This window comes from Rhineura floridana, chromosome 1, assembly GCF_030035675.1.
Source record: "Rhineura floridana isolate rRhiFlo1 chromosome 1, rRhiFlo1.hap2, whole genome shotgun sequence".
In the NCBI taxonomy this organism is placed as follows: Eukaryota; Metazoa; Chordata; class Lepidosauria; order Squamata; family Rhineuridae; genus Rhineura; species Rhineura floridana.
The window spans coordinates 241,773,589-242,841,167 of record NC_084480.1 but is presented as its reverse complement, the minus strand read 5'-3'; the positions used below and the strand labels follow the sequence as shown (position 1 = coordinate 242,841,167).

General features: G+C 41.4%; 7 protein-coding genes, 1 long non-coding RNA gene and 1 pseudogene across 26 annotated transcripts; 5 read left to right on the top strand and 4 right to left on the bottom strand.

Annotated features, from left to right (window-relative positions):
• Positions 1–33,206: 33,206 nt before the first annotated feature.
• Positions 33,207–113,018, top strand: EMILIN2 (elastin microfibril interfacer 2). 4 transcript variants are annotated; one of them, XM_061596234.1, is made up of 9 exons: positions 33,207–33,916; positions 40,249–40,371; positions 69,618–69,814; positions 72,934–74,826; positions 81,590–82,063; positions 83,687–83,728; positions 88,816–88,944; positions 91,282–91,379; positions 112,560–113,018. In XM_061596234.1, exons 1-9 carry the CDS (start codon positions 33,801–33,803, stop codon positions 112,587–112,589), a joined length of 3,102 nt encoding a protein of 1,033 aa, XP_061452218.1. In that variant the 5' UTR covers positions 33,207–33,800; the 3' UTR covers positions 112,590–113,018. The 4 variants fall into 4 exon arrangements, with proteins under 4 accessions (XP_061452218.1, XP_061452207.1, XP_061452185.1 ...); XM_061596223.1 differs by lacking the exon at positions 112,560–113,018 and adding an exon at positions 95,400–95,465; XM_061596201.1 differs by lacking the exon at positions 112,560–113,018 and having other exon boundaries at positions 33,208–33,916; positions 91,282–93,358.
• On the bottom strand, positions 100,795–175,419 carry LPIN2 (lipin 2). Of its 4 annotated transcripts, none has more exons than XM_061596247.1 (20): positions 175,153–175,417; positions 152,930–153,130; positions 150,489–150,584; positions 146,133–146,428; positions 141,413–141,520; positions 139,407–139,530; positions 126,273–126,609; positions 125,314–125,413; positions 120,846–121,033; positions 118,764–118,857; positions 118,260–118,329; positions 117,469–117,558; positions 115,515–115,594; positions 113,782–113,923; positions 111,841–111,989; positions 111,332–111,418; positions 109,035–109,187; positions 107,646–107,760; positions 104,419–104,522; positions 100,795–104,013 (listed from the first exon to the last, which is right to left on the bottom strand). In XM_061596247.1, exons 2-20 carry the CDS (start codon positions 153,119–153,121, stop codon positions 103,869–103,871), a joined length of 2,670 nt encoding a protein of 889 aa, XP_061452231.1. In that variant the 5' UTR covers positions 153,122–153,130; positions 175,153–175,417; the 3' UTR covers positions 100,795–103,868. The 4 variants fall into 4 exon arrangements, with proteins under 4 accessions (XP_061452231.1, XP_061452250.1, XP_061452239.1 ...); XM_061596266.1 differs by lacking the exon at positions 175,153–175,417 and adding an exon at positions 174,882–174,901; XM_061596255.1 differs by lacking the exon at positions 175,153–175,417 and adding an exon at positions 157,868–157,962.
• A 29,603-nt stretch (positions 175,420–205,022) lies between these two features.
• MYOM1 (myomesin 1) lies at positions 205,023–325,022 on the bottom strand. 2 transcript variants are annotated; one of them, XM_061596157.1, is made up of 38 exons: positions 324,866–325,022; positions 322,653–323,049; positions 305,681–305,803; positions 300,989–301,277; positions 299,898–300,055; positions 291,581–291,673; positions 282,254–282,342; positions 282,073–282,135; positions 279,585–279,749; positions 277,711–277,872; positions 274,694–274,835; positions 273,501–273,700; positions 271,485–271,541; positions 270,928–271,052; positions 258,067–258,250; positions 256,787–256,961; positions 255,652–255,773; positions 254,502–254,816; positions 251,649–251,845; positions 249,578–249,704; positions 248,828–249,012; positions 245,973–246,087; positions 244,049–244,205; positions 243,277–243,383; positions 243,096–243,140; positions 236,603–236,739; positions 235,353–235,497; positions 233,812–233,871; positions 232,245–232,312; positions 230,882–230,995; positions 230,678–230,765; positions 225,463–225,501; positions 225,267–225,372; positions 219,966–220,129; positions 218,960–218,996; positions 217,234–217,256; positions 215,533–215,588; positions 205,023–205,905 (listed from the first exon to the last, which is right to left on the bottom strand). In XM_061596157.1, the coding sequence occupies exons 2-38, from the start codon at positions 323,012–323,014 to the stop codon at positions 205,606–205,608; spliced, it is 5,094 nt and encodes a 1,697-aa protein (XP_061452141.1). In that variant the 5' UTR covers positions 323,015–323,049; positions 324,866–325,022; the 3' UTR covers positions 205,023–205,605. The 2 variants fall into 2 exon arrangements, with proteins under 2 accessions (XP_061452141.1, XP_061452133.1); XM_061596149.1 differs by lacking the exon at positions 254,502–254,816 and having other exon boundaries at positions 324,866–325,020.
• LOC133370230 (uncharacterized) lies at positions 297,423–299,109 on the bottom strand. Its single transcript, XM_061596186.1, has 2 exons — positions 298,630–299,109; positions 297,423–298,543 (listed from the first exon to the last, which is right to left on the bottom strand). Exon 2 carries the CDS (start codon positions 298,212–298,214, stop codon positions 297,531–297,533), a length of 684 nt encoding a protein of 227 aa, XP_061452170.1. The 5' UTR covers positions 298,215–298,543; positions 298,630–299,109; the 3' UTR covers positions 297,423–297,530.
• Positions 325,023–363,440: 38,418 nt separating the features above from the next.
• MYL12B (myosin light chain 12B) lies at positions 363,441–372,255 on the top strand. 2 transcript variants are annotated; one of them, XM_061596134.1, is made up of 4 exons: positions 363,441–363,773; positions 370,022–370,220; positions 370,404–370,565; positions 371,749–372,255. In XM_061596134.1, exons 2-4 carry the CDS (start codon positions 370,037–370,039, stop codon positions 371,919–371,921), a joined length of 519 nt encoding a protein of 172 aa, XP_061452118.1. In that variant the 5' UTR covers positions 363,441–363,773; positions 370,022–370,036; the 3' UTR covers positions 371,922–372,255. The 2 variants fall into 2 exon arrangements, with proteins under 2 accessions (XP_061452118.1, XP_061452109.1); XM_061596125.1 differs by lacking the exon at positions 363,441–363,773 and adding an exon at positions 367,496–367,602.
• LOC133375850 (5S ribosomal RNA) lies at positions 364,281–364,389 on the top strand (annotated as a pseudogene).
• A 39,530-nt stretch (positions 372,256–411,785) lies between the features above and the next one.
• On the top strand, positions 411,786–426,472 carry TGIF1 (TGFB induced factor homeobox 1). 3 transcript variants are annotated; one of them, XM_061596110.1, is made up of 3 exons: positions 411,786–411,902; positions 423,131–423,354; positions 425,438–426,472. In XM_061596110.1, exons 2-3 carry the CDS (start codon positions 423,172–423,174, stop codon positions 425,984–425,986), a joined length of 732 nt encoding a protein of 243 aa, XP_061452094.1. In that variant the 5' UTR covers positions 411,786–411,902; positions 423,131–423,171; the 3' UTR covers positions 425,987–426,472. The 3 variants fall into 3 exon arrangements, with proteins under 3 accessions (XP_061452094.1, XP_061452084.1, XP_061452076.1); XM_061596100.1 differs by lacking the exon at positions 411,786–411,902 and adding an exon at positions 411,984–412,219; XM_061596092.1 differs by lacking the exon at positions 411,786–411,902 and adding an exon at positions 412,254–412,856.
• Positions 426,473–449,620: 23,148 nt separating this feature from the next.
• On the bottom strand, positions 449,621–1,003,985 carry DLGAP1 (DLG associated protein 1). 9 transcript variants are annotated; one of them, XM_061596062.1, is made up of 17 exons: positions 1,003,764–1,003,985; positions 1,003,311–1,003,584; positions 866,325–866,476; positions 799,980–800,084; positions 722,435–722,539; positions 692,061–692,169; positions 654,001–654,080; positions 640,815–641,841; positions 615,541–615,755; positions 577,501–577,678; positions 570,786–571,026; positions 504,617–504,990; positions 501,774–501,865; positions 480,731–481,149; positions 458,952–459,043; positions 454,268–454,420; positions 449,621–450,570 (listed from the first exon to the last, which is right to left on the bottom strand). In XM_061596062.1, the coding sequence occupies exons 8-17, from the start codon at positions 641,769–641,771 to the stop codon at positions 450,361–450,363; spliced, it is 2,931 nt and encodes a 976-aa protein (XP_061452046.1). In that variant the 5' UTR covers positions 641,772–641,841; positions 654,001–654,080; positions 692,061–692,169; positions 722,435–722,539; positions 799,980–800,084; positions 866,325–866,476; positions 1,003,311–1,003,584; positions 1,003,764–1,003,985; the 3' UTR covers positions 449,621–450,360. The 9 variants fall into 9 exon arrangements, with proteins under 9 accessions (XP_061452046.1, XP_061452053.1, XP_061452055.1 ...); XM_061596069.1 differs by having other exon boundaries at positions 504,617–504,906; XM_061596071.1 differs by lacking the exon at positions 454,268–454,420.
• Positions 526,405–530,288, top strand: LOC133370199 (uncharacterized). The gene is made up of 4 exons (XR_009759094.1): positions 526,405–526,541; positions 526,872–527,189; positions 527,902–527,981; positions 528,843–530,288. It is a non-coding gene; the product is annotated as an uncharacterized LOC133370199 (long non-coding RNA).
• Positions 1,003,986–1,067,579: the final 63,594 nt, after the last annotated feature.

Below are 1,067,579 nucleotides of genomic sequence, written 5' to 3'. Positions count from 1 at the left end.
GCTCATGTACTCCTCCCTCCTCTTTCACTCCACTTACCATATGTCTTCTATATAAACAGCACTTACCATATTTACACTATAAGCAGGAACATCACAGAGAGCACTGACATTTGTTTTTTAAAAAGTGATGTTGCAACATCATACAGTTTCTCCAGGTATTCAATGTACTGTGTCAATGTCTTATAGGCTTCATGTCTGAATTTTCTGTTGTCAGCTGGAGACACATTATCTAAAATGACTTGGGCTGATCTTCCACATAATATGTTCTCTCTTTTTCTCTTCAGTTTTGAGTGGAGGCCTTCATGAAACAATGGAGTTCTGTAGAGCTGATACTGTTACTTTCTAGTTTCTTCACAGCATCTTGAAAGATTACCATCAGATTGTGCAAAAAGTAAACATAGCAAAGAGGGAGAGATTTGTGTTCTTCCTCACTGAAAGCTGCCCGCACAATCTTTACACATTCTTCTTCCCCCTCTGAAAAAAAGTATGCCGTCAACGCAGGCCAGCATTGTAGTATGTGTTCAATAGCAAGTAGACTTGTTGATATGTGCCAAAGCACGTCTTTATATTTCATGTCTACAAACTCAAAAAAAAATAGACTGCCTTCTTGGCTGAGAATAAATGGAAATTCTTACCGTGAATTTCTCTTCCCAGGGGTTCCTGGAGGGCATTCAGATTCTTGGGATGGCACCTCCCCCAGCGTGACGGGCAGGGTCCTATCTTCTAATTACCTCACCCAGGGGAAGGAGCCATCCCATCCTCTCCAGACTGGCTGGAAGAGCAAGGACAGCCCCTCGATCCTCAATGGAAAAAACTCTTATGTGTTTAGACTCATAAAAAGAGAAAACGCCATGGAACTAGGCAGACAAAAATGACAGAACTTTAGTAAAAAGATAGATTAAATAATGCCATGAAATCCCCAGGGAGGTCCTAACTACCCCCACACACATGTGGGGCGCCGGCAGAAACCACTAGGAACTAGAATGAGTAGACTAATGGCACCAGAATGAAGAGGTGGGGACTTTCCCCCAGGAACCCCTGGGAAGATAAATTCACAGTAAGAATTTCCATTTAGTCCCCAGTGGTTCCTGGAGAGCAGATTCTCAGGATGCACCAGAACCCGATGACATCCTGCGCAGGATTCCGGATGCCAACAAGTCATGCACGAACTACCTTTTGCAACACCCTCCTCCCAAAGGCTGCATCCACCGAAGTCCAGGAATCGATTTTATAGTGTTTGGAGAATGTATCCAATGAGGCCCATGTGTCTGCTCTACATACGTCCGCAATTGGGAAACTCCCCTTAAAGACAGTGGAAGTGGAAGCCCCCCTCAATGAATAGGCTGTGAGTCCCCCCGGTGGCGATTTCCCCAGAGTCCGGTAGGCCTGAACAATTGCCTCCTTGAGCCACCTGGAGATGGAAGAAGGTAAAACTTTCCTTCCCCTGGTAACCCCGCCAAAGGAAACGAACAGAGCCTCGGTTTTCCTGAACCCAGAAGTCCTATCTAAGTAGAAACGGAGACCTCTGCACACATCCAGGGAATGCCAGACCCTTTCCTTGGAAGAAGTAGGATTAGGACAGAATGATGGGAGAACAATCTCCTGCGCCCTATGAAAAAAGAAGTTAACCTTAGGAATAAAGGACGGATCTGGCCTCAGGACAACCTTGTCCTGATGAAAAATACAGGGCCTGATGTGACAGCCACTAGAAAAACTGTAGAGTGTAAGGAACTTCTCGCACATAGCCAGTGGCTCAAAAGGGTGCCCCATCAAGGCAGAGAGTACCCAGTTTAGGTTCCATGTAGGAAACCTATGAATCACTGGAGGATTCCTCTGCCCCACACCTCTAAGGAAACACCGACACAAGGAATGTGTGGATAAGGGAGAATCCCCCCCTGCAACCCAATATACTGCTAATGGCTGCCACTTGCCATTTCAAAGTATTGGAGCTGAGCCCTTTGTCCAACCCCACCTGTAAGAAGCCCAGTACATCCACCACTTTCCTAGAGGCTGGGTCCCTCGCATTGGCTCGACACCACTCCATGAACTTTTTCTACGTGGAGCCATAAGTTTTATATGTGGAAGCCTTACTAGAGGCCAGAAAAGTATCTAGAACCTCCCCCCAAAACCCCAACTCCTCTAGCCAACCCCGCTCAGCCTCCACGCAGTCAAGCAAAAGAGCTGTGGATGTGGATGAACTGGTCCCTGCCTTAGCAGGTCCAGTCTGATAGGAAGACACCATGGTTCCTGAACAGACAGGTGGAGAAGCTCCAGAAATCAGGGTCTCCTCAGCCAATACAGTGCTACTAAGATCACCTCGGCCTGCAACTGTTGGTTGCGTCTGACAGTCTGTAACAGTAGAGGAAAGGGAGGAAAGGCATAAAGTAACTCCCTCTGCCAAACTGTTGTCAGAGCATCCCATCCCTGCGCCTCCAGATGCTGAAAATGTGAGAAGAACTTTGCAAGTTGGGAGTTCTGGTATGTTGCTGTTGGGGAATTTTGGGATCTTGGACAGGGGGTCCTTGAAGAAATTTGAAGACACAGGCTTGAAGTAAAAAGGTAGGCCTTTATTCTTTACAAGTGTATGCAGGGTCAGCCCCCCCCAGAAAGTCTGGTGAGGACTGCAAAGAGGCACTGTCTGCGTGCCTTTTTTATACAGTACTAAGTGCAGCATGTGACGTTAGTTTACCAGTCCCACAAGTTCCTTCCCACATAACGTAACAGTTCCTCCTCTCTGCATTATTTCCAAACCAATCAGAAAACGTTAGGTAATTCTACTCTCTAGTTACATGAACACGTGCACAGGTAATTTATCATTGTTTTAATATACTTCTTATTCCAATATTCTGTCTGTCTTACTAATAGCACCATTGTTCTGCTGTCCCCCTTGACTAATGCTCTTCCAGGCCAGTTGAAACCAGTTACTACCATACACTGCATTCTACTATTGTGAGTGGGCTTTCATGCATACCCGGTACTTTCTATATTCCATTGTTCCTGATCAGCTAGGCTGACCCAGGTACAACTGGATATATTATAACATGTTCCTTGAGCAATATAACAATACCAGGTTGGGTTTGGCTCAACTTAGGGTGACTGGAAGTTCATGAGCACCACAGTTCTATTGATTTGCTATAGAGGTTCTTATCTCTTATATTTTCTTAGAAATCCCATTCCTAACTTAAAGAAAATGCATAGCTATAGAGAAAGGGTTATGATTAAAGTGCTGGACTATGACTGGGGACCATACAGTTAAGGAAGACACTGCGTGATTCTGAGCCAGCCACTACCTCTCAGCCTCAGAGGAATGGAAAAGGCAAATACTTCAGAATACCTTTTTAACCATGGAAACCCACTTGCAAAGTTTGTATTCTACTTATCAAGACTGAAATTAAACACACCAGGACATCTTAGCAATGAGTGCTAGAACTCAAAGTTTCTCTCATTCCTACTTTCATAATGTTACAAAGTTTTCCACTAGTTGGAGCCATTGCTCTACAGAATACTAGAACAAAAATAAAATATATGTGCTTGCCAACTATTTCCTTCACTAATAAGTAATTTCCCAGGATCAAACGGTTTAAAATATCAATCATGGGTTACATGCTTATTTACTTCCAAACAATATACTCATTAATTAAAGTTAATCACATACAGGCCTGTTTTGGCAAAAGCAGGAGTTCAAATGAGGCAAATTGACCATTGCCTGCTATCAAGGACTCACTCACAGGCCTGATTTTAATGCTAGGATTTTAGGGTTCTCACAGGCCTGTGGGCCTTGTGCTTAGTTCCTTGTGATTTCTTATATTTCATAAACATGTACCTTCTAATATCTATGTTTATATGTGTAGATATATAAAAATTCTCCATTATTGCAAAAAGATCCACTTGTGGGATCCCGAAACATCTGATGATCTGGAGGAATGTGGGTGAAGTTGCCACTCCGCCTCCAGGAGCGATGTCCTGCTCAGCCAGTCTGCTGTCATGTTTTGTATTCCAGCTATATGTTCTGCCTTCAGTGACCCGAGGTGAGACTCTGCCCATTGAAACAGAAAGCAAGCTTCCTTCACCAGGGCCCTCGACTTCATTCCTCCTTGATGGTTGATGTATGCCTTCGTTGCCACGTTGTCAGTCCGCACCAGGACATGGGCTCCTATGATGTGCGGAGCAAACTTCAGTAGCACCAGTCTCACTGCTCAGAGCTCCAGCCAGTTGATGCTCTGGTCCAGTTCCCTGGCTTTCCACACACCCTGTGCCATGTGTGACTCCAGGTGCACCCCCCAGCCATAAAAGCTGGCATCTGTCGTGAGTACCTTCCTTGTTGGTGTCTCCAGGCTCACTCCCCTGAGTAGCCTCTGAGGAGACTGCCACTACCTCAGTTCTTGATGTAGAGACAAGCTGATTGGAACCTTCATCCTGCAGGATTGAGCAATTTGGTCCTGGAAGGGTATGAGTGCTTGCAGCAGGGGTCGAGAATGAAAACTAGCCCAGCTCACTAGGTCCTGGCAGGATACCAGCATCCCCTGGAGTTTTGCCAGTTCCATCAGCTCTACTGCCCTGGACAAGGTCACCTTTAATGTGAGCTCCTGGACCTTGGCCACCCTCTCCTGAGTGAGCCTCATGTGGTATTGAACTGAGTCTATTTGCACCCCCGGATGGGTAATGTTCTATGTGGGCTCCAGGGCAGTCTTTTTGAAGTTCACCACAAAGCCATGGCTTGTAAGGCAGGACAGAGTGGTCTGAACGTCCCTCCTGCACTGGTCCCTCAATGGGGCCCTGACAAGAATATTGCTAACATATGGGTGAACCTGCACCCCAGGGTCCTCAAATGAGCCATCAGTGCCACTGGTGAAAACCTTGGGGGCAGAAGTCACCCCGAATGGAAGAGTCCTGTATTGGTAATGGTTGCTGGCATAACAAAAATTAAGGAATTTTCTGTGCTCCTGTTGTATTGGAACATGGAGGTATGCAGGCCCGGTGCTATCATTAGGCCAGCTAGGCAGCCGCCTAGGGCACAGACCTCAGAGGGGCGCAGTATTGACCTTTGAGGGGCACAGTTTTATACAGATTAGTTTTTCTAACCCTTGTAAAAAATGCAACTGTTAATTTATATTTTTTATTTTAAGATAAATACCACAACAGTGGTATGGAATTTATTTAAATACTACTCAATTATTCTGGACTGCACACCTGATGTTAGTCATATTGAACAAATGACAATGATTGTACGTTATGTTGATGTAATCAAACCATCAGTTAATGAGATGTCTGAGCCTGAGAGAACATTTCTTGGGATTTGTTCCACTAAAGGAGACTACAGGTGCCTTTATGACAGAAACTCTTCTTAGACAGCTTGAGCAAATGGGATTACCAATTGAGAATCTGCGTGGTCAAGGTTATGATAATGGGAGTAACATGAAAGGCAAAGAAAATGGCATTCAGATGAGAGTCCTGGACATAAATCCACGTGCCTTTTTTGTGCCCTGCAATGCACACTCTTTAAACTTGGTAGTCAATGACGCTGCTAAGTGTTATCTGGAAGCAACTAGTTTCTTCAGTTTGGTTCAACAGATCTATAATTATTTCTCTGCATCGACTCAGCATTGGCAAATTCTAACTAGCCATGTATCAGACTTAGGCACAACTGTTAAGCCATTGAGCAAAACAAGATGGGAGAGTTAGATTGATGCTTTGAAACCACTGAGATATCATCTTGGTAGTATATATGATGCTTTAATAGAGATCTTTGATGGCACAAGCCTAAAAGGTTTATCTGGAAATACTTCCCGAATTGAAGCTAAGGCTCTTGGTGATGCAATTTGTAAGTTCAAGTTTGTGGTATCCCTTGTTACATTGTACAACATCCTTTTTGAAGTCAATTCCCTGTTTGGCTTCCTGTATGATATATACAGTATCAACAAAAAATCTGCTGAAGATGTACTTAAGGCCTGCAAGAATTTGGAAAAATAATTGATGCACAATGGAAACAAAGATATTGATGCTGAAGATCCGTGCTGTGAACTCAATAGCTCGAAGACTTCCAAAGTCATGCCGCCATAAGGAGTACTTCTCTTCATACTACAACAAAAACTCCTGGATAATGTGCCTAATGTTTCTGTTGCTCTAAGGATCCTTCTCACACTTCCAGTGTCAGTGGCAAGTGGTGAACGCAGTTTCTCAAAGCTCAAACTTATAAAACATATGCTCAACAATGTTGCAAAACAGACTAGTTGGCTTGGCAACTGTATCAGTTGAACATGCCCAAGCATCAGTGCTTGACCTGAATGAATTGGTGACAAAATGTGCAAAGGAAAAGGCACGCAAAGTGAGATTTTGATGTGCCTGAAATTGAAACTTTTAAGAGACTTAAATTTTAACATCACAATTCACAAGATTATTCAAAATGATTTGTGTGCTAAAACATTTTCTTTTGTATTTGAGAAAGATAATCAAAGATTGTTGTATTGCTTATTCTTGCAATTTAAAATAAATTTAGCAGTTTCAAGTTTTGCGCTTTTCATTTTTTCTACAAGACATCTGTTTTTGAAAATTGAAGTTAGCAATTTTTTTGGGGGGGTGCAAGTAGTTAGCCTTGCCTAGGGTGCAAAATAGCCTGGCACCGGCACTGGAAGTATGCCTCCAACAGGTCTATGGAAGCCATCCAATTACCTTGGTTGATGGCCTCTGAGATGGATTTCAAGGTTTCCATTTTGAATTTCTTGTAAGCCATTCTCCGGTTGAGCCATTTGAGATCTAAAATAGCCCTTGTCTGTCCATTCTTTTTCAAGACAAGAAAGAAAATTAAGTAGACTCCCCTGTTTCTTTCCTGAGCTGGTACTGGTTCCACTGCGCTGATGTCCAGGATATGTTGTATGGCCATGAGGAAGGCCCTGTGTTTGTCCAACTCGGTCAACTTCCTGATGAATTTCTCTCTGGGGCACCTTAAAAATTCCAAGAAGTATCCTCAGGAAACTGTTGCAAAGACTCAGCGATCGGACATTGTCATGGTCCAGACTGTCTTGAAGTTGAGCAGGCATCCCCCATGGGTCCCTGGAGACCCGATGACTGGGCGTCAGGATGACTGTCCCTTCTTCACTCCTTTCTGGAACTTTGATTGGGAGGGGTGAGGAGGTGGATGGGATCTTGATTGGTTGAAACTTGTGTAGCTATCTTGTCTCCCCCACCGAGCCTTGTATCCTGATGACAAGTTTTGGCAATGGAAAGGCTTTGAGCTCCAAAAGGACTAAATCTGCTTATGTTTGTCTTTCTTTGCCTCTGGCAGTGCCTTCTGCTTGTCCCTAGAGTCAATAAGGACCTTTTCCAGTGCTTCCCCAAAAATCTTGGCCCCCCTGAAGGGAGAGTTGGCCAGACGTCCCTGGGATCCTGGGTCTATGTCCCAATGACAGAGCCACAGGTTATGTCTTGCCACTTTGCTGGAGGCCATTGCCCTGGCATTAAACATCATAGCGCCCCATGTGCAATCCACTTGGAAGGCTGCTGCCAGAGAAATCTTCTTCAGACCATCTTTGATGCTCTTGGGAATGTCCTCTTTGTTGGCCAACTCGTCCACCCACATCATGTTCACTCTGGAGAATACTGATGCAGTTGCTGAGGCTCTGAAAGCAGCGCCTTATGCCTTGAAGTGTCTGCGCAGTGCCACCTCAACCCTCTTGTCACAAGCATCCTTGGGTCCCCCTTCCCCCTCTATTGGAAGAACCGCAGAGGAATAGAGAGCTACCACTGGCTGGTCCATTGCTGGTGTTCGAAGCTGTTCCATCACCATGGGGGCAAAGACGTAATGCTTGCCAACCAGCTTGTGCAGCAGTTTATGTTTACCTGGAGTCACCCACTCTGCTGACCACAACTCCTGGAAAGAGACCAGGAAAGGGAGAGTAGCTATTCTGGGGTGGCCTTCTAGGAAGGCTGATTTAGACCCCTTGCAGGAAGTAGAAGCAGCTGGATCAGCTTCCTTAGGTTGCTCCTCAGGTAATTCCCGGATCTGCCTGGTTTTGGCAAGAATTGCAGGAAAAACCTCTGCAGGGAAGAGTCTCCCCTTTGAGGGAGGGGCTTCCAATTCTTCCTCAGATAGTTCCCCTTCCTCCCTGTCTGATGAGGATGAGGAGTGCCCCAAACCTGATATAAGCCCTAAGGCAGTGGCGGCCTTATTACTGAATCTCCTTTTGGTCCTATGTCTTCCCTTCTGCCTATGGGAAGAATGGGCCCTCTTATGCCTATGCCTGCCCTTCTGGTTCTTCCTATAAATTGGTGAGGAAGAAGCAGCAGATGAAATGGATATGGAGAAGAGAGATGAGGAAGTTGTGGGGGACTGCAACTTTGTCCACCTCTCCTTTTTTGCCCCTTGTGGAGGTGATGCCTTCTCTTTTGAGGAATGGGCAACTGAGAAGTGCAGGGCCTGGGGCTGGTTCCTGACCAGGCAGTCCCAGTCTGCCTAACCTTTTTTGCCACCACCCCTCTGACCCAACTGAGAAACTTTTGGAAATCTTCCTGCCCCGGGATGGAGGGGGAGGGGGGAAGTGCTACTTACCCCCTCCCTCTGGCACTCCCACACTCTCAAGGCCTGCTCCAAGTGGTGGGAGAGAGATGGTGACTGCTCTTCCTCCATCTCACTAGTTTGTGTGTGTTTATGTCCTTCCAGGGGGCTGCTGGCCATCATGGGTGAACTTTACCAGGCCATTCAATTCTATGGTGGGGGTAGGAGATGCCTGAATTGGCATAGGGGCATAGCGCAGCTTTTCCCACCTTTCTGCTTTCCCGCCTTTCCTGCTATTCTTCGTGGCAAAACCAGAATGTGCATCCTTTTGCTGCTGCTCTCCTTTAGATTTCAGAAGAGGCTATGAATCACCAAAGACTAGTTGCCACTGCCTCCGTGCCTCTTCTTTTAGGCGAGAAGGTGTGAGCCGCACCACTGGCAGTCCGTTGTTGCGGGTTCCTAGGCTCTCTAATTGTTCTTGTCCTTTTCTAAAGAGTTTGGTGAAAGAAGGGGGAGGGAGGGGGGAAAGTCTAAGAGAAAAGATAAGTGGATTAGCCAGAAGAAAGAAGTGATAGTGCTGAGCCCCAGCTCTCCCAGGAGGATCAGGGAGGGGAGTCGGCTGAGCCCCAGCCTCCTCAGATAGAGCAGGGGGAGGAATCAGAGGTAGAGGAGACTTTCGAGGACATTGAGGGAGGGGGAGTAGTTGACAGCCTGCCAGTTCCCACAGACAGTTCTCCCGCCAAAACAGACTTCACTCCACCTACAGACGCCCCAACAGAGCTGTTGGGGGATGACCAGGCGGGTGCACCAGCTCCACCCCCCCAGGACTCTCTGCCTGGCACTTCAAATGCTTTCCCACCTCCTGAGGCATCTATCGACCCTGTACTGTCAGATGAGCCGGTGGAGGCTCGCCCCCCTTCGCCCCGCACGAGATGCCGTGAGAAGGTGAGACTTCGAAGGAGTCAGAGATTGCAGGCAAAGACCTTCCCTACTTAAGGCAGCACCCCCCTGATCTGGTTGCTGAATCTTCACATGCTGCAGAGTATGCCTAGGTAGCTTAGTTAGGGACTAGGGTTGCCAGGTCAGAACCAACCAAAAACCTGAGAAAATGAGGGTGGGCCCTAGTGATGTCACGGGGCGGGCCCTAGTGACATCACGGGGCGAGCCCTAGTGATGTCACGGGGCGGGCCCTAGTGACGTCATTAAACGTGATACATTGTATCAACCACAGTTGCTTGGAGCATACCATTCAAAAAAAAATTGAGCATGCTACCTGAGTCCTGGGCATTTCTGGGTACTTACTGGAATCTAGGCAAATGTCATCATTTATAGCAGCTGGATCCACTTTCAGCACTTAAAATGTTACTCCCCAGGCCAGCTTCACTGTTTCGTGGGTGTCAGGAGACCATAGGAATGTCAAAAGGCTGGATATGCCAAACTGCCTCCCGGTCCTCCTTGCCCAGATTCAGCTGCTAATGCCCCTGTTTTTTTGTAAAATGTTTAATTCCCTTTCCATTGTCCTAGATTTGCAGAGGCCGTATGTGTCAAGAGAATGCTTTCTGCTCTTCACTTTGCATCCATGCAGCCAAGTCAAATCTAGCCCCAGGATGTTAAAAAGTTTATAGAAAGTGCCATCTTGGAGATACCTCTGGTGGACACGATACTACACAGTACAGATACAGTACAGAAGGACATGGTTGTTCCAGCAAGAAAACACAGGAAAGAAACAGAAATAAAGAGTTAATTAGTTGTGTTTCAAGGAGAATATCACAAGACCACCCAGAGCAGGACAAGGGTTAGGGATAGTCTGTCAAAGAGACCCAACAAGGGAGGTTAATACTTGCATAATTCAGGAGTGTAAATAGGACAATGGGAAACAGACAATGTGTGGAGGGATTGCTTCTAAAGCAGACGTGCTCTGTTCTGTGTGTGTGTGTGTGTGTCTGTTTCTGCTTCCACACTGGAAGAAAGTTATAGATTGAGTACTTTGAAAAAAAAAGTACATAGATTTAGTGGAGATTACCTAAAGCATTTACAGAGTAGAAGCACAATATGACTGATTATGAGTGGTCAAGAACCTAGTGCTTGTTTACACAGCTCTGGCAGGTAGCTAGAACCACATAAGTTTGAGCAGGGGGAGAGAATGAAGTAGCCCTCAATCTCATTTCTGTGGCTATGGTGGCTATATACTGTAGTGGCTAATCCCAACTCTCTGGTATCTGCAGTGTAGTTGTATGTTGCCTTCTCCTCGAGGGGTGATGGCCTGCAAGAGAGCCTTCTCTGTAATGGCCCCAAAACTGTGGCACTCCCTCCTTACACAGATGCATCAGGTGCCATTTCTTTACAGCTTTAGGAAGTCATTGAAGACTCACCTCTTCTCCTTGGGCTTTGACAGTTGAACTGTTATTGTTAGTGTGTTTCTCTATATAGCATCTGGTTTCTTGATATGTATGCACTGTATTGTATGGTATTTTGGGGTGGAGGTGGGTTTTTTTTTTGTATCATATTTCTTTTAGATGTAATCTGCCCTGAGATTTTATGGTGAAGAGTGGGTAACAAATATAATTAATAATGATGATAATACATTCAGACAGAACTATATTTGTTGCACATGTTTTAATTTTGTAGATATAAATAAAATTAAGCTGGCCTTGGGACAGAAATAGAGCATAAGTGTGTGTGGGTGTGAACATGTATGTATACATTTTCATACATTAAAAAGCAGCTTTGAGTTTTCTCTTGAGATACTTGTGTCATGTGTGAATACTATTAATGTAGGAGAAAATTCAGAAGCAAAGTATGTCCCTGTCAATGCAGACTTTTTAGGAGCTTATTTACAATAAAGCTGATGTTAAATCTTGCATGTGAAAACAACCTATGACTGTGTGGTGGAAGCTAGGATTTCAGCTTCAACAAAGAAATACTTTCCTTGAGGTGATGACATCCTTGTTAGGTTAAATAATGGGCTTGTTAGGTTTAATAATCCTTGTTATGTTAAATAATCTGCTTGAAAAAAGGGGGTGCTATTACAGGAAAAGAAGGAATGAGGTTCATGGGATCTGGATGGGCACTAGTTGGACATGTGTATTAGGACTGGAATCTCCAAACCCCACCAACTTTTAGAGATTTTAGGTGGCATTGCCTTCATCTTTTAAAACATATGCCATGAAAGCTAGAAGGTTTTCTATATTAAAAGCAGCAATTGCACTGGATCCTACTTTCACCTGGAAGACCAATGTTCAACCTAGCCTTGCCTTATAGAGAGCAGTCTTAATTCATCTTCAGTTTTCCACCACCTCTTCACGCCTCCTGCTCAGGCTGCCAGGCCGCATGGGCCCCGTCTCGGCAGCGGTTGCTAGGAGATGGCGTCTGAGCGGCCTGACAGCCTCAGCAGGAGTGGAGGCCGGCCAGGGCTGGCTCCTTCTTAGCCCCAGAGCCGGTTCCCCTGCTCCGGCAAGGACAGCCGGCTGCTTCACCCCTCCTGCTGTGGGCGCCGCTGGGCGGCAGTGGCTGCAATGGGCCCCCCCAGCCAGAGACTGCTGAGCCCCATCGTGGCCGCTGCCACCCAGCGGCACCCACAGCAGGAGGGGTGAAGCAGCCAGCCGTCCTTTCCGGAGCAGGGGAACTGGCTCCGGGCCGGGGCTAAGAAAGAGCCGGCCCAGTCTGGCCTCCACTACCACCGCCTCTTCACGTCTCCTGCTCAGGCTGCCAGGCTGCATGGGCCCCGTCTCGGCAGCGGTTGCTAAGAGACGGCATCAGAGCGGCCTGCCAGCCTCAGCAGGAGTGGAGGCCGGCCAGGGCCGGCTCCTTCTTAGCCCCGGAGCCGGTTCCCCTGCTCCGGCAAGGACGGCTGGCCGCTTCACCCCTCTGCTGTGGGTGCCGCTGGGCGGCAGCGGCTGTGATGGGCCCCCCAGCCAGAGACTGCTGAGCCCCATCGCGGCTGCTCCCGCCCAGCAACGCCCACAGCATGAGGGGTGAAGTGGCCGGCCATCCTTGCTGGAGCAGGAGAACTGGCTCCGGGCCGGAGCTAAGAAGGAGCCGGCCCAGCCTGGCCTCCACTGCCACCGCCTCTTCACGGCTCCTGCTGAGGCTGCCAGGCCACTCGGACGCCGTCTTCTAGCAACCGCTCCCATGGGGGCTGCTGCTGGGGGGGTCCCTGAAGGGGCGGCAGCTGGATGAAGGTGCCCACATCATAGCGGACACGGCCCAGGAGACGCAGGCCAGCAGGCTGCCGTCGCTCGCCTCCACTCATCACCCTCACCCTCACCTGTACTTGTGTGGGTGGCGGAAGCGGGCAGGGGCTGCTACTTGGCGGGGGGCTGCAGGGGCGGCAGCTAGACCTTCCTCAAACGACTATGGCGGCGCCTCAAGTCTACCTCCTGTCTCTCCAGTGGTCCCTGCCTCACTGAGAAAGGGCGGGAAGGCGGCCAGCCACAGCCCAACGTATGCGTGTGTCAATCACGCATGCGTGGCTGAGGGGGCTGCTGAAAAGCTGGAGATCCACCTGTTTAATGAAAGTATGGCCGGAGGCCGGAGACGGCCACCTTTTGCCGGAGACTCCGGCAGAAAACCGGAGATCTGGCAACCCTATTAGGGACTGTAGTGAGTTAGCATAGCTAAGTCTATGAAACTCATTGCCTTTGATGTTACTCTAATAAAACAAGAATTAATTCCAGTCTTGCCTCCGTTTTGTGACTTGCACTCTGGGCAGGACAAAGGGGAAAGAAAGGTGAGGAATCTAACAAAAGAAGACAGGCTGGCTCTTAAGGAGCTCAACCAGACCCTGACCGTCCACCACAAAAGGCAGGGCCGGTCTGGGGAGGACGGGATGGCTCCTCCCCCTGGGTGAGGTAATTAGAAGATAGGACCCTGCCTGTCACACTGGGGGAGGTGCCATCCCAACAATCTGAATGCCCTCCAGAAACCACTGGAAAAGCTAAACTCAATGTATACTTTGCAGATAAGTTGTTTCTACATCAAACCTCAAAGTTTTTATCTCATGTTTGAGGCAATTGTCGATTATATGACATTTGCATTCCACTTGTATCAGGTGGTCATTAAACAGTTTTAATGTCTGATACACTCACTTGTGTTTTCCAAAATTTACAGAGGCATTGTCAGCCACATAAGAAGCCATACTGTTAATGCTGGGACCATTCTTCTGTAGAATACTGGAGATCTGTGTTGCAATTGCCTCACTTGTCTCATTATTGTCACTGTAAAAATCAAGCAAGCCATGCTTAATACCCTCTGTCTCAGAAAAGCAACATACAGTTAATGAGAATTTTCTGCATCCCTTGTTGGAGGCATGAGAACTAAAAAACAACTGAAAAAAATTGCCCATAGTGCTAGTGATTTTGGTGCCAAAATATTTTCTGCTATGCTGGTTGCTTTCGTCTACCCTCAAGAAATTTTTTGGCAATTTCAGAATTCGCCAATATATTATTGGAAGCATTTTGTTTACGCAGTCTTGGCTTGTGTAACTTAAATTATGGGAAATACTGTGATAAACCTACCCCACTTTAGCAACTGTCACCTGATTTGGGGGGGATAAGGCTCTTGGTAAAAAAAAAAGATATTTATGGCATACATTTCTGTTGTTGCTCCAATTCCTTGTGTTTTATGCTTTCAGCATGGCTTCTGATTGCTTTTCTTCTCTCATACTTAACTGAAAAACCATTATGGCATATGAATTCTGCTGTGACTGTGTTGACTTTGTGAAGCCAATTTCTGAACACATCTTCCTTACACCAGTCATCATTAAAACTACACAGACTTCTTTTATACTGTGCCACTGTCTGGTTGTTCACAGCCACCACTGTCTGTTATGATTTGAATGTTTTGTTTAAATAAAAATTGTATGACTGTGCAATGAGGCCTTCACCTGGCTCAGTCACCAGGTAGCTGCAACATGCTTAGCTACAGAGAGATACAGGGATCTGTTACTGAATTTTCAGCTCCTCCTCTCTGGCACTCCTAGCTGTCTCTGCACCTCTACCTGTCTCCTAACTCCATTTTGCAACATTTAACCTGGACTAATTTCCAGTAAATTAATGCTGAATTTAGTACATTACATTATATCACATTAATTTAGTACATTACATTTTTCCTCTCTTTACTGACTGCCATATCTCCTGCACCTTCCTGCCTAAGCCTCTTGAGATCACTGTGGTGTGAGACCACAGTGGTGGTTTGTCACTTCTTCATTATTGGCCTCAAGAGGTTCTTGTAGATCAATATCAATTCCTGGACTCCAGGCCAGACTTGGAGGGTTGACAATTTTTCTGGAGATAGAGATGAATTCCTTATCATTCCAGGCCAACCATAGAGGGTTGCCAACCCTAATCCTAAAGCCTGTATTAATTCCCATTCTAAAAAAAAGGGATGAGTGAACTTATATGGAATCCTAGATTTTAAATATTTTATTTATTTATTTATTATTTGATTTATATTCTGCCCTTCCTCCCAGCAGGAGCCCAGGTTGGCAAACAAAAGCACCAAAAACACTTTAAAACATCATAAAAACAGATGTTAAAATACATTTAAACAAAACATCTTTAAAAACATTTTCTAAAAAAGCTTTGAACACATCTATAAAAAGAAAGAAAAGGTTAAAAACATTGTTTTTTAAAAAAAGGTTTAAAAAACATAAAAGCAATTCCAACACAGATGCAGACTGGGATAAAGTCTCAACTTAAAAGGCTTGTTGAAAGAGGAAGGTAACAGAGATGGTGCCTTCCTAATATTTAAGGGGAGGGAATTCCACAGGGTAGGTGCCGCCATACTAAAGGTCCGTTTCCTATGTTATGCAGAGCAGACCTCCTGATAAGATAGTATCTGCAAGAGGCCCTCACCTGCAGAGCACAGTGATCGACTGGGTATATAAGGGATAAGACGGTCTTTCAGGTATCCTGGTTCCAAGCTGTATAGGGTTTGTACACCAAAACTAGAACCTTGAACCTTGCCCGGTAGCAAATGGGCAGCCAGTGCAGTTCTTTCAGCAGTGGGGTGACATGTTGGCAATCCCCTGCCCCTGTGAGCAATCTCGCCACAGCATTTTGCACCAGCTGCACTTTCTGGACCAACTTCAAGGGCAGCCCCACATACAGCCCATTACAGTAATCCAGTCTGGAGGTTACCAGTGCATGGACAACAGTGGTCAGGCTATCCTGGTCCAGAAACAGCCACAGCTGTCTTACCAGCCAAAGCTGGTAAAAGGCACTCCTAGCCACTGGGCCTCTAGTGACAAAGATGGATCTAGGAGCACCCCCAGACTATGAACCTGCTCTTTCAGAGGGAGTACGACCCCATCCAAAGCAGACAAATGACCAATCATCTGAACTCAGGAACCACCAACCCACAGTGCCTCCGTCTTGCTAGGATTCAGACTCAGTTTATTGGCCAGAGTCCAGGCAGCGGTCCAGCGCTTGCATACCCTCTCCCGATTTAGATGGTACAGAGAAATAGAGCTGGGTATCATCAGCTTACTGCTGACACCTCACCTCAAATCTCCTTTTGATCACTCCCAAGGGCTTCATATAGATGTTAAACAGCATGGGGGACAAGATGGGACCCTGCAGCACCGCACAGCACAACTGCCAGGGGGCTGAAAAACAATCATCCAATGCTATTCTCTGAAAATGACCTCGGAGATAGGATCAGAACCACTGTAAAACAGTGCCTCCAATATCCATCTCAACAAGTCAGCCCAGAAGGATACCATGGTCCATGGTATCAAAAGCCACTGAGAGGTCAGGTAAGAATAACAGGGTCACACTCCCCCTGTCCTTCTCCCGATAAAGGTCATCCATCAGGGCAACCAAGGCCGATTCAGTCCCATAACCAGGCCTGAACCCAGACTGGGATGGGTCAAGATAATCTGTTTCATCCACGAGTACTTGCAATTGCTGCACCACAACCCTCTCAATCACCTTCCCTAAGAAGGGGGTATTTGCAACTGGATGGTAATTGTCGCAGACCAGTGGGTCCAGGGTGGGCTTTTTCAGGAGTGGTTGGATCACCGCCACTTTCAGGGCAGCTGGAACCACTCTCTCCCGCAATTATGCGTTGACCACAGCATCGATCCACTCAGTCAAACCCCCTTGGCAAGCTTTAATAAGCCAAGAAGGGCAAGGGTCGAGAGGACACATTGCTGGCCGCATCATCGCAAGCACCTTGTCTACATCATCAGGCAGCATCAACGGAAACCGTTCCCAAGACGTTTCGCAGACGTTGCACTGGACACTTCATTGGGGACTACAGTAGATGTGGATGGGGCATCAAGACTGCTATGGAGGCGAGCAACTTTACCCTCAAAGTGCCTAGCAAACAATTCACAGTGGGCCTCTGAAGGGTCTAAAACATTTCCTGGATTTGATTTCAACAGACCCCTGACAATATGGAAAAGCTCCACTGGATGGCTACTTGAGAATGCGACGGAGGCAGAGAAGTAGGCCTTCTTTGCCGCCCTCACCGCCACATAGTAGGCACTGTTATGATGTTTTACTCATGCCCAATCAGCCTCACAGCACATCTTTCTCCACTTGTGCTCTAGCCATTGTCCAGCCTGTTTCATTGCCCTTAACTCACTCATGTACCAAGGTGCAAACCAGGTTCCACAGTGCCGGAGAGGGTGCTCGGGGGCAACCGTGTCAAGAGCCTGATGTGCCTCACTGTTCCACTGTGTGACAAGGGCTTCAACAGGGTCACCTGCTCTATCTACTGGGAATTCTCCCAGGGCATTCAGGAATCCAATGGACTCCATTAGTCTCCAGGGGCGGACCATCTTTATCTGTCCACCGTATGGAGCTCACATATATGAAGCTCACATATATGAAACTCATGAGACTTGCTGCTCAATGTGGAAAAGCCAACCAGGTAGGTCTGGAAATAGCCAAATAGGTTCTACCCTAGCTGTGCACATCTAGAGCTGGATTGAGACCTTGGTTATCTCACCTGTACCCATTCTAATATGAGGGGTTATGCAGCATTCTGAGGCTATCAGCCATCAGATTATAGATGTGAATTGCAATGTGTTAATTTACATCACCCCATACTTTGCTGGCACACTCGTTGGCAAGTATATACTTACTGACAGTAGGAAAGACAATAGAATAAGGTAATAAGGTAAATATATGCAAATATAGCATCCTAAGAAACCAGTGTTTTCTTTTTGATGCTGCAGAGATAAGGTTGAAAATATATGTGCAGTACCTCTTAAAATCTCAAAAGTCAGAAGCTGAGCAGGATTTCTGATAGCAGAGATTCTAGAGTTCCTCCAATAGTCTTGTTATGAGCATGGGGGTTTGGATGGATGATTCCTGTGGGTCTCCTTTCCAGCGTCTGATTTGGAATCCTGTGCCTTGGAATGAGGAACTCTCTGCTGGTCAAATGAGTCTTTTGTTAACCAAATAGATTGTCCAGGTTAGATAATGGGCCGATCAGTTGCCTAAGCAACTGTGGATGGGCCAGGGAGACCCTTTTGTCATTTAAACTCTGGAGGAGAGGATCCCCCCTCCTGGAGCCCAGCAGAGGCTGGTAGTTTGAGTTGTGTCTAGAGATTTTGGCTGGGAACTGGAAGGCAGGCAGAGAGACTGGCTCTCTGCACCATGGCCTTTGGGGTGCCTCCTGCAACCCAGATGGAAAAGCTGGATATTGGACTGCTGATGCATTGAACCCCTCCATCCTTGAGCTCAGGTTGGAATGTGTGTAAATAAATAAACCATATTTCATAAAGACACTGCAGTCTCCGCTGACCTTCTTCCCCAAAGGAAACCAAACCCTGGATGAGCGCAGGGACCCCGGAAATCTCACCACTCAGAGATTTGGGGAGGCGCACAACAGTCTGTTCCAAATTCCTAGTATCAGCATATTGAAACTCGTGCTGGGTGTAATAAGGCATCTCTGGGGAAATTACCTGCATAATGTATTTCGTAAAAGGGTTCAAAAATTAATTTACTCACAATGTACTAATTTCTTATCTCTGTGAACACTAGCATTACAAATTTTGATGGGGCTCCCTTTGAGTTCATCTCCTTAAGAACTGACCTTCTGAAAGATTTCCTACAACAACACAGTCACAACACAGGGCCATACATTAAAAATGTATGTGCATTTAACATATCTTTAAAGATAACAGCTGGAGATGGGTGAGCAGTTAGGAAATTTTAGACTCTGTTCTTATAGCCCCTTACTTCAAAACATAGTAAAACAGCCCTCCTGCTCATTCTGCTGAGTGGAGGCCTGGACTCCTGCCCAGAGGTCCTGCCCTAACAGCACCACTGGGGTGCATGTGGGGGTGGAGGGTGTCAGGAATGTAGCAGATGGGGAGGTGGTGGGTTTAAACCTCTCCCTTTGTTGTGGTCCTGATGAAAATCCCCTCCAAAGTTGCTATTTCCTACCAATGATAGCTTCTCTCCTGGGGTGAACAGTAGCTCAAGAGAAGGGATTTTCACTTAGACTGCAGTGCCAGTGGAAAGCATTAACTGACACAAACTGTGACCCTGATCTGCCCACAAGTGTTATTTTCAAATAAAAATAAAAGTAAGACATTAGATGTGTGCACATATTTAGCACTGTCTAGTTTACCCCTCAGGCCAAAAGGTTTGAGAACTGTCTTGTCTATTCAAAATAAGATATGTATGCCATAAAGATAAACAGTGGTAAAACCATTTTCTTCGTTCTTTCCAAAAGTTATTTATCTGTTTTGTTCTTCAGATTGAAACCTATAACCTCAAGAGGAGAAGGAATGATATAATCTAGGTATTAATGGGAAAAGCTCTTTGGAACAATGGAAGAGTTATTTATCATCACTGTTTTGTGTCTTTGAGGTTTGTCTATAGTTAAATCTCTTTAGACAGTGAGTTTTATTTAACCTCTTTAGTCCTGTTTCCGTTGCTCTGATCTCTAGCTCTTGCTTAACCACCTAGCCATCTCTCAATTTCTTGATTCCTTAAAAGAGACTGTTGGGAACTGTAGTACTGCAAAAATATCTGACATTAAGGACAGGTGATGATTATTTGTTCTTGAAGGTAATGGACACTGGACTGGACTCAATGCAGACGCTCCATCCCTTTTCTACTTAGCAAATAGCACAAAATCTGTACTATGGGCAGAGAAGAATCCTCAAGATACGTATTTGATATATTACTATCTCACCTTTAATGACAAGCAACCACTCTCATGGCAGCTTACAATAAAAAAATTAAAACAAACTCACCAGCAACTGCACTGTATAGTAGACCTGTGCTTTACTTCTGCTGAAACAGAACATTTTTCAATTGGGGCTACAATCTTTAGATTGGGGACAACATAGAACTAGCAAAGATATGGCAGACATAGGAACATAGGAATTCATAATACTGAGTCAGACCATTGGTCTATCTAGCTCAGTAACATCTACACTGACTGGTTGTGGCTCTTCTGGATTTCAGGAAGGGGTCTGTCCCAGCCCTACTTGGAGATGCCTGGGATGGTACCTGAAGACTTTTGCATGCAAAGCTGATGCTCTACCACTGAGCTACAGCCCTGCCACATTGTTTTAGTACATTACATATTTCTGTGCGGAACATTCTGTGAGCTACAAAATAACATTTGTATGGTACTTTTGATTGTGCAGTTCACAGTTAGAACTATCTTGTTATGCAGAGCGATATTTTCAATAACTTATCCTATGCTGCCAGAAAGGAAAGTGTTATTTCACAGGTTGTAATTCCTTTATTTAAAGATTGCAAATACAAGTACAGCATTAAACAACAAGACTTTTTCTATGTGAATTTTGTTCTCAGAAGGTTTCCTTACTCTCTTTAAGGAAGTTTATTTTGGAACATGCTTGTTATCTCTTGCATTTATGCTAACTGGTCATGCTACCTCTCTCATTAAGGCAGCAGTATTGAAGACTGTCATAGCATTCCTTAGATTCAAACCATGCCATATAATTAGTGCTGCCAGGAACTATTATTTTTGACATCAGGAACAGCACTTTGGTTTAATTAAGAGAATGAATGAAATGGCATCAGTAATCTGTATTAGTCAAGACATATTCATGCGTTTTCTGTAACAACATCATTTTCTCTGCAAGTTTGTTCAAACTATTATCCTGAGAATCTTATCATCTTATCTTGTTTTGCTGTCTTAGAGCCAGTGTTTGGGGCCAGAGGTCTGGCATTACCCACTCAAAACAGGGAAAGCTATGTGAATATTAAGAACTTAATATTCGGCCCTTGAAATTGTTTTGTCCCTAAGTCATATTAGGGACAGGGAAAAGGGTTAGATTTCTTTTCTTCCTTCTGTGCTTAGATCAGTCTTCTAGCATGACTTGAGAACACATCCTGGGAATGAAGGGGGATTCCTTTTGGTACCAAAAACAAGTTCCAAGGCTGGACTGATTTTACTGGAAAGCTGCTTAAAAGGTAGCCGTCTGTATAGATAAGTCCATTTTAAGACGCTTGCTCTGTATAAAGCTGCACTGTTGTTACTGGTAATGAAATGCATTGTTTTGTTTTCTGGGAAGGCATGTCTGTTAAAATATGTGTTTAGTGGGATAATTCTCAAAGGGGAAACAGAGAAACAAAGGACTCCCCAGATTCATGAATTACAGTACCTGAGTAATGAAGTCCATATGATTGCCTTCAGAAGATGTTGCCATTTACGGCAGCAATGTATACCCTAAGCTTGTATTCATGAAGACAATTAAAACAACTCACACAGCATTCCTACTGTTATGGGATAGTTGTTGTTTTTTAAAAAAGGAACATAGACATACATTTCACAGCTATGTAAATATGCAAGGCTTAATTGGAGCCAAACTGAGCCTCAGCACATATGAAATCGCATATTAATGTATTTGGGTAGGTATCTCTTGCTACAAAAGGCCAGTGTCCGAGCATGCCCTCCATCCATCCACCCTTTCTTGAAGCAAATTATACACCATTTGGGGCTTACTGGTAATAAATTCTAAAAATGTCATATAGTGAACAGATGCAAAGAACAGAATCCAGCACCTTTAATAGTTTTGTAGAAAAGGGAAGTCTAGCAGGTATAGCTTTTCATGTCCCCGCAGAGCAAGCTGCACCTGCCAAAAATCCACATTTTACACCACTCTTAAAGGGACAGGAGAATGGTTATCTGTATCTGGTCACACTCCTGTCTCAAAAGACATATCACTGATTCTACCCCATCCACCCCAAATCTGCGTTTGGGGGATTATATCTATGTTAGCACTTCTTCTGCAGCACCTCTCAGATCTATAAAATAAAACACTGCCAACACAGTATATACATTTTTCTGTCATTTGTCCAAATAATAATACATGCCAAAACCAAATCTATCATCATGGAAGGTATGCTGTATTTAAATTTGTATCCCAAACTACCCTTATAGTAACTTTTCATTTTGTATCATTATCATCATCATCACAATAATAATACATGCCCCTCCTGGTTTAACACTCAGTCCAGACAGAAAAACTTTTCACCACTTATGGAAAATATTCAGTCAAAGATCTTGGGAAAACTCCAAGAAAAAGGAGTTTCACATATGTGAGGCAGACAAGAGTGCCCCTCTCTGAGATGTCCTTTGCCGTTTGAACACAGTGCACCAATGGTGTTGTAAATGTTTATTTATTTATTTATTTATTTATTTATTTAAAATATTTCTATCCCTCCCTTCTGCCCTATAATAGGGTACTCAGGGCGCCTTACAAAAATAAAATCAAACACGTAAATAATAAAATTGTAAACAGATTACAGTATATGGTTATTGGAGCAAGGGGCTGGGGGTCAGAGCTCACAGTAGAACATGGGTGGGAAAACTGTGGCCCTCTAGAAGTTCTTGGGAGCCCATCTCCCATCATCTCTGGCCATTGGTCATGCTCCACTCTGTTCCATACTCTTTCCACACTGTCCCCTTTGACAGGTCCTAATAACGTCATCCACAAGATAGGACATCATCAGCAAATAATGCCCTCTTGCATTCTACATAGGACAAACATGCCAGCCTCTAGGGACTAGAGTCTAGGCAAAAGAATAAATGGACACAAATCTGACATCAGATTTATGTCAGCTTCCATTCTGTCTCTTTCTAATACTTAAGGCTGTTAAAGTCATGTAATAAAGATAGTATACCCAGTTAAATGCATATATAAAATATAGAAATTAAACTGAACTCACACTCAGGTGGAAAAAGCCAGCTCAACAAGAAGTCTCACAGCACTTCCAAAAGGCATGCAGATTCAGACTGTGATGAACTTCATCTTTTGCATCTAGCATAGACTGACCTAAATTAGTTAAATCTGCATAACACCTCTTCCATTGCATCTCAGGCTGAGACTTTTTTGCCACACCCAGGAACATAATTTTCTACACCACACGTGAAACTGGGTTCTAAGGAACTCAAAAGCTTTGTGATATTTTAGATAGTTGTAATAAAGGCATTAGCCTACTGCTACTTGGATTCTTCCTGAGTAGGAAGTTTGACAAATGAGTGGCAGATACCAAGAATACTAAGGGTGACATCTGATTGTTTTATCCCACTTGTGGAACAGATTTCTTTTTGCATAACAGAACTTTCCCTTTTCACTCCTCCTCCCCTGCAGCCCCCCCCGGCTGCTCTTGAGGGTTGGGGGGCCCTCTCAAGTAAATTGAGGGGGAGCTGCATGGGAGAAGAGGAGGGGGAAGTACTGTTGCAAACATTTGCAGGACATTGGATATTGCCCCACATTTCTATGTTAGTAATACAAAAGGATTTTATTTGCTAATTTTTGCAGGTATTACTAATAAAAACTACATAGTCATGATGTAAAAATAGCATTTCCTTCTGCACAACACAAATCAAACCAAATAACTACAATGACGTTTTCAAAATGTTATAAAGTAAAGCAGTTGGGGAACATGTAACCACCCAGATGTTGGCTCCAATTCCCATCAGCCCCAGCCAGCATGGCCAATGGTCAGGGATTATGGGAGGTGTAGTCCAATAACATCTGGAAGGCCACATGTTCCCTACCCCTGAAATAAAGAGAAGCACAATTTTGGAAAATTGTACTGTTGTTTCCTTGCATACGTCCCTAAAGGGTGGAGAATAAAGTTTAGACCGGGACTTCCGGGAAGGGTGACTTCGCTTGTGCCTGCTTTTGGGACGGGCTCCCACCTCAAAAGAAGCTTATTCAGATATAAATCAGTCAGAACATTTTTTTTTTGACTGATGAAATTTCTCCCGGGCAGGGAGAAACGTAGAGATCAACCTCAAAAGCCTGTTTTTGTTGGGAGGACTGGATTTCATTAATTTATGAGATAAGGTCCAGCCAACAATGCCGGACGGACTTCCTAACAAGCTCTATCTGCTTAAGCGATACGTTTATCTTTTCTTTAAAGAGAGAACGGACTAACAGGCAAGCACCCTTCTTTCTATTATTTTTTTTACTTAGTTTAAATTGTTGCAGCAAAAGGAGATTTGTCAGATTGATCGGCTTTGGACAACTTCTGGGTGAGATATAGCTCTTCTCTGTTATTCACGAAATTAACAGCTTATCTCTGTTTCTGTCGCAAAAAGCTGTCCTGGAAGTGCATTCTAAAGATAATAAACAGAAGAGGGATTTCTATTCCTGATTTCTATTCCGAGGAATATTATATTGTCTGGGACTATTCTCTTTTTGGTCTATTTTATTTTGACGAATCTGCTTCTTCATGACGCCACTAACTGTTTTGATGCTGGGAACTAAATTTGTTTGCATTCTTGAACATAGAGAGATAAGGCAGGTTGCTCTGTTTATACTGTGATGTCATCAAGCCTGGAATATTAACCCAATTGTTGCTGAAATAAGAAGTGGTTCTTCTTTATTTTTGTTTTGCTTTGTTTTCGTGGTTTTAAAAATGGCAATCAAGAAAGTGGCTGAGAATCTGGAAGTAATTATGTTTCAGAAAATAATGGATGAGATTGAGATAACGAAACAAACCCTGCGACAGGGTAGTAAGGAGCTGAAAATTGAACTGAGCAAAATGACGCAGGAGCTTAAAGAATTAGGGGATCCTGTGAGAGAGGAGAATGAGATCAGAGATGAGAAAAGAAAAAATAAAGGGAAGATACAAGCCCTGGAGATTGGAACAAATGTGGAATTGGAAAAAGATCTGGAGTTTATGGATTTTAGAAATAAAATCTACTGTTTGGAATTTAACGTTATCTCTGAAGAAATTAATGAAGATATTAGAGATAAAGTTATCAATGGCTTGGATAATCTTCTGGACTGGAATGATGTGATGGAGCTTGATATAGAGAAAATCTATGGAATTAACTGCAGCCATGTGACAATGGAAAAACTCTTAAGAGATGAGCCAGTGCATTTTGTAAAAAAGAAGAACACAGATATGACTTTACAACAGTATTTCAGCAACTTATTCAGAATGGATGGCAAGAAAATATTTGGGATAGAGGAAATTCCCGTCAGACTCTTATTATATGACTATGGCTACAACAGCAAGATTATTATGGAATACTGATAATGGAAGATTGGACACTGAAATTACTGGACTTAACAGGACTATTGAAGATGGAAGATGGAACTAATAGGGATAATGGAATAATGGCTATTGAAATTATTGGACCTAACAGATTCTGATGAGATGGATTAATCGAAATGTTTATTTGGACTATGGTTATGACAATAAGATTATTATAATTATTAACGAGATGGATTAATTGACATGTTTATTTGGAGAAAAATTGATAGATATATTTCTTAAAGAATTGAAACCTCTCTTTGACTTTTTGTGGAAAGAATAAAGTAATGTTTATGAGATTTGATGATTAATTAAGATAACTACTGGAGGAAAGTGATTTTATAATATGATTTAAGAGACAGGATTGTTATATATTGTAGACCTATAACTGATTTGATATGTGACAAATGGGAAGTCAACATTTTATTTTTTTTTGTTTAATCATTTTTGTTTTGTTTTGTTTTTTGTCTTTGAATGTTTTATGATTTTGTTTTCTATGTTTTATGAAAATTTGAATAAAAATTATTGTAAAAAAAAAAAAGAGAATAAAGTTTAGACCGCAGCTGACATATTTAATGTTTTGTTACTTCGTTTAAGGAAGCAATTGACAGCTCACAGTTAATACATTACTCTCTCTCTCTTTCTCTCTCTGATTACAGTTAAGTTTGCCATCTAAGGTGGTGAAAATAACTTTGTGGCAGCATTAGAATGTGTTTTCCAGGTAATATTTAACACAACTGAAACAGATGTCACTTAATGGGATATTAGATCAAGCAAAATATTTTCTAATATAAAGACATGTCAGTTTCCAGTTATTTAGTTTAAGTCAGTGTTAATACTTGACATTTAGTCATTAGGATTAGAACATAGCAATAACCTCAGTTAATACATTATTTTAACTATTTATTTTACTTTGCAATACTAGAGATACATGATTACTTTTCTAGTCTTCAGGGATATAACTAGTTTTGTTTCCTTTCAAGGTGTATACGCATGTGCATAAGGCATAGCTAATGGTAGCTTTCCCCAACCTGGTGCCCTTCAGATGCTTTGAATTCCAGTTCCCATCAGTCCCATCCATGCTGGCTGACGCTGATGAGAGTTGGAGTCCAAAACATCTGAAGGCCACTAGGTTGGGGATGGCTATGACTCTTTGGGGATTAGACTAGATGTTACTGTCTTTTCTCAACAATGAGGTATTTACGCATCCAGCAATGGTTAGCTCAATAAGTTGATATCAGATGTATTTGCAAATGTAAATAAAAGCTCAACACACTATTTCAACTATGCTGTAACGCTATAAATTAGAAAGAACAAGTAGTTTTCTATAAACCAGCTGTGGAACCCTGTTTATTATTCTGGGTAAAGCAGGAAAGTTATTAAATAGTTCAGTAGCTACAGATATCAAGGCGAAAATTCTAGCTTTATCACAGGCTACCAAAATTCTCATCTTTATGATGTGATGTGTATGGAGGGGGGACTTGTATATACTGCAAGGGGCCCTCATGTATTCAGTGTGTGTCTACACTTTGGGTATATAGATACATTGTTCAGTGTCAGCGAGTACTGGTTAGATCACCTACCACCAGGAGTGGAAGGCAGGTTTTGTCCTCACTATAGCACTTCAGTTGTCTCCTTAGTGTCCGCTGAGCAGTCTGCCCTTGAAGAGTGCACCACCTTCTGATAGTAAACAGGGTGTTCAAATGGTTATATACTGCAAGAAGAGTGGCTCTCTCACTTCCGCAAGGCCAGGCACTGCTCTGTGGCAAAAGACAAGGTTCATTGGGGCTCCTACCTTGTGAAAGGGATCCCTGATTTAGCTCCAGGAAAGGAGGAAATTGTTTTTAGATGCTAATTTTAAACTCTAGTGATTTTTTTTGGCATTCCTTCCATACTGTTGAAGGAAGCATCCCAAAACTTCTCAAGAACTGAGTGCTCTTTCCTTAGTGCTGAAATGGCACCTGGCAATGTTGCAGCCTGAACCCTTCTCCCATAATTCACATTTCATAGCAATTGAACCAGTCTGCCCTGAGATACCCTTTATCAGTCCCTTCCAAATGCAGATCTGATATGCCCCTTGCTAACTGACATATTTATGAACTTCCCATCTAGGTGACCGAGCAGAGATGTCCTGGTCCACAGACAACATGTCAAAGTTGAAATGAGCAGAAGGTAAATTGGGAGCTACAGGCAGAGCTTTGGATGATCTTCAGTAAATTAGCAAGGATTTTTGTTTTCAGTAAGACAAAGCTAAGGTTAAATATTCAATTGTGAGTTTACAAATATTAAAATAAATTGTAATATTCCATAAACGACAGACAAATATTAAGAATGCACTCCTATATTCTGCTTAAAGGCCAGATGCCAATTAAAAGTGAGTAAACCTTAGATGAGTCGCACAGATACGTTTCACATAAAAATCCTCTTCAGTGGCCAAACATTTGTAATCTAACCCAAAAATAAATACAGATAATAATGGTTAGTACTACCATTAGATGGGGGTATTTAAAAACAGTATGCTATACAATTTTATTACTCACTGATCTATCACAGACATATCATTTATGAACTTCCAGTCTAGGGGACTGGGCAAAGACGTCCTAGTTCATTCATTCATTCATTCATTCATTCACTGGCGATCACTTGTGGCTGAGTAAGATTGTCTTCCAAGATAAGGCCTTGTAACAGTGAGTCCATAAGTAACTGTGGAGGCCAATTCTGGATCCACACAGCCTCCCACAGTGAGGACATAGGTTTCCAGATGGAAGATGGTCACGATGAGGATTTGCTTGACATGCCTTCTGTTTAGCTCGTTTGTCCCGTTCGCCTCATCCTCAAGTTGGGAGTAAAGTAGCTGCTTTGGAAGACGGTGATCAGGCATTCGAACAACATGGCCGGTCCAGTGAAGTTGATGTTGAAGGATCATTGTTTCAACACTGGTAGTCTCTGCTTCTTCCAAAATGCTAACATTAGTCAGTCTGTCTTCCCAAGTAATTTGCAGAATTTTCCGGAGGCAGCGTTGGTGGAATCTTTCAAGAAGTTAGGAGTGGCTTTATAAATGGTCCATGTTTCACAGGCATACAGTAAGGTTTGTAGTACAATGGCTTTGTAAATAAGCATTTTGGTCTCCCTGCGAATATCCCGATCCTCGAACACTATACGCTTCATTCGGTGGCACTCGCAGAGCTCAGATGATGTTGAATTTCAGCATCGATGTCAGCTTTTACAGAGAGATGGCTGCCAAGATAGGGGAAATTATCAATGTTCTCCAACGTCACACCACTAAGCTGGATTGATGGTGCTACAGAGGGACTAGTTCGCACCTGTTGATGAAGCACTTTGGGTTTTTTAATATTAAGTGAGAGCCCAAGCTTTCCATATGCTTCTGCAAAGACATTTAGGATAGTCTGAAGATCTTTCTCTGAATGTGCAGAGACTACATTATCATCGGCATATTGAAGTTCTACGACAGAGGTTGAATTACCTTACTTTTTGTTTTCAGCCTACTGAGATTAAAAAGCTTTCCATCTGTTCAATATATGATTTCCACACCAGTAGGAAGTTCCCCTCAATAAGGTGTAGAATCATAGCAATGAAGATAGCAAATAAGGTAGGAGCAATGACGCATCCCTGTTTTATGCCTGATCCGACTCTGAATGGATCGCTCTGAAAGCCATTGTTGTCCAAAATTGTTGCTGTCATGTTGTCATGAAGAAGTCACAAAATATTCATAAATTTATCAGGGCATCCAGTTTTCAGAAGGATGGTCCAGAGAGCAGTTCAATTCACAGTGTCAAAGGCCTTAGTCAAATCAATAAACGCCACATATGAAGGTCAATTCGGTTCCCAGTATTTTTCTTGAAGCTGTTGTGCAGTGAAGATCATGTCCACTGTCCCCCTGGAAGGGCGGAAAACATTTTGAGATTCAGGGAGGACATCCTCTGAGATCAGCAGGAGGCAATTTGCAAGGATCCTTGCAAGGATTTTACCTGCAGTAGCAAGAAGAGAGATACCTCGATAGTTCCCGCAATCTGTTCTATCACCCTTCTTTAAAAGGGTTATAATTATGGTATCCCTAAAGTCTTCCGGGATCTCCTCCCTCATTCAGATTTTTTTGATGAGCTTTTGAAGTTGTTGTGTAAGTTCAGGCTCACCTTCTTTAAAGACTTCAGCAGGAATCCCATCAGGTCCACTAGCTTTGTTGTTCTTCATTTGATTGATGGCTTTACTGACTTCATCCAAATTAGGGGATACTGCAAGCTTGTCTCTAGTTTGTTGTTGTGGAATTTGTGAGAAGACCTCATCAGCCACGATACAGTTACAATTAAGGAGGTCGTGGTAGTGCTCTTTCCAGCGCAGTGCAATAGACTCTTTATCCTTAAGAAGTTTGCCACCATCCATTGAACGTAAGGGATTTGTACCGTAATCTGTTGGTCCATAGATGGCCTTTATGGCATTAAAAAAGCCCGTGCATTGTGAGCATCTGCAAAGTGCTGGATTTCTTGAGTTTTCTTTATCCACCAGGCGTTCTTAAGTTCTTTAATTCTTCTCTGGACCTCAGCCTTTGCACTGGCATAGATGTTTTTCTTAGCAGCACAATTAATGTCTTTCTGCCATATTTGGAAGGCTTTCCTTTTCTTGTCGATATGTTCAATCTCACTATCATTCTCATCAAACCAATCCTGATGTTTCTTAGTTTGGTATCCAATAGTTTGTTCACATGCTGCAATAATGGATGTCTTCAGTTTAATCCCAAGCAGAAATGGGCAGAAGGTTAATTGGGAGAGAGATAGATCTTTGATAGATCTTTGGATAGTTTATTTCTGGGCTGAGAATTCTTTAGTTCTAATGTATGGCTTTCCCACCAGGATCCAGTTGGTAGATTTCAAAATAGATCCTGGAAGCCAGAAGCCTGCCCCCACCCCATAGATAGGTGTCTATCAGCAATGTAAACCAGATCTGCATCTGGAAGCAACAGATAACAGGAACAGAGAACCTCAGGGCATACTGGTTAAGTGGCTAGTCAATGGATGATGGAGAAAGAGAAATTCATCTTCAGTTGTTTAACTAAATGCTGATCAGGTTTGGACTTCCAATCATAGATCTTTATCAGTCATAAGATTCTAAAAGAGTGGGTGCTATGGCCAAGAAGCCTGCTTATCTGCTTTCCCACCATTTCTACTACTGTTAAGCAGGGTAATCCAGGGCCAAACTACATGGGATATGCATGATTCTTTAAAAAAAAAATCAATGGTGAGAGGGAGGTAATTTGGATGAGTCTCACAACACAGGGGGAAGGGCTTAACCATTTCCTCTTCCCCACTGAGTCTCCAATGAAAAGCATCTCAGTCCAGAACTACTATTTGCCATGGATGGGAAAACAAAGCATTAGGGCGGAAAAGGGAATTCCTGTGGATGTAGGGCTGCCTGGCTCATCATGCAGAAATACCATATGCACAGAATTATAGCTTCACACAAGATTTCCTCTTTGCTCCTATTCTCCTTTGATTTACCTGTTCTGTTTAAAGTATGTTGCACTTTTTTAGAAGTTTGCAGCAGTTTGCAGAATGGTTCTTGCACTGCTCTAGTGCAATCTGGGTAAGGAGGTCCTTCTCTGAAGTAAAGTTAAGCATTTGCCTGCTATCAAGAGGTGACCTACATCAGGCTTCTCCCTCAGTTGTTGTCTACAGTAACCATTCCATCAGGTTATAAACTAGGGTGCGAGGAGATAGGAGATTACAGGGCCTGTCCATAGGCTCTGCTGAAACATCAGCAACTTTTGGTTACTCTCCAAATTTTCAGTACAAGATTTCTATAACTAATAAATTACAACTGAGGTTACTTTTTCCCTGCTTCCTCCCAGGTCCTTTTCCTTGTGAGCCTGAGGGCAGGGACTGTCTTCTCATTGATATTTGTAAGACACTCTAGGAGCCTTTTTTAGCTGAAGAGAAGAATAAAAATGCCAGCAACAATAACAGGGACTTTCTTGTTTACAAATTACTTTATTTCTCCCACTTGAATGAATGCTATGTACATTTATAAGATAAAAAGGTTGTGTGGTAACATGTACTGGGGTAAGGGGTAAATCTGCTCCCTGACCCTTGTGACCCTAACATTTGGGGTGAAATACAGGTTTGGTTTCCCTCTCCGCTTTCCCGCACACCTATCAAAGGAAGAGAAGCCTTTCCAGCAGAATGTGATAACCTTACCAAACTCCTATGGTAAGTTTGTATCCTTCCATTTTCATGTAATTTCCTTCAGCACATCATTATTTATTTATTTGTTAGATTTATATCCCACCCTTCCTCCCAGCGCAATCCACTTTGAGGATTGGGGTGGCACTAGACATTACATCATAAATGGTGTATCAGCCTTAGCAGATAGTTCCTTTGTCCAAACAAGCACGGTTAGCATTAGCCTTTTACAGTGCTTTCACTCCTTATTCCATCCCTTCTCTTTCATCTTTATTGTTGTTACATAATCTTAAACAGATTTACAGTACAAACCTATGAATGTCTGTGAACTGAAAAATAAGACCAATTAAGTTCAGTTGGCCTTACTGTAAGTGTCTATAGGAGTGGAGCCTAAATGTCTTTCCATCAATCACATTTCATAAATGGAGGGAGACATTTCAGCTTTGATTTTCTCTCTCTCTCTCTTTGAAAGGGAAATAACACAAATATTTTGAAATTTGTTACAATATGTGCTTCCTCTTTAATTTTTTCTATCTAAAATATGTTTGATTAAAGAAACACAAACTTCAGCACAAATAGTCTGGGCAGAAATCTCAAGCTGCTCTTCTTCCTTTTTCTTTCTTTTTAATGGAAAGTTATATAATTTTGTAAAACCCCACAATGCTAAAAGATGTATATACGATCTGAACATATCTGAAAAACTATCACTCATAAGCTATGTATGTATTCACAACCATGTCATAACTTATATTGAAAACAGAAAAGGTACATAAAAAGGAAAAAGGGGGAAAATGTGGTTGGAAAGATTTATTATTTATTATTAAATAGGTATTTTGTAGTATCTTTCTCATCAGAAGAAATCTGTTTCTTCATGTCTCTATACTTATACTGGCATTATCCCCAACCCAGGGCATTATTCCCCCCCCCCAAGATTTCTTCAACCTTAATTTTCAGAGTGGATTTGTATTTTTGTGCTCATTCAGCTTGACAACTTTGCTAATTTATTTTAACCACATTTAAAGATGACAATGTCATGATTCCCCACCCCCACATTTTCTTCCCTTATTAATCAGGATACCTTTGGGTGCAAAGGTTCAGATGTACAAAAAAAGAAGAAGTCCAAGCCTGAATATTAATGTGGTTGTGGGCATTATATCTAGTCTACTGTTTCTTCAGATTACAGAAAAGCTTTATAGGTGAAGGAAGAAGACCTCTCTATGGAGGAAATGCAATGTTACTGTGCAAGATGCCTGTTTACCCATGGGGGGGGGACCAAACTACCCAGGGGTGACTTCTCTCATCCAGGGTTAGCTTGGTTGGCAATATCATCATCCTGATAAGTGGTGAGGAAGATTTTACTACCCATCTGTTTCAGGGCTATGGTAAACCCTATGGTGTAGAATGCAAGGTTTATTCTAATGTGCAGCTAGACACATTTTGTGCAGTGTCAAAAAATTGTGCCGTGTGAAATAAGTTTTTGTGCAGTCAAGGACAGAGTTTAATAAGGAGCTAGGTAGGAATAGATGAGAAAAGATGAAAAAGAAATCAGAAAATGAAGATAAATACTAATTCCTTTCAAATCTTCATAACCTTATACTACTAGTCAGTGCCTTTTCCGGAAAATTGGGGGTGCCAGCACAAAATGGCTGGCATAGGCAGCAAAGAAAGAGGTGCAGGTGCTCCGTACTAGTGAGTACTCTCACAAAAAAAGGCTGTTAAGAATATCTTATGGGGCAAATTACTTGACTAGTGGGGGGGCAGTGTGCAGGCTGCTTGTGCAGTAGGAAAAAAAAGATTAGAACAAACCCTGGTATCCCTGTATTCCCCATGACGGATAATCGGGCCACCTTGGCAAAAGTCAGCAGTCTCCATTTATTATTTTTAGGAGTACTTGCTGAGTTGCGTAAGATTGTTCTTGGAAAAGAAGAAGGCTCAACCAGTCCTCAGCTGAAAGGAAAGAAAGGGGTGGGGGGGAGCAGTGGCCGCAAGAGGAGATTCCTCTGCCTTTGGCTCACAATGGCGCACGTGCTATTAGATGATCACGCAGATTCAGAAAGACGCTCTCTGTGTGCACGCGAGTGTACATACACGAGGGATTGTTCGTGCTGAGCGTCCGAGAACACCACGAGCAGCAGAAAGGGCCTGCCACGAGTCGGTTTCTCACGAGCGCTCTGTTTGGAACTTTCGAGGCACAATCCGCCAAGGAATGCTGCCCTGAAGTGATTTGTGCACACGCACCCCGGGCAACAGTGGGAAAAGAGGAAGGGGCTGTGCGCTGACCAGAACAGAAGTGAGGCGCAGCGGGAACTGGTCACCCTTCGGCTTGGGGTGTGTGAACTGGAGGGCGGTAACTTTGGAAGAACTAACGGGGGTGGGGAGGAGGAGGTTGAAGATTCTTGCGTCAGTAAAAGACCTTCGCTGAAGCTAAAAGGGGAATAAGAAGAGTCCACGGGGAAGCGAAAGATAGGCGAGTCAAGAAGAAAAATAGGAGAGGAAGGGGGAAGAGTCCAAGGAGACAGAAGCCTTCTGGAAGGCAACTAAAACTCAGGCGTGTCTCTCCCTTGCGCCTCGTCGGTTTCCTCGCGAGCCAAGTGAGCCGGTGGCGAGCCAGCTCTGGCGGGAATGGAGCTGCGCCCGAAGCCCCTCAGGTGGACTATCGTGCTTCTCCTGTCTCTCTGCGGCTGCCTCGGCCAGTCCAGGCCGGTCTTGCGCTCCAGTCGGCCTGGCGTCAGAAGCAAGTAAGTGCCTGCCTATCTCCCTCCCCAGCTTGGTTTTTCCTCAGCCTCCCGCTCCGGCCCTCGTTCAAGTGGAGCCGCCAGTCCTGGGGCGAGAGCTTTAGCCCTGATTCTCCCTCCCCCCGGGCCCGATAACTTTAGGGGACGTGGGTCTGACTAGAAAAAAAGAGTCGCAGAGGTACAAGAAACCCGATGGCAGCAACCTGCCTGCAAATGGGCAAGTCGGAGCAAGTGAAACGGCAGCATCTGTGGGGAAAGAGAAAATTGCTGGACTAGTACGTCCAGGGAATCTCCTCACTACCCAGAGTGGCCAGATTCAGCTTTGGTGGAGCTCAGAAGTTGCCGCGCTTTCTAATAGAGGTTAGGCAGAATTCACATGTGTGCACGTTTTATCACCCCATCTGCCACCATTTAATGAGTCCCAATGTGAACAAAAATGACTGTTATACAACTGAAAAGTATGTTGTTTTACATTGCTTGAGGTGGTAGGAGCTCTTTTTGCAGTGCTTATGTGATTCTATTATTGTTTCTTTTGAAGGTTTTTACCCTGCCTTGGATCAAATGATCCTCAAGGTGGCTAACAGCAGGTTGCAGTTATTTAAACAGAAAACACTACAGTCAACTCTTGTACCCCACAACCATATGCACACAATCCAGCAGCCCTTAGTTCTCTGGCTGAGGTTAAGGCCAGACTCTGAACTTAGGCAGTGGACTTTTTAGATAGTAATTTGGCAAGCCAGCCCTGCTGCATTGGGATGCCATTTGGGACTTCTGCCCCAAAGTACTGCCCTGATAGCCCCACAAATTAAAACCATAATCTGCTTCCCTTCAGTTCTGCAATCCGAGGACAACTGGCAGATAGATCTGAGATCTTTCTGGCAGGAAAAGAGGAAGCAAGTCCCTGAGCTGTTTCTTCTCTGGTCAATAGGCAAGTCTGGCCTTGCTGTGGTGTCCTTTCTGGAAGGCGGTAGTGGAAACCCCCATTACTGGGCAACATTGTGATGGCCAGGGCTGGCTCAAGACACTTTGCCTCCTGAGGCAAAGGTCATGATCCTTCCCCAGCCCCCACCCGGCCACCATTTTATGTACAGAAACTGACTGGACTGGCAATTGAATCTTATATCAATGCTGGCAATGGGATAGCATCCTCTACTGCACCCAAGGGGAGCAGACTACTTTAGGTGTACATGCCAGACTGTGGCACACACTGTTGTGATCTCCAACAGAGAGGAATGGCCAAGTGCTCAAGAGGAACTTCCAAGGGTGTTGCTGGTGCTTTCCTTAGTATTTGCCATCTTAGGTGATTGCCTCCCTATGTCTAATGATAGGGCTGGTCCTGGTGATGGCTGATGAAATATATTTCATACATGCCAGTCATCACTTAATGTTGCAGTTTGATAACTGAATATGTTCAGGGATGGTGGGCTTGGGAGGTAAGAAGCCACTTCTCTTGAGCAGTGAGTGAGGGCGATTTGATCCCCTTACTGGTATAGCACAGTGGGGAGGAGAGCCAGGCTGGGAGTCCAGTCTGTGAGTTAAAATCCCCACTTGTGTCTCCTGGGTGTAACAGGCCAGCTAAGGATCACCCCCACAGTGAGTGGCTCAGGGGTTACGTGCCCTGCCACCTGTGCAGCCGTGGGCAAGCTGCATAGTCCCAAGGAACCCAGTTGCACCCCAGCTGGCAGTTGCGGACAAGGAAGGGGCTGTGGCAAGCTGAGCAGGCCCTAGCCAGCTGGGGAGGACTAGCCTCAGAGGGAGGCAATGGTAAAAACCCCTCTGAATACCGCTTACCATGAAAACCCTGTTCATAGGGTTGCCCTAAGTCGGGATCGACTTGAAGGCAGTCCATTTCCATTTCACTGGTATGTATGGCTGCTGGCTTGTAAGAGCACACACACATTGCCTCCACCATTAGCTTTTGTCTCCTGCTGGTAAATGGATTAATCCCTCATGGCTGCTGCTCAGTTAATGGAAGTCTCTCTCTTCCTCTTAGCTCCCAGCATACCATCTCATCCACTCCCACTTTCTGTGTTTACTCATATAAAGTTATTTCAGACTGTGACAGCTCCATATTATATATTGGAAGCCCCTTAGTTTAGTTCACAGATCTTACCAAATAAACAATGGTTAACAAATAGGGACAGCCCCACCATTAAGCAGAATGTTGCAATTACCTCAGTTGACATGCTGGAGGACTACCCCTGCTGCTCCCCACCTATGATGACTGAACCCCTCCTCCCCAGCCATTCCTCTCTGTTGGAGATTGTGCACCACAGGCCTATCATACAGTCCCTAAAGAAGCCAAGTAAGATGCAAGTACAGCCAGGTTCTCTAAATGGAATGGATGGTGGTGGAATGGGGTCCATCTTCTCTTTTACCTCAGGTAGCAAAATGTCTTGGCCTAGACCAGTTGACAAAGCGTGTGGTATGACAGACCTCAAAAACTGTGTCTGCATATGCCCTATTTGGTAGGGTAGCTGAGCAGTGACTGACATAAATGTTCAACCAAAACACACAATCTACATGTGTTTCATGGACAAGTTGAACACTGGTTGATGTATAAACAATGTGGGGATTCAGGCTCCAGGTTTCTATGATCAGGTATGCCAGTGCCAAACAAATGCTGTTTTGGTACCTAGTTGTGGCCCTTTCTTCTGGCTTCTAGAAGAATCAGAAAGAGGTTCTTTTTATTTTAGTATCTATTAAAGTATAACCATCGGAAACAGTGTGAGATGGGGGTATTTTATCACCCTACTTATTTAATCTATGCACTGAACATATCATACGGAAAGTGGGATTGGACCAAGATAAAGGAGGTGTGAAAACTGGAGGGAGAAATAGCAATAATTTAAGATATGCAGACAATACCATACTACTAGCAGAAACCAGTAATGATTTGAAACGAATGCTGGTGAAAGTTAAAGAGGAAAGCACAAAAGCAGGACTACAGCTGAATGTCAAGAAGACTAAAATAATGACAACAGAAGATTTATGTAACTTTAAAGTTGACAAGGAGGACATTGAACTTGTCAAGGATTATCAGTACCTTGGCACAGTCCAAAATGGAGACAATAGTCAAGAAATCAGAAGAAGGCTTGGACTGGGGAGGGCAGCTATGAGAGAACTAGAAAAGGTCCTCAAATGCAAAGATGTGTTACTGAACATTGAAGTCAGTATCATTCAGACAATGGTATTCCCGATCTCTATGTATGGATGTGAAAGTTGGACAGTGAAAAAAGCGTATAAGAGAAAAATCAACATTTGAAACGTGGTATTGGAGGCAGGGCTGGATTATCCATTAGGCTTAGTAGGCTGAAGCCTAGGGGCCCAGAGCTCTTGGGGGCCCGTGCGATCCACGGAAGCAGGACAAGAGCTGCGGATCGCAGGACAAGAGCTTCCGAACCGCCCGCCATCCCCCCACTTCACTTACCTTTTTCTCCGATGTTTTTTGCGGTTTGCCATCAATCAAAATGGCGCCTGAGGTTTCCCTAAGGGGCTGAAGCCTCTGCCGCTATGCTGGTTGATGGCACGCATGCGTGCTATACACGCGCATTGCTGCCATCAACCAAGATGGCGGCAGAAGCTTCAGCCCTTAGGGAAACCTCGGCCACCATCTTGATTGATGGCAAACCTGTGCACGCAGCTGCCAAAAAAAAAAAATTGCCTAAGAGGAGAAGGGCCCCCCAAACACCAATCAGCCTAGGGGCCCTCCTCAACTTAATCCGACCCTGATTGGAGGAGACATTTGCGGATACCATGGACTGCAAAAAAGACAAATAATTGGGTGCTAGAACAAATTAAACCAGAACTATCACTAGAAGCTAAAATGATGAAAGTGAGGTTATCATACTTTGGACGCATCATGAGAAGACATGATTCACTAGAAAAGACAATAATGCTGGGAAAAACAGAAGGGAGTAGAAAAAGTGGAAGGCCAAACAAGAGATGAATTGATTCCATAAAGGAAGCCACAGACCTGAATTTACAAGATCTGAACAGAGTGGTTCACGACAGATGCTATTGGAGGTCGCTGATTCATAGGATCGCCATAAGTCGTAATTGACTTGAAGGCACACAACTACAACAACAACAACAAAAGTATAAGAAAGAAGTGTCATTGTCACATCCATCCATTTCACACTAAATCATAAGTGAAGATCCTAATTTCCCAAGCAGTGAGTAGTTTCTCCTGGACAGAATAACCACTGGAAAGTTGTGCTGCCATTGTAATATGTTTTATCTGCAAATATTCAGAGAGAGACTGTGAAAAGCAAGCAAATTGCTTAAAATGAACAGAAAATTTGCTGATCCTCCATCACATTTCCACATAGTATAAAACCCCTACAGTCTCGCACCACCACTGCATACATCTAGCCCATCTAAACTAGGAACTCTCCAAATTCAACTGCCAACCTATATACAAAAATGTCCCTACAGGAGCACTGGACTCAGACCACATCCTGCAGGAAAATTGCCCATTCAAGGAGAAAGGATCTCCTAACCTTTAGCTCCCACTGAAGTAATGCCAATTGATAATCCCTGTTAGCAAGCAATCCCCTTAATGCTCCAAAAGATGATCTGGTACCTATAAAAGTTCTAGAGAGGCTAGAACCTGGAAAATATGATAAATGGACAGAAAGGCATACAAGATTAGTTAGTTATTAATTTTCATATTTACAAATGCATTTATGTCCCCATTCAGTATCCCCATCCCTAGTAATTTATTCACTCAGTGTCTAGTTTACATAATTGTCTTCCACAATACAGACAGTATTCACTATTTACAGAACAAAGACACTCACCAACAAAGCTATAGTCTCAGGCTTTTGATACTTGCTGGTTCCATTATAGACATTCTTTACTCAGAATAAAACAAAATCACCAGAGTTTTACCCTTTACATAAAACTGTAGACAAGCTTGGCATGCCATGATTCCATAAAGCCAAGACAGTTTGTTTCTTTTTGTTTTCAAATACAAGTTAGAATTTCCTTAAATATAACTGAACCCCATCTAGTCCTTTAGCCAATTTTTAATGGATTAATGGGGTTTCACTAACATGGGTAAGGCAAGGATAAATTAATGTGCCTTAGAACTGACTCTAGAAAGAAAAACCATAGGAGTAAAGCAAGCATTAATGCAGCTGCCTTATGAACCAGTCTCTAAAATAAGTTTGTATTTCCCTCCAGCTTCCATTTAGAGGCTCATCAACTGTCAATGCTTCTTGTCAGCATATACAACACACAGCACACTCTGTCTTCAAATTTCAGTTGCCAACTGCACGTGCCCTTGCAAAAACACAACACTCAGACTCCACCCTGCAGATAACTTGCTCATTCAGGAAAAAAATCCTAAATTTTAGATTCCTCTGTGGAAATATCAGTTGTCATCCCTAATAAGCAATCAGCTTAACAGGAGATTTGGTCACCCAGGAGTTTTACTACCAAAGAGTTGGAAAGGACTAAAGAGGCAGTTTAGCCCAGTGCCTTCCCACAAGGCCAGAGAACACGTATCCATATCCACTAGTCATCAACTTGTTGATTCCTTACGATCCATAATTAACCACTGTCCATTCCAGATTCTGTATTTTGTAGCTTCAGTTTCAGGTTACACAGTAGCACCTTTGTATTCTTCATGTTCTAAAATCAAGCTGTAAGTAAGGCTGGGTAATTGTTCATGTTTAAGGCCACCATGTAGCTACAGGATGTGCAGCAATTTCTAAGCCACTGTTGTTATCTTAACTGCTTCATAAGAAACTATACTGGTGGTATGGGATGTGTATCTGGTAACTTAAATAATTTACATTTGTTCATATAGGAAGAGCAGAAGACAGATTTTGCTACCTCATCCTGGGTTCAAACACACTTTACCTCTCAGTTTCAGCCTCTATTCCAGCTTTTCCCAACCAGTGTGCCTCCAGGTGTTGTTGGACCACAACTTCCATCAGCCTCAGCCAATGGTCAGGAAAGATGGGAGTTGTGGTCCAACAACATCTGGAGGCACACTGGTTGGGAAAGGCTTCTCTATTTGGTCAGCAGTTGCTATATTTAGTGAGAATATATGTCTCAAATATTTGCATTTTATTGTTTTCGAGTAAGCTGGTACTACATTCCCTACATCTCCTGACTGTTGTACAATTTTGACCTTACATCTCCTTCATGTATTAGGCTAGTGGTGAAAAAACCTGATAATTACAAGTCTGCCTTGACTGCCTCCTGAATAGAACACTTGTTGTTGCATATTTGACCCAGACAAATGGCTTAATAACCTGCATTGTTTGCTGCCTTAACAGTGTGTCTGTCTTGCTCTTGTCTCCCTTTCTTCTTCTCCCTTCCAGAAACTGGTGTGCCTACATAGTGAACAAGAATGTGAGCTGCTCTGTGCTGGATGGCACTGAGAGTTTTGTTCAAGTTCAGTACAAATGTGCCTGGAACCAGATCCCCTGCCCACACACTCCTGTGTAAGTAACTAAGAAAGACAAGGAGGAGAGTTGGTGGGTGGGGAAATATTTGGTCATCTTTCCAGCAATGAGGTATTTCCATATGTAGGCAAAAAAATCCTCTGCTTCATCATCACCCAACTTAATAAGGCTGTGGGATTGTTCATGTTTAAAATCTTCACCATGTAGTACTTCATGAGGATATGCACCATTTTGTGACATCTGATTTCTAAACCACAGTATAAGCTGAACAGAGCTAGCTCTTTTTATTACAAACACAAGACAGCTGAAACTAATTAGAGCTATGTTGCCTCTATTGTCAACAGATAATGCAACAAGTTACCATACATTATTCAGACAAAAGAAGGAAATTGCAAAAACATTATCCTTGCATAGCTAATTTGGGGTTGGCATCAGTTAAATATTTTTTTTAAAGTTGATTAAAGTTGGAGCAATTAGTACCTGAATTTTTGTGGAAGCTTTGTGAACACCTGCTGTTGAGCACAATTGCATTCCTTGGCCTACATTCACCTGCAGGCTGTAGTCATGCACAGCAGTCATAAACTTAGCTGTAAATCAGTGCAGGTCCTCTTCTTTGAAATGCCTGGGAGAAAGCCAACGTTTCCAGTAATTTTGAGCCAATAATTTTTTGCAATGTGTGTTATGCTGTGATCCAAACGGACAAAAACAGAGCTTGGAAAAGTTACTTTTTTGAACTACAACTCCCATCAGCCCCAGCAAGCATGGCCACTGGATTGGGCTGATGGGAGTTGTAGTTCAAAAAAGTAACTTTTCCAAGCTCTGGAAAAGACATGGACTATAAATAGGGGCTATAATTTTATTGAACAGGATATATAGCCGTTGAAGTAGCTATTTGAATGGACCATCAGGTACCCAGCCTTAAGAGATGTTGCCAAGTGTGCCAAAATGCACCCCATCATTTGCTCTCAAAATAAGAAGCAGTTTGAAGGTCTGGACAACTATTTTACTCACTTACCAGGAGTACCTTCCCAACTGACTTCCCCCCCTCACTGTAATATTCTGAGTTTCAGAAGCTGCCCAATATATATATTTGAGCAGAACTAAACATTTACTGTAAACCACTGGATTCCAAACTCTGTGTTTGCTGCTGACATGGAAAGTGGTAGTGTGTGTGCATGGGAGGAACAGGACTAGATTTTCGGGAGAGAAGCAAGAGGTGGGATCGCACTGTGTTCTGTCAACAGCTTTCCCTCTGCAACTTTCTCTGCCAGCTGTTTTTCTTTTAGCTGGGATTTTGAGACATATTTGCCAAAACAAGTAAGGAGACATGCCTGGATGGCTGAGAGGAAAATTGGTTGGTGGCAGAAGGATTAAGCGCATTTCCCATCCTCCACTTCTCTCTTGCAACTGCATCCTCCCACTACTGCTTTTCACAATCAGTGGAAATATATGTTTTGGAATCTCATGGAGAATAGTCATAGCTCAGTAGTAGAGCTTCTACTTTATAGACAGAAGGTTGAGATTCAGTCCCTGGCATCTCTCAAGAGGTCTGGGAGAGTCCCCTGTCTGAAACCCTGGAGAGCCACTGCCAGTAAGTGTAGACAATACTGAGTTAGATTGACCAATGATTTAACTCTGTACAAGGCAGCTTCCTATGTTCCTATGTATCACATATGTGAAGGGGAGGAACTGTTGCTTGCCAGTCTGGAATGCTTACACTCAAGGTACACGCTTCTGGTCTTGCTAGTTCATTTCTTAAGAGGGGGAAAACTGGGAGAAGGGCATATGAAAACATTCCAGAATAGTCTATTGGCTTCAATGAAACTATCCTAGAATAAATTGTTAACTGAAAGTATGGTCTTACTGTCAAATGGAAATTAAGTACCCCGAAACCTCTTCTGCTAAGTGTGACTGTATTTGGAAGAATGCAGGTACTATTTTTTGTCCCAAATTTGCATTCATTATTTCTTCACAGTTATGTGAAAAGAGGCATAGAATTAGTTTTCACTTCTGATGTATCCATTTTGGGTTTAAGTTCTGATAGTAGTTAAATATCCTAGCAAGTTGTACACGGTAATCCTATACAAGTATGCATTGGTACCTACTCCCTTGTAAGGTTGTGTAAAGCTGCAACCAGTAATCAAAGTTTTGTGTCATGCTTTGGATTTTGCAACACATTTATTTTTGCCAAAAAGTGGTTTGCCTTTGCCAAAAAAGTAGCTCAAACTAAACTGAACATGAACAACATCAACATAATAAGAGGAAGTTGTGGAGAGCTGCTCTCTGTATAATGTTCTCTGTTTATTCTTTTCATAATATTTTAACTTAATGGACCACTTCAAAGTATTTTAAAGAGAGAAAGAGGAAGACAGGATTGGGTTGACTGGTGACGAGAGATTGAAGCTGTAGTCCTATGCACATTTATTGAGGGTAGCTCCACTGAACACAGTGGGACTTTCAAATAAACATATATATGATTGCACTGCAAATGAATATAATTGCTAGGGAGATCTGGGCAGATACCTTCACTGGGGTGAGAGAGACCAGCATGGTGGGTAGCAGCAATGATGCTAGACTTCACTTTGTGTTCCTATATCCACGGTGCAACTAGGACTGACTTAGAAATATAGCTGCCATTTCCACTAAAAGATATATACAAGATGAAAAGAACCATTGGCTTCCCTCTTTCTGGGGTAAAGCCCATATCGCTGTTGTGAATGTTACGTTACGGTAGCCTAGCGTAATTACAATTCTGTAAACTGGAAAAAGATAGTAAGTGTTAAAAAACCCACATTATAAGGTCTTATCTTTCTTAGAAAATATATTAAATTTCTTGCTTTGATTTGAGTCGCTGTGGAACCACAGTTTTAGGTCAGGCTTCAGCAACATTGCAAGGGAGAGGGGAACAACTGTCATGATTGCATAGTTGTGGTATACTCTGTAAAGAATGGGTCTTTGCTACCCTTCTGCCTCTAATCATCTGAAAATGAAATGAGCTTGTGCCAGTGAAGTAGAGAGCTTGGGAGCTATTATGTCATTGACTCAGGTCAATTGGCTGTAGAGCATTTTGGTCATCAGTGAATCAACCAACAAAGCTGAAAATTTTTTATTGATGAGTCATGGTTTCTGAGTCTCTTTAGAGAGCAAACTATCTAGTTGTACCACCAGACTTTTGGGTAAATGGAAAGCTAATCATAGCTAACACATATCATAGGATATGTGCTCTGATATATGCATCCTTGATATTCTGAATCATCAGAATGTAGATTACTCCCTTAACTTTACAGTCTACCCAACTTTTAGGAGCTAACTCTTTCCGTCAGTGCAATGATTTCTACTTGTGCAACAGAACTTGCCTGCCTCCTCCCCAGTGCTCCCCCATAATCTGTTCTGGGTTTCCCCCCAAACCTCCAATAAGATTTGGGGAGGGTACATGCATGAGGAGTGGAGAGTTTCACTGTGCAAGCAGAAATCTTTGCACTGACAGAATAAGTTAGTTGGATACCACAAAGAGAAGTTTCCAATCCTTGAGATATATGTCCATCAATTTTTTTTCTAGATAAACATGTCAATTAATCCAACTCATCAAGTCTACTAAGTCCAGTAACTTCAAATCGCTCTTCTTCCATTATCCGTATTGGTTCCATCTTCCATCTTTACGCACCCAATAATCTTGCTGTCATAGTCATATAATAAGAGTCTGATAGGAATTTCCTTTTTCACAGCTATCTTCTTGCCATCAATTCCGAACATATCACTGAAGTATTGTTGCAAAGCCGCATCTCTGTTCCTCTTTTTTACATGATACACTAGCACATCTCTTGAAGATTTTTCCATTGACACAAAACAGGGATTAATTCTGTTAGCTTTCTCCATTTCAAGTTCCATCAAATCCTTCCAGTCCAGGAATTTTTTTTGAACCGATAATATCTTTATCTCCAATCTCTTCAATTCCTTCAGGGACAGCGCTGAGTTCCAAACCGTAATATTTGTCTCCAGGATCCATCACAGCCAGGAAATCCAAATCTTTTTCCATGTCCATATTTAATCCAATCTCCATAGTTTGAACCTTGCCTTTAATTTCTCTTTCATCCTTTTTTGGTTTTCCAGATCTATCTTTATTCTCCTTTCTCATAGAATCCTGAATTTCTTTCAGCTCCTGTCTCATTTCGTCAAATTCAATTCTCAACGCTTGACTATTATTTCTCAGTTCTTGTTTTATTGAGTTAATCCCATTCATTATTTTCTGAAACATGTCTAAAGATAAAGTCCCTTCTTGTACATCCATGATCTTCTTAATTGTCATTCTTAAAGCCAAAGGAACAAAACTCCTTCAATTTTCAATGTCCCAGGCAAAGAGCAGTTTATTTCTTTATCCAGTTACAAAGGAGTTAATCTTTCAGACCAACTGGCGTCACACTCTAGACAGCCCTTATCTCTTATATGCCCAGAAGTGCAAAAACAGCTTTAGTTCACAGCGTCCAAATAACTAGTAGCAGAAAGAATGAGCAGATTCGTCAAAAAAAAGTAGATCAGAAAAAATAGTCCCAGACATATATTACACAAAAGTCTTATAAATCAAAAAGAAAACCCTCATCCGTTGTAATCTTTATAATGCTATTTTCCATGTCAGCTTTTTGCAATAAAAAAGATAGGCTATTTTTATTTTCTTCCCCCTTAGTTCCGTGAGTAAAAGAGAAGGAAAGTTTTGACTCACCCAGGTTTTCTTAATTGCTGGTTCTTTGACAAATCTCTTTAGCTGTATAGATAAGAAAGTAATAAGCGTAGACAGGAGAATGCTTGCCTGTTAGACCGTTTTTCTTTAAAGAAAAAAAAACGGGTCTCTTATTCAGCTGAGCTAGCTAGAAATCCTCGCTCCGTCCGAGCTGCTGGAAGACCTTCTTTCACAGACAATTCTGACGAATTCCAGTCTCCAACAATCACAACAAAGCTGTGTGGGAAATCTCACGTTTCTTCCTTATCCGGAAGAAATTATCCCCAGTCAAAAAAGACCCTTCTGACTGGATTTAAAACTGAAAAAGTTTCATCCAAGACGGGAGCCCGTCTCAGAGGCTGCACAGGCGGAGGGATCCTCCTGGGAAGTCCCCCCTCTCCTCCTTCAGAGTTGGCCACAAGGAGGAATTTGGATGCATTCGCTTCTTTCAATTAGTAGGGCCATGTCATGTGCTGATGCCAGGCCAGTCAGCTAACTACAGTTCAGTATTGTGTTCAGACCCTAAACTGAGATCTATCTTAACTATGGTTTATGGAAACAAGCCACATTTATAAAGGTTTGAAGCTGGCTTGTTCCACACTTAAGGTTAACCATAGTCCGCCCAGGTTTAGCCTTAATTCTAACCTGTGGTTATTCAAAAACAAGTCAAAGCTTTCAGTCTCTTCCTTGCAGCTGCACCAGCAGAGGAAGGAGAAGGTTAACACACAAATACTAATGTTACATCTGATTAATGTGGATCATATGTGCATCAATGCATGGGATAAGCTTGAATGCCTTGAGATAAAAATGGTTTGAGCAGAGTGAATGCATGTTTGAAATTATCTGTCCTAAACTGATGGCTGAAAAAGGCATCATATACTTTTAAGTTGTCTGAAATTTGTTCAAATAAAATGAGAGTAAAAATTGGTTTTAAATGTCTCAAAAATATCTACAAAATGAGCATTACTATTAAATAATCCGGGGCAAGGACTACTGGATGGTCCAGGAAAATATTTTTCTGTAGAGGCTCCACCTTGCTGACTACACAGGGAATGCTGCTGAGGGACAGTGTATTGAGGGCAAAAGGAGGATTTAAATGATTTTTAATATCTTGGCATGTTTGTTTGATTATCTCAGATTGCTGGGTGGGATGAACTTTTCTGGCCATGTGTCATTGGCCTAAAATTGCCTGTCTTTGTCTGTAAACACTGAACAACAGACTCTTTCTTTTCTGTGGGTTGCAAAGGGATTTATTTAAATCATGCATAATTCATAACTTAATAAATAATTCCAAAAATCTCTGTACTAATGCAGCTCATACACAAGTACACATGTTTGGGCTTTGATAATACTTGATGGAGTTTTAAACAAGCTATTTTTTGTATCCATTTCTGGACAAATGCTTAAGTAATGTTAAAATTCTGTATCTTTCATAACGTAACTCCGTGTACTTCCAGACAAATAGAAATACATCTTCTTACTGCTGCTGAGCATGAGGGTCATATCTTCATGGTCCAGAACCTATCAAACTTTTTCTGTCTTCCAGTAACATTTTGTTTCTACTGCTATAGTACTGACATGGGTAATATGAGGATTAGTAGCCAATGTGGTGCCGTCCAGATGTTTTGGATTACAGCTCCAATTAGCCCCAGCCAGCATGGCCAATGGACATAACACATAGAAGGCATCATGTTGGCTGTCCCGAGATACAGCATTGTTTTTAGGGCTGTGGTGTTCTTAAGTTACAGTTTGTTGCTTCATGATTTCTCTAAACTGCTGGTTATCTGAAGTCCACATGAACTACTGCTTTGTCACAGCTGAAGTTGTTCTCACATTTGTATATAACTGGACGTATACTTTATTTTTCCTTATGGCTATGGTTCTTAAGTGTTGTTATTTTGTGTCACACTCTAGTGCTTTTTTATTCTTTTATTATTATTATTATTATTATATCCTGCCCTTCCTCCCAGCAGGACCCCACGGTGGCAAACAAAAGCACTAAAAACACTTTAAAACATCATAAAAACAGACTTTAAAATACATTAAAACAAAACAACTTTAAAAACATTTTTTAAAAAATCTTTAAAGACATCTTAAAAAGAAGGTTAAAAAAATATTGTTTTTTTTTAAAGAAGTTTAAAAACATATTTAAAAGCAATTCCAACACAGAAGCAGACTGGGATAAGGTCTCTACTTAAAAGGCTTGTTGAAAGTGGAAGGTCTTCAATAGGCGCCAAAAAGATAACAGAGATGGTGCCTGTCTAATCTTTAAGGGTAGGGAGTTCCACAGGGTAGGTACTGCCACACTTAATGTCTGTTTCCTATGTTGTGCAGAACAGACCTCCTGATAAGATGGTATCTGCAGGAGGCCCCCACTTGCAGAGCACAGTGATTGACTGGGTATATAAGGGATAAGAAGGTCTTTCAGGTATCTCGGTCCCAAGCTGTATAGGGCTTTGTACACCAAAGCTAGAACCTTGAGCTTGGCCTGGTAGCAAATGGGCAGGCAGTGCAGTTCTTTCAACAGCAGGGTGACATGTTGGTGATACCCTGCTCCAGTGAGCAGTCTCGCAGCTGCATTTTGCACCAGCTGCAGCTTCCGGAGCAGCCTCAAGGGCAGCCCCAAATAGAGTGCATTACAGTAATCCAGCCTGGAGGTTACCGGTGCATGGACAAAAGTGGATCTAGAAACAGCCACAGCTATCTTACCAGCTGAAGCTGGTAAAAGGCACTCCTAGATACTGAGGCCACCTGGGCCTCTAGCAACAAAGATGGATCCAGGAGGACCCCCAGACTATGGACCTGCTCTTTCAGAGGGAGTATGACCCCATCCAAAGCAGACAAATGACCAATCATCTGAACTCAGGAACCACCAACCCACAGTGCCTCCATCTTGCTAGGATTCAGACTCAGTTTATTGGCCCTCATCCAGCCCACCACTGAGTCCAGGCAGTGGTCCAGGGCTTGCATGGCCTCTCCCAGTTCAGATGTTACAGAGAAATAGAGCTGGGTATCATCAGCATACTGCTGACACCTCACCCCAAATCTCCTGATGACCACTCCCAAAGGCTTCATATAGATGTTAAACAGCATGGGGGACAAGATGGTACCCTCAGGCACCCCATAGCACAACTGTCAAGGGGCCAAAAGACAATCACCCAATACTATTCTCTGAAAACAACCCTGGAGACAGAATTGTGGAACAGTCTCCTCGAAGAGGTGCGTATGGCGCCGACATTGTTGTCCTTTCGGCGCCAGGTTAAGACCTTCCTCTTTGCTATGGCGTTTTAATATGTAACTTGTTTTAGTTTTAAATTTTGTTGTAATTGTTTGATTTCTTGTTTTTACATATGTTTATGCTGTATTTTATTATGAGATTTTGAGATGTTTTTGTATTTTTATATTTTGTTGTACACCGCCCAGAGAGCTAATGCTAGTCGGGCGGTATAAAAATCTAATAAAATAAATAAATAAATAAATAATTGGAACCACTGTAAAACAGTGCCTCTGATACCCATCTCACCAAGTCAGCCCAGAAGCATACTATGGTCAATGGTATCAAAAGCCGCTGAGAGATCAAGTAAGAATAACAGGATCACACTGCCTCTGTCCTTCTCCTGATAAAGGCAATCCATCAGGGTGACCCTCTCAATCACCTTTCCTAAGAAGGGGGTATTTATGACCTGTTGGTAATAGTCGCAGACCAATGGGTCCAGGGTGGGCTTTTTCAGGAATGGTCAGATGACCACCTCTTTCAAGGCAGCTGGAACCACTTCCTCCTGCAATTATGCATTGACCATGAGTTTACTTATGTATATTATGTAGCCAAATTATAGTCAGAAGAAGTGTTTGCATTAGGGTTGCCAGGCCCAGCCTCCAAGAGGTCTTCTGTATCTTATAAGTTGTGCAGGAGGGAGGGAGAATTTCACCTTGTGGTTTTTCCCGTTACAGTGTTGCACTAAAACCTGCACTTGGCTGAATTGTCTCTTCTCTTAAAGATACAAAATCTTTCTCAGGCCCTGAGCTTGGCAAGCCTAATTTGCATATTACTTGGAACATAATTAAACACTTGAAGGGCTTCCATATAGGAGATAAACTGAAACCATGGAGTTGTGCATCTTTTTAAAACTGGGATTCGTTCCTTATTGCACTTGTATATAATCTGTATGCAGTATTCCACATTTTGTAAAGCCACTGTTTTTTAGAACAGGTGTGGGGAATCTGTGGTCCTCCAGATATTAGACTTCTACCCCCCATCATCTCTTATTACTGGCTACACTGGTTGGAGTTGATGGGAGTTGGAATCAATTCCAAACTCACCCTGGTTTAGAAGGTTTCTTGAGACTCTCCCAATCTGCTTTATACAGAAGTTTGCTGCTGTATAAAATTGCTTATGTAGGAATCCAGATTTATTAGGTTCCTGTAACCTAATTCCTGGCAGAAATCAGCAATCATGTTCCAGAACTCCTGCACTGTTGAACATTCTCACTAAAGGTGAAACTTACCTGTCTACATCCCTTCCAACATATTGACTAGTTTGGACTGAGTAGGTTAAGCCTTGCAGGGGTAACGTGCCACCAGAACTGACTGCAGTTCTGTATTTGATCAATTATGCCTTCTTTTTCAGAGAAAGATATTTTCATTATATCACCAAGCACTGTGAACGTACCCTAGGATCAGTGTTTAGTAGCTTTAGCAGTTTAGAGCATAGTACCATAGAGGTGTTTTTTTTTATGCTGAAACTTTATTAAACATTTTAAATGATGGTTCTAAGATGCCACAATATTTACAAGAGAACTAGCAAATCTTCAGTGTATGGTACTTAAGGAACTAATGCTGTCAGACACAAGTAACCCTTTTTTGAGAAATATAAGTTGGATTTTTATGAAAAGTAAATCAGCAATTTAGCATTGTTTTATGGAATGAAGAGGCCCCCAAGATCATGATTTTACTTAGGGTTGGAAGTAAGTTATTCAGATAGTTGGCCTGGTTGCTAAATTATTATGCAAAATTCAACTGTAAATTGACAGGTCCTTCTTAGCAGAAAACTTTCATCATCTTTTCTATTTATTTATTTAGACCATTTCTATCCAGCTTAATATACAAAAATACCTTTATATGATGTACAGAAAGTTAAAACAGCAAATGTTACCAGTAACTATTAAATAAAACTATTAAAATGTTACAATAAAACTATTAAAACAGATTGATAAATACTGATATAAATTCCTTCTTTTGACACGCTTCCCCACTCAACAACTCTCAGCATCCTGACTCTCATCCAGAACTCCATCTACCAATCCTGGCTCCCCTAGGCTCAAAATAAACTCGCAGATCACCCCCCAAAAAACTCACAACACAGAGGGTTCCTAGAACCTGCTGATATCACCCTTGTCTCTCACTCTAGAATATCTTTTTTGGACAGGCACCAAGATTGATGGAGCTTTCTCAGGCTGCCCACAGTTGCATCCCATTCAGCACTCAGTCAGCTGTACTACACACACCCAGTTCCAGGCTACAGTAGGTTGTGTTGTGTTTAGTGAGATTTCCAGGGGGTCCCAAAGATGACAAATAGAACACCCATCCACTCAACAGTTCTTTTTCTGTCCTCTGCATACCACTCATCTTCAAGCTGCTTTTTGTAAAGGATAATGGCAATAATAAAGAGCCATATATGAAATTTTTCATAAATCTGCAGATCACAAGAAATTAACCACCTTACCATGTTTGCCATTTTCTGAGAATAGTTCACTTGGAACTTTATTTAGACCTAGGGGGGGCTATATGCCTTACTTTAGAGGATAGGCTTTTATTTGATGGGCTGTCCAGTTTAAAGATAAAGGGTCCTGAAGTTGCCCATCAACAGTTAGCACCTGGACAGCAGGCTGAACAGGCATGCAGATCATCTGGTCAGAATCTTCCACACTATGATCCGATGTACTGTATTTTTATTTACGTTATAGTAATTATTTCTACATTTGGATCTATCTATATACATGTAAATTGTATGCAAATTTGTGTCCTCTCTTGGCCTCTTTTTTGGTGATATATAAATGGCCACACTAATAAGACTGTCCCTGTTAAGTGTTAAGCCCCCCCCCCCCCGCCACCATTTGAATCAAGTTGGGGTTTATCTACTAAGTCATTTAAAAAAGTCTTGACAAATGGCCCACGGTGCCTGGCCATAATGCATATTCCAGACCCTCCTTCCTTCCTGTAGCACATTCATGACTCATTTGCCAGGTTTTCCCATTCTCATTGTGTTAAACTATGTTCCTTCAAAAAAGAAGCATGATTGCCAGAAACCACTTTGGTGACAGGGTTAATCATTTGGATTTTTTTTCCTCATTCAGGGAATGGAAAGAGCATTAAAAAGAGAGAAAGAGGTTTATCCTGCTGGTTCCTGTTGCTAATTAACTGGGAAGGAGAGGAGGAACACATGGGATAAAGGTGCTTTGGAAGGTTACAGGCTGCTTGCAAGCAGGCAGGAAGGGCGCTTTGATAATAGCATAACTGTATGACAAGGTAGAAAGCTCAAGAGTCTGTCTGAAGTTTTTTTATTTCTCTGGAGCTGAATATTCCAGCACACATCTTTAGTACCAACCTGCTCTCTGGATGTCCATCTTATACTATGATATACAAAGGGTGGTGGAGGAAATGCTCTGAGGATACAAATGCAGATAAACTCTACTTTCTTGTTTGTTTTTTAAAACTCAGGAAAATCTTGCATGGCAATTGCAATGCATGGCAATCTTTTTGATAGTATGCATTACATTGAAAGATTTGGGTTGATGCTAGCAACAGACATGCTGAACAAGTTATTTAAGTTTGAGGTCTACAGCTTGCTTCAAATGCCATCCATCCTCCTGATTTCACTAAGACTGCATTTACTTGATTTCAGGAAGGCAGGTTCAGTCATTCAGTGCAGTTCTTATTTCCAATAAATTAAAATGCAGGTGGTAGTTATTATTACTTCATACACTTCTCTGAAGTAATTAATTCATTGATGTTTAGGAATGATTTAGGAAACCAGTGGAAATCCCCAATCAACTTCAAAGGCAATTTTATCCTTTTTTTTCCTGTTTCAAGATTTAGGAAGCAACCTTAAGAAATTTGAGCATGTTAGATGGCTCAGTATTTGGCTTTGTGAGTGTTTAGCTTCTCATGCTGCATAGCCAATAACAGAGAATAAGCTGAATCCCATGAGGAGCAAAATGATTTCATGGCTTGAGAATTTTAACTGCTGTGGATTCACCAGTAACAAATAGATGAAAATAAGGGAGTGGTTCTGTTATATAACCTATAATATTTCTGTTTTCTATAACAGACCATGTCCTGAAGTAATCTAGGGAGAATAGTAATCTAGCCAGGCTCCCTAGATCTAGCTTTGGCTGTATCTTGCATGGAGAAAGAGGGGTATGTCGGTCATTAAAGCTCTGAAGATTATAATAGCTGACTCATGCAGTTACGTCTGTTAACTATAATTAACTGCAAAGAATTGGTTATAAAAATGATCCTTTCTACTTCAGTGCAATTGGTATGGAAAGAATGGCTGAATCAGATTTTCCCTATGCTAAATACATGAGTTTCTTGAGATTAAAGAGTTGTGTCCAATAGCTCAGTTCTAATGCCATGATCCATTGTTCTGAAGCAATGATTCACAAAGTTCAGGCCCCAAAACTTCTAGATGACTCATTGAATGATTGATGAATACAGGAGCAGAGAGAGGAGATACGAGTTTCACTTCCAAAATAGGACTTACAATCTCTAGTTCCACTTGTTTGTGTGCATCTGTAGTTTTACTTCTTACTTGTTTTGTAATATAGTTTAATTCTGATTTACAATTGGTATGATCATTGGGAATGAACAGCTAATGAACTTTATCAGAATCTGTAAGAGGTGATAAAATAATACCTAAATCAACACGCACAGTTTTTTTTAGAAGTTGCTAGTTCAACATTAGAAAACACAGAAGAGAATATTTTGAAAATGTGAGACATGGCACTTGGATCAGTTAAATGGTTCATGGAAATCAGAATACAAATCATGGTTCATGGAATTAGACATCAGTTAGTAGACATTTCACTCTGATTTCCATGAACTGATCATTTAACTGATCAATGAGACTAACCAATTACTGAAATTTAATGTATTTGAAGTTAATTCAAAATGCTGTTAAGATCTCAGTATTTCAGTTCTCAGAAGAAAACTGTAGTCAAATGAACAATGGAACTTGCTTAAATCAATTTTAGTGAATTGATACATATTCTTTAAATATTGAAAAGCTTTATTTATCAAACTTTCTCAGATGTCTTCCTTAGATCTTAGATATAGAAATCAATGTGTGACATAGGTTTATGCGTATGAATCAGACTTGCTAGGTCTAATTCAAAGTAGTTAAAATGACTTTAAATCACTTATTAGTTGTTTCCAGCAGATAGTTCAAAGAAAACTCAGCCTAGCTAAATTACTTTTGCAGTTCAATATTATACAAAAGAGCAAGGAAACAGGATAGTGTGGCCTGGATGTTATATTTTCCTACTTTCCCTTACTCACTACAGGAATAGTTTAGATGTTTTGTGTACTACAAATCTTCAGCTAACTTTTCAGTGTGCACTGTCCTATGTTCCCATGGAACACAGCAGGACTTAACTTCCGAGTAAATATGTATAGGTTTTTTTTTATCCTAATTTCCCCTTTTAAATGTTTAATACTAAATATTTAGTTTTGCAGACATTTCAGCAGAGTTTTCAATACAAATACAATGTTTTATGCAACTTGAAGTTTTGTGCATTTTTTAAAAAAAGAATTGACAATCAAACCAGATAAAATATCCATAGAAGGCTAGATCCCAAACCTGTACAATCGCATTAAATTGGTGTATTCACTAGTTGTATCTGATCCTTCTTGGAATAAAGTTGTAACAGAAAAGAGACTGTAGACAATTCTTTACAGTGCTTTTAATATTGTTTTTAAGCTGGTCCAAAAAGGGACTTTGAAGTAGTTGAAGACAGCTTCACATATTACATTTTAGTAATGATTTTAGTTACGAGCCTGCTGCATGTACTTAATAAATTGTGGTAAACAATTACAGAGCTTGGAAGTAACTGACATACTGGGTAAAGTACCATTAATGTTTCCATAGGAACAACCCCAGTACTGCTATTCTGAATTAGTTCAGCCAACATTTCTATTTGACTATGATCTATTTTTCAGTAGCTGACATGTCATGGAGCATGCAGGAGTCTTCATTTTTTCCCCTACTAGAACGATCACTTCCATGCAGTAAAATAGGTGTTTTTTGTCTGTGCATCATCATATATGAAGAATGCACATGTTGTGATTTGCTGTAGCAGCCAGTTTCCTAACATATATGTGGTGAAATATGTACTTGCACATTTACATATGATGGTGTACTTCTCACAGGATCCCCATCCTACATTGTGGAAGGATAAATACTTCTTCACACAGCATGAAGAATCCGATTTCACAGGAGGCAGTGATGACTATCGACTTGGATGGCTTTAAAAGAGGATTAGAAAAATACAAGGAGGTTAAGGCTACCAATGGTTACTAGCCATGATGGCTATGCTTTGCCTTCATGGTCAGAAACAGTATGCTTCTGAATACCAGTTGCTGGAAGAGTGCTTTTGTGCTCAAATCCTGCTTTCAGGCTTCCCATAGACTTCTGGTTGGTCACTGAGAATGGCATGCTGTACTAAATGGGCCAATGGTCTCATCCAGCAGGCTCTTCTTATGTTCTTAATCATAATTATTGAAGTTAAGATATATCAGTGTAAACAATTTGTTAGGAGTGACTGAGATCTGTTTTCTTTTGTCTGTCCTGCATCTTCCAACACTGAGGGTCCGTCCAAAACTCACCCGGATAATTCACATTTTCCCTATTCGCTTTGTGATTGGGTAGTCCCCACTCTCTTGTTCGTGCGCTGTTTAAAATGTTAAGAAATCCGCTCTTTTTTCGCCCACACATTCAACACGTTGTTTTCGGTTCTTCCCAAAGCCCCACCTCTCACTCCGCCCCTATGAGGCAATTGGTTCTCAATATATGACATGTGCTCTCCCCCCCTTGCAACAACGCACAGGCGCTTGGACGCAAGAGCGCGAAATTTGAATTTGCGAGCCAGCAAGTGAGCAGGCGCAAGGCAAGAAATCCTCAGCCAGGCAGGGTGGGAGTTGCAATGGAGCTTACCCAAGATGGAGCTTTGCTTTGCTTCACTTTGCATAGTTATTATTGATCAGATTTTTCTGACATCCTTGGAGACAGTGCTCTTGTTTTTCTTCTCTCTCCCCCCCCCTTTTCAAACTCGCAATTGTTTTCTCTTCTGGGATGTAGAATGGTTCAAAATGGCAGGATTTTGGGGCGTTCTGACAGCTGATCGTCACGTCGGATCATTTCCCCTTACACTACCTGCTTGCTCGCTTTGTGCCCCAATTGACTTTGCTTGGTTCACCTCAAGCTATAGAGAAAGCTGTCATTTTAAAAGTTGCAGCTCTGGGGTGCAGCCAGCCACTGCTCATGGCATCAAGTTAGAGGTTGCCAGGGCTGAGTAAGGGAGGTGATTTTTTATTCTCCAGGGCAGGCGTTGAGTAGTACAAAATGGGGGGGGGGGAGGAAAGGGAAGGTACCGTTTGTTTTTAACTTTCTAAAATACTATTTTTAGCTTTAAAAAAAGTTTGTGGCTCATACATTTATTGTGGCATAAGCATAACAATCAAATGACGTCTTCGAGAGCCCTTGCTTTTGGTTAATGAGCTTACACTGCTACTGCTCTGTAGTTGCAGCTTTGCTACATCCCCCCCAATACATTGTTACAATTATGGTTAGGTATTAGTGGCCTGCTTTTTAATGTTGTTTTTGGTTTCATAATTATTACTAGATCCCCATGTGTATATTTGCTTGCAACAAGCCTCTTGATGTTGTCCTCATTTCCCCCCACTGACGCTCTGGATGGCTGGATGCTTCATACTGTGGCAGGCTTACAGGTGGCAACCTTTATATATATTTTTGAAGGAATGTTCATGCCAATAGTTTGATTATAGGACTGCACCAGTCCCATGCACCTTCTTGGTAGTAAATCCCATTGAATGCAGTGGGTCTTAATTGATTCATATATATATATATATAAATATATAAAAGATATTTTCCATTCTTCGGAAAATGTATGAGTGCGTTGTGTTTGGATTTTTGTTATGGACTTCAAGATATTGTTATGATAATTTTTAGGACACGTGTTACTGTATATAGTGACTTATTGTTGTTGGAATGTCTTTAACCCTCTGTAAATGGAAAAGAGCCAGTGTGGTGTAGTGGTTAAGGTGTTGGACTATGACCTGGGAGACCAGGGTTTGAATCCCCACATAGCCATGAAGATCACTGGATGACCTTGGGCCAGTCACTGCCCCTCAGCCTCATGAAAACCCTGTTCATAGGGTCTCCATAAGTCGGAATCGACTTGAAGGCAGTACATTACACATCTTTATATTCATTCTCTTTTAGTTAAAAGTTCAGTTCAGAATTAAAATCAACCACTAAAACAGTGCCCTGTGGATTCTCTTTGGTGGGAGGCTCAAGGTCAGATTGTGTTGATGGTGAGGCCTTGAAGTGATCTTGGTGTTTGTTTTATTTTTATATAAAAACCTGCCTTTTTTCCCAGGAGCTCAGGGTAGCATATATGCTTCTCCACCTCCCCATTTCACTCTCACAACAACCCTGTGAGGTAGGTTAGGCTGAGAGAAGGTGCCTGGCCTGAGGCCACCCTAGGAGGTTCATGGCTGACTGGAGAGTTGAACCTGGCCTTACTCCAGCACTCTATAACCTCTACACCACACTGGCTCTCTTTAATCACCTTCCTCTCATGTCACCAACAAACCCTGAGGAGCAAAACCACACTTCTTTCTTGTTCTTCCAGCCACGTTCGTATCCAACTGTAGTCTTCTCTTAAAGGGTAGTTGCTATTGTACTTAAACCAGAGCCAAGAGCGTCTGCAGAAATATTGGGGGTCAGATTTGTAGTCATGGGGGGTCCCTCCTGTGTATTAAAATATATTTGCCCAACAGCAATGATACACAACAGGAATAATGTGATTTCATTATGTTACAGATAATGGACGGTTGTGTGGCCATGGGATTCCCCCAGGTTGTTGGGGTTGTAGATGGATGTCACATTCCGATAATGGCTCGCACCTGACAGGGCGAGGAATTCTTAAACCGCAAGGGTTTTTATTCAATATTGTTGCAAGGGACTTGTGACCATACTGGACGTTTCATAAACATTGATGTTGGTTGGAGTGGGAGAAATCATGACTCCTTTGACTTTTGGAATTCAGCAATCTATCAAGCAATGGATGCTGGGGTCTACGTACCTGGGAACCCCACAATAACAATTGGGGATTCAGGTGCCTCCACTCATCCTTGCTGATGCGCCTACCCAATGCACAGGTGGCTGATGAAGCCCTATGGCGGACAGCTGGACAACTGCAAGATGGGTTTTAATAGAGTGTTTAACCGCTGCAGAAATGTGGTGGAAAGAAGTTTTGGACATTTAAAATCTAGGTGGAGACGTCTAACTGCTTGCCTTCCCATTGCTGAGGAAAACTTTGTTAGTGTGGTAAATTCCTGTGTGGTATTACACAACATCTGTGAGAGCAGAGGACATATTCTGCAGGAAGTATTTGATGCGTCTGACGAGGCCGAACTGCCAGCATACCAGCAGCAGTTCCGCAGAAATGACAGTCGGAGTGCATGCTGAGGGAATGAGCAATGAGGTTAGAACTGCTACAGCCCAGTTTATAATGGACAACAATTTTTAATTCAGGAAACAGCTCTCCAATTAACACCTGTGTAATATGTTCAATGTTATTATATATTTTGTTTTGGCACTATGAGTTCCTTCTTTATAGTTAATTCCAAGTTTTTACCCAAAATCCTTTCTTGTATCCCCAGTTTACATCTCTCCCTCTGATAAAAGGACAATTCAAAGGACTTCTATGCCAAGAATCCCTCCACTTATGTTTGCTTGTATTGCTGCTTTTCCACTAAATCAAATTTATGGGTCTTTTCTTTACTGCATATTAAATTTTCTTAGATATACACACAGCTTCAGTGTTGACATCAACTTTCTGGAAACAGTGATATATGCAGGTCCATTAAAATGCTTTGTAGGGAATTAGTGAAACCTTTGGTTGTGAACCCCTCCCATGGGCAGAAAGAGGACAATGACTCCGGTATGCCCTTTTTTTTCCACTTGGAAAAAAACCCTGAAACACAGAACATCTGGATAAGCAGCGTCCCTCAATCATCCCCACAAAAAAGTTTTCTCTTTATTTATAAACTGAGGCAACAAACAATTGCAATGTTAAGCAGCATGTGTGTAGTGCGGTTGGGAGGACAGAATGGCTTGAAGGACATTCTGTGCTTTCTAACCCCTGCGCAGGTCTCCTTGGTTGCAGGGCCAGCCTAAAGTTAACCAGCGCAGTAAGTGTCTATATGGTTACATGCCCTGCCACAAGTTCAGACCTGGGCAAGAAGCCTATTTCAAAGGGGCATTGTTGCCCACCAGCTGCCAGTGGTGCACAAGGAAGCTTGTGATTGTGCAACTGTAGCAAACTGAGTAGGCCCTACACAGCTGCTGCAGACTGTCTGCAGTAGAAGGAAATGTCAAACCAATATTGACATTAGGAGTGTCTCTGAACGTGCTCCTTTTGTCTTCTTTTGTCTCAGTTCTAACACCCTTTTCCTCAATGCAATTTATGCACCTTCTTGCTTTATCATGGTTCTGTTGGTTTACCTTGATACCTGTGGCAAGGTTCTGCTTTTGTAGCTGTAGGATCGCCTTTGGATTGCGATGTCCCAGTCATCTGTGCCAAAGTTCTAGGCTGGTCTCTTCCTTGTCCACCATGGCCGTGTTTGCTTGTTCAGCTGTAAGACTCAGTTCATAAACACCATCATTTTCATAAGCTAGTGCAAACAATTCATCATCTTTGCTCACTGTACACTTTCCATCCTGGAAATGTATTGCAAATCCTTTCTTGTCTAAAGCTGAGATGCTCAGTATATTGCAGTTTAAGTCTGGGACATATAAAACATGATCTGCCACATTTACTATGGTTTGATCAGGTACCTTGCACCTTAGAGCAATGGATCCAGATCCATTAATGTTCATATATTGACCATTGGCAGTCTGGATTCTTCCTTCAGTATCACTGTTTATTTCATCAAATAAATCTTCATTATAACAACTGTGATTTGTACATCCACTGTCTAAAATCCAATTGTTTGATTTTTGTTTGTAATTATTTGCCACAAGACCTTTGTGCGTTAAAAGGAAATTTCTTCCTTTGCTTTCTTTGGATTCCTCTCTGCAGGGTGCTTTGGGAAAGCATGCTCCCTTTGTTCTCTTTGTTTAAAATTGGGAGAGCTGCCATTGACTGTTGAACCTTTGGGTGAGTCACAGTCCCTAGCCAGGTGACCGCGCCTCCCACATGAAAAACAGCATTGTGATTGGCTCTTGGGAGGGGCTTTTCCCTTCCCTTTATCCCTGCTAGCCATGTAATTTGATCCATTATCATTTGAGTCTCTTTGGATCACACATTCCTCTCTTAATTTTGCAAGAGCTTCCTCAAAAAGAATCTCAGGGTTGCGGTTTAAAAGAGAAATAAAAGGATCAAATCTCTTTCCAAGAGATCCCAAAAGAAAACCCAACTTCTGTTGGTGGTTAAAATCAAGCCCAGCCAATCTCAATTTGTTGAAAATAAGCAACAAGGAAGTGATATGTTTTTCACAATTTTCCTTTGTCTGCAATTTTAAATTCGCTATCTCTTTAATCAGCATGGTTTGGCATCTAAAGCTTTGAAATCCGAAAGCTGTTTGAAGTTTGTCTAGCATGTCCGAGGCAGATTTACATTCATTTATATAAATAAGCTGATCATCCCTCAGAGAATCAAATATTATAGCTTTTGCAAGAGAATCTTTGTCCTGCCAAACACTAGCTTCTTGGTCATTCCCTTCTGGTTTAGGTTTTTCGATACAGCATAGAGCTTTCTCTGCAGCTAAAATAATCATGATTCTACTCCACTGGTCAAAGTTAACAGCGGATAGTTCAGGCATTCTTCTTGAAAAATCTCTGCTTTGCTGATACATGCTTCCTGGTCTGAGAAGAGCTTTTGTTATGCTAAAACAACTCAAGGAAGTAACTGCAGCAAAAATTAGTCTCTTTTAAAGTTGGTGCCTGATACAGAGCAAAGGGGAAAACAAAACACACAAAAATACTTAAAATAAAACCTGAAAAATCTGGCTTAATTCTCAACTATTTCTGGGCAACATAACCTGTTCGGTATTATAAAAATACACACAGAAATAGGAACTAATTTGGTTGGTCCTATTTCTTAGCAGAGTTGTAAAAATACAAGCAGCAGAATGAGAATATAAACCAGCCCACCTTCCCTGGGTTTAAATAACAACAGGCACAATCCTTTAGGTAAAAGAAAAGAATGTTTACTCACAACCTCTTCACATGTTCAGAAGAAGATAGGCTCTAGCTTAGAAGAAAGAAAAATATAGAAGTCTCAATCCATCTTGGTGTTTGTAATGATGCTCTTAGAGAGAGCATCATGCCATGCAGCCTCTCTCAAAGGTAGGAAGATCAGCAATGGAGAATATTCAAAAATCCCCCAGGACAAAGGAAGGAGGAAACCAGGTAACTAACCCCGCCCATAAGGAAGTTACATTGTGTTAAAACAGGTACATGGGATATCCCCCAAATATGCCTTAAAGTGACCATGCAATATTTGCCTATTCCAACAGCACTCATATGCTGTGGACAACCTTCTGGAGACATGGCGAGAGAATAATGAAAATACATTAAACCGGTTTATAAACCTTGGGCTAATCACTGTCTGAGCCTACCCTACCTCCCAGTTATATTATGAAGATAAAAAGGGGTAAGCCACACCTGTGTGTGCCTCCGAATCCTCCATGGAGGAAGGATGAGGGGATACAACATTGAACCATGTCAATGTACCATGTTGCACACATGCCCTGCCATTTCTCATGGCAGTCAGGCTCATTTTTAATAGTTTATAAACAGATCGAAGGACAAGTGAGCAATTTTCCCGACATATATTTACTGCAAAAAGCAGAACACCAGAATGTCTTTTAAAAACATTGGAGCTAAGCTTCCAACATTCCTGCTCCACTACACCACTGACAACAAAACAATGAAATAAGGGTACTATTCAGGGGGATGACATCAGGTGTCAATACCACTAGGCATCTGCCAAGATCCATGCCCAAGTAAGGGGCCCACTGCTGCCCCTCCTCCTCCTTGCAGTTGTGCCTCGTTCACCGGATTTCTCAAAGCTTGCAAAGAGTGACAAGGGGAGGAGGAGCTTGCACTTGTCTTGCCATCATCCTGTGGATGGCCATGCAGGCCCCAAACTTGGGGGGGGGTTTCTCAGAGCAGCTTGCATATGTCAGTGATAAGTCCATCCCTTCCCTCCAGCTTGCAGTCTAGAAGATACAGCACAAAAGGAAAAGGGATGGAGAGGGAGGAGAAAAAAAGAAAAGCAGGCACTATTCCTTACTTACAGAGTTTTTAAAAAGACCCACTGGAACTGAGTGCTTACAGTTTGAAAGCAAATGGGCAGTAGTGACAGTGCCAAGGAAGTTACCACGAAAATCCTATTCGTAGGGTCACCATAAGTCTGGATCTACTTGAAGGCAGTCCATTTCCATTGCTTTGCCTGTCTGGGATATGTCCCTGAACTGTGATAATGACTCCTATTTGCCTGAATAGAGCAAGGGAAGAGGTGAGGGTATGTGCGTGCAGAAACCTGCACTGAGCAGTGGGTTCGACTTGATGGCCTTTTCAGCCCTTTCCTACTCTTATGATTCCATGGCCTCTGACTTTTGTGTGGCTGGCATATTGCCTGTTATACAAAGCTACGTGTTTCCCCGATTTTCCCTCTCCCCCCCCCCTCTATTTTTGCTTGATCTAATTTTGGCTCTGGCCTCACCCGCCACTGGCTGGTGACCCCAGAAGGTTCTCTACTAGGGAGTGTGGCCCTTTGGCAAAAAAAAGGATCCCCACCCTTTCTGAAAAAGGCTGCTGCCAGGAAGCGCCTGGTTCTAGCACAGACCTCTAAGGAATGGGCTCGGTAAGGTTGGCATTTTTTGACTGAGGAAGAAATGAGGGTAACTGAAAGAGGGGCTGTGCTTGCCCTGGTGCCTCCTTGTCTCCTGTTGCTGGTCAGGCTGGGAGGGAATTCTTAAGAAGTTTACAGGTTGAGTTCTCTCATTCCTTTTGCCTGGGTTATGTAGACCCTTGGTTAGATCCAACAGGGTTCTTTAAATGTCATTGGTGTGAGAGAATTTTGAATATGGATCTAGTGGGTGGTAGTTTTTCTAGATTAATTTATGTTATGTTGGGTACAAGGGGTCGTATTCAATGCTAATCCCACTCAAAGTAGACCCATTGAAGTTAATACACAACTAGTTTCGGTTCATTAAATTTAATGGGTCTACTCTTAGTTGAATACAACCCAAGGATACCATCTTGTGCTGGTAGATGTCCATCTAAATGATTCTGCTGCAGTGGTTTGTGGATCATAGCCTGAAGGCAGAGTTTAATTTTTAAACAGGAGAGATTCTGAGGCTAAACTCTGCCTGGAAATTAAACCCTGGAAGTCTTCAAGTGTTGGGGCTAGTTGGGGCACTCTGCACATTACACAGCCCAACAAAAAAAAAATGTTTTTTTAGTTGCCAAGGATGTTTGAATGACTTTAGGGTATTTTGGGGGTGCTAAATCCAAAAATGACATTAGTTTTGCTGAATTGGCTCTAGTTTTTGAGATAATGGATACCCCTCAAATGATGATTGTACCCCAATACGACCTGTAGCTGCTGACATATGCAGCAGGGTTTGGTCTGTCTTTTTACTCTTGAACATTGTTTTGCAAGTTTATCCATTGCATATAATATCATATTGATACTTTTTTGTGTGTGTGTGAAGAGGAATATGAGTTCATCACGAAGAGGCTGCTTAAACAATCCTAATGCATTCTGCTACAGTAGGGCCCCACTTATACGGCGGGTTCCATTCTGGACTCCCGCCGTAAAGCGGAAAATGCTGTAAAGCGGAACTGCATTGACTTTAATGGGGCGCGTTGTGTGAAAATGACGCAAAAATGCTGCAAAAGCGGCAAAATTGGCTTCAAAATTGAAAATGAAAGCCGCCGCATTAGCGGAACGCCGGGAAGTGGAGTGCCGGGAAGCGGGGCCCTACTGTACATTTGTGGCGAATACACTCTGCAAAAACAAAGAAACGACCTGTAGCTGCTGACATATGCAGCAGGGTTTGGTCTGTCTTTTTACTCTTGAACATTGTTTTGCAAGTTTATCCATTGCATATAATATCATATTGATACTTTTGTGTGTGTGTGTGAAGAGGAATATGAGTTCGTCATGAAGAGGCTGCTTAAACAATCCTAATGCATTCTGCTACGGTAGGGCCCCTCTTATATGGCGGGTTCCACTCCGGACCCCCGCCATAAAGCGGAAAACTCTGTAAAGCAGAACCGCATTGACTTTAATGGGGCGCGTTGTGCGAAAATGACACAGAAATGCTGCAAAAGCTGCAAAATTGGCTTCAAAATTGAAAACAAAAGCCGCCGCATTAGCGGAACACCGGGAAGCGGAGCGCCGGGAAGTGGGGCCCTACTGTACATTTGTGGCGAATACACTCTGCAAAAACAAAGAAAAAACATCGCTGACTTTGTAAAACAAGCATATCTTGTTTATTTTGGAGTGAAGCTTGGGCTCCCCATAAGGTTTGCAAAACCTGTGTAGAGTGCCTACGACAGTGGAAAAATGGAGAAAGGAAACGCTTAAACTTTGGTGTGCCTATGGTGTGGCGAGAGCCGCAAAACCATTACAATGATTGTTATTTTTGTGTTGTGAATGTGAAAGGCTTCAATCACTACAAGAAACATAAGTGGGAGTATCCTGATTTGGACTCAGCAAGGCAACCTGTGCCACACAGTGAAGACGTTCCCATACCAATGTTTACCTCACTGCCTGACCTTCCATTGTCAGATGTCGAGGAAATGCTGGACATGGAGTGTAGCACAGGTGGTAGCCCTGGAAGTGGATATGAAGAAGCTTTTCAGCACCTGAGCAGTTCTCCCAAAAAGAACTCAATGATCTGATACGAGACCTCAGTCGGTCAAAGCAAGCATCTGAACTTTTAGCATCCAGGCTAATGGAAAAGAACTGTCTACAGCCAGAAGCTAACATAACAGCTTATCGGACAAGAGAGGAGGGACTTCTTCCATACTTCAGCCAAGATGAAGAACTTGTATACTGCAATAACATTCCTGGACTTCTTCTCCAAATGGGACTACCGGAATATCGACCAGAAGATTGGCGGCTTTTTATAGACAGCTCCACCAGAAGCTTGAAATGTGTTTTATTGCACAATGGTAACCGCTATGCATCTCTTCCAATTGCTCACTCAACAAAACTTAAAGAAGAATATGAAAATATCAAAATGGTCTTGCAGAAGCTCTGCAATCATGAGCACCAGTGGTCTATTTGTGTTGCTCTAAAGATGGTGAACTTCTTGCTTGGGCAGCAAAGTGGATACACGAAGTACCCTTGTTTCATCTGCTTATGGGATAGTAGGGCAAAGCGAGATCATTGGAAAAAAGTGACATGGCCTTCAATGGAACACATGACTGTAGGTGCAGCAAACATCATTAACAAGCCATTGGTTGACAGAGAAAAAAGCATTCTCCCACCACTCCATATCAAGCTTGGACTGATGAAGCAATTTGTTAAGGCCTTGGACGAAGATGGTGATTGCTGCAAATACATTTGAGATCGTTCCTTGGACTGACTATGGAAAAACTAACCACAAAGCAGACAATTATGAAGAATTGGTGCAAAACATGCTCACTAACTTTAAACATTTGGGTACTAATATGAGCATAAAGGTACACTATCTCCATAGCCACTTAGACAGATTTCCGGATAATCTTGGTGATTTTAGTGAGGAACAAGGGGAGAGGTTCCATCAGGATATAAAGGTGATGGAGGAAAGGTATCAAGGCAGATGGGACAGACACATGATGGCAGACTACTGCTGGAGCCTCCAACGTGATTGTCCTGATGCCCCACATAAAAGAAAATCGTACACACAGCGTTTTTCTATGCATTAATTGTGATTATCTGAATCAGCTTACTTTGTTTTAATGTTATTGTACTGAATACAATGCTATTAGGTATTTCATGTGTTTACTCTTGTATGATTTGAGACAGTTTCCATGTCATTTGTGGGTAGGCTATGCCTGACCATTAAATTTTTTGAATTTGTTATGTTTTTCAATGGGGGCATCTATTATCTCAAAAATTAGAGCCAATCTAGCAAAACCGATGCCATATTCGGAATCAGCGACACAAAGTTACCCTAAAATCGATCAAACATCATTGGCAATAAAATTAGTGTTGACCAAACTTTTATCTGTCCACTTTCTCCATGCCATGGATAGTTCTATACACTTCTGTTATGTCACCTTGTCTTGTCTTTTCTCTAAACTAAAAATCCCCAAATGCTGCAACCTTTCCTCCATTCTCTTGATCATTTTGGTTACCCTTTTCTGTAACCTTTTCAGCTCTACAATATAATTTTTGAGGTGAGGCAACCAGAAGCATACAGAGTATTTTATTTATTTATTTTATTTTTATTTATTTATTAAATTTATATACCGCCCGACTAGCAATTCCAAAAACAGTTGCACTGTAGCTTTGTATGATGGCATTATAGTATTGGTGGTTTTATTTTCAATTCCTAGCATGGAATTTGCCTTTTTCACAGCTGCTGAACACTGGATCAACATCTTCATCAAGCTTCTGTAAATGCATGTGTCTATTGGGAACCTGAGTGTGTTAACCTGTCACCCATGTATCCCATTAAACACACCTACTTGAGAGGAGGGGGATCTTTTGCTAGGGATAAACCAGGTGCTTTGCCCTGAAATGTGCCTAAATAGTGTGTATATAACCTTAAGAAATGCACGTCCAAGCCAGGTTAAAGCAACACTTTATTTTATTGAAAAAAAAGTGAAGAATAGCAATACAAAATTACTGGGTTCATGGCAGCATCCATCATTAATATATTAACCCATTCATAACTTTAAACTAAAGAGAAAAAAGTCCCTACTGCTATGAGAAACAACAGGTAGAAGAGATTACCTACCCTAGGCCCAAGGGAGTGGGCAGTAGAATACAGCTGAGGTGATGCGAAGGAGCTCTGACCAAAAAGCAGGAAGAAATCTCTTTGCCTCAAGATTTGCACCGAGACACAGACTCCCTTCTCAACCTGTGGCCTGAAGTCCTGTGCTGTGTTCCTTGAGAGCGTAGTTACACATGTTGGAACTCAGATTATGTAAATAATAAATATTTTTACAGTCATGCTTATATAAATATTTCCTCATACTATGTTCTGATAAGTATCTGATTTCACAGTATGGCTGCACATTATTGTTTCTTCTACATTTTAAGTGTGCCCTTCATTCTTGGGGTAGTCATGGTCCCCTCTGCTGTTTTCACTCTGAGGGGCAGATTAGGCTGAGAGACAGTGAGTAGCCCCTGGTCACCCAGTAAACTTTGTAGCTGATTTCCATTTTAAAAAATTAATTAAAACAATTTACATGCAGGCTAAGTTTATGAAGTAGATCCACACAATACATTTAAAGCACATCCAACTTGCATTTAAAGTGCATGACTTCTCCCAAGGAATCCTGGGCAGTGCAGTTTCCCCCTCATGGTTATAGTTGTCACCACCCTTAACAAACTACAGTTCCCATGATTCTGTGGTGGGATTCATGTGCTTCAAATGTGTGTTGAATGTGCTTTAAATGAATGGTGTGCTTTTGCTCTAGGTATGTTGTGAGTTCATTAGTGAAATGAAAAGAACAATTTTAAAAGATACTTTTTTAAACAGGGGAAGGGCTGTAGCTCAGTAGTAGGGCATATGCTTTGCATGCAAAGGTCCAAAATTCAATTTCTGGAAAAGACTATTGCCTAGAATCCTGGAAAGCCAATGCTAGTTCATGTCATCAGTACTGAGCTAGATGGTACCAAATGGCCTGTGTCAATATAAGGCACATTCCTTTGTTCCTAAAAGAGGAAATAGACCCAAGGGCCACAGTGACTCTGAAATTTATTTATGTATTTTATTTACAACATTTATATACTGCTTTGTTGTAAAAAACTTCAAAGTGGTTTACAGAAGGAATTAAAACAGTACAATTATTGGCAAAAACAGGTATTTAAAAACGTTCAAAATAAAACCAACAAAAACATAAAAAAATAACTTCTACATGTCTGGGTAAGCTTTCCTTTAAAAAATTGTTTTTAGAAAGTGCCAAAAAAACTACAATGAAAGTGCCTACCTAATGTCAATAAGAGGGGGTTCCAAAGATTAGGTGCTGCCACACTTAAGGATCGATTTCTTACAAGAGCAGAACAAGTACTATGTGGCACCCATAACATGGAAAGCACACCTTGAACATGGCCTGGTAGCAAATCGGCAACCAGTACAGATTTCAGAGGGGAGATATTACGTGCTGATAGGGTCTATATCAGCAATTGTATCACAGCATTCTGCACTAACTGCAGCCCCCGGGTCAGGTTGCGCTGCATGGCGGGTTCTGTGACCTTGGCTAACTAGCTGCCAGGATTTTTTAGTTTTGATTTTTGATTAGGAATCCTGGCTGGTTGTGGGATGCCAAGTGTTCTGCCTTACTCATAGGAATCTTATGGTGGTTGGTATGGTATTTCATTTAGGAAATCATCACTGTCTTTTATTTTTATTTTTCTGTTTGCATTTCATTTACCTTTAACCTCACTCCCTTACATCCATAGAAGCAACAACAGCGGTTCCATGCACCCAGCTCAATCCCCTTAAACCCACTGGTGATGCACCTTGTTAGTTGCATGACAGTTTGTTTCTTGCCCAATAGTGGTAAAAGAGAATTCACATGCTGGGAAGTGTGGCTGCAATTGCTGTTGTTCCCAAGCTACTGCTTCTGAAGGTAGTGTTTTTTCTCTGTCAGTTATTACTCACTGGAATTGGTCTGGCTGTCAGAATGAGTTTATAGCGGCCCACAGGGTAGGCAGAAAGGGGTAGACAATCTTTCATTCATTTCTCAAACCTCTTTCTGAAGTGAAGGGTCAAATCTGTAAAGATGCCATATGAAAAGGCAGGGGCAGGGCATTCAAGGCACAGGGTTGCTAACTCTGCTTGGATATGGATATCTTTGCAAAGGATCCCTAGTCATGCCTTACCAACAGTACAATCCTAACCATATCTACTCCAACAAGAGAAATGTTTTTGTTTGAATGGTATGCTCCAAGCTACTGTGGTTGATGCTTAATGTATCATGATTAATGACATCACTAGGGCCCATTGTGGCGCCCTTCCCTGGCTCTCCCTGTCAGGTTCCTACCTGCGCGTGGCTACTGCCTGTCACTAGGCACCACCAGGGACTCCACCAGTCCGGACTGTCCTTTTTTATTTTTTCTCTCCCCGCTCTAGCACAGATCTCAACAGATCCCCCTGCTAGGCAACCACCAGTCACGTCCTAATACTAGTATTCCCAGAGACTCTGAATACTGGTATTGTTATTCTCTTCACCGCTGCCACCATTTGTTACAGTTCCCCTTCAGCCTTGGTCATTACCTTACCCTCCCTTCTGGTCTGTGAAACCCCAGCCAAGGATCAGGCCTTTGGTAAACCAAATTAAGTATTTATTAAAGATAACAAAACTAACAAGATTAACAAGATTTCTTCTTAAGGCACATAAGCATATGGTTTTACTCAATACTAATCCGAACTCCACCCCCCTCCTTCTCCACTCTCTCCTGGCAAACAACTCTCTCAAACCCCACCAAACAACCCACTCTTTCTCTTCTCCCCCCAGATTCCACTCTCTCTCTTCCTTTTATACGTTCAGCCATTTTAAACACTCAGCCAATCATCTAGCATTCTACTGCCCATTCACTCCCCCTCCTCTTTCACTCCACTTACCATGTATCTTCTAAACAACAACACTTACCATATATACATTAATATAGGAACATCACACCCATCCCTGAAATGTCAGGGTTCGGGATGCTTCTGACCTGGCAACTCTACTGCTCATCCCTTAATATAGATCATTTTTGAATAAGTTAAACAAAAAAAGTCTGAATACCAATTCTTGGGGGGCTCCACTTTCATCCCTCCATTGGGAGAACTGTCCACTTATTCCCACTCTGTGCTTCCTGTTACTTAACTAGTTCCTGATCCACAAGAGGGCTTCTTCTTTTATTCCATGAATGCTAAGCTTACTTAGGACTCTTTGGTCAGATAATTTCCTGTTCTGCCATTGTGCTTCCTTCTCTATAAGAAATTTCTTGAATTTTTGTGTGTGTTTTATTTCAGAAATACAATAAAGATCTCTAGAGTATTTTAATGCCACCCATTTTTATTTTATTTATTTTATTTATTGCAGGTATCGTACAAGTTTCAGACCTAAATATACAGTAGCATATAAAACAGTAACAGAACTGGAATGGAGATGCTGCCCTGGATACATGGGTGTAGATTGCAAAGAAGGCGCACCACAAGAGCCAAGGCCTGTTGTTTATCCAGCAGAGCTACCAGCAGATGATATCAAGACAAGCTTGGGTAACATTTCTTTGGATCTTGGTATGCATGACAGTGCGTGCTATTTTCCTTGTCTGTATTTTGCGTAGCACTTTCATTGTTCAAAGTGCTTTATTTATACCTGTCTCATTCATCAGTCTCATCAGCCCTGGGAGGTAGGTTATTGTTGCTGCTGCTATCATTTTATATATAGGCTGAATCAGGTGATTTTCCAACACAAAGGATCCCATAGCTGAATGGAGCCACGTTAAATTACTTTTATCTACATTTTTTTCTTGGGAAAGAGTGGGTGCTTGATTTTTGATACATATTTCTGAACTGCATTTCATTACTAGTTCAAGAAGTAAAACATGATTAATCTGTTCCACTGAAAGTGTTTAGCAGACTGAGCTTGATGTTTACTAATCAGGGTACTTCCACATTAAGCTTTCAGTGTAGAATCACTGCACTTTATTTATTCACTTTTTATGGGGCATTCAATTATTGTCATCCTGCATTTTCCCTGTGGTTCTTTTGTCTTTTCACAAACCACAGAAATTCTTATTCCAAAGAATGGAAGAGGAGCACAATCTCCACAGGTTTAGGTGCCTTTAGTGCTACTCATATCTTAACAAGGTGAGGGTTTGAAAAGAACAGTAACAGACTGGGGAAGTGAACTTATTTATTATTTATTAAAGTTATAGCCCTCCCTTCCTCCCAACAACTCAGTACACATTGATTGGGTTGTAACTAATGCTCACCAGTGGGGAGTCTGCTGGGACAATGGGATTTCCATTTCCTCTCCTCCATCCCATAAGCCTCCTACAACTGCTCCTGAGGGTCCCCAATCTTCTGGAGCTAATTTTGAGAGTGTGCAGTGGGCTAGAGGGGATAGGAGAAAAAGAGCAAGCTCCATTGCAGGCACAGAAATTCCTTTTGCCAGCAGAGCTGCAGTGTTGGATATGGCTCATTATACTTTTTTTTATAGATAGATAGATGTGGGTTTTTTTAAAAAACAAACAAACCACTCTGCTCACCATCATTAACCATGTTGCTAAAATGGCGGTAACTGAACGTATTTTTTTAAATTAGTTTTTTAATAGTATAGTATTATAGCACTATAGTACTGTTATAGTATAGTGTTTTAGTATTAAAATAAATTAACATGATGGTGTTATAACACTATACTTTTTCATAAACAAAATAGCCAGGAAAGCATTTTAGCAATAATCAAGGTTAATTTTAAAAATAAGTGGGGGTCATAAAATGGCCTGCACCACAAAGGTTGTAATGAATGTGTGTTGGTCACACCCCAGCAGCTGTATCACACTTACTGATGTAGAGAGAACATAGTGGGATATACACACAGAAAAAGTGCAGTACATTGGCCAATAGTGTGGAAAATTAATTCCATTTGTAGCTTACAACAGAAGAGCAATGATTGGATCATGCTGGGAGCCACTCTTCTGGGAGCATCCCCAGTGTCCATGAGCTTATTTCAGAGTACAGTCTTGTAAATTTATAATATCAGTGATATTTTCAGAGTGCTATATGGAAGGAGCTTGTTTTTCTATTATAAGGATAGAAGTTTTTAATGCTAGTGCTCTTCACTAGCTTGATAAGTTAATTATGATTTTTAAGCTAGAAATAGAGCCCAGGATGAAGAACTTGGGGGAAGGGGCTCAGTTATGGCTCTCATACCAGCACTGGTTCATGTTGGTGCAGAAGCAGAAATTCTTGCTTTTACACGGGCAGCTTCTGCTGGTCTTTTCCCTTTCTTTCAGCAGAATATATTTTACTTGGCATATGTATGGATAGGAGCTGATTTCCCTTCCTCTGATGTCATGTTAAAGGCATTTCTCTTTCATTGTTGGGAAAATGTTCAAATTTTAGGTGCAGTAGTCTCACTTGTGCAGCTTTAGCTAAAGATGATCCATTGAATAAGCAATGCCCATCTATTTCAGTACTTTGAAGGGCAATTTAGGATGCTTCCCCATAGAAGCTCTCTCTCTCTCTCTCTCTCTCTCTCTCTCTCTCTCTCTCTCTCTCTCTCTCTCTCTCTCTCTCTCTCTCTCTGTGTGTGTGTGTGTGTGTGTGTGTGTGTGTGTGTGTGTGTGTGTGTTAGTTAACTCCCTGTAGTTATCCTTGGTGCTCTGAATGATGGACTGCAGATTAATGTGGTCAGCACAGATGATATAGTCTGAAATCAGTATTATATTTTTTGTATATATTGAGCATCATATTTTAGTTTGGTGCTGTTAAAGGAGTGGGGAACCAGTAACCTATTGCTGGACTACAATTCTCATCATACCTGAGCAGTGGCCATATTGGCGGGGCTGATAAGAATTATATTCCAACAACATCCAAAATCAGACTCCCTGCCTTTGTTGTAAAGCATGTAGCGAAGTATTAAAGCAGCAATTTAGAGGGGGAAATCCTTATAACGGTCTCACACAATCATGTTTTTCTTCCTCAAACTGCTAGTTATCTTGGATTTTTTGGGACAAGTTTAGTTTAATATAATTTCGATCCTGAAGTCATTCTCTGCATTTAACTGGAACTACTTGGGAATACACTGATTGAGAGGTGAAGCACAGCTTAGCTATAAGGTGCTTTTCTAAGTTCACAATATTTTCTCCCCAAACTAGAGTTGATCCTAAAAATATACTTTTGAACCAAAAGAGGCTACTGGATTTATATTATTTTTATGTTGTAACAAACATTGGAGAGAGTGAATTCATCATTAACTGAACATACATAGATATGTATACTACAGTAATATCTCTTAACAGCAAGGTATTTGATTTTATCTATAGTATATAAGACTGAACTGTAGGATATGTTGCATTTGTGGGCTTCTATTTAAGTGCACACATTAGTGCATGTATAATATGTCAACACATAAAAATGCACATGCTATAGGAAATCCCATTCAATATATTTGTATGGCGATTTATAGTGGTGCAAAAAGAAAGAAAGAACTTGAACGCTCAGAACAGTCATGTTGCTTATGGAAGTGAAAAAGAATGAAACATAGGCTACATATGGTTTTCTAGCAGTGATATACATCAAGGTGCAAAAATAAAACCCAATTTGTTCTCCTTCTTTTAGTTATTGGTATTCTTCTAGCTATTGGTAGAAGAAATTAAAATGCTGTTTCCACATTTTTTTTCTTTCCTCAGACTCTAATCCAAAGCTAGAACAAAAGGACTTGCAGGATAAAAAAATGCAGCTCCTTGAGGATGAAGTGTTCCGACTTACACAGACTGTTCTAGAGCTTCAGTCCTCCTTAACAGGTGTGAATGAAAACCTAAAGCTTTCTGTGCAAGAAGATGCAAGTCGGATGCTTGTATTATGGTTGAACAACCTTCATGATCATCCAGGGCCTGATAGTATGGCTGAGGGTGAAACAGAGAATGTTAATCCATTTAGAAATAAAGATAAAAAAGAATCTGGAATAGAAATGGTAAAACCTGAACAAGTAGATGTCTTGATGGAGAAAAATGACAAGCTGGAAGAACTGAAGGGGAAAGTGAATGGCTATGAAGGACAATTGAAACAGCTCCAAGAAGCAGCCCAGGCCCCAACAGTAATGATGCCCAGTGGCCAGTTATATCAGGAATACATAGATGCTAAGTTTGAAGCCCTGAGAGAGGAAATGTTGGAAGGATTTGAGAAGAAAATGGCAGATCTGAAAAATTCCTGTGAGTACAAACTAATGGATATTCAGCAGCACTGTGATGATCATGAAGCCAGCTGTTTAGGAATAAGAGAACTTATTGGAGAAAAAGAAAATGGCCTGAGAAAAGAAATAAAACATCTTCAGACTCTTATCAAAGCACCATCAAACCAGTCATTTTGTTGCAGTGATACAGAAAGGAATGACTTTGGACAGCAGCTAAAACATTTGGGTGAAAAGATTGACAGAACTACAGAAGCAAACAGGATTTTAAATGCCAGAATAGATAATGAAATAAAACACATTTCCACTCCATATTTGGAAGACAACTTTGATGCAAAATGGGAGGAAGTAGAAGCCAGGATCAATGTTACAGAGAGAAATGGTGAACAACACTGCTTTTACATTGAAGAAACTCTTCGTGATGTTATAGCTACAGAAGTTGATGAACTAAGAGACTTACTTGACAAAAAGCTTCAGGCACTGGAAACCAGTCTGGGTGCTACTATTCTAAATACTGCTAACACCACAGATCGAGATGAGAGAGTTACTGGTCCAGGATCAATCTTACACAGTAACTTGGAATCTGAAAATGATCAGTTTGCCTCTGAGATTAATATTGTAAAGAACAAACTACAAGACATTGAAAATTTTTGCTGGCAGAAATGCCAGTCTGTACCTCACAATGTGGAGGGCCTCCAGAGGGACATAGAAAACTGTAACAGTAAATATGATCAATTGTTTTTTAAAACAGAGGATAATTCTGCTCTTTTAAAATCTTTAAATGGTTCTGTAAGTGAGAAATTTAATTTAATTAAAGGCAGCCAACGTGACATTCAGAAACTTCAAAAGGAGTTGCAAATGGTTCGTTATGGTCTGAATGTCATTGATAACAGTGTTAAAAAACTTCAGGGTGGTTTGAGCAGCTGTAATGAGCAACTTCTAGGTATCAATTCGACATGTGAAAAGACACAGCTTGGTGTGTTCAGAAAGATAGATGAAATACAGAAAACAGTGGGCAGTCAAGCTGGCCCAAATAGTAATTGTTGTGATGACTTGAAGGAGAGGATGGAACAGCTGAACGAGAAAGTATTTTATAACCTGAACAAATGTCAAGAGAAATTGCCTGGTGTTTCAGATTTGGAGGGAAGAGTGTCTCATGTTGAAAAAACCTGCAACAAATTAGATTCTGTGTCTAGCAGCCTTCAAAGGATAAAGGAGGGATTAAACAAACATGTCTCCAGTCTCTGGAACTGTGTCAGTCAGATGAACAGAACCATAATATCCCATTCTAATGATATTTTTGGTCTCAAGAATTCTGTCCAACAGTTCCACAGTCAGTTCCACAAATTCGCTGTTGACGTTCAAGATCACATGCAAACTCAACCTGCTACGTGTAAGTTAGCCAGCCTCTTTCTAGATACTAATTTTTAATTTTAATTTTTAGAATGCCATTATAGATAAACTGAAGAAATTTTAAAAATACAGTGTACATCAGGGAGAACAGACTGAATTGTTCATATTTTCACTTGCTATCTTTGTTTTGTTAAATGTGGTTTATTGAAATAACAAACTTGGGAGGGGGATCCAGTTTGAGCCAAATGCTGTATGGCATCATTGCTAAAATATCTTTTGTTTTTTATTGTAATATGTTATATTTTACAAGTATTTGACCTGAATATTTATTATTTATTAATTAAATCTATTAATCTAAACTTTTTTTAGATATTTCTGGATAGACAAATTTTTGCAAGGAAACCCACAGAAAGCACCATCATTTGCCCATCTACAAAGTGTTCAGGCTCAGACGTGATCTGTCCCTGCTTCCTGCACGAAACTAGCTATAGCCATGAATCATGTGCAAGAGGTGTGTGCAGAGAGTAAGGCTACAATAAACCCCTTGTGCCTTACCTTACCTAAGGCACACTGAGTGAGTGAGACAACAAGTCATGAGTTCTGTATAGTTTTGCATCCCTTCAGTCAGATTTGTGGCAATGAGATCTCCCTTTATTTTTAGAGACAAGTAGACCATCATTGGGTAGCTCTGCCCTTCCCTACTTGTTTTTCACATGAACTATTGTGAAATAAACTGCCATATTCAAAGAAGCCCTTGCTTAAGTAACTTTATTTCTAGCTTTCATATTGGATGTGAACATACTGTTCATTCTGAAGACAGATAATTATTTTGCTATCACTGTAGAATACACAACTGTTAGTATCTTTAATCAGATCTGAAGCAAAGTAGTCAAATGAGTCCTTTTATCATAGGGCAAGTGCACTCTGAGAGCATAGTAAGGAATATGCCAAAACATTCCAAGCAGCAGAACTCCTAAATTGGAATGTAATTCTTCTGCACTCAGACCAGATTCCCCCATGCCCCAAACATGTCACATCTTCAGGGCTGCATCCTTTGCACTTTGCACCAGATATCCTATTCTGCACCAAGCTGCAAATAGGAAAATGTTAGTGGAGAAGGGAGCCGTATTTGCTTTGTTAACGTTTTTTCTTAAAGTTTTGTTTACAAGAAGCAAGCAATCTGTCTCGTGAATTATATATAAATATTGTTTCAACTCCTAATGGCATATTACGTCCATTCTGCACTACCTATCTCACCCATTTCATAGGCTGTAAACGCTCCTGAAACCTTTTTTAAAAAACAGAGTGGGGAACCTGTGGCCCTCCAGATGTTGCTGTACCCCAACTCACATCAGTCTCAGCCAGCATAGTCAGTAATCAGGGGTTATGGTTGCAGTTCAGCAATATATGAAGAGACACAGGCTCTCCGTACCTGTTTTAAACCTTGGAAATCAGTGTATGTTCCCTGTACAGTTATACTTTTAAGAATGTTTAAAACACTTTTTTTAAACAAAACCTATTACACAGTAGACTACACAAGTGTAAGACAGGAAATATGATGTATGCATTTCCCAAAAATTACTCCATGTTAAAACTGTAAGAAAACCTTTCCCAACCTGGTGCCCCCCAAATATTTTGGACTATAATTCCTATCATCCTTAACTATTGGCCATGCTGGCTGGGGCTGATGGGAACTGTAGTTCAAAATATCTGGAAGTTGCCAGATTGGCGAAGGCTACTATGAGAGATCTATACTCTCTGAGTTTCAAAATTCAATAAGAACCCTTTTAATAAAGCTAATATAAGTAAACATTCTATCCTCTGAATATAAGGCTTGCAAATGTTTGATTTTATCTGTCCACTGCTTTGTATTACATCCATCTGTCCTTTGCTTGCTGTCTTCCTTTCTCTTATTTTCCCTAAGCTGCAAAGTATATTTCAATGCTATCATGGTTAATTCTCATAAGTACCTGAAATAACAGAACAGCACTCTTAGCTCAAGTGTTGTAGTATGTGAGAGGAGGAGCTGCTACTTACCTGGGCAATATTGTAAGTTTCTACCCACCTCTAGCAGACAGGTGTCTATATACTCAGAAGTTTGGGTCTATATTTGTTGCTTGCCATACAAAACATGTGTGACTGCATCTATACATGTTGTTTGCTTGGAAGCAAAGTCCACTATTTTCAATGATACTTGTGCAAGTAAGTGTGTCTAGGATTTCAGCCTTACAAAACAAACAGGTTTAATAAAATTTCCAGATGAAATGACAGCCACCACTGACATTTGAATCATGATTCTTGGAGCACCAAAGATGAGTTCCATTAGGAAATCTCAGAAAATATTTTCCAGAGGAGGAGCCATGTTAGTCTGTTGCAGCAAAAATAATAAAGAGTCTTGTAGTACCTTAAAGACTAGCAAAATGGGTACATCTTCTCCTAGCTGTGTACATATGTGAATATGTGTCTGCTACTTTGGGGGTCATCTTGAAACACAAAACAGAGGGTTCTCAATGCCTTAATCTTACTCAGCCAAACAGAAGTTTTCTGTCTGTGACTGCAAACACTGCATAGTGTATTTGGTATTTTGAATGGGCAACCTTTAATTCTATCTAATATATGTTAGTTATAACTTCATGCATAGATTTAAGCAAATATTTGCCAACATATTGTATAACTTAAATGATAACACTTCAGTCTGGAAGACTCCAGCCACAATAGTCTTCTGTTTATATAAGTGTGGAACTCTGGTAAGACATAAGAACAATCAACAAAATCTGTTAAATAATATGTCCCAATTAGAAATGTAAACAGGGCAAAGGTGTGCTAATTTGCAGCCAAGGATATTCTAGCATTGGCTTCAGGTTTTTTTTTTACTTTAAACAGTGTGGAGCCAAGACATTTTAAATGAGTCAGTCCAGATGTATGTTGATGGGTTATAGCTGTCTAAACCATGGGCTAAATCCTTATTTGGTCCTTACTTATTCAGTGCTTCCATGAAAGGTAGTGAGATGCTTGCTTGGGCACAGAAAGAAGATTCAGTACATTATGGACATCCTCCAACAACATTAGAATGTCAGGGCCTATTCATGATGAACAGTTTTGTGCTAGGACCAAACTGTCATTTTTCTCCAACAGCTCTTAACTCGAAATTGCAAGGAAGCCATCTTAAATTGGTAAAATACTAGGAATATTAGCCTGCAGGGATACATAGCTCCTAGTCATGTTTGGCCTATAAAGCAGCATAGAGACGTGTGTGCAATGTGGCAAAAGAAAAGGATGAAAGGAATGGCAGTGTTCAACTGAATTGCATGGTTCTTCCATGCAGGAGTTGACAGCTGTGAGATCCAGCCATACAGAAGTGACTCCCATGCAACTCTGATAACCTATGAAACGACACTACAATTGAGGTAGGGAAGGACAGGCAAGCCACTAATTCACCTCAGCATTTTCTTTGCAAATAGCACTGCATTAGGGGAACCTAAATCTAGGATCCTACTGCCATTACAGTTTACACTGTCTTGGCTAAATTCATCAGCAAGGCTGGGAATGGATGGGCAGTGAGTTTTGATGGAGGATCAAGTTAAAATTGGTTGATTTCCTAGTGTGGTTGCAAGTTTGAGTTCTGCTATTAATTTAACTAGACTTGTTAGCATCTCTACTCTGTATGAATCAAGATGTAAAATTTGATGAAACTATTGATAACCATAATGAAACAATATTTAATTAAAAACAGAAGGTAACAAGGCTGTGAAATTCTACCATTAGTTAGAGTAGGGGAGGCCAAGATGGTGCCCTCCAGGTGTTGATGGACTATAACTCCCATCAGCCCTAGTCGCATAGCCAATAGTCAGGGATGATGGGAGCGAAGACCAACAACATCTGGAAGGCACAATGTTGGCTACCTGTGGGTTAGAACGTTTAAAGAAAGAAGTATAGTAGGACAAGATTATGTGGGTGAATGTGAATCTACATTGTTTGTACTGCATGTTAAGAGATTTTCTGTTGCAAAACACAACAGATGGTTTGCTGATGTACGGTGAATAAGTTTTAGTTTAACAATTGCAAGAGATGGTTATGGATCATCTATATATTATATAAATGGAATCAATTAATAACTAGCACCTTGTCAGTTTTGTCCTCTGCCATTGTTCTATTATTGTCATAAAGGAAATTATAGTTCTTTTCACACATGAAAGTCAACGTTTGAATTTACCTTCATTTTATTTCTGCTTGGCATATTTCTTCATATTAATAAAAATGGTGGGTCGAGAAATGGAAGTTTAAACCTGAAAGTAAATTCATCTCGTGGGCTGAACAAAAAGCAAAAAATGACATTACTTGGCATATTGCCTCCTTTTGTGTCATCATTTTAAGTTGGCAGTAGTAAATAAAGAACAATGAACACTGCTGAAAAAGATGCTACCCTGGGGTATACTGTTTTTGAGTATAACAATGATCTAAGTACACTTTGCCTTCCCAGCTGCTTTGCAGGCTGTGTAGAAAAAAGTATCTGCTTTATAAACTCTTTGCCAACAAAGAGTTAGATGAAGACTGTTCTAAATGTACCCTTTTAATATGCTGAGTTAACTACAGTGGAGTGACACCTGGGATGAATTTTGCCCTTGCTGTCTGCATTACTAACACATGCTTTGCCTGTGATGGCTCCTTTATCATTATTTTTTTAGGCCTTTCGAAGAACAGTCCCTGATATAAAACAACTCTGTATCAGAGGGTAAAAAGGCCAAAACAACAGTTATACAAGTGCAAGTGCAATATGAAAATTGCAAAGTATTAGCACATGGGTGTACATGTGTGCAAACTCTCATTTAATTTAATGGTGGCCTAGTCTAAAGAGATACCTGTTTATATATGTTTTCATTTATATATGGTACACCAAACACTATAGATCAGGCAATCTCTCTCATGATTTCTTGCACTTCTCATTGGAACAATGACATTTCTGATTTCTTTTGGATCTTTCCTTGATTTTTTTTTTAGATGAGAAGGAACTGAAGAAAGCTAAATACATAAATTAATTCTATGTGTACAGTGATGGAGATAGCGTAGTTATGTGTCATAATTTACAGAGGGCAGTCCTCCCTTTGAAGGGCTGTACGGTCCAAGCCTGCTTTAAAGAGAGAGAAGTATAAGAAGGGAAAGCAGGGAGCTGGAAGTTGCCCATAAGCAGTTAGCACCTGGACAGCAGACTGAGCAGGCACCCAGGTCACAGTTTCTCCTACTATGATGATGAGAGGTATTGTGTTTCTATTTAAATTATAGTATTTCTAAATTTTAAAAGCATATGCATTTGTATGCTTATCTGTATAATCTATTGCCCCCCCCAGCAATGCATTAGTAGTCACCATAGGTGGAGACTTTAAGAAAACTAAGTAATGTGAAAAATATAATAGCACTTCTGTCTAACAGCATTATAAGAAAGTAGTGCATATTTAGTTGTTTAATTCAAAGCAGTAATTTAGCCCCCTTCAATTTATCAGTTCAAGGGCCCCTTACTAGCATCCTATATCCCCTTGCTTTTCTATCTTCCTTACCTACCAACATCACACAGCTGTCTTTTTGGTCTAGGCTCTGAGTTATGTATTCCCCTAGTCCAACCAATCTTCAGTTTTCTTCCCACCAGCTACACTGAGGGAGGCAGAGCTTGATCTTTTGTGTTCACATACAAATGTGCCAAGTATGAAATACATAAGGCCTTGCTTCAGCTGTTAATGTCATATCAATGTTTTCAATTGCTGCTTGGCAAATTACATGGAAACCCATTCCTTATCCAGTCATCATTTCCATATGCTTTGCAGAGAAAAGCACCAGTTTCAATGCTGTGCACTGTTTACAAATGATGCAAGGCACATGTATTTTGTACTTGACAATCTGTACCAGGGTTCAAAGTGTCAAATGAAAACTAGCAGCAACTGCATATATGTTAGAATATAAACTTAAATCTTCAAGTGCATTGATACAAGCAATCAGTGCAGCAATTATTTCCCTTCAGCACTTTAATTGCATTCTAAAATTTCCCCCCCGTTATTGTAAAAAAAGTCCAATCTATTATGCATTTTAAATTGGTAAAATATTAATATTTATAGCCAACTGAGCACTCTTGATACATTATTTGGCTGTGATCATCTAGCAAGTTCAGTCTTCAATACTCAAGCAGGGCATCCTCATTGCTGGCAATGGAAAGCAAAACATACCCATGTTCTCACTTAGCTTTCTCTCTTAGCCTGGAAAAGGAGCCCTAAAGGAATCTGGATCATAATCTGTCTTTCTAACTGTAACTGCTTTTAATCTATATATATGCTTACATTTATATTTCCACAAAAATATCTGTGAAGATATATAACAATGTGAAGTATATGATTAGACAATCTGAATGCTAAAAAAGGAAAGAAGTGTTAAATTGGGAAAGAGCTATCCTTAGCCCTGTTCTATAAAATGAAATTGTAAAGGAACCTGAGACTTCTACAAGGCTGAGGGGCACTTTGCTGATATCCATGTAAAATATAGTGACATACTTGTCTGGTTTGTCAATTCAATAAAAACATAGAAGTTTGCACAGTGAAAGTTTCCCTAGTAAATAGTAATCCATTGTGTTTTGAGGATTCAGGTCCATTTTGTTCTGACTGGTTGCTTGGCTGTTTTGTTTTTAAAGCAGAAGCATGCAATTGCCCTTTCAGTATTTATTTCACTATTTCAATTTTTTACCTGCTTCATGTATTTTTCAAGTTAACCAAAACTTCTTCCCCTTTTAGCTGAAAAGCCAAATAACTTTCTTCCCCTTTTAGCTGAAAAGCCAGCTACGCTACCACCAAGGAAACCACAAGGAAAGTTTCCTCTGCTACCATCAGATCCTAGAAAACCATTACAACCATCTCAACCAGGAACACATCCAGCACCATCACAGCCAAGGACACCATTGCAGCCACAACCAGGAGAACAGGTGCAACCATCACAACCAAGAACACCCCTACAGATTCCGGAACAAAGAATCCCTTTGCAGCCATCACATCCACAAGTAATCATACAGCCACCATGGCAAGAAACACCTCTTCAGCCACCAGATTCCAGAACTCCTCTACGACCATCGTTGCCAGGATCAACACCAGGCTCACCTTCCTTGCCTGGGTCAAATGGGGTATTTATGGAAACTGGAGAGGCAGGACCTCCTGGTACAGTTTCAATGGGAGGAAGAGGACGGCCAAAAAGTATAGATGGCCAGAATAACATGCTTATTTCTGAAGGATATGCTGGAGCACCAGGTGAGCAAATCAAATGTTTGATCTGAATTACCTGTTCATTCTGGTCATTGATAAAATCAACATATCTATGCAAAATTTGGAATCCAGTGACCAGATATTCAGTGTAAAAAAAAGTGACTATTCGATCCATACTAATGTACGTTTCCAACAGATGGCTCATGTGCCTTAAGGTCTTAAGGCCGGAAGCATACCTGCGTCTGATTTGCAAAGTAGGCATGTGTATAAATACTTTTCTCATTATGATTTTAACAAGTAGCACTTTCCATATAATGTTGAAGTGTATCCTTGCCTCTTGGCAGCAGTGTTCCTGTTCAGGGTGTCAGCCAGCCAGCCGTGCCCTCTTTCAGCAGGCCATTCCCAACATTTTCATTTTATTTTCCAAATGACTCTCAACATTCTGTGGCTACTGAGCATGCTGAATCCATATTGGACCATAGGGGCTGACCCCCTCAATTTTTCTAAATTTGTATTTCTGTAAACCTCAGGGTCCCCCCGAGCTTGCTAATACCCCCCTCCTGTGTTGGTTCCATTTCTGTTATTAAATATTTTTATTAATTGTAAAGAAAATAATAAAATATTAAAATGGACCATTTCATTCAATACAAAACTATTTGCAAAATATTGAAATGGTTTCTGATCCATTTCTGTCAGCACTTCACTTCTTTTAATGGGCATCATCATTGTAGTGTCTTGTGAGAAGGGGCATCAAGCATAAACTAAGTGCAAATGGAATCTGTGTCCCCATTGAGTTTTGTGCATTTCAACAATTTCTAAATTAAGAGTCTGAATCTGATACCTACCTAAAGCTATGATTAAGGGAGAACAGTCCCTGTATATCAGATATAAGGTGTGGGCTAGTTATGGTAACTCAATGGAAAGAAATGTTCCATTACCCTATTACATGAGATCTGCTCTAGAATTGGAAAACTGGTTGAAGATTTCAGTCAGGATGAACTTTGATTCAAACTTAGCCCTTAATACAATCAAGAAAATAATCTAGCTAACCATTCATCCTTCCTTTCATGGTGTAGTTTGGAACTTACAGGGGAATTATTGCATTGTAATAAATAACTGAATTCTTTGTGGTGATTAATACTGAATATAAATAGCCCTCATGGAATGAGTTTATGATATGATATTATCTGGCCCTATAAGCAATTAAGGAATCCATTGCTTCTCCCCTCCACCAGATTCTGAAACTCCTAACACTTTGTGTGTTTGTTCCCCCCCCCACACACACACACATCCCATGTGTAATATGTAGCAGAGGTGTGAGGATAGGAGTAGTTCCTATTTGCCAGATTGCTGCTTCCCTCTGACATTGTAAAGATAGCAGCAACCAATTTCTCTCTCCTTTTCTTCACTAAACCACTCAAGAAGGGAATAGGAATGTGCCAGGCATGGCTCTCTAAATTCTTCATTGTAGATAGAAGTAATCAAACCACTTAGTCTAGAATGATGCCACTGGCTTCAAAAGGACCACTCCAAAAATTATTTGAGAGATGCAGATGCAGTAAGTATTCTGGTACTGAAATGAATAGCATGTGACAAGTGGGTGGATTAACAGACTGTAACATTGCTTAAAATATATATCCCTTTCATACTTACTACTTTTGTTTGTAGGTTATCCAAAACCACCACAACCTCCGTCTGCAGCCACACAAGGTAATCCAGTTGTTGTTCAGAATTTTTCCATCCTGCTAATTCTTGCTGATATTTTCTACCATAACTTGATTGCTGGAATTTACTAAAGCAGTTTCTGACAAGTGCAATTTCAGATGGCTTGTTATTTCTTGAAATCTTACTAAGAAAATATTGCTTCTAATATATTTTTTAAAATTGAAACTGATACACTACTATATTTCATGTAGAAAGAAGCAAGTGGGTTGGGGGTGCTGCTGGTATACCACCCACACCACACTGTTGCCCAGTGGCTTCCCTGACCAAGCTGTCAGAGGCAGTCTCTGGCACAGTGATGGAGAACCTTAGGACTATTGTCCTGAGGGATTTCAATGTCCATGCCAAGGCTGCTCTCATTGGTCAGGTTCGGGACATCATAAGTGTTCATAGTACAGGACCTCAAATTGGCCTTGGTCAACCTGATGGATTTCCTTTATCATCAGAGGGAAAGTGGGAAACTGCTTGATCAAATACGGTATCCTCCTGGACCATCTGCAACATCACATAGATGCTAAACAGCACTGAAGACAAAATAAATTGGTATCACCGCTACTGTTCGGCAGTGGCTCCATTCTTATCTCCAGAGACAGTGCCAGAAGATAGCATTGGATGAGTGTTTCTTGGCTTCCAGACTCTTGAGCTGTGGGGTGCCATAGCACACTATTTTATCTCCAGTGCTGTTTAATGTCTCTATGAAGCTGTTGTGAGCAGTAATCAGGAAATACAGAGTGAGGTGTCATCAGTATTCTGATGATATCTGTTTTTCTGTAACATCTGAATCGGAAATGGCTGAGATGGGCCTGAACTGGTGTCTGGATGCAGAGGTGGGGCGGATGAGGCCTAACAGAGTCTGAATCCTGGCAAGTTGGATGCTTTCTGGGTGAGTGGTTCCAGGGTCTAGGAAATTGGTAAGTTGTCTGTCCTGAAGTCTGGGGGTGCTCCTAGATCTAGCTCTGTCACTGGAGATGCAGGTTTCCTCAGCTAGGAATGCTTTTTACCAGCTTCAACATCTTGCCCTTGGTAAGACATCCATGGCCATTTCTGGATCTGGATAGCTTGATCACAATTGTCAATGCAATGGTAACCTCAAGGTTGAATTACTGCAATACATTCTGTGGGGCTGCCCTTGAGGTTGGTTCAGAGCCTGCAGTTAGTCCAGAATGCAACTGCTAGGTTGCTTGTGGGGCAAACTACTGCCAATATGTGACACCTTAGTTGTGGGTGGCTGCCAATCTGCTATTGGGCCAAGTTCAAGATTTTGGTGTTGATGCATGAGGCCCTATACAGCACAGGACTAGGTTACTTGAAAAACTGTCTGATCCCTTATGTAGTCAATATGTCACTACATTCTGCAGGAGAGTTTTTCAACTGAAGACATTCCAGCTTTTCCTGCTGGATGAAATGGTCTCTGCTTTAGGTGTCCATTTTGTATTGTTTTAAAACAATCTTCCATTGTTTTTGTATTATTTTAAAAACTATTCTTAGCTCTTTTTATGGTATGTTTTTAGACAGACTTGAGACACATGTAAAAGGTGATTGATATATTAATAATAAATAAATACATGTAGAGGAATTTTAAATACTTACTTGGTTTTTATCAGTTTACAAAGGAAAGGTTACTATATTCTCCTGTCTCAAGTATCCTATCCAAGCACATGTCAGCACAATGGTTGAGGAACAGAGGTGTATAATGAATTAAACATACTTGTTTCTCCATATTTTGTTGAGTCCCAGCATCATCGGATCTGTACACATTTTGCACATGGCATGCACACAGGTCCAAATATTTGCATCTAGGACACTTTATGATCTCCAGTCATCATGCAAGACTAGGCCTGGAGAGACTTAACTAACCAGATTATAGAGCTCTTACTTCAGCCGAAGATCAGAAACTATTCTACTCTCATCTTAAATTGTTTAAAGTAATTGATTGTTGACATGTTCCAGACCCATCTCTTTGCAGGTGACTGTTGGTGTAAAATATGCAGAGAGCATAGCACTGCTGCTAACACTTGGATAAAGCTAGCTTACTTATGTTAGGGTGTTACATGGATCCAGTGTTTAAGACAACACCACTGAAATAACTAAATAATTAAGGTTCAGATATTGGTGAGCTTCAGTATTCTGCTTTGCTGCAGTCACCACAAACTATTGTAGCAACATATTTAAACAGTTACATGGGAGATATAGATAGAAAAACCTTGATCTTTGTTCAGCTGAGCTGTTAAAACTGTAGTGTTACTTGTGTGAACATTTGTATGCAGTTGGAGGAGTGGGTCTGCTTTCTGTTATGCAGGGATGGGGACCTCAATTCTGGGGCCTGACTGCAGCCATCCAAGCCGGTCTATCTAACCCCCAGGACTCTTCCCAGGCCATGCCCTCTCTCCATACTGCTCCTCCTCTTTGGCCTCCCAGTTTTGCAGGCCCCAGAAAGGAGCAACATGTATGTAACAGGACATATTGATTAAAGAATAAAAGGAAATGGCTACTAAAATGCTAACCTGGAGGTAATTGAAAGTCGGTTAAAAGTGTATGTAGGACAGTTACACCAAGTAAATATGCAGAGACTGTCTATAAAAATAGTAAGAGCACCCATCAATTGTAGAGTGGGAAGAAGGATTAGGGAAGGGGAACTAAATCCAGCCCCACCACTCCCTAGAATTATTGTTCTTCTGAGTGGGTTCTGCATGCACTGCACTGCTCCAGCAGGTGGATCAAGAAGCAAAACTGCACATGTATGACTCTTACCTGGATTAGAACAACTCCTTTGTACTTTAGATATTTATATGGGAATTGTCACTTGCACTGTGCCAGCACATGACCAGAAAGGGCGGGGGGGGGCTTGCAATTAAAAGCAAACAGTTGGTTGTATCCAACAAAGTGCTAAGCAAGTATCCCATTAGTGCAAGGATTTGTTTGTCCAATGAAACTTTCCCCTCTCCTGCCTCCATGCATGCTCTAAATCTGTCACAGGGGTTCCCCAAACCCTCCAAAGCAGATTTGGGAAGGATGTGGAGGATGTGTGGGGGAAGGAGAGGCAGAAAATCCTCTTGGTCAAGCAGAAATCCTTGCACTGATGAGACATGTTAGTTGGATACTGGCCAGTCTGTTTAGCAAATTTGTGTTATGCAGCTCACTTAACCCTTTACAGTTGTAAAACAGAGCATGCTTGAGCATGTGGTGATTGTAATCTGTAGAACACCCAGTACCCTCCATTGGGCCTAATGGCCAAGACCAAAGGCTTAAAGCTGTGAAGGCCGTCTCGCAGTAGTGATGGTGGTATCTTTTAGCATTATTGGCTTGTGGCACATGAAGTCATAGCTGTATGCATAGTGCTTTATTAGAATCATAGAATTGTACAGTTGGAAGGGGACTATAAGGCACTAAGTCCAACCCCCTGCGCAATGCAGGAATCCAACTTAATGCATACCCGACACATAGCTGTCCTACTGCCTCTTGAATGCCTCCACTGTTAGAGAGGACCACTTCCCTAGGTAATTGGTTCCATTGTCATACTTCTCTAACAGTTAGGAAGGTTTTCTTGATGTTCAGCTGAAAAGTGGCTTTCTGTAACTTGAGCCCATGATTCCATGTTGTGCACTCTGGGATGATCAAGAAGAGGTCCTGGCCCTCCTCTGTGTGAAAATCTTTCAAGTACGTGAAGGGTGCTAACATGTTTCCCCTCAGACTTCTCAAGTCTCAACATGCCCAGTTCTTTCAGTCTTTCCTCAAGGGGCTTTGTTTCCAGTTCCCTGATTATCCTTGTCTCCCTCCTCTGAATCTGTTGCAGTTTGTCTGCATTCTTAAAGTGCAGTGTCCAGAACTGGAAGCAGTCCTCAAGATGAAGCCTAAGCAGGACAGAATAGAGGGGAACTAGTACTTCACATGATTTGGAAACTATAGTTCTGTTAATGCAGCCTAAAATAGTTTTTGCCTCTTTTGCAGCCACATCACACTGTTGGCTCTTATTCAGCTTGTGATCAACAATTCCAAGATCCTTCTCGCATATAGTATTGCTGAGCCAAGTAACTCTCATCTTATAACTGTGCATTTGGTTTCTTTTTCTTAGGTGTACAACTTTGCACTTATCCCTGTTAAATTTCATTCTGTTGTTTTTAGCCCAATCCTTCAGCCTATTAAGATCACTTTGAATTTTGTTTCTGTCTTCCAAGGTATTAGCTATCCCTACCAATTTTGTATCATCTGCCAATTTGATAAGCGTTCCCTGCACCTCCTCATCCAAGTCTTTAATAAAAATGTTGAAGAGCACTGGGCCCAGGATTATACCCTGCAGTACCCCACTCATTACCTCCCCCGTTTGAGAAGGAACCATTGATAAGCACTCATAGTGAGTTTATTCATTTCACACACTTTTGCTGCTGTAGAACTAAGACAGTGTTGCCTAAAAAATCTGCATGAAGAGTTGCTTTACAGCTCATGGTTTGCAAGGTAAACACCATCACCATGTGGCATGTTTTAAAGCAGCCTTGTATCTGGGATAGTATGTCCAAATTCCTGCTCAGTGAGTTATCTTTCCGTAGTTATCCATCTTTAAAACTGGGTATATCAATGACCTACAGTGATTTTGCCTTTTTTCAGGATTGTCTTAGTTCCTGATCCAGAAGTGAAACACATTCAACTTCATGTACTGGTTTGTCCCACATCCTTTCAGCATCCGACAGCCCACCAACTAGACTTTGGGCTCTTTCTGGGAGGAAGGGCAGGATATAAATTTAATTAATAAATAGACTCCTTTACCAAGTGAATGGGCCAGGCCAAGCCAAGGCTCATGATATGGCACTATGTTGTCTCTACTTCACAGTTTGCTGAAAGATAGGAAAAAAAATTCCTATCTACTTTGTGGATGATAAGAAAAGTTTATTGTAAATAGCTGAGGATCTTCAGTCCATCTTACAGTGGTGACATTGGTGGAAATGTGAGACTACAAGAATGTGCTTGTTCTGTTCTTGCTAAAGTATTCATTTAAGGGGGGAAGAACTTTGTGTGTAAGACCAGATAAAGCCATTTTAATGCTACATTGTGTCTAAATTATGGTCACATCTTCATTCTAGGAGCAGCAGTTACTTCGCTGGTGTCATTCTCTGCTGGTCTCACTCAGAAGCCTTTCCCTAATGATGTGGGTGTGGTACATTTTAACAAAGTGCTTGTAAATGATGGAAATTATTATAACCCTAAAACAGGTAGGAAAGGGGTAGACAATGGATAAAGGGAAGCCGGGGCAATACTTATTGAATGATTATTTTATTATTTTTCCAGGGGCCTGCTTGGTGTTTTACAAATTAAGATAGTAGTTTCCTGTCTTTTCTGACAGAGGACCTTCTTTATAACCTGGAATCCACTTTTATTTTTTTGTAACCATGCGTTTTCATATTTCTGCTTTTCTTTCTCAAGCAACCAGATGTAAGTGAGAATCCTGTCCCTTTTAATAGTTGCGTAGAGGGAATTTTGATGCAGTTTGCTGTGCAGTGCTGAGAAAAGCTTCTCCTGCTGAAATCCCTGCTCTGCACAACTATTAAGGATACAAGAGGTCTGTTCTTTACATATGGACACCCTCTTTCTCGTTACAGTGGGTTTTGCTGTTTTTAGCAAAGTGTGCTAAAGCACTTGCATATGGCTACATCTGGAAATAGAGTAAGACTTTGGTCCTTTGCAGGCAGAAAATTGCTATGAGTTAAGATTACTTGCTCGTTGACCCTGGAAAACTGTTCCTATAGCTAACTGGAGGATCAACAGCCTCTCTGTGCTTATCTCGGCCTTTGGTGTCAGTGTGTGCACAACTAGCTCAGCCTCTGGCAACCGTATCTGCTACAGACTGAAAGAAATATTTGACTTGGAGCTTAAGATGAAATTTAGGGAAACCTATCAAGTATGCAGAAATTAACTTTGCTCCAGGGAAAGTATCAGCTAGGAATAAATGTGGAGTTAGCCTAGCCAGGTGTCCTTTCATACCACACAGCCTGGTATTTCCAGCAGGGTCTGGGTTGGTGTCCTGTTCTGCTTTTTGTCCAGTATTGTGAGATGGCCAGTGAGCAGTAGTCTTTATCTTATTACTGCCACATTCTGTGGATTAAAGCCTCAGATGCTGTTGGGAACTCATCTCATACAGAGAATCCTACCTCACCCAAATGGAATTGGGATTAATTTCCTTATGAAGTCAAATTTGATGTAGTCATTTTGTATTTTTAATGTTGCCAGCTTTTGAGTTTATGTAGCATTGTTAAATTTCATGATTATGTTTTACTATCTGTAAATAAAATTTTCAGGATTGTTAGCTGCCTATAGTGCCTTTTGGGGAATGTGATCTCACACACCCTTTTCTAAAAAAAATATTTTATGAGGGCAGAGTAATGATGAGTGATGAATTAGGGTAATTCTTTGAAGAGGTGATCTGGGAGAGTGCATGCAAATGAATGGAATCATTTTATTTGGAGTGATTTTGATGAGAAATTCTGTGGAATTTAAATAATTCTAGCAATTTCTAAATTTACACCTATATATATATAAAGCAATATATGGCCATTTTCTGCAAATTTGTGTTTTTGGTGGTGGTGATGGTGGGGTATAAGTGCCCACCTCTTCCTTAGACTATTTGTGAAATAACCTTCCTTGGGAAGAAATGAGTTTTCTGCTTCCTCTGGTTCCATTCTTCTCCCCTCCCCATTTGTATTTTGTATGATAACCCACAAACATGTTAAGTGGAAATGCTTTGATTCATGCCAAGTAGCTTCTACTAAGTAGCAGAAGGTCAAGCAGTTCAACTGTGCAGCATACGTTGCCATTTTGTTCTTGTAGGGCTGGCTTACACACTATTGCTCTCATTTGCTTACACTCGTCTGGATCCAGATTGGTAAATTTAATATGTAAGCAGAATGCCCCTGGGTCCTAGAGACTCATAATTCCACATTCTGAGCTGGCCCAGGAAGTTGCAGGAGTGAAAAGACAAATCCCTATTAACAGTTCAAAAAGAACTATTAATGACCATGCTTACTTGCAGATTCCCTTCCTGCCCAGGTTGGTGGGTGGGTGGATACTGATATCCTTTCAGATCTCTGAAACTGCTTAAGCTGGTGTTGCACCATTGTTAAATGTCCATTTCTTCTAACCAACCAAGATTGTATAGGCATTGAGAAAGTTGTCCCCCACCCCCTTGAAGTTGTTAATGCAAGTAACAAAACTGAAGGATGTACTGGTGGAAGACTTGCTAGCAGCAGACATCACTGCATTCTTTTCTATGCATTAGGGAACTGCAGTGAAATCACAATCAGCTCAATGGACAAAAATGTATAATAAGCATGTGCGGGAGCTGAGGGAGAATGAGTTCATACGTATTCCAAGAAGAATATTATGTGAAGAACTCAATTTCATCAAGCCAAATAAAATTCAAAAATTTCAAATTAAGTGACCTTTATTTCCTCCCAGTTATTTTGCTGACATGCTTGAGAAAACAGTGGGAATTGGACTTATGCCAACTGTACTCTGGAGTTTGGGGTTTTGATTAATGTGTGTCTTTATTGCAGGCATCTTTACATCTCCGTATGAAGGTCGTTATCTGATCACAGCTGTTCTAGCTCCTGAGAGAGATGAATACATAGAAGCTGTGCTGTCTGTTTCCAATGTGAGTATTGCTCAGCTCCACACAGCTGGCTATAGAAGAGAGTATCACAAACCAAGATCAGGGAAACGGACTTGTGGTGGAACTGGGGCTTTTCATCTTGTTCTTCACCTCAAAGCTGGAGCTGAAGTAAGCATTGTAGTTACTGGGGGCAAGCTGGCTTACACAGACTCTGAAGAAATATTCTCCACATTCAGTGGAGTGTTTCTATATCCTTCCATTTCTCGGGTGTAGGGTATGCTTGAGGAGGATAGCTGTATTAAATGATGAAGCTTTAATATTTTATTTCTCTCTCATTTTTTCTCACCTTCAAGTCTTTTGTTTTAAGTGCAGTCTTTACATGATTATATGTTCTTTCCTTCATTTGGCTTTCTTTTAGAAGATCATGGACATTTAAACATCTTAAGAAAGAAAAGTAGTTACTATGGGGTATCAGTGTAAGATGTTCAAAGTAAATTATGTGACGTTTATTAACTTTAAAAATAAGAAAATTTATAATGGCAATCCTGAGATATGGAAACTAGCTAAATAAATGTTAAAATATTCCATCCTTATGAAAAACTATCTTGTCATCTTGCATTATCCCTAAAATGCTGAAAATAGCAAAGGACTAAAGATGTCCTATTTGAACTAGCTCTTGAAAATTATTCTGGTGGTGGTGGTAACAACATTTGTATTGGACTTTCAAGTATTCAGAGTGCTTAGCATGCATTAACTAGTTGTTAATAACCTTGTAAATCATATTGTTATCTACATGTTGCAGATGGGGGGGGCACAGAGTGAGATAACCTATTCTCTTTCAGCCCAAGGCCACCTAGTAAGTTCATGGAAGAGGCGAGATATGAACTGGGGACTATCTGGCTTACATTCAACTAAGTCCTTCTCAGAGTAGACCCATTAAAATTAATGAGCCTAAGTCAGTCACGTCTATTAATTTCAGTGGGCCTGCTCTGAAAAGGATTAGCAGTGAACACCTCCCAATTCATAGTTCAGTTTCTTCTCCACTATGCTAGGAATACCAGAAGTAACACAGAACTATTAATTCTTGAAGAAAAGTTCTTAAATGTAATTTTCTGCCCTGTCTTGTACCATTTATAATATAGCATCTGATGTTGAATTAATGGGGGGGGGGGCTAGTTCACCTAAAACCACTTTTACTTGACACTACTTTAATGTGAGAGCAAACGTCACCCAGCATGGTCCCAATAGCATCACCCTCATGTGATTTTTTTTGTAGCAGACTATGCTAAAAAAACAGACAAGCCGAACAGGACACACCCTCATTTATTTTTCCCGTCCCCTACTTGGTAATCTACTAATGATGTTCAGAACAGTTACTCCCTACAGCTAAGGAAATCTCCCCTTGTGAATTAGGCTTTTAAAAGTTATTTCATTTGCCTTGTCCCTTGAAGTCTTGGAAATAGCTCTGCCTTTATTTCACAATTGTGAAAGCTACCCCCTTAAATACTCTTTCTAAGCAACACAAAGCAAACTTCCACCTGAAAGTTTACATTTTCCTACATACATTTCTTCATAGTGTATTGTTCTACTTTATGAAAAACACCATACATTTTATTTTTTTAAAAAATACTAAATCTTACATTTCAGTCAAATTATTACGAACTTGTAGCCTTCCTTAAAAAGATGGAGCTATGTGCAGTTGTTCTGTAGGTTATGACCAACTTTATCACTGATAATACAGATACCTTTTTCTCCACTGTGGTTTCAGCCTTGCTTTTTTCCAAAGTTAAATTGGAAGCAAATCTATACAGACATGATAGAAGACTATTGCTGTTCTCTGGAAGTGGGCAGGAGCCCTTCATTAAGCAATGGGCTCATCCAGACCATACTAAAAATTCGGAATCGTCTGCTGGTACTCCAAAACTGATTGCTTTCCACTTTCTCCATTCTTTATCCACTTTCTCCATTCTTGTATGCATGCCCTTTTTTGTTTACAAACGCTCCCTCCTTCCTCCTTATCTTGTTGATTGGCACAGAGGGAGCTAATGGGAATCCAGCAGAAGCAGGAGGCATGGAAAGAGGTGGAGTTAGAGCCACCCACATAAAAAACTGAGAGTCAAAGCAATTGGCCTCCCTCCTCAGCAACTATTTATAATCACTGTTTTGTCTCCTTTTCAGTGTATACTTGGTATTGGAAACTCCAGATCAAGGGAGGGCAAAGTGTGGGAAGGCAGTGATTGGAGACCATCATAGGGATGGGGGTGAATTAATGGCGGCAGAAGGGGTTTACGTTACAGATTATATGGATATATGGATTAGCCCCATCACTTGGAGATAGGTAAGGATGATGAAAGAAAAGGTTTAGCAGCCAGCTCTCATACCCTGCCTCCAGTTCTTTGCCCTGCCTTGTTCTAAACAGGTTATCTTTTCAGCTCTGCTGGTTTCCTCTTTAGCAGCCAGCCTTGGGTTGTTGTTTTTTAAAGCTCCCTAACTTTTCTTTTGTCTTTGCAGTCTCTCTTATTTTTGCTTTGTTTTCTCCCATAGCTAGTGGGAAAAGCTAGGCAGAAAAGGACCTCAGATGTGAATATATCAGGCACAACTTCTAGGGCTGCTTCCAACATCTCCTGTCTGGCAGAAGTCTTCAATGAAGGCTGAAACAGGCTCTCCTTGCTTTTCACCTCAGCAGCTATTAAGTAGCAGTGGTGATTCTGGTCACATGAGGGAAGCACTTGCTGCCCATTTGCTACCGGACCAAGTTCAAGGTTCTAGTTTTGGTGTACAAAGCCCCATACAGCTCAGGACCAGGATACCTGAAAGACCATCTTACCCCTTATATACCCAGTCGATCACTGCGCTCTGTAGGTGAGGGCCTCCTGCAGATACCATCTTATCAGGAGGTTCGTTCTGCATAATATAGGAAACGGACCTTTAGTGTGGCAGCACCTACCCTGTGGAATTCCCTCCCTTTGAATATTAGGCAGGCACCATCTCTGCTATCTTTTCGGTGCCTTTTGAAGACTTTCCTCTTTCAACAAGCCTTTTAGGTTGAGACCTATCCCAGTGTGCGTCTGTGTTAGAATTGCTTAATATGTTTTTTAATGTTTTTAATTCTTTTTTAAAGTTTTTTTTCATGTTTTTAATGCTGTTTTGTTTTAATATATTTTAAGATCTGTTTTTATGATGTTTTAAAGTGTTTTTAGCACTTTGTTTGCCGCCCTGGGCTCCTGCTGGGAGGAAGAGCGGGATACAAATTAAATAATAAATAAAAATAAAATAAAACCATTCACACCGCTCTATTGGCTTCAGATATGGTAGAAAACAATGTGTTTCAAAGGGGAGCAGGACTTTCCTGCCTTATGACATGAAGCAATACGAAAAATCAGCACCGTCTCGGATGCCAATTCTAATTGTGGTGCCCTCCTCTAGCCAGAGGGCAACAGGGTGTTTCATGTTTATACTTACTTAGATAGCCTGCTGATTAGGTCTATCTCTCTGTCCAAAGCAGAGCAGGATCTGAGCACACAGGTAATAGGAGATCCATGCTACCTTGTCTAGATTCTCATAGTTTTCTACTAAACCACCAGAGGAGCCATCTGCTTCCATCCCAGGGCATCAAGCATCTAGGAGCTCTTCTGGACACTCTGCAGAGCCAGGTGTCGCTGTTAAAGGAGATAATGTAGAAGTTGTCCTCAGACAGGAGGCTTCAGAACATGATTTCATGCACAAGGCCCTTGCAAAGACACCTGCCATTCCATGATGATATTGCCCTAAAAGCTCCTGAACAAGTCTTTCCCCAAGACAAGGACACCTTCCACTGGTAACGCAACCCTTCCCAACCTTGAGAGAGGGATTCCTTTGCAGGAGCCCTCCAAAATAATCCTGAATACAGATGCCAGCTTCTTGAATTCTCAGAGACTTTTTTTCTTGACGATGGCTCTTCTTGCATTTCCTTAGTTCTGTTTGTTTTCTTCCATTTCCATAAGTTCTCAAGTGACTCAGGCAGGCTATAAGGGCTGGCTGCAAAGCTTTTTCTTTCATTACATTATCCCCATTTTTCTCCAGGCAATGGGGTTTAACCTATTATTTACTGAAGGTCTCTTGCATGTCCCCTGAAGGAACATTCATGGTAAGTATCTAATGCTCTGTTCTAGTTTAGTGATTTTGCCCCAACCCCCAAGTGGATTAGGCACCATGGGGGAGGCTGGGTGACCCCACTTCTACATAAAAGAATAACTATGAAAACTGAATTTTCCAAACATACATACCACTTTTACTCAAAGCCTTTTCATTCTACCTTCAACTAGAATGCAGATGTATGCCTAAGTACAGGCTCTTTCAGCTGACGCAGTCTCATCAGAATTTATGCTCCTACATTTAAGAGTGTCTGTTTTCCTCTTTATTGTACTGTACGATTTTTCCCTGGATGCGAGTCCATCACGGGAGTTAGTCTGCCATTTGGTGTCCAAGAACAGTAAATGCACTGAATCTTGAGGCTTTTGAGGAAGTAGGTAGGTGTCACTGGCTTGCAGAGCCCAGTTCATTTCCTGTCCTGTTCCAAGGCAGATGTCTCAGTCCTGGCTCCAACTCTCTTCAAGGATGTGAGTTCACTTCATCTATTTCTCTATATTTTCCTTTACTCTGATATTGTTCTAACCTCTTTTCATGGCTGTAATTTAAAAAAAAATCACTTTCTTTTTTCTAGCTTTCTCTGGGGTGGGTTTGAGGAGTTTTCCAATCCCTCCTCCCCCCCCCTTGCTCTCTGGGCACGCTTGGGACTCTTCCACTTTTTTCTCAAGAGAACTCTGGGGGTATTTTCCTCTTGAGGGAACCTTGCCCTACTCTGGGGCACCCAGTCTCCTGACACCTTCACAAAACCACACAAGAGCATGCAGGGTCGGTCTCCATTTTAACCTGGCTGGGTCACCTAGTTCCCCTCTGCCTTTGCTGAACTTAGTAAGGGTGCAAGGTCTGGCCACCATTTTAACCCAGCTATGCTAGGTCGGGCACCCGGGAACCAGATCCTCCCCTCATAGTAGGGGACCTTGCCATTTCCCTACAGCCTCCCTTGGCCGACCATTTTTCCACCCTCGCTGCCACTCATTGCCTCCCCCATCGTTACAGGCGGTTGTGGTTTTAAAAAAACACAACCAGCCGGAGCACCCTCAGGGGACCAGAACTTACCACACATAGGCTCAGCACCAATGTGGTAGTCACACAGCCACCATCAGGGGCGATAAGTAGTTAAAAAAAATTCCTTTGTCCTTTTGTTCTTGTGCCGCGTTTGAGGCAGCAGGTCTCCTGCCCTAACACATCTTCTGGCCCCCATTACCAGAGGTTTTTTTTCCCTGTTGAGCAGAGTGCCCCCCCATTCAACTAGAGAACCGGGAGCTACAGCACCCCCCCCTGGCCAGCCATATATTCACAGAATAATAATAATTGTTGTTGTCGTCTCCTCTTTGGTTACTACTCCTCCTCCTCTCTTTCTAAGGGGGTTCTCTATTCCCCACTGCCCCTCTTTTCCATCCTTTCTCTTTCCCACCTAACTTAGACAGGCTACAGAGAAGGCAGAGTCCCCATAGAGGGCAACCACTCGGCAGGGACCCAGATTCAAACGCTCCCCCCTCACCGAGCAGGCAGCCACAGGCAATAATCATGGCAACAAAGCAGGACAATCCCGACCAGCCCTGCTCGTTGGTTGGGCAAGCCATGTGTAACAATATGGCCCAGAGCACCCCTTCAGCCAAACATGGCACCTCTGACCTTACCAGTCAATAAGACGTGGCCAGAGCTGCCCAAGATAAAGAGGGCTAGGAAGATACAAGAGAAGTGGCCATCTGATCAGGCTGCACGTAGGGCCAAGTACATGGGCCAGGAGGATCAGGTGCAAGGACCCCTTCCAGAGAGGGAGCAGCCTTCAGAGGAGCTGGGTTCAATAGTGCAGAAAACAGCCAATCCAACCATCTCAGAGGCCCCAGTGAGTCTAGTGGAATATCCCATCAAACATCCCATTCTACACAATCATTGAACCAGTCAACTTTGAGCCAGGAGTTTTCGGATCAACTTTTGGTGAGATTCAAGGAGGCTCTATTCGGGTTTCTATCCAGTGACCTCAGTTCTGCACAAGCGTTGGTTGTCAACCAGCCTACCAACTCCAGCACTACTAGGGGCTGAAAGGCCAGGCATAAGACCAAGCATAGGGAAGACACCCCCCATACTCCTTGGACGAAGGTGGGGACTTGTCCCTAAGCCTCTTTGATGCACTGGGAGGTAGACTACGAGGGGACCTCGATGCTGACTTCATCAGATCAGGACCTCTCAGAGGAATGGAAAACAGACACAGAAGCAGAGACTAGGGCTGTTGCCAGAGCAACTATTCCAGGCCTCCAATTACCTCCCCCTGCTGAAGAGAGTTCACGTCACCTTAGGGGTGGGGAACCCAGTGGCAGACCAATGTTCCTCAATGGACACAGCTTCCACGGTGCAGGAACAGCCCTCCTCCATCACCATAGCACCAATGCCAGGCCCATAAATCTGCCAGGCAGGAGGGACCAGGGGGCCAGCCAGCGTGTTTACGATTTGGGAAGCTCCAAAGGAGGAGGCAGAGAAGTCCTTAAGGGAGTCCAAATGTCCAGAAACCAAGAGATCCAATTAGGCAGGGCAGGGTTTAAGGCACGGGTTTAACAGGAGAGATGGAGTAATGTCTGCAGCAAGGCTTGACGTTGACTCTAGCAAGGAGTCTCGCTTTCCTTCCAGCCTTTTGTACTCTGCATGCTGGCTCAGGTGCTTCCACTCAGCCTGTGTTCTTCCAAGCTCTCCTGCTCCTTAATCAAGCTGATTGCCTTTGTTGCTGCAACACCTGTTGGTGTCTTCTCTCTGTTGGGGAAGGGGCAGCCTCCTGGTCGCTTCCTGATTCTGGCAGGCAGGCTCCCTCAGGGGCTTGTCTGGTGAACGGTCCTGGGCTGTCTCCCTGCTTGTCTCCTCTCCTGGATCTGCGGTCTCCCATTCCTCTTCCTCCTTGGATGAGTCCTCTGAGGGGGGCATGATACCCGTGGGCCCACCACCACACGAGACCCTTGCAATGGGCTTTGCTACCCCACCAAGCAGACTTTGCAAGGTCGCAATAAAGACGGATCCCACTGTCCAAAAAACTCTGCTAGTTACTCGTATGGTGGATGCAGAAGGATCACCTCTTAAGGGGCACTCTCTTCAGGGACCCTCCAAAAACCATAACAGACGCCAGCCTATTGCGATGGAGAGTTCACTGCAACGCAAGCAACACACAGGGACATGGTCAGAGGAAGAGGCAAGACACAGCATCAACTGGCTGGAGCTATGAGCAGCCCCGCCCCACCCTCCTTCACTTCAGCCAGCGTTTCCACAAAGCATCTCAGCAGAGAAACAAACACTATGGTAGACTGGCTCAGCTGGCAACATTTCCCATGGGAATGGGCCCTACACCCACAGGTTTTTCTCAAGATCCAACAGAGGTATGGCCAGCTAGAAATGGAGCTCTTCACAACAGCACAGAACCACCAGCTTCCTCGGTTCTTTGCAAGACACTAGTCACTAGGAGCAGAAGCAGTAGATGCTCTGTCACAGCCCTGGCCACGGAGCCTTCTGTTTGCCTTCCCACCAATGCCTCTCCTAGTATGAATCTTGAGGAAGGTGAAGGAAGAGAGGGCCCACTGGGTCCTGATTGCTCCCTTGGTGGCCATGGAGACCGTGGTTCTCAGAGCTTCTCAGCCTCTTCATGACCAACCCACGGAGATTGCCTCGCAGGCAGGATCTGCTATCCCAGTCTAGTACAATACCTGGATCCAGACTGGTTGAAGCTGACGGCATGGCACTTGAGCGGAGAAGTCTGAAGCACTCAGGTCTCACCACAGGAGGCCATCCACAATAAGAATCTACCAAGCAACCTGGAAAGTCTTCGCAAGATGGTGTAAAACCAAGGGCATCCGACCCTCCAAGGCCATCATTCATCAGATCTTAGATTTCCTGCATAGGGGTCTCCAGCTAGGCCTGAAGATCTCTACACTACAGAGAGGCATCAGCCATCTTAGCGGTTCTCTCAACCACATCCGACGAACCAGTCGGCAGTAACCAGCTGATCCATCGCTTCTTCAGAGGGGTTGTGGCTTCTCAACCACCAGTCACCCACCGCTTCCTCTTATGGAACCTACAGAAGGTCCTGCAGGCCCTGCAACCACCACCATTTGAACCACTAGATAACAGTCCCCTCCAGGTCCTGTCCTACAAGGTCCTATTCCTCATCGCCATTACCACAGCTGTCATGTTTCAGAACTGGGGACCCTATCCATTGCATACCACCCACTGGAGAAAGACCTGCACAGCCTAGACGTCACAAAGGCACTCAAGATGTACATAAATAGGGCATAAAGGAACCAAGGACCATAGAGGCCATGTTCATATCAGTACACCCCAGGTCTCTGGGTAGGAAGGCATCGATGGCAGCCTTAGCATGCTGGTTAAGAACTTGCATCCAAATGGCATACAAGACCCGCAGCTTTATGCCCCCACAGGGTGCAATGGCCCACTCGACAAGGTCGGCCTCTCCCATGGCGGCCTTCTCAACCAACACATCTCTAAGGGATATCTGCAGAGCAGCTAATTGGTTATCCCCCTCAACCTTCATCAGACACTATAAGATAGACTGTTATGCCTAGGACAAGATCTCCTTTGGAAGGAGAGTACTGCAGCAGGCAGTACCAATGCTTTAGCCGGCTCACCCCGACCCACCCAACTGGGACACCTTTGGTATGCCCCACGTGATAGACTGGCATCCAGGGAAAATGAACCATTGGTTCTCACCTGAAAGGTTATTTTACCAGATGCCACTCCATCACAGCCCACCCAGTTCAGTTATTTGGGGCGCAGCCACTAAGTCAGTTTAAGTTTTTTTGTCTATGCACATAGTTCGCTTTTTAAAAAAAACTAAAGTTTTTGAATGTATGTGTATATATGTATAGGAACGAAGGTATATAACTGATCTAGGACTGAGTTTGCACTGTGTTCTATCCTTCCCAGGTCACAGAACCTTTGAATTCCTAGCTAGCATAGTAAGGAAGTAGCCCTCAATTTGGGCATATGATGTTGCTTGCTTGCGACATTGTTTTTTGTGTTGGGTTGGGTTGTCTTCCTTTGTTCTCCATGCCTTCACGTAGGTTCTCTGATGACACCTCTCAGAGGACTGTGTCTGAAAATTAACTGGGCTCTGCAAACCAACGATGCCTACCTATTTCCTGAAAAGCCTCAAGTTCAGTGCATTTCTTGTCCTTGGACACCAGATGGCAGACTAACCTGCATGATGGACTGGCATCCAGTAAAATCACCTTTCAGGTGAGAACCAGCGGTTCAATTTCTGTTATTTGGCCACAGGTCATTTTGAAATTACTCCCTATGGAGCTCAAATGTATAAAGATGTGAACAGACATAGTGAGATTTTATTGTCAATTTTATTAAACATAGGATAGTGATATTTTTTCCTAACAGGTAAGACTTTACAAAAGAACACTATACTGGAATGTTCAATGATTAAAAAGTGAATGAAGCTATGTATCAAAGCAAAAATTGTTCATAACACAATTAGATAGAATGTACTGTAGAATTCTCTCCAACCTTGCATTCAAAACCAACCAAAATGTAGCTCTGTCCCCCTCTTGAAAAAAAAGGTCTATCAAAAATTTTGCTGATAGGCTACCTGAAACATATTCATTCTGATACATCTATCTTGCTTTGAAGGCTTGAGATATTTTGAACTTCAGTTATCAGCCTACATTGCTCAGTCATGTTTGCATAAATTGAATCCATTTCCAAATTTCCCAATGCCAAGTTAGGTAATTTAACTAAATGTTGAGTTTTTCAGATGAGGACACAATGCTTGAAACAGTATGTGAATAGCAATAGAGTGATATTTCAAGAATCACATCTGCTCTTCTTAATAAAACATATTTTTGCACTTAAATGTGCACACACACACACACACACACACAAACACACACATATGTTCTCTCCTCCAAATACTAGTCTTAATGTATCAAGGAAACGAGATCCAGAACCTTACACTGCACTACAAAACAACTGATTGTTTTCTTGCATAATAAGTAGTTTTCCTTGTTTATTCCAATATTAGTGCAGACTTCGATTTCCCAGCTCCTTTCTTTAAAATTGTTGTACTGTTTTTATATGACAATTTCCAAGTAAATGATTTGAGAGGTGCAGCATAAGCTGTCCAATACACTTCCAAAATAAAAGGAAATGCATATTCAGAAATAGCCTTTAAAAGGTTCTTTGTTCATAAACACAAATGTTTATCTCTTTCATGGAAAGAACTAAATAACTTCTGCTGATCTGAAATAGATGTAGGGCAAGCTTTGTTTCCCAATACCAGTTCCAAACCATCCATTTCCACTACAGCAAGGAAACAGATCAAAGAGGAGCTCAAGCAGACAGCTATAGTGGGGTACTATCTACTACTGAGCTGCTCTAGAGTCACTGAGGTAAAATCCAAACTTATTATGTAATCATCTGCATAGTGCTATCCAAATTGAGACCAACAGAAAAACAACAACATACCATTTTAAGAAGTGCATATTTAGTTCAAATGAAGGGAGAGTTTGGATCAAGGTGACCCAAGAGCACTCTTCAGCATCAAACATACAAACAGATTTTTTTTCTGCCTACAATTACGAAAGGGAATTCTTCCAGAAGTTTTGGGAATTCTTAATATTCAAGAGCAGCACACAGCTCTCCATTCCAAACACTGACAGAAATATTCACTTCACCTAACAGTACTGATGCTTTATGAGGAGCAAGATGACCTGTCAAGATGAATTTAAGTATTACTAAAAGTCTGGAATAACTTACTGTACCTCAGAATGAAGAGGGTGAGGAAACAGGTTAAGAGCAGAATGTGAAACACTCAACTCAAAATGGAATTTAATCTAGGATATTTCAAATTTTCAGAATGCTTTACACAATACAGTGTAATATGACAACCAACTTCTATACACTGGAGTAAATTTTATCCAGAACAGCAGGCTTTGACTTACTAAAGCCATATAATTTGTACTTCGTAATGCTTGAAGAGTTAAATATTCTGTTATTTCGTTAAATTAATGTCTAATTGGAAAGTAGTTTCAAAACACTTGACAGAATACAGTCCGATCACTGTTTCATTAGAAATTTCAATGTCCAGCATTTTTCTAACATTACACTTACTGTACTGCTGATCTAGTTAACTGTTCTGTCTCAAATATTTTTCCTGTACAAAGTCACTAAGGAGCAAATCGCTAGTTGTAAAACTTCCTGATAAGACAGGCAAAGTTTTCATTGAGAGCACAGCATTTAGTCCTTAACCACTACTACCATAGCTGACATTACCAGCATCAGTAGTAAACCTGTAGATTAAATTTAGTAGTCCATACCTGGCAGAGAATACAAAATGTTGATACATTTACATGGATGATTCAGGTGACCAGGAAAAGCACTAGCCACTGCCCATTCTTGAGATTTGACTTTACTAACTTCAAGTTATGATGATTAAAAAATGGTAACCCTTTCAGTTTGAGAACTAGCTAAAAATACTGTTTTGTTTACAGACATTATGATCAACTACCACTTTTGTGGTGTGGGGGCAGATGAAAGATCGTGAGACACCTGGGTACTGAAATCAGGACTTCAGTTGTTTTTGGATCCACTGTGGAGCTAACACATAAAATGTCAAAACAGAACTGATGTTTAATACCCGATACAGTACTTCTCACATGGATCCCATTGTCCTGTATCATTTTTGTCGAACTGAAAAACTCTGATAGAGACTTCTGGAAAGGCATAATAGTAATTCCAGTTTTAAAGATTTGACTATATATTAGTTCTGTTATAAAACAAGAGTTTATCCCTGAATATTTTCTGTAGATGTTGCCTACTATTCTATACATTACCCAGACAAAATGTAGTTGAAACATAAAAAAGGCAATGAAGCCATGAGTATAAGTACCATTTCCACTGCAACCCTCACATCTCTAAAACTGTACCAAAACTGAGAGTGATCATTACACACTAACTGGTAAATTCTTTTTAAATAACTGAATAATGAAAGTCTCAGGCATTGCATCTCAAATAGCCTAAGTGTTGTTTTAAGTACTAAATGTAGTGGCCCTAACACAGTCTCTACTATCAGTTTTACATACTTTTTCAGTTTTCCTTTAAGATGATATATTAAGGAGACTAACATACAAAACATCACACACATCCACTGAGGTTTGTATATATGGAGAATCAAATCTGCAACTAAATTCCCACCTTTTGCCCTCTATCCTCTGGATGACAAGTTATCTTTCCAATGGCTTAAATCAAACAGTAAGAACATCTTAAAAGAACAAAGAGAGATCAGCCTTGCATTTCATTCGTTTGTGCCAAACCTATGGCACTTCCTGTATTTAATAAGACACATAATACCAAAGGATAAAGTGGCCTCCCCAGAAAGAGGTTGTGTGTGATCAATGCTGTTCAAGCTAAGTCTTCTATGTTCACTTCTGGAAGCCGTTCTCGCCAATAGCAGAAGGAGCTGAATTCTGGGCATACAAAAGCAGAGCTCTGTTCTTTATTAAGAAGTGGAAACACGTGTTCTACAAGTTCACTCAGTCTGTAATATCTGTATTCAGAAATAAATTAGAAGAATGGTTATTCATTATCCTTATTTTCCAGTGCAATCCTATACATGTGTACTCAGAAGTAAGTTCTATTGAGTTCAGTGGGACTTACTCTCAGGTAAGCGTGTATAGGACTGAAGGATTAAATATAGCCAAGCAGTGGAGCTAAAAACAAATGCTCAGGTCTAATTCTGGGCATGATTCATGGGGTATAAACCCCACCAGGTTTAATCATTCTTACTTCCTCCTCAACTGACTTCTCCCCTTAGTCAATTCAATCTTCAAACACTGGCAAACAGCCATGATTTTACACACTTTCCTAAAAGTATACATATTAGGCAGCATTGCTGCCCAAATGAATTCTAAGCAGTAGCTCTTCCCACTGCTTTTAAAAACACTATACTTACGAAGATTTGTTTCCCTTTGTTTGTTCCTGGATTAGTTCACCCTTTGGGTTGACAGTGAATATTCTGCAGTCTGGAACTCCAACTTTCATGTAGGCATACACATCCTGCAGACAACACCACTACATTTTAGACAACAGGCCACAATGCCAATTTTTTGAATCGAGCAATGCCACATTACAAAAGTAATGTGTGTGCACTCACAAGTATATGTATTAATTCCAAAACCTGACCCACTTTCAGTATGTGAAAAGCCCTATGGCTTGGGCCCCAAAATAAGTTAAGGAAGTTCAGAGAATGATGTTTCCTGTCCCTCCCCCCTTGCAGCCAACTGTGCCTTCCCCCAAAAAGCCTCTCCGGAAATTGGATGATCCCCATGAACAATGTGGGAGAGGGAAATTGCCTAAAGTCAGGCAATTTGGAAAAATGTCTCTCCCTTACCAGCCCTTTGTTCCCCATCCCCACATTGTTAAGGAGGGTTCCTGCCCCCCTGGATAGGATTTTTGGGACTGCAGGTAACTACAAGTGGGAGAGAAGATGAGGGAAGTTCTCCCTCCACCATGAGCTTCCTTAAATTCACTTATCTTAGGTACCATGGTTATGCATTTATGTACTTCCTATCCCTCAGCCTCAACAGGAATAGATCTTCATTGGAATGAGTAGTTTGGAAAAGCATCTACCAGCTGCTGCTTAATAATTTCTCTTGTTTGCAACATCCTATAAAGACATGATAAACCAATTGGAGGACAGGAGTGTTAATATGAATTTGGGAGGAATTTTGTTGTTGTTATATGCCTTCGAGACGCTATGAATCAGTGACCTGCAATAGCATGTTATAAACCACCCTGTTCAGATCTTGTAAATTTAGGTATGTGGCTTCCTTTATGGAAGGAATCAATCCAAATCTTGTTTGGCCTTCCTCTTTTTCTACTCCCTTCTGTTTTTCCCAGCATTATTGTCTTTTCTAGTGAATCATGTCTTCTCATGATGTGTCCAAAGTATGATGACCTCAGTTTCATCATTTTAGCTTCTAGTGATAGCTCTGGTTTAATTTGTTCTAACACCCAATTATTTTACTTTTTTGCACTCCATGTTATCCGCAAAGCTCTCCTCCAAAACCACATTTCAAATGAGCTGATTTTTCTCTTATCTGCTTTTTTCACTGTGCATCTTTCACATTCATACATAGAGATCGGGAATACCATGGTCTGAATGATCCTGACTTTAGTGTTCAGTGATACATCTTTGCATTTGAGGACCTTTTCTAGTTCTCTCATAGCTGCCCTCCCCAGTCCTAGCCTTCTTCTGATTTCCTGACGATTGTCCCCATTTTGGTTAAGGACTGTGCCAAGGTATTGATAATCCTTGATAAGTTCAACTTGAAAGTTACATAAATCTTCTGTTGTCATTACTTTAGTTTTCTTGACATTCAGCTGTAGTCCTGCTTTTGTGTTTTCCTCTTTAACTTTCATCAGCATTCATTTCAAATCATTACTGGTTTCTGCTAAGAGTATGGTATCGTCTGCATATCTTAAATTGATATTTCTCCCTCCAAGTTTTTGTTTCTCCCTCTAATTTTCACACCCCCTTCATCTTGGTCCAGTCCTGCTTTCCGTATAGTATGTTCTGCATATACATTAAACAAACCCTTCTCTCTTTAACCATTTTAAGAGTTTCTTCAGTCATACATTGAGGTCTTTCTTTTTAACTAGAGATATTGTCTTTTTGCATTCTTCCCTGATAATGTCTCTGACTTCGATCCATAGTTCTGGTTCTCTGTCAACTAAGTTTAAAGCCTCAAATCTGTTCCTTATTTGATCTGCATATTCTTCTGGGATGTTATTTAAACTGTATTTTGGCATTATGATTGCTTTGTTGGTCTTTAGCTTTACTCTGATTCTTTATATTACCAGTTCATGCTCTGTACTTCAGTCTGCTCCCCTCTTGTTTTCGCAGAAAGTATGGAACTTCTCCATCTTCTGCTACCAATTATATAATCGATTTGATTCCAACACTGACCATTTGGTGATGTCCATGTGTACAGTTGTCTTTTCAGTTGCTCAAAAATGTGTTTGCAAGAAACAAATTAGTGGCTTCACAGAATTCAGTAAGTCTTTCTCCTGCTTAATTTCTATCTCCTAAGCCCCATTTCCCCACAATTCCTAGTTCTCCTCTGTTCCCTACTTTTGTATTCCAGTCCCCCATGATTATCAGAACATCTTGTTTTGGTGCGTGATCAGTTTCTTCCTGTACTTCTGCATAAAATCTTTCCAATTCCTCCTCTTCTTTGTTTGCAGTTGGAGCATAGACTTGGATGATGGTTATATTAATAGGTTTCCCATTAAATCTCATTGATATCACTCGCTTAGACCTTGCGTTATAATTCATAATTGCTTTTGCTACATCATTTCTCACTATTAAAGCAACCTTTCTTCTTAATTTCTCATTTCTTGCATAAGTATTTTGCAGTTGCCCGATTCAAAATGTCCCATTCCCATCCATTTTAATTCACTCACGCCAAGTATTGTAATGTTGATACGTTCCATTTCTTGCTTGATAATTTCTAACTTTCCCTGGTTCATGGTTCTCACATTCCATGTTCCTATTGTGTGCATCGTACAACTCCATACTCTCCTTTAGCATCTGTGCACATCAGCCTCTGGGCTTTCTTTCGGCTTTGACCTTGCTGCGTCATTAGTCACAGCACTACTCATACTTATACATTGTTCTTTCCCAGCAGCTCAGTGAGTGCCTTCTCACCTGGGGGTCTCATCTTCCAGCACTATCTCATGTTGCATCTTGGATAGTCTATTCATAGGGTTTTCGGGGTAAGAGATATTTCAGAGGTGGTTTACCATTGCCTTCCTCCAAGTCTGGATGCATCTTAGTCTGGTGTCTCAGCTCTGACCATTCTGCCTTGGGTATCCCTGCTAGGAATCTAGCCTCTTGGTCAAAACTCCTGACGGCATTGCCCTCAGCTTCTTTGACACTCTGAAACACCCGCCCCCATGTTAAGGTGTGCATCCTAAAGGTGGGGGGAGAAAGTTACTCGATATTAAATAGAATGGAGATTGGTTTAATTTGTGACATGGGCCTGAGGTTCCCTAGGCTATTTAGCTCATCTGACTCCTTACTAAGTTTGCAAGTTTGAAGAACTATTTGTGCATTTAAGCACATTTATGTAAAACAGAGTAACATTTTTTATTCATGGTAGGATGATGCAGACTTACATTAGGTCTGTTACCAAAAGCAGCATAGAAAGGCTGTTCGCATGGTGAAAATAAGTTCTTGATATCATTTAAACACTCAATTTTGAATTTCTCTGGCTTCTTTTCTATCACTTCCCTTGAGAAAAACATAAAAAATATAAGTAGTTCTACTTGCAATGAATTAGATATTATAAGATAGTACTTGACAAAAAAATTGTCCCCATTTTTAAGTAAATTATAAGCATTAGTAGAGATATGCAGTCATGCTTTTTCTGGAGGGTGCAGTTTTAATCCTTTTATGATACATTTAGTTTTGCTCTTTCTAAAAAAGCCATTTAAACAGATGACACAAAACAATACATAAAAACAGCTAAATCATAGAGATAAATCAGTGGAACTGCAGCTACTGCCTTCTACTTGAAATGCTGTTGACAACTGTTGGCTTTTGCCTTAGAATGTAATTGTAAAAACAGTTCAACATATCAGCCCTGGAAGAGGGGGGTATAGCTTAGTGGAAGAGCACATGCATGCAGAAGATACCAGGTTTAATCCCTGGCATCTTCAGCTAAAGAGTCTGATAGAAGGTGATGAAAAAACCTCTGCTTGAGTCCTGGGGAGCCTCTTCCAGTCAGAGTACAGAATACTGGGCAGAACAAACTAATGGTCTGACTCAGTACCACAGATGCAGTCTACAGAAGCTAGCCGCTATTTCTGCCGTGAAGTAAATGAAAGCTCTAAATCAGTTTTTAAACCGTGCCCTAATGGTGCCCTAACTGCATCATCCCTTTTTCTACAAAATAAGTAACTGCCGATCACTTCAATAGGGAAAAGTAAGTAAATCACAGTTGGAAGGGGAGGGACAAGGGTTGCAGGAAGCCAGAGAGCAGCAGCAGGAGAGGAAGAGAGAATACTAAAAAGGGGCAACACAGGAGGGGGGGGGAAGCACCAGAGCTAGAGCTCTGATTTCACACCCGTCTTCAGCCTATGAAATTCCATGGGCCTTTTGCTCATTTTCCTTAAAAAAACTAGTCCTTCACATGACTGAACTTGTAGAAAGATGCATCTCCAAACAATTCATTGGTCACAGGATGCTAATAAAATCTAATGTTCAAAAGTGCTTCACATATACTGTTAAACTTACATCAACTTTATAAATTTGGTCTGTATTGTTATTCCCACAGTCCACTCCTGTACTATCAAGTATATTGGCTTTTTCTACTACAGTGCCACATGTGACTGTATACTAGTGAAATATTTAGAAGCCTCAAGTTATTAAGTGCACATCACAGATCATGCCATGATAAAAACCAAAGTACCATAATTGACCAAAAAAAACACACTTCCCTCAGTTCCTTACATTATATTTCAAAGCCTGCCACTTATAAAGATTAACAGTGTTGGCTTACATACCTGTGAAAAGCAGAGAACAAACTGCTGGGGGATAACATCAAGGGACCCCTGGGCAGGATTGTTCCTTTGTCATTAACCCAGTGTAAGTACCCTCTTGTCATGTCTGCCATTCCAATGGCACGAGCAGAGCAGTAGAGAAACTTGTAGCCATTCCTAATAAAAAATAATGTGCTTGCATGATATGATGGATCTGGAAGATCTCTCTTGATGAAGTAGACAATCCACAGTCAGATTACTGATCATACTGCATTTACAAAGGCAAGACAGCTCTTCACGTTTTATAAAGCAGCAACCTTCTAAATAGTTGAAGGGAAAGGGATGTGTTGACCAAGGTCACAGTCAAAAACTAGTTTAGCTCCTCACTATAGTGCAGGGGTGTCTAACTTGTGGTCCTCCAGATGTTGCTAGACTACAGCTCCCATTCTTCCTGACAACTGGCCATGGCTAATGAAAGTTGGAGCACAACCACATCTGGAGGGTCACAGGTTAGCCACCTGAGTTCTTTCCTAAAAATATTTTGAAAGCACTCTAGAATATATGCAATTATTTAAATATGCTGTAAGACACTCGGGACATTTATCATTTTCTGCTTTTTATTTTTTTTTTAAAAGAGGCCTAGGCCAGTGCAGCCATCTTTACGATTCTAATTCAGGGGAGGAAAAGTGGATCCAGTAAGCTGGCCAGATCCTTACCTCTCTCAACTTGAGAGGTGTGCAAGGTTACCCACATGCCAAACCATTTGACATCACAATGACGTCAGGTGACCAGTTTTCATTTTTCTATGCATTTTGAAATTAAACCATGCAGGCAAAGGCACAGGGCTCTGCAAGTGCCAATGATCAGATGCAATCCCTGCTTTTGGCCAGGAACCTCATCTTTATCTGTCACACACCTGATGGGCATGGCTTGGCTGAAATGTCCTTGCAGGAGGCATTGGTACAGGCCCTCATGGGTTTAATTACGCCTGTGGGTCGGAGGTTCCCTGCTGTTACTGGAATCTAAGGGCCATGTGCAATGATCTAGGATATGACCATCATGCTTTTCTCTTCTATACAGAAGTCCTTTTCTTGTTAGACATTTTTAACATTTGAAGTGGCACTAACATAAAACGACGTTTTGAAAAATGTAATTGTAAAGCGCAAAATACAACAGAAAATCTTCACTTCTGGAACACTTTCAAGAGTACTTACTTTTCTCAGCAAAACCAATTTGCAGCAGTTCTGAATCTTTAGAAGCTTCCAGCTTCTCAAAACTTATAGGTTATTGATTTAACTTTTATTCTCTTCCCTCCCACCCCCACAGCATTTAGGCTGCAACCCTTACTTGGAAGAAAGCCCCACTGTAAACACATGTAGGATTGGTCCTTAAACAATCATGTAGACCTTGATGTTTTTTAATGCTGCTATAGGTTTTCACTTCTTCATCTCTCCCACTTTCATCACGTTCAACCACTTGCTTTACTTCCATTTACTGTTCCATGTCCCCTCAGCTGGTAGTCTGTAACAGGGTGTGATCCCTTGTGGTGGTGGTGCTCCTCCTCCTCTTTAGTGGGATGTCTTATACCAACCACTTCCACCACAACTTATAGCTGCTTCAAATCTTAACCCAGATCCTGGACCTGAGTCCATCTTTCAAGTTCAGCCATTAACTACCAGTGTGGGGTGCTCCTTGAATTTTAGCAAGTCAACAGAGGTGCCCTCTGATCCCAGCAGTATCTGTCACAGGGGGAAGGAATATGCAAAAGAGAAAATCCATGGGCAGACTACTGCTGCCACTTCCACTACTAGAAGGTGCAAGAGGCTGTAGGCAACAGAAGACAGAAAAACTGAAGAAAAAGTGGAGGCAATGAAACAGCCAATGTTGCTGCTCTTCACTCAGTCCCCAGCCAAAACGAATGCATGTCCATTTCTTCTACTGGCATGAGGAAGCTGGAAGCTTTCCTTTGGAGTCATCTGACTGAGATTTCCTTTGTTCTCCGTTGTGCACCACAATCCCAACTCATGGGATTTACAGCATACTGTAGACTGTGTGATCCTATAACTGAGCTTGACCTACATTTACTGCATATCATATGTGTAACTTCTTTAATTCCTGTGTTACTGAGTTTGAAATGTAACTTCTGAATACAATTCCATATTATAATACAGAGACAGAACATAAAAGATTATAAAATTCACCTTTCTTTAAAGATGAAAAATGTTATGCAAGAATTCAAACCTTTTGGTGATTAGTTGTTAGGAGTAATTCCTTATGCTAATTTAGCTATGTTCTGCAACTCTTACAGGCAAGATACTCACTCATTAATAGAATGGTAGAGTTTTGCAATACCCTGATGTGTCCAGTCTTTGCCGAGCTGTGGTAGAATCTGCCCTAAAGCATCAGACCTAAATGAGGAACAAGAATTTAAAATAGAAGTAAGAGTGTGAATTGATGTTCTAATCAAATCAGATATTAAATGACCTATCACTCAGGGCAACTCCAAGCTTACCCATCACACTTGTTTTAGTAATTAAGTCAGCCTCCACCAACATGGAGCCTTCATGGAGTTGTAGTGTTGGACAACAACTCCCATTAGCCCCAACCAGCACAGATGTGCTGATGGGAGTTGCAGTCCAAAACATCTGGAGGGCTCCAGGTTGGGGAGGGCTGAATTACTAGTTTGCTTTAGCTGAAGTGGGAGCAGCAGGATTTAAGCAAAAGCATTGTTTTCAGTAACAAGTCTTAAAGCAGGAGTTATTGGACACAAATAAATTTTGAACACACTGGTGCAGCGATTTATTAGAAGTAAAACTATATTACAGCTTACTTGGTTATTGTCCCATCAATATCAGAAATAATTATTTTGTCATTCCAGTTCCACAGATATATTGTCCCCGCACAACGGCAAGTTCCTTGATATTGGGTTGTAATGCTGAATACAACATCATTTGGGCCATCTCTAAGCTTCAGTTTTTCCTTTAAATTCAAGAGACACAATAATATTAACCAAAAAGGAATTTATATTCCCCTGCTAAAAGACTTTACATTTTAATACTTAAGTTAATATATATTGAGAATACACTGAATTTTATAAGGAAGAAACATTTCCAGAGCTTCTAACAGATTATAAACTTTGCAGTAATATACGGAATATCTACCAGCTCCGTCTAACAAGCTAGCTGCACCAAAAGTAACAAAGGAAGCAAGTTCACCACTGAATCATGTAGTGAACATAGAGGATTGGATACAAATCTCATGTCAGCACAAGATAATAACTGACAGCAAGATCTGCCTGCTCCGGACTAGATTATGAACCACAGTACAGTGCCAGGTTGGAAGCACAATCACTGCCATCCCATGATGTGTTAATAAGATTGGGGAATGAAGCTGACTTTACGTACATGTCAGTCAGACTGGCACTAATGTAAGAATGAATGTGGGTAGTTAGAACAGAGATGTCTGTCTTACTGAAATCTGCATTTAACCAATTTGTGCTTTGCATATAAGCTTTTGCTGCAGCTAAAACGTCCCTCTTCTTTACAACAGCATGATTGTCTGGAAGGACGCTCCGTCTAGCAGGAAATGCAAAACTGCAGAAGTTAGTTCAACACAAGCAAACTTCTAAAGATCTTGGGAGTGGTATGGGCATTATACTTTTTAGAATTTGTTTGTATATGTCAGTCGGTCTTCTATAGCAATGAAGATCTAACTAGGAAATAACTGTAAGAGGCAGGGCAGTCTTCCCTCACTTCCTCTACAATTCCACTCAGAGCTGCTAATTACAGGTGTATGAAAACTCATTTCCTAATTTGTATTTATTTCACTCAGCACAAAATGGTGATCAAGTTAAATAGGCATGATGGAAACCATTAGTCCATGAGTAAAAGTATAACTCAAACAGTGGCCAGCTTTGCACATCACATTAAACCATAGTTAAACTGTGGTTTAATGTGAATAAGCAGAGAACTGGTGAATGCTGCTGAAATCATTGACCCTTCACTCCTCCCCACTTCTGCTATTGCTGCACTGCTAGGCAACAAGCCATGGTCTGGCTTGTTATGTCATCTGAACCTGGGCTTACAGTTTCTCCCCATATAAGCCATGAATGTAGCCACGGTTTGGTTCTTGGTTTACTGCTTGTGGTTTGTTTGGAGAGAAAAAAACCATGAGCCGGGGTTTAGATAACACAACAAGCCAGGCCATGGCTTGTTTCCTGGCAGTGTGGCAACAACAGGAGCAGGGGAGGAATAAAGCATGCATGATTTCAGCAGCATGTGGCAGAACACTGCTCATTCACATTAAATTATAGTTTAGTTTATTATGTGATGTGCAAACCAAACCACTATCCGTTGTTATACCACCAGTAACATATTAAACCAGTTAACACCGTAGCAATAGGATTCCAAATAATTTTTCTTCCCCATAGCACACTTTAAAAAGAAACAAAAGGAGGGACAATGATTTCAGATTTGCTATAATGTGTAATCATCTCTCCCCAAGACCCAGATCCAAATAAATCTTAGAAGCACTGAGCCAAAATTATAAAAATAAGGTAGTATTCCAGTGCAGAAGGATTTACTTAGAACTGCAAGAACTGACCTAAACCCAGATCCCAGGATTCAATTTGCTAATATATTTTTCTGTGTTGTTAATAATTAACACAGAAATATATTTTAACAAATGGCCCTTTTCGTCTCTCAACCACACTTGGCAATTATATTTCAAATTGCTTAAATCATCAGGATGTTTACAAAAATAGATCACTTACAATTTGATTTGAAGATAACCTAAGAGATTTTTTATAAGTAGCAGCATTCCCATGGCTTGGAAGTGAAGCAGAATCTATTTTTAAGGATTCTTTCCATTCCTGTGATGCTTCATCATCACTTGAAGAATCATCACCTGTAGTCCTAACATGATATAAACACAGTAAGTAGTAAGACACGTCCGCATTTCAGAAATGATTTAATGAGATCTGAATATTCTACAATAAGTAAAGCCATTTTTGAGGTGGAGAAGCATTTTCTAGATTGGGTGGGGAAAACTTGAAGACACAAGATCAGTTTTAAAAAAACATAAAATTGATTGGGCCCAACTTTAGTGAATGTACAGATGGATTCATACTACATAAACACAACCAAGATTTTTTTTGAAGACAGCTGTTGAAGGTTTTCATCTCTGGCACGCCAACTATTTCATACCTCAGAACACAAACAATAGAACTATATTTATGAACCTTTGCCAAGATCTAGACCACATTCACAACATACATTTATACCACTATTATTCCTCTTTAAACCGTTGTGGCTTCCCCCAAAGAATCCTGGGAAGTGTAGTTTGTGAAGGGTGCTGATAATTATTAGGGGACCACTATTCCCCTCACAGAACTACAATTCCCAGAGTTCTCTTGGGAAGAGGGAGTGACTGTTAAACGACTCTGGAAACTGTAGTTCTGTGAGGGGAATAGGGGTCTCCTAACAACTCTGTGCATCCTTTACAAGCTACACTTCCCAGGATTCTTTGGGGGAAGCCACAGCTGTTTAAAGTGGAATAGTGGAATAAATATCATGTGAATATGGCCATAGTCTCTTATATATTCAGATATTTCCTGTTAGCACAAGTGCTGTTTTCCCTCATCATGAAGCCAGAGGAAAACTCTTTCTGGACAATTTTAGCTTTTGGGACAGTGGGCAGATCAAGATTTTTCTTGGGTTTAAGTAGCTGCAAGCTATGTTATTTCATTTCATCCCAGTTTTAATGCTTTTCAATTATTGCAGCACTTTTGACAATAGATACATCTAGGTCAATATTGTCTACACCAGATGTGGGGAGCCTCCAGGGTGTGAGCCATATCCCCATTTGGCCTGTGAGGCCATTCTGGGGAAGCCATGCCCACCTGTCTGCCCTGCATACATGACATCAGGTGTGGAGTGGGTAAATGTGAGGCTTCAAATGGATAATTAAGAGGTTACAGAGGGCTCCCTATTGCTCCTTTGCTGGAGCAAGGCGCGATCCCATCCACCTGTTATGATGTCAGGTGATTGAAATTTGGCCCACTGGGGTGGGGAGATAAAGATTTGGCCCGCCAGCCGGAAAAGGTTCCCGTCTCCAGTCTACACTTGGCACACTGGCCAGAAAAGGTTCCCCATAGTCTCACAAAGGATAGGGAACCTCTGGCCCTCCAGGTGTTGCTGTACTACAACTCCCATAATCTCTAACCAATTGCCATGCTGACTGAGGGCTGATGGGAGTTGGGAGTCCAACAACGTCTGGAGGGCCACAAGTCCCCCAGCCCTGGTATACACATTACAAGTTCTCCACGGTTTCAGACAGGAGTCTCCCATCCCTACCTGGAAATGCCACAGACTGGACCTGGGACCTTTAGCATGAATAATGTGTCCTCTACTGTATCACAGCCCTTTCCAAATAATCCAGTAGCAAATTTCCAATTCTGTTCTTCAAATGGTCAAGCTATTTAAGTACACCTTATTTGAAACATACCGGCTTTCAACTTGTTCCTTTGTAGCTGTTGATAGGTCACTTTTTGGAGCCTCAGATTTTCCCTCCTTAGACTCTGGAAGCTAATATATGAAAAGTACATTAAGACCACATCCACACAGGACATCATTTTGCACTGTCACCTGAACTGAAAGAAAAACTGGTGGTATTCCTGTTCAAATATAAATCTAGTTGCAAAACAGTGCCGCAGTACTAAAAATTAATCAGTTATGTGAAGTCTTCTTCAGGGAAGAGGCCCATTGTAAAAAGGTAACACTTGGTTACTATAAACTGATAATGCAGTGTTATTAATCTCCTAAACCAAGAACAATGTGCAACCATTACTGAACAGGCTCCCAGGTCACAGCACAGATAACAAGTTATAATGCTCAATAATGTACAGTTTTGGGGAGGTTTTTTTTTAAGAATAAAAACATTATGTTTTAAGTGGCTTGTGCAGAAAAAATTAAAAAAGCAATAAAGCAGAACAAATGGAATAACTAGATTTCTTTACTGAAGCAGGATCATCATCACAGATAACAACCTTCACAGTGAAATTGCTGGTTTTATTGTTGTATGTTTGCTTTAGTTTATTTTGCTCAGAGATGTGATAGACAAATATCCTAAAATAAAATATTCAACCAGGACAGAATGAACATGGGGCCTGTATACAAAGCAGAACTGAATATTGTAAAAAGCAAATGTCATGCTTTCCCACACCCAAGATGATGTACAATGAAGGATGGATGGTCTGCCAGTTTTGATTTCTCTCAGGTTTTCCAGCCTTAGTTTAGTTCACTCTGTTTTTGCATCACTTTTATCTTTTTTTAAAATCCATATGAAAATTCATATGCATTTCTCCTTATATAACATTTTTGCAAGCAATCTTCCACAGGTTATTTTCACTAATATACACATTTTGTGCACTTTCCTATAATACATTTTTGGTTGGAGAACTGCATCACAAAATTTGGAGAAGTGTGAATTTCAAAAAGTGGCTGCATTTTGTTTTGGATATTGGTTTAGAAAAAGCAAGTTAGGTAGATTCAGTTAAAATGCAAACCGAATGATTTTCTTCTCCATCCCTAAATCTCATGTTTTGATATCATTACTTTGAGAATCTACCTGCCCATGACTCCACATCACTGTCTATTGTTGCCAATGCTGCTGTGGGTGGAAAATGCTCAGAGTAATCATGTTGGGACATGGGGTAAATTTGTGGTACACATTTGAAAGAGAGAGAACTTGACACAGGTATTTCTTGTAAGGGTTATGTTCAGCCAACTGTATTTTAAATGAATTCTTAAGAAAAACTACTTGCAACACATGACTATTTGTTACAAGCTAAAATGCATTTTAAGTATTGGAGACCATTAACTGGATTATCAGTTCACAGTTCCTGATAACAACTACAAAACCCATCTTTTAAAAATCTATTTCAAACTCTAGCCTGGAGAACTGCACTACTACTTATTTTATTTATTTATTAGATTTCTTACCCACCCTTCACCATGAGATCCCAAGATGGATTTGACTTAGGTAAAAAAAAAATGAATCCAATAATAGGTACAAGCATATTGAATAGTATGATGCAATTCAAATATTTAAAAGCTCTTCAGGTAAAATTGTAATTTGAATAGTAAGGTGATATATGTTTGTTTTTCAAATCAGTGCCATTAAAATATATTTTCTTCACTGGTTCCAACTTTCTAATGTCTAGTAGTAACTCACAAGGAGTTCAAGTAAAGAATTTTCCAATATATTTTGGGTTGCATCCAGTTGTGCCCCTCTGCTCATTTGTAGAAGGTTCTTTGCTTCAGCAGAGGTTTCCATAAATGGAAGGGGGTGGCAAGAGGGTTATTTTTTTCATTTTCTGCAAATTCCCCTCCTCTCTCGCAGCCCTTACACACCACCAACATCTAAACGGGCACCGTACTTTCAGCATGTTTCATTTTACCTGTTTAACCAAGCTGTCCTTCTTACGCCAGAACCACCATCTTCCAGACTTCTTCGGCATCTTATCTTTAATCCAGGATTCAACTGTAGCCTAATAAATATATTACAATTAGCGTACACACACAAGGTTATCTTCTAGTTGTAACCTATATACTATAGCATGACATATGCATTTACCATTTCAATTGTTTGATTATGATCAATCTCTGACATGTACATGTTTGCTAATCATGCATATGCAACTATGTACTTAGTTCAACACAATTAAGTTAGAGGAGAACTGTACTCTCTCCACAGAATGGCTTCTCCCTGCAGGGAAAGGCTACCTCAGAGAGCAACTCACTACAACTACCACTGCCTGGCCCAAGTTCCAGTAAGGCTGTATTGCCAACCTAATACCTGTCACTAATTTCTTATGGAGTGCTCTGACTCCAGACACCTGTTGTCTAGATTCGCAGGGGTGGGAACCAAACCACAGTAGTGGAAGTGCTGTACCTCACTCTCAGGTTTGTGCAGACAGGTGTCTTACAACTTGGAAGCAGCATACTGATGCCTCACACACTGCTGTCTGGATGGTGCTTCACAAAGTTAGAAGACGTCTCAAATACCCTAAGGGAACAAGCTCATTTTTTTACTCCCTGGCCTTCTTTACTATGCTATTTTGCTTCCCCCATGACATTGCCATGAGAAGCCTTAGTCTAGCAGGGGACAGGGCTTCTGCCACTCCACTCTGTGGCCCAAAGCTGATTGCCTGGTTTAATATATTTGGAGTATTTGCTGGCATTAGATTACCTGTGGCAAGCTCTTCTGGAACACCTGCAAGCTGAGAATCATGGGAGCAGCCAATGCCCAATTATAATACCTGTTTATATAGAATATAGTTTCTCATTATGGATATTACAAAATAGACAATCTACAGAAGTATGATAAATATGCCACATACTCTTGTAAACAGAAGAGGGTCTGTTCTCATTCCTATGGCAGCTCTAATAAAGTTTGCTACAAACTCTACATTATCTGCTGCTAACAGACAAGAATTACTCACTAAAGTTGGGTTTTAAATTTTAAAAAGGATAAAGACACAAGAATGCTATGTACAATATATATCAACTAGTCAAAATTAATATAAAACAGTATAGCAAAAACAGAAAATTCAAGGAATATTGTTGTTATATGCCTTCAAGATGATTACGACTTACAGCAACCCTATGAATCTTTTGGATATATTCATAGGGTTTTCACGGTAAGAGGTATTCAGAGGTGCTTTACCATTGCCTTCCTCTCAAGGAATATTACCTGTTGTATATTCTTATTACCAGATTAGGATTGTCTATAAGTCCTGGATTTTCAGCAAATTCATGATAAGTGATGATGTGCTCCATGAATTTTTCTGCAAGACAAAGACATTTTATCAGTTTATTAATACTTTTGCTTCTCCTTACAATGGCTTAATCTAGTCCCTCTTGTATAAAATTACACTTTTTTGCAAATGGATGCATCTTTATTAATTTTTCATACTGTCTAGGTGCTAAAATGAACTGTACACAGAAACAATATTAAATGCTGGAAGCATTTCCAATGAGGATGATCACACAAATCTTTGAAGGAAGTAATGAAAAAATATACAGCTATTTGGAAGGAAGATGGGAATAGAAAATCAGGGGTAGAGTTCTTTATACTATTAGAAATCTCAATGAGAAACCAATCTAGCTTTTAAGCAGAGTACTGTTCTAGGTGGTGCACTCGTCTGGTTTCATAGGGATGTTTACATAGCAGAAGGAAGTGAACTGGAGAAAAGGAAGAGTAAGTAACACTTGTAAGTCTCCACACCCCTGCTAGCAGTTGCCTTCAGCATGAAGATTCAGCATGAGCTCTGTGCTAAGCAAAAAGGCAAAAGAAGTCAAACTAGGCAGCTTCTGTTGACTGTTTTCCTACCAGGCCACCTAAAATTGATTACCAGCTTTGCTAACATAAGGCTTGTCTAATTTCCTTGTATGTCTGTTTTCCACCTATCAAGGAACCTGTGTTTTTTTACTCAGGAAAAAGACATAGGTAACAACCACTTCTTGTGCTTTCAGAGAAGGGGATTCAACCACTGTTGGTCCAAGCAGGCCATGGTGCAACCTGACATACCACCTGAACAGCCTCATTTGAATGTCTGCTGCCTCCCCCATTCCATCTTAACACTGTGACCAGATGCAGACTGCATTACTTCATCATCAGCCAAAACATTTATCCCCCCCCCGCCAATTGCTGCATTTACCATGTAATCTGATGAAGGGAATTCAAAAGGTTGCACACTATTTTGTCAGCCAACACAGCTATTTTTACTCCTTAGTGTAAGTAGTGACAGATGAGATGGGCCAATTTTTGGTGGCATCCCTAACCTATGTAACGTGTACCTTTTACTCATGGTTTGTATGTCAGCGCTTACATGTGGAGAGCTCAGAGTTAGATACCAAGAAGCCAAATGCTTCTTTGTTAATGTTAAATTATTTATAAATTATTCATAATAATACAGAGCAAATGTTTCTGATAGTAAAACAACTAAGTGTTACTGCTTACAGCTTTTGTCCCAATTATGCCATCACAATATCACAACATGGTAACACCTAAATGTTCCACTGAGTATCTACCTTAATAGAGAAATTCCAAGTGTTTGATGATGCACTTCTTTTGCAATGATTATTAACATGGCAGTTTTGGTTCTATTTTAAAGCCAATTGCTTCTAAATTTCTTGATTGCCTTACGTACATACCTGGTTGACACCAGTTCACTAATCACCTTATTAAAGTTTAGGGTAAGTCTTATTACACTAAGTCTGCAACACAAGTTTTTCATGCTTATTTGCATGACTGTCTTGTAATAAAGGTGTCTGTGCACAAGTGAAAGGCACTTCCGCTAATGCAAAGCAGAGCCCCTGAAGCCCCTGTGGTTCTCCAGTTCCCCAACCCTCAGATGTAGCTGTGTGGGATGCAATAGCTAGAGAGAATCAGCATCTTCTTTAGATACAAGACAGAGAAACTAGGGAAACGCACAAGAAGGATTCCCACACTGAAAGCTGAGATAAATACATCTCTCATTCAATCTGAACGATACTAATGGTGAAAGCAAATTCTTTAAAAAAGTTCAAATATAGAGTTTTGAAGCTCTCTACTATAGCACAAGCAAGACTTTGACAAACAGCCAGCAGCAGATTTCTCAACAGGAAATTGCACTTGGGAAGAGAGCTTCCTGTCTAATTTCAGAAAAACACATGATGGCACATATGTTAATAGTTTGATACTGCACATTGTTCCATAATGATCACTTCTCTCAAAGCTATATAAAATGCGGACTTCAAGAGTTTATTAAAAACAAGACTGATACTTACATACCTTTAGATATCTCCCCATTGTCACTAAGACCTCCGCAAAGAGATAGCGTGACATCAGGCAAGTCCATTGCAGAATCAGACATACACTCTGTACCACTATCTGCAGCAGCACTTCCCACTGATTGTGGAGATTGAGAACCAGAGAGGGTATCAGACTCCACCCATTGTCTGGTACCTGGATCAGAGTCACTGAAAACAAGAAAAGCAGGCACTTGCATATTTATTGTGTTTATATACAACCCTTCCTCCTGAAGAAGCCCAGGGCAGTTCACAACATGATAAAATACTGTGAATTTCAAAGCAATAATCAAAACTTTGTATCAAAAGCCAAAGTAGCAGAACAGAGCGGGCAAGAATACACAACTGTTGGACTTCAGATATTTATCTCCCAAAATATGCAGTTCTTATATACAAATAAATATACTATACAAAGATAATTATCCAAAAGAAATTTCTAAACTATAATAGAGGTACAAACGTTTTCATAACTTGTTGCTATTACAACTTTTTAATGTTTACCATATTATAAGCAGTGCCTTGTTTGGTCAGGTCAGAGGCCCATTTAATCACATACTCTCTCCAAGAGTGGTCACTCAGATGCTAACAACAGCATGAAGATAGCCATCACATCTTGTTTTTCTCCACTATATGGTAATCAGAATTGTATTGTTTCTGAATATGGAAGCTCCATTGATACTTATGCTGTTCTCAGGCTTTTCTTCTATGAAACTAAACTTTTTTCCCAAGCCATCTAATCTCTCGCCATCTCTGCAGAATGAGCTGCTGCCAAAAAGCAACTCTGCCCCCAATGAGTTCCAGCTCCAACAGCACACATTGAAAAAGTTATTTTTCTCCACACATGCTGGCTTTGTGTAGACTGGCTTTTAGTACATTAACATCACAGGATATAGCCAGGCATTGCAATGAGGTGCTAAAAGAGAGCTCAGCATGACCCAGCAGTAATCTTACAACCACTTCAGAACATGCTAATAGGCCTGGATCTGAGTGCAGCCAAAGTATTTTCAGGCAGCATCCCATAACTGAGAGGAAATCACATGACAACATATGCTGGAGAGTACCCCCATATCCTGCAGCAATTAATTCTATACACAAATTACATGAAGAATTGAAAGAGACCCAGGGAATGGCTCCAGAGTTAAGGCATGGCACATTCTCTTCAAAAAATAAAAAAGGACATACACACACAATAACTCCCCTATCCATTATAAAAGGGGCAAGGAACCTTGGGCCCTGGGGTCAACAGCAGCCCTCCAACCTTCTCTATCTGGCCCCTGGGACTTCTGAGGCCATGCTCCTCCCCAAGCCACACCCACACCTCAAGTGCTTTTGTCTGGTTGGTATGTGTCCCTGAAGTGTGGCAATGCCTCCTTCTTACCTGGAAGAAGAGAGAGGTGTGGGTATAGAGTCCTCCAACTTCTATGGTTGAATATAAACTAATGTAGAAAGGTAAGAGTCACATCCATTGCTCTGCCCACTTTTCCCTCTAGCCCTGCCCACCACTGGAATGTGGTCCCTGAGACTCCATAAGGGAATGTGGTCCTTCACCTGAAAATGGCTCTCTGCACCACCCCTGCATTATAAAATCATGACCTGTCTCATCACTATAAAATATATATATAGTATGGAAAATTCCTTTGTTTAGGGGTATAAGTAGTCCAAATTCAGGAGAAGGTGGAAGGAAAATAGCCAAGTTTCAGCACCTTAGATGTTGGAGGAGGAGGTACTTGAGTCATTCATGCACAGTGTCAGCTGGCATTAGGAGGCAAAATAGGTTCCACCATATCTAGCTCCGCATACCACAGTTTTCTCAATTCTGCACCTTGCAATGTAATGTAACTTTAATTAATAAAAGCTGTCATAGAGCCATCTGCCTCCAGCATGATGCCTGCTGCCAGCACTTTCAGATTACAGCGGTTGGCTTTTGTTGCGTTTCAGCATATTGCAAAACTGCCAGTGCTTAGGGACTGTCATCCCACTACTTTCAGCACATTCAGCATAGCAGCAGGCTCCTTCCAGCTCCCTTAGCATGTCCCCAGCTAGCTAGTGGGCAGTGGGGAGGGGCAAGGCCAGCAACTGGGCAAACTGGCTCAGGATGGACTGACCTGTGAAGGAGAGGTTTAGGTGAAGAGTGAGAGAAAGGGCAGTCTTGCACCTCTGGCATGTTCCTGATCCCCACTGTGGTCTTCTACTGACAATAGCAACTACCAGAGGTCTTTTTTTAAAAAAAAGTCCAAGAGGAGCAGTTATGGGGGCGGCAACTTGGCTTTCAGGGTGCAATCGTCAACATGAGGGAGTTACACTAGAAAGGGGTTTGGATACCAGAGCAGAAGAAAGGATAGCAGCCATATTAAGTTCTCCATTATATGTGTCTAGAGCTGCTTTAAGATAAAGACTGTGTGGCTGAGTAAAAGTGAGGGTGGATTTTTAAAAAATTGCTCATATAACTCTTATTTTTAAGACTTTTCTCTTACATGAAAAAGGGAAATCAAACACAGGAACAAGAAAATGATATGAAAGAAAAATACTACAGCAAAGTATGAAGCCAACTGTTACAGAAGTTGGGGGCGGAGGTTAAAGGAAATGAAAGGCCATAAAAATCACTCACACTCCTGAAAGCATAGAATTTATTAAAATATTTCTATAATGATTTCCCAAAATGGTTTAGATCATAAGATAAAAGTTTAAAAACAAGTCAATAACATTACATTAACACCATCAAACATAAGAACAGTCACAAAAAATATATTCATTCAAAAGACTGATGAAAGGAGCATCTCCACCTGTGGCTGCAAAATGGATTGTAGTGGGGGGAAGAGGTCTGAAAACTGGCAATGTGAAAGCACAGATGACATGGGGGGGCAGAAGGGGAGAGTGTGCATGTACTGATAATGATGATACAGGTGCTGAGAAAAGTTATACTGGGAGACAAAATTGAGAGATTTCCAACTGCATTTAGTTATAAAGTTTGCAAGACAGCTGGGTTGGGGAGCACTGCTTGCATAGAAAGTGAGTACCAAGATGCTACAAAGGTAGCAGAAAAGAATGGGATGATGATTGCCCATGGGCAAGGTCTGGGTGGGGTAAGGAAGAAACACATAGGCAGGAGCAAAATCCATGTTGTTTGTACATCATCTTGGTTGGGTTGAGACATTCAAGGATTAAGAGGGTATAGAGAGGAAACAAAGATAATGGGGCAGGCAAGACTTGAAGGAATTAAGGAATGGAGATCATTGCCAGATGTTAGGATAGTATATAAGCTAAGGGTCAGCTAGGAGTGAGTTGTAGTGTTCTTGTGGGGATGGGGGCACCTGCTTATTCTTAGGGAATAGATGGGAAAAGAAGAGTAAGAGGAAGTGACGGTTTCAAAGTCAAATACTGCCAATACATAGTTTTCAAAGCATTCTAATTCTTAGTCCCAAAGACACAGCTCCAACGCATTATTTTATAGTCACTTAATGGGATCTGCAAATGACACAGTAACTTTCAGATTCACACCCCATCTTCTGATGGGCATTTGATGTCTAGACATTTTGACGTATAATCAAATTGTTTTAAAAAATATTGATACAACATTGACACCAGCTTCAGTGCTGTCCCAAGCTCCAGAGGAACAGCATTAGGGATTAAAGAACAAGTGCAAGCATAGTTGCATGGAACCTTAGTAAGCATGTGAGCACAATGTGTAGGACTGTACATTTCTATCACATAAACGATGGACAAGTTAAGATAAACCTTAACTTATTACATGCTTTGAATACAAAGAACTGTGAGAAGGAAAAAGTCATGACCACTTTTCTACAAACTATAAATTGTTCTGGTGTTGTCATAATATGTTCTGCACCAGTTCTTGTGCTTCTCCTTGAATTAGAGCTTGCACAAGAAATGACCTTGGGATTTAATTTTATGGTTACACATGTTGCTCTAGCGCAAGGTGTCAAACAGCCATAAGCAGAAGACACATTTGGATTCAATCCTATGCTTTTTGGAAAATGAGTGACTTTGTAAGAGGCTTTAACACTTCCCTTAAAAAATGTTTATAAAGTTGTAGACTATTTTTTGTCCTAGCAATTAATTCAAATTCAAATGTATTAATGAGGCAACCAAACACAGGATGTAGCCAAAGTTATCAATTACATGAGATGACTTCAAGTTTTGTGTTTTGAAACAGAGAAAATGATTTCTCTCCATTTCATTTTCCATTATGCTTATACTTTTTAAAGTCCTTATTAGGTCCCTGCTTAGCTGGTTGATTTTTAAACTGAAAAGCTGCAATACCTAAGTATTTCTTCATTAGGAAGCCTTAGAAAAACTTGTAGAAAGTTTTCTCTTACTTGGCTGGATTTGATCCAACACAATTTAAGCACTTAAGCCCATTATTGATCTGAAGACTCACACATCACTGAATGTTTTACTGTGAAATATCTCTGTGTTCTATCAAGTAAGTATACCTTTTGGGAAAATAAAGAGCAGCAACTTCAGGTTCCAGAGCTTTCAGATCATCTAAATATATGTCATCAGGCCCTTGGTGCTGACTTCTCTTATGTATCCCTTTAACAACAACAAAAGTATTCATTTAGGACAATTGATGAATGCAGATTAAAATAGACTGCTTAATTTAAAGAACCCCCTCCCTCTGGAAAGGATTCTAGGTAGAAGTTGTTCAAGAAGTTAATCAATGAGCCACAGAAGGAGAAGGGCTGTAGCTCAGTGGCAGAACATCTGCCTTGCATGCAGAAGGTCCCAGGTTCAACCCCCGGCATCTCCAAGTAGGGCAAGGAGAGACTCCTGCCTGAAACCTTGCAAAGGTACTGCCAGTCAATGTAGACAATACTGAGCTAACTGAACGAATGACTCAGTATAAGGCAGATTCTGATGTTCCTATCGAGGTGCCTCCACCAAATTTTAAGCCATTCCCCCCTCCACAAGAAGTCCCCTATTCCCATTCCTCTAGAGAGGTTTTGATGGGGCACAAGAAGCTGCAAGGGAGAGAATGATACAGGAAAGTCCTCTTCCATGAGCTTCTTTCTGTCTGCATACTTAGAATCTAAGCCACTTTTAGAGGCGTTTCTGCCCCTTTCCACTGAAACTGGCTTTGAGCCTATTTAAGATATTTAAATATAATACATAAAAGACAAGGCAGAAAGCAGAAGAGATTTATTTGAATCCAAATAACATTTTACTTAAGGTAACTTTATTATCTACATTACAGACGAGGAAACATAAAAATAGATTTAAGTTTGATTTGTGAAACTTAATACTGATATTTGAGCTAGAAATGTTAAGAGATTATACTATTCTATTGTTGCAAGCAGGACTAGCAAACACATTTGTTGCTTACCTCTTGATAAAGTCATATATCTTAAATGGGGGGGGTTAAAACTTTATCAGAAAATTAAAGATGTATTACCTTTTTTCTTTGATGGGGAATCTAGTTTTGCTGGCGGTTTAGTTTCCAATGGAGAATCCATCAATGGACTGGGGAGAGCATCTGAATCTAATGCTGATGAACCCTGAAGTATTTCCAAAACAGGTTCTGTGGTTGCAGAAGCAAGCCTCTCTTTAATATCTAGCTCCTTAAGCAGAGGATGAGTTCTTGGTTCAGGTTTTAGTACTGTACAGACAGAATCATTCACCAAAATATCATCTTCAACTGCATCAGTGCTGGATATTACCCTAAAATGAGTATTCTCTGATGGAGTGATGGTAACTGTTCTAGGATGTTCCAGTTTTTCTTTTTTGCTTATCTGAAAAGAAAAGCAGCAATTAAAAATGTTTTGATCTCATTCATCATCTGCATGATTCAGATCTAACAGACTGAAGTGGTTGTAATTTAGAATTCTGTCTTTGAGAGTGATAAAATCTAATATTTTATAGTAAGCATTACAGTAGTACCTAAATTAATAAAGTAGATGCATTCCTGGACATTTCTTTTGTAACAGAAACTTCGTTACAAGAGGTAGGAGTAACATGGAAATAATAGGGATAGGTTCCTACACCTGCTCATAGATGGTGGGGGCAACTTCAACAGGGGCTTTAAAGGGTACCTACCCAGCACCATCCCCCTGCCCCTCTGAATTGTTTTGGATCTTTCCCTCCCCAACCTTGGGAGAAAGCAAGAGGTCTCTTTAATGCAAAGCAAGCAACACAGGCTTGTCAGCCACACAAGCAAAGCAAAGGCAAAGCCTTATCAGTTTATTGATAGCAAAGCAAAGATACATTCCGGTCAGTTTCACCTGAAAGCAAAGGCACAGGCTTGAAAGTTTATCCATAGCAAAGCAAAGCTCATCAGTGTCACCTTTAAAAGCAGCTTCACTCCTGGAGGATTCATTAACTGAGATATTACTGTATCTATCCCACCTGAAGTATGAGCTTATATTCCCATAGTTCTTAAAACATTGCAAAAAATCTTGTGTTCTCCCCCCAAATCTAAAGTAGTTACTATATACATTTGTTAAATCAATATAAGACCACCTCTGAAGCGTCTTATCATTGGCATCCTTATTGCAACTGATTTTCCAGATATAACACAAAACTCTGCAATGTCAATGGGAAGTTTAATTAACAGACTAACTTGGGAAGATGTACAAATTGCACATTAATCCAGCATTGTAAATTAGTCCACAAAATATACACACTCACAACGATTGAGGGGGTTGTTATAATGTTGTTGTCATGGTCAGACCACTTCCTGGAGCAGTTTAGATTGACAGGAAATAGCTCTCTCTGAAGGGGCTGGGGGTCTATTAAGATGGCCCACCTTTGGAAGACTGATGGAATCTGATGGACCACTAAATGCTCTGGGAGCGTTTCGGGCTGACAAGGCACCCTCTCCTGCAGCATAGAGCCCAACTGGCTACATAGTTTTCTAGAGAGCTTGAAGCTATGAAAGGGACAGGACAGTAGCTACCACTCAAGTCTCATATCAACTATAACTTGGCACAAAGAAGAGCACATTATTGTGCCTACTTTGTGACAGTGATAGTGGCAAAGCACTTCTACTGCCACTGCATCCTCAGATAGGTATCTAGCAGAGTTCTTCCATGTGGTAAATTCCAGTCTGTGTCTGTGTTGGAATTGCTTTTTTAAAAAGATGCTTTAAAAGATGTTTTAATGTTTTTAAAGATTTTTAATTTTAATATGTTTTTAAAGATGTTTTGTTTTAATATGTTTTTAAAGATGTTTTGTTTTAATATGTTTTAATGTCCATTTATATAATGTTTTAGAATGATTTTAGTGTTTTTGTTTGCTATCCTGGGCTCCTACTGGGAGGAAGGGTGGGATAGAAGTTTAATAAATAAAAAATAAAAATGAGTTATTAAAATCAGACCCAGTTAGGGAGGTGAACAAATTTTCAAACTGAGGCTAAATATTCACACTGAACTGGACCCCAATGTTGATACAGGTTTGGTGGACAAGTTCAGAATACAGTCTAGTCATATTTTTGAGATCAGTTTCAGCTAATGCAGATGAGGATGTGAAAAGTGTGCTTGCAGAGTTGCGCATAGCCATCTGTATACCTGGCTCTTGACCTTTTTAGCTAATAACAGCTGGCTGGAGGAGATTGCCTAGGTGGGGTAATATTAGTCACTGTGAAGGAGGCAATTCTGTGGCTACTCCTTAAGAAGCCTTGTTTAATTCAGGAGATTGCAATAATTACCACCCAGTCACCAATATCGACTGTTTGGGGCCAGGTGCTCAAGAAGGTTAGTCCCAAGCACAGTAAAATGAAGTGGATTACCTGAATCCATTTCAATCCAGGTTTAGGCTACAGTTTGGGCACTGAAAGTCTGTTACTCTGATGAATGACCTCTCTGGGAGAGAGACAGAGGAGTGGAACCTTTGTGATTTTCCTGGATCTCTATGTGACTTTTGATACAATTGACCATGGTATCTTGCTGGAGTTGGGGGCACTATTACATGATAGTTCCACTCCTACCTGCATGGTAGCTTTCAGAGAGTGGCATTGGGGGACTACTGCTCACTCCATGGCATCTGTGCTGTGGAGAGCTTCAAAATTGCATCTGGTCCCCAACACTCTTTAACATCTATATGAAGCTGATGGGTGAGGTCATCAAAGGTTTGGAGTGAGGTGTCATCAATATGCTGATAATACCCATCTCTATTTCTCATCATCTGACTCACATGAGGATGTACAGGTTGTGAACGGGCACTTGGATTTTGTAATAGCTAGATGACAGCTTTCTTCAGCTTTGGTTGGTTCATTACCTGTGCCTTAACGATCTACAGAGGAGGCTTTCCCCCACATCTCTCTACTAAAGAAAATTTGTTCTGTAATGGCATAGGATGGGACCTTCTCTTTGGTGTCGCCCCATTTGTAGAATTCCCTCCCCTCTGTGATGGTGCCTCATTTGTAGAATGCCCTTCCCTTACAAATACAACAGATGCTAACACTGGTATTATTTTGGTGTGAAGTCAAAGCTTATTTGCTTGCTCAGATAGTTTAAGTGTTGTAAGCAAGTGACCATGTAGTCCGCCCTACTCTTTTTAGGTTCCTTTAATTGTGCTTATTTGTATTTTAGTGTTTTATTGTGCTTTATTCAGTTGTTAGTTTACTTTTATGTTATCCCTCAACCTCGTATCAACATTGATGAAGGACAAGATACAATAAGTAAATTTAATACACAACAATTGTTATTTGCCGGTACCACTTCCCCCGTGCATGTGCATGCTTATGCACCCACAAGATTTAGACTTACAGCGGCTCTTTCCCTCTGCAAAGGTGGAGGATCTATTAAGTTGATCCGCTCCCAGAGCCAGATGGATCCCGCAGGTTTTCAGAGGGCTCTGGGAGATTTTCTGGCTGATAGGACTGGTGCTCCTGTCGAGGCCCTGGTCGCACTGTGGAATACGGAAATGACCCGGGCTATTGACACGATCGCTCCCGCGCGCCCCCTCCGCTGTAGAGCTCATACAGCTCCGTGGTATACCCCGGAGCTGAGAGCAATGAAACATGAGAGGAGGAGGCTGGAGTGCAGATGGAGGAAAACTCCCAGTGGATACAATCATGCCTTGGTAAGTGCCACCAATAAGTTGTATATAAAAGCGGTAAGGACAGCAAAGAAGCTTTATTTTGCTGCCTCTATTAGATCATCCCTATGCCGCCCAGCGGAGCTTTTTAAAGTCGTGCGTGGGCTCTTACACTCTGGCCCCCACGATACTACGGAAACATCAGAAGCCCGCTGCAACGAAATTGCTGGACACTTTCAAGATAAGATCGCATGTATCCACAGGGATCTTGACTCCGATGTTGCGACAGATGAATCCATTGAAGTGTCCGGAGCACGGCCTTGTCCTTCATTATTGGATGAGTTTCAGTTGGTGCAGCTCGAGGAAGTGGACAAGGTGCTTGGAATGGTTCGGGCAACCATGTCTGTTCTGGATCCTTGCCCATCTTGGCTAGTGAAAGCTAGCAGGGCTGGGACCACCGGTTGGGCCAAGGAAGTGGTTAATGCCTCCTTGAGGGAGGGAGTAGTCCCTGGTAGCCTCAAGGAGGCAGTAGTGAGACCTCTTTTAAAGAAACCCTCCTTGGACCCAGATAACTTGAACAACTATAGACCGGTGGCGAATGTCCCTTTTTTGGGCAAGGTTTTGGAACAGGTGGTTGTCGGCCAGCTCCAGGCGCTCTTGGATGAAACCGATTATCTAGATCTGTTTCAATCCGGTTTTAGGCCCGGTTTTGGCACCGAAACAGCCTTGGTCGCCCTGTATGATGACCTTTGTCGGGAGAGGGACAGGGGGAGTGTGACTCTGTTGATTCTCCTTGATCTCTCAGCGGCGTTTGATACCATCGACCATGGTATCCTTCTGGGGAGACTCGCGGAGTTGGGTGTCGGGGGCACTGCTTGGCAGTGGTTCCGCTCCTACTTCGCGGACCGTCACCAGAAGGTAGTGCTTGGGGAACATCACTCGACACCATGGACTCTCCATTGTGGAGTCCCTCAGGGGTCGGTTTTGTCCCCCATGCTTTTCAACATCTACATGCAGCTGCTGGGTGCGGTCATCCGGAGTTTTGGAGTGCGTTGCCATCAATATGCTGATGACACGCAGCTCTATTTCTCCATTTCATCTTCTTCAGGTGAGTCTGTTGATGTGCTGAACCGTTGCCTGACCGCGATAATGGACTGGATGAGAGCTAATAAACTGAGACTCAATCCAGACAAGACCGAGACACTGCTGGTGAACGCCTTCCCTGCTCAGATGGTGGATGTTCACCCTGTTCTGGATGGGGTTACACTCCCCCTGAAAGAACAGGTACGTAGTTTGGGGGTTCTTTTCAATTCTTCCTTGTCTCTCGAGGCCCAAGTGGCCTCGGTGGCACGGAATGCATTTTACCATCTTCGTCTGGTAGCCCAACTACGCCCCTATCTGGACAGGGACGACCTCGCCTCCGTTGTTCATGCTCTGGTAACTTCAAGATTGGATTACTGCAATGCGCTCTACGTAGGGCTGCCCTTGAAGACAGTTCGGAAGCTTCAGCTGGTGCAGAACGCGGCTGCCAGACTATTGACGAGGACCAGTCGGTCTTTGCATATAACACCTATTCTGGCGCGTCTGCACTGGCTCCCTATTTGCTTCCGGGCGAGATTCAAGGTGCTGGTTTTGACCTATAAAGCCTTACACGGCGTGGAACCTCAATACCTTGTGGAACGCCTCTCTCGCTATGAACCTACCCGTTCACTTCGTTCAGAATCTAAGGCCCTCCTCCGGGTACCAGCTCATCGGGAAGCCCGGAGGGTGGTTACTAGATCTAGGGCCTTTTCTGTGGTGGCCCCTGAGTTGTGGAACAGCCTCCCCAAAGAGGTACACCTGGCGCCTACACTTCTATCTTTCCGGCGCCAGGTAAAGACCTTTTTATGCTCCCAGGCATTTTAATCTTTTAATTTTCTTAATCTTTCTACTTTTAGCATGTATCCTTCTTAATTTGTGTTGTATTTCGTTTTTGTTGTGCTTTCTGTTGTTTGTTTGTACATGTTTTTGTGATTTTTTACTATGATATATTGTATTTTATCTTGTTTGTTCACCGCCCTGAGAGCTATTCTGCTAAGGGCGGTATATAAATTGAAATAATAAATAAATAAATAAATAAACAAAACTAGCATTGGGGTGTGTGTGTTGTACTGAGAAACATTCACTCATGTGAGCCTTACTTGCAGCTTGGAGGGGGCCATGCCAGACACGGATTAATACTTCAGTAACAATGATGCCCAAGTCATTGTAGCAACTAACAAGCTTCATTTAGGCACAGCCAACCACAAAAATATACTAGTGCTGTCATTTGTAAAACAAGCCGGAAGCTTTTAGTGCAAACTAAAAACACTCCTTAGTACTCTTATAACAGGAAAAACACTTCACATGCAAAATACAAATTGATTTACATTCATCCTTAATATACATGAAAGATACAAAATATGTCTGTACCCACTTACAGCACCCAACCATTAAATGAACAGCTGCACACAGCTTCCATATTTTAAATAATGATGATTCTGGACTTCCAATGAGTTTGAATGAATAAGAAACTGTTTTACTCACCAGAAAGGTGTTTCTCTGGGGGCACCAGGACACTGCCAAGTGGGGATTGTCTTCCTCTCCTGTTGCTTGAGGCAGGAAAGAGCTAACACTCCAAATGACTCTCACCTTAGCCCCTCCCACGGAAGGTCAGTTCGCCGTCTGGCCAAGCTTGAAAGTATTACACTTACAACACTAACAATATCATGATGCAAAATAACATTACATTCGCTGAAGCCAACATGAAACATGAATTTTCAAACTTCTAGGTCAGTTCTCTGACCATTCAACCTCCCCCCATTTACCTTGTGTTATTCATCCTCATGCTGCATCCCAGGGTGGGCCTTGGCGGTGTCCTGGTGCCCCCAGAGAAACACCTTTCTGGTGAGTAAAATGGTTCCTTCTCCAGTGGGCACCAGGACACCCCCAAGTGGGATGTTCCAAAGCTGACCTTCTATATGGGTGGGTACATGTCCCTTAATGATCTGGCAGCACCCGTTAAGGAACTCTCCTCCCTACGGCTACCTCTGCAGACGTGTAAATGTCCATCTTATTATACTTGATAAATGTATCTGGGTTTGCCCAAGTGGCTGCCTGACAAACCTCTTGTAGAGGAACAATTGCTGAATGTGCTGCGTAAGCAGCTGGTGCTCTTGTTGAATGAGCCACAATACCAGGTGCAGAGTAAGGTAACCCTCTAAATGCTTTGATGGCAGCCAGAGAAGCTCCAGCTAGAATGAACTCGCTAAACGTCACCTGGTAATTTATGCAACCAAACCTCCTGAGTGTTTTGAAAGCAGCCAGGGCAACTACAACTAGGTGAAACTTCTCATACCTACAAAGCAATCCCTGAAATATTGCCATGCTAAGAGAAACTGCTGAGTGTTAGTAATCTGGAACTTAGGCTGCTGTTTAAATGAACACAAAGGAACAACAGGAGGCCTGGAAGTCTTAACTTCCAGTGAGTTAGGGATTACATAAGAAGCATGTGTTTGTCTTCAATTCTGTTGCCCGCATTCTCAAAAAAAACCCTATATAAAAAAAAACTATCTACCTGTTGAAGACAAGGAATAAAGACAAATTAGCTTACACATAAAACATGGATTAAATTTGCTACTGAACTTCCTCGAGGGTGATAACAAAACAGAATTGCAGAACTGAATAGCCAAGTTACCAAGTTGTGCAGAGTAGTAAGCCCTAACAAAGGTTAATTTGTTCCAGCAGTTGTAATATTAATCTATACACTGTTTTACACCACCCTGGAACCTGAGGGCGAAGGGTGGATAATGAATTGAACATGAGCACCATTCCAACAGTTCTTTAGCTAATGAACTGAAAATGCTGGTAAAATAGTGAATATGTCACTGCAGAGGATAATGTCATCCTATAGGGATAAACTCCTCAAGAACCAGTAAGATATATGTAATTATCCATTCCTTCAGTTATTAAGGACAGCAGCTGTCCAGAATAGCAAACTCATGCTATGTGCTGCTACTCATGAAAAATACTTCCAAATAAAAATATCACAGGGCCATCTGCAAGAAATAAACTTCACATTTTCATGAAGCTCATGAGGTAACTGATATTTACTTATATGCCTCCGGCCCTCTAGAAGAACCAACAGACTCTTCCCAAAGGGCCAATATTCTAATGTGTTCTGAGGGGGAAAACCTAGCCATCTCCACAGACATGTCTGTATAACTCTTCAATACTGTATGAACATTCTGGGGTCCAAATAACCCCGAAGTGGCAACCTTTAGGAATGGAAAATACAAGGCAGATGGAGAGATGTTGACCCTTGTAGTTGGATCTTATGCAACACTCCTGAATGACCGATGCAACGACCCCATAATCACCGAGTGGCAGCCCCTTATTATATGCTCTTATTATCATCATCATCATTATCATCATCATTGTTCTGGTCGCCTCATCTCAAAAAGGATATTATAGAGTTGGAAAAGGTTCAGAAGAGGGCAACCAGAATGATCAAGGGGATGGAGCGACTCCCTTACGAGGAAAGGTTGCAGCATTTGGGGCTTTTTAGTTTAGAGAAAAGGCGGGTCAGAGGAGACATGATAGAAGTGTATAAAATTATGCATGGCACTGAGAAACTGGATAGAGAAAAGTTCTTCTCCCTCTCTCATAATACTAGAACTCGTGGACATTCAAAGAAGCTGAATGTTGGAAGATTCAGGACAGACCAAAGGAAGTACTTCTTTACTCAGCGCATAGTTAAACTATGGAATTTGCTCCCACAAGATGCAGTAATGGCCACCAGCTTGGATGGCTTTAAAAGAAGATTAGACAAATTCATGGAGGACAGGGCTATCATTGGCTACTAGCCATGATGGCTGTGCTCTGCCACCCTAGTCAGATGCAGCATGCTTCTGAAAACCAGTTGCCAGAAGCCTCAGGAGGGGAGAGTGTTCTTGCACTCGGGTCCTGCTTGTGGGCTTCCCCCAGGCACCTGGTTGGCCACTGTGAGAACAGGATGCTGGACTAGATGGGCCACTGGCCTGATCCAGCAGGCTCTTCTTATGTTCTTATGATCATTTTCATTTTATTTTCCTCTCGCTTAGAGACTCGGGGTTCATGGAGCTAATAACGGCCATCAAGGCAGTCTGTCACACAAGAAAAAATGCATTTGCAGATGCCGCTGTGACCTGACCAGTTTCTGGGACAGAGGAGGAACACAAATACCCCATCCTCGAGAATTGTATCAGGAGCAGCAAACACCCCTGAGAAGTAGAAGGGATGGGCTTCACACATGGTGCACTGTGTCCAGGACTCTTGTGGCCTTAAAAAACCAGGTGTAGGCCATGATTTACCTAAATGCAGTGTATTAGAGACCATTTCGTCACTTCTGTCTACATTCAGAACATACCATATCTAACCCCAACTGATCTAATGCTATACTGAGCAAGAAAAGGCTGCTCTGATAAAGAGGCAGACTGCCCAGTATGGCACATTATGGAAAACAATTGCTCACATTATAAAAGAGTGCAGTGACAGCTCTCTACCTTTGAGAGGCTGATTGCAGCTGATTACTGAATGGGGAGGCTGGAACCCAGTAACTCTTCCTCCTGATGTGGAAGTGTCCAAATTGGCCTCATATGCAGTGGTTGACAACAGTGGCAATGTAGTGGAATGGTGAGTAGCAAGATGTTGCTGTGGAATAGCACAAGCCTTAAAACAGAATTGATGACTGTTGCTGAGTAGTAGGATGCACTTCATGCACCTAAGCTATTCTTCTAACAGTCGTATCCAATGGTTGTGATATCTCTTTTGGTAGTTGAGCTTTGGACAGTAAAGTAACCACTGGCAAATTAATTGACAGGGGTCAGGGTTAATGCATAAACTCTGGTTCTGGAAAGTAGTATTTATTTGCCAAAACCATTAATCTTTCAGTCTGAAGTGCTTCCCATTCAGTGTAAGTCTTTTACTTAGGAGCTGGACCAGAATCACCTTGTGATGAGTACTAGGTTCTTTTGGGACTCCTGCGCTTTGGATCAGTTGGTTTGTCAGGATGATCCAATGCTGTTAAACAGAACAAATGAGTAAGATGTTCATCCTTTAACAGTGTGTGAGATACTTTCTTTTCAATCTGTACCAGGAAATTACTTCCTTCCCCCCCCCTCAGTATCTGGCATCACCTGAGGATCGAGGGAATCAGTGTTCGTACCAGTATCTGGCTGTCTAGCAACCTGTGATATCACTCTGAACTCTGGGCCCCGGACCATTGGAATTGCATGCAAGTCTGGGAACTTAGCACCCTCTTCATCTGAAGAGGATTTGTGCCTATGATATGGCTTTGTCTGACTGTATGCCAGACCTATTTATTTATTTAATCAATCAGTTAGTCAGTCATCATCATCATCATCCATTTTTGCATGACTTGGCAGCAACAATTTGTGGATAACCAGGCTGATCAGCCTGTCTGTGGCTGGACTGAGAAACTACACACTATGAATTAAAAACTGCAGTGCACCCTATGTGCCACTGTATGGTGCTACTGAGTGCACTTGAGCAATGGTATCTCAGCAAATGAGAGATTTAACATCTTCCAGCCAGACTTCTCTTATTTGCTGCAAAAACAGATGTAGATCAGATAACCGCATGGACTGAGTGTCCTGCTTAGCTGATCTGAATGAAGGCAATTAGCACATATAGCCCCTGCATTTTCTTTGTGGAGACCACAGTTTTGTTTTCGTTTTTAATGAAGTGTCTTTGGGTATTGTCTGCACTGCGGTGGAAGCCCACAAATTAATCACTTGATGAAGATAACACTCATGAAGCAGGCTTACTACTTGCATTTCAGGTGGGTGCTGCACATCGTACTCCTTTGACAGGAGCTCTGCTGCATGCGTGTTTGCAGTTTGCCGAGCTAAACTAGTGTACTTCAACTGACCAGGGCATCTAGGCTATGCCTCCCTCATATAGCGTGTCTTCCTGGTCTCCAGGAACTCAGTTGCCCTTATAGTGGCCATTAGTTGCTGCCCAATCATTGCCCCGTGGACGTGGTGGACATCACACCCTCCAAGGGACTATCTAAGACTATTGAGGGAACACAGCAGGGTTACTCGGACCAAATAGTTAATTTACAATTCCATAGACATCAGGAGTTGATTTTACCATCCTTTATGGAAAAGCCTCAAGGTGGACTGATCTTCCACCTGTGAACCATCTATATCCTTCTCCAGAGAGACAACTGCATCATCATACACATTCTGTTGTGTCTCAATGGTTGGCTGCCAAACCTCTGTATCTTCAGCCTCTGTGCTCTACCTTTGGACATGTCATGTGGGTCTGGTGAAGCACTGTCACATATTCTCTGTTGCTCCTGCTGTTCATTAACAGTATTGTTTAGCTGACTCAAATGAGCACCATGGTGCAATGTACTGGCTGGTAAGTGATTATTCACTGATGCAGGGTACGATTGTGTAACTTGCTGCGTTTGTGCAGGTGCTACTTGAAAAGACTGGCAAAATGCATCTACTGCTGCAGAAATGCCATCCATCAGGACTCTTGATTTAATGCAGCAGGACTTAAATGGAAAGATTCCACCTGCTGAATTTCCTGATTAATCCTGGAGATGGCAGCAGAGACCAAATTAACTGTCTGTGTTGAATTTTTATGCCTGCTGTTTGTCTTTGCTGAATCTGTATGCTATTGTTGCCGATGACACTGACCAGAGGTGGAAGCATTACACAAAGGCACAGTATCTAAACAGGTCTGTGGAAGTTCAGACTGCTGGGTGTTAAACCCAGATAATTCTTCTTCCTCCTCTGAATTTGAGCAGAAAAGGCCAAAGGATCAGGAGCCCTTTCATCCTCAGAGAGCATCACATCATTTGTTGCCACCCACTGCTGGCTTTGCTATCCCACGTAAGCTGCTCTTCTGCACTATAAAAATGTTGTTGGTAAAACTGTGTTTTATTTTTCCCCTTAGTTTGGGCAGCATTTCCCCTCCCTGATTGCTCTGCTACCACATTGCTTGCAGGGTTTGTAATGCTTTTGTGCATGTCTCTGGCCACTCTCTGTGCAACTGCAAGAGTTCACAGGCCTGTGGAGCTGTTTTCTGTTGCCCAAAATGGCAGCAACTCTAATAATGTTGTTGGTAAAACTGTTTTTATATTTCTCTTTATTTTTGGCAGCAAGTTTCCTCCCTGACTGCTCTGCTACCACATCACTTGCAGCGTTTAAAATGCTTTGCTGTTGATTACTGGCCTCTCTCTGTGCTACTGCAAGAATGAGTGACGTTGATTGCTGTCGGCCAAAATGGCAACTGCCTCCATGTGCGCTGCAGCGGCTTGTCTTTTTAACCATCTTTTTTTTTCTGCGTGGACTGTAGGCGCTACCACACCAACCGCTCCTGCCTCTTTCTGTACTCATTTTATTTTTTTGAACGCTCTGATGAACTTTTGGTGTGCTCTTTAGGCATTTCATTCCTAGCAGGTTTTTTGTTTCCCCAGGAAAGTCTTCTCTGTGACAGTTGAATCAATGCACAGACTTCATTAGATAAAACAAAATTAATTTGAACACCTCAGCTAATCATCTAGGTAATTAATTCAGGGTATCAAATGCTTAGGGCAATCAATTTAACATTATAATTAACTGACTAATGGACATAACAGACACTTAACAGTCACTCAGACACGCACACAATTCATTTGGAAAAAACTATAAACAACATTAAAACACAAACCACTCAGAAAGGAATTCAGACACAACAAATCAAAAACAGTAGGGAAAGATTTGGGATTCTAAGGAAGGATATAAGCCAGCCAGACTGAAGAGCAAGGCGAAAACAGTAGTGCTCCAGCCAGGCAGGAAAACGAACTGTCACTCCGTGGGAGGGGCTAAGGTGAGAGAACTTTGGAGTGTTAACTCTTTCCTGCCTCAAGCAACAGGAGAGGAAGACAATACCCACTTGGCGGTGTCCTGGTGCCCCCAGAGAAACACCTTTCTGGTGAGTAAAACAGTTCCTTATTCATTCAAACTCATTTAAACTCAGGAGAGAAAGATAATACCCACTTGGGGGTGTCCTGGTGCCCACTGAAGAAAACTTCATTGTTTCAAGCCTTAGGCACCACAATATACTTCTAAGGCATAAAAACAAAAGAAAGGATTAATCTGGAATGCAAGCTATCATCAGTTGTGATATGAAGTCTACAGCAGTCTCATTCAACACTAGCTGCCTATCAAATATACATACACCACTAAGTTTTTACATTTTATCACCAACAGTTAAGACTGCAAAGGCACAGAATTCTGCAACAGGAGTTATATAAAATACTTCTTTGCTCAATCGCAGCCATGTAGATTACTAAAACCAAGGCATACAAAATTTACTGTGCTGGAAAGCATACCTGATTTTAGAAAAGGACCAACAATGACCTACAAGAGGGAGCGACCTTCATGTTATTGGAATAGTATCCACAATTGTACTACTTTTTAACTTAAGATGAAAACATTTCATGGCATTATGAGAACTTTCTACAAAACCTTGGTACCTTGGTAGATTCTGGAAACCCTCCCCATGTCCATTCCATGTGAGACTCTGCTCTGAGTAAGCTCTCTGTAGGCTTAACTTCGAGTTCTGAATCACTTTTAGGACAAGTTGGTTGGTTAAATGGACTGTCAAAATAAAAACAAAGTTGTTGTGTTTTATGGCATGAGTTGCATAAATCTTTTCAAGGATTGTTTTCTCTATTTAACAGAGCTTTATATTCAGCAGTAGGACAGAAAGCCAAGTTGGATTTTCAGACTGTGAGGCAGTGGGAGATGAAAACTAAAAATCACAATAAAGAAGTGAAACACTGACCATTCTACGCAGATTTATGTTTTAAATATTTTCAACATAACTCCTCTCACAAAGCAAACCTCACATTCAAAATAATTTTAGTTGCACATTCTCTTAACAAAATGCTCTTATTTTGCAGGCTTTAAAGAAAAATGGTAGAGTACATTCAATTTAAGGCAAGTATGTAGCAACATAAGCACATCCTGGAAAGCTTGGACTCCCAATCAAAGCATGGTAGATGAGTAGTAATTCAAGTATATCGGCTAAGACATGGGTTCTCAACAAGGGGGAATTCCCCCCGGGGGGGAATTTTAGGGTTCCAGGGGGGGAATTGGGACCACTATTCAGCAAAGTGTGATGTCCTGTAGATTATGTACAATCTGTAAAATTGTAGTTTGTTTTTAATTTAATCTGCAACATTCAATAAAGTTTATTGAATGTCACAGATTAAAATCAATTCTTGAACATGCAGCATTATTTTCATTTGCAAAATTAAATTATTATTTAAAGACCAGAAAGTGCTCCAAGAAATTCTGTTATAATATAAACTAAGAAATTTTTCTCTCACGAAAAACACCACCGTCACTCGCGAAACGTCAACACGCTATGAAAGACTATCTTGGGAAGGGGGGAATTATATTCTGAACAATGGTGAAAGGGGGGAATGGAGCAAAAAAGGTTGAGAACCACTGGACTAAGACTTCCAAAACCAAGTTGCATCTCTATAATAGCAAGTATCCTATTTTCTTGAAAGGAAGTAGTCTTCAGGACATACATTCCAATCAAGGAGATAAGAGGACAGGAACAAAATTTCACTGATTTCTCCAGTGTGATGACAGATCTGCACCCTAATTTCTATTGCTATTTTACCCCTTCCCCATATAGTTTGCTCTGTGGGTTACATAGCAAAGGAACCCTAGCTCTCAGCCAATTTAAAGAAAAGTGCCAAACGTTCCAGACATTGTTAAGGCACCTGCACTACCTAAACATTTCTACTATCAGAGGTTGGACCAAGGAAAGCTCAAGTTATTTGCCAGGGAGCACCATCCATAGACCAATGGCAAGCCACAGAAGTACTACCCAGGTGTAAATGGTCAAATGTTCTCCTTTTTGTAATGTTTGTGTCAGAACAGCTTTATGAGATGCATTAACCTCTAATACAGGGGTAGACAAGTCTGAGTCAAGGGTCACTTTCCAATGGAAGAAAGTGTGTGTGTGTGTGTGCGGGGGGAGTGCTTATCAGCAGTGCCTGGGGCCAGAACAAGTAAAATAACTCTTTTCACACTTCCTTTCTCTTCACTCTCTCTCACTCTCTCTCACACACACAGCTTCCATCAACCACCTGTTTTCTCTCCCCAATTCTATTCCCCGCTCTCTCTCCCTCCCACCCACACATAAAAATCTTCCCCTTCCCTGCCAGTCAGTCTTCCTCTGGGATGTCCAACTGCCACTAGAGTGCTCCAGTCCTGCCTTCCTCCCTCCTCAATTTGCTACAGATCTTGAGCCTGGAAAAATCCACAGATGGAAAGGAGGATGCCCAGCTCTTCTTTTTCTCCACTCTGTATCTGATTTTCAGCATTTGTGGTAGCAGGGGAGCAGACATTCCAGAGAGCATAGGGAACACTTCAGAGAGTCGCATGTGGGCCAGAGGTTGTCCCCATGTCCTCTAATACCATCTTCGTTATGTGAAAAGAGTGGCACATGAAAGTAACCTACTTCTCCAAAGGAGACCAGTCCCCATCTGATAAAGGATAATGGTCCTTTGAATGGTAAATCAATGATTCTTTATACTCTTCATCCTTTGGGGGAGAATCTGATGGGCTCCTGTAAAGAGAAGAGTCGATATATTAAAAAGGGCTTACAAAAACAATAATGATATATTTTAACTGACAGTCCCATGCAAACTGAAGAAAAGCTGATAGATCCCATCAGCAAACAGGGTCTGTATTCTGTACTGAGCAAGGCCTGGAGAGTCAGAAATATTGGTCTGCCCACCGATTTCCATCCATGGAAGCAGAAACACAGCCTAGGGGCTCTTCAGCTCCCTTTCTCCTGGTGTAAACAGCAACAGAGGCTTTGGCAGAACATTCATTGAGCATCTCAGCTGTTCACTATCATATGCATGCTTGGAATGGTTAAAGAGCCTCTGTCCCTTGGAAGAAAGGGGCTGAGAAAGGTAATAGTGTGTGTAGAGGGATTTTGATACAGGTTAGATGGAATGCCTTGAGAACCCACTCTGGTCTCCACTTACCTGTCCGTATAACAGAGTATGCTGCCTTTGAGAGTCTCATCCTCCTTGATAACCTATTTTGTTTGTATGTGTGCGTGCACACACAAGAATACATCCAATACTTACTCAGAAAAAACTACACAAATGTTTAATCCCTTATAAATGAGGAAGCTTTCAGCTACTACAATACATGAGATACATTCCCATTTAGAAATGTCTGGTTAAAGTGTTCTAAAAAGTAACCCTTCACAACATTCCATAAGTATTTACACAACTGTGATGGGCCACAGGTCCTTTTCCAGCACCTTCCCCTTTAAATATATCGTGATACATATATCGTGATAAATATATCGTTACCAAGCAGATGTGGATATGGCCTAGAGGCACCACCTGCGTTAGAAGGAGCTGGGTGGGGCCCTCTCAGTCATCTGGCTGACAGAAGGGAAGGAGGACAGCTGCAAGGTCTTGGCCATACTGAAGGCTGGGGAAACCTGGATGATTGATTGATTGACTGACTGACTGATTGATTGAGAGTCCGTCCGTCCGTCCGTCCATCCATCACCCACCCACTATCTACCTATCTATCTCCCACTATCTATCTATGCTCCCAGCAGGAGCCCAGGGTGGCAAACAAAAGCACTAAAAACTTTAAAACATCATAAAAACAATCTTTAATACACATTAAAACAAAACAGTTTTAAAGTTTCTTTTAAAAAAGCTTTCAAAACATCTTCTAAAATTAAAAATATTTTAAAAAGAAGATTTAAAGACATATTAAAAAGCAATTCCAATGCAGACACAGACTAGGATAGGTCTCAACTTAAAGGGCTTGTTGAAAGAGGAAGGTCTTCAATAGGCGCCGAAAACATAACAGAGATGGCCCCTGTCTAATATTTAAGGGGAGGGATTCCACACAAACCTATGTTGTGCAGGACGGACTTCTTGATAAGATGGTATCTGTCTAGTGACAAAGATGGATCCAGGAGTACCCCCAGACTACGGACCTGCTCTTTCAGAGGGAGTACGACCCCAACCAAAGCAGGCAACTGACCAATTATCCAAACTCGGGAACCACCAACCCGCAGTGCCTCTGTCTTGTTAGGAGGATTCAGACTCAGTTTATTGGCCCTCATCCAGCCCACCACCGAGTCCAGGCAGCAGTCCAAGGCTTGCACAGCCTCTCCTGATTCAGATGGTACAGAGAAATACAGCTGGGTATCGTCAACATACTGCTGACACCTCACCTCAAATCTCCTGATGATCGCTCCCAAGGGCTTCATATAGATGTTAAACAGCATGGGGGACAAGATGGGACCCTGTGGCACCTCACAGCACAACTTCCAGGGGACTGAAAGACAGTCACCCAATGCTAATCTCTGAGAACAACCTTGCAGATAGGATCAGAACCACTGTAAAACTGTGCCTCATACCCATCTCACCAAGTCAGCCCAGAAGGATATCATGGACAATGGTATCAAAAGCTGCTGAGAGATCAAGTAAGAATAACAGGGTCACACTCCCCCTGCCCTTCTCCTGATAAATGTCATCCATCAGAATGACCAAGGTCAATTCAGTGCCATAACCAGGCCTGAACCCAGACTTGGATGGGTCAAGATAATCTGTTTCATCCAAGAGTACTTGCAATTGCTGTGCCAGAACCCTCTCAATCACCTTCCCTAAGAAGGGGGTATTTGCAACCAGTCGTAGTTGTCACAAACCAATGGGTTCAAGGTGGGCTTTTTCAGGAGTGATCGGATCACTGCCTCTTTCAAGGCAGCTGGAACCTTCAGGCTATGGTCTGAAGGCACATAAGGCCAGCTCCCTGCTGAAGCTAAGCAGGGCCAGGTCTGGTTAGTGCCTGGATGGGAGACTGCCTGGGAACCATATGTAAGCCGCCTTGGGTTTCTATCATGAAAAGAAAGGTGGGGTATAAATGTAATAAATAAATAAATAAACCACTCCCTCCTGCAATGATGCATTGACCACACCCTAGATCCACTCAGTCAAACCCCCTCGACAAGCTTTAATAAGCCAAGAAGGGCAAGGGTCAAGAGGACACATTGCTGGCCACATCAATGCAAGCAAGGATGATATTTTGAGGATGCGATGGTGGCAGAGAAGTGGGCCTTCTTTTCCGCCCTCACCACTGCACAGTAGGCAAAGTTATGTTTTACTCATGCCCAGTCAGCTTCACAGCATGTCTTTTGCCACTTGCACTCTAGCCATCATCCAGTCTGTTTCATTGCCCTTAGCTCACTCGTGTACCAAGTGCAAACTGGGCTCCACAATGCCGGAGAGGGCGCTCGGGGGCTATCGTGTCAAGAGCCAGATGCACCTCGATGCTTCAACAGGGTCACCTGCTTTATCTACTGGGAACTCCCCCAGGGCATTCAGGAATCCTGTGGATTCCATTAGGCTTCAGGGGTGGACCTTCTTAATCTGTCCACCACCTCTGCAGGGAAGGATTGGAGTCATAAGTCTAAACTTCACTAGGAAGTGGTCTGACCATGACAATGGGGTGACATCCACCACCACCCCCATCTTCAGACCACCCCTTCCTCCATCTGGAGCAAAAACCAAGTTGAGGGTGTGCCCTGCCCTATGTGTTGGGCCAGTGACAACTTGAGACAGCCCCATGGTCACCATGGAGGCCATGAAGTCCCAAGTCGGAACACTAGAAGCAGCCTCAGCACGGAGATTGAAATTGCCCAGCACTATTGTTCTGGGCTCCTCCAACACCACAGCCGAGATGGCCTCCGCCAGCTGGGCAGCAGGGTGGGCGGTACACAAGCAACAACCCTAGTTTCCTGTCTCCTTGGCCCAACACCAGGTGCAGGCCCTCACAGCCAGCTCCAAGACAGAGTGGTTTCCTGGTGACAGAGATGGAAGTTCTGTAGACCACAGCAACTTCTCCCCCCGTCCCTGCAGCCTGTGCTGGTGTTGCACTGAGTATCCAGGTGGGCAAAGCTGGGTCAGATCAACTCCTCCCAGCTCACCCATGCAGATCTCAGTAATGCACACCAAATCGGCACCTTCATGCATGATCATATCATGGATGAGTATGGTCTTATTGTATACCGATCTGGCGTTAAACAACAACACACACAGGCCAGTGGGCACAGCAGATGAGCAATGAGGAACCCATCCATGAGAGGAGTGGCAGCAAGGCGCAGATAGCCTTGCCTTCGTCTTCTATGGTAATTCACCAGCTCCCCATGGCTATATTTTCCTCTACCCATGATCACTGAAATTGGGGTGGCATCACCCATGTTCCTCCGTACTAAGACTCCTCCTAAATACCTGATATGGACCCAACAAGAGCCCACCAACAAAACCTGTCTGAGCCAATTATCCCAGTAGGCCTCTGCGAGAATTGGAAACGGTCATACCCATTATAAAAATTTCAGAAAGGCCTCAGAGAGGGGAAAGGGGGGTAGTGAAGGCCAGAGGAGAGGCTGGAGTAACTATAAGAGAGAGTACTAAAAGAAGAGGGCTTGACCCTTGCTTCCCAGCCAAGGGTCATCTGTGGACTCCTTCCCTAAACCTCATTGGGTGGGCCCACAAAAGGAATAGCAGCCTTTCAGGTTGGCTCAGCCCCGTTCCTCCACAGGAAAACCTTGGCATCTTAGCCTTCAGCCTGCAATGGGCAACAACACAGCGGCCTGGCACCCAGAAGGACTGAACTTACAGGCAAAAGTAATCGGGGTCCTGGTGGAGGCTGGCCTATGAAGTAACAGACCTGAAATAAAAAAAACCTTGGAACAGACCAGTTGTGAATCTGTGCCTTCTTTGACACCTTAGTCAGCTGTGGGACCCTCAGAGATATGGAACATTCCTCTTTTGATGAGTCCTTTCCCTGGGAGTACCGCACAGTAATGCTAACAATTTGGATACACGTTCAAAGTTATTATTTATGGCAGATTTTTATGTTGCTTTTTTGACTTTAAAAGTAATAACATGAATGGATATTTATGATATCATTTATGATATCATCAGACTATCCTTGACTAAAACATTCCGTTGAGATATCAACATAATTACTAATGTATACCATCATTCAGTCTATTATCTGCTTTTGTGATTTATTGGTACAGATAAGATGATGATCATAAGTTATTATGTATGCCAAGTCTGAACTTCCAAATATTAATTAGTTCAACATTTAAACTGAGTTTAGCCAAATAAGAAAGTTCTTAAAACATTTACCTCAGAGACTGAATACTTCTCTCATCATCTGAGCTTATTTCCATTTCAAAAACTTCTTCATTTCCAGGAGCAGAGATTTGATCTTCCTTCTTGGCATCTTGTTTACACTTTCTTTTCCTCCGCTTTTTCTTCTTCACTGACCCAGAGGGGAAAAAAGGCTCTGCTTCCACAATCTGTGGTATTTCTGAGCGTGTCCTTTCATTTTCACCTGACTTCAGCAAGTGATCATCAGGATCTTTGAAGAACTGGTCTTCTGTGGGTATTGGAGACGTTGCAAGATGTGCAGGAACTCTTTCCTAAAAAAATGATTTGGGCAAGAGTGACACCTGCATTATGCATGCATAACCAAAACATTGCAATATTTGGTAAATTGAAATTATAATGAAAACTGAAAGGTTTGTAATAATGCTGGGAAAAACAGAAGGGGGTAGAAAAAGAGGAAGGCCAAACAAGAGATGGCTTGATTCCATAAAGGAAGCCACAGACCTGAACTTACAAGATCTAAACAGGGTGGTTTATAACAGATGCTATTGGAGGTCGCTGATTCATAGGGTCACCATAAGTTGAAATTAACTTGAAGGCACCTAACAACAATAACACAAGACAGACAACAGAAAGTACTCCACATAGTGCAGCTAAACTATGGAATTTGGTCCCACAAGAGGCAGCAATGGCTGCCAACTTGGATGGCTTTAAAAAAGGTTTAGACAAATTCATGGAGGATAAGGCTATACATGGCTCCTAACCATGTTGGTTATGTCCTACCTTCACTGTCAGAGGCAGTATGCTTCTGAATGCCAGTTGCTGGAAACCACAGGATGGGAGAGTACTCTTGTGCTCGGTTCCTGCTTGTGGGCTTTCCACAGGCATCCGACCGTCCACTGTGAGAACAAGATGCTGGACGAGATCTGCCACTGGCCTGATCCAGCAGGCTCTTCCTGTGTTCTTAATGTAATTACACTGAATGTTCACATTCACATGTGAAAGCTGACAATTCCAGATACATTTTGTGGTGTTCAGAAACTGAAAAGCTACACGTAGGACTGTTTCCTGTCACTTAAATGTGATCGCCAGCATTCACTCATATGTGTTCAAAAAGTTAGGAAAATGCTGGAAGACAGAAAATGTTCCTCTTCTAAGACACACTTGTTTTAAAGAATAATGACACTCAGAAGCATGTCTCTGAGTTTCTGGTTAGACTCTACAAAGTATTTGCATTAAGTCCGCCAATTTTCCTCATTGGTTTGCTGTGGCTGGAGTAGAACGGAATCAGTGTTTACACCTGCAGTTTAAAAGGACATCTTAGAGCAAGTTAACTTTCTAAGCTTATGCCAGACTCATTAAGAGATGTGTTTATTGAATTATGCTTTCAAGTTATGCCAACACTGGTTTTAGATGGGTTATGAGAAAGTGCCATCAGAACAAAGGGTCTCTCTCTCTCTCTCTCTCTCTCTCTCTCTCTCTCTCTCTCTCTCTCTCTCTCTCTCTGTGAGTGTGTGAGTGAGTGAGTGAGTGACAGAGAGAGAGAGAGAGAGAGAGAGAGAGAGAGAGAGAGAGAGACTAAAACAAGTGGAGGTTTCAGTACATTATATCTTAATCTGCCCTCTGTACACGGTTCCTAGAGAAAGATTTTTGACTTGGGAGAGGATGGATACTTCTGCAGATACCGTTTATTTTCTTCTGAGTGATACTAATGCCTTTGTTAACACTCAAGGTGGCCTTTTGCCTTAGCAGCAAAAAAGATCAGAAAAAGAGAGCTTGATATAGTGGTTGTAAACAGAGACCTAATTTGTAATTAAGACTTTTTTTATTTGCAAATTTAACAAAGAGAAAAAATAAAAAGATTAAAATAATAATAAAAGAAAAAAGCAAAATAATCCATCAGTTCACATGATAGATACCATAACCATTAGTACATCCATCTTAAGTTAAACATACAAGTTAGTATAAGCCGTCCAGATGTTCAAATAGGTGAATTGATCTCTATATAAAATATGTTCAAATGTAACCAGGGCAATGAGGTCCTCAGTCCATTGCATGATAGACGGTGGGTATTTATCCTTCCAAGCTCAAGTCTCTTAGTGAACATAAAGGCTCACAAAATGACTGTTTATTTTATATTTCTGTAATCCATTATTTTGTATTATTGTACTTATTTGTCATGGCCTTTGACTACAACAATAAAATAAAATGTGTTTGAGATTGTCATAGCATTCATAAAGTTTTGGAAATTTGTTTGCTATGTTAGGGATCATCATGAGGTGCACTCCCATCATGATGAACCATAGACCATTGACGTCCAAACAGTGTAGCCCACTATAATCTGCCACCCTCATTTGTGCAAGCAAAAAACAAAGATTTACCAGCTTTGTGTCCCACTGCTACAGCTACATTTTCCCCTCTCAAAGAGACAATCTCTTTTCAAATAGAGAAGCCTTTCCCAACTAGTGGGCCACCAGATGTTGTTGGACCACAACTCCCATCAGCCTCAGCCAGCATTGCCAATGGTCAAGAAAGATGGGAATTGTGGTGCAACAACATCTGGTGGCCCACTAGTTGGGAAACGCTGGCCTAGGAAAATGAAAATGACAAAGGACTGCCTTCGTCAATTCCGGCTTATGGCAACCCTATGAATAGGGTTTTCATGGTAAGCGTTATTCAGAGGTGATTTACCATTGCCTTCCTCTGAGGCTGAGAGGCAGTAACTGGCCCAAGGTCACCCAGTGAGCTTCATGGCTGTGTGGGGATTCGAACCCTGGTCTCCCAGGTCATAGTCCAACAGAAGTGGGAGGGGAAAAAGAGAGAAAGAAAAAAATACACACACAAAGAAAGTGACCCCAAGGCAATCATGGTTCTTTGACTCACCTATTACTCTGGATTGAGTGATATTTGTGTTTCTGTGTACATATATATATATATATATATATATATATACACACACATATATATCCTTTGAAAGCATTCAGAGTTTCTGAACTAGATAAACACTTATGCACTGAGAATGGGCTAAGATAAATATTTCAGCAAAATAAAACTTTAAAAAGCTAAGCCTTTTATAAAAAAAACTCAGACAAAAAGGTTGTTAAGAAGCAACATGGACAAACAGAGGGAAAATAATATAAATTCAAAGACAGGTAGGGACACCCACCCTTTAGAGTGAACAGTGCAGTTTCTATGACCACCATGAATTTGTGATGATACATGAATTCTGACTCAATGAAGAGCAAACAACAAAGTAATTAGTGATGATTGCATTAAGTTAATAAGTTGGACAAAGTGAAATAAAGTGGGATTTAACACACTTTCAAACTCAGTTCAAAGTGCTGGTACTTACTTTTAAAGCCCTAAACAGATTGGGACCTAGGAAGATTAAGGGTAATGTCTACATTTGTATTAACCTGTAATCATCTATGGTCATCTGCTGAATAGCAAATAATAGATATCCTTCCCTGTCTGAAGTGAAACATGAACAAGACTTTATCAGCTGTGGCACCCAATTATGGAATGCCCTCTACTAGGAGGCTCCACCACTGCTCCTTTTTTAGGCATCAGGCAAACATTTCTTTATTCACTCAGGCTTTTAAAGTACTTTAAAATATTGTTGAGTACTTGTATCTGGTGGTTTCATATATATGTATTTGTATTTTTTTAACCTTATAAACTGACAAGGAGAACAAAACACTTTAAATAAAACAAACAATACAAGCAGATTTCTTGCTTTTGGTATCTCGGCATCAGTGATTTGCCATTCTAATAACATGTAGATCAAGTTGATATATGCCATATAATAATATTATATCCTGAATAATATATACAGACCCAAATGTATCCATGCAAAATATGAAGTAATTCTGTAGGCTAGAAGTACTAGAAGAAACCATTAAAATGCAAGTTTTATCTCAAGTTTTATCAAGGTTTATTCTAAATTCCCACACACAGCTGTAGAAGCTGCTAATACAGCCCCTTCACCCAAATATTAATGAGAATCTCCCATCCAAACTTTTTCTGATAAAGAAAGAAGCGGGGGGGGGGAGAAATAAAGGCAAAAAGGGGAGAGGGAGAAAGAAAAGAGAAATGAGAAAGACACGGAAGAAAATAGGAAAAACTAAGGGGATTTGCAAAGAAAGGGAAGTAAGGAAATGTGTTAAGGTAATTCAAGGTTATAAAGACTGAAAGGAAAAAGTATTCATCTTCTTTTTTTCCTCATCTTTATTAAGGAAAAAAACCCTAGCTCCTAAACTCCATATGCTCAGCTACAGAAAAGCTTACTTCCCAATACACAGTTTCTTCCCTACTGCACAAAGTATGTCCAGCTGAATGTCAGAATAAACATGAATTTTAAATTATGCTACTTACAAATTTTTCTTCTGTTTCCTGCACAAAGAAAGCTTCTCCATTATCACCTAGTTTCATATGAAGATCAACTGCTTCTCCATTAATGTCAATATCAATCTGTGAATAATACAATAGCCTTTTAGCATTTGAAATAAAAATACATGCAAAAATTGAACTACATTTTGCCTGTTTACAGTATACCATTCACCCCTCCAATCTTTGAGCCAAAATGATGAAAGAATGATCAATACACTCTTTAGCACTTCTCTGCCTACCCTCCCCCTGAGAATGATCAAAGCATGCATGACCCAATTCTATAGAGCCACACGACATGGTGACTGTTTCATCTGAACTTAGTTAAGTGGAGGAAGGTGGCAATACCACCAGTATAATCCAATACAGGTCAGAGAGACTGAGAAAGGCAGGAAGGCGCAACTGTAGCATTTCCTTCATCAAAGCTGGAAGATTGGGGAGAAAGGATCAGGCTGTATCACACCCCATATGAACCACTGAGACAGGCCAAGAAAGAATGAACGTAACAAGAGCCCTGCTGTATCAGATCAAAGATCTATCTAGCATCCAGTTCTCACAATGGCCAAACAGATGCCTATGGAAAGTCCGTAAGTAGGACAGGAGTACAAAAGCACTCTCCCCACTTGTGCTCCCCAGCAACTGATATTCAGAGGCATAATATCTCAGATAGTGGAGCTGGTACACAGCCATCATTTCTATCATCATACGCATGATACACATCATGTATATCAATAGTCATTGATAGCCTTGTCCTCCACAAACTTGTCAAGCCTATTTTAAAGCAATCCAAATTTGCGTCCATTATTTTTTTATGTATTTAGAAGCTGGTTGGCCAAGTTTCAATCTAATTGCCAAGAGTCAAATATGGTCTGTGGATAGGCAGTCACCTACTGCTAATTTAGTGATGAAGTACTCATTCCTTGTCACCTTCCTGTGTAGATTATCTTAAGCAACAATACTGACTCATTGTTCATTTCACTATGGTTCCTAAACATGCTAAGGGGGTCCATTCATTTACTTATGTCTGAACAAAGAGCAGCTAACCAGGAAAGCAGTGGGATCATTGTCTACTCAGTAAATGGTCTCCATAAAAAAGAGCAATTCCATGCTAGAGATGGTTAAGAAACAAGCAGAAAATAAAACTGCTGGTATCATAATGTCCTTGTGTAAACATATGGTGTGGCCACACTTGCAATACTGTGTACAATTCTAGTTTTCTCATCTCGGAAAGGATGTTCTACAGCTGGAAGATATGTAGAAAGGGGCAACTCAAATTAACAGGGGGTTGGAGCACTTTCTTACAACTAAAGGCAAATATGTGAAGCTTTTTAGTTTAGAAGGCAAAGAAGGAACGTGGGAGAGAGGCTTGTAAAATTGTGCATAGTGTCGAGAAGTGGACAGATTTTTTCCCCTCCTTCTCTACTAGAACTTTAATCATAAAGGAGTCATTAGTTTCCCAATGAAATTCAGTAATGAGAGATTCCGACAGACAAAACAAAGTATGAATACCTCTTCTCACAATACAAATTAATGTATGGACTTTGCTGTCACACTTAGTGATGGCCACTAGAAGAACATTTAAGATGTCTTTAGAGGTGGACTGTACATGCTTATGAAGAGTAGGTCTGTCAATGGTTCCTATGTTCCCATACTTAACCTCACAAACTGTCCTAGCTGCTGCTCATAAAACCAACCCTATGTGGCAACATTTTAAACACATTTCCTCTACAGCAGAAGTTCCCAAACTGTGGATTAGTGGTCCACAAGCTTCATTCAGATGGTCTGTGGCAACTCTGCATTAAACTTTCATATTGATTTTTAATTGTATTCGTATTGCTTCTTTTATTGTATGTTATCGTATTAGAATTTGAATTCTATGAAATTCAAATTGTAATGCAATACAACACGATAAAAGAAATGGAAAATGCCATTGAAAATATAATTAAAAATCACAGTATTTAGCATAGTGCATTACAATTGCTACAACAGGCAGAAAAATCATTAAGTGGTCTGCCAAGATCCTCAGCAATTTTCAAGTGGTCCACGGGGGAAAAAGTTTGGGAACCACTGCTCTATAAGTTAAAAAAAAGGAAAACATGCAAAATCTATAGAGTGCAACAAAGAGATACAAGTCCTGGTTGTACAAATGAAACAACGATATTAATACTCTATTTAGTGATATATTAAAATGGCTTAGTCGTCAGATCTGCACCATTGTTCAGGAAATATATGGAGCAATATCAGTTGGAAATTTGATTTAAATCAAATCACCCTGTGTCAAATCTCAAAAATCAGCAACCCAAGCTTCAGTATTTTTTCCAGCAATTCCTTATGGATGTACCCATTTAAAGTGGATTTTTCTTTCAAAAATATTTATACAATACTGCAGAATATTCCTACTATAAGTCCCCATCATTCACGGTACTCACCACTTTCTCCTTGGAACGCAAGACACCAAGCTTTCCAAATCGGACATGGAATGGTGAGCACAAATATGTACCATCTTGTTGCCGAACTACAATTACGTCAATGCATCCTGAAAGCGTAGCTTGATTAATTCCTTTGTACAGTTCCTTAACAGTAACCAGAACCTGTCCTGCAAGCTGTCCCACATAATTCATACTTTAAGCCTGCAAAGAAAAAGTTACTTCAAATTTAGACAAAGAGTAAAAGTTGGCTCATAAGAAAAAATCCAAAATCCTCCAAACAAACCATCAGCAGTATGCCAAGAACAAACATTGGCTTCCATTTGTGGTTTGTTCAGAAAGAAACAGTCACAGCAAGTCAGGCTCTGGCTTCATTTAGGTTTGTCTCCTCCCCCATGTGGCACAGTCAGAAATGGAGGAGAGGCAAAGTGCTTGCCCACATTAATCCATAACGGATTTTAAACTATGGTTTAATTTTGCATGTGAACCAGTGGGATCAACAGTGCAGTTTTGTTTATTCAAAAGTTAAAAAAAAATCCTAGGGCGCCAAATATCAAACATAATCTAAATGATAGTCTTACCCCTTATATACCCAGTCGATCACTGCAATCTGCAAGTGAGGGCCTCCTGCAAATACTATCTCATCAGGAAGTCCATTCTGCACAACATAGGAAGTGAACCTTTAGTGTTGTGGCACCTACTCTTTTGAATTCACTTCCCTTAAATATTAGACAGGTGGCATCTTTGTCGTCTCTTCAGTGCCTACTGACGACGTTCCTTTCTCAACAAGCCTTTTAAGTAGAGATCTTATCCCAGTCTGCATCTCAGGCTGGAATTGTTTTTAAGATGTTTTATAGATGTTTTTAGTGTTGCTTGTTTGCTGCCCTGGGCTCCTTCTGGGAGGAAGGGCAGGATATAAATTTAGTAAATAAATGTAATCAATACACTCATTAAACAAAGTAGGCCTGATCTAGCCACTGGGGACCATGCACTGAGGTCAAGAGTCAGAAGATGTTTTGCACACATCAGCAACAGAATTCTGCTCTTAATGCCCTCACATGGAGTCTTCACAGCTGTGCTAGGTGCTCATTTCCACATTACATTTCCACAGCAAAGGTGACTCCCGCCAAAGAATCAGCCTGGGCAGACACTCGTTTACATAGATTACACTTTCTTGAAGTAGGCAGTGGGCTTGCCAAGGCCAGGTTGTAGTGGGATCAACTGGAGAGGGCAGTGGGGATCCTAGGCTGAAGTGTTGGTCCAACAGCCCTTACCAAATGGCTGCAACATTTTTAAACTCTATCTGTTGGCTACATAATCAGGTCCCAATAATTGGGTGTTAGAACAAATTAAACCAGAACTGTCACTAGAAGCCAAAATGATGAAAGTGAGGGTATCATACTTTGGACACATCATGAGAAGACATGCTTCACTAGAAAAGACAATCATGCTGGGAAAAACAGAAGGGAGTAGAAAAAGAGGAAGGCCAAACAAGAGATGGATTGATTCCATAAAGGAAGCCACAGACCCGAATTTACAAGATCTGAACAGGGCGGTTCACGACAGATGCTCATGGAGGTCACTGTTCATAGGGTCGCCATAAGTCATAATCGACTTGAAGGCACATAACAACAACAAGAAGCCTTTATATAACCAATGCACCCTGCTTATTTCATATCTCCAAGATGTAAGTTTAGTAAGTCTTGCAGTTCTAGACCCTGTTCTAGGCGTAAGATAAGCTACAGATGCATGGTGGTTGTGAGGAACAAGCACACCGGCACTTCCCACGTGTGACTGCATCTATGTTTGGCCTAGGTTATCCCCATTATTTCATTTGATGTAGTAAACATTTCCATGATCAGTGAATAGAAAAGAAATCCTAACCTGAACAATTTCATCTCCATTTAAAATTGTAAACTGGAAACTCCTAAAGACTTTGTATGTACTAGGCACTTTTCCTTAGTTGTCCAAGATGATGTAAAACCATTAACAATTAAAAACTATTAAAATAAGACGGAATCTAGATGTTTATGAAATGATTTTGAAGACACTGAAGATAAAATGGCAGCATAAAATATGAAGTGCCATATTCAATACGTCAACTTTGTTTCTGCAATTCTAATTGATAAAAGTTAACTATAACTCGCTATAGCTCAAACATTCAGCTGCCTATCTGTAAGTGTTCAGTTACCAAGCGTAGATCAATCCAGAAAACTGCATACATGTGTGAAATAATCCTAGGTTTAGGAGCATCTCTGAGTTGATAATGGGCACATCTAATGCTGAAACTGAATAGAAGGGAAGGAGAAGGGGGGGGGATGGAAGGATGGTGTGAGCTTGTAGTCCAATCGTTAAAACTTTGGTTCCTGTTCTATGAACTAGGTCAGTGGTTTCCAACCTAGGGGATGGGACCCCCAGGGGGTTGCAAAGTCATCTCAAAAATGAGATGACTCAGCAAAGAGCCGAGAGAAGAATGACTTTTTAATTTAAAAATTAATTAATGGCTGGTCTGTGTACCACCAACTTGAAAACCCGCACTGAATGTGGATGCAGCTGCTTCCACCTTCCCTTCTTTCCTTGCAGCCAACACAATCAGTTCCCACCACACAGAGAGCTCAGCAGCACAGTGCTCAAGCAAGTGCATCAAGAGAAGGAGCCAGCTGGATTTATTTGAGCTCCATCACCTCTTCTCCCCCGTTTTGTCAGCAGCACTGAGGGAAGATCGATCAAGCTTGTTGGCTCTCATGGTAGAGACAGAGGGACCCTTGGGGAAGGCCACCTGCCAAAAAAGTAATGGGATGGAGTCCTGGAGCATCCCCCCCAGAATGTACACCTGGGCATTCCTTAAAAATTCACTATATAAACTTACAGTACCATGTATACATGTCTATTCAGAAGTAAGTCTTTATATTTAATGGGGCTTACTCCCAGTTAAATCAAATTGCCGTAAACAGACCAGACAAAGATTATGTTGAAGCTATACTACGTTGGGGGAAGGGGACATGGGACTTTATAGTAGAAAGATACATCATTACGGTTAAAGGAAGTAAAAATTTGTGTCTATAATACAATGACTTAAGCTGCAATCCAAACCAAGTCTACTCAGAAGTAAGTCCTATAGCATTCAATGGAGCTACAGCCATATGAAGTAAGTTAGGCTGAAAGTTAGTTACTGACCCAAGGCAGTAAGGGGGGGGGAAGGATGGGTAAAGTGAGTTTTAAAATGTGATACTACACATGCTTGGTGTGTTTTTATTGCTGTTTGTCAAGGTTTTGAGTGTTTTTACACAGTTGCATGTGTTCATTTTAAATAGTTTTTATTTTAAAATATGTTAAGTTGCCCAAATTTTATTGTTTTTACTCGAGTTCTTTACATGGTTTAGGGTTGATATTGAGGGACAGCAGGGCTTTTGGTGCCTTTAACAGCTGTGTGGCATGCAGAAATTAAACAGAAATTAAATTAAGCATTTTCTAGTATGGAAATACAATTATTGGGCAAGCTTCACCTGTTGACATTTTGTCTGTTAGACATATTATTGTTATTATTGTCATATAAAGCTTCCTGAGCCAACTGTTGATGAGGAGGCATCATTGCATACAGGTGGAACACTTAAAACCAGAGTGCAAATACCCTGGCATCAACCAGGCTCTGTTCATCAATCTGGGTGGTTTACTTTTATCTCCTTTCTTTCATTTCCTTCAAAATTTGTTAAAAGCTATTTATATTGCTGTATTGCCCTGGGACCTTCTGGTGAAGGACAGGTAATAAGTATTTTTGGTTTTGTGATGAATAAAAAGTGACTTTATTTAATGCTTCATTTAATTTTTTCAATTAACAGAGTGTAAAATTACAACAATTAGAACATGGAGATAGCAAAAATGTTTGAGGTTACAAGGGGGGTCCCGCACTCATTAAGGTTGGGAATCACTGAACTAGATATTACTGTTCCAGTACACAAATGCTTTAAGATTTTTCATTTGACAGTATTTGAGCAGTCAATTTTTAAACTGACCAAATTATCAGCTCCAACTATTATATACAGCCAGTTACTTTGCATGTGACTACTACATAACATTACCAAAATTCTATTTTCAGGTAATTCAAACAACATGCCATTTTTAGTCTTATTATGGAACCTCAAGTAATGAAAAGTTGCCATGGCTGAAATCCTGTGCACACTTGATTTGGGAATAACCCACTGCACATAACAAGAGCCTGCTGGATCAGGCCAGTGGCCCATCCAGTCCAGCATCCTGTCCTCACAGAGGCCAACCAGATGCCTGGGCTGCCCACAAGCAAGGCCTGAACACAACAATACCCTCCCCTTCCGCAGTTTCCAGCAACTGGTAATATGCCACTTGCATATATATGAGGGATGAAATACTCAACAGTCAAAATATGTAGTTAATAGCAGAGCAAGCATACATAAAAAGCTAGCAATAAAGCAAAGATATATAAATATATTTGCAGTCTATACTGTTGTATTAATATGACTGATTTTACAACACTCTTATGAAGCCATTAGATCATGAAATAAGATTTACATACTGATCCTATGCCAGTTTAAGTATTTTATTTATTTTTAAAAAGCAGGATATAAATGTTAAAAAACCTAAATGTTTATTCATTGTTAAGCCCCACCAAGTTCACTGGGACTTACTGACAAACGTGCATAGGATCAGGCTGTTACCAGTATTCCTTTCTATAACAAAAAGTTTCAAAATATTAGATATTTCTGCCATCCTTCACAGAATAAAAGCTTTAAAACTAATCATGATACCAGGAACAGCCTTCTCACAAGCACTAGCCAATATACTTGCTTGCTTTTACAAACTTAAAATACCATTATTCTTTTCTGTCATTCTTTTACATATCAAACTAATAGTATACCAGTTCAGCTATTACTTGAATGTAGAGAACAACCCTAAAGGTGCACCTACATTAGTGCTTTTATAGACGGAAACACTGTTTGCCAGATCTTAATACTCCACAGTTTTCTCTGCTTCCCTGCAGAAGACTGGTGCAGTTTAAAAATGGCTAATCTTAAGAAAGCCAGAAACTATAAACCTTACTGTATGGGCTTTCACAGCTGTCCTTCATTGCCTAGAGATAAGTGGACATACTGCTGCATCTGTTTAACAATGATAGGCAATGTCGTTCCATTACACCATGTCACATGATATTAGCTTCACGTCAGTTACCATGTGATTTCTCCTGCTTACCTCAGGTTTGCTTGTTGTTGGACTGCCTTCAAGTCAATTCCAACTTATGGTGACCCTATGAAGAGGGTTTTCATGGTAAGCGGTATTCAGAGGGGGTTTACCATTGCCTTCCTCTGAGGCTGAGAGGCAGTGACTGGCCCAAGGTCACCCAGTGAGCTTCATGGCTGTGTGGGGATTTGAACTCTGGTCTCCCAGGTCCCAGTCCAACACCTTAACCACTACACCACATGGGCTCTCGAGGTTTGCTTACCACATGCTTTTTCTTAACTTGTAGATTGCCTTGAGTCAGTGGGCAGAAGAAAGAGAGAGATTTATACTTGCTCAATGAGGACACCTACTGTGAGTCTTTGGAGAGGCTAACAGAAAGAAAGCAGTTTTCTACCTGTTCGTGGATGGCTTTCTCTGTCTTCCTCCAGACATTATTGTATCTGGATTTGTGTTGCCTATCTGGATCATGGTCCAAATGGGAGAGCAGGGTACATCGGCAAGGGTACATCCTTCATTGTAAGGGATGTGCAAATACAAGTCAACACTTGGCTGTTAGCTGCTGAGCACAACTGCAAGTCACAGTATAACTGGAACCAAAGCCAACCATAGCTAGATTAACCCAGGAGATGAGTGCAAGGTCTGAGCCACAATATCTGATTGAAGGGACCTGAAATGAATCTAAAGGAAAGCAGCAGACAAAAGAATTCGCAGACAGGGGAGCAAGCATGGAGTCCAGAAGAAGACCTGGCTTGTATATATATTAGTCTTGTATTTAACTACTCACCTGGTTGCTATAGCAAAGGAATTATATGCAGCTGAATGGGCTGTCAGCTACAATTTATTTATTTTTTATTTGTTTCATTTATAGACCGCCCATAGCGAGTGGCTCTCTGGGCGGTGTACAAAAAGGTTAAAATACAAAATATCAACAATAAAATCAGACAACAAACAATAAACACAAGCAGCAACTAAAGAAAAAAAGAAAAAAGAAAAATTTTTAATTATAACATAAACGCTTAAAATGCCTGGGAGCATAGCCAGGTCTTAACCTGGCGCCAAAAAGATAGAAGCGTAGGCGCCAGGCGTACTTCTTCGGGGAGGCTGTTCCACAGTTCGGGGGCCACTACAGAAAAGGCCCTAGATCGAGTAACTGTCCTCCGGGCTTCTCGATGGGTTGGTACCCGGAGGAGGGCCTTAGATGCTGAGTGAAGTGACCGGGTAGGTTCATAGCGGGAGAGGCGTTCCACAAGATATTGCGGTCCCACGCCGTGTAAGGCTTTATAGGTCAAAACCAGCACCTTGAATCTGGCTCGGAAACAAATAGGTAGCCAGTGCAAACGGGCCAGAACAGGTGTTATATGCGCTGACCGGCTGGTCCTCGTCAGCAGTCTGGCTGCTGCGTTTTGCACTAGCTGAAGCTTCCGAACTGTCTTCAAGGGCAGCCCTACATAGAGCGCATTACAGTAATCCAGCCTAGAAGTTACCAGAGCATGAACAACTGAGGCGAGGTCATCCCTGTCCAGATAGGGGCGTAGCTGGGCTACCAACCGAAGGTGGTAGAATGCATTCCTTGCCACCGAGGCCACTTGCGCCTCAAGAGACAAGGAAGGATCGAAAAGAACTCCCAGACTACGAACTTGTTCCTTCAAGGGGAGTGTGACCCCATCTAGAACAGGGTGAACATCCACAAGAGGAATAACGGGGCACCCTGCTCCTCCCTCTGGCAGGTGTTTATTATTATTTATTTATTAGATTTATATCCCTCCCTTTCTCCCAGTAGGAAACCAGGGTGGCAAACAAAAGCACTAAAAACACTTTAACGCATCATAAAAACAGACTTTAAAATATATTTTTAAAAAATTAAAAACATTAAAACAAAACATCTTTAAAAACATTTTTAAAAAGCTTTAAAAACATCTATTTTTAAAAAAGGTTTAAAAACATATTAAAAAGCAGTTCCACCACAGACGCAGACTGGGATAATGTCTCAAAGAACTTGTTGAAAGAGGAAGGTCTTCAGTAGGCGCCAGAAAGATAACAGAGATGGCGCCTGTCTAATATTTAAGGGGAGAGAATTCCAAAGGGTTGGTGCCGCCACGCTAAAGGTCTGTTTCCTTTTTTGTGCGGACCTCCTAACAAGATGGTATCTGCAGGAGCCCTCACCTGCAGAGCACAGTGATTGGCTGGGTGTATAAGGGATAAGATGGCATTTCAGATATCCTGGTCACAAGTTGTATAGTGCTTGTACACCAAAACGAGAACCTTGAACTTGGCCCGGTAACTAATAGTTTCAGCAGCAGGGTGACATGTTGGCGATACCATGCTACAGTGAGCATGCTCCCTGCCACATTTTGCACTAGCTGCAGCTTCAGGACCAACCTCAAGGGTAGGCCCACATAGAGCGAATTACAATAGTCCAGCCTGGAGGTTACCAGTGCATGGACAAAAGTGGTCAGGCTATCCCAGTCCAGAAATGGCCGCAGCTGTCTTACCAACCAAAGCTGGTAAAAGGCACTACTAGCCACTGAGGTCACCTGGGCCTCTAGTGACAAAGATGGATCTAGGAGCAGCCCCCAGATAATGGACCTGCTCTTTCTGAGGGAGTACAACCCCATCCAAAGCAGACAAATGACCAATTATCTGAACTCGGAAACCACCAACCCAGAGTGTCTCTGTCTTGCTAGGATTCAGACTCAGTTTATTGGCCCTCATCCATCCCACTACCAAGTCCAGACAACGGTCCAGGGCTTGCATGGCCTCTCCTGATTCAGATGTTACAGAGAAATAGAGCTGGGCATCATCAGCAAACTGCTGACACCTCACCCCAAAGCTCCTGATGACCACTCCCAAGGGCTTCATATAGATGTTAAAGAGCATGCGGAACAAGATGGGACCCTACGGCACCCCAAAGCACAACTGCCAGGGAGCCAAAAGATAATCACCCAGTGCTATTCTCTGAAAATGACCCTGAAGATAGGATCAGAACCTATGTAAAACAGTGTCTCCAATACCCATCTCACCAAGTTGGTCCAGAAGGATACCATGGACAATGGTATCAAACTCCACTGAGAGATCAAATAATTATAACAGGATCACACTCCCTCTGTCCTTCTCTCAATAAAGGTCATCCATCAGGGCAACCAAGGCCAATTCAGTCCCATAACCAGGCCTGAACCCAGACTTGGATGGGTCAAGATAATCTGTTTCATCCAAGAGTACTTGCAATTGCTGTGCCACAACCCCTTCAATCACCTTCCCTAAGAAGGGGGTATTTGCGACCAGGCAGTAGTTGTTGCAAACCAATGGGTCCAGGGTGGGCTTTTTCAGGAGCGGTTGGATCACTGCCTCTTTCAGGGAGGTTGGAACCACTCTATCCCAAAATGATGTGTTGACCATACCCTGGATTCACTCGGTCAAACCCCCTCGACAAGCTTTAATAAGCCAAGAAGGGCAAGGGTCGAGAGGACATGTTGCTGGCCACATCAACACAAGCAAGGATGACTACTTGAGGATGCGATGGTGGCAGAGAAGTGGACCTTCTTTGCCGCCCTCACTGCCACACAGGCTATGATGTTTTAATCGTGCCTAATCAACCTCACAGCACGTCTTTTGCCACTTGCACTCTAGCCATTGTCCAGCTTGTTTCATTGCCCTTAGCTCACTCATGTACCAAGGTGCAAACCAGGCTCCACAATGCCAGAGAGGGTGCTCAGGGGCAACTATGTCAAGAGCCCGACGCGCCTTGCTGTTCCGCAGCGTGACAAGGGCTTCAACAGGGTCACCTGCTCTATCTATTGGGAACTCCCCCAGGGCATTCAGGAATCCTGTGGATTCCATTAGTCTCTGGGGAGGGACCATCTTAATCTGTCCATCACTCCTGCAGGGGAGGATTGGAGCCATAAGTCTAAACTTCACCAGTTTCTGCGCTATCCCTGATTAAAAACACATCTATTATTTGTAGCTCCCATGTATATGTTGCTACTGGTAATTCTACAGAAGACAATAGATACATGTTCTGTTAGCAGGCTACTGGAATACTTTAAACTATTTCTGTGTTGAACTTCCCAGGAGGATCCCTCCGCCTGTGCTGCCTCTGAGACGGGCTCCCGTCTTGGATGAAACTTATCCAGTTTTAAATTCAGTAAGAAGGGTTTTTTCTGACTGGGGATGATTTCTTCCGGATAAGGAAGAAGCGTGAGATCTGCCACATAGTTTTGTTTTGATTGTTGGAGCCTGGAATTCGTCAGAATTGTCTGTCTTCCAGCAGTTCAGACAGAGCGAGGATTTTATGCTAGCTCAGCTGGATAAGTGACCCGTTTTTTTTTAACGGACTAGCAGGCAAACCTCCTGTCTACATTTATCATTTTCTTATCTATATAGCTAAAGAGATTTGTCAAAGTAACAGCAATTAAGATAACCTAGATGAGGTAAGACTTTCCTTCTTTATTTACGGAACTAAGGGGGAAGAAAATATAAATAGCTTATCTTTTTTTTATTATTATTGCAAAAAGCTGACATGGAAAATTGCGTTTTAAAGATTACAACGGATGAGAGCTTTCTGATTGGGAGAGATAAGAAATCTTTTTGATTTACAAGACTTTTGTGTAATATATATAAGGGACTATTTTTTCTGATCTACTTTTTTTTGTTGTTGTTGACGAATCTGCTCATTCTCTCTGCTACTAGTTATTTGAACGCTGTGAACTAAAAGCTGTTTTTGCACTTCTGGACATTTAAGAGATAAGGACTGTCTAGCGTGTGACGTTAGTTGGTTGGAAAGATTAACTCCTTTGTAACTGGATAAAGAAATAAACTGCTCTTTGCTTGGGACATTGAAAATTGAAGGAGTTTTGTTCTTTTGGTTTTAAGAATGGCAATTAAGAAGATCATGGATGTACAAGAAGGGACTTTATTTCTAGACATGCTTCAGAAAATAATGGATGGGATTAACTCAATAAAACAAGAACTGAGAAATAATAGACAAGCGTGGAGAACTGAATTTCATGAAATGAGACAGGAGCTGAAAGAAACTCAGGATTCTATGAGAAAGGAGAATAAAGATAGATCTGGAAAACAAAAAAAGGATGAAAGAGAAATTAAAGGCAAAGTACAATCTATGGAGATTGGCTTAAATATGGACATGAAAAAAGATTTGGATTTCCTGCTTGTGACGGATCCTGGAGATAAATATTACAGTTTGGAATACAGCGCTGTCTCTGAAGGAATTGAAGAGATTAGAGATAAAGATATTATCGGTTCAAAAAAATTCCTGGACTGGAAGGATTTGATGGAACTTGAAATGGAGAAAGTTAATAGAATTAATCCCTGTTTTGTGTCAATGGAAAAACCTTCAAGAAATGTACTAGTGTATCATGTGGAAAAGAGGAGCAGAGATGCGGCTTTGAAACAATACTTCAGTGTTACGTTTGGATTTGATGGTAAGAAAATATCTGTGATGGAGGAAATTCCTATCAGACTTTTATTATATGACTATGACAGCAAGATTTTTGGGTGCGTAAAGATAGAAGATGGACCCAATATGGATAATGACAGAAGAGCGATTTGAAACTACTGGACTCAGTAGATTTGATGACTTGGATTAATTGACATGTTTATTTAGAAAAAAAAATTGATTGACATATATCTCAAGGATTGGAAACTTCTCTTTGACTTTTTGTGGAAGATTAAAATGATATGATGTTAATGAGATTTGAAACCAACTAAGATAACTGCTGGAGGAAGGTGATTTTATAATCTATTAAGAGATAGGTCTGTCATATATTATAGATTTATAGTTGAATTATAGTGTTTTGAAATTACTGGATTTAGTAGATTTGATGAGCTGGATTAATTGGCATGTTTATTTAGAAAAAAATTGGTTGATATATATATCTCAAGGATTGGAAACTTCTCTTTGACTTTTTGTGGAATATTAAAATGATATGATGTTAATGAGATTTGAAACCAACTAAGATAACCGCTGGAGGAAGGTGATTTTATAATCTATTAAGAGATAGGTTTGTTATATATTATAGATTTATAGCTGAACTATGACAAATCGGAAGTCAATATTTTTATATATATGTATTTTTTCTGTATTGTATTAGTTATTGATTTGTGTTGTTTTCTTTTTGTATTATTTTGGTTTTGAAAATTAGAATAAAAATTAATTGAAAAATAAATAAATAAACTATTTCTGTGTTACTGTCTTACATAAGGCAGTCCAACAGAAACTTTTTTTGCAATGTTGTAACACATCATGAAAAACTGAAAGCATTTTGTATCATGCTCCTTCCACTAGCTCCTTTGTCTAAAGTAGCCCTAATCATCAACATTTATTTATTTAGGATTATTTATTTATAATGCAGCTTCTATCCTGCCCTTCATAACCAGGTGTTCCTAGGGCAGATTGCATAGTAAAAGCAGATGTACACAGTAAACCAACCAACAAAACATGGGCTCTTTCTCAGAAGAAAGGTGGGATATAAATCCAATAAATAAAACTAAACAGCACTTGCGCACCATTCCAACCATTCAATTCTCATCCTTGCAGCAAATGAAAGCCAGAATCTCCACAGGTGCTGAAACCTTTGCACAACCCCACTGAACTGGCAACTTCTGGTGTGGTCACAAGTGCTGACCTCACCTAACACATACTGGCTTATGGTATTCCTTGGTATAGATTTTCTAGTTGTCCAGTGCTTCCAATAACTCTTCCCTTTTCTGTCATGAAGCTCAGGAGGTCAGTGTCCCAATAACTATGGCAGCCATTCCCAATGTTCACTGCTTCTGAAGCCACATTAATGCATGGAAATTTATTTGTTCTTGTCAATGGGCATTTTCTGTCCAAACATATTTTTAGAAGGTCTCTGTTGATGATACCATTCTCATGAATTAACTGTTTTCACCCATAGGAAGTATCTTATCCAATCACTATGTTGTCAAGTTTTTAAAAAGGGTAATTGCTGGGGTATCATCAGACACCATGGGAAAGGGTATTCTCCAATTCCCCCTTCCCAGTGCATATCTTATCATAAGCCTGTGTCATGGTATGGTGGCCATCACACTTCCACCTCTATAGCTTCAGATCTAGGAGGCAAAAATCATGGCAACTTTATAAGGGAGGCTTCTGAAATGTGGAGTTTCTTCAGTTAGCTCTCCCAAATCTCCCTCCCTATTTTCTGTGGTTTGCAAATGAACATGTTCCATGTGTGATTCTATGCATTTTTACTCAGAAAGAATTCCACTGTGATCAGTAATGCTTATTCCCTAAGAAGGGCCCATAGGATTTCAGTGTCACTATGCCTGTTGGTGAATCAGGACAGCCAGAATGCTGACTTCAGACAACCAGGCTATATTTTAGAAACATGAGTTTCCAATTGGGTAATGTAATTTAACTAATCAAGCACAAGTACTGTTTATTCAAGTTTAAGATTACAGGGTAAATACATCAGATACACAAGTGTTTTGAGATTTATTTTATTTTACTGTCTAAATCCTTGTGTTTTTTGATCATTCTAGAAATAGGCTAGCCAATGCACATCCCTTTACTGTCTAGCCATGCATTAAGTGTTGAAATATAACAGATAAGGGAGAAAACAAGAGTGGCTTTAGGGCTCAAAAAGCAAATAAGGTTTTAAATCTCTGATTAGCATAAGGGCCAAAACAAATGTGACATTATTCATACAACTATCAATTGTGTGTTTTGTTTTTAAATAGAAGCCATGGGGTGGACCTGATACAGACTGGGCCCACAGCAGGGACAATGTGAAGTTTACCTGGTGAAGTTTGGACTAGTAGTGACAATTTCCCCCCGTTTGGATGGCCCACCATTGGAGACTGATGCAACCTGATATGTTTCTGAATGCTCTTGAGGGATTTGCCAGCGGAGAAAACTGACAATCCTGTCAAAGCCCTGATGCTGCTATGGAATGGCGAGATGAAGCAGGCAACTGACACAATACTTCCTGAGCTCTCTGGCACTGTAGTGCCTGAGTGGGCTCCTTGGTATTCTGTGGGGTTTCAGGCTATGAAGCAAGCTGAAGACTAGAATGCAAGTGGCACAAGTCTCACTCCAAAGCAGACCGAACACTGGTTAGTGTTCATAATCGAGCCTACCATGTGCAGGCTGTGAACAAGGCTCATTTTGCAGCTTGCACTGCATCATCTAGTAGCCAGCCAGCAGAGTTATTTTGGACTCCCACTGTGGAGGAAGAAACCCTGAAGCATTCAAGGATCCACTGTGACCAATTGGCTTCACACTTTGAGGATAAAGTCACTTGACTTCAGAGTGATCTTGACTCTGCTGTTATTGCAGTTCCAGATTAAACACCCAATTGCAGAGTCAGTGATAAGTGGTTGGATCAGTTTTAGCTTATGTAGTCAGCTGAAGTGGACAATGTGCTGGTGGCTATACAGTCAACCATGTGCTTTCTTGACCCCTGTCCCTCCTGGATATTATATTTAGCAACAGGGGTTTGACTGGTTGGGTCCAGAACATAGTTAATGCTTCATTGCATGAAGGGGTGGTTACTGCTGCCTTGAAAGAAGTGGTGGTACATCCACTCTGAAATAAATGGCCCTGGACCTTGGATTGTAATAACTATCAGCCAGTCACAAATATCCACAGAATTGCAGTGAGGCAGCTGCAACCATTCTTGGATGACATGGATTATTTAGATCCATTCCAATCTGGGTTTAGATTGGCCATAGGACTAAATTGGCCTTGGTCATCTTGATGGATGACTTTACAGCCAGTAAGACAAGTGGAGTGCCACATTGCTCCTGCTTCTTGATCGCTCTGCCATTTTGGTACCATTACTCCTGGACCAGCTCAGTGGAATGGGAATTGGGAACATTATGTTATAGTGCTTATGGTCCTACCTATGGGACTGAGTCCAGAGAGTAGGATTGGGAGAGTGCTATTCGCCCCCCTGGCAGTTATCCCACAGGGCACTACATAAATAGCATTGGGAATAAATATCTTTATCAGGGTGGGGAGCCTTTTTGGCTGTGGGGGGCAGATTTTCATCATATGATTGACAGCCGGATTGCCCCACCCACCTGTCAAAATCCCTTGCGTTTGCAAAGCCTTTCCTGTGTTGATTCCTTCAACCGAGGTTTCTCTCTAAGCCTCCCCACACCCCTCCTTTCAGTATCCACAAGCAGAGCTTGAAAAGAAGAGGTGTGGGGAGGCTTCAAAAGCCCACCCTGCATTGATCCCTTCAACCTCCAAAGAGGATCAGCATGAGGTGGATTTTCCAAAAAAAAAAAAAAAGTCTACTCGCTTTTGCTATGCATGCAGCGAAAGCAAGCAGACCCAGATTTTTTCCTACACATTGTTGCATGATGGAGCAGTCCCTGCCAGAGCCAATGTCTGCCATGTGCAGGGTTTGCTCCATTGCCCAGAAATGAAGACACAGACACTTTCTTTGCAGTGGTCTTTAAAGGGGGAGACTGCTTCAAACAGTGGTCCCCATGCTCCAGAGATCTTTAAAGGAGAGGAGAGAGTGCTGCAAACAGCCCTGCAAAATGCTGTAAGACAGTCCCTGCACTCCTGACTGAACACGGGAGCGCGGAGCCTGTCTTAAAGCAAGCCATCTTTGAAGCAGCCTCCAACTGTCCCTTAAAGATTGCTCCAGCAGACATCATCTCTGGCAGGGATTGCTTCATCAAGTAGCAATGAAGAAAAAAACATGGGTCTGCTTACTCACCACTTTTTTGAAAAGCCTTTCCTACCTTGTTCCTTTTCAGAGGTTGAAGGGCACATGGGGGACTTTCTAAGAAGATCCCACCCATCAGCTGATGTCACCAGGGATGTCAGCTGAAAGGTGGGTGGGTTGGCTTGGGGAAAATGGCCTTGGGGGCCAAATGGGACCACCAGAAGGGCCATGATTGGCTCAGAGGTTCCCCATCCCTAATCTATTGGAAGTCACTGGGAGCGGTCATTAGGTGTTCTGGGGCAAGCTGATGTCATTCGTCTCTATTTCTTCATAGCATCGGAATCACCAGAGGCCATGTGGGCCCTGGAGTGGTGCCTTGACACAGTAGTTTGAGCTTCAATCCTAGCAAGACAGAGACACTTTGGATGAGTGGTTCACATGTTTGAGAAATTTGTCAATCGCCTGCCCTGGACGAGGTTGCACTCCACCCAAGGGAACAGATGCATAGTCTGGGGATGCTTGTGGATCCAGCTTTGTAACTGGAGGCCTAGATAGCCTCAGTGGCTACAAGTGCCTCTTACCAGATGCACCTGGTAGGACAGCTATGACCATTCCTGGGTTGGAAGAACTTGACCACAGTAGTTCAGGCATTGGTGACTACAAGATTGGATTACTACTAGAGATATAAATTTTCTGGAAATGTTGAAGCCATGTAAAGAAACTGTTTTTCCCTGTTTTTTTAAGAGAGAAAAACAGAAATTTTGAGAAAAACTGAAAAATATAATACTTATTTTTTAAATCACCTTTTATAGATTGAAAGTCACTGTTACTTTAGGAGCATAAAATGTATTATGTATAACTTGAATCGCCATTAAACTATCATGTTTGTTATATTAAAAGTACATTTTACTAAAACAATAATTAAAAATTTAATTTACTTTAAAAAAAAAAAAATTTTTACAAGCTGCTGAACTATAAGAAACCTATCATCTCTTTCATTTTGCCAGTTTATGAGAAGCAGGCAAAAAACTAAAAATAGGATAAACCATCAATACGGTAAAGAGAGAAAATTATTATATATTGTGGATATTATGTCTTCTCTAGTCCTCCTCAGTGTCAAGCACACATAAAAAACATAAAGCACTCATTCCCATAAAAAGAGCTGAGAAAAAGACTCAATGAATACGACACAAAATTTAATCAGTCATTTTCAGAGCTATCACTATCAGTTTCTGCTCCTTCATATTTGTCATCATATTTATTATGGACTTCTAAAAATTGAAAGTTTGTCCAGACTGAAACAAGCTTCTATATGCTTTCACATGTCATAGTCCAAAAATTTCCGGGGGGGGGAGGTTCAAATATTCCCTTCCCTTCCTCCAGGCCTTCACATCTCTAATAACTTAAATTCCCTTGCACCTGACCCAGAAGCTGCAGTTAGTGAAGAATGCTGCAGCAAGGTTGCTGATAGGAAGGAGACCCTGTCAGCATACAATATCTCTTCTCAGAGATCTGCACTAGTTGCCTATCTGCTGATTTGTTACTTGTCCAAATTCAAGATGTTACTCTTGGTATATAAAGCCCTTAACAGCTTGGGACCAGTTTACTTGCGATATTACCTTGCCCAATATGTGCCCACTTGATCATTTTGATCTGCAGAACTGGCACTGACAGAGGTGCCACATAATGCTCATTCTATAGGTGGAAGGAATTGGCTATTTAGTATGGCAACACCTGCACTTTGGAACTTTGGAACCCAGCCTATTGACTTCAGGCAGGGAAAAAAAGGCAAGAACTTCTTTTCAGTACCTGCATAAAATATTTGTTTAGACAAGCCTATCCAGACACATAGATGTTAACATATTTTAATCTCTTTTTAGTCTACTGTTAAATAAATAAATAAATAAATAAACGTAAGATATTTATATACCGCTTTATCATTTGCATTTCTAAGCGGTGTACATAAAATGGAGCTGTTCATAAAACAAAACAATAAAATTATAACACTAAATACCACATTAAAATGCCTGTTGGAACAAAAAAGTTTTAATCATACACCTGAAGTTCAGCAAGGAGGGTGCCTATCTAATCTCAGCTGGAAGGAAGTTCCACAGGCTTGGTCTTGCTACACTGAATGCATGGCTTCTAGTCATTACAAGCCATGCTTCTGAGCCATGAGCTACCACCAACAAAGACTCCCCCAAGATTTCAGTGATCAGCCTGGGATATAAGGGATCAGGCGGTCATTAAGATATTCTGGACTAGGGTTGCCAGGTTCATGGTCTGAGACTGATCCTGTATCTTTAGGAGAAGAGAAAGTCAGCCAAGTGCAGGTGTTCTTGCAACGCTGTAATGAGAAAAACCACAAGGTGGAATTCTCCCTTCCCCCTGCACAACTTTTAAAGATACAGGAGACCTCTTGGAGGCCGGGCCTGACAACCAAGAGGTCTTCTGTATCTTTAAAAGTTGTGCAGGGAGGAGGGAGAATTCCACCTTGTGGTTTTTCTCATTACAGCGTTGCAAGAACACCTGCACTTGGCTGACTTTCTCTTCTCCTAAAGATACAGTATCAGTCTCAAGGCCAAGAACCTGGCAACCCTATTCTGGACCCAAGTTGTTAAGGGCCTTAATACAAGAACCCTGAACCTGGTCCAGTAGCATATGGGCAGCCAGTGCAAGCTTTTAAGCACCAGAGGTATGTGTTGGCAGTAGTCTGTCTCCATCAACAGTCTAGCCACAGCATTTTGCACCAGCTGGAGTGTCCACAGCACACACAAGGAGTGTACTGCAATAATCAAGTCTTGAGGCTATCAATGCATGAATCACCACAGCCAGGCTACCCCTGCCCAAGAATGGCCATAGGTTGGGGCACCAGCCTCAGTCGGTAAAAGGCACTCCTAGCCAGAGAGGCTACCTGAGCCTCAAGTGACAAAGATGAATCCAGGAGCACCCCCAAACTGTGTACCTGTTCTTTAAGAGGGAGAATAACCTCATCCAGGACAGGCAAATGGCCAATCTCCCAGAGCCCGGAACCACCCACCAACAGTGTCTCCATCTTCTCAGGAGTCAAGCTCAGTTTATCAGCTCTTCTTAAATGTCTTTAATGACATGTTTTATTGATAATTTTAATATTTCTTGTGAACTGCTTATAGGTCTTATTACAATCAAGTGGTATATACAATTTGTTAAATAAAATAAGTGTTAAAGCCCTGCCCCCACACCAGGGTCTCAATCTGGATCTCCCCTGCCACCCAGCTATTATTTACTAAAATTCACACAAGCAATTGTGTGAATAACATCAAATATGTTTTGACCCTTTGTCATGAAAAACTGATCAATAGGGCAGCCTTGCAACAGCATTAAGGATTGCTTAAAACCCGTATTTCCCAATTCCTCAAGTCTGTATATGGGGACTTTCAACCCCTGTATCTATGTCCTAGGGAGAACAGAGAGAACTCTAGTAATCAACATCAATTCTCATAGAAGTCCATAATGATAAAGAATGAAAATTTCCTATCCAGAGGCAGTATACATCTGATTATCAAATTTAGGGGAAAGAAAGGACAATAGGATATGGGTATCTCAGCATCAAACACTGCTTGTGAGCATCCCCCAGACATTTGGCTGGCCAATGCTAGATAAGACTGAAGTTTAATCTGATCAAGATTTTAAAAAAAGTTCATTCTTAACAAGCATCAGACAATATTGTGCTGAAAAGATAGGCACGTTCACTGAAATATCCAGAAACTGATAATAGGGCCATCTCATTATTATTGGAAGCCACCTTGAGGCTGCTTTATGGCAACAGGCATGACTGAAATTTTACAAACAAGTAAGGCTCCAATCCTGCATACTTTCTTTCTTTGCTACATTTATACCCTGCCTTTTTTTCACCATGGAACCCAAGGTGGCATACATGTGGTTCCCAGGCAGTCTCCCATCCAGGCACTGACCGAAACCAGACCTGCTTAGCTTCAGCAAGGTGGTGGCCTCATGTGCCTTCAGACCACAGCAATCTGTCTGGCAGTAAGCTCACTGATTAACTTCTTTATAAAACTGCACAGAAAAATTTGCCTAACTATACTATATTACTATCAGAAACTCAAACCTCAGACATGAACTCATGAAACTGCCCTAAAATATGTTTTTAAATTATTTTTATAGCAATATCCTGAAATCAGATTATTGGTGTTCTTACATTCCCACTTAAAAAAACCACACCTGTAATAACTTTGCAAGTTCTATAAATATTTCAACAAATTCCACATGAATTAAGTAAAATTAAGTAAATTTTTGCTTGATGTCTCAAGTAACAGTTGCAAAACAGGCAAACTTGCAGTTAAAATGCATGAAAAATAATTATTGCTTTTAATCCTTTTAATATCTGTGAGTTTCATTTAGCTGGTCCACAGCATGTCTGTAAAAATGCAATTAAAATCATACTACATCTAGACAGCACATTACAATTGCTACAAGAACAAAAAATCATTAAGTGGTCCACCAAGACCCTCAGCATTTTTCAAGTGGTGCATGTGGGGAAAGTTTGAGAACCAAGCACTCCACAAACAAGGAGCTCACAGCTCCCTCCCAAGTATATTTCACCCACCTAGAAATATACTTTGCCTCTTCGGGTGTCTTCCCCCCCCCATTTTTTCCGGTGCCGTTGCTGAAAAAGGAACTGCTCAATAACAGGGTACTAGTAAATTAAGTTTTGACTGTGCAAGTACAAATGTTTATTACTGAACTGGAAGTTTCCCAAATCAAGCCTGAAGAAGCAATGGAAGTCCCACAGCTCCAAGATACTGTCCCACATGGATTTGTTGAAATGCTGGTCCCTATTAGGAGATAAATGTTATACCCCATTTTGGCTATTACGTGAGAATTTCGATTTTCAGGTTTTTGTATTCATGGGGGTGTCTTAGACTTTATATTTATGTGTTTGTTTTCTGTGAACAACATTTATATTCTGCTAAATAACAGTGTTCTCTGGGTGACTAACAAAGAATGTATTGTCAGCTTTTGGAGTGGCCTGAAAATACTTTACTAAGATGGGTGTTTTTCCCCCCAACTGGAAATGCTTTAACCATTTGATGACACACTTACTGGTCCTCTCTTTAGGAAGAGTTGTACAAATATTTTATCAGACTTCTGAGTAATCTCAATGTCTCAAGCTGTGCACCAAATTCTTCCTTTGCAGATTGCCTGGAAATACTTTTAACAATTTGGAGTATATTTGCCTCCAGTTTTGAAAAAGAGATATACAGATGTCCCATTTTCAGATTTTTTAAAAATTAGTTAGAGAGTCTTGTCCCAAATCTTGGGGCTTTAGCTCATTGGAAAGTATCCTAAAACGCCAATGCCCCTGTGAATAAATAAGATACAGACTAAACCTCTAATCCACCACAAGGGGTGTACAGGTGTGGATGCAATGAAAGTCTGCCTCAGCCTACCCCAGATCATCTCCACCAAACTCTGCCCACCAAGTGACAACAGCATCATTCTGCTGGGATGGAACTCCCCTGTTCTGCCTGCCAGTGTGCTTCCCACTATTGTAGTCTGCTAAAAGCCCCAAAACAGGGTGTCCCAAGGAAGGACCCCTTGAATCCCAAACCAATCCCACTATCTTCATTTGACAACATTGGGCCCAATTTGGGCCCAATCACTATGTCAGGTTCAGTTCGTTGTAGCTTGGAGCACGTTCTGTCTCACCACCACTATATTCTGCCCTGTGCAGCATGAGTGACAAGGCTGCAGATGCGGAAGTGACTACACTGCTCCACTGCTACCTGTCCAGGGTTTGGATTGCTCTGGCAGTCAGACAGAGAACCACAAATATTTTCATATGTACATGGCTTCATACATATCAGGATATACTAAATAAGACGTGACCTAATACCTTGAGTAAACATATCAACCAAGCACAATTTTAGAAATATACACAACTGCAAAAGGAAGACTGATTATTTAAATATTTACGATGTCTCAGATTAAAATTACTATACTTTTTTTAAAAAAAGTTACTTCCTTAGATTTAATATAAGATTTCAGAAGCTGTGTTAGGAGTTTTGTATAGCATGATGAAGCCTTAACACAATTTGCAAATTTATAAATAACATCTCAAGTGTTAATGACAATCTCAACCAAGATTTCAGCATGATTTTAACATTATGCATGCATGCATGCATTTAAATAGCATTTCAACAAGAGTTTCCAAAGCAGCTCACATCATGCACAAATTGTAAGAGAAGCATTAATAACACTACACTTTAGACAATCAGCCTTCACCAAATACATGTATCACAGGCACTAGAATCACAGGTTTGAATAACAGCAGATACTGTAGCTGCATTCAGAAACTAGGCAACCAAAGCCCCAAACATATGAATGCAAGAAAGAAAGAAAGAAAGAAAGAAAGAAAGAAAGTCGTACACCCAGAGGATGCAACTCTTGAAAAGAATGGGATTTAAACAGTCTATGTAAAGGATTGCAGCCAGAGGCTGCTGCAACAAATCTGTAAGTCAAAGCATTGTTGACTTTAATGGCTGCCCTTGAGTAAACACTGTCAATAAAGAAAAATCAATATACTGAATGCAGTTATAATAGAAATAGTTGGAGGGATACAGATTACGATACCGTTGCGCCCTCCCATCGATTATAAGGCTTCAGAGTCTGCATTTATTGGGAGTTTCCCTCCCTCTACTATTCCCTCCGTTTTTGTTACTCTGGAAAAGAGGGCTGTTAGAACCAACAGATCCAATATTGACTATTTAGTCAATAGTCTTAGGCTGCAATCCAATACACATCTCCTCAGAAGCAAGCTCCATTGGGTTCAATGGGATTTACTCCCAAGTAAATGTGTACTGGATTGCAGCCTTAGCCTATGAAAATGGGATTCTCCCTCCTTTCCTCCTGAGCGACAAGGCTCTCCTCCTCACACACTTCCTGCTGATGGATAAAAACCGCTATGGGGGGTGCAGCTCGACCCTGAGTCTTCAATGGGACTCACTCCTCCTAAGTAAGCAGCTCTAGACACCCATAAGTCAGAGCTCCAGTGCGGGTTTGGGCGAGGTACCCAGACTCACCACGATGCTGAACGAGCAAGAGGAGGAGGAGGAGGAGGCTGCCGGCTGGGGGTGGGAGGAGGCTGCCGGCTGGGGGTGGGAGGGGGCGCGTTTTCGGCGCGCGGGGGAAGGAATGAAGGATGCAGCAAAGCTTCGTTATGACCAGACGCGGGGCGGGGGAAGGAGGACGTGGGTGGCCCCTCAAAGCCAGCCAGGCAACTCAGAAGCCACGCAGCTCGCCCGGGCTGCGCTGCCGGAGAAAGGGAAAGACCGGAGCGCCTTCCTTTCCTACCTTTTTTTCCAGCCTCGGTCAGACGGAACCAAGAGAGAGACGAGGAGGACCAGCCACCGGTCACTCGAGGTGGCGGTTGAATGAACTGAATGGATTGGAAACGCAGCCGGCGCGCGGCTCGGGAGGGGGTGACGCACGCAAGCGCGTGCTCGGCGGAAATTCCCGCTCCTCCTCCTCCCTGTTCTGTGCGACCGAGCCACCAACGATCGGGGGGGGGAGGAGGCGGCTCACGTGACTTGGGGGGAGGCCACGTTATTTGCCCGAGCGCGCACCCAACATTCCGCCCTGCTGCGACGTACAGCGACATGGGCTAAGTAGTGGCTGTGGCAGCGTCGGCAGTAACAGGGAGGAGTTTCCTCTTTTTTTTCCTTGAAAGGTGGATCGTGATCTGCTGCTTGCAGACTGTTGCAAACGGAGTGTGTAGGCACGTACATCACTCGCGTCTCTTCCAGCGTGCACAGCCAATGCCAGCTTGTGCATTGTTCTCCGGGCATGCAGAAGCCTTACTGTTGCATACACAACCTACATAGTAACATAACATTCCTGTTACATGCGATGCGATCGAATTGAGAGTATCCAGACAAATGCCATCTCTACTACTTACGTGTAACCTCCAGGGTATTCCTTCTGCAAGCTGCATGCATGGGCTATTCGTGCTCTCATGCATTCTGTGCGTATTTTATGCATTTGGACTATAAACAGCGTGTGCTCCATTTTATTACTGCTGTGTACATGATGTGGGAACTCTCCAACATTCTTTACTGTCACTGACTTTTCTGCATATATGTAGAATGCTACACTCGGATTCCTTTACACGTGTGTTTACTCAGCGATGGAAAAAAGTGGGCTGGACAACACTGGCTAGGTACTGAGGGCAGCCCTGCATTGTAGCACCCTGTCAATATATTGTTATGAGCATGGGGGTTGGGATGGATGATTCCTGTGGGTCCCCTTCCAACCTCTGATTTGGAATCAGAAACTTACTTTGCTGGTCAGATGAGTCTCTTCTTTGTTAACCAAATAGATTTGCCAGGTAAGATAATGGGCCTATCAGTTGCCCAGCAACTGTGAATGGGCCAGGAAGACCCTTTTGTCATTGAAACTCTTCATCTCCCCCTTCCTGGAGCCCAGCAGAGGCTTGTAGTTTTGAGTTTTGTCTAGAGAATGTTTGGAGACTGAAAGCAGGAGAGAGACTGGCTCTCTGCACCATGGCCTTTGGGGTGCCTCCTGCAACCCAGATGGAAAAGCTGGATATTGGACTGCTGATGCATTGAACCCCTCCATCCTTGAGCTCAGGTTGGAATGTGTATAAATAAAACAAACCATATTTCATAAAGACACTGCAGTCTCCACTGACCTTCTTCCCCAAAGGAAACCAAACTCTGGAGGAGCGCAGGGACCCCCGAAATCTCACCGCTCGGAGATTGGGGGAGACGCACAACAATATTTTATGAGCCTCCCACAGCTAAGTATAGACTTCCAACAAAACATGCACTCATAAGAGTGTAAGAGAGCCCTGCTGAATTGGGCCAAATGTCCACCTAGTCCAGCATCTGCTTCTCACAGTGACCAATCAGATGCATATGGGAAGGTTGCAAATAGGACCTGAGGAAAAAAGAATACATAACATCCATAAAATAAGACAAATCACTAGCAATTACTAAGAGCAAAGTCAGCAACTAATGAATTTGTCTAATCAGATCTGTCTTCTTTCAAACACCTGCACAAAAAGGTGCATCTTCACCTCTTGCCTTAAACTATAAAGAGATGGGGCTAGCCCTACCTCAGTAGGGAAGGAATTCCACATGTGAGGAGCCACCACTGAATCATGTATTTCTGCTGCTTGTATGCCAGCAAACCAAGGTATACTGTAATAAAGCAATGTAAGTGATGATTCATTTCAGTTAAGCTATTTGTCACTGATGACATAATTTATACAAGTCTCACTGTCACTATACATACAGAGTATAACAGGCACCGACTATGAACAGGAGAAACTTACCTAGGATGAAGATGATCCTCATGTTTGAGGCTGATGTTTTGTAACTTCAGCTTATCCTAATAAATTTCTTGTCCAGATTAACATTGTGAAGTAGCATGCTACTCTTTTTGTTGTCTCCCACATAAATACACAAGTGTATCCTTCTTAACATTAAATGGGAAGAATCTACTTATACTTAAAATTTGGAGCACGAAATCCATTTGTTCTTAGTCCATTTCTGCCAACCTCATTTGTCACCCTCTCACACCTCTGAGGTTTCTACCATGTCACTGTCATTTCCTCAAACTAAGGGTGATAGCCAATCTACATTCCAGTGCATATGAAACAATCATCCTGTGGAATCCCCTTCAAATGTCCCTTTGTGTTGTCTGTTTTCATACAGTTAGCCCTTGGAGGGTAGCACAATAGTACAGGAAATAAGGCATTTTCTCCCCATACTACTGAAACCTTTACTAGTATCAGCACTAGTTTAGACATGCAGTGGCATGGAGAAAATCCTCTGATCCTCATCGATGCTGATTTTTCACCATATTAAGACACCTATATAAAACAGTGTCTGTTTATATAATCATAAGAGTTGGAAGAAACATCAAATATCATCTAGCCTGACTCCCTGCCAATGCAGGAAATCTGTTACTACTGAATTGCTGGCATCTTTGGTAAAGATGCTCCTGAACCTCATAGTTCTTCCATCTCCTCCACTGCCATCTGAGTGTCACATCCTAATTTGTTGTGTTCTGTTGCCCCTCCTCCCATTCGACCTCCCTTTTTCCTCAGGCTAATGTAGATAGCAACATTAAACCATCTGGGCAGGCATTCTATGTCTTTTACAGTCCAATTTCCACCACAAGAAAACTGCCTATAATCATCTTGTACTGGGAAATGATAGTGTGAATTAGCCAATAATTATTTTAAATCATTTATCAGTGGAATGATTAAGCTCCTAAGTGAGCTGAATTTCACTTTGTTAGCAATTGTGTTATAGTACACAGTCTAAAGTTTGTGGTGAGGTTTGCATTAAAAATAAAGCTAGAGAGTGGTTTGGTATATCTATGCCACTTTATACAGTGATGTTACTATGTAATCACTCGTGACAATTTGTGACAATTACTGGAGTGGTATCATGCAAATATGTGCCAAAATACTGGTGAAAAACTCTGTATCTATCTTAAGTACCCAGAAAGCAAAAACAATACAGTATGTAACTGCTTGTCTGAAGTCAAGGTTAATTCACTAATAGGCAAAAAAACCCTTGCAGTTTAAGAACATGCACCAGGGGAGCAGGAGACCTGACCACCTCACTGAGATATTGTACTGACTTACAAATTTGTCAAAATGCAAACAACATTTGGGTTGGTCTTTCACAGTCCAATCCACTTCCTGTGTAGCTTGGAAGAATTTGGTAATGTGGCTCTGAGCATATGGTGAGTGGTGGCAACACTTGACATATCAAAAAATGGAGAATTACATTTTTGTATGTTTGTTGGTGTTCTTCTTACTTTGGTTCTTTCCTGTGCTACTACTGTTTCTACAGAGAATCTAACCTAGAAAATTAAATTTCTTTCATTATTCATCCTAGAAATCTGTGTCAAATTTATTTTTATTAAGTTCAAAGCCTTTTCATTGGTCAATATGATATGATGGTGAAGACAGCCTTTTGTGTTTCAAACTGGAGGTTATGTTCTATTTCTGTTTTGGGTGCATTAACGGTTGAATCTGAAACGGCAGTTTGATGTAAAATCAGACTGATTACAATATGTTGCTACTTAAGCAATGACTCTAGCTGTTGGGAAAAAACAAACTTGGCCTGCCCAAGATGCATGTTTTCAGCCTGCTATGCTTAAACTACTCCACTTAAAAGGTGGGCATAGTCAATTAAAAACATAGAGCACACCTAGAAATTTGCTAGAATATATTTCATCTCCAACTGTTTTATCTTGTGCAAACTGAGACATTCCTCATATCCACTGGAGACTATTCTGCAGAATAGTCAATACCATTATTCCACAATTGTTTTTGGAGTTTTTTGGTGTGAATTTTGCAAAGTGTTGCTGTACTTCACATATTCACAGAAACAGAAGCAAAAGAAAATGGTTTACTATAGGAAACTTCACTAAAATCGCAAAGTAAATCAAACATATTTAAAGTGACTACCTGAAATATATCAACTATCTTAATAATGTTGCTTCCTCCCTGCTAAAACAAGATCAGCACAGCACATGTCTAGGTTCTGTTATTTGGGCTGATTGCAGGTGTTGTCACCACTCACTGTATGCTCAGAGGCACACATTACCAAATTCTTCCAAGCTACACAGGTAGTGGATTGGACTGTGAAAGACCAACCCAAATTGCATTGGCATTTTTACAAATGTGTAGGGCAGTACAATATCTCAGAGAGGAGGCCAGGTCTCCTGCTCCCCTGGTGCATTCACTATAACGGCCAAATTTCCATGCTTTCTAAAGTTTGATAGAAATATCTGTGGGCTATAGGTACGTTCTTAAACTGCAAGTTAATTTCTCTGCTTTTTAATCCAGGAGGTAAGAAATGGGATCTTGTGCAAGTTAGCTGAGAATGGATTATTTGCATGCTTATTGAGTTCAGTAGGATTTACTCCCCTGCAATCATCTTAGGATAGGTGAAACTGACCACGGGGGGAATGGGGAGGGGAAGAGGAGGAAGGGCAGAGGGAGGGGAGGAGGAAGGGCAGAGGGGAGAAGGGAAGGGGAGCAGGCGGGAGGGGAGGAGGAGGGCAGGTTTGATCATTTGCATACTTATTGAGCTCAGTGGGATTTACTCCTGTGCAGTCATGCTTAGGATAGGTGAAACTGACCATACAGGAAGAGGAGGAGGAGACAGGGAGGGCTGGAGTGGGGAGGGGAGGAGGAAGAAGGAGGAGGAGAGTGGGAGGAGGGGAAGGGAAGGAGATAGGAGGAAGGAGAGGGGGAGGAGAAAGGCAGGTCTGATTATTTGCATGCTTATTGAGTTCAATGGGAATTACTCCCATGAAATCATGCATACAATAGGTAAAACTGACCCTGGAGGAGGAGAAGGAGACAGGTAAGGGAGGGAGAGGGGGAAGGAAGGGGGAGGGAAGGGACAAAAGGGAGGGGATAGGAGGGAAGAAAGGTTTGATCATTTGCTTGCTTTTTGAGTTCAGTGGGATTTACCCCTGTACAATCATGCTTAGGATAGGTGAAACTGACTTGGGGGATGGGCAGGGAGGGGAGGAGGAGGGCAGGGAGCGGAGGAGGAGGGCAGGGAGCAGAGGAAGGGGGAGGGGAGGAGATTGGGTGGGTGGGCACTGGGCAGAGGGAACACCCCTTTCCTTTCCAAAAGGAAAACATTGTGAACAGTATCATTCTTTTTCAGGGTTTCCCCCACCTTTTTATTCTACAGCAGGCACATATAGTCTCCCACCTAAATTTAAACCAAAGCTGTCCCTGGCCACATCCACACCAGACCTTTATTTCACTTTAGACCAGCCTTTCCCAACCAGTGTGCCTCCAGATGTTGTTGGACCATGACTCCCATCAGCCTCAGCCAGCATTACCTATGATCAGGAAAGATGGGAGTTGTAGTCCAACAACATCTGGAGGCACACTGGTTGGGAAAGGCTGCTTTAAGACAGTCATGGCTTCTCCCAAAGAATCCTGGGAAGTGTCATTTGTGAAGGGTGCTGAGAGTTGCTTGGAGACACCCCTCACAGAGCTACAATCCCCAGAAGAGGGGCTGCCTGTTAAACCACTCTGGCCACTGGAGCTCTGTCAGGGGAATAGGAGTCTCCTAACAACTCTCAGCACCCTTCACAAACTACACTTCCCAGGATTCTTTGGGGGAAGCCATGCCTGTCCAAAGTGACATAAAGGTGTGGCGTGGGTGTGGCCACCAGATTAGCCAAACCAAACAGCTGTGAGTCTGGCTTTTAGAACACTGACAGTTGGTTCTTACTGAGCATGCCCAATGCTATAATAAACTTCAATGTTAAAATTCTTAAATTAATTAAAAATCAGCCACGCATTTTTTTTAATTTTTAAACTGCAGAAGATGAAGGTCAGAGTATGGAGCAAGGTCAGTAACAGGATTATAGGTACTCTGTGAACATGGCTGATTTTAATTAATTTCAACAAATTATGAGTCCTCTGACAGAAAAAAGTCCAACAGGGGTCTGGATTTTCCCCTTCTTGTTTTACTATTTGAACTCTTGATTCTCTCTGACTGTTGTGTGTATCACCATGAAAACTTAAGAGGGTTGTTAAGCAAGCATTTCTGAGTTCAGGACTATGAGTTATGTAAGGTTTTGTTTTGAAATGTGCTTATGGGGAGCAGCAGAATGGTATGGGAGGGTTTAATTTAACATTGCAGAATGTGAAAAATCCTTGCTGGCTATAGTATACGACCACTGTATAATATTGCCAAGAATGCAGTATTTTAACTTATCAGTATTTCTGTATGTCAGTGCTTTTACATGCCATATGTATGCCTATGTTATGCTGTATATTCAAGCATATCCTTCCTTTGCATCCCTACATCAGCTCTTGAAATGTTAGCCATAAAGTATTTCCACTGATATATACCCTACTTGCGCACTCACACACACACACTAGCAGAACACAATAGGTGTTGTAGTTCCTGTTAGTAATGTTTCACAACCTAACTCATTTCATGTAGAAACAGTACTCTAATTACCATGCAGAAGTGAGTGTGCCGTTTCCTCTGAACTCAGTTCAGCCTCTGCTTTGTTTACACATTGTTTACACAATCAGAGGGTAAAGTGCGTAGAAAGTGGGTCAACAACACTTACAAGACCCAAGGCCATTGGCTCATTCTTCCTGGGATAAGGGATCATGTGAACAATAGCAAGACTAGAAATGTGAAGGCTCTGGAGCAGGGGGAGGATAGGAATTTTTTTAAAAAAAACAAGGTTTTTTTCTGGTTTTAAAAGTTTTTTTATATATTATTCCAAAAAGAAAAATTGAAAACATTCGGGCTGTGACATGCGCAAAGATATTGAAATTTGTTCAATCTGGGCAAACCTTCAGTTTTTCAAAGTCCATGATAAATATGACAAATATCTGTTTTAAAAAAAGAAAAGACCACATGACTTTAAAATTTCCAAAAAATTCTACAGTGGGGTCCAGAATTCCATAGGGCAAAATAGGGGCTGAGAAAAACTCAAAATCACCAATGGAAATTTCTTATTTAGATGGAACTAAGATTTTAGATCAGAATGCTAGGTTCTGCAACTTAATAGTTTGAGCAGTCCCTTAGAAAGGCAGGAACAACCCCGTTGTCTGCTGTGTTCCTTGCAGCATAGTAGTCCTTTCTTGCCCATCTGATGTGCAGGAGATCTGAGTATACTGAGTTGATGAGAAAAAGGGGTGCAATGCTGTATTATTACAGATGGATCAGCTGCTGCTTCAGTACAACACACAGAATTGAGAGGAAAAATATATACTGTATTTTAAAGGTGCAACTTGACTCAGGATTGGAAAGGTGAAAGATCAGGATTGGAATGTATACAACACTCAACTCAGTGAAGGGCCCTGGTTTGTTCAGCGCCTGATATATGGAGGAATTTATTGAAGGAAAGTTGTTTATCATTCATATATGGTTTTTATTGTACAAAATACTTTACTGTACAAAGTATTTTTAAATCACCCCTACCTAACTCCTCACAAAAACCCTCCTTGTTAATTATTACGTTTTAAAGAAAAACATATGGGGAACAAAGAAAACAACTTGCATAAGGCTAACAAACTTGGTCTCTAAAAGTCCGAATATAATATCCACCTGAACTACTAATTTCTGAGGCTGGAAACCTCCATCTCTATGATCTGATATTGCTAAAACCATAGGGATTCCACCCCTGAGATTAGGTGCCCCTGGTTTGTGTCTATATGATATAAAAATGTTGATTATATAATGGTAGAGAATATGCAAGTCTCCTTTTGTATTTATTGTTTCAGGTTGTCTGTTTGCAAGTACTGCAGTATACATAAGTATATAGAATGAATCATCTTTCATCCTACTTGCTGATGACATCATGCTACAAATGTACTACAAATGCATACAAATTTCAGCTTTTATGTATTGTACAGCCACCCTGCCTCTCTCCTAGTGCTGCAGCAGTATCTGCTCTTTTATGGGTCTGGGGCTTGTGCCAGTGGAGCACTTTAAATATTAAAGTGTACATTGGTAGCTCTCAAAAATTTAGAGAAATCCTTGAAAAGTGTTGCTCTTCAAGGACCATATACCAAATGCAGATTTAAAAACAAAAGTGTTAGATATTTTAAAACTTTCAATTTAAAGCCAGTCTCTAGAATGTTAGATCTGACTCATGGATTTTTAATATTTGAACTTGACAAACATTTTACAATTCTGATACTTCAGAGGAATAGATTTTCAATCTGGTGTTTGTTTTAAAATATGTTACTTTTGTAAAAGAAAATAATCCATATGATTTGTATGCTCCGCTTGTTCGTTTTTATTACATCTCACTTTCTTGAAATTTCATGAAACAGAGCAGTCGTACCATTGGAAAACAGGCTAATGAACTATGAAATCTCTATTAGACTGAATGTATATAGAATCACATCATTTAGAATCACATCACATCATACAGATAAGAGTATCACACATCTATCTCCATATTTGCTTGTTGTATTGTATATAGGAACTTATTTACACTTTTTACAACACCATTAGGACATAAGAAGAACCTAGGAAGCTGCTTTATACTGAGTTAGACCAATGTTCCATCTCATTCATTCATTGGCGATCACTCGTGGCCGAGTAAGATTGTCTTCCAAGATAAGGTCTTTAACAGTGGGTCTGTAAGTGATTGTGGAGGCCAATTCTGGATCCACACAGCTTCCCACAGTGAGGACATAGGTTTCCAGATGGAAGATGGTCGTGATGAGGATTTGTTTGACGTGCCTTCCGCTTAGCTTGTTTGTCCCATTCACCCTGTATTCATGCTTCTTCAAAGTCTACAGCACCTTTGATAATAGCCAACTTTGGGATGTTCATGGGCCAGGACTTCCCAGTTCTCAATGTTCATGTTACATTTTTTTAGATTCGCTTTAAGAACGTCTTTAAACCTCTTTTGCTGTCCACCGATATTCCATTTTCCATCCTTAAATTGGGAGTAAAGCAGCTGCTTTGGAAGACGGTGATCAGGCATTCAAACAACATGGCTGGTCCAGCGAAGTTGATGTTGAAGGATCATTGTTTCTACACTGGTAGTCTTTGCTTCTTCCAAAATGCTAACGTTAGTCCATCTGTCTTCCCAAGTAATTTGCAGAATTTTCCAAAGGCAGCATTGGTGGAATCTTTCAAGAAGTAGGAAGTGGCTTTTATAAATGGCCCATGTTTCACAGGCATACAGTAAGGTTTGTAGTACAATGGCTTTGTAAATAAGCATTTTGGTCTCCCTGCGAATATCCCGATCCTCGATCACTCTACACCTTCATTCAGGAGAATACAGCACTCGCAGAGCTCAGACGATGTTGAATTTCAGCATCAATGTCAGCTTTTACAGAGAGATGGCTGCCAAGATAGGAGAAGTGATCAATGTTCTCCAGTGTCACACCATTAAGCCGGATTGATGGTGCTACAGAGGGACTAGTTCACACTTGTTGATGAAGCATTTTAGTTTTTTTTAATATTAAGTGAGAGCCCAAGCTTTCCATATGCTTCTGCAAAGACATTTAGGATAGTTTGAAGATCTTTCTCTGAATGTGCAGAGACTATTGAAGTTCTACGACAGAGGTTGACATTACCTTACTTTTTGCTTTCAGCCTACTGAGATTAAAAAGCTTTCCATCTGTTCGATATATGATTTCCACACCAGTAGGAAGCTCCCCCACAATAAGGTGTAGAATCATAGCAATGAAGATAGCAAATAAGGTAGGAGCAATGACACATCCCTGTTTTACGCCTGATCTGATGCTGAATGGATCGCTCTGAAAGCCATTGTTGTCCAAAATTGTTGCTGTCATGTTGTCATGGAGGAGTCGCGAAATAATCACAAATTTATCAGGGCATCCAGTTTTCAGAAGGATGGTCCAGAGAGCGGTTTGTTTCACAGTATCAAAGGCCTTAGTCAGATCAATAAATGCCATATATAAATGTTGATTCTGCTCCCGGCATTTTTCTTGAAGCTGTCGTGCAGTGAAGATCATGTCTACTGTGCCCCTGGAAGGGTGGAAACCATTTTGAGATTTGGGGAGGACATCCTCTAAGATCAGCAGGAGGTGATTTGCGAGGATCCTTGCAAGGATTTTACCTGCTGTAGCAAGAAGAGAAGATACCTCGATAGTTCCCACAATCTGTTCTATCACCCTTCTTAAAAAGGGTGATAATTATGGTATCCCTAAAGTCTTCCAGGATCTCCTCCCTCATCCAGATTTTTTCAATGAGCTTATGAAGTTGTTGTGTAAGTTCAGGCCCACCTTCTTTAAAGACTTCAGCAGGAATCCCATCTGGTCCACTAGCTTTGTTATTCTTCATTTGATTAATGGCTTTACTGACTTCATCCAAATTAGGGGATACTGCAAGCTCATCTCTAGTTTGTTGTTGTGAAATTTGTGAGAAGACCTCATCAACCACAATAGAGTTACGATTAAGGAGGTTGTGGTAATGCTCTTTCCAGTGCAGTGCAAAAGACTCTTTATCCTTAAGAAGTTTACTACCATCCATTGAATGTAAGGGATTTGTACTGTAATTTATTGGTCCATAGATGGCCTTTATGGCATTAAAAAAGCCCTGTGCATCATGAGCATCTGAAAAGTGCTGGATTTCTGGAGCTTTCTTTATCCAACAGGCGTTCTTAAGTTCTCTAGTTCTTTTTTGGACCTCAGCCTTTGCACTGGCATAGACGTTTTTCTTAGCAGCACAGTTAATGTCTTTCTGCCATATCTGGAAGGCTTTCCTTTTCTTGTCGATGATATGTTCAATCTCATATTTATTCTCATCAAACCAATCCTAAAGTTTCTTAGTTTGCTATCCAATAGTTTGTTCACATACTGCAATAATGGATGTCTTCAGTTTAATCCAGTGTTCCTTGACATTTTCAGGGAGTTCCGTCAGTAGATGTTTCTTGAGAGTTGTTTGAAAGCAGGCTCCCTTAATAGGATCTTGAAGGGCATGGATGTTCATTTTATGCCTTTGTTTTCTTCCTTGGAGCCTATGTTGAGGAACAATATTAATGGCCATAGTGGATCGAATTAATCGGTGATCTGTCCAGCAGTCATCAGCACTCGTCATGGCCCTAGTGAAGATAACATCTCTGGCACGGACGCTTACATAATCCAGGAGATGCCAGTGTTTTGACCGAGGGTCCTTCCATGGTGTTTTAAATTTATTTTTCTCATGAAAGAGTGTATTTGTAATAACAAGATTATGCTCTGCACATTTAGTCAGAAGCAGAATGCCATTCAGGTTGCTATTGCCAACTCCTTCTTTCCCAATGGTTTCTGGCTATAAATGGAAATCACGCCAAACTCTTGCATTGAAATCAACCAAGAGGATAATTTTATCCTTCTTAGGTATCACTTATAAGATGGTGTCCAGCTGGTTATAACAATTTTCATTGATGTCTTCATCAGCATCTAATGTTGGCGCATAAGCACTTAGAATAGTTGCCTGCTGATTTTTGGCAAGTATTAACCGGGGAGTTGAGAGCCATTCGTTAATGCCAATAGGACCTTCTGACAACAGCTTCACAAGATTATTTTTAATAGCAAAGCCTACTCCATATATTTGTCATTCTTGTTCAGGCAGTCCTTTCCAGAAGAAGGTATAGCCTCCTTTTTCTTTCTTCAGTTGTTCTTCTCCTGCTCTTTCAGTTTCTTGGAGTGCTGCTATGTCAATATTAAAACATCTCAACTCCATCGCGATGATGGCAGTCCTGCATTCAGGACGTTCACTATCTGTATTGTCCAGCAATGTTCATATATTCCATGTTCCAAGATTAAATTGTCTTTTGCAACCTCTAAGTGGTGACCCCACTGGACGCAGTAATCCAGTCAGGGAGAGAGATGAGGCAGACTATGTTTAGCGCACCTTTTCTAGCCCCCTCCCCATACTGGGTGAGCAGAGTGGATCCTAAATAGGCCTGCTCAGTCGTGGATATAGCTACCGAACTACTCAACTGCCTTGGTCCTTGAGCCAGGACAACTGAGTTTGTATCCACCACCCATGTGCCAGTCCATGACTAGGGGCTTCCGGATTTCAAAGTCCTGCCCCCGTCACCATTCGCCAATCGCTATAGGACTTTTGGTTTGGTTTGGTTGGAAGATGCCTGTGTGTGAATTTGTTTTATGTGGGGAGATCGGCACATGATGATCAACACACAATCGACAAAAAGGCTTTGATCCAATGGCATGGATACCAAGACGATTAGAAGTCTTTTATCAGCTTCAGCCTTCATCCGCCTTCACAGCCATTGTAACGTACACATTGTTATCCTCCTGTTCTGCCATTGAGGACTTTCTTGGATCGTTCTTTGTCTGGTTCCTCTCCCTTGACCTTACCGCCATTGGTGACCCTGCTGGGAGTACATGACTCCTGACGGCATCGCTCACAGGGTTCATTGGAACCACTACAAGATGACAATCCAGCGAGGGGAATGGCACATCTACGTCTGTATTGTCTACACTAGGAGCAGCTCTTTAAGGCAGGGATGGAACACCTTTGGCCTTCTTGATGTTGCTGCACTCCTAATATCCCTGGACTTTGGCCATGCTTGCTGGAACTGATGGTAATTGTAGTTCAGCAACATCTGGAGGAACAAAGATTCATCACTCCTACTTTAGCATTTCTGATAGGAATCTAGTCTTGCCTCGAGATGCCAGGGATTGAATCTGTCACTATCTGTAGACAGAACATGTGCTCTACCACTGAGCTACATACCTTCTGAGTATGAACCTGAAAATGTATTTCCTTCATGAGGAAATGAGGTTATTGCTAAACTCCAAAACATATAAATGCATATTCCCTTTATATTCTCTCTCAACCATTAGTGTTCTGAAGTTGTACTCAGAGGGGCTTAAATTTAAATTTGAAGCACATTTACTTAGATATAGCTTTCAACAAAATCAATGGAACTTAGTTCTAAATAAATACATTTAGGATCAGAATGCCAATAAGTGTAAATCCAAGTATTCTGGCTTTACTGGTGTTGAGGTTGTGAATTTATATTGGAAATATTACTCTCTTCCACTTGGCACAAGTGAGCAACCCTCACATAAAGTGGGTTATTTAATGTTCACTCAATATATTCCAAGAAGAGCAATTACAAAAACAGCTACTAATTTGGATAGAATAGTTACTTGAGTGCTTACATTTCTTACATGGAAAGTATTTAAGTGCAGGAATAAGCATATTATGCTCACACGAGCAGCTAGACAGAATGTGTGTCACATCTGATGATCTATATACAAACGTTGTAATTTACTGCATATGGCTGGGCTTTCAGTATGAGAAATGTGTAATATTTGAAACAGACTATTGCTACTCCAATGGCCCTTCTAGCTGATATTTACAAACCTGACTGGCAGCAAGTCTCAAATGCACTTTATCCAAGCTCTTTCCTATCCTTGCTATTTAATTTTTTACTTCATCTGTTATATTTCCCAGCCAAACATGGCAAATGCCCTGTGCAACCGTCAGACTAAGTCTGTCAGCCACTCCTGTGCATGTTTACTTGAATAAGTCTCACTACATTCAGTAGTGGTGACACATAGGTAATAGGATTGTGTTGTGTGTTTTACAAAGGTACAATGCCCTTCACTACTGAACTAAGACCCCTATAATGTTCTGATTGTATTTGAAAACTACTGTAGCTTTCCTATACAAATACCACTTACATATTGCTACTCTTTATGTCCTTCGCTGACGACTTAGGCTGCAATCCTATACATAGAAATAAACCCCCTGAAACTCAAGAGGGGTTTACTTCTGTGCAGACATGTATAGGATGGCACAGTTAGTTTTAAATGCCAAGACAAACATATAAATGCATATTCCCTTTATATTCTCTCTCAACCATGATCTGTTTACTGTTAACAAATGTTCTTTTTGGATTGGGGGGGCGAGCCTGTGGGAGGGGAACGTTTGTGTTCTCAAAAGTTATTCTTAAGCTAGATCCTATTAAAACATTAACACCAATTTAGCCACTGGCTGGCTGCTCAGATGGCAGAAAAATCTTTGCTGTCAAGCTAGTGCAATAATTTCCTTTCATCCAACAGAAGGTTTCTATCAACAAATATTTCTGTCTAAGAATCAAGACCTTTATAAATCAGCCCTTTAATTTTAGAATCAAGCCATTTGGGAAGCTGAAAGTATTCCAACATCACACTTTTCGGTCTGACCACTTGCATATATTTATATGATGTACAAAAGCATATACATTTAAATCCTTACATTTCACTTTTTCATTACTAATATCTGGTTATATATCCTATAAACTAACGTGAATCATTATTGAAATATTCTAAGAATGACTTGTTGATTAAAGACGTTTCTACAGGACCGCTGTTATATCAATGTATATTTTTGCAAAGTAGTAGATGTGTTGTTACTGATGGCATGGAACTTTTTTTCTGTCATCTCCAGTGATTTACACAGAGCATAAAGACAATTCATGAACTTATTTAATTTGTTTGTTTGTTTATATCCCGCCCTTCCTCCCAGCAGGAGCTTGAAGCAAATGAAACTAAAATAAGAGATATAAAACAAGGTGATGCCCTTTATAATGGATATTTATTCTATATAATGCATATATGGTGTGGAAGTGAACTCTTTTGAGTTAAAAAGGATCTTTATTATTAAAGTGGAACTCTTACACCAACAGCAGTTGCTCTCATTTTAGCTTTGTATCCCTTATTCTTGGAATCCAATATAGCAAAACAATTTATATCAAATGTGAATACATCACAAAATAATAAAGCATCCAATAAAATTGTTCACATTACACCACAGTCATACTACTCAGGAATGAAATATTATCTAAGTATCATCATTATTGTTCATTTTATAAGGGTTATATCACAAGAATTCTCATGTGTGCACAGTGCCTTAACTTAAACCTTTCTTCATCAATTCCTCTTCATGACTCTCAAGAATTTGTGTGGCATGCTGTTCCGTCTTACTACCAGAACATTCTGTGGTCACTTTGCCAACTGTCTTTTGGATCATCTTCATCTTCTACAGTTGGATTTTCATTTGGATCAGGGGTCTCTTCAGTAGGAATAATCTGTTCTACTTGTGGCTTAATGAAAACTGATTTAAGAAAAATAATACATTGTTCGTATATTTGTGGGGTGTGGGTGCCCTTGCCCAAGCGCACGCATGCACGCACACACACACACACACACACACACACTTTAAAGGGATATGTGGGCTAATTTGCCTCTTTCAATAGTGCTAAGCATTATGCTTACTCATCTTGAGGTAGCAAATGACCAAAAAATGGGAAAAGGCCTTTGTCACTTTGTTCTTCTTAGTGGAAACAGTGCTACCAATACAGAACAACCAAGAGACAGCACAGACTTAGACTTTACTGGTTCTTCCTCTTGTTTGTTGTGTGGTATTTCAATGGCACAGCAAGGCCTATCATGTGCTATGGCAAGCAGCTTCAACCTGGCACCCTGCCTGTATTTTGGACTAAAATGCCTGTCAGCTGCAGCCAGTGTGTCCAAAGATGATGGGAACTGTAGTCCAATGTAATCTGGAGGGCACCAGGCCATGAAGTGCTTAAGTTGGGCAAATAAAACACAAGCAATTTCTAAATCAGTATGAACTGCTAGGATCTATTTAACACATTTACTTGCTTTCTTAATACATTTTAAAATATGATTACACTGCAATACAGGTCCATATTGAGGGTTCTCTTGGCCAATTTCTTAGGGGAGAAAGGGATGTGTCATCTGCTGCTTAAAAAATAAGAGTCTAACTAGCTGATGAGGTGCAGTCAAGTACATGAAAAGTCTTAAAGAATCAAGAACTTTGGCCATACACCACATTTCTAATGAAGCAACTAAGGGCACAATCTGACCACCGTTAAGCATCTTAAATTAATTATTTCAATGGAGGAATGTAGCATGTGTCTAATATTCTCCTGCTGAAATCAAAGTGATTTTAAAAGTGCTTAATTTTCCCTGGTTTGTGCCCCAAATTGTTTTCAAAAGGCTGGTCTAAAATTGGCAAAGTGTTGAAAAGGGAAAATACCTTCAGGCTACCATAGGAGGAAAGAATCTGCATAAACTGTAAATGACATGTTTTTCTGCTTGGAACTAGGTCTGAGCAACTAAATACTCTTACCTTCTTTATTCCCTGGAGCAGTTTTCTTTTACCTATGGCTACTGTATCTAGACAAGACCCCTGCACCTCAGCAACAAGAGAAGCCAAGCCAGTCTCTTCCTCTCCAGGAGATACAATCAGCTATAGCAATGAATGCACAAACAAGGAAGCGTTGCAATCCTATTAAAAATAGTATCCGTATACAGTAATAATTTGCAAGTTGTAACCAAGATTCATAGAGCTGCACTCAGAGGCTTCTTTGCCCCCACACCCAAGAAGACTCGTGACTCAAGTTGGAATAATGTTATATTTATTAAATATAACATTCTACATCAAATGCAGATAAGCCAATTCATCAGATTAAATTGCTTCAGGCAGTTGAGGCCTCCTACATATGTGGGAATATTCCCACGCCTTCTAAAGGCAAATAATTCTCTTCAGACCTTAACTCCATAGTCAAGGACGTGGGGGAAAACCTCCCTCCTTGCTGCTGAAGTCAGCTGTGGTTCCAACCTCCGCACCATGGCCCCGCCGTACAGGCGTTCACCATGATGCGCAAGCAGGTCCCTCAAGGACACTCCTCAGTTCGCCACCAGGCATTAAGCTTTCATGGTTCCCTGGGGAGTGCCCCTTACCTGTATACCTTAACCGCCTCAAAATAACCCAATATACCTCACCCGCCCGAATTCCATGCCACAAGAGGGGATCAGCTGAAGCTTGGTCCCCTCAACCCAATGAAGAAAACAAACTCCCAAGACCCCACCTAAGGTCCTCTAGAAACAAATCACACCCCTGTTCCGAAAGATGTACACCATCATCCCAAAACAATTGCGGGGAATGGAACTTAATCCTATCATGGGATATGGAAGCCCCACCAAGGGATAAAACCAATTCCCTAACCTTCCTATTTACCCATTTACGAGACCTATCAATCCTATTTGGGCGTAGTGCACCCCTCCACACCTGTCTCACAAGCATGTCTGACCACACCAATATGAGATTAGGGTAGGACCGCATAAGCCACGTGAGATCATGAGTGACCTTGAGCAGCAAGTCCATACCAGGCCGCTGCACAAGGTCATTCTCCCCCAAATGAATTAACAAAATATGAGGCTGGGCCGCTGACGCCATGGTTCTACACACCAATGGCAATAACGCATCCCATAACATGCCCCTCCGTGCCTCCCAACTAACTGTCGCTGAGGCAGAAAGGTGCAGCTGCGTCCCGGAAAACGACGAAGAGGCCCTCCGATGTGCCCAAAACAAGATGAAATGGCCACACAGGACGATCCGCACGGGGACTGGAAGGCCTAAAATACCTAAAGAGAAACAAAAATAATATCTTTAATACCGGACATAAGACTGGAAAGCGGAAGAACGCCATCTGCCAATCGCCTGGATATCGCTAACGCTCATGCCCACGAGGGCCGCGGCCGTGGCCGCTCCAATCCGAAATGAATGCAGCCCATAGACTCCAGCATCGCGACCAGTGGCCAACAAGGCCCGCCGAACAATGGCCCAAAATTGGAACTGAGTCAGGGCAGAACCATCCGCATGTATAAAAAGATAACGCAGGCCCGCTGGCCTATGAAACAGGAATTGACGCATTGCAGACACAGGGCATAATTCTGGAACCTGGCAGCTGCGTAAAGACACAATACTGCCACGGCACTTCTGATCAGTCTTAGAGACTCGTAGGGTAAACCTAACCATATCAGCACCTAACGTGCAATCGCCAGAGCATAAGGCCCTATAAGACACATCGCACTTAGAGAGGATTAACACTTCACTAGGGCGAAAAGCACCATAGAACATCGTCAGACTTACTGCAGCGAAAAGGTGCGCCTCATACAAAGATGAGCATAGAGAACGAAACAAAGCCAGGATCTGGAGGAGGACATCGGGCGTGATTGGCCTCCTCCGGTCAGCGGGCCTGGGAGCGGAACGCGACCAACCCTCAAGGACCTTTCTGACCCTAAAATCTACAGAATGATCCGGCAATCCTCGTGCCTTGGAGATAAAGGCCAGCGCAGAGAGGTGCCCAGCAATAGTAGAAACAGAAATGCCTTGCCCTTTTAAATGCAACATATACTGCAACAAGTGAGCCACAGGAATGGGCCACGCCATAGGTAAATCAGCGCTGAGTCGAAAAGCCTGGAACTTCGCAAAAGAGCGCTCATACGCTTTCTGAGTACTGGGAGCGAGAGCAGAAGCAATAGCAGCCCCAACTTCTAAACGCCAAGGTTCCATAAGAAAGGTGGGACCGGGACCAGGTCCAAAGCTGCTCCAGGTGCAAGCTCCCGAAAGCACGCCATCTGTAAGTGGGAAAGAGCGTCAGCAACGCAGTTTTGCAAGCCTGGAACATGCCTAGCAATGAAGAGGATATTAAATCGCAAACTTTGCAACACGAAAGCGCGCACAAGGCACATTACACAAGGAGATTTGGAAGTCTGGGCATTGATGACGCACACAGTGGCCAAATTATCGCACCAAAAATGTACTGTACGGTTCTGTAATGCCAGCGGCCAGATGTGGACTGCCACGACTATTGGGAAAAATTCCAAGAATGTCATATCCCCAGTTATCCCAGATGCCTGCCATTGGGTAGGCCACCTATCAGCGCACCATTGTGACCGGAATATTACACCAAAACCTGTGCCCCCAGCAGCATCAGAATGTACCTGCAATTCAGCTTCCAAAAGCAATTCCTCGCGCCAAAAGGAAAGACCATTAAAGTCCTCCAAAAATGCAAGCCACATATGTAAATCTGCTCTCATACCAGCAGTGACCCGAATAAAGTAGGATCGGGAACGCACTCCTTTCATGGTCGCAGAGACGCCTGAGAAAAGCACGCCCTGGGGAAATGACTTTAGAGGCAAACACCAGGTGTCCTACAATTTCCTGCAATTGAGCTAATGTAATCTTTTTTAATACAATTACAGCCCGAAGACGCTGCCTTAAGGCAAGCAACTTGTCCTGTGGCAAACAGGACGACTGAGCAATCGTGTCTAATTGAATACCTAAAAAGGTAAGTGAGGAAGAAGGGCCCTCGGACTTTTCGGGAGCTAAAGGAACACGCAATTCAGTGGTTAAGGTCTCAAAGGATTGCATCAGATGTAGGCAATGGGTAGAACCTGCCGGCCCAACAAACAAAAAATCATCGAGATAATGAGCTGAGAGGGAAGAAAAAGTCCTCCTGCGCAGTGCCCACTCTAAAAAGGTGCTAAAAGCCTCAAAAGCAGCACAAGACACTGAACAGCCCATTGGCATGGCCCTATCGACATAGAACTGGCCTTGAAATTTGAAACCCAATAAATCTACATCGTCAGGGTGCACTGGTAAGAGACGAAAAGTGGATTTTATATCACACTTAGCTAATAAAGCGCCCTTACCAGCCCTACGGACTACACGCACGGCCTCATCAAAAGATGTATACCTAACAGATGCATGACTTGGGGAAATGCCATCATTAACAGAAGCGCCCTTAGGAAATGACAAATTATGTATCAGGCGATATTCGCCAGGCTGCTTCTTGGGAACAATGCCCAAAGGAGAAATTCTCAAATTCTCCAATGGAGGAAAGCAGAAGGGGCCAGAAATGCGATCGGCACTTATCTCCTTATGGAGTTTAGCCAACACTATCGGGGCCATAGTTGTAAGAGAGGGCTGATTCGCTGACCAAGTAGCAACCCTGGGACCCTCAAAGGGTATGCGGAAACCTTCAGTAAAACCTCCCAGCAGAAAACGAGCGGCACTCCTATTAGGGTAACCTGCCAACAATCGAGCCAGGGGGATCAATTTAACAGGGCTACTGGCCTTGCGACGTACTGCCGCTATTGCCAGACCCACGTTTGGGATGCTGATGTTCCCCTGTACCCTGGCGAGCCTGCCTGGCGCGCTGGCAGGAAGAACTGGGGTGGTTGCCACCACACAGTCCACAAGCGTGTCGGAACCTACAGGGCCGCCTGAAGCATCGGCCAGTGCTGTTAAATGTCCAACAGACTTGCTGGGATTGAACCCACTGCCCGCCCTGGCCAGAGCCAGCGGCGGAAGTCTGTGCACGCGCTAACAGGTGTCCACTATCTGCTCTGTCGCCAGGAGTAGGCCTGGCGGAGGTCATGGAGCGAAGCCACAAACCCACATGCTCTATGTCCCAGCGGAGGGTGGGATCCAATGCCGTCCTCTGCCTAAAATTTTCATCGTACCGTAACCAAGCGGTTCCAGAGAATTCTCGAAAAGCACGATGAATAATATCCTGCGTCATAACTCCCATATAAATCGTATAGGCGTTTAGCCAATTAGGCCAAACGCGATCAACTCTCTTTTTTGTGGCTGCCTCCCGTTCCTTTACATCCTGACCTTCCTTAGATTTAAGCTCATTCTCGCGAAAAAGGAGAGTAAATAAATCAATATACTCTCCATGCCAAATTCTTTCCTTCGTTGTAAGTAATAAATGGTCACCCAAAGGAAGGGAGTTATCGCATTGAGGGTAGATACCCTGTGGGAGAGGCAAAGAAGAAGAAGATAGACCCGATGGAGCAGCTGATGGCTGCCACGGAGTCACAGCGGCAGCGGGCCAAGGGAGCTGGGGTTGATGTGGGACTAACACACACCCCCCATGAACACCAAAGGTTGGGAAACACCTGGTAGCTGAGAGCCAGCAGAAGGTGAATCTATAGGAATGACACCTGGAGCATAACTGTGTGTAACGTGTGCATGTGGTGCGATTGACTCACCCGCGTATGCAGCTGGAGAAGCAACCAGCGGTGAAGTCACACATGCAGCGGCTTCGGATGACACAGGCAGACCCCCAGGCTGATTAGACTGAACCTCTCCTGGAATTGGCCCAGCAGGAGCTGGGAGTGTAATCATCGAAGAGGAAGACGTAGGCGGAACCGCAGGCAAAACAACTGGAGACAAGAGAACCGAGGGCTCCTGGACGGGTGCTGCAGCCTCTAGAACGCCAATCCTGGAAACCAAAGAAGCAAGAATACTGGATTTAGAACTCTTTGCTGCCAGACGGGCAGACTTCTTACCTGAAGGGGCGGTACTGCCCCGCCCCTGCTTCATGCGGCTGCAAACGTTCTCTTTCCAAGGCATCCACCCTAGCCACCAAAGCACGAATTGTGCCCATATCCTCCTCTTCATCAGATGATTGGGGATGTTGAGCTGGAGGGCGCTTAGAAGCCTGCCTCACCACGCGAACGCCTTTCTTTTGTTGAACCTTTTTGGGCGGCATGCTCAAACCACAGCACCAGAAAAAGCAACAGCGAAAACAACAATTTAATCAATTAATAATTAAAAGCAACAAGGCAAAACAGCAACCAACTCGAAACTGGACTAGAAAGAGAACTCACAAAGCACAAACAAAAAAGATAAATGTGGAAGCAACACCAATACATGTCCCTCTATATCCTCCTATTTATTTATTTATTTATCTATTTTAATATATATTATTAACCTATTATTAACTATTAATTCTAACTATTATGTAATATTATTATATATATGATTTCTGTTATTTATTTATTTTTATTTATTTATTTATTTATAAAAAACAGGGGGGGATCAGAAGAAAATGGTTAGGTAGAACACAGGACTAAAGGTAGGGGAACAGAATATATTAAAGCTGCTAATGTAACTATAAGCAGGCAATTGAAACAGCAGGAAAAACTTTAAAATAGTACAAAGCACTAAAAGAAAGTACTAAAACTGCAGCCTAACAATAAAAAGACAAAGAACTATAAGGGAGTGCGTGGGGGGGGGGATTAAACGAAACGGAGGAATTCACCAAAACGGAAATATTATGCGAAGTAGGAACATTCCCAACCGCCCAACCCAAAAGGAACAGTACAACTTAATTCAACAGACGCCTAAGCGCCAGGATTCAAGCAGGAATGATCAGCTGGGAAGCGGCAGGAAGCCGCTGAGCGCGTGAAGACGCCCGCAGCCCAGCTGATCGGCGGTAAACAAACCAGAGGGAACGATCTAGCTGGAACAATTGCAGAGAAACGGAGGCAGAAGCACACAGCAATGAAAGAAACAGCGAGAACCGGTCCAAGCAGCCAAAAGACGGAGCCCTTGCCAGCGCAGACCACCAGAGTTGCCGCGAGGCAAAAAAGGCAAACGCTGAGGGAAGGAGCGGCTTTAAATACTCCGCTCAATCCCGAACCTGATTGGCCCCTTTGATCTCACGTGGCGCACTAGAAAAGCTTCGAGATCATTCCCGAGCCTTCTCTTACATTTCTGGTGGAGGCAAAAACGCCCCTTAACAGGAACGACATTCTGGGAGCCAATGGGATTTCAAAAACATTTTCCCTAGACCAATAGTCCTCCATACTGTATTTCAAACTCTGTTGAAACTCAGCTTACCAGGGCTGCTATTCAAGAACAGGCCCAAAGCTCGGTTAGAATGGTTCTTTGATTCCTGGTTTGGGTATTTAAAAATGGACTTTGGCCTGCATATATTGGTTCATTCTCAGTGAAACAAACGTGCACAGAATTTATACAGTCCACAAGTCTGTGGGAATTTATCTAGGAATAAATCCCATTGAACTCGTAATATTATGACACACATAAGATTGGGTTTTCTACTAGCTCACTGTTCTTTAACCTTGGATCCCCAGATGTGGTTAGACTACAACTCCCATCATCCTTTGCCATTGGCTAAGCTGCCTGGGATTGATGAAAGTTGCTATATATAATTCAAAACAGGACTATTTTATATAATTCAAAACAGGAGTATTTTGACATCTAGATGTAGTATGTAATCAATTTAAATGGTTTCATATCATTACCTTTCAAGACATCAGAAATATTTAATTTACTGATAATGGTCTGTATCCAATGGTGATTTTTTTGATAGCACAAAGCATTTTCACTTACTCAAGATGTAGAACTTGATGTTTGTTAGTACCTACTGCAGCTTTAAGGAGGAATCGGGAGTCTGTAATGGACTGTAAATTTGGTAAAAAAACAAAAAGAGTGTGCCCATCTTGCATGAGCAGAAGTGCAAGGCCACCACTGATTACAGCATTTTGATTTTAATATTCATGCTCTTCTTCTTCTTCTTCTTCAAGTAATCTTACTTTTAAAAATTGCTTGTGTTCTGTAATTCACTGGAGGTCCAGTCACAAGGTTTATAGAACTGTAGGGTTCAAGCATCTGGGAATATGCTGAAGGCTTCTGCTCTGCCCCTTCCCTCCATCTCAAAACCTATTGCTTCCTGGTTCCCAATAGCTATAATTGCTGGGATGTCTGAACCAATAAAGCAATGATTATCACTAGTAGTGTGCCTCTCAACTAATAATACTGTACCCACTTCAAATCATGGTTTCTGATTCAGATTTTGAGGCAAAGCCCTCTTCATCTGTTCAGTTTGAATGTGCAAAGGGACAAGAGGGAACATGTGGGGCAAGCACCACCCCCTCAATAATGATTATGATGATAATGTATAGGCCAGGGTCATTCCTAGCCAATGCATCATCAGTATTAGTCTGGAGAAGGATGCCTTACTCATGCAGATTTTCCAACATGAGGACAGAAACCATCACTGGGATGACAGGACTTTCACCTGTGGGTTCCCACATGGTTCTTTGCATATTAAAACTAATACTAAAAAGGGCTACAGGTGAAAGGTAAACCATAGTTTTCCCAGTTCAATGCTGTAGCAAACTATGGTTAACATGAACCAGGAGGTAGAGGACAGAATCATTAAACAGGAGGGGGAGGATGACACAACCCCCTTTTGACAGACTAAACCATGGTTTGAACGTAATGTCTGAACCAAGCTTAGGTCTAGAAGGAATATAAAGGTCATCTATCCCTAGAATAGGGAGACTAGAAACCGAGAGACTAGGCTCAAAGAGAAACAAATCTTAGCAATTTATGTCAGTTTACCTTATCCAAAATTCTGCTTCCAGTGTTGCCCTCTCTGAAAATAGAGGGATAGCCACAATCATGGAGGAAAAATTATATTATGACTATTAAGTTTAAAATTCTTCATATACTATCCCCATAATGGTCACATCCACACTATACATTTAAAGCACTCTTATACCACTATAAGAGTCATGGCTTCCCCCAAGAATTCTGGAACTGTAGTTTGTTAAGGGTGCTAAGAGTTGTTAGGAGATCCCCTTGGGGAAAACCATGACTTTTAAAGTGGCATAAGAGTGCTTTAAATGTATGGTTTGGATGTGACCTTTGTCATCCCAGTTTGATTAAATAACCCCAGTTGCCAACCAAAACTTGAGTAGGTATACTTTCAGAACTTTCGTATCTTAATCATATTGCTCTCAGGCTGAACTGACATCCAACAGATGGAAGCTACCACTCTCTTCATATTGTGACTAAATAAATATCTAAAGGTGCACTTAGTGTGCTCATATTAACAGGGATGCAAACATTTTTGTTGTTGAATCTCATTGCAGTACACTCACTTATCTGATTCCCTCACACTTTTGATTATCCTTAGTTGAAGGATACACGGAGAACTCTAGGACAGCTTGCATTAAAATGTGCAAAGGGAGGATCAAATCCATACGTACTATTATGCTTATAAAAATATAAAAAGTGCATGTCAGTTCTAATTATACATCTGTGAAAAGCATGCTTATCTAAGATATTGTTAAAATCACCTTATTCTAATATGATATGGATCACAAACAATCTATTTGAGCCTCTGAAATATTTGAAAATGTCTTTCTTGTCCATATACCCAACTCAGTGCTTTGTTTTCCAAATTAAACATGCCTGGCTTATTCAGAGCTCCCAGTCCCTGTAGCGTTTGTTGCTCTGCTCTAAAATCTCCACTGTTTGTATTCTATTTAAAATGTTATTTCCAACACTGGAAGATCAGAATTCTAGTGTATGCCTAAATATTCTTGAGTAGTGCAGTATCTTCACATCCAATGCATGTTGGCTTGTGTGCGTAGTTGTGTGAAACAGCATACATTACGTTGGAGTTAAGTTGAGCAAGAAACATCCTCAGAGCATGTTAAGAGTCTTTATTGAAAGACATTAAGGCCAGAGGCTTAAGAGTAAATACATGTAGAGATTCATCAGTCATCCCCCCTTCTGGGACATCTCTCTCCATAGATGAACACAAAAAGACAGCCTCTCAGCTCAGAGGCATAATTCAAAAGAGCACAACACATAGTCTCTGTTAGAACTTTCCCAGTCGTTATCAGATGGCTACCATAGCAACGACCCTGGCAGTCCGTTCCCAGACAGATCATAGACATAACTCCCCCTTAACCACAGTTACGTCTTCACACTTGCAGGCTTCATGGAAAACTACTAGAGACAGTAATGCCAACTGGTCACCAGCCCAACAGCCCCCCTTTTTTCCATAAAGACTGCAAAATACACATGAAATACATCTCCATAATACATAGTCATACTGTCATACATTTCTACAATACCTCTTGCAATACATTTCAGTACATTGCAAACTTACATCTCAGTACAGTTCAAAACTTTATTTCTCAGTACAGTTCAAAACTTTATTCACTCAAACTTTGGTTCATTCCAAGCCTTGTCACCAGTTTGCCAAATTTCTCCTCACACAAAGGCTTGGTCATTATGTCAGCCACCATGTTGTTAGTGTCACAAAATGTTAGGTTAACAAACCCCTGCTGCACACAATCCCTTACGTGAAAGTATCTGACACTAATATGTTTTGTTCTCTTGGTATGAGCTTCTGATGTGGCTATCTTAATGCAGGTCTGATTGTCTTCATATACAGTAATCGGAAATTGCATATCAATGCCTATCTCCTGCATGAGCATTGCGAACCACTGTAGCTCATTACAGGCCTGTGACGGCCACATACTCGGCTTCTGCACTTGATGTTGCAACCACATTTTGTTTCTTGCTGCTCCAGTCAATGCATGACCCGTGCTACATCACAACTATGCCAGAGGTTGACTTACGACTGCTCAGCTCCCCTGCATGATCTGCATCCACAAAACATTCAAGACCTCCTGTCTTTGCTCCTGACAAAACCAGACCCTTTGTCTTCGTGCCTTTCAGATAACGCACTATCCTTTTAATCCCTTGCCAGTCAGCCTCTGAAGGATGCTCTACCTTCCGGCTTAAAATACTGACTGCATTACATATGTTTGGGCGAGACACCTTCACCAAATATTGCAATTTCCCTATTATGCGCCTGTATTTATTTATTTTATTTATTTATTTAATTACATTTCTAGACCGCCCTATAGCAGAAAGCTCTCAGGGCGGTGTACTTCTCAGGATCTGTACAAGGCGTCTCCTGCACATTCTGTTGGAAAGCCACAACCATTGGAGTCTTCACAACATTGCATTCTGTCATGTTGCATTCTTCTATGATCTGATTTATTTTACTTTCCTGACTCAATGTTATGCTTCCGTCTTCTGCACGCACAATATCCGTGCCTAAATAGTGTGTGACAGGCCCCAAATTCTTTGTGTCCACCTGCCTGCCCAGTTGCTCATTAAATTCTTGTTCCTCTTGCTGCTCATGATAAAAATACATGATGTTATCAACGTAAACTGCACAGAACGTGGTTTTCATCCCCTGTCTCTTTATATACACACATGGATCTGCCTTGCATCTTTGGAATCCCATTCCATGCAACACTCTGTCCAATTTCTCATTCCAGCAGCGTGCACTTTGCCGCAGTCCATATATTGATTTATGCAGTTTACACACGAACCCTTCCTTTGACACAGAACCCGGAGGCAGTTCCATATATATCTCCTCTCTTAAATCACCATGTAGGAATGCCGTCCCTATATCGTAGTGATTTACACTCATGTTCTGCATCGCTGCCAGCTTCAGCAGCACACGAATGGACTCATGTTTCACAACCGGGGCAAAAACAGCATCATAATCTGTCCCATGCTGCTGGGTGAATCCCTTGGCAACCAAACGTGCCCTGTACCTCTGTACTTCCCTGGAACTTGCTTTCTTCTTCTTAAACACCCATCTGCAACCTATGGCCTTTTTACCCATGGGTAACTTTACTAATGTCCATGTGCCATTCTTTTGCATGGCTTGTAATTCTTCCTGCATGGCCTGCTGCCATTTGTGCTGCTCTGCCTCAGGCATCAGCCTGATTGCTTGAAATGATGCTGGCTCTTCTAGTTCTCTGTGAACTTCCATCTGGGCAGTGAATACCGACGGCATGCCTTTTACGGCTGTCTGTTTACAGCCCTGACCGTCATTCCCTTTCCGCCCCATTGAATTCAAGGCATTAGCACACTTCACACCGACGGTCATTTTAAACTGCCCTTGTGTCATGAAACCCTGACAGACAACATTTTCTCCTCTTTGCACCCAACATTTTCCTTTATCAAACCAAACTGAAAATTGACAACTCACCAGTTTGCCCACTGATAAAATATTGAGCCAAATCCGGAACAAATAAACAGTTTGTCATAATTCCAAGCTTGTCAAATTTAATCAGACCTTTAGCTTGCACAGATTTCCGTGATCCATCAGCAAGTAAAACAAAGTCCTGCTCATTTGCAGACGTGTAAAACAGGCTCCTGTCTTTAATTAGTATATGGCTTGCTCCGCTGTCGACAATAAAGTTAATTTGTTCCAAGTCTTTAGTCTTCTGTTTACAAACAAAGTTCACACTTCCCTGCTTCAAGCCTCCGTCCCTGGAGTTTTGCTTGACTGCACAATCTTTACGGAGATGCCTACGGACCCCACAGGCAAAACAAGACTTCAGCCGCGGCTGCTCCCGCTTGTTTCCCTGTCTGCTTTCGGCAGCCTGCTCCGGTTCGGCACATTTCTCCTCCTGCTTCCTGACAGCTTCCACCGGCTGGGCTCTCTGCGCCTCCTGCCTCCGCTGCCATTCCTGGGACAATTCCTGCAACGCGTCCCACATCTGTTTAGCCGACGGCTCATCTCTCACACACCTCAGTAGAGAATCCGATAGAGCCAAGATTATAAACGCCTGCGCCCTCTGGTCTCGACGCTTCCAGGCCGCGGTCGGTACCGCCGGGGGGTTTTCTTCAATCACGTCCCATAAATCCTCTGTTATCAGCAAAGCCCTCATCCTCGGCTTCCAGCTGCCAAAATTCTTTTCATTAAGTCGTTCCATCGGCAAGCCTTCCCCAGACAGGTTTACAGCCATGTTGCTCACCTCCGTCTGGTTCAATCAATCAAGCTGCCCTCTCTGGAACTCCATCTGCAGTTCAGACCAGCAACTTACTCCGGTGTAATGCGCTGTGGAGCATAACCATCCTCTGCTACCACTGTTGGCTTGTGTGCGTAGTTGTGTGAAACAGCATACATTACGTTGGAGTTAAGTTGAGCAAGAAACATCCTCAGAGCATGTTAAGAGTCTTTATTGAAAGACATTAAGGCCAGAGGCTTAAGAGTAAATACATGTAGAGATTCATCAGTCACCCCCCCTTCTGGGACATCTCTCTCCATAGATGAACACAAAAAGACAGCCTCTCAGCTCAGAGGCATAATTCAGAAGAGCACAACACATAGTCTCTGTTAGAACTTTCCCAGTCGTTATCAGATGGCTACCATAGCAACGACCCTGGCAGTCCGTTCCCAGACAGATCATAGACATAACTCCCCCTTAACCACAGTTACGTCTTCACACTTGCAGGCTTCATGGAAAACTACTAGAGACAGTAATGCCAGCTGGTCACCAGCCCAACAATGCACTCACAACAGTGCAGTTACTGCAGTCTTGTATCTAAGCACTCACAACAATGAATTGCAGGTGAGTGAGTGGGCTGGTGGTAGAGAAAGTATGGAGCATTCCTCTGTGCCCAGCATAGAAAGTAGCAATTTCTGAGGATTTATTTACAAGGATATGTTAATGCAATCTGAAATGTCCTTTACTAATGATTAAGATTGCTGTCCATTGTAATTCATTTGTGAACATTTTCCTGCTTAATGTTTAAAGCTCATAAAATTTAATTTAAATTTATACTACTAGTATTGTATAGTGTCATGATTAAGACTGCAATCCAATACATGTCTACTCAGAAGTAAGCTCCATTGGGTTCAATGGCACTTACTCCCTATTAAGTGTGTATTGGATTGCAGCCTAAGAGACCTAACTGAGAAGTCCTTAATTCAATTTCTACCTCAACCATTAACTCTCTGGATGGCTCTAAGCAAGTCATTTGCAGAGCCTGAGGCCTCTACAACTGCCCACTCCCCTCAGTTGCTGCAGCCCTGGGACTATCCATTGCCCACCAAGTTTAGAAAAAGTCACTGACCAAAAATGAATAATAGCTAAGAGCTTCTTAGGCACTGAAGAGCAAACCTCCTTTGTTCCACTTACAATTATGAGCAAGCTTAAAGTTGGAGGAATGCTTAAGTAGTTTTTGTAGTGGAGACTGAAGCAGGCAGAGGTTAGTGTAGAATAAATTAAAATATCATCCCCTCCTTTCTTTGTGCTGAAGTGAAAACCAAAGTGAAGATTATTACAGGCAAAAAAGGTATAAGAAGAAGTGAGGTGAGGGATGGTGTTAAACTAAAGGAATAGTGAACAGCCGCCAGGATAGCGAGCAAGTAAACAAGACACAGAAAAAACAAGGTGAAAGAAAAGTGTTTCATTTATTTATTTTTGAATACTGAGGAGAGTTCAAAAGTTTTCACCGATACTGGTGTGTATTAATATCATGGCAACACACAGCACTTGTTTGCTTTAACATCTACTTTCTAGTCCTATACAATACACTCAGTTGATACTAGATTACCAATAAACTCAAATCCAGATTCCAGTTGAGAAAATCATCTCCAATAAACCATTGTAATTTCTCATCCTTTCACTTCCCTCACTGATTAAATGACTTCCTTAAATATTATGCTTCTGACTTATGAACGGCCAGACTTTGAAAAATAGGCAAATGATTGCCACATGCACTCACTGACAGTTTTTGCCTGATTTAAGATTAAAGGCTGAGAGAAGAGAAAATATAAGAAGATCATGTGACAGAAGGTTGTGGGGAGAGGAACATTATCCATTTTTGCCTGACGTAAGTAAATTACAGTGCCTAAAACGAGACGAGTGAAAGGATTCAGACCTACCTCCTATTCACTGGCAAAACAGTTTACACACACATCATTAAACCAGGTAGAATTCACGCTCTTAAACATTTGTCCATCATAGTTTTAGCTTCATGCCTTCTTTTTCTTATCTTTTGTATCATGTTCTAGATGGGCCATTGGGGGAATCCCTTCCTCAGGTATGAACACACTTACAGTGAAATCACTTGTCTCTGTCCCATACTGGTTTTTCACTACAAGGCTGTACCTCCCTGAGTCAACTGTAGTGACACAAGTGACGGTGAAGCAGGCTTTTTTTTCTGATTCATATTTCAGGATGATATGGTCATCTCCTATCAGACGCTTTTCATTCTTCAGCCATGAAACTTCTGGGGCAGGATTTCCCCAGACATTGCAAGTAAGATTAAGCGCCTGCAGGAAGCATACAAAAGATTATAAATAGCAGCTCTAAATAAACATCCTGAATATATATACTCCCTGAATATGCTCAGTTCTTAACATACTTCTGTAAAAAAGATAGATATAGATATAAATATCTGTTGTTAGGAAGTTTTGTATTACTATAATCCTTCAATATTTTACAGACTCTTCCCAATAGTTATCACAGACTACAACACACTAATTTTAACACAAAATTAAATGTTGAGATTGCTTGAACATTTGGCTGTTTAAAAAGTCGTTTTTTAATTTTTAGAAGGTTGCTTCTATAAGAAAGGGCACAAAAATGATTGCAAATCAGACTTCTAAATCTAAAGAACAGTTAAGAATGCAATTAAGCTGCAGTTAAAGTATATTCTAACAGTTTCACCAGACTGGCTGAGTAGTTTCACTTATTTTTTAAAAACCACATCTAATTGCCTTGCTTTTAACCTGAAATCAATAGTGTTTTCCCAAGGAAAATTCCTAATCATGATCTGTGGTTCTCAAAGGCACTATGTGCTATATATGCCTGTGAGCATGAATTATGAATCAAATGGAAAAGAAGCACCTTCATTATCCATTTGTTAAATAAGCAATCGTTTCAGCTGAAAGCTGCTTCAAGGTGAAAAACCCATTACACAACCTAGCTGTCAAAGCTCCTTTATGGCATTTCTCTCTATCAGTGCCATCCCAGAAATAGATTCTTGTAAAATATTCAGTATACCACCAGCTTTAGCACAAAGGATTCATTTAGATAATAAATATTATTTATTTATTTATTTATTTTATTTTATTTATAGACCGCCCATAGCGAATAGCTCTCTGGGCGGTGAACAGCAGAGTTAAAATACAAAGTTACAATAAAACATACAAAATCACAACAAAGTAGAATAAAAACATTAAATATAAAACATGAACGTTAAAATGCCTGGGAGTATAACCAGGTCTTAACCTGGCGCCTAAAAGAAAGTACTGTAGGCGCCAGGCGTATCTCCTCAGGTAAGCTGTTCCATAGTTCGGGGGCCACCACAGAAAAGGCCCTGGATCTAATAACAATCCTCCGGGCATCCTGATGGGTTGGTACCCGGAGGAGGGCCTTAGATACTGAACGAAGTGAACGGGTAGGTTCATAGCGGGAGTGGCGTTCCATCAGATATTGCGGTCCCACACCGTGTAAGGCTTTATAGGTCAAAACCAGCACCTTGAATCTGGCTCGGAAACGAATAGGTAGCCAGTGCAAACGGGCCAGGACAGGTGTTATATGCGCGGACCAATGGGTCCCCGTCAACAACCTGGCTGCCGCATTTTGCACTAGCTGAAGTTTCCGAACGGTCTTCAAGGGCAGCCCTACGTAGAGCGCATTACAGTAGTCCAATCTAGAAGTTACCAGAGCGTGAACAACAGAGGCGAGATCGTCACTGTCCAGATAGGGGCGTAGTTGGGCTACTAAGCGAAGATGGTAAAACGCATTCCGCGCCACCGAGGCCACTTGAGCCTCAAGCGACAAGGAAGGGTCAAAAAGGACCCCCAAACTACGAACCTGTTCCTTCAAGGGGAGTGTAACCCCATCTAGAACAGGCTGAACATCCACCATCTGGGCAGGTAAAGAGCTCACCAACAGTGTCTCAGTCTTGTCTGGATTGAGTTTCAGTTTATTAGCTCTCATCCAGTCCATTATCGCGGTCAGGCAATGGTTCAGCACATCAACAGCCTCACCTGAAGAAGGTGAAAAGGAGAAGTAGAGTTGCGTGTCATCAGCGTACTGATGGCAGCGCACTCCAAAACTCCTGATGACCGCACCCAGAGGCTGCATGTAGATGTTAAAAAGCATGGGGGACAAGACCGACCCCTGAGGGACTCCACAATGGAGAGTCCAGGGTGTCGAGCAGTGTTCCCCAAGCACTACCTTCTGGCGACAATCCGCTAAGGAGGAGCGGAGCCACTGCCAAGCAGTGCCCCCAACTCCCAACTCCGCGAGCCTCCCCAGAAGGATACCATGGTCAATGGTATCAAACGCCGCTGAGAGATCAAGGAGAATCAACAGAGTCACACTCCCCCTGTCCCTCTCCCGACAAAGGTCATCATACAGGGCGACCAAGGCTGTTTCGGTGCCAAAACCGGGCCTAAAACCGGATTGAAACGGATCCAGACAATCGGTTTCATCCAAAAGCGCCTGGAGCTGGCCGGCAACCACCCGTTCCAAGACCTTGCCCAAAAAAGGGACATTCGCCACCGGCCTGTAGTTGTTCAGAACATCTGGGTCCAAAGAAGGTTTCTTCAAAAGAGGTCTCACTACTGCCTCCTTGAGACTACCAGGGACTACTCCCTCTCTCAAGGAGGCATTTATCACCTCTTTGGCCCAGCCGGTGGTTACAGCCCTGCCGGTCTTCACCAGCCAAGATGGGCAAGGATCCAGGGTGGACGTGGTCGCCCGCACCATTCCAAGCACCTTGCCCACTTCCTCAAGCTGCACCAACTGAAATTCATCCAACAATGAAGGACAAGACCGCGCTCTGGACACTCCAATGGAATCATCTGTAATAACATCAGAGTCTAAGTCCCGACGGATGCAAGCAATCTTGTCTTGGAAGTGCTCCGCAAATTCGTTGCAGCGGGCTTCTGATGTTTCTTTAGTATCATGAGGGGCAGAATGTAAGAGCCCTCGTACCACCCTAAAAAGCTCTGCTGGGCGGCAAAGAGATGATCTAATGGTGACAGCAAAGTAAGACTTTTTTGCTGCCCTAACCGCTTTTACATACGCCTTAGTGGAGGCACTCACCAAAGAATGACTGCATCCATCAGGAGTTCGCCTCCACCTGCACTCTAGCCTCCTTCTCTCTTGCTTCATCACTCTCAGCTCCGGGGTATAATTGAAGCTGGAGTGTAGAATGCAAGTAAAATAAAGAGTCTACAGACACTCTTTTCTGGGTGGTGGCTCAGCAAAGAGAACATTTTAACTTTTACTAAAGTAACAAATTGCTTAGCTGCTCTTTTTCTGTTAGAGCCATATGACAATGGAACCAATTACCTCGAGAGGTAGTGGGCTCTCTGACACTGGAGGCATTCAAGAGGCAGCTGGACAGCCATCTGTCGGGAATGCTTTGATTTGGATTCCTGCATTGTGCAGGGGGTTGGACTTGATGGCCTTATAGGCCCCTTCCAACTCTACAATTCTATGATTCCTAAGAGAATGGCACTAGTGGATTTCTCAATCCATTTTTCTAAGTATTTAAATAAAATTGCTTCAGTGATAAGTCCATGTAAATTAGGCTCAACCACAACTAAGCAGTACAGATCAAATTTCAAACAAAACAAACATATTTCTAAAACACTGTTGAGATCAGTCTGCAGGCCACCATAACATGAAATGTTCATCTGAACAAATATGGTGAGTAAATGAGAAAAATGAAGACCCCAAGGAAATGCTTTTATGTGGGTAACACTTCTTGAGCATTATGGTAGGGTTTCAAATCATCTGTAAGGATTTGCCCAGCAATGCAGTGCTATATAATGCTTGTTCTTAGTTGAGCAATTTTTAAATCAATAAATTTGAAATATGATTGAGAAATAGATTAATATTTCCACTATGAGATCATTGTATATAATTTCTGTCATGTATAATTTTGTAGGCATCACTGTCTTTTTCTTTGCCTTATCTTTGATGTCCTAATGTTGAAAGAGAAGCCGGTGAAAGTAGAGTGCAACACAATACTCCCCTGTAGTTTTCCATTATAAGCCCTATTTTCAAGAAAACAAGGAGGAGTTTTAGGTAGCAAAGGACAAGAAAGGACAAAAGGGGGGGGAACCAATAATGAATAAAGGTGAATATAGCTTAAAAGGGGAGGGAACCCTGCTTGTTTCCCTCTGAATAGCAGAAATAACAGAGAAGAAAATCTATACAGGAGTAGGTAGCAATAATAGGTTATCAATCTGGCACAAATAATTCAGAATCTGCTTCAATCTTAACAAAGACTACTTTAGTGCAGGAGGTCATGTCGTGCTTTTCCAAGTAGTTAAAGGTCCTCTGAGCCACCAAATCTGCAGTGTTTCAGATATAATGGGTTGTCCCCAATGTTAGCTATACTCAGAGGAGACCTATTTAAATTAATGGACATGATTAACTTAGGTTAATTAATTTCAATGGGTCTAGTTGGGTATAATCCAATTATCTTGGCTTAGTAAAGCATTGTTTATGAAGAAAAGAATGAATGTTGGGCCTGCTTGCTCTCCTCCACTCTGTTTCCCTACAATCATGTGCCAGCTTGGCACTTCTATTCTGGTCTCTTCAAACCACAGTTTCCTGTTACATTCAGATGGATCAGATTCTGCTCTCATGACCCAGTTTGTAAACTGACTGCAGTTTCCCAGAACAGATATAACAGAAAGTGATCTAAACTAACTAGATTAAAAGAGTCAAAACGGGCATGGGGGGGCAGGAGGACTTTCCTGATCAAAGCCTCATGGCTCCTCTTTCTCCAAAATTAAAGCAGCTAAGTTAAGCATGCTTGTTTAAACACACTACATGTAGGTTGTCCCTGAGACACTCAAGTATAGAGGACTAGGGAAGGCCCAGCTGAGATAAAAGCTTTGCTTGATTAGTAATTTGACTAAGTATACCATTTAGTGGTGTGCCATTTGAAGATCTCACATACAATGAGAAATAAGCACATAGGTTCACAACTGTTGGCAAGGCAGCAATCTGGCATGATTAACCAATTCCAAATTACAGGAATAGTGATGTTAAATGAACTAAAGCTTGATTCATCATATTTACAGCACAGTTCTTTGCATATTTATTTCAATGTAAGTCCCATTGTGTTCAGTTGGGCTTCTTCCCATTGAAGTGTGTCTAGAATAGAAGCCTATCTTGTAGAAATATACCATGTTTTATTTTTCTTCAATTTCTTATTAACCAGACCGGTCAATTCTTTGATGATATAAAAAAACCAGAGAATTTAAACCAGAGATGAATATGATAGGTTAGTTGACACATAAGGGTTTGTTTACATGCATGTAAGTGAAGGCTGTACTGTATTAAATCATTTCATGTAATTACCATTATGCAGAGTCATTAATTAAGAAACCAATGCGATTTTTCAAAAATAAATGTGTCCTTTGGGAATTTGGGCTAGCATGGAGATAGCCCCCATGTTGAAATGGTGAGCCACTATACAAAACTGGCTTACAGTGGGGTAATAGCTGCTATACCATACACTAATAATATAGGCTATATATTCTATAGGCTATTAGTGTTCACATTATATAATGATTAAAAACCTTACCAAAAATTATTTATATTGGTTGAGAAAAAAATCCTAAAAGATACCTGAAATTGGGGAAAGGCAGCATTTTGACCTGAGTTTTTCACAGACCAAGAAAATGTGTTGTCAATTTTCTAACTGCAAAAAAGCTCCCTGTCTGTAGTCTTGAATGCCAAAAGTCAGGCTGGAGTGAATTTATATTATCTGCTTACAGAGCATGAGAATACTGTTTCATTATGTAAGTGCTAGCGTCACCAGAATGCAGCTAGGAAAGTCATGCACCTGTATAAAACTATACAGTGCCAAAGGAGAGAGACAGCTATGAGATACACATCAGGCAGGATGAGATGAGAGGATTTTCCCTCTTGTTCTGCTGCAGCACCAGAAACATTCTCAATGAACTAATGAGGACCAAGCTGGATGTGATCAAGAAATCATCTTAAAAGCATCAGCAGGGAGAAGGCCAAAACTGGATAAGACCCACAGTGCTGAGGGTGGGGGTTTAACATTTTTTTCTCATTTAAATAACCTCTAAAATGTTTATTAGCCATGGTGGGGAAGCAGAGAGGTACACATAAAGCAGAGTATAAGGAAAAGATTTCGTTTCATTTTCCCCACTTGTTTTTGTTTTTAATGTTTCATTCTTTTTTTTATTTGTTCATTCATTTTTCCATTGAGTACAGTGGAAAACCCAGCCATTCATCTGCTGCCTCTAACTATGGTGTCTGGTCTATCCAAATGACATGACATTTTCAGACTTTCTATACCCCGCTTCCCTGGGCATCAGCCCTGTCCAATTTCAGAAATATAGGACCAAGGGTCTCCATTTTATAGGCAATTTTAAAAGGTGCAGAGACATCTAAATATCACCCAACTGATATCTAAATTAAAATGCAGTGATTACTAGGAGCCAACATGGATCTATGAAGAACAAATCCTGCCAAACTAATTTTATATCTTTTTTGATCGGGTAACCCCCCTTGTAGACTGTAGGAATACTGTGCACATAATATATCTTGACTTCAGCAAAGCTTTTGACAAAGTGCCCCATGATAATTCTGATTAGCAAACTAGCTAAATGTGGGCTGGATGGAACAACTATCAGGTGGATCCACAGTTCGCTCCAGAATCGTACTCAAAGAGTGCTTATCAATGGTTCCTTCTCAAACTGGGCAGAAGTAACGAGTGGGGTACCACAGGGCTTGGTCCTGGGCCCAGTGCTCTTCAACATTGTCATTAATGACTTGGATGAGGAGGTACAGAGCATGCTTATCCAATCTGCAGGTGATACAAAATTGGGGGGGGGGGGCACAGCTAATACCGTGGAAGAAAGAAACAAAATTCAAAGGGACCTTGATAAGCTGGAGCATTGGTCTGCAAACAACAGAATGAAATTCAACACGAAGAAGAGACGACTGAGGGGAGATATGATAGCACTCTTCAAGTACATGAAAGGTTGTCACATAGAGGAGGGCTGGGATCTCTTCTCGATCATCCCAGAGTGCAGGACACTGAATAATAGGCTCAAGTTGCAGGAAGCCAGATTTCGACTGTACATCAGGAAAAACTTCCTAACTGTTAGAGCCATACAATAATGGAACCAATTACCTAGAGAGGTAGTAGGCTCTCCGACACTGGAGGCATTCAAGAGGCAGCTGGACAGCCATCTGTTGGGAATGCTTTGATTTGGATTCCTGCATTGAACAGGGAGTTGGACTTGATGGCCTTATAGTCCCCTTCCAACTCTACTATTCTATGATTCTATGAAATGCAAAGTTCTACACTTAGGAAAAATAAACCAAATACACAGTTATAAGATGGGGAATACTTGGCTCAGCCATATGACATGTGAGAAGGATCTTGGAATTGTCGTTGATCACAAGCTGAATATGAGCCAACAGTGTGATGTGGCTGCAAAAAAGGCAAATACTATATAAGGCTACATTAACAGAAGTATAGTTTCCAAATCATGTGAAGTATTAGTTCCCCTCTATTCTGCCCTGCTTAGGCCTCATCTTGAGTACTGCATCCAGTTCTGGTCTCCGCACTTCAAGAAGGATGAAGACAAACTGGAACAGGTTCAGAGGAGGGCAGCAAGGATGATCAGGGGACTGGAAACAAAGCCCTATGAGGAGGGACTAAAAGAACTGGGCATGTTTAGCCTGGAGAAGAGAAGACTGGGGGGAGATATGATAGAATTCTTCATGAAAGGTTGTCACACAGAGGAGGGCCAGGATCTCTTCTCGATCGTCCCAGAATGCAGAACACAGAATAGTGGGCTCAAGTTGCAGGAAGCCAGATTTTGACTGAACATCAGGAAAACCTTCCTAACTGTTAGAGCCATACGACAATGGAACCAATTACCTCGAGAGGTAGTCAGCTTTCCAACACTGGAGGCATTCAAGAAGCAGCTGCACAGCCATCTGTCGGGAATGCTTTAATTTGGATTCCTGCATTGAGCAGGGGGTTGGACTTGATGGCCTTATAGGCCCCTTCCAACTCTACCATTCTATGATTCTATGAAAGAGAGCTTCCTACACTGTCAGTTTCATTCTTTTCTCTCTTACGCCTTTCTGTGAATAGTACATAGGATTCTTCAGTGTCAATCAATGCCTCCAATGCAAAGCAGTTAAAAACACATGAACAAGTAAATGAACAATTTTTCTTTTCATTTTCTTCTTTCAAGTTCCATTTGTTTTTACAATAAAAAGGATCGAACAAATGGGGGCTCACTTCCTTTCTTTTCTTTCATTTTTAATACGAACACACATCTCTTTAAGTTAATATAGCATGCAAAATATGAAGCTCTAAATGTTGCTGTACTAATTGGCTGTATTTTTCCACTGTTCACATAGGCCCAGAAATTACATTGGAAAATCTCTTGACTATATGCATTTCCAATTCAGGCTAAATCTAGACCTAGCCTAGACATATATCCTGTCATGTACCTAATTAGACACATTTCAATCAATGAAGATGTGCTTATGTTGTAAGACAAATTATAATTATACATTCAGGAGGTTTTCTTTTTTTCTCACTATCTGTCAAGCAAGCTTCAACTTCATTTCTCACAGATCATCAGCACAGGGCAAAGGCCCAAGACTAGTGACAGAAAGTTAGTGTTTGTTTATCTCACAAAACTATTCAGGGAGCAGTGGGGAGTGAATACATGTCTTGAGGATAAAGTAGTTCATGTTACATTATTCCTTGCAGAACAGTTGAACAGTAAATCTACTACTGAAATCACAGGACCAAATATATTTTGTTCCTGTAAAGTGTCTTTACAAATTAAATTGCATAAAAGAATGCTAAATTAGTGTTCAAAATTGTTACTGATGATGATGAGGATAATTCTGAATCAGACCAGAAGCAATCAGTTGTAGATGATTGTTGGAAGCAAACCTGAATAAATTGAATCCAGAATCTTGGATACGTAGTGCTTACAGATGACGATCTTAAGTTCTTTCTTTTAGATTAGATTTAAAAATGAAACAATATTACTAGGACATCTAATCCAGGTAACAATATACTGCTTTACACAGCATTTTCCAGTATAGCTTATAGTACCGGGACCAAATTCTGATGTCAATAATTCTGGAATATTAAATGAAATTATTTTTCTGAAATTATTTTAGCTCTATCACAGTGTTAAAGAGAGACCATTCCCCCATATACATTTTGAGCACACAATGAATTTTTTTGGCATAATTGTTGAAATAAATGGTGCATGTTTCCAAGTAAATGTGTTTAGGACTGAGGTGCCAGTCTCATTGAGAGAGTGCTTGGGCTCAAGCAGGTTTATTCAAGTGTGTCAACACAATTTCTTTTAAAAGTGGACTGTATATCATGCCTAGTTTTATGTCATTTTTAAAGACCATCTGAAAAGATGCCATCACACAGGAAGATTGTATATATCTGACTGATTGGGGGAAGAGAGTTCAAACTTCTGCACTGGGGGAGGATCTTGTGCATAAAGTATGAACTTTAAAGTTTCAGTTATAAGTTGTTCTTGGAGTTGATTCATATATTTTGAGCTCCGCAATGAAGATAAACACACTGAACGTAATTGAAATCAGTGGTCTTGCGCAGACAGCTCCATGTTAGATTGTGGCCTGAATGTTAGCTGGCACCCTCTTCACTCTTTTATAGCCTACTTAACAAATGAATTTGCCCTAAATACATAAAGCTGGCCTGTCTAGCACAGAGCATCATCACGGAGGATGAATAGAGAGAACTACCTCTTTATTTTTTTTATTTTTAAAAAGGCAGGGCCTGAGTACTTCTGAAGCTTTCTCTTCTCTGACAAAAAGGAAGTTACAAAACTGTCATCTTAAAAGTTTCAGTTAATTTACTGTACCTTGCCTTCCTGGATAGTGACAACGTCGGGGAGCCCTCCAAGCACCCGGGCACGATCTGAAAATAACATTAGTAATTTTTTTTCTTTATTGTCTGCAAGATAAGCCCCAGATTTCATTTTCCCTCCAGTACCTTTCTTTTATCTTAGATTTCTATAAGCTGCCAGTGATGCATGCAAACTGTGAATCCATATTTCTAACTCACTTTGCTTGAAGTGAAAGTAATGTCATATTTACTGGGAATGTCATAGTGTCATAGTGTTAATATTTGACTATGAATCACTGGTTCCATTAGCATAAGATATACAGGTAGATGTTAAATATGAAGGGCTCTGGTCCTATGTGCTTAAATTTAAGAGCCAGCAATGCTGTAATATATATATATATATATTAAAAAGTAACCTATGTTCTCCTGTCTTGATGTTATGCATTTTCTAAGCCATGCTCACCATCATAGGGAAGCTGTCTTATATCCAGTCAGATCATTATTTATATTTATTTATTTATGGAATTTTGTCTATATTGCCATGTCATCAAATGTCAAGCTGGTGTACATTGTTTAAACACTCACCCTATTCCTGTGATTGTAATATGTTTTAATTGTTTTTAACATTAAATTTTAAACTGTTGTAACCTCCCCTGGGACTTTCTGGTGAAGGGCGGGTAATAAATATAACGATGATGATGATGCATCATTTAATTTTTTTTAAAAAAATAAAAACTACAGATAATCATTAAGGTGACTGGCTATTCAAAAATTAAATAGCTGTCAATCAAAACAGTTGGCAGGGATTGAACCTGGAACCTTATGTATACAAACCACATGCAAGGGCCTCCTTTGTTAGTTGCTACTGTCAGGGATGGGGAAATGTATATCACTTCAACATCAGGGACAAGGGTAAGTTTTATTATGCATTAAGAAAAAGGTGGCAGGGGGGAGAACTTGGCATGAGTCTGCCATTTTATGGCCAATAACTTATTTATTTATTTATTATTTGATTTATATCCCGCCCTTCCTCCCAGCAGGAGCCCAGGGCAGCAAACAGAAGCTCTAAAAACACATCAAAACATCATAAAAACAGACCCTAAAATACACCAAAACAAAACAACTTTAAAAACATTTTTTTAAAAAAAGCTTTTAAAACATCTTTTAAAAAGGGTTAAAAACATATTGTTTTTTAAAAAACATATTAAAAAGCAATTCCAACACAGACACAGGCTGGGATAGGTCTCAACTTAAAAGGCTTGTTGACTTTTAACTTAGTTGAATTGTTTTTCAATACATATACTAATACTACTAGAAAAGTATTGTTGTAGGCTACATGCTGTTCCATTTTGTGGCATTTGCCACTTACAGTGAATGATGATGATTAACAGGCAATCTAGGTCAGCAAGGAATGCAAGTCAGACCCCATCTGCCAAGGTGCAGGCTAGAAGAAACAGTTCTGCAGTTCTTGCATGTGGTAGGCAAGAATCAGCCTTTGCAAGGCTGCTAATAATGCTTGTGATGCATCAGATACTGGTTCAAGATTCTTTCAACCTGTCTGGATGCCTGCCTTATGATCGGCTTGTATATTTCTAAACAGAAATACTCTTTCTTCATGAGGAAACTGCTCTGAAACTTCCTACCAGCAGATAAGTGAGGAACATTGCATCCTATTGATAGTAAAGACAGCCACCAACAGAAAAGGCCGTTCACTTACTTTTCTCTGCAACAGCAGCTGCTCTGAAATTGAAAAAAGACAAAAAGAAAACTCACTTTCTTTCTCACCGCTAAAGTGTGGTGACTGAAAACATTACTTTGTATATGTCTTTATAAACAGTTGAACAAAATCTTTCTGCATAAAGCTTTGATTTAATGATGCAATTTTCTTATAATATATTGCATAATTTGTAATTATGTTAAGAGTGCGGAGCTGGGTGCAAATGAACCCACTGTCAGAGACCAAGTAACACAAGACAAAAACCTTTGCAAAGGGGACCCAATACTTACACGCCGAAGCTTGCTAGCATGGGAACCTCGTTTATTTGCGTGCAGGAGAATATATAGGCTCACCCCGAAGTTTACAATATCGGGTGTGCGTCATAATAACAAAAGAAGCAATTGCCAATAATTACAGTTCTAGGAGCATATGAAAGGAGGTAAAGGGGTACAGAAAAAAGGAGCACTATTGGAAACATCAAGACTATCTTCCAGACTCCATGTCTGCACATTTCACATGTCCTTGAGATAAGCACTATGTAACAGTAGACAAAGACAACTATTGAGGGGAGGCCCAGCTGCAACCGGGCGCCCCCTAAACTGGAGACAGGCATGATATTGCTTTGCTTGCATATCAAAGGTACAAAACAAGTCAAGGATATGAGGGGCATAAGACAGCATTTGACATTCTTGTGTAAGGCACATTAGCAACAATAAGCAAGGTTACATGAATGTGATAAAGAAATGCATAGTAGGGAGGTTTCCAGCTTAAACCGGCTTTTATTATGCGAGCCACTGGAATGTAGGTAAGGGTCAGGTCACCAGGAAATAAACCGACATTTTATATCAAAAAGCCCAAATAAAGGCCACTTTGGTTCTATTTCCCAGAAAGCCCAAGCTAGTGTTAGCCTAAGTGAACTATAGTACCATAAAACAGAAGATCACAAATTAGCACTCTTCCCGGGTGTAATAAGAGAGTTGGGGAGACAGGGCGGCTTGCGTGTTGGGTTTGGACCTAACAGTATCATAAAACAACACTCATCACAACCCAGGTCAGGGTTATAATACATATTTCCTAATGCTAAAACTATCTTTGACTAATGGATAAATTATTGGACTAAAATCTTCTTTAAAAATGTTAATAAAAGCTGGAAATGGCATAACTTTCTGTCAAAAAAGTTCCTGGAGTGGGGGATAAACTAGACTAAAACAGTTCTTCAGACCCCCATACCTTCTTCTGGTAAGTTTCTTACCAGAAAAGGCACGATAAGTTCCTAGCTCCCAAGCTGGAGTTCAGCTGCTCAACAAAACACAGGACCTTCCCAAAGCAGCCTCCCCCACCCTCAGGTTCTCCAGCCATCTCCATCTTACATCCGCATGTACTTCTCTCCACCAGAGTCTGGCTCACCACTGATTCTACTTTTCTCTCTTCCTCGGCTCCTTTCCAGGCTCTCTCTCCACTGTGGGAAACACCCTCAAACACCTGCTCTGCTGATGGCCTCTTCTCCTCCCCCCCCGTCCCGTCCCACTGTTCTTTATGCAACCATGGTGGGTGGGTGGGAGAGTGTGTTAGACAGACAGTTGCTACTGTGCTGTGTCACTTTCAGCTGTGCTTACTTCTAGGAGTGCTGCAGAGGCCAGCATTAGCCATTTCCAAGCCCTCACACTTTCTCAAACAGAAGCCCCATTATCTTATTTATATTTATTCTTCTATGAATAATACTCACTTTAACCTCTGGAATTCAGCAAAAGCTTCATCAAATGCTTAATAAAAAAAGAACAGGGTTTAGAGTAATAGTCTTTATAATGACAATTTGTGTTGTTATATCTTTATGGAGTTTTCTATGATTTTGTGAGATTTAAGTACTTTTTTAAAAAAAGGTTATAGAAGTAACTCTAATTATATCAAACAGCACCTACATTTGTTATTATCTTTAAAGCCCTAAATGGCTTGTCAATAACCTCCTTGAGGGACCTTCTTCTAAGTGCTTTCTTATGCTATCTGTACGCATTGGTTACATTTGCACAGAATGCTACGCCATGGTTTGTTTTCATCATGGTTTGTTCAACAAGCTATGAGTCATGCCACACAGCTTGTTCTTCCAACGCTTGGTTTGCTTTCCAGCTGCTCGTGTCTGTGTAGATTGGTCACCCTACCTCAAATGCTCATCAAACAAATGATGGTAAAACAAAACAGTTAGGTTCAGACGTAATACCAAACCACAGTTAAAAACAAGGCATGGTTTGTAAGCCAACAAATCAGGGCTTCACATCATGGTTTGTGAATATTTGGGCATAACTAAACAAACATGGCTTAGTTTCATGTATGCATCAGGCCATTGTTGTGTTAACTGTTTCATTATTTTGATGATGTGGATTATTATTTTAATTTTGACCTTTTTTTATTCTGCTGCTTTGAGTACCTCCATAAGGAAGTAAAAAGCACAATACCTTTTAAAAATACAAATAAACAAAACCTTTGCAGCCATAAATTTAGCTGCCCTGCATGCTCCTGGGGTACTCACATTGGGGTCACCAAGTAGTGAGATCCAGACTATAGCCTGAAGCTCAAGTTAGAAGGAGGCAAGTAGGCGCTCTAAACTAGCCTTTTGCGAGTTACATTGAGAATCAGGATAAAAGTAATTGCTCCTAGCACTCATAATGAATTTTCTCAATTTCTGCATTAATAAGCTGAAGGTGCTAACAAAGATAGCGATAATGTAATCTATTTACCTTGCCCAGAAAGATCCACTTTTTTTGTGTGTCCAGTTTTACCATCAAAGAGCTCCAATATATATCTTCCCTTGTCATTGGATGTTGGCTCATTGATTTGCAACCATATTTGCTCCCCAGTGACACCAGTCTTAACTCTATCAGTATACTTAATTTTGGCATCACTGGAAAAAGAAGAAACAAACCAATATGGGCAATGTGTCCCTTTCAATTGTACATGTTTGGCATTTCAGTAGATAATTTCCAGAAGCATTACAATAAACTGAATCCAAGCATCCATTATTCCTTTTACAGACACTTCTGAAACCAGCCTAGCTGTGTGTCAAGATAATGCACAAGTTTTAAACATGTTCTCATATAGATAATGACCTGTCTAAACAACATTTCTATTTCAGTTCTTTCGCTGAAAGACAATGCCATATGCTTCAAAGGAGTTCTTCCAACACTGCTTCAAAGGGTTGCTTTCATCTTCAGTGGCTCTGCCTGTCAAACTTGAACTTTAGTACTTATTAAATTCCCTTGCAGATATATTAATACTAAAACAGGAGTGATGATTAAAGGTTAGTTTTTAGACTATGGCCGTGGTATTGACTGTATGTGCTTAAAGGAAATTGTAGGGTGCTAAAGGCTGCTAGCAACACAGGCTCTTCCTAAACCTCTCCCATTTTGTGCACATTGTGGCAAGACGCTTGCAGCTCTTCTCCCAGGGAAAACAGGGACAATTTTCACCAGAACTGCACTGCAGGGTGAAAGAGTTAGCCCCTTGAGATGCATACATGGAGTTAACATATTGTTACACTTGCCCCACGTCCCTGAGATTCCAGGAACAAAATGCTTGCCTGGGTTCCCTTTGGAAAGAAGTAACTGGCAGCTTAGAGTACTTTGTAATGTTTTTAGTTTATTTACAAATAAATAAGTATCCAAAGTATCCAAAATGCAACATGAGTTATTGCTGGAAGATGAGACCCCCAGGTCAGATGGCACTCAGCGAGCTACTGGGGAAGAACAAAAGACAACTACGAGTAGTGCTGTGACTAATGATGCCGCTGTGTCAAAGCCAAATGGAAACCCAAAGGTTGATGTGCACAGATGAGAAAGAAGAGTCCGGAGTTGTACAATGTACACAATAGGAACATGGAATGTGAGAAGCATGAACCAGGGAAAGTTAGAACTTGTCAAGCAAGAAATGGACAGCATCAACATTACAATACTTGGCATGAGTGAATTAAAATGGATGGGAATGGGACATTTTCTATCAAGAAACTACAAAGTATTTTATGCAGGAAATGAGAAATTAAGAAGAAACAGGGTTGCTTTAATAATGAGGTAGCAAAAACAATTAGGAGCTATAACACAAGGTCTGTGCAAGTGATATCAATGAGATTTAATGGGAAACCTATTAACATAACCATCATCCAAGTCTACGCTCCAACTGCAAACGCAGAAGAAGAGGAATTGGAGAGATTTTACGCAGAAGTACAGGGAGAAATTGATCACACACCAAAACAAGATGTGCTGATAATCATGGGGGGCTGGAATACAAAAGTAGGGAACAGGGTAGAACTAGAAATTGTGGGGAAATGGGGTTTAGGAGACAGAAATGAAGCAGGAGACTTATTGAATTATGTGAAGCCAATAATTTGTTTCTTGCAAACACATTTTTTGAGCAACTGAAACTGTACACGTGGACATCACCAAATGGTCAATATAGCAATCAAATTGATTATATAACTGGTAGCAGAACATGGAGAAGTTCCATACTTTCTGCAAAAACAAGACCAGGAACAGACTGCGGTACAGATCATGAACTGGTTGTATCGAAAATCAGAGTAAAGCTAAAGAAGAAGAACAAAGCAATCATAATGCCAAAATACAATTCAAATAACATCCCAGAAGAATTTAAAGATCAAATAAGGACCAGATTTGAAACTTTAAACCTAGCTGATAGAGAACCAGAAGAACTATGGACTGAAGTCAGAGCCATTATCAGGGAAGAATGCAAAAAGGCAATACCTCTAATTAAAAAGAAAGACCTCAATGGATGACTGAAGAAACTCTTAAAATGGTTAAAGATAGAAGGAAAGCAAAAGCAAAAGGACACAGAAACTTAGTTAGAACAATAATGCAATAATACAGGGACTAGTAGACTAGTACATAGGGACAAAGAGAACAATTACAATAGTTACTGTATATAAATTGAAGAGGACAACAAAAAAGTAGAACAAGAGCCCTGTTCCAAAGGATTAAAGAAACCAAAGGGAAATTTACACCAAGAGTTGAATAATGAACAGGGGAACACACTGACTGACCAAGATAAAATAAAAGGAAGATGGAAGCAATACACTGAAGAATTATATAAAAGAGATGCAAGGATGACAGATTCATTCAAGGAGGAACCATATGATGAAGAACCAGAAATTTTAGAATGTGAGGTGAAAGCTGCTCTTACAATACTTGGAAGAAACAAATCACCAAGAATAGATGGCGTACCAATAGAGTTGCTGCAAGTTACTGGGACTGCATCTGTCCAAATTTTGACAAAAATCTATCAAGAAATATGGAAAACTAAACAATGGCCCACAGATTGGAAGCGTCCTAATTCCAAAGAAAGGGGATCCCAGGGAATGCAGTCATTATCGAACTATTGCCTTAATGTCCCATGCAAGTAAAGTAATGCTCAAGATTCTACAACAAAGGCGCTTACCATATATGGAGCAAGAAATGCCAGATGTCCAAGCTGGATTTAGAAAGGGAAGAGGTATCAGGGATCATATCGTAAACATACGTTGGATAATGGTACGGACCAAGGAATTTTAGAAGAAAATCACCCTGTGCTTTATAGATTACAGCAAAGCCTTTGATTGTGTAGATCATGAAAAAGTATGGAATGCTTTAAAAGAAATGGGGGTGTCTCTGTCTCTGATTGTCCTAATGCACAACCTATACTCTGGATAAGAGACTACTGTAAGGACAGAATATGGAGAAACCGTTTGGTTCCCAATCAGAAAGGGTGTGAGACAGGGGTGTATTCAGAGCTTGGAAAAGTTACTTTTTAAAACTACAACTCCCATCAGCCCCAGCCAGCATGGCCACTGGATTGGGCTGATGGGAGTTGTAGTTCAAAAAAGTAACTTTTCCAAGCTCTGGGTATATTTTATCATCCTATTCATTTAATCTATCTGCAGAACATATCATATGGAAAGCGGGATTGGACCAGGATGAAGGAGGTGTGAAAACTGGAGGGAGAAATATCAACAATTTAATATATGCAGACGATACCATACTACTAGCAGAAACCAGTAATGATTTGAAACAAATGCTGATGAAAGTTAAAGAGGAAAGCACAAAGGCAGCACTACAGTTGAATGTCCAGAAGACTAAAGTAATGACAACGGAAGATTTATGCAACTTTAAAGTTGACAATGAGGACAATGAACTTGTCAAGGATTATCAGTACTTCGGCACAGTCATTAACCAAAATGGAGACAATAGTCAAGAAATTAGAGGAACGCTCGGACTGGGGAGGGCAGCTATGAAACAACTAGAAAAGGTCCTCAAGTGCAAAGATGTATCACTGAACACTAAAGTCAGGATCATTCAGACCATGGTATTCCTGATCTGTATATATGGATGTGAAAGTTGGACAGTGAAAAAAGTGGATAAGAGAAAAATCAACTCATTTGAAATGTGGTGTCGGAGGAGAACTTTGCAGATACCATGGACCGCGAAAAAGATGAATAATTGGGTGTTAGAACAAATTAAACCAGAACTATCACTAAAAGCTAAAATGATGAAACTAAGGTTATCATACCTTGGACACATCATGAGAAGACATGATTCACTAGAAAAGACAATAATGCTGGGAAAAACAGAAGGGAGTAGAAAAAGAGGAAGGCCAAACAAGAGATGGATTGATTCCATAAAGGAAGCCATAGATGAACTTATAAGATCTGAACAGAGTGGTTTATAACAGATACTATTCGAGGTCACTGATTCATTGGGTCGCCATAAGTTGAAATCGACTTGAAGGGACATAAGAACAACAAATAAACAGATTGAGCATAGGTGGAAATACAGCTTAAAACATCAAACAGACAATCAAATCCACGGCCCCACATCATATCTCCATTCTCTGCAACCTAACTCTATCAGCTTACAGAACCCCCAAAACTTATATCTCTCATTTACTCTGTCTCTATCAAAAATTGTATCCGTTGTTCCTTTTAACTGACACACAAACAGATCTAGATTACATCATCCTTAGCTAGAAGAGCAAAAAAATATGATTCCTTTCAGGTCCTCCTGGGCATTTCCTAGTCACTCAGAACGCGCCCACTGCTCATGTACTCAACAATCTCCCTAATGCAAGGGAGGCATAGAACAGGGGTGGGAAACCGTTTCCAGCCAATGGGCCAGTTACCTAGGTCTCCAAACCCCCATGAGCCATTTTTACAGTTGAGTGGCCCCGCCTACCCATCAACTACCTCACATATAAATGAGATGGCTTTCACTGTTGATAATGTATTGAACTTATCAGTGACTATGATCATGTAATAATCACATTCAAGTTATCAAGTGATGTCTATAGTTATCCCATAATATGTAAACTCATGCTAACCAGTAAGGGCATTGAGCCTAGATCTACAGTACAAAATCACATATGTACTTTCCCAAATCATCAATACAGTAAGAGGCAGAACAAGCAACCATGACATAATTTGTGTACCTCTCTAAACAGGAATGTTGGTATAGTTGAAGACCATCCAGCACTAACATTGCCTCCCTCAATTCTAATTTTTGTTTAAAATTCTTCTTTTTGCTGTTATTGATTTTATAATTTTAATAATGTTTTTTTCTTGTGATAATGTGTTTAATCTACATAAGTGTTTGTAAAAATTTTTGATGAAGGGCTATTTAGAAGTCAAACAAATAAATAAATATAAACAGATAAACTATCTGTTAAGCTGTCTGAGGCAGCAATCTTAAGCATATTTAGTTGATAGTAAATCCTACTGACTTCAGTGCAATCCCCCCCCCCCCCCCGAAAACAATCCGGTCATGCAATTTGTGATCGTGCTACAGATCACTTGCTTGTCCTTTGAATCATTGGGGTTGTTTGTGGTTTAGGAATTCACATCTGCATATCTGAGCCACAGTGCACAGTGGGCCGTGTGTATGTCAAATAAGTAGGTCCAAAACCAGCCTCAGGTTATGCATCAATGTGGATACGCCCTAAATTTACACTTGTAAATGCTCTTGGTGAATGTGGTGTTAATCACTGGCAAGAGCTCATTCACTTACTTGTGTGACCAGCTCACTCTCAGATCTTCCAAGTAGTAGTTAACAAATGAATGTAATCGGATACCCTCTTCTGTGCTCTGGATTTTCAGTTCTGTTGCAGATAAAGCTGAAAATACAACACTTTTTTGTAGTCTTACAGTCTTTCATGGAGTTGTATAAATGAGTCATCCATGACGAGGGGGAAATAGATACTCACCAATCATTTTGCATACTTCTGTCATCAAATCTGCAAAAGCTGTGGAAACAAATCCAGAAACTGAGACTCAGTGTTCCCAGATCAGATGTGCCTGGTAATGACTGAATGCTGCCCTGAAGTTCTCTGTCTAATCTGGAGCATTCCTGCAAGTAGATTCTTGTAGGAAATGAGTTGAGTTTTAAAATGTATTACAAAGATTCTTAAGGAGTTTGCATGTTTTCTCCCTGGCTTTAATGCCATGTTAATTGCTTCTGTTTGGTTTTGTTGCCCATCAAGAGAATATCCCTTTGCAGGCGAGACAGATTTCAAAATCGGTGCATTCTGTGTCTAATAAATACTATTAATACAGTGTATGCAGAATCTCATGCTATAAAAACTGAAGTTGTTGTTGTTGATGTTGTTATATTTAGGATTAGCCTAACTGGAAAGTAACCCAAGTGAACATAAGAACATAAGAACATAAGAAGAGCCTGCTGGATCAGGCCAGTGGCCCATCTAGTCCAGCATCCTGTGCTCACAGTGGCCAACCAGGTGCCTGGGGGAAGCCCGCAAGCAGGACCCGAGTGCAAGAACACTCTCCCCTCCTGAGGCTTCCGGCAACTGGTTTTCAGAAGCATGCTGCCTCTGACTAGGGTGGCACAGCACAGCCATCACGCTGAATTTGTCTAATCTTCTTTTAAAGCCATCCAAGCTGGTGGCCATTACTGCATCTTGTGGGAGCAAATTCCATAGTTTAACTATGCGCTGAGTAAAGAAGTACTTCCTTTTGTCTGTCCTGAATCTTCCAACATTCAGCTTCTTTGAATGTCCACGAGTTTTAGTATTATGAGAGAGGGAGAAGAACTTTTCTCTATCCAGTTTCTCAGTGCCATGCATAATTTTATACACTTCTATCATGTCTCCTCTGACCCGTCTTTTCTCTAAACTAAAAAGCCCCAAATGCTGCAACCTTTCCTCGTAAGGGAGTCGCTCCATCCCCTTGATCATTCTGGTTGCCCTCTTCTGAACCTTTTCCAACTCTATAATATCCTTTTTGAGATGAGGCGACCAGAACTGTACACAGTATTCCAAATGCGGCCGCACCATAGATTTATACAATGGCATTATGATATCGGCTGTTTTATTTTTAATACTTTTCCTAATTATCCCTAGCATGGAATTTGCCTTTTTCACAGCTGCCGCACACTGGGTCGACATTTTCATTGTGCTGTCCACTACAACCCCGAGGTCTCTCTCCTGGTCGGTCACCGCCAGTTCAGACCCCATGAGCGTATATGTGAAATTAAGAGTTTTTGCTCCAATATGCATAATTTTACACTTGTTTATATTGAATTGCATTTGCCATTTTTCCACCCAGTCACTCAGTTTGGAGAGGTCTTTTTGGAGCTCTTCGCAATCCCTTTTTGTTTTAACAACCCTGAACAATTTAGTGTCATCAGCAAACTTGGCCACTTCACTGCTCACTCCTAATTCTAGGTCATTAATGAACAAGTTGAAAAGTACAGGTCCCAATACCGATCCCTGAGGGACTCCACTTTCTACAGCCCTCCATTGGGAGAACTGTCTGTTTATTCCTATTCTCTGCTTCTTAACCAATTCCTTATCCACAAGAGGACCTCTCCTCTTATTCCATGACTGCTAAGCTTCCTCAGAAGTCTTTGGTGAGGTACCTTGTCAAACGCTTTTTGAAAGTCTAAGTACACTATGTCCACTGGATCACCTCTATCTATATGCTTGTAGACACTCTCAAAGAATTCTAATAGGTTACTGAGACAGGACTTTCCCTTGCAGAAGCCATGCTGGCTCTGCTTCAGCAAAGCTTGTTCTTCTATGTGCTTAGTTAATCTAGCTTTAATCATACTTTCTACCAGTTTTCCAGGGACAGGAGTTAAGCTAACTGGCCTGTAATTTCCGGGATCCCCTCTGGATCCCTTTTTGAAGATTGGTGTTACATTTGCCACTTTCCAGTCCTCAGGCATGGAGGAGGACCCGAGGGACAAGTTACATATTTTAGTTAGCAGATCAGCAATTTCACATTTCAGTTCTTTGAGAACTCTCGGGTGGATGACATCCGGGTCTGGTGATTTGTCAGTTTTTATATTTTCCATTAAGCCTAGAACTTCCTCTCTCGTTACCACTATTTGTCTCAGTTCCTCAGAATCCCTTCCTGCAAATATTAGTTCAGGTTCAGGGATCTGCCCTATATCTTCCACTGTGAAGACAGATGCAAAGAATTCATTTAGCTTCTCTGCAATCTCCTTATCATTCTTTAGTACACCTTTGACTCCCTTAGCATCCAAGGGTCCAATCGCCTCCCTAGATGATCTCCTGCTTTGAATGTATTTATAGAATTTTTTGTTGTTGGTTTTTATGTTCTTAGCAATGTGCTCCTCAAATTCTTTTTTAGCATCCCTTATTGTCTTCTTGCATTTCTTTTCCCAGAGTTTGTGTTCTTTTTTATTTTCTTCATTCGGACAAGACTTCCATTTTCTGAAGGAAGACTTTTTGCCTCTAAGAGCTTCTTTGACTTTGCTCATTAACCATGCTGGCATCTTCTTGGCCCTGGCGGTACCTTTTCTGATCTGCGGTATGCACTCCAGTTGAGCTTCTAATATAGTGTTTTTAAACAACTTCCAAGCATTTTCGAGTGATGTGACCCTCTGGACTTTGTTTTTCAGCTTTCTTTTCACCAATCCCCTCATTTTTGTGAAGTTTCCTCTTTTGAAGTCAAATGTGACCGTGTTGGATTGTCTTGGCAATTGGCCATTTACATGTATGTTTAATTTAATAGCACTATGGTCACTGCTCCCAATCAGTTCAACAACACTTACATCTTGCCCCAGGTCCCGGTCCCCACTGAGGATTAAGTCCAGGGTTGCCGTCCCTCTGGTCGGTTCCATGACCAACTGGTCTAGGCAATAGTCATTTAGAATATCTAGAAATGTTGCTTCTTTGTCATGAGTGGAACACATATGCGGCCAGTCTATGTCTGGGTAGTTGAAGTCACCTATTACTACCACATTTCCTAGCTTGGATGCTTCCTCAATTTCATATCTCATTTCAAGGTCTCCCTGAGAATTTTGATCAGGGGGATGATAGATCGTTCCCAGTATTAAATCCCTCCTGGGGCATGGTATCACCACCCACAACGATTCTGTGGAGGAGTCCGCCTCTTTTGGGGTTTTGAGCTTCCTGGATTCAATGCCTTCTTTCATGTTTAGAGCGACTCCGCCACCAATACGTCCTTCCCTGTCCTTCCGATATAGTTTATATCCAGGGATAACCGTATCCCGCTGGTTTTCTCCATTCCACCAGGTCTCCGTTATGCTCACTATATCAATGCTCTTCTCTAAGACCAAGCACTCCAGTTCTCCCATCTTGGTTCGGAGGCTCCTAGCATTAGCGTACAGGGACTTGTAAGCAGTGTCTCTCTTCAAGTGTCTTTGGCACTTGTGGTTTGGCCTGTGGTAATTTTGCTCTTCTGAATTTATATCCTGTGCCCCTGCTCTCACAATGCCTACTTCTAGGCCTACCCCTTTTAAAATTTCATCATCTCTTTGGTCTTTATCCCAGGGGGGAGGTTTATTCTGAACCGGACCTTCCTCAGCTCCTATTGGGTTTTCCCCCTCAGTCAGTTTAAAAGCTGCTCTGCCACCTTTTTAATTTTAAGTGCCAGCAGTCTGGTTCCATTCTGGTTCAAGTGGAGCCTGTCCCTTTTGTACAGGCCTGGCTTGTCCCAAAATGTTCCCCAGTGCCTAACAAATCCAAACCCTTCCACCCGACACCATCGTCTCATCCACGCATTGAGACTGCAGAGCTGGGCCTGTCTGGCTGGTCCTGTGTGTGGAACCGGTAGCATTTCAGAGAAAGCCACCTTGGAGGTCCTGGCTTTCAGCATCTTACCTAGCAACCTAAATTTTGCTTCCAGGACCTCACGGCTGCATTTCCCCATATCGTTGGTGCCAACGTGCACCACGACCACTGACTCCTCCCCAGCACTGTCTACCAAACTATCTAAACGATGGGCGATATCCGCAACCTTCGCACCAGGCAGGCAAAACACCTTGCGGTCTGCACGCCCATCATACACCCCACTGTCTATGTTCCTAATGATCGAATCACCCACTACAAGGATCCCTCCACCCCCTGGAGATATATCCTCGGCACGAGAGGATAGCTGCTCATCCCCCAAGGAATGGGTCCCTTCTAAGGGATTGTTTCCCTCTTCCTCAGCTGGATGCTCTCCTTCCCTGAGACCATCGTTCTCCATGATAGCAGAAAAGCTATCATCCTTGGAGTGGGACACAGCTGTAACGTCCCTGAAGGCCTCCTCCACACACCTCTCTGTTTAGGAAGGCACTAATGGTGGATGGAGAAAGCAATCTTAAAACAGTGCTCCAAGATCCCCAGCAATATTGCCGAGTGTGCCAATGTTGTCATTAGTATCTTGCAATCTGAGATGTAAATAGGAACATAGGAAGCTGTCTTATACTGAGACCACTGATCCATCTATCTCAGGGTTGTCTACTCTGACTGGCAGTGGCTGTCCAGGATTTCAGACAGAAGTCTTTCCCAGCCCTTCCTGGAAACACCAGTGATTGAACCTGGGACCTTCTGCATGCAAGGCAGCAAGACAGATACCCTACCACTGAGCTATGGACCTGCTGAGCATCCTCAGCTGAGCATCCTCTGGCATCACCAGGGCTCCTAGGATCTATCTCTTGGATTGAATGTGGTAGGCTTTGAAAGTACTAAAATAGCTTAGGGTACCCCTAGTTTCTCTGAAGTTTGCAAAACTTCATATTGTGAACTGCATTTAGAAAAGTGCTGGAGAAACTAAATGATTGGTTTAAAAAAATCTAACAGAAAGTGTTGCAGGAACCCTGGATTTCTGAGTCCACATAATGAACATTAAACATTCTTATCATTTTAGTTTGGTTTTATACCACCTTTCCTTCCACGGAAGCACAGTCCACTTAGCAACAACGTTAAAATAATGAATGACTATTACCATTTGCAGTGGTGATAAGTAATCAGAAAACTCTTCTAGAAAAATAAATAAATTAAACTGTGTTACTGTTGATTTGTTATGAAATTAAGGTCACAGTCCTACACACATTTACTTGGAAATAAGCCAGATTGTATTCAGAGGAGCTTGTTTCCAAGTAAACAGACACAGTGGTGGGCTGTATGCAATTCAACGTGGCATTCTCACCTGCTTCCACAAGCTTCAATACACTCTTGTCCTTTCCTCGGTCATCTTTCAATATTACTTCATATATACCAGCATCTTTCTTAGAAAACTGTGAACAAAATAAAATCAAATACTAGCAACACCTTTTCCTCTCTGGAATCATTGTTCGTTTAAGAAATCTGCTACATCTGAACCTGCAGCATTAAGGGAGAAGGGATCACTCACCTCTGTTATCAGCAGAGTACATACACCATCTTTAAAGTCATGTTTTTCATCAACCATTATCTGTCTTTCATCTTTGTACCAAATAATGTGTGTTTCTTTCTTAATATTGGCTACCTAAAAGGAAACAAAAGTATGATAAATTAATTTCTTTCTTATAGCTATATTATAGCCAATATAGATATCAACATTTGTCAAATGGCCTGCTCTGGGTAGTAAAGTCTAAATAAACCATGCATAAAGCAGAGAAAGATTGTTCAGCCCATAATAATAATAATAATAATAATTTAATTTGTGGGTCGCCTATCTGGCCAATGGCCACTCTAGGCGACGTACAATTTAACAACAATACATTACATCATAATAAAATACATCATAAAATACAATATAACAATAAAACAATAAAACAGTTCCAGTACAGAGTAGTAGGCTATTGGTCGTAAAAATTTAACCCTCCCCGTAAGTCCCAAAGGCCTGTCTGAAGAGCCAGGTCTTCAAAGCTTGGCGGAATACATTCAGGGAAGGGGCATGTTGAAGGTCATACGGGAGGGAGTTCCAGAGAGTGGGGGCCGCCACTGAAAATGCCCTCTCTCTTGTCCCCGCCAACCTAGCTGTTTTAGTTGGCGGGATTGAGAGAATCCCATTCATTCATTATATTCATGGATTTTCTTCTTGAGGCCAAGCATCCTATATCTACTGTAAATTTGGAAGGGAGAGGTTGTTTGTTTGTTTGCTATGAATCTGGAGACCTCTTAAGATACCATAACCAAATTTTGTAGGATGGTTCTAAGATTAAGGAGCAGGTTTTCATCTATGGGTGAATAGAAATTGGATGCCATTTTGAAGATGGCGGACTGAACCTTTCAAAACTGCACTGATTTTTGGTTTCTTAGCATTTCTGAGCAATGCCAGATACAAGATTACTCATTTTTCGTAAAGGGAAAAATCACCAGTTCATTTCATAATAGGCTGTAACGATGCTATGAAACTGAACTAAAGTGTTACTCATCCTTTTGAGAGTATTTTCCCTCCTTACTCTCTTATCACTTTGAAGGAATGCAAAATTATTTCAAAGCACAGAGCAATATGTATGAAGATTCTTCTTCTTAATTAACCCTTCCTCCCTGAAGGAAGCCAGGGTGGCAAACAAAATACTAAAAGCACTCTAAAAACAAAAGATTTTAAAACATATTAAAACAACACATCTTTAAAAACATACTGAAACTTTGATTGTAACCTTGGGTTATGTGATTAGGATGTTTGACTCTGTTAATGCACATGAGAGGCAGCTGACCACTAACAGTTCTTGTACGGGTGACTTTTCCTTCTACTGTCACACAATATCCAAAATGCAGCCGTTTCTTACCTTGCATTTCAGTAACACATTGCATTCAGAGGTAACTTCCCATCCCAGATTCTCAATAAAATGTGGACCTGTTTGAAATTATTTGTAAAATAAATCTCCTCAGAAATTATGACACAGACAAAATCAAATTACTTTTTCATACTAAGATATCAGCTCTCTATATTTTTATTTTCTCAATATTTGTTCCTGTTGTTTTTTGATGTTGTGATGCAAGAGCTGAGCACAAAGGGCTCTCTTTGGGATGAATGGCAGGATATAAATTTATAAATAAATAGCTTCTTGGAATTTTTCACCCTATTTGTTGTGCAGACAGAGACACTGTGGAGACCATTTTATGGAGTTCTCCAGGGGAAGGAAAAATATTCCAACAGTTTCTTGGGAATTGTTAGAAGTGGAGGAAGAGCAACTCCTGTTTTGTTCTTTTGTTTATGTTCCAGAAGGGAGATAAAGTTAGAGTCCTCCAGATGGATAGGCTTGATTACCTTTACCTGTGATGCCCTGACTGACTTCCACTGTTAGACTGATATGTCTTAAGGAAGCTTATCTGCCCCTCCTCCTTCCGCCCTTTCCGGTCTTCTCTTCTCCACTGTCCGAGAGAGAGGAGACACCTTTGTCTCTGCTCTCTCTCCTCAGCCATGAGGGCAACTCCCAAACCTGAGTGTTGCGCCTCCAACTTACTTAGTTAGAACTAGGTATGCCTTTCTATCTACTACGTATTTCAATAAATAAAGTAGCTTTCAGTGATCTCAATGCAGGGTAAAAGCCTGCTTTCTTAGGTAAACGCACACACTGGCACACATGCATTTCAGACCGCTGTTATTCTCTGCTTAACAAATATACAAATTTACAAAACAACAGGAATGGGGGGGGTCACCATTAGCTGTGGCAAATGCATAGATGCTTCTTTCCAAATATTTTATTTACTGCTGCTTCTATGGCAGCAGCAGCAACTGTGTTCATAGTCTGACTTCCATCTTGCATGCTCCACAACTTCCTGAACCTAGCTTTGTAAGGGGAAAATGTCAGTTGCTATCAAAAAACGGTAAAGAATGTTCAGAGAAAATGAAATTTTTCTGCCACTTGGATGGGGAACTAGATCCAGCTTGTCAACCGGATCCTTCCTTCTCCCACACCCCTCCAGGCCAACTTTGACAGATGGGTGTCATTTATCACCTGATATCATTATGGCATCAGATGACAACCTAAAAATGGCTTGCTAAGCACCTTTGAAGTCCAGCTGTCATCGCCAATCAGCTTCCAGAAGGAATGGCTCTCAGCACTGGCCAGCTGATGAGTGCTGAGAGCCATCCACATTGAAGTCAGTTTGCAAGTGGTTTGAATACAAATCACCTGCAAACAGAGTTCAGGTGGATGGCTTTTAGCCATTCAAAGGGATGGCTCTCAGAATCTAGGGGATGGGAAAAAGAAAAATATGAGAAATTCTCACAGAAAAATGTCTCCTAAGAATTTTTGACTCAGCTTGACTTTCTCATTCAATTTTAGACATTCACAACTGAATTAAATCAGCTGATTTTTTTTTTCCTCTTTGTATGATGCTATGCATTACCTTGTATCCGGAACCATTCTTGCCTCTGGAATTCTGCTTGTTTTTGTAGTTTCTGGAACACTAGAGATTTTTAAATATATATATATTAAAATGTAAATATCTTTCAAAGACTATTACATTTGTAGAAAGTGAAATGGAAACCCTAATACAACCAAGAAGATCTGCACACTCAAGCAGGCTGCCACACACGTATCAATTGCTGAATCATGAACTGCAAGGAACACAGTTAAATTCAATTGAATGTACATTGTGATGTGAAATATCTTTTAAAACCATGACTTGAGCCACAGCTTGTTGGTGGGAGTAGGAATTTGTTTCAAATTAGCCAAAAAAAGGCTGGTTTTACATCTGTTGAATAATAATAATACAATAAATGTCAAACTAACCAATTTCACATTGTTGTTATCACAGCTGAACTGCATTGTCCTCACCATTATTAAATTTTGACATTTGGAACACATATCTTCTGAGCCACAAGCATTCTTATAGGTCTTTCACTTAAACACATTATCATTATCATGACCAAAACTGTTATGCCACAATAAACATTTGAGGTGAGTGGACTGCCTTCAAATCAATTTCAACTTATGGCGACCCTATGAATAGGGTTTTCATGGTAAGCAGTATTCAGAGGTGTTTTACCATTGCCTTCCTCGGAGGCTGAGAGGCAGTGACTGGCCCAAGGACACCTAGTGAGCTTCATGGCTGTGTGAGGATTTGAACCCTGGTCTCCTAGGTTGTAGTCCAACATTCTAACCACTACACCACACTGGCTCTCAAAATACTTGTTAAATGGTGATAAATGTAAATAATCATTTACAGGGGTGTGTATTTTGATTCTGTCTGATGATCGCTTTTTAGTATAAGCTTAAATAATTACTTGCAACAGTAAATATAAATTTACTGCATGTAGTCACTGACTAGTGATAAGAGCATGCTTTGGAAACTCCCCAATGTTTCAACACAGTTTGCTGTACACGTTGGATGGTTGCTATTCAAAAATAGAAGTTTCACTGGATGTGAAGAACTAGCTATGTATTTCTTTGGATCCTAACCTAGAACACTGTTTTAGGTAGGGCTTTCTATTCAAAGGCTACTCCTGCAACACATGATCTGCAACAAGGTATGTAGTACACAATCCAGTGTGGAGTAGTGGTTAAGGTGTTAGACTACGACCTGGGAGACCACGGTTTGAATCCCCACATAGCCATGAAGCTCACTGGGTGACCTTGGGCCAGTCACTGCCTCTCAGCCTCATGAAAACCCTATTCATAGGGTCGCCATAAGTCGGAATCGACTTGAAGGCAGTACATTTACATTTAGCACACAATCCATCTTAATTATTGTGTCTGCAGATTAATAATTCACCTTCTAACTCATAATACTTTCCAGGTACAATTAAAACATTAAATGATGTTTGCACATCATGACCCTAGGATTAACGTACAAATCTAGTTTTTGAAGAAAGAACATGAATATTCAAGAATTCAATATTAAACTACATTCCCTAATTGTAAAAAAAGCATTTTAGAAGATCTTACCATCACCAATAAGAACAAGACTGGATTGGTTGGTTGCTTTTCCATCCTGAAGTTGGAAGGTGTAAGTACCTTCATCCACATCTTGAAGTCTGTCCATAAACATTTCAATCATACCAGAATTGTGGTCAACTTTCATCTTGTATTTCTTCAAGAACAAAAATAAAATGAGCAGAAAAACCATTTCCCCAGCTCCCAAAAGGTAATATTTTCAAAGCCCCCCAATGATATGACAACTTCTTAGAAACAAATCCACAATCTTAGATACATAACAGATTTGCATAATGTTAAACAGTGAGTTTACTACTGCATTTTGGGAAATATATAACCTTCTTTCCTAAATCAAACTCATGGGATCAACCCCCAGATTTGTGTCAACGAAAACCAGATTTCCACAACACAGATTGGCTATTGGCCACTTTTCCTTTCTCAGAGCTGATTGGCTGGGCCTTATTTCAGTCAAAAAGCCACTAAAGCCTTCTTGGAGGAGTTTTTACCATATAAACAATATAACAATAATTGTATTATTAATAACAAGCATTTCAGCAGATAAACATGTGGGTCACTGGAAAGCAAAAACTAAGTGGAAAGCCTACCTGAAACATGGGAGGGGGAAAAAGAAGAGGCATTTTGATTTAGAAGGTATATGTGCGTCATTAGAGGAGCAAAGGTGTTTGGGTTGGGAGGAAGCAGAGGTCTCCATAAAGCAGGAAAACCAACACCCAGTTCTATTTCCAGATATCTGAATGCTCGCTTGAGAATTTTTTGTCTATGGTTTTTAATATAACAATTACATTCTGTTCCTTTACTAAATGAATCTACAGCAGCATACAATATAACCATAAAGCCATATAATAAAATCAGAAAAATACAAGCAACAAATAATTTCTAAAACAGTAACAAAAATATATAATATAACCTGGCATGTAAGCGTATTTGAAAGTCTAATTTTAAAAATCTTCATGTGTTGTATCCAATGTAATGCTAAGCATCTTGTTCTGTTAGCACAAGGATTTACGCTTGCACAATGGAACTTCCCACACTCCTCCCCCTGTACCCACTGTACTGGGGTTTTCCCCAACCCTCTGGACCAGATTTGGCGAGGGACATGGGATACACATAGGAGGCAGAGAGGGGGGAAGTTTTATTGTGCAAGCATAAATCTTTGCGTTAATGGAATGACTGCCCTGGATACTGCCCATGTTAACGGTAGCAGCTAGTTTCTTTCAGACCACAAGCAACCATTCACTTACCTCTCCATTAACAATTTCCTTGTCATTGAATACAAAGTTGACTTTAGCATTAGGAGACAATTTCTCAGCCTGTAGCCAGAATCGCACCTGACCTTTCTCCAGAATTTCAACTGCCAATTCAGACTTAAGAGGGACAACTGCAGCAAGAAAGAGATACTCAAAAGGGATGATTTTAGTAAGTTCGCAAGCACAATTAATTGTATTGGATGTTTATATGTTGTGAACCACCCAGAGAGCTTCAGCTATGGGGCGGTATAAAAATCTAATTAATAAATAAATAAAATAATTTTTCAACTAAGCTGCAGATAAATTTCCTATATTTTCCTACATTGTTCATCTCTGGCTTATTTTACCTTGCTTGCTTTCTAAAAGATGGAGGTTTGTAATCCACATATTCATATGTCCTTCCACTTTCAACATCCCTTTTAAGTAGAGACCTTATCCCAGTCTGTGTCTATTTTGGAATTGCTTTTTAAGATGTTTTAAAAGTTTTTTAAAAAATGTATTTTATACAGAGCAATCCAAATGCCAGGGAGCTGGCAGAAGGGAGGCCAGCAGAGGAGAAGCTAGTGGAAAGCCCCATGGGATCCTTCTCTTGCTTGGGAGCCGCCAGCCTGACTGCACACCAGCTCTGTTGGGAGCCACACACAAAAGTCAGCCAGGAAGCACCAGTTCCCACAAATTGGACTCCTGGGGAGTAAGTGCTCCCCACAGAGACCCATTACAATTATTTACTGTGCTGGCCTTTTGGCCAGTGGAGTTTCCAGTGGATTGGGACCCAGGGGAGGGCTCAGAATGCAAGGAGGATCTTGCATAAGTCCCTCCTGTGGCTCTGCTCTGCCACACCCCATTTTTGGGGCTTCCACCAGCCCTATTTTCGCTGGACTGGACTTCCTTCTGTCGCTAGACTGTTACGTCTTTAAGGAAGCTTACCTGCCCCTCCTCCTTCTGCCCTTTCCACTCCTTTGTCCTTGACTGTCCGGGAGAGAGGAGACATTCCTTTGTCTCTGCTCTCTCCAAGCCATGAGGCTAACTCCCGCATCTGGGCGTTAGGCCTCCAACTTAGCTAGTTAGTTAGAACTAGGTATGCTTTTCCTATCTACAATGTATTTCTATAAATAAAGTAGCTTTTCTTATTTTACTAAGTCTCAAGTCTCAGTGATGCTGAAGCAGGGTAAAAGCCTGCTTTCTTAGGTAAATGCACACACACACTGGCACACTCGCATTTCAACATCTGCTATTACTCTGCTGCTGTGGTGTTGCTTTGAACTAAATTAAGCATACAAATTACACACAGCGCAACAAATCCAACTCCCCGCAGCCTGGCGGAAAGGTAAGTTGGACTGTGCCCTAAGGTGTTTTATTTTCAAAAATGTTAAAGATGTTTTGTTTTTGAGATGTTTTAAGATGTTTTTAATATTTTGTCTTTTGTTTGCTGCCCTGAGCTCCTTCTGGGAATTTATTTTTTTATTTATTTAATAATAATAATAGTAATAGTAAGAAGAAGAAGAAGTTACAAAGCTTGTGTTATTCATGTAGAATATGAGTATTCACATGTATAAAATATTCTTTGTTGAATTACATGCTTTTTGTTATTGTTGTAATCTTTGTTCTGTCACCCAGAATGTGTGCATTTACACTTTCTTGGACATGCAAGATTTGTTTTATGTTAACATGCTTACAATGATCAGAACTGCAAGTCTGTGACCCAGACTGTGGGTGCTAAAGTATCCCTGCCCTGGCATACATTTATATTTTTGCATATCTGCAATATGTGCCTACATTCATTCATTCATTCATTCATTCACTCATTCATTCATTTATAAATTTATATCCTGCCCTTCCTCCCAGAAGAAGTGGCAAACAGATACACTAAAAGCACTCTAAAAGGTAAAGGTGTCCCCGCACTTATAGTGTGAGTCGTTTCCAACTCTTAGGGTGACGTCTTGCGACACTTACTAGGCAGACCGTATATATGGGGTGTGATTGCCAGTTCCTTCCGTGGCCTTTCTTTACCCCCCAGCATATGCCAGGTACTCATTTTACCGACCACGGATGGATGGAAGGCTGAGTGGACCTCGACCCCTTTTACTGGAGATTCGACTTCCTCCTTCTGTTGGAATCGAACTCCGGCCGTGAGCAGAGCTTTGGCTGCGTTACCGCCACTTACCACTCTGCGTCACGGAGGATGCTTCCAAAAACATCTAAAACATCTTAAAAACTAAAACATATTAAAGCAAAACATCTTAAAAACTTATTAACACAAAATATCTTAAAAACATCTTTAAAAACATCTTAAAAGGCAATTCCAACACATATTCACACTGGGATAAGGTCTCTACTTACAAGGCTTGTTGAAAGAGGAAGGTATTCAGTAGGCACCAAAAAGATAACAAAGATGGTGCCTGTCTAATATTTATGGGGAGGGAATTCAAAAGGGTAGGTGCCACAACACTACAGGCCTATATTGTGTGGAATAGACCTCCTGACAAGATGGTATCTGCAGGAGGCCCTCACCTGCACAGTGAAGTGATCAACTGGGTATATAAGTGGTAAGATTATCTTTCAGGTATCCTGGTCCCAAGCTGCATAGAGCTTTGCATACAAAAACCAGAACCTTCAACTTGGCTTGGTACCTAATGGGCAGCCAGTGCAATTCTATCAGCAGCAGGGGAACATGTGCACTAAAATGGTACACAGCAGGCTCATACATGTGATTGAAGATTGTGCCAACCATGCATATGCGCCTATATGCATACAGTTTGTATGTGCGCAGGTATATTGCAGACACAACCAGGGCAAGGCTTGCCATCACAATCCTGCTCCCCCTTATTGTCCTGTCCTTATGCATGTTTGTTATATGCATGCAGGATTGTATGAAAAGCAATTATTTCCCTCTTCATCCTCATTATGATAATGTTGCTGAGAACAGAACTTCACAGAACTTTCCTCTACAGAATTTTCCCCTGGTAAAATTTTCAGGGCCCACCAAGAATTTATTGGGTGTCATTATCAATATGCTATCTATGTATGCAGGTGCTAGTTATTTATAAGTACCCATTCCCAAAGGCAAATGCCAACCGCTATCTATTTGCTTCTTTTTAGGAAGTCTCAGAAACATTTCAGGTACACTCAATTTCCTTCTGATACACATCCATTGTAACCCACAATGACATCTAATTAATTCATATTTACATATATTATGGCATACATAAGTGCAACCAAGTGTAAAACCTAATAAGTAATATTACTTGCAAGTTTTTAGTGTGAACCAAGTAGAGTTTTGTTGTGCAAAAGTAGTACCAAGTAAACAGAGAAGATCCCCAAATTTAGATTCTACTTGGCATCATATCTCCATGGCAACAGTGCCGCACAGGCTGGGGAATCTGCCGCAGCCCTGCTTCAAAAGCATCCAAGGTACTGGGGAAGTAGGACACCGGCAGATCATTATTTCATTTTGTTTGCCCTTCCTTGTGATCTTTTCGACTGGAACATAGACCAGAAAGGCAACTGCGTCTTAATTTGTGGCCTGCTTTGGAATCCCCATAAGTACAGCCCATGAGCCAGAAGGAGAGACTAAGGAAGTTTCCTCGACAAAAAGTAGGAAACCATATGCTCCTTCCTTTGCAGGTTTTGAAATGCCCCTGCGAAAAAGCTGTTACTAGAACATTTGAAGATGAATAGAAGGAGGCAACCCTATGACCTCATATAACCTCTGTACTCCAACAAGTTTAATGTTGCATGTGTTATTGTTTGAGTTTAGCCCGTGGGTGTAAAAAGAAAAGAATAAGAAAAATGTTGTACAGCGCTACTTGTGTCATACTGTCAAGATCTGTGGCAATTTTAGCCGTGAATATTTTAGCCTAAAACAGAACAAAAAGAAAGCATAAGAATGGTGCAGCTAGATGATTTTAGACTATGGACTTAGGAGGCTTAAAGGGGTTGCCCTTGAGATAGACAGTTATTTTAATTGTGCAGTACACAATCGACATTTTTCTCCCTCCTTCCCTGGCATTTTTATGGTAGAGTTCTACCTAGATCAATCCTAGTATGTAAGAGCAAAAAAACCCACAAAACAAGCACAAAACAGCTTGTCAGCCCCAATTAAAAAAAGAAAGACTCTGAGCATATGCAGTTTTGCATTCAGATTCACTTTGTTGTTGTTGTTATGTGCCTTCAAGTTGATTACGACTTATGGTGACCCTATGAATCAGTGACCTCCAAGAGCATCTGTCATGAACCACCCTGTTCAGATATTGTAAGTTCGAGTCTGTGGCATTTTCATGACTATAGGAATATAGTGGTTGCGCTTCTGTTGTCCTGATGGTAAACATATTTACTTAGAAATAAGCACCATTTTGATGCAGAAAATGATAATTTACTTTAAAAGTAATAAAATGAGCACCTGTAACCATGTCTATGTCTGGCCAGCTATCCCACTGATTATGAAATGTTATTTATTCATTTATTTGATTTAAAAGCATTTTCAACCTGTTTAATATTTTTTAAATTTCTAAACAGTATACAAAACCTAAAAACATTACAACATTATAATAAAACTGTGCTAAAAATACCAAGTATTCTAATGGTAAGGTTCAAATTTATGGATCAGGGAAAGTCTGTGCAGAAAGATACAAGACATCTGAAGCAAATAATTGAAGTTACTTCACATGCGGTAGAGTGAAATGGCATTCTAGAGTGTAGGGGCAACAGCAGAAAATGCCCATTTTCAGGTCACCACCATACTATACTCTGTACAATGCAGTACCATGAGAACCCCCCCCGGATCATTCTAAGTGGTCTTACAAGTCTATACAGGGACAGATGGTCCTTTTTAGAGTGCAAAGAAAGGATGCTGTGATGATCTGCGTCAGCCTGGCATGTCCATGCTGGCCCAGGTGCTGACAGAGCTTGTTGCCACTGCTGTGGGGCCCTGGACCTCTGCCTTAAGGTCCAGCCCTAGCTATACTGCTGCAAGCATAAGGCCCAAAGGCTAGGATGGAAAAGGTTAGAGTGACTTAAACCATGCCCTGTTGTGGGAAAAAATCTTCACAGGAGCCTCTCCCACTTCAGACTAGAAGTATGGGAGAACTCCCCCATCCTAATAATAATAATATAAAAATGAGGTGACTTTTATGGAACTCGATCCCAATTCTTATGAACAGTAAGTACAGCTCACACTGACTCCACTGTAGTCCTCAAATGCCATGCATACAAACAGAGAAACAAATGGATTCAGATTAACTTTGCATAACTTCTAAATGAAGAAATGTAATCCCTGAAAAGAAGCCCTCCAGTGGACCTTATTTATTTATTTATTTATTTATATTAATGGATTTTTACACCATTCTCAAAGCAGTGTAATTCTCAAAACACTGTATAATATAAAAAGGTAAAGGTGTCCCCGCATTTGTAGTGTGAGTCGTTTCCGACTCTTAGGATGATGTCTTGCGATGTTTACTAGGCAGACCATATATATGGGGTGGGATTGCCAGTTCCTTCCCCAGCCTTTCTTTACCCCCCAGCATATGCCAGGTACTCATTTTACCGACCACGGATGGATGGAAGGCTGAGTGGACCTTGACCCCTTTTACCGGAGATTCGACTTCCTCCTTCCGTTGGAATCGAACTCCGGCCGTGAGCAGAGCTTTGGCTGCGTTACTGCCGCTTACCACTCTGCGCCACGGAGGATCTGTATAATATAAAACAAAACTATAAAAACACATCATTTACAAAGCCCTAAACAACTGAGATGCAGGGTACCTTAGGGACTGCCTGAACCCTTCTAGCCCAGCTAGATCACTCATATCATCTGCAGGAGCATTACTGGTCATTCCCCGAGGTGATGAGGCTCATTTGACAACAAAAAGATATCGAACCTTTAGTGTCATCAGCCTAATTCTGTGAAATGCTCTGTCAATAGAGATTCAGCAGGCACCTTCTATTCTGACTTAAACACCTGCTGAAAACTTTGCTATGTCAACAGGCTTATGCAGGCAACTGAGAAGGTATCTTTCTGCAATAGTTAGTTAATGATCTTAAATTTCTCTGTGATTTTATTGTGTATTTATACAGTATATGCTGTAAACCACTTTGTTTGTTTTATGAATAACAGTATATAAATATTTTTTATAAATAAATATAAATACATAAATAAAATACAAGTTAAAACATCTAAAAATATACTATAAAATATTATGGATGAGAAAAAATGACTTCCCAAACTTGAGTGGAACAGAACCATTTTTGTGTAATTGTGAAACAGTGAGAGAGAAAGAGTCAAGCAAACATCCTGAGGAAGGGTGTTCCAAGGCTCCAATGCAATTACAGAAAACCCCTGCTATGTGTGGAAGCTCATCAGGCTATCTCGATCTCAAGGGTTCATATGACTATCCTGCAGGCTGGCAGTTGTAAACCCCTCTTCTCACATATACCCAAAATATTAATGCTACACACTGCCCCTTTCCCACTTAACAATTTTGTTACCACTTACCAGGAAATTTATGCTCATGGCTGAGTGCAAGTAGACGTTTCATTTCTGCAAAACAATGTCAGAAAATTTGCACATTTTATTTCTATGATCATATGTTTATAATGCAGTATATATTGTCTGCACATGACATAAGAGGCAAAGGACAAGGCTGACATGTAGACAAAATAATCTTGTTGCTCACCTTCCTCATCTATTACATAGCTTGATGAGACTCCATCTGTGTCTGTTACATCACAGGAGTAAATGCCCAAATCTTCTTCACTAAGATCTTTAAAGATAGCTTTTGACCTTTAAGACAAAACCGCTTTATTTAAGCAACAGGTATGTGTTCAAATCAAATATCAGGAAATTCCCAGGACAAAATTACAGTATCTGGCAAGCAAGTCCATGGCGGACTGTTAGCTCAGGCATTATAGTGAAGTTTATTTTGATAGAATGTTTCAAGCAGTTACAACACAAATGACTGTTGGTTCATGAGTTAAATCTAAAGTGCTGTAAAATAACACACACAAGAGCCAAACTAGGTGTTACATGGTCACTCTGTGATTGGATCTCCTCATGTAATTTTCCTGTCCTGAAAGTAGCCATTGGGATAGGGCAATTTGTATTAGGGCCGCAGCAGAGGGGGATGGGAGGAGTTATAACTATAGCTATAAATGCTGTCTTGGGCTCCTGCCAGGAGGAAGGGTGGGATATAAATAAATAACCTTTCCCCTGTGCTGTACTACAGCCCAGATATAAATTGTACACATAACAATATAAATTACTATTAGTCATGAAGTCAAAAACATACAGACACAATATGGGTGTGAGTCATTCAATTTTGTACTACCAACAGTTCTTGATTGGGCAGACTGGGATTTCATTGAAAGAATTTAATTTGCTGGGGAAAAGAAACATACATGTAAAATGATCCCATATAAGGGAGTCCTTGCATTTCTAACTTTTCTTACTTTCCACCTTTGGTGTCAACGGCTAACCGAGAATCATCATCAATTGGTTCATAATTCTTGGACCAGATGAATTTAGAGTCTGCAGTCATCTGATCACATTCAAAGTTCAATGAAATTACTCCATTGTCATCTACTTCAGCAACAACTTCCTTTGTTCCTAGAAGATCAAAAGATAGCAATTAAAAAATCTGTCTCATACATTGTCCAGATGCTGAGTTTAAACAAAATATCTTTTGACCTCATCTTGCAGTGGGAAAATTCACCACTTCTCTCATATCAGATAAAGAGAATTCATCAGAAACTAGAGGACCTTGAACTACAACAAATCTGACAGGCACTCTCTGGCCTCTGTTGTCAAGCTAGTATTAAAAGATGGGAGAGGCAACTGTGGCAACATGATAGTTAGCTACTTGAGGAAGGAGAATTCAGGCTTCCCATGCGCATCTGGAGGCCCACTGTGAGAATAGGATGAACTTTTGGCTTGATCCAGCAGGGCTTTTCTTACGCTCTTAATTTAGTACAACCTCTCATTATATTCTTAAAGTGGCCTTACAAGAAATCTAGTTGCTGACTAGGCCTCAATATAAAATAAATCAAAATCAGAAGACTCGAGAGGACCTGAGAGAGGTGGGAATATTTCAACATTGTTAGGGATAGTATATAATTAAAAATAAGGATAGTATATAAGTAAGGATAATGGTCCTCCCCCCCCCAAAAAAGAACACATACTATCAGTTGACAAGCTGGTGGACAGTATTTCAAGTAATGCTCTACCACTTTTGCAAGTTTGAATGTGCGTACTTACATTAGACTAAGTGTATTTTATAAACTGAATATAAATTTGGACAAATGGTGGTGGTGAGAATAATCAGTAATATTTTTTTCTGTTTAACAACAATAATTCATAAGGTTTTGTGCATGCCCTTCACATAAGGTCTTGGGTGTGTGTTACAGCCACAGAAAATACAATGATAAAAACAGACAAAGTCATTACAATTTAAAATACATAGAATTGTTTCCAAATGGAACAGAACAATATAAATTCAGCAAAACAAAACAAAATGCCTTAACTTTCAAAGGTCAGAAGGTGGATCTTCATTTCTGGGAAGGTTGTTCCACAATTTAGGTGCTGCCACAGAGAAAGCCTTCTCCTGGGCTTCAATACCCTGTGATTCTGAGGAGGGTGGAACTACCAAGAGAGCATGTGGGTTGTCCCAACCCACCAGAGAAGATATGGGGATGTCATGGGGGTTGGTGGGAGAGGAGAGGACAGAAAATCCCATTGTACTAGCACAACTATTTCACTGAACACTGCCCATAGTGACTTCACCTTTCCATCAGGGAAGACAACAACAACAAAACCCAGGAAGACCAGAAGTGGTGCAAAAGAGACCACAAAACACTCCTTCGATCATACTTCAAAATATGAGGTTCTGAAGAAGATGGGTCTTGGGTTTGGTTGTAAAGATAAAACTTTCTCCTTGCTAGCAGTATTAAAAGCTGGAAAGGGTTGACAATGGATGTTCTTATCTTTTTTGATGTTCTTCAGTTTATGAGGACATTGGGGGAGATTCAGGGTGGGAAGACAAGTGTTTCTTTTCTTTCTAAAGGAGGAGAGTACACATAGGTGTACCCTCACCTTACCCCCACCATCTCCTCTGATGTCTTCTTACTTGTGGATTTCATCAGATATGTGAGGGGGTGAGCGAGCAGGAGATTTGTATTTGTCTTCTCTTCTATGAGAGGAGGTACAGGCACATAAGGAGGTAGTATAAAGTTATAGTCATCTCATATAAGACACTGGTTCAGCTCCCTATAGTACGGACTGATTTATTCCATTGTGTGTCCTGTTTCCAATCATTGTGATACATATGGACATTTTTGTTTTCCTCTCAGGGGAAACACCAATGGAACATGAACAAACCTGGTCGGGTTTCAGCTATTACAGGGTCAGTGGGATCTGAAGGCTTCCCAACTCCAGCTTTATTTGCTGCTCGTACACGAAACACATAACTGGTGCCTTCTATTAGGCCACTGATCTAGAGAAAACAAAATTACAGGAGAACAATGTGGGGGGGGGAATTAGACTATGTCTGCAGATTAGTCATGTCCCTGAATTGTGAAAGGCAGGCATCCATCTCAAATTCAGCCACCTGAACTTCAGTGTTGTCTTTCACAGGATTTGCTTGGCAAAGCACTAAAGATGGAGCAGGGAACCATGAGCCACCAAGATACCCCTATTAGAAGCAGTGAAGTTCTCAGCACAGACCAAGTAGCAGACTAGAGTCATCTGATGAATGCCAGTGAGGCCTCTTTATCTATAGTCCTAGGGAGGAGTTGTAAGCAGAGATACAACCAGCCACTCCATCATCTCAAGTGTCTCAATTAAACCCCAATGTCCCTGTATGCAGGCATATCGACTGTGCACCAGACTATTAAAAAAGATTAAAAATGATTTAATGGTGGTACAAAAATCAACACCACAAATGTAATAAACTGCTATGGAAGTGCTTTCTAGCAACTGTGCTAGCTTTTTACACAAGCCTTTAATCTTTGTCCCTTTCTTTTCCCACTATGAAAGCTGATTGCCTATGCTTGTTTTGATTCTATATTTTTCTCATTCTGCAACTATCTCCAGCTCATGATGGATTCTGTTCACTGACTTGTCTCACATCTGCTATTCCTGGATTGTCTGACAACATGCATCTCTCTTCTTTTTCCCTCCCTAGATATCTCTTCTTCCAGAGTGATTATACCCTCAAGTGATTTCTTCTGGGCAGGATAGGATTGCCCCTAAGTCCATGAAAAGCAGCCTGAGAGCTGTCTTACCTTCTGGGCAACCCTCCAGGGGCCATGTGGCAGTGATGGGCAGGGGGAGAGGCAAAAGTGGGCAGAACAACAAATTTAAAATTTACCTTTGTACGGTGAGCTAATTTCTACACACAGTCACCCACCCCACTCTATCCTCAACTGAGGTAAGCAAGACACATATCAGACACATTCCAGCCGGGCAAAAATACTCAGGGTGGGAAGCAGGGCCAGTGAGGGGCATGGCCTGGAGAGAGGGGTGTGCTGACTGGGGAGAGTTCTGAGAGTGAGACAGAGATCTGGAAGGCTGCATTTGGGCTTTGGGCCTGAGGTTCCCCATCCCTGCCCTAAAGAGAGAGCGAGAGAGAGCAATGCAGTAATGGTTGTGCGGCAGCAGATTTTTCAGGAAGAGCATGGGAGTTTCTGTTGGTGTTGCAAGATTAGTACTCAGTTTCTATTGCTGTAGTTAGTTCCATTGATTTTGCTCATGGTTGAACAAAGGATTGTGACTATGTTATACCCATATTAGCCCTGGTGTAGTGGGATCATAGAACCACTCTACTTATTTGCCTCTGCTGCAACTGCTTCATTTTGGGGGTTTCCTGCACAAAACCACAATTATCCCTTTCTCGTTTGTTTCTGACCCCCACAAGGGCTCCTGTTATTCTTCTTCTGCTTTCTCTGCTTTAAAGATATTCATCTACCAATTCCAGTGATGTCCAATGCATTCTGGCACCAGAGAAAGAAATACACATCATGTCCCCCCATATAATAATAAACTAAACAACTGATTATTTCTTGCCCTTTAATAGTATCCCAATATCTGCCATCTCACCCTGTCTTACAATAGAGATGGCCCTGACCAACCTCATTTGTTTGGTTGTCATGGTTCCATTTCCATGCCCCCTTCTAGAACACGTGCCTAGAACAGCCTCCCCCACCATTAAGGCAAGTCTGTCTTCCATTTCTAAATCCTCAGAACTAATGCCTTCCACAAAACCATTCCTGAACCACCTCAGCTTCATCCTTAATAGGCCCCCCACCCAATCATTTTTGTTAGTCTTTATGAAAATTTTGCCCCTTCCTCCTCTGTTATCCTGGGGCATTGATTAGATTAGAGGAACTGCTCATTCTGTGCAGAAATTGTTATGAATGATAAAGACAGACATAAATATGTGTTTACTTGAATGGCAACATCAATATTACCAATGATAAAACGAACAGGGTAGGGATGGGGAGCCTATGGATCTCTAGATGTTTGGATGGACAGCAGCTCCTATTAGCCCCAGCCAGCACGGCCAATTCTTAGGATGATGTGAGTATTAATCCAACAGCTTCTGGAGGGCCACAGGTTCCCCATTCTTGATATTGGGCATGACCCAGCCAAAGTTAAGAACACTCAAGTTCCTTTTATTTCCAATGGGAGAAATTTCACAATGTGCTTCACTTTCCGCTTGAAACCAATGGGATTTAAAAGTGCTTAGTGTTGGTTGGACTGTGCCTGTCCTTGGAAGAGTATCAAGACTCTTAAGTGCAGACAATCCTATGCCTTGGACCATTTCTATGAAATTGTATATTCTAACAGTGAAGAAATTGAACTTACAAATTTGTGGTAAAACAACATGATATGGTGCGGGATATAAAAAAAGATTTTTGCCATATACTTCACAGGACATGTCTGAACAGAATGCACATTAGTTGGAGTGCACACTTGTTCGGCAGACATATGCCTATATGCAACAACTGAGCATGTCACCCTATTTGCATAACACTTTACTCCTGTTTCTGATGTAGTGAATCAGATTTCCTCCCAGTGCATCTGCAGTAGTTTTATACCGGTGTAACTTGAGACAGAACAGCACTTAAGCAATCTAAAACCACAAAAAGTGCTAGCAAGATAAAATGCATATCAGTCAGTGATCAGTACCAGTTATTGTACAAGAGTAGGATTTGTTCCCTAAACTACTTTACCTTCAAGAATGTGTTTGTAATAGCTTTCTCGTTCACACTCCTCCAATGTTCATCTGATGCATTTGTTTTTTTCATGTCGACATAAAAACCAATTACAGGACTTCGGCCAATGTAAACTGGAGGTTTCCATAATACAATCAAAGAATCTTTTCTAACTTGACTGCATGACAAATCATGGGGTGGTCCTGAAAGATAAACAAAAGATGGAAGAACACAATTAAGGCCACAACTGTGATTATGCATACCTACCACAAAAGAAATAAAAAACTTTAAACCAAACTGTGACCTAAACTTAGCCCATGCTGCAGAAGAAAATGCTGTCACCATGGCATTCACCTCTCTTTGTCCATGCTTCATCACCATGTAATACAAGTTTCCCTTTTTGAATGCATGCACACTTCAATTTGCTTGGCAAATTTTGGAAAGCAAAATGGGTGTGCACATTTAGAAGACTCCTATTTGTGTTCTAAATCTAGTTGTCAAGGTCATATTAAAGATCTTCTTTGTACAGACAGAGGATGTTGTGGATCATGTAAGCTGACTTCAAAACTTATAAGTTTTTTTTTAATAAATCCTTAGCACATACAGGAGCACATTTCCCTAATGATTCCAGCAAGTGACCTGTTTGCAGCAAACACAAATTGCTATTCCAGTCAGCATCTCATTCCTTATCTTGAATGAAGTTTGGTCTGGCATGCCACACTGAAGAAGGATCCGCCTGCCAACTAAAAGCCCCCTGCCAGTTCTAACCTGGAACAGCGATGGTCCATTCTTCACATTTGAAGGATCGGCTAGCTGGAGAAGGTGTGCCAAGCCCAGCTAGGTTAGCAGCAGCCACTTGAAACTGGTAGGTTGTATTTTCCTTCAAGTCATGGACCTACATCAGAGATTGGAAAGAAGTTAATATGGCATGTGACTTTTAAATTAACAGTTTATCTTTAATGTTCAAAATTATGCTCTTTATTGCCTTGTAAAAATGCATATCGAAAAGGTAGCAGACATTTTATATATCTGATTTAGAAATAATCATGACTTGTACCTTATTGGCATCAAGCTAAAGGTTCTATAATGACATAATTTAGGAAGCCAAGTGGCTTTCTGATGTTAGCAGCCTATGCAAGTCTTTTAATTTATACATAGGGTAGACACATTCACTCTTCTGCTGGTTCCAGGCTCTCTTCTGAAAATGGAGGCACGCAACATTAGTCAAACCCTGCCCCTTTTTCCTGTAAGTCCTGCTGGGAGCAACTTGAGTGCTTTTTTTAAAAAAAATCAGCTTCAAAGAGATTTTGCAACTGATCAGTAGAAGAACCTGTTCCCCCTCCAGATGTGGCTAATGGAAACACTTTGATCTGGCAGCTAGTTTGTGCACAGCCATATAATAATAATATATATTGTTGCTGCTGTTATTATTATACTTGATTTCTTACCCACCGTTCACCTTAAGGTCCCAAGGTGGTTTACAGAAATTTAAAATTCAATATTAAAAATGGTTTAAAACCAGAGCTTGGCAAAGTTACTTTTTTGAACTACAACTCCCATCAGCCCAATCCAGTGGCCATGCTGGCTGTGGCTGATGGGAGTTGTAGTTCAAAAAAATTAACTTTGCCAAGATCTGTTTAAAACAAATTACAGCCACAGAAATAGGGTCGGTCCTGAAAGATATATATATATTTTCAGGACCCACCCTATTCCTGTGGCTGTAATTTGGTGTTACCAGGTGTCAAAAACCAGGATAAAGAGGTGCATCTTCACTATAGGATGGAAAGTTTATAATGAAGGTACAAGACATGCCACTGTGGAGAGAGAATTCCACAACCCAGGAACTGCCACAAAGAATGCCCTCTGTTGGACTGCCACCACCCTTATGTCTGAGGGTGGTGGAACTACCAAGAAGCCCAACTGTACTGATGTTAACCCGTGTAGGGAAGGAGGCAGTCTTTCAGATTTTTGGGACCTAAGTCATTTAGGGGTTTAAGATGTAATGTTAGCACCTTGAATTTGCAACTACTGTACTTATTTTTAAACAGGGGTTATATGAGTTCTAAACGGACACTTGGCTAACTAATAAGACTATGGAAGTTGGAGTTCTAAACAGAACCCCAGCCAATAGTCTGGCTGCAGCATTTTGGACCAGTTGAAGTTTCTAAGTCATCCTCAAAGGCAGCCCCATGTAGAGTGCATTGGAATAATCCAATCTAGAAGCCACCAGAGCATGGAGTACTGTGGCTAAGTCATCTCTGTTCAAAAGGGCCTGTAGCTGGTGAACCAGCCATAGTTGGAAACAGGCACTCCTAGCCACCAGACCACCTAAGCCTCCAGTGAAAATGTTGGATCCAGAAGTCCTCCTACTGATACCAAGAATGTATCCACTATTCTAATTAGATACAATAATAGAATCACAGAATAGTAGAGTTGGAAGGGTTCTATGAGGCCATCAAGTCCAATCCCCTGCTCAATGCGGTAATCCAACTTAAACAAAAATACATAAGAGAAGGACATATAGCAAAATTAGTACAATTAAATAGCATTCAGAGCCTAACCAAAAATAGTCAAATGATAGGTTTGAATCCTAAAATAAGTTTAAAAAATATATTTTTGACTTTTTTCAGCATAGGGATCCTAAGATAAATTAATTTAAGGAAATGCATAAAAGGAAAGTATTTTGTCCCACTTGCACTCCCAAAAAGCCTCTCCAGAGGGCTGGAGTGTGTATGTGGGGGTTCCTGAACAACATGGGATAAAGGTGCTAGGGAGGAGGTATTTGCCAAAAATTGGGCAAAGGACTACTTGTCTAGCAACATGAAAATCAGTCTCTTACCCTGTATGCCCTTTCACTAACTGGCTTAATGTTAGCTTCTTTCCACTCTCCAGGTATTCCATCAATCACTTCCCGGTAATTCACATAATAGCCAGTTACTTCAGCCCCACCAATAGTTTTTGGCTGTTTCCATCCAAGGACCATTGAGTTATGAACACTTTCAAGCACAGTTATGTCATATGGTGGAGATGGAGGAGCTGTTTTGAAGGGAATAGTTTATTGTTATGACAGAAGGATTCAGTTAGTCAAATCAAACATTTGTTTGGATTCTTCAGACCTCTCCCAAGCAAAATTCCAGCAGTCCACGAAAATACTTCTTGGATAATGAATACAGGCTTCCCTAAATCCATGTTAATTGAGGGAAGGTACCTTTCGGAACCTGTATTTACAAAATAATGTGACATAGGGTGAAAGCGTATCTTGATTCTCACTTCTTATAAAGTCGTGAGTCTACTTCAAAACAATGAAAACATGGAATGAAAACCTTGGTAGAATTGAGATGTCAATGATTTATATTATTTTGCTGAATCCAAACATTTGTGCTTGCAGGTTTTTGAAAAAAACCTTTTCCTCCTCCTTCTGTTTGGTGTCCAGTGATAATTTGATACTATGGTTACACATCTTGGTACACCTACCTTATGGAAAGTATATGCACATCATAAGTCACAGCAGTCCAATTGGAGAATAACTGAAAACATCTGGAACAATGCTTTTGAATATTATAACAAAAGAAGGAAACATCTGTCCAGCAACAACTTTCACATGTAGTATTTCTTCCCTTTAACTGCAATGGCACCCTGATATAGATTTTATCTTCTACAGGTCAGTATTAACTGTGGTTGTACATCACATCTTGAATGTAGTCTACTGAGAATTCCATTTTTCAGTTACTGAATCTTTTTGCAGAAGTTATCATATCCCAACTTAATTTAATCAAAAAAGGAACTTATGAAAACTCCAAAGTAGCCTTTGCAATCAGCTGCATGTATTTTCACAAGATCTATTGGACAGGCCCTGCGTAAAGACCATTAGTAAAAGAGAGATAAGATCCAGTGCCAGATGGACCAAGGATTTCTCAACAGGTGCCCTGAGGCTATGTGAAACACCCCCTGCTGAGGTACACCCTCTGCTTCCTTTTGTGGCCTTCAAAAAAATGAGATGTTTGTTACTTTCAATTGAATTTGTTGATGTTTTTAATACGATTTGTTGTTTGGGCTTTCAGGATAGATTGATGGTTGTGGTCTTAATATATAATAATATATATAGTATATATAAGTTGCAAGTTGTACTGAATCTAATGGAACAAAACAAGGAATGTTTTCACAATAAATAAAATGTGACAAGTATAAACATATATAAATGTCATGACTTTTCCAAATATATGACTGTGAATTTTCTTTTCCTATTTTTTTTCTCTTGAGTGTCAAACACTGAAATAGCTAGAGAAAGGATGCTAGGTGCTCCTATTATTTCCCTGGGATAATTCAGTGAATGGGGTTTGCTACCACTCAGTCATGGTACCACTGGTTGCTTTATTTGGAATCAGAAATAAATTTTGTTCCATATCAGATTTGCCAGTGACCATGAGCTTTGGTTGTTAATACCTTTGCAGCACGTGGCTTCGCTGGCTTGTGTGACCCACATTAAGCAATATACACTGTAAGCATCTTTTATGCTTTTTGTTTCACCTAAACAAAGGCTTAGATTAGATGACCTTATGACTTCTCAAATCTATTATTTTAAAATGTGTGTTATATAGTTTTATTATTTTGCTGCCCTGTTTAACAGATTGGAATAGCAGACACGTAGCTGTAGATCTTGCTTATCTTCCTGAAGATGGTAGTTTCACATTTTGCACTCGATGGTGAGCAACCTTCTGTCCTTGCAGGTTCATATGGCATCTGGATGTTCTGCTTTGAGGATGTGAAACTCAATTGTTATGCAGGTTGCTCTGCTACCCTGGATACTGCCTATACTCTTAAATGCCTTTAGTATATTAGCCTGATGTTTTCAAATAGACACTGTCTTGATCTATTGTGTCAGATCCTCAACTGGAAGAAACTATCTGCTCCTAAGATCTATTATTGCCTACCCCTCCCTGGCAGCTACAAAGGCCACCTGACCATCCCATTTTTTATATAAAAAAGGAGGTGGCTTGCTTCTCTCTCTCTTTTTCTTTTTGTTTTTTTGTTTGGGGAGGGATTGTCTGGAGTTTTTTTTGAAGATTGCATGCATTGTTGTCTGTGTTTTATTGTTTGTTTGTTTTTTGTTAAAGTGTGGGTGTTTTGCCTTTGGGAGCATGGGTAGTGTCTGAGCTTTTCTTCTTCTGTGAAATGGGTATTTTGTGATGCACATAACAGTTTTTTTAGATTTCCACATGTGCCACCAGGCTCAAAAAGATTGGGCTTCTCTGAACTACTAGAAAACAAAAATTCCTGATGATATACAAAATAATGTGTCTCCAACTTGATTTTTCCTTTTCCACTTCCATTGTACCATAATAGCACCAAAATGAACAAAAGTGCCAAAGATGTATAAATGTTACCAAGCTGATATAGATGTCATGTATGCTTTTTTACTATTAATAATAATAAATCTAAACAACACTAACCAAATTACCAAACAAATGCAACATGCAAGCTTATTGTTAGATGCAACATATATATATGCCATAGCCCTAATCACTAATATACATAATGACCTTTGATGGAAAGCAGAGCCTTCATTAGATGGAGATGGTGAAAAATGTAGCGTTGGCAAGGATGTCCTTTTGAAATTTGAATGATCACAGATTTTAAGTGTCTGAAATGATGGAGCTGTATGATAAAATCACTGCATATGACCAAAGCTCACCTATATCTTTATTCTTTTTCATTTTCTCCAATGCTGAGCGATCCCCAGGATGAGACTTACTTGCCTGCTTGGTAGTTGCCTTTTGTGACGAAGGGGGTGGAACTGTTTCATCCACTTTGTCTGTTGGACTCCTCTGCTTACCAGAACTATCAGGCACTGTTTGTCTGTTAGGTTTAGCATTGCATTTTAACAAAGCATCTGTGTCAAAGACAGGCTGGGAGGACTCATGCATGCCTTCCCAGTTGGCAGTGTGGTCTGTTAGTCCATCAGCTTTACCACTTAGTCCAGGACATACATCATGAAGCAATCCTCCCCCTATATTTGCCAGAAAATAACAAAGACATCTGAAATTAGAGTTCTTTCATTCCCAATTCTCCATTATTCAACTGAATGAAGAAATGGACATAAAGCATGACAGACAGGACATTAAAAACTTACAGTTACAAACAGTACACTGTATGGTTTGATTATATGAAATTTTCACCAGCATTTAAAACCATACATTTCAGCAGCTAATACTTGCATGCTGTTAATGTTCTTCCGAATATTAGACTGAACAACGTCCAGTACCTTGAAAGTACTACATTAATGCTAGATTCTTCGGCAGGTCATAGGATCTGTTAAAGTAACCTCACAACCGTGTGTCACATAGATGTTCCCTGAAGTTGTGAAGTACTTCAATTAATAGGGTTATTAATACACTGGTCATGCCAAATGTCTCATCAGCAACATAAAATATGAAAAAAGACTGACGGAACTTCAGCACATAGGAATAACTGCATTACTGGAGTCAAACAATGAAGTAAATTAGGCATGTAAATTAACAGGCATATGTTTGCAAGCTAGGGCATGTTAGAGGTGAAATATATACCACTTGATGGAATCAGACTGCCAGGTCATTTCACAGAGTGATGTGATGTGAACATAATTTCTATACAGAGTCACAGGGAAGTCTGGGATGGTGAAGGTGAGATGTTTACAAATGCATAGTGACTGTGAAACAGTGAAAGTAAAATACAAAATATTACCAAAGCATAGTCAATATGTACAAACAATACTGGAAATCAATATTATCAGTTAATCACATCCCTGTCTATAATACTCATAATGACGTTTTCCATTTCTGCTATAGGAACAAGAGGTTACTTACCAATAGCTGCCTTGACTTCAATTGCTTCCGATTCCTGTGAATACCCACTGAGTCCGGCTGCATTAACTGCTCTGGCATGGAAAATGTAGCGATCCCCAATAGTAAGTCCATGACAAGTGAATCTAAAGTAAAACACTACTAGTGACTACTCAATCACATTTCAGCATTTGCAAACTCTGTTACTGAATGCTTCTGTGATATGTGGCATTTGTGTAAGAGGCACAAGAACCCAAGGACACCTAAGAGTTCTAAGGGGAGAAAAAAATTCAGGGAAGTACCCCAGAATTCTCTTGTATAATGTTTTCCAATCATTCCTTTCAAGTCCTCACTGATTACATTACTGGAAGCAAATGCAATAAAGATTTCTCTTTCTGATAAATGAATGATTTCTTTTTGTAGTTGACAGCAATATCCTAAGAAGCAACGGAGAGAATTCTATTTTATTCTAATACAGTTCTCATAAGCAAACATTTCAGCAGAAGGCATATGTATTTAGAAGCACAATTAAGGGAGGGAAGGGAAAACAATCCCACCTTGTGCTTCAGTTCACTTGTAATTACTCTTTAGGAATACTTTTTTTTTTGCCAACTCAGTGCTTCTACCTAGTGTACATCAAATCTTATACAAACTAAATAGGCCTATGTATTATGTATGCCAAAGGCACAAATCCTATTAAAAAGTAAATATTTGGATACCATTGCTATTGTTATTAGGGTTTTTTTTAAGAAGTAAGGAAAATGCTCTTAAAATAGACTCCCTTTTGGCAATCCTATTTTCGATATATCCTTGCAGAGAATTTTGCCACTGCCCCATTGAAATCACAAATAGTGCCCCTATATGTTCTTCTCTGGATGGTGAAATCCAACAGCGGCTGTTCTCCAGCAGAATGGAAGTCCTCTTGCACAACCAGTCAACAATTATTTGTTTTGTGCCAGGAAATAAGTCATTAGAATTGGAAATACCAACTGCTGCATAATATCGTAGCATAATGTCGCAAACCATTTTTCTAAAGATATTAATTTGAAACTGAGGAAAGGTGGTCTGACTTCAAAGTATATATAAAAACAACAACTGGCAAGCTATGCTTCACTGCATAATAAACTATAAGCCTCCCATCCAGCCATTGATCTATTACCTTGTGCCTTTCACTGGATTATTGTTGCATGGTTCCCAGTGACCAGATCCAACTTTGCTTGCTTCTATGTAGTATCCAACCAACTCTTTTGCATCTTTGGGTTCTGTCCAAGTGAGAACTACAGAGGTGTCTGTATTTCTGGTAGGTACAAGTTGGGTAGGAGGACTAGGAATATCTAAAAACAAAAATCCCAAAACAAGTTAATGGCCACCATCATTGACATTAAAATACTGGATTCCTACTCTTCTCTTACTTATGCTAAATATAATGCTGAGATCTACTGACTAATATTGAGAGGATGATATGAGCAGACTGTATCTTCTGTGCACACAAGATTACCAAACAGCACACCCCAGTTAGTGGGGAATGGTAATGATGAACAAGAATAATCCCTACCATTTGAACAGTTTCATGATGAAAGGATATGTTACCATGACACAGGCTGAGAATCAATACTCCACAAGAATATACAGTATACATAAAAGCAGTTCCTAATATGTGATGAGCAATATACAAACTATAAGTTGCACATTAGTCCAGAGGCAAAGCTAGAAACTCTGACCTAGTTTTTTGTATTTCCACATCTTATGGTTGCAGAGATCAAACAAAAATATGTGGTAATCCAGAATCCCAGTAAAAAGAAATTCAAACTGAGGTGCTTGTACTACATACGCTAAAGTTGAACTGCTCTGTTTTGTTTACACAATAATCTTTCATAGCAATGTGGCCTCCTGTTAAATCATGTGGCCATGCTAATTGTTAGGAAGCATGGGAGCTCACCTACCAAGCTTCTCCACCATCCCTTGGCCTCCACCCCAGTAAGTAAATGAGAGCTGCTTATTCCTCCCCACTCCATCATGAATTGGTAAAAAGGGGCCTCCCAGTGCCACCTCCTAGAAGAAAAAAGCTCATTGATTTTCAAATGTCATCACTGATTATATTTCTGCCTTACCAAAAAAAATGTTTACAGGTGAGATTAAAAATTCCAGGAATAAGTACACTGCGCAGCATAAATTCGATGTATAGCTGTATTTATATTTAAATCTATATCTCTACTTATAGCAAAATAATTGCAATGTTCTAGATCATGATTTTTTACATTCCCACCTCCTGTGAGGAACATATTGCCCATCACTATATTAAATGACAATCAATTTAAGTCAATGTAAAAATCATAAACATGGATAAAGACCAACACATTTCCATTCAAGTAAGAAAAAGTTCACAATAATGTTGAGGCACCTATTGTTGATCCACAGTGCCCTTGACTGTACGCTTACCAAGTTTGTCACCAACCACAGTGACTTCAGTGGCTTCTGAGGGTTCACCAATTCCAGCTGAATTACAGCAACGGACACGGAACTGGTAGGACTTCCCTTCAGCTAAGTCAAAAAGTGCAAAGCGAGGGGACTTTACAGGGATCTCAGTGTTTACTCTCTGCCAGTTTTCAGTTCCTGCAACACACTGAAATCAAAATTTCAGAATTTTGAATTAGACAAAATCATTATCTTACAACCGGGGCGGCACCAGGCATGACTGGGCCCGTGGGGACCAACCTCCCGTGGCACCCACCCTTGCATTCCACCTACTTCATCTCGCATCGTGTCAAGTGAATGGCATGTGTGCTCGGTGGCAGGGTGTCAGTCCCTTAGGGAGGCCCTGCCACCATCTTAGTTGATGGCAGGTATGAGCACACAGCATACATGGCATTCTCAGGGATGGAAGAGGTGGATGGGGCATTCATGTGGGTTTATTAAAGCCCACACTGTCTGTATGGGAGGGTGCCTGGGAGCTCCCGTTCCATGATCCATGGCAGGGTCAGGACCTGAAGCTGCCATGGATCACGGAATGGGAATGCGACCCTCCCACCCTAAGGAGGGGCTCTTCAGGTGCCCCTCTGGGCAGCAGAGGTCCTTGGACAGGGTCCAACCTGGCTGCCCTCTGGTGCCAGCCCTTCTTACAGCAAGAAAGCTTGTAACTAACCCTCAGAAAGGAGCAAACTTTTCATTTTGTCAAAATGATGATTTGTGCTCCAACAATAAGCGGGAACGTCCATTTTGTGGTGCTGGACTTGCAGCTTAGGGTTTGTCTAAAGGAGAGCAGTCTTGTTCTTTGCTAACTGCAGCAAAAATGATCAGATTCTGTGTGAATACTGTTCTCATTTCCAGCTTTCTCTTAGATTTTATATATAGCTATATCTATCTATCTATCTATCTATCTATCTATCTATCTCTCTATCTCTCTATCTCTCTATCTCTCTATCTCTCTATCTCTCTATCTCTCTATCTCTCTCTCTATCTCTCTATCTCTCTATCTCTCTATCTCTCTATCTCTCTATCTCTCTCTCTATCTCTCTATCTATATCTATCTCTCTATCTATATCTATCTCTCTATCTATATCTATATCTATATCTATATCTATATCTATATATCTCCTGCTCTTCCTCCCAGCAGAAGCCCAGGGCAGCAAACAGAAACACTAAAACACTTTAAAACACCATAAAAATACTTTAAAATACATAAAAACAAAACAACGTTAAAAACATTTTTAAAAAGCTTTAAAAACATCTTTTTTAAAAAAACAGTTAAAAACATTATTACAGAAACCATATTAACAAGCAATTCTAACACAGACGCAGACTGGGATAGGTCTCAACTTAAGAAGCTTGTTGAAAGAGGAAAGTCTTCAAAAGGTGCCGAAAAGATAGCAGAGATAGCGCCTGCCTAATATTTAAGGGGAGGGAATTCCACAGGGTAGGTGCCGCCACACTAAAGGTCAGTTTCCTATATTGTGCAGAACGAACCTCCTGATAAGATGGTATCTGCAGGAGGCTGTCACTTGCAGAGCGCAGTGATTGACTGGGTATATAAGGGATAAGAAGGTCTTTCAGGTATCCTGGTCCCAAGCTGTATAGGGCTTTGTACACCAAAACTAGAACCTTGAACTTGGCCCAGTAGCAAATAGGCACCCAGTGCAATTCTTTCAGCAGCGGGATAGCGTGTTGGTGATACCCTGCCGCAGTAAACAATCTTGCCACTGCATTTTGCACCAGCTGCAGCTTCCAGACCAAACTCAAGGGCAGCCCCACACAGAGCACATTACAGTAATCCAGCCTGGAGGTTACCACTGCGTGGACAACAGTAGTCAGGCTATCCTGGTCCAGAAACGGCTGCATCTGTCCTATCAGCCAAAGCTGGTAAAAGGCACTCCTAGCCACGGAGGTCACCTGGGCCTCTAGCAACAAAGATGGATCCAGGAGCACCCCCAGACTACAGATCGGCACTTTCAGAGGGAGTATGACCCATCCGAAGCAGGAAACTGACCAATTATCCGAACTCGGGAACCACCAACCCACAGTGCCTCCGTCTTGCTAGGATTCAGACTCAGTTTATTGGCCCTCATCCAGCCCACCAGGCAGCGGTTCAGGGCTTGCATGGCCTCTCCCGATTCAGATGTTATGGAAAAATAGAGCTGGGTATCATCAGCATACTGCTGACACCTCGCCCCAAATCTCCTGATGACTGCTCCAAAGAGCTTCATATAGATGTTAAATAGCATGGGGGACAAGATGGTACCCTGCGGCACCTCCCAGCACAACTGCCAGGGGGCCGAAAGACAGTCACCCAATGCTATTCTCTGAGAGTGACCTCGGAGATAGATCGGAACCACTGTAAAACAGTGCCTCCAATACCCCTCTCACCAAGTCGGCCCAGAAGGATACCATGGTCAATGGTATCAAAAGCCACTGAGAGATCAAGTAAGAATAACAGGGTCACACTCCCCCTGTCCTTCTCCCAATAAAGGTCATCCATCAGGGCAACTGTCAGCTCTACACTGCATCAGCAGTGTCAGGGGGGGCTGGAAATTCCTGGGTCTTTGGCAGGGAAGGAAAGTCCTTAGCCAGCAGTCGGGTTGTAAATCTGCCAGGCCTATCCGAAGCGTACTTGCCGAGTCAGAAGTCCAGAAGCGAGGTCAGTGGAGGTCCGGGATCAATTGCCAAGGAGGTCAGTCAAAGAGATGCTGCAGGGAAACTAGGTCTACAAAAAGCCACGCTTGACGTTGCAGTCAGCAACAAGCTGCACCCAAGGTGTGCCTTATAAAGAGCAGGATGGACAGCAGGTGTGAGCCCTCAGCGTTTGGGCCTTAAGGAGACAGGCCTGCCTCTCTTCTGCCTGACCTTCTGCTGTCTACATTCTGCAGGTGAGGGGGGAGTATCCTGTTCACTGTCTGTGTCTGGCTGCAGGGCCTCTGCTGTCCCTGGGGTGCTCTGCAGCTGAGGGGCAGAAGGAGCTGGATTCTCAGGAGGCTCCTCCGTGTCTCCTGCTGCTCCTGGGTCTGCTGCTGTTACTCCCGAGTCGTCCTCATCTGAGGAGTCCTCTGACGGGGCCATGACAGCAACCAAGGCTGATTCAGTCCCATAACCAGGCCTGAACCCAGACTGGGATGGATCAAGATAATCTGTTTCATCCAAGAATACTTGCAATTGCTGCACCACAACCCTCTCAATCACCTTCCCTAAAAAGGGGGTACTTGCAACCGGTCAGTAGTTGTCACAAACCAATGGGTCCAGGGTGGGCTTTTTCAGGAGTGGTCAGATCACCGCCTCTTTCAAGGAATGTGGAACCACTCCCTCCTGCAATGATGCATTGACCACAGATGGATCCACTCAGTCAAACCCCCTCGGCAAGCTTTAATAAGCCAAGAAGGGCAACGGTTGAGAGGACACGTTGCTGGCCACATCATCACAAGCACCTTGTCTACGTCATCAGGCAGCAACAACTGAAACCATTCCCAAGAAGTTGCAGCAGACATTGCACTGGACACCTCATTGGGGACTACAGTAGATGTAGAGGGGGCATCAAGACTGCTACAGAGGCGAGCAACTTTACGCTCAAAGTGCCTTGTAAACAATTCACAGTGGGACTCCTGACAATACGGAAAAGCTCCAATAGACGGCTACTTGAGGATGCGATGGAGGCAGAGAAGTGGGTCTTCTTTGTCGCCCTCACTGCCACAATACAATAATACAATACAATACAATACAATACTTTATTACAGTCACAAGACCAGCCACGGATGAATACAACAAGCACTGTTAACAATTGTACATTTTGCTCACATACAATTAAGTTCGAATTTGACCTACTTCAAACTCTTAACATAATGATATGAGACATGTTAAATTACGATCAACTAATCACATATAAATGCAAATGAATCTCTATAGATCAATCCTATAAGTCTTAGAGCTTAAAAAATCTTTAACTATGATAGATATAACTAATTTAAAATGTAAAACTATTAAAACTTAAAATTTACAACTTATATTAAAAATTTTTAATATGACTCCCAATCAATGTAAGAGCTAATCAGAATTGTTTAGCATGAGTTTCCTAAGATTTAGTGCAGTCAAACTGTACTTGGCAACTGTCGTCTCTGGTGATTGATCGCCCAGTAGATAATCCAACCAGGAAGATTCAGATCGATACAAGTAAGGTTCTAATAAAGGCGAGATTAATTGGAGTCTCTGAGTGGAATAGAATGGACAACGCAGCAACACATGGGCATTAGTTTCAATTTACCCGGACCCACACGGACATAATCTGTCCTTGTACGGAGTTTTATTAAAGCGTCCATCTAGAAGGGCAGAGGGAAGAACATTTAGTCTCATCCAGGTAAAGGCCTTCCGATATTTTGGAATGGCTAAGTCTGATATATATGGCATTGGCTTCAGAAAGCTTAAATTACATCTTTGATTTTTTATTAACTTTTGGTGATGTTGAACATCAATATCTCTTAGCCTCTGATTGATATTGGACCGAGCGGCTTCCAGACCCATAGCCTGGATTGCTTGTATAGAAAAGCCTATTTTTAGAACTTTATTTTGTATCACATTGGCCCAAATGGATTTACAATTATCACTCAAAATAAGGTGAGCTAATCCTATCAGTTCGAAAATAAGTTTTAACCAAGTGTTGATCCTGCATATCCATATTCTAGATTCAATAGATTGAACACCCAGCTCTAATCTTAGCACACAATTTGGAACAAGAGGGGACGGCCATGATAGATCTTAAGAAACTATTCTGAACTGTTTCGAGTTCAGTTAAGTTATCGTTGGTGCTTACTTGGGAGCCAAATATCAGTTGCGGGATAATTTTTGCGTTGACGTTTTTTAGAGCGGGGAGGATGGATTGTCCTCCTTTGGAATAAAAGAAAGTTGTCAAGGCTTTCGTTGTTTTTTTGGCGTTAAGTGCCGCCAGTTTGGTATGCAATCGATGGCTCCCTGTTGCTTGAAAAGTTATTCCCAGATATTTAAAGGAATTCACCTGTTCAATTTCTTGGCCTTCTATATACCACTGATGTTTATTTCTTTTTTTGGTGAAGGTCATTACTTTTGTTTTTTGGTAATTTATTTTCAATAGTTCGGCAGAACAATAGGAGGCTAATTGAGACAGTAAATGTTTTAAGCCAATCGGGGTCCTTGATATCAATACTATATAATCAGCATACAGGAGAATATTTCTCGAGCTGCCTGCTAAAATCGGGGCATGGGAGGGTATAGAAGCCAATTTAGAAACATCGTTAATATAGATGTTAAACAGCAAGGGAGCCAAAACGCAACCCTGCTTGACACCTTTAAATGTTGGTATGGGGTTTGTCAAGTAACCCTTATTGCTGCATCTTACTTGGAGGGAAGTGTTTTTATGGAGTCCTTGTAACAGTATAAGCAATCTCTTGTCTATACCTAAATTTATTAATTTGGTCCACAGTCTAGCTCTATCTAATAATAATAATAATAATAATAATAAATTTAATTTTTGTGTCGCCTATCTGGCCGAAGCCACTCTAGGCGACGTACATATAAAATTCGGTAAAATACAATACAACACAGAATAAAATACAATGCAGTCAACAGTAACCATTTTAAATAGCAGCAGTATAAAACAATGTAGGGCAATCTATAAACAATTTTAAAACAATCATAGAAAAATTAGCCCACCCCGGAAATCCCAAAGGCCTGTCCAAAGAGCCAAGTTTTTAAGGCTCGGCGAAATATATCCAGGGAAGGGGCATAGTGAAGATCAAACGGGAGGGAATTCCAGAGAGTGGGGGCCGCCCCTGAGAATGCCTGCTCTCTAGTCCCCACCAACCTAGCTGTCTTTGTTGATGGGACTGAGAGAAGGCCCTGCGTGGCTGATCTAGTCGCGCGGCCCAATTGGTGGTACTGGAGATGCTCCTTCAGGTAAACTGGGCCGAGATCGTATAGGGATTTAAAGGTTAACACCAACACCTTGAATTGGGCCCGGAAAACAACTGGAAGCCAATGTAGATGGAATAAAACTGGCGTGATGTGATCACGGCGGCGGCTGTTTGTAAGCAAACAAGCCGCCGCATTCTGCACCAGTTGTAATTTCCGGACCGTTTTCAAGGGTAACCCCACGTAGAGCCGAGTCAAAGGCGGTTTTTAAATCTATAAACGCAGTATATAGAGCACCTCCTTTATTCTGAGCATATTTGGAGACTAAATGTTGCAAAATCAATGCATGTTCGAGTATTGATCGTCTTGGACGGAAGCCTGCCTGCTCTGGGGCTAGAATATCTTTTTGTTCCAGCCAAAGTGTCAGCTTTGAGTGGAGATGGGCTGCATATAGTTTACTTATAATGTTGAGTAAACTTATTGGCCTATAGTTTGCCGGACTGGATTGTGGGCCTTTTTTATAAATTGGAATAATAATTGCCATACCCCAATTGGCCGGGATCTTCATAGAGGAATCAATATAAGTAAAAAGGGATGCCAAAATGGGAGCCCACCATTTTGCATTTGTTTTAAAGACTTCAGATGGAATATTGTCTGGGCCTGGAGCTTTGTTTGGTTTTAATCTAGTAATAAGTTCTAAGATTTCCTCATTTGGGCCAGGGGGCCAGGGGGAAGCCTCATTTAGTAAATATTGATTCTCAATTGCCGAGTCAGTATTGGCGTGATAGACTCTTGAGAAATAATTCTCCCAATCATTTGGAGGTGTCACGCAATTTGATTTGGGATTGGTCTTTGGCCAATGGTGGGAAATTAAACGCCAAAAAATGTTTGAATTTTTCAATTTGGCCGCATTTATAAGCCGCTGCCAAGTTTCTGTGGTTTCTAACCCTTTTTTTCTCCTTATTAATCTTTTGTACTTCTTCTTTGCGTCGCAGTATGTTTGTAGGTGGATCAAAGATCTACTTGACTCATACCTATGATACATGGCCACTAATTCCTTACGGGTGCCTTCACACTCCTTATCAAACCAAGGTTTAGATTTATAATAAACCGCTTTTGATTTAGCTTTTGAGGTTTGTTGAATGGTCGTTTGTAAAGCTACCATCAGTTTATGTAGATCCTGGAAGGGATCTGTCGAAAGCGTGGGAGATAGGAGAAGGGTTTTAATAGACTGTATTTCCGGGGAACTCAGACTGTCAGTAACAGCCTTTTCTAAATTTGACACCCATCTAATCTTGGCCTGACGTATTTCCATTTTTTCATCCGCAAACATGCGTCGTTTTAAATGTAGATGTTCATCATAGCAGTTAAATTCCAAGGAAACGGGAGAGTGGTCACTTTCAGGACGGTTTGTAATTTTATAGTTTTCGACTAAATGGATTATCTCTTCAGATATAAAGATTAAGTCAATCGTCGAAGAGCCTCTGACAGAAAAGTATGTAAGTTCCCCTTCCGTATCACCTTTTGTACGGCCATTTAATAAAATGAGATTCAATTTGATTATCAAATTCATTAGACAGAGACCAGCATAATTTGTTGGCTTGTCCTTTGATTGTCTCGGGGGTATATTTTGACAATTTGCAACTATTGGAGACAGTTGATGGTATTTAGCATATAGGGATGGGTCAGATTGTCCCATCCTTGCATTAAAATCTCCTGCTAATATCATCAGCATTTCTGGATAGGTTGATGTCAAGTTAGTTAGCTGAGATTCCAATAAAGCCGTTTGTTTTCTAGCTATCTTTTTATCTCGACATGGTGGGAGATAAACGTTAACGAGAATTAAGGAAAAATTTGACATTTTTAAAATAATTGCCATCGCTAATTTATGTATCATACACAACTTAGTAAATTTAACTTTCAACAAAGTTGCAATATAAATACTAAGCCCACCTTTTGGGCGTCCGCCTCTATCGCTCATAATAGCTGGCATATGATATAATGAATATCCTTCTAGATTGACTCCTTCCACGGACCAGGTTTCTTGAAGTAGAATGAAATCAGGCATGAGCAGAAAGTCCTTTACATACTCATCATTTACCTTACTCTTCCAGCCTGCAATATTCCAAGAGGCTATTTTTAATTTATCTATAGATGGATTACTTTTCAGTCAGATGTCAGAAAGTCTAGAAGAGTTATATTTCGAGATTGTCTACAGATTTCGATCAGACGTTAGAGGCATTTCCTGTTGCGATATTAGATTGTTAGCTTGATTAGAGTTGTTCGTTATCTGTACCAGGTTCTCTAACAGGGGGTGAGTTGTTGGATTCATAAGCTGCTTACCCCTTGGGTTCTGTTCGGATAAAACAGGACTATTTTGTTCAAAAGACTCTGCTCTAATTTGGGGATTCAAATTGGTTGAAGCACTTAGTAGCAGATGTTGTTTGTCAGGGAGTCTATTTTCTTCTAGAGTCAAGATTAACTTTCTGAGTCTAGTAAGTATCACTGCTTGAGCCTTTGAGTCCAGTTCACTGTATGAGTCTAGGAGTATCAGCTCTTCTGGTAAAAAGTGAGAATAGTTTGTAAGGTTATTTTTAGATGTTGGATTTACAGCGGTTGATACTCGATGTTGGGTAACAAGAGTTTCGTTTGGATCTTCATGTCTCTCATAAGTCCAGTCATCTGCTGTTCTTTGATCGAATTCACTATTCCTCTTTGTTTGTGCCGGAAAGTTTGAGTTGGAATTTAGCTCTAGCAGAAGATTGAACGGTGGAGCATGATTTTCAAAAAATCTTGTAATCCATATTCCTTGGTCAAGAAGACTTGCTCTTTGCTCGTATAAGGTGTTTACTATGGTAGAATCTTGAAATGTAATTATTGCTCTTGCATTGATGTAATTATAAAATATATATTCGATAGCAGTAACTTCATTAGATTTAAGCATCCCAGGAAGTATTCCTTCAACTAAATTGGAGAAATGATGGCTTCGATCTTGTTGAGACAACAGGCCTTTGGGTTTTGGGTAGTTTATGAAAACCAGTTTGTTTTTGTTTAACACTAAGTTCATTTTTTGATGTGGAGGGTTCATGGTAGCTTCGTGAGATTCAGATTTTTTGCAAGAACTCCCTTGTGGAGAAGGCACTGATATTTGGTTTTCATTGTCTTCTGCTGCCTCTAGAGCTGGCGAGGTTTCGGTGGGTGTTGGAAAATTGTTTTCCAATATTAGTTGGTTTGGTTCCTCTTGAGCTTTGGATTTCTTATGTTTTCTCTTTCTTTTTCTTCTCTTCTTTTTTTTTGCCTCCAGGCTCGGAGATTCAATTAGCCTGAAAAGTGTTCCATAATACATTTGAGATTTGGGTTTATGACTGCAATTTTTTAAATTGTATGTTTTCTTTAAATGTTTATTTTTATGGTAACTGTCCTTTAAAACTCTTTTGGCACATTGTCCACGATCTGTGAACGTTGTTTGGCATGCTTGTGTAATTGAATCAGGTTTGTCATTTGCCCTTCTATTTTGGTTTTCCATTTTCATTATGCAGTCTATCAAAACGGTTAGTAGCGAAATTGATTCGGCAACAAAACTAGAAATCTGAGATAGAGATTGGGTAACCGCTGAGTTCCATGTTTCATTAGGTATTGGTACTTTCTGCGTGTGAGTCGATGAAGAACCCAATTTCTTCTCATTAGGCATGATTGGTAATAAGGTGGATCCAACAGAGACTTCCGATTGCGCATAGTCTGTGGACGGCTTGAAATTGTACGTCAACCCCTCCAATGGGTTGGGTTCCATCAGGGCTTCATCCTGAAACAATACTTCATGTAATTCCTTTATGTGTGTCAACTCAGCTGATTCATCATTATGAGAGGATTCCAGAGGTGGCATAGAGCTATGTGTGTTCTCATCTGTCGGGTATACATTCAACTTCTTCTCATCCAGCATAAAGGGGCTGTTTAAATCATCAGCTGAAAATAACTCCTGAGCCAAATTTAACGCTGAAGGCTCACACTCTTTGGTTACCCATAAGAATGGGTTACATATAGTCCAGTCATTTATATTTTTTCCAAGGTCTGAGTTAGATTTTAATTCTGTTCCCTGCTGTACTTTCTCTTGTATATTGTAGTATTGTGTGATTTTTGGCTGTTTTTGCTTTTTATTCTTTGCGTTATTATAGGATGTCGGAAGCTCTTCACAGGGAGTAATGCCCAGTATTTTGCAGGACTTCCTCGTTAAGACCATGGTCTACTTCAGCCAATAAGATTGTTCTTGAGTTTTTGATAGAATAAGTTCACAATGAAACTCTTTCTTTGGCTGTCTAGTATACACTTTACGTGTATACTTTGCACTTTACACTCAAAGAATATTATTGGTACTTACTTAGAATTTAGGACTGGTGGGCGTGTTCCCTTAGCAGCAGAATGGTAATTGCCGTAGAAAAAAAAAACTTCAAGGGCTCCATTCTGGCAGCACTGTTCTTTCTTCGTTTCAAATGTTTCAAATTATATTTATCTTGAAGTCGATCCTGTTTCCATCTAATTAATACGACTGCCTTCCACGGACGGTTAGTTGCTGCCAATATTTCTTACTTATCAGTCTGTGTCGGTTTAGTAGTCAGAGCCTCGAGGTTTTAATACAATAATATCCTCTCTTGAGCTTGTTTTTAAACTCCAAGCTGTTTCTGGGAGCTACTAGAGTTAAAACCAATCAAAATCGAGATAAATAGCTGCTACTGTGATAGTTTCGGCCTTATCTATAGCTGGATATTTTGCAGAGCTCCAAACAAACACTCAGCCGCTCTAGTCACCATTCTCCTCCCAGTAGGCATGGTTATGATGTTTTACTCATGCCCAATCAGCCTCACAGCATGTCTTTCACCACTTGCTCTCTAGCTGTCATCCAGCCTGTCTCATTGCCCTTAGCTCACTAGTGTACCAAGGTACAGACCGGGTTCCACAATGCTGGAGAGGGCACTCAGGGGCAACCGTGTCAAGAGCCCGACGCGCCTCACTGTTCCACAGCGTGACAAGGGCTTCAACAGGGTCACCTGCTTTATCTGCTGGGAACTCCCCCAGGGCATTCAGGAATCCAGTGAATTCCATTAGGCTCCGGAGGTGGACCATCTTAATCTGTCCACCACCCCTGCAGGGAAGGATCAGGGCCATAAGTCTAAACTTCACCAGGAAGTGGTCTGACCATAACAATGGGGTGACATCCACCCCCTCTATCTCCAGACCACCCCTTCCTCCATCTGGAGCAAAAACCAAGTTGAGGGTGTGCCCTGCCCTATGTGTCGGGCCAGTGATGACTTGAGACAACCCCATGGTTGTCATGGAGGCCATGAAGTCCCGAGCTGGAACACTAGAGGCAGCCTCAGCATGGACATTGAAATCACCCAGCACTATCGTTCTGGGCTCCTCCAACACCACAGCCAAGATGGCTTCCGCCAGCTCAGTCAGAGAAGCTGCCGGGCAGCAGGGTGGACGGTACACCAGCAGCAACCCTAGTTTACTGTCTCCTCAGCCCAACACCAGCTCCAGGCCCTCACAGGCAGCTCCAAGACTGTGGTTTCCTGGTGACAGAGATGGAAGTTCTGTAGACCACAGCAACTCCTTTCCCCCATCCCTGCAGCCTGTGCTGGTGTTGCACTGAGTATCCAGGTGGGCAAAGATGGGTCAGATCAACTCCTCCCAGCTCACCTACCCAGGTCTCACTAATGCACACCAAATCGGCACCTTCATCCACAATCAAATCATGGATGAGAGTGGTCTTATTGTGTACTGATCTGGCATTAAACAACACACACAGGGCAGTGGGCACAGCAGATGAGCAACAAGGAACCCATCCAGAGAGGAGTGGCAGCGAGGAACAAGGTGCAGCTAGCCTTGCCCTCGTCTTCTATGGTAATTTACCACATCCCCATGGCTATATTTCCCTCTACCCATGATCACTGAAATTGGGGTGGCATCACCCATGTTAGATATTAGCTATTTGGGGGAATAAAATAGGCATATTTGATGGATAATGATGATTAGATTTGGCTGAACATAAAGTAGTTGAATTACACCATAGTGAGTCATCACAGAATTGCTTGTCTTTTTTGATTTCATCCCTAAACCCTGTAGGGAAAGGAAGTTGGGTGGCAGAGGCAAAGTACCAGAAAGAAGGAGAGGGCTGCGACCTTCATTTACTCTAGTTACTAGTACTGTCAAGTCAAGTAAGCTGCTGAGGAACTCTAAAGAATATAGAGAATCAGGGTTATTATGAAAGCCTATACAAAATGAAGCATAATGAAGTGAATAAACAGAATAATTAATTGGAGGAGGACATATTAATAAATCAGAAAAAAATAAATAAAGCAGAAAAAAACCTACTCACAGCTAGAACCTGAAGGGTTAGCAGTGGTTTTTGCAGTAAAGAAATTCCATTCATATCTATATGGCAGATGTTTTGTCATACAATCAGCTCATAAACTGAACATATCCATCCCCAAATATGCTACTCATCAGCTTGTGTAACCACAGACAGCTGCTCTTATTTTTATAGGATTCTAGTTAAGACTGAATCTACTTCTATACTGCTTTGAAAAAAGGAACTAATGACAAGAGGACCTGCTTGTGGGCTTCACTTGGCCACTGTGAGAACAGACTGCTGGACTAGATGGACCTTTGGCCTTAACCAGCCTAGCTCTTCTTATGTTCTTAAGAAGAAAGAAATGGGAAACCCTTTTAAAATATGTATTTTTTCTCCCTATTCAATTCTTTCCTGTCAAATCAGTGCTTTTTTTCAATCTATTGTAAATGCTACCTGCAGGCTTTTGTCTTTGATATGAAGTAGAGATACTTCAAAATGAAAAAGGTACCAGACTGATATTCTTAGTCTGAGGATAAAATGTGGCTTGGGAGGAAATGGATGAGAAAACTGCACTGAAACTTTAGTTTTACCTTTTCAACAAAGTACATGACACCCTCATGGCCCCGTTCATATGGAGGTTTCCAGCTAAGCACAACATAGTTCTTTGTGGCTTCTGTAACATGGAGGTCTAAAGGTGGTCCGGGAACAATACCCTCTATATAAAAGAATGAAGAAAGAAAGGCTTTTATATATTTAACCGCATAAGCTAAAACTACCATAGAGCAGCAAGAGCCTGCAAAACTGTTGATATGGCTTGTTTCTGTGAGATCAAGCAGTTTGAGGGTAGAAATGTAGATACCTTATTTACCTCAAGAAGATTTTAAAAAACTACTTTCAGTCCAACACAATTTCCATAGATGTACTTTGTTTGCATAGGTGGGTACAATACATTGCAAAATTCAATATTCATAATTATTTTAAATAGCAAGATTATCATTTGCCTCACAAAACCACAGTTTGTATGTACACTTTCTTGAGGGAAGCATTAACAAAAACATTTGAAAACACTTTAAATCTGCAATCCAGATGTGCCCTAAAAGCTAAAATGAATTCAGACCATGCTCCTTTCTGCAGAACTTGTGCTCACCTGTAGGTTCTTCTTCAGTGACAATAATCTGTCCAGTCCAGGGGGCAGAAGGGTGACCTAAAATAGTCAGAGCTTAGTCAGACCTGGATATATCTGTAAAAGCATTACCACATACTTGTTTCTTAAACAAGGACTCCTAGCTACAGCTGTAGTGTTTTAATAAGTAAAAAAAGAGAATGCATTAAGAAAAGAATACAGAAGTGAATGATCATTTCCAATTACTAGCAGAGAGTTTGGCTCAAATATAGTGCATCAGTATAGTGCATCAACTCTTACTGAACTGCATTAAAGTTTTGACGTTTTGGATCTGGAAACATACTGTTGTGAGTTTGGGGGTTGTAATGGATGATTCCTGTGGGTTCCCTTCCAGCCTCTGATTTGGAATCCTGTGCCTTGGGGGAGGGGCTGGTTCTGCTGGCCAGATTTATTTATTTATTTATTAGACTTGTATACCGCCCCATAGCTGAAGCTCTCTGGGCGGTTTACAGTAACTAAAAACAAATAGAATTTAAAATACATCTTTTGAAAAACAATTTAAAACACAATTTAAAAATTTAAAACAATATAAAACACATGCTAAAATGCCTGGAAGAAGAGGAAAGTCTTGACCTGGCGCCGAAAAGATAACAGTGTTGGTGCCAGGCACACCTCATCAGGGAAATCATTCCATAATTTGGGGGCCACCACTGAGAAGGCCCTCTCCCTTGTTGCCATCCTCTGAGCTTCCCTTGGAGTAGGCACCCGGAGGAGAGCCTTTGATTTTGAACGTAGTGTACGGGTGGGTTTGTATCGGGCGAGGCGTTCCATCAGGTATTGTGGTCCCAAGTCGTATAAAGCTTTATAGGTCAAAACCAGATGAGTTTCTTTTGTTAAGCTGATAGAGTGGCCAGGTTGTTAATGGGTCTATTAGATGCCCAGCAACTGGTGAATGGGCCAGGAAGACCCTTTTGTCAGTGAAACTCATCAGGAGAGCCTTCCCCCCCACCTGGGGCCCAGGAGAGGCTTGTGTTTTTAGTTGTGTCTGCAGAAAGGCTGGGAACTGGAGACAGGCAGAGAGGCTGTGTCTCTGCAACATGGCTTTAGGATGCCTCCTGCAGCACTGATGGGAAAGCTGGATATTGGACTACTGATGCCTTGAACCCCTCCATCCTAAGCTCAGGTTGGAATGTGTGTAAATAAATAAACCATATTTCATAAAGACACCACAGTCTCTGCTGACCTTCTTCCCAAAGGAAACCAAGCCCAGGATGAGCGCAGAGACCCTTGAAATCTCACCACTTGGAGATTGGGGAGGCGTGCAACAATACTTATTCAACACATATCTGAACCACGGCTAACTATATTCCTGTAGACTGAACAATCAATCCTGCCTATCACAACAGGATGGGAAAGATAACTTTAAAAAGCAACAACAACTATATATAGAAGGTATGCCTTGGTATCTTGAAACATATAAGAACTGGAAGAAAATACTTCAGCACCATCCCAGCCTTGGCCAGCAAAAAACGTTGAAGAGGGTATATTTCAGATTAGAGCTCTGGTGTGATGTGGATCTTTGGCAGTAAAAAGAACTATTCAGATAGACTCCATTACCAAGGTTAGAAAGCTTCCTGTGACTATGAAGGCAAGATATTGACAGTCTAAATGAGAAGTATGAAACAAGAGCATTTCAGGGACTAGCTAAAAGCTATATGCTAAGTGTGTTATAGCACAGAGGTCCCATTCAAAATGTGGTCTCTGTTATGGTAAAGCTTCTGTTAGAGCTTCTTTTTTGGGTGTGTTCCAGTTCTGGTCTGTATGTTGAGTACATTAGGTATTTAAGCAGTGGATGCAAAAGAAATGTTGGAGGAAATATGGAGAAGTTTGTTCTTGGAAAATCCTTCTTTGGATAAAATAGAGTTTGCTGTACTATTACTCCCTCTACTGGAATGTTGCTGCAGTTACTCTTTGCTCATAACCTCCAAAAATTTAAAAATGTCAACCTCTTGATCGGAGGTATATTAGGTAGACTCTTACTTCTAAGTCTAGCCCTATCAGCAGGATCCAGTGCCGCTACAGGTTCTGAAACACGGGATGGGATGCTTATTCCAGCATTATTCACAGCTCGGACTCGGAATATGTAGGAGCGTCCTTCTATTAAACCTGTCACTGGGAAGCGAGCAAACTTCACTGGCGTCTCATTGCATTGGGACCAGCGGGTAGTGCCAACTTCACATCTGAAAAGCAAGGTTTTTTTTTTACTGACACATGGAAATTATAAATTTATCCCCCAATCTCCCCAAATACTTTCTCATGTAATGTTTTAAATACACCTGTTTGCACTGCAGCATCCCTTATACGGTTAAAAAATATACAGAAATAAACTGGAACATAATTATTTTGTGTGGGTGCTGGCATTTCACTCTCCTTGCAGCCTTGCTGCCTTTTCTTGGAGTAAAAGGAAAGGAACATGCATTTCCTCAAAACCCTAATACCATGCGTGGTAACATTGGAAAGGAGATGGCATTGTCCCAGGTGCTGTTCAGTCTCCATTTCCTCTTGATCAGGGGCGAGGTCAGGCCTCTTGCTGAGTCATGCTAGCCTTTCCCTGTACACCTATTTGTATCAAAACCTCATGTATACATATTAAACTGTATCACATGAAGTTGCCTTTATTCCCTCAGACCACCCAGGTGAAATGTTATTAAACACTCAGGAGTATAAATAATGGGATACGAGTTCCGCAAGAACTTTCTTTTCCATGTTTTCACAATGCACTTCAGAGGAAGTAGGATTCTGCTGCTGGACCAGCCTTGATCTCTGCACAAACAGCCAAAGTTCTGAGAAGGGGCATCTATCTACATACAGCTCCCCATGCATTCAAATGTACATGTGGAGGTTCAGGGTACAGCTAGTGGGACACGTGAGATATGTGGTGGGCCCAGTGATACAATTCGTACTCCACACAGTGGATGCATGGAGGATAAACTATGAAAGTTGCTATGTTACGATATGTAGGACTTCCTTTGCACTGTTTATTAACATGTTTCAGCTATATTTGCTAACTCACATACTTGACCATGTGTTAACTTGCCTCCATAAAAGAACCTTATGAGAGACAACAAGGTAGCAAATTAATAATGTAGAAGGTAAATTAATATTTTCCAAAACCAAGAGGTGTTTACGGTTCCAAAGATCAGTAGTAATTTCATTCTGGCATAAATACTAACTTATCAATGAAGTATCCCAAGATGGGACTTCCCCCATCAACAGCTGGTTGTTTCCAGGAGATGATAACATAATCCTTGTTAGCATCCAAACATTTCACATCCAGTGGAGAACCAGGGGCTCCTGCTATTTCAGCATCAGCATCTACATGGATGAAGGCATGCATTTAAAAAATCTGAATAGCAACAATTAAAGGCTATTGTTCAAAAGCCACACTATGTCCCTGCTAGCATCAGAAGTGGACCTTTTATCTGCATAGTTCTAAATCTCCACTGATTTGTTAATAATTAAAATTGACTGAATGTCGGGAATAATAAAAACATAGGCTTCAAGGAGCTCAAAGTGGAGTACATGGTCTACACCCATCCCACATTTTTATTTTTTCAACAAACCTGTGAAGTACTTTAGGCTGACTCATAGTGACTGGCCATATATTACCCACTGAACTTAATGGCTGGGTGGAGATCTGAACCTGAGTTCCACAGTCCCAGTTCAGTATTCTAACTACTATGCCACACTGGCTCTCACATGCCCCTTTTAATTATTCTAAATTCGACCCTGGATTGTGTCCTCTTTCATTTTAGAAATGAATCACAGAGTTTTATATTTGCAGAGTCTGTTACAAACAGAGAATTCTTCTATACAGTCTGGTGATCTATTTGTGTACATAATACTTATGTAAAATAGAAGCCAAACTACATATCAGAGACAAAATTATTTGGAAAACTTCATCCTCATGTAGCTCTTTCTTTTTATATGTTTGTTGTAAAATGGAAAGTGGGGCAAAAAGGAGACTTTCTCAAGCTTTTCAATCATTCTGTATGAAAAGAATTCCAAAGAAAAGTACTGTTTCTTCTATTATTTCAATTACTTGTTTTTAATTACTTCCTGGCATTTCTCCACTTACAGTGAAAATGTATTTGCAAACAATACAACTATACTAAGGCCGTATGGAAGCTCTGTAATTTTCTCCTCTTTCCTCGTACAGTAAGGCAGAAATCCTGTACATACATCGGGGAGCAAGTCCCATTGAAGTCAATGGTGCTTAATTCTGAATAGATGAGTATAGGATTGCAGTGTAAATTAATTTTCCTTGATAGGAAAACTTAGAAGTGCCCTCTGGAAGTTTAACTTTCTAGGATATTCTAGAATAGCTTTGCTTCTTCAATATAGTTTCCTAAGATCTAGTAGACTCCTTATAGAAAATTAATCATTGCTTGTCAATATAAATATTTTAGCTGATTCAGTAGCTCCTCTTTTTTGTGAACCCACAAATAACCAGTCTCTGGAGATTTTCTAAAACTTGTGACCGTGGACAGTTTGGTCATGTTCTGCAAGAGGTCTGTTAGCTGCATTTCCCTAGGTGCTGCTGAATAGGGCACACTGGCGCCATTCTGGGGTTGGCCATAGAGCCAAGAATTTGAAGAGCCTCTAGGGTCGGCATTGCTCTCTTCAGCTGCCTTCAGCAGCTGAGGCTGATATAGAGTCACTGCATGGACCAGTGAAATCTAATCACACAAACACTTGTTCAAAAGACATTCAAGCACTTATTAAAGGAACATCTTCTCCATGAGAAACTGTATTCATTGTACAAAAATTTAACACAATCTAATTCAAATAAAGTAAAGCAAATTACAAGCTAACATGAAGCATGCTCCTGTGCATGTTCCCTTAGAAGCAAGTCTTACTTCTTAAGTCCTTAAAACAAGGCTTACTCCCAGGTCAGTGTGCCTAGGATTACAGCCTTCATTTAAAATGTTCGTTTAAAACAAATTCTGTAATTTGCTTGCATAACATATGACAATAATGCAGGAATGGAGGATATCTGCAAGGGAGAATCTGTGGATGGAAGTGGCGCTTTACCTTCCCCTTGCATTTCTACTATTTTCCTCTAAGCTGTTCATTGTTTTGCTATTTTCAGCAAGTATAGCCTTCCCCCATCATGGGGATACAGTGGTGGAAGGACTGTACCTGTTGAATTCCTGTTGGTGATACAGCTTTTTAAGAGCACAAGTTGAAGCCCAATGCTTTGGGCCAAACTCTGTGTGAGATGCAGGATAACTGTGACTGTATCTTGTGATATTTCTATCTTTAGTAAACAGTAGTTGCTGCCCCACAAGTACCTGTACGTTTTCATCAGTGGAGCAAACAACAGTTTGGATGGAAAAATTTGGATCAGGAAAATGGGACAGGGGAAGGGTTAACCTTCCCCCTCTCAGCATTGCTTCTCTGATCAAAATTAGAGGACTCCCCCTGATTACAGAAACATTAGGAGATCCAGTCATGGATCCCATATAGTTTGCTCCTATAACGGAAATGTTGACGCATATTCTGCTAAATACTCAGTGGGCCCCTGCACTCTCATCTTAAACTTCTGCCTCAGTTCACAGAGCAAGCTGACACTGTAAGGATCTTAAAAGATCAGTTCCATAGCCCCCTTTTCATCTTCCTGAGAAAAACACACTTCTCATTTTCCTGTTTCCTTTAACTGCCCAGTTACAGTTTCTCTTTTGTAGCCTCTTTGGCAACACAGTCCAAAGAGGGAGTGAAATTTTGCTTTAAATTCTTCCAGCTGAGTCAAGAGCTGCACTGAATTTACAGAAAGGTGATTCTTTGTGCCTTTTATTTATAAACAAAGGAAACTGAACTCATGCACCAAATACTAGCTCCTGACCTCTGCGTTGTTCTTCCATCCCAGTCACCAAGTGCCCAAATACCTTTTTATTTTAAAACCCCACAGGTCCCCCCCTCCAAAGCAGAGTTCAGTTCCAAGAGCTAATGAGAGAGCAGGCTCATGTGATGAGCAAAGTAACTTTTTTGAGGGAGACTCCAACACTGCCTGTTTTATTTATTTTTTTACATAGATTCCTATTAACTTCCACCATTATTCCCCCATATGCTGAGGGTTCGACTTACATCTGTGAGACCTGCATGGAATTATTTCATGTGTGTATGCAGTTCATTAAACACCCTCCATCACTACTACCGCCAGCACCATGTTGGTTTCACTAAATCTTACCTCGAACAAAAACATAAGCACTATACTGATCATAATAGTCTCCCATCACCACCCGGAGGGTGTAAAGACCTTCATCTTCTTTGTTAGCATGAGTCAAGGTCAATGAAGCCCTTTCTCCACTCCAATGCGTCTGGATCCATTTGGATGGAGAAATCAGAACTCCTACAAGTAAAAGAGATGCAACTGAACAGAATTTATGCTTATATACATGTAGAACTGTTCACCCTTCAACAACTTCATACATGAACTACCCAACATATAACAACCTAATTTGTGTTCTTACACTAGTTTATACTTATGGTCTTCATTTAACTTGAACAGATTGAAAAAAGAGCTAGGGAAGGAATCATGCCAATCATTCCTTCTATTTTCAATTCAAATCTTACCAAGCTTATGGAGCTAGAGCCAAAACTGCACTACCCACACATAAGAAAGAGATATCAGCTGACTCAAGTACCTCCTAAGATTGGCAGTTACATAAAAAAACTTAAGGGGTGAAACCACCAGAACAGTCCCATTATAATTCAGTGGCACAGAATGTTGACTAAGCAAGAGGAACAAAACTGACAACCATGTGGGAGGGAGAATGGAATAGGGTAGTTGGAAAGAGAGGAAGAGACAAAAATATATTTAAAAGGTAACAAGAACCATATCATTGTCTAGATAAATCATTTCCTGGTTGCCGTGAGATATTTTAAAATGTACCCCGGGATAGAACAGAGAGCTGCCCATAGACATCAATAGAGAAATCAAATGATTGAATGTAGCCAGGACTGGGCACAAGTGAATCTACCACACACACCCAAAATATAAAAAAATTCCAAAATCCTCAGACAGGCCAATGAGGACTCAGTGGGCATGGAATGCTGACTGTTTGAGGTGGGAAAAGGAACACTGGTGGAGGGGGATGAAATGAAGTTGATGAAACCATGAACAGAAGCATCCCTCACTGTAAATTTCTGCTGTAGGCTCCTATTTGTTGTCACTAATTCCATGACAGGGAATATTTAATGGTTATATGTGTCCACATTCCATACTGATGTCATAATGAGAATAAAGGAACCATCTTTCCTACCGCACACACATTACACCACTCTTTAAAAAGCTGCACTGGCTGGCCCAGATCCTTATCACTCCCCATCCTCATGAGCCAACTTTGACCTGTCGAAGTCCTTTGTGCAGTGCTTCCCAAGCACCAGACAGACAGCTGGTTGTTGAGCACTTAGGAACTGCAGCACCAGGGGCTTTGCTCAGGGCTTCCAAAGCATTGAGCATATGGTTGGCAAAACTGCTTTCTGCAGGGATCAGCTGTGTGATCAAGTCCCCCATGGGGAATTCTGTTCTGCAGTTGATCCAGCCATATTTCTCCCTGCTCCACACCTGATGTCACATATGATGTCAGGTGTGAGGCAAATGAATGTGGCTTGGGTAAAACAGTCTTGTGGCCAAATTTGGCTCATGGGCCAGAGGTTCCCCACCCCTAGTTAGAGATGTGGTTTGAGTGCAGAGAACATGCAGTGTTCCACAACAGAACTACAGTCACAAGAGAAGATAAAAAAACTGAATAAAAGGCACATGTATTGCGTAAAAATCTCATAAAGGTCCATGTGTGGGTACCCTCAATTTCATAATTGCAATTGCAGTCATGTTGTGCCAGGTGTTCAGTGAGAGCATTGGACACTTTTCCATCTGCAACTCAATGGTAGTGATTCTGGAGTCAGAGTGGAAAACAATCTGAAGATACAAAGAGTACTGCAGGATTCAGCTCTATCCCTTTTTTTACTTCCTTTCATGGGATTCTTCACATCTTTTTACAAAGAAAGGCCACATAAACCTCCTATAGCCTTAGCAAAACAACAAACATGCATACTTACCATTCCTGTACCATTGGATTTCTGGATGGAAACGTTTAATGTCAGGGTGAATGACAACTGTACACCCCAGACTCATCGTCTCACCTTCTCTTCCAAAGGAAACCTCAAATGCATCCACAAAGTGGATCTCAAACCTGGAAGCATAGCCATGTGGAGTAACACCAACTGTAAGAAGAAGAAAAAAGTGGGCTTATTTCCTTTATATTCATCAAACCCGAATCCTTTTTTTAACCACCTAGCAGCGAGATCCATGGTGAACAAATTATACAAAGTTGTGAGCACATGTCTTAGCACAACATCCAAGGCTATGCAGTTCCAAACAGGCTTTTTGCCTTACCGAACTCTCAGACACTTAATATTTTGAATGGGTCATTCATATATTGCATATGGGTTGTTGGGAACAGGGTTTTTAAAAAAACTTCTCAATTTTTTCCTGAAAAGTGTAATTTTGGATTAAATGGAGTGGGGGTGGGGGTTAATATAGGCTGGCAACAACAACAATGTGTGGATGCTGTGAATAATTTCCATCTATGAGATGCACCCATCCCACCATAAACACTCATCAGGAAATGCCATTAAAAAGCATGCATTCTACTACTTTTTATACATTGTGCATTTTCAGACATTTTCTTCTCATCCATAAACTCCTCCGGTCTCTATTATAACAAATTCATTCACCAAATAACAAGTTCATCAAATAATATTGGGCTTCTTCTGATGAGAGGCGGTCAAGATGTTGTAGCTGCCTAAAGAAAACTAGATGAGGCACAGAATTTTTATAAGCCTCATCCTTTGGTGGTCAGGGAAATAGAGGAGAAAGATTACAAAAATAAGCCTGTATAACACCACCCCGCATTTCTGCCACAAAAATCAGATTTCTTGAATTCATGGTAGTTCACAATATGAATGAGTTTTCAGAGAAGGCCAGAAGGAAGGAGTGGTATAGCGCACCTGGCCCTCCATCAGCTGTGTGACTCTGCTTGCTCGGAGGGAAAGGGGCAAGATGCAGGGAGATTGGCATGGTGCTGGAGCAGTGAAGGAAAACTGGATGGTTCTGATGCTACACTCACATCCCACTGAACGTCCTGCTGCCTCACCCTTCCCTCTCTCCCTCCTGGTAAGCACAGCAATGTGGCTGACCGGAGGCCGTATCTTTCCCCAGGTGCTGTTCCTGTAAGTTTCACTTTCTCACATACCAACTTAAAGGATTGTACTATGAAGCTGATTCAAAAAAATTAAATCTCACAATAGAATACACATACCAGAGAAAGGCAAAGAATATGATGACACTTTATGAATGCAAAATTGCCCTCTATGTAGTTTTTTGAGTTGTATCCAACTAAGTTGTACTCAGAAAGGAAATGGACTGCCTTCAAGTCGATCCCGACTTATGGCTACCCTGTGAATAGGGTTTTCATGGTAAGCAGTATCCAGAGGGGGGTTACCATTGCCTCCCTGTGAGGCTAGTCCTCCCCAGCTGGCTAGGGCCTGCTCAGCTTGCCACAGCTGCACAAGCCAGTCCCTTTCTTGTCCGCAACTGCCAGCTGGGGGGCAACTGGGCTCCTTGGAACTATGCAGCTTGCCCATGGCTGCACAGGTAGCAGGGCACGTAACCCCTGAGCCACTCACTGTGGGGATGATCTTTAGCTGGCCCTTGACACCCAGGAGACATGAGTGGGGATTTGAACTCACAGACTCTAGACTCCCAGCTAGGCTCTCCTCCCCATTGTGCTATACCAGCTGTTAAAATCAATAAGTCCATTGATTTCAGTGAGTTTACTTCAAGAGTCACTTGACTGGATACAACCTTTACATCCAATCAGTAGTGCTGTGGCAAATTCAGAAGTGCATGGTCCCTTCATGTTAGTCACAGCCATGTCCCCTCTCCCCCTTTTCTTTTCCTGTGGGGTTGAGAATGAGATCCTTGTTAATGCCTTCTCCCACAATAACAGACGTCCCTAGGAGCCAATCAGCATGAAAAAGGAGAATGTTAGCTACTGAGAAAAGTCTTCTCAATGGCTGACTCACCTCCTTTCACTCTGTTTGGCTCCAATCAATAGAAAAGGACAAAGAAGCATGATAGAAGACTCTTCTCTTTCTCTGGCTAACAGACTCCCCTTTCATGCTGAATCGCTTGTAGGATGCTGGAAACCTAGGGACCCTGCTGTGAAAAAAGTAAGGGGTCTAAGACCACCCCCACCCCACCCCAAGACCCCAATATCCAATATATGCTGAAAGTAAAACACTTAGCATAGGAATACAAGGCTGCTGGTTGTATTAAACAAAAAGATGGAAACAAGTAATGTTTTCCAACAAAAATACTGTAGATTACATTTTGAAGAAATATTATAACATGCTTTATTTTATTTTTTTAAAGTGACACTGGCAGAGCTAAGCCTCCTAGAAAGAACTTTCAAAAACTGATTCTACCAAATCACATGCTTGTTATGATTTTATTCACATAACCAATTATTATTTACCAACTTACAGCTCAGGGGTAGGGTGACAATTCCTGCATGGAAAAAGCTTTCATCAAACTCTCCTTTGTATCCTAGGGAAGAAAAGGGCAAGAATTCTATTTACTCATCACCTAGCAGGAAGTAGCATTCTGGCCACAAGACAGATTTTTTAAAAAGAAAGTCCAGGGAATGCATTTTTGGCAAACCTACTCTTCACCACCAAGGAAGCATAGGCTGAAAGCTCTCCTTTTACATTCATGGCAGAAGCACGATACTGCGCAGTGTCTTCAAAATCACATCTGAAAAGAATGGAAGGATTAGCAATGTCAGTGTCACCAGAAGAGTGATGTTTTTATATTTACATTGGATAGTCAAAATGTTACTCAGTGTTGATAAACGTGTCCTCTATCTAAAATAATCATCCACCGAAAATATTAATGCAAATGGAAAGGATTACAACTAGCTTTAATGACTTCAAAGTAATTCTGTGGTACAATCCTGAGTGAGAAGCATGAGCAGGCTTTATGATAGTTTTAAAAAGGCAGATGTGGTAGAGAAAAGGCGGATAGCTTTTAGAGAATTGGGGAGCTTAAATGCTCACCAGCAATCAAATGTATGTTCACATTCATATGATACTACACTAGATTTCCATTTCCCCCTTCCTCCAACATTTCAACAGCATTCTTATGCCTAATACATGCAAGCAAATACCCTTCTGACTCGCCTGCCTGGGCTTTACAAATATCGATTATATCCCCATCACCATAAAAGAATTCCACCTTCTCTGCTGAATTCAAATTTTGCAAACCCCAACACATTTAAAAATTCTGTTTAGTAGAGGCCAGGTGTCAGCCAGAATCTTTCAGAACTGTGGGAGGGTAGCAGGAATGAAACAGGAATACAGCAAAGTAATTAGAGAGCTGGTAAAAGGAGAGAGTGCTGGAATATTATTGAAGGGTTCAACAGGAAAAAAAATGAGATAAGCAACTGTTAAAGGGTTTGTCTTTTAGTTCTTTCAGCCTTACCTCTGGTTCTTAATATTTTCTCTTGGGAACAAATTTCTCCTCTAAAGCAGTTTCTTGTGGACCTGTTTTTCTTCATGGAACAATGTGGTCCAGTTTATGTGGCAGAGTTGTCTTTTGCCAATGAAGTAATAGGGAGGTATGCTGCATTGCACCAGGAAACTATTTTCATGGGGGTTGTATGTTCTATTCATTAAAACCCAAGTCTTAATCCTGAACAATATTTTGATTGTGTTAGGAATTTAAATCTCAAGAGCTTTATTTAAGGTCAGCATCTTAGCAGACCAAGCATGGAGATGAGACTAGAAAGTAGGAAATTCATGGAAGGTGGGCTGTTATTATTTATTACAGCAAATACTCTAACCTTAAGAATATGTTTACAGAGTGAATCTTAATGGTAAGCCAATCAGACAGGTGTTTTTCACCCACTGGGAGGGCATGGAAAAGAGCAAAAGGTAAAAATCACAACATTGTCCTGGATCCCAAGGTGATCTATGTGTGAGTATTGAGCACTTCCACTTGTGCATGGGAGGAAGGGGTTCTCAGCCAATTCTCATCCCCCAGGTGCCACCCTAGTGCCAAACTGCACACCATTCTGAGAAGGACCCCCAGCATTCAAAAGTTTCTTTTTGCAAATGCATGCACTACTTTGGATCCAAACCAATGCCTGCTCAAATAACAATGAAGGGGCTCTACTGATGAATTCCTTTATGTATTTACAAGCTTGGTTTTTTTAAAAATAATGGACACTTCTTCAATGAAATTTTATAGCAGAGGCATTTCTTCAGGTAATTTTTTTTAGAATGTAGAATCTTCATAGTTCAAAAAAACCCCCTATGTGAATAATGTATTTTAATGTCTGTTTTTATGATGTTTTAAAGTGTTTTTAATTCTATTGTTTGCAGCCCTGGGCTCCTGGTGGGAGGAAGGATGGGATATTAATCAAATCAAATCAAATCAAATAAATAAATAAATAAATAATGAATTTCAACATTATTCCATGTGTACAGGATCACACTGACAGAATAAACTTGCCAGAAGAAAATATATGCATGAAAGAAGCTCTAAGGCTTCAATGAAGGAACTACTGAAATGATCCCTGGCATGTAAATAAAGCCATGTCTGGCAGAGGGACAATCTTGGCATGTTTTAGCCTCATGGTTAGTGTCTATTAAAGTGCTTAAAATACTAAGTTCTAGTTAGTAGGGAAAATTATTACTTTCCAATGCCACTTTCAGAGTAGGATTAGAATCCACTGTGAAAACAAGATAAGAACGAAAAAGCAATTGCAAGTGCTGACTTCAAGAACTACTTGCTAATAATTATGCTGTAGAAATTGTTGGGGTGGAGACTTTGCAACGTTTTCTTATTATTGTGAATTTGTGAGGCTAGACTATGATATCCCAGTATTATACATGGACACTTAGTTGAAAACTTAGGGACAAAAACAAGGGGGATTTGGATGTCAAATGCTGAAACAATTATCCAGCACGATTCATAACCTGTAAGTAAATATGTGGTTCAGGCTGTAAAACAACACCAGCAAGAAAGATCCTATTCCCCCATTCATCCTTGGGAACATTCAGGAATTCATGGCTTACCATCAACCAAAAAGAACCTAGTACAGATTCTGCCCTTCCGTACCAACATTTTGATATATCAGTACAGGTTTATTCAACTGAAGGAAAAAGAAATAGAGAAGGGCCTGCAAGAGATGAGGCATTATTCTTGATCCCCTGTCCAAATTCTAGATTGCTTTCACTACGGATAGAAGTGAAAAGATTCTGGACAACTCCTATAGGTCCAAGCTGTAGTAACCTGATCTTAAGGGACCTCTAACTGTGCATGCAAGAAATCATTATTTGAACATAGGACCAGGCATAATGCTGGCCTTCAGTTGAGAGAGCATTATGGTGCAAAATCTCCCTTTGCTAGTAACTTCCATAGACTGGGGTTTAGAACAATTTTAGGGGAATTTGATTATTTAGCAGGTAATGTGTGAGAATGTAACCGCGCTGCTTTCATCTCCTCAGTTCTGTGAAGAAAAGGGTGATGACTCAGAAGTCAACTACTTTATCATATAATTTATTTATAGCAGAGAGAAGTAAGTCATAAAAAATCCAAATCACACCAAATAAAATAAAATAGGAGTAGCTTACATTAATTCATACTTACCAATCAAATCTGGCTTATAAAAAAACTCATTCAGTTGAGTGATGCAAGTCAAATAGTTAGTAAAGTCATCCTGTTCGTGCAAGGACTTACGCAACATTCCTCTCTTCCCCCCACCGGTGCCCCCCAATCTGTTGTGTGGGTTACCTCAACCTTCCAGAGCAGATTTGGTGGGATGCAGGGGGTGCGAGAGGAGAGGAGAACTTCTGTTGCACGAGCGGAAGTCCTAGCATGAACACTACAACTTTGCTGGATAGTACTCATACCTTCCATCAGGGCTGTGGAGTCGGTACGCCAGACCTTCGACTCCGACTCCTCTATTTTTCTACTGTCCGACTCCAACTCCTTCATAAATGGCAAATGTATATTAACTAGTAATAACACATTTACTGTAGTAAAATGGTAGCACAAGGCATTTCATCACCACCACGTGAATCCAGAGCTTGGAAAAGTTACTTTTTTGAACTACAACTCCCACGAGCCCAATCCCTGGGGCTATTGGGAGTTGTAGTTTAAAAAAGTAACTTTTCCAAGCTCTGGATTCACATGGTGGTGATGAAATGCCTTGTGCTACCATTTGACTACAGTAAATTTGTTATTACTAGTTAATATACATTTGCCATTTATGAAGGAGTCGGAGTTGGAGTACCTTTCTACCGACTCCAACTCCTCCCAAAATTGCTCCCAACTCCGACTCCACGACTCCGACTCCACAGCCCTGCCTTCCATCATAAAAATAAGTTACAGATTTGGAGATGAGTCTTATATGCATAAATTCATGTTACAGCAAAACAATTTTTAAAATATCTCTTGAGGCTGATGAGAAACTGTAGATTTGTTTCCACACTTGTGTGGGTAACTCTGTGTGTGTGTGCATGCGAGCACATGCACATGCAAATATGCAGTTATTGATTTATGATGGGGAACCTATATGGATTTCCTCAGAGTAGGGAAATTACATTTTTCAAACAACTTTTGTAAGCTGGTACATCAATTGCAATTTGAAATATTATGTGAGATGCGCTTCTAAAATTGTTACCAGGCCTTACTAGCTAGAGACTATGACATCACTGATGATCAGCAACTCATTCCCCCAATGCCATTGCTAAGTTTTGAATATTTGGAAAATTTATTTAATTTGAGGGACTTCCGGGAAGGGTGACTTAGCCTGTGCCTGCTTTTGAGACGGGCTCCTGCCTCAAAAGAAGCTTATTCAGATATATCAGTCAGTTTTTTCTTTTTTTTTGACTGATTAAACTTCTCCCGGGTAGGGAGAAACGAAGAGATTAACCTCAAAGCCTATTTTTGTTGGGACGACCAGATCTCATTAATTTATGGGACGAGGTCCAGCCGACGAAGGTGGGACGGATTTTCAACAGCAAGCTCTATCTGTTAAAGCGAACGTTCATCTTATCTTCTAAGAGAGAACGCATTAACAGGCAAGCACCCTTCTTTCTATATTTTTCTTTTATTTGACTTAAATTGTTGCTGTTTAAAAGAGATTTGCCAGATTGATCGGTTTTTGACATCTCACTGGGGAGCCGTAACTTCTCTCTGCTACGCACTAATTAATAGCTTATCTCTGTTTTTGTTGCAAAAAGCTGTCCTGGATTTGCATTCTAAAGATACACACAGAAGAGGGATTTCTATTCCAGATTTTTATTTTGAAAAATATTATACTGTTTTGAGACTACTCTCTTTTTGGTCTATTTTATTTTGACGAATCTGTTTCTTGACGATTGCCATTAATTGTTTCGATCCTGGGAACTGCATTTTGTTTACTTAACTATTGGAGAGATAAGGCTGTCTGCTCTGTTTAAACTGTGATGTCACCAAGTCTGGAGTATTAACCCAATTGTTGCTGAAATAAGAAGTGGTTTTCCTATATTTTTCTTTTAAAATGGCAATTAAGAAAGTGGCTGAGAATCTGGAAATAACTATGTTTCAGAAAATAATGGATGAGATTGAGATAACGAAAATTGAATTGAGTAAAATGAAGCAGGAGATTAAAGATATAAGGGTCCCTGTGAGAGAGGTGACCCTGGAAGGGGTCCCTGTGAGAGAGGAGACCCCGGAGATTGGAACAGGGGTCCCTGTGAGAGAGGAGACCCTGGAGACTGGAATAGGGGTCCCTGTGAGAGAGGAGATCCCGGAGATTGGAACAAACGTGGAACAGGAACAAGATTTGGAGTCTATGGACTTTAGAAATAAAATCTATTGTTTGGAACTCAATGTTATCTCTGAAGAAATTAATGAAGATTCTAGAGATAAAGTTATCAATGGCATGGATTATCTTCTGGACTGGAATGATGTGATGGAGCCCAATATAGAGAAAATCTATGGAATTAACTGCAGCCATGTGACAATGGAAAAACTTTTAAGAGATGACCCAGTGTATTTTGAAAAAAAGAACAGAGATATGATTTTACAGCAGTATTTCAGCAACCTATTCAGAATGGATGGCAAGAAAATATTTGGGATAGAGGTAATTCCCATCAGACTCTTACTATATGACTATGGCTTTGACAGCAAGATTATTATGGAATACTGATAATGGAAGATTGGATATTGAAATTACTGGACTTAACAAGACTACTGAAGATGGAAGATGGAAAATGGAACTAATAGAGATAATAGAACAATGGCTACTGAAATTACTGAACCTAACAGATTCTGATGTGATGGATTAATTGAAATGTTTATTTTGACTATGGTTATGACAATAAGATTATCATAATTAGTAATGAGATGGATTAATCGATATGCTTATCTGGAAAAAAAAAATTGATAGATATATTTCTTAAAGAATTGAAATCTCTCTTTGACTTTTTGTGGAAAGAATAAAGTAATGTTTATGAGATTTGATGATTAAGTAAGATAACTACTGGAGGAAAGTGATTTTATAATATGACTTAAGAGACAGGATTGCTATATATTATAGACTTATAACTGATTTGATCTTTGACAAATGGGAAGTCAATATTTTACTCTTTATTTTTTATTTTTGCTTTTTTTTTTCTTTTTTTCTTTTTTGTTTAACTATTTTTGATTTTGTTTTTTGTCTTTGAATGTTTTATGATTTTGTCTTGTATGTTTTATGAAAATTTGAATAAAAATTATTGAAAAAAAAAAAAAAAGGAAAATTTATTTAATTTTACTTTCTGCTCCACCTGCTCTACCACTTAAGTGGCAAAATGCTCATGCAAGCCTTTAAACAAAACATAGTTGTAAACACACCAACAAGGGTATCCTAGCTATTTAAGGAAATGTTTGCTTTCTCATCTTCCCTTCCCTTCCCCCTTCAATTTTGCTTTCTTCAGGGCTGTGAACTCCTTCTCACCATTGGAGTGCATCCTGTATTTATTTATTCATTTATTTATTTATATCCCTCCCTTTCCTGAGGTAAAGGAAAAGATGCCTCCCCATTCCCTGTATAGAAGCCAGTTACAGTGGCAACAGGAGACAGCAGACTAGCATATGGGGCATAGGGCCAGTTGTGTGGCGTACATTGTTCTGCCCTTCAGTAGAGGGGAACAGCCAGGGCACTCAAGAGAGACTGCTACTGAGGGGGCTGCTGCCACTGTCCTCCTACATACCCCAACATATACTGCCTGAGGCAGCTGCCTCACTCTGCCTTATGATAGGGCAGGCTCTGATGATGTTCTTTAAATTAGCGATAAGGCTCTTCCTCACCAGAATCAGGCTGCTCTGCTCCACACTTTATTAACTGATTGATTATTTAACTCACTGCATGGGAATTGCATATTGTGCCACTGATACTGGATCTGGGCTAATTTTAGCCAATTCTGTGTTTTTATTTTGTTTTTAAGAATCTGGAAATGCTGTGTTTTCCATTTTCCATCACTACTTGTAAACAGCTTAGAGGTTTTCTACAATCAAGTGGAATATGAATTTTACTAAATAAATAAAATAAGTACCCCTACTCTTAGGGCAGCTTCACACATCACAAAATGCATTTATGGAAAGCACATCCTTCCAGAAATAAATGTGCAATCTGCACATAGGTTGCAACCCTTTTGTATACTGGCATTACAATGTTTCTTTTTCTCTTCTTCCTAGCCTTCCCTACCTTTTCTTATAGGAGGGCACCAGCAAAGTCTCTGGTAGTCTGAATCTTCCTAATGTCTGCCAGGCTTACTAAATGTTATGGACAAATCAGTTTGTTGGCTTGAGAATCCCTCCCTCCTTCTGACTTAGGACATAGCAGCATATCCATAATAATAATAATAATAATAATAATAATAATAATGCATCAGTATTATTATGCCTATATCACACCTTCCTCTGTACAAACTACATAAAATGCTCAAAACTTGAAATTGTCTGCATCTATCATATAGACAATTTTCGGATCAGAACAGTCTGAAGGCCGAATAATATTCATACAGAAAATCTTCAACAGATGATATGGTGTAATTGGGGTAATTTTATCTGTAGCACTCCACTGTGCTGAAGAAACCCAAGAATTCTTTTCATGTTCTTTCACATATTGTATCTATGGCTTGGTTCAACTTTAGACATAACATCAAACTATCATTTGGTATGACTAGTATAAGTCTGGAAAGAGTCTTAGGCTTGTCTACTTCAGAGTTATTTTTAGTTACTTTTTGTGGTGTTCTTTTATAAACCAGTTAGCCATGACACTGAGCCAGCAACCTATATTTTGTGCTTGCCCCAGAAATCATGATTACGAACAGGAATCAAACACTGATTTGCAATCTTGGTTGGCCAGGCAACTACAAAATAGTTCATATGCAATGACAAACTATGGAAAAAACTAATTGCTTGGAGTGCATAAAGAATGGGAGGAGGAAGAATGCGCTAAAGTATAAGAATGAGTTATTAGGAAATATTAATTAGCACATATTTCAAATTGTAAATGGGTATCTAGATCTATGTTCCATCTACCACACTAAACAAAAACATTGATTGGAACATAAAGAAGAACAAATCCTATAGATATATTTTGCATTTTCTACCCAAAAGTTGGCAGAGAGCTTGTTTGTTATCAAATTCAAGGAAAAAAGGTGAGGCAGATGTATTGTGATTTCACTGGTATCTTTTACTCTACCTATGATCAAATTAACAAATGAAAGTTGCAATTTTATGCATACAGGGAGTAACTGAATTTGGTTGGGCTTAGTTCTGAGTAAGTAAGCATGCACATAAGCAAGATCTAAGGCTGCACACCATGAACTCATATAAACAAACTGTTGTAGCTACTAAGAAAGTGTTACTAACTTCTGATTACAACACCATCCCCTTTCTGGACAATATTTCAGGATAACATACGCATTTTTAAAATCAATCTCATGTCATATATATATGATAGTCACATCATGTCTTTTAATGGACTCAGATCAAGATTTTGGCAGTTTTGTTATTGTCCCAGTAGGTCAAGATAGCATTGAATCCAGATCTTCCTCCCACATTTTCCAGGATTACATCCCATAAACATATACACGTTTTGTTCTTCTAGCAACAGCATCCCAGAATATGTAGCTTGAGCAGGACCGGCAGGTTTCCTTGTGACCCCTGCAGTCATGGGAAATCAGAATTTGTGAAGACCTCAACACCAACAGGATCTGTAGCTTGTTAATTTTGCTCTGTGAAGGAATTTGTATTTTGCAACTGTCTCAAATACAGGCTAAGGAATCAAAGGATCCTGCTTAAAGTCAATATGGAGTAATAAAAGAGAGTTGGCCTTAGCATGGAGAAGACTGATTTTGAAGGGTCAAATGTTTGGCAAACCCAAGTTCTTATATCAAAATTAAAAGGTTCCATACAAGTATTATGAGATTTCTAAAAACTGGCTAAATTGCATTCACAAAAGCAATCCAAGTTCATAGAGGAAATATTAACACTGGGATCCCCCTTCCATAATCAGACTCCAGTAAGGCTAAAGGACAAATTGTCCAGCATTTTCCATAATCCTAAGTCACTGTGGTTCTTCTATTGTGCTTGAAACACAAGAAAACACATGCACAAATACTAGATAGGTAACAGCACTAGTTTGGAGAATTAATCTTGCTTATAATAGAAAAATGGATCGGCAGTAGTATATTGGTCATCAAACCTAGCCCAAGGATTTGTGACAACTGTTCATAGGAGCCTCAGTCCAGCTATATCTCGTATGAGATATAGTTGTACAGCCGCAAAAACAGAATAGTTTGTTACAGCAGATACATCCTTTTTTAATATTGCTAGCTTTATAATACCACTTTCAAAGGCACACCCACACATTACATATATACTGGCAATTTTTACCCAATTCTGAAACAGCAGGAACAGGATTACTTAAACTGTTCTGCTATTCCCTTACTTGTTAATGTCCAGAGAGTGCATCCCATACCGACTTTCAATTGCGTACTTGCCAGGATTAGCATGAACATTGATGGGAACATGGTTTTTGTACCTATGAAACAACAAAAATGTATATATAATAAAATGAAGCATAAACCTTGAAGAACAAACGTATAAATATACAAATCCCAATGCAAAACATGTATGTAGGCCCAGTTAGATTCTCAGAATATCACCCATGAGCTGGCAGAGTTGGGGGGCGGGGTAAATCTAATCACCTGCTTCACATTCTGAACAGCTGATTGAAAATATTTAAAATATCTAACTGAGAACTTTTGTGCACAGAGGAATTGGGTGGGGGAATTACACACACAGAAGGCATTTGATTTATACATATGATTTGGAACATAGCCAGAGCAGGAAAACAGTGAGTGCCGTAAAACCATACTTGGTTATTTTATATTGGCATTAGTCGTGGTTACATCCATTTTAAGGTCTCCTAAGCAAAGCCCTAAATGGTCTGTATCTAGCATATCTTAAGACAACCTTCTCCCATATGAACTTGCCCATTCAGTCAGATAACAGGCTTTGTGTTTTCCAACCATTTTAGGTACAGTTGGTGGTTATATGAGACAAGGCCTACTCAGTAGCAGCACCTAGATGTGGAAATCATTCTCAAGGGTGATTCCTTATTCAAGGTTTATATATTTATGGGTTTTAGGAAGCAAGTTAAAACCTTTATTTATAGAACTTTTAAGGAAGCAAATAGTTGTGGTTCCTGCAGTGCTCACTGCCATTAGGTTAAATGGATTGCTGTTATTTATTCTGTGTGGTAATCATGTTGGTTTTAATTTAACTTATTTTTATTTTTATGTAGGTTGGCTTGTAGATCATTTGATGGAAAGGTGGGCTATAAGGATATATAAAGAAATACAAAAGAAATGTTAAATTAAATATAAAAGACCAGTTTTCTTATTTTTATCTACTAATCCAAGCTGTTCATTTGGTTTATGGCATAAACAAATGTAGCATCTGCAAGCTTCTTCACCTAAGCTATTTTTAATACTGTCAGTTTCCCACTTGATTCAAAAACAAAAAACAAAAGACAAAGTCCATTTTGATAAACAAGGCTGTCACCATGTTGGACAGCCAATAGTATTTATATTTAGCGCATCCCAAACAAAGTCACAACTAAAGCATTTCTTCCATCAATCTTCACAATGAAGGTAACCTTTCAGCACCTTCTGTTCTGGACAATGTAGACTAGTACACACAGGTGCATGTGTTAAATATAAATGGTGCTAAACCTTAATATAAACTCGAGAACAATACATTCACAGACTGTTATTTATTGCTTAGTGTTTATAACACAATGACATGTTGTACTTGTGTGTGGAACAGAAAGTGTTCTATACACTCATCTTAAAACACAGTAGATTTGTGTCTTTTGAGTGCTGATATGTGCTTCTCCTCCATCAGAGGAGTGTAAGGAGCAATTTCACTAACCCAAACTGGAAACTGCCTTTCCCACTTTTTCAACTACTCTGTATAATATGCTCCATGTCCTGGTTAAGGCAACTTGTAGGAAAGATATGATGAAGACAGAGAAGTATGCTTGACGTAGACATAGAAACATGTGTGTATTGTATTAGCAAAGATATACTGTTCTTAAACCAAGTCTCTATTTTGGATACAAGCTTGTATCCAAATCAAGAAATCTCAGCCTGACTAGGTTTATTCAAATCACTTAACTTCCACTGCAAATGGTTTTACTTTTTAAAAGAAAGTTCTCCTGGAATGCTTTCAACCCCCATCAGGATGGCAATGCCCTTGGCTGTCCTAATCCAGGGATCATCAACATGGCGCTCACAAGCTTTCCCTGCGGACCACAAGGTCCTCTCTCCCTGCTTAAATTAGGTTTGAAAAAAATTATGTTGCAGCCAACAGAATACTGTATGCTTGGCTACACTGTCTGTGTGGTGCCCACTGTATCTCTGGTCTGCAAATGTGCCCACGGGTCCAAAAAGGGTGGTGATCCCTGCCCTAATCAGATTTTAATATCCTGCTTGAGGTGATCTACATATGGAGTCGGACTAGTGTTAAACAGTGTGTTTTAAACAAATGTGTGTGATTGGGAGAAACAATGTGATTGGCTAGATCCCACTTGCGGATTCTGACATCAAATAACCCCCTTTCCAAAATAAAGACTTTAAAGTGGCTGTGCATGCTTTTGTTTGTGTGTGTTCAGCCACTGTGCTAACAGACATTGCCATTTACATCAGGGATGGGGAACGCTGGTCCATAGGCCTACCTTGGCCCACCAGCGGGCCCAATTTGGCCTGTAAAGCCATTTCTCCAAACCACACTCACTTGTCAATTATCACTCATGATGTCAGCTAATGGGTGGAAGGGCAGGGTTCAATTCTGCCTTGACTGTGTGTGCCTGTCCTCTGCTTGGAACAGGGGTTTGCAGCCAAAACAGGATTTAACCTCCTGCTCATCAGCTGACAAGCAGGAATTTAAATTTTGCTTATGTTGGCTGTCTGTGCCTGTTCCCTGCAGCAGGCATCAGCTGCAAGAGGGACTTCTCCCACACACAGCCAATGCTTGCAAAAGGCAGACTTCTTTCTTCCCTCCTTCTCAAGCGACGGGGACAGGGGGAAGAAAGCTGCCATTTGCAAGCAGTGGCAGCGAGTGGGAGAAGTCAAAAGGCAGGCTTTTCTCCTTCCCTATCACCTGATGGGAAGGGGAGAAAGAAGCTCTCTGCCAGCTCAGAGCTTCCCAAAGCACTGAGCATAGGGCTGGCAATGCCTCTTGCAAAGGATTCTGTACTCTCCACAAGGGGTTTTAACAGGTGGGCAGGACAACTCACCTGTCAATTATGTGATGTCATAATGATGCCATGTGATTGACAGGTGGGTTGTCCCACCCATCTGTCAAAGTTTGGCATGTGAGCAGCTAAAAAGATCCCCTATCCCTGATTTGAAAATGAAATGGACTGTCTTCAAGTTGATTCTGACTTATGGTGACCCTATGAATAGGGTTTTCATGGTAAGCGGTATTCAGAGGGGGTATACCATTGCCTTCCTCTGAAGCAGAGAGGCAGTGACTGGCCCAAGGTCACCCAGTGAGCTTCATGGCTGTGTGAGGATTTGAACCCTGGTCTCCCAGGTCATAGTCCAACACCTTAACCTCTACAGCACACTGGCTCTCACCCTTGATTTACATGGACATAAATATACTTGGAGAAAAAGTGAGGTAAAATGTAATAATACATAAATGAATGAAGCCAAAGAAAAAGAATAGTAATGAATGCTTATAGAAAGTATAATTCTTGTATTTCAAAGTATATTTTATGGCCCCTGATTTACATGGACATAAATATACTTTGAAATACAAGAATTATACTTTCTATAAACATTCGTTACTATTCTTTTTCTTTGGCTTCATTCATTTATGTATTATTACATTTTTACCTCACCTTTTCTGCAAGGAACTCAAGGTGGCACACACACTTCTCCCCCTCTCCATTTTATCCTCGCAACAACCCTCTCAGGTGGGTTAGGCTGAGAGAATGTGACAGTTTAATGTTGCCAAGTGAGCTTCATGGCTGAGTGGGGATTTGAAATCTAGTTTCCTAGGTCCTAGCCTGACACTTTTATCACATGGTATTGAGCTCTACATAGCCTCTCTATGGTATATTTTATGTAAAGCAATATTCAAGATACCAACACTTGAACTAACTTCAGTCTTGATCTAGAGACCATCCTGAAACTGCAATGTATTCAAAGGGCTCAACTCACCCTTGCTTTTAATCTCTACATAAATTAACATATAAATAATAGCAAAGTTACTATCTTGGGGGTCAGCAAAGGGGGGGGGAGATCCAGAGAAGATAAATGTCCCAGGATAGTCAGCAAAGATATATTGTTGAAATGTCTTGGGATTCTTTGTGTAGATAGGGGTTCTCATCTCTGGAAAACAGCTTCTGGTTGTGCAAACAGTCTCACCCTGCTAGCACAAAAAGGTTGGGAATGGTTTAAGTACAAGCTGGCCGCGTTTTGAGCTAGGCAATAGAGAGAATCTGTACCATGTAGTTACAACAGTGTTTATCACATTTTTACCTTGCCTTTCTGCTAAGGAAGTTGGGGTGGAAAGAATAGTGTATTATCACAACCTCTCTGTGAGATAGGCTAGGCTAAGAGAGTAACTAGCTCATGGGCTACCCAAAGGGCTTCATGGCTTAGCAAGGAAATATCAGAGAAAGTGGTGCTCTTGTGGGAGAGCTCTTCCTACCTGCTTTCCTTATGGAGACTGCTGTTGCCTGAAGGGGATCTTTCTGACCCCACTCAAGAACTAATACCATCTTTGTGGATGGGGCATGTATAAGGCTTAAAAACCCTCTGTCAGAGCATCACTCTTCTGAGCTTCAAAGCAGCCCCAGAGATCTACTAATCAGCAACACAGAAATCACTGCTTTCCTGGGTCACTTTCCTTCAGAGCTCTACCCATTACACTACACTCAGTGTTCAGTGATTATGACAGACCATCCTGTAATACAACTGACATTTTGCACCACACATTTGCAGCAATTCCAAGCCCAGTTTGCATCCAGAGCAGAACCTGCTCACTGTACTTGTTCCCAATAACCCTTTTTGCAGATTTACTTCTTGAGAAATTATTTGTTAATCTAAATAATGTTATTGTCTCTGCATCTTCTTTTTCTTCTTAGTTTTTAAGTTAGTAAGGGGAAAAAATCTATTTATGTCTAGAAATAAAAAAGGCACACTTTTAAGAATGACCATTTAATTCTTGATAAGCAAAATTCCAGGAGAGGCAAGTCATTTAGTAATCTGGGGTTGCAACATTCCCACTGTTATTATGTGCTAATAGTTTGGACTAACTGCTGAAAGTCTCAAACAACCTGGGATTTCCATATCTTTTTTCCCAATGAAGCTACTAAACAGCATGAGTAAATGAAATACATCACAATCCATTCTAAGGAATCCAATTTAAGGAATTCTTCATAAGAGGCCTGTTCCCTCACAGGATTTGCAACTTCTACATGCTCATATAAATGCAGTTTATTTCATCCATGTGAATGGCATTTGCTGAACAAACTATGAATGAGAGCTGTCAGATCAGGTTCACGGCACTTAGTATCCCAGAACAAAACTCCTGTTCAGTCAAAGCCCTTCCCTCATTCTTTCCATTGGGAGCTAAATGGACACACAGTGCAATTCCATGTATATTTACTCAAAAGTAAGTCCTGTTGCATTCAGGGGGGCTTACTCTCAAGTAAGTGTGTATGGAATTGCAGCCTAAACATCTTTTTTTTTTTCAATTAATTTTTATTCTAATTTTCAAAACCAAAATAATACAAAAAGAAAACAACACAAATCAATAACTAATACAATACAAAAAAAAATACATATATCTAAAAATATTGACTTCCGATTTGTCATAGTTCAGCTATAAATCTATAATATATAACAAACCTATCTCTTAATAGATTATAAAATCACCTTCCTCCAGCGGTTATCTTAGTTGGTTTCAAATCTCATTAACATCATATCATTTTAATATTCCACAAAAAGTCAAAGAGAAGTTTCCAATCCTTGAGATATATATCAATCAATTTTTTTTCTAAATAAACATGCCAATTAATCCAGCTCATCAAATCTACTAAATCCAGTAATTTCAAAACACTATAATTCAACTATAAATCTATAATATGTAACAGACCTATCTCTTAATAGATTATAAAATCACCTTCCTCCAACAGTTATCTTAGTTGGTTTCAAATCTCATTAACATCATATCATTTTAATCTTCCACAAAAAGTCAAAGAGAAGTTTCCAATCCTTGAGATATATGTCAATCAAAATTTTTTTTTCTAAATAAACATGCCAATTAATCCAACTCATCAAATCTACTAAGTCCAGTGATTTTAAATCGCTCTTCTGTCATTATCCATATTGGGTCCATCTTCCATCTTCCATCTTTACGCACCCAAAAATCTTGCTGTCATAGTCATATAATAAAAGTCTGATAGGAATTTCCTCCATCACAGATATTTTCTTACCATCAAATCCAAACGTATCACTGAAGTATTGTTGCAAAGCCGCATCTCTGTTCCTCTTTTCCACGTGATACACTAGTACATCTCTTGAAGGTTTTTCCATTGACACAAAACAGGGATTAATTCTGTTAACTTTCTCCATTTCAAGTTCCATCAGATCCTTCCAGTCCAAGAATTTTTTTGAACCGATAATATCTTTATCTCCAATCTCTTCAATTCCTTCAGGGACAGCGCTGAATTCCAAACTGTAATATTTGTCTCCAGGATCCATCACAGCCAGGAAATCCAAATCTTTTTTCATGTCCATAATTAAGCCAATCTCCATAGTTTGAACCTTGCCTTTAATTTCTCTTTCATCTTTTTTTTGTTTTCCAGATCTATCTTTATTCTCCTTTCTCATAGAATCCTGAGTTTCTTTCAGCTCCTGTCTCATTTCGTAAAATTCAATTCTCCACGCTTGTCTATTATTTCTCAGTTCTTGTTTTATTGAGTTAATCCCATTCATTATTTTCTGAAACATGTCTAGAGATAAAGTCCCTTCTTGTACATCCATGGTCTTCTTAATTGTCATTCTTAAAGCCAAAGGAACAAAACTCCTTCAATTTTCAATGTCCCAAACAAAGAGCAGCTTATTTCTTTAACCAGTTACAAAGGAGTTAATTTTTCCAACAAACTAACGTCACACGCTAGACAGCCCTTATCTCTTATCTGCCTGAAAGTGTAAGAACAGCTTTAGTTCACAGCGTCGAAATAGCTAGTAGCAGAGAGAATTAGCAGATTCGTCAAAAAAAAAAGTAGATCAAAAAGTAGTCCCAGACATAGATCAAAAAGATTTCTTATCTCCTCCAATCAGAAATCTCTCGCCCGTTGTAATCTTTAGAATGCCATTTTCCATGTCAGCTTTTTGCAATAAAAAAAAAAGATAAGCTATTTATATTTTCTTCCCCCCTAGCTCCGCGAACAAAAAAAGGAAAGTCTTACCTCACCTAGGTTATCTCAATTGCTGTTACTTTGACAAATCTCTTTAGCTGTATAGATAAGAAAATGATGAATGTAGACAGGAGGATGTTTGCCTGTTAATCCGTATAAAAAAAAAGGGTCACTTATCCAGCTGAGCTAGCATAAAAATCCTCGCTCTGTCCGAGCTGCTGGAAGACAGACAATTCTGACGAATTCCAGACTCCAACAATCAAAACAAAGCTATGTGGGGAATCTCACGTTTCTTCTTTAACCGGAAGAAATTATTCCCAGTCAGAAAAGAGCCTTCTGACTGAATTTAAACTGGATGAGTTTCATCCAAGACGGGAGCCCGTCTCAGAGGCTGCACAGGCGTAGGGATCCTCCTGGGAAGTCGGAATTGCAGCCTAAACATCTAATGGAATCCCAGTAAAATACTGTTATAGGATTGGGGGCTTGGTTTGGATGATATCTTTGGATTCTTGCAAGCCTGTGGTTATATGTCTTACTGGCTGGACACCACTGTATAGAAGTGCATAGGGAAGAGGATGTGGACAAAACTAGAATTAGTGTGTTCTTCCTGCCATTGGCTCTGATTTCACCCATTGTTGGGCTTCTTGCCTTAAACCCCACCAGTCCCAAAGGGCACCAGCCTCCACTGGTGTCATCCTAGGGGTAGGAGAACAACAGGCCCAGGGGCTAGTTTTTTGTTTGGCAAGCCTAGTCTGGAGCTGGGAAGACACAGAGGCTTGACTTGCTCTCTGTGCTGCAATCAAAGTTATGACTCCCCCCCCCAAAAAAAAGTAATGGGGAAGCAAGATTCGTTGCAGTGTTAATGCTATGGGCCATTCCATCTTATGCTCAGGTTGTATACATGTGTATCATAAAGACACTGCAGTCTCCAGTGACCTTCATTCAAATGAAACTGAACCTGAGGTATGTGCTGGCACCCATGAAGTCTCTCACTGCTTGGAGATGGGGGTGGATATAACAGTACATTATCATATTAAATTCTAAACAATGTATTAGAACCAATCAGAACCAAGTACAGATTATTCCATGATTGGCATATGAACTAAAATTCAAATTCAAAAATGAAATACACACATTCACTACTTCAAATGGCTTTTTGCGTGAACAAAGCAGTGGGTATTGCCCCAAAACAACAACTAACAGACTGAATAACATTTCAAGCCTACCGACCATCTCTTTCAGTGTAATATGTATAATGACTTGTATTTTCATTTTACGCATTTTAAATGCACATGTATAATCAATCATGAAGAAGGTAACTTACCATGTAACACGAGGCTCTGGCCAGCCAGTCACAGTGCAGTGTAATCTGACATTCTGTTTTTCCCAGACAGTATGGGAACGAGGTTTGATAACAAATTCAGGAGCATGTAACAGACTATCTTCATTCAACTTTCTGTGGAATTCTTCTGTGTCACTTAACTAGAAGACAAAAATTTCATCATAAAATTCATTATCTTGACACTATAGTTTTATAACAGAGAAAGCATTATTTTCATCTACAGCAGCCTTTCCGGTGTCATGCAGACATTCTGAACTGCAACACCCATCATCCCTGACCATTGACCATACTGGCTGAGTCTGATGGGAGTTGTAATCCAATAGCATCTGGATAGTACAAAGATAGGGAAGGCTGGCCTAAAGCAATATATAAAATATATTTAAAATAGGAATAAAATTCACATTTTTTCATATATGGGCAATTAGATGTTAGATATCAAATATGCTCTTTTAAACTATAAGGCTGCTTTTTTCATAAAGAACATGTAAGTACTATTCAATGTAGCATTTGCAGAGAAAGAATAAAAAAGATATTTGCTTTCTTTGGCTCCAGACTTCCGCTTTCCTGAGCAAAGGAATGGCCATTTCAGACTCAGGTTACATCCATAGGGTCCCCAGAGAGTTGCCCATATAGGTGACAATCAGAGCTTGGAAAAGTTACTTCTTTAAATACAACTCCCATCAGCCCCAGCCAGCATGGCCACTGGATTGGGCTGATGTGAGTTGTAGTTTAAAAAAGTAACTTTTCCAAACTCTGGTGACAATGTGGCTCTCAGCCCGAAAATATTAATCACCCCTGCTGTAATGCAAACAGGGATATTCTCAGTATTTCCTGGAGAAAGTCCTCTGTTTCATTTTTAGATATCTGAATTAAGAATGCTATGGGCACAATTTAGCTACAGTTAAGCATTTATATATCCCATTGATTTCAGTATTCAAATCAAAAAGTGAATTTAGCAGCAAATATGCTTTAATATTTCCCACTGAAATAAGAAAGTCACAAAAGTGCTTAGCTGCAGTTCTTTTTCTTGTAGTTTTTCTTTTAAAAAAAGCATTATTGCACAGATGTGGTACCGTTTTCTTTAGAACCATTTGTTCAGCTTTCTCTCGTATTACTACTTTTCTTGACTTCTTGTGTGTTTGTTCTTCCACAGAAGATGAGGCTTCCTTTCTGGTTGCAGTAATGCCTTCTCCAGTTGCAAAAAGGTTCCTTCTTGCATGTTCTTCCACAGAAGATGAGGCTTCCTTTCTGGTTGCAGTAATGCCTTCTCCAGTTGCAAAAAGGTTCCTTCTTGCAATATATGCAGCACTTTCCTTAATTCTTTCTTCTTCTGTGTCTGTAATTCCACTAATATGCGTTTGTCTGTAAGAATTTTTTTTTTAAAAAAGATCTATCACATACTTTGGAAGAAGGCAAGAGATTTTATATTACTTATGTTGGTTTAGCCTATTCCATTTTTAAAGGCAATGGACCTTCTCCATAAGGTTTCCTTGAAGGATTTCGGTTAATTTACCCTTTAATATCACTTTAATCTGAAGCAGAGAAAGGTAAATATTAGGAGACAGCAGACTATATCATACTGGTAAATGTTTTCAAGATTTCAGTGCCCATGTTTTCAATTTGTTATGGCTCTGAAAATCTGACACAGTATTATTTTGTTTCAGATACAGCATTTCCAATTATAATTAAAAGGAGAGTAATTATATTTTAAAAGTACAGCAAGTGATTACATTATATTATAAATTGCCTGTTACCAGTGCTTGTCTTCTTAAAAAAGGAGATGCCAAGGCCCAGAGGCTAGAAGCAATTCACTTATCCTTGATGTATAGAGAAATGTACTCTGTATGTTCAGAAGCAGGTTAATATACCCTTATCTACATATTCTAATACTGGGGTAGCCAATGTGGTACCCTCCAGATGCTGTAGCAATAACTAGACAAATGACCCAAATTCTACCTATGGTATTCTGATATCAGTCATGGTATATATACCCTCCGGAGGTTAAAAAAACAAACAAACCTGGAATTAGACTCCAACTTACAAACCAGGAAGATAAGCACTGAAAACAAATATTAAATATTAATATTAAAAACTGTAAACAATTCTGCTGTAAGAATTGAAACCTCAAATTTCAATGAGAATTAAAATCAATTGACATTGAAAGCGCTTGGCTGAATCATGCTGATGATTATTTCTGTAGTATTTTCAACCTATACAATTTTTTACAATGCTTAACTCCTTAATAATTTGCTTACATTCCTAATTTTGGAAAAGTGAGGTTAAACAATACAATCCTATACAAGTCTACTCAGAACAGAGCATTCTGTCAGGCCGTTCCTAAATTTGCTTTTGAACCTACATCGTGCAGGTCCCAAGCCCAACTCTGTCTCTTGGCTTCCAATCAGAACAATGAGTAGCTAATGCATTAGCTCTCTAGATAGCTTTCAGATGTATTCATTTTTAAAAATATACTGCCTCTCTCTGACAAATCATTTGCCAATGAAAAGGTGCAAACTGTCCCTGTAAGAGAATTTTGATATGATTTATAATTTGCACATAGTAAGTCAGTCTGGACTGTTATCCTCATTGATGTGAAAGACCATACCCCATTCTGGCACAAAATCATGGATTTCATGCAAAATTTGCACAACCATACAACAATGGATCAAATTAGCTTTTCAACACCTAAGGAAATACTGCCAGAGAATATTAATTAGAGTAGAATGGTGGTGACACAACTCCTACCACACATCAGCCAACTCCCATATACTGATGCCAGTTGTTGTTGTTAAATTTATTACCCACTCTTCACCAGTAGGTCCCAGGGTGGGTCACAACAAAATAAAATACATTTAAAATATATAAAATATAAAACATATGATGCCCACAGAACTAGTGGAGTCTAAAGGCAACTGGCTACTTTATATCTCTATTTAAGTATATACCTGCATCAGTTGTTAACACAATATTTTTCAAAAAAATGTTTTGTTTTAACATGTTTTCAATGGTGATTTTGTTTTAATATATTTTAAAGTCTGTTTTTATGATGTGTTAAAGTGTTTTTAGTGCTTTTGTTTTGATGCCCTGGGCTCCTACTGGGAGAAATGGCAGGATATTAACAACAACAACAACAATAGACAAAGGCAAGATTATAGCTGGCAAACCAGTGTTGTTAATAAAACTTTTCTGCTACACAGAAATTACTGCAATTATCACTTATTCCATAAGAGTAAAATATTGAAATACCTAAATCACATTAAAGAGAGAATGGGGAAGGGAAATATTTGTAGAAAATAAATTATAAACAATTCCAAACAAATTCATAATGTTTAGGGATAAGAGCATTATACTGTTCATTTAACATATAAGAAATAAATACAGCAGCAAAGTCCTTGGGGTCAGCTTTGCCCTTTTGAATTTTCAGGTGATACATATAATTTTTCTGCAACTGCAATAAATAAAGTTTTTATTTGTGCTCAAATTATGTGCTTCCTTCTGATTTTGACACACTGATCTGGCTATGATTATTAAATCCTTCAGTCGTAACTAGGGTTGCCAGGTCAGAAGCATTCCAAAACCTGAGATTTGAGGGGTGGACCCTAGTGATGTCATGGAGGCGGGCCCGAGTGATGTCACAGGGCAGGCCCGAATGATGTCACAGGGCAGGCCCGAGTGATGTCATTAAGCATGATACATTAAGCATCAATCACAGTTGCTTGGAGCATACAATTTAAAAACCTGTATCTGATTGAAAATTAAAATAGAAATCTTAGCTAAAAGATGGAGCCTGGGTAGGGAACATTTACTCTAGCCTACTTGCGTTCAGCAAGAAGGGTTTAAGTGCCTTCAGACCACGCCAGTCACCAGAAGGCCACTGTAGAGACAAAGGAGCCTAGTGTTGTGGAGATGTTAGATGGGAGCATTGGGGAGTAAAGATGGATGCTCCTGAAGGCTACAATTCTAAACACACATACTAAGGGATTAAGCCCCATAGAACTCAAGAGGACTGACTTCTAAGCAGATATAGTTTGGATTGTGCTGTTGGTAAACCTTGACTAGGGATCCTCTGCAAAGGCATCCATATCCAAGCAGGGTTGGCAACCCCCTGCCTGGAATGCCCTGCCCTTATCTTTTAACGTGGCTGCTCCAAACATCTTTACAGATTTGACCCTTCACTTCAGAAAGAGGTCTGAGAAATGAGTAAGAGTAAGAAGTATCTTTTAAAATTGTTATTTTCAATTCACTCTTGAATGCACATCATACCTAGGGCAGATCCACACCATTCATTTAAAGCACATTCAACACCCATTTGAAGCACATGAATCTCACCACAGAATCATGGGAACTGCAGTTGGTTAAGAGTGGTGAGAACTATAACTGTGAGGGGGAAATGACACTTCCAAGGATTCTTTAGGGGAAGTCATGCGCTTTAAATGCAAGTTGGGTGTGCTGTAAATGTATTGTGTGAATCCACTTAATAAATTTTGCCTGCATGTAAATTGTTTTAATTAATTTTTCAAAATGGAAATGAGCTATAAACTGTAGTGGGTGACCATGGGCTACTCACCATCTCTCAGCCTATCTGCCCCTCAGGATGAAAACGATGAAGAACCATGACCACCCCAAGGCATACTTAAAATGTAGAGGAAGTATTGTACAACCATAGTGTGAAATCGGATACTTATTGGGACACAGTATGACAAAATATTTATATAAGCATGACTATCAAATATGTTCATTATTTACACAACCTGTAAAGATATTTATAGTGCAATCCTATGTTTGTTTACTCAGAAGCAAGTCCCAATGTATTCAATGGGGCTTACTCAACCAGGGAAAACTGTACCCTCCAGTGAAAAGGAACTTGTTCTTTTGACAAGCCTTTTAAGTTGAGACCTTATCCCAATCTGTGTCTGTGTTGGAATTGCTTTTTAATATGTTTTTAAACCTTTTCTTTAAAAAAACGTTTTTAAAGCTTTTAAAAATGTTTTTAAAGATGTTTTGTTTTAATATATTTTAAAGTCTGTTTTTATGATTTTTAGAGTGTTTTTAGTGCTTTTGTTTGCCACCCTGGGCTCTTACTGGGAGGAAGGGTGGGATATAAATCAAATAATAAATAAATAAAAATAAATAAATAAACTTCATTCACCCAACCCAAAATTTGGAATCATGCCACTTTAAGCTGTTTTGCAACTGTTTATAAACTGTTTATACTTTAAGCCATATTACTTACGCAAACTGCAAAATCTCAAAGCCACCATTTTCTGACATTGCAATTAAGCCTAGGCATGCCTGGATCAACAAGTCACAACCCTGGCTTCATTTATTGGCTACAATCCTGAAAGGGCGGGGTTAGAGCCAGAGCTTGGAAAAGTTACTTTTTTAAACTACAACTCCCATCAGCCCCAGCCAGCATGGCCACTGGATTGGGCTGATGGGAGTTGTAGTTAGAGCTAGGGGCTGTTATAAAGATCTGTAAAACAGATTTAACAGTCGCGTGGGGGGTGGCTGACGTTTTGGTGTATATCTCGGGAACCAGACCACATAGAAACTTTTTTTAAAAATTGAAGCTGAGAGTCTGGAGATTAAGGGGTGCTAGCCGGAGAGCCAGGGGGACCCCCAAAACCCGGAGACCTGGTAACCCTACTTGGCCAGGTCCCAACCTGGCTGCCCTTTGGCACCAAACCTGATCCTCTTTATCTTTTTTACTTTTTCTGCCCTCACCCCCAAGAAGCAAAAATGAAAATAGAAACAAAGAGACATACCTTCCTGTAAACACAGGTACAACATAGTCAACAATTGTGTTTTCTTTCTCTTCTGATCGTATACTCTTTTTAGCTCGCTTTGCTTTAGGACTTAATTTTACAGAATAATCTTCTATCATTTTTCTGAAAGAAAGGGCATATCAAAAGATTTACAAAACATATTGATTTTACAGTTCAATTTACAAAAACATATGTTGAAGCACATCTAAAAATAAAACAAATATTTAATGTCTCAGGATATCTGTTTATAAATATAGAAGCTGAGCAACGGAGAAGCAGGCAGATACTGGAAGGCAGTTGTAGTATCAGCATCACTTCCCCAAAAGCAGTGAGCCTGTGCCCAAATTGCTTTTTGCCAGGATTTTATTTTACAAGATGTAGCAGAATCCTAAGCATGTCTATTCAGAAGTATGTACTGTAGAGTCACCTTGTATCTATATCTGTACATTTTAAAAAATTCTGATCTATTTCTGAGTAGCTCTGTGCTCTCTTGCGCTCTCTCTCTCCTTCAATCTCTGCTTTCAGTTCCAAGCTGATCAGCATAAAATAAAATCTTTCTGGTGGTTGTTTGTGTCCTCCAAAAGGCCTCCCAATAGGCTTCACATTATGAGGCTGTCTCAAATACATCCTCTGAAGTTCTGAACAGCTCTGAGGTTTTTTTTTTTTGTTAAACCAGAGCAGTGTAGGATTTACTAAAAACTTAAATGAAGCTTTTAAAATCCTTCATTGTGGTGCTTTAGCAAAAAACAATGCAGAGCTCATTAGTACTCCACAGGCAACATTTTTAACAGGCTGGCTTTTTGTAAAACCCATGGACATAGAAAAAATAGAGATATATAGGAAATATGGTATTCAACCTTATGTTATTTTAAAACCTAGAATCTCTTTTTAAATTGTAAACTAAACTTCACCGTGTACTATATACTTTGTATATCTTGTGTTGGCCTATGGCCCTGCAATAAACTGAAACTGAAACTGAAATATGGTATAGAACAGCACTGAGCAACAAAGGGACACAAGACTTTGTGGGGACCACAATCCAATTCAGGGGGAAGGTTACTGACATTGTGATTCAGCTTGGGGGGACATCCTTGAATCACCCCAATTCTCATTTTTTGGCCCACACATAGAACCAATAATTTCCCTAACATATAGGCAGATGGATATATTAATTACCACATAGACATATGGATGGAAAATACAGATATATATAATGGTTTGAACAATTTAATTAATAACGGTCCTGCTCTTGCCTATATCATACATAAATACATTATTGTGTGGAAGGGCTCTTTGCCACTTTTGTAGATCTGAATACTGGCTTTCATTCTATCAACAGGGTAACACTCTAGATTACTCCTTGCTATTAGTGAAAGTTATTTATTCTGGTGTTAACACAGGTGTAGGGAACTCTAGTCTCCAGGACAATAATGGCCACTTGGCCCTCAAGGCCATTTCCCCCAAACCACATATACCCACTGACATCACTAGTGACATCAGCAGATGGGAGGGGGGATAGAGTTTAATCCTGCCTTGGCTGTGTGATCCTATTCCCGAATAGGATCTGCCTTTCTAGCAGAGAAACCTGCTATGTTAGTTTAGCCCAGACAGCATGGTAAATTGTCAGGGATGATGAGAGTTGTAGTCCATCAACATCTGGAGAACCAAGGTTGAAGAACAATGGTTCAGCTAGTTTCTTCAGGCTAATGGGTCTATCAAGTGCCCCATTAATATCTGTAAAGATTTTGGTCCAGTGTCCTGTTGCTATGGGAACTCTTTCAGGAGAGAGGCCTCCTCCTCCCCTCACATGGCAGGGCCAGGAAGTGTTCTCTGTGTTAGTGTGAGTCTGAGGAAGAATTGGGAAGCTGGAAGGACATACAGAGAGGCTTGCTCTGTGTAGGCTGAATCCCAAGCCATGGCTTTGGGGTGCCTCCCTAGAAGCCTGATGAGGGAGCAAGATTTGTTGGACTGTTAATGCTGTGAACCCATCCATCTTACACTTTGGTTGTATACATGTGTAAATAAAACCATATATCCTAAAAACACAACAGTCTCTGCTGGAAACTAAACCCTGCGTAAACACTGGAACCCCTGGACATTTCACATCACTTGGAGATTGGGATGCACACAAAAGTATTGTGAGGTAGAGGAAGAATGGAGCCCTTCATCAACCATGGGAATAAAACAGCCAACTATAATTTATGGGTGAAAAAGGCCACAACTTTATTGGATTACAGCAAGTAAGTGAGGTTGGCATGGCAGTAGGGTGATGATCAACTTTTAAAGATACAGAAGACCTCTTGGTTGCCAGGCCCGGCTTCCAAGAGGTCTTCTCTATCTCTAAAAGTTGTGGAGGGAGAAGGGAAAATTCCACCTTGTAGTTTTTCTCATTACAGTGTTGCAAGAACACCTGCACTATATATTTGTTTTCTCTAGATTTTGCAGACTAGATTGACTTGAGATTCTTGTTTTGTGATATTTTGTGGTGTTATTGATTGATTGATAATGTTGTAGTTTTTTATTATTATTATGTTCTGAATTTTTATTATATTGTTTTATTCTTGCTATGGAAGCCGCTTTGAGGTCACCTGGTGATGAAATATACTATATATATAATATATAAACATTGAGCAGGAAGTGCAGATGGTGCAAATCTATAACGAAGGTAAATGTGGTGTATTTACTATGAAGAAATGTTCCCATGTAGATGCTTCCTTCGTGTACAAAGGGTTTTTTTTACAATTTTCTTACCTTTTGCCATGCTTCTCACAACAAAAGTAGCATACAACAAATCTCGGATACCACAGGCCAAGTTTGAATTTGTGTACTATGAAAGCTATTGTTTCATATCGTTTTTTAAAAAAACGCTAACCAACCCATCTGTTCCTCTGTCTGACATACTGTTATGGAATTACTACAATGATCTTTCTAGATCTAAATACAACTTGCAACATCTTTTTCACCATGTTACCTAGATTTTCCAGAGGGAAACAGAGAAAAGAACTGAAACATGGAGTCTAATCCTACGCATGTTTACTCAGAAATAAGTACCACTTGTTTAGTTGGGTTTAGTCCTAGGTACTTGTGCATATGATTATTACACACTAAGACTGGAATCTTATATAGGAGTGACCACCATTGAAAATGGAGTTTACTTCTGAGTAATGCAAAGAACTGTACTGTTAATATAGGGTTGCCAGGTCCCTGGCCTGAGACTGATCCTGTATCTTTAGGAGAAGAGAAAGTCAGCCAAGTGCAGGTGTTCTTGCAACACTATTATGAGAAAAAACACAAGGTGGAATTCTCCCTTCCCCTGCACAACTTTTAAAGACACAGAAGACCTCTTGGTTGCCAGGCCCGGCCTCCAAGAGGTCTTCTGTATCTTTAAAAGTTGTGCAGAGGAAAGGAAGAATTTCACCTTATGTTTTTTCTCATTACAGTGTTGCAAGAACACCTGCACTTGGCTGACTTTCTCTTCTCCTACAGATATAGGATCAGTCTCAGGCCAGGAACCTGGCAACCCTATGTTAATATCATAAATTTTCTGAGTACTATTTCTTCAGAAGTGCAGACACTGATTAAAAATAAAGCCAACTATTTTATCTGGACCGTGAATATTAGTGATGATGGAAACACAATGCATTATAGCTATTCATGTCAGCTCTTGATCTGGGGAGTCTACCTGACAGTGAAATGCAAACTATGTTTGGCCTGGAAATACACATACAGACAAACACCACAAACAATTTGGCTAAAAGTTGCTGAAAGGTCATGAGGCTGTTGTCCTTGAAACCAGAGAGCAAAGAAAAAGTGTCCTACTCTGGGGAGATTCTGTTCCACATACCAGATAAAAAGCTCTGGCTGCAACATTCTCAGCTGAAGGGCAAGATTTTGGAACTTACATTTGAGAATCTAGAAGCCTCTCTGATATGGACCCCTAGTAATTACAGATACAAAGGACTATGAGATAATTGATTTTGGAAGCTTTTTAGAAACATAGCTTAGGTTTAACTTAGCTATAGTAGTCTGTTGATGCCTTAGGCTGCAATCCTATACATATTTACTTAGGACTAAGTACCCCTGAACTCAATGGGCCTTGTTTCTGAGTTAACTTGTACAGGATTGGGTTGTTAATTTGTATCAGACTCTATCTTTTAGCAGAAAGGAAGGATATAAATAATCTTAAATAAATGAAAAATGGTTTTAGAAAGTATTTCAGGACACAAGAATGGAGGACAAATTTCTATAACTTGTGCATAAGAGCTATTATGTAATTTCTATATAGCATAAATATAACAGATTAATCTAACGTCGATATGTAAGAATCCATTACAACAGGATGATATTTATTCATTGGAAAAGAAACCTTATCACCAAGTCTGAGCTAACTCAATTCAGATGTTACTTGTGCCATCCACACTAGTGGCCCTAGCCACTGCCAAGTATGTACATAATGTTTGAGTCTAGCACTCCCCATTATTGAGTGGCACTGGCAGCAAAATCTGTCATTCTAAATGAAAAGTACCAACACTTGTGGCCATTGTGGTCAAACAATTTCTATGATTACACAGTTCTCAGATTACATCTGTCTATATATCTGGGGATCACTAGAATCATTCATATTATAAGATTTATGTCATAGGTAATGAATACAATGCCTGAAGCAGCCCTATGTTACTTCATAAGTTTAATTACTACAGATATGAACATCTGAGACCAACATTCAGGACCACTGATTCAGAATGTAATCTGCCAGTGAATAGCTGAACTGCTTTGATGTCTTAATAGGGCTTGGAAGGCAGATTAGAAGGGAGACAAATTATATTGTGGCTCTCTAGATGTCATTGGCTTGGTTGCTCTGATGTCACTACAGAGCATGGCAACTTATGGTTAAACTTCACTGAGTGCTAAGGCCTTGGAAAATTTTGGAATAAGAATTCTAAAGTCAATTAGCTATTTATTCATTTATTTCTCCTTAAGTGTTGCCTATATTCCCAGGTTTTTGAATATATCCTCTTATTGCAATTTAATGTGCAGTGTCAGAACTTTTCAATAGAAAGGCACTGGCTGCAGACTGCTTAGGATATGCAATGAGAAAACCTAGAAGACATAATGCTGCTCATATACTTTTGAGAAGTCTCAAAAGAGGTAAGGTCCCCAGCATGTTATTTTGCATTGGAAGAATGGTTTCAGAGATACTTCCCTAAATGTGCAGTAGATATGAAAACATAGTATCACAATGCATCATCAAAACAACTTTGGAGATGACCCTGTGTGTGTGATGGATCCTGAACTACTAGAGCTGCCTTAAGGGATCAAAATGAAGATGCATGACTAACTACAAAATGCTTTAACATATATGCATTTACAGAAATCATTCCAAAAGCCATGACATCAATAAGAAAAATATTGTGTCAAAATGTTGCAACCCATATTTATTAACTTCCTGTAGACAATGCCTTGGATTGAAAGGTGTCTTTTGTGAGCAGAAAGGCTCTTCTGTTAATGGAAAATCCTGAATTCTGACCATTTCACCCATCTCTCTGTAGTCTCCCATGGTCCATCCCACACCATTCCAGAGGGTCTCTTGACTCTCAATAATATCTTGGGAAGGAGAAGTCAGGAAAGCCCATTGTGCAAGCAGAGTTCGACTCCTCCTTCTTCAGATCTAATGCAGTGGGTGAAACGGGCAATCTGCAGAATTAAAATTCAGCTCTCACTGTTTTAACACTTTGTTTTACTTATTTATACAGAATAAAAGACTGTGGTGGAAATAAATAAAACCAACTTAAGCTTTAGATCATGAATATTAGGACCAAGTCAGAAAATGTGATGGTGTCAGCCTTTTGAGAGGACTAAGAAACCACATCTCGATTTTCACTCTATTTTCATTTCTGTCCAGTTCATCATAATGCATCATTATCAACGCTGTTCAAGGGTCAAATGTCCTTCATATAGTAACATAAAAGCACTCTCCATTTGTGAGATTTTTAAATCCTTACCAAAAATTAATTCATAAATGGGAACTGTTAAGATGGACCCTAATCATCATCATCATCATCCACCCTTCACCCTGAGGTCCCAGGCAAGCTACAACAATTTCAAACACAACCTTAAAAAACAATTTAAAACAACTTACAAACACAAAAATATCACTCATTTGAATCCATTTGTTTCTTAGAGAAACATGTGGAGACACTAGTTTCAAAATATCATACTTATCTTATTTCAAAGATGTCAGTAGCTCTGTGTCTCTCTGTGTATACATGGGCTTACGGTTGACAGCTGTGATAATTCCAAATATGCAGAAAGTGAACTATGTTTTTCTTTTCACTAGGTTTTTCTGAATTGTGTGCAGAGTACAAAAAAAAGCATTGGAAATAATGAGCAGGCTTTCCTCCTGAAAAATATAGTGGAGTATGGGCTTTACTGCCAGATCAAGCAGAGTAACAAGATCCCCCTAGAGATTGTTCTGCTAGTTTAAGGTTCAAGGCTCAGCTATTTCATATTCTATCTCCTCCTCTCACAAACATATTTAGACAGATCAGATCTAGCACAGAAGAAAAGGAAAAAGAACCCTTCAAAAATCTGATAATTTTATTGAATTAATAAATATTTTCTCTTGTCCCTTCTTCCATACCTTTTCCTTTGTCTGCTACATAATAGATAAATTGAGTAGCCTAACTTTATTCCATGTGCTAGATTAAACAGGATAATGTGACATTAAGGTGTCCTCAACTCTGCAGGGTCATGTTCAGAACCTTTCAAATGTTGGCCATAAGCCATAAACATGTTGAGAGCACATAAAGAGCTGTGCAAGACATTTAGCACATGGAGAAGCATGCTGAATAAGCTGTAATCAACAAAACCTTGAAACTCAAGTTATATAGCTGCTTTGAACTAATATACCATGAAGCATATAGGAACATAAGAAGCTATCTTATACTGAGACAGACCATTGGTCCATCTAGCTCAGTACTGTCTGCACTGACTGGCTCCAACTCTCCAGGATTTCAGACAGGAGCCTCTCCCAACCCTACCTGGAGATGCTGGAGATTGAACCTGGGACCTTCTGCATGCAAGGCAGATGCTCTACCACTACTATTCCCTGTATATATTTATATTATATATTATTTTATATTATTATATTAATTTATTATGTTATACATGTCAGAATTTCTCTCTATTGAGATGCATAGCAAAGTTGTGTAGCGCTGCGGAACGGAGAGTATTCAGCGAGCTTAGTGTGTGTGTATGAATCTTTGCTAAGATTCTACCTTCCCTGCAAATTAGTCAGACAGAGACTTTAAGCTTTAAAATAAGAAACAACTACTTTATTCTGGAAGTACATGCTTGATAGGAAAGAGTTCTATATCTAGCTTAACTGGCTATGCTGGAGAAGCGAGCACTGGTCCCAGTACTTGCCCTCATCCTGGTTGAGAGGAGAGACAAAGAGAAGATGTCTGCTCCCCTCTCCAGTGAAAGAGAACACAGAGAGAGGTGGGAAGGAACTGGGATCAAACATCCTGTTGCTTATCAGTCTAGCAGGAAGGGAAGAGACAGCAGGATCAAAGGGATAGGTACAGCCTCAACCAGCAAGAGGTCTATCTCTCTAGCTACCCTTATTAACCCCATGCAGCCTCAACCCACCAAGTTGGAGTTGAACCTCATACATTCCAACAATATATACATGAAATAAATACACACAGTACAGATTATTTCTAAAGCTACTGGATGGCTTGTAGGAACTAAGCAAAGAACGGTGATTTATAGACACCACATTGTAGCATATAGGACCATATTTTGTCCATGGACTGTATGTAACACAATCACTCTGATTTAGCAATCACAGTCTATATGTAAGTAGGCTTCTGTGCATATTTACTGAATGCAGCAGATATACATAAAAGGGGTATAAGAAGGGTTTAAAAGTCCCCATCCTGTATGTGAAGCTATGAGCACAATAATACTTCTTAAACTGGGTCCATGCATCTCTTCACAGAGGAGTTAGTGCTGTTGACAGCACTGTTCACTTGTTTGGGGATAGGTGATGGAACTGAATCCCTCTCAATTCCAACAGAGATCAGAACCATATATTTGGTGGGTGCATGCATAAACATCTCACATGTATCAGTAGGCATACTAACCACTGTTGTGCATAAGCACCTGTGGATGAAGAGTAAGGGCCTGTCTATATGACTGTATAATCTGCAATTGTTATTGCTTGTGTCCTCATTAATTCACCATCATCCATATGACATTGCAAGCTAGTACAGATTTTCATATTCACAAATCCACATTAGAAACGCCACTGAAAAACCTATATGCTTTCCTGTACTGATAATCAATCACATTAACATCCTTGGGCTTGGACACAATGCCATGGGCTTTCCTGCAATAGGCGGCCCATAGGCATTCCTCTGTCATATGCCAAGCCCCTTGTTTCCTTCCCCCCAATAACCAGTTACATTTCCAGTGGTGAAGTTGGATCCACCCTCTGTCCACGCCTCCTCCTTCTTCCGTACACTTCATTCCTGCTTCTGGTACTAAGCCAGGGTACTTCCCCCTTCTGTTTTCTGTAACTGTATTGCATTGGGGGGGTTTTTTGTCTTTTTTTTTTTTATAAAAAACCCTACTATTTTGCAATAAAATGTAAAATCAAATGTTTAATGAATAATATTTCCACTTAAAAGCTATTTTGCAATATTATGCAAAGAATTCATTGAAAATACAGAGTTCAAAGGAGGAGTTTTTAACTGCGCTTCCTTGGGCTGATGAGGGAAAGGTGCGGGAGAGGAGGAAGCTCTAGTACTTTAATGTGGCATTGATCTTGCAGCCAATCCAGCAGCAGGCAAAGCCTCTCTTTTCCTGCCCAACAGCTGATGGGGATGGGAGGGGGAGCCAAACAGACCAAAGAGCCAGGCAGCTGTCTCTCTCTCTCTCTCTCTCTCTGTGTGTGTGTGTGTGTGTGTGTGTGAGTGAGTGAGTGAGTGACACACACACACACACAGCGCATGCACTGTAAGTTGTGTTCTTTTCCTCCAAGCCTGAAACTGACCAATCTGCATCCTCCCTTTACTTACTTGGAACTGAGGGCTTATCCACATGGGAGCAAAACATTGTATTAAATATACTTTTATCTCTGTTTTCTGTTTGCATAGTCCACATAGGGGGCTCAAAGCCAGCTGCAAACCCGGTGCTTTTCATTCACACTGAAGGGTAAGGATTAATCACACAGCTTCCTAATGACCATGCCCTCTTAAAGTCAAATTTTCACTTCCTCTGGTTACCTTGGCAACTGAGCATGCTCAGTTTGTTTCAGAGTTTCCTCTTTCAAAAAGTAGAAGAAGGAACAAGGGGATCGGCAATCCTGGACCTGATCTTAACTAACACGGACGAATTGGTCACGGGAATTAAAGCGGTTGGTACCTTGGGGGAAAGTGACCACATAATGCTGGAATTTGTGATTCTGGGGAAAGCCAAAGAAGAATATAGTCAAACATGGACCTTGGATTTCAGGAAAGCCGATTTTAGCAAGCTCAGGGAAATGATGGGTAGGATCCCGTGGCTAGATAGACTAAAGAAAAAAGGAGCCCAAGAAGCGTGGGAGTTCATGAAGAACGTATTACAAAAAGTGCAATCGCAAACAATTCCAAAGAGAAAGAAAAACGGAAGACATCGGAAAAAGCCAATGTGGCTACACGGAAGACTGGTGGAGGAGGTAAAAGTAAAAAAGAGCATGTATAAAGAATGGAAGGAAGGACGCATCACCAAGGAAGAGTACCGACGAGCGGCTCGGGCTTGCAGGAATAGCGTAAGGAAAGCTAAAACCCAGAATGAGCTGAGGCTGGCGAGGGAAGCAAGGAACAACAAAAAGGTTTTTTTCAGATATGTTCGAAGCAAGAGAAAGACCAAGGAAACAGTGGGACTGCTGCTCAATGAGGATGGCAAAATGTTGACAGATAACAAGGAAAAGGCAGAACTGCTCAACACCTATTTTGCCTCCGTGTTCTCCCAAAAAGGGAACAGTGTGCAACCTTGCATCGGTAGCAATCTCAGTAAGGGGTCGGGATTGCAGTTCGAGATTGATAAGGAGATAGTCAGGAAATACCTAGTTAACCTAAATGAGTTCAAATCTCCAGGGCCTGATGAACTGCATCCCAGAGTATTGAAGCAACTTGCGGATGTACTCTCGGAACCTCTTGCCATCATCTTTGAGAAATCCTGGAGAACAGGAGAGGTGCCGGAGGATTGGAGACGGGCAAACGTCGTCCCGCTCTTTAAAAAGGGTAAAAAAGAAGATCCGGGGAATTACAGGCCGGTCAGTCTGACTTCAATACCAGGAAAGATATTAGAACGGATAATAAAAGAGTCCATTGGCAACTATCTAGATGACAATGCTGTGATTAGTAGGAGCCAGCATGGGTTTGTCAAGAAAAAATCCTGTCAAACTAATCTCATCTCTTTTTTTGATCGGGTCACCAACCTAATAGATGGTGGAAATGCTGTAGATGTCATCTATCTAGATTTCAGCAAAGCGTTTGACAAAGTCCCCCACGACCTTTTGATTAGCAAACTCGTCAAATGCGGACTACATGGAAATACTGTCAGGCGGATTCACAACTGGTTGGAAAACCGTACTCAAAGAGTGGTCGTCGGTGGCTCTGCTTTGGACTGGAAGGAGGTTTTGAGTGGAGTGCCACAGGGTTCTGTCCTGGGGCCGATACTCTTCAACATTTTTATCAATGACTTAGATGATGGGGTGGAGGGAAGCCTTATGAAGTTTGTGGATGATACGAAACTGGGAGGGATAGCTAACACAATGGAAGACAGGAATAAAATCCAAAGGGACCTGGATAGACTAGAAAATTGGGCTGAAATTAATAAAATGACATTCAATAAAGACAAATGCAAGATTCTGCATTTAGGCCACAAAAACAAAATGCACGGGTACAGGATGGGAAATACCTGGCTTAGCAGTAGTGCGTGTGGGAAGGACCTTGGAATTGTAGTGGATCACAAGTTGAACATGACCCAGCAGTGTGATGCTGCGGCAAAAAAGGCAAACGTGGTTTTGGGCTGCATAAACAGAGCTATAGTTTCCAGGTCGAGGGAAGTAATAGTCCCACTATATTCTGCATTAGTCAGGCCTCATCTGGAATACTGCGTTCAGTTCTGGGCGCCTCATTTTAAGAAAGATATAGACAAGTTAGAGCGGGTTCAGAAGAGGGCAACGAGGATGATAGCCGGTATGGAGAACAAGTCTTATGAGGAAAGGTTGAAGGAACTTGGCATGTTCAGTCTGGTGAAGAGAAGGCTGAGGGGCGACATGATTGCACTCTTTAAGTACCTGAAGGGCTGTCACATAGAGGAGGGTACAGATTTGTTCACTGCTGCCCCAGAGGGTAGGACTAGGTCTAATGGTTTTAAGTTGTAGGAGTGTAGATTCAGATTGGACATTAGAAGGAACTTCTTGACAGTAAGGGCAGTTCGGCAATGGAACCAACTGCCTAGGGAGGTGGTGGGATCCCCTTCGCTGGATGTCTTCAAGCAGAGGCTGGACAGCTATCTGTGGGAGATGCTCTAGCTGTGGATTTCCTGCTGTGAGCAGGGGGTTGGACTCGATGGCCTACAAGGCCCCTTCCAACTCTATGATTCTATGATTCTATAAAGTGTGATTATTTGTATTTTCACTGCTACAATCCAGCTGGAATGCAAATATTTGCTTGAACAGTGTTATGCTTTTGTGCACAAATTAGGAGAGAGAGAAAAATAAAGCACAGTTCGCAACAGGCTTGCAGAACGGGAGCCAGCAGTCAAACAGGAATTGAAATGAAAGAAGGGAGGAGGAGGAAGTGGATGTGAAGAGGGGAACGATTGACATACCCACCTAAAGCATTGGAGTAAAGCATCTACAAGCACTCAGACATACGAAGTGAAGTCGTTTTTATCTTCCCTTTTTGGATTAAAAGAGCATTGATAGACTACAGATTTAAAGGGGAAAACTGTGATCTAGCTGCTGTTTGCATGTAACGTTGTGTGATCCATGCAAATTAAAAGGGGCTGTGAGTAGCACCAGACCCGCACTAAAGCTCTGTGTGAACCAGCCCTGAATGAGAGATGATCTCTTGCTTTCTCCCATGGTGGGCAGTGGAGGATCTAATACAATTTGGGAGGAGGAGGCATGAAGAGAAGATTTGGTGGATGCATTGGGCAGAAGGAAAGCCCTTTCAAAACTGTAACAGCAGGAGATAGTGGGAAGCAATCAAACATGGAAAAGGATTTGCCTCCCAGTTCGACAAATTCAATGGAATTGGGAGTAATCAGTGGCTCTCATCCTTTGTACGCACCATGTTAGATGTAACAGCCCAGACATTTATTTTGCTTGCACTTGCTTCCTTGCACTGGGGAGGGGGTCCACTAACTTTGTCCACAAACCTGCAGAAATATGTAGATATATGTTTCTGTGCTCTTCCAAAAAAGCATGTGAAAAGCAAACAACCATTATGGACCAATCACTGAAAATGGGTGGACTTAGGGGAGCGGCCAATGATAAAGCAATTTAGGGGGGAAAAGCCCACACACATGGATGCTTGATAATTGGGTTTTCAAAATAATCCAATCACAAACTGGACATGTATGAATCTCGAGGCCACCAACCAAATATGGAAAAAGTAGATTTTGCAGTTAGGTATGAATGGGCCCTAATACAATTTGGGATGAGGAGGCATGAAGAGGAGATTTGGTGGGTGCACTGGGCAGAAGGAAAGCCTTTTCAAAATAGTAACAGCAGGAGATAGTGGGAAACAATCAAACACGGAAAAGGATTTGCCTCCCAATTCGACAAATTCAGTGGAATCGGGAGTAACCAGCAGCTCCCATCCTTACTATGCACTATGTTATATGTAACAGCCCAGATGTTTATTTTGCTTGCACTTGGGGAGGGTGTCCATTAACTTTGCCCTTTTCCACATCCACAATCCTGCGCACATGTGGGAATAAAAAAAAGATATATGTTCCTGTGCTCTTCCAAAAAAGTGTACGAAAAGCAAACAACCATTATGGACCAATCAGTGAAAAGGGTGGATATGGGGGTGTGGCCAATGCTAAAGCGATTTAGACCAAAAAAAATTATGTATGGATGATTGATAATCAGGTTTTCACAATAATCCGACCACAAACAGGACATGTATGGATCTCGAGGCCATCAACTGAATATGGAAAACATGGATTTTGCAGTTAGGTATGGATGGGCCCTAAATTTGTCAGAAGTTGCACATAGGAATCTGCATAGAAATAATTGACAAAGCTCTGATTATGGCTTACTATGAAATCCAGTGGTTTGTCCCGAATCCTAATAATTTTATTTTATTTTAAAGTTTCTAGTCCTTATGAATGGAAATAAACTCAAAATGTATTGCTATTTTTTTCTACAGCAGGTTTTAAAAACAGAAGGCTTACAGGAAGTGCTTTCAATACTAAGTGGAAGGAGTAGAAGCTTAGCATATGGGTCACATGAATTTCATCACACCACTAAACCTTTATTTTTGGAAGGATGGTGGTTGTGCAGCCAATTTCTCATATCTGTATGGTGATCCTCTACACATCAACTGCTCACCACATTAGAATAACCATCAAATAGAACAATTTCCATGTGGCAGCTGTAGCATGTAAACTGGCTCTGAGCCTTAAGGACTCGCTAGTTAGAAATGACCAAATTCTATTCTCCATACCTAAGCTGATGAGTAATGACATAGCTCATGACATGTAAAATGGAGCATCTTAATTTGCACTTCTGGACTGCTGGGTCTCCCTTTGGCCAAGATACAGAAATGTTGCAGTGTTCGGTTATAGATTTTGATAGCCAAATTAGCACAAGAGCCCTAACCACAGAGTTGAATCCTGGCAAAACCAAGTCATTGACAGGAACAGAAACTTCTACAGAATGGTAAGAAGGAGCAAAAATAAAAGCAAAGAACCTTAATTTGAAGAAAGTTCCTTTTTAGTACAGAATCTTGTAAATGTAATAACTCAAGAGCTCTTGTTTTTGCAGGACTCCAGTTTAACACTGAGTGTTCACCATCAACACTTTTGCCAAAGTTGAAATAACAGACAAATAATGAGTGGAATCATACTTTCATCAACACCCCCAATTCCATAATAAAGGTCACATACTGAGCACTTCAATCCAAGTAAGAACATGCCAGCCTAAATCCCAATCCCAAATAATTACATAATTACTTGTGGCAAGATTATTTTTTAAATCTACTGAGATATTGGATATTTAAATGAGATTTTCCAATGATATTGGATTTCCACTACCAACACCATCTTCTTTCAATTGTCAGAATATGTACTCAAGCAACAATGGGGGCATCAATTCACAATTGGTTCTTGCTCAAACCTCAGATACCTGAAAGATGGCTACTGAGAGCAGATGTAAAATAAACAGGGTTAATTGATATTTCAATCGCATGTGCATTTTTTAAAGGCAACTGGCAATTTTCCACATTCATCACCTTTCCTTCAGTTTTCCTATTATGTTATAGAGGTAAACCATGATATTAACCCTCTCATAGGCAGGTGGATGTACATAACATTCTTCCAAAATTCTGGAACTCTTCCAGCTCATGAAGAGATTATGAGTTTAAGGGCCTGCCCACACTAAAGCTTAATGTGGGTTTGAAGCTTTGTGTCCTTCTTTTTTGTGGCACCCACACAACATCCTCCTCATTCAAGTGATAGCCCGCCCTTCCCCCTGCTACTAAATTTGGATTTTCCCAATCCACAGTTAATCCAGTAAAATAAGAAAATCCAATATAAAATTGCATGTTTCCTGACTGTGGACATACTGAAACACATTGCGTAGCCGTTGTGTTGTGTGTGTTTTTTAACTTGTGTGGGGACATTTCTGTGGGCTCCATCTATTGCCACACACCCCAGTTCCATTTTGTTTCCATCAGCCCAAAGAAAAGGATGCAGCTTGACTTTTTCAAACTGTTGTTGCTGAAGGCATATATGCAGTATTTGTGTTTTAAAATAGCTGTTTTGTGCTGTATTGAACATAAAAGTAAAATATGCTCTTGCAGGGACAGGAGGCAAGAAAGGAAAAGGGGAGGAAAGGAAGTGTAAGCCTTTCATGTGAGTAACTCAAATCCTGGCTTGGAGTGACACACACATTTTTAAAAATTAGCTCTCACTGATCTTTTGTGCAACTCTAGTATATTGGAAGACTTGTATTTAAAAAATGAACAAGGTGCACATGCATAGTGGGGATGCGCTAGGATTCTGCCCAATTTGTATTTGGTACCGAATTTTCCATTAATTTGCTTATTCTTAATCACCAAGGATCAGATTTTAATGTAGCAAATTTCTGCAGCTATTTTTGAAAATGGACTTTAAAAAAAAAATCTGCCTCTAAAACAGATTGTAAAAATGATAATTTATCAATATTTCCTTTTAAAATATTTCCTTCAAAATGTTAATATTTCCTTTAAAAATATCAATGTTAATATTGATATTTTTCCTGAGCAAAAAAAAAAATGGATTGGTAAAAGCAGTGGCTAGGGGATACAGAATGAACTCAAATAGATGCCAGCCTGTTAGGTCGACAGAATGCTTTTGAACCAGCACTGGCCACCAGATCCCATCACTAGCGCAGAGGTAAACAAATGCCTGTGTGCATGCCCACAATGGTCCTTATGTTTCCAGAACATATGATGAGAGGGGATGTACTAACTGAGGGCAGGGAACAACACATAGTGTGCATACATCTCGTCAAGCATTGCCCACTATTGTGGATGGGGAAACATCAAGTCAGATTTTGGAAGCATAAAACTGAAAGCACTCGTGTGTGGATGGAGGAAAACAGTGACTTGTGTATGCATTAGTGCCTTAGGCCACATTCACACTGTACATTTATTTCACTATTATTCCACTTTAAACAGTCATGGTTTTCCCCAAAGAATCCTGGGAAGTGTAGTTTGTGAAGGGTGCTGAGAGTTGCTAGAAGACCCCTATTCTCCTCACACAGCTACAATTCCCTGAGTAGTTTAACAGTCAGTCCTTTTTCCCAGAGAACTCTGGGAATTGCCGGCCTGTAAGGGGACTATGGCTTTCCTAACAACTCTCAGTATCCTTCACAAACTACACTGCCCAGAATTCTTTGGGGGAAACCATGACTGTTTAAAATGGAATAATAGTGGAATACATGTACAGTGTGAATGTGGCCTTAGTGTGGACACAGCCTGAGCTGAGGAACTGAGGGGAGGATGAACTCTTTCTTCTCCAGCCATTATTCCAATCACAAGTATAGCTCTAATTACTTTTCCATCTGTGGGGATAGAAATACATATATTTTCATCTTGCACAGAAAAGGAACTGGGGCAGAGGCTATAGTTCAGTGATAGAGCAACTGAAGGCCATGGGTTCAGTCTTCCCCAGCATCTCCAAGTCGGACTGGGAGATACTCCTGCCTGAAATCTGGACAGCCTCTGCCAGTCAATGTAGATAGTACTGAGCTAGAAGGGCCCAATGGTTTGACTAAGCATAAGACAGCTTCCTATGAAAGCAATTCTGATAAGAAAAAATGGCTGGAGGGAAAAGGGTTAAGCAGCTGCTCCCTCTGTTCCTTCAGTCAAATGCAGAGCCTTCCTAGCCTGCTTAAAAATCTCATCAACAGACTGTTACATGCTCCTGCCTGAGTAATAAGTAGTTTGGCTCTCAGAAGATCTACAGAAGAGGCAAATACAGCGTTACAGACCAATTTTTTTTTAGGTTATGCCTGAGTTGGAAAGAATGTATAATGTAATACATTACATGTAAGAATTGTTAATTATTCCAACAAATAAATTCATATGAATATAGATCACAGAACCAGCTTCTGCTCCAAGTGGAATGTTTGTCAATGAACTGAATGAAAAAGAATGGGGAATTGCCCCACAACTGAGCAAAATTGTGTATTTTACCCTACCCTTGATTGTAGTTTTCATATCCAAGGCGGTAGGCTTCAGCTTTCTTATTGACCAACTCAGATCCAAGATGGTAGGCTTCAGCCTTCTTACTCATCAATTCAGATCCTTGACTGTATGCTGAAGAACTTTTAATGTGAGCTGCTGATTCATGGGCATAGGCTTCTGCTAATTCCTGGCTAGATGCTGACCCATAGCGGTAGGCCAAGGCTGCTTTCTTACTATAGGCGGTAGATCCCTGAGTGTAGATGGCAGATTTGCGCTTCTCTTCCTTTTGGTACTGACTTAGAGTGGACTCCAGCTCCTTGTGGCGATAAGCACGATCAAAATGTTGATGATGCCTCTGATAGAATGGTAAAGACATCCTGGATTTCTCTTGCTAAGTTCACTTTTGATACACTGTCAAAAAAAAAAGGAATACTATTTAACCAGAGAAAATTGAAATAGCATGGCATGCTCAAGAACTTAATCCAATAGATACCAAGGCCATTTCAGATAAATACTCAAGAAGAGACTGTGTCTGGGTTAGGCTTCACTGGACTTACCCATCTACCAGCAAAATATACATAGCAGTTACAGTATGCATGAGAAACAAGCAGGTATATGAATTATTCACAGGGACATAAATTAAGATTCAGAAAGTGCACAAGACATCCATTTTCATCATTCCAGTTATATGATAAAACATTATTCATTTGAAATTAACAGGGCCACTTATGTCCACAGGCATATTGGCACACAGCTGTAGATTTTGAGAGCTTTACTTTATATGAACATCTAATAGGAAGACACTTTTGGAAAAAAGTAAACTATTAGTTTCATCCAGTGTGGCAATTCCTACGGAAACCTGTAAAAAAAAATACCCCTTATAAATGTCTACTTTCCAACTGTTACTCATGTAGAATTTTGTCTTTTACTGCAGAGAGGAATCTTTTGTCTAACGTTCTAGAATTAAAATAAATTTTGTTCTAAATTCAAATGCCTTTTTCTAAATTGATTCCAACATTTTGTTCCAGATTTTTGGATTCTAAATTTTAATTCTGTGTGACCATTTCACACGATTACATTTGGAAAGACCCCAAATGCAAAATTCAAGAATACAGTACATGCTTCAAATTCCTACATTTGCAAACCAGGTATTCTGAACTTTGGCATTCATAATTAAATGAAATGTATGGATTTGAATTATGATTTCAACATGTTTTAGCTGTATAACTCATATTACCAAGAGCAATCAACAGTCCAGCCTTATGTCAGGTGTTTCCAGTGCTGAAAATCTACCAACAGAACTTGTTCAAGACCCACATGTTGACTCCAACATAAAAATGAACCCCACCCCCTTTAGCCTGTTCTGCTGCATTTTCTTAACACCTGCTGTTAGTGGCTCAGTGGCTAAATGACAAGGCTTCTTCAATATCCAGCTTGAAAATTATCCATTTTATGAATCACCATTAATTTTATCTTATGAGCTAGAAATGCTAGCATTTTTTTCTGTGGCATATTTGCAAAAGCATGTCCCATAAAAATAGATTTTGTAAGTGATCTAATTCTTCAAATAGTAGCAAATACAATGAACTTTTCAGATGTTAATGTAAGGCTAAATAAATGTACAATAAACAAAGGGAGCAATATCATGATGGCAGACTCCTCCCTGGCCTATGCATGTTCATTACAGCATAGGTAGAAAGTGTGCGCACATATAGCAGTTTGCACAAAGCACAAGAGATTAAATGAATACATTGCACATAGGTAGGGAGAGGAACCAGACATTTTGATGGTATTCCCATCTGACAAGGGATGTAATGTTGTTTTTAAAAATACTATTAAAATCTGGAAATGCAAAGAGAATCTTAGCACTTTACTTGGTTTCATCTGAAGACATTTTGAAATTACATTTTCACACACAAACAGAAAACATTTTAGAGGATAACTGTTACACAACTAAACTTTATAGTGGAGCCATTAACTCATGTTTCATTTGAAAAGTACTTCATCTGTCTGTTAGCGGAACTGGTAAATAGCGAGACTTTGCATTGTTTTGTTTGCCTCAGAAGCTCCACTAAGTTTTCTCCAGTCTGTTATCACAACTCACCCAATCCACTGCTGAATTCATAAGTGTAGGGGAAAAGAGAGAGAGTGTAAATATTGCTCCACATTTATAACATACAAAACACATTTATTTGGCAAATAATGTATCCAAACATAGCACACTTACCAGTAGCCAATTAAGAATTACAGAATTTCAATCTTTTACGTGGCTGAAGGAGAGGGAGAGAGAAATCCAGCAAAAGTTCAGCCCAGCAAAGTGGCTGAGGCGACCAGGGTTGAGGATGGGACTCCCAGGTCCAGAACAAAAATAATGCTTGTAGTCAGTGGAATGTGAAAGCAACACTCCCGACCTTTTATGGCTGGAAAGGTTGTTAAATATAGCAGCAGCAAAGTGGCACAGAGAGAGAGGGGGGGGGGCTAGAGCACTATATCTATGCAAATATATGATGACAGCAGCTTCAAGGTACAAGGTTTTTCTCTCCCAAGCCTAACAAAATCCAGTCCTAAAGCTTTCTGCCAGCTCAAAAATGATGTCAATATGGCTGTGCCGCTGACATTAATTGGTTTAAGTGAGGAAGGAAAATGTGTTGCCCAATAAACCTAATTTAAAAATAAGTTGTCAGTGTACTGACAGAAGCCAGAGGTACAATAGTGTGACATTAATAAGGACTCCTGAATGTTCTTGTGCCCGATTCCATCACAGGATACTATAAGTGCTGATAAATCTGCTGTGAACCAATTTTAGCTAAATGATAGAGGAGACTGGAGGTAATTGTAAAGCTATGCTGTGGGTCTCAACTTTAAAAAAATGCTTTCCAAGATTTCTTGACAAGTTGCCACTTTTTACAAACTTAGTTAAGATAAGCTTCTAAATAAAGGGCATAACCTCAGTAAAGTAATTTAGTCAGATATAAAAAACTTAATTAAGACCCTGAAGTCAAATGACTACTTAATATATCTGAAGCAATATCTACAATTCAACTACCAGACTTAGTCTCTCGGACTGTTTTTAGGGTCAGCTTGTTCCATAAATGTGGACAAGGAAAACAGAAATTGCTACTTTATTTCCTCTCAGCCATTTATCTATTTAAAATGTACATCTTAGATCTGGGATATCCAACATGGCACCAACGGGCACCAACATGCGCACAGACACCAACCTATCAGGGTGACTGCTAGATTCTCTAATCCCCTCTATAGCATATTATAAATTATAATGACCATCTATGTTTCTCTTCATTCTCTCATGTCATTTCATTTGCCCACATTGCTTGCTTAGGAGAGGTGGATTGGGGTAGGGAACTGTGTTGAATGGCAGAATGAGAGAGAGAGAGAGAGAGAGTGCTTGCCTTCCATAAAATGGGTATTTTATCTTCTGTTGGCAATTTTCCTGGCAGAGAAAGAAAAAGGTTGCATTCTGTGAAATGGGTGGTTTGTGCCTGGCCATACCCATCTAAGTTGTCATTTTGTGAATGGGCAAGCCCTCATGGCAGTTGTTTTGTGACAGAATAACAGAATAAAAGCCCTGTTAGATTAGAGACAAGGCTTATCTAGTACAGTATTCTGTTCTCACAGTGGCAAACAGATTCTAAAGGAAACCCCTCAAGCAGGGCATGAGTGCAAGCAGGCCATTGTTCCTTCCTGCCCAAAATTTGCACTAGTGACAGCATCCAAAACACTGTCTCAAAATTCCAAATATGTCCATGGATCACAAAAAGATTGCCTTAAATGAACAGAAAGCTTTTTTGCTGGGCTCCATCCCTCCTCAAAACAGCTCAGTTCTGACTTCCTCCTGGTTCTAGACCCAGAGGTCTCCTCCAGGCCCTGTTCAGGCACCAGGCTTTTTATTTATTTAAGGCAGCCTTTCCCAACCAGTGTGCCTCCAGATGTTGCTGGACTACAATTCCCATCTTTCCTGACCGTTGGCAATGCTGGCTGAGGCTGATGGGAGTTGTGGTCCAACAACATCTGGAGGCACATTGGTTGGGAAAGGCTGATTTAAGGAGTTGGCAACTCTGCTTTAGTAATATTGCCCACTACAGTTGCCAGCAGAGTTGCTACCATGACAGCAGAAGGCATAACAGGCAGAATTATGCTTTAATGTAACTCTTTAAACCACAGCAGCCTTGTCAGCACCTAGACACAAAACTAGGGTTTTTCAACTAGTCTATCCAACTCCTACTCTGATTTTCTTGGTGTCACATTATTCCTCCCCCCATACTAGTTGTGGAGTGCAAGGCATAATGATACTTGACAGAATCTTCTTTTGTTGCCTGGGAGGGGTGTCTGAAAGGACAGAAGCTATGCCACACCTTGCACTTAGGGTTGCCAGGTCCATGGCCTGAGACTGATCCTGTATCTTTAGGAGAAGAGAAAGTCAGCCAAGTGCAGGTGTTCTTGCAACTCTGTAATGGGAAAAACCACAAGGTGGAATTCTCCCTTCCCCCTGCACAACTTTTAAAGATACAGAAGACCTCTTGGAGGCCGGGTCTGGCAACTTGGCTGACTTTCTCTTCTCCTAAAGATACAGGATCAGTCTCAGGCCCTAAGCCTGGCAACCCTAATCCCCAGCCTATTTTGTCCTTTCTTTACCCACTGTCTCTCTTGGTTAGCCTCTCTGGTATGTCTCCCTCCCCCACCTAGCACACAACCCATTTTGATGTTAAGAGCCTCTTTTCAGAGCCTCCTATTTCATTAGCCCCCTTTCTGTTAACAGACAGAGCAGTCACTCCCAAATATATGTTTCCTTGTCCTCTCTGTAGGTTTTATATACAGGGGCAGCCATGTCCCACTGATTCTCTCTATTACACCAGATTTCTGATGTGCCCACTATATCTAGGTTCTCTTTTTACACCAAGCATTCCAGTGCACGCCCTGGTTTGGAGGCTTCAAACATAAGCATATAAATATCCATACACTGTCTCTCTCATGTGCAATTTATCTTAAACAGCTGCCACTTCTTTCAGTATGTTTGTTGCCAAGTTCTACCCTGTCCCCACATAGACAAAACACTTACACTGTCATCCTTAATGGATATATTATCCCTAACCAGATGCTTCCCAGCTCCTGTTGCCTTTCTCCCAGCAGTTGGTTTAAATCCTTTCAAAAAGAGGAAAGTCATGAAATGTACACCCAAAAAACTAAGCAGCTCTTCTTATGTTCTTAACTTTCCTAGTATTTGGGAAGCTGAGTTTGATTTTAAAAAAGGGGTCATTTGTGCAGCATACCTCCTCAAAACTAGGAATAGAGACACACTTGCAATTATGCTGTTTCAGTGCAACTCCACCTCCCTATTATGAACACAGAGACATGTGACATCAGTCAAACACTGTCCCCTTTCACTTAAAATCTGGGATTTTGGAGATCAGATGCATTTTCCCTTTAAACCTGCCTCACAACAATTTCAAAACTGTTTGTCTGGTGGTGGGGAATGAGCAACTTCCTCCTGGTGGTGAGGAAAGAAAGCAGGAGAAAAGAGACTGAGGCTGGAGGCACCTCTTACTTTCCCACAGCTCATGCCAAGCAGGAATGGGGCAGGGAGATGCATGGGGGTCACCTTACCAGCACAAAGCAGAGAGTGTAGAGGCTTCTTTGCTGGTGGGGGGGATGGCTCCCTCCACACGTATCCTCTCTTGGAGGCTCCTGTTTGCTTTCTGTTTCCCCCTGAGGCTCCAGAACTGTCTCACCTCCTTTGCTGCCACTTTTTGATTGTAAAACATTTGGAGAAGAGAGTATGTAGTCATAACAGCTATAAAGTAGCAGTGTTGCTCTTCTCCCTTGGTCTAAAAGCAAGTTACAGGGACATCCACATATGATACAAGTGAGTAATTGCAAGGGAGAGGGGGAGAGACAAGTCAGCTCTCTTGTTGATTTCAAAACTGTTTGGTCATCACCACCCTGCTCCATCCACTGGTGTGTAAGAGTCAATATGATAAAAAGAAAGAATCAAATGTGTATAGCCTGATCCAGGTTCCTTTCAAACTGCATCCAGACAAAACAGTCTCACTGCTATTTAAGTTGTAATGGGACAGCCATTGGTGCCTCCCAAGACTCAAGAATTCTTGAGTGGGGTTTCCTCTATTCTCTGCCTACACTACACAACTCCTGTTGATAACCTGTGAGCTTAGGTGAGACATACAAGGACTCTACGTAGACACGGGGAAGGGAGAAAGCAAGAGCCCTCGACCCTATGCATTCACTGGCAAGGGGGCTGGTCTTGCCAATATCAGATGGTGCCTGAACAGGGACAAGATGGGACAGCAGTTGTGCCCTGAAGAGGAAATTTGATAAACTGCAGCCAATCAATTTTTCTAAATATTGGTCTAAAGAGTTGTTACATGTGCTGAGGCCAACCAACACTTTGGTTCATTTATTCAAATCATTTTATTGTATTTGACTAAAAGCCATCACAACGGGAAAGATATATATATACAAAAACAAAGTACAAATAAATTCAATTTAACGAGTCCCCTGTGCAGTCCACTGCGATTGCGTTCAAGGTATTTGGCCAAATATGTTTTGCTGCCTTAGTGAACAGAGCTGTTTTATAAGTAACATACGTGTCACAATCTGACAGTAACCAACAAACTTTCACATAAGGAGTCTCGCCATGTGAAGCTGTCAAAATCTGTCCCAGGAATCTCTCTCTAGGGGTCTGATATAGGTGGCAAAATAGTAGGTAGTGAGAGATATCCTCTACCTCTCCCCCACCACAGATACAGAGCAGTAGGTTTCTTGGGGTTTGCCTGTATCTTCCATCCAACATGGCCGAGGGCATAGTTTGAAAACATAGTTCTGTAAATGCAACAATGGTTATAACCAGATCCCAGAAAAATCGAAAGAGTCTCACTGAACCTTCCCCTGTATCCGTACACAGATCTATTTTGGAATTCTGTCTCCCTGTGGAGACTGAAGGAACTTGGAACTTTTAGCAAGGGCAGCTCCACCTCAGTGTTGCCAGACCCTCGGATTTTTACTGCCTCAAGTGAATGATGAAAACAATAGAGAGCCCCAGCCGGGAGAGTCTCCTGATTCTTGCGTTCAAGAACAGATCAGCAATTGGTCTCCCGACCCGGCTCTCAGTTGCAGAAATTTTTCTTCATCGTCACCTGAAGCTGTTTCATGTTCATACACTTTGGCGCTGTTCAGTATGACAACCCACCTGTAAGGGATGCAGAAAAGGATATGCAGGTGGCCCTCTCTAAAATATATATTTTTCTCAGGGATAAATGTTTTCTTACAGCCCAAGCGAATGAAAACATATTCCAAAGCTTGGACGATCTAAGAAAAGAACTCTCTGGTCTCAAGGCCAACATGCAGGTCATAGTGGGCTTAATCAGGGATTCTGACAAGAGCTCCTGTGCTGGTACCTCCTAGACAAGCTGAGGTAATCTACACCCCAACAGAATCACCGGACGACACTTCCCATGCTCTTGCCAAGGTCACGACAGAGCCACTGGCCAACACTCTTTGCATTGAGGCCCAGGTCTTTGGGGACCATTTGGGTGACTTTTTGATGGACTGGGAAAGATAAGAGATGACATGGCCAGACTTGACAGATGCGGAAGAATCGCAGGTTGACACCTCTGAACTTTCCCACCTTACTCCTTCTGACCCTAACCTCATTGTTTTGGATGAGTGGCATGAGGAGCTCCCAATAGAACACAACAAGTCAGACATTGCCATGGGGCTGAACGGAGCTGCAGATGAGGGTGAGGAACGGAGGAAGAAACCAAATCAGGCAGCTAATGAACTTATAGGGCCTCTCCAGTTAGAACTGGAGAAGACCGACTTCTATATCTCCATATTTAATTGGCCCTTGAAATGGAAGGATGGCTCGTGGAAAAATGGTACAGAAGCGTTAGCAGATCTATCTTCGGCTGTTGGGATCCCAAGGAAGGACCTGGGAGTTACGTCCTGCACTTGCTTGTACCCTCGGGGGCATGGGAGAGTAAGGGGCATAGTCGAATTGTCTTTTGCCTGCTTGGAACATTGTCAAACCTTTTGGTTTCTTCTTTCATATTTTAAAAATAGTAATGTAACTTTTAAATGGGGCAAGCATACTCTGGGTCAAAGTCCCAAATTTACGTACTCTGTTCAGGAAGTAGTTCAACAAAGGAAGGTCCCCAGCCATTTTTTCAATCAACACAAAAGGACGCATTTTTCCTATGACTCCCATTATAAATGCAGGTCTCCTAAGGAACGTATACCTCCCTATGTAACTTACCCAAATAATATTCCTGTCTCATGGCAGGGCCATAGAGATGGCCCTTTGCTTGGAAATGACTCCCCTTGCTTGCCTGCCCTTCATAATACCTATACTCCAACTAGACCCTACCAAGCTAATCCTAGCTTGGAAAGAGCTAGATTCAACACAAGCAAAAGAGCAAATAACCGCTCAGACTCAGGAGATGGTCTTGTGTTTAAGAGTCGCAGGGAGAAAATTCGAGTCTCCCCTCTAAATTCCCAATATCTGCCTAGGCAATCCCCTTGACTTTGGTTCATTTGGAGTCGAAGTAGTGGCAAGGCCCTGGAGTATTCTGGACTACGTTTCCCACCTCACACCACCTATTTTCTGACTTGTTGTGCCTTCCTAAACACTGTGAAATGAGGACAAGGACCATCTTTTGGCACTTTTGGAGGAATGTGAAGACCCAGAACTAAATGTTATCTCAGTTTTTGGCAGATTTCCCTCATGCTCAGCAGAACAATCCCATTGTTCAAAGATAGCATTAGAAAGCAGAAATAGTTTTTCTGAGTGTCAGCAAGAAATACACACACAACATGAGATCACCTCATACCTAGACCCCTCCTTTTCATGTTCATTTGTAAGAGGGAAAGTGTATTTAAGAGCAGGGTTTGAGACCCAAGTTGGCGATTCTGAGCTACAAAGTGTAACTACACTCTCAAGGAATGCAGCACAGGACTACAGGCCACAAATCGGGAAGGGAGTCTGTTTCTTGGTGCAAACCTTGAGGTAAAGAGATTCCTTCCTGCTTTTTGGCCAGAGCTCCTTCACATCACTTCAGCTGTATTCCACTGCCCACTCCTGGGCCTAGGATAGGTAATCTCTACTACCTGTCATTCCTTATAGCAATTGGGACCTTTTATCTCTTTAGTTTAAAGTTATGAATGGGTTAGGATATTAACGAATAATGCTGCCATGCACCCAGTAATTTTGTATCACTGTTCTTCTTTTCTCAATAAAAGAAAGCTTTGCTTTAGTCTGGTTTGGACCTGCAGTTCTTGGGTTATACACATATTGTTTAGGCACATTTCAGGGCAAAGCGCTTAGTTTATCCCTAGCAAAAGATCCCCCTCCGCTCAAGGAGGCATGTTTAATGGGACACATGGGTGGCAAGTTCACACACTCAGGTTCTCAATAGACACATGTGTTAACAGTGTTGACAGAACTTTAGAACCAATGAAAAAACCTGAGTGACCTCAACCAGAGAGAGTTGAGAAGCAGGGGGAATTGATATAGATACCCCTGTACCTCAAGGCGTGCCAAGTCTTGAATAGACACACTTTAATCATGCACAACCGTTTGCTGAAAGAGAAAGCTTTCTGGCTGCTTTTTGAGAAGTGAGTGGAAGATAACCTGTAGACAGAGAATACATAGTCTTTGAGTTGACAAATGGTAACTGGATAACAGGATACCGCTATACTACCATATAATATGTGGCAGATGCAGATGAGGCCCCTGGGTCGATGGATGCCCACAACCATGAGTTCATGAGAACAGATGTGTGTATTAGGGCCAGAGAGCTAAGAGTGGCAGCTTGGTTGGGAGCAATACCACAGTGTCCACCTGAAGTTATAAAGTATGGACCAGTGGCTGTAAGAGCGACAGATCTCTGGGTTGATGAGGGTAGATACTACACCCCATTAACACCAGAAGAACTGCCAGGAGTAACCAGAGATGAGTTGGCATGGTACTGTAAGATCCTGATAAAACAATATCTATTGCTAAGGTGACATATCATATTTAGGAAAATGTTGAAAGGAGAAGCTGTGATTGTAGCATTTAAGACTACCATACTTGATGACACCATACCTGATGACTGCATGAGAACATGAGAGAAAGTGGCTGAAGAAGGAGAAGAGGGTGCACAAAGAATACACAGATTCTGAACCCTTGCTGAAGCAAGAGGAAGCAGCAGCTCAGAGGAGCTTCAATGAAGAAGAGCATGTGCAAGAGTGTTAGTAGATGAAAGCCGTAGTGAATGAACCATCATATTATCCCATATTTCATGAACAAAGAGCCACTTGGGAAGCAAGAGGCCAAGCGGTGAGTGCCACTACTCGCCAAGAAGGAAGAAAAGAACATCACCAAGCCACCATGCCACATCACCCACAGCAGAACCAAGCCTGCCAACCAAGACTACTGAAGAAACAAAAGTGTGCTAGATGAAGAGGCTGAAGAAGCCACCACAGAAGACCTTAAAGATGAACAGTTTGCCTGAAGGAAGTTCAAGGACTGACCTAACATGAAACCCAGTCCCACTACCACATTCCAAATGGTCCTTCCTAAATGAATAATTATAAATGGATGCAGAGGCACAAAAATGCCCTACCACAAACAAGTATCTGAGGACAGTTAATAAGTGATTGAAATTTGCTATAATAATTAAGTCATGAGTGAAAATGATGTAATTTCCAGGGTATATAAGAAAACATATCAGAAGCACCAGTACCCTGCACAGCTAGAGCTACAAGCCTAAAAATATATATAAGAACCATAGAGAATCCTACAGCACCATCAATGGCAAGTAAACCCCTATGTAAGGAAGATATTAACCTTAATGTTAATATATGTTAATTGGCTATAACAGTTCTCTCATATGATAACATCCTCTATCTTTGGGTGTACTGTACAGGACTGTAACTGGTACTTAGTAGTTATCACCAAGTTTTCTCACGTATCTCATTGAGCTTGTAATTCCTGAATGTCCCTGGAGGAGTCAGTAATTGCTGCTTGCTGTGGCATTCCTATGAGCAAGGAGTGGCATGGAAAAACTATGGGGTAAACATGAATTCTTGCTATGCTGGCTGCCGCTGAGTTCCTAAAGCAACTTCTGAAGCCTAACTAGGGTGTTTGGGAGCATAAAAATATTTTTTTTCTATATATGTATGTTAAAGTATGCGTTTATAAGTGAATATCAAGCTTAACAGGTAAAAGCAATTCTATATCCTGTTAGCATATAGAGCAGAATCAGCTCTATAAAACAGGCTGTAGAGGTCTACTCTAAGAAACAGAGCCTCCTTTAGTTCCTTGAAGAGAACCACCAAAGTGCTCAAGGATAAGTGGCCCACAACAAGCCATGTTTGAAGGATATGATACCTGCTGTTATGAAGTATGATCAAAGCAGTATGATTTTGATAGAGTAACTAAGCAAGCCCCAATAGCATAAAAACTGAGCCTCCAGTCAGTGGCTCACTAGGGTTGGTGTCACCCGGTGCGGTAACTCATGGTGTCACCCCCATGGACCTCTTCCCATATCAGACCATACAGAATCCTTAGTAATGTTTTTTGTACTAATGTTACTCGTAAATCGTAATTCCCATATATCACGGAATGTAATGGCAATAGTAGTGACATAAACAACTAGCAAAATTAAAATTACACCTTTAAATTACGATATCATACGCACAGCTCAAATTCTTGCTCTTATTACTAATGGGAGTTAATTATCTTGCATATGCCCATAGTAAATTTTCAGATACTTTCAGACCCTCAGCAATTTTCAAGTGGTCTATGTAGAAGAAAGGTTTGGGAACCCCTGGAATAAGACACCTGCTTATGTCCCTGTGCTGCTCTCTCCCCTCATTTAGGTGCCTGGGATGCATGCATGTGGACACACCTCCTTACAATTATGGAAAGTGATTCTTAATAATAAGTCTCCAGACACAAAGTTACATAGGTATTTATCAGTTGTTTAGTAGAAAATTCAGAGCTGCAGGGTCCCTTCATGATAGTTACACCCACGTACATCAGTATTTGTTTCCTACAGAATAAAAACTGTAATACCTAAGTAAGCCCTGCCTACTTGCTTTAAAATAGGACTGGAGGGGGGGACAGAAAGAGAACACAAACACAATTCTTTTTTACATTCACTCCAAAGTCCCATTGATTTTCAGCACATTCATAACCATGTCTACTCAAAAGTAAATCCTATTGAATTCAATGGGATTTACTCTGGACATATGGGATTAGCAATGCTTTTACCCCCACAAAAGCAAGTATTGGGAAGGTTTTGAAAACACTGCCCAGGATCTGACTCCTACACACAAGAGGGGAAAAAACTGAAATATATATACCTACCCAATATATGAGATTTTCAGATAAACGGGGGGGAAACCACCATTTTCTGGCCTTGCAATGAGGTTTACTAGACCCTGCCACAGGTCAAACAAACACTTCACTGATTGGCTGCAATCCTGAATGGGCGGGGTTAAAGCTACGAAGTGCTATACAGTAGTTTAAAAAAAGATTTAACGGGGCGGCTGACGTTTTTATGTATATCTGGAGAACCGGACCACCTAGAAACTTAATTTTTTAAAAAATTAAAGCTGAGAATCACTCCCCTCTGATGGTGTCACCTGGTGTGGTCCGCACCCCCCCGTACCCCCTAGTGACACCACTGGGGGGTGGCTGACGTTTTTTATGTATATCTCGAGAACCGGACCACCTAGAAACTTAATTTTTTTTAAATTAAAGCTGAGAGTCACCCCCCTCTGATGGTGTCACCTGGTGCGGTCCGCACCCCTCTAGTGACGCCACTGCCTCCAGTCCTGAAGAAGCCAGCAGAGAGAATCCATAGAAAGTGTGTGATATTCCAGAAGTATCAACTCTCCTCCACTATTTGACTTTGCTGTTTGCTGACTGCAGAAAGAATCCAGATGACTGCAAATCAGATATCCAATGAGATGTATGAATTAGAAATTAGCATAGTCCAAAAACTTTAGAGACCATATGGCTAAAAGCTTATATATCATCCGGGCCTCTCTGGTGGCACAGGAAGGGAATGCTGCAAGTTCTCTCCGCCGGTTGCCAGCAAGCCTAGAGCATGCCCGGCCCTGGGGCGGGAGACAACTCCTGGAAACAGCCTCAGAGCGGAGACGGAGCTGCTGCGCTCCCCGGCAGCTGCGAGGCTTTCCCCCACACTCGTTCCCTCGGCTCTGGTGCTCAATTGTGAAAAGCTCCTCCAGGGCCCGCTGGAATTGCTCCATCAGCAGAGGCTGAATACATCAAGGACACCCCCAAAGAACAAGGCACTAGTCCCTTCAAAACCAGTGTCCTCCCATCATTTTACCGCTGCAGCTCAGGAGAAGCAGAATGCCGTGAAAGAGATTATCGCCAACATGGCTTCTGCGTACAAACAGGAACAGAGAAGCGGGAAGAGGAAAACGAAAGGTCTCTTGTCTCTAAGTTACAAAATGGAGGACAGCGTTTTTGGGAGTCACGAAGATCAGGTCCTGAAAAAGCTGAAGAAGAGCCAATTTGTGTCCTTTCAAATTGAGACTGTCTTACCTCCAGAGCAGAGCGTATCTACTATAAAAAAACTGGCTGAATGAAGTTCTCTGATCATGACATATTTAAATGTGTTTTTTTCTTTTCTTTTAATAATGTTATTTAATTTTGAGAATTGCATTATTTTATTGATGTATGTATTGCTGTATTTGTGTTTTTGTAAGCCGCCTTGAGGGCCTTTTGGCCATAAGGCGGGGTATAAATTTAATAAATAAATAAATACTGTAAGCGTATATCCCAATATAATTCAAGGTTCATATTGGTACCTTAGTAAAAGATATGGTCTTAAAGTAAGTTCTCCCCATATATTATTTTATTTATTTATTTATTAGATTTATATCCCACCCTTCCTCCCAGTAGGAGCCCATCCCATGAAAATGGGATGGAGAATGGCTCACACCCCTGAAATTGAAGAGAGTGAAAATATACTAATCTCTGTATAATCACTTGAAGAAAACCCATCCTGAAGAATTCATCCAGGAAGTAATAATTGCCTAGCAAGATTTTTGCCTCCAAAGTCCCTTTGATGGAAACCCTGAATTCAGAATCAGAATCCAAGTGCAGCATATCATGAGAAGCTGTGTAAAAGAGTAGCCAGGTCATAACTAGTGAGTCAAAGATCATGAAAAGGCTATGGTGATGCAAGTTTTCCTCTAATAGTATTAGCTAAATGCTGTTACAATGATTGCTTTATAGGCTGAACACCACATATATATGTATGTAAAGTATTATCAGGTTTCTCTTGTTAAACTGAATGTATTAACATGTGAATAAGATTCAGCGTTCAGATATAAGTAAGCCATTTGTATCAAGAAGATTCCTCCCAGAGCAGCTGTCCTAAAGAAAATGAATCAGCAACCCCCAACACAGATGGAAGAAGTGAAGACACCAGATTTTCATGGCCAGTGTATTATGTTCAGCCCACCATAAGGAGTTATGATGTTATTGTAATTTATTAAGAATCAATTATTATATGCATTTCAATTTTATATGTCAATGATTTCACCAAGTGGGGGTGTAATGGGACAGCCCTGATAATGACTTAAAATGTGCATATCATGTGCTGAAATCATTTACATAACCTTATAATTGTTTAGCTTATAGCTTAGTATGGCAGAGGAAAAGTTCTCTTTTGAAAATGGGTATCTCCAACCCTCTGTTCTGAACAAAGCAATGTTTTCTTAAAGCAGAGTATGGTATAAGATAAAATGTCTGGGCAGACAGCTGATGTGTTATGTCAACATGAAGCAAAAGGAAGCTTATTATATGGTGTGACTGATACTTGCAGACAGGGCAAAGCAGACTTTCCAGAGAGTTGAGAATAGAAGTCCCACCAGGAGCCTGATTAATGACCCAACAGAGAGCCTGATGAGATTGAATTAAGAGAAGGTAGAAAGAGAAGCAAAGAGGCAGCCACTGCTGCTCTAACAGGCAATAGCAGACAAGGCCATGGGAGCACACCTTCCCTTAGATAAGGTGTATAAAAAGCCATGTTGTATAGCACTTAAGACCCCTCAGCTTTGCTAGAGTGGGGGTCAAAGAAAGCAGGAGAGAACCATCCATCTATTCCATCCATGACATTTAATGGGTAACGTATCATGACTCAATGGCCTTATAGGCCCCTTCCAACTCTATGATTCTATGACATGTATTTCCATGTACTTTGTAACTTTGGCTCTGTGATACGACTTAGAGTTTAACTCAGTCCTTTATTTATTGTAACCTTGTAACTAAAATGTGCCTTCAGAGTCTTATACTTTGATATTAAACAGATATCCAGCAACTTCTGTCATGCTGTTATATATTTCTGTTTTTCTGTTTCTGTCATGATGGCTAAGGCCACCTAGAATGCATTTTATCAGTTGTAATGTGCAAAATATGAATCAGTAGCATATATTATAAAGACTGTTCTGCTGTCTGAAGTCTGACTCCTAGATAGAAAATTTCTCGTACTTCCTAACACTCAAGAATTCTTGAGTGGGGTCTCCTCTATTCTCTGCCTACACTAGACAACTGCTGTTGATAACCTGTGGGTTTAGGTGAACTAATGTTTGAGGAAGGGAGAAAGCGAGAACCTTCAACCCTGTGCATTCACTGGCAATGGGGGAGGTCTTGCCGATATCAAAGTATACTAGTGTGCACATAGCCTAGGAAACAGTACATGTACTCCCAATCTAGATTCCTTTTGGACATGGCAATCATATTATTGGCAACGTTAAATAGTTTCCTTCAAACTGCAAATAGCGGACATTTCTATTTCTTGCATTAGAGAACCAAAGGAAGCAATGTTCATGTTTATGAAGATTATTTTCATGCATTTATATTCCATCTCCATATGGAGAGCAATGTATTTGTAGCATATCTGTATGCAATAATAAATTTAACATGCAGAAGAAAGGGCTGGTGAGACATGTGGCTATGCAATTTTAACTGTCTTTTCACTATTTAGCAGACCACTCCTGTATTTCTAGCCAAAAGATGGTCCCAAACAAATATTATCAGGATGTTGTATGAACAAAATAAGGATCACAAAACAAAATGGATCCTGTTTCTCTTCTAAGCTGTTGATAGTTTTGAAAATGCACATGATATTGCTAGGGAACACTGGTGTCTGAGAATCCAAAAATAACAGTTTAATAATAGAAGGCATGTGCTTATCTCCAGTCTCCATTAAAATAGTACACTATCTTTACAGCACATTGCAAAGAGAAGGCTCCTCCCTTTCTTGTATTTGTATTTATATGGTTGTGCAGCTGATTACAGTTTTGATTGACATTTCCCTGCAGCAAATACTTGTGATGTCTGTTGTAAGCCATAACTGAATATTTAAAATAGAAACCATGCATTCCTTTCCCCCTCCTTCATCACCTGTTCTAATCCTATATTAATGGTGCAATGAATAGTAATTTTCTCAAATTGAAGTTTCTGGGAAGGCCCCGAAAAAGCTTTTTATTATGTTTTTGTAGGGCTGACAGATTATTAAATAAATCTTAGTCATATAAATGTTTGTCAAATAATTAACAGATCCATGAATTACATTCAGTTCCCAGTAAAAAAAAAAAAATTCTAAAGAAACTGTTAAATAAATGTGCTGTTTTTACATGATGAAAACATGTGTTGGAGCTGGGACCAATTTAGAAGAGGTATTCCCTCCGAGAAAAAAGGAAATACCTCTCATAAGATGGTGCTTGCCATCTGCATTTTTTCTTCCCAGAGAAGCAGTGGACCTTTTGAACCTCTGGAGCCAGATTTGGGTGGTTGAGATTGAACAAGCTGAGGCTTAATCCATAAGACTGAGGTATGGTGGGTGGGGTGGGGAAACTGGCTATTCTGGATGGAAGCTTGCAACTGGTTTTAGAAAGGGATGCACCAGAGCTTGGAAGATTACTTTTAAAAAGTAATAAATTACAGTTACAGTTACATGGCCCAAAAAAGTAGTAATTGCTGTTACAATTACAACTGCTCTGAAAGTAACTGATTACTTTACTTTTTCTCAAAAGTAATCACTACAGTTACATTTCAGTTACTTTTTTAAAAAAATGCCTACAAGGTGCTTGCCTTGGCTGCTGCACATCTAAGTAGCCTAAAACAACATTAAAAATAAACACAAACATACCGAGGTAGTAGAATAATTCTTTTTATCCATAAGATAGCAATGGTGGTCTCTTCGCTGGTAAGGGAGGTGGGGAGGGAGGCTGACGCCTCTACTCAGATCTTTGCACATCAAACCAAGTGCAACCCCTCCCCCTCAACCAGCAGGCATAATATCTCTCACTTAACCACCTCCTGGACCCTGCCCTGCCACCAACTAAGGGACACTCACCCAAGCAAACATTTTCCCCTGAGATGCAAAAAAATTAAAATACCGCAAATGCAGCACAGTAGCCAGAAAGGGTGGTGGAGGCCACTTTGTGTGCCAAACCATGTTGTCATCTTTCACCTCCACAGTTCTTTATCTCCATTCTGCTGCTGCCTCCTTCTCCTCATTTATCCATGTTCTGCCCTCCGGCTCCTTTTTCCCTCCACTCCATTTTTTTAAACAATTGTTTTCTCCACTCCACCCTATCTCACTCTTCACCTCCTTCCTTGTCACCTCCTACCCACCCACAAATCATGATGATAATGAAAGTTAAAGAGGAAAGCACAAAAGCAGGACTACAGCTGAACATCAAGACTAAAATAATGACAACAGAAGATTTATGTAATTTTAAAGTTGACAATGAGGACATTGAACTTGTCAAGGATTATCAATACCTCGGCACAGTCATTAACCAAAATGGAGACAATAGTCAAGAAATCAGAAGAAGCCTAGGATTGGGGAGGGCAGCTATGAGGGAACTAGGAAAGGTCCTCAAAGGCAAAGATGTATCACTGAACACTAAAGTCAGGATCATTCAGACCATGGTATTCCCAATCTCTATGTATGGATGTGAGAGTTGGACAGTGAAAAAAGCAGATAAGAGAAAAATCAACTCATTTGAAATGTGGTGTTGGAGGAGATCTTTGCGCATACCATGGACTGCGAAAAAGACAACCATTATAGCCAAGTGACTTCCTGGAGCTATTATTGCAAATAAATAGTGTGAATGCCAGCACTCCCCCTAGGCTCCTAGATCTGAGGCTTTGATTTGTAAGTTTGACAGTTTGATTTAACGTCAGTTCACAAAAACACCAAACATCCAGATAAAAGCTGGCTGCAGGATCCCCAGTTCCAGTCTCACTTAGTGGTCCTCGATAAGTCATTTGAAATCTGGTATATTAATGAAGCATTATTGCCGGATACCCCAATATCACCACACACATACATATGCCAAGGCAACTCCAGATACATAGCCCAACCACCTCTTTCAGAGTCCGTCTACTACCTCAACACTTTCAGTAAGCTAGGAGCCTCCAGACAGAGAGCTCATATCTCAGTAGCAGACGATATGTGTTTCATGTGCTGAGGTCCTAAATTCAATCCCTGACAGTTAAGAGGATCTCAGATGACAAAGCTAGCAAAAGCCCTTGGCCTGAGCAGCCGCCAGTCAGAGGCAGTAATACTGGGCTAGATGAGCCACTACTCTGGTTCAGTATAAAGCAGCCTCCTATGTTCAGAAAAAATGTTCAACTCGAGGCATCTCCTTTCAAATCCACAGAACTTTCCAAACATGATACACACACTCTCCCCTATGAAGAATTCAATACCTGACCGAAGTTCCTGGGTTTTTAGGACCCAAACAAAACATCCATAATTCCTCCTTAATTCAGAACCTGGAGAACTAACAGTCTACCCTATTCATGTTTACTCAGAAGCAAGCCTCATTCCCAATCCATCTGTCCTTGACCATTTGTGGGGAAGAAAGCAAATATTTCACCAGAGAGCAAGGGCTTTTTGGGGGGGAGGGGTGGTCCAGAGTTCTATAACAAGAGCATTAAGTTCAATTGGACTTGCTTCCAAACAAGCGTACTTATGATTCCAGTCACCATGCAGCCAGTGGCATCACTAGGGGGTGCGGGGGGGTGCAGACTGCACCAGGTGACACCATCAGGGGGGGTGACTCTCAGCTTTAATTTTTTTAAAAATTAAGTTTATAGGTGGTCCGGTTCTCGAGATATACATAAAAACATCAGCTGCCCCCAGTGGCGTCACTAGGGGTTGCGGGGGGTGCGGACCACACCAGGTGACACCATCAGAGGGGGGTGATTTTCAGCTTTAATTTTTTAAAAATTAAGTTTCTAGGTGGTCCGGTTCTTGAGATATACATAAAACATCAGCTGCCCCCAGTGGTGTCACTAGGGGGGTGCGGGGGGGTGCGGACCACACCAAGTGACACCATCAGAGGGGGGTGATTCTCAGCTTTAATTTAAAAAAAAATTAAGTTTCTAGGTGGTCCGGTTCTCCAGATATACATAAAAACGTCAGCCGCCCCGTTAAATTTTTTTAAAACTACTGTATAGCACTTCGTAGCTTTAACCCCGCCCATTCAGGATTGCAGCCAATCAGTGAAGTGTTTGTTTGACCTGTGGCAGGGTCTAGTAAACCTCATTGCAAGGCCAGAAAATGGTGGTCCCCCCCCCCCGTTTATCTGAAAATCTCATATATTGGGTAAGTATATATATTTCAGTTTTTTCCCCTCTTGTGTGTAGGAGTCAGATCCTGGGCAGTGTTTTCAAAACCTTCCCAATACTTGCTTTTGTGGGGGTAAAAGCATTGCTAATCCCATATGTCCAGAGTAAATCCCATTGAATTCAATAGGATTTACTTTTGAGTAGACATGGTTATGAATGTGCTGAAAATCAATGGGACTTTGGAGTGAATGTAAAAAAGAATTGTGTTTGTGTTCTCTTTCTGTCCCCCCCCTCCAGTCCTATTTTAAAGCAAGTAGGCAGGGCTTACTTAGGTATTACAGTTTTTATTCTGTAGGAAACAAATACTGATGTACGTGGGTGTAACTATCATGAAGGGACCCTGCAGCTCTGAATTTTCTACTAGACAACTGATAAATACCTATGTAACTTTGTGTCTGGAGACTTATTATTAAGAATCACTTTCCATAATTGTAAGGAGGTGTGTCCACACGCATGCATCCCAGGCACCTAAATGAGGGGAGAGAGCAGCACAGGGACATAAGCAGGTGTCTTATTCCAGGGGTTCCCAAACCTTTCTTCTACATAGACCACTTGAAAATTGCTGAGGGTCTGAAAGTATCTGAAAATTTACTATGGGCATATGCAAGATAATTAACTCCCATTAGTAATAAGAGCAAGAATTTGAGCTGTGCGTATGATATTGTAATTTAAAGGTGTAATTTTAATTTTGCTAGTTGTTTATGTCACTACTATTGCCATTACATTCCGTGATATATGGGAATTACGATTTATGAGTAACATTAGTACAAAAAACATTACTAAGGATTCTGTATGGTCTGATATGGGAGGAGGTCCATGGGGGTGACACCATGAGTTACTGCACCGGGTGACACCAACCCTAGTGATGCCACTGCATGCAGCCCAATCCTATGTATGTTTAGCGATATCAATGCAACTTAGTCCCCTGAGTGTGTTTAGGCCTGTGCACTAAGTACTGTGAACCAATCATATGCATTCTAATTTTTTTATGCTCAGAAGTAATCCACCAAATTGTCCTCCATATCCAAGTTTAGATGGTAAGCTCCTCCAGGCAGGCACCTGTCCTGTGCCTTAATATGCACAGTGTTGTTACCTAAAAAAAATTATGCTCACCAGTGAAGCTTGCATAGCAGAGAGGGGGGAGGCAGGGCAAATGAGTGAGCGAGTGGGGGCAGGTGGGGGCAGAGAGGGGGTGGGGGCAGCAGGACAAGTGAGCAAACAGAGGCAGGCGGGGGAAGAAAGCAGGGGTGGGGGCAGAGCGATTGAGTGGAGAGGGCAGGTGGGGGAAGAGAGCAGGGGTGGGGAGGCAGGGCGATTGAGCGATTGAGCCAGCGGGGAAGGCAGGTGGGGGAGAGGGTGGGGTGGGGGGCAGGGTGATTGAGCAATTGAGCCAGCAGGGAAGGCAGGTGGGGGAGAAAGCGGGGGTGGGGGCAGGGTGATTGAGCGATTGAGCCAGCGGGGAAGGCAGGCAGGGAGAGAGAGTGGGGGTGGGGGGGCAGGGCAATTGAGAAAGCGGGAGAGAGAGTGGGAGTGGAGGGTAACACACATGCATACATACACCATTGTCACTCACCTCTATTCTGCTGCTGCCTTCTCCTCTGTCATCCTTGCTCTGGCTTTCTCCTCCACTGTCCATTTTCTCTCTCTCCTGCACTCCACCACCCTCTGCCTCTTCACCTCCTCTCTCGTGCCTCCTAACACAGAGCACGGGGGAAGAGCGAGGCTGCACAGAAGCCCAGTGTGAAGCACATGTCTTCTGTCCACTAATCACAGGAACAGAAGACTTCCACTTGCTGTCCCCCAAGTACCGTCCAAACGTAACGCTGGAAACGTTACGATTGCTGCTAAAAAGTAGTGAAATTACTAGTTGTTCTATTACTAGTAAAATGTAATGAAGTTACCCACTCATTACTTTTAAAAGTAATAAATTACAAGTAATAAATTACTTCCAAGCTCTGGGTTGCACTCCCTCTGGGCTCCTGCTGGGAGGAAGGGTGGCATACAAATTAAATGATAAATAAATAAATAAATAAATAAATAAATAAAATAAAGGTCTACTATGGAGTTTTGGGAGTGCTACAGAACTTGGCACTTACTGGGGAAGCTCAGGTGATGGTGGTGATCAGGCGTGCTTTTTACCACTTTTGGGCTTCTCCCCATTTTAGCATTATTTAGCTGTTAATCCATGTTTTCCCCATTCAAATTAGACCAAAGTAGTCCATACCAGCAAGTATTTGAGTTTGTATATGAGGAGCAACTTTGGTGCTTTTTGTTCACACCAGTAGGCATTCCTTTTTGTGTTTGTCCCCACCTTCTAATTTGTTGATTTAATTATGCTGATAAAGTACTGACAGGGCATGCACACTGATAGCTGCGCACATACCTTGGTGTTGTTGTTTTTTAAAGAAAAATTCCCCACCCACAAAAGCACCCAGTCAGGCAATGGTAAATTTCCTTGTTCAGTTTTCTAGTTTTGTGCACATCTGAGGGATCAAAAGAAAAAGAAAAAATAGTTATACTCCTCCATTCAGAGGCATGCCAGAAATAGTTATAAACATGGGTGGAAAAAAATGAAAACAATTGTAAATTCTCAGCACACACTTTTCAGATTGCTGCACAATATCTGCTGTAGAAATTTTTAATCTGGTTTGCTTGTGCAGTTTTCTGGTTTTGTGCAAATCTGAGGGATTAAAAAAAAGCATTCCTCCACCAGAAATAGTTAGGAGCAGGGCTGGAAAAGCAATGAGAGCAATTGTAAATTCTAAGCATGCACTTTTGAGATTCCCGTGCAATATATCTGGTGTAGAATGTTTTAATGTGGTTTACTTATGCAGTTTTCTGGTTTTGTGCAAATCTGAGATATCAGAAGAAAACAAATATGTAAGTCCATGATCCATGATAGTTATGAGCAATGCCAGGGGGGAAAAGAAAGCAGTGAGAAAGTAGTGGGCATGGAAAAGAAGTAGCAGAAAGTGACAATTGATCCACCCACCCCCAAACACTTAAACAAATAGTCTTCAAGTGGAGCCGTTTGGAACTGGATTTCCTCCAGTTTATCAGATTATTCCCGTATTGGGTAAGTCACACAGTAAATTCCAGTGTGGGCAAGCCCTTTGGCTGATACACCAACTAGGGATGGGGGAGAAATTCACTAAAACTGAACTGAACATCAGACTATGCCACAGTTCACATATTTGTTTGCTACAAAAGTCTGCAGCTTTCCTCAATACCAATTTTTTTAAAAAAGACAGGAGCAAACATAACATTAATATAGCATCTTTGATCTAAACAGCTGAAATGTGTATTCCCTTTAACTTTTGTGTTATTGAGGTGATGATAGCCATTAACTTTCATTGTTTGATTCTTATCCTGCCTCCCCCTTGTATCTTTTTTTAAAAAAAATCCATTCAATTAAATGGGTCACTGATCAGCTTCTCAATGTTGTTCTTTTGTTTACTAACCAGTCGCCTCAGACAGGCAAGAATCAGACAGACCAGCAGACCAGCAGCACTAGTGCAGAGTGAAAAGCTAACACAGACAAGGTGTTGGAGGGGACTTGGGCGAGAAAGAAAAATATATATATTTTAAATATTCATAATTGCACTGTTGGTGGTAGAACCAGCGTTATCAATTTTTGGCTGGTTAACTTCAGACAGGCTTAATGTAAGGACAAGAACTAAGCCGAGAGAAGCACTGAAGGCTTCAAGATAAATTAGGTTCAGTTTTCAACTTTCCTAATTACATCACATAGCTAAAAATATATATATAACTGCACAAGCCTAATTTAATTGTGGGGAGATTTAGCTGACTGACCTCAGACAGACACTAAGCCTGAGGCAAGAGATGTTCTTGATGGGAAATTACCTGCCTCATTTATTTTGAGTAAAAAAACAGACCATTGGTAGAAAGAACAAAAACAATAATGTTATTTTTGGGCAATGAAACAGTAGAAAGCAGAAGATAATGGAAAACGCCAGTTTGGAAAAGTGAAAACTGAACCAGTACCCACCTGAAGAGGATGGGCCTTGCCTCAGTTACCTCTGGACTAGTGACACTGAGGTTGGAGTAATGTAGTGGACTGCCTTTAAAAATAGTTCAGAAACTTCAACTGGTGCAAAACATGGCCATCTAATTATTGATGAAGGCTATATGATTGAAATATATGACACCTAACTAGTTGTACTGGTGGCCACTTTGTTCCAGTGGGACCTTTTTGGGGAATGCAAATTGCAGGTGCATTGCCCCCAATCTGGATTGGGAGTACTGCAGGGGGCAAAGGGTTAAGTTCCCTAACCCCTCCTCCATGCTAGGATCACAATTCAAATTATACCCCCTCAAGCTAATAATTTTTTGGAGGGGAATCCATTCAAGGGCTAAATTACACAGCTAAGGTAATGTATGATTTGGCCCTTAAGAATATAAGAGCCTGCTGGATCTGGCTGATAGCCCATCTAATCCAGCATCCTTTTCTCACAGTGGTCAATCAGATGCCTATGGAAACCCTATAAGCAAGACCTGAACACAACGGCACTCTCCCCTCACACAGTTTCCAGCAATTGGCATTCAGAATCATGCTGCCTCCAACCATGGAGTCAGTGTATAGCCACCATGGCTGGTATCCTCCATGAATTTGTTTGATTCTCTTTTAAAGCCATTCAAGTTGGTGACCATCATTACCTCCTGTGGGAGCGAATTCACACAGTGTGAAGAATCTTTTATCTGTCCTGACTCTTCCAGCATTCAGTTTCATTGGATATCTGTACATCCTAGTGTTATGAGAGAAATTGTAATCTATCCATTTTCTCCATGCATGCATAATTTTATACACTTCTGTCATGTCACCTTTTACCTTTTCTCTGAACTAAAGAGCCCCAAATGCTGCAACCTTTCCTCATAAGGGAGTTACTCCATCCCTTTGATCATTCTGGTTGCCCTTTTCTGAGCTTTTTCCAATTCTACAATATCTTTTTGAAGTGAGGCAGCCAGAATTGCACACGGTATTCTAAATGTAGTCACATCATGGATTTGTATAACAGCATTATATTGGCAGTTTCTTTTTCAATTCCTTTCCTAATGATCCCTAGCATGGAGTATGCCTTTTTCACAGCTGCTGAACGCCAGGCCGATATCTTCATTAAGCTATTCACAATGACCCCAAGGCCTCGTTCCTGGTCAGTCACTGTCAATTCAGATCTCAAGAGCGTATATGTGAAATTAAGATTTTTCGCCCTGACATGCATCACTTTATATTTGTTTACATTGAATTGCATTTGTCATTTTACTGCCCATTCACTCGGTTTGAAGAGGACCTTTTGGAGCTCTTTGGAATCCCTTTTTCATGTAATGACCCTGAACAATTTAGTATCATTAGCAAACCTGGCCTCACTGCTCATCCCTAACTCTAGATTGTTTATGAAAAGTTAAAAAGCACAGGTCCCAGTACCGGTCCTTGGGGGACTCCACTTTCTACATCCCTCCAACAAAACATTTCACACTGCAACGCTAAAAAGAGAAAATGTCCACTATTGATTAGACACCGGTTCACAGACTTAAATTCATTATTTCTATGAACTTAACACACATCAATGAGAACATGTCAAAGACACTTACGCAGTTATCTGATCTGCTTTTATCAAAACCTATGTCCAATGTCTTTTTTTTTTTTTACAATAATTTTTATTCAAATTTTCATAAAACATAGAAAACAAAATCATAAAACATTCAAAGACAAAAAACAAAACAAAACAAAAATGATTAAACAATAAAATAAAATAAAATAAAATGTTGACTTCCCATTTGTCACATATCAAATCAGTTATAGGTCTACAATATATAACAATCCTGTCTCTTAAATCATATTATAAAATCACTTTCCTCCAATAGTTATCTTAATTAATCATCAAATCTCATAAACATTACTTTATTCTTTCCACAAAAAGTCAAAGAGAGGTTTCAATTCTTTAAGAAATATATCTATCAATTTTTCTCCAAATAAACATGTCAATTAATCCATCTCGTTAATAATTATAATAATCTTATTGTCATAACCATAGTCCAAATAAACATTTCGATTAATCCATCTCATCAGAATCTGTTAGGTCCAATAATTTCAATAGCCATTATTCCATTATCCCTATTAGTTCCATCTTCCATCTTCAATAGTCCTGTTAAGTCCAGTAATTTCAGTGTCCAATCTTCCATTATCAGTATTCCATAATAATCTTGCTGTTGTAGCCATAGTCATATAATAAGAGTCTGATGGGAATTTCCTCTATCCCAAATATTTTCTTGCCATCCATTCTGAATAAGTTGCTGAAATACTGTTGTAAAGTCATATCTGTGTTCTTCTTTTTTACAAAATGCACTGGCTCATCTCTTAAGAGTTTTTCCATTGTCACATGGCTGCAGTTAATTCCATAGATTTTCTCTATATCAAGCTCCATCACATCATTCCAGTCCAGAAAATTATCCAAGCCATTGATAACTTTATCTCTAATATCTTCATTAATTTCTTCAGAGATAACGTTAAATTCCAAACAGTAGATTTTATTTCTAAAATCCATAAACTCCAGATCTTTTTCCAATTCCACATTTGTTCCAATCTCCAGGGCTTGTATCTTCCCTTTATTTTTTCTTTTCTCATCTCTGATCTCATTCTCCTCTCTCACAGGGTCCCCTATTTCTTTAAGCTCCTGCGTCATTTTGCTCAGTTCAATTTTCAGCTCCTTACTACCCTGTCACAGGGTTTGTTTCGTTATCTCAATCTCATCCATTATTTTCTGAAACATAATTACTTCCAGATTCTCAGCCACTTCCTTGATTGCCATTTTTAAAACCACGAAAACAAAGCAAAACAAAAATAAAGAAGAACCACTTCTTATTTCAGCAACAATTGGGTTAATATTCCAGGCTTGATGACATCACAGTATAAACAGAGCAACCTGCCTTATCTCTCTTGTACAAGAATGCAAAACAAATTTAGTTCCCAGCATCAAAACAGTTAGTGGCGTCGTGAAGAAGCAGATTCGTCAAAATAAAATAGACCAAAAAAAAGAATAGTCCCAGACAATATAATATTCCTCGAAATAGAAATCAGGAATAGAAATCCCTCTTCTGTTTATTATCTTTAGAATGCACTTCCAGGACAGCTTTTTGCGACAGAAACAGAGATAAGCTGTTAATTTCGTGAATAACAGAGAAGAGTTATAGCTCACCCAGAAGTTGTCCAAAGCCGATCAATCTGACAAATCTCCTTTTGCTGCAACAATTTAAACCAAGTAAAAAAAATAATAGAAAGAAGGGTGCTTGCCTGTTAGTCCGTTCTCTCTTTGAAGAAAAGATAAACGTATCGCTTAAGCAGATAGAGCTTGTTAGAAAGTCCGTCCGGCATTGTTGGCTGGACCTTATCTCATAAATTAATGAAATCCAGTCCTCCCAACAAAAACAGGCTTTGAGGTTGATCTCTACGTTTCTCCCTGCCCGGGAGAAATTTCATCAGTCAAAAAAAAAAATGTTCTGACTGATTTATATCTGAATAAGCTTCTTTTGAGGCGAGAGCCCGTCCCAAAAGCAGGCACAAGCGAAGTCACCCTTCCCGGAAGTCCAAAACCTATGTCCAATGTCTTATACACTATCTGTAGCGATTTGTTATACGGGGCATCCTGCTTTCCTTCTGGTCCCACCTCTCCTTCTCTTGTTAATACATTTTCAACAATGTTTATAGATACAACAATATACAAACCAACAATATTAACAATCAATAACATTGCACCAATACAGTTTAAAACAACTACACCAGAGTGACTGTTAAAATGATAAAATGTGACTAGGCTGCTTACTCAGGGAATGCCTGGGAAAACGAAAAGTATTTAACATGCATCAAAAATTCAGAGATTGGTGTTGGATGTCATTGGGGAGGACATTCCACAAAGTGAGTGCCTCAGTACTAACGATGCTGTTCCATGTCACTACAGAGCAAACTGGGAAGGCAGTAGGAAGTGTGGGATCACTAGGAGGCCCTTATCAGATGACAGCAGTGGCCTGGCAGGTTTATAGGGAAGAAGGCAGTCTTTCAGGCATCCTGGTCTTAAGTTGTTTAGGGCACTGTAGACCAATTACAAAACCTTACACGTGGCTCAGCAGCCAACACTGAAACAACTTTAATAATAAGGGAAAAAAATGGATCTGGAAAGCAAGTGACCGATTTACAACAGAATACCTTGCACAAATTTATTTTCTTGTTATGTGCCTTCAAGCAGATTATGACTTATTGCAACCCTATGATCAGCAACATCCAATAGTATTTGTTATAAACCACCCTGTTCAGATCTTGTAAGTTCAGGTCTATGGTTTCCTTTATGGAATCGATCCATCATTTATTTATTTATTCACTAATAGGCAAAAAAAACCTTGCAGTTTAAGAACATACCTATAGCCCACAGATATTTTTATCAAACTTTAAAAAACAGGGAAATTGGGCAGCTATAGTGAATGCACCAGGGGAGCAGGAGACCTGACCTCCTCTCTGAGATATTGGACTGCCCTACAAATTTGTCAAAATCCAAACACAATTTGGGTTGGTGTTTCACAGTCCAATCCACTTCCTGTGTAGCTTGGAAGAATTTGGTAACATGGGGAGGGGCAGCAGCAGGAGGAGGAGGGAGGGGAGGAAGGGCAAAGGGGAGGAGGGGGAGGGGAGCAGGCAGGAGGGGAGGGGAGAAGGACAGGTTTGATCATTTGCATGTTTATTGAGTTCAGTGGTATTTACTCCCGTGCAATCATGCTTAGGATAGGTGAAACTGACTGGGGGGAGGGAGGGAGGGCTGGAGTGGGCAGGGGAGGAGGAAGAAGGAAGAGGGGAGGGGAGAAGGGAGAGCAGAGGGGAAGGAGGGGAAAGGCAGGTCTGTTCATTTGCATTCTTGTTGAGTTCAATGGGATTTACTTCTATGCAATCATGGACAGGATAGGTAAAACTGACCATGGGGCAGGGGAGAGGGAGGGGGAAGGAGTGGAGTGGCGGAAGGCAAAGGAAGGGGGAGGGCACATTTGATCATTTGCATGCTTATAGAGTTCAGTGGTATTTACTCCCATGCAATCATGCTTAAGATTGAAGGAGGGAGGAGAAGGGAAGGTGGGTTTGATCATTTGCACACTTTTTGAGTTCAATGGGATTTATTTCTGTGCAATCATGTTTGAAAATGGAAATGCACTGCCTTCAAGTTGATCCCGACTTATGGTGACCCTATGAATAGGAATTTCATTATTTATTTATTTATTAATTTATATATACCCCGCCCTTCCTCCCAGCAGGAGCCCATGGTAAACGGTATTCAGAAGTGGTTTTACCATTGCCTTCCTCTGAGGCTGAGAGGCAGTGACTGGCCCAAGGTCACCCAGTGAGTTTCATGGCTGTATGGGGATTCGAACCCTGGTCTCCCAGGTCATAGTCCAACACTGACCCAGGGGAGTGGCAGGGAGAGTAGGAGGAGGGGTTGGGGAGGCGATTGGGTGGGTGGGCACTGGGCAGAGGGGAAGCCCCTTTCCTTTCCAAAAGGAAAACATTGTGAACAGTATCATTGCTTTTCAGCATTTTCCCCACTTTTTTATTCTACAGCAGGCACATGTAGCCTCCCACCCAAATTTAAACCAAAGCTGTCCTGGCCAGATCCACACTAGGCCTTTATTTCACTTTGGACAGTCATGGCTTCTCTCAAAGAATCCTGGGAAGTGTGGTTAGTGAAGGGTGCTGAGAGTTGCTATGAGATGCCCTGTTCCCCTCACAGACCAATCAGAGTGGCTGACTGGAGCTCTGTTAGTGGAATAGGAGTCTCCTCTCAGCACCCTTCACAATCTACACTTCCCAGGATTCTCTGGGGGAAGCTATGACTATCTCATGTGAAATCAAAGTCTGGGGTGGGTGTGGCCCCAATTAGACAAGCCAGGCAGCTGTGAGTCTGGCTTTTAGAGCACTGGCAGTTGGTTCTTACTGAGCATGCATTCAGTTCAATGCAAAATTTCTTAAATTAATTAAAAATTGGGCAGGCATTTTTTAAACTTTTAAACTGCAGAAGATGAAGGTCAGAGTATGGGGCAAGGTCAGTAACAGGATTACAGGTACTCTGTGAACATGGCTGATTTTGAATTAATTTCAACAGATTATGAGAACTCTGACAGAAAAAAGTCCAAAAGGAGGCTGGGTTTTTTCTCTCTCTCTTTAGACTTTGAACTCCCTATTCTCTCTGACTGTTTTGTGAATCACCATGAAAATTTAGAGGGTTGTTAAGTAAGTGTTTCTGAGTTCAGGACTATAAGTTTTGTAAGGTTTTGTTTTGAAATGAGCTTATGGGAAGGATCAGAATGGCATGGGGGTATTTTCAATTTAACATTGCGGAATGTGAAAAATCTACGCTAGATAGTATACAGCCATTCTCATGACTGTATAATTTATTATTTATTAATTTTATATCCCGCCCTTTCTTCCCATAGGAACCGAGGGTGGCAAACAAAAACACTGTAAAACATCTTAAAAACAGACATTTAATGGTATGGAGTGCTTTGACTGAAATATTGCCCCTCCTCCCCCCCCAAAAAATGCTTAACCTGGTGACCCTGCTCAGCTGATAAACAAAAACTTACTGCCCTCTACTCCTTTTATTTTCTTCTACATTACCTTCCTATTTATCTGTTTGAAACCAGCAGACCAGATTTTCAGTAATTGCACAGAGGCCCAAATGACACGGACACAATTTAATTATTGGAAGCCTCTTTTCTTCCCAATAATTACCTTCCCATCCAAAAGGTAATATACTTGGTTTTCCAAATTTCCCCACTAACTTTAGCTATAATTCCTCCCCTTCATTTTTATGACTATCAATTACTTGTTATGAATATTGAGGATTTTAACAGATTACAGATTGAAAACAGCAGAGATTTGTATTGTGTCACTTGCATATGTATGGGGGGGAGTCGTATGATTTCTATGGAAATGAAATCAGAAAGGGCTTCGATAAAGGGCAAACATCAAGGCAACATTCTGATTCTGCAGCTCTTTATATTCACTGGCAAAACATTTCCATTTTGGTTCAGGTTCCATTGTTGTAATTAAAAATATTTTGTAATTTTTATATCACTAAATGAATGTTACCTCATCACCAATGACATTCCTCCTCAGTGAGAATGTATATTTCTTCTTTTCTTCAATCATGTTACTTGAGTACAGGCATACCCCGCTTAACGTTGCTTCACTTAACGTTGCCTCGCTATAACGTACGTGCTCCATACGTCCCCATACCCCGCTTAATGTTTGCGCGCTTCGCAATAACGTACAATTTATTGGCATGATGCCGCTGCCATCTAGTGGTGATTGCGTGCAGTACAAGTGAAGACAATTGCTTCACTTAAAGTAGATTTTCACTTAAAGTATACTCTCCGGTCCCATTGCGAACATTAAAACGGGGTATGCCTGTATTCTGTGAGGCCTTACACCTTCATTTTATCTTGCAGACTCTTCACAGTGCAACAATGTGGCTTGCTGCATCAAGTTCATTCCAACATTACCAGACACCTCAGGGAATTGCTATTTCAATTGGCACATCATAGCCAAATATCTCCATCTCCTCTCCTTCATTTGTGGTTTTCAATCAAAACTGTCACTGTTGAATTCTACATACAGAAATATCACTGCTATTTGGAAGTACTGTCTCTAACCACAGAAATTAGAGATGTTTAATATATTCCTCCAGTTTTATAGGCACATTTGACTTGAAAATACTTTAAGTTGAAATCGATAGGAATATCCTCTACAAAGGTATGTATAGGATGGTATTAAGTAGAATTTTATTCAGGTGAACAAAAGTTTTCCCTTGGGTGATTAAAATTTTTTTAAGAGCCTCAGATAGAGGCTTTTCAAAATTTGTGTTTTCCTGTTTCTGAAGGTGAGTAATTCTCACCTGGTTTTTGCCTGTCTCTTGAAATGCTAAGCTTTCATTCTTCCTGGAATCATGGAGCAATTAAGCTTACTGACATGCAAGTTCTATTCCTTGCAACATGTTATCTCATATGTACATTGTTCCTGTTCTGTGCTTTCAAGTCGACTATGACTTATGGCGACCCTATGAATCAGTGACCTCCAAGAGCATCTGTCATGAACCACCCTGTTCAGATCTTATAAGTTCAGGTCTGTGGCTTCCTTTATGGAATCAATCCATCGCTTGTTTGGCCTTCCTCTTTTTCTACTCCCTTCTGTTTTTCACAGCATTATGGTCTTTTCTAGTGAATCTTGTCTTCTCATTATGTGTCCAAAGTATGATAACCTCAGTTTCATCATTTTAGCTTCCAGTGTCAGTTCTGGTTTAACTTGTTCTAACACCCAATTATTTGTCTTTTTCACAGTCCATGGTATGCACAAAGCTCTCCTCCAACATCACATTTCAAATGAGTTGATTTTTCTCTTATCTGCTTTTTTCACTGTCCAACTCTCACATCCATACATAGAGATTGGGAATACCATGGTCTGAATGATCCTGACTTTAGTGTTCAGTGATACAACTTTGCCTTTGAGGACCTTTTCTAGTTCTCTCATAGCTGCCCTCCCCAGTCCTAGCCACCTTCTGATTTCTTGACTATTGTCTCCATTTGGGTTAATGACTGTGCCGAGGTATTGATAATCCTTGACAAGTTCAATGTCCTCATTGTCAACTTTAAAGATACATAATTCTTCTGTTTTCATTACTTTAGTCTTTTGGACATTCAGCTGTAGTCCTGCTTTTGTGCTTTCCTCTTGCACTTTCATCAGCATTCTCAGCTAGTATTATGGTATCGTCTGCATATCTTAAATTATTGCTATTTCTCCTTCCAATTTTCACACCTCCTTTGTCTTGGTCTAATCCTGCTTTCCGTATGATATGTTCAGTGCATAGATTAAATAAGCAGGGTGATAAAATACACCTCTGTCTCACACCCTTTCTGATTGGTTTCTCCATATTCTGTCCTTACAAAAATATTGGTTAGGATGTCATTTTGACTTCAAATAAAATATATTATTTTTAAGATAAATATTGCAATAATTAATGGTGTTATAAATATGTGCAAAAATCTATGCATTGTTAGTATTGCACCCTTTCACCAAGGCATTCAGGGTGGTGTGGCATATATGAGAATTTATTTGAATGTTACATGAATACGTCCCATTCCTTATTGCAATTGTTAATGTAAATGTACTGCCTTCAAGTCAATCCCAATTTATGGTGACCCTATAAATAGGGTTTTCATAAGGCTGAGAGGCAGTGACTGGCCCCAGGTCACCCAGTGAGCTTCATGGCTATGCAGGGATTCCAACCCTGGTCTCCCAGGTCGTAGTCCAACACCTTTACCACTAAACCACACTGGTTCTCCCAAATGTTAATGCTAAGATATATAAGCAGGATTCTTGACCATGCCTCTCACATTTACCAGTGCCTTATCTGCCACCTGCTGGCAGAATGGAGTACATGATATAAATTTATTCCTCAAGATAACTGGCTGGTTTGAAGCCCATTTGCAACTTAAGGTAGTGTGGAGAAATGCTATATATGGGTTTGTTTGTGTTTAAAAATTATTATATGACCCCTATGATTGCCATGAGGCCTTATTTTGGTACATTCTTGGAAGCCTGCTTGGCAGTGGTTGCCTGGTGACAGGTACTGAGAGGAGGGAGCCACAATCGCTTTACGATTCTAGTAGATGGGGCCTGATTGGGTAAATACTGATTGGCAGGAGGTTCCAGGCAGTTGGGAGTGAGTCAGGGAGTTAGGAGTCTGAAATGACAGGTGGTTGTTGGTTATAGAATGAGGAGTTGGTTGGTAACAATAGCTGAGGGAAGTACTGAAGCCTATATATAGTTACCCAAGGTGTCATTGATTGTGGTCTGATGAAGATCAGAAGGGAGCCAGTGACTGAGTGAGTCCAAGGGGCTACCTTGAAGAAAGGACTTGCCAGAGGAAAGTGACATATGTGGGGAGATAACACTGGCTAACCTGTCCCACAGCCAGGAGCACAATCAGAGGAGCTTTGGGGCACAGAGGCAGAGTGGCCCCAATAGCTGAACTGGATTGTGGAAGTAATTGGCTAGGGTGGTGGTTTAGGGAAACTGGCCTAAGGGGAGAGCCACTTGGAGGCTGGTGTCAGCAACGGTGTCTCTGGAGACTTTAGAACCTGTCACCAAGCACCTATAAAGTCTCCAAATAAGCAACCCTATTCCCTTTTGTAAATAGTGTCCCTTTAATAAACCTACAACATACTTTAAGGTTTATACTGACTCAGTGGTGATGTCATCTCATGCCTAAAGCCTTCCATACATGCTACTAGCAGGGTTTAAAGAAGTATTCTGTGTGAATTGGTAGGGTTACAGAAGCCTGTTTATGTGAAGTGAGGCTGAGGAACCAGGGAATCCCTGACAGGTAGAGACATACTTGCTGTTCTGCCGGTTCCAGTGCGTCTCCACCTCTCTTTTCTGAAAACGGGCACATGACGCTAGTCAAACCCCATCCCTTTTTACTTTAAAACCTGGAGGAATCAGCCTGAGTGCATTTTAAAAAAAAATTGCTTCAAAGAGATTTCACAAGTTTTTGGCTGATCAATCTATTCCCCTTCCAGGGATGGCCAATGGAAACTCTTTGCTGTAGTGTGCTCAGAGCCTTAGACTATTGTACTTCCACTCTAATCCACTGAAGATTGTCTATAGTCCCAATTATATCTTGTTGAATTTATTGATGCTTATGTGTGTGTTGTCATTTGCATAAATTGTTTATCCAGGATACATGCGGGAGGGAGAACAGGTAAACTTTAGTGGGGTCTGGCCTGGGATGCAAGCTTATTCCCATCAAGAAAAATTCATGCTTATACATTTCTCTGTATCTATGTATTAGGGTTGTGCACCACCAACCACAAGATTTGATTCAGACACCAATTTGGTACTTTGGAAACAACTTGCCTAAGTCCAAAACACTTCAGAGGCTGCCCAGCTTGGTTCAGGGTCCAAGTCCACTTTGGAAAAAGCAAGGGTCTTCCCATTGTTCATTCACTATTGGGAAATAAAGGAAATGGCTTTTTTCCTTTTGACATAAGTGGATAAAATTAGCAGACATAGTAGCCCCTCAAGAGTGGATAAAACCTGGAAATTACAGACAAAGAAATCTGGGGGTTTTGTGGTAGGCACCTTTAAAGTTTTCTTTTTTACAAAAAGTTTAGAACTTTATTCATTTTGCAGAATTTGGTTAAATGTGTAAGCATGGTAGACCCTCCTGACTACTGCCAAATTTCAGAAGGATAGCTACAAGGGCAGCCTTTACAGTTTTGGGCTGGGCAAAAAAATAAATAAAAAGAATCCATTTCCTCTAGTGTTTTGTGAGCAACTGGTCTGAAAATAGCAGACATGAAAGATGCCCCCAGGTAAGAAACCTGCCAAATTGAAGGCAAATTAGCCTAAGGGATTTTGTGCTGGGTACCTTTAAAGCTGATTTTTTTGGGGGGTGGGGAGGCCTACAAGGGATTTACTTTCTTCCTTGTGGTGTTTTTTGTGGAGGGCCACCAATTCAAGGGCATTATTGAAGGTTCTCCTAGGTGGTACTGCATACAGAAAAAGTCATACAAAAAAGCCATATACATGAGACACCAAGAATTTAATAATATAAGACAGATTACGGCTGAATAAAATCATTGCAGACAGAATAAATAAAACAGACTGCACTAACCCCATTCTAAGTGGGGAGGGGATCCACTAGCTCTAATAGGAACAAACAAGAAACACAACACTGCAAAACAGCCACAAGTTCAACTCAAAAGCAATAAATGAAAAAAAAAGTGTAGAATTTGAAAGTGTGGGTAAATAGAAGGAGTGGGTTTGGCCACATCCGCACCATACATTTAAAACATTATTACACTATGTTAATAGTCATGGTCTCCCCCCCCCAAGAATCCTGAGAACTGTAGTTTGCTAAGAATGCTAAGTGCCGTTAGGAGACCTCTGTTCCAACTACCGATCTCAGAGTGGTTTAACAATCAGTCCCTCTTCCCAGGGAACTCTGGTACAACACAGGTATAAATACTGAGAGCAATCTGGTTAATCCATGTAAAAAAGGTGATCCAAAAATTATTACAGCAATGTAGAATCCTGAACAAGAGAAATCAACTCTGAGTAGCAAACACATCACTATGAAAACATATGAATTGTGCCTTACATATACAATGAAGGAGAATCATTATGCCACATAATGTAGGATGGAACATCTGTTTTATATATTGTAGAAATTATCTGTGAAGAGATTTCCCCCCCCCCCCACAAACTGTCTTTTAATTTGTCTGAAATAAGGAACAATTATTTAAAATAATGGGCACCGGGCAATATCTTCAGCAGTTGCTTCAAATACTTTTATTTTTTTGCCACTGGCTCAGCAGCAGCAGAGCTTGGAAAAGTTACTTTTTTTAACTACAACTCCCATCAGCCCAATCCAGTGGCCATGCTGGCTGGGGCCTGGGGCTGATGAGAGCTGCAGCAGCAATAGGAAAATATCCTGTCGTCGTCCCCCCCCCCAACCTAGGGAATAGAGGTAGTACACTTACTATAAGGGAGAGAGCTGCACTCAGGGCTTAAAAACAAAGAACTAAATATATAAAATAAAAAGCAGGGGGGGAAACAATAAATGAGGGGACATTAAATGCAGGGGAAACGGCATACAGACTATTACTGAAAGGAAGAGGGAAAGAAAACTGGGAAAGCTCAGATGGCTAAGAAGAACCTGGTTACATGTGAAGGGAGAAGGCCTGTTAGCACATCTTCATATGTGAACATTAATTCCCGAAATCAAAGTCATTTCCTCTAATAGTGAACTCAGCTAGTGAGTGCGCTGACAGGACTATAGATGAAATGTGGCCCACTAAGAGAAAGAAAAAAGATGGTGATATCAGAATGCTCAGAATTCCAGGGTTTGCAGATGAATACAAATTTTGTAGGAGGTAAAAAAAACCTAAGGGGGCAAAGTCCCCCCCCCAAAATCTGCCTAATAAGAACTGAGCATGCTCTGTGACCACAGAATGCTGAATGTCTGAGGGGAGAAAAGAAAAACAGGGGTAATGGAAAAGTATCTTGGATGATGGCATGGCTTATGCAATGTTTTATTTCAAGTTCCACTGGTCCCATTATACAGTGCTCTTGTCTACATAAAACCTGGACATTTTCAGCTTTCCAGAAGGAACCTGCACTACTGTTGTAGGCCATGAAGGTAAAGCTGTGTACACACTCCCATTTACTCTCCCAAGCTGGTTACGGATGCAGTGTACACCATATGTTAGCCACAATCCTTACCTATCCTGTCCTTTCTTATTAAATATTGTATTTTTATTTATTATATATATATATACACACACACACTGCCCTTTCTCCCAGTAGGAGCCCAGGGCGGCAAACAAAAGCACTAAAAACACTTTAAATTATCATAAAAACAGACTTCAAAATATATTTAAAAAAACAACCATTAAAAACATTAAAACAAAACATCTTTAAAAAAGCTTTAAAACATTTTTTAAAAGTTTAAAAATATATTAAAAAAGCAATTCCAAGACAGATGCAGAATGGGATAAGGTCTCAAAAGGCTTGCTGAAAAACAAAGGTCTTCAGTAGGCACTGAAAAGAGATAGTGCCTGCCTAATATTTAAGGGAAGGGAGTTCCAAAGGGTAGGTGCCACTACGCTAAAGGTCCGTTTTCTATGTTGTGCGGAACAGACCCCCTGATAAGATGGTATCTGCAGGAGGCCCTCACGTGCAGAGTGCAGTGATTGACTGGGTATATAAGGGATAAGACGGTCTTTCAGGTATCCTGGTCCCAAGCTGTATAGGACTTTATAAACCAAAACTAGAACCTTGAACTTAGCCTGGTAGGTAATATATAGCCAGTGCAATTCTTTCAGTAGTGGAATGACATGTTGGTGCTAACCTGCTCCAGTGAGCACTCTCGCTACCGCATTTTGCACCAGCTGCAGCTTCCGGACCAACCTCAAGGGCTGCCGCACATAATGCGCATTACAGTAATCCAATCTGGAGGTTACCAGGGCATGGACAACAGCGGTCAGGCTATCCCTGTCCAGAAATGGCCACAGCTGTCTTACTAGCTGAAGCTGGTAAAAGGCACTCCTAGCCACTGAGGTCACCTGGGTCTCTAGCGACGAAGATGGATCCAGGAGCTTCCCCAGATTACAGACCTGTTATTTCAGAGGGATAGGACCCCATCCAAAGCAGGAAACTGACCAATTATCTGAACTTGGGAACCACCAACCCACAGCATCTCTGTCTTGCTAGGAATGAGTCAGTTGATTGGCCCTCAACCAACCCACCACCGAGTCCAGGCACTGGTTCAGGGCTTGCATGGCCTCTCCCGATTCAGATGTTACAGAGAAATAGAACTGGGTATCATCAGCATACTGCTGACACCTTGCCCCAAATCTCCTGATGACCGCTGCCAAGGACTTCATATAGATCAGTGGTTCCCAACCTTTATGAGCAGAAGACCCCCTTTATAAGCTGAACATTTTTTGTGACCCCCTCCCCCCAGGGAGGCAGGCTGGCTGCAAGGAAGGGGGAAAGCAGCCTTTCTTTGCAGCCTTGCTTCTGTTTGCTTCACAAAAACCCCTCTCCTCTCATTCTAAGCAAGGGCGTTGCCAGTAGCGGAAGTGCAAGGAGACGGGAATCAGTGATAGTAATCCCCTCTTCTTCCTGGTAGCTCCACCCTCAGCCTCCTTTGGCATCTGCCATGTATTCTATAGGCAGATGCCTGTCCTTAGTGCTCCTGAAAGACGCTCTGGCGCTTCAGCAAAAGGCCTCCCCTCTCGTCTGGAGCAAGGGGGAGGTGTCATCTGCAGCGGCAGTGGAAAGCAGACAGTGTAGAGGGAGTGAAGACTTTTTTCAAAAATTAATAAATAATTCATTTCTTTACTGTTCACGGCCCCCTCTGGATTACTTCGTGGCCCCCCTGGGGGTCCCGGCCCCCAGGTTGGAAACCACTGATATAGATGTTAAACAGCATGGGGGACAAGATGGTACGCTGCAGCACCTCATAGCACAACTGCCAGGGGGCCGAAAGATAATCACCCAATGCTAATCTCTGAAAATAACCTTGGAGATAGGATCAGAACCACTGTAAAATAGTGCCTCCAATACCCATCTCAACAAGTCAGCCCAGAAGGATACCATGGTCAATGGTATCAAAAGCTGCCAAGAGATCAAGCAAGAATAATAGGGTCGCACTCCCCCTGTCCTTCTCCTGAAAAAGGTCATCCGTCAGGGCAATCAAGACTGATTAAGTCCCATAACCAAGCCTGAACCTAGACTGGAATGGGTCAAGATAATCTGATTCATCCAAGAGTACTTGCAATTGCTGTGCCACAACCCTCTCAATCACCTTCCCTAAGAAGGGGGTATTTGCAACTGGGCAGTAGTTGTCGCAAACCAATGGGTCCAGGATGGGCTTCTTCAGGAGCAGTCGAATCACCCCCTCTTTCAGTGCGGCTGAAATCACTCCCTCCTGCAACAATGCATTGACCACACCCTGAATCCACTCGGTCAAACCCCCTCAGCAAGCTTTAATAAGCCAAGAAGGGCAAGGGCCAAGAGGACACATTGCCCCCTTGGCAAGCTTGATGTCAACAGACCCCTGAGAATATGGAAAAGCTCCACTGGACTGCTACTTTAGGATGCAATGGTGGCAGAGAAGTGGGCCCTCACCGCCACACAGTAGGCACGGTTATGCTTTACTCATGTCCTATCAGGCTCACAGCACATCTTTTGCCGCTTGCGCTCTAGAAGTCATCCAGCCTGTTTCATCGCCCTTAGCTCACTGGTGTACCAGGGTGCAAACCGGGTTCCACAATGCCGGATAGAGCGCTCGGGGGCAACCGTGTCAAGAGCCTGACACACCTAGCTGTTCCACAGCATGACAAGGGCTTCAACAGGGTCACCTGCTCTATCTCCTTGGAACTCCATTTTGGTGTGTTTCCCCCCATGCCAGTCTGATTCAAATTGAGAAAAAGAATGATCTAGCTGCGTTTTAAAGTAGTAATGTGTACACAGCCAAAAGTAAAATGACTTCAAATGTTTCTAAAATAGAAGGGGAATGGGGTGCAAGAATTGTGTTGTTGCTCCTGGCTACAGCAGCCACAGGCACTGCCCAGCACAACATCTATACAATTACATTCTTTGCAACAGCAGTGGATATGTTTGCATTTTTCTGTAACAAATAACTATGGTCTGGGTGTTGGAAGTTTCCAATCAAGAGCAGCTCATCTAGAAAAGACCAAAGAAAGTCTGAATCCTACCCTGCATGTGAATAACTAAGCAATTTTTGCATGACAAAAAAAATCTTAGCAAAAAGTTTTGAGCTGTAATACAGCATTGTCATTTCGAGCAGTAAACAATTTGCATGTTTCTCCATGATTCCATTGGGGCCCAGTGAATTCACAAGCTGGAAACAGCATTTCCTCAAGCTGTACCAAAGGCCAATTGTGGGAGAAATAGCTGCAATTAAGTTTTGGTGTTTATTATTATCAGGGTTACCAACTTCATTTCAGGCCACACTAATCAGAGCTCTTGATCTACTACACATTAAATGCGTCTTTAAAAGAAGAAACTATCTCTCCCTACACATACATAATAGCGTGTGGCTGAATAGTGTGTGCTCTGTACCCTGCACTTGAAACAGCAACCCTGCTGCGTTCGAGCTTCTTGCTCTTCCTGACTCTTGGCAAAGATGGATTTGGACGGAGGCCGACGGAACCTCCTGCCACCGTAGAAAAAACCTCCGCAGCACAAGACAGTGGAGGATCCAAGAGCAGCAGATGGCTATTACATTCAGTGGAAGCCCTGCTCCTCCACTCCGGGCGTTCCACCAGACACATCCCCTTGACCCGCGCGAACCCTGTGTCGTCACCAGCGCCGTCCCCGTTAGTCACAAACAGGAAAGGCTCCTCAATTTCCTTACAAGGGCAAGAGCCTATTCTTTTCGTTCCATTGTGCGCACCCTCCACTCCCCCTCCCTTGTGGCCACGCCCCGTCCTCTGGAATGCGACGGGCGCACGGGACTGTACCAATTCAACAACAGTGGACGGAGGGAAGGGCCGAGCCAACTATCCTTTCCCCCAGGGTCGCCGCAACATCTAGGTCTTGTAAAGGAGTAAAAAGAGAATCTATGTCTGAACGTTGTCTGGTTACTGAACCACTGGTTAATTTTTCTCCTTACTGACGGTGCGGACTCATTCCTCTCCCCCCCCTTTCTCCTATGCTGGCGCGGCAGTAGTTCCTCCCGATATTGCGCTCTCCGGAAGTTGAGGCAGCTCGACTGCTTGGCTCTGCAGCCGTTGGTACTTTCTTGGGTTCTCCCGGAGCAGATTCTCTTCCATTGCCATTCAGGTGAGAGATGTTGAAAACACCTCCGTTGGTGGACGGGCCCATTTGGGAGACGGGATGGGAGAGAGAGGTTCAAAAAGCCCCGTGTTGCGTCTCCCCCTCCTTTCCCCACGGTCGTACGACGCCTGCTTTGTGCTACCGCCGCCATGGCCCAATTGCCGGCTGTTGAGTAGAGTGGCCCCGTTGGGCCTAGGTGTCGTTTGTCCTCAGAATGCTGCTGTTTGCCCTCGGGAGCACATTGGGGTAGGGCGCGGTTGTCATGGCGGTGGTGGCGGCTGCTGGGAGAGAAGCGGGGATTGAATTGCTTTCTGCTTGTCGACAGTTGCCTCGACAATTGGTTATATGACACGGGGGGTGCAGGGAAGGGTTGCGCCGACCGTCCGTCCCGTCTCTTATTTTTGTTTGTTTGTGGTGAGCTCATTGCCTATCTAGCCTCATTGAAGAAAGGAGAATAAATGCTGTGATTTCAAAATTACATGATGTTATTTTAGAGAGTGTAAACATAAAGGGGCCTATGGCCATACTACCGTGAACACGTCTGATCTCGGAAGCTAAGCAGGGTCAGGCCTGGTTAGTATTGGGATGGGAGACTTCCTGGGAATACCGGGTGCCGTAGGCTTAGAGGAAGGCAATGGTAAACCACCTCTGAATACTTCTTACCATGAAAAACCGTATGAACATACACACACATATATATATTTAAAAATCCATAGGGTCGCCATAAGTATTCATAGGGTTGCCATGAGTCCTCATCAACTTGAAGGCACAACAAATATAAAGGGAGGGATAGAGGGATTGGCGGTTTCACAATTCGAATATACCTAGGAAGGCGGCTGCCCTTTGTAGAAACAGATTGTCAAGAAATGGTTGCAGAAACCCATCCCAAATGTATATGTCTTGACCTAAGATACGTCGTCTATAGTGATTTTGACTCTTGTCAATTGATTGCAGGCACGTTTCCTAAACTAAACACTGTTGTGCACTCTGACAAAAACAGCTCGAATCCACTGGCTGGCTGAGTCTCAAGTTTTGGGTGCTGCTCCTCTGCTTGTCCCTATTTCCAAACAAACTGTCTGCTGCAGTGGACAGTGGGTGGTTTGGTCAAGTTTATTGTACATTTCCTTCCCCTCCCAAGAGATTGGATACCTTCTTTAGTCGCCTTGTGTTATACAGCAGAGAGGCTTGTGGCATCTTAATCTTAAAGACTACAGAAACTTAGGCTGGTGCAGAATTGCACTACAACTGTAGAGGTGCAGGTTCAGATCCCCATGAAGCTAACTGGGTGATATTGGGCCAGTCAGAATCCTAACCTTTCTCACAGTGTTTTTGGGAGGATAAAATGAGGGGGAGGTAGGTAGGCTTTAAATGCAGTAAAACCAATCTGGCTTTAAGATGCTTCAAGCCTTAGTTTTTTGGTTCAACAGACAATAACAATGCTACTCTGAAACTTGTTTCTTTGTTCACTTGCTTGAAATTATCTGTTCAGTATACTATATCTGACAACAAGTTCTTTAGTTAACACATGACAGCCAAATACTCTGTTTGTAAGTGAAACATTATAGTAAACTTCGCCATAGATCTGTTTTTTCTTTTTATCATTTTAAGTGTGTAAAGTGTTCTGCCTCACCATGGACCTACACATGCTGTAGTTTGGTGAAAGTAGAGCTTAGTATAACTGGAAGTGGTTAGATATGTAGAATATAAACTTAGAACAAGTTTGTGTAGAATATAAATTTAGGACAAGAAAAAGTAGGTTATTTCAGAGCGACAGAGCCTATCTAAAAATGGGGAAACTTTGGCTTCTCAAAACTTGTTACTGGTGCTAGGAATTTGAAATATGTGTTCAGCCCTCATACAGCATTCTGCCTAGTGCATTCCAAAGCAAGCCATGTTAATGGAGGAGTTTCACTGTAATAAGATTCCAGTTGCACTATTCATTTTTATGCAAGCCCCATCAAACAACACCAGAAGTTTTTTTTAAAAAAACAACAGGTGATTAAATAGCTAAGTTAGAAGTAGTATGCACTAAATCCTTGTGTGTACTCATCTCTGTTTGTCTCAAGTTAGTTATGGAGATCTGGGGAGCCATATGAGAGTTCTATAAATGCCACACGGAAATCTGGCAGCAAGCCACTAATGTAAAAGGACTGAAAATGTTAACTTTTCAGACTAGTCTGCTAAACAACCATCTTGTAAAATTTACAAAGCAAAATAGGATTTGTATTACAAACAATTCTGCAAATACCCATGTAAGTCATTAGTAGGCTTCTCTTTCTCTGACTGTCATCTGGAAGTGAATTTTAATACATTGCAGAAATGTAGTTGTTTGCAACTTAGAATTAAAGGCAGGTCTAAATAGATTACAGAAGTGGGACTGCCAAAAGTTAGCCATGTGTAATTTACTTTGTTGATATTTGACAGGAAGCAAATGAGCTCTAATCTCATCCTCTTGCCACTTTTTGTTTTGAGTTCACTGCAATAGTCTTTATGAGTTTCTAGTAGATACTGATGAATTATGTGGTCTACAGGACTTTACTTTGTAAATTGGTGGCTGAAATTAAACCAGTATATTGGGCCTTGTAGACGCTTCAGTGTATGCTTAACTATAGTTACCATAAATTATTCAGCTTGTAATGATTGAAGCAATACATCTGAACAGGAATGGGAAACCTAAACAGTCCAGATGTTGTTGCATTCCCAATTGCCATTAGCCCAGCCAGCATGGGCAATTGTCAGGGATGATGGCAGCTGTAGCCCTGCTTCTAAAGGGCGGGGCACACAACTTCATCATCCCTGTTCTAAAGGGACAGAAAAATGCATGAAAAGGACACATATTCATGGGCAATGTACTAACAGCAATTTCTAGTTTTAGTTGCTTTTTTACATAAATGTGAAGATTGGGGTTTGATTGACCCAGTTGATCATAAGATTAAAATTACTTGTGGTCAGTATTGTTGGTAGCGGTATTGTTGATTCTCTTGGAAAAACTTCAGCCTTTTTGTAATATCCATTTACGTGCTTGGTAATGCATGATACTTTTGAAATTTAAATTACTTTAACTTTTTCTGAGTAGTTATATATGGTGGGGAATGCCTAAAACTACAGCTTGACATGTGAAACAACTCCCAATATCAGTTTTTAGGTGAAAACCCACTATTTTCCATTTGTTTCACCCTCCTCAACTTTCTTCATGTGCATGTTTGCTTCATCCTGCAGGCAACAATAATGTGTAGCCACTTGCTCTATACATACCTCCACCTGCTGTTGGTGCTTGAAATAATAATACTGCAAATTTATCAGCTAGTTAGAATAATAACTTGGATAAATGGAAGTGCTATTTGAATTGGGTTATGTTGACAAGGAGTTTCTGCATGACCACAGTATACAGCAATCATGGTATACATGCATATCCTATATATAAGTTATATCCATGTTGATAAAATGGTGTTGAAGTTGTCCTAGATCTTTTTAAATCTTACACATTGGCTTACGTGCATGGTAGATCAGCTGCTAAAATCCGAGTTAGAACTCAAAGTCCTTGAATGGAAGATTCCACATTATGTATTGTGCTTAAGTTATTCTGGTTATGAAAGGGCAGTAAATGTTTGTTGGGTGACTTGTACATGAGCTTATTTTTAGTCTGACAGTAATTTGTGTTCTTGTGTGTCAGAGGGCTGTTGTAGATGGTACGTTTTAAATTGTGAAGTTAATCAGTAGATGAAATCAGTGTTGCTATTTGTAGATCTCCCCTTAGAATATAACTCATGTGCAACATCTCTTGCCATCTGGAAGCTTGGTCAACGATTGGGCTGTAGTCTTAATTTGAGAAATGGTAAGGGCTTTCCTCTAGCAAAAATTTATGTCTTGGTACTTTGTCAGGAAAATTGTTTGTTTGAATTTTATTATGGGATTTAAACGTTGTAAAAACTATTACATCTTCATGTAAAGCTTCATAAAGTTCCTTAGAACTCTATGTAGAAGCCAGCTGCAGAGACCAAATGGTAGAATTGACTTCAGGATGTTATAAAACAAGTTGGCTGACTTGTTTTGGCTGATCTTCATTTAGTGAAAGAATGTATCTTGGGATAAATTTAGTTTAAAAACATAGAAAAGGTTGAACAAATGTGTTTTTATTATTCTTAAAGCTATAAATTCAAACTTCATCTCTACCTAGCTAGCATGGATCAACTGAGTTGAAAAGAGCAGTAAGTATATTACAGACAGGATAATCATGGTTAATGATTTACAGTGGTTAACTTCCAGTGTAATTGTTTTCCTTCTCTAGATAACTTCTCTCTCCCCCCTCCCCACTATGTGTGTGTAATTATATATGAAATCAAATCGTTAGTGTTGCTGATTGTGTCCCCCATTGGACTATCAAGAATCTATTTCTTTAGGTATTTGTGAATTTAATTCTGTCCATGAGATACACTACTGTTTAACTTGTTTCTTCAATCTTCAATTTCTTCAAAAAGAAATAAACAGCAGTGCATCACAAATAATCTAGTACAAGGAATCTTATTTAACAGTTATGGACGAAGTAGATCTGCCAACACAAGGATTGCTGCTTACACAGTGGAACTTCTCTTTCTCGCACTCTCCTCAGATCTGCTGTGGAGGGTTGGGGAAAACCCCAGAACAGATTAAAGGGGGCACACAGGATGAGAGGGGAGGAAGTTCCATTGTGCAGTCAAAAGTCCTTGCAGTAGTGGATCTGCTTCATTGGATACTGCCCTATGCTTCTGAGAAATCCTCTGCTTTTATATGCATCTCAGTTTTTGTTCACTCACGTGCATACATTTTTTTTAATGCTTACTTGATGCCATTCTATATCTGCACGGGACTCCCCTCTTATACTTCTCCCACTACAGACAGTGGGTTGTTTCCCATTGTTTCATCAACTGACAGAAGACTCTTTGATCCAGCAAAGGCTTCTTTGAAACAGAAGGGGAGGAGAAGGTGATTTTTGCTGATTTCCTCTTCCACTCTTCTTGCCCCCCCTAATCTGCTCCAGAAGATTGGGGGACTCTTTGGAATGGGTGCAGAATAAAAGTGGATTTGTGAAAATTATCTCCTTTCCTTTTCACTTGTAGAAGCCTCTGCTGGATCAAGGAATCTTCCATCAGCAGAGGAACATAGTTGAATACAACCCTTTATGGAAGTAGGAGATATCTGTCCCAGGGCTTTTTAACATTGTAAATAATAGGGCTAGCAACCTCCAACTGTCCTGAAATTAGGACATAATCCTGATGTGTAGCTCAAAACTGTTTTCTCTTTTTTTATGAAGTTTTAACACTGACTTAGCTGGTAAATTACCATGATTACATCAAAAAGATCAATATATCTGTCAGTGGCCAGTATGTACAAAAATCATATGCTGTTGAAACTGTTAGTTAACAAGACTTTCTCTCTAAGGATCACAATAAAAGAAAAGAGAATTTAATAGGGGAAAGAGTATCAAGGCATATTTAGGGAAGATTGTGTAACGTATCTGAAGGGAGAACTGTATAGTAACTCAGTTGTGTGGTGAAATAGCAGTTACTAAGCTCTCCCAAGAGCAGCAATCATGACTGACACTAACAAAAGCATGGATGTGTCTCTCTTCAGCTCAGGCTGCTGCTTTAACAGGACTCTTAATTCAATATCATGGATGAAAGTCTGGATTTGCAGGTGCACTGATACTCAATCTCAATCAGCTGCTGTGGCTGAAGATCCTAGTATTGCTAGCACCAAATGTTCAAGTAATGAGCGTGCTCTCTAAAATAATGACTTATAACTTATATGATACATTGGTGTCTCACCCTTTCTCCAGAGAACTCAAGAGTGTGGTGTTAAATCTCTTAATTACCCTGTGACAGTTGGTTAGGTTACGAAATTGCCCTAATTTTTTGAGCAGGAATTTGAGCATAGTTTTCCGATATCCAAACCCCTCATAACACAAGTGGAAACATACGGTTTTCCAAATGTGGAACTCCCTTCAGTCCCTGCCAGTATGGCAAGTGGAGTCCAGCAACAAAAGGAAGATATAGGCCCCCACCCCTGTACTAACTATTGGTATTTATCTTGTTAATAAGATGTGACAATGTGCACATTACACATTTTAGCCGGTTTCTTTAAAATTAAAACTGTAATTGTACTTTCCATGAGTTCTTGAATGGGGTAAAATAGCCCTTGTAGCCAGATGTGTCCCATATACTAGTTTCTCTTTTTAACTATAGATTCCAGTGACTTTATCTTTCTCTCTCTCATAGAATCCAACAGCCAACATGTCAAGCAAAAGGGCAAAGACCAAGACCACTAAGAAGCGCCCTCAGCGTGCTACTTCCAATGTATTTGCTATGTTTGATCAGTCACAAATTCAAGAATTCAAAGAGGCATTCAACATGATTGATCAAAACAGAGATGGTTTCATTGACAAAGAAGACCTGCATGATATGCTCGCTTCACTTGGTAATTTTTCCTCTTTCTTCCAGTTAAGTTGCTTCTGTGTGAGGGGAAACTTCATTTTGTTTCCCAGATATGGTGCCAGGAATTTTTATTTATCTTAACATTTGAGATCAATATTATAAATTAAAATTAATACTGTAACTGATTATATAAATGATCTTTAATATATGAATGTTTGATTTTTAGGGAAGAATCCAACTGATGAATACCTAGATGCCATGATGAATGAGGCTCCAGGACCCATAAACTTCACAATGTTTCTCACAATGTTTGGAGAAAAATTAAATGGCACTGATCCAGAAGATGTAATCAGGAATGCCTTTGCTTGCTTTGATGAAGAAGCAACAGGTGAGAACATAAAACATCAGAGATAACTTTTTTGCTTTTGATCTTCACTTTGAACACTTACTTATGATAAAAATATAAAATGGACTTGAGATAAATTAAGTATTTGTAACACTTTTTTGTTAAATGTAGATTTTTGACACATTCATGGAGGCTACTAGTCATGTTTGCTAAGTTCTACAGATGTGTGCAGACTTCTGATTTCTACTTTGTTTCTTTAATAAAACCTCAAGGTCCACTAGTGGGAACCAGATGGAAAATGGTAACTTGCGGTGGAGGAGGTTGGACCAAGATGGGTCTTCGATCTGATCAGGACTGCTTTTATTTTAGAGAGAGAGAGAGAGAGAGAGCGCACGAGCGCGCGAGCGCACGAACTCCGGGGGGGGGGCAGAGGTCTAGTTTTCTCCCTTGAACAGAAACAATGGTTACATAAGCATTGCAGCTGTACAAGTTTTTTTTTTGTCAGCAGTAATTTAGAGGTAACTTAATTTGCTATCCTATATACGCTTCCCTGGGAGTGAGTCCCATTGAACTCATTTGGGCTTACATCTGAGTAGACATTATTTAGGATTGCACTGTGAAACATACAATTTAAAGGTAAACAGAATGCATGTATCAAAAGTAAATCACCAGAATAAATTTTACCGCCTCTCCTGCAATTAGAAATATGTGTTGCAACAAAGAATAAAAGTTACTTGTGGAACCTTAAATCCTTTCAGATTAGATTAACACATGACTCCCTCACCCCCTCCATTATTTCAACATGTCCAGAAAATTGTATGTCACTTAACTACTATGTCTGACAGTGCATTCCTGTCAGAGGTAGAGCTTAATCTGCAATCTTACACAATTACACATTTAATTCAAATGAGACTTAATTCTGAGTAGACATGTATAGGATTGCATTCCACCAGAATGTATTATAGAATTTCAGGGATTATACTTCTGTCAAGGCTAATTTAACCGCAACAACCAACAAATACTTTTTTGTAGCGTAATCATATATGGGCAAGAGTGGGTTTATGCCACAATTGCACTCCTACCCATTCCCACTGTGAAGTAAGCTCCACTGAATTCCATGGGACTTGCTACCTGATCTTGATACAGCTATATTAATGCTTACACCAAATTTTCCTGCATGTGTAAATCTGATGAACCACTTTCTCCTGATAATCTGTACTTCTAGGCTTCATTCAAGAAGACTACCTGAGAGAATTGCTTACTACAATGGGAGACAGGTTTACAGATGAAGAAGTAGACGAGCTGTTCAGAGAGGCACCAATTGATAAAAAGGGCAATTTCAATTACATTGAGTTCACACGCATCCTTAAACATGGAGCAAAAGACAAAGATGACTAAAACAGAACTGTTGGCTCTGCAATTCTCTTTAGATCTCACTTGCAGTTATCTTTGAGGGTTTTTTCCTGGTAGAACCTGTTGCATGCATTTAGCTTTACAGCTTTTGCCTTTCTTGATGTATTTATCTATACCAGGCATTCTGGCACATCTTGCACCTGTATAATCAGGTTGGCAATGGGGATTGTGATTGTAGTGAGAGAATTGGAGGGTAAGATCAGTGACTGAAGGCCCAGGAAAAAAGTCTCAATGTTTCTGGTTTAGCTGGATTTTTACATTTTGTAATAATGCCATTTTGAAATAAGATTGCTATACCAATAAAATACCTCAAATGCTGTATTGTGAAGTGAGATTTTATTAAGCATTTACTGTCCAGAGTTCATATTTTCCACAAAAAACAACATGGGAAACAGCATATTGGAGTGTATGAAACCCAAATAATATGATGTAAAGAACTGTATCTTTCACTTACATTGGGCTGTGGCATTGTGCAGCACAAAGGTGGTGATCTAAACTTTTTGCAGGGCAAGGATTAGTTACTCTAACTTTCCAAATTCTGTTTTCTGGCCTCCACAGTTTTGAAGAGCAGATACTTAGCCAGCCTTTATATTTTACTTTGATAACACTTGAGCTACACAGCATGTTAATAAATCATGTTTATAAAATTAGAAGGCATTTCCCTTATTTAATCTGATCTAGCAAGGCAGAAGATGTATACCTTTTCCTGTTCTCTAAAATAATTTGTAGCATTATTTCAGAATATTATAACAGTGGTGTTTTTATTTGCCAATGGATAGAGGTACTAGTTCACCAATGAGTGCATTAGAAAGAAGAGAGCTAGGTGGTACACTTACAGTACAAAAAGATTTACATCAAATCAACAGCACTGAAACTCTAATTCACACTGTGCAAAAGTAATTGCTTGTGGAGGAACATCATATTTATTTTCAGCATTTATATACTGCTTTTTAGATACACAAGTTTGTAAAGGAGGGGATGATACCGAATTTAATAAATATTTATACAGTATAACATAGTAATATTTTAACAAATATCCTGACAAGCCTAGGTGAATAAAAACCCAATACTTGGTGCCAAAAAAGATGATGCAGATTTCCTTTAAAGGGAGAGCGTAGGTCATCACAGCAGAAGAGGCCCTGTCCTAGGTCACACACTGCCTTGTTACAGATGGTACAGCAACATCCAGAAGGGCCTCAGATGAGCATCTTGATACCCAAGCAAAGAAAGAGGGTGGTCCTTCAGCTAGCTATCTTGGTCCTTTTAGGGGTTTAAAAGTTAAAACCTTCACTTTGAATTAAAACCTAGAAATGGCATGGGCATTTCAAAACTGGCACAATGGTTCCATGCACCCAGTCTTAATTAGTAACCTTGTGGTTGTGTTCTATATGAACTGTAGCTTCCAGCTGTCTTAAGGTGTGTTGGCACCATATATCACTGTTCTTCAACCTTGGGTCCCCAGATGTTGATGAACTACAACTCCCATCATCCCTGTTCATTGACCATGCCATCTGGGGATGATGCGGGTTGTAGTCCAACAACATCTGGAGCACCAAGGTTGAAGAACAGTGCCATATATAACTTGAGACTTTTTTGCCTTGTTCTTATCCTTGTTTTCCCCCGCTGTTCAGCAGTTCTGACATTTGTGTACACCTAAGTACTACAAATGAAAACAGACACTTTATTAAGGAAAGTGGTATCTGTCAACATCATAGGGTCTATCTATTCACTCTTTAGATCTGGACAAAAACCCTTGCCGCCCTGCCTCTTCTGTGGGATCAGGGGCCATTGCTGAACACAGAGGGATGAGGATGGAGGGATTCCTGAAAACTGAGTGGAGACAAATTCCACAAGCAGAGCTCCCAGATGGAAGTGCATCCAGCACTGCCTGATTTTTAGGGATTCCCCCCTTTCCCATCAGTTCCCCCATACCACAGCCCACCCTATTTTCAGGGATGCCCTTCAGGTATTTGAACAGAGTGCTGCCCTGTTCCTCCCTGGGTCTTCTCCAAGCTAAACACACCTAGTTTCTTCAACCTTTCCTCCTAGGACTTGTCCATACTGTCAGCCATCTTCATTCCCATCTCTGAATCTGTCTACATTCTTAAAATGTGGTGTCCAGAATTGGACACAGTACTCCAGATGAAATCTGACTGGTGCAGAACAAAGTGCTGCTGCTGCTGTTTGTGGCTTGAAACCTATGATTTTATTAATACAGCCTAAAATTCCATTAGTTTTTTTGCAGGCACTTGACTGCTTGAACTGCTGCCTCAGGTTCAACAGTCCCAAGATACTTTTCACATGCACCACTCATAAGCCAGTTATTCCCTCTAGTTTATAGTTGTGCTTTTTTCTTCTCATATCACCCATAATTTTCTTGGGCTTCTGTTGTTTTAACTTTTCTATCTTACGACCAGTCTTGTATGTATCCTACTGAGTATGGTTCTGCTGTATTTGGCATTATGCAATCATCACATTTTTTTTATTCTCTTCAATCTAGCTGGCTTATCTTTTTGTCCTTTAATGCAGTCCCCTGCTTCAGACCACCCAGCCAGCTTGCCTCCCTAAGAGTGTGTGTGCAGCTCTCAAAGGGCATGATTACTACAGTAAATCATGTTGGAATGTCTGTAAGATCTCTGCAGCAGGACATTCTTGTAAGGTTGCTTCCAAATATGCAGTCATTACTTTATTAAACCCTGTTAAAGGGTTCATTACTGTTTTGAAAATGATGACCAGATCTTTTTATTTAACAAGTAGTAACAGTTTATGGATTGAAAATAAAATGAAAGGTAGCTTTTCAAGCTTCTAACATTAGAATGAATTATATTTACTTACATTAATTAATTACATATGCCCATTTATCTTACACATCAGTGGTGAAAACTAAGAGTTTTATCTTTGTCATGTCTAAATATTTTCTCATAACTGGTACATCCTTAGCACAGGTCACTTCAAGGCACATCTTATTTCTGTTAACAAAGAGAACACACTAGTTCCTTTTGTTTATTATTTGGTAATCTTACATGGTTAGCCAGAATAATATATGCCACAAGGCTAAAAGTGGGTCACTGGTTTGAAAAGGTTGAAGATTAATCTTAGGACATTGGTCTTAGAACTGCGGGCTTGGGGCCCATGTTCGAGTCAAGCCTTGGCTAACAGGTTGGATCCATGGCATTATCACCACTTGCCTTCATTTAGTGGGGAGTTATTTTTTCAAACATATGTTACCAATTAGAGCTGAAAATGGTGAATCCTGTTTTGTAAGGTCCACAGTGGGACACTTTATACATTTAACAATTCTTATGAGTACACCTAAAATGTTTTGGGTGTATACATGAAAAATGTGAGTGCAACAATATCACTATCTGATACTGGAGAGCATTAGCTGCAGCTCTCTCTAGCATGCATTCAGTTCAAATCCAGATTTGCCTCTGTAATGTGTGAAATGATCCTGAATTGCTCTGTTGTTTTTGGAGCAAAGATTTGCAGTTCTCCGTTAAGTCAGGGGAAGTCAACATGGTGCCCTCCAGATGTTGTTGGACTCCCAACTTCCATTAGTGCTAGCCAGTATAGCCAGTGGTCAAAGATGATGGAAGCTGGGAGTCCAATAGCATTTGGAGGACACCACATTAAGTGATGCTGCTGGTCCCAGGGCCAGTCCACCTGTAGCTAGCAAGCACCAGCAGTGTGCTGGAGATACTGCAGACCAAAGGGGACTATGTGTTGCACCACCTTTGTAATCCAGTCAGAGCAAACACTAGTGCTGCAAGGGTGGCTACAAAGCTGCTGTTGAACTATATACAACTGCCATTGTACCTGACCACGGGCCGTGCTAGATGGGGCTGGTGGGGGTTGTAATCCAACATCTGGAAGGTAACATATTAACTACCCCTGTTCTAGAGCACAGCTGCAATAAGCATAGGAAGTTGATTGCGTGTAAAGTTTAGTTCTTCCTCACTGAAGGGGGAGAAGAAAGTATGCTCAAGTTACCAGACTATTAAAGACCTGTGGAATTTTTGCTGTGGAGTGTTATGGAACTGTAATGTTCTAAAACAGGAACAGTTCTATTCAGCGGGGTTATAATTCTTCAAATAATTTGTTCCAGAGGAGTCAGTTAAAGGTAATGAAAAAATCAGTTGTACTATACTTAAAATATTAGGGCTTTTTCTCTAGCCAGTGATAGATATATTAATATTTCTGGGGCTTAATCATGGGTGCAGTGCCCATGTGTAGTGAGGTCAACAGAGGCCTGTCTTCTCCCATTCCACTTCCTACCATGAGCACTGCCACGCAAGCAGGCTGTGTGAGAGGCGTTACAGAAAATGGGAATGTCATGCATACCTTCTATATCACGATCCAGCTCCCAACGTGTGCCATGAAAGGTACTCATGGGGTAACTTGCATTATGCAGAAACTGAGGGTGGGATGGGGATACGGGAGGTATGTACATTGGCAAGGAGCAGGAGAAATGGTTCAACTGAGCTCAGTGCAGTGGTGGATGATGCCTATTGGGACTGGGGGACCGGGGATACAGGGTGGCCAACAGTAAGAGAAGACAGACCCAATAATAGACAGAGATAGAACAATAGGCAGGTCAAGCCAACTAATTGTAATTTTGTCCTCATTCTCCTGCTGAGTTCTACAAGGGCCAAACTGAGACCAAGGAAGAGGAAGCCAAGAGCTAGTTGTAAGTAAGAAGGCAAGCAGATGGGAGTTGGCTGAGGTTGGTGGGACAGTGACCCATTTGCCCTAATGGATCAGCCTCCACAGGCTCAATGCCACTCATGCTGTCCTTCACACCCACATATCTGGACTGAGCCCCTAACATTTGTAGTGACACATATATACCCCACCTTTCTTTCATCACAGAACTCAAGGCAGCATACATGTGGTTCCCAGGAGGTCTCCCATCCAGGCACTGACCACACCCAGACCTGCTTAGCTTTGGCAAGGTGGTGGCCTCATGTGCCTTCAGACCATAGTCTACATATTAAATATGTAGCTTTAAAAATATTAGAGAGAACTTACATGTATATGCAAGCACGCCGCAGAATTACTTTGTTTTCCTTGCTGTTAGAAAGCTTCCTATGCTGTATATTTCTTCCTTGGAAAATAAAACGGCTCTCCTAAGGTATTTTAATGAGTGGCAAATGCACATTTGCTTGAAGGCATCAAAGACATCTTTGTCCTAACTTTCAATTAAGGAAATAAATAAAGTTATTGTGGAGCCCCTGAACAATGTTTTTACTAGATAACATTTTAACTGACTTTAAAAAAAAAGCTTTTCTGCCCTTTGGTTTTTTGAAATTTTATTTTATTTTGCAAGCAAGTAGATGAAGGGAGGAGAACAGAGCACAGAAGAGGGAACCGAAGTACCAGTATCTAGATCCTTCTGATCCTATGGCTTGTGAAGGATATTTCTCCTGGTGCACGGTGGTATCTGAGTAAATTATACTCAGAATACACCCAATGTAAATAGACTTACGTTAGTCATAACTAATGTGAGTCTACTGAATTCAATGGGTCTACTCTGACTAAGATTTAACTGGATAACAGACAAAGTTGTATTCAATGTAGCACTAAGTTGCTGGTTCCATCAGCACAAGAGTTTCTCCTTGCACAATGGAACATTCTCCCCCTCCTACCCCCAAAATCTGTTCTGGAGATTCTCCCAACTTTCCAGAGCACATTTGGGGATGGTGCAGAGTGCACATGGGGGAAAGAGAGGAGGGAAAGTCCCATTGCACTAGTGCTAATCCTTGCGCTTGTACAATTATCTTGCTGACCTCCCCCAGTGTGTTTGTGTCAGCTGGCATGGGTTGCAATATCCCTCATTGGCCCCAAGTTAGTATACTATGGTCTGGTGCATTGCTCAGCAACCTGCCATCCACATCGGCAGTACAAGATTGCAACCCACGGTTGGTTGGTTTTTAAATTTTCTTGCATACAGGCTTGTAACCAGCCTAAAGGTTCAGGGGTGGCAATAAATTTATTTATTTATTTATTTAGGTAAACATTTAGGGGGATCAGAAAAAGTTTTGGCCCTGGCCTGCTTGCATGTAGCAAACTCTCTTCGTAAAAGGAGTAACACTGCTACTGTTAATATGAAGAGTGGGAATATCTGAGTTCAAATAATCAATCAGCCATGATGCACCTACTCAGAGTAGACCCACTGAAGTTAATGGGCATGACTAACAAGTTGATTAATTTCAACAGGTCTACTCTGAGTAGGGCTTAGTGGAATACAGCACAATATGTTTGTTTTGCCTACTTCTAAATGTAAATCTAAATGCTACCCTTGCTGCCTTGGGGGTCTGTCTTGCTCATTCTGCTGGATGGGGCCCCCAAAGCCCTGCCCTGACAGAATAACTGTGTGAGGCTCATACTTAGCTCTTGTCTTGCCCTAGTTTGACCATCTAACCCTGCAAATTATCAAGCCCAAATATGGAGAAGTCCCTTGACAATTTCATACACAAGTCCCTTCTTTGCAGACACTCACAATAATGTGCAATGTGAAACAAAAATTATCCATGCTTTTTGATAAAGAGGATGGTGCAGCAACATAGAACCTTATACCAAGTCAGACCATTGGTCTATCTCTGCCTGCAGCAATTCTCCTCTGCACACATACACTGCATGTGATCATTATTGTGCTGTTGCCTTTAACTCAGAACATACAAAGGCTACAAGGCAGCAGGTGGCATGCGTTGAACTGATCACCTGAATAAGCCCATAGAACGAGAGGGAGAATTATATTGACATCATAATGTGATTGGTGCAGTCTTATGAATGCTAATGATTTGGGCTGATTTTAACATCAATAAAGTCCCCCCCCCAAGTATAGGTTTAACCTAGATTGACCACAGGTGACAAATTACTAAATTATTTTCTGATTATAAACTCTTACTGTGATTTCCTCCTGTGTCCCTTCCTAGTAACCAAAGTTCTGATGTATTGCAAAACATTTTTCCCTGTGATTGCTGCTGAGTTTCTAAGGAAAATATATTTTAGCAACGACACGGTAGAAGATCACTTTGTACAGTATGCAGGGCCCATTATATCCTATCAAGAATTAACTGACGGCCATGTTCAATATTCACATATTTCAAGAATAACCAATGTTCATGCTATAATATCAATGTAAATAAAACTATTAACTACAAACTTATTCTGTAGACATGTTATTCTTTTTTATGGTCTTCATTCTGTTTGTTCATTAATAATCTTTTTAAATACATTTTTGATTTTATATGCTCCATGAAAGTAAATTTCACGCACAAAAGTGGAATTAAGTCTTGAATTATTATTGGTGTCTATCAACTTCCTTTGGAATAAATAATACATTAAGTTTACAATGATATATGGTTTTACCTAGCAGTAAATCCCATTGAACTCAGTGGGGCTTATTTCTGAGTAGACATGTAGGATTGCACTGCAATTTGCAATCCTATAACCATTTATCTGGAATGGGTTCCATTAAACACAACAGTACTTACTTCTGGGAAGACATATATAAGATTATGGTGTAAAAGGTATTTTATAAACCCTCATATTTAACATTGGGAAAAGTGATAAATAAGGCAAGAATTTTGTACAGCATCAATAAGTGAAACAGCAAGTTGGTGATAACAGATTTCCTGCTCAACAATTATGACAAAATTAAATTTTCCAAAATTAAAAATTACACAGCATCAACTATTAGTTAGGTATTCACTAATAGGCAAAAAAACCTGCGGTTTAAGAATGTACCTATAGCCCACAGCTATTTCCGTCAAACTTTAAAACCAGGGAAATTGGCCAGCTATAGTGAATGCACCAGGGGAGCAGGAGACCTGACCTCCTCTCTGAGATATTGTACTGCCCTACAAATTGGTCAAAATGCAAACACCATTTGGGTTGGTCTTTCACAGTCCAATCCACTTCCTGTGTAGCTTGGAATAATTTGGTAACATGTGCCTCCGAGCATATGGTGAGTGGTGGCAACACCTGCCATCTCCAAAGATAGAGAATTATATTTTTGTATGTTTGTTGGTGTTCTTCTTAGTTTGCTTCTTTCCTGTCTTACTAATGTTTCTACAGAGAAACTAGAAAAGTTTATTTTCCTCATTATTCATCCCAGAAATCTGTGTCAAATTTATTTTTATTAATTTCAAAGCCTTTTTATTGATCAGTGTCATATGATGGTGAAGACAGCCTTTTCTTTCAAATTGGAGGTTATGTTCTATTTCTATTTTGGGTGCATTAACAGTGGAATCTGAAACTGATGTAAAACCAGACTGATTCCAGTATGTTGCTCCTTCAGCAATGACTCCAGCTGTTGGGAAAAAGAGGATGCATGTTTTCAGCCTGCTATGTTTAAACCACTTCATTTAAGGCAAGGTGGGCACAGTCAATTGAAAACATAGAGCACACCTAGCATTTTGCTAGAATATATTTCACCTCCCACTGTTTTATCTTGTGCAAATTGAGACACTCCTGAGGTCCACTGGAGACTATTCTTTAGAAGTCAGTGCCATTATTATGTTTGGAGTTATTTTAGTGTAAATTTTGCAAAGTGTTGCTGTACTTCACATATTCGCAGAAACAGAAACAAAAGAAAATGATTTCCTATAGGAAACTTCACTAAAATTGCAAAGGAAATCAGACATATTCAAAGTGACCATCTCAACGATATCAACTGTCTGAATAATGTTGCTTCCTCCCTGCTAAAACATGATCAGCACAGCACATGTCTTCTTTCTATTCTTTGGGCTGATTGCAGGTGTGGCCACCACTTACCATATGCTCAGAGGCACATGTTACCAAATTCTTCCAACCTACACAGGAAGTGGATTGGACTGTGAAAGACCAACCGAAATGGTGTTTGCATTTTGACCAATTTGTAGGGCAGTCCAATATCTCAGAGAGGAGTTCAGGTCTCCTGCTCCCCTGGTGCATTCACTATAGCTGCCCAATTTTTCCTGCTTTTTAAAGTTTGACAGAAATAGCTGTGGGCTATAGGTACATTCTTAAACCGCAAGTTTTTTTTGCCTATTAGTGAATTTCCCTGCTTTTTAATCCGGGAGATAAGAGATGGGATCCTGTGCAAGTTAGCACCAGCAGTAACAGAAATAGTTCAGCAGTGTATTTTAAATGTTATATTACCATCAAGAATGCCTTTACTTTTACAAGAGGGTCATGGCTTAGTGGCAGAAAACATGCTTTGCATGCAAAAGTCCCCACATTCAATACCCAGCATCTCCAATTAGGGCTGGGAGAGATCCTTATCTGAAACCTTGTCAGTCAGTACTGAGCTAGATGGACCAATGGTCCGACTTGGTATAAAGCAGCTTCCTATGTTTCCTATACTCTACAGGGGATACACTAAGAAATATGCCTGAGACCCTTTCTTTAAACATTGTGCATCTTGCAATCTATATTACTTTGCAAAGTATCAGCAGTTACTACCTCTTCTGCTTTAATCTCTGAATGCCAGTCATAGGGCTCACTGTGACAGATTATACACTTAAGAAGCAACTGTGTGTTCTGAGATTCTTAAACCTGACTTTGATTTGCTACTGCACTACTGGTCACAAACAGAAAAACCACTTGGCCACCTCATTAGTGTAATATGGTATTACACTAACTGCAAATGTTTGATGCCCCTGCAAATGTTTGATGAAGACCTTCTGTTCTCTGCAAAATATGAAGAGAAAAATGCCTCTTCCCTATACAGCAAAGGCTTTCACAAAAGTGGGAGGCAGTGACTAACAGCACTAATTTCAGATGGGGGCTTCAACACAGGACTAATTTCAGATAGTGAGTGAGTGAGTGAAAGAGATTTAAGATTAAACAACCAAGAGCTAAATTCAAGATTAAAAACAAAGAGTCGCATCAAATCTCAAAATAACTACAGCAATGTTATGAGCACAGGTCAAACAGCCACACACACTTCAAACAAAAAGTATTTGAACGTTTGTCATTTATAAACCCATTTAAGGATTTATACCACCAGCATGAACCCAAAAACAAGAAGCCTCTATTTTTCTCCCATGAGTGGGAAAGCAATGATCCCTCCACCCATTGCCACCCTGGGCTCCTTCTGGGAGGAATGGTGGGATATAAATTTAATAAAGAAATAAATGCTGCTGCTACAGTCGATTTAAAAGTTCTTTTCAAAAAAGAAAAAGAAAAAACACAAAACCAAGAGACTGAACAACACTGGACTACACTTCAGGGTTGTCATACACAACTCAGCCCCCCCCAATATCTGTACAGCCACACTAGGCTACTTTAAAGGGCTGCTGTAACCTATCCAGCACTATATCCACCCCTCCCCACTGCTGCACTATGCATATAGTAATGATAGTGTGTGTGTGTGTGTGTGTGTGTGTGTGTGTGTGTGTGTGTGTGTGTGTGTGTGAGAGAGAGAGAGAGAGAGAGAGAGAGAGAGAGAGATTTAAGAACCAAGAGCCAAATTCAGGATTAAAGCGTTACAAACAAAGAGTCTCATACAATCTCAAAACAACTACAACAATGTTATGAGCACAGGTCAAACAGCCACACACACTGCAAACAAAAAATATTTGAGCTTTTGTCATTTATAAACCCATTTAAGAATAGGGGCGGGGGTGGCAGGGCGAATGAGCCAGCGGAAAGAGCAGGCTGCAGGAGACAGCGGGGGAGGGAACACACACACACACGTTACCGTCACTCACCTCCATTCTGCTGCTGCGTTCTCCATCATCCTCGCCCTCTGGCTTTTTCCCTCCACAGTCCATTTTTCTCTCTCTCTCTCTCTCTCCTGACCGTCTGGCTCTTCATTTCCTCCCTCGTGCTTCCTCACACAGAGCACGAGAGAAGAGCAACGCCGAGCAAAAGGCCAGTGTGAGTCACATGTCTGTTGCCCACCAATCACAGGAGCAGAAGACTTCCTCTGCTTCCTCCAAGTAACTGGAAGGGAAGGGGGGAGGGGGAGTGAAACGAAAGAACTGGTTTCTACTGCGTCTGCATGACGTTATAATCCATGGTAATGCATTTTTTAATCTATTAATTAAAAACAAACCATACCAGTTTTTTACTTTAAACCTACTGAAGATGAAGGTCTGTGTTTGGGGCAAGCTCAGGTATTTGATTAGAGATACCTTACAGTCATCTCTGAGTTTTAATGAACGACAACAGATTATGAGAACTTCTCAAGAAAAAAGTCCAAACGGCTTCTTGTTTTTCTCTCCCGTTTTTCACTTTAACCTGTGAATTCTCCGTGGGGGGGTTGTGTATCACCAAGAAAACGTTCAGGGTTGTAGAGCAAGCGATTCTGAATCCAACAGTATTAAGACTTGTAAGTTTTTGTTTTGAATTGGGACTATAGAAAGCACCAGAAAGGTGTGTGTGTGTGTGGTATTTTCATTTAACATGGTACAACGCGAAAAATCCCTACTGACTATAGTATACAACCACTCTCGTGGCTGTATAATAACTATTTTAAGAGAAGTATCCTCTCACTTGTAACAATTAAACCAACATGAATGTATTAATTAAACAGCATGTATTTCAAAGTAGCTGAAATAGCTGAAAAATGAAAGAGCAAGTTCATGCTATAATTCAAGCAAAATCATTTTTGCTTTCCTGTACCAAAATTAATGGTTCCTGAATCAGTATATAATACTTTACAGATTTAAATCTTTAAATTGATTACTGGGATGGATTGCACTGAAACATTAAACGTAAGATAAATGGTGCAAAGAAAGTTCAGAATTTAAAAAGCAGCATGCAGAAAATTTGCTCGATATATGAAAGGCAGCAAAAATTAGGGGAGCTGACAAAGTTTGAGCATGTGAAGGGGTAAAAAAGCAAACCCCCCTAAAAAAAAAACACCCCAGTTTTCAGCCAGGCACAGACCTATTAAAGTCTGGATCCAGCACAAAATAATTAACATCCCCGCTGCCTGTAGCTCTCTATGATAGTTGCTCCCAAAAAAACCCAACCGATCCTTTCTTTGTGGAAGAGGGAGGAGGTAATCATGAGTGGGATGGGCACATGAGTGGCAAGGCTGGTTACCTCCCTAGCTTGAAATTATCTTTGTGTGGTTGTGTTATGTGCCTTCAAGTCAATTACAACTCATGGCGACCCTATGAATCAGCAATCTCCAGTAGCAACTGTTGTAAACCTTCCTTTACAGAATCAATCCATCTCTTGTTTGGTTTTCCTCTTTTTCTTCTCCCTTCTGTTTTCCCCAGTATTATTGTGTTTTCTAGTGAAGCATGTCTTCTCATGATGTGTCCAAAGTATGATAACCTCAGTTTCATCATTTTAGCTTCTAGTGATAGTTCTGGTTTAATTTGTTCCAACACCCAATTATTTGTCTTTTTCACATTCCATAAGAGCGCAAAACTCTCCTCCAACACCACATTTCAAATGAGTTGATTTTTCTCTTATCCACTTTTTTCACTGTCCAACTTTCACATCCATACATAGAGATTGGGAATACCATGGTCTGAATGATCCTGACTTTTGTGACATATCTTTCCATTTGAGGATCTTTTCTAGCTCTCGTAGCTGCCCTCCCCAGTCCTAGCCTTCTTCTGATTTCTTGACTACTGTATCCATTTTGGTTAATGACTGTGCCAAGGTATTGATAATCCTTGCCAAGTTCAATGTCTTCATTATCAGCTTTGAAGTTACATAAATCTTGTTGTCATTACTTTAGTCTTCTTGATGTTCAGCTGCAGTCCTGCTTTTGTGCTTTTCTCTTTAACTTTCATCAGCATTCGTTTCAATTCATTACTGGTTTCTGCTAGTAGTATGGTATCACCTGCATATCTTAAATTATTGATACTTCTCCCTCCAATTTTAACACCTCCTTCATCTTGGTTCAATCCCACTTTCCGTATGATATGTTCTGCATATACATTAAATAAATAGGGTGATAGAATACACCCCAGTCTCACACCCGTTCCGATAGGGAACCAGTCGGTTTCTCCATGTTCTATCCTTATAGTAGCCTCTTGTCCAGAGTATAGGTTGCACATCAGAACAATCAGATGCTGTAACACCCCCATTTCTTTTAAAGCATTCCATAGTTTTTTGTGATCTACATAATCAAAGGCTTTGCTGTAATCGATAAAACACAGGGTGATTTTCTTCTGAAATTCCTTGCTCCGTTCCATTATCCAATGTATGATTGCAATATGATCTCTGGTGCCTCTTCCTTTTCTAAATCCAACTTGGACACCTGGCATTTCTTGTTCCATATATGGTAAGAGCCTTGGTTGCAGCATCTTGAGCATTACTTTACTTGCATGGGATATTAAGGCAATAGTTTGATAATTACTGCATTCCCTGGAATCCCCTTTCTTTGGAATTGGGATGTATATTGAACGCTTCCAGTCTGTGGGCCATTGTTTAGTTTTCATATTTGTTGACAAATTTTTGTCAAACTTTGGACAGATTCAGTTCCAGTAGCTTGTAGCAACTCTAGGTATGCCATCTATTCCTGCTGATTGGTTTCTTCCAAGTATTTTAAGTGCAACTTTCACCTCACATGCTAAAATTTCTGGTTCATTTTCATATGGTTCCTCTGTGAATGAATCAGTCATCCTTGCATCTCTTTTATATAATTCTTCAGTGTATTGCTTCTATCTTCCTTTTATTTTATCTCAGTCAGTGTGTTCCCGTTGATTATTCAACATCCCTACTCTTGGTGTAAATTTCACATTGATTTCTCTAATATTTTGGAATAGGGCTCTTGTTCTACCTTCTTTATTATCCTCTTCTATTTCTGTACAATAATTATAGCAGTTCACTTTGTCCCTACGTACTAGTCACTGTATTATTGCATTTAGGGTTCGAACTATGTTTTTCTCTCCTTTTGCTTTTGCTTTCCTTCTATCTTTAACCATTTTAAGAGTTTTGTCAGTCATCCATTGAGATCTTTCTTTCTTTTTAATTAGCGGTATTGGTTTTTTGCATTCTTCCCTGATAATGTCTCTGACTTCAGTCCATAGTTCTTCTGGTTCTCTATCAGCTAGGTTTAAAGCCACAAATCTGTTCCTTATTTGAACTTTAAATTCTTCTGGGATGTTATTTGAATTGTATTTTGGCATTGTGATTGCTTTGTTGATCTTCTTTAGCTTTACCCTGATTTTCGATATTACCAGTTCATTATCTGTACCTCAGTCTGCTCCTTGTCTTGCTTTTGCAGAAAGTATGGAACTTCTCCATCTTCTGCTTCTAATTATATAATCAACTTGATTCCTATATTGACCATTTGGTGATGTCCACGTGTCTTTTGGTTGCTTGAAAAATGTGTTTGCAAGAAATAAATTATTGGTTTCACAGAATTCAGTAAGTCTCGCTCCTGCTTCATTTCTATCTCCTAAGCCCCATTTTTCCACAATTTCTAGTTCTTCTCTGTTCCCTATTTTTGCATTCCAGTCCCCTATGATTATTAGAGCATCCTGTTTTGGTGTGTGATCAATTTCTTCCTTTACTTCTGCACAAAATCCCTCCATTTCCTCTCCTTCTGTGTTTGCCATTGGAGCATAGACTTAGATGATGGTTGTGTTCATAGGTTTCCCATTAATATCTCATTGATATCACTCGCTCAGACCTTGCGTTATAACTCTTAATTGCTTTTGCCACATCACTTCTCGCTATTAGAGCAACCCCATTTCTTCTTAATTTCTCATTTCCTGCATAAAATATTTTGTAGTTGCCTGACTGAAAGTGTCCCATTCCCATCCATTTTAATACACTCACGCCAAGTATTGTAATGTTGATATGTTCCATTTCTTGTTTGACAATTTCTAACTTTCCCTGGTTCATGCTTCTCATATTCCATGTCCATATTGTGTGCGTCGTACAACTCCGGACTCTCCTTTCACATCTGTGCGCATCAGCCTCTGGGCTTCCTTTCGGCTTTGACCCAGCTGCATCATTAGTCACAGTGCTACTCGTACTTGTCCTTTGTTCTTCCCCAGTAGCTCGGCGAGTGCCTTCTGACCTGGGGTCCCATCTTCCAGCACTATCTCAAGTTGCATTTGGATACTCTGTCAATAGGGTTTTTGTGGTAAGAGATATTCAGAGGTGGTTTACCATTGCCTTCCTCTGCGTCTGGATGCATCTTAGTCTGGTGTCTCATCTTTGACCATTCCGCCTTGGGTGCCCCTGCTAGGAGTCTAGCCTCTTGTTCCAGACTCCTGATGGCATTGCTCTCATCTTCTTCAATACTCTCAAACCACATTAAGTTGTGCATCCTAGAGGGGAAAATGCTTTTTAGCCTGTCCAGAAGCATAATTTAAAGTTGGGATGGGGAACCTTTGGCTCTCCAGATTTTGTTGGACCACTGCTCTCTTTATTCCTGACTATTGGAAGTTGGAGTCTAGCAACATCTGGAGGATCACAGATTCCCAATCCCTGATTTAACCTAAGGAATCATGAACTCTCTCTTCCTTAATAAAAGTAAGGGTTTTGCTTGTAAAGGGGAGAAAAGAAGAGATGGTATTTATACTTGTAGTTCAAAATGCAACCAACCTGCATCACTGTACTATAATCAAGCACACATTTCCCCATAATAATCTGCTGTAGCAGTGGTATATCCCATTTAGATACATGCATTCTAGTTGTAATGTAGCTGGTTTCCAAGGTGATCAAGATCTAGCAGTATATTTTTAATGCTGTTATTAGACTACCTTGTATAAAGGTCTCCTGTATGAAGAACAAATGAACAGAACCCTCTCATAAAAGTTTCATCCTTCATCCATTATACTGAGAGCTTCCCACAACCAATTTTTAAATATGAGATATGAATGTGAAGCAAAGAGTTCTATCATTATGTTTTGTTTTTTAGTGCAGAGTTCAGGTTTTTCCTCACCCCAATAAAACTTTTCCTTTTTTATCCTGCCAAAACAGGATACACAGTCTACTAATCAGATCCGGACACACAATGAAGAATCTAAATGCAGTTGCAAAGTGAACTCTATGAGTAACAGATGTGGAGTCATGGATAACTTGGTTCTAATGAAAACCTGGCTCTGAAACGACTTGTCTATGTTAGTTTTTCCTCCCCCTCATTTGTAAGGCTATTTTATGTGCAAAATGTTTTGCTGTCTTTATTATTAGAACAACACAGAGTCCTGTGGCATCTTTAACATTAACATATTGATTGTGTCATAAGCTATTTATTGCAAGCCAGAACCCACTCTGCCAATGCATTGAAAATGATCACCTAAATGGGCCAATATACAACCCAAGTACAAAGAGAAGGAAAGAATAATAATTTATTTTTAACAAAGTGAGCCCAAAGGATCAAGTAAAGCAAAATAAAATACTGGAGGCATGTCATTGTACTATGCATTCATTCATTCACTGGTGATCACTCGTGGCCGAGTAAGATTGTCTACCAAGATAAGGCCTTGTAACAGTGAGTCCATAAGTAACTGTGGAGGCCAATTCTGGATCCACACAGCCTCCCACAGTGAGGACATAGGTTTCCAGATGGAAGATGGTCACGATGAGGATTTGCTTGACATGCCTTCTGCTTAGCTCGTTTGTCCTGTTCCCCCTGTATTTGTGATTCTTTGAAGTCCACAGCACGTTTGATAATAGCTGACCTTCATCTGGGACGTTCATGGGCCAAGACTTCCCAGTTGTTGATGTTCATGTTACATTTTTTTAGATTCACTTTAAGAACATCTTTAAACCTCTTTTGCTGTCCACCGATGTTCTGTTTTCCATCCTTAAGTTGGGAGTAAAGCAGCTGCTTCGGAAGACGGTGATCAGGCATTCAAATAACATGACCGGTCCAGTGAAGTTGATGTTGAAGGATCATTGTTTCAACACTGGTAGTCTTTGCTTCTTCCAAAATGCTAACATTAGTCCATCTGTATTCCCAAGTAATTTGCAGAATTTTCCGGAGGCAGCGTTGATGGAATCTTTCAAGAAGTTGGGAGTGGTGTTTATAAATGGTCCATGTTTCACAGGCATACATTAAGGTCAGTAGTACAATGGCTTTGTAAATAAGCATTTTGGTCTCCCTGTGAATATCCCGATCCTCGAACACTCTACCCTTCATTCAGGAGAATACAGCACTCGCAGAGCTCAGACGATGTTGAATTTCAGCATCGATGTCAGCTTTTACAGAGAGATGGCTGCCAAGATAGGAGAAGTGATCAATGTTCTCCAGTGTCACACCATTAAGCCGGATTGATGGTGCTACAGAGGGACTAGTTCACACCTGTTGATGAAGCATTTTAGTTTTTTTTAATATTAAGTGAGAGCCCAAGCTTTCCATATGCTTCTGCAAAGACATTTAGGATAGTTTGAAGATCTTTCTCTGAATGTGCAGAGACTACATTATCATCAGCATATTGAAGTTCTACGACAGAGGTTGACATTACCTTACTTTTTGCTTTCAGCATACTGAGATGAAAAAGCTTTCCATCTGTTCGATATATGATTTCCACACCAGCAGGAAGTTTCCCCTCAATAAGGTGTAGAATCATAGCAATTGTCAGGCCCAGGATGTGACTCAGGAACCAGACCAACGGCTGTAGTTAATTCGTGTTTTATTAGGGTAATGTCCAAACAAAGACTGTGTTTTCTCATGAAGCAATACAGGGATACAGGTCCTGCGGCATTGGGAGAAAGTTGACAGAGCAAGGGACTTCTTCCCGCCTGTTCTTTAAGAAGGGGCCAAACGGGCGCGCAATCTTTCGCTCCTCCTTAACTGCCCCTCAGGTACTGCCCGCCTTCCCCCCCTTCTCTCCTGTCTTTTCAGCTGTCTGCGTGTGCGCGGTGAGGGGGGAAGCATCACCCCCTCCTCTTCTGAAGTTTCCGATTCCAGGATGGGGGATAGGGGAGGAGCTGATGGTAAACTGCCTCCCTGCTTTTCGGCTGTGAGCAGCCCTCCCTCTTCCCCCTCTTGCTCTGAGCCTGAAAGAGGGGGAGGCGTGAGAATGTCCAGGGAGGGCTCAGGCTCCCCGTTGCTAAGCGACCTTATCACTGGCAGTTCCTCTGTTTCGTCTTCGCTCCAAAGGGGGGAAGTTCCTCCCCCTTCCCTCTGCCATCCATCCGAATACTCTTCTCCCAACTCTCCGGGATCCAGCTCCCTGGGATTGGGACCCCAGCTCTGCCTTCCGACACCATCCCCCCTCCCAGGCTGTGCCCCCCTCCCCTTGTCTGGCTTGGGACGGTGGGGAAAACGTTGATGGAAAAGTTTTACCAATTCTGGAGCATGCACATCAGCTGCATCTTCCCATGATCTGTCAGCCACCCCATAGCCTTTCCAGTGAATCAAGTACTGCAGCTTGTGGCGTCTGATCCTGGAATCTAAGATCTCCTCAACTTCAAACTCAAGCTGCTCATTTACCAGGAGTGGAGCTCCGGGAGGTTCCTCCGGCCGTAACTCACTGGGAGGGGCGGCTTTCGTTAAGAGGGATCGATGGAACACAGGATGTATTTTAAACGTGTCAGGCAGCTTCAGTCGGTACGCCACGGGATTGATTTGAGTTTCTATTTCGAAAGGACCCACCCTCTTGTCTTGTAATTTTCTACATTTGCCCGGCATCTGGAGGAAGCGGGTGGACAGCCATACCTGGTCTCCCGGTTGAAGGGGGGGGCTCCTTCCTGTGCAGGTCAGCAACTCGCTTGTACTCCGTTTTGGCTTCGTTTAACTGCTGTTTCAGTGTCTGTTGCGCCGCTTGCAATTCCTTAAGGAAGTTCTCAGCTGCCGGTACCAGCATTCCTTCTGAGCTGCTTGGAAAGACTTTAGGATGGAATCCATAATTAGCGAAGAACGGGGTTTGTTGAGTGCTGGAGTGCAGAGAATTGTTGTAGGCGAACTCTGCAAAATGCAAATATGATACCCAGTCAGTCTGTTGATAGGACACATAACTTCGTAAATATCTTTCCAAAACGGCATTCAAGCGTTCCGTCTGCCCATCTGTCTGGGGGTGATGGGCGGAGGAGAGTTTTAATTCCGTCTGCAACTGTTTCCACATTGCTCTCCAAAATTTGGCTGTGAACTGAGTTCCTCGGTCTGAGACTACGCTGTTTGGCAATCCATGCAGCCGGTAGACTTCTTTGATGAATAACTTGGCCGTTTCTTTAACCTCTAAGGCCCCTGCACAAGGAAGAAAGTGTGCCATTTTGGTAAGTAGATCCACCACTACTGATGGCTGTCATTCCTTGGGACTTGGGTAGATCAGTTATAAAATCCATGGAGAGGTCCTTCCAGGGTTCGTGTGGGACAGGCAACGGTTGTAACAGTCCTGCTGGTGTCCCTGTTTGTGTTTTTGTCCGCAGACAGACAGAGCAGGACTTTACATAACTCTCAATATCCCGACGCATTTTAGGCCACCAGAAGTCCTTGGCCACGTTCTGAATGGTCTTGTAAATCCCAAAGTGTCCCGCTGTGATGGAATCATGACACTGGCGTAGGATTCTGAGCCTTAATTCCCCTTCTGGCACATATCTGGCGGTTTTGAACCATAACAGTCCATTTCTCCAGTGAAAGGCTACTTCTGAGTCTTGACCTTGTCCCGTCTCCTGCTGATATTTTAACATGTCTGCATCTTCTTGTTGTGCCTTTTTGAGTTCCTCTTCCCTTGAAGGCTGGCATACTCCCAACGTTAATTTCTCTGGCGGGATTACGTACTGAGGCTGGTCCTCGGATTCACTTTCTTTGTATTGTGGCTGTCTGGATAAGGCATCCGCTCTCTGGTTTTTGGCTTGGGCATGGTAAGTAATCTGGAAGTTAAACCTAGTGAAGAACTGGGACCATCTTATCTGTCTCTGGTTCAGCTTTCTGGCGGTTTGGAGGCTTTCAAGATTCTTGTGGTCGGAGCGCACTTCAATTCAATGAGAGGTCCCCTCTAGGTATTGTCTCCAGTTTTCAAAAGAGTCCTTGATGGCCAGCAGCTCCTTCTCCCAAACTGTGTAGTTCTTCTCTGAAGGCTTTAACTTCCGAGAGAAGTACGCACAGGGGTGCAGCTCCTTCCCTTCTTGGTCTAATTGTAGCAGGACCCCCCCGATGGCAAAATCTGAAGCATCTGCTTCCACTACGAAAGGGCGGTTCGGATCAGCAAAGCGCAGAATGGGCTCAGTAGCAAACCTTCTCTTCAGCTCCTCAAAGGCCTCGGTGGCGTTCTCTGTCCATTGAAACTTCTTCTTCCCCCTTAAACAGTCAGTCAGAGGAGCTGTTAATTTGGAAAACCCTGGAATGAACTTTCTGTAATAATTGGCAAACCCCAAAAACCATTGTACATCCTTTTTGGTGACAGGTTGGCCCCAGTCCAATATGCAGCTTACTTTCCCTGGATCCATCTCCACGCCTTCCGCTGAGATTTGATATCCAAGGAAGTCTAGAGACTTGAGGTCAAATCCACATTTCTCTAATTTAGCATACAGGTGATTTTCTCTCAGTCTCTTCAACACCGTCTTCACATGCTGGTCGTGGTCTTCCTGGTTCTTTGAGAACACCAGGATATCATCTAAGTAACAGATTACATACGTGTCCAACAAGTCTCTAAACACGTCGTTCATGGATTTTTGAAAAATTCCTGGACTTCCACAAAGCTCGAACGGCATGACCAGGTATTCATACTGTCCGTAAGCGGTCAAGAATCCTGTTTTCCATTCATCTCCCTCCTTCATTCTGATCAGATTGTACGCTCCTCTCAAATCCAACTTCGTGAAGATTTTTGCAGAGCGCAGTCGGTCCAGCAACTCTGAGATCAGGGGCAGCGGGTAGCTGTTGGGGATGGTGATCTGGTTCAATGCGCGATAGTCGTTACAGGGTCTGAGTTCCCCCCCTTCTTTTTCACAAACAATAGTGGCGCTCCAGCAGGGGATTGTGAGGGGCGTATGAATCCTCGCCTCAGGTTTTTATCCAGGAATTCCTTCAGGGCCTCCCTCTCATTCTCTGTGAGAGGGTAGATTCTCCCTGATGGGATGCTGGCTCCTGGCACTAGGTCAATCGCACAGTCGTAAGGGCGGTGGGGGGGTAAAGTCTCTGCCTCTTTTTCATCAAACACATCTTTGAATTCTTCATACTTTGGCAGCAGGGTCACTTGCTCGATCTCTTGCACTGCCCCCGCTAAGGTGTTCTTGATTCCTTCAGGTTGACAGTTCTCCTGGCAATACTGTGAGGTGAACCACACCACCGCCTCCTTCCAACTTATTTTGGGTTCATGCTTTGCTAGCCAGGGCATTCCCAGAATCACCTCAAAGTTCGAGAGATCTGACACGTATAGCGAAATGAACTCTTCGTGCCCAGGGATTTGAAGTTTCACTTCCTCCGTGGCTTGTGTCACCCCTCCTGACTTCAGGGGTCTCCCATCGATAGTCTCCACAGCTAGGGGAGCGTCCAGTTTCCAACGGGAAATTCCATGATGCTTGACTAACTTTGCATCAATAAAATTTGTGGAGGCTCCACTGTCAATTAAGGCAGTGGAATTAAACACCACTCCTCTGGAAGTTGTAATCCGAATAGGCAAGACCAACACCCCCTTTGAGGGAGGCTGGATCGTTGGGGGGCCTTTATATAACGCTGCCCCCAGTCCACTGGCCTGCACGTGGACTGGGTGTTCTAGTTTCCCGACGGCTCGGCTTTCCCCCCTTTCAGTCCACAGTCTCTGGCCACATGGCCCGGCTTTGAACAATAAAAGCATAAACGTTCCCGGCGTCGTCTTTCCTTTTCTTCTTCCGACAGTCTTGGCCTAGCCCCTCCCTGTCCCTCAGTTGCATTACCTGCCATCCCTGCAGTAGGAAGGGTCTTGTTGCGGGATGCCGAGGCTGAGTATCTTGGGACCTCCTGCTTCCTTTCCAGGCACCTTCCTTCCATCCGGTGATCTATCTGTAGGCATAGCCGGATGAGCCCTGGTAGGTCAGCGGGGGGGGGGGAGGTCCTGGCCAACTCATCCAGGATTTCAGCATTTAATCCACTCCGGTACATACACATCAGGGCGGCGTCATTGTAACCAGTTTCCTGGGACAGAATTTTAAAAGTGTTAGTGTACTCGGAAACAGTCCCTTTAGCTTGCTTCAGAGCGCCTAGTTGCCGCGCTACTGTTTCAGCCCTTTGCGGGTCTTGAAACATCTCGGTCATCTCCTGTATAAATCCTCTGTACCTTCCTAAGACAGTATCCTTTCTCACGAGATACGGAGTCACCCATTTTGCAGCTTCTCCCTCCAGGAGGCTAATCACGAAAGCTACTTCCCATCGTCTGGAAATTCCATGTGCCTGACATCCAGATATAACTCACATTGAGCCACGAAGGTTGCCAACTGATCACTTTGTCCCACGTATTTTGGGGGCAATCCAATGGGAACCTTTACTACGGCAGCTGGAGGGGCTGTTCGCATCTGGTCTATCGTGGCCTTCAAGGTTTGATTATCCGTCTTCAGCGCCTTGACTGCTGCTAGCAGGGCTTGAACATCCGTCTGTAAATCAGCTACCTTAGTCCTCAAGAGTTCCACTTCTTCCGTCTCAGAAGTGGGGTTCGTCCCCTCCGCTGCTCCCTTTGACATCTTGTCCCAGTCAAGTGAAGAGAGCGTTGAGGGTGATTTAGGTGGCTCTGTCAAGCTGTCAGGCCCAGGATGTGACTCAGGAACCAGACCAACGGCTGTAGTTAATTCGTGTTTTATTAGGGTAATGTCCAAACAAAGACTGCGTTTTCTCATGAAGCAATACAGGGATACAGGTCCTGCGGCATTGGGAGAAAGTTGACAGAGCAAGGGACTTCTTCCCGCCTGTTCTTTAAGAAGGGGCCAAACGGGCGCGCAATCTTTCGCTCCTCCTTAACTGCCCCTCAGGTACTGCCCGCCTTCCCCCCTTCTCTCCTGTCTTTTCAGCTGTCTGCGTGTGCGCGGTGAGGGGGGAAGCATCACCCCCTCCTCTTCTGAAGTTTCCGATTCCAGGATGGGGGATAGGGGAGGGGCTGATGGTAAACTGCCTCCCCGCTTTTCGGCTGTGAGCAGCCCTCCCTCTTCCCCCTCTTGCTCTGAGCCTGAAAGAGGGGGAGGCATGAGAATGTCCAGGGAGGGCTCAGGCTCCCCGTTGCTAAGCGACCTTATCACTGGCAGTTCCTCTGTTTCGTCTTCGCTCCAAAGGGGGGAAGTTCCTCCCCCTTCCCTCTGCCATCCATCCGAATACTCTTCTCCCAACTCTCCGGGATCCAGCTCCCTGGGATTGGGACCCCAGCTCTGCCTTCCGACACCATCCCCCCTCCCAGGCTGTGCCCCCCTCCCCTTGTCTGGCTTGGGACGGTGGGGAAAACGTTGATGGAAAAGTTTTACCAATTCTGGAGCATGCACATCAGCTGCATCTTCCCATGATCTGTCAGCCACCCCATAGCCTTTCCAGTGAATCAAGTACTGCAGCTTGTGGCGTCTGATCCTGGAATCTAAGATCTCCTCAACTTCAAACTCAAGCTGCTCATTTACCAGGAGTGGAGCTCCGGGAGGTTCCTCCGGCCGTAACTCACTGGGAGGGGCGGCTTTCGTTAAGAGGGATCGATGGAACACAGGATGTATTTTAAACGTGTCAGGCAGCTTCAGTCGGTACGCCACGGGATTGATTTGAGTTTCTATTTCGAAAGGACCCACCCTCTTGTCTTGTAATTTTCTACATTTGCCCGGCATCTGGAGGAAGCGGGTGGACAGCCATACCTGGTCTCCCGGTTGAAGGGGGGGGCTCCTTCCTGTGCAGGTCAGCAACTCGCTTGTACTCCGTTTTGGCTTCGTTTAACTGCTGTTTCAGTGTCTGTTGCGCCGCTTGCAATTCCTTAAGGAAGTTCTCAGCTGCCGGTACCAGCATTCCTTCTGAGCTGCTTGGAAAGACTTTAGGATGGAATCCATAATTAGCGAAGAACGGGGTTTGTTGAGTGCTGGAGTGCAGAGAATTGTTGTAGGCGAACTCTGCAAAATGCAAATATGATACCCAGTCAGTCTGTTGATAGGACACATAACTTCGTAAATATCTTTCCAAAACGGCATTCAAGCGTTCCGTCTGCCCATCTGTCTGGGGGTGATGGGCGGAGGAGAGTTTTAATTCCGTCTGCAACTGTTTCCACATTGCTCTCCAAAATTTGGCTGTGAACTGAGTTCCTCGGTCTGAGACTACGCTGTTTGGCAATCCATGCAGCCGGTAGACTTCTTTGATGAATAACTTGGCCGTTTCTTTAACCTCTAAGGCCCCTGCACAAGGAAGAAAGTGTGCCATTTTGGTAAGTAGATCCACCACTACTGATGGCTGTCATTCCTTGGGACTTGGGTAGATCAGTTATAAAATCCATGGAGAGGTCCTTCCAGGGTTCGTGTGGGACAGGCAACGGTTGTAACAGTCCTGCTGGTGTCCCTGTTTGTGTTTTTGTCCGCAGACAGACAGAGCAGGACTTTACATAACTCTCAATATCCCGACGCATTTTAGGCCACCAGAAGTCCTTGGCCACGTTCTGAATGGTCTTGTAAATCCCAAAGTGTCCCGCTGTGATGGAATCATGACACTGGCGTAGGATTCTGAGCCTTAATTCCCCTTCTGGCACATATCTGGCGGTTTTGAACCATAACAGTCCATTTCTCCAGTGAAAGGCTACTTCTGAGTCTTGACCTTGTCCCGTCTCCTGCTGATATTTTAACATGTCTGCATCTTCTTGTTGTGCCTTTTTGAGTTCCTCTTCCCTTGAAGGCTGGCATACTCCCAACGTTAATTTCTCTGGCGGGATTACGTACTGAGGCTGGTCCTCGGATTCACTTTCTTTGTATTGTGGCTGTCTGGATAAGGCATCCGCTCTCTGGTTTTTGGCTTGGGCATGGTAAGTAATCTGGAAGTTAAACCTAGTGAAGAACTGGGACCATCTTATCTGTCTCTGGTTCAGCTTTCTGGCGGTTTGGAGGCTTTCAAGATTCTTGTGGTCGGAGCGCACTTCAATTCGATGAGAGGTCCCCTCTAGGTATTGTCTCCAGTTTTCAAAAGAGTCCTTGATGGCCAGCAGCTCCTTCTCCCAAACTGTGTAGTTCTTCTCTGCAGGCTTTAACTTCCGAGAGAAGTACGCACAGGGGTGCAGCTCCTTCCCTTCTTGGTCTAATTGTAGCAGGACCCCCCCGATGGCAAAATCTGAAGCATCTGCTTCCACTACAAAAGGGCGGTTCGGATCAGCAAAGCGCAGAATGGGCTCAGTAGCAAACCTTCTCTTCAGCTCCTCAAAGGCCTCGGTGGCGTTCTCTGTCCATTGAAACTTCTTCTTCCCCCTTAAACAGTCAGTCAGAGGAGCTGTTAATTTGGAAAACCCTGGAATGAACTTTCTGTAATAATTGGCAAACCCCAAAAACCATTGTACATCCTTTTTGGTGACAGGTTGGCCCCAGTCCAATATGCAGCTTACTTTCCCTGGATCCATCTCCACGCCTTCCGCTGAGATTCGATATCCAAGGAAGTCTAGAGACTTGAGGTCAAATCCACATTTCTCTAATTTAGCATACAGGTGATTTTCTCTCAGTCTCTTCAACACCGTCTTCACATGCTGGTCGTGGTCTTCCTGGTTCTTTGAGAACACCAGGATATCATCTAAGTAACAGATTACATACGTGTCCAACAAGTCTCTAAACACGTCGTTCATGGATTTTTGAAAAATTCCTGGACTTCCACAAAGCCCGAACGGCATGACCAGGTATTCATACTGTCCGTAAGCGGTCAAGAATCCTGTTTTCCATTCATCTCCCTCCTTCATTCTGATCAGATTGTACGCTCCTCTCAAATCCAACTTCGTGAAGATTTTTGCAGAGCGCAGTCGGTCCAGCAACTCTGAGATCAGGGGCAGCGGGTAGCTGTTGGGGATGGTGATCTGGTTCAATGCGCGATAGTCGTTACAGGGTCTGAGTTCCCCCCCTTCTTTTTCACAAACAATAGTGGTGCTCCAGCAGGGGATTGTGAGGGGCGTATGAATCCTCGCCTCAGGTTTTTATCCAGGAATTCCTTCAGGGCCTCCCTCTCATTCTCTGTGAGAGGGTAGATTCTCCCTGATGGGATGCTGGCTCCTGGCACTAGGTCAATCGCACAGTCGTAAGGGCGGTGGGGGGGTAAAGTCTCTGCCTCTTTTTCATCAAACACATCTTTAAATTCTTCATACTTTGGCAGCAGGGTCACTTGCTCGATCTCTTGCACTGCCCCCGCTAAGGTGTTCTTGATTCCTTCAGGTTGACAGTTCTCCTGGCAATACTGTGAGGTGAACCACACCACCGCCTCCTTCCAACTTATTTTGGGTTCATGCTTTGCTAGCCAGGGCATTCCCAGAATCACCTCAAAGTTCAAGAGATCTGACACGTATAGCGAAATGAACTCTTCGTGCCCAGGGATTTGAAGTTTCACTTCCTCCGTGGCTTGTGTCACCCCTCCTGACTTCAGGGGTCTCCCATCGATAGTCTCCACAGCTAGGGGAGCGTCCAGTTTCCAACGGGAAATTCCATGACGCTTGACTAACTTTGCATCAATAAAATTTGTGGAGGCTCCACTGTCAATTAAGGCAGTGGAATTAAACACCACTCCTCTGGAAGTTGTAATCCGAATAGGCAAGACCAACACCCCCTTTGAGGGAGGTTGGATCGTTGGGGGGCCTTTATACAACGCTGCCCCCAGTCCACTGGCCTGCACGTGGACTGGGTGTTCTAGTTTCCCGACGGCTCGGCTTTCCCCCCTTTCAGTCCACAGTCTCTGGCCACATGGCCCGGCTTTGAACAATAAAAGCATAAACGTTCCCGGCGTCGTCTTTCCTTTTCTTCTTCCGACAGTCTTGGCCTAGCCCCTCCCTGTCCCTCAGTTGCATTACCTGCCATCCCTGCAGTGGGAAGGGTCTTGTTGCGGGATGCCGAGGCTGAGTATCTTGGGACCTCCTGCTTCCTTTCCAGGCACCTTCCTTCCATCCAGTGATCTATCTGTAGGCATAGCCGGATGAGCCCTGGTAGGTCAGCGGGGGGGGAGGTCCTGGCCAACTCATCCAGGATTTCAGCATTTAATCCACTCCAGTACATAAACATCAGGGCGGCGTCATTGTAACCAGTTTCCTGGGACAGAATTTTAAAAGTGTTAGTGTACTCGGAAACAGTCCCTTTAGCTTGCTTCAGAGTGCCTAGTTGCCGCATTACTGTTTCAGCCCTTTGCGGGTCTTGAAACATCTCGGTCATCTCCTGTATAAATTCTCTGTACCTTCCTAAGACAGTATCCTTTCTCACGAGATACGGAGTCACCCATTTTGCAGCTTCTCCCTCCAGGAGGCTAATCACGAAAGCTACTTTAGCCCCATCGTCTGGAAATTCCATGTGCCTGACATCCAGATATAACTCACATTGAGCCACGAAGGTTGCCAACTGATCACTTTGTCCCACGTATTTTGGGGGCAATCCAATGGGAACCTTTACTACGGCAGCTGGAGGGGCTGTTCGCATCTGGTCTATCGTGGCCTTCAAGGTTTGATTATCCGTCTTCAGCGCCTTGACTGCTGCTAGCAGGGCTTGAACATCCGTCTGCAAATCAGCTACCTTAGTCCTCAAGAGTTCCACTTCTTCCGTCTCAGAAGTGGGGTTCGTCCCCCCTGCTGCTCCCGTTGACATCTTGTCCCAGTCAAGTGAAGAGAGCGTTGAGGGTGATTTAGGTGGCTCTGTCAAGCTGTCAGGCCCAGGATGTGACTCAGGAACCAGACCAACGGCTGTAGTTAATTCGTGTTTTATTAGGGTAATGTCCAAACAAAGACTGCGTTTTCTCATGAAGCAATACAGGGATACAGGTCCTGCGGCATTGGGAGAAAGTTGACAGAGCAAGGGACTTCTTCCCGCATGTTCTTTAAGAAGGGGCCAAACGGGCGCGCAATCTTTCACTCCTCCTTAACTGCCCCTCAGGTACTGCCCGCCTTCCCCCCCTTCTCTCCTGTCTTTTCAGCTGTCTGCGTGTGCGCGGTGAGGGGGGAAGCATCACCCCCTCCTCTTCTGAAGTTTCCGATTCCAGGATGGGGGATAGGGGAGGGGCTGATGGTAAACTGCCTCCCCGCTTTTCGGCTGTGAGCAGCCCTCCCTCTTCCCCCTCTTGCTCTGAGCCTGAAAGAGGGGGAGGCGTGAGAATGTCCAGGGAGGGCTCAGGCTCCCCGTTGCTAAGCGACCTTATCACTGGCAGTTCCTCTGTTTCGTCTTCGCTCCAAAGGGGGGAAGTTCCTCCCCCTTCCCTCTGCCATCCATCCGAATACTCTTCTCCCAACTCTCCGGGATCCAGCTCCCCGGGATTGGGACCCCAGCTCTGCCTTCCAACAGCAATGAAGATAGCAAATAAGCTAGGAGCAATGACGCATCCCTGTTTTATGCCTGATCCGACTCTGAATGGATCGCTCTGAAAGCCATTGTTGTCCAAAATTGTTGCTGTCATGTTGGTATAAAGGAGTCACAAAATATTCACAAATTTATCAGGGCATCCAGTTTTCAGAAGGATGGTCCAGAGCCATTCGAATCGCAGTGTCATATAAAGGTTGATTCTGGACTTCCAGGAAGGGTGACTTCGCTTGTGCCTGCTTTTGGGACGGGCTCCCGCCTCAAAAGAAGCTTATTCAGATATAAATCAGTCAGAACATTTTTTTTTTGACTGATGAAATTTCTCCCGGGCAGGGAGAAACGTAGAGATCAACCTCAAAAGCCTGTTTTTGTTGGGAGGACTGGATTTCATTAATTTATGAGATAAGGTCCAGCCAACAATGCCGGACGGACTTTCGAACAAGCTCTATCTGCTTAAGCGATACGTTTATCTTTTCTTTAAAGAGAGAACGGACTAACAGGCAAGCACCCTTCTTTCTATTATTTTTTTTACTTGGTTTAAATTGTTGCAGCAAAAGGAGATTTGTCAGATTGATCGGCTTTGGACAGCTTCTGGGTGAGCTATAACTCTTCTCTGTTATCCACGAAATTAACAGCTTATCTCTGTTTCTGTCGCAAAAAGCTGTCCTGGAAGTGCATTCTAAAGATATACACAGAAGAGGGATTTCTATTCCTGATTTCTATTCCAAGGAATATTATATTGTCTGGGACTATTCTCTTTTTGGTCTATTTTATTTTGACGAATCTGCTTCTTCACGACGCCACTAACTGTTTTGATGCTGGGAACTAAATTTGTTTTGCATTCTTGAACATAGAGAGATAAGGCAGGTTGCTCTGTTTATACTGTGATGTCATCAAGCCTGGAATATTAACCCAATTGTTGCTGAAATAAGAAGTGGTTTTTCTTTATTTTTGTTTTGCTTTGTTTTCGTGGTTTTAAAAATGGCAATCAAGAAAGTGGCTGAGAATCTGGAAGTAACTATGTTTCAGAAAATAATGGATGAGATTGAGATAACGAAACAAACCCTGCGACAGGGTAGTAAGGAGCTGAAAATTGAACTGAGCAAAATGACGCAGGAGTTTAAAGAAATAGGGGATCCTGTGAGAGAGGAGAATGAGATCAGAGATGAGAAAAGAAAAAATAAAGGGAAGATACAAGCCCTGGAGATTGGAACAAATGTGGAATTGGAAAAAGATCTGGAGTTTATGGATTTTAGAAATAAAATCTACTGTTTGGAATTTAACGTTATCTCTGAAGAAATTAATGAAGATATTAGAGATAAAGTTATCAATGGCTTGGATAATCTTCTGGACTGGAATGATGTGATGGAGCTTGATATAGAGAAAATCTATGGAATTAACTGCAGCCATGTGACAATGGAAAAACTCTTAAGAGATGAGCCAGTGCATTTTGTAAAAAAGAAGAACACAGATATGACTTTACAACAGTATTTCAGCAACTTATTCAGAATGGATGGCAAGAAAATATTTGGGATAGAGGAAATTCCCATCAGACTCTTATTATATGACTATGGCTACAACAGCAAGATTATTATGGAATACTGATAATGGAAGATTGGACACTGAAATTACTGGACTTAACAGGACTATTGAAGATGGAAGATGGAACTAATAGGGATAATGGAATAATGGCTATTGAAATTATTGGACCTAACAGATTCTGATGAGATGGATTAATCGAAATGTTTATTTGGACTATGGTTATGACAATAAGATTATTATAATTATTAACGAGATGGATTAATCGACATGTTTATTTGGAGAAAAATTGATAGATATATTTCTTAAAGAATTGAAACCTCTCTTTGACTTTTTGTGGAAAGAATAAAGTAATGTTTATGAGATTTGATGATTAATTAAGATAACTACTGGAGGAAAGTGATTTTATAATATGATTTAAGAGACAGGATTGTTATATATTGTAGACCTATAACTGATTTGATCTGTGACAAATGGGAAGTCAACATTTTATTTTTTTTTGTTTAATCATTTTTGTTTTGTTTTGTTTTTTGTCTTTGAATGTTTTATGATTTTGTTTTCTATGTTTTATGAAAATTTGAATAAAAATTATTGTAAAAAAAAAAATAAAGGTTGATTCTGCTCCCTGCATTTTTCTTGAAGCTGTTGTGCAGTGAAGATCATGTCCACTGTCCCCCTGGAAGGGCGGAAACCATTTTGGGATTCGGGGAGGACATCCTCTGAGATCAGCAGGAGGTGATTTGCGAGGATCCTTGCAAGGATTTTACCTGCAGTAGCAAGAAGAAAGATACCTCAATAGTTCCCGCAATCTGTTCTATCACCCTTCTTATAATGGGTGATAATTATAGCATCCCTAAAGTCTTCTGGGATCTCCTCCCTCATCCAGATTTTTTGAATGAACTTATGAAGTTGTTGTGTAAATTCAGGCCCACCTTCTTTAAAGACTTCAGCAGAAATCCCATCAGGTCCACTAGCTTTGTTGTTCTTCAGTTGATTGATGGCTTTACTGGCTTCATCCAAATTAGGGGATACTGCAAGCTCGTCTCTAGTTTGTTGTTGTGGAATCTACTTCCAACTTATTTGTGTCCATTTATCATCTTGTGTAGGGCATTTTATCACATTAAAAGTAGAGCAGGTGGAACAGCCCTTCAGGTAATGGCACTCTGTTACTTATTCTGTTGAGCCTGTCTTATAGTGCGGAAAACTCCTGTGTACTTAGCTAGCCTTGTCAATCACAAATCATTACTGTAGTTTTAAGAATAGCTGATACAAATGCTACAGACTTTGGTGTCTGAAAGTTATCTGAGAGTGACTCCCACTAAATTCAGCGGGGCTTACTTCTAAGTAGACACATATAGGTTTATACTATTAAAATCTTTTATGATTTTAGTAAAATTCTGGACTATTCAGACCAATACTCTCCAGGTAGGGGCATCTACCTTTTGAAATAGCAATGAACCTTTTGTAGTTGATCTATAACAACCACCCAAATGTTACAAAAATAATTTGTGGAACTATATCCTTATATTGCAAAGCAGCTTCTGAATCCATCCAGCTTTCATGCCATTAATTACATTTGTTATCTTTAAGATATCAAAACATTCTCTGTTACTTTTTCTGCAAGAGACTAACACATCTATCTCTCTGGAATTTTTTCAAGAGCTGAAGGAATTGATTATTTGACAGCACTTTCATTGTCCCCAAGACACATTTAATATTTTGTCAAACTTTAATTACTAAAAATGAAAGCTGTTAGACCACACCACAGTAGTAACTAATTCATCATAAGAGCTTATCTAGGTTGCTTTTCCTAATTTGTTGTACATATCAGACATTTTAAGTATTCTGTTGATCCACGCACTACCGATTTAGAATAAGTGATTCTTAGAAAGAGACACCATGGACCAAGAGGAATACAGAAAAAGAGGTGAGTAAATGGATGGACATGAATGTCCATTGAGGTTTGTTGGTATCCTAAGTTCAGAGCTTTTATAAAGGATCAGACAAATTAAATAACCAGATATCAGCAATGACAGACTGTCTGCCAGGGCAACTGGAGGGCCTATACATTCAGAATTTAATAATAAGCTCTACCCAGTTGTGCAGAATTAAGATGGTCTTCATAAGTAACCTCTTGCCCTGAAACATCTTCTGTTAAGGATCCAAACAAGCAGATAATGAATGCTTGGATGACTCTGGAAATTATCTCAGCAGTAGTACTCTTGCAAATTATATGGGGAAGGAAGGGGAGAAGGAAAGAAGGAAGGGTATATTCCAGCAGAAGGGATGCAATCTGTTTCTTTAAAGAAGCTGACAGTTCCCACATGTTCATGATTCTTTCCAAAACTGAAGAAAAATTTTCCCAGCTGCCCTTCACTGCCAGAGTAAACATAAATCCAACAAAGAAGTGACTCACATACCTCATGGAGCAACAAATCAATCTGATGATGAATATGATCCAAGCAAATGTGACAAGAAGCATCTGGCAATACCTCTGCCCTATTCACACATAAGTCGATGTGTCTCATTAATATTATTTATTTTATATATTTATTAGATTTATATCCCACCCTTCCTCCCAGTAGGATATGTAGTGGGGCAGTGAGATTCTGTTGCAACCCCACCCCCCCGTCTGTAGGCCCATCTTGCCTGTTTGCATTGAACATAATAAGTTGTGTGTACACAAATGTCAAGCCCAACATGCACAGGCCCAATAACATGTGATCCTCCTTAGCCTCCATCTTACTGGGAAACAATCATGCATACATGAACCTACATGCATTGATTTGTGTGCACGCATAAGCCCTTTATACATGACATTCAATATGGTTAGGCAAGACAAGCCATGAGGTGAAGTAGGCAGACAGGTTATGTAGATATGTATGAAGGGTTCGATGCAAATAGGGTTACTGTCAGAATGGACACAAGCAATTTTATTTAAGAAACGTATTAATGTTCCATAAGGCTGTAGATGATTTAGTCTCTGGATTGATGAACTTGGATGTAATAGACTATTCCACCAGATGGCACTGTGCAGATACAGTCCTTCAAAGTGGGCTTATTTTGTATCATTGGGTTTGCCACAAGTTACCCACCAGCTGCATGCTACTTGTTTCCCACAAAACCTTAAGAACTGCCTACTTTGTATTTGACAGGGGTGGGGGGTGGGAGGCAGGGGAGCAAGCCCTTGTTCTACATGTTGACCATGCCTTTTATAAAACAGTTATCAGTATTAATAGACACATTCCCCAGACAGCTCTGAAAATTAGTGGGATCCATCAGTCTAAAGGAGTGGGGCACCCTAATCAGTCAGCTACCCTTGTGGATAGATTAGGGACAATAATCTTGGCCTTGACTACTTGGGCAGAGTACATTGAAATATGTGTAGGCTGAGCCAAGACATTTGCTGACTGAGGTGAAGGACAAGATGGTGCTCCCCCCAACCCCATTCCATGTACAGAAGCTGAAGGGTCTGACAGTCGATTCTTGCTTCAATACTGGCAATGACGCTACATCCTCCACTACCCCTGAGTGGAGCAGGGTGGGAGGAGAGATTGAGAGGCTGTGTGGCACTCATGCCTCTGAGCTCCAGCAGAGGGGACTAGCCAGAGGGCTCAGGGGGAATGTTTGGGGGCTCCCATTGCCACCCCCCAGTATCTGCCACCTGAGGCACTTGCCTCACTCTGACAAATGGCAGACAGGAATGTGGACTTCTCTGGAGGTAGGGACTGAAAAGGCTTGGTAAAAGAAAGAAACAACGTTGTAGATTACAATAAAGACCACTGGTATTTAAAGGTTCCTTATTGTTCACGCTGGTATAGGATTGCACACATGTACTAGAAAGCTCATCACCTCTGTACACTATAGGTTTTATACCAATTATAATATAAAGGCAACTCTTCCAGAATTCCTGATACAGTGATATCAATTAAAAATACAAACAATCAATTTTATACATACAAAAATATATATAATATGACTAAATTTATCTGGACATCTAGGATCACAAATCGTAAAATTCTTTATCATTGTATATTTTATTGTTGTAACCCACCCGGGTAACTTATGGTAAAGGGTGGACAAGAGATCAAATAAGCAAATTAAAAAATAAATAACAAAGAGGATGTCTTTATGTATGGGAGAACACCTAATAAGAAATTGGCTAGCTGGCAGGCATGCAGTCTGAGACTACAGTACTTCAGATTTCTGATACAGATGAATATGCAGCCCACTGGGGCTGCATACACCATACCTTTAAAGTGCATCCTTGCCCCCCAAGAATCCTGGGAACTGTAGTTTGTTAAGGGTGCTGGGAATTGTAGGTATGTGAGGGGTCAACTAAGATTCTCAGGATTTGGGGGGGATATGCTTTGAACCTGCTTTAAAGGTATAGTGTGTATGTAGTCTGGGACACATACAGAACTAACAGAAGGCCTGGCCTGCACAGATGTGATTATGGAAAGCAGGTAGCTTTCACTAGCTGGTAGCTGAGGGAATTTGAAACAGCAGTAATGTAAACTTTGCTAGGTATAATAGTGCTATAGGACTGAGGAGTTACTCTAGATGTCATCCCCCCCCCAGTGGTTTTATATGCGTAAGATGGGATCGATCTGTCAGATGGAGTACTGCATCCAGTTCTGGGCACCACACTTTAAGAAGGATGCAGACAAACTGGAACAGGTTCAGAGGACGGCAACAAGGATGATCAGGGCACTGGAAACAAAGCCTGTGAGGAGAGACTGAAAGAACTGGGCATGTTGAGCCTTGGAAAGAGAAGACTGAGGGGAGGTATGATAGCACTCTTCAAGAACTTGGAAGGTTGCCACAGAGGAGGGCCAAGATTTCTTCTTAATCATCCCAGAGTGCAGGACACAGAATAATGGGCTCAAGTTACAGGACACCAGATTTTAACTGAACATCAGGAAAAACTTCTTAATTGTTAGAATGGTACGACAATGGAACTAATTACCTAGGGAGGTGGTGGACTCTCTAACAATGGAGGCATTCAAGAGGCAGCTGGACAACCACCTGTTGGGTAGGCTTAAGTTAGATTCCTGCATTGAACAGGGGGTTGCACTTGATGGCCTTATAGGCCCCTTCCAACTCTACTTTTCTATGATTCTGTAGTGGAAGCAGAGCTTGGAAAAGTTACTTTTTTGAACTACAACTCCCATCAGCCCAATCCAGTGGCCATGTAGTTTAAAAAAGTAACTTTTCCAAGCTCTGAGTGGAAGGAACTCTGAAGGGGCCAAACCGGTCTCTTTGTTTTAGTTAATGGCCCTAGCAGAGCCTGTTAAACATTTTGCATGTCTAAAGAGTTGGTCAAGTACAGATGTGTCTTCACAGAAACACCTAGGAAGTGATGCCTCCAGTAGAGAGGGGCAGGCATTCTTCCCTCACCTGGCTGGATACCACATCATCCTAGGCATAGGAGAACAATAGGCTGAGGTAGTCTCATTTGGAGCTGGGAGGACACAGAGACTTGATTTGCTTTTGGTGCTGAAACCAAAACTATGACTTTGGTGACTCCTACTAGAAAATGAATGGGGAAGCAAGATCTGTTGGAGTGTTAATACTGTAAGCCCTTCCATCTTCTGTTCAGGTTGTATATATGTGTAAATAAAACCATATATCAAAAAGACACTGCAATCTCCAGTGACCTTCATTCCAAGGAAACCAAACCTAAGGTAGCAGCTGGTTTAGAGAATGGGGTGCATGTAACAATACAAAGCAATGGGGCTAGCATGGGGTAGCTGAGAAGAGCTAGGATACTACTGAAATACAGTTCAGTATTGGTACACGACATTTTATTTCCAGTGAGTTCAAAGGTTCCTGAGGCCAGCAGTGATTAAATTAGTTCAGCTGCACTAGGTTTGTGAATAAAAACCTCAAAAAAGTTTAGATATCTTAGCTAAATTGCAACTCAATCTGGATTAGCCTTGGGCAAGTCTGGATCTATCAGACCTCAAATGGGAAACAATAACAATCTCTCTGAGGATAAAAGAGATAAAATATTGCTATGATGTTTTAAGCATTTGGGTTTTAGGGAGTTGTGCTAAGTTATGTATAACAGTAAATACTTTCAAAAATATATGTAAGTAAAACCTTCTCAAGTTCCCATTAGAAAATGAAGACTGCAATCATATACACCCTTACCTGGCTATAGCTCTCAGTGAACTCAGTGGTAGTTATGTCGTAAATTTATAACGTTAAACACACTTACTAGGACTAAGCCCTATTGAACTTAATGGAACTTCTGAATAAACAGGATTAAGATTGATTGTAAAGGACCAATTGTGCACAACCTTTTACATGCAAGTAAATCACCTTAATGAGATGTGACAGCATGTACTGGGTAAGGTTAATTTAAATAGCACCTCCAATTAGATTTTTCAATAGAACTTAAATGCATGACTATGTGTTATTCCAGCAATCCTAAACAAACCTTGATTGACAGTTCCACAGGTGAGTCTTGTAATACACAAAACAATACACTTGAAATGTTTCTGAACATGCACAGTGTGCTTTTCCCTTGCCACAAAGAGTAGAGGAGTCAGGACCTTCCAAGGCAGAATGCTGGCACCACAGGTTGCACAATATTTCTTCCCCAGACGGGCTTTCCATGTAGCAAGGATACCCCTTTTGTGGGCAGGGCTGGCATCAGATTTCAGAGGGCCCTTGGCACAATGCTGCTGATGGGCACCTCAACACACACCTAATTCAGTTGTACAATCAAGCTTGACTCCCATTCAAAAGTGGCACTCCTGCCCACTGCTAAAATGGCTACCTGGGGACAGGGTGGGGTGGCAGCATAGCCAGGGCAGTGAGGGATCTGAGCCCTGTGGACCTCAGCCAGTACCCCACATGACTGACTGCCAGTGCCAGGCTTTGGGAAATATTTTTGCAAGGAGTGGCAGAGATACCAGAACTGTCCTGCTTGGTAAACCTATGAGAACTCTGCTAAAATAATAGGCAAACAGAATGCCCCTTTCGGGCAACTTCCTCTATGCCTGTCAGGCTGTTTGGATTGTTCTTGACTAGCCTTTTAATCTCTCTTTAAAAAATAAAACAAAACTGCCTATAATGACTTAAGAAGCAGTGTACTGTGCCTCAGACAAAACAGCTGGCAGGAAGAAAAAAGCACCTGAAACGAATTCCATGAGTCACTCCCTTTCAGCCCAAGAAACACAGTTGCCTCTTTCCTACAAAAACATCTTCCCCCGCAAAAATCGCTCACGCTTACTGAACAGTAGTGTGTGTTGCTGTTGTTTTCTTAATGAAGTGATAATTTTGTCCAAGCACATATCCACGGGTCGTTCGTCAATCCAAAATATCACACCTCACACAGAGCCTTAAAATTCACCGATCTGGGGATAAATGCGCGCGTAATCTTCAGCACTTTCTCCCTCCATTTGAGCCACGTCATGTCAGTATTTGGGGCAGTGGGGCGGCGGCAGCGGCGTCAACTTTTGCTTTCATAACAAGGAAGCCGCCCCACAAAACTTTGCAAGTTAAACAAGCAGGACTTTCTTCTCGAAAGGCTCCGCCCCCTCCTGGAGCCGCGTCTCCTTCCAGCACATCGGCCACGAGCGGGATTCGGCGTGATTCAGTGCCACTGACTGGGCGGCGCCTCAAGCAGCTCATCACTCACTCCGGATGTGAGGTGTTCTCCATTCAGTCTCGGCCACCCGCAGCAGTCTTCAACCAAACCGCCTCCCAAGCTTGGAGCGAACAAACACTTGTTGCCTTGTGTGTTGTTATGACTCAACCGACGCGTTCTTCCTTGTCCCTTTCCCGGTTACAAGCGAGCTTCATAAATGTCATCTAATGCAACATTTCAAAGCAATGCAGCAGGAGGTAGTGTTTTTTTTGGTCCTGTAATACCTTGGGCAGTTTTTCCAGAGGGTCGGATGTGTTTGGTCTCTTGCAGCAAAAGCCAAGAGTTCTATGGCATCTGAAAGACTAACAAGTTTGTTTATTGTGGCATAACCTTTCGAGAACTAACGCCCATGCTTCTGCTTAACTAGGTTTGAACGCTTATGCCGTAATCAAAGCATCTGTTAGTAAGGGCCATAGTTCAGTGTTAGAGCATCTGCTTACCATGCAGAATGTCCCGGGTTCAATCCCAGGCAGCCCCAAGTAGGATTGACAGAGCCCCGACTGAAATCCTGGAAAGCTGCTACTCTGCGTAGGTAACACTGACCGAGATGGACCAGAGGTCTGACTCAGCGTAAGATGCGTCGTTGTAGATTGGCACCTCAGGGCTGCAATCGTAAAACATTTGCTAGGGAGGGGGGAAAGGCACAATGAGCACAACGGGACTGACTTCCAACTCAATAAATACTCATCGGATTGTGCTGTTAAAAATAGGATTTGGTTTTTTCTAAGAGCTGAAGAATTGACTTCACACGAGCCTCTAAGAGAGGAAGCATTCCTCTTAGTGTGCCATTCTGTGGTTAATGACAACCTGAATTTGCAGAAACCTCACAAAATGGAGAAGGGGAAAACCACACCAGACTTTTCAGCGGCCGCCACATGACCTTTAGTCATGACATGCGGAATGGAACTGATGGCAAGCGCCCGAGGCTTAAAAATGCCTCCTTGTTTGAGCCTGCAATCCTGTATGTGACTTACTTCCGCGTAAAGAAGCTGCAAAATTTACGATCACAAGAGGAAAAATGGGGTTTCGCCCAGGCAGTACTGCTATGAACATTACTGGTAAGAACCCTGTGGGGCTTACTTCAAAACAAGTAAACGTCGGATCGGATCTGCCTCCCTCCTTCCCTCCGGCAATCAAACCATGTGAGCTGTCGGTGTGGCGGAGTCTCCAGCAGGGGCAGCTGGCAGTTTGGCGACCCAAAGACCTTTCTAGCTGGGGGAGGGGATGTCTCACTTTACATTAAGTGATCGTTATTTTAATGAATGATGTTCCAAGGTGTTCCACAGAACGGCATGCCTTGAAGCTTTCGGCTGGGGCATGTGGGCCAATTATTGCATATTTACATTTTAGTCATAACTTTCCTTACTAAATCCAGGAAATGCAGGGACTCATACTTGAGCAAGAGGCTGACTCTCCTGATTCCTTGACACATTTTCTTACATAATAATAATAATTTGATGGATTTTCCCACAAGAAATTAATCCAGCCTCCCCTGTAACGGGAGGAGAAATCACTAAAGCAACCTACTTCCTAAACGACTGGAGCCAATCCCGGTTGCAGTGAAGAAGAAAGAAAAATAAGTTTAAAGAACCCTTCCGCTGGAGTTGGCTCCATCCCAGAGACGTTGCTAAAGCAATTCGCCTATCTCATCCATCTCAGAGCAAAATAAACTTTACGAACGCACGTGTTTACTCAGCGGGGGTGAACAGAGCCGTGAGAGACTTTCTTTCAAGAAGTCACATGCACATATTTTTTTTTGAATGAACATGCGGCTCGAAACATTCTGAATACAGTTCAATTTCAGAAGCCGGGGGTGGGGAAAAACTGCTCCGAGGCGAATTTCCCTCCACCCGAGTAGAAGAGACGTAATGGTGATTTTTCCTTTTCGTGCCGTTTTCTGCTACTTTGAATTAGATTAGCCGGTGGTTTACGAGGGGAACGTTCAGATAGGAAACCGGTTTCCCTGGAACGATTTAGTTTAAACCCTTTAACTCGAACCACAAGTAGAAGTTACTGACTTCTGAGTAATACAGATTTTGGGTCAGGCTACAGGTCATTTGGCAGCCGCCGTAAGAAACCGCTTACTCCAGAGGAATCTCGGGAACTTTAGTGGGATCTCAAAGAGACTACCCTGAAGGAAACATCTCCTCAAGTAGTGTTGAGGATCCCTCGGGCGACTTCTTCGCGAGTCGTCATAACCCATTGGCCCTATTAAAGCCAGGGGTCTTAAACGGCGCCGATAGATAACAGGAACCAGGCGCTGAGCCGCTGTTGCCACACACCCTCGGAGTGACCGATAAAGTTTTAAGCACTACTTCTAAATCTGGACTGAAGGGGCTCAGAGCAGCGAGTCCACCCACGAAGAACAGGAGGCAGCTCCGACAATAAACAAGCCGAGAGAAAGGCGGAGGAAGTCTCCTCTCTCCCTCCCTCGGAAGAGCGGGGTTGGCTGAATGGAAGGCGCGAGTTAGCAGGAAGTAAGGCTGCAATCCTAAGGAGGAGGAACAGCTCAATCCTAACCACGCCTACTCAAAAGCAAGCCCCATTGAATTCTGTGGGGTTTCCTCGGCTGCAGTTCTAACTGGGAGTATGCCCCGTTGAATTCAATAAGGCTTTCGTCTTAGACATGTTTAGGATTACACTGCAACTCCCACTGGCCGTATCGACTTACCTCCAAGGACAAACATTTAGGATCGGGCTACAAGGGCTAAACTTTCTTTCCTACCCTCCCTTTCCCCTATTCATACTAAGCTAGGAGTGAGTCGGAGTCGCCCAACACCAGCGGGAGACTGGGGTACGGTAGGAGCATGTGACCTCAGCCTTTTCCTTCCTCCCAATTTTTCCAGCGCGCCGCTCAAAGAGCTGCCTGGGAAGGAGAGCGGGAAGCGGACAGACAGGCCGGGGGCTGCCCCTGCCGGTCTTGCTCGGTCACCATTACATTCGGCCTCGCAGGAGAGCTTTGTGTTGTCCTCCTCCCCACCCCGCGTTGGTATCTGACAGAGTCACTCACACCAGCCTCCAGCCAGCCAGCAGCAAGGGAGAGGAAAAGGAGGCGGCGGCCAAGGCGGCCCCGGCTCCTGGTTACTCTCTGGCTTACTCATTGCTGGGAGGTGGGGGAGGGCGCACCTCGTGGTAGTGGCGGGGGAGGCAGCCGCTGCTTGCCTCACTCCGGCAAGCACAAGTTAAAGAACAAAGACAGGAGAAGCAGAGCGGGAGCCGCTCTCAATTTACTTTTATCAGCTCCAGCGGAGGCCGGAGAGCGCTGGCCATTCAACCCTCTAAAAACAACGGCCGGGAAGTGATTCTCCTCTCCCCTTGCATTTTCCCTTAAGTTTCTTTTTACTTCCCCCCTTCCCCCATTTCTGAATAAAAGGAATCTTCCAGGATTGGGTAGAAGTTGTTTTCGGGCACCAAGATGAAAAGTAAAAAAAGTAAGTAGGCTTGTGGTGGCTTGAGGGTCTCTTTGCGATCGGGGCTGTTCCAAAGGAAAGAAGCTGCTCTCTGCCCTCCTCGTGGTGTTGTTAAACAATTGTTGGGAGAGCGAGCGAGGGAGGGAATGCGCTGCGCCAGGCTCGGCTTTGCACCTCCCGGGTTCAGTTTGTTAAAGGAATCGGGTTCTCCAGCCCGATCCTTTCGCTTGCAAACTTTGTGTGGAGCCTGGGATCTCGATGGCAGTTGGGGGGGGGTCCGCTCAGACAAAACATAAGCTGTCTGCCGGGAGGTTGTATTTCCACGCTGCTGGCGCCCTGTCAAAAGCATGTTCCAACTGCCTGCTTTGTGTCCGGGCAAAGTTTTCTTCCTCGTCTCTTCTCCTCCCACCCTTCTTCCATTCTTTCTTTTAAACCCAACTATTTTATTACTTTCCTTTTCTGTTGTTGACTACTGAAACTTTCTCAGTCAAGGATGTCTCATAGGTCCCCCCCCCCAAAAAAATCTCAGTAGCGTTGTTCGGGCAGGGTAGCAGAGGAGCGCTCTTTGTTTGCGATTTTCGGGTAGGAGGGGGCATGGAGACGAAGGAGGAGCCATTTAAAAAGCAGTTAAAAAACTCCCTTCAGTGCAGGGTTTTTATTTATTTAAAAAATATATTCTAGACTTGTATAAATACACTTTATGTTTAATGGAAGATAGGAAAGCAGGTTTAGGTACACTTTCCTCGTCCAGAATGCAAGGCTGTGGTGTAAAAGATAACTTTGTAAACTACTTCACTTTGCTGATTGACAAGAGTGCATTTCCTTCTCCGACCCTTTAAACAATAGGATTGTCATTGTTTCCTTCTGTGAACTTTACAGCTCAATCCTATGCATGTTTACGGAGAAGTAAGTCCCACTGAACTCAGTGGTACTTACTCGAGGCTTACAGCCCTAGGCTGTGGTCCTTCACTCACTTACCTGGGAGTAAGTCTCACTGAACTCAGTGGGTCTTACTTTTCACTAGACATGCATAGGATCACACAGCTGGAGTGACTTTTAAAAAACCCAGCAGTTAACTCCCAATAATATGCTTTAAAAATACTTTTAAAACAAATTTAAAAGTTCTTTTTCATGAAGTTGATCATATTTTATGTCACTATTGGTGGTTCAAGATCATTACAATTTGTAGCAGAGTATTTTACAAAGAGCACTGCATTGTGCAGAGGTGGCTTTTGTTTAAATTACACATTTGATATTCATAGTTCAGACTGTGCTCCCCTTGCCAAGAGTCCTACAGAACTTTGTGTGTGTGCATGTGTACACCTACTCTGTGCTTTCAGACTTCTTTATATGTAATTTAAGAGGTTTTCTATTAACATAGTTTGCAGGCTTTGTGGAGAGCTATGGGACTAAATGAGAAAAACACACAAAGGAAACTGGGCTTCAAAGACTACAGTTAAGCCATCCTAAGTGGGTAATGTAAGCCCACAATAAATGAAGAGAACACCATTATGGATAAAAGTCTGTGTTTATAACTTATTCTGCCCCAAAGTTTTTGTTCTCCTGAGTGACTGTGGATAATGTGTTGCATACCATGGCCTGCCCTCTGTGTGGCTAAAGACACATATCCTGGCTTCTGGGCATCCCAGTTTGACAAAATAAGGAGCATTATTGGACAAAAGTTCCAGAGTGAATTACTTAGAACAGATATTTTTAGAGCATTCCTCTGCTCCCTCTATTTGCACAGTGGCGCTGAGTTGGTTTCCTGTCTGCTGCTGCTTCCATTGTTCTTTGGCTTCTCACCCGAGGGCAGCTGTTCTGCTTGTATGTGTATGTTTCAAATATAAAACTTCATGTGTAGTTAACTGTTTATTTGCCTCAGCATTAAATGGGTGTACATGCCATCATGTGTTCAGTGTTTGAGCTGGAATGTTGCTTAAAATAAACCAAAGAAGAATTGGCCTAGCTGTCTAGTGAGTTTGGGCAGGGCCTCAAAACAAAACAATGAAAAGATGTCTTAGATGGAGGACTTCTGAGTTGAGGAGTGTACTGAGTTTTGGAAGCACATGTTGCAAAATGGAAACTGAGGGAACATTTGCAGACGCCTGATCTTTAAAAGATGAAGCAACAAAACATTTTTAAAATATTAGTCAGTACATGTGGTCTGTAGCTTACTGTCTATGCTGAAAACCTGAAGGATTTTTTGTGCTTTAATCCGAAGAACTTTGAAACAAGTTCCAAAGTAACAGGGTTTATTTTGTTTTATTTGTTTATTTCATTGAAACCAACCCTTCATCAGAGTCATCAAATACAAAATCAACTTAGGCTGCAGTCCAATGTATTGCTACTCAGAAGTAAGCTCCATTGGGTTCGGTGGGACTTACTTCCAGAGTAAATGTATATTGGATTGTAGCCTTAGTTCTGTGTAAATGTGTGTTGGATTTGAGTGCTACTTGTGATTTCTTACAGCTTGATAAGTAAGTGTGTACCTGCATTTAAATTCAAGCTGACACCTTTTGAGGAGCATTAGAGTAAAGTAATGAAGCCTAGGGAGGGATGGTAGGGGGTGTGGATGTGTTTCAGTACATGAACCAGTATGATGCATTGCAGTTGCTGTGGAATGAATAGTGTACATTCTTGCACACCCTTCCTTTGTGTACACAAATGATGAGAAACCTGTTGATATAAATCTTGGGATGAAGCATATTCTATATAAACTTTCTTAAAATGGTTCAGATCCATATAATAAAGTTTATGTCCATAAACCGGCTTCGAAAAGAGTGCTGGGGGTAGGTTGGAAATACATATGCCTTCTCAAACTAAGGTAATTGGGCAAAGAGGAATATAAGTAGCTGCTCAGAAATAAGGGTTTTTTCCTTGATCCCTCCTGGCCTTAGGAGTATGGGGTGTTTTTTATTATTATTATTATTTAACAAACTTACGCCCTGCCCCCATTTAAAAAAGAGAACTCAGGGTGGCTTTTAGCGGTCAAACAAAGCATGTAACATCTAGATCAACAGAACATAAAACGTGGGAAACGGCAGTTAACTGTTCACATAACCAGACTAGAAATTAATCAGCTAACAACAACAGCAATTCATAGAGCATCAATCCCAAAAGCTTTTGACAGCAGCATGCAAAGCTGTATGTTCCCTTTATTGACAGGTTAGGGAAACAAAAAAGGCATCCCCTGTTTCTCATGAGATATTCTTTTTCTTGCTGTCCTGGGCATCTTAACACTCCATAGCCTTGTGCCACTATTTTTAATTGCTACGCCAATCCCAAACATGCAGCCTTCTTTGTTTTTACCTTGGTTACATTTGGGACAAGTCCATACCACATAGTGCTTTTTTCATGTCAGTAGCAGAGTGGCTTTTCTTTTTGTACAGGGAATTTTTCTTTAATCTTACATATTTAGGTTTGATTTGAATTTTGTACACTTGATTTAACCCTATGCTGGAATGAACTTTGCAGGTGCATTCTGGAAATGTTTTGCCCACGTGAGTATGGACAGCAGCTGAAGCAGAGCTTCATAAAACACACAGAGAGATTTCATGGCAAAAGCAGGCTAACATTGTTCTCTTGGCAAAGGGAGAAAGCCTGCTTCTTGAAAGCCTCTTTGTGAATCTTATTGAAGCAGCTGGTTTCTACCTCTTTCCCTTGCAGGACTGTTTTACAGGGCAGTTTATCCCATCTGTTATTAAATGGGCTTATTTTCCTCTAATATTCAAAATCAAAGTGTTAACTACCCATCCGTGACCATGTCTAGTGTGCAGGTCTCTGTGTGTGGTCTGAAGCACGATAATACAGTTACATTGTGCCCGGAAGATTAAAACTGCTCAGTAATGTATACAAAGACAAAAAATTGATCTAACCTGCTTGCATTTTGACAATCTGTCGTATGGTGCATGCATCCAGAGTAATTTTCAGAACTGAGGCCTGCAAGCTGAGCCAAAAGCCAGTTGTGTCCCAGTACATTGGACCTAGTGGATTGATATGTAGCTGCAAAGTATCATTGTAGGTCCCTTCCCCCCCCCCCGCCAAGTACTGTTAAAAATACTACAGCAGGGATGTGGCTCCAACACCCATCAGCCTCAGTCAAGATCAGGGGGTCCTCATATCTGGTCTATCTAGGGCAGAGTTGGAGAACCTTTTTCAACTGAGGGCTATATTCCCATGTGGGTAACCTTCTGGGGGCTGTATGGCCAGAGGCAAAAGTGGGTGGGGCAGCAGATGCGACTCTTCCCTTGGTACAGTAGGGTACATTTCAGCCATGCCAAAGTAAGAGATTTTTTACCCTCCATCTGGGCAAGCAAAAGACTTTATTGTAATTTAAGGACACATTCCAGCCAGGCCAGAACACTTGAGGGGGGCGCAGAGCAGGGCCAGTGAGGGGTGTGTGGCCTAGGAAAAGTCCTGAGGCCTGGAGGGCCACATTTGCCCCCCCCCCGGCCTGAGGTTCTCCATCCTGATCTAGAAACATGCACAGCACATCTAAAGTTATTTGAATAAGGCTGAGTGACTATTAGAGGCCTCTTGGACATGCAGACGTGCATCTCCTTAATTTAACGTAGTGTGAACCCTAAGGTGGGATTGCTTTGCTTTACTTTGGAGGAACCTGACATAAAGCCTGAAACTGGAGCTTTTCCAATACTTTCATTACCAAGGACCTTATTACATTAAAACAAGGCAATACTTCAGTATCCAGATGGTTGTTTGTTGTCTTTTTTTAAAAAAAACCCTAACCTCTAACACGAGACAGGCAGCTTATGGAGGATGCCTTTTAACTGTGCCCTGTTAAAACAGGAAATCAAGAGCGCAGACTGATTACTAACAAGAGGAAAAACCAAAGCTAGCCTGTAATCAGCACAAATGCTTCAGTGTAAACAGAGCCATGATAGCACCAATGTGGCCTTTGCTCTAACGAGAAATCAGCTGGTCTAGGAAGAGATCTGCTGCCCCCTTCTAGTTTCCTGATGCTGGAACTTCTACTCAAATATGGGGACTTTTTTCTGACACTTCAAAGGGCTAGTGCTCCATTATTGAAATCATCTCATTATTCCAAGAGAACTTGCATGGCATTTTCCTCCAGTTTAGCTCAAACCTGTTTTGTATCATTAATCTCTTAGCAGAGGGAACATGTCACAATAAGTAAGCAGATCAAAGGGCAGGCAGCAGTGCTGGTTTGTTCTTGCTTTAATTTTTGTTTGTTCTGTCAGGAGATTTATAGGTTCTTGTTTTTATTTTTGGGAGGGAGGAGAAGAGCAGCTTTTTAGTTTCATTTTTGGGGAGGGGCACTGGAAAGGAAGTATACATGTCTAGTTTTAAATATTTTTAGCACAAGTCTGAAACATTTCTTTTTTGCTCCTAAGGCGATATCCTGATCTTGCTAGCTAAAACACTTCAGCATGACTGTTTACCTCAAGGCAGGGCCCATCATGTAAATACCTGTGTCGTGTATAGATCCATTGACTTGTCTGCTTCTGCTTTGAACCACTTGCTGTTGCATAAGTATTTTCCATGTATAGAAAGCACCCGTCAAGCCTGGCAGTGCCCAAATGACCCAATGAACTCGCCAGACATAGTATATCTAATGTCTCTGTATACAATAAGCAACTAGAAAGAGAACTGTGAATCCCACAGAGGAACAGGAGCAGAAAGCAGGAAGACCACAGATGGAGCCTTTGTCTGCTCTCACCCCCCTCCCCTGGGTCCAAGTCCATTATATGGTTTGCTTTCTTTACCTCTGCCCCATGCATGAGAAGACTCCCAGTTATATAGCCTAATATTAAAGGATCCCGCGTGGATCTGTATCTCGGTAGAAAAACATAGGCTTAACATAAGACTCTCCTGGCTATAGTCTGTCATGGAAAATGGCTTGGCAGAGAGAGAAAGACATGCATGCATCTGGGAGGGGAGGGTGACAGTAAGCCACAATGACTTGCACATAGGCCAATAGCTTCACTTGGGTAACTGTTCAAATGCTTCATGCTTCAAGATGCCTTTCACTTTACCCAGCCCCCTTCATCTCAGCAAGCCACCCCCCATCCCTGTTCCCCATGTTCATTAGAATGATTGCTAGTGTCTTTCTATCCAAGAACATCTTCTTACTGATCTTCCCATTCCACTTCCATTTCATGTGGCCCAACTGCTTGGTTTATCAACACACCAGCAACGAATGGATGGGCGAGTTGAAAGGACATCGAGCTGCTGAGGCCACCACTCTTGATGGCACTCCAGGATGGGGCATGGGCAAAATGTAGATCCTCAGTCCTGGCACGGTTTAGTGATAGAAAACCCATCCTCACCCACCACCTCCTCCACCACTACCAGCGTGCATAGTCCAACATACTAACGTTGGAGGCAGATAAAAACAGGTGGAATGGTGGCTTTGTATCTGCCATCCAGTACGAGTACAAGTTACCTCTAAGTTTACATGAATATGTATTAAAATTCTTCTACTGAGTAGCATCCCTTGGGAACCCATCATAGAAAATGGAGGTTCCCAAACTTTCTGTTCCTGCAAGGTCTCTTGTACCTAAATGACAGAGGAGCAACAGTTACAGCTTTCCCCAGCCATTCACCTCTATGTTTGGTAGAGCTGCATATGTTACATTGCTGTCAGTATGCACTCTGGAAAGGCACAGAGCCCTGCTAGAAACAAAAAAGTAGTGGTCTTAGAGAAGAATAGCTTCTGGTTCCCTCCTGATGATAGTGGCTGCTGCTGTAGTAGCTTTTGTTTGTGGTATTCATGATACAGAGGGTGTGCTCATGTTTCCATGCATGTTGAATAGCTGCCTGTGGGCCAAAAGGGGGATGGTGTGTGGGATCTAGGGTTGGTGAGAACTTTCTACTGGCTTGGGAGGGCTTGGTCCGCTTGAGCTGTGATTTTGCTCTCTTGCATTGGTTTGCTGGTTGATTTTTATCATTTCATTATACTGCTGTGTATTTTGTTTTAATATATTTTCCACCATTTTGGGAGCTTTTGAGCCAAAGAGCAGCATATAAATAAACTATAACAGCAATGATAATAATCTGAATAATAATGTATTATTAAGTAGCAGCTGCAATAGACATATCTGGTGAATGCTGTTATTGAATAAATGGAAGTGAGAGGGGAATTGTCCCAGTCCTCATGCTGTAGCCCTGCTCCTCACTCTGACAGTAGTAGCCCCCCTGATGCCTCTGTTCAAGGCAGTTACTTTTGGGGGAAGATAATGTGGATATTAAAACAGTAGTTGGCCACCCCACATAGAGAGTTTCACTAGCACTCTTGTCTCCAGAGACTTAACTGTTCTGCTCCGTATGTCCTGGCTCTGATCCTTCAGGGAGGACTGAATCGGCAGTGTTTGGGCAGAAGCAGCAAAAGGTGTGGTGGAGTATTTGGTGTTCACCAGCCAAGGAGGTTATGCTCCTGAATGCCTTCACCAGTGTATGATGGGAATTTACCTAGGTTTGAGGGTTTGTGACTGAAAGGGGCTTCTCTTCTATGCAGTCCATACCTATTCTGGGTCCACTTTGCAACTAATACTTCTACCACCTGTTGAATAACAATACATGTTGCACAATATTGTTTTTTGGGGGGAGAGACTCTGTGGTCATGAGTGTATGAATACTCTGTATATCTATCACTTCCCTGAGCACTTCTGCAGGGAAGTGGTGAAGGAAGTGCAGGTCTCATAATCTGAGGTGTCAATCCTAACCATGTCTACTCAGAAGCAAGTACTATTGAATTCAATGGGGCTTACTCCCAGGTAAGGGGGTTAGGATTACAGCCTTTGACTTCTCACTGGTGACCAGCCATCCCTGATTAACTGTGCGGAGTGTTGTCTTCGCAATTCCATTGCAGGAATAGAGTTCAGGTTTCTGGTAGACTTTGTGTCAAGAGCCCATACAAAGTTACCTGTGATCAGAGTTCCCAGTTATACCTGTTGTGGTGTGCTGTCACTGGCTGCAGAGTTAGTTGGAATCTTGTCTCCACCGTGGCTCTAGGGGTGATGAAAGAGGAGGGAGGACAGTCATCTGGCCCTCTCCAATGGAGATGTTTTAACTTCTATCCTTTGTTTTTGCAGTTATAGCATGACCCTGTCCATCAGGGGGGGCAACACCTGAGTTGAGTATAGCAGGAATGGGAAACTTATGACTTTTCAGGTGTTGTTGGACTGCGGCTCCCATTATCCTTGACCATTGGCCATGCTAGATGGTGCTGAAGGGAGCTGGAGTCCAACACAACATCTGCAGAGGCACAGGTTCCCCATTCCTGGAGTATATGTCTCTGGTTTCTGTTCCTTCACCCCTGTATTCTAAACTCGGCCTGGTTTTCCCTCTTGTACTGAGGGTATTGCTCCACTGGTATAATGTTGTACTCAGCTGGCAAAATGGGGTTTAGGACATTATATCACAGCCTGTGTGTGAGACTCAAGAAGAAGATTTATTTATCTGTCAAGCTAGTGTATAAGGCTTGGATTCCTAAAATTTCTGGCGAGATTCAAAGACACATAGGCAGAGCAAGGGTTCTTGGGTTGCCTACAGTTACTAGTTTCTTTAGATGTTCTTTTGAATGCCATGTTCAGCACATTTACTTGAAAGTAGGTTTTGCTTCAATCAGTAGGATTATATTTCCAGACATACGGTCATACAATTGAGTTTTTAGGTTTTTTTTCCTAGTGTAAAATGGGATTGCAAATGTATTGTCCAATAATAGGACACAAAAAGTTTGAATGGTATAGTGGCTGTGAATACGGCTTGCTGGGCTAGGATGAGGAACCTTAGCTCAGTGGCAGAACACATGCTTTACACTCAGAAGGTTTCAAGTTCTATCCCTAGTTTCTCTCGTTAAAAAGGATCCAGAAAGAAGCAGAGTTCAGAAAATATCTGGTATAAAGGAGCAATCCTCACTCCCAGTTAGGGAAGAGCAGGGCTGAACAGAGTGGCCAAGCCGCATCCAACCCTGCAACTTGCACTCGTCAAGGTATATGTGGGCCAGTATTTTATTTAATTTTTGCTGTGTCAGGTCCTGGGTGGTGCAGCAAAGAGGTCCACATCAGGCCACTCTCTGGCCACTAGGCTGGCTTAGGATCCAGTAGACCCATGGCCAGGCCATCTTCGTTCCCATTCTGTCCTGTTTCAGGGCTTTACACCAGCTACCAGTGGTGGCAACATGATAGCCTGCCAACAGCCCATACTTTTGGTAGGCACAGCAGGGAATTCCATGGCAGTGGATATGTGTGTAAGGAAACCTCTGCCACATCCTAACTGCCCCCCAGCAGTGTGGATCAGAGGTTCTGCTTAGCAGTTCCTATAATTTATTGTAAGAAACTACACACCACTTAGAGATATTTGTATATATTAAGCAGTATAGAAATAGAATAAATGCATAAAATAAACATAAGCAAGTTAAACTTAAAAACTTGGCTGTAAGCAGATCAATGGCCAAGTTCTAAGATTTGCAGTGCCAACATAAAAGTATTGAGAATGTATCATATTAACTGTTGTGCCTGCATTGTGTCACAGCTGATAAATCCCACACTGGCTCTTCATGCATTGGGCACATTTCAGGTTCTCAGTCTTAAGTAGTTTGTGAACAGAAATGTGTAAAGATCTCGTAAATATACCAAATAAATATGCAGCAATTAAAAGGATCAGTTAACAGGAAATGGGGCATGACTGGTTCTCCAGAAAAACTTAAATGAGTATGAAAGTGTTTTTCAGGTACGTACATTTCCACCACTCCTCTTTCTCTGTGCTTTCAGATTATTTTTTATATATATTTTTATAGAAATTCATATCTAGGTTTTAATTATGCTTGTGTCCAACTCACACTTAATTGATAATTTTCTTGGAAGAACAGAAAGTTTTACTATATCTAAAAGCTATACTCAGTTTGTAAGGAGTACTGGAATATCATTGATACCTAATTCAACAAACTGAATTCTTATCTGATCTTGATTTTGGCTGCTTGCCTGACCATGAAGTCTTTAGCTTTAAAGAAAAATTGCTGGATGCATACCCACAGTTGCTGGCCAATGGTTGGTATGGTACTGGCAAACGATGCAAGCCACTGTAAGCTACTGTATATATGAGGTCATGTGTGTGGTTGCTGAGGTGACTTGTACACCTATGCCATCAGAGCCATATCCCCAGAATACAGGTTTCAGGAACTTGGAGTATATCTCATGGTTGTCTCTGAGGCACTATGCCATGCTTTAATTGTAGCAAGGTGATAATAAAATAGGTCTGAATGGATAAACTGAAGAGATAGTAGTGTGATGTTTACTGTTCTGTTTTTATCATAGATGTTGCAATATCAGGCAGTGAGACAGAGGATGATGACAGCATGGATGTCCCGCTGGATCTTTCCTCTTCTGCCAGCTCAGTCAAGAGAAGGAGACGAGGTAACCTGCCCAAGGAATCGGTGCAGATTCTTCGGGACTGGCTATATGAGCACCGCTTCAATGCGTATCCTTCAGAGCAAGAAAAAGCACTACTGTCAAGACAGACACACCTTTCTACACTACAGGTATTTAGGGATGCTCTGATTAAGTTTTAAGACTATAATCCTATGCATGGAGTAAGTCCTGTTTAATTCAATGGCACTTGCTCTTGAGTAAATAGGCAGATGATTGCATTGCACAGTAGTATTAGTTGATGTTGTATAGCCACTAGCTCCTGTTTTACTTTAATGAAGCATTAATTTTCATATGTTGTTAGTGCTTCAGTTTGAAAGATGCTATTTAGGTTTGGGAACTTACTACAGACCATTCAACCCACAGAGTTGCTAGTTCTGTTTGGGACTTTGGATCAGTTTTCTTCGTGTTGACTCTAGCGGTATGTATGGCTTCTGTTAGAATTTTAAATACCTCTGACCATTTCTTCAGAAGCTGGATTTGCGCATTTCTGTAATGCCCTCTCTGAACCCTATATGTTGTCACTTCAAACTCCCTGTGGGATTGCAAAACAGGAGCTGGGAAGTGAGTGATCCTGATTTACAATATGTGAGTTCACAGTACAGTGACTCTGAAAAATGAACAGGATGACAGTTGGGACACAAATATAAACTTCACATTTATTTATTCATGTATTTATGTGTGTGTGTATCTGTGTGTGTGTGTATCTATCTGTCTATGCCTGTTCTGAATATAGTTTTGAGCTTAAACATGCAGACTGTCTGTGTAGCTTTTCATAGTAGTTCTTTCAAATGACTGGAAAACAATGCACAAGTCCAAGTGTCTGTACTCAGATTGAGTTTAGAATGCAAATTAAGAGGATTGGTTTCTGTTTCCAAATCTGCCAGTGACAGTGTTCGACTCTGGACTTGTTGTTTGACCCTTTTTTGTATTAGGAAGAAAGAAGGAAAAGTATAACTCTGTATTTTATGGAATACATTGATTCATTCATTCAACAATTTGTTAATGCACATAAAACTTTGTAGATTCTAGAAAACATGACCTAAAGTGCCACTACAGGTAGCCTGGAATGTGTGTGCTCAAGTAGAAGGTTTAATTTCCAAATTATGTTGGACGTTATTTTGTTGAAGCATGTTGACAGCTCTGTAGATGAAATGTTGAAAACACAAATGATACGACCCCTCTGGAGTTCCCAGAGCCCTCCTCCCTTTGTTGGGGCTAGTATGTTCTCCTAATTAATTCATTGCCTGCTCTTTTAATTCTCTGCTATTGCAGTCTTAATATAGCATTCACAATAAGCCTGTAATAGTTTTGCAAATATTTCCACAATACATTAGTCCTCTTCATGTGTTCTGCCTGAATGCCGGAAGGGGCAGCGGGAGGCATGCAAGCCTCACCCCCAATCTTATTTCCCACATGTCCTAGGTATGCTTCAGACTTTCCTGTTCAACACATAACCACCACATGTGATGGGCTACCCCTCTCCACTTTTTTTTAACCTTCATGTGGTCAGGGTGAATGCCTGAAGATGTGTGTATGTGTGGGGACTGCATAAACCCCGCTTGCTAACTAGTAAGGTTCAGTGTAAATTTGGTTTTTGTATCATCTTAGCTCCTGTTGTTTTCTTAGAATATCACTTCTTTGTAAAAGTGTTAAGCAAATCTCCTTTGCAGTGGCACAAAGAGAAACAAACCTTATCCAGGAAACATGAAAAGGGCTGTTGAGCTGGCCTTTATTGCCCAGGAAACTGGCTTGATATTCAAACAAGGGCAAACTTCAGTGAGGTAATCTCTGTTTTGCCTGTTGACACAGTCAGTTGAGCAGGGCAAATCAGTAATTCTTTTGGGGAGGAGTTACTGTTTCACAGGGAAACATGTTCCTGTTGTTAATTAACCGAAATGTAATGAACAATGGGTAATAGGTTAACATGTGTACAGAGCTAAAAACTAAACCTGTTGGTTTAGGCTAAACAGACTTCAGATAGCCTGAGGCTCTTTAGTAAGCAGAAAGGGCTGGTAGAAACAGGAAGAAAGGAAGGGCCTTCAGTGGGTGCGTCAAAACCTGTCTGCCAGACTTCCATTTGTCCTGCAGTTAAGGAATCTTCTTGAAGACAGTCATGAATTTAACAGCACTGTTCTAATGGCACATAGTTGGAAATGAATGAAGGTAGGAATTAAGATGTCCTTGTGTTCTTAGGTCTGCAACTGGTTTATCAATGCACGCCGCAGACTTTTACCTGACATGCTGAGGAAGGATGGGAAGGACCCAAATCAGTTCACTATCTCACGAAGAGGGACCAAGATGGCTGATGGCAGCCCGGTGGAATTCTCCATTGGCACAAAAACCTGCATTCCACTGATCGAGAGCTCATTCCTCTCTAGTAGCACAAGACCAAGCAAGCCTTCTTCCCCAGGATCTCTTTTGGCTCGGCCATCAGTAATTTGCCACACCACGGTAACTGCACTGAAAGAGGCTCCTTTCTATTTGGGCCAACCAGGAGGTACTGGTCAGACCCCAGATGACCTTCAGCGGGCCTCGCCTACTAACTTCACAGACAACTCTCGTATATACCATGAGGATGTGTCTAAGCTGGGACCTAGTACAAATGCACAGAGTGGGCTTTTCAACACTCCTCCACCAACTCCTCCAGACCTCAACCAGGATTTTAGTGGATTTCGTCTCCTGGTGGATGTTGCACTCAAACGGGCAGCAGAGATGGAATTGCAGGCAAAACTCATGATATAAAACATTCTTCACATTGTTCCCCATGGCAGGGATATAATAGAAAGATGTGACAATTGTCTATACGATATCAAAGACTATCTGCATTTTTAAAAACTATTCTTATTTGCACAAGGGATTGCTGAAATGAAGCTTCCTGTCACTGAAATGGTCTTCAGTGGATTATGGTCATTCCAAGAATTATAAACTTAAAAACTACTGTAGAAATGAAAGGGGTTTCTTTTCTTTTCTTTTTTAAACAAATGTTTCTTAGTAGGGGTTTTTTCATAATGTGAGATGGTTCCCAAGATCATGTGATTTTGTTTTGTTTTTATTTTCATTGTTTTTTTTCAGACTGTGCAATATTTAGAAACAAGATTAGTCTTCATATCATTCCCATGTGGAACAAAATATACAAACAGGCTGTCTTAAAACAAATTCTAGATATTAAAACAAGGTTGAATTTGAATGATTATGATTTTTCATGATGTAATAAAATATTTTCTTTAATAGTGGATTCACATTGATTTGTGCGAGTGAGTGTGTTGAACTGGTGTCTCGGACAAGAGAGCCAGCTGCACTGTAGCAAAGAGACACTTCCCTCTCCAAATAATGTCAACTTTAAACGTGCCTTTTAAAAAGTTTGATTCAAACATGTTCTTCAGAAAACTCTAAGCTATTGGAAACGAAGATATGTAAAGTCTGTGTTAACAGGTTCATATGCACCATATATGTCATTGTGAGGAGGTGCTGGTTTGAAATCTGTATGGTAAGCCTGGTAAAGCAAATTCACATTTTTAAAAAAAGTCCAAGGAATTTGTGTTTAAACATAGCATTTTACTACTGACTAAATTAAATCTAACGCTGCAGCACTGCTGGTGTTATGGACTTCCAGGCATACAATGGTGCTTCTTCCTCTCCTGTCCCCACCAGCCTCTTCCATGCCATCAAAATCAGCTCCAAAGAGTTGGAGGACCCCACTGGGCAGATTTTGGGGGTACATGGGGGGAGGTCATGAAATTGAAGTCCCATTGTGCAAATGGAATCTCACGAGCGCAGCATTGGATACAACTCTAAACAGTGAATATATTAGATGAGTTTTGTAAGGCAGACATTTTCCAACTGTCCTAGGAACCACTTGGGAGTTTGTTGGGGGTTCCTTCATGGCAACATAAGTAATGGCAAATTAGCTTCCTTGATAGGTGGTCCACCACTTCCAGTTGCCCTATGCAATGTGCAGCCCCAGGAGTGTGTTGAGTATGTTCTTAAATTGCCGTACCTGTTAACATGGGGCAATGCTGAGGCCTAACAAACATGGTGAATCATAGAATAGTAGAGTTGGATGAGGCCTATAAGGCCATCAAGTGCAACCCCCTGCTCAATCTAGGAATCCAAAAAAAGCATACCCGACAAGTGGCTGTCTAGCTGCCTCTGGAATGCCTCTAGTGTTGGAGAGGCTACCACCTCCCTAGGTATCCAGTTCCATTGTTATACTGCGCTAGCAGTTAGGAAGTGTTTCCTGATGTTCAATTGAAATCTGGCTTCCTGTATCTTGAGTCCATTATTCCATGTCCTGCACTCTGGGATGATTGATAAGAGATCCCAGTCCTCCTCTGGGTGACAATCTTCCAAGTGGCTGAAGAGTGCTATCATATTTCCCCTCAGTCTTCTCTCCTCAAGGATAAACATGCCCAGTTCTTTCAATCTCTTCTCATAGGGCCTTGTTTCAAATGCCCTGATCATCCTTGCTGCCCTCCTTTGAACCTGCATTTGTCTACATCTTTCTTAAAGTGTGGTGTCCAGAACTGGACACGATACTCTAGATGAGGCTTAACCAATGCCAAATTTAAGGGAACTAGTACTTCATGCGATTTGGAAACTATGCTTCTGTTAATGCAGTCTAAAATAGCATTTGCCTTTTTTGCGGCCACATTGTGCTGTTGGCTCTTATTCAGCTTGTGATCAACAACAATTCCAAGATCCTTCTCACAAGTATCCCTCATCTTATAACTGTGCATTTGGTTTATTTTTCTTAGGTATAGAACTTTGCACTTTTCCCTGTTACATTTTATTCTGTTGCTTTCAGCCCAAAGATCACTTTGAATTTTATTTCTGCCCTCCAGGGTATTAGCTATCCCTCCCAATCTTGTATCATCTGCAAATTCGATAAGCATTTCCTACACCTCCTCATCCAAGTCATTAAAAAAATGTACTGGGCCAGAACTGAGCCCTGTGGTACCCCACTCATTAACCTACCCACCCCAGTTTGAGAAGAAACCATTAATAAGCACTCTTTGTGTACAATTCTGTAGTCAGCTGTGGATCCACCTGATAGTTGTTCCATCCAGCCACATTTACCTAGCTTGCTAATCAGAATATCATGGGGCACTTTGTCAAAAGCTTTGCTGAAATCAAGATATATTATGTCCACAGCATTCCCACAGTCTACCAGGGAGGTTACCCAATCAAAAAATGAGGTAAGATTAGTCTGGCAGGATTTGTCCTTGACTTGGCTTCTAGTAATCACTGTATTGTTTTCAACATGCTCCAGAATTTTCCAAGGGATTGATGTCGGGCTGACTGATCTGTAGTTACCAGGTTCCCCCTTTTTGCGTTTTTTGAAGATAGGGACAACATTAGCCCTCCTCCAGTCATCAAGCATGTCACCCATCTTCCATGATTTTGCAAAGATAATAGCACTTTATAATATAATAAATATATTATAAAAAGATAATAAACAGAGTTCTTCAGCCAGTTCTTTCAATACTCTAGGATGTACTTCATGAGGCCCTGATATTTGAACTCTTTCAAATTGAGTAGGTATTCCTTGACCATTTGCAACTTCATGTTTGCTAGGAGGATCATAGACCCTGTTTGGGGAGAAGGCTGAGCCAAAGTAAGAATCGAGCACTTCTGGTTTTTGTTTGTCAGCTGTTATTTTGCCATTCTTATTGAGTAGCTACTGTATACCACTATTTCTTTTCTCTGTCTTTTGGTATGGGTGTATCTGAAGAAATCTTTTGTTGCTTTTAGCATCCCTCTCTAACTTCAGCTCATTCTCAGCTTTAGCCTTGCTGACATCATGCCTACAATTCTGTGCTACCTGTCTGTACTCTTCCTTTGTGGCCTGGCCTATGTGTCCTTTTTTGTTTTCAAGTCATCTCTAATTTTTTTGGGAAGCCACACTGGCTTCTTTTGTTGTCTTCCCCTTTTTTTCCTTGTTGGAATTGTTTGCAATTGTGCCTTTAGAATCTCCTTTTTTAGAAACTCCCACCCATCTTGGACTCCTTTTCTCATTCGGATTGCTTGCCGTGAAACCTTATCATTGTTCTGAGTTTATTAAAATCGGCTTAACTGACACTGGTCAAAGGCAAAGTGTGTGACTGCTCCATGCTGCTTGTGGCATGTTTAAAAACCTGCATGCTTTTCTATGTATGTGCAGCATTTGCATGCTAGCAGAGCATTCCCCAAGGTGATAGATCACTTGTGTTCAAATACTGCATATGGGTAAGCACTCACTTTTAAAAAAAGTGATGTTGCTGCACAGACATCTCCATATTCCAGCGCTTTCATTTAAACTGGGCCTTGATCATGACTACAGCTGCATTGCACCCAGTGCCATAAGAGAAGCCTTCTCCCAGAGGTTGTCTCTGCCCTATTTGCTTCCTTCAAAATAAAATGAAATTGTTTGTGTGGTCAGAGGGCTAGGATTTGCTAGATGTCCTCTTTGCTTAAGAGCCCTGTTTAATTTGACCCCTTTTGCCCCACAGTCTCATAGCTCCATACGATGTAACGTGATGCTTCTAACAAAACCCATTTTTGGTGTGAAAACGTTATTTCTGACTGGTTTCTCATATTCTGCTTCCCTCCATAGCAGATACAAGCAAAACAGATATACAGAAAAGCGAGATAAGAAAACAAAATTGAGTTTTCTATCTTTTATTTACTATTAGTCCTCTTCATTTAAGACTGGAAAGTAGTATTTTATGTGAGAACAGTCTTTGCTCAGGATGAATGTTCCTGTTCGGTCATTGCATACAAATTATACAGCCACAAGTGTGTCTGCATACTATAGTCAGCATGGATTTTTTGCATTCCGCAATGTTAAATTGAAAATACCCCCCAATGCCATTCTGATCCTTCCCATCAGTTCATTTCAAAATACAGCCTTGCAAAACTTATAGTCCTGAACTCAGAAACGCTTGCTTAACAACCCTCTACATTTTCATGGTGATACACAAAACAGAGAGAATCGAGAGTTCAAAGTGTAAAAAGAGAGAGAAAAAGCAGACCCCTTTTGGACTTTTTTCTGTCAGAGTTCTCAGTCTGTTGAAATGAATTCAAAATCAGCCATGTTCACAGAGGACCTGTAATCCTATTACTGACCTTGCCCCATACTCTGACCTTCATCGTCTGCAGTTTAAAAAAAATGCCTGGCTAATTTTTAATTAATTAAAGAAAATTTGCATTGAACTCAATGATAATGTCGGGCATGCTCAGTAAGAACCAACTCTCAGTGTTTTAAAAGCCAGACTCCCAGCTGCTGGGCTTGCCTAATCAGGGGGCCACACCCATGCCAGACTTTGATTTCATGTGAGACAGTCGTGGCTTCCCCCAGAGAATCCTGGGAAGTGCAATTTGTGATGGGTGCTGAGAGTAGATTCCTATTCCCCTCACAGAGCTCCAGTGGCCAGAGTGGTTTAACAGTCAGTTTCACCTATCCTAAGCATAACTGCACAGGAATAAATCCCACTGAACTCAAAAAGCATACAAATGATCAAACCTGCCCTCTCCTCCTCCCTTCTCCTCCTCTTGCCCCTTCTCTTCCCCATCTCCTTCCAGTCCCCTCTACCCATCTCCTCCTCCTTCCCCTCCTGTCCGCCCTCTCCCTCCCCCCTCCCCCATAGTCAGTTTTACCTATTCTAGAACTATGCCCTGGGAGACCAGGGTTCAAATCCCCACACAGCCATGAAGCTCACTGGGTGACCTTGGGCCAGTCACTGCCTCTCACTCTCAGAGAGGCAATGAAAAACCACCTCTGAATACCGCTTCCCATGAAACCCCTATTCATAGGGTCGCCATTAGTCAGAATCGACTTGAAGGCAGTCCATTTCATTTTCAAGCATGATTGCATAGGAGTAAATACCACTGAACTCAATAAACATGCAAATGATCAAACTTACCCTCCTCTTCCCCCTCCTGCCTGCTCCCATCGCAGTCCTCCCCTCCCCATCCCCTGTGGTCAGTTTCACCTATCATAAGCGTAATTGCAGGGGAGTAAATCCCACTGAACTCAATAAGCATGCAAATGATCAATCCATTCTCAGCAAACTTGCACAGGATCCCATTTCATACCTCCTAGACTAAAAAGCAGGGAAATTCAGTCAGCCCAAATAACAGAAACAAGACGTGCTGTGCTGATCTTGTTTTAGCAGGGAGGAAGCAACTATATTTAAATATGTTAGTCACTTTAAATATGTTTGATTTTCTTTGCAATTTTAGTGGTTTCCTATAGTAAATCATTCTCTTTTGCTTCTGTTTCTGTGAATATGTGAAGTATAGCAACACTTAACAAAAAACTCCAAAAAGAGTTGTGGAATAATGGCACTGACTGTTCTGCAGAATAGTTTGCAATGGACATGAGGAGTGTCTCAGTTTGCACAATATAAAACAGTGGGAGATGAAATATATTCTAGCAAAATTCTAGGTGTGCTCTATGTTTTTAATTGACCATGCTCACCTTTCCTTAAGTGGAGTAGTTTAAGCATAGCAAGCTGAAAACATGCATCCTGGGCAGGCCAAGATTGTTTTTTCCAACAGCTAGAGTCATTGCTTAAGTTGCAACATATTGGAATCCGTCTGATTTTACATCAAATTTCAGTTTCAGATTCAACTATTTTTTACATCAAACTGCAGTTTCAGATTCAACTGTTAATGCGCCCAAAATAGAAATAGAGCATAACCTCCAGTTTGAAACAAAAAAAGGCTGTCTTCACCATCATATGGCATCGACCAATAAAAAGGCTTTGAAATTAATAAAAATAAATTTGACAGATTTCTAGGATAAATAATGAGAGAAATATAATTTTCTATGTTAGATTCTCTGTAGAAACAATAGTAACACAGAAAAGAAGCAAAGAAGAGCACCAATAAACATACAAAAACACCAACAAACATACAACAAACATCTTTGGAGATGGCAGGTGTTGCCACCACTCACCATATGCTCAGAGGCACATGTTACCAAATTATTCCAAGCTACACAGGAAGTGGATTAGACTGTGAAAGACTAACCCAAATTGTGTTTGCATTTTGACCAATTTGTAGGGCAGTACAATATCTCAGAGAGGAGGTCAGGTCTCCTGCTCCCCTGGTGCATTCACTATAGCTGCCCAATTTCCCTGCTTTTTAAAGTTTGATAGAAATATCTGTTAGCTGTTGGTACATTCTTAAACCGCAAGGTTTTTTGCCTATTAGTGAATACTTTTTCCTTCCCAGCAACTGATTTGGGGAGAAAACGCCCACACAGATTGTCACACACACAAAAAATCTGTATTGTGTGTGTTAAATTCTAGAGAAATTACAGTCACCTAAAACAATATACTGTGATGTTATGGAGGTGTGCAGTCAGGGTTCACAACTCAAAAGTCATTTTATGTTTCACTCTGAAAGCTGCTTTTCATAGTTATCAGTTCAAAAGACTGCATTACATTAAATATAGAAAGCATTTTTTTCATATTTTTAGCAGTGCTGTTTCTTTAACCTGCTATTTGATGCTTAACATCATAACATACTTGTTCTGTATCTCTCTCTTTCTAAACTTCTGTCAGCCTTTCCTCAAATATACAAAATAAACACTTCCCTCAATCTCATCACCCCACAGGTCTCCCTGCCCTGCTCTGCTGTCTCCTTTTCCTTTTTCCTAACCACAAGTCTCTCTGCTGTTCCTCTTTCCTCATCCCGTAAGTCTGTGACCTCCAGGTTGCCTCCTTTTGTTGTCTGCCCAGTGCAGATTCCCTCTCTTTTACCTCCCTACTTTTCTCAGTCCCATCTACACTATACTCGTGAAAGAGCAGGATCTTACTACTGTAAGCAGTCATGGTGTTCTCCAAAGAATCCTAGGGACTGTAAGTTTATTAAGAGTGCTGAGACTTGTTAGGAGACCCCTATTCTCCTCACAGAGCTACAGTTGCTAGAGTTCCCTGGGAAGAGGGCTTGATTGTTAGAACCACTCTGGGAGCTGTCACTGTGAGGGGAACAGCAGGATCTCCTAACAACTCTCAGCACCCTTAACAGACTACAGTCCCCAGGATTCTTTGGGAGAAGCCATGACTGTTTATGTGACCATGACTGTTTATGTGATAGGACACTGCTTTAAATATATAGTGCAGAAGTGGCCTTACATTGCCACACAGGTATCCCTGCATCCCATCTCTAAGTTTCCTCCCTTCCTTCAATAGTTATTTCTCTGTTTTTGTTTTGCTGCTTCTCTCACTGAGTTCAGCAGCAAGAGTGTGCAGAACGTTTACACTCCCAGGCTGGGAACACTCAGATGTCTCTGTGTATTGGGGAGGGGGGGGAAGAGGAGGGAGAGAGCACATAGAGATTAGTACAGACTGGGAAAACTGCCTCAGCCTTAACAGAGATCTCTGAATAGAGGGACAGACAAACAGTGAAGATGCATGCTAGACAACCTGCCCCATACCGAATTTTAAAGGGCATGGATAATAAATGCTTATTGCAAAAAGGGGTGATAAAGGGCTATTGGGAATTCAGCAGTGGACATATCTGCTGTACAGATCGATTGAAAAGAAACACATTAAGACAGCTCTGTTATTTACAGGATCCTTCAAGTATCTTCATTTTATCTTCATTTGATATCAGATTCCTCAACAAACCACTTACTGATTATAAACACCTTCTCTTCTTGTATGTAAAGTTTTACAAATGCACTTTGACAGCCTGTTCCTATGCAGTGGGGTGGGGTGGGGTGTGGAATTCTCAAGCATTCCAAGTATCAAGTTAGTGCCATTGTATTCTGGTGGACCAGCGTTTAGGGCTGATTCCACAACCTTTATGGCAGAGATGGCTAACCTGTAGTCTTCAGGTCATATCTGGTCCTTAAAACGTCATTTAATTATTTTAAAATTGACTGCTCCTATGATATCACAATACTCTCCAAACTTTCTTCATTATAAAAAAAGGAGTTTATTTTAAGGTTTTTTGTATTCACTGATCCCATGAGTCTCCAGCTGTGATGACACCTTGAAATTTTTCCTAAAAATAAATTGAATAATGATATAAAATGATGTAAAATAGTGTAGAATAGTTGATGGGAAAGCCTTTTGGAAGGCAGCCTTTTGCCACACCTGCTTTGACATGGGGCCTCAGGCCCAAACCCCAGCTTTAAAGATACAACAGATATCTTAAGAAATTATTTTATTGCAAATTAGAGTTAATTAGCTTCTGTTGCTCATAGAATGGGTTTAAGGCTTAGGAGTTTTTTCCCCCAGTTTTAAATGGAACACCTTTGCATTTCTTCCTTCATTCAAGGATTTTTAACCCACTTTTTGATTCAAATAGAGTGTTCAAAGCAGCCTATTGTAGAAATAAAAACAACAGAACAATATGACAAAGACAGAATGCATGTAATACCAAACACATTATTAAGGATAGGGTTGCCAGGTCAGAAGCATCCCAAAACCTGAGATTTTAGGGGCGGGCCTGAGTGAAGTCATGGGGGCGGGCCCGAGTGAAGTCATTAAGCATGATACATTAAGCATCAATCACAGATGCCTGGAGCATACAATTTAAAAAAAATCTGATTGGAAATTAAGCTAGAAATCTTAACTAAAAGATGGAGCCTGGGTAGGGAACATTTAATCTAGCCTACTTGCTTTCAGCAAGAAGGGTTTAAGTGCCTTCAGACCAGGCCAGTCACCAGAAGGCCACTGTAGGAAGAAAAGAGCCTAGTGTTGCGGAGATGTTAGATGGGAGCATTCGGGAGTAAAGATGGATGCGCCTGAAGGCTGCAATTCTAAACACACTTACTAAGGGACTAAGCCCCATAGAACTCAACAGGACTTACTTCTGAGTATATATAGTTTGGATTGTGCTGTTGGTAAAGCATGACTAGGGATCCTCTGTAAAGACATCCATATCCAAGCAGGGTTGGCAATGTGGTAATAATTGACAGATAGAAAACACACATGGTTTGGTCTACCTTCACAGGCAGCAGCTTGGGAACAACAACTGCAGCCACAGTTTCAAATATGTGAATTTTCTTTTACCACTATTGGGCAAGAAACAAACTGCCATGCAACCAACAAGGTGCATCATCAATGGGTTTTAGGGGGTTGAGCTGAGCACATGCAACCACTGCTGTTGCTTCTATGGATGTAAGGGAGTGAGGTTAAGGTAAATGAAATGCAAACAAAAAATGAAAAACAAAAGACAGTGATGCTTTCCTAAATGCAATACCATACCAAACACAACAAGATTCCTATGAGTAAGGCAGACAACTTAGCATCCCACAACCAGTAGGGATTCATAACCGAAAACCAAAACTAAAAAAATCCTTGCAGCCAGTCAGTTAATGCAGAATGCTGCGGCATGATTGCTGACATGAGTGAGATCCTATCAGCACATAATACCTCTGCTCTGAAACTGCATTGGTTGCTGATTTGCTACCAGGCCAAGTTCAAGCTGTGCTTTCCATGTTATGGGTGCCACATAGTACTTGTTCTGCTCTTGTAAGAAATCAGTCCTGTAAAGTGGCAGCATTTTGGATACTCTGTTCATAGGGTTTTCGTGGTAAGAGGTATTCAGAGGTGGTTTACCATTGCATTCCTCTGACTTTGGACACATAATGAGGAGTCATGATTCACTAGAAAAGACAATACAGAAAAACAAGGGAGTAGAAAAAGAGGAAGACCAAACAAGAGGTGGATTGATTCCATAAAGGAAGCCTCAGACCTGAACTTACAATATCTGAGCAGGGTGGTTCATGACAGAGGTCACCGATTCATAGGGTCGCCATAAGTCAAAATTGACTTAAAGGCACATAACAACAACAACAAAGTGGCAGCACCTACGCTTTGGAACTCCTTGCCTGTTGACATTAGGCAGATGCCTCTTTTCAGCACCTGCTAAAATCATTTTTGTTTAGGCAAGCCTATCCAGGCATGTAGAAGCTGTTGTGTTTTTAAATCTGTTTTTAACTCATTGTTGGTTTTATTAATTTGAATGTTTTTGCCAATAATTTTATTGTTTTAATTATTTCTGTAAACCGCTTTGAGATTTTTACAATAAAGCAGTATATAACTGTTGTAAATAAAATACATAAATAAATTTTGGAGTCACAGCTTTTAAAAATGTTTTTAAAGATGTTTTGTTTTAATATATTTTAAAGTCTGTTTTTATTATTTTTAAAGTGTTTTTAGTGCTTTTGTTTGCCGCCCTGGGCTCCTACTGACAGGAAGGGCAGGATATAAATCAAATAATAAATAAAAATAAATAAATAAACTTCATTCACCCAACCCAAAATTCAGGATCATGCCACTTTAAGCTGTTTTGCAACTGTTTATACTTGTTTTATGGTTACTGGTTTTTAAAGGGATTTATTTCTTATTGTGAGCTGCCTTGGTTTCCAATCACCAACCCTACCTCACAGGGTTGTTGGAAAGACCCCCCCCCCCACACACACACCAGTTTATTGTCAAACCAGTTGGTCATTGCAGAACATTTTTAAAAAAATCAGTACTGGTTTCCTACATAATAAAAAATGTGATACCTAGGTAAACCCTGCCTAATTGCTTTAAAATAGGATTGAAGGAGGGGGGAAAGATTTACAACACAAACACAATTCTTTGTTATATTTAATCAAAAGTCCCATTAATTTTCAACACAATCTTAACCATGTGTACTCAAAAGTAAGTCCTAATGAATTCAGTTGGGTTTACTCCAGGTGCATGGGATTAGCATTGCTTTACTCCCAGAAAAGCAAGTATTGGATTAAATACTTTCATATTGCCAAGGTTTTCAAAGCACTGCGATTTCCAACAGCCCAGGGTTTGACTCTTGCACACAAGAGAAAAAAAACTTTAAGCCATATTCTTACTTACTCAAACTGAAGATCTCAAAGCCAGCATTTCCTGACATTGCAATGAAATCTAGGTACTGCCTGCGTCAAATCACAACCCTGACTTCACTTATTGGCTACAATCCTGAAAGGGCGGGGTTAGAGCCAGAGCTTGGACAAATTATTTTTTTGAACTACAACTCCCATCAGCCCAATCCAGTGGCCATGCTAGCTGGGGCTGATGGGAGTTGTAGTTTAAAAAAAGTAACTTTTCCAAGCTCTGGTGGAGCTAGGAGCTGCTATACAGATCCGTTAAACAGATTTAACAGTTGCGGGGGGCGGGAGCTGATGTTTTGGTGTATATCTCGGGAACCAGACCACCCAGAAACTTACTTTTTTTTTTTAATTGAAGCTGAGAGTCTGGAGATTAAGGTGAGTTAGGCAGAGACCCAGAGGGGACCCCCAAAAACCAGAAACTCCAGCCAAAAACCGGACACCTGGTAACCCTAATTAAGGACCACGTTATACATTACATGCACATTTGTGCCTGATGGTCCGTTTAAATACCCCACCACCACACACCTGTAGCTGATGTATGTTTGTGAGGGTGAGGCCAACTTTCTTTCTTTCTTTCTTTCTTGCATTTCCCGTGCATTTGAGGTGATGCCAGTTCTCTGATCATCTGTGTTGGTGTTGGGGGAAGTTCAAATGTTTTAAAAGGTTCACTTCAAATACTAAACAGCGATTCCACTAAAGATATAGACCTTCATATATTGTGATTCTTATAAGGGCTTGTTCTGAGAAGCCTCTGATGGTCTCAGTATCATGGAAAGTGTAAGAAGTGTGATATTGCTTGAGGTATTATGTGTGACTGTATAATGTTATGACATGGAAGAACTGTACCCCCTACTTTGCAATGGAGCTGTATGAAAGATATGGATTTAGCACAGTATCGGTGGATTTATTTATTATAAAGATTTTGATACCTCCTTTCTATTGCTGCAAGAATACTCAAGGTGGCTGTGAGTGGCTGAAACTGTTTTTTGAAGTAGATTCACACTTGTTGTCAAGGTGGCTACTGTTTTGTAATTTCAGAGAGTAAGTATCCACCAGATTTACAAGCAGCTGTATATTTGTTCTTTGCTGATTGCCTGACCTTGGTCACTGTTTCTTAATTTGTTTCAGCTGTTATCTATCTTAGCTTCAACATTTTCCCTCAAGACATCCCTTTTCTATAAGAAAATATCATTTTCTGTGGTATTTTTGCTAGCATAGGAGACCCCTTTGACTGCTACTACACTTTTCTCCAAATGATGAACAAAAGCAAAATCATCAAAACTGTGCCATGCAGGGAACAAACACACACTGCTGTCTATTTGGACTCTGGGAAAGGGTACGTCTAGTTGGTTTTTCTGCTTAATGCCATAACAGTACAGTAATACAGTTAGAAAATACATGTTGGAGAGAAAAATCTTGTAGAATATTTGTATAGTAGCAACTAATTTATTTTGTGCCCGATTTATAAATCCTATTTTGGATTTAAGGCATGTGTCCAAATCCCCTATTTCTGCACTGCAGGCTAAACATTTACTTCCTTTTCTGGTTTTCTGTATTCCATGCCTATGCCTAACCTGTTGTATGAGAACATAGGAAATTTGGTTTATACCAAGTCATACTTCTGGTCCCTCTAGCAGAGTATTGTCTACACTGACTGGAGGCTCTGCAGGGTTTCAGGCAGGGGATTGAAAAGTATCATGAAGGAGGAGGCCACACAGAGGATCTAAATAAATTTACTATATGTAATTATATACAGAGAACAAGGCGCACAGCACGGTGCTGCTTGTAAGGCAGGCCTGGAACTGAAACTGCCACAGCCTGGGGCTGACTCAGCAGTTCCTGGTATGGCAAGCCCAGAGGGCCAATACACTACAGGGACATTCCCAGCTCCGTCTGGAGATGTGAGGAATTGAACCTGGGGCCTTTTCAGATCTCTCCCTCTACTTTTGATATGTGGCTTCCTTGTAGAGTAAGAAAAAATGCAGTCAACCTTATATCTGAAAAGTTAAGAGTTTAATTTTAGGTAGATCACATAGACGGTAACAATGTGTGAACTGTTGTGAGAAGAGCATTAGGCATCTTCCTATATTAGTGAATAAAATGTACAGTAGGGCCCCGCTTATACGGCGGGTTAGGGACCAGGCCCCCGCCGTAAAGCGGAAATCGCTGTAAAGTGGAACCCCATTGATTATAATGGGGCACGTCATGCAAAAATGACGAATGATGCAAAAACGCCTTTAAAATGGGGAATTTCCCACTGCCGCATTAGCGGAATGCCAGAATGCGAAGCGCCGGTAAGTGGGGTCCTACTGTAATGCATATCCTAAAAAGTTGTGTAATGGCGAACAATTTTAAGTTCATTATTTTTTACAAGTAGCTGGATGTCTCAGTAACTGATAAATCACTGTAGAACATGTGCTATAAGACTTAGTATGATTAATAAAAATATTTTAAAAATAACACGGGTGTGTAGCAGAGGGAAAAATGGAGCAGGCAAAATTCAGTAAAAGAGCATGTGTTCGTACACCAAAAGTCCCAGATTCAGTCCCTCGTCCTCCACTTACAAGGATCTCTAGTAGCAATACTGGAAAAGATCTCTGCTTGAAAACCTGAAAATTGTAGAGTAGTGACGAACACTGGACCACCTGGGCCAATCGTCTGATTAGCATGGGGACCATTGGATGATACAGCAGTTGGAAACAGAAATCAGTGTTTTTAGATGCTTCTTTTTGTAAGATCATCTAAGATTGTTCTTTTTTCAGAAAACCATAAATCTAGAGCATTCCTTATTTAAAAAGAAAGTTGGATCTGACAACTCAGTAAGCACACTGACTGTTATTTTGCAAAAGGTCAGCTAAGCAAAATCAAGGCTCTATTTATGCCTAGGTTGTTGCATGTCTTTGTCCCATTTGCCCTATTCCAGAATAATCAATTAACATAGAACACAGGTTTTTCAGTAGGTTGTATCCAAAGGTGCCTTTCTGCTTGTAGGTGCCTTCCACTTATAGAAGGGCCATTTTACACATTGCACTAGACAAGAGTATAGCATGAGAAAAATGAAACTAAATTATTCTTTTGCTTTTCGAATTTCTGGTGGGAACATGACAATAGCGCTAGATCCTACCTAGTATACAACTGCACAAACATATCCATTAGCACTTGTGCAACCATTTGCAGATTGGTGCTAGCAGCTACTTTCCCTTCCACTTACAGTTCTTTGGATCTGACACAGAGTACAAATACAAATGCCTCAAAGACTTTGATTCATGAGCTGCTGTATTTTAATGGCATCTAAGTTATAAGAATGGTTTTTGTTGCATGTCCCTTACAAATAACTCATCAGTCTGTGCAAATAGAATTTATTGTGCTACTGCTTGTTAGCCGTGGAAGACAGAGCAGGTGGCGGTTAGCACTTGTGCCTCAGATCCTTTGTTCCTGACTCTTCTAAAGAATGAACTGGCAGTGGAAACAAAACATATCAAACCTGCTTTCATCATTAGCTTACTACATGTTAAGATCAAAGTACAATCTATGAAGAGCAGGTGCTGAAACATTAACCAAACTTGGGGAGATTTTCTGCAGTTGCTTCCTAACAAAAACAGGCAACAATAACACTAATATTACTCAGTGTAGCATTGTGATTGCAGGATGCTAGCTTCTGGTTGGTAGAAAATAAATGTGTGTTCAAGAGTAGTTAACAGAGCTTTTCTTTCCCTTTAGCGAATGCAGATCAGTAGTGAAAGTGGCAATGGAGTGCTGGTCGAAACACTGGCTCAATTTGCATGTGATGCTAAGCCAAACTTAGCATGAAGAAGAAAACGTGGGTTCCCATACTGAAGATTGCAGATGCAGTGCTCTTCCCCTGGTCCTGTTACCCAGGACAAAGTCAGGGGTTGACTTACCAATATGTCTGAACTTGAGCTTGTGGTTTGCCTGGGGGAGACAAACCACAAATGGTAAACCAAGAACAAACCTTGGCTACAGCTTGTGGTTTGTCTGGAGTAAGACAAACCACAAGCCCCAGTATGGATGTAACGCTTAGCATTTTGTGTTATCCAAATCAATATAAAGTACTGGCAAAATATTCCATCCACATTTGTCTGACTGCTGATGATATCTTAAGGGAGCTCCAACAGAAACATGAAATCTACTTTCAGCAATGGCCAGCAGCCAAGATCCTCAATCTCTGAGAGCATTTGGTTATGCAAACACACTCATCATCACCACCGCCACAATTCCTGTTGGTATGCAGTTGATATCATATGAGCATTGCTAAATCTGGGCAAAACAGTAAGAAATATATGCAAATTGAAAGGTAGTAGATTAAAACTGGCAGCACAGACATTTTGTGGTCTAAACAAAGAACGAGAAGGTCCTAGCCATCCATGGAAAATGTTTGTCTAGTAAGAGTTAATGGCTTGAATCCAATGTTGTATGAGCAGAAGGGAAGTTCATGGAATTGGTTAATTTCCTTTCCCTCCTAAAGTGCCTCTCCAAGGGGTCAGGGGACTACTGAGCAATGCGAACTTTGTCATATGGGACTGCAATGGAAGGGGGAATTGCCCAAAATGAGGCAGATTCCAGTGGGTCAAGATTCTTCCATCTGATTTTGGAAGGCTCCCCCCTCCTACTGCAGCCCTCTACAACATGTTTAGTAGGTTGCCCCCAACCCTCTGGAGCTTTTTGGAGACTGGGGTACAGGGAGCTACAGTGAGGAGGAGGGGGAAATGATCCATTGTGCAAGCAGCCTTCTGGATTCAAGCCACTGTATATAGTATTATCATAGAAGAGCAAATGATAATATACAGAAGCGTTCATCTTCTGAGGGTACCGATAAAGCGCTTCATACAAAATCCTCCTGTCAACAAACCTGGTAGATATCACCTGGAACTGGGTAAGTCATATTCTTTCCCTCTGGGATCTTTGTAATTGGCAAATGTCCTTCAGGCAGCTGTTGAAAAATGGCCCTGAGATTTTTGGCTTATGTGTGCCCCACAGTGTGTGCTCATATGTTTGTGTGTGTGTCTGTATGTGTATAGATAGGGTTTTCCATAGCTGGGATTGTGGTAGACTTAGAGTAGATTTGATGCATTTTAAAATCCATTGTTGTGTCAATGTACTGGAAGAAAGGAGGGAGTGAAGTACGAGTCAGGTTATGAAAATGGTTGGGTTGTGGGAATAGGTGGTTTTGTCCAGTGAAGAGTTGTCCTGCAGCAGTTGATCAAGTGTCTTTAAGTCCGGGTCCTGATGCTTGAAGATATTTTGCCCTTTTGTTTCAATACAGGACAAGCATAAGCCCAGTCTAAGGGTATTTTCAGAAGAGAGCTTAATCTTGTAAATGGGCCACTGAGGTATTGCAAACGGGTCTATAGTGATTTTAAAACAACAACAACTACACCTTACTGGATTTCCACCAGAAAGAGTACATCCAGTTTTGGGGGAAAGAACAGGCACACAAGCTGGTATTCTTATGACAACAACGTTGTGATTCTAATCCTTGTGTCGTCCATTTGTGTGGATGCTGCAAAAAACTTGCATGCACGAGGAGTGCTGATCCTACAATAAATAGCAGTATGAAAGAACCCTAAGAGCTGATCCAGGGCTTCTTTGGGGTGTGCGAGAGACATAGTTTTTCCTAGTGTACATTGGAACATTGGTGGAGTCATATTGCTGTTATCTACACTGTGGAGCTAGGGAAAGTTTTTGTTAAATCCAAGAGCAGCACATCTCTGCCTCACTTGCCATTGTGGCAGCCACAGCAGCACATTTCTCCTGCAGCAAGTAAAGCCATGCTCTGAGATTGAGCTGCTTTGTTTGTGAAATCTATGACAGGAAAAGATAATCACATTGTACAATGTTATAATCTGCCCTGAGATTGAGATAAAGAATCTAATTACAGAAGCAATAAATGACTGCAATGGAGCAAATGTGTGCAGAGAGAGAACATTTGCATCAGCTTGATTGACTTGAATAATTCACGTTGCATGTGGGATATTTTGGCACCGGGTGTGAATAATGGACATAGAAGATGGATGTGGTGAGTTCAATCCTGTCATTTTGCCCAGAGCTCCCAGGAAGTGGCACAGCCTCCACCCCCCATGCAAAGTGGTATGATTGCTTGTGCAAGGTGTTTTATTCACCCATTTCCTAGGTGGCGGCAGAAGGGGATTAATTATATTTATTATTTTTATCTTGCATTTTGGACCTAAAGGCACACAAAGCAGCTTGTAGGCTTAAAGGAACAATGCAACAATTACAATATAATCATAGTAAAGCAAAACAATTGGAAATAGCAGCGAATAAACCCAGATCCACAATAAAAGCAAAGCACATTTCAAGGGCAGAAAGCTCTCATACCAAAAGCAAACTGTAAATAAGTTTCAGAATGCTAAGAAAGAAAGGGCTCAATGGACCTTCATAGGGAGGGTATTCAACTAGACCTAGTGTGGTGTACTGGCTAGAGTATCAGACTAGGAATTGGGAGACCAGAGTTCAAATCCCCACCAAGTCCACTAGGTGACCTTGGGCCATCCACTATCTCTCAGCCTAAACTACCTCACTGGTTTATTGTAGGGATGAAATAGAGAGGCGGGGAAAGCATGTCTGCCAACTTGAGCTCCTTGGAGGAAAGGTGGGCTAGAAATGTAACAACAGTAATAATAACAATCAATCTTGCTCCCCCTCCCCCACTGAAAGACCCTGTTGAAGGTACCTGCCCATCTAATCTCACTTAGGGGCAAGTCCATTAGCACACCAGTCTTAAATGGTGGGCAGACTCACACGGGAGGATGTGATGGTGAGTGTGCTAGGCAGTAATGTTAAAGTGATTTTGTGCATGTGCTATATTTGGCAGACCAGCCACCCAAAGCCAGCTGTGTGGGCCATATGCAGATTAAAAAACACATACACAACTATAATAGTTAAGCATTTCCTCTTGACAGCTGTGAACTATGTGACCAGACCGACCAGCCACGCAGCCTTTTGTTTGGCGAGTGTCTTCCCTATTTGGATCATTCTCTTGATTGTTTCTTACATTTGATTTATATGGTGGTGGTTCCCATATTGTTCCTGGGTGGGCTCAATGGGGGTGGGGAAAAGGGATGAATTTCTGAGTGGTTCTCTCCTGTGGCTTGTGCTGTGGGGTAGGTGAAACGAAATACCACTTCCTAGAGGACAGTATGTGAATGTATATGAGAGTACCTGCACTAACACTACAAGCAGGGAGAGACCTCTCAGAGAACAGACTAGCTGCTTCTGAGTGCTCGCCAGCATCAATTGTAAATCATAAACTGATTCCAAATTGAGCTGAGGAAAACTTCCCCTGCTTACTTGCCCTGCAGTCTTTTAGTAGCAGGTGATGAGACAGCAAGCAGAACTGATAAGGTTGCTGTGAGTCTTTGAAGCAGGTAAGGACAGTTAGCACGTTGGTCAATTACTGACAAAATGGATAAGCATTCATACATCAGCCTGGAAGTACAAAGTGCTTTCAAGTGTCAGCCTTGCCCTCACTGTGATTATCCTCTTTTAAAAAAAACCCCTGGGGAACTGAATATCCATGATGGGACATCTGTGAACAGCTCTCCTGTGTTTTTCTCAATGGCTAAATGCCGCGGATATTGAGCTTAATTTGAATTGGTGCCAAGATACTGAAGGAGGGCAGTTGAATTATTGTCACCACATCATTTCCCCAATCCAGACACCCCCCTCCAGTTGCTATTTGCTCTTTAGGGTAAAACAAACTGGTACTAACCCATATTGTATTTGTATGTTTTGCCCCATACAAATATCAGCTCATGAGTGGGCAATTTGGACTGAGAAAATGGCATGGGGACAGGAAGAAGAGTTAACCTGTTTCGTCAGTGCCAGGACCTGATATGAATCAAGAAATTCAGCAGATTAATGTAGCCATTTAAGATCAGAAGATCCATTCATCTGTCTCAGGGATGGAGAACCTGTGACCTTCCAGATGTTCCTGGACTGCAGCTCCCGTTTTCCCTGACCATTGTCCATGCTGGCTGGAGTCGACCGGAGGTGGAGTCCAACAACATCTGGAGGGCCACAATCTCCCCACTCCTAGCCTATTTCTTGTTATCCTCTCTAGTGCCACCCTGAATAAATCTCTCTTCCTTGGATAATTAAGTTCCTTGCATAATGATCCAATTCTTGGATAATGTTCATAATTAGTTTCAGTTTCCTAGGCTGCAATCCTAACCCCACTTCCCTGGAAGCAAGTCCCACTGAATACAATAGCACTTAATTCTCTGTAGACAAGTTAGAACTGAAGCCTTAGTCTGGGAAAATGTGAATAATCAAAAGGCTGTTGGGAAGAAAAGGTGTTTTGCATTTAAAGACCAATATATAAATCAGAGATGGAGAGCATTTTTGTTTCTGTCAGGAGCCACATTCTCTCCTGGTAAAAAGAAAAAGATAGGATTCCTGTATCTTTTCTTTCAAAAAAAAGGGGGGGCATTTTTGAGAAATGGCAGGAGGAAAAGGGTAAGCAGACCTTCCCACATTCCTCTGTTTTATGTAGAAGCTTCCCATGGCTGATTTTCATTTTTTTTAAAAAAGTTGGAAGACATGGTCCTGAGATATAGACCAAATTAACACATGCAGTGGGAATTGCTTGAAAAGATAATGTCAGGGGACTGGAAACAAAGCCCTATGAGGAGAGACTGAAAGAACTAGGCATGTTTAGCCTGGAGAAGAGAAGACTGAGGGGAGATATGATAGCACACTTCAAGTACATGAAAGGTTGTCACACAGAGGAGGGCCGGGATCTCTTCTTGATCGTCCCAGAGTGCAGGGCACGGAATAATGGGCTCAAGTTGCAGGAAGCCAGATTTCGACTGAACATCAGGAAAAACTTTCTGTTAGAGCCATACGACAATGGAACCAATTACCTGGAGAGGTGGTGGACTCTCAAGAGGCAGCTGGACAGCCATTTGTCGGGAATGCTTTGATTGGGATTCCTGCAGTGAGCAGGGGCTTGGATTTGATGGCCTCATAGGACCCTTCCAACTCTACTTTCTATGATTCTGTGTCTTTGAACATTATGACATCTTTATACTTACTAAGTGTTACATTATTATCAGTACTAAGAGGTTGAAATATCTCTAGACGAGTCATCAAATCTGCCAAGATGGAATATCTGAGCGCTATACAGCCAAGGATTGTCTATGACCTCAGCAGGATGGATTATGTTAAGTGCATCGCTCATGTGTCTTTGTAGAGTCATCCTGAAATTCCACACTGTAATTGCGTAAGAGGAACTTTTGCTTATGTCATTGTAGACAACTCAGTCAAAAGGACAATATTAGTTTGCAAAGAGGGAATGAGAGTTTATATTGAAAAGCCACAGCTCTTACAAGCAGTGCATTATTTATTTTATTAATTTGCTCTTTTTTACATTATGGGAAACATTAATCTATTTACATTCTTTTCTTGTCCACACACCAGACAGGTAGATAACCCTATGAAAACCCAATTCATAAAGCCATGTAATGCTCTCCATCTAGAAGCTTTCCAGGTTGTACCAGTTTTGCAAATCAAAAACATACTGATGATTATCATGACTGAGAATGCAGGTAGAATGCAAGTATGTCAGTGATTTACATTCTGATTAAAATATGCATCATAAATTAGAAAAAACAAACAGTAAGTTCACAAATACAAAGTTTAAATTAAAGTGATAATGCACACCAAGATTTAATGAACACCCAATAAATAAACTGAAATATATTACAAATAACTTATTACCATTTTCCTTTTCGCTATTAAAATGTTTAATCCATTTCTTTATTGATCATTACAAAAAGATTATTTTATGGAAGCGTATGCAAAAATAATAATAATAATAAATACTTTTACACTTTTGGTGTAGGAGGCCAAAGGCCCTTTGTTTTTCATATCTCACCAGCCAGAATACCCCAACAGTTTTGTACTTAAAAACCAAGCAAACTCTGATAACAATTTCTTCACAATTTTGAGCTTTAAAAAACACACAGCACATCCAAATTAAATCAGAATAAGTAGGCATAATCCAGCTAAAGTGAAGCATCAGGTCCTATGATTTTCAATGGAGAAATGTGAAAACAAGCTTAACTTCCCCATATGAAATTAACGGGACTTGAAAGTGCATTATATTGGCTGGATTATGCCCTAACAACACTGTCGCATGTCTGCCAAAAGTAAATCGCATTGAGTTCAATGGGGTTTACTTCTGAGCAAACTTGTAAATTTATCTTCTTTTTCACTTGTTTATGGTGCTATGTAATAAGTCAAGTGGTCAACACGTGGCAACCATATAAAATAAAACCTCACTTTCTAGCAAGTAGTCTGATTTATAGACTTGCTGTGCCAACAAATACAGTTAGGATCACAGTCTCACATCATCCTCATGCTGTATGCAAGCATTCAGAGTTTGGATGCCAACTGGGTTTTGCTGGAAAACTAGTAGAATTTTTAATTTTTTGTCCATGTAGAACCCATACAATATGAATTACCAGGCACCAGGCTAACATATTTTATATTTCATATCAAAATTATGATGTAAGAATGCAACTATCCTAGAATAGAAAATTCTGATGCTGAACCTCAACATATTTACTTAGGTGTAAACCCAAAGAAAATAATTGGATCTTACTAGTAAATATCTCTGTGTAGTCTCATAGCATATGAAACCATCAAATTTATTGCATCATTTTAATCATAATTATTTTCAATATGCTTCTCAACCAGTCTTCACTCATGTTTCATGGGTTCAAATAAATAGAAATGTAGCTGCGAAAATGGTCTTTTGCTTGAGTGCCGTTTTGTACATCTTCATTCAAAGAGTCCTCAAATCTTTTTAACAGAGAGCATGGCCATATATTTAAAGGTGACAATTGGCACTATGTAGACTGAAACAATGTGTGAGCCTTCATTGCTACTATAATTTTAGAGAAAGGTTTTCTTCAAATAAAATAAAACCAATCCTAGCAAAGACAGTGCAATTGATACCTGTGCAAGTCAGACTTTCCATGTTCAGTTCACATGATGGGTTACACTGGATTTTTCATCATATTATTCAAAAGTCTTTAAAATATTAAATTATTAGCCCTTTGCTTGTAAAATATAGCAGTGATATTTTGTGCCCTGTTTATAAATGTATAGCTTGGATATATCAATGGCTTTGAGAGGTAGCAAATTCTCTAGCAGCTTTACAAATGTTTTATGAAAGTTTTCCTTGCCAGAACCTATTACCTCTCCCAAATTCTTGAATAAGATTAAAGGTAGTGCCTGACTATGATGCTGTATAATGTGACGCATCCTGGCATGATCTGTTCATGTGTATATTTTTTAAAAGGCCATTTTTTTCATGGTAACTTCTGATGTTTTAAGATGTAAACTATCCAATTAAGCCAGCCATGCAAAACCATTCCACAGTTGGAAAGCTTTGACAGTAAGGGCACTGAAAGTCAACTCTGGTAAGATGCAGAGTACAGATTATCCAGTCAGTCAGTGTACTTTGTTACCATACCATCTCTTGCTTATAGAATGGAACTCTCTTGGTTTTGTGACAAGTGAGGGCTACTTCTTGTCATGCTCAATATGGGTATCAATGTAGGAAAAGTGATGCTCCAAAGAACCAGTGAGCCAGGATTCTTAGCATGGCACGTGGGAAAGCGTTAATGAAGAAGGAATATGTACAGCTCAGATCCATAATCTATTGACTTGAGTCAATAGATAGCCTCATAGTTGTTTTTGGCAAGAGGATGTAGATTAGGCTTTGCAACTGAACCCACCAGCTCCACAAGGGCATAATCTGCTAGCTCTATAGTGCCTTATGTCCAGGGCTGATATTGTATCTGGTTTTCATCACACATTTTAGTGGGATACTGGATACCACCCGTAAAACACTGTGGTGTCTGATAGTCCATCATGCTTTCTCCTGGCATGATGGTTGGTGTTGGCATAGTCAGGTAGTCTCTCTCCCCACCCACCCCACCTCTGCCTTTGTTCCTGGGAATAGCTTATTAGTCTTGATTCCTACAATGCCTACAATGATGTATGGACTGCATTCTTTTAAAAATGCATTGCACATGAAAAAATGTTCACCAGCTGATGTTCTGCAGCAATTCCTTGATTTAAGTATTTTCTGTGTTAAAGAAGAAACTGAAGGAGAAACATATTCAGGAATGAAGTATTTGATGTAAGCAGTTTGATTTACAGCATTCCAGCAACAAATGTCTGTGTGTAGATGTGCAAGATGAGAAAGTCTTATCAAGGCTAGGACATCAACAAAACAAAGGCTACGTTTGTCCCCCCCATCCTTGTTAACCTGATGTAATCCATACATTACCATAGGAATGGACAATATAGTACAATCTTTAAAATTCAGAATAGTTGTTTGGACAAAAATATTCCTTTAAATTAACCTTCATTCATCTTTGCATCTAACCTTTCTTTTTATTGCCTTTTAAAAATAGTTTATTTCCTTGGAAGATTGATTTTACAATCTTCTGCTGATCAAAAAAAGATTTGAAAGCAAGACTGAGGAAATAAAAACAAGGCAGTTTGTACAGCTGCAGTTCTTCATAGGATCATTTACATTTCATCTGAAAGACTATGTTCAACTTTTATTGCAGCATGCCTATCTCTCCATCTCCTTCCAATCTGTCAGGTGAGAAGGTACGATTCTTAGGAATGAAATAATGTGCGCCATCTTTTTAAAAAAATAATAGTCATATCAAGAAGGGATTCTGAGCTAGATCTCCTTTCATCATTAATTAGGAAGACAACAGAATCCTAAAGGTTTACCCTGCAATACTGAATTTCCAAAATACCATATAATTGAATATTGCTGTACACTAGATAACAGGCTACCTTTAAGGACCAAGAATGAATTAACAGGTGTATCTACTGTACAGTTTGTGTGTGTGTGTGTGTGTGTGTGTGTGTGTGTGACAGAGAGAGAGAGAGAGAGAGAGTTCATTTGTGTGCCTGTGGGACTCTTTACATGAGGCAAGGTGGCAGCATCAGTACATGTGACAAAGCATTAGGTTGACATGGGCAAACCTTTAGAAAGCAAGGGGAATTAGCGAAAATCTCTTGGATGATTGACAACTACGCCACAGAAGTGTTACTTCATTGGGAGAGAAGAGAGAGATAAAGGGAGAGGGAATACAAATACTTATTGGTGTCTCTGAGCATGGACCTAGAAGGGCAGATTATACAAGAGATGTTTCTTGCCATTAAGAGTCCTCCTGGTTGGATCCCTTCATAGCCTGGTCTGGGCTTCGGGGATGTAAATCTCAATGCTTTCGGCGCTTTCAGTGGCTGAGTTCTGACGGACAGACGCGGCTCGTTTGGCAGCCATTAGCCGTTTCCGGGCCTCCTGACGCTGTGAGCTCTCCAAAGAGCGTTCCCGTATGAGTGGCACCTGACCTTTCGATGGCTTCTTTGGCACTGGAGGAGGGGCCCTTCTCTCCTGATCAAAGCAGAAGGTTAATGACATTATACAGCTTCTCAGGGGGAAAGCAAAACAAAAGATGGGTGGGGAGAAAACAAACTAGGATAGGTCAGTGGTTAGAACATACTTTTTTTTAACCTAACATTTTCTTATTTCTTATCTGCATTTGTTTTCTTCATTGAACTGGCTTTTTTAAATTCAAAGGCTCATAAAAAACCCATAATCTTAAGGCAAAAGAAGGTAGGATTGATAGTAGTGCTAGATGTCCATGGGTATGGTGCATCAACTACACCCGTCTGATGCTGAAAAGGGCAGAAACTCCCACTGCTAAACATTGTCTGTGGTTCCCTCTGGGAAATCTAGACTTCTCTTCCTGGTACCAAAGATTAGAAATGAGAGCATCTTGAACAGAACTAGAACCGCTGCTTAAATAAATACATTGTCTATGGTTTTAGAAAGCCGCTGTGCAATGAATGCCACCCGCCACCCAACAGTTAATAAGAGTCTTGGGATTTCTTAATCATATTAATTCATTATATTAGGATAGTATATAATAGGTATGAAAAGATACAAATAATGAGCGTCCCCCCCCCTTATATACAACAAACATACACAAGACTAAATGGGCTTACAACACTGAGGACTTATGGATATATTGTCACACAATCATATGGACTAGCAACCTAATATTAGTTATCACAGCAAGAATTTTGTAAAAAACATGTGCTTGGCGGTAGCTGACCTGGTAACATGATACACTCTTTGGGTATTGCTATAAAAGTGCTTGTTAAAACATAGCATTGTGCTGAATTAGCACCAGAAGTTAACAATTTAATTACAAACTCAAGAGTGGTGGGGATTACTTAAAAGGTATTCTGAGAGCATACATTAATCATTACTTTGGCATCCAAAGATCATATGATTAACAAGGAGAAAAGATATATATACACATGCTATATATACATACATATATATACATACATATATATATTTATAAAAAAAAATTCAGATGGATATATTCAGAGAGAAAAATGTATGTTGCATCTAGACTTGCAGGACTCTACAATACAAAGTTCATGTCTGCAATCCTAATGTTTAAACTGTATGGCCTTCCATCTTTCTCATACTTTCTTAAAGAAGGGATTATTTATTCCCTAATACTACACAAATTTCATCCTAGCTTCTAATGTTACCATTGCTGATCAAAACAGCTTTAATTGCTTGAGCTGTAATGTCATTTTAATTGAACTTAATTTGTTCAAAACATTACATTACTTCAGCATGCAAAGACTGATCTACGTTCTTTACCCAAGGTTAAGACGTGGATGAAGGATAGCAAGTACAAATACAAAAACAATCTTACAAGTATAGTCCATCTGTCTTTTAAATACGGAAGATAAACAGTTAATTTAAGATCCTAAGCATTAACCTAGCAACACCAGGGTAACTGTGCTCCACAGAACCTTTATTTCCCATCAATACTAGCAATACAAACTGTTTGCCTAGTGTGCTATCTTAACTTGGCACCTAATGATAAAGATTTGGTATGGTAGGATCAATGGGAGCTTCTGAGTAGACATCTAAAGAACTGTCCTGTAAGGGACTCACAGAGGCAATTGTTTGCCTCTACTGTATCTTAGTCTATGAAAGATATAGCCACTTGCAATGACAAAATAACTTGCAGTAATACTATCATTTTAAAGAGTAACTGTACTTTTGGAATTTTTGAGAGGTTCTCCTGAAACCTGGCTTTCCCAAGAAAGTTATCAATACCAGATCGCTTCTTTCTTTTTCCTATTGAGCATTTATAGGGGTTCTGCATTGTTATTTATCTTGAAAATGCAGCATGATGTTTGTCAATCACAAAAGAAAGTTCCTGTGTAGCATGTAAAAAATTTGAGACTGCCTGGTATACCCATGTATCTCATTAAACAAGCTCCTTCCACACTCCTTACATTTCCTGCTTCCTATGTTTGATGAAATGGACATTTAAAATTTTTTTTGATGCGGGGCGGAATCTTAGTTGTGGGGGAAAATGGAAAAGATTGCAGTATTTATTTGATGATGGTGAATAGCCTTTGGATCAAAAACAATATATGACAATATCAGAATGCTGTATTAATGGCACCACCTTTGTTTTTTTTAAAAAGAACAATATAGATGTAGTAATTGCAGGCAAAACTAGCCATCTGTCGGGAATGCTTTGATTTGGATTCCTGCATTGCGCAGGGGGTTGGACTTGATGGCCTTATAGGCCCCTTCCAACTCTACTATTCTATGATTCTATGAAAATCAGAAAGAGCGGCTTCAAATATCCTATACAAGTAGGGGGCTAGGGAGAGCAAATTGCCCTTCCTCTTCCAGACCTTGTTCAGAGCTTGTGAAACTGAACTCCTGCATTTCCTTGTGTAAAGGCAAAGATAATTTGGAACTTGTTCCTGACTGAATAGTATTTTTGTCTGGAAGAACCCACCGCTCTCGCTTCTGAATTGCTCTTTGTTGTTCATATCCTTATGAAGATGAAGTTTTGCACGTTTAAATAAGCTTCTCGACTCTTTCATATGTTTGCCTCTGTCTTAATTTGGGGGGATAAGTTAATATTAAGTATATAAGGGTTGCAGTATATTACATATTTCATTTAAACATTACATTATTTTACACTTGATTGTGGAAGAAATTATTTTAGCAAAGAGTTTCAGTTCTTTCCAAAATGTCCTCCCCTCCCCATTTTGGGTTTTAGAAAAAGAAAAGAAACAAAAACAAAAAATCACACAGAAATTTCCATATTTCTCTTTCACCTCTGCCTACCAGTGCTCATATCACTACTTCTGTTGCATCATCTGAATCTTTCTATTTCATATTAACATTAAATTTGTCCCTATTCGTATTGATACTAATATAAGTTTGATGGGATGATCCCCATGTTCTAAGTGCTTACTGATGCTTCTAGTGCATGGTGACAACAGATTTGCTGCATTTTGACCAATGTCTGCTCATGACACAAATGTTAAAAACAAACAAAGTGCCAAAGCACAATAAAAATAGAACTCAGCTTACTCTAGGAAACACAGCAGAGCCTTCATTTACCATTCTCTTTAATGTTTCAGAACTAGACTGTGTTGAATTAAATAAATAAGGTGAACCCAGTTATGAAGTCTTCCTCTAAGTAAACAAATTAGAGCAATAACATGAGAGGTTTACCATGTAACTTTTATGATGGTCCGCTTTGAGAATACTCATACATTTATCCATGGGAATGGGGACTGATTATCAAGTCCGTGATAATTACAGTAATTCCCTAGTTTACTTGCTGACACATTTCAGAATGCATTAGTTAACAGATGTCTTAGCCTAGGCAGTACTGTGTACTGTCTATAATATTTATTTTAAATTTAAGAATCAATATATGAGGCAGGTCCTTCCAACAATTGATTATCTAATATGATTATATGTTAAGTATAATAAGACAAATGAGCACATTCCCATTATTCAGTTCACAGAAACAAGTTTGCCTTAAAAATATGCCTGAAACATACTACAGATAATATCCCAGGTGATTATTATGTAAACATTGTTTTCCTTTTACAATGAGATTAATCTGATGTGAGCTCCATTTCATGTTTTTAACGTCACTGCCGTATGCAGAGGCCTATTTAATCTGTCCAGTATTTGTGCAGGGTTTTAAATGAAGCATACAAAATCGACAATGTTCTACCTTCTTGTCATGTGGATCCATCTGTTTCCAATTATTGGCCTTTAACTGATGAAGTTCATCAAATTTCATACTAATATTTTCTATAGACAACTGCAGCATATCCCAAAACCCTGCTAAATCCTGGGAGGCTGGTCTCGGATGTGCATTGGGATTCTGTGCAACAGAAAAGAAGAAAGAAAGCATGAAGGAAAATATTTTGTTCATTTTTGGGGGTGGTGGGGAAAAACTTGTAAGAGTTCTTTGGTGGATTACTTTTATATTTGTCTAATGACTCTGAGCTGCTATATCTGACTCACCTGGTTTAGCGATATTGGCTAATTATACTAACTAAACTATACATTTCTGTTCACTAAGACAGTCAGAGTGTTTAAAGTTTGTCAGGATTTCAGATAATTCTGGATGGTTTACCTAAGACTGCATACACACAATGTTTTATTCCAGAATCAATGGAGACTGAGTTCTTGTTTTTTCTAGTCCATTCACAAGCTAGACTTATTGTACATTTTTTGCCCTGAAAAGTGCTTCCTGTGGTTTCATTCAGAAAATAAAAGCTCATAGCAGATTGATTCTGCATTACCCTGCAGTGTGTCCATTTGGAAACAGATGTAGGCAGTCTCAGCAATGGGGGATGTATTCACACCTGCCTAATGACACTGTGGGTGGGCATATGCCAATATCGTAAGGTGAGGATTTTCAAATACGTAATCTAATCAAGGGGAGGGTTTTCAATCATATATCAAGTAACCACACCCGCCTGTTTGGACAGCAGGGTTTACAACAAATCTAGATTGAAAGCAGCATGTTGAAGATGTGCATGAATGATTCTGTACTGAGAAGAATGACATTTTTGTGCTACATGCAGGTAAGCGTGTGCAGCCAAAGAAGGCTTCTGAGTTACTCTTTCTTCAAACAGAATTCTATAAGGAAGGATATTTGACTCACTAGGTAATATTTCTGTATGCTGCCCTATCCTTCGTCATACTTTACTAGCCTACTGTAACGTGCTTTGTTTGGGACTGCTTTTTAAGATGACTCAAACTGCAGCTGGTGCAGAATGCAGATGCTTGTATGCTCATTGGGGCCAGATGGTCAGATAATATTACACTAATTCTGTACCAGTTGCGGTGCTTACAAGCACATTTCCAGGCTCAATTAAAAAGATTGGTTTTGACCCTTAACATTTTAGGAGCAGGGTATTCGAAACCTACCTCCACCCAGAGGATCCTGTCTGTGCTTTAGGATAAGCATCATAGGTACTGCTCACTGGTCCACTATTAAGACAAACTAGACTGGCAGGTATTAGTGACAGGGTCTTTTCAATAGTTGCTCCTGCCTTGTGGAACTTTCTCCCAAGGGATGTACATTTGACCTCTTCAGTTGTAGTGTTCACAAAGAGTTTTAAAACCCACATTAGGCTTTTATCAATGTGTTTTTTGAACATACCTCTGTTTTGCTATTGTGTTGTTCTACTGATGTGACTTGGAAATGGTTTTGTACTGGTTTATAATTTATTGCATTTTAATTTTGAAAGTGTCATATTGTTGTGTTTTATAGGACTGTTGCTGTTCGCAACCTTAGGTGGGCTTGTATCGGAAAGGTGGCTTATAAATATTTAAAATAAATGAATAAAATGAATTAACTATGGTGTCATGGCCGATGGCACCTATGCTATCTCAGAGTATTGTTTCTGATATATCTGAAATCATTAATTCCTGACTAAAATTTTTCCTTTTGGCTGTTTTTAGCTACAACTAATGCATAAAGACACGTATAGACGATGAATTACTTCATATAATATGGAGAAGATCTAGTGTTAGACACATGTTACGGCCAAAATTAAGGGCATCGTTTTAGCTAGAAAATTAATAATATGCTTATCTTTCTCTGATAAAAATGAATAGGCTTAGAAATATATACATTTGGTTAGAGTGTGCCCAAGCTTGAAGAGCTATTTGAATTAAATAAGTAATGTGTATATATAGATCTATAACAGCAAAATTTTGATTGTATGTGGATCCATAGGAATCTCCAGCTACCTGAGTGTAAAGAAAAGGGGAGGTACTGTGGCAGCTAGTGAAGCTCAGCCACAGAGTAGAATTTGGTTGGTCTAATCTTACTCGTGAGTATTATGAAGTCACAATAAAACACTTCTAAGTAATAAAAGCATATGGGATCACTGAAAAAAGTCTCTGGACCATGATTGTGACATTCATTATTGGTAATAGCTTATGTAGGTATAAGTGTTTCATGAAAAGTTCTTAATCAAACAGACATAATGGGAGAAAAGTCTTGATTCACAGGTATGCAGATGTAGAGAGTAAAATCAATTACAAATGAATCACCCACAAATTTATTGTTATCTCGAGGCATAAATGGCCGACTCTACCTACAGATAACAGGGCTGAGAAAGACCACTGCCTGAGCCCCAGGAGAGTGGTGTCCACTGGGCTAGATGCTCCAATGGCTTGACTTATTACTGGAAGATTTCATACCAGTAAAAGCTCATATGGGTGAAAAGCTTCAAGCACTTCCTCTCTAATAAAAAACCAAAATAGAACATGTGTTGTTATTAGGTGCAATTCTGAAGTTACTTTTGCTGTTATATCCAAACAATAGTTTGCTCAGTTTTAATATAATAGCAAACAATGGTTTGCCCAATCAGGAAGATGTAAGGCAATGAAGGAATCAGAGCTCGTGAAGGGAGGAGAGATGAGGCAGCATGTGAGCCTGAGGCTCTGTCTCAGTGGCTAAAATGCACTGAATATTGTGTTTGAACTGGGACATATTTATACTGTCATACGATTGCAAGTGGTATGGTCCTTTTTGATGTCTGAACAGACATCAGGTTCAGGTCACAATGCTCTTGCAGTGGAAGCCAGTATAACCTTTCCCTGCCAGGCCACTCTGGTGTCAGGTGCTGCTACTCTCTCTATTTGCTACAGCACAGCTGGAGTGTTCACTCTAGTGCAGGTTGGGGGGCCTCGTGGCCCTCTAGATGTTGACTGTCCAGGTGTTGTCCCATCAACCACCCCATTTAGCATGGCCAATGGCCAGGGATGATGGGAGTGGTAATCTTAAAACTTCTAGAGGGCCACAGATTCCCCACCCCTGCTCTAAGCGGTGCCCTTTCCTTCCCCATGTCTTGATGTATGTAATGTTACTCCTGCTTCTGCCAAGAGTTGCTTGTGGCCAGGTCAGTACCTTAAAGCAGGAGTGAGGGGCTGAATGTTCCAGTGCAAGGTATGGTGCTGTGTCCTCCTTCTGTGTCTCCACTTGCCATTAAGTAAAGCCAGACTAAGGCTGCAATCCAATACATGTTTACTCAGAAGTAAGCTTCAATGGGACTTACTCCCAGGTAAGTGTGTATTGGATTGCAGCCTAAACCTCCAAAACTTATTTGGGAGTAAATCCCAATGAATGCAGTGGGACTCGCTTCTGAGCAGACGTGCCTTGGATGACACTAGACCTTGGGGTGATCCAATGAAGCGGAATGTTGGAAGATTCATGACAGACACATTTTTTTTACTTCTTTACACAGTGTATAGTTAAACTATGGAATTCACTTCCACAGGAGGCAGTGATGGCCACCAACTTGGATGGCTTTAAAAGAGGATTAGACAAATATATGGAGGAGAAGGCTATCAAGAGCTACTAGCCGTGATGGCTACACTTTGCCTCCATGGTTGGAGGCTGTACGCTTTTGAATGCCAGTTGCTGGAAAAGGCAGAAGAGGAGAGTGCTCTTGTGCTCGGGTCCTGCTTGCGGCTTCCCACCGGCATTGGGTTGGCCACTGTGAGAACAGAATGCTGGACTAGATGAGATACTGGCCTGATCCAACTTTTCTTATGTTATGATTGTGCTGTAAAGTGGCTAAAAATGACTGCACCAGGCAGCAGTGAGAGGGAGAGAGTTCTGCTTTGGAAATACAGTTCTGGTGGCAATGGAGCACATGTGGAGAACCATGGTGCTCAGGTGGCATGATGGAGGAAGAAATAGATATGGCTAGTCTCCACTAGACCTGTACAATTATTTATTCTCTGTATGCTGACCAAGCAGGACTGTGTGTGCCCCCCAATTCTTTTTTCACTAAAGTGCAAGGCCAAACAAACTAATCAACTATTACTGTTTTATAGGGGGTCTTGGATTTTACATTCACATGGCAGTTGCTCCTCTTGTTTAATTCCTGACGCAACTCACTTTTTTTCATACTGCTACAATCCATCTGTGACATCAAGCATTAGCTGTAGATTTTTCTTTCAGCCATCCCCTCAGTCAAATGAATCTCTGATAGGTATGTTGTATGAGAATTATTCACAATCACACAGAAATGCTGTGAGACAGAAATAATGTCACTTATGAACCCAGAGTAAAAGGTGTTCCTAATATCACTTAGGAGAACTCTTTAGGATCAGGGTGTAAAATGGCAAATTTTATGAAAGGAAAATATTGTGTTTCTTAGTTCCCATTACTAGACCATACCTTTAGATTTCATGGTTGCAAAGAAAAGCATGGCTGCAGTATGTCGTATAAGTTAAAAAGCCAATAGAAACAAGAAAGCCATTCATTGTAATCAAATTACATATACAGCCTGTAGGAAAGCCTTCTATCTATTTGTATGCACACAGTGTTGATGTCTGAATCTCATTAAGGTGATCAGATTGTGTCCATGATACATGCTACATACCAGATTTTCTTCACACAGTTCTCTGAACTGGTAAAATTTCTGGGCCATGAGAAGCTGTGCACTGCCAACTGCTGTTCGAATTTTACCTAGAACTTGAAAAGAAAAAAAAATGAGAAAAAGCTGACAGGCACTACTGTGGTGCAGCCACATAAACAAGTGTTGGAAATGCTGCTATTGGTGCAAAGCCATTTGCAGAAGTAGTGCTACTGCCAAACATCCAGGGACCATTTAAAAACTGGCCATACATTCCCGCCAACATAAGTTAATTATTACAATAAATCAATTTTATTATGTGTATACAGTCTACAGACCAGTAACACAAAATCTTCAGAGCCAACCAGAGTATCATATGCAGATAAACTGCTATTGACTGAGAGTAACTATATATTCTGCTTTCAACTTGCTACATATTTTAATAGAAGCAGCCAAGAATTCAGCTGTTTTTCATGTACGGTCTGGAGTCTGCTAATAGAAACCCCCCCAAAAGTCCTTCCTGGGTAAAGTTTACGCAGTAGACAAATTAGTGGTTCACATAAACACTGCAGAAATTATACTGAAACATGAGTCAGTGCAGGTTCTCTCTCCCCTTCCCATTCAATTTACCTAATATGGAAAATGCAGAAGCATCACCTATAAAAATGACCCATATTATGAACTTCAACCGCCATTTCAACACTTTCCAACTGCCTCCCACTTCCCAATCACATATTTTAGAATGAATCCTAGGTAGGAGTAACACAGAGGTGCCACATATCACAGATGATTCTGCAGTGTTAACATTTATGTTCCTTTGGCATCAGAATACTGTAACAGTCTGAGGGATATAAAATATTAAATCTAGAACTACTTGAATTAATAAGGATCTTTGTTTCATTTTTATTTGTACGAGTATCAACAGTATTCCCACACCCACCCTTTATTGCCTGGATTCTTATCAGTTTCAGAAATCTGTTTGGCTTGGCATGTACACTAACTTTTGTTTATTAGTGTATTTGTACAATGCCAAGCTAAATAGATCTCTGAAGGAAAATTCAGGGTTGTCTATGAAACCATGACTTATGAACAATGTAGTGGATACACTATTTTGGTTCCAAAGTTGCTCCTCTGTTCTTATAAGGGAGGGAGTAAGTCTCCTTTCCATTTGCAGTTTCCTGCATCGAAGTACCTCGTCCCCGTGTTCCATTAACATGAACTCTGTTCTATCCACAAAAGGAACATTAGTATCCAAGTAAATGTGCTTCACTATCTGATTCCAGAATATGTGCTCATTGTGGACAACATGTTGCATATATTACATTTAGATGGGGATTCAGATGGTGAAGTGAAATTCTCTCTGGCTAGAAAATGTTATACATGTACCACTAAAATGCCACTAACAAATAAAATGAGAAATAGGGCTTAAGCCAGAGGTGTGGAACCTCTGGACCTCCAGATGTTCTTGGGCTACAAGTCCCAGCAGTCCTCAGCTAGCATGATCAAGGGTCAGGGATGATGGTAGTTGTGGTCCAACAACTTCTGGAAGGCACTTGGGTTCCACATCCCTGGTTTAAGCACTGGTGTAATGGAGGTGAAAACAGGAGAGTGCAGCTCCAGGATTTTTTCAGTGCAGGATCAATGATGTCATCTACCAGAGCACCAGGGTAACTGACAGACCCTCAGAGGCTGGATACTTCTTCCATTTTCTTTGAAGGAGTTCCTACTTCATGCTAGCAGTTTAAATGATAATACTTCTTTGCAAGATTATTTTCACTTTTAACTATAACCTAAATGGTTGTGTTTCAGCTGGCTGAATATCATTGTTAAAGCGCAATGCATTTTACAAGTTGAATTTATTTAATCTGAAATACGCCGCACTAAGTTAAATGGAGCTTATTCTCAGTTAACTATTCATAGGATTGCAATTATGCTGATCCTAATCAATTGGGTATCATGCTGTATATTGCTGTTCTTCAGAGTAGGGATGGCTATAGATATATAAAAACTGATCAACACAGCTTCCTGCATCTTTGTACTCTGCTTGGGGACCTAGCTATAGATTTTCCTTGGAAATGTGGCTATGGAGGCTGTGAGCTCCTAAACTTCCAAATTTTCTACTGCATCACTGAGCTTGAGAGTTATTACAAAGGTATCTGTACTCAGGGATGACATTCTGTGTGTGCATTCCAAATGTTCACTTTGGGAAGAACTCCACCATGAGTAAGAGATGACTGAGGAAACTGAATGCAGATTTGCCTAGCAAAACTGCAGAAGATGCTGGAGATCTTGGAGGAAACCCCTTTGACTGCAACTGCTATGGCTGTTCAAGATGGCAAACATCTGGGGCTGGTTTCTCCCCCAAATATGTGCCCTATACTTTTGAGTAAAGGTCAGATTTTGGGGGGCCCACATCTGGTGCAGCCTAGCTCCAAGTCTTTGTATGTGGAAAAATTACAAATTTAAAATAGAAAACTCTAGTATTCCCTTGCAATAGAAAAATAAAGAACTCCACACAGACAGGAAAACTAGGCTGCACTTGCAAGCCTTTTAGTAAGGCTAAATATGCAAGCATAAATCCAGTATTTAAAGCACATTTTTAGCCCAGTGTAGCAAAATTAAGCTGCTTTTAGCCCAGTGCAGCAACACTGAGACAATTTAAGTAAACATCAAACATTAAATGTGTGAAGTGTGAGCAGGAAGCACTGTTACAGTCCTTCCTCAGGAAGAAACGCAGAAAAAAATTCTAGGCACATGCAAGCAGAGACCAGCCTTTTCAGTTTGCTTCCTAGCCCTGGACAACTGTGAACTAGAAGATTTAAGTGGAATATATCCACTGTGCTGCTCAGGGTATTCTACACACAGCTACCATTATTGTTTGTAAGGGTTGCGTGTCTAATTCCCTGTGCACTGTGGTGAAAATGTACCCCTTGGTGTGTCTAGTCCTTTATTCATCCTAATGTGCAAACCACTCAACTGAAAAGAGCCTTCAATAGTGGGGAGGAGTTACTCTGAGAGCTTTCATGTGGTTCCTATTCTTAGGAAAACTCTTCCCACTGCTTCTACTTCAGAACAGCTGCCTCAGCTGGAGCTGGGCCATCTGACACTTCAAGGACTGAAAGGGCAGGATGGGGGGGGGAGGAATTGGATGCAGGCTGTCTCTCAACTTTGCCTCAGGAGAGAATGTTGTATAAAACCAAAATTGCTCAGGTGTTTGTACTGGTAAGACAAGTTGCTTGAAACCACATTGTTTGGTGGAGCAGTGTTAGTTATACTTTGTTGAACAATAATGGATTAAACTTGATTAGCATAATCTATTCCAAAACCATAGGACGAGGGGGTGAAGAAAAAGAATGCCTTGATCCCCAGTCTGTTCAGTGACTAGTTTAAGATAGCATTCCAGCCGATTATGAACTGAATGCTGAGGCTGTCCTGTACATAGGAAGCTCCCTGATACCGATCAATCTAGATCAGTATTGTCTCAATCAGGAGTGGCCAGTCTTCAAGCTAGTGGGATCCATTTTGCCTTCTCTAGAATTCTGAGTTCACCAGCTTGAGTCAAGTGCAAAGTAGTGGATTAAGAAAGAGGGACAGACAGACACTTAGACAGATGGAACAAAGCACCTTTGGCACTTGCTCCGCCCAGGAGCTTGGCTGCAGTATCATAACTGTCCTGCTCACAGTCCTGATGTATGAATCTCCATTCCTGGTCATTGCCCCATCCCCAGCTTGTTTGGTTACAGCAGCCTAATTTATAAAACCCAACAACACAGTTGTTGCTATTGTTAAACAACTGGGAGTCAGACATTCTTGGTAATCTAATGCAAAATGTCTAGAGATCTACCTGTAGAGCCTTACCTACCTTTTGCCCATCCCTGGTTTAAACTGACTCACAGTGGATCAGCATGATTTCAGACAAGAGACTTTCCCTGCCTTACCTGGAGATGCCATGAACTGAACATGGTGGTGGCATGCAAACCATGTGATTTTCCACTGAGTTGTGGCCCCTCCTCCTCCTCTTTCTAGGGATATGCTTCTATTGCCCAGTTCTCAGCATAGATCATCTACCAATTGGTCTGAAGTCAGACTGAAGTGGGTTGAGACTATCTGTCTCATCCAGGAACAGCTGGAGCTGAGACACCATCACATCCTCAAGGACCTTGCCTCAGAATGGAACCCTGGAAATGATCCAGTGTGGTGAGTTTTAGGGAGGTTTTTAAAATGACAAAAAATTTGGCCACCATGGCAGCTATTATAAACCAGTAATCCAAGTTGCCATGGTTATGTGCAATATTATCTGCAAAGTGATCACAAGGGGGTATCAAATGGTCTTCATTACATCTCATAGACCAAGATGTAGCAAGTCTTTTACCACCCTAAAAAAAGCTCCATTGGATGATTCTGATGGCAGAGAAATTCAATTTCTTTGCCACCATCACATCTATGGAATAGGCTTTCAAAGGGATTCAAGTCTGCATTCAGGTGGAATCATTCTGAGGCTTCTCTCAGTGTTGCTCTAGCTGTTGCCCCCATACTTTCATCAGTCCCAGATCACCTGAAAACCAGGAAACTTGTTTGCTCTTCTAAGTAGAGAAGGGCACTCAGGAATTATTGTGTGAACTGTCTGGGACATTTGCCCATTCCAGAGGTCAAGCAGGGCTTCAACAGAATTGCCTGCCAAGGTGACAGGAAAATCTCCAAGAGCCACCAAGAAATTAATTACTTCTATCCTCCTTCTGGGGGTAGACCATTTTAATTGCCCCATACCCCTGCTGAAGCTCTGGGTGCCAGCAACCCTACCCAGATCACAATAATCCCACCTAGCACAGAAAATGAGAGTGTGCCCTGCTGAAACTAATTGGAACAGACCTATCACTGCACAGAATCCAGGTTCTGTGAGTTGAGGGACACCCCAGAAGATAGAACAACCAGCACACAGTTGACATTCCTTCCCAGGCAATCACCCGGCTACTTCCCACTTCTGTATTTCCCTCTGCTTTCCATTGTTAAAATGTGTGCCCTCTGACTCCTTCATCTTTCCACCCCTCTCTAAACATGTCTCTCTCACCAACAGGGGATGGGATCAAAGGCCTAATCAGGCTGCACATCAAGGAACCAACAAAAAAGAACTTGGGTAATTGTGGAGGGAGAGAAACTGAAGTTGCTGAGCATGGTGGAAGGCTCAAGTCTGTAGTAATTTTGGGTAGAATGGAGGATCTGCTATATAGGCTTCACTAGTGTGGGTGGTTCAAAAAAGGTATCAGAGTGAATCAAAGGAAACAGGAAAAGGTAAGTAAAAAGCTAATTGTGCTATCACTGTTAAAAAAGTAAATGGCAATTGGTGTGTGTCAAGTGCAGGGTTTATGTATTAGGTGCTCTAAATATATTAGATACAGATGATACTCAAAAACAAAAAGATATAAAGCTCCATCCTAAATAAAGCACAGTAGCACCAAGTCTCTGTTCTAACTAAGGCTGCGATCCAATACACATTCACCTGGAAGTAAGTCCCACTGAACCCAATAGAGCTTGTTTCTGAGTAGACATATATTGCATTGCAACCTTATTTAACTAATCTGGGATCTCTCTAGCTAGAAGACACCTGGCTAGCAACCAGAAATGTTGAAATCAGGTAGGAACTTTAATTAGGGCCAACACAAACAAAGCAGCAGGATTTCATGTTGGGGGAAAAGTGCACTAGTAATAAACAGGTGCTGTGTGCAGTTCTCCTTTCCAGTCCAACAGCTGTGTGTGTGTGTACACCTTTCAACAAAGCTGATGATCAGCTGTTCAAGATGCTACTTTCAGCTTTCCTCTCCCCTGCTCCCTCTTCTGTGCCAAACAGCCGATTAGCAAGGATTTCAGCCTTTAAATGTGTGTGTAGCTACTGTGCACACTTTCTTGTATCAAGAATCCCTCCTCCCTTTTAATCTAATCATTTGTAAAGCTTCACACTTTTTCATACAGAAAATCCCAGGGGGTGGATACGTGCTCTTGTACAGATGTGGCAGTTTGAGCTTGATTGTAATGAGCACTGACCTGTGCTCAGCCTTGGCTTTAATTTGCTCACTGCTCCTGTTACAGATAAGCTCCTGTTACACACATTTAGAGGAAAGTAACACATTTTAATATAATACTACTTGTGCATAATTAGCTAAAGAAATATCTCCTGCTGTTATTGATTCAGCCTGGAGACCCACTGACAGTCTAGCTTGTATTTTATGCGCAGCAGCAAATTGCATTCCTAACTAGAAACATTCAGTCCCATCTGACAGTTTCATTCCGAGCTAGATAATACCAAACGTGTCTATGTAACATACAAGCCTCTGTCAAGCAGCCCTGAGCCATCTCCTCCAGACAGCTGTTCTATACAAGGGAGCATTGTCTGGGGAAAGCTTGTATCATCTTACTTCAAGGAGTGGGGGAAGCAACTGCTCTCAGCTGCCAGGATGTGGAGGAAACTTCAGTCTCTGCAGATTTCTCATTAGTTTATTCTCGGACCAGTTAAACCTTCAGCCATTCTGAAGCCCCAACAGTCATTTGTGGGTCTGCTAACACCCCTCTCCACAACTTCAGCATAATTTGTGCATCATGCTAGAGTTTAAAACAACAGACATTTCATCTGTTTATGCTGGGCTTTACCATATACTTTCGTTTGGCTTACTTGGATTAGAAACTGCTGTCCTGTCAAACAGACAGTGCTGGCAGGAAGCAACACAAACTCTAGTTGCAAGTAGTGGATGCTTTAACTCTCTTCAAATATGGGCCTTTCCAGACAGCATTGTTTTTATGTGAGGAATGGGGCTGCTGCTATTTCCTAACAGAGGATGTAGATGACCTCCCTTCAGCTACTTGCATGGGTAGCCAACATGGTACCCTTCAGATGTTGTTGGAGTCCAGCTCCCATCAGCCTCAGCCAGCATGGCTAATGATGGTCAGGAATGATGGGAGTTATAGTCCAACAACATCTTGGGGGGGGGGTCCATGTTGCCTACTAAATTAATTCCTGGAAATTACATTATTAAGTTTCTGGGGAAATGTAACCCTTCCATCTTTTCCATAACTTACCTGCTGCTGTTTGGAGCATGCCACAGCTAGAGATGTAAAGGCCTGGGGGGAAAAACTGGAAAAAATGGGACTCCCCCCTCCCGATTCTTTCCCAATTTTTCAAACACAAAACAAAACAAAAACAGAAAATTTGGTAAAACTGAAAAATTGTTCCCCCCTGAAAAAATTCTGTTCCCCCCCCAGTCCTACACACTGCTATCCACAACATTTGTGCCCCAACACTTATTGAATGGAACCTGTGACAGAATATAAGTTCCTATTCCTCTTATCTATGCCATTTTTAAAAGTTAAAAATATTCTGCCATTTGAGATATACTAATTTTCTTTCTCTCAACCTCCCCCAACAAGAAAGAACCAATTTAATGCGTCAGGCAAGGAGGACTGAGGCGACCCAATTACTTCCCCCGTCTTAACCTACTTCACAGGGCTGTTGCAAGGATCAAATTGGTGACAGGAGAGCCATGTGTGCCTTTCTGACCTCCACCCAGTAAAAGTGGGATACAATAAATTATAATAAATACTTCCTGGATGCAAATAACATAATACATTATGAACTGGGGAAAGGGGGTCCTACTCAGAATAGATCCACCGAAGTTAATAGACATGACAAACTTAGGTCTATTAATTTCAGTGGGTCTACTCTGAATATCACTTAGTTGAGTACAACCCAACAAAAACAGTCATGCTGTTGAAAATCTGTGAGGTCATCTCCTGACTTTTTTTTTAATTGAAAGCACCTGTGGGGTTCCCAAACTAGATCAGAGAAGTGGCATTGGGAGAAGCAGAAGTGGTTCCCCAAGGGGGGTGGAGCCGCTATATTAGTTTCCTGGCAGGTAGGGAATTGTAGCTTAGGGAAGGGCAAAGCTGAAGACAAGTCGGTGTAGTGCAAATGCACTGGCAGGAGTGCCAGATTGTCTCTGCCAATACGGTTGCACTGCACTGACCTCTCTGCTTTCTCGCCAGGCCCTCTTCTGTCTCTCCCTGTATGCAACAGCAACCCACTTGCCGGGAAGCTAGTACAGTGGCTCCACCCCACCTGGTGAGCCGCTTCTGTGGGGAGGAGATATTAAAATATCTTCCCCTCTACCATTATTCCAGTAGAAATCTCTGTCTCCCCCAGCACACTTGAAGCTGTTCTTAGCTCAGCTAAATGTAAATGTACTGCCTTCAAGTCGATTCCGACTTATGGCAACCCTATGAATAGGGTTTTCATGAGGCTGAGAGGCAGTGACTGGCCCAAAGTCACCCAGTGAGTTTCATGGCTGTGTGGGGATTCGAACCGTGCTCTCCCAGGTCGTAGTCCAACACCTTAACCATTATGCCACATTGGCTCAGCTACAGGTGGGGAATAGGCATAATGAGGCACCCATATCTCCCCCCCACTTATATAAGCTTTCAAACCAGAAGACAGAATTTTGATCAGGGAAATGGCACCAGGGGAAGGACGGGACTCCTTCTCCCACCCCTGTAGCTGCTTTTTTAAAAAAATGTCAGGAAGTTTTATCATGGATCTCCTGCCTCCTATGTGTTTTTGGCATGAGAAATGATGTTGTATTTCAGTAAAGTGTGTTAAAAGATTGTTGTTAGAAGTTCTGAAAGTTCCATCTTGTGCCTCTTCCTGCTATGTGTGTTTTGGTTGTGGAATGCAAAATTTTAAATCTGAGGCCTGATTTGGCTTTTTCAAACTCTAAGGGTTTTTTTTAACATAAAATGGGTCTTTTAGACTTCTGAAGAATTGTTTGAATATGCATGGACAAGGTCTACTGAAGGATTAGTTGTGAAGAAATCAAATGGGAGATGTGGCTAAGGAGGGGGGAGAAATCTATATAAATTGGATTCCAAAGCAGACTCACTTGATTCAATCCAGATCAGATTGTGTGCCCACTTCAGAATCCACAGTCCTGTGGATCCTTTTCAGAGGCACCAACACTGCCTCCTTCTGGTAAGTTGGTAACATTTTTTTCCTTTTAAAAAGTGTGGTCATCCAGCAGCCCAAAGCATGGAGTGGCTAGTGCATGGGTGAGGCTTCTTGCCACCACACCCTTTGAGCAGATGAGAGGAACTCCCCCTGGGAGCAACAGGTATTGATGATGTTCTGCTACTCTCAGAGGAAATTGTCTAGGAAATACATGGCTGCCCCCAGTGATTCCCCCTTATTGTTGGCACTGATTACCCTGCATTATACAAAATTATTCTGAATTCTATTAAAATTATCACCTGGGAGTGAGTATCTGAGCATCTGGGTGCTTGCTGCTCACTCCTTTGGGGTGCTATCTCTGAAGACAGCTGAAGTCCCTGGTAAGTGCTGCAAGGACTGGAACCCCATGCCTGACCCTTGCTCCAGAGAGAGGCTGCAGTTAATCGTGCATCAGCTGCTGGCTGGATCAGGAGGCATAAAAGTTCAGCTGCTGCTGGCAGCGGGACAACACCAAAGGGGATTTTCCCTTGGGGAGTCCCCTAGGGAGTCGCGAGGGCACTACTCCCCTTCTATTACCTTATTAAAAAAAATTTGTTAAATCAATCTAGAGGAGATTGGTGGTGGGGAGGGCATGTGGTGCATGTGTAGTTCCTGCACAGGGTGGGAGCCTGTGCAGTGAACTGAATGGTAGGAAAAAGTCGCCAGATGCCTTCAGAGTGAGAGTCTGTAACTAGCAAAAGGCTGGCCCTCCCTGGGTGTGAGACAGGAGGGGGACTAGATGGGCCCTGTGTGAAAAAGTTTGAATGGGTGTGACTGTTCCCAATCCTCGCAGAGGCCTACTGGGATAATTGGCTCCAGCAGGCTTTGTGGGTGGGCTCATGTTGGGTCCATATCAGGTATTTAGGAGGAGTCTTAGTATGGAGGAACATGGGTGATGCCACTGCAATTTCAGTGATCACAGCAGTGGCGTCACTAGGGGTGTGTGGACTGCACCAGGTGACACCCTCAGAGGGGGTGACTCTCAGCTTTAATTTTTAAAAAAATTAAGTTTCTAGGTGGTCCGGTTCTCGAGATATACATAAAAACATCAGCCGCCCCCCAGTGGCATTACTAGGGGGGTGTGGACCACACCAGGTGATGCCATCAGAGGGGGGTGATTCTCAGCTTTAATTTAAAAAAAAAATTAAGTTTCTAGGTGGTCCGGTTCTCGAGATATACATAAAAATGTCAGCCGCCCCATTAAATCTTTTTTTAAACTACTGTATAGCACTTCGTAGCTTTAACCCTGCCCATTCAGGATTGCAGCCAATCAATGAAGTGTTTGTTTGACCTGTGGCAGTGTCTAGTAAACCTCATTGCAAGGCCAGAAAATGGTGGTTTCCCCCCGTTTATCTGAAAATCTCATAAATTGGGTAAGTATATATATTTCAGTTTTTTCCCCTCTTGTGTGTAGGAGTCAGATCGTGGGCAGTGTTTTGAAAACCTTCCCAATACTTGCTTTTGTGGGGGTAAAAGCATTGCTAATCCCATATCTCCAGAGTAAATCCCACTGAATTCAACAGGATTTACTTTTGAGTAGACATGGTTATGAATGTGCTGAAAATCAATGGGACTTTGGAGTGAATGTAAAAAAGAATTGTGTTTGTGTTGTCTTTCTGTCCCCCCTCCTCCAGTCCTATTTTAAAGCAAGTAGGCAGGGCTTACTTAGGTATTACAGTTTTTATTCTGTAGGAAACGAATACTGATTTTTTAAAAACGAATACTGATTTTTCTGCAATGACCAACTGGTTTGACAATAAACTCTTATATGGGCTGTATGTATTTATACATCTGCAGTGTGTGTGTAGTCTTTCCAACAACCCTGTGAGGTAGGGTTGGAAACCAAGGCAGTTCACAACAAGAAATAAAGCCATTTAAAATCCAGTAACCATAAAGCAAGAATAAACAGTTGGAAAACAGCCTAAAGAGGCATGATTCTGAATTTTGGGTTGGGTGAATGAAGTTTATTTATTTATTATTTGATTTATATCCCGCCCTTCCTCCCAGTAGGAGCCCAGGGCAGCAAACAAAAGCACTAAAAGCGCTTTAAAACATCATAAAAACAGACTTTAAAACATATTAAAACATCTTTGAAAATATTTTTTAAAAGCTTTAAAAAAACATTTTTTTTTAAAAAAAAGAAAAGGCTTAAAAACATATTAAAAAGCAATTCCAACACAGACTCAGACTGGGATAAGGTCTCAACTTAAAAGTACAAGTTGAAAGAACAAGTTCCTTATCACTTGAGGCTGTAGTTCTCTGCACACTTCCCAGTTTGAGTAAGCCCCATTGAATACATTGGGACTTGCTTATGAGTAAACAAACATCGATTTGCACTATAAATGTCTTTACAGATTGAGTAATTAATAAACATATTTGATAGTCATGTTTATATAAATATTTCTTCATACTGTGTCCCAATAAGTATTTGATTTCACACTATGGTTGTAGATGATTTTTCCCTCTACATTTTAAGTGTGCCCTTCTTCCTGGGGGTGGTCATGGTTCTCTGTTGTTTTCATCCTGAGGGGAGGATAGGCTGAGAGATGGTGAGCAGCACATTTAAGGTCTTTTCACCTCCCCCCCCCTTTTTCTATTTGTATTTATTTTATATTTCTCCAATATCTTCCCCTGGCTGTTTTTATGTATTTAAAATATTTTTAGATTAAATAAATAGGAAATCATAATTGTGAACCTCCCTAAAAGCAATTTACCTATCCTTATGTTTTGGCAAAGTTATGGTGTGAAGGCATGCTGGTAGAACAAGAGACCATGTTTGAGGCATGTTATAAGGTGTTTGAGGACTTTGTCACACATTACTTTTTGAGACCTGTAGATTCATGTTGGGAAGAACACGTGCACGTATTGAATGGTGGCTTGGGTGCTGTTTTTTCAGTCTACACTGCATGTGTAGCGAAGGTGATACAACATCTGGCAGCTAGCTTCATAACGTGAGAATGAAAAACATTTGGATCACCATTCACTTGTTTACTTTTCTCACTATTGAGACCACTTCATATATTACTTTTTCATACACAGAAATTTAATCTTTGTATAGGAAAAAGTATTTTGTAAAATGTGAAGGACAGTGGCTGCCCAGTCAGTATAACCACTGTACAAGATCTACTCAGCCACTGTAATTACCTTTTTGTTTTGAGTGCCCTTTTGTCTGGGTCTTGGTTCAGGTGTGTATCCAACTTTGATGTGCTTATGGAAGGGGTGTGCAAGTAGTGCCCTCCCAAGTGTGGAGGCTCGGGCAAACATCGTGTTATGGAAAACCAAAGTCTGTGTGAAAGTACATATTTGGGAATGCCATCAGTGTAATCCTAAACACACTTAATAAATAATGTCGAACTTGCACGTCACAAAATATATTACGGTCATGTCCATAAGCACCAGGAGGGTAGTCGCCCAGGGGATCTTAGTCCCTCTGCTTTTTTGGGAGCAGGGTCCTTATGTCTCCAAGCATCCTACAGTCAGCATGAAAAGGGAGTGTGTTAGTCACTGAGAAGAGTCTTCTAATATGCTTCCTTGCCTTTTCTGCAGATTGGAGCCAATCAGAGTGAAAGGAAGTGAGTCAGCCACTGAGAAGACTCTTCTCAGTTGCTAACGCTCTCCACTTTCATGCTGATTGGCTCCTAGAGATGTTTGTTGTTGTGAGAGAATGCATTAACAAAGATCTCATTCTTAATCCAGGAGCAAAAAAGGGTGTACATGGCTGTAACTATCATGAAGGGACCCTGCAGCTCTGAATTTTCTACTAAACAACTGATAAATACCTATGTAACTTTGTGTCTGGAGACTTATTATTAAGAATCACTTTCCATAATTGTAAGGAGGTGTGTCCACACGCATGCATCCCAGGCACCTAAATGAGGGGAGAGAGCAGCACAGGGACATAAGCAGGTGTCTTATTCCAGGGGTTCCCAAACTTTTCTTCTACATAGACCACTTAGACCTATAAAGCCTTACACGGCACGGGCCCGCAATACCTGATGAAACGTCTCTCCCGATATGAGCCTACCCGTACACTGCGCTCAACATGGAAGGCCCTCCTCCGGGTGCCGACACAGAGAGACGCCCGGAAGGCGACTATAAGAAATAGGGCCTTCTCGGTGGTGGCCCCCGAACTATGGAACTCCCTTCCTGACGAGGTTCGCCTGGCGCCTACATTACTATCCTTTCGGCGCCAGGTGAAAACCTTCCTCTTTGCCCAGGCATTTTAATATTTTAATATTTAACATGTTCATATTCTTGTATTTGTATTTTGTATTTAATGTTTTAACAGACAGTTTTTGATATATCTTTTGTAATTTGATGATTAAGTGGTTTTTATATTATATGTGAAGTGTTTTTGTTGATGTACACCGCCCAGAGAGCTTGCTATGGGCGGTATAAAAGTTGAATTAAATAAATAAATAAATAAATAAATAAATAAAATTGCTGAGGGTCTGAAAGTATCTGAAAATTTACTATGGGCATATGCAAGATAATTAACTCCCATTAGTAATAAGAGCAAGAATTTGAGCTGTGCGTATGGTATTGTAATTTAAAGGTGTAATTTTAATTTTGCTAGTTGTTTATGTCACTACTATTGCCATCACATTCAGTGATATATGGGAATTACGATTTACGAGTAACATTAGTACAAAAAATATTACTAAGGATTCTGTATGGTCTGATACGGGAGGAGGTCCATGGGGGTGACACCATGAGTTACCGCACCAGGTGACACCAACCCTAGTGACGCCACTGGATCACAGGTAGAGGGAAATATAGCCATGGGGATGTGGTGAATTACCATAGAAGATGAGGGCAAGGCTATCTGTGCTTTGTTCCTTGCTCCCACTTCTCTCATGGATGGGTTCCTCGTTGCTCATCTGCTGTGCCCACTGGCCTGTGTGTGTTGTTGTTTAACACCAGATCAGTACACAATAAGACCACTCTCATCCATGATTTGATTGTGGTGAAGGTGCCAATTTGGTGTGCATTACCGAGACCTGAGTGGGTGAGCTGGGAGGAGTTGATCTGACTCAGCTTTGCCCACCTGGATACTCGGTGCAACACCAGCACAGGCTGCAGGGATGGGGGGGGAGTTGCTGTGGTCTACAGAACTTCCATCTCTGTCACCAGGAAACCACTCTGTCTTGGAGCTGGCTGTGAGGGCCTGCACCTGGTGTTGGGCTGAGGAGACAGTAAACTAGGGTTGAAGCTGGCAGAGCCACCCCTAGGCACCAGGAAGTGGGGCAGTTGCCCCCGGCCCCGCGCTTTGGGGGCCCCCGCACTTGGAGATCTGCGTATATAAAGTCTCAGAAACCGGCAACTAGTGCAGGGAGCACTTGACGGCTTACCGCAGCAATTTGCAACCGGTGTGCTGCGAATGGTCCGCAGGTGTGCCATGGGAGTTTGCTCACGCAAGAATGTCCCTTTAAGAAATTTCACTTTACTGAAGTAATTCAGAGCAGAGGGGCCGTTGAATAACAGGGCAGGTCATCCAATTAAAATGCCAACCAGAAATGGGTGTAGTAGGCAAATACTGTCCTATAAGTTCGATTGTCCGTCAGATTCTTTTTTTCTATTGCTCTTGACCAGCAAATGGCAGTTGCGTCGAGCAATCATGATAGCGATTGACATGTAAGGGCAGGGCGAAAAGCAAGGCGGGGCATTGCTGATGCCGGATGAGGAGAATCCGAGGGGGAAGTTTGGTGGTTGTTGCCCCAGGCTGTGAGAGGAAGTGGAGGGGTCTGCCCCCCTTAGGTCATTGCTATGGGATGCATTCAGCTCTATTGGACAGAGTTGCCACCTCAACCTGCCACAAATCGCCATGGTGGGTGGTCAGAGTGCAGGCAAGAGCTCCATCCTCAAGAACTTCATGGGCCGGTCAGTCAATCAGTCGTTCGTGGGGATGGGGGAAGAGGGAGACGCAAGCTGCGCAGGGAGGTTCCATCAGGCCAACTCGTAGTAACTGGCACAGTTTGTGGAAATACATTATGAGAAAGTTACGCGCGTGCCTAGTGCGACACTTTCAGTGTAGGCTCCGTCTGTGAATAACTCTCCTCCAAAGTCAGTCCAGTTCTGTGAATGATGCTATCTACGTGAGTTGCGTGAGTAGAGCTGCTGCAGGCGTAAAGGGAGCTCGAAGAAGAGCTTACAGCTCTACCCACATTACATGTGAATAAAGTGTGGGTTGTCACGGGTGATTTTCATAGGTGCCCTTATGCATGGTGGAATGTGACGTTCTGTCCCCACCTCCCGCAGTTGATATGGATGACTACTTCGATGTGCGTTCTCATTGTCCAGTCCAGTAGATGCATTGGAGGGGGGGGTTGTCACGAAGAGTTAACGCGGTTTCCCCACCTTTCCTCCTTCCATACACACAGCTCAGACTCTGTGCTGTTAGCTACTCTGCCAATGTCTATTCTAGGGTAAATTACAGGGCTGTACTTGAAGTAACCTTTGTGCCTCTACTCTTGTTGCCATTATTATTATTATTATTATTATTATTATTATTATTATTATTATTATTATTGCAATTAGGATTTCATATCCAGGGTTACAAATAAATATATAGAGAGAGAGAAAGAATGTGGGGGGGGGCAACTATGCTTTTACCCCAGGCCCCACCCATGCTAAGGGCGGGCCTGGCTGCTGGTGTACCATCCACCCTGCTGCCCGGCAGCTTCTCTGACTGAGCTGGCGGAGGCTGTTTCGGCTGTGGTGTTGGAGGAGCCCAAAACGATAGTGCTGGGTGATTTCAATGTCCATTCTGAGGCTACGTCTAGTGTTCTGGCTCAGGACTTCATGGCCTCCATGACAACCATGGGGTTGTCTCAAGTTGTCACTGGCCCAACGCATAAGGCAGGGCACACTCTTGATTTGGTTTTTGCTCCAGATGGAGGAAGGGGTGGTCTGGAGATGGGGGAGTGGTGGATGTCACCCCATTGTCATGGTCAGACCACTTCCTGGTGAAGTTTAGACTTATGGCTCCGATCCATCCCTGCAGGGGTGGTGGACAGATTAAGATGGTCCGCCCCCAGAGCCTAATGGAATCCAGTGTATTCCTGAATGCCCTGGGGGAGTTCCCAGTAGACAGAGCAGGTGACCCTGTTGAAGCCCTTGTCACGCTGTGGAACATGAGGCACAACGGGCTTTTGACATGGTTGCCCCCAAGAGCCCTCTCGGGCATTGTGGAGCCCGGTTTGCACCTTGATACACCAGTGAGCTAAGGGCAATGAAATGGGCTGGACGACGGCTAGAGCACAAGTGGCAAAAAACATGCTGTGAGGTTGATCGGGCACTAGTAAAACATCATAACCTTGCCTACTGTGTGACGGTGAGGGCGGCAAAGAAGGCCCACTTCTCTGCCTCCATCGCATCCTCAAGTAGCCGTCCAGTTGAGCTTTTCCGTATTGTCAGGATTCTGTTGACATCAACTCCAGAAAATGGAGCTTTAGACCCTTTGGAGGCCCACTGTGAATTGTTTGCAAGGCACTTTGAGCATAAAGTTGCTCACCTCTGTAGCAGTCTTGATGCCCCATCCACATCTACTGTAGTCCCCAATGAGATGTCCAGTGCAAAGTCTGCTGCAACTTCTTGGGAATGGTTTCAGTTGATGCGGTCTGATGATGTAGAGAAGGTGCTTGTGATGATGCAGCCAGCAATGTGTCCTCTCGACCTTTGCCCTTCTTGGCTTATTAAAGCTTGCCGACGGGGTTTAACTGAATGCATCCAAAGTGTGGTCAATTCATCATTGCAGGAGGGAGTGGTTCCAGCCACCTTGAAAGAGGCGGTGATCCGACCACTCCTGAAAAAGCCCACTCTGGACCCATTGGTTTGTGACAACTACCAACCTGTTGCAAATACCCCCTTTTTAGGGAAGGTGATTGAGAAGGTTGTGGCACAGCAATTGCAAGTACTCTTGGATGAAACAGATTATCTTGACCCATCCAAGTCTGGGTTCAGGCCTGGTTATGGCACTGAATCGGCCTTGGTTGCCCTGATGGATGACCTTTATCAGGAGAAGGACAGGGGGAGTGCGACCCTGTTGTTCTTACTTGATTTCTCAGTGACTTTTGATACCATTGAACATGGTATCCTTCTGGGTCGACTTGGTGAGCTGGGTATTGGAGGAACTGTTTTACAGTGGTTCCGATCCTATCTCCAAGGTTGTTTTCAGAGAATAGCATTGGGTGACTGTCTTTCAGCCCCCTGGCAGTTGTGCTGTGGGGTGCCTCAGGGTACCATCTTGTTCCCCATGCTGTTTAACATCTATATGAAGCCCTTGGGAGCGGTCATCAGGAGATTTGGGGCAAGGTGTCAGCAGTATGCTGACGATACCCAGCTCTATTCCTCTCTAACATCTGAATCGGGAGAGGTCATGCAAGCCCTGGACTGGTGCCTGGACTTGGTGGTGGGCTGAATTAGGCCAATAAACTGAGTCCGAATCCTAGCAAGACAGAGGCACTGTGGGTTGGTGGTTCCCGAGTTCAGATGATTGGTCGGCTGCCTGCTTTGGATGGGGTCATACTCCCTCTGAAAAAGCAGGTTTGTAGTCTGGGGGTGCTCCTGGATCCATCTTTGTCGCTAGAGGCCCAGGTGACCTCCATGGCTAGGAGTGCCTTTTACCAGCTTTGGCTGATGAGACACCTGCTGCCGTTTCTGGACCGGAATAGCCTGACCAATGTTGTCCCGCACTGGTAACCTCCAGGCTGGATTACTGTAATGCGCTCTATGGGGGACTGCCCTTGAGGTTGGTCTGGAAGTTGCAGCTGGTGCAAAATGCAGAGGCGAGACTGCTCACTGGGGCAGGGTATCGCCAATATGTCACCCTGCTGCTGAAAGAATTGCACTGCCTGCCTATTTGCTACCGGGCCAAGTTCAAGGTTCTAGTTCTGGTATACAAAGCCGTATACAGCTTGGGACCAGGATACCTGAAAGACCGTCTTATCCCTTATATACCCAGTCGATCACTGAGCTCTGCAGGTGAGCGCCTCAGATACCATCTTATCAGGAGGTCCATTCTGCACAACATAGGAAATGGACCTTTCGTGTGGTGGCATCTCCCCTGTGGAATTTCAACAAGCCTTTTAAGTTAAGGCCTATCCCAGTCTGCGTCTGTGTTGGAATTGCTATTAATATGTTTTTTTAAAACATTTTTTCCTAAACAATATTTTTAACCCTTTTTATTTAAGATGTTTTAAAAGCTTTTTAAAATAATGTTTTTAAAGTTGTTTTGTTTTAATGTATTTTAAGGTCTGTTTTTATGATGTTTTAAAGTGTTTTTACTGCTTTTGTTTGCCGCCCTGGGCTCCTGCCGGGAGGAAGGGTGGGATATAAATTAAATAATAAAATAAATAAATAAATACAATTATGGAACATATAGATGAAAATTTAGATCTACCATGCAGGTTTGTTTATTTAACACAAATAACACCTAGCTGTTATTTTACAATTAGGATGCAGAGATAAATTCTGCAAAGATGGGACTTTGTGGTCTCTCCTTCCCTTTGCCTTCTCACAGGATCAAATGACTGGAAGCTCTAGAAAACACCAGTTCACGTTAAGATATGAGACCCTGCCATACCAACCCTTGTTGCCAGCAATCAGCAGGCTACGAAACAGAACCTCTAAGCTGCAGTGATTCTAAAAGCATCTGATATAGATGATGCACTCTAATTGGTTCAGACACTCTTAATTGGTTCAAAATACAGCAGCTAGAAAGCTGAGGAGAGTGTATAATTCAGAGTGTATCTTGTCAGTTTCACTGCCTCTCAGTTCAAAGTGCTGGTTTTAACTATAAAAGCTCTTTATGGCTTGGGGCTATAGTATCCCAAGGACCATTGGTTATCATCATATAAACATTATTATTATATGAACATACTGAGAGGATATTATAGCAAGTCAGACCACTGGTCCATCAGGCTCAGCATAGACTACACTGATTGGCAACAGCTCCCCGAAGTCTATCTCAGTATTCTCTACACCAGATGTAGCCAATGTAGCATGTGCTAAATGTTGTGGGATTCCAACTGTCATGAGTATAGCTAATGGCCAGGAGTGATGGAAGTTGTAGTCCAGGAACTTCTGAAGGGTACTACATTGGCTCTCTAGTCTGCACTGATTGTCAGTGGCTCTCCAGGACATTAACCTATCGATACTAGAATTTCTGTCACTGCATTGTTGTTTTTTGCTATTGTATTGAATATATAGCCATTGTGTGAGGGCAGGTGTCCTGAAACATGGGGTAAAATCTATAATCATCTTCATCTGGATCGGCCCTTTTTCAAGTATCCCCACCTATGCAGATTAGGAAATTGGTGACTGAGCAATAGGCATTTTTAGAGGTGGTGCCCCAGGATATGGTTTTTACTTGTTGGCTGATTTTAATGTTTCCTAGTGATTGCTGTTATCTTTGCTGTTTTGATTTTTCATTGTTTATTGTTTTCATTGTTTTTAGTGTTTAAATGAATATGCTGCCTCCCTAATATACAATTTTGTGATTAAAAACACACGCACACACACCTTCTGTATTGATATTGTATCTTCTTTTTATATCTGTTTAACTGTGGTAGCCTATGGCTCTGAACAATAAAGCATTCATTCAAATATTCATTGTTCTATATTTTCACATGAGGCAACAACTTGTACTTACTTCTATAAAAGATAACCAGTTCTAAACTTTGCACTCCATAATCATCACAATAAAATCCTAGGGGGACTTTCCCAAATTCACATGCAGTCTTCATGACAGGAATCTTGATGCTGTAACAGAATCTACCTAGACAAATCTACATCCTAGAGTATTGTAGGAACTGGCTGAAGAACTCTTGGAACCACTGTCTATTATCTTTGCGAAATCATGGAGGATGGGTGAAGTGCCGGATGACTGGAGGGGGGCTAATGTTGTCTCTATCTTCAAAAAGGGCAAAAAGAAGGAACCTGGGAACTACAGACCAGTCAGCCTGACATTGAACCCTGGGAAAATTCTGGAGCAGATTATAAAGCAGTCAATCTATAAGCACCTTATCATTATTATTATTTATTTAATTTGTATCCCGCCCTTCCTCCCAGCAGGAGCCCAAGGCGGCAAACAAGACACTAAACACACTTTAAAACATCATAAAAACAAATCTTAAAATACATCAAGACAAAGTCTTAAAAACATTTTTAAAACTTTTTTTTAAAAGGGTTGAAAACAATGCAGTGATTACTAGAAGATAACATGGATTTATCAAGAACAAATCCTGCCAGACTAATCCTATCTTATTTTTTTGATCGGGTGACCTCCCTCATAGACTGTCGGAATGCTGTGGACATAATATATCTCGACTTCAGCAAAGCTTTTGACAAAGTGCCCCATGATATTCTGATTAGCAAGCTAGCTAAATGTGAGCTGGATGGAACAACTATCAGGTGGATCCACAGTTGGCTCCAGAATTGTACTCAAAGAGTGACAATTAATGGTTCCTTCTCAAACTGGGGGGAGGTAACAAGTGGGGTACTGCAGGGCTCGGTCCTGGGCCCAGTGCTCTTCAACATTTTTATTCATGACTTGGATGAGGAGGTACAGGGAATGCTTATTAAGTTTGCAGATGATACAAACTAGGGATAGCTAATACCTTGGAAGAAAGAAAGAAAAGTCAAAAGGATCTCAATAGGCTGGAGCATTGGGCTAAAAACAACAGAATGAAATTTAATAGGGATAACTGCAAAGTTCTACACTTAGGAAAAAGAAACAAAATGTACAGTTATAAGATGGGAGGTACTTGGCTCAGCAATACTACACATGAGAAGGATCTTGGGATTGTTGTTGATTACAAGCTGAATATGAGACAACAGTGCAGTGTGGCTGCAAAAAAGGCAAATGCTATTTTAGGCTGCATTAACAGAAATATAGGTTCCAGATCACATGAAGTATTAGTTCCCCTCTATTCAGCATGGTTAGACCTCATCTTGAGTATTGCTTCCAGTTCTGGACACCACACTTTAAGAAGGATGCAAACAAACTGGAACAGGTTCAGAGGAAAGCAATGAGGATGATTAGGGGACTGGAAACAAAGCTCTATGAAGAGAGACTGAAAGAAATGGGCATGTTTGGCCTTGAGAAGAGAAGACTGAGGGGAGATATGATAGCACTGTTCCAAGTACTTGAAAGGTTATCACACAGAGGAGGGCCAGAATCTCTTCTCAATCATCCCTAAGTACAGGAAACAGAATAATGGGCTCAAGTTACAGGAAGCCAGATTTTAACTGAACATCAGGAAAAACTTCCTAACTGTTAGAGTGATATGAAAATGGAACCAATTACCTAGGGAGGTGGTGGGCTCTCCAACACTAGAGACATTCCAGAGGCAGCTAGACAGCCACCTTTCGGGTATGCTTTAATTTGGATTCCTGCATTGATGAGAGGGTTGGACGCAATGGTTTTATAGGCCCCTTCAAACTCTACCATTCTATGAATCCTTAGATTATTTGTATGCTTAGTTAGAGAGGTGAAATCAGAAGGCACACAAACATTGATTCCCATTTATTTTCAGTAGTACTTTCAGCAGCCAAAAGTACATTTGGGAATTAGAAATGTTTTGGCTTTCAAATCATTAGACCAGGGAGGGGATGTTCACCACCTCCAGGTGTTCTTCAGTGACAACTTCCATAATCCCCAACTATTGGCTGGATGGGCTGATGGGAGTTGAAATCCAGCACCAACTGGAAGATCACAGGCTTCCCATCCCTGAATAGGAGAATAAAGGTCTCTTTCTATATCAGTATTTTAATTACTTACTTTCTTCAGGCAGGAGGTTTTCTTGTTCTTCTCTCTCCATTTGTTGGCACCAACCTTCCATGCGCTCTCTCTCTGCTTGAAGAAGCTTCAAGAACCAGTGTCCATCTCTATGACAAACTGACCTTTGAACTGCTTCAATTGGATCTTCAGTTATAGAATCAATCCAGGGATCCGGCGGAGGTAAAATTGAAGGATCAAAATCTCCATCAAAGTCATCATCCACTGCACATGCATGATAATGATTTCCTGAGCCCTGTATGCTTACAGTGGAAGTGCTGGCATCTCGAGAATACTGTCTTGATATTTGCCCAGGATAATTGTCTTCTTGAGGGTCCATACACATTTCAAAGTTCTCATGGAAATCCATGTCTGCTTGAACGGCTGTTGTAACACTATTTGACCGTGTGAACCTGCGGAAACTGAACAACACAAAATAAAAAAACTTAGATGACACAGATGTTCACATGCAGATACGTTACAGACTTAGGAGATGAGAATATAGAACAATGTTAAAATTCTTTTTATTTCCACATAGATGCCAGATACTAGCATTGAGAATTTGAAATAGTAATTACGTTGCTTTTTACATATTATTGAATCCAGATCTCATCAAGTTTGCATGTTGACATAATTTTGTGAAAGGTTTTGAACAGACAGTATTGGTACATAACTTCTTTTCATAACCCTGCACATTTGTTCCTTTGGTTTGTTCCAGCTGATGGGAGTTATAGTCCAAGACATCTGGAGGGCATCAGGTTGGTGAAGGCTTCCTTTAAGCTTTGGCTGACTCCAACATTGTTCAGCTTTAGATGTCAGATGAAACCCTGTCTTTTTCATCAGGTGTTTTGATGTTGAGGGTTGCCTACATCTCACAAATTGGCAGGGTGTTTTAATTTTATTAGTGTTGCTATCTTATTACTTTAATGTTAATGGTTTTATGTATTTATTGTTGTTACCCACAATGGGTTCTTAGGACGAAGGGCAGGATATAAGTTTTAAAACTAAATAAGTGTATAAAATACTCTGACTTTGCTGAAGGCCAATGGAAACACACAGTGTTGTTAGATTTGTAAGTGTGGCATCTTATACAGTATATTTCTCTTTTCTGTGATCTATTTGGTTCTGGGCATAGAGTAAACATCAACAGCAGCTCTGCCCATTTTCCTTTTCCTTTGCTGAACTTATTAATTTCAGTGACCCTTACTCCACAGGGTGTAAGATCAGCAGCAGCCAGAGTGCAACAGTGAATAAAGGTTTTTATGTTTCCTTATTTAAATCAGAGATTCACAAGAAGGATAAAGTTGCAATGCAAAACCTTGGTGGCTAGGGTTGCCAGGTCAGAAGCATCCCAAACACTGAGATATTGGGGGCAGGCCCTAGTGATGTCACGGGGTAGGCCCTAGTGGTGTCACAGGGCAGGCCTGAGTGATGTCATTAAGCATGATACATTAAGCATCATTCACAGTTGCTTGGCGCATACAATTCATACAAAAACATTTCTCTGATTGGAAATTAAGATAGAATCTTAGCTAAAAGATGGAGTCTGGGTAGGGAACATTTAATCTAGCCAATTTGCTTCTGGCAAAAAGGATTTAAGTGCCTTCAGGCCAGGCCAGTCACCAGAAGGCCATTGTAGGAAAAAGGAGCCTAGTGTTGTGGAGATGTTAGATGGGAACACTCAGGAGTAAAGATGGATGCTCCCGAAGGCTGCAATTCTAAACACACTTACTAAGGGACTAAGCCCCATAGAACTCAATAGGACTTACTTCTCAGTAGATATGGTTTGGATTGTGTTGTTGGTAAAGCTTGACGAGGGATCCTCTGCAAAGATATTCGTATCTAAATAGGGTTGGCAACCCCTGCCTGGAATGTCCTGCCCCTACATTTTAACATGGCTGCTCCAAATTTCTTTACAGATTTGACCCTTCACTGCAGAAAAAGGTCTGAGAAATGTGTAAGAGTAAGAAGATTCTCTACTCTTTTCTGTCTAACCCTGTGGGCTGCTATAAACTCACTTTGACAGCCAACCCAATTCTAGTGAATAATAATTGACAGAGAGAAAACACACATGGTTTGGTCTACCTTCATAGGCAGCAGCTTGGGAACAACAACAATTGCAGCCACACTTCCCAGCATGTGAATTCCCTTTTACCACTATTGGGCAAGAAGCAAACTGTCATGCAACCAAGAAGGTGCATCATCAGTGGGTTTAAGGGGTTTGAGCTGTGTGCATTGAACCACTGTCGTTGCTTTTATGGATGTAAGGGAGTGAGGTTAAAGGTAAATGAAATGCAAATAGGAAAAGAAAAAAGATAGTGATGATTTCCTAAATGCAATACCATACCAACCACAACAAGATTCCTATGATTAAGGCAGAAAACTCAGCATTCCACAACCAGTCAGGATTCCTAACCAAAACCCCAAACTAAAATTCCTGGCAGCCAGTTAGCCAAGGTCACAAATCCCCATGCAGCACAACCTGACCCGGAGGCTACAGTTAGGGCAGAATGCTGTGGTACAATTGCTGACATGAGTGAGACCCTGTCAGCACATAATACCTCTGTTCTGAAATCTGCACTGGCTGCTGATTTGCTACCAGGCCAAGTTGAAGCTGTGCTTTCCATGTTATGGGTGCCACATAGTACTTGTTCTGCTCTTGTAAGAAATCAGTCCTTTAGTGTGGCAGCACCTACACTTTGGAACTCCCTGCCTATTGACATTAGCAGGTGCCTTCATTGTACTCTTTTTAGCACCTGCTAAAACATTTTTGTTTAGGCAAGTCTACCCAGGCATATAGAAGCATTATGTTTTTATCTATTTTTAACTCATTGTTGGTTTTATAATTTTGAATATTTTTAAATATCTGTCTTTAACTGCTTTTGCCAATACTTTTATTGTTTTAATTCTTTCTGTAAACTGCTTTGAGATTTTTTACAATAAAGTGGTATATAAATGTAATTAAAATACATAAATAAATTTTAGAGTCACTGTGGCACTTGGGTCTCTTTCTATTTTTAGGAAACCTACTCAGGCCATTTGGTGCCCTCTAGCTGAGTACTGATGACATGGACTAGCATTGGCTCTCCAGAATTCCAGGCAATAGTCTTTTCCAGAAATTGAATTTTGGACCTTTGCATGCAAAGCATATGCCCTAGCACTGAGCTACAACCCTTCCCCATTTAAAAAAATATTTTAGAATTGTTCTTCAATTCACTAATAAATGTACATCATACCTAGTGCAGAACCATTCATTTAAAGCACATTCAACACATATTTGAAGCACATGAATCACACCACAGAATCATGGGGTCTGTAGTTTGTTAAGGGTGGTGGGAACTATAACTGTGAGGAGGAAACTACACTTCCCAGGATTCTTTAGGGAAAGTCATGTGCTTTAAATGCAAGTTGGATGTGCTTTAAACATATTGTGTGGATCTACTTAATAAACTTTGCCTGATAGTTAATTGTTTTAATTAATTTTTTAAAAATGGAAATGAGCTATAAAGTTTACTGGCTGACCATGGGCTACTTAGCACCTCTCAGCCTAATCTGTCCCTCAGGATGAAAACAACAGATGGGAACCATGACCACTGCAAGGAAGAAGGGCACACTTAAAATGTGGAGGAAATAATAACTGTACAACCATAGTGTCAAATCAGATACTTATTAGGACATAGTATGAAGAAATATTAATATAAGCATGACTATCAAATATGTTTATTATTTACACAACCTGTAAAGATATTTATAGTGCAATCCTATGTTTGTTTATTCAGAAGCAAGTCCCAATGTATTCAGTGGGGATTACTCAAACAGGGAAGTATGCAGAGAACTGCAACCTCAAGTGACAAGGAACTTCATTCACCCAACCTAAAATTCAGAATCATGCCACTTCAAGCTATTTTGCAACTGTTCATACTTGTTTTTATGGTTATTGGATTTTAAAGGGATTTATTTATTGTTGTGTGCTGCCTTGGTTTCCAGTCTGCAATCCTACCTCACAGTATTGTTGGAAAGACTTCATATACACACACACACACAGGAGATGTAAAAATGCATACACCCCACATAATAGTTTATTGTCAAAACCATTTGGTCATTCCAGAACATTTTTAAAAAATAAAATCAGTATTAGTTTCCTACATAATAAAAGCAGTGATACCTATGTAAGCCCTGCCTAATTGCTTTAAAAATAGGATTGGGGGGGAGGAGGAAGAGAAAGATTTACACAATTTACAATTACAAATGTTCACTATTTACACAAACACAATTCTTTGCTATATTCACTCAAACGTCCCATCAATTTACAGTAGCACAATCCTAACCATGTCTTCTCAAAAGTAAGTCCTATTGAATTCAGTGGGGTTTATTCTGGGTATGTGGGATTAGCATTGCAGCATTACTCCCAGAAAAGCAAGTACTGGATGACAGCTTCATATTGGGAAGGTTTTCAAAACAGTGCCCTCTTCAACAGCCCAGGAAAATTTAAAGTTGTTTGACCCCTGCACACAAGAGAGAAAAAGAGTGAAAGCTATATACTTACTCAATTGATGAGATATTCAGAAAAGCAGGAAAAAACAAGTTTTCTGACTTGCAAAGGGCTCTAGTTACTGCCTTGTCAATCACAACCGTGACTTCACTTACTGGCTACAAACCTGAAAGGGCGGGATTAGAGCAGTCAGCTATGAGCTCGTTTAACTGAAGTTGCAGGGGTGTGTGGCTGATGTTTTGGTGTATATCTCAGGAACCAAACCACCTAGAAACTTTTTTTTTTAAATTAAAGCTGAGAGTCCGATTAAGGTGACTCACCCGGAGAGCACCCCAAAAATCCAGACTCTCCAGATGAAAACTGGAACCCAGGAATCCTATTGGTGGCCTCATAACTTTTCCTGGAACAGGCAACTTTCACCTGGAACAGGAATAGTGAGGAGAAGTGTGGCATGGAAGTACAGCATGCTTTTATTATGTTTTAACTCTACTGAGAAATTCCAGGCTGCCCTAGGCGCAACAAAGGGGCAATGCTGATAAGGACTAGCCTAGCTATTTAATTTTGGAGAAATAGTACCATGATCAATGGGTGCAGGGCCAAAAGAGAGCCTTAGATCATTTAAGGTATGACTCATCGTGCTGATGAAAAGCAGTATTGACAGACTTCAAAAGGTAACCGTACAGAGCAGAAGAGCAGGGGCTAGGAATGTGAATCTTTAGAGCTGTAAATAAAGGAAAGGTAGCCATGGTAATGGAAAAGAAGGGGTTACTGTTCAGTATTGCACGAGGAAAGGGAAATCTTTGGTAGCAAGACTATTTTCAACATAATAAATATCCATGACATATACAAATTGAGACACCCCCCCCCGCTTAAACAGCATAGACTGAAACCTTTTTTCATGCAGCTGCATGCTTTGAAGCACAATGTCCAGTAATGCAAAAATAAGTTATTTAAGTTCCATTTGCACAGACAAGCTACAGTATTGCCATAGGAGGTATCTCTTTATTTCATGTCCCTAATATTTGTGGTGTGCTGCCAACACAACACTCCTTCGCCCTCCCCAAGATCCAAAGGTGGCATGAAAATTCATTGAATAATAATGTTTCTTTAATGAAAGCAATCTGAAAAGAATTAGTATATATGCAATACTTCTCCCATAAAATGAACTCTGTCCCTCTTTCCTGACCCCTCTTGGTATATCTCAACCTCTTCTTCAATTTTACAAGTTATAACACAAAATTTCTGAGGAAGCTGCTGAGGAGTTGCTTCTCACATAACCTTTTCTCATACAGAGGTTAATATCCCTGTTAGAAAAGCAACCTATAAATGATATATTGGGTGCTGCTTTCTTAGCATACATGCATATACATTGCAGAATTGTGCATTCTGATTCTTCATCAAACACAACATCCCAGTTGTGAAAATATAAAGCTCTGTTTTTACATGGACATGATGAAGCACCAGGGAGTTGTATCCAATGAAGTGCTAAGTCAGAGTCAGGGCAAGGATTACCCAAGCGCAACAGGACATCCCTCCTCTCTTCTCCCCATGCCCCTATTCTAGGGGTTCCCCCAAACCCCAGGAGCAGATTTGGGGAGGAGAGGGGAAGGTCCCATTGTGCCAGAGCTAAGCCTTTCGCTGCAGGTTGAGTTAGTTGAATACCGTCTATGTATAGGTATTCCATTTTAAAACATAGGAATACACCCTCCCACTCTGTTCTAAGGCTAAACTAGTATAATAAAAGACAGGCTCTGTTCAACATGTAATAATGAGTGACCTAGTTCTGTGTGCTTTTATGTTTATATAGACAATTCTGTGGCACAACCTTGATGGGTGGACTATTCTTGGCACAAGTCTGTGTAAACATATATGCCTACAAAAGAAGCAAGCATCTATAGTAAAAATTAATATACCATCATCTGAGAACTAAATAGTTCAAAGGAATGAGATTTCAATGACAATGTTTTCAGATGCACTGCCTTGGCAACCATAATGTTCTGAAAAAACTCTCCTGCTAATGTTAATTTGCACTCCAAGGAAGCAATAGTCTTCCAACCATTTCTAAGATGACCCTTGTCGCCATTTAAGGGCTAAAGAACACAAAGTACGATATAATTTACAGACTATTTGTCTGATGACTACTGATTCAGACCCCAAACAGGTGTTGGTAACACAAAGGGTTTATTAGGGTTACATCCAGCCCACTGGTAGGGGGTGGATTTAGAAGACCTCAGTACGACGCATACAGACTAACTTCTGTAGTTCCACATTGTGCAAATGAAACAGACTGGGTAATACAAAAGCTCCCATATTCCTGCATCAAGCTGGCACATCGTATGATTCACCAAGCTGAACACGTGTCATGTATCATGGCGTGCCAGGGGTTTAATAGAGCTCCTGCATTTGCTATCTGCCTGGAACTGCAAAGACATGGGAGATATCAAACACCGGGCTTAACTGTGCTTGACTTGGTGGGTCTCAAGTTGTGCAGACCTGTCCTGCCCCAACAGAAATCAGTCCAACATAGTAGTAGTGCATGTGGTGGTGGGAGCTGCCCTTGGGACACTATCATCACTGCTGCCTACCTGGATGAAGGTGGGGTGGGCAGCACAGCCCTGGCCTCACTCTTACCCCACATCCAGCCACATTCAGGTAAGCAGCACCAGCAATGCAGTATCAGGAGAGTGGCTCCTCAGCACCACCCGACCACATGCACAAACTGGTCCAAAAAAAGGATCCCTTTCCTGTATTTCCAAATTCTGTGTATCAGATTTACAATCCTGAACACAGCAGTAATGGTTTGTTAATTAATTAATTAATTAATTGGTTTATATCCTGCCGTTCCTCTGGGAAGGAGCCCAGGGCGGCAAACAAAAGCACTAAAAACACTTTAAAACATCATAAAAACAGACTTTAAAATACATTGAAACGAAACAGTTTTTTAAAAAAAGTTTTCAAGACATCTTTTTTTTAAAAAAAGGTTAAAAACATATTAAAAAGCAATTCCAACACAGAAGCAGACTGGGATAAGGTCTCAACTTAAAAGCCTTGTTGAAAGAGGAAGGTCTTCAACAGGTGCCGAAAAGGTAACAGAGATGGCCCATGTTTAATATTTAAGGGAAGGGAATTCCACAGGGTAGGTGTTGCCACACTAAAGGGCCGTTTTCTATGTTGTACAGAATGGACCTCCTGATAAGATGGTATCTGCAGGAGGCCCTCACCTGCAGAGCGCAGTGATCGACTGGGTATATAAGGGATAAGACGGTCTTTCAGGTATCCTGGTCCCAAGCTGTATAGGGCTTTGTACACCAAAACTAGAACCTTGATCTTGGCCCGGTAGCAAATGGGCAGCCAGTGCAATTCTTTCAGCAGTGGGGTGACATGTTGGCGATACCCTGCCCCAGTGAGCAGTCTCGCCTCTGCATTTTGAAACATCTGCAGCTTCCAGACCAACCTCAAGGGCAGTCCCACATACAGCACATTACAGTAATCCAGCCTGGAGGTTACCAATGCATGGACAACAGTGCTTAGGATATCCTGGTCCAAAAATGGCCGCAGCTGTCTTACCAGCCAAAGTTGCTAAAAGGCACTCCTAGCCACTGAGGTCACCTGGGCCTCTAGCAACTAAAATGGATCCAGGAGCACTCCCAGACTACGGACCTACTTTTTCTGGGGGAGTAAGACCCCATCGAAAGCAGGCAACTGACCAATAATCTGAACTTGAGAACCACCAACCCACAGCACCTCCATCTTGCTAGGATTCAAACTCAGTTGACTGGCCCTCATCCAGCCCCCCACCGAGTCCAGGCAGTGGTCCATGGCTTGCACAGTGTCTCCTGATTCAGATGTTATAGAGAAATAGAGCTGACACCTCACCCCAAAACTCCTGATGACAGCTCCCAAGGGCTTCATATATATGTTAAACAGCATGGGGGACAAGATGTTACCCTGCAGTACTCCACAGCACAACTGTCAGGGGGCCGAAAGACAATCATCCAATACTATTATCTGAAAACGAACTTGGAGATAGGATCGGAACCACTGTAAAACAGTTCCTCCAATACCCAGCTCACCAAGTCGACCCAGAAGCATACCATGGTCAATGGTATCAAAAGTCGCTGAGAGATGAAGTAAGAGTAACAGGGTCGCACTCCCCCTGTCCTTCTCCCGATAAAGGTCATCCATCAGGGAGACCAAGGCTGATTCAGTCCCATAACAAGGCCTGAACCCAGACTGGAATGGGTCAAGATAATCTGTTGCATCCAAGAGTACTTGCAAGAGTACTTGGCGCCCTTGGCTCCTGCTGGGTGGAAGGGTGGGAGATAAAGCAAATAATAAATAAAATAAAAAATAAATTGCTGTGCCTCAATCACCTTCCCTAAGAAGGGGGTATTTACAACTGGTCAGTAATTGTCGCAGACCAATGGGTGCAGGATGGGCTTTTTCAAGAGCAGTCGAATCACTGCCACTTTCAGGGCATCTGGAACCACTCCCTCCCGCAATGATGCATTGACCACACCCTGGATCCACTCGGTCAAACCCCCTTGGCAAGCTTTAATAAGCCAAGAAGGGCAAGGGTCGAGAGGACACATTGCTGGCTGCATCATCGCAAGCACCTTGTCTACGTCACCAGACCTCATCAACTGAAACTGTTCCCAAGAAGTTGCAGCATACGTTGCACTGGACACTTCATTGGGGACTACAGTAGATGTGGAGGGGGCATCAAGACTGCTATGGAGGCCAGCAATTTTATGCTCAAAGTGCCTTGCAAACAATTCATAGTGGACCTCCAAAGGGTCTAAAACTCCATTTCCTGAAGCTGATGTCAATACAGAAAAGCTCCACTGGATAGCTACTTCAGGATGTGATGGAGGCAGCGAAGTGGGCCTTCTTTGCTGCCCTCACCGCCACACAGTAGGCACAATTATGATGTTTTACTTGTGTCCGATCAGCCTCACAGCACTGTCTTTCGCCACTTGTGCTCTAGCCATTGTCCAGCCTGTTTCATTGCCCTTAGCTCATGAAGGTGCAAACGGGGCTCCACAATGCCGGAGAGGGCGCTTGGAGGCAACCATGTCAAGAGCTTGACACGCCTCGCTGTTCCACAGCATGAGAAGGGCTTCAACAGGGTCACCTGCTCTATCTACCAGGAACTCCCCCAGGGCATTCAGGAATCCAGTGGATTCCATTATTCTCCGGGGCCGGACCATCTTATATACATGCATGATCATAACTATTAAGAAGGTATATGTTTTATAATCATAAGGAATAAGCATTGAATTGCAGGTCTGTTGAGAACAGGCTCACAGAGAATCCTAAAATCTATAGAAAAAGCAGGCAAAGTAAACTTAGTTTGAACTCTTGGGTTCTTGCCAAATCGGCCGGTACTTGACTGGCTAAAATTAATTACTCTATTGTTTGGAATCAAGGAGTATTTGACCTGTGAGAGAAGTTGTGATTGATGTAATAAGTAGGGATTGCCAATGTTTGATTCTTGGGTAAAGCAAGAACTGCACCTAGGGGAAAAATTATGAAACGTATTGGAAGTTTTAATGAAGAGAAATAGTGAAATTTTATAATGATTTTACAACTTTATAAGTATGTTTTCATTAAGAAAGAAGGGGTGGCCTGCCTCCTCTGATATCTCTGAAGCTGAGATACTAGTTAGCCAGAGTTATCCAGCTTTTTCCTTAGTCTGTGTGGTTTCACAATGTAGCTTAGGGGTTTTAAACAAAATCCTCTTTCATGAGTTGTGTATTTTATAAGTAAGGAAATGGAATTTCTGAGAAAGTATAAGGATATAAGAACCCCTATTGCAAAGGAATAGAACTGGGGGTGCTCATACATTCACAAACACCCTGAGTTAAGTACCCAAACTTAACTCAAGGAACTTGTCCAAATATTTTCAGGTGTACCTAGGTCAACTTGACTGATCAAGAACAATGGCATACGGAATGTACCAAGTATGCTTGAAAGCATATTCACAATAGTAACTGTTCCAACTAGAACCAAAATTCATTAGTCTTGAAAAGACAGTAGGACAATGGAGACATTAACAAGGTGGTCAGAATTTTGGAATCAGCATGGAGTTACCCAATGCTTTCTGATTGGTTTGGAACGAATGTAGAGAGGAGGAACTGTGAGTTATGTGGGCAAGAACATGCTGTAATTGTACTCTATAAAAGAGCGTGCACACAGTGCCTCAGTGCAGTCCCTCCTAGGTCTTGGGGGACTGTCCTTGCATATGCTTGTAAAGAATAAAGGCCTACTTTTTTGCTTCAAGCCTGTGTCTTCAAATTTATTTAAGGACCCCCAGCAAAAGATCCCACAGGAGAAAATAAAAATTTCTCCAACACAAGAGCCCACCAACAAAACCTACCTGAGCCAATTATCCCAGCAGGTCTCTGCGAGAATTGGGAACAGTCAGACCCACTCAATATCTTTCACACAGGGCACATCTACTCCCCCTCTGTCTCACACCTAGGGAGGGGCAGCCTTCTGCAAGTTACACACTCTCACTCTGAAGGCATCTAGCGACTTTCTCCTACCGTTCAGTTCACTGCACAGGCTCTCACCCTGCACAGGAACTACACGTGAGCCATACACCCTCCCTACTACCAATCTCCTCCAGATTGGTTAGGAAAAAAAATGGTTGATAAGTTTCTTTCTATATCAGCCTGTACAGTGGGGAAACATCGCCATGTACTCAGATCCTCCATGTGCTTGACAGTCCCTCTGTTACTTCAGTTCTGGATAGGTAGAAAATAAAATTGGTTCGTTAAGCCTTGGGTAGGCCCAGAAGCATGCCTGGTGGGCTGCATTTAACTTGGCAGCTCACTGCTTATGCAGACCTGTTTTTGACACAAAAGACTTTGGAGCAAACTGAGTCTTGGATTGGTGACAATGGGTAGGCCTGGTGTCAGCACACAAGGCACAGTTGGGCAAATGCCAGCAAGGCCCACCCCACACTGATGCCTGCCTCCAATGGGCTATATGAGCCTCTTTACTTTTTTTTTTTTTTAAGAACAGGTAAGAGTGTTGGGCAGCTGCTGCTATGTCCAGCAAGCTGCCATTTGAATTCCTCCACAATGCTGATCTAGAATTGCTTCTGACCAATGCTACACTGAAGCCAATTGTGAGGGAATTCAAGTAGCTGTTTTCTGTAGGAAGCATCAGCAGCTTGGCGCTCCTCTCAGCTTTGCCGGGATCCATTGCTGCCATCTGTGTGGTCCATCACATAACCCATCAGCCACTCCTGCTGCCTGCTAGGCTGTCCAATAACCAATCACAGCCCAGCCTAGCAAGGGAGAGAGAAGAGAGCATGTGCTCAACAAGGGGGAGGGGGCAAGAGAAATGGAACATGTCAAGCAACAGAACGAGCAATATATGGGGTCAGCCAGGGTCCCCTCAAAGCTGGAGCTAGCCTTTGCAGTGGGAATTCAATAAATCCTACATAAATAGTTCTTAGGGGAAGGACCCTCAGTTTCCTTGCTTGCATGCTTCAAACCTCAGTCCCTTCATGCTCATTTGTGCCCTATAGGCACAAGGTGTAATAATTACACCATCTGAGAACTATGACAATTACCTGGCCTAAGGTGCACAAAACCATGAAACCATAGACTGGCTGAACCAGTATATAAGACAATACAGCTTCTGTTCTGAAGAGCAACAGCAGGTTTATTTGCATGTATTCATTTCTCTGCCTCTTCTTTTGTACTGCTTTTGAGAACCCTGTTTACATTTTTAGTCAAAGCAGATTTTCTTCTGCACAACAGGTGCTGAAAACTTACAGATGGTTTTGATTGTATTTATACACTGTTTATCTTGTTACCTTGAAATTTTAATTACATACAAATTTATGTAAACTGGCCATGGCTTATGGCTGAAACAAATACACTTGGACTGTACTGAACTTACAGATGGTAAGTAGCAATGGTATTGGGGTGTGTGTGATATCATCCTGCTTCATTACTATTTAGAACAGACGGTTGTTGCTGGATTGGTCCCAAAGAATGAGAGAAACAAAACAGGTAATGCAAAACTTTTTTGGGGGAGGGGGAACTTCAGTTGGTGAAAGATTTGCAAGCTGCTGGGATGTTGACAGCTCTTTCATTTAAAGGCCAAACTAATTGTGAAGCTAAATATAATTGAGGGCCAAACTAGATGCAATACTAAATGCATAATCACAACAGGGAACCGTGTTTGTTTTTTTAAATTAAGAGCAGATGTGGGATGTATATTTGTGATTTTTATCAGGACTGCAGCTTTAAAAGGGAGAGAGGCTTTTCCATTGTGGCTCCCCATGTGGCTCCCCACCTGTGGACATCACTGGGAAGAGGAATGCTCTCCCCAGCGATGTCCACCTGGTGCCTTTGTTGGTATCTTTTTGGCACCAGGTAAAGAGTTATCTTTTTTCCCAGGCATTTGATGGACTGAGATGATGTCTTGTTACTGGTGTGCTGCCAATGAGGGCTGTTTGTTTGTTCTGCTTTTATTGTATTATGTATTTATATTTATGTTTTTTATGTGCTGTATGTTTGGAGACCTTAGGGTAAGAAGCGCCTGACAATCCTCCTCCTCCTCAGTTGTGTGATTTTCTCCTCTCCACATCCCTGATGTGAGCCCAGCCTAGCAGGTAGGTAGTGATCTCATTGTAACTTACTTGGTGCTCCCATTTCATAGTTTATTGACAAGCAGGGAATAGATTAAAGTTGCAACCAGAAGCATACCTACTAGTAAGTCCACCAGAATTAATGAGACCTAATTTTGAGGACTGGATTGTAAGGTTGGAATGTTACGCTCATGTAAGCACCTTAGAAACATGTGGGACTTATTTCCAAATAAATGTATTTGGAGTTTGGGGTATGATTCTAAGCGCAATCAGTTGAAAGCACTGATGGTCACTGGGAACTCAAGCTGTCTTGAATGCCCAGCAGGGCTGACAGGCAGGATATAAATGGAATAAGTAGATAAAATTGTCAGAGCAAAAATACATGTGATATGCTGCAATTGACCCCTTCAAAATATGGTACCTGCTACTCAAGACTATCTCATTTTTACATAGTTGTCGTAAAAAAAACCCAAGTCTTTATATGTATGTGGTAAGACATTGTTAGATTGTGTGCCCTTCTCAGTGTCAAAATATCTCTTGCTGCTGCTAAACACATGGCAGTGAGAAAACACAGCAACTTGATGGTAAGGAATTCTCTCTCCAGATAAACTGTAGCTGATGCAAATAATTTATTGTCTAATGATCTCAGATTGGAGAGGTACAAGATTCAACACTGAGGTGACAGGTTAGAAGGCAAATTTTAGGTCACATTTTGGCAGATTTACTTCTCTGACTGAAGCAGAACATGCAGGGAACCATGTATGTGTTGTTTAGTGAAAGGTTAACAACATTTTTTTAAATCAGAGGTTCTCTTTTGTCCCAAAGAACCTTTTTTAAAACAGCAATTTTTTAAATAAAGAAAATATAAAAACGTAACAGGGAGTCAGCAGAATGCAAAAAGAAAGAAAAGAAAAGAAGCAGCATAGGAAAAATACAGAGACATACATGGTTCCATGTGGGTCATCATACAATGGTCAACATTTCCTGTTTGACCTTTTGAAAAGATATATTGCCCTGTAGCCATAGCCAGTGTGGTGCAGTGATTATACTGTTGGACTGGGGAAGACCCAGGGCACTCCCAGACTGTGGCTATTTCCAGGTGGGATTCAATCACATACTGGCAAATTCAGGTTGCACAATTATAGCTGATTGGAAGGTCTTGCACAACAAACCCACTTCCCCAAAAGATCTTTTATGATAAGGAAAATGAAGGGGAAATGCACTGAAAAGTGTGGAATAACACTTGCTTTTACACAATGTCATCTAACCTCCCTCACCACTAACAAATCAGAATGAATGCTCAGTAAGCAGGTCTGGAAGCTCCATAGGTTCAAATCCCCACTCAGCTATGAAAATAACTGGATGACCATGAGTCATACATTATCTCTCATCCCAACCTACCCCACAGGATGGTTGCGAGGACAATATGGTGAGGGGGAAAATCATGTACACTTCCTTGAGCTCACTGGAGAAATGAGGGTATATAATTGAAATACATTATGTATCTTCTTTGTTTTTTTACAATCAACATAATTTGCCATGTTCTTATCCATTTTTCCTAAGGCTTATTTTTCTTTTTGTTGCCTTTAGCAAAGGGCTGTGGATTGTGGCACATAGACAGAGCCAACTTACATTACATTACTACTTTGGGTATGGAAAAGTCTTCAGCTTGGTTAGACTCCTAGCAGGGGCACCCAAGGCAGAATGGTCATAGATGAGACACCAGACTAAGATGCATCCAGACTTGGAGGAAGGCAATGGTAAACCACCTCTGAATACCTCTTACCATGAAAACCCTATGAATAGACTATCCAAAATGCAACACGAGATAGTGCTGGAAGATCAGAAGGTCAGAAGACACTCAACGAGCTACTGGGGAAGAACAAAGGACAAGTACGAGTAGCGCTGTGACTAGTGACGCAGCTGGGTCAAAGCTGAAAGGAAGCCCAGAGGCTGATGCGCACAGATGCGAAAGGAGAGTCCGGAGTTGTACGATGCACACAATAGGAACATGGAATGTGAGAAGCATGAACCAGGGAAAGTTAGAACTTGTCAAGCAAGAAATGGAAAGTATCAACATTACAATACTTGGCGTGAGTGAATTAAAATGGACAGGAATGGGACATTTTCATTCAGGCAACTACAAAATATTTTATGCAGGAAATGAGAAATTAAGAAGAAATGGGGTTGCTTTAATAGTGAGAAGTGATGTAGCAAAAGCAATTAGGAGCTACAACGCAAGGTCTGAGCGACTAAGATCAGTGAGATTAAATGGGAAACCTATTAACATAACCATCATCCAAGTCTACGCTCCAACGACAAACGCAGAAGAAGTGGAATTGGAGAGATTTTACGCAGAAGTACAGGAAGAAATTGATCACACACCAAAACAAGATGTTCTGATAATCATAGGGGACTGGAATGAAAACGTAGGGAACAGAGAAGAACTAGGAATTGTGGGGAAATGGGGCTTAAGAGACAGAAATGAAGCAGGAGAAAGACTTATTGAATTCTGTGAAGCCAATAATTTGTTTCTTGCAAACACATTTTTTGAGCAACTGAAACTGTACACGTGGACATCTCCAAATTGTCAATATAGGAATCAAATTGATTATATAACTGGTAGCAGAACATGGAGAAGTTCCATACTTTCTGCGAAAACAAGACAAGGAGCAGACTGAGGTACAGATGATGAACTGGTCATACCGAAAATGAGAGTAAAGCTAAAGAAGAAGAACAAAGCAATCATAATGCCAAAATACAATTTAAATAACATCCCAGAAGAATATAAAGATCAAATAAGGAACAGGTTTGAGGCTTTAAACTTAGAGAACCAGAAGAACTATGGACTGAAGTCAGGGACATTATCAGGGAAGAATGCAAAAAGACAATACCTCTAGTTAAAAAGAAAGAAAGACCTCAATGTATGACTGAAGGAACTCTTAAAATGGTTAAAGAGAGAAGGAAAGCAAAAGCAAAAGGGGATAGAAATACAGTCAGAACCCTAAATGCAACAATACAGTGACTAGTACGTAGGGACAAAGAAAACTATTACAATAGTTACTGTATAGAAATAGAAGAGGACAACAAAAAGGGAAGAACAAGAGCCCTATTCCAAAATATTAGAGAAATGAAAGGGAAATTTAAACCAAGAGTAGGGATGTTGAATAATCAACAGGGGAACACACTGACTGAGATGAAATAAAAGGAAAATGGAAGCAATACACTGAAGAACTCTATAAAAGAGATGCCAGGATGACAGATTCATTCATGGAGGAACCGTATGATAAAGAACCAGAAATTTTAGAATGTGAGGTGAAAGCTGCTCTTAAAATACTTTGAAGAAACAAATCTCCAGAAATAGATGGCATACCAATAGGGTTGCTACAAGCTACTGAGACTGAATCTGTCCAAAGTTTGACAAAAGTTTGTCAACAAATATGGAAAACTAAACAATGGCCCACAGACTGGAAGCGTTCAATATGCATGCCAATTCCAAAGAGAGGGGATCCCAGAGAATGCAGTAATTATCAAACTATTGCCTTAATATCCCATGCAAGTAAAGTAATGCTCAAAATTCTACAGCAAAGGCTCTTACCATATACAGAGTGAGAATGCCAGATGTCCAAGCTGGATTTAGAAAAGGAAGAGGCACCAGGGATCATATTGCAAGCATAGGTTGGATAATGGAATGCAGCAAGTAATTTCAGAAGAAAATCACCCTGTGCTTTAGAGATTACAGCAAAGCCTTTGATTGTGTAGATCATGAAAAATTATGGAATGCTTTAAAAGAAATGGGGTGCCACAGCATCTGATTATCCTGATGCACAACCTATACTCTGGACAAGAGGCTACTATAAGGATAGAATATGGAGAAACCAACTGGTTCCCCATCGGAAAGGGTGTGAGACAGGGGTGTATTTTATCACCCTATTTGTTTAATCTATACGCAGAACATATCATATGGAAAATGGGATTGGACCAAGGTGAAGGAGGTGTGAAAATTGGAGGGAGAAATATCAATAGTTTAAGATATGTGGATGATACCATACCCTTAGCAGAAACCAGTAATGATTTGAAACGAATGCTGATGAAAGTTAAAGAGGAAAGCACAAAAGCAGGACTACAGCTGAACATCAAAAAGACTAAAGTAATGACAACAGAAGATTTGTGTAACTTTAAAGTTGACAATGAGGACATTGAACTTGTCAAGAGATCAATACCTCAGTACAGTCATTAACCAAAATGGAGACAATAGTCAAGAAATCAGAAGGAGGCTAGGACTGGGGAGGGCAGCTGTGAGAGAACTAGAAAAGGTCCTCAAATGCAAAGATGTATCATGGAACACCAAAGTCAGGACCTGTTGAGCCCAGGGGTGATGGACCCAGCCTCCTTCCCAAGGAAGGAGGGGGAAGGCATGAGTTTCAGAAGCCTCAGCCGTTAGGGAGCAACCAGCTGTTGTTGTGTCTAACCCCGACCTTGGGGAAGAGAGCGAGTTGCCCGCCCTGCCAGTTCCCATGGCTGGTCCTGCCCCTCAATGGGACAGCGCTCAGCCCCCCAGCACTCCCACGGGACTATTGGGGGATGCTCCTGAGAGAGCAGACACTCCTCCTTCACCAAGCAGTATCTTAGAAATGCCCTCCGCTTCCCCACCCTCTGCTCTCCCGCCTGCCGATCAGGAACCTGTGCTTTCCGATGAGCCCTTGGAGGCTCGCCCCCCCTCACGACGTCGGGAGAAGCGGACAGGGCAGAAGGGGGCGTGTGTGCGACAGAGTGAGAGGTTACGCCCCAAGACCTCTCCTATTTGAGACTACGTGCCCAGAAGTGGGCGCTGAGTCAACTTTCCTCACAAGTTGCAGAGCATGTCTAGAGTGCAGTTAGGGATTGTAGTGAGTTAGCATAGGGGTTTCTATGAGGCGCACAGCCTTTGGTGTATCCATTACTTTAATAAAACAATAATTGATTGCACCCTCATCTCCGACTGGTGGTTCTCACTCTGAACTGGACAGGACCATTCAGACCATGGTATTCCCAATCCCTATGTATGGATGTGAAAGTTGGATGGTGAAAACAGCGGATAAGAGAAAAATCCACTCATTCGAAATGTGGTATTGGAGGAGAGCTTTGCGGATACCATAGACCACAAAAAAGACAAATAATTGGGTGTTAGAATAAATTAAAGCAGAACTATCACTAGAAGCTAAAATGATGAAACTGAGGTTATCATACTTTGGACACATCATGAGAAGACATGATTCACTAGAAAAGACAGTAACTCTGGGAAAAACAGAAGGGAGTAGAAAAAGAGTTAGGCCAAACAAGAGATGGATTGATTCCATAAAGGAAGCCACAGACCTGAACTTACAAGATCTGAACAGGGTGGTTCATGACAGATGCTACTGGAGGTCGCTGATTCATAGGGTCGCCATAAGTCGTAATCGACTTGAAGGCACATAACCATAACAACAACAAGAAAAACTATTTTTTGTTCTTCAAGATATGGAAATCAAGGGGAGAAAGTCAACTCATGATAGCTCCTCCACACCATCTTCAAAATAGCTTTGTGGGCTAGTAATAAGTTTTTAGGTAGCCAGTTGTAGGCTAGGCCAGATCCTCATTTGAAGCATCATCTGAAATACTTTCATTTCCAGGTAGAGAATCAGTAAGGGAATGTCAACACAAGAACATCCCACATTGCTGGTTTAGTACTTCAATGCTCAGTCATAAGTACAGGAAATAGTACCCCCCCCAATGTAGGTGTGATGTTGCATGTGGGTTGATGCACTGTCCATTGCATGGACATTCCACTGATGCTGAACTTTCCTTCCTCTGTTCTGTGTGCTGTTGATGGGGCTAGTGGGGTGTTTGTGATGAGGTATAAGCACATTTGCCATGGAACATCAGGGGCCTGTGCTCTAACAAAAATAATGTAGACAGACTCTTTTATGGACACACTGTGCAGGATAAGCCCACACTATAATTGCAGGTAAATTATTCAGATGTTTCAGCACATGACCTTACAATTGACCCTACCTGCTGTAAAATTACCAGGTGACCACTACAGGCAGGTTTATGAGGGCTAGAAGTACTGAACAAATGTGCCCAAACCTTGAAGAGAAAACCATGCCTATTTTTGTAGATATAAAATCTTGGAATATCCTAAAGGTGAAAGGGAAAGTGTAAAAAGCCATAGGAAGAACCAACATTACCTTCCTGAAATTTCTCAACACAGAAACTGAGGCTGAGGGATAAGGCAGCCAAAAGAGGAAGGACTGAGCAGAAAACTAAAAATGGCATATCCTGTAAAATATTGTATTTGTTCATATTCAAACATTGTTACCCTGTCTAAAGTAACACTGTAAGCTCCTTGGGGCAGTTACCTATTTCTTCTTGCTACTGTTTAGGGATTTACATGATAAATTTTTAATCAGAGTTGTGTTTGAACTGGAGACAATCTGAACACCATCTTCTCTGTACCTATGTAGGGAGGCTTCTTGTGGTTACTGGGGCAACAGATTAAAATGAATCCTACACATGCTCCTGGGTAGAACCCAGCCTGAAAAGCAAATTCTGGAGCTAAGCACTGACTCAGAATAAGTCCTTGTAGGTTACTTTGTGCATAATGACAAGCTATCAGATCAATATATGTCTTTACAGAAGCAGCAAGGGTTTCTAACATATTTACTTTATTATATATGCATCCAAAATGGCCTTGAATTGTGTTTGTCTGAACATGCTTGATATGAGGCAAGGAAAATACATTCCATTTACAAGCCTATTATTTTAAGAGACAGTGATTTAAATTCACTCTGCTATGTTAACAAAATGCATGAGACCTCTAAATGGCAATGATAAGCCTTTCATGTACAAGAGTAGCTCATCTTCTGACAAATCGGTTCCACATCAATCAGTAGTTCCCTTCTGGAAGTACATGACTGGTTACAATTTACCTCTTTGCTCAATTATATCAATAGCTCCCCATTTATCAAAGCTATCCAAAATCACAACTCTGTAAAGAGACTAGAAAAATAATCATTTTACAGGACCCAAAAGACAACTCTCACTTCTTCAATTTATTCCTTAGAGCATTATAAACAGTAATACAGAGAACATAAGAAGGACCTTGCTGGGTCAGACCAAAGGCCTATCTAGTTCAGCATCCCGTTTCCCACAGTGGCCAACCAGATGCCTCTGGGAAGCCCACAAGCAGGATATGAGCACTGCAACACTCTCCCATTGTTATTCCCCAGTGACTACTATTCCAAGGCATGCTGCCTCTGACATATTGACAGCATGATTGGTGGCCATTGACAGCTTTTTTCCTACATGAATATGTCTAATCCCCTTTTAAAGACATCCAAGTTAGTGACCTCACCACACCTTGTGGTAGCAAGTTCTATTGTTTAGCTATGCCCTTTGTGGAGCAATACTTTCTTTTCTCTGTCCTGAGACTCCTTCCGCTTCATTACATGATCCTGGTTTCTAGTGTAATGAGAGAGGGAGAAAAAGCTTTCCATCCACATCTACTTTCTCCACACCGTATATAATTCTTCCCCTATCCCGCCTTTACTCAACTTTTTTCTAAACTAATGATAATGGGTGACATAACCCTCATCATACTTCTAACTGGAATCTGTATATTTCAATGGGAAAGGACTACAGTGGGCCTTCATTACATTTGATGTGCCTTCATTTATTTTACCATAAGATACTATGGAGCGACTTGTTTGTGCCAGGGATGCACATTTGAAGGAATGTCTATCAGAAACTGGGCCTCTTACGCAAGTACAGCTGATTTGTGTGTGTGTGCTGGGGGAGCACACAGGTAGGACTTGGCCTGCCTCCTCAGTGTCAGTGTTAAAGTGCTTCCCCCACCATCAATATAGTAGCCAAGCACAGAATAGATAGCGGACTGTAGAATATCAAATTAATATTTTGCTTACCACTTCTCCTCCTCTACTTGAACACCTATGGATTGGAACTTACTGGTTGCTCTGTTTTCACTTGAGCTAGAAGATTCATCCCCACCATCAACCTATTAGAATAACCAAATACAAACAGAATGAATGGCATTGCATAATATTATTCAAGGGCTTTACTGTATCTTAGCAATTTTTCTAAACAATTCATTACAATTCTGTTCAAGGATCCCATCTGACGATCGATCAGATTGTCTGAAATGTATGCAGACTTTGGAATAACCTTCCCAGTAACCCTCCACTAGTAGAAATGTATCAGATTTGCACATTATCTACAGTGTTAAGGTAAGTGTCAAGAGTCAGTATGGTTGGGTACCTGCCAAAGGCCCACACCACAGCAAGGGTCCCACTACCAAGAGCACTCTGAACCTGCTCCTTCCCTTCACCATTGCAACCTACTTGTTTGCTTGCTTTTCATGTTGGCCAAAAGGGAATGGGCAAGCAAACAGCAGTGGGGAAAAGTAGCTGCCACTACCTGCTTGCTCATTAGTTCTGTCTGGCAAGCAAGCACCTGGTAGCAATAATGTGGCAGAGAAGCAGCAGCAGTTGACAATAATGGCAATGAAGAGGTAGATTCACTGAGCCCATTAAGGGTGTCTTGCTCAAGAGACCCTTAAAATGTGGAACCATCACTGATCTGTATCTCGAGTAACTTTTGTCAGGCACCGGGCAGGACCACAAACAGGTGAACTATTACTAAAATGGGACTTGTGGGAACTCACCACAACTGAATGTACCATTTGTGCCTCCATGGTCACTACATTCACATCAAGTGTGTTTTGAAATGTAGGCTGGAATCAATATAGCAATTTTGTACCAGGAGTGAGGTGCTAAGCCAGAGGTGACCAACATGGTGCCCTCCACATGTTGTTGGATTCCAACTCCCATCAGCCCCAGCTAGCATGGCCAATGGCCAATGGTTAGGGATTATGGAAGCTGTAGTCCAACAACATATCGAGGGCATCATGCTGACTAGGCAGATGGAAGTCTAATTTCAATGCCAGATGAAGGGAGCTGGATAAGTAGCTGCTCTCGAAATACCAGCTGAACATCTCAGGAATTTCTCTGATTACATGGCAAGTACCTATGGCAAGTGCTTTGACTTCTTCCTATCTAGTCAAGGGCAATGTAAACACTAATGGGAAACACACACATCTGTATCCAGGGCTTTTTTTTTTTTGTAACAGTACTCACCGGTATGGAATACCAGCACCTCTTTTTTTTGCTGCCCATGGCAACCATTTTGTGCTGGCATCCACAGCCCTTTTATTAATGTATGAGTACCAGAACCTCATGTTTTATATAAAAGAAGAAGAAAGCACTGTGTATACATACATATATATATTCAATAGTAATAATAAACATGTCTAACTTAGGTTCATTCATTTCAATAGGTCTACTCTTGAGTCAGATTTAGGTGAATACCACTCAGTATGTCTAAGAAACAGATTGCCGATCCATTTTGCTAGCGTTAACATCCAATTCTCTAATATTTTTTCCATGCAATAACACAATTCTCCAGTCATACTTTCATGACACTGCATGACACTGCTTGGTTCCTTTCGGAAAGGGTTTTTTCCCCACTCTGTTGTTATAATAATAATTTAAAAATTGTCTTGAATCCTACAACCACAAGTGCAATCCCATCAACAGATTAGGGCTTTTCTACTTCCTCCTTTCCAGTATAGCCACCTGTGTGCTACCAAGAATTTTGGCTTAACTGGAACTCTGCAAATGCCCTGTAATTATGTGTTTATTTACCATCTCTAATGGAAGTTGACACCATTATTTAGTTATTAGTTGAGGAAAGTAACAAAAGGCATTCTCCAGGAAGCAGCTTCCCTCTGGTAATTGAATCAAGTCTAAACTTATATTTCATGGGAAACATATTCCCCTTTCCCCATGAGGGACATAACATGTGAGATAATTTTATCAGTGTGGGTTATAGTGTTAGACTAGAATTGGAGAGACCCAGGTTCAAATCCCTGCTGAGCTATGAAGCTCACTGAATGACTTTAGCTCATTCACTTTCTCTTAGTTTCAACTTCCAACACAGGGTTGCTGTGAAGATAAAACTGGGGACAGGGAGGGGAAGAACCATATGTCCTTCCTGACTTCCTTGCAGGAAGGGTGGGATAAAACTGTCATGAATATATAAATAAAACACCACAACTGTACCACATAGGGGACGAGTTCCTTATTTGAAAGCATTCCCAAGTGAAAACTGCATCCCACATTAAAGCTGGCCATCTCAGCATATTTGAATCGGATGAAAGTTTAATTTATTTTAAACAAGGGTGAATCAGACAGATCTTATCCTTGTGCCCTCCCTGCTGATTTAACAGCTAAACAGAACAATGCTGCTGCATTCAAGTGAGTAACAGTTGTTATGTGATGCATGAATAAGCAGTGACAATTTGGCTAAACTGGCTGAAAACATTTCTCTGGTGATTGTGCAGTGTAAATCATTGTTTTACACATTCTCTTTTAGTGACTTCATTCATGCTTTCTTGACTCCTGCTGGGTTATCAATCAGAACTTTAGGCTTCTGTGTGCTAATTTAAATAAGCAGAATATATTAAAAAACCAGAAACCATGCTAAATCCTTACATCTGATATATTTAAGATTAGTTAACCAAACCTGAAAGGCTTAAAATGGTATATAATTATAATTTGGGTATAAACTAAAGTAGAAACTGGAAAAGAATTAATAGCTGAACAGAGGTGATGATGATGATAAATATAATAATAAAGTCAGTGTCAATAATGGTGCTTAACTGTAACCAGTCTCTGTATTTTATTCATACCTGTATTCCAATAGACAGACATCGGTTTTTCTTGAAATGATCCCTCTTTCTGTCATCTGCATTAACTGTGGCAACAGTGGTAGTGGTGGTGACAGTAGCAGTGTTGTTTCCCATATGCTGGCTGGCAGGGCCATGGATCTGTGCATTGGCTGCCTCAATAGCAGCTGTTAGTGCCTTCATACTGTCCAAACTTTCTGTGGAGTTGCTAAGTCCCGACTGGCTGATAATATCTCCCCTTTGTCCATGTCCATCCATGTAGGCATCTTGTGCAGATTCCGTGCTGCTCTGGGCTGTGATGGAGATAAAAGGTTTGGTGGTGGTTCTTGGTGGGACTGGAGGTGGTGTCTTCTTATATGTGGTAATGCAAGAAGAAACTAGACAAAATGAAAATATTAAAATGTAGGTGGAAAAGCTAACATGCTACTTATTTGGTTTTTCTTTTCTTTTTTTTTAATCCAAAACGCTGACTCCAAGCAATCATGCTGACACTGAATTTGAAATTCGTTATCTGTACATCAGAAAGAACTTTGCTATTCAGTTCCAAAAGAGATAGAATCACTCCTATGTTTATTGTTTAACATTGTGTATGTGTTAAGGGTACTGTATATACAAAAAGTTCCAAAGAGAGTCACTTAATTTTCTTGGGTTAGTAGCTGTTTGCATTCCTATACAATGAGTTGATGTTAAGAATGGGAGAAAGCTGTAATCTTTAAAATTCTCCCTCTAGATCAGGGGTGGCAAATGTAACTGGACTCTTCTCCCATCATTCCCAGCCTGCATGGCCAATGGCCAGGGATGATGGGAGGTGTAAATGATGTGGATTAGGCCATCTTTATTGTGAGGCAAGAACTGTGCATGTGCAAAAGAATATGTAATGTAAATTGGTGATTGGTCTGGAGGACAAAGGTTGAGTGGTGTCATGATTCTATTGGCTAACACTGTTACTACGGCTCTGACGTATAAATTGAAATAAAAGGCTGTGCCTGGCTGCTGAGCAGCAGTTAGGGTGTGTACTCTGCTCCAGCAAAGCGCTTTGCTGAATAAAGACCTTAAAACAGGCTTTGGCTTCTCTATTGAGTCTCCCACAAAAGACGAACCTGGTATAAATTCCACCACATAAACCAGCAGTATTTTCAGAAGGGCACAGGCTAAACGACCATGTTCTATGTTTTTCTTTTAATGGAACCAAGTAGTTTGAAGTCTGCCAATCTAGGAATCTGGCCCATCCCTTGTCAGTTTCAGGGTACACTTCCTACAGTTGTATGGTTTCTATTCAGTTATCAACTATTTTAAAATGAGTCCTGTGTACAGTATGCTTGTTAGCATTTAACCATTAGCCTTTACCTAGAGGGATTTCCTGCTGAAAGTCAACACCAATAAAGTTTATAAACAAACAAACAAACATAACATTAACATAGTGCCTGTACTATATTAGAACCTGCAAGGCTATGTACTGACAAAATTTAGAAAGCTTTCAGACAGATGACAAATCCAGGAGAGACAAAAATGCATTTGGAGAAAGAAAAAAAGGTTCTACAGCACCTGCTCTAAGTCACAGTCAAATATGGTAGCAATTACTTATTACTAACAGTAATCATGAGACACAAGACAATTTATCAGATCATTTTAATTAGTAGACATCTGCTACCCACGTAAAATATAGCTAAATTACAGATATTCTGTTTTTTCTGAACAGGTTTACTTAACCAGGATCCATTATGACACTAGCCTAGCACTGGCCTAGCAAACTCACATGATGATTTTTTTCCTGATTATATCAAGAGGTAGCTGAATATAAGCTGTGTGTTGAAAGGCTAATGCTGCAACCTTATATACGTTTACCTGGAATCAAGTCCCTTTGAACTCAATGAGTCTTACATCTGAGTAGACATGTACAAGATCACACTGCAAACCAGAAATAAAATTATCTTCCGTCTACTGGTGGGTCCAAAGTGTTAAAAAGAATAATGTTTAGGAATAAGCAGGAACTCTAGGAAGGAATAGTTGTTGGCCTCCAGTTCCCATCAGCCCCAGTAGCACCCGAAGGTCCACAGAGTTCCCATCTCTGAACCACAGCATCTACATGCGATAGATTGTTGCATTGATTGTGTGAAAATTAAACTATAAAAAAAACTTTTGCTGATAAGGAAAACTAAACCTTGCACATCTGGAATGAACACATTACACAAGTCATGGCACACAATACTTTTGAAAAGTGGGCCATAAATTAGCAGGAAAAAGGCATGCTTTATCTTGTATTGCAAGATTCATAGGACACAATCCAAGGAGCACTACAAAAAAAGTTCTTTAAAATGCAATATTATAAATATCGACAGCAGAACAAGCCTATGTGGCTTCACAAAAAGCTGAGAGATGATCTGAAAACAAAAAGGGACACATACAGGAAGTGGAAAGAAGGCCAGGCCACAAAGGAAGAGTACAGGCAGGTATCACAGAATTGTAGGGATGGTGTCAGGAAGGCTAAAGCTGAGCATGAGCTGAAGTTAGCAAGAGATGCTAAAAGCAACAAAAAAGCTTTCTTCAGGTACGCCCATAGTAAAAGAGAAAAGAAATGGTGAGATAGCTACTCAGTGAGGATGGCAAAATAACAGATGACAAAGAAAAGGCAGAAGTGCTCAATTCTTACTTTGGCTCAGTCTTCTCCCAAAAAAGGGTCTATGACCCTCTTGAGAAATATGAAGTGGAAGGGACAGGATTGGAGCTTGAGATTGATAGACAAATGGTCAAGGAATACCTAATCACTTAGAATGAGTGCAAATCGGCAGGGCCCAATAAACTGCATCTTAGAGTATTGAAGAAACTGGCTGAAGAACTCTCAGAACCGCTGTCTATTATCTTTGCGAAAACATGGAGTACTGGTGAAGTGCTGGATGACTGGAGCTAATGTTGTCCCTATCTTCAAAAAGGGCAAAAAGGAAGAACCGGGGAAGTACAGACCAGTCAGCCTAACATCAATCCTTGGAAAAACTCTGGAGCAGATTATAAAGCAGTCAGTCTGTAAGCACCTTGAAAACAATGCAGTGATTACTAGAAGCCAACATGGATTTATGAAGAACAAATCCTGCCAAACTAATCTTATTTCATTTCTTGATCGGGTAACCTCCCTTGTAGACTGTGGGAATGCTGCGGACATAATATATCTCGACTTCAGCAAAGCTTTTGACAAAGTGCCCCATGATATTCTGATTAGCAAACTAGCTAAATGTGGGCTGGTTGGAACTATCAGGTGGATCCACAGTTGGCTCCAGAATCATTTTATTTATTTATTTATTTCGATTTCTATACCGCCCACAGCCAAAAGGCTCTCAGGGCGGTGCGCAACATAGAGTAAAATACAATAAAATTACAAAGGTCAGTAAAAAGCATACATATTAAACAGTAAAACAGTCTGGTATAAATTGAAAGCTAAAAAATAAATTAAGTTAAAATGCCTGGGAGAATAAAAAGGTTTTAACCTGGCGCCGAAAAGATAAAAGTGTAGGCGCCAGGCGTACCTCATCGGAGAGACTGTTCCATAATTCGGGGGCCACTGCTGAAAAGGCCCTGGATCTTGTTACAACCCTCCGAGCCTCTCTGTGGGTTGGGACTCGGAGGAGGGCCTTTGATGTGGGTAGTGAGCGGGTAGGTTCATATCGGGAGAGGCGTTCCGCTAGGTATTGTGGTCCCGCGCCGTGTAAGGCTTTATAAGTCAAAACCAGCACTTTGAATTTAGCCTGGAAACAAATAGGTAGCCAGTGGAAACGAGCCAGGACAGGTGTTATATGTGCGGACTGCCTGGTCCTCATCAACAGTCTAGCAGCTGCGTTTTGCACTAGCTGTAGTTTCCGAACTGTCTTCAAAGGCAGCCCCACGTAGAGCGCATTGCAGTAATCCAATCTAGAGGTTACCAGAGCACGCACGACTGAAGTGAGGTCATCGCTTTCCAGATAGGGGCGTAGCTGGGCTACCAAACGAAGGTGGTAGAACGCATTCCGTGCCACTGAGGCCACCTGAGCCTCGAGAGACAGGAATGGATTGAAAAGAACCCCCAAGCTACGAACCTGTTCCTTCAGGGGGAGTGTAACCCCATCCAGAACAGGTTGAACATCCACCATCTGGGCGGAGAAGGCACTCACCAACAGCGTCTCAGTCTTGTCAGGACTGAGCCTCAGTTTATTAGCTCTCATCCAGTCCATTATCGCGGCCAGGCAACGGTTCAGCACATTAACAGCCTCACCTGATGAAGATGAAAAGGAGAAATAGAGTTGCATGTCATCAGCATACTGGTGACAACGCACTCCAAAACTCCTGATGACCGCACCCAGCGGCTTCATGTAGATGTTAAAAAGCATAGGGGACAGAACCGATCCCTGCGGGACTCCACTATGGAGAGTCCAGGGTATCGAACAATGCTCCCCAAGCCCTACCTTCTGGAGGCGGTCCACGAATCATACTCAAAGAGTACTTATCAATGGTTCCTTCTCAAACTGACAGAAGTAACGAGTGGGGTTGGTTCTGGGCCCAGTGCTCTTCAACATTTTTATTAATGGATGAGGAGGTACAGAGCATGCTTATCAAATTTGCAGATGATACAAAATTGGGGGTACAGCTAATACTGTGGAAGACAGAAACAAAATTCAAGGGACCTTGATATGCTGGAGCATTGGGCTGAAAACAACAGAATGAAATTCAACAGGGATAAATGCAAAGTTCTACACCTAGGAAAAAGAAACCAAATGCACAGTTATAAGATGGGGGACAGTTGGCTCAGCAATACAACATGCGAGAAGGATCTTGGAATTGTCGTTGATCACAAGCTGAATATGAGCCAACAGTGTGATGTGGCTGCAAAAAAGGCAAATGCTATATTAGGCTACATTAACAGAAGCATAGCTTCCAAATCATGTGAAGTATTAGTTCCCCTCTATTCAACACTGGTTAGGCCTCATCATGAATACTGTGTCCAGTTCTGGTCTCCGCACTTCAAGAAGGATGCAGACAAACTGGAACAGTTCAGAGGAGGCAACAAGGATGATCAGGGGACTGGAAACAAAGCCCTATGAGGAGGGACTAAAAGAACTGAGCATGTTTAGCCTGGAAAAGAGAAGACTGAGGGGAGATATAACAACACTCTTCAAGTACATGAAAAGTTGCCACAAAGAAGGGAGCTGGGATCTCTTCTCGATCATCCCAGAATGCGGGACATGGAATAATGGGCTCAAGCTGCAGGAAGCCAGATTTCGACTGAACATCAAGAAAAACTTCCTAACTGTTAGAGTCATATGACAATGGGACCAATTACCTAGAGAGGTAGTGGGCTCTCCGACACTGGAGGCATTCAAGAGGCAGTTGGACAGCGGGAATGCTTTGATTTGGATTCCTGCATTGAACAGGGGGTTGGACTTGATGGCCTTTTAGGCCCTGTCCAACTCTTCTATTCTATTCTATTCTATTCTATTCTATTCTATTCTATTCTATTCTATTCTATTCTATTCTATGAGTTAGCTTAGAATTCTACACCAACCTGGAATCAGTCATGTGAGCAGATCATTAAAATGCTGTCACTGAAATAAATTACGCTGATAAAACAAGTTACCATAAATTTGTTTTAGTTACAAAAGCATATTTATTTCTGGCTCATAAGTCATGTAGGTGAAAAAGGCCACATACAGACCAGAACCAATTTTTTTTTTGTTTATATACAAACAAACCGAAAAACCTACATGTATATATATGAGTACAAATTTGAGGAGATAACAGTAAAAACCACAGGAGAAAATAAAAAATACAAAATGTAGAGACAGTGTCAGACTCACCCGTCAGACCCTCTCAAAGGCTGTCCGGAACAGGATAGTTTTTACAAGTTTCCGGAAAACCATCAGGGAGGGAGCAGAACTGGCTTCTTGAGGCAGTAAATTCCAAAGCCTAGGAGCCAAAACTGAAGAGGCTCTCTCTTGCATGCCTGTCAGTCTGACATCTTTAATTCCAGGCACACAGAGGAGACCAGAGGCAGATGATCTTAAATCCAAGGCAGGAGCATATGGATGCAAGCGGTCCCTTAGATACACTGGTCCAAGGTCGTTTAGGGTTTTAAAGGTCAAAACCAGCCCTTTGAATTGGGTTTGGAAACAAATTGGGAGCCACTGGAATTGGTAAAGCACAGGGCTAATATGCTCCCTGCGCTGTGTTCCAGTTAACATTCTGGCTGCATCATTTTGAACCAACAATAGTTTCCGAACCGTTTTCAAAGGCAGCCCTACGTAGAGTGTGTTACAGTAGTCAAGCCTCGATGTCACTAAAGCCAATTCAACTGCTTCTAGGAACAGACGCAGCTGGTAGACCATTTTTAGATGGCCAAAAGCACTCCTAACCACCACAGCCACCTGAGATTGAAGCAGCAGGGCAGGATCCAAGAGAACTCCCAAACTGCAAACCTGGTCCTTCAAGGAAAATGCAACCCCATTCAGAATAGGTTGCAACCCTATCCCTGGTGCAGTTTTCCCCTTGGCCAGCAACACTTCCCTCTTATCTGGATTAAGTTTCAGTTTGTTCGCCCACATCCAACCTTTCACAGCCTCCAGGCACCAGTTTAGGATGAGCACTCCCTCCCTGTAGTCAGAAGGAAAGGACAGATAGAGTTGAGTGTCATCAGCATATTGATGACATTGTACTCCAAATCTCCAGATGACCTCTCCCAGCGGTTTCATATAGATGTTGAAATGCATGGGTGACAGAATGGAACCTTGTAGGACCCCATAGGCCAAAGGCCAGGAGGACAAGCAGTAGTCTCCCATCACTACTTTCTGAGTCTTGTCCATCAGGTAGGATCGGAACCACTGCAAAACAGTGCCTCCCAAACTCATCCCAGCTAGACGGCCCAGAAGGATACCATGGTCGATGGTATCGAAGGCCGCCAAGAGGTCCAGCAGCACCAACAGGGACCCACTCCCCCTGTCTAATGCCTGGCGTAGTTAATCAAGCAGGGCGACCAAGGCAGTCTCTGTCCCATGACCGGGCCTGAAGCCCGATTGAAAAGGGTCTAGATAATATGATTCATCCAGGAAAACTTGGAGTTGAGCAGTCACCACCCTCTCAATCACCTTTGCATTCCATCCTCCTGCACTCTCTGCAAAACCTCTCTCATAATGCTCCTCCACTTCCACTCTCAGCTTTCACAGTTCTTGCCCTAGTACCAAAGCCTTGGCCGAATATTCCAAATTATAGATGACACTGAACTTTGAAAACCAGCATGCATCCTCCCATCAGTGGTAATCGTTTCCTAAAAGGCAGTACTGAGCTCATGTTAGAGTGCTTCCTGGTTTAGAAATGTATTATGACAAGAAATAACAAGGGAAGCACAGAGAATATATTTTAAAGAGTGAATCTCATGGATTCTTCTGAGAGCCTCTTAGTAATGTGACCGGGAACGGATTAGCTCTCTTAAATAATATGTTCAATAAATTTTACATGCTAAAACAAGGAAACAGGGAGGAGAAAGGCACAAAGGCAAGATTGTTAGAAACAAGTTAATGCAAAACCTTTCTTTCCTGGAGTCACATTTGTACAGACTGAACCAACACCAGAAGCAGACAGACTGCAAATCATAAGGTGTGGGGGATGGGGGGGGGAAGAGAAGCCCCAGGCTCTTCATTACCGGAAATTATGTAAGCTACTTGCCACTCCTTGCTGAAACTACAACAAAACAATGCTAGACACAACCTTTAGCACATGCTTCTAAATATCAGCAATGACTGGAGGTCTTCCCATGATGAGCCCATGAACTACATGCTTTGGTTTTATTTCCAAACACTCCAAGAGCCTAGCAACTTGAGACATGGCAACAAGTTGGTTCTTAAAAAGGCATTTCATTTTATGTTAACTGCAACATTTTGAAAAAGAGTTTTACCACACACACAAAAGTACTGAGAAGAAGTGTAACTTTTTGTTTCGTGGCCAACAGAGGCTGCCAAGTACTGCAAGGCGATGTGTTCAATCTGCAAAGAATGGAAGTTTTACATCACTGTCCTGGCCAGGATGAGATATAGTGGCAACGGTGGTCAAAACAAATGCTAGCCAGACTGATTTGACTGAAACAGTAACCCTGAAAGAGAAAGCTGAATTCCAGTGTCGATTTATGGAGAGCGTTCTGCTCTTGATACTCAAAGACTTCAGCTTGGTATATGGCCTCCACTTGAGTAATCTTAAGCAAGGCTTCACCATTCTGCCTCAGCTCCTGATTTATAGCAACTACCCACTTCGGTGGTTGTTGCAATGATGAAAGAAGTTATGGGTATTCAAATGAATACCCCTTCATATTTTGAGAAGGGGAGCAGAGTTGCACTGGTCAGCCTTGCTCCTGTTGCTGGGCCTGCCAGCCATGCATTCAGTGAGCATGAGGAGAGATTCTCACTGGCCCAGGATCCCCCTTTACATGGTGCCCCCCCTCTCTCTCTCTGTGTTATTACGCACATAGGATCACTTCTCATGCTTGTTGAACTCATGGCCAGTGAGACACTTTGGGTGAGATTAGCTATGTGGCCCACAACCCTTTCACATGTGCCAGTGTTCATCTGAACAACCCTATGAAGAGAGGTCTATAGATACTCTAAGCCTCGGGTCCACAACATGAAGTCCATGGGCACCATGGCACCCCCTTGCCACCCACCAAGGTCCCCAGCACGTACCAATTTTTACTTTTTACTTTTTTTTAAAAAAAAAAGGGGGAGGCTTTTTTTGATTGTTTGGTTGGGGATTGCCCTATGGGAGGTGTTGTCTGCTTTTTTGTCTGTGGTTTTTTTTTGGGGGGAGGGGTGTTGGTGTTTTGTCTGTTGTTTGGGGGCAGGGTCTGAGCATCACCACAGTTTCTTCTGTGAAAACAGATTATTGTTGTTGTTATTGTTATTATTAATTGCATTTCTATCCCACCTTTTCTCCAAGGAGCTCAAGGCGGCATACATGGTTCTCTCACTCCTAATTTAATCCCCACAACAACCCTATGAGGCAGATTACTCTGAGAGGCAGTGGCTGGCCCAAGGTCACCCAGTGAGTTTTGTGGCTGAGTGAGGATTTGAACGCTGGTCTCCCAGGTAACCACTATACCACCCTTTGTGGTGTCCCCAATAGTTTCTTAAATTTCCAAATGTGGTCCTCGGTCCAAAAAGGTTGACCCATGCTCTAGGCCAGTGTTTCCCAACCGGTGCGCCTCCAGATGTTGTTGGACCACAATTCCCATCTTTCCTGACCATTGGCAATGCTGGCTGAGGCTGATGGGAGTTGTGGTCCAACAACATCTGGAGGCACACTGGTTGAGAAACACTGCTCTAGGCAGTAGGAATAACCTAGCTTATGGATATATTACATTGAAAACAGTGGGATGAAAGGAAAAGAGCTAGGGTAGGATCTAGGATCCAAAAGCTATTAATCTGAGGGATCACATTACCCAGTGTGGTGTCATGACTAGGCTGTTGGACTAAGGCTGCATTCAGACCTGGGGTTTATTGTGTTAGTTTTACTGATTGTAATGGTGGCATTTCTGTCCTAATTTCTGACATTCCTTTCACATTGCAGTACCTGTTGCATTATGAAACTGTGGCTTTTTGACTGATATACTGCCATGTCACATTAAATTTCATTCACACCAGTGGGAGCAGTGTGACACAACAATGAATATCATTGGACATGTCACTACTCCCCCACCCTTTCTGCACATACACGCTTCTCTTCCCACATGATCCCCCATGAAAATGGTAGGAAAGGACTGTATTCTGGAATACTGCTCCAAATTTCATCACTTTATTCCCACAATTTTCTAGGTTAATAGGGTTGCAAACTGACTTTTTTTCTAGAAGCAATTAACATGGAAATGAGTGCTAAACTTTCACTATATTCTGAGTGTGTGTGTGTGTATGTATGTATATATATACATATGTCTCTCTGTGTGTGTATACACACATACACACACACATATATAGAGAGAGAATATATACATTCATTATTTTCCACTAGATTTCCAGAAGTGGCTGTTATGTTGTATGAAAGATCAAATAAAATGTGGACATTATCAGGTAAGAAAATGTCAAGGAAATGGAATAAGCTGCCGTCTGAATGCAGCCTTAGACTGTGGAGACCTGGACTCAAATCCCCATGCAGCACATAGTTTATTGGGTTACTTTGTGCCAGGCTGCTTTCAGACTGCATTCCGTTATTCTGACTATTTCTTACCTGGTAATTTGTGGATTATATTTGTTCTTTCACATGATGTACAAGCTAGCTTGGAATTCTAATGAAATATAGTGCAGGTTTAGAGCTAATTTTCATGATAAATAATACCAGAAGTAATCCATTTGCAAGGCTGGGAACCCGGAAAATCGTGGGAGTTTCTCGCTAGCTGCAGCTGCTCACGTGACAGATATCCCAGCATGCAATGCATTCCCACCCTTTAGGTGCGCAGGGGTTTTTTTGCCTGATGAAAACTGTACCGGTATTCCAGCATGGGTGCAGGGAGCAGCACCATTTCCCCCACACACCCCTGTGTCTATACAACTAAAAAAAGAAGAAGAGTCAGATGCTAAAGGGAGAGAGGTTGCACAGTAACAGGATGAGATCTTGGCCCTCCTGCATAGTGGGGAACTACAGTGTGCATGTGTATAATTAGTGAGGGACAAAAACAAGACTTTCATTACAGCCATGTGAAAGACAGTTGCATGAAAAGCCGGCATATCGGCTAAAAAATGCTGTTCCTTAACACCACAGGTATTGCAGTGTGAAAGGGATTTTAGAAATTGGGACAGAAGTGCTACCTTTTTAATCTGTTAAACTAATGCAATCAGCCCCATGTGTGAAAGCAGCTCCAGTCACTATTACTCAGTCTAACCTACTTCACAGTGTTGTTGTGAGGATAAAAGTAGGGGAACTGTATATGAGCTCCTTTGAGGAAGGGTAGGATAAAAACATAATAAAGAAATAAAATAAATAGAGGAACTCAGAGTAGAGAGAATGAGAGAAACATGCTTCACAATAGGAAGCCCCTAGGTATTTCATTACAGCAGGTTTTTCTTTGCCAGAGGTGTATATTATCATATACATATAGTTAATCCAGCCCTGGAAATAATGTAGAATCTTGGTCAAATTTAGGGGCCAGCAATTGGTGATCCCTAGGAAAAAATAGTGCCCTGAGTCCCCCCCCCTTGTGCCCTTGCCCAAAGCAGGAGGTAGAAAGCAAGAGATCATAAGCGTGTGCGAAGCAATAGCTGTAGCCTTAGTGATGGAGAGAAGCTAGATGTAGGTCACTTTCAGAAGATGAACTGATGGGCTCACTCTCATCAAAATGGCCTCCCAGAAAGCTTACCATTGTGTTACTTCTCGTCATAGATTACAGAGAGAAATTAAATGTGGTCAGGCTTTGTACCAGAGTCAGAAGAATACACAGGCTCCAAGTGATCATTGCCTTCTTCATAGCTTACATTAGTCTGGCTTGTGCTTTATTAAGAAAGATAATGTAAACATTAGCTTTCATCATTCTGTAATTCTTAAGATGACTCAATGAGGAATCTTTATCAGACATGTTACCTGATGGCAGAATATTTATCCCAATGGAAAAAAAGGGAGGGAGTTTCTTTCAGCAGCGAATGGTTCCAAAGAACTTAGTCATGGAACAGGAATTTAGAACAAGGAGTGCCAACCATCAAGTACAGAAGGAAGCAAAAGAGTAAAATATTTCCAGACTCGCTTAATACCAAGAGTAAATACCAAAGTTTTTACTGTAGGTGTGCTTCAGAATGTCATACATCCTCTAAGAAGCAAATAAAAAACATGATCTTGGAGTCACAGTATGTAGTTACTCCAGGATTGGGTGACAATGAAAAATAAGATTGACAAACAGATATGATTGACAGCAGCATATTCATGGAGAAGCCAGGGAATGGCAAGCACGATATGTATGTGATTCCTCTAATTCAGCACTCTCAGTTTACCATTGCTTTAGACAAAGAAATCACATTCAAAATTAAACTATTCTCCCTTGAGGAAACATAGGTCAAGGTCACAACTTGCATGGCTTGGCAAAAAGTTAAGAGGTGACACAAAAGGTTTCAGAAGTAATGATACTATTAATTTTATTAGAATGAGTTGGGTCCAATGACTAAAATCCCATTGACTTAGTCTAGTGTAGAAAAAATCACTCCAATATTGTTAAACTTTCGATATGCTCATCATTATAACAGGCAGAGCGTGCATGAGGAAGGGTTCCTGTACATTGTAAGAAACTCTGAGAAATGCAGTGAAAATCTCCCCAAGGAGGTAAACAGACATTTCTTGCCATCTCCTCAATATATACTCTCTTGTTCAGATTTCCTGTTGCCAGAGAGTCATAACATTTGGAAGTAGGGAAACCTTTTTCCTGATGGTGAGCTTAGGCTGGCATTCTTTCCTCAGAAAGGTCTATGAAGACTTCTCTTGGCTGTCTTGCTTTTGGCTGTGGTTGTGGCCAGCTTCACAACTCCTACCGGAACTCAGTTTTCTCTCTCTTCCTCAACTGTCACTCACCCAAGACTGCCTTCTGCCCAGGGGTGTAGTCATCTGGGGTCTCGGAGGGTCTTAGACCCCTTACTTTTGGGGGAGCAGGGTCCCGCAGAGTCCCTATGTCTCCAGCATCCTATGAGCCAATCAGCATGAAATACTACCTAGAACATACAGTGTAGGGACTGCCTCTCCCCAGACTACCCAGACCCTGTGTTCATCATCTGAGGCCCTTCTTTGTGTGCCCCATCTGAGGGAGATAAAGAGGGTGGCAACATGAGATCAAGCCTTTTCAGTGGTGGCTTCCTGTCTATGGAATGCTCTTCCCAGAGAATTGTGGCCTGGCACCATCACTATCAATCTTTAGGTACATTTTTCTTCACCAAGGCATTTTGCCCCTAATTGGTGCTCATCTTTTAGCTGAGTAGGGTAGGATGTGTCCTTTTTTATATTATTGTTGGATGAGCACTTTTAGTTAATAATGTGTTCAGTTGTTTTTTGTTTTTGTTTTGTTTATCTTGATGTATTTTAAATGTTACATTAGATGCTTTTAAAAATTGTAAGTGGCTTTGAGACAATTTTTTGTAGTAATCTACAAATAATTATAATAAATCTTCTTCATTACGTGTAGATAAAATAAGGATGTTGGCTCTTCCTGATAAGCCAGTGATATGGTCATATTTCTAGCAGAAGAGAAAAGGGAGGTAAATTCATAATACAACTAATTGCTCAGTGTTTTAGCTGAGTTGTTAACAAAAGAAGAGATTCTGATAGGGAGTTCAAAGGGGTTGCCTCCTGTGTGTTTGCAGCTAAATCACCTGACAATCATGGAAAAAGCACCAATGGCTAATCTCTATCATCTGTCTGGTGTAGATATTTTTTATCAACTAGGGCAGAGTTCGCCAGCTGTTTTTTGGTCCATCAGTGCATTTGGAGTGTTGAGAGAGTGCCATAGGTGTCATACACTTTCCGGTTGTTTTTCTGCCCCCTTCACTTCGTCATGCTCCCCCCACTACGCACAGATGTGTACATGTGTATGCATGTGCACACTCACATACTCAGATGTGCTTTTTTAAGGTCCCATGTAATAGTCAGACCCAGTGGATCCTCTTATGTTTGTATGATTTTACCCAACAACCCCCCCTTCTCCGCAAAACAGCATCAAATTAAAGCTAACATTGGTAGACTACACAATAAAACAAATACAGCACCACAAAACCATTGATCCAAGGCATGGGTCCTTATGGATGTTCATGATTCTTTACATTTGATGATAATGAAACCACAACAAATTACAAAACATGGACACAGATATGACCTATGACTTGAGTGTCATTTTAAGATGATCCTTTGTAAAAATTATGAGGATCTATAATGATCCATGCCTTGGATCCATGTTTTTGAGCCACAGCAGTACTGGAAAGTGCCAGATCTTTTATTTTTATGGTTTGGTCAGTGGAAACATATATGATTTGATAGAGGTGAGTGTCAGGCCCAGGATGTGACTCAGGAACCAGACCAACAATTGTAGTTAATTCGTGTTTTATTAGGGTAATGTCCAAACAAAGACTGCGTTTTCTCATGAAGCAATACAGGGATACAGGTCCTGCGGCATTGGGAGAAAGTTGACAGAGCAAGGGACTTCTTCCCGCCTGTTCTTTAAGAAGGGGCCAAACGGGCGCGCAATCTTTCGCTCCTCCTTAACTGCCCCTCAGGTACTGCCCGCCTTCCCCCCTTCTCTCCTGTCTTTTCAGCTGTCTGCGTGTGCGCGGTGAGGGGGGAAGCATCACCCCCTCCTCTTCTGAAGTTTCCGATTCCAGGATGGGGGATAGGGGAGGAGCTGATGGTAAACTGCCTCCCCACTTTTCGGCTGTGAGCAGCCCTCCCTCTTCCCCCTCTTGCTCTGAGCCTGAAAGAGGGGGAGGCGTGAGAATGTCCAGGGAGGGCTCAGGCTCCCCATTGCTAAGCGACCTTATCACTGGCAGTTCCTCTGTTTCGTCTTCGCTCCAAAGGGGGGAAGTTCCTCCCCCTTCCCTCTGCCATCCATCCGAATACTCTTCTCCCAACTCTCCGGGATCCAGCTCCCCGGGATTGGGACCCCAGCTCTGCCTTCCGACAGTGAGGGGCAGTGGAAGCAGTTTCAAGAGGTTTCATTTTACTGGAGGTGTGTGCGTACCTTATCTCTTGTTGGGACTCCATTCTCTCTCTCCCTTCTGACTCCTGCAGCATTTCACTTTCTCTCATCTGACTCCCCCTAATCACTCCACCTCCTGTTTCTCAGATCCTCCCCCTTTCCCTCCTATCCCTCTTACCTGTTTGATCCCCTTTCTGCTCAGCTGATCAAGAACATTGCTTTTCCCACTTTCTCTTTCACCTTGATGTGCTTTTCAAGGGGAAAAGGTAACAACAAGCCCTGCTACCTCATGACAAACATGGGGGGAGGGGCAGGATGAATGCAGCAGGGAAGCAGAGAGCTTTGTGGGCACCATGAGACATCCTCAGGGATGCCATTGTCATTGGCAACCATTGGTGATGTGTATTTGAAAAAGGAAGAAACCAAAAACGAGCTTGATGTCTCCCAGGATTTTGTAAGAAAAAGATGCTCTTACCCTATAAAAAAATATTTGTTACTTGTATTAATTGTCATAGGCAATCCTATTCTCTTTCCTGAATAAGAAAACACATACGTAACACATATAATCATGAGTCCTGATGGCACCAAATAAGTTTCAAACAGTTGCCAGGGTGATAAATTCCTGGCTATCAGACCGAATACCATCTGCACAAAAAGGAGTCCTGTTGACAATACATTTACAATCACCCTGGAGCACAGATAAAACCATTCCAATAAATCAGGGATACCAAAACCTATTGTCTAAAGTCTTTGGCTAATGCCAAGTCAGTAGCACTCCTTATTGTTTCAGAAGTAAAGGATTAAGACAAGGAAGGGAAGGGGGGTCCTGAGATACATGAAAGCTGAAAGATTGCCAGGCCAAGCTTGTGGTTTAAACAAATGAGCTAAGTTAAAAGCATTCTAATATTTTCCTTAAGCGCCACACATTCCTGACACAATAAAGAAATTCATTTAGCCTGGGTCATGTAATGAGGTATGAAGGGCTCTCTAAGGGTAGTTTTGCTGTATGTGAGACTTCACACACAGAATGTGCTGATTCGAGGGCATACTGTGCACAGTCAAGCCCTGTGCTCACTTTCTATGTTGTTATGAGGCTTCAGGTTACATTTCTCTACTTGAATAATTCTGGGCCTGTCAACAGCTTAAAGACTTCGTAGTTGGACAACTGCCTGGCTTTTTAACCATATAAGTGATTAATGAAGCAACTAAAAAAAGTATTATACATATACTAGTATCTCAATGCAGGTGCTATTTTGAGGATAATGAATTAACACCAACATTTTTGCTTAGTGTAATAAACTTCATGCTTTTTTTTTTATGGAATAGTGGTGAAGTATTTTGAAACACATTCCTGACTTGTGAGATATACAAAAACTCCGCTCAGTAGTGAAGTAAGTCCTGAAAAGCCCTTCCCTGGAGAACGTTTTTTAAAATTAAAATCTGGTTACAAATCTTTAAAATAGTGATTAGTGGACTGATCCTACCCTCTCTAATATAATGTGGGATAAAGGCCTCGGCACTGGTGCAGCAACTGCTACCCCTAGCACAGAGCTTGGAAGTAATTCATTACATATAATGAGTTACTTGTAATTTATTACTTTTTTGAGTAACGAGTGGGTAATTTCGTTACATTTTCCCTGTAACAGAATGAGTGGTAATTTCATTACTTTTCAGCTGCAACTGTAATGTTTCCTGTGTTACTTTTGGACATTACTTGGGGGAGGTGAAGCAGGGGAAGTCTTCTGCTGCTGTGATTGGTGGACGAAAGACATGTGCCTCATACTGGGCTTCTGTGCAGCATCACTTGTGCTCTGTGTTAGGAGGCCACGAGGGAGAAGGTCAAGAGAGAAAAAAATTGCTTCAAGAATGGACGGTGGTGGAGAAGAAAGGAGTGGAGGGAGAAAGCCGGAGGGCAAAGATGAAGGAGGAGGAGGCAGCAGTAGAATGGAGGTGAAGAGCACTCTCTCTCTCTCTCTCTCTCTCTCTCTCTCTCTCTCTCTCTCTCTCTGTGTGTGTGTGTGTGTGTGTGTGTTAGGGTTACCAGACCTTTCCGGTTTTCAGGGGTGATCTCTGGACTCACTCCAGATGTCACTCATTCTCCCCCCGCTGCCTGCCTGCTAGCACACTGGCCCTACTACCCCACCCCTGCTCACTCCCTCACTCGTCCTAATGCCCCCACCCCCACTCTTGCCCCTGCTCACTCACTCTCTCACTCGTCCTACCACTCCCACCCCCTCTCTTGCCCCCGCTCACTCAGTCCCTCACTCGTCCTAATGCCTTCACCCCCACTCTCTTGCTCCCGCTCGTACACTCCCTCACTCGTTCTACTGCTCCCACCCTCTGTTCTCGCCCCGCCTGCCCCCCCACTCGCTCACTCCCTCTACCGCCCCCCACTCCCCCTACTCACTCACTTTATGTATTTTTTTAAAAAAAATGCGGTCTTTAATTGTGACTATTAGTTTAGGTGGCTGACACAGTAGGGCAAATCTTATTTTTGTTTATATAATTTGTAGTTCAAGTTTGTATATAAAACTGATATGGTTATATGAAATGATCCCACACCAAATAATTTCTTGAAGAAATGACTACAGTTTCAGAACACACACACATCTTAATTGGAGCAAATTGTCCCTGACAGAATAAACATTCTGCTAAAGATTGGAGTGGGGAGGGAGAGTTTAATTTTCAATGCCATGAAGAGGGGAAGGCTATTCAAAAACTGTCTTTAAATCATGCTTTTGAAGTGGTAAGCTAATAGGATTGGGCAGGAAATAAGCCTGATTAGCATTTTGCAAGTAATTGTGAGTACAAAAGATATATTAACAATAAAAGTCAAGATTTATTGTCTACAATGGAAGTTGACATTTGTGTAGGGGGAAAAAGGTAAATTGCATCCATTAAAATGACATTAAATAAATTAGGATATTTGTTTGCTTGTACATTGCTTATCACTTTTGTTTTTAGGAAATATGGGTGAAGCACTCAGGAACATAATTGGTGTGGAGGGGTAACAATGATTTTGATGGCCTATGACATGTTTATATGTGTTATTCTCTTGCTGTTCTTAATTCACATCACAACAGTCTCCAGCACACTTTACTTCAATACAGCAATATTTGTAATTTTTTAAAAAGAGGAATATGCTAGGTTTATCTCAGACAATTTATATTGATATCCTAAGCGGCTTTTGTGTGCAAGATTCAGTTGCATTCTGTTGCACTGCATATAGAAGGTTTGTGTCTTTTGTTTCTTTGCTCTGTGGAAAAATGGAAAATGCAATTGGCTCGGCTATGAAGCTACTTTCCAATGCTCATGCACACATAGAGTAGTGTGTTTGGTCTGCTGCTACTTCCATATTGGTCAAGACAAGAATGGGACACATTTTGTTTGTCTAAAAATAACTGTTTTAGCAACTGGTCTGTTTCTGGGCACACTTCAAAGTGCTAGCCTTAAACTTTGAATCCTACAACAACTTGGGAGCAGCAAACCTGAAAGAATGACTCTCCCTACATGAAAGTACTCAGATATGAAGATGTTTGTCTGACTGAGGGTCTTCTTGAGCTTCTCCCATCTTTAAACAGGACCAGGGTGGACAAGAGCCTTTCCTGTGTTACTTTGTTATTCTACTACCGTTTGTGTGTGTGTATGTGTTTTATTTTTAATGTTGTTTTAGGCTACTTAGATGTGCAGCAGCCAAGGCCAGCACCTTGTAGGGCCGGCGTTTTTTTTAAAAAGTAACTGAAATGTAACTGTAGTGATTACTTTTGAGAAAAAGTAAGCAGTTACTTTTACAGCAATTGTAATTGTAACAGTAATTACTACTTTTTTGGGCCATGTAACTGTAACTGTAATTTATTACTTTTTAAAAGTAATCTTCCAAGCTCTGCCCTAGTACTGTTACATTAGTGGAATCACATCAACACAAGAATATCTACATGGGTCTGGAGCATGTCAGCCTGGTCACAGCTCTTCTTTGTGTAGTTGCAATCGTTAAAGAGCTACCAAATTGCAAACCTTTACCTTCAATTGAATTTATATTGGGTTGACAGGACACCTTCATGATGGGATATATGGTGCTTTTGTTTTGGTAGCTAAGCAATCGCAGCATTTTCCATCTGCTGATTTGGCCTGCTGGTTGTGGTATAGAGGCAAAGGTATCATCGCAACAGGTTGTAATTGCTGAAAAAGAATTCATTCCCAATTTTCTTCCTTCTGAATGCCTTATAGAAATTGGGTGGTATCCAAGAAAAACATATAGAAATGGGTTTCTAATTTACTGAAAATTGGAACTTACATAGTACAGTTATAATGAAAATGAAGTGTTCTATTTTTTTTAAAAAAGAAGCAGGTGCTGTCAAGTTGGAAGGAACAAATTATAACTTCATATATATATTTCTGTAGACTGCCCGTCTATTTGTCGCTCAGATGTTAAAGAAATACTCAGTGCTATTTCTGACAAACTCCAACACAAAACAATTAAACCTTCCAGTATGGGAACAAGAAGTCAGCATTTCATAATTATAAAATAATATAGAAAAGTTGACTCTCAACAGACTGGCCCCCTATTTCCAAACACAGTCACCTCATTCTAGTGCACCGTGTGCACTTTTATGCTTGAGGGACATAGCATATTGTTCCTAAGGTTTAATATTTATAAAAGCAATACTGAAAAAATAATTTTAAGACTTCAGTAAAAGAAAATGTCAAAATGAGCTATGTTGCCTAAAAAGAGGCAAGTCTGGTATCCTGACAGACACAATGCTAAATAGGTTTATTTGATTTTAACTGGCAGACAGTAACATAAATTTGCTGTTAAAATGTATTGCCAAAAATGTATAATAGATTAGATCATTAGGTTTATAATCAGTTAATTTATATCGGAATCTCTACACTGATTTCATTGAAGTTCTTCACTGAAAAATGTTTGTTTTCCAAATAATGATAAAATACTGTCATTGCATATTATTATTGGGCAATGCACACTGTTAAAGAAGCAGAGTATTTAATGCAGATAATAAAAGACAATTTATTTAATAGCATAATTTGGACCAGAGGTCTTCTATATATTATTGCTTTTATGAGAGCAGAAAAAACATATTTAAATCTGTATCAAATGTGAACTCTCTCCACTGTGAGTTAAGCACCACAATCAACAAATCACATAAACTGTTTTAGACTGCAATTAGACTGCAATTCCAAGCATGGTTATTTAGAAATATCTAGATGATATTGAAGTCCACAGGATACTTCTAAATATATCTATGTTTGTAAGTTTATAGTGGATGGACTACAATAGCTTACATGCCAGTGGCATGTAACAATATTTTGAATGCAAACAATACTCATGAAGTTCACTTCTTTTAGTTAAATAGTAAGACAGATATGTATCACCTTGCATGTTCCCCAGATTAGTGGAATACATTTGATCAAGTACAAGGCCTCATGATTAATTTACCATTTCCTGAACAGGCCTAAATGGTGGGATCGCATCAGTATGAGGTAGATTCAGTTACTTGAAGAGAATTCCCATTGTCTCTCTAGCTAGCAATCCCTTTTATCTTTGTTGCACAAAGGGAGAAACGAAAGCCCATAGGAGGTCTTTACTGCTTGGTTTCTGGCTTTTTACAGATTGAGTCAAGCCATACATGTTAAACAGAATCTAAATTTCAAATGTGTAAAAATGTTCCCTCTGTGTACCTAAAGCCAATATGTGCCCAATTTATTATTCAGGTTTAGATCTCTATTGGACAATGTACTGAAGGCAGGTTTTTCCTTTGTATGTTTGTGTATGATAATTGTCAAGGATCTATCACACAGTGGCTGAGATTTCAAGAGGCCCACCATGTTCTAGCAATACGTGGGGTCTTTTCAGCTCTCCTTTTCCAGTAGTAGCCTCCCATGTGCCCTTGAACACCAGGAGTCCTTCACATAAGGCACAAGGGGGTCCTGCTAGAAATAATCCAGTGGTGGGGTGAAGGGCAGAGCAGCTAATCTTAAGTGTAGCCAGGGGTAGGAGTAGTCAGGGGTAAGAACAGGCAGAGCAGTCTGAACATAAGACTGCAACCCTACAGCCTCTGCATATCCCAGCCACACCTCTTTCCCAGGTGGTCAGATGCAAAAGAGGGCAGGGCTCCTGCACTTGCTGAAGAGGCCACTTCAGCAAGTGTAGGTTGCAGGAGAGGAGAATAGTCATAAAAGCAGAGGTAGGAAGATGGCAAGGAGGAGAGACACAGGAAGTGAATACAATCTGATTGTTATCCTTTATCAATCAGTGAAAAGATGTATTAGTTACGAAGTACCTGTCTTATTTTTAATTAGGTAGGCTCAAGCAAGTAATCATCTCCTCAGCAAGGCTACTTCCTCTCCCCTCTCTTGCTTTCTCCTTGGTTAAATGAAATTATCCTGGACTGTTTAAGAATGTCTTCACCACCTCTAGTACAAGAATAAAGGGTCTGGGTGGGAAAGAAGGTTCAGCTCAGGAAAGTGGGAGATAGGGGAGGGATCAGCGAGACCACTCCTGTATCCTGTTAACAATCCCTTCCTTATTTGAAGTGCAAGTTATAACTATTTCTTTCTGTTGCCATTTTCATCACTTTCCAGCTCATGGAAGGTGACTGTCTGAAATCATGGAGAGACTTTTGTATCTTGGAAACTCTAAAACCTTGATTTTGAGTGTTTTGGAACACTTGTATAGGACAACAGGGCTGCTTTCACACATGGGGCTAATAGCGCTAGTTTAACGGATTTAAAAGTTAATGCTTCTTTCCCGATTTCTAAAATCCCTTTCACACTGCAGTACCTCTTGCGATAAGGAACAGTACTTTTCCAGCCGATATAGCAGCATTTCGCGCAGCTGTCTTTCACACAGCTTGTTTTCGTCCCTCACCCATGCACACTGCTCCCCACTGTGTAGGAGGTCTAAGATCTTGTCCTGTCGCTATGCAAGCCCTCTCCCTTTAGGATCTGACTTTTTAAATTGTTTTAGTCGTATCAAGACGGGGGTGTGTGGGAAATGCTGCTGCTATCCATGCCGATGCTGGAATACCGGTACAACGATAGGGCAGGAATGCACTGCATGCTGGGATGCCTGTTACGTGAGCAGCAGCAGCTAGCAAAACACTCCTGCGATCTACCAGGTTCCCAGCCTTGCTAACAGATTATTTCTGGAATCATTTATTGCTGAAATTAGCTCTACACTTGCACTACATTCCACCAGAATTCCGGAGCTACCCGGTACGTCGTGTGAAAGCTCAAATTTAATATGCAAATTACCAGGTAAGAAATCGTCAGAATAACAGAATAAAGTACAGTGTGAAAGCACCCCAGGTGCGTCCAATTCTGGAAAGGTTTAGCATAACTGAAACATGTTTTACAATGAGTGCTAGGCAAATGTAATCTTTGTAACACAGGGATGTCCCATTGTAATTCAAATGGTAAATTTATGGCAAACTGCCAGCTGCTTCTTCTGAAGTTAGGAAGTACTGCACTGCCACACTGCTCTTTGTTTAAGGGCAAGGGTTGTGAAACTTAACATCCTCTCAACAGCCTTGTTTCAACTAAAAGGTATCACCTAATCTATTTTGTGTCTTTTACTTCCTCCTAAAGCAGGTAATATTCATTAGCCTGAAGGATAACCATCTAACTGAGCTAATGCAGTTGGGTCAAGTGATAAGAAGAGCCCTGCCGGATCAGAACAAAGGCCCATCTAGTCCAGCATCCTGTTCTCATAGCGGCCAACCACATGCCTATGGGAAGCCTGAAAGCAGGGTCTGAGTGCAATTGCATTACTACAAATATATTTTCTTCAGTGATGGCCTTCATGAAAATAAAAACTGCATATGCAGCATTCTTAGAAGGAGGAATACTTAAAATGAGGCAAAGATCCAGAGATGTGCACATCGTCTATTAAACTAGTGATGCAAGGTATGTGACAACAACCTGTGCTTGTGGGCATAAAACTTTACTTTTATTGCTTGATTTAATAGTATCATATATTACACATTAAAATATGTTTAAAAGATAATATAATAACTGTACCTTTTCCTTCATTTGGTTACAGATACTACTGGGACGTATTTAAGATTATTTTATTATTTTATTTAGGGTCATGCCTTTATATATAGTCTCTAAGGTGACTCAGAATCCTTGTTAGCTAGTATTAAATTAACACAGCTTTTCTTTTGATATAAAGATTTATAGTCCCATTTATTGTTATGACTTAGGAGATGTAACACTTTCTTGTTTTATTTCCACAAGACAGTCATGTGACAAACATTACTATTATTCTTGGTTTATAGATGGGAATCTGAACATGTGTGATAGTGACTTCTCAGGGTCAGGTAGGATCCCAGGGTAGACTTGGCTTTGATTGGATCTTGTTCTTCTAGGCTTCGGGTACCCAATCCTCCAGGTGCTGTTGAACTCCGACTCCCATCAGCTATAGCCAGCATGGCCAATAGTCAGAGATGATGGGAGTTGGAGTCCAAGAACATTTGGATGGCACCCTGTTCAGTTCCCTCTTTTTACTTGGCCACACTTGCTTTTCTTGGGGTGCACTGACTAATTTTTGAATAGTATTTCTCATTTTCCCTCTTGTTATATTTTTGGTACCTATGTTTCCCACCCTTTCTCCAAGGAGCCCAGAATGATATTTTATACTGACAGCTGCTGACACAGTCTGCTCTGAATACTGGTGTGCTGGATTCTACCGTTAAGGTACCGACCTTTAAATACTACATGTCACAATGCTAGCAAAAGTAATGAGGAATCAACTAGATAACAAGGGAAGTCTATCTCCTCCTAACTTGGACCGTATCTACTCCATCACAGGAAATCATGAGTGACACAATTGATTCTGTACATATTTACATATTTAACAGCCTCCAGTTGACACCATGTTTTTTGCCTTTCTCCTTTGCCTCAGTTTTTTTCTCCTTTTTGGACAGAAATTGGCTATTTTAACTATGCCCATCTGTGGTAATTTCGGATTTGCTGACTACCTAGGCAGTTGCAGAAATAATTTGGGAGGACCTCCAGATTTTCAGCAACATAACCCAGACCCTCTCTCTATTGCGTCTGGGGCAGATGAAGCCCCTGAAGCCTCCCCATCACCCCTTTCCTTGCCCAAACCTACTTGTATGAATCATCTGGTGATGATTCTGAGAACTATGTTTCCAATACTACATTCCTTGTGGTTCCTGACAGCCCTGGCAGCACATGCTTATAGCAGCACCGAGGGCTACAGTGGGTGGGAAAGGCTCTGAAGCCAGCATGAAAGCTATTATTTGGGTCATACCTGGTCTCTGGAGAGGATCAGGCATGATCCTTAAAGAATTCAAGGGGTACCTCTTTCTGTCATCAAGCTTTAGTATGAGCTTCTGCCTACTTTTGGAGCCAGTGACAAACCTCTATATTTCAATTTAGAACAACAGCGCAACCTAGAGTGTCTGGAATTTTGCACGCCCTACATTGCACCCTCAATAGACAATGATCTACTGTTTTGCTTCTAAATATATAACCTCAAGTTACTCTTTCTCTCACAAAAGCTAACTGGCTACTCGTCTCTTCTTTTTGTAGGACATAGCTTCATTGCCTCTGCTTGACTGAGCTTCAGCCTCTCATTCGCTGTCCCTCGGGGTCTCCTGTAACGCAGGCTGTACTCTAATCTCATTCTCAAGTGCCTGGAAGTGGTTCCATAGTTCCATTAGTGCAGGGTGTCTTCTAGCTCTACAATATCATTCTTCACATGTGAACCACATATTGTGTGGCTTATGCATTAGGATTTGAAGATAAAAACACTGATAATTGGAAATGCTCAAACTTTAAAGAATTCACTTACAGGGCACCTGTTAATGTGTGCTTCTGTCACAGTGAATATCTCTGGCAGCTTAACTCAGTTTTGTATGTGTTATAACAGCACAGAAGTGATTATTCCTAGTCCCCTTTTGAGGTTACTGACAACTTCTAATCTACAAGACTAAATCAAACCATTCCAGGAAATCAAAGAAACACTCATGCCTGTGAAGCTACTGCCTGAATTTCTGCCAAATAATTTCTGCTGGTCAAGTCACAGCCAGTCCTAATCTTTAAAACAAAACAGGCATATGTGGTTAAGGACCCTTTACGTGTGTGTGTGGTTTACAATACAGGATAAAAAGCAAGGGTGTACCAAGAATGTTAAACTCATTTTTATTCAAGTCTGTCTCATTCTAGCCCTATTCCTGTCTTCACACACATTTTCATGAAAAACAGAATAAATAAAACCCACTGAAAGTTATATTCCATTAAAAAAAAAGTTTATAATAATAATGGCTGCCAAAATATTTTATGGTTTAGGATATGTGCTGCTCCTGGAGGTGGAACAGATTCAGGCATGGCACTGCAATCTTTTTTCTTGCCCATTCCCTCACGCCCTACCCCCACCCTCGTTCAACATCAACTTCGCTGGACCGGCCATGTTGTTTGAATGCCTAATCACCATCTTCTAAAGCAGTACTTTACTCCCAACTTAAGGATGGAAAATGGAACATGGGCGGACAGCAAAAGAGGTTTAAAGATGTTCTTAAAGCGAATCTAAAAAATGTAACATGAACATCGACAACTGGGAAGTCTTGGCCCATGAACGTCCCAAATGGAGGTTGGCTATTATCAAAGGTGCTGTGAATCCAGGGCAAACGAGCCAAGTGGAAGGCACATCAAACAAATTCTCATCGCGACCATCTTCCATGTGGAAACCTATGTCCTCGCTGTGGGAGGCTGTGTGGATCCAGATTGGCCTCCACTTACGGACCCACTGTTAAAGACCTTATCTTGGAAGACAATCTTACTCGGCCACAAGTGATTGCCAATGAATGAATGAATGAATGACCCCCTGGACAGGAAGGAAACTATTGCAAATTCTACACACTGCTTTTGGCCTTTACCAGTTTTGCTCCTTCTCACAGTAATGTGATGTTCCGGCCATCCACTGCAGGGTAAATGTCTTTTACAAGAGAGATTTAACTAGAAACCTATGAAGAAGAGGCAGGATTTCAGAAAGTACAAGTATTTTGTGCTTGCAGAATTACTCATGAAGATTGCTTACAATCCAGTAAAGTGTTAAAACACAGTTTTTTTAAGTTTCCCATTAACTTCAGTAGAAGTTAAGCACATTCGATTTTCTGTGAACTATGTGCAAGGAATTCGATCCTTTCTGGTGCATCCTTTCTGCAGGGTTTGGGTGCACCAGCTAGTTCCTTGGAGGTAACTTGCTTACACACCAAACCCTGCAGAAAGCAGCATTGAACTCCCCATTCATTAGCTGATGATGGAAGTGGTAGTCCAGCAACATTTGGAGAGTCAAAGGTTTCTCCTTCTCCTACAGTAGACAAGACTGAGCTAGAAAGAGTGATGGTCTGACTTAGAATAAGGCAATGTTCTATATTCACCGGGCAACAACTCTTAGTGGGAGACTGGGTTAGCCATATGATAGAAGTGATGGGCAGAAAAGAAATGTAAGAAGAAAGCTGGCCTAGATATAATCCTAGACTCAATCAACAACTTTTCCTTGTGAGAACATTGTTTATAAATATTGTTATTGTGACTTATAGGGGAATCAAAATAAATTCATATAGGGAATAATTGTGGAACAATCATCAAAACTGCTACAACAGCAGAATCCTTTAGAAATGAATGGGGATTGCATTAAATAGAGCACTTTGAAGAGCAGAGCAATAAGCACCGGCAGAAGGAAGATGCAAACACAATTTAATAGCTGACATGGGAAGGGACAGGAACCAGCTGGCTGCTGTCAGAGAGGAAGGGAAAGGATGCTGACAAGCTACTGGGCAGCTGTTCTTCCAATTGCACCACAAGCCAAGCAAAGAGCCTTTGATCTACTGACCAAGCCTGGGCTTGCATCCAGGAGTCATATCCTTTCTACAGTAGTTGAAGCCAGCTTCCCCCCACCAGTGCTTCTCTTGCTAGCTGATCACAGGACAGACCTTTAATGAAAGTTTCCCAATCACTGAATAAAGTAAGATCCCACAGCCCTCCTATGCCCAAGCATTTATTTTCTCAGATGAAAAAGTATGACATGCTGCTCTGGTGCCCCATCTTGAAAGGAACTGAACAAAGAAGGCTAGCCTAAAATATGCGGTTAATAAACTGGTGACTTCATCTAGCTATGCTGTATGTACAGCTGCAATACCATGACTGGATAAACAGCCCAGCAGAAAGCAGCAGATAAAAAGGAGGCTTATTTTTATAGATAAATGTCAATTCCAGACTGAAATGCACATCATTATAATCTTACAAATAATAGTGTTTTTTCAGAAAACAAAGCTAGACATGTTAATAAACACATAATGGGTGTTAAGACTACGTCCATTGAAATCTGTGGCTATGTCTTTCTCAGTGAGACTGTTGTTAAGTGTAAGTGAGACAATATGGGCCACATTCCAAATTGTACTTCTGAATGGCCCTGCCCAGTAAAAGAAAGGGGTCAAGGTGCATGTGCAGTATTGTGGACTGCTTCAAAAGTCACAGATCATTTGGAGACCTGAGTTGGCTTTATTGTGTTAGGTAAAACAGAAGTAGGGCATAATAAAAAGCTGTGAGCAATTGTAAATCGCTCATTAGATGTAGAAAGTAAGGCCGGTAGGGCAAATCTACACTTAACTCAGTTTTACAATTATTCCTTCTTCCCTTCAGAACAGCTTTTGTGGGCTGGGGGAGGTGCTAGAAATCTCTAAGAGAATTCTTAGAGCCCACATCACACTATTCCCAGGATTCTTAGGGGGGAGCCCTGACAGTTTAAACTGATATAAAATCAGATTTACATGTGCAATAGAGATTTGCCTCAAAAATGCAATTGACAAGCAATCATTTTTCCATTTGTATCACAACAAAGTCTGTGATTAGGACATTAGACTGTACATGCCATAAAATCAATATATTAAATTAATAATTTATAATGCATTCCACAAGCATAGACATACTAGGCTCCAATATCCAATAAAAAACCCTGTAGTTTCTGCTCTTCTTAAATGTAGTACAAATAGAGAATATAACAATTTCATACAGCTACTATCACTTAAAAAAGATACTTGCAAATAAATTTCCCTAAAACAGATAAGACTTATTCAAAGTAAATGACAGCCAAAGCTGTGGGACCATTTGAAGGTGGAAGTTGCTTTATTGTGGCACTTTCATAAGCAACAGCCTACTTCCATCAGCAACATGAAAATGGAAATGGACTGCCTTCAAGTCGATCCCGACTTATGGCGACCCTATGAATAGGGTTTTCATGAGGCTGAGAGGCAGTGACTGGCCCAAGGTCACCCAGTGAGCTTCATGGCTATATGGGGATTCGAACCCTGGTCTCCCAGGTCGTAGTCTAACACCTTAACCTCTACACCACACGTGAACTGAAAAAGTGACAGTCAACATGCATATAGATCAATGTGCTCTTTGAAATATATGCAAAAATCACAAAAGAAGAAGGATAATAGAAATATTACCCACCTTGTATCACTCCTTGTTAATTTGGTATTTATACAATAAAAGAAGAAAGAGTAAAGCCATGCAAGTTCTGTGGATCTGTGCCAGGCATGTGGCCTAAGAGATGCTACTGGACTACAACTTTGATCATCCCTGACCACTGACCATGCAGCTGGGTGGCCTCCCCATGTGACCTGCAAGGCTGTTTCCCCCCAAACAGCCAACAGCCACCTACCTACTGATGTTAGGTGTGTGGCAGGTAGAGACACATCTGGATCCTGTAGCTGGAAAGCAGGATTGAACTCCTCCTGCATCAGCTGATGGGTGGAGAGTTCAATCCTGCTTGGTTTGGGTCCCTAAGTGAGCTCCCCATGGGGAACTTGCTGGCACAGCAAACCCTGCAGAAAGAAGGAGTGAACTCCCCACACATCAGCTGATGTAGAGTGTTCAATCCTGCTTGGTTACATATGTATATATGATTACTACATTTTACTGTATATAGGAATTCAATGCAAGCCATAAGAAATGAGATCAAAAAGTAATATATGGGAAATGGACAGCCACACACCCTTAGTGGAACAGCCTCCTTATCCTCCCATTTGGCCAATTCAGAAAGCTTATGCAACATTAAAAGAAAGGAAGTATCTCAGAAAAGCTGGATTTTTTTTCAATACCCAGAATTTTAAACTTATAATACTATGGGTATCATTTTGGTATTTTGGTCTTTCTGAAAAAACAAGGTGGTTTCCAGGTACAGGCAAACCAAAGCACGCGGGACATGCCGCCGTGGCAGTTCAAAGAGCTCCGTCAGCTCAGCTGCAAATGCTGTTTTTCATCATGTCTCTGGGAGGTCAGGCAAGGCACTGAGACTCCAAAAATAAATATATCTGTATTCTGAAGGCTGCAGGCTTGTTTTATTTCTTCCCTCTAAAACAATCTTCTGCTTATAACTTTTAAAAAAAATCAAGTACAGGCTTGGCATGGCGTAGGACTGAATGTGATTCATACAGTAAGCACCTTCTTGAGAGTGGGTGTTTTGTGTGAATTATATGTTATGTGTAAACTCCATTTTATACTGCACTGCTGTCTTGGTGCAACAAATAATTATTTAAAGTTATTCATGGCTTCCATGAATATTTTATCTACACTTCCCCCTTTACACTGTCCCATATTTGAGAAGACTGCTATAACTGATAGCAGTGTAGGTTTATTAGAGGTACAGCTCTCAAAGTAAAGAGATAAGACTCCTCTGCCATTCCCTTACCCCTCTGGGACAATTTTTGTGGATATTTCAGTTCAGGTAATTAAGGGACACTAAATCAGCCTCCTTGCATTTAGTGCTCCACAAGTAGCTAAATGGGATTAGAGAATATGGGGGGGGGCGTTGGTGGAGAGCAGGATGGTGAACCCACTATTGTGAAATGTTTTTCTTAAGGTAATACTCTGGACTTGTCAGTCTTCCTCCTCATATATTCTGATTGAGGGGAAGGGCAAGAGCGGGTGCTACCAGGGACTTGGAAGTGTCTTTAAGATGGGAGGGAGAATAATTCAAGGCAGCCCAATATTAAATTAATAAAAATGGAAATGGACTGCCTTCAAGTCGATTCCGACTTATGGCGACCCTGTGAATAGGGTTTTCATGGTAAGCTTACCATTGCCTTCCTCTGAGGCTGAGAGGCAATGACTGGCCCAAGGTCACCCAGTGAGCTTTGTGGCTGTAGGGATTCGAACCCTGGCCTCCCAGGTCGTAGTCCAACACCTTAACCACTACACCACACTGGCTCTCTGTTAAATTAATAACTAAATTCAAAAGGGATCCTAACTATGGAAAGGGCACATTTAATGAATATTATTGGTTGAAGAACTATTCAGAGCTCAGCCTCTTTACTCTCAACTTCAGTGTCTCCTCAACCCTCACTTTCCACACATGAGCTGTCAGTTCAGATCAGCTTGGCTCCTCTCACCAAAGGAAAGCTCTGCTCCATAAGCATATAAAGTAAGATGGTACGGATGGTTGCAGAGTCCTAGAAAAAGAGAAGCTGCCCTCTCCTTCCTTATCAATTGTTGTCAACAACAGCAGCAATATTTTTGGCCCGATCATATCTGACAGGGCTCAGACCCACCTACAAATCCAGGGGCAAGGGGATAGGAACTCTAGATTACATCTCCCATGATTTCCTATTATTGGCCATGCTGGATGGGGCTAATGGGAGATGGAGTCTAGAACTAACTGTCCCACATCCCAGGCGACTCATTAGTCCCTAACCACTGTTCCTGCTGTGAAGGAGCAGCTTAGGGGACAAATCAGAGGCCTACTCCTGAGTTCTTTTCATGTAGAATAAGGAAACATTATCTGCACAAGCTCTAAAATTTGAAGCTTGAAAGCCATATCTTGATTTAGGATCACAACAGCAAGATGCAGGACGAATTCTGTGAATAAGAGAAGTAGTACCCAATCTGTGGTCTCTGAGCTTCATTCAGGTGGTCCATGGAGTGGATGTAAAAACACAACTAAAATCATACAGCATCTAGCACAGCACATTACAATTCCTACAAAAGGCAGAAAAATCATTAGATGGTCTGTTAAAATCCTCAGCAATTTTCAGGCAGCCCATGGGAAAAAAAGTTTGGGAACTATCAAGTTAGAACTTCATTTCTCATTAGACATATTTTGGGATCCTATAGTGGTATGTGTGGCAGTGCAGTTTAAATTCTAGCTTGTGATAGAGTCTAACAGAACTGTGCAGACAAAGTGGAAAAATATCAGGAAATCAGGCTGAATATACATATGGAAAATATGCCTCTCTCAAGCAGAAAAGGAGCAGCCAAATCTTCCCTGATCGTGACTTAGCTCATCTAAGTATTTCTGTGCCCAGGAGTTTGAGGAAGTGACACTGATCAGTTGTAGAGCACATGCTTTGCATCCAGAAAGTCCCAAAGTCCCAAGTTGCACTGCTCCTGAAAGACCAAAGTGTGTAGTTTAGGAGTGCTCCTGGATTGCCATTTAACTGAGGAGGCTCAGGTGACAACAGTCATAGAATCATAGAATAGTAGAGTTGGAAGGGGCCTACAAGGCCATCAAGTCCAACCCCCTGCTCAATGCAGGAATCCAAATCAAAGCATTCCTGACAGATGGCTGTCCAGCTGCCTCTTGAATGCCTCCAGTGTCGGAGAGCCCACTACCTCTCTAGGTAATTGGTTCCATTGTCATATGGCTCTAACAGTTAGGAAGGTTTTCCTGAAGTCCAGTCAAAATCTGGCTTCCTGTAACTTCAGCCCATTATTCCATGTCCTGCACTCTGGGACGATCGAGAAGAGATCCCGGCCCTCCTCTATGTGACAACCTTTCATGTACTTGAAGAGTACTATCATATCTCCCCTCAGTCTTCTCTTCTCCAGGCTAAACATGCTCAGTTCTTTCAGACTCTCCTCATAGGGCTTTGTTTCCAGTCCCCTGATCATCTTTGGTGCCCTCCTCTGAACCGTTCGTTTGTCTGCATCCTTCATGAAGTGCGGAGACCAGAACTGGATGCAGTATTCAAGATGAGGCCTAACCAGTGCTGAATAGAGGGGAACTAGTACTTCACGTGATTTGGAAACTATACTTCTGTTAATGCAGCCTAATATAGCATTTGCCTTTTTTGCAGCCACATCACACTGTTGGCTCATATTCAGCTTGTGATCAACAACAATTCCAAGATCTTTCTCACATGTCGTATTGCTGAACCAAGTGTCCCCCATCTTATAACTGTGCATTTGGTTTTTTTTCCCTAAGTGTAGAACTTTGCATTTATCCCTGTTGAATTTCATTCTGTTGTTTTCAGCCCAATGCTCCAGCCTATCAAGGTCCCTTTGAATTTTCTTTCTGTCTTCCACGGTATTAACTGTGCCCCCAATTTTGTATCATCTGCAAATTTGATAAGCATGCTTTGTACCTCCTCATCCAAGTCATTAATAAAAATGTTAAAGAACACTGGGCCCAGGACCGAGCCCTGTGGCTAGGAGTGTTTCACCAGCTTCAGCTGATGCACCAACAGCAGTCCTGTCTGGAGAGGTAAGATCTGGCCAGATTGATTCAATGCTCTTGTCACATGCAGGTTTGACTACTCCATATGTACTCTAAAAGGAGCTGCCTTAAAGATATTTTAAAAACTTCATCTGGTTCACAACGATGCCACTTGAACGCTGAGGGCTAGGAGGTCAGATCATATGACAACATTATTGTACCAAATTCAATGACTGCCAGTGCATTTCCTTTTTTTTTTTTTCAATAATTTTTATTCAAATTTTCATAAAACATACAAGACAAAATCATAAAACATTCAAAGACAAAAAACAAAATCAAAAATAGTTAAACAAAAAGAAAAAAAAAAACAAAAAAACAAAAGTAAAAAATAAAGAGTAAAATATTGACTTCCCATTTGTCAAAGATCAAATCAGTTATAAGTCTATAATATATAGCAATCCTGTCTCTTAAGTCATATTATAAAATCACTTTCCTCCAGTAGTTATCTTACTTAATCATCAAATCTCATAAACATTACTTTATTCTTTCCACAAAAAGTCAAAGAGAGATTTCAATTCTTTAAGAAATATATCTATCAATTTTTTTTTTCCAGATAAGCATATCGATTAATCCATCTCATTACTAATTATGATAATCTTATTGTCATAACCATAGTCAAAATAAACATTTCAATTAATCCATCACATCATAATCTGTTAGGTTCAGTAATTTCAGTAGCCATTGTTCTATTATCTCTATTAGTTCCATTTTCCATCTTCCATCTTCAGTAGTCTTGTTAAGTCCAGTAATTTCAATATCCAATCTTCCATTATCAGTATTCCATAATAATCTTGCTGTCAAAGCCATAGTCATATAGTAAGAGTCTGATGGGAATTACCTCTATCCCAAATATTTTCTTGCCATCCATTCTGAATAGGTTGCTGAAATACTGCTGTAAAATCATATCTCTGTTCTTTTTTTCAAAATACACTGGGTCATCTCTTAAAAGTTTTTCCATTGTCACATGGCTGCAGTTAATTCCATAGATTTTCTCTATATTGGGCTCCATCACATCATTCCAGTCCAGAAGATAATCCATGCCATTGATAACTTTATCTCTAGAATCTTCATTAATTTCTTCAGAGATAACATTGAGTTCCAAACAATAGATTTTATTTCTAAAGTCCATAGACTCCAAATCTTGTTCCTGTTCCACGTTTGTTCCAATCTCCGGGATCTCCTCTCTCACAGGGACCCCTATTCCAGTCTCCAGGGTCTCCTCTCTCACAGGGACCCCTGTTCCAATCTCCGGGGTCTCCTCTCTCACAGGGACCCCTTCCAGGGTCACCTCTCTCACAGGGACCCTTATATCTTTAATCTCCTGCTTCATTTTACTCAATTCAATTTTCGTTATCTCAATCTCATCCATTATTTTCTGAAACATAGTTATTTCCAGATTCTCAGCCACTTTCTTAATTGCCATTTTAAAAGAAAAATATAGGAAAACCACTTCTTATTTCAGCAACAATTGGGTTAATACTCCAGACTTGGTGACATCACAGTATAAACAGAGCAGACAGCCTTATCTCTCCAATAGTTAAGTAAACAAAATGCAGTTCCCAGGATCGAAACAATTAATGGCAATCGTCAAGAAACAGATTCGTCAAAATAAAATAGACCAAAAAGAGAGTAGTCTCAAAACAGTATAATATTTTTCAAAATAAAAATCTGGAATAGAAATCCCTCTTCTGTGTGTATCTTTAGAATGCAAATCCAGGACAGCTTTTTGCAACAAAAACAGAGATAAGCTATTAATTAGTGCGTAGCAGAGAGAAGTTACGGCTCCCCAGTGAGATGTCAAAAACCGATCAATCTGGCAAATCTCTTTTAAACAGCAACAATTTAAGTCAAGTAAAAGAAAAATATAGAAAGAAGGGTGCTTGCCTGTTAATGCGTTCTCTCTTAGAAGATAAGATGAACGTTCGCTTTAACAGATAGAGCTTGCTGTTGAAAATCCGTCCCACCTTCGTCGGCTGGACCTCGTCCCATAAATTAATGAGATCTGGTCGTCCCAACAAAAATAGGCTTTGAGGTTAATCTCTTCGTTTCTCCCTACCCGGGAGAAGTTTAATCAGTCAAAAAAAAAGAAAAAACTGACTGATATATCTGAATAAGCTTCTTTTGAGGCAGGAGCCCGTCTCAAAAGCAGGCACAGGCTAAGTCACCCTTCCCGGAAGTCCGACTGCCAGTGCATTTCCAAGCCCAATTTAAAGTACTGCTTTTGATCTTTTTAGCTGTAAACAGCTTATATCCCTACCAAACTCCTGTACATTAAGAAAAATGATGAAGGCCCTTCTCATATATCCACCTCTAAGATCACTGGCAGGCATGAGGGCGAAAGCTTCTTTGTAGTGGCTCCACAACTTTGGAATTCACTGCCAGCTGACTCTGTAAAGCGAATACACTTCTGTATGTATTCAGAATACATACAATATACATACACACATCAGAATACATACATACATACCCACTTATTTTCACCAGCTTACTGCTGCTGTTATGCTCCTCTGGGCTGATGGACTTGTGAAGGAAACAAAAAGGAATAACAAAATACATGTGTTCTAGCCTGAAAATCTTTGAGCTAGATGTGCATTATTGCTGGTTTTATTAATGTTGTGAATTATATGGGAGGTATTGTATTGGAACTGGAACTGGTATTTTTTAATCTGTTATTGTGTGAGCTTTACTCATAAAGGCAACCCATAAATATTTTATAAATAATAAATAAATACCTAACAGAAACCACAAGAAGTCTATGAAAAGAGAGAAATTGTTTAAGGGAAGCTGTAAAATATAATTCAGTGCAAATCTTGGGATTGTAAAATATACATTAAAATATGATTTCTTCATTTTAAAACTTATAAACTGCCTTTCACATAAAATTGACCATATAGAGGTGTTTAAACAATTCCACATGACTTTTTCCAAAAAGGAGCTCACATTCCTTGCTGAGAAAAAACATAGACCTCAGAATGTCTGAAAAGACAGACCAAGGACTTATCCGCATGGGAGCCTAACTTTGTACTAAATATGCTGCTTTTACAATTGTAATAGATTTTCAAGGTCCACTTCTTGCTCAATGGTACCTTCCAATCCGCTGTTTTCCATTCACACAAGTAGGCGTTCCTCTGGGAAGGATTAGTGTTGCTGTTTCCTTGTGGCCCCACCCTCTAATTTCACATGTTTACTCCTTCTGGTTCAAGGTTGAAACTGGGAGAGCACCTCAGCGTGCAATTGACAAGAAAAAATGAAACTGACTAGACCCCCCCTTCTCCATTGTCCAAGCCTGAGTGAAAGGCAAAGTAGGCAGCGGCTGCGGCAGCTTCTGCAGGCGGCAGAGAGAGAGGGAGCGGCGATAGGGCATAAGAGAGCCTGCTCACTAAAAAAAAATTGAAGCACAGCACCTACAAGGAGGAGCGCAGCACAGCTGAGACTGTTTTTCCTTTCCTTTTTGCATTAGCAGCGGATTGAGTTAATATGGATTTCAAGGGGAAAACTGTGTGATAGCTTCTGCTTGCCTGCAACGTCATGTGAACCATGTGAATTACAAGGGGATGCAAGTAGCACCAGACACACACAGTGTGGATTGCCGTGTGGATGAGCCCCAAGTGTTTTTTTTACCCTAGTACATAGGACAGTATTCAACAAAGTAATGCTGTTAGTGCAAACATTTCTGTTTGTACGTCCCCACACTTTCATCTCCCTGCACCCCCCATGTCCTCCCCAAATCTCTTCCAAAGGGTTGGCGGGAAACCCAGAACAAATTTAGGAGGCACACAGGGAACACACAGGAAGAGGAGAGTCAGGGGATTCACTTGAACAGCCACCAAGTCGTTGAGCTAATAGTTACTTCATAGTGCGCCCATACATGTGAAGCCTCTGCAAAAATGATGGAAAGGAAAAGAGCCTTGTAATGTTAGACATACCTCTTTTGCATAATAAATCTTGGTGCAGGCATGAAATATTTGTGAATTTTCATTAAACACTCAAGGGTAGGTCCCCCCTCCCCAGTCTATGACATTCCCACCGTTTATTTACAGACATGAATACATGTACCAGGTATCTGGGATTGGCTGCATCTTGTCTGCCCCATGAACACGTGGTAAACAATAAGTGTGAGGAGACTGCTAGTCTTTCTATATGGGAAATTCAGTACAACATAATTATATTGTCTTTGAAACAAAATCAGGTCTCCAAAGCTGTACTGTACAATGAAAATTATTTAAAGGAGCAACACTTCCCTCTAGTGTTCAACCACTTTTATTATTTCAATATTCACAGCAGAAGAATGGTGTTGAGACACTGAAAAAAACTAGAACCACTTTATATAGTGTAGAGGAGCTTCTAGAGGAGGTTTTTAAGCAGAGCTTGGAAAAGTTACTTTTTTGAACTACAACTCCTATCAGTCCAATCCAGTGGCCATGCTAGCTGCGGCTGATGGGAGTTGTAGTTCAAAAAAGTAACTTTTCCAAGCTCTGCTTTTAAGGTGCAATTGCCATGCCTCCTTCATGAAATTTTATGGAGGGTCCACACAATATCATCCAATTGTAAATGTTCCCATGTTTCCCCACCACTTCTGTCTTTTTTTTCTGACTGGAGAAAATCCATTAAGGAGGGAAAGAGTGGAATAGAGAAACAATATCTTTACAGATGTGGGTGGGAAAATGTGCAACTCAGGCATAGTGGAGAGGAGTTGTGAGGTGGATGGGGATGCCTCTGCTTCCTTCATGGCTTCCCTTGAATTTTGCATTGCGGAGCCAATTTGTGCTCTTTTCTTTGATCTAAAGTAGCTTCACTGCTTCCTAGAATTGTTGTTATTGTTATGTGCCTTCAAATTGATTACGACTTATGGCAACCCTATGAATCAGCGACCTCCAATAGCACCTGTTGTGAACCATCCTGTTCAGATCTTGTAAGTTCAGGTCTGTGGCTTCCTTTATGGAATCAATCCATCTCTTGTTTGGCCTTCCTCTTTTTCTACTCCCTTCTGGTTTTCCCAGCATTATTGTCTTTCCAGTGAATCATGTCTTCTCCTGATGTGTCCAAAGTATGATAACCTCAGTTTCATTATTTCAGCTTCTACTGATAGTTCTGGTTTAATTTGTTCTAACACCTAAAAAGACAATACCTCTAGTTAAAAAGAGAAAAAAACCTCAGTGGATGACTGAAGAAACTCTTAAAATGGTTAAAGAGAAGGAAAGCAAAAGCAAAAAGAGATAGAAACACAGTCAGAACCCTAAATGCAACAATACAGTGACTAGTACGTAGGGACAAAGAGAACTATTACAATAGTTACTGTACAGAAATGGAAGAGGACAACAAAAAGGGTAGAACAAGAGCCCTATTCCAAAAGATTAGAGAAATGAAAGGGAAATTTAAACCAAGAGCAGGGATGCTGAATAATCAACAGGGGAACACACTGACTGAGATGAAATAAAAGGAAGATGGAAGCAATACACTGAAGAACTCTATAAAAGAGATGCCAGGATGACAGATTCATTCATGGAGGAACCGTATGATAAAGAACCAGAAATTTTAGAATGTGAGGTGAAAGCTGTTCTTTTTTTTTTATCATTAATTTTTATTCAAAGTTTCAAAAAACAAAACAGAACAAAACAAAACAAAACAAAAAACAAATTAATAACTAATACAATAAAATAAAATGTTGACTTCCGATTTGTTGCAGATCAGTTATAGATCTATAATATATAACAAACCTGTCTCTTAATATATTACAAAATCACTTTCCTCCAGTAGTTATCTTAATTAATCATCAAATCTCATTAACATTACTTTATTCTTTCCGCAAAAAGTCAAAGAGAGGCTTCCACTCCTTGAGAAATATATCCATCGATTTTTCTCCAAATAAACATGTCAATTAATCCATCTCATCAAGTCTGCTAGGTCCAGTAGTTTCAATAGCCATTCTCAGTGTTAATTCCATATTCCATCTCCATCCTTGCACCCATAATAATCTTGCTGTCATAGTCATAGTCATATAATAAAAGTCTGATAGGAATTTTTCATCACAAATATTTCCTTGCCATCAATTCCGAATGTACCACTGAAATGTTGTTGTAAAGCTGCATCTCTGCTCCTCCTTTCCACAGAATGCACCATCACATCTCTCGAGAGTTTTTCCATTGTCACACATCTGGAATTAATTCTGTAAACTTTCTCCATTTCAAGTTCCATCAAATCCTTCCAATCCAGGAATTTTTTTGAACCGTTGATATCTTTATCTCTAATCTCTTCACCAATTCCTTCAAGGACAGCGCTGAATTCCAAACAGTGATATTTGTCTCCAGGATCCATCACAGCCATAAAATCCAAATCTTTTTCCAAGTCCATATTTGATATATCTATTCCAATCTCCAGGGCTTGAACATTTCCTTTAATTTTTCTTTCATCTTCTTTTATTTGTCCAGCCATATCTTTGGTCTCATCCACCTCCCCTCTCACAGAATCCTGAATTTCCTTCAGCTCCTGTCTCATTTTGCCAAATTCACTTTTCATCTCTTGTCTGCTCTGTCTCAGCTCCTGTCTCACCAGCTTAATCTCATTCATTATTTTCTGAAACATATCTAGATAGAGAACCCCTTCCTGTACATCCAGGGTCTCAGCCACCTTCTTGATTGTCATTCTTAACTATTCCCAAGCAAAGAACAGTTTATTTCTTTTTCCAGTCACAAAGGAGTTAATCCTCCAAGCCTGCTGACATCACCCTCTAGACAGCACAAACCGCCTTATCTCTTATGTGTCCAAAAGTGCAAAACAAATTTAGTTCACAGCATCCAAAAAATTAGTGCCATAAAAAGTAAGCAGATTCATCAAAAAAAAAAAAAGTAGACCAGAAAAAATAGTCTCAAATGTCATAAAATCAGATTTCCTCTTTAGATTAGTTGCACCTCATCCGTTTATATCTTTAAAATGCTCAATTCCATGCCAGCTTTTTGCAATAAAAAACAAAGATAGGCTATTTCAATTTTCTTCCTCCTTAATTCCGTGTATATGAGAGAAAGTTATAACTCACCCAGGGATTCTTTATTGCTGATCCTTTAACAAATCTCTTTTACTGTAACGATAAAATGATAAGAGTAGATAGAAGAATGCTTGCCTGTTAGAATACGTTTTTCTTTAAAGAAAAAAAAACGTCTTGCTTAATCAGTTTGAGCTTGCTTGAAATTTCCTGGCTCCGTCTGACGTTGTTGGCAGGTCCTTCGTTCCTAATGAATTCAAGTCCCCCAACAAACACAACGAAGCTTGTGGATAATCTCTTCGTTTCTCCCTTGCCTGGGAGAAAGTTTTTACCAGTCAAAAAAAACCTTTTGGCTGGTTTTAAAACTGAAAAAGCTTCCTCTGAGACAAGAGCTCGTCTCAGAGGCAGGCACAAGCTAAGCAATCCTTCCCAGAAGTCCGAGGTGAAAGCTGTTCTTAAAATACTTGGAAGAAACAAATCACCAGGAACAGAAGCCATACCAATAGAGTTGCTACAAGCTACTGAGACTTAATCTGTCCAAATTTTGACAAAAATCTGTCAAGAAATATGGAAAACTAAACAATGGCCCACACATTGGAAGCGTTCAATATACATCCCAATTCCAAAGAAAGAGAATCTCAGGGAATGCAGTAATTATCGAACTATTGCCACAATATCCCATGCAAGTAAAGTAATGCTCAAGATTCTACAGCAAAGGTTCTTACCATATATGGAGTGAGAAATGCCAGATGTCCAAGCTGAAGTCAGAAAGGGAAGAGGCACTGGAGATCATATCACAAACATATGTTGGATAATGGAACTGACCAAGGAATTTCAGAAGAAAATCACCCTGTGCTTTATAGATTACAGCAAAGCCTTTGATTGTGTAGATCATGAAAAACTATGGAACGCTTTAAAAAAAATGGGGGTGCCACAGCATCTGATTGTCCTGATACTCTTAACAAGAGGCTACTGTAAGGATAGAATATGGAGAAACTGATTGGTTCCCCATCAGAAAGGGTGTGAGACAGGGGTGTATTTTATCACCCCATTTGTTTAATCTATATGCAGAACATATCATACGGAAAGTGGGATTGGACCAAGATGAAGGAGGTATGAAAAATGGAGGGAGAAATATCAATAATATAAGATATGCAGACGATACCATACTACTAGCAGAAACCAGTAATGATTTGAAACGAATGCTGATGAAAGTTAAAGAGGAAGCACAAAAGCAGGACTACAGCTGAACTTCAAAAAGACTAAAGTAATGACAACAGAAAATTTATGTAGCTTTAAAGTTGACAATGAGGACACTGAACTTGTCAAGGATTATCAATACCTTGGCACAGTCATTAACCAAAATGGAGACAATAGTCAAGAAACCAGAAGTAGGCTAGGACTGGGGAGGGCAGCTGTGAGTAAACTAGGAAAGGCTCTCAAATGCAAAGATGTATCACTGAACACTAAAGTCAGTATCTCTGTGTATGGATGTGAAACTTGGACAGTGAAAAAAGCGGATAAGAGAAAAATCAACATTTGAAATGTGGTGTTGGAGGAGAACTTTGAGCATACCATGGACTGCAAAAAAGACAAATAATTGGGTGTTACAACAAATTAAACCAGAACTGTCACTAGAAGCTAAAATGATGAAATTGAGGTTATCATACTTTGGACACATTATTTATTTATTTATTTAAAATATTTCTATCCCGCCCTTCTACAATAGGGCACTCAGGGCGGCTTACAAAAATAAAACCAAACATGTACATAATAAAATTATAAACAGTAAAATCACAAAAACATTAAAATAAATTAAAATACATAAAATACAATTAAAATACACAAAATACTACACACACACACACACACACAGGGATTGGTACTAAAGGGACTACAAAGGTAAAATTTAACGTAGAAGGCATAAAATCAGTGTCAGGCTCTACCTTCAGTCCCTCCCAAAGGCTCTCTGGAACAAGATCATTTTCAGAAGTTTGAGAAGACAGGATTCACTAGAAAAGACCTTAATGCTGGGAAAAACAGAAGGGAGTGGAAAAAGAGGAAGGCCAAACAAGAGATGGATTGATTCCATAAAGGAAGGCACAGACCTGAATTTACAAGATCTGAACAGGGTGGTTCATGACAGATGCTACTGGAGGTCGCTGATTCATAGGTTCGCCATAAGTCGTAATTGACTTGAAGGCACATAACAACATATCATTAGAAGCTAAAATGATGAAACTGATGTTATACTTTGGACATATAATGAGAAGACATGATTCACTAAGAAAAGGCAATAATGCTGGGAAAACCAGAAGGGATAGAAAAAGAGGAAGGCCAAACAAGAGATGGATTGATTCCATAAAGGAAGCCACAGACCTGAATTTACAAGATCTGAACAGGGTGGTTCATGACAGATGCTATTGGAGGTCACAGATTCATAGGATCGCCATAAGTCAAAATCGACTTGAAGGCATATAACAACAACACCACATTGTTTGGGGCTCCCACTGAAAACAACAGCACTTTCATCCAAGTAAATGAACAGTCCTTATAGACACAAACAATATGACTGGGATGCAATCTGGATTCATTAGTAAGGAAATGAACAGGAACTGGCTGCTCCCAATGATATCAGGGGCCAAATGATACTTACTCCCCCCCTCCCTTAAAAAATTGTAGGAGCAGCGGGAGTGGGAGGTTTATTTCTTTCTTCCCTAGACTTTTTCTTGGAAAACAAATCACTATAACCCCTCAAACTGGCTAGGAACTTTTGAAAAAACAATAGGGAGATTTTTCTCTCTCCTAAAGTTCCTAGCGACGGGGATGGAGGCTGGGTGGCAGAGAAGAGATAAGCCTCACCTCCTAGGCAGGAGGGGTCCTGATAACAATAGCTCCTGCCAGTAATTTTCTAAGGGAAAAAAAAAGCAAGCTGCATCTTTAAGGAAACGTATAGGTGTGGTGCAGTGGTTAAAGTGTTGGACTACGACCAGGGAGACCAGGGTTCGAATCCCCACACAGCCATGAAGCTCACTGGGTGACCTTGGGCCAGTCACTGCCTCTCAGCCTCAGAGGAAGGCAATGGTAAACCATCTCTGAATACCACTTACCATGAAAACCCTATTCATAGGGTTGCCATAGGTCGAGATCGACTTGAAGGCAGTCCATTTCATTTCCTAGGTCAGGCAGACAAGCATAGGCCTGGTTTACCTAGCATAGCAAGCCAAAATATACGGCTCAGTGGGACCGTGCAAATGTGCTGGCTCCCACCCACTCCCCAGTCCTTTTAGCTCAGTGCAGCATGGAGGCTCAGTGAAGGTTTGGCTGAGGATGTCTTCTGAACCCAGGCTCATGATTAAGCTCTCTTAACCAGCAGCATGTTTGGAATAAAGAGCCACTTCCCTCCTCTTATTTCTTGCTTTATTGTACTTATTTATTACATTTCTATCCCGCCCATCCTCCCAGAAGGAGCCCGGGGCTGCATTTAAAGTAGTACTCTAATAGTACCCTAAGAAATCTGAATATATCTGGAAAAGTGATAATGCCTGGGGGGGGGGGGAAGTGCTGTATTTATCACTGGGACCCTGATTCTGAAAACTTGCCTGAGCCAAGGGAGCCACACAAATAAAATCAACACAAACCCTCAGGAGACCCTACCAGCACCACACACATCAGCTACAGCACCAAAACACGAGGAAAAAAATGTTTCCAGAGCCAGAGAGGAGACATCCTTCCTTGACGGTCAAATGGTTGCATACTGCTTCATCCCAAGCACAGATCCAATATGATCAGTTTTTTCTCTCACTCATCAGGATAATTTGTTATAGATCTTTAATGGATGTCTTTATTAGTATTCAAGCTTTGCTTATGGAGAACACTTAGGGCAGACGTGCACTGTCACCCACCTGGGCATCCATAATCAGCGCTTAATCTGTCTAAAGTTCAACCCAACCATTTATTTTGAATGACCAGACCAGTGATGTCACTAAGGTTGGTGTCACCCGGTGCGGTAACTCATGGTGTCACCCCCATGACCTCCTCCCGTACCAGACCTAGGGTGCCTAGGGGCAGGGAGGCTCTGGGTTAGAGTTGCCATATTCCAGTTCCACAAATCCGGCAGGCTAATTTGCATATTATGCAAATTATTTGCATATTAATATTTGGATTGTCCAGTTGTTTTGTTTTTGTGCCTAGGAATTACCACCAAAAACTGGGGAAAGATGTGAGAAATCTTTTTTAAAAAAACTTAACATTTTCAGCCTTAAATGCCTAGACTCTAGTTTCCAACACTATGGGTATCGGAGGCAGAGTTTTACAGTGGTTCCGATTCCATCTCCAAGGTTGTTTTCAGAAAATAGCACTGGATGATTGTCTTTTGGCCCCCTGGCAGTTGTGCTGTGGGATGCTGCAGAGTACCATCTTGTCCCTCATGCTGTTTAACATCTATATAAAGCCATTGGGAGCAGTCATCAGGAGATTTGGGGGTGAGTTGTCAGCGGTACCCTGATGATACCTCGCTCTATTTCTCTGTAACATCTGGATCGGAAGAGGCAGTGCAAGCCCTGGACTGCTACCTGGACTTGGTGGGGGGCTGGATGGGGGCCAATAAACTGAGTCTGAATCTTAACAAGACAGAGATGCTGTGCATTTGTGGTTCCCGAGTTCAGATAATTGGTCAGTTGCCTGCTTTGGAGGGGTTGTACTCCCTCTTAAAGAGCAAGTCTGTAGTGTGGGGGTGCTCCAGGACCCACCTTTATCGCTAGAGGGCCAGGTGACCTCAGTGGCTAGGAGTGCCTCACAGCAGCTTCGGCTGGTAAGACAGCTGCAGCCTTTTTTGGACAGGGATAGACTGACTCCTGTTGTCCATGCACTGGTAACCTCCAGGATGGATTACTGTAATGGGCTCTATGTGGGGCTATGCTTGAGGTTGGTCCGGAAGTTGCAGCTGGGGCAAAATGTGGTGGTGAGACTGCTCACTGGGGCTGGGTATCGCTAATATGTCACCCCACTGCTGAAAGAATTGCACTGGCTACCTATTACCTATCGGGCTAAGTTCAAGGTTCTAGTTTTGGTTTATAAAGTCCTATACAGCTTGGGACCAGGATACCTGAAAGACCGTCTTATCTTTTATATACCGTGTCGATCACTGCGCTGTGCAGGTGAGGGCCTCCTGCAGATACCATATCATCAGGAGGTCTGTTGTGCACAATATAGGAAATGGACCGTGAGTGTAGTGGCACCTGCCCTTTGGAATTCCCTCCCCTTAAATATTAGACAGACACCATCTCTGTTATCTTTTCAGTACCTACTGAAGACCTTCCTCTTTCAACAAGCCTTTTAAGTAGAGACTTTAACCCAGTCTGCGTCTGTTTTGGAATTGCTTTTCCAATTGCTTTTAGTGCTGTTGTTTGCTGTCCTTGACTCCTACTGGGAGGTAGGACAGGATATAAATCTAATAAATCTAATAATTACTTCCTGATCTTCTTCCATGTACAAAAATGCTTTTGGTTTTTGGTGTATGTTTTTAAATTTCATTAAAAAAAAGTAACAGATGAAGAATCTGGAAATAGGTTGCTTTATTGTCATAGTTTTATCATTTATCATTTTATCTTTTAATCCACTTCAAATGCTGATGCATCCCTTTGGGAGGAAGGATGGGATATAGCAGTAACAATAACAGTAATAATAATAATGCTAAAAGCATATAATGAAAAATTATGTTTTCTGTTTAAAAGCTTTTCCCAAATCCCTGCTGTTTAATACAATGATTTATTTTGCAAATAACACAGTAAGCCTCTTTTATTGGGTGAAGAGCACACTGCACAGTGTGTACATCAGATATACTTCTGTACACCCATTCACTCCCCTTAAATGTCCACTGGTATATTTTTGTTTCTAAAATAATAATCTGTTCTGTGTCTATGTAATCTTCCTAACGTTATGCATATTCTTTCAAGATTTTACTTCTTATTCTACATTTACATTTTCCTGTCTCTAATCTAAAGCAGGAGTGGGAAACCTGTGTCCTTCCAGATGCAGTTAGACTGTAAATCCAGTCATGCCTAACTATTAACCAGACTCAGTAGGACTGCATTGTTATTCCCATTAGAAAGAGCAGAATGTAATATTTATTTCAAGGATAATAATCAGCATAGTTCAAAGTTAAAACTGGCTAAACTCTCTAAAGTACTCATCACACTTAAATTGAACCAAGCTATTTCCTTTTCATAGATAGACAATGGTTCACGTGTCATGCCACGCTAAGCCATAGCTTATTAGGACTGGGCAAATGTGCAGGCTCCCAAAGAGGAGCTTGCAGCCGCTTGCTCCTCCCCAGTCTTTTTTACTCATACCACACTGAGCTAAGCCAAACCTTCATGCCATCCGAACCCAGGCTTGTGGTTAAGCTCTCTCCTTCCTAACTATGAGCTGTAGCCAAGAATAAACCTTGATAATAGTTTATACTCAGTATGGCTTGGTATCATTGTTTGGGGTGATGTCTGAATTGAACCCCTATCTCTGGATATAGACACACTTACTCTTCTGCCAGTTCCTATGCATCTCCACCTCTCTTTTCTGAAAACCGGGGCACCTGATGCTAATCAAACCCCACCCCTTTTTACTGTAAAACCTGGTGGGATCAGCATGAGTGCATTTTTTAACATTCCGTTTCAAAGGAAACGGGAAGGGTGACTTCGCTTGTGCCTGCTTTTGAGACGGGCTCCCGCCTCAAAAGAAGCTTATTCAGATATAAATCAGTCAGAACATTTTTTTTTTGACTGATGAAATTTCTCCCGGGCAGGGAGAAACGTAGAGATCAACCTCAAAAGCCTGTTTTTGTTGGGAGGACTGGATTTCATTAATTTATGAGAAAAGGTCCAGCCAGCAATGCCGGACGGACTTCCGAACAAGCTCTATCTGATTAATGCGATACGTTTATCTTTTCTTCAAAGAGAAAACGGACTAACAGGCAAGCACCCTTCTTTCTATTCTTTTTTTTACTTGGTTTAAATTGTTGCAGCAAAAAGAGATTTGTCAAATGAATCAGCTTTAAAGAACTTCTGGGTGAGCTATAACTCTTCTCTGTTATTCACGAAATTAACAGCTTATCTCTGTTTCTATTGCAAAAAGCTGTCCTGGAAGTGCATTCTAAAGATATAAACAGAAGAGGGATTTCTATTCCGAGGAACATTATATTGTCTGGGACTATTCTCTTTTTGGTCTATTTTATTTTGACGAATCTGCTTCTTCACGACGCCACTAACTGTTTTGATGCTGGGAACTAAATTTGTCTTGTGTTCTTGAACATAGAGAGATAAGGCAGGCTGCTCTGTTTATACTGTGATGTCATCAAGCCTGGAATATTAACCCAATTGTTGCTGAAATAAGAAGTGGTTCTTCTTTATTTTTGTTTTGTTTTGTTTTCGTGGTTTTAAAAATGGCAATCAAGAAAGTGGCTGAGAATCTGGAAGTAATTATGTTTCAGAAAATAATGGATGAGATTGAGATAACGAAACAAACCCTGCGACAGGGCAGTAAGGAGCTGAAAATTGAACTGAGCAAAATGACGCAGGAGCTTAAAGAAATAGGGGATCCTGTGAGAGAGGAGAATGAGATCAGAGATGAGAAAAGAAAAAATAAAGGAAAGATACAAGCCCTGGAGATTGGAACAAATGTGGAATTGGAAAAAGATCTGGAGTTTATGGATATTAGAAATAAAATCTACTGTTTGGAATTTAACGTTATCTCTGAAGAAATTAATGAAGATATTAGAGATAAAGTTATCAATGGCTTGGATAATCTTCTGGACTGGAATGACGTGATGGAGCTTGATATAGAGAAAATCTATGGAATTAACTGCAGCCATGTGACAATGGAAAAACTCTCAAGAGATGAGCCAGTGCATTTTGTAAAAAAGAAGAACACAGATATGACTTTACAACAATATTTCAGCAACTTATTCAGAATGGATGGCAAGAAAATATTTGGGATAGAGGAAATTCCCATCAGACTCTTATTATATGACTATGGCTATGACAGCAAGATTATTATGGAATACTGATAATGGAAGATTGGACACTGAAATTACTGGACTTAACAGGACTATTGAAGATGGAAGATGGAATTAATATGGATAATGGAATAATGGCTATTGAAATTATTGGACCTAACAGATTTTGATGAGATGGATTAATCGATATGTTTATTTGGACTATGGTTATGACAATAAGATTATTATTATTATTAACGAGATGGATTAATCGACATGTTTATTTGGAGAAAAATTGATAGATATATTTCTTAAAGAATTGAAACCTCTCTTTGACTTTTTGTGGAAAGAATAAAGTAATGTTTATGAGATTCGATGATTAATTAAGATAACTACTGGAGGAAAGTGATTTTATAATATAATTTAAGAGACAGGATTGTTATATATTGTAGACCTACAACTGATTTGATCTGCGACAAATGGGAAGTCAATATTTTATTTTTTTGTTTAATCATTTTTGTTTTGTTTTGTTTTTTGTCTTTGAATGTTTTATGATTTTGTTTTGTATGTTTTATGAAAATTTGAATAAAAATTATTGTAAAAAAAAAACATTCCGTTTCAAACAGATTTCACAACTGATCAGCAGATCAGCCCATTGCCTTCCAGGTGTGGCCAATGGAAAAACTTTGCTATGGGCAACTAGTGAGCTCACAGTCTCTGGCTAGTTCAAAAGTCTGCAAGTGCCCTCTGATTTCTAAGATGGAATATAATTATTTATACTTTCACTTTTCAGTTGAACTATACTTCAACTTTATACTATTTTCACTACTCAATACCTCTGAGCATACATTTGTGACGTTGGTTGCCTCTACGCCCTTCAATCTCTACTGTACAACATTAAATTTTAGTTTGTCAACTGAAGAACCAGTTATACACCTGCTAACTTCTTACACAGAGAATGTACTACTATTGACTCTCTCTAATAGTTTCCATCCTTGAGCACGAACACAAAAGATTATATAGCTGAGCTAAAAAAGCGAACTAGCATAACCTTTCTATTCAGCTTTTTTATTGTCAAGGTGCCAGTGAGAGAGCCCAGATGCTTGGAATTAATATTTATATTAATTTGACAAAGGAATAACATTTGTTCATGTTTTTTTTACTGGCACATTCTATTTTAGTTTAGGTCATAGCCTTCGCCTGTTTGTAGGCAGTTTCCATTTCACAATATGTCTCCTATAAATCACTTATCATGTTATATTTCAAAAACCTCTAATTCATCCAGTGTCAAATGTGATTAGAACTTTTGTAGTACTTTATTACACATTTCCTTCCTCAAGGAAATTCAGGGTGGTTTAGATGATCCCACCCTTTGTCCTCATAACCACCTTATACAATAAGTTAGGCTGAGAGACAGTTACTGGCCAAAGGTCACTCAGATCAGGATTTCCCTTTATATTACACTGATTAGAAATACCTGTAAATAGAGAAAAGCACTATCATGTGCCCTATCTATTAGCCATTTTTTCTTTGAAAAAGCATGATAGAACCATATTAAAACAATGCTGTGTTTCATTTATGATTTTACAGCTGTTTTCATGAGCTTTAGGTGCTTTTTGACAACCTGCCCTGGGAGCTTATGGTAAAGGATGGCTAAGAAATCAAATAAATAAATAAATAAATACTGTAGAACATAGTAGCTAAGGGCTTTACCCATGTTTGTTTATGTTTATTTCTTACATTTACACCTGATGCACCTCTCTGCCAAGGCCATTCCCTAGTGGTTACATGCTCACGTCATTTGGCAAGGGCACATGGAGCAGCACCTCTGAAGAAGATCTTAAGGTCTGGGAAGGTACATAGGGGAAATATAACCTAGACTCAAGGTAACCTTGACTTGAGCTATTTAGGACTTTAAAGGTTAAAACTAGCACTTTAAATTGGGCCCAGAAGCTGACTATAAGCTAATATAGCTGACAAAGAACAGGCATAATATGGTCAAAATGTCCAGTCCTGTCTCTATTCTGGAGCAACTGCTGCTTCTAAACCATTTTAAAAAGCAGCCCCGTGTACAACAGTCTAAATGAGAGGTTAGTGAAGGATAGATAACTGTGGCCCACTGTCTCCACCCTTGTAAGGTCGCAGCTGGTATATCAGCTGAAGTGGATGAAAGGTTCTTCAAGCCACAGAGTTCACTTGAGCCTGTAATGACAGTGTTGAATAAATAAGCCCCCACCCCCAGGCTGCCGACCTGTTCCTTTAGGGAGAGCACGATCCTGTCTATAACAGGTTGAACATCATTCACTCAGGCAGATAAACCACTCACCAACAGTGCATTCCATCTTATCTGGACTGAGTTTCAGTTTGTTTGCCCTTAACCGGTCCATTACCATGCTGAAGCACCGATTCAGGACAATTGCCTCACCTACATCTGATAAAAGAGAGAGATAAAGCTGGGTGTCATCTACATACTGGTGGCACCACTGACCAAATCTCTGAATGATGCCTCCCAGTGGTTTCATGTAGTTGTTAAGCAGAGTGGAACCCTGCAAAATCCCAAAACATGATTGCCAAGGGGCTGATCAGTAATCATCCAGCATCACCTTTTGAGCATAACCATCCAAGTAGGAGCAGAAACAACACCAAGTGGTGCCTCCCACATCTAACCTGGGTAGCTTATCCAGAAACATACCATATTACTTGTTTTATCACATTTATCTTAATATCTGTGCCATCCATCTAAGGGAATTTACCATTTTCCATGAGTACAAAGAGAGAGGTGTACAAATCACGAGAAATAATGGTACAACTCTGTTCTGCTTTGTTCAGACCTTACCTGGACCACTGTGTCCAATTCTGGCACTATAGTTTTAGTAGGGTATCAACAAAGTGGAACAAAGTGACAAAGATCGTGGAGAACAAGTCCTATGAGGAAAGGTTGAAATAGTTTGGTATGTTCAGCCCAGAGAACAAGTGAATGAGAGGCAACATGTCACTCATCATCAAATATTTGAAAGGCTGTCACATAGATGATGGAACATTTTTTTCTGTGTTGCCACAGGGGGTAGGACCTAAACTAATGGACTGAAATGACAAGAAAGGAGATTTTGAATATTTATTTATTTAAAGTCTTTGAACTGTATTGCTGGTGGCAAGGATCATGCCGCCCTAGGCTCCTGCTGGAAGGAAGGGCGGGGTATAAATAAAATAATAAATAAATAAATAAATAAAAATAAAATCATATGGTCAGGCTGCAAGCCTACAAATGCTTAAATGTACGTAAGTGTCATTAAAAGAAACAGGATTTGCTTCAGAGCAAACATGTTTAGGATTGGATTAAAGTTTCCCAAAGTATCTATGAACAGTTACAGACCAATTTTCTGGGGGTGTATTCCTTGGTCTCCTGGCACTTGTACTATGGCGTTTTGCAGGACTATTTCCCCCCCAGTCCTATTTAACATATATATGAAGCCACTGGAAGCAGTCATTAGGAGTTTGGGAGCAAGGTGTGTTCAATATGCGAATGACATGCAGCTCTGTTTCTCCCTAATATCTGAATCAGGAGAGGCTGTGAATGCTCTGGATTGGTGTCTGAATGCTGTAGTGGATTGGATGTGGCCAATAAACTATGCTTGAATCCTGGGAAGATGGAGGCTCTTTGGGCGGGTGGTTCCCATGTATGGGATAGGCAAGTTTCCTGTTCTGGATGGGGTCACACTCCCTCTGAAGCAGCAGGTGTGTAGCTTGGGGGTACTCCTGGAAACATCTCTGTTACTAGAAGCTCATGTCCTCTGTGGCTAGAACTGACTTTTACTAGCCTTCTCTGGTTCGTCAGCTACCGCAATTCCTGGACAGAGACAGCTTGACCGCTATAGTCCATGCACTGACAACCTCAAGGCTGGTTCGGAAGCTCCAGCTGGTGCAGAATGCAGCAGCCAGACTGCTAATGGGGCACCACTGTTAAAACATCTGCACTGACTGCCCATCCACTACAGAGCCAGGTTCAAGGTCCTTGTATTAATTTACAAAGCCCTGAACAACCTAGGTCCAAGGTGCCTGAACTCTTATATCCCACCTCAATCACTGAGATCATCCCAAAATGACAAGGCTCATTTGACAACAGCAAGAAATTGAACCTTTAGTGTCATCAGCCCAATCGTCTGGAATGTTCTGCCAGCAGAGGTTATTATTATTATTATTACATTTGTATACCGCCCCACAGCCAAAGCTCTCTGGGCGGTTTACAACAATTAAAAACATTAAAAACAAATATACAAATATACAAATTTAAAAACACTAAAAAATTTTTTAAAAAACATATCCTAAAATGCCTGGGAGAAGAGGAAAGTCTTGACCTGGCGCCGAAAAGATAACAGGAGCACCTCGTCAGGGAGATCAGTCCATAATTTGGGGGCCACCACTGGGAAAGCACAGCTTCCCTCGGAGTAGGCACCCAGAGGAGGGCCTTGGATTTTGAGCATCATGTATGCGTGGGTTCGTGTTGGGAGCGGCGTTCCATCAGGTATTGTGGTCCCAAGCCATGTAAGGCTTTATAGGTTAAAACCAATATTTTGAATCGAGCTTGGAAACATACAGGCAGCCAATGCAAGCGGGCCACAATCGGTTTTATATGTTCGAACTGTCTGGTCTCTGTTACCAATCTGGCCGCTGCATTTTGCACAAGCTGCAGTTTCCGAACCATCTTCAAAGGCAGCCCTATGTAGAGTGCATTGCAGTAATCTAACTTGGAGGTTACCAGAGCATGGACAACTGAAGCCAGGTTATCCCTGTCCAGATAGGGGCGTAGCTGGGCCACCAACCAAAGTTGGTAGAAGGCACTCCGTGCCACTGAGGTTCAGCAGGCACTTTCTATTCTGACTTTTAAACACCTGCTGAAAACTTTTCTGTGTCACTGCTTATGCGGGCAATTGAGAAGATATCTTTCTGCAATATTTAAGGATTTCTGATTTTATATTTGTATATGGTTTTATCGTGTATTTATATATGTCGTAAACTGCTTTGTTTTTTTATGAATAGTAGAATTTTTTTTAAAAAAAACCCACTACATTTACTTAGTGTTCATGTTCCACTACTCTTTTCTGAGCAAATGAGATAGTTATTACTATGATTGCATTTAGTGCCACTTTTCCAATACAGTTAGAAGCACCAATGTTTGGTTAAATTTGTTTTAAATTTACAGATCTACATAGCTGTTCATAGTTCCAGAACAATGTAAGTAATACTATTCACTTCAAAAGGATAATCTCAAGTCTCTTTATTTCAGCATCAAATCCTTTACAGCAGCAGAAGTGGACTGTTCCTTTCAAATTCAGCTGAAGTGTTTTCATTTTTCCTTAAAGCCTTCTCATTGGTATAGACTAGAGACTGTCAAAATATTATTTCACAGTAAAGAAATATTTCATTCCAAGCATCACCCTCAATATTGCACAACACCGAAGAAGAGCTTTATTTCCAAAAGAAACAAAAGTATGATTTTATGGTTTCTGCTCATTCCTGTTGTATTTTTTTAATGTTTTAAACTGATTTTATCACATAGGGTATGTTGCTATGGGAAAACTATTGCCTTTAGAAAGTGTATCACATAAATAAAAAGCAATATTTTGAAAAGCCAATTTGAAATGAAGAAGTATCAACATTAATGTATTTGTTAGCTCAATATTTTTAAACTGCTTAATGATTTTTTTTATATTATTGCAATTCAGAATCAATGGAAATTTTTGAAATGCAGATACTGGGTAACATCCAATATTAGTCATACATTGAGTAGATGCATTGAAATCAATGGAGAAGTTCATTAATTTCAGTAAGACTAGTGAGAGTATGATTTAGTTGGATCTCACCCAGTGTTTAAAGATCTTATAAAGTGGGCTGTAGTCTACTAAAGTTTATAATACTTTTGTTAGTCTTTAAGATGCCACAAGACTTTCTGTTGTCTATGGAATAAAGCGAACACCCACCTTCCCTTAAATTTTACTTTACTTTTAAAGCTATTTTATAAGGTTGCCAGCACGGCGCGCACAGGCATCAGTGTACCCACTGGCACCTGCAAAAGGTCTCAGCAAATATCTCCTAAAAAATCCACAATGTACAAGAGACTCTTTGCTCTTCCTGCTGAGTTCCTGTTCACACTAGCTTGGCTTCTCCTACAGTGAACACACATCCTTTAACATACTCACATTTCATTGGATGCCAGGATTGGACACCTACCGTCTCATCCATTCTGAACAGAGGAGGGGTAACAAAGAGTTTCTCTCTATAAGCAAGCACGGCAGTGGCTGATGTTTAGCGCCTCTCCCCCATTGATGTATCAGCTGATGAGGGAGACATGCCAGCACCATTTTGTAGTCCTATTTCTTTTTCTGTTATTTTAGATGGGATAGTCAATTTGTGTAAAGTCATGTCCCCACAGGAGCAATTTTGTCACTGGTGTCCATGACACTTTCTTAAAATTCCAAATGTCTCCACTGCCCCAAAAAGGTTGTGTGTGTGAGAGAGAGAGTCAGTCCTTACACCAGCCTTTCCCAACTAGTGGGCCACCAGATGTTGTTGGACCACAATTCCCATCTTCCCTGACCATTGGCAATGCTGGCTGAGGCTGATGGGAGTTGTGGTTCAACAACATCTAATGGCCCACTAGTTGAGAAAGGCTGCCTTACACAGAGATGAAGTAGACTGCATGGACACTTGAGTCCTTTGAAGCCCTTGTGGCCTATTTGTATATGTAGAAGCATCCACACTCTGCCCTCCAAATTTATAAGTGGGGCAAGACTACCTACGTGTAATTATTAAATAGACTGCTCCAATTATTTCATGCTAGACAGCTATTATTTATTTTTAAACATAATGTGGTGTGTGCTAATTCTGCATTTGGGATTTAATACTGAGTTGAGAAGAATACTGAGTTGACTTGTGAAGAGGGTGCTGCCTCTGGCCATTCAAAAGATAAGTGACAAATCCACTTTAGCAGTTCTATGCAATTACAGTGTTGTGCCATTTTCCATTTGAGAGGCTAGATGACGCTGATATCAGATGACTATCTCCGTCTCAACATTCTCTAATCTAAAAGTTGAAGGAAGGCAACTTTATTTACTCTGCATTCGTCATATCTTGTTCAGTAACCATTTCAGTATAAAGCCAATCAAATCTTGGAACTATGCCAGTCAGATTACTGGCAAAGCTTTATGTAGTGCAAAATGCAATTAGAGAAAGAGAAATAAGAAACTCCCAATACCAAGGATAACTGACCCTCTCTAGCTCAATCTGATAGGAATTAGTTGTGATTTTGCAGCTGAAGTCTGTGCCAATCACATACAACCCTTCAGGATTAACAACAAAAGGAGGAGATGATGAATTAAGGATATTATGTGTTTTCCCCACTGACCAAAATGATGCAGATTTAGTGGAAATATATAATTTCCTCCGTGGTTTTAGCAAATTAAAATTCAACCTGAAATTTTAAGAATAATTTATTGAAGTGATAATTTATTGAAGTGATAGGCTGCGGTTCAATACTCCTCAAAGGCAGCATGTTTTCACTTCAAACTATTTATCCTAGCTTTCCCCTTTAATGCACACAAACGGATGACATTACACTGAATGAAAAACATTCAGTTAACAGAAACTTCAAGAAAAAGAAGTGCTTAGGGGCCATTTCTGTGAACGTGGGTCTCTCAGAGCAGTGGCTTGAGTTGAAGGTTCTCTAATAGATTAAAATTATTTTGAGTAAGGACAACGCTAAAGTTTCTTCAGAAGTATTATGCAGTGCTTGAATAGGTGGCTATAAACTCAGTTAAACAACACTAAAAACAGAATAACTATGTCATCGTTTTGAATAAGCCCTATAATTATGTTAATGTTTTGAATAAGCCCTTTGGACAATTATTTTATATTGAAAATTAGTCAAGACCAGAGAATTGTGAACAGAGAAGTCTCTGTGTTGGCCTCTACTCTGCTTATAGATCTCACGGACTAGACAACCAGCAAAGTCTCTTTGGCTAGGCTGGCAATGCTGCTGAATTGCATGTTTCCTGGCCTGGTGATAAGAATGCTCGTGGGCTTACAGTGCTCATGACAAGACCCAAAAGTTCTTCTCTGGTTTAAGACTGAAATCTGAGCCAAAAGAGAACATAAGACTGCCTTCCCAGTTTCCTTCCATTCCACCCCCACTTCCCTCATTTGCCAACTCCCACTAATCTTTATTGCTGCAATGGTTAAAGAGGATGACAACCTTTGTGACAACCGAGCTACTGATGATTTCCCAGTGCCCAGGGTGTTTGGCATGCTGTCTACATGGTGCAGACACTTCCTTATCTGCCTTCATCCTCCACTGTCACAGCGGAAATAAAGATAAGTGGGAAAGAAGAGTGATGGGGAGGCAGGCAGGGTTGGCATAGAAACTCACTGGGGGTTTAGAGGAGGGATATGGTCCTGTTGTGGTCCTGAAGACATCACTGGGGGTATAAGAGTGGCTGATGTAGGGTTAGATTAAACCAGACGATTACCTTTAGCTCTCATCTGTACTTGACCATAGTGAGGCTGGAACTAGCCAACTTTGTGTACTTGCTGCTTTCTGCAGCCTTTTGATTAGCATAGTATTGGTGCACAGCACATATCTTGTCCTTCACAAGGCTCGTTATGAGATAGGGAAGGCATTAATCTTGAGACAAATGAAGAGCAGGTAGTTCAGCCATTCGCTTATGAAAGGGGAATCTTGGCTGGCAGCCCCCCGTGTGCATTCATTGCTGTGCATTCCTTGTAATGGGTCCAAGCCTATAGAACTCCCTATCAACTGAGATTAGACCAGGCACCTTGCTTGCTAAACTTCAAGTATATAACTAAGTCTTTCTTGTTCCAGCAGGCATTCTAAAGTAGTGTTTGGTTTTATGATACATTTTTACTGTTTTAATTTTTGTATGGTTTATTTTTACGTGCACCACTTGGAAAAGCTAATGATTAAACAGTATATTACATCTTTTAAATAAATAAATAAATGCTCCATAGTCAAAAATTATCCTGTGTTATCCAGAATAAAGTGTGTCTGAAGCAAAGAGAAGGGACAAATGTGGCACAAGGAATCTTCTTTTTTAGTGACAGGATTTTGAGAACACAGAGATTTTAAGAAGTGGCACAAAGCTATAGTAAAGCAAAGCTCCAAGAATTTTGCTGACACAGAAACAAACGACAGCTTACAGCTTGTCTTTGAGATTTCAGTTTTCATTAGCGTAAGAGCCACAATTGATATTTAGATGAGAAAGATATCAGAAGGTGGCCTATATAGGCTCTGTTTGTCTGATATATTCCTTTGCCATTCTAAAACCACCTGCAGCTAAAGGGAAGAGTGGAATGCCTTTGTAACACCAGGTGCAAGCAAATTATGTTCCAAGCCGGTACAGCTGGTAGTTAAGAACACTCAATACATTCTCTAAAACAGCATAATTTGCTAAAAACAAAATCAACCAGAAAAACCCAACAGAACAGAAACTTCACCCACCCTGCCAAAAAGAAGGGCACACCAGAGAATGAACAAAAAGTAGTAACTGGTTTGATGATGGTATCTTTAGGATAAATGTCTTTTCTCTTTGTACTAAACTGCCTATAGGATAATGCTCAAACAGAAGGGAATCCTACTGAATTCAACTGAAGTCAGTCTGAAGTATGTGTAGGACAGCTACAGATGGGCATAGGATTGGTAAGAAGTTCTCTTGCTGAATGGTTGAGCTTAATAACAATTTTACTTCACATACACCCCATGGACTCAACCCACTGCAATGGATATCATATGAGAGGTTAACTTCTGCACAAATCAGATGAGCTGGTGATCAAAATTAAATCTATAGCTTACAACAAACATTGCCTGTTATGACTTTAACTAGGCATAGTTCCATCTTAAATAATAATGCTAAATTTTATTGCATAAGCAATAACTTGAGAGAATTTCCTCACTGCATTATTAAAAAAAAACCCACTGCCTTATTATGTCTTTATTGCAGGAATCTGAAACAGCTTCAAAATGGTACTAGTGTACCATGTTGCAATTTCAAGGCAGGAGAGTGGGGACACATTTATCATTTCTGGGATTTGGAAGAAAAGCATTTGTTGTTGTTGAAGGTTTCCCTCCGGGTTTTTTCTTTTATAGCTTAACAATATCAAATGAAAATGTTTGCTCTGAGAACTGCTTAATAATGCATGTACCCAATAGCCCAGAAAATCTCACTGGGATATATTTAAGAGGTCTAAAAATCTATAGTATGTACTGTATCAGGTAAATAAATATGTAACATGGGAACTCTAAATTGGGAATTACTGATTGGGTGATAACTTCAAATGCCTTGTTAAGTAGGAAAGCATCACAGAAGTTGTGAGTGTATCAAACCTATTTATTAAAATGTTCACCACATTTTTATTTCAGTTAAAAATCTTATTTGCAAATTCTAGAGATATTCAAACATATTTATAGGCTGATCCTGTGGTCCCACTGAGGCCAAGAGGCTGTCACGCTAAAGCTGACACCAGCATAACATAGTCATAATCTTGTGCACTCTCAGTACCAAGCTCAACAACACCATTAGAAATAAAAACTAATTCAACAGTGCCAACAGATACTAAAAGAGCATCCCTCTCTCTGCTGTTATTCACCAATCACACTAACCTCCCCTCAAAATTACCCATGCATGGCAGGATGCCAATCAACACACAACAAGAGGAATACCACAGTGAAGTTATCCTACCTAGTGTACACACACACACACCTGAGAGTGCAGTGTAACAGCAGATCAGAACTGGCACATGCACAAGTACCATTAGTGGGCCTGCACCTAGTGTTGCGCCAAGGGGACAGTAAACTAGGGTTGCTGCTGGTGTATCGTCCACTCTGCTACCCAACTGGGCTGGTGAAGGCCATCTCAGCTGGGGTATTGGAGGAGCCCAGAACAACAGTCCTGAGTGATTTCAATGTCCATGTTGAGGCTGCCTCTAGTGTTCCAGCTCGGGACTTCATGGCCTCCATGACGACCATGGGGCTGTCTCAAGTTGTCACCAGCCTGACGCATAGGGCAGGGCACACCTCCAACTTGGTTTTTGCTTCAGATGGAGAAAGGGGTGGTTGGGAGATGGGGGGATGTCACCCCATTGTCACAGTCAGACCACTTCCTGTTGAAAGTTAGACTTACGGCTCTAATCTTTAGGGGTGGTAGACAGATTAAGATGGTCTGGCCCCGGAAAATAATGGAATCCACTGGATTCCTGAATGCCCTGGGGAAGTTCCCAGTAGATAGAGCAGGTGACCCTGTTGAAGCCCTTGTCACACTGTGGAACAGCGAGGTGTGTCAGGTTCTTGACACAGTTGCCCCCGAGAGCCCTCTCTGGCATCGTGGAGCCCTGTCTGCACCTTGGTGCACCAGTTAGCTAAGGGCAATGAAACAGACTGGATGATGGCTTGAGTGCAAGTGATGAAAGATGTGCTGTGAGGCTGATTGGGCACAAGTAAAACATCATAACTGTGCCTACTGTGTGGTGGTGAGGGAGGCGAGGAAGGCCCACTTCTCTGTCATCATCGCATGCTCAAGTAGCTGTCCAGTGGAGCTTTTCCATATTGTCAAGGGTCTGTTGACATCAATTCCAGGAAATGGAGTTTTAGACTTTGGAGGCCCACTGTGAATTGTTTGCAGGCACTTTGAGGGTAAAGTCACTCACCTCCATAGCAACCTTGATGCCCCATTCACATCTACTGTAGTCCCCAGTGAGGTGTCCAGTGCAACATCTGCTGCAACTTCTTGGAACAGTTTCAGTTGATGCGGCCTGACGATGCAGACAAGGTGCTTGCAACAATGTTGCTAGCAATGTATCCTCTAGACCCTTGCCCTTCTTGGTTTATTAAAGCTTGCTGAGGGGGGTTGACCGAGTGGATCCAGGGTATGGTCAATGCATCATTGCAGGAGGGAGTGGTTCCACGTGCCTTGAAAGAGGAGGTGATCTGACCACTCCTGAAAAAGCCCACCCTGGTCCCATTGGTTTGCGACAATTACCGACCAGTTGCAAATACCCCCTTCCTAGGGAAGGTGATTGAGAGGGTTGTGGCACAGCAATTGCAAGTACTCTTCAATGAAACAGATTATCTTGACCCATTCCAGTCTAGGTTCAGGCCTGGTTATGGGACTGAATTGGATGGATGACATTTATTGGGTGAAGGACAGGGGAAGCGCGACCCTGTTACTCTCTCAGAGGCTTCTGATACCATTGACCATGGTATCCTTCTGGGCTGACTTGATGAGATGGGTATTGGAGGCACTGTTTCAGAGTGGTTCCGATCATATCTCCGCAGTCATTTTCAGAGAATAATATTGGGTGTTTGTCTTTTGGTCCCCTGGCAGTTGTGCTGTGGGGTGCCTCAGGGTACCATCCTGTCCCCCATGCTGTTTAACATCTATATGAAGCCCTTGGGAGCGGTCACCAGGAAATTTGGGGTGAGGTGTCTGCAGTATGCTGATGATACCCAGCTCTATCTGAATCAGGAGAGGCCGTGCAAGCCCTGGACCCCTGCCTGGACTTGGTGGTGGGCCGATAAACTGAGTCTGAATCCTAACAAGATGGAGGTACTGTGGGTTGGTGGTTCGTGAGTTCAGATAATTGGTCAGTTGCCTGCTTTGAATAGAGTCATACTCCCTCTGAAAGAGCAGGTTTGTAGTCTGGGGGTGCTCCTGGATACATCTTTATCACTAGAGGGCCAGGTCACCTCAGGAGCTAGGAGTGCCTTTCACCAGCTTCAGCTGGTAAGACAGCTGCGGCCATTTCTGGACCGGAATAGCCTGACCACTGTTGTCCATGTACTGGTAACCTCCAGGCTGGATTACTGTAATGTGCTCTATGTGGGGTTGCCCTTGAGGTTGGTCCAGAAGCTGCAGCTGGTGCAAAATGCAGCGGCGAGACTACTCACTGGGTATCACCAACATGTCACCCCGCTGCTGAAAGAATTGCACTGGCTGCCCATTTGCTACCGGGCCAAGTTCAAGGTTCTAGTTTTGGTGTACAAACCATATACAGCTTGGGACCAGAATACCTTAGAGATAGTCTTATTCCTTATATACCCAGTCAATCACTGTGCTCTGCAGGTGAGGGCCTCCTGCAGATACCATCTTATCAGGAGGCCTGTTCTCCACAACATTCTAAGGCCGCTTTCAGAGATCCAGATATTTCTCCCTCTTGTATATTAGGACTGCTGCCAGTGTCTGCCGGTCATTGTTTTGCTGGCCATCCTCCTCCCCACTTCCATACTCCATTATACCTCCAGCCCACTGCTGAGTGACAGCAATGACAGGGGAAGGAGTCAGCAGAAAACTGAACTGCTGAGATCTCTCCCCATTGTCCTCCTAATGTTCCAGTGGTGGCAAGACCATGGGGAGGATTGCAGACTATTCCCCATTACAGTGTGAGGATTTCTTTGGGAAGGCAGGATGAGATGGGTAACAAAGGAAGGCAAGAGCTGGAATAATCCTTGTTAGGGAAGGGAAGGAGCAATGTCAGCTCAGAGAAGATCAATAGCTACCCCAACATGACCAAGCAAAGATCCTGATACAGACTCAAGGTCCTGAAAAGAGTGTGGAAAGTAGGCAAAAGGGAGACTAGTGATTCTTCAAGTGAGGGAGATATGAGCTCTGCTAGGTTAGATTGCCTGGGTTGGGGAGGGTGTCCCGTGGTATACTAGATGTACACCAAATTTGTAGAATGCTTCTGGCAATTACCATAGCAAATCTTCACACTTTTACAAACTGTTTATTGGTAGACTATACTTATCAGTCTGAGGAAATTTTTTTTACAGGCATTAAGCTATGGACATTTTGAAATTACGTCATCCACTACTGAAGTGCTAGTAAGTTTTTAAACGTGCTATGCTATATTTGCCTAAGAATGTCATTGTGGTGGAGGGGCAGCTTTATCTTCATGGAAACACAGAGGGAGAGGAACAAAGTGGGAATGTGGCCTCCAAACTGTGTATGTGCATATTCTAACAAAACTGAGGTCCTCTCCTGCCCAGGTGAAATAATGAGGACAGAGAGGGACAGTAAGAAGAGAAAATTGTGGTTTAAAACAACAGGAGAGGTTTGAATAGCCTGGGAAAGAAGGAACACTGAGGGTTGGGTTTTTTTAAAGAAAGTTTTAACAAGGAGAAATAGCAGAGATGGGTACAACACAGAAGCTAACATTAAACAGTTAACATGGGTTCAACATAGTCTTTCCCAACTCCTGTCTTGCTGTATTCAAGCCTCTCTTGTTGGTTAAAGCCAACACTTTTCCTTCATCCCTGCTTTACTCAAAGCCCTCTTTTGCTTAAAACTAACGTTACCCCCTCACTGTTCCTCCATCCCTGCTTTACTCAAACTGCTCGTTATTTAAACCAACGTTTCCCTCTCTCATGTTCCTCCATCCCTGCTTTACTCAAACCGCTCGTTATTTAAACCAACGTTTCCCCCTCTCATGTTCCTCCATCCCTGCTTTACTCATACTTCTATTGTTTAAAATTGGATGTTGTGCAAAGGGCGCTGTAGAATAAGTGCGGGAGGAGGCATGGAAATGGGATGGTCTGTGTGCAAGGGGGAATTGAAAAAAGGAGGGAAGAAAAAGGGATGAAGGTGAGGGGCAAGGGGGGTTGCAAAAAAGGAGGAAGTAGGAGGCAAGGGCATGGGGGTGAAGATGAAAACAGGGGCATAAAGGAGGTGAAGAATAGAAGTGGTTTCATAATTGGGCAGAAGGTGAAAAGGGTGCTTAGCAGTTGCAATGTGTGGCAGGTGGAAGAGCTTACAACGTGGGTAGTCTGTGTACAAGTGGTGGTTGCAGAAAAGGAGGAGGAGGAAGAGGCATGGACATGGGTATGAAAGTGAAAACAGGTGCAAAGTGGAGTTACAGAAGAGAAAAGTGGCTTCATAAATGGAGTTGGGAAGGGGGAAAGCTTAGTAGTTGCATGGGCTGGGAAGGGGAAGCTCTAGGGGTTACCATGGTGGGAGTGGTGGGGAGTTTGTGAGAAGAACAAGCAGGGGTGCAGCCCCTAGTACAACTTAATTGTGGACCACACCCAAGCTGTTTCATCACTCTCTGGCCCTCAAAAGCTCTGACTCCTCATTCTGCATAAAACTGGCTTTGGGTTATCCACTGCTAATTCTACAGAACTGAATGCCTTTCCTGTCTGTGGTTATAATTATAAAGGAACAAAACAAAACAAAACAAGAAACAAAAGCCATTCAAAGAAAGACATTAAGAATAGTCACTGAAAATGGAATGTTATTATGTGAACCAGTGATACACTTTTCTCTTGAACAGAGTGTTCCATTTAGGAACACTGGAAAAATAGAGGACAACAATTAAAAGTATGCCCTGAAAGATGAAATTGAAAAAGTATAGGTTGTAAGAATTATCTCTAGAAGAAGGAAATTTATTTCCAAAACGAGTTCTATCAGAGTGGTGACTTAGAGACACCTCATATATGTATGTCCGTACACTTGATTAGTCAAAATGAGATGGTCCATAGATGAATATGTGACCTAACCAGTGAAAAGTAATGTTTTTGTTGCATAATATCTTTTGAAGCAGGGATGGGGAACCTCAGGCACAGAGGCCAAATGCAGCCACACCCAACAGAACAGAAACTTCACCCACCCTGCCAAAAAGAAGGGCACACCAGAGAATGAACAAAAAGTAGTAACTGGTTTGATGATGGTATCTTTAGGAATAATGTCTTTTCTCTTTGTACTAAGCTGCCTATAGGATAATGCTCAAATAGGAATCCTACTGAATTCAACTGAAGTCAGTCTGAAGTATGTGTAGGACAGCTACAGATGGGCATAGGATTGGTTAGAAGTTCTCTTGCTGAATGGTTGAGCTTAATAACAATTTTACTTCACATACACCCCATAGACTCAACCCACTGCAATGGATATCATATGAGAGGCTAACTTCTACACATATCAGATGAGCCACTAGGATTGGTATTATAGTTTTGCCTGCACTCCTGGAAAACAATTCCTTAGAGCATTACACAGAGTTGCCAGTTTGTTCCTGGCAGGGCTCCTGTGTCACAACTCATTAAAAGCCAGAAATTTAACTGCATGGAAATGCAGTGATGGGAAGAACTGTACCTATTGATTTCCCCTTGTTAATGCCGATATTAAAAGCACATAAAAAACAAAAAGTTGGTAGGACCCTTAATTGAAGGAAGATAAAGGTAGAATCAGTAGAGACGGCAATAAGCAGACATGAATCAACATGACTGAGCCTGCATGTATGTGATGAAGCTCTTTGTCAGTTGAGAAAAGGCAGCAGAATTTGTGGCTAATTGCCCTTTCTTTCTGATGTAGACATTATGAACCTTTGCCACTTCTGGCTTGAAGTACTGCAGTAAGCCACATGGGGATGCACTTAAAGCTTGTTTAGCAATCACATCTGGTTCCAATTGCAGCTGCCACCCTGCTAAGTGGTGCTAGGCAGCTGAAGGCATTAAGCTAATTTCTCAACAACTGCATTGACTTCCTATTCCCTCTGAGCAAAGTTCAACATGATGAGTTTAGTCTATAAAGCTCTAAGCAATTTCAGTATGGGCATTTCCTGCCCACAGTAGCCTAGAGAGGCGCCTATGATTTTAAATTTCCAATTATGTTTCTATTGTAATGAGTCAATAATCCTCTTCTTTCCAAATGCTTTGGAAGAACATCAAATGTTTAGGGTGACAACTGCCTTTTACACAGACCCAAATGGCATCGTACACATTTCCTTTTGAATTTCAACAATGGAGACATTTTAGTTACTTAAAGATATTGATATCTTTGTTACTTAAAGATATGGATATAGTACATAGTAACGTTATGACATTCTTTTATTTTGATATTAAAAAGGTATTTAACTGAAAATATATTGTTGCAAAACATCCATAGAATCTAACAAATCTTGATAATGTCTGAAATTTCTTGCACAGATAATCAACTGCAACTTAACTCCCAAACTTGGACAGGATTGACTGTGACTGTCAGGTCCTTTGTCTGGAAATGGTGCTTCTATCTTTTAAATTATCTGAGACAGTGATACTGCAACTGCAATCTTTCCTGCCTCATACTTTCACCAGTCCCTTTGAACAGGCTCCTTCTTAACCTGCTGTGGTGGAAAATTAGAGTCTTGCGGGCCAAAGTATGTGAGGAAGAAGGAAGGCACAATGACTGTTAGAAAAGCAAGGCATCGGAATATGGCAGCTACATCATCTCTTTGTGCTTCAGCACATCTAAAGGTACATCTTCAGATAAGGCGCCAGCAACCCTAGGACTGTTGCCCATGGGTTAATATTTTGCATGGCTTCTCACTTCTCAACTAATCTTCCTTCTCAGGCACAGTTCCCCCTGCTTTTGATCCTCAAGATGTTCTTGTCATTATACTGTGGGTGGAATCCACAGCATGAGTATTAAAGCACATCTGTCTTCATGAATGTGCTCAAATCACTTCCACTTACAGTACAAAAGAGCAATTCAAGAATGTGCATAAACACAGAAACTTCCTTTCCTTATTTCTAAAAAAGTTGTCCTGACAGGAGAGAAGCAGACATCCTGTAGCAACTCTCCAGAGGCTCAATAAATATATTACTTTAGCACTGTGGCAGATGCTGAAAAAAATGTTGCCGCATGATCAAGGCTCCACATCACAGCACTCTTATAAACTAGCATCACTCCTGTGGTTCAGTTGGATTGCATAGCTACTTCCCATGCCAGCATCTAATCTTGGAGGACAATGGAGTAGGGATTAATTACATATTTGGGCCAAACATTTGTTATCAGGAGTAAGTGGAGTTCCAGTTATTTGGAAATGGTTTTTCAGCAGCTAAGGTTATCATTTGGCCACAGGAGGGCCTGCACCTGCTCTATGGGGGTTTAAGAGAATTCTGGAGAAGTAGGGAGAGATATAAGCTCTGGGGAGAGTAGACAGTGGATCAGGGTTCTTATGTGCCCCTGCATATTTTTGTTAGCCTATGTAAAATTAACAGGGTGTAGAAAATATGGACAAATATTAACAGGAACATATACTAGACACACCACTGAGTGTAGGTTATTAGAAGACTTATGATTATGCGTGTATTCTTTACCACATTCCTTACAATCCATCTAGGATGTGACATTACTAAATGATGAAGCTAAGCACTATTTTAAATCCCACATTTGTATTTAAGTTCAAAGAGCAAAGACAAAGTCTGAATACAAACGAACAAATCCCTCATGTATAAAGTTAGAACTTACTGATGCAAGTAAGAATACTTCATGCATCCTTACAACTAAATGAGCAGAAAGGTATTGCACTAATATTGCACTCACACACCCTATTCAGTTACTTATCCCATATATTGTTGGGCTAGCTGAAGTGAAATTTTCTATATACTGTACATTTCCACCTGTATCATGATCTCAAATTCAATCTGACCCAGCTGAGACAGGCATTTAATACACAGCAGTACACATACAGCCACAGTTTCTGTACTCTATAGACAAAGTGGCATTCAGAAAACCTGCACCAAGTTTGTGTGGCAACAAAATAAAGAACATATCTTAATACAGGGTATGAAAATGATAGGAAATTGCCAAGAGTAAATGCGTATTCATGAGTTGTTACTGAACAGAATTTTTTTTATGTAAAGAATAAATGTTTCACATTTCTTGAATACACATTCCACTTTCTCCCATTCACAACTTTATACCCTCCCTTTAGTCCCCCTCTCATTAATCCTTCTTTTTCCACTTCCCCAGACTGACTCATCTCTTCCCCAAGAAGCGACCTTCTTCTTAAGTGTTTCTATTCTAGAAACATCTTAAGCGTTTCTGGGTACGGGTATGCAGGCAATGGGAGTTCCAAGGAAAATGTGGAAGGCTGCCAACAACCTTCACGGGCCACATTGGGAATCAGCGTTACATGGTTCCTCATTTCAGTCCACTTGTGATTTATTTATGTATTTTATAAGTTACTTACCGGTGCTGCTTTGGATGGTCCTCACAGTGGTGGTTGTGCGTGGGGGAGACGAGGACCTCAGCGACAAGCATTCATCATCTTGGGAGCAGCCCTTTTCGATTGCTCTCACATAGCTGTGGCTCCTCATGCGAAAGCAGCCTGGCATTGGCAGATCCAGGGCCTCTACTGCCTGAGATTCTAGTTCACTGAATACAGACTCGCAGACTGATTCAAACTGACCATTTACTTCCATCTCACTCACCTGCAGGCAAAGAGCAGGCAGTTTAATTATATCCAATAGAGCAGTCCAGCTTGCATGACCATCTAATACCAAAGGGGGAAAAGAGAAAACAAAAACTTAAATTCCCATTATAAAGTAACACAAAACAGGTAAGAAGATACCTTTTAGCAGACCAGTTCCTCTTGGATCAGGCAAGCTTTCAAAATATACACAGATATAAACTGACTACTTACATGCTACAGCGCCTAGTATCAGACTAACTGTTTTGCATTTTTTATTCTTTAGAGTCTAGATTAGGATGAATCTGCCTATAGTAAGCACAAAAGATCCAGCCAAAGTAGCAAAGAACCAGCTGAAAGTTTAATTATGCAAAGCCACAGTTAAGTCCCCCAAGCTTTTAAAATCATATTCCAGTGTTGGTGTCAGTTTTAATTAAATTAAAGGAATAATTTCTAATCCTAATTTGTGAGGAGTAGGAGGAGGACAGATTTTTTAAAAAATTAATTAATATGGTACTTGAGTTCCTAAACTGCCAAAATATCAAGCATTGCTACTGTATCAAATGGATGGACTCTCAGTAAGGTGTTTATTACGGTCATCTGAACGCTAAGACAAAATACAGGGTAAAAAATACAGAATCATAGCCTCAGTAAGCCAACAGGATTGTATCTAATAAAGTTGACCTGTTCATGCAAAGGCTTCCAGCTGCACAATGAGACTTCCTCTCCTTGTCCTTTCCCTGTGACCCCCCCCCAAAACTGCTCACAAAGGTTGGGGGGACCCTTGAAACAGATTTTGGAGGGTGCAGTGGATACACAGGAAGAGGGGAGGAAGAATTGCACAAGCAGCAATCCTTGTGCTAACGGATCAATTTTGTTATATACAACCCAATACATACAAAAATAACAAGCTAAGAACTAACAATCAGCAGATCTAAGAGATGTTACAGCATCCAGATATTTTGCTACCTGCCCAATAATAAATTTAATGATCCACTCAAGGAAGATCCTCAGAAGAGTCTCCAAAATTTTACCAGGAAACCACCTTATAAGAGTTGATGTTTCTCTAACTCTCTAAAAACTACAGCAAAAGAATACATGAAAGACCATTTCAACCTCTGAGTGGTTGCATGGGCAGAGTCTACTTTTAAAGTAGCGGTGGAGAATTTTTCTCACCCCACCCTGAAGGCCAACTTTGATTGGTGGGTGGGCAACCCACCTGTCAAAACCCCTTGCATGGGTTCCCAGCCCTATGCTTCGGAAGCCTCCCCAAGGTGCTTCTGTCCACCCCTGATGTCAGAGGTGGAAAGGAGCTGTGCAGGGTGACTTCAAAGAGCCACACTCGGAGGGAGCTGTGGTTTTCATTGAATGGAAAATGCTTTTCCCTCACCTTGAGCAAGGTAAGCTCCTACTGCCCATCAGATGATGGGCAGTTGGGAGTGCACCTTGCTTCAGCAAAGGAACAACCAGTAGCCCACTTTAAGCTTCTAGTTGTTCCTTTAGAGCCCTGGCCATCATGATGGGTAGGTGTCACTTACCCAAAATGACCTCATGGGCCAAATAGCCAATGGGCTACAGGGTCCCCACCCCTGTTTTAAAGGGAACTCTTGCTTAGCCAGCAGTTCCTTTGCAATACAGTTTGAAAATGGAAATAGACTGCCTTCAAGTCGATCCCAACTTATGGCAACCCTATGAATAGGGTTTTCATGGTAAGCGGTATTCAGAGGTGATTTACCATTGCCTTCCTCCGAGGCTGAGAGGCAGTGACTGGCCCAAGGTCACCCACTAAGCTTCATGGCTGCAGCTGTGGCCACTTACTCCACAACTCTGCCATCCTGTTTTTTCTCTGCTCCAGGTATATAAAGGAGAGGGGCTGCCTGAAGCTGGGTGTGTGTGGAAGGATGCTGTGTTTGAGAGACTCTGTATGCTGCTGCAGCTGTGGCCACTTATGCCACAACTCTGCCATAAGGCGGGGTATAAATTTAATAAATAAATAAACCCTGGTCTCCCAGGTCGTAGTCCAACACTCTAACCACTACACCACACTGGCTCTCGTAATACAATTTAGCAGCATATAAATCTTACTATATAATAAAAACATAAGCCATCATGATGTCATGCAGCATGATGTTGGGGCAACATCCAACTCAGTATCATCTACGCTGACAGACAGTAGCTCTCCAAGGTTTCAGGTAAGGGAAATTGCCAGCCCTACCTGGAGATGCCAGGGATCGAACTTGGGATCTTCTGCATGCAAAGCAGATGCTCTGCCACTGAGCTATGGCCCGCAATCTAATCACATCACCACAATGGCTCATGACTCTGACCTTATGGAACACACTGTAATTTTGTTTCATTTCTCATCTTTTCACTATCTGCTACAGAACACATTTTCTCAGATACACCCAGATCTTTAATTGCCTGTACATTAGTGTTTTCCTTTGCCATTATTTTGTGACTGCAGTAACTGTACATGATGGGTTCTTCCTGGGAGGAGATGGGATTCTTTTACCATGGTATCTGAGTGCTTGATCTGAGCCCAAATTTCAAAGCAAGCAAGCAAATAAAGACATCAGTGATATCTAAGAACCAAACAGTATGTTATGGGAAATGGATGGTTGCTGCTGCAGCTGCAAACTACTACTGCACATCCTTTTCCACCTTTGCTCTCTGTAACATCTAGAGATGTTGCTTCACCACAACCACCATGCTTCACAGCAACCATAACTGGCAGTCTATATTGTGAAGCAGGAGTGAAGAGCTCAGAACACTGTGATGTAATGTCTGAGGGAACTTCTGCTATGTTACCATGGAGTAGAGGGAAAATGCAGTAGAAGTAATGAAGCTGTCCCTAAATGCTTGAAGTGAATGAAGAACCCACTAGTGAACCCATAAAACTCTTGGGAAAGTTATAAGCTGCCAGCCACTGCTGCTGGTGACACAAAAAAATTATTAAATGACTGAGTTTTGAACCAAAAGCTAGGACTGACAAATGTGTTCTAGGCAAAGACAAAATTGAATCCAACCATTTAATATTCATTGTGTCACAGTGTTTCAAAAGCAAGGCTGGCTTATGGGTGGGTTGTAGTTTAGCAGGGGGGGGAATTAGCAGGAAAAAATTACTCTGTAGGAACATAGAAGAATCCATGGTGTTTGTGTGTGTGTGTGTGTGTGTGTGTGCGCGCGCACGCGCGCGGGCGCTTAGGTTCCTTAAATAAAAATGTCTCTCTCTTCAGTTTCTTTGTGCCAGCTGGCTTTCAGTTTCTGCCTTCCACACCAGCAGTGGGTGTATTGGTAAAGTAGGAATGAATTCATTTAGTACTGCCAACTTTTAAGTACTGAGAAACCATGTGTCAGCCTACCCAGAGAGAGAAATGGTCTTGATGATAAGTTTTAATATATATATTTGATTTATTCCCCCTCCTGACTTTTGAACTGTAGGAATCTGCATTTCCAAGCTTTTCTTTTTAGTCAAAGGTGAAAATAAGCTTGCTCTGTTTAATTAATGAATTAAATAGTGAATTAATACTATCCCTATCAGCTTCAGCCATAAGAAAAACAAACATTCACACATGAAATCACAAGAACAAGTAACTGTGTTAATGACCCCATAACTAATAAGGCTACTTATTTTTTGTCATTTCAAGCTTCCAAGGTAATGCCACCAAACATCTTTTTAAAAAACATTTTACTTTAGGGCTTTTTAAACCATTTTTTCACTTGTTTAAAAAACACACTAAAGACTTTAACAAAAAATAAAACAACTAAAATCTGTACAGAAAACAAGCTGGAAACAAAATCTTCAACAGGAGTGATCAATGATGAATACGTCACAGCATTAAGAGAACTTTAGATGGTGAACGTAAGCCACAGAACTGAGAGGCAGAAATCACAAGGCGTTAATATTTACACTCTTGTATTTTGATTTTGATTTGATTTTTTGTGGGGTTGTGGTGCTGACATATGAAGATCTCAAGTGTATTTAGTAAATGCAGCTCAGATAAGGAAGAAGACCTCTGGCTTAGCTCTACTCATAGTAAATCGAACTGGGTGCATAATTTTCTCAAAGAAAATCTCACACTTTGCCAAAACCACTGAATAATGGAGAGAGGAAGGTATTTAAACATAACCTACTTTGAATTTTCTTCAGTTAGAAAGGAGGACAGAAATAAAATTCAAAGTGATCTTGATAGGCTGGAGCATTGGGCTGAAAACAACAGAATGAAATTTAACAGAAATAAGTGCACAGTTCTACACCTAGGAAAAAGAAACCAAGTGCACAGTTATAAGATAGGGGATACTTGGCTCAGCAACACTACATGCAAGAAGGATCTTGGAATTGTTGTTGATCACAAGCTGAATATCAGTCAACAATGTGATGTGGCTGCAAAAAAGGTAAATGCTATTTTAGACTGCATTAACAGAAATATAGTTTCTGAATCGTGTGAAATACTAGCTCCCCTCTATTCAGCACTGGTTAGGCCTCATCTTGAGTACTGCATCCAATTCTGGACACCACATTTTAAGAAGGATGCAGACAAACTGGAACAGGTTCAGAGGAGGGCAACAAGGATTATCAGAGGCCTAGAAACAAAGCCCTATGAGGAGAGATTAAAAGAACTGGGCATGTTTAGCCTTGAGAAGAGAAGATAGAGGGGAGATACGATAGCACTCTTCAAGTACTTGATAGATTGTCACCCAGAAGAGGGCCGAGATCTTTTCATGATCATCCCAGAGTGCAGGACACGGAATAATAGGCTCAAGTTACAGGAAGCCAGATTTTGACTGAACATCAGGAAAAACCTCCTAACTGTGAAAGTCGTGCAACAATGGCACTAATTACCTAGGGAGGTGGTGGGCTCTCCAGCACTGGATACATTCATGAGGCAGCTCAACAGCCACTTTTGGGGTATGCATTAAGCTGGATCCCTTCATTGAGGAGAGAGTTGGACTCAATGGCCTTATAGGCTCTTTCCAACACTACTGTTCTATGATTCTATGGTATAAGAATATTACAAGTAAAAATCCCCAAAGCTGTGCTTTTAATAATATGCCTGAAGTTTAAGATCTCTACAACCTACCCAAAATTTAAGATCTCCATAAGAGGTCCCCATCAGCTGAAATCAAGTGAATGCAGATGGGGGATAGTGTCTCATTTTTGTGGAACAGCCATCCCTCAAGAGGTAATAGAGGCTCAAACCCATTTATTGTTCAGAAAACAAGTTAAAGCCTGCTTGTTCACCAAGGCTTGTAATAGATTTGAAGTTTTGACGTTTTATGATTTGACTGCTGTTGTACTGAACTTCCTTTATAATGTTTAATTTATCCTCTGCTTCTGCTTTAAAATATTTTTAAAAGATGATATTATTCTACTGCTTTTATTACTGATCTGTAGGTTTTGTATGCCATTTTGAATATATCTTACAGAAAAGTGGCATATAAATAACAATGCAAATGGAAAGATATGAGCATATATTGAGCACATGTTGCTGTTGTTTCTTTTTAAAGCATCAGAAGAGTGTCCATCATTATGATGGTGTGGTGTGTATGATGAGAAGGCTTGGATAGTGCAAGGGTACTGTAGTGTATATTTCTCTCTTTGCTTTCATTAAATCCATGTCACTGAGGACTAGTTCATCCAGTGTTCAGATGCAGAAAAGGGGGGGGGGGATTTGGGAACATATTTCAGATCACTCAGAGATGGATTTTAGTGACTGCCTAGGGTGTATGTGTGTGTATGTGTACCCTGTATCAGGCTATTTAACAGTCCATTCACCAGCTGAAGTAAATAATGCAAACAGTTTGTTTTAACTTCTCAAGGTGCCAACATTTATCCATGTGACCAGTCTTGCATTAGCATTCTTTTTTATTATTTGTGTGAATATTTACAACATCACTGCCCATTCAACCCATGCTGTACATGCGAGAAGTGAACAGATCCATGTGTGCAAATTTATCACCTTACACTATATAGATCAAACATGAGTACAAATCATGCATGAAAGTCTTGAAACGGGCTATAAATGCAATAAAAAACAAGCTATCCAAAAACTGAACAAACTGAGAGGAGCATCAAAGATGCCTTTTGCCTAGAGTATCAGTCTATGGCTAGTATTGCACTTGTCACAGATGTTTTCCCCAAGCGGTTTGCTTTTTTCAACAGATGTGAATGGCAACTGTTAACAAATGGGAGAAAGTAAAGGGGAAAATAGTGAAGAGATACACTTGCCAACTACATTCAGGTAGTGGCTAGACCTGCTTGCTGCCTTTGGTCTCCCCAGCTGCTGAAATCAAGCCTGCTCCTATGAGTATGATAGAATGCTGGGAATTTGGTTTTAAACTAGTAAGTGTTTAAAAAATATTGTGCAATGCAATTAGATAGTTGCTTTCACTTGAGTACTACTCAGGCCCCTGTTTATTGTATGAGGTCCCTGCTCATCAGAACTTGGTGGTGACTGATGTTATGTTTTCTCAGTTGTGCATGCATGTCACTCACCTGACTAATAGTGCTCATGGCCCTCATGTAGCTCTCATTCCGGGAACGGAATTTGGGAGAAGTAAGCAAACCTGCAGGGTCCAGGCTATCCAGACTCCTATTGATTGAAACTTCACTCACTGCCCTCAAGTAACTGTGGCTTCGGATCTGAAGCTTTGGAGAATGTTCACTAGATATCCTTGAAGGAAAAAAGCAGGAATAAATCATCCAGTCATATTACATTTCTTTTCTCTGATTGGCAATGACAAAACTTTGTAACATGAGTGAACAAAGACTCAAAGGGGGGGGGGAAAGCACCCCCCTGAACCACATACACACAAATCACACCAAAAAAAGTACCCCTAGTCATTTATAAACTGAGTACAGTACAGGAAGTGGGATATTTCATTTCATTTGCTCACGTCATCTTCCTTCTAATTCTAAGGACAAGCCTGTCACAACAGCACCATCTGCATTACACCTATTGACAGCACAGTCCAAAGCAAGTCATCTTGCTGTTAATAACCGCCAAAGTGCTTAGTTCCATCATGGCAGCTTGACAAGCAGTGCAGTAAACACTAATTTAACACAAGGAGACTGCAATGGCTGCCTTATTTTAAGAAAGAGGAATAAATTGCTGGAGCATAAAAATAAATTGACTTTTTATAAAGCTTTTTTTTTAGTTTTTCAGATGCAAATTGTAAGCAGTGCTTAAAGTATGATCAATCTTCCTGTGATTTTGATCACTCCTCTGAGGACATGCAGCTGAGTGGAGTTTCATAAATAAGCCATTGCTGGAAATCAACCCTTAAACAATATCATACAATTACTTCCATGGAACTCTGCATTGATGAAATGAGAGGGAATAGAACGGGACTACCAGTGGAAATATCACATACAAAGTCAATTCCTGAAGGACATGTGGGAAAACTAGACATATGGTGGCATACATGAAATTTCCAGTCCTGTGTTTGCCTCCTCCAATGTGCAAAGTAGGGCTGAAGACATTTGCACTGGAGAAGCAATAAGGTGTAATGCTCTCCACTTCTGCAACTGATCCCTAGCCACTTATCTCTATTTCACCAGGAAACATACAGTTAAAAAAAAAGGTTTTGCTTGACTTGAAAAGGGGTAGTGGTATCATTTTTATTCTTTGCTTCAGGACTAAAATGTCTGAGGCTCACACTTTCAAGTTGTAGTCCTAACCCCGCAAGGAGAAAAATTTATTGGAAATTAGAGCAAAACCCCATGCTAGAAATGCTATTGAAGTGGAAAGTGGAGAATGTGGCCCAGCCTACATGGCTAGCCTCGCCAGATGATGACCTTTATCTTTCATCATGGTGAGGCTAGCTTAGTTTAGATATTAAAATATCAGGTCAGATGTAGAGCTGTCAAAAACTGCTTAAATAAGCAGGAGAACTGGTTTCATTAAGAAATTATGCTAGTCTAGCTCCACAAATTGGCTATAACAGCATCAAACAACAGTGTGGGTCTATATCTAGGGTAGCAATGTTGTGCCTTCCCAATGCTGTTGGATTACATCTGCCATCATCCTAGACCATTGACCATTCTGGCTGGGGCTGATGGAAGTTGGAGTCTAATTTCATCGGACGGCACAGTGTTTCCACCCCTGATGTGGTCTGCCTGGGTATACAGTTTGTTTTCAGGAACCAGGAAATATCAGTCACATATAAGACAGAGTCCCTGATATGTTCTACATGTGATGAGTCTGGTGTCAACTTTCTGCTTTTCCAAATCTAAACACATATACATGTTTTTACACTTTGGTAACTTTGCCAACCCCATCTCAGGAAAGAAGCTGGGGAACTTCTAAGAGCTGATTGTTGAAATTAACCTGAAGGGAAACTATCCACATGATAAACTGATGGCTGTTCCTTCCTCCCAGGAGGACGACAAAGGAAAAGTAACTTAGCCATAAAGCATAGTGGAAACCACCTCACCTCCCTTTAGACGAAAGGAGAAGGGAATATTACCCACCTACAAATTATAATAATAATAAAATAATAAAATTTTATTTATTAGTCGCCCATCTGTCCGAGTTAACGGACACTCTGGGCGATGTACAACAATACAATACAACAATTCAAGTACAATATAAAATAATATATAAATCAGCAAAACACAACATCACCATCAATTCAACTAAAACCATCTTCAGTTAAGATTCCATAAAAACTAATCCCCCTCAAAAATCCCATAGGCCTGCCTGAATAGCCAGGTCTTTAAGGCTCAGTGAAAACCCATCAGGGAGGGGGCATGTTGGAGGTCAAAAGGGAGCGAGTTCCAGAGGGTGGGGGCCACAATCGAAAATGCCCTCTCTCTGGTCCGCACCAGCCTAGCTGTTTTCACTGGTGGGACTGAGAGAAGGTCTTGTGAGTCAAAGAGTGGTTTCAGATGTCAAATTCTTCATGATGGCCATAAAATCTTGCTGTGTGAAGGCTTCATGCAGGAGAACAGCTGGTTAACTGTAAGTAACCACTGACTGCATGATAAAATGAACATGCTAATTTCTGAGCATGTGATTCTACATATAAAACCATTACATATGTAATCATAGTAACTGCTTCTTAGCCTAACTTACCTCACAGGATTGTTGTGCGGATAAAAAATGGGGGGGGGGGAAGAACCATGTATACTACCTTGAGGAAGGTTGAAAGAAAGAAAGAAAGAAAGAAAGAAAGAAAGAAAGAAAGAAAGAAAGAAAGAAGAAAGAAAGAAAGAAAGAAGAAAGAAAGAAAGAAAGAAAGAAAGAAAGAAAGAAAGAAAGAAAGAAAGAAAGAAAGAAAGAAAGAAAGAAAGAAAGAAAGAAAGAAAGAGGGCTTCCCAAAGACATTTTGCTGCCTGGATATTTTGCTTCTTTTAATACACCTGAGTACAGCAGACTAGTTTAGGGGATACAGGCTGGCCATGTGGCACACACAGCTCTATCCTTCAAGATAGAGGAATGGCTGGGGGCTCAGGAGGAACAGCCAGGAGGCTGCTGTCAGTGCCCTCAGGATTTGCTACCTGAGACAGTGGTCTCAATCTACCTAATGGTAGGGCCAGCCCTGGTATTTCCATAAAGGCATTAACCTGTGGGTAGTACATACACCTGAACTATAAACTGATGTGCAGCTCAGCCATAGGATCCATGCTAAGGCTGGTGTTATTATCTCAGGCTGTGAACACACTAGGCCCCCACAGCAAGTTTCCAGTGGCCTCACCTGGAGGAGGAATGGGTTGATCTGCCAATCAGTTGTGAAGACTCTTTGAAGTGTATTTAAAAAAATGGACTCAAGCTGCGCCCACTAGCTTTTACAGAAAAAAGGGGTGGGGTTTGACTAGTGTTGCGTGCCCTGGTTTTCAGAAAAGAGAGGTGGAAATGCACTGGAACCAGCGGACCAGTAAGTATGCATCAGTATTGGAATTGTTTTTCAGATATTTTGTTTTTAAGATGCTTTAATATATTTTTATCATTTTAGCACTTGTTATTTGCTGACTTGGGCTTCTTTTGAGAGAAATGAATATAAATTTAAATAATGCTGTTGCTGCTGCTGCTAGCAGCTGCATTTGTGTTGCCACAGGGAATGGTGTTGATATTAGACCACCCAACTCCACACAATATTGGTTTTAAAAATGTAACAGGCGATAGGATGTCCAACTTCTCTACGTTTGGGACCACTCTATTCTGCAGAAAGTGGTCCACAGGCCAGAAGTGTGTGTTGCCACACAAACCAACCACTTTATAGTGGTCAGGTTCTATTACAAGTTTGCACCAGCAGTGAAGTATAGAGGAGTAACGTGAAGCATAACACCTCCCAAATATTTCTGTTTTTCTTAAAATCTTTTTTCCACAGCTTGATTAAAATTTGATAGGGGTGCATGGTGGCAGGCTAAAACTGCTATCCTGTTACTCATCCATCACCTTTATCAATCTCCCGTGTCACACTCGCAACATCCTTTTTTGTTGTTTCTGTTGCTTATATTTGTTGAATATATTTGGGTTTCATCATGATGGCAGATGGTAAGAGTCATTGGGCTGCAGGGAGGCAGGATAAAGTTGCCATATCCAGCCTGTGAGCCATTCATCACCTGTTGGCCACACACAATTTACCATTATGATGAAAATGTGACAGAAAAAGACCCAAATATATTTTAAACAAAAAGAGGGGGGCACTGGAACATGGGGTAGATTTAAATAAAAGCAATTTAAATTGCTGATTTAGTTTTTGTTTTAAATCAAGTTCTCCATTTGGAATTCATATATTTCCTGGAAAATATGCATACTAATTGTGCATCTTAAAATGTGTATATCAATCAGTGGCCATGACAAGAAAAAACATGTTTGTTTGCAATGTTTTTCAAAACCGTTGATCATTCAGCCCACATGTCTTTTTTGCTACAGAATTATATCTGGTTGAAGAAAAGAGAGAGAATTAATGGATTTCCGTTTCTTTCTCTCTGTACACATGCAAGGTTTCAAGGAATTAAGATAGACATTGTATAAAGTATGGTGGAAGCATTTTGAACATTTTCTCTCCCTTGAAATCAAATACTTCAGAATGAAGAAAATGTGTGTTCAAACTACTTCCAACACACTTTAAAAGTCTGTCTGCCTTCACCCCAGGAAAGCTGCCAAGTAATCACTCTAAAAGTCCAGAACTTCCCAGAAGCAAGGGCTGGTACTTCCTTGCCAGAGCAACAAAAGACACAGCAGCTGGAATAAACCTAAAATTTACCAGACATGCTGACCTCATACATCAGAGTGATCAGATGAATACCCCTCAGTAAGGAGTGGGGTGATGCCAGGTGACCATGCCCCCAGCCACTTATGTGTTCAGTGAGGATGAGAAGAGGAGGTATGCACATACAGCTCCACTGTGCAAGGTCCCCCCCGATCCTGGAGCAATCAGGATCCTATCTTGTATGAAGGAGGTCTACATGCATATGTCCATATATGTACAGGGCCCCTTCTCACAGATGTTTGATGCTGATGGTGACTGCATCAGCAGTGGGATAGCCCATGTGATATTCTCCTAAACTGTAACAGAAAGGGTGAAAGAGTTGGACTTGAGAAGATGCTTAACAAACTCATGACTCGAAAGACAGTAAAGAACACACTCTTCCCCAGAAAGAGTTCTGTGCATTATGATGAATATACTACTCCCAGGGGTGTCACTAGGGCAGTGCGGTGGGTGCGGGCCGCACCAGGGGACACCACGAGACGGGGGTGACACCCAAAGCCGCCCCCCGCCCTAGGCACCGCCACCGGGAAGTGGCAGGCAGAGAGCTGCCCTGCCCACGTCACTTGGGTGCTTTGCCCTTTGTCATGGAGGAAACCTTTAATGCGGGCCACTGAAAAGAATGAGAACGCTCCCTGGAAGGAAGTCCTGGAGTGACGCCCTCAAATCCAGACGGCAGGGAAGGGGAAGAAAGCAAGAGAGACTATCACCTTCAAACAACGAGCCCTTGCAAGCAATGCCTTCCTCTCTGGCGCGGCCCTTAGCAATCGCCCTATACAGCCTTGCTCGCTGTACAGACATCCTAGCAATGGCGCCAGGGGAGATGTGTTGCGTGAAGCTTGCTGGGAGAAGGGAGGAGCGATAGAATGAGTGTGAGCAGAGCTGCGGCGGTAAATCAGAATTCAGGTTAAAGATTGGGAGCACGGTGTTGTTAGGAGACTGCGTTACTTGTGAGAAGAACGCGGTGAGGAAGTTTGTGGTGTCAAACTTGTGGTGTTATTTACCCCGCCCCCCACTCACACATATATTGCTTAGAGGGAGTCAGCTTTTCAGGTTTGATGTCGCAAGCTGAATTGGGGGTGGAAAAATGATCTTGTGGATGGTTGACAAGACTGAATTCTCTAATAATCTGGATGTGCCTTCTGGCTGAGTTTAATTTTTGCTTCAACATTTCTGACCATTGTACTCTGTTTTGTTTTTGTTTAATTGTTTGTATTACAACTTTTGAAAACTCAACAGAAAATATATACAGTATTTTAAAAGAAAGTTTTTGGGTATCAACTAAGTTTTACTCAGAGTAAACCCACTTAACTTAATGGAGATAACAAGAAAACTTTAGGTATCTTTAGGGTCCTGGCATGGTTCTCCCTCCCGCTTTAGTCATCTGAAATCAATTGGGTAAGGGACGGTGTCTGCAAGAGGCCCTAGAAATCTGATTTTGGACAGAGGTAGAGACACCTCAGAGTTTTAGATGGAAGCCTAGAGGTCCATGTTGTTGCAGGATTAGCAGATCTGCTGCATCAGGCTATTTGTTTACACTATGCTCTGCTTGCATATTTGTAAATAAAACAGGTATTACAAACACACAATGTCTCCAGTGCTCTCCCATCCAAAGGAACCCAACCCCTTCAGTAAAATTCTCACCACTCAGGAGAGTATGAATGACTTCATGAGTGTGCTGCAATTAATATTTAATTATTCCTGCACATGGACAACTAGCTTGTCAGGGAGTAGGGCTCTAGCCTAGTTTTCTCCCTGGCTAGCTAGTTTTCTACGAGCAAGGAATTCTTGCTGATTTGTTGATATGAAGGAGCATCATATGTTCTCTTTCACCTATTAGTCTGAAATAGTACAGTACTCAGGGAGAACTAGGCCTTGATGAGATGACTGGCAGCTGCATTTGAGATAATGTGAGGAGATGCAAAAGTTCTCACTGCAATGTGTACAGCACTTTTTTATTTAAAAAATGAGGTGCTGATACTTATATCTTGATAAAAGTGTCATGGGTGGCAGCACAAAATGGCTGCCATGGGCTGGGGCAGCTAAACAGGAGAGGAGGTGATGGTGTTCCATACCAGTGAGTACTGTGTCAGTCACAAAAAAAAACACTGAGTATGTATACCTACAATGGCCCATATACAAATCATTACCTAAGGCTTAGGGCGTTAAATGCCTTACTGGACTGAAGCCAGATGTAACCCTGTGACCCTGACCCTGCTTAAATCAATGGGAGTTATGCCACACACGAAAGTGTCCATTAGGATTTCAGCATTACAGTGCCATTACAATAGTCACACATCCCTTTTCCAAATGGAGGCTTGCGATCCAGTATAGGAAGTGAAATATGCCCACCACTGTAGCACCATTTTCAAGCTCAAAATAGAGCTTTTACCCAATTCATCTGTTCGTGTGAGCTTTATTCAATTAACTGATAAATGAAATCCATTAAATTTGGACAAATATGCATATTAGTAAAGAACAAAATCATTTTTTTTTAGATGATGCACACATGTCACAGCAGGCATTATCTTAGAAGAGGCATCACCCATCGTCTCCCTCTCGCAGGAGGAAATGCCTCTTCTGAGATGGGGCTTACCAAATGCAGGGTTTTTTAAAACTAACTGTATTTGAGATTATTGTTGTTGTTGTTACTACTTTTATACCCTGCTTTTTCTCCAAGGAGCTCAAGGTGGCATACAAATATGGTTCTCCCCCTCACCTACTCTGTGAGGCAGGTTAGGCTGAGAGACAATGACTAGCCTAAGGTCACCTAGTGAACTTCATGGCTGAGCTGGGATTTGAACCCTGGCCTCCCAGGTCCCAGTCCGTAACTCTAACTGCTATACCACAATGACTCTCACCATCTAGAAATGCAAATAATTAAGCGGTATATAAATGTTCTAAACCAATCAATCAATAAATTGATTAATCAGGGGCACTTTTTCAGTCAATCAAAATGTTTTTAACAAATTTAATCCAGAGATTCTCAAACTATGGTTTGTGACCTCCTGGGAGGAACTGCTGACCATTGCCTTATGCGGTGATCTGTGTCACCGCAGCTTCTCAAGGAAGAACCTTACAGACCAGCTCCGCCTAGGCTGGCCATTGGCTCCTCTGGGCAGGATGCAGTATAATGGACCTTCAGTGTAGTGGCACCTCCCCTTTGGAATTTCCTCCCCTTAAATATTAGACAGGCGCCATCTGTTAACTTTTTAGCGCCTACTGAAGACCCTCCTCTTTCAACAAGCCTGAGAAGGCAGCTGAAAGCAGCAGAGATTGATCTGGAAGAAGCCAAAGATTGGGCAATATTAGATGTTTTGACATTCATAGCTGAATGGGACTTCGTAGAATCTCTCCCAACCCTTTCACTAAGCCTAACATTATTTCTGACAATTTGTGTGTCTGTGGCTTCATGTGAGAGGAGCTTTTCAAAGCTGAAACTTATAAAGAACTATTTGCGATCTACCATGGGACAGTCAAGGCTTTCCAATCTTGCGATATTATCCAGTGAAAGTGAGTTGGCGAAAGGCATTGATTTCGATGAAGTGATTCACAAGTTTGCCTCTTTGAAGGACAGGAAAGGAAAGTTCTGATTTAGTCGAGATGTTCACTAATTGCTGAAATGTTTGTGTATTTGTTCCTGTTTATTTTTTTGGTGTTATTTCATTTATGAGTATATTTCCATATGCATTTGTCTACAACTTCTACCTTATTTGGGCCGTTATTGATTATGCAAACCTCATCCATTAATGTATCTCATGTAACAGTAAAGTTTAATGTTAAAATGAACATAATTTTGATGTAGTTCTTAAACGTTTTTACTTTGAATTCTATTGTTTTCTTATCGAATTTTCACTTTAACCACATGAGACTATGTAAATACATTTAGGCTGTGCGTATGATATTGTAATTTAAAGGTGTAATTTTAATTTTTGCTAGTTGTTTATGTCACTACTATTGCTATTACATTCAGTGATATACGGAATTATGATTTATGAGTAACATTAGTACAAAAAACATTACTAAGGATTCTGTATGGTCTGGTACGGGAGGAGGTCCATGGGGGTGACACCATGAGTTACCGCACCGGGTGACACCAACCTTAGTGACGCCACTGACTACTCCACTGAATCTAATCACCGAACATAAAATATGTTGAGTCCTGCATGAAAAGAGAGACAACTGATTTTTCAGAAACCCACTTATGGAAGAACACAGAATGGAACCCTGAACAAAGAGCCTCTTGAACCACCCCTGACACAAAGTACATTCAAGTAGCAATTATTATTGTTGTTGATACAACAAGCAATGGACTAATTCCTGAAGTAGCTGCTCAATAGATGTTTTGCCCAAAGACAAGCATGAGGCTACTGAACGTCTAATGTGGATTGTCAAGAGGGAACAGCCACCGATATATGTCTGAATAATTCCCTTCTGTGGGTGTCTTTTGTGGGAGCCAATTACAAATATTCTGTCTAAAAGTATCCAAAGAGAAAACTGTTCTTGAAAAAGGAACATCACACTTTTGTTTAACCTTTAAAAGCTGTTCTGTCTTTCCTCGCTGGAATTACAAGGACCCATCTGCTCATATCTTTAACTGCTCATCCTTTCAACACTCCACAAGCAGGTCAAATGACAAATGCAGGATATGTCTTACAAGCACTTTAAAGGTATGCAGAAGAAGAGCATACTGTCCTGAGGAAATGTAAATAAGATTTCAAAATAAATGGTAGAAGGGAGCAATTACATTAAGGACAGAACTACATGGAATTATTAGGCTGATTTTCTTTCCAAGTATCTGCCATCTTTTAAAAAAATACAGGGACTTATATCTGTTATCACTCAGATAAGAAATTGCTTGGGGTGCTTCCAGACAGGGGCTTATCAAAACAGGTCAGTCAAGTACTGCAAATGGCTGGTGGACAACAGCATTTTTTAATTTACCAGATTTTCTATGGAAATGATAAATTCAGATTAAATGGGGGAAGAGGAATATGGGCTGGCATTTTGATGCCACCAATACTGTGTGGATGCTGCAAAAAAAACAAAATCATGCATGAGCAACACCAATTCCCTCCTCTGGAAACAGTCCTCTAGAAGCACCCAAAGAAATGGATGGCAAGAAAAGGATTAAAGAGTCTCCCTGTTGCATAGCACTCTTCAGACCAATATGAAGCTAGTTGCAGCTGCTTTACCTGATTAAAGAAAACCACTACCAGTGGAGCGGAGGAGTTAAAATACAGTCATCCCTCCTCTCAAACTGTACCCCAAAATGGTATACTCGTTGACAATTTGCCAAGCTTAAGGTTCTGTTATTGACTTATAAGATTCTAAACTTGGGACCTGGTTTTCTGAGTGAATGCTACTCCTATGTGAATGTGCTTATTACCTGTGCACTAAGATCTGTGCACTAAGATCTTCACTGGAGCCACTCCTTGTGGTGCCACAGCCTGCCTTATTCATGTGGCATCAATCAGGAAAATTTTCTACAGTGGCTCCTGCATTGTGGAACACTCTGCCCATGGAGATCTGGTGAGCCCCTTCAGTTAATGTGTATCAAGTGGCAATGAAAAAAATTTCTGTTCACCCAGGCATTTGTGGATTGCTGATGGCTGGCTTGTTTGCTCTGTTTGCTGTGATTATTGTATGATTTATGCTTTCTATATTTTGATTTGTTTCAATGAAGATTATGCTATTGTTCAAAATTATGCTGTGCACTGCTTTGGTATGCATTTTTTTCTATAAATAAATAAAAGAAAGATAATTCTCAAACTGACTGTGCTGGAGCAGGTAATAGGAGGTGTTTGGATTCTACCAGTTATGTGCTGCAATAAAAATGTCTTCCTCCCCCCCGCCCCCAAAAAGGCTTAGAAAAGCCATCCATGCATTCATATAAAAGACAAAGTAAAGACAAAACAGTGCAACATTTTTAGGTTAATACGAATGCTATGATTCTTTGTAATTCAAGGCGATTCACTTGCCCTAATACCATGGTTAAACCCAGCATACAGAGGCTTAATTTTAGCCCAGCTGTAAAGTAAAATAAATGGAAAGAATAAACACTGAAGGAGAATCAGCATGTAGAGTACAAAGCCTATTCAACCGTATCAGGCATATTCTAGTAATGACATGGGTCGCTGAACAGGGGCAAAGATGTTGAGGCTGCATTTGAGCTACATGAACTTGCCATTTCATTGCACTATGTGTACAAAGCTCTCAGCTTGCAGAAAGTTGCAAGGACAGCATATCAACAGCTCCCTAAGAAATGGCTTCATGGTCTCTTCAGACTTTGTTCTAAACTTGTCATTACCTTTGCTTTGGCTTTCTCCTACAGGAAATAAAATCTTGTACTATTCCTCTTTTAGTTCCTTGTTCAGTTGCTCACCAGAAAGCATAAGAAAATGGTCCTGTGAACAACCATATTATAGGTGTTACACATTAGTTCTCATGGGAATCTAGAAGAACATCCCCCTGCAGACAGGAAGAAAATAGGGACTGAATGAATCTACTAATATTGTCTTTTTAAGTTTTTAAATTAAGTTTAGTTATATCTTGTTTGGATAATTTCAACAAGCTGTATGGGGGGGTGCCTTTAAAGACTATTCAGAAACTTCAGCTGGTTCAGAATACTGCAGCCAGGCTGTTGACCAGGGCCAGTTACAGGGAGCATGTGACTCCTAGGTTACAACAGCTAGCTACTCTGTTTGTGAGCACAACTCAAAGTGCTGGTTATGACCTAAAAACCCTAAATGGCTTGGAAACTTGACAGAGGGCCTTCTCAATGGATGCACCCAGAAGAGGGACACTTATACTTACCTATTGATGATGGACTTCATTTTTATTTAAACAGGCATTTGGCTCATTGAGCTTTTTTCTTCTTCTCTGAGTTCTCTGCTTTAATGTGCATTTTAATGTATGTACGTACGTACGTACACATTAATGGGCTTCCTGGTTTTTTTTAACCTGCTCTTATCCGATGTTTATACTGCTCTATTGTGTTATTTCTCATTATGTTATGTGGATCAGTTATTTGGATTTTATTGTAGCTGCCTTGGGAATTTTTTACAGACATGGTAAAAACTTAGCAAATAAATACATTAAACTGTATAGTGTCATTATGATGCTTATCATGAGTTGGCAAGATTTGACAGGTTCCACATAAGTATATGATGGGCTGCCACAAAATGTCCATTTGTTGGTGGTTTCATAGACAGGCAAAAGGACCTCATTCAATATATTTGATTTGTAAGAATTGTTTAAAAACATATGTTCTCCTAAAGCTTATGCTCTCCTGGTCTTCCAGGTGTTGTTGGACTCCAGTTTGGACATCAGGGAAGATGGAAGCTGTGGTTTAGCAACATGTGGGCTACAACTTCCCCATTCCTGACCTAAAGCTCCCCATGGCTTTATGATATTGCCAAACGAGTCAGAAAACAATAGATTTGCAAAGAACAGTGAGTAGTAATCCAAATTTGTTTTTCTCTGTAGCTAAATAGCTATCATATTGGATCTCTGGACTGGAAACTGAATTCTAAAGAATACAGACCAGCTGTCATATTTAAAACTTAATTTTAGTGATATTCTGAACACCACGATAATTCTCTGGCCTCTCTTTAAAGGAAGAGAGCTCTGCTTCAAATGTTTCAGTGTTTGGATAGATGAAAAACATATCCCATTCCAGCAAGAGAATGGAAGCCCTGTCAGGGTGTGGTGTGTGTGAAGCTGTTGGCAGTTCACACCATGGGCTTGTCAGCTGCATCACATTCTGGTTCATCCTGTGCTTTGGGAAACTCAACTAGAGTGGGCATGGGGCATAATGTACATGTGCAAGCTATTTACATTTTAAGCTATGGCGAAACTTCTAAAGAAGTATATTAAATTGATGATACACTCTGGCATATCGAGCAAACCAAAGTCACATTCTGAACTAGGTAATTGTGAACTTTGATGCCATCACTAGATCCACCTGAGGCAATAAAGGTGTAAGGAAGCTGGCATAGATTCCAGTGAACCCCACGGTACTTCTGTGTCAGCCTTCCCCAACCTGGGGCAGGGGAGTCAGAATTAAGCAGATGTTTCACCCATCCCAGCCTGTTGATTGCCTTGTGGTGTGGTGCTGCTTCTTCCTTTTCTTCCTCCAGGATCTGGCCCTGTAGGGGAGGCTGTTGACGAGGCCTCCGCTCTATTGTTTGGACCGAGGAGGGCTCCTCTCCTGCTCCTCCTTCCCTGTGGTGGTGGGAGTGGGTGAGCATGGAGAGGATGAGGGACAAATTGGTGGCGGCTGCAGATTCCATCTCTAGTAGCTGTACTGTTGGAAAATGTGGAGTTTTGCTTCAAGGTTCTGCTGAACTACATACTAGGTGGCATCCCTTGCTGAACAGAATCCTTCTAGGTAATATAATCTCACAAACATCTCAGCATCTATACTATAGTAACTTTTTATCTTTTATTTTATATACTGTATTGTAATGTTTGTGAAACAATTTCAGATACAGTAGAAGCTACTCTGGCGAAGATTTCTCAAAAAGCAGGGTAAAATTTATTATATTGTTATAGAATTGGACGTTGGCATGGATGATATATTTGGGGCTCCTCCAAGCTTGTGATTCTGTAGCAGTAAAGGTTGGGATTTGTAACAGAAGGAACCTGCTGAAGTGGTCAAGCCAGTTTCTTTGTTAAGTTAATGCAGCCTTTCCCAACCAGTGTGCCTCCAGATGTTGTTGGACCACAACTCCCATCAGCCTCAGCCAGCATTGCCAATGGTCAGGAAAGATGGGAATTGTGGTCCAACAACATCTGGAGGCACACTGGTTGGGAAAGGCTGAGTTAATGGTTCTCTCAAGTACCCGATCTATATGTCTAAAGACTTGGTTGAGAGCAGATGTGTTGCTGAATCAAGTGCCACAGTATTCTAGACCAGAGCTTGGAAAAGTTACTTTTTTGAACTACAACTCCCGCCAGCCCCAGCCAGCATGGCCACTAGATTGGGCTGATGGGAGTTGTAGTTCAAAAAAGTAACTTTTCCAAGCTCTGTTCTAGACACAGACTGGTATTACTCCTATTTCACAAGGGAAATAAAAGTCCAATATTGAATTACCTTCCTTACGGTTGCATAGGAGATTTGTAGTAGACAGGAAAATCTTCCCATTTGTACCCCTTTGTCCAAATCAGTGTTTCCACTTCTCTAGTTTTATGCTACAGTCAAAAATATTCTCAATCCAGGTGTACCGTTTCTGCTCTTTTTAAGCTGTGACAGATGCTGGGCAAGCAAACAATACCTTGTGGGGCTCCAACACTATAATTAACCTTGGTGTATCATTTTATGGAAGAGGAAACTATTAAAATTGCTTGCAATGAAAAGAACAAAATGGTGATTTTAACAAGCAGCTCCCAAAATGTTATTCTCTGTGTGATATGGGGACTGAAAACAAGAATTCTTCAATATCTTAAACCCTTTAGAGTTCTTTAACAATCTATACTTTTATAGCCTGAAATCAGCCTTCCCCCACTTGTTGCCCTCAGGCATGCCAGCTGGGGCTGATGGGAGCTGTTGTCCCAAACATTTGGATGGCACCAAGTTGGGCAAGGCTGCCCTAAAAGAAATTGAGAGTCATAGAGCGGCTTCTGTATAAAATGTTCTTCCTATATACATAAAAATAAGTGTTACACAGTTTGCTGGGCTGCAGTTTGCTTGGTCACATACAAGTGGTACTGCAAACAAGACTGTGACAAGAAGTGGTGGATGGGCAGCCCAGGTGATCATGGAGGAACACGCAAAACAGGCTGCAGCAGCCCCCCTCTGGCTCTGCTCGCTCCTCAACCTGCCAGCAACAGGGGTCTGGCCTGCTGCTGCTAAGCTAGCTTCCCAGCCTTAAAAAGGCCAACACAACCACAGGAATGTGCTACAGGGGGAATGGCATTTGGGGCTGGCAGGAAGAAAGAGACCAACCAATCCTTCCTTCCTTCCCTAACTGAGGCAGGAATTTTATCTGGCAAATATCTGTCTGGAGGGAGAAGAGGCATTTAGCACATTGCACAGGCTGACTGCCTTGCAATGCCTGAATGACAATGATTGCTACGCACAGTAGCCTAAAGGCTCAAGCTGAGAATGAGCTGAGGTTAGCGAGGGATGCTAAAAGTAAGAAAAAAAGCTTTGGTCAGGTACATGCATAGTAAAAGACAGAGAAAAGAAATGGTGGCACAGCTACTCAATGAGGATGGCAAAATGATAACAGATGACAAAGAATAGGCAGAAGTGCTCAGTTCTTAGATATTCTTCCAAAAGAAGGTCTATGACCCTCCCAGGAAATATGAAGTTGAAGGGGCAGGACTGTGGCTTGATAGACAAATGGTCAAGGAAAAGCTAATTACTTTGAACGAGTTCAAATCTCCAGGGCCAAATGAACTGCATCTTAGAGTAACGAAGGAACTGGCTGAAGAACTCTCAGAACCACTCTGTTATCTTTGCGAAATCGTGGAGGATGCATGAAATGTCAGATGATTGGAGGAGGGCTAATGTTATCCCTATCTGCAAAAAGGGCAGAAAGGAGAAACCTGGGAGCTACTGATATCAATCCCTGGGAAAATCCTGGAGCAGATTATAAAACAGTCACGCTATAAGCACCTTGAAAACAATGCAGTGAATTGTCACCCTGGATGGTGACTGTCACCTTCACTTTCCTCACACTGGCGGAGTACTGCAACCCTTGCTTGATGTGGTTAATCACCTCTGCATTGTCATATGTGGAAAACTTCTGTACAGTGTGTGTGGTACTGCTTTGTGTCCGTGATGGTGTTTTCCCTTCTACCGCACTTCTGGGGGCAGCTGTTTCCACTTTGGCTTGGCGTCCTTGCTCAATATGCCCAACTTTTTGACTATACCAACACTGTGCACCTCTGAAACGACAGGCATGGCGTTCATGGGATCCGTCACAGCACTTACATTTCACTGGAGAAACTTGTCTGGATCTCGGAAGTCCTACAGCACCTACTCTGGTTGATGAGCATTTGCACTGCAGCCTGTGGATCTCTAGAAGTTGTTGATTTGAATCTTTAGCCAGCTGGGTTTCTGAACAGGGTGAGTTTCTTGCTAAGCACACTTCTTGGGTGCTTGCTGCTGCTTCGGTAGCCAGAGCTTCCTCTAATGCAGTCTTGAATGAGAGCTGTCCTTTTGCAAACAGACACTTTTGCAGGCCCTCATCATGCAACCCACAGACCAGGCGATCACGCAGCATCTCCTCAAGGTTTGGGAAATTGCAGTGTTTTGCCATGCATCTAAGTTCAGCAACATACAGTGACACACTCTCCGTTGGGCCCTGATTTCGTCTGTAGAAAAAATTACGTTGTGCTATTTCAGACAGTTTTGGAGAGAAATGTCCTTGTAAAGCATTCAGGATATCCTCATAAGATGTATTAGCAAGTTTTGCTGGTGCTAGGACAGCCTGGGCTAAGTCAAAAGTGTCTGCCCCACAGACACTGGGTAACACAGCACACTTCTCTTACTCTGTAATGTCATTTGCTGCCAAGTAAAACTCCAGCCTGGCTGCATAACTTTCCCACTTGCTGGGACATGCAGGGTTAAATTCTTCAAGATGCCCTTGGATGGCCATATTCCACAAGATACACCCTGACCTGGAGTGCTTTGCAGTGGTTTCCACAAGGCCCAAGCTGATGCCCTAATCCAGTCTAAGAAGAAATGTTCTCTCCCTTTCAGCCTCTAAGCATGAAGAAAACACTCTGTGTGCCTCAGATCCCATCCTCGTTGCCAGTGAAAGTATCATGAAGGAAGAGGCCACACAGATGTGTCATGGCCCCATCAGAGGACTCCTCAGATGAGGACGACTCGGGAGTAACAGCAGCAGACCCAGGAGCAGCAGACTCAGAAGGAGACATGGAGGAGCCTCCTGAGAATCCAGCTCCTTCTCCCCCTCAGCTGCAGAGCACCCCAGCTACAGCAGAGTCCCTGCAGCCAGACACAGACAGTGAACAGGATACTCCCCCCTCACCTGTAGAACGTAGACAGCAGAAGGTCAGGCAGAAGAGAGGCAGGCCTGTCTCCTTAAGGCCCAAACGCTGAGGACTCACACCTGCTGTCAACCTTGCTCTTTATAAGGCACACCTTGGCTGCAGCTTGTTGCTGACTGCAACGTCAGGCGTGGCTTGTGTGTTCCTAGTTTCCTGGCACCCTCTTTCGGACTGACCCCTTGGCACTTGATCCCGGACCTCTACTGACCTCACTTCTGGACTCCTGACTCGGCAAGTACGCTTCGGACAAGCCTGGCCCTTATCAGCTCCCCTCCTCCTAGACCTGGCAGATTTATGACCAGACTTTCGGCTAAAGACTTTGCTTCCCTGCCAACCACCCAAGAATTTCCAGCTCCCCACCGGCACTGCTGACGCAGTGTAGAGCTGACAAGATGATCTAAACAACAACAAGAACTTTGCTATAACTAATCATTTACAGGGAACAAGGCCCACAGCATGGTGCTGCTTGTAAGGCAGGCCTGAAACTAAAACTAAGTTAAGGTACAGACATAGAATGCATTGTTATAAAATAATATCAAAAATTTAATATGTATATAAACAATCAATATAAAATCCTTATAAGTATTCTCATATAGTAATAAAAAGATGGCCAAAAATATGTAAAAAATCAGTGCCCAAACTCAATGAAATACAAAATATATAATATAATCAAGGCAATATCAATATGGAAATAAAAGGCAACTTGTAAACTGTGGCCAATGTACATAAATCAGTGCCCATATAATACACAATGTATACCATAGCCAGACACATTTCGACAATTAGTCTTCTTCAGTGGCTTTCATGATGAGTATACATTTTGTATATTATATTCTAAGATATGAACTAGTGCGTGGGCTGTTAATTAACTCAATTATTCATTTCCTTCTGTCAAGTTATAAAGAATATATATGGGCACTAGGGTTGCCAGATCTCCGGTTTTCTTCCGGAGTCTCCGGCAAAAGGGGGCCGTCTCCAGCCATACTTTGTATGAAGACGTTGATCTCCGGCTTTTGAACGTCCCCCTCAGGCACACATGCGTGATTGACACATGCATGCGTGAAGGCTGTGGCTGGCCGCCTTCCCGCCCTTTCTCATTGAGGTAGGGACTGGAGAGACAGGAGGAGTACTTGAGCCGGCGCCCCTACAGGCCCCCCCGAGCAGCAGCCCCCGCCCACTCCTGCCGCCCACAGAAGTACAGGTGAGGGTGGTGAGTGGAGGCCATAGCCGCGTGGCCGAGCGAGGTCAGCCTCCTGGGCCGCGTCCACCACAATGTGCATGCCTCCGTTGATTTGCCGCCCCTGCAGGGCCGCCCCCCTGGTAGCAGCGGCGGGTGTCCGCTTCACCCCTCATGCCTTCACCCCTTGGCGCAACAACTGCCCAGCGATGGTCTACGAACGAACCGGCCTCTAACCGGCTCCTGCCACCCAGCGGCCTTCTTACCCCGAGCGGATTCGAAACGACGAGGTGCTCTGGTCACCACTGGCCGACAGCAGCCGCGATGGAGACCGCAGGCAGAGACTGCTCAGCCCCATCGCGGCCGCTCCTCCCACCCAGAGGCATTCTGACCCTGGAGCCAATTCGAAACAACGAGGTGCTGTGGGTGCCGATGGGCGGGAGCAGCCGCGATGTGACTAAGCAGTCTCTGCCTGTGGTCTCTATCGCGGCTGCTGTCGGCCAGCGGCAACCAGAGCACCTCGTCGTTTCAAATCCGCTCGGGATAAGGCCGCTGGGTGGGAGGAGCGGCTGTGATGGTGCTGAGCAGTCTCTGCCTGCGGTCTCCATCGCGGCCGCTAGAGCACCTCGTCGTTTCAAATCCGCTTGGGATAAGAAGGCCGCCGGGTGGAAGGAGAAGGTTGGAGGCCGGCTCGTTCGTAGGCCCTCACTGAGGTGTCGCGCAGAGAGAGAGAGAGAGAGAGAGGCAGAGAGAGAGAGAGAAAGGCAGAGAGAGAGAGAGAGGCAGAGAGAGAGAGGCAGGCAGGCAGGCAGGGGAGAACCCCAGGGAGATGGGCTGAAGAACCCCAGGGAGATGGGCTGAAGAACCCCAGGGAGATGGGCTGAGGAACCCCAGGGAGAGGGCTGAAGACCCTCAGGGAGAGGGCTGAAGACCCTCAGGGAGAGGGCTGCATAACCTCAGAGAGGGGCTGAAGAACCTCAGGGACAGGGCTGCATAACCTCAGGGGGGGGCAGAGAGAGCGATGGACTGCATAACCTCAGAGAGAGGGGGCGGCGTCTGTGGGCTGAACAATTCTCAGAGCTGATGTGCCTGTCCCTCCACCTTTATCTTGCTGTAGATAGCTGGGACGAGGTCCAGAACATCCAAGAAGCACGCACAGCAGGATCTTGGTAGGCATGCCTTTATGGAATCATATGGCTTCCTTTATGGAATTAATCCATGTCTTGTTTGGCCTTCCTTTTTTTCTACTCCCTGCTATTTTCCCAAGCATTATTATCTTTTATAAAAGATTATTCTTATTTTGTATAATCTTTTATAAGACGTTTCATCTTGATGCAATTAAAAACCATTCAATTGCTTCAGCAGGCAAAAAAGTCATTAAGTGGTCTGCCAAGACCCTCAGTAATGTTCAAGTAGTGGTGGTGGTGAGTTTGCAAATCCCTGGTCTATTGCCTTGCTGTCTGGTTGTGAGTTTACAGGATGCGTTTGACTGGCCAGGGTTGGATGCTGGGTTTGAAGAACATAAGGACAGCCCTGCTGGATCAGCCAAAGACCCATTTAGTCCAGCATCTTGTTTGCACAGTGACCACCTAGATGCCTGTGGGCAGCCCACAAGCAGGACCCGAGTGCAGCAGCGCTGTCCCCACATGTGATTCCCAGCAAATGGTACACAGAGCCATATAGCTTCTGATATGAAGGGCCTTTACTCTGATCCAACAGGGCTCCTCCAGCAGCATTGTGGCATACTTGTGTGCAGGGCTGGATTACCCACTAGGCCCCTGCATTAGTGCCTATGAAACTCCTACAGGCCTACAAGAAAGTTTGAGTTCTACAAAATAAGTTAATTAATGCAAATTATTGTCTGATGTAGCAGTTTACTCAGCCTTGACCCAATGAACAACATACATATGTCTTAAGTAAATGTAGATTAAAAACTCACTTTGCAGCTGTTGTTGTTAGCAAAATCACAGATCACAATATAGGAGCACAAGCCAAGATAGCCATGAAGCATTCTCAGTACATGATCTCTTCTTGGTTATCCCAGAGTGCAGGACACGGGATAATGGGCTCAAGTTACAGCAACGTAGGAGACCCCTGTTCTCACAGAGCTACAGTTTGCCATAGTGATTCAACAGACAGCCTCTCTTCCCAGAGATTTCTGTGATTGTAGCTCTGTTAGGGCAACAGGAGTCCTCTAACAGCTTTCAGCACCCTTTGCAAACTACACTTCCCAGGATTTGTTGAGGGAAGCCATGGCTGTTTAAAGTGGAATAATAGTGGATAGTCTGGTGTGAATGTGGCCTGAGTCTTAGCAAGTGGAGGAAGTAACTCCTATTGAGTTCTATGGGGCTTAGTTCCTTAATAAGCATGCTTACAGTTGCTGCCTTCAGGGGCATCCATCTGTGCTCCCATCTAACATCTCTGCAACACTAGGCTCCTTTCTTCCTACAATGGCCTGGCCTGAGGGCACGTAAACCCTTCTTGCCAGAAGCAAGTAAGCTAGATTAAATGTTCCCTAAAGGTGTTGAACTGTGACCTGGCAGACCAGGGTTTGAATCCTCACTCAGCCATGAAGCTCACTGGGTGACCTTGGGCCAGTCACTGCCTCTCAGACTCAGAGGAAGGCAATAGTAAACCACCTCTGTCTGAATACTGCTTACCATGAAGACCCTATCTGGGATCAACTGGAAGGCAGTCCATTTCCATTTTGCATCACCCTAAGCTTGTTAGAAAGAATGACCTTGTCACTTCAGATGGACCGAGGAACACCCTATTTTAGGTAAGATTTCTATTTTAATCTCCAATCAGAGAATTTTTTTGGAATGGTATGTTCCAAGCAAATGTGGTTGATACTTAATGTATCATGCTTAATGACGTCACTAGGGCCCGCCCCCATTTTCTCAGGTTTTTAGATGGTTCCGACCTGGCAACCCTAATGGGCACTGATTTATGTACATAGGCCACTGTTTACAAGTTGCCTTTTATTTCCACATTGATATTGCCTTGATTATATTATATATTTTGTATTGCATTGAGTTTGGGCACTGATTTTTTACATATTTTTGGCCATCTTTTTATTACTATATGAGAATACTTATAAGGATTTTATATTGATTGTTTATATACATATTAAATTTTTGATATTATTTTATAACAATGCATTCTATGTCTGTACCTTAACTTAGTTTTGGAGCACTGTTTTTGTTTTAAGGTTGATTTTAACTTCACAGTTCTTGCTGGAACTAAAACTACCGCAGCCTGGGGCTGACTCAGCAGTTCCTGGTATGGCAAGCCTGGAGGGCCAATACACTACACTAGGTATGTTTAGCCTTAAGAAGAGAAGACTGAGGGGAGATATGATAGCTTTCTTAAAGTACTTGAAAGCCTCTCCCAGAGAAGAGGGCCAGGATCTCTTCTTGATCATCCCACAGTGCAGGACATGGAATAATGGGCTCAAGTTACAGGAAGCCAGATTTCAGATGAACTTCAGGGAAAGCTTCCTAACTGCTAGAGCAATATGACAATGGCACCAATTACCTAGAGAGGTGGTAGGCTCTCTAACACTGGAGGCATTCAAGAGGCAGATGGACAGCCACCTGTCAGGTATGCTTTAAGTTGGATTCCTGCATTGAGCAGGGGGTTGGACTCGATGGCCTTACAGGCCTCTTCCATCTCTACTATTCTGTGAATCTAGCCACCCACTTTTCGCCATTGAAAAGCACGGGCATAGCAAGTCTGCTTAATGTGCTAAATACCTCCCCTTCTTTCAGGCAGGCCCAGGCCTAGGTGCCTGACCAAGACAATCCCAAACGCAGCAAATGGCAGGGGTCTGAAGATTAAAGACAAGCAGCTGCAACTGAGTTCGGATATGAACAGAGCAAATTACTCCTGTAAGCAGAGCAAACCACTTTAAAATGTGATTTTTAATACTGCTGCAGCATCTTATAAGGTTGAACTTGAGTGGGACAAACAGCCTTCGAAATGCTGACACAAATAAGTGTGTGGATACATCAGTAGAGAAAAGAGGTTGGAAAGAGAATAGCAGCACCAGAAAAAAAATCTGGGGTGGGCACAGAAGGAGCAAATTGTATTTCTAAGTGGATGAAATATGCTTAAGTATGTCTCTTTCTTCCCCCCCCATGAGAAAGATTAGCACTGGGGAGGAGGAGTTTCCTATTAGAATTAACAGGGCCTAAGCAATATTGAAAACGGGTTACTTCTAAATAGACAGGGACAGGATTGCGCCGTATGTCTAGATCCAGCCCAATATTATTTATTTATTTATTACATTTGTATACTGCCCCATAGCCCAAGCTCTCTGGGCGGTTTACAACAATTAAAACTATTAAAAACAAATATACACATTTAAAAACACATTTTAAAAAAGCAATTTAAAAACACATGCTAAAATGCCTGGGAGAAGACGAAAGTCTTGACCTGGCGCCAAAAAGATAACAGCGTTGGCGCCAGTCATACCTCGTCAGAAAGATCATCCCATAATTTGGGGGCCACCACTGAGAAGGCCCTCTCCCTTGTTGCCAGACTCCCAGATTCCCTCGGAGTAGGCACCCAGAGGAGGGCCTTGGATGTTGAGCGTAGTGTACGGGTGGGTTCATGTCGGGAGAGGCGTTTCATCAGGTATTGTGGTCCTAAGCCGTGTAAGGCTTTGTAGGTCAAAACCAGCACCTTGAATCGAGCTCGGAAACATACAGGCAGCCAATGCAAGCGGGCCACAATCGGTTTTATATGTTCGAACTGTCTGGTCCCTGTTACCAATCTGGCCGCTGCATTTTGCACAAGCTGCAGTTTCCAAACCGTCTTCAAAGGCAGCCCTACATAGAGCGCATTGCAGTAATCTAGCTTGGAGGTTACCAGAGCATGGACAACTGAAGCCAGGTTATCCCTGTCCAGATAGGGGTGTAGCTGGGCCACCAACCAAAGTTCATAGAAGGCACTCCATGCCACCAAGACTACCTGAGCTTCAAGTGACAGAGATGGTTCTAGGAGAACCCCCAAGCTACGAACCTGCTCCTTCAGGGGGAGTGCAACCCCATCCAGGATAGGTTGGGCATCCACCATCCAGTCAGAAGAACCACCCACTAGCAGCATCTCAGTCTTGTCTGGATTGAGCCTCAGTTTATTAGCCCTCATTCAGTCCATTTTCGCAGCCAGGCACCGGTTCAGCACATTGACAGCCTCACCTGAAGATGAAAAGGAGAAACGGAGCTGCGCATCATCAGCATACTGATGGCAATACACGCCAAAGCTCCGGATGACCGCACCCAACGGTTTCATGTAGATATTGAACAGCATCAGCGGCGTCACTAGGGGTGTGTGTGGGGGGTGCGGACCGCACCGGGTGACACCATCAGAGGGGGTGACACCCAGTGCCGCCCCTAGGCACCGGGAAGAGGGGCAGTTGCCCCGGGCCCTGTGCTTTGGAGGACCCTGCACTTGGCGATATAGAGAAGCTGGGCTGCAGTGGTTTTTTTTCTCTATCTTCAGCCCTGCAGCGGCCATCTCGCCAGCCACTTCCCTCTTGGGGAATTTCCCGCTCTTTGGCTGCAGAGCGGTTTCCCCCCCCCATCCTGCCTGGCCTACCTGCTCATCAGCTGTGAATTTTAGGTGGGAGGTTTGAATCCCCTGCCTGCTCTTGGGCTGCGTGCCTGAGTGGCTTCCCAGGCAGGATGGGGGAAAAACCGCTCTGCAGCCAAAGAGCGGGAGATTCAAACCTCCAGCCCAGGCAAGCGCTGCCTCTGTAAACCTGCTGCATGCAGCAGGTTTACAGAGGCAGCGCCAGTGGCGTACCAAGGGGGGGTCAGGGTGCAGTCAATCAGGGGGTGCAAGATGGAGTAGGGTTACCAGGTGTCCAATTTTTGGCTGGAGTTTCCGGTTTTGGGGGGTCCCCTCCAGGTCTCAGCTAACTTACCTTAATCTCCGGACTCTCAGCTTCAATTAAAAACAACAACTAAGTTTCTAGGTCATCTGCTTCCCGAGATATACACCAAAATGTCAGCCCCCCTGCGACTGTTTAATCTGTTTTTTAACCGATCTGTATAGCAGCTTTTAGCCAGAGCTTGGAAAAGTTACTTTTTAAAACTACAGCTCCCATCAGCCTCAGCCAGCATGGCCACTGGTTGGGCTGATGGGAGTTATAGTTCCAAAAAATAACTTTTCCAAGCTCTGGCCTCTAATCCCGCCCTTTCAGGATTGTAGCCAATAAGGGGAGCCAGGCTTGTGATTTGTTGACCCAGGCAGTGCTTAGACTTCATTACAACATCAAAATGGTGGTTTTGAGGTCTTCAGTTTGAGTAAGAATATGGATTAAAGTTTTCTTTTCTCTTGTGTGTAGCACGCAGTCAGACCCTGGGCTGTTGGAGAGGGCAGTGGTTTGAAAACCTTTCCAATATGAAAGCTTTAATCCAATACTTGCTTTTCTGGGAGTAAAGGAATGCTGATCCCATGTACCTGGAGTAAACCCCATTGAATTCATTAGGACTTACTTTTGAGTAGACATGGTTAGGATTGTGCTGTAAATTAATGGGACTTCTGAGTAAACATAACAAAGAATTGTGTTTGTGTTGTAAATCTTTCCCTCCATCTCCAATCCTATTTTAAAAACAATTAGGCAGTTCTGCAATGACCAACTGGTTTGACAATAAACTATTATGTGGGGTGTATTTTTACACGTGTGTGTGTGTGTGTGTGGTCTTTCCAACAACCCTTTCTATTGTGCAGGGATATTCTATCATGCCACATGGAGAGCATAAATCAACGAGGCCAAGTGGATGCCAGCAAAGGAAAGCAAAAGAGGCAAGAAATCAATCACTCAAAACACTAGCTGGATCCATGCTTCAATATGTCAAAAGACCGGATGATGGCCAGGGTTCATCAAAAGACACTGCTCGTTAGTCTCCAATTGAAAAAGCTGATTCTTCTGATGCTAGCATGCATTCTGCAGAAGAGCACGGAGTGGAAATGGAAGAATTTGAAGCAGAAGAGAGTGCTGAAAGTGACTCTAGCCATGATACTGTAAATGAGATGAGTGACGTTAAGGAGAAAGATTTGCAAATTTTATGTGATGTTTCTTTCTGTGAGATACCAGTTCCAGATCATTTTCGGGTTGAAATCATCAAAAGGGGAAGTGTTTCTTTCCAGTGTTGCGGCAAGGCAAGATGCAAAAGCAAAGGGAGATGTGCGCCAGCTTTCAAAAGAGTGGTTTTACAAGATGATGCCAAATGGCGAGAAAATTCTGTGGTCATGGATGGTTTACTCACTCGTCAGCGAGAATTTATACTGTTTTTGCTGCCTCCTGTTTGCCATTAGTGCTACAGATACGACATCCAAATTTGTGATTGGGTTTCAGATGTGGTGGAAACTGAGCCCGAAAGTACATAACCATGAGACATCCGAAGAGCACCTACGTTGTCTTGAAAAGTGGAAAACATTGGCCGCAGGACTTAGGCTGCACAAAACCATTGACACCGAAACTATTGCTTTGATGGAAATGGAGAAGAAAAAGTGGAGGGACATCTTGCACAGACGTTTTGACATTCATAGCTGAATGGAACTTCGTAGAATCTCTCCCAACCCTTTCACTAAGCCTAACATTATTTCTGACGATTTGTGTGTCTGTGGCTTCATGTGAGAGGATCTTTTCAAAGCTGAAACTTATAAAGAACTATTTGCGATCTATTTGGGACAGTCAAGGCTTTCCGATCTTGCGATATTATCAATTGAAAGTGAGTTTGCGAAAGGCATTGATTTCGATGAAGTGATTCACAAGTTCGCAGCTTTGAAGGACAGGAAAGGAAAGTTCTGATTTAGTCGAGATGTTCACTAAGTCCTGAAATGTTTGTGTATTTGTTCCTGTTTATTTTTTTGGTCTTATTTCATTTATGAGTATATTTCCATATGCATTTGTCTACAACTTCTACATTATTTGGGCCGTTATTGATTATGCAAACCTAATCCATTAATGTATTTCATTTAATGGTAAAGTTTAATGTTAAAATGAACATAATTTTGATGTAGTTCTTAAACGTTTTTACTTTGAATTCTATTGTTTTCTTACCAAATTTTCACTTTAACCACATGAAACTATGTATAAATGTAAATACATTTAGGCTGTGCGTATGATATTGTAATTTAAAGGTGTAATTTTAATTTTGCTAGTTGTTTATGTCATTACTATTACCATTACATTCAGTGATATATGGGAATTACGATTTATGAGTAACATTAGTATGAAAAACATTACTAAGGATTCTGTATGGTCTGGTACAGGAAGAGGTCCATGGGGGTGACACAATGAGTTACCGCACTGGGTGACACCAACCCTAGTGATGCCACTGAAGAGCATGGGGGACAGAACTGACCCCTGCGGAACCCCATACTGGAGCAATGCTCCCCAAGCACCACTTTCTGCAGCCAAGTAGGAGCAGAACCACCGCCATGCAGTCCCTCCCACTCCCAACTCAGCCAGTCTTCCCAGAAAGATACCATGGTCGATGGTATCAAAAGCTGCTGAGAGATCAAGGAGAATCAACAGTCACACTCTCCTGTCTCTCTCCTGACAGAGGTCATCATACAGGGTGACCAAGGCTGTTTCTGTGCTAAATCCAGGCCTGAAACCCAACTGAAATGGATCCAGGTAATTGGTCTCATACAAGAGTGTCTGGAGCTGGCCTGCCACCACTCGTTCAAGGACCTTGTCCAGGAATGGAACATTTGCTACCGGCCTATAGTTATTAAGATTTTCTGGGTCCAGGGAGGGACTCTTCAGGAGTGGTCTCACTACCTCCACTTTTATTGTTGATAATTGTTGAGCTATAGATGTGATTGTTTAAAACAGGCAAAAACTCATCATTTGGGGAATGTCAAGTTCCAGAGATATTTACCTCCCATGCATTGTTTTAAGAAGAGAAGCTCCATGACCTAACTATCTGGCTTTAAAAAATAAATACTAAAAACACCCCAAATAAGGATATCAAAAGTTGCTAGGTTAATAATATGCATTTGGCAATTTCTTCTCCCCAGCCCCCACTGAGATGAAGGAGATCATATTAAAAGATAATTATTTGCAATCTCATCCTTTAGGATTCTTTCCCCCCCCCTCAAAAAAAAAATTGCTAAGTGAGGTTACTTCCTGGCCATCCAACAATGCCTGAAGGGCATCAGGTTAGTGAAGGCAATGCTGGAGGATAACAGACCCCTAGCCTACCTACCGTAAACAATTAGCTGCTAGCAGTTTCTTTCCTGTCTCCCCACGCACAAGCATCCATTGCCCAATCACCCTTTCTTCCATCCCTCCTCACACCTAAAAAACCCCTCTGCCACGATGTGGATGGGGGGTTGTCAAGCAGAGTGAGAAGGGAGGCAGAGCCCCCCCAGTATTTAAAATACTTAAGAATTTAATCATTTAATTAAGCATTGGATATATTTATTTTCCCCAGAATTCCAACATTTTGTAAAGAACATCTGATTCCATTAAAAAAACCCTCTTTCATCTTCTTGACAGCATGAGAGAAATAAAAACCGAGGTTTTTAATATGCAAAGCACTAAAAGAACATGCAAATCTGCTTAACCAGAGATCATTGTGTAGACAAACCAATCTCTTATACTTCTTACGAGTCTCGAAAGCCATTGTCTGTATAAAGCCGTAGAAATCTGTAGACCCTATATTAGGGTTGCCAGGTCAGAAGCATCCCAAACACTTAGATTTCAGGGGTTGGCCCTAGTGATGTCATGAAGTGGGCCCTAGTGATATTAAGCATGATACATTAAGAATCAACCACAGTTGCTTAGAGCATACCACTCAAAAAAAATTATCTGATTGGAAATTAAGATAGAAATCTTGGCTAAAAGATTATGTTCCCAGGTTCAGCTGAAGTGACGGGATCATTTCTTCTCACCTGCTTAGGGATCCTGGGCAGGGAACATTTAATCTAACCTGGCTGCTTCTAGGAAGAAGGGTTTAAGTGCCCTCAGGCTAGGCCAGTCACCAGAAGGTCATTGTAGAAAGAAGGGAGCCTAGTGTTGTGGAGATCTCAGATGGGAGCTCTCAGGAGTAAAGATGGATGCCATGAAGGCTGTAATTCTGAACACTTACTAAGGGACTAAGCCCCATAGAACTCAACAGGACTTACTTCTTAGTAGATATGGTTAAGATTGTAAGGCTTGACTAGGGATCCTCTGCAAAGACATCCATATCCAAGCAGGGTTGGCAACCCCTTGCCTGGAATGCTCTGCCCCTGCCTTTTAACATGGCTGCTTCAAACGTCTTTACAGTCTTGACCCTTTACTGCAGAAAGAGGTTTGAGCAATGAGTAAGAAGATTTTCTACCCTTTCCTACCTGCCCTGTGGGCTGCTATAAACTTGGGATAGCCAACCCAATTCCAGTGAGTAATAACTGACAGAGAGAAAACACACATGGTTTGGTCTACTTTCACAGGTAGAAGCTTGGGAACAGCAGTTGAAGCCACACTTCCCAGGATGTAAATTCTCTTTTACCACTATTGGGCAAGAAGCAAACTGTCTTGTAAACAACAAGGTGAATCATCGGTGGGTTTAAGGGGTTGAACTGTTGTTACTTCTATGTATGTAAGAAAAACAAAAGACAGTGATGATTTCCTAAATGCAATGCCATAACAATCACAACAAGATTCAGTTGTAAGGCAGAAAACACAGCATTCCACAACCAGTCAGGGTTCCTAACCAAAAAACAAAACTAAAAAAACCCTGACAGCCAGTCAGCCTCACAGAAATCCCCACGAGCACAACCTGATCTTGGGGGCTGCAGTTAGTACAGAGTGCTGCGGCATGACTGCTGACGTGAGTGAGATCCTGTCAACACATAATACCTCTGCTCTGAAATCTGCACTGGTTATTGATTTGCTACCAGAAAGAAAGAAAAAAGGGGGGGAAACCCAAAATGCTTGAAAAAATATATTTATTATGACAAAAGCCCAACTCGGACACTCTGTGGTTTGCCTTCGTCAGGGGCTGTAAACAAAATCATGAGAACACACCATATTATTGTATAGGAATTTCATACAGCATAAAACCATAATATATCTGTGGGGAAAAAAAAAATTATTTACATAAGTGGGTCTAAAATATTCTTCTCCAGCAAAACTACTCACACTGATAATGACCATGAAGAAGAATTCACTGAGCGTGCTCATATATATACACAAACCCAGGTGCCTGATTGCAGGTATAACAGGGAATTACATACAACTGAGGCAAAGGAGTATGAAAGAGATCATCAGTATTTGGTGAGATTCACAAGAGAGGAAGAAACTCTAACCCCTCATTGAAACCACTAGGGGTCAGAGTTTTCAGTTCCAAAATCCAAGCTATTTCTCTCCTTAATAAAACTTGGCTTTTGTTCACATTCATTTTTTCTAACACCCCAAATTTAAAGTCAAGATGACATCTTGTAAAATGCTCCAACCAAGGGAGCCCCAGATCTCTTGTTTTTGATGTTACTAATATGTTCCCCTATACGTTTCTTGACATTTCTTGATGTTTGACCTATGTAAAATTTCTGGCAACTACACTGAATTGCATAAATGACATTGGCAGTGTTACACGTGGAGAACTGATTCAAAGTGTATTTTTTATGACTGACAGGATTAACAAACTCTTTCATCTTGCACGTAAACCTGCAATAGGCACAGTGTCCACAGGGATGGTGACCCTTAGGTGCAATTGTGTCCAGTGTGGAATTAAAGTTCAGGTGATTATTATCCCTAAATTCACTTCTGATCAAAATATCCCTCAAGACAGTAGTCAAGCTGTCTTGGCAAGTATTCACACTTCCAACAGAAGGTATAAATATTTTTAAACATGTGGTAAATATTTCCATGTATTGAAAAGCATCATGACAACCACAGCATCATGGACCAGAAAATCCCTTGGATTTTGCTATGCCTGAATAATATAGCTACCATAACAAAATTTAAAAAATGGCACAATAAGAAATACCTAGTCTGAGCACAGAACAAGTTTAAGATGCTATTCCAGCTAGAGTAGAAAACAAGAGAATAGATTCTGCATTGAGATATCCATGCTCTCTTGAAATAATTTTTTTTAATGCCCCATGGCTAAACTGCTATTTGTATATATCTTATTGTAGTGGGTCTTAATAATTCATTATTTATGGCATTATTTATTATTTATTTAAATCTTTTACATAATTAGAGAATGCAAAATAATTTTGAAACACCTTCTCAAAAGCATCTTTGGGGAAATAAGAGAAGAAACAGTCCAGGAGCAATAACTGGAAATATCGTCTTACCCCTTACATACAGTCAATCACTGCGCTCTGCAGATGAGGGTCTCCTGCAGATACCATCTTATCAGGAGGTCCGTTCAGCACAACATTGGAAGCGGACCTTTAATGCAGTGGCACCAACCCTTTGGAATTCCCTCCCCTTAAATATTAGACAGGCGCCATCTCTGTTGTCTTTTTGGCCCTACTGAAGATTTTCTTCTTTCAACAAACCTTTTAAATAGAGTCCTTATTCCAGTCCGTCTCTGTGTTAGAAATGCTTTTAAGAAGTTTTTTAAGCTTTTTAAAAAATATATTTTTTAAGGTTTTGTTTTAATATATGTTAAAGTCTGTTTTTAAGATGTTTTAGAGTGTTTTTAGTGTTTTATTTGTCACCCTGGGATCCTTCTGGGAGGAATAGCAGGATATAAATTTAATAAATAAATAATAAAAAAATTATCTTAGCATACCAGGGGAAATTTCACTATAATTTTAATTTTGGGAGGAATGCCAATAAGATCCATGAGGTCCTAGGAGTTATTTTACTTGCAGTTCTTGAACAAGATCACAGGAAGCTTCTGAATGTTTTTAAAAGAGGAGTTTGGCAGGCAGCTGTCTAATTAATAGAGACTTCATTATCACTATTTTGGAGGTGAAAACAACAATAATAATATCTGTATTGCTTGGTGCTAATCTAATAGAACAACAAGTGGAATTCCTGGAGAAGCTAAAGGTAAGTGTGCATTAAGGTTCATTCTGCACAACATAGGAAACGGACCTTTAGTGTGGCAGCACCTACCCTGTGGAACTCCCTCCCTTTGAATATTAGGCAGGCGCCATCTCTGCTATCTTTTCAGTGCCTTTTGAAGACTTTTCTTTTTCAACAAGCCTTTTAAGTTGAGAGCTATCCCAATCTGTCTCTGTGTCAGATTTGCTTAATATGTTTTTAATAATGTTTTTAACCTTTTTAAAAAGTTTTTAAAATGTTTTTAATGCTGTTTTGTCTTAATGTATTTTAAGATTTGTTTTTATGATGTCTTAAAGTGTTTTTAGTGCCTTGTTTGCCGCCCTGGGCTCCTGCTGGGAGGAAGGGCAGGATACAAAATAAGTAAATAATAGAAACATCAATATGTATGATGCTATCAGGAAATTTTTATACCCAGAAAGGGCTACGGATTGCGGTGCAGGGCAAACAGGACTTGAAATGTGGGTTTCTTCGCTCTTCTGAATGTTTCCTTTCATTCTTCCTCAACCTCCATCTCTAAGCCCCAGTTTTCCCCCAGCTTCTTCCGTAGATTCCTCCCAAGTGTTAATTAAATCCTGTTTTCCCTCATGTTCCATACATAAATACAAACACATTTCTCAGTCCACTCCCCTCAGATGGTCCAGACCCCCAATTTTAGTCATCCCCTTCTCCTGCCCTGGTCTCTCTTCATTCTTTGGCTTTCCTTCAGAAGCATTCCCGCCTCTGAAAACCAACTGCTGGAGAATATGAGCAGGGAGGGTGCTGTTCAGATCCTGCCCATGGGCTTCCCATAGGCATCTGGTTGGTTACTGTGGGAAAACAGGATGCTGGACTAGATGGGCCTTTGGTCTGATCAAGCAAGGCTCTTTTTATGTTCTCTACATCAGTCCTTACCGCTTCCCCATCCTTTCATATGCCATCTAGGATATCCATGAGCAACACCGACTTTCTAAAATAAGAGGTGCTGGGACTCCAGCATGGTTTGAAATTCTGGCATATCAAACTAAGGCCCTCCCTCCTCCCTAATTTCAGATGAATGATACTAACGGTTGCTACATAATGGCGAGGGACACACATTCCACAAATACATGAAAACAGTCTACTATATTAATATTTTGGAACAGAATCCTGGAAAAATGATGGGCAAACCTGCATCCACCAAAATGCTCCTTTCTGCCCAACTGTTCTAAGATTCTTTCCAGCACTGTCACAGACAGTCACAAAGTCATTGTCTGACCTTGGGAAAAACCTTTTCATTCAGTTTTAGTTTTCACTGGTCAGTCAGTATAAGTGAATTAACAAAATCATGGACTGATTGCATTTAGGGAATTTCTGCAACACACTTTAGTATCTGGCCTTGGACAAGTCACTTTCTTTAAGCAGGCAGGGGCCTGGGTGGGAGGAAGTAAGCATGGGACAGGTAGGATGACTTGGAGTGAGTGGGGCAAACCTGGGGTAAAGTTTTGGGCACTGCTACATTTGACACATCAGCTGCCATTGGTGCTTTCTCCCATGTGACCTTGTTTGTTCTTTAAGATTAGCATCAGAGGCCTGCTGTAGCTGCTGCTATCTCAAAAGTGAGATAGTTGGTAACCAGAGGAAGGGTTGTTTTTCCCCCCAGTGGAATAGTCTCCCCAGGCACATTCAGCTGGGCCCTGCTTACTGCTTTACTAGCTTTTTGGTGCCAGGGGAAAATAATTTTGTTCTTCAAATCTTTTAATGAAAGATTATTCTGTCTTCACTGTTTTACTGCTTCTACTGCAAATTTTAATTAATGTTGGTTTTGTCTTTTGATACGTTGTCTTCTAAACATTTTGGTGATTTAAAGTATTTAAGTATTTTGTTGTTTTCATGTTAATTGTTGTGTTTTACATTTCTTGTTAGCCAAAGATCTCAGTAGCCCACTCCACCGTAACTCAGAGCAAGACTTTTAAGTGTGGCTACCCCTGTTCTGTGGAACACTAATCCTACCAAGATATGGCAGGCACTGTTGTGGGCCCCTAGGAGTACCTCTGGCAAGATTGGGAGGATGAAGAGTGGGGTACAGATATTGGAGAGGGGGTTGCCAGTATTGATGAAAGGAAAGAAGAAGGTGTGGAGAAAATGCTTTCAAAAGCCTTTGGGCTTGCTAATGGAATTGCTGAGAGCCACCCAGAAAACCCTGCTTTGCCTGCATTGCTCAGTGAAGAGTCTTCACTGGCACCCAGCCCAGACCTAGTCATTCAACAAACATGATAAGGACCAAGCCAGACTGATAAGGCCAGTTCTCTCTCAGAAGGAGAATTATATATCTTTCCAAGGTTGGGGCAAAGCGCCAAACAACACTTAGCTAAAATGCTCTCTGCTTCTACATAGCCTGTGACTTGCAGCACATGCCAGAAAAAGCCAGAATTAACCTGTAGAAATAAGTGTCCATCCCCTCTCTGATATAAAGGTGTCGTGAAGCCTGTTTAAATTTGCTGCGATAACTCATCTGTTTTTGCTTCCATGTAGCAAGTATATTTCTGGGATGTACCTAGTTGGTTTCTGTATCATATCCTGAGACATGCTTAGTTGGCTCTAGTTCTGTATCCCGATTCAAGCCTGCAGTGTGATGCTGCGTCCCTGTACTGACTGATGGAATAAAGGTTCATGAAAATCTAGTCTCCAAGTCCTGAGTCTGCTTCTGTGATTGGGAGCCAGGACAGGCATCCACTATCTGCACTTTCCAGCAACAACTGAAGACATTTTTGTTCTGGCAAGCTTTGCCAGCTGGATGAGTAGGTCTCTGCCATGCGTGTCTACTTGTTTTTCCTCTGCTGCTACTTTCTGTGCTGTTTTAAACTGTTTTAGTTGTTTTTATTGCATTTTGTACATCAACTTGAAACATGTGTGGAAGGTGAATAATAAATAAAATCATTATCACCAAAATCTTGGAAACTCTTGATGAAAGGGCAGTTATAAAAAAAATCTTGTTCATAAATAAAAAGGTTAGGTTCTATAGTTCTCATGCTTGCCCAAGTGGTTGTTTGAGCTCTTACATGAGTAGATCATCATCTCTGGATTACTGAAGCAGTGCTCTAGTGTGAACGGAAGTTGCCTCTTCTGTGGAAGGACATCACGGGATCCAACCTCTCAAGTGCACATACCACTGCCTTGGTTGCAGCCTATGTCTTTTCAGATTGCCTGCTGATAACTACTCTACAGTATGGCCACGCTTCTCAGCGCCCCACTTTTCAGCGTTCCACTAATACGGTGCCAGCGGGGCAAACAGCTGGAGGGGGGGCTGGAGCTCCCTGCACTCCAGCTGATCGCACTGGAGGAGGGAAAGATAGCTGTAGCGTGCTACAGCTGATCTTCTCCTCGGGGGCAGTCAGACTCCCACACTCCAGCTGATTGTGCCCGAGGAGGGGAAGATCAGCTGTAGCGTGCTACAGCTGATCTTCTCCTCTTCTGGTGCATTCAGACTCTCGCTCGAGCTGATCGCACCCGAGGAGGGGAAGATCTGATCTTCTCTTCCTCTGGTGTGATCAGCGGGTTAGGTTCCAGACTCCCACGCTACAGCTGATCCACTTTCCAGCGGGGGTCTGGAGCCTAACCTGCCGTATGAGTGGGACCCTACTGTATTCGTTTTTGCATATGTATCAAGGGTTCTTTTGACTGAACAGATGAAATAATATAGCACTGATCTTTGTACATGGTATCCAGAAGGCATTAGTAGTCACAATTGCCTCATAAAATGCACTGATTTTTCTGCTACTCATATAAATGGGTATATATTAATAAAGAGTTCCTTTTTTAAGGCAATAGTTTGGGACATGGTTTTGTTAAAGCTGGTTAAAATGCTTTGCTCATCTATTTACATAATAAATAAATAAATAAATTTTATTTGTTAGTCGCCTATCTGTCCGAATTAACGGACACTCTAGGCGACTTACAGCACACATAATAAAATACAGTATACAATCAAAAAAAGGCACAAGGTAGTCTAAAACATCAATTAATACATTATAAAAACTCATCCACCCCGAGGATTTTGTAGGCCTGCCTGAATAGCCAGGTCTTTAAGGCTCGGTGAAAACCCATCAGGGAGGAGGCATGTCGGAGATCCAAAGGAAGAGAATTCCAGAGAGTGGGGGCCACAACCGAAAATGCCCTCTCTCTGGTCCGCACCAGCCTAGCTGTTTTGACTGGTGGGACCGAGAGAAGGTCCTGTGTGGCTGATCTTGTTAGGCGGCCTAATTGGTGATGCTGGAGGCGTTCCTTCAGATAAACTGGGCCGAAACCGTATAGGGTTTTAAAGGTCAAGACCAACACCTTGAATTGGGCCCGGTAAACAACTGGTAACCAGTGCAGATCTATTAACACTGGGGTGATATGATCCCGGCGGCGACAATGTGTGATCAAACGTGCCGCTGCATTCTGTACCAGTTGCAATTTCCGGACCGTTTTCATGGGTAACCCCACATAGAGCACATTACAGTAGTCTAAGCGAGAGGAGACCAGGGCATGTATCACTCGTGGGAGCAGATGCACAGGAAGGTAGGGTCGCAGCCTCCATGTCAGATGCAATTGATACCAAGCTGCCCGGCTCACTGCCAAAACCTGAGCCTCCATGGACACCTGGGAGTCAAGAATGACCCCTAGGCTGCGGACCTGGTCCTTCAGGGGTAATCTCACCCCATTCAGCACCAAGTCGATATCTCCCAGCCTTCTTTTGTCACCCACGAGCAACACCTCGGTCTTGTCAGGGTTCAGCTTCAGTCTGTTCTCGCCCATCCATCCACTTACGGCCTCCAGGCACTTGGACATGGTGTTCACAGCCAACTCTGGTGAGGACTTAAAGGAGAGATAGAGCTGAGTGTCATCCGCATACTGGTGACACTGCAGCCCAAAACTCCTGATGATGGCACCCAGCGGCTTCACATAGATGTTGAATAGCATGGGGGAGAGGATAGAACCCTGTAGCACTCCACGATTAAGAGGCCAAGGGTCTGAAACCTCATCCCCCAATGCCACCTGTTGGTACCTGCCTGAGAGATAGGAATGGAACCACTGTAAAACAGTGCCTCCTATTCCCAAACTCTTCAGGTGGTTTAGCAGGATACCGTGGTCAACGGTATCGAAAGCCGCTGAGAGATCCAGGAGGACGAGGAAGGTATGTTCTCCCCTATCTAACGCCCTCCTCATATCATCCACCAGAGCGACCAAGGCTGTTTCAGTTCCATGCCCAGTCCTGAAGCCCGATTGGAATGGATCTAGATAATAATTCTTTCTATGCCCCCCTCCCCATGGTAGCTAATTTTTGAATCCTGGACAGAAAAAAAATCAGTTTTAGTGAGAACAGTTTTACTTGGTTGAAAATGATTTAAAAAAAAAACACCAACAAAAAACCACAGGCAATTTTTGCCAGCTGAAGAAAGAAACAAATTCTCACTTCCTAGTAGTGAGCAGCAGAATAATGGGAGTAGAGCAGCGGAGGTGTGGATTTCATGATCACAGCAAGCTCTGTTTTATTCAGAATATTAACCACAACGTTCAAAATATGTTCTGTAACCACATGGAAACGATGGCATGGGGAACAGCTTGTAGGAGGGAGATTGTGATGAAGGATTAGAATGGGGCAGGGAGAAATTCAAGGGAAACCAGAAAACAAGCCTTACTTATATAGGTTAGACTATAGCAGAGCTCTGATTTGACATTTTGCTACTCATATAAAAAGCAACAACAATAATGAAATTGTCTTCCCACCATTGTTCAGAAAAGAGTGAACATGAACAACAACCTGTATGGTTGGGAAAGCCTGGTGGATGGAACCTGTGTGGGGCAAACATTATCGTAAGAGAGGGAGGGAATATTCCTCACTGTGAATGAAAAAAATGAGTTAATGTAGTTTCTTTTCTTGTGTCTTAATTAAAAAATATATTAAAAGGACAGGGAGGGCAGTGTGCAATAATTCATCCCCAACCCCCCAAAGTGTTACAGTAATTGTACTTGTAATACCACTCTAATGCAGTAATTTCTGACTGAGAAAGCAACAAGATCTAACCTTAGTGAGTTTAGGAAGCTTTGTGACCAAGTTAGCAGAACTGCATATGATTTGGCCCCTTCTTGAGTACTGCAGGATCTCCTCAGGGGCAGCCTACATCCTATGGAATGAACCCAAAAGCCATCCAAGTCCAAACAGAATACAGAATATAAGGATTCAAAAAGTATTCCCACCACATTCATAGCCAGAGCACGTACTCCTTCCGTTTAGCACATCTGATTTCTATAATATCTTTTCTGGGCACCATGTGCTGAACTGTGTGTTTAATGTGTGGTTTACTGTTTTTAAACAAGTACACTTTTATTAACCTGAGGACTACTGATAGGGCACTTGACACTGTTTCTGGAAAAGACATCTTGCCTACTGTAGGAGTTGTTTCATCAACCAAACTGAATATTTTAAATGCCACTTGGGGTACTTAGGGTAGGCGTATTGTGGATTCACAGCAAATATTGTGTTAATATGACCCTAGTGTAATGGTTGTTGAGATTATATAACTGTGGCAATGCAAGAATTTCACGCCTACCTTTTTGCTGAGCATTTTTGGTTACCATCTTTTTCAAAATGGACAATTTAAAGCCATGTAAAATGACCTGGTGAATATTCTGGTTTACTATAATTAGGGGGAAACAATCTGGGCACAGCAGCTGAAAAGGCCCCTATCCTGCCTCCCAGCCAACTGGAGTGCAGAACAAGCCTCACACAAAGGACACAGTGGACAAACACAACTGCAATGCAAAAAACATGTATATCCTCATGTGACTTGAAGTATCCAAGCTGTGTGTACATACATTACACTTGTTATACTACCCAAAGAAGATGTAATATTTTCAGGTGATATGTTATAGCCTAACAGGTCTAGAATACATAGGATTAGGTCCAATGTAACATCTCTTACTCATGCTAAATGCTTCTAGCATAAATACTATTGATAGGGCAAGCATACCACTACATTTTGCAACACCCTCTCCGGCTCAATCCCATATTTGCTAGTGCAGAAAAGTTTTGAATTGGCCATAGTTTGAATTTCACTACTGTAATAATGGTTTTCTTTAAAATTTCTTACTTGAGAGTGGTGAGTTCCGTAAGTGATGGTTGGGTGGCCTTGAGATAGCTCTCTCTTCGTGCAGCAATCTTTGGAGATGGCTTTGGGCTAGTGTCAGAGTCGCCACTGTCTTCATCTCCCATGGCTTTGATGTAACTGCCACTACGCATTCGCCGGCATGGAATCTCATCATCTTTGCCATGTGGAGTATACCCAGACCATTCATCTTGAGGAACCTGTAATACAAGCAACATATAGTTTAATTTTTCCTCTTTTTAAAAAAAATGGAATTTTATTTTGAAATTAAGTTAAAAATAGAGGTAACAAAAAGGAAGAACACCTTTAACAATACAAGATAACTAATTAAGGAAAAAGGAAACAAACTGATTGCAGCCTTTAGTACATCATGGATAAGGTTGTGCAACAATGAGAGCTCACTAACTGTTGACAGTTTGTTTGTCTAAGTCATGTAGCTAAATCATATTCAGAAAAATGTACATATGCATCTGTACTTCACCAGAAATTGATCAGAAGCTTGGCTTTTACATAGGAAGGGGGTGGGGAGGAAACCATGGCACCACAACATCTTGTTTACAAATAGGGAGCAAGTTTGTACATAATCATGGCCTCTGAATTTTATCTGTTTCTGCTCCTTAGAAAATTATTTGGGAGACTTCCAATTATGTGCTATATATTACTGCTGTTGTATATATTTGCTTCAGAAGGTCTTTATGCAGGAATCCAGGGTCATTAGATTCAAAATGATGAAGAAACATAGCTCTATTCAGAGTTACATGTGAAAATGTGGATAAATTTCTCACAGTAATCAACAACCATGCACTTTTGGACATTCCCACCAAAGGTGAAAGCATGAACCAATCTATCCAAACACCCTAACCAAATACTGATGATAGTTTGGACATATTAGATGAAGCCTTGCAGGGCTAATGTACCACCTACTGATCATTTTATATTGCACTTCCTTTATATTTTGTGTTGATTGATATGACCTCAAAATAGGTCCAGATGCAACACCAATCATCTTATTTCAAAGACTTACTCAAATAATTTCCCCATGCCCTAACACAAGATTACTTGTCATCTGAACATGGCATTTGGAGGGTACTATAAATAGACTGTCAGAACTTTACTTGAAGAAACAGCAGCTTCTATGAAGGATTCAAAAGAAGTGAGTGGGTGCTTGGTTGCCTGCTTGATGAGAGTCTAGCTAAGAAAGTGACGTAATTGGAGGAACTGCTACAAAGAGAGTGAAAATTGGTTCAGCTTTTTTCAAGTCCAACATAAGAGAGATTTCCCTTTATCCAATAAATTAAAAAAACTATCCTCTCACAACTATCCACACGTGAAAGCCTTTGAAGCTGTTGTATGCTGCACCTTCTGGATGATGCAGCACAGACACTGATATTCCTCTTCTTTCTCAGTTTATAAACAATTCCGTGATATAGAAAGAAGACTGATTGTATAAATAAGAGTTGTACTTGGAAAACGTAGGCCCAGTTTGCAAATAAAGCCAGACCGTGGCTTAATGCAAATGAACAAATCTGTGGGTTCCCAGACTGAAGATCATGGCTGCAGCACTCCTCCCCCAGTCCTGCTGCTGCCATCCTATCTGGGGCTAAGCCATAATTTGGCTCAGCATTATGTCTGAACCAGGGCTTGTCTCCTTCAGCAAACTGTGAGCTATAAACCAAAAGCAACCTTGGTTACAGCTTGTGGTTGGTCTGGAGTGAGACAAACCATGAGCCCAGATTTGAATGCAATACAAAGCCAAATCATGGCATAGCCCTGAGAAACACAGCAGCAGCAGCAGCAGGAAGACTGGGATGGGTGGATGGAGTGCTGCAGCCACGATCTTCAGTCCAGGAATCCACGTTTGCTCATTTGATGTGTGCAAACCGGATCATAACGAACATGATCTGAAATGTTACAGTCCTGAAGCACTCAAAGAGCTCTAGGTGAGAAGTGGCTGCCCTGTTCCTTCCAATTTAGAAAATGCTCTGCTGGCACAATGTGAATCTCCATTGCAAATGTGGAGCATTTCCTCATTAAAGAAAACAATGAGGCAGCCCTAGCTTTCACTAGGCAGTTTCCCTACACAGAGATGATACTGGAGGCATATTATGCTTTTAAGTTTTTTGAAATTTCATCTAACAAAATGTATATACTGCTTACCACAACAGAAGACCTCTACACGGTTTACAATAGAACCATTACAAATTTAGCAGGTTTAAAACTGTCAATTTATAAAATATATAGGGTAAGCAAAGAGGATATGAAGCCCCATGCATATGCTCGTAATCCCAAAGTGCCATCAGTCCGTCATTCCAATATCTTAGTTGCTGCTTCTATCAGCCAGGAACTTCATAGTAACCTTCAGCCAGCCAGCTCCCCACGGAAAATCTATTTTCTCCTGCTAGCCTGAACAGGAGTGTGTGTGAGTGACTACTATTGATTAGAGGTTATGAATAACCCTACATCAAGCATCAAGTGTCAGCCTTAAGAAAAGGTACCATTCTGCATAACCAAATACCAAGGCTCATATTCTGAGGAAGGAGGTTTACAGAAGCTCCTCCCCCTTGCAGTTGCCTGTACAACCCGAAAAACCTCTCTGGTTGGTTGGGGGCTGCTGGGAAGTTGGAGAATCTCCTAATTTGGGGCAATTTCCTCCTTCCTCCACAGCTGTTTGTGCCCCATCCTATATTGTTCAGTAGGGCTTCCCAACCCTCTGGAGAGATTTTTTGGAGGGGGGGTACAGCTTGCTGCCTGGTGCAGGGAGAGAAGTTAATGGTTAATCCAAGCCATATTTACAACAGTATTGCTCTTCAAAATTAAGAGGGCACTATAGAAATTCAACTGACAACTGATGCAGGCTTCTTTGTTAAAGAATCCAGGCAGGGTTTGGGGAAAATGTGTTATGAATCTAGTGTGGAAGACATAGCTCAAACAAACTTTCTAATAGAGAAGGCTGGTAGCAGGAGGGGTCTGGTTGCAGGTGGAACCAGAAGCCATGTGACTCGTGTATCAGAGTGGCAGTTCCCCATGTTTGAGATTATGTGATCAGACTTCTGGAACACCTGTATGTCTAGCATACACACTAGTTCTACACTTCACACAAGGCAATACAAACGTGAATGTATGATGGGATGCCACAGCAAATCATAGTTCTCTAATTAATACATGCAAGTGGCATACACATGGTGTAGCTGCTTCTGGAATATCCATGAAAGTAATCTTGTATGAAGTAGCCCTGAGTACTTGATTGGTAACCAGTGGATCTGGTGGATAGCAGATCTACTTAAAACATGGGCTGTAAGCTTACAAAAACAAAACCTAGTCTATTAATCATATAGCTTTAATACATGAATTGATTAAATCTGTATACATTTGTTTATAAATAAAGTTATAGTTCTTAAGATAAAATCATACTTCGTTTTTAGAGTATGCATGCACGAGTCACAGATAGGGGACAGGGGAAACATTGGCTAAAGTTGAACTGTGCATCAGATTATCCCTCAGGTCGTGCATTAGTTTGTTTTTGCAGATCTGTTTTTTTTCTTAGAAGCTTCTCTGGCTTTTCCTAATACGGGATTTTTTTAAAAAAGAAGCAGTGTTGAATATAATTACTGATGACATCTATCTAAACAGGTGAAATGTGTATTCCCTTTAACATCTGTGTCAATGAGGTGATGATGGCAGCCATTAACATTTGTTTGATTCTTAATCTGTTCTCCCACTTGTACCTTTTTTTTTAAACTCACACAGGCACAGCACAGCACAGCAGTCTATACAGTCAGTGTTTGTCAGATGTGTCTGCTCAAAAGATGCTTCCAAGTATTAGCACAAGTTCTCTTGTCTGTCAGTTGTTTCTGTATGCATGTATGAATGTGTGAACTCCTCAGCCTCAGGGTTGTGTATTTGATGTTGATGTGATGTTGATGTGTCTCTTGGTGGGTGGTGTGGCTGAGAGTACAGGGTTGGATGCTTACAGAATGATTTCTCTCAGAGTCACATCTGTGGGAGAACTTCACACAGACCAACTCACTCATGATGGCAGAGCACAGAGTAGGACTCAGCAGGACAGGAGGACACCTGACTCCATAGTCCATACCATACATGATGTATTTGCAAAGCATGCCTTGAACAAAGTCTTTTTAAAAAAATCATAAACAGCGTTACTCCAGCCTTATACAAATCACTTTCTGGAAGTCCCTCACACATTGCTTGCTCTATGCTTTCATTCAGTTTCACTGTTTTAATATTAAGTATGCATCATCATCATCATGGTTTAATTGTGTTTGATGGGGTGGGGGAGGTAGTTGATCATCACCATTCAATCCTCCCTCACAAAATGTAATTATACTATGTTTAATTTAAGCAAACATGACAACTGCTCTGAGCAGCACAACCCAAATACAACCCTAAATTATACACCAATTTAATTTGCTTTCTTTCCAAAGCACATTGAGAGACCAACTCACTTATTATTAGCATTTATATCCCACCTTTTCTTCAAGGAGCTCAAGGTGGTGTACACAGTTCTCCCTCTCATTTAATTCCCACAACAACCTTGTGAGATAGGTTAGCTGAGTGGACTAGTCAGTCACTTGATGGAGTTATGGAAGACAGGAGAGGGAAAAATCTATTGATGACAGTGTGAATGAGCAACTGTCTTTATGTGAAACACTCCAATCAATAAATGGCTCACAGATAAGCTTCTCAATTTTGTGTTTTTTTTTGTTTACTAGTCATTGCTTCAGGCAGGCAAAACCAGCCAGGCCAGCTCAGCAGTATACTGGGTAGTGAAAAACAGGAGAGGCATGGGAGGGGACAGGGGAAAGAAGGAAGACAAATGATTTTTAAAAATGGTTATCATTGTGGAGTGTTGATGGTGGATCCAGCAATATCAATTTTTGGTTGATTAACTTCAAACAACCTAAATGTAAGGACAGTGACTCAGCAGTGGTTCAGTTTTAAATTTTCAAAATTACATCACATAGCAGGAAAAAAGTTTGACTGCACAAGCCCCATTTAATGGTGGGGGGAGGTAACTGACTGTCTTCAGGCAGACAGTAAGCTTGAGGCAAGAGGCCTATTGACAGAAATTATCTGCTTCATTTACATTTGACTTTTTTTAAATCCACAGACCATCTGTAGAAAGAACCAAAAGAACAAAAGCATCAGTAAAAAGAACAAAATCTGTAACTTTATTTTTTAGCAACAGAAAAGGGTGAAATGGTAAAAGTGGTGGATAACAGAAAACAATAACACAAAACAATATGTATACAATACAAAGCAAACTTTACTTCATTTCTTCCTGGCCAGGTATTGGTAGAAAAAATAATGTACTATCCAAGCCTTTCTAATTTGGTGCCCTTCAAATGCTTCAACTCCCATCATCTCCACTCACTAGCCATCCTGACTATGCTAGGATGATGGAAGTTGAAGTCAGCCAATCTGACCAAGGTTGGAAGAACAGGAAGCACCTATCTTTTAGAGCCTCCTTTCCTTGACTTACGTTATCTTGTCTCCTGTCAAAGAGCTTTCACCACAGGAAAACCCAAACATTGTTAATCCCTGCTGCCTTATTATACTTTTTGGAAGCCGTTTTTGGTACTATTCTTCTCCATGCATAGATATGTTTTGGACCTTCAGCACTCAAAATAAAATGAATTTCTATTCAGACAGGATTGAATCTAAGCAAGATTTAATAAACTTTTCTTTTTGCCATGACATACAACTTTCAAGACCTAATCTGAGATCCTTTGTTGATCACCTCAAACCTTTTCATGATCCAGTTATAAACTTTGGGGTCCCCCTCCATCACCCAGCCTGCTGATACCTCCATCCTGTGTGCGAGTGATGCCATTTTGGCTACAAAGCAACATCACTCACAGCTGGAATATTGGAAGAAACAGGAAACAATGCCTGAATGACAGAATAACTTGTCAAGATGGTAGCATTCCTATCCTAATATTTCACTCCTCTCAAACAATACTTTCAGCTTAAAAGGCAACTTAATCAAACTGATGGTTGATTACAAACAAAATGCATGCAGAGGTCCATGTGCCAATGTTCAGTCACTTCTGCTAGCCCTTTGATACAACTCTAGACTATTTATCTATTGTATGCAGTACTTTTTTGTGACAGTACTCATTGGTACAGAGTACTGTCACCTCTTTGTTTGCTGCCCATGGCAGCCATTTTGTACTGCTGTGCATGGTACTTTTATCAAGATATGAATATCAGCCCCTCATTTTTTTCCAAAAAAGCAATATGTGTGTGTGTGTTTGTGTGTATAACGTTCCCAAAGAGAGTAAATATCACAAAATAAAAATCTTATTTAAAAACCCCATATATTAAAATTAAAATAAAAAATCAGTTTATAAGCAGCAGCAGCAGAAGCACCCATAAACCTTTGTTTCCTCTATCCCAACTCATCAGTTTTTCACAATGTCTACTTGAAGCAAACTTCGACAGTTCCAGAGTAAAGCAGGGAGGATGGATTGCAAGGGATGGAATTTATTTATGGACAGGTTCGAGTTTCAGTTGGCTTTTAACCAGAGCCCAATGAGAAAACCCTGAGCCCAAAATCATGAAAGCAATGGTTGTTAAGAAAAAGGACACCACAAGCCTTAAAACCAAGGTCCACAACACTGGTAAGTAGAAAGAGCAAGAAATGGGGAAGCAGACAAATCTAGTGGATAAGGAGCTAGCAATGGCTGTGCTTAAGTCTGGTCTGAATGGGAATGGAAAACAGTGAGACCTGCAAATGAGGAGGCATCCCAGGTCTTGGCACCCTAAACTGGGTGGATACATACCATCCATCACCTGATTGTCAGGAATCACCAACCTCTTTAAACCATCTGAACTCTGCCCAGGGCCCATCAAACTGGCATGGAAAATAGCCCCTACGTTTAGCATTCAGTTTTATGGATCCCTATGAGGATACCTTTTCAAACTATTAGAAAGGGCTAGAAACTAACAGGTCCTAACAATTGTAACAGGGACACAACAGCCAAATAGTTGGATGTGTCTGTCCATCCATTTCTCCCACAAACTCAACTTTTTGCTTGTTGTACTACATAGCATTCATTGTACAGCCTTTTATTGGCAGGATAGCTCAAGGCCTTGACCCTAGTTGTGAACCTTGACCCTAGTTGTGAACCTTGAGTGACATCCCTGGTGCATTTTGACCTGGATACTGTACATGATAATACAAACAGTGACTGTTGCAAAACCAATATGACAAATGGAGAAAAACAAGCCATATCATACTGGCTGAATTTTTCTCTCTGTGTGTGTGTGTGTGTGTTTGTGTGCGTGTGTAACATTTTATCCTACTCTTCTTCCAAGGGCTCATAGTTTCCCCCTCAGCCTTTCATAAGAATCATGAGATAGATTAGGCTGAGAGAGCATGACCAGCCAGATATCACTTTGTGGCTGAGTGGGGATTTGAATCTATGTCTCCTGATTCTACTCAGCATTCCTATGAATGAAATTAAAATCAGCCTACATTACAAGAGGGCTATATTTTTCCTAGCAGAAATGAGGATTAGAATGTCTGAAAGAGAAACAAATTTAGACAAATTTCTATTGCAAAAATGAATATTGACAGTTTAAAAAATATTATGATCATTTATTAAATAAAACTGTTTTGAAGACTAATCTGTTCCCCCCCACCCCTCAACAGATCATTGATGAACACTGATGTGCAGTCTTCTTGTAGTGTTCCCAGTTCATTGCAGAGTTGATGTGCAAGCGTATGGTTTAATTCAACCAAAACATTTAACAGTTCACATTTTCCAAAATAAAAGTAAAAATAAACAAATTGTCAGTTACTGTAAAACCCTTTTGGTTGCATACAGTTACTGAGATATCTATACTATATCTCACACGTATGAGAATCCTAAAAGGAATTCCGTACTGCCTTCTCAAATGATCTTGTAGGTTTCTTGCTACACACAATAGACAAATTACCATTTGAAACACTGTCTACAACAAATGCCTTAATAATATCCAGCAGTTCACATTGGTCTAGTGCAGATAAAATCGTTTAGTAGCTATGCAGCTTACGACAGCAAACATTACTGAGGTATTCTTCCGTTACTGAAATTTTAGAATAGAACTTCTGAATCTTTAAATAAAGCAAATTAAAATTTAAAAATTATAAAGCCAAGAATAAAATAAAATTTGATGGCTTTTATGCATCAGTATGCATATTAAATTCATATGAATGAAATATAAAATACATAGCAACTGCTTCTAAAATTTGCTTTTTTGTTTCCCTTGTCTTATAATTGCTATGAGCTTACCTTGTAAGGCGAAAAAGCAAACAGACTGTCTTTATGGCAGAATATATTCATTCTTCATCTCAATTTTGTAATGTTTTATTGCAGTTGAGAACATTTAAGCTTCTTTTAGGCTTTGCCAAGGCAAATGTGGGTGAGGTTAGAAGTAAACACTAGGTTTGGGGAGGGGGGAGTGGTTGGCCATCACTCACAATGGGAGACTTGCAACCAAAGCTTTCTATTAGTATGCAAATATTTAATGAAATGAAATTACACAACTGAAGAACAATGCATAATGATTGCTCCATGCAGATCTTCAAATCTAAGCAATTGGGGGGTTCTTAGTGGCCCTTATGGCTGCTTTACATGCAACTACAGCACCATTCATTTGCTGACTTTTGCTTGCTAGGAACTTTTATAGTTAACATAATAATAATTCAGCAAAATAAGAACAAAATTTTTGGTTACTGTTAAGATTTGATCTTAAATATGTAGGTAGATCCCCAAAGGAGTCAGACACATGATCTTGTACTTGGTTACTGTCAAAACAGAAGATTTTAAAGTCATGTGAATCAAGAATTTAAGAAGGCACATGTGAATGCACAAGCACGATCATCTGCTGAGAAATATGTGACCGATGATAAAACTTGTATGATGTGTGCAAGTGTGTGGTACTCTCTATACAACATTTGACACAAGTTAGCGTGAGTTATGTCAATCACAGCTGATAATCACAACTCATAGCTATCATACACATGGAAGCTTTGCACTTTTTAGAAAGATATATAGGAATTTCCAATTTAAAACTCATTGAACATTTTTAAATATCTCCAAAACCTAGAGCTTTATCCTTGTGGGAATTTACTAGTGATCTACTTCAATTGACCTAACTGATATTTTTGAAAATCCCTTTATATGTTGGCAGATCAGTTTTAATAGCCAAGAAAAGTTATCCAAGCAGCATTAGAAACCAATAGAACAGATTGGGTTGGATCCAGAGATCTACTCATGGGAGTGGGCAGAATATGGCTATCCTATCTTCTCTTCCCAACATCCTCCCAACTCCACCAAAAGGGTCCTTGAGCCCCTTCTGAATTGGATGGACTTAAGTGTGGGGTCTGAGGGGAAGGAGAGATTCCACAAAATTGGGCATAGAATAGGTGTAGTACAGTCTAGTCCAGCCTTTCCCAACCAGTGTGCCTCCAGATGTTGTTGGACCACAACTCCCATCAGCCTCAGCCAGCATTGCCAATGGTCAGGAAAGATGGGAATTGTGGTCCAACAACATCTGGAGGCACACTGGTTGAGAAAGGCTGGTCTAGTCTGACTGTCCTGGTCATGTCAGCATCCTGGCAGCCTCTTTTTGCATCAATTGTAGTTTCTGAATTGTGTTTAAAAGCAGCCCCATGAAGAGAGCATTGCAATAATCTAGTCTGGCTGTTACTAATGCATGGGAAACAGATTGGCTCCACTAGTGCATTCGCACTACACCAACCTTGCTGCCACCTTGTTCCTCCCCGTCCAGGTAAGCACAAGTGACTTGGATAGAGGTCAAACAGTCCGCTGCTGCCAAAGGCCATGAGATGGAATGGTGGTACCCAGCTTCACCTTCTAGAGACACTCCTGCCATAAAACTGTGTCTCCCAGTGCCACTTGCAAGGTAGCCCATAATGTTTTATCACTGAACACTGCTGTTGTAAAGGATCACTGTTTACTCTGCATGCCTTCTAGCTGTAATTGAGTAGACACTGTCTGTATTTTTGTCTGTCATTTTCCTCTGACCTTACTGTTTACATTCCCTCCACCACCACCCCAAAATGTGTGTGCATGTATACATACCCGCAACCGAGCATTACACTTCATACATCTGATGAACTTGACTCTAATCCATGCAGATTTATGCCATAATAGTCTTTAAGGTGTCACAAAGCTTGACTGTTTTTGTTACAACACAGACTAACATGGCTACCTCTCTGTAAATTACAATTAATGTGTATGGTACGGTTATACATCAGCATCTGACATATTCAGTATACCAAACTTGCTCCATACAATTCTTCCAAGCTACACAGGAAGTGGATTAGACTGTGAAAGACCAACCCAAATTGTGTTTGCATTTTGACAAATTTGTAGGGCAGTACAATATCTCAGAGAGGAGGTCAGGTCTCCTGCTCCCCCGGTGCATTCACTGTAGCTGCCCAATCTCCCTGCTTTTTAAAGTTTGATAGAAATATCTGTGGGCTATAGGTACATTCTTAAACCGTGAGGTTTTTTACCTATTAGTGAATTTATCTGCTTTTTAATCTGGGAGGTAAGAAATGGGAACCTGTGCAAGTGTGCTGAGAATGGATTGATCATTTGCATGCTTATTGAGTTCAGTAGGATTTACTCCTGTGCAATCATGCTTAGGATAGGTAAAACTGACTGTAGGGAGGGAGGCTTGGAGTGGGCAGGGGATGAGGAAGATGGGAGAAGGAAGGGAGAGCAGAGGGGAAGGAGGGGAAAGGCAGGTCTGATCTTTTGCATGCTTATTGAGTTCAATGGCATTTACTCCCATGCAATCATGCTTTGCATGTGTTTTTAAATATGTTTTGTTTTAATATATTTTAAAGTCTGTTTTTATGATGTTTTAGAGTGTTTTTAATGCTTTTGTTTGCCACCCTGGGCTCCTACTGGGAGGAAGGAAACAAGCTGAAGGCCAATGAATTTTTAATACCAGCATGATAAAGTCAGACCAGCCAGTTTTAAACCTAGCTGCTATATTCTGAAATAGCTCTAGGGCTGGCATGACTCTGGTTTTTGCCCAGAGACTTTTGGGTCCTATCTGGGTCTCCAAGTGAGTCATTCCAATCTCCAGGCTCTTAGCTTTCATTTTTTTTAAATTAACTTCCTAGGTGGTCTGGTTTAAGAGATATACACCAAAATGTTACCCCCCTCTACAAATTCTGTAGGCAGCCAGATGTTCTAATCCCTGCCCTTTCATGTTTTTAACCAATAAGTGAAGTCAGGGTTGTGCTTGACAAAGGATTTGTTGATCTCTAAGCAACAGCAAGAACCCACTGCAAATCCTGAAAACAGCTTCCTTGGCCTGCTTGTCTGCACATTAGAAGTTGAGTGAGTTTATAGCTTTCAGCAGCAATAAGATTGCCTTTCTTTCTACAATAATGTAGCAGGAAATCAAGAACACAAGGTCACAGCAGGATCTTGTGAGGTATGTACAGTAACCAATTCAGTTATGATTATAATTAAAGTGTACATGCAGGGTTTTTTAATTACTTGCAAAAATAGCATATTATACATTTTATCCCTCAAGTAATTTTTGAACAGAAATAAAAGCGTACATGTGATGATGCCATTACAATGTGTTATACTTTTCTAATTGTAAGGAGTCAAGTTTAAATTTTCCTGGGCTGTTGAAGAGGGCAGTTTGTCTAATTCATTGCCTGTTTTGAAAACCGTCCCATTATGAAGCTTTAATCCTATACTTACTTTTCTGGGAGTAAAGTTGCAATGCTAATACCACATACCTGAAAGTAAACCCCATTGAATTCAGTAGGACTTACTTTTGATATACACGGTTAGGATCATGCTGAAAATCAATGGGACTTTTCAGTGAACATAACAAAGGATTTCATTGTAAATCTTTTTCTCCCCCTCCTATCCTATTTTTAAACAATTAGGCAGGGCTTACTTAGGTGTCACTGCTTTTATTTGGTAGGAAACTAATACTGATTTTTTTTTAAAAAAAATTCTGCATTGATCAACTGGTTTTGACAGTTAACTAGTGTGTGTGTGTGTTCTTCCCAACAACCTGTGAGTTAGCTTTAGGTTGCTGCTTGGAAACCAAAAAAAAGTATAAAACAGTGGCTAAACAGCTTAAAGTGGCATGATTCTGAATTTTGGGTTGGGTTAAGTTACTTATCACTTGAAATTGCAATCCTGTGCACACTTCCCTTTTTGAGAAAGCCTCACTGAATATATTGGGATTTACTTCTGAGTAAACATGCATAGGACTGCACTATGCATATCTTTATGGGTTGTGTAAATAATAAACATTTTTGCTAGTCATGCTTATATAAATATCTCTTCATACTACATCTTGACATGTATCTGCTTTCACACTATGGTTGTACATTATTATTTCCTCTACATTTTAAGTGTGCCCTTCTTCCTTGGGGTGGTCATGGTCCCCTCTGTTGTTTTCACCCTGAAGGGCAGATTAGGCTGAAAGACAGTGAGTAGCCCCTGGTCACTCAGTAAACTTTGTAGCTGATTTCCATTAAAAAAATTAATTAAAACAATTTATATGCAGGCAAAGTAATGCATATCCACATAATACATTTAAAGCACATCCAACTTGCATTTAAAGCACATGACTTACCCCAAAGAATCCTGAAAAGTGTAGTTCCCCACTTACAGTTATAGTTGGTTGCTACCACCCTTAACAAATTACAGTTCCCATGATTATGTGGTGGGACTAATGTGTTTTGAATGTGTGTTGAATGTGCTTTAAATGCATAGTATGGATCTGCCCTATGTGTGCTGTGCATTCATTAGCAAATGGAAAAGAAAAATGTAAAAGATACTTTTTTAAACAGGGGAAGGGCTGTAGCTCAGTGGTAGGGCATATGCTTTGCATGCAAAGGTCCAAAATTCAACCTCTGGAAAAGACTATTGCCTTGAATCCTGGACAGCCAATGCTAGTCCATGTCATCAGTACTGAGCTGGATGGTACGAAATGGCCCAAGTTGGTATAAGGCAGATTCCTTTGTTCCTAAAAATGGAAAGAGACCCAAGGGCCACAGTGACACTGAAATTTATTTATGTATTTTATTTACAACATTTATATACCACTTTATTGTAAAAAACCTCAAAGCAGTTTACAGAAGGAATTAAAACAATAAAATTATTGGCAAAAACAATTAAAGATAGGTATTTTAAAACATTCAGAATAATAAAACCCAACAATGAGAAAAAGAGAAAAAACATAATAGCTTCTACATGCCTGGGTAAGCTTGCCTAAACAAAAAAGTTTTTAGCAGATACTGAAAAGAGTACAATGAAGGTGCCTGCCTAATGTCAATAGGCAGAGTTCCAAAGTGTAGGTGCTGCCACACTAAAGGATCGATTTCTTACAAGAGCAGAACAAGTACTATGTGGCACCTTTAACATGGAAAGCACACCTTGAACTTGGCCTGGTAGCAAATCAGCAACCAGTGAAGATTTCAGAAGAGAGGGATTATGTGTTGACAGGGTCTCACTCATATCAGCAGTCATGCTGCAACATTCTGCACTAGCTGCAGCCCCTGGGTCAAGTTGTGCTGCATGGGGATTTCTGCGACCTTGGCTGATTGGCTGCCAGGATTTTTTTCGTTTTGGTTGCTGAATTTTCTTCCTTACTCATAGGAATCTTGGTGCGGTTGGCATGGAAATCATCACTATCTTCTATTTTTATTTTTCTATTTGCATTTCATTTACCTCTGACCTCACTGCCTTACATCCATAGAAACAATAGTGGTTCCATGCACTAGCTCAACCTCCTTAAACGCATTGATGTTTGCATGACAGTTTGTTTCTTGTCCAATAGTGGTAAAAGATAATTTACATACTGGGAAGTGTGGCTTCAACTGCTGTTGTTCCCAAGCTACTACCTGTGAAAGTAGACCAAACCCTGTGTGTTTTCTCTCTGTCAATTATTACTCACTGGAATTGGGTTAGCTGTCAAAGTGAGTTTATAGCAGCCCACAGGGTAGGTAGGAAAGGGGAGAAAATTTTCTTACTCATTGCTCAAACCTCTTTCTGAAGTGAAGGGTCAAGACTGTAAAGACGTTTGGAACAACCACATTAAAAGGCTGGGGCAGGGATTCTAGGCAGGAGGTTGCCAACCCTGCTTTGATATAGATGTCTTCATAGAGGATCCCTAGTCAAGCCTTACCAACAGTATAATCCCAACAGTATCTACTCAAAAATAAGAACTTTTGAGTTCTATGGGGCTTAATCTCTTAGTGTGTTTAGAATTGCAACCTTCAGGGCATCCATCTTTATTCCTGACAGCTCCCATCTTACACATCTCCACAACCCTAGGTTCCCTTTCTCCTACAAGGCCTGGTGACTGGCCTGGCCTGAGGGCACTTAAACCATTCTTGCCAGAAGCAAGTAGTTTAGATTAAATGTTCTCTATCTCCCTAAGCAGGTGAGAAGGAATGATCCCATCACTTCAGGGGACCTGGGAACACTTTCTTTTAGCTAAGATATCTGTCTTAATTTCCAAACAGAGAAAGTTTTTTGTTTGAATAGTATGCTCCAAGAAACTTTGGTTGATGCTTAATGTATCATGCTTAATGACATCACTAGAGTATTCCCCTGTAGCATCACTAGGGCCCATCCCTAAAATCTCACATTTTGGGATGCTTCTGACCTGGCAACCCTAAGTAGCAGCCTCCTGGTAACATATGTGACAAATTTATAATTTGGTTTTCAAGAGACTTTCTTCACTAAGCAACATTACAAAATACATAAAAACCTACATAGAATATAATTAAAATCCAATTAAAATCCATTTAAAACACCTGTTTCACAAGAGTTGTGGACAAACCATAATGTTGTGAGGCAAAGTTTTATTGTAAGAATGTTTTAATGGTTTAAATACAGATTGGAATGCAAATTGTAAGAAGGTCAAAGACCTTGTCTTTTATCCCTGGCTAGGAGCAGAGAAAAGATATAAAGTATACAAGGTCTGCTAGCAATTCACTACGTGACAGTTAAAACTCAATGGTGGCTGCTGCCTACAACACCTAGTGGGGCTGCTAAGAGATCATGGGGTGTGGTCAGTGAGAGGTCATATGGGCATGGCCAAGTTGTTCTTATTTTCTCCCCAACCTCCCTTGCAAAGATACTGTAGGCACTTAAGCATTGCAGTTTTACAAATAGTCAGTACCTAACTAAACTGAAAAATGTCTTACTTTAGTTCAGAAGTTGAGACCTTATACCAGTCTGCTTCTGTGTTGGAAGTGCTTTTTAATATGTTTTTAAACCTTTTTTAAAAAACAATGTTTAACCTTTTTTTAAAGATGTCTTCAAAGGGTTTTTAAAAAAAATGTTTTTTAAAGTTGTTTTGCTTTACAGTAATGTATTTTAAAGTCTGTTTTTATGATGTTTTAAAGTGTTCTTAGTGCTTTTGTTTGCTGCCCTGGGCTCCTGCTGGGAGGAAGGGCAGGATATAAATCAAATAATAAATAAATAAGTAAAAATAAATAAAAAATAGATATTATAGAAAGATTCTCATACAATCTGTCTACCATTGTTCTCTTTTAATAAATAGGTTTTTTGAGGGGAAAAACCCAAGCTGCTCCAACTAGCAACCACACTCTTCTCCTGGCTACAAAGAATGTGCTTTTAGGCATGACCTTCAAGGAAACAGATCTGGGCATGCTCAGATCCAATGTATTTTTCTGATATAGCCTAACAGTCCTCCCTAATCTCTCTGACTCCTCCTTAATTTGCTATGCTAGCTGTGCTGGATAGTCTTCATAACAACAGAGGGAGTAGAAGCCTTCCTAACAGGGGCTGGAGATTAGATGCCTCCCGGTCACATGGCTTTTCTACTTGGAGACACCTGGAAGGGACCTCTTTGCCATAGCTCTACTTTTGGATTTGGATTTGCTGAGGGGCGCAGAGACGTGATTGGCCAGAGAACAGGAGATTGACAGAAATGTTTCCCTAGGCCTCTGGAAGTTCAAAGAAGTATAAAATGTCTCTGTGACAGGAAGGAATGTGTGGTTTTGAGGGGAGATTGTTTTTTCAAAAAATGCTTGACATTCTTCTTGGGAGAGCTGTGCCCCAATAGCCCTAGCGGACCAGCTTCCACTGGTTAAACTGTCACAGTTGCTCTCTGTTACTAAGATAATAGCAGAAGTATACATGCTGAGTTTCAGTACATGTAAGAGCAGTATCGTCCATAAGGGGTCAGTTTATGATTGCTCATTTGGTTGACATTCCATTCACATAATTGGTATATAATTATAGGCTACTGAGGATTTGAATCTCGCCAGAAACAAACTGACTGGGTGGAGGACTCTAGCTGGACAGTATAAAAGGCCAGGTTCTGCACTGTTTAGAGTCAGTTGGGAAGAATTTGGTAGAATTAAGAGTACGCTTGAAGCAACAGCAGCAGAGGTGGCCACCTGAAGAAGACTGGGGAGCATACTTGGAAGCTAGAATCACTTGAGGCAAGAACAAAAATGTTCTACAATACAGATGTAGGAGACTCCAGCAGCAGCCTTTGGGAGAGCTTAGACCAGAGTGAAGACTACTTGTGAAGACCCTTCTAAAGCTGGAAAAATGCCTCAGAGAAGTGAACCCTGTCCAGAGGGAAGGCTTCAATAAAGTTCTCTTGACAAGCCTGTGAGTTAATAGGGCTTGCAGTTAGGAAAGGTAATTGGCTATGGTTATTGTAGGGGAATGAACTAGACCAAGTATCTAGATACCATCTTAAAGTAATAGTTATACCATTAAAATGTATGTAACATCCACTGAAAACATTATTATTATTATTATTATTATTATTATTATTATTATTATTATTATTATTAAAGTTTATAATTAATAACTGAAGTTCATTACAAAAAGATAGGTCTTCAAGATCTGATTAAAAGTATGAAGAGATGGAGCTTGCCTGATGTCACATGGGATTGAATTCCAGAACTTCGGGGCCACCACTGAGAATACCCTATTCTGTGTGCCTATCAGCTTAATTGTCTTTGTAGGTGGGCTCCTAAGCAGGACCTCTGAAGTGAATCTCAAAGCATGGTTTATACAGGTCCAGACAATCCTTTAAGTAACCTGGTTCCAAACAGTTTAGGACTTGAAAAGATCATCACCAGTACTTCAAACGGAGCCCAAAAATATACTGGTAACCAGTGTAATATGACCCAACTGTCAAGTTTCAACCAGCAGCTAGGCAGCCATATGCTGTACCAGTTGAAGTTTCCAAACATACTTTAAGGACAGCACTACATAGAAAGCATGACAGTAGTCCATCCTTGATTTTGCTAGTGCACAGATAACCAAGACAAGGCCTGTTCTCTCCAGATAGGGTCACAGTTGGAGAACTAGCTGAAGCTGCTGAAAACACCCATGGCCATTGCTGCCACTTGCGCATCCCCAGTTAGCACTGTGTCTAGCAGCTCTCCCAAGCTGCAAACTTGATTCCTCAAAGGGAGCACAACCCCATCTAAGATTGGCTGAAAACCTCCATCTAGAATAGTAAGTTTCCCCATTCACAGCACCTCCATCTTCTCAGAATTAAGCTGGATATTATGAGAGCATGGATAGGCTCTGTACAAAAGTGGCAGCAGCTGTTATGCCAACCTGACTTTGTAGCACAAAGTGCATTCACCATCACATCAACTGCATGTTCAAGGCAAGGCCATATCTAAAAGATCCAATGATATGAATCTGATCCTAAGGGGGAATTATTGTTGTTGTTGTTAACATTTATAGACCACTTACTATCTAAAAGATCTCAAAGCGGTTTACAATAGAATACACAAGGTACAATAAAAACATATCAAATTAATTTACTAAGCAAAATATATAAACAATCTCCATATACATAAACATATACATAAACACAGTATAAAAGTCAGAATTCACCAAGGGAAGCCCGTAAGCCACCCTCCCCACTCTATGAAAGTGTCAGAAAACTGAAATTATGTTGATCATGGAAGAGGGCGACAAGCAGGTAAAAGGTTATTGTGACTCTGTTCAGAATAAACCCTCTCTGATATGTTGAACCAACATTTTTGATTACATTCAGCAAACATTTAGCCCATTCCAGACTCCAACGTTACATCAAGCACTCCATTGCCACATCTGGATTAGTTGAAAAGGAAAAATAAAGTGGAGCATCATCACTATAATTATGACATCCAATCCCAAATTGCCAGATGACCTTAAGCACCCACTGTATGTAGATGTTTAACAGAGTGAGGAACAAGCCTGCATTCTTTCGTACTGCATTCTTTCACAAATGCCATGGTGCAGAGCAAAAATTTTGTTGTATACCTTCTTGAACCTTCCTATAAAAGAGGAGCAGAACCACAGAAACAAGTCTCCAACTCCCAACCTGGACAGGCAAGCATAGTGAGCAGTATCATAAGCCACGGAGAAATCCAGAAGAATGAACATGCTCACTCTCCCAAAATTTTGCTCATTATAGGATACCAACTTGGACAACCAAAATAAGTGCTAAATCTACAAAAGACACCAGACACTCTTTGTGTTCTCTCTCCAGACCTATTTTAAAGCAAGTAGGCAGGGCTTACTTAGGTATTACAGTTTTTATTCTGTAGGAAACTAATACTGATTTTTTTTGCAATGACCAACTGGTTTGACAATAAACTATTATATGGACTGTATGTATTTATACATCTGCAGTGTGTGTGTGCATGTATGGAGTCTTTCCAACAACCCTGTGAGGTAGGGTTAGAAACCAAGGCAGCTCACAACAAGAAATAAAGCCATTTAAAATCCAATAACCATAAAAACAAATGCAAACAGTTGCAAAACAGCGTAAAGTGGCATGATTCAGAATTTTGGGTTGTGTGAATGAAGTTGCTTATCACTTGAGGTTGCATTTCTGTCCCTGTTTGAGTAAGCCCCACTGGATACACTGGGACTTGCTTCTGAATAAATAAACCTAGGATTGCACTATAAATATCTTTACAGTTTGTGTAAATAATAAATATATTTGATAGTCATGCTTATATAAATATTTCTTCATTTATCATATTTTTGGGTTTTGGTTAGGAATCCTGACTGGTTGTGAGATGCTTAGTTTTCTGCCTTACTCATAGGAATCTTGTTGTGGTTGGTATGGTATTGCATTTAAGAAATCATGGTACGAAATGGCCTGAATCAGTATAAGGCAGATTCCTTGGTTCCTAAAAGTGGGAAGAGACTCAAGGGCCACAGTGACTCCAACATTTATTTATGTATTTTTATTTACAACATTTATATACTGCTTTATTGTAAAAAATCTCAAAGCGTTTTACAGAAAGAATTAACACAATAAAATTATTGGCAAAAGCGTTAAGGACAGATACTTAAAACATTCAAAATAATAAAACCAACAATGACTTAAAAACAGATTTAAAAACACAATAGCTTCCACATGTCTGGAGAGGCTTGCCTCAAGAAAACTGACTTTAGCAGGTGCTGAAAAGAGGCATCTGCCTAATGTCAATAGGCAAGGAGTTCCAAAGCCTAGGTGCTGCCACTTTACAGGACTGATTTCTTACAAGAGCAGAACAAGTACTATGTGGCACCCATAACATGGAAAGCGCAGCTTGAACTTGGCCTGGTAGCAAATCAGCTATGAATACAGATTTCAGAGCACAGGTATTATGTGCTGATAGGATCTCACTCATGTCAGCAATTGTGCTGCAGCATTCTGCATTAACTGCAGACCCCAGCTCAGGCTGTGCTGCATGGGGATTTCTGTGACCTTGGCTGACTGGCTGCTAGGATTTTTTTAGTTTGGGTTTTTGGTTATGAATCCTGACTGGTTGTGGGATGCTGAGTTTTCTGACCTACTCATAGGAATCTTGTAGTGGTTGGAATGGTATTACATTTAGGAAAGTGTTTCTGCCTTTTGTGTTGTTTTTTCCTATTTGCATTTCACTTATCTTTAACCTCACTCGTTACAGCCATAGAAGCAACAGCAGCATATGCAAGATAATTAACTCCCATTAGTGAAAAGAGCAAGAATTTATAATAATTATTTTAATTGAAACAAGAGGCTTAGCAGTACTTTGAAGAGGACCAGATATTTATTTTCTTTCTGAGCCCAGGACTGGGTCTTTCATGATGCCCAGTGGGAGGCGGGGAGCAGGAGAGTAGTCGATAAGACAGACATCCTGGCATTGGTAATCTAATTAGCAAGGTATGTGTGGGGTTGCTGCACACTTGCAGGCCCAGTTTCATTTTGAGTATGGAGGTGGAAACTGTGTAGATGTGGTTGATCAAAGGGAGAAGAAATTTTGAGTTAAGCAAAGCTCTGCTTTTATAAAACTTAAGAAACATACATATACTTTGAATGTCTGAGTGCCTGCACCAGTGGAATACTGGAGGAGCTTGTAAAACTTGCTCCTACAGTATTTAGAACTGAGCATGTGGTGTGAAAGACTCCTTTTCCTAACATTTTGGCTTCTTGTTTTTCTCCACCAACCACATCTCTGAAATATATCGTATATGGTTAACAGTACTGCTGCCCTGACTTACTTTATGTTGGTTGCTATTTTGTGTTTTTATTATGTTTTTATATTGATTGTGTCTTTTTATTGTTTTTATTATATTTGTAAGCTGTGCTGAGCTCTGTTTTTAACAGCAGAAGGGCAGGATATAAATCCTCTTAATCAATCAATAAATATTCCATAGTGTTGGAAACTAGAGTCTAGGCATCTAAGGCTGAAAATGTTGCTTTTAAAAAAAGATTTCTCACATCTTTCCCCAGTTTTGATGGTAATTCCTAGGCACAAAAACAAAAGGACAATCCAAATATTAATATGCAAATAATATGCAAATAATATGCAAATTAGCCTGCCCGGATTTGTGGAACTGGAATATGGCAACCCTATCTGAGTCTCCTCCCACCCATCAACTATTCAGAAGGAAGCACCTGAGACAGGAGAGGGTTTTTATGTCCTGCAAAGCATGTAACTGCAGCTCCTTAATTTGTAAAGCTGAAGGCCTGAGTACAGAGGTAGGCTTGTTTTCTTTGTAAATAGCCAAAACACTATCCATGCATTTTGCAATTCCATGCTTGATATTTTCAGGATAGAATTACATTGTGAAGTTTATTTATTTATTTATTGTATTTATATACCGCCCCATAGCTGAAGCTCTCTGGGTGGTTTACAGTAACTAAAAACATTAAAAACAAATATACAAATTTAAAATACAGCTTTAAAAACAATTTAAAACTCAATTAAAAAATTTAAAACAATTAAAAAAATTATCCTTATCTTGGAGGCTTTGAATAGCTGTAAGGCAGGGCCTGCAATTAATCTGTACATTGATATTATTTGTATTATTCTGCTAGAATTACTTTTTTTGGTTTGCATTTTGTGCAATCAGGACAGATAAATGGTGCTGGAGAACTTATTTTTTCTTTTTGCAACTTAAAAAAAACCCCAAGTCTATGGAGAAAACAGAAGATGAGATATGAGTGGAGTAAGGAAGAAAATGCTGAAGACTATGCCTCTGTTTCCATGGGAAATAACTTTGTGTGTATGTGGAGACTATCCCAAAAGCCCACTAGGGTAAAGTAGTCTCAGCCCAAAGCTTTTCCAACCCTGCTTTAAAGAAAGCTATGTGGCTTATAGTTGGTCAGTCTCAGCCTGAAGCTTTCTCCACTTCTAGCAGTCATTTCTGCAACTTCATTCAGTGTACAAGGGGAATGGGCTGTAGTCAGCTGGGTAATTCAATCATTCTATAGATCAGCAAGGACTTTGATACCACTGGGAAACCACTGGATCCCTCAGCTTCTGGTCATGGACCTGCCTAGCTGGGCACTCACCCCTACAGAGGATGGTGCACCCAACAAAGTGCTCCAAAGGCACGACCTACCATATGTGTAGGACCAGTGTTGTTTCTGGTATCAATAAAGGTATACAGGCGGGCTCCGCTTATACGGCAGGTTCTGTTCTGGACTGCCGCCGTAAAGCGGAAATCGCCGTAAAGCGAAACCCATTGAAAATAATGGAGCGCGTTGTGTGAAAATTTCACAAAATGTCGCAAAAGCGCAAAAACGGCCTTAAAACGGGGAATATCCCCTCATTGAAAGCCTCCGCATCAGCGGAATGCTGTAAAATGGAACGCCGGCAAGCGGGGCCCTACTGTACATTGCAGTCAGAGACACAACGGAAGTGGGAGTGACAAATGTCCCAGTTTAATGCCAATCAGTTTGCAGCTGCTGAGCCCTTCAGAGGTGCTGTCTTTCCCTAACACAACTGAACCCTTGATATCAATTTCCTGTAAGACTGTTTATTTAATCTCCAGTATTTTTTTCTTTTGCCATGAAGTTTCAGAAGGCCTAAACGTCCCCCTCAGTATTTTTTGATTACCATTACTGCCTCAATCATCCCCAAATATAATTATTTATGAAGCTAAATGCTGATGTCATAATGATACCTCTGTCCAGTGTTTTAGACCCCTTTCCTCTCTGAATGTTCATTTGCTGCCAGAAATGTATTTTTGAACAAGCTCTTGGTGAAGCCCTGTAGGAGTTGTATTCACTTGGGGGAACCATCCTATCTAGCAATCATATAGTTAATAGCAGACTAAATAGATATGACTAAAACAGAAATTTCTTGCTCTCCTCATTTTTTTAGATTTTAATGGTGCAATGCTATGTACACTTACCAGTGGGTAAGTCCCCACTGAACTAAATGGGACTTACTAGACTAGAGAGTAGTTGTGCTTAGGAATGGGTTATCAAGAACTGTTGGTATGAAATACTGCCTTACAAATAAAAGTGAGATTATGGATTATACTTGGCATAAATGATCTTGTGTTGCTGGCTGTAGTATGAGAGCAATCAAAAGCAGGTAACACTTAGCACCCTTTACTCTTTACTCAGGTAAAGTCTGCCTGAGTAACTGTTTGCATTCTTGACTGCCTGCAAAATGGAAAGGAGATTAGATCTTGAGCATAATACTGTGATTTCTATAATTTCTATTAAAGGGATCCAGCAATTACGTGTTGGCACTAGCTGCTTGGTTCTTGCAGTGACCAAGAAGCTACACCCTCTTGAACTTTTAAATTGCTCCATTTCCAAAATAATTTCACATACCATGGCTATCTTCCTTGAATGCTTTTCACAATGTGCTGAAAATGCACCCTGTTTGAAAGTTCTCCCCTCAAGGTGAATTAGTCTTGTTTCAAAAAATATTATTTCCCCTTAATTAACACATTTTGTATAAGCATTGTCATTATTTATACAGCAGCATCAGTGTTCACATGGTGCCTTACAGGGAATGAGAGAAGCATGAGTTTTTATATGTGTACACCTTACATTTGTATAGCTTATTAAAGAACTGGTTGAAAGAACTATGCTCCTGTAACACCTCTTCAACTTGGCATTCTAATTTGTCTGATATTCAGGATATAGTAATTCCTACAGTATTAATCACAATCAGGGCATTTCTTTGATTTGTTTTTTTAAAACCATCTTTAACATATTGATATTATGTGGATTTGATTCAAATTTGGCAAGTGCTTCCTAATAATAAAAATGCAATATAGACAGAAGCATAATAAATGTCTAAGAGTACACTTAGTTATTTTGTAAAATGTTTTAGAGGATTGCTGGACATTCATCCAGGCAGACACAGATAATGCCTTCTAATTCTACTTCAGGAGTCTATTAAATGTTATCTGCAAGTCCCTGTGGAAGGGCTTGTGCAAAGATGAGGCTGGTATAATTTTTTCACTTATTTTCTTATCACTTGGTCACATATTGGGTCATGAGTTACTGAGAAGTGCTTATTTTTAAAGAACTAATATAAAAACAACAAGAACAAAAGGCTTACAATTTGCCTCTGGCCCGACATGCAAAACACCCTGCTCTGCTACAGGAACATTATTTTGCTACTTTCAAGTGGATCCCCCTAATTTATAAGGGTCCTATATAGACACAGGTAAAAATTCATATAGGAGATACAGCTTATCTTTTTCATAATTCTTGATGTAAACTGATGTGCAATGCATATTAAAAACAGAGCCTCTTAAAAACTTGGTATCCAAGATTATAGGTCATCTGTACTGCAAATAAACTGTACACCTTAGGACAGTAGAAGCCTCTCCTCTACCTGAGTCTAGGTACAAGTCCAAATCGTGATTATAGAATGCCCCATAAAACTGAGCACAAGAGAAAACTAGTCTGCAATATACAATACATAGAAATAGAACTATATAGCAGGTAAACAGAACAAGCAGAACAATCATCCAACTATCTTTTTTAAAACAACAATAACAAAGATTTCTCAGATCAAACCTCTTTTTTCCTCATGGTCTTTTCTCTTCTTTGCTTGACATTACTCCAGTGTCCATGCACAGTCAGATGTGCCATTTCTGCTTCAAAATAAAATGCATAAAAACCAATCCACGGATCTTGCAAGACTGAAACTGTGTTAATTTTCTGATCCACGTTCTTACCACAAACATTAACCGGCAGTATGTTAGCTCCAAGAGCAGACATCTGATTCTTGACATTTAAAGATACAATACTGGTGAAAAATAGTGACGCTTTATTAACTGCAAACAGCTTGTGAGGGAGTCAGTGATGTACTCTTAAAGAGTATAATCGGAACATTCAATAATTTCAGTCTTTCAACTTCGCATTTTTTTCAGTCAGAGCTTTTTTTTTTTTTTTAAGGAATAATAGAAACACCAATCTGGTCACTTCATATAATTATTTCATGAGGGTTTTTTGTATGTGACAAAAATGGATAGTAGGTTGGTTCACAGTGTACAAAACGAAATAGCATTATTAAGTGTTCAAAGGGGTTCTGGTTTTCACCACAATATAACAAAAAAAGGCAAATCCTAAGATTATAGAAGCTAATGAATGTCTGTACTGGTAATATCAGGTTCATTGAGATTGTAATGCTAAATGAAAGCTTTACTACCTCTAGCTCCCTTGTGACCCTGCTGTGCCGTTTTGTGTGTCTTGAGTGCCTTTTTAATCCCCCCAAATTATTCAGAGAGTTCTTGTTCTTTTCACATGTTAAGAAAGTGAACCAGTTCCTCATTGTATACATTCATTTGAAACACTGACTCTTAGCAACCAAAATGCAGATTTATTCATAATTTGTATTTGCATTAACTCCCACCTTCATCTTTTCATTGTAGTCTCATCTCAATGTAAACCATATGTGAAACCAGAGGCAGTATGAGTAATGCAATCAATAAAACATACGGTACCTGAAGATACTGGCAAGACCGCTCTTGTTGACAAGTCTCTGATTTCACCACTGTCTGGTCCATATTCATGGAAGCTTTTTGGTAAACCTCACGGGCTCTGCTCACTGTCAGTGTAGAGGACCAAGAACTTTTTTTCATTAACTGAGCATCCAAATTTACTGGCAGGTTTGCGCAGGTGGAACATTTGATATCGTTATTGCTTCTGGAAGGCTTCACAGCATGTTCACTGAGAGTGTTATAGGCTTCCATAAAGTATTGAGAAGCAGAACGGTCAGGGCATCTTCCCATAGTCATAACCCCACTTGGCCCATGGTAAATGCAAACGTCATTGTCTAGGTTGTCATCTGAACTCCACCATCCTGATGCATTTGACCTGGATTTTCCTTCTGACCTCCTGTCTTTGCTCTTGCTACGTTTGCCATACCTCATAGACTGTGTTTCTTCTGGGCTTGATTTGCCTCCATTGATGCTGCCCTTTGATGGGCCTTCAAGAGAATGAGATTTTGTGAAAAGCTTTTGAACGGAATGAACCAAATGACGGATCCTTCCTGGACTATCGCTACGTTGTTCTACAGCAGTCCTTTTGTACTGTAAAGTATGGTAGCCATCTCGATTTAGAGGAAGCTGCCGTTCAAATTGGTCCAAAAGATTGGCAGGGATGCGATTACTTTTATTGGCTGTTCCATGTGGCACCAAAGCACACTCATCTTTAAGTTCATTACGGGCATTATAATGTCTCCGAGGGAATGTGCTGCTAGCAAGCTGATCATTGTAGGGAACCATGCATTCTCCCTGAAAAGAGTTCCTCTGAGTGTAGTAAGAGTGATCTGCAGGGTGATGTTCCACAGGATTTAACAAATATGGCTTCCTGTCTGAGTGATGTACCATAGAGTCACATGCTGGTTCACAGGCAATTCCATGATGGTGACTGCGACTGCCAGATAATCCTTTCATCATTGATGTGAAAAAATTTCCAAAGTCATCTGAGTATGTGTACTTATGTTACTGAAAGATCACCATGTAAGACCTAGAAAAATGGAGAATAAAAAATGTGAAATGCTATGGTAATTAATATGCATTTTTGGTTATACGTATTACTACTGCAGAATGGCTTATAATTAATGAGTTAGAGCCAGACTAAGTTAGTCACACTTAGTTCCTATTGCAATCAATGAGACTTAAAAGTTGACCATCACTAACTTTTCAAATTAATTTCAGTGGAACCTAACTACAACTAACTTATTCTGATTTTACCCAATGAATGCAGCAGTGCTGTGTAACTGCTACAGTTAGTAGGTAGGGTATAAATGCTCCAAATAAATAAATCAAAAGTCATGCCACAATTAGAAACAACGTGTTAAAGATGTATATTCCCGGGATTTAGACAGTCATAAATTATATATTTTGGTATGGTGACCTTTGTAATTTGGAGCAGAGTTGGGATGGATGGGATCCACAACATATGAAGCTATCTGAAAAGGGATAGTTTGCCTCCTAAAGAAACAGTGTCCACTTTCAAGAAAGGCAGAAGCTCCTGGCAAATAGCATCTGCAGAGCCAGTTCTGGAATCTTTTGCTAGAAGACACTTGGAATGTGCATTATGCTTAGTTGCCACCTTTATTACAGTGTTTTTTCTTTCTTATAGTTTGTTTAATCACTAATGCACATTCTCCTAATAGAAATTTGGGAACTGACAACAAATGGCAGTGCCATGCAGATGTTTCCTTCTCCCTTTTTCTCTGCTAGAAGCAGGGTGGGCACCTAATTCCTGCTAAGCCCTAGGCATACTTGGGCTCAGAGTTACCACATGACCTAGTGGCCATGTAACAAACATGGGTGCTACGGGGACTGGTTAAGGGAGTCGCAATGGCTCCTCACTTCCAAGATAGCACCTGAAGCTTATGTTTCTTTGGCTCTGCTACACAGAGTTAGAGGCTGTTGTATGGTTGTGGGATATCTGGACCCCAGAATTGTCTGATGCCAGGAAGATGATCCACAGTGCAGTGTACCCCTATGTAGCAAGTTTGCAGATCACAAAGGCACTACACAGAGACATTTGAACACATTGAAGTTTCATTAAACATCCAGTTACTTTATATTAGAACCCAGTTAAGCCTCTAAATAGTATAGGTTAAAATTGGATTTAGCCAAGACTGTGCACAGAGATATTTTCCAATGAGTCATTCATTTGCTGCCAAATTTTATATTTGCTTGCTACCAAATTTTACATTTTCTCATTGTAGTAACATATGTCTAGACATGTTTGTTTGGGAATAAGGTCCACTGAAACTGGAATTTAAGTTCAAGGTAAATTATATGTAGGACTAGGACATTATTAATTTAGGAAATGAAATCTCAGTTTACAAGTCTCGAGCTAAAATATAACCAACTTAAATGATTTTTTTCATAGTCTTTAATACATGCCTTAATAGCTGTAGAATGTGTGGCTCTCTGCTTTTTACAAGATGCATTACCAATATGTTAAAAAAATTGCATTGAATAGCATTTGGAATATACAATCAAGTTGAAATCAGCAGTTTACCCAAATAAGAGGATGGCTTGAAACTCCTTAAAAAGCATTAAAAGATGCCATAGCAATAGATCAGGTTTGATTATCTGCAGGTTACATAGTATTTCTGGCAATATTGAAAAATATTTTACATCTTTACCAGTTCTTTGGGAAACATGACATATTATGCTGTGGAATAGCTAGTCTCCCAAGGGAACTGGAAGCGAGTATATTACCTGAGTCATTTAGGCCACAATCCTATACCCACTTAACTGGGAATAAGTCCTGTTGAACTCAGGGGGATTTCATGTACAAGATTGCACAGTTAAAATAGGATTTTATAGCTATGCTGTCAAAATGAGTCCAACAGGAGATATACACACAGGAGTTATGATGAACAACTCCCCTATTTAAATACAGGTTGCAAAATACTATCTTCAAGAGGAAAAGAAGGTTTTTAATGTATAGTCACAGGGTTGGATCTAGCCTTAGTTATACTTAGAGTGGACCCATTGAAATAAATGGTTCTTAAGTTAGTCATGATAACATAGTACAGGGATGGAGAAAGTTTGGCTTTTCAGATGTTGTCAGACTCCATTATGGTCAGTGGCCAGGGCTGATGGGAACTATAGTCCAACAACATCTGGAGGGCCAAAACTTTCAAATCCCTGACACTTAGGTTGTAGAAAGTAAAATTTGTAGGAGGGTTTTGGGGGGGAAAGTCTATTTTTTAGATCTGGGTCCATATGTATGAGCCACTAACAAGGCCCAGGCTTTTCTTTTATGCAAAGCACTATAGAATATGCTTTTAATTTAGAGTACAAGTAGTCCCATTGACTTATAGCTCAGCATGTTGTAGGATCACTTTAGCTAATGATAAATTAATCCTTAACAGAGACTGTCACAAAGACTGCAGACGCTGCAGGAGCTGTCTTCTAACACACAATTAATCTGAGTCACATCCAAACACTACTCCAAGGTCTGTAAGTACTGAAGCAGCACTAGGTCTCCAAGACATGCCAGCATACTTTGAGCGATGTTTAATCAATTCAGCATACAGCTACCATGACAGCAGCCTTTAAAAACCCACAGAAACTAGTCATACAAATGGTGACTTGTGATCATTGTATTCCTGCTGATTTGACATGGGCACAGATTAATCTCTTTAAGAATGTTAGGACATCTATAATCTCTATAATCAATAATTTTGGTGTTAGAATAGTTATATGTTTATGCATTTGCTGTGGTCTCAATGTAGAATAAAGAAAATGCAGATTGTCTTGTCACCAAAATAATGTAAGCTCCATCTATGTAAAGCAAATGACTCAGCTATGTTTTTGAGTAGCAGGATGCCTGACAACATATTAAGCTGTGCTTGAATATTCTATATATTCACAAATGTGGAAAGATAGTTGATTAATAATTCAAATTACTAGAAAAGCTGCCTTTCCTGGGGCCCATGAGAGAACTTTAACCCATTGAAACAAAATTTGGACATCTAGCTTTTATTTCTGCTCTCTGTACTTGGAGTAGTTCCTCCTTGCTCTCTGCACAAAGTTTAAACACACTGACTGAGAAGAAGAGACAGTCAGCTGCACTGAAAGTGCTTGTGAGGACCAGAAATGTAGGAGGTGTGTGAAAGGGAAGTGGCAATGTAGGCAGAGGAAGCTCTTTTTCAGGGCACTATGGGGGGCACTACCTCCATGACACAAAAGATGGATCCAAAGCACAGATCTTCATAATTTTTACAAGGCATGCCCCCCAGACTATGATCAAATTAAAGTTGACATTGGTTTCTATGGATTCCACTGTAAAAACTATCTATGAAGGACTTGCCAGAGCCACCATGACACAAAAACATGGATTCAAGACATGGATCTTCATGTTTTTATAAGTCCCCTGAAAACCACAATCAAATCACAGATCACATCTGTGGACACAGGAGTATTCTGTGGTATGTGTGATCCCACAGAAAACAATCAAGATCCATGATGATTCACAGCTCAGTTTCATGTTTTTGTGCTATGATGGCTGCAATTCATAGAAAACAATGTCAGCTTTAATTTCTTGGTCGTTGGGGAGATGTTTTGTTTTTAAAAATGAGGATTTGTTCTGAGGATCCATGTTTTGTGTTATGGTGGCACTGACAAATGCTGGATCTGTAATTTTTAAAGGTCAGTCTATGGAGAAGTGTGAATTGGTGGTGGCTTGCGAAAAATATCATAAAAATAATGCAAGTGCATGAGAATCTAATTTTTATCTTATTTATTTATTTATTTAGTTAGTTAGTTAGTTAGTTAGTTAGTTATATCTTACCCTTTCTCCCAGCAGGAGCCCTGCTCAGTGCCCCGCTGCAGCCATTGGTGCCGACAACACTTTTTCAGAATTTTTATTTTATTAACTTAAAACGTTTATATGCTAATTTATATTTAAACATTTCAAAGTACAGAAATAATGAAATCATACAATATAAATAATAATACACAATTCTGAATTCACAATAATATAGTAACCACAGTCGCTGGCCACATATAACCAGTACGAATGGCTAAGAAATGCCTGCATAAACATGTATGTTTTCAACCTGCAACAGAAACATAGTACCATTGGCACATGCCTTCTTTCTGAATGGAGGTTGTACCACATGGTGTAACTAATATGGAAGTCCTCCTCCATGTGGCCACAAGGATTTCTGAAGGCTGCAACACCACCAGAAGGGGTTCACCTGATGATCTCAGTCAATGGGCAGGTCTATATGGAAGAAGGCATTCTCTCAGGTAACCCGTGCCTATGATGTTTAGGGTTTGTAAACCAACAATAGAACATTTAACTTTGGCTTGGTAGTAGATTGGCAGTCAGTGCAGTTCTTTTAATAGGAGTGTTGCATGCTCATGGTAGATTGCCCCACTGAGCAACACAGCTACTGCATTCTACACCAGTGCAGCTTCAGAACCAACCTTAAGGGCAACCCCACACAGCGTACATTACAATGGCCTAGAGTGGCCATTGGCTAGATAGGCGGCCTATAAATTAAAGTATTATTATTAGTATTATTAATTTAATCTTCAGGTGACCAGTGTGTGAATCACTGTGACAAGGTCTCAGTTGGAATGGTTGTAGCTGGCGTACCAGCCAAAGCTGGTAAAAGACACTCATAGCCACTATGGCCACTTTAGTTTGCAGTGACAATGATGGACTGCCATACATACAGTAGGGCCTCGCTTTACAGCGCTTCGCTTTACAGCATTCCGCTAATACAGCGGTTGTGAATTGTAGAAAGGCCCCGCTTTACAGCGCTTGTTCCACTTTTATGGCGTTTTCTTGCCACCGGGCGCCATTTTGGTCAATGTAAGTCAATGGGATCCACTTTACAGCGGTTTTTGCTCTACAGCGGGGGTCCAGAACGTAACCCGCTGTATGAGCGGGACCCTACTGTACATGTCTACATACCTACCCCTTCAGAGGGAGTGCAACCCAGTCCAGAATAGGCAACTCATCTGGAGAGCTCTTGTTAGTGGTATTGCCCATTTGAGACTATTGTTATTAGGGAAGGGAGAAAAATTCAGTTCAGTTCACACTGAAAGCCAAGTTTATCAAACACTTTCTGAAACACAGCCATCCTAAGAAATTTGCACTTACCCAAATTTTGCGATGCACTTCTATAACCAAGCAATTTCACAAAAATGTATATACTAGGGAAAGGTATATTCATAAAAATGAATATTTTAGTGAAAATAACATACAAAATGCATTATGAGAAATTGCTTGCAAAAATGAGTACATTATTCAAAACTGCCTAATACCAAAATGTGTTTATTAGGGAAAATTCACAATAAAATGCTGGAGCATTTTCATGAACATTTTGTTTCTTAAAAAATTGCTAATTGCTGCAGAAATGTGGAAAACCAAATTTAAGAATGGAAAAATTAGACACTGAGATAACCAAAACTGACAGCTCCTTCCATCCCTAATAGTGATGGCCTATAAAAGGGCATTCTCTGCTGTTGTCTCTGTTCTTTGGAGTGCTCCTCCCCTTACTATCACACTTACTGGTTTTGATGGACAAAGCCCTATACAGCTTGGGACCCCTGAAAGACCGTCTTACCCCTTATATACCTAGTCAATCACTGCGCTCTGCACATGAGAGCCTCCTACAGATACCATCTTATCAGGGGGTCCGTTCCGCACAACATAGAAAGTGAACCTTTAGTGTAGTGGCGCCTACCCTTTGGAATTCCCTCCTCTTAAATATTAGACAGGTGCCATCTTTGGTATCTTTGGTACCTACTGAAGACCCTCCTCTTTCAACAAGCCTTTTAAGTAGAGACCTTATCCCAGTCTGCATCTGTATTGGAATTGCTTTTTAAAATGCTTTTAAAGCTTTTTTTAAAAAGATGTTTTTAAAGATGTTTTAATATAAAAGTCTGTTTTTAAAGATGTTTTAGAGTGTTTTTAGTGTTTTGTTTGCCACTCTGGGCTGCTTCTGGGAGGAAGAGCGGGATATACATTTACTACTACCACTACCACTACTACTACTACTAAAATAAGACTAAGACTAAGGACTAAGACTAAGAATAATAAAAGAGGCACCATCAGTTACCTGCTTCAGACATCTTTCAAGGACACATTTTTCCCTCCTGGCTTTCCCTAAGCTGGACCCTATCTTTTTGTATATTACAATACCTTATAGCATTTTTACTCTGGTTTAATGGTTTTCTTGTATATTTGCAATACTGTATTTTTAGTTTGTTGTACAGCACATAAAAGATTTATATATATTAAGCAGTACAGAAATGGTCTTAATTAATCAAATAAATACAATTATTTCTCAGACCCAGGAACCATTCATGCATAGGCCAGGAATCAGCTTCAGTTTGGGGGCCTCGGCACCAGTCCCAGGCTTTCACTGCCACATATGATTCAGCGACAAAGAGCTGGGTATCATCAGTTTACAGATAACACCACACTCTTAATTCCCCATTTCTCAATGGCTTCATATAGACATAATGGCATTGGTGACAAGATGGTATCCTGTGGCACCCCACAACATAGCTGCCAGGGGCTTGAGGAGCAAGCACCCAATACCACTCTCTAGAACCAGCACACACACACACACACACACACACACACACAGAGAGAGAGAGAGAGAGAGAGAGAGAGAGAGAGTCCTTCTCCTGATAAAGGTAATCCATTAGACAACCAGGGCCAATGCAGTTCTAAAATAAGGACTGAACTCAGATTGGAATGAGTCTAAATGATTATATCATGCAAGAGCACCTGCACCTGGGTTACCACAACCCTCTCAATTCCAAAAGTGTCCACACACCCCAAAATGTTGGGAATTCCTGGTATAAGGTGCTTTGAATGTGGTATCCTAGCAGTATAGGAAGAGTGAACACCCTGTTAAAGTGTACAATGTATACTGTACAAAGACAATGTACCTCTAAGTACTGTAAACTGAAGGCAAACAATGGGTAGGCTAATTACTTCATGCCATTATTAAAAATAATAAGTAGACAAATTTCAAGATTTGTAGGCCCAAGCTAGACGTAACACTAAACTGTTGTTTAGTGTTACAAGAAGTGCAATGAACCTTGGGCTCCTTCTCCTTTGCATATTTTCAGTTTTGAATAAACACAGCAGTGTAATGGAGCAGGAATGAGAGGGTGCAGCTCTAGGATTTTTTTTTCAGAGCAGAAACAATGACATCTTTATAGCATTCCTTTGGAGGAACAAACTAATGCCATTAAATACAATTATATGGTCTTAGGTCACTTTGTTAGCTCTATTTTGTGAACCCTTACCATGCCCTTAGGATCTGAAGAAAACTTTTGTTTGTCTTGTGGCACTACGTGGCTTTCTGCATAAATACTAGGGAGTTAACAGTTTTTAGCTAGAAAAAATCTTTAGGGAATGAAAATCTGAATAACCTTCCAGTTTCCTTGTAGCATGGATTTCATGCAAGATGTAAGTGAAGGTCTCAAATGCCCCCTCTATGATGAGCTTCCACCAGGCTTTGAAGACCTGGCTCTTTAGGCAGGATTTTGGGGTGGGTTAGGTTTTATTATCATTGGTTGAGTTTTTTAATGCTTTAATGTAAATTGACTTTCAAGTATCAGGGTGTTGTTTTTCAGGCAAATAGGAGCCGGAAGGCCCAAGCAGAATATGTTGCCCAGTCAGCCCAAAGAAGTGCTTCTGCCATATTAAACTTTATCCGCACCAGAGGCGGCCATTACGTACCAGTGGCAATAAAGCTGTTCAAGACTAAGTCTTTAATGCAGCTGTTATATGGAGCACAACATAGCCCTTATCCCAGTTTTACGCCTCTGGAAGTGGTACAATCCAAATTTTTGAGGGCTGTCTTCCAAGTACCCCATTGTGTCCCAAAAGTTGTCTTACGGCTAGAGGCTGGCCTGCAAAAGGTCAAAACCAGGGTTTGGCTCGCTATTTTCAAACTCTGGCTGAAACTAATCTTTTTTCCGACTGGTTTGGCCCCACTAACACTACAGGACAAGTTCCAGTCATTATGGAAACAAACCTTGCCTCAAAAGCTCCAGCTATATGGTCTTTCCCTGGGCTACCTCATTTCCTAAGGATATGACATGGCTTGGTCAACCTTTAGGCAACACATTGCTGATATCGAGCGCCAATAAGACTTGGGCTTGTCCTCTAAGTATGCCTCAATGGATACAGCACTACATTTCAACAAGCCAGCAAATTATCTTTCTACACTCTCGGTGCAAAAACATCGCAGAGCTTTCACACTGGCACATTTCAACGTCCTCCCTTCTGCTGTCCTGGAGGGCAGATATATATAAAAACCCTACTACGATCGTAAGTGCCCTTGTGACGCTGGAGAGGTGGAAACAGTGACCCACGTCCTCCTACACTGCCCTTTTTATTCTGATCTATGAAGATCTTTAATTGTATCTCTCCTATCGAATACCCCAGGACGATCAGACACATTTTATGTCCTCCTACGTCTTTCTGATCAAAATACTTTTATTACTTCCAGTGTTGCCAAATTTTGCGCTGCAGCGATCAAAATTCACCATGAACTGACTCCAGCCACCTTGTAATTTCTGGTTGTTCTGTTCTGTTTTGTTTTATATTGGATTTTATAACTATGCCTTTTATAACTATGCCTTTGATAATTCTATTTTATAGTACTATGTTTGAACAATTTTATCTGACTATCTCATGCTGGTCACTGACCGTAACAATAAAGAATTGAATTGTAAATTGTATGTTTTTATGTTGTACGTCACCCAGAGTGGCTGGATAACCAGCCAGATGGGCGACTAATAAATTAAATAAATAAATAATAAATTCATTCAGGATCACATTTTGGGAAGGAAAAAACTGGCTCCAAGGTCATCCACACTACTTTGAAGTTCCTGTGAACATGAATTTTCTGTCATTATGCAAAGAACAGATGAACGGCTAAATTTATAATCTATTCGCTTACAAAACATGAGCTAAAGATGCTCCAGCGGCCCACACAGCTCAATGAGAATGAGAAGAATAAAAAATCCAACCTGAATATTCTATGAGAAAAATTATGCTGCACTATTGCTTAATCTATTCATCCAGGTATCACTAGCCCCATTCAAACAAACAAACAAAACAAAAGGCCCACAATACGGAGATGGGCTATAGCTCTGTGATAGGGTACATGCTTTGCATGCAGAAGGTCCTGGCATCTCCGTGTAGGGCTGTGAAAGACCCCTGGCCTCAGATCCCAGAGAGCTGCTTCCAGTCAATGTAGACAGGATTAAGCTAGCTGAACCAATGGGTCTGATTATACGGCAACTTCCTGTGCTCCTATCCTGTCACCTTAACACTGCTGCAGAAAGGGGCACAACCTGGCCATTAATTGTAATGCAACACATTACATAATTGTGGATAATTTCCTTCTGTGCAGCGTATAACAACAACAACAACAAGATTTTTAGCACAGAAGCAACACGCAGTCAGGCTCAAGGTTCATGAGCTCAAGGCCATTGGTTTCTGAACTGTTTTTTTCCTGGGATAGCAATATTGGTCCAGAAGCCTTACTCTCTGCACCAACAGGGCAGCTTGCAGGCAGACAGAGCTACTGACCTGATCCTTGCTTCTCTGCAACATCACCCTGATAATAGCAGGAAGCTTGTCAGTCCAGCTGGGAGCAAATAGGGGCTTCTACTGTCCTTATACAATTGCTGCCTCAGGTTTGGTTTGGCACCATGAACATCTTGTCAGCCAGAGTGGCTACTCTATGAACTGCTGGTGCTGTGCTTTGCCCAGCCTGTTTCAGCCCTGGCCACTCGTTTGCCTGCATTGGATTATGGCACCTGCTTTTGGAACTTCGGTTGCTGCCTTTGGACCTTAATGTCTTGCCTGTTTTGGACTATGTTACCTGCCTCTGGCACCTTATCACCACCAAAACCTGACCTATGAATGCCCGCACTACTCACCTCTAGCCCTTGTACTAGCAGTCAGTACCCCTATGGACCCTGAAACCTTGGGAGAGTGACCTAACTGGACCATGACACCTATTAGCAAGGATTCAGCCCCTTGCCCACATGGAAAGCACTTCTGTGCATGCTGGGGGGGGGATATATCATTCCAGAAGCAGCACTTCTTCAGGTGCTTATCTGGAGGGCCATTGACCTCAGATACTGTATGTCTGGGGGGTTGTCACTGAAAGGAGAGCTGACAATTTTCTGCCATAAACAGAACACAACTTGTGGCATTTTGGATCCCAGCAACTGTGTGCAGAGAGACAGTCAAAATCAACAACATAGCCATTGCAGGTATTTTGCCACTGCCCTCTTTCCTCTTTCTAAATCTAAATCATTTAAAAAACTTGTAAGAGGTATGTCTAAAGCCAAAGCTCCCCCCATCTTGTTTTATTTGAAGACAACCGTTTTCTGAAACAAGCAATAAAAATTCATTTCAGTACTGTTTGTGTCCCCTCTTTATGTTGCTTTTCAGGAAAATTCTGATTAAGTACACATTGCATAAATTCATGTACATTAGAAGGAGCAAATTATGAAATATATTTATAGAAACTTGGTTCTAGAACCACTTTTTGTTAAGTAACAAAGAATGCTGCATAACAGATGACTCATATGTCACATCAAGATGATCAGTATTCAAAGCCTGGAATGCTTTCAGTGAAATAGATCAAGATTCACTTATGGAAATAATAGAAACTGTGAATAATTTTGAATAATGAATAAGAACTTTTTTTGTTATCCATTTGTGAATGAAAAAGATAAATATTCATTGAGCAAGTAATTTGGTTTAAAAATTTTTTTGTCTTTACTACTACTACTGCTGCTGCTGCTACCTAGCCAACCTAGTGATGCTCATTGCATCAGACTACCTAAACTGTTTCCATCCCAACTGGTCCTTATAAGAATAGTTTAAGAACTTTAAGAACAGGTGTTGGACCTTTCTTTTTTCCTCCTCCCTTCCCATTCCTTTTTCCTTGTGTGCCATGTATTTTAAGATTGTAAGCCTGAGGTGGTATAAATATAATTAAATAAATAAACTTTGGATTGTATCCACTGGTTGTATGAGTGGAAGATTGCCCCAAATCAGGCAGAGGGATCTCAACTGCCACTGACACAAGATACTTCCCATCCATTTTTTGACAATTTCCCTTTTCTACTGTACCCCCATAGACCACAGCCCCCACTGTTTGGGGGGAGGGAATCTTCTAGGTATAGGGGACTGCAGGGTGGAGAGGATGGAAAGACTGGTTGTGCAACCTGCCTTTTACTCACACAACCATTGGATACAATCACTGTTATGAAGCAGAGGTGGGCATTTACAATCATAAGACCCTAACAGTTTAAAGCATGTCTTCTCGCAAACTAGCCTCTCAGGATACTAAGGTTAATACGTGCGCCTTGCTCAGCAAATGAAGATTGTCTGATGGCGGGCTGCCTGGTCCAGTCGCAGCATCCTTATTACGAAACTCCTTCCTCAGACGCATGACATGCCCAGTCTTTAATAATCTTTAGGGAATTAGTAAGAATAAACTCCTTGGTGTGTTTTTTTATACACTGCCCCAAACAACTTTATTCCAGAGTGATGCATTCAGAGTGGTCACCTGGTATTTTGTAGCTGTATCAACAGCTGTATTGGAGATAACTGATTGCTGCTAGTGTTTCTTGAAATCCTGGGGACAAACCAATTTCATTTCATTTTTTAGTCCTAGTACCCTGAGCACAGGTGACCCCATGCCTATTCCATATTCATTCACATTATCCTTGTTCTCACTCCCTCTCTGCCCAACCTTGTTACTTACATGAAAATAAAAATGTGAGCATAAACGGGGGGGGGGATCCAGTTTCATTTACCATCTTGGCTATCACAACCTTCATCCTGAAGCATCACCCACTGTTTCCAGGGTAGTGATCCTTATGAAACACTTAGACAGGAAGCTGCTGCTGACTTGAGTTGCATCAACATGCTAGCTTAACGGCATTATGCCTACCTACCATGGGGAGAGTTTTCTCAATACATTAAGAAAATGCTTGTGAGCAAGGAAGAAACCAGTGATCGATATGATTTTTCTTAAATATGTTAACCAGCCTGCAAACGTACAATTGATTTGAATGCATTTTTTTTCATATGCATGGACAGCCCCTTTCATGTCAAATGTTGTCAATGCTTCTGGCTTACCAAAGAAAATGGAGCAGTTCCTGCTTCCAGAGGGATCTATATATGTATGGGACTCCCACAGTGAACACTGGAACCCAACACTGGAATGAAGAAATACAACAAGAAAAAGTTAACTAGCACTAAAAATCAGTAGTGCTTAGCATACAGTTAAGGACTTTTGAACATCTGGGACAGAAGACTGGAATAATGATTGACAGCAAGGAAGTGGGATGGAATGTTTGGCAAAGTTAGATAGGCAGTAGGAAAACCAGTTGGAGCTGGAAGAGGGTTACTATTACAGACAAGGGTTGAGATGAAAGAGATAATGAAAGCATATATATAAGAAACAGGATAGCTGTTAACAAAAGTTAGGATAGTCAGTTATGTTACGTCAGGGAATTAAACTGTTATTTTGTGTACAATGACAACCTATTCCAGGGATTAGGTTCCTTAAACAAGCCACATTGTGTACTTTTGTAGAAAAGTGAGGTATAAATCCAGTCATCATAATCTTTAACTGTCTAGGTGGATTGTAAGGTGGATATATCTCACTCCATGAGTCTTGTGCGGATGTTAGAATATAAAAGGAAAGAACTAGACCTACTGCTCTCTGTAAGCAGCAAGTATTTTAAGGGACATCTGGACTCAGCAAAGTAGCTGAGGAACTGAGTGGGGGACCCCAAGAACATTACAGCCTCATTTATATCAATGGGGCTTAAACTGTACTAAGTTTTCTCTGGACTTACATTTACTGAGTAGGATCACTCTTAATGATGTTCAGTCTGTGCAGTATGGAGCCAAGTATTACTTTAAAAAGACTGGAAAATGTGTCAAACGCTACTTCTCTGTCATTTTGCCCCCCTGCTTCATAAGATTAAAGTAAAGTTAGACCTAGATACAGATTATTCTCAAGGATGTTCTGTTGGGGATAGTCAAAATAATGATGCCCTAGAAACAAATTACAGCTATCCATTAGAAGTAATGATTTTTTAAACTCTTCACTAAGAGCTGCTTCATGTGCCGTATCAAATTTTTCAGACACATTTGAATCCGGCCCTTTCAGCTCAGGGAAGCATATACAGGCCTGTCCCATTTATAATTTACCAATGTAGATAGCATAGCTATACAACCAACTAAATGAATACTATTGAAAGCACTTCAACAAATTTTAAATAGTTTCCAGCAGAAGCTGAAGCAGATTGTTCTCATCAGCAGATAAATGTGTGAGTTTTTAAAAATCTTTTTGGATTTTAACTCACCCCATCTTGAAAGATCTAAGGCAAGTAAGAACACCCCAAGCTGCTTCATACATAGCCTTGGTAAAATATGACATAATCCAGTAACTGTTTCTTACACATATGACTAGCTTATGTTAAAATTGGCAGGTGAGGAGGGTCATGTTCCAGGCTTTTTCCCTACTCCACATTTAATAACACCATTCCAACTATCCTACTTTTACATCCCCATTTACCTTCTTGCTATTTATCGATAAAGACAGTGCCATCGGCGAAGCATGGCCCATTTCCATAAATTTGCCCCTATTCTATTTTTCCCTCATTCCAACACAGAAACCGTATCTCTCAATTACCTCCCCCCCGCCCCAGGCTTTAGCAATGAAGGAGGTAGTGTCAGGAACATATGGGGAGGAGGTTCAGTGACAGAGGTGTAGCCAGGTGTTGCACTTCACACAACACTGTCCGCAAGTGCAGGACTTCGCTTTTCCCCATATAAATAAATGACAACTATTCAATGACATTGGAGAAAGCAAAGGTATGCAATCAGGGACATACTAGGACAGGGTTAAAATCATTCCATGATCCAGATGTAATTAGTGCCTAGAGTGAGAAACTAGTTTTGCTCTCTCTCAGTTGTGTACCAGACTGCAGCCTATTTACTTTGCCCCATAAAACTCAGTGGGAGTGGGAATCATTAAAATATTAGCCATTCACATTCATGCATCTGCACAGCCATGACGCAGTATGACAGAATACCTGGTGAATGCAACAGAAGGATGTCAGTACGAAGGATGGAAAGATCTGTCAATTTCAATTCTCCTCCTTTCTCATTTTTCCAGTCTAAAATCCAGTTCTCTACATTTCTGCAGCAATTTGCTATTTGATTTTAACAATATCCTTATGAAAATTCTGAGTTTTTAGTGTGAATTTCTCCTACTAAACACACTTTTTAAGCAGTTTTGACTAATGAACACATTTTGCAAGCAATTTCTCATAACATTTTGTATGTTATTTTCATGAATATTTTCATTTCTATGCACACTCTCCCCTAATATATGCATTTCTGTAAACATCTGTTGGTTGGAAAACTGCACTGCAAAATTCAGATATGTGTGAATTTTGAATGATGGCTGTGTTATGGTTCTCATATTGTTTTGGAAAGGGCAAAGTTAATAAATTTGGCTTTATATGTGAACCGAATGGAATTTCCCCCCCTCCAGAGTCAGGATAGAGCATAAATAAAGGAAAGGCACTGAAGATGGGCAATGCCCCAAATTTGTAGACAACTACCTACAACCCACAACAATCTTTGGTCAGATCTTTTAGGACGAGTCTAACCTTTCCCAACTAGTGGGTCACCAGATGTTGTTGGACCACAATTCCCATCTTTCCCGACCATTGGCAATGCTGGCTGAGGCTGATGGGAGTTGTGGTCCAGCAACACCTGGTGGCCCACTAGTTGGGAAAGGCTGGTCTAACCTAATACAGTAGCTTGGTCATTTAAGTGTAGCTTATCCCCAAGGAAGTTAAGCTGTGATACTGAAATAATATTTTTAAAAATCTGTACTACTTGTATTTCGTTTATTTTTATTGCTCTTTTTGATTGACTTTGTAAGTCAGAACACACACACACACAGACACACACACAAAAAAAACCTCAGGAAAGGTTATAGCCTAGACCAGTCCCCTACTTATAGCCGAGGTGGTGGTCAAAGGGAAGTACATGATATACTGTCAGTCATATGAGAAGAATGTTCCCTCCCAGCCCTTTCATGCAAAAGGCACAATGAGGGACCCATGGTAAGTGGAAACCCAAGGCTTCTCTGATTCTTTGTACCATCAAAAGTATGAACATCACACGTATCAGAATTGTATGTGATATTAACATTGACATCTTCACGAAGCGTTTAGACCAGTGGCATATAAGAAATGCCTCTTCTGTGGTGGTGCTCTGTTTCTTTATTTTAATGTAAGTGTATTTAAAATATTTGTAAGGAGCCTCTCCTTACACAAAGACTTCCATAAAATATTAAAATATAAAAACTATAACACAAACATCTTACAAATAAAAATATTTTCCAATCCATTTTTTAAATTAAATTTATACCCCATCCTTCCTCCCAAAGCAGCTCATATAAAACTCATAGAAAAAGATACAAGTTAAAAACTAACCATAATAATAAAATGCATTATTAAGCCAGCATAATACCATTTAAAACCAGCTTAGCCTTAACAACTTGACAGTCAATTAAAGCCCTATATCAGAAATAAACCCAAGTAGCTCATAAGATTAAAATTCAATAAAATAATGCTGAAAAGATACACAGTTTCAAGCCTACATACAGCAAAATAACATAATATTACCTTCCATTCTAGAATATCCAACCTAGAAATACTCATATGGTGCCTACTTTGTTAACTTTCAGGCACCATATTAAAACAGTTTAATTCTTCTCAGCTTTTAATGGCAGATGTATTCTTATTTATTATCTGTTTGCTTTACAGCTGTTTTATTCCTGTTTTATCATGCTTTATTTCTTATTCCTGCTTTATTAGGGATTTTGGGTTCACTGTTAATTTATTGTTTAGCTGATCACTTTCTTCTGGTAGAAGCCCTTTGCACCTCATGGGGTGCGCCCTCTTGGGAAATCTTATGCTGAAAAGTAGGATATAAACCTATTAAACAAATAAATAATATATTGCAGTTAATACTTGTTGATTATAAATCACACCTAAATACTGAAGTTTACAAACTGATCTAGCAGTTATCTGAAGAAGTAAAGAGGATGCATTCAACTTAATATAAAAAGGCAATGTGCTAAGTTAATTTTTTTTAAAAACACCCTTCAATTAGCAACTTGAAGTACAAAATACTGGAGAAAGTAGGAAAGGAGATAAAGCCATTCATTATGTTTCAACAAGCTTGACCTTAAATAAATTTTCCCATAGGTTTTCGTTTCAGTAATATTTACTGGAGGGTTTCTTCTAGCTGCTAAATGATCCTCTCTGTCTTTGATAAGGATTTGAATGTTACTCTGATAGTAGAATATTTCTGTTTTAGCAAAAGTCATCTAAGCCTGGCAAATACATTTACTTCCACTGTAATAAAATGAAACAATTTTTATTGCCCAAGAGACTAGGAGTAGGGAATAACAGCAGATGATAACAGGAGACTGTTGAATATTACATTTAATTCAAAACAGTTTATCAAAACTGTTGGATGGATTTCAGGCAATACACTCTCAAAAATATCATATTTGCATAACTTTTGGAATTCAAGAATTAGAACAATAGTAATCAAGCAGAAGTCACTCAGCTCCACCTTTACATTTTTAAGCAGGTGCCTAAATCATTGCTGTTTGCAGATCCTGAAATGTTGTATTGTTGTGTGAATCTGTGTTATCATATTCAATCATTCATTCCTCTTTTTAAAATTTTGTACTAAGGTGCAGAGAAATAACAGATATATCGGCAGTAGTATAATTCAAAATATATGGGTCCTTTTCACACTTTGGTCTTTTTGAACACAGGAAGATGTTTCATACTGAGTCAGACATCTTGTTTAGTGATACTGACTGGCACTGGTTCCCATGCTTTCAAACGGGTCTCCCAGCCCTAACTGGAGATGGCAGGGGTTACCTGAGGCCTTGTGTATGCTAAGCATGTGCTGTATGTACTTTAGCTCTGTTGTAAAATTGCTTTTTTGCAATCAGCTCTCAGCTGAAAATGGAATTAGAACTTTCATTTCATGCAGATTTAATATAGCACTATGTTTCTCCATGGGCAAGAACCTAAATAGATTTCCTTAGAAGTAAGTCCCATTTGGTTCAATTAAACTTACTCTTTAGAAACAATGTTTAGGATTACAGCCTTCATTCAACAAATTCTCTTGTTTGTTTTATTTTAAAGCAGCTTTTGCTTATCTTGGCTGTCAGCCCTTTCGTTAGCTATTTCTTAGACTAGTTCCCTCCTGGCATGGTTCAGGAAATTACTAATTTCCTTCTAATAACCCCACAGAGAGTGGGGTTGAAGCCCTACAGAAATATTGAGCTCCATATCCATTTGCACTCAATACAATTTAGCAATATCATTTATTTAATATATAAATCATCCCAGGGAGATTCACAATTATAATAAAATATATTTCCATAAAAACATACTAAAAAGCACTTTAAAAATTCACAACTTCAGAACCAATTTGGGCAGCAGAATGGATGACCCCGTTACAATATTGAAAATATAGCTTCCTTTTCCACCAGATTTGAAAAAGTCATTTCATTTGAAATGCTTGAGATTATCAAAATGGCTTAATCTTCTAGCACCTAAAACAGAGATTGGACCCTCAGGCCTAGGGGACAAATGTGGCCCTCCAGGCGTCTCTATCCCGCCCTTGAAACTCTCCCCAGGCCCCACTCCCCCCCCGAGTGTTTTTGCCTGGCTAGAATGCATCCTCCAACTCAGACAAGCCTATTGAGACACATAGATGTTGACATGCTTTCATCTCTTTTTAGTTTACTGCTGTTTTAATTGTTTCTAAATGTTTTTAGTTACTTGTTTTTAACTGTTTTTATGGATAATGTTTCTTGTAAACTGCTTGGAGGTGTTTTTTTTTAACAATCAAGTGGTATACAATTTTTGTTAAATAAATAAAATAATGCTTCTTGCTTGCCTGGATGGAGGATAGAGAAGAATGTGTAAGGGTGTGAATCAACATGCTTACTGCAGAAAGATAAAATTCAAATTTGTTTCTCCACCAACTTTTGCCTCTAGCCCCACCCACCAGTGACATGTGATCCCTGGAAGGTTCCCTAGAAGGGAAGGTAGCTATTGGGCTGAAAAGTTTCCCCACCCCAGCCTAAAATATAACTATATAGTCACCAGACAAACTTGCCTGGGGGAGGGATTCTCTAACAGGCGAAACATCAATGAAAAGCCATCTCTCTTTTTTTCTTGATTACACCCCCTTTTTGGGTTAACCTTATGAATCTGCTGAAGGAACAATGCATGGGAATGTATTTTTGAAGATAATTTGTAATCTGTGTCCTTTTCAAAGAATCCCCCATCAGATGTTAATAAAGTCTAGCTTAATATCACATTCCTACTTACTCTTCAAACAATAAACTGGTTTCCCAGTTGCTATCTGACAGTGCATCTTCCTTCTTACCTAGGGTTGCCATATTCCAGTTCCACAAATCCGGGCAGGCTAATTTGCATATTATGCAAATTACTTGCATATTAATATTTGGATTGTCCAGTTGTTTTGTTTTTGTGCCTAGGAATTACCACCAAAAACTGGGGAAAGATGGGAGAAATCTTTTTTTAAAAAGCAACATTTTCAGCCTTAAATGCCTAGACTCAAGTTTCCAACACTATGGAATATTTATTGATTGATTAAGAGGATTTATATCCTGCCCTTCTGCTGTTAAAAACAGAGCTCAGCACAGCTTACAAATATAATAAAAACAATAAAAAGACACAATCAATATTTTTCAGTCAGTCAAGTTTATTTGCCAGGCCATAGGCCAACACAATTAAGAACATAAAACAAACATATTAAAATTTTACAATTAAAACAGCATTAAAATAGAATCACTTTAAAACCGTTAAAACATAGAATAGAAGTATGTGTATACATTTATAACCAAAAGATCTCTAAGATCCAAGAACATTGTAATGTTTAGCCCTCAACTTTTGGGCAACAAAAGCGAAATGTGCCACCTTATTTGTGACTTGAGGGTCTTTATCTGCAAGAAGAAAGGAGATAATTTGATCTATATCTTTGGAACCTAAGGTACTGATCAGGGGATCCAAATAGATGGATCTTGGTTGGATATAGAGTGGGCAATCTAAGAGATAATGTGGGAGATCTTCCACCTTTCCTAGCAAGCAGATGCACTGTCTTTGTTCTCGCGGAAGTTGAAGGTAACGGCCAGAGATGAGGGCAGTGGGCATAGTCTGGAATCTGAGGGCTGTAAAAGCATGTCTTAAATGTACAGAATGGAGATATGACAAGTAATCAGCCCTTGAGTGGTCAAGTTTATAGAGACTATACCACCTTGAAAATTTGGAATTAAGGATGGCTAGCCTATCAATCCATATAGAGTGTTGAGCGATCTGTGCACTTATTTTACTCTTATTCAATAAAAGAGGGGACTTAGATTTAAAATGGTATTGTTGTAGAATGTTCAGGGATCTCTGCTTCCAGGATTTGTCCTTCGTGGCCTGATCAAAACAGGCCTTCGCCAAGATCTTAGAAGGAGCATTAGTTAGTGAAGACCAGTAAGTTAATAAGGTCTTGTGTATAAGAGCCGTGATTGATAACAGGCCGCATTCAGATCGTAGCAGAGCAGTAGGTATACCGGGAGGTAAACAAAGAAGCTGTTTGAGAAAGTTATTCTGGACGGCCTCCAGAGTGGGGAAGGAAAGAGCATCCCATCCCCAGACAGCCGCCCCGTATAGGATCTGTGAGATAACCTTATATTGATAGATTTTCAGAGCTGGAGCCACCTGATGGCCCCCAACAGACCTGAAAAATTTAAGTATCGCTCCGGTGGCCCTAGATGCTGAACATTTAACTGCGGCAAGTTGTCTTTTCCACGATAGATTATCTTGAAAATGGATCCCAAGATAGTTAAAAGCACAACATTGTTCTATGGCGTGGTTTCCCATGGATCATTTATGCTGTCTAGATCTATTTCCAAAAACCATAACTTTGGTTTTCTGATAATTAATTTTGAGATGTTCCTTTTTACAGTAAGTGTCCAGGTTCGCCATTAATCTCCTTAAGCCAATTGGAGTGAGGGATAGCAAGATCATATCATCTGCGTAAATTAACATTGTGATCTTCCTATTACCTAATGAAGGGGCAAAGAAAGATGGATCCTGCAGCTCAGAAACAATATCATTTAAATAAAGGTTAAACAAAGCAGGGGCTAAAAGACAGCCCTGCTTTACACCTTTGTTCACCGATATTGGATCAGATAAATTGTTTCCCAGTCTAATTCTCATAGTGTTGTTCGAGTGTAATTCCCTAATCAGGTGTAACAAGTGTTTATCAATATTAGTATTCTCCAGCTTGGACCATAGACGCTCTCTATCTATTGAATCGAAAGCTGCCGCGAGATCTACAAAGGCGACATATAGGTGTTTTGTGGGTCCATGTATCGATTGATTGGCTAAGAAGTAGAGAGTAAAGCAATGGTCTATGGTACTCTGGCCTTTTCTGAACCCTGCTTGTTCTGGATAGATAATTCTGTTATCAACTTCCCATTCCTCTAATTTTAGGAGGAGAAATTTGCTATATAGCTTCGCTCCTACATCCAACAGACTGATAGGGCGATAATTGCGTGGCTCACATCTCTGTCCCTTCTTGAAAATAGGAATGACTACACTTTGCTTCCAGCCCTCCGGTATTATACCAGTATTGTTTATCCTAGTGAATAATTTGGCTAATATCGGAGCCCACCAATCAGAGAATTTGATAAAAAGATCAGGGGGAATCATGTCTTCCCCCGGAGCCTTGCCTTTTCTCAGAGAAGAAATAAGCACTTGAATTTGTGTTAGTGAAACCGATGGCCAGTTAGGTAAGTTTATCTCTGTGAGTATTGGTAAAGTGGCAATACTATCTATGGGAATAAAATATAGATTATTAAAATGCTCTTGCCAAGCCTGGGTTGAGATTTGGTTAGTTATGGAGTGACTACCAGCTCCATACCAGCCCGAGACCATATCCCAAAATAGGCGATCATTACCATCTTGCTGAGCTTGAATAAGCTGTTGCCATAGAGTAATCGCGAACTGGGCCTTTTTTCCCCTTAACAATGTCTTGTAAGAGGAGCGAAGCAAAACAAGGTGTTCACGGGTAGCAGTAGAAGGATCCCTTATAAATCTACGAGCGTAGTATACTAGATGCCGTTTGGCCATTTTACATTCCTGATCAAACCACCTCTTACCCAATGGACGTAAAGCCTTAGAAGGGCCATTAATTATTAACAATGGTTTGAGACAAGATATAATTGGCTAAGATCAAGTGTAGTGCACAATCAATATAAAAGCATAATAAAAACAAAAATTAGCAACCAACATAAAGTAAGTCAGGGCAGCAGTACAGTTAAACCTTACATATCAGAGATGTGGTGGGTGGAGAAAAACAAGAAGCCAAAATGTTAGGAAAAAGGAGTCTTTCACACCACATGCTCAGTTCTAAATACTGTAGCAGCAAGTTTTACAAGCTCCTCCAGTATTTCACTGGTGCAGGCACTCAGACATTCAAAGTATCTGTATGTTTCTTAAGTTTTATAAAAGCAGAGCTTTGCTTAACTCAAAATTTCTTCTCCCTTTGATCAACCACATCTACACAGGTTCCACCTCCATACTCAAAATGAAACTGGGCCTGCAAGTGTGCAACAACTCCACACATACCTTGCTAATTAGATTACCAATGCCAGGATGTCTGTCTTATCGACTACTCTCCTGCTCCCTCCCCCCCCTGGGCATCATGAAAGACCCAGTCCTGGGCTCAGAAAGAAAATAAATATCTGGTCCTCTTCAAAGTACTGCTAAGCCTCTTGTTTTAATTAAAATAATTATTATAAATTCTTGCTCTTTTCACTAATGGGAGTTAATTATCTTGCATATGCTGCTGTTGCTTCTATGGCTGTAATGAGTGAGGTTAAAGATAAGTGAAATGCAAATAGGAAAAAAACAACACAAAAGGCAATAACACTTTCCTAAATGTAATACCATACCAACCACAACAAGATTCCTATGAGTAAGGCAGAAAACTCAGCATCCCACAACCAGTCAGGATTCATAACCAAAAACCCAAACTAAAAAAATCCTAGCAGCCAGTCAGCCAAAGTCACAGAAATCCCCATGCAGCACAGCCTGAGCTGGGGTCTGCAGTTAATGCAGAATGCTGCAGCACAATTGCTGACATGAGTGAGATCCTATCAGCACATAATACCTCTCTATTAGTTGCTGATTTGCTACCAGGCCAAGTTCAAGCTGCGCTTTCCATGTTATGGGTGCCACATAGTACTTGTTCTGCTCTTGTAAAAAATCAGTCCTGTAAAGTGGCAGCACCTAGGCTTTGGAACTCCTTGCCTATTGACATTAGGCAGACGCCTCTTTTCAGCACCTGCTAAAATCAGTTTTCTTGAGGCAAGCCTCTCCAGGCATGTGGAAGCTATTGTATTTTTAAATCTGTTTTTAACTCATTGTTGGTTTTATTATTTTGAATGTTTTTAAGTATCTGTCCTTAACGCTTTTGCCAATAATTTTATTGTTTTAATTCTTTCTGTAAAACGCTTCGAGATTTTTTACAATAAAGCGGTATATAAATGTTGTAAATAAAAATACATAAATAAATGTTGGAGTCGCTGTGGCCCTTGAGTCTCTTCCCACTTTTAGGAACCAAGGAATCTGCCTTATACTGATTCAGGCCATTTCGTACCATGATTTCTTAAATGCAATACCATACCAACCACAACAAGATTCCTATGAGTAAGGCAGAAAACTAAGCATCTCACAACCAGTCAGGATTCCTAACCAAAAACCAAAAATATGATAAATGAAGAAATATTTATATAAGCATGACTATCAAATATATTTATTATTTACACAAACTGTAAAGATATTTATAGTGCAATCCTAGGTTTATCTATTCAGAAGCAAGTCCCAGTGTATTCAGTGGGGCTTACTCAAACAGGGATGGAAATGCAACCTCAAGTGATAAGCAACTTCATTCACACAACCCAAAATTCTGAATCATGCCACTTTACGCTGTTTTGCAACTGTTTGCATTTGTTTTTATGGTTATTGGATTTTAAATGGCTTTATTTCTTGTTGTGAACTGCCTTGGTTTCTAACCCTACCTCACAGGGTGTTGGAAAGACTCCATACACGCACACGCACACGCACACACTACACATGTATGTATACATACAGCCCATATAATAGTTTATTGTCAAACCAGTTGGTCATTGCAGAAAAATCAGTATTAGTTTCCTACAGAATAAAAACTGTAATACCTAAGTAAGCCCTGCCTACTTGCTTTAAAATAGGACTGGAGAGAGAACACAAAGAGTTAGAATACAAACACAATTCTTTTTTACATTCACTCCAAAGTCCCATTGATTTTCAGCACATTCATAACCATGTCTACTCAAAAGTAAGTCCTATTGAATTCAATGGGATTTATTCTGGGCATATGGGATTAGCATTGCTTTTACAAAAGCAAGTATTGGGAAGGTTTTCAAAACACTGCCCAGGATCTGACTCCTGCACACAAGAGGGGAAAAAAACTGAAATGTATATACTTACCCAATTTATGAGATTTTCAGATAAACGGGGGGAAACCACCATTTTCTGGCATTGCAATGAGGTTTTCTAGGTCAATCAAACTGAAACACAACCCTGGCTTCACTGATTGGCTGCAATCCTGAACGGGCGGGGTTAAAGCTACGAAGTGCTATACAGTACTGTTTAAAGAAAGATTTAACAGTCGGGGGGCAGCTGACGTTTTTATGTATATCTCGAGAACCGGACCATCTAGAAACTTTTTTTTTAATTAAAGCTGAGAATCCGGGCCACCTAAGGGGCTAAACGGGCACCGGGTGGCATGCAAAGAATCCGGGTAAAACCCGGCTAACCGGGCAATATGGCAACCCTATTCTTACCATCTTTGTAGTCTAGATCAACTTACACCAATACTTCTAGAGGATAGTTGATATTTAAAGCCAAAAGCAACACAACTGCCTCTTTTTTATTTGTTGTGGAGAGAATTGAGTGGCCTCACACAACAACCAGCTGGAAAGGGAAGGCCAGTGATACCTCACACCAGATTCCCATAATTTTCTTGTAATGGGGTGAAGGTCCCACCATTTTCACAGTATTTCTGAGGGAAAATCTTACAGAACTATTGCTGGCTGACTGTCGTGTGATATTTCTTCCAAACATCTCAGACGTTGCCATACTTGGTTCTTCTTTTTGAATATTGTAAAACACATCACTATATCATGATGAGGTGCTGACTCCCACGATCGCAATGCACTCACTCCAAATCAGCAGCAGGCATTTGAAGCATGAGGATGGATAAGTAATTTAAACCATAGCTGCAGAAGCTGTATCCATTCTATTATCCAAATGGGAACTGATATAGCCATGATTTTAGATTTCAGCAGCGACACCAGCTCTTTCCAAGTGTTGATTAAGATTGATTTAAGCAAAATTGGTTGAGTTGCAAACTCCTCTTTGAGGTTAAAGTAACGGTCTAATGGTGTCTTCACCATTTTTTCTACTGCTTCACCACCCCTTCCAGCTTTCTTAACTCATCTCTCTTTCACACTGAAAAATTCTGTCAGGTCACCCGTGTTTGGTCTTGATCTAGGAGCTGACATACCCTGGGAGCTGCCACTAGGTTTAAAGGCAAAACCATTTGGAAAACAATTTGGGGGGACTGAGGAGCAGAGTTAGAGCTTTAGACTGCCATCTTGGTATATCCAGATCATACCCCCTTTTTTGTGATATTGGAGGCATCATGAGAAGGGCCTCATTGGAAGATCTTAACTCCCATGCAGATACAGAAGGTGGCAATCCATAAGGTTCATGTTAAGGTTCAAACCTTAAGGCCCACTGAAAATAATGTAAAAAAATGCAGACAAGCAATGCATGATACAGAGAAATGTTTAAAAAACCAGGGCTGTATCCACACTAGTGTGTTAATGCATACATGGGCCACTGTTTCTAGGTGTGCATTTGTACACCTTTGTCCACACATAAGCACTTTCATTTTTATGCCTCCAAAAACTCAATGTTTGCCCAGGTACACTAGTATTTGTGCTGTGTGTTGTTATTCTGCTCTCCTCAACTAGTATTTCACTACTCACCATTAGATCTGGAAACCTGAAGTAAATTGTGGGCATGCATGCAGGTATTTGTTTACCTGAGTGTATGCAGATTTTATTTTTTATTTTATTTTTGAAACACAAGTTTTTTAATCTACCAGACTTTCAACAAAAAAAGTCCAAAAATTAAAAATAATGTGTGTGTCACTCCAAGCCAGGCTAGGATTTGGAGTCACGTGCACAAAAGGCTGCTATTTCCGTTTCCCCCCCCCCTTTATTTCCTGGTAATTTTTATTTTGATGGTTTAATATAGCTGTTTGTGCAAGAACAGTACTGTGCAAAACAGCTGCTTTAAAACATAAAAATAAAAATACTGCAAGTGTGCCTTCAGCAACAACACACAGAAAAAGACAGGCTGCATCCTTTCCTTTGGGCTGATGGAAACAAAATGGACATGGGGGGGTGGGAACAGACAGAATTTAGAGAAATGTCATCCACCCACACAATGTGCTTCAGTATGTCCACAGTTGGGTAATATGCAACTTTAGATGGGATTTTCTTCTCTTATCGGATTATCCACAGTTTGGGAAAATCTAAATTTGGTGAGGGAGTGCAGGTTGTCACTGGATGAGAAGGACGTTGGATGGATGCAGCAAAAAAAAAAAAAAAAACACAAGCAGCTTCAAATCCACATTAAACTCCAGTGTGGACAAGCCCCTGGTTTTTAACAAGAGAGGAAGCAACATGGAAACGAACAGTATAGATTTTTCATAATAATTGAAGAAATAATGTGTATTCTTGAGAAAATAACTAGTCTGGCTTATAAAGGCTCTGTGTTGATTGCCAGGGACCATGGCATTATAAAATATAGTGAAGAAAAGATGGCACTAGATCATAATTTCTGTTCTTGTTTTACACCACTAGTAGGTAGAAAGTTTCCCACCTTCTAGGTGAGACGTTCTTTGATTTTCAACACTCCAACTGGTAAGTTATTGCACCTATGTATTTACAGAAACATGTCCACTGAAGATCAATCCAAACTACTGCTTGTAGTCTGTGTAGATCTCCATTCATATACTTTTACTATATTATTTGTAATATTTAAGGATCGACACTACTTAGATTCAGTATTCCAGAAGTGATTAAAAAAACCTGGCCTCTTATACAAAAGGATTCTGAATAGTTTCTAGTCATAAAATTATTTGTTAATTAAAACACACAGGCGGAAGATGGGGAAAGGTGGCATTTGCAACTTCCCTTTTTTTCTTCCATAGCCATCTGCATTCTCAAAAATCTGCAATGGAGGGTTTGGAGACTTTGTGGAACGGTGTAGAAGCAAATCAACAAACCCTGACGCCCCCTTTCTGCCAGAAGGAACCGTCACTGAATCAAAAGCCTTCTGTGTATGGAAGTTTCTGTTCCATTCACAGAAGGTGAAGTCTGATCCAACCCAAGTTCTTTAATCAGTTTTATACATACAGCTCTGTGTTAACTGACAGGGTCTTTCTTGTGGTAAATAACAGGGTGCAGAAAGTAAAAAGGTAGCAACAAATAGTTCGAATTTAACAGGTCACAACTTTTATACATAGCAGCTATGAAAAGCTGCTATATTTATTTATATTTATTTATTTATTGCATTTGTATACCGCCCCATAGCCGAAGCTCTCTGGGCGGTTTACAACAATTAAAAACATTAAAAACAAATATACAAATTTAAAAACACATTTTTAAAAAGCAATTTAAAATGACTTGGATGAGGAGGTGTAGGAAATGCTTATCAACTTTGCAGATGACACAAAATTGGGAGGGATAGCTAATACCTTGGAGGACAGAAACAAAATTCAACCTTCTCCAAGTGACATTCAGCTTAAAGCACCTTGGGATCCAATTGTGTTGTGGAGGCAGAGGAGAATCAAATGAGTCCTGAGCTTCACTGTTTTTCCCCAAAACTTCTCCAAGAGTCTCCTGCAGCAACAGGAAGCCTAACTGCATGTTGCTGTCACAGAAATTTGGGGTCATGGGAGAACCTCAGGAAGAGGTCTGCTGATTACCTTCTTTAAAATACTGCACAAAAGAGAGAAGCCAGTGCATCTCTTGGAAGCCCTCTACATACACCAGAGGCTCATAAGAGAAGAGGGAATTGGTGCTGTCCACAAATAATGGGTGGGTAGTAGTAAAGTCATCATTTCTTGTTTATGAGCTGAGCCTCAAAATAAAACTCAATTTTTAAGAAGTCTGACTGACTGCATACTTGGTCTCCAGCCACCTTCTACAAAGAAGAGCTGATAAATAGCTGGGTTTTTGCAAAATAACTTTTAGTATATTCCCTTTCCACCACACATTTTCAGATACTTTAAATAAATACAAATAAATAAAAAGGTTCAGTGCAGCCCAGCCCATTCTTGGGGCAATATGCCAAGAGTCTCTTCTCCCTCCCATCCTGACAATAAAACAGATCCAGTCCAAGTCCAGCCCATGAAGAAATCATATTCTCCATGCCCCTGACACACACACATTTATTATGCCAGCCAAACACTGAAGGTACAGTTTGCCATCTGGAATCTCTTCTTCCCTCCCATCCTGATAATAAAAAGGTCCTGTTTGGCCCAGGAAGGAACCAGATCCCCCCACCTGCATTTAGAGTAGTTTCCCACCACCTCTCACTGTTATGTCACTATTTATCTGAGCATGTTCAGAAACAATGTGTGATTCTGACAGAGACTAAGACAACCAAGTGGGCTGCTCTTGAAGCAATCTAGGCCCCTCCTTGACTCCTCCCAAATTTGCTATAGTGGCTGTGTTAGATTGGTCTCTTCACAACAGATGGACTAGAAGCTTTCTAAGAGAGCTGACAAGCTGCAGACCAAAGGGAGGGGCCAATTTGCCATAGCTACACTTTTGGAGTAGGATTGGCTGAGTGGTGCAGAGAGCTGAATGGCCAGATAACAGTAGATTGACAAATGTTTGCAGAGCTTCTCCGAGTTCAAATAGAAGTACAAAATGTGTGTGGAACAAGAAAGAGTGTGTGGCTATGAGATTTGGGTGTGTGTGTTAAAAATGGCTTGACATTCTCTTTGGAAGGGCTGTGCCCCAGTAGCCCCAATGGACCATCCTCCACGGCTTCCTTGTGTATCCTTGTGGGATACATTATCCTTGCATCCCCAGCTGCAGGAGTGGAGATTCCTATTTAATGTTTGTATCTGCAGTCCTGAGGAACAACACCTGGAAGGATTCTGAGAAGACAAGTGCTAGCAACATGTCCTTCCTATTGGGTTATTATTACCACTAACTGTTTCTTGCTTGAAAATGCTTTCTTTTTTGTGGAAGCACCCTTCCGCTGGACCACCCACCATTGAAGTTCCCATTGAAATTCTGTGCTCTAATTTCTTGATACATAAGCCCATGTTTGAATACATACTTAGCTCCAGTTAGTTGGAAACCTATCATGGTTGTGGAAATGAAGTGATGGGAAACAGTAATTTTTGGACCTCTATTGAGCTCATTGGGAGTGTTTGAATTAATACAAACTCTTTTTATTGGTGTAATATTATGGCATTACCAAGGGAACACAGGATTTAAAAAAAAGTTGCACTATACATCAACCATCAACAATTTTTGATATTTGAACTGGTAGAATGATATGGCACCACAGTGCTGCTGCTGTTGACCCTGAAGAATGGAATATCTCCAGAATTTGCTGGCACAAGGGAAATTAGCCACATCCTACTGTCATCTAGCAGGGTTGACACAAGAAATTTTGTACCCTGAGGTGAAGCAGCAAATGCCCCCCCCCCCATCAAGCTGAATAGTACCTAAGGGCAGCCAAGTTATTTTAGCTCCTGAGGAGAAAATCCCACAAGCGCCCCTTCTCCTCATGGAAGTAAAGAAATACTACTACTAAACAATTTACTGCCATTTCATGATACTGCCAATCAGTTGCCCCTCTCTGCCTAATGGTAGAAAGTAGGGAATAAGATGGCCCTGTCAATCATTCTTTATAGAAAATATCATTATGGCATTTTGTAGAAGTGGCCATCTGTGTTTTTTATTTTATTAAGCTTTCTTTTTTCCCATGAATGAATTAAATCTCTATCAGTATAGACTGCACAACACTAAACAAGTGTTCCTCACACGTGCCAGTTGTTCCCATTATAATATACATCATCATGCTGTCTAATTATCCTTCTCTCTTCACCCATCAAATTGCTACTTTCAATAGAAATAAAACAGTTTCTTTCCTGGTTTTTGAATGAAGTATGACCTCATGCTTAACAAAAATACTAGCAAGACATAACATAAATTTACTGATCATTTGCTGTCAGTACCAGAAAGCATTTAAATGGATCCTGCTACTTTACCATCTTCTGAATATGGGGGGAAATGAAAGTCTTTCTTCAGATTTTACACTTTAAGCATATTTGTTTGTTTGTTCAGATTATAATATTTTTTCTAGATCTGTGGTGTAGTCATCATCCAAGTTTGGGAAGAGAATATCATATGGTAATTTTGACTATTTGAAATAGGCCTCTGTGTCAATTTTAATTATGGAAATTATACAATTATAGAATGTATCAAAATGATAAATATATTAAATTGTTGTGCTAAAGGTTACATCCATTCATATGTTGAATAGATTCTAGATAATTGTCCTACATTTTATATAAAACTTATGAAGGACTTTGCATAATTATTAGATGCCTCAATCTGTGGCCTGCCAGATGTTGCTGGACTCCAGCTCCTATCAGCCCCAAGCAGCATGGTCAGCAGCAGGGATGATGGTAATTGTACTATTGCAACATCTGAATGGCCCCAGGTTGGAGAATGCTGCCTTTGAATAGACTTCATCAACCTGTTACCTTCCAGACATTCTGGACTACAAATCCCATCAGCCCCAACCAACATTGATAGCAGGCCCACTTAGAATGGAAAGCACAGATTAAAAAATTATCTTACTGGTCTAGCTACCAAGAAAATTAAGATAATAATTTTCATAAAAGATCATAAAAAAGCACCCAGATGACAATAACTGAAAAGCTAGTGTGGGGTTATTACGGTTAGTCTGTCAGACTAGTTAGAGGACCCAGTTCAAATCCCTACTCAGTCACAAAGCTCACTGTACGACACTGGGCACGTCACACTTTCTGAACCTAATCTACTTACAGGGTTATTGCTGTCCCTATTTCTATGGATGAAGGCAGTATTAAAATTAATAAATAAATAATTTCAGCAAGAGTACACAACAAAAGTTTTAGAAAACTGAGACAAGACATTTACAATAATCCAAAAGTCTTCTCAACATCAGCCATAGCATTCTAAAAACCATGTGTTTTGACTGTATGTTCTCCAAAACAAATACAGACATTTTGTCTGAAAAGTTTTTGTGTATATTCTGCCATCTACTAATGTAACATAATTCTGTTTCCATTCTGTTTCCTGACTCCTAACTAGGGTTGCCAGGCTCAGGGCCTGAGAATGATTCTGTATCTTTAAGAGAAGAGAAAATTCAGCCAAGTGCAGGTTTTCTTCCAACACTGTAATGGGAAAAACCACAAAGTGAAATTCTTCCTTCCCCCTGCACAGCTTTTAAAGATACAGAAGACCTCTTGGAGGCTGGGCCTGGCTACCAAGAGGTCTTCTGTATCTTTAAAAGGTCCTAACTGAGCAGAGCACAGGGAGCTGTCTGAGCTGGTCCACAGGAGAGGAGATACAAGCAAGATACAAGCAAGCCAGCTTCCAGACAGCGAGCGAACAGGGAGAGCAAATAGGAGTTTGACAGGGGAGGTCAAGGGGGAGGTCCCTAATAAAAAAAATTACTAATTCTTCTTGTATGGCGCACTGCATACTGGTGGGACTCTCAAGTTTACCCTGAAGTAGGGCAGGACAAAGCACAGGCCACTCCAAAACAAGTAGTTAGAAAGAAACAAAAGGTAGAAGAACAGGAAGGATACTCCAGTGGTATTCCAGTGGTTGTGACCTACAAGGTGTGTGCTATGTTTGTTTTCTTGCCTGAGAACAACATGGCATACACATGCAACATGTACAAGCTTGTGGGACTGTTGGAAGAAAAAGTGAGAGGCCTGGAATGGGGGGTGGCCACAGTGAGGACTATAACAGAAGATGAAGAGTTCCTAGACAGAACACTGGAACAACAGCAGCAAAGAGAAGTGGAGATAGAAGAACAACAGCATGTATTAGCAGAAGAGGAGACTGCTTTGGAGAGGAACAATGAACTGGAGGAAACTCCATGGCAAAGGGTGACAGTTAGGAGCAGAAGAGCGAGAAGACACCCTTCACCAGTAGAACTATGGAACCACTTTCAACCACTCGAGGAGGAGACTGGAGGACAGCCTATGGTGGAAGAATTACAGGAGACCCCATGCGACAACGAGCAAGAGGCTAAAGCTCAATCAAGCAGAGGTAATGAAACCATGCCCCACAACAAGAAGAATACTAGTAGTGGGAGACTCCCTACTGTGTGGGATCGAAACCCAAGTATGCTGAGAAGATCCATGGACTCACCAGGTATGCTGTCTACCAGGAGGACGGATTAGAGATGTGACAGAAGGGTTGTCATCACTCATCAAGCCCACCGACAGGTATCCCTTTCTCCTCATCCATATCGGAACAAATGATACTGCCAAACGGAGCTAAGAAGAAATCACATCAGACTTTGAAGCTCTGGGAAAGAAACTCAAGAACTTTGGGACCCAGATAGTTTTCTCATCCATCCTTCCAGTACTTAGAAGAGGAGTAGAAAGGGAAAGAAAAATACTCCATGTGAATGACTTGCTACGAAGGTGGTCCCAACATGAGAGATTTGGATTCTGTGATGACAGGCTTCACTTCCTGGAAGATGGACCACTGGGAACTGATGGGTTACACCTCACAAGGACAGGAAAGAATGTGTTTGGCCACAACATGGAGACATTCATCAGGAGAGCTTTAAACTGAATCCTAAGGGGGAGGGAGATGTAAACTTGGCCGTAACGACTAACAAAGGCTTGTGCACAGTAAGAGGAACTGAGGGAATGGCTCTAATGGGGCCCAGTAATAGTCTTCACAAAAATGTAGGAAGCCAGGCCATAAATCACATGGTCTTTGATGTCTGTATACAAATGCCCAGAGTATGGGAAACAAACAGGACAAACTTGAACTCTTAATACAGGAGAGTAAATACGACTTGATAGGTATAACTGAAACTTGGTGGGATGATTCCCATGACTGAAATACAGCAATTGAAAGATATAACTTGTTCAAAAAGAACAGAAAGAATAGAAAGGGAGGCAGAATCACACTATATATTAAATATATATATCCCTGCACAGAAATACAGGAGGATGAGCTTGGTAGCTCCACCAAGAATATCTGGATTAAAATTAATGGGTCAAGGAATAAAAGGAACATTGGTAATTGGAGTCTACTACCGACCACCCAATCAAGGAGAAGACGAGAATGTAACTTTTGAAAAGCAAACTGCCAATGTTTAGAGGAGGCATGAGGTAGTAGTAATGGGGGACTTCAATTATTCCAATATCTGTTGGGAGACAAATTCTGCCAAACACGGCCCCTTCAAGAAATGGGTGGGAGTTTCTAAAAAAGGAAATTCTAAAAGCACAATGGCAAGCAATTCCAACAAGGAAAAAAGGGGGAAAACAGCAGAAGAAGCCAATGTGGCTTCACAAAAAGCTTAGCAATGACCTGAAAACAAAAAAGGCCACAAACGGATGAAGTTGTAGCTTGCATTGCTATGGGCGATGTAGCAATAGCAAACAGTACAGGAGATTTTGCAAGAGAAGGTTTTCAAAAGGGATTTGTTTAAAATAAACTAAATTGCCTAGGAAAAGCAAGACAAAAATGGGTGAAAACAATGGGATGACAGCAATGTACAAAGGGGTCTTATCAGATGTCACAGGTGCCTTCAAGGCCTCAGAATGTCAGATACTGAAAGAGGTTAGGATTACTAGATATAAAATGAAACCTTCAAAATATAATAAAATGAAAACTGTCAATGCAAGATTTTAGGCATTTATACTTTCTGATGTGTATCCGGAGTGTCTCTATTTGGACACAACTGGAGAACTGTTGTGAATGTTAGTATTTTATCAGCATAAAACCATTTCCTGACATATGTTATAACCCACACAAAATTTCATACTGTGATTGGGGGCTGTTCAATACCAACTACCTTTCAGTATCTAACAACCTCAGGAAAACTGAAACCAGGCACAGAACCTTGCAATATCTGTCTCATATAGTAAGAAATGTCACTTTTCCGGTGCTTACTTTACATGTCAAAATGTGACCCCCACAATTGTTATAAAAAGCATAAGAGTTTAAAATATAGCATGGAAATCTAAAGAACATAATTTTGAAACGGAAACTAAAGATGTCATGATGACATCTGTACTTTACTACAGTCATCCTGCTTTCTTTTTTAATGTCTCTGCAGTGCCACTTTCAAATATCACAGAATCAACTTTAGCTGAACTGCTCTGGTATTATTTTTTTATAACAATATTTGTTGACTGCCCCTCATACGAAATCTCAAGGTGGTGTACAACAATATTTACAAAATTTACAAAATACCATTAAAAATACAGAATGATCATAAAAATGAGAGCTCATCTTAAAAACTTTAAACCAGTGAATGGGCCTGTTGACACACACAAAAGTCTTCAAGAGACATCTGATAGTTAGAAGTGAGGATACCTGCTGCATTTCTTCTGGGAGAGTATTCCACAGCATGGGACTGGTGGCACTAAATGCCCGACTTCTAGTTGAAGCCAGTTGGGCTTCTGAAACTTGGGGGACATGATGTATGATCTGTAGTGACCACTTAATTACACTAGACCAGAGGTAACCAATGTGGTATCCTCCAGATGTTGTAGACTTCAGCTCCTACCAGCCCAGGCCAGCATTGCCAATAGTCAGGAATGATGGGAGGTGTAGTCAATCAGCATCTGGGGGGCACTACACTTGACTACTTATCTAAAGCAGACTTAATAGTGAGTGTTTGGATAATTGTATCTTGTTTTAATATTAGTCAAGATATGAATGTATCTTTTGCCCATTCATACAGCCCCTTTGCTTCTCCCTTTGTATGAGGCAGCAAAGAAACCTTTCATTAACTATGGTTTGAACTTGGTGCAATGTCCAGTGGGCACTGCATATTGGGTGATTTGATAGCAGGAAGCCATCACACCTGGGAGCCAAGTAGCTCCCATTCAAAAGGGCAGTTACTACACCGCCTGCCCAACATGACTGATACATCATCCAGGGACCTGGCAAAGAAGAGTGTGGTCAGGTGAGTGAGTGGTGGTGTATGCTGGCTGGTGTGGCAGTGTCAGGTTCAGGCTGGTGTGGTGCCCCTCTGAGTTCCTGGGCCCCCTGGCAGGTGCCCAGTCAGATCCATTGCTAGTGCGAGGCCTGCTGAAGTTAGTTGAAAATAGAAGTAGATGCTTCTGCTTTCTTCTTGTGAGCTTAATGCATAGCTTCCCTTGTTCCTTCTCCAAGTTCCTCATCCTTAATAAAAGTTTGTTCCCCTCACACAAATACAATCCTGCTACAAGACATATTCTGATGAGTGTCTGTGCGGGAGGATCATTTCTATAGCAAGACAAACTTTTTCTCCTAGGATATCACAGGGTTTTACACAAATGCCATCTGTTCAGTGGATAATGGAGCTGACTGATTGTGGTGTTGTCTTCAAATAAAACAAAAGTAAAACTTTGGACAGAAAGATACAGCAATGGAATCTACTCTTCTGTACCCCCTGTTGCTCACACAATGTTAAAATGATTCTGGTTTCTAAATTTAGAACAGTGTGGGCACAGTGATTTTTATGAAAGCAAATGAATGCATAATCATAGTCAAGTACACGGCAAATTGAATTATGATGTCAATATTTGCAAAGGTACTGATTTACGTTTGTCAAACTTGTATGCTTAATTGCAGCTCCAATATTATAACAGGGTGCCCATGAACATTCCCTATACCTTAGGTAAATAGCACAGCTCATTTTGAATAATGTTTAAAATGAACAGAGAAATATGTACAAAACATCTACTGAAAAGACAGCAGTGCAAACTGGGGAATTGTCTCTTGACCGCTTATGCAGTATAAAAGTAAAAAAGGACACAGACCTCTACAGGTGTTTCATACCAATGTGTTTCTGTACTTCCAGATAAACAAGTGATGCATTTCCAGATAAGCAAGACTAAAGAAGCTTTTACTCTGCAGACAGCTGGTGTATACCTTCAAGCCCCAAGTGATTCATGACAAACTGATCTCCCTAATCTCCCCACATAAAAACTGTCTACTCTTATAGAGGTTGTCTCCTACTGATATAACTGTTCCAGTGGTGAATATAGACAGTAATTTACCTAGTGACTTCCTGCTGAGCTGCTCAGCTATACTTTCCCATCAAAGTTCACCACTCCTTTCCTTCCCCAGATTTCAAATGAGGTGAAGATGTGTGGTAGCATTTTTGTCACTATTTGACAGGACAATGCATACAATCACCTTACCAACTGGTTACATGCACAACATGGAGAGCCATCACTTGGTAAAGTACCATCCATAATCACCCAACCATCCAAAAGGGGACTCTCCCCCCGCCAGTTTTCCAGTGAACCAAATCAAAGCACAGTATTTTATTGATGGAACTGACAGCTTATTACAATAAATTAGTAATTTAAACAAATTGTAAGACACAGAGAAAGGTATGGAAGAATAGAGAAAGAGCAGATGTATATTGGCCAAAATAAGGGGAGCAGAATCACCATAAGCTCTACTAAGATGCTGGCTCCATCAGGCTCCTCTGTCCATCATTAGTTACCTGGCAACAGCCATTCCATTAGATTGTAGCAGAGAGAGAGAGAGAGAGAGAGAGAGCAAAGCAGGGCAATTCCATTGGCTCAGCTAAGAGACCATCAACTTTTGGCTCCTCCTTTTCATTCCTGCTGGTTGTTGTAACTAACATCTAGCTAAGATTTAATACCAGAGTTTGCTTTTTCCCTCATTCCTCCCAATGTCTGCTCCTTTTGTGTTGTCTGTCATGTCACAAGGGCAAGGACTGACTTACTACATATCTTTATAGGCTGCTCTGGGAGATTGTTCAGCTAAAGAGTGGGGTAAAAATGCTTCAGATAAAAGGGTGTGTGGCCTGATGGAAAGGAAAACAGGAGACCTAGGGAATGTTATTTTGTATTCTGTACCTGCTCTAATATCTATAAGGATGAAGGGCAGTTTAGAATAAATAAGTTAAGAAAAGACAAACATTAAGTAAATGAAAATAAAATAAAAAACAAAGAGAAAGGAAAGCAGCTTGCTGAAGAGTGAAAATGCTTAGAGACAGTTTTCCACAATGCTGCTGAAAAAGAAAGGAGTGGGATTGTCTGACTCAGCAGTTTCCAGCTCACAGCTTCCTGTGTCCTGATTATATCAGCTTATATCAGTTTCCTGGGTCAGGGACTTGAAAGAAATGCTGCCTTGGGCAGCAAGCTCACCTCCACCAGTGCTGCTAGGATAGGGGGATGTATGGGGCAGCTTGCTAAGTTAGGGGAAAACAGTGCCGATAATTAAGGGCTGTGCCATGTTCTGTACCTCGCCAGTGGTATGGTGTTTGCTTTATCAGCCAGCCCTTGAGTCTATGGATGCTACTTTTAAATGCTAGGTTAAGAAACCAGTTCAGCATCAGAGCAGACTTGAGGGTTGGAGAAGGACGGGGGTGTTGCTATATTATTCTATAGGAATCCAAACTCTTTGTCTGGGCTTCCTACCCAATTGAGTTCCTACCTAGAGAGTGCTTGTATTTTGTGTTGGATAAGAGGGGCAGATTAAGGAGTTTGCTGGTGTACCACCCACCCTGTTGGCCCAAAGTCTCCTTGCCTAAGCTGACAGAGGTGGACTCAGGCATGGTGCTGAAATTATTGGTACTGGGGGATATTTATTTATTTGTTAAATTTTTATACCGCCCCACTAGCATAGCTCTCTGGGCGGTGTACAACAGAAAGTATATACAATAAAATCACATAAATCAGTACAAAAACATATATATAAAAATCCACAAATCTAAAACCAAATTGAACATATTAAACCAAAATGCCTGAGCAAAGAGAAAGGGTTTAACTTGGTGCCAAAAAGATAGCAATGTCGGCGCCAAGCGCACCTCAAGGGGAAGACTATTCCACAATTCAGGGGCCACCACTGAGAAAGCCCTGGTTCTGGTAACCATCCTCCGAGCCTCTCTATAAGTCGGAACTCGGAGGAGGGCCTTCGATGTTGAACGTAGTGTACGGGCAGGTTCATACGGGATATCAGTAATTATTCAGAGGTTGCCAGATCTGAAATGGCTCAGGACTGTTCCAGCATGTCACTAGCATAACATATATGGCAAGGTATTCTCTGGACTTTTTTTTCAGATTGGCAGGAAGAAGGTGATCTGAGAGTGGGGAATTTTACATCTGTTCTGTTCCCTTGCCATGGTCAAATCACCTCCTACTGAGTTTTAGCCTGACAGCCATGTTTCCCCTTTGCAGAGATGGGGAGGGGTCTATTAAGATGTTTCCTCCATGGAGCCTAATGAATACTGAAGTTTCCCACACAGCTTTGCAAATTTTTCCAGCTGATTTGGCTGTAATTTGTTTGCAAAGCATTTGGAGAATAAAGTCACATATATCCAACTTGTACTCCACACTTGTAATAAATCTGGGAGATGCTCAGAGTGCTGCCTGACCTCGTATTGTGTGATGAGTTTCAGCTGATAAAGTTCAAGGATGTGTACAAGGTGCTTAGTCAGATGCTTGGTCTTATGTGTGTTTGCCCTCATAGCTTAAAATATCTAGCAAGGAGGGAACAATTGGATGGATCAAAGAAAACTACAGCCTTGTTAAGTGAGAGGTGGTCCCCTTGTTAAAAGAGGTGGTGGCATGACCATGTCTAAAGAAATCTTCATTGGACTGGGAAGACCTAAACAACTTTAGACTGCTCACAAATATTCCCGTCTTGGGCAAGGTTCTTGGATGGGTAGTCGCCGAGCAGAACCAGACAGTTTTAGACAGCACTGATTCTCTGGATCAATTTCAACTGGGGTTTGGCACTGAAACTGCCTTGATTGCCCTGAATGTGATCATCTTTGTCTGGAGAGAGGATGGGGAGTGTGACCCTGATAATTTTTATTGATCTCTCCGTGGCTTTTGATAACACTGGCCATTGTATCCTTTTGGGGTGGCTATCAAGAGATGGGGGTCAATAGTACTGTTTTGCAGTGGTCCCTGTTCTTCTTAGAGAGATGATTCCAGAAGGTGACACTGGACAAGTATCATTTAGTCCTGTGGAACCCTTCAGTATGGGCTTCTGCAGGATTCAGTCTTATCCTCCACGTTATTTAATATCAACATGAAACTGCCTAGTGGGGTAACATGGAGTTTGTATGCATGTTATATCAATATGCTGATGACACACAGTTCTAGTTCTTTTTTTCATTGCAGGTAGGTGTAGTGATGGACATACTGAAGCAGTGCCTGCCTGTAGTCATGGGTTGGATGAGGGCCAGTAAACTGAAATTCAACCCAGATAAGACAGAGGCATTGATTGTGCATGATTCTGCTGTCTGGATAAGTGTTCAACTAGTTCTGGATGGGATCATGCTATCTTTGCAAGAGCTGGTTCTTAGTTTGCTTCTGGATCCATTATAGTCACTGGAAGCAGAAGTTACTTTTGTGGTGTAGAGTGCATCCAGCTGCAGTTAGTTTCTCAGTGTGTCCTTTATTTCTTTGTTATTTATCAGATTTATATCCTGAACTTTCCTCCAAAAGCCCAGGGTGGCCAATGGATGCAGATAATCTGGCTTTGATAGTCTATACTCTGGTAGCCTCATGGTTAGATTACTGCAATTTGCTATACGTGCAGTTGCCTTTGAAGACTGAACACTGCAGCTGGTGCAGAATTCCACAGCCAGATCATGCAATCCAATCACAACAATTCTGGCCTACATTGGCTTCCACTATGTTTCTGGGCCCAATTGAAAGTACTGACTTACATAGTTCAGGACCCCAAATCCTTACATAACATCTCTCCCAGAATCTCTACCTTGACCTTTAAATCATTACCTGAGGCCCTCCCTCGAATGCCCTCCTTCGAGTAGCATAACTATGGAGAATTACCATGAAACAATAAAGTAGCAGTAGTAGTCATAGTCCTGTCCCACAAGGCATGGCCATCAAGACACAAAAATTGCCCTAAAGGGGAGGGGCACTTAGCACCAATTTGTGATTTGTGGGCTTTCACTCTAGGATGTTCCAAATGTTGCTCTGCCCAGGCCCACATGTAGATAGACTAAAAGAAGACGCTTTAGTTGTTTCCTCTAATGAGGATGGCTGAGGTCAGAATAGATTTGTCTCTGTGTATTTCATTTATAAACTATTACCATTTCTCAAACCGTTATTCAGAATATACTTCAAGCATGAAATAATGAATTCTAAATTTAGGATACATTCTACAGAGCACCAAATATTACCACACACACACACACAAGCCTGCAAAGCTTCTTTGAACAGTCCTGCCAGGATATTAACAAAGGAGACTTCTCAGTTGTTTGTGGCTGTGCCAAGTTTATTAAAAACTACTGCAATTAGAACAGCCATTACCCTTTGGACTGTGGGTGTGCTACATCAATGTACTAGCTAACATGACATGTGCCACAGTGGGAGAATGTTCAGAACGCAGCCTTCACTTGTGTGACTATATTGCCCTCTAATGCCTGATTTAATCAATACTTTCAGACTTCTCTGTAGAGAAGGATGTGAAGCAAGGCTGGGAGAGACTTCTGCCTGAGACTTTGACAGCTGCTACCTATACTTGGCTAGTAAGAGCAATCAGCAGGACTCAGTATAAGGTAGTTTCACATGTTCATATGATGGGGTGGGGGGAAAGCCCTGGGTAGTTTTATGACAATATACTTGCAGAGGAAAACAAAGAGAAATCACCTATACATGCAGAGCTGACTGATTTTAATATGAGGCTGTAAAGGTCTGATATTTTGGATTAAACTTACATCTGTTTGGTTTAGCTCACAGACATGGAAATGATGAATGAAAAGCATGCAGAGAAGTGGTTTTGGTGGATAATAACAGCTCTGGAATTTCCATCTCCTATGGCCTTACTAAAATCAGATTGATTGATTTATTACCTTATGTTTCATAGCTGTGATTAAACCAACAAGAGCAGAACTTTAAACACTTGTGATATTTATCTGGTCTATTCATTTGTATTGATTGTCTATTTCTCTTAAGTTTGAATGTATTTTCATTTGCTCAGTTTATAGGAAGCCAGATTTCTGCTGAACATCAGGAAAAAAAATCCTGTAGAGCATTACAACAATGGAACCAGTGACTTAGGGAGGTGGTGGGCTCTCCAACACTGGAGGCATTCAAGAGGCAGCTGGACAGCCACCTGTCAGGTATGCTTTAACTTGGATTCCTCATGAGAAGGGTGTTGGACTCTATGGCCTTACAGGCCTTTTCTAACTCTAATATTCTATGATTTCACTGAAGAAAAGGGAGGAAAAATTAGAATATATGCAGAGTAAAAACAAGGAAGAAACACCCAAAATGTGTACAAAGGGAAAAAGAGAGTTTTCTCTCCATACTTGTCAGTGCTTCTTATATAGCCAGAAACTGCTCTGAATTACAGCATAGAGTTATTTTCACAGTGTACAAATCCACTCTGGCAAGAAAGCGTTGACCATAAAGTAGTCTAAAGTGGTGAAAGAATGTGCAAACCTTTGGCAAAATTCTCTTGCTGCTATTCAAGTTCAATAAGATTACATAATTTGGTTGGAAATAGAGCATTTATGTAAAAATTAGAGAAGAATTCATCTCTGAAATGTTAAAAATCAAACTGATGTTCAAAATTATAGAACACACATGCCTGGAGAGACTTGGTGTTATGCCAATTCATGTACCTGGATTTCCAGACAATTCATGCTGTCTATCCATGATTTCTCTGCATGGACCACCAGGGACATACATATACTGGCCTTATTGGTTCACTGAAAATTCCATGAACTGTAGACTGGATTAAGTTCCACAGCATCATCAGAAAGTAGAGTTGCCTTTATAAGCTATTCACACTCCGGTTGCACCTCAGAATCACAACATTCATCATGTTCAAATACACAAACATTTGATTTTCTCCAGTTTCTTAATCGGAATTGGAAGAGTAACATGCACTGCATATTCTTAAGGTTCCATTTTTAGCAATACATTTATATGCATTCTCTCTCGCTTTCAAGTTCTCTCTCTCATTATTTGTCCAAATACTGAAGCCCTGAAAAATGAAAGAGATCTCTCTATTTCATTAATGCATTTAATATATACACAACATATTTTAGAGTATTTTAGTTAACTATGAAAAACTATTGCTATCACTTAACTACCTTCCGACTGTTTCAATCAAATGCTAACAAGATCACCCTATATTTAATTACCTGGGTTTTGCAGAGCTTCAGAATTAACATGACAAAATGCAGTAAACATATTTTACATAATCTGTGAAGGGTCAATAGTTGTTTCATTTTTCCAAACATTTTCTTTTGAAACCTACAGCAATGTTTATCTCCTTCCTTTCTGATTTTGCTGGGCCAAGCACAAATTCTGTTTCCACAGAAATAGCTGCTATAACGTCAATTGCATGCGTGAACAGTGATCATCATGCCTCCCACAGAAGACAGTACAGAATGAATCAGAAGATGAATTTTAGTTTAAACAAACGGTTACTTAAGGACAAAACACTTACATTTTCAGGCTCATACTTGGAGGTGCTTCAGTTCAAAATGCAATATATTTTCATTAATAATTTAGATTGATTTGAGATCTTTCTCATAAAGCATTCTGTTTTGCTCAGTGTGCACATTTGTATGTTCTAGTGAAAAACAGGTAATCAGTTTGAGATAACTATATAAAGATATGTTTTAACCTCCATGTACCTAAAAAATATAATTATGCTTATACCAGGGCTGAGGAACCTAAGGCTCCAGGACTCTATCCAAGTCACACACCCTCTTGCTCAGCCAGGCCCTCTCACTGGCCCTGGTTTATACTCTCCTCAAGTGCTTTAGCCTGGCTGGAATGTGTCCTTGAACTTTGATAATACCTCTTGCTTAACTGGATGGAAAGTGTGTGTGTGCATGTGTATGTATGCACGCGCATGTGTGTAGAAGCCTTTGGCTTTTGTATGAGAGGTATATAGCCTATCATAGCATCCATCACCCTACCCACTTTTGCCTCTGGACCACCAGGGACATATATGCACTGGCCTAATTTGTACACTTGTGGCCCCTGAAAAGTTCTCCATGAGGGAATGTAACCCTTGAGTTAAAAACAGTTCCTCATTCTGGCTCATATTACAGAATTCCCACCTTGCCGACAGACAGACTCGGAGGGCTCTATCAGCAGCAGGCCTTTGCAGCCATGTCAGGGAAGTCTTGGTGTGGCTTCACCCTCTTCTCCTAAAGTGGCCACACACTGTGTCACATGGGGGCAGGGCAGGGTGGCTATTTAAGCCCTGCTCTGCCCCCTCTCATCCTCTCTCCAGCCTTGAGCAGCGCCCTCCCTCAGAACAGTTTTCCTGGTTGCCATTTGGGGCCAGGTACAAATTTTTAGCTCGTTGGTTTTTTGCCTCCCCTGTACTGTTCTTTCAATTTGTGTGATTGGCTTTCCTGATTTGGCTGATTTGTTTAATTTGATTGGCTGTTTGGTTGTCCTTGCCAAGTAGTTAACACTGTAAATAGATTAATTTGGTCACGTTGGTGGATATGTGCAGGAATTTCACAGGGGGTAGGGTTTGGTGGGCACCATTAGGCGCCCTTTAAGGTGAAAGGTGGGATCTGAGGCTTGCCTTCTGGGTTGGTGAGGCCTGTTGGCAGGATAAGGTTCACCTTAGGGGCTAACTTGTAACACCTACAGAGTTGTGAGGCCCTGGGAGGGGGTGGAGCAGGAAGGCCTCCCTAACCACCCTGTGGGGTTGGAGCTGGGGGAAGGCGACTGGGCTTGGACCACACTCTTTCCCATGGAAGGATGTCCGTGCCCAATTGGTTAAGAGTTCTGATCCACACTTTAACTCTGCAGATCATTATGCATAATCAGTCACTTAATTGGCTTTATCTAAATAAACATGGCCCTTGTTTTACTTACACTTACCTTGTCTCACCTCTTCATTTCCCAACTGTGGCTGCAAAGAACCTACAGCAAAACAGTTCTGATGTCACAGCACCACAGACAGCTCCGAGTGACCAACTTAGGGTAGAGACACATTTACTGTTGTGCCAGTTCCAGTGCATCTCCACCTCTCTTTTCTGAAAATGGGGGCACACTGCACTAATCAAACTCCACCCCTTTTTTACTCTAACACCTGGTTGGATCAGCTTGAGTGTTGTTTTTCAAATTCAGCTTCAGGAAGATTTCACAACTGATTGGTAAATTAACCTGTTTGTCTTCCAGGTGTGGCCACTGGAAATGTTTTGCCGCAGGTTCAGGGAGAGACAGTGATTGGCCCAACGCTTTGGTCCTGGAAGGTCTGAAGTCAGCAGTGAGAAAGAGAGGTGTGGCCAGCAGAGGGAAGAGTCATTTCAAAACACAGCCAGAAAACCTACTCTAGCTGCTTTTCAAGGGCCTACTGTGCCCATAGCCTTACTCTGATAATGATTGGAAGTGAAGTCTTTTGAATCTGTGGCCCCAGTCCACCTCTCCTAGGGTCTGTCCCCATTTTGAGAACTAGAGTCCTTAATGGGCCAACCATCTGTCTCAAAGATGGGCACTTCTCTCATGTTCCATGGCCTCTGGCTGGTGCATTTCCTAAGCTGTTGGACTGCTGAGGTGTTTGGGACATGGTTCTTCAGGCTCAAGGGAAGGTGCCTCTGAGGATTCCAGTTGTGGTTCTACAGGCTCTGGGGCTGTAGGATCTCATTCAGGGGACTCCTGCCTGCCAGTCTTGGGTCTAGGGGTATCCCAATCACCAGCACAGGTCAGAGCCAGGAACCAGTCTAGTTCTTTATCTGGTGATTCTGTAGCCTCTGACTTGGCTACGACTGGTTGCTGTTGAATTCCAGGGTAATGACATTGTATCTATTAAAAAGACACACACACCCATAAATATTGCTATGCTGATTAAGTTAATTTATTTAGAATAATTCACAGCAATATACACATCAATACAAATTAAACCAGAACTATCACTAGAAGCTAAAATGATGAAACTGAGGTTATCATACTTTGGACGCATCATGAGAAGACATGATTCATTAGAAAAGATAATAATGCTGGGGAAAACAGAAGGGAGTAGAAGAAGAGGAAGGCCAAACAAGAGATGGATTGATTCCATAAAGGAAGCCACAGACCTGAACTTACAAGATCTGAACAGGGTGGTTCATGACAGATGCTCTTGGAGGTCACTGATTCATAGGGTCGCCATAAGTCAAAATTGACTTGAAGGCACATAACAAAACAACTGATGAAGTCTTCCAAGGGTTTTCTTCTATTGACTCAGTGAAAGGAGAGAACATCCTGGATATATTCATGGCTCGTAAAAGATTAGACGGGTAGACACAAACATGAACTAGGAATGTGTGAGCATCCTGCTGCTTGACCAAAAAGCTTGAGCTTTTTGCGAGTGTTAAAGTTGTTCAAATATGCAAGGGTGCTCAAAAATCTCCACTGCAATTATCATCTCCCCTTCCTCTGACTCCCAAGGGCCCATAAACCTACCTGGATTGGGGCACTGGAAGGGGGTGGCAGAAGATGCTTTCTAGCTTCTGATGATGGGGCTTTCTCCCTGGCAAAAATGATGCAAATGGTGTCAGTTTCCACTGGGGATGCCAGGACTGGTAGCCCTATCTCTGGCGGGATTGGGAAGTGCCTTCTGCCACTGCCTTCCCCTGACCTGCTGTAGTTAAATTGCTTCCCTTTGGGGACAGGAGAGTGCTTGCAAGGTCTGAGGTGAGCACAGCCCTGCTCACCTCCATCCTGCTCACAAGCATTCAAATAGGGGGCTCACTTTTGTTACTTCTTCTGGTCAAATACTTGCAACCTCCCTAACATGAATACAAGTGTTCACAAGCCTAACACCAATACTTATAAACAAGACAGGAGGAAGACCATTACTTTTGAGCTCGTCCCCAATGACAGCAGCTAACTAATCAGGTTGGAAAGAAAGATTTCACAACTTGTTACCTAGCTTGGGTATATTCCAGTTGGGTATATTATGGATCCTAGCAGCATTATGATGTGGTACCACTTCTGCATGTTATGGTCTTGAAACCTTTGTACTAGAACTGTTTACTTATGTTATGGATTATGTTATGTTATGGTCAAGTCACTACACAGTGATCTAGAGGTGCCTAGCTCCTTGTCTGTGACCATTCTTAGCACAGAGTGCCACTTAAATGTGAACAAATGGGCAGGAAGCACAGGACTGCCTGATCTTTCTTGCTTACCTCTAGGTGACAGGAGACAGGGACAGGAGACATCTGGATATAGCATGCTTCCCTCCCCTTGGCCAAGAATGGCCTGAAATGGAAGTTAATTGATACTGCCACTAGCCCATCTTTGCTCTGGCAACAGTGGAAAGTTCAGGCATACAGGGAGAGGCAGCCTCAAGGAACTGGTCTCTTGACAATTAGCAAAGTGTGTCCACTCCTCAGCTATGCTGAATGTTCTGGTGTATGTGCACCTTATGGGAAACTCTATATTAGGAGTTCAGTATGACAAAGTGATGGAGCTTCTACACTGTTGTATATGGCTGGATAAGTCCCATGACATTTCATTGCAGGATGGTAGCAGGCTTTTATATATTTTTTGGGGGGGGGAGCTCCTGTCCCCACTTGTCACATTATTCTTTGTCTAACCCTCCTGTCATGGCCCCGTCAGAGGACTCCTCAGATGAGGACGACTCGGGAGTAACAGCAGCAGACCCAGGAGCAGCAGACTCAGAAGGAGACATGGAGGAGCCTCCTGAGAATCCAGCTCCTTCTCCCCCTCAGCTGCAGAGCACCCCAGCTACAGCAGAGTCCCTGCAGCCAGACACAGACAGTGAACAGTATACTCCCCCCTCACCTGCAGAACGTAGACAGCAGAAGGTCAGGCAGAAGAGAGGCAGGCCTGTCTCCTTAAGGCCCAAATGCTGAGGACTCACACCTGCTGTCAACCTTGCTCTTTATAAGGCACACCTTGGCTGCAGCTTGTTGCTGACTGCAACGTCAGGCGTGGCTTGTGTGTTCCTAGTTTCCTAGCACCCTCTTTCGGACTGACCCCTTGGCACTTGATCCTGGACCTCTACTGACCTCACTTCTGGACTCCTGACTCGGCAAGTACGCTTTGGACAAGCCTGGCCCTTATCAGCTCCCCTCCTCCTAGACCTGGCAGATTTATGACCAGACTGCCGGCTAAGGACTTTGCTTCCCTGCCAACCACCCAGGAATTTCCAGCCCCCCACCGGCACTGCTGACGCAGTGTAGAGCTGACAGTTTGCAGTCAGCCAAAACAAAGCAGGCAAACGAGGGAGTGGGGGAAGTGCTGACCATGGAGCAACTCCAGCAGGAAAACTTGCTCCTGCGCTCACAAGTAGACCAGCTGTTGTTGGCCGTCCAAGGCTTGCAAACCCAGCTAGCAGCAGCCCCACCCCCTCTCCCTACAGGGAGAGCCAAGTGCCCTGTGACTCTCCCAGAGAAATTTACTGGGGCTTCCGACCAGCTCCCAGCCTTCTTGGCCCAGGCCCAGCTCTTCATGGAGTTGCGACCAGAGGCCTTCCCAGATGATAAGACCCCGGTGGGATTCTTGATTAACCTGTGCACCGGGGCCGCAGCTAGATGGGCCACGCCCCTACTCCTCGAGTGGAGCCCCGTGCTCAACGACTTAGCCGCCTTCACCAGAGAACTGAAGGCTATGTTCGAGGACCCAGTCCAATCAGCTACAGCCAACCGCCGCATACGCCGGCTGCGGCAAGGCCAACGCCCCTTGGGAGAATATGTAACAGACTTTCGTTTATTACAACAAAACCTGGGCTGGAACGAAGCAGCTCTCATGGACCAATTTCAGGAGGGGTTGTCGGATGAGCTTCTGGATGAGCTAGCTAGGGTGGAGCGCCCTGGAACCCTGCACGCCCTCATACGCCTGTGTCTCCAGATTGACGGGAGGCTGGAAAGCAGGCGTGCTGCCAACCGACCCCGGCCAGGCTACAGAGCATCAGCCCCAGTGGCTGGGCCCTCGCAGCCCGTCGGCAAGGACCCTACACCCCCGGCAGAACCGATGCAGCTGGGAGGGGCTCGGCCACATCTCTCTGCGGACGAAAAGCGGCTGACGCCGGCAACAGGGCCTCTGCCTGTATTGCGGGGCCCCGGGACATTTTGCAGCCCAGTGTTCCGCGAAACGACCCACAGCCCCTGCCTCAGGAAACGTCCATGCCCTGGCCTTCACAGGCCCCTGAGCCGGGGCAACCTCGTGGTTCAAGGGGCCTGCCACCTCAGTTCCTCACCGCCCAAGCATCTGACCGTGTTGATCGCACTGACAGTCCCCGGAAGGGGGACCCTACAAGTACCCGCCATGCTGGACTCGGGATCCACCAGCAATTTTATGGACGTGTCCTTTGCCAAGCTCCACCGGGTTCCTAGTCAACCCATTCACCGCCCCCTCCTGGTGGAGACTAGTGGGGCGGGGGATGGTGTCATGGCCCCGTCAGAGGACTCCTCAGATGAGGACGACTCGGGAGTAACAGCAGCAGACCCAGGAGCAGCAGACTCAGAAGGAGACATGGAGGAGCCTCCTGAGAATCCAGCTCCTTCTCCCCCTCAGCTGCAGAGCACCCCAGCTACAGCAGAGTCCCTGCAGCCAGACACAGACAGTGAACAGGATACTCCCCCCTCACCTGCAGAACGTAGACAGCAGAAGGTCAGGCAGAAGAGAGGCAGGCCTGTCTCCTTAAGGCCCAAACGCTGAGGACTCACACCTGCTGTCAACCTTGCTCTTTATAAGGCACACCTTGGCTGCAGCTTGTTGCTGACTGCAACGTCAGGCGTGGCTTGTGTGTTCCTAGTTTCCTGGCACCCTCTTTCGGACTGACCCCTTGGCACTTGATCCCGGACCTCTACTGACCTCACTTCTGGACTCCTGACTCGGCAAGTACGCTTCGGACAAGCCTGGCCTTTATCAGCTCCCCTCCTCCTAGACCTGGCAGATTTATGACCAGACTGCCGGCTAAGGACTTTGCTTCCCTGCCAACCACCCAGGAATTTCCAGCCCCCCACCGGCACTGCTGACGCAGTGTAGAGCTGACACCTCCTACCCATCATGATATTTAGTTTTGTTTACTTGAATAAGTGGAATCCTTCAAATGAAAAGGAAAAAGGAAATGGTATGGAAAAGCTTCTGCATGCTTCTACATTTTGAAAGCTTACATATTAATAGAATTGTTCACAATTTCTAAAAAAGTTAAAAGCATGATCCTTTGATAGGAATACGGCAAAATTAAACAAACCCGCTCTGTAGTCTAGTAGTCTAGAGTACGACTTTGCTGAAGATAGCACTTCAATAGTCCTACAGGTCTTAAATTAGCAAGCACTATTTACAACATATGGTTTGCAGAAGTGAGTCAGAAAAAGACAACAAAAGTAATTAAACTTATATCTTTGCTCTTGGTTCTATTCGCTCACTGTTCCAAGTGCATAAAGCTCACTGTTCAAAAATCCAGGGGGAAAATGCAATACTTTTTGTTCTGCCCTCTTTTCCACTTACTGCTACATTATTTTATTAACTAGCATTTACACAGAATCATTGGAAAGTGAGTGCTTAGCAGCAGCCATTATACTGCTTATTCTTATAACATGGCAAGCAACTATGTAATTCACACACACATTCTCCATCACATGCTTCTTCCCCTTCAAAAATTACCCGAACAGCATGGAGAAAAGCCAGGTCACAGTAAGTCCCACAATGTCTGGGTAACATATGAAACAGCCTTCTGATGAGTTCATATCACTGTTCCAATTTGAATCACGAATATTCCAGCTCACCACTTAATATCTTAGCCATCTCACTATGAGCAATCAATGGGTATAGTTAAGGAACACCTAGGAGATTTCATGATAAAATCCATTATTTGGACTAATAGAGAGTCAGTTGACTCCCATGAATGCTAATGAAATCATTCCTCCACTTCATCCACAATGGACACATGGATAGATTGAATTACCTGTAACCCATAACAAGGAACTGACATAGTCAGAGATGTCAGTGCTGCCCTCCTTGATCAGGGCTGCATTTGGGATAGAAAACCAGTGAGGTTCTCAATTCACCCAACATGGGTAGCATTCGTTTCCATGTAAGATTCCCAAACCAACAGGGGATGTTTTCATATACTCATCCAGTTGGATCAGGGCAAACATATATATATTTAACATTTCTCATTTTTAATACATATTTTTAAGCAAGTTTCAAAAACCAGGTAGGGGGAATGAGAAGCACTTGCATGAGAAATGTAGTCCTCCACTAAGTAGGCAAAACCACAATATTTCCAAACATTAACAATGTAATGGATAATAAAAAAATCATTACTTGAAATTATGAAATGACAAGTGACATAAAATACACAATTATGAAGGAAGTGAAATACATCCAAAATATACCATTTTAATTACTGGGATTTTCTTGTTTTTTATTATGTTTAGAAAGATAAGGTATTCAAAATAAGTCAGACTCAGCATTCACTTTCCGGTACCATACTTGTGATTACTGTAACCAAACATCTGCTCCCCTCTTCATTTTTCTTTTAAAGTTTCTACAGGCTTGAAAAATAGTTTATGTACCATAAATATCCCACTATGAGTCATTTACTTAGGCAAACAGCTGCCTCCTAATTAGCCAAATGTTCTTCATTTTAAATCATACAGCTTAATGAACGACCTACAAAAGGCTGGAATGCAAGAAATTTTTAACATCGAAACAGCACAAACCTGCCATTTGTAGCAATCTGTAGAGGTCAATACATTGACTTCTGTTGCAGTTTATTAAATCATCTTTATATTTTCTAAAGTGAAGAATGTTCTCCAGTACAAGATGAATCTAAAATATTGGGAAAAACACAGTCATCAGAAAGTGTTATTCAGCTTGGTAAAAAAAAAAAAAGACCAGTTCTATAGATTTAGTGATAATAATGGGTTTATGAATCGGAATCAAGGACACCACTCAGACAAATGTAGAGTAACACCCTATGATGTCTACTCAGAAGTAAGTCCTGTTGGTTTCAGGGGTGATTACTCCCAAGAAATTATCAACAGGACAGAAGTCATGATTGAACACTTTTGAGTTTGACTATTTCAACAGGAGAGTTAAGTACATGCTTGTTTCTCTCCTACAACTAATTAAAATGATTTGAGTTTCAAATGAGGTAATCACAAAACTGTTCAATCTAACCAACATGACAGTAGGAAAGCTTCCTTGAAAAGGCTGTTCCATAATCCTGGTGCCACTGCTTTAAAGGCCCTCTCTCTGGTAGTTGTCCACCTCACTTCATATGGCAGGGGCATGCAAAGCAGGCCTCTAAACAAATTTTAAGGATTGGTTGGGAACATAAGGAAAAAGGGAGTCTTTCAGATAGTCTTGTCCCAAGCACTTCAGAGCTTTAAAGGCTGAAACCAGCTTTTTAAGTTGAGCATGAAAATGGATTGGAGCTGAGAAAGCATAGGTGTAATATGGTCAAACTGCCCAATCAGTGGTGCAGCTATATAATTTTAGACCCTGGACTTAAAGACTTTATCGAAGGTTTTAGGTGGCCGTGTGTATTACTTTAGCTGTGAAGCACACTATTATAATTTTTCTTCTCCTTTTCTCTCCCTCCCAATTTTACAACTGCTTCTGCATTCCTGATATTTTAGAGCAAAAAACAGAGTTTTCTAACACTGATTTTAAAAAATGCAGTTTTGCATTTTAAACTCCTTTAATCAGCATGATCATAGCATGATTACAAGAATAAAGTGAGGTTTGCTTCTGTTTCCTTGATGCTAAACATTTTTCCTTAGAAAAGGAAGTATACCTTTAAAGTACAAACAGTAAATTAATATGTTTATGCCCAGTCAGCTGGCCCGGGGTCTGTTTCCAGTGCCCCATCATCTGCCACTCTCTATATGGTCATTTGGGGGTCCTGCACTTTGGCCCTAACTGAACCACTGCACCCAGTGACATGATCCATGCATGGAAATCATTTTCTTTATCTGTAACTGTTTTTTAAATGTTTTTTTCTGTAACTATTTTTTAAAATGCTTTGTTTTTGTTGTTGAAATATACCAGATACCTAAGGCTGAGATTAAACGCTAAACTCACATGGAATCCACACTTTGAAGTAGTTAAATTGAAGACCTCACCTTCAATTCACTCGCTTCTCCGCTTTTATAATATCAAAGGCGGATGCTTAGTCTCTCCAGTTCTAGAAGCTTTTAGGAGGAAAATAGTTCCCCAGCTTCTCCACAGGGCTGAGATTTGGGGGTATGCAAATATGTCCTCTTTAGAGATAAGTCAGAACTCTTGTCTAAGATCTATTCTGGCAGCCCCACGAGGCATGCCAGTCGCCCTAATGAGGACAGAAACCAAACTCCTCTCGTTGCAGACTTTGGTCCACTCCGCCCTCGCCTGGTATTGGTTTAAATTGGCCTGCATGAAAGAGTCGAGACTCCCCAAAAAAGGTCTACTTGAACAAATGCAAAACTCATCCCCTTTTTCTTGGTTCAACCGGACCAAGTTAATTCTTGCCACCTATGGGATAAGTATAGACACTCTTCCAATCAATCCCTCTCACCAAGTGAAGCGTCTCCTTAGGGACAGAATCCAGCTCTACTCCAGAAGATGGGAGCTCTATGCAGTTACTCACTCAGCCTTTTCTCGATGGTACCCTTTGTTTAAAACAACCTTTGGCCTGGAATATTATTTTATTTTCTTGACCTCCAGAATGTTGAGAAAATCGTTTACAGCGCTACGATTCCAGACTATGCCCTCCGCCCTCATAGAAGGGAGATATGCAAATACCCTAATACAACAAAGATTATGTATCTGCCAGGCGAGACAGGTTGAGGACATTGTCCACTATCTATTAAGCTGCCCGCTGCACAATTCGCCAAGGCTTAGATTTCTTCATCCCATTCTATTATCCTTGTCAAACTGGACTGTCCTTGAGCGAATCTGTATACTCTTGGCTGGCAGTGATATTTACTTAACCACCCAAGTAGCAAAATTTGCCTTGGCAGCAGCTAAAATCAGGGCAAAATTCCTAAACCAATCATACTAATCCTGACAGTTAATGCAAATTTGTTACAGGCTAAAATATCACTATTTCACTGCTTTTGTTATTATATGTATGCTGATTTGGTGTTATATTTACTTTTTTATATACTTTATATATTGTGGCGGCCAATGGCTATGAACAATAAACTATTCACAGTTCACAGTTGTTGAAATATTGTGTTGATGTCTTTGCTGTCCTAGGCTCTTTCTGGTGTAGGGTGGGATATAAATTCAATAAATATTTTTAAGGTATATAGTATTTACATTGTGACATAGAAGAGTGATATATTTTGATATATGTAGCCTCTTAATTAAATTAAGCTGTCAAAATACATGTTTATTGTATTTTAAAGAAATCAGCATTTCTATAGTTGGATTAAAATCCTTGTTCACAAAAACTGAGCCTGAGAATAACAGGAAATCTTCCTGAAGAAAGCAAAGCCTTGAGTAAAACTAAGTGGGGATTTGGTTAAAAAAACCCTAAAAATACACAAAAAGGTCTGGATTTGATTAAATTTGGTTGCTATAAGAATTATCAGGTAACAGAGTTAAAGTAATAAATCAATTTCTCCGTTGAGTCACACCATACGCCTGTATCAAAGTAGATTTCATCTCAAAAGCTGTACGTCTGTGAAGGTGACCTGTCTGCTGTTGCAGAAAAAGCCAAAACAGCCTTCACTTCTGAAGGTCATTTTAAGGTATTTTGGGTGCTCTTGGCTGCCATGTTGCATTTGTTCTACATATGGGGGGAAATGCAGTTTCTGTTTTAATAAAGAAATCTTAGTGATTCAAAATGTGCTGAGAGTCTGACAAAAGTTTCCTTTCCTTTCCAAATGAGAATTATGTAGCGGTCATTAACCTTCCTTGAAAAATATTGAATCACATTATTAGCTTCTTCAATGTCAAAGAAGAACATATTTCCTTCTGTCAATAGCACAAAGTGGACTCTAATGTAAAGCACTTGATTTGGATCAGCATAATGTTTTGCATACGTGTGAAATCTTTCATCTTTGAAGCTTACTGCAATTGGCTGACAAAATTTGAAAGTAATGATTATAGTCCCGAAGATTCAAAATTCTGTTTGTCACATACTTCTACCTACTTTAATGAGAGGTTACCTCTTTAGGTTCAGTGACAAGGAAATAACACATCCAAACGCATAGGAAGTCTCCTGACAATTAAGGCAGTCTCCACCTATGTGGAAATCTCTAACCTGAAAATATGAGAGGATATAATGCCCGAGGGCCTGGAACAAGAGACATAACAAAGAAGCACAAACTCACTGTATTTTAGTTCTCAGTATTTAATTTCACAAATATTCTCCATGCTGCCTGGTTAAGGTTAGGCACTAGCTATAGAATGCTATCAGAATGACATTTGTGTGAGGAATGCAAGAGATCAGTTTGGCAGAGAGAGAAAACTCAACAAGGCATATAGATTGGACATAATATATTCAAATGTCAAGATGAAGGGAGGACTGCTAGGTGAGCATGGAGACCAAGACCAAGGAAGAGGATAGAAAATAAGGTCCAGGAGGTACGACACACAGAGGGTTGTGTACAAGATGGGTGAAAGAAAGAGGGCAGAGCCTCAAGGAAAGGACAGAACCTCAAGGATTCACGTAGGCATGGAATTAAGACAGAAAGAGCTAAGAAATACTGATAACTGATTAAAAAGAACTTAAAATGGAAGAAAGGCTTGAAGAAGCAAGAAGCTTTTGTAGGCAGACTTGGCATAAATATCTGGCATCAACTCCCTGAGGAAGCCCCTGCATCATCCATCCTTCTGAGGCATAAATATCTGCTGAGAATGCCCTACTTGTTAGTCCATCTTTGAGTGTGGTTTGTACCTCTATAGCTCATGAAAGAATCTTCTCAGCAGCTGCCCCTGTTGAAATCCAACTGGCACCAACATTGGTTAGTTTCCAGCCTCACCTAAGCACTTACCTCTTTAGCCAGGTTTTGAATGATGTGAGTTCCTAATTCATTGGGCCATTGATAGATTTTATATTATTTTAATGCTTTCATTGGAATTGTTTTATTTTTAGCTTGATTTTATATTTGATGTATCCCACTTGCTTGATGAAGGGCAGGTCAAAAATGAATGAATGAATGAATGAATGACAAGTATCCTTGGACAGATTCTGGGTACACTGATGCCCACCATGGGTCCTCTGCAAGCCATCATTTTAATTTGCCACAATGCCACCAACATAGCATTGCTTAGAGGCATTGTGGAAAATTAAAATGGTGGCCCAACTGGCCCTCCATGTCCCCCCACTTATGTCAGAGGCATTGTGGGGAGGCATCAGAATGGCCTATTAATATAGGAGGGGCACCAGAGGAAATTTTTTCATGTGTCCCCTCAAACCTGGAGCATGCCCTGTTTGGAGGCTTCAGCACACATGAAACTTACAAATATATGAATATGTTTATGCAGAAGATAGAAGAGTTGGATAATAAGTGATATGCCATCTTCTAGCATCATTGGGCATTAGAACAAATTAAACCAGAACTATCACTAGAAGCTAAAATGATGAAACTGAGGTTATCATACTTTGGACACATCATGAGAAGATATGATTCACTAGAAAAGAAAATAAGGCTGGGGAAAACAGAAGGGAGTAGAAAAAGAGGAAGCCACATAACAGAAGCCACAGACCTGAACTTACAATATCTGAACAGGGTGGTTCATGACAGATGCAATAGAAGGTCGCTGATTCATAGGGTCGCCATAAGTCGTAATCGACTTGAAGGCACATAACAACAACACAACAGCATCATAAAATTATGCACATCAGTTAGTTACATGCAATAGCTTAGTTATAAGCAAGTTAGCAGCAACCGTCCAATTCTTGATGCGGCTTTTAAAGAAAGAATACCTGGACTTCATTTTTTTTAATATACCTCCCTATTACATCACCTACTTGGCACACATTTGCTGCACAATACAGGCACAAAAATATACATTAGAGTTTGCTGAAAATAAAATAAAAATAACTTAGCTAAATATCAAGAAAGATGAAAACTGCAGTTCCAACTGTCTTATTTCCCCCTCCTCCAAACAGTTACTTTTAAAGTGCATCTGAAACAGATTGTGGTGCTTCCTTTTCCCTGAACAAAACCATCAGAATGGATCACAGGTTATTGCTCATGGAAGACAAGAAGAGAATTACTCTGAAGAAATCTCCTGGCTCAACTTGTCATTTGGAATTAATATGAAATAACTTCAGATATTGGTTTATTTCCAACACTATTCCCATTTACCTCTCCATCATTAGCTAAGCATGGGACCATGCTCTTAAAATTGAAATGTATTTTACTCCATCTTCACTAACAGGAGACAATAACTTGATATGGTAGTTTGTTCATATAGGAACAGAATTGGTTCACTAAAGATTCACAGTACAAAATTTGTTATTAAAAACCTACAGTTACCATCTGCTCACTGGGAAAATAAGCTGAATCACAAACCTGTTAGGACTTTTATCCTTGCCAGTATCCATGATTCAATCATAAAGCTCATGATTTTATGATAAATATTTTTACTGCTCATGGATCGTTCAACCTGCCCTTTGAGCACACACATTCCCTTTAGAAATGAGGGCCTGCAGCAAGCCTTCCTGCACTGCAAGGTCAGGCTCTTCCTTGATCAGGTCCTCTCCTGATGTCAAATGCTCTTCTAATCAGTCCTTCCTTCCTTTTGTGCTCTTCCTACAGTATATGAAGGCACAGCCTGGCACCCAGAGGGCTCTGTTGGGGGGTGAGGGAATCAGACATTTTAGTGTGAAGGAGACAATAGTGGAAAAGTTAAGATTCAAGGAAGAGAGAAGAACCTGAAAGAATGACTAAGAAGAAGAATGCCAGGAAAAACTTTGAATATGAAGGTGCCCAAGGTTCTCATCTCTTTCTGTTAGCCATCATTTTAATTTGCTACAATGCCCCTAATGTAGCATTACTTCGAGGCACTGGGGGAAATTAAAATGATAGCCCAAATGGGTACCACATGATATGCCAGAGGCACTGTGGGAAGGCATCAGAATGGCACAGCATGATAGAGAAAGCAGCAGCAGCGGTTGTCATATGAGGTCCCAACTAGATGTGACAGTTACATACATCTTTACTCAGATTTTTTTTTTAAGAAACCAAAGCAGCCCCTAGAACAGGGATGGGGAACCTGTGTCCCTTCAGATATTGCTGGATTCCAACTCCCATCAGCTCCAGGCAGCAGCAGTTAGGGATAATTTGCTTTAAAAATGTTATTTGTTATCTAATTTTGAGAATTATTTAATTTTGAGAATGGTACTATTTTATTGAGGTGGTATGTTCTGTTGATGTATTGTTATGTTCGTTTTCTTTTGTAAGCCGCCTTGAGGGCCTTTTGGCCATAAGGTGGGGTATAAATTTAATAAATAAATAAATAATGGGAGTTATTGAGCAGAGGAATGGCTGAGGAGGGCCTACTCTATCCTTTCCTCTCTGGCTATGTATCTACTCAGAATTGTTCTTCAAAGTTGGTAGGATGATTTTGAGCAAGTCAGTGCTTGGAGAAACTAATGCCATTCAAAACTGCAGCCTCTTGGAGCTACTTTTAAAAAACTCCCTGGGATAAGATGCATGTTTCTGCATGTTATGTCTGTTTTGGCTACTGTCATTTGTTAAGTCAAAACAACAATAGAAGATGAATACCTACCAGTTGCTTCAAATCTTATTAAAATTATTATCATCAAGGATGGTGAACCTCAGGCCTCTCTATCTGACCCTTGGGACTCTCCCTAAACCACACGCCCTCCTAAGCACTCTCACCAGTCCTGCTCTGAACCCTCTCGAATGTTTCTGCCTGTGTCCTTGAATTTGGACAACACTTATGCTTGCTTGAATGGAGGATAGGGAGATATTTCAGTGTGAAGAAACTAGCCTTCTGCAGAAAGATAAAATTTACATTCAGTGCTCTGCCCTCTTTTGCCTCTGGCCCCCAAGAAAGTTGGCCAGAAGGGAATGTGGCCCTTGTGCTGGAAAAAGTTTCCCCATTCCTGTTACTATCATCACATTAGCTGTATGAGCTTTTTGATTCCTGGATACTTTTACATGACACAAACTAAGCCCTAGTAAAACACACATACCTAAACTATGTTTGGTGGATGATTAGATGTTTTAAAACACAGTGCCACTATTTCACTGATCTGTAACACTGAATAATAACTTCCCAGGGCCACAATACTTTAATAACATGGTAAGCCTTCTCAAATGTTACAAGTTTTACTTTTAGATTTTTACCCTATCACCTATCACTGCCCCACAGAGAGCAACTATGTGTCCCATCTAAGAATATATTTTTTAAAAAACATACTATTTAATTTGTAACATGACTTGTGATATTTGGAGAATGGGATATTTTTAGAATAGGGAGATTTCTGTGTGTGTTTATTATTAACCTGTGATCGTTTTCCAAACTCTACCCATGTGACCTGGTCATCTGCCCATCAAAGATCCACTTTTACTTAGGAGGGATTTTTCAAGTTGCTTCTCAGCCTTACCATGCTTAAATAAGGCTTAAATAAGACAACATTCCCTTTTACATAGTATGACTGTGAGCACTGTAGGGTGCATAAAGTGTAAGTGATGACACTATTTAAGGAAGGCATTAATTATAAGTTGGTAAAAGTTTCTGAATTCAAAAATAACTGTTCCTATTCAGCTTACACATTTCAGATGCCTACAATTCATATATTCAATTATACATAGATACCTGGGTTATGTGACAAGGTTATAGAAGTTTTTTGTTGGCTATGACAAAATCACTGTTTTCCCATTCATTTCTGTGAAGTCCCATTTGGAAATGTAGAAACCCTACCTTGTAAGGAAAGCTGGCTATGATCTTATGATAACTTGGAAATCAAATACACACACACACAAATCTGTCTACTTTTGCATTCTACGTGAATGGCAAATGTTAGCTCCACCCTTCCAGAAAGACTCATTACTGAATCAAGGCATGCTATTTACCAAGAAGTAAGAGACTGGCTATTCTACAATAAAGGAAAATGGGATGTTGTTCTCTACAAGCCTTGCTAGGGGCAGCAGAGGACTTCCACGGTAATTAATTCAGCACTGTCAGTCAATTCCTTTGTCATCCATCTAGACCTCACTAAGAGCTTCTTCACACATTGTGTTTTTGACATGTGCCCATATTGTACATGTTAGAAAGCTCCTAAATGTTGTGTTCAAAACATGTATTTTAAAACATGTATGTGATACAGGCACAAATTACAGAGGACTTCTGTTTGGCCAGAACTGCCTCATAAGCCCATGCGAGAAAACATGTATGTTCTCACTTTCATGTGCAAAGTGGACAAAAAAAGAGTGACAGAAGAGTGAGAAAAGCATATGGTTCAGTGTACTGGTAATAGTAGTAGTAATACTCTCCTAGTATTACTAAGAACTAAGAATACTACTAGTAATACTCTTCAGAATTTAGGTGGAGATTGTATATTTGAATACTTCTCCATCGCAAAATCTCTCTGGACATGGACATTTGAAATATCAGGGGTAAGGATAGCACCCCTTTTCTTTGATGTGCAAGTTGTCCATGTGCAGTATTTTTTTGACATGGAAAATCATACACACCTCATCCCACACCAACATTCTAAACTGATAGAATCCCATATGGGTTGTACCACATCATTTTCCTGAATGTTTTCATTGGCGCATTTTAAAAGGCTGTATTTGGAACATACCTCTGTAGTTAAATGTATTCCACTGTCCCCCTCCTGTGTTTTTGCCCTTTAAAGCTAAATTTGTATACTGTACATCCATTGTGTTTCACAAAGAACACGAAGAAAAGCTTCTTAGCCAGAGAATCAAGAAAAAAACCCAGTGGAGCTTACTTTGCCATGGCAACGAATGGAATTCAGAAGAGAAGCCAAATATAGATGACTGAATAAGGCTTGCCTGGTAACGTCACTAGAATTTTATTTTGCTTCTGTAAGCCAGGGGGGTTCTACTGCAAAAGGTTGAAGTCCTTAATTTGTCTCTTTACATAATTATTTGAGGGAGAAGATATATATATATATACACACACACACAAAGATGGCACACTAATTATCTTATTCTGCAGCCAACTTCAGCATTGGTGGTTTATGTCAACAGCTACACGGTGTCATCATGTGAGAAAGAGGGGCAGAACAATAGATTTTTCTCCATTTGCCTCATATGTACTGTACTGGAGGTTGGGCCCGAAGGGCAGTTTAGGGATCCTGCTTGTGTACCGCCCGCCCCGCAACACAGCAGACTCCCTGGCCGAGGTGCTTGAGGTGGTCTCGGATGTGCGAGCGTTGTCCCCAGAGCTGTTAATTCTCAGGGACTTCAACGTACATGCTGAGGCCACTCTTACTGGAGCCCCTCGGGATTTCCTGGAAACCATGGCTTCCTGGGAACTGCACCTTAGTAATACTGAGCCCACCCACGTAGCCGGTCATGCTCTCGACCTTGTATTTGTCCTGAGAGAGGAGGGAAGTGTTCTGAAGTTGGGGGCTATTTCTTCTACCCCTGTGTCATGTCAGATCACTTTCTGGTGAATATAGATTTCTCGATGCCACACGCCCTTCGCAGGGGTAAAGGACCTATTAGAATGGTCCGTCCCAGGCGCTTGATGGATCCAGATGGATTCCTGACTGCACTTGGGGAATTGGAACCTGCTGAAGGTCGCTCGGTTGAAACCCTGGTGATGGAGTGGAATGAGGGGATCACCAGGGCATTGGACCGGGTTGCCCCGAAACGTCCTCTCCCCCTGAACAGAACTCAGATAGCACCGTGGTATACACCCCGGTTGCGTAATCTGAGGCGGGAGGTGAGTCGACTAGAACGCCGGTGGCGGAAATCTCGCTCCGAAGGTGCTCGGACACAGGTCAGAGCAGCAGTAGCTGCCTACCAGGTGGCAGTAAAGGCGACAAAGAAGGAGTTCTTTGCTGCCTCTATTGCATCCGCAGAGTGCTGTCCCAGGAGGTTGTTCCAAGCGGTCCGAAGCCTGGTCGGTCCAGTTGCTCAGGAACCCTTGGAGCATTCTAAGACCTCCTGTGACAAATTGGCAAAGCACTTTGATGATAAAATCGAACACCTAAGGAGCTCGATTCCATACGCTGTGGATGCAGTGAATGAACCAGAGTTGACCACTTGCAATCCGGTCCAGTGGGATCGGTTTCAGCCTCTCCCTTCTGAGGAAGTGGACAAGGTGCTTTCATCTGTGAAGCCTACCACTTGTCTGATTGATCCTTGCCCATCATGGCTCCTTGTGAATTGCAGGGAGAAACTGGGCGAAGGGATTAGGGCGGTGGTAAACGCATCCTTAGCGGAGGGTGTAATGCCACTGGCCCTCAAGGAGGCAATTATAAAGCCTATCTTAAAGAAGTCCTCCTTGGATCCCCAAGTTTTGAACAACTTTCGCCCAGTTTCGAATTTGCCATTTTTGGGCAAGATCATTGAGCGAGTGGTGGCTGACCAATTGTCAGCACACTTGGATGAAACGGATTATCTGGATCCATACCAATCGGGTTTCAGGACTGGACATGGAACTGAAACAGCCTTGGTCGCTCTGGTGGATGATATGAGGAGGGCATTAGATAGGGGAGAATTCACCTTTCTTGTCCTCCTGGACCTTTCAGCGGCTTTTGATACCGTTGACCACGGTATCCTGTTGGATCGCCTGGAAGGACTGGGAATAGGAGGCACTGTTCTATGGTGGTTCCATTCCTTTCTCTCTGACAGGCATCAACAGGTAGCATTGGGAGATGAGGTTTCAGACCCTTGGCCTCTCACTTGTGGAGTGCCACAGGGTTCTATCCTCTCTCCCATGCTATTCAACATCTATATGAAGCCGCTGGGATCCATCATCAGGAGATTTGGGCTGCGGTGTCACCAATATGCAGATGACACTCAGCTCTATCTCTCGTTTAAGTCCTCACCAGAGTTGGCTGTGGAGACCATGTCCAAGTGCCTGGAATCCGTGAGTGGATGGATGGGAAGGAACAGGCTGAAGCTAAATCCTGACAAGACCAAGGTGCTGCTTGTGGGAGACAGAGGAAGGTTGGGTCCTGTTGACCTGAGGCTTAATGGGGTACAATTACCCCTGAAGGACCAGGTCCGCAGCCTTGGGGTTGTTCTTGATTCCAGGCTGTCCATGGAGGCTCAGATTTCAGCAGTGAGCCGGGCAGCCTGGTACCAATTACACCTCATACGTAGGCTGCAACCCTACCTCCCTGTTCATCAGCTCCCACTGGTAATACATGCCCTGGTCACCTCTCGATTAGACTACTGCAATGCGCTCTACGTGGGGTTACCCTTGAAAACGGTCCGGAAACTTAAACTGGTACAGAATGCGGCGGCTCGTTTACTTACAAACAGTCGTCGCCGTGATCATATTACGCCAGTATTATTCAATCTACACTGGCTTCCAGTAGTTTTCTGGGCCCAATTCAAGGTGTTGGTGTTAACCTTTAAATCCCTATACGGTTTCGGCCCAGTTTATCTGAAGGAGCACCTCCAGCATCACCAATTATGCCACCCGACAAGATCAGCCACGCAGGGCCTTCTCTCAATCCCACCAACAAAAGCAGCTAGGTTGGTGGGGACTAGAGAGAGGGCTTTTTCGGTGGTGGCCCCCACTCTCTGGAATTCCCTCCCGTTCGATCTTCAGCATGCCCCTTCCCTGGATACCTTCCGCCGAGCCTTAAAAACGTGGCTGTTTGGACAGGCCTTTGGGACCGCCGGGATGGGCTAATTACATACTGAATGCCCGTTGTTGTGTACTGCATATGTTGTTGTTTTTGTTACTGCTGATTATATTGTATTTTATTGTAATTATTGTATTTTATTGAAATTTAATATGTACGTCGCCTAGAGTGGCTTCGGCCAGATAGGCGACCTAAAAATTAAATTTACATTTACATAACCTCCTCTTCCCCAACCCCTCCAGCAACAGCCCTTGTGCAAATTTGTGCCATTGCTAGGGAGACTAGGCTGCTCTCACAGACTTGAGGCAGAGTCCCCCACCTCCACTTCCATTGACTCTGTACTTTTCCAGGACTTTTCCCTCCCCACTAGTGCAGTAGGACTGATCGTGCAGTATGTAGTTCTTGGAGGCAGGATGTTCCTGAATGCCACTTGCTGGGAATCTCACAAGTTGGGAGAGTGCTCTTGCACTCAGTTTCTGTTTGCACGCTTCCCACAGGCATCTGGTTGGCCACCGTGAGAAGAGGATGTTCAACTAGACGCACCTTTGGCCCGATTCTTATGCAGAAGTCAGGACAGAATCCCAGCATCCTTCTTGTTCTATCAGGTGCTGTTGACAGAACTTTGGATTTGGTTCCTACACCAAAAGTGACTGAGGTGCGTGAAAGCAAAGAATCAGAAAATTAATTGCATTTTTATTTACCTTGCGGTAAGCTGCTTCAAGTGCAGTTATCGTTATAAGCACATATAATTTTTTTTGGGAAGGAACTGTGTATGAATTGGTATAAAACCAGTGTAGATATATTTTTAACAGGAAAGAAATGTCTCTTTTTATATTGTTATAGGATGGGGAAGCCAAGAGGATGCAGGAAAATGTGCTTGTATATTTTTAACATCTAGAGATTCAAAATTCATAACAATGTAAACATGCATGAATGTTCAAGCAGACTTAAAAATTGAGGAAAAGTACATCTAAATTAAGTATTTGAGACAACAAATTATGATATGTGACCACATTATAGAAAATCGGAGGAGGTGGGAAACTAAGAAACCATGAGAATCAGAAAGGTTGAAATTGTAATCTACCTATGACATAATATTATAGGATTCTGCATGGTTATTTTTAAAGCAGCTTTTTACAAGAAGTGGAGATTATAGTGCCTAATAAAGTGCAGTCACCAGGGCTCACATTTGGGGATTAACTCAAAGTCTGAATGTGGAATAGATTGTAGAAAGATAGAACCACTAAGATCTGTGGTTAGTTTCTGTGATCTAGCTCACTGTCCCTTCACCAACCATAAGTGTAATTGGTAGGAACAAATGAGAGGACCTTTTCATTTTGGCTTTTTTATTTTTATTTATTTATTTAATTACATTTCTAGACCGCCCTATAGCAGAAAGCTCTCAGGGCGGTGTACAACAAATAAAATCACAATTAAAATATGAGCAAGTGTGAAAAATATAACATGATAAAAATCCAAAATAGAATTGCCATTGAGTTTATAAATTAAAATCCATATTAGGTTTAAAATTAAATTTAAAATGTTTAAAAAGCCTGGGCGAAAAGGTAGGTTTTTACCTGGCGCCGAAAAGATAACAAAGAAGGCGCCAGGCGTATCTCGTCTGGGAGGGCATTCCATAGTTCGGGGGCCACCACCGAGAAGGCCCTAGATCTAGTTGTTGATCTCCGGGCCTCTTTATGAGTTGGGACCCGGAGAAGGGCCTTCGACGTCGAGCGTAGTGAACGGGTAGGTACATAGCGAGAGAGGCGTTCCACCAGGTATTGCGGTCCGATGCCGTTTAGGGCTTTATAGGTAAGAACCAACACTTTGAATCTGGCCCGGAAACATATCGGTAGCCAGTGCAGCTGCGCCAGGACAGGTGTTATATGGTCAAATTTCTTTGTCCCAGTGAGAACTCTGGCCGCAGCATTTTGCACTAGCTGAAGTTTCCGAACCGTCTTCACAGGTAGCCCCACGTAGAGTGCATTACAGTAGTCCAATCTAGAGGTTACCATAGCATGGATAACTCAGGCGAGATTCTCCCTGTCCAGATAGGGTCGTAGTTGGGCTACCAGCCGAAGCTGGTAGAATGCATTCCGTGCCACCGAGGCTACCTGAGCCTCAAGTGACAGGAGCGGGTCTAATAAGACCCCCAAACTACGTACCTGCTCCATTAGGGGGAGTGTAACCCCATCTAGGGCAAGTTGAACATCAACCATCTGGGCAGAGGGCCCTCCCACCAACAGCATCTCAGTCTTGTTAGGATTGAGTTTCAGTTTATTAGCTCTCATCCAGCCCATTATCGCGGCCAGGCAGCGGTCTAGTACATCAACAGCCTCACCTGACGAAGATGAAAAGGAGTAGTAGAGCTGCGTATCATCAGCATATTGCTGGAAACGCACTCCAAAACTCCTGATGACCTCACCCAGCGGCTTCATATAGATATTGAAAAGCATGGGGGACAGAACTGAACCCTGCGGGACTCCATATTGGAGTACCCAGGGACTCGAGTAATGTTCCCCCAGCATCACCTTCTGGAGACGATTCCCGAGATAGGAGCAGAGCCACCGCCAAGCAGTGCCTCCCACTCCTAAATCCGTAAGTCGCTCCAGAAGGATACCATGGTCGATGGTATCAAACGCCGCTGAGAGATCAAGGAGAACCAACAGAGTTACACTCCCTCTGTCTTTCTCCCGACAGAGGTCATCATACAGGGCGACCAAGGCCGTTTCTGTACCAAACCCCGGCCGAAAGCCCGATTGAAATGGGTCCAGATAATCAGTTTCATCCAAGAGAGCCTGGAGTTGGCGAGCGACCACACGCTCTAGGACCTTGCCCAGGAATGGAACATTTGCTACCGGCCTATAGTTGTCCAAATTATCAGGGTCCAAGGAGGGTTTTTTTAGGAGCGGTCTCACCACCGCCTGTTTCAGGCAGGGTGGGACCACTCCCTCTCGTAAAGAGGCATTAATCACCTCCTTGGCCCAGCCGGCTGTTCCATTCCTGCTAGCTTTTATTAGCCATGAGGGGCAAGGATCCAGAGCAGAAGTGGTCGCCCGCACCTGTCCAAGCACCTTGTCCACATCCTCGAGCTGTACCAACTGAAACTCATCCAGTAAAACAGGACAAGACTGTGCTCTGGACACCTCATTAGGATCAACTGCTACAATAATGGAGTCAAGGTCCCGGCATCTCAAGAGAGCTTTGCCTTTCTCCTTCTTTCCCCACTTTTAAATGAATTCTTAAGACAGTTTTAGATGAAAAACAGCTTTGGTCTGAGAAAGATTTATGAATTTAATTTATGAACCTTTGTACAACTGGAAACACTAGAGAATATGGGTGTGCATCAGATTTAGATGAATCCCAAATCCTTAGGTGAAACAGGGTCCCTCAGAGGAATTGGGCTTGCATGAAAAGTGAGATCTGCACAAACCTGCACAAGTCTAGACAGGGACCCATGAAGCAGTTTGTGGCATCTCAGCAATGTAGAAGGAAAGGGAGTAGCTTTGCAAAATCAAAACTTATGTCTCTAGCTTAAGGATCAGGAGGGAGACGTGGAAGGTTGTTTGCAAATAATGGGTCTACATTTTTCCAGCAAGTAAATCCCTTTTAGTCCTTCCTACCACCCAATCAACTTTAAAGGTACCTAGCACAAAAGCCCCTGGACCTAGTTGTCTACAATTTGGCAATTTGTCTATAATTTGGCAAGTTTGAATTGAGGTCCAAACCAAATCTTGTGGTCAGTCCACACCCATAGTAGAAAAACTCTTTCTCTTTGAGTCTGACTGATAAACTGAAGGAATCTGTATAGAGGCCTTCTGATGTTTGCACTACAAATTCCATCAGTATGGCTAATGGCAGTTGCAGTCCAAAATATCTGGAGGGCACAAGGTTGGGAAAGATTGATCTAATGTGTAGAAGTTATACAACATCTGCTGTTAACAGGTCTGTAGTGGATAATGCATGGATGCAAATGCAAGTTCAAGCATTTAACAGAATGAATAACATTAATTTGTGATTTACTAAAGAAAAGAATATTTTGTGTGTTTAAATAGGTGGAAAATGATTAGTTAAAAATCTGGGAAATATTGATTGACTATTAAGTAACTGCAGTAGTTAATAAGGCATTTAAAATTATGATTATGCAGTTTAATTGATTTATTATTATTAATTCACAGGGGACATTTGTTATTGTTAATTGATTAAGGAACAATTGTGAGTAAATTGAGTAAGCTGGCACAGAACAAATTATTTAAAGTCCATTAGGCTTTTAAGGCTGTAATGCTAAAGCCAGCTGAGTGTAAGCTCCATCAAACTCAGTGGAGCTTATTTGGACTAGACTTGTATAGGATTGCATTGTCAGTCTCATAATGGAGGATTCTGAGTTAAAGAATAAGTATATGTTTGATATGATAACTTTTATGTGCAATTAATATAAAGAAAAGATTGCTAGTGATCTTGTATATACACTCACTGGGCAGGGTAGGATTGCCAAAGACTAGCAGAACACAATTCTGTGCTGGCGGGAAAACAATCCTTTTGGCTGGTGGGATTCTGACAGCATAAGGGAGAAGGGAACTGGGCCAAATTGGTGGAGTGGCAATGAAAGTTAGAATCTGATGCTTATCCATGTTACTTCTAACACCTGAAAATAGCATAATATTATACTTGTTAAAGAGGTACTGCTGCCTTCCTTTTTCTTTATGTAAGTAAAACACTCTTTAGGATCAAACAGAAGACAGGATTCTGCCGAAACTTGCTGCCCTGGGCTCCTACTGGAAGGGTGGGATATAAATAAAATAAATAAATAAATAAATAAATCATTGCATACCACTAGACTATATAAACCTCAGCAAGGAACACAGATCTCATACTTCAAAAAGTGCAGCATGGGTACATGTCTCCTTGTCCCCATATCTCAAGAACCAAGAGTATGCATCTGGGAACTTGGTGATGTAATTGATAGAAATGTAATTATAATGCTGTTAAACAGACATATGGGATAAAGACTTGGTGTAAATTTATTCCACTTGGGGGCTGTGCCCCCACTGGCTCCACTTGCCAATCACCACATCAGCCCCCTTGAGCTTCTTCTTCCTATCCTAGGCAATTTCTAGGCCATCCCTTTCACCTTCCCATCCCCATTTCTGAAGCTACTTCTCTCCTCTTCTTCAGTGCTACCTTGCACCCATTTTCACCTTCACCCCCATGTCCATGCCTCCTTATGTGCAACTTCCCCTTGCACACAGACCAACCTCATGGTAACATCCTGCATTGTCCTCCTCTCACACATTGCAACTACTCAGCATCTGCTTCACCTTCCACCCAATTATGAAGCCACCATCCTCTCTTGTTTTGCAGCCCCTTTTCTACCCCACTTTCATCTTCACCCCCATTCCCATGCTTCCTACTCCCTCCTTTTTTGCAACCCCATCTGTCCCATTTTCACCTTCACCTCCTTTCCTCCCTTCCTACTCCTCCCTTTTCTCAACTCCCCTTTCAACAAAGACCACCCCCATTTCAAAGCCTCCTCCCCTCTCTCCTATTTGTAACCCCCCTTTGCACACACACAATCATGATGATATATGTTGCTGTATCTTTAAGATGAACAGAACTAAGAGCAAGTCTGTCATTTAGCTTATTCAGTTAGAGAAGGTTCAATTGATGGATGATGGATGATGATGATGGATGATGATTTGATTTATATCCCGCCCTTCCTCCCAGCAGGAGCCCAGGGTGGCAAACAAAAGCACTAAAAACATTAGAACATCATAAAAACACACTTTAAAATACATTAAAAAAATCTTCAAAAACTTTACTTAAAAAAGCTATGAAAACATCTTCTAAGACTAAAAACGTTTTAAAAAATAAAGTTTAAGAACATATTACAAAGCAATATATGTTGTACATATATGGGTGTTTGCTCATTAATAACATATCTGTTCTAAACTACTACATTGAATCGGAAACTTCTTGTTGAAGAAAACACATCATATCAGGAGTGAAATACATTGTGTGAAGGTACTATGGAATGTCTGAGGGCTCCATATTCTTTATCTCTCACTGAAGAATGGAAGAGGGAGACGTTTGAATACAGCAAGAAAAGAGGGACACTAAAAGGGGGAAATTAGCTGGTTTAAACAATGGGCGAGGTTTGACTGAAGTAGAAATTGAAGGATTTTGAAATTGAGATAATTGAGATAAAAACTGCAGCTTTAAAGAATGGCAGTGGTTCGAGTAAGCAGAGATTGGGAGACACTGAGAGAAAAATGGTTTAAAGAATGACAGATTTGAGCAGAGTGAGCAGGGGTTTGAGTAGAGCGAGAATGGAGATGGAACAGGCTCTGTTGTGTTAGCTTCTGTGTTGTACCCAACTTTTAAAAGTCTCTGATGTATTTTAAACATTACTGTATATTAAATGCTTTAAAAATTGTACAAAAATATTGTAGTAAACAACAAATAAATATTATAGTAACAACAACTCTGCTATTTCTCTTTTTTAAAAAAGACAACCGCTCAGTGTTCCTTCCTTGTCAATCTATTCAGATCTCTCTTGTTTTAAATCACCACTTTTCTTCTGTCAGTGTCCCTCCCTTCTTGCTCCAATGGCCACTGTTGTTTTGCATCCTATCTTCGCTTTTGCTTCCCTATTCTGCCCTCACTTCATGCAAATCCCAGGATTGTGATGAGGCACTGCAATACCTCCAATAGGGGCTGGGTGATGACATTTTACACTTTTATTATCCGGGCCAGATTCAAAGTGTTGGTTCTTACCTATAAAGCCCTTAACGGCACTGGACCGCAATACCTGATGGAACACCTCTCCCACTATGAACCTACCCGTTCGCTGCGCTCGACGTCGAAGGCCCTTCTCCGGGTTCCAACTCACAGGGAGTCCCGGAGAGCAATAACGAGATCTAGGGCCTTCTCGGTGGTGGCCCTCGAATTATGGAATGCCCTCCCTGACGAGATACGCCTGGCGCCTTCTTTGATATCTTTTCGGCGCCAGGTAAAAACCTACCTCTTTGCCCAGGCATTTTAATTCTAGTTTTAATTTTATTTTATAGTTAATTAATTGTAATTTCTATCAATTTTGTTTTAATCTGTTTTTAATTGTGTTTTTATATCTATATGTTGTAATCCACATTCGCTGGCTTTTAAATGTGGTTTTATTCTGTTGTACACCGCCCTGAGAGCCTGTTGCTATAGGGCGGTTTAAAAGTGCAATAAATAAATAAATAAATAAATAAAATATTATATGCAAGACAAAAAAATGAATAATTGATGACATCAGGTAGGTAGATTTAGAGTGCAATCCTAGCCCCCTGATCTTTCCTGTTGCAAGCGGTTAAGATATACAACAACAAAATTTTATTTTGCAGTCAACCAACCATTAAAAAGTATATAACTGGATACATAATCATAAAATCAAAAGAGCAAAAGTGAGGATTTAAGAGCTAACAATAATTGAATTTATTGTTATGAATTTATTGGATGTCTGAAGGAAAATGCTCAAAAGAGTCTCTAAGGACTGACCGGAAAACTGCCTCATAAGGGGGTAAATTAAAATCTTGATAAAATCTACAGTAAAAAACACACAGGAAACTGTTTCAAGTTCCAGTTGATTACACAGACAGCACCTATCCTTAATAAGAACTTTAGCAAATCTGAGGGTGAAATGTTAAAACGTGCCAGCAGAACAGCTCTTCTATACTTTGATATTGTTAAAAACTGTAAGTATGGCATACATTGATTACAGGCTGACCAAGACTTTAGACCAGGAACAGCAACCTCTTGTCCAAGGTTGACTGCTTCAGCTTACTCCATAATCTCTCAAGTGAGATCAGATCAAAAGCTGATTTTAAATCTATAAAGACTGTAAACAGCTTGCCTTTTTTGGTTCTGTGCATCTCTCTACTAAATGCAACAATACTAAACAGAATGTCCTGATTTAAATCCAGTTTGCTCTTCCCCCAGATAGTTACTAATCCATGTTTTAAATTTGTTACATAAAAAATTGGCATAATTTTTTTCTATAATGGATAATAAACTTATAGGACGATCCAGAAGTGGAGACATTATGTCAAAAATGGAGACATTAAATAGACCTATATAAGCAAAGGGCACAATAAAAATCTTAAAAACCTATTCCAAATTCTGGGATCTTATGGGTTACTAGCTGAATTCTGAGGGGAAAAATTATCAACACTTTCAACAGTTCATAACAATTCATGACAATAAGGATATGCAGGATTCTAGACACCTGGACTGATGCAAAACTGATAGCAAAATGCAAACCAGGAAAAGATACAACTTTCTTTATTAATATGGACATAGAACTTCTCAATATAGATTCTAGGATTTAAGAATCTGTGCAGGCCTCCTGTCTTAACACCTTTATATATCACCATAGTGACTCTGATCAACTGGGATTTATTAAGGGACATCAACTTTCTGATAATACAAAAGCAAGCCGAAGTAGTGCCAACTATTTTGATGTTTTTCAATGCTCAGAAACAAAAGTGAGGGGAAACACTACTAATCTGAAAGATACAGAATAATAACAATAAGGCCATCGACAATAGGCCATCATCTACTTACTGTAAGTATGGCTGAGGAGCCTCAGGATGTGATGTAGATGCTGCTCTACTGATGGAGATGGGAGCAAACTGGCAGGATGATGCTTATGCTGCCAGATGTCACCCGGCATGCTACCAGAAAGTTCTGCCCATGTTGCTGTTCCACCAGCAATATTCTGCTGGCAGAATGGGGAGAAATGGGGACCATTGGGGTGGGTGTTGATACAGCACATCAAAAGCCCCCTCATTTCCCCAACACATCCCAGGAACTGATGTGACTCTTTGCCAGGAAGTTTATTGCTCTTTATTGAAAATAAAGGTAATTTGGGAAATAGTGAAAATTGGTTCTATAGACAGGGAAAGGGTGTGCATAAATGTTTCAAATGTAAAGAACTGGTATGAACTGACATACCAATGGTTTTTATTATCTTATAAGACAATATCACACAATGTTGAAAATGCAGGTAAATATCTCTGCTAGTGGTCTTGTCAAAGTATTGTAAAGTTAGGCAGTAAAATGTTGAGTTCAATAATGGATGTAACTGGGAACATTTTCTCTTTGGTAGGGTCATTACAGTTTTAGTGCTAAATATATTAACTGTAGCACAACCAGAAATTGATGTTATGGTGGAAAAGCCCATGAAATATCATTAACAAAAATGGAAATATTTGGAAAAATGTGGAACACAGAAGAATCAAGTTGACATTAAGAGTCCAAGAAGAAAAGATGGTAGAAAATCTTTTATATAATTTGAATTACAGGATAACCAGATTTCCCTATTTTATGATTGTATATCATTGGTTTAAAATGTGAGTTTTTTAAAAAATAAACTATTGAAAAGTGGAGCTCATACTTTAGCCAAGACAGAACAACCCAGTGAGTCATATAAAGGACAAATGTGAATAATTCATCAGGACATAATTCCTCTTCATTACAGATATATGATATAACATGGAGTGATTGAGAAGACTATACTGTCAGTTTTCATTAACGGAAACATAAATAAGCCGTGTCAAGAAGCTTTTAAAGAAATCATATTGCATCTAAGGATAAATTCTTTCTGATAAACCAAAATATGAAAATCGCCTTGTTTTTTAGGTAATTGATAAATTGGACATCTGTATTAGTAATCTGTGGCAGCAGCCACAGGACAGCCATAGTAAGCTGCACTGCTGCACTCTAACATGCATTAGCACATATTTAAGAAGCAGACAAACTGCCTGATGTTAACCACTTGATGTTGATCTTGTGTAATGTTCACCCTGTGTTTCTTTTCTCCATAGTCCTAACACATGAAGGAATGCTATATATAAACCCTTTTGTTATGTCTTTTCAGCTTGGTAGCTGCACTGGTGAATGAAAGTTCTCTAGGCGAATAAAGCTCCACTCTAGGTGAATAAAGTCAACCAGTCCCAAGGGTAGGACTGCTCTGAATTCACCTCATGCCTTGAAGGGATATGCCTCAGGGCAATTAATAACATATACCCAGTAGTGTAGTGGCAAATTGAGAAGTACAGGGTCCCTTTGTGAGTCATGCCACCCCTTCCACTGCCACCCCTTCTAAGGTTATACCACTGACACTACTGGGGCCTGCATAACTGACTTGCAAAGCTACAGCAATAAAGAAAACCCCCCCCCCGAAATGTTGTATGGAAGCTTCACCCACTCATCTCAGTCCTCATGGATGGATCCCTTCCCATTCGATTCACCAGCAAACATAGATTAACCAACCCCCTTGCACACTCCCTTAGCCCTAAAATTACCCATCAGTCTTCCACAAAATAATCATCTCTCCCCCGTCCCGAAACAAGACTCACCAGCTAAGTACTGTGGCCTACAAGTACTTTACAACCTGCATTTTTATAATTTCATATAGACAGCAAGTAGGAGTTTTGTCAAGTCTCTGACAAACCACCCTGCATGGCTGATGGCCTGTTTTGGTCACAGACTTCATAGGCTGGCCGGCCTTTGTCAGATGAGACTACTACAGGTAACTTTCCTTTTTCTTTTTTTGGAGACAACTTTCTCAGTATACTAAAGAAAGCAGTTAAGCCAGTCTAGGAAGACAGAGAGGAAGACAGGAAACTGCCTTATACTGAGTCCATCTTGCTCAGTATTGTCTGCACTGACTGGCAGCAGCAATCCAGGGTTTCAGGCAAGAGTGTCTTCCAGCCCTACCGGGAGATGCCAGGAGTTCAACCTGGGATCGTCTGCATGGAACGCAGCTGCTCTGCCACTGAGCCAAGGCCCTTCCCCATTTAATTTTCATCAAGGAATTTTTAAAAAGCATATTGTGGTTTTAGAAGCTCATTTGTTGAAAGATCCTTCCACGCCTTCTCCACCCCAAGGTTATGTACCTAGAATGATAAAATGACCTTAACATGAATTATTTAAAGCCAAAGAAAGAAATTAGTAACCTATTTTATCAAGGTAAATCTGCTATGGTATCATGCAACCCAATCACATGGATGTTTACTCATAAGCAAGCCCCACCGTGATCAATAATGCTTACTCCCAAGTAAACCAAGTTAGCTTTAAACATGTTGGTGTTGCTGCCTTCCTAGCTAAGAAAATTGATTCCTCGTTCGTTCCTCCCACAGCAGCAGCATCCATTCCACACAGGGAGCAGATAGGCTGCAATCCCGTACATGTCTTCTCAGAAGTAAGCTCCATTGGGTTCAATTGACTTACTCCCAGGTAAGTGTGTATTGGATCGCAGCCTAAGTTTGTTGACAAGAGTTTTGTTGGAGCAGAGTTTGACAGAGAAGGGAAGACACTGCTTTGAAAAATCTGCTGCTCATATAACAAACTGAGGCAAGAAGCACCCATTTTCCTTCTGCATTTGCAAATTATAATGCTTTGCATCAGGAATACTTTCAGACACATGGGGAGAAGGGAATTGGAGGGGGAGGAATTGGGAAGATCTCACAAACTTCTAAAGCCTCTTTTTTTAAGAAAAAGAGGAAGGGCACAATTCTTCACGTCTTTTGGATGGTTTGCAACGAATGTGTCCCTCCTCCTCTTCTGAAACCTGAACTGATCCATCACCTCCGGGAGGGGGTAAAATCACCAAAAGCAAGCACATCTAATTCCTTCCTAGACTGGGTGATTTGAAGTCAAAATAGTCATTCCTGGGGTCGCAATTGCCTTCCACCCTCCCCCTGTCTAAACTCCTTCTCTCACCCTCCATCATCCTCACCACGTGTAAACTTCTCTCAAGTGCAGAGTCCCTTCACACCGTGCCACTACAGATCTGCCACCCCTCCTCTGCTACTGTGGAAAAGGAGAAGGCAGGAGCCCCTCCCCCCGGGCACATCCCTACAGTGAAGGCCACAGCAATATCCTCCCCAGGAGTGCTAGCCCAGGAAGAGGAAGAGCCACACTGCAGGGCAAGAGACAGGCTGTGGACAAATATCTGCTTAATTTCACCCCCAGATTTTTTGCCGCCTTCTGCCTGTCTCTTGCCCTCCGGTGTTGCACCTTCTCTTCCTCCTATGCCTGCTGAGAGAAGCTTTGCAGAAGCCTCTGCTGTATGGTTTGGCTGGGGAGCCCCCTCTCCTCCTGTCTTCTCCTTCGCCCTGGGGTGTGTGTGTGTGAGTGGCTGGTGGATTGGAGGGGGCCGGCAGGGGGCCAGCTGTAGAAAAAATCACAAGATGACACATCCTCCCTCCAAAACACACTTTCACATACCCCACTTTCTTCTCTTGGCCTTCAGTAGGAGGGGCAAGACTTTCATGCCACTATACCTTTTTTAGGAGAAAACTATGCCAAAGGATTAAATTACTCATGGAGGCCATTTGTGTATCATTGCCTATAATAGCCATTTGTCTGCTAAATTGCCTTTCAGTTCAGAACAGAGATGGGGAACAACACCTGGAGGGCCACAGGGTCCTCATGCCTGATTGAGAAGGGAAACAGAGCAACTAAAAAAGAAGGCAGCAATTTCTTCATTTTCAGGGGGCTAACTAACCATGCTAAAAGCATGTATATTTGGAATCTAAAAGAAAAAAATTAACAAACAAACCAAAATGGCCTTGGTTCCAAGGCCTGCAGAATGTTGAAAGCATAGGGGTAGGAACTCATTCCACTGTCTGGAAATGGAATTTCTGGGCTCATATTGAATGCCAAACACATGAATGGCTATCTCTGCTAATACCATTGTTTCCAAAGGCCTGCTCTCACTTCTCCAGTGAGCAGGGAGAGGGCTAAAGGAACTGTGTGAACCCAAAAATTAAGTCAATGGGTGAGGGCTAGGGTTACCAGATGTCCAGTTTTCGGCCAGATATTCCGGGTGAGTTAGCATAATCTCCGGACTCTCACCTTTCTTTTCTTTTTTTTAAATTAAGTTTCCAGGTGGTCTGGTACTCCAGATATACACCAAAACGTCAGCCGCCGCCCTCGCAACTTACATGAAATGATCTCTTTGCTGGCTGTTCTAACCCTGTCCTTTCAGGTTTGTAGCCAGTAAGTGAAGTCAGAGTTGTGATTGACAAGGGATTTCTGGGCCTGAGAAAGGATTTCTAGGTCTCCATTTCTGGGGGCCCTTATATTCCATTGCAAAGGTAGAAAAGGATTTTTTCCTGTTTATCTGAAAATCTCATAAACTGAGTAAGTACCAAGTTTTTTTTTCTCTTGTGTTCACAAGTTTAAATTTTCCTGGGCTGTTGAAGATGGCAGTGAATTCAATGAATTCAATAGGACTTACTTTTGAGTAGACTGTGTTGGCTGTCTGTCTGTCTCACCAGAGTTGGCTGTGGAGACCTTGTCCAAGTGCCTGGAATCCGTGAGTGGATGGATGGGAAGGAACAGGCTGAAGCTCAATCCTGACAAAACCGAGGTGCTACTCGTGGGTGACAGGGGAAGGTTGGGTATTGTTGACCTGGAACTCAGTGGGATAAGATTACCCCTGAAGGATCAGGTCCGCAGCCTTGGGGTTGTTCTTGATTCCAAGCTGTCCATGGAGGCTCAGATTTCAGCAGTGAGCCGGGCAGCTTGGTATCAACTACATCTTATCCGGAGGCTGCAACCCTACCTCCCTATTCATCAGCTCCCACTGGTAGTACATGCCCTGGTCACCTCTCGATTGGACTACTGCAATGCGCTCTACGTGGGGTTACCCTTGAAAACGGTCCGGAAACTACAGCTGGTACAAAATGCGGCGACTCGTCTGCTCACAAATAGCCGCCGCCGTGACCACATTATGCCGGTGTTAGTTCATCTACACTGGCTTCCAGTTGTTTTCCGGGCCCAATTCAAGGTGTTGGTATTAACCTTTAAATCCCTATACGGTCTCGGCCCAGTTTACCTGAAGGAACACCTCCAGTACCACCAATTAAGCCGCCTGACCAGATCAGCCACGCAGGGCCTTCTCTCAGTACCACCAAAAAAAACAGCTAGGTTGGTGGGAACTAGGGAGAGGGCATTCTCAGTGGCGGCCCCCACTCTCTGGAACTCCCTCCCATTCGATCTTCGACATGCCCCCTCCCTGGATGCATTTCACCGAGCATTAAAAACTTGGCTTTTTGAACAGGCCTTCGGGACCTCCGGGGTGGGCTAATCTTTATCAATATTACTGAATGCCCGTTGTTTATACACTGTTTTATGATGCTGTATTGTATTTGCTCTGTATTTTAAATTGTAATTTTACTGGAATTTAATTGTGTACGTCGCCTAGAGTGACTTCGGCCAGATAGGCGACACAAAAATTAAATTATTATTATTATTATTATTATTAGACATGGTTAGGATTGTGCTGTAAATTAATGGGACTTTTGAGTGAACATAGTAAAAAAGTGTGTTTGTGTTGTAAATCTTTCTCTTCCTCTCCAATCCTATTTTTAAAGCAATTAGGCAGGGTTTACATAGATATCACTGCTTTTATTATGTAGGAAACTAATACTGATTTTATTTTTTAAAAATGTTCTGCAATGACCACCTTATTTGGACAATAAACTATTATATGGGGTCTATGTATTTTTACATCTCTAATGTGTGTGTGTGTGTATGGAGTCTTCCCAACAGCCCTATTAGGTAGGATTACTGACTGGAAACCAAGGCAGCTCACAACAAGAAATAAATCCTTTTAAAATCCAATGACCATAAAAACAAGTATAAACAGTTGCAAAACAGCTTAAAGTGGCATGATTCTGAATTTTGGGTTGGGTGAGTGTTCCTTATCACTTGAGGCTGCTGTTCTGTGCACGCTTCCCTGTTTGAGTAAGACCCATTGAATACATTGGGACTTGCTTCTGAATAAACAAACGTCGGATTGCACTACAAATATCTTTACAGGTTGTGTAAATAACATTTTTGACAATCATGCTTATATAAATATTTCTTAAAGAATCCTGGGAAGTGTAGTTTCCCCTCACAGTTATAGTTCCCACCACCCTTAACAAACTACAGTTCCCATGATTCTGTGGTGGGATACATGTGCTTCAAATGGGTGTTGAATGTGCTTTAAATGAATGGTGTGGATCTGCCCTAGGTATGATATGCATTCATTAGTGAATTGAAAAAAACAATTTTAAAAGATACTTTTTTAAACAGGGGAAGGGCTGTAGCTCAGTGGTAGGGCACCTGCTTTGCATGCAAAGGCCCAAAATTCAAGTTCTGGAAAATACTATTGCCTGGAATCCTGGAGAGCCAATGCTAGACCATGTCATCAGTACTGAGGTAGATGGTATCAAATGGCCTGAATCAGTATAAGGTAGATTCTTTTGTTCCTAAAAGTGGAAAGAGACCCAAGGGCCACAGTGACTCCAAAATTTGTTTATGTATTATATTTGCAACATTTATATAGGGCTTTAATGTAAAAAAATCTAAAAGGGATTTACAGAAGGAATTAAAACAATAAAATTATTGGCAAAAACAGTTAAAGGCAGGTATTTAAAAACGTTCAAAATATATGAAAACACAACAGCTTCTACATGCTGGGATAGGCTTGCCTAAACAATAATGTTTTTAGCAGGTGCTGAAAAGAGTACAATGAATGTGTCTGCCTAATGTCAATAGGCAGGGAGTTCCAAACAGTAGGTGCTGCCACACTAAAGGATTGTTTTCTTACAAGAGCAGAACAAGTACTATGTGGCACACGTAGCATGGAAAGCATACCTTGAACTTGGCCTGGTAGCAAATCAGCCTCCAGTGCAGATTTCGGAGCAGAGGTATTATGTGCTGATAGCATCTCACTCTTGTCAGCAATCGTGCCACAGCATTCTGCATTAACTTCAGCCCTTGGGTCAGGTTGTGCTGCATGGGGATTTCTGTGACCTTGGCTGACTGGCTGCCAGGAGTTTTTCAGTGTTGGTTTTTGGTTAGGAATTCTGACTGAGTTTTCTGCCTTACTCATAGGAACTGTGTTGTTGGTATGGTATTGCATTTAGGAAAACATCACTGTCTTTTATTTTTCTGTTTGCATTTCATTTCCCTTTAACCTCATTCCTTTACATCCATAGAATGAACAACAGTGGTTCCATGCTCTCAGCTCAACCCCCTTAAACCCACTTGATGATGAATGGTATGTTTCTTGCCAAATAGTGGTAAAAGAGAATTCACATATTTGGAAGTGTGGCTGCAACAATTGTTGTTGTTCCCAAGCTGCTATCTGTGAAGGTAGATCAAAACACGTGTTTTCTCTCTGTCAATCATTACTCACTGGAATTGGGTTAGCTGTCAAAGTGAGTTTATAGCAGCCCACAAGGTAGACAGAAAAGGGTAGAGAATCTTCTTATTCATATTCATTTCTCAGACCTCCTTTGGAAGTGAAGGGTCAAATCTGTAAAGAGGTTTGGAGCAGCCATGTTGAATGGTACAGGCAGGACATTGCAGGAAGGGGGTTGCCAACCCTGCCTGGATATGGATATCTTTGCAGAGGATCCCTAGTCAAGCTTTACCAACAGCACAATCCAAATCATATCTACTCAGAAGTCCTGTTGAGTTCTATGGAGCCTAATAAGTGTGTTTAGAATTGCAGCCTTCAGGGGCATCCATCTTTACTTCTGCATGCTCCCATCTAATATTTCTACAACACTAGGCTCCTTTCTTCCTACAATGGCCTTCTGGTGACTGGGCTGGCCTGAGGGCATTTAAATCCTTCTTGCCAGAATCAAGTAGGCTAGATTAAATGTTCCCTACCCAGGCTCTCTCTTTCAGCTAAGATTTCTATTTTAATTTCCTATCAGAGAAATGTTTTTGTTTGAATTGCATGCTCCAAGCAACTGTGGTTGATGTTTAACGTATCATGCTTAATGACATCACTTGGGCCCGCCCCTGTGACATCACTATGACCTGCTCCCATGACATCACTAGGGCCCGCCTCTGAAATCTCAAGCTTTGGGATGCTTCTGACCTGCCAACCTTAGTGAGGGCAGTTGAATCATGGAATGTGGAAGGTGTCACATTTATTGATCTTTAAATTTATATCCTGCCTTCACTTTGAAAAGGAGCCTAGTGTGGTGCTGATAAAACACAAAAAACATCTTTTTTTTAAAAATCTTACAAACAAAACATCTTTAGAAACAATTACAATACAGATGCCAACTGGGATAAAAGGGTTGTTGAAAGAGGAATGTCTCCAGTGGGCGCTGAAAAGACAACAGAGATGGCACCTGTCTAATATTTAATGGGAGGGAATTCCGAAGGGTTGGTGCCACAACTCTAAAGCCCAAATTCCTATGTTGTGTAGAACAGACCTCCTGGTGAGATGGATTCATAATGGGTGAGATGATCTTTTGAACAAGGGGAGAGAATAGAAGGGGAGAAAGCGAAGAGGTGGTCCTTGAAGGTACAAAACCACGAAGGGCTTTGTAAAACCAGTACTTTGAATTGAGCACACCAAGAGAATGGGGAACTGTGAAGATGATGAAGTACTGACATATGTTCACAACACCCAGTCCAATTAATACTCTTGAAGCCATATTTTGTACCAACTGAAGTTTCTAGTCAATTTTTTAAGGCAACCATACATTGTATTTTGTTGCATACGCCTCTTATGACCATTATAATAATGGCTATGCTTGTTCTGATACTCTATGTCCAGGGTACACAAATTTAACATTTCTTGCTTTATTAGTAGTGCTATGTGCAAGTCTACCAAGAGTAGCCACATTCCAAAAATGTTAAATAATTTTATCCAACTGGTATCCAAAAGTAAACTATACGCCCACAAAATCTTATCCCAAAGCATCTCATAATTTGTGTTGACACAGTATCATTGTATCTTGTTGTTCTATTTATAAACAGTAAAACCAGCGTGACTGTCTAAAAAAAATGGAAATGGACTGCCTTCAAGTCGATTCTGACTTATGGTGATGCTATGAATAGGGTTTTCATGGTAAGCAGTATTCAGAGGGGGTTTACCATTGCCTTCCTCTGAGGCTGAGAGGCAGTGACTGGCCCAAGGTCACCCAGTGAGCTTCATGGCTGTGTGGGGATTCGAACCCTGGTCTCCCAGGCCGTAGTCCAACACTCTAACCACTATACACACTGGCTCTCGACTGTCAAAAAGGGTATGAAAAAATTAATTTCAAGAACAACACACCTTGTTTTTATTAACTGCAATTTTTGCTTCATTCCTGCATTTTTCCTAGGGTAATTTGTCACGCTCTTATTTCTAACAGTTAAATAAGAACACAGTTTTTTTAAAAAGGGGTTCCCTCCACAAAATAACTTTTATGCTGATAAAATGCTATTTCACCTTTGCTCTCATATTTCTGGCTAAAAAATGTTCCATACTTTTTGAAGTACCTGCAGTATTTTGTTCATCATCAGTGCACATTGGAGCTTCAGCAGCTCTCTTTATTAAAGCTGTCAGCTCTGATCACTGCAGCTGCATTCTTCATCCTGTTCTTCCTGGGAATGCAAACTTGAAAGTTAGTCTAAATGAATTGCTCTTAGCAGTAATAACACTTGGCAATTTCTCATGCGGCTATCACAAGCAATTTGGACAGCATGTTGTATTTAAATCTTTTATTCTCATTTGCTGCTTTCCAAAAAAAACACCTTGGAGGCATTCCTTCTACCTCAGAATGTCTTGTACTTGTTAACAAGAGGGCTATATACTAGATTACTAATTCCTTTGATGAGAGAGACACTTTCAGAAAAGAAGAATCCTTTGTCTGATAATAGGGACCTTTAACTTTTCAATTTGATCTCAGTGACGTGGAATTGTTAAAAAAAAAAAAAGGAATTTTTTATACAGGCTTCTTCTACCAAAACTGTGAATGCTAGGTTTGTCATGCCTGCTCAGTTGTTTCAAATTACATCATCACAGGGATTCCACTAGTAGATCAAGACTATTTAAAAGGCCATCACATTTAGAATAATCTTTGTACAGTAAAAACCCTGCAGAATGTGACCTGCTAAGTCAAATACAGCCCAACAACTGTCTGCTCAGAGTTCAATCACCCTCCCCCAATTCAACACTTTCAAGTAAAATAGACTGTATATTTAACATTGAAAAGCATCTATGGCAGACCTGCACAGGTTGTGACCCACCAGGTTTAACACAGGCCCCCAGCCATGGTGGCTTATTAATTGCTCACTAAGCGTCATTGCTCACTGGCTGCTGCAAAAATTGGGTGACATGAAATCTCTGCTCCCATGTCTGATCGATGCTGTTACATACATGCAAGTACCACTCAATGTTGTAGTTGCTGAGTGATATGCATGCATGCATGAAGTTATTCAAAGCTATGCTCACGCATTTGCACCTATTAACACACTGTTAATAGCTTAAGCAAGCCAGTTTTGGCTTACACAGCGTTCAGAAAAGGACGTGGAACAGTCGTCCCAGGATTGTATCACTTCATAATGCAGGTCAGGGGTTGTGTGCTTTCATACTGATCCATGATGAAAATAAACACTGTCCAGTGTAGCAAGTTAGGGAAAACTCTGGCTTGCAATGCTTCTCTTGATAGAATGACTCTCCTCAGAATATTTGAGATGGGTAAGCAGTCAAACATACAGGGCTTATCCACATGGGAACATAACTTCGTGCTAAAGACACTATTTTTACCTTCGTTTTCTGTTTGCATCGTCTACAGTAAGGGATTAATGCTAGCTGCAAATATGGTGTTTTCTAGTCACACTTGAGGGGAAGCATCAATCATGCATTTTTCTAAAGACCATGCCCTCTAATTTAATATTCCCACTCCCTCTCGTTACCTGGCAACCAAGCATGCTTAGTTTGTTCTACCAGCAAGTTTCATTAAAAAAACGCCAACAACTCAAGAATGTAATTATTTGTATTTTCACTGGTGCAATACAGATGAAATACAAATCTTTGTTTGAGCAGGGTTATGCTTTTGTGCACAAATTAGGGAGGGAAAGAAAATAAAGGCATTGTTTGCAGCAACATAAAAGAAGCTTACAGAATGGGAGAGAGGAGTTTCTCATCACACAGGAAATGAAATGAAAGAAGGGAGGAGGAGGAAGTGGGCATGGAGAGGGGAATGATTGACACACCCACCTAAAAGCATTGGAGCACAGTGTCTGCAAACCCTAGAGATACAGAGTGAAGATGTTTTTTCCTACCCTTTTCAGCTTATCAAAGGATTGGATTAGTACAGATTTACACGGGAGAACTGTGTGATAACTTCTGCTTCCCAGTTATATCATGTGGCCCATGTGAATTAAAAGGGGATGCAAGTAGTACCAGACACACAGTAAATCGCTTTGTGGATAAGCCCACAATTGCCCTAATCCCTTTGGGGACTGTAGCACATGCATTTTCTTCCAATCCACTTTAATAGTTCGTAGAATTGCATTAAAAATACAGAAATAAAAATTCTAATCTTACACCCATTCTGCATGATAAGAGCCATTGAGGGGAAAGAAGTAAGGGTTAAATGGTAAGTACCCAGATATCTTAACTTTGTCAAAACCTACTTAAAACAGCTTCTGTTTGCATCTTTTTCTCCCACATAATCCTTTTGATGGATTGATGAATAACTCCTATTTAGACACAATGAAAGCCGTTTTTCACAAGTATGAATATCACCACTAATTATTTCGGTCAGTAGAAACAGCAGGGTTGACAATAACAGTGATATTTAGAAAAAAGCTGAAATTGCCAACTGTTATCCTTTTCAGCATGTTATAGAAATAACACATGCTGCATAAAATAGAAATGTAGAATCCAAACATGAGAATGGACCAAAAGGCCATGTCATCAAAACCCCTCAACACAATGCAGGTCCATATCTATGTCATCTCAGCAAAGATCAACCTATGCAATTTCCAGCACAGCATGCAATATTTAGAGAGCATGTGTACTGCATAGCAATGTCAGAGGAGCAATGTCAAGAATACATGGCAAAACAAACAAACACATATATTTAAATACAAATATCATGGTTCCTAGTCAGTCTGACCCAGAGAGAAATTCTTTCACACGCCCCATGTCTATGACAATTAAAACTTGTATGAGCATACGAAAAACTCATCTTCTTATTCATTGCAAGGAAACTTAAGAGTCCATGTCTGCACTAAAACTACCAGGTTTATAGGTAACAGCATAATCTTGATCACACCTACTGATAATTAAGTCCTATTGAAATCAGTGGGGCTTACTTCCAGGCACATGGTGTTAGGATTGCAACCTAAATCTGTGATGCATCATGGGAAGGAAGAAAATCAGTAACACAGTTGCAGAAATCCATTCCTGATCCAAATAGTCAGAGGACATTTAGCCAAGTTTTTGCACTTTCACTGAACACCCTATAAGTAAAATTTGAGTTGTGATCCCACTATGAAATAGACTGGTCAAGAAGTTCCCATTGTCATATGCAAAATCATACAATTTTCCCAAACAAATGGACTTTTTTTATTTATGAAAATATTTATATACAGCTATTCTTAAAAATATATCAAAGCTATTTACAACATATAAGTACACAAGAAACCCATGCAAAATTTAAAACCAGAAATCATTAATTAACTATTGCAGAAAGATATCTTCTCAATTGCCTTATCAAACGACTTACGAAGCCTGGTGAACCAAAAGACACAAAAAAGAAAGAGAGCTCATAATCCCACAAGATGGCTTTTCCTTCATATTTATTCTGGATGCTACACAAGAATACAAAATTATGAAATATTACTCTGAATGTGAATCCTGTTTAAGTGGGATGCTAAAGCTGGTATTACAACAACAACCAGTGGAAACTAGCAGAGAAATAAAGTGCTAAGATCGAATGGGCTATCCCTTTGGAGCTCTCGGCTTTTAAATGTGATGGAACCTAGAAGGGGTAGTCAAGCCCATGGAGGATGTAAGGATTCTGTTGGGCCAAGAAGCCTATTGGGACAAGCTGCTTGCTTTCTTGGATCTGTTCAGATTATGGAATGTCCTGTCTCTGGTGCCCTTGTTCTCCAGTCCATGCTTCCTCCTCTTAGACTGGACATAGCCCCAGTTTGCTTCACTTGCTTACTGACTACTCTCATCTTCAACTCAAAACCTCAACTCAGGATCTGCCTCCACAACCAAGCCAGGACACAATGTAAGCCTTTTCTGCGTCAGTTGTGAAGAACACATTATGTTTAGTGAAGTTTCAGGAATATATAATGTAAAGAAGCTCCCAAATGGGCAAGTATAGAAATTACATTTACCTGATGTAAACTGTCAGTTCAAAGTGAAAAATAAAAATAGGCCAAATATATGAACTACATGACAAATGACGTAAACTGCTTTCTAACAAGAACTTGGTGATATCCTTTTAAAGAGGAACTTGGTAACATCCTTCATTATACAGCCACAAGAGTGGCTGTTGTATATTATACTCAGCATGGAATTTTTGCATTCCACAATGTTACATTAAAAATTCCCTCCACACCATTCTGCTGCTTTCCATAAGCTCATTTCATAAGCTCAGAAACACTTCCTTGTTTTGTGTTTCGCCATAAAAACTTAGAGGGTTGTTTTTCATGGTGATACACAGAGAGAATTGAGAGTCCAAAATGTAAAACAAGAGGGGGGGAAATCCAGACCCCTATTGGACTTTTTTCTGTCAGTGGTTTCATAATTTGCTGAAATTAATTAAAAATCAGCCAAGTTCACAAAAGTACCTGTAATCCAATTACTGACCTTTATCTTCTGTAGTTTAAAAGTTAAACTGATTTTTCATTAATTTCAGGAAATTTGACATTGAAGTCTATTATAGCATCAGCCATTCTCAGTAAGAATCAACAGTTAGTGTTTTATTTATTTATTATTTGATTTATATCCTGCCCTTCCTCACAGTAGGAGCCCAGGGCAGCAAACAAAAGCACTAAACACACTTTAAAACATCATAAAAACAGGCTTTAAAATATATTAATACGAAATATCTTTAAAAACATTTTTAAAATTCCAACACAAACACAGACTGGGATAATGTCTCAACTTAAAAGCTTATTGAAAGAGGAAGGTCTTCAGTAAGCCCGAAAAGATAACAGATGATATCTAATATTTAAGCAGAGGGAATTCCGAAGGGTAGGCGCCACCACACTAAGGGTCCGTTTCCTATGTTGTGCAGAATGAACCTCCTGATAAGATGGAGGTATCTGCATGAGCCCCTCACCTGCAGAGCATAGTGATCAACTGGGTATACAAGGGATAAGACGGTATTTCACGTATCCTGGCCCCAAGCTGTATAGGGCTGTGTAAACCAAAACTAGAACCTTGAACTTGGTCCGGTAGCTAATTGGCAGCCAGTGCAATTCTTTCAGCAGCAGGGTGGCATGTTGGCAATACACTGTCCCAATGGGCAGTCTCGTCACCGCATTTTGCACCAGCTGCAGCTTCCAGACTAGCCACAAGGGCAGCCCCACATAGAGCACATTACAGTAATCCAGCACATGGACAACAGTGGTCAGGCTATCCCGGTCCAGAAATGGCTGCAGCTGTCTTACGGGCGAACCACATTAAGACTTATAACATCTTGTAATCGTTTTAAACTTGTACAAACTTTTTAGCCTTTCGATGTGTATTTGTGTTATGTCGTATTTTGCAAAGGCCTATGGCCATAAGCAATAAAGTTTTGTTGTTGTTACCAGCTGAAGCTGGTAACAGGCACTCCTGGCCACCGAGGTCACCTGGGCCTCTAGCAACACAGATGGATCCAGGAGCACCACCAGACTACGGACCTGCTCTTTCAGAGGGAGTACGACCCCATCCAAAGCAGGCAACTGACCAATTATCTGAACTACGGAACCACCAGCTCACAGTGTTTCCATCTTGCTAGGATTCAGGCTCAGTTTATTGGCCCTCATCCAGCCCACCACTGAGTCCAGGCAGCAGTCCAGGGCTTGCACGGCATCTCCTGATTCAGATGTTACAGAGAAATGGAGCTGGGTATCACCAGCGTACCGCTGACACCTTGCCCCAAATCTCTTGCTGACTGCTCCCAAGGGCTTCATATAGATCGCAGGGCTGTGGAGTCGGAGTCGTGGAGTCGGAGTTGGAGTCGGGAGCAATTTTGGGTGGAGTCGGAGTCGGTAGAAATGTACCGACTCCGATTCCAACTCCTTCATAAATGGTAAATGTATATTAACTAGTAATAACAAATTTACTGTAGTAAAATGGCAGCACAAGACATTTCATCACCACCACGTGAATCCAGAGCTTGGAAAAGTTACTTTTTTGAACTACAACTTCCACGAGCACAATCCCTGAGGCTGATGGGAGTTGTATTTAAAAAAAGTAACGTTTCCAAGCTCTGGATTCACGTGATGGTGATGAAATGCCTTATGCTGCCATTTTGCTACAGTAAATTTGTTATTACTAGTTAATATACATTTGCCATTTATGAAGGAGTCAGAGTCGGAGTCGGTACATTTCTACCGACTCCGACTCCACCCAAAACAGTAGAAAAACAGAGGAGTAGGAGTAGGAGTTGGAGTTGAAGGTCTGGCGTACTGACTCCATAGCCTGGATGTTAAACAGCATGGGGGATAAGATGGTACCCTGCAGCACCCCACAGCACAGCTGCCAGGGAGCTGAAAGACAATCACCTAATGCTATTCTCTGAGAATGACTTTGGAGTTAGGATCGGAACCACGGTAAAACAGTGCCTCCAATACCCATCTCACCTAGTCGGCCCAGAAAGAAACCATGGCCAATGGTATCAATAGCTGCTCAGTGATCAAGTAAGAGTAACATGGTCACACTCCCCGTCCTTCTCCCGATAAAGGTCATCCATCAGGGCTACCAAGGCCGATTCAGTCCCATAACCAGCCTTAACCCAGACTGGAATAGGTCAAGTTAATCTGTTTCATCCAAGAGTACTTGCAATTGTTGCGCCACAACCCTCTCAATCACCTTCCCTAAAAAGGTGGTATTTGCGACGGGTTGTCACAAACCAATGGGTCCAGGGTCAGGTTTTTCAGGAGCAATCGGATCACTACCTCTTTCAGGGTGGCTGAAACCACTCCCTCCCACAATGATGCATTGACCACACCCTGGATCCACTCGGTCAAACCCCTTGGCAAGCTTCAATAAGCCAAGAAGGGCAAGGGTTGAGAGGACACATTGCTGGCTGAATCATCACAAGAACCTTGTCTACATCATCAGGCCTCATCAATTGAAACCATTTCCAAGAAGTTGCAGCAGACGTTGCACTAGACACCTCACTGAGGATTACAGTAGATGTGGATGGGGCATCAAGATTGCTATGGAGGCGAGCAACTTTATGCTCAAAGTGGCTTGCAAACAACTCACAGTGGGCCTCCGAAGGTTCTAAAACTCAATTTCCTGGAGTTGATGTCAATAGACCCCTGAGAATACAGGAAAATGCCACTGGATGGCTCCTTGAGGATGCAATGGTGGCAGAGAAGTAGGCGTGCACAGTAGGCATGGTTATGATGTTTTAATCGTGCCCAATCAGCCCATCTCACAGCACGTCTTTTGCCACTTGTGCTCTAGCCATCATCCAGCCTGTTTCACTGCCCTTAGCTCACTGGTGTACCAAGGTGCAAAATGGGCTCCCACAATGCCGGAGAGGGAGCTGGGGAGCAACCATGTCAAAAGCCCAACTCTCCTCGCTGTTCCACAGCATGACAAGGGCTTCAACAGGGCCACCTGCTCTATCTACTGGGAACTCCCCCAGGGCATTCAGGAATCCAATGGATTCCATTCATCTCGGGGGCAGACCCATCTTAAACTGTCCATCACCCCTGCAGGGGAGGATCAGAGCCAGAAGTCTAAACTTCATCAGGAAATGGTCTGACCATGACAACGGGGTGACATCCATCCCCCCATCTCCAGACCACACCTTCCTCTATCTGGAGCATAAACCAAGTCAAGGGTGTACCCTGCCCTATGTGTCAGGCAGGTGACAACTTGAGACAGCCCCATAGTCATCATGGAGGCCATGAAGTCCCAAGCCGGAACACTAGAGGCAGCCTCAGCATGCATATTGAAATCACCAGGACTATCATTATGGGCTACTCCAATACCACAGCCGAGATGGCCTCCGCCAGCTCAGTCAGAGAAGCTGCCAGGCAGCAGGGTGGACGGTACACCAGCAGCAACTCAATTTATTGTCTCCTTGGCCCAACACCAAGTGCAAGCCCTCACAGCCAGTTCCAAGACAGTGGTTTCCTGGTGACAAAGATGGAAGTTCTATAGACCACAGCAACTCCTCACCCCCCCCGCCCCTGTGCTGGTGTTGCACCAAGTATCCAGGTGGGCAAAGCTGGGTCAGATCAACTACTCACAGCATACCCACTCAGGTCTCGGTAATGCACACCAAATCGGCACCTTTATCCACAACCAATTCATGGATGAGTGTGGTCTTATTGTGTACCAATTTGGTGTTAAACAACAGCACACACAGGCCAGTGGGCACAGCAGATGAGCATCGAGGAACCCATCCATGAGAGGAATGGGAGCAAGGAAGAAGGTGTAGATAGCCTTGCCCTTGTCTTCTATGGTAGTTCAGCACCTCCCCATGGCTATACGTCCCTCTACCCATCATCACTGAAACTGGGGTGGCATCACCCATGTTCCTTCTTACTAGGACTCCTCCTAAACACATGATATGTACCCAACAAGAGCACATAAAAGTGCACATACAATAGTGCATATAATAAAACAAAAGCAGCCAAAGGACAAATTCTATGTAGGACCCATGTCCATACAAGACAGAGGATGAGAAAATCAAAACAGTACCAAACTGTTATCCTAAATTGACTGCTAAGCAATGGCCTATTAGCAAAACTCAATACCCAGAGAATTCAAAGTGCATATGTTGGCCAGACGCATTTCGACTGGAAAGTCTTTCTCAATGGCCTTGCAGATGGATGTTGACTGTACAGGGTAAAGAATATAATAATAAACAATATTAGCCATATAGCAAAGCCTCCCAATGATCTATGCATGGGACATTGGCACTGAGAATGTAGAAAACAGGATCATTTTTTCGGTGATTACTATCAACCCAGCAGTGTCAAATATCTTCTCTAAAACCCTGCAAGTATTTTTTCCTTTTCTTTTTCACCTTGAGTTTGCTGGGCCTTGTGGTTACTTTTGTTTGGTTGATGCTACATGTTATTGCATACTCCCCACTTCCCCAAGCAGAACCTCCAGATTCAGTTTCCTTTGTGTTTGTTTATATGATGTCAGGTGTAGGACAGGTAAAGACAGGGCTGAGCCAAAAGGGCTTTGCAGGTACCGAAAACAGATTGACTGGTGGCACCTGCAAAGCCCTGTGCAAAGTGCTTTGCAAGACCCATTGCTCAGCTGCTGGTCAGGTCTTGCAAAGCCCCTAGCAAAGCACTAGACCCACCAGTCACCTGATTGTCAGATCTTGCAGAGTGCTCTTTGCTGGTTGTGCTTTTGCCCACACATTTTGATTTCAAATTGTGTAGGCAAAAAAGGCTCACCTGATGCCATTGTGACATCAGATGACTGACAGGTGAATGGTCCTTTCCACCTGTCAAATTTGGTCCACAGGAGGGGGGGTTGGAGATAACAATCTAGTCCATTGGCTAGATGCAATTACTCACTCCTGGTTTACATTTGGTAATGGTCTGCTGTCTTAATGACCAAGAATAATAAAAGTTTGCTAACAAAGTGAATGATTATGATTAGCATTGCCATGCAGTGCTTTAATAATACTAAAATTATAAAGAGTAATCAATTTCAATCTACAAGGATGTAAGAACACTTGTTGGCAGATCTAGCTAAAGGCACTGAGGTGAATCCACAATTTATGAACCTATACTAATATTTTATTTTGTTTAAGAAAAAATATTTTGGAGGTGCCATTATATGTACATTTATTTATCAAATATAATGCATATAATGACATCACCAAAAATACTTTATATTACAGAAATTTCTATCTTGCTTTTCAAATAAATTCCCAGAACAGCTTCCAATACTAAATCAAATACCATAGAAGGCATTTAAAAATAAAAACACTGAAGTATTGATAAGATAGTGCTGATGATGGCATATAATGTTTTATTCAACCTTTTTGGACCGGAGGGCACATTTTGAATTTTGAGAGAGCGGTGTGGGTGCCAGTCACAAAATAGCTTCCATGGGGGAGCATGGCATAACAAAATGGCTTCCATGGGACTATGGGATAAATATAACACAAAATTAGAGATATAGCGAGCAGTCATGGTGAAACTTTCCCCATAATTATATTTCCATACTAAAAAAGCATAACTTGTTGAATTTCTGCCTTCCATACAGCACAAGAAGCCTGTTTTTTCCAGACCAAGCCTAAACCAAACCTAGGCTACCATCCTGTACCTACTTATCTGGGACTAAGTCCCATTAAACACTAAGAGACTTACTTCTGAGTAGACATGTATACCATTGTATGTAAAGTTAATTATACAGTGAATTCTTAATGAGTACCTGGTCTTTAGTTGCTGCATAGCAGGAGACATGTCTAATCCGTTTTGCAAAAAAATCATATTTTGCCTTTTGGGGGAAGGTGTATTCTTTAACATCCACCCACACTTACTGTGTAGTAGTAGTTGCAGAAAATAACCTCTAGGGACTACCTGATCCCAGATAAACCCACCACAGAAAAAATGCAACCAGGTTGCTAGGGCGAAGAGAAAGGCAAACTACAGAGATGCCAAAGACTAGAAAATAAGATAGAAGCAAGAAAAGTGCACTAAAGGGAAAGGGAAAACAGCAGCTTTTAGGTTCCCAGGGATTCCTACTGCCTGGTGTCCAAACAACTCACTAATCAATCACAGCTCTGACTTCACTCATTGGCTAGAAACATAAACAGACAGGAGCAGCCAGCCTGGTTCATCTCACAGAAATTGCTTAGAAGGATACCTTCTCATAACATAACTTTTGTTTTTGAAGGAAGAGCAGAGAGTTCATGTTTTTAAAACCAAATGCTTGGAGTCGGGGCTCCTGCCTGGAGGGGCCAATGAAGGGCTTAACAGGCACTGTTTTGGCAACTCCTGTGAATTTCCACAATGAATTGTGTACATGCTTACATGGAAAAACCCAGTGTTAGGGATACAGCAAAGCAATGAAGTTTGTATCATTAATCAGCTTTATGTGCTATTAAGTTAGGTATGAGAATAATAAGGGCAACCTGCTGTACTGGGGAGTTTGGGGCAGGGAAGAAGGAAGCTGTTTTCCCCAGGGCTTACTTGGTTCTTCTATGTTTTTCTTGGGCTATTAGTCACTAATATTCTGAGAGGAAGGGCAGGATATAAATGTAATTAATGAAATAAATAAACAATCCCAATTTTCTAGCCACTTCTCCTTAATGCCTGTCCTCCCTTAAACTTTGTCCAAAAGATCCAAACATTCTGTGAAAAAACAATGCAATCCGAACAAGTTAGGTAAAGAAAACAGACAAAACCCTGTTGAAGTTCAGCACCTTTAAATCCAATTGATTTAAATGAGAATTTCAGCATGCGCACAACATAGCCTTTGAAAACAATTGGACTTTAAAGTGCTGAATTGTACCTAGACTGTGCTCAGAATAGCTAATTTTCACAATTTTGTCTGAGCACAGATCACTGGAGGTGGACGGCAGGCAGAAAAGTGAAGTCTGTCCTAAAATGTCTCAGTCAGTTCCAGGGCTGCACAAAGGCATAAAAGCAAAATGAATGACATAGCCAAAGGCCTTCAGGTTTTCAAGGTAGAGAAAGAACTTTGCATAGGTTAGTCATGGTTCCATTCCTGAATCAAGCAGTAAAACATTATGAGCCTATTAGTTGCTGGGTCTTGGAGTTTGGAAAGGCAAGCTGAGGGTTATAATAAACTGAAAACAATGTATGAATTGAAACTTCCCTTTTTGCTAGTTCATATTTGACTTTTGTCATCAGAGAGAACAACTTGTTCCATTATTAATTTTGGACGGCTACTAATGTTCTTTGTATAGAAGCCTAAGTACGTTTTTAAGAGTAGCTTTCCATCTCTCCCTTGGGAATGCTTTTTGGCAGTTGTATTTATAGAAGGTCTGACTGAAAAGCCACCAAAGCTCATGGCAAAACAATGAGATGAAAGGATGCTATTATTTTCTATAGGCTTTTTTGATCCAAAACAGAATGACAGGCAACTGTGAGTAAATGCACTGATTTTGGTGAATCATCAAAATTATTAACAAAAATGGTGGCATAGTATTGAATTCTTGCTTAATAATACTTGGCGTTTATATTGAGCTTTATAGTGTGCTGCATTCATTATCTTGTAATGCTTACAATAATCATATAAGGTTGCCCTCCTGGCAAACATGAAGTTGAAAGGACAGGATTGCAGCTTGAAATTGATAGACAAATAGTCAAGGAATATCTAATCACTCTGAATGAGTTCAAATATTCAGGACCTGATGAACTGTATCCTAGAGGCAACATTTGAACCAAGGAGCTGCTGATGTTTAGCACAATCTGGCAACAGATGCTTCCATCATCATCAAAGAAGCCGATAAAGGAGGGGCTCGTTATACAAAACAGAGAGGATTCTGATGCAGAGGTCTACCGTCAGCTGTCAGACCATTCTTGTTATGAACCATGTCTATGGGATCCCACTTCGGACATAAGCTTCAGATATCAAGGTTGTGCTAGACGAAGGGTTGTCCTTGGGATATAATCAGCAGCAGAACATGGGTTCCTGTGGAAAGCACATCCCAGGATTCCCTTTTTATGTTTTGCCCAAGATTCATAGGAATGTTTTACCGCCACCTGGCCGGCCTATAGTGTCTGGCAATGATTCCATTCTTGAACCTCTTTCTCAATATGTAGATTATTTACTGAAACCATTTATACCATGCATGCCCTCATACTTGGAAGGACTCTGTTGATTTTCTTTCCAAATTGGGTTCCGTGACAATTGATAAAGACGATCTATTAGTCACCATGGATGTTAAGTCATTGTATACTAGCATTTCCCAAGATTTGATGTTACTTACCATTGAAAAAGTACAGCTGGTATAGCACAGTGGGGAGGATAGCCTGGCTGGAAGTCCAGAGTCTGTGAGTTCAAATTCCCGCTCGTGTCTCCTGGGTGTCAAGGGCCAGCTAAAGGTCACCCCCACAGTGAGTGGCTCAGGGGTTACGTGCCCTGCCACCTGTGCAGCCGTGGGCAAGCTGCATAGTGCCAAGGAGCCCAGTTGCCCCCCAGCTGGCAGTTGCGGACAAGGAAGGGGCTGGCTTGTGCAGCTGTGGCAAGCTAAGCAGGCCCTAGCCAGCTGGGGAGGACTAGCCTCAGAGGCAGGCAATGGTAAACCCCATCTGAATACCACTTACCATGAAAACCCTATTCATAGGGTGGCCATAAGGCGGGATCGACTTGAAGGCAGTCCATTTCCATTTTACCATTGAAAAGACATTAGACAGGCGTAGCTCCAAACACCCACCCACACATTTCATTGTAGCTTTGGCAGAACTGGCCTTGTGCAAGAATTATTTTATGTTTAATAACAGTTTCTATTGGCATAGAAAGAGGGTCGCCACTGGGTGCTTTATGGCCCCTGAGGTTGCAAATCTATTTATGGATGATTTTGAACAAGATAATATATACAGCCCCAGGAATCCACAGATTTTGGTATGGTGGCGCTACATTGACAACATTGTTTTCATTTGGAGAAGGTCAGAAGTTTCTTTAAACCATTTTTTTCACTTGGATCAATTCTTGTAACAGCCATATACAATTCTTGATCCAATCTGGCAGAACTTCTATCAACGTTATAGATGTGATAGTCTTCAAACAAAATAATTGCCTTTATACATGTTTATGTAAAAAACCCACTAACAGGAATTCTTGAATCAGATTTGATAGTCATCACCCATGACCCATTAACGTGGTAAGGGGGTTTGAGAGTGTTGAAGAAGTTGAGAGCAATGCCATCAGGAGTCTAGACCAAGATTCCTAGCAGGGCCACCCAAGGTGGAATGGTCAAAGCTGCGGCACCAGACTAAGATGCATCTAAACTCAAAGGAAGGCAATGGTAAACCACCCCTGAATACCTTTTACCATGAAAACCCTATGAACAGAATATCCAAAATGCAACATGAAATAGTGCTGGAAGATGAGACCCCCAGTTCAGAAAGCATTCACTGAGCTACTGGGGAAGACCAAAGGACAAGTACAAGTAGCATTGTGACTAATGATGCCACTGGTTCAAAGCCGAAAGGAAGCCCAGAGGCTGATACACACAAATGTGAAAGGAGAGTCCGGAGTTGTACGATGCACACAATAGGAACATGAAATGTGAGAAGCATGAACCAGGGAAAGTTAGAAATTGTCAAACAAGAAATGGAATGCATCAACATTACAATACTTGGCATGAGTGTATTAAAATGAATGGGAATGGGACATTTTCAATCAGGCAACTACCAGGGCTGTGGAGTCGGAGTCGTGGAGTCGGAGTTGGAGTCGGAAGCAATACTAGGTGGAGTCGGAGTTGGAGTCGGTAGAAATGTACCGACTCCGACTTCAAAATAAATTTTGATTGACAAATTTTTTAAAATATAAATTCAAAATGTCAAAGAAGCTTCCCATGAAGTCAGCTGTAGTTGACCATTTCACCATTACTCAAGATGGAAAACATTTTGTGTGTCAGTGTATGACACAGGACCCAGATGAAGACAAATGCTGTGATGCCAAGATCAGCGCATATTCAGGCAGCAATAAAAATGCTCCTATGAGAGCTTCCAATTTAAAAAGACATTTACAGCCCTTTCTAGGGCTGTGGAGTTGGAAGCAATTTTGGGTGGAGTCGGAGTCGGAGTCAGACAGTAGAAAAATAGAGGAGTTGGAGTCGAAGGTTTGGCGTACCGACTCCACAGCCCTGGCAACTACAAAATATATTATGCAGGAAATGAGAAATTAAGAAGAAATGGGGTTAGTTTAATAGTGAGAAGTGATGTAGCAAAAGCAATTAAGAGCTATAACTCAAGGTCTGTGCGAGTGATATCAATGAGATTAAATGGGAACCTATTTACATAACCATCATCCAAGTCTATGCTCCAACAGCAAACATAGAAGAGAAATTGGAGAGATTTTACACAGAAGTACAGGAAGAAATTGATCACACACCAAAACAAGATGTGCTAATAATCATGGGGGACTGGATTGCAAAAGTAGAGTACAGAGAAGAACTAGAAATTGTGGGGAAATGGGGCTTAGGAGATAGAAATGAAGCAGGAGAAAGACTTACTGAATTCTGTGAAGCCAATAATTTGTTTCTGGCAAACACATTTTTTCAGCAACCGAAAAGATGACTGTACACGTGGACATCACCAAATGGTCAATATAGGAATCAAATTGATTATATAACTGGTAGCAGAACATGGAGAAGTTCCATACTTTCTGCGAAAACAAGACCAGGAGCAGACTGTGGTACAGATCATGAACCGGTAATATCGAAAATCAGAGTAAAGCTAAAGAAGAACAATAAAGCAATCATAATGCCAGAATACAATATAAATAACATCCCAGAAGAATATAAAGATCAAATAAGGAACAGATTTAAGGCTTTAAACTTAATTGATAGAGAACCAGAAGAACTATGGATTGAAGTCACAGACACTATCAGGGAAGAATGCAAAAAGACAAAACCTCTCGTTATAAAAAGAGAAAGACCTCAATGGATGACTGAAGAAACTCTTAAAATCCTGAAAGGAAAAAAGGAAAGCAAAAGCAACATGGACAGAACTGTAAATGCAATAATACAGCAACTAGTACATAGGTACAAAGAGAGCTATTATAGAATTGTATAGAAATAGAGTACAACAAAAAAGATAGGACAAGAGCCCTATTCCAAATGATTAGAGAAATTAAAGGGAAATTTAAACCAAGAGTAGGGATGTTGAATAATCAACAGGGGAACACACTGACTGACCGAGATGAAATAAAAGGAAGAGGGAAGCAATACACTGAAGAACTATATAAAAGAAATGCAAAGATGACAGATTCATTCAAGGAGGAACCATATGAGGAAGAACCAGAAATTTTAGAATGTTAGGTGAAAGCTGCTCTTAAAATACTTGGAAGAAACAAATCACCAGGAATAGAAGGCATACCAATAGAGTTGCTACAAGTTACTGAGATGGAATCTGTCCAAATTTTGACAAATTTGTCAATAAATATGGAAAACTAACAATGGCCCACAGACTGGAAGTGTTCTATATATATCCCAATTCCAAAGAAAGGGGATCCCGGGGAATGCAGTAACTATTGCCTTAATATCCCATGCAAGTAAAATAATGCTCAAGATTCTACAACAAAGGCTCTTCCCATATATGGAGTGAGAAATGCCAGATGTCCAAGCTGGATTTAGAAAAGGAAGAGGTACCAGAGATCATATCGCAAACATATGTTGGATAATGGAACGGACCAAGGAATTTCAGAAGAAAAACACTCTGTGCTTTACAGATTACAGCAAAGTCTTTGATTGTGTAGATCATGAAAAACTATGGAATGCTTTAAAAGAAATGGGGGTGCCACAGTATCTGATTGTCCTGATGCGCAACCTATACTCTGGACAAGAGGCTACTATAAGGACAGAATATGGAGAAACTGATTGGTTCCCAATTGGAAAGGGTGTGAGACAGGGGTGTATTTTATCACCCTGTTTGTTTAATCTATATGCAGAACATATCATAGGGAAAGCGGGACTGGACCAAGATGAAGGAGGTGTGAAAACTGGAGGGAGAAATATCAATTATTTAAGATATGCCGCCCAACAAGATCAGTCTCAAAAGACCGTCTCTCCATCCCATCAGTCAAAACAGCCAAACTGGTGAGGACTAGAAAGAGGGCTTTTTCAATAGTGGCCCCCACCCTGTGGAACTCCCTCCCAAATGATCTCCGCCATGCCCCTTCTATGATGAGTTTCCGCGGGGCTTTGAAGACCTGGCTCTTCAGGCAGGCTTTTGGGGTGGGCTAGATTTTATCTTCATTGTTTTTAGATTTTCAATGTCTAGGTATTATATGCCTATGTTGTACATCGCCCAGAGTGGCTGGACAGCCAGCCAGATGGGCGACTAATAAATTCTATAAATAAATAAATAAATAAAATACCATACTACTAGCAGAAACCAGTAATGATTTGAAACAAATAGTGTTGAAAATACAAAAGCACAAAAGCAGGACTACAGCTGAACATCAAGAAGGCTAAAGTAATGACAACAGAAGATTTATGTAACTTTAAAGCTGACATAAGGACATTGAACTTGTCAAGGATTATCAACAAAGATAAAGAAAGGAAGACTTATGGTGACCCTATGAATCAGTGACCTCCAATAGCATCTGTTGCAAACCACACAGTTCAGGTCTGTGGCTTCCTTTATGGAATCAGTCCATCGCTTGTTTGATCTTCCTCTTTTTCTACTCCCTTCTGTTTTTCCCAGCATTATTGTCTTTTCTAGTGAATCATGTCTTCTCATTATGTGTCCAAAGTACATTAACCTCAGTTTCATCATTTTAGCTTCTAATGACAGTCCTGGTTTAATTTGTTCTAACACCCAATTATTTGTCTTTTTCATGATCCATGGTATCTGCAAAGCTCTCCTCCAACACCACATTTCAAATGAGTTTATATTTCTCTTATCCTCTTTTTTCATGGAATGCAGCTTTGTGGTTTGGATATCCCAAATTGTGGCAAGATTGTAAATGACACGGAGCAAATCACTACATAATTATTTCATGACTTCACTTCATCAGACTTCATTAATAGCCATAGTGCAAGGGTACATTGGGATCAATGGCCCATTGTATCTCTGTGACTTTTCTTAAATTGACTATGAATAATATCTAGTGTTGGTACCATTTGAAAGACATATATTACTTTTTTACTTCTCCCAGATGTTTTACTCATCACGGATGAGAAATGATGTTTATTTATTTATTTAATTTGTATTCTGCCCTTCCTCCCAGCAGGAGCACAGGGCAGCAAACAAAACGCTAAAAACACTTTAAAACATCATAAAAACAGATCTTAAAATACATTAACGAAACAGCATTTAAAACATTTTTTAAAAATGTTTACTTTGAGGGTAAAGTTGCTCGCCTCCGTAGCAGTCTTGATGCCCCATCCACATCTACTGTAGTCCCCAATGAGGTGTCCAGTGCAAAGTCTGCTGCAACTTCTTGGGAACTGTTTCAGTTGATGTGGCCTGATGACGTAGACAAGGTGCTTGCGATGATGCGGCCAGCAATCTGTCCTCTCAACCCTTGCCCTTCTTGGCTTATTAAAGCTTGCCGAGGGGGTCTGACCGAGTGGATCCAGGTTGTGGTGAACGCATCATTGCAAGAGGGAGTGGTTCCAGCCAGCTTGAAAAAGGCGGTGATTCGACCACTGCTGAAAAAGCCCACCCTGGACCCATTGGTTTGTGACAACTACGGACCGGTTGAAAATATCCCCTTCTTAGGGAAGGTGATTGAGAGGGTTGTGGCACAGCAACTGCAACTACTCTTGGATGAAACAGATTATCTTGACCCATCCCAGTCTGGGTTCAGGCCTGGTTAAGGGACTGAATCGGCCTTGGTAGCCCTGATGGATGACCTTTCTCGGGAGGAGAACAGGGGGAGTGCGACCCTGTTGTTCTTACTTGATCTCTCAGCGGCTTTTGATACCATTGACCATGGTATCCTTCTGAGCTGACTTGGTGAGATGGGTATTGGAGGAACTGTTTTATAGTGGTTCCGATCCTATCTCCAGGGTCGTTCTCAGAGAATAGCATTGGGTGACTGTCTTTCAGCCCCCGGCAGCTGTGCTGTGGGGTGCCGCAGGGTACCATCTTGTCCCCCATGCTGTTTAACATCTATATGAAGCCCTTGGGAGCAGTCATCAAGAGATTTGGGGCAAGGTGTCAGCAGTACGCTGATGATACCCAGCTCTATTTCTCCGTAACATCTGAATCGGGAGACGCCGTGCAAGCCCTGGACCGCTGCCTGGATGAGGGCCAATAAACTGAGTCTGAATCCTAGCAAGACAAAAGGCACTGTGGGTTGGTGGTTCCCGAGTTTGGATAATTGGTCAGTTGCCTGCTTTGGACGGGGTCGTACTCCCTCTGAAAGAGCAGGTCCGTAGCCTGGGGGTGCTCCTCGATCCACCTTTGTTACTAGATGCCCAGGTGACCTCAGTGGCTAGGAGTGCCTTTTACCAGCTTCGGCTGGTGAGACAGCTGCGGCCATTTCTGAACCGGGATACCCTGACCACTGTTGTCCACGCACTGGTAACCTCCAGGCTGGATTACTGTAATGCGCTCTATGCGAGGCTTCCCTTGAGGTTGGTCTGGAAGCTGCAGCTGGTGCAAAATGCACCAATTAGCATTGGAGCAGGGTATCACCAAGATGTCACCCCACTGCTGAAAGAATTGCACTGGCTGCCCATTTGCTACCAGGCCAAGTTCAAGGTTCTAGTTTTGGCGTACAAAGCCCTATGCAGCTCGGGACCAGGATACCTGAAAGACCGTCTGTACCTATCATCACGGATGAGAGATGATGAGAAATTAATGAAAACAGAACAATATCATGGTGCTTAGTGAAGCTCATATACAAGACAAAAGGCATCTAATGTTGGCACATAAGCACTTGCAGTAGTTGCCTGCTGGTTTTTGGCGAGTTTAACCGGGGAGTTGAGAGCCATTCATTAATGCCAATAGGAACTTCTGACAAGAGCTTCACAAGATTATTTTTAATAGCAAAGCCTACTCCATGTATTCATCGTTCTTGTTCAGGCAGTCCTTTCCAGAGGAAGGTATAATCTCCTTTTTCTTCCTTCAATTGAGTGGCGAGGGTGCCACCCCACTTTGGTTTCTTGTTTTGTTTTGCCTTCGTCACCCACCTGTGGGTATTCTGTTCTTTCTCCTGTATGTGTGAGAGGTTTAATTGCATGGCACACATAGACCTTATGCTTTTTGGGGTGCCCAGTGTGAGACACTGGTATGTCCCAGAGAGTTTAAAACCCCTGGATGGGAGACAGTGGTAGAGAAGTGAATGTGTATGCCCCAGGTGAGAGATCGGGTGGCATGCCTGCTTATTTGTTTTGCTCTCTTTGCTGGAGGGTGGGTATATTTATGGTGGAGTGTATTGTGGTCTACCTATTGTGGACTGATGTCTGCATAGCCTGGCAAACTGAATTTTTCTAGCAGAGTGTTTTTATATATAGGATGTGTCTTGGATGGAGAACACTGGAGAAAGGAGTTGTTGAGCAATCTATCTTAGTGATTGAGGGGAGGGGTAGACCTGGCAGAAGGAGACTTTGGAGGTAATGATAGGTACTTGTGCCTGGCATCCCTCTCTGGAGTTTTACCTATTCCTGATATTAATGGATGCTCTACCACTGTCCCCTACAGTCTGGAGGTTCTACTGCTGAATGCCAAGTCAGTCCACAATAAAACCATTCCAATCCATGATTTGATCATGGATGAATGGGCTGACCTGGCGTGCATCACTGAGACCTGTGGTGGAGGGGAGCTGGATAGCCCAGATCTGACTCGGGCCTGCTCACCTGGGTGCTTGGTGCGACATCAGCCCAGACTGGAGGAGCGGGCAGAGCTTGGAAGATTGCTTTTAAAAAGTAATAAATTACAGTTACATGGCCCCCAAAAGTAGTAATTACTGTTACAATTACAATTGCTCTGAAAGTAACTGATTACTTTACTTTTCCTCCAAAGTAATCACTACAGTTACATTTCAGTTACTTAAAAAAATGCCTACAAGGTGCTGGTCTTGGCTGCTGCACACCTGAGTCACCTAAAACAACATTAAAAATAAACAAACACATACAGAGGTAGTAGAATAATTATTTTTATTCATAAGATAGCAATGGTGGTCTCTCCGCTGGTAAGGGTGGTGGGGAGGGAGGCAGAGGCCACTACTCAGATCTTTGCATGTCAAACCAAGTGCAACCCCCTCCACTCAGCCAGCCAGCATAAACTCTCTCACTTAACCACCTGCCAGACCCTGCCCTGCCACCAACTAAGGGACACTCACTCAAGCAAACATTTTCCCCTGAGATGCAAAAAAGTTAAAATACTGCAAATGCAGCCCAGTAGCCAGAGAGGGTGGTGGAGGCCACTTTGTGAGCCATGTGCAAGCACAGTGTACACACACACACGTTGTCATCTTTCACCTCCACAGTTCTTTATCTCCATTCTGCTGCTGCCCCCTTCTCCTCCTTTATCCATGTTCTTGACCTCCGGATGCTTTTCCCCTCCACTCCATTCTTCACCACCACTATCCGTTTTTTTAAATAATTGTTTTCTCCCCTCCACCCCGTCTCACTCTGCGCCTCCTCCCTCGTCGCCTCCTACCCATCCACAGAGCATGAGCGAAGAGCAAAGCTGCACAGAAGCCCAGTTTGAGGCACATGATTTTCATCCACAAATCAGAGGAGCAGAAGACTTCCCCTGCTCCCTCCCAAGTAATGCCCAAAAGTAATTCTGGAAACGTTACAATTACTCCACAAAAGTAGTAAAATTACTCCTAGTTCTATTACAATCAAAATGTAAAGGAATTACCCACTCGTTACTCAAAAAAGTAATGAATTATAAGTAATCCGTTGCTTGTAACTAGTTACTTCCAAGCTCTGGGAGCGGGGGGTGTTGTTGTATTCCATAGGAGTTCATCCCCTATTACCAGAAAATCCCTCTCTCTTGAAGTGGGACTGGAGTTTGTCCAAAATGCCCTGGAGGGACTAATAAGGCCCACAAATTAGAGAGTCTCAACTCCTATGTTTAAACAGCAGCAAATTATTAAGAGCAACTGAGCATAATGTGTAGTCTGTGCCCACATTACACCAAAATATTGAATTGTACAGTAATTGGAACCAAGTCATTAAAATAGAAGATTCTGATAGTTCATTGAATTTAAGGGGGGGGGAAACACATGTGATGCTAGGAGCCTCCGAACCAAGATGGGAGAACTGGAGTGCTTGGTCTTAGAGAAGAGCATTGATATAGTGAGCATAACGGAGACCTGGTGGAATGGAGAAAACCAGTGGGATACGGTTATCCCTGGATATAAACTATATCGGAAGGACAGGGAAGGACGTATTGGTGGTGGAGTCGCTCTATACGTGAAAGAAGGCATTGAATCCAGCAAGCTCGTAACCCCAAAAGAGGCAGACTCCTCCACAGAATCGTTGTGGGTGGTGATACCGTGCCCCAGGAAGGACTTAATACTGGGAACGATCTATCGTCCCCCTGATCAAAATGCTCAGGGAGACCTTGAGATGAGATATGAAATTGAGGAAGCATCCAAACTAGGAAATGTGGTAGTAATAGGTGACTTCAACTACCCGGACATAGACTGGCTGCATATGTGTTCCAGTCATGACAAAGAAGCAAAGTTTCTAGATATTCTAAATGACTATTCCCTAGATTAGTTGGTCATGGAACCGACCAGAGGGACGGCAACCCTGGACTTAATCCTCAGTGGGGACCGGGACCTGGTGTGAGATGTAAGTGTTGTTGAACCGATTGGGAGCAGTGACCACAGTGCTATTAAATTAAACATACATGTAACTGGCCAATTGCCAAGAAAATCCAACACGGTCACATTTGACTTCAAAAGAGGAAACTTCACAAAAATGAGGGGATTGGTAAAAAGAAAGCTGAAAAACAAAATCCAGAGGGTCACATCACTCGAAAATGCTTGGAAGTTGTTTAAAAACACTATATTAGAAGCTCAACTGGAGTGCATACCGCAGATCAGAAAAGGTACTGCCAGGGCCAAGAAGATGCCAGCATGGTTAACGAGCAAAGTCAAGGAAGCTCTTAGAGGCAAAAAGTCTTCTTTCAGAAAATGGAAGTCTTGTCCGAATGAGGAAAATAAAAAAGAACACAAACTCTGGCAAAAGAAATGCAAGAAGACAATAAGGGATGCTAAAAAAGAATTTGAGGAGCACATTGCTAAGAACATAAAAACCAACAACAAAAAATTCTATAAATACATTCAAAGCAGGAGACCATCTAGGGAGACAATTGGACCCTTGGATGATAAGGGAGTCAAAGGTGTACTAAAGAACGATAAGGAGATTGCAGAGAAGCTAAATGAATTCTTTGCATCTGTCTTCACAGTGGAAGATATAGGGCAGATCCCTGAACCTGAACTAACATTTGCAGGAAGGGATTCTGAGGAACTAAGACAAATAGTGGTAACGAGAGAGGAAGTTCTAAGCTTAATGGACAATATAAAAACTGACAAATCACTGGGCCCGGATGGCATCCACCCGAGAGTTCTCAAAGAACTCAAAGGTGAAATTGCTGATCTGCTAACTAAAATATGTAACTTGTCCCTCGGGTCCTCCTCCGTGCCTGAGGACTGGAAAGTGGCAAATGTAACACCAATCTTCAAAAAGGGATCCAGAGGAGATCCCGGAAATTACAGGCCAGTTAGCTTAACTTCTGTCCCTGGAAAACTGGTAGAAAGTATTATTAAAGCTAGATTAACCAAGCACATAGAAGAACAAGCCTTGCTGAAGCAGAGCCAGCATGGCTTCTGCAAGGGAAAGTCCTGTCTCAGTAACCTCTTAGAATTCTTTGAGAGTGTCAACAAGCATATAGATAGAGGTGATCCAGTGGACATAGTGTACTTGGACTTTCAAAAAGCGTTTGACAAGGTACCTCACCAAAGGCTTCTGAGGAAGCTTAGCAGTCATGGAATAAGAGGAGAGGTCCTCTTGTGGATAAGGAATTGGTTAAGAAGCAGAAAGCAGAGAGTAGGAATAAACGGACAGTTCTCCCAATGGAGGCCTGTAGAAAGTGGAGTCCCTCAAGGATTGGTATTGGGACCTGTACTTTTCAACTTGTTCATTAATGACCTAGAATTAGGAGTGAGCAGTGAAGTGGCCAAGTTTGCTGACGACACTAAATTGTTCAGGGTTGTTAAAACAAAAAGGGATTGCGAAGAGCTCCAAAAAGACCTCTCCAAACTGAGTGAATGGGCAGAAAAATGGCAAATGCAATTCAATATAAACAAGTGTAAAATTATGCATATTGGAGCAAAAAATCTGAAGTTCACATATACGCTCATGGGGTCCGAACTGGCGGTGACCGACCAGGAGAGAGACCTCGGGGTTGTAGTGGACAGCACGATGAAAATGTCGACCCAGTGTGCGGCAGCTGTGAAAAAGGCAAATTCCATGCTAGCAATAATTAGGAAAGGTATTGAAAATAAAACAGCCGATATCATAATGCCGTTGTATAAATCTATGGTGCGGCCGCATTTGGAATACTGTGTACAGTTCTGGTCGCCTCATCTCAAAAAGGATATTATAGAGTTGGAAAAGGTTCAGAAGAGGGCAACCAGAATGATCAAGGGGATGGAGCGACTCCCTTACGAGGAAAGGTTGCAGCATTTGGGGCTTTTTAGTTTAGAGAAAAGGCGGGTCAGAGGAGACATGATAGAAGTGTATAAAATTATGCATGGCATTGAGAAAGTGGATAGAGAAAAGTTCTTCTCCCTCTCTCATAATACTAGAACTCATGGACATTCAAAGAAGCTGAATGTTGGAAGATTCAGGACAGACAAAAGGAAGTACTTCTTTACTCAGCGCATAGTTAAACTATGGAATTTGCTCCCACAAGATGCAGTAATGGCCACCAGCTTGGACGGCTTTAAAAGAAGATTAGACAAATTCATGGAGGACAGGGCTATCAATGGCTACTAGCCATGATGGCTGTGCTGTGCCACCCTAGTCAGAGGCAGCATGCTTCTGAAAACCAGTTGCCGGAAGCCTCAGGAGGGGAGAGTGTTCTTGCACTCGGGTCCTGCTTGCGGGCTTCCCCCAGGCACCTGGTTGGCCACTGTGAGAACAGGATGCTGGACTAGATGGGCCACTGGCCTGATCCAGCAGGCTCTTCTTATGTTCTTATGTTCTTATGTTAGGCCATACCCACTTGTGGTCTGTCTTACATAAATACTGATGAACATGGCACCTGGAGAAAGCTGTTTTTAAAAAAAGAAAATTATAAAATTGTTGCCTTGTACAATCTTCAGAAAGAAAGAAAGAGCTATCATTTGTGTTAGATGCTTATATCATTTACACCACAACATGTCACCATGACCAATGGCTGTAATCTTCAATGCAGTTTCTACAAGTAGGTTTTTCCAAGTGTTAAGCTCTCTCATTTTTGCCAACAAATAATTGACTCAAATTTATTCTCTGAAAAATACTAAAGAGAATTGATCCTAAAGACAGTTAATTTTCCTTTCTTTTTTTAAAGAAGTGGGAGTTCTCAGAGTAACATTGCAATTAAAGAATATTAACCTGGTCATTGATTAGACATCAGATATCAATAGTGTTATACAAACTTCTTCTTTAAGTCTATTTCTCAGTCATAATTTAATGTTTGGAAATCAAAATTTTCTCGTAAAAATAAAATTGAAAAGGACTAGAAGCTAAATTAACAAATATATGCTGTTGCATTTAAGTTGCCCAAATTGGGGCATTAATTTCAGAGTATATTTACTAGTTCTACAATTTGATGCCTATAAAAATTTTAAAAGGTGTCTGAATAGTCTAAATGGAACCGATCCTGTTAGTGGGTGAACTCAATATGTAGTTACATTTTATGGCACTTCAAAAGAAGATACTATTGTGTTGGAGATAACTTCTCCTTCAAAAAGTGGAGGAAGGAATTGGAGGATCAGTTATCCTTGATTTGATTCTAACCAATAGAGATGACTTAGTGGATGAAGTGGCAGTTATGGGAACTCAGGGGGAAAGTGACCATGTTATACCCGAGTCCTTGATTTTAAAGGAAACAAAAACTGAGTGTAGACATAAGCATACTCCGGACTTCAGGAAAGCCAATTTTAAAAAAACTCAAAACAATTATAAGTAAGGTTCCATAGCAAGCAACCCTAATGAGAAAAGGAGTCCAAAGGAGTCCAAGGTGGGTGTGAGTTTCTACAAAAGGAAATTCTAAAGGCAAAACTGCAAACAATTCCAACAAGGAAAAAAGGGTGAAGACAGCAAAAGAAGTCAATGTGGCTTCACAAAAAGCTTTGAGATGACCTGAAAACAAAAAAGAACACATACAGGAGGAGGAACGAAGGTCAGGCCACAAAGGAAGAGTACAGACAGGTAGCACAGAATTGCAGGAATGATGTTGGGAAGGCTAAAGCTGCGAATGAGTTGAGTTTAGTGAGGGATGCTAAAAGCAACAAAAAAGCTTTCTTCACATACATCCATAGTAAAAGTCATAGAAAAGAAAAGGTGGCACAGCTACTCAGTGAGGATTGCAAAATGATAGCAGTTGACAATACTAAGGCAGAAGTGCTCAGTTCCTACTTTGGCTCAGTCTTCTCTCAAAAGAGGGATTTTAACCCTCCTGGCAAACATGAAGTTGAAAGGACAGGATTGCAGCTTGAAATTGATAGACAAATAGTCAAGGAATATCTAATCACCCTGAATGAGTTCAAATATTCAGGACCTGATGAACTGTATCCTAGAGCACAGAAGGAACTGGCCTAAGAACTCTCAGAACCACTGTCTATTATCTTTGTGAAATCATGGAGGATGGGTGAAGTGCAGGATGACTGGAGGCAGGCCAATGTTTTTCCTATATTCAAAACAGGCAAAAAGGAGGAACCTGCGAAACCAGTCTGCCTGACATCAATCACTAGGAAAATTCTGGAGCAGATTATAAAGCAGTCAGTCTGTAAGGACCTTGAAACAATGCAGTGATTACCAGAAGCCAACATGGATTTGTCAACTGGACAGCCACCTGTTGGGCATACTTTAACCTGGATTCCTGCATTGAGCAGGGGGTTGGAGTTGATGGCCTTATAGGTCCCTTCCTACTCTACTATTCTATGATTTGTTTATTCTATTATCTTCAATTTCATCTCTTTGTTAGGAAAACAGAGGGAATGATACAACGATTATAAAACTTACTATTTAGATTTTAAAAGTAAAATAATGCCTTCTGGAGTTTCACGATTTCTGTGACAACAACTATCTCAAATACCGTGAATTATTTGTCATTTTTTAAAAGCACTTTGCCAGCCTGATATTACCATTTACACTGTTCTAATATCATGATGAGTACTTCTCCAACATATGCAATGATGCAAACGTTGGCCCTGCACAAATACAGTAAGTTAGTAAGTTAGTAACTCTAACACATCCTCAACGATGATCTTTTGAACAGTATGCTAATCCTACATTTTTCCTACTTGCAATTTTTCTTGCCACTAGGATGATTCACTCTTCTCCAAATATAGAACTCCAGCTTCAAGTTTTCATATATGTCTCATGATACAGAAGTCAAAGGGCAAGAGATGAGAAATTTCTGCAAGGAATATTTTTATATATTCATGATAACAAAGGTTTTATGTTAATTAATTAATTATTTCCAAGACATTTGCCAGACTGGAAAGACGGTGGGAGGAATGCACAGGTTGCAGACTCAGTAACAATTGCTCATTTTCCCTAAGAAAAGTGTATAACTAGGTTGTTTGGAATGAGATGTTAAAAAGAATGGTTCTGCAGGGTGACAGCACTACAGTGGGTTTTTGTGTGTGTGTGTGATGATACAGAGTACTGGCATCTCTTTTTTCCTGCTCATGGCAACCATTTTATGTTGACTCACATGGCACTTTTGTCATGGTATGAGTACCAGCACCTCATCTTTTACCAGAAAAGCACTGATTCTGGCCCAACTGCCAAACTAAAGAACTATAAGAACTTTTGACATATGTGCCAGCCATCAATGTGCACCAGTGCATCAATAACACTGAAATATTAAGAATAGGCCTGGGATGTGTTGAATACCAGGAAATATTAGGAGCATTGCAGGGTGCAAAAGTAATAAGATCCTTACTACGGTCCACAGGAAAAGAAAAAGAAATGCACAGATCACTCAGTGTCAGTTCAATACTTGTTTTAGTGTTTGAACAGGGTTTTTTTTAACTTCTGAGTAGTCATGAACATTGCTACTTTTTTTAAAAAAATCCACATTTGTAGAGGTCCAGATTGTCTAAGTAAAGCACTGTCAGTTGATTCCTGAAAAGAATCATGGCCCATGTTGTGATAGCAAGGACAAAAGAAGGAACAAAGATAGTTACAAGTAATACACATTATATACAATATGCCTAAAACCATCTTGACCTTCACTGAATGTTACATACTATTACAATGGATAGCATGTGGCACCAAATCCCAAGAATGAACTAAAATATTCTTTAGACTTAATAAGTATAATTTGCCATCAACTTTCTTTTTGTTACTTTAATTTCTTAAAAGAAAAACATAAACACTCCTTTCCATAAATTATAGACGCATATTCTTCATGTAAATGAAAAAGGTCCGCTCTAGTCATTAGAATTTAATAACTAAAAAAATATTTTGCAAATAGATAAGAAGGGGGCCACAATCAGCCCCAGACCTTAGGTCATTCAGGTCTGTTCTCACCACTTACTTGTAGAGTCAAGGTTTTTTTTTATTCCTGTTCATTACTAAGATTTCCTGTTCTTTAAAGAAACAGTACTGCTTCATTCATCCAAAGTCATTCCACATTAAGCTGGGTTCTTAGATAGACAGCTGGCATAGTATAATAGTCATCCATTTTGTGGGAAACCCAAGATCAAATCCTTCAGCTTTCAAGCCCACCAAATAGGTTTTTGGGAAAAACTAGCTTGTAGATTTACTAAAAATGAACTATCCCATGTACACTACCCTGGGTCCTTGAGAAAAGGGTGAGATATAAATATGACAAATAAATCAGTCACTTTTAAAATAAAGGAATAGCCTTTAAAAAGCCTCTAAATTTTAATGCCTAAAGCCAAGTAATCAAGAACATAAGGAGAGTCTGCTGAATCAGGCCAATAGCCCACCTAGTCCAGCATCCTGTTTTCACAGTGGCTAACCAGTTGCCCATGGGAAACCTGCAAGCAGAACCTGAATGCAAAGAGCGCTCTCCCCTCCTGCGGTTTTATTTATTATGTATTATTATTATTTGTTTATTACTTTTATATCCCACCCTTCCTCCCAGGGCGGCAAACAAAACACTCTAAAACATCTTAAAAGCAGACTTCAAAAACATATCAAAACAAAACATATTTAAAAACATCTTTTTTAAAAAGCTTTAAAAGTCTTCCAGCAACTAGTATTCAGAAGCATACTGCCTCCATCTATGGAGCCAGAGCATAGCCATCATGGCTAGTAGCCACTGATAGCCTTTTCCTCCATGAATGTGTCTAATCCTCTTTTAGATCCATTGAAATTACCTCTTGGGGGAGCAAATTCCATAGTTCAACTATGCGCTGTGTGAAGAAGTACTTCCTTTTGTCTGTCCTGAATCTTCCCACATTCAGCTTCATTGTATCTCCACGAGTTCTAGTGTACAGAGGAGGGAGAAAAGCTTTTCCTTTCTCCATGCCATGCATAATTTTATACACTTCTGTCATGTCACCTCTTATCCACCTTTTCTCTAAATTAAAATGCCCCAAATGCTGCAACCTTTCCTCACAGGGCATTTTGGTTGCCCTTTTCTGAAAATTTTCCAGTTCTACAATATCCTGTTTGAGGCGAGGTGACCAGAACTGTATGCAGTATTCCAAATGCGGGCACACCATAGATTTGTGTAACAGCATTATAATATTGACAGTTTTATTTTCAATGCCTTTCCTAATGATCCCTAGCAAGGAATTTGCCTTTTTCACAGCTGCCGCACACTGGGTCAACATCTTCATTGAGCTATCCACTATGACATCAAGGTCTTAGTTCCTGGTCAGTTACTGCTGTTTAAGACCCAAGGAGCATACTTGTGAAATTAAGATTTTTTTTTGCTCCAATATGCATAACTTTACGCTTGTTTACATAGAACTGCATTTGCCGTTTTACCACCCATTCACTCAGTTTGGAGAGGTTCCTCTGGAGCTCTTCACAATCTCTTTTTGTTTTAACAACCCTGAACAATTTAGCATAATCAGCAAACCTGGCCACCTCACTGCTCACCCCTAGTTCCAGATCATTTATGAACAAGTTAAAAAGCATAGGTCCCAATACAATTCTTGGGGGGACTCCACTTTCTATAGCCATCCATAGGGGGAACTGTCCATGTACTCCTACTGTCTACTTCCTGTGACTTAACCAATTCCTGATCCACAAGAGGACCTCTCCTCTTATTCCATGAATAAGTTAGTAACTTACTCAGTAGTCCTTGATGAAAGTCCAAATACAATATGTCAACTGGGTCACCTCTATCTATACGCTTGTTGACATTCTCAAAGAACTCTAATAGATTAGTGAGACAGGACTTACCCTTGTAGGAGCTTTGCTGGTCTTGCTTCAGCAAAGCTCACTTATCTATATACTTGGTTATTTTATCTTTAACAAAACTTTCCACCAGTTTTCCACGTTAAGGTAACCAGCCTGTAATTTCTTTGATACCCCCTGGATCCCTTTTTAAACATTGCTGTTACATTGCCCAAGCTTTTATTTTCATTTATATAAAGAAGTTCCATGCAAGACATTATAGAATGAGCCACCTCTAAGAAGAGGCAAAGTAGAAGATAAAGCCAGGTTGAGAACAGAGGGAACTTTACTCCAATCATTCATGGGATCCAGCTTCACCCAAGTACCCAGCCTTAGCTGATGCTGAACCCTTGCTGTTGGAACCCCAAGTTACCAATGGAGAGGGTGTGTGCGGTGAGATTCAGGGAGAGTGGATCGCATAAGGCTACCTTCACAGCAATGGTGTGATTAGAACCAGGAGGTTCCTGATTCATAGTTTAATCTTAAAGCTACTATACTACACCATATCTTTACGCTTCTGTGAAAGAATAAATGCAAATAAAAACAGAACTACATTAATTTATTTTATAACAGTGAATCCATTGTCTTTCTGAGGGACCAATATTCATACATTTGAAGTGCTCAGTGTTCACCATTAGTATGTCAGTTCTGTTTGAGATAATAAAATAGACTTGGATCAGAAATAGCTGCTTATGAGAATAGCTTTTTTTCAACAGATTTTTGATAGGGCTGCATGTCACTGTGACAAGTAAATGGCTTCTGGTCAGCATCTTCAAATCTTAATACAATGCCAGAGGAACTTCATGCTGAAGTCATGGCTGATACATAACAGAGTAGATGTTTGTGGGCAGTTGTCATTTGCTGGCATGGTGTTTTTATAGGAACATAGATCTAAATGATGTAATAGCATTTCTCAATTAACTCAATTGAAAACTTGGCAGTGAATGTAAAAGAAAGTTTACAAGAAATGTTCAGCAGAACCTGTGCTTATGCATAAGAACGTATTGTCATTAACTTTTTATTTCACTATATAATAGATTGTTTGGCACTATATCATACCAAACAATATAGGAGTGTTCATTACCTCAAATGTTCTCTAATTTCCATTAACATATTTATGACATTGATATGCTACTATATTAACCTTATGAGGGTTGTCTAATGGAAAGTTCAGGGAATTGGATTCCCTTCACACTGCACTGTTAAATGTTCTCTCATTTTCATATTATACAAAGGACCTAAGAAAGGTTTTTGACATTCATGAATTAGCTAATTCTGTCTTTTCAGTGGCAGGGAGAGAAATGTCATATGGGACAAAGTTATATTTTTATTTTCTGATGATAACTGAAAGTTAAAAGATGGCTGACATGTATTAATGTCTCATATTTATTAACAAATTCTATTTGCATGTGTGGGTAATAAACCAAAAGTGAAGGCATATGTGAATCTGCAAGCATGTACATTTGCCTGTTTGTACAAGTGTGTAAAATAGGTCTTGGAGAGTGTAATATCAATCTACATTACAGGATTATTGTTGGGATACTACAAGAAAATGTATGTGAAGCACTTAAGAGTATTCAGAATGCTGAATGAATTATTAAAATCCAACATATGTCACCAATTTTTTATGTACTGACATTTTGCATTTATGTAAATTTCCTCTTTTGGCAGTTTTCTTTTCTCTTTCTATCTCTCTCATCTTATTTTATGCTGACTGTGAGCCAGAATTACATCATCTGTAATTTTAGATTAGCATAAAAACTCTTATCATATGCATCATGTCTACTATATCAAGGACTATGTTATTTTAAATGATGAAAAAGCTAAAGATTTTCCTGTGATGTACACTTTGGGGAAAAAAACCCTGCAACCCACAACCACCACTTCTGTTTAACACAGGCTGAGAGTCTGGTCTCAGGATTTCTGTTGAGCAATGGTTTTCAAACCAAGTTAAAGCAGAATCTATGGTTCTTTGGTCTCTTTTCAGGGGATCATTGAAAAGACCAGTAATGAGCAACTTTTCTGAAACACAACTTTGCTAACAAAACAGATCTTTCCTTATAATCCCGTTCCGTGCCCGGTACCTGCCGGGCTAAGGGGCGAGTTTGCGGCCGCAGCCGAAGCCTAGGCCGCCATCGTGGGGGATGTGTGTGTGCACGCAGTGCGCTGGTGCGCCTGCGTGACACACAATAGGAGGCGGGGCTGCTGAAGGCAATTTAAGGCCGCTTCGCCAGCCTCCCGCCCTCCTTTGAATTTTGGCAGAGAGGCTTTCGGCGCGGCAAGGCCTGCGGCACGGTGAGGCCTTGCAGCATCAGGCGAAGCATCCAGCTCAGCAGCCTTGCAACGGCGAGGCTCCGGCCGAGGGAGGCCTTACAACGGGGAGGTTTAATGGCGGTGGCAGCGACGAGGCCTTCTGAGGGCATGTGTGGCGCATTCAGCGCACGTGGAGCTCTCCGGCGCACGTGGCGCTCTCCGGCGCACGTGGCTTCCCTTGTTTTTTCTTGGGCGGCGTTGAGGCGGCGAGCCCTTCAGCGGCGGCAGGGATTGGCGCTGCTAGTGTCAACGGCGGCGAGGCGCCTGGCTCGGCGGGGTTGAGGCTGCCAGCTCTTGGCCGTGGGAGGCCCTACAGCGACAGCGGCAGTGGGGCTCCTGGCCGGGGAGGCCTTCTGGAGGTATCGAGGCTCGTGGCTCTCAGCCCAGTGGGGTGCGGTGGCGGCAGCAGCAGCTCCCTGGCGGTGGCAAGGCCTGGAGATGGCGGCAGATCCAAGGCATTACAGGCGGCTCAAGAGCACAGGCGAGGCGGCCTTTGGCTGCGTTCTTTCCTCGAGGATTCCTCAAGGGGATCCCCGTCGGGGTGGGTGGGAAAGATCATCAGCCCCTCACCCCACCACATAGTAGGGGAATTGGGTGCCGGGCACCAGCTCCATCACAACCCCTATTTGGTTACTTGGTGGCCCAGGAGGCCTGGATTGTCTGGGGCTGGACAAGGGAGCCAATGGGTTGGTGACTGGGGGGGTGCAGGATGAGAAGAGGGCACAGTCCAGCCGGGCTGTGAAGGTGCTGGGTCTCCCTTTAGTGCTTCCTCACGCTTACCACCTTTCCTTTCTGGAGGAGGCACTCCCCTGGCTTCTGCAATGGGGCATAGGCCGGGGGAGGGGTTAGCGGAAGGGAATAGACCTGGCTACACGCTTAATCTCAGGATGCCACCCAAAAAGGGCAAAGTGGGCCAGAAGGGCAGGGCCCCCAGGGCGGAGGGTAGACGCCCACTCCCAGCTGTGGAGGAGTGAAACATAGCCAATGCACTTCATGTGTTTTATTGCTAGGATTATTCTACCATTTACGGGGGTCTCGGACCCTGGAGATGAAGGAGTGTAGCTCAGTAACAGATCACTTGCTTTGCATGCCGAGGGTCCTCAGGTTCAGCCCTCAGCACCTCCAGTTAGGGCCAGGAGATACTTCTATGGGGGCCCCCTCGCCCACTACAGAAAGTGAAATAGGAATAGACTCCTTTTCTTGATACTGAAGAGTATTTTTAGTTTAAACCGAATGTTCCTTTTCATTTACCAATTACCTAGAGTGGTACTGGGCTATCTGACACTGGGGACATTCCAGAGGCAGCTGGACAGCCAGGGGTGGGGATGCTTTTATTAGGGATGTACTGAAACGGCCATTCCACTTCCACACTGTCTTTGCAAACCAGGAAAATTTGGAGAAGGGGTTAGTCAATTGGGGGGACTTGAAGATGAGAGGGGCAAAATTTGCCTGTACCCTAGAAAGATGCTCTGTTATAACGTGGCAATATTCTGAGATATATTCTAAAAGATAATGGGGGTGATGTTTCGTCCCAGAGCATTTGGGGATAAACATATGGTGGCCATCAGTTGGAGGCCATTTGGACTGGATCAATGCAATGACATTACAAAGAGCAGAGGCTTTTTGGGGAGGGCAGGTGGCAGCTGGAGACAGAAAGGAGGCTGCAGGAGCCAGTAGGGATCCCAGTTAGTGCTGCAACTTCACCTCCAAAACTACCTCAACCCTGCTAATGCAAAGGGAGCTCATCCGCTCTTTTCACTGTCAAGCTTCCCCTCCCCAAATACGTTCTTCAAAACCCAGGTAAGAATATACAAACCTTTCCATTAGTTAAGTCCTATAAACCTCAGTCCAGAGACCCATTTAACCTGTGATATTCTGAGTAAACATACTTAGGATTCTGCTGTATGGGTGCAATCATGTGCACCCTTCCGTGGGAAGAAGTAACAATACACTCGGTGGGATTTTCTCCTAAGTAAGTATGCATAGAATTGGTCCAAGTCATATTTCTCTGAGTAAATTATTTAAACATAATGGAATTCTTTTCAGTAATCATGTACAGGCTGCACATTTGCTTGCATCTTCTCTTTAGCTAGTTTGCAAACTGGCTGTGGATGAGATGGCCACCTTTTTGCAGGCCACTAGTCCTGTGCTTTTTGGGAGTCGTTTGATCTGCAGACATTGGAGGATGACATTGCTCAGCTCCATGCCATCTAATAACTGCTGAATATGAACCCGCAGTTGAAGTCACAACAACAAGCCAGAAGGATAGCAGAGGCTGCTCAAGGAAAGTGTCCCTTTCCAGCTAAGCTCGAGGTGCTATGGACCTTGCTGGCAGACTGCCCAGTTTATGGGGAGACTCAATTTATGATGCGGTTTTTTCTTTATTAGGCGGTTCTTCTGGATCCTATACTGTGGCCCCTGGCTTGCCCTTATGGCCGGCAATCTTAAATCAATCTTAGGTACAGATGCACTGGTCCAGGGGACGATTGATAAAGACATACAGTTGGGCAGGGTTATTGGCCCCTTCCCATCATCCCCTACCTCTGCTCTCACAATGCCCCCCATAGGGCCCAATGTGGCAGTGGGCGGAGTCTACCTGATTCATCATCCATCATACAAGTGGGGTCAGTCAGTAATGGCTTCATACCAGATAGACTATGCACAGTGCACTGCACTGCATTCCATATGGTGCGCGCCTGTGGCAGAGGTGCCTTAGGGGCAAGTGTGGCAGCTAATCTGCCTGCATTGCCGGCTGTTGAGTTTTGCCTTTTAGGTCGACTATGCAGCAGAGCATTACCTATGGGCTGCTGTATTCTTGTATGGAGCACTTCAGCTCCTTCTTGGAAGGGACAGTCAGGAGACGAGGGGGCTCTGAAGCAGTGGGGCACTATTTTCATGATTTACGGTTCACGGGTAGGGCAGACTCTGGGTGCATGTTAGCACCTGATGGCACTGTTTATGGTGTGGCTATGAACGGGGGTGTTCCTTTGGCAGCTGGGAAAATGGAGGATCCGGCCCCAGGGTTCACCTTCCAGGGTATTAAGATTGACTCTTTGACCCAGGGCTGCAGGCTGCCCGGGAAAAGGGCTTGAACTGTTGCAGATCAAGATGCTGGAGTTGTCAGGGGCTGGGAAAGTGTTGGCTTTCTGCGCTTCAGGTGTTGGGGGCCTTCTACGGTGGGGTTTATGATGTCAGAACAGGGATGTCACAGCCTTACCACAGCTTCAGGGTTTGTTTTGTTTTTTGGCTGTCTTATGCGCCAACCTGCGGCATGCCCCCCCCTTTCCGGCAGTGTGTCAATGGTGTTTTAAGTTAGAGGAGGGACTGACTCTGGGGGGGAGAACTGCTAGTCCCATACCACACACTGGGTGATGGGGGAGGGGAGTCAGATATGACCATGTGCCTATCTGTTGCTCCAGGATGCTCACCAGCTATCAGAGGGCAGGAGGTGATTTCTGGGAGTTAGGGGCTGGCAGGGGCTAGGCAAAGTGTGGCCTATTCCTATTAATCACACGCAGGAATTCATCATGGATGGTAGGAGTAAAGCCCGTCCGTCAGAGTGTTGCAAGGTAGGCTGGCCTTTGGGACCATCCAGACGGCTTGGGATACGTCATGTGCTGTCCGGCCGGCCCATGCACACCACCGTACCCCTTATCCCCATCCTCCGTGTTCACCTGACCCGCCAGGGATTGTTGGTCAGGGAGGTGCCCTGTGACCAGCAGTTGCGTGCAGCGGCCCTCACACTTAATTTTGGAGCCTTCTGGATGGAGGGCGGGAGTGTTTGGGTCCAGGTCAGACTTCCCTACGAGCCATCCTGCTGTCCGAGGTTTGTTTCCAGGCAGACCAGGGGCACAAGAGGCTCACCATTATTTTATCCTGCCCCAGGACTGGACACTTGTCCCGTGAGGGTGTCATAGTGTTTCTTGGCCTGTAGCTACAGGCCCGGTTGCCTGATACTCAGGGGGAGGGATCTCCCTTCATAAAGTTTCTGTCTAGCGTTGCAGAACCTGGGAGCAGACACATGGGGTTTTGGGAGACATGCTCCTATGGAATTGGGGCTGCATACCCGGCAGGGGAATTGCCTACCTGGGGTGGTCTATTTGGTTTCGTATATGCAGATGTTGGTCGTCGGAAGGTGGAATTATGGAGCACATGGAGTACATTCACCGCTGGGGCGAGTCTGAAGGTCCAGGACCCAACTGTTCACGATTCTTTCTGTTTTTGGCAGGTTGCTGGATGGGGATGGAGCAGATGCGCAGCATACTCTGCAGCTATGGCATGATCTTACAGGCTGGCCTTGGGGCCGCAAACGCACATTGGTTCACAGCTGGGCCTCTGATGGTGGGCCACGTTTTGGTGGCTGGGTCGACAGAGTATGCGCTGGGATGGTCTCCTACCCATGTTGTTCCAGCAGGGTTGAGTGCGGAAGGTCCTGCAGGTGGTGGTCATTCCCCTGGGTGGGAATGACCTTGGTTACTCAAGGGCAAGGCCCTCAGTGGCAGGCATGTGAGGACATGCAGTTGAGGCTATGATATCCTCTGGTCATCTGCTGGAGGGCAAGGCCCTCAGTGGCAGGCATGTGAGGACATGCAGTTGTGAGGCAATGATGGCATCTTCTTGACGGACCTGCAGAGGGGTCTGCACAAGATTCTTATCAGGTGTGGGGTAAAGGGAGACTAAGCAGAGGCTTGTCCCCCTTTTGTGGCAAGGAAGTGCGGGGGAAAGGTTAAAAGGGGAAGGGCAGCTAGGTGACACCTTTAGGCACCTTTGGGGGTGATTGGTGGTCTGGGGGCCTGCAGCTCAGGGCTATACGGCCTGGGGGCAGAACACGGGCCGCCTTTGGGGCCAACGTGCCTCATCCGTTCGGAGTTTCAGGGCTCCAGGGGGCGGTGATGCGGGTTGGACCCCCTACACATCTTCAGGGTGTGGCCTGAGCTGGGGTGTGGCACAGGGCAGCCCCGAGCTCAGGCAAGGGTTTGGTTGCCCTATGGCTGCAAGCAGGCTTTGCCTGGATCATCAGAATGCTCCCGCACTTGATTTCCCCTCTGCAGGTTCATTATTCTAATTGATTCCGTTTAATAAAGTGGCCCATGATTTAACCCAATGAATGGTGTTTGTGTTTTATTTCGGCAATAGGCCGCAATCCAGTTCCGCACCCGGTACCTGCCGGGCTAAGGGGCGAGTTTGCGGCCGCAGCCGAAGCCTAGGCCGCCATCGTGGGGGATGTGTGTGTGCACGCAGCGCACTGGCGTGTCTCCGTGACACACAATAGGAGGCGGGGCTGCTGAAGGCCATTTAAGGCCGCTCTGCCAGCCTCCCACCCTCCTTTGAATTTTGGCGGCGCCCGCCCAACCCTCCCTCTGCTGCAGTGTGATTCATTTGGTCTCTACGGGGCCGACTAGGAATTTTTGGCCTGCCTGCCTCGCTTTGCTGGCAGGTTTCTTTTGTCTACTCCACACTGTGGTTGGGGGGAAAGGTCAAGGGTTAGCACGGGTGCCTTTGGGGTCAATAGGCTGATTGGTCTGTTTTGGCTTAACATGTTAATGGTCACTGGTCAAGGAAGTGCAGGGGAAAGGTTAAAAGGGAAAGGGCAGCTAGGTGACACCTTTAGGCACCTTTGGGGGTGATTGGTGGTCTGGGGGCCTGCAGCTCAGGGCTATAGGGCCCGGGGGCAGAACACAGGCCACCTTTGGGGCCAACGTGCCTCATCCGCTCGGAGTTTCAGGGCTCCGGGGGGCGGTGATGCGGGTTGGACCCCCTACACATCTTCAGGGTGTGGCCTGAGCTGGGGTCTGGCACAGGGCAGCCCCGGGCTCAGGCAAGGGTTTGGTTGCCCTATGGCTGCAAGCAGGCTTTGCCTGGATCATCAGAATGCTCCCGCACTTGATTTTCCCTCTGCAGGTTCATTATTATAATTGATTCCGTTTAATAAAGTGGCCCATGATTTAACCCAATGAATGGTGTTTGTGTTTTATTTCGGCAATAGGCCGCAATGAGCAGTCACAAGAGAATGCTAAGTGTGTTATAGGCACACTTCATGCTTGACATATCCCATCTGACTCCATCTTACATTTCTGTGACTTTGTCCTCAGCTGATTCCTTTCCTTCCCATGAATTCCACAAGAAAAATCTCTTCCTTTGCTTTGCTCTTCTCCACTGGGATCCCTCAGGGATCTGTTACCAATCATCAGGTATTTTCTCTTTATAGTTTGTTTCTGGATGACCTCATCAAATCCCATGGATTACAGTACCACCTGATGACAGTGCTCTACTCCAGAACTTTCTCTCTACACCCAATGCCCCAATGCTGCATCTTCAATCCCAGCGATATTTCTACTTATTTATTATTTTGTTTATTTATTATTCAATTTATATCCCGCCCTTCCTTCCAGCAGGAGCCCAGGGCGGCAAACAGAAATGCTAAAAACATTCTAAAACATCGTAAGAAGACCTTAAAATACATTAAAACAAAACAACGTTAAAAACATTTTTAAAAAAGCTTTAAAAACATATTTTTAAAAAAGGGTTACAAAGATATAAACAAATTAAAAGCAATTCTAACACAGACGCAGACTGGGATAGGTCTCAACTTAAAACACTTGTTGACCTACTTGGGTAGGTCAAGCCAAATATCCCAGTGATACTTATACTTGGGTATGTCAACTTGTTCAACTTTAAATCTTTCATTCCATGCTATCCCCTCCTCATATCTACTAACCAACCTGTTGCTAAGGGATTTAGCCTTGACTTTATCTTTGACTCCTCCCTCTCCTTCGCTCCCAATATTCATTTCACCATCAACTGATGTCACTTCTCAACATACACCTTCCTCTCTACCACCTCAGCAAAAATTCTGATTCATTTTTGACTCATCTCCTACTTTGACTGCTGAAATCCTGTCTTCTCTGGCATTCCATGGCCACACCTCAGCCCTGTCACCTATATAACATGTTGTCAAAATAATTCACTTCTGTATGCTCAGACTTCCCCCATAAATCTCTGCACTAGCTTCCTGCCTACTCCCAGTTCTAACATGAACCCTACCCCCTTATCTCTAGTCTCACAGTCAAATCGATGACCTGGGTCCTTGGGCTCCATTGCCTTCATCTTTCTGAAGATCTGCTATTCGCTTAAACAGCTCTGTCTGTTCCTTGCTTCTCCTTTTGGCTCTCTTCCTTGCAATACCTATGTAGAGCTGCTTCTCTCTCTTCCTTCAGGTCTCCCCTCAAAAGTAACTTTTTTCAAAGAATCCTGTAACAAAATTCCTTTGTCTTCATCCCCTACTGTAGGAGTAGCTAATGTGATGCCCACCATATGTTGCTAGTCTACAGTTCATCATCAAGCTGGAGTCTAACAACATCTGGAGGGCACTTGCTTCCTTGCCTTATTAAGAGTGTGTGTGTGTGTTTCTTGTTTCTCTAGTCTACATAGTATTTAATTCTTACTGTTGACTCCACTGTTGAACCTAAGGTTGAACTAAGGTTGTAAACTCTGGATCCAGTCCCTGAGTATGGGAAAGTACACCTGGGACCCTTCTGCTGCATCAAAAATCTTCCATAGAACAATCTTTCCATCTGTGTACGGTGAAGTCTGAATCTGGCCTTCTACTACTAGCACAGGATTGCAGTGAAAGCTAACAGATGCTCTACATGAAGTATGTGCTCTACAACATGCCCTGGAATCCTGGCAAATGTGGCAGATATGCAAGAGTTTCTTTAGCATATGAATGGAAGTAAGGAATTTAAATATCATTCTCCTTGAGAATCTCTCCCTCTCCCCCCCCACAAAATTGTAATTGTATATTTATAGAACAACTCTTGAATTGTCAGGCAGTTATCAGGTATCTATCAGATGGTCCCCATGTCCGGAAGAAAGGCCAGTTGCCTGCTCTGGATAGGGTTGCATTCCCTTCTAAAGGAGCAGATACTTAGCTTGGCGGTACTCCTGAATACATTTTTGTTATTGAGACCCAAATGACCTCAGCAGCTAGGACTGCCTTTTACCAGCTTTGTCTGGCCCCTGTAGTTAACAAAAAGTCACCTCGATATATATCCTCACAATATTATTCAGAGAAAGGGATTGTTGTTGTTGTGTGCCTTCAAGTCAATTATGACTTATGATGACCTTATGAATCAGCGACTCAACGACATAGCATCTGTTATAAACCACCCTGTTCACATCTTATAAGTTCAGGTCTGTGGCTTCCTTTATGGAATCTATCTTTTGTTTGGTCTTCCTCTTTTTCTACTCCCTTCTGTTTTCCCCAACATTATTGTCTTTTCTAGTGAATCATGTCTGCTCGTTATGTGTCCAAAGTATAACCTCAGTTTCATCATTTTAGCTTCTAGTGATAGTTCTGGTTTAATTTCTTCTAACAATCAATTATTTGTATCTTTCATGATCCATGGTATCCGCAAAGCTCTCCTCCAATACCACATTTCAAATTAGTTGATTTTTCTCTTATCCATTTTTTTCACTGTCCAGCTTTCACATTCATACATAGAGAAAGGGAATACCATGGTCTGAATGATCCTGACTTTGGTGTTCAGTGATACATCATTGCATTTGAGAACCTTTTCTAGTTCTCTCACAGCTGCCCTACCCAGTCCTAGCCTTCTTCTGATTTCTTTACTATTGTCTCCATTTTGGTTAATGACTGTGCCAAGGTATTGATAATCCTTGACAAGTTCAATGTCCTCGTTGTCAACTTTAAAGTTACATAAATCTTCTGTTGTCATTACTTTAGTCTTCTTGATGTTCAGCTGTAGTCCTGCTTTTGTGCTTTCCTCTTTAACTTTTATCAGCATTCGTTTCAAATCATTACTAGTTTCTGCTAGTAGTATGTTATCATCTGCGTATCATAAAATTATTAATATTTCTTCCTCCAATTTTCACACCTCCTTCATCTTGATCCAATCCTGCTTTCCATATGATATGTTCTGCACATAGATATATCTATATAGATATAGATTGTAGTGTGAAATCCAGAGAAAGGGATACCCCCCATTTTCACCAGGACCCACCACCACTTGCCCAAGGAACAAAGTCTTGACCCTGACCTCAGGCTGCACCTGTGAAATCCAGGAAAATTTTTATCCTCTCTCCAACTTGGAACTGGGAATGGGTAATTTGTCCAATGCAAAATGGGCCCCTATCCCCAACAGCCTACAGCTGGTGTGGGGAAGATGCTTGCCTTGGCTTTGTGCTTGCAATGCACATGGAGCCTTCATCAGATACAAAGGCAATCAAAATGCTTCCTTCTTTTATTTCCAGAGCCTGAGGCTTGTTATGGTTCTGTACTTGCATCTAGGAAGTGCAGAACCAAAACAAGTCCCAGGTTCAGGCAAACTTTGGGACTGGGGAAGGGAGTAGCCTCTCCTGTGTAGTTCCAGGGTTCAGAGGAAGCCTGAGGTTCATCTTGCTCACTACAGCCTGGCTGATTCTTCACCATCACAAGAAATAACAACCACTAGGTAGTTAAAGCCAGACAGAGTGCGTGCTCCAAATGCTTTGTAGACCAACCTATAGCCAAGGAGTGGGAATTAGTAGAAAGCTATCCAAAAACTTAAAACTGAATTTTGCTATACACTATTCTACTACACAGAAATATTTTTGTTCAATAACTCTGCAAAATATGGAAATGTGCTCAGCTTCCCAGATAACACCTAGTGAACAGTAATCTCTCTCTCTCTCTCTCTCTCTCTCTCTTTCACTCATATCCTTTCACAGTCATTTGTAACCTAATTTACCAAAGGATCAAACAAAGATGATATATGCCAGCATCATTAGATACCAATCATCACCACAGTTAATCTTTGTTAGACAACAATGCAGAATAAAATTTAATGATGGTGTTAAATGAGTCCTAAATGAAGTGTATATCAGCACCCATCCAACACCAACTTTTATTACAGGCTAATATGTACCTATTTTATTAAAGTTGCTTTGAATTATCACTTGTTTATGCGACACCTACGCATGCATCTAGACAGCAGACAGAATATCAAGGGAGCTTTTTATTTCAAAGGCCTAAAACATGAGATGATTAAAATTTGTCGGACCAGAGACATGCCTGAAACAATCCTCATATTATGGTAAATATATTAACATTTAATAACTTATGTCTCTCCCATAAATAAAATACACAATGTATTTTATTATTTTTCTTCCATCAGTTCATAATATGAGAAGCAACAATTTAATAATATTTAAGTTTTCAAACATATTACTGTTTTTCTATCTACCTATTTAAAATATAAGAGAAATAATGCAAACATAAACCTTAAAATCTGTGAGTAATAGGCATATAAATCTACCTTATTAACTTAGTTAATCACTATAAATTCTTATATGGAGTTCCCCATGTGGAATCTTTCTGAGCTCCTGTTTTGGTTCTTTGTCACAAAAGCAGAACGGTGGGAGGCAGCAGAAAATAAATATAATGCTGTGTGGGCCTTTACATATCAAAACATCTCTGCCTATGCAGATTCTATTGGTCATGCAGAGTACACAGTTCAATGTATTTATTGGGTACATGGGAGGGGAAATTATGTATATGCTACATACAGTTGCCATTGCTACATACAGTTTCTGGGATCTGGATGTGCTGTTGAGAACTTGAAAAGGCCCTGTCTGAAAGCATCCTTGTCTCCAACTAAGCCACCGTTCAGAATAGTGGGCGTTAGGCACAGCAGACACAATGGCAGGGATCCAAAGAGCTACTGTATCACGTTCAAGGGCTTGGACATGCCCAGTGAGGGTTTTTTTACTTCTTTTATTTGAATGGCAGATGCTTCCCATGCTATATCACAAACTGTTTTGAAAGCCCTCTTGGCTTTGAAAGTGATTTACTCTGCAGCATGGGAAGCTGCTATTTAAGAAACACAAGACTCCTGAGTATGCAGAGCTAGTTGTGGTGTTACCTGGATCCTGGCTCTCTGATGGATGTAGCCTGCTTTATGTTCACCGCCCAGAGAGCTATTGCTAGTCGGGCGGTATATAAATTTAATAAATAAATAAATAAATAAAATAGTGCTAGTTATTATTTATTATTATTTATTTATTTTATTACATTTCTAGACCGCCCTATAGCAGAAAGCTCTCAGGGCGGTGTACAACAAATAAAATCACAATTAAAATATGAGCAAGTGTGAAAAATATAACATGATAAAAATCCGAAATAGAATTGCCATGAGTTTATAAATTAAAATCCATATTAGGTTTAAAATTAAATTTAAAATGTTTAAAAAGCCTGGGCGAAAAGGTAGGTTTTTACCTGGCGCCGAAAAGATAACAAAGAAGGCGCCAGGCGTATCACGTCTGGGAGGGCATTCCATAGTTCGGGGGCCACCACCGAGAAGGCCCTAGATCTAGTTGTTGATCTCCGGGCCTCTTTATGAGTTGGGACCCGGAGAAGGGCCTTTGACGTCGAGCGTAGTGAACGGGTAGGTACATAGCGAGAGAGGCGTTCCACCAGGTATTGTGGTCCGATGCCGTTTAGGGCTTTATAGGTAAGAACCAACACTTTGAATCTGGCCCGGAAACATATCGGTAGCCAGTGCAGCTGCGCCAGGACAGGTGTTATATGGTCAAATTTCTTTGTCCCAGTGAGAACTCTGGCCGCAGCATTTTGCACTAGCTGAAGTTTCCGAACCGTCTTCACAGGTAGCCCCACGTAGAGTGCATTACAGTAGTCCAATCTAGAGGTTACCATAGCATGGATAACTGAGGCGAGATTCTCCCTGTCCAGATAGGGTCGTAGTTGGGCTACCAGCCGAAGCTGGTAGAATGCATTCCGTGCCACCGAGGCTACCTGAGCCTCAAGTGACAGGAGCGGATCTAATAAGACCCCCAAACTACGTACCTGCTCCTTTAGGGGGAGTGTAACCCCATCTAGGGCAGGTCGAACGTCAACCATCTGGGCAGAGGGCCCTCCCACCAACAGCATCTCAGTCTTGATTGAGTTTCAGTTTATTAGCTCTCATCCAGCCCATTATCGCGGCCAGGCAGCGGTCTAGTACATCAACAGCCTCACCTGACGAAGATGAAAAGGAGTAGTAGAGCTGCGTATCATCAGCATATTGCTGGAAACGCACTCCAAAACTCCTGATGACCTCACCCAGCGGATTCATATAGATATTGAAAAGCATGGGGGACAGAACTGAACCCTGTGGGACTCCATATTGGAGTACCCAGGGACTCGAATAATGTTCCCCCAGCATCACCTTCTGGAGACGATTCCCGAGAAAGGAGCAGAGCCACCGCCAAGCAGTGCCTCCCACTCCTAAATCCGTAAGTCGCTCCAGAAGGATACCATGGTCGATGGTATCAAACGCCGCTGAGAGATCAAGGAGAACCAACAGAGTTACACTCCCTCTGTCTTTCTCCCGACAGAGGTCATCATACAGGGCGACCAAGGCCGTTTCTGTACCAAACCCCGGCCGAAAGCCCGATTGAAATGGGTCCAGATAATCAGTTTCATCCAAGAGAGCCTGGAGTTGGCGAGCGACCACACGCTCTAGGACCTTGCCCAGGAATGGGCTTTGGGTCATGGCTGTGTAATAAGATGATTACCAACCCTCCCCAGGTATCAGATGACATACAACAGGGATGGGGAACCTCAGGGTAAGCCTCTCTGTCTGGCTCTTGAGACTCTCTGTAGGCCAGACCTCCTCACCAGGCCAGATCCCTCACCTGTTCTGCAGCTTGCTTGAGTGTTTTTACCTGGCTGGAATGTGCTCTTGCACACTGATAGAGCCTGTTGTTTGCCTGGATGGGGAACAGAGGTATGTGAGCATGTGAAGAAACTAGCCAACTATACAAAGGTAAACATTGTTAATTATTTGCTTCACCCACTTTTGCCTCTGGCCCCACCCACCACTGGCATGTGGCCCACAGAAGGTTGCCCAGAAGGAAATGCAGCCTTCAAACTGAAAAAGGTTCCCTATCCCACACATACAATATAGTTTTAGCTATCCACTGGAGCAATTTGAATTGGTTGTCTCTGAAGAAGAGTTTTATGACTAAAAATGCAATGGCCTAAATACATTGATCTTAGCACTCCTTTAAGATCTCCCCCCCGTTTTTTCTTTCATCTGTCTCCTAAGTCAGAAAATGTAGAATGACTCTTCCATATAAGCCAATTGCCACAAAGAGTCCAAAATTCCTGAATGAAACACTCCAGTTCTTAACAATATCCATGATGATGAGCCATTCAAATACAACCTTCTTGCCTTTTATTCATTTAACAACATCTTGAATTTATCTTCCCTATGTATTTTGAAGCCTAGCTATTAAGTTGTCAATAATCCATACAGAGCACAACCAATGGCAGGAAATTTCAAGCCGTGGGTTTAGAAAATAATTGAACTGTGCTGTCTTGGTAGCCTGTAGAAAGATTACTTTTACACAGAGAAAAAACTGAAGTCTTGTATGACATTATTCTCTCTCTTCTCAAAGACACAGTGGATTGGAAGTCTCAGCTGGATCTAAATGTACAGTAGGGCCCCACTTTTTGGCATTCCACTAATATGGCACCAGCGGGGTAATCAGCTGGAGCGGGGGCTGGAGCTCCCTGTGCTCCAGCTGATCTTGCCATAGGAGGGGAAGTTCAGCTGCAGTGCGCTCCAGCTGATCTTTTCCTCTTCCGGCGCAATCAGACCCCCACACTCCAGCTGATCGTGCCGGAGGAGGAGAAGATCAGCTGTAGTCTCCTCTTCTGGTGCGATCAGACTCCAGCGCTCCAGCTGATCGTGCCGGAGGAGAGGAAGAACAATTGTAGCGTGCTACACTTGATATTCTCCTCCACTGGCACGATCAGTGAGTTAAGTTCCAGACCCCCAGGCTACAGCTGATCCGCTTTTTGGCAGTTTTCACTTTTTGGCAGGGGTCTGGAACCTAACCTGCCGTATGAGTGGGGCCCTACTGTCAGAGCAATCCATACACAGGGAAAAGAGTGAACTTTCCGCAGCTGTTCCACATACAAATGTGAAATCTGCAGAAGGAAACAAAATGCAAAATATATCGTTAATCAAACGAGTATTAAGCAACAGCCAATGTTAATGGGTCTTCAAAGATCCATTTACAAGAAAGGGAAGCAAACTAGAATATTTGACATCCAAGTCAGAACAACTTGATGAAGAACAAGATGAAATTTACAGTTTGAAAACCTTACCCAATCAATACCTTTTACCTTCTTCACTAGAACCTCAGAACTTCCCTGCCTTGAACTGGTTTTTGTGCTCTGGACATGTCCCTTCGCTGCCCTTTTCTCTTTGCTTCTGGCCTTGCTTCACATTCCCTGCTGATACCTCTGAATGAATTTGAAATATCCTCAGGCTCTGACTGCTTCTGTTGTCTGACAATATAGTTACCCATAAGGTCTCTGGTTTTTGACAGTGCTTGTGCGACCAGGTTGTGAGCCTCATATTAAACTGGTGCTGAAAGATCTGCACTGGCTATTAGGTTCACCTTGAGCCAGGTTCAAGGTTTTGTTGGGACCAGCCCTGTAGCCAGCCTTGTTAAGTAGGGCAGTCACACTTCTAGGTGGGGTGTGTGTGTGTGTAGTGCCAGTCCCTGCACCTCACTGGTGGAGAGGTTGTGAGGATCAAGTCAGGGGAAGGGCAAGGCTATGACCTCCTCCCTGACTCCTCCTCCATGCAGAGAATGTGTTAAGTTCCCTAATGGGCTATGTAAAGGTCAAGTTAACAGAAAATTTAGTATGAACACCAGAAATTAAATGACTGGCATTTACAATGAACAAGGGGATACCAAAAGCTGTAAAACAAAAGAGTTGTATGTTATAACTAATAAGTTAAAAACTAGTGTGGAGCTTGTTTACTCAAAAATTTAGTTTTAATCTTGTATCACAACAATGCCAATACGAACAAACAGGTTTAGAAACTGAGTAAGACCACATTACAATGCAACCATAATCAAGCATTTAGAGAGAGTGGCGCTGAAAACAATATGCATCATTTTTCTTTTTGAAGCTGAGATTGAGTCCTTAAATTTGTAAAATATACACTGTATAATAGACTTCCTTTCGTAAACATGTAACAATGTTTGATAAACATGCAAGAAAGCTTTCTGAATGATAGGTTCGCAATGCACCTTTTCAGGGAGAAAAACATGCATAGCACATAAAAATCACACTTTGGAACAGTTGTAGCTTTCGGTTTTTCCTAGAATTAGAATAATTATTAAAATTAATGTTAGCTGTCCTTTCTTTTTCAAATGCAAGAAAAAGTCAATTTGCTAAATGCTTGTCAGCCACTGAAAGTCATTGAAATTACAGCCCTCACTGTTCTTCGGATATGAATGAAGTTGAAACTGTTGAACTGTCTCACCTTTTTTTGAGGGATCCCTAGGAATACCAGACTCAAATGTTTGACTTTGCCTATAGCTACAGTCCTTGTTCACCTGTGATCTGTCCCTATGGTCTGATTCTTCATGGACTGAACTGCTTTGGTAATGACAGGACCTCCTGAGCTTGGTTTTGATGCTGGCTTTGGTATCTCAGTTTTAGATTCCACCCAAAAAACAAACTTGTCCATACTACAAGTTTAGGAAAGGGCAAAGAGAAAGCAAATACTTTAGGGTGTGTTTGTTAACTCCTCCTTGATGGTCCCTCCTTCTACCTTGTTCCTGACCTTTAGGTTTTCCTTCCTGTTGGACAATCAAGGAAAAACATTTTAACTGGCTGCTATATAAAGGACTAACTAAGCAATCAGGAATTAAATTGTGGAAAGCAATTGGATTTTTACTAGTTGCTGATTTTTCTGCCCAGAAACCCTGAAATGTGCTGAGCTGCACATATTGGAAAAATCATTATTTATGCCTGAGTTACAGCCTAGGTGGCCAGCCTGCCAGCTAACTCAAATGTGCAGCACAATGATTCTATTCCTCTAGGCTGTTTTCATCCTTTGCCATCAAGTACTCAGGAAAAAGGAAGGAAAAAACAGCTGCTATGATTGTGAGTTTAGTGAGTGCTTTAAAAGAGTAAATGGTAACTTAGGATAGGGTTTTTTAGATCATTTTAAGATCTCTTTATGTAACCCTTTAGCAATACGCTCCCAATCTCACTCTACTCATCATAATAACTGCACAATAAACAAACTATTACTGCAGGCAAACAAACATGCTTCTTTATTGCTGGCTAAGTAGAGAACACAACTGAAACTGAAAAGCTGAGCAAAGGAAAGTCCAAGGGGTGCAGTCTAACTCTAATCCATAATACAATGTTCTAATATTTAACACTTCAAGGTCACATGACTATACATGCTGGTTCCCCCCACCCCCAGGATCACTTAAGTAATTATAGGGTTTGGAAAGGGGAGTATGTGGATGTTTTTTCCCTTCTGTACTTGGAGCCAGAACAGAAGGAAAATACTAAGTCAGAGGATAAGGAACAGGATAAAATCAAGAAGAAGAAGGTGGAAAGGACCTGGGCCAGCTGGTTGGTTGGCTTCCTTATATAGGCTGGGGTGATTCTGCAGAAGGAGCCATTGAGGACTTCTGCTTTGCTCAAGTACTTAGATATTATTTTAGAGCATACACAGAATACACAGGTCCTGCCTTGCTTGGCTATGACTAATCCTTCAGGATGCGGACAGCAGTGGGCCCAAGGTTGAAGTGAGATAGGAAACAGCTCAAGCTGTGGTTGCAGTTCATGACAGCAGCTCATCCCAAACATGGCGGCATAGGAGGCTGACGCTTTAGTCAGAGCTCCGGAAGCCGTATTTTAACATCTAAATTTGCCACTTTAAAACACTTTAGGGCACTTTAAAACCTTTTGGGGGACTCGTACGAGAGCTGCCCTGCCTCCCTCTTTTACTACAGCGGTGGGAGAACGCTGTGGGGGGCCGTCTGAATGCTGGACGCGACCTGCCTTCCTGCCTCCTCTCTTCTGTCTCCTGCCTCCGGCGCCGAGAACCCGGTGGTGAGAGCGCCAAGTTTTTGGGGTGCTAGGGTGAGTGGTTGGGTGCCCTGGTGGTGGTGGCAGTGCCACACGAGACGCCCCGAAGAAGTGAGGAGTGAGAGAACGTTGTGGAGGCTGGCCCTTTTCTTACCTTTCTGCCTCCCCCTCTGGCGCCGAGAATATCAGCCCCGACGGTGGTGAGAGTGCCAAGCTTGAGGCGAGCAGGAGAGTGGCCGGGCGTGAGGGGATCACGGAGGATCTTGGCGGGGCCTGGTGGCGGTGGCAGCGCCGCGAGAAACTCCGGAGGCGCCTGGCGGTGGTGAGAGCATCGCGGAGGGAGCGCCCGACGATGAGAGAGCATTGTGAAGCAGTGGTGAGAGCGCTGCAGAGGAGTGCCTGGCGGCGGTAAGAGCGTTGGGGCGGAGCGCCCGACAGCGAGAGCGGCGGCGAGAGAGCGCCGTGAAGAAGTTGTGTTCCATCTCCGGCCTCTGGCGCCGCAGCCTCGAGTTGTTTTGAGCACCGTGCAGCAGCGGTGAGAGCGCTGCAGAGGTGCGCCCGGCAGTGGTGAGAGCGCCGCGGGGGGAGCGCCCGATGACAAGAGCCATGGCGAGAGAGGACTGTGAAGGAGCGACTTGGCGGTGGTGAGAGCGCTGCAGAGTTGGGTTCCATCTCCGGCCCCTGGAGCCGCGGCTTTGAGCGGGGTTTGGACTCGGCGTTGTTTTCTGGGTCGGCTCCATCCATCCATCTAGCGCTTCTGGGCCTATTTATTGTTCTTGGCCCCTGTTGTGATGGCTACCATTACTACTGTTTGTCAATCGCCGTCGCTGCCGCTGTTACTGTCTAGTTGTATGAGTGGTTGTATGAGTGAGGGTGTGATTGTATGAGTGAGGGTGTGACTGTGTAAAGATTATGAGTTTTGTTGTTTATTTTATTTTTATTTTTATCATGTGCCTGGGCGGGAGGAGAGGGTACAGGGAGGGAGGACCAGAAGGGGCCCCTATTAGTGTAATGATGGGTAATGGGAGGTATGGCGTTGTGAGGAGGACATGCCAGTTTAGGGGAACTCGGCCCAGACAACTGGTGGCTGTGCCGTGTTCCGGTCCTCCCCACACCCACAGGATTGCTGGTAGTTCTATCAGCCAACTCTCGGATCTCCAGTTGCTGCTTCTTAATGCCAGATCGGTAAATAATAAAACCTCCCTCATCCATGATTTAATTGTGGATGAGGCGGCCGATCTGGTGTTTATTACCGAGACCTGGGTGAGCGATCTGGGAGGCATTAATCTCTCCCAGCTGTGCCCACCTGGGTACTCGGTTCAGCATCTGGGTAGATCCGAGGGTCGGGGAGGGGGAATCGCTGTGGTCTATAGAAGTTTGATCCCTCTTGTTAGGCACCCTATCCAGGTGACTAATGGTCTGGAGTGTCTTCATATTGCGTTGGGTCAGCGAGACAGACTGGGAATACTGTTGGTGTACCGTCCTCCCTGCTGCCCAACAGCTTCCCTAACTGAGCTGACGGAGGTGGTCGCGGGTTTGGTGTTGCGATCCCCCAAATTTTTGCTATTGGGGGATCTCAACATTCATGCCGAGACCGCTTTGTCTGGGGCGGCTCAGGACTTCATGGCCTCCATGACAGCCATGGGGCTGTCTCAATTTGCTACTGGCCCTACGCACATTTTGGGGCACACTCTAGACTTGATTTTTGCCACTGGATTGGGGGATGGTGATCTGGGAGTGAGGGATTTTACATCTATTCCTTTGTCATGGACAGATCACCGCCTCTTGAGGTTTAGATTCACAATGTTTTCTTCCCTCTGCAAGGGTGGAGGACCAATTAAGATGGTCCGCCCCCGGAGACTAATGAATCCTGAGGGTTTTCAGAAGGCTCTGGGGAGTTTTCCGGCTGATAAAACTGACGCTCCTGTCGAAACCCTGGTCAATCTGTGGAATACAGAAATGACCCGGGCAGCTGACATGATCGCCCCAGTGCGCCCTCTCCTTTGCAGAGCTCAAGTGGCTCCGTGGTTTACCCCGGAGCTAAGAGTGATGAAGCAAGAAAGGAGACGGCTTGAGTGCAAATGAAGACGAACTCCCGACGGATGTAATCTTGCACTTGTGAGGGCCTCTACCAAGCTCTATGTGAAAGCGGTGAGGGCAGCGAAGAAGCAGTACTTTGCTGCCTCCATTCAGTCATCTTCTAACCACCCAGCGGAACTTTATAAAGTTGTTCGGGGACTTTTACACTCTGGTCCTCAGAACGCAATAATACCATCAATAGCCCGCTGTAATGAGTTTGCGAGACATTTCCAAGACAAGATCATGAACATCCACCGGGACCTTGACTCCAATATTGTAACAGTTGAACCTAATGAGGTGTCCAGAGCACAGTCTTGTCCTGTTTTATTGGATGAATTTCAGTTGGTACAGCTCGAGGATGTGGACAAGGTGCTTGGACAGGTGCGGGCGACCACTTCTGCTCTGGACCCTTGCCCCTCGTGGCTAATAAAAGCTAGCAGGAATGGAACAGCCGGATGGGCCAAGGAGGTGATCAATGCCTCTTTACGAGAGGGAGTGGTACCACCCTGCCTGAAACAGGCGGTGGTGAGACCGCTCCTAAAAAATCCTCCTTGGACCCTGAAAACCTTGACAAATGAAGCCTCACTCACCGTGTAACTGATGAGTGGGGCCTAGTTGCAGTCGGAGGCGAAGCTGCTGCCTCCATCTTCTGTAAGGGCAAAGTCGCGCGTCGTGTCTATTATGCACGCATGATGTGCAGCGTGAGGGGGTGGGGCTTAAGGGCCTATTTAAGCCCAGCCGCCCTTTCCTACCCCCTCTTCGCTCACGCGACATGGACGGCGAGGGACAGAGCAGCTGGGAGACGGAGCTGCAGAACAGCAGTTTTTTGTGGCGCAAGGAGCCTTTTGCGGGCCGATTTTGGCCTCCTTATTTCCCCATTAGGGGTGTGGGCTGCAGGCAGGGTGGTCACGTGCCTGGAGGAGCGGCTGCGGCTGGAGTGGGCCTTGTTAAAGGGGCCTACTCAGCCAAACGTGGCTGGCACACACACACATGGCTGGTGGGGGAGGGAGACGCCTGTACTCTCCAGCAGCACCACCTCAAGGCTGCCTTGGCAGCCAGTTAAACAAGAACTCAACACAATTATAATCTGAATTACACGATTAGATTCTATTGAATATAAATAAATTATAGGTGCTGCATGGCTTATGATTAGGGGTTTTATACATTAAGCAGTGTCTTTACTTTAATAATAATATTGGTATTGCATTGTTTGACACTGATACTGTTTGTGTATTTATTCTTGTGAGCTAAACTGCAATAGGTTAATTTCACCACACAGCATTTCTAATAATTATTATTTCATAATTATAATTATAAGCCAATGACTGGGAATAAGGGAATCACACATACAGTCATGGGGTATAATATTATTAATAATAATAATAACATAATTATAAGTCGGGGTGGATTTAAAGCAATAATGCCACCCAAGAAAGGAAATGATGTGTGTGTGAGAGGTCCCCTCATAAAATGCAGGCCTTTGGGCATTTTTAAATTACCCCACCCATACGCCTGGGATAGGTTTTGGTGTAGTGGTTGAGGTTTGGACTGCAACACGGGAGATCAGGGTTCAAATCTTCCCAATAGCCGTGGGCTGCAGGCTTAGAACTAATTATGGGAGAGGAGGCTGCACAAGCCTTTCGAGCCTCAACAGGCCCTATTCCCCCCCCCCCTTTGGTTGCCAAGGCTGGGTGTGAGTTCAGCCTAGGTAGGGGGCGCAAGACTGTGAAGGATGTGGTTGACACATTGGCAGCCTCTCTTGGCCATTGTGCAGGGTTCTTTGGTTAGGCTTATGGCCTTTGCATGATTCGGGCCTATATTAAGTTCAAGGTACTTTATTCTATTAATTTTATTACATGGTGGCTGCTTTGGGGGGTGCAGAGCTCTTTGGTTAGGCTTCTGACTTCCTGCTAGGCCCAGGAATATATTAGGTTGAAGTAGCTAATTTTATTGTTATTATATTACATGTGGCCTTTGTAGGGCCGGGTGAGCCTTTTGGGCCTTTCGGTCTTCAGATTTGGATACTAATGGTGTGGAGAGATGACAGGGTTTGCTAGAAAACGTCTACATCACCATAACTTAGATGTCAGTGATCCTTTTCCACGTGTCAGTTACACATTCCTTGTTAACTATGAGATAGAAGTTGCATTTATTTGAATTTGGTCTCATATCAACAACAAAGCATATGGCATTTGTTATATTCAAAGAGGAATATGTAAACTTCTGCAGGGAATTGAAGGTCTAGCAGATGATAATGTGGCTTGATGGGTGGATAGGAATAAAGAGGAAAGACAGGCTACTTATTAGGCTCTTATCCTCATTTCTAGGATTTTAGACCTTACTAAAACAGGGGGTGGTCTTGACAGGATCTTAGACTATTGTGACACGGAAGCTGCCTTTTAAGATTCAGGCAGACTCTTCATTCTTTCTTGATGATTTTACAACAACATTTCTGATATCATTTACCTGAAGTCATATATAGCATGCAACTTTTACATTGACATGTCTATTTTAATATGTAGGATATCAGTTACTTGAAATCAATATAGCATGCAAATTTTGCAATTTGAACACCTATTCTGATTGGTGCTTTGGAAACCCACTAGGAAAAAACTGCAGTGGGTCCAACTATTGGTGACAGCAGCATATCCTCAGTCTCTGTGCTTTGGGGTACCTGGGTTAGCTGCAACAAAATAGTAGTTTGTAAGGTGTACTTACTCATAAATGATTTCCTTCCCTTTGCAGAAGGATATGTGCAACAGTGAGATAAGAGGCAAGAGGCCTTCAAAGGGGTTAGAAGAAGCCACCAGCATAAGCTGCTCAGGTTAGACTCAAGTTAGACTTAAGGTACTACAAACTTTGTTTGCAGGCTACCCGGTTTAAGGGGAGGTTTGTCTGTGTTATGGTGTTTTCCCCTGTTGGTTTCACAATCCCATACTCGAATTCTCAGCTGGCCTTCATGGCCTCCAACTCCCGGCTGGCCTTCATGGCCTACAATCTTCAATCTGTTTTAGTTATGGCGGTAATTGCCAGGGACGGAGTGTAACCTTTCTGGAATTCTTCCCTATAGTGGTGGCTGTTTATTTATGGGCCGAGAGGCTGAGGAACTCTACGGTCCATGTTTGGTGTAATAACATGGCCACGGTCCATGCTATCAACTCCCTTACATCTAGGAACGCCAGGGTTATGAGCCTTGTCCGGGCTTTTGTTCTCCAGTGCCTGCGTTTCAATATGCTTTTTCGGGCACGGCATGTTCCTGGCATTGACAATAGTTAGACAGCCACAAAAACGCCCTCCCCCGGCACCTGGCTCCTCGGATGAGGAGACAGCGCCGCCATGGACTGCCATCTTGACGCACCTGGAGGCTTTAGGTGAGGTGGTGGCCGGATCCAAGGGAGATTTGTCTCGATGGGCCCTCCAGCAATCAGATGTCTCCATGGAAGGGAGTTGTACCTGTATAACATTGATGGACTGGCAATGTTGCTGGACAGGGATGGAGCAGCTGCGCACCCTATCCTGGGCTTACAGTTAGGCCTCAGTCAATGGGCTGCAGTGTGGTGGCTTGGCTGGCGAGGAATACTTTGGGATGGGCTCCTACCCACTTTGTGCCAGCTTGGTTCAGTGCAGACATCTCCGCATGTGGTGGTCATTCCCAACTCAGTATTTGAGGCAAGGCCCTCAGTTGGCGGGCATGTGCAGACATGCAGTTCGGGACGCAACAATGGCCTTGGTTACCTAAGGGCATGGCCCTCAGTTTGGCAGGCATGTGCGGACATGCAGTTCAGGAGGCAACGGAAGGGCATGGCCCTCAGTTTGGCAGGCATGTGTGGACATGCAGTTCAGGAGGCAACGATGGCCTCGGTGACTTAAGGGCATGGCCCTCAGTTGCAACGATAGGGATGGACCAAGCGCGAAAGAAGGTCAACCGGCAAATTTGGTTGGCTGTTCTGGGGCAGGGGGGGTTGGCTATTTCACACCCTGCATTCAGCATTGGAGGGGTGAACTGTACAGGGCCGATGGCGTTCACCTGTCTGACGCAGGTAACGTCTTTTTGGCAGACCTGCAGAAGCTGAGAAGGTCTAAGACAGACCAGAAGTGTAAGGGACAGCAAGTCAGGTTGGCCCCATCCGCAGTGCCTACCCTCTGCCCAGTGCGGGCTTTACAAGCAATTTTGGCAGATAGGGGACCGTGGGATGGATATTTATTTACCCATGCAAGTGAGGTTCCCCTCACAAAATACCAGTTTTGGGCATTAACAAAGCAAGCATTGCATAAGCTGTGGTTTGACCCCTCACAGTTTGGAACCCATTCATTCAGAATTGGAGCTGCTTCTACGGCAGCAGGTATTGGTTTTCCCCAAACAAGAGTACAGGCAGTTGGACGTTGGTCCTCTGGTGCCTTTAAGGGCTACATTCGCCCCTTTTAGAGGGCTTGGGAATGCGGAAGCCTAATAAGTTTTATTTGTTTTGACAGGTTGCTGGACGGGGAGGGAGCAGATGCGCAACCTCATATGCAGCCACAGCATGATCTTCTGGACAGCCCGGAGGGCAGTGAGGTCGAGCATGGGCTCGCAGCTGGGCCTCAGTAGTTGGGCTACGGTACAGTGGCTTGGCCGGCGAGGAATGCGTTGGGAGAGGCTCCTACCCACTCTGTTCCAGCAGGATGTAGTGCGGATGGCCCCGCACGTGGTGGTCATTCACCTGGGTGGTAATGACCTTGGTTTGCTGCAGGGCAAGGCCCTCAGGGTTCAGGCATGTAAGGACATGCAGGTGATAAGGCAAAGGTGGCCTTCGCTACGTCTGCTATGGTCAGACTTGCTCCCACGTAGGGTGTGGCGTGGGGTATGGAATCCATGGGCGCTCAATAGAGCACAGAAGAAGGTCAACCGGCATATTCGGTTGGCTCTTCTTGGGCACGGGGATTTAGCCATTCCGCATCCCCATATTCAGCATTCAGAGGTTGAACTATACAGGGCCGATGGCGTTCACCTGTCTGATGCAGGTAACGACTTCTTCCTGAAAGACCTGCAGAGGTGTCTGCGAGAGGTTCTTCTCGGCAGTGGGGTAAAGGGGGACTAAATAGAGATTTGTCCCCCTTTTGTGGTGGGAAGGTGCGGGAAGGGAAATAGGTAAGGACAGCTAGGTGGCCCCCTTAGGCACCTTTGGAGGTGATTGGTGGTTTCGGAGGCCTGTCTGTCAGAGCTTTCCAGCTTGAGGGCAGGATATGGGCTGCCTCTGGGGCCAACTTATCTCATCTACCCAAGGGTTATCCAGCCCCGGGTGGGGATGACGTAGGAAGGTCCCCCTACTCACCTACTAGGTGTGGCCTGGGTAAAGGTAAGCACATGGGCTTGCCCTTCCTCCGGCAGGGCCTGGTCGCCCGAGAGCTGTGTGGCAAGATACTTGCTTAGAGACAGTTCCCGCACCTAGGTTTTCCTTCTGCAGGTCACTTTAAATTGAGTTTTTGTTTAATGTAATTTAATAAAGTGGCCCTTGTTCAACCCAAGCTGACGTCTCTGTGTTTTATTTCGCCCCTCGACTGCAACTATAGACCGGTAGCAAATGTTCCATTCCTGGGCAAGGTTTTAGAGCGTGTGGTTGCTAGCCAGCTCCAGGCGCTCTTGGTGAAACTGATTATCTAGATCCATTTCAATCGGGCTTTCGGCCAGGGTTTGGTACAGAAACAGCCTTGGTCGCCCTGTATGATGACCTGTGCTGGGAGAAAGACAGAGGGAGTGTAACTCTGTTGGTTCTCCTGGATCTCTCAGCGGCTTTTGATACCATTGACCATGGTATCCTTCTGGGGCAACTTGCGGATTTGGGAGTTGGAGGCACTGCTTGGCAGTGGCTGCGCTCCTCTCTCGAGAATCGTCTCCAGAAGTTGGTGCTTGGGGAGCATTACTCGAATCCCTGGGTACTCCAATATGGGGTCCCGCAGGGTTCAGTTCTGTCTCCCATGCTCTTTAATATCTATATGAAGCCGCTGGGTGAGGTCATAAGGAGATTTGGAGTGCGTTTCCAGGAATATGCTGATACGCAACTCTACTTCTCCTTTTCATCTTCTTCAGGTGAGGCTGTTGATGTACTAAACTGCTGCCTGGCCGCGATAATGGACTGGATGAGAGCTAATAAACTGAAACTCAATCCTAACAAGACTGAGATGCTGTTGGTGGGAGGGCCCTCTGCCCAGATGGTTGATGTTTGACCTGCCCTAGATGGGGTTACACTCCCCCTAATGGAGCAGGTACGTAGTTTGGGGGACTTATTAGACCCGCTCCTGTCACTTGAGGCTCAGGTAGCCTCGGTGGCACGGAATGCATTCTACCAGCTTCGGCTGGTAGCCCAACTACGACCCTATCTGGACAGGGAGAATCTCGCCTCAGTTATCCATGCTATGGTAACCTCTAGATTGGACTACTGTAATGCACTCTACGTGGGGCTACCTGTGAGGACGGTTCGGAAACTTCAGCTAGTGCAAAATGCTGCGGCCAGAGTTCTCACTGGGACAAAGAAATTTGACCATATAACACCTATTCTGGCCCAACTGCACTGGCTACCAATATGTTTCCGGGCCAGATTCAAAGTGTTGGTTCTTACCTATAAAGCCCTTAACGGCATCGGACCGCAATACCTGGCGGAACGCCTCTCCCGCTATGTATCTACCCGCTCGCTGCGCTTGACGTCGAAGGCCCTTCTCCGGGTTCCAACGCATAGCGAGGCCCGGAGAGCAATAACTAGAACTAGGGCCTTCTCAGTAGTGGCCCCCGAATTATGGAACGACCTCCCTGACGAGATACGCCTGGCACCTTCTTTGTTATCTTTTCGGCGCCAGGTAAAGACCTACCTCTTTGCCCAGGCTTTTTAAATTTAAACTTTAAATTTCAAATGTTAATTTTAATTTTTTTTGTTGCAATCTTGTTTTCACATATGTTTTATAGTGCATTTTATTTATACTCACTTGTATTTTAACCTGTTTTTATTGTTGTACACCGCCCTGAGAGCTTATTGCTAAAGGGTGGTATAAAAGCACAATAAATAAATAAATAAATAAATAAATCCCATCCATGGTGTTAGAACAGACAGTAGGCATTTGATTCTGAAGCCATCCACTGTGACATTTTCCTGTAGGTCCATGGGACAGGGGATTAAATCCCTCCTGCTCTGTTAGGAATTCAATGCAAAAGGTTTCATGGCAGGAGTCCTTGCAAGTTCTGGCATGAGTGCTCCATTCGCAGTAGTCCACATGCCTTCTCTGGATGCCCCAGGATTAAGGGTTCTAGATTGTGCTGGGATGGGAAGAAGCTCACTTCTGGGCCCCAAGTCATGGGTAAAGGGACCCAGCCAAGTTAAGCTGGAAGTGCTTTGTGTGCTGCTTGAGGCTTGCTCCAACAAGGGAGATGTGGTTTATCTTAAGGAAGGTCTTAGTTGGTTTTAGGATTCTGGTTGTGGGTGATCATGCCCCTTTTTTCTCAGGGAGTTTAAAGTTGATTCAGGGAATGGAAGATCTGGTTCAAGAGAACTTAGACAAAGAAGTTAAGGAGGGTAGGGTGCTGGTACCTTTTGGTGTTCCCTCTATGCCTTCCTTGAGAGTATCCCCCCTTGGGATTGTCTCTAAGGAAGTGGCTCAGCAGTACCGCATCATTCACCACCTGTCCTATCCCAAGCTCCAGTCAATGAATGTTGCTTTACAGATCCTTTCTTCTGTCCATTATGCTTCCTTTGATAGTGCAGTTTTAATAGTCCGTCATTGTGGACCTGGCACTTTGATGGGGAAGTGTGATATTAAGTCCGCTTTCTGCCTCCTGCCAGTTCATCCTCTCGATTTTGATTTATTACAGTTTTCTTTTAGGGGAAGCTTCTATGTTGATCATGCCCTGCTGGTGGGGTGCTCGATTTCATATGCTGCTTTTGAATGTTTTAGCACATTTTTGGAGTGGGCTTTCAGGAGGTGGATGGGGTCTGTTTCTGTTGTGCATTATTTAGATGATTTTCTGTTTGCAGGCCCTAGCAGCTCTGGGAAATGGCAGCAGCTCATGTTAGAGTTTGGTCGACTATGTATCTGAGCATATCCCTGGCTGAGGAGAACATGGAGGGGCCCTTGCCTGAGCTGGATTCCCTGGGAGATTCTTGAGAACCCTATGGTTTGACTTTCTTGGCCAGTTCAATGGTGTTTCTTTTTGGAGGAGCAATTTGTTACTGGAGGCTAAGCTTCAAGTTAGGTCGGATGCATCTGGGGCTGTTGGCTTTGGGGTTACATTTAGAGACCAGAGCTTAGAAGTAATTAGTTACCAAAAACAAATTATTTATTATTTGATTTATATCCCACCCTTCCTCCCAGTAGGACCTCAGGGCAGCAAACTAAAGCCTATGTTAGCTGAGAGACAATGAGTGGCCCTAGATTACACAGTGAGTTTCATAGCGGTGGTGATTTTAACCCTGGTTTCCCAGGTCTAGTCCATTTAATTTCTCTGCAGTTTATTCCACATTCTGGGAATATGTAGAAATGAATAAACTGGTGGAGGTCCCTACATTTAATAAGAACAGTTCCTTTATGTTTGTATGAACTCCATATTTTTTAATGTTTAACTGTTTGCTTACCTTCAAAAAGAGAGAACACGTTCCACATTTTTTCTCCATAGTGATTTTCTAAAATTCTAGAATCCCACATGTTACAAAAAACAGATGAACATGAGTTTTATTTCTCCTTATAAATGTTCACTGGCTTCTAGAAAAATGTTTCTCAGTGGGATAAGGCAATGTGATCGTAGAACTTTTCTATATGTTGCAGCGCCTATTAAAAACAGGTAACTTTGTTTTGACAATAAAAATGTATTTTAAAAGACAAATTTCAATGTTACCATTTTATCTTCCTCTGCAGATAGTGCTGTGAACATGCTCAAAATCTGGCATGAAGACTCTGACCTGCTTTTATAAATTCTCTTATTGCTTATGTCACTTACATATAAAGAAGTCAGCACAATGTTCTTAAATCAAATATAGTACTGTAATGTATTTAAGTGGAAATGGTTTTTCATAGACTTCTTGTTGAAATACATTAGGTCATACTATAAAAGGCTCTCTTTGTATCAGACACATCAAGAGCTACACAACGGTTATTATAGTAAAGTGCACAGATGTTAATAGGAAGTAACCAGCAACTGCTTGCACATAAAATCATTTGTGACTGCTTGTTCTCAGTGTGCTGTGCAAAATTACTGAAGCACATAGAAGTAGCTCTTTGCCCTGGGGATGAAAGAGCAAGGTACTCTGAATGGAAGGCTTGCCGATTTGTTGGGGGGGAAATATGAAACAAACTACTTTAAGAGTCTTTTCCCAAGTCAGCATTCAAAGCAAAATAAATAAAATTCTCCATACAAAATTGTTTTGTTGTTGTTTACTTTCTGCTCTACATCTGCAATCTCTTCCCCACCCACCCAGTTTCATTAAGGAAAGCAAATACAGTTTAACAGAAACTTATTTTTTCCTTGTTGGAAACTTTAGATGGGGTGGATGGGAAAGTAGGTCTATACTCTTAATAGAAATGAGACAAAATGAAATATTCCCTTAGAAATAAAAGCAACAGGAAACAGAAAGAAGAAATGGTACAATGCTGTATAAGCTGGAACAAAAAGGGAGAGAAAAAGAGTTGAGCTGAAGCCATAAGCAGGCATGACATTTCAGTTAGGTAACAGAACATTTAAATTAAACAAAATAGTAAGGATAACTATGGGAATCATTTGGATGAAATTATATAAGCATTGAAGCAATTTAATCCAATAGTTTGGATGATCCATTTTGTGTTGGTCCGACAGAAGTGAAAATAATACATTTATTTGGGATGCAATTCTTTAAAATACTTGAGCAGACTTTTTAATCAAACATTTTACCATCAGATTTAGGTGTTCCCCCAATTTAATCACCCCTGCCTCTGCCCACCCCCACACTCCTCTTGAACCTGCTACTGGCTGAGAAACTGGGGAAACCCAGTGTAAAATATGGGTACCTGCAGTGTCTGAAGTAGGACCAGGGGAAGGGAGTAGGATGGTTAGGCCAGAGTGAAAAGAAGTGGGATGGCATACTAATCCACTACACCTCGCTTTGACTATGGGTAGTTGTATATTTTCACCTAGGAGGAAGAAACTTAGATCAAGGCTACAACATAGGGGAAATGGTTACAGATGCTGTCACACTTGGAACTTAGTGGAATGGTTAACAGTTTAACTAAATTTAAATTAAAAGCTAAGCCATAATTGCTGAGTTAGTTCCAAACACCACATCATCTTACCCTTTATGTCCCGCTGTAGCTATCTGTTGTTTATTTCAGTTCCTCCACATAGGCCAACAGCTTCCCCGCTTTAAATCAAATGTACCTCATTCTTTTATTTTTGTTTAATATTTTGGCAGTTGGTATGAAGCATAGGATTTGCCATCGTACATGTGGGGCAAATTTGTAGAGATAGCCAAGTCCTCCTGAGCTCTCCTGAAATCATTCAAATCTCCCTCTCCCTGAATTCTGAGGCAATTTGAGGACCCTGGAAAATAACACTTCTTACTGATTCAGGATCATATGATTCCCCTACATGCCTCCATTAGATAGAAATGGGCTGTAGAGGCACATTCTGGGGGTGAGGGGCTCATTAAATTTCACTGGAGGAGATTTTTGGGGTTTGCTGGGTGGCTGTGTCAAGTCCCTGAAGTTTGTTTCTAAGCTAGGCTCAGAACCTTCCCAACTCACACAAATTAAGATGGAAAGTCAAAAGCTGCACAGAACTCCATATACACAATTAAGCCCTATGGAGCCATCTAGAAAAAATGTACTAATGAATATTGAAACTTTTCTAAAGATATGCATTGCAAAACATAATTCTTACACAAGACTTTCCAATCAATAGTCCAAGGGGACTTTGGCACTTGGTCTTAAGTGAACTTTTAAAAGACATTTAAGATGGGGAACTATATCAAGAACAGAATAAAAAACAAAAACCTAGAGAGTTAGTTTGTAACACTGCACATAGGCTCCATCCTGATGAATAATGGACAAATAGATTTTTCTATCAGGCATAGAAAACATCAGTGTACCAAACAAGTAGCAGAATAGACTGAAAAAAAGTTACAAAAATAGATACTTCAGCAGTTGTTACATAATTAGTACAAGGCAGGGGTAGCCAATGTGGTGCCCTCCAAATGCTGTTTGACTACAGCTACCATGAGTCCCAGCCAGCATGGCTAATGTCAAGGATGATGGGAGTTGTAGTCCAACAACATCTGGACAGCACTAAAGTTTCTGGAGTAGTATCTATCTTTCATCCTGGTTCTCAATCAAGTCAAGCTGCAGTGCCTAGAAATGAGTCAACTAAATTCCAGTTAAGTCAATTAAAATAAATCACCCTGAATGCAAGTAGTCTGATGTGCTGTATATTGGGCTTTTATCTAGATTGTTCAGAAAACATTATTTTCAAGAAGCAGTTTTTATTCCCCAGATGGTATATAGCTTGGTATATGTGAAATAAGGTACTGTCTCTCCTTTGGACTGAAACTATCCATGTTCATGTTCAAAAGAATTTATCTAAAAATGTTATTCAATGCCGTTATATTTTCCTTAAAAAATGTATCAAGTGCTACAAAAAAGCCACTAGCAACTAAGTTTCTAAAAATTCCCAGAACATTTTATACCTACTAGATCAGGATTTTGCATTCACATGAACAAAAGCAAACAGGAATGCTCAGGGGCCCATGCAAACTTGCTTACATGTCAGTGAATAAAAAAAAATCCCACAATTCTTACGTTCTGTTTCCTAGAGAGGAGGTGGTACTTTACTGGCAATGCCCACATGAAACAGCTCATGTATAGGCAGTCCTGCATCACCTGAATTCCTCTTTAAAGGAACAGGAAATAAGAGTACACTATTTAATTCACCGTATGCTCAGAGGGACATTACCAAATTCTTCCAAGCTATGAAGGAAGTGGATTGAACTATGAAAGACCAACCCAAATTGTGTTTGCATTTTGACAAATTTGTAGGGCAGTCCAATATCTCAGAGAGGAGGTCAGGTCTCCTGGTCCCCTGGTGCATTCACTATAGCTGCCCAATTTCCCTGCTTTTTAAAGTTTGATAGAAATATCTGTGGGCTATAGGTACGTTCTGAAACCGCAAGGGTTTTTGCGTATTAGTGAATTTCCCTGCTTTTTAATTTGGGAGGTAAGAAATGGGATTCTGCGCAAGTTTGCTGACAATGGATTGATCATTTTCATGCTTATTGAGTTCAGTGGGATTTACTCCCCTGCAATCATGCTTAGGATAGGTGAAACTGACCACAGGGAATGGGGATGGGAGGAGGAGGAGGAGGGAGAAGAGGAAGAGCAAAGGAGAGGACTGGGAGGGGAGCAGGAAGGAGGGGGAGGGGAGGAGAAGGACAGGTTTGATCATTTGCATGTTCATTGAGTTCAGTGGGATTTACTCCTGTGCAATCATGCTTAGGATAGGTAAAACCGACCGGGGGAGAGGGAGGGCTGGAGTGGGCAGGGGAGGAGGAAGAAGGAAGAGGGGAGGGGAAAGGGAGAGGAGAGGGGAAGGAGGGGAAAGGCAGGTCTGCTCATTTGCATGTTTATTGAGTTCAATAAGATTTACTCCTATGCAATCATAGTTAGGATATGTAAAACTGACCATGGGGGAGGAGGAGGGGTAGGGGAAGGAGCGGATTGGAGGGGGCAAAGGAAGGGGGAGGGCAGGTATGATAATTTGCATGCTTATAGAGTTCAACGGTATTTACTCACGTACAATCATGCTTAAGATAGGTAAAACTGACCACGGGGAGGAGGAAGAGGAGAGGGAGGAGGGGAAAGGGGAAGGGAAGGAGGGATGGGGAGAGAGGGGCAAGAGGGAGGGAATAGGAGGGAAGAGAAGGGAGGGTAGGTTTGATCATTTGCATACTTTTTGAGTTCAATGGGATTTATTTCTGTGCAATCATGTTTGAAAATGGAAATGGACTGCCTTCAACTCGATCCTGACTTATGGCAACCCTATGAATAGGGTTTTCATGGTAAACGGTATTCAGAGATGGTTTTACTATTGTCTTCCTCAGAGCTTGGAAAAGTTACTTTTTTGAACTACAACTCCCATCAGCCCCAGCCAGCATGGCCACTGGATTGGGCTGATGGGAGTTGTAGTTCAAAAAAGTAACTTTTCCAAGCTCTGGTCTTCCTCTGAGGCTGAGAGGCAGTGACTGGCCCAAGGTCACCCAGTGAGCTTCATGGCTGTGTGGGGATTTGAACCCTGGTCTCCCAGGTCATAGTCCAACACTGACCTGGGGGAGGGGCAGGGAGGGTAGGAGGAGGGTAGGAGATTGGGTGGGTGGACAATGGGCAGAGAGAAGGCCCCTTTTCTTTCCAAAAGGATAACATTGTGAACAGTATCATTGCTTTTCAGTGTTTCCCCCACCTTTTATTCTACAGCAGCACATGTAGCCTCCCACCCAAATTTAAACCAAAGTTGTCCCTGGCCACATCCACACCAGCCCTTTGTTTCACTCTAGACAGTCATGGCTTCTCCCAAAGAATCCTGGGAAGTGTAGTCAGTGAAGGGTGCTGAGAGTTGCTAGGAGATGCCCTGTTCTCCTCACAGTCCTTCAATCAGAGTGGCTGACTGTTAAACCACTCTAGCCAATGGAGCTCTCTCAGGGGAATAGGAGTCATCAAAAGCCACTGAGAAATTAAATTATCACAGTGGATCTCTGGGAGTACCAAAGAACTATCTGCCATTACAGGCATCCGCAATCTCCAAACCACCTAGAAGAGAACACTTGGGAGCAAATGTGTTGATTGTGCATCTTATCTATTCCACACTGAAACCCAGGTCTCAAAAGAATTGCCTGTCTGATCCACTGGGAAATCCCCCAGAGCATTCAGGAACCTATCAATTCCATTAGTCTCTGGGGCAAACCATCCAGAACATTTTAAAGGTAACTTCATGCAGAGAACACTGTACTAATCCAGCCTGGAAGTGACTAATGCTGCAGTATTAACAAACTTGCTAGGAATAAGCCCCATTGAACAAAGTGGAACTTACTTCTGGGTAAACATGGCTAGGATTGTGATGCAAGGTATGGATAACTTGCACCACTTCCATCTTCTTCAGGAAAGGCCAGAGCTCTAAAAGTCTGCAGCAGCAACACTATTTTTAGAGTTAATTTTTCTTAACTCTAAAGTTTGCTCCCAGTTGGAATACCTTTTAAAATCCTGATTGAATAATAAATCCATCATTCACTTAAGAAAAAAAATCAGAACTGTTGGATCTGCGTATCAGTCTAAAATAGACAGATTATAGTAAACCTTAGGGTTTATTTTCAGTGGACCATATTAACACACTCATTTTATAAACACAAAACTTAGTAAGCAAGATCAGTCATGCCTGTTCACATTATATCTGTTTATAAGCTAGGCTAAAGCACTATTACTTCAGTTCCAACATTTCTGACTAGAAAATACTCTTTTTAAAACCAACCATGTAATAAAATGTCAAATATTTTCTCAATTACTTCATGGTGTACCTTAAAAGAAAGCTGTAGCACAGTTGTAACTAGATGACTTAGGTGCCCTCCAGAAGTTTTAGACTACAATTGCTTACTGGGGCTAATGGGACTTGCACTCCAAATACCTGGCAGGCGCTAGGCTGGCAAAGGCTGGCTTTGGGTCTAACATATTAATGTATGGGCTCTTGTATACTGGTAAAAATAATAACTAATAGATGTTAGCATACACTTTTCCCACAATCAAATTCCAGCTGGACACTACAAATCTCTACCCTGAGGCGAAGTAAATTGCCTGGGGGTGGAAATGCTTCTGCAAGTGATTGTGACAGACTATATTGTTTGGATGAAAATGCCAATGTCAAGATCATTTTCCAGATGCTACTAGTAGAGTCCACAATGGGAAACACACCGTCAAAGATGTATTTCATATAGGCCTTGTGTAGCAGAGTACAAGATTCCTCTGCCTGATTTCAGGCCATTCCACTCCTCCATCTGCAGTCCTAGATGACACAATCCACAATGTTTGGTAGAACCTCCTAAGCCTATGGAGAAACGTTTGGGGGACTGCAGGGAGGGGAGGGGAGGGAAAGATTCATTGTACAAAATGTTCTGTTATATCTCAGACAGTAGCTAAATTCTTTGAATTATCTTTTGTACCTGGAGTTCCTGAACTAGGGACAAGGCCCACCTAGTTTGGGGCTGTTGTCTCCTCCCAAACGACCCACCTGATCTTCTGGAGAGGCTTTCTACACAGGACTGTATGGAAGAGAAGGAGAAGTGAAAGATATGTGCTTATAATAGCTTTTGTTGCCTTAGAAATGGAAATAGACTGCCTTCAAGTCGATCCCGACTTATGGCGACCCTGTTAATAGGGTTTTCATGGTAAGCAATATTCAGAGGGGGTTTACCATTGTCTTCCTGTGAGGCTGAGAGGCAGTGACTGGCTCAAGGCCACCTAGTGAGCTTCATGGCTGTGTGGGGATTCGAACGCTGGTCTCCCAGGTCATAGTTTCAATTTCATTATCAGTTGATAATGATACAATGGAGACAATTCTATCTGTTCAACAAATTTAAAAAGTGGCACTGATAACGTCAGGAATAATAAAGAATTATGAAAAACCATATTGTCACAAAATATGGCCCCATTACAAGAAGCTCTTGGATTCTAACTGTGAAGACATATGATTTTAAGTGTGGTGAAAGCTATCTGACCACAGATTCACAACCTGAAAACAAATACTTCGGAAAGCAGCAAATGTGCACATACTTAAAATGCTATATCTTCTTCTTCCTAAGGAGCTGAGATAAAACAGCTGGAAGACAAGAGAGGAATAATAAGATGGGGTAATGAAATACCTTTTGCCATCCAAAATTTGTCTCAGGGTTTGACTAGATAATTTAATAGGAAACCAGATAATTTTATCTCATGCCAGGTATTTGTTCAAACTGTTATTTGCACGGTAGGAGCAAAGTTTAAAGAGAGAAAATAATTTGCCATTTCATTTGTGTTCTCTTCCTTGTGAAATGAAAACAAAACATTCAGAAAATCAAGATAATATTACGAGTCACTATTTAGTGACTATTTAGTCCACAAGTGAGTGTAGAGAAAGATATTATTGCCATGAATTCTCCAAGAATGTTCATTATGACTATTAAAAGATAATGTTGTTGTTATGTGACTTCAAGTCAATTACGACTTATGGCGACCCTTTCTGGGTCAAACTCAAGAGTTCATCAGCATGTAGGATGTATTTCTTTAGTTCACACATCAGCTAGAATTTATTTCTCATCATCACAATTGGAATTTCAGCTATTTGTTATGTGCCTTCAAGTCACTTTTGACTTATGGCAGCCCTATGAATCAGCGACCTCCAACAGCATCTGTTATTAACCACCCTGTTCAGATCTTGTAAGTTCAGGTCTGTGGCTTCCTTTATGGAATCAATCCATCTCTTGTTTGGCCTTCCTCTTTTTCTACTCCCTTCTGTTTTTCCCAGCATTATTGCCTTTTCTAGTGAATCAGGTCTTCTCATGATGTGTCCAAAGTATGATAACCTTAGTTTCGTCATTTTAGCTTCTAGAGATAGTTCTGGTTTAATTTGTTCTAACACCCAATTATTATCCCGCCCTTTCTTTCAGTAGGAGCCCAGGGTGGCATTATACCTTTCATGTTACAGTATTGTTGTCCTTAAAAAAATAATTTCAAAAGTGATCTGCCTAGTTGGCTGCTAATACTAGAATAGTACTAGTAGCACTCAATTAAAATCCTTCTTCCTTTCTCCCTCTGTGTCCTTGTAAGAGGTTAGCACTGTTCATAATCATTTAAGAAATCTAACCAATTGGTGCCTTCATGTATTACATACACAGTTTCACAGGAAGTATGGCTAAACTGATCCATTTGTAATATCATCTCTGTAGAAAGGGAAAGATCCTTGGGCTGTCTGAAAGAATTTGACTTAAGGGGCCAAATTTAGTACTCGGATTAAAAGGTTATTTATCACAAGCTATATCCTGACATTTCAATTACATACACCTTTGAGGCATAAACAGTGGTTTGTGACACTGTAGCTGCAGCCTTTACCTGGGATTAATGGCAGAACCACCATTAACCCCCCAAAAAATTCACAAGGAAGATGAATGAATGAGTTGCCCAAAAGACAGGATGCTTTGGATAACTCCATTTTTCTCTTACTGTGCCAGTGGCACTGTTACATGTGGGAGGAGCAGGGTGTAGCCACCCTCATACTGCCTGACAATGAGGACTTTAACAATGTGAAAATTTATCAGCATTTTAGTGCTAATTTCTCCTAATATCCACATTTTATGCAATTTTGCCCAATATCCACATTTTTGCCAGCAATTTCCCCAAAAATAATGCATTTTCATATGTTATTTTCACTAATATATGCATTTATATGCACATTTTACCCTACTATATCCAATTTGTTTTATATACATTACTTGGCTGGAGAAATGAGTTGCAAAACTCAGAGAACTATAGGTTTTGAATGATGGCTATGTTTGATTTGCATAATGTGCCTTTAAATGTGAACTGAACCAAATTTCTTCCCTATCCTTAGTTGGGTGGAGGAGGATGGAAAAAGAGAGGGCATTACGTTCAGTCCTAGTATTTCGGAAACAGAACAATTCAACTTGCATTTACATCAGGCTGAGCTAGGCATAATTCCTTCAAGCCCAGCTCAGCTGGCTAAGACAGGACCAGCCAGCTCAGCAGGACGAACTTAAGTGAGGCCAGCGTAAGCCAGTGTAAGTCCTGAAAAGCGGCATGTCGGTGGTGTGTCAGGGGAGGGATTGAGGTTAGGGGACTTGGGCCACATCCAGCTCGTGTTCAGATTGCTCCTGCAGGGCCCAATCCAGACAAAATCTACACCTGGAAAAAGGTTGGTCTAAGATAATAATTGCAATAGACGTTAATGAAGAGAGCTTACTCCCCTATAGGGGTGTTTGGGGGAACAGGCTTTTACTTTCTGGTCCCTGCATGCAGCTCCCAGCTGAGATGGTGTTTAGCCAACCCATAGATTTCTGAATGGCAACTGGATGTGGCAGAACTTTACACCATCCTCTCTTGCACCAGCACAATTTATGCCTGCTCCCTCTGTGTTGGATTGCTTTGTAAGCTGCACAGAAAATGATATAAGAATACATCTAATTTTAAATCCATACAAATGCTCCTCTGCAGTCTTCTTAGAGTTATTTTATTGTTCTACGCCACACATTTACATAAATCTATTTTTTACATGTAGAGTTTGGACTCTAATTTGTACTTTGTCTCTATATGCCACATTAAAGCCAATTTTCATAGAAACAAGTTAACAATATTAATTTTGTTCTGTTCAGAATTACATCAAATGGCCTTTTAACGCTTGTGGGCTCCAACTTTTATAAGAATAAGCAGTGTCAGTAACAATTTGCTTCAAATACATGCTGCATATCTCTGCTGGACTTTATCTACAGATGTTTGCCTTGATCCAATGATTTCTTGCAGGCATGAATGTTCGAATGGTCATGCAAAGCTTTTCAATACCAAAGATCTTCCCCATTCAATGCAATAGAAGGAACAGTCCTGCACATGTTAAGAGATAGGAAAAATCTTTGTCTCTACTAAAGTGGATGGTGAATCCCACTTGTACAGGATGTGGGCCAAGATGGGGGAGCTTGTATTTATTGTTTTCACAACATGTGATAATGTATAAACACCTAGGAAGAGGGTCTATTGAGTAGTGGCACCCCAGCTTTGGAATGCTCTCCCCAGAGAGGCTAACCTGTCTTTTCAACAACTTATTATCTCCCGGGATTTTTATCTTTTATCAAGCTGATTATCTTTTTCAAAATTTGTTTTATCTGGATACCAGAGAATATAGCTAGTGCTAGTGTAACCTCAGTATACTAGCACCATAGATGAAACAAGAGGTGACAGAAAAAGAAGTCACAGGGGACAGTGAGTGAACACAGACAGCCATTTACCATGACTATTAACCACTGATGTGTGTGTAAGTTCAATGAGTAGCACATGTATAACTGTCAACTGCACCTGGTGACATAAATTCTGTAATCAAAACATAAAAGAAACAATGCAAGGATACAAAGATGGTGGCCACTTTTAAAATCTTGACTATGATATATAAATAGTTTGAGAGAAATATGAATAAAGGAAAGAAAATGAGTAATGACGATGCAAAAAAAAAGAAACTTTCAAAATCTTGGAAGAGTGAGCAGATGGGAAGGATTCTTTACAGAAAACTAAATTAGCAGCTGCCACATCAATGTGACTTTATACTATCTTCAAAGGGCTTTTGGGTGAACTTTAGGTCTAGCAGCTGCTTTTGAACAATGGAACAAATTTCTCTTTTAACTATTATATAAAATCATATACTTATTTGAGCTTGCAGACCTCAGCTAGCTCTTTAATCATCGTCTACAACCCCAAATATTTATACAGATGTGTGCTTCCAGAGAGCAAATGAAATTTTCATGAGAGCAGATCAACAAACATCAACATGACTTCAGTGTTAAGGCAATTTCCAGAAGAGTGACAAAATTATGGGTCTCTCTTATTTGCTAGAAGTTGTTGCCCGCCTATCTCAAAATGGTCTAAGTCTGATTTGACCCTTCCTTGAAATTTACAATTCAATACAGTCTGGTGGTTGTCATTCTCTAAGGATGTACAGTACATGTTCATAATTTGGAAATAGGACTATGCAGGCCGTATCTAAAGCTTAGACAGTGGAGAAGGCACTTATGCCTCTATCATTATGGTTGGCGGATACTTATACTACTGGTACCTGAGGGAGGGACAGCCACCTTCCTGCTCACTTCTTTCCCAGCTGCTAGGGAGGCTGATACAAACTAGAAAATAGTGAAGTACAAAATGCCCCGAGTCAATGACCACTTGTTGAATCATCCCCTGTTTGTTCAAAGGCAACTAGAAAGATTATAGAGTGAAAGTTCCCATTCCAAAGAAGGAAGGATGTTGCAGTGTAGCCAGCAAGAAGTTGTTTGCAAAATACTACGTTGGAACAATAATCTTCACTATGGCTACCTTCACACAGTTTACAGTTATGCCAAAAGATATCATACCAGTTGGCTCTACAGCAAACTGCCTGAATCTGGGCTCCACTGAGGAAGCTGTAGTACATCCAAACACAGACGCAGGCTATAGGCACCCTAGTCATTTCAAAAGCAGGTGTAGGGAGCAGTTCTAAAAGTCCTGTTGGCTGCCCCACATCGTGTTTGGTTCTGGCACAGGTGGGGCAGGACTGGACGTAACGCTCCACCTCATGTTTCATCTGTGGCCACTAAACCCCCCTTGAAATTGCCTGCAAGGTTTTAAAACCTCCAAAATGTCCAGTGGTAGGAGAATCATGACACTGACATCAGACCTTGGCCCTCAAGCTTCCCAGGGGCACATACATAGCTGCATAATGATACAACACCCCTCCTCTTAGCACAAAGTCAGCGGCACTTCCAGGAGGCTGCCCCTCGAGTTCCACCCACTTCTCTCTGGCAAAAGGATCTAGTTCCTGCACTGAGCACAATTCCTCAAACCAGGAGTCCTGACATGCAGCTGCCACCATCTTCTCAAGGGGTATAATGAGTTGCGGCAGTCTCTGGGTTGGATTCTCCACATACTCCGGCTTGTGGGCATCTGCCCGCTTATTCTGTGCCTGTGGAATGTAATGGATTTTGAAGTGAAAGCGAGTGAAGAATAGAGCCCATCGCACTTGTCTCTCCAGCTTGGCATAGAGGCGATGTTCTCTGAGGCATTGCAGCACTGCCTGCACATGCTCTTTGTGCTGAGCGGGGGAGTCTGAATAAATGAGGATATCATCCAAATACACGATCATGAAACAGTCTAAATAGTCCTTAAAAATGTCATTCATAAAACTCTGGACTATTAAATAGGCCAAATGGCATGAACAAGGACTCAAACTGCCCATATTGAGTCTTGAATGCAGTCTGCCACTCATCCCCCTCCTTGATTCGCACAAGATTGTAAACCCCCCCTCAAATACAACTTGGTATAGATCTGGGCCGACAGCAGACACTCCAGCATCTCAGAGATGAGCAGCAAGGGGTAGCTGTTGGGGATCATGATCTTGTTAATCTCACAGTAATCGTTACATGGACATAGCTCCCTGCTCTTTTTCTTAGCAAACAGCAAAGGTGCCCCAGCAGGTGACTGAGATGGCAGAATGAAATCCCTTTTTAGACTGATCTCCATAAATTCCCTTAGCACCGCCAACTCTGGTTCAGACAAGGAATAGATCTGTCCTGACAGGATGCACGCCCCCGGCATCAGGTTTATAGCACAGTCATGGGGCGGGGGGGGAGAACTGGTTGGCTTCCTTTTTGTCAAAGACATCCCAGTACTCCTCATACTTTTCAGGCAATACAGCTCCCTCCTGCAGTGCAGCTCTGGCCAAAATGGCGGGAGACGACTCCTTCCGTGGTTGGCAATGTTGATGACAGTAACCTGTGGTAAACACTACTACCACTTCATCCCAGAAAATGGTGGGGTTGTGCTGAACCAGCCAGGGGATTCCCAACACCACTGGAAAGCAGGGCAGGGCGGCCATGTAGAATGACAGGCTTTCCACATGCCCTGGGATTTCCAACCTCAGCGTCTCTGTAGCCTTAGAAAAAGTTCCTGACTTTAAGGACTGCCCATCAATGGTTCTGACAGACAAGGGCTTCTCTAGTGTCTGAGTGAGTGCCCCATGCTTCTTAGCAAAATCCCAGTCAATAAAACTCAAGGTGCCCCAGAATACATCATGGCGTGAACCTGGAGGCTTTGTCCCGAAGGCAGAACCAATTGGACTGGCAGATGGAGTGCTGGCTGCATCAGAAGGGGCTGATGGCGAGGCCACTGTGCTGCTTCACTCCCAACTCTTTCACCACTATGAGAGCTGGGATTTGGAGTTTTCCTGCACTGGAGCCCTTTCTCCTTTGCAGGGGCACCTCCGGGCTAGATGCCCCCCTTTCCCTCAGTGCAGACATAGCCCATCCCTCCTGTTCTTCTCCTTGTCCTCCTCTGACAGGCATGGCTTCGCCCCTCCAATTTGCATGGGCTCCACCCCCGACGGAGCTGAGGTTCCCATGCTAGAGGTGAAACGAGTGGGGGGAGTGGTATAGGAGCCTGGGACCATGGGACCTCGGCCTTGCGCTCCAAGCAACAACCTTCAAGCCGGCTGTCTATCTGCAGACATAACTGGATCAACTCTGCAAGACTGCTCAGTGGCGAGGCGCACGCCAGATCGTCCAGCACCTCTGCGCTAAGTCCATTCCGATAGAAATACCTCAAGTCATTGTAATCCACCTCTTGATCTAGGACATGAAACGTGTTAGTGTACATCCCCACAGAGCTTTTACACTGCTTTAGGGTTCCCAAATGCTGGGATATAGTCTCTTTCCACTGAAGATCACAAAACATCTCAGTCATGGCATTGACAAATGCGGTATACTGTGTCAGGACAGGGTCATTCTGCACCAAAAATGGAGTAACCCATTTGGCAGCTTCCCCTTCCAAGAGACTGATGACAAAAGCCACCTTCACGTGGCTTGGCGCACTTGCATGTACACAGTTCACATTGGGCAAGGAACATGGCAAACTGGTCACTCTGGCCACCGTTACGAGGAGGCAATCCCACTGGCACTTTGATATGGGCGGGTGGCATGGCCACTTGAGCTGCGCTCCCTGGAGCACCTTGGTTAAACAAAGCTTGGAGATTTTGATTCTCAAGTCAGAGATTCTGGGTTTCTACACAGAGGTTGTAGACTTCTACACACAGCGCTTCAACTGTTCTCTGAAGACCCCCTTCTGCTCCACCATTGGCCTCCATGGGTTCTGTCAAGGGAGTATTGGCGAAGGGAGGTGGGGGCTGAGTCAAGCTATCCTGCCCAGAGGTGACAGATTCAGACTGAGGCGAGGTGATGTCTTTTTCTCTTTTTACTAAAGTTACAGATACATCCAAAGCGGTGCACTTCATATACCTGTCTACTCTGACTCACTACATTCCCTAACTATTCTAACTAAGCAGTCTCTGCAGTGTTTGAGGAGAGTTGACTCAGCACTTGTGCCTTGGGAGACACTGACTTAAGTAGGGAAGGTTTTGGCTTGTAGACGGCGGCTCCGCCTAAGTTGCACCCTCTGAAAGTCTCTCTTCTCACGCCTCCTTGTGCAAGGCGAGGGGGGTCTCAGACAACCCATCTGACAGTGGGGCTTTGCTCGGTGACAGCGGAGTCTCTGGAAGCGAGGTGTTGATTGGCTGGGAAGTGTTTGAAGTGCCTGGCAGGAATTCCTGCCCAGGAGTAGATGGCGTGGGTGGAGAGTCGCTTCCCAACTGCTTAGGCATTGGACTCACAGGTGAGGCAGGAGCTTCATTGGTGGAAGTGCCGGGCAGGGGAGTTTGAGGCCAGAACTCTCCCGCCTTGTCTCCTTCCTTCAGCTCCCCAAGGAGCCTCATCCTCATGTGACTCCCCTCTCTGATCTAACTCCCCCTTCACTTGGGACACAACACTTTCTGCTGGCCAGACCTCCATTCTCCATTGCTACCTTCAGACCTTTGAGGACCACCCACAGCAAAGTGTTGACCATCACTGTCTCTGCCTTATCCAGCAGCAAAGCATTTCCATTGGCCACACCTGGAAGACAAAGGGGGTCAATCTACCAATCAGTTGTAAAACCTCCCTGAAGCTGAATTAAAAAACAACACTGGAGCTCATCTGACAAGGTTTGAAGAGTAAAAAGGGGTAGAGTTTTACTAGCGTTGTGTGTCCCTGTTTTGAGAAAAAAGAGGTAGAGAACTGGAACTGGCACAACAGTAAGTGTGTCTGTACTAGGGATGGGGTTCACTCTTTGGTTCTGGTCTGTGTTTTGGTTTTCGCAACTGGCTTTTGGTGCCGATCTGCAACATCCCCCCCTTTTTTTGCTATTTCCGATCCGCTTGTAATAGCTAATGAAATTGCTAATGCTGTTTCTATCTTTCTACCGATGGTCTCTTGGGTTTTCTATTTAAATTTAAATTAGGCAGATCACTGCCTGTCAACTCTGCCTATTGCCTCAGGTTACTTCAGTGCTGACCAAAGACTGTCAACCCCCACCCCCATTGAGCAACCACAGACAGGATCACAGCTAGAGAGAGAGAGACAGAGAGAGAGAGGCTCATTCCCTCTTTCATCGTTAAAACATCCATGTGTGCGGATAGCAGGCTTAGCTAAATAGCTTCCTCTGCTTATGCCCTCCTTGCAAAAAACCAACCTCACTCAGTCAATCAAGCAGGCTGGAGGAGCTAAGAACACTTTTGTCAAAGAAAAGCTGCTGCAACCTACCAGAGAGGGATGAAAGTTAATGGATGTTAATGGTGATTGTTATCACCTCATTGAGACGGAACTTCAAAGGAATACACATTGCAGTACTTCAGAGCAAAGCTGTTTATGTTAATAACAATGTCAAATTAGCCACAGATTTGTTTTTTTAAAAAACTGATGTCACTGACAATCGCAAGCATTAGCAAGGAGTCAAACCTGATCTGAAGACATACAGGATTTGCAGATTCTGACAGAATTTGGTAACAAATCCAAAAATGTAGAAATTCGCCCCCAACTCTAGTCTGTATCCACAGACACAAGTTGGAAGCATCTGTCGTCATTATCACCTGAGTGCAGAAGGAGCAGCTATGCCCGCAATTTGCATCAAATTGTGGCAAAATATAAAAAAGAGACTTAAAAACAAATACTTAACTTTAAGGAGTCCCTGCACAAAAACCCCTGGATTGATCTGCCTGAAATTTGGCAGGCTTAATCGACTCTGGAGGTATTCCCTTGCCTGCAAATTTCATCCACTTTTGTGAAAAAGAAAAAGTGTTGCAGCCATTTTAGATAGTCATTGGGAGCTTCAGATTTCATTAAACATAGCATCAGATTTAATAGACCACATGTGGACCCGAATAACAAAGAGAATCAGAAAGATACAAACAGAATCTATAACAGATCAGGCTGCTTCCAAACACTACAAATACAAGATGAATCTTGTAACTGCTGCACATCCCTAATATGTACTGTGTAAGATTCCTTTTCAAGACATATTGAAAAGTATTTATCAAAGACTGGAACACACTTTTCAGTTGCTGTTGAAAATTGTCACCCCATGGCAACGGACTCTTCTGGCCTGTGACATTTAGAATTACTTACCATGTGGAGATCATCCCACACATTGAGAATATGCATACTTGGTAGCCGTTGGAGAGGACAGGGAGACTCACAATATGATGGCCAACCTGAACATGATGGGAATAGCCTCTAACAGTATAAGCTAGCAGAGATCAAGCACCATAAGAAGGCAATTGTCAGTGGTATCCCTCTGGCAAGCAACATTTTCTCTAGTCTTTAGAACTAGAATAACAATGTTCATACTACATTCAATAGTAGCCAAAATTATTTATCACTAATGACTTAAGGTTTTATTTCTGCACTTTAAATAACACAAGTCATAATCCACATCAGCAGTTCTACTGATATAAGGATACCTTTGCTGTCAATTAAGAAAATCTATTGGACCTTGTTAGGCAGCGAGATAAAATAATTAGTATTAAGAATGCTCCTGAGACTGTCAAACAGTGCCTTTGATTAATGTAGCTCATTGTCTACCAAAGAAAATCCCTAAGGTAAAATAAAGCACTACACACGGCTGATGTTTTTTATTGGCTGGAGGGAAACTATAATGCATATAAAATTAAATGCTTCTTCTTCAGGGACACAATTTGTATAGGTGCACTAAAAGCAAATTCACAGAATTATGCTTTATGCCCTATGCTGTTGTGCTTATGATATGTTGCAATAAAGTCCATGTCAGTGTAGTGCTATGACTTGCAGCACCATGTAAGCATCACAAAACCACAAACAGACTCAAAGAATAACAGGAACATCAACCATTGATCACATCTAGGAATGATTCACTATGAATAATAATGAGAAATTATCAAATGCCAATAAATGTAACCTTTAGATGATGTGTGATTGCATTATAAATGTGCCTGCAGCAACAAAAACAAAACAAAACATGAAACCAGACCAGGTGCCTGTGGAATGTGAGAATCAATCACTCCATGTTCATAGTAAGCAAGGCATGTCTAGGCCAGGTGTCAAATGAAGTTGGGGCTGGAGTCCTTCTGGCATCTATGAAAACATGTTTACTAGACCACTCCTTTCAAATTTCTAGACAATTTTATGCAGTGAAAGAAATAAAGAAACCATACCTCCTGTACTCAGTTTTTCATCTTCACTTGTTAGATGTTTAAGAGGTGAAAACTGTACAGTCCTTAATAAAGAATGTCACTTGTGATGTTTGATTCTTGGCTGTTCTGAAATGCAATCAAATACAACAATTAAAACTGCTAGCATATAAAAGACATATAAACTAACATTTCTAACACTTCATTCAACATTAAATGGCACTTCACCAATAAGGAATTTTCATGACAAAACTTTCATATAGGTACCATATATAGCAACATTTGCCCTTAGAGGGGGGAGGGAGAGTAAATTGTGCTGCATAATATGATTAGCCAGCTTTTTTTTCTTGGTTGGGGGGAATCAACCCACCACCACACACATGCCCCAAACAAATTGCATCTACCTGGGAAGATTTTGGCACTATTAACACAAGAAGCATAAGTGAATGTGCATACAAGATAAACCAACATTCCAACAGAAGCATGACTTCTTTTACTGTAAGAGAGACCCCTGAAGAAGATAGGCATTCTGTATGCACTACTTCTAAACCTTCTGTTGCAGCAGCAAAAAAAAGGTGTTTAATAGGATCACGTTGCAAATCTGAAATAAACCAACATTCCTTGAAATGTGTAACAGAACAAAAGAAGTGCATGGTTGTCCATACATGGATTTTTACAACCTCCCAGTAGGAGCCCAGGATGGCAAACAAGAATACTAAAAACATAAAACAGATTTGAAATATATTAAAACAAAACTTATTTAAAAGCTTATTTTTAAAAATGCTTAAAAACCATCTTAAAAAGCAATTCCAACACAGACTGGGATAAAGTCTCTACTTAAAAGGCTTACTGAAGTACAAGGTCTTCAGTAGGTGCCAAAAAGATAACAGGGATGGCACCTGTCTAATACTGCTTTTGTACCATAATGGGACCTAAAAGCAGGGTACAGCTGATGATGATGCTGTTAACTTGTTTGTGCTTTAGAAAGTTTCATTGCATGGGTTTGTTGCTAGGGGAAGAAAAATACACACACAAAGAGTTTTAATCACTTATTTTTAATTTCTAAAAAAGGCACCTTTGTATCACCTTTTCCTTTCTCTGTTCTTCTCTGGGAATACTGATACCAGTTAAAGACTAATGAATAATAACAGTCATTTGGAGAAAACATTACTGCGAGTGTAGTATGTCTTGGTCTTTGGATATAAATGGCGGTAACACTAGTGAAACTGAACTTCTCTAGCTATTTGATCACCAACAGTATAAATCAGGTCAATGGAGTTTACATTGTTAGAGATATACCCATCAGCAATACCTAATCCTTCTAGTTTTGTATTAACTATAAGTTACTCATGTTCTCAAATGGAGTCCAAGTTCTCAAATGCAGTCCAAGTTTCCAATTTCAGAAAATACTGAAGGGCAACATTAAACCTTATTATTGTTGTTGTTGTTGTTAAATTTCTATCACACCCCAGGGTAGCAAACAAAGGACAAAACACTAAAAACATCTTAAAACATATCAAAAACAAAACATCTTAAATAGTATTTAAAAAATATTTAAAACCATCTTTAAAAACCATTCCAACACAAATGCAGACTGGGATAAGGTCTCTACTTAAAAGGCTTGTTAAAAAAGGAAGGTCTTCAGCAGGCACCAAAAAGATAACAGAGATGGTGCCTGTCTAATATTTAAGGGGAGGTAATTCCAAAGGGTCGATGCCACAACACTAAAGGTCTGCTTCCTATATTATGTGTAATGGACCTCCTGATGAGATGGTATCTGCAGGAGACCTGCAATTATAGAGTGTAGTGATCAATTTGTATGTATATAAGGGGTAAGATGATCTTTCATATCCATATCCTATAATTATTATTATTGTTGTTGTTGTTACTATTACTAGAATTAGAATTTATTACCCACCATTCACACAAAGGTCCCAGGACGAGTTACAACAATTTTAAAGACATAATTAAAAAACAGTTACAAACAACCTAAACAACATCAGAGAAAATAGGATGGGTCCTAAAAATATACATCTCAGGTATTGAAGGCCAGGGTAAAGAGATGTGTCTTCAGCATTCACCAAAAGTTGTACAATGAAGTTGCCAGATGCACCTCAGCTGGGAGGGAGTTCCACATCTTAGAGGCTGCCACAGAGAATGCCCTCTCCTGGGTCACTACCCCCCTGAGCTTTCGAGGGTGGAGAACTACCAAAAGGGCCTCCTCTGCTGATTTCAACACGAAAGAGGGTCTGTAGAGAAGGAGGCAGTCTTTCAGATATTTGGGACCTAAGTCATTTAGGGCTTAGGTCCCATGAGCACCTGGAACTGGGCCCTGGAACAAACTGGCAACTGCAGCTGTTTTAAAACAGGTTATATGAGTTCTAAAGGGAACCCCAGCCAGTAATTTGGCTGCTGCATTTTGGACTACTTGAAGTTTCTGAGTCAACTTCAAGAGCAGCCCTACGTAAAATGTATTTCAATAATTCAGTCTGGAAATTACCAGGGCATGGGCCACTGTAGCCAAGTCTTCTCTGTCCAAAAGGAGCTGAAGATGGTGAACCAGCAAGAGCTGGAAAAAGGTACTCTTAGCCACTGAGGGCACCTGGACCTCCAATGACAGTATTAGATCAAGGAGTACCCCCAGCCTGCAGACCTGCTTCTTCAAGGAAAGAGCAACCTCATTCAGAACAGGCCGTCTTCCCACCTCCTGGACATAAGAACTCTGGACACGTAACACCTCTGTCTTCAATTCAGCCTCAATTTATTGGCCCACATTCAGTCCATCACTGCCTCCAAGCCCTGGTTCAACACCCCAGCTGTCTCTCCTGATTCAGATGGAATAGAGAGGTAGAGGCGGGTGTTATCTGCATATTTATAGCACCTCATTCCAAATCTCCTGATGACAGCTCTCAGTGGTTTCATATAGATGTGAAATAGCATGGGGGACAAGATGGAACCCAGCAGAACACCACAGGATAATTCCCAAGCTGTTGAACAGCAGCCTTCCATAACTACTTTTTGGAAGTGACTGGTGATATGAGCAAAACCACTGAAGCACAGTGACCCCAACCCCACCTCCTCAAGACATTCCAGAAAGATACTGTAATCAACACTATAAAAAGCTGCTGAGAGATCAAGGAGAACAAGCAGGGTTGCATTCCCCCTGTCTCTCTCCTGACAAATGTCATCAACCAGGGTGACCAGAGCTTGGAAAAGTTACTTTTTTGAACTACAACTCCCATCAGCCCTAGGCAACATGGCCACTGGATTAGGCTGATGGGAGCTGTAGTTCAAAAAAGTAACTTTTCCAAGCTCTGAGGGTGACCAAGGCAGTTTCAGTGCCATGGCCAGGCCTGAAACCAGACTGCAATGGATCCAAATAATCAGTTTCCTCCAAGCATGCTTGGAGCTGGATCGCCACTACCTTCTCAAGCACCTTGCCCCAAAAGGGGATATTTGCCACTGGGTGATAGTTGTTTAATACTTCTGGGTCCAGGGAGGTCTTCTTAAGGAGGGGATGCACTACCACCTTCTTTAAGGTAGATGGTACCTCCCCCTTCTCCAGCAAAGTATTAATCACTCCCTGGACCCACCCAGTCAGTCCCCTACAGATTCTTATCAGCAGCCAGGATGGGCAAGGGTGAAGGGGGCAGGTGGTAGGCCGCACTTCTTCAAGCAGCTTGTCCACATACTCAGGCCGCAATAATTGAAACTGATCCAATACAGGTGGAACAGACAGAGCTCTGGATGCCTCCATTGGACTTGCTCTAACTATGGCATCCAATTCTTGTTGAATCTGATCAATTTTGTCCCTAAAGTGCCTTGCAAAGTTGTAATAGCAGGCCTCCAAGGGGGTCACAGCAACGTTCTCTTGGCCACATGACAAAAACCCATTCACCACTCAGAAAAGCTGGCTACCTGCAAACACCATGGTGGCAGAGAAGTTGGCTTTCTTCGCCACCGCCATCACCACAGCCACATGGTAGGCATGATAGTGCAGCCTTACCCGTGTTCAGTCAGGTTCACACCAAGATTTGCACCACCTGTGCTCCAGCCACTGACCCTCCTGTTTTATTGCAGGCAGATCACTGGAATACCACAGTGACCTACGTGCTTCACAGAGATAGTGGGGGCACTCAGAACCTCACTTTGGGACCAAAGTAATCATGCAAATACCTGGCATTTTCTTCTTCTACTGAAACGCAGCACTGAAAGCTGTGAATAGGAGTGGAAGAGCAGTAAGGAGAGGCAGCATAACCCTTTTCCTACTAAAAATCACATATGCACCCCTCGCATGTACAGACTGGTTTTCTACTAAAGGGAAAAGATTTCCCTGCTATTTCCTCTAACGAGAAAAACAAAACAACTAGTGCAAGTGATTCTGGAAGGACAAATCTGGAAAAAGAAAGACCTAAGGCAGCCCATCTCTCCGCCGTTCCTCTGCTTAACATAGCTGCATCTGATATAGTTTTTCAGTGTTGTCCTTTTTTCAACCACACCAGGGCACATGTCTTCCACTTAACAACTAATGTAGCTCTTTGAATGAGCATTTTCCCTATCAGCTTCTCCTCTGATATAAAGGAGATACCAGCCATCTGCCTCCCATACACAATGGATTCAGAAGTCAACCACCCCACAATTTTGCACATTTATGACACATTATTCCAGAGTTCTTATTTCAAAGATTTGGAATTTTCATATTAAACCCCACAATAATGTATGACAAAGTCACATTCTGTCTCCGTGCTTCTCTACATACACAATCATATTTCTGTATGCCCACATACCTTTTACCTTAAAAACACACCCCATATGTTTGATTGTTCCCCTCTATAATTAATATGACCAGAATAGCTCTTTAAATCAGAGTCAAGCAATTACTTATTGTGCTAGCCAACTGCATTTGAACTCTGTTGGTCAGCATGACTCACAGCATAAACTTGCATCCTTTAATGCTATAATTTACTTACATCCATTTGAATATCCTTAAAGTCAACAACAGAGTATTATGCTTCCCGTAATTATCAGGGTACTATTTTTATACTGACAATTGTTCTTTCTTCTCATTCCTGCCCCACAATGCATACATAGAACCTCCGTGAGAAAGTGCCTCGCAAATCATAACAGAACCATTACAGATGCATCTCAGAAGAAAATTAATTCATAAAGCCAATTTATAAAACTTCTGCCATGAAAAAAATCCACCCATGTAACAAGCAATTGCTATGTTTCAGGTTTGTTATACATCAATGGAAGAAAGAAAACAATCTGATAATGGTTTAGTGATAGTGAGTTGTAGTCAAATAAGTGTTACTCAGAGTAGGCCTATTGAAATTAATGAACAGAAGTTAGTTGTGGCTATTGATTTCAATGGGCCTATTTTGACAAGGACTAACATTGGATGCAACCCAATGTTTTTTCATGAGATCATTATTTCAATAAATTTATCTGAGTTGGTGAAACCTTTATTTCTAGAACAAAGAGGGTCCAGCAAAGCAATCCTGAGATGGTAACCTTATCTGAACTTTATTTTATGGATAGCTGGAGAGCCATAGTTCAGCATGCGGCTTGTTACTACCAGTGATTTCAATGATAAAAAGAAATAGAATGTTGACTCAGCCAAGAAGTATACACACTGTTAATAATGTACCTTTTTTATATATAACATTGGTATTTCTGTCAGCTGCCTTTTGGAGTTATCTTTCAAAGTTAAAATTTTATATATATTTCAGATCAATGGATTAATCTCCCAGGGTATGGTGAGATACCATATTCAACCTTGCAGAATTTCCCAGTGCACTTGTAGTACAAGAGCAAGGAAAGGGCCAAGGAAGACTGGGGGGGGGAGAGAAGTGACTGAGCAGCCATGAGCCCAAAGTCTGCTCCAATCTCTTCCTTGGGTGAATCTCATGTAAGTAACATGCACTCTTCATGTTAGACAATGTGATTGTTAGCAACATATTTCATTCTAAAACTGAAATCTTCCTTTCAGCTACAGTTGAAAGATAAAGCTACATTGGCTTCTGACCAACAAACTACATCAAACTGTTACAGGCTATTTTTCCCAGTTTCATAGTTGGTTAGGGGGAGGGGGGAATCTCTACAGGATTAGATGCAAAAGGTAGAAAACATGGCAGAACTAAGAATACCACAAAATTGTGCATTGGCAATTGAATGGCTAGTCTCAGGTTAGGGACTGAATCACTGAACGTCCTTCTACATTAGATGAAAAATACAGCTGCCAATTTCAGGGCTTCCTCTTTGCACAGCACTATGGAAGTGTTAGGAAGATGGGCTCAGGTTGTCACCTGTCTGTCCACCTCATCCCCAAATTAATTGTTGTTCAAATATTCAAATTGCATGTAGACAGCTATTTTATTGGACCTTATTATACTGTAAGATCCAGTTTGGGGATTGAATCAGTCTTGGTTGCCCTGTATCGTGAGAGGGACGGGGGAATGCATCTATGCTCCTGCTTCTCAATCTGTCTGTGGCTTCTGATACTGTGATTCTTGACCACAGTATTCTCCTGATCCAGCTCTGTGAGATGGGTGTTGGAAGTCATGTTTTACAGTGGTTCCATTCCTACATGCAGGGCCCTCTACAGACAGTAGCATTGGGAAATTGTGTCTTGGCTCCATGGTCCTTGTGCTATGGTGGGCTGCAGGGCATAATCATGTTGCCAATACTGCTTAATATATGAAGCCATTGGGACCATTAGGAGTTTTGGGGAAAAGTGTCATCAGTACATTAACGATATACAGCTCTATTTCTCTGTATCGTTTGAGTCTGTAGAGGCTGAGTATGGTCTAGAATGTTGTCTGAATATAGTTGTGGAATGAATGAGAGCTAATAAACTGAGCTTGAACCCTGCGAAGATGGAGGCACTGTGGGTGGGTGGGTGGTCTGGGAGATCCCAGTGTCTGGATATTAGCCATTTGCGTGTCGGATGAGGTTACTCTCCCTCTGAAGGAACTGGTGCATAGTTTGGGGGTGTTCCTAGATCCATCTTTGTCACTGGAAGCTCAGGTAGCTTCACTGGCTAGGCCTTTTAACAGGTATGGCTGGTGCAACAGCTATGGCCATTCTAGGACAGAGACAGAATCACAGGATCATAGAATAGTACAGTTGGAAGGGAGCTATAAGGCCATCGAGTCCAACCCCCTCCTCAATGCAGGAATCCAACGTAAAGCATACCCAACAGTTGGCTGTCCAGCTGACTCTTGAATTCCTCCAGTGTTGGAGAACCCATTATCTCCCTAGGTAATTAGTTCCTTTGTTGTACCGCACTACCAGTTAGGAATTTTTTTCTGATGTTCAGTCAAAATCTGGTTCCCTGTAACATGAGCCCATTATTCCGTGTCCTGCACTCTGGGTTGATCAAGAAGAGATCCTGGCCCTCCTCTGTGTGATAACCTTTCAACTACTTGAAGAGTTCTATCAAATCTCCCCCCAGTCTTATCTTCTCAAGGCTAAACATGCCCAATTCTTTCAGTCTCTCCTCATAGGGCTTTGTTTTCAGTCCAGTTACCCTCCTCTTAACTCATTCCAATTTGTCTGTATCCTTCTTGAAGTGTGGTGTCCAGAACTGGATGCAGAACTCAAGATAGGCCTATCTAGTGCCAAATAAAGGCGAACTAGTACTTTTTTGGAAACTAGACTTCTCTTAATGCAGCCTAAAATAGTACTGGCCTTTTTTGTAGCCACATTGCACTATTGACTCAGTTTCAGCTTGTGATGAACAATTCCTTCTCACATAGAGTATTGCTGAGCCAAGTATCCCCCTTCTTATAACTTTGCACTTGGTTTCTTTTTCCTAGGTGAAGAACTTTGCACTTATAACTGTTAAATTTCATTCTGTTGTTTTCAGCCCAATGCTCCAGCCTATCAAGATCCCTTTGAATTTTGTTTCTGCCCTCCAGGGCATTAGTTATCCCTCCCAATTGTGTATCACCTGCAAATTTGATAAGTGTTCCCTGCACCTCCTCATCCAAGTCATTAATAAAAATGTTGAAGATCACTGGGCCCAAGAACGAGCCCTGTGGTACCCAGCTCATTACCTCCCCCCAGTTTGAGAAGGAACCATTGATTACCACTCTTTGAATACAATTCTGTAGCCAACTGTGGATCCAGCTGATAGTTGTTCCATCTGGCCCACATTTAGCTAGCTTGCCAATCAGAATATCACGGGGCACTTTGTCAAAAGCTTTGCTGTCAGTTGAGTTATACTGTGACCACAGCATTCTCACAGTCTATGAGGGAGTTTACCCAGTAAAAAAAGGAAATAAGATTACTCTGGCAGGATTTTTTCTTAACAAATCCATGTTGGTTTCTAGTAATCACTGCATTGTTGTCAAGGTGCTTGCAGGCTGACTGCTTTATAATCTGCTCCAGAATTTTCCCTGGGATTGATGTCAGGCTGATTGGTTTGTAGTTTCCAGGTTCCTCCTTTTTGCCCTTTTTGTAGATAGGGACAACATTAGCCCTCCTCTAGTCATCTGGCACTTCACCCATCTTCCATGATTTCACAAAGATAATAGACAGTGGTTTCGAGAGTTCTTCAGCCAGTTCCTTCAATACTTTAGGATGCAGTTCAACAGGCCCTGGAGATCTGAACTCATTCAAAGTGATTAGGTATTCCCTGATCATTTGTCTATCAATCTCAGGCTGCAATCTTGCCACTTAAACTTCACATTTGCCATGAGGATCATAGACCCACTTTTGGGAGAAGACTGAGCCAAAGCAGGAATTGAGCACTTCTGCCTTTTCTTTGTCAACTGTTATCACTTTGCCATCTTCACCGAGTAGCTGTACCAACATTTCTGTTCTCTGTCTTTTACTATGGATGTACCTGAAGAAAGCTTTTTTGTTGCTTTTAGCTTCCCTTGCTAACCTCTGCTCATTCTCAGCTTTAGCTTTCCTGATGCCATCCCTGCTTTTCTGTGCTACCTGTCTGCACTCTTCCTTTGTGGCCTGGCCTTCCTTCCACTTCCTATGTGTCCTTTTTTGTTTTCAGGTCATCTCTAAGCTTTCTGTGAAGCCACATTAGTTTCTTCCTTGGCTTCTTCTGCTGTCTCCGCCCTTTTTTCCTTTTTGGAATTGTTTGCAATTAAGCCATTAGAATTCCCTTTTTTAGAAACTCCCATCCATCTTGGACTCATTTTCTCACTTAAGGTCATTTGCCATGGAACCTTACTTATCGTTGTTCTGAGTTTATTAAAATCAGCCTTCCTGAAGTCCAGGGTACACATATGGCTTCTCTCAGTTCAAAACCATCTACCTGTGTGAGTTTCTGCAAGACCTGCTCCCTGCATTTCTGGCTGATTTCCACCTGGCCTGGAAGGGCGGGGCCCTGTCTCTCTCCAGCTACAAAAGCAGCAACTGCTGAAGGGGCCAAAGACCATCTACCTGTGTGAGTTTCTGCAAGACCTGCTCCCTGCATTTCTGGCTGATTTCCACCTGGCCTGGAAGGGTGGGGCCCTGTCTCTCTCCAGCCACAAAAGCAGCAACTGCTGAAGGGGCCAGAGACCGTGTGTGTGTGTGTATGTGTGCGTGAACCTGCTGCTCGGGATGTCTATAGACTACTGGGGTTAGTTGTTTTTTTAGTTGTTTTGGGGGTCAAGATTTAATTTTGGAGATTAATTTTTGCTGTTATTTGGACTACAGCATATTTTTGTTAAACACTGTTGTGAAGTGTGTGGGGATTGTTTAATTGTATATTTATTGAGATGTTCTCATTAGTTTGTTTATTATTATTGTTTGACTACTTATATACTCTGTATATTTATATGTTAAAAATAAAAATGCTACTTATTTGCTGGGAAATTGAAGATTTTTATCGAGGCCTTTTTATAAAGTGTTTGGTTCTCTTATTGTGACACATTTAAATGTTTTTTCTTTTCTTTTAATAATGTTATTTGTTATTTAATTTTGAGAATTGCATTATTGTATTTATGCTTTATGATGTGTTATATTCGTGTTTTTGTAAGCCGCCTTGAGGGCCTTTTGGCCATAAGGCGGGGTATAAATTTAATAATAAATAAATAAATAAAATCAAGAGTTCATGTATAACACGGTCACTTTTCTCCAGAGTTCCTGTAACTGCCACTTCATACACTAAGTCATCTCTATTGGTTAGAATGAAGTCAGGGATAGCTGATCCTCTAGTTCCTTTCTCCACTTTCTGTAGGAGAAAGTTATCTCCAAAACAACCAGGAATTTCTTGGAAGGGCCGCGCTTGGTAGAATTTGTCCCCCAACAGATATCAGGGTAACTGGAGTTCCCTATTACTGCTACAGCAAGCCTCCTTGAAAAATTGGCAATTTGCTTTGCAAAAGTTTAATTCTCATCTTCTCCTTGATTGGGTGGTCGGTAGCGGACTCAAATCACCATGTTCCTTTTATTCTTTGCCCCACTTATTTTTATCCAGATACTTTTGGTGGGGCTACCAAGCTCATCCTCCTGTATTCTTGTGCAGGGATATATATTTGTGAACAAGGTATATCCTTCAATTGCTGTATTCCAGTCATGGCAGTCATCCCACCGAGTTTCAGTTATACCTATTAAGTTGTATTTACCCTCCTGTATTAAGAGTTCAAGTTTGTTCTGTTTGTTCATCTTGAGCATTAATATGCAAACAATGAAGACCATGTGATTTACAGCTGGCTTCCTTCCCACATTTTTATGAAGACTATTATTGGGGCCCATTAGAGTTATTCTCTCAGTTCCTGTGCATAAGCCTTCTTCAATTGTTACCTCTAAGTATATGTCTCCCTCCCCCTTAGGATTCAGTTCAAAGCCCTCTTGATGAAGTTTTCCATGTTGTGGCCAAACACATTCTTCCTGGTCCTTGTGAGGTGCAACCCATCACTTGCCAGCAGTCCATCTTCCAGGAAGTGTAGCCTGTGGTCCCAGAATCCAAATATCTCATCCGCTGCCACCATTGTAGCCAGCGGCATCACTAGCAGGAGTGCGGGTGGGTGCAGACCTCCGGCACGCGCCCTCCCAGGGGCATGGATGAGGTGGCTGGGCCTGCGTGTGTGCGTGCGCTTGAGGCCAGCCACCCCCATCCATGCCCCTGGGAGGGCGCGCGCCGGAGGGGCACCCAGCCGGAGAAGACCTAGGAACGCCGGCACGCCTCCCTCGCCCCGCTGACGCTGCTCCCGATCTCACCCGCCTGCCTCCGAGGAGGGCGCAGCCTTGCCGGGCAACGGCAGGGGGCAGGGCAGCTCTGGGTGTCACCCCCGTCAGGGTGTCACCCGGGTGCGGTCCGCACCCTCCGCACCCCGGTTGTGACCTGGAGTATTTTTCTTTCCCTTTCTACCCCTCTTCCACTGGAAGGATGGATGAGAAGACTATCAGGGCCCCAAATTCCTTGAGTTTCTTTCCTAGAGCTTCTAAGTCTGACATGATTTCTTCGTAGCTGTGCTTGGCAGTATTATTCATTCCCACATGGATAAGAAGAAACAGAGGGCTGTCATCGGGCTTTATGAATGCTGGCAACCCTTCCATCACATCTCTAACCCATCCTCCAGGGAGAAAGCATACCTGACGAGTCCTTGGGTCTTTGGCATACTTGGGTTTCAATCCCACATAGTAGGGAGACTCCCACTACTACAACTCTTCTTTTCTCTTTTCTTATTCTTGTTGTGGGGCGTGGTTTCATTGCCTTTGCTTAACTGAGCTCCAGCCTCTTGTTTACTGTTGCTCGATGTCTCCTGTAATTCCTCCTCAGCAGGTTGTCCTTCAGTCTTATCCTCAAGTGCCTGAAAATGGTTCCATAGTTCCACTGGTGAAAGGTGTCTTCTAGCTGCTCAGCTCTTAACTGTCATCCTCTACTTTGTTGTTCCTCTCAATACTCTCCTCTTCTGCTTCAACAGGATGTTGTTTTCACTCCTGTACTTCTCTTTGCTGCTGCTGTTCCAGCATTCTATCTAAGAATCCTTCACCTTCTCTTTTACTCTAGAGTGTGGCCACCTGTTGTTCCATGCCCCTCACTTTTTCTCCCAACAGCACCACCAACTTGTACTTCTTGCACATGTACACCATGTTGTTCTCAGGCAAGAAAACAAACACTGCACACACCTTGCGGAGTGTCCTTTCCATCCATAATTGCTATTACCTTTTGTTTCTTTTTTCTACTTGTATTGGAATAGCCTGTGCTTTGTCTTGTCCTCCTTGAAGGTTAACTGGACAGTCCTACTGGTATGTGGTGCATGCTACAAGAATTCTTTTCGTTAGGGACCTCCCCCTTGACCTCTCCTGCCAAACTCCTGTTAGCTCTCCCTGTTCACTCGCTCTCTGAGAGCTGGCTCACTTGTATATCCTCTGGACAAGCTGAGATAACTTCTTCTGCTCTGCTCAGTTAGGAGTCAGGAAACAGAATGAACCTCCGAGCACACACAGCTGCTGCTAGTTGCACTCAGCAGTTATGAGACCATGCCCCTTCAGTCACCAGCTACTAGGGTTGCCATATTGCCCGGATAGCTGGGTTTTACCCGGATTCTATGCGTGCCACCCAGTGCCCGGCTAGCCCCTTACATGGCCTGGATTCTCAGCTTTAATTTTAAAAAAAAATTAAGTTTCTAGGTGGTCTGGTTCTCGAGATATACATAAAAACGTCAGCCACCCCCCTCGACTGTTAAATCTTTCTTTAAACAGTACTGTACTATAGCACTTTGTAGCTTTAACCCCGCCCGTTCAGCATTGCAGCCAATCAGGGATTGTGTTTCAGTTTCATTGACCTGAGGCAGTGTCTAGAAAACAAAATGGTGGTTTCACCCCCCCCCTTTATCTGAAAATCTCATAAATTGGGTAAGTATATACATTTCAGTTTTTTTTCCTCTTGTGTGCAGGAGTCAGAGCTTGGGCAGTGTTTTGAAAACCTTCCCAATACTTCCTTTTTGTAAAAGCAATGCTAATCCCATATGCCCAAAGTAAATCCCATTTAATTCAATAGGATTTACTTTGAGTAGACATGGTTATGAATGTGCTGAAAATCAATGGGACTTTGGAGTGAATGTAAAAAAGAATTATGTTTGTGTTCTAACTCTTTCTGTCTCCAGTCCAATTTTAAAGCAAGTAGGCAGGGCTTACTTAGGTATTACAGTTTTTATTCTGTAGGAAAGTAATACTGATTTTTTAAAAACTAATACTGATTTTTCTGCAATGACCAATTGGTTTGACAATAAACTATTATATGGGCTGTATGTATTTATACATCTGCTGTGTGTGCGTGTGCATGTATGGAGTCTTTCCAACACCCCTGTGAGGTAGCGTTGGAAACCAATGCAGCTCACAACAAGAAATAAAGCCATTTAAAATCCAATGACCATAAAACAAGTATAAACAGTTGCAAAACAGCGTAAAGTGGCATGATTCGGAATTTTGGGTTGTGTGAATGAAGTTGCTTATCACTTGAGGTTGCAGTTCTGTCCCTGTTTGAGTAAGCCCCACTGAATACGCTGGGACTTGCTTCTGAATAAATAAACTTAGGATTGCACTATAAATATCTTTACAGTTTGTGTAAATAATAAATATATTTGATAGTCATGCTTATATACATATTTCTTCATTTATCATATTTTTGGTTTTTGGTTAGGAATCCTGACTGGTTGTGAGATGCTTGGTTTTTTGCCTTACTCATAGGAATCTTGTTGTGGTTGGTATGGTATTACATTTAGGAAAGTGTTACTGCCATCTGTGTTTTTTTTCCTATTTGCATTTCACTTATCTTTAACCTCACTCCGTTACAGCCATAGAAGCAACAGCAGCATATGCAAGATAATTAACTCCCATTAGTGATAAGAACAAGAATTTATAGTTATTATTTCAATTAAAACAAGAGGCTTATCAATACTTTGAAGAGGACCAGATATTTATTTTCTTTCTGAGCCCAGGACTGGGTCTTTCATGATGCCCGGTGTGTGTGGGGGAGCAGGAGAGTAGTCGATAAGACAGACATCCTGGCATTGGTAATCTAATTAGCAAGGTATGTGTGGGGTTGTTGCACACTTCCAGGCCCAGTTTCATTTTGAGTATGGAGGTGGAACCTGTGTAGATGTGGTTGAGAAATTTTGAGTTAAGCAAAGCTCTGCTTTTATAAAACCTAAGAAACATACAGATACTTTGAATGTCTGAGTGCCTGCACCAGTGGAATACTGGAGGAACTTGTAAAGCTTGCTGCAACAGTATTTACAACTGAGCATGTGGTGTGAAAGACTCCTTTTCCTAACATTTTGGCTTGTTTTTCTCCACCCACCACATCTTTGAAATATATTGTATATGTTATGGTTAACTGTGCTGCTGCCCTGACTTACTTTATGTTTGTTGCTATTTTGTGTTTTTATTATGTTTTTATATTGATTGTGCATTTTTATTGTTTTTATTATATTTGTAAGCTGTGCTGAGCTCTGTTTTTAACAGCAAAAGGGCAGGATATAAATTCTCTTAATCAATCAATAAATACTCCATAGTGTTGGAAACTAGAGTCTAGGCATTTAAGGCTGAAAATGTTGCTTAAAAAAAATATATTTCTCATATGTTTCCCCAGTTTTTGGTGGTAATTCCTAGGCACAGAAACAAAACAACTGGACAATCCAAATATTAATATGCAAATATTTGCATAATATGCAAATAATATGCAAATAATTTGCATAATATGGAAATTAACCTGCCCGGATTTGTGGAACTGGAATATGGCAACCCTACCAGCTACATACCCCTTCCACTCAAGCTGCTATGGAGCCTTTCAATCTTTCCACTTACGCAGCTAAACACATGGTCAGAGCACACAAGCTGCCTGGGGTTATTCCAGGCTACTCACCTCTCTGCCTTTTGTCTCTTCCTCCCTACACCTCCCCTACCAAACTCCTGTTAGGTCTCCCTGTTCACTCACTCTCTGAGAACTGGCTCGCTTGAATATCCTCTGGACTAGCTGAGACAGGTCCCTTGCTTGTTCAGTTAGGAATAGCTGCTGTGAACCCTGCCGTGGTAACCTCAAGACTTGATTATTGCAATGTGCTCTATGTGGGGCTACCCTTGTGTCTGGTTCAGAAGCTCTAGTTGATGGAAAAAGAGGAGTCGGAATCGAAGGTTTGACATACCAACTCCACAGCCCTGCTGCTAACGCATAACCCCACTGCTTAAAAGCTTGTGCTGGTTGCCTATATGCTACCAAGCCAGTTTAAGGTTCTTGTATTAATTTACAAGGCCCTTAACAACCTGGGTGCAGAATAGCTTAAGAATTGCCTGTCCCCAGTATAAGTGAGATCTTTGGGAGTGCCTCTGTTAGTGTCTCCCATGGTTCAGATGCACAGCTCATAACTACCAGAAACTGTAGTTTCTAGGCTGTAGAGCTTCCTCCCAAGATTAGAAGGCACCCTACTTGCCAAACCTCAGGAGCATATCTAAGGCTTTCATGTACTAGCAAGCATTTAAAAATAGTGTTCGGTTTTATAGTTTGATATTATTTTACTGTTTTGTTTTTTGTGTAGTTTATTTTTATGTACACTGCTTAGAGATGCTAATGATTAAGCAGTCTATATATGTACATATATTTGAAGGTATGCAATTGTGTTGTAAGCCAGTTTCCCATCAATAATCATGCATGTATCACCTGTTTGCTCCATATGAATCAAGTTAAGCTAAATCTACAAAATTCGACTTGAAATAAAATAGCATGGTTTACATTAATTACATGTGCTTCTAAAACTCATTTCCTGTAACAAAATATTTATGGACTTCATTACCCTAACAAGCTGTTTCTCTTCTTCAGGACTGCCAGTGACAAGTGGATAGACAGTTTTAGCATTTGGGAACATGAAGTGAATGTCCTGTTCTCTTCCAAAAAAAAATCATAACATACATCATAGATCAAGTTGTCACTATGTTTAGGGAATTTGCTAAAATTATCATAGGTGACTTTTTCTTCAATATATCATTCATTTTTCTATCATGAGACAGATAACATTAATGGGAACTTCTGTAAAATAAGTTTTAGTTTTGTGATTTTTCTGGAAGATCAGGTTGCAGCAATTGCTACCTGGTCCCCTGAATAGTTGTTTATTCTGGAAATTTAGGTTCAAGTTGTACCACAGTTGCAAGCAGGCTTGGAAAAGTCAGGTTCCCATCTGCAAAGAGATGACCAGGGGGTGGGGGATATATGGTCTTTCTCACATTTAAAGCGCTATAATAAAGCAACAATATTAACTTAGAAAATATGCAGGCTGAAAACTATGTTAATCAACTATAGAGAACATTTAGTTAAGCTGTTTTGTCTAACAGTTTAACTGATAGATCTTGTTGCTAACAGCATTTATGATAAATGTTTCCAAGGGAAATACCACAAAACACCTGTCCCCAACCAGTGGCCCTCCAGATGTTGATAGACTACAGCTCGCATCATCTCTGACTGTTGGCCATGCTGGCTAAGGTTGATGGGCGTTGAAATTCAAAGCATCTGGACAGCACTACATTGGAGAAGGCTCCATTAAACTTTAAAAGAATGTTAAACGAAAAGCATGAATTGAAATTGCTGGCCCCATAAATTTAGATATATTTAAACTAATGAATCTAAGTCAGTTTGCTCTTGAAGGTCTGTCCCTTCTATGCATACAGAATGCCAGCTCTGGGAATAAACCCAATAGAAATAATATTTATATTGTAACATTATAAACATTATATTGCATCCTTAATAAAGTCATGGAATTTTCTTTATTTCTTAATATAACAAAAATCCCTCTAAATTAATGTCTATAAAATATTTATCTGCAGCTTAGGCAGATGTGTTTTATAAGCATTTCCCCAGTCTATGTTTGCATGATTTTTTTGTTGATGCAACTTTTCACTGAAGCAAGGAAATAAACGGTTATAAAATATGTTCTTTTAAAGGCAGTTGATCATTCCACTCCTCCCAAACATTTCTCCAAACAGTCTCAACATTAAACGCAAATTAGGGGCTGACCATCGCTAATAGTGTTATAGAACTATTACTATTAAAGTTGGGGGTAGGGCTCTAACTACAGTTAAACGGGTTAGGACAAGAGCTTCCAGAGAGTACATTACAGGTATCTACCTACACTGAACAACATGAAATTTAATCCAGACAAGATGAAAATACTTCTCAGGAGTTCTGGAGAATATGATACAATACACAGCGCTTCACTGTGGGAAACTCCAGGCACGTTGCCACTGTAACCTGAAACTTTCTAGAACATCATGTATGTCTTTCTCAGAGTCCTTTCACCCACCACTTCCCTAGATTCAGCTAGTGACAGGCATAGTGAAGGGGAAATCAGAAAGGGAAAGGGCATTGAGCGCAGGCTACTCATGATACAAAGCTTGAGTCTTTTCAGCCAAATTCTCTTCCTTCCCCATATGGATCCTTTGACACTCAGTAACTTCTCCCCCAATTTTAAACAAGCCCCCAGATATCTGTATTCGTCTTTTTAAAAAAAATAGAGAAAAGAAAGAAATATGTGGAAGTTAAGATCTAACTGCACAATTCACACCATACATTTAAAGCACATTGCTTCCCCCAAACAATCTGTGGAACTGTAGTTTACCCCTCATAGAGCTAGAATTCCCAGCACCCTTAACAAAGAACAGTTCCCAGCAGACTCTTTGTGGCCATGCCCTCCTTCAGCCAGTTCATTTTTCATCTTATGTTTTCTATCTTCAGTGGCATCACTAAGGGGGTGCGGGAGGTGCGGACCGCACTGGGTGACACCATCTGAGGGGGTGACACCCACAGCCGTCCCATCCCTAGGCACCGGGAAGCGGGGCAGTTGCAGGGGCCCACAGAAGCAGCAGCAGCAACGATGAAGGGCGTGCCAGAGAGGGGGAGAGAGAGATAAACGACCCCCCAACCCAGCCAATAAGCCATGAGGGCCCGCCCCCAGAGGAGAGGCAGTCTGCGGAGCCAATCGGCTGTGCCCTCCCATTTTACCTTCGGCCTCCCTTCCCTCCCCCTGCGAGGCCGGCGTCCACGGCCCCTCCCGGTTGCCTGGTGAAGCATGAGGCCTGGCTGGGGCCTGCTCGCCACTTGCCACCTGCTGAGATGCCGCACGGCTTTAAGGCCGGAGACCTCGTCTTCACCAAGATGAAGGGATACCCGCACTGGCCCGCCCAGGTAGGTCTGTGTGAGAGAGATTAAAAGAGTGGGGGGGCAGGGAAGGAGGAAGAGCACTCCTTGTCACCTGGCAACTACGCCCCTCCCTCCCGCACTGGGTGACACCAACCCTAGTGACGCCACTGTCTATCTTGTATCATTGTTCACAAAATATTACTGTAGCATTGTATGAGTGGCAACAGCACCTATGTTGTTGTTGTGAAAAGATACAAAAGGTGTGTGATAGACAAGCAAACTTCACAGCTGGGTCCCCAAAGGTAGCCTGTTGATCACATCCTGACGTCTATTTTTATTTTTTTATTTTGCCTTGATGTGATGAACAATATCCCAATAGTTCTTCCTTCTTTGCCTAGTACTAGCCATGTGGACTTTGTACCTTACTTAAGCAGACTCATAAATGTCAAAACACCTTAAGAAAGGCATTCAGAATGGATAGAACAGCTTTGCTTTCTGACCCAGTGCAACAGTGCCAATAATAGCTGCCTGAGATCTCTTTGAACATTCATGCAGCATTCTTTTTGATGGGCCTAATATTACATTCCTATATTGTGATCTGGATGAGGCTCAACAATAGTTGGAAAGCATGATAAACTACGTGAAAAGTTTTGAATGTATGACATGGAAATGTCATAATTTTATTAATCAAATATATTTTTCATTTTCATGACAGAAAATGTTTCATTTAAAAATCCAATCACATAGAAAATTTAGCTCTTTATTAATGCAGCCTAATGAATATTTAATTAAAACAATCAACATATGTGATAGATAGTTCATTAATTACAAATGTCTACTTTTCATCAAGTTTTCTGAATGGTAAAAAAATGGTCTCCCTCATCCTATTGTATTCATTTCATCATAAAAAACCTAGAGCATTGGTCATGCAGGAATGACTCAACAGTCTGGTACAGTCTCTGTATCAATTATGAGTCTGCTTTGTACTTTAAGAACATAAGAAGAGCCTGCTGGATCAGGCCAATGGCCCATTTAGTCTAGCATCCTGTTCTCACAGTGGCCAACCAGATTTCCATCGGAAGCCTGCAAGGAGGACCTGAGTGCAAGAACACTTTCCCCTCCTGCAGTTTCCAGGAACTGATACTCAGAAACATACTGCCGCTGACCATAGAAGGAGAGCATAGCCATCATAGGTAGTAGCCCCTGACAGCCTTCATGAATCTGTCTAATCTTTTAATGCCATCCAAATTGGTGAACGTCACTGCCTCCTGTGGGAGAGAATCCCACAGTTTAACTATCTGCTGCGTGAAACTTTCTTTTGTTTGTCCTGAATCTTCCAACATTTAGCTTCACTGAATGTAAAGTGTAATGAGAGAGGGAGAAAAACTATGCATGATTTTATATGCTGCTCTTGCTAGCCTTTTTCTAAACTCATTGGGCTCCTACTGGGAGTAAAGGCAGGATATAAATCTAATAAATAAATAAATAGATAATAAAGTAATGCTGCAGCCTTTCCTCATAGGGGAGTTGCTCCATCCCCATTTTGGTTGCTCTTTTCTGAACCTTTTCCAACTCTACAATATCTTTTTTGAGGCACCTTAGAAGCCAAAGAATATGGATTTTGTGCTTAATTTATATTACAGGTTTCTGTACATTAAAACAGCTATTCTGTGAATCTGTGTTGTCATAAGATTAGAACTGACACATTCATATGGTTCTGATATACGTAATTAGTAGATACATCACACAGCAGTGAATTCATTGATGAATTAAGAGTCCTTGATCAAGAGATTCCACAGTTTGTCAAGGCAAATAACTCTTTATGGTACACTCTGAGCTGTTTCTCATTCTCCTTTCAGGCTCCACCGGAATAGAATAGAATAGAATAGAATCATAGAGTTGGAAGGGGCCTTGTAGGCCATCGAGTCCAACCCCCTGCTCACAGCAGGAAATCCACAGCTAGAGCATCTCCCGCAGATAGCTGTCCAGCCTCTGCTTGAAGACATCCAGCGAAGGGGATCCCACCACCTCCCTAGGCAGTCGGTTCCATTGCCGAACTGCCCTTACTGTCAAGAAGTTCCTTCTAATGTCCAATCTGAATCTACGCTCTTGCAACTTAAAACCATTAGACCTAGTCCTACCCTCTGGGGCAGCAGAGAACAAATTTGTACCCTCCTCTATGTGACAGCCCTTCAGGTACTTAAAGAGTGCAATCATGTCACCCCTCAGCCTTCTCTTCACCAGACTGAACATGCCAAGTTCCTTCAACCTTTCCTCATAAGACTTGCTCTCCATACCGGCTATCATCCTCATCGCCCTCTTCTGAACCCGCTCTAACTTGTCTATATCTTTCTTAAAATGAGGTGCCCAGAACTGAACGCAGTATTCCAGATGAGGCCTGACTAATGCAGAATATAGTGGGACTATTACTTCCCTCGACCTGGAAACTATAGCTCTGTTTATGCAGCCCAAAACCGCGTTTGCCTTTTTTGCCGCAGCATCACACTGCTGGGTCATGTTCAACTTGCGATCCACTACAATTCCAAGGTCCTTCTCACACGCACTACTGCTAAGCCGGGTATTTCCCATCCTGTACCCGTGCATTTTGTTTTTGTGGCCTAAATGCAGAATCCTGCATTTGTCTTTATTGAATGTCATTTTATTAATTTCAGCCCAATTTTCTAGTCTATCCAGGTCCCTTTGGATTTTATTCCTGTCTTCCATTGTGTTAGCTATCCCTCCCAGTTTCGTATCATCCGCAAACTTCATAAGGCTTCCCTCCACCCCATCATCTAAGTCATTGATAAAAATGTTGAAGAGTATCGGCCCCAGGACAGAACCCTGTGGCACTCCACTCGAAACCTCCTTCCAGTCCGAAGCAGAGCCACCGACGACCACTCTTTGAGTACGGTTTTCCAACCAGTTGTGAATCCACCTGACAGTATTTCCATGTAGTCCGCATTTGACGAGTTTGCTAATCAAAAGGTCGTGGGGGACTTTGTCAAACGCTTTGCTGAAATCTAGATAGATGACATCTACAGCATTTCCACCATCTATTAGGCTAGTGACCCAATCAAAAAAAGAGATGAGATTAGTTTGACAGGATTTTTTCTTGACAACCCATGCTGGCTCCTACTAATCACAGCATTGTCATCTAGATAGTTGCCAATGGACTCTTTTATTATCTGTTCTAATATCTTTCCCGGTATTGAACCAGGAGCTTCCCTCACACTTCTTTTTGGATTAAATGGATGTGAGATTGCCTCAGAAATTTTTTATAAAATATTCAGATCTTATGCATTTTCCATACATTCCTGACAATTAAATCTGTTACTTGAGTAAAAAGAGAGTTGTGTGTGTGGCCTTGTTCACACACAGCACGAAGCTAAACCATGGCTAATCATGAATGAGCGAAGCATGCAGATGCACAGTTAGAAAACTGTGGCCAGTCCACTGCTCCTCCTCTATTCCGCAAATGCCAGAAGCTACGCAATTGTTTGGCTAAGCATTATATTTGAACCCAGGCTTCTGGTTTGCTTTCCACAAACTATAAGCAGTAAGCCAAGATCAAAACTTGGTTACACCATGTGTAAAAACAAAAAATAATTTCCTTCATTCAGTTTCAAAAGGGCATCTTACAGTATTTTGAACCTAAACTTTTGTTCACAAGCCAAACAATGCTAGTTTAAACAGTATGATGGATAAATTGTTAAATTGATTCTTATGCACCTAAAAAACTAGCTGTGGTCAGACACCATTTGTTGTTTTCAAATCCATTTCATCTGGAATAGTGGTCCTTTGTGCCATTGTGCTGTGGCACATCCTACAGTGTGGAATGTTCTTTGTAGATTTTTGTCTTGGTTTTTTTCTTCTCATCTTTAAAAAGTGCCTGGAAACCTGTTTATTCCCTAGGCAGTTTTTAGTATGCTTCCTCTCAGTGTATTCTTCTGTGTTTTCTTCTCCTCAATTCCTGTAGTGGCAGGAAGAGTACAGACTTTTGCAAGGTAATTAGAAAAAATACTATCTATCCATCAACACTCAGTAAAGAAAGATCTTGAGCTATTAGCTAAATAAAAGCCTAGACAAAAGGTAATCTTGCTTGATACAACACAACCACATTTCCATTGCAAACAATCGCAAAGCTTTTTAAAACAGTGGATTTGTCGGGTGTTGAGTGTTGCATTGTAAAGCACCTTGGCGCATAAACTAGTGGGAATCAAAAGGTATATTGTTATTACAGAGTGGGGAAAAAACCCTACAATACTTTGGTGAAGGTATTAAAAAGTGAATCACAGCTATTCTTTTACCAAAATACCAAGGAAAAAATATCCAGAAGCAACTGGCCCTAGCACCATCCGATAGTAATTATTGTACTGTAATGTTAAGGGAATCCAGTCTGATTACTTTTGTGGAGTAATTGTAATGTTTCCAGCATTACTTTGGGGTATTACTTGGGGGGGAAGCAGGGGAAGTCTTCTGCTCCTCTGATTCGTGGATGAAAATCATGTGCCTCAAACTGGGCTTCTGTGCAGTGTCGCTCTTCCCTCGTGCTCTGTGGGTGGGTAGGACATGAAGAGGGAGGATGTGGAGAGTGAGACGGAGTGGAGTGGAGAAAACAATTGTTTAAAAAAATGGATGGTGGTGGTGAAGAATGGAGTGGAGGGAAAAAGGAATCAGAGGGCAAGAACATGGATAAAGGAGGAGGAGGAGGCAGCAGCAGAATGGAGATACAGAACTGTGGAGGTGAAAGATGATGTGTGTGTGAATACTATGTTTGCACTTGGCACACAAAGTGGCCTCCACCACCCTCTCTGGCTACTGTACTGAATTTGCAGTTTTTAAACTTCTTTGCATCTTAGGGGAAAATATTTGCTTGAGTGCCCCTTAGTTGGCGGCAGAGCAGGGTCTGGGAGGTAGTTAAGTGAGAGAGATTATGCTTGCTGGCTGAGTGGGGGGGGTTGCACTTGGTTTGACGTGCAAAGATCTGAGTAGTGGCCTCTGCCTCCCTCCCCACCTCCCTTACCAGTGGAGAGACCACCATTGCTATCTTATGGATAAAAAGAATTATTCTACTACCTCTGTATGTGTGTGTTTATTTTTAATGTTGTTTTAGGCTACTTAGATGTGCAGCAGCCAAGGCCAGAACCTTGAAGGCTTTTTTTAAAAAAGTAACTGAAATGTAATTGTAGTGATTACTTTTGAGAAAAAGTAATCATTTACTTTCAGCGCAATTGTAAAGGTAATTACTACTTTTTTGGGCCATGTAATTGAAGATCACTGGGCCAGTCACTGCCTCTCAGTCTCAGAGGAAGGCAATGGTAAACCCCCTCTGAATACTGCATACCATGAAAACCCTATTCATAGGGTCGCCATAAGTCGGAATTGACCTGAAGGCAGTACAACCAACAATTGTAACTGTAATTTATTACTTTAAAAAAGTAATCTTCCAAGCTCTGCTTTAAATAGCCATGGCTTCCCTGGGAAGAGCAGTTTGTGAAGGGTGCTGAGTTGGATGTTGGAGAAATTGAATTGTGGTGGTTCCATTCCTACTTGGATGGCTGGCTCCAGAAGGTGGCTCTTGGAGAGCACTGCTCAGTTCCATGGGTTCTCCAGCACCCCATGTTGTGGAGTTATATGGGGTTTTGGAGTGTGTGGTCATCAGAATGCTGATGACCACACAGCTCTATCTCTCCTTTTCATCTTCTGCAGGTGATGCAGTGGATGTGCTGAATCAGTGTTTGGTTGCGATAATGGGCTGGATGAGGGCCAATAAACTGAAGCTTAATCCAGACAAAACTGAGATGCTGTTGGTTAGGGATGGGATCTATTGGCCAGTACCAGTTCATAAGTATTCCATCAACCTCACAGGCTGGCATCAGTCAGAGTTTGTCCTGTATCTGCTAGCTGCTGTTTTTACTGATCCGTGCTTTTTTTGCTCAGAAAAAATATTGATATTATTTTGAAGAAAATATCAGTATTTTTAAATGAAATATTGATAAATGATGATTCTTACAATCAATGCTTTAGAGGTGGATTTTTTTAAAGTCCATTTTCAAAAATAGCCATGGGAATTTGCTTTATTAAAATCCGTTCCTCAGCGATTGAGAAGTGAATTAATAGAAAATTCTGTACCAAATCTGAATTGTGCGGAATTCTAGCACATCCCTACTGTTGCTGCATGGTTCCTCTGATGCTGATTGGTGTGCGGCCCACTCCCTCTGAAAGAGTTTTGCAGTTTGGGGGTTCTCCTAGATTGGCTGCTGTCAATTGAGACACAGGTGGCCTCAGTGACATGGAGTGCCTTCCATCAGGTTAGGTTGGTGGCCCAACTGTGACCCTATCTGGATAGTGATAACCTGTCTACAAGAATGTATGCTCTGATAACCTCAAAGTTGGATTATTGCAATGCATTTTACATTAAGCTTCCTTTGAAAGCTTCCTTTGAAAAGTTCGGAAGCTTGAATTAGTGCTGAATGTGGCTGCCCGATTGTTGACAGGTTCAAGGTGCTGTGAACCGCCCAGAGCGCTTCGGCTATGGAGAGGTATGTGTGTGTGTATATAAACAAGCAAGCAAACAAATAAATAAAGGTGATCAGATCATATAATAACAATCCTGTTCCACTGGCTGCCTGTACACTTCCAAGTCTAATTTAAAGTTTTGTTTTTGACCTATAAAGCTCTTTATGGCTGAGGACCCCAATATTGTTTGGATCACCTGTCCAGATATGAGCCTATCCAGACCCTAAGATCTTCTTCGGAGGCCCTTCTCCAGGTCCCCCCACTGAGGGAGGCTCAGAGGGTGGTGCCAAAGGGACTTTATAGTTGTGGCTCCCCATCTGTGGAATACGCTCCCCAGTGAGGTCCGCTGATGCCTTCATTGACATCTTTTTGGCAACAGGTAAACTCTTATATTTTTTTCCCCCTAGACATTTGATAGACCAAGATGATGTTTATATTAGTGTGCTGCCAAAGCTTTTTGTGGCTGTATGGAGATGGTGGTTGTTTTATTATTTTGTTTTATGGTATGATGTATTTCTTTTGGTTTTTAACAGTGCTGTAAGTGGCTTCGAGACCTCTGGGTAACAAGTGATTAATGCATCTAAATAGTAGTAGTAGTAGTAGTAGTAAAAATAAAGTTCTGCATTCAGTCTCGCCACACCAAACTGACAACAGCAATCAGTACACTTTCACAATGTGTGAAAGTGTGAGTGTGTGTTTGGAAGGACTCTGGGTGCTGCTGCAGCAGCTGTTGCCACTTGCCTACTTTGCCTCCATTTTTTGTCTTCTGCTCCAGGTATATGAATGGGAAGAGCTGCCTGAGGCAGCGCCTTGGCGCGCACCTCAGCGTCACGCTAAGTGCGATGCGAAGTGCACACTTAGCGTCGCACTTGGAGTCGTCTTGGAGAATGAAGACTATGGAAGAAATGTTTATAGTGTTATTGGTAACAGAAGATGGGGTTGGGGGGGAGAAGCAGAATGGGACATTGGAGAATAGTTTTAGATAGTTTTATAACTGTTATGTTCGATTTATTTATTTTGTTATGTTATGTACATTGTTGAGATTTATTGTTTAGTTATGTTTATTTAAAATGTGATGTATTTTTCCTTTTAATTGTACTGAATATGAATTGTATATTATATATTCTATTTATTTTTTATGTTGTAAACCACCCAGAGAGCTTCGGCTATGGGGCGGTATAGAAATTTAATTAATTAATAATAATAATAATAATAATTCCAAGTTAAATCAAGCTACAAGCACCATTTGCATCAACAATAAGTTGCCAGACACAGGATCCAAATAGAAATACATATCCAATCTTGCCATTGAATAAAACCACTTCCCCCTTCTCTCTCAGCGTAATTAATCATCCTATTTGTTACATCAGTTTTTAATGAGGGTGAATTGATGCAGGAATAGAAAATACATTTTTAAAATAATGTTAAACCCCTCCCTTCCCATCCAATGAACAAAAACAGGGTAAGTGAAAGAAAATTGTACAAAGTACATTTATTATACTTATAGTGTGTCCAATGGTGCTCACTCACACAAATACACAGTTAAGAACATAAGAAGAGCCTGCTGGATCAGGCCAGTGGCCCATCTAGTCCAGCATCCTGTTCTCACAGTGGCCAACCAGGTGCCTGGGGGAAGCCCGCAAGCAGGACCCGAGTGCAAGAACACTCTCCCCTCCTGAGGCTTCCGGCAACTGGTTTTCAGAAGCATGCTGCCTCTGACTAGGGTGGCACAGCACAGCCATCATGGCTAGTAGCCATTGTCCTCCATGAATTTGTCTAATCTTCTTTTAAAGCCATCCAAGCTGGTGGCCATTACTGCATCTTGTGGGAGCAAATTCCATAGTTTAACTATGCGCTGAGTAAAGAAGTACTTCCTTTTGTCTGTCCTGAATCTTCCAACATTCAGCTTCTTTGAATGTCCATGAGTTCTAGTATTATGAGAGAGGGAGAAGAACTTTTCTCTATCCACTTTCTCAATGCCATGCATAATTTTATACACTTCTATCATGTCTCCTCTGACCCGCCTTTTCTCTAAACTAAAAAGCCCCAAATGCTGCAACCTTTCCTCGTAAGGGAGTCGCTCCATCCCCTTGATCATTCTGGTTGCCCTCTTCTGAACCTTTTCCAACTCTATAATATCCTTTTTGAGATGAGGCGACCAGAACTGTACACAGTATTCCAAATGCGGCCGCACCATAGATTTATACAACGGCATTATGATATCGGCTGTTTTATTTTCAATACCTTTCCTAATTATTGCTAGCATGGAATTTGCCTTTTTCACAGCTGCCGCACACTGGGTCGACATTTTCATTGTGCTGTCCACTACAACCCCGAGGTCTCTCTCCTGGTCGGTCACCGCCAGTTCAGACCCCATGAGCGTATATGTGAACTTCAGATTTTTTGCTCCAATATGCATAATTTTACACTTGTTTATATTGAATTGCATTTGCCATTTTTCTGCCCATTCACTCAGTTTGGAGAGGTCTTTTTGGAGCTCTTCGCAATCCCTTTTTGTTTTAACAACCCTGAACAATTTAGTGTCGTCAGCAAACTTGGCCACTTCACTGCTCACTCCTAACTCTAGGTCATTAATGAATAAGTTGAAAAGTACAGGTCCCAATACCGATCCTTGAGGGACTCCACTTTCTACAGCCCTCCATTGGGAGAACTGTCCGTTTATTCCTACTCTCTGCTTTCTGCTTCTTAACCAATTCCTTATCCACAAGAGGACCTCTCCTCTTATTCCATGACTGCTAAGCTTCCTCAGAAGCCTTTGGTGAGGTACCTTGTCAAACGCTTTTTGAAAGTCTAAGTACACTATGTCCACTGGATCACCTCTATCTATATGCTTGTTGACACTCTCAAAGAATTCTAAGAGGTTACTGAGACAGGACTTTCCCTTGCAGAAGCCATGCTGGCTCTGCTTCAGCAAGGCTTGTTCTTCTATGTGCTTAGTTAATCTAGCTTTAATAATACTTTCTACCAGTTTTCCAGGGACAGAAGTTAAGCTAACTGGCCTGTAATTTCCGGGATCCCCTCTGGATCCCTTTTTGAAGATTGGTGTTACATTTGCCACTTTCCAGTCCTCAGGCACGGAGGAGGACCCAAGGGACAAGTGTGGGACTTCTGCCTGGCAGACCTGCATCCTGCAGGACCAAGCCCCAGGTACCCAGCCAGCTGGGACTGATTGCTACCACCTGTCCCTCTTTGGAGGGATACATAAGCCGGCTGGCTGAGGTGGCCTGGGAGACCCAGGGCCTGCAGGAAGAGAACATCGCTGCCCAGGGAAGGAGAGTCCGCTGCTGCTGCGGGATCACCACCTCCACCACCCTTCCCTGTGGGACTTCTGCCTGGCAGACCTGCATCCTGCAGGACCAAGCCCCAGGTACCCAGCCAGCTGGGACTGATTGCTACCACCTGTCCCTCTTTGGAGGGATACATTAGCCGGCTGGCTGGGGTGGCCTGGGTGTGTGTTTGTTTTTTGTTTGTTTCTTGTGTGCTGCTTTTTTTTTTTTTTTGTGGGATTGAGGAGGATTAATTTTATGAAGTTTTAATTGGAAATTGGTTTTAAATTGTTTAGGACTCTGGTTTGTTTTTGTATATGTATTTTATGTATAGCTTTTTGTTATTGTAAGTCGCCTAGAGTGTCCACTAACCTGGACAGATAGGCGACCAATAAATAAAATATTATTATTATTATTATTATAAGTTACATATTTTAGTTAGCAGATCAGCAATTTCACATTTGAGTTCTTTGAGAACTCTCGGGTGGATGCCATCCGGGCCCGGTGATTTGTCAGTTTTTATATTGTCCATTAAGCTTAGAACTTCCTCTCTCGTTACCACTATTTGTCTCAGTTCCTCAGAATCCCTTCCTGCAAATGTTAGTTCAGGTTCAGGGATCTGCCTATATCTTCCACTGTGAAGACAGATGCAAAGAATTCATTTAGCTTCTCTGCAATCTCCTTATCGTTCTTTAGGACACCTTTGTCTCCCTTATCATCCAAGGGTCCAATTTTCTCCCTAGATGGTCTCCTGCTTTGAATGTATTTATAGAATTTTTTGTTGTTGGTTTTTATGTTCTTAGCAATGTGCTGCTCAAATTCTTTTTTAGCATCCCTTATTGTCTTCTTGCATTTCTTTTGCCAGAGTTTGTGTTCTTTTTTATTTTCTTCATTTGGACAAGACTTCCATTTTTTGAAGGAAGACTTTTTGCCTCTAAGAGCTTCCTTGACTTTGCTCGTTAACCATGCTGGCATCTTCTTGGCCCTGGCAGTACCTTTTCTGATCTGCGGTATGCACTCCAGTTGAGCTTCTAATATAGTGTTTTTAAACAACTTCCAAGCATTTTCGAGTGATGTGACCCTCTGGACTTTGTTTTTCAGCTTTCTTTTTACCAATCCCCTCATTTTTGTGAAGTTTCCTCTTTTGAAGTCAAATGTGACCGTGTTGGATTTTCTTGGCAATTGGCCAGTTACATGTATGTTTAATTTAATAGCACTGTGGTCACTGCTCCCAATCGGTTCAACAACATTTACATCTTGCACCAGGTCCCGGTTCCCACTGAGGATTAAGTCCAGGGTTGCCGTCCCTCTGGTCGGTTCCATGACCAACTGGTCTAGGGAATAGTCATTTAGAATATCTAGAAACTTTGCTTCTTTGTCATGACTGGAACACATATGCAGCCAGTCTATGTCCGGGTAGTTGAAGTCACCCATTACTACCACATTTCCTAGTTTGGATGCTTCCTCAATTTCATATCTCATCTCAAGGTCTCCCTGAGCATTTTGATCAGGGGGACGATAGATCGTTCCCAGTATTAAGTCCCTCCTGGGGCATGGTATCACCACCCACAACGATTCTGTGGAGGAGTCTGCCTCTTTTGGGGTTTCGAGCTTGCTGGATTCAATGCCTTCTTTCACGTATAGAGCGACTCCGCCACCAATACGTCCTTCCCTGTCCTTCCGATATAGTTTATATCCAGGGATAACCGTATCCCACTGTTTTTCTCCATTCCACCAGGTCTCCGTTATGCTCACTATATCAATGCTCTCCTCTAAGACCAAGCACTCCAGTTCTCCCATCTTGGTTTGGAGGCTCCTAGCATTAGCGTACAGGCACTTGTAAGCAGTTCAGTGAAGTAAAAATTCAGCAAATTAAAAAATAAGCAAACAGATGATCAGGGAAGACAAACGCAGTCCTGGTGACTAGTTAAGGCTGTGTGGGTGTGACCTTCAAGGAAATAGCTCTGAGCATGCTGAGACTGGGCTTCAAGGTAGACCTAGTAAGGTCTTTACTGAGGTTGCTGTGTAGCCCTCATAACAGCAAACGGAGTGGAAGCCTTCCCAACAGTGCCTGGAACACAGGCAGTCCCCCAAGTCACTTGGCTTTTCTGCTTAGAGACACATGGAAGGGGCCTCTTTGCCATAGCTATACTTTTGGATTTGGATTGTCTAAGTGGTGGAGAGACCTGACAGCCCAGAGAATAGGAGATTAATAGAAGCCTCTGTAAGTTCATAGAAGTATAAAATGTCTGTGGAACAAGGAAGAGTGTGTGGCTTTGAGCCTTTTTGGGGGGGGGATTTTAAGACAAATGCTTGACATTCTTGTTCGAAGGGCTCTGCCTCAGTGGCTCTAGTGGACCAGCCTCCACTGGGCATACTAATGCTACAATTCCATGTATCTGGGAGTAAGTCTTATTGAACAGGAGCTATAAAAGTAACATCTTGTGCTTTTTCCATGCTCAGAACTCTATTAAGTATTATGAACTAATTTGATAATGGCTGAATATAGCTACAGTAATCCATACACTGACAAGAAATGCAGAGGATATAAATGCCATACAAACATAAGCTTTTTTCAAAATACAATAAACTGACCTTTAAATACATAAATGTACCACTATAATATTTTCACTACCAGGTGGTATACATATTATCTCCATTTTGATTGAGTGATTTGATGTAAAATTCAAAACCCCTCATTGAATCATAGTGAAAAACAATGATGTTTGAAGAACCTATTCATGCTCAGTGCAGCTACATGCAGTCTACACAGTATGTTCTGTCATTGATGTCAAATGTAGCTATTGTTGTTCAGTCGTTTGTCTGCATATATACACATAACACTTCTAAAGTTAGTATTGCAAAGTTCCACACCAGGTTCCCACAGTGTGCCACAGTTGTTTCTAACAGGGATGCCATTGTCACAAAGCAATATACCTTCTCCTTTTCACAGTCCTTTTAACTGCACATAGAGACATTCTGCAGTCCAGTACGGCATACTTTCTGCAACTAGATATGAACCATTTCTCCTCTCTCTTTTCATTCATACGGTTGCATAATATAGTGCTTTCATGTTCCAGCTGAAATAAAGATGCTGAACCACTGCAATTTGCAGGTACAGCTAGTCATATTTTGCACATCTGAATGAATCCAGATTCTGCACCAAACTCAGCTTTCTGCACAGGGATCCACTTTTTAATTCATGCTATTAAAGTTATGTATTCTTGCCCAATTAAGGCATTTACATTATTTATTCTAGCTTCATTTTGGGGTATTCCCAGAGTCAAAATTGTGCCAAGGATTTAGATGGCAGAATTACTACTACTACTACTACTACTACTACCTCCTCTCTGAGATATTGTACTGCCCTACAAATTTGCCAAAATACAAACACAATTTAGGTTGGTCTTTCACAGTCCAATCCACTTCCTGTGTAGCTTGGAAGAATTTGGTAACATATCTCAAAGAGCAGGTCAGGTCTCCTGCTCCCCTGGTGCATTCACTATAGCTGTCCAATTTCCCTGCTTTTTAAAGTTGGATAGAAATATCTGTTGGCTAAAGGTATGTTCCTAAACTGCAAAGTTTTTTGCCTATTAATGAATTTCTCTGCTTTTTAAACTGGGAGGTTAGAAATGGGATCCTGTCCAAGTTTGCTGAGAATGGATTGATCATTTGCATGTTTGAGTTCAGTGGGATTTACTCCCCTGCAATCATGCTTAGAATAGGTGAAACTGACCACAGGGGATGGGGAGGGGAGGAGGGGAATGGGAGCAGGCAGGACGGGGAGGAGGACAGGTTTGATCACTTGCATGTTTATTGAGTTCAGTGTGATTTACTCCTTTGCAATCATGCTTAGGATAGGTAAAACTGACCATGGGGAGGGAAGCCTGGTGTGGACAGTGGAGGAAGAAGAAGGAAGAGGGGAAGAGAGGAAGAAGGGAGGAGGAAGGGAGAGGAGAGAGGAAGGAGAGGAAAGGCAGGTCTGATCATTTGCATGCTTATGGAGTTCAGTGGGATTTACTCCCGTGCAATCATGGCTAGGATAGGTAAAACTGACCATGGGGGAGGGGAGAAGGAGGAGGGGAGAATAAAGGGAAGAAGTGGGAGATGGGAGCAGGAGTGGGAGGGGGAAGAAGGGGATTGGAAGGGGAGGGGAATGGGAAGGGAGGGTGAAGGACGGTGAGGGAAGGGCCAACAGGGAGGTGATGGGAGGGGGAGAAGGGAAGGGCAGGTTTGATCATTTGCATGCTTTTTGACTTCAGTGGGATTTACTCCTGTGTAATCATGCTTAGGATAGGAAACTGACCTGGGAGAGGGGTGGAGGGGAGGAGGGAAGGAGGGGGAGGGGAAGGGGAGGAGAGGAGATTAGGTGGGTGGGCACTGGGGAGAGGGGAAGCCCCTTTCCTTTCCAAAAGGAAAACACTGTGAACAGTATCATTCTTTTTCAGGGTTTCCCCCAGCTTTTTATTCTACAGCAGGCACATGTAGCCACCCACCCAAATTTAAACCAAAACTGTCCCTGGCCACATCCATACCAGTCCTTTATTTCACTTTAGACAGTCATGGCTTCTCCCAAAGAATTCTGGCAAGTGTAATTAGTGAAGGTTGTTGAGAGTTGCTAGGAGAAGCCCTATTCCCCTTACAGAGCTACAATCCCAGAAGAGGGGCTGACTATTAAACCACTCTGGCCACTGGAGCTCTCTCAGGGGAATAGGAGTCTCCTACCTACTCTCAGTACCCTTCACAAACTGCACTTCCCAGGATTCTCTGGGGGGAGCCATGACTGTCTCAAGTGAAATAAAGGTCTGGCGTGGGTGTAGCCCCCTGATCAGGCAAGCCCAGCAGCTGTGAGTCTGGCTTTTAGAATCCTGACAGTTGGTTCTTACTGAGCATGCCTGACATTATCATTGAGTTCAATGCAAAATTTCTTTAATTAAAAATCAGCCAGACATTTTTTAAATTTTTAAACTGCAGAAGATGAAAGTCAGAGTATGGGGCAAGGTCAGTAATAGGATTACAGGTAGTCTGAACATGGCTGATTTTTAATGAATTTCAACAGATTATGAGAACTCTGATAGAAAAAAGTCCAAAAGGGGTCTGGTTTCTCTCTCTCTCTCTTTTTACACTTTGAACTCTTGATTCTCTCTGACTGTTTTGTGTATCGCCATGAAAACTTAGAGCAGTGTTTCCCAAACTTTTTTTATTTTTTTGTTACTGGACTACAACTCCCATCAGACCCAGCCAGCATGGCCAATGGTTAGGAATTATGGGAACTGTAGTCCAGCAACAAAAAAATAAAAACAGTTTGGGAAACACTGACTTAGAGGGTTGTTAAGCAAGCATTTCTGAGTTCAGGACTATAAGTTTTGTAAGGTTTTGTTTTTAAATGAGCTTATGGCTCTCGCTGTATACTAATGCATTGTCTTGGGAAGATCGCATGCAAAAATGTGTGTAATAGAATAAATTCGCACTAAAATGCTGCAGAATTTCCATGAGGACTTAAAAAAACAACACTGGCAAACTGAAGTGGAAATGTGGAGAACAAAAGAGTAGAAAAATGGAGAGAAAGCAACATTTACAGATTTGCCCATCCCTGCAAACTTCCTAACTGTTAGAGCGGTAAGACAATGGAACCAATTACCAAGGGAGGTGATGGGCTCTCCAACACTGGAGGCATTCAAGAGGCAGTGGGCAGCCACCTGTTGGGTATGCTTTAATGTTTCCAGCCTACCACCCTCTTGATATCTAGCTTTGGACATGTAGGGAAAATGTGATGGTAGCAATCTGCATGAATTTAAAGGAATGATCTTATATTTCAAGTCTGGAAGGATAAATACCCACTGTCTGTTACCCAATGGACTGACGACCTACTACATTTGAACATATTTCAGTGGGCTCCTTCTGCGAGAAAGGACAGGATATAAATTAAATAAATAAATAATGTCATATAGACATCAGTTTAGACTGGATACCTGTTTGGACATCTAGGGCTTATATTAATGGATATACTGAACTCAAGATGCCTGTACTCATGTGTTTTGTATTGGTAATGTAGACTGATTGTGGTTTATTGTTACTATTAGCAGTATTCATATACAAATTTTATTTATTTTTTGTACTTTCAGTATTTTTGTTTATTTTATTTTTATTACTCCTTTCTTTCAACACTTACAGTTGTCTGAATCAAGCTTGAAGTAATTTAGGTTACCTTCCAATAAGGGATGTTCAGCTTTGTGACAGGGTGTAATTACTTTGTTTCCACTTAAATAAGCGTCACAGATAGAGATTCTGGGAGACTTAACCAACAAGCAGCTGTGCAGATTACTAACATGGAGTCACCATCCCTAAATCCTAATCCCATGCTGGACTCGAGACTGGTCTTGCCAGGCTAAGAGCAGAGACCCTTTCATGAGTTCTCAGGAAGTTCCTGTATGTCATTTCATCTATTTTGTAAGACAGTTACAATAATAAATGTGACCATTCCTAAATATCTTACCATTGCAGAAAAAGGCAGTTTACCTTGTACTAAATCCATTTTTGTTAGCGTAACCCCTGTTCCTCTTTTCCACACATGCAAGAAACAACATATCTATTTTTATTTTTACAGATAATTGTTTTCATTTATCTAGCACTCTGTAAATGCAAGCTATCAGCAACTTCAAAGAGGAAATAATTGTTTTTCCTGTTTACCTCAGGATTTGGAGATGGTACTCTTTGTGATACGATAATCCTTTTTTTCAGTACAAATAGGATTTACTGTTAAGGTTAAATGCTATAATATAGGAAACAGCTGCCCCACAATATCAACTCATCTTCACCATCTGAACAGCATAATTTAATTTATAGACTGCATTGCTTTGTTACTGAAGATTTTGCTTTCTCTTTAAAGTGTTCTTATAAACAATTCAATTTCCCCTTAATCCAGCTTTCCGATGTTTTGACCTTTATTGGTTTTTGTGTGTCATGCAATCTCCTGTCTGTGTTTTGTTTATCGATGTTTCTATCTAAGATTACCGGACTAATTTAACAGTGCAAGTCTATATATATATCTGCCCAGAAGGAAGACCTAATAAGTTTAACAGAACTTATTCCCAGGTAAGACTGCATATGAATGCAGCCTAATCAAGTTTCTTCTTCAATACCTCCTTTCCACTGACCAATGAAATGTTTGGCATTGCAATGTCCAAGTCTGGTAGCAGCCACATGGAAGACATATTCCAAATGTCAGATAAGAAGCTGACGTTAAGCATTTGAAGGGAAAGAGGAGAAATTTGATTCGCTTCACATTTAAAGGTGAATCTACCCAATGCACACTTTGCGGAACAATATGAGAACCAAAATACAGCCATCTTTCAAAATTTGCACATATCCAAATTTTGGAACCAAGAAATATGTACAAAAGTGTGCACAAAATGCATATATTGGTGGAAATAACATACGAAATGTGTTAGAAAAATATAAATATTAGGAAGATATGCTTTACAAAATGTGTATATTAGGCAAAATTGCAAACAAAAACCTGTATTTTAGGAGATGTTCATGCTAAAATGCTGATGAATTTTTCTGAGAACTTTAAAAAAATCGCAAACTGATATGGAAATGTAAAGAACTGAATTGAACAAAAGAGAATCTGAGAAATCAAAATTGACAGATTTGCCCTTTGTCAATGCTTGGGGTGAGGGAGATGAACAGCTCAACCCACCTGGAGTAGAAGAAGAAATTAATGTCAGGAAAACTAGAGCCTATGATTTAGCCAAGTAGGGATGTCCATACGGATAATTACATATTGATAATTTACCCCCTTCAGATTTAAAAAGTGGCTCAGAAGTTTCTTAATCTTCCCAGCCTCATACGTTGGAATTTTGTCATGTTGCACAGATCTTGAGTTTTATAAAACCTGGAAAGCCCAATTCTTTAACCTCTAACCTCTATTCTTGATGCAAATAGGGTTTTCACCATCATAGTGTTCATATGTATGTTATCCCACTAATTGATTTATAGTTATGTACACTCAGCCTTCCATCCATCTGTGGTCGGTAAAATGAGTAGCTGGCATATGCTGGGGGGTAAAGAAAGGCCGGGGAAGGAACTGGCAATCCCACCCCATATATACGGTCTGCCTTGTAAAAGTCGCAAGACGTCATCCTAAGAGTTGGAAACGACTCGCACTATAAGTGCGGGGACACCTTTACCTTTACACCAGTGATAAGAATACTACAAGATCACACTGGGTAAACAGAAATGTCTTTAGCTGACAGCTACATTCCAACAACAAAGGGGATAGATGGAACTCTAGGGGGAGATCATTTCAGAGCTGAAGCCCTACTACAGAAAAGGCCTTTCTTTGAGATTCCTGGTCATAAATCTTTGTGGCAACTATGAACCCATCCCCCTGCTGATCTTCAGAATCGAGTCGGCTGATATTCAGTGAAGCGCTCCTCAGATACTTGAAACTGCTGGATATTGTTATAAAAAAACCTATTCAATGTTACTTTCCTTAACAATCCTCTTTTCTTTACAGGTTGGAAGGGGGTTGTTTGTTTGTGGAGTGGCTGTATTTTCTACAACAAAATCAGCACTTTATCTTCAAGTACAGGAAAATGAAAATGTCATGACGTGCTGTGAACACACTGCTTGATAAATGCAGCTATCAAATAAATTAGGCCAACACTCTTTTCAGGTTAAATAGGAAAATAATCTTCCTGCATATCTGAAAAGAGAGCTATTCTACTTTGTCTCTTATTAAAGAAACACAAATGATTTCAGGCATGTTCTGTATATTTGCTGAACTCTGCTGAATGTGGGTGAGTTACTTGGAATTGAACTGACAAAAGGGACTTGGAATTTTCAGTGCAGATTATTTTCACACCATTTACATACCTTTCTGTGCAGGATGATTGAATCAATACAACTGGGTGATCAAATTCCATTTCAGAGTTGGCATTATGGCTCACCTCCTAATGGAACTCTTCTAGTTTATTTTATTTTATTGCCAGATTTAGATCTCATTTCCCATACTAAATGTTTAAGTTAATAAAAAAGGAGGATGTAATATAAAAACAATTATCAATTAAAAAACACCATGTAGCAATAAATAAAAACGGAGGAGATAAAACAGAAAAGCAGGATAAAACCGCCATTAAAAAGGGGGGAGGGGAAAGTAGTAAGAACCACCAGCAGTAGTGTAGCAAGTCTCTTTGATTTCTTGTTAAATAAGACCATTAGATGTGCTGGAATTAGCTCACTTGATGAAGGCAGACCATAATGAGTTACTTTGGAATGGATGTGGGTAGTTATGGGCTGCTTCATACATGAAGCAGTTTTCTGTGTTGAAGAGTAAAACAAACACTGGGTGAATACAGATGTCCAACTTAGCAAATGGTTAATGTCAAAAAGTTTGCAACCTTAAAAATGCATGCTTGACAATGCAATCCTTTGTATGTCTTCCCAGAAATAAGAGTCACTGAGCCCAATCGATTTTATTCCCAGGTAAGCATGTATAGGATTGCAGCTAAAGTGTGGGAAAATGCAACCATGCAGACTAACATGGCTGGCTTTGTAGCATTCCATGGCTGCTGTTAGTCAGTCTTTCCATAGTTACTGACTTGTTCTGTTGTTATGGAATGAAGACCTATAAGTTGCTGCAGGTTTTTGCCAGTACTTCCTTGTTCTTTTTTTGGGTGTGTGTGTGTGGGGGAAGGAATAGATAGTTTCATACTTTCTCTCAGTCTTAAAACTTTACTCATACAGACAGAGTTGTGGGTGGCATAAGGGAGGTACACGCTTATGCCAACACCTATACTCCAATCCATGAGCATGTCCCTGTCAACACTACAACTTTACATCAGCCCTAGACCTCAGACCAATGGAGTTCAATGGGAAGGTTTTAAAAAAAGAAAATAAAAAGCTGCCCTCACGTCAACAATTGCCCCTGTGTTGGCACAAGAGAGGGTTGTATCCAGTATAGCACTAAGTCAGGATCCGGTCAGTGCAAAGGATTATCACTAGCACAACAGGACTTATCCCTCTCCTCCCCCTGTACGCCACCCAATCTGTTCTAGGGGTTCCCCCAACTCTCCTGAGCAGATTTGGGGGGCTGTGGGGAATGGAGGGAAGAGAAGGGGAAGTCACATGGCACTAGCAGTAATTTTTCCACTGATGGGATGAGTGAATTCAGTATCACCAACTCCAGCCATTGCAACTGCTAGCTAAACCCTCATGAAGCAGAAGAAGCTCTCCCTATAAACACACTGCAACCACCAGAGGGAATTGGGGTGAGTCCAAAAGTAAGTGCAGTCTCCCCTTCCTCACAATGGAGAAGAGGCTGAGGCATGAGCAGTGGTTGAATACTCAGATAGCACCAGTAACCCAATGATTGTGGCAGTGGAGCCAGTTAGGAGGGGACAGCTCCCTGGGAACCAAGGGGAAGGGGGCAACATATTACTGACCAGCAACTGAACAGGCAACAAGGCATGACCTGTGGTCCTAGGATCAGCATGGCCTTTGGGAAAGATGCACCACTGTAGGACTCAGCCCTCCAGAAGAACACAGGCATAGGAATGGGAGAGGAGGCACAGAAAAACCAGAGGAAGAAACTACAGAAACTGAAGCTGGTACAAAATGCAAAACTTATTTCAAAATGAAATTAAAATCTGCAGGGAGGCCAGGAAAACAGAGGATTCATGCCAGGATGGAAAGGAGAACAAGGGATATATACAAAAGACAAAGGTGCAGCAGGGGGTCAATGAAGCAAGGTCAGGGTGATGGTCCCTTTATGACAAGCACAGCAAGGATGACCAGCTGGGCCACCTAATCCACCTAATCCACCTACTGTCAATTCAGGATAAGGCCTGTCTGCTTCTGGCCACTGCAATATCCTGTGATGTGGTCGGATGGCTGCTGTAGTTAAAGGCCCACTATAGGAAGTCCAAGTGGTACCATAGGCCCAAGGGATAATTCTCTATATATGTGTCAGATGCTACTAGATTTCTGTCCTCCTCCCCAAGGAGTTCTGGATGAGGAAGAAGAGCCTGCACTGTCCTGATCAGATTCTCAGTTGACCCAATTGGATTTTGCCCCTGTGCAGTCATGATCCCATATCTAGGGCAGTGACCTGTAGAAGACAGGAGATCATCAGGGCCAACATGCATCAGCCATCCCTTGTTACCCAGACACAGCCAAGTCATGAACCCTATGTGTGTGAATGTGAAATGGCCAATGGAGCCAGATGGGACAAGCCAGCTAGCCAGGGCATCATACTGTCCTCTCAGAGGGGGAAACACAGCCAGCCTTCTCTCCCAGGGGAGGAAAGGATAGGTGCTGAACCCAGCAGCAGCAGGCAAGGTGCTGCCCGTGGCCTTAGCTGTAGCCTAGTGGAAAGGAAAACATCCCCCTTCCCAAGTTCCCCTCACCCAGGGACAAGTAGGAAAACATGAAATGGGCTGGGTAAACATTCTGGGCAGGGGATGCTGACTGCTGAAGGAGAAAGGCCGTCCTCACCAAGCCAAGGAGGGAAGAGGGCAACATGGGGGGAGAGGGTGGACTCCAGGATCCTTTAAGCTGGGAAGTCATTCTGAGGACCCAACTTTCTCCTTCTGGGGACCAGATGTTGTGCAGCAATCAATTATACAAATAATGATGTTTGTACCTGATTAAGTCTTTTTGCAAAAATCCTTAGTGGTCTTGGAAGTAAGCAAAGCAGAAGATTAGACAGGGAAGAGAACTTTTATTATCTGTGAGGTAGATTCTTAGGATAAGAATCTGCAGTTCTTGCCATACCTGCTCTTTCATTTCACTATTTATATAAAGCATGGTATAACTCATTATCTAGCTATAGATAAGAGTATATAGAACTAGCAATTCAAGTATAAAATTAGATGGGGCACAAACATTTTACTAAGTTAAAACTAGACCACAGACAACTGGCCTGGTGGAAGAAGGCATTTCACTGTCACATACATTTTTGAGAGAAAGAATTTGGCTGAGCATTAAACCGATAAAAGGTTCTGCATTCATAGATCACTTACAATTAAGCACAGATGGAGAAAGGAGCCTGGCATAATTCAAGATGAAACCTACCTGCTGAATCATAGCCAGGCTGACCTTACATTGCCAGCTGTTTGTTAGTCAAACTCTTGAGAATCATGAAGCTAGCTTGCACATTTATTTTGTTTTCTAATATCTCAGCAGTCCTTGAAAACAGTTTGCTGGAAAACTCTGCAAAAGCCCAACTGGGAGCTATGCAAGAATATAATTGCCCTGCTTGGGATCAGCTCCTGTTTGTTATTAGAAATTGCTCAGATGCTCTCAACCTATAACTAACTACTGTTAGCACTGTCCTTTTAACAGAAAATCTCACACTATCTACAGGAGACCTCAGGTCATATAAATAGCTTGCGGGCCATATGATTTCCAACTCTGATTGGCCATATGATTGCTGCCCTGCTGGGAGGTAGGGTGGGATATAAATCTAATAACAACAACAATAATAATAAAACTCTGATTTGGAAAAAAATGTGCTAAATGTCTGTGTTTATAGAACAATCTGCCAAAGTGAAGCTATTCACATTAATAACTGGATAGTAGTTTCTTTGAATGACCTGTACAGCAGGTCAAGCAAAAAAATTCTGCTGCTACTTAGTCTCAAAAAACAACCCACTATGGATTTGCTGGCTTCTTTCGCCAACTTTTTAAGAGAATCCAAAGACCCACAAAACTATCGTTTATTTCCTTGTACTTCTAGTATTCAAGACTGCTGATCCTGCATCTTTCCCAACTTAATTACATGCTTAATTGTTTCAATTTTCTTTTTATTAGAAGTAAACTAGGGAAGCAGAATACAAGATCTATACGTATTGATCAGCTAAACCATAGAGCTATACATTCATATAGCAAAAAACAGCAAAATCACCCTGAAGCCTAGCCAATGTACACTCATGCTACATTGGTATCAACCTAAAGTGTTTGAAAGTTAATTATTTGTGACCCAGATGAGCCATCCAAGAACATCATGCAGGCAAATGCTAATGCTTACTTGTACATTGTGCAACTTCATTAAATTCACAGAGATTTAATGGACATAATGGAATTATCAGCATATGATCCATCTTCCTAGGATTATGAGGCACTGAAAAAATCAATATAAATGAAGCCTAAAACTTTCAAGCAGTGCAATTATAAACTGATATTAATGGTCAAAGTAACTAAAGCTGTGACCCACCAATTGATATTCAGGTGAATGCCAATTAATTCCTTGCCCTTCCCTGATGTGTACATGCACATAAACACACACAGAGGTACCATTTTCCTTAGTCTCTCTTTCTGGTCTGGCTCTATACCTGGCATGCAAAATAAAGTGGTAGAATATTTATTATTTATTGACAAAATGTGTAGACTACCACTCATTACAAAGTAATCACAGGGCAGTTTTCAGCATAATGTCTAACAATATTTCACAAATAAATCAAACCCATATAATGCTAAAACTAAAATCCAATTTAAAGCAATTATAAACAGTGGCAGAATTTTCTTTATTATAACATTTATTTCCTGCCCTTCTTCCCAAAAGGAGCCCAGGGCAGCAAACAACAAATGATGAAATGCTAAAAACATCTTTAAATCATTTTTAAAACATCTTCAAAATCAAAATATCTTAAATATAATGCCAATACAGATGCAGACGGGGATAATGGTATCTACTTAGAAGGCTTGTTGAAAGAGTATGGGAGAAAGACATCAGAGCCAGCACCTATTGATTATTATCACTTCAGACTAAAGGTGGGAGGAATACTATTTTTTAATTCTCCCCACATGAAGGTAGAAAACTAGCAGATCTTTGACAAAGTTTCTAGCTCCAGCCATTTGTCTGTTGAGCTGGTTTTGTATTTACAGGAAGTCTTGTTTTGTTCTTTTTTGACATAGGAGAACATTCACAAAATGTCAGACACCACACCTGCAGTCTAAAGTGGTGCACTCCATTCTACCATCTCATTTTGGTATATGTATAAACTCATCCTCTCCTCTTCTCTATCTGAAAAAGAAATAGCAGGAAGTCTTTTGAAGATAGCAAATTAAGCCTACATGGCAAATGATTTTAAAAATGGTATTAATAATTCAACAGCTGGCACTGTCTTGCTTCATTCAGCTGAGATACAACAAAGTCATCTCTGTACATCTCTCTCTCTCTCTCACACACACACACACACACTAAAATGGACTGAAGGTGTTTTTTTTAATGTGCTGATATACAGTGAATATTGAAGAACATGTAATCTGGAACAGGAAATGGTGAAGCTAAGAGCTGGAACTCCTTGGCTTAAGTTCCCAAGGCATAATATCTCTGTCTCAACAAACTTGACAAAATGTTGCAGATCATGGGGTCCTGTTCTTGAGATGTCTGATTCACCAGAAAATATCACTTTTGGTCCTAAACACTGGCCTGGAAATCAAGGAGGAAGCAATAGCCACGGAGGACTAGCAGAGCCTGACTCTATGATTAGAGCCACAACATTTATATTTAACCATACATCTAGCAAATTCAATATTATTTTCACTTTAAAAATGCAAGTTTTACTGATGGTGGCTCTTTGCAGTCAACACTCTCATTTTCTAGGCGGAGAACAGAAAATATTCCTTTTCTTTTGTATTGTTAATGGTTAAAATATGCAAATTATTGTCCTTAAACAGTTCTCATACATGTCTCCACACCAGCCATTTTGCACCAATACTATTTTGTAAAGCAGGGGTGGGGAACCTCTGGCCCTTGGGCCAAATTTGGCCCACCAGGCTTACCCATATGGCCCACCAGGCTGTTTTGGCCAAGCCATGCCCACCTGCCCTATGCCTGGCATCGTATATTGTGTAAGGTGTGGGACAGGTAAAGGCAAGGCTAAACTAAAAGGTCTTTACAGGCACTGCTGATTGGCATTACCTGCAAAGCTATTGTGCAGCACTTCCCAAGCACCTGACAACCAGCTGATTGTCGGGTGCCTCAGAAGAACTCCACAAAGCGCTTTGCAAGCCCTGTGCTTGGGGCTTGGGAATGTAAATGTTATATCTAATCTTAGCACTGGTAAAAACCACCATTAGGAAATTATTAACTACAGCAAATTGAATAATATGGGTGTATCCTTCAAAGATAACAGGAGTAAGTTTACTCATTGCACATGTCTAAATAAATGTACCCATAGAAGATGCGTAAAGGGTTAGGATGCAAATAAACAGGGGGGAAAATAACATATACTTTTATAATAAGGAAGTATTACACCGCAGCATGGATTGGCAAGAAACATCAACGTGTTGATTAACGGAGCCTCCTGAAGCCATTGGCAATATGCCTGGATATTTCAGATTACTGCTTCTATAGTAACTCCCTTGGGTAACTGCATTGCTTTTCTTTCTTCCGCTTTCAAAAATGTTACTTACCACTTTTTTTCTTCTTTGTGTCAATAAAAATGCTGTGCTCTACTTGGCAGGATGTACTCCTCCAATAAGGCATTCAGTGACTACTGCTGCCATACAAATCATTATAGAAATAAAATCTTCCATATACCTGATCATCTGGACTGACAATAGTCCTTTTTACAGCAAGCAAGGTAATTCACATGAGAACTGTACAAACCTGACAGTTTTGAAGTTATTTGTATTGCCTTTATCCATTACATTTCTTAACATGGTTGCACAGACAGAATGAGGATATCAGAAACAAAAACAAAAAACCCGTATTTCAATTCAAAACAAATAACTGATCCTTATTTATAAAGATTTAAAGTAAGCCAATATTGATGACCCTGTTGATAAAGAGCAAGAACATTGTCCTTGCATTAAAAGGAAAACTACTTTGCAGTGAACTGATATACTTTGTGTATACTTTTAGAAATGGAAATTTTATTTTAGCTCAGTAATTGGCTCTGGGTGATTGAAAAACTAAGACTCTGGTGAAGCAATGGGATGCTGTGGACAGCAATAGTAATCAACTCTGACCAGGCAACTGAATAGTGCTTTGCTTAACTTTCTACACTTACCCAAGTTAGGACTGGAGCCTGCCTAGAACTGACTTTTTAATTCAGATTATCCCATAATTCCAAATGTGAGGGAGCTAATTATGGTTGCTTAAAGTTAAGGGAAATTAACTCTTCTCATGCTCAGGGGCACACATATCATGACTTTACCTTACTAATAAAATCATTTTCTATGGTTGATCTTTAGTGAGTCATGACATAAATTAAGCTCTAAATGGGATAGATCCAGCAGAGAACAGAAAGCTCAGAGGAGGGAATGCTGGTCAGAGAAGAAACACAAAAATAATAGCCTTTTTCTTTTCTTCTCCCCCCCCCTTTTTTTTCCCCAAGGAGGTTTGTATTCCTGGAAGAGTAAGTCCATATGAAACAGACTATATATGATTTATGCAGCAATGGGCAGCTTAGACATACAGTCTGAGAGTTCTTAGCCCTACACAAGAGACTGTAAAACCTTGGATTTAGTAGCCAAAAATCATGGCAGAAAAATTAAGCAGCAATTGCCTTGGGGAAATGCATGCTGCTATTGAATCCAAGTGGAAGGAAGGCTTTGCACATCTATCACCATCTATATGGAAGACAGGAATTGAGGTACGCTTGGTCTGTGGTGTAGGGCACAGTAATGAAGCCAATGCCACAGACCATGACCACACCAGGCCATATATCCAGACTGGGCTAACTGCTGCTCACATGCTCTCTGGTAGTGGCAATTTGTAGATGCATAGGCCTTCCCTTCTTTGGTTGCCATTTAGCTGGGGCTGGGGATAGCAGGGTGGGCCAGTTTGGGTGCTGGTGGAAAGCCCCTGAAGGGTCCCTCCTTAGGGTGGGAGGGTGGCACTCCCATTCTGTGATCTGCGGCAGCATAGGGGCCTGCAACCCAATCCTGTTGTGGACTTCAGAGAGGGAGCTCCCAGGCACTTCCTCAGTACAGACAGCACGGGCTTCAATAAGCGCACACACACTCCCCACCTTCCACTCCCATCAGTGTGAATGTTGTGCACTCTTTGCGAGCATGCCTGCCATCATCCAAGATGGCAGTGAGGGGACGTCCCCGCCATCTGATAAATGGCAGGCATGTGTGCTATGCATGCACATCATTCACACGACATGAGAGGAAGGTGGGCATGTGGGGAGGCTTATTAGCCCCATGCCACCTGTATGGGGAGGGTGTTGAGCTAGGGCGCTGTGGGCCCAGAGCAGGCTGCTGCCTATGGGCCCAGTCATGCCTGGCACAGGCCCTGTGGGCCATCACGAAGGCTGCTGCTGCTGAGATCATGCCTGGACAAAAATGCTGAGATGACAGAAAGCCTGGTTAGCAGAAATCACTGTACTTACAGCAGTTTATAGCTGAAAATGTTTTGTGCATGCTCTCTTGAACCTTCCCTTCCTTCCTTTTGGTCTGTTGGTTTGCAACCCAACTCTGTAGCAAACATCCTCCTAAGAGTAACTAAGGCTGCAATCCTAAACCCACTTTCCTAGGAGTAAGACACAATGAACTCAGTAGGACTTACTTCTGGGTAGACTTGTATAGGATTGCCTTGTAAGAATGGCTTGGAGGAATGGGAGTAAGAGGAGGGGATAATTAGAGTGGAAAAAGAGAATTCTCAGGACAAGAAATTGTGTGCTTAGAAGAAACACTTGTAGAGTTGAACAAAAGGGTCTCATTCTCAGGAAGAATAAAAAAATAATGATGGGAAAATCAAAGCATAATAAAACTCTTGTAAAACATTCCACTGTTTTAGATTTATATCAAATGTCTCTCATAGGCATTCAGCACCAGTAAAACATAATATTTAGTAGCAGTGCATTTTGAAATTGTTCACTCCCCTTCGGAATCTTTTATTCAATTATGTTGCTATAGTAATCAGTGTCCACTTTCACTATAACTTCTGAAAAATGAGCTTTTCTTTACTGCCAGATCCAGCCCTTTAGCAATATTGTTACCCTTCTAACAATATTGCACTGGTTGCCAGTGTTTTCTAGGCCAAATTTAAAGTGCTGGTGACTAGCTTTGAAATCCCAAAAGGCTTGGAACCATTGCACTGTTCCTGTATTAACCTCTCCAGGACCTAAGAATAACCACAGAGGTCCTGTTCACTGCCTGCCAGTAAGATCTATGAGTTTGTTGAACACAATATACAGGGCCTTTTTTGTGGTGGCCCCATTCTTATGGAATGCCCTTCTGTGGGAGGCACTCCTGGTTCCCTCCATGGCTGCTTTCATACTACACTTTATTCAGTTATTCTTATGATTTCTTACCTGGTAATTTGCACATGATATTTGATCTTTCACAGGATGTACAAGCTAGTTCCGGAATTCTAGTGGAATACAGTGCAAGTTTAGTGCTAATTTTTGTGATAAATAATACCAGAAACAATCCATTTGCAAGCTTAGGAACCTGGAAAATTGTAATCCTATACGTGTCTGATGAAAATAAGTTTAATGAGACTTACTCCCAGGTTAATGGGAGTGGAACTGGGCAGTGGAATCTGACAATGGATTTCCCTCTTCTGATGGTTCCTATTTCCCCTGAGACAACTCCCTTCAACAAAAGTAAATATACTGAATGATCAGCATAGATATACAAGGTAAGATGCACCTTGTACTGCCCAATTTGTTTTAATAGATGTTGTGTAGGGTTAGCATCTAGTGGACTGCACATTCTGCTAAATTGGATAACTGAACTTTCAAAGGCTCCATTAACTTTGGCAGATGTCTTCCAGTCCCAATGGAAGCGGGCACCGTCAAAAAAATTGGAAACTCTTGGTTTCTCGCTCCCGGCGATTGGGGCCTTAGGTTACACGAGGGCCAAAACAACTATTACCCAACGCCTCAAAGATATTGAATTCCAGAATAACTTGAGCCTGGCAGCTGCATTTTCGCAATGCTACATTAATACTAAACCTTTTGTCCCCGCTGACTACATCTCAAGATTGCTGAATCCCAAATATAGGAGAGCATTTACCTTAGCAAAATTTGACACCCTTCCCTCAGCACTCTTGGAGGGCAGGTATAAGGGTGTCCCCCGTTGTGTATGGACCTGCCCCTGTGGAGCCGAGGAGGTGGAATCCATTCAACATGTATTGCTAAATTGCCCTGTATATTTGGACCTCCGCCGTAAATTTATCTTCCCAATTTTGCTCAATCCCTCCTGGGGCTCTGAGGCAGTTTCCTTACAGCGCTTATTGGTGGACCTGGATCCCCAGATTACCGTGAAAGTAGCCTCCTTTTGTGTAGCTGCCATGGCTCGTAGGAAGGCATTTATGAGCCCCTTGTAATGAATAACTAACTATAGCCAACCCATTTTAACTGGATGATTTTGACTTAAATTTTAACTTACATTTTACTGTGGACTTTTTAACGTTTCTCTTGTTACACTTGTTATATTTGTATTGTTGTAATCTCTTTTCTGGTTACGGACCAAAATAAATAAATTGATTGATTGAACTTTCAAAAGAAAAAAAAAAGAACTGATCACATTTAGTGATCCTTTTGTACAAGCTGAAATTTTGCCATTTGGTTGGGCAAAAGGTATTTTCATTTAAGTTTGTGTGTAACCTTCCTAAACAATTTTTGGCTTGAATTCATAGCAGAGAATTTTCATGAACAGTGAATCTCCTCTCCAAAGCCAAGTTCAGTCTACTTGAAGCGGCAGTAGAGTAAGAGTTTGACAGGCGGAGGGGGGAGAAAAGTTGCTCCATAAAGCAACTATAGTGCTCCATAGGAACACTGCACCAAAATAGCTTTTGGATTTTAATGGATGTTTATCAACAAATTCAGTCAAAATTAATGAGGAGCTTTGTGGATGGGGGGGGAGAAGCTTCCAGAAAATATTCTGTTGATAAAAAAACAAAACAAAACACTATCTTATGTTGTGAACATGCTAGTATCATGCTTTAAGACAACATGCATACCAATTTCAGAACCCAAATGCCCATCTTGGCTCAAAGTAAATCCACAATGAATGGTTATTTTGATTGATCGATTGATTTTTATTTGATTTATATCCCAGGGCAGCCTTTAATTTATGGAAGTAGAACGCAGTAGAATGACAACTTTTTATGTCAGTGCAGGTGGTAGGATGAAGTGGGCAAGTTCAAGAATATCAATAAGAGCAGAATCAGAGCAGGTTTCATTCAATATAGGAAGCTAATGTCCCAGGGAGAACCATATTACAGACATTTGACCAATCAATCAATCAATCAATCAATCAATCAATCAATCAATCAATCAACCCTTATTTTAAGCTGTATTACTCAACTTGTAGCGAAACACCAGCTGCAAAGGCATTTCAGCGTTTTGCTGAACTAACACTGTGATTAATGCTGTGAGCTACACCCAGCCTAGTTTTTCTGATCTGTAGGCTTTCTAATTTATACCAGAGATGGATAGGCTATCAGTAGGGAATTATGAGGATTAGTTGCTGTTTATCTCTCCCTTGCAGAGACACTTCTCTGCTTATGAAATTATCATAAACCCCCCAGCTACATTGCTACTTCTGTACTTACTCAGAAGTCTGGCTGCTTACTATAGAGGCTGAAAAATGGTGACCATAAGTATTATTAAAATGATAGACAGATGAGTTTTTGTAAATCATCTGAGTATTTTTCCCAAAATGTGATGTTACTTCACTACAGATGAAGTACCTACAAATGCTGTTGCAAACCAACTTGTATTGACCCCAAATAAATCATCATTATCCTTTCCATATTAATTAGAATTTAATGTAATACTTCGAGGTTGTCCAAAGCATCACCACAGGTAAAATTATTAACTATGAATACCAGTGTTCTATTGGTTATAAGTTATACAAGCACCCTCCAATCTCAGTGTTATCCCAAATGAAAATATGATTGCAAATTTTAACGCTACTATTAAGATTTGTGACTATATTAAAATAAATGTTATTGGACATTCAGCAGTCACTTCAGCTCCCTTCTCTGAATATGAATCCTGGACTTTTCTGAATATAAATCCTGGATATTCTCCAAAGCTAGCTGAGGATTAGGCATAATGATCGGAGAATGAACAAAATTCAGTTGATATATGCACATTTCCCAAGGCCTGTTGGAGATTATATACATTGAATGGGGAAATTCCCTCTTAATTGAAGGTCAATGTGCACAGTCTCCATGAGGCCTGGTAAATATACATAATGGTCAGTTATTATGCACATTAACCACTCAACTTACATTCCCCTTAACATATACAATAGGACCATATGGTGAAAAATAAAATAATCTGTCTCAACATCCCATAATGTTCAGCTTTAAGAATGTTTGATATGACACACTAAAAACAGTTTTATTAAAATGCGCATACATATACATACACACAAACAAAAAGAGAGCTAATCCAGGCTGAGGAAATTCTTTTGTTCAGTGATTGTCTGTTTATACCCAACAATATTGAGTGACACTTGCTGAATGAAAACATATTTCTTCTGCTATTTCCTCTGGCCACAGAACTTGCAAACTGTCTTGGCATTATTAAGATATTTGTTTATATTTACCTCTGGCAGATTTGGCAACCTTCCCACAAAACTACTTCAAACACAAGAATATATTAACATACGTTGCAAATCTCTCTCCATGTCCTTCTGTCTCTTAAGTATGTATCACCTGAGTAAGCACACATTATTAGATCAGACAAGGGTAAGTATTTTCCTAGCTCTGCACATGCATTTTCAAGTATCTGTCTCTAAAGGTTGTTATAACTGCACTTACTGATTATGCTTTTTCAAGTTTCATTGAAGCTTCAAGAACTTGAAAGTTCCCGATGAACACACACACACACACTGTACTATTTGCCCTCTGCACAGGAAGGCAAAAAACCTTCTAGGGGGTGATCTTCATGCAGAAAATGGCATGTGGTAAGTTTTAACCCACCCTCTCATGGCTATGTGGTCCCAATCTGACCATACCCTCCCCCCATGGCTGCTATTCAATTTGTCAGTAGGGAAGTCCAAAAGAATGTCCTTTGAGCAAATCTATTATGGTTCTGATACAGTCCATGATTCTTTACACATACACACACAGTCCAGGAAAACTGTCGTGCTTTTTCATATCATGGCCAGTGCATTTAAATTTAATTTCTTTATGTTTTACAAGCCACATGAAGTTTTTCCAAGTACATGCTTCTAAAATCAAGACTCCTAATCTTCTTTACCATTTTCCCATGGAACAGAAAGGGTAACCTTAAAAAGTGTGACTATCCTTGCATTTTTCAAAACCCAGCTGTTTTACACTGTGGTGTTTTTGCCTTTCTCCAGCAACATTCAATAGAAATACCTATTTCTATAAGAACCATACATTCTCAGCAATTACTACAGATTTATCTCATTAGGTAAGCAATGATCTGAATGGGAGCCAATTACAAAATTTTGCCATTCTCAACTAAAGTGGAAGTAGCATTCTAATTACATTTCTTAACTGTTTATTTTAAAAATGGCATTTGTGAATTATCCCTCTCAATATCTGCACAACATTCAAAACACAGTGCAGATACATGGAAAAAGAATTCAAACTGACACTGTCAGATCACGTTGCTTAACTGTGTTACATGACGATGTCTTCCCCCTGAATCTTTTTATCACATTTTTATCACATCCTTCAACTGGAATACAAAAATAAGGAAGAACTATTTATTGTCAGTCAACTATTATTGGAAAATACCTGAAATGCTTGCAGAGTGAATATTCAAATAGCTCCCCTAAGACAATGCTGTGATTAAGTTGGATTTCCATCAACACAAGCTACAAAAATCTGTCCTGGCCTTAGCCTCTAGACACTGCATGAAGATCACCACTTGCTTTAAATACAAAATCTATGCACTAATCCTCTCCCAGATGAGACCTTCATGAAGCTATTATTGCTTTCAGATTACCAACAGATCTTAGCTCTGAATGTAATTGTGTCATTCTATAAATATCTCTGGAAGCATATTCTGTTGCACCTTTGGAAATACTACTTCTTCATCTCTATCGTTTTCCCCTCCCACTTTTTAGTGGAAAGTTCTGGGATAACGCTATGTGATTGAAAAGACAAATATGAAAATGATTTCATTTGCATTGTGTTTCATGTGCATTGTTTTCAAACTGCATTTCAGGATAAAGATGGAAATAATGAGGATATCTCAAGGGATCACTGCATTTTAAAGCTTCAGACAATGCTTATGAAGATACTAAAGGGGGCTCTACTACTGATGTTGGTCATCCAATAGCAAAGGAAAAGTTGCAAAGATTTCAACGTTATCATTGATGCATTGTTGTTGTTGTTATGTGCCTTTAAGTCAACTATGAATTATGGCGACTCTATGAATCAGTGAGCTCCAAGACCATCTGTCGTGAACCACCCTGTTCAGATCTTGTAAGTTCAGGTCTGTGGCTTCCTTTATGGAATCAATCCATCTCTTGTTTGGCCTTCCTCTTTTTCTACTCCCATCTGTTTTTCCTAGTGAACCAAGTCTTCTCATTATGTGTCCAAAGTATGATAACCTCATTTCATCATTTTAGCTTCTAATGATAGTTCTGCATTAATTTGTTCTAACTCCCAATTATTTGTCTTTTCCACAGTCCATGGTATGCGCAAAGCTCTCCTCCAACACCACGTTTCAAATGAGTTGATTTTTCTCTTACCTGCTTTTTTCACTGTCCAGCTTTCACATCCATACATAGAAATCGGGAATACCATGGTCTGAATGATCCTGACTTTAGTGTTCAGTGATACATCTTTGCATTTGAGGACCTTTTCTAGTTCTCTCACAGCTGCCCTCCCCAGTCCTAGCCTTCTTCTGATTTCTTGACTATTATCTCCATTTTGGTTAATGATTGTGCCAAGGTATTGATAATGCTTGACAAATTCAATGTCCTCGTTGTCAACTTTAAAGTTACATAAATCTTCTGTTGTCATTACTTTAGTCTTTTTGACATTCAGCTGTAGTCCTGCTTTTGTGCTTCCTCCTTAACTTTCATCAGCATTCGTTTCAAATCGTTACTGGTTTCTGCTAGTAGTATGGTATCATCTGCATATCTTAAATTACCGATATTTCTCGTTCCAATTTTCACACCTCCTTCATCTTGGTCCAATCCCGCTTTCTGTATGATATGTCCTACGTATAGATTAAATAAATAGGGTGATAAAATACACCCCTGTCTCACACCCTTTCCGATGGGGAACCAGTCGGTTTCTCCATATTCTGTCCTTACAGCAGCCTCTTGTTCAGAGTATAGGTTGCGCATCAGGCCAATCAGATGCTGTGGCACCATTTCTTTTAAAGCATTCCATAGTTTTTCATGATCTACACAATCAAAGGCTTTGCTGTAATTATAAAGTACAGGGTGATTTTCTTCTGAAATTCCTTGGTCCGTTCCATTATCCAACGTATGTTTGCAATATGAGCTCTGGTGCCTCTTCCCTTTTAAATCCAGCTTGGACATCTGGCATTTCTCACTCCATATATGGTAAGAGCCTTTGTTGTAGAATCTTGAGCATTACTTTACTTGCAAGGCAATAGTTCGATAATAACTGCATTCCCTGGGATCCCCTTTCTTTGGAATTGGGATGTATACTGAACGCTTCTAGTCTGTGGGCTATTGTTTAGTTTTCCATATTTCTTGACAAATTTTTGTTAAAATTTGGGCAGATTCAGTCTCAGTAGCTAAATGAAGCAATATATATTAACCCTGCAGACATTCAGTAAGACAAACTGGAGAAAGAGAAAGGTCTGTTTTTGAAAGATTGAAGAGAGAACACAAGCTAAGTACAGCGGCTGTGGGAAAAGTGAGAGCTGTTCATGTTGATTACATAATGCTGCACAATCAATCTTAAAAAAGATGGCTCTCAAAGTTGTGAAATTACTGTCCAGGGCTGATGTCAGCTGGAGTAAAAGGGCAAGCATCTTGTCATACATAAAGGATGCAAAGTGAAAAATGCTGTATGTGTTCTTGCTCTCTGTCTCTTAGATTAAAACAAAAGTTCTCCAGGCAAAATGGAATTTTCCTCAGAAAGCTGTCCCACCCCCATGCCATGCTGGTGCAATCAATGGTCAAAAAAAGCTACCTACAGAAGTTCACCATGAGAAGAGCTCAAGATTCTTGGAAGCAGAGTGCAGCAGGCCTGCCTCTTGAGGGGCTGGATTTGTTTCACCATAATTTATCTATCTTATTTGACCACACTTTTCCTACTGTAAAGCAACTGCACTGTCTGCCAATTTGCTTCTGGGCGCAATTCAAAAGGACTGTTTTTGACCTTTAAAGCCTTAAAACAGCTTGAGTCCTATTTATCTCAGGGGCCATTTCCAACCATTCAGCCCCCTACATACCCATCACTCACCCCCAGGCATTTCAAGCCTCCTAGGAACACACTGCTCCATGTTTCATCTTTTGTGGTCAGGTTTGGCTTTACACTGAGGTAGTCAATTGTAAGGGGAAATAATTTATTTGATAAAAATATTTTATCTTGTTTTCTTGGTTGTATGGCTTGGAAGAAAGACATTTTCTGTGCTAACTCGCAATGACTCTTGAGGATTTCAGTACAGGGTACATTCTCAGCCACACATGGCAATACTAAGCACTTAACCCAGAATGTTATATATGCAAAGTATGTGCTCTACCACTGAGCTATAGCTTTCTTCCAAGAACTGATGTAATTGCACAGTTACAATTAACATTTGAGTGTGTAGAAGTTTTTATGTTAAGTATTATATAGACACAAGAGTGGCTGTATACTACAGCCAGTGTGGATTTTTCACATTCCGCAATGTTAAATTGAAAATACCCCCATGCCATTCTGATGCTTCCCATAAGCTCATTTCAAAACAAAATCTTACAAAACGTATAGTACTGAACTCAGAAACGCTTGCTTAACAACCCTGTCAATTTTCATGGCGATACGCCAAACAGTAAGAGAGAATCGAGAGTTCAGACTCTAAAAGTAGAGAAAAAAACCTCAGCCCTTTTGGACTTTTTTCTCTGAGAGTTCTCATAATCTGTTGAAATTCATTAAAAATCAGCCATGTTCACAGAGTACCTGTAATCCTAATACTGGCCTTGCTCCATACTCTGACCTTCATCTTCTGCTGTTTAAAAGTTTAAAAAGTGCCTGGCTGATTTTTAATTATTTTAAGAAATTTTGGCTGGAAGCCTATGATAACGTGGGGCATGCTCAGTAAGAACCAACTGTCAGTGTTCTAAAAGCCTCACAGCTGCTGAGTTTAGCTAATCAGGGGGCCACACCCACACCAGACTTGATTTCACTTGAGACAGTCATGGCTTCCCTCAGAGAATCCTGGGAAGTGTAGTTTGTGAAGGATGCTGAGAGGAGACTGCTATTCCACTGACAGAGCTCCATTGGCCAGACTGGTTTAACAGTCAGTCACTCTGATTGAAAGTCTGTGAGGGGAGCAGGGCGTCTCCTAGCAACTCTCAGCACCCTTCACTAACTACACTTCCCAGGATTCTTTGAGAGAAGCCATGACTGTCCAAAGTGAAATAAAGGCCTGGTGTGGATGTGGCCAGGGGCAGCTTTGGTTTAAATTTGTGTGGGAGGCTACATGTACCTGGTGTAGAATAAAAAGATGGGGGGAATGCTGAAAAGCAATGATACTGTTCACAATGTTTTCCATTTGCTCTCTGCTATCTTTTTGGTGCCTTTTGAAGACTTTTCCTCTTTTAACAAGCCTTTTAAGTTGAGACCTATCCCAGTCTGTGTCTGTGTTAGAATTGCTTTTAATAAGTTTTCTTTAATGTTTTTAACCCTTTTTTTAAAAAGATGTTTAAAAAATGTTTTTAACATTTTTATTTTAATGTATTTTAAGGTCTTTTATGATGTTTAAAGTGTTTTTATCATTTCTGTTTGCTGCCCTGGGCTACTGCTGGGAGGAAGGGTGGGATATAAATCGAATAATAAATAAATAAATAATGGAAAGGGCCTTCCCTTCTGCCCAGTACCCACTCACCCAATCGCCTCCCCTCCCTGCCCCTCCCCCAAGTCAATGTTGGACTATGACCTGGGAGACCAGGGTTCGAATCCCCACACAGCCATGAAGCTCACTGAGTGACCTTGGGCCAGTCAGTGCCTCTCAGCCTCAGAGGAAGGCAATGGTAAAACCACCTCTGAATAGCTTTTACCATGAAAACCCTACTCATAGGGTCGCCATAGGTGAGGATCGACTTGAAGGCAGTCCATTTCCATTTTCAAACATGATTGCACAGAAATAAATCCCATTGAACTCAAAAAGTATGCAAACAATCAAACCCACCCTCCCTTCTCCTCCCTCCTATTCCATCCCTCTTGCCTCTTGCCTCCCCCTTCCTTTGCCCCTCCCTCCCCATCCCCAACCCCTTCCAATCCCGTCTTCCCCCTCCCCTTCCTCCTCCCCATGGTCAGTTTTACCTATATTTAGAATGATTGCACGGAAGTAAATACCATTGAACTCTATAAGCCTGCAAATGATCAAACCTGCCCTCCTTTCCCCCTTCCTTGCCCCCTTCAATATGTTCCTTCCCCCTCCCCTCCCCTCCCCTCCCCCTCCCTCATGGTCAGTTTTCCTATCCTAACCATGATTGCATAGGAGTAAATCCCATTGAACTCAGTAAGCATGCAAATGACCAGACCTGCTTTTTCCCCTCCCCCTCTCCTCTACCTTCCTCCTCCCCTTCCCTCTTCCTTCTTCCTCCTCCCCTGCCCACTCCAGCCCTCCCTCCCTCCCCCCCTGGTCAGTTTTACCTATCCTAAGCATGATTGCAAGGGAGTAAATCGCACTGAATTCAATAAGCATGCAAATGATCAAACCTGTCCTTCTCCCCTCCCCATCTTGCCTGCTCCCATCCCAGTCCTCCCCTGTGTTTCCTCCCCTCATCCTCTGTGGTCAGTTTCCCCTATCCCAAGCATGATTGCAGGGGAGTAAATCCCACTGAACTCAATAAGCATGCAAATGATCAATCCTTTCTCAGCAAACTTGGACAGGATCCCATTTCTTACCTCCCAGATTAAAAAGCAAGGAAATTCACTAACAGGCAAAAAACCTTGCGGTTTAAGAATGTACCTATAGCCCGCAGCTATTTCTATCAAACTTTAAAAAGCAGGGAAATTGGGTAGCTATAGTGAATGCACCAGGGGAGCAGGAGACCTGAACTCCTCTCTGAGATATTGGACTGCCCTACAGATTTGTCAGGTTGGTCTTTCACAGTCCAATCCACTTGCTGTGTAGCTTGCAAGAATTTGGTAACATGTGCCTCTGAGCATATGGTGAGTGGTGGCAACACCTGCAATCAGCCCAAATAATAGAAATAAGACATGGGCTCTGCTGATCTTGTTTTAGCAGGGAGGAAGCAACATTTTTAAGACAGTTGATATAGTTCAGATGGTCACTTTAAATATGTCTGATTTACTTTGCAATTTAAGTGAAGTTTCCTATAGGAAATCATTTTCTTTTGTTTCTATTTCTGTGAATATGTGAAGTAGAGCAAAATTTGCACTAAAAAACCTCCAAACATAATTGTGGAATAATGGCACTGACTTCTGTAGAATAGTCTCCAGTGGACCTCAGGAGTGTCTCAATTTTCACAAGATAAAACAGTGGTAGGTGAAATATATTCTAGCAAATTTCTAGGTGTGCTCTATGTTTTTAATTGACCATGTCCACCTTGACTTAAATGCAGTGGTTTAAACATAGCAGGCTGAAAACATGCATCCTCTTTTTTCCCACAGCTAAGAGTCATTGCTGAAGTAGCAACATATTGTAATCAGTCTGATTTTACATCAAACTGCAGTTTCAGATTCAACTTTTAATGCACCCAAAATAGAAATAGAACATAACCTCCAATATGAAACACAAAAGGCTGTCTTCACCATCATATGACATTGACCAATAAAAAGGCTTTGAAATTAATAAAATAAATTTGACACAGATTTCTAGGATGAATAACGAGGGAAATAAAATTTTCTAGTTTAGATTCTCCGTAGAAACATTAGTAACACAGGAAAGAAGCAAAGTAAGAAGAACACCAACAAACATACAAAAATATAATTCTCTATCTTTGGAGATGGCAGGTGTTGCCACCACTCACCATATGCTCAGAGGCACGTTACCAAATTCTTGCAAGCTACACAGGAAGTGGATTGGACTGTGAAAGACCAACCCAAATTGTGTTTGCATTTCTACAAATTTGTAGGGCAGTACAATATCTCAGAGAGGAGGTCAGGTCTCCTGCTCCCCTGGTGCATTCACTATAGCTGCCCAATTTCCTTGCTTTTTAAAGTTTTTAAAGTTTGACAGAAATAGCTGTGGGCTATAGGTACATTCTTAAACCGCAAGGTTTTTTGCCTATTAGTGAATTAGTTTTAGGGAACAACATAGTTTTATGAATAATTATATAAAAAGCATCATGCTAATTTTGTATACTTTTATAAGCCATCTTCAGTTGGTATAGGAGTTTTCATGTTTACAACTTAAACTGTTATATGGTATTTGAAAGCAGCAATGGTCGGTGGGGTGGGTGCACTTACTTGACTTCCAATCACCTGTGTTGCTGCAGAATACTGGGATGGAGAGGGGTGAAGCAGTGGTCAAGTTGGTGGAGTGCAATGCACAAGCAGAGCCAATTCGGCATTCCTGCTGGTGCATTTACAACATGCCTCTCCCCACTTCCTCCCCACTCCCCCTCTTGGTATGTCTCAATAATGTGGGTGATGGGAGGTCAGGTAGATGCTGCTGCCCCATCCCACTGATTTCTGCTGCTTGAAAGTTTGCATACCCTTTAGCAAGAAATATGATCAAACCATAGGTGATACTGAATTATAAAACTGGGGACTAGGGTTTCTCCATTCACTCAGATCTAGCATTTCAGATATCACTGGGGGTTTTCTTTTCTTTTCTTTAGTTTAAATACACCACTAGTATTATTATGCACACATGGAGCTTCCACAAAGAAACACTTGTATTTAATACAAGAGAAGCATTATTGTGAACAATGTAATCAGGAATTCAAATTTATCAGAGACAATCCAGATTTTCAGCATGTTTTCTCTCTCATGTTATTCATGCTCACTGCTCTCCTGCTGCATAGTTTGCTCTATGATGCTGCTGCAGGCAATGCAGCAAGCAAGAGTGAAAACATTCACTTTTTGATCCTTAGTTTCTTGAGAAAAGTGCTGTTCAGACTTCCACATCTAATGGAGAAATGTCACATGGGTACATTGGAAAGAAAAGCCCTAAGGGAAATCTCTCCTTTTTGAATACTGTGCCCCATATTCTGATACACTGAATCTAACAACTTTTTGTAACTGCATTTAATAAAAGACAAAAGCTACTGATCTGTACAGAGAAAACGTATTTAAAATGGAAGCAACTGAATGCCAAAAAAGCATATATTACTTTATTATCTCTAGTTACAGACACTACATTTCAGATAAAATACAACATTGTAAAGAACAAGCAAAACCTTTCACCTTTCCTTCCGAACAGAATACAAAGTATTGCTACTAAACAGTTATTAGTGCCATGGCCTATGTAGACTCTAGAATTGGCATAATATCTGTGGGACAAGACAGAATGGGATGGTGTCATAAAATTTACAACAATTCAGGGACAGGTGTCATGGGGCTAGGGTGGGTCAAAAATACAATGAAGCATCTCCTTGACATGCTAGGGTTCAAGGACAATAGCATCTCAATGATTCAACCATGAGCTACTAGACATTTGCACTATACACATTCACTAGGGACGTGAAGTTGTCTTTATTGTAGCTTGAGTAAAACACACCTTCAGGAGCTTGAAAAGCTTGTCAATTCCTTAAAAGCCTGGCAGTTCAAGAGCCAGCTTGAAAAAGTAGTGGAGCAAAATAATAATAATTTATTATTCTCTCCACATCTATGTTGAACCTCTGCAGGAATGCACTGAGCAACAATAAAGAGTATTGTACCAGAGGACACCACGTCTGTTTTTTTTTCTTTCTATTTTGCTTACTTTCAACATGGAAAACGTGGAAGGTATACAAGTGTTTTACATATGTGGTATATAATAATATGCTGGAGAGCACACACACCCCTTTTAAACTACCAATATGCATTGTTGTCATTCTCATGCAGGCTTAATTTACCACAAAACAACTACAATGAAATGCTTTTTAAAAATCATTAAATTTATTTATTCCATTTATTTATGTGATTAAACTTATAGACCGCCCCATAGCCGAAGCTCTCTGGGCGGTTCACAAGAACAAGAAAACATCAAAAAATACAATAAACATGTAACAATATAAAACACATTAAAAATTTAAAATGTTAAAAAGATTAAAACAATGTCAGCGCATACTAAACATATTAAAATGCCTGGGCAAAGAGGAAAGTTTTAACCTGGTGCCAAAAAGATAGTAACGTTGGCGCCAGGCGTATCTCCTCTGGGAGGTCGTTCCACAGTTCAGGGGCCACCACAGAAAAAGCCCTTTTCCGCGTTGCCACCCTCCTAGCTTCCCTATACGTAGGAACTCGGAGGGCCTTTGATGATGAGCATAGTGTACGGGCAGGTTCATATCGGGGAAGGCGTTCCAACAGGTATTGTGGTCCTGTGCCGTGTAGGGCTTTGTAGGTTAAAACCAGCACTTTGAACCAGGCCCAGAAACAAATAGGCAGCCAGTGCAAAAAAATATTCCTTTTGAATTAACATGAGGGCACCAGAGCTCCTCTAAATTAAGTTATTAAAAATCCAATATATATATATAATATGAGGGCTGCCATAAATTTCAACTTGTGAGTAAAAGTTATATAAAACCTTTTAAAAGATATAACGTCTCACAATTTTGGAATACATATACATAGAACTGACCAGAATATCTTTACAAGCTAGTAACTTGCAAATGATAGTTCCAGGTTGTCATCCCCATCCTAGCATCTTGTGGTATTTTCCATGAGACCACAACCCTCAAAATGTTCCCACCCTTTCTTACAGCTGCTCTTGGTTTCTGCTGTTGGACCTAAGAGCCCCACCACCTCCTACAAGCACACTAACCATAGTCCCAATCTACTTGATATTTCTTTCTGTTCTTTTCTTCAGTTCTCCACCTGTGTCCTTTCTTCTGCTTTCTCTGCTACTTATAAAGCAGAAACAGCCCTTCTTTTCCACCATGCCTGTACCCTTTCAGTACACCAAACAGCTGGTATGGGTGGGGAGCCAAACAACTTCAGTGTTTCCTCCAGTCTCATCACATATCATTGCCTATTCAAATTTGCTTCTACTACAACTATCCTTGTCTTGCAAGGCCCTACCCTCCACCTAGCATCATATTGCCTTCATCAATATTTCTTTATTTATATAGAATCATATAAGCTGGTGATGTGTTAACCCTGACTTAGTGCCAGAGCCTGGATGACTAACAACTTTATCTCTAGAACTCTATGATTTCCAAGAACATAAAAGTGTTTTGCCAGGGTATTTAACTCTTCCAAAATTAAAATAGCTGAAAGATGTTATAGAACAGAAACACAGTAGCTCCCACTAATCGTATCTACTGACCAAGAAGTTCAGAACACAACCCAGTTATATTGACTTCATAATAAACTCTTTGATACCACAATTAATATTTTAACAGTGAACTGTTAAACAAACTGTTGAACAGTGAACAATCCAAAGAACAAAAGAACACATTTCTGACACAGAAACCTCCAAACAAAAGAACTCAAACCTCATTAAGTACATCATGGCCATAACTGTGTCTCACACGTTTGTGCACAGAAACCACAGTCAGGAGGACATGAGAGCTGCTGCTTCAGCTGCCTCCCACAACATTCCTCTCCCAGGTCACTCCAAAAAAAACACAAACCCACACAGGTGAGGTGAGGGAGGGGCAGCTGGATAGAGGAAGCTGTGCAACACTATTCAGATGCCCAGAGTGGCTGCATAGAAAGCAAGACACGGAAGTGTTGGAAGAGAAGTCCCAGGAAATCTATGAGTGGAAGGGAACAGACACTGGCGTTGGAAAAAGGATAAGGAAGAATAGGAATAAAGTGGACTGGCTGCCATTTGAGCCAGAAAGGAAAGAGATTTAGTCTGGGAGTAATCCCAGTGGTGAGCCAGAAAGGGAATATTACAGAATAGCATGGGCAGGTAAAGGGAATACCTACACTGTAGACAATTAGGCACTGGCATAGGGAGGAAAGTGCTATACCTTAGAAATAAAAATAGAGAAGGGATCCTATGATGAAAAGGGGATTTCCAAGCCTTAGTGGTAAGAGTCCCACCAGGCAGTCTCTGAGGCTAGAGGCCATCTGGGGTTCTGAGTATCCTAGGGACCTAAAAAAGGAGACTTCTGGCAAGCACATGCCAGATGACATTAACTGCTCCCTCAAAAAAACCTCTCATACTTGCATAATTCATTTCTAAAAAATGCAAGAGCTCTTCTCTCCTTTAATTCAAATAAAATGTTATTGCTGTTGTTGTTAATAATAATAGTAATAATATACTTTAATTTAAGAACGGTGGCATGCTGATTGCTAACACTGGAAGACTACTTCCATCATGAGCTAAGGGAGTTCAAGCTGCTCAGCCTCACTCTCTTGCTTCAGAGGTACCACAGGGTTGTTGTCTGACTACTGCTGGCTGATAGCCAGGTAAAACTCTTTCCATATGAGCTGAGTGAGATCCAACTTCCCATTTCCATTCCTATCCCTCAGAGGGCATGCTGCCTGGCAATTGCCATCAAGGGAAGATTGCTTCCATCATGGGCTCAGACGATTTTTGTGGGAGTTGCTGCCTGCTGTGACACCAGGAAAGAACAAGGATGGGGGCAGGAAATGCTGTTGGAATAATCCTAGTTCCATATGGACATTATATAATTTCTGTTCCAGTACTAGATTTTTGTGATTTTATTGTGAGACTCTTATAAAAACTACTCTCAAGGCTATTAAGTGGAATATAATAATAATAATAATAAAATTTTATTTGTTAGTCGCCCATCTGTCTGACTTAACAGACACTCTGGGCGACTTACACAATATAAAACACAATTTAAAACATATTCATACAACAGTAAACCACCTGTTAGTAATAGCCTAACCCACCCCAGAAATCCCATAGGCCTGCCTGAATAACAAGGTCTTTAAGGCTCGACGAAAAGCCATCAGGGAGGAGGCATGTCGAAGGTCAAAAGGAAGCAAGTTCCAGAGGGTGGGGGCCACGACCGAGAAGGCCCTCTCTCTGGTCCGCACCAGCCTAGCTGTTTTCACCGGTGGGACCGAGAGAAGGTCTTGTGAGGCCGATCTTGTTTGGCGGCATATTTGGTGATACTGGAGGCATTCCTTCAGATAAACTGGGCCGAAACCGTTTAGGGATTTAAAGGTTAATACCAACACCTTGAATTGGGCCCGGTATACAACTGGCAACCATTCTCAATATTCTCAAAATATTGATATTTTATTTAAAATATTGATGTATTTGTTTTTCCAGTGGGAAAGAATTAACTCAGAAAAAGCAAGGGGCAGTGGAGAAAGGGGGGCAAATGACCCCACTTCTTTTCAACCACCAAACTTCAGGAAGCGGTGGGAACAGGAGGGAGTAGAAATACCGCTCAGGTCAAAAATATTTGTACATGCCCAGTAACTGAGCAACTGGGGGGAGTAAAAATGTAAAATGAGAGGGCGGGGCCACAAGGCAACAGCGACACAAATCCTTCCCAGAGGAACACCTACTTGTGTGAATGGAAAACAACATATTTGAAGCTACCATTGGGCATGAAGTGTGGACCTTCCAAATCTATTATGATAGTAAAAGCAGTGTATTTGCTATGAAAAAATGCTCCCATGTGGATAAGCCCCTAGTGGGTGCCTGGCTGGAGCCTAGGAGGTTACTCCTTGTGAGATGCCTACCCGCTACCCTTGCAAATAAACAGGACACTTAAGCAATTGTACAGTTGGACAAATGCATAGCACCCAAAAATGTCTTACCTTTGTTCAGAAGGGTTCCAGGCTGTCACCCTTGCTTCTCTGCAATCCCATTTCTGGAACGCCAGTTAGAGGGAAAGTATTTGAAGAAATCTAAGCACCATCTTTCCTTTGACTGCTTTCCCCTTGAAAAACACCCCTTCTTCTATAACTTTGCCACTGTATGACAGAGACCCCAGATTCTGCCAAATGTGTAGTTCTAGACTCAAATCTTTAACCTTACACCACTTTGCAACCTAAATCTGCTGCAGAGTCTATATGTTGAATATATAGTCAAGAAGCAAGTTTTAAATTATGTGATTAAGGGAAGACCCATGCTGGAACTAGCTGTATATTAACACTCCCAATATTGTTCCAGTCATTGGGGGGGGGAGAATGAGGAAACACCACCAGCCAATGTACTACCATCATTGCATTTCATAGCTGGAAAGTAGCTTAGCAGTCTCGTTCCCTTAGATCTATCAGTCCCAATAGGTTAGGATTTCCAGTCAACAGCGAAAACATTTTTTTGCGCTCAACTGACTGAGTTGTGTGTACCATCATTTTATGCAGCTTTTAACCTAAGAACTCTGACGGCTCTGTAGTTAAAATTAAGTAAAGGATTTTGTAATTTTGAATTAGTGTGTAGGTAGCAATCCAGCACCCATGCACACACTGTCCTGCCCCCAACATGGTTTCAGGCTATTTTTCTGCAAAAGTACATGACTACAGTTATAATCATCAGATAAACAAAACAAATATGGATTTTCAAGAAAATAAAATTAAAAACCAAAACATTTGAATACTTCAGTTTTATAAAAATAAACAGGAACCCACAGCTCAAAGAAGGTATTTTGTGTATGTGTGTGTGTAGATACTGATTTAGCAAGAAAGCAGATAGCAAATTGGGTTATATTTAAGTGTGCAGGTGGTTTCAAGCCTGTTTTTTTAAAAAATTCCTTTTGTTGTGAGAGTCAGGGATATGTGAACTACAATAATGAAAGCATTCACCATCTATTATGGTGTTACAACACAACCCAAACCACTCTAAGTAAGTGGGGTTAGGATTGCAATTTCGGCTATAATCCTAACCCCATCTACTCAGGAGCAATCCCTCCCTTACCAAATTCAATAGAATTTACCTATGAACAGGATTATAGTTAGGAGTAGGCTGTTAGGCACTATATCGTCCTCCACCACTTGTAACCTCCTGTTTTAAAGGGAACCCTACAGGGAGACAAGATTCTATTCTCAAGGGCTGCAACTGGGTTAACCAGTCAATGAAGGACTGGAGTGGGTTTATCCTACAATACCTGCATACACTTACACGCAGGCGTAATCTTACTCCCTGATGAGCATATAGGATTGCAGCCTAACTTCATTTGTCTTAACCAGCACACTAGACTGTTTTAAACAATAAAAGCCTTCCCTCCCCTCTCCAGCCAGCCCCTCCCCACTCACAATACTTCTCTGGTCTCTAGAACTCTTACCGTCCCTTGCCCCCAACCTGCTCAAGCAACAGAATAACTTTTTAAAAAATCCTCCCTTCTCAGTCAGCCCCCCCTTACAATACAAACATCTCTCCACACATATTACCCTTTCTGTCTCTCTTCTAGCCAAGGACAAAACAACCCTCCCTTAGAACAAAAAGGCAGAGGTCTGCCCAAGCCAAGAAAAAAAGCCACACTGCCAACATGAAGAACACGCCATTTGCTTGGGTTTTTTAAGTATTTCCCTCCCTGGAGTCATTGATTATTATGATTGACCATGCGGAGAGGAGATAGGCAGAATCATCTAGGAAGCCTCTAAGTCAGTGGAACTGTACTGTGGGTAACAGGAGAAAGACTGGATTATGGTTTGGGTGGGGTTTGGAATCTTGGAAGGGCTATGCCCCACTTTGCTCCTAAGAAAAGCCTCCCCTGCTGTAAAATGAATTGTTGTGTGACCAGTATACTTTGTGGGTCAAGAACCAACCAACTGCTCATCTTCTTGAAAACAAATGAATTAACAACCTCTGTGTCAAGGAGCACAATGTGGCGCATTTATTTTACTTCCAAAGCTGCAATCCTAAGCATAGTAACCAGGGAGTAAGTGTCACTGAAATCAGTGGGTCTTGCTTCTGAGTAGACACACCTAGGATTTTCATTCAAGAGTTAGCATTCTGGGATTACCTATTCTCCTTGCTCCTCAAAATGTAAATGCTAACAATAGATGTAACAATAGATGTAAAAGTAATGACAACAGAAGATTTATGTAACTTTAAAGTTGATAACGAGGACATTGAACTTGTCAAGGATTATCAATACCTCGGCACAGTCATTAACCAAAATGGAGATAATAGTCAAGAAATCAGAAGAAGGCTAGGACTGGGGAGGGCAGATATGAGAGAACTAGAAAAGGTCCTCAAATGCAAAGATGTATCACTGAACACTAAAGTCAGGATCATTCAGACCATGGTATTCCCAATCTCTATGTATGGATGTGAAAGTTGGACAGTGAAAAAAGCAGATAAGAGAAAAATCAACTCATTTGAAATGTGATGTTGGAGGAGAGCTTTGTGCATACTATGGACTGTGAAAAAGACAAATAATGGTTAACCAAATAGTGGTTAAGGTGTTGGACTACCACCTGGGAGACCAGGGTATAAATCCCCACATAGCCATGAAGCTCACTGGATGACCTTGGGCAAGTCACTGCCTCTCAGCCTCATGAAAACCCAATTCATAGGGTCGCCATAAGTCGGAATTGACTTGAAGGCAGTACACACACATTCCCGATCTCTATGTATGGATGTGAAAGTGAAAAAAGCAGATAAGAGAAAAATCAACTCATTTGAAATGTGGTGTTGGAGGAGAGCTTTGTGCATACCATGGACTGCAAAAAAGCCAAATAATTGGGTGTTAGAACAAATTAAACCAGAAGTATCACTAGAAGCTAAAATGATGAAACTAAGTTTATCATACTTTAGACACATAATAAGAAGACACGATTCACTAGAAAAGACAATAATGATCTTTTCTCAATCGTCCCAGAGTGCAGGACACGGAATAATGGGCTCAAGTTGCAGGAAGCCAGATTTTGACTGGACATCAGGAAAAACTTCCTAACTGTTAGAGCCATATGACAATGGAACCAATTACCTAGAGAGGTAGTCAGCTCTCTGACACTGGAAACATTAAAGAGGCAGCTGGACAACCATCTGTCGGGAATGCTTTGATTTGGATTCCTGCACTGAGCAGGGGGTTGGACTTGATGGTCTTATAGGCCCCTTCCAACTCTACTATTCTATGATTCTATGCTGGGAAAAACAGAAGGGAGTAGAAAACGATGAAGACCAAACAAGCGATGGATTGATTCCATAAAGGAAACCACAGACCTGATCTGAACAGATCTGAACAGGGTGGTTCATGACAGATGCTATTGGAAGTTGCTGATTCATAGGGTCGCCATAAGTTGTAATCGACTTGAAGGGACACAACAACAAAAACAATAGAGGGAGTTGGATTTTAAAGTACAGGTTAAAAGTACATCTGCTGAAGTTACATTACTTTTCATGATGTTTCTACTGCAGACTTTTTCCTCAGGAAGCTTGAACAGATTGTTGGAGCACCATTGTCGACCCGCTTGTATAAGTGAAGATAATTTATAGCTTTTTGAAATCGTCAGTAATATGGTCCTGGTGTTTTCAGAAGGCGGTCATCTGCAAAAAGAATTTTAAATAAACAAAAATCTACTGAGTACATATATTAATTAGGTAAAGTCTCATTATGAATTTATGAATGCAAACTCTTGAAATATATAGTTCTGCCTTACAGGATAACCTTTTATAAAAGCAATATTTTCTTATTAGGTAGCAAAAAAGTGACAGACCTGATAGAAATAAATACAATATTTTAGTTATGCAGTGCTACTCAGAGTTAAGATATGAATTTGCTTTGAAGTATTTATAGATATTTATACATGGTCATCTTAGTCAAAGGAAAAACTCAAGGCTGCAATCATAAGACAAGGTTTAATACCAAAATGTCTCCCACAGCCTCTTCCACAGAACTGACCTGAAACTTGTTCACTAACTCTTAACTGCACTAAATAAAGTAAGAAAAGAAAGGCAGTGAATAGCATGAAACATGGAATCATAATATATCCCACTAGAAAGGATTAGCTGACACTAACAAAAATATTTCCAAAGGGGAGCCATATAGTTGAAGGAAGGGACTTGTGACATTGGAAGAGCAATCGAAACTATAACTGGGGTATACGCTGGGGTAAATTATGCTGATGTAATTTACCCCTATTCCTAATCCCATTCAGGAGCGGGATACTGCCAACTGAGCGGGCCGAAGACTGGCAAGGAGAAAAAAGCCTTTGAAATAGAATTTGATTTACACCACCCTTTTTTGCCACTGGAACTTCCACTGAGTGGCTAGATCATGTGATCTGCTGAATGATGTTTGGAGTAGGGGTAAGTCTCCCTCTGTCCCATCCCACTCCCTCCACACCCCTGGAATGTCTCTTTTGTCAGGACTTTCCCTGACCTTGAGTCAGCCATGATGGAGGACTTATGCTGGCATATCTCTAGCTGAGACAGCATGAGGGACTTCAGCCAGCATGCACATTTATTTATTTATTTATTTACATTACATTACATTACATACCACCTCATAGCCAAATCTCTCTGGGCAGTTTACAGCATAGCCCTGGCGGAGCCCAGACTCAAGCAGAGATCCGCCTATTCCAAATTCTGCTTATGCTAGTGAATCTTGGGTTTAGACTGCTCCTTTAAAGACTAAACAAAGGTCACTTTAGCATGAAATGCTATCCTGAGTTGGCAGGTATATAAACTCATGGGTGCAGAGAGAAAAAGAAAGGATAGCAATGGGGTCACAGGGAAATTAAATTCAAGAAATACAGACTGCGATAATTATGTTAAAAATTAATGTAAAATAATGATAAAGACCATTCACAAGACTAGTGTAGATGATAACATAAACATGTTGGCATTGGTATGCTAATTAACACATGGATATTATACCATAATAAATGTGTTAGTCTAAGGTGCTGTAAGACTTTTTTGTTTTTTATAAACAGTAAGTTAGACCATCTTGAAACTGCATTGCTACTAGACACTCACACATTTTTAAAAACACTCAACTTCAACTGCAGGATGTATATCAGGCAAAAATTAGATACATATATTCCAGGTACATTTGTTGCACTGTAAGATTGTTTATCAAGGTCATACATTTGTTTCACTTCAAGAAAGCCTTTCACCAGCTACAACTGCTAATTTGCGGGTTGTTCCTAGGCAACAGCATTTAAATTAGCAAATGGTGGCACACAAATTTAAGTTCTTTATAACAGAATAATTGCATTGGCAGACTAGATCAAAGGTTAATTCAGCATTCTGTCTTCAACAATGGTCAGCCATATATCCAGTAGAACAGCCTTCCTCCAGATATTTTGGACTACAACTCCCATAATTTAATTAATTAATAAATCATCATCATCTCTGACCATTGATCATGCTGGCTTGGTCAGAGTTGTAGTTGTAGTCCAACAACATCTGGAGGGCATCACATTAGAGCAGGCTGCAAAAGAATCTACAAGTAGGGCATGATTGGGACTCCTTTCTCCAGGAACAACAAATCTAGATGGTCCATTGCAGGCCTATTTCCTCTTAGAGTAAGAAAACTCTAGAGGAAGATTAATTGAAAGCAAAACATGAACTACATCCAAATAAGAATTATATGAGATAACTTACGTTTTTTTTTAATTCAACTATTTCATCATTGCTTGCTAGAATCTGGATTGTAAGAACTCACAGTAGTTGCAGTGGCTACTGTTAGTGACACTGTCGAAGTCCATATCATTCTAGTTCAGAACATGAACATCAGCAACTTGTAACACTTGTCTTCAGTGTTTATATAGGCAGCTCACCACACAAACCCCAGACACATTTTAGACATATGAAATACAAATTGAGTAGTATATTGCATGAATTCACCATACACAGTGTAAGGCAAACAACAGCAGATATGGGCAAGTTTCTTTGATTATTTTTTTTCCTAATCAGGGCTTTATGAGAATCTCCAAAATAAAAAGTTGGTCAACCAAAGTTCCCAGAATGTATCTGAAATCTTTTCCATTTTTCAAGTGTCTCTATATAGATTATGCCAGAGAAAACCAGTGTTCCTCCAGATGTTGTTGTACTCAAGTTCCCATCAGACCCAGCCAGCATGGCCAATGGTTGCAGATGGTCAGAACTGTAGTCCAGCAACATCTGCAGGGTCACAAGTTCCCTATCACTTGATAAGGTACTTATTTTTTTCAAAATTAAAACTAAGAATCTAGATCACTTAATGGCCTAGTTCGGCACCAGGTGGCATACTTGGAATATAGGCAAAACATGGTTATCTGGAACATACAGAAACTTTAAAATTTAAAACAATAAAAAGGATGGCTTTTGCCTTACAACAAAGCTTTTGCTTTTTAAATTGTAAGATCTTGCACTTCTTTCAGTATGTGAAAAAGGCACCTTGAAATGTGAGTAATATGCATGTTTAAATGTAACTGACTGGATGATGGGAAAATGACAGCTAATGAACTAAAACTACTTATTGAACAGTCCTATTGAATGGAAATAATTGTAGACTTATAAAGATACTGTCAACCAATTCATATACTATGACTGGAATATACAGTAGAAGTTATCTGCTTCCTCGTGAGTCCTAACATCAAACTAGTGATAGGGGAAGTCATCGTTTAACATATGGCATTTATCAAAATAATTTAATATTGCTTCTTTAAAAACAGAGAATGTCACACTTCTATTTTACAACTGCAACACTGGTGTAATGTTAAGATGACACCAAACTATGCAAGTAGGAAACCACTCAAGAGTAAGCCATTTCCGGGTGCAGTTTGAAAAAACTTCAAAATGCTTCAATCAAATCTGCTAATTTCAATCCCCGATTGTTTCAGAGCCCAGTTCCAGTTGCTCTGTTTACTAAATCCCAGAGTCTACTTTCATTTGATTGCCCTGATTAATAGCTCTACAATGTTAGCTCTCTCTGTTGGCTAAAACAGTTTTGTTCAAAGCAAATCCTTCCCCCCCCCCCTTGATGCAATTTCAGAACTGAAGTAAAACCACAGCTTGGTTTTACCAATATAAGCTGCCGGCTTGTGCAACTGTTTAAAGAAATTATAATGCACCTTAACTGACTGTGAAATATAGCATTAGATGGACTATCCTAACACTTGGTTACAGGATATCTACTTGATGGGCTATCCTGACACATGGCTCACAAGATATCTGTGGTGCCTGCAACAAAAATGGCCTATGGGATTCCATAAATATCTATTTTTTTTTCTCAGTGAAGATACCCTGGCACGTCTGTGTGAACATTACAGAACCAGAGATCAATACTATTTGAATTCATGCATTGTTAGTTTTTGTCTATTGGAAACACTAGATATATATAGGACAACATAGGAAATGGGCCTTTAGCGCAGTGGCGCCTACCCTTTGGAATTCCCTCCCCTTAAATATTAGACAGGCACCACCTCTGTTATCTTTTCGGTGCCTATTGAAGACCTTCCTCTTTCAACAAGCCTTTTAAGTAGAGACCTTATCCTAGTCTGCATCTGTGTTGGAATTGCTTTTTAATATATTTTTAAACCTTCTTTTTAAAAATGTTTTAAAAGCTTTTTTAAAATGTTTTAAAAGATGTTTTGTTTTAATATGTTTTTAATAGTTGTTGTGTTTTAATATACAGTACGGCCCTGCTTATATGGCAGGTTACATTCCAGACCCCTGCCGAAAAGCCAAAACCGCTGGAAAGTGGGGGCCTACTGTATTATATAATACACACTCAGAAACACACACCAGGCAATCCAGGCAATATAGCTGTAGTGTGGGGAGCTCCTGCCGCCACACTCCAGCTGACAGCGATCAGCTGTAGCATGCAATCAGCTGTAGCGCAGGGAGCTCTGTCCATAAGATAGGCAAACAATAGTTTTCTTATGCACTTGGATTACAATGAAGCACTTTGGTTATTAGAAAGAACTGTAATTGGTTGGTAAAGGAGAAGAAGTTGGTATATTCCCAAGCTCTCTTTCCTTCTCAGGATTTTTGTAACATATTAAAAAAGAAGTGAAGATGATAGTTGTATAGAAACCTTACAAAGAAAAGGAATTGACTTCTACTGGGGTAAGGAAAACAAGCCTTGAAGCAAAGAAATTTTACATCTTCAAAGCTCAGCCAAATAAAACCAACAACAAACAAGAAGAAAACATACATGACAGTAAGACTAGTTATATCTCACACACACACACACACAGGCCTCACTAACTTGGAATGGATAAGACAGTCACAGTTTTAACACATCCTGCTCAACCTTAATAAAACATGCAAGGAAGGATGACAGGTACCATGTTGGACTACTTCTGATATGTATGCTTATATGTTGTGAATGCTAGTAAGTAACAGAACAAAGGTAAAATTCAGTTACCTTTACTTTACTTTATTAAGAATTGCAGGGCCACAGGCCAACACAAGTGCATAAAACGGGTACAGTAAAATTTATATAGATTTAAAACAAAATGTTAAAACAGACAACAACGAATCCCTAACTATTACATGAATACAACCCATCTATTTCATAAGACGGATTATAATTAGCTCGAAGTTTTCGCGCAGCAATTGCGAACAAGGATACATTGTAGGTCACCTCCAAATTGGAGTCAGACAATAGGAAGGTTATTTTGTCCTCTACTGAATTAAGCAAGTAGGTATCTGTCCATTTCCAAAGGAATCTGGATCTGGGATTTTTATAGATTGGACAGTAAAACATTACGTGAGGAAGGTCCGCCATATTAGAGCCACAAATACAGAACCTTTGATCCTTGGGGATTCCAGAGATCCGGCCCTCTCTATCGGCGTTAGGGAGAGAGAGAAAACGTAGAGCAGTGAAAGCCTGTCTAAGTGCGAGAGGGAGGGGATGTGTGAGGTATAAGGAACATTGGTAGTCAAACTTAAACCTCCAAAACCAAGGGGCAACCTTAGAGTTGATTAAAGCTAGTCTGTCTACATTCATAGAGTGGAGAAAGACAACCTCACGGAGCCAGTTGTTATTTGGAATTGAGGTAAATTCCTGCAGAGAGATATGATATCTATGTATCAGATCATCTAATTTACAACCCCATAAATTGAAGGAAAAGGGGTGATCGAGACAGAGTTTTAGGATTTCCCTGCCTTGGAGTGCATAGGTAGATCTAAAGAATTTCATGAGGGTAAGATGTAAATGTGCACACAGTGGGGGGAGGCCTGTCTCTGCCCGTAGCATTGCTGCTGATGTACCCGGAGGAAGGGACAATAAGCGCCTAAGAAAGTTGTTTTGGATAGACTCTAGGAAGGTTATATTCCTATTGTCCCATCCCCAAACGGAGACTCCGTACATTATCTGTGGGAGCACCTTAGCTTTAAAGATTTTTAAGGCTGGAAGGATCTGATTACCGCCTGTAGACCGATAAAATTTTAGAATAGCACCCACTGTTTTTGCTGCTAATGATTTAATATATTGAAGATGGCATTCCCACTCCTAAGTTTTGGGAGAGAAAAGATGGCGTCCTGACAAGTAAGCTCCGTAACAGCTCCAGAGCTCTGAGGTTATTTTGCCTATTTTCTCCTTTTTGCCATCTTCTCTGAACTTTTCTTAGTCTCAGTCTTATCATAGACTCTTGATTAATGACTTTTGGCTCCTTGCCCTGTGCTGCACTTAGTGGAATTGTGTCGTCTTTTAAGAACCAACCTTTTATCAGCCAAGGCCGAAGCTCGAACGGCTAAATTCTCTCTTTATGTTTTACTCATTGACTGTTTTATTTACTTTAATCTTTTTAACCTTTTTATTGTTTCGGCTGGACCATTTTCCATGCAGTGACATTATTAGATATTTTTATCATTGTTTTACTTTGGAGAGACTCTGCACTCAAAGATACCCCACACTTAAAGGGATACACTCATCTCCAAACTCTCAATTATTCGTGCTAATTTTGGACTTTGAATGGCTTTGACGAGAAACCAAAGGAAGGCACTTGGGATCCCCTTCAATCCCAACCTTTGAAGAAAATACAGAACAAACAGGAAAAGAAAAAGAAAAAGGGAAAAGCTAAAGCTCCTAATCTACCGCATCTTCATATACCTCCTGATATCCAACATACACCACAACATACGAGGGATTTAAAGGGGCAATTACAAATTACTCAGTTCTTTCTCTCTCCTAAGTCAGAGGATATATCGAAGATCCCTCTCCATGATTTTCCTATGAATCACGATTGGTCCATCTTACACCCTTTTTTAAAAGACTCTAGTGAATTTATTTCTAATTCCTCCTCGGCGTTAACTCTGGCAGAAGAAATAGCTTTTGTGGAGTCAGCCTTCGGTAAGAGCTCTACTCCACAGGTTTTATCCATCGAGCCATCCAAGATACCAATGGACGTAAGTGTTAATAATGCCGAATGTTCGACACAAAATACTGCTGACACCTTAACCTCCGGGCCAAATGTGGGCAGCCCATGCATGACATTAAGATCTACTGGGAACAACGAGGGGCCATGCTGCCCTGGCGCGATTGAAGATCACCTCCCTGATGTATCTAAGGATCCCACTCACAAGTCAGTAAACGCAAGTCAGTTAGCAAAAGAAATTAGCCCAGCAGTATTAGGCTGGCTATTTATGCTTGCTTTTGACCTTGACTCCATCAAGTCGTCATTACTCGAAAGTAATCGTCGACTATCACTGTTACTTAACTCACTTGGAAGTAAGGACTCTGTTTCATCAGTTGCCCACCCTTCAGCTCCTACTCTTCCCTCTCCGTCAATGACACAAGAGATGCCAGTAAATAATAAACCTAGGGTTAAATCTGGTTGCTCCAGGAAAAATAAACCCAAACGTAGGCAAAGTCGTGCACAGAACTGTAAGAAAAAGAAACCCTGCAACGTGAAGAACTACAAACATTCTATGGGAATTCAGTTACCATAATTAATATTGGTGGCATAACCACCCTCAGAAATTCTGTTTCAGCCAATTTCAGCCAGGAAGATCAGGGAAGGAAGCTCTCTCAACAATGTTGCAATAGAGGTGCAGAATCCATAGTTATGGTGTCTCATCAATATTATTCAACTGCATAGTTTTCATTAGATGATAAATTTATATATGCACAGTGGATATTTATTTATTTATTTATTGCACTTTTAGACCGCCCTTTAGCGACAAGCTCTCAGGGCGGTGTACAACAAGATAAAAACAGATTAAAATACAGGTGTGGGTACAATACAATATGAAAACATATTTAAAAACAAAATTAAGACAAAAAATTAAAATTAAAATAGATTAAATTTAAAATTTAACATTTAAAATGCCTGGGCAAAGAGGTAGGTCTTTACCTGGCGCCGAAAAGATAATAAGGAAGGCGCCAGGCGTATCTCGTCAGGGAGGGCATTCCATAATTCGGGGGCCACCACTGAGAAGGCCCTAGCTCTAGTTATTGCTCTCCGGACCTCCCTATGCGTTGGAACCCGGAGAAGGGCCTTCGACGTGGAGCGCAGCGACCGGGTAGGTACATAGCGGGAGAGGCATTCCGTCAGGTATTGCGGTCTGATGCCGTTAAGGGCTTTATAGGTAAGAACCAACACTTTGAATCTGGCCCGGAAACATATTGGTAGCCAGTGCAGCTGGGCCAGGACAGATGTTATATGGTCAGATTTTTTAGACCAAGTAAGAACTCTGGCCGCAGCATTCTGCACCAGCTGCAGTTTCCGAACCGTCTTCAAAGGTAGCCCTACGTAGAGTGCATTACAGTAGTCCAATCTAGAGGTTACCAGAGCATGGATAACTGTGGCGAGGTTCTCCCTGTCCAGATAGGGTCGTAGTTGGGCTACCAGCCGAAGCTGGTAGAACGCATTCCGTGCCACCGAGGCTACTTGCACCACCAGTGACAGGAGCGGATCTAATAAGACCCCCAAACTACGGACCTGCTCCTTTAGGGGGAGTGTAACCCCATCTAGGGCAGGTCGGACATCAACCATCTGGGCAGAGAGCCCCTCCACCAACAGCATCTCAGTCTTGTCAGGATTCAGTCTCAGTTTATTAGCTCTCATCCAGTCCATTATCGCGGCCAGGCAGCGATTTAGTACATTAACAGCCTCACCTGAAGAAGATGAAAAGGAGAAGCAGAGCTCCGTATCATCAGCATATTGCTGGAAACGCACTCCAAATCTCCTAATGACCCCACCCAGCGGCTTCATATAGATATTAAAGAGCATGGGGGACAGAACTGAACCCTGCGGGACCCCATATTGGAGTACCCAGGGACTCGAGTAATGCTCCCCAAGCATCAACTTCTGGAGACGATTCTCGAGGTAGGAGCACAGCCACTGCCAAGCAGTGCCTCCAACTCCCAAATCCGCAAGTCGCCCCAGAAGGATACCATGGTTGATGGTATCAAAAGCCGCTGAGAGATCAAGGAGAACCAACAGAGTTACACTTCCTGTCTTTCTCCCGACAGAGGTCATCATACAGGGCGACCAAGGCTGTTTCTGTACCAAACCCCGGCCGAAAGCCCGATTGAAATGGGTCCAGATAATCAGTTTCACCAAGAGCGCCTGGAGCTGGCTAGTGACCACACGCTCTAGAACCTTGCCCAGGAATGGAACATTTGCTACCGGTCTATAGTTGTCAAGGTTTTCAGGGTCCAAGGAGGGATTTACTGTCAATATAAAAAATGCTAAATGGTAACATTATGGAAACTGGAAATGGTTTCATTTTCATTTTTTAATTTATTTAAATATACTTTACACAATTCAGTAAAAAAGTTGGAAACATATCAACAATATGCTACAAGATGTATCTACCAATGACAACTAAAACAGTGACAAAATTATGTTAGGAACCTCCCCATAGACTCCCATTTATAAATTCTTCTAGACACACTGTTACATAGGGAAGTATTCTTTTTATGAACTAATTAACATCTCGTCAAATCATTTTTATCTGAATGACATTCTAATGGCTCGAAGTCAACTCACAGTGAAAACTCGATTAGCAAAACAAGGAGAAAATAGCAGTTAATTGAAATATGTGGGTACTGTCTCTTGCAGTTAGAAATAATTGAAAGAAAAATACAATTCTTCTCAATTCCTGCTTCTCTGCATCACCAGAAGAACCAGCAAGATTTGCATTGCCTTTAAAAACTCACTGCAAGGCCAGTCTGATCTCACCTGCTTCTAAACAGGAACTGTTTTCCTTTCCTCCAGCATAGGGAGCCAAAAATAGTCCACTGCTGCTATGGCCATTTCCTACTCCCAAGGGGTTCTCAAGGTCCAATTACCATGTAATCTAAATTAGCATAATGCTCTGTTAATCCTAGCAAAAAATCCAATAATCTCAGAACAGAACATATTTTAATTTTGAACAGCTCCATCAGACTACGATACAGTATTTATTATGAGGCTAGCATCATGATTTCCCTTACCACTGATTTCCATTTATTTCCTATGTGAAAGCTCTTCAAGCTTCTGATTCCAAGAAACATTTATTGCCCATAATGTATATGCCACATATAACTTCTATATGCAGTAATTAGTGAGCTTTTCCTTAAGCTGTTTCACTCTAGTGGTCCCACAAGCATGATATACTAAGAATTATAATCAGTGAGATCAGTGACCTCTTTTATTGTTGTTGCCTGTATTCCTAACTTTATTTCAAAATAAAATTCCATGAGAAAAAAAAATTACCACTATCTTCAATGTTTATTTATCACATGAATCTACCAATGATTTGACTAACTTAATTTAGTGGTGCATTGAGAAGCTGGATAGGCACACCCAACGAGGAAGAAAAGAAAGTCTATTTAGAAAAAAGTGCAGTTTCATGCTGTATGTATGACAGCATTCCTAATGCCCTACAGATGTTTTGGACTCAAGCTCCCATCAGTCCTTAGCCAGCATGGCCAATGATCAGGGATGGTGGCAGTTTTGAGAGTCCATATGGGGGTCACCAGGTTCAGGAACTGGGGTGACTATAGGACAAAAGCATATAGTGGACAAAAAATAGTGAACAACCATTTGAGACCACACAGGGAAATAAAGAGGCAAGACACAAAAGGTTGGGTGAACTGGGGCACATTTATTTATTAATGTATAAAACAGATCTGCATAAGGGAAACAAGGTGTGAGATCTAGGTACTATCCAAACTGTGGGTGAGCCAACACTGCCAAGGGCCAGGGTAGCCCTTCCTCTACTCCTCCCTATCAGATGAGTAGGGAAGACTTCCTGTTTCACTTCCTCCCTGGATCCCACAACTCCAGGCAGGTGTTACAGGTTGGCCCATATGTGCTCCCTAATGAAGCCAGTGAGTACCACAGGCTTTGAAGGCAGGTCTCAGGACTATATCCTTCCCCTTTAAAGGTGCCTAAGGGTGCTCATTAAACCTTAACAACCTCCTAACTTCCTGCACCTACCTGCCATTGTGACCAACTAATCTATTTAACAACTACCCACACTATGTAACTCACCACCACATTAGTACAGCTTAGACCAAAAAAAAAAAAACCTGCCAGCAAAGCCAATCAGCCGACAAGCAAAAAAATTCCTACTCACCCCCCCCCCAGAAAAACAGCCGCTGCTTGCACTACCTGTAGGGTAGGAGGGTGGGGCTAGGAAAGGGGCTAGCTTAAGTAGCCCAAGCATCAGGCCCGCCCTCTCCCTAGCATTGGCTCAACTTGCATGTGTATGCTGAAGCCCACTTGCCAGGCCCCTCCATTCCCTGAGTGGCCGCAAAAGCAGCTTTCTGCTGCAGCTGCTTCAGACACAGGATTGCTGGGGCAGTGACCAGAGCTACTGCTTATACTACTGATTTACAGTTATTTTCCAGTTAAGATATCTGGGGTACAAATTAAATGAAATGGCATTGCAGAACGCACTTGTGATAGTAGGCAATATCCTTAGTGGACTCTGGTCATATCCTAGTAAACAAGGCTGGTGCCAGAGAGTGGCCAGGTCGGGCCCTGGCCGAGGATCCCTGAAAGGCCCCTCCTTAGAATGGGTGTGTAGCACTCCCATTCCGCAATCCACGCCAGTGTTCGCTCCTGATCCTGCCGCAGATCGCAGAGAGGGAGCTCCCAGGCACCCCCCCTACAACCGTGCAGGCCCACAACGCCCGCCTGCATGCCCACCTACCTCTCCCATTGTGGTGAATGCAGGTCGCACTGTGCATGCATGCTTAAGGGACTGATGCTCCTGCCTCCATCTTGGTTGATGGTAGGCATGTGCGTGCAGTGCAGCCAGCATTCACTGCAGCGCGAGAGATAGGTGGCACATGCGGGTAGGTGCCATTGGCCCAGATCAGACTGGTGCCCAAGGGCCCAGACATGCCTGGTGCTGGACCTGGAAGTGAAAGTGAAATAACCACAGATTTATAGTTATTTCCCATAATATTTTATCCACGTCCTGATATCCAGACACATGCAACCTGAGCCCAACCCCAGATAATTAGTTCAGGCATTCTGACAAAAGCAGGGTGAGAATCAAAGTGCATCCAAGTACTTCAATTTAAACATGTTTGTCACTGCATTAAATCCTTCCTATACGGTTCCGGCCCAGTTTATCTGAAGGAACGCCTCCAGTATCACCAAATATGCCGCCAAACGAGATCAGCCTCACAAGACCTTCTCTCGGTCCCACCGGTGAAAACAGCTAGGCTGGTGCGGACCAGGGAGAGGGCTTTTTCGATCGTGGCCCCCACCCTCTGGAACTTGCTTCCCTTTGACCTTCGGCATGCCCCCTCCCTGATGACCTTTCGCCGCGCCTTAAAAACCTGGCTTTTCAGGCAGGCCTATGGGATCTCTGGGGTGGGTTAGGTTTTATACTGTATAAGTGTAGGATGGTTTTTTAGATGATATGATATTAATACTGTGATTGTTATGAATATGTTGATATTGTATTTTATATTGTGTACGTCGCCCAGAGTGTCCGTTAAGTCGGACAGATGGGCGACTAATAAATAAAATTTTATTATTATTATTATTATTATTATTTTCTGCGACAATATCTGTACCACAATATTGCATTCATTATATATATTCTTCATTGTTAGTCCTTTTACGTGCTTAATGTGCCTCAGGTCTTATTGTTTTCATCTAAGTACAGTAATAATTAATGTTCTTTATGCCACTATTACACATGAATTATGAACATAACTTAGGTAACTTGGGTTCTGTAACACAAGCCATTCCATTGATCAGGGACTCCTGGAAAACAAGAGGAGGGATTCTGCATTTGGGACCTGTACCCACCAGTCATTTGTGCACTCAATATTGTGAATTTGGTTGCAGGAAGAAAAAAAAAATTTATTGTTACGAAAGAAAATTATACAGAAGACAATAGAAGTTTTACATTTGGAGAAAGCTTAAATCAAATTCCTTTAAAAATGTTGAAAGACTAAATCAGACACTACACTTGAAGAAAGAAAGAAACTATTTCCCCCAGCATGTTATACAGCACTTAACACATTTTCTGTATTGCACAAAAATAAGCTTAACAGTCTAGACAAAAGGGCCTTTTAAGGTTTATGTCTATAACAAGACATATACACATACATTCCACCTTTAGGATGCACACCTTAACATGGTGAGGGGGTTTGAGAGTGTTGAAGAAGCTGAGATCAATGTCATCACGAGTCTAGACCAAGAGGCTAGACTCCTAGCAGGGGCACCCATGGTGGAAAGGTCAAAGTTGAGACACCAGACTAAGATGCATCCAAACTCAGAGGAAGGCAATGGTAAACCACCTCTGAATACCTCTTACCACGAAAACCCTATGAACAGAGTATCCAAAATGCAACATGAGATAGTGCTGGAAGATGAGACCCCCCGGGTCAGAAGGCACTCACCGAGCTACTGGGGAAGAACAAAGGACAAGTACAAGCAGCTCTGTGACTAATGCTGCAGCTAGGTCAAAGCCGAAAGGAAGTCCAGAGGCTGATGCGCACAGATGCGAAAGGAGACTCCGGAGTTGTACGACGCACACAATAGGAACATGGAATGTGAGAAGCATGAACCAGGGAAAGTTAGAAATTGTCAAGCAAGAAATGGAAAGTATCAACATTACAATACTTGGTGTGAGTGAATTAAAATGGACTGGAATGGGACATTTTCAATCGGGCAACTACAAAATATTTTATGCAAGAAATGAGAAATCAAGAATAAATGGGGTTGCTTTAATAGTGAGAAGTGATGTAGCAAAAGCAATTAGGAGCTACAACGCAAGGTCTGAGCAAGTGATATCAATGAGATTAAATGAGAAACCTATTAACATAACCATCATCCAAGTCTACGCTCCAACGTCAAATGCAGAAGAAGAAGAATTGGAGAGATTTTATGCAGAAGTACAGGAGGAAATTGATCACACACCAAAACAAGATATGATGATAATCATGGGGGACTGGAATGCAAAAGTAGGGAACAGAGAAGAACTAGGAATTGTGGGGAAATGGGGCTTAGGAGACAGAAATGAAGCAGGAGAAAGACTTATTGAATTCTGTGAAGACAATGATTTGTTTCTTGCAAACACATTTTTGGAGCCACCAAAAAGACTGTACACGTGGACATCACCAGATGGTCAATATAGGAATCAAATTGATTATATAATTGGAAACATAAGATGGAGAAGTTCCATACTATCTGCAAAAACAAGACCAGGAGCAGACTGCAGTACAGATCATGAACTGATCATATCGAAAATCAGAGTAAAGCTAAAGAAGAACAACAAAGCACTCATAATGTCAAAATACAATTTAAATAACATCCCAGAAGAATATAAAGATCAAATAAGGAACAGGTTTGAGGCTTTAGACTTCATTGACAGAGAACCAGAAGAACTATGGACTGAAGTCAGGGACATTATCAGGGAAGAATGCAAAAAGACAATACCTCTTGTTAAAAAGAAAGACCTCAACGGATGACTGAAGAAACTCTTAAAATGGTTAAAGACAGAAGGAAAGCAAACGCAAAAGGAGATAGAAACACGGTCAGAACCCTAAATGCAACTACACAACGACTAGTACGTAGGGACAAAGAAAACTATTACAATAGTTATTGTATAGAAATAGAAAAGGACAACAAAATGGGAATAACAAGAGCCCTATTCCAGAAGATTAGAGAAATGAAAGGGAAATTTAAACCATGAGTAGGGATGCTGAATAATCAACAGGGGAACACACTGACTGACTGAGATGAAATAAAAGGAAGATGGAAGCAATACACTGAAGAACTCTATAAAAAAGATGCAAGGATGACAGATTCATTCACGGAGGAACCGTATGATGAAGAACCAGAAATTTTAGAATGTGAGGTGAAAGCTGCTCTTAAATTTCTTGGAAGAAACAAATCACCAGGAATAGATCGCATACCAATAGAGTTGTTACAAGCTACTGAGACGGAATCTGTCCAAATGTTGACAAAAATTTGTCAAGAAATATGGAAAACTAAACAATGGCCCACAGACTGGAAGCGTTCAATATATATCCCACTTCCAAAGAAAGGGGATCCCAGAGAATGCAGTAATTATCGAACTATTGCCTTAATATCCCATGTAAGTAAAATAATGCTCAAGATTCTACAACAAAGGCTCTTACCATATATGGAGCGAGAAATGCCAGATGTCCAAGCTGAAAGGGAAAGGGAGGAGGCACCAGAGATATATTGCAAACATACGTTGGATAATGGAACTGACCAAGGAATTTCAGAAGAAAATCACCCTGTGCTTTAGAGATTACAGCAAAGCCTTTGACTGAGTAGATCATGAAAAACTATGGAATGCTTTAAAAGAAATTGGGGTGCCACAGCATCTGATTGTCCTGATGCGCAACCTATACTCTGCACAAGAGGCTACTGTAAGGACAGAATATGGAGAAACCGACTGGTTCCCAATCGGAAAGGGTGTGAGACAGGGGTGTATTTTATCACCCTATTTGTTTAATCTATACACAGAACATACCATACGGGAAGCGGGATTGAACCAAGGTGAAGGAGGTGTGAAAATTGGAGGGAGAAATATCAATAATTTAAGATATGCAAATGATACCATACTACTAGCAGAAAGCAGTAATGATTTGAAAAGAATGCTGATAAAAGTTAAAGATGAAAGCACAAAAGCAGAACTACAGCTGAATGTCAAAAAGACTAAAGTAATGACAACAGAAGATTTATGTTACTTGAAAGTTGACAATAAGGACATTGAACTGGTCAAGGATTATCAATACCTCAGCACAGTCATTAACCAAAATGGAGGCAATAGTCAAGAAATCAGAAGAAGGCTAGGACTGGGGAGGGCAGCTGTGAGTGAACTAAGAAAGGCTCTCCAATGCAAAGATGTATCACTGAATACTGAAGTCAGGATCATTCAGACCATGGTATTCCCGATCTCTATGTATGGATGTGAAAATTGGACAGTGAAAAATGCAGATAAGAGAAAAATCAACTCATTTGAAATGTGGTGCTGGAGGAGAGCTTTGCGCATACCATGGACTGCAAAAAAGACAAATAATTGGATGTTAGAACAAATTAAACCAGAACTGTCGCTAGAAGCTAAAATGATGAAACTGAGGTTATCATACTTTGGACACATCATGAGAAGACATGATTCACTAGAAAAGACAATAATGCTGGGGAAAGCAGCAGGGAGTAGAAAAAGAGGAAGGCCAAACAAGAGATGGATTGATTCCATAAAGGAAGCCACAGACCTGAACTTATAAGATCTGAACAGGGTGGTTCATGACAGATGCTCTTGGAGGTCGCTGATTCATAGGGTCGCCATAAGTCATAATCGACTTGAAGGCACATAACAACAACAAAACACATACTTTAAAAATATGTGTTCTGACACATAAATAATCCTAATATTTTTTTTTATTTCTGGGAGGTAAGAGATCGCCCATTGTGCACATAATAATTTAATCTTAAATGTAATTATGTTTCAGTTCTAGGAAAAAAAGTCATGTGAAGGTTAACTAGATTCAAAATAAGCTGTTCTCATTGGGGAGTTACACTTGATTCAATTACGTCAATTGATTTAGCAAGCTTTTATTTTTTAAAAAAATGAACAAGTCAACAACAAAAAACACTTAAAATGTCTAATACTTTAAAGAAAGAGAATTTAGTGAAAAGCATAAATGATTATGTACACAAAGCCAATTTCTAGTCAAACACCAGGGGAAACACCTTCCGTATATGGGCAGAGAACCCTCACATGGATGGATCTCCATTGGTTCAAAAACTATTTTCTCCTTCCCTGGCTCAACACATATTCAGGTACCACAATAGGGTGTTACATGGAAATGGTTCTGTGGACATTTCCTAAGCCCAGGTTACCACTTCTACTCCACTTGATCAAGTTACAAAAACTCCAGGGTTGTATGATTTGGCAGACAGGTGGGGACGGATGAGCAGGAATATGGAAAGAAAGCACAGACCTTGCAGTCCTTGGATTATACACAGGCAGGAAAGGGGAGGTGAAAGAGAGATCATTGATGAGGATTTCTCTGTACATGGGTGCTCTGCCCATGAAGGCAAAAATATATCCCAGGTATGTTTTGTTCATATTGATGTAGTAATATCTAGAAAAGATACAAGGAACCACATGGTACTGTCATGAAACCAAATGAAAGTGAGGGCTACAACAGGAAGCAGTGCTTCCTGTCCTCATTCTGGCATCTTGTTGATAGAAAGCGGAGCTTGCATGGAAGCAAAATGTCACCCACAATCAGCAGGGAGTGTGATCACCACTACCAGTAAATACTGCACAAGTCTCCATGTTAAAAAAATATTACTAATTGTAACAATTTCTATACCTCTTTGCCCAGGCTTTTGGGGGAAGCTGAGGTAATAAGGTCAGCTGCAAACTGATGTATCACCTGCTGTGTTATGATCACGTGTGGATTTTTCATGTGATGTCGTAAATTTTTATATTACAATTATTGTGATTTTGAACTGAATTGCTGGGTAGGAGGCATTAGCCGATAAAAGGCAGGCTGTAAGTGGAAGGAAATAAATAAACAATGCAGTGACCTTTCCAAACAGTAAGATGCTTTAAAACTTCATACATTTGTATTGTAGGGGATTTTGCACTTACCAGGAAATGATAAGAATGCTTGGGGTTACCATACCTACAGTTTTTACTATACAAATTGCTTCTAGAGGAGATGCCCATGTTTGTCTGTTGCAGCAAAATAAACGAAGAGTCTTGTGACACCTTAAAGACTAACAAATTTACTATGGCATAAGCTTTCATGGACCACAGACAGTGGTCCATGAAAGCTTATCCCAAAATAAATTTGTTAGGTAAATTATGCTGACCTTTATTTTATTTATATATATTATCTATGGAACTTCTAAATCATCGTTCCTCAAAACAGATCCCAGGGTGGTTGCAAACATTAAATATACAATATTAACTGCTGATGTTTTATTGTTCATAAGGGTTTTATAAATTTTGGTTGTTCAGGGTTTTTTTATAAACACAATTAAAATTATAAAACCTACAAACCCTACCAAACAACCATTATGAACAATAAAACACAGCAGTTAATAATTCTAGGATGAGGGTTGCCAACTTGGCACCCATAGGTGCCACGGTGCCCACAAAGCCTTCAATGGTGCAATGAGGCAGGAGCCCAGACTCTGAGCTTTCCTTTTAAAAAAAAAAGTCTCTAGCTCTCCTAGAAAGTAAGTTATGAAGCAGAATGTGCAGGCACCCTTCTAAGCAATTTCTGTGAAAAGAGCCAGCCTGGCTACTTCTGTCTGTTGGTGTTTTCAGCCAATGAGTGAAACTGAAGCTATGATAAGAGTTTGTACACCAGGCAACAGGAACCCCTGGAGTCCTAAAGAGCAGTTTGTTTCGCCTCCCATTTAACGCACTTTTCCTGCTTCGGTCTTATTTTCTAATAGTTCTTGGAATCTCTGTAGTTTGCCCTTACTTGTTTCCCTAGCAACCAGGATGCATCTTTCCTGTGCTGGGTTCGTCTGAGATAATGTACCCCCTAGAAGTTTTTTTTTCCTGCAAATGCTACTACACAATAAGTGCAAGTGGGGATATGAATCTCCTCCCCAAATGATAAATGCAAAAAGGCATGTCTCCTGCTATGCAGGAGCTGATGTTCTCTTGTTAAGAATTCACTGTATAGTTAGTTTTCAGTACAACGACATATGTTTCTACTTTACAAGTCAGCCTCCTTGTGTTTAATTGGACTTACTCCCAGATAAGTGGGTACAGGACAGCAGTCTAGGCTTTGATTCCGGTTTGGCATTGGGGAAAACACGGTTCTTGCACCTTAAACAGCTGTATCTCCTCAATCAGAACCAGCAGGACATAGATGACTTCTCATGGAAGGATGAGATTGTTGAGGCGTGCGGGTGAGAGAAGCAGCAACAACTACAATCTTTTTCATTGTGTGTTATGCCATGCCCCCTGCCCAAGTGCAGCCATTCTGTGACTGGTGCTCCCAGTACTCTTTCAAAATTCAATATGTGTCCCTTGGTATAAAAAGGTTGGTGTCCCCTGCTGTATGACCTTGGGCAGTCCAATTAAATCCCACCAAATACCTGGATAAACAGATGTATGTTAACCAGGCATTGAAAGGCCCAGCAATGTAGTGGCCATTCGTGCTTCCTGCTAGGAGATAATTCTTATTCAATATGCCGTTATTTATCCCATGTCACCACACAGTCACCAGCTGCAGCAGGACCAGTAGGGCCTCACTTCTCTATTTCAGGTCAGTTGATAAAGTGAGAAGTGCTTCACCAAATACTTGGGTCCCAAGCAGTTCAGGGCTTTATCTGTCCAACCTAGACTTTTCTGCTCTACTTAATTCTCTCTGACTACAAACAAAGAACACTGCCTGCCCCAAAGTATTTTTGCTCTTTGATCAAAACGATGATTTCTTTAAAAACAACTAAAGACTGTCACAGACATCAGTACTTAACACTTAAAAATAATAATTCACTATGTAAAACATATAGATATTGTACAATGCAGGCATTCCTCATTATTTCTTATAATGTAGGTTGGCACTTTCTTTTCTTTTTTTCTGCCTCACATGCAACAGACTCATGTTTCTTTTATGCAGTGCAGCAGAGCAGCAATAAAAATGTGTAGGTGGTAAACGCATGCAGGGATTGGATGGTTTGCTCATTGCAAAGCTTAGATTGCTTTTCTCTCTTCCTCCTGTAAATGCAATGTAGGAATTAAGTGTATCCTTGATACCACTTCAAAAACCATTCAAGGTATATTAAAGAAGCTTAACAAAAGTACTGAAAGAACCCCTCATGATATCTAAAGAAGCGATTCAATAGCATGGTATATTTTTGGAAAAGCTAAAAGATTCTGCTTATTTTACAGCAGAAAAGTCAAGAAGTCTTTTCAATGACTTTTTTTACTAGACAAAAACTTCAGAATAGAAGCAGACAATACTAATTCTACCAGGTCAAGTGAACTCATCAACCCACTTTTTTTCCTTTTCCCCACAAGTCTTTGCCTGGTTTTGGAATCAAAATTGTAAATGCTTTATTCTACATTTCTGGAATTTACCTTGCAACAAGCAATCTTCTAGGACCTTAGTCAGTATTGGTGCCAACAGTTCTATAAATGTCTCATAGTACTCCCATTATAAACATGTCTGGGCCTGATACTTTATCTCTTTTTTAAAAAGTAATTTTTATTAAGTTTTTCAAGTAACAATACAAAAAGAAATAAACAAAAGAAATCCCCAACCCCCCAAAAATATACTTGAAAGTTCATGGAGAAGTAAGATAAGGCAATAAAACAAAATTCTCTGAGATGAGGAGTCAGCAGTATACAGTACATGATGATAAAACAAGAATACAAGAAAGTAGCAATCACACTATAGCAGTTAACTGTAGTGTGTAGTAACTACAGTTAAAATATAAAGAGCACCAAGAATATAGATAGGGCACAAAATGAGTCCCACACACTATCTCAGGCACAGCTGAGAGTCAAAGCTGGGCCAAGCATGAACTCTGAGGTTATATAATGGAGATTGCAGACTAATGGACAAAAGCTGAAGAAAAAGCTAATGCAGGGAACAGCTGTATGCCTAAAAAGTTTTAGAAAGTTTTCTGTTGATCAGACAGAGGTTAAAAAAAACAGGTTCATCATCTAGCTCAAACAATTCAGAAAACTTTGCCTCCTAACCTGTTGAGGGTCCTGTCTCTAGTAATTTCTCTCCCCGCTGAAGTTAAGAGGGATCCAATTCATGGTATCACAATACATGCCTCTTGGATAGATCCTTGCCTCAGCTGGGAAATTCTTGGTTGTATACCTGCATCCTGTACAGATCACCAACTATGGCGTCAGCCTGTATTTTAAAGAATTTTTTTTAAAGGTGATAATGCTGCAACACCGCCACACACCAGGACATTCACAAAAGACAGTAGGTAGCATTGGGCCTAACAGTGCCAACCAATATGTCCCTGGTTCAAAGTTCATCTAGTCACAAACTCCTTTAGTAGCCTTAGACAAGTAACTATTCTGTTAGCCTCAGCTCCCTTTTGGCAATATAATATTGCCTTACATTACAAGCAATTGTAAGGATTACTGAAGTAATCCACTAATAGGCAAAAAACCTTGCGGTTTAAGAATGTACCTATAGCCAACAGATATTTCTATCAAACTTTAAAAAGCAGGGAAATTGGGCAGCTATAGTGAAGGCACCAGGGGAGCAGGAGACCTGACTTCCTCTCTGAGATATTGGACTGCCCTACAAATTTGTATAAATGCAAACACAATTTGGATTGGTCTTTCACAGTCCAATCCACTTCTTGTGTAGCTTCGACGAATTTGGTAACATGTGCCTCTGAGAATATGGTGAGTGGTGGCAACACCTCAAATCAGCTCAAATAACAGAAACAAGACATGTGGTGTGCTGATCTTATTTGAGCAGGAAAGAATCAACAATATTAAAACAGTTGATATAGTTCAGATAGCCAATTAAATATGTTTGATTTGCTTTGCAATTTTAGTGAAGTTTCCTATAGTAAATCATTCTCTTTTGCTTCTGTTTCTGTGAATATGTGAAGTACAGCAACACTTTGCAACACTAAAAAAACCTCCAAAAACAATTGTGGAATAATGGCACTGACTGTTTTGCATAATAGTTTCCAATGGACATGAGGAGTGTCTCAGTTTGCACAAGATAAAACAGTGGGAGGTGAAATATATTCTAGAAAAATTCTAGGTGTGCTCTATGTTTTTAATTGACCATGCCCACCTTTCCTTAAGGGGAGTATTTACGCACAGCAGGCTGCAAACATGCATTTTGGGCAAGCCAAGTTTGTTTTTTCCAACAGCTAGAGTCATTGCTTAAGTAGCAACATATTGTAATCAGTTTCATTTTACATCAAACTGCAGTTTCAGATTCAAGTGTTAATGCACCCAAAATAGAAATAGAACATAACCTCCAGTTTGAAACACAAAAGGCTGTCTTCACCATCATATGACATTGACCAATGAAAAGGCTTTGAAAATAAGAATAAATTTGACACATTTCTATGATGAATAATGAGAGAAATATAATTTTCTAGGTTAGATTCTCTGTAGAAACAGTAGTAACACAGGAAAGAAGCAAAGTAAGAAGAACACCAACAAACATACAAAAATGTAATTCTCCATCTTTGGAGATGGCAAGTGTTGCCACCACTCACCATATGTGTTTGCATTTTTACAGATTTGCAGTAAAACATGCCTGAGAGGAAGTCAGGTCTCCTGCTCCCCTGGTGCCTTCACTATAGCTGCCCAATTTCCTCACTTTTTAAAGTTTGATAGAATTATCTGTTGGCTATAGGTACATTCTTAAACCTAGGTTTTTTACCTATTATTTATTTATTTATTGCATTTGTATACCATAGCCAAAGCTCTCTGGGCAGTTTACAGCAATTGAAACATTAAAAACAAATATACAAATTTAAAAACACATTGTTAAAAAGCAATTTAAAAACACATGATAAAATGCCTGGGAGAAGGGGAAAGTCTTGACCTGGTGCAAAAAGATAACAAGAAGATCATTCCATAATTTAGAATATTAGTGAATTTCTCTGCTTTTTAATCCAGAAGTTAAGAAATGGGATCCTGTGCAAGTTTGCTGAGAATGGACTGATCATTTGCATGTTTATTGAGTTCAGTGGGATTTACTTCTGTGTAATCATGCTTAGGATAGGTAAAACTGACCATGGGGAGGGAGGCCTGGAGTCGGCAGTGGAGGAGAAAAAGGAAGAGGGAAGGAAGAAGGGAGGAGGAAGGGAGAGGAGACGGGGAGGAGGGGAAAGGCAGGTCTGATCATTTGCATGCTTGCTGAGTTCAGTGGGATTTACTCTCATGAAAGGATAGGTGAAACAGACCTGGGGGAGGGGCAGGGAGTGCAGGAGGAGGACAGGAATGGGAGGGAGAGGGAGGAAGGGGGAGAGGGGGAGGAGATTGGATGGGTGGGCACAGGGCAAGGGGAAGCCCCTTTTGTTTCCAAAAGGAAAACATTGTGAACAGAATCATTCTTTTTTAGGGTTTCTCCCACCTTTTTATTCTACAGCAAGCACATGTAGTCTCCCACTCAAATTTAAACCAAAGCTATCACTGGCCACATCCACAACAGACCTTTACTTCACCTTAGACAGTCATGGCTTCTCCCAAAGAATCCTGGGAAGTGTAGTTAGTGAAGGGTACATTTTTATTTATTTACTTATTTATTTATTATTAATTATTTATTTATATCCTGCCCTTCCTCCCAGTAGGAGCCTATTTTCTATTTAGATAGAAAAGCATTTTTAACCCACTTAATATTTGAAAAATTCTAACCAGTAAGATATTCAGATTTTAGGAGAACATGTTCAAGTTTTAGGCTGTGGTGTTTCAAATTTCAGAACAGGAAGAAACTGATGTATTATGATAATGATCCTTGGCTTTTCCTCATTTTCTGTTAGATTCAAGGGAATAATACCATGGACAAATATTCAGTGTAATCCTCTGTTACAGCTGATATGGAGATTGTTCTGGCAGTTTTGTACACTACTGTCAACATTAATTGCTGAGATTCAGCCAGTGCTGTTCTAAACATAACCATGATTAACATTTTTAAAGAATCTGAACCGTCACAGGTGGGAATACTTCATTTTCCGCCCACCCTCTAAAATACATTGCAGTTTCCAAGGAGGATGTACACTTATTTGCTAGATATTACAAGGATGTAGCAGTAGCACTATCTTAATTTTCCAGTTCCAAAAGAGAACAATAATGCTTCTGAACTTAAGTGTGATCCCAAAACAAGTATGACAAGATTCTGGTTGAAATACTGCAGCAATCTATGCACACTAACATATGTAACAATGCCCAGAGCTTGGAAGTAACTCGTTAAAAATAACGAGTTACTTGTAATTCACTACATTTTTGCGTAACGAGAGGGTAATTCGTTACATTTGCTTGTAACAGAACGAGTGGTAAATTAATTACTTTTCAGCTGTAACTGTAACGTTTCCAACGTTCCATTTACCGTTACTTGGGGGGAGGGGAAGTCTGCTCCTGTGATTGGTGGCCAAAAGAATGTGCCTCACACATGGCGAGACAGACTACAGAAGCAGAATGGAGGTGAAGAACTGAGATGAGTGGTGATGGTGTGTGCGCGTGTGCATGCGTGCACCTCCACCGCTTGTCCTGCCACCCCTGCCTGCCTGCCTCCTCCTCTCCTCTCATGCCTATCGCTGGCTGCCTATCGGCTGCCTCTCCCCTCCATGCTTGTCGCTGCCTCTCCCCCGCGCCTGTGGTTGCCTCTCCCCTCCCTGGGTGTCGTTGCCTCTCCCCACGTGCGTGTCGTTGCTTCTTCCTTCCCTGCATGTCGTTGCCTCTCTCCCTGGGTGTGGTTGCCTCTTCCCCGTGCATGTCATTGCCTCTCTCCTCCCTGGGTGCCATTGCCTCTCCCCACATGCGTGTCATTGCCTCTTCCTTCCCTGGGTGTTGTTGCCTCTCTCCTCCCTGGGTGTTGTTGCCTCTCTCCTCCCTGGGTGTCGTTGCCTCTTCCCCGTGCCTGTTGTTGCCTCTCTCCTCCCTGGGAGTCGTTGCCTCTTCCCTCCCTGCGTGTGTCATTGCCTCTCTCCTCCCTGGGTGTCGTTGCCTCTTCCCGGTGCCTGTCGTTGCCTCTCTCCTCCCTGGGTGTCGTTGCCTCTTCCCCATGCCTGTTGTTGCCTCTCTCCTCCCTGGGAGTCGTTGCCTCTTCCTTCCCTGCGTGTGTCGTTGCCTCTCTCCTCCCTGGGTGTCGTTGCCTCTTCCCGGTGCCTGTCGTTGCCTCTCTCCTCCCTGGGTGTCGTTGCCTCTTCCCGGTGCCTGTCGTTGCCTCTCTCCTCCCTGGGTGTCGTTGCCTCTTCCCGGTGCCTGTCGTTGCCTCTCTCCTCCCTGGGTGTCGTTGCCTCTCTCCTCCCTGGGTGTTGTTGCCTCTTCCCCGTGCCTGTTGCTGCCTCTCTCCTCCCTGGGTGTCGTTGTTGCCTCTCCCCACCCTGCTTCTCATTGCCTCTCCCCTCCCTGCTTCTCATTGCCTCTCCCCTCCCTGCATCTCGTTGCCTCTCCCCTCAGCACAGAGGAAAGGGTCCCCAAATTATGCAAGAACAGACAAAGTCAATACTACAAGAGTAAGTAATTGTATTGGTAGAAATTATAATAAAACATAAAAAACAAAAGGTATATCTATCTATCTATCTATATCTATCTATATCTATATCTAGATATAGATATATAGATATATGAAATAGAGCAATATTAACAAAATATGTGCAAAAAAGACTCAGGGAACTTCCAGAAGATTTGTTTATTGAACATTCAACTTGATTTGTTTGCAGGGAGATTTGATGACATTGCATCAAAACAAGCCTTGTCCCTTTCCAGTGTATTTTCCTGTTACTTTTCTCATTGCAAAAAAATCTGATATTCAGTGGAAGGTTTGTGGCGCAAGACCCCCTCATCAACTACAATTGTATAACCTGAGTTTGCTGGTATGTGACTGAGTCCCACCCAAAACTAGTGGCAGTCTGAAAGTGCCTTCATGTAGTAGCCAAAACATATATTGGAAATGCAAATATTCTTTTCAAGCTGAAGCTAAGAAGAATGTATTACAGAGTTGTTGGACGAGATCTCCAGATTACATTCTGTTCCTTTGCTTTATCAAAACCAATTCAAAAACGAGTGTGTAAATGTAACTCACATATAATAAATGAGTTCTTCTACATATCTTAGAGCACTATCACTTCTGCAAATATATCTCGATGTCTACTATGCAGGAAGTGAGGGGAAGGCAGAAGTGAAGAAGCCTAGGCCAGGGAGCTTGTGCCATCAGCTCCTGGGGTTGGCCTGGAAAATATTCTGTATTTGTTGCTTATTCAAAATATTTTAAATGCCTCCCCCCCATCTATATATTGATTTTTAGATAGTAGCAAAAGACAATTGGGTTGCATGATGAGGATCAAAAGTTCACAACACTCTTCACCCCTCCATAACCCCAAGAAATTGGTCCTAAATTTAAACTATAAAAAAGAACAAATATGACACATTGGCTGTACATATGCATGCATGCATATCCTCACACACAAGAGTTAATTTTCATTTAGGCTGCCTATCTAATGCAGAAACATCATACATTTTGACTGTTATGTCCTTGAATATAAGAATCAAAACAGGTTATAGAAACAGCTAGCAGCCCTTGTTTGTGATCAGGGTGGTGGTGGGGAAAAGTCAGTGCAGTCATGAAGCCAAAATTCCACAGTGCAGTCCATAAAGGTGGCAACAACAGTGGGTCTAGACATCAAGCAACTTTCTTCTGATGACAAGTACAGATAGGCAGAAACAAGAGCCGTCCAAGAATTATGATCTGCACTGGCTAAGCTACATTCCAGTATTACCATGTACAACTGAATGTTTACTCCTGTTGCAAACCATTGTTGTTATGTGCCTTCAAGTCGATTACGACTTATGGCGACCCTATGAATCAGAGCCCTCCAATAGCATCTTTCATGAACCACCCAGTTCAGATCTTGTAAGTTCAGGTCTGTGGCTTCCTTTGGAATCAATCCATCTCTTGTTTGGCCTTCCTCTTTTTCTACTCCCTTCTGTTTTTCCCAGCATTATTGTCTTTTCTAGTGAATCATGTCTTCTCTGTTGCACTGTGTGCATTTGTGTGCTTCATTAAGTTTAAAACAACACAGCAGCAGCAGCAGAGTAACAGCAGATGTTGAAATGCAAGTGTGCCAGCGTGTGTGTGCGTTTACCTAAGAAAGCAGGCTTTTACCCTGCATCAGCATCACTGAGACTTGAGACTTAGTAAAATAAGAAAAGCTAGTTTATTTATAGAAATACATAGTAGATAGAAAGGCATACCTAGTTCTAACTAACTAGCTAAGTTAGAGGCGTAACACCCAGGTGCGGGAGTTAGCCCCATGCTAGGAGAGAGAGCAGAGACAGAGAAGGAAGGAAGTGGAAAGGGCAGAAGGAGGAGGGGCAGGTAAGCTTCCCTAAAGACTTAACAGTCTAGCGACAGAAGGAAGTCAGTCAGAGCATCACAGGTAAAGATAAACAAGCCTATCCATCTGGAGGACCCTAGCTCTATCTCCCTTCTGGAACACAAACAAAAGAACAAAACAGGAGTTGCTTTTGCCCCACTTCCAACATTCTCATGATGTGTCCAAAGTATGATAACCTCAGTTTCATCATTTTAGCTTCTAGTGACAGTTCTGGTTTAATTTGTTCTGACACCCAATTATTTGTCTTTTTCACAGTCCATGGTATGCACAAAGTTCTCCTCCAACACCACATTTCAAATGAGTTGATTTTTCTCTTATCCATTTTTTTCACTGTCCAACTTTTACATCCATACATAGAGATTGGGAATATCATGGTCTGAATGATCCTGACTTTAGTGTTCAGTGATACATCTTTGCATTTGAGGACCTTTTCTAGTTCTCTCATAGCTGCGCTCCCCAGTCCTAGCCTTCTAATTTCTTGACTATTGTCTCCATTTTGGTTAATGGCTGTGCCGAGGTATTGATAATCCTTGACAAGTTCAAAGTCCTCATTGTCAACTTTAAAGTTACATAAATCTTTTGTTGTCATTATTTTAGTCTTCTTGACGTTCAGCTGTCGTCCTGCTTTTGTGCTTTCCTCTTTAACTTTCATTATTGTCATGATCTGTGGGTGGGTAGGAGGCGACAAGGGAGGAGGTGGAGAGTGAGACGGGGTGGAGTGGAGAAAACAATTTTAAAAAATGGAGTGGAGGGGAAAAGGAGCCAGAGGGCAAGAACATGGATAAAGGAGGAGCAGGAGGCAGAAGCAGAATGGAGATAAAGAACTGTGGAGGTGAAAGATGACAACGTGTCTGTGTGTGTGTTTGCACTTGGCACATAAAGTGGCCTCCACCACCCTCTCTGGCTACTGTGGTGCATTTGCAGTATTTTAACTTTTTTGCATCTCAGGGGAAAATGTTTGCTTGGGTGAGTGTCCCTTAGTTGGTGGCAGGGCAGGGTCCGGGAGGTGGTTGAGTGAGAGAGATTATGCTGGCTGGCTGAGTGGGGGGGGAGGGGGGTTGCACTTGGATTGACGTGCAAAGATCTGAGTAGTGGCCTCTGCCTCCCTCCCCACCTCCCTTACCAATGGAGAGACCACCATTGCTATCTTATGGATAAAAAGTATTATGCTACTACCTCTGTGTGTGTTTATTTTAATGTTGTTTTAGGCTACTTAGATGTGCAGCAGCCAAGGCCAGCACCTTGTAGATTTTTTTAAAAAAAGTAACTGAAATGTAACTGTAGTGATTACTTTTGAGAAAAAGTAAAGTAATCAGTTACTTTCAGAGCCGTTGTAATTGTAACTGTAATTACTACTTTTTTGGGCCATGTAACTGTAATTTATTACTTTTTAAAAGTAATCTTCCAAGCTCTGACAATACCACAGTGCCTTTTGAAAAAGCAAAACAAAAAGCAAAGCCACTTCAGAAGGCTGTAGCTGAGCACTAGGAGGAGGTGGTGTAACACTCTACCTGCTCACAATTTCTCTACTCCAGATCACAGACCAAGCATCTTCCCCCACAAAAGCATTCAAAAGATGTATTTAAACATTTTTGAAGCCCATCAGTGGGGAGAGGCACTGGAAAAACTTCAGGAGTTGGATGTGGAACATTTTAAACAGTAAAGCACCTCCTTACAACTATCATCTAATACTATTATCTATTACCCTTGCTCCCAAAGCAGCTTCATTAAAACACAACAAAACAAAACAAAAGGGTATCAGGACAGTGTTACACATCTCTATAAGTATTCATGACAGGCATACCCCGCTTAACGTCGCTTAACGTCGACTCGCTATAAGGTACATGCTCCATATGCCTGTATTTCTCCAGAAACACAGCTAGCAAACCACTTACAGGGTTAGGGTTAGGGTTAGGGAGAGGCACGGCAGCGCAGCAGCAGAGGCTTTAGCACGTGGGGGTGGAAATAGACGTGATCGCGCCACCGCAAATCAGCTGGAAGGCGCGATCGCGATCAGCTGGGAGACGCAGCAGCGCAGCAGCAGAGGCTTTAGCGCAGGGCTTTGAGGCTCCGCATGAAGGAGAGGGAAAAAAGGTTTTTAAAAAGTAGTGCTTCACTTTAAGGACATTTTCGGTTTACGTACTCGCTCTGGTCCCATTGAGTACGTTAATGCGAGGTATTACTGTATTATTACCTGAAGTAACATTAAAAAGAAACAAAAGCAATAACTCAAAAGGAAATGTATCACGCTACTTTCTTCCTGGAAAATTAGGAGTTCAGAGACTCAGACTACATATTTCTAGCAATGACATGAAGGACTCAGCTGAAAAGCAACCTCTTCTCAGAAAGTGGCTGAGAATGTGGATTCTGATGAGTGGTTGAATCCAGCCTCTGTTCATCTAGAAACCCTGTTCTGTAGTGACATTCTATAGCACAGTGGTTCCCAAACAGAAAATGGCTGATGGTCTGGGTGGACTACTTGATGATTTTTCTGCCTGTTGAGCAATTGTAATACGCTGTGCTAAATGCTTTATGAATTTTAATTGTATTTTTATTGCTTCTTTTACGTCATATATTGTATTTGTTTCCATATTGTTGATACAAGGGCTGAGAATAGCTGGTTGCTTAAGGCTATCACCTGCTAAGTTCATGGTTATCTGTAGCTTCTCTCATAAACAAACCACACACACAAAAAACCCTTTTGATTTCACCCTATCAAACTTAAACTGGAGACAGATTCTGCAACATGACAAGAAAAATAACATCTTGTAGATTACAGACACACATGGAGTGTGCAGCGACCACGAGATTTGCATTGTATCTTTAACATTTGAAAGCAGCCAGATCTGCTTTTGGATCCATTCGGTCACTCTGATTCAATTTATTAATTAGGTCTGAATTTGATCTGTTAAATTTGAAGTTCTATTTCACCATTATTGACTACCTTGGGCCAGTCACTGCCTCTCAGCCTAACCTACCTCACAGGTTTGTTGTGGGAATTAAATGAGGAGGGGGGAAACCATTAATACCACCTTGAGCTCCTTGGAAAAAAGGTGGGATATAAATGCAATAAATAAATAAATACAATGGGGAATCTAAAAATTGCTGTTTTCCCTCTTCACATAAGTGGATGAAAACTGCAGGCAAAGGAGTCACTCAGGAAACTGCAGGCAGATCCATCCAGAGGTTTTCATACAGGGAACATTTAAAGTTTTTTTTAAAAAAAGAAAAAGAAACATTTTGCTAACTGCCAGAATTGAATGCAAATTGCACACATAACTGTAATAATAATAATAAATAATAAAATTTTATTTATTAGTCGCCCATCTGTCTGACTTAACGGACACTCTGGGCGACGTACACAATATAATATTGTCCCAATATAATTGTCCCTTCTAAGGGGATGAAGTCTGCCAAATTTCAAACTGATTAGTGCAACAATTCTCCTGTAAGAACACACTTTACTGTTTTAGGGAGGGAAAACATATTCAGTCTGGTAATTCTTTTTTTTATGGGGCAATCAGTTTGAAAACTGAGCACATGAGGAAGTTGCCCTTGTATGAGAAACCCTCTAGCTCAGAAAAATCAACTCATTTGAAATGTGGTGTTGGAGGAGAGCTTTGCACATACCATGGACTGCAAAAAAGCCAAATAATTGGGTGTTAGAACAAATTAAATCAAAACTATCACTAGAAGCCAAAATGATGAAACTGAGGTTATCATACTTTGGACGTATCATGAGAAGATATGATTCACTAGAAAAGACAATAATGCTGGGAAAAACAGAAAGAAGTAGAAAAAGAGGAAGGCCAAACAAGAGATGGATTGATTCCATAAAGGAAGGGACAGACCTGAACTTATAAGATCTGAACAGGGTGGTTCACGACAGATGCTTTTGGAGGTCACTGATTCATAAGGTCGCCATAAGTCGTAATCAACTTGAAGGCACATAACAACAACAAAGCTCAGACAAATAGGTCAGGGGCTATCATGCTATGTGATTTTACCTTAATTGTAAAAAACTGGAAAAGTCACCAGTTTTACTCATTGCCCCCCCCTTTCTGGAAGTACTCTTTGCGAATAAAAAAGAGAACTATGATTTTTGGTTATTTGTTAGGAAAAAAGAACAACTGGGAAAGAAGCAGGCCACCCCAAAATTATTTGTGTTTTTAACAGCGTTGTAAATTGCTTGGAGACAAGCAACTAACAACCTAAATAATTATAAGGAGGAAGAACATTGTTGTGTTTCTACATAATCCTATAGAATCATAGAATAGTGGAGTTGGAAAGGGCCTATAAGGCCATCGAGTCCAACCCCCTGCTTAATGCAGAAATCCAAATTAAAGCATACCCGACAGGTGGCTGTCCAGCTGCCTCATAAATGCCTCCAGTGTTGGAGAGCCCACCACCTCTCTAGGTAATTGGTTCCATTGTCGAAGTTTTTCCTGAAGTTCAGTCAAAATGTGGCTTCCTGCAACTTGTTATTCCATGTCCTGCACTCTGGGAATATCGAGAGGAGATCCTGGTCCTTCTCTGTGTGGCAACCTTTCAAGTACTCTTCTCAAGGCTAAACATGCCCAGTTCTTTCAGTCTCTCTTCATAGGGTTTTGTCTTGAGTCCCCTGATCATCCTTGTTGCTCACCTCTGAACTCGTTTCAGTTTCTCTGCATCTTTCTTAAAGTGTGGTGTCCAGAACTGGATGCAGTACTCAAGATGAAGCCTAACTACTGTCAAACAGAGGAGAGCCAATACTTCATGCAATTTCGAAACTATATTTCTGTTAATACTGCCTAAAATAGCATTTTCCTTTTTTTGCAGCCACATCACACTGTTGGCTCATATTCAGCTTGTGATCAACAACAGTTCGAATATCCTCACATGTAGTATTGCTGAGCCAAGTATCCCTCATCTTATAACTGTGGATTTGGTTTCTTTTTCCTAGGTGCAGAACTTTTCAATTATCCCTATTAAATTTCATTCCGTTGTTTTCAGCCCAGTGCTCCAGCCTAACAAGATCCCTTTGAATTTTGTTTCTGTCTTTCAAGGTATTAAGCTATCCCTTCCAATTTTGTATCATCTGTAAATTTGATAAGCATTCCCTGCACCTCTTCATCCAAGTCATTAAGAAAAATGTTGAAGAGCACTGGGCCCAGAACCGAGCCAGGTGGTACCCTGCTGCTTACCTCCCCCCAATTTGAGAAGGAACCACTGATTACCATTCTTTGAGTACGATTCTGGAGCCAACTGTGGATCCAGCAGATAGTTGTTCCATCCAGCCCACATTTAGCTAGCTTGCTAATCAGAATATCATGGGTCACTTTGTCAAAAACTTTCCTGAAGTTGAGAATATTATGTCCACAGCATTCCCACAGTCTACAAGGGTGGTTACCCCATCAAAAAATGAGATAAGATTAGTCTGGCAGGATTTGTTCTTGATCAATCCATGTTGGCTTCTAGTACTCACTGCATTGTTTTCAAGGTGCTTACAGATTGACTGCTTTATAATCTGCTCCAGAATTTTCCCAGGGATCAATGTCAGGCTGGCTAGTCTGTAGTTCCCAGGTTCTTCCTTTTTTCCCTTTTTGAAGATAGGGACAACATTAGCCCTCCTCCAGTCATCCGGCACTTCACCCATCTTCCACAATTTCACAAAGATAATAGACAGTGGTTCCAAGAGTTCTTCAGCCAGTTCCTTCAATATGATAGGATGCAGTTCATCAGGCCCTTGAGATTTGAACTCATTCAAAGTGATTAGGTGTTCCTTGATCATTTGTCTATCAGTGTCAAGCTGCAATCCTGCCCCTTCAACTTCATGTTTGCCAGGAGGGTCATAGATCCTCTTTTGGGAGAAGATTTAGCCAAAGCAGGAATTGAGCACTTCTCCTTTTCTTTGTCATCTGTTATCATTTTGCCATCTTCATTGAATAGCTGTAGCAACATTTCTTCAACATTTTTTCTCTGTCTTTCTTGCTAACCTCAGCTCATTCTCAGCTTTAGCTTTCCTGATGCCATCCCTGCAATTCCATGCTACTCGTCTCTACTCTTCCTTTGTGGCCTGACCTTCCTTCCTTTCTGTATGTTTTTTTTCCAGGTCATCTCTAAGCTTTCTGTGAAGCCACATTGGCTTCTTCTGCTGTCTTCCTCATTTTTTCCTTGTTGGAATTGTTTGCCATTGTGCCTTTAGCATGTTCTTTTTTAGAAACTCCCACCCATGTTGGACTCCTTTTCTTATTAGGATCGTTTGCCATGGAACCTTTCCTACCATTGTTCTGAGTTGATTAAAATTGGCTTTCCTGAAGTCCAGGGTACACGTATGGCTACTCTCAGCTTTTGCTTCCTTTAAAATCAAGAACTGAAGAATAGTGTGGTCACTTCCCCAAGTGTTCCCATAACTGCCACTTCATCCACCAAGTCATTTCCATTAGTTAAAATCAAGTCAAGAATATCTGATCCTCTAGTTGCTTCCTCCCCTTTCTGTAAGAGAAAGTTATCTCCAACACAAGTCAGAAATTTCTTGGAGGGATTGTGTTTGGCAGAATTTGTCTCCCAACAGATATCAGGGTAATTGAAGTCCCCCATTACTACTACATCATGTCTCCTTAAAATATTGGCAATTTGCTTTGCAAAAGTTTCATCCTCGTCTTCTCCTTGATTCAGTGGTCGGTAGTAGGCTCCAACCACCATGTTCCTTTTATTCCTTGTCCCATTAATTTTAATCCAGATTCATGGAGCTACCAAGCTCATCCTCCTGTATTTCTGTGCAGAGATAGATACTTTTAACATATAGTGTGACTCTGTCTCCTTTTCTATTCCTTCTGTTCTTTTTGAACAAGTTATATCCTTCAACTGCTGTATTCCAGTCATGGGAGTCATCCCACCAAGTTTCAGTTATAGCTATCAAGTCATATTTACTCTCCTGTAGTAAGAGTTCACGTTTGTCCTGTTTGTTTCCCATACTCTGGGCATTAGTATACAGACACTGAAGATCATGTGATTTACGGCCTGCCTTCCTTTTAATGAAGATTATTACTGGGCCCCATTAGCACCGTTCCCTCAGTTGCTCTTACTGTGCACAAGCCTTTGTTAGTCATGACTGCCAAGTTTAAGTCTCCCTCCCCCTTAAGATTCAGTTTAAAGCTCTCAATGCTGTGGCCAAACACATTCTTCCCAGTCCTTGTAAGGTGCAACACATCACTTGCCAGCAGTCCATCTTCCAGGAAGCGTAGCCGATGGTCCCAGAATCCAAATCTCTCACTTTGGCACCACCTTCGTAGCCAGTCATTCACCCGGAGTACTTTGCTTTCCCTTTCCACTCCTCTTCTAAGTACCAGAAGGATGGATGAGAAAACTATCTGGGTCCCAAAGTTCTTGAGTTTCCTTCCCAGAGCTTCAAAGTCTGATGTGACTTCTTCATAGCTCTGCTTGGCAGTATCATTTGTATCATGGATGAGGAGAAAGGGATATCTGTCAGTAGGCTTTATGAGAGATGGCAACCCTTCTGTCACATCTCTAATCCATCCTCCAGAGAAACAGCATACCTGACCATGGATCTTCTCAGCATACTTGGGTTTCAATCCCATGCAGTAGGAAGTCTCCCATTACTACTACTCTTCTTGTTGTGGAGCATGGTTTCATTGCCTCTGCTTGACTGATCTTCAGCCTCTCACTTACTGTCACGTGGTGTCTCCTCTAATTCTTCCCCTGCAGGCTGTCCTCTAGTCTGATCCTCAAGTGCCTGGAAGAGGTTCTGTAGGGTGTCTTCTAGTTCTTTCCTCCTAACTGTCACCCTTTTCCACAGAGTTTTTCATTTTGTTGTTGCTCTCCACAACAGTCTCCTCTTCTGCCTCAACATGTTGTTTTTCTTTCACCTGCATTTCTCTTTGCTGCTGTTGTTCCAGCGTTATATCTAAGAAGTCTTTGTCTTCTCTTATACTCTTCAGTGTGGCCACCCGCCATTCCAGCCCCCTTCTTCCAACAGTACAACCAGCTTGCACTTGTTAATTGTGTACACCATGTTGTTCTCAGGCGAGAAAACAAACGTTCACACACCTTGCAGGTCATCACCACTGGAGTGTCCTTCTCATCCATAGTCTCTATTGCCTTTTGTTTCCTTCTTTCTACTTGTATTGGAATAACCTGTGCTTTGTCCTGTCCTCCTTCAAGGTAAATAGGAGAGAACTCTGCACATGAAGAGATACAGTGCAATTTTATACATATCTATTCAGATGTAAACCATTGAGTTCAATGAGGCTTACTTCCACATAAATGGGTATATAGGTTTGCTGCCCAAAATACACTCTCTGCTTTGCTAAAACTCTAATAATGTACTTACATAATGTGTCTACCACTGTCACTATTGAAGGACAATACCAGTTATTGTTGTTGCTTATAGTGTAGATAGTTGATGGATCACTCTCTATAGAGTTTAAAGCAAAATATCCTTAAGACTGGGGGGAAATGCTAGTAGAAATCAGCAGACAAATGGCTTTCTCCTATGACAAAACCTATTTTATAGTATCTTTTTTATATTTGCAAACAATTTATTATTGCACAAATATAATTAATTGTAGTGGCATGATATGGCTCACATTACCCAATTGATTGCCTTCAATTATTTCTTTCAATTAAGCTACCAAAGAACAAATGAAAAAAACTACTCAGCCAGAAAAATAAATCTAACTGAACAATATTGTGAATATAACTAATATAGATGAAAAAGACATATAAGGCAATCACAAAACAGTAACATATGTGACTGCCCAGCATGGTACAGCACAGCACATATACATGAGGGGAGAGAGACTCTGTTGCCATCCGGGGAGGCGGCTTCCACCTGCCTTGCCCCACCATCTAGCCTTCAAACGCAGCTTCTTTAGGAGGACTTTCTGATCTTTGCGTTGGGCTGTGTGGGTTGGGGGATAGCTTCTACTTTGTTGTTTAGTTTTATTGCTTGTTTTTTGATGTTTATATACTTTTATGTTTGATGTTTATATGCCTTTATTTTGTACGTTGCTCAGAGTGGCTGGGTTTCTAGCCAGATGGACGACTAATGAATCAAATAAAATAAATGATTGCACAGGAAAAATGTGATCAGAGCAACCTCATGGAATTGGAGTTAGCACAATGGTGTTTTGGGGCAACTACTACTAGGGATGGAAGGATGTTTCTATTTCAGTTCTCTCAATTTCTCATTTTTCCAATCTTAAATTCAGTTCACATTTCTGCAGCAGTTTGCATTAAAAAAAACCTCATAAAATTATCAGCAATTTGTTCCAATTAAACACATTTTGGTATGAAGCTTTGACTAATGTTCACATTTTTGCAAGGCATTTCCCCTAATATAATGGATTTTCTATGTTATTTTCAATAATATGTTAACGTTTATGCACACTATGCGTTTTTATAAACATTTTTATTTGGAGAACTAACAGTCAGATAATTGTGAATTTCGAAAGATTATGTGCTTCAGTCCTCATATTGTTTTGGAAAGTGCAAATTTGATAGATTTGCCTTTAAATGACAACTGAATCAAATTTCTCCCTCCTTCCTAGCTATCATACCACCTTCATGTCATATGAATATGGCCTCAGCATCATCTCCGAATTCCATCAGCTCCTACCTCTTACCCCCTGCAGTCCTATGTCTTACCTCCAGGCAATTATCAATAAAATTATCAATAAAATAAGTCTCCAGTTTTGACAGTTTTGTTTTTGCCTTCTTCCCTTTAATTAACATTTCAATAACAGATTTGTGCATGTGATACCTATCATTTCCAATTTTTATTATACATTTTAAATCAATTTTTCATATGCCAATAACTTTATTGAGCTCCTGGATGAGACAGAATAATTAAATACTATATTCTCACAAACTCAAATTTTATTAACAGGGTACTTTCAGTTAATCAGTACCAGGGGCGTCACTACCGGGGTGCGGAGGGTGCGGCCCGCAACCGGGTGTCACCATGAGGGGGGTGACACCCAGAGCCGCCCCGCCCTGCACCATTGCCCGGCAAGGCTGCTCCAACTCCGCCTCAAGGGAGGCGCGCCGGCATTCCCAGACCTTCTCCGGCTGGGTGCCCCTCCGGCGCACACCCTCCCAGGGGCACGCAAGCCCAGCCACCTCATCCGTGCCCCTGGGAGGGCGCGCACTGGAGGTCCACCCCCCCGCACTCCTGCTAGTGACACCGCTGATCAGTACTAGGTTTTCTTTCCCAAAATTGTCACATGAAAACTGTATTCTCCTTAATGACCAATCAGTTGATTAATCTGCCAGAAAAAATAAAACATACTCCCCCCCTCCAGCTTTACAGAAAACTAGTATTCTAGAGGCAAAAATTTAGTGAAAGGCCATAGAGAGAGAAAATATGCCAAGAAACACATGAAATAATTTGAAATCAACACAACAAAAACCTTTTAGAGGTTTCTCCATAGAATATAAAGTACCCAGGAGTTTGCTACAACTCATTTACAATTTTGTAAAAGTACAAACAACGTGTACACTATTTAAAGATGAACAGACATTGTACAACAGCTCTTGTTAGATTGTGTGCAATGGCCTCAAGCCAGTAAAGTAAGGTATGGGCAAATAAATCTGCAAGACATCTAGATGTTCCGAGTATGTTTAGAGTGGCATGTCCCATTCCCCGTCCCATATTCTTGTCTCACACCCGTTTTTACTTATCTTTAGGGTTGTTTATTGCTTTCGCAGGCTGCTTGCATGGTACAGTAGCTGAGAAGCTCTGTTTAGGACAGTAAGCTCAATTGGCAGGCTCTCTGCATATGTTGAGAAAAAGCTGGAAAGAAGCCTTTACTCTGCCTATGCTGAAAACAAAAGCTGGGAAAGGCTGTTTAATTATTCAAAACAGACAGTGGAGGAGCTCATCACATACACTGACGGGCTGGGAATGAGCTTCCCAGCTGTATTCTCAGCCCTGGCTAGCACAAATCCAAGGCCACTGAGGGATAAACAAAGGGCAGAGATGTGAGATTCAAGTAAACTGGCCACTGGGAAAGATGAAAATCTCACAGGTATAGGTGCCACCTGTGCCCCCGCCCAGAAGTTCTTTTTGGTATAAATAAAGGAAAATAGATCTGGGAAGATAACCCTCAACACCAGCCAGAAGAGAAGTATGGCACAGTGTAAATCCAAACAGGACCCTAAAGTGGATTTCTTCACTGTTGCTGAGCCTTCCAACAGGAAAAAGGAGAACATAAGATCTGTGCTCATCATTAGCTGCTTTAAGTGTGTTATGCCTGCCAAAAAACAACAGCTTTGCTTCAATAAACTACTAAATTTTCTTTCTCCACAAGTTTGTTTCATGGTCCTTGAGATCCTGTACTTTCTTGCCTCTGGCAAAACCACCTTTGACAAAACAAGTACATAATCTGGCTTTGCCCATCCACTTGCTCTGTTCACTTGTAGACTTCTGTCTGCTATTTTCAGCAAGAGGAATCCATGACCGCAGAATTCTAGATCTTTAAGCATAAAGGGCCATCTGGTATATAGAAGAGTTCATACCTACAATTTACAACAATATCTCTCAAAAAAGTAGGACTAAAGATAATATTTGGAAATTACTTTTGGTCAGACAAAAATTATCAGAATTAGTTTAACAAGAGAAAAAAATAAAGTATGTCTTGATGCCATTAAAGCATTTTTTCACCTAAGGTTAGTAACTGCATATGGAACATATAAAAACAACATGGATAAAAAGGTATAGTGCTCACAGAAACAACCTTCTCTCTTTATCTAACATCATCAGTGGTTACATACCAGTGATGGCAGGAGTTCCAAAGATTAACCCAGGATGGAGAAAGTCAGATAACACAAAGCCACCCTAAAATCATTACACAGTAGACAGCATTTTCTGTGCTCCCACAACTTCGAAAAGGCTCTTGAAAGTTATAAAAAAAGTAGACATCACTAGTCCCCTAGAAAGTACAATTATATCCTTTGAGATGACAATGTTAGCTCTTTTAAAATATTGAAAATCTATGTCAATGGTTTTATATTTGTTACAGATGAGCAGGATAATCGAAAGGGGATAGAGAACCCAAGGTGGAAGAACTACCAAAGCCCTTCTGGGCAGAAGCTTGGCAGTGCTGTTCCCCTCCCTCTTTTTTCCCTGCACATCAGTTTACAAATTACAAACTGATCAATTCTCTCTGGATTAACACCACAGGGTTTTTTTTCCAAAATGGGTGGTTCTAGAGTCCAGATGAAGAGCTGACAATATCAGCAGCCATTCATTGTTTACAGCTTGATCTAATACTAAAAAAGATTATTTTGGTCCTTTGAATTCAGCCATTTAGCCTATAGTATAAAATGTATAGTACACAAACATTGGCATATTGTGCAAAATTTACCAGGGTGCCAAAGAGCTCCTCTTGAGGGCTTTCATAGAACCTGTTACCTGGTGGATAAATTAGTCCATTCAGATATCTTGCATATGCATATAACACTTCAGTTAAATGATCCAATTGGACACTATAAGTGTTAAAATCCTTTACCAATTGCAATTAAACTCATGTGGTATACGTGATCATGTGTCCATGTGCAAAATTTATGCTTGTCAGACTTACACCACTAAATCACTTAACTGAGGATTGATGAGCATAAATCCAAGATTCTCACTGGGAATTTGGAACCCCCATTAATCTTGCATTTTCTGGAAAACCATTATAGACCTTCTGCTGTGAAAGGGATCCATTCTATGCCATATAAAAGAACATCTTTAGACAGGACCACCAACAGATGGTAGAAAGGGTCCATTTCTGCCAGGGCCAGCAGGGGGACTAGACTCTTAGTTTTCATTTAAAAAAATTAAAGTGCTCTGGAAAAAAAGGTTATGCACCAAAATGTGAGCTGCCCCCTTCCCACAATTTCTGTGATACGAGCTAGCCAACTGCTCCAATCCCCACCCTTTCAAGCTTTTAGCCAATGGGTGAAGTCAGAACTGTGATTAACAAGGAATTTATTGAACCTCAGACGACAGCTAGAAACCTTGCAATGCTGACAAGAGCTGCCCTTTCCCACTTGTGTCTGAATATTGCTTAATGGTATGTGTGTGCACATCACATGAGTCGATTAAGCTTATAGCTTTCAACAGCCGCACCTGCCTGCCCATTTTTCTCTCTCTGTGCACATCCAGCATGAGGTCCAGAAGATCAAAGAAGAACACACAGGACAGCAGGATCTTTGTAGACATTCACAGTAAACAATTTCAGTGATGATAATGAAAGTGTACATCAGTTTTTTAAAAAAATTGCAAAGAAAGCACATTATACATTTTATCTATGAAATAATTTAAAAATAGAAATAAAAAGCTTACATGCATCTTATGATGCCATTACAATGTATTATAGTTTCTAAATATAAGGAGTCATACCAGTTTAAATTTTCTTCGGCTGCTGAACAGGTCAGTTTCTTTGTCTAATTCATAGCCTGTTCTGAAAACCTTCCCAACATGAGGTGTTAATCCTATATTCACTTTTCTGGGAATAAAACTACAATCCTAATCCCAAATACCTGGAAGAAAATTCCACTGAATTCAACAGGACCTACTTCTGAGTAGACATGATTAGGATTGTGCTATAAATCTATGGGACTTTTGAGGTAAACATAGTATAGAATTGTGTTGTTAATTCCCCCCTCCAAAAAAATTGGCTTTGTGAATTCCCCCCCCCCTCACTGCATGGTTTGTGAACATGACATGATACATATGCACCTCCCCTTTTTTCCTGGGTCCTCCCTCCCCATTTTATCTTTGCAACAATAGTGTGAGGTAGGTAGGTTAGGGTGAGATTTGGTTTAGTAAAGCAGCACATGCTTAAGAGGGTGTGTGTGAGAGAGTTGGCAAGATTTGGGGAGGGACTAATTTGCTGTAAAATATCAGGACTGTGGAATGATGCAGTTAAAGCAATGGAGGGCTGTCTTTGTGCCTGTTTTTTCCTGTCACTGCATGGTTTGTGAATATACCACCTCAATTTTCTTCCTGGGTCCTCCCTCCTCCCTTTTATATGTGCGACAACCCTGTGAGGCAGGTTAGGCTGAGAGTTGGTTCAGTCAAGCTAAACAAGTTTTTTAGCTGTTCCTGTCTTTTTAATATTCTTTTAACATTTAAATGTTATTTAAGAATTATATGATTATGGTTTTTGAACTATTTATAACTGTTGTAAAATGCCTTGTGAGGGCAGGAACTCTGAAAGGCAGGTTAAAAATCTGTTAAATAAAAACATCTTAAATTAAGACTGTGGATTCAAAATAACTGTTCATATTGGTAATATGTTTACATAAGCAGCACTTCTTACCAATAGAGGTGGGGGGTAGCTGGGAATGTAGGAGGTCCAATCTACATAGTGTCGTGGGCCCAGGAAATCTTGTTGGCATCCCTGCCTGTAACTAACCCTAATCCTAAGCAACTGGATATTGTCTAGATCTAGCAATTTTATCATCAGCTGTGGAAGAGATGGATCTATAATAAAGGATGGCCCATCATTTTTATCCAATATTATGAGGAGACCCTATTTTATCTAATCTGAACATCTAGGATTCCCTGTGTTGCTCAGGCCAAAAAAGCAGACGTGACCTGGCACTGAAACTCTTATCATGGTCAACACCTGGCCATATCACCTATTCTGCGCTACAGATGTTTGGTTGGGTAATAGATCTAGTTATAATTCCCTCTTCTAGCCATAACTCAGAGGAGGTGAGCTAAGACCCCATCTTATATGTGCAAGAGCCACTGCAGATCTGTTTGACAATGACATGATCTGCCAAGGCCAGATAGTGGTGTATCCTTCCATTCAGATAAAAAAAAAAGGCAGGCCTTTTAGGGCTGCTTGAGATAAAGGAAGTTTCATCACTGCGGTAGATGGTCTGCTGGGTCTCTGTCAACTCTATTGTTTTCATAGCCATTTGAAGCTTACAAGTTACTAAAGAGATGTTGTAGACAGAGTGTTTCAGGTATTACTGAATAAATCCAATGGACATGCACTTTATTTAAAGCAGATGCAATTTTTGTTTTTTCTGCCATCACTATGTGGATAAAAAGAAAGAAGAGAATTACACAGCAATTTAGTGGAGCTTTAGAACTGTCTAATATATCATGTTTTCTCAGCCTCCATTGACCCTGTCAGCAGAGCCATAACAGTATTTAAACTCTGATACGTGGCTTATAATTCATCCATGATCCCTCACACTGAGCTCAAATTTGCAGCTGAGAAATTAATCTCTCTCATTTAAATGCACAAGGGTGTTTCTTTTTTAAAAGCTGGCAATATGAACACCATAAAATAATTTTTCAGAATGCTGTAAAAAAATTAACTTATTATTCCAACAATAAAATAAAGTAAAATATGCATAAAATAGAGAGGCAACTGGAGGGGCTTTTCAAAAACATGTGCAAAATAAGTCACCACAAACATTGACAACTCTATTCTTGAATTACTCTAAGGAGCAATGAGACTTGGCAGAAGTCCTGCTATGCCAGTGGATTGTGAGGTACCCCGATGCAATGACAGAGACACGTTCATTCCTCAGTGTAACTGTTCTGCCAGCAAAGATATGCTGACGGATCATTTTGTCTTGAAACCAGACTCCCTTTGGATCCGATGGGAGCCTGCTTTCAAACCCAGCTACCATGTGAAGGGGCACTGGGGAGGATTACAGTTGGGGAGGGAAAAAATGCTTCCAGTGTGCTGTGATCTCCTTGGGGAAAAACTCCCTCCCACACCATGTAGCAATTAGTGGGAGACAGATCTTCATAGAGATTGTAGCTGGGGAGGGGAGGGTTAACCCTACATCCAGCAATTAAGCCTGAAAAAAAGACCTAAAATTGCTTTTTTCAAACCTAATTTCTGGGGAGGGATGTGCACATGAAAATGAATGTATGTGGATATAATGTGTGGACAGTCGAGGCTGGTGGCAGTGGGGCAGTGAATCTAATCTGGGTTTTACTCTGAACTTTTAAGGAGCTGTCCAAGGTGCTAAATCTGACACCAGAGCCACCAGCCTCCCGTATGGGATGAGTATGAACTTTTGCATTTTTGCAGTGTGTGTGTGTGTGTGTATTTATGTGTGGGTTATACGAGTGGGTGTTTATAGATGTGTATGTGTTGACTGGCAATGGCCCCACCTACTACTGGCACACAGGTTCTTGGAAGAGTAGCCACAAGGAAATGTGGCCCTCAGACTGAAAAGAGAGGACAGGGGGAGAGGGAACTAACTTGCTCAAACTCCTGAAATCTTATAATGTATCTTTGAGGGGGGCATTGTGCATTGAAAGGTTAAAAACCTTTTCTGAAGTATACAGAAGTTTCTGGAGAAAGGAAATTAAAAAACACATCTTTGCAGTCCCACCCTCCAGAGACACCTCCTTCTCCGTTATACAGCCATAAAATGCTCATATTCAGGGTTTGCAGCTTCCTCTGAACTTAGCCTTCTATGTATGGCCTAGGAAGGTCTTCAGAAGCAGAAAAAATGCATACTTTTCCTCTTCCCCTTCCTGAAACTCTTGTCATCTGACCCCAGGGCTGAACACATTCTCTTGTCCTAATCTTTTTAGGGTAGGGGCACTCTGCAATTTTTCTTGTAAGTCCCACCTGCAAGCAGCAATATGATTGCCCATCCATGAAGACTGCAAGGCAACCTGTGGTTCCTTTTCTCCTGGGTTCTAATTCTTCCTGCATTTAGGAGTACCTTCATCTTCTTGAAAGTGCAGTTTAAGGAGTACAGCTGCCTTAATATAGTATGCATAAAACACTTTTTCCCTATTAACCATATATATGACTGTGTAAAGGAAAAAAACCATGTACATTGCACTTTCCAGAACAACACGTACCACAAATGTGATACTTTTGTCAGGTTTCATTACTCCTTTGAATTTCATTGGAACTGTGTAGTCACTGAAATCTTAAACATAAAACAATGTTAGGACAAAAGTTGTAAACCAATTAATGTGATTTGTAAAAGGAAATTATCTTAAGGGTAACTCAACATTTAGGATCTGAAGGGATTTGATTTAATATATCACAAGTGAGTGAAGGTTTATTTTTTAAAAAATCTTATGCAAATTTAACAGTGAGAAATGTGAGGCAGTAACATTGATGTCTGAATATTTATCTAAATGTTTTATTCATTTATTCCTTTTCTGCTGCCATTCTATTGAATTAACTGTATATACTCAGTTACTCCACAGCTAGGGGTCCAATGAAAGCAGATTAATGCTTGATTGTACTGAAGTTTGTTACCAATCACCACTTTTGATTAATAAATGCAATATACAAGCTGATTTCACTATCTATTGAGAAGGGAAGAAAAAATACACACTGGCCATCATTCAACTGTATTAACCACATATAACTCTGTGCTATATTGTGCCCATTATGGCAAAAAATAGTGTGCAACATTCCATATATATTTCCTGCCATATCATTATTCCCAAAGATTTAGGCTTGTATTTTTAAAACAGCCATTTTTTTTTCAATTAAAGCCATCAGGTGTTTACAAAAAAATCTTAAAAGCTGCAAAATTCAAACACTGGTTTTAAATTCTGCATCTCTGCAAGACAAAACTCCTCCAAATGTAGCATCTGGTAAGATTTTAAAAATATTGAATGGTCAGTGGCATAATGTAGTTAAGACTGGGGGATCCTCTGGAGCAGATATTGGTGGCGTGCAGGCAGCTAGAAGAAGGGAAACCTCCAGAGGATTTCTGTTGCACAAGCAGGCAGACATTATTGGATGTCACCCTATATATGTGCTGAAAAGACAGTGTAAATACTGGATTCTTGACATAATTTCTAGGACAAAATATGTTCCAAAAACCATTTCTAGTTTACTTTCTGCCAGCTGTTCTGTGCATAAATTTGAATTTTCATGATCGAAAATGTTACAATCTGACATTTAGTCTTAATGGTCAAACAACTGTCTGCAGTAATATACATAAAATGTACTAACTTCATAAGTATGTCCAATGATTTCAGTGGAACTTAGCTGTGAGCTTTACACTGCATGTATTAATTTATACAATCATTTCACTGTGCTTCAACTTAAAGTGTTCACTTGATATTCCAGGCAGAGGGAGCTGTCCACTATCATTAAAACTAACTGCAGGTTTTACTGAAATATTTTAATATATGCCATGGGGTCTAGAGTTGCCCATAGTAATTTGATGCACCAAGGCCTAAAACACTACACCAGCATTCAATGAACGGTAAAGCTGCCTCTATAATTTCCTTGGTTCAAACTAATAAGATAAAATGAAGTACAGAGATCATCAAGAAATATTGTCATGGTAAGGAGCTGCAATATACTGTGTCAGACCATTGGTCCACCAAACTCAGTGATATCTACACTGATGGGTTGAGACTCTTCAGGGTTTCAGATAGGAGTCTGTTCCAGGCCTACCTGATGATGCCTGGGATAGAACCTAGGACCTTCTGCATGCAAACCAGATGCTCTACCACTGAGCTAAGGCCCTACTTCAACCAATCAGTGCTGAATGAATTGGATTTTATAGACAGACAGCTCTTTCTACAGATCATCCCTCTTGAAAGGGATGAAAGTTCCAAACAGAGGAATCTTAAAAAAGATGTTGACCCATTTTTAGCCCATTTGCTGTAGTCTCAGCCACTGCTGTTGGCATCAAGAGGCTGGCAGCATATACTGTGTAAAATATCATTCAGTTTCACTGTCTCCTTGCTGTGCTTCACAAAGCAGAAAATTAATCCTGACAGATTTGCAGGAGGAGTCCTTGATTTACTAAATTTTATATAAATCTTCAACAGCTGGTATAGCACAGTGGGGAGGAGAGCCTGGCTGGGAGTCCAGAGTCTGTGAGTTCAAATCCCCACTCATGTCTCCTGGGTGTCAAGGGCCAACTAAAGATCATCCCCACAGTAAGTGGCTCAAGGGTTACGTGCCCTGCCACCTATGCAGCCATGGGCAAGCTGCGTAGTCCCAAGGAGCCCAGTTGCCCCCCAGCTGGCAGTTGCGGACAAGGAAGGGGCTGGCTTGTGCAGCTGTGTCAAGCTGAGCAGGCCCTAGCCAGCTGGGGAGGACTAGCCTCAGAGGGAAGCAATAGTAAACCCCCTCTGAATACCACTTACCATGAAAACCCTATTCATAGGGTAGCCTAAGTCAGGATTGACTTGAAGGCAGTCCATTTCATTTTTTCATATAAATCTTCGTACATATGGCAGCAAAATAATATCTAATAACTTCCAAGAAGCTACCATTTAGATGTACCATACATTGCATAGTTAAAATTGTTTTAAGTACTCCACTCTTTCATTTTTCCAAACCAGATATGTTGAAGCAGGTTTTCAAGCAAACTGACTCTCAGTCCTAGCAAGACAGAGATGCTATGGGTTGGTGGTTCCCGAGTTCAGTTAATTGGTCAGTTGCCTGCTCTGGATGGGGTCGTACCCCTCTGAAAGAGCAGTTCCATAGTCTGGGAGTGCTTCTGGATCCATAGAGGGCCAGGTGATCTCTGTGGCTAGGAGTGCCTTTCACCAGCTTCAGATGGTAAGACAGCTGTGGCCGTTCCTGGACAGGGATAGCCTGACCACTGTTGTCCATGCACTGGTAACCTTCAGGTTGGATTACTGTAATGTGCTCTATGTGGGGCTACCCTTGAGGTTGGTCTGGAAGCTGCAGCTGGTGCAGAATGCGGCAGCAAGACTGCGCAGTGGAGCAGGTTATCGCCAACATGTCCCTTTACTATTGAAAGAATTGCACTAGCTACCTATTAGCTAAGTTCAAGGTTCTAGTTTGGGTGTATAAAGCCCTATAAAGCTTGGGACCAGGATACCTGAAAGACCATCTTATCCCTTATATATCCAGTCGATAACTGCACTCTGCAGGTGAGGGCCTCCTGCAGATACCATCTTATCAGGAGGTCTGTTCTGCACAACATAGTGTAGTGGCACCTACCCTTTGAAATTCCCTCCCCTTAAATATTAGACAGGCACCATCTCTGTTATCTATTCAGCGCCTACTGAAGATTCCTCTTTCAACAAGCCTTTTAGGTAGAGACCTTATCCCAGTCTGCATCTGAGTTGGAATTGCTTTTAAAATATTTTTAAAGCTTCTTTTTTATTGTTTTTAAAGCTTTTAAAAAAAGTTTTTAAAGATGTTTTGTTTTAATGTGTTTTTAATGGTTGTTGTGTTTTAATATATTTTAAAGTCTGTTTTTATGATGCGTTAAAGTGCTTTTAGTGCTTTTGTTGGCCACCCTGGGATCCTACTGGGAGAAAGGGTGGGATATAAATCAAATAAATAAATAACAACTTCATTTCTGTTAAAATAGCTCTACCAGTACACCTCCCTTGTAAGCAGCATGGAAATGTTCCTGGCTTGTTTTAGAGCAAGGCTGCAGAAATTTGGGAGCATAGGAGCACTGGGGCTCCTAAAAGTTTGATGTTGGTGTCCAGGAACTTAACATTTAGGCATATAGAGGTAGCCTTTGCAAATAAATATTTGGTAATGGCTCATATGATTTTTTCCCCCTCTCTACTAAAATTTATTTTGTGGTCTCTACATTTCACAAGGCTGAGCCAGTGATTTTCTTGTCATGCGACACCTTAGGGTTGCTTTCTCTGGATATATACACCTGTGTCTGTTCATCTCACAAAAATAACGCCCTGCTCACCCGCATGGCATGGACGAGCGGAGGATAGTTGCGGGTGGGGGTGATGCTGCCGCCGCCGCCATCTTAACTATGGGCAATGTTGTGCGTGGCAGCAGTTATGCATGTGCAATGTGCAGCACAGAGGGGCAGAGCTCTTGGGCTTAAGTCCAGGCCGCCCTTCTATCCTCCTCTTTCATGCGCAATGACTGAAGAGGACGGAACAGTACAAAGAGAAGAGCGGTGCCATTTGAGGTGCTTTACTTTTGCGGTGGCTGAAGAGGCCGCATTTGTGGGCCAAATTAGGCCCGGTTTTCATTCCCCGGTGGGGCATTAAAGGCGGCCAGGTGGCTACGTGGCCGGGGCAGCACAGGACACCAAGGAGCGGTGGCGGCTGGAGCGGGCCTCGTTAAAGGGGCCTAGCCGGATGGACACTGCAGCTACCCCCCTGGCAGTTGGGGAGGGTGGCGCGAGGCATCCTTCAGCGGTGCTGCATCAGGGCTGCCTAGGCAGTTGGTTTATGCAAATGTACATATTATATGTATGTACAATACAACAACAACAACAACAACAATAATATAAGCCAAGGGAGGGTTTAATGCAGTAATGTCACCCAAGAAAGGGAAAGGGGGGGTAAAAGGAAAAGGGAAGGCCTGTGAGCCACTGCAAAAACGCCCCCCCCAGTGTCTGGCTCTTTTGATGAGGAGGAAGCGCCACCCAAATAAAATAAAATAAAAATATGACTGAATAAGTAAAATCCAGTCCCCCGCACACCACAGGAGGTGATATCAGGCAGGGATTGTGCTCCCCTTTGGCATTCAGGCCTTCCCCCCCTTATAAAATATAGGCCTTTGGGCATTTTAAACCACACACACCCCTTAGCCCAGGGCAGATTGTGGGTGAGAAGGTGGCACAGGCCTTTCAATCCCCCACATACACCTGGGATAGGTTTTGGCGAAGTGGTTAAGGTGTTGGACTATGACCCAGGAGCCCAGGGCTCGAATCTCCCCAATGGCCGTGTAAGCTCCCTGGGTGACCTTGGACCAGTCACTGCAGGCTCATAACAAATTATGGGAGAGGAGGCTGCACAGGCCTTTTGAGCCTGTCAACATAGGCCCTATTTTCCCCCTTTGGTTGCCAAGGCTGGTTGTGAGTTCAGCCTAGGTAGGGGGCACAAGACAGTGAGGGATGTGGGTAAGGCCCTTGCAGCCTATATTGGCCATTGTGCTGGGCTCTTTGGTTAGGCTTACGGCCTTTTGCTAGACCCAGGCCTATATTAGGTTTAAAGTACTTTATTCTATTAATTTTATTACATGGTGGCTGCATTGGGGGGTGCGGAGCTCTTTGGTTAGGCTTCTGACTTCTTGCTAGGCCCAGGAATATATTAGGTTGAGGTAATTAATTCTATTATTTTTATATTACATGGTGGCCTTTGTGGGGCCGGGTGAGCCTTTTCGGCCTTTCATATTTAGATACTAATGATGTGCAGAGATGACAGGGTTTGCTAAAAATGTCTAAATCACCATTACTTAGGTGACAGTGATCCTATTCCAAGTGTCAGTTCCATATTACTTGTTAACTCTGAGACAGAAGTTGCATTTTTTGGATTTGGTCTCATCTCGAAAACAAAGTATATGGCATTTGTCATATTTAAAGAAGAACATGCAAACTTCTGCAGGGAATTGAAGGTCTAGCAGATGATAATGTGGCTTGATGAGAGGACAAGAATAAAGAGGAAAGCCAGACTACTTGTCAGGCTCTTATCCTCATTTCCAGGATCTTAGACTTTACTGAAACAGGGGCTGCCTTAACAGGATCTTAGACTCTTGTCGACACAGAGGCTGCCTTTTAAGAGTCACCCTTTCCTGATGATTTTACAACAAAACCTTCTTTGTTAGGATTTCTGATATCATTTACCTGAAGTCATATATAGCATGCAACTTTTACATTGGCACTTCCATTTTGATATGTATGATATCAGTTACTTGAAGTCAATATAGCATGCAAATTTTGCATTTTGAACATCCATTCTGATTGGTTTTTGGAAACCTGCTAGGAAAAAGCTGCAGTGGGTCCAAATATTGGTGACAGCATCATATCCTCAGTCTCTGTGCTTTAGGGGAACTGGGTTAGCTACAATGAAATAGTAGTTGGTAAAAGTGTACTTACTCATAAATGATTTCCTTCTTTCTTTGCAGAAGGATATGTGCAACAGTGAGATATGAGGCCAGAAGCCTTCAAAGGGGTAAGAAAAAGCCCCCAGCATAAGCTGCTCAGGGACATGTGTCTCTCCCCAGTTAGACTTGAGGTACTACAATCTTCGCTTACAGGCTACCCGGTTTAAGGGGAGGTTTGTCTGTGTTATAGTGTTTTCCTTTTGGTTTCCTGATCCCATATTCCAACTCCTGGCTGGCCTTCATGGCCTACAATCTTAAATCTGTCTTAGTTATGGCAGTAATTGCCAGGGAAAGATTGTAAAGATGTACAGTTGGGCAGGGTTCTTGGCCCCTTCCTGGATGCCCCAGTTGGTGTAGGGTCCTAAGAAGCAGCGGGCAAATTACACCTGATTTACCACCAGTCTTAGTTAAGGGGTCAGGCAGTAATGGGTTCAAACCAGATAGTCTAGGAACAGTGCACTACACTTCATTCAACATGGTGCGCGTCTGTGGCAGAGGTGCCTTATGCATTTTAGGTGGCAGAGCATAACCTATGGACTGCTATATTTCTCGCATGGAGTCCTTCAGCTCCTTCTGGGAGGGGGCAGTCAGGAAACAAGTGGGCTCAGAAGCAGTGGGGCGCTATCTGTATGATTGGATGTTCATAGGTATGGCAGATTTTGGGGTGCATGTTAGCACCTGAGGTCACACTTTATGGTAGAGATATGTAACTGGGGGTTTCCCTTGACAGCTGGGAATATGGAGGATCCTGCCCCAGTGTTCACCTTTCTGGGTATCAAGATTGACTCTGGGGCCCTGGGTCTTCCTGGTGTAATGGGCGATGGCCACAGGCATGGAGTTAGGAAGGGCTAACCAAGGATCTGACCTTTCTAGATAGTGGTGGCAGTCTATTTGTGAGCTGAGAGGCTGAAGAACTCTACGGTCCATTTTTGGTGTGATAACATGGCTATAGTCCATGTTATCAATTCCCTTACATCCAGGAACACCAGGGTTATGGGCCTCGTCCGCTTTTTTGTTCTCCAATGTCTGCGTTTTAATGTTCTTTTCCGGGCATGGCATGTTCCTGGCATTGACAATAGTGTTGCTGATGTACCAGATGGACCGTTTCCGTCAGCTGGCGCTGCTGGCCAGAGCTCAGCCGGAAGTCGTGCCTCCTGAGATTTGGGAGATTGGAGAGCAGAGGCAGAGAGGGCCATAAGCCTTTCCATTGCTCCCAGCACGCTTGCCAGTTACCAGAGAGCAGGTAGGGCAATTCAGGAATTCTGGGCCGGCAAGGGCTATGCACCACAGTGGCCTATTCTGGTGAGTCACCTGCTGGAATTCCTGGTGGACAGCAGGAGATGGGGCCTGTCAGTCCGAGGACTTCAAGGTAAGCTGGCAGGGCTCTTCTTCCTAGCAAAGGCTGGTGGTCTTCCAGATCATGCCGGAGACTTTAGGGTCTACCGTATGTTAGCTGGGTGGGCTAGAGAACACCCTGCTGCCCCTGATCCCCGTCGCCCTTTCTCACTGGACATTTTACTGGGTATGGTGGGTCAGTGGGAAACAGTATGCTCCTCCAGCTATGAAGCCAGACTATTCCAGGCAGTAGCCCTTATGCTGTTTTTCAGAGCTTTTAGGATAGGAAAGGTGGTGGCTGGATCCAAGCGACACCTGTCTCGCTGTGCCCTCTAGCTATCAGATGTCTCCATGGAGGGGGGTTTGTGCCTGTATAAAATTGAGAAGGTCTAAGACGGACCAGAGATTTAAGGGGTGGACCGTACATTTGGCCCCTTCCTTGGTACCTAACCTCTGCCCGGTGTGGGCTTTGCAAGTTTTTCTGGGGGCTACAGGATCTGGAGAAGGAAATAATTCACTCATGCAAGTGAGGATCCCCTCACAAAATATCAGTTTTGGGAGCTCCCAAAGCGGGCCTTGCAGGGGCTAGGGCATGACCCCTCAGGGTTTGGAACCCACTCTTTTAGAATTGGAGCTGCTTCTACAGAAGCAGGTCTTGGGTTTTCCCAGGCAAAGGTGCAGGCCGTTGGACGCTGGTCCTCTGGTGCTTATAACGGCTATATTCACCCCTTTTAGAGGGCCTAGGAATTTGGAAGCCGAACAAGTTGTAATTGTTTTGACAGGTTGCTGGAAGGGGATGGAGCATATGCGCATCCTAACATGCTGCCACAGCATTGGTTTTCTGGGCAGCCCAGAGGGCCACAAAATCAAGCATGGGCTCACAGTTGGACCTTAGTCAATGGGCTGCAGTACAGTGGCTTGGCCGGAGAGGAATGCATTGAGATGGGCTCCTACCCGCTTTGTTCCAGCATGGTTCAATGCGGACAGTTCCACATGTGGTGGTCATTCCCCTGGGTGGAAATGACCTCAGTTACTTGAGGCAAGGCCCTCAGACTGCAGGCATGTGAGGACATGCAGTTTGTGAGGCAACAATGGCTTCGGTTACTTAAGGGCAAGGCCCTCAGTTAGCAGGCATGTGAGGACATGAAGTTGATAATGCAACGTTGGCCTTTGGTACGTCTGCTGTGGTCAGACATTCTCCTACGCAGGGTTTGGCGTGGTGTATGGGACCCATGGGGGATTGATCGGGCAAAGAAGAAGGTCAACTGGCGGATTCGGTTGGCTCTTCTTGGGCACGGGGGGCTGGCTATTCAGCATCCCCACATACAGCATTGGAGGGTTGCACTGTATAGGGCCGATGGCGTTTACCTGTCAGATGTAGGGAACGACATTTTGGGGGGAGACCTGCAGAGGTGTCTGCGAGAGGTGCTTCTCGGCAGTGGGGTAAAGGGAGACTAAATAGAGATTTGTCCCCCTTTTGTGGCAGGAAGGTGCGGGAAGGGAAGTAGTTAAGGACAGCTAGGTGGCCCCCTTAGGCACCTTTGGAGGTGATTGGCGGTTCCAGAGGCCTGTCTGTCAGGGCTTTATGGCTCGAGGGCAGGATATGGGCTGCTTCTGGGGCCAACTTACCTCATCAACCCAGAGTTTCATGGGCCCGGGTGGGTGGTGGTGTGAGAAGGCCCCCCTACTCACCTACAGGGTAAGCAGATGGGCTTCCCCTTGCCCCAGCAGGGGCTGGTCGCCCGAGAGCTGTATGGCAAGCTGCTTGCTTATAGACAGTTTCCACACCTAAGTTTCCCTCTGCAGGTCTCTTTAAAAAGGGTTTTTTTGCTATAATTTAATAAAGTGGCCCTTGTTCAACCCAAGCTGGTGTGTCTGTGTTTTATTTCACCACTCAGTCACAAATGTAACATGGGAAATATTTGCCTTTTTCTGTGACCATGAGCTTTCTTCTTGAGGCACTTACATTTTATAGCAGGATGGGGAAACTGTGTCCCTACAGAAGATGTGAAACTCCAGTTCCCATCATCCCTTACTGTTGGCCCTGCTGGCTGCAGCTGATGGAAATTGGAGTCCACAACATCTGGAGGGACACAGGTTCCCCATCTCTGGTTTATGGGAATAACTAAGGAAATATTTGTTGGTAGAAAGAGGGAACCTTTGGTGGAGGATAAGAGACCAAAACTAGGAGAAACTAGTTTCCGCCATAAGCTCCTGTTTTTAGTTAAGCTCTATAAACTGTCTGGATTGGCTCTAACTTACCTAGCTGCACAGTACCACACTGATTCAGTTAGCGTTGTTACGAATGCTCGGGCTAACCCCCACTTTGGTTCATTTGGAGTCGAAGGGGTTGCAAGGCCCTGGAGTATTCTGGACTACATTTCCCACCCCATACCCCGTTTTCTGGCTCATTGTGCTTTCCTGAAGTACTGTGAAAGAGGACAGAACCAAGACCATTCTGTTGGCAACTAAAAGAAGAAGGAGAAAATTGAAGTAAATGTTATCTTCTTCCTTGGCAGGCTTCCCTCATGCCCAGCAGAACAATCCCATTGTTCAACGATAGCATTAGAAAGCAGAAATAGTTTTTCTGAGTGTCAGCAAGAAATACACACACAACATGAGATCACCTCATATCCAGACCTCTCCTTTCATGCAGATTTATAAGAGGGAAAGTGTATTTAAGAGCAGGTTTTCAGACATGACAGTGATCTGAGCTCCAACATGTATAACTTCACTGTCAAGGAATGCAGCGCAGGACTGCAGGCCACAGAACGGGAAGGGAGACTGTGTCTCGGTGCAAATCTTGAGGCAAAGAGATTCCTTCCTATTTTTGGTCAGAGCTCCTTCACATCACTTCAACTGTACTCCAGTGCCCACTCCTGGGCCTAGGATAAGTAATCTCTGCTACCTATCATTCCTTATAGCAATAGGGACCTTTTATTTCCTTAGTTTAAAGTTATGAATGGGTTAGGGTATTAATGTGCTGCCACACACCCAGTAATTTTGTAATGCTATTCTTCTCTTTTCTCTCAATCAAAGAAAGCTTTGCTTTAGTCTGGTTTGGACCTTCATTGTTTGGGTTATACACACACTACTTAGGCACATTTCAGGGCAAAGCACTTGTTTTATCCCTAGCAAAAGATCCCCCTCCTCTCAAGGAGGTGTGTTTAATGGGACATGTGGGTGGTAGGTTCACACACTCAGGTTCCCAATAGACATGTGCCTTAACAGTGTCTCTGAGTGCATGCCGCTTGCTCTGACACTGTCACTCTCATTCTTCTACTTTTTGCTGCAGCCTGGACCTTGCTTTGTTCCAAACTATCTGCATGTCCAGAGATTTCTCCTCAAATCTCCTTGCCTTTGACAGGCTATTTCCTAACAATACTCTGTTTTAGGACATCAGCGCCTTCTAACACAAATAAAAGCCCCCATAAGAAAGTGATTGCAGTTTGTCAATATAGATTAACAAGTGGGATAGACAAAAAATGTTGTAGTGTGGAGTGCTCCTATTCAGGGTTCAAGAAAATGAGCCTGCCATGTCTTCTCTCAGGATATTCCATTCCATTCTCCCAGTTTTCCACTTTCCCCCTCAACAAGTAAGTCACCATTCTGTGGCCAATGAGCATATGCAGTTTTCACTGGGCTGTTTTGTGATTCCCTTCTCCCTTAGGGTTTTTTCCTCTGAAGATTTTTGTGCTTATGCAAACCTTGGTGTTTTCCTGAGCTGGATGATACCTTCCTTTTGTGCATTGATTGTGCTATTCTGGCTCCAAAAAGAATGACAGAGAATGTATTAACTCTTGCTGTATAGTGTTTTCATGGAACCAATGTAATTATTGAGGATTTATGGCTTATAGCATGCTTGTCCTACTCAGAGTAGACCCACTGAAGTTAATATACATTATAAACTTAGTTGAACTTATGTTTTGAAAAGAAGTCTTATCAGAATTGGGGGTGGGTGGGAAACAGCAGCAGTTATTTGTATCAGCTTCACTGAATGCATTACTATGCCTTACTGAAGTGCTTTACCTTCTATTATTTCCCTATAAAAATGAGAAACTCCTGTCTAAACTGGGTTCTTTCTTCTTTGGCGGTCTCCCTACAATAAAGGCCTGCACACAAAGCTCTTAACATATGAAAAACCTCTTAAAGCATCAGGTCACTAGTGATTCAAAACAAAACAAAGGTATACAAACATAGCATCTATTATATAAACACACACACAGACACACAATCTAAAAGATACAAATACTGAGTAACGTCCAGACTGTCACTATTTTGTGGGAAGGATTCAAGCACATAGCAGAACATTAGGTTTGTGCAGTTAAAGTGGATTAATAGGCTCTGGCACCTTAGCACAACAAATCTACTTTTAAAAAGAATCTGACTTTTTGCAGTTTGGAAATGCATTGAAAGAAAATGAGATGAACAAATGACCAATGAGAAGACATGTAAACACCTTGCAAGCAAATAAGGATAAATGCAGGATGAGTGCTCATTGCCATCTAACCACCCAGCAAGCAAATCAGAATGAATGCTCAGAAACAACCAGATATAATCTTTGCCTAAACTTTCTGCAAGCAAATCAGGATGAATGGTGAACAAATGGGTAGTCCAGAGGGGCCCAGAAAAAATGCAGTGGAGTATCAAAATAGCTTCTTTATAGTATAGTAGTATAGTATAGTTTATTTATATACCACTTTTGGGCCAAAAGGCCCCCAAAGTGGTAAACAAAATATTATAAAACATATTACCAAAAAAATTACATAAGAAACAACCAGTAAAAATATACAGTAAAAATACAATACAACAAAAACAATGCAAATACAATGCAACAAGAATGCAACGAAAGCAAAAAAAAATTGCAACAAAAACAATGTTTTCAAATGATGCACACAATTACCACAGCAGATGTGGTCTTAGGAGAGGCATTCCTTCTTTTCTCGGAGACGCATAATGCCGTTGGACAAGTTGTCCCCATCCACTCGGTCCTTGTTGCTGGTGAGCTGGTCCACCTTCCCAGGCTGCGGGGAGGATGTCCATCTCAAATTCATCCTGGCTGAAGTGCTCTGAGCAGAGGCAGGCACCCGAGCCTGGGATCCGCAGCTTCCTGGATCCTGGTTCAATGCAATTCACAGCCAACATCCACTTCTTCTTCAGCTCGTGGGCTTTGGGGAAGCTTGTAGCCCTAACCGGAGGACAGAGACACGTACCTCTCTCGAGTGCTTGACCTTCCATAACAGCTACCCCTGCCAAGCTGAATCCATTCCATTTATTCTCTGCCACCCACTCTGCAAACAAACTTTACTCTCAGAAAAAGCGACACGGATTTAAGGACGTGATTCTGCAGCACAACGGCAGATATAGTATTGCGCACGTCCCTGTAAGAAGGACCTCGGGGGGAGGTGAGTGTGTGTGTTGCTACTACTCCTTTATGATGTTTATACTTCTTTATGATGTTTAACAATGGTATCGAGCTGGCACAGTGAAATGTATGAATAACTACCATCTTACCTTTCATCCTGGACATTGTGAGCCACCATGCTTGGAATATGGTGATGAATTTGGTCCTCCACTCCTCCACACCCCACTTTAGGATAGCTCTGTTGGCTGTGGTTCTTCCCTGGGAATAAGCCCTGCTTAACTCAGCAGGACTTATTTCTGAGTAGACGTATACAGGATTGCACTGTTAATATGTTATCTTTTTTTTTCTTGTAAGCACTTTGAAAAATTGTTTTCAGGAGGATACAAATTCTTGTAAATTGAGTAAATAAATAATATAGAAGTAACATAGTCTGCATAACCCTGTCCTCCCAATCACTAGATTGTTTGTCCTTAACTAGGCCAAAATAGGGTGGATGATTGATTAAAGGACTCACCAGGGATGAATATTGAACCTTATATTACTAAGAAGCTATTTTCAGAAGTACAATTAAAAACTGTATTATGAGATGTACCACTAATTGGCTTCAACTACACCAAGTATGGCATTTCACCTCTAATCAAACAATAAAAGAACAAGCAGATAGCCTCCCATGCTCTTGGAGTTGATAATACTGGAGGCAGAGCATAGCTTAAAAGGTTTGGTCTGCAAACCAAAATTGAAGCCACTACTGAGAAAATTACAGGGTTAAGTCAACATGGTAAAATGGCATTGGAGGGAAACAACACTAGAGCAGTGGAGCAGAGTCTGACAAATGAAACCCTCAGATTGATTTCTGCACATAAGAGGGAAAGTTATTTAAAACTGCTCCATATCTGGTATTATACTCCAGTTCAAGTGGCTCATATGATGGGTACCAAATCCTTTGATTGCTGGAGAGCGTGCAAACAGAGAGGCATGAATATTAATTCATGACGGGAATGCTCCTTGATGATTCATTCTGGGACAAAATTATCAGGGAAATTGTTAACATTATTAGACAAAACATTGTCAACCTCTCCCCAGCTTTTGTTACTTTCTAATTTTGATTACTTTGATGTGGATATTAAATCTAAAGAATTTGTGCGTTTTTATTCTGTATTTGCATGACACATTTGATTTTAAAAAGAATTCTCAATGTCATGTCAATAACCTTGAATATACAGTTTGCAGATGAACCACATAAAATCAAGGCCCATACTCAAAGGTGTCTTTAAAACTGCCTAAGAATTGCATACCACCCTATCCATAACACAGCAATCAAAGTATTGAAATGGTTTTGCTATTTTCTATGAAAACCCTATTCATAGGGTTGCCATAAGTCGGGATCGACTTGAAGACAGTCCATTTCCATTTCACCATACTTATTTTCATTGAAATCAAACCAATTTACTACCCTGTTTTTTTCCTTAAAATGTCAGAAATCTTCAAAGTACATTTTATGAAATGAATCTGAGCAAGCAAAAATGCTGAAAGACAGATCTGTGATATTACAAAAAAAATATTTATACTGTTGCTTTATAACAGCAAATACTTTTATTTACCTTTTGTGCTACACCGATGTAAAAGCCTTCCAAAACCATCACATGCCATTAGACTTCAAATGGGCATTGTATAGTAGGACATTTCTGTTTCTCTCTGTTTCTCAATTTAATGTACTTGTACTGCCTATGAGACCATGATGCCTTCTCCAACACCTTCATTTATTAATCTGGCAACAAATTAATGGACATATTAGCACCAGCCATACTACAATACAAAAATTCAGCTACACATCCTGTAGTATAATACACAGGAGCCCACAAATTTTGGCTTAGTTCAGTAACCAGTCAGTATTTGTGGTTGCTCTTTACCCTGCCAGTTTCCTAGGTTTCCCAGAGGATTAAGAAAGGAGCAACAGTGAGACTGGTGCCCTTTGGGATTTGTAGAGTGCAAAGTACCAACTGTAGGTGGAGCCAGAGTCAATGACAGAGCCAACTTATTTTAATTTTGATCCCAGGTTGCTCCCTGACTAGTTGTACATGGGGCAACACTGAGACCAAGGACAAGGAAGTTGACAGACAGTGCCACCCCCAGGACTGGTTGTAAGTAAGAAAGCAGACAAGGGTTGGTGGGGCAGTGTCCCACTCCCCCAAATGGACCAGCCTCCACTAAAGAGAAGGGAAGGATCTCATCTATCACACTCAACATGAAGTGAGGGGCTTCTCACACTCAGTATTGCCAGTGATGCACAAAGGACTCAGGGAAGTGGTGTGATTATCCTGGCCTGCTTGGTATACAATGTCCAAACTGCATTTAAGAGTGAACAAAGTAAAGTAAATCCTGCTGTATATGTAGCATTTTCTGATGTTTCACAGAGTAGCCCATTGTAACTTTTTCTTGACCATACTCTCCTAAGAAGTGTTTGTGCAACCTGTCTAATCTGCCTACTCTTCCTGGGATTCCCAATTTAAATGCTAATATGTTTTCTTATCTAGCAGAGGAGTGATTATTCAATTCCAGTGCATAATTTTATTAATGACTTGTCCTTCTCTAATCAATCCAGAAAGTGTGACGCCATGATCTTGTTACCAAGGTAAAATGTTTTATGTTTAAAAAGAAGGAGAGCAAGTAGAGCTTCTCCCACCCATCTGTGCTGGATTATACTTGATGGCTTCATAGGAACAGGTGGACTATCCAAGAACTGGGGACACTGTAGTGCTATCTTGACATGTGCCTTAAGAAAGGACTTTAAGAACATATAAAGTGAAGCCCTCCTTGGCAACTCCAGTTTAGACAAGCTGTGAAAGCATCTGCCTAGATAATCCTTTATTTTGATATTTTATGTCATATTTTTCTGTTTCTTCTCATACAATATATCATCTTATTAAATAAAAGGTTCTGTCTACAAGGATCAATTTGCAGAATGTCCAGATCGTTTGGTTACACACTTTTTGCTGAGAAAAAGCTTAATGTCCAAATTAGCTAAGGAGAAGCTAGAATGTTGCCTGGGGAAGACAACATGATTCTGGGCTTTAAAACAAATCTTCCCCATCACTTGTGGTTTTGGTAGTGTCATCCAAGTGACCCTTAACGAATTGGTGTTGATGGCTGCTGAGAATTTTGTAATTAATCCAGGATATATTTTTTGTGGTAATTTTAATAGCAAAAGCTGTGCGGTTGGCATACATGTAATACAATCTGTGTCACACTGTTTAAGTTTTGTAAACCTGATGTTTATACATGCCTTGTTGGACACGTCATGCTAATTATACTTTGTCTTGCTATATAAAATGAAAGATTTTGAAAAGAAAAAGGGTTAAAATGAAATAAATAGCCCTTGCTAATAGGCTCATTCAGCCATGAAACTTATTAGAGAACATTGGGGCAGTCATACCCTCTCAGCCTAACCTACCTCACAGGGTTGTTGTGAGGATAAAATTGGGGGCAGGATATGGCTTCTCCCTGAATTCCTTGAGGAAATGATGGCATAATTTTTTTAAAAAAATTTACATTCAATTTAAAAAAAAAAACTTAAAGAAAACATTTTAAATGTTTCACAATAAGAACTAATTTGTTTTTCTAATTAACATAGGTATCAAACCTGTTGGTGATTATCATCTTCATTATTCTTAGGATGCTAATATTTTAAAATGTTTGACCATTATTGACAATATTTGAGAGGTCAGTTTGAACAGTCAAATGCCTATTCCTAATTTGATTTTCTGGCAGAGTAATACCTTATGTTTCTAAAATGTCACAGCACACAAGACAGCAAAGAATGAATTAAAGATGGGCCAAATATCCCCTCACTCCCTCACACACACACATACTTTCACAGGGCCATTAGTCCCATGCAAACATGAAGGGAGGAGATATTTGGTGATTGTGATGGAGTAGGTGATTTTTTTGTTTTTAAAAAATTGTGTTAAGTACCAAAGTTTACATAACCAAGAAAGCCTTACTGTTGCTTCTAGTGGTGGCGCAGCTGCTCTGGCCACATTTCTGGGACAGAATGCCACTTGGAATGTTGCTCCAAGAAGGCATAGTGTCATTCTTAGAGCCACTATTGTGGGCAAAAGATGACTCACAGGGCCCTTTCCCTTAGCATGAAGAACCAGATGCCTCCCACTGCCAGTCTGGAGCACTGGAAATGTACCACAAGGGAGGCTATGGAATGAAGGAGTGCCTGCCTTTGGGCCAGAGGGTTGGCTATTTAAGGCTCTAGAGTTCTCTTCAAGGGAGTGGAGTCTGGAGGAGGCAATCTGGAAACAGAAGCTTAAAACGCCTCACAGCTCCATGGCTACAGTCCCCATTTTGCACCATCCCCGCCTAGAGCAAATGACAACCAGAGGCCTCCTAAATACTTGTACAAAGTAGATCTGGTTCAGTGGAAACTTACTGTCATGCAACAGTAAAGACCCTCCAACATCCTATCTATGAGTTGTATCCAAAGCAGCACTAAGTCACGATCCTATCAGCATAAAGATTTCCACTTCTGCAATGCAACTTTCCCCTTCTCCTCTCCTCACATGTCCCCAAAATCTGTTTGAGGGGATCCCCCAACCCTCTGGAGAAGTTTCAGAGAGTGGGGGGGTGCCCAGAGGGAGGAGAGGAGGAAAAGTTCCATTGTGCAAGCAGAAATCTTTTCACTAAAGATACACGTCAAGACATTTCTGTAATATTGCATGGGGGCAAAGCTTCCTTTCTGATCTGTTCTCTAAAATGAATATACACACTTTCTTGTTTACAAAACAAATCCATTGCCCTGTCAATCCATCCTAAACTGTTCAAGTGAGTCCTTGAGACCAGCTCACTGGTATTCATTGTTCAAAAAAAAGGAAAAGAAAAGAGTTTGTCTTAAAGAACTATATTTCATCCTGTGAGAACAAATGGCTGGCAACAAACCTAAAAGCTGAGCCTGCATCTCAGGACATACCGGCAATTGATTTCATCCTCATGAAGATTCTCCCTAACTATGGCTTTGAACACTGATTGCATAGAAAGAACTTGGAAATCTGCTGTGCACTGCTTTCTTTATAATCTTTCATAAATCAAATGTATCCTGTTTACAAGTCATAAAATGTGAACTCTATAATTTCTTCCTGATATCAAAGATTTGACCTGGAATTTTTCTTCAGAGCTTGCACATCACACAGTTCTCTCACTTGTCCAGAGGCCTTTGCACAAAACTGCCTGGATTAGGAAAGATACACACGCACAATTCATACCAAATTCAGTTTATACCCTATGAATTTTCAGAATAGGAAGCATGGATGTCAAAAATTCATTTGCAGCTATGTGACACAGATTTCTCTCCAGTTGCCTAACACAGAAGACAAAACATGTTAATATAATTTCCGGGTACTGGCAGAAAAGTCACTCTTTGCCATCATACTTAACTAGCTTGTTGCTGTCATTTTCTCAAATAATGTTTATGCAGCCTTGCCTCAGCAACCACAAGTCCAGGCAAAATGTTATCTTTATATTCCGTGGCTCAGACTCAACTGTTCTATTCTCAGGTTCACCTCATTACATCTGAACTGTGATTCACAAATCAGAAAATCCTTAAAATGATTTCAGCGTACCATAATACTAGATTACCCTCAATATCACAAATGTGAATATATTAAAATCACACTCCTAGGGAAAGCACCTGAGCAAAGCTTGTGATTATGTGTCATAACAAGAAATAAACATTGTTCTTCAACAACACAACCATTTATTGTTTGCAACTTACAACAGTACATAGCAACCTGTGACTAAAACATTTGGGAGGGAAATCAACCGTATTAGAGTATGTCTTCCTAGAATATATCTAGGAAGATATTCCAAATCTGGTCACAGGTGACATGAAGATGTAACAATTCCACATGTCTTGCAAGTCAAGAAATATAGGCAGTTGAGGAAAACTGTCAGTGCACATCTTCTGCATCCACAGAATATGGAAGGAATACAAAGGCAGGTTTATATCAGATTCACTGGTCGTTTTTCATTCACTTGGAGGTATAAGAGAGAGATCTCCACTCCAGAAAGAACAATCTCACAGTATGATAACCACAGTGTTTACAACTGGAATTTCAATACCTAGTTGCAGATGAACCCCTTCACAAAACTTATGTTATGACCCCCAGTTCTGCATTTCCATACCATCTGAATCAGGCATAGCTGTGCAGGTGCTGGATAGAGTTACCAGATCTACGGCTTTTGAGCAGAGCCTTTGGCTTTCGGGGGTGCTCCTGGATCTCTGGGCAAATCACCCCCCCCCCCGTCCCTGGATCTCTCTGGCGTGGCCACCCAGCCACACATGCATGTTCTGGTCTTCCAACCACGCATACACCACCAGCCACAACTACCGCTGGAGTCGCCTTGACTGCAGACTTCTAAGAAGGGTGCCAAGCAGCAACGTAAAGGGAGGCTGGAGCTGATAAAGCTGCTGCCACCCTGCAGACCGCTGAAAGATGGGAGTCCCAAGCCCAGATGCTGGGTATATGCAGCGCTTGGGAAAGGACTTCTTTTCCCAAGAAGAACCACGCAGTCACTCTCTTCCCCTGCCCACCTTTCTTTCCTTTTCCCAAGCACCGGCTGCAGCAGACTCGCTCTCTGGTTTGGGGTGGAGATACCTGGGCTGGTGAAACAAGAAATCGCTCTCCATCCTTCTTTTTTTTCACCTAAGTATTCATTTACTTGTGCCCCTTTGGGAACCCTCCCATGGTAGTTACTTCCAAGTAAGTTTGTTCTTTCTCCAGGATAAAGACTACAATCCTAAACACGCTTAGTTGGGAGAAAGCCCACTGAATTTCATGGGGATTACTTTGGAGTAACTAGGTTTGGGATTGAACTTTAGAGACTTTTCCTCTAAAAAGTATCGGGTCAACCAGAAAAAACTTCATCTTATTTTTCTATTGTAAACACTTCATGGCAGAGACTCACTCTTTTTGCTTGCCATACACTGCATTAATTATTATTTATAATAAACTGTAATTGCTAGGGGCATTATCAGGGGAGGTTGAGCTGTAGGTCTTCAAATTGTGTTAGACCTAGATCTGCTGCTCCTCACATTTTTAAAACACATGCTTGTTTTTATTTTGCTCATAGGGCAGCAAACTGCAATGCCAGTGAGACCCCCAGGCTGCATACAAACCATACATTTAAAGTACAAGGCCTCCCACAAAGAACTGTGGGAACTTTACTTTACCTCTCACAGAGCTAAAAATTCCAGCACCTTTAACAAACTACAGTTCCCAGGATTCTTTGGAGAAAGAGAAATGTGCTTTGTATGTGTTGTGGGTACACTCATTATTTTAATTTGCCCAGAAGCACTCTATACGCTTATGCAGATTTTTGCCCAGAGCCTGTCAAGAACCTAGCAACACCCTTGGCCATTATGCAGCAGATGCAAGTGACAGTCTCCCAGCCTTTTTGGCTAAAGGGTGGGGTATAAATGCCTTACATAAATAAACAAACATGAAAAGCAGCTACTCAGAGGAAAGTTTCAGCAGAGGATTAAGTGTTGTTTCCCTCACTGCCATCCAATATAATCATCCCCCACTTCCTGTGAATAAGGCTACAATCCAATACATGTCTACTCAGAAGTAAGCTCCACTGGGTTCAATGGGAATTACTCCCAGGTATGTGTATACTGGATTGTAGTTTAGTCACAAGCTTTGAACTAACTTTAGCTATTGAATTGTTTACACATTTGAGGGGTGGGTCAAAGGTTTAAATAGTCCCTAATCTCTGCCAGGGACTCCTCTCTTTTATCTCAGGATAAGTAATAAGAGGGTTTTAAGTATTTCTTGGTTGTTGTTTTTTAAAGTAGTTTTGTGTGTGCTCATTGTGGAAAGATCAGGTGTGTAGGTACCTCTGGCAACCTTATGTTCTTTTATTTCTATTGTTTTAAAAAAACAGGTGGGGCTTTGCTTTTTTATTTTAGGCCTTCTGGATGGTTCTGAATTGCAACTCCCCAGGACCCAGGATCAGAACCATACCTGGAAGTCCTAAGTTTCTCCATACTTGGTGTATTCCTTCCATGTTTTAATTTTAATTTTTTTGTTTCGGTATTGGGGCCCCATTTGTTAGCTTCCAGAGGAAACCAAGGCAGCTCACAACAGTAAGTAATGCAGATCCATACAATACATTTAAAGCACATCCAACTCACATTTAAAGCACATGATTTTCCCCAAAGAATCCTGGTAAGTGTAGTTTCTCCCTCACAGTTAGAGTTCCCACCACTCATGACAAACTGTAGTGTCTGTGGTAGGAGTCATGTGCTTCAAATGTGTGTTCAATGTACATTAAATGTATAGTATGGATCCAGCCTAGGTATGCTGTTTATTGATTAGCAAGTTGACAAGAACAATGTTAAAATACACTTTTTTAAACAGAGGAAGGGCTGTAGGTCAGTGGTAGGGCACATGCTTTGTATGCAAAGGTCCAACACTGGCAGAGTCTCACTCATGTCACCAGATGTGCTGCCGCATTCTGCACTAACTGTAGTCTCCAGGTCAGGTTGTGCACCATGATGATTACCTTGGCTGACTGGCTTCCAGGATTGTGGGATGCTGAGTTTTCTGTCTTACTCATGGGAATCTTGTTGTGGTTGGTAAGGTATTGCATTTAGGAAACCATCACTGTTTTTGGTTTTCTTTTTTTATTTGCATTTAATTTACTTCTGACCTCACATCCATAGAAGCAATAACAGTGGTCCCATACACTCAGCTCAACCCCCTTGCATCTACTGATGATGCACCTTGCTGGCTGCATGACAGTTTGTTTCTTGCCTAATAGTGGTAAAAGAGAATTCACACACTGGAAAATGTGGCTTCAATTGCTATTTCCCCCAAGCTACTGCCTGTAAAGGTAGACCAAACCATGGGTGTTTTCTCTCTGTCAATTATTACTCACTGGATTTGGGTTGGCTGTGAGTGAGTTTATAGCCACCCACAGGGTAGCCAGGAAAGAGTAGAGAATCTTCTTAACTATTACTCATTTCTCAAACCTCTCTCTGCAGTAAAGGATCAAGTCTGTAAAGAAGTTTGGAACATCATTTATTTGACTTAAGCACAGTCAAGAGCACTGTGGTGAGTTTTTAAAATTATTATTACTATGATTATGATTTATTACATTTGTATACTGCCCCATAGTCAAAGCTCTCTGGGCGGTTTACAACGATGATGGAACTCTCACAAGTTAGCCTGATCCTATGCATGCTGGCTTCAGCATATTCCTACTACATTCAGTAACACAACCTAAAAACCACATAGCATCTAATTAATTCAACTACCCAGCTTCAATCCTAAACACACTTACTATGTTCCATTAAATGCAGTGAGATTTGCAAAGCAACCAAAAGTAACTGTGTAATCCCATACATGTCTGGTCAGAAGTAAGTCTCATTGACTTGAATGGGGCTTTTTGCCAAATAAGTGGAAGGGCAGCCTAAGGATGCAAGCCTAACTCCACTTATTTGGAGTAAGCCCCATTGAATTCAGCAGGACTTAGCAACAGCACAATGTTAACAGGCAGTTGCCAACCACTTGCCTAGAATGCCGTCCCTTGTCCTTAACATAGCTGCAACCATATCTACTCAAAAGTAAATCCTATTGAGTTCTATGAGGCTTAGTTCCTCAGTGAGAGTGTTTAGAACTGCAGCCTGCAGGGGCATCCATCTTTACTCCTAAGTGCTCCCATCTAACATCTCTGCAAGACTAGGCTCCTTCTGGTGATTGCCCCGACCTGAAGGCACATAAACCCTTCTCGCCAGAAGCAAGTAGGCTAGATTAAATGTTCCCTATCCATACTCCCTAAATTGGTGAGAAGGAATGACTTTGTCACTTCATCTGGACCTGGGAACACCCTCTTTTAGGTAAGATTTCTATCTTAATTTCTAATCAGAGGATTTTTTTGTTTGAATTGTATGCTCCAAGCAACTGTGGTTGATAATGTATCATGCTTAATGACATCACTAGGGCCCGCCCCATGACATCTCAGGTTTTGAGATGCTTCCGACCTGTCAACCCTAGTGCTGGAACAGTGCTTGCAGAAAGTAATGGTCTGAATGAGGGCAAATAAACTCAGTCTGAATCCTGATTAAGATGGATAGATAGGTGGTTCCCACTGATAGGTCATATACCTCCTGAAGGAGCAGGCTCATGGTCTGGGAGTACTCCTAGATCTAACACTGTCACTCGAAGCACAAGTGGCTTCAGGAAATGCCTATTTCCAGCTAGTCCGTCAGCTATGACCATTCCTGGACTGGAACAATCCTGCCAAAATGAACCACACACTGATAACCTTGAGATTAGACTACTGTAATGCACTCTATGTGGAGCTGCCTTTGAAGATGGCCTGGTGGCTGCAGCTAGTGCAGAATGTCACTACTAGGGGGTTGAGCTGGAATCATACACCACTGATTCTGTGGGAGCTGCTCTGGCTGCCTATGTGCTGCTGAGTCTTACTCAAGGTTTTGACATATATTTATTACATTTATATCTTGCCCTTCCTCCCAAAGAAGACAAGGGCAGCATGTAAAGCTGTAAACAACTTGGGAACCCAATACTTGAAGGAGTTCTTCTCCTAACATCTGCCAGCCTTGACAGTTAAGTTCTGCTGCAAAGGGCCTCCTGGTAGTTCTCCCATTGTGTGAAGCTGATGGCATGGTGACTCAGGTTAGGGCCTTCACTGGTAGCTGTAGCGCTACAGCTGTGGAATATCCTCCCCCAGGAGGTTTGACTTGCCCCTTATTGGCTAGTTTTCACCAGAGTTTGAAGACATATCTTTTCAGGCAGGCTTTTGGGAACATTGGAAGTGTTCTTGTTCTTGTTTCAATTCTGAAATGATTATGGTTTTAGCAGTTTTAATGTTGTAGTTATTTTAATAGTTTGCATTTTTGTACTATATGACCATGGTATCTGTTGGTCAGTTACTATATATTGCCCTGGGATCTTCACTGATGAAAGGCAGTTAATAAACACAATTTAAAAATTAAATAAATAAATACCCCCACTCTACCATAATTTTATACATGAAAACACTTGACCTTTTTCTATAGTTTAAAGAGATTATCACAGCACTCTTCCAATCCATTCCCTGACCCCCCCAAAAATTAACATTATAAAATATTTTCTGTATTCTCCCGTTAGAAATATGCTTACCTTGAGGGCCAGCAAGCTGTTACCTCAATATGCACTCATATTCTTTCCTGACCTAAATTATAAGAAACCACCTTCAAAATCGTATAACAACTAATTCTAAACACTTAATAGGTTCTGCAACTAGAATGGCTCTTCAGGAGTAAACCATTACAAATGCATTAGGAAAGCTGCCAGAGCAATAATTACAGAAGTATGAGGTGTCGTATCAACTTCAACATTATTCCTATTATACACTAGTAACCTAACTGAAGTCTCCATTCTGCTTCATTTTGCAACTCTAGTGGAGAAATGCATTCATATTCTTTGCCAAATTTGCAGTCATCAGTCTGCAGGAAAACACACACACACACAGAGAACAAAATATATAAGTGACATGCAAATAAGGGTTTTTGCAGTAAGGGCTTTGGTAAATGAATGGCTTCAGTTCTCGGCTTTTCTTTTGAGGCAATTACCTTAACTGTTTAGTGGAAGAATCTTATTTTGCATCCCAAAATAACTAAGTGAACAGCTACTCAGGATTTTTTTTAAAAAATGGCTCAGAAGTTGCAAGAAACAATACAATTAGACACTTGTGTAACAGTTTTGCCTGAGTGAGAAGCTGCCAGAGATAGTTAACCCCTTAATGGTGTTATCAGATTCATTCCAAAGCACATTATCAACATACTGGAAATGAAGATGGAATGAGGCTCTTCAAGCCAGTTGTTCAATGCAGCTTAAAGAACTACAGAAGGTTTGCCCTTCACTTGTTGTTCTCCAAGACAAAAAATAATAAACCCCAGAACTGTAAATTAAGACACGAAAGAAACTGCCAAGTAACAGCACTCTGAAAAGACTGATCATTTATTATTTTTGGCTGGCCTCTAATCCTTCTCTCTGGAGAAGCTCACCTCTATTTATTTTTAATTATTTACAAACCTTTTTAAAGGCCACGTTTTGGGTCATTGCCCATCTAATAAAATATAAAATGCAGCTAAAACCAAAAAAATTTCAAAATATAAAACGGCACCATTAAAACCACAAGAGTAAATAAACCACAATACTAATAAATCAGCAGCTATAAATAATACATAGCACTAAAAACATTTTCATGATAGTTCAATCATTTAAAACATCAAAGACAGACCTTAAGAAATGGCCACCTCAAACAAATAGTGTTCAAGGGCTTATTTAAATGCTTGTAGTGTTGGGGTCAAACAAAACTCAGAAGGTGTGATGAGTCCTTGGGGGAAGTTCACAACTTGGGGCCACCATAGAAGACACCCTGTCTCTTCTGCTTACCAACTGAATTGCAGACAGTCCTTAACATAACTTGGTTCTAAACAATTTAGGGCTTTAAAGGTCAAATCCAGCACTTTGGATTGGGCCCAGAAATACACCTGCAACAGAACTGGCATTGCATACTATGGTTGCCATGCCCCAACCAACATCCTGACAGCCTCATTCTGCACCAATTGAAGTTTCTGGATCTTCTTCAAGTGCAGCTCCATATACAGTGCAATATAGTAGTCTACTCTGGTTGTCAGTAGTGTATGGGTAACCTAAATAGGCTAGTACACCAGTGTGACCCTATGCTGAAAAATGGCACTCCTAGCCACCAATGCCACCTGTTCTTCCACAAGTGGTTCTTCGGGGAGAGTTCAACTCTTCCCAAGAGTCATACATCTCTGTCTAAGCTCAGTCAGCTTCGCCACTCACAGTACATCCATATTACCTGGATTACATTTCAGCTTCTTCATCCTCATCCATCCTAAAACTGACGCCAGATTCTATTTCAGGAGTTCCACAGGCTCCCTAGACTGGTGGGTTGGACTGTGAAAGACCAACCCAAATTGTGTTTGCATTTTTACAAATTTATAGGGCAGTATAATATCTCAGAGCTCCCCTGGTGCATTCACTATAGCTGTCCAATTTCCAGCGGTGTCACTAGGGGGGTGCGGGGGAAGCAGACCACACCGAGTGACCCCATCAGAGGGGGGTGACACCCAGAGCAGCACCTAGGCACCTATCTCTATCTTCAGCCCTGCAGCGGCCATCTCGCCAGCCACTTCCCTCTTGGGGAATCTCCCGCTCTTTGGCTGCAGAGCGGTTTTTCCCCCCATCCTGCCTGGCCTGCCTGTTCATCAGCTGTGAATTTTAGGCAGGAGGTTTGAATCCCCTGCCTGCTCTTGGGCTGTGTGCCTCAGGCTTCCCAGGCAGGATGGGAGAAAAACTGCTCTGCAGCCAAAGAGTGGGAGATTCAAACCTCCAGCCCAGGCTAGCGCTGCCTCTGTAAACCCGCTGCATGCTTCAGTGGTGTACCAAGGGGGGTTGGGGTGCAGTCAATCAGGGGGTGCAAAGATGGAGTAGGGTTACCAGGTGTCCAATTTTTGGCTGGAGTTTCCGGTTTTGGGGGTCCCCTCTGGTTCTCCAGCTAACTTACCTTAATCTCCGAACTCTCAGCTTCAATTTTTTAAAAAAACCTAAGTTTCTAGGTCATCTGGTTCCCAAGATATACACCAAAACATCAGCCCCCCGCAACTGTTTAATCTGTTTTTTAACCAATCTGTATAGCAGCTTTTAGCCAGAGCTTGGAAAAGTTACTTTTTTAAACTACAGCTCCCATCAGCCCCAGCCAGCATGGCCACTGGATTGGGCTGATGGGAGTTATAGTTCCAAAAAATAACTTTTCCAAGCTCTGGCCTCTAATCCCGCCCTTTCAGGATTGTAGCCAATAAGGGGAGCCAGGCTTGTGATTTGTTGACCCAGGCAGTGCTTAGGCTTCATTACAACGTCAAAATGGTGGTTTTGAGGTCTTCAGTTTGAGTAAGTAAGAATATGGGTTAAAGTTTTCTTTCTCTTGTGTGTAGCACGCAGTCAGACCCTGGGCTGTTGGAGAGGGCAGTGCTTTGAAAACCTTTCCAATATGAAAGCTTTAATCCAATACTTGCTTTTCTGGGAGTAAAGGAATGCTGATCTCATGTACCTGGAGTAAACCCCATTGAATTCATTAGGACTTACCTTTGAGTAGACATGGTTAGGATTGTGCTGTAAATTAATGGGACTTCTGAGTAAACATAACAAAGAATTCTATTGTTTTCTTACAGAATTTTCACTTTAACCACATGAAACTATGTAAATGTAAATACATTTAGGCTGTGCATACGATATTGTAATTTAAAGGTGTAATTTTAATTTTGCTAGCTGTTTATGTCACTACTATTGCCATTACATTCAGTGATATACGGGAATTACGATTTACGAGTAACATTAGTACAAAAAACATTACTAAAGATTCTGTATGGTCTGGTACGGGAGGAGATCCATGGGGGTGTCACCATGAGTTACCGCACTGGGTGACACCAACCCTAGTGATGCCACTGCCAATTTCCCTGCTTTTTAAAGTTTGATAGAAATATCTGTGGGCTATAGGTACATTCTTAAACCGCAAGGGTTTTTTTTTGCCTATTACATACACAACATGAACTGACAACTAGTTTAGAAACCTCTTGTTAAAGGTGAGGGTAAAGCCTGTCAGTTGCTTCTCTTTGCAGCCATTGTACACAATTCTTCATTTTGTAAAAGTCATTGCACATCCAAGCATACCAAGTTTTTTCTCTGAGCAGCAGGAGTTTCAGCACCCAGTCACCAATAATCTCTCTCCCCCCCTTAAAAGAAATTAAATTTAATAGAACTGAGTGTCGCATAAGGAAGATCCAAAAGGAGGGCCTATTGGGATAACTGGTCACATAGGAACGCCTCTCCCATTATGAACCGGCTCGTACACTACGGTCTACTACGAAGGCCCTCCTCCGGGTCCCGACCCATAGGGAGGCCCGGAGGGTAGTAACAAGATCTAGGGCCTTCTCAGTGGTGGCCCCCGAATTGTGGAATAGTCTCCCCGAGGAGGTACACCTGGCGCCGACACTATTATCTTTTCGGCGCCAGGTTAAAACCTTTCTCTTCTCTGAGGCATTTTAATCTAAGTTATTTATGTAAATGTTGTAATTGGTATTTTAGATGATGTACTTTTATATTTGTTATATTGATCTTGTAATTTTATTATTGTATATGTTTCTATGTTTGCCGCCCAGAGAGCTGTTTGCTAGTCGGGCGGGATATAAGCTGAAAAAAATAAATAAATAAATTTTTGTTGGTGGGCTCTTGTTGGGTACATATCACGTGTTTAAGAGAAGTTTTAGTAAGGAGGAACATGGGTGATGCCACTTCATTTTCAGTGATCATGGGTAGAGGGAGGTATGGCCATGGGGAGGTGGTGAACTACAAAGAAGATGAGGGCAAGGCTATCTATGCCTGATTCCTCTCTCCCACTCCTCTCATGGACAGGTTCCTCATTGCTCATCTGCTGTGCCCACTAGCCTGTGTGTGCTGTTAATGCCAGATCAGTACATAATAAGACCACACTCATCGATAATTTGATTGTGGATGAAGGTGCCGATTTGGTGTGCATTACCGAGACCTGGGTGGGTGAGTTGGGAGCAGTTGATCTAACCCAGCTTTACCCACCTGGATACTCGGTGCAACACCAGAACAGGCTGCAGGGATGGGGAGGGGAGGAGTGTGGTCTACAGAACTTCCATCTCTTTCACCAGGAAACCACTCTGTCTTGGAGCTTGCTGTGAGGGCCTGCACCTGGTGTTCAGCCAAAGAGGCAGGAAGCTAGGGTTGCTGCTGCTGGTATCATCCACCCTCCTGCTTCTCTGACCAAACTGGCAGAGGCCATCTCGCCTGCGGTGTTGGAGGAGCCCAGAGCGATAGTTCTGGGTGATTTCAATCTCCATGCTGAGGCTGCCTCTAGTGTTGCTGCTCAGGACTTCATAGCCTCCATCACGACCATGGGGCTGTCTCAAGTTGTCACTTGCCCAATACACAGAACAGGGCACACCCTCAACTTGGTTTTTGGTCCAGATGGAGGAAGGGGTGGTCTGGAGATACGGGGTGGATGTCACCCCATTGTCATGGTCAGATCATTTCCTGGTGAAGTTTAGCCTTACGGCTCCAAACCTCCCCTGCAGGGGTGGTGGACAGATTAAGATGGTCTGCCCCCAGAGACTAATGGGATCCACTGGATTCCTGAATGCCCTGGGGGAGTTTCCACTAGATAGAATAGGTGATCCTGATGAAGCCCTTGTCACGCTGTAGAACAGCGAGGTGCACCAAGCTCTTGACATGGTTGCCCCCAAGCGCCCTCTTCGGCATTGTGGAGCCCAGTTTGCACCTTGGTACACCAATGTGCTAAGGGCAATGAAGCAGGCTGGACAATGGCTAGAATGCAAGTGGCGAAAGACATGCTGTGAGGCTCATCAGGCACGACTAAAACATCTTAACTGTGCCTACTATGTGGCGGTGAGGGCAGCAAAGAAGGCCACTGCTCTGCCACCATCGCATCCTCAAGTAGCCATCCAGTAGAGATTTTCCATATTGTCAGAGATCTGTGGACATCAACTCAAGGAAATGGAATTTTAGACCCTTCGGAGGCCCACTGTCAATTGTTTGCTAGGCACTTTGAGGGTAAAGTTGCTCACCTCTGTAGCAGTCTTGATGCCCTCTCCACATCTACTGTAGTCTCCAATGAGGTGTCCAGTGCAAAGTCTGCTGCAACTTCTTGGGAATGGTTTCAGTTGATGCGGTCTGATGATGTAGAGAAGGTGCTTGTGATGATGCAGCCAGCAATGTGTCCTCTCGACCTTTGCCCTTCTTGGCTTATTAAAGCTTGCCAACGGGGTTTAACTGAGTGCATCCAAAGTGTGGTCAACACATCGTTGCAGGAGGGAGTGGTTCCAGCCGCCCTGAAAGAGGCAGTGATCCAACCTCTCCTTTAAAAGCCCACCCTGGACCCATAGGTTTGTGACAATTACCGACCTCCCCACACATACTCTCTAATATGATATGGCTTCAGAAGGCCTCAGGATGGAGACTCTGACTGGGTGTAGGCACAGACCCTGATCAGCTGAGAGCTGATGGTCTCACGTCTATGCTCACTCAGGTTCCCCAGACTGTGCTTGAGCAGGCCTCTTCACTGGAATATGCAGAATAGAATTGTACACCCAGGAGTGGGATACTGGCAAACCACTCTTGCCTAGAGATCCCTCTGGACCAAAGTCCTGTAACAGGTTAATTCTTATTTTCGTATTATTCTGTAAAATATTAATTGTGTGCAGAGATGGCACCAAAAAGTAGATCTTGGGAATGATGGTCATTTATCTCTCAAGGGATAAACCTAACATAATCCCAGTGTCCACCTGGGGCTTGTACAAGATTGGATAGCCGGTTAGTTATCTATTTTGACTGTTCACCATAGAGTATGTGCAATCTTGACTTTGCAGATATATAAACATCGCCAAGACCACTGATGTACAGTCAAAATAGCAGATGTGATTAATTAAATAATAATGGTATATAGTCCAGCAACTCACTCCAATATTGGAGCTCAGCGTAGACCAGAGAGATCTCAGCATGGTGCCAAGTATCGTATTGTCTAGCTTCAGCTTCAGGGGTTTGTCCACTGTCAGTTTGAGAGTTCCCAGGCAACAGCAAGGACCTACGATTTATAATAATCTTTCTGTCTTTTTATGTATGCTTTCCTCCTCTAGGATGCACACCTTAACATGGTGAGAGGGTCTGAGAGTGTCAAAGAAGCTGAGAGCAATACCGTCAGGAGTCTAGTCCAAGAGGCTAGACTCCTAGCAGGGTCACCCAAGGCGGAAGGGCCAAAGTTGAGACATCAGATTAAGATGCATCCAAACTCAGAGGAAGTTTGGTAAACCACCTCTGAATACCTCTTACCAAGAAAACAATGGTAAACTACCTCTGAATACTTCTTACCACGAAAATCCTATGAATAGACTATCCAAAATGCAACACAAGATAGTGCTGGAAGATGAGACCCACAGGTCAGATGGCACTCAGCAAGCTACTGGAGAGGAACAACAGGCAAGCACGAGAAGCGCTGTGACTAATGATACAGCTGGGTCAAAGCTGAAAGAAAGCCCAGAGGTTGATGTGCACAGATGCGAACAAAGAGTCCAGAGTTGTATGACGTATACAATAGAAACATGCAATGAACCAGGGAAAGTGAGAAATTGTCAAGCAAGAAATGGAACACATCAACATTATAATATTTGGCATGAGTGAATTAAAATAGACTGGAATGGGACATTTGTATATTGTAAATTGTTTTTGTATTGTATATTGTATTTTAACCGTTGTTGTAAGTTGCCTAGAGTGTCCGAATAGTCGGACAGATAGGCGACTAACAAATAAAATTTATTATTATTATTATTATTATTATGATTATGATTATTATTATTATTATTATTTTCAACCAGGCAACTACAAAATATTTTATGTAGGGAATGAGAAATTAAGAAGAAATGGGGTTTCTTTAATAGTAAGAAATCATGTGCAAAAGCAATTAGGAGCTTTAACGCAAGATCTGATTTAGTGATATCAGATTAAATGGGAAACCTATTAACATAACCATCATCCAAGTCTACGCTCCAACGGCAAACATAGAAGAGGAGGAATTGGAGAGATTTTACACAGAAGTACAGGAAGAAATTGATCACATACCAAAACAAGATGTTCTGATAATCATGGGGGACTGGAATGCAAAAGCAGGGAGCAGAGAAGAACTAGATATTGTGGGGAAATGGGGCTTAGGAGATAGAAATGAAGCAGGAGAAAGACTTATTGAATTCTGTGAAGTCAGTAATTTGTTTCTTTTCTTGCAAACACATTTTTTGAGCAACCAAAAAGACGACTGTACACGTAGACATCACCAAATGGTCAAAATACAAATCAAATTGATTATATCATTGGTAGCACAAGATGGAGAAGTTCCATACTTTCTGCAAAAACAAGACCAGGAGCAGACTGCAGTACAGATCATGAACTGGTCATACCGAAAATCAGAGTAAAGCTAAAGTAGAACAACAAAGCAATCATAATGCCAAAATACAAGATACAATAACATCCCAGAAGAATATAAAGATCAAATAAGGAACAGATCTGAGGCTTTAAACTTAGTTGATGGAGAACCAGAGGAACTATGGATTGAAGTCAGAGACATTACCAAGAAAGAATGCAAAAAGACAATACCTCTAGTTAAAAAGAGAGAAAGACCCCAATGGATGACTGAAGAAACTCTTAAAATGGTTAAAGAGAGAAGGAAAGCAAAAGCAAAAGGAGATAGAAACATGGTCAGAACCCTAAATGCAATAATACAGTGACTAATACGTAGGGACAAAGAGAACTATTTTAATAGTTACTGTAGAGAAATAGAAGAGGACAACAAAAAAGGTAGGACAGGAGCCCTATTCCGAAAGATAAGAGTAGGGTTGCCAGTTCAGAAGCATCCAAAACCCTGAGATTTGGGGGGCAGGCCCGACTGATGTCATCGGGTGGGTCCAAGTGATGTCATGGAGCGGGTCCAAGTGATGTCATGGAGCGGGTCCAAGTGTTGTCATTAAGCATGATACATTAAGCATCAACCACAGTTGCTTGGCGCATACAATTCATACAAAAACATTTATCTGATTGGAAATTAAGATCTTAGCTAAAAGATGGAGCCTGGGTAGGGAACATTTAATCTAGTTAATTAAATTCTGGCAAAAAGGGTTCAAGTGCCCTCAGGCCAGACCAGGCCAGTCACCAGAAGGCCACTGTAGGAAGAAAGGAACCTAGTGCTGTGAAGATGTTAGGTGGGAGCACTCAGGAGTAAAGATGGATGCTCCTGAAGGCTGCAATTCTAAACACACTTACTAAGGGACTAAGCCCCATAGAACTCAATAGGACTTTCTTCTCAGTAGATATGGTTTGGATTGTGTTGTTGGTAAATCTTGACTAGGGGTCCTCTGCAAAGATATACATATCCAAGTAGGGTTGGCAACCACCTGCTTAGAATGCCCTGCCCCTACCTTTTAACATCCACATTTCTTTGCAGATTTGACCCTTCATTTCAGAAAGAGGTCTAAGTAATGAGTAAGAAGATTCTCTACCCTTTTCTGTCTCCCCTGTGGGCTGCTATAAACTCACTTCATCAGCCAACCCAATTCCACTGAATATAATTGACAGAGAGAAAGCACACATGATTTGGTCTACCTTCATAGGCAGCAGCTTGGGAACAACAACAATTGCAGCCATGCTGCCCAGTATGTGAATTCTCTTTTACCACTGTTGCACAAGAAACAAACAAGGTGCATCATCAGTTGCTTTAAGAAGGTTAAGCGGAGCGCATGGAACCTTCTTGCTGCTTCTATGGATGAAAGGGAGTGAGGATAAGGGTAAATGAAATGCAAATAGAAAAAGAAAAACCAGTGATGATTACTTAAATGCAATACCATACCAACCACAACAAGATTCCTACGAGTAAGGCAGAAAACTCAGCATCCCACAACCAGTCAGGATTTCTAACCAAAATCCAAAAATATGAAAAATGAAGAAATATTTGTATAAGCATGACTATCCAATATGTTTATTATTTACACAACCTGTAAAGATATTTATAGTGCAATCCTACATTTATTTATTCAGAAGCAAGTCCCAATGTATTCAGTGGGGCTTACTCAAACAGGGACAGAACTGCAACCTCAAGCGATAAGCAACTTCATTCACGCAACCCAAAGTTCAGAATCATGCCACTTTAAGCTGTTTTGCAACTGTTTATACTTGTTTTGTGGTTATTGGATTTTAAAGGGATTTATTTCTTACTGTGAACTGCCTTGGTTTCCATACTCCAACCCTACCTCACAGGGTTGTTGGAAAAATTCCCATATATACACACTCTGGAGATGTAAGAATACATACACCACATATAATAGTTTATTGTCAAAATCAGTTGATTATTTCAGAACATTAAAAATAAAATAAAATCAGTATTATTTTCCTACATAATAAAAATAGTGATACCTAAGTAAGCCCTGCCTAATTGCTTTAAAAATAGGATTGGAGGGGAAGAGAAAGATATACAACACAAACACAATTCTGTCCTATGTTCCCTCAATTTACAGCACAATCCTAACCATATCTACTCTAAAGGAAGTCCTATTGAATTCAACGAGGTTTACTCTGGGTATGTTTACTCTGGAAAAGCAAGTACTGGATTAAAGCTGCATACTGGGAAGTTTGCAAAACACTGCCCTCTTCAATATTTAAACCTGTTTGACTCCTACACACAAGAGAGAACAAGACTGAAAGCTTACTTATTCAGTCTGTGAGATGTTCAGAAAAGCACGAAAAAGCAAGTTTTCTGAGCCTTGGGCCAGTCACCGCCTCTCAGCCTCAGAGGGAGGCAATGGTAAACCTCTCTGAATACCGCTTACCATGAAAAGCCTGTTCATAGGGTCGCCATAATCCGGAATCAACATGAATGAAGACAATTCAATTTGATTCTATTGGTTTTTGGCTCTATATTTCCTTGTCAATCACAACCCTGACTTCTTATTGGCTAAAAATCTGAAAGGGCCGGGATTAGAACAGAATTTAGAGCAACTAAGAAGTTGGGGGGGGGTTAATGTTTTGGTGTATATCTCTGGAAGACCTAGAAACTTAATTTTTTAAAAAAATGAAAGCTGACAGTCCGGAGATGATTATGAGTCACCCAGAGACCCGGATGGGACCCCCAAACACCTGAGTCGCCGGCTGAAAAATGGAGGTCTGGTAATCCTAGATGAGAGAAATTAAAGGAAAACTGAAACTCAAAGTAGGGATGTTGAATAATCAACAGGGGAACACACTGACTGACTGAGATGAAATAAAAGGAAGATGGAAGCAATACACTGAAGAACTCTATAAAAAGATGCAATGATGACAGATTCATTCATGGAGGAACTGCACGATGAAGAACCAGATATTTTAGAATGCGAGGTGAAAACTGCTCTTAAATTTCTTGGAAGAAACAAATCACCAGGAATAGATGGCATACCAATAGAGTTGCTACAAGTTATTGAGACTGAATCTGTCCAAATTTTGACAAAAAGTTGTCAACAAATATGGAAAACTAAACAATGGCCCTCAGACTCGAACTGTTCATTATATATCCCAATTCCAAAGAAAGGGGATCCCAGGGAATGCAGTAATTATTGAACTATTGCCTTAATATCCATTGCAAGTAAAGTAATGCTCAAGGTTCTATAACCAAGGCTCTTACCGTATATGGACTGAGAAATGCCAGATGTCCAAGCTGGATTTAGAAAAGGAAGAAGTACCAGAGATCATATCGCAAACATACATTGGATAATGGAACAGACCAAATAATTTCAGATGGAAATCACCCTGTGCTTTATAGATTCCAGTAAAGTCTTTGATTGTATAGATCAGCCTTTCCTGACCAGTGTGCCTTCAGATGTTGTTGGACCACAACTCCCATTAGCCTCAGCCAGCATTGCCAATGGTCAGGAAAGATGGGAATTGTGGTCCACCAACTTCTGGAGGCACACTGGTTGGGAAAGGCTGGTATAGATCATGAGAAACTATGGAATGCTTTAAAAGAAATGGGGGTGCCACAGCATCTGATTGTTCTGATGCACAACCTATACTCTGCACAAGAAGCTACTGTAAGGACAGAATATGGAGAAACTTACTGGTTCCCAATCGGAGAGGGTGTGAGACTGGTGTATTTTATCAACCTATTTGTTTAATCTATACACAGAACATATCATATGGAAAGCGGGATTGGACCAAGATGAAGGAGGTGTGAAAATTGGAGGGAGAAATATTAATAATTTAAGATATGCAGACGATACCATACTACTAACAGAAAGCAGTAATGATTTGAAAAGAATGCTGATGAAAGTTGAAAGCGCAAAAGCAGGACTCTAGCTGAACATCAAGAAGACTAAAGTAATGACAACAGAAGATTTATGTTACTTGAAAGCTGACAATGAGGACATTGACCTTGTCAAGGATTATCAATACCTTGGCACAGTCATTAACCAAAATGGAGACAATCATCAAGAAATTAGGCTAGGACTTGGGAGGTCAGCTATGAGAGAACTAGAACAGGTCCTCAAATGCAAAGATGTATCACTGAACACTAAAGTCAAAAACATTCAGACCATGGTATTCCCGATCTCTATGTACGGATGTGAAAGGTGGACAGTGAAAAAAGTGGGTAAGAGAAAAATCAACTCATTTGAAATGTGGTGTTGGAGGAGAGCTTTGCAGATGCCATGGACTGCGAAAAAGACAAATAATTGGGGGTTAGAACATATTAAAGCAGAACTACCATTAGAAGCTAAAATGATGAAACTGAGGTTATCATACTTTGGACACATCATGAAAAGACATGATTCAACAAAAAAAGGCAATAATGCTGGGAAAAACAGAAGGGAGTAGAAAAAGAGGAAGGCCAAACACGAGATGGATTGATTCCATACAGGAAGCCACAGACTTGATCTTACAAGACCTGAACAGGGTGGTTCATGACAGATGCTGCTGGAGATCGCTGATTCATAGTGTTGGCATACGTTGTAATTGACTTGAAGGCACATAACAACAAATGTATGCTTTTCTTTGTAGTTAAATAAAAACCTTTAACTTTCACCATACCTGTGTGATCATTGCCTCGAAATCCACAATGAACCACTGTCCTTTGGCAAAATACCCTCAGTGTACATACGTGGTATAGACACTGCTGTCAGGGTGCGTGAGGCAGTCAGTCAATAGGAAAGGGAGCAAAGGGAAGAACCATCTGAGAGAAGGAGAGGGGCAATGAGGCCTGGTGATATGCTATGTAGCAGGGCTGGCCTATCAGACAATGTGGTGGGAACGAGGAAGGTCATGTGGGCTGTCGTGGCAAACAGCCCATCAAAAGGGGGCCATGCTATTGATATATACAGTGCTCCTTGTGAATGACTCAGATATGTCTGCATATGGAAAGCCCCTCCCCACCTTTCTCAGTACACTAGATGTGAACCTGAGACCCTCTGCAGGTAAAACAGAAATTATTCTGGCCAGCTATTGCTCCTCCTGCAACCCATGTGCTTGTGGTATCTATGACTAGGTCATTAAGGCCCAGGAAGGAGGGGGAGGAAATTCTTTAACAATCAGGCCTGGCACTAGCGGGCAGCCACGTTGGACACTGGCCAAGGGCCAGGAGCTCACAGGGGCCCCTTCCCAGCCTGAGTTCAACAATGCTGTGCTAGCGACCATATAGGCCTCACACTTGTGGAGAGCCCTCCTGTGGAGCAACAAACATGCACCAAGCTCGCTCTCAATAGCAGCCCCACGTCTTCTTCACTGCCCTGTTGCACATTCACAGTGTGTGTGGCTTTGGAGCTCTATGAGGCAATGAACCACGAGCAGGGCCTCCAACCTCAGCCTCCATCCCTACTGCTAAGCTCCCTTAGCACGAGGCAAGGGAGTTGCAGCCGCATAAGCAGCTGAAAGGCAAGGCCCACCAATCTGCACCTGTTGGCAGGCAGGCAGTGTTTTGAAAGTTTTGTTTGTGGCAAAAAGGGAAGGAAGGAGCAAGGAGGCAAATGAGGTGGTGAGGAAGGATGCAGTGGGGGCCCAGGGCTGAGATCTCAGCCACCACAACTGCTGCCATGGAGACACAGAGGCTGAGGGGAGGAGACTGAGTGGTGTGGTGGGCATTAATCCTCCACCTGCCTATCTTCAATCCATAAATTTATCTCTGCACTAGCCAGCCTTCTCTCATCCCTTCCCAGGCAGGTACAGTCACTGCAGCCCCCACGTGGGTGGGAAGCAGGTAGGGTGATCACAAATATGCAGGGTTTCCTGTGGTCAGACTTGGAGACATGGGTGCCGCTAGAGATCTGGAAGGAGGCGAACATGCAGAGTGTCCCTAAGGTAAGGAAGAGTAGGAAAGGCTTTTCCAACTCTCCCCTTCCCCCTATTAAATTCCCAACATTGTGGACTTGAAGAGGGAGGGGGGACTTTGAAAAGGCTTTGTGAGTCTTCCCCCCTTCCCACTTTAAATTCCTGACATTGCAGACTTGAAGGAGAAGGAGAGGAGATTCGCAAATAATTTTCCCAGAATGTCCCCTCCTCCTTCAACCCCAGTGTTGGGAAGTTAATGGGAAAAGCAGCATACTTGGGGAAAACTTTAAGAACACTTCTTTGTGAAAGCCTCTGTGAAGTAGCTTGCACGCAGGAGCTGCTCCAAAGAAGGACTGATGTCACTAACACCCAATAGGGTGCCGTGTTTGGAAGATTAGAAGATCGTGCTTGGAAGATTAGAACATCATGCAAAAGTCCTAGAGAAAGGGAAGGAGAGAGAGCTGGATTATTGGGGCTGGGAGAGGAGAAAGGAGTAGCTAACAGAGAAAGCTAACATTTGAAAGAAAAACAAGAGGGCAAAGGTATTGTAAGCAGGACTTTATCCGAGGTCAGCCTTAGCCTCAACATTGTGGGCTTATCCACATGGGAGAATTACTTCGTACTTTCTATTTGCACCATCCACACTAAGGGCTCAATGCCAGCTGCAAACACTGTGTTTTCTAGTCACACTGAGGAAAAGGATCAATCACAGAGTTTCCTAATGACCACTCCCTCTAATTTAACATTTCCACTCCCTCTGGTTACTTGGCAACCAAGCATGCTCACTTTGTTCTACCAGTAGGTTTCATTTAAAAACAACAACAACCCAGAAGTGCAATTATTTGTATTTTCACTGGTACAATGTAGCTGAAATACAAATCTTTGTTTCAGCAGTATTATGCTTTTGCACATAAGTTAGGGGGGAAACAAAATAAAGGCACCATTTGCCACAACATAAAAAAGGCTAGCAGAATGCGGGAGAGCAGCCGGAAATTGCTTTTTAACCTACAGGAAATAAAATGAATGAAGAAAGGAGGAGGGAGTGGGCATGGTGAGAGAATGATTAACACACCCACCTAAATGCATCGGAGCAAAGCATATGCAAGCACTAGATATATGGAGTGAAGACATTTTTTCCTTCCCTTTTTGTATTATCAGAGGATTGGGTTAGTACGGATTTACAGGGGGAAGACTGTGTGATAGCTTCTGTTTGCCAGTAATGTCATGTGAACTATGCATATTAAAAGGAGATTAGCACCAAACATTCACTAAACCACCATGTAGATGAGCCCTCTGTTTCAGGTCTCCCCAGCCCAACCCCACCAGCAAATCCAGTTTATGGATATTGCTATAATATCAAATATCCATTATTTAGTACTGTGGCTGTACAAAAATGTTATATTTTTATCTCCAAAAAAAGGAAGTGTGAAATCAGATTATAGGGGAGAGACACAAGGGTTAATTTTAGATGTGTAGGAGTGGTGTATCTGATGCCAAACTGCACAAATTAATCTTGTGCTTTTCATACTCTCTTCCTGTCTTCAAACACTCCATTTAATTAGTTACTTCCTTCTTCACCACAAGCCATTATTTGCCATCACATTCCATCCAGCAAGCTATGGTTTGTGCTTACACTGTGAGCCAGTGTTGTAAACCAGGATCAAATCCTATTTACAATCCTAGATTGTAGGGAAAGGGCAAACCACACCTTGCTGTTATACTTGAATAATTAAACTATGGTTTTATTGCAAACCAGGAAGCAACTAATTAAGTGGAAGCTACAAGGGGAGGGGGGACAGAGAGAGAGTATAAGATTTAGGGTTAGGGTTGCCAGGTCAGAAGCATCTCAAACCCTGAGATTTCAGGAGCGGGCACTAGTGATGTCACGGGGCAGACCTAGTGATCTCATTAAGCATGAAACATTAAGCATCAACCACAGTTGCTTGGAGAATATCACTCAAAATAAAAAAAATTCTCTGGCTGCAAATTAAGATAGAAATCTTAGCTAAATGAGGGTGTTTCCAGGTCCAGCTGAAGTGATGGGATCATTCCTTCTCACCTGATTAGAGAGCGTGGGTAAGGAACATTTAATCTAGTCAACTTGCTTCTGGCAAAAAGATTTAAGTGCCCTCAGGCCAGGCCACTCACCAGAAGGCCTTTGTAGGAAAGAAGCCTAGTGTTGTGGAGATGTTAGATGGCAACACTCAGGGCTAAAATGGATGCCCCTGAAGGCTGCAATTCTAAACACACTAAGGGACTAAGCCCCATAGAACTTAGAGGCAAGACTTCTGTATATTGTTAGGATTGTGCTGTTGGTAAGGCTGCACCGATATCCATATCAAAGCAAGGTTGGCAACCCCCTGCCTGGAATGCCCTGCCTGTTTTTAACATGGCTGCTCCAAACTTCTTTACAGACTTGACTCTACATTGCAGAGAGAGGTTTGAGAAATGAGTAAGACTTAAGAAGATTCTCTACTCTTTCCTGCCTACTCTGTGGGCTGCTATAAATTCACTTTGACAGCTAACGCAATTCCAGTGAGTAATAATTGACAGAGAGAAAACATACATGGTTTGATCTACCTTCACAGGCAGTAGATTGGGAACGATAGTAATTAAAGCCACACTTCCCAGTATGTGAATTATCTTTGACCACTTTGGGCAAGAAACAAACCATCATGCAAATAACAAGGCGCATCATCAGTGGGCTTAAGGGGGTTGATCTGAGCACATGGCACCACTGCTGTTGCTTCTATGGATGTAAGAGAGTAAGGTCAGAGGTAAATGAAATGCAAATAGAAAAAGACAGTGATGATTTCAATACCATACCAACCACAACAAGATTTCTATGAGTAAGACAGAAGACTCAGCATCCCACAACCAGTCAAGGTTCCTAACCAAAACTAAAAAAAATCCTGGCAGACAGTCAGCCAAGGTCACAGAAATCCCCATGCAGCAAACCTGACCAAGAGGCTGCAGTTAGTGCAGAACGCTGCGGCATGATACCTGACATGAGTGAGACACTATCAGCACATAATACCTCTGCTATGAAATCTGCACTGGTTGCCAATTTGCTAACAGGCCAAGTTCAAGGTGTGCTTTCCATGTTACAGCTGCTACAGTACTTTTCTGCTCTTGTAAGAAATTGATCCTTTAGTGTGGCAGTACCTACACTTTGGAACTCCTTGCCTATTTACATTAGGCAGGTGATTCATTGTACTCATTTTGGAACCTGCTAAAATCATTTTTGTTTAGGCAACTCTACTCAGGCTATTACATTTTCTATCTGTTTTTAACTCGTTGATTTTATTAATTTGAATTTTTAAGTAGCTGTATTTAATTGGTTTTACCATTAATATTATGGTTTTAAATCCTTTTGTAAACAGCGTTGAGGTCTTTTTCCCAATAAAGCGGTATATAAATGTTGTAAACATAAATAAATTTCAGAGTCACTGTGGCCCTTGCGTCTCTTTCCAGAGATTAAGGTGACTTACCCAGAGACTCCCAAAAACTGGAGACTCCAGGCAAATAGAGACTTAGCAACCCTGCTTAGGATTGTTTACGTAATGCCAAACTCGACATTAGCATTATATGACTCAATCCAGTCATATTGTTCTATCTACAGTAGGGATCACCAACCTTTTTGGGCCTGTGGGCACATTTGCAAACTGGAGAAATTGCTGTGGATACACAGACACAGACCACAACTTATTAGTTACAGTTAGTTTAAACCTAATCTTAGCAGGGGGAGGGGAGGGGTGCCTGTGGGTGCCCAGAAAGGCCTTTTCAGGCACATATGCATCTGCAGACACCATATTGGTGGCTCCTGATCTACAGAAAAGTCTGGAAGAAAGATTTCCCCTATGGACACATTCTATGCTTTATATATCCAATTACATCTGAACTATCAGTTGACCCAGTTTTAATTTGAACCTAGTTGTCTGTACTAAAGGTTTTTTTTTTCCAGCTGGATGAAAATACACACAGATTTATATATCTGTATATATTATAAGTATTTAGCTTGGGTGTTTATTTATATTGGTTTTAAACCTATTTTTAGTTGTTTTTATTGTATGATTGTAAATCACCTTAGGTGAAAAGCAATTCATAAAATAATAATTATGACTCTGCTATCACACTGTGTGGCATTCATTTCCCACACTTTCATACTTTCTTATCCCTAGTACCCAAAACAGTATTAGAATTTTTTTAAAAAAATAGTCTCTCAATTTTTATATTCAGTTTGAACAGATAGCATGCAATAGAGAAAACACACAGTTACTTGGTATTTTTCTTCTACATTTAAATACTAGCTAATTTTCTTATGCAAATAAGGGCGAACTAGTTATTTTTCTAATTCACACTTTTTCAGATGTAAAGCTGTTAAGTAGATTGTTCCTAGCTTTCACGTTTTGGAAGTATAGGATGTATTCTTATCTCAACATATCAAGACGCACAAGACTCTCAATAAGGATAACTCTTATTCAAAAAAGAATATGGCCCTAAGGGCTTATGTATTAAATTTGTGTTCCATTATTTATTCAAGTTACTTGTAATTTCAAGATGTATATATTGGCTGTGTTTGGATGTAATGCTGACTATGTATGATTTAGTGCAGGGATGGGAAGTCTGTGGACCCCTCCAGATGACTTTGGTCCCCAATTCCCATCAGCTCCAGCCAGCTGTTGTTGTTGTTTAAATTAGTTTTCAATATAATCAAAAGAGAAAACAAACTATATGCAAACACCTTTTTGCAGAGAGACCTACAGGCAAGATGACTACAGTAAAGAAACAGGTTATTTCTAACCTTCTATTAAAACAGGTATGGAGAACATGATGCCCTTCAGATGTTGTTGGATTCTCACTCCTGTCAGCTCCTGTCAGCATGCCCAATGGTCAAGTATGATGGGAACTGTAATCCATCAACATCTGGAGGGCCACATGTTACACCTGGTTTAATTTTCCATACACAAACCTTGGGCTCATGAACTCCCCCATCTTCCCCCTCCTCCTTATAGTTGTGGTGGATAAAACCAGAAGCTATTGCTTCAATTTTCAACTAACCATGGCAGGATTTGCTGACTTTTGAAAAAGTCATGAAGTGGCTGCTGTGGGGGACATGGCATAACACAAAATGGATGCCACATCTAAAAGAGCAAGAAAAGATATAAGATTATAAAATGTTTTGATCATGCCCCTCCCCCAGTGGGGAAAATCCACCTACATCAGCCACTGCCACACTCAATTATAGAAATAAGCTCTTTGTACCTATGTTCTATTCAGAATGGATGGGAGGGTGGGAATCCAATCCTGGCATCCAATGAAATGTGATTAAGTTTAAGGAGGAGTGTTTAATGTGCATTTTAGATTTTGAAAGGATATTTTCCAGGACCTTTTGTGAGCATCATCAGATGTACAGAAGGGCAACCCTTGAACTATGGTTTCACATCTGCACCTGGACAAACTGTGGTTAGTCTAAACTATGCTTTTTTGGATGAGTAACAAGTTGACTTCAAACTATGGTACCTGATCCCGGCTTCTTTCCCTAAAAACATAGTTAAGACTAATCTGAATTTGTCCTGGTTTGGACATCACAAGTCACAGTTAATCGAAAACAGCAGTGAAAGCTTCCAGTTTCCACTAGCAACTGTGCTGATGGAGGGAGGATGAGGGACCTTGCAAGTCCAAGGCTTGTGTACACAATGCTAACTATAGCTTACTGTTTTATCAAACCCCCGCCCCCAGCCAGTTACTTTAATTTTAGGCCAAAACAGACTCGGACCTTTTCACATTACTGCAAGTGTCATGGTGCTCTCCACATATTGTTGACTACAACTCCCTTTATCCATGATCACTGGCCATGCTGGCTGGAGCTGATGTGAGTTGGAATCCCAACAACATCTGTGTCAGTCTTTGCTGGCTGATTGATGGTGCAGTAAAACAATTAGCCAGCAGCTAGCCAGGCAGTGGCCGGTTGTAAAACTGCCAAGGCTTGGGGATAATGAGGGGAAGGGAGGAAGGTGCTGGGGCTTTGTTTCCGAGCAACAATGCCAGTTGGGTCTCAAGTCCAGTAGGCAATCCAAAGTTCAAAATAGTCCAGCAAGGCAGTCCAAGATTGGGGTCTGGGTCATGGGCATTGCTGGTGAAAGTCCAACGCTGTTGTCCAACATTGCTTCCAGCTGAGGGCAAAAGACTTCTCACAACCTTTTGAACTCTGCTCCCTGGTGCAGGTGATTGCAATCAGCCTTCCATCTCCCGGAAGCTTGCAACCTTAAATAACTAGAATACCTGCAGTGTTCTGCTCTTCGCTGGTGTCTTCGCTCTGCAGGGGGCAGAGGTGCCTCCTGTTCACACTCTGAGTCTGACTGAGGGGCTCCAGCTGTGACCTGAACATTTTCCAGTGGCAGGGAGTCAGAACTCTGTCTTTGGTGCTTCTGTTTGTTCCCTCCCCTGGGTCTGCTGTGGCACTCTACTCCTCCAGGACGCATCCAATGGAGGCATGACAATCTGGAGGATACCACCTTGGCTACCCCTGCATTATTGGTTTATTTGGGGATTTTTTTTAACCCTAAACATAGCCATGGGAAAAGAGATGTCCAAATTTGACCAAAGTAACAGCATTTGGAATAGGTTTTTTAATCCTTTTTCTCTTTTATAATTTTCTCAATCCATCCTCCCCACAAACTACTATTAACCCGGCTGAGGAGAGAAATATGGGCACCCATGTCATGCCTGACCTTTCCCCGAGCAAGTAAAATAGCAGCTTCAGGTGATGGAATTTCAATAAGGAAAACAAAGAAAGAGGGAGAAGGGTTTTAAAAACCATACCACTACTCTAATCAAAACTGGAACATCTGTATATCCTTTATAAATATATATGCAGCTCAGGAGATCTGATTAAAATAATCATGTCCAGTTTGACCCTTAATATAAAGACAGACACTGTACTTTATTCTCTATAGAACAGAAATGGCTAATGAAGTATATATTTTAACTGGGCATTAGTACTAAGAGTGAATAAATTTGTAATTCTCACAACTGCATAATCATGGCCAATAATTTGGGAGCAGGCTGTTTCATGACATGCTGTTTCCACAGCTCCTCCCTTCTGAAGCATGATTTCAGCCACCAACCCTTCTTTGAAGTGAAACATTACACTGGCACTGATGTCAAGAGTTCCCTCATAAACAGGATTTGAAACTAGGGTTTGGAGTTGGCTAGCAAAATCTAGGTAAGAGGAGACACAGTTGTCTGTAATACTTATATAGGCATTGGATATTCTCAAGCAGATGTGATTCATTAATGGTCATGCTGAGTCACGGGATTTTATTTTATAGTGCCAGACATTACCCACAAAACAGCATGACTGAATGACTCATCTAGGGGGAATTGACAGGAGTGCACTGGAAGTGATTAAGTTCTCGCAAGCTGACCTCAATATTGCACTTACTGAACTACTCAGGCAGAACCTCCAAATGTGCCCTAAATTCTGATTGGAACAGAATTTGGCAGTACTGGTTCACAAAGATGCACAATATTATATCCAAACACTTTCATCAAACCTGCACAACTTCATACTTTCCAACACAGATGTGGTCAATCTTTTTGTACTGATGTCATCAGCTGGTGCACTGTAATAAACAAATTAAAGTTTTTTTCAATGCCAGCAATGAAAGATGCCTGTGACATTCTCTTTTCTTTCTTTTGTGTGGGATGGGAGAAAATTGGTCTTCTGAAGCTACATCAAGTTAGATATAAAATGTCAAATATTTTTCTCCTTTTACAATCATTTAATCTGATAATGTATTTATTTTAATCTATAATTTTTAGGGGTCTGAGTTTTTTGTGACTTCTGAAACGACATAGCATGAAAGCAGAAAGTATAATCCTCTTTTACCACTAGGTGAACTCTCCCTTTCCTTTGGGCTTCTGCAGAAGGCAGAATCATCATTTTGTTGCATCACTGCAAAAGCCCAGTGTGAAGGCAGAAAACTATATTTCTCCATTTCACCAAGCCCTCTGCATGTGCCATGAGTTTTAGAAGAAAAGGGGGTTGATTGCTGGCTATTGTAGTTAGTCAGTAATGGCTGGTTAATAAGCCAAACCAAAACTTGCAATGGTGTTTATGATACATTCGATAATAGCTATTACTGTTAATGTAAATGGAAAACTGGATCAATCCACCTTGCCTCCAACACTCATAAAGATGTGTCTTTGCTCATAGCATGATCATTGTCGCCATCATACAATTTCCTTAAATGCAGAATTCAGGTCATTGAGTGCATATCAATGTAGAAACAAAACAGGAGCAATCAGAGACAAGGCAGTGGCTTCTGCATACTCTGAAAGAAATTCCCCAGCTAGTATACAGGAAAATACTAGTTTGTAAATTAAAGATATATATCCAAACTAAAGTCTTATAAGGGCCTATTCATTTTAGCTTCCAGAACCTAAAGAATGTTGGAGGAAAAGCAAATATTACAGCAGAGGGAGATGGAATTGTACGGCTCCAGCCTCTAACAGCTTCAGTATTCTGAAGGGGAGGGCAGGGTCCTAATCTAAACTGTAAAAGGGGCAAAGGGCCTAATGCTTAAAGTATCCTGGAAGGAAGACAAGTGAAATTAGGGTCTGTGAGTGCATATCATGAATCACACTTCTCCTGAATCGCCCACCCAAATTCTTTCATATCATTTTGAGTGAGATATACTCCCTTGTCCCACACTGTAACACTCAGCTAGAGGATTAGATGAACATAATTCTGCTCACCTAGCCCTGGATCTCAAACATCAGACTAATTGTTGTGTAGTAGTATACGATGAGGTTACGGGTGAGTTGAGCAGGAAATGCTGAAGTAGTCTGAATATAGCAGCATCCTGCTTATATTAAACAAATGGGGATTCCTCTATATTGCCTACACACACAAACAATTTGTAGGTATCTCTATCTTATAACAACCACTTATGTGATTTATTAGATGCTTGATACAAATCAATTCTAGCTAGCTCCCATATACAATTTAAAAAACATCATCAAGGTCAACAACAAAACAAATATCCACTCCAAATACACACACACAAACAGGAATAAGCATGATCATAATCCCTCAAAAGCCTGGAACAAGAGGTACGTCTTAACCTGGCTCCAAAAGGATGTTAATGGCAGTGCCAGGCAGGCTACACTGGAGAGAATATTCCATAGATGGGTGGCCACAACCAAAAAGGCCCTTTTCCTTGTTACTTTTCTCGGAAGGGTCTGGGAATGTTCAAATCAGGAAAGGAGTTTAATGTTCTATAGTGCTTTATTATAAGGGCTATAGCGTATAGCCCATTTACAGTAGATATTTATTGAGGATAGAATCATAGAATCATGGAATAGTAGAGTTGGAAGGGGCCTATAAGACCATCAAGTCCAACTCCCTGCTCAATGCAGGAATCCAAATCAAAGCATTCCTGACAGATGGCTGTCCAGCTGCCTCTTGAATGCCTCCAGTGTCGGAGAGCCAACTACCTCTCTAGGTAATTAGTTCCATTGTCGCATGGCTTTAACAGTTAGGAAGTTTTTCCTGATGTCCAGTCGAAATTTGGCTTCCTGCAACTTAAGCCGGCCCTCCTCTGTGTGACAACCTTCCCTGCACTTGTGAATATATATATTTTTAAAAATGATAAATTATTTGCCATGCTTTATAATGTTTAATGCTCCACAAGGGATCTCCACACAAGGGAATTCCCAACCCCTTATTTCCCACACTATATTCTAGCGCCCTCAGAAAAGTATTTCTGCAGTGTAAGAGGACTCTTATAAAAGGCCTGGGATAAGGAACTGAAGTCTGGTGAAAGGGGGGGGGACTGCCCAAAATTGGCCAGTTCTTTCCATAAGATTTGCTCTGCTCACAGAATATGCCTTCATCCAATTCTGGCCTATTTCCCCATCATCCAGCAGTTCATGCTCTAGAACCCAGGCCTTTCCTGAGGATTACCTTAGCCCTTCAGAGAAGCTTTTCTTAAGCTGTGGGACATGAGGAAAGTGTTGGGAATTCCCTGTTTGCACTAGTATAACCCAGTATGTTGTGTTTTTTTTAAAAAAAAAACCCAATGAGGTATCTATATCTACATCTGTAAGATTTCAACCTTACAGATTTTTTTTAAAAAGGGAAATGGAAAACCCTGAAATTTACATTTTGTGAATTTACACTCAGAAAAATGCCTTTTTCAGAAGAAAATACAGTCAGGCAGTTTTGCTGGTCAGACACTACTTGCTGCATAGATTCTGAGAAACCACTGTTTCCAGGGACATTATTCAGTTTGCCAGGTTCTGGGAAAGTCCAGTGACAAAGAACAAGAGACTGACAAGAATCAGGCCATCACTGAGTTTACAAATCTGGTTTTAGGAGGGAACTTTCTGTCAACCCAGCCCTTCATTATCCATAACAATCACAATACAGAATTATAATATTGCAGTTTCAAAGCAGAGACATTGCAAAGCCACGTTGTAAAGAATAACCAAACAGAGCCAGAGAGAAAAGAAGGGGAGGATGGATAATTCTATCTTCTGACTATGGCATGTTGTTGTTATGTGCCTTCAAGTCGATTATGACTTATGGCGACCCTATGAATCAGTGACCTCCAAGAGCATCTGTCATGAACCACCCTGTTCAGATCTTGTAAGTTCAGGTCTGTGGCTTCCTTTATGGAATCAAGCCATCTCTTCTTTGGCCTTCCTCTTTTTCTATTCCATCCTGTTTTTCCCAGCATTATGGTCTTTTCTAGTGAATCATGTCTTCTCATGATGTGTCCAAAGTAGGATAACCTCAGTTTCAGCATTTTAGCTTCTAGTGACAGTTCTGGTTTAATTCATTCTGACACCCAATTATCTGTCTTTTTCACAGTCCATGGTATCTGCAAAGCTCTCCTCCAACACCACATTTCAAATGGGTCCCTTTTTCTCTTATCCACTTTTTTTGCTGCCCAACTTTCACATCTATACATAGAGATCGGGAATACCATGGTCTGAATGATCCTGACTTTAGTGTTCATTGATACATCTTTGAATTTGAGGACCTTTTCTAGTTTTCTCATAGTTGCCCGCAGTCCTAGCCTTCTTCCGATTTCTTGACTATTGTCTCCATTTTGGTTAATGACTATTGATAATCCTTGACAAGTTTATTATTTATTTCTTACATTTATACCCCACCTTTGTTTTCATTAAACTGAAGGCGGCTTACATATGGTTCCCAGGCGGTCTTCCATCCAGGCATTGACCAGACCTGATCCTGCTTAGCTACAACAGGGAGCTGGCCTCACGTGCCTTCAAGACCACAGCTGGTTCAATGTCCTCCTTGTCAACTTTAAAGTTACATAAATCTTCTGTTGTCATTACTTTACTCTTTTTGACGTTCAGCTGGTTTCTGCTAGTCATATGGTATCATCTGCATATCTTAAATTATTGATTGTTCTCCCTCCAATTTTCACATCTCCTTCATCTTGGTCCAATCCCACTTGTTCTGCGTATAGATTAAACAAATAGGTTGATAAAATACACCCGTCTCACACTCTTTCCGATTGGGAAGCAATTGGTTTCTCCATATTCTGTCCTTACAGCTAGCAGGAACAAATTAGGGAAATGGTTACATCTCTTCTGGAGAGAACAATATGTATATATCTGAAATAATTACCAGGCTTACTTGGGATTGCTTTATACAAGATGATTCTTGTATGTTTCTAATCGTTGTGGGGTACACATTAGTTTAGCTAAATAAAGATGCAAACTAATCCGTTATGGCTATGCATTCCCATATAGAAATTCTGGCATTTTGCACCCTTTAAGAATTAAATTGAATCTCTTAATTTGGGTAATTTTAAAGCATCTTCTTTTGGTCTGAAAAATGCTTACATTCTATTGATCCACTTTTCTTCTTTTTCTTTAACTCACTTTTTGCTTGCGCTTGTTCTCGTCAGATATTGACCTCAATGTTCAGTGAGTATGTGGAGGCAGAACAAGACCTTGCACACTGTCCCTACCCCCCAATGACACTGTCCCCACCAGCTCCAGCTGAGCTGACATGCGTAGTCTCTTCCATGGGTAGGGTGCTTCTATTACTCCACAAATGTGCACTGTCTTCATCTGTTTCTCATAAATCATTTTATCTGTTTTTGGTTCCTTTTCTTCCCTCTCTGATGTCAAGTCTGATGGTCCTATTAAAACAACACTGTACGACCAACTCCCAGGTCTTTCCACTAAGATGGTCTGTCTTCCAGTCCTATCATCTTTTCCTCTTCCTTTTATACCTATATTGTGAGCCCATAGAACACACGTTGTTTCTTAAGCTCTTTTTGTATGATGCTTAGTTTCAGTGTTTTATATTATATTATAATATAGTATATATAAGCTGCAGGACAGAAAATTCTCTAGTCCTTTTCCACTAAAAATTTTACTTTTCCACTAAAAATTTTCAACTTGAAAAGTTCATTAGTAACAATGAATACAGTATATGCCAATGGCAAAAATAATATTATGCAAGCTTAGCAGTTTCAAAGTTTTTAGCTTTGTTTACAAAATACAGGTAAAACCGATATGCTAAATTAGATCACACTCTGGGACATTAAAAAAATATTTTCCAGAAAACCCAGTTCACTGATCACCATCATAGATTATTGGCAAAATATTCCATCCATGCTCATAACTCAGCCTAGAGTGTTAGAATATCCTATTAATACTAATAGTACCAGAGCAGATTCTTTTTATGACAGTTTAACAGGGCAGACATATAATGGTGATCACATGCAGACAATTCTCAGCTTATCGACTATAGGCTGCTGGGACCTGGTTGGCCACTGTGAGAACAGGATGCTGGACTAGATGGGCCAGTGGCCTGATCCAGCAGGCTCTTCTTATGTTCTTATGACAATTGCCATGCCATCAAGGCTGCCTAATTTACTCCACTGTTTTGCTCCATCAGTGCTGCAGTCCAAAGCTGTCCTCCACACCACACCACATCACAGAAACATACACACACTCTGCAATCTCTTGGCTGAAAAACAAATTCAAACTGCTTCATAAAGCTCAATACAGAAAAATATGGATGGATTTCACTCGGTAATGTGGTAAAACTATTGATATATTTGTTTTTCTGTAAGATATGCAAGTCTTTTCTGAATATTCTTTCCCCTTCATATAACTCATGATAAGAAAAAGGTGAGATTTCAAAGTCTCATCTCCCTCTTTGAGAATGCCTACTGGCATTTTTAAAAGTGAGGCAGGTTGTCATATATTTTTATAAAACTGACCACAAGCCAGTCTTGCAAAATCAACCCTTTAAGGTTTAAAAGATAATAGGTTAATGTTTGATTTAGAAAGCATATGCATGGATTAAGGGAATATAACTATTATTTGCACTGTAGTAACTACTGAAATTAGTAACTACAAAATCTTATTGCTGTATACTAGCAACTGAAATAATTACCAGGCTTACTTGAAAGAGGTTTTAAGGCACTCAAAACATAAAACCACCTTTCCTAGAATACATACTTATTATTAATAATTAATTAAATTTATGTCCCACTCTTTCTCTCAGAAGGAGCCCAGGGTGGCAAACAAAACACTAAAAGCATATTTAAAATATCTTTTAAACCAAAACCTCTTTAAAAGCATCTTTAAAAATACAGCTTTTTAAAAAAAAACCTAGAAAAAATTCCAACACAGATGTAGACTGGGATAAGATCTCTCCTTAAAAGGCTTTTCGAAAGACGAAGGTCTTCAATAGGTGCCGAAAAGACAACTGAGATGGTGCATGTCTAATATTTAAGGGGAGTGAATTCCAAACGGTAAGTGCCACAACACTAACTACGGTCCAGAGCTTGGAAAAGTTACTTTTTTGAACTACAACTCCCATCAGCCCCAGCCAACGCCATGCTGGCTGGGGCTGATGGGAGTTGTAGTTCAAAAAAGTAACTTTTCCAAGCTCTGTACTACCTTTCCAATGTTCTAGTGCTCTCAGACTTCTAATGGCTATAAATGGCTGACACAAAAAGAAACAGGAAAGTTGGAATTAGAAAAAAACCCAATTCCTAAGAGATGGGCCATATACATAGGTATGAAAACATACAAATATTCCGGGTATAAGAAAATAAGAAGAATCCTGCTGGATAAGATCAAAGGCCCATCTAGTCCAGCATCCACTGTGGCTGTCTAATGTGGTAAACAAATGTGGGATTAGATGGACCCTTGGTCTGACCTATCAGAGCACTTCTTATGGAGGAAGCACTCTAACAAATAGGCCAATGGCAAGCAGCATCCAGATGACCACAGATTAACTTGCATTACACAGTGCCTAAACACTGCAATCCAAAACCTACTTACCTGTGAATAAATCCAACTGAGCTCAATGAACATGTGTAAGATTGCTCCGAACTACACTGTGATAAGTAAACAGAAGCTGGAAGAGTTTTTAATTCTTCCCGTTCACAGGAGAATTGACTATGACTGTTCAAATTAAGTTTGTCAATACTGGAGCTGGTGGGAGTTGGAATCCTACAGTATCTGGAAAGCACCACATTGGCTATCACTGTCCTGGACCGCTGTGTGGGTGGGAATGAAGCTACTTACAGGTAAATGAGGTGGTCTGATGACTGCCTTTTTTCATTTTCTTTCTTAAATATTGTTTTCTAGGCATTTGGAGCAACAAGAAAATACTTTGAAAATAGGACTGAAGCCACCCCTTAAACTCTGGAAGTGATAGGGTGCAATGACATGACATACGTTACAGGCACTCTGTTGGGGGGGGGGAGAAGAGAGATCTGGTAAGTAGCCAAGCTTTTTTCCTGTTTTTTTCTGAGAGGGAGTAGATGTCATCACAACCCGTCACTCCCAAAGTTTAGGAAACTTCTTTTTTTATTTAGAAGTTTTGAAAAACATATATTCATCAACAATCTAAACAGTACTACTTTACCCCATCCCCCCCATAAATCTTCTCTCTTCCCACCTATTCAACATCTTCCATTTTCCATTGAAATACACAGTTATAGAGTCTAAGGAGAACGTTAACTTAGCCATAGTCTTTTAAAAGGAGTTGGTACTTGGCCCGTTCTTTCATCTTTTGCAGAGAAGAATATGAAGGGCCACCAGTCCTCTTCGAAAGCCTCTTTGTTTTTCCTCTTTCCTTTTGCTAATCTTAATTTGATAGTTAATTTTTCTAATAGGGCAATTTCCCACACCTTTCGACACCATCTGTCCAACGTGAGACCTTCCAGAGTTTTCCAGACCCGTGTAATCACCGTTCTGGCAGCCACCAACAAGTAGCCAATCAATTTTTTATAATGTAAATTCTGATGTCCCTCTGTAAAAAGGTTTAGTAAAGCCAGTTCTGCTGTAAAGATTATTTTTTGTCCAGTTATTCTTTGAATTTCTGTATGTATGAGAGACCAAAACTTGGCTACTTTATCACATTCCCACCACAGATGCATAAACGAGCCACATTCCCCACATTCACGCCAGCAGGAGGGGTCCCCCGAGTTGGTGGTTCGTGCTAAACACGCAGGAGTCATGTACCGTTTCTGAACAATTTTAGAGCCGTTTCCCTGAAAGATGAGGCCACTGATTTAAATGGGAATTTTAACCACATGCCTGTCCAGATTTCATTTTCTATTTTACAACTCAATTCCGTTTCCCATGTTTCTTTAAGTATTTGGTTACTGCCCAAATCCTTTCCCATTAAAAACTTGTATAAGGAGGAGACTAGACCTTTTTCAGTATTGCCTGCATTCAATATCAATTTTTCTCCTCGAGTTAGTTCTTTTGTTCCCTGAGTTATAATGTAATTTTTCCTTATAAAAGTACTGATTTGGTACCATGTCAACCAAGAAATTCCCATATCCCTCAACTTCCTCGAGGTATTGGATTATTATTCACATAAAAATCCTTTAATCTAAAACTATCCTTTTTAATTAACTCTTTATCATCTATTAATCTTTCTTTCTTATAGAAATCTGGATGATTACAGAGAGGAACCAAGGGGGAAAGACCTGGTAAAAACAGCTCCTTTCTATGTTTCCATACCTCCAATACCGGTGTCATTGTTGTATGCTCTAATTTTATACTTTTTTTTTACTTCTTTTTTAATATATAGTAGCCCTTTAGGATTATTACGACGTAATAGATATCTTTCAATTTGGACCCAATGTCTTTCCGTTTTAAGATCTAAAAATGAAATCATATGCCTAATCTGATAGGCCTCATAATATAAAAGTAAATTAGGGATTCCCCATCCTCCCTCTTGGTTCTTAGGGAACATTTTTAGCCCCATTTTCAAAACTTGTGGATTATGCTGTAGTAGATGCATTTTCTAGATGCTCCAAGCGGCTATAAAACAATATTTAAGAAATAAAACAATATGGGACCATTTTGTTGAACTGTAAGTAGAGGAGGAAAGGAGGGTGCATTTTTTAAAAACACGCATACACGTATGCAGAAATGGGGCAGAATGGACTGAACAAATATGAAAAAGAAACTGAATGGAAACAGACTGATCCATCTATCTCTGAAATGGAAATGGACTGCCTTCAAGTCGATCCCGACTTATGGCGACCCTATGAATAGGGTGATCATGGTAAGCGGTATTCAGAGGGGGTTTACCATTGCCTTTGTCTGAAGCTGAGAGGCAGTGACTGGCCCAAGGTCACCCACTGAGCTTCATGGGTGTGTGGGGATTTGAACCCTGGTCTCCCAGGTCATAGTCCAACACCTTAATCACTAAGTCACACTGACTGGCTGATAAAAACTAGCAAGAGGGGATGGTTTGGAAGGGTCAAGGGACTGGATAATGCCTCTCTATAGGTAGAGTTATCCCCACTGTCTTGAAAAAGGCAGTGATGCCACCCCTCTAGCAGACCCCCCCCATCCTTTGAATCCAGAGGTTTTAGAAAACTACCATCTAGCCCCTAATATTTCCTTTCTGGGAAAGGTAATAGAGAGAGTTATGCCTTGCAGGAACCAGAAAATATTGACCCATTTCAGTCTGGTTTCAGGCCCACTTTTAGCACTGAAACAACTTTGGTTGCACTGATTGATGATCTCTATCGGGAGAAAGACAGGAAGACTGTGACTCTATTGATTCTCCTTGATCTCTCAGTAGCTTTCAACACCATTGACCACAATAGCCTTCTGAAGAGACTGAGGGAGTGGGAACTGGAGGCATTGTCTTATGGTGGTTCCATTTCTACCATCAGGGACATTACCAGAAAGTATTCTTAGAAGACTGTTGTTCATCTCTGTGGCTTTTGAGATCTGGATTCATGCAAGGGTCCATTCTGTCTCCTATGGTATTAACATCTATACGAAACCATTGGGAACTGTCATCCAGGGATCTGATGACACACAGCTCTATCTTCCCATTCTATCTGTATGAGTAATGGTTGTACAACAGTTGGGCCGATATATGGTAACAGTGATGGGCTGAATGTGGCCAATAAAATGAAGCTGAGGCCTGATAAGATGGATATACTGTGAGTGGAAGGTTCCCATGTCTGGGAATTAGGTAGATGGCCTGTTCTGGGAGTGGTTGCACTCCCCCTGTATGAACAGGTTTCTAGTGTGGGAGTACTCCTGGATTCCAACTTGTCACTGGAGTTTTGAATGGCTTCTGAGGCTAGGAGTGCTTATTCCCAGCTTATGCTGGTTAGTCAACTACAGCTGTTCCTGGACTAGCTTAATCTGGCCTCAACTGTCCATATTCTGGAGACCTACCACCTGGACTACTGTACACCAGTGAACTAAGGGCAATGAAACAGACTGGATGACGGCTAGAGCTTAAGTAGCACAACTCATGCTGTGAGACCGATTGAGCATGAGTAAAACATCATAACTGTGCCTACTGTGTGGAGGTGAGGGCAGCGAAAAGGCCCACTTCTCTGCCTCTATCACATCCTCAAGTAGCCATCCAGTTGTCAGGGGTCTGTTGACATCAACTCCAGGAAATGGAGTTTTAGACCCTTCGGAGTCCCACTGTCAATTGTTTGCAAGGCACTTCAAGAGTAAAGTTGCTCACCTCCGTAGCAATCTTGATGCCCCATCCTCATCTACTCTAGTCTCCACTGAGGTGTCCAGTGCAATGTCTGCTGCAACTTCTTGGGATCAGTTTCAGCTGATGCAGCCTGATGACGTGGACAAGGTGCTTATGACGATGTGGCCATCAACATGTCCTCTCAACCCTTATCCTCCTTGGCTTATTAAAAGCTTGCCGAGGGGGCAATGTGGTCAATGTGTATTTGCGGTAGGGAGTAGTCCCAGCTGCCCTGAAAGAGGCAGTGATCTGACCTCTCCTGAAAAAGCCCGCCCTGGACCCATTGGTTTGTGACAACTACTACCTAGTCACAAATACCCCCTTTTAAGGGAAGGTGATTGAAAGGGTTGTGGCACAGCAATTGCAAATACTTTTGGATGATAAGAGATTATCTTGACCCATTCCAATCTGCATTCAGGCCTGGTTATGGTATGAATTGGCCTCGGTCACCCTGATGGATGACCTTTATTGAGAAAAAGATCAGGGGACTGGAACCCTGTTATTCTTAGTTGATCTCTCAGTGTCTTTTGATACTATTGACCATGGTATCCTTCTGAGCCGACTTAGTTAGATGGGAATCGGAGGCACTGTTTTACCAGGGTTGTTTTCAGATAATATGACTGGGTGATTGTCGTTCGCCTCCCTGGCAGTAGTCCTGTGGGTGCCGCAGGGTACCATCTTTTCCCCAGTGCAGGAGAGGCCATACAATCCCTGGACCAGTGCCTGGACAAGGGCCAATAAACAGAGGCTGGTAAGACAGCTGCAGCCATTTCTGGACCAGGATAGCCTGACCACTGTTGTCCATGCACTGGTAACCTCCAGGTTGGCTTACTGTAATGCCCTCTATTGGGGCTGTCCTTGCAGTTTGTGCGGAAGTTGCAGCTGGTGGAAAATTCGGCAGCACAACTGCTCACTGGGGCAGGGTATCACCAACATATCACCCTGCTGCCGAAAGAACTGCACTGGCTGCCCATTGGTTACTGGGCCAAGTTCAAGGTTCTGGTTTGGTATACAAAGCCCTCTACAGCTTGGGATCAGGATACATGAAAGACCATCTTACCCCTTATATATCCAGTCGATCACTGCGCTCTGCAGGTGAGGGCCTCCTGCAGATACCATCTTATTAGGAGGTCCATTCTGCATAACATAGGAAGAGGACCTTTAGCGTAGTGGCACCTACCCTTTGGAATTCCCTCCCCTTAAATATTAGACAGGTGCCATCTCTGTTACCTTTTTGTCACCTACTGAAGACCTTCCTCTTTCAACAAGCATTTTAAGTAGAGGCCTTATCCCAGTCTGTGTCTGTGCTGGAATTGCTTTTTAAGATGTTTTTAAAGCTTTTTTAAAAAATGATGTTTTAAAGATGTTTTGTTTTAATATAATTTAAAGTCTGTTTTTAATGTGTTTTAGAGTGTTTTTAGTGTTTTGTTTGCTGCCCTGGGCTCCTTCTGGGAGGAAGGGCAGGATAGAAATTAATTAAATAAATAAATATGCTCTATATGGGGCTGTGCTTGAAGGCGGTTCAGAGGCTACAGATAGTGCAGAATGTGATTGCTAGGTTGGTAAGTGAGGCAGCCAAATAGACCTGAAAGCACTGCACTGGCTGCCAGTGAGCTACCAGGCCCAATTCAAGGTGTTAGTACTAGTACTAAATGGCTTAGGGCCCAGTACTTGAAAGAGTATCTCTCCCAATATGAACCATCTCAGGTCATACAATTGGCAGGGGAAGCCCTGCTGGTCATGCTACTGCCTGCTGCTGACAAATTGGCAGTGACCTGTAACAGTGGTTTCCTGTTTCAGGAATGTCCTCCCTGGGGAGGTACATCTTCTCCCTCATTATCATCATTCAGGAGGAATTTAAAGACGTTCTTGTTAACAAGGCATTTGATGATTGAAAGATACTATTTCTGGCAACCTCAAAATTATTAGCTGTGAGGATGTAATTTTTTAATATAGTTAAAATAGGTTTTTATTTTATTTTTAACTGTATTATTTTAACATCTTTGTTTCTGCCACCTTGGGCTCCTTTGGGAGGAAGGCTGGGATAAAAAATTAATAAATAAGTAACTTGTGGATGTCCCACTGAAATAAGTAAATACAGTACAGAAGCACATCAGACAAAGGCAGGAGTACTTTGGTTGATGAGCATCAGTAATTAGAAGAGCTTCACAGCATCCATTGCAGCCTGGATCATCATGACTTGGCATCTACAAATATACACACAAACCAAAGGGCCTTGGAACAAGTCACAGTTATTCAATCAAATGAGATGCAGCTCATCCAAGTTTTCTCTCACCTATCCTAAAGCAACACAATTTTAATATATTAGCTATATGGCTGACTCAAAAATAACTGGCTAATCAACATTTGATCATTTGGGCTGCATTAGTTAATTTAATGACTTTTCAGATAGCAAAACAGGTAAATATGTAGAGGTAAACATGTTTTATTGAAAAAAGAAAGTACTTAGAATGAAAGTTACCAGTTATGCAGACTTAATACTCATGAGATTTAACTGAATAGAGAGAGCGGGAAGGGATATTTATAGCTTTTACTTGCAGAATGGCTTATTTCTACAGGACAGATACCATCATTTAAGAAAATCTTATGGTAGCAAGTTGAAAACAATGGCATGTATATTTTATATAAAAGCATTTAAAAAAGCATAAATGGCCAGACTAGAGGCTACATGCAGATACATGTAGTGAAAAGCAGCAACAAAAGACTGTAGTTGAGAATAGAGGCACAGTGGGCAAAGGAGGGAACACTTAAATCAGGTGTCACCAAGGTGGCCCCTGTGGCTGCATCTGCACCAGCAGAGGTCTTCCCTGACACACACTGGGTCCCCACCCACTGCAGAAATTCAGCTTGAAATAAAAATTCTGTTGTAGCCAACAGTTGTGGGCACCACACATATACCGCAACCTAGCACACACCACCAATGGTGGTGTGTACAAGGTTGCGGTGCATGTGTGGTGCCCACAACAGTTTGCCTAGTTTGCAAATGTGCCCCCAGGCCCAAATAGGTTGGCAGCCCCTGCCTTAAACCTCTTCCCATTCAAAACTGCTGTCCTCAAGTTGTTTTTTTCATTCACATAACACTAAACCATGGTTTAGCATCATGTGCAAACCAGCCCACTGTATAAATCTCAGAAATTAATAAGATTCTGAATATTAGTACAAAGAACTTGTGGCATCCAAAAAAATACATCATAGAAATAAGACATAATACAAATAATTTGAAAAGTGTAACAGTAACATCAAACTTGCCAATCAAAGTCCAGTTCAAATGTGAAGAATTTCAAACACAAAAACCACTTCTGTGTTTAAAGAAGGTGTACAATTCACATGCAGACCATTATATATTTATGTTGCGCATAGTTAGTGACTGATTCCCAGCACATCTGTACCCAGTAAAATCAGGGGTGGTTATAGATTTGAGGGCCCAAGTCCCTGCTTCTCTGCCAGTGAGCTCTGGTTAGCTTGCTTGGATAGGGTTGCCAGGTCAGAAGCATCCCAAAACCTGAAATTTGAGGAGTGGGCCCTAGTGATGTCATGGGGTGGGCCCAATTGATGTCACGGGGCAGGCCCGAGTGATGTCATTAAGCATGATACATTAAGCATCAATCACAGTTGCTTGGACCATACAATTAAAAAAAAATCTGATTGGAAATTAAAATAGAAATCTTAGCTAAAAGATGGAGCCTGGGTAGGGAACATTTAATCTAGCCTACTTGCTTTCGGCAAGAAGAGTTTAAGTGCCTTCAGGCCAGGCCAGGCCAGTCACCAGAAGGCCACTGTAGGGATAAAGGAGTCTAGTGTTGTGGAGATGTTAGATGGGAGCATTGGGGACTAAAGATGGAGACTCCTGAAGGCTACAATTCTAAACGCACTTACTAAGGGATTAAGCCCCATAAAACTCAATAGGACTGACTTCTGAGTAGATATAGTTTGGATTATGCTGTTGGTAAACCTTGACTAGGGATCCTCTGCAAAGACATCCATATCCAAGCAGGGTTGGCAACCCTCTGCCTGGAATGCCCTGCCCTTATCTTTTAACGTGGCTGCTCCAAACTTCTTTACAGATTTGACCCTTCACTTCAGAAAGAGGTCTGAGAAATGAGTAAGAGTAAGAAGTATCTTTTAAAATTGTTCTTTCAATTCACTCTTGAATGCACATCATACCTAGGGCAGATCCACACCATTCATTTAAAGCACATTCAACACCCATTTGAAGCACATGAATCCCACCACAGAATCATGGGAACTGCAATTTGTTAAGAGTGGTGAGAACTATAACTGTGAGGGGGAAATGACACTTCCCAGAATTCTTTAGGGGAAGTCATGCACTTTAAATGCGAGTTGGATGTGCTTTAAACATATTGTGTGAATCCACTTAATAAATTTTGCCTGCATGTAAATTGTTTTAATTAATTTTTCAAAATGGAAATGAGCTATAAACTGTAGTGGGTGACCATGGGCTACTCACCATCTCTCAGCCTATCTGCCCCTCAGGATGAAAACAACAGAGAACCATGAACACATCAAGGTATACTTAAAATGTAGAGGAAGTATTGTAAAACCATAGTGTGAAACCGGATACTTATTGGGACACAGTATGACAAATTATTTATATAAGCATGACTATCAAATATGTTTATTGTTTACATAACCTGTAAATATATTTATAGCGCAATCCTATGTTTGTTTACTCAGAAGCAAGTCCCAATGTATACAATGGGGCTTACTCAACCAGGGACAACTGTACCCTCGAGTGATAAGGAACTTGTTCTTTTAACAAGCCTTTAAGCTGAGACCTTATCCCAGTCTGTGTCTGTGTTGGAATTGCTTTTTAATATGTTTTAAAACCTTTTCTTTTTTAAAAAAAAATGTTTTTAAAGCTTTTAAAAATGTTTTTAAAGATGTTTTGTTTTAATATATTTTAAAGTCTGTTTTTATGGTTTTTAAAGTGTTTTTAGTGCTTTTGTTTGCCGCCCTGGGCCCCTACTGGAAGGAAGGGCGGAATATAAATCAAATAATAAATAAATAAACTTCATTCACCCAACCCAAAATTTGGAATCATGCCATTTTAAGCTGTTTTGCAACTGTTTATACTTGTTTTATGGTTATTGGTTTTTAAAGGGATTTACTTCTTATTGTGAGCTGCCTTGGTTTCCAATCACCAACCCTACCTCACAGGATTGTTGGAAAGGCTCCATACACACACACTTGCAGGTTTAAAAATACACCCCATATAATAGTTTATTGTCAAACCAGTTGGTCATTGAGGAACATTTTTTTTAAAAAATCAGTATTAGTTTCCTACATAATAAGAACTGTGATACCTGGGTAAACCCTGCCTAATTGCTTTAAAAATAGGATTGGAGGGGAAAAGAAAGATTTACAATACAAACGCAAGTCTGTGCTATGTTTACTCAAAAGTCCCATTAATTTACAGCACAATCCTAACCATGTCTACTCAAAAGTAAGTCTTAATGGAGTTCAATTGGGTTTACTCCAGGTACATGGAAAGCAAGTATTGGATTAAATACTTTCATATTTCATAGCCCAGGGTCTGACTCTTGCACATAAGAGGGGAAAAAAAGTTAAGCCATATTACTTATGCAAACTGCAAAATCTCAAAGCCACCATTTTCTGATGTTGAAATTAAGCCTAGGCATGCCTGGATCAACAAGTCACAACCCTGGCTTCATTTATTGGCTACAATCTGGAAAGGGCGGGGTTAGAGCCAGAGCTTGGAAAAGTTACTTTTTTAAACTACAACTCCCATCAGCCCCAGCCAGCACGGCCACTGGATTGGGCTGATGGGAGTTGTAGTTAGAGCTAGGAGCTGTTATAAAGATCTGTAAAACAGATTTAACAGTCGTGCGGGGTGCGGTTGACGTTTTGGTGTATATCTCGGGAACCAGACCACCTAGAAACTTTTTTTTAAATTGAAGCTGAGAGTCCGGAGATTAAGGGGTGCTAGCCGGAGAACTGGAGGGCCCCCAAAAAAACCAGGGCCTCCGATCAAAAAACGGAGACCTGGTAACCCAATACTTTGGGTAGTTGGTGGCAGCACTCTGACTGCATATTTTAAATCCCCCGACACACAAAAATTGTGGTATATGTTGAAGACAAGTTAAATATGTGAATAATAGTCTCTTTACAGGGAATTCACTGGCTTGATTAGGTTCATTGCAATGCTGTAATCCTAGGCACATTAGGGAATAGGTTCCATTGAAGTCAAGGGACATCTGAGTAAACTCACTTAGGACTGCAAAAATGACATTAAAATCCACAGATCCTTCATGTAACTCTTTACTTAACTTTATTATATGAGAAGCAGTGAAAAACAGGAATCTGCAAATAAGGTTATTCATTTATTAGAATCAGTGAAACTAAAATACTTTATTATAGACAGGAAAATGATATCTTGGTCAATAGAAATCAGATTAGCTTTACTGCATGCTACAGATTGTGATAATATTAGGAGTGAGTAACTGGCATTATCAATTGTGTAAAGATAAAGAAAAGAATTCAGCTTCTTATGAGATATTGGGTTCCAAATAAGTATAAGTAGCTGGCCATTTCCAAAATGATAATCATATCTCTATGAAACATGTTCTCTCAAGAAATATCTATAACATAATTATATCACTTCAATTTAAGGAAATATATCTTCATTTACATTTAGTATCTTCAGTAGCAGGAACACACAATAAAGCAGTTCAACAACTATTAAACGAAAGATGAGGGAAACTGCCAGTCTATAGCTCCATTGGGAAATAAGTCAATCATAGCAAACAGACTGAAATGTTTGATGCCTTCTTGCTCAATCTCTACCCCTCACACTCACACAATTCAGTATCTGCCCTGTTCACCATTTTTTATTAATGCTTTGAAAAGAACAGAACACATATTCATCACATCTTCAAAAGATAAAGCAGGAAATGGATTCCATTTGTTTAAAATAAGTTTAAAATTCTGAAGATAATTTAAAAAATAGACATACTATAAATAAAAGTTTTCAAAAGAATAATTGTATATTATACTGAGGGGGTTAAATCTGCAACCTTTTTTCATTATTCAGGACCTGTAATACTATGTTGGGAATAAATTTGTTGAACTCAAAAGGATTAAACCATGGACATAATCAGCAAGGTACATAGGAAGCTTCCTTTCTGCCAGGTCAGGCTTTAGGTATATTCTAGAACATTCAATTCATGAACAGCATGATTTGATACAAATAATGTTGGTGTCAGCAAATATCTGCTTAGAAAAAACTAAAAAGAATGTGAACATTGCAACTATTAAGGGATGGTTAATGGAGATATGGGATGTACCTTTATATGAATATATATATATTAAATCTACAGCCAAAAAGACAACTGTACATGTGGACATCACCAAATGGTCAATATAGGAATCAAATTGATTATATAATTGGTAGCAAACAATGGAGAAGTTCCATACTTTCTGCGAAAACAAGACCAGGAGCAGACTGCAGTACAGATCATGAACTGGTCGTATCGAAAATCAGAGTACAGCTGAAGAACAACAAAGCAATCATAACGCCAAAGTACAATTTAAATAACATCCCAGAAGCATATAAAGATCAAATAAGAAACATGTTTGAGGCTTTAAATTTAGTTGACAGAGAACCAGAAGAACTATGGACTGAAGTCAGAGACATTATCAGGGAAGAATGCAAAAAGGCAATACCTCTAGTTAAAAAGAAAGACCTCAATGGATGACTGAAGAAACTCTTAAAATGGTTAGAGAGAGAAGGAAAGCAAAAGCAAAAGGAGACAGAAACACAATTAGAACCCTAAATGCGACAATACAGTGACTAGTACGTAGGGACAAAGAGAACTGTTACAATAGTTACTGTATAGAAATAGAAGAGGTCAACAAAAAGGGTAGAACGAGCCCTGTTCCAAAAGATTAGAGAAATGAAAGGGAAATTTAAACCACGAGTAGGGATGTTGAATACTCAACAGGAAAACACACTGACTGACTGAGATGAAATAAAAGGAAGTTGGAAGCAATACACTGAAGAACTCTATCAAAGAGATGCCAGGATGACAGATTCATCCATGGAGGAACCATATGATGAAGAACCAGAAATTTTAGAATGCGAGGTGAAAGCTGCCCTTAAAATACTTGGAAGAAGCAAATCACCAGGAATAGGTGGCATACCAATAGAGTTGCTACAAGCTACTGAGACTGAATCTGTCCAAAGTTTGACAAAATGTCAACAAATATGGAAAACTAAACAATGGCCCTCAGACTGGAAGTGTATATACATCCCAATTCCAAAGAAAGGGGATCCCAGGGAATGCAGTAATTATCGAACTATTGCCTTAATATCCCATGCAAGTAAAGTAATGCTCAAGATTCTACAACAAAGGCTCTTACCATATATGGAGCGAGAAATGCCAGACGTCCAAGCTGGATTTAGAAAGGGAAGAGGCACCAGAGATCATATTGGAAACATACGTTGGATAATGGAACAGACCAAGGAATTTCAGAAGAAAATCACTCTGTGCTTTATAGATTACAGCAAAGCCTTTGACTGTGTAGATCATGAAAAACTGTGGAATGCTTTAAAAGAAATGGGGGTGCCACAGCATGTCCTAATGTGCAACCTATACTCTGGACAAGTAAGGACACTGTAAGGACAGAATACTGCCCCTGTGATAAGGCTGAAGTTGAGTCGGTCTTACATGTCCTGTTTAACTGTAGATATTACGATGGGGCCAGAAAAGATCTTTTATACCCCATTTTGCAATCCCTCCCAGGACGTTCCCCGGAGGCTCTTTTGCCTGTTCTCTTAGAGGGGTTCTGATAGCAATTACTGTTCAAGTAGCCAAATTCTTGAACTTGGCCATATCGAACAGACCCTGTATGATTGTGTATTGCATTTAATCTATCGTACTGCTTGATGTCTGCCATAGCTCTGTTACCAAGTAGTCTTATGTAAATATTGTATATTGTATTGTGGTCGGTCGACTGTAAAAATAAAATAAAATAAATAAACCTATAAAAGGGGCAGATTTAAAAGGGGCAGCGATCTGCTAATACAAGTGGAAGTCTTAAAATCAAGACTGAAATTTAATGCTTTAGTCAACTTTCCCTACCATAAAGTGCATAAAATGCTTCTTGACATCGTATTAAATGTCAAATATCATTTCCAGTTTAACTGCTCTGCCTGTAAAGCTCTATTTTAAGACATATGTTTTATTTATTAATTTTATTAATATAATTGCGATTATTGACTTTGTATGAAAGTCATATAGTGTCAATGCTTTGTATTTAGTTCTTGTCTGCAATGGTCTTTGGACTAAGCAATAAAGATAGTTTGTTTGTAAGGACAGAATATGGAGAAACCAATTGGTTCCCCATCAGAAAGGGTGTGAGACAGGGGTGTATTTTATCACCCTATTTATTTAATCTATACGCAGAACATATCATATGGAAACCAGGATTGGACCAAGATGGAGGAGGTGTGAAAATTGGAGGGAGAAATATCAATAATAATTTAAGATATGCAGACGATACCATACTACTAGCAGAAACCAGTAAGATTTGAAAAAAATGCTGATGAAAGTTAAAGAGGAAAGCACAAAAGCAGGGCTACAGCTAAACGTCAAAAAGACTAAAGTAATGACAACAGAAGATTTATGCAACTTTACAGTTGACAATGAGGACACTGAACTCGTCAAGGATTATCAATATCTTGGCACAGTCATTAACCAAAATGGAGACAATAGTCAAGAAATCAGAAGAAGGCTAGGATTGGGGAGGGCAGCTGTGAGAGAACTAGAAAAGGTCCTCAAATGCAACGATATATCACTGAACGCTAAAGTCAGGATTATTCAGACCATGGTATTTCCGATCTCTATGTATGGATGTGAAAGTTGGACAGTGAAAAAAGCAGATAAGAGAAAAATCGACTGATTTAAAATGTGGTGTTGGAGGAGAGTTTTGCGGATACCATGGACTGCGAAAAAGACAAATAATTGGGTGTTAGAACAAATTAAACCAGAACTATCACTAGAAGTTAAAATGATGAAACTGAGGTTATCATACTTTGGACACATAATAAGAAGACCTGATTAATTAGAAAAGATAATAATGCTGGGAAAAACAGAAGGGAGTAGAAAAAGAGGAAGGCCAAACAAGAGATGGATTGATTCCATAAAGGAAGCGACAGACCTGAACTTACAAGATCTGAACAGGGTGGTTCATGACAGATGCTCTTGGAGGTCACTGATTCATAGGGTCGCCATAAGTCGTAATCGACTTGGAGGTACATAACAACAACAAAAATCTAGGGCTGACAATCAAATATTAAGGTTTCAAAATAAAGAGACCATTTATTTATTTTTTAAAAGATTTTGGATATTTGATTAAGGATGGGGAACTCCAGTCCATTGACCTAATTAGGCATGGCACAGGTCGCATTTGGCCCACAAGGCCATTTCCCCCAAACCACAGTTAAGGGCCACAGGTGTGGAGCAAGTAAGGACATGGCTTCAAGGTAGAGTCAGGAATGTCAAGTGCACTTCTGGTAGTTCCTTTGCAAGTGGGGCTTGCTGACAGCATTAGTCATCTGAATGGCACTGACAAAGAGTCCAACTGGGATCAGCTGCATTAGGGAGTTTCTAATTGGTAACTCCCTAGTACAGCCAAAGAAGCATAGCCTTTTGTAAGTGCTGACAATCAGCTGAAAACACCATGATGGATCTGAAAACAAGATGTTGTATTATTTATTAACTATTTTTGTTGCTGATGGTTTAAAATATTAATTAAAATATTTAAGGCTATTTGTCCATCAATCCAGTACTGTCTTCCTGGCTGGTAGTAGCTTTTAAGAGTCTCTGCCAGAGGTCTTTCCAATCACCTCCTGCCTCATCCTTTTAAATGGAGACACCAGGATTGCACCTGGGACCTTCTGCATGTAAAGCATGTGCTCCACCACAGAATTGTAGACCTTCCTAAAACTACATATAATTTTGAATGATAAACATGGATAAGTAATTTGGCAATCTGCAAGCTGAAAATAAAATGAATAGAAGACAGCACACTTTAACCTAGTCATATAGTGATTCTTCAGGAACAGAAGCAACTGAAAGATAAGCATGGTGAAGAAATTATGTTGAAACAGAAGTCTTCTAGATTGTGTATGTGCACGTTAAGTGATAAGGAGTGCACATCAATGGCCAGCTACAGAAGTAAACTCATAAACCACCACTGTCATTGTGAGAATGAGCACTGTGAACCTTTAGCTCACATGCTACCTCCTGCACTCCCCTTGCCCCCAGCTTCACATGCAAAGGTAGGATATGAAAAGCTTCCTATTGTGGCTTATTGCAAAATCCAGTTTTCTATTTTATCCAAATTATGGCAAACTCTGCTTTGAGCGAGCCATGATTTGTTCACAAATTAGAATCTGATCCTGTTTGTGAACAAACTATGGCTTGTACAAACCACAGTTTGCTGGAACTTAGATGCTTCCAGTTTGCTTCAAACTGGAATCAGAACCTTCTCATCTCCTTCCCTTGCACCATGAGGAAAGGAGACTGCACATAACCCAGATAATGTTTCCTATTCACTGATATAACAAACTGATTTGTCATTTATGTCTGATTTAGGACAAGCATCCACATTTCTTCATACCAGCCAACAATCTACCCAAAATAGAGTTGCCAGGTCAGAAGCATCCCAAACCCTGAGAGTTTGGTGGCCGGCCCGACTGATGTCATGGGGCGGGTCTAAGTGACATCATGGGTCCAAGTGATGTCACAGGGTGGGTCCAAGTGATGTCATTAAGCATGATACATTAAGCATCAACCACAGTTGCTTGGAGCATACAATTCATACAAAAACATTTATCTGATTGGAAATTAAGATAGAAATCTTAGCTCAAAAATGGAGCCTGGGTAGGAACATTTAATCTAGCCAATTCGCTTCTGGCAAAAAGGGTTCAAGTGCCCTCAGGCAGGCCAGGCCAGGTCACCAGAATGGTCACCAGAATGGTCACCAGAATGGTCACCAGAAGGCCATTGTAGGAATAAAGGAACCTAGTGTTGTACACATGTTAGATGGGAGCACTCAGGAGTAAAGATGGATGACCCGAAGAGTTACAATTCTAAATACACTTACTAAGGGACTAAGCCCCATAGAACTCAATAGGACTTACTTCTCAATAGATATGGTTTGGATTGTGTTGTTGGTAAAGCTTGATTAGGGGTCCTCTGCAAAGATATCCATATCCAAGTAGGGTTGGCAACCCCCTGCTTGGAATGCCCTGCCCCTGTCTTGTAACATCCAAATTTCTTTACAGATTTGACCCTTCACTTCAGAAAGAGGTCTAAGTAATGAGTAAAGAGATTCTCTACCCTTTTCTATCTCCTCCCAAAAGACAACGATGATTTCTTAAATGCAATACCATGTCAATCACAACAAGATTCCTATGAGTAAGGCAGAAAACCAAGCAGCTCACAACCAATCAAGATTCCTAACCAAAAACCAAAAATATGAACAATGAAGAAATATTTGTATAAGCATGACTATCAAATATGTTTATTATTTACACAACCTGTAAAGATATTTATAGCGCAATCCTATGTTTATTTATTCAGAAGCAAGTCCCAATGTATTCAGTGGGGCTTACACAAACAGGGACAGAACTGCAACCTCAAGCGATAAGCAGCTTCATTCACGCAACCCAAAGTTCAGAATCATGCCACTTTAAGCTGTTTTGCAACTGTTTATACTTGTTTTGTGGTTATTGGATTTTAAAGGGATTTATTTCTTATTGTCAACTGCCTTGGTTTCCATACTCCAACCCTACCTCACAGGGTTGTTGGAAAGATTCCCACACACACACACACACACACACACACACACACACACACACACACTAGAGATGTAAAAATACATACACCCCATATAATAGTTTATTGTCAAAACCAGTTGATCACTGCAGAACATTAAAACAAATAAAATCAGTATAATTTTCCTACATAATAAAAACAGTGATACCTAAGTAAGCCCTGCCTAATTGCTTTAAAAATAGGATTGAAGGGTGAGAGAAAGATATACAACACAAACACAATTCTTTCCTATGTTCACCCAAAAGTCCCATCAATTTACAGCACAATCCTGAACATGTCTACTCTAAATGAAGTCCTATTGAATTCATTGGGGTTTACTCTGGGTATGTTTACTCTGTAAAAGCAAGAACTGGATTAAACCTTCATTTTGGGAAATTTGCAAAACACTGCCCTCTTCAAAATCTAAACCTGTCTGACTCCCACACACAAGAGAGAAAAAGACTGAAAGCTTACATATTCAATCTGTGAGATGTTCAGAAAAGCAGGAAAAAGCACGTTTCTGAGCCTTGGGCCAGTCACTGCCTCTCAGCCTCAGAGGGAGGCAATGGTAAACCCCTCTGAATACCGCTTACCATGAAAACCCTGTTCATAGGGTTGCCATAAATCGGAATTGACTTGAAGGCAGACAATTCAATTTGATTCTATTGGTTTTTGGCTCTATAATTTCTTGTCAATCACAACCCTGACTTCTTATTGGCTAAAAACCTAAAAGGGCAGGGATTACAGCAGAATTTAGAGCAACTAATAAATTTCGGGGCGTGGCTGACATTTTGGTGCATATCTCTGGAATCAGACCACCTAGAAACTTAATTTTAAAAAAATGAAAGTCCAGAGATTAAGATATCAGGAGACCCAGAGGAAACCCCCAAAAACCAAAGTCTCTGGCTGAAAAACGAAGATCCGGTAACCCTAACCCAAAGCATGGGTGTGATTCTCCCATTTTTTTCTGGAGTCAAAATGCCACCAGAAATCCAGAGCTGGATTAAGGAAGGGGGCTGAGAGGTGCTCCTAGGCAGTACCCTTGGCTGAAGATTTCCTGATGGACAAAGAGAGGCAAAAAGACAGGAAGAGCATGTGAGGACAAAGTTATTTGAAGAGCCACCTGCACCCATATGAACTTGCCTAGGATTTAAAATCAACTTCTGAGGCCTTGCTCATAGGCCTGCTGTCAAGATCCATCAGACTGGTGAGCACTAGAGATGGTACCTTTTCAGTGATGGTCCCATATCTTTGGAAATCTCTCCCAAAGGAAGTCCCACTGGTCCCATCATCTTTAGTTTTGAAATCAACCCTTACAAATGTTTGGGTTTTTTAAAAAAGGTTTTGCATTTTGACTGTATTTTTTGTATTTCTAAAATTGTTTTATGATTTTACTTATCGTTGATAAGCTACATTAGGAGGGCTTTGTCCTAAAAGGTGGCATAGAAATACCTTAAATAAATGAATGAATAAAAACAGACACTATAAGCATGCAACTTGCTATACTATTTGCTGCTTAATTCTATAGCTAGAATTTCCTCTTCCAACAAGCCTTTTAAGATGAGACCTATCACAGTCTGCGTCTGTGTTAGAATTGCTTTTAACATGTCGTTTAATATCTTTAACCCTTTTTAAAAAGATATTTTTAAAGTTTTTTTAATGTTTTTAACGTTTTGTTTTAATGTATTTTAAGGTCTTTTTATAATGTTTTAAAGTGTTTTTAGTGTTTCTGTTTGCCGCCCTGGGCTCCTGCTGGAAGGAAGGGCAGGATATAAATAAAACAACAACTACAACAACAATAGCTCTTTCTGTTTCATCAGAGGGTTGTTTTTATACCATCTTGTGCCTTCGAAAGGAAGGAAACATATTTATATGTAATAAAATTTTGGTATCTGCATTCAAAATTGTGTGCTTCAGCTATGTGCTAGATAACAACTGTAAAAGAGAATAGGTGTGTATAAAAGGAAGACTAAGAATGATGTTGTAAGAATGGTGTATACTTTTCTACTTTCACCCACAGATTTTGGTAGACATAATGAATTTCAGACAAGATAATATGCTCTTAGAATGAGAGCAGGAAAACACCCTGAAAAAAATAGCACCGGAAAACATTATTAATGTGACATAACTGGAGCAATATTTGAAGAACTGAAAGCATTATTTTGGCCTTTTCCACTTGCTCTCCCCGCACCCCACATGCATTTTAAGACACTAGAAAGTGACCTTCATCAATAACACATCAATATTTGATATCTGATATAACAAGTGCCACTTTAACGTTTTCTTCTTTAAGTGCAAAATGTATAATAGATGTTGCTACACATATATACTAAAATCCCATATTTTAAGATTTTGTAGATGAAACCATGAAAATGGACTGCCTTCAAGTCAATCCTAACTTGTGGCGACCCTAAGAATAGGGTTTTCATGGTAAGCGGTATTCAGAGGTGGTTTACCATTGCCTTCCTCTGAGGCTGAGAGGCAGTGACTGGCCCAAGGTCACCCAGTGAGCTTCATGGCTGTGTGGGGATTCGAACTCTGGTTTCCCAGGTCGTAGTCCAATACTCTACCACTACACCACACTGGCTCTCATGGATGAAACCATACAACAAATCATTTTATATCAACTGTATTTACATGCTCAAAAGGTCAAAAATATAGAGGTCTGGAACAATGTTAATGAGATCACAGATGTACGTGACATGACTGCCTGCTATTTAGTTTCTCAGAAAACAATGTTTTCCTGAACCTGTGCACCATCCAGCCAGATCATGTAAATAGATGCCAATATAAAGCAACTAAATAGCGTTCAATTGCATTTACTTCTTTTCATTTAATAACATCCATTGTTTTCTATTTTAACTGTTAATAGGTCATCAGTATGCAGCAAGGACATCTGATGATATTCAGAATTACATTCTAGCTATAGTATTTATTTATTAAATTTATATCCTGCCCTTCCTCTTAAAGAAGCCCATATTCAGAGTATTGTTGCAGGATTAGATGCTGCTTCAACAGAAAGATTTGCATCAAAAACTAGAAGTCAGTGATCTCTCTATGAAATAAAAGGACTTTTCTAGCCATAGACATTGGCAAGATTATGTCCACAAAGCTTCCAGAGACTCCAATTAATGCAACTGCTTTTCTTCAGGCAACAGGGACTCAACTAGAATAAAAACTAAGAAAGCAGTGCCTGAAACTGCCTCCCCCTCATATGTATTATTTATACAGGAGTTAATATAGAGAGGAGACTGTTATAATGCAAAATGACTGGTGCAATTACAGCAAGAATGTGTGTTATCACATTTCTGTACCATTTCTCCTTGACTTGACTTGTGAAATATGCATCCATCTGCACTTAACATTTGTGGGGGTGGGAGGGATGGCAATGCTTCTGCTAGATGCCTTTTGGGTCCTTGTACCCAACTAAATATTTGTCCATTAATATTAAATTCTGAACTGCTCATAAGCAAAATACATTCTTGGGTAGCTATTAAGTCTACGTTCACAGTGAGATTGTGGGGTTAATTGAAATAAGAAGTAAAACAGCTGCAAATTGAAGTAAACAAAAAAACCCTCTTAACTAGTAAAAGATCCTGAACAGAAACAAGTTCTACTTGCTTGTAAACAAGAACTTCAGAACAAAGTCTTCCCCAAACCACCTCATGAATGATCATCACATGCATCATACTAATGTGATCAATGGAGGCTGGTCCATTATAGCAAGTGGGGCACTGCCCCACAAACTCAGTTAGCCCTCAGCCAGCATCCACCTGCCTGCCTTCTTCCTTACATCCAGTCCATTGAAGGAATTCCCTGTCAGCTTCCTCCTCCTTGTCCCAGTGTTGTGCTTGTAGAACCCGCAAGGAGGAGAATTGGGGGCAAAATTAGAATTAGTTAACTCTGCCTGCCATTGGCTCTGGCTGTACCTGATACTGAGGTCTCAGTCTTTTGCATTTACCTGCCCTCCCATCACCAGAAACATTGCAGCTTAATGGGAGGGATGGGGTGAGGCAACTGTGAGATTGTTGTGGTACAAGCACACTAGTGGGAGCAACAGATTGGCTCTGCCACTGCATTTGTATTTCACCAACCTCACAGTTGGCTGCAGAGACACTGATGATGAGACACTGATCATGGGATGTCAGGTAAGTGCCACCACCCCATTCTGTAGACCACTACTGCCTGTTGCTTCTACAAGTTGGAGGACAAACGTGGAGAGCCTCCTGTACACAACAAGGCTCCTCATGTATTTTAGAGCCCTGATTTTCCACAAATCCAGAAGGTTCCCTGCTTCATAAGTCTGCCCTCCTACTTGTGGAGGGGGATCAGGGTGGTCATGAGGCGCCTTTCACATATTTACAGCACAGAGAATTAGAACACCTAAAGAAAGCTACTGTGACTTTATTATGTGATTCAGGATATGGGTGAGCTGCCCCTCAGCTCGCATCAGTTTGGCTGACAAATAAGCCAAGGAATAATTTCCAAAGAATCAAGCGTTAACATGCCTTATTTCTGAACTAATCCATATTTGCTAGTTTTCCCCTGCTGGAGCCTTGAATGCAACCCTATAAGCAAAAGGGTGGAAACAACTACAATCATACATTTGCATAAGGACTGCTTTCAAAGGCTACACCTGGGAGGTAAAAGGTCATTTTTCAGCGGTAATCCTCAGGGGGAAATGGTCACCCAGTGGGCACTTGTCCCCAAACAGCAGTTTTTCTAGATACAAATCTTCAAAGCAGGGGATAAAATGGGAAGTCCTCTTCTGCTTGGATTTTAATCTGAGGTGGATGTGAATTTAGAGCTTTCCTCTATTTGAGGTCAACATTTGTGAATCTCTGAAGCTAGTTTTTGGCTTCAACCCAACAAACATCAACAGTATTCTCTACCGGTTACAGTAAGAAAATCAACATCTACCTCTAGCAATCTCACCCACCAGGCCTTATGCTTATTCTTTTTTTTTTAAGCTTTCTTTCTGTAGGTCCTTTATTGGGTCTCAAGATTATTTGGTAACATGATTTATGTATGATTATTAGTGATAATCAGTGGAAATCCATGTGGTCAGCTAGGCCATATAAATCTATATCAGCTTATGTTTGTGAATGCTCTATAAGCTGTCCCACAGAGGACATTGCATGCCAATACAGCTTTCCCACATACTGTAACTTTTAATTTAAGTTGTAACTGTTGGCATGGATATGGAACTAAAGTAACTTTATTTCATCTGTGGTGGGACTGCTCTCATCTAGACAACACTTTTGGAAGGTAATTTATTTGGACATTTCTTGCATTTTTGATTGCACTATCATCGGGACACTACACCTTTCACTGCTAAATCTTTGGGACAGACAGATGGTGAATTTCAGTCTGAAAGAACCTTTGACATGGATGTTGACAGCTGCAAGGTTTTCCTATCACACAGAAACAGAAGACTTGCAACTTTGGTGTAGGAATTTGTGGAACCTGGCTATTTCTGAATACATTACCCATGATATAAGGGTCTCCACAGAACAGAGGACCCTGAAAATGTTTATGCAGTTTAGTGGGAATTTATCTCTTATATTACAGTTCATAATATTTTGGATTTGATCCCTACACCAATGCATGAAGTATAGATGTCATTATATTATCTACAGAATCTAGTGCCTTTCTGTTCTGATATATGGGCCCTTACCCTGTTGATGTACTCTGATGATGGTATATCCAGATTGGATTGCATCTTTATTCCCTTTGTTTTATTTTGTTTTCCTTTTTCTATATAATAAAAATGTAACAAAAAAGTTTCTTCAGAAAGACTGTTCTCTTAACTTCAAGTTACTGATGAACATTCACAAATAGCTTCACTTATTCCTTTCAACAAAGTGGTTTGGAGCTTCCACATGCTAGTTCACACATACACATATCCACTTGATGACTGAATGTGTGACCTGAACTCCACTGAAAATAAAATAAGAATAGCCTACTGGATCAGGCCAAAGCCGCATCTAGTCCAGCATTCTCTTCTGTCAGAGGCCAACCAGATGCCTATGGAAAGACCTCAGGCAGAACATGAATGCAACAGTACTCTCCCTCACCGGAGATTCCCAGCAGCTGGTATTCAGAGACATAATTGTCTTCAGCAATAGAGGTAGAACATAGCTATCATGGCTAGTAGCCACTGACAGCCTTATCCTCCATGAATTTGTTCTAATTCTCTATTTAAAAGTATCCATGTTGGTAGCCATCACTATCTCCTGGGGGAGCAAATTTCATAGTTTAACTATGAGCTGTGTGGAGAAGTTCTTTTGTCTGTCCTGAATCTTCCAACATTCAGCTTTATTTAATGTCCCGAATATATAGAGAATATATAGTATATAGAGAGAAAACTTTCTCCACACCATGCATAATTTTACACACCTCTATCATCATATTACTCACCATTTCTCTAAACTAAAACTCCCCAAATGTCATAACCTTTCTTTACAGGGCAGATGCTCTATCCCCTTGATCATTTTGCTTGCCCTTTTCTGAAACTTTTCCAGTTCTACAATAATCTTTTTGAGATCAGGTGTCTAGATAAGTACATAGTATTCCAAGTGTGGAATGATTTCTTTTTTTAATCTGTGGTGGCTCATTCACACAGTAATCACTTTAGCATGATGGGTATACAAGCTTTATGTTTGAGTTATATTTTGCTGTCAGCAAAACCTCCATTCCAACATACTTTCCCAAACTGCATTTCTGTTCTAGACTCTGATTTGATGTTTTTTGTTACATAGCTCAGAGAGTTGCACTGGCTACCAGTTGCTTGCCAGGCCCAATTCAAGGTGTTGGTTTTGACCTTTAAATCCCTACACGGTTTTGGCCCAGTCTATCTGAAGGAGCGCCTCCAGCATCATCAGCTATGCCGCCTAACAAGATCGGCCTCAAAAGACCTTCTCTCTATCCCACCAGTCAAAACAGCTAGACTGGTGAGGACTAGAGGGCTTTTTCAATTGTGGCCCCCACCCTATGGAACTCCCTTCCAAATGATCTCCGCCAGGCCCCCTCTACAATGAGTTTTCGCCGGGCCGTGAAGACCTGGCTCTTCAGGCAGGCCTTTGGGGTGGGTTAGATCTTATCATTATCGCATTTAGATTTTAATGTTATTGTATTGGTGTGTCATTTTGTGTTATGTTGTTCATTTTGTACGTCGCCCAGAGTGGCTGGATGGCCAGCCAGATGGGGGACTAAGAAATCCAATAAATTAAATTAAATAAATTAAAATAGCCACAAGAACACCAATATACAGGAATTTTATTTCATATTATGTTTCTATTTTCAAAATACCAAAACTTCCTGAGTCCAAATTTTTGGATACAAACATTAATGAAAGCAAAACTAAGCTCATGTAAAAATAGGATTCAGGCATTATTGTTAGCAAAATCTATTTATCTTGGTGCTATCTCATATAAATCATTAGACTTCCATTAAAACAGAATTTGAGAGCATGGCTTCACATTTCTTTCAGCTACTCCAGAACAGGAATCATTAAGCTGTCTGGGCATGGTGAATCCATATCTGCGAGCAAAAGAGAATGCTACAATTATAGAATTTCACAGCATTAAAAAAATCCAACTACAACAGCTCAAAAAATTTGCTCATCATTATTAATTTCTTTGTATTCTAATAAGAGAAAATGAATGGAAAGGTTCATTGGAGATAAAGATAATGGTATTATTTGTTATATTTTGAATTGCATATTTAGAGCTGATCTTTAAAACAAAACCTTTTAAATAAAAATGTGCTGTTCTAATTCAGTCAGATACTGTCTTAATTAAATTAAGTATTGTGCTTAGGTTCAAGTGCCTTTAAACCTAATTCCTAAACATCAACACCCATTGTTCCAACAGAGCAAATATTGGGGGCAGGGAGGAAATAACCACAATCCAAAGATCTGCTTTAGGCACATCCAAAGACTTGCATGAAAGTCACTCACATCGCTTCCTTAGCAAGCAGCTGTCCATGCACAATCAGCTTTTCAGCAGTGATTTGATATGTACTAGATTATTTGAAAGATACAAATCCAAAGCCCAGTTCAGTGTATCTTGAACTAGTCTCTTATTTATCTGGTGATCTGTGGTCAGTGGTTTGTATCCAACTAAGTTATACTCAAAATAGGCCTAATGAAATGAATAGATCCTAGTCAGTCACTTCCATTAATTTCAATGGGTCTACTCTGATTAGAACTTAGTTGGATACAATCCAAAATCTCCTTGCTTTCACTGGGTGGTATTCAATGCTAGTCCTACTCAGAGTCGATATTGAAGTTAATATACAAGACTAACAGGTTCATTAATTTTAATGGCTCTACTCTGAGTAGGACATAGTTGAATACAACCCACTCTTTACATTAGGCATGGGAAACCTTTGGCCCTCCAGATATTGCTGAACTATAACTCCCACCATCTCTGACCATTAGTCATACTTGCTGGATGTGATGGGAGTTGTAATTCAGCAACATCTAGAGGGTCAAAGGCTCCCCACACCTGCTTTACATACTGTACCTATGTCCAACCATTTCTCTTTTCTGTGCTGCATCTGATAGCTAGTACCCCAATGGTAGCCATCATTTCTCCAAATGTTGCAAAACTGAAGTGGCTGAGCCACATGAGCAAGCTAAATAAAATTTGGGAGAATAATAGTTATAGAGAAAATATGTGACATTTTGAACCATAAGTGCTGCTCTCGGAAGAATTGAATCTGACATCTGGTGGTATTAACAGGACATAAACCATAATATTTAACTAACAAGCACATTCATGGGAATGCAAAATTTTTTTAAAAAAACATCCAAGATTATGAAGAAACATGATTACGATATGAGCAAATTCTCCCAGCTCAATCTGAATGGGATTGGCAATAACCAGCATGACTGGAGAACACTCAGGAAAGAAAACCCTTCCATTCCTCAAGAGTTCTAAACTGACTTCTAACTGCTGGCCTCCTAAGATCACCCATACCACCCATTCCTTGACTCAACTCCCTAGAGGTTCTTCTACAGCAGAAAGATTAGAATCTATCCCTCTTTCCTCTCCCTCCCCTCTCAATCTCCCCTACCCATAGCACCTGCTGCAGCCACCTCCAATTAAGTGAGTGGAAATAATTTTCTAGATTGGGGTCACATTTTGAAAAGTAGCATTACGAGTCACCAAGGTTCACATTCTACGCCAAGGAATTACAAACTTGGGTGGCTTCACTAGTCTCCATTTATAGAAGAGATCTTGGCAGGGCAAAACATATCTCAGTAACCACTCCCTAGACATCTAGAGATATGACTTATTAATTTAGCTATCTGCAATGCCAAAACTGTGATAGTACTTTTCATTTAATTGGTTCTGGTGCTTAATAATTTGAAATATTTTTCCAGCCCTGTCTCTAAAAGAATAGTGGAATAGCTTTCCATAAACAATCTGTACAGTAGGGGACTGCCTAAAAGATTCAAGAAAAAGTACAATTAAGGGAGAAATGGGGGGGGAATAAACATACCGCAAAGAAGTCTGTGGACATTTTTCCAGACAACTATTTAAAATATCATGCACAAGGTTCAGAGTACACTAATGATATAGTATCTGACATAAAGGTTGCAGTAGATGCTAGTGAAAAGCTTTGGTCTTTGTAGGAACTTTTCAATAAACATGGGAAAAATAGGATTTCGTCCATCTCTCAGATTTCAGTATTAGTCTGATAACTATATTCAGTAATATACCCAATAGACAGAGGAACAAAGATAGTTATTGTAACTCCTGTAGTTGATAACAGTGAAGAAACTGATAGAAAACTGACAGGATTATGACATCACCATTCAGCTCCCCTAGCCAGTAGCTGTTTGACGGGATTTATGTTTCACTCCACTCCTCTAGGACACACACCTCAATCTGCCCTTATCTGGGTGAAAAATTGGGAAGGACAGAAAAATTCTTTTCCCATCCCAGCTCTAGGGTCCCTTGTGGAGTGGGATGGTGCAGAGCAGAAGGCAAGAAACAGGACCCAGATAAAAGAATCACTAGATTTGAATGAAAGGAGGTGCCATAGGTAATGTGTAGCCTATTTCTCCCATGAAGCCTCTTTTCTCCCATGTTACAGAGGCTGAGAGGCAAGGAAAGTAGGAACAGAAGGAGGGCTGTTTGGGAACTTTTAGGAGAAATGGTGAGTAGAATGAAGATCTTTTCACTTGCTATCTCAGCCCTAGTAGGTGTGCTGGGGAGAAAAAATAATAATATTGTTGTTATGTGCCTTCAAGTCAATTTCATCTTAATGAAGGAAAGGCATTCTGCATGCTCATTGGCACTATTCTTCATTATTATTGCTCATGTTCCAGGACTCAGCCTGACAACAAATTTCAGGGCTGAACTCTTCCACATATTAAAGTCTGCCCTGGGAGAGGATGAGTTGATTGAAGACTAGTGACTTGGTGGTGGTAATTCATTAGACAGATGTATAGATATCTTGATTTCTCCCCCTGCCCCTCCACTTTTAGTTACAGTCACATAGTTATGCCAATTACTATAGGAACCATACCACCAATACAACTTGTGTAGTATTTTATGAAAATTTGGTAAGAAGGTGATTCAACATGTAAATTTCCAATGTTTGTGATCATTTAATTCAAATCTAGTTATTAATCTCCCTGGATGCTGTTCTGTGCCTTCTGCTCTCACTCTCCACCCCACCCTGGTCCCTAGATATGGGAATGGGGGGGGAGAAGAGAGAGATTCACACTGCAAGCTCCTCATTCTCAAAAGGTTTATTGTGATAGCCGATTGATCTCAAAAGATGGAAGAGACACAGTGAAAGTTCAACTCACAAAAAGTTCATCTTCCTCCCATCTACAAACTTCTACTTGTTCACCTTAAGGACCCAACAGGATTTTGGGGCCTGACAGGTAACAGAACTATAAAATAAAGCAGAACCCGACTGAATTGCTATAGGGATCAGCAGTCGCTAGGAGAGCTGAATGGTGTTGTCATAATCCTGTCTGCCAAAAGGAAACTGTTTTCATTCCCTTTCCAGAACTGCAGTTTTACAGAAGATGTTCATGTAGTTCTTAATGTAAACTTTAACAGCTAGCGCAATCACTATTGTATCAGTCGCTGTTAACAATACACCACATTCTGAAATACAATTGATGGTTGTAAGTGATGTAGGGGATTAAAAGTCTGTAAAAAACAAGGGGCAATCCTTGATGCTATGTTACAAATATATTGTAATTTTCTAGTTGTTTCTTCTACCTTTGACACAGTATATGGAACACTTGTATCCCATGTTCTTGGTACTGTCCTTTTTGTTAGACTGGCAGAGTTTTCATTAGACCATAATTTCATCTTAATGTATTGAGCTATAAGCTTCAATTAATATATAAATAATGGTGAAATGTTAATAATGATATCTAAAGAGAGTTTACTAAAATCTATAGTATTCTGTTGGGATACTATATACACTACAAAATAATACTACGGATCTATTCTTGTATTTAGTATTGGAATTTCTATGTATTACCATTTTCCTCTGTCATCTCTTTTTCACAGTACTTTTCTTCATCAAATCCATTATATTTCAAGTGTGGCCATTTTGGTTCAAAATATTATTCACACTATTCAACACCTATTTAGTAAGGGCATTTTTCAGCCTTTTAAAGGACAGCAATTACTTGGATGTTTAATATATAATAATAATAATAATAATAATAATAATAAAATTTTATTTTTGAGTCGCCTATCTGGCCGAATTAACGGCAACTCTAGGCGACGTACACCAACAGGATAAAATACAATATAAAACCAATACAACACACTCAATAATTAAACCAACCACCACTGTTATATTTAATCAACAACATTAAAAGCTAACCCACCCCAGAGCTCCCGTAGGCCTGCCTGAACAGCCAGGTCTTCAAGGCTCAGCGGAAACCTATCAAGGATGGGGCATGGCGAAGATCGAAAGGAAGGGAATTCCAGAGGGTGGGGGCCACAATCGAAAATGCCCTCTCTCTGGTCCGCACCAGCCTCGCTATCTTAACTGGTGGGACCGAGAGAAGGTCTTGTGTGGCTGATGTCGTCAGGCGGCATAATTGGTGATGCTGGAGGCGCTCCTTCAGATAAACTGGGCCGAAACCATATAGGGCTTTAAAGGTCAGCACCAGCACCTTGAATTGGGCCCAGTAAACAACTGGTAACCAGTGTAGATCCACTAACACCGGAGTGATATGATCACGGCGACGGCTGTTCTTAATCAGACGTGCCGCCGCATTCTGTATCAGCTGTAATTTCCGGACCGTTTTCAAGGGCAACCCCACGTAGAGCGCATTACAGTAGTCTAAACGAGAGGAGACCAGGGCATGTATCACCCGTGGGAGAAGATGGGCAGGAAGGTAGGGTTGCAGCTTCCGTATCAGATGGAGTTGATTCCAAGCTGCCCGGCTCACTGCTGAGACTTGAGCCTCCATGGACAGCTGGGAGTCAAGAATGACTGTGTGTGTGTGTGTGTGCCAAATAATATCCTGTGTCCTGTAAACTAAGAATTGCAAATTTAAAATTTAGTCATCCAAACAAATTAACACCACTAATAATAAGAGTATCATTATAACAAAGCAACCAATGAAATTATTAGAGAAACAATTTGGGTTGGTTTTGAAGCCCATGTTAGTGCCTGTCAAATTAAATTACTTTACATTAATTGCTGAAGCATAAAATCCATTTACTCTCAGCAACAGCGTAGTTTAATCCCTCATAACTATTTTCATAAACAAAAAGCATTTCAAAAAATGCCATTCTCAGTTATTAATAGTTTTTCAAACTAAAAAAAAAAAAGGACACTCACTCATTTTGTTTCTAGCTATGATCACACCTGTAGTTACTGGAGGAAAACTAAGATGGCAACTCAACTTTTTTTTTTTGCACTTCAAATTCTACATTCCATACATGTACAGTGAACAGCAACTGTTACTGCTCACTATGCACACTCCAACTATGTGAAGTATTAGGATTTATTAGCAACATATTAGAAGAAATGGAAGGTCTATTATTCTTGCTTGAGAAACTGTTCAAATAAGCCATTTCTCAGTCACATTTCTGATGTATCAGTACATTACTTTTTATTTTAACGTATTAAAATGATCTATTACAAAAAGAACACAGGAAATTGTTTAGCTATATGATAACAGCAGCTAAAAGTATATGCCTCATGAAATAAGAAAGAAAGAAAGAAAGAAAGAAAGAAAGAAAGAAAGAAAGAAAGAAAGAAAGAAAGAAAGAAAGAAAGAAAGAAAGAAAGAAAGAAAGAAAGAAAGAAAGAAAGAAAGAAAGAAAGAAAGAGGGTTGGAATTTTGCAGCAATGGCAAAACTATATAAGGTCAAGAAAATCTATATAAGACACACTATATAAGAGCAAGAGAATCCTGTAAAAATGGATTTGGTTTGGAGTGGTTGTTTTTTACAACAGGATACTATTTTCTGTGTTTTGCAGATAACAATCTCAAGTCCTCACCTGTACTTTAAAATGACCTAAAATATTGTAATGATTTATCAAGACTAATCAAACTGATAGATATGCTAGTATGCTGTCCAGTAGCTGCCCAGTATTCACTTCTACATTGCTGTCATTCACAAAATGATAAAACAAGTATTGTTGTCATTGCAGTTACTAATCTCAACTACAGCAGTAAAGAAATACTAGAAATTAATACAAAAAGATGAAAGCAAAGCCCTACCTACAATACAAACTACAGAATGACTGCTACTAGTGTAGCTTACTTCCACTTTCCAATAGCATAACTCTGGTCAATTACGGAGCACTCAAGACATAAAGCTCAGGTATACACAGGTTATCTCTAATCTTCTTTTAAAACCTGATATCCTCCAGATGTTGTTGGATTCCTGCTCCCATCAGACCCAGTCAGTATGGCTTATGGTCATGACTGATAGGAGTTGGGCGTCCAACCGGAGGGCCACAGGTTCCCTATCCCTGTATTAATTTGTTGTAGATAACATTACCTGCCAGTGAATTAATCAGGCTCTACTTACTTAGATTGTATTTATTTGTTTATTAAATTTTTATTCCTTCCTTCCTCCCAAAGGAGCCCAAGATGCTAAACAACAAAACAGTAGAACTGTCAGTCAAACAGCAACATATTTAAAACAATTAAAGCTAAAACTAATTAATTAAAACTAAAACCATTAAAACTAAAACTAATTAAAACTAAAACCATCTAGAACATCTAAAGCAATAACCTACCCACACAATTATTAATTTAACAGTTGCCATGGCCAGCATCTCCAGCCATCAAATGCCTGGGTAAACAGGAACGTTTTTAAATTTCTCCTGAAAATCAATAATGAGGTAGGGAGAAGCACCTCACTAGGGATGGCATTCCACAAATGGAGAACCACCTCCAAGAAGGCCCTGCCACTGAATGACACCAACTGGGCAGCAACCAAAGGAGGCACCAACAAGGTCTCTCCTGCTCACAGTAAGGCCAAAGATGGTTGATATTGAGGGAGTTGCTCCTTCAGGTGATTGGTTCCCAAGCCATTTAGGGCTTACCACAGTAGTACTAACACCTTGAATTAGGCTCAGTAACTGACTGGCAGCCAGTGCAGGTCTTTCAGGACCGGTGACACATGGTCCCATTGGGCTGCCCCAATTACCAACTGAGCAGCTACATTCTGTGCTAGCTGTCACCTCTGTCTTCAAGGGCAGCCCCACATAGAGTGCATTACAGTAGTCCAAGCAAGAGGTCACTACAGCATGGACAACTAATGCCAAGCTTTCACAAGTCCAGGAAAGTCTGTAGCCAACAAACCAGCCTAAGCTGAGCATAAGTACTCCTAGCCACAGAAGTCACTTGAGACTCCAGTGACAAGTTGGAAACCAGGAGTACTCCCAGACTACAAACCTGCTTCTTTAGAGGGAGTGCAACCCCTCCCAGGACAGGTCTCACACCTTAATTCCCAGACATGGTAACTGCCCACCCACATCACCAGGGCCAGCTCCAGCCTCCAGAGTGGGAGGTCTGGCAGGCGAGTGAGGGGGTGGGGGGCGAGTGGGGGGCAGGACGCTGGGCGAGCGAGCACAGGGGCAGGACAACGGGCGAACGAGCAGGGGGTCAGGATGGTGGTGGGGAGAGGGCGAGCATGTGGGCGGGGGTAGTGCAAGCGGGCAAGGGGGAGGGGTAGCGGGGGAGCCAGCGGGGGTGTAGGGCCAGTGAGGGAATGAGCAGGAGGGGGCGGGGGGGAGAGCAAGCCAGCCAGCAAGCAGGTGGGCAGCTCCTTCCCTGCTATCTGGGGCAGGGAGCCTGCCATGGAAGGGGAGCGCTTCTCTTCCACCATAATGGGGCCCTTCAGGGGGCCCTGTGGGCCACGAGGCCCTCAGCCAGGGCCCCACCTGGCCACCTTTTAGAGCCGGCCCTATACAGCACCTCTGTCTTATCAGGATTCAACTTCAGTTTATGAGCCCCCATGCAGCCCTTCACTATTTCCAGATGCTCATCCAACACCTTCACAGCATGTCCTGATTCAGATGGAATGGAGAGGTAGTGCTGGCACCATGCCCCAAAACCTCAGGTGACAGCTCCCAAAAGTTTCACATAGATGTTAAAAAGTATAGAAGACAAAATGGACCTTTGTGGGACCCCACAGCTCAAAAGTCATGGAGCCGAGCTACAATCTCCTAGAACTACTTTCTGGTTTATGTAACAAAACAGAGTTGATAGGTTATAGATGAATGTGAGAACTATCCCACAGTTTAAAACATGGATATTTTAAATTGCATTTTAACTGAAGTTATTCCCTGCACAAGGATGGTTACTGCTGCTTCAAACTACTTCATTTGATTTTAAAAAAAAAAGCCTGCTCGTGTATGATTGCACTGCTATTAACAAAGAGTGTACCTCTCAGGATTCAGGCAACATGACAACAGGTTTTTGTTTTTTAAAATGCTTTTCTTTGTTATTTTATTAAAATTCTCTTATTAAATGTCCCCAATATAACACTTTTTACTACTCAGTTGTTCAACAACAAACATTTCAAATTAATTCAACAGTATTCTCCATTCTTGTTCAATGTTAGCATTACAGTTTATACCCTTCTGTCGAATCCAGGTAACAGAGATGTTTTCTTCATAGCAGACTGAAATCATATAATAAAATGTCAAGGGCCAGATGTCAGAGGTGCTAATGATGTTAAATGAAGTAAAATATAAACATCAAATCTTAGAGTGATGATAAATAACATGACACATAAAAACTCACAAAACTGCTACAGTGCACACATGCTTGATATTGACCATCGATAGGCACTAAGGAAAGTTATTTGTTAGAATTTGGCTGAAAATGATAGCTTATTGCCAAAAATACTTGATCCTTCATAGTTAATGGAGTATTAACGCTGAACTCATTACATCTATTAGCAACAAGTCTTGAGACTCTAGTTGACTTTTATCCCATTGACACTGAAATGAGTTTGTTCTAACTAAATACTTACGCTGTACTCTAACCTTTTCCATATTTAGTCTAATAATTAGAGGTAAACATTCACTTCTAAAGACAAGGCTCCAAGAGATTGGTAGCAATGGTTGTTGGACCGAAGGGGACAGAGGAAGCAGCGGGCAGAGCTAAGAAGAGATCAAGTAAAAGACAAAGCGAGGATGAGGAAAGAAGGGTGAACCAAAGCCAAATAAGAACAGAGAAAAGAAAACTGAGGTCAACATTTGCCTTCTGACTCAACTATAGCCCATCTTTTACATTCCATATATATTCCTGGTATCTGGTTCACATCTTTCTGTTCTGTAATATCTACCACTTGATAGATCCAAATTCATAATGACCATCATAAATCAGAATGAACTTTAATTCATCCACAAATATGTAAATGAAACCTGTTAAAGAACACATAAAGAGTATTAGGTGAGCAACAAATCTTCATTATTTAATCATGAGTAGACACGCCTCTAAAACAAAACAGATGGGTTTGATGACTTCCCTATAGTGCTTCTGCAACTCTAAATTGGTGCCATGAATTAAATGAAGCTTATGTTGTCATCACTATAGTCCTTTTGTACAAAGAAATACATTTCGTTCATTCAGTAAACACTTCTGCTTAAAAGCAGAGTATACATTCAGTCCAGGTTTTGCATAATAATTTTGTATACAAATTGAAGCCAATTTGCATTAGGAAAGAGAATGAATCACATCTACATTTATACTAAACTTTATAAATTATTTAAGCTTGGCTGGTAGTGGGAAAGCATTTATCACACTTGGCTTCACAAAAGGTTGTACTGTACTAATTTTATTTTTAAAATACAAAATAATGAAATTGTTATTTACTGTTATGAGAAACAAGCCTACCTGTGGGATATGTTTATAATATATCTTTGCTGATAGCTGTAGTTACTATTCTAGCTTTGTCAAACAGGTACACTATTGCTAGGAAAGCAAAAGCAATCACAATCGTTTCTTCCACTTAACGATGAAAGATTTCTATTGGTAGGATTATGGAGACTGCCACCCAAGCTGCAGTGAAGTGCAAGACATAGTCATGAGTTCCAAAATATTTTTGGAAAGTCTCTCTTCAGGTGCTTATCATTCCCAAGACACTCACTGATAAATCATCCTAATTTTACCTGGAATTTGGATTGAACCAACCCACTCCACTTAAATCTACCTCCTGCATTCCTTCTGTATGTCACATGCCCCTCCATTTACTTCAGTCAGGTTTTAAACATGCCACAAATACAGATGACATCTATTACATCCCAGTAGGTTCTCATCCAATTGCTTCTTCCCTGCCCACATCCTATGTGTGCAATAAGTAATAAGTAACCTCCTGAACCAGGAGTACCTGCAGTTTTAAGAAGTTCTCTTGTATGGAAGATTCCTGCTAGAGACAGGAGTTAGAGATAGGCAAGCAGTAGGCTGCACTGTCCAAAAATGAACCAGGATCATTTGACTATAAAATATTTAAAAAATCTTGAAGCAGGAGTTAACTGCTTAAGGGAGCTCAATGTTCCCCCAGACCCAGCTCTTTCCTTCTCAACAACCTGTTCCCCTCCTTGGTTTTGGAGTTCCAGTTTTGGAAAAATGGTGGGGTATAAATAAAGATAATAATAATAATTGGTGAACAAGATTACTTTTGAGTCCAGTTAAGCAGTGGCTCTGGCAGCAGATTCTAGCTAGACAAGAATGGTATGCCTGGACTCTCATTCCTTCCACCAAACTTATTTCAATGTCAAAAGGAGATGCAGTCAACCCGCCACTGGAATTTTCTGTCAAAGATGTTGTAAATTGAAGATCAAGCCCCGCAGACCCAGGTGGAAGGAGATGCCATGGCATCAAGATGCTGGCTGTACCTCTCCTTTAACTTTTGAAGGAAGCATTGGGGAAACCATGTTGCCTACCTAGCCTCCAGGATAAACTTTTCCCATGTGGTAATGAGCTGGCAAGGGTAGTACAAGGATTATTATTTACTAATGGAAATTCCCTTATGACTACGATCCTAACAACGCTTACATGGAATTGTCTACCACTTAAATTGAATGTCAGTTACTTTCAAGACAATGTGTCTAGGTCTAGGGTTGGGATGTTAAGGCATTTTAGGCAAATCGTGGCCCAAGGATAAGATATTTTCTCGATCCAGTACTGACTATGAAAGAAACTCCAGACTAAGCTTTCTTTGGTGAGCAGACCCAAAGTTTACACATACACACCAGTTGGCTACTGTGGATGTGCCTATAGTTTTTGCTTGTGTTATTGTTATTCTTGTGAGTTTGATGCTAATTTGGATGCTCAATCCTTGATCTTCCAGACTAATTAAAAGCTGCTAAGGGGAATGGGCAAATGGCTGGAAAAGACAACAAAAAAGCAAGATACCAGCTATTTTCAATGAAGTGGTGGGAAGACCATTATTTAAGAAAGCCATCTCTGAATACCCTGAATAACTATCAGTCTTTAGGAAATGAAGTGCTCAAGTATGCCATGGCAGCTCAACTCCATATGTTTGGGGATGATATGGATTCTAGACCTATTTCAGTGTGCCTTCCACCACCACTCTTTGGAAACTAGGACTCTCTTGGTCACTTTAATGGACAACCTATATTAGGAACTGTTTGGGGGGGCATTATCAGTTCTACTGGGCCTCTCAGCAGCTTCTGAAATCCTTGACCAGGGAATCCTGCTGGAGCACCTGACTGTGACTGGACTGGAAACCACAGTTTTGTGTTGGTTCTGGGGGGCAGGTCCCAGAAACCTCACTCAGCCAGAAACAGAAAGGATAGATTGATAGCTCTCTCTCAGTTCTGTGGGTGGTGTGTGGCTGGTTGATGGAGCAGTATGTCTGGTAGATTCCAATAACAAATGAGACTCTGGCATACTAACACCCTACGAAGATATATAATTTAGTCACCTATATCTGTTTTGAAAGTTTTATTGATTTTAGCTTTGTTGTTAATTATGATGGTTTTCTGTATTTTTGTTTTAGTAAGACTGAGTTTTAGCTGTATATTTTAGTTGGGTTATATCCCCAAATTTATTTGTATACTGCTTGGAGAACTTTTTTGAGCAAGTGGTCTATGAATTCTCTAAATTATTTAATTAAATAAATAAGATTGTGTAGGGAGTCTATTGTTTCGCCATGCTGTTTAATATATTGACATGAAACCACTGAAAGAGATAACTTGGAGGGCAGTGTCACCTGTATGTGAATAAGATCCAACTTCCTCCATCTCCATTAGATACCAGTGAGGTATGTAAATCCTAAATCTTAAGTCTGGAAAACTGCATTGGAAAATTCAGAAAAGTGGGCATTTTGAAAGTTAGCTGCATTTTAGCTCTCATATTGTTTCCTATTGTCAGTAAAGGATAGTTTCTGGTCCCAGCTTTACATCTGGATGGTGAGGTTGCAGCTGTGGCGAGGAACATTTTTGCATAGCTTCAGCTAGTGCATAAACTTTAACCCTTCCTGGGGGAGGCAGCTCTGGCCACTGTCACTCATGCTTTTGTCACATCCAGTCTTGATTATTGCAACACACACTGCATGGGGCTGCCTTCAAGACCCTTCAGGAACTCTAGCTGATACTAGGGATGGGGGAGAATATCCAGTAAATGGGGCAGTACCGGATTCTGACTGAATTCGACAGTCCACTGTTTTTCAGACCAGCACTGATTTCTTGCAGCGGGCTATGGCTGTAATCCACACGGATTTTTTCTTTGAGTTTTAAAAACATTTTCCCAATTATGTTCATAATTTCTTCTAAACTGATGTATTCATAACAGTGTGTAGATGTGATAAACAGGAAAAAATAAATCAGGTGGAAAAATTACCCTTTTTTTACAACCTCAAAAAACAACAGCGGATCATATTGGAAAGTGCCAAAGTAAGCTGAAACAAAAAAAAGGGTGGATTGGGATCAAAAGACAGACTATCAGAATACAAGGGGATTAGGACTAGGCAGCGAACACCATCCCTAGCTGGTACAGAATGCTAAAACGGTGACAGAGGTCTATTACTCTGTGCATGCATTTCTAGTTAATCTGTATCCGGCCCCCACATGTTTCCAAGCCCAATTCAAAGTCTTAGTTGTCACTTTTAAAGTAAACAGGGCTTTTAAAGTAAATACCCTACTGCCCCTGTTTACTTTAAAAGTGACAACAACTGTCTCTGTGTCTCACTGCTGCGTGAAGTATGATTGATGAATATGCAGGACAGGATCTACTCAGTAATGGTGTCCAGACTCTGGAGCTTCTATCTTCAGGAATCATTTATCTTTTTGAAACACTGTGGCTCATTCTTTTGGCTCTGTTTGCCAAGAGAACAGTTTAGAATTGGTGTCTAAGTTTTCCTCTTCCCTTTTTTGCCATGACTTTTAGGTTGCAAACCTATAGGCAGGAACTGTTTTGTTTTTATTGCTCTAATGTAACTTGCTCTGGGAGCCTTTTCTTCTAAAGAGTGGGATAAGACTGCTTTAAAAACAAAGTGTTATTAAGAGTTATAATCCTAACAAAACCATCATATTCATTTTTGAATATTAAAGATCAAAACCACTGCTTTGCAAACTTTTTTTTAAAAAATGAGGTGCTTCCAGAGGTTTAAGACCTCTAGAAGAAAAAGTGAACAGGGCTCCACTTTATCTACAGAAGCTAAATATAAATGAATCAAAGGTCTTTCAGTTTACACATTATTATGGCCCCAGTCTGCAAGCTTTTGAATGAGTTCCATGAAACATTGCCCTTGTACAGATGGGAATGAGAAATGGAGTCCAACATTGGAAACTCCCTGCTTTTTATCAAGCTAATTATACATTATTTTCCTCTTGATTTAGGATAGGGCATTATTTAGAAACCAACGCTATTTGCCATGGAGACTTTTTCATGTTTCATTAAGTTAGGCCACAGATGAAACATGTGCCATCTATTCCTTTTAAAATAACAATTTCAGAGACAATAAAATCAAGTTACAGTTATAGAAGTGAAGGCGATAAAATATTTCATTATCTGAGCCTTGGGCTTTATCTTTAAATGGCATTATGGTTAGCCCCGACATTATCAGGTTTGTCTATTATAGTTCACATGAAACTTTATCCAAGACATTTAGAGACCACTATCCTTAAAATATGAAGAATAATTTCTGTGTTACAGAAGTGTTGATATTGTTAACATATGACGTTACCTCCTGAATTTCAATGTAATAAAATGACTAATCCAGGCTGAATTCATTCATACCAGCCTTTTAACAGGCTGTACACAAATGTATGGTTTACATATATATATGATTTGGGCTCCATCCTATATGCATCCTGTCAGAAGGAACATATTAAACAAGGAGAGCTTAATAATTTACTCTGAAAGTTCAACTGACATAAAATCCAGAATGATTATAAAGTAAATCATTTTTCAGCCTTCTTAATAAAGAAAACCGTATGTTCTAATTAATTGTTACAGGTCTTGAAGTCTTATTTTGGAAGTAGTTACAACTCTGAAGTACTGAAGGAGGAAAAACTTCAATTAATCATTAACTACTCAGTACATATTTTACTATTCTGAACTGTTTTGACTTATCTCAGATATATCTGCATCTCAACGTCTTGTAGAATTGGCCGATCTTAATATTAGCATGCAAGCAGAACTTTAAAAAAAAAAAGTTCTCATCAACACTCATTAACATCTGTGTTGTTTCATACATATGCTTCTACAAGATGAGGAAACTATTTCTGAAGGTCTCCTGAATGTTTAAATGTCAAGTACATCTGGACTTTTATTAAAGTTTTGTGAAGACAGACAATTATTCCAATGATATAGTTGTATCCAAACTTAGCTACAATCCTAATAGAAATGAGTTTCAATTCTCATTAATATTAAGTTGCTCTGCATCCATATTGTATTTCATGTCTTGTTTGAAAATAAGTAATCTGATGCAACAAAAATATATCCTTGCTCAAGCTACTAGAAGATATCTTCATAAGCAATCTTGTTAAATGTGATATTTTACCAAGGCAGTGAGTGATGTAGTTAAATATGTTTACTTAGAAACAAAAATTTGACCTATTTCTTAGTCTACTACTACTAAAATCTGTAATTTTTACATTCTATAATCACATAGCTCCAAAAATAAACCAGGTGCAGAAAGCTGAATATTGTCAATCAATGCTCAAGTAAAAAAAGTAGCAGTGATTGGAGAAAGGGCATATTCCCACTTTTTACCTACTGCACACCATTCTTGATCAAAAATGTAAATTACATTAAAATCCCCCTACTAAGGAGCACAGTAAAATTTATTAACTCCTATAAACATTACACACCAATAATATTTATACATATTCTCTCTAATCTGCTTGCAATATTCAGAAATGGAAGTCCTAAATTTTACCTGGGGTACCTTAACAGTTTCCTAAGAAAGATTATTATTCATGAATAACTTATTTTGTGTTGTGAACTGTGAAATCATATCAATTTCTCTGTCACCATCTTGCTATATTAATGACCAAATAGACAGCTGTCAAATCAAAGAGCTTTGATCTACACACTATCCAGTTTCATACAATCCCAGAACTTAAATGGCATTTTATTGGTTTAGCTGAAAACTGAAACTGTTGATAATTAATACAGTAGTTCTCACACATTGGCTTGAACAAATGCAGTGGAAACCAAAAGAAGAAGAAAAAGGAAACAGGACTAGTAATACATCCTGTCCAGTCTTTTCAATTATTCTTGTTCAGATTTCCCATTCCAAAAAAAAATAAAAAAATACAGCAGTGCAGTCCCTTGAAATGCAGGCAGCATTTTCTTCCCCTTTTGCCTTGAAAGGGTTCTCCAGCAGCTGCACTTCCACTAAATGAAAGTGTAATTTGTTATAGCCCCCACAAGCCCCGCTGAGGGATCACTGCGTGATTTCAAGCTACCCATTTATGCTATTCACTCGACACAGGATGGACCTTGTCAGGGTGTTATAACATTCCCTAGAATGGCTTTGCCGAAAGCACACGCGCGCATCCACTGCAACCGCAATCAAAACAATGCAGTCCAAACAGCAGTTTCCAAATCCCCACAAATCCGGGCAGCAATCACACGCCATGCCTTTCGTAACTAGCCCTTTCTAGCGAGAGCCCCGGGAGATGCACCGACCACTGGACGACACCCCTTGCCTAACTGAGGTCCGGGGCGGCAAGGCAAGGAGAACTTTTGAACCGGCTTGAAATCATAGGCGCAAGCGCGGGCAGAGCCATTCAGCCACAGGCGGCGACCATCGAGAGCAGCTGCTCAGCCAGCCTCGTTACGTTCCTCGAAGAAACACGGCCAGTCGGCCACCAACGGGCAGTGAGGGGAAAGAAGAACGGTACTCTCACCCGCGTACAGCCACAGTAGGCACTTTTAGGAACTCCATTGTCCCGGCATCCCTCCCCCGCGCCTTACACACCACACAAAACAACCCCCCTCTCTCACACATACACACGCCTAACAAGGCCAACCAGGCTTCATCAGCCCTTTAAACAATGCTGCAAAAACGGCGGAAGAAATAAAGGGGGGAGGGGCGTGTGGGAACCTTCCCTCAGAAAATTCTCCAGCAAACCAGATTAATAAAAACCCCAACAGGCGTTGCTGAGATTAAAAAAAAACAACCTCGCGCGCGTGTATTTGTGCAGAGGTGAGACAGACTCCTCTCTCTCTCTCTCCCTCACACATACACGTACACACCCACTCACTCACACACGCTCCTAACAAGAAAGCATTCACCTTCCACCCAGCCCTTGTGGCTGCCCTTGGGAGGGAATAGGCACCGAACAGCCCCAGCCAAAGGGCGCAAGGAATGGAGAAACCTCGCTCGCCTCTAGAACCCGCAGCGGTGGCGGCGGAGGCGGCGGCAGCAGCTGAGAGAAAGGCAGCCCACGGATTGGGAGGTGAGCAGAGCGGGACGCACTGGTGGTAGCTGGAAGATTCCCACCACCCCTCCTCAGAGTGTGATTGTCGGCCAAACCATACCCCTCCCCTTCAACCCTTACCTTCTGTCCCCTCCGTCTTACTCTCTGAGAAGCAGGCAGGCAGTCAAACGGAGCCAAGTAGCCCACAAGGCAGAAGGCAAAACACGGAGTGGGAGGATGCGAGAGAAAAGTAGAGGCGGCGGTGGCAGAGGTTCCTAATCCGTGTGTGTGTGTAAAGCGCTGCGGCGACAATATCAGCGTGCGATCCGTGTGCGTGCCCGGAGTGGCAGCAGCACAGCCTTCTGGTCGAGGTGCTGTAACGTGCGTGCCTTTGTAGGTATTATGTGTGCAAGGGCTACCAGGAAAAAAAAGCCAGATTAGTCAGCTAGCTTTACTTAGCCCCGTGAATGCACATTAATATTGAAGGAGAAGGGGCGGAGCCCCAGTCCCCTTTCCCTCTCTCCAGTTCAGCCGCTTGGGGGGCAAGAGCAGAAATACACCCCACACCCAACCACACCCCACACCCGAACGCACCGGAGGCAGTAGTGCTGACCCGACAGGCGGCGTCACGTTATGCCAGCGTGCTTCCTAAGGCTACACCGAGATCTGCGTTTCCCAACTGAAGAAAGCGGCGGCTTTATCCTGAAGGCTCGTTACTGTACGGAGGATTTCCCTTCCTCTTATGCCGCGACGATGATGGGAACCTCTCCATCGAGCTCTTCCGAATGTCCTTTTTTGACTGTGGGTATAGGAGGAGTGAGAAGCGCAGGAGAAAGGCAGAACCACGAAACAGACACGTGCTCCGAAATAGACACACAAGAAGACGATCTACATGCTGAGTTCTCTCCTTCACTGCATGGCAGCAGTTTCCATGTGGGAAATTGGTAGCGTTTGAGGTAGATGACATAATTGATTTGTAGAGACTGTGAGGGGACACGGGTTATATTTCTCACAAGGGACTGCAAAAAGTGTTTTCACAGGAGACAAGTGCAACCACTACTGCAATGCACTCTACGTTGGGCTGCCTTTGAAGACAGTTCGGAAGCTACAGCTTGTCCAAAATGCGGCGGCCAGATTAATAACGAGGACCAAGCGGTCGGAACACATGACACCTGTTCTGGCTCGCTTACGTTGGCTGCCAATATGCTTCCGGGCCAGATTCAAAGTGTGGGTTTTAACTTATAAAGCCCTATATGGCGCGGGACCACAATACCTGTCGGAACGCCTCTCCCGATATGAACCTGCCCGGACACTGCATTCTACATCGAAGGAGGGTGGTGACAAGAACTAGGGCCTTCTCAGTGGTGGCCCCCGAACTCTGGAATAGTCTCCCCGTTGAGGTGCGTACGGCGCCGACGCTGCTGTTTTTTCGGCACCAACTTAAGACCTGCCTCTTTTCTATGGCGTTTTAATTTAAATTTTAAAAAATTATGTAATCTGATTTTTGCACTTTATACGTTTTTGTAATATTTATTATGCACTTTTTATGAGATGTATTTTGTATTTTTTGTTGTACACCGCCCAGAGAGCTATTGCTAGTCGGGCGGTATAAAAATCTAATAAAATAAAAAATAAAAATAAATAAAAAAATAAACCACTTCCAGTGGGAAATAATTTCCTCCGCGTTCATTGAGGTTTTCCCCCCAACTTGACTGTAAAGGAGCAAGCTCCAAACTAAAAAATAAGTCCCACATGTATTTAGGGAGTAAACATGCACAGAGCATGTCTGTTAGGCTGCAATCCTATGCCCACCTACTTGAAAGTAACTCCCATTGTAATGAGCTGAACTTGTTACTAAAATGCATAGCACACCTAAATTCCATTAATTTTAAGAACTGGCTGCAAAGGAATGTCATTTTGTCTGGAAGGTGTTACTTATGTTCTTGCTAATGCATTATGGAATGTAAAAAAGAGTCATTTATAAATCCACTGATGTTTCAGCCACTGCAGGATTTAGTGTCCGTCTATGTCTACACTGTTCTGATGCTCTCTCCTCAAATTCACACAAAGAGGAGCATAGCCTGTACTGCACCCTGTATCTTACTGCTACTACTTGTGCTTTTGCTTCCTGGTTTTCTCCTGCAAAAAATCTGCTTCAATTAAATAAGGCCTATTGCTCAATTATAAAAATCTTAGTGCAAACTAGATATGAAGTGGGAAATCCTTGATTGCTGCTTCTGAAATTTCCTGGCAGGGGATGGCAACATGGAATGGGGATCCTGTTCTGTGGGAACAGCTAACTTTACTGGATCAGAGGCTCCAGATAAGGAGGCTCATTCATAAATTCTTCTTTGGGATAACAATCTTTCCACATTTGCACCATATATTTATTCCATTATTACTCCACTTTAAACAGTCATGGCTTCCCCCAAAGAATCCTGGGAAGTGTAGTTTATGTTGGGTGCTGAGAGTTTTTGGAAAATGAAAATGGACTGCCTTCAAGTAGATTCCGACTTATGGTGCCCCTATGAATAGGGTTTTCATGGTAAGCGGTATTCAGAGATGGTTTACCATTGCCATCCTCTGAGGCTGAGAGGCAGTGACTGGCCCAAGGTCACCCAGTGAGCTTCATGGCTGTGTGGAGATTTGAACCCTAGTCTCCCAGGTCATAGTACAACACTCTAACCACTATGCCACGCTGGCTCTTCAAGGACCTGCAATTCCCAGAGTTCCCTGGGAAGAGGGATTGACTATTAAACCACTGAGAATGATAAATGTAGGAGGAATGCTCACTATCATATAGCACACAAACACCAGAATGAATGTTCAATAAAGATCAGACACAGACTAGAAGCACACTCACTCTCCTGCTACTTTCAGTGTGTCTCCACCTCTCTCTTCTGAAAATGGGGGCACATGACACTAGTTAAACCCGCTCCTTTTTACTGTAAAATCTGGTGGAAGCAGCTTCACTGCATTTTTTTCCATTCAGCTTCAAAGAGATTTTGCAACTGATCAGCAGATCAACCCGTTCTCCCTCCAAGAGTGGCTAATGGAAACACTTTGTTTTGGCGACTAGTGGGTTCACTAGTGTAATCACAGCCATAGTGTAATCACCACATAAGCTTTATGCAAACAAACCAGGATGAATGCTAAATAAACAGATCATCTGGAGAAGCCCATAGTCAGAAGCTGCCTGCTCCTATGCCATTGAGGAAGGACCAGTGGTTTAAAGGGAAAAGAGACCCTGTGCCTTCCTCAGCTATCCTGGTTCTCACACCTGCTTCTACAACATATCTACATAAAAGAGTGGATCAGCCACACTAGGTAAGATCAGTGTCAGGTTTGCAGGTAGAAGAGTTTCTGCTTGACACACCATGATGATGGGGAATTAAAGTACCAGGTATGAATGAAGCTTGGTCCCAGCAGGGCTACCAGGTACATGTGATGAGTGGGCATCTCTTCTTCCAGTTAACTAAATCACCTCTTTCTGTATATGCATATGTTATGCCTTTTGCCAGAAAACAAGTTCTCTTTTACTAGCATTCAGTCATAAGGGATGGAAAATGTTTTCCATACAGTGGGATGGATTTATTTATTTATTTAATTAATTAATTATTTTTTAGATATATATCCCGCCCTTCCTCCCAGTAGGAGTCCAAGTTGTTGAAGTAAAATACAATTTTTTGCATAGGTACAGATATAAGCTTAAATAAACTCTTAGCAGATTACTTTCACAAAATGTAGATCTACAAATTATGTAGATTTAAAGATGGAATTAAATGCAACACTTCATGACAGTTTAAATAATTCTTACCAAGACATAAATGAGATTGATGAATGTGCTGGGAAAGTGAGGAATTTCCTATTATTCTTTACATTTGCATTTAAACTTTCTTTTTAATTTATAAAGATCTCTAAGGAGGTCACAGCAGCATTTTGGCTTCACAACAACCCTGCGAGGTAGATTAGGCTGAAATAATAACTTGACTAAAAATAGTTGTAAAATCACAGAGCCATGAACAGTGGCTAAGAGAGTGCTAGCCCTGTGGTTTTACAACCATTTTTGTGTCTGAGGTAAAGATGAGCAGGTATTTGTGAGATTCTGGTTGTAAAATGCCTTGGGACTTTTTGTAGTGGGAAATGATATATAAATTTAATAAGCCTAAACCTAACTCAGTTGCAATTACTTCTGTGTAGTCATATATAGAATTGCACTTTAAGACACATTGAACTCAATGGGACTTCTGAGTAAACATGTATTGATTGCACTGTTAATCAATTGTAAATGTCTGTTTATTGATGTCACCAAAGCCTGTAATTATCTGGTTTGAAATATGTATTTATTTACATCCTGATTTTATGTGCATAGCAGCTTACAAACATTTAAGTAGTCAGTAAAACAATAATATAAGCATAAGCTAGAAGTACAAAAATCATCCAAAACAGTCAATCACCATTCAGGGGATCAGGCATCAAGCAGACAGGTGCAGGAAGAGGTAGTTAAGAGCTGGTAAGCACCCTTAGGCACCTTTAAAGGTGAAACATGTCATCCTGACACTTGCCTTTAGGGCTGGGGAATCCTTTGATGTGGTTAGGGCCAACCTGTAATAGCTGCCTGGAGTTATGGGGCCCCAGGATGGGATGGAGCAGGAAGGCCTCCCTGCTCACCTGAAAGGCTGGGGCTTAATGGAAGGGGGTAGAAGTGAAGCTATCCCTTACCCTTGTCCAGGGTTGGCCTGTCCATTTTGCGTATTAATTGGATCCCACACCTTGGCTCCTCTATGCAGATCTCTGTTGGGTTAAATAAATAAATGTAGCCCAGTTCACCCTTTTTATTAGAACAGTGCACAAACTCCTCTGTCTGCCCCATAGCTGCAATCAGGAAGGGAGGCATTAGGCCAACCCATCCTGGGTTGACTTGGAGATTACAAACCCCAGCTTGGAGCCAGACCCAAATAAGTGTGGAGTTGGGGCTCATGTTTAATTAGGGTCAAAATACCTAATTAAACATATAGTTGGGTGGGGGAAGGAGACATTGCATCTGCTTCACACACACGGGGTCAATTTATCCTGCACAATATTGTTTTGCAAAGGGCTTTCTTGCAGAAAAGCTCCTTACAAAACATCACCCACATCCCTGAAGAATTGCTGCCTTTGCTCATCTAGAAGAAAAAAGAGTTGCAGCTGCCTTTTCTTCCTGCTTAATGCTCTACCCCCTGACAGCCCTGGGTTGCTTTGAGTCATTGAACCCGACCTGTAGCGATCTGTGGTTGTCAGAACCCATCTCGGCCAAGGCCCCAAAATGTCTGAATGGGCCTGATTTGGCCTGGGCCTCAGCTGAATTGGGTGTACAGCCCTATTCTTTCTTTCCCTGTGTAGTTACAGCAGCCCGTCATCACTATTCAGCAGACCAGGCATCAAAGTCTTGTACATGCATTTGCAAAAGTCATTTAATGTTATATCCCTCACTTTTACTATTCCCATTAAAACATTGCAAAATTACATGAACTACAAAGTCAGCTGCTTTGTGGGTGCATGAAACAGCTTGTTTAATGTTAGCCCCTACTTCTCTATGAAATTATGTTGATTGTTGTGAGCTATATAATCAGACCACTTAGTCAAGCAGATTTCTATTTGGGGGGGGTTCTGTTTGGGCCAGTTCTCTCTATTGTTTATATCAAATGTGGTGGTTGTCCTCCTTGTAGACCTAAAACCCTTCCACGTTCCCAGGTGTGTTTGTTTTGCCACTGGAGGGTGAAACTGAATTTCCAACATGGCTGGTGCTGAAATTACAGTTCCCTGTATGCAATAAGATAGGGAGCACATCTTCAGAACAAACAGCAAGTTCACTCATAATCACTAATCTTTGCAAGAGAAGCCCAAAATATCATCTAAGCCATTGTGCTTTTCTTTAAAAAATGGTTACTCCTTCAGATAATCTTTCTTGGATTCTTAAGTGACAATGTCATTAGTGCAAATTAATTACCACTGCCTTTCATTCTGACTGACTATCATCCAAGGTCCTGTTAAATTATATCCTCAGCACTGTTTCAGGTGTGAGATTTGCTACCTAACCCACATTACTCAAATGAAAATCACTTGCTCCATATGTAACAGAGAGTGGATTTCAACTCACAGGAAAAAGTTGATTTCTATTCTGTCGTGGTTACCAGCCTTTCCCAACCAGTGTGCCTCCAGATGTTGTTGGACCTCAACTCCCATCTTCCTGACCATTGGCAATGCTGGCTGAGGCTGATGGGAGTTGTGGTCCAACAACATCTGGAGGCACACTGGTTGGGAAAGGCTGGGTTAGACGTTAGAGTGTTAGACTAGGACAAGGGACACCGGGGTTCAAATCCCCACTCAGCCATTAAATGAGAAGGGAGAGAATCATGTGTACCATCTTGAGCTCCTTGTAAAAAGGAAGATGTAGATGATCATGATAAAACTATGACCACTTTATGGCTTTCCTCATTTGAAAGCCTCAAGTGGATTAAACCTGGCATTTTCTCATTCCTTGGTGTTTTTCTGAAGCAATCTGTTTTAGAGCGTGTGTTGAAATGGCTACAATGCATATCGTCCCTCTGTATCAATGAATCTGTTCGGCTTTTTGTTTTTTTTAAGTACAATCCATCTAGTGAATTTTGCTGTCTCCTTGTGTTAACCTTCACAAGTACATTTTGGGCCTAACTCACTGATACAGATAAAAATAATAAGAGACGCAAGTGACTACCTCCATTGCATTTACTATTTCTGTCTTCTGAAACACCACTGGGAGATTGCATTGGGAAACCCCACTTGATCTTGCCAGCTACTGGATTTCTGTTGTCCCCAATGAGGAATCGAGTTGTGGTTGGTCTCTGTACAAATGCAGAAGTATAGAACTTTGTAAAATAAAATAAACCAAAAAATCCTAGCAAGGGTCTGTGACCTTCCAGTGTTGAAGACATATAGGTAGAAAAATATTAGACTAATTAATCACATTGTATGAAGAGGGCACCTTGTCAGACCCCTACTGGCAGTCTGGTCTCATAACGGATCTCTCACACTGGCCCCAGCACAGGTCTCTCACAATCCCACTACTAGGTGCCACCACCTGACACTCTGTAATGCAATACTGCCCTGAGATTGTGCCTTAGTCTCCTCCACAGATTACTATGTAGTGTCTGGGTGCACTTACAGGCCACAACCCCTCTGTATATTTCTGCCTTTAAAGATTACAGCCCTGGCTTGCTTTGGATACCTTCTGCTGTTATACTATCTCTTCACCGCTGCCACCATTGATACTGTTCCCAGCTTTGGTATTGCTCTGCCCACCCTTCTGGTCTGTAATGTCCCTGCCAAGGATCAGGCATGTTGTTAAACCAAAACTATTTATTAACACAAAGAATAAACAAGATTACTTTAAGTTCAGTCAACATGTGTGTGGTTACATATAATAGTTTTCTCTTTATCTATGTTAGTCCTAAAACCTGCCTCAATACCTGCCTAAACACAAATCCACCCCTCCAAAACCCAGAACCAACAACCAACCCCTCTCCAACTGTCATTCTCTCATTTATACCTTCAATCACCCAGACACTCAGCCAATCACAACTCAGCATTCCTCAACATTCCAACCCATGTACTCCCCCCTCTCACTCACTCTACTTACCACATTTACGCAACAAAACTGACACCATAATTACTGTACAACATTTACAGGGGCATCACAATTCCCCCCCTTGAACAAAAGCATAGTATTCTTCCTGTGCCCAAGAATAATACGCTACAACTGAGTTCATATCACTCAAGAGGAGAGTGTCCATCCAGTCCAACTTCCTGGTCAGGTGACTGAAGTCTCTGGAACATGTCTGGAAAGTCCATCCACAATCACATTGTCCGTTCCTTTAATATGTACAAAGTCCACTAGATATTCCTGCAGCGCCCACAACCATCTCTGGAGCATGGTGTTACTGTTCTTCATCGAGTCCAGTTACATCAGTGCACGATGATCGGTGACCATGGTAGATCATCTTCCCCACATGTAGGGACACAGTTTACTCAGGGCCCACACAACAGCCAAGCATTTCTTTTTGGGTACCAACACTATTCTAGATGACCAGGGACTAATTAATTCACGTATCACACCCAGCTCTAACATTTCCTTTACTTCCTTCCTGATCTCTTCAAGCACCCTTCCATTCACATGATAGGGGGTAGGCCTTATTGGAGGGTGATTGCTAGTGTCTATAGAGTGTTTCACAACACTAGTTCTACCAGGTCTATTATCAAAGAGTTCCTCATGCTTATTCAAGACTCTTTGACCTGATCATCCACCTCTTCTGACCACTCCAGCTGATCTAAACGTCCAACTCCTGCACCAACTCTGGCAAGTCAGGGCCACTCCCTTCCAGAAACAAAGTGACTTGTAAAACCCTTGCATCTCTGCCGTGATAGGGCTTTAACATGTTCACATGTACCACTTTGTGTTTTCCCCGTTTGTCTGATGTTATAGCATCAGTCAAGGTGTCTAATTTTTGTGTAATAACAAATGGTCCCTCAAAGCTGGCTTGTAACTTGTCATGTTTTCTGGGAATAAATGCCATTACCATATCCCCCACTTCATAAGTACGCTCTCTTGCTGTCCTGTCATACCAATAGCTCTATTTTTGTTGAGCTTGGCTCATATTTTCTTGTACCACTTTCATCATGGATTCTATTTTATTATGGAAGTCCATCACATAATCTACTATGGTCGTTTTATATTCCACCAAGGACCCTTCCCAAGAATTCCGTAACAACTCTAACGGACCCCTAACTTTCCTTGCAATTCAAAAGATGAAAACCCAGTCAATTCTTGCGGCACCTCCTGGTAAGCAAACAAGAAACACCCCAAGCGTTCATCCCAATCTTTTGGGTGATCCTGTATATAGCTTTGTATTATTCTTTTCAGCACCCCGTTAAATCTTTCAATTAACCCATTGGTAGCTGGATGATAAGTGGTTGTTTTTAGATGCTTCAACCCACAGCACTTCCATATGCACTGTGTAACTTCCCCCATAAATACACTGCCTTGATCTGTCAAAACTTCATGGGGAAAACCCAGCCTCATAAAAATCTTCAGTAAGGCTTCTGCCACCACAGGAGCTTCTACTGATCTCAATGCCTCAGCATCCGGGTATCTTGTGGCATAGTCTACCACCACTAAGATGTACCTCTGGTCATGTCTTCAGGGTTTAGAGAAAGGACCCACTATGTCAATCCCCACTCTGTAAAAAGGTTGTCCTATTATAGGAAGGGGTTTTAATGGAGTCTTTGTTTTCACTCCACTTTTACCTACCCTTTGACACACTGGGTATGATAAACAGTATTGGTTGACATCTTTGGCAATACTCGGCCAATAATAATGCACAGTTAGTCTCTTTTTTTATATATATACCTAGGTGTCCCAAGCTAGGTATATCATGTGCCATTACTTGCAACCTGGATCTGTATTTGCTGGGCACTATTAACTGTTTGATTGGTTCACAGTTTATATATCTCTCTTTTGGCAGCCACATTCTGTACAGCACCCCATTTTCCCACACTGTTTGATCCCTCAGGCTCTCTGCAAAAGGGACTCATTGTGGTAGGGCTTGCCCCTTTATGGGTTTGAAGCTGGAATCTTGTTTCAACTCGTCTCTGAACTCCTGTGCCTCTCCAGCAGCTAGCAAGTTCAATACTGGCAACAATGTCTCATTCTCTCCAGGCACACTAGGGGTTGCTATGGCAACCTCATGCTCAGTTACAGGCTCCACCCTGTTCTGTTCAGCATCAGGCAAAATGGCTTCTGCAGCTTTGCCAAGCTGTTACCTAGTCACCACATAAATCTGGCCCTTTGATCCCATCACATCTCTGCCCAAAATTACAGGCTCGTGCTGTTGGGCATTGATACCCAATTTTTAAGCCTCTTCTTTTCCTCTCCAGTTGGTTCTGGGTTTTGGAGGGGTGGATTTGTGTTTAGGCGGGTAGTGTAGGGCTTGTGCATGTAATGCTAAACCATGGTTCGTTTAGCATTATGTGCAACATGACCCAAGTGTCTAACTACTCATTCAAAATATTTCCTGAGTTTGAAGATTAGAATATCTTGCTTTTCCTTTAAGAAAAAAAATATTAATTTACCTGCCTGGCATTCTTTTGTTTACCATGCACAATAAAAGGCAACAGAGTTTCCTCAGAACCTGAACTAGTCCAGAATGTTCTGAGGTTATTTTCTCTGGCTTGTAAAGGCAGTTCCAAATTTAGTACAATAAACCAGACAGAAACCAAGAGAATGACTGTATCTATATGTAGCTCATTACAGTTTTCTCATCCATGTAGCAAACAATTTTCAGTCACTGTTAGCATTTATTTTGTTGCAGCAAATGTTGACCAATTGCCTGTATATGTCAAAACACATTCTCACCTGGCAAATAATCCATTTATATTTATTTATTACAATACAGAGTACCCATCAGTTCATACTCTAAGAACAGGAGGGGGAGACAGGTACATTATGTACATAACTTTTGTAATGCTAGGAAACTTATGTAATGTACTGAATAAAAGAACTCGGGTAATGTCAAGGAACACACAACTTGTACAACTGCTTTATGAAGAAGTTTCTTGACAGAAACGGCATCTCTCCATGTGTACTGATGACAACTAAATGTAAATGTCCCCTCCATGTTTTTGCTGTACAATGTGCAGACCACTTACTTTCTGACAATTCAAATTATATTTATTTGCAAGTCCCACTGATTTTAGTGTGATAAATGTCATGGCCCTGTCAGAGGACTCATCAGACGAGGATGACTCGGGAGTAACAGCAGCAGACCCAGAAGGAGAAACAGAGGAAACTCCTGAGAACCCAGCTCCTTCTCCCCCTCAGCTGCAGAGCACCCCAGACACAGCTGAAGCCCTTCAGCCAGACACAGCCAGTGAACAGGATACTCCCCCCTCACCTGCAGAACGTAGACAGCAGAAGGTCAGGCAGAAGAGGGGTCAGCAGAAGGTCAGGCAGAAGGTCCACTTAAGGCCAAAACGCTGAGGGCTCACACCTGCTGACAAACCTGCTCCTTAAAAGTCAAACCTTGGCTTCAGCTTGTTGCTGACTACAGTGTCAGGCGTGACCACTGTGTGTCTTCCTATCCCCTGAACCTTGACTTGGACTGATCTCTCGGCAAACTAGACCCGGACCTTCACTGACGTCTCTTCTGGATTTCTGGCTTGGCACGTAAGCTTCGAACAGCCTCTGTCCTTATCTTGCTTCCTCCTTGCTAGCCTGGCAGATTTATAGCCAAGCTGCCGGCTGAGGACTTACGGCCTGGCAATTACCAAGGAATCTCCAGCCCTGCCTGCACCCCCACCGACACTGCTGTCTCAGTGAAGAGCTGACAATATACTTCCAAGTAATCATGCTTGGGATTGCAGCTCACATCCTTCAAAGTTCTGAGCAACCCATTCAGTGACTTTTATGGCAAGGGTAGGGAACCTGTGTCTATCCAAATGTTGTTGGACTTCAGCTGTCCTCATCTCCTGCCAGCATGCCCAATGATCAGGAATGATGAGAACTGTAGTCCATCAATCTCTGGAGGGCCACAGATTAGCCACCCTTGTTTCATTCCACAAATGATCATTGCCAAGTCTGTTCTGCTCACCAGACCTTTGGTGATTTTCTGGAGGCATCATTGATGCTCTTAATGTGTATGAATCACAGTTCTGAAAGTATAAGAAGCTGTCATTTAATTTTTTTAAAATGAGGGAGCTCAAAAGATTTATATGACAGAAACACTGTGTATAGCCATAAACATTTTTGAAAACTACTTCTAGTTGTCATTCGTGGCCCAATAGGGACTATGTGAACAAAATTTAAAAGAAATCAATACTGTGAGTTGGCTACAAGCTAAAATAACATATTGGTTTCTTTCTTGAAGTTATACATTACAGAAGGCAGAATACATAGATTCTGAAGTACTTTCCTATGTGCTTGTGAAAAGTGTCTGACTGTAGGTCAGGTTGCAGTCCTATAGACTAGGGGTGGAGAAATTGTGGCCCTCCAAATGCTTTTGAAGTCCCATTAGCCCCAGTCACATGGCCAATCTTCATGATAGATGTCAGGAACTATAATCTAGCAACATCTGGAAAATCCCAGGTTCCTCACCCTTGCTATAGTAATTTACAAAGGAGTAAGTCTCTACTGAATGCAGTACGGCTCTGAGAAAACATACATAGGATTCCACTATGAGTTATAAGTAGGGATGGATGAATCTGTCAGTTTCTGTTCCTCCTAGTTTTTCATTTTTCCAGTCTTAAATTCAGTTCTCCATATTTCCATCTCAATTTGCATTTTTTAAAAAAAAGCCTCATGAAAATTCATCAGTATTCTAGTGGAAATTTCTGCTAAAATACCTATTTTTGTATGTCTAATAGACATTTTTTGTAAAGTAATTTCCCCCATATAGTGCATTTTTGGTATATTTTTTCACCAATATACACATTTTTATGCACACATTACCCAGCTATATGCATTTTTGTACACATTACTAGACTGGAGAACTGCACTGTGAAATTCAGAGAAATACACATGTCTGTGGATGACTGTGCTTCAGTTTGCATATTTCAGGAAGTGCAAATTATGTTGGTTCACCTTTAAGCGTGAACTGAACTGAATTTCTTTCCCATCCTAGGTCCAAGTGACAATGTTATACTTATCAAAGGGACTTCCTGCATCTTCAGGCAATATCAACACTAAGCTAGGCAGCCAGTCAGTTTAAGACACCCAGACATCATTATGTATGATAAAGAACCAACTACATAGAATAACCAAACTATTTAATGGATACAATTAGATTTATAAAAAAGGGGATGAAAGACAAAATCATGTATTTCACAGCAAATCAACAAAGAATTAAAGGAATGCCATAATCATGTTGTATACTACTTTTTTGTGGGAGGCATTTTTCAAACTACAGCTAATTTTTTTAAGTGGTAATATAGCTTTAATATTTATAACTGTTTTTCCTAATAAAGTTTCTGAGCACAACAGGCCAAAAGAAAATAATGCCTTCGTGACTGCATTGTCACACAGGGAAGCAGCACCTGTTGAATTTCAACAGCATGCAGCTGTTAAAGACACAAAACCTCTGTGAGGAAAAAGTTGGAGGACAGGGCTATCAATGGCTACTAGCCATGATGGCTGTGCTCTGCCACCCTAGTCAGAGGCAGCATGCTTCTGAAAACCAGTTGCCGGAAGCCTCGGGAGGGGAGAGTGTTCTTGCACTCGGGTCCTGCTTGCAGGCTTCCCCCAGGCACCTGGTTGGCCACTGTGAGAACAGGATGCTGGACTAGATGGGCCACTGGCCTGATTCAGCAGGCTCTTCTTAGTTAGTACGTTACTAGTCAATGACTAGAGAACTGTGCCTGTGATAAGGATGCAGGTGTTTGTCTTCAACAATTGCTTTGATTGCTTTCCTTGCAATAGTTATACCATCATGAGGAGGAAAGGAGAAATTCTGTTCCTTACTTCCTGTTCCCTATTTCCATGAAAATATAGAAGGGTGCAATTATATTTTGCATTATCAAGGCTGACAAATGAATAAAGAAAATAACACAAAAATATTAATGCAATGGAGTTTACTGCATATACATGAACCATAAGTGCTTATTTTTAATGTTCTGTCTCATTTATTTCATGGTATTTTTCATCTGTTGAATTTCAAATAGGAACGGATTTAGGAAAGTATAAATAAAGGATTCACCTGCATAGGAAAGGGCTTTCAGCAACAGAACTTACCAAAGGTTTGGTGTTGCTCAGTTCCAGACTGGTGTTGTTTGCAAAACAAAAGAAAAAGACCAATTAAAACTGCAAAGTTAAAAGTGTGCTAGCAAAGCAATAAAAGTTAATCAGAATTAATGTTTACATATGTTCTTAGAGACATCTCATTGATCAATGAATAAGGTAGAACAAGAAGATATATAGAATGCCAACTCTTTTCTGTTGTATGCATTAAAAAGTACAAATTTAAGTCAGTATCTCTTGGGTGCTTCCTGCTCTGCTAAATCATCCTGTCCAAAATTCCACATCGAGAGAATGGAGAGAATACTGTGAACACTGTGAAATGGAAGTTCAGCTGTGACAGTCTTCAATATTTCCCCCCCAACTTAACTTTGTTTTCTGCATACCTTTCAAATTGTCGGCCAAGCTAGATATAATGTGGAACATTTTAAAAAAGTCAAAGAGGTTGATTCAGTTTGGGGCCATGGTGCTGGGGAGGATTAACCATGACCCATATGATGATGGTGTGTTTTGTCTTGTGGGGCATATAACCATTTGAAGGGGATATTTTAATTGAGAAAACAGACCGGGGCAAAAGGTTGACAACAACACCTTCCTCCCATTGCCATGGTCCCAATGTGCCCTGCCCCCTCTCAGAGCACCTATTAACACAAAAGAATGGATGATCAGTGATGAGTGTCATCCAATCTGCCTTTTTTTTACAAGTTTAGTTTCATGAGGGACATGTAGTATGAATATATGTCATATTTAATTCCAATAGATCTAAAACATTACATTGAATTTGTCCCTCCCTTACATAGTCATAGCCTCTCTCATACCTATCCCACCTTTAAATCCCAGATTTCTGCTGCCTTTTATGATGGTAATATGATGATAATGATGATGATAATAATCTGGTAATGCCAAGTCTTGCTCTTCAGCAGATTGCCAGGAATTGTTTAAATTAGAACTTCTACAAATCCTTACAAAAATCTTTATATTAAGTCTACAATCCAAACCATACTAAGTAAATCAATGAAACTTACTTGTGAGTACAAGCTGTGGATTTTATTTTATTTTTGCAAACTGGACTCCAAATTTGGAGTCAAATTTTTCCATATTTTTTAAATGGCAAATTTAAATTTTGGACAATCTGAAGTGCCCCAATATTGATTTTTATATTTGTATTTAGTTTAATGAAAATATTATTAAAATTTATAAATAACTTCCAATGTGCAAGTAGTTTTATACTCTTCTTCCCACTTGCTCTGATCTGACTATTGATTCCCAGACCACCAGTGTGCATCATCTGGAGCTCCCACACCTGGAACAGGTTCTCCATTCATTTAATTAGCAGAAGCCAATCAACACTCACTGTCCCAGTCTGAGATGAGATTTCAGCTAAGGCCCAAATCCCTTCCAGTCTACCACACTGGGTTTTTTCACATTTGACACTTTAAGAAAAAATTAAATTCATGGACCCATATCTGCAGCTTATCATAATTTAAATATTAGTTACACATACATGGTGCAAAATAAGCTACAGATAAAATAAATACTGGAAGGAAGGAAGAATTAATCCTGCTGGATCACAACAAAGGCCTATCTAGTTCACAATGCTGTTTCCCACAATGGCAAGCCAGATGCTGACGGGATGCCCACAATCAGGACACAAGTGCAATAACCCTCTCCCTCTGTTGTTCCCCAGTAATTTGTATTCAGAAGCCTGATGCCTCTGATACTGGAGGTAATATATAGCCATCATCATGACAAAGAAAGAGGTATTGTCTTGCTGTTGGAAGAATTGCTTTTCTTTGGTCATTTAGCATCCATGTATTAATTAATCCAATTATACAGATGATTCTACTTTTTTAGCATTTACAGCAAGTACAGGAGATGCACAGGAAAAATGGACTAATCATTAAGGTGGCAGTCATATAAATACTTGCCTTACTACTTCTAAATAGACATGCATAAGATTGCACTGTAACTTCCTATTTTGTGGATAGTTTAGGAGACCCTTTGTATCCACAGGCGTGCCTATGGGAAATTAACAGAAACAACAAGGAGAAGTTCCTTACCAAAAGCTACCGTTATAAGCATTCAGTGAAAATAGTATGCTCTCCTCTGAACTGTAAGATATATATATAAAATTAGCTACAACAAATTCCCTCTGTAATTCTTGAAAAACAATAAATCACTGGAATGAATAAGATTTAGAACATTCTGGATTCATCTGATTTGCTTGCACCTTAACAGCAAGAACATTCAAATGCAGTGTACATAAGATATCCTTGCAGAATATCATTAGAATCTGCATCAAACTGGAACAAAATTGGGAAAGAGATTAGCAACTTCACAACAGAAACTAGGAAAGCACAATTTGATATGCACATAAAGTTACCTGTTCCAGCGTCATCTCTAGAATATGAAACTATTGTGACTAATGGGAACGGCGAGGTGGTGGTGTTATTTGGCCTGTAAAGACTGGCTGTTCCAGCTGACAAATAGTTGATTACTGCCCAGCCACGTTACAGAAGCATTGTTGCAGGTGGATTATTGGTACAAATGTACAAAGGATCAAGGTGTATATTGGACAGAAGGTTGCAGCCATAATCTGAGACTTCATACTGCTGACACCTCACCCCAAATCTCTTGTTGACCACTCCCAAGGGCTTCATATAGATGTTAAACAGCATGGGGACAAGATGGTTCCCTGCGGCACCACATAGCACAACTGCCAGGGGGCCAAAAGACAGTCATCCAATGCTATTCTCTGAGAACGACCTTGGAGATAGGATTGGAACCACTGTAAAACAGTGCCTCCAATATCCATCTCACCAAGTCGGCCCAGAAGGATACCATGGTGAATGGTATAAAAAGCCACTGAGAGATCAAGTAAGAATAACATGGTCGTATTCCCCCTGTCCTTCTCCCAATAAAGGTCATCCATCAGGGCAACCAAGGCCGATTCAGTGCCATAACCAGGCCTGTACCCAGACTGGAATGGGTCAAGATAATCTGTTTCATACAAGAGTACCTGCTATTGTTGTGCCACAACCCTCTCAATCACCTTCCCTAAAAAGGGGGTATTTGCAACCGGTTGGTAGTTGTCACAAACCAATGGGCCCAGGGTGGGCTTTTTCAGGAGTGGTCAAATCACTGCCTCTTTCAAGGCAGCTGGAATCACCCTCTCCCGCAATGATGTGTTGACCACACCCTGGATCCACTCGTCAGCCCCCCTAGGCAAGCTTTAAATACATATACAGAGGTAGTAGAATAATATGAATAGTAGAATAAATATATATATCAAATAATAATAATAATAATAATAATAATTACAAGGAAGACGATACATGAGGAACTTGCACATGTACTTTTTGTACTTGCAAGAGTACAAAAGAATTTGTCTGCAAGAAACTAACACAGATGCCCTCTGGAAATCTTTTTACTTGTGTGTAATATCCAGTGAGAGAATGTATGCATCTCTGGTCCCCACATCTCTGAATATGATGATTTTGCTTCTCAGACATAAAAAGTAGATGTGTACCACTTCTTCATAATGACTACATATTTAGTATAAGAAGTCACTAATAAATGCTACAAGCATGGGGTAATAGTTTTAACTAGAAAATAATTACACTTAAAAATTATGGGGGGTGATATCTAAAGTTAGTCAGAGTAGGCCCATTAAAATCAAGTTGCTTAAGTCCATTGCTTTCAGTGGACCTACTCTGAGTATGACTTATTTGGATAGTAACCAGCTGGAAAGAAAATATAAAGGCGAGTACACCTTTCATATTGTCAGGGTCTGGAAACCGTAGAACCATAACCAGTCAAATTACTGCCTGAAGCATCTAACTTTCAGCTACTGCAGGATGTTTTGCCTCTTTAAAATGTCATAATATAGCAACTAAATTCCTAAGGGCTGTGTTGGGTTTAATCATAGCTTTCCATCCCTTTTAAATATTTATTAGGGACTAAACAGTGTGCAACAAGCTATACAGACAGAGCACAGAACTGGCAGTCCCTCCACAGAAGGTTTACAATGTAACTCTAAAGTTTGTTGTTATATGCCTTCAAGTCAATTACGACTTATGGCAACCCTATGAATCAGTGACCTCCAGGAGCATCTTGTAAGTTCAGGTCTGTGTCTTCCTTAATGGAATCAATCCACCTCTTGTTTGGCTTTCCTCTTTTTCTACTCCCTTCTGTTTTTCCCATCTTTTGGATATATTCATAGGGTTTTAATTGTAAGAGGTGTTCAGAGATGGTTTACCATTGCCTTCCTCTGAGTTTGGATACATCTTAGTCTGGTGTCTCAGCTTTGACCATTCTGTCTTGGGTGTCCCTGCTAGGAGTCTAGCCTCTTGGTCTAGACTCCTCACGGCATTACTCTCAGCTTCTTCGACACTCTCAAACCCCCTCACCACATCAAGGTGTGCATTCTAGAGGGGAACTCTAAACTAGTTCATTCAAAGTCTTCCCCACATGGAGGAACCTCAACTGTACATGGGGATGTACTCATGTGGAGAATGAAAATTATGGCCAGGACTGCCCACACATACTGGCTCCACTGCAATTTCTCATTGGCAATTTCCACACAGTAGCAGAATGATAGTCATCTGTTACAGTTATGGGCATCACTTCAGGCTGCTATACTTGTTCAGGGATAGTTGGTCAGGTGAGAGTGTATTATATGGAAATGATTTTGAAGACCCAGGCCAGCCCTCTAACCGACTGAGAACTAAATGTAAATGTGTCTTTAGCCAGCCATGGATATTCTGGCCGTTACTTGCATGCTTTTGCTACAAGGCTTACCACTGCTCCTTTTCCAGCTGACCCTGTTTTCCTACCTAACCCCTAACAACAAATGATAGCCCAGACTACTCATACCTAGGTCTTGGATTTAGATCCAGGAGTAGGGATAATCCCTCCTCCTTTCTGCCTTTGGTAGTCTCTGGTCTGAGTTGTATAAACCAAGGGGTTGCCAAGCTTTTGGTGGCCATGGGCAGATTTGGAATTTTGAGATAATGCTGTGGGGACTACCACTTCTGGTTTCTTCTCTTCCTTGGGTCTCTCTTTCCTACCCCACAGAGTGCACATGTGCACAGATACACACACAGTGTTTTTGCTTTTCCATGGGGTCTGGGCAAAAGTTGGATCCAGCAGAACTAAAATGCATCCTCCCCAGACCACCATCAAATTAAAGCTTGGTAAACTGCACAGTAAAAATCACGAACTCAGTGCTTGCCAGATCTGTGTATGGGGGTGGGACCATATGTGCTTCCTTTCTCTCTCTCTCTTTCTGGGAGTTCATTATCCCCCTCTGCCTCCCCACTTGCCACCATCCCCCCAGTCACTCCATTTTTCTCCTCCCAGTCTCTCAGATAGCTCCCCTTTCCCTCCTGCCCTCCCTCCTTTTGCTCCTATCGTCTTGGTCAAAGTGGGGAAAGAGTACCCCCTTCCAATTTCCTCCTTCATCTGTGCAGAGTTTTGGGGCAGGGGAGGTGATAGCCTTTGCCACCTCATGACAGGGGAGGATGCTCAGAGACTTCACAGATGGCAGGGGATCCTCAAGGGTACCACTCTGCCCATGGGTGCCATTTTGGCAACCCCAGGTATGCACCGATCTGGAGAAGGGTAAGCTGTGCCAAAAGCCCTCTTGACCTTTTGGTACTATGTTCCAGCTCTATCAAAAGGGTGGTGCAGCTGTGCAGGATATATTAATTGAACATTAGGTTACCAGGGAGGTTCCCCAAATCTATAACTTTAGATTAGCATAGAGTCAAAGTCAAGCCTCTGTGTCTTTCCAGCTCCAGACCAGACTAACCAAGGCTTGCTCCTGGGCTATTGTTCTCCTACCTACAAGATGGCCTCCAGAAAGGTGGGGGGAGCTTACCCCCTCCTGAAAGAGCATTACCAGCCAGTTGTTCCTATAGCAACATGGCCAACTCTTCAGTCATACAGAAAGGGTGCTGAACAGGCCCAGCTAGGGCTCTTACCTTAACAAAGGGACTAGTTTGACAAGTTCAGTGGTTTCCCCCTGCTACAAATCACAATTTTATAGCCAAAGTATCATAAGCTTGGAGGGGACCCAAAGACATCATCCAGACCAACCAACCCCCAATCCTATAACACTATTGAAACCGTCAAGAGAAGATCATATGGTCTCCCTACTGCTGATACGCACCCCACCAGATGCAAATTTGGCAGCCATTTAAAGTGGCCCTAGGTGTATATGACTCTTCCATCTTTCCCCTCATGTGGAGGAGGAGTCTTACCTATAAATGTCAGCATGCACATTAGGCCATTTCACATGGCTGTTGAATGTGTTTACCATGGGAGGGCCTGGCCAGTGCATGCAGCAGGGGCTAGCTGCATGACTCCATGACCCTCTCACATGCATTTTCAATTCCAGAGGGGCATTCATGTGATCACATGATATTGGTTTCACCAATGTGCCAGGCCTTTGGGAATGATTCCTTATAGATGCAAATGGAATGTCATTGATGCCCATTTGTGTTAATAACCTAAGTCGCTACTCAGTGACAGCTGAAATAATTTCCAAAGGGGTAGTCACACTAGTCTCTTGCATCAAAAACAACAAAGACTCCTATAGCTCCGTGAAGGGTAACAAATTAAAAGTTGACTCTAGTCCATGAAAACCTATGCCATAAGCTTGTTTATCTTTTAAGGTGCCAGAAGATTCTATGTTGTTCTAACAGCTGAAATGTGTTCAAGTTGTGTACACATTTCTATAGCAATCACTGCTATAATGAAGGGAAACCTATTTGTTTGCTTTTCTCAGCTGATCGCATTTGAAAAGGCAGTTCAGTCAACTCTCTGTGGTGTGTGTGTGTGAGTGTAACCAACTGTGATGCAAGAAGAAACCCTATTATTGGCTTCCAATTAAAAAAAAATTAAAGGCCCTCTCCTCTCCTCATGATACTTTGCTGGGCCCAAACAACCCAGCAGAGTCAATGAATACAGAAAATCAGCACTGTGAGATTTTTACAAGTTTGTCTGTAAAGCATGCAATTGAATGTTAAATCTCAGAAGATGGAAAGAACTGGAAATACATTTCAGGTCTGATTTAACATAATTTTAAATTAGTACAAAAGTGTTCAAGCAGAATAATGTTTTCAGAGGCCATTAATGCATTTCCTGAAGCTGACAAGGGCACCCTCAGGAGCAATATGTGGAGAAGCCTTTCCTGTCTTCCCTCCAGGGTCCTCTGTGCTTCATCTGCCATTCTGAAAGTAAATAAGATTGAGTTTGGGTTCTTCTCAGGACCTAAATGCGCCTCATTAGATATGACCCAGATTAAAATAACTTCAGATAATAACTCTTTTATTTTTTCAATATCAGTCAAACCTAATTTTGCCAGTTTTTATTTCTTACCTAACATTGCTTTATTTTGCCGCCAACAAAAGCAAAAGTGGGCACATAAGATCTTCTGGAAGATATTACTTACTGGATAGCCACTGTTGTTTCTATGTTTTATATTGTTTTGCTGTTGTATTTTACCGTTTTAAGTCTTTAGGGTACCACAAGTTTCTGATTTTTGTTCCAGAAACACTTCGTGAAGCCTGGACACATGCTTTTTTTCTGTTCAGTATATTCTAGGTTGCAGTCCTATACCCATTTAACTGTGAAGCCCCATTGAACTCAGCTGGACTTATTTCTATGTAAGCATGCATAGGACTGTGTTCCTGTGAGAAAAACACAGTCCCATTTGCTGGTAAGCTCCTACAGCAGAAAAGAAAAGTCTACTCTCCACCCCCAAAACAGTGGGGGAAGCCATAAAAAAGATATATCTGCCCCTATTCTCATGAAGGTTAGTATACATTGCAATAAATCTGTAAGCGTTTAAGGTGCTACAAGATTCCTCACTTTTTGTCCCAGCCTTACTTGGTGAAGCATGGAGGATACAGTTTTTTTTCTGTTCAGAGGTAGGGTGGAATAAAGTGCCTTTTAAACACACAGCTCCATTAACTGGTCTTGTCCATTATGAGTTATATTGTACTTCTATTTGAATTATAGTAATTCTTTCTAAATGTACAAATATAGATATAAATTATCACATGCAAATGTGTGTCCTCTCTTATGGTGATGCAAATCCACTTTTTGGTGATATGTGATTGGTTACCCTATGTGGGAAAGCAAATGGCAGAAACACACTCAGTTCCAGTGTGTTTCCACGTCTCCCTTCTGAAAACAGGGGCATACAACACAAGTCAAACACCACCCATTTTTACTATAAAACCTGGTAAGAGCAGCTTGAGTGCAGTTTTTTTTTTTAAATTCAGCTTCAAAGAGATTTCGTGATTGTTTGGCAGATCAACCCATTCCCCCTCCAGGGGTGGCTAATGGAAACACTTTGATCTTGTGATTAGTGTGTTTATAGCCATGGTGTGAAAACAAAGGAAACTGAATACATTGATTGCATTTTTATATGGTGTTACCACAAGAGACTTGGACTGAAAGCAAGGAGAACTGGCCTCCAATCCCCATTCTGGCATGCACCTCATGAGGTGATCTGGGTAAGTCACTCTCTAAGTCTTACAACTGTCACCTCATAGGATTGTTATGAGGATGAATGCTGCCCAGGGCTCCTTGGAGGAAGGCTGGGACAAAAAAATGTAGTAAAATAAGTAAATAAAAAGACAACAATAAAGTTAATTAAAGTGAAGAATGATACGGTCAGTGAGGAAGAAAGTGAGAAGAGGCACAGCTATGCAGGAGGGAATTTGGATGGGTGCAACTAATCACGCCAGGGAGAGAATGTGTGTTTAAGCTGTCCCTGTTGTGAAATGACAATTTTAACTGTGCAGCTGAATACTTGATATATTTGCTGTATAGTCTCAACATTCCTTGAAGAATAAGCTTCAGTGAAGCAAGGAATCCATTATGAAAGCACCCAGATCAGAAGAACGTGGGAAGCTACCTTGTGCAGGGTCAGATCATTGACCTGTCTAGTTCAGTATTGTCTGCAATCTGGCAGTGGTTCCGCAGGGCTTCAGACAGGAGTGTTTCCTAAACCTACCTGGAGATGCCAAAGATTAAATCTGAGACCTTTTGCATGCTAAGCTACAAATCAACTACACAAAGTTTATCTTGGCATTACACCTGGTTCTGCTATAATCTTCCCTGGTGAGCCATTGCCAGTGATGGAAAATCCATTATGCTCCTGTCAGAAGATGGTGGCCTACTATCAGTGTAACCTGTTTTCCCGGACACCAGCCATGAAAGCTAATTCACGCATATATGCATACTCCACAATTTTTTTACATTTTATCAGTCGACAAATAGGCTGATTCACATATGCATCTACATTACTTCCACTGCAATCCTAACCCCCCTAAATTCGTACAATAGAGTAAGCACCCTTGAATACAGTGCACTTCCTTCTAAGTAAACATGATGCAAAAGATTGCACTGTCAATTTCTCTAAACTTGATCACTGCATACTTGATAACAGCTGAATGTGTGAATTGACTCCATTGACGTATTGTGTTTGAGATTATATGATACTTGTGTTGTTGTATCTACATTAACACATGCAAGTCATCATGTGATGAACATGTATGTCTCAAGCAGTCATGAAGTATCTGCTGGGAAGAGAACAAAACTGGCCAGAACCAAATCTACATGTTTTTCTTCCTAAAGCCTTTGATAGTAAAAGTCTTAGGCTTAAAAATGGGTACCTGTTGATGTTAAAACTGAGTTGATGTAAATGCTGTTCTTCAGAACCATGGATTATCTTCTAAGGTTAACATAAGAGGGAAAACATTAATTTGCTTAGATGTAGATCCAGCTAATATAATAAAAGAGTATGTGTAACTACAAACTCTTTCTCTTACTGGGTTTCTATCTATTGATTAGAGATCTGGACAAATACTTTCCCTCAGAAAATATAGGGTAGCATAGAAGTGTGACTTCCATTGATGGTATTTTTGGCTTCAGTGAGTCAGATTTCAATCAGGCAAAAGGCTGTGTGCAGTTTTCTTTTATGAGATCAGCAAGATGGTCAAGTAAAAAATAAAATGACATTTTCCCAGTCAGGGCACTTCATTCTCATTTTGTTGCCACTGCATGTCATAACTTCATAGTGTCCCTATGAATAATATGAATCTTTTTCAAACTTGACAGACTAATATGGGATCTTTGGTCAACTGAGGACAGCTGTTTAAGGGCTTATCCACATGGGAACATTTCTTCGTAGCAAATACTCTGCTTTTACCCTCGTAATAGATTTGCAGGATCCACACTTCATGCACAACGGTAGCATCAAATCCGTTGTTTTCTGTTCACACAAGTAGGTGTTCCTCTGGGAAGGATTAGTGTTACTGTTTCCTTGTGGCCCCACCCTCTCATTTTATATTTTTACTACTTCCAGTTGCTCAGTTGCTGGGCATGTGCAAATATTTTTGACCTGCCCAGTATTTTCAGTCCCTCCTGCCCACACGGCTTCCTGAAGTTGGCAGTTGAAACTATGGTCATCTGCCCTCCTTTTCTCTGCTACCCCTTGCTTTTTCTGACTTAATTTTTCCCTGCTGGAAAAGCAAATCAACATAATATTTAAATTTATATAAAATATCAATATAAATATTGAGAAAATATTGATAGATACATTGATTTTTTAAAAATATATCAATATTAATATTGATAACTTCTCAAAATATTGATATTGATATCAATATTTTTGAGGTGACTTTTTTTTAAAAAATCCAGTTTAGATTTTTTAGAAAAAAAATCAGAAACCAGGCATGGAGAGATGTTACTTCAAAATTCTCTCCGCAAAAATAGAGAATATGATAAAGAATGATAAAATCCAAAGGCAATTCCCATTGTTAGTTGCAAGGAGTGAAGGAAGTTCACTCTGGGAGAAAAAGAGGAAAGAAGGGAGGGCTGCAGCAGACTATGAAGGTGGGAGGACAGAGCAGTTGGAAGTTGCTAGAATAACCACCAGAAGCAAAATGGAATTCATGGGAGAGTTAGTGGGTGGAGAAAAGGGAATAGCCGAAAGTGACAATTCACTTGCCCATTAAAAACCATTGAAGCAAACTGTCTTCAAATATGTGTGGAGCGGAGTGGAGCCATATTGTTCTAAACTTTTCATATTATCAACGGATTGGATTAGAACGTATTTACAGGAGGAAAACTGCATGATAACTTCTGCTTGCCAGTAATGTCATGTGAACCATGTGAATTAAAAGATGTGAGTAGCACCAAACACACTCTAAACCACTGTGTAGATGAGCCCAAAGAATGACTTCTCGTCAGCTGCCTTTTTTGTGATCCTCAGCTTTTCTTTTGGTAAATCATTTGTTTAGCAAACATAGAATACCTTGCAGTGTTAAGTCAATAACATCAAGATTAATTACACTAGATTTTTGAGTTCCTCAAAGAAAAAGAATGTTCTCATCAACACACATAGCTGTGGAAACATCTTTGCCTTATATTTGCTTTGAGAATATATCTCCAGTTATGCACTTTATGAAGGTTTACAGAACAATTTGCCCTCAGAGTCTTAATTCCTTTGCTACCTCCTTACAAGGAGCAATGGAATAATGGTTCATGGCTGGAACAATATTGGATAGATTTCAATCCTTTTATTCTCTCCTCCCATTTCGATACCATCTCCAATATATATCATTCTAATGTCATTATATTATTTCTCTTGTGTATGCAGGGCTGGCTTAGACTGAATGGCACCCCAAGAAAGCATCACCATCAGCACCTTCCCTCATTTATTAAAAATGACACAGGTATGCTTTCACAATTAAATTACCCAACAAAACTTGGCCAAAAACATTCAAAAAATGGAAATGTAGTTCTAAGAGAGTCTGGAGGGTTCAGTGAGATTCTGCAAAAGTCTAGAAAATGCGGTGAGGGTATGTGAAAAATAAAATCCACATAGAGGATACCTCAAACATTTTATTTTCAAACATCCTGTTTGCCTATTTCTCACTAGCAACAAATAAATGTTACATTAATATGGGATTACTTACTAACCTCATGGCAAATGCAATAAATAAAAAGATAAAGTTTAATTATGGCACTGATGACATAATGATCACTCACATGTACCCCACTTCGTGAATGGGCAAGTGATGTTGGCATTTGTCTAGTGATTTTTTTTTTAAAAAAAGAACATTCATTGCAATACATATTGATGTTGTTTTTACAAGTAGACAAGAAGAGTATGTACTATTAGGTTCAGCTGCTACATAGTCTAGTTGACTGCCCATGCAAGCTAAATACAGTCTATTGTTTAAATTTGTTAAAAAAACCTAATTACTTGTTTTTCTGTTTTTATTTATAATTTTAATGTTTTTTGTAGAGATTTTCTACAATCAAGCAGTATATAAATTTTGTTTTTTAAAAATAAAAAGCTTGGCACCCCAGGCTACAGCTCAGGGTTACAGAGACACATGTAGCCAGACGTTGGAAGATTACTTTTAAAAAGTAATAAATTACAGTTACAGTTACATGGCACAAAAAGTAGTAATTATTGTTACAATTACAATTGCTCTGAAAGTAACTGATTTCTTTACTTTTCCTCCAAAGTAATCACTACAATTACATTTCAGTTACTTAAAAAAAACCTACAGGGTGCTAGCCTTGGCTGCTGCACATCTAAGTAGCCTTAAACAGCATAAAAAATAAACAAACACATAGAGAGGTAATAGAATAATTATTTTTATTCATAATATAGCAATGGTGGTTTCTCTGCTGGTAAGGGTGGTGGGGAGGGAGGCTGAGGCCAGTACTCAGATCTTTGTACGCCAAACCAAGTGCAACCCCCCACCACTCAGCCAGCAAGCATAATCTCTCTCACTTAATCACCTCTCAGACCCTGCCCTGCCACCAACTAAGGGACACTCACTCAAGCAAACATTTTCCCCTGAGATGCAAAAAAGTTAAAATACTGCAAATGCAGCACAGTAGCCAGAGAGGGTGGTGGAGGCCACTTTGTGTGCCAAGTGTAAACACAGTATTCACACACACACACACACAAACACACACACGTTGTCATCTTTCACGTTCACAGATCTTCATCTCCATTCTGCTGCTGCCTCCTTCTCCTACTTTACCCATGTTCTTGACCTCCAGATCCTTTCCCCCTCCCCTCCATTCTTCACCACCACTATCTGTTTTTTTTAATTGTTTTCTCCACTCCACCCGTCTCACTCTCCGCCTCCTCCCTCATCACCTCCTGCCCATCCACAGAGCATGAGGAAAGAGCAACACTGCACGGAAGCCTAGTTTGAGGCACATGATTTTCATCCACAAATCAGAGGAGCAGAAGACTTCCCCTGCTCCCCCCCCAAATAATGCCCCAAAGTAATTCTGGAAATGTTACAATTACTCCACAAAAGTAGTAAAGTTACACCTAGTTCTATTACAATCAAAATGTAAAGAAATTACCCACTCGTTACTCAAAAAAGTAATGAATTACAAGTAATTCGTTACTTGTGACTAGTTACTTCCAAGCTCTGCATGTAGCATACATGAAGCTGAAGTGCAAAGCGCAGTAGGGTTGGAACCAGAGTTGGATGGAGTGCTGTGCCAGAGCTAACTAACCTGGAGAGTAACTCTGAAGGCAATGTCAATTGCTCACTGAAGGATGAGCAGAGAAGCCCATCTGAAGGATCCAGAACTAAAAATGTAAACCTAGCAGACTGAAATGGAGGGGAATAGGCAATAAAACTAAGCAAAGCAAAAGCCTGCCTGTTGCCCATACAAGTACACAGACATAACTAGGATGCATTTCTGGAATGAATATGCTATCAGGGTGGGTAGAGGCAGACTGGCCTGGGAGACACTACTGCCTTTAATTTTCCTCTCTGAAGCCCTGAGTGGCTCGCTGTGGCAGCACCAGTGCACAGACCAGGACATTTGAATCCCAGCTGATCCTGCCACTCTCCTATTGTTACACAAAATATGGGAACTCAACCCTCGTCTGTGGAATGGACTGTCTCACTGGGATACAAATGTCTTAGAATCATAGAATAGTAGAGTTGGAAGGAGACTATAAGGCCATAGAGTCCAACCCCATGCTCAATGCAGAAATCAAGTTAAAGCATACCTGACAGGTGCCTGTCCAGCTGCCTCATGAATGCCTCCAGTGTTAGAGACGCCCAACACTTCCCTAGGTAATTCGTTCTATTGTTGTCCTGCTCTAACAGCCAGGATTTTTTTCCTGATGTTCAGCCAAAATCAGGCTTCCTGTAACTTGAGCCCATTATTCCATGTCCTGCACTCTGAGATGATTGAGAAGAGATCCTAGTCCTCTTCTGTGTGACAACCTCTCAAATACTTGAAGAGTGCTATGATATCTCCCCTCAATTTTTTCTTCTCAAGTATAAACCTGCCCAGTTCTTTCAGTCTCTACCCACAGGGCTTTGTTTCTAGTCCCCTGATCATCCTCATTGCCCTCCTCTGAACCAGTTCCAGTTTGTCTGCATCCTTCTCAAAATATGGTGTCCAGAATGGGATGCAGTACTCAAGGTGAGGCCTAACCAGTGCCAAATAGAAGGGAACTAGTACTTCATGTGATTTGGAAATTATACTTCTTTTAATGCAGCCTAAAATAGCATTTACCGTGTTTGCAACCATATTACATATCAGCTTATGATCAACAACAATTCCAAGATCCTTCTCACATGTAGTATTGCTGAATCAAGTATTCCTCATCTTATAACTATGCATTTGGTTTATTTTTCCTAGGTGAAGAACTTTATGCTTATCCCTGTTAAACTTCTGTTGTTTTCAGCCCAATGCTCCAGCTTATCAAGATCACTTTGAATTTTGTTTCTTTTCTCCAGGATATTTATTGAGTAACTTACAAGCACACAGGCATACCCAATAAATGGAACAGACTGCAAGGATCTGCACGAGTGCTTGACCAGTCTGAACCCTGAACTGGGCAACAAGAGTGACTTATATAGCAAAATCTTTGGCAAGGCACAATGGTGACAAATACATGATTAGCTGCTATCTTACATTAGACATAATGCATTATTAATTATTCTATATCAGGCTAGGCATCAAAGTGATTCTATGGATAACAATTTATGGCTACTATCTTCGAAGCATCACAGCATTTGATCTGAAGCATCATAGCACTTGATTGATTATCTTGTTTTCATACATTCAGAGTGATAAGACATTGCACTAATTAAGACTACTAGCAGGCAGATCATCTTGACCTGTGAAAGCTACTCTCTTGGAGCCTTAGCTCATTAGCTCTTTTAGATAAGACTTAGAGTTGCTATCCTTGGCGGTGCATCAAATGGTCACACCACTCCCTGGCAAGGCCAGCTCGTTAGCTTTCAGATAAGGACCAGGTGAGCTATGAGCCAACAGTTGACCACTCCTTGACCTATCTCGCTTGCTGCCAAAACGAGCTAAATGTAAATGTACTGCCTTCAAGTCGATTCTGACTTATGGTGACCCTATGAATAGGGTTTTCATGAGGCTGAGAGGCAGTGACTGGCCCAAGGTCACCCAGTGAGCTTCATGGCTGTGTGGGGATTCAAACCCTGGTCTCCCAGGTTGCAGTCCAACACCTATCTCAAAATAATACATAATTGCTACAAAGTGCTAGATCATCACACTAATTAGTGCTACTGATAAACGGAGCATCTTGGCACCCTTCAACTAACTTCTTGGCAGAGCATCGGACCACTCCCTGGAATGTAAACTCATTAGCTAGATACCAGGTAGGCTCTGAGCTGATTGTTTACATTGTCCGTACTTTGACCATCTACCAAGCTACCAAGATGATACTAAATCATTGCAGATGCTGACAGGTACCAAGGCTCAAAGGAGAGGGAAAATCACACACAAGCTTCCATGCCTAAAGCAGCTTCATATTTGCCCTTAGATTATATTTGCCTCCCCCCGGCCTATACACCTGCCCCCCAAAGTCTTTGAGTTTCCTCCTCAGAGCTTCAGAGTCTGATGTGATTTCTTTGTAGGTCCACTTGGCAGCATCATTTGTTCCCACATGGATGAGAAGAAAGGGGTACATGTCAGTGGGCTTTATGAGTGTTGGCAATCCTTCAGTCACATCTCTAATCTGTCCTCCAGGGAGGCAGCTCAGATGGCTTCAATCCCACACAATAGGGAATCTCCCACTACTACTACTACTAATCTTTTCTTCTTGTTGTAGGATGTGGTTTCATTGCTTCTTCTTGACTGAGTTTCAGCCTCTCAGTTGCTGTCCTGTGGGTTCTCCTAAAATTCTTCCTCTGCAAGTACCTGAAAGCAGTTCAATAGTTCTACTGGTGCAAAGAGTCTTCTAGTTCTTCTGCTCTTAACTGTCACCCTTATCCAAAGAATTTCCTCCACTTCATTTTTCCTCTCCTCTTCTGCCTCAACTTGCTGTTGTTCTTCTATTTCCCATACTTCTCCTTGCTGCTGTTGTTCCAGCATTCTGTCAAAAAACTCTTCGTCTTCTTTTATAACTTTGAGCGTGGCTACTTGCCTCTCCAGGCCTTTTTCTTCCAACAGCGCAACCAGCTTGCACTTGTTGCATGTGTACAATGTACAACATGTACACCATGTTATTGTCAGGCAAGAAAACAAATATTGCACATACCTTGTAGGTTACCACCGCTGGAGTGTCCTTTCCATCCATAGTCTCTATTACCTTTTGTTTCTATCTTGAGTAGGATCAGGTGCTTCCAAGGACTCCATCATAATGCTCACCTTACTACGGAGTCCTGGTCTTGGTAAACAAATTTTATTGATTGATTGATTGATGAGCACTTCTATACTACTAAATTTATTTAACAGTCTCTAAGCAGTGTACAGCTGCTAAAAACACAACATAACTGATATACAGCAAAATCAGTACTAAAACAGCAGTAAAAGTACAAACAAGGCAATAAAGCATTGTAATATATAAAAAGGCAGGGTCCAGGTTACTGATCAGGGAAAGCCTGGGGAAATAGTTGTGCCTTCAAAAGGTATCTGAAGCAGCCAGCTAATGGTGTTTTCCATTTGATAGGGTGAAGAGTACTCCACAGACTAGGGGCAACAGCAGAAAATCCTTTTTATGGGTCACTGCCAGGTGGTGGTCTATAACATGCAGAACCACCAAAGAGCTCCTCTGATCTCAGTGATCTACCAGGTCTATTTTGGGGCTGGCAGCCTTTCAGGTAATGAGGTCCTAAGTTGCCCAGGGCTTTATATGTCAACAACAAGTCCTTGAACATAGTTTGGCAGCTAATTTGCAGCCAGTGTAGTTCTGTTAGGAGTAAAATGTATGTGTCCAGGTTTCCCACTTACCACTCTGGCTGCAGCATTATGCACTAGTTACAGCTTCCAGACCAGTCTCAAGAGAAGCTCCACATGGTGTGCTACAGTAATCCAGTCATAAATCACTGTGGCCAAGTTTCCCTGTCCAGGAAAGGGGTAGTTGGCAGGCCATCCAAATTTCATAGTAGGTGCTCCTCATCATTGAGACACTTGATTGTCCAAGGACAATTTAATATCCCATCAGAACATGTAAACTCTCCAAATGACCTGAGCACAACTCACTATGGATGGAATCTTCTCCTTTTTTATGTTTCATTTTTAAGTGTGGCCCCCTACTGGTTGTTAACAATTTGATTCCTTTTTCCTCCAATATCTTTTCAGTTTTCTGATCTCCTCTTTTTTTGGCTTTGCAGAGAATTATTGATATTATAATTGCTATTTATTTGCGAGTCTCTACTAGTATCAATCTTCATTCTGAATTATTGCCTGTTTACATTCCTTTTCAAGTGCATTGCAGAGCAGATTAAGGCAGATGATTAAGTCAGTACCTTCTCCCCTGATGCTTACAATCAACACCTCATATCCCCCTGCTGCTTTCTGTCTGTCAGTTACAATCAACACTTCGTTGATATCAGTGAAAGGGAATACACATTTGAAGAGCTCACATTAAAAGTGTTAGAATAAGCAAACTTCCATGTTCCCTTTAAGGGATATTTGGGAAATATCCCATGTACCTGTTTACCAGTGATGTAACTTCCTAAATGGTGGGGTAACCTGGCTTTCTCTTCTTCCTCCTCCTTTGTCTGGTAGTTTTTGCATATCCTCCATTAAGCCTGAGGAGAGTTAAGCATGCACATGCTCCTTTCTAAGATGAACATTATTATGGACTGAGACTCCTTTTATTTCATCTAAGCTAGAGCCTATGTTTCCTGATCATATGAAAGGTCGTGAGTATACATTCTTTATCTTTTACTTAAGAAGATTGTGTCTGTAATTATTTGTGTCTGAGGGAAAGGGTGGACTGGTTGATTCTCATCCCGCTGCTTGCATTTATATCTCTGCTAAGAAATAGGACCACAAAACTATTCCTATTTCACACATATTTTTTAAATACCAAACAAAAAGTAGATTGATAAAAGTATCATTCACGCTATCAATGATTTCAAAGCAAATTTTTAAAAAATGGATCAGGAAAAAGAAGAATGAACCAGAAATCAGGTGCAGAGTTGCTACTTTAAAATTATATCAGCAAAGATATAAATTTGCCTCTCTCAGCAAATTAATTAATAATAATTAATCTGATGGCAAATTTGATTATTGCAGAAATGGAGTCCATCATTACAACTTACCCACAAAGTTTCTGTCTTAGCAAGATACAAATTCTGTTTATTGGTCCTCATCCGGCCCACAGTTACATCCAGGCACTATTCAGAACATGTATGTCAATTACAACATAAATTCAAAAAGTAGAGCTAATTATTGTTGGGATGCCTATGCATAAATCAGTTAGTGTAGACATTTCTGGAACAATACAATGGCCATACAGTTTTGGATAACTAGATTCTCTCTGCACTCTGACCTGCTAAGGCAGATTTATTAAAGGTTAATATATTTTCTTCTATGGCAATTTAGGTTCTCCACAATGTAATTTACCTCCTTCAATGAACAACTGATATAAGGTACAACTAATATTTTATCATTTCAGTTATCCTTTTTTTGAAACAAGGGAAGCTGATTGGATGATGTACAAGGCAATAGTCAAACCTGACGTCTGTCTTTTGCAAGTAATACGCTGTGTTCAATTTAATTAAATTGAAGGGCATTTCCTTTGAGCTGTGAAGTTCTGTAATTAATCCTACATCTCTGAAATGTGCATGATCCAATCAGCACACTAACTCATTCTATTTATCTTTATAAATAGCATTTGTATTTGTATTTGTCATTCAGACATAATTTACTAGGCAGCATGATTACAGTGTAATTTTTGGCAGCATGAAATATCTTGAAAATACAAAGTGACTAATTTCTTTCAAAAGAAAAAATACCTCTTCTGATTATCAAAGTTATGCTGCCTCCAGTACTTCTGTTTTTTTTCTTGGGCAGGGGGTGGTTAAAGTATATTTGCTGAAGCCTTTTTACTTTTGCTGGAAGAATGGATACTGCAAAAGTTCACGTCAGACAAGATTACAGGGAATCCAACCATCTATACTTACCTGGATTTTATTTTGTAAGCCAATAGGTTCATAATTTAAAAGTGTGCCAAAGCTAAGCATAAAAATATTAGTAGTAGCATAAATAAACTTCTTTCATATTACTTGAAAGTGAAAATAGAAAATACTCATATGCAAGTGGAGGAAAAAGCCAATTGAATGTAATTGAACACCAGTACATGCTCATTTTTAGGCCACTACTTGTTGCGACCCAGGGGTGAAATAAGACGCAGACACAATATGATGGGTTAAACAACAGGCCACTTTATTAACCAAATTCATATTATGATAATGAACCTGCAAAGGGGAACATAAGTGCGGGATTCAACTGGTGAGTCAGGCAAAGCCTGCTTGCAGCTATTTGGGCGACCCAAACCCCTGTCGGACAAAGGGGTGCAATCTGTCAACCCCTTGCCCTGACCACACCCAATTGTGCGTAGGGAGGCCAACCTGCGTCACCGCCCCCCGGTGCCCTGAAACTCCGGGAGGATGAGACCTGTTGGCCCCAAAGGCGACCCGTATCCTGCCCTCGGGCCGTAAAACCCGGAGCTGCAGGCCTCCAGAACCGCCTATCACCTACAAAGGTGTCTAAAGGTGTCACCTAGCTGCCCTTCACATGGCAGTGCAAACATTTTTCACTGGATTCGTTGCATCTTCTCAGTACCATCCAGTGGAGCCATTCCAAATGGTGCAGTGCTTTTTACATGTTGGCTGTAAAGAGGTGTTAGAACTTCCAGCAGCCCACTGTGACCTGTTTGTGAAGCATTTTGAGGATGAAGTCCCTTGCATTCATTGGGACAGATTAATCCAGAGAGGACCTATTTTGGTAGCGGAGTTTCAGTTGTTGCAGTCCAAGGACAAGGTGTTTAATTTAGTATGATGACATTTATTGGGAGAGAGAAATGGGACCCTGATGATTCTTCTGATATCTTTTGATACCATCAGTCATGGTAATTTTTTGGAATGGTTGTCCAAACTGAGAGTGGCACTGCTTTGCAGGGTTTCCAGTCCTGTTTGGGGCATCAGCTCCAGAAGGTGGTGCTGGGAGATTACTGATTGGCCCCATCTTATCTCTCATTCTCTTCAATATCTGCATAAAATGACTGAGGGTTGCTCTACATGACCTGTGAGCTTACTGTTTCGACTATAGAAACTGGACATAATCTATCAGAGTAATCTATGCTTTGGTAACCTTAAGAATGGATTATTCAATTAGTGCAGAATGTGGCTGCCCAATTGTCAACAGGTTCAGGTGAACAGATCATGTAACGCTAATCCTGTTCCAGTTACACTGGCTATCTGTGCACTTCCTAGCCCAATTCAAAGTGCTGGTCTTGACCTATAAAGCTCTTTACCACTTAGGATCCCAATATCGTCTGGAATGCCTCTCTGATATGAACCTACCCAGACCCTTAGAACTTCTTTTGAGGCCTTCTCCAAGTTCCCCCTCTGAGGGAGGCTCGAAAGACAAGGGAGAGGGCCTTTTCAGTTATGGCTCCCCATCTGTGGAATAGAGTCCCCAATGAGGTCCACCTGCTAGCTTCACTGATATCTTTCCAGTGCCAGGTAAGGCATCTTTCCCCCCAGGCTTTTGATAGGCTGAGATGAAGCTGTCTTTTATTAGTATGCTGCCAAAACTTCTTATGGCTGTATGGGGGTGTTGTTGTTTTATTGTTCTGTTTTTATAGCATGATATTTTTGTTTTTTGTTTTTAACAGCATAAGTCACTTGGAGAACTTTGGGTAAGAAGCAACTAATAAAAAAATTATAGTCCCTGTGAGAGAGGAGACCCTGGAGACTGGAACAGGGGTCCCTGTGAGAGAGGAGACCCCGGAGATTGGAACAAACGTGGAACAGGAAAAAGATTTGGAGTCTATGGACTTTAGAAATAAAATCTATTGTTTGGAACTCAATGTTATCTCTGAAGAAATTAATGAAGATTCTAGAGATAAAGTTATCAATGGCATGGATAATCTTCTTGACTGGAATGACGTGATGGAGCCCAATATAGAGAAAATCTATGGAATTAACTGCAGCCATGTGACAATGGAAAAACTTTCAAGAGATGACCCAGTGTATTTTGAAAAAAAGAACAGAGATATGATTTTACAGCAGTATTTCAGCAACCTATTCAGAATGGATGGCAAGAAAATATTTGGGATAGAGGTAATTCCCATCAGACTCTTACTATATGACTATGGCTTTGACAGCAAGATTATTATGGAATACTGATAATGGAAGATTGGATACTGAAATTACTGGACTTAACAAGACTACTGAAGATGGAAGATGGAAAATGGAACTAATAGGGATAATAGAACAATGGCTACTGAAATTACTGAACCTAACAGATTCTGATGTGATGGATTAATTGAAATGTTTATTTTGACTATGGTTATGACAATAAGATTATCATAATTAGTAATGAGATGGATTAATCGATATGCTTATCTGGAAAAAAAAATTGATAGATATATTTCTTAAAGAATTGAAACCTCTCTTTGACTTTTTGTGGAAAGAATAAAGTAATGTTTATGAGATTTGATGATTAAGTAAGATAACTATTGGAGGAAAGTGATTTTATAATATGACTTAAGAGACAGGATTGTTATATATTATAGACTTATAACTGATCTGATCTTTGACAAATGGGAAGTCAATATTTTACTCTTTATTTTTTATTTATTTTTTTTATTTTATTTTTTTTTGTTTAACTATTTTTGATTTTGTTTTTTGTCTTTGAATGTTTTATGATTTTGTCTTGTATGTTTTTTGAAAATTTGAATAAAAATTATTGAAAAAAAAAATTATAGTGAGAGAGCATTCATCCTGATTTCCTTACAGGAGGGTTACACATCTTTTTACCAATTTTTGTTCATCCTACACTTTCCAGTGCATTTCTCTGTCAAAATTCCAGTTTTTGTAAAAAAAAAAAAAAAAAAGGATTTGTTGTGCTAGGGTGACAGAGTGCTTTAATGCACTTTTATTGTGTAAACCTAAAGTTCCAGTATGCTCTTGAATCTCTCTTGCAAAAATAGTGACAGCCTAGAGGCACCCTGTGTGGAGTCATCAGCATTTTGGAATGTTACACACAGTTCTATTTCTCCTTTTCATCTCCTGGTCAGTCTATAATAATGCATCATGCAGTACAGTAGAGCCCTGCTTTATGGCACTTCACTTTACGGCACTTCGCTAATGCAGCAGTCTCAATTAGATGCAATTCAACTAAAGCCCCACTCATACAGTGCTTGTTCCGCTTTTCCGGCAGTTTTTCCAGCATCGCACACCATTCTATTCAATGAGTTCCGCTTTTCAGCGGTTTTTGCTTTACTGCGGGGGTCCGGAACGTAACCCACCGTATGAGTGGGGCCCTACTGTACAATATCAGTTAGGGATGCAGTTTGGGCAGTGGCCATTGTTGTGAGGATACTTTGCTAGGGGGGCTTAAAACAGAGTTTCTGTGGCTCCCTATATTAACCTATGTGTTTAAATTAGAATTGATGGAATATTTTTGCTGATATCAGCTGGTGATGTTTTTTTTCTTTTGTTATATTTGCAAGTAATTGTTTAAAAAATATGTCCCTATTTTTGTCTGAAGTGTTGGGGTTACATTCTACAGATAAGGGAATATGAAAGCTGCAAAATTGCTGTATTAATTCCAATAGCTCTGCTAACAACCACCACCACCACCACTAATGGATTTCTATTCCTTTTCTTTTCAATTCAGGCAGGCCAGTTTTTGGTTTTTTTAATTGAGCAACTCAGAGTTTCAGTGATATGTTGTCCTTCATGATGGTCTAAGCTAAAATATGCTTACTGCACAGCATTAGTTGAAAACATAGGAAGAGTCTGCTGGATCAGGTCAATGGCCCATCTAGTCCAATATTCTGTTCTCACAGTGGCCAACAAGATGCCTGTAGAAAACTTGCAAGCAGGACCTGAGCACAAGAGCACTCTCACTTCCTGTGGTTTCCAGCAACTGGTATTCTGACTATGGAAGCAGAACACAGCCGTCAGGGGCAATAGTCATTGCTAGCCCAAGGTCTTGTTCCTGGTCAGTTCACCGCCAGTTCAGACCCATACGTGTATGTACATATGAATTTCTGTTCTGATCTTGTCTGTTTCTTCAGCTTTCTTTTGTATACAGATTTTATTTTTTCTGGTCCACTGCTCTACCCATTTCCTTAGAATTCTCTCTAGTTTCATCTTGCCATAAAGGCTTGTTATTTATTTATGACCTTTGAATATTTTGCCTTTTCTAAGGAACTCAAAACGGCATTTTAGCCTCACAGCAACCTGGCAAGATTAGCCTTATTGAGTTGCATTGCAATGAACTTTGTGACCTGCCAGGGCTTTGGATGTGGGAAACCCAGCTTCATTGCATCCCAAACTCTCAGTCCTCCATTACAGGAGTCATCCTGCAAAGATCGCCCAGTCACTACAAACTGTGGCTAGTATATGAGTTCTTGTTGTCCACCAAGCAAGTCCTGGGAGATAGAATGCTTAAACTGAATGTGTGCACTGTTTTGGCAGGGCAGGCAGAAGTTCCTCCTTCATTTTTCAAGTTTGATACTATAAATACAAATTAGCACTGGCGCAGGTATTATCCTCACAAAGATGAAAGTATAATCTTTGCATTTTGCCTATATACTAGAAACTGGCTTGCAATGTTATCCAATGCATGTCTATTCAGAAGTCAGTCTCATTAAATTCTGTGAGTCTTAATTCCCCCATCTCATTTCTCAATGCCTATAATGTTAAACAAACACACAAAATGAAGGGCATTGAAGGCCAAACTTTATAGATACATGAAAAGATAAGATACATAAGCCAACATTTATTGCCATGCTTGCACATGACCCTAATCACATGTTAGGTGTTAACATGCATGTTTAACCACAACGGTGTGATATTTTAAGGTATTTCATCCACAGCTATGGTGCACCACAAAGTTGTTGCACTGTACATGTCTTGGATGAATTAGCAAGAACCACCAAGTTCCAGTTTAGGTTCACAGAAAAAATGTTTAGTATTGCAAGTGCTAAAAAGGGTAAAATGGCTGCGCAACTTGAATCACCAAAATGCAATTTTTATGAAGCTAGAGACCCCAGGCCAATCATTTGCTCTCACCCTTACCTATCATACAAGGTTTGTGAGGATCAGAGTGGGGAGGACAGAAAATAATATATGATGCCTTAAGCTCCCTGGAGTAAAGGCAGGATATAAATGTAATGAATTAAAAATATCACAAATTCTTTAGAATTCTCCGAAAATGGTCCCAGCAGAGAAATTTCCATATAGGAGAACACAGGGCTTGTGTCACCTTACAGCTTATGACTCACGCAAAGAAAATAACAAACGAGGCAAGATAATAGAGGAGGAAAGGAAGGAAGCTTGTTGAGGTTTGCACAGCCTGCCCTCAGGGAGGCCCCACAAGACTTGAGCAAAGTATGGAGCAGCCTAAGTGAGAGGAGGACCCACAAAGACTGCAGAACATGGTCTCTTGGGGACAAACGGAATACTTGACTTCCTGAAAAGAAGGGTTACCTGGGGCTAGGAGTGGAACAGGACACTTCCAGATAGTACTCTAAACAGCTGGAGGTATAACAATACAAGTTTCCACCACAGAATGAATGGACAGAGGTGAGGGTAAAATGAGCCAATCAGAGGCTGCATAATCATTGCGAATTCACTCAGTTTTAAGTGTATGTCCATATGACATCATGCTGCATTTGTAGTCCTCCTGTGTGTTTTTCTTGATTATTATAGGGTTTTTTTACTTTCATACTGTGAAAAGTCCGATAAGTTCAGAAAACACTGGAATAGATTCCAAAGTTTTGATGTTATGCAATGCACTAGTCAGTTTTGGGATGTGGTGTGGTTTTGACATGTTCAGTTATGTTTCTTGGTGATGTGCTCTAACACTACACTTCATCAGTTTGGTTTAGCAGACCATGCCTTGGCCATTTTACTTCTGGTTACAACTATAGCCAGGTGTGTTTCCCCCCCCTTTCATTATGTCCTAACTCCACACCCTATTTTGACTTGAGTGGTAAAGGAGAGGAATACTCTTTGCTCTAGAATCCAAATATTTTGTCTCACTTCTTGAATTTTGTTGAGGTGTGTTAAGCACATATGCAACAGGAAACCTATGAAAATAGTAAGAAAGGAGGGAGTAATGACCATAACCTTTGACAATGAAAATATTTTGTTGGCAAAAATCCAGCGCAGCCCTAATCTGTGGACGCTAGGGATGGAAAGATCTGTCAATTTTGGTTCTCTCAGTTTCTCTATTTTCCAATCTTAAATTCAGTTCTCCACATTTCTGCAGCTATTTGTGATTTTAAAAAAAATCCTCATGAAAATTCTCTAGCATGTTAGTGCAAATTTCTCCCAATAAACAAATTTTGCAGGCAGTTTTGACTAATGTACACATTTTTGTGAGCAATTTCTTGCAATTTAATGCATTTTTATATCTTGTTTTCACTCATATATTCATTTTTATTCATTCATATTCATTCATTTCCCCCCAAACACAGGCATTTTTGTAAACATTGTTCGGTTGGCAAACCACCACTCTGCCAGTTGAGGCTCACCAGGCCCCATCTTTGCTGTCTTAGTAGTAAACATCTGGTTGTAACTTTGTTATTTATAAAGGCCTTTGGCTGAATATCTTTCCCTGATCTGAAAATGTTTACTTTTGACTGCTATCCCTAGGCACTGTTGCTGTTCAAAAAATTACCACATTGGCATGAGCTTTAGCTGATTCTTTAAACATTCATTGCATGGTCCAGTGAGCGACTTCCCAGAAGTCTGTGTAACACAGCAGGATCAGAGAGAGCCCAGCAAGTCACATGCAGTGTATGGAATGGAGGAATCCTCTGAATACAGACTGAGCAGAATCCAGCTGTCTCCTCTCTTTTCTAGGACTAGCTACAGCAGGTAATCCAAGTGTGTATCTGTTCCATGGTGTTCATATATCTGTAAGGGCTTTAAAAAACTTCCACTGAAAGGTGGGTCAGAAATATTTCAATAAAATAAAGACTGCAGTGAATGGGAAGAAAGTCTAATTAGTTAATTGCATGCTAGATTCTCTGGAGAAACTGCTGTGCTGTGGCAACTACAGGAGTCTTGTAGTTAAGTCACCTTGCAGGAAGGAGCACAAGAGGCAGCTCATCACAAAAACAGACCCAGTCTCCATTTTTTCTACACCAGCAATCTGGATCTTCCAGATCCATCCATAACTATATTGATATCAAAGCCAAGGCTTAATAATAATATCTCATTGGAAGTGAGTTTCCTCTAGCTAAAAACTATCTGTATATTAATACTGGTTCTACAGAAACATGACTTTAACTGATATCTCATAGAAGGATCTATATTCCTGGGCTTTATCAGCACCTCATAGATCCATTAAGAGAATTTAAGCCTTGCTACTGTTCATTCTGCATCAGCCTTTCCCAACCTGGTGCTCTCCAGATGTTTTGGATTACAGCTTCCATCAGCACCAGCCAGCTGCACTCATCTGGAAGGCACCAGACTGGGGAAGGCTGTTGTCATCATCATTACTCTATCTTTCTATCTTCTTTGAAAATTTCAGAAGGTGGTTCTGATGGCCTGGACAACTTTTGTTCAACCCCATGACATGTTGTTCTGATTTGTACCTCATGTTATGCAATGCGGTGTGAAAATTGGATGGAGAAATATCAATAATTTAAGATATGCAGACAATACCATACTCTTAGCAGAAACCAGTAATGATTTGAAGCGAATGCTGATGAAAGTTAAAGAGGAAAACACAAAAGCAGGACTACAGCTGAATGTCAAGAAAACTAAAGTAATGACAACAGAAGATTTATGTAATTTTAAAGCAAACAATGAGGACATTGAACTTGTTAAGGACTATCAATACCTCGGCACAGTCATTAACCAAAACGGAGACAATAGTCAAGAAATCAGAAGAAGGCTAGGACTGGGGAGGGCAGCTATGAGAGAACTAGAAAAGGTCCTCAAATGCAGAGATGCATCACTGAACACTAAAGTCAGGATCATTCAGACCATGGTATTCCCGATCTCTATGAATGGATATGAAAGTTGGACAGTGAAAAAAGCGGATAAGAGAAAAATCAACTCATTTGAAACGTGGTGTTGGAGGAGAGCTTTGCGGATACCATGGACTGCAAAAAAGACAAATAATTGGGTGTTAGAACAAATTAAACCAGAACTGTCACTAGAAGCTAAAACGATGAAACTGAGGTTATCATACTTTGGACACATCATGAGAAGACACGATTCAATAGAAAAGACAATGCTGGGAAAAACAGAAGGGAGTAGAAAAAGAGGAAGGCCAAACAAGAGATGGATTGATTCCATAAAGGAAGCCACAGACTTGAACTTACAAGATCTGAACAGGGTGGTTCACAACAGATGCTATTGGAGGTCGCTGATTCATAGGGTTGCCATAAGTTGTAATCGACTTGAAGGCACATAACAACAACAAACTGTGTGCTTGTGAGCTGAAGGTGTTGGATACAAATTAATTAAATAGAGCTCCTCCCACCATATTTATGATGATTTTTCCTCCAACATCCACTGCAGAATTAATAAGCCATTATTGATTCTTCCTCTGTGATATTTCTGCAGCTGCAAGGCCTCCTGCCAGCAGAATTATTGTACTGAATTTGTTTTCAGATGTCTGAATGAAAGGCTTTATAGTTATATATAGCAGAAGGCCCCAGCTTTGCATATCAACTGCTCTCCTACTCAAATTAGAAACAAACTTCTTCATTCTCCCTACATCAAATAAAGAAAGGAGTAGGGTACGTTTCTGGGTTAGCTAATGTGTTCTTCCACTTGGAAAATAACCCAGGCAGTGTGTCTATTCCAACACTCCTGTCACAAATAATTTTACTACCTATTCCCTTGCCAGCCCAATGTAATCTTTACCAATTATACATACATACCCATACATATACATATGCCTATCCCAGAAGGAGATATATAAAAATGACCACATTACAGAATTGTGGAAAAGCTAGATTCTACAATCCAGGTGTTAGTTTTTAATAACATATGATGTTAGCAGGGTACCATAGTTCCTAGGTTCCATAGTGCAAACTCACATGCACCCCATCCACATATATTTATATACATTTATGTACATACATATATAGCACAGCTATAGTGAATGCACCAGGGTAGCCGGAGACCTAACCTCCTCTCTGAGATATTGGACTGCCCTACAAATTTGTCAAAATGCAAACACTATATGGGTTGGTCTTTCACAGTCCAACCTACTTGCTGTGTAGCTTGGAAGAATTTGGTAACATGTGCCTCTGAGCATATGGTGAGTGGTGGCAACACCTGCAACCAGCCCAAATAATAGAAAGAAGACATGGGCTGTGCTGATCTTGTTTTAGCAGTTAGGAAGCAACATTATTAAGACAGTTGATATAGTTCAGATGGTCACTTTAAATATGTCTGATTTCCTTTGCAATTTTAGTGAATTTTCCTATAGGAAATCATTTTCTTTTGTTTCTATTTCTGTGAAGATGTGAAGTACAGCAACACTTTGCAAAATTTACACTAAAAAAACTCCAAAAATAATTGTGGAATTATTTATTTATTTGTTTGTTTATTACATTTGTATACTGCCCCATAGCTGAAGCTCTCTGGGCAATTTGCAACAAATAATGGCACTGACTTCTGCAGAACAGTCTCCAGTGGACATCAGGAGTGTCTCAATTTGCACAAGATAAAACAGTGGGAGGTGAAATATATTCTAGCAAAATGCTAGGTGTGTTCTATGTTTTTAATTGATCGTGCCCACCTTTCCTTAAATAAAGTGGTTTAAACATAGCAGGCTGAAACATGCATCCTCTTTTTTCCAACAGCTAGAGTCATTGCTGAAGTAGCAACATATTGTAATCAGTCTGATTTTACATCAAACTGCAGTTTCAGATTCAACTTTTAATGCACCCAAAATACAAATAGAACATAACCTCCAATATGAAACACAAAAGGCTGTCTTCACCATCATATGACAATGACTAATAAAAAGGCTTTGAAATTAATAAAATAAATTTGACACAGATTTCTAGGATGAATAATGAGGGAAATAAAATTTTCTAGTTTAGATTCTCTGTAGAAACATTAGTAACACAGGAAAGAAGCAAAGTAAGAAGAACACCAACAAACATACAAAAATATAATTCTCTATCTTTGGAGATGGCAGGTGCTGCCACCACTCACCATATGCTCAGAGGCACATGTTACCAAATTCTTCCAAGCTACACAGCAAGAGGATTGGACTGTGAAAGACCAACCCAAATTGTGTTTGCATTTTGACAAATTTGTAGGGCAGTCCAATATCTCAGAGAGGAGGTCAGGTCTCCTGCTCCCCTGGTACATTCACTATAGCTGTGCAATTTCCCTGCTTTTTAAAGTTTGATAGAAATATCTGTTGGCTATAGGTATGTTCTTAAACTGCAAGGTTTTTTGCCTATTAGTGAATTATAGTTGAATAACCAGCCAAACCCAAACTGAATATTAGATAGGAGCTTTTTCTAACAAGCTACCCCAGTCCATAAGAGTGGAGCTTCTGCTCTTAAAAAAGATCCAGCCTATTCAGCAGCAATTCACTCTGGAAGAGTAGGAAAGGCTGAGGTTTTTCTATGGACTCTGAGGTAGAGTTCCTGGATCCTGAGGAAAACAATGCCAGAGAGATGTTGTGTCATGGGCTTCTTTGGTGATGGAATTCCCAGTCAGGTAGGGACACTGAAGGCTGATATTGATTGTAAATCCTCTTCCCAGTCCAAGATGTCCTCTCTGCCCACTGCCTTTTCTCCTGAAGATGGAGAGTCAGAGCCCTGGGTCAATGCAGAAGGTGAGTCAAATGGAAAAAACTGTCTATATTCACCTAAGTGTACAGCTTTTTTTTAAAAAAAAAGACAATGCAGGGCAGACATTTGATAATCCTATTAATGAGGTGCATGATTTCACTTGAAAAAGCAGGAAAGCAGACAGGGCAGCTGCTATGTGAGTGACCACAGCTGATCACATGACACACTGTGGGCTAAACTAGATGTTGCAAACATGTATATAATATTCTCCAGATTTTTTTAAAAGGGGGGGATAGCTTCAGAAGCCTGTAATCGGGGGGGGGAGCATCTGGAGGGAAAGGTTGCTTACTAGGAAAGTACCTTATACAGTGTCAGACCTAGGGATGCGAAGGCCCAAGAAAAAACTGGAATAATTGGAGAAAAGAACATTCCTTTATTTTTCTGAATTTTCCATTTTTTCCGGGTAGTGGAGGGAATAGAAAAAAGGGTCTTTCCTAATTTTTCTGGTTTTTTCCTGAGTCTTCACTCTAGTTAACTGGTTCCCAACCTGGGGGCCATGACCAGGAGGGCTGCGAAGTAATCCAGAGGGGGCCATGAATTGTAAAGAAATGATTTATTTATTTATTTATTTATTTATTTAAAAGTCTTCACTCCCTAGATGCTGTCTGCTCCCCACTGCTGCTGTAGACAACACCTCCCCTTTGCTCCAACAAAAGGTGAGGCCTTTTGCTGAAGCAGCAAAGCATCTTTCAAGTGTGACAAGGGCAGGCGTCTGCCTATAAAACATGTGACAGATGCCGAAGGAGGCTGAGGGTGGAGCTACCAGGAAGAAGAGGGGATTACTATCACCGACTCATGCCTGCAGATGCTTGCAGGAGGGGCAGGTGTGTGTGTGTGCTTACACTGATCTGTCTATTGCTCCACTCTCATTTCCCAAGTACACGCTAACCAAGTCATCAGTTCTGATGATCATTCCAAGGCCTAACAGCACTAACCCCTTCTTAATCTATCCACCCTGTTGTCTGCAGTGCACAATCTAGCATCCCTATCACCACCACATTGCTGCTTCTTGATTACTGTTAAAAAAAAAATAGCTCAACATGTTGGCTGAGGCTGGGTCCACATACTGCAGCTGAAATGTATTTTTTATTGCATTTATATCCTACCTTTCTTCCAAGTTGCTCAAAATGGTGCACATGGTTCCCCCCTTTCCATTTTATACCAACCTGTGAGATAGGTCAGGCTGAGAGACTGTGTCTGGTCCAAGGTCACCCAGTGGGCTTCATGGCTGGGTGGGGATTTGAACCTGGATCTTAGCCCAACACTGTAACCCACTGGGAGACATGCCTGTACATCTTCAGACTGCGTGTGTGTGGGAGGGAGATATCAGTTTGATTGGATCTTTGCATTAAAAAAGAAAGCAACACCTAGTGTCTGCAGGGAGCTTTTTATGGAAAGGGATATTTGAGATGAGATTTTGCTATGCACCATTTTTTCAATTAACAGACTAACATTACAATTACCATGTGGGGATTCATGAATTTTTTTGAACTGATAAAGGGGGTCCTGTACTCATAAAGGTTGGGAAGCACTGCTCTAGTCAAACCATTAGTCTATCTAGCTCTGTATTGTTTTGAATGGCAGTGGCTCTCTAGGGCAGCCTTTCCCAACCGGTGTGCCTCCAGATGTTGTTGGACCACAACTCCCATCAGCCTCAGCCATGCTGGCTGAGGCTGATGGGAGTTGTGGTCCAACAACATCTGGAGGCACACTGGTTGGGAAAGGCTGCTCTAGGGTGTCAAACAGAGGTCTCTCCTACCTGGAGATGCCAGAGATTGAGCCTGGGACCTTCTGCATACAAAGCACGTGTTCTACCACTGAGGTATGCCCCTTCCTCAGTCATAGAATAGTAGAGTTGGAAAAGGCCATGCAGGAATCCATATTAAAAAATACCTGACAGGTGGCTGTGCATCTGCCTCTTGAATGTCTCCAGTGTTGGAGAGCCCACCACCTCCCTAGGTAATTGATTCTATTGTTGTACCGCTCTAACGGTTAGGATTTTTTTCCTGATGTTCAGTCAAAATCTGGCTTCCTGCAACTTGAGCCCATTATTCTATGTCCCACACTCTGGGATGATCAAGAAAAGATCCTGGCCCTCCTCTGTGTGGCAACCTTCCAAGTACTTGAAGAGTGCTATCATATCTCCCCTCAGTCTTTTCTTCTCAAGGCCCAACATGCCCAGTTCTTCCAATCTCTCTTAATAGGGCTTTGTTCCAGTCCCCTGATCATCCTCGTTGCCATCCTCTGAACTTGTCCCTTCCTTGCTGGTAGTTTTCCCATTCAGAAGTGTTGCTATTCCATGTGGGCGGGGGATACATAATATATGGATGCTGGAGAGAGAAACTGGACAATTATGAACAGAAATAACATGTTTGGCAAGAAAGCCTTGCTCTCCTTCTCTTTTTCCCCAGCCTTCTACACTTGCTTGCATCCTGCTGAGGCTGCTTTTCATTTAAAACCCACACAGAACTTTGGGGGTGGGGGTTACATGCATTTGAGGGTGGGGATCACATGCATTTAACTGTGCCTGATATCTAGATTGGCAATGATCATCCAGCCAACCAAAGTCTTAAATGAATATTGCTCATGTTTCTTATCATATTTCTATTAGATAATTAAAGATCACACCAGTAAATACAATTGTGATTCATTCTTCCATTCTTGAAGAAATGTTTGAACAGTCATCACTCAGTGTTATGTTTCAAGGCAATCATCACTGGCAGAGATAATTGTTTCTAAGCCCTTGATCTAATAGTAAAGTATTAAAGATCCTGATTATGCAGACACATGCATCTCTACAATACCTCCCAACCTTTCAACCTTTTACTGCCAATTTGTTTCCCAGTATTTCAAATCTAACTCTTCTTTAGGCTATAGTGACGTCTTATTCCTCTGCTATGACATCATTTGACATGTCTCCTTAATCTATATGCACAAAATGGTTGGCTGTACAATGCCAATGAAATCATAGCATTTTTTGTATCGGCAGAAATGTGGATACTGCTTCATAAAATTCTGACTATTCCTATTCCAGCAGCAATAAAATAAAAGTGAAGATTTGACATAGATTTTTAAATGTTAACCATAACATTGCTTTGCCAAGAAATGTTTCTCTCTTGCATTCTTCAAAAAAATAAAACAAAAGACATGTTTTCTTTTGCTACAAGTCCTACATGAATAATTTTGGGGAGATGAAAGGGCATAGAGAAAAAGCTCAAGCTTCTGACACTGTCAGCAGTTTTTATCTCTTAGCCTAAGATGTGGTCGCTTTGAAATGCAGAGCTCTCACTCTTCTTGAAATGCTATAACCTCCCGTGCTTTGTAGGTCACCTCCAGGGAGAAACAAAAACAAATGGGGGAGGGGGCAGAGACTCCTATCTTTTATAAGAAGCTTTTTTTCTTTTTAGTGCAGCAAGCAATTAATGTTTTGAAGATGTTAGAAGCTCAGTGGTGTGGTGATGTCACAAAGGACAGCATTAAAGCTTTTAGTAAAATTACAAAGAGAGTTAACAACATTTAAATTGTTAACTTTCATAAAGAATATTTATTGGGAAGGAGGAAAATTCTTGAAACAATAAACGTTGTTCATTGTATAATCATTGACGTAGTGAACAGAAATCATAATGAATTAAAGGCGAAAGGTGTGGTGAGAAAAATGTCATTTTTGGCAGTGTCTTAGCCATAGGAGCTAAATATGACTAGTGCCATAGGTACTACTTGCTCAGTAAGCTTACTGCATTCATTAAAAGGGGATGCGAGGAGAAAATATGAAGTGGATAGAGGGTTTTTTAATTAAAAGGATGAAGTAGTTCATAGAATTTAGAGGCTAGGATTAACTATATTACTGAACAATTTCCAGAGGGGTAGCCATGTTCCTCTGTTGCACAAAAAGTAACATTTAGTGTGCATTTATTTTATTGTTACATGTATATCCCATTGTTCCCTCCAAGGAACTGAAGGTGATGTACATTGTTATCCCCCTCCCCATTATAGCCTCACGACAGCCCTGTGACATAGGTTAGGATGAGAGAGTAAGAGTAACCCAAGGTTTCCCAGTGATCTACATGACTGAGTGGGGATTTCAGCCATAGGTTGCCCAGTCCTCTAGTCTAATCTTCTAACCACTACCCCTCACTGGCTACACAACCTCAACAAAGAGTCTTGTGGCACCTTGAAAACTAACCAATACGTTATGACACAAGCTTCTGTGGACTTCATCTAATGAAGTGGACTCAAGTCTGTGAAAGCTTATGCCATAATGAATTTGTTAGTCTTCTAGGTGCTATAAGATTTTACCTGTTGATATTACTGAAGTCATTGTTCCCAATCTAACTGGGGTTTTTTTGAGGTGATCAGAAGTAGGGCTCCGTGAGTCAACTACAGATTACATTAATTGCATAATTAGGGAATACACTGGCTTAATACACTCTCTAACCCCAACAAAAATAGCTCACCACATGCCATAATTAATCTTGGAAAGAAAAAACAGTTCCCATTGGTACCAATGGGGGCTTTTCCACCTGAGGCTAATTGTAGCATGTGGGGGGGGTCTTCACTGGAATTGTGGTCATGGAGGGAAGTGTTAAAGCTACTCTCACCCTGCACTGTCATCTCAATGTGAATTGCTCCCATCCCTGTAATTAAATTAATTAAAGAAAGAAAATTCCCTGGGATGCTTCTTAGCTATGCAATTAAGGTACATCTGGTTTGGCTTTGTGTGTTTCTCTGTCCCCTAATCTACTCCAGAGGGTTGGGGAAAAGCCCAGAAGAGATTTAGCATTTGGAGGAGAGGAGAGGGGGAGAACATTCTGTTGCGCAAGGAGAAATCCTTGCACTGATGGAATGTTTGCCTTAGTACTACATTGAACACAACCCTAAATGACTAAGCATTCTTAGCAACAGCAGCACCTCCTTATTTGCCTATTAAGCCTTAGAATGTTGCCTCTGTGTTTTGCTTTCTAACTTTCTTTATTGTTGGGTGAACTATAGGTGAATTAAGTTCATTTTGGGGTAGAACAGTGAAAGACCTCCAGTTCATCTTCCCATTCTCCTCCCAGCCCCTATAGGAGGCCTGGATTCTTAACTTTCTTTCTTAAGTAATTCAATCAGACAACTTTCAGATATAGTTCAGACATTTTTGAACAAATTTAGTGAATTTTGTTCATCTGAACTAGTTCATTTCAAGCACTGGTGTGTATGCATGAATTGATCTGTTCTGTATCTATACAACTTGTTAGTTTTCTACAGGAGTTCATGAAGTTGATACTGAGCTTCAACTATTAAGATTAATTATACAGCCATGAGAGTGGCTGTATACTATAGCTAGTGTGGATTTTTCACATTCCGCAATGTTAAAGTGAAAATACCCCCATGCCATTCTGATGCTTCCCATAAGCTCATTTCAAAACAAAACCTTACAAAACTTATGGTCCTGAACTCAGAAATGCTTGCTTAACAACCCTCTCAATTTTCATGGCAATAAACAAGACAGTCAGAAAGAATTGAGAGTTCAAAGTCTCAAGAGAGAGGAAAAAAACCCAGATCCCTTTTGGACTTTTTTCTCTGAGAGTTCTCATAATCTGTTGAAATTCATTAAAAATCAGCCATGTTCACAGAGTACCTGTAATCCTGTTACTGACCTTGCCCCACACTCTGACCTTCATCTTCTGCAGTTTCAAAGTTTAAAAAAAATGCTTGGCTGATTTTTAATGAATTTAATAAATTTTGCATTGAACTGAATGATAATGTCAGGCATGCTCAGTAAGAACCAACTGTCAGGATTCTAAAAGCCACAGCTGCTGGGCTTGGCTAATCAGAGGACCATACCCACACCAGACTTTGATTTTATATGAGGCAGTCATGGCTTCCCTCAGAGAATCCTGGGAAGTGTAGTTTGTGAAGGGTGCTGATGAGACTCCTAGTCCCGTTAGAGAGCTCCAGTGGCCAGAGTGGTTTAACAGTCAGCCACTCTGATTGAAGCTCTGTGAGGGGAACAGGGCACCTCCTAGCAACTCTCAGCACCCTTCACTAACCACACTTCCCAGGATTCTTTTGAGAGAAGCCATGACTGTCCAAAGTGAAATAAAGGTCTGGTGTGGATATGGCCAGGGACAGTTTTGGTTTAAATTTGGGTGGGAGGCTACATGTGCCTGCTGTAGAATAAAAAGGTGGGGGAAACGCTGAAAAGCAATGATACTGTTCACAATGTTTTCCTTTTGGAAAGGAAAGGGGCTGCCCCACTGCCCAGTGCCCACCCACCCAATCTCCTCCCCTCCCCCTCCACCTACCCTCCCTGCCCCTCCCCCAGGTGTTGGACTATGACCTGGGAGACCAGGGTTTGAATCCCCACACAGCCATGGAGCTCACTGGGTGACCTTGGGCCAGTCACTGCCTCCCAGCTTCAGAGGAAGGCAATGGTAAAACCACCTCTGAATACCATTTACTATGAAAACCCTATTCATAGGGTCACCATAAGTCAGGATTGACTTAAAGACAGTGCATTTCCATTTTCAAACCTGATTGCACAGAAACAATTCCCATTGAACTCAAAAAGTATGCAACTGATCAAACCCACCCTCACTTCTCCTTCTCCTCCCTCCTATCCCCTCCTCTTGCCCCTCCCCTTCCCCTTCCTTTGCCTGCCCCTCCCCCTCCCCCTCCCCTTCCAAACCCCTCATTCTCCTGGTCAGTTTTACCTATCTTAAGCATGATTGCACGGGAGTAAATACCATTGAACTCAACAAGCATGCAAATGATCAAACCTGCCCTCCCCTACCCCTTTCTTTGCCCCTCCCCATCCAATTTCCTCCTTCCCCCTCCCCCTACTTCCTCTCCCCTCTCCCCTCCCTTTCTCCTTCCCCCTCCTGTCCCCTGCTCCTCCCCCATGGTCAGTTTTACCTATCCTAACCATGATTACATAGGATTAAATCCCATTGAACTCAGTAAGCAAATGATCAGATCTAGCTTTCCCCTTCTTCTCCTTTGCTCTCCCTTCCTCCTCCCCTCCCCTCTTCCTTCTTCCTCCTTCCCTGCCCACTCCAGCTGTCCTTCCCTCCCCCTGTCCTAAGCATGATTGCAAGGGAGTAAATCCCACTGAACTCAATAAACATGCAAATGATCAAACCTGTCCTTCTCTGCCCCTCCTCCTCCTTTCTGCTCCCCTCCCCCTCCTCCCCTCTCCCCTCCCTCCCCTCCCCTCCCCCTTCCTCCCCCTCCCCCTCCTCTGTGGCCAGTTTCACCTATCCTAAGCATGATTGCAGGGGAGTAAATCCCACTGAACTCAATAAGCATGCAAAGGATCAATCCATTCTCAGCAAGCTTGCACAGGATCCCATATCTTACCTCCCGGATTACCTCCCTGAAGTAGCAACATATTTTACATCAAACTGCAGTTTCAGATTCAACTGTTAATGCACCCAATACAGAAATAGAACATAACCTCCAATTTGAAACACAAAAGGCTGTCTTCACCATCATATGACACTGACCAATAAATAGGCTTTGAAATTAATAAAAAATAAAATTGACACAGGTTTCTAGAATGAATAATGAGAGAAATAAAATTTTCTAGATTAGATTCTCTGCAGAAACAATAATAATACAGGAATGAAGCAAAATAAGAAGAACACCAACAAACATACAAAAATATAATTCTCTATCTTTGGAGATGGCAGGTGTTGCCATCACTCACCATATGCTCAGAGGCATATTTCACCAAATTCTTCCAAGCTACACAGGAAGTGGATTGGACTGTGAAAGACCAACCCAAATTGTGTTTGCATTTTGACCAATTTGTAGGGCAGTCCAATATCTCAGGGAGGAGGTCAGGTCTCCTGCTTCCCTGGTGCATTCACTATAGCTGCCCAATTTCCCTGCTTTTTAAAGTTTGATAGAAATATCTGTTGGCTATAGGTATATTCTTAAACCACAAGGTTTTTTTGCTTATTAGTGAATTATATCATAGTATTTAATATGTTGCTCCTAATTTCCCTGCTGTACACATTCCACCAGGAACTCTCCCCAACCAACTACCAAAGCTTCTTCCATTTAGGTGCAGGCAGACATGAGCCGTGGGAATTGCAGCCTACAAAAAGGTCTCCCCATCCTCCTCTTTCAGCTGAAACAAAGCAGCACCAAGCCTTTATGAGTTTTCAGTCTCTGCTAAATAAAAGCATTTAATTTCCTTTTCCACCATGGGAAATGGCCACAGTGGTATTACAATATGATGCAGAAAAGCTAATTTCTGGAATAATTATCTCACAACTCTTAGATGTCCTGTGAAGGCAGGTTAAAAGCTTTAATCTTCAAACATTAGCAATAGTAGAGGAGGAAACTACTAATTTAAGGTATATTATGTTACAAATAAAGGCAACATTATAGTATTGCTCAGTGCACTTTGTTAAAACATTTATGCACATTTTTCTTCTCCTGAGAGTTGGATGTTTATAGGGGTGGGGACAGAGGTGTTAGAGTTGAAACAAAGCCTTCCACCACAAAATGGTGTGGAGGGTGAATATGCCAAGCACACAGAGTATCAGAAGATTCAATAGTTTCATCTGGATTTTTATGACACCATGAGAAAGAAGGTTTAGAGAAAGATGTCATTTAAGGGTCAGTTTAAGAGAGCCAGTGTGGTGTAGTGGTTAAGGTGTTGGACTACAATCTGGGAGGCCAGGGTTTGAATCCCCACACAGCCATGAAACTCACTGGGTGACCTTGGGCCAGTCACTGCCTCTCAGCCTCATGAAAACCGGGTCGCCATAAGTCGGAATCGACTTGAAGGCAGTACATTTACATTTTTTAAAAACTGCAGCCATGGTAGACTGTAGAAAGGCAACATGATCAATGCTTTTGTCTTTGTAAAACTTGCTTCCAGAGCTCCATTGAGCTCAGATTTCCATGACAGGCAAGATGTCATTCATTTACAGAAAATTCAGATCTCCTGAATTGCTAGGAGCAATGTAGTGTTCCATGAGGGAGATTTTTAATAGGATTGGCAGATTAAAGGAGTGTTTTTAGATATTCTCTTGTAATGACTGTAAAAGATCCAGTTCAGCAATTAATTAACAAGGATACAGATAAATCATCAGAATGTACATAACTCCTGTTCTGGCTCGTCTACACTGGCTACCTATCTGTTTCCGGGCCAGATTCAAGGTGCTGGTTTTGACCTATAAAGCCTTACACGGCGCGGGACCGCAATACCTTGTGGAACGCCTCTCTTACTATGAACCTACCCGCTCACTTCGTTCTGCATCTAAGGCCCTCCTCCGGGTACCAACCCATCATGAAGCCCGGAGGGTGGTTACTAGATCTAGGGCCTTTTCTGTGGTGGCCCCCGAGCTGTGGAATAGCCTCCCTGAAGAGGTATGCCTGGCGCCTACATTACTATCTTTTCAGCGCCATGTAAAGATCTTTTTATGCTCCAAGGCATTTTAACTATTTTAATGTATTTTGTCTTTAGTTTAGTGATGTTTTGTTTTCCTACTTGTGTCTAGTATATGTTTTTGTGATTTTATCATTATGATGTATTCTATTTTACTCTTGTTGTTCACCGCCCTGAGAGCTATTTTGCTATGGGCGGTATATAAATTGAAATAAATAAATAAATAAATAAATAAATAAATAAATAAATGTATTCGTTGGCACAAGAAAATTGTCTGACCAGAAAAAAGGCTCACATAGTGCAGAAAACTGCAGCATAAATAATACAGAATGGGACAGTCCATGCTTATCCCAGCTTGGAACTGGTTGCATATTTTCTTGAGGAGACTTTCTTTCCACCTGATGATTCTAGTAAAGATTCAACTTCACAATGCATCTTAGGTGACTGGGCCTATGATCTTAATGCATATGTGTATAGATATATCCAATAGTGTCATAGTGCGAGCAAAACAGCTTCCACTGTCACAATGGAACTTCCCCTCCATCTCCTCCCAAATCTGCTGTGGGGATTCTGCTCATGCAATGACTTCATTGGATTCAGTCCTTATTTATTTACTTAGCTAGGCCATTCTCTTCTGCCTTTTGACCCAATTGGGCTCTCAAAGTACGCCACCACAATAGGGAAAGCATATTAAACACACACACACACATCCCGCACACGAGGACAAAAGAGGACACAGAATTGCATAAAATTTACATAGTTCATATGTATAGATGTACATTTAGAAGAAACTACTATAATTTGAATAGAAATTAAGTACATCTGACCATGTGACTTGTTTGCCTGCTCAGTCTGCTCCCACGGGGCTGATAGTTGATCAGCAATTTCAAGGCCCTTGCTCAACAGAGAAGGGGGAGAAATTCACTCTGTTTGCATTTTAATTGGTACACTTCCCACATCAATACACAAATCAAAATCAGCTATCCTTTAAATATCACACTTCTCCAAGTTTTACAATGTGGTCCTCCAAGCAAAAAATGAGTACAAAAATTATATTAATGAAAAGTGTGCACAAAAAGGCTTATATTAGTCAAATTCATGTACAAAATGCATTAATTAGGGGGAAATGCTTGTAAAATGCATGTATTAGGCAATCATTTATTTTAAAGTGTTTATATACAACTTTCAAAAATAAAAAAATGTATATGAATTTTCATGCTGATTCCCCACCTTTTTTTAAAAAAAAGTATGTGGAAATGGAGAAAATGAAACTAGATCGGAAGAATGAGAGACTGGGAGAAATAGTCAGTTTTGTCCCTCCTTACTGCTCTCTCAAATTCTTCATCTTTAAATTGGACTTGGACCAAACAGCCCTTCAAATAGAGGACTGTAAAGTAGGGCATGTGATCACCCTATCTCAAACTGGTTTAGCAGTGTTTAATTCAACAAAATCTATTATATAATATAAGGAGAAGGGCTGTAGCTCAGTGATAGAGCATCTGCTTTTCATGCAGAAGATCCCAGGTTCAGTCCTCAGCATCTTGAGGTAGCTCTGGGAGAAATCCCTGTCTGAAACCCTTGAGAGCTGCTGCTAGTCTGTGTAGACAGTACTGAGTTAGGTGGACCAATGTATACATCCTCTTCCTATGTTCCTGTATAACATAAGGAAACAGCTTGGAACCAGGATAGATGAAAGACCGTCTTACCCCTTATATACACAGTCCATCACTGCACTCTGCAGGTGAGGGCCTCCTGCAGATAACCATCTTATCAGGAATTCAGTTTCACACAACATAGGAAGCGGAGCTTTAGTGTAGTGGCACCTACCCTTTGGAATTCCTTCCCCTTAAATATTAGACAGACACCATCTCTGACCTTAACCCAATCTGCGTCTGTGTTGGAATTGCTTTTCAATATGTTTTAAAAGCTTTTTTAAAAAGATGTTTTAATGATGTTTTGGTTTAATATGTTTTGGTTTAATATGTTTTTAAGGATGTTTGGTTGTAAAATTTTTAAAGTGTGGTTTTACAATGTTTTAGAGTGTTTTTAGTGCTTTCGTTTGTCACCCTGGGCTCCTACTGGGAGGAAGGGTGGGATATAAACCTAATAAATAAACAAATAAGGAAACAGGGAGCTAAAAATCCCAAACTCAATTAAATCTCATTACAAGGGAGCAGAATCTCAAATCAAACAAAAGATCTGGTGAAGCAAACTTGTTAAAAAATCATTTGTAGAAAGGCCATCAAGGAATTGGGGGAGGAAGATCCATAATGTGAGTGCCACAGGATTGTCTTATGTCCTAGAGAGAGAAATCTTCAACAGGAACACAGCTCAAGCCCTTTGAATAGTGTTGCCAAGTCTCCAGTTTTCACTCGGAGACTCTGGGTTTTGGGGGTCCTCTCTGGGTCTTTGGGTAGGTCACCTTCATCTCTGGACTCTTAGCTTTCATTAAAAAAAAGTTTCTAGGTAGTCTGGTTCAAAAGATATAAACCAAAATGTCAGCTGCCCCCCCGAACTTCTGTTAGTACCGACTGCTCTAACCCCTCCTCTTTCAGGTTTTTAGCCAATAAGTAAAGTCAGGGTTGTGACTGACAAGATTTATTGACCTCCCGGCGATACCTAAACCCCATTTCAAGTTCTGAGAACAGTTTCCTTTTCCTGCTTGGTTCACATCAGGAATTCAGTAAATATATAGCTTTCAGCAGCATAAAGAGTATTTTCTCTTTACAGCTTTGGGACTTGCTTCTGAGTAAGCATGCATAGGATTGCACTACAACAGAAGATCACAGCAGGATCTTGGTGGGCATACACAGTAAACAATTCTACTTATAATAAAAGTGTGCTTGCAGGGTTTTTTAAATTACTTGTAAAAATGGCATATACATTTTATCTTACAATTAATTTTTGAACAGACTTTTTAAAAAGTGTACATGCTGCCATGTTATACTTTAGTAATTAAGGAGTCAAACAAGTTTAAATTTTACTGGACTGTTGAAAAGGGCAGTTTATTTGTGTTATTCATAACCTGTTTTGAAAACCTTCCCAGTATGAAGCTTTTCTGGGAGTAAAGTTGCAATGCTAATTTCACATACCTTGGAGTTAACCCCATTGAATTCAGTAGGACTTACTTTTGAGTAGACATGGTTAAGATTGTGCTGAAAATCAATGGGACTTTTGAGTGAACATAGAAAAGGATTGTGTTGTAAATCTTTTTCTCCCCCTCCAATCCTTTTTTATAAACAAACAGTTAGGCAGGGCTTACTTAGGTGCCACTGGTTTTATTAGGCAGGAAACTAATACTTTTTTAAAAAAAACTGTTCTGCAATGGCCAAATTGTTTTGCCAATAAACTATTATATGGGTTGTATGTATTTTTACATCTCCAGTGTATGTGTCTATGGAATATTTCCAACAACCCTATGAGGTAGGGTTGGAAACCAAGGCAGCTCACAACAACAAATGAAGCCATTTAAAATCCAATAACTATATAAAAAAGTATAAAACAGTTGCAAATCAGCTTAAAGTGGCATGATTCTGAATTTTAGATTAGGTGAGTGAAGTTCCTTATCACTGAATTGCAGTCCTGTGCATGCTTCCCTGTCTGAGTAAGTCCCATCAAATACATTGGGACTTGCTTCTGAGTAAACATGCATAGGACTGCACTATAAATATATTTACAGGTTCTGTAAATAATAAGCATCTTTGACATTCATGCTTATATAAATATTTTTTCATACTGTGGCTTGATATGAATCTGATTTCACACTACGGTTGTAAGTTATTATTTACAAATTATTTTCTTTACATTTTAAATGTGCCCTTCTTCATTGGGGTGGTCATGATCCCCCTCTGTTGTTTTCACCCTGAGGAGAAGATTAGGCTGAGAGATGGTGCATAGTCCATGGTCACCCAGTAAACTTTGTAGCTTATTTCCATTTTAAAATTTAATTAAAATGATTTATATGCAGGCAAAGTTTATGAAGTAATGCAGATCCACATAATACATGTAAAGCACATGTATACATAACACATGTAAAGCACCAACTCACATATAAAGTGCATGACTTCACCTAAAGAATCCTGAGAAGTGTAGTTTCCCCCTCACAGTTATAGTTCCCAGCACCCTTAACAAACTACAGTTCCCATGATTCTGTGATAGGATTCATGTGCTTCAAATGTATGTTGAATGTGCTTTAAATGCATGGTGTGGATCTGCCCTAGTACGCTGTGCATTCCTCAGTGAATTGAAAATAACAATTTAAAAAGATACACTTTTAAACAGGGCTGAAGCTCAGTGGTAGGACACATGCTTTGCATGTAAAGGCGCAAAATTCAGTCTCTGGAAGAGTCTATTGCCTGGAATCCTGGAGAGCCAATGCTAGTCCATGTCATTACTACTGAGCTAGATGCTATCAAATGGCCTGAGTCGGTATAAAGCAGATTCTTTTGTTCCTAAAAGAGGAAAGAGATCCAAGGGCCACAGTGACTCTGAAATGTATATGTATTTTATTTACAACATTTATATATCGCTTATTGTAAAACAACTCAAAACAGTTTCTAGAAGGAATTAAACAATAATATTATTGGCAGAAACAGTTAAAGACAGGTACTTAAAACCATTCAAAATAATAAAACCAACAATGAGTTAAAACTGGTGAAAAAATATCTTCTACATGCCTGGGTAGGCTCGCCTAAACAAGAATGTTTTTAGCAGGTGTCAAAATGAGTACAATGAAGGTGCCTGCCTAATGTAAATAGGCAGGGAGTTCCAAAGTGTAGGTGCTGCCGCACTAAAGAATTGATTTCTTACAAGAGCAGAACAAGTACTATGTGGCACCTGCAACACAGAAAGCACACCTTGAACTTGGCCTGGTAGCAAATCGGTAACCAGTGCAGATTTCAGAGCAGAGGTATTATATGCTGATAGTGTCTCGCTCATGTCAGCAATCATGTTGCAGCATTTTGCACTAACTGCAACCCCGGGTCAGGTTGTGCTGCATGGGGATTTCTGTGACCTTGGCTGACTGGCTGCCAGGATTTTTTTAGTTTTGGTTAGGAATGCTGACTGGTTGTGGGATGCTGAGTTTTCTGTCTTATTCATAGGAATCTTGTTGTGGTTGTATGGTACAGGCGGTCCCCACTTATATGGCGGGTTCCGTTCCGGACTGCTGCCGAAAAGCGGAACCCATTGAAAATAATGGTGCGCGTTGTGCGAAAAAGACGCAAAAATGGCACGCAACGAAAAAACCTGCCGTAAAAGTGGAAAAAGCACCTTAAAGCGGGGACTTTCCGGAATTGAAAGCCGCCGCATTAGCGCAACGCCGAAAGGCGAAACACCGTAAAGCAGTTGTTCCATGTGGTCAGCTCAACTCCCTTAAACCCACTGATGATGCACCTTGTTATTTGCATGATGGTTTGTTTCTTGCCCAACAGTGGTAAAAGCAGAGCTTGGAAGATTACTTTAAAAAAGTAATAAATTACAGTTACAATTACTTGGCCCAAAAAAGTAGTAATTACTGTTACGATTACAATTGCTCTGAAAGTAACTGATTACTTTACTTTTTCTCAAAAGTAATCACTACAATTACATTTCAGTTACTTTTTTTAAAAAACTCCTACAAGGTGCTGGCCTTGGCTGCTGCACATCTAAGAAGCCTAAAACAATATTAAAAATAAACACACACACACAGGGGGTAGTAGAATAAAAAAAATTATCCATAAGATTAACATAATGGCATAACAGAATCTCACATCCCCCCAAGCAATGAAGATACCCCAACTCTTGAAATCAAATTTTACACTTGAAATGCTTTTATAATATGTTTCTGTTATGTCTCAAAAGAACAAGATGCTCAAAGAGCATGTCAGACAAGGAATGTCTTTTTACAGTCATTACGTTGCCACCAGCACTGAACAGGCGTTCTACTGTGGCGCTTGAAGGCATGCCTGTGTTGTGCTGCAAAAAACACCACAGCACACGTGGAAAGCCATGGAGTGATGACACTTCCCTGTTGGGAGACCTCAGGTACCTCACCAGTTCTCCCTCAGCAGTGTCCACTGCTGACTTCTTGCCCTGGGGCAGAAAGTTAAAGAAGTCATCTTCTAAGTCATCTTCTTCCTGGTCTTTATCTGAAGACTGATCACTGTCCTCATTAAGTACACCCATCTTTATTTCAGCTTTCAACAAGGCTTCCATTGTGTATCTAAGAAAGAGAGAGGATGTGTTAACACATATATGTTAGGAAACCATCATCTGCTCTTCATTTCCTGATGCTTGTCATGTCCCCTGGTTCAGGGTCCAGCCTGAGCCTGTGGATGATGACATGGAAGGTAGGAAGGTGACCAAGTCACCACACTCATGGGGCAGCACAGCAGACCCTTAAGGATTACCTGCAGCAACCCAAGGTTGTGATGAGGAGCCCCAGGAAGAAAAGGCCCAGCCCCTGCCTACCACCTTAAGCCCTCTGATGCCTCCCTTGAGACAACATTTCCCTTGGAGTAATCCACCCAACGGGCTTCCCTAATGTTCTTACTTGTTGGTATGGGTGGTGGCCTGACACGATTCCAGCCAATCTAGTTTGAAGCGAGGGTGTAGGCAGGCTGCCAGAAGAAGCCTCTTGTCCTCCCAGATAGCTGCAAACCGCTTTCTTAGGGCTTCGCGCACACCTCTCAGCAGCTGAAAACAGTATGTGTACCTCTCAGGTTTGTTTTCCAGTCCTTCTAACTTGCGGTCCAGATTGCAGAGCGTTGGTAGCAAATACCCCATGAACATGCCGTTCTCCCGTTGCAGGATATCTAGGGACTGGGCTAGTGACTCCATAATCTCTGTGTATTCCTGTACCACTTCAATCTCAGCAGCTGTGATCCTGGACAAGGAGCAGCGGTCCATTATGGCATGCATTTTTAGTGGCACAGTTGACAGGAGCTCATGTAGTTGCTTCAACGCATCAAAGGTGGAATTCCACCTGGTCTTATTCGGTACCTTCAGATACACACCACATTGCGCACGGATATACTCAGCAATCTGGGCTGACTGGTTCTGCTTGGACCACAACTTGCTGCACTTTCCCATCAAGGAACGAAACTGTTTCTTGAAAGGACCAAGAAGACTACTTTTGGAGGAGTCAGAAAGCATGGCCTCTATGTCTTGTGTTGCCACAAGGTTGAGGGTGTGGCTAGCACATCTCTGGTGTGGTGGTAAAACAAAATCCTCTCCTGAGTCTGCAGCTTCTTCCTCTGCCTCAGGTCATGTGTCCAGGATCTCACAGATAGGCACAAACTCCACCTCAGCCTCCTCCTCCTCCTCCTGGTTATCACCATCATCGTCACTGGTGCCTGCAGCTTCCACTGGTTCTTTGGCCATGAAAACTCTGAATGCTTTCACAAAGTTGGAGCCATTGTCTGTAGTAGTGCACATAACTTTGTTGTGGATCCTGTACTGCACATGTACATCATGCAGTGCTTTTGAAAGGACATCGTATGTATGGCGCCCCTTCAGACGCTTACAAGCCAAGGCCCCGACCTCACGTTTCAGGGTAGTTGGGTTGATCCAGTGGGCTGTTACCCCAAAGTAACTCTTCTTGCCATTGGTCCAACAATCTGCAGTGGTTGCTATATATGCCACAGCACCCATTCGGTTTGCAAGAATTTCTCTCATGTGGCATGCTCTCTTCTCAATTCTGTCTCTCAGAGTCTTGGCACATATGATGGTGAGATCTTTGGGGAGTCCAATGTGAACCAGATTAATGAATGATGGTTTGTCCACAGTCTGAAGTGGTAATGTCTCCTCTACAATGAAATCAATGATTCTCCTGTCGAGATTGCTCTGGGTGACAGGCTCCCTGCCAGATCCCCACCTCTCAAGGGTTGTCTGCTGCTGCTTCAGCATTTTGGGAGGAGGGGTGTCATGCATTGGTTCAGGAAGGCCACGTCTCCTTGCCTTTATTGCTTCTTCAATTGCTCTCAGCTTCTCAGGGTGTGCCCTCTGAGGAAGAAGAACAAAGCATGAATCCAAGAAAAAATGGAAGAGGAACTTCACAATTTAAACATAAATAGACAATGGACACTCTTTGAGGACCAGCATGACAAAGGCTTACCTCAAAATGTTTCTTCACATTGGATGAGGAGGAAACAGCTGATCTCAGATTTTTGATCCTTGGAAGGCAGTAATTGCATCGTACAACAACATTTTTCCCACTCTGGCTCACAAATGTACAAGCTTTCTCAAAGCCAAACCATGGTACTTGCTGTTCTGCAGATGTGGCTGTGGGCAACTGGCACTGCTTCATGCCCTCCTCCTCCTCATGCACAGGGCCTCCTTTCTGAACCTCACTTTCTAGTTTTGCCTCCTCAGGATCAACAAGGTGTGACTCAAGTGGCCGCACTAACTGACTGCTGCTCTCAGCAGCAAAACCTGCAACAGGCGTCTCTGTAATAAACAAGAGATAATGCTCCTATATGGGTGAAGTTCAGCTGTGATGTGCCCCCATCTCTTCCCCATGCTGCAAGATGTCCCAGTCAGAGTGGAAGTAAGCAGGTCGATAGCACAATTAAAAGAGATCCTATTTGCATCATTTTTGCTCACTGAATAACCCTGCCTGGGCCAGTCTAACCTACTATCTCACAGGGTTGTTGTGAGAACAAAATGAGACTAGGGTTCAAATCCCCACATAGCCATGAAGCTCACTGGGTGACCTTGGGCCAGTCACTGCCTCTCAGCCTCATGAAAACCCTATTCATAGGGTCACCATAAGTTGGAATCAACTTGAAGGCGGTACATATATTTTTTATTGTGAATATGATGATTATGATAATAAATATGCAGCATTTCAAATTAATTCTGTATGAGAAGCATTCCATGCCAAGCTTGGAAAACCAAGGATGAGGTATAAAATGTAGACAAAAATACTTTTGACAAAATGCCGTTTATCTTTTATATCTATATCTATAATTAGCAATACAGCTGAATGATGTATATAAAGTATTTTTTCTTTCCCTTTTCTTTTTTATTAATATTTTAGTACTACTGCTAAAGTTCTGATGAAAGAATAAAGCATTCATTTGCCAAATTCAAATGATTAGAACACATCACATAAATTCCACTGAAGTTGGAGTTTTTGCCGTAGAAAATGAAAAAAACATATAACCTATGATAGCCCAATAGACAATCAGAACTAATATAAACCCCTATTGCTTCTCATTTGCAAATCTTGCAAGATCTAAGGTAACTCTAGATCATGTGAGTTCAGGTGATGCATGTTATGTACATTTGTATAGATCAGAGCTTGGAAAAGTTACTTTTTTGAACTACAACTCCCATCAGCCTAATCCAGTGGCCATGCTGGCTGGGGCTGATGGGAGTTGTAGTTCAAAAAAGTAACTTTTCCAAGCTCTGGTATAGATATTAGCAGAGATTATCAACAGTCTATCTCTCTCTGGGACTGGGAATCTCTCTCTTTCTCACAGAACATGAGTTTGACAGCTGGGGGACTGAGAGGAGGAGCTGCAAGGACCCTACTTCTCACCTCATCTCTGCCAAGAACAAAAAAATCAGCCGTAAGCCATTTATTATACACCTAATGATTTATTATTATTATTATTATTACTTAGACAGTTTTTGTCCCACATACAATTCAGTCTTGTGATTAAACAGGACAAAAATACAAATAAAAAGAAAGATGGAGTTCAAATAAATATACAATATAAAGCTAGCCGGCATTTTAAAAGGCAGGAGTGCTCTGTCTGGATAAATACAGCACACAGCTATGCATGGGAACAAGGGGGAGAGTTCAAAAAGGGGGGGGAAGGAAGAGAAGTAGGCCAGAGCTTGGAAAAGTTACTTTTTTGAACTACAGCTCCCATCAGCCTAATCCAGTGGCCATGTTGCCTAGGGCTGATGGGAGTTGTAGTTCAAAAAAGTAACTTTCCAAACTCTGGCCTACTTCTCTTCCTTCCCCCCCTTTTTGAACTCTCCCCCTTGTTCCCATGCATACCTAGGCAAGGAGAGGCAGTGGGGGGGCAGAAGGTGCCACGGAGGGTGGGGGGGCAAAAATGCCATGGGGGCAGAAGGGGACGCGGGAGGCACACACACACACACACACACACAAATCATCATCACTCACCTCCACAGCTCTTTGCCATTCTGCTGCTGCCTTCTCCTCCGTTGTCCTTGCCCTGGCTTTTTCCTCCGGCGTCCATTTTTTCCTCTCAGACGCTAGCAGGCCCTGCCTATTCACCTCTTCCCTTGTGCCTCCTAACACAGATCACGAGGGAAGAGACAGTCTGCGCAGAGGTCCAATCAGTGTGAGGCACATGTCTTGTGTTAACCAATCACAGCCAGGAGCTGACTTCCCCTTGTTCCCGCCCCCAAGTAACGTCCAACCTAATGTGGAAACGTTAAAGTTGCAGCTGAAAAGTAGGGAAATTACTAGTCGTTCCGTTACTTGCCAAATGTAATGGAATTACCCACTCGTTATTTAAAATTGTAACTAATTACAAGTAACTCATTAAAAATAACGAGTTACTTCCAAGCTCTGGGTAAAAGAGAGTTCACGTACTGGGAAGTGTGTCTTCAATTGCTGTTGTTCCCAATCTACTGCCTGTGAAGGTAGACCAAACCATGTGTGTTTTCTCTATGTCAATTATTACTCACTGGAATTGGGTTGGCTATCAAAGTTAATTTATAGCAGCCCACGGAGTAGGCAGGAAAGGGTAGAGAATCTTCTTAAGTCTTACTTATTTCTCAAACTTCTCTCTACAGTGAAGGGTCAAATCTGTAAAGAAGTTTGGAGGAGCCACGTTAAAAGGCAGGGCATTCCAGGCAGGGGGCTACCAACCCTGCTTTGATGTGGATATCATT

Bases quoted from the DNA above. Each gene is read 5' to 3' on its own strand.
- MYOM1 (XM_061596157.1), bottom strand. From the start codon at position 323,014: ATGTCTTTACCATTCTATCAGAGGCATCATCAACATTTTGATCGTGCT. The intron at 249,705-251,648 runs GTAAGAGACTGA...TCTCTGATGTAG, and splicing joins TTAGTGAAAGGGCATACAGG to GTCCATGACTTGAAGGAAAA. The intron at 233,872-235,352 runs GTAAGATCTTCT...AAAAATCTCTAG, and splicing joins TCTTGTTCTTATTGGTGATG to TGTTCCAGAAACTACAAAAA.
- DLGAP1 (XM_061596062.1), bottom strand. From the start codon at position 641,771: ATGATGAAAGGATTATCTGGCAGTCGCAGTCACCATCATGGAATTGCC. The intron at 501,866-504,616 runs GTATGAATAAAA...TTATTCTAATAG, and splicing joins GTCTGTCTATTGGAATACAG to GTTGATGGTGGGGATGAATC. The intron at 454,421-458,951 runs GTATGTAGCATG...TCTGTTGCACAG, and splicing joins AACTGTGTGAAGAAAATCTG to AATCCCAATGCACATCCGAG.
- EMILIN2 (XM_061596201.1), top strand. From the start codon at position 33,801: ATGGAGCTGCGCCCGAAGCCCCTCAGGTGGACTATCGTGCTTCTCCTG. The intron at 33,917-40,248 runs GTAAGTGCCTGC...TCTCCCTTCCAG, and splicing joins CGGCCTGGCGTCAGAAGCAA to AAACTGGTGTGCCTACATAG. The intron at 82,064-83,686 runs GTGAGCAAATCA...TTTTGTTTGTAG, and splicing joins AGGATATGCTGGAGCACCAG to GTTATCCAAAACCACCACAA.
- MYL12B (XM_061596125.1), top strand. The intron at 370,221-370,403 runs GTAATTTTTCCT...TTTGATTTTTAG, and splicing joins TGATATGCTCGCTTCACTTG to GGAAGAATCCAACTGATGAA. The intron at 370,566-371,748 runs GTGAGAACATAA...CTGTACTTCTAG, and splicing joins CTTTGATGAAGAAGCAACAG to GCTTCATTCAAGAAGACTAC.
- LOC133370230 (XM_061596186.1), bottom strand. From the start codon at position 298,214: ATGACAATTAAGAAGACCATGGATGTACAAGAAGGGACTTTATCTCTA.
- TGIF1 (XM_061596092.1), top strand. The intron at 423,355-425,437 runs GTATTTAGGGAT...TTGTGTTCTTAG, and splicing joins CACACCTTTCTACACTACAG to GTCTGCAACTGGTTTATCAA.
- LPIN2 (XM_061596247.1), bottom strand. From the start codon at position 153,121: ATGAATTATGTGGGACAGCTTGCAGGACAGGTTCTGGTTACTGTTAAG. The intron at 150,585-152,929 runs GTGAGTACCGTG...TATTATTCACAG, and splicing joins TGCGTTCCAAGGAGAAAGTG to ATTGATATTGACATTAATGG. The intron at 146,429-150,488 runs GTAAGTAGCATA...TCATTTTTTTAG, and splicing joins AGGAAACAGAAGAAAAATTT to GAAAGAGTTCCTGCACATCT.